The following is a 1,017,553-nucleotide window of genomic DNA, read 5'->3' on the forward strand; positions in this document are numbered from 1 at the left end:
TAAATCTATTATATAAGACCTTATATATATACTATAATAAATATAAGCTATAATATAAAATAATTAAGCTATTATTAATACTTATATAATAGAGCTTAAATTAGGTTTTTATTAATCTATTAATTACTATATTTAATCTTATTACTATACTAGTAATAGTAGATCTCCTGATAATAAAGACTTTTTAAATAATAAAAATATTAATAACTTATTTAATAATAACTATTATAATAATACTAATAAAAATATAAATAATAATATTAATATAAATCTTATCTTTAAAGCTATAAATACTACTAGTAACTAAAAGACTAATAATATTAAATATTTTTAGCTAGATATATATAATAATATCTCTATAAAATATATATATAATACTATATATTATAAGGATATTAATATCTTTATTAATTAAATTTAAAATATTACTCTTTATAAGGATAGGAATCTAGTTAAGATTAATTTTTAAGTATATCTTTATAAAGTTATAATTTAATAATTTATTTTCTAGTTTAATATTCTTAAAAAGATTACTATCTATATTATATTTTTTAAAAAAGAATAGATATCTTATCTACTTAAATATTTTAAGCTAAATTTATAATAAGTATTATAAAAGCTTTATATAATATATTATACTTATATTAATATTCATGCTAGTAAAACTATATAGGCTTTTACTAAAGAAGTTATTTATTATTATAAAATAATTAAAATTAATAATTACTTTAATTAGATATTTATTATATAGAATTATTTTAATATTAATCTATAATAATATATACCTGAATCTAAAATTAATATTATACTAGATATATTTTTTAAAATTTTTAATTAAAAGTAATATCTCTAGTAAAATCTTACTTCTAAGTATAATAGTTAAAAGGCTAGCTATACTAGCTATATTTTATTAGATTATAATACTAATATTCTATATATCTACTATACTTATAACTATAATATTAATAAATTTATTTATATTAGATATAAGACTATACCTGTCTAGTCTATTAAACTAATAATAATAGGTTTCTATATAATAGACTCTTTATAAACTATACTAATTAAACTTTTAATAATAATTCTAATATCTATATTAATTCTAATTTTAATAGTAATTCTTAAAATTTATATTAATCCTGGAATTAAATAAATATTTATATTATTAAATAGCCTACTACTAATTCTAAATATAGTATCTAGAATTAATTTACTATCTAAAATATTAAATTTATATATATTCTCTCTAAATCTAATACTTATTCTATATATTATACTAAATTTTTTATTTAATAGAATAATAAATACCCTATTTATTATAGAGAATTTTAAGTTAGTATTATTAAAACTATTTATTTAAATAATAAAGAAGATAAGACTTCTACTAACTATATTAATATATATTATATTAATACTAAACCTATTACTATATAAGATTTAATTATAGTAAAAAATACTTTTAAATTTATTATAGTTAAAAATAATTATATCTTTAATTTTAATAAAAAACTAGATCTTATTATTTATTTCTACTATACTAAAATCTTTAAATTAAATAATAAATTATACTAATATTTATCTTACTTATATATTAAGTAAGCTAAGTTTATATTTATTTATTATATTATCTTTATAATATCTCTATTTAGTACTATTATTATTAAATCTAATATTAAGAATCTTTTTAATATCTATATTTTATAAATCTAGAGATTTATTACTATTTTAATAGATCTAAATATTATTAAAATTTTTAAAAAATTATATTTTAATACTAGCTACTTTTAGTTAGTTAGTAATACTAACTTCCTATAAAATATTCTAAATATTAAAATTATAAAAGCTAATAAAGCTATTACTATTAATAATATTAGATTAAATTATATATTTAATATATATATAAAATTCTATCTATACTTTTTTTTCTTTTTTAATACTAATATTATATCTATCTTTAAATATATTACTATTTTAGTTTATCTAGCTAATATTACTACTAAACTTCTTATTAATATTAAAATTATAGATTAAGAAAATATAATTATTAATATTAGTTACTAGTCTACTACTATTTATTTATACTAGAATATAATTATTTCTATATACTATAAGACTAATAGATACTTAAAATTAATTAAAATCTATTTAACTAAAAAAATTAAAATATCTTCTTATATAAAGATTAAAGTTTCTATATTTATAAGATTTATTATTCTACTTAATAGAGACCTAATCTTTAAATTAAAAAAATTAATAAGATTAGATCTTTATATCTATACTTATCTAGTTAATAATAATATATTCTTTATTAAAGCTTTTAATTTAATTTTTAAGACTATTATTCTATCTAACTATTATTATCTAGATACTATTAATAATTCTAAGTTTATATTATATTTTTAATTAGATCTAAAGTTATAGAACTAGTTTTTATATATCTAGTTACTCTTAAGTAATCTTTAACTATAATAAAAAAATCTAATCTTAATACTATTTATACTACTTTAAAAACTAGTAATAATTATCTATATTATTAATATATTAAATAATTATTTATTAATATCTATTATATTTTTATTAAATATTAATTATCTATTAAAATTTATTAAAATATTACTAAATTACTTAATAAGAATAATATACTATTAAAATATATCTATATTTTATCTAATAGAGTTACTATTTATACTAAATATCTTAAAGCTATTTTCTATTTTACTAAGCTTATATTTTACTATAATATCTAGAATACTAAAATAAATATTAATTCTATTACTTATATTTTTAAATTTTAATAGATAAAAATACTATTAAAAAAAGACTAGAAATACTATATATTTAAATCTAAAATCTATTATATATCTTTAAAAGATTAAGCTATAATTAATAAAATCCTGAATTCTTTATATAAAGCTAGTAAGCTTAAACTTATTATTATTTATATATCTTCTAGCTACTCTATATTTATTATTTAGTATACTATATTTAATTACTAAACTTAAAAAAGTAAAGAGAAAGATTATATTATTATTAATTTATATAATATAAATAAAAAAGCTAAATCTAATTAATATCTAATACTAGTTTAATAAGAAATTATAAAGTTAGTTTATAGCTATTAATATATTACTATTATTAATACTTATAAATTCTTTTACTAATAGCTATTTTATTAAGATTACTAAAAGTAACTTACTATTATTAGTTATTATAGTTAAAAAATCTTTAATATTACTATTATAGGCTTTATTAACTTTATATCTTATATCTAATACTAGATAAATCTAAATTTAGTAGAATTTAAAGCTTTCTATTAAACTTATATTAATAATATAGTTATTATCTCTAGTAAATTTAATAAATATCTCTATTATTTAAATCTTATATTCTAATATCTATAAAATCTAAATATTAAGATTAAATCTATAAAAATATTTATTAGATTTCTATTTATTTAATTACTTAGATAATAAATTAATATTCTTAGTTTTATTATATCTACTAAAAAACTTAAAGTTATTTTATTACTAAAATTTTCTAGTATTTTATAAGATCTTAAATATTATTTTAAATTAACTAGCTAGTTTTATTACTAAATTAAATACTATATTATATAAAGTAAATCTCTATAACTATATAAAATTAAGTTCTTAAAAATAGTTTATTAAAAGACTATATCTATTAAAAATATATAAAGTATACTATTATTATTAAATCTACTACTATTAAATTATTATTATTTTCTAATTTATAAAATAAATTCTGAAATCTCTAGTTCTTTATATACTTTAACTCTAAAAAGTAACTTTATATTAATATTAATATTTTTTATACTATATATAGAGTTATAGTTTATTATATTAAAGATAAATATATTAATTATTCTATCTTTTTTATATAAATAAAAGTTTTATTTATTCTATTTTTAAGCTATTTATTTACTAGTATTAAATATAACTATTAATTAATTAAACTTAAAGTCTCTTATTTTATATAGACTATCTATAAAGTTTATTATTATATTAAATTATTAAAATATTCTACTATTATCTATACTAATTATTTATTAATTATTAATATTTTAAAGTAATTATTATTTTAGTCTATTACTATTAAGAATCTTAACTATTAATTAATTTATACTAGTTAATATTTATAGTAATTTAAGCTTACTATTTATTATAAGTCTAGAAGAGTTAATATTATTTCTAATATTTTATTATAACTATTCTTAAAATATTTTACTATAATAAAATATAGTATCTAGATATAATCCTTAGATTTTAATAATTTATATATCTAAGTATATTATATTTTTATAACTATTAAACTTATTAATAAGTTTAAAGAGTATCTAAAGAATAAATATCTAAATAATTATTATATTTTATTAATTCTTAATATTCTAAAGAATAGTACTAATACTAAGCTTCTCTATATAATTAAAAATAATCTCTTATATATAAAATACTAAGATATTATTAATAATCCTGAAAATAATATTATTATTATTAATAAATCCTGGATCTATATTTTCTATTCTATAGCTTATAAAGTTTTTAAAAAGATTTATAATTAATATAATTACTAAGACTTTAAAAAATATATATAAAATATAAAAGGTTTTATTATTTATAAAAATTAAAAGTTTTTAAAAAAGTATATTCTATATTATCTATTCTATAATACTAATATTAAATAAAAATATAAGCTTTATAGTAATCTTTAACTAATTAATATTATTCCTATACTATTTAATATAATTATTATAGATTTTATAATTATTTTATCTCTAAATATCTATAATATTAATAGTATTTCTTATATTATATATAAAAATAAAACTAGATTTAATACCCTACTTATTATTATTAATAAATTTATAAAGTATATTAATCTATTTTCTAGTTAAACTATCTTTAATACTAAATAATAGGATATACTAATTATATAATACTTATAATTCTATAATTAAAGAATATCTTATTATATTATCTCTAATTAAGATTAAATCTTTATCTTTAAATTTTAAAAAGTTATATATAAGACTACTAGTATAATCTAGTATTATATAATAATATATTACTCTTAAATAGATAGTTAATCTAAATAAATTATTTAAGTTATTAAAATAATATTTTATTATAGTTATATATCTAGTTATTATATATAATTAAGTTTTTTATCTAATATAATCTCTATAATTAATAGTTTCTATAATATTATAATTAATAAAATATTTTACTATTTATTATTTAGTCTTAATCTATATACTTTCTAGTATATACTTTATTATTTTTTTAAATAAGATTTTAGCTCCTGCTTTAATATTAAAAAAATATATAAATTTACTTATATCTAAATAAAATAAGTCTATAATTATTATTATATATCTATTTTATTTAAACCTGAAAGTTAAGTATATCTTTATTTATATAAAAAATATAATTTATTTATTATTATTAATATTATCTTAAAATTAAAATCTTATTATACTAGATTTTTTATAGTTATCTATTATATTAGATATCTTATATATAAATTATCTAATTTATTTAATTTATAAAATATATATCTAGTTATTTTAGTTATTTAACTTAAACTTATATCTATAAATTCTAATCTATATAAATATAAGAAAGTAAAATCTTTTATTATTTTTAATATTTATTTTCTTAAAGACCTTAACTATTATAAAATTAAATATATACTTAATTACTAAATTTATTTATATAGTTAAAAGTATATTCTCTTTATTAAATATTATATTTAATAATTAGGCTATAGTCTTAAATATAATTAATAAATTTAAAAAAAGAATTTTACTAGTACTAAAAAAATTATTATTAAATTTAAATTATTCTATAATCTTAATTATAATATTTAATACTTTACTTATTTATTTATTAAGTTTAGCTCTAAGTCTTTACTATCTTATTTCTATTATTTAATTACTATATATATTTAACTATAGTAAAGAAGCTTATTAAGCTATTTTTAAATCTATTCTATTATATTTAATTCTATTAAATTCTATTATATAGCTAATAAAACTATTATATTCTTAAAAATCTCTATATCTATAGTAATACCTGTCTTTTATTACTTTATTATTATAGCATGCCTATTATTATCTTACTTTACTTAACTTAAGCTAGTATAGATTTAGCCTAGTTAATAGTTAGTTAATTATTCCAGACCTGCTATTTCTGCCTGGCTGTCCACTTTAATTAATTAATTATCTTTCTCAACAACTTCAATTCCTACATTCTATTCTTAAAAAAATACTAGAAAGATAGATTTTAATAGACTATTTACTATAGTTATTCTATATTATTAGAAATAATTAGAATAGACCTATAAAAGAAAAGCTATATAAATATAAAAATAGATTTTTATAATTATTTAAACTACTCTATAATAAACTAATAGCTAGCTAATCAATAAAATCTATAAATTTAGATAGCTAGTCTAAAAAAATAAAAAAAAAATTAATAAAATATTTAAATCTTTTTAATATTAGTAAAGTTATCTAATATAATATTATTATTATTCTTAGCTTCTTAGCTATTTTTTTTTATTGCTATCTTATTTATAAAAAAAATAAAGATCTTATTAACTAGCTTAATAAATACTAAATATAAAATATTAATTATTATAATCTCTAGATCAAGACTAGTATTACTATTATTATAGTTAAAACTAGATAGTATAGAAGCTTCTAGTATAGCTAGAGCTATCTTAATCTTTTTTTAACAGGCCTAGAAAAGTAATATTATTACTTCTTTAAAATTCTCTTTTTAGACTTATTATTATTCTTAATAAAATAAAAAAAGAGCTGCTAGATAATCTTTATAAGTACTAAAATTAAACTTAAAAATAAAAAAGAATTTTTAATAAATAACTCATTATCTTAAATATTTATAACCTATATAGGATTAGGAAAGAAGAAATAAAAACTAAAATTAGGAATGTATATAAAATATTAGATATTAGGCTTTTTTTATCTAGAACTTATACTAGTCAATAGTATTAATAATATCTAATATATAAAGATAGATAGAGATAATAACATAAAAAATTTAAAGATCTTAAATAGTCTTAAAAAAATAGAAATTTTATTATAAAAATAGTAATATTTTTTATATAAAAATCTTACTATCTAATAAATTTTAAGAAAATTATAATAAATTAGAAATTTACTCTATAAATAATTTAATAATAAATAGAGATATTTCTCCAGGATATAAAATAAACTTAAAATAAATTAATAATAATAAGGCTTTATATATATTTAAATATTTTCTAGCTTTTTCTAGACTACTAGATTATTAAATCTTTCTAAACAAGACTATTATTAATAAGATAAAAAAGATAAATACTAGATAAGAATAAATAATAACTTACCTAATATATATAGAGATCTAATTATTAAGTCCTTAAAAGTTATAAATTAAATATTTACTACTATTACTAGCCTATATATAGTTAGAGTATACTCTAAACTAGATAGTACTATCCTAGTATTTAAAGCTAATAATATAAGATTAAAATACTCTTCTAATTTAATAATAACTATAGGTCTAATCTTTAAATAATTTCTTATTATAAAAATAAAGAATATAACTACTTTTCTAGTAGATTTTTTTAGGACTTTAATAATAGAATATCTATAATAATTTAAAGACTAATTAGCATTATAAATAATAAAAAGATTTAAACTATTTTAAAACTAGAAGCTATATTAAAAAAAACTAAAAGTATTAGTATTAATACTAATTAAGACTAAATAGAAGGACTTACTAGTATTTATTAAATTAAAAATAAAGATATTAGATTAAATATAAAATAAGACTTTAGTAGACTTAGCCTTTTAAAAAAAATATAAAGTTTTAAGTTATAATAAATAAATATAGGGAATATAAGCTTAAAAAAATAGAAACTTTAATATAGTAATATAAAAAAAAGAAATATAATAGATTGAATAATATAGTAAAGCTTTAAATCAGGATAATAATAATAATTATAGAAAAGAGAATTAAAAGAGAGAAAATCTAATAAATAAAATATAAATATAATAATTAATATATTAATATCTAGATATATAAAAATTCTCTTAACTATAATAAAGATTTATTAATTTACTTAAAAAATCTATTATTATAAAGAATCTAGTATCTAAAATATTTAAAATTATAATAGATTTTTTTTACTCTTATTTTTTCTATATTAGTCTAATATAAGTATATAAAAAGTTTTAATAAAATATTTTCTTAATTTTAATATTTACTTTATATCTAGCTTCTAGTTATTTAAAATAAGATAATACTTAATTAAGTCTCTAATAATTTAGATTTAACTTTCTTTTATATTAATTTATAGATAATAGCTTAACTAATAAAAATAATAAGACTTTCTAAGTACTATTTAATTAAATTTTAAAATAACTAGATTTAATAATAATCTATATCTCTTTATCTCTAATTAAGAATTAATATCTATATAGCTTTATATCTAATATATTAATACTTATTATTAACTAGCTTTATATCCGGGATAAATATATATCTATAAAAATAATAAAATATAGACTATCTAGATAGATAGCTAGAATAAATAAGAAAAATATAATTTCTCTATACTAATACTTAAAGATATTAATATTTTTAATATATATTAGGGATATTAATATCTTAAGATTCTATTATTAGTTAAGATAAGTACTAATATCTTATTAGATTATATATAGATACTTAGATAATAAATAAATTAAAAAAAATAATACTAGAAATATATTTTCAGGCCATACTTCAGTATTTTAATAGCTTTAATATTTACTGATCTCGGGATGTTATCACATATACTAACTAGTTAAGTAGACAGTTAGAATAGAAAAATATTAAATATTAAATACTAGAGATTAGAGAAATTTATATTATATACTTTAATATTTTTAAAAAAAAATTATCTAATATTTTATATTAATCTAATCTAGCTAGTAGAATATAATAAACTTTTATTATAATCTAAAAATAAGATTCTCTTACCAGTAATCTAAATAAATAGTAAAAATAAATATAAAATAGAATTAACTCTAGATAAGATCCTTATTTAAAAAAGAGAAATAGATTAATAGTAAGAAAAAAAATTATAATAATATTATTATCTTATAAAATAGTTAAAATATTTAAAACTAATATAGAAATCCATTAAAGTATAGAAAATTAAAGATCTAGTAGATATAAAAAAAGAATTATTAATTACTAGATTTACTATAAAAATACTATATATCATGAGATAGCTCGCGATCCATGTAGTCTTTTATAGATATAGCTAGTTTATAAATATAGCTGCTACCCCCTGTTATGCGCTGCCACCTGCGGACGCTATACAAGCGTGCCTGAGGCACACTGCGGCGGCCAAGCAGCCACCACGTGACATACAGACACATATTACGCCGCTGGTTCTCAGCTAGGAGAGCCAGCGATTAGTTCATTTGAATACAGACCTACCCTCTACCAACCACGTATCACGTCTCTATAATCCCTAGAGAACCGCTATATTAGTATTGCGGCCTCACACCCCCTATAATTAGAATAATAAATATAATAATAATAAGATTACTACTTTCTAAATTATAATTTATAAAAGTTAAGTTATAGAGGTTCTAGCCTTCTCTCTATATAGTTAGCTAATAACATATAGCCGGATGATTCAGCAGTGTCTTGCTGTGATCCTGTGACACTACAATCCTAGACTCCTAGTTCCTGTCTTATTTTAGCATGAGTTCATAACTTCATGACTGTCTGAGTCACTATCAAGTATCAACCTACCTCTTACTAGTTTAATATCAATATACACCAAATAGCTTTTATCTCTGCCTCGTAGATTCTACGAAGATATAAAACCAATACTTTTACTCTTCATTAAGATCACCATCTTGCGACAATTAGACTGACACCGCCCACCAATCCTTGGCAGTCATCATTCAACGCAGCAAAACAGTTCCATGATCATGATTAGTCATACAAATCAATATAGTTAACTAGTTATCTATCTAATCTCAAAAAACTTTCCTCCGACATCCAGATTTACCAACAGGTGTGATCACACCCACTAAAAAATGCCCTTAAGTTATAATGGCAATGACGCCTTCTCATTGCCACTTGCAAAGAGACAGAAAACAGACACAGGCAGTACTGCTTGTAGAGTTCCACAAGATACTGGGTCTAAGATTTTTTCGCCTTTTCGGGTAAGTTTTACATTTTCTCTGAACAAGCCCTCGAAAACTATAGCTGAATAATTATGACCAGACGCTTGGGTTGGTTTCGCCAACCGCTGTCCCCTTTACATACGCTCGGCTTGGAAAAGTTACTTTTCAAATAACAACATCCGTCGGCCGCTGTCTTCATACCTATGACCTACGTCAAGGGCTCAAGTTAGTATTTATTAGTCGCCCGCAAACCCCGCGAGATATTACCGCCACATTCGCGTGGCAAGATAAAGTATTCGCAGCCTGGGGGGACGCAGCGCCAGGAGCTCCTAGCGGCATCTGGGTTTTCAAGCGCGGGAAGAAAATTGCATCACTGGAAATCCTGGCCGACATTCCTGAGCCGATTGAACATCTGGTTGTTTTCGGCTCGTGGATTGTCGGATGCTGTGGAAACTCGATCACAGTGTGGAAAAATGGAACATATGAGTATTATACATCGCTTACTCTTACACGCTCCAGCGGGACCTCCCGCCAACCCGCCTATGCGACTCGAATCTGCAATGTCCCAACTTATCTTAATAAAGTTTTCATTGGAAAATCCGATGGGGCTGTTGATATCTGGAATTTAAAGACCGGGAAACTTATTCACACCATTCTCCCAGCCTTCCCCAGCGCGGGGCCAGTTACCGTGCTTCGACCAAGCCCCGTGCTTTCAGTTATCGCAATCGCCTATGGAAGCGGATCAATCGTGATACAAAATGTGGAAACCAGTCAAATAATTTTTTCATTCCAACCGCAAACGTCTCATGCCCGAGCCATAACGTGTATCGCCTTTCGGAGCGATGGTGCCGGAGCGGGAGAAGACGGTCGTGAGGCTGGGGTGATGGCAACCTCCTGTGTGGATAGTGGAGATATTACACTATGGGATTTGAATGACGGTGGCCGTGTAACGGGTGTCCTTCGCGAGGCTCATAAAGATCCAGGAGACAGCACGGGCTCGGGCATAAACCACATGGAGTTCCTAGATGGCCAACCAGTAATTGTCTCCACGGGGAAGGATAATTCACTTAGAACTTGGATTATCGATGAGTCTCCGTTTTCCCCGATTCCGAGACCTCTACACTCCAGACGGGGCCATTCGGATGCCATAACTACCATCTCGTTTCTACCACCATCCACCGACGGCTCAGAATCAACAGCGAAATGGCTACTGAGCGCTGGCAAAGATAGCAGCTTGTGGGGATTCAGCTTACGAAAAGACAGCCAAAGCACCGAGGTATCTCAAGGCTCTGTGAATCAAAGGGCTAGAAAAAGGGGCCAATCCCTGTCAAACCAGACGAATCTTAGGGCGCCTGAAATTACTTGTATTGCATGCTCCCTTAATCGGGACGGTGGAATGGGTGTCACGGCATCAGGCCCTGTTTGGTCGAACCCAACAGCTACCGGCACGATGTCGTCGAATAGGACTGGATGGGAGAGTATAATAACGGGCCACCGTGGAGACAAGTATGCTAGGACCTGGTTTTGGGGTAAGAAGAAGGCTGGACGCTGGGTATTTGAGACTGGTGATGGGACTGATGTTAAGGTGAGGCAAACTGACCGTACAACCCAAACTTTATCCTAATTTGCAATCATGACAGAGTGTCGCTATATCCCAGTGTGGTACTTTTGCAGTGATTGGATCTGCAGGAGGTTCCATCAGCCTGTTCAATATGCAGTCTGGGCAACATCGGCAAAGCTATCCTCGAAACGTTAACAACAAATTGGGTAATGAAGGCGTCGGTCCGGTGTCCCAAACAAATATTTCTGCAATGCATACAAAGGCTGTCACTGGCCTGGCAATTGATAGTCTAAATCGGACAATTGTCAGTTGTGATCTTAACGGCAAGGTCAAGGTAGGATTTCCCTCAATATCATTAACCTCCATTCGTTGCTGATTGTGTGCCCACGCTGCCCCAGTTTTGGGATTTCAAGTCTGGTTTGCTCCTTAGTGAGCTTGACTGGTATCCGATGACGGCCATTACAGCTCTGCGATATAGCAACACAAGCGACCTGGTTGCATTTAGCTGCGATGATCTTTCAATACGTGTTGTTGATGTGGAAACAAGAAAGGTAATCCGTGAACTCTGGGGTTGCGCAGGACAGATCAATGACTTGACTTTCTCTGGCGATGGGCGGTGGATAATTGCTGCTTCTATGGACTCCATTATTCGGGTGTGGGACTTGCCGACTGGCCATCTCATCGACCTTTTCCGCGTAACCAGTACGTGCACCTCGCTGACTATGTCTCCCACTGGAGACTTTCTAGCCACGGCGCATGCAAATGGTGTAGGAATCGGCCTCTGGTCGAATAAAAACTTGTTTATGCCAGTGTCCACAAGAAATCTTCAGGTAGATAATTTGTCGGATACTGGCCTCCCTACCTCATCGGGCGAGGGAGGTGTCGGGATCATTGAAGCAGCCTTCACGAAAGATTGCGAAGAAACCAACCACGACGGCCCGGTCCTATCTACGGAGCAGCTCACTCAAGAGCTGTTAACGCTTAGCGTTGTCCCCAGAAATAAGTGGCAGACCTTGGTTCACATGGATTTGATCAAGGTATTGTTGCCCTTCCCTGCTTCCCACTCGGGGCCTACCTGAAGCTGGTCCAGATTTCACGTCTAACAACTCCATAGGAGCGGAATATGCCCAAGGAACCGCCGAAAGTGCCCGAGAGAGCCCCGTTCTTTCTTCCTACGCCCCCAACTAACGGTGCAGTTGGTAACAACATCAATGCACAATTACCAGGGGACCTGACACCAGCGGAGCCTTCACGCATTGCCAAAGTCCAGCTTTCTAAAAGTACAACTCAGGGCTCTCGGCTCGCATCAATTTTACAAGCAGGCTATCTGTCTGGGAACTTCGACTCCTTCTTTTCCGAGCTGAAATCATTGACCCCAGCGAAACTGGAAGTGGGGATGAGGTCTTTAAGTCCACAAGTAAAAGGGGACCAGTCTGAACTGTCAACCTTCATTCTGGCATTGTCTGACCGCCTCGCTTCGAAGAAAGATTTTGAACTCGTCAATGCCTGGATGGCAGCGTTTTTAAGGATACATTCTGATGTTATCGCAGCGTGCTCCGAGTCGAGCGAGAGTACCGAGAATACGCTGAAAAGCGCCCTTGGTGTTTGGAGTCGGATCCAACGGACAGAAATCCAGCGCCTGGCAGGTCTTGTAAGCTACTGCCGGGGTGTTGTTGGGTTCCTCAGGTCCACTCGGTAGAGAAGGCCGTTTGTGCTTAAGTGCTTTACGAAGGTTCCTAGAGGCCCTTTCATGTCATTGAACTCAATATACCATGCGCTTTCATTGCTCCTGTAATAATTCATATAAGTTGGACACAGTTTTGAGTGACTGCACAGGCCTCCTGATAGCGTTTGCAAGAAATGGAGATGTTTGAACGTTGTCTATCGCGGCCCCATTGCCATTGTCTGAGCATTCCAACTGGATATTTTGCGCCAGGGACTCAAACATATCTGACAGTTGGGTAGTTGTAATATCAACACTACACATTTCTGTGCGTTGGTGGACAGGATCCATTATGATATGTAAGGGTGGAAGGCCCTTCAAAATAGCCTCCAACCCCCCCGCCACTGTACCCATAGAATTTGAGAGTTCAAGAACCTGCTTCAAAACCCGTAAGGAGTATAAAATAGAATATATCTGTGCTGATAGGTGAATGTCTGCCCATTCGAGCCGCTTACCCATGTACCCAACTCTCAGAAACTGCTTCAGTTTTTGAAAATATCCTTCATCAATTCCAGAATCCGGACAGTAGGAATCGATGACAGCAAATAGTATCCAGAAGTATAGAGATCCACTGTCTTTTCCTAGGCTGGCCTGAAAATCCTCCAGACGGGCCTGAAAAGATTTTATTTGAGCTGAAATCATCATTTCGTCCTGAAGTTGTATTTTCTCCTCCGCGATGCGCTGGCCGCGCCGAGTAAATTCAACCACGTAGTGATGCCTTTCACTTATAGACTGAGAGAGGTTTAGTATTGAATATGCCACGTTTCGATATTCGCGGCCTTTGACCCATGCACATCGCTTTGTATGGTCTTCACTCATGGTTGCGAGGTAGACGTATGGACAATCCCTACCCGCATATTCACCTCGCAATTCAAACTGCCATAGCAATTCCGAGATCCTAGTATCGCAAAATCCAATTGATTGTTTGGTAGCTTGCGCAAGCGCGCAACAATGGTCGTTTTGATATTCGTCGATAAACTCTCGATAGTTAGACAGCTCCGCTATAGAGGTCGCGTTTTTCGACCGCCGCAGTAACTCTCCCAAACCAATTTCTGGCTGGGATTTTAGCTCGTATGCAAGCGGGAGCAGGCTGGAGACACCTAACCGCCGGGTTGCTTTGGAGGGGCGCAGTATCGCTGCCCTTATTTGAGATATCGATGGCTTGGAGGGCTCCCACCTACTGAGTTCCACTGAATCCAGAAAAGCGACAGAGCCACGGTTTCCAAGATCGTAGAGAACGAGGTCCGAATCATTCGTGAGTATGCAGCAACCCATGATCTTTGCCGCATGGGCACAGCAGGCATCAGCCTCCCCTGGTACCATGGTCGCGAGATCTGCCCAGGGAAAACGTTCATGATCGTCAAATACCTGCAGTGGTAAAGTGTTTTTGGTGGCTCGTGTGATATTTGCCCCGTTCCAGCGACACTTCAGGTCTTCGAACACAGTTGAAACCATAAAAGGATTAGCAGGAATGTTACTGTACACAGCAGGTGTTGATCGGCGGCGCAAAATACTTTCTGGCTGAACGGTTCGTTTATACCCCGGGGATATAATCGGTTCGAAGCCGTTCTTGGTTTCGGCACAGAATACTTCGAGTTTTCTTCTTTGGTTTTCAAGTCGGGCAATGCGGGTTGCATGTTTCCGCGCAGGCAGGGCTCCATCGAAATATATGTTCTCGCTGAAAAAGAGTTAGCTCAGATGTATTCAGAATCCACAGTGTTTGTGAGTACATCTTAACGCCAAGCATTTCCAAATGCGCCAAATATAACATAACCCCCTGACTAACTTCATCGCAGGTCGGCAGGGCTTCAAACCTATTGGGACCAGTTGCTGAGAACCATGACAGTAACCGGGAGTAGACACTGTAGACTAGGCTAGGCCCGTCAATCACAAGGGAACTTATGCATTCAAGGCCCTCATCGTTGCAATCCGTGCCCCCTTGAAACAGGACCGGTTGACAAAATGATAATAAGTGTTTTTTCAGTCGCGGAATTCCCATTGCGAGCGAGATACCTAGGTTTTGAAGGGGGCAAAAAATCCTTTACCTCGAGACCGCGGCACGGCACTATTAAGTCTATTCTCTATCTAGAGAGCTTGGGAGTGGGTGGATCCGGGCCACCTGTGCGGGTATTCACATCATTCGTCTCACCCGCCCCTCCACAGAGCCTCGTGCTATATGTACAGGCACTTTCGCAAGTGGGCTAGATAGTACTAAGTCTATGTTTGATGATAAAGACCAAAGCCGCGATGGTTGCGGTCGATTTCCGAGGTACTCCCCCCACCAGCGTTCTTCCGATATTGTAGTGACGATAAATAATAAAGACAACCATCACCACCAGTATGTTACTCTAGCTGCCTGACGAAACAGAATACACAGAGCGTTTATTCAGAGGGCGGGATTAATTTGCCAAGGTGCTTTTATACCCGAGCTGCATAGCACCTGGGGCCAAAGAGCAGAAGCGGGGGTATTATATTCAAATAGGAAAAAATATTTCTCATTCAGAAGAATCGTTGAGAAGATCTTTAACGGCTACGAGCTCATGATCTTCGTATTCCCGAAGACGTGGCTCAAGTGAGCACTGCGTTGTAAGAATACTTTTGAGCTTATGTGTTGCCAAATCACGAAGGCGCTGCAAGGATTCGCTCCCCAATGGAGAGCCCTTCGATATTGTTTCTGGTAGTTTATCAACCGAAAGACGAGCCATGGCCTATAAATCGCATTAGTTTAGTTTGCAATGGAGCCATTGACAACTTGTGGAAGTGGATCCCCACCAATGCTAAGCCATAGAATCCCCGTAGGTAACCGTCGCAGAGCTCAACACTTCTGCAGAAATGACGGATAGATGAATGTAGCTGTCGCCACATAGCCTCGTCCTCCAATGAGCCGGCATAGATGTAAAGAATTTCACCCAAGCGGGCGTGAACCTGCATCGGGAGTCAGCAACCCTCGATAGACTTTAATTGAGTCATAGCTCACATTCCACGCATGCGGCACTACTAACAGGGCCTCCTCAAGGCTAAATATCGCTTGTGCACCCATTCCCTGCGAGTGATATAACTCCGCAAGCTCACACCAAGCTTCGGCATCAGTTGGTGTGGCACCGAGGAGTTGTATTAAGCTGGAAATGGATTCTGTAGGCCGAGACAAGGACCTAAGCAGGGTAATCCGACGTTTCAAAATTGGCTATTGGACAGGATCAGTACTGACGGATTTCAATTAGGACAATATCCACAAACCAGGTTGGCGGGGTTCTGCGAAAGAATGTCATCGTATTTTTTCAGACATCTCTCTAAACTCGGGTTGTCCTCCGCGATCGCTTCATCATATATGCTGCGTAGTGCCATTATCCTTTCATGGGATGGTCCAAAGCGGTGCGTTAGACGCTCGAGGCATAACAGCGCGCTCTTGTCATCAGCAGATTGAAGGCATGAGAAGAAGAGCTTTTCTAAAGAATCAAAATAATTTGAGCCATCATTGTCCAGAATAGTATACCACCGAGATAGTAAGCCTCCTGAGCCTTCTTGGCCTAGAATGGCAGGAGCTTGCTGTGAACGATGGAGAGCGGTCGTAAGTTTCGAGCCATGACCGACATTGGACCGGAGAACAGCCATTGAGCTTTATCGAATGGTGTTGATACGTATGGTCCCGATAGAAGAATGAAGGTGGCGGGAGACGTGGCAGGAGACAGATAACAACGGATTATGGTGAAGTTCGCGCCAGGAAAGCGTGTTGATGTGGAAATAAGTAACCATGAGTCGTCGGCTCACTCCGTAATCCTTGTAGTCTGTATGTATTGCTACATCCCGTGACCTAAGGCCGGCTGGGTCCGCATCAGTACTCCACCGTAGACTCTCCGCAAAAGCTCCGAGCATACGAAGACCAACGCAACAAGAAATGAGCTATAAAACTTCGCCCATCCAGTCCTATCTGCGTGAGATCGAATTTACGGGCAACTCGTGCCAAGAATCTACTGGCGGCTATCGCTCTAGGAATCAAAGTCACCTTACATAGCTTGCGGACGTTTGATGCGGGTTAGAGGATTGAGAGGGGTCGTCACCTGGCCACCAGAGGCTTTGGAGCAAAATGTCAGTTATACCCCCGCTAACTATAGAGTTTACCGGGTCTAATTGCTTTTAGGTTTGAGAAGTCGTTATATGACCTGATAAAAGGTCTGAGAAATCACAAGGGTGCTGAGGAAGATTATATACAAAGCAGCCTTAGAGAATGTAGGGCTGAGGTCCGGACTCAAGACATGGGTATGGTGATAACTGGCAAAATATTCCAGCCATTCTATTTTACCTTTTTTCCCCCCCCTTTGCTGAAATTTATCTCCAGATAAAAAAGCCACGGCTCTTTTGAAATTAGCCTATCTAGAAATGTTCGGATATGATATGTCTTGGGCCTCGTTTCATGTTTTGGAAGTCATGTCATCATCCAAATTTCTCCAGAAAAGAGCCGGGTATCTCGGGGCCTTACAGAGCTTCAGGCCAGAAACTGAAGTTCTCATGCTTGCAACAAATCTGCTCAAAAAGGTTGGCAAGAGGTCCTTGTCTGTTGTTTGTATCTACTAACGATGTGTTCACAGGACATGACATGTCCCAATTTACACATAATTTCTCTTCCTCTTATAACCCTCCCAAATATCATAACTGCGTCTCTTGCAATGTCTTTGCTCCCCGATGTGTTATCCAGGGTTTCACACACGAATGCTTCAATTCGAAAGAAGGCAGTGGTATGCCTCTACCGACTTGCATTGGTTTATCCCGAAGCTCTAAGGCTAGCATGGCCCAGATTAAAGGAGCGTCTGATGGATGACCAAGAGGATAGTAGTGTCATCACGGCTGTGCTTAATGTCGTTTGCGAGCTAGGATGGCGAAGACCCCACGATTTCCTTCCACTTGCCCCGAGATTTTTTGAATTATTAGTGGATGGAGGTAACAACTGGATGGCAATCAAGATCATTAAGCTTGTGAGTTTTCTCATGTCACGAATTGCTTTCTGTGCTAACTCAGTTAGTTTGCAACATTAACCCCGTTAGAGCCACGATTGGTCCGAAAGCTTATTCGTCCGCTTCTGAACATAATCCAGACAACCTCGGCCATGTCGTTACTTTATGAGTGTATCAACGGCATAATACAGGGTGGTATTCTCGATGGCGAAGGGGCGCTAGAGGAAAAGCACGAGATCGCAAATGTTTGTGTCTCAAAGCTACGAGGCATGGTGGTTACAGATTTCGACCCGAACCGTACGTCCTTCCTTGTTTCCATATAAGTTCCTGGGTTAACATATCACAAGTTAAATATGTAGCATTGCTTGCATTTAGTAGGATCGTGGTCTCGTATCCGCATTTGGTTGTGACACACCAGGATGTTATAATGGATTGTTTGGAGGATGCAGATATCTCAATTCGTCTTCAAGCCCTCGAGCTAGCGGCTCGAATGGTTACCAAGGAAACATTAGCATTTGTGGTCGGGCGGCTAATTAGACAGCTTGAGGAACCTCAAGATACACCACCTAACGGAGATGGCTTGGATCATGAAGACGTCACCGAATTGCGAGATCATGTCGGACAAAGTGAACAACGGGAATGCAAATCCCATCTTCCCGTTCCTGACGACTATCGTGTCGAGGTTCTGCACAGGATTCTAGACATATGTTCTCATGACAACTATTCAAAGTTAGCGGACTTTGAATGGTATGTCAGTGTATTGATCCGACTTATGAAACACCTTCCTACAAATGCCGAAGAGCGTACTGCGTACCAGAGGCTTGAAAATCACTACAGGGACGATGTGGCAAGCCGAATCGGGTTGGAGGTGCGAAATGTTGCCGTTCGTGTTAGGAATGTGCGGGTGGAAGCCACTAGAGCCGCCGAGTCTCTGCTTCTCATTGACAATAGGCAATCGGTATCTGTGAGTGCGTCTAATCCTATTCATGGTGTACTGGGTCCTCTGGCTTGGGTGGTTGGGGAATATGCCGAGTATCTTTCGTCCCCAGGCAAGACACTCCAGTCGCTCATCGACATATCTACTATATCACTATCTGGGGGAGCTCTTTCTCTCTTCGTTCAAGCAGTTCCAAAAGTTCTCGCTCGCATCGTCCATGACTATGGGGACTCATGGAGCGTGGCACAGAAAAACGAAGTCTCGCTTTTTCTAGCCCGAATTGTTGAGTTTCTTGAATTGTTGGCAGATCATCCCGATTTGGACGTACAGGAAAGGGCCATCGAATTTTTAGAGATTATGCGGTTGGCTGCAGATGTGATGCAAACCGGCGGCACCCAACAGACCCAGGTGCCATTCCTATTGTCTTCAGTTATCCCAAGTCTGTTTTATGGGCTTGAGCTTAACCCGGTAGCGCCGAATGCCCAGAAAAAGGTTCCTTTGCCGGACCAACTCTGTTTGACTTTGCCGTTCAATAACAGCGTTCGTAGGTTGTTCGATGGCAACCAGGCTCGCACATACACGCCACCCAATGACTTTTACCATGACCGGAAGACACAGACCCCAAGAGACCTACAAAACGAATTTGGCACGAGCATCGCACTCCAGGGTTCAGAAGTTGGCCCCGAGCTGGCGGCCATGAATTCGCGGCAGAAAGTAGAATGGAGACAACGCAATAGAGATGACCCATTCTACATTGGTGCTGATCAGCAGAACAATGCCGCAACATCACTCGAGCCGGCATCAAGTACCTCGCATAGCGAGGGTTTGGATATCGACTCTATTCCAATAGTTGATCTCAAGATAGGCAAGCTTGAGAATGTCCCAACACTCATGGGCACCACACCATATGACGGCCCGCACAACTTGCCTGCACAACCCAAAAAATACGATGTTATTCCAGATGAGGTAATCGGGGCTGAAGAAACAGGTGTCCCTGCCTCCCACGACGAGCCTGTTAAGGCGAGGAAAGGTTTACTGCAAGTTGATTCTAGTGGGCTTAGGCACTTTACTCTGGGGGCGGATACTGGCTCCAATACTGGCGGCATGTCTGGTAAGAATGAGGACGATGTAGAGATGGCCACAGCGATGAAGGAAATCGAGAAGGCTCGGCGAGAGATGCAACGGGCGTCTGAGCGTGTGTACCTCGAAGGTACACCCCCCGAAGGGACACTTGTAAAAAAACGAAGAAAACAAAAAAAATCCAGTCATGGTAGGCTTCGGAGAGCTGATATACCGGAGAGGGATGGCCAACCGTCTTCAGCGCAGGAGAAGGGAAGAAAAACAAACAATACCCCAAGAGAATAAACTTCAAAGACAGGCTGGATTAATTAGTTTTATATTTGTAGGACGAATATACACAAGGCCCGCGTGTTTAATGAATGCCACTTTCTTTCTCACCCCGAGGGATTATATCCCTGACTAGCATAGCTATAGCCTGACTTTATTTGAAGCCAGAATAATTTGCGTGATTGTTCATGATATAAAGTGGCTTCTGTCATGTCACTGAACCTATGAATAGCTTAAAAATGGTCTGATGCGACACTTTGTCGTTTGACGGCTCTGTTTAAGAAGCGTTGGAGGGACTTCATGCCAACAGTCGATTAAAGAACGAGATAGTTGTAGACCACAATTCAGGAACAACTCTTAATAGTTCAAAGACGAGACCACCGCAGACAACGAAGGCGAGAAGAGCTATTGAAGTTTTAGATATAAAAACAAGCGGTTCTGATGTTTTAAAACATACCGACCCAGCCCGTTGACAGAGAGGGCTTTGGACTGTGCTTAGTCGTAGTGGTTTTCGGTTTTCCGCGTTTTGAAGCTTCATGTTTCGCAAATTTCTCATTCGCCCTCCTTTGTTGTGGTGTTTGAGCCTAGATGTGGTGAGCATTATCATTGTCAAGGGTCAGGGGAGCCATGGGATTAGGTACCATCGTGCTAGCGATTCCCGGAATCAACGTGAAGGTAAAAAACGTGCTCGAATAATCCAGCCGTTAACTGTATTATAAGGTGGCACAGAATACAAGTGTTGTTGGATGAGCAAGAATCGGCCTCTGGTTAGTTACCTGCGAAGAGCCGGAAAGGCCACGTTGGAGGAGGAATTGCTTCCGCGACGTCGTTGATACAGGGGTAAGGTAATAGTCTCGAAACTTGTTTGTTTCACATATCGTTGATAACGGCCAAAACGTTAAAATGTTGTGACTAGCAAGCCAACGTTTGATGATTCCGTCGTTCCTATAGACAGGAGGTGATGCTTCTAGGGTCTTCTTGATATCTACAATCGCTTCGTTTCATCAGCTTCAGGTCCTCAGCTGCGTATTTTCTTTGACCGCCGTGGATCTCGGACGCTATTGCCCCAGCCAAATGACGTAACACCACGTACCAAAGATGGTAACTCCTGATCGTGTCCGCTGGTACGTATTTATAAGTATTCGACGAGTCGGACTAACAGAGGAAACAGTGGACCAACATCCCAAGTACCTGAGGCATTTTGGCTCTGTACGGTGTAGTCTACTCCGTATGTATGTTGCGAACCTAGCAGTTAGATATCCAGAACCCATCGACCAGTATCATCATCGACAAAACAACTTTAATGGACGGTCAACATGCTGCAAAGTATTCTCCCAGATTTGAATTAAAACGGGTCTCCCGAAGTTGCCGACCCTCTTGTACGGTGTGCCGCGTTGAAGGTACTGTCCTCCGAGCGCAGTTCGTTCTCAAGCTGTACGGCACTCGGCGCTACAAGGACAAGGGGAATGACCAGCCAGTTCACGTGACCATTTCGGAGGCGTGGAAACTGGGAGAAGAATACAGCAAAATAAATGACCAGCCTCAGGATGCTCATGCTTTCCCGGTACTTGACTAGTACCTTACTACATTCCTGACACTTTCCACGATGTTTTGGGCCCAATGCCTGTAGAGAGAAGTGTGTAAAAGCATTGACTGGCAAACATTGTGGTCGGGAGTCCACTTAGGTAGGGAGCTTCTCTTGTACGGTGTACAATTTGATTATTGAAAAGTGGCCCAACGAATGGAAAAGATTTGTTCAATACTCGGCAGGAAGGGAGGCAGGGCGAAGAAGAATTGGAGGTTGTTGTGGACTTGTGATCGTACAACTAGAATTGGTAGTCTTGCATTCCGGCCCGGAGAAAGCCTCCACAGCGATTATTGATTGGGCATTGGGCAGCAGATTTCGGAACCTCAAGCTTCGTACCAGGGTTCCTATTCATTCTCAACCCTGTCTTTCTGCGCAAGAAGAGGGTCAAAAACAACAACAAAAGGAACTTGGAAGGAAATAAGGCAAAAAACATAGGTTGACCTGAATATTCAGCCCAACCAAAAGTTTTCACAGAATACGCTGATCGGAAATTTTGCTCCTGGTAAGCCATGCCCGAACTCTTTTCCTGGGCCCAATAGTGAATCATCAGGCCGTCAACTACCTGATATATCCCCCTCCCGACTATTTACTGCCCGCCATCGCCGTGCTGTCTTGCCCCCCTCGCCTATATATCCTTCCTCCAGGAACCCCTAATATCTCGTGACCTACTTTATCTTTTCCTTTCTGCAACTTCAGTTAAATTGCCATTCCAAATTGCCCCGTTTTGCACTTTGAACCCGGCACTGATTCCGTGGGAGTGCAGGCCTCAAGCAGACACACGGCTTCAATTATAATACTAACGCCGGAGATAAAGTATCTGAGGCGTATATCCTCGGGTCATCCTCTTTTTGTTCGACTTATCACGATCAGATCTTGTTTTCAGCAGAAGGATAGCCGCTACACGAAAACTTAATCGACGTTTTACAACCGAGACCCAGTCTTGACGTTCAACCACAACTTCCATACAAAACCACCACTCGACAGGCGTACAGTCAGGGACCTGAATTATTTAGGTAATATCAATGACGTGCGTCACGAAGTATCTCATCAGCATCGCTTGATACTCACGACCAAGCAGGTTCAACATCACAATTGGTCCAAGTCCGCACGACTCGGACGATTCCGCCTTCACCGACGAAGAAGATTCATCAGGAGTGCAGGTCTCGCCACCTTCCGAACCTGAAAGCCATGGGTATCACGATCCATATGATGAATGGACGAACCTGCCTTATCCAGATGAACTGAAGCCATCCGACTCAGCCTCTCGAAATCGAACATCTTATCGTACCAGGAGTCGCAACCCAATCCACCCGCCTTCCGCATCAACAAGTCGCCGACGCTCAACGAGGCGTCAGATTGTCCCAGAACGAGAGTCTTTCCGTCGCCGACCCCACCGTCATCCTTCGCCAGAATCACCAGAAAGCATGGACTCGGCTGAGGAGTATGGGGACCCGTATCGGCGCAGATCCCAGGAACGATACTGGCCATCTGTCGCTCAAAGCTCGGCTTATGCACACAGCTCATCCCCAGGCCCTTCATACGTTTATCCACACGGTACAGTGCCACACGCTCCATACATACCGCCAACTGGCCAACATACACCTTCGGACCAATTAGTTCGAGTCGGTGCTCACAGCCAGGTTGGGCCGCCAAATCAATATGGTCATCCGTTTTACGGATACAGTCCTCATTTGCAACAGCCTCATGGTCCAACTGTCTCTCAGTTCTATATGCACGATCACCATCCCGGAAACCACGGGCATACGCTTACCGCAGGCTCTCATCGAAGTGATGGGCACAATCCACCTCAGCATCCTTTTCAACCCTCCGGTCCTTCTCACGTTGCTCCGCCATATGGTGGATCGCAGATGAATCATGATCTGGTTCCATATGGCACCGGAGGATTTCACCCTTTCCGTGAGCCGTATGCCATGGTTCCCGGGATGATGTCGCCCTATTTTAACTCTTATGCTCGCGCAACATCTCCTCCAAGCCAAAGTGGGTCTGCTGGAGCACCAGTCTCCCCAGACCCAGCCCCTGCGCCACCACCTGTGGATCCGGTGAAGGACGACGCGATTGCTAGACTTGAGAAATTGATTTTGGATGAAAGAACCGAGCGTGAAGCCAGAGATGCGCGTGAAGCAGCCCGTCAGGCTGCTGCCGAAGCGGAGGCTGCTGCCGAGGCTGAGAAGAAGAAACGTGCTGCACATGAGAAAAAGCTCGTCGAGGAAGCTGCCGCGCGCGCTAAGGCTGAGGCAGAGCAGAAAGCCGCTGATGAGGCGGCACAGGCAAAGAAGGAGGCAGAAGAAGCCGCGACAAAGGCCGTCGACGCGGCAACAGCAGAAGCTACGGAAAAGGCCACAGCTGACGTGCAAGATAAAATTGCAGCTGCAGTGGCTGCTAATAAACCTCCAGATAAGAAACAACCCATTAAATTCAAGGATGCTCTTGGCAGAAAGTTCAGTTTTCCGTTTGATTTATGTTGCACTTGGAAGGTAGGCATGCTTGCTCTCTTAACGTATAAAGGTAACCTGGTCATATATCTAACTTATATTCGAACCAAGGGAATGGAGGAGCTTATAAAGCAAGCTTTTCTTCACATTGAGGTGATAGGGCCTCATGTTGCAGAGGGCCACTATGACTTGATTGGCCCCAATGGCGACATCATACTCCCGCAAGTCTGGGAGACCGTCCTTGAGCCCGATTGGAGCATTACTATGCATATGTGGCCGATACCAGAGAAGCCAAAGGAAGAACCAGGTCCTCCTGCAGACAGCGGTGCTCCTGCAGCACCGCCAGCCGAAGCCGCAGCCGCTGATGCGCCGAAGAAGCCAGGTGTGTTTTTCAAAATTTGCCGTTCATTTGGTTATTGCATGAGCTATGAACTAATGATCAGCCCCTAAAAAACCGCGGCCAAAGCCTGGCGACCCTAGCCCATTTGCCATGTGGATGGTTGGAGGCCCCAACCGTTTCAAGAAGCAGGCTTTAAAAGTGGGAAAAAAGCCTAAAGCAGCTGATTACGCCGTAATGGGCCATGCTGTCTGATAGGGTTCAAAGTTCTAGCCGCAGTCTTGGCCCTGAAGCTGCGCATCTAGCCAGTTGTTTTCTTGGAAGATTGGCTGATGGATGCAATTTCTGACATCCCTCCCCAGGACTTACGGCGGCTGATTTGAGGCTCCCGCCCGAGCGACCTTCAAACCGCTCCTTCCAAGGAATTCATACAGCGACCAGATTTTGGAACTTTCCCTTACCGGCTTGCTTTAGATGGGTATGGCTTTTCCTCTCGTTCGAACGGGATTGGTTTCTCATGCCTTGCGGTGGAGTATGTTGTGGTTGTCATTATTTCCATATCTTTCTCGGGAAGTATGACGAAAATTCTTTTGCATCGGAGTTGGAGAGATATTCTGAAGATTTAACCGTGTAACCAAGATGTGTCATGACCTGCTGATATACCCATAGATCGTTGGAAGCGTCGTCCTTTTGCAAAGTACACTCGTGTATATATATGTTGTTTTTCACATCATCTGTGTTTCTCAATCGGAGTTTGGCTCAAGTGCGCTAGATCAACAATATTTTTTTTGTCCTCGCTTATTCCATATTTAAGTGTTCCAAAGACCTGTAGCCCTGCTGAACTACTATGCCACCCTGATTTCGTTAACCATGTGAATCATTATATACTTATGAACTGATATAAGCTAGCGGAATATCGTCTGATAGTACCAGAACTACTGAGGAACAAGAGGTTTCCAACTGATTTCCTCGCTAACGTTATCGTCAAGTAGCCCACTCGTCAACGATGACTGGCGGGATCGTCTTGTGGCAGGACCTGGAAGAGTAGCACCCCCATTTTGGGATCGGTTCTGGATAGTGGAACTTTGATCCGAAACGAGTGAGCTGGGCTTCGGCGGCACCGGCGGTGCGTTTTTATGCACGTTCCCTTTTGCCTCCAGCGCGCTATGTGGTTGATTTCGATATGCCACTGGAGCTGTTAAACTTCTGGGCGGAACCGGGGGCTTCATGGGGATAATACCAGGAGTGTTCGTGTATTGCATTTGACTCGCGGCAATGAGAGCCCAGTCAGGGTTCTCCTTGGGGGAAAACGGGTTAGAAGTCCGGTAGGTATTCAATACACGATCTTCGCTGGGAGAAGATATAGACGATTTCACCGGGATACCTGAGGAAATCAGCAGTTGGAACTTAAAATAGAACGCAATTCAGATTGTTGAAATAGTGCATTAAGCGAAGTGCCCTACCATTATCTAACCACCATTTACGATGATCTGAACTAGGGGGTGGAAGCCCGGTAGAAATCGGTTCAAGGAGGAAAGGATCCCCATTGCTTGTATGCACTGGTTGCGGTTGGGTTTCGAGGACCTGAGGGTTACTTCGCCGTTGAGCGTGGAGCGCATGCCTCAAACTTTCTCTTCGAGCCTCATCGATGACATTGATCGTACATGCAAAGCTAGCCCACACTGGACGGTGATCGGAAAGGAGCATGTTTGAAACGTTGTAATTGAGCTGTCGAAGGTTGGAACCTTTCCATAGAATCCTGTCGCACCACGCGGGGATGCGCGCTTTCTCCCTAAAAACGTAATCACTTAGGTGGGCTCCCCGAAGAGTGTGAGTATACTTACGAAGTGTCGTAAGTGTCTCTGCCAACGTCATACTTGTAAGTTGGGGGGAAGGTGACGAGACCTTCATTATAGAATTGAAATACTCTTCCTGCCAGCATTTGTAGGTTTAGCTATACCGAGCGGTTAGCTGGTGTACGCATTCCAGCAACAAAATGAGCCATGGCAGTCACCTGGTCATTGTCATAAAGCCTCTGATAACTGGCCTGCTGCACCAAGTCCCTAACAGCCTGATTGGGAAGACCAATTCGATAATTGAAATCCCCTAACCATATAATGGCATCGTGCTCCTCAATAGATCGATTCCTCTGGAAGCGGAGTCCTCGACGAATGGTTGCATAGTCATTATTCCGCTCGTCATAGTTTGCAAAGCCAGCCGCCAGATGAGCTGTTACGAAGCAAAGCCTAGTATTAGAATATTCAAACCGAATAGCACAACCCCCTTTGTTGCCAGCAATGCCGGAGAGCCCAGTCTGCGTAAACGGAATTAATGACAAGTACGGCGGAAGAGTAAACCCGACTTACCTTCTTTACACTGCCTTCAACATTTTTTATATCCTTGAGGATATCCTCCCGGACGTATATCATTAAGGCCGCCCCAACGAGTTGGCCTGACCGCAAAAGAACGTATTTCGGTGTCCCTCTTGCAGTTGCGCGTGTGTTCAAACAATCTCCGACAGCAAACTCCCAGGACTTGCGGGTTGTAGGGTCTGTTGACATTATTTGCTGGGGACTCAATACAACAATCTCTTGAAACCCAACAGCAAAAATGGTCGGATCTGAGTCATGATCATGGGCTTCAGGAAACAGCCAAGGGCTCAAGTCTGTATCTGGCCCTTGGACACGACCATTTATATTGAAGGTTCCGGTCCAGATGTTGGTCGATTTCCTGGAAGTAAATTCTGCTGCCCTTCGATCAAGCTCGCCGGAGATCAAATCGTTAATCGGATCGTAAAGGTGCACAGGCATCTGTTTTGGTAGGCGACCTAGCAATAGGTCTATCGTCGTTTGGCGAGCCTTGTCAGAGAAATTATTAATATACAGCCTTGTGGCAGTTTTACGGGCATCAGCCAGAGCGCCTGCGAGTGACATTTTCCCGTGTCGTGTATATGAGCTTTTGAGAGCACCGGTGCCAGCGTAGATTTTGGATAACGCATCTCCGTTATCAGCCCATATTGTTGAATGTCGAAGTTGAACTTCAAAGCTCAGCACGCCGTTTTCCTGTAGCAAAAACAATTCAAGAGCTAATGAGCTAATAATGGTCTGCACAATATTTGTCCGGTCAAGACAATCTAGACAATTAGTCCGGAAAATACCATCCTGTTGCAGGATGACGGAGGTGTTCCCGGGACCACTCCTATTCACGTTCTCAGAAAGAAAATATCCAAAGCCATTGAGAGAATGCATGAGCTCATGTTTAATTTCGCCTCCGGCTCCATATCCCAGAGGGCCCCGAGCCTCCGCATGAAAATCAAACTCTGTTGTTCGCAATAGCGCACTATCTGGTGACTTATTAAAGTTTACCTTTGGGCCAACGAGATTTTTCCTTATGTGCTCCCGGAATCTCGTAGAAAGTTCAACCTCACCAGGCTTCAGTTCACTGAGGAGATTGACCACATGTACTGCGCCATATTCCAGTTCGAGAGATTCGATATGCTTATCAAAGGCGTGCTGCGAAGCTTCAACAGATCGAGTAACTTCAATCTTTTGTTGCCCCGGTAGAAACCCTGTAGCCTGCTCCCAGAAAATCGGCACAGAGCCGCGGACCTGAACGTAAGAGTAGGCAACACCGGGAGGTATCCAGAGGATCGTTTCAGTTTCAACGAAATTCGCAACATTGCCATCATCATCAATGCCGCGAGCATTGAATCGAGTGCCCGCACGTAGAGAAGACAGGCGGGAAATCAGAGTGAGCATGGATGGTAGGTTTGTTTTTTGCACCGAAGATAACACATTAACGGTAGCAGGTATAGCTAGCGTTCCGCAGAACCCTCTAATGACACACGTGAGAATCTGAGAGGAATCTAAAAGTCGCTTCTCGCGCGGCGATAAGTGAGACCTGAAAATAAGAAGTGGTTGAATCATGTATGCGTTCCACAACACATCTTTGTCAAGGGAATCAATGTCAAAAGCTGCCGATTTGTCTGAACTGATAGTGTGTCAGCATCGTATTCATATCACAGTCTTATGGATTCATCATCATACCGGTCTTGTAGCCGATCTGTAAGGTTGAAGTCAAGGCTGTAGTAAAAACTCCCATCATTCAAGAGCTTTTTGAGACCTAGGAAAGGGTCTTCTGTCATTCCCGCGTTCGGGTTGGAATCTCCAGTGGCAATTGAAGACTCTTTGTCGTTATAGAGACTAGATTCATATTCCGAGCAATTCAAGCAATCTTTATTTGTTAGACAGAGCGAAAAACAATTTAGCACAACAGGCGTCTTACAGAAATCTACATCCTCGATCCTTAAGACAGTCTCACCGGGCCTGACAGTGGCAGCCTTGGAAGAACGCGTGACAATGCACACAAAGACATCCTGGTCTATAGTAACAAGCCCAAGGATGCCATAGCCAGACCCTAGAGTCCGATAGCCTGTAAAGTCTATAGATGATAAGCTGGCAAATTCCACCAGACAACGTTGGGTGTCGCCATTGATTGGCAGAACATTGCCCACTGGTTCTCCCAAGCTATGTTGGAAGATCAATGCGTCTTCAGATGTGACCACAAGAAGGGTGCGAACAGGGTGATCCCGGCACAAGACTCGAATACTAGGCATTGTCGACTGTAAGATGGGGAATGGCCTTAGTCATGGCATGCAGTGACAACGGTAATTATCGTTGTAGTGGCGCCAATGCTCCTTCGTGATGCACTAAGCCGACGAAATTAAATTGCGGATCGGAGAAGACCAAGATACGGAGCGATTGTATAGATACAATCACAATGGAATAAAGACCAAGGTTTCAGGTATCTTGACATGTGTTTAACTAGCTAGCACCAGTGACTTCTCAAATGACGGAACGCACGGCTGAACATCTCAGTAAATCGGGGTAGTCGAGCACCAATTGATAAAACAGATTCGAGTCCCAAGCCTTCGCTGGCGTCTATACAAAGATATATAGGGTTATCAAGGTACTCCGTGTTCCTCGGAAGTGGGAGGTAGGGGGGATGGTGAAGTCGGTGTGTCGAGACACTTGAGCGAAGTGGTACAGTAAGGATCCGATAAAAATGAATTCAGGTGCAGAGTGGACTACTGCAGCAGCACGGACTTGATTATATTGACTGTGCAGTGCGATGTTCGCGAAGCCCGCGAAACCAATCCCGAAGACTTGATCCACCTAACAAGTTGCGAGAGCGTATACCTTTATTTGGCGAAGTGACCGTGTTCTGGTGTAGTCGCAGTGTCTCGTAGCCAAGCTGGAAGAGACTATGGAGTACGGTGTAGGTACGAAGTCCGGGCCTCCAGCTCAGCGTTGGTTGGAATTCTGCCAACGTTGGTTGAGACCCGGAACGGAGAAATCTTCGGCGTTGGTTGAACCTCAACCCACGCTGAGCTTTAATCTAAAATTATTACTATAGATTCTTAATATTAAAAAAAAAAAACCTCCTTAATTTTTAACCACCTTAACCATCCTAACCATCTTAACCACCTAACTACCCTAATACGTGGGTGTGTGGAAGTAGTAGATATCTGTGGTAATAACTCTACGGCTCTGTACCAACGCTGAACTTCAACCAACGTTGGCAGAATTCCTACCCACGCTCAGCTGTGTCCCCACGAAGTCCGTCGAGAGGAGGAGTCTCCTGTTGAACAATATTACCGCTTTTTTGACTAAAAAGGGCACCCTTCCTTAGTAAGGGTCTGTATTGCATGATATCCAGTCTGACATCTCCATTCTTAGCACGTGACCAGACTGCGAAGTTCCTCAGGGGAATTGTTACAGAAGGCGGTGATAAGTGGGTCGACCCTTTAAGTCCTCGAAGGCCTTTTTTTTTTTTCTTCAGCCGGGGATGATTAAATATTCCAGATATTAGAACAAATTACTTTCCGGGGACGAAGAGTTTCAGAAAATCCATAAGCATCTTTGTGTTGTCCATCTTTTCACTGATCGTTAGCCTTTTTTTTTTTTTTTTTTTTTGGTTTCCAGTTCGAGTTCGCCAATTTTGAGACTCGATTAATTACATCTCACAAATGGGTTTGGCTGCGCCCCGCAAGTATGTTATCCTCCAGTGGCATAACTCCACGATCAATTACTGACGAGAATGCGACATAGGAAAACCAAGATTTCTCATGATCCCAACAATACGAATTGGTCTCGGTCAACAAGTGGCTTCGGGCACAAGATTCTCAGTTCGCAAGGATGGACCCCGGGGAGTTTCTTAGGAGCCCGCAATGCAGCACATGCCGACATGTTTACCGCTGCGAGTGCGTCGCATATCAGAGTTATTGTGAAGGATGATACACTTGGTCTTGGAGCACGATCGAAGCGTGATCCACTAGACGAACCTACTGGTCTCGATGCATTCAAAGGACTTCTCGGCCGATTAAACGGAAAGTCCGATGTCGAATTACAAGCTGATCAGAGAAAGCGCGACGATGTAAAACTGGCCCGGTATGCTGCCACTAAGTGGCAAGCTGTTCGGTTTATAAGTGGTGGATTATTGGCACAGGAAAAGGACAACGAGGCCACTTCTATTTCAAAAGAGACCCAAAATCTTCCAGCGGATGCACAAGCAGAAGAGCGAAAAGAAACAGTCTCTACTAACGGGGATCACGTCAATGAGTGTGTGAATAACAAAGCGCCCGCCATTGACCATTCTGAAGTTTCAGGGTTACGAGAACGAAAACATAAAAATAATAAAGGCAGAAAAAGTGCGAAGGAGAAGAGGGAGAAGCTGGAGAAGAGACAGAAGAAAGAGAGAAGCGAGAAGAAAGAAAAGACGGGAAGGAAAAGGAAGCATACAGATAATCAGGAAGGCACTGATAGCTCCCCTTCCCAAGAGCAGTCGTTCGAACTTGATATATCCACAAGCAACGAGCAAGATCAGCCGTCATCAGATGCTGGCCCTTCCGTGAAGGAGCGCCGACCGCTTGGAAGACATATGATCAGAGGCCGCCATATTGCGCAAAAGAGGAAAGCTTTAATGGACGAAAAGTCCTTGAACGAGGTATGTTTTGTGCATGTCATCATAGACCGTTCATCTGGATGCTAACCAAGATAGATATTCATGGTAAAATCGTAAATAGTTTTTGTATCATCTCACTGTATACCCTGATTGGTTCGCTAGTACTATTGTCGCTGCCATATCATTTCTTTTATAGACCATAGGTAAGATTAAGCGCAGAGGAGCGCTGAGGGCTACGCCTAGACACTTACTACATGCCCGCAGTAAACAACACGTTTACTGGGAATACATACCAAATATCAGGATAATCATTTGAGCTCCGTAGAGCAGCTTGATTAAATACTTCATGGGCCATTACGCCGCGTCTGATTCGTTGCTTGGTGGGGTCCTGCAGACGCAAGTACCTGCCATAAAGCTAGTCAGTATACATGGCCGTGACAAGAAAAGAGCCTAAACCGCAAAGGTATCAGGTGTCCTCCGTAGAGAGCTGAACGGTGGGAAATCCGAACCCTAGGTGCGGATAGCCATGCAAATAAGAAAAGAAAAAGGTCCGACGTACTCCGTACACCGTAGATCACCTGTGGCGCGCCGAGGAAGTTGACAGTATGATGATGACGACATACCTACACCCAAGAGGTCACCTGTCTCAGCACTCCCACCGCACCTGCCCCAAGACCGGACCGTAGTGCGTGCCATCATTGATCAAAAATCTTATTTCGCCTTCGAGGTACTCCCTATTCGAGTTCCGTCCACCCCTTCCGTCTCAAACTTAACCATGGAGACCGCGTCGTCCGACAAAGAGAATGCGGTGCAGCAGTCCATTGCGAAGACGAATTCCGCGGAGCATCACCCTTACCATCCGAGTCCAGGAAAGATAACTTCGAGTATCCAGGAACAGGAGAACAGGTTGTCCGGAAAAAAGGGGGGTAATGTCGTGAATGGGCTACGGAAAACTCCAGGTCTTCTTGCACGTGGTTCAGCCCAGGGTGTTAGGATAGACGCCTCCAGGCAACCCTCCAAGGGCTATGAAAAATATGGGTACGTGTAAGAGCAACATAACAATAATAGTCTTCATTTACATTTTACTTGGTTGTCTTCTTGGAGTTGCTGACAATTGAGACCAGCATTCATTGGGCGCCTCTGAACATCCGCTTTGAACGGAGATTACAAACACTGGTGGTCTTATGCCATACCTTGACGATTGCTATATGCCTTGGGGTATTTTTTTTCACTTGTGCTATCCCTTTATCGTGGCCTCTTCTGGTACCGTATTTGCTATACATCTCGTTATTCTCAACTGCGTCGACTTCGGGCTCATTGAAGTATCGGAGTAGTTTTTTGCGATCGCTCCCCATTTGGTCGCTCTACGCCTCGTATTTTCCGGCCCGTTTACATCGTTCAGAACCTTTGATACCGACAAGGAAGTATATATTCGGCTATCACCCGCATGGAATAATTTCCCTTGGTGCATTTGCAGCATTCTGCACCGAGTCGCTGGGCTTCTCTAAACTTTTCCCCGGCATCACCAACACTCTACTCACATTGGATTCCAATTTTCGAATCCCATTCTACCGAGAATACGCTCTTTCGATGGGCCTTGCTAGTGTCTCGCGTGAATCATGTGAAAATATCCTCACTAGAGGTGGAGTAGATGGCGAAGGGATGGGACGTGCCATTACAATTGTCATAGGTGGTGCACGGGAATCCCTCAATGCATCTCCAGGCTCATTACGTCTTGTCCTGAAGCGACGCAAGGGATTTATAAAATTGGCGATTCGGACTGGTGCAGATCTCGTACCCGTGTTGGCGTTCGGGGAGAACGATTTATATGAACAAGTCCGCTCCGACAGTCATCCCCTCATCCACAAGTTTCAAATGATGGTGAAGCAGACGCTTGGGTTCACTGTCCCCTTGTTTCATGCTCGGGGAGTCTTCAACTATGATGTTGGCTTAATGCCATACCGGCGCCCCTTGAATATTGTCGTTGGTCGTCCTATCCATGTAGTCCAGCAGCAAGACAGGAATAAAATCGATGACGACTACATCGACCTGCTCCACACAGAGTATGTGAGAGAACTTGAAAGATTGTGGAATGAATGGAAAGACGTTTATGCCAAAGACAGGGTCGCTGACATAGAGATTGTGGCCTGAAAGACCATGTTTCGGATTCTAGATGAACTTTGCTTGTCTGATAGTTTCATAAATACGCAAGTATTATTGTTTGCTTATAAAATCAATTTACGTGCCATGGACACTGGACTGTGTTGGTGATAGCTTCGCACTACTACTTGCTATTTAGTACTTAGGGAGCGAATTGCTGGTGGCATGCATAACCCAGAGCTCATCATCTGCTACAGTATGAAATAAGCATCATGTTAACGTGGAGGTTGAAGCGCTTATCTTATTTTGGAGTGTGGGACCTGCAAAATTTAGTACTAAAATATACAAACAACATGCACGAGTGCGCGAACCACCTTCAAGAGTATAAATTGTGTATACTTAAGGTTAATTAATCCATTCGAGCTAAGTTATAATTAGTAGTAATGGTTGAAAGAGTAAAATACTAACTCGCTAAAAGACAATAATTACAGGTGGTCATTGTCCTCATATATGTACTTATCTTTGTCTTCATCAGGTACAAGCTCAAAAAAACGAGAAAGACCGGCCAGTGCAACCGAACATACGAACAGTAAAACATCCAGAGAAGCAAACCATAAGCATATAAAAAGACAGTCTGGGTATCTGAAAGGAAGTGAGGAATGAGAATGTCAACAGCAAGCAAAGCACCGACAAAAATTGAGCCATCATCGGCACCAGGTTTGAGTATGACTTGGGAATCAGATTTAACAAATGGATGTCATAGAACCTAGAAAACAAGGTTGGGCTGCAAACTAGGTAGCATCCAGACGGTTGTTCGATTGAGCTGTGTTTGTTGGTCCTGGGGTTAGACTCGGCCCGGGCTGGTTTGATTCGGATGTTGGTCGACTTTCTGGGGCAACGCGGACGCTCCCACGTGAACCCTTTATCAAATGGCCGCTCTCAACTCGATCCTGGATCATTTCATCGAGTATTCGTGATACTTCGTCCATACTCTTTCTCTTCGTCGCTGGATCAAGTTCTGCCGAGGGAGTCAGGCGGTTTGCAGCTGAGCCAGGGGCCGTCGACTCTTGTTCTCCGTTTGGAGAACTAGATTTTTCTTTGGGGCCCGAGGACGGGGTGTCTAATGCAAGCTCAGCCAGGTCCCGATGTCGAGCAGCGGAGCGAAGGGCTGTAAGCATTCTATCCTTATCATCGAGTTGAACACGAAGTTCGTTGATTTCCATATCCTTTTCCCGGAGTTGGGTAACGAGATCGGGGTTCTCCGATGAAGTGCCCGTTTTAATACCCATGGACATGCGGGAGTGGCTGGATCGCCGGGCCTGGAGCAGCCGTCTCTCTAAGGTTGCAATATATCGATTTTTATCCGTAAGGTCAGCCTGAAGAGCGGTAATTTGTCTCTGAGCACTTGCTTTTCCGTCCGCAAACTCGCCCATCATATCCTCTTCATCGTCATTACCTAAAGGTAGATTCACAGGGAAATCCTGGCTATTAACAGAAAGGAACGAAACGGGCCGCGTAGACGAGTGCCCATAAGCCCCGAGTGTGGATTGACTGACGGAAGAGCGTAGGGAGCGAGAACCACGATCAATGGAAGACATTCTGGATAGCCGGCCAAGAGCAGAGACGGCGCCCTGCGTATTCACGCCTGTGGACTTGGAACTTAAAATGAGCCGATTCAAGTGCTCTATACGTTCCTTTAGGGCAGTTCGAGCAAGTTGCATTTCCAGCATCTGCTCCTCATGCCGCTCATGCGCTTCCTGTTCTAGTTTTTGCTCTTCCAATTTTAGCTCTTTCTCGGCTTGGTCTTTTGTTTGACTTTCAAGCTGGCCACGTAGGGCCTGAATTTCCATACGATAACGTTCGAGTAGCACACGGCTTCCTGCATCGCCCCCACCACCACCGAAAGCCTCCTCTGCTCTTTTAGCATGACTGACAATGTTGTTTTTAGCTCGCGCGGCGAATTTCAAGGTGTTCAAAGTCTCGCCCGAATTGGCATTCATTAAACTCCCTAGTTGGACGGTGCAAAGAATGCTGACAAGGGAATTGCCGGATAAAGCTGGTTGCAGCAATCTCGTGAGCTTACTGTCGCGGAAAGGTAGGTGTTTTCCCTCTTTATCGGCTGAAGTTCCAGTTTTGTCTTTGGTCTCGGAAAGCCGGGAAATGATCGTTCCTAGAGTGAGAAGACTCTTATTGATATGAGCCCCCTCAGTACGTCGTTCTTTATCATCCGCTGCTCGTTCAGATCCTGCTAGATCAATTAAGCTCAGTGTTGATACTCGAACTCCACCAGGGGCTAACCCCGATCTTCTATCTTGGGCAGCCCCCGCAGGCACGCGTTCTCTGCTTTCAACAACAATTTGCACCACTGCATGACTTCGCGAACTGCGGGCATTGAATTGAGTACTACCTGTCCGCCTTGCGTGATCGCCTCTCGCAATAACGCGAAGAAGTTGTGTTGGGCTTTGCACGATCTCCTCTTTCAATGGCGTGGCGTATACGCCTCGTTTGCTATCCTCACGTAACTTGATCTCTTCCTGCTGGGAAGTAACAGGTCCAATGGAAGCGGAAAGAAGATCATGGATTTTCTCATTGTAGATTTCAAGATAGCTGACGCGAAGCAGGAACTCTCGATGAGGGGTCTCTCTAATGAACGAGAATATGTCTGTGATTGCCAACGGTATCACACCGGGAGATGTTGCGGTGCCTTGCATAGAGAAGGTTTTGCCAGTTCCAGTCATACCGTAAGCAAAGACAGTGCCGTGATATCCCTCCATTACCCTTCTCACCAGACGTTTGGCGCCTGAGTCGTAGACTCGAGCGTTGTTTTCAATCGCCGAAAAAACGTTATCTGTAACATAATGTATTAGCCGTTTATCCTGACTATCTGTCACGCAGCCTGGTGTTACCATAATAGTAGTCACCGCCCTCTTTCCCATTGTATACAAGTAAACCTCGACGGGCATCCACCATCCACTCGGGATTGGCCGAGCTCTCGCCGCCGACATTCGGGCGTACTCTTACGCTCACTATAACGTTACCCTTTGTTTCCTTTGTATCCCTGGACTTCGAGCTCGATTTTGCTATCCCCGCCGTCTCATCGCCATCCTCAAAGGTAGTGGCACTTGTTGAGTACGATCCCTCAGCAGAGGAGCTTCTACTCTGGGATGGTGAAGCCTCGAGGTCTGCGTGTGAGATAGATTTAGCATCCCCGCCGGCGCTCAACAATGAGTGGGTCTTCGAGCTTCTCTGACTAGCGGCCCCAATGCTAGGTCTGGATCCTCTTTTCGATTTCATACTTCCAGAAGAATGTAAACCATGGGAATTTGTCATTGACGTTGCCGTCGATGGACGACTCCCCTGCCTTGGTGGCTGAGGAAAAGCCGCGATGCTAATTGTCCTTCGCAGAGACTTATCAGGACTGCTGGGGACTCTAGAAGCCGATGTTGATCTCGTAGCGCTGACATTTGTCGTTGAGTTAGAAAGTGGAGACTTGCTCAGTGTTGGCCTGGGGCTAGATGGTGTCCGTAATTTGGAAGGAGAAGAAGACCTCGAGGTCTCAGAGGACGCTGGTAGGCTCTTTCTCGATTTCGGGGCCGGCAATTGGGGTAATGTCCCCGTTGGTGGGCCGGCGACAGGCCTGGATGGTTGCGGCAATGCAGACATTGCAGTGTAGATGGATAAATGGTGTTTCGAATGGCGGGCTCGTCAATCTATACAAGCAGAGCAGTCAAAGTTATGCGCTTGGAATCAGACGAGTCTCGCAGGCATGGACCAAAAAACATGGAGGTAGGAGTTCACTGCTAGAAGCTGTAGTTGATACGAAATCAGCTAAAGCGTGCCAAAAAAAAAAAAAAAAAACAGGATCGAAATGAAGATAAGGCTCTGTGGACACGATCATGCTGAGGGGAGAACCCGGCAAAACCGGGGAGTTCCAAAAGCTCAATTATTTGGGTTTCGAACTAAGGTACTGAGTCGAGCTCCAAACTTTGGAGCGTTCCGGCACAGCGGTGTTGTGAAGTGATCGAGAATGGGAACCTACCTAGGTAATGTAATTAGAAAGGAATCGCGTGTCGCATGTAACAGGCTGGCAGTATTTCGTTGGTCAATTATGTTGCTTGAATATGTCACTACCCTCGTAGTAATTCGCGAAGCGGATTCAATTGGGAACCGCGACGGATACAGAATCAATATGAGGCGACAGAGGGAGGGGGTTGATGCAGGATTAATGTAGCAAAGTAATGCTAGGAGCGGGCGATGCCTGCTCGGGCGACGAGAGCTGTGTCGCCCTGTAAATGGTTGAAGGAGGTGATACTACTCCTGGTCCCGGCGAGGTTGCGAGTGGGATAGAGGAGGCCCCTGGTCAAGGGCAACGAACGGGAAGAATCTCCAAGGGGACCCGTGTTTTTTTTTTTTTTTCCCTTTCAGATGCAGCAGCGCAAAGGACGGAAAGATAGGTGAAAGAAGTGAGAAGAATGCGTGTTTGGTAGTTATGACATTGCTGTGGTATGTTCAGTTGGTGGTTGTCGAGTCACCCCACATTGGCTGGGCCGTCGTCGAGAAGAGCCTGAGAGGTTGATCGCGATGAATGATTATTATTATGATTCGACTCCCCTGAAGTTTGTATACTAGCGCTTGCCTAGGCAAGGAGCGCGTGCAGCGGATACCCTGTATTTACGGAACTGACTACGAAATTTCTCTCGTTCTCTTCGCGACCCCGTGCTTTACAGTCCTGAATCCCCTGCCCCCCTTCAAAGGACTCAGGACGACGGGAGAAACGTCCACTGTCGTCGGTCCAAATGAAGATGCTCCGACACCGCCACGCTCTACCCGAGTACGTATTTATTCTGCCGGCATAATAATATGGGAAATTCGGTTTTCGAGTCCTCTTGACCCGCGGAACGTTGTTTCAAACTCATTTTCCCACTGGTGATTAGATCTTGGTTGGATCTTGGTTCCGTCGCACACGCCACACTCACTTGGCCCATGCCCAACATACACTCTAATAACACATGACAGTGAGGGTGAATATGTATCGGATGCTTAGGCGGTGTGGGCTAAATCTGGACCTTTCGCTCATCCTAGCGTCTTGAGCGTACGAATTAATCATGAATATTATCGTTCCTTTTACTTGGTCGGTCCAGGGTTTGTTGATCCCATTTTGTTCTCATAAAAAGGCTTTTGCTCGTTAGACCAATAAGAGGGCAAATGTACTTCGACAAGCCCCAATTTTACCCCTGACGCCGAAAAAGAGTACCTCAAAGACACAAGGGGAAAAAAGGGGACCCAATCATCGTAAAACCCTGTGCATGACTGCCTCCCGAGGAATGACCAAAGTTCCAACTTGTGCACACTGCACGTTGGCACGAACTTCATGAAGGTTGGACCCGTCACCCGATGTGCTTGGGCTTTGTGGTTAGATTGGGATTAGGTGATATCATTTCATCCCTTCTTTGCTTCCCATAATAATGGATGGGTGAGGGCATCACTTGTTCTATAGTCCACCATGAGCCTTCATGACACCATGATATCGAGCTGACCAGGGCTTACTTTTTTGTAAGCTTCCACTCTACTATTTAACATCTAATTGCCGGCACTGTGTCTGTTATTTGGCTACTACGTTCTGTCCGCAGTGCCGGGGCGCAGTTCATGTAATAGCGGCCGGAATCGCATGTTTAAAGGCGAAAATAGCATGGGTATTTCCGTAAATGACGCCGGCTCTCAGATCCGTGGATGCGCATGCATTCTTGAAAATTTTAGTTGGTGGAAAGCGTGTCGATCATGCAATCATTTCATTGCACCGAAATCCAACTGCCTCGCAGTGTTCTTGAACTGGTCATCAAGCTCCCCGCCACGCCTAGTCAAGTCGTCTCCCATTTTTTTTGCACCACCGGATTTTCGGGGAAGGTCTTCTTTATTTGTTGGACTTGGCTCCGTAGCCCACCAGCTGTGCTGGAGGGCTTGGTACGCAGTGCTTCGTTTTCTCGGATCCAAGGTGCACATGGACATAAGCAAGTCAGCGCCAACAGGACCAGCTATTGGAAATTGTCTGAGGAAAAACTCTCGACCTTGCACGGGCACGAGTTGATTCTTATCTGTCGGAATGTAATTTGCTAACTTCGAAACGCCGGGCCAGTTTTCTTCGCTTGGTGTTCCAAACGCCTCGCAAATTTTGGTGATTTGGTCAAGATCCGAGTTTCCTGCAACGAATGGCACTCGTAGGAGGAGCTCCGCAAAGACCATTCCTACAGACCAGATATCGACGGCACCGGAATACTGGCGTGCACCATAGAGAAGTTCAGGTGGCCGATACCATCGTGTAATGACCTGGTGCGTCATGTTTAGATAAGGGTCGGCAAATGATCTAGCCAGACCAAAATCAGCCAGTTTGACTTCTCCGTCCGAAGCGATAAGCAGGTTGTTGGGTTTGATGTCTCGATGCAAAACGAAATTCTCGTGGCAAAACCAGACGCCCCTGGTGAGCATCCCCATCCATGCCTTCACATCCGCAACACCATAATGTATGTCGCTGTCCTTAATGAGCATTTCCAGATCACCGCGTGGCAGATACTCTAGAACCAGATTGAGATTCTGGTCCTTAGATGAAAATACGTCGTGTAGCGCGATGACATTGGAATGAGAGAGCTCCTGAAGATACTTCACCTCGCGAATCGCGTCCATGGATAGCCCGTCTTTATATTCCGTATTGACTTTAATCTTCTTTATAGCCACAAACGATGACGGGTCTGCTCGAAGGTGACCGAGGAAAACTACAGCGTATGTACCTTCACCTAATTTCTTAGCTAGAGGAAAACAGTTAGTAACTGCCGCAATATATTTTGCGGCCGAAGCCGAGCCACATAAGATAGCACATACCTTTTATGTACTTATGCCTGACCTCATCATTCATTTGCTCAGTGATTTCGCGATCAGCAGCATGCTGCATGGGTCGTGGCGAAGAAACCTTCGCCTGAGCTGTGAGCGGGATCCCCGAAGTAGCATTTTTCTGTTGAACTGTCGCGGAGGGCGACGGGGGAATGAGAGGCGAGACTGCCATGTCCCTTTTAGCTCGGATGAGCTGGATAAGCTCTCAAATACTTGTCGGGTCGGAACTTGAAGGGTCAGGAGCTCTGTAGATTGGGAAAATTGAAATTAAATCTTTCCACGCGAAGGAGGACACCGGGACTAGAAGTTTCCAGTTGATTACCACGTCACCATAGAATGCGAAAGGTAGGCGGATAGGTAGGTATCTGGTTACTGCATCTTTTTTGGGATGTGGAAGGGTCGGAGTTTCGTTAATCCTTGAGATCTCAAGCTCCGCCGAAATTTCCCTCCGTATCATGATGTTTAAGAACAACAGGATGTACAAATTATCCTCTTAGAACCTGCTGCGCACCTAAGAGTTTCAACTTAACCCTTACCATTCTTCCGCATATCCTCCATTGTACCCTCACATTGATCACCCGTGCCATCAATACAACCTCGATCCTTAGCAGGGGGAGCGAAAGACCAATCCGCCATGGCAATGCGCAACCCGTTCTCAATCACCCGGACCGTTAAGTCTTTCCAATTAACCCAACAATCCTTCCGATCCATTCACAAGAAAGCCACGCCTACTTCCACTGTCCCATCACCAACACCATTCGTCCCTGATGTCCAAACTTTCCTCACACTGATCGGCCGCGACATGTTAAAGCATGTCAGCAAACTTCCTTCTTGGGAGAAACTATTCACGCTGAGCTCCTCTGAACTCCGGGATGCGGGAATCGAACCAGCACGCCAGCGACGCTACCTTCTCCGAAAACGGGAGAATTTCAGAAACGGCATCTACGGACCTGGCGGGGACCTTGAGCATGTCGTGGATGGTGCCGCTCAGTTGCGGGTAACAGAAGTCCCATCTGGGCCGTCGACGAGAATTTCAAAGACGGGAAATGATCCCGTCGCCAACTCATTGGATTATTCGGCTACTCTATCTCCCGGAATGAAACGAGTCATTGTGAACCTACCACCGGATGCCACGGAATATAAACATGATTTGTCGAGGCCATCTAAGAAGTTTGCGCATATGAAATTTCATCGTGGCTTGTTGATCAAGGGACCATTTCTGCAGCCAATTAAGGGTGCGAATGGCAGCGCAGCTTTGATCAAGGTTCAGGAGGGAATGTGGGAAGACAAGTTGGGCCACAAGGTTGACGGTGGTGAAAGGAGACGTGCTGAGGTGAGAGCCAAAAAGAGGGCTGAAGAGAGGAGGAAAGGGTCTGCATGAGCTTGATAGACCTGTTTTTGAGGTTGTATAACAGGGTTTATTTGTACTATAGCTTTTTCAATTGTGCTTTAATTAGATTTTTCAAACTTTGAACCAACCCATGAATTATTCATGAAGTCCAATTCAGTTCGAGCAAATTTAATGACTGAATCTGTGTCGACTATTTAAATGCGTACTACCAAGTACATGGTAGGGTGGGTTATGAAGATTAGGCAGGGGTTTATGACTTGAATCTGCAAACATCCCAATTACAAACTATACTCGATATTAATATATATGGCGAACCTAAGCAGCAGGCCGATGAAGCAAGACCAGTCAAATGTACAATAATTGCTGTGTAGTGAGTCTTGTCTCATTCAAGCTTGTGGGCCAGAGCCCCTTCGCTCTATTTGTTTCGTTGGACTCTTTTGTACCATTATTGGTGAGGAACTGGAAGAAAGTAGCTAATCTTAGACAAGCAACTATTCCTTGGCGTCGCGTTGACGCTTCTTGTATTGCACGAACGATTGACCAGCAGGTCTTGAGAAAAGGGACTGCAACTGAATTAGCCGAGGCTATATCTTGCCAGGTTATATATTACTTACCGAATAATCTGTCTCCGGGATAGATTGTCTTTCCGACTCGGATGCGGTGTCAAACTTGAATTGCCTCACAAGAGCCGCAGTGATCGTGATGAGCTGGACGTAGGCAAACTGCTCACCGATACACCTGTGTCGTCCAGCACCAAAAGGAAGATATGGACTATTAGTTCCCTTGCTGACAAGGCCGTACCCGTAGTCGATCTTCTCCTCGTCTTCTGTAGAGTTGGCTATTGGATTTTCGTCCCAACGGTGGGGATTCCATTTTAGGGGGTCTGGGAAAAACTCCTCGGACCTAGCGCTAACACCAGGCGACGAAAGGACATTATGGGAAGTTGGAATAACGTATTTTGTCCCAGGTACAGGCATTGGGCTTTTGACTGCCCTGATAATCGAGTGGATAGGTGCATGAATGCGCAGGGTCTCTTTGATGATCTTGGAATGAAGCTCCAGTTTCTGTAGGTCATCAAATGTCAGGCGCATATCCGACCCTAGGACCCGGACTTGCTCCTCATAGAGCTCTTCCACAATTTCGGGGTGCCTCGCGAGATGCAAAAGGATCCACGAAAGCGTTGAGGACGAGGAGTGTTGACCAGCCATTAGGAGCGCGATCATCATGTGGGCAATTTCTTGATCGGGCAATGGGGTGCCATTCTTGTAAACACAAGACATCAGATTCCAGACCATGTCTTCGGAATCCTTTTTGTCACCGGATTTGCGACGCGCTTTGATAATATCTGTGTACGTCTCGGCCATCTTTCTCTGTGCAGCATCACGCTTCCGGTTGTGCGGAAGGGGGGCATAAGGAAGCATGAAGTTAATTGGAGCAAAACCCATGTCAAGATCATGATATAACTCTGCAAAAGTGGAGTCAAATCTGTCGCGAACTTCTTTTCCTTGGAGAGAGCGTGACGCGGTATAGATTGTAATCTCGGCAACCGTTTTAGACACGTCAAAGATGCCTTCGGTGTTCTGAAAAACCGAAGATTTCTGCGCAAAATCGTCCACCTCAGCAGTGATCAGCTGTACGTAGGAGCGTAGCGCGTCGGAAGTAAGGCCATATTTCACGAACTGAATTTTGTTAATCTGGAATTCCGCTGGACATACAGTGTGAAGAAGAGGGTTACCTTCTTCTGCTCCATTAGCTTCGCATTGGGGCAGTCGTATACGACGTGACGCCCGAAGACAGGGGTTGTGAGAGGAGAGTAGACCTCCTCGGCACACACATCTTTGAGTTTTCCATTCAGAATGAACTCGTTACCCTTGGTGCCGAGGTAAACAGTGGTTTTCTTTCCCAAGAGGATGAAGGTGAAGATATCTCCGTACTATTTAGAAATGTACTAAGTTAGAATAGCTGGTACAACGGGTTGTAGCATGTAACAAACCTTTGCGCGCGCGTCAAAAAAGAATTTGTAGGGATCAATTCCGTAGCTGATGGTGCTTCCCACGAAGGGGAACCAGTGGAATACGACCGGAGGTTCATTGGGGTTTTTGAAGAGAATTTGTCGCAACACGTTCAGAACGACGGCGACAACAAGAAAGGCAAGCAATCCCAAGCCAGCGAGTGCCCACACCGACAGATTCGAGCAACGTTGGCAAACGTTTTCGAGGACAAGGGCGACGAGACCCATGACGGCCGAATGGGAATAACCAGGAGAAGGGAGAAGACAGGCGAAACTTGAGAACGGAGATTATGAACCAGAAAAGCACCTCATAAACAAGGCCCTAGGTCCCGCTATATCCTTGTGGCGTCGGATCGATATCGCCAACGACCAGCGAGTAGTGTGTGATTGTTGAAAAAGGCGTGCTTTGGCTGCAATGAAGCTCCAGGTGGGAAAAAAGTCGGGCCCCAAGAAATGGATCTGCGGCGAGCGCCACGTTTATTGCCCCTGGACGCCAGACTCAATGAGAACTTTATGTCACGCCACAACAGGGGCTGTCGGGATCCGCCCGGCGACTCAGAAGGTTTCTTTTACTACTGGGGTCCATGCAACTCTCCCTACAAGAACGGCCCGGACTTTGCTTCTGCTCCAGTTAAAATTAATATATGTAGTAGTCTGTACGACCGTATGAGTAGAATATCTTTTTTACTCCACCCCCGCAGTTTCCCGCAACCCAATGGATAGTAGGAAATAGGAATACACTGAACGAAACTCGAGCGGTTCTCACGGGGTTGTCGATTCTGTCTGGAAGAACATGGTGTTTCCAAGCTATTCTCACAACCAATATATTCGTACCAGGGAAAGATATCAGCCCTAAACACCCTAATTGTACCGGCTAGTCGGGTCTTCTTCAAATAAAACTGGATCGCCGTGTTCCCCGAGGTTGACAAAATCCTTGGGACCACTATTCTGATTGGGGGATTCTTCATGCTGCCTCGAGGCCCTCTGATTGTGCATGCGCTGACCAGGAGTGTTTTTATGATACACCTTTACCGGAGCCCCCCCTCCCGGCTTTTGCTGGCTAAACTGAACGTCATTAATGCTGCTGAGAAGCGTCCGTTCCCGTGCAATCTTCCTTTTGGAGAAATCTAATTTCCCCAAGGCACCGGTGAGGCCATCTGTACTATCAGCCACACTTGGATATTTACCCGTGAGCCACGGGTGTTCAAGGCATTCATCGACAGTGATTCTTTTATCAACATCAACTGTAAGCATCCTGTCTATGAGATCTAGGGCCGGGTCGCCAACAGAGTCCCAATAAGGAGACGGGTAATCAAAACGGCCTAGCTTAATCTGCTGTGCCAAAGTGTAAGGGTTCTCCGGTGTATAAAGTTCGTCAGAAAATGGCGGGAAGCCACAGAGGCATATGTAAAGGACAACGCCGAGTGACCAGATATCAACAGCTTTCGTGTATTTGCGGCGGCGAGTTTCTTGAAGTATCTCGGGAGCAACATCTGTAGAATGAGCAAAAAGTTCAAAAGAGAGAAGCGGGTGGGTGCAGGCTGAGCCTATCCAAAACTTACAGCTTGGCGTGCCACAACTGTGAATTGGATTGATTTCGTCAGTACTTCCATATCAGACAAAGTGAGTGGTGAGGGGTTGCAACATACAGTGTGGTTGTGAATGAGTCTTCACCAATTATCTTAGCCAGGCCAAAGTCACCTAGCTTTACGCTCAGCTTGTCATCCGCAACGAGTATGTTCTCTGGCTTGATGTCTCGATGCACAATTCCACGATCATGCTGCCATCCATGTTAGCATTATTTCAAAGCGCAAAGGAAACAGGAAACTTCACCAGATACTTCAAACCTTCAAAGAGCTGAAGGAAGATATGGCGAGTCTCATTTTCTGTAAACTTTTGTTTACTTATGATCATGTTGAAAAGTTCACCTTGCGGAGCAAGCTCCAATACAAGATAAACCCCGTCACTTTCATCAAAGGTGTCTTTAAGACAAAGCAAATTGCGATGACTAACGCTCATCAAGAGGCCGATTTCTTGCATTAGAGACTCATTCTGGGACTTCTGCGAATCACCAGATCGTTTCTCGAACATCTTCACCGCGTACTGCGTTCCCGTTGCGCGTTCCACGCAGAGATAGACGGTTGCAAAATGACCTTTCCCCAGCTGCTGCAAGACACGATACTGCTGTCGGAAGCCATTGATGTTTTTTGTTCGAGGATATCTAAATACAAACCGGACTTCGTCTAATATAGTTACCTCGTCGCCATCTTCTAGTTCACGATGTTTGTTTCGTCCAACAATCGCATCATTGATAAATGTGCCGTTACTAGATAGATCTTCTAGTATCGCCACCGAGTCGCCTCTTCTATTTTCTGGGAACACCAGGAAATGACGGTTAGACACCGTGGGTATATTGAGAGCCAGGTCTGAGATATCTTAGCAAACTGGTACCATGCAAATTGTCCAAATAATACTTACCGCATTCTGGGTGTCGTCCGACAAGATAACCCCCAGGGCGCCGGCTAGGCTGCTGTTTTAAAGAGAAATTTTTGGCTTGGCTCGCGACTCCTTTTTTGGGGATCGGCTTAGAACTCGAAGTTGTGTCATCGTCACAGCTATCACGTTTTCGAAGCACAAGGGCATCTTTGACCTTATCGTCTAGAGGGATCAAGTAACCCCAGACCCCTTCTGCAGCCTCATCTTCGACCTCATCGGCAAACGCTCGAGGAGGATACACAAATTGTGAGAATGCTTGTGTATCACCGGGAGGAGATGAAAGTGGCTGGCAGGCGTCTAGATTGGGCGGAGAGCGCAGACGAGCTTGGCTTGGCGGAGTAGCGGTTATCTCCTTTCGAAGATCTGTAGCAGTTGAATCATGATGCGTTAGGGGGGTAGGTAGGTATGACTGTATAACAGGAGTTTGTGACTGCTGTGAACTGATCCTCCCAGACCGTCGGGGCTTCTTTTGATCTTGTGCGTCGTACTCTGCGGCACCCTGTGGAAAAGCAGATTATCAGTATCATTTAAGGCAAATTGAAACACAATAACCTACCCTGCGCTTAAGGGAGCTCTTCTCAGTCCGTGGTACCATCGTCCCAATCACACATTCTAGCGTGAGAGTTCGCGAGAGAGTACTCGGCAGCGGAATCCACCCGAGCAAGAACCTGATAAGCCAAAATGGTCAAGAGCAGGTAGAAGAGCGGAGAAGTGCCAGCGTCGACAACTGGTTTAAATTAAAGAAGTGTGTCGGGAACGAAGGCAAAGGATTCTAAATGTGAGGCAAGAATCAGAGCACCCGAGTTGTTGGCCAATCTGACAGTTACGGGCGGCCGGGGTCTCTGAAGGAAGGAAACCGCAGCCCCGTTCGAGTCCATACGTAGCTCACCCCCTAATGTACGGAATTACGGAGGGCCAGGACGTTACTTCCAAGTTAGACGTTCTACAGTAGGATTACGACGGGAAACTTTTATTATAAGATAGTAGCAACCGTTATAGAGAAAATCATTATTTGTATCATTATTAATTATTCTACAAAACTTGCTAAACAGCTTTTGGTGACCATTCCTCTGGGAGTATTTGAGGAGCTTCTCATACATTTCTTCTTCGCATTTACGGTTTTCAAATTGGAGGGACTGGAATAAAGCAACCCACAATTAAACGAAAAAAATTTCAAGATAATAATAATAATAATAATAATAATCAAGAATCGACCATGTCAAGGTCATCAGCCTCGACACAGAGCAGTTCATGAAGACCGAGGACCTAGGCCGCCAGGCGCCCCACGTGGATCGTTCATACAACCGTGCGAACTCCTGGCCGTATAAGGGGCGTGAGAAGGCACAATTCATGAACAGAACACGCGCCCCCGCATAATCAACGTTGTACTCGAGGCCCATATACAATGGATGAGTACGTATTATACTGAATTGCTTGTTTTGTAATGACGACGCTGACAGATAGCTAGCTTTAATCCCAGTATTCGTGCCTCCGCCCTGGAGAAGCTCGCGAAATTAGCTGTCAACGCATCAGAAGACAGTGACAATACCGAGATCAACCAACTCACTCGACAGTGTCAAATTTTGGGAAATCGATCGAATGGTATGCTCAATGGCGTATTGCACAGTCAATCACCGGTGTCCCAGGTACCTATGGTGCGTCCTCCAACCCCCCCGCCCCGGTTAAAAAAACAAACAAGAACCAAAAAAGGACACCGCTATACAGAACAAAGGCTGATTCTTGAAGGACATTCGAGAATTATGTGTCTTAGTGTCTTTGTGCAAAGCCGCGCCTTCGGTCACTAAGGAGGAGCATGCGTCCCAATTGGTGTCTCAGTTATCTCAGTACCTCCCGGAGTCCCATGGCCAGGTTTTTCGCCCATCGCCATTCCTACACGATATTGAACCGGCGCCATGGGAGGCGCTTTCTTACAACCTTACATTTGCGCTTCTCCATCTTGGGTCCGAGTATCCGTCGCTGCGCGAGACTGTCCTTGGTTCTGTCGACGAATATCTATATAACTGTACGGAGGTAGTCAATGTTCTGATATCTGCTCCGCCATGTCATTCGGGGGATAATGCACTTGATTCTGCCCATGAGTCTGTCAACATGCTGGCTATTTGTGTTTCGATTGTTGGCTTTCTAGAAGCCGCAGCCAAATTCACTGCATTTTGGTCTGCCACTGAGAAGTTGCGGATGGTCGACCGCTTGCGATTAATATTCTCAGAGAACTGTATGGTGGCGATTGAGACAGCTTCATCTACGGTACGCAGTGCAGGCGTTTTAGACAGAGCACTTCGGGATTGGAGAAGATATACTCGCCGCTATACTGCCAAAGGCCGCCCGCTAGGAGCAATGCTTCTGCAGGAAAGCTACATGCGATTCATTAAATCGTGCGTCACATCTCTATTTGGGGCGCAGAACATGTCAGATGATGAACTATTGGATGACTATGTGGATGGGGTGGGTATTGCAAGGAGTCATGATGAGGCTGAGATATCCCTTATCAATCGCCTAACCGCCATCATTGGTGATGAAATCCAACTCCTGGAGGATAGCTCCGACTATTTACAAGTTGGCTCACCCTGGCAACAGCGACTTGCTTTTTCTGTGAAGGCACTAGCCTTGATGGGGTATCTCAACTGTATCATCATAAACAAGGATACAGCAAATAGCGATGACTTTCTGTCATGGCTAGAAGATACCCTTATAGACCCGAGTCAAATGTCATGCACCGAACTTGCGACGACCACTTTGAAGTGCATAACAATTATCTCCCGGGCATCTATCAATAGCGCGTCCTCTGGAAGTCGCTCGCTCCTACGATTCATCGTCGAAGGCGGTATACAGGTGGGAGTCATAGGATCTGTTGCTGCCCAATGTCTTTCTCGAGTTCTCGGCGTTCTCTCTCAGGACTCAGTCATAACCACCCTTTATTCGCTAGGAAATGTTCTGAGTCCGGGGTCTGGTAGCGACAAGCCATATCCAGGTCAAATGAATGGGGAACCTACAGGGCTTACTCTCAGCCAATTCCAAAAAACCAAAAACGGAAGCATAGCCTCCATTTCCGTGAACGAGACGGAAGACAATACACCATACCGCAGCATTGTTCACGCTATTATAACGATTGCAACCAGTTGTCACGATGAACAGATCAGTGCCCTGGCACAGTCGATGCTTCTACAAAAAATTGGCAAATTGAACACTACAGTTGACTCCTGTATCATCAAGGAAACAGCAGCGCTCTCTATAACTACAGCGCAAGCTGAATTCCAACTCCTTTTGAAATTCTATGACCGTGTTTTTCATGATGGCATTGCCAAGGGATATGAAAATGTCGTGAGCGCGGTTTCAAGTGCAATGACGTACCTTTCGCTTTCGCTTGAAAAAAGCTCCCCACTTTACAGAGTTTATCTTGTTCATTTGTTGGAAAGCATAGTGAACAAAGGCGATGCAACAAACCTCGAGCATGAAAGACACAAAGATATAACCTTTGCGCCTGAAGATATCAGTCCTCTCCTAAAGCCGTTGGCATTGTTAGTATCTTCCCAAACGGAGCTTGAGCAGCGTTTAGAGCATTATGACCAGGATGTATCTACTTTGTTCCGCGACGCGTGGTTCAATATCGCCGTCCATGGAATATCGCTCAATTCAGCTGTCGGACGAAATCATTACGAAGAGTTACGCTTGCTCGCAAAATATTCTCCTCCTCTTGTGCCCGAAGACCGTATGGATATGATTGAGAGCGACGTGGAGCTTAATACTGTCCTCAGGCGCGGCATGGGCCCACAACGACTCGTCGCGCAAAAGAAAGGGTTGGTCGGTGAATTGCCCCATCGGGAGCTCGATATAAAGCGTTTAAACTACCCCAAGGCAGTGTTTCTGAACGCTGCTTTGTTGCTTGAGAATTTACGTGCATTCTCGGGATCATGTACGAAGCCACTGGGCTATTTCCGGGATCCTGCGCTTGCTACTACTGAGATGGCTAGCTGTATGACCGCCATTGCGGATAAGGTTGTGGGCTGTTATCTTAAATTGACGCTCGCTGGCCGACATGAAGATTTCTCTATTCCATTTCTATCGAAAGAATTAGCAGGTTTCTTCATAGCCTGCTGCCATCGAATAGAAAGGATTCAAACGGTAGCTATCATGTGCGCAAACAAAATTATACAGGAGTGCCCATCGGCTCTATGTGAGAAGCATTCTTTATTTGCAGTGCTCGAGCTCCTAACTGTCGTGTGGCGGTCTTGTCTTGAAGAAGAACTTGACGAGTTCGAATGGAGGTCCTCGTTCACATCTCATATAGGGCATGTTAAGGTCGACCTTCCCGATAATTATGGGTACAGAAGAAAGACATTTGACGTATTGCTTGAACGAGCAAGGGTGTGGATAACGACAGTCATGGACATTGCGCCTCTTGATATGAAGGGTCTCCTTCAGGTGTGTATTTTATGGACCCTTACGGATACGTCAGCTGACTAGGCAATAGAGCTATTTATCCGCGTCTGATGATAACGATGGATATGGCGATGTCTCAATGGGCCGTTCATTTGCACTTGAAATGGGATCCCTTATACCACAAACCGACCACCGAATCGGTAAGTTCTCCTAATGCCCACCCGTGCTTTGTGCGAAAGCGCTTGGGGAACATCGTAAAAGCATGCCTAACACAGCTCTCACCGAGACTTAGGCTCGATCGAAAGCCATGGGTTGATGAAGGTCAATGTTGCCTCGAATTTCATTGCTCAACACACAGCCCGTCAGAAATATCGTCGCCCTAGTAGACTCCACACTAGCAGCCCAGAGTTTTCTAACTCTAAAGACGGTGGTAAGTCCGAATATTGCAAGTACTTCCAGGACTTCTCGAGCTGATGGTACATAGTGTCGGGCTACGATTCGATTGCCGCCTCGCTATCCTCACTCGAGTCAAGTAAGAGCATGGAAAATGTATTATTCAACATTTGCAACGCAATCAAATCAGGAAACCATGTAACTCTTCCTGAAGTAAGAGATGCATTGCAGCGTGCTGCTGCGCTATTATGTAGCAGCAACCTTGTACACGCTACTATTGCCCATTACCTCGTTTCACTGCCGTTCCAGATATTTTCTCAAGAGTCCATCAGCATTGGTATCTCGCTCTGGCTGGGCGCAATCCACGAAAATCCTAGATTGGAACCAACGCTTCTGTTCGCGGTGGTTCAGGAATGGGAGAAGACAGTCCTACGAAGACAGGGACTCTTTAACCCCTCATTCAAGTAAGTAAAGCCACCGCCTCCTTCATCACTCAATTTGATATTAATATGTAATGGCGACTTAGTCATGTCGACCCAATGTATGCCAAAATTGAACTCTTGCCAACAAACAAGGATTCGATGCTTCAACAACAGAAGCTGGCACAGAATATACTTGCGCCACATTTAGAGGTCATACAGTTCTTTGAGAGTCATTTTAATGCTATCCGACTAGGAAATACTCAGACTCAACGTGTATTTTGTCGTTTCATTGACAGTACGTCAGTGGGACTTTTGCATGCCAGCAATCATCCACTGGCCCGGGAGCTACATTTCCGCATAGTTTCCTTTTGTCTTAGGGTTCTCAGGCATTGTGTCTCCCTTGATAATGTGACATTGTGGAAGCTCAAACATCAAATTCTGTCCTCTGCTCTTAGCTGGTTTAGCCACCCGCCTAAGTAAGTTTCGTCCTACTGAATTAATCGGAAATTATTGCTTATGCTTAAGTGTTTAGATGGTCCTTTGGTGGCAATAGATTGCAGCTGAAAGCCGAAGACAAGATTCTGAACGATGTCATAACTGCTCTAGCGAAAGCTTCTTCTGTTGGCTGCAACACTCGATGGCCATATACATCATTACAGGCGAAACAGGATCTTCTCCAGGTACTAATAGAAAACGAAAGATCGCGACTCAAGGTCTGGTTGTTTCCGTTAGAGCCTGATCGGAAGCATAACGTAGCCCAATCTCCTCTCAGCAAACATCTCACAGAGGTTCGTCTCAAATTTTACCCTAGCACTAACCGATGGCCGTGTTCTAATGTTGTCTTTAGGAGAATATGCTGCGGATTGCCTGGGCTGAGAGTCCTGGGCTGGCTATCCAGCTTGCCACACGGTTCCCGTCTGGAAAACTCAGCAATGACATTCGAAAGCTGCTCCTTAGCTTTCCGGAAAAGGCCATTGATGAGCCTGGTAGTCTTGAGATTATGTTCGAATCAGCACTACCAGCCGATGTTTCCTCTCAGCTCAAAGTAAGTAGTATGCTCGGGCTAAGCTTTGTTCCAAGGCTAACTTCATTAGTACTTGCTATACTGGGCCCCCGTCAACCCAATCGAAGGCTTAACCTATTTCTTGCCTGCGTATGGCAACCACCCCTTCATTTTGCAATATGCGATGAAAGCATTAGAGAGCCATTCTCTTGATGTTAGGTTTTACTTCGTTCCACAATTGGTACAAGCTCTTCGCTATGATGCTCTAGGCTATGTCGAGCGGTACATCCTGGAAACTGCAAAACAATCTCAACTGTTTGCTCATCAAGTGATATGGAATATGAAAGCCAATTCCTACAAAGATGAGGATTCTCAAGTCGTAAGTGGGGAGATCACGGCCGTCCATACTTCATTGCTAACGGGGCGAACAGCCGGATCCTCTCAAGCCGACCTTAGATAGGTTTATGGACGCCTTGGTTACTAGTTTTACCGAGGATGAACGCAATTTCTACCAAAGAGAGTTCTCGTTCTTCAACGAAATCACGGGGGTCTCCGGTAAACTCCGCCCGTACATCAAGAAAAGCAAACAAGAAAAGAAGGAAAAGATTGAGGAAGAGCTCCGCAAGATCAACGTTGAAGTTGGTGTTTATCTCCCTAGTAACCCTGACGGTGTCGTGGTGGGTATCGATCGCAAGTCGGGGAAGCCTCTGCAAAGCCATGCAAAGGCACCTTATTTGGCAACTTTCAGGATTCAAAAGACCCGCACACGATGGGACGAAAACGCCACTAGGGGCTTAGCATCGGCTGCATCCAACCCAACGCAAAATCGCCAATCGAACTCACACCAGGAGACTTATGAGGTCTGGCAGTCGGCTATTTTCAAAGTTGGAGACGACTGCCGTCAAGATATGCTCGCTTTGCAGATGATCGCAGCTTTCCGAGGTATTTTTTCAAGTATCGGGCTTGACGTTTGGGTGTTCCCATATCGAGTGACATCTACAGCACCGGGATGTGGGGTCATCGACGTCCTGCCAAACTCGATATCTCGGGATATGCTCGGCCGAGAAGCCGTCAATGGGTTGTATGACTATTTCGTTTCCAAGTACGGCGGCGAGGATTCAATCCAGTTCCAGGAAGCGCGAACAAACTTTGTCAAAAGCATGGCAGCCTATTCCGTCATTTCTTATCTGATGCAGTTCAAGGATCGACACAACGGTAACATCATGTTCGACGACGCCGGCCATATTATTCATATCGACTTTGGTTTCTGCTTCGACATCGCACCCGGTGGAGTACGCTTCGAGCGCGCACCGTTTAAGCTCACATCAGAAATGGTGGCCGTGATGAGTGGCACTCCACAATCCCATGCAGGCGGTCATAGTGGCTCTGGCAACGGGCGTTTACCAGGAGCGTCTCACAATCCTACGCAGACTCAAGCATACCGATGGTTTGAGTCTCTGGTCGTGAAAGCATTCCTCGCGTCTCGACCGTATAGCGCCAAACTGTCGCACATCGTGGCATTGATGTTGGACAGTGGCCTGCCTTGCTTCAAGCCTGAGACGCTGAAGCACTTCCGCGATCGATTTGTGCTTGACAAGAGCGAGAGAGAAGCGGCGGAGTTTATGCGCGAGCTGGTGCGCAAATCCTATTTGAGTGTGTCTACAAAGGGATACGACCAGTTCCAGCTCCTAACAAACGGCATTCCGTACTAGGGTGGCGGCCTATTAGCCCAGCCGCAATACATGCTTGCTCATTGACTAGGACATGTTTTGTAATTATTCTATATAGAGTTCTCGTTCGTGACACGAATGGGTAAGTTTTCCGAATCCGGGGTAGGATCTTTCTGATGTCAGCACTACGACTGTTGTGCGCGCGCTCTCTCCCATATCTACACCCATGTGCATGCGCCAACCAACGATTAATCGCTTTCAATCCCCAAAATGGCACAACTTAACCTCTTTTGGGCTCAGCCATGGCCATTGTCATTCATTCATTCATTCCCCCCACTTTACTGTCCCATAGTAAACTTCTCCGCAAAACATCTCTCTAGGTGTGTACACAGCTGGAACACCGCTGGAACACTTCTGCATTTCATTGCATTTGGTTTACCTGATACTTCCTGTACACAAGTAAATCTACAATCGTGGGCCTCAAAGGGCAGCTGTAGTCACATGTAGGCTAATTGTATACGTGGAAAAGTCTCTACAGATTCAACATGAAAAGAGTGCATGATATTCTCATTAAACACAATTATGTGAGGCCCATTTATACCTTTCCATTACAACACTAGCAACAAGTGAGGTTTTCCTGTGTGACCTTGTGGTGAATGCTTTTTTTACTGTGCAAACGGTGAATGTCGACTTTTGCCACCCGGATATTGATGTAGGAGGTGAAGAACTCCTGCTTCACCGGGATCATCAATGTTAATGGTATACTGATTGGCGTCCCAGGCACCATTATATATTCAAACAGAGCCAGAATCGACAACACATTCGTGACACAAATGATCCTAGAAGGTGCTAATTTTGGATCCACATTCCTTGGTCTTTATGTTGTCAAGTATTTTGGATGTCGTAAGTCCCTTACCACGGTGGGCATCTGGATGTTTGTCAATTTCATGTTCTTTGCCTCCGTGGGCCAGGTATCGAGCCAAAGCAATGGCCATAGCAACAGCTTCTAATTGGCTCTGGAGCTTACTGAGAGGGTTCTTCGCGCAATTTATAACTAGGAATATCGACTTTTAATACATCTGCGTCTTTGCCGACTGCTTATTTGTCGCAATGTTGCTTGTCTACTTCTTCGTGCTCGAGGGTGGGCAAAGGAAAGACGTTAGAGGATATGAATCTAATGAGAATACTCCCCCGGAAAGGCAGTAAGTGGGTTCCGCCGCCTCCAGAGGAGCGAGTATCTACGGCGAATGTTCTCGACCAGAGTACGGCCCGTGGCCTTGCCAGTGAAGAAGAGTCAAAGAAAAGGAACCAAGGGCCGGCTCATCAGCACATTGACCGCCAGCGTAAGTATTTGACATGTATAACGCGTGGACCATGGTTTGATATTTTCTTGGGTTTATGCGGATCCAGGTCAGCAATAAGATTATTTGATAAGATGATTTGTTTTAGGCGACTGTGTGAATGACAGTTCTACCTAAGCCGACTTCGTAATAGGTATACATATATCATGACAGTTCTGCCCTGTAACTACTAAACAGCGTTTAACCATACTATTATCAATCCCACATCTAGAAATAGAATTGACATTCTCTCCCATTAGTCCAACCTTGTATAAGGCAAGTCCTGCTAATCGGGGGCTCTGGCAAGCTAGAAGGTATTAGGCAGAGGCACGATTGCTAAATTTTAGTCAGTAGGTCTAGCGATCATTATAAGGTGCTATGCAACAAGAGTCCCATGCAGAATTATAACGGACTATTATGCCTACCTAAGCGCAGTCTCACCCCCCCCCTTATAGCTGGCAGTGGCCACCTATTCCCTGGGTATTTGCTACCACTTTCTTGATTTAGATACTACGTTACACAGCCCTTTTTTTCGTTCAAGTCTCTAAGTATAGCTACCATCAGTGTGATAGTCTTCACAGTCATAAATTAATTGGTTGAGAGCGTGGCATGTGGTAACCGTGACCGCTGCACTACATACTGGGCCCTGTTTAGAATAAAGGCCAACCGGCCATTCCAATTTAGGCCAGGCCGCGTAGATTCAAACCCGACCCCAGAAATGACCCACAACCCTCTGTACAATTACACATGGATTAAGAAAGAGATGGCAAGAGAATACCGTAAATGCTAGTATTTGAACCCTCCGTCAGGATAACTTATTTCCACATCGTAAGTAGCATAACGCTCAAGGCAAAAGATAGATTGAATAGCAATGAATACGCATCTGTCCCGTAGCAGCATATACAACAAATGAAGTATGTTATCGCACAAATGCCATCATTGGAACCCGGTCAGTCCGGTGCGCAATTTGGTTGGGTGGCACAAATCAAATACCGAAATGACATCCATGTTGCATCAACGCCGACCAAATACATACAATAGCCCAGCAACAAAAAAAAAAAAAAAAAGAATAATCAATCATGTGTGACTTGGTCTCTCTGTCCAGCAGCGGCATTTATGTTCAAGTCGAATGATAGTAAATGTAGACGAAGAACGCGAGCATGCACTTTCCCAGCGCCACGGCGCAAAATCGGCATAAAGAAAACCAAAGGTAAGTAACATGAACAGCTGAAACAACCAAGACAAAAGTAGAAATTATGTGCTGGTAGTTGGCCTGGAAATAAACAGAACGTCGATTTCCCAGGTCTTAGTTATGACAATGATAGTCTTCAGTCATACGTAAGATGCTGTTACCACATTCCAAGCTTGTCAAATGAGGTTTCAGGAGACAAGTTTTGGTGAGCTCATTTATTGCATTGGGTGACTTTAATCCATAAAGTCGCCCCTGAGGATCTTCTCCTGGAAAAAATCCGGTTTGTTGTTTTGCTTGGGTTGTTTTGGCATTTCCCGCGCTGGCTGGTCCATGGACGCGATGGACGCAGCCCGTCTATGCGGAGCCTGCTGGGTATGCTGGGATTGAGCCGAATTTGGAGATATGGGCCCGCGTTCAGCCCTTGCTCGAAGAGCTTCAGACCAGTTGAAGCCCTCGCCTATTGGTCGTCGAGACTTGTTAGATATATCGTTCTGGGTAAGACCTTTATTTGTACTTGCAGATAATGTTCCCGAAATGCTATTGCTGGTTGAAGGGCTGGACAGGCCGGCAGACGACCTCGTCCGGTGCTTTCCAGCCGCGGGTGATATAGGGGGAGAGAGGTGGTATCTACCGTTGCCAATGCTTCCAGCGCGGGCATCTCGTAATGCCTGAGCACCAAATGAGAGACGGCGGGCAAACGGGGATCTCGGCACGCCGCCGGGAGGGGAGTTCTCAACATCCTCTGCAACCGCTTCTTCGTTATTCCCTGGGCTAGATCCCACAGAACTGGAGATGCTGCCCTGCCGAAAGTTTCGATTTCCATACTGCAGAGGTTGGGTTGGCGATCCGGACAGTCCCAAGGTTGTAATAGATAACCGGCGTCTCTGGTTTGTTTGAGCATTGGCCATGGCACTAGCCATAGAACCAGCTTGGGGCCCACCTAGGCTTTGGCTGCCCGATCTATATTCCGGGAAAGAGAGCCCTGATGCTATGGACGCTCGACGCTGGCGCGAAGACGATGGGGGAACTGTGATTGGAGGAGTCGAGCTGTGGTTCGACATTATAAAGGAAGTAATTAGGATGCAATGGGAAAGTCGATCAGTTAGCTGGATTGCTGTTTTGCGGGGTAGGCAGATAGATGGAGATATATAACGGGCAGTCCAAGTCGAAAGGGACTCAAAGCGATATCAAGCAAACGACGTCAACTTGGGCACCGAGTGCAGCTTCGAGGTGGACAGGCACAAAGGGATTGCAGATGAGGAAATGTGGTCTCGATTTGAAAGCTACAGTGTCAATTTCTAGGAGTTAGCGCAGATCATTCGATACGGGAGGTGGCGTGGTGTGACACAATGCCAATCGAGCAGGGGGGCAATGATAGGTGAAACAAAAGCAGGGAATCGAAAAGCGGGGAGAGTGACGATCACAGGACGAATGGAATGGAACAAGACTGAGAGGCAAGAAGCGGGGAGGCGAGATATGATTTATTGTGGGAGGACAAGACGCACCAGTGATTGGCTGACAGAAGCTTCCGTTCCAGAGGGAACAGGAGCTTGGGTCAAGCTCCAATGCAGCTATGAAGGGAAGATGAAGATCAGATGATGGGAAGAAGAAAAGGGATTGAAGTGACAAGCAGAAGAGGAGGAGTACTGATGTGTAATGTAGGAAGAACAAAGGGCGAAGGGAAGGGAGGGGGACGTCGAGCTGGAGTCACGGACTAAGCTAAGGCTGCTACCCCACAATACCCAAAAGTCCCGGGCTCGCTGCAGAAGCCCGACTGGACAATCTGGAGCTGACCGTGGGCCAGAACGGGGCTAGTCTGAGAAGGGTCTGGGGTCTGGACTGAAACGACGTCAGGATTAAGCATCGCCTGCGTCTTGTCTGGGCTGCGCGGGCGCTGCGCATTATGTCTTATGTCCCATTGCTTCTACGCGGATCTATACCTCATGTACTGTATAATTTCTTGTACTATTTACATACCTAGGTATTCCATGTCTATTCCTCTTTTATTTTTATTTTTAGGCCGTATTCGTCTTCGTGGTCGTTCATTTTGACCCCGTTCGTTTCTTGTGCTTCGAAGGAAGAAAGCTCAAGGGTCAGTGAGGTAACGTCATTATGGTTGAGGCCACCCCGACGCTTCGGGATGAAATAAAAGCACCAGCTTTTCTCCAACAGAGCATTCCAGCTCGGTGCCATCGCGAGCTATCTTTACTTCGCGATTTGCATTCCAGGGGTTGCGTAAACCCCGTGTTCGATGGAAGGGGACCCTTTCGGTGGAGAGCCACCGAATCCGAAACGGCGTTCCGATTAGCTGGATCTCAGCGGTGCCGTGCTTCTCTACGGGTGCTTGAAGAGTGCTCTTATGTGACCCGGGATGGCCCTCTTCGTCCTCCGACGTATCTGCCTCCCAGAATATTGTGCCTCGCGCAATGTCGTTTATGATGCGGCCGCTTGGGGCTGAAGTCGATGCAGGGGTTGGCGTGACGTCTGGGCTGTCGGGTTCTTTGGAGGGGGAGTGGTCCGGGCGTGGTGGCATCTCGAGGGTGAGGCTTTCATCGTCCCTGATCGCAGACATCATCCGAGCGTATCCGTAGTATTCACCCGACTTGTTTGCGGAAAATATAAGATAGACGTTGTCTGACATCTAGTATCATCTAATTAACTTCGACCAATTTTATCTGCAACCTTATCGATGGAGATGCTTACCTCGAAGGCTCGGTTTAAGCTCTCTTCGTTGTGGGTCTGGGTGGCCCAGATGCCACTCTGCCAACTGATTTCGAGATCCTCGACCGTCAAGCTTTTCAAGATGAAGTATCGGTTACACACCCGCGTGGAGTATGACCCTTCTCGCCCCTCATCTTCTGTGATGTTGGATTTTACCATCTCCTCCGCCTCTTTTATTGAAGACTGGTCTGATAAGCCCGTGAGCTCGCTGTGCGGCCCCGGGGACATCAACCCTCGGCGCACCCGACAAACGAGCCGCGCCCCTCGTAGTCTGGTGTCGTGGAACCTCGATAATGCTCTCAAACAAGCTTCCTCAGTTTTATAATTGACAAACGTACAGTTGCTTCTTGAAATTAGGAAGACGCTCTCCAAGTCACTTGTGGCATCCTGCGAGAAGTAATCCTTGAGTTCGACTATATTGGTTCCTGGTGCGAGATTCCCAACCCACAGGGCATTGCCAGATTGTTTCGGTTTTCTGGGTAGTCCTTTTGGTGCGTTTGATTTTGATGGACGTGAGGTAGAGTCTAAATAGCATCACCACTATCAGCTTCCTTACCAGTATCAGAACAACGAGCCAAGGGGACATTGCCTGCTTACTAGCCGATGAGCCCTGTGCGGTAGATGATCTCATATGCGTTGATCCATCAACTATTGTGATTCGTCTCTGGTCCTCCTTTTCTCGGTCCTCATTTGTTTTGGGCGTGCTCATGTCTGATTGATTCTGCGGTTGCGGAGAAGCAGCTGAAATCGTCTCAGGCCTCTGATGATGCCACTGTGTTGGTGTGTACACATACGAATTATAATAACTTGGCCCATACGCATCCATTGAACCCTGGGCAGAACCAGGCCGAGGGGTAGGAGGTGGAATAGGCGAAAATCTAGAGGCGTCAGAAGGGTGAGTCCCTGGGTGCCGCTGTTGCTGTTGAACATAGGGCATATACATCTGAGGATAAGGAGCACCGAACATCATGGTTGGGTTTGTTGTGGGTGTAGGAAACGATTGGGGTTGTGGCATGCCGTACACAAGGCCAGGGTTCGGTGCGACAGGAACAAATTGCTGCTGCTGCTGCTGCATACTTCGCTGATCGAATTGAATTTGACTGGACGGGTAGCTCGGTAATGCAGACGCCATATTTCCCATGCTCATAACGGCCGGTGGATGTCCATAGTTGCCGACCGGGGTAATGTAAGTGTGTGATTCTGGATAGTGCTGAACATTTTCAGCTCGACGAGAAGACGCTGTCCCTAGACGTGACATACTCAGTTTGAAGGCCCTCTCCGCATTTCATTGGCAGCATTATACAGGGAAAAAGAACTTACGCGTCTGTCGATGAGTCCCGGGAGGGCCATTCAACTTCGATGGTTCCGACGATGCCCTGCTTTTCCCCTTTGCCTCTCGAGCTGCTTTTTGCCTGGTTGGAGGAGTACCGCCGTCCATCGGTTGCAACCTGGCTGTTCACAAGATCAACTTTACATATAAGCAACTTTGTTGTATGGGTTGCCCGGGCTCCCGAACGCTGTCCACCGACGTCCTGCCAGCGTTAGCAAGCAGCAATGTTAAGCTCCATTTTCTAGGAGCATACGTACCTTACCAGAGCCCTGGTTGGTGATGCGATTTGGAGTGAGAAAATATTATACGGTATATGACTTGATGGTAGGTGCATAAAAATTCCTTGAGGCTTGTCAGTGCCGGATCGACGCCAAAAGGATGCCCAAACGTAAGACAAAAAACAGACAATGCTATGCAAACATTGGTGTACGTGTGTCAGAAAGGGGAACATTAACTGGGAACGTGCTGAAACAAACTTCTTTTCACAACATTTGCCTCGACACTATTTCGGGCGGTTCAGGAAGCTAAAAGCAGGGATACAAAACGAGGAAACGGGAGTTGAGGGTATAGAGCCCATAGTAAGGGGCTCGCACGGATTGAAGCAGTAAAACTGGAAAAGAGTGGAGAAAAGGATATGGCACACAGGGGGAGGGATGTCAATGGGCCAATTTGGAGCGAACTGTTGATGGGGAGGGGCATCGCTGCTGCTGCGGCTGGAGAGAAGCCACGAAAGACGAGCTGGAGCCAATGTCATAGCTGATGATGGGATGAGGGAAGCATTGAAAGGATGGAAATGGAAACAACAAGCTCCCCCGGAAACTGAAGGGGCATTCGGCCACTTGAAGTCCCTTTAGGGGGGGGTTAGAGACACCAGACAAGCTGGTCAGGTAGGAAAATGGCCTTTCTGAACCCAACGACGTGGGAACCCCACGAGAACTTGGCCCATCCGACTTCTTCTTGACACCATAGGATCAAGTAGCCCTTGCACCAAGAAATTTAAGGAGCGAGTTGGGAAGTCCGCTATGGAAGCTCGGGAAATAGAAGCCTTGGAGCGAGAAAGCCCAACAAAGGAGGTAATTGTGTGTATGTGCGTATCGGTGGTGTAAGACAAAGACAAAGACAGGGAAAAAATCAGCCACAAAGGGGAAAAGAAAACAGGGCACTCACATCTGTCTACTACTAAGGCAAGTGACAAGGAAAATAAGCGGCCAGGGTTAGATCCGATTCCCTAAATAGTAGAGAAATCAATACCCTCCACTTCGTCCATTGTTTCCCAAGGGATCATTGGTACGCCATAATGACTTACAGGAGTGCGTAGCGCGGTCTAGTTACAATTTGGCTTGACAAGCAGGGGCGCCGGTCTGAGATGTGTCGGTCAAGAGCTTGCAATCGATCTCATTCCGGGTAAAAGAGTGGGACTGGGGCGTGTTCTTCTCCCTTTGGTCTGCCCCCGTCTATAAACGCGCTCGGCCAAAAACTGAAGAGGAAGATATGGAGATAGAAAAAGGGCCTCCTCGGCGCGGCGGTGCCTGTCGTCGGGCCAGCAGAGCCCAACCAACGCGGCGACTGATTCGTGAAGACCCTCAGGACCCGGCAAAATGAGCCCTGTACATCCGGTGTGGGTAAGGCTAGAGGTACGGCCGCGGACAGTGAAACCAATGAGCAGGACTACTAAGTTAATAACGGGTCACTGCTGCACGGCCTTCTCAGAGGGTGTACCACAGCGATGGGGGTGACTGGGCGGTGGCGCAGAAGCAGAGGAGACAAATGACCAGCTGCAGAGCAGGAAAGACGACTGCTTTTACCTCAAATAGTCTCCAGCATCCGATCTCTGTTGCTTTTTCTGTGGCTGTGGCCCGTTCCTGGATGGATGGAGAAATTACCCACTCTCTGGAGAGATCGGGGCCCTGTTTCCAGCCCAGAATTTGCCTTCAACGGCCTAACCGCACCTCACACGCCACGACAATCAATTGGCATGCGAAGATCGATGGGGCTAGATCGGCGGATTCTGCAGATTACTTTCGATGTTCACGGGAAGACCGACGCCTTCGAGGAAAAGGACACGAAGACGTAGCAGCGGCCGAGTGAACAAGATCAGTCAAGTGCGAAGACCTGGGAAGAGATTGCTTCCCAACGAGCATTCCTCAAGAGTCGACGCTTCGGCAAATGAAGTCACTATATATGGGGATATTCGATTATATGGGGAGGTGCAGGGTCGAGCCGAGCAGTTAGTATTTATTGCTCATGTCCAGCCTTTGATGTCACGACCCAGGTAGGCTTCCAAACAATGATATTAATGCAGCAAAAAAAAAAAAAAAAAAATGAGCGACATAGATGGCTTGGACATGGGTTTGTGATTGGGTGTCGCAGGCGTCCATCGGCCAGGCTAGATCCACGGGTCGCCTTCTGACAGATTATTATTCAAGAAGAAATTCAGCCGTGGGCCACGAGGGGATGCCATGGCCCCAGTGGTAGATCGGGACATTCTTAATGAGAAAAGAAAGTCGTGGCGCCGACGGGAAGGGGGGGGGTGCGAGGGTCGGTGGCAATCTGCGAGCCATACGCAGAATGTGCACGTTCCAGGGAGGCGTGGAGCCCCAAGGTGCGCAATCAGGAACAGAGAAAGTAGTCCAGCTCTGCAGTGGCAATTTGCAGGTGGGAATCTCCATGATTGACATCTGGGAAAAATGGAGCTAGGGCACATCGATAGTAGTGAAGTGCAAGGAGAGTCAGTCCCGAGTCCTCCTGGGAATGGTATAGATAGGTAGCTATATGGTGTCGAAGCCCAGAAGGCCGACTACGCTACCAAAGACCACCTACACTGTACGGTGTAGTAGTACCTTTGCACCGGCCTTACAGCTTGTAGCTCACTAAATCTACACTGCCGTCAGCACGTAGATGCTCTTTTGACATCAAGTCAGAATTTCCTTCCGCTCAAACACTGATTGGTCATTTGAAGCAGGAACAGATGAGTAAAAGTAAAATTAAAGGTTGAAGGGCAAAGCTAACCATGGTCGTGGCTGTGTGGATACTGCCGCTCGCAAGAGGAAGCCATTCATTCTATCATCCTAGGTATGATACGAGCGTCGTCTGATTTCCCGCCGCACCAAGAGACCGACTAAAGAGGAAACAGACCATGTCAGTTCCCTGCTCTGAACGTCTGATACGTAGCGGAATAATCTAAGAAAGCCGCCTCAACGACGAGAAGTGGGGTCGAAAGATGGCGCGAGCCTCCACCGGAGCCGATCAAATCTTTTCTTATAACGCACCTGCTTGAGTTGGGATAACAATAATAACAATAATAGAGCAATAGAAGAAGAGCATGGTGCCCCGTCGGGAGCAAGGGAACGGATCGGTGGCCCCAGGGAACGAGCAAAAGGGAGAGGGCCGCAGGGGGTCTGAGATACCACTAGGGCTGATCTCCGTGGGTCGCGACCTTCGAAGCGAGAGCCGGAACACCGTCCGTACTTTGTGGAGAATTGATGTGAAAGGGTGAGGAGTGGACGGTGTTCTCCGTACAGCCCCAGAAGATTGAGCATGGGGGAAACAAAATTGCCGTTCGAAAGGCGCCCATGCCGCACAGCAGAATGCAATCCATGATGGCTCCCGCCCACGCACTTTCGGGCTGCTCGGCTATGGAGCCTCTGATTCGTGGATTCGGGTGAGATCCCGGCCAATCATTTGTAAGCTGACTACTTTGGCCTCATCCTGTCCCGAAGCGGAAATTTCGTGATTTACAATTTTACGTTGAATTCGCCAAGAAAGGCGATGCCCCACAAGCCCCGGCCCACGGCTGCTGCTGCTACACTACTCCTAGTGGGTTCTTGAAGATACCACTGGACCCCCTGTTGACTCGTATACCTCCCCAGAACACGGAGTCATTGTCTCCAATTCTTTCCTCCACATTTACGAGAAGACAGACGACCTCGGATTCTCGGACTGCACTACGGAGTAATGCTATAGGCACCCGTAGCCTGATATCATTAACGGGTGCTTTAACTACTTGTGAAACAACTGGGGCCTACCTAGTAGCTTGCCTCGACTCTCATAGGACATAGCAGCAGCAAGCATACTGCGCCATAGATCGCCAGACAATGGGAAATGTTGCAGCCTCAGGCGATGTCCCACTACGTACTGACTTGGGGACTTTCGTCAGTTTGTGGAGTCGCCTGAGTCTTCGAGACTCTGACTCTGACTCAATGTTCTTTGCCAATTGAAGTATGATTCGCCGGTCGATCCGGTGGTTCAGAATCCACATTTCGGCCGAAGAAGATGGCCGGAGTATGGAAAGTTATCAGCCACATCCCTCTGTCGTAGATCGTTTGATGCGAATTGCAAAGAAGAAAAAGAAAAGAGAGAGAGAAAGAGAGAGAGTCCCCCAACAAGATTTATTCCAGTATTTTCTCGGCTGTTTCCGTGATACTTGTTGCTTGGACCGGCTGCTCTCCCAGGCCTTTCCTGTCATGAGGATCCTTTATCCGCTTAGGCCCGGAGACAGTTCCGTTATTGCTTAGTCTACTGCGGGTTCATCTGGATCTCACGGATTGTGGAGGGCTCCAGGACTGTAGTTAGTCTACGGTACACAGCAGTGCACAGTGTACATATTCTGTATATGTAGGTGTGGAGCTACAGTAAGGCTTTTTTTTTTTTTTTTTTTTTATAAAAAAAAAAAAAAAAAATACTATCCTGTTGGATATTATACACCGTATAATACGCAGTACTATTATTTATCCAGCACTTGGCCATCAATGCAAAGGTAGGGAATTTGCCACTGCTATGGGAACTCTACACCGTACCGAGTAATTCCCACGATAATCAGTTAATATCATGGAGCCATGGAGTGCCGTTCATCATATGCACCGCCACTGAGGCAAAGGACACGACAAGGCCAGTGCATCACAGACTCCAATGAGACAGCATTATCCAGCTCACTCGCCACAATCGCTTGGCTATTCGTCTTCTTAGGATGGCTCCGACTCGGAGTCTTCAGTTAAAATCCAGAGTAAGCTCGGACCAGGAGTGGCGCTATCCAACAGCAGTGCCACTGTCACGAAGCCTGACCCCGTCAGCCCTGCGCCTAGCTACGTAAGAATTTTGCTGCCTGCCTTGGCTATCCCTCATGGAAAGTGACATTGCTTTTGACAATCGTCCACCAGGTACGGAGTACGACCGATCGTTGTACCTCGTCCCTACACCATTGACGTCATAGGCTGAGGATCATAGTCAAGCTGCGCAAACACGGGACCCATCATGACATCATTTCTGGGACCCAGGGGTTTTCCCATTGGGATTCCAATGAATCAAGGACCAAAGTTGCTGGCAATTTCCAAAACCCCCCCTTCTTTCGATCGCCCTTCTAGATATTTTTCCTCCCTTAGCTGTACTACAATTTCACCGACCAAATATCATACCGGTTCTGTGAAAAGCGAGTAAAGGAATAGAACAATTTAACCAAGCATTTATGACTTTCCTACATCGCATGTCTACTAAAAAAGTGGTAGCCAACATTAAGCTAATAAGAATGATGATATACATTAGAAGAAAAGAGGTAAGGTTAAAAATAAAATGCATGTGCTATATATCCCATTAAAACAGGCCGCCCACCATCCATAAACTCATCAATTGTCTGTACTTGAAGTTGCAAAATGCACTCACACTCTCCATGAACGGAGCAAAATGAAGGGAACCGGCAGGTATCCCTTCCTCAACATAGTAAATAATCATCATGTCCAACTGGACACAGTCATTAGGTGTAACCGGTTGTATAAACAAATCGTAACCGGGAGCCAATCCGTCAAGCTGGTATAGGACAAGGAAATGAGAAGGGGATCTGTGCGGAATCCGCCATGAAGTAAGAATAGATTTAGGTAACAACACAGGGCAGAAAAACGGAAGGAAAGCGTATTATTTATCGATCGATCCCTAACGAAGCAACCTTGCCAGCAAATCTCGCACCGGCGCTTCCTCTCTTATGTAGCTTCTCACGTTCCTTGTTATCCAGCGTACTGGGAGCCTGCTCGCTGCCCGCTCCAGAACCTCCAGGCCCCCGGATGGTAGGAAGTGACCCCAGTGTATCTGCTGGTGCTGCAGAAGGCGTAGGATGATTGAACCCCGAAATTCGCGTTGTTCGCTGGTTGAGGTATAATTGAGCGGCTGCGGAAAGAGGGATTGGCGGGGGTTGTGACGGAATCTCGGCTCCATTTTGGACGAGGAGCTCCGCGACTGGGAAAGGAATGGCCTTCACGGATGTACTGGGCCGAGAGGATAGACCTGGCGTTGTTGATCCGGGGGATGCCGGGTCTGCTGCTGCTAAAGCGAGGAAGATAGCGTGGGTGCTACGCGAGCGATCAGCGACATTCACGTTCGCGCGGAGGGCGATGCCGTAAAGAACACCCTGGATATCATTTCTCTTAATTGAGGCGAGAAGAGTCTCATCCGGTGTTGGAAATCGTGATAATGGAGACGGCAAGGATTGAACGAATGCCCTCTCCGCATATTTGGCTGTGATGAATCTCAGTCGCTGTTCACGAGTGGATGAGGCTACTGGCTTTTGAGACTGATCTAGAGTTGCCTCCCAGACCATGTTGCTGACACGGTTTCCAACCTGCAGGAGGATTTCAACAATGTCGTTCGAGAAAGAATGGACATCCAATGTGAGTGATCGAATTTTGGAAACATGTGTTCCAAGAGATCGGTGGATGCCACTGCACTCGATACATAAGACAATCCCCAGGTTTATGGAAACCCACTCAACCTTGGACGTGGAATTGCAGTCCGCGCACCAGTGGTTGCCTTGATCTGCATCGTGAACCGCTTGTAGTAGCTTCGAGGGGTTATCTTCATATCCTTGTGAATCACCGCGAACATAACTTGGTCGTGCACCGACGGTGGTGCGACGCGCCACGTTGCTAGATGCGGATGAGTGGTGAGAGTGATGGGAAACCGAAGAACTTTTCCCTGTTAAAACGGAGCCAATGTCACGGCCAATAGTTGACTTATCGGCCTCGGAAACTGGGGGTGGATACATGCTACGCCCTTCAACGGCGCTCTGTAAAGCGTTGTTGATCGCCCTGATCCAGTTTCCCATATCGTCCTCTGAAGTCGCTTGGTAGATGCGTTTGAACTGAGGGGTGATGACTTCAAAGCAGAACCGCCGTTCTGCGTTCCGGGCTTCTCTTACAGAGGCCATCCTCAAATCGATGGGTTCCATGTGTAGGTCAAGCTTTTGCTTCCAGTTACTATATTCTGACAGCTTTCCTTGATCTAGGACAATCCAAAACCTAGAAAATGAAAAATATCAGTATCCCCAGCGAACTGATGACGATAAAGGAAATCGAAAGTCTTACTTGTGCCAGGCCTGCTTGTTAATGCCCTTGGGGTCAATATGAGATCCTGGTCGAGATAAAGCCCAGAGAAGTCCCTCTTTTCTCTGTTGGCCTGCGGTAAGATTAGCTTTCATGCTTATTTTGGGGATAATTCGCGGATACTCCGGAAAACGTACTGTTTGAATTCGTGACTGGGGTTGCAGCAGGCGGCCCGGCGGGAGTGCTGGTGGGAGCAGTTGCTTGAGTTGACGTAGACGAGTTATTGCTTGTGACACTTCGTAGCTGGGACCCGGTACTATCGGCGCGGCCTAGATCTCCGTCTGCCTTCTGGTTTCCATTACTGCTACCAACTAACGTTGATGCTGCACTCGAGCTGGTGGGGGCATCGGGTTCGAGGTACGTGTTGCTGCTCTTCTCTAAAGCACGTCGTTTCTCTTCCCTCTCCGTTCTTTGAAATTGGAATTCCTTGTCCGCTTGGTTCACCTCGTGGATAAGAGCATCAAGCTGAGGAACCATGTCGTCCACATTTTTAGCAGCGGCGAGGAAGGTCTTTGCTTGTGTATCCGCATATTTGGTGAGATGGGAAAGAACCTCCTGTTCCTTACGGCCACCATGTAGATCTTGCATGAACGAAGAGTAGTCGAACCGTCTCAATTCGAAGTTTCGCCGCTTCGCCTGGTATTTGGAGTCACTTTCTGCCCGCTTCTTCTCCTTTAGAGAGTCCTGTCGTTGCCCGAGGTAGCGACCAACGTATGCATAATAATCCCTACTCTCTTCCTCAAACTCTTTCTTTTTCGCCTCGGCTTGCTTGATGTCATTAGTATAAAGCTTTAAGAGTGGCTCAATCACCAGTTTTTGAAGTTGCAGGGCATTAAGTCGTTCGTAATTCAGTATTTGCCGCGAAATTTTCTCAAAGTAGTGGTCCAAAGCCGGTTGGATTGCGTTCGCATTTGATGTGGATGCATCGCCGAGCGCGGATAAAAACGCTTCTACAGCCTCATTACAGGCCGCCTGGGCTTGATGGGCGGCTTCGGCCTTCTTCAGCACCTTCTTGATCTTGGCGCGCATGTTCCCTGTCTTCTGTTCTAGTGCTTTCATTGTAGCACGGAATAATGGCCCATCTTCGACCACACTCATGTCCTCGCCGGGACGCGAATGAGGAAGATCTACCTTGACTGGAGCCGGGGCCGCAGTAGTTGTAGGCCCCTCACCAACCTCCGGGGGTGTGCCCGGCACAACCTGGACCTGAGCGTTCGACGAGGCATCCGCATCGCTAGAATGTGACAAAACAGAATGCGAAGAAGGGACACGGTTGCGAGCCGGGATATGGACTTCCAGGTTTGGGGAAGTAATCTGCGGGCTGGGAGGCGGTCGAACAGTGTTTTGTACCCAGAAGGAAAAATAAGCGAGTGTATTGAGGCGATTAGCTCGTTGGTCATAATCCAAGAAGCTACAGCTATTTCTCCAACCACCGCCCTTGTCTTCTGTAATTTTTGGAGGTTTCCATTTCCAAGACCAGTCAAACTGAACAGACGGGCTGCTTTCGGTTGAGAAATCACCCACTAGCTGAACATTCGAGTTATTCTGCAGGTTCGGGTTTGCGTGGAATTCTCTTGTGACCAGATTGTCGAGTTCTTTCGAGTTGGGCGCATGTGCAAATGTCAGTCCCGTCAATACAGTGTCGGCTAACTCGGGCAAAGAAGTCGAAACTCCGTTAACAGTAGAATTTGAGATATTCCCCGTTTGCGTCTGTCTAAGGACGAATGTGAATTTAAAAATGAGCTCGTCATCGTTGTTTAAGCGCAAGAGAAAGGAGGGTGTGGGAGCAGAGGGAGGGGAGTCCGGATCCTGTATTACATTGGAGCTGTTAGTTAAAAGGCAATGTTTCCATGCAATGTTGCCTAATTATTTGGCTTACCTGTATATATTCAACCAAGCTATCGTCGCCGGGTTCTCTCTTCGCATTATATCTGGTGGCAGGGAATGAGTTTGGAACGAGGTTCAAAAGCACGCGGCGAGGATTTGAAATCGTTACGGATGCGATCGTTACTGATAAACCAAGTCAGCCGCAGTTCATTGTCGATCGCACGAACAGAAGGGCCATACGTTTATTCTGATCCTTGAAATACAGGCTCCCCGAATCCTCAAGCCGGCTTCCGACAATCCCCATTGTAGAATGCTCAAGGCGTCAAGTCGCCGTTCGGAGTATCAAGTCCGCAGAGGAAACCGGGGCAGGTGAAAGGTCACCATCGGCGGTCTGCGCGCCTTTAGTTTGGTTTTAGAGGAAAGGCTGGGCTGTTGTTGATGCGCGATGGAATCCCAACTGCCACCCAACTCAGATCATGAGCGAGTGGCCCGTGATAGTCAAAGCAAGGGCAGGATGCTGTGAATAACGATCGACGGAGATGGAAGAACGCAATCGGAGCAGAAGTGGACGAGATTAAATGAGTTGAGTGGGGAATATGGAGCCACCACCAGTGTTTCGGTGTTTCTCCCTCTTGATCATTCACTGGTTTGACCCTGGTCCAGCACGCGGGACGTTGGGGGTTTTTTGACGATAGATAGCAGGTTCGCTGAGGTTCGGTGATTGGGGGCGGTTGGGAAGCTGAGCAGGGAGCGGATGAGGCTAAGAGCGGGAAGCAGGCAGCGATCGATGAGACGGCGAGTTGGAAGAGGAAAGAAGATATGTTTGAGGCTGTGGAGGATGCCGAGAGGAGAAGAGGAGTTGAGATCGGCTTGGAGGGGGCTTAGACTCGGATTGAATGAGTCTTGACTCTGGACTCTTGAGGAATCTTGTCGTCGGACTACCCCTCGATCGAGGTGCCTGAAGCGGGATAGATTCCTCTTTAGCGCCGCATCCAATTCTTTATTTTCCGATTCTATTTCTGAGATCTCATGATGATGATGGCGTGGGTGGTTTTTACTAATGCTTTATTGACGCGGTTAAATCGCCTCTTTGATATTTCGTCCCTGATGGTTTTGTGCCATCATCTGCTGCTTCGACCGTGGTCAGTTTTTTTTAAAAAAAAATTCATCATATACACAAACAACACACGCATATTTATGATTATATGTAGTACATATACATAGTGCACTATGTATAGTATATCTAACCGAATACAGCATACAAATATAGTAGGCGAAACGGCTGTCTAACAAAACGAAGCAATAATGATATTACACAAGGCTACCCAACCTCTCACCATTTTGCCTATCCGCTGCTTCCCATTAATAATAACACCATTAGCATTATAGGAATAACGATGGCCACGGGCAGTATACAAGATATGGAGCTGATCTAGAATGAACAGTAGGCAGGTAAACAACGAGGGGTCTAACCTCGCAATGACGGCCAAGAAGGTGGGGGAAAAAGAAAGAAGGAAAGAGAGGGAAAGAGACATGGAAATAGCTCCACAGGAGCTATGTGAAAAATCGTGGGGCATCACTGTTGGGCTCCAGCACCGCTGATTGTCATCCTTTCCATGCCAGCTGTAGCCTCATGGGGATGCGAGGACTCCACCTTCTTTTCAGAGCTGCCATGCATCTCTTCATCTCCCTGCGCCCATTTCAGGACATGCCCTCTGACGTCTCGCATCTCATGCATTTTCTTGGAAAAGTCCCTTCTTTGCTTTTGCTCTAGACCACTGCGCTCATTTAACTCGTCCTCATCAGAGCTTGAGATGGAAAACGAAGAAGAAGAAGAAGACCTGCTTCTTTGCTGGAGGAAGGTCATCTGGGCGCCTGCGCTATGTTTCAGTTCTCTCTGTTCATTCTTTAGCTCCTGCATCCGTTCCGCATCAGCCTGGCAATCCAAAGTCGTGATGTGAAGTTCAGGGAGGTTAAACGATAAGAACTGTTTCAGAAGATACAGATAGTGAGCGTTCGGACGGTAAGTACCACTATCGTTGTCTATGAAGAGTTCATATCCACTCGGATTAGTTGATATCTCCATCTCCTCGCCATCATTGTCCACAACATATTCTGTGGAAGATCGATTTGAGGCCAAGGAGCGGGATCGGTGGCGGTGTTTTCGTCGTCGAAGAAAGAATTCTCCAGAATAGGCGATGTAGACGGACACATTGCTGTGCATCGTGTGTTTGCTCAGTAGATCAATACCGAACTCCTTCCCTGTTTCTGTGAAACGAAACTGGCCATCGAGGGTGAGGACATAGGTGAAAATTCTACCTCCTTGCCCGTAATGAACAAACTCAAGGAATTTCTGGGTCATCTCGACGCAGGGGGTTTCGAAGTGACCATCTAACGTTGCCCTGTCAAAATTATAGATCCTCTCATGCTGATGATGAAGTGCTCTGTTGAGTATCCGCCCACGAAGAGTATGTGAGGTGAACATTCCCGCCACGAAAGGCCTAAATTCCACATATCGATGATACAGTTCGGTGGGCACGGGCCCCTTTAGTTGGAGCTGTATGGCCTGGAAACTAAAAAGAAAAGTATTAAACTGGGGAGTGTACGGTGGAGGGAGGTCCTTTGCGGAAACAGTGGGACATACTTGTAGCGATTGACTGTTTTCTTCCCATCCTGATTCTGAACAGCATCCTTTGTCCCAATTAGTCTACCGATCAGCGGCGAGAAATGTTTGAACCAGTAATTTGGCCCCAGGGTATAAACTTGTGCGCCGTTCGTGCCAGGAGTTTTTCCCAGACATTCAACGCTCACGACTATATGCGATGCGGTGTCAAGACGTCGCGAGGCGAGAGAGGCGATATTTCCAAACAAATAGACTCGCTTGCTGCCAGTGTGTTTCTTCAGCCGGAAAGGCTGCTCGCGGATGCCAGCCCATTGTTCGTTAATTGAATCCACCTGGATATAGGCATTTCCCAACTTGTCGTCGTGATCTGCCGCATCCTCATCGTAGAGGCGACATTTGAGCCGAAACCCAGACTCAGGGACATTGGCAATAACCCATTCCTTTTCCCAAACGGGGTCCCGATTCTTACGCACAGTTGGAGTTCTGAAAGTTGGGAATGGATCCTGTTTATGTCGTTGCGGAACATCAACACTCAACGTGGCATGGATATATGGATCGGATGAGAAAGTGCCGAAATCGGCGCAAGGTAGGTTGACCCCGCGATGGAATGTGAACTTTAGCGTATAGCCGGGTGGCGCACGGGGGAACGGCGTGCTGTCAAACCCCCCAGCAGGCTCACCATCTTTTGAACCGCCGCTCATAGCGACAGCCTGTTGTTGTAATTTGTCTGCCTTATCAACCAGCTTCGGCCCATACTTGTCGCCTAAGTGTTGTGGGCGTGCTTGTGCTTGTGCGTCTTCCATTATTTACGAAATCGGGGGCGGGAGAGGTTATGGCGAATTTGCGCCAGGATCGTTTCGCTGCTGCCTGTTGATAGAACGAGGAGGGCCAACCGCAGGGCTGGGTCTCGGGGTCCGGAAAAGCAAAGAAAACAGGACTGAGACTTGGAGAGCAAATGGGAAACTAATAATAATAATAATCATGGAGAGTAAAAAAGAAGATGGGCATAGGCTCCACGTCTCTCTTTAAAAAGGGAAGAGACCATGCCATGGTAGCAAGCCGGCAGGGCCATGAGTTCAGGAGCAAACCTGAAATGACGACTCGACGAACCCCCTCAACGGAAGGCGAAGTCGTCCCACTCAGCCTTACCGACGGAAGGCTAAGCTTTTGCCAATACACCCGGAGAATCTCACATGGTACGTAATATTCCGGAGTCTGACTTGAAGGGCCACTTCGAATTGCGCAAAAGGGGTTTCGAGGATGTGTCGACTGGAAGACGGTATCAAAAAAATTGCTCCTGGGTCTTTCCACTACATAATATTTTCTTTGTTTATTTTTGCACTCGTATAAGCTTTGTAGATTTGCTAATATTAATTGCCAACGTCCCTGGCACCGCATGTTTCCCGCCCCCCTCGAGTCTCCACTGAGTAAATTATTTCTGTTGCCTGCGAAAACCGTGGTTCAAAAAAAGCAAAACCAAAGTAAGGTAAGCCAGCCCAGCTGCACGACCTCAAGCCCAGCCCTATATCGCTGATGCCTGCCTGTGGCTGTGTAAGGATAAGAATACAAGGAAAATGTGCAGACTCGAAGTCGAGAGTGCAACTATGAGCCCCGGAATAAGAACTGCATATCCTCTGGGGTGAGCTTTTCCAGCGCTTCCCCCTGGTCCTTGTTGATGGTGCCATTGATCATGTTCGCCTTCTTCTCCTGAAGCATGACGATCCGCGACTCCACCGAGTCTTCAATGCATAACCGCGTAATAACGCACGGTCGGCGCTGACCAATTCGATGACAACGGTCGGCGCTCTGCCATTCTGCTGCAGGGTTCCACCACCTAGAAACCGTCAGTGATAAGATCTATACTAAACCAAGCACAGACTGGAGACGTACGGATCCACGATGAAGACCCTTGATGCCTCCGTGAGGTTCAAGGCTACTCCACCTGCCTTAAGAGATACGAGAAAAACCTCAACATCCACGTTATTCATGAAGTAGTCGATTGACTTTTGGCGCTGCGCAGGTGTCATGGTTCCATCAAGCATCACAGTGTTGAAGCCTGCTCTGCGAAGGCGCCATTCGACTAATTGTAACATGGAGGTGAACTGGGAGAAAACGATGGATTTGAGAGTCTGCTTCTTGCTGCGTAACTTGTAAAGTTCGTAAATGAGCATTTCGATCTTTGTCGAAGACGTCCAATCCTCCATTCGAATTCTGTTGACGATCGAGTTCTTTTTGATGTGATCTTCATGTTGTTCCATATCTGGCTGCTCTAGGTCGATCGAGAGCGGAATGTGACACCGAGGACAGTCAACCACAGAATCCGCGTCAAATGATTGAATATAGTCCTTCACACATCGTCGGCAAAAGTCGTGATGGCACCGTGAGCGAATCGCTTCCTCTGCGGGTTCATCGCAGATACTGCATACGAGAATATTTTGACCTCCTTCGGCATGCTTCTTCAGGATGAGATCCGGATGGTTTGCAACTTGTCGCATTTGCATGATAAGTCCAAAAATATTAGCGTAATTGTTCAACATCACACCACGGCTCACGTAGGTGTCGAATTGTCTGGAAGAGTTGGTCATGATACTCCTAGAGAAATCACGTTCGATCTCTCCGAAGAATTCATTGTGTAGAATCACCCTAGATCAGGTCAGTGTTTCAATATGTTTCACTAATCCGTGAGAGATACTGACCGTTTTGGTGGAAGTTCCATCGAAGCTGTGTGGTCCCGTTTAACCCGACGCAGCATGATCCTATCCGTGATCAACCGTAGCTTGGCCAGAGCCTCCTTCCGCGCTTCCATGTCATTTCTTTCGGTGACTATCACTGGTTAAATCGGTGAAAGTGAAAGCTTTGATCATGTACTTACTAGGGTTGAGTATCTCCTGGTTGAAGACTGATACATGACTGAAGCCACTATAATGATTGTCAATACAGAAACTCAAGTGATGGCGATATGGGATATACGGTACCTGTGTCGGCATTTCGTGCATCGCTTCTCGGCATCCTGTGACCAGTGAAGTTCTTGACACTTGCATTGCTTACAGAAATAGCAAGCAAAAGGTCGGACCTCTAGAAATCGCAGCAGAGAGAAGAACTCCCCAATTCGATTTTGAACGGGTGTACCAGAAAGGCACCACTTATAGTTAGAGTTGAGTGCGAAGCAGGCTCGAGCGACACTTGTCGTACGTTGCTATTGAAATCAGCGCAATCCTCTCTGAAAATGACAAAGACAATAATACCTTAATACTGTGGGCTTCGTCTAGAATGAGTCTGTGATAATGAATAGAATGAATGACACCTTGAGAATGTTAAAAAAAAAGTAGGACCGTAATTTGTTGGTGCAGATTCTTACTATCTTCCTTAACAATTCCATCGTTGCGGTTCCAGCCCTTCCACTCTTTTCGATGAATTGATTCTAGGCCAGAATCTACAGAATAGTCAGATAGAAGGCAATCGGAGTTCCAACGGGGGATACAAACAAGATATCATGATGACATCGTATTTTTCAAGGTCCTTCCTTGAAAGGCCCTTGACTTTGGAGTTGGTGTTATGGTAGACGAGAACTTTGAGTTTCCCATCTGTATACTCCTGAGACATGCATTAAAAGAGTATTCAATATTTTGAGCTGAGCCAACGAACCTTGATTTCTGATTGCCACTGCATCAAAGCAACCGGCGGAACCACAACAAGCGACGGCCTACCTGCCGGATAATCCGACATAAGAAGCGAAACGGCTTGTATGGTTTTACCCATGCCCATTTCGTCACCTAAGAGTCCGCCCTTGTATTGTGTTGTTTCCTGTCGGATCATCCAATTTAAACCCTCGAGCTGAAATGGCTTTAGTGTCCTCGATATACCCACAGGCTGTGCTGCTGGCTCGGGGGTAATGGGAGGATCGTTCTTCAAATCATTCCACATAGTTGTAATAGTTGGGTGTTGTTTTTCAAGTTTCTGACGCTCTTTATAAGCCTGGACGCTTTGGTTAGTTTAGACTTTTTGAACGTAGTTTCCACATATCTTACACGAGAGCTCATCCCAGAGGCAAGCGCGCTTGCTAGACCAGCAGACAGCCGTCTTCGAGACATTAATCTCCGAGTCCTGGTGTTATTGGTCCGCTCAGCCCTCTGCACAATCAACGGCACCTCCTCACTCGCAGCAGAAGACGAGTCGCTCATGTTAGAAGCAGAGTCACTTCGATAAGCATGATCGTCTATATACCCTTCAGAGCTCTCATCCAAAAAATCATCACTATCCGGAATCACAGGCTTGGTGTTTGATCGACGGGATGCCCTGAGCTTCTTTGGAGGCAATGGGTTTTCCAGATCTTCTTCGTATAATTCGTCATAATCTATCTCACTTAGTGGACTATCGCCATCCTCAGATCCGCCGATTTCCGGGAAAGAATTGTCAGAAGTTTTTCGGCGTTTTGGAATGTTCTGTTGATATTCCTGTAGTTGTAAATTCCTAGCCAATGCGGCATCTGCGTTCTCGGGCGTGAAATAGTCGTCTGCCTCTGTCGCTGCGGACCGCTTTACTCCCCTCTTCGCCTTCGCACCTAAAGACATATTACTAGAACGCAATTCCCGCGCTCTAGCAGATGCGCTAACCCTCTTCTTCGAGCGCCCAATGTCCGAATCGGCAGGAGTAACAGCAACACTCGTTGCTGGCGTATCGTATCCGGTTATCCCGTCCGCAGATGTATCTTCGGCGGCAACGGAGGAAGACGCTGAACGGCGGGGGTACTTCAATGGGATGGCGACTTCAACTTTTGCTAGCCTAGCAACACCACGAGGTTTTGGGGTCCCTGAAGATATCAACTCATCTTCACTATCTGCAATCTCCGGTTGGCTCTCGGTGCTCTCGGCTTTCGGGGTGGAGGGCGCTGCCTGAGCTAGTCTCAACGAGGTGCGCCTGGATGAGGACGAAGGCGGAACATCTGGGGCTGGTGTTTGATAAGTCAGCCTTAAGGTTTAAAATTTGAAGGCAAAGATAGTATCAAGGTAGAACAAGGATGGTTAATTCTAGTATCTTACCACTGAAAGCAACAGACCCCTGCGTTTCCAATTTCCTCCTTGCCATAATGGAGCAAGATACCCGCAAGCTGTGTGAAGCAGAATAATCCGAGAGTAAGCCTAGTGTTAACCTGGACACGATCTTGGATATCGAGCCAATCCGTCCGAATGCGAATTCGATGGCAGCTTGAAAGCAAGGCTCTAGGCTCCCTTCTCCTGCGCAGGCAGCCTCACCCCAGGTACAGGTTAATAATCAAGAAACCAAGTTTGGAAAAGGAGAAAAGTTTTCCAACCGGTGATTCACTGGATCATTTTCGCTGCCAAGGATCACGGAATTAGCCACCTGGAAGTGATTCGTCGAAAACCTCTTTTCATTGCCGTTTTTGCCTCTTCGTCCCTGGAGTTGGAGGAGTTCGTATCTCAGAAACACGAGGTCCGCCTGACAACGAACTTTGTCGCGTTAAGTGGAACGCGAAATCACCACGAGTCCTGTGACTTGGTAGACCATCAGTACCTCGTTTTTTGACCTTTTACCACTTGGTTTTATTTTATCTTATCAAAAATGTAAGATATATATTACATGCTTTGATTTCAATTACTGATCGCCAGCAGGTCAGATCGAAGGCAAACAAGGAACCAAATTAGGGGCCCGTATGTCCACTTCATGCTCATTCCCCCCCCTGGTTAAAACTAATGAAACCTAGGCATTCTGCCCTCACTGATTTCCTCGCTGTAGGTCATCAAGATCCGTTTCCATGTTTTGAGATTTACTCACATAAAATGCTGTCAGTCCAACAACATCTCTGCGGCGCAGATTCACGAAGACTATCAACAGAGATTAAGAGAGGCGGAGGACCAAGCCAACGAGGAACAGGAAGAGCAGCCCGCAGACGATGATGAATATGAAGATGATGTTAGCGAGACTCCCGAGGAGAGAAAGAAGCGCAAGCGAAAAGAGATAGCTGCGCTTGCAAAAATCAAGCGGAGCAAGGAGTTTGCTCGTCGCAAGGCTCGACGTACAGGCGAGCCAGATGATGGTGATGACGATGACTTTATCGCGAAAGAGATGATGGATGAACGCTCTCGGCCAATTCCTGGCCAGCTAGAAAACTGTGAAATTTGCAGCAAGCGTTTTACCGTTACGCCATATAGTAAAACAGGGCCTAATGGTGGTCTACTCTGCGCAAAATGCTCCAAGGAGGTTGGGGACAAAGAAAAGAAATCACAGCCTAAGAAAAGAGGTCCGAGGACTGGTAGGCGTCAAAACCAAAGTGACCTTCTCGATGGAATTGCTCAATACGGTGCTTTGAGCTTGGTGGAGATGTGCACTAAGGTGCGTATACCTTACCTTCAGTGACATCGGCGAGCTAATATGCTTTACAGAAAGTCGCCGATAATATCAACAACATCGAGGAATTCGGCGACTTGCCATGGCAACTTTTACGCCGTCTTAGCCAGATCTTGTCTAAACGACGAGCCTTGACCCCGAGAACCTTGAATCTTTTCCTTCGGCCCGATCTAGGTTTCATTGATATCTGCGATTCGGGAAGTAAGTTGGAATCATATTTCAGTGCTTTTCGTCAATGATATTGTAAACCCTTCTGACCCAATTATCTAGAGCTTGAGACCGACGACTTCCAAAAAGTTTTCACTTTCATGCCGGCTTTGACTAACGTCAACCTCCGGTTTGCTGGACAGTTAAAAGACAATGTTATGGACTATATGATTGACCGGAATCTCAATATCAACCATTTGCAACTGGATGCTTCAAATCTGGTGTCTGATTCGCGTTGGCGAAAAATGTTTGAGAGACTAGGGGGCCGGCTTGAAACTCTCAGGCTATCAAACTTGGATTTCTCTCTAGATGACGAGAGTATTGAGGTTATGTGCCAATTTTGTTCTCGACTTCGACGGCTAAAGCTCGTTGATTGCTGGAAAATTTCCGATCGTTCGCTTCAAGCCATTTCAACCTTACGGTCCCTAGAGAAGCTGTCGTTAGCCCTGATCAAGGAAACGAAAACTGGGAGTCTTCTTGATTTGGTGTCTAAAGTTGGCCCAAACTTACGGACATTATCCTTGCAAGGGTTTCCACAAGCTGATGATACACTACTGGAGGTGATACACGGCAAGTGCAAGTCCTTGTCAAAACTTAGGTTCTCTGACAATTCCACCTGCACGGACAACGGGTTTACCAAGCTATTCGAGGAATGGTCAAACTCTTCGTTGGAAGTTGTGGACCTCTCGTCGACAAGGGATGTGGATAATTCAAATCCCGATGGCCCGGCGGAAGCAACTGGCCTTGCGTCCAACGGGTTCGTTGCCCTTATGCGCCACTCTGGCTCGACTCTACGGAAGTTGAATATCGCATCTTGCCGTCACATAACTTATGCCGCCTTCGAAGAGGTATTTGCGGAAGGCAAGAGCTATCCTAACCTGAGAGAGCTGGACGTTTCGTTCCATACTGTCATGGATGATTACCTCGTGGGTCGTATTTTCAAATGTTGCCCAGCAATTCAGAAGGTCGTTGCGTTTGCATGCTTTAACGTACGAGAGGTCCGGGTTCCTAAGGGGGTTGCATTAATTGGAGGTTTACGTGTCCAAGATCCTATCCTTTCTTGACGGTTCTCATTCTCTTCCAATGTTCTGGCTTCAGCTATGTTACCTTCCAGAGTTAACTAATGACTATTACTCATAACTCACTTTACTTCGAGTTCTTTCTATTCTAAGCTTATCGGAGCCGGCATCTGCTTTAAAGCTATCTGCTTTGCTCGTGTTTATCGGTCCTATGACTATAAATGACATTGTATTTAAATCAGTTGAGCTGTCCTTGATTTTATGCTCTAAAATAACTTGAAAACATGCTATGAACACGAAAGTTATGCCTAGCGTAAAAGGCATAGTGCGCCAGGGGTGGTACTAATGCGAATAGTGAATGTGCTCCAGTTGCTTTGGTGCTTCATATTAAGTTCGCTAATATGAGATATACCAGAAGGCACTGCTATCCCTGATAAGAATAACAGAACGGACCCCTAGTACAGTCCTGGAAACACACCAGTACGAGTAGACTTTAATCATGGGAATCACTTATTACTATGTCATCGTCTGGCAGGCATCTGTGGATCAAGGTGAAGCTGATATTCATAAGATGAGGGCTATCAGGAATTCGAGATAACATGATAAGGCAATCTGCATAACCCAAGCAAGTACCTGCCTGCACATGCCCGACTTGAAATCTCTGGGCTGTTGGAGAAATGCAAAGCCAACCAATGGCGGTCGGCAATTCTCACATGAGCACCGAGGCTGTTCAAACATGGTTAGTGCGGGTTCTCAGATTCACTGGGTCACTGGTGTGACGCCAGGCCCACAGAACTTGAGAATGAGGTACCAGTCCTTAAATGTCGCAGGTTCAGTCTGGGGTTCAGTCGAGGAGCCCACTGATAGAAGGTTGGTTGAAGAGGGCAGATTTTCAGCACGTCTTCGCGAGAGTGATGGATGGAGGACCCTCCGAATGACATGAATAAAGAGTCCAGACCGCAGAACTGAGAGGCATGTCTCAGAGGCTGGAATGCTAGAGCAGCCAAATTATGGACCTTTTTATAGTCGAGACAAATTTAGCTCCGTTTACCTGGCGCCCTCCCTGGTTTCAAAAAGTCTGTCAACGGTGGCAAGGGCAGTGCAGGATTTTCAATAGTGTGAATACAAAAACTTCTTTCTTCAGCTTTGCTGAGCATATTATCGATACTTAGATTCAATAACAAGTGGCCCCTTTTTTTCACCAGATTTGCTGACCTTGTTAGCTTCTCTCGGCAATCTGTCGAGGAGTTGACCAGGCTAGGCATAATACCCACCCTTTTCCGTTAGATGCAGAATGATCGAGGGTACTTTGTATGAAGTCCGTAGTCTCGTTCGAGTGGCGACTATACGAAAGTCCAGAAGGCATTTTGGAATGGACACCTGAGGTTTACGAGAGGATGTGATTGTGGAGATTGGAGAACTGGTGCGAAGATTTTTGTATGTCATATTTTCAGTCCTTTCTGGCTGGAACGGGGCCACTCCGTGACTCCGATCATCCGATGGGTCATAGAATAATGAAGAAGGATGATGCGCCGGTGATCATGAAGATCTGTGGTGACGACGACGATGATGAGCTGCCCTCATTCCTGGAGATTGAGTGGGTTGGGGGAGGCAGAGAACATCACATTCACAGGGCTGCTTTCTGACAGTTCAGACCTCAGACTCCAGTTGCTTTCTCTTTGTTTTGGGTCCCAACCCAAGGCCAGCTGGTTCCACTGTTCCAGGCTCAACCGCCAAAACCCAGGAGCGGCTCCCAGTCCACGGGGGTTTCGCTTACTTTTTGTTTTTTTCTCTCTTGAGGAGCTTCCTTGTCGCAATAATATTGCTCCCTTGCTCTGGAATACACGGCACTCGTTGGTGCAGAAGTCTGATTTGGTCGGGCCGCCTCGTCCTGAGGAATTTGTCTGCTGATAATTCCTTTGAGCGACCAGGTCGCCTGAGAAGCTCGGGTCAGGGCCGCGTTTTCTATATTTGGGACTAGCGCAGCAGCTCCACCGGCAACTGAACAACATCAATCAATCCATCCCATTTATGATTTGAAAGTTCAAGGGTTCGGTCCGCCTGCGCCATTGACTGACGGACTCTTCTGTTTTCTCTTCCTCAACCCGCCCATCCTCACCTTTCGGCAGTACATATTGACCTTCATTATTGTTTATTTCTAAGACTCAGCGGCTCTATTACTACCTAATTTGTGATACCGTTCTCCAATTATCTGGGGTTCTGCTTCGTTTCTGTCGTTTGGCGCTTTGCTTTCGTTTTGGTCACCACTGCCGGTGTATCCCCTCTCACCCGATCCGCTACTGTTCCAACCTGGCCGATTTCACGGGCTTTCCGAGGCGCTGTCATTGAATACCGCGAAATCCCCTGTCTATTACAAAAAAATCTACTAATACTTAGTTCACGACTCCCCGCGAGCCGAGTGGTATGTGATCGCCCGAGCAGTCGCTATCAACGAATATGAACCTTGAATTAGAACTGTCCTCCTGACCGTCCCCATTGACAGCATTCCCTCATAATACCCTCCCCACCCTTTATTATTATTGATCGAACCGCCTACACCTCAACGCCCCGACACCCCATTGCCGCTTCCTTGTTCGAGGGCTGAGACTCCAACTCCATTCTTCGGCGTCTTGCCAACATCAGCCCCACCCAGTCGGAATTTGAGTGATTTGAGACATCTGAAATCACAAACTGGCGCTCGCCTCGTTTATGGGAAACAACTAGTTGCTAGTGGGGAAAGCTATTGGCACTGTCGCGGCCACAAGAACTGCTATCTTCTGTTCTTCAAGTGATATCCGTGTTGTGATCACTACGTCAACCAGATGCCGATCAAGCCATTCAAAGGTTTTGCTCGGCGGAAATCGTCAGGAAATGCCCTCGAGGAGGTGGAAAACCCCCCTCAGTCGTCATTTCGAGTCTTTGAACGTCCTTCTACTGGAAGGAAATCCCTTAGCGATGGTAATCTCTTAAGCGGGAGGACGGGGGATGGATCCCATTCATATTCTCCACCAGAAGACGACAACATCTTTGCTGGGTCTCATGGCCCTGCGTATAGAAACCTGTACCAACCCCCGCCCTGCCTTACAGCATTGACCACCCTAAAGCTAGGTGCTAACAACGTGCAGTACTGGAGGTCATTCGTTTGAGGGCCCAACAACATCACTTCGTCTGAACTCATCAAATCGCCGCTCTACCGACCTGCAGACCCATTTTGATTCCCAACCCCCGCCCTCCAAAAGCCCTCACGATATTTCCGTGCCGCCTCTCTCGAGTGCACTGCGTGCAGCTGGTCGAACGTTCTCTTTTGGTGGAAGATTCTCGAAAACACCTTCCCAAGCTCCGCAACGACCATCATCGCCAGATACAGCAACCACAAGCAGCACGGCGAGCACAGCAACGCCACCGAAACTTTTGGCTACCGAATTCCAAATTGGCCGAATGGACGATGATTTTGGGAACATGTTTGACGGCATCGGCAAACATGATGCGCAGGAATCGACTCAGAACTCCGTATGGCGTTTACCTTCTCCCAACCGTTTTAAACCTTTACTGTGTAATGGGTGAAATACTAATCATCGGGACAGGGCTCCAATTCCTATCCCACGAAAACGGAATCATACCCGAAGAAAGAGGAAAAGTCAACGCGACCCCCGCCCATAAGCACGGATCGCTCGAAGGAGATTGAACCTTCCCCCTACTCATGGGGTAGCCGGCACTCGGAGGAGGGTCTTTTAGACGCTGTTGACTCGCCACAGGATGATACCTCTGCTGCTGCATTCCAATCCAACTACTCGGATTCGACCATGATACCACCCCCCCTGGGGGCGCGAAGAAAGTCGTCACCAATGACTAACGACATACATTCCAATACCACTTCCCATCGTTCTTTAGAGAAGCCGAAAATGGCAACCGATAAAGGCTTGCGGAGGAGTGTCTTGTTTTCTGCCAAACGGGACACGAGTGCTATTGAAGACGAAGATGCCAAGCTGGTCACGGCATCGCTCAACTCGAATAAGAGAGCCTCCCAGGCCCATACTTTGAATTCGGTGGATTCTGAAGCAGATGATGATATTCCATTATTCGGTCACGGGAATACAACCAAGACCACGTCTGATGGAATCAAATTCTTACCCCACTCTGGCCATGCTGACGACAACATTGATGCATCAATTGCAGCTCATGCACGGCTAGCCGTGGAATACGAAAATAGACCCCCACCGCTTCCGTCATCCAATAAAATCATGACACCGTCCCAATTTGAACATTATCGCCAGCAGCAGGAATTGAAGAGAGCAAACAGCGATAATGCGTCAGACAGTGAAGACTCTGCAGGAAGTGATTTTGACGACGAGGATGAAGCAGAGAAAAACCGTGAGACTGAGAGGCAACGTCGAAAACAGGAGGCACATCTGTCTGTATATCGGCAACAGATGATGAAGGTAACCGGGCAACAGTCTCCCTCGCCCTCCCTTCGCCCAGAGGATCGAGCCAGCAGCAGCACACCGAACTTGACGAATTTTCCGATGAACCCTGCTAATCAAGCTGGGAGCGGGAAAAGTAGTGAGGAGGATGATGATGAAGAGATTCCACTCGGCATATTGGCGGCCCACGGATTTCCCAGCCGAAATCGCCCACCAAGCCAGTTGATGTCATCTAACTCCATGCAGAATTTACGTGCCTCATATCATCAACCACGCATAGCGTCTGCTGGCTCGGACGTTGGAGGTGGTAGTCGAGTCGGTTTGCCTCCTTTCGCCAGAAACCTTCCACGAGATCCCTATTTTGGCGCAGGCCTAGTCACCCCTTCAAACAGGGAATCTCTAGCTCTAGGAGGAGGAGGAGGCTCGGTGTATGGGGGCCCGTCTGCCGCCGCAGGCTCCTCTTCTGCTCTACCTCCAGGTGGATTGGTTGGCGTGATCGCCACCGAAGAGCGAGCCAGAGCGATGAGACGAGGGAGTCCGAACACCCAAGCGATGTATGAACAGCAGCCAGGATTTCCTGGGCCAATGGGGAACCCAGGCGGTATCCCCAGACCCCATACGATGCTTGGTATGAACATGGCCAACGGACCTAATCCTCAGCAATCAGTATCTGCGACAGAGCAGGCTCAGATCCAGTTATCTCAGCAGATGAGTAGCATGATGCAGATGCAAATGCAGTGGATGCAGCAGATGCTTCAAATGCAGGGAGGGCAGGCTCCTCCCCAACAACTCGCGTCCCCTAATATCCCGATTCCGTTCCCCGCCGAAGCGAACGGGGGGAGACCGTCATCGATGCCATCAGCTGGTGGGGCATTTAATAGTGCGCCCCAGGGCTATGGAGGGAACCAAAGGACCCTGAGCATGCTCGACCCAAATGTCTCCTCGAGATTAAATAGCCCAGCCGGCCCGTTCGTCTCTGGTGGTATTAGGCCAAGCACTCCAAACGGGGCCGGATATTCTCCGTCGCTTGCTCCATCAGAGCGCAGCAATGTCGGATTAGCGCCCCGATATAGGCCTGTTTCTATGCTGCCAACCGAAGCCGAGTCAGCTAGCTTCCTCCCTCCCACCAAGCCATGGAACGATGAAAATCGCAGAGCAACTTACCTAGCCCCTTCTGCGAATACAACCCCGTCGAGCACAACTATACGTCCGGTATCCAGCTACGGTCGGACGCTCACGGCCCCCTCTAAGCTCAATAGCAACGCTCAACCTGATGATGAAGACGATGACGAGGGATGGGCGGAAATGATGAAGAAACGAGAGAAAAAACGAAGCAACTGGAAAGTGAAAAAGGAGACATCGAGCTTTGGAGAAGATTTATTGAGTGCGGTACATTAATGAGTGAGAGTAGATATTTTGTTTTTGTTTTTTGTTTTCTTTTTCGGCGTTATTCTGAGACATTATTTGCATTTTATGTATAGTTACATTTACGCTGATTTATAATACCTCAAGACACTTGCATGGCCCTTAGTTGAGGTCTGACACATACAAATCGGTTATGCTAGAGCTGCATTTCAGGATGCTCTTTTTTCCAATATTAGATACCTGTCCACTGTCACTCATTCGAAACTAAATGGGACGGTGCAATTTCCAGTTAATGGTCAACATGCCACTAGTATTGCCCTGGCGTTTATTGATAACGCAGGTTACGACCGATGCTGTTATAGATCTCAGAATTGCCATACATTTAATTGCTGCTGTTCGCTTCAGTATACTCTGAGATGTTGCAGCGTAGTCTGCGCCTCTTCGACCACATCTGCTACAATTTTGGCGGCAGGGAGGGCTTCGCGCACAAGTCCAACTCCAGTACCAGCGTATGTTGTTAATCTAGCATTCGGGCCCCATCCCGAGTCACCAATTTTCAACTCTTCCTGATAGAGTGCTTTATTCTCTTCATCACTCATACCTCCTTCCACTGCATCAACATAACTTTTGTTAATCACCCCGCGTCCGTCATATCGCCGGGGCCAACCCAAGATCCCCCTGACTCGATCATACACCGTCGAGCGAACGGTACACACACCTCCATCGGAGGCCCGGAGGACCTCAGCCTGATATCCACGGGCGATCTGTGCCTCAGAACAGGCCAAGAACCTCGTTCCCATGGCTACCCCTGAGGCCCCAAGGGCGAGAGATGCAGCCACTCCCCGCCCGTCAACTACACCCCCAGCCGCAACAAGAGGTATCTCTTGTTTGAGGTTTCGCGCAGCGAGCGCATCCTGCACTTCCGGTACAAGAGTTATTATAGACGCCGACTGGGCCAGTCCATGGCCACCTGCATCTGAGCCCTGCACAACTAAGACATCGGGATCCAATGCTTCTGCGATGGCGACTGCCTCGGCTACAGAGCCCACCTGGACCCAGATCTTGGTCTTGCCAGAAGTCACGGCGCGCACCTCTTCGGCCCAGGGACGGAGATCATCAGGGGTATTTTTAGGACCAAAAAGCCAGGCTGCACATGGTCGGTGCTGTTTAATCGCGGCGATGGACTTAGGCAGGTCGGCGCCCCAGTTCAGGAAGCCGACTCCAATCGGGAGGATACCGGTGCTAGCATACCGTTGTTGGATTGTGGAGTCGGACTTGTTGATGAGCTGGGCTGCTTCTTCAAGATTGCTCCCAAGGGTTGATACATCGAAGCCACCGGCCAGGAATCCCAGTCCACCTGCTGCGGAGACCGCGACGGCAAGCGCCGCAGAGGCAATGTTCAGCATCGGTGCTGACGCCACTAGAGGTGTCCGAGTCCATGGGTAGGCCAGTTGTAGAGCTGAGTTTGGGGACATAGTGTTTATTCACTTCTAGGATTACAATGTATTTCAAATGGGGTTTGAAACAGTGTTTCTGGAGCATAGAGCGTTGGCCGCGGGCCTGTTGATTGTTCGGTCGCTAAGGCTTTCTTGCTAGATTGATGTTGATCTCCATGCTTAGTGACCAAATTTATATTTTGGTCACTGCTCGTAGTATCGATGTATATCTAGCAAATATTTTGGACTCAACACTATCTATAGTAAGTTCACAGATAATTTCTAGAAATTGCAGCTCCAATTCTCCCCATTATTTTCAGGGATGGTAATTATAGAGAATAATTTTATGAATTTATACTTCACAAGGATCTGGGCCTACCAAAGAACCTCTTATCCACGTGATCTGAAATCATGTGACCACTATCTTGGGTGGCACATCGAAGATCTTCCGGCACTCTTTATATTCAGCACCATTCAGATTCATTAGTTGATATACAAAGACAGCCATCCCGCCTGTCTCCAGTCCTTTGCCTTTCGCCTGTTTCTTCATATTTTTCTTGGACACCGATTGCTATACGACCATATCTTTATAGCTGTCTGCAATACGTCCTTTTCCCAGTATCAATATTCTTATCCTTGATCTGATCACAACTTTATATTGAACTTTTTCCTCTGATCACCCTTGAAAGGCCCTCGGAAGTATTGCTAGGTTTTCAACGTGCGATATCACCTTTTTATTCCTCTTGGGAATCTCCATAGAGGATCAAGATCTCTGGACCGAAGGAGAGCAAAGAGCAGCTCTTTGAACGTACTATCGTCATTTATACCTGCCACACATTTGTGACTTGAGATCAAGATCCAGCATAATTGCTTGATTTTGGTCCCTGGTCCCTTTTTTTGGACATTAAAACCAGTATCAGTTCAGTTAACTGGGTCCCTCGGAGTCAAGATGAACGCACCTGATAGGTAAGAAAGAATATGCTTTTAGGTGTTGCGCCTACAACTTCCTTTTGTATATTCGAGTTGCATTTGAAGTGATAATGGCCCTATTTTTGTGTTTATGATCCAACCATGAAATTTGCAGATTTGCAAGGAGTGCAAGATTCCCTCTTTCCAAGTTGGGGTTCTGCAAATAATCCCCTCGTCGTCTGATTGTTGGTGCTTGTGGACGCCACTGTTGATTTTACTCAACTTTGTCTCACTCGACCCCTCTTCCCTTGACAATTACTTGCGTCCTTTTGAATGCCAGCTTGATTTCTGTCTTGTATCTCGTCTTCACATACCTGCTTTCAAGCCATGTATCCCACTAGGGAACACAGACCGCAGCACATCTTTTCCACCGAAACTCTCTACGCTCGGTTCAGGAACACAAACAGTACACATAAGGGTTGCCATTCATCCATTGATGTGGAGAATGACCAGCAGTCTAGGTCTGACTCTTTACCTCAGCCTTAGAATCTGCGCTTTAATAATTTAATACTTTGATTGCGGCACTCACATTTCACACGGCCAAGGCATCTTACTGACCAGCGTGAAAATATAGATACGAGTCGTTCGTCCTTGGGAATGGCGAAAGCAAAGTCGAAATGGAGATTGATACTCGTGCGTTTTTGCCCTGTTCATATTGACTGACGCAGCCAGCCATCAATGACTGACATGTCCTCATCCCATAGGAATCCCTTCATCAGCAATCTTTACATTTAACAAGGAAGATCACACACTTGGAAACCTGATCCGTTCTCGTCTCCTCCAGAGCTCCCATGTTCTATTCGCTGCATACAAGGTATGCCGCCCTTTTTGATGCTTTGTGGTGATGCCTAGTGCAAATATTCTCTGATCTCAATCTCGGTTGTATGGCGACTAATTTGTTAGGTTCCCCATCCGCTTGTTCCCAACTTCATTCTCCGTGTTCAAACAGATGGCGAAATCGCCCCGAAAGAGGCTGTCATCACTGCATGCAACGAGCTAGTGCGCGACCTCGGCATCTTATCCCGGGAATTTACCAAAGAATACGAGTTGCGCAAGATGGTTGGAGCTACACAACAGCAGCAAAATGGTGCTCCGGATGGAATATAGTTAGCACCATCCACTCATAAATTCCGAAAGATCAGTTTCTTTTCTTTTCTTTTTACGGCCCTGCTGGTTTAGCTCTGTTTTAACGTGCGCAGCTGGTCATGCGTGCTCTGTCATATGCTAGCTCTCCCATGCTAGCTCTCCCGTTGGCAACCCTCATTGCCTTCTTTCTTAGTTTCTATCTTTTGAATGGAGCTACTAGGTCTCCAATCTTTTATCCTCGGTACTGCATGTGTGGGTGTAGTGGCATGATTGATCGCCGATGCTCACTTTGGTGGAAAACCCCTTGCTATAGAATCGTTTGTATATAGTAGAACATAATTCATTAGCAGTCCACCATCTTGACTACGTAGCTAACATCCCGTTTCCCCAGATAATTCTTTGGTGTTTGTGCTTGTATCTGCTGACTCATCGCCCCCTTTTTGGGTTAGCGTGGGTGCGTGTCCCTGTTTCCGCGAGGAACGCCCTGTCGCCTGAAGCTCCTGAGCCCCGTCTGTCCTCATCGCTGCCTGCCCGCTATTCCCCTCTCCGCATATCCCTCATTTCACTGCCCATTGTCTTGGTTTTAGCTTTTAGTTTGCATCCTTGTGAATTTCTATTGTTGTCGATGCTGTTGCGGCTTTATTAATGTACTCTTCTTCGAATTCCTTCCTGGGCGGTGCCAACAGCACCCGCCCCGGGCAGCAACCTTATCTGCAGCAGCAGCAGTCTCCATACTCGCAATTCCCAGCGGGTCAGCAACAGCCTGCCCAACAGACTGGCTTTGCCCCTCAGCCTACCGGTTATGGACCTCAGCTATCCGCGTTTGGAGGTCCCCAGTTGCAACCGCAAGCAACGGGGTTTGCGCCTGGACAGCTTCAGCCTCAGTATACCGGTTTCCCCGGTGCGCCGGCACAGCAAGCGCCGCAACAACCTCAACAACCCCAACAACCCCAACCGACCGGTTTCGCCTCAGCACCACAACAATCTCAATATGGCGGATTTCCCCCTCAGAGTCAAGGTCCACAGATACAGGTTACGCCAACTGCAAACCTTCCGCTTCGAACAGGGATGCAGACATCCTCTGACATAGCCAACTCATTCCAGGATGGATTAGGAGCTGCGCCTACCCCGCCACCCAAGCCTTCCGCTGGGAGAATCCCAAACATCCGCTTATCGTTCATAACGGCACAGGACCAGGCGAAATTTGAGCAGCTCTTCAAATCCGCAGTTGGGGATAATCAGGCAATGACTGGTTAGTCGGACAAATTAGTTCTGTTATAGTTTTCTGGGATATCCATTTGACACATGTCGTTTTATAGGTGACAAGGCGAAGGAGCTTCTTCTTCGATCGAAGCTCTCGGGAAGCGACCTGTCGAGGATATGGTGAGCGCCGCGAACCCTCTGATATATTCACGACTCGAGCTTACAATTTGTAGGGTGCTATCGGACACTACCAAATCTGGACAACTACTCTTCCCTGAATTTGCTCTTGCCATGTACCTTTGCAACATTCGAATCACAGGGAGGGATATACCCGCTGCCCTTCCCGAAACAATCAAGAACGAGGTTTCGAGTATGGTGGACATTATTTCCTTTCAAGTGCCCGATACACAACCAGAACCTGTCGCTAGGACGAATGTTCCTAGCTTTGATGCGCCACTATTAGAAAACAAAGCAGCTCCCCCAGCGCCCCAACAACCGCAACCGCAACAGCCTAACAATTCCCAACTCCTCTCTCAGCTCACCGCGCAACCAACCGGATTTCCACAACCTACGGGGTTCCAGCCAAATGCTCCATTCCCAGGTCAAAACCAGGCTCTTGCCCCACAAGCCACTGGCTTTCCTGGGCAAGCTCAACAAGGCCTTCAACCTCCCCAGGTGGGCCTGCTAAGTAACCCACAGCCAACAGGCTATACTGGCCCTCGGCCCCCAATGCCCCCAATGCCAACTGGATTCGGTTCCAACCTTAGCCCGGCACAAACAGGTGGATTGGTGGCACAGCCCACAGGCATCCCTGGACAGTGGGGCTTTGTTAATGCCCCTGCCTCAGGATTGCCCAATATCGACGCCTTGAAGCAGCAGCTGATGCCTCAGCCGGGTCGTGAAGGTGGCTTCTCCACTGCCGGCATCACTGGGAATGCAAATATTCCCTGGGCTATCACAAAGGAGGAAAAGAGAATATACGATGACCTTTTCCGTGCGTGGGATGGTCTTCGCAAGGGATTCATTGGTGGCGATACCGCGATCGAGATTATGGGACAGAGTGGCCTGAATAGGAATGATTTGGAAACCATTTGGACACTCGCTGACCCTCACAACCGCGGCAGACTCAATATGGACGAGTTCGCAGTGGCTATGCATTTGATTTATAGAAAGCTCAACGGCTATCCTGTTCCCAGTCGCTTACCTCCGGAACTAATCCCTCCATCCACGAGGAACTTGAATGATTCAATCGGCACTGTCAAGTCCATGCTTTCTCAGGATGCAGAGCACCGAAAAGCCACAGGTGCATTTCTGCAGCCGCAGAAGACGGGAGTGAGCTACCTAAAGGACCATTCTTTCCGAGGTGGAGCCGTCTCTCCCGGTGTTGGTCGCAAAGATGCTACACTATTCAAAAACAATGATGAGGCAGCATCTGGTTACCGCTCTAGTGCGCGTCGCCGTGTTGGGAACACCGGGCGTACTCCTTCACCTGCTGCCTCACAATCTTCTGAAGATGAATTGTCAGTTGAGCAGCTGAAAAAGAAGATCCGCGAAACGCAGGTGATGTTAGAAGCCGTTGACTTTCAAGATGAGAATCGTGCGGAAGAAGAGGATGCGCTAGACAGACGAGACCGCCGGGAGGCGGAAAGTCTTATGGATCGTGTTCGACGCGTGCAGGACGATCTTGACACCCATCCTCATGCGTCCCTTCGCAATCTGGATACAGGCGCCGAGAGAAGGACGCTACGCCGCCAATTGCAGGCTTACGAGGATCAGGTACCGCAGATTGCTTCGGACGTTAGGCGCGTTGAGCGCGAAATTGCCGAGGCTAGGCTCGAGCTGTTCCGGCTGAAGGACGCCAAGGCACACCCTAATAGCGCACTTAATATTGTTGGCACAGGCCCCGGTGGTTCGGTCACGGAATCGGATCGCATTAAGGCGCGTGCCCGTGCTAGAATGCAAGCTCGCGCTGCCGAACTTGCGGGTAGGCCAGCGCCTGCCTCGCAGGATGATGAAGGTGCCGCAACTCGTCGACTAGAAGGAGAGAATGCCAGGGTTAAGGCAGAAAGGGAGAAGAACGATTCCATGACACACGACGTGGAGGAAAGCGTCAAGGACTTTGCTAAAAGTTTGGAAGATAGCCTCAAAGAAGGCGGGGAAAGCTCTACACGTGAACACGAAAGGCGACGCTGGGAAGATGCTCTGGGCGTGGAAGATGTTATCCGTGACTTTATTTACGACCTGAATCGCGGTGGGCGTACCGCGTATATTCGAAAGGAGGAGTAAGTTTTCCTCCCACTTACCCAATCTTTTCGATTTGAGGACTTTATATTGCATTTTTTATTTTTATTTTTTGAATCCAAAACAATTAACATCTCGCTAGGGACTCGAGAAGATCTTCCCCTATGGAGCAGCGGACTCACGGCCAATCGCCTGTACCCAATGCAAGTGTAGCTCGGCCGTCGCCACCACCGTCGGTTGGGTCGACAGGATCTCTACCCGGAAATACGCACGAGGATCGTGTTGCTGCTGCAAGGGAACGCGCCCAACGCAGAATTGCCGAACGGATGGCAGCTGCTGGTCTTAAGCCTCAAGGCGATGCTGCGGAAACCCTTACCCAGCGGCAAGAGCGCGAAAAGAAAGAAAGGGAGGAGAGGCTGAAGCGGGCAGAAGAAGAGGACTCTAAACGAGAAGAAGAAAGGCAACGCCGTATTGCTGATGAACAGCGCCCCCCTGGCACCCAGGCACCGAAGTCTGTTGGTAAGAAGCCTCCGCCAGCACCACCTTCACGCAAGGGTCGGACTGATAGTACTGGCCAAGCGGATGCTAAACGGGCTGCGGATGAGGCAGCTAAAGCTGAACAGCTAGCCCGCGAACAAGCTTTGAAGGAGGAGCAGCAAACGCAGGAAGAAGAGACGAAACGTTTAGAGTAAGTACAACTGATGCCCAACCTACGTTGATCGATGAGTTTTTCTCACATTTCTTTTGTAGAACGGAGGCAAAGCAGCATGAAGACGAGTTCGAGAAGGCACAGCAAGCGCAGCAAGAGCGTCTCCGTGCACTTGAAGAGCAGGTTAAGCAAGGAAAGGTTAAGAAACAGGAAGAGAAGCGCCGTAGAGAGGAAGCCAAGAAAGCTGCGCAAGAAGAGGAAGCTAGACTCGCTCGTCAGCGAGCAGATCTGGAAGCTGCCAAGGAGCGAGAGCGACAGCTTCAGCAGGAGCTGGAAGGCTTAGACGAAACCTCTTCAGACGACGAGGGCCCAGTGAATATTGAAACCCCAGAGGACAACACCCCGACCCAAAGCCAAGTCCTCCCCGCAACATCGCCCCCTCCTGCGCCCCTAGCTCCCCCAGCGCCTGCTATCCCGGTTGTCAAGACACCTCCGGCTCCTGAACCCGAGCCGACAAGTACCCCTGGTTCACCGGAAAGCAATCGAGCGGCGCCAGCTAGCCTGAGCCCGGAGACCGAATCCAAGAACCCCTATATCAGGAAGAACATCACACAGTCTACAGACTGGCCGGCTGCAACAACCCCTGAGGCTCAGGCCACTGCTACCCCGAAGGCGGATGCCCAGTCCACCAACCCATTCCATCGCCTCGCTCAGCAGCAACAGCAGGAGCCTGTAAAGCCCGCCTTTACAGGTTCGATGCCACTCGAACGGAAAAACCGTACACGCCCAGAGGATGATGATGACTGGTCAGCAGCCGGGTCTGATTTGGAATCATCCGACGATGAAGATGATCGCGCAGGCGGTGGCAGCGCTAAGCAGCTTGCAAGTATCCTCTTCGGTACTATGGCGCCTCCACGCCCTTTGAGTGCCATGGACAACCAGTCTCCGTCATCGAATTCAGCGACTCCAGTGCAAGATAACCCAACTCCGCCAGTTCCACCAATTCCAACTGAGATTGAACCAGCTCCTGCTGCTAGCGGTGCCCCTCCACCACCACCGCCTCCTCCGCCACCACCAGCCGGAGCCGCACCCCCAGTGCCCGGAATTGAAGCGCCGCCTAGCGCTCCACCACCACCACCACCGCCGGCAGGGCTTCCCGCACCACCGCCCCCTCCTCCAGGACCACCCCTTCCCCCTGCCCCCGCGACCCCAGCTGGTGGGTCGGATCGGGGTGCACTACTGGCCTCGATCCAGGCAGGAAAGGGGCTTAAGAAAGTTCAAACCAACGATCGAAGCAGCAGCTCCACTGCCGGGCGCGTACTGTGAACACCTCTTCTTGGATATCCTACATAGCTAGGTTCTCAAGTTCTCCATGCATTTTACATCTCGAGTCTTAGGCGTCTCTTCCTGCCGAGCCGATGTGCGTGTTCAACATTCCCAATATGTATAGCTGTTAGTTTATTTAAAGTATTGCAATTTTTTACTCCTTTCTTCTTGGCCCCGTGGCTGGCGCCTTTTAGTCACATGTGTGTGTGTATATATTGGCCTCAATAAATATTGTGCCTTTTAACCCAAGCAACAACAACAATAGCACTAGCGGGTACAATAAGCGTCACAACACCCGTTAATTGTGTTAATAGTCAAAGACTATGTATAGGAAGGGGTATCCCAATGATATGCATGAAACCAAAGCAACAAGGAAGGCTAGCGACGTAAGTATCCTAAGCCAAAGAAAATAAAAAAGGAAAAAGAAATGGCCAATTCCCAACTAATTTACCAAAAAATTTCAGCAATAACGTTACCCAACGTAGTCACGCACCAGAGTGCGATAAGCCCGCAGCCGACTTTTCGGTCCATCCGCCACTTATTCAAGGGAATTACAATAAGCAAACCGATTAGAGTAGCAAGAAGTGTAGCCCCACTAATAATAAGGACTTTGGAGACAGCGATATCGTAGGTGACATCCGACGTGGCGATGGTTTGCGAGCCTTTGTTATGCAGAGTCATGTATAAACCGCCAAGGCCAATCCCGAGGAGGATGTTGAGCATAGGACCGCCGAAGCAGGCGCTCAAGGCCATGACTGGGTAGCCGAGACGGGCGACGGTAATGTTGGCGACGAGGTCGCCAAGGGAATTTCCGACGGCAAATACGGTAAGACCGAGGAGGGAATCGCTAATATTGAGGATGACGCCAAGGGTTTTGAGGAGGCTGACTACTTCTGTAGCTATGATCGCGATCCAGAAGATAGCGACAACGAAACCTAGAAGTGCGAGAATTGGGCGCCATGACCTTGGAGGGTGTCCCAAGGCGCTGCGGGTTCGGCGTATGCTAATAACGAGTGCACCAAGACATATCAGAGAGAACAAAAGGCCGCCTAGACTGAGAAGTAGAAAGGTGCGCGCTGTCAGATCATCGTCTATGGTGGTCCAGCCAGTTAAGGCTATGAATTGGGGACCCATAAAGAGCTGTATATATACCAGCCACAAGCACCACTCCCTTGTGGGAGCGGGCATATCAATGGGCTCTCGCACAGCTGGAAGTTCAGAGTCGTAGCGCGACCGTCCCCGTTCCGATTGAAATTTGTTGCCCTGTCTTACTGCAGCCCGTTCTGTTGCAGCCGTCGAGTCGTGAGCTTGGAGGAGCGGAGAATCTTCTGGCAGACGCACAATAGGCGCTACCGTATTTGAATCGTCGACAGAGGTCACAATAACTGGTAGGCTGCTTGAACTATCTTCAGATGGCGCAGGGTCGACAACAGGAAGTGTGATTGTCAGAAGGAGTACACTAGGAGCCGCGACGATTCCTAGAATTTTCTCCCAAACCGACTTGGCTTTCCATCCATTTAAGGTCGGGAAGAGTATGGATAAGGCTAAATGCAAGCGCGAGCGCGAGCGAGGCCACCAACTGATAGGAGACATGTGCCGACTACTCCTGTCAAACATATCTTCGTCAAGTTGTAACGGTTCAGTAGGGCTGGATGGCGCAGGAAGATGAATGCTTGGCGGTTTCAGAGATGGCGACGTTGGCACATCTTGATATGAAGGAAAAGGACTGGGTGAGTCAGGTGGAATGCTATTCTGCGGCCCCGCTGGGTACTTCGTACCCCTCGGGGACACCTGTGCGGAGCGTGAATCAGATGCCACAACCGAATAGTTTGGAGAGTTGAAGGCATTTGGCGGGGCAAGTAAATCAGAATTCTGAAGTCTGGAGTTTGGCCCTAGACCCAGACTCGGACTCGGACTTCGAGACGAACATGGACTCGGTGTAGATGACCTGGACAAGCTCGTACCAGCCTGGGGCTCGAGAGTATGCGGAGGTCGTGTGCTAAATTCCTCATCGATGGATGGCCTGCTCACGGTTAATTGGGGTTGCGCTGTGTTGCCAGCGGGAAAGAGATTGGTATCTAATCTCAATCCCATAGCATCATTTGCGGATACTGCCCGGGTGCGATTAGTTCCGTAATCGGCGGACAGGAGATTGTTAGCACGGGAGCGGCTGCTCTGAGGATGAGATGCTATGGACATATTGTCCGGTTCTGCACGGTGTCCCTGCACACCACCTGATGCATCCGAATACCTCCCAAGGTTGATCGAATGGTTCCTATTGTGACTTCTCGATCTCTGCAACGAAGATAAAACCGACTGGAATTCCAATGCGCCAACTAAACTCGGCCTGATAGGATTGAGCGTATTGCGCCTATTCATTGTAGGCCGATATATGCGCATGTTGTCTCGAATCTCTGCTAGATGGCGATTGCGGGCATCATCATCCTCATCTGCGTCTTTCCAAACCGGAACCTCGGCATTTTCCAGAGCATCAAAGTCTTCCACAGTCGCACCACGGAGAAGATTGGTCGACTCTGACGCCACCCCAGGGTCGTCCTCTTCCACTTCTTCGATATCTAGTTCCTGATTATCCGGTATATGGAAGTGAGATCGAGCCGCCATATTCCTCTCCCGTACTCGGCGGCGTCGAACTATGTACCAGTGCCATGTAACAACGAGTACAACGTAGAAGAAGTACAACGCAACCATAGCGGCAGACTCCCAAGTATGAAGGTGGCCGTCCGCTAAAAGAACCATGCTGAAACTTATTGCGATCACGAAATAGCCGACATCACGAACAAAGCTTCTGCGGGCAACTTTGAATGGGCGTACCAGCGCCATTGAGCCTGCAACCACCGAAGTTATAAAGCCTGCAGCTCCGATAAGCTCTCCAATAGCCAAGCTGCCACTGTTGGACCTCATGGCGGCAAAGGTCGAGAAAACGTCGGGGCTTCCATTTCCGAAGGCAAGGAAGGTGACTCCAGTCAAACTCTCACTCAAGCCAAGGAAGCTGGCCAACGTACTTAAATCAATGCATAGAAAATCGCTTGCGGCGATCCCGATGGTGCTAAATAGAAGGGATAACCAGAGTATGATAATAAAAAAAGCGAGTAACTTTGCATCTGCAAGGGTGCAGTAGTATAGGTCAAGGTACGAAAAGAAACCGTCTTCATGGTCCAGGCAATACGAGCGGACAAAAGCACATTGATCGTCCGTATTACGAACCTGGCGACACTGAAGCGACAATTGATATCAATAAAACTTTCTCTGTGGTAAATTCGGGAAAATAGTGGTGATTAGTACCTCTGGTTCATTCCCCCGCTTTGTTAATAGCCGGACTGGAGAGATCGAAACGCCATCAGCGGTCGAGGAACTGCTCCGTTGATCTAATCCGAAGCTGAATACCGCAAGGACAATGAAGACGACGAGAGACCAGTAGAATGGCCTAACAGAGTATTGACGCCTTCGTTGAACCGAAATTCGAGGAAACATCGACGTCAGTTCTTCAAGCATGGTGAATGATGTGATGGGGTCATCGTGGGCGCGGAGTCGAAATGTAGCAGAGGAGCGAAGGTCGGTCAGCCACGAGTCAAGAAGGGGTCGGTAGATAAAACAGGAATAGAAATAAGAGGAGGGATAGTCTAAGTCTAATAGGCAGCAAAGAAACCCAAAAAAACAAGCACGGCAGTGGATACAGATATCAATGCAAGAAGCAGACTCGATAGTTGTTGATTGGAAGCCGCTGGCCTTGCACATGTTGATGTCACAGCCCAACCCGGTGGTGGCTGTGCAGCGAACGTTACCGTATTACACGTACCGTTAAGATGGACGTCCGTAATTAGTGTGGCGTATAATAATGTCACGTGGTTATTTAGGCCTCAGGTTGCTGTGGCACGGCTGAACCACACTTTCTTGTTTGTTGACGTTCCCTCCCGTTTGTTCGCATCCCGACCACACCTCCTCGACACACAGCGCTCGACAAGATCATGCTCTTATTGCAAATTTATCGCTAATCAGTCGCTTGCTTAAACTTTCGCATCTTTCGTTTACCACTGACTACCGCGACCGTAGCCGCGTCGCGAGGACTGCGTTCGGTGACTTTGGAACATCCCTTACTCTTGTTCGGCATCATCCACCATGCCCCGCGTCTCAAAACATCGCCGTTCTAATGGCGCCGCCACACCCCAGAAGAATTCTCCTCTAAAGTACGTCTTCGCTTTGGATACATGAATGTCCGGGTAAAGGTGACACTAATAAAATCGATTAGGATCCCGTTGAACGATGATATCGGGGAGAAGGCGGCCCGTATCGGGGCTCGGCAGGCTTTACATGACCGGCAGATGGACCAGATCAAGGCCGCCGTGAAGACGCCCATGCCACCACGCAGATATACCACCTATGACCGATCGAGCATGAGTCCCGGCACACCCCAAGGCTCTGGTCACCGCAGCCGTGATAGCGATCCTCACGGACGCCGAGGAGTTACCCCGATGAAGCGTGTGCCAATTTTGGCCAACTTTGAAGAGTGGATGAAAATGGCAACTGACAACAAAATCAATGCGACGAACTCGTGGAACTTCGCGCTGATTGACTATTTCCATGACATGTCTCTCTTGAAAGAGGGAGACAGTGTGAACTTTCAGAAAGCTAGTTGTACATTGGATGGCTGCGTGAAGATCTACACAAGTAGAGTTGATAGTGTGGCTACAGAAACTGGGAAGCTTCTGAGTGGTTTGGCCGACAGTAGGGACAAGAAAGCACGCGAAGCCGAGGCTGAAGGGGAAGGGGCCGAAGACGAGGAGGAAGATGGCGAGGAGGGTACTAGTAGAAAATCTCGGAGAAAGGTACAGTCTAAATGAATCCTGAAGAGTACTTTGAGCCTGCTTAGCTAACAAATATTTCTAACGTCCAGCGTGCGCATGAAGCCACACTCGCTCCGTCGTTTGCTTCACTACAGCTGAAAAAGTTCGAGCTGGAGTTCTCGGTTGACCCGCTGTTCAAGAAGGCATCTGCAGATTTTGACGAAGGCGGTGCCAAAGGCCTACTTCTCAACCATCTGGCAATTGATGGACATGGCCGTATCGTATTCGATAGTAGTGATGATGCTGTGGAGGCTTCCAAGGATACAGACGACACAAGAGCAGAGTCAGAGCTTCCCGAAGATTCCGAACCGCCGCAACCCCAGTCCACGGAACAGCCTCGTGATGATTCATTCGATGCGGGAGTCGAAATAGATATTGCTCCACTCGCCAGCAAATTCTTCCCGGATCTCGAGCGACTTGAAGCGCAAGATATCTGCCCTTCTTTGAAAAATTTCGACCTTGGCGACCCTACTGGCTCATTAGATATCCCTCTCTTAAAGGCGCCGGAAGAGTGGCGGCATGACAAAGGAAATGAAGAGGGACACCCGTCAAATGAAGCCTCTGGTATTATGCTAGATGATGACAATGCTGTCGGGTTCGATGATGACGATGCCAGCTTGGCTGGCTTCGATCTCAGTGATGATGCTGGGTTCGGTGGAGGAGGAGAGGCATGGGCTCGTGAGGCCGCCCTAGAGCCCATGCTCAAGGTGCACCGCGTTGATTTAGAAGGCGAAGAGTCTCGGGATGGAGAAGATCTCGACAACGATGATGCTTATGCTATATCACTCAATCATCAGCCAGGCAGCCGGGACCACGAAAATATCCTCAGCTATTTTGATAACGCATTGCAAAAGAATTGGGCCGGACCCGAGCATTGGAAGATTCGTCGAATCAAGGAGAATGCTGCTACGAATGCCGCGAGTGCGGCGCCAAAACAACGAAAGGAAAAGGAACCTTTTGAGATTGACTTTTCTGCACCACTTGACCCGGCTGTGGCTGAAGTGATCTACACCCCAGCAAGCTCCAACTCTACGATATCGCTCCCAAAGACGCAATGGAAAACAAAGGGCCGCAACCTACTTCCCGATGATAAACACTTCAACTCGCGGCAACTACTTCGTCTCTTCCTGAAGCCAAGAGCGCGGATGGGTTCGAGAAAATTGACAGGGCCGCGAGGCTTCAATCAACGACGCCAGGAACAAACCTCCGGTAATGGAGACATGGATGAGGCATTCTGGGCCAACCACAAAACAGAGGATACCGGTGACGACGAGGCGGCCCCTGGGGCTTATGATGCCAACTTCTTCGCAGATGATGATGGCCTTGCCTTCCCGAATGGCCTAGGCATGGGCGACGATGACGATGACAACCTCCCATTCGCGGATGCCAGGGAGATGCTGTCCCCTCCGCCCGGTGGGACTCTGGGCACATCCGCCGAAGAAAATGGCGGGGCTACAGGTATTACAGCCTTACTGAACATGGTTGGCGCTACTCCTGGTGGCGGCTTCGGATCACAATTAGTTACACAGGGCGCTCGGAGAGCACGACCTGATTATGTTGCTTACGCGCGGGTCGCCAAGAAGGTTGATGTCCGTCGGCTCAAAACAGAGATGTGGAAAGGCATGGGTGAGAGACTAATATCCGCAATGGACTCCGACTCTCAACCTGGCAATGTGGCCAACCCGCCGGAAGAACACCGTGAAACCGATGACGATGGTCCTCCAACCCCAACCCCAATGCATAAACGCCCAAGGCTGTCGTCGGACCTGGAAGATCCCAAGAACAATGGGCACCTACGTTTCACTCAAATAATGAACTCTCTCAAGTCTGTCTATGCTCCTGAGACGCTGCGCGATATTAGTACATCATTTGGCTTCATTTGCCTGCTTCACCTAGCCAACGAGCAAGGGCTCATGCTGCAAAATGACGATGAGATGAGTGGTCTGGGGCTAGGCAATTTAGAGGAGATCTTCGTCACGAAGGATGTAAATGCTATTCTTGACGAAGCGGCGGCCTGAAACGAGCGGCTTGTGTTGAGTTGGTGAATTTGCAGTGAATTTGCAGTGAATTTTCGATATCCGCAGTGTTGTTTTTGGTAAGCCTTGGTCTTGAGGAGTGACACGAGAGGCTATATGAGTGATGTCGTTCGGATTTATTTTTCAGGAGTTTCGTGGGAGTTGGCTTAGTAGGCCGTTTTTTTATTAGGTTATGGCTCTGATGCTTTCTGGTTTCAATATCCAATTCTCATTGTCCTTTTCATATGCAATAGAACGGGTCTAGAGCTAGCACAGCATGTACACACGTATGATGAAACATACACTCCGACGTAGGTACGTATTCCGCGGAGGTATGCGCGTAGCATCATTTGACACTCAAAACCTACTTTACATCAACCAGGATCTAGCGGGACTACCCTCTTTTGACCTCGTACTTTCTACAATAAACACAGGCAGGAAAAAGAGAAAGGAATATTGGTAGATAGATCCTGATATTGTCTTGAGAATATAACTCGCTCAGTGTTATAACTTAACATTCGGCATCAGCATAAAAGACAAACATAAAATAAGCATAAATAAATGAATGGAGTGGTTGCTGTTGGAATTGCCAGTCTTTGCCAGAGCAACGGCAGTAAACGACCAAGAAACAAAGTATTAGGTATATTGTGCTATATCAGTCGCCCAAGTCCAGTCAGGCTTCCGTCAGGGTTCGGTTACATAGAATATATACGCCAGTTGAACTCCAAAAGTACAAAGTGTGTTTGTGATCCAATTTGAGCGGGCTTCCCGGGACGCGCTAGGCTATTATACACCGGAATCTTTCAACGTAGGAGGCAGCTAATAGGGTTTCAGTTGAGTGGCATATATGCCCTCTTAACATACTGCCTATTAGCGGGCCCCAGAGGGAAAGCTCGGTGTCATTGGACTAGTATAGGCGCCAGGAATCGGCACAGCTTCGTATGTTCGCTCTCCTGGCGCGGCACTCATGTGCTCCTGGGGAGGAGACGGTGTAGGGATCGGAGCGGAAAATTCTCCCTGCTCTGTCTTAGGGGTTGCGTTCTGCACACGAATGGGAGGCGGCTGGAGTTGGAAAGTTGGCTTCGGCCTGGTTGGAGAGACAGGAGTTGCAAACTGCGTATTCGTCCACTCCCCTTTCTCCGCTTGGGAGTAGGGATCCTGCATTGTCGTCGAGACCCATGGTGATTTGGGGCTTAATGGGAACCCTGGGGTGTTGGGGGCGGACTGGATTTGTAGCTGAGCTAGGTACAAGTCTGACCGGGCCTTGTCTCGGCGACCCATGGACTTAGCGAGCTTGCGCTTGGACCAGAATCGGTAGAAGACAACGGCATAGATAAGAACAACCAAGACTTCGACAACAATTTCAATAACGGCGCAGACTAGCCCCCAGTCCTATTGAGTATTAGCCACTATTCCGGAAATTTGATGTTTATCGAGTCTCACCTGGAGGCGGCACAAGAGCGGATAGTCAACATCATTAGCGTATACTGTTGCTCGCTGGTTACCTGTCACACACGACCAACCCCAAAGATCCTGGTTGCCTCCATTGGACTTGGAATTCTGGTAGATGGCTGCAACCACAACCCACAAAATGAGGGTAAATCCGAAGAAGCCGACAGAAAATATCGAGTAGTAGACCGCAACTTTTTCTGCACGCTTATAGCCACGTTTTCTCCAGGTCCAGAAAACACCCAGACAAGCGAGTAGCGACAAACACGCAGTTGCTAGGAGCAAGTATTGTGGCCATGGGTTGGTACCGACGGCCCAAGCTGTGGTGCCACTCCTTGAAGGTAGGTTCTTGGTCGCGTGGAAGATGGTCAAAGTCGTACATAAAATGGCAAGAACAATTATACTACAACCAAAGCTGACGAAGCGAAGGAAGATCTTGGCCACTCTAACACGCACTTTGATAGCCTGGTGTCCGGGCGGAATTGGTCAATAATGTACGATGGCGGGGCAGTATCAACTTTGACTCACCAGATCTTTTGCGTTTGCCTTCTCTGCTTGCTTTTCTTGCTTCTCTAGATTGAACTCTTCACGAAAAGTTGGGCTAAGCGGGTTTAATGTGCGGGCCGGTGTCCCCGGTACTTTTAACGCACTTTTCAGTGGTGACACCGGTACAGCATGATGAGGCACATGCTGCGTAGGGTCTTGTGTGCTCACATAGCCAAAACCAACGTCAGAGACATCGGGTTGGTTCCGAGACTGGCTCGGAGGGTCTGCAAATGGAGACCTGCTGGTTTCCATGGCAGTAGGCGAGTGAATTGCAGTTGCTTCCGCGAACCGGGCAGACCGAGGGCTGGTCATTGGAGCGGCCACTGGGTCAGGAGAGTTTTCCTGCACTCCGCTTGGCATTTGTTGATGTGATGATGCCGTTGACCTTCGGTTATTGTTTCCAACAAAATCCGTTGGTGAAGTTGGTTCGTAAGTCTGGGGCGAATCGTTGCAGCTGTTATTCGAGGTGGACATTGTGCTTGCGTGTTAAATCGCGACTCGACGGTGATGACGAATAAATGCACAAGATATGACGAGAGCCGGCTCTCGACGTAACCTCGACTTTCTTTTTATGGCTTTTTTGTAGTGTTTGGTGGCTGGAATCAGCGCTGATTACCGAAACAAACGGAATGAGTCCACTTCAGACGAGCGCGAACCGGGCTGGAAGTAGAGCGTCGTTCTATGTAAGGCGTACTAGGTCATTGATATACAACGACCCCATAAACTGCAAAGAGATCGTCAGTTATGGGAATTTCTCCCAAAGAGATGGCGGACGAGAGGCTTTGAGGATGACCGGGGACTCGACGTTTGACGCACCTCCTTCAGTAGAATAATTGGGCTGACAACCAGACAAGATGCACTCTGCGACATTGTCAGCTTAAGCTTCGAGTAAAGGGTTTCCGAGGACAGACCTTAGACAAGAATCCTATCTACCTGTGTTTTTTTATTTACTATAACTGGTCTGTGTTTGTGTCCTTGGAAATGGAGCGGCGAACCCTGCGCTGCTTATACCAAGATGGAGACCAGTGGTCAAACCTGGAAAAGAATGTTGCGTTGGAAGTAAGAGGAGAGACAGAGAAGCGACAGAATCCTTGGGAGCAGCGTGAGTGCATCGATTATCTATGATGGGCGGCAGTCACGCTCTCTCAGCGGGTGGGGAGGGGCTCGCCCTCTCGAACGACGTCCCATCACCCGTGAGAAATGGGAGGTAAGCGCCCAGCAATATGTTGAGAAACCAGGATGGCGACAATGATTGGGCGAGATCGAAGTCAAAAGCTGGCCAGGAACACGACCAAATGGTCAAACTGGCTGGGAGAGGTGGTCGAGCTGGGGTGTGACTGGATGGTTGGCACATCACTAGAGCAGCAGTCCTGGTCTATCACAGTGGGGATTGCCTGAAGCCAACCAAACTCCACACGACAGCAAGCCGTTTAACCTCTTAATCCTCACGCTTTCCATGCAGGTCTGTCACCCGAGGAGCGAATGAGCGCCGCAGAATGGCAAGTCTGCTGTCTTTGCTTAGCGCCGGGGTTGATCTCCTCCCGGGCAGCCAACCATACAACGTGTAGAACCGCCGGCCAACGTGGAGGGTGAATCGGTCGATTTCTTGGTGAGGCAATTCGAGATGGCAGATTGGAAGACGGAATCTAAAGATAGACCGGGACAGAGAGTGGAAGTCGAGAATCTGAAGCTCGAACCCGAAGGGTCCCGACTCCCGAACGTCGAGGGAAGACCTCAGCTGAGAGCAGAGGAAGCAAAGAGACTAAATTGCGGAGTCGCTGCCTGAGGCGAGCTACCCTGGTTTCCTGCAGAATCCTTCACACTTCAATGTGAAGTTTCTTTGTTTGCCTGCAGATAGACCACTCAAGCTCTCGACGCACAAATTGCACAATACCCAACCCAGACTGTCTTTGCGAGGAGATCTATTACAACTGCGCAAGGTTGAACACCCGTGTAGAGCTTCCCTCATGGTCAGAGCAGCTCCCCAAACAATGCCCTGCGATTGCTGAATGGATCAGCCTTCAAAATACCTGATTTCTAACTGATCCATAGATATATATATACCAAGGTCATGGATGGTAGAGGGTAATTGTAGTGTGGCCGCGGGTGATGCTTGAAAGCAACAGCCAGGCCAGTACAATCACGATTTCTTCTCACATCTGCTGAAAGGCAGGCTTTGGCTTGCTCATCGATCTTTACCAAGCATAGCCCAGGGGCTTCCAAGGCGCAGCTGGCAAGGAACCCACCAATCATTCCCAGGCCAGATGAGCCCCTGCCTGGAGACCAAGCCCTGGTTCTCTGTCAGGGCCTAGTTGTTATCCCCCGACGCCCGAGTATCGTGATGGTTAAAAGTGTAATCATTGGCGCAAAATATTCTCGCACTTGGGCACTATCATCACGCGTGATATCCCGGTGAATATTAAACAGCCATGAAGATTTCATGTGTGTTGATGTATCGACAGCCCTGCAAGCACAGCCACCCTCCTGCCTGAGGCTAATTGTCCAACAGGTGCAACCAAGGTTTCAGCGTCAAACACCGCCTCATTCTTCTTTCCCCCATCAGCAGGTGTCGGATGGACCCGCTTCAAATTTGAGTCATGGATTTAGTACCGGAGACTCGAAGGCTCAGGTCAACCGGTGTTTGATCCAGCCAATAGCAGGTTTTCCTGGGGTGCCTGTGATGGACCTTCCTTTTGGTTGCTAGGAAGCCGACGCTATTCATGCCCAGGTCAATGAGTTATACCTGTTTAAAGTGTTGAGGGTTGGCATGAACGCGAACGCACTTCGGCTGGAGCCTAGAGCCCAAGGAGCCAGGCTCCAGGTCGCAGCTGTATAATTATCATCCAGGAGGGACCTCTCCTTTAAAAATCCATGCTTAATGATTTCCCTGAGCTTTCAGAACTTTACGGCCCCATTAAATGCGCCTTGAGACAAAAAGAAGAGAAACGTGCTATTATTCTTACCAGGCGCTTTTACTGGCGCTGTCTTACGCCTCCTGGTTCCTGGCTGGGAATAGTGCTATTATTCAGAGCGGCCATACCGTAATTTACATCCGGCTGCCAGCGAGCGCAACGCGGTGCAGCGGTGGGATGTGCAGAGCCGCGTGTAACTTTTGTCACGGAGCGTATTTGGCGAGACGCTCCAGCCACTTCCTTCCTCGTGTTTGAATCAAGCGTCCACCTGTCCATCGTCACTCCAGTCCGGACCACCGCCTCCTCTTCCTTTTCCCTCTTCTCTCTTTGCTTTCTTCTTGCGCAAGAGCTTGATTCGTGAGTCTGTGACTGCTGTCTTTCGGTTTCACCTCAGGCATTATTCTCCTGCTGCCCTGGCTTCTCTTCTGATTGCTCTCCACACCCGCCGCTTTCTCCCCTTTTGCGCCTTTCAGAAAACGCCATTATCTGCAAACTATCCGGACCCGACGCAGACCCATCTTGCCTCGACCCGAACGGTCCATCTCATTCTTCAACCAACGTACTATTGTGCCGAGTCACCAATCCATGCCTCGCAGCTCACCACCAGTCCCAATCACAGCTCACTTTCCACCATCTGCTGCCTCCCTGATACTGTAATTCTCCATTTTGTCTTCCACCCCCGTTGTCACTTCTCAGAGCTTCCTGTCCATTACCAGGCACGCATGTCAACACAGCCTCTTTATTCCCACTCATGCCTGATACCAAGTACCTTGAACTCCGTTCGCAATAATTTACTTATCCATTAACCGTGTCCAACAGACGGAGAATCGCAAGGATATCCTCTTAAATATCGCCGGTTCGCAGCTTTCTTTGCAGCCTAGTTGACCAACCCGATCTCGCCGCGCATCTGCCACGATATTTTGAAACCTTCCCACCCGATGGGTTGAACCCACGACACGCTCTGATCGAGTGGAGAGGAAACAATTTCAATCCTGTTGGCGAGGCTGATTCGCTATTTTTACCCATCCACAAGGCCCATACTCTTGTTCTGGCCCCAAGTTGTCTGACGAAGGCTGAACTCCCCCAGTCAGCTTGCGCCACACTCGGGTTTTGGTGAGCGCCCCACGCGACAGCGCCTCTCTGAGGCATCCTCCCCGTCCCCTTGCCTTCGCTCACTCTTTTCGAATTCCTTTTTCTGTACATTCATAGTCCTTTATTCTCATTCCCCCCAAATTCAATCAATGTCACCCAAGCCGTCAATCATTTCGATCTTGTCAATAGGCCTTCATCCACGCTAACATGATCTCTACCCACCTAGCTCCTCCATCTCAGCATCATTCACATTATCGAGGTAGCGTGAAGGACCCGTTACCCATGGCCGCGTTGATGCAATCAAACAACGAGCCCGTCGCAATCTCCAACCCTTTAACTGCGCCGTTGAACCCTATAACTGCAAGTTCCTCGGAGCCTGCTGCCTTCCTGAAACAGTCCAAACCAGACTCGAACCTTACCTCTATTGCTAGCGCCGGATTAAACGTTACGCGATCTAAAGATTCCATACCTTCCATGTCAACAACAACACCAAACTCCGGCTCCACGGAGCGGGCCCCCGAGTCTCACAGAGAGCCAGACCAGAACAGCTCGCAAGTTGCGCGAGAAGCCCTCGGTGCAAGTGAGAAACAACAATCTGGCTCCGTCAACGACTCGTTAGCTATGCACTCCGATCATATGCAAGTGGACTCACACACTGTCCCAGGCGAGACAGGCGAGTCCGTCTTCAACGCCACTGAAAACGGAACATCTTTAATGAATACCTCGACCGTAGCGAGTCCTGGACCCATTGACGACACCATTTCACAGGATGGTGACCAATCGCGTCATCAGGATGACAGCGACTTGCACCAAGACAGCAGTAACAAGGCGTTCTCGTACCCTATGCCTACCGGGGGGTTCAACGACCCACGGCGTGGCCTCAGCTTACCGAGTTCTGGCTTGAATAAGGCTGGCCAACGGTCCCCATCGGCTAAGAAGCATCGTTGCCCGTATTGCGCAACGGAATTTACAAGACACCATAACCTTAAGAGCCATCTGCTCACGCATAGCCAAGAGAAACCGTTCGTATGCACAACCTGCCAGTCGCGCTTCCGGCGACTCCATGATCTCAAACGGCACCAAAAGCTCCATACTGGCGAGAGACCTCATATATGTCCAAAATGTGGACGCAGATTTGCCCGTGGTGACGCTCTTGCTCGCCACAACAAAGGCCAGGGGGGTTGCGCAGGGCGTAGAGCAAGCATGGGAAGCTACGCCGGCGAGGACGAGTATGGCGATGCAGCTGCAGGCGCGGAAGATACAATGGAGGGCCTCGTCTACGCTGAGCCGGAACGCATGGACGAGGAAGATGAGCGCCGTTACAACATGCCTAGCATCAAGAAGCATGATATGCCGGCAGATTCTGTTGCACGTTCAAACAGTGTGAGCAGCTATCAAGCGCGTCAACCCAGTACATACCCTCCGATCGCTGCGAGCAGACCTTCACCGGGCGGACTTTACCCTCCTCCAACAAGCCATGGTGCTTCTAGTGGCTCCCCTTCTCCGGTATCTCAGCCCGGCAACCTGACATTTCCTCCGGCAAATTCATCTTCTGGAGCCTCGGCATTTGCGCCTCCAAATATGACAGAAAGTCCAAAACCGCTCTCGCCAAATGCCCTGCCTCCTCACCAATTGGGACACGGTCCCGAAAACAGTATACAACTGCATCGTCCTCACTCTCCGGGGATCACACACTCATTCTCCCAACCGCAATATAATCGACCAGGTCACTCCCAGGCACCTCTCTCGGCCAGTGGCCACCCTGCGTCAAGTTTGGGTCTTCCACCACCTCAGCCTGGCGCTCCTCAGCTCCCCCCACCGCCTGGTTTGGGTTCATCTGAACCTCGCTTTTCCCTTCACGCGCAGAATTCCGTACAAGCACCAGGGGCTACCACTAAACACACGCCATCGCATAGCCATTCGAGCAACCACGGCGGCCCATTATCATCTAAGGCGATACCTGAAACAGCCTCAACCAACAACGTTCATCCCTCTCATGATCCGAGTCTTTTCGATCAACAACGTGATCGAGAGGAAAAGCTTTGGGACTATATTCGCTCCGTCCACGATGAATTAAGCGGGCTTAGATCGGAAGTAGCCGCCCTCAGGGCTCAAATGGCATCTTCGAGTGTGAATGCCTTGACTACACCTAATCCTGGTATTACACAACCATCAACCGACACAGGAACCGCAAGCACGGTACATCGGTGAATTTTACGTTAGCCTTTTTTCTCACTTGGTTTTCCCTTTGGCCCTGCCGTGTTTAGCGACTACCGTCTCAAGGCTCTGGCCGTAACCTAATACATTTCCCCGACAACTGCCACTTCTTTTTGCGCCGTGATATATATCCTTCATTCTATCTTGACGCCACTAACGACACGATTTTATTGCTAATGGAGGGCTTTTTTTTTGGTTCTGATCGGGTGTTCGTATATTATTGCAAAGTCTCGGGTTCCTGGGAGACTCGCCTTTCTCATTCCTGTTTATGCACCGAGGATATATTTATGGATAGCGATATTTGTATGGTGTAAGGGGAAATCTTGTTTGTGTCTTTCCCTCCTTTAGCGGACTGTGATATCATTCCCATAACTCCTGTATAATCCTCACCGCAATCTTTTTATTGTAACGTTCTACATATTCCATGAGGTGTGGGGGAGTTGGATTTGCAAACCAAATCCACAGTTGATCGTACTACTAGCACTTGACGCACGTGGTATGGATGAGTGGGCCCGTTTGTTGATGTCCATGCAATGAAGTGAAGTGTAATAAATTGGAATCCTTGCGGCGTCTCTTCCATGTCGTAGGCGAGGACAGGTCTATATCCCCAATGTAGGCGGTATCACTGAGAGACTGAACCCGCGGTGCCAGGCAAAGCCAACCATGGTTGCTGTCCTTGAGCGTTCCATTGCTGGAGTCTAGATCACTTGATTCGGGACCCCAGGGTATGCCACTGAGGCGGCGAGGGCGGTTTCTGCGGGATGAAACCTGCAAGAATTTTACGGGATTGAATGACCTGCAACCGAAATTGAACAATGAACGGGCTCTAAAAACGAAGTGATACGAAGAAAGGTAGAAGAAGTGGCTCTTATTCGTACGTAGTCGACGGGAGTATGAGGGGGCAGCAATAACGGGCGGGGTCGGGACAGCGATAATGAACATCCTTGAGGTATTAAGTAGTTTAGTCCAGCGCTATGGAAATTTTCTTGATAGACATCGCGAAAAGGCCCTTTCAACTTCTCATTCATGGAATCACTCCCGAGAAAAATAGATGGCACAAGAAGTCGGACCAGCTTGGCTGGATCCAGTCTCTTAGCCCAGGTGGGCTGGACGCTTCAATGACGTATCGATGAGTACTGACACTTCATTGAAAAAAATAAGCTGTCGACTTTCTGCGCCGGAGCTTCACCTCTCTTCACCTCTCTTCACCTCTCTTCACCTCTCTTCACCTCTCTCCACCTTCATTTTGTCCTTAGACTGCCCCTGCCGCCCGAGGGAGGACTCGACCTCAAACCAAGGCCCAAGCTTCCTCATTCGATTGTTAATTGCGCCGCCTTGTGAATATGACGGTTTACATAGCGTCCTTGTAACTCGCCCCTCTGCTTACCTTGGTCCATGCCTCCTTGCTAATACAGATAGGTTTCTCCCGTATACAGTTAGCTTTCGTCCCCCAGACTCTCCTCCGACCCCCCCGCCGGAGACTGTGCCGAAAAAGCAGGTTCCCGACACTGTTTCGTCTGCCCCCAGCCCTGCAGTTAGCTTGTTTGAGAGGCGAAAAGAGGCTCCCAATGTTGGTCTCACTCCGGGCGCGACTACAGACCATGAAAACATCTTCACTGCCGACCTGAGGAAGGCTGACAACAACCAGTCTGAATACCCATTCCCCAAGCCTGGCGATTCTTACAACCATGAAGACCTGAGAGAAAGTGAAGCCCACTCTCCCGCATGGGGCGTCAGGACCGCACTGAACCAACCCAAGCCGCAGTCGGCGTTTCTGGCGTCCCCATCAATTCTCAGGCACCAAGAGCCGCTGGCTTCTTCAACAGAGAACCCTCCGCCGAAAGCACACGGTTCGACATCGCAACCGCCGGTCAGGCACTTAAGGAAACCATCTATTCGTGCCCATAACCGGAAACCTTCGTTCTCCGAAACTGAATGGAAAATTACAGCAGCTGAGCAGGGTAATGGCGGCTTGCGCAACGCGGTGCGGGCCGCGGCAGAGAGCGGGCAGTTGGAAGACAAGGTGTGGGTGGGCACACTGGGTATGCCGACCGATGCCTTAACGGCATCTACCAAATCGATGATCTCCGAGAAATTAGAAAGCGAATACGATTGCTTGACAGTTGACATTAGCGACGGCGATTTTGACGGTCATTATACACATTTTTGCAAAACGATTCTCTGGCCGGTATTCCACTACCAAATACCTGATAACCCTAAAAGTAAAGCCTACGAGAACCATTCATGGGTCTACTACGTCAAGCTCAACAAGGTCTTTGCGGAGAGAATTGCTCGAAACTGGAGGCGAGGAGATACTGTCTGGGTTCAAGACTATCACCTGCTCCTTGTCCCAGCGATGTTACGCAAACTCCTCCCGGACGCTCAGATCGGTTTCTTCCTACATGTTGCGTTTCCATCGTCAGAAGTATTTCGGTGCCTTGCACCCCGCAAGGAGCTCCTCGATGGAATGCTTGGAGCAAATCTTGTTGGTTTCCAGACAGAGGAATACTGTCGACATTTCCTCCAGACTTGTAGCCGAATTCTTAGTGTTGAAGCCACGAATGATGGCATTCAATTGGAGGATCGATTTGTGAATGTGGCCAAATTCCCAATAGGTATCGATCCACTCTCGTGGGATAAACGCCGTAAAGCAGCAGATGTCGAACAGTGGGTGAAGACGATATCTGATCACTATGCGGGGAAGAGGCTTATCGTCGCCCGCGACAAGATTGACGCGGTGCGTGGTATTCGGCAGAAGCTACTGAGCTACGAACTCTTCCTCAATACCCACCCTGAATGGCGCGAAAAGGTTGTTTTGGTTCAAGTCGCTACTAGCACGACCGAGCAACCGGAGCTTGAAGCCATGATCTCTGATATCGTCATGCGGATAAATTCAACACATTCTACGCTTGCTCACCAGCCTCTCGTTTTCCTTAAGCAGGATCTTGCCTTCCCGCAATATCTGGCTTTGATATCCGTGGCGGATGCGATGATGATTACCAGCCTGCGCGAGGGTATGAATCTCACGAGCCACGAATTCGTCTATTGTCAGGATGGGAAGTACGGCCCCCAAAGATACGGTTCCCTGATTCTCAGTGAGTTTACCGGGAGCGCATCTGTATTCGGCCACCATGCGTTACTTGTTAACCCGTGGGACTACCACCAATGTGCGGATGCTATCCTTACGGCTCTTACGCGCAGCGAAGAAGAACGTCAACAGGTATGGAAGCAACTTAACCAAGCGGTGCTTCAGAACTCGACCTCCAACTGGGTGAAGTCGTTCAGCGAGACATTAAGTCGCGTCTGGCATGAGCAATCATCCCGCGAAATCATGGCCGTTCCCCGACTTCCGATGAATAAGCTTGAAGAAAGATACCGACAGTCGAAGCGGCGGCTCATAATCTTGGATTATGAGGGAACATTGGCGTCTTGGGGATCTCCCAGGAGCATTATCGTCACAACACCCCAGCGAGCCATCACGACACTAGCAGACCTGACCGAGGACCCGAAAAATGTGGTGTACGTGATGAGCGCGCGTATGCCCGAAGAGCTAGAGCGACTCTTCCGAATGGTTTTCGGACTGGGTCTCATCGCAGAAAATGGATGTTTCGTTCGCGAGCCATTCTCGGAGACGTGGTTGAAGCTGACGAACCAAGCGCAGACCGACGCCTGGAAGACAGCTGTAAAGCAGATCCTTGAGTATTACCAACAGCGCGCAGAAGGAAGCTGGATCGAACAGCGCCACTGCTCGCTCGTCTTTCACTATGAAGCGGCCGAGGATCGCCCGGCGGCAGCTCGTTTGGCCTCAGAGTGTGCGGACCACATCAATGATGCATGCGCCAATCAAGGAGTGCACGCTCTTCTGGTTGATGGTGTACTGGTAGTTGAAGCAAAGAGCACAAACAAGGCGTCGGCAGCAGAAGTTGCCTGGCGGTCTTGCTTGAAGCAGACGGACGGCGTTAGTCGACCGGACTTCTTGCTTGCCATTGGCGACAGTCGTGATGACGAGCCGGTCTTCCGATGGGCGAACAAACTGGAAGGCGCGCATGCGGTCGGTTACGCGATGACGGTAACACTGGGGTCGAGGAGCACCGAAGCGCGCGCGACCCTGACACAGGGAGTTGCTGGTATGTCGTCCTGTTGACATTTCTACCAATTAAGGGCTGCGATCATATGCTAACCGGGATAATAGGTGTTTTGACATCTCTAGAGAAACTGGCGAAAACGTCGACCGATCAAGGTGTTTCAACGTAGATAACAAAATAGACCTAAGGTACCTTGTATTCACCTGAAAAGGGCATCATTATAGAATCCTTACATATATTCATAGCTAGAACCTATGAGAATGGGAAATGAGGTTGAGGTTGGCTGCGATAGCCGAATGAACCAAAGCTCGGACAAGGAGAGAGAGAGAGAGAAGAGCCGAGGTCTACCGCAGCATAACCTAGTTAAAAGAGTCTGCTTTTCCGCCATTGCTTTTCGGTACAATAATTACACCACGTTCATCTTTAACTCAATCTCTAGAATAGACACTTTAACTTTCCATTCCCACAATGAACGCCGGAACCGCCCACGGTGCCACATTCGAAGAGGCCGTCCATGTATCGCCCCTCGGCCAGAACCGGTACTCCGCATTTCTACAGAAAGCCTTCTGTATCGGCACAGGCATGTTTTCCAATATCTACAAAACGATATCAGAACTCCTATTTTCCCTACAGTTTACAGGCCTTATATCAATCATAATGCTAATACTAAATAGTCCCTCATGGCGGCTACACAAGCGCAGTCCTATACCGCCTCGCGCTCGTGCACTTCGCATCCACCCACCCAGACCTATACAAGGGCGAACCGGCAACCCCGATATCCATGCACCTGTCCTTCCTAAGGCGCACCGCCGCAGGTCCCGCGAGATTTCGCGTGCACGATATGAAGCTAGGAAAGCGGACTAGTTCGATTCATGTTGAGCTTCTGCAGTCGAAAGACCAGTCTTCATCGAGCGGCGCAAGCACCGACAAGGGCGAGGAGGGAATGGAAGTGAAGGTCGCGGGCTATATTACCGTTAGCCCGGCTAGCGCAGAGGTTGGGGTATCCGCGAAGACGGAGTGGGAGCTTGAGCCGAAGCCTGTTGCTGGGAGTGCGAATGGCGGCGGGGTAAATTTGCGCCAACTCGGCGAGACGGGCCAGGACGAGGCATGGACGAGACAGGACTCACCGTTTGCTGAGTTCCGGAAGGCGACGACGCAGGTTGAGATCTTTGGTGTTGATGGGACACGAGGGAAGCGCCGGAATGGGATCGTGGATCAGTGGGCTCGACTAAAGCCGGAGGGCGAGGTGACCCGGTGGAGCAACGAGGGCGTTGTGTTTCTGACGGATATGTTCCCCATGGCGTTGGATGGGTTTGATAACATGGCGACTGGAGCAGAGTCGGAGTCTGGGGGTGCTGGCCCGACTGCGAATTTCTGGTTTCCGACTGTCACGCTGAGCATTGATTTGAAGAAAAGGTTACCGGCGGCTGGGGAGGAGTGGCTGTATAGTCGCGTTGTGACCAAGACGGTGCGTGATGGGAGGACAGATTTGGATGTTACAGTCCTGGATGCGAAGGGCGAGGTTGTGGCCTTGAGCACGCAGATTGGGTTGGTGGTGAGTGCAAGCCGGAATATTGGGAAGCGCGCCCGAATTTAGATGTGGGTATAGACTCAGACTCTATAGACTGTTATCAATATATACAAATATATACAGCTATTTCCAAAAGATTAATCTATACTACAAGACGCTCTTCTCAGTTAACAACCAAAATGCCATTGCATCGACCCTGATCTTCCCATCCTGAACAGCCTGCGCCCTCACCCAGAGCTTCTTGCCCTGTTTCGCGAGTACCTGCACTCTAACCTGGATTTCACCAGGCACTGAAACAGGCATCTTGTATCGCACATCCAATTGTGACGTGAACATCTTAGACCGGATCCTTCCACGAGATTCTGCAGATTCGGAGCCACTTGCCGCAGTTTGAGGAGCGGTAACACCATGATGCTCACCAGCCTCCGGCGCGTAAAGTGTAACACCTAAACTCATCGCCTCGTCAATCACTGTGGCCAGAACCCCGCCGTGCGCAGTCTGCGGGTGGCCGCAGACTCCTGGGCGAGCAAGCTGGAGGATCATAACCAGATCAGCGCCGGGAACAGGAATTAGCTGCGGGGGAGCAGTCGGAGAGGGCCATGCCGGAGGCTGGGAAGGGAGCGGAGACTGAAGATGAATGAGTCGGAGAGTGCGCACGGTTGGGATTGTGGCCGGGGACGAAAGAGTTTGGGCGAAGAAACCATCCTCGCCGGTGGCTGGTTTGGGGTGGCGGGAGTATGTAGGGATCGAGACGTATCCAGGGAGAGGAAGGGATTGATTGGTGGACATGATTCTTCTTTGCCCCCCTCTTTTTTTTTTTTGGTACTTTTACTATGAGTTTATTTTCTTGGTTAATATTTTATAATTGTCTGAGATTAAGGGACCTAAGGGTGTTTTGCTACGCTAATTTGAAGAAATGGAAGGCCGGGACGGTGGAGAGCCTCGGTTACAGCGTTGAATGATTGTATACTAGCCAAGTAGTACACTACTGCTCCAAGCAGTCTAGCACAGCGCAGCCAGCAAGTCATGAGGACTCTTATCGAGCTCTCTGTGAGTCTTAGCTGCATAACTGGCAAAACTAAACAGCTGGTTCCAAGTTCCAAATAACGCAGGACTAACCCCATTCGCTTGTTTACCGGATGCCGTTCCTTCCTTGAATGCGCTCAATCTCAACCAGGAATCCGACCTATTTATTAGCATCTGTTTACCCCTTGTTCGCCCTCATTCCTGCTTTTCCTCAGCCTTCGCTGTTACTCGTGCAATCCCAATTCTTCTTTCTGCAGGCAGAAATAATCATCTCTTACGATTACGACTACTATCGGCCATCATATTCAAATCAGCTTGCCCAAGATGATCTGCACGAAGATCTTCCTGTCTCTCGGTCTCGTGGCCCCCATTTTGGCCCAGTCCAACTATACCTTTCCCGATGGCTTCGATCTGGGCCAGGTCGAGTCGACTGAAAAGAGTGTGTACCCTTCCTTTATCGACGTCTCTCAAGAAGGTTGCTAACAATATTTCGTAGGCGGCTGGTGTCGGGGACAGCTCAATAACTGCCCGCAGGTTTGCGGCGGTTCATCCAAGGTTAACCGCTGCGACTCGGTACGCTTCCCAGCAAAATTACCGGTGATTTCATCCAATTGCTTATCGTCTAATAGGATACGCTTGAATTCACCTGCACCTGTTCCGACGGCACCGAGGCCAATGTCGAGGAATACCAGGACACAATTCCCTTCTATGTTTGCCAGGCGAATTACAAGCAGTGCATCTCGCATTCCAGCACCCAGGACGGCGACGATGTGTGCACAGCTGGCATGGACAAGTGTGGCAGCAAAAATGCCTCTGCTCCCACCACCACTTCGTCCTCGCCCAGTTCTTCAACTACCCTGTCTTCTGAGACCAGCGGCTCGTCCAATGGTGACCAGAGTGGAAACGAGGCCACGGCCACGGACTCAAGCGACAGCTCTACCCCAACTGATGGTGCGATGAGTCTGATGCAGAACTATGGATTGGCCGGTTTTGCGACCGTGGTGGTTGCTGCGTTTACGCTGCTGTAAGCATGTACTGGGTAGCGAGGTTGAGAGCTCTATTGGCGACTTGAAAAATGGACGAACCGAATAATGGATACTGGGCATCATGATGATAATGAGCGCATAATAATATTTTTCTGTATGCTTTATGATAAAATTCGCGGGAGAGTTTTTTTTGTAGTGTAGATCTCGCCTTGTTCTCAGCGCCGGCAACGCCAAGACTTGATCCCACAGAAATTTCTCCACCGCCAAAATCAAATCATCTCGAGTGAACCCAGACTTCAACTTCGACACCCTCCTTCTCCTCTTCCCTCACTCATACCGCCATGCCCGCTCCTTCCACCACCCTCTTGATTGAGGGTTCTTTCTCCGAGCTCGCCGAAGAATTTGCTGCCTACCTCGACGCCCTCACCAAGCCCGACGACACCACCATCCAGACCGAGGTCGCCCCGCTACTGCAACCCCTCCGCGAGCAGGAACAAAATGATACCCAGAGCGACCAGAGCAAGCGTGATGCCGTGCTAAAGAAGTTGGTCTCGGCTGCCGAGGTTTTGAACACGGCGCCCGAGAAGGGTACGCCCTAGTACCACTGCCTGCAATTGGGATATGCATGCTGATTTTAGGCCAGAAATTACGCCCGCGTACAACCTCCTCATCCATCTCGTCCAGCATGCCTCCGACCCTGACATGTTCCTCTCCCGAATTTGCTCATATCTCACCAAGCCAGTCACCTCATCTCCTCAGTTCGGCGCCTCTTTATCCATCGCCATCCTGTCCACAATCTTCAACACACTTGCCCCCTCCGACTCGAGCAAATTCCACGTTCTCCTAGCAATTGTCGCCGTCATCCGCCAGTCTGGCTCCGGCGCTGCTTTCGACGCCCTGAAGCCTCAGTTGACCGCACAACTCCCTAACTGGCGCACTGCCTGGGAATTGGATGATGAGGAGGCCCGCCGTCTGCACTTGGCCATCGCTGACGCCGCTCAGGCTGCCGGCGACCTTGACTGGGCCCAAACCCACGTTGTTGAGGCTCTCCAGACCATTCCCCCCGCCGAAGCCTCCACTCCTGCCGCCCGGGACTTGGCTGTTCGTGCTCTGACCTCGGCCCTCACTCACCCGGCTGTCTTCGACTTTACCCCCTTGACCGCCGCCGACGCCGTTCAGGCTTTGCGGTCCAGCGATGCGCCCCTCTTCGAGCTCCTCGAGATTTTCACCGCTGACACCCTCGATGCCTACGAGGATTTCATTTCTACCACCCCCGTCGCAAACATCCTCCCCGACAACGCCTTGACCTCCCACGCCGACGCCCTACAGACGAAGATCCGTCTTCTCACCCTGGCCTCCTTGGCCGCCGCTGCCACAACCACAACCGGTGCATCTGCACGCTCTCTGTCATATGAGACAATCGCCTCTGCACTTCGCGTGCCCCAAGAGGAAGTCGAGAAGTGGGTCATTGACACCATCCGTGCCGGTCTCGTCGAGGGCAAGCTATCGCAATTGAAGTCTGAGTTCTTGGTTCACCGCGCTACCTACCGCGTATTCGGCGAGAAACAGTGGGCCGAGGTGCAGGGCCGTCTTATGGTTTGGCGACGAAGCCTGGAGAATGTTCTTGGAGTCATCCGTAGCGAGCGGGAGCGATTTGTACGGGAAGCTGCGCAACAGGCGGCTGCTGCGGCTGCTGCGGCTGCAGAGGGTGAGAAGGCCGAGAAGGGCACCAAGACTCTTCCTGAACGTCGACGTGTTCCTCAAGAGGCGGCTGCTGCGGCGGAGTAAGCGGATTGGGCAATGGAAATGAAGACAAAAACTTGATGAGATAAAATGTAATGACTATTCAAGTTTCATTTATTCTAGATTTTACTGAATATTAAACTCCCATGCACACACACAACATATATCAAATCTACTAGTGTTTGTATCCAGCAGCTAAGCACGTATATATGACTATATAAAAAATTCAACAAAATGGTCTAGTCCCAGTAGTCAACGCCTCAACAGGGCAGAAGAACAAATTTACGCAGAGGGCCGGACGCCCCTCTTCTCAAAACCAGCCCGGATCCGCTCATAAACATCATCCACAGTACCCGTCGCAGGGACACTGATAACCTTATCCTGCTTCCCAAACTCCGTCACAACAGGCATACTAGTCTCAACAAACACACGGAAGCGCTTCCGAATCGACTCCGCATTATCATCGTCCCGCCCACTGGTCTCCCCCCTCTTCAACAGCCTCGTCTCCATAACCTCCTCGGGGCAATCGAGGAACAGCGTAAACTCGGACGGGCAAACCGTCTCCTCAAAGAACACCGCCTGATCAAGCTTCCGCGGGAATCCATCAACCAGGAACCGAGCCTTCTCACCACCCTTGGAAGCAGTAGTGTTCCCCTTAGCGAGGTTGTCCGCCATGGCATTCGACAAGAGCGCAACAGTGATTTCCATAGGCACGATCTTGCCCTCCCGGATATAGGACTTGATCAGCTCGCCGTACTCGGATTCCGGGCGGATTTGCTCGGCGCGGAGAAGGTCGCCGGCGGAGAGGTGGACGAAGCCATAGTCGCGGACGAGGTTTGAGGACTGGGTTCCCTTGCCGGAACCGGGGCCACCGAGGAGGAAGACGACTGTAGTTTCCGCGGGGGAGAAGCGGGGGCCCTTGGGTTTATTTTCGGTAGACATTGTTGACAGTGGTTCCGTTTTTTTTTTTTTTTTTTCTTTGTGGTTGTTGTTATTTGTTTGTTGTTGGGAGGTGTGGCGGGGCTCTTGTTAAATTATTGTTGGCTTCGAGGGGCTTGACGGGCGCCGGCGCGGGACTTGGCAAGGAAGGCGTACGAGGCTGTCCCAATGACAATGATCGAGAGGAATGGGAGGATTTTGAAGTTTGAGCGGCTGTATTGGGAGGAAGGTTGTGGGTGAGGAGGAGGGGTAGGGCGAGATGAAGGTGAGGTGGAATAGGGGCGGCTGTGGATCGACATGGGGATTGCGTGGGCGAGGAAGCAAAAAGAAGAGTTGAAATTAACTGGAGGTGAAGCTGCAGTCGAAGTGAGGGTGCATGTTACTGTATCGGAGTGTGGCTGGTGCACGGCACGTATTGGTGTTACAATACAGATCTATATAAACGGCAGAGGTTTGTACAACACAACTCAACCCATTCTCCTACGTTCATCTAACTGCAACATGCATGAGCTCTTCATATCTCTAATTGCAAGATGGAGCTCCCTCCAGAAATCCGGAACCAGATATACAGCTACCTCTTCCTCCCGCAGCGTGTCGAAATCCGTCGATCCAAAGACACCTCCAAAACACAACACCACTACCACCTCCACCACAAGCGACTCGCACCTCGAGATCCATCGACCCAAAACCAAACATGCTTACCATTCAAGTCCAAGATTCAAACACAGCTTTGCCTCCCATTTACCTCAAAGCAATTCTACCAAGATACATTATGCATCCTATACGCTTGCACACAATTCGTTTTCACTTCGCCGAAGTGCATTTCACTATTCCTCAAGAAAACCCCCAAACAGGCCCAGGGTGCGATTACCCACATCGAGATCCATCATACCATGTACAACGAACCCAGGCTGAATACGTTCCGGGAGTTAAAACTCCGCAGTGACAAGAGCTGGTATATGCTTTGCGAAAAGATTTCGACGAGCTTCACGGCGTTGAGTGTTCTCCATGTGGACATGACGATTTTCGATGCACCGATTGAGTTGGAGGTTGGGGAGTCGTGGTCGTTGCCTATTCTTGCACTGGGGAGGGCTAAAGGGATGGAGAAGGCGGAGGGCTTGCGGTTTGCAAGTGTGAGCTTGACTAGCCATCGATTTGACTATGAGAAAGTGCGCAATGTGGAAAGGCAACTTGAGAAGGAGCTTATGGGCCCGATTGCGTTTCAGGTACGTGAGGACGAGATCTTTGCAAGGGCATTAGTTGAGGCATTGAAGGCGAGGAAGGTGTTGAGACTGGTGTTCAATTAGGGGCATTCTCATCACCAAGACGGGATTGAAGCTTGAGATCGTCTATAATTAATACAAGTAGCGATGGTATGTACGTTAATCATGATACAAGAAGCTAAGTCAGTCGAGCCGACTTTTCTTAAGTAGATGCCATGGGCTGGCGTTCCGCCTCGTCGGACGGGACTTCAGAGTAAGCCTGTGCGTTACGCCGTCGGATATGGTAGTATACGCCGGCCACAAGTCCACCCAGAGAACCGGCGACCAGGATGAAAATTAAAAGTCCCCCAATGGCGCGCACCATCTCGTAGGCTTTGACCACCGCCTTGGCGGCTTCTTCGGGGTCAATTTGAGATCCCTCGGCGTCCATGTCCATATCCATATCCATGTTTTCCATGTGCTCAGCCTCCTCCACATCTCCCACATCATCTTCCTTTTCTTTTGTTGAATGCAGGGTCGACGGATCGTCAGGAGTCGGCTGATCCTCGCCCTGGAACCCAGCGAGTTGCCAATCGCTGGGTGTTTGTGTCTGCTGTACCTCCGATGTACCTAGCACGTTACCATCCTTGTCCAATGCCTCTGCGGACACCCAATCCAGGTATCCATCAGCAATGTACATCGTCTCAAAATCAGTCTTTGTTGTGTTGCCAATTGACACCGCGTCGCCATCCTCCTCAGGCCGCGCATAGAAGTTCCATGAAGCAATGTCTGTAGCGCCGTTCCAGCTGACATGGAAAATGGTAGTTAGACCTTCTTTATCCGTACCATACACAGACGAAACAATGTCTGGTGGCGTGTTTGGCCGTCCAGTGAAAGGGAACTTGTAGGATCGATACGAAGAGAGGCGCGTAGAGACGAACCTGGCCTCCATCAGGAGGTTGCCGTCCGGGTCGTGTTCGCTGTGGTAACCGCTCTCACTCCAGCCGACAAAGGTGTTGTTGTTAGGTAGAGTCTGTACATTACCACGTAACCGTGTTAGGCCGCCATCCGGCCGGTCGATGCGCTTGATAACTTTTGCCGTCATAGGAGAAGCCGCCGTATCGAGCTCCACGTAAAGAGCGGACGAAACATCCTCCTCATTTTCTGCTTCGTCTGAAGCGTTGTTCAAGAGGGAAATGACATGATGTGTTCCGTTGGACTCAATGAAGCTTGCATGGTGTTGTTTGGAGAAAGTAAAATCCATCTCGAAATCGGACTGTTTCCCACCAAGACGCCAGACAATCTCGCCCTCTTTGGAGATGTAATATATTGAGTTCATGAACCGAGCAGACAGAAGATAGTCGCCCGCCGAATTCTTATCAACAGAGTTGACGTGAATATAATCCCAACCTGGTCGATCAGAAGGATACGAATTTTGATAGATCTTCACCGACTCATCGACGAGAACGTTATTGAAGGAGCTCCACTCAAACAAAACTTCGCCAGTCTCGGTGTCCAATTCGAGAATTCCGCCAGCAATAATCCAACTGTGGTCATCAGGGCGGCCAAGGGCAGACAAATCTGTGTACTGAGACTTGTACGAGCAAGCGAGGGCAGACTCCCCACCATCGAGGATATTAAACTCGTGCATATTGAAGGCACTGAGGTCGTTGACAACGCCAACTTTGTACTTCTCTTCGAAGTGCTGATCCAAAACATACCCGAATCCCTTATCAGTGCCGTCATCATTGTACTGATGCTGCAGAATAAACGAAAGATGAGGTTCACCGTCGATGTTGTTGGCCGCTTTGAAATCGAACGCATTCCGATTGTCAAACATGGGGGATCCCGCCCAGACCAGAACCTACTACGCCGTTAGTATAACCTTGCAGTTTGTGATGCCAATACATACTCCATCTCCATCATATATATACGGCCCTACTTGGTATGGTATCCATTGCTTGGTAGGAACCTCGGGTTCGATGATCCCATAAGGTGCAACAAACCAATATCCTGGGGCTACAGCGTCCCGGTCTTGGTAGGTGACGTCGAACTTCAAAGCTCGTACTTTGGGAAGCTGAAAGGGTTAGTAACCGAAGATATGGAGCAGCTGTTTTGCATACTGTGACAAAAGTCATCAAATCATCATCGTCTCCAGCGTCCGCAAAGACGCGGCCAAAGGCAAGAGATAATAGAATCGACGAGAATAGCATATTGAAAGAAGGTATAGGAAGGAATCCTCCCCCAAATAAAAATGAATTATAGACAAGAAAGGAAGAAACCCGTTCTAGACAACTAGATCATAGACACTGTCGTCTGCACAGCAGAAAGTAGACGAAGACTCCCAGCGTTCTTGCTGGGGTTCATCAACGAAGACCAGAGTGCTCCCGAAGATGTCGGGGAAAGTAAAAGAGAAGTCGGGATTCATAAAAGGAGAAACGGCGAAAGACTCCGCGCTCGCAAAAGTTGTCAAGTCCAATCAAACTATCTCCGCAAATAAAAAAACGGCCAGTGACAGCGCAAGTGCTGATATCGATGCTGACGATCGAACGGGGCGAGTTCTCTTGGCAAGCTCCTTGGTGGAGCTGATTAGCCCAGTTTTGACATCCTCAACGAGGCGACGAGTGTCAAATCTCAAGAGACATACGCATTCGGCGGTGCAGTAATGCTTATTGAACGCGCGTGCACCGCTGCATCAGCCTCTCGTTTGGAAGAGTTCCGGCAGTTCTCGCCCTATGGCGGCAACCGGCAGCCTTGCCATTCGAGGGGTGAAAGAGCATGTTGGAGGAAGCTGGCCGATGTCTTGTGTCCGAGTTCCATTTTCCACCATTGAGGATTTGAAACTTGCCTGTCAGTCCTTGGCGAGAGAATTTATCCGGGAGAACCGCAGGACTGACCCAGTGTTCCCGACGTTAGGGACAGAGGCCGTTGTTCGGGAATCGCTCCTTGACAAATGCCTCGTGGAAGTGTCCACAATCCGTAATCAGTACGAAGCGAACCGTGCCGTCTGCCGCTGTCCCCGTGTCTAGCAAATAATGGTCTTGCAATCGGATGAGCGGAGTTTAACCCACAGATCAGGGGTTGGATTCATCATGATTCTCACCGTTGTTTTATCGCTTGGCTCTCGAACGTTGAGTCGCAGAACCAGAGACAATCAGATAACCAAGCCTCGTCCGCTAGGTCTTGCCTTTCAATTTAACTCCAGCCACTCTGCTGTGGCGTTTAACAACGGAAATATCGGCGATTTGAAGAGCATGAAGGCAGCTTTGCATTTCGATCGATCGTGAGATGATAAAACCCCCGCTGTTTCAGGATATGTAGCAAGTAGATGCACGCTGCAGCTGATGCGTGAACTTCGAAGCTTCAGTTGAGGAATTCAAGGCTCTTCGACTTCATCTCAGCACGAGTTCTCGAGGGCATGAGGGTTTCTTTTGAGTCTTGACGAGTGTCGTGAGATTTAAAGCCTTGAATACGAAGATCACCCCCGGATTGCGACATCGCGGCTGTTCATGACGAGGTGATCCACATTCTGAGCATATCTCATTCAAGCTCATTCTAGGCACCAGGAATCTGAGTTTATCTCTGCTGCTTGAATAATGGTCTGCTATTATTCGTTCTTATCCCCTCATACTTAAGATTTCAGTCTCTACACGCAGCTATCTAGCGGATTCTTGACTGTGACCCTCGCTGATTACACGGCGTAGCTCGCGATTACTGGCTCTTCAAAGGCTTTCGGGCTGTACGCGAGAATCTCTGCCACGGCAATGAGCAAAAGCCCTTCCGAACCCAGCAGATCGCCTGCCCCAAGTTGTGGTGCAATCAAACCCGCGCAGACCTTCTCGGTGTCAATTCGACGAGTATCTCCAGGTCCTTTGTGACGGAGTGCATCTGCTGCCAAAGCCCAGGTTAGAGGGTTGTACAGCGTGCCTTCATGCAAGTAAACGCCCCCGCCAGGCTGGAGGGCACAAACGGTCTGCAAGTGGTTGTTGGACACACCGACTCCATGAGCGTCATCAAGTATCGCGGAAGCATTTGGACCACTCATGGGCTGTACAATCTCGTCGAAGGAAGAGTAAACGGTCGTTGTGGGAACATATGCGGAGCTTCCTCCGCCTTCTCTCAGTGTGCTGATGAATTCGGTCTCCCACCTCTGCTGAAAGAGTGAAGGAGTGCAGAAGACGCCGGAAAGCAATGGGCAAACCGCATCCGCAACCAAAGTACCACGGAAATCGGGGCTGATGGCGATAAAATCATCAACTACTTGCCTCGTCGATGGCCAGTATTTGAACGACCATTGGGTATTTAAGCCGCCCTGGGACCAAGAGATCACGGACACATTGGATTGTGTCCTTGCAGAGATGTAGTTGATTGCATATGCAATGTATTCAGAGCTAATCTGAACGTCCGGCAAAGAAGCTCCTGGTATGTTGACCCAGACCACATCCGCTTCCGGTACAGCGTCCGCCAACTTGGCAAGGTTGAAATAGTATGTCGTGCCCGCTGGAATGGCTGTTCCTGGAACAAGAATCACTGGTTTCCTTCCATCTTCTCCATGCTTGAATGATTCTGGTATATAAATTGCCGCCCTAAGCTTAGCCTCCTCGACAGAATAAGGCGCGTCTCCTTCCATTTTGAATGGATATATGGTATGCCCAGTCACCGAGGGGTTTTCGTTATCAAGGGCGTTCAGCCTTTGATTGGCGTATCCGTTTAAAAGCCCTAGGATGTCGCTTGGGATCGCCCCAGATATTGCGAGGTTAGCAGCGACATCAAAGACATTGGCCGATTCGCCAATTATGCCCTGAACCGCATTCCAAGCTTCCTCGACCGACCTGTCGTTTCCCGAGGCCCCATCCACAACTTGCTTCGATAACGCTGAAGCTGCTTCCGGTAGCCGATTATCATTAATAGCAGGGTCGTTCGCAGCCTGCGCCAACATCGAAGCTATATCATGATTTCTGCCGTAATCAGAATTAGAGGCCACCGGCGTGGCTAGCCCACGAATGGTCTTTGCCAGTGCAAACACTATAAATGCACGAAATATCATTATGGGACTGGCAGACCAAGGAGCCCGTCCGTCATTCTGAGAAACGAAGGGATATCTCCAAAAGCAGGACACCAACGTATTATAACCTAAACAGGATCTGCCGACACTCAAAGCCCATCAGCACGCCATTCAGTCGAATATCATTAACAAAGGTTGCTGAAGGGGGCTACCATAATATTTTGTGGAGAGGATTGTCGTTTTTGACCAAACCTGTGTGAACTCTCCCCGCACACGGTTGATCATGATCAGCATCTAAAGAGAACCCCTCACAAAATAGGGTTAATTAGCGCAGGGCAGCAGTTCTCTTCATATGCCCAAGATGGTATGGAACCTCGGTCCTGGAAAGGAGGGTTCTCTGTGAAAAGGCTGCCTTTTGAATATCAAGTTCCATTTCCTGTCAATTGAATATTCATTTAAGTTGTCGAGGACGTCGTAAGTTGGATTATGATGATATCGGTATTTGTACCTGAACACCTGGCATAGGGTGCATGTATAATAAGAAACGGATGGATCAGAACCTCCCCAGCAAACATAAAACAGAGAAGTTGGTTTACTCCTCTGGCTGTGTTTTCTCCAGCGTTTCGGGATTACGTGCGACCTGATGGCCGTGCTGGTCACTATAGATGACCTATCAAGAGGAACATTTCCTAGTCTAGGCCGGCTAAGGGCAGATGGCAGTAGTGCCAATATCGATGTACTACAAGTGCCCGGTACCCCGGGGCAATAAGTCACTACACACCTTGGGAGGGTTCTTCACATCTTCCTGCTCTGCCTCTTCCTCATCGGTGACGATCTTCTGGACCTACCGATAACACCGGCGTTTATTAGTTGCGTAGTTCCGGATGATACCATGGATTGTGCAAATACAGTGCACTAGTGCATAACTATTTATGTAGAGTTGGAAGCCTGGGCTGGGCCAATCAACCATGCATACCTTTCCATGGTGAGAACCGCCGCGCACCCTGGTGAAAGCATAGTCTCCTTCCTGGATGGGTTGGTCCATTTTGTCCTGAATCTTTGATGTCGGTATCTTGAGCTTACGCCTGGATAGCAAAAGGTATTAAATTCAGTATAATACTCGAGGCACGAATTGAGGCGTATATAAAGGTGTGATGTCACTCGACCGTCACAGGTTATGGCACGCAATCGATTCTACGAAGGACGTTTGGTCGACGGGGTAGAGTGGGCAACAACGGGTCAAGCTTATGGTCACAGTCCCCGCGGGGGGGTGTTGGACGGTACTTCGCCAACCAAGGGGTTTCATGGGGAAGCGAATCATCTCTGGTTTAGCTAGGTTAGAGAATCATGATGGCCATCCATCTCTCTCGAGTACCACAGCGACCTGACGGGTGCGGATGAAACGGTTCATACTGCCACCTGCGACAGAGTTGGGGACGTATGATACGGAAAGTAGGAGCTCCATCGAATCCGGATGCTACAGTTAGTCTTGACTCTTGACTGCCGTTGTAAATGGGCGGATGGGGTGTGGATATATTGTTGCGAGGCGTGCCAAGGAAATGTGGAATGAAGGAGCCAAAACAGTATGCTTGGGCATGGGGAGGGCACTCCGCAATATAGCCACTGGCAGGTATGGACTTGGATGGTGTTGATGGGCGAGGGAGTAACAAGGAATGGCCCCGGGGACGAGAAGCACCTAAGTAGAACGGATACTCCAGACCTTGGGAGGTGAAGCTGCAATGTTGCCTTTCTAGGCAAGGCCGTGAAACTGGAATTAAAAGTCTGGGCGGTGGTCGGTCGGTGTAACAGTTGCCGCAGGTTGTGATTAGGCCGACTACCACCGTTGCACCCGCCACTGTCACATACTCGCCATCACCCCCTTCGGCTTTGGGCACCACGTAGTCGCTGGTGAACTCGGCATTGATTCATCCAAGACACACATGGGCACCTGGCCACCGCGGTGCAATAAATGAGGGGCCAGGCCTCAATCTGTTCTCGCGAAACCGCCCAAGAAAGCCAAGTTTTGGTTAAATCAAGCAGTTAATTTATTGGGCTGAGGCTGACTCGCGCGATGGGCCGAAATTAGAATACCAGACGGTTCCAAAACCGTATTTACGCCCCTTCATTGCTGGGCCGGGCTGGATGGATGTCCTCCGTGAAACGTGGATGTATTTATCAATGCAACCTGGCGGCCCGTGAAGACAGAAAAATGATCCGCTCATTTTTTTTAATTTTTGAGGCTCGAGAATCACCCCGCTGAATAATAACAAGGAGCTCTGATGGCGCAGTTTTAGTCAAAATGATGAATTTGGGGAACAGGGTAACTAGCGACAATATGCGGAGAGCAACCGAGTCTTGTCAACCTGAAGCTCGTGAGAGACTGTACTGTAATCGTAGTAGACTGCCGACTGAGTGCCTGCGAGGTACCTTCCTTTTCAAGAAAAAGCATATCAAAAACGCAGGCTGCCCTGAATCTGGAGGCCCAGTGACCACGAGGACAACAAGGTCGCAGCGCACAGTCACCAGCTCGTCTCCACCAAGCCATTCTTCCGCAGTGCTCGGTATTTACCATACATGACCGATATCGCTGCCGGCCTGCCAGTGCCATGATTTTGATAATCAGTGCTACCAGCTCTCTGATCAGTGACTGTTTGAGAATGGAGGGATGGATTCCTTTCTGACTACTTTCCTCCTGCCTTGCCCTTTCCCCTCTGCGTCTGCATGAATTCCAAATCCGGTTTGTAAACTCCCATCCGCTTCTGCAAGTCAAGAATGGACACGCGTTGATGGTTGATCCATGCCTCCGGTGTTGTCCACTGTGTCATTCATTTTGCACAACCAGAGCAACTGATTACTACCGCTCTCAAACTAACTCAAACATTCCGGGGTTAATCTGGAACAATCATCGATACGACTACTAATACTACGACTCCCTGCTACCACGCCGAACAGCCAACCACACCCACTACCCCCGCTATCAGATCTCGCTGTCAGTCAGCCCTTGCGAGGCAGCAGCCCAATTCAACGGACAAGAGACGAACTCTATGCTAGTTAGCAAGACCGTCTCAAACTTGCATTGACACCCTGACAGACTCCGCGTTATTATTGTCGCTGTTGTTGCCCTTTTTTTTTTTTTTTTTTTTTTTTTTTTTTTTTTTTTTTTTTTTTTTTTCGGGCTGACCCTCCATCATCCGGGGTCCCACTACCTTCCGGTGCCCTCACCAAGTCCCACTGCCGGCGTAGACCCTCGATTAGTGCTACCTTGGGTCCCAGACATACGCTGCTACTTTACCTCTAGCATCCGATACCGAATCTCTGTTCACCTGAGCTATTCGCAATTTCTACTTCCCGTGTCTTGCATCTTCAGCGCCCTTAATATTCCGATACCCGTCCTCATGGCATTCTAAATCATCCCACGCGCATTGATAAGCTTATATCAACTTACTTCTGACCACCGATCATACTTTCGCATTGCCAACACTGATCGACCTAACTTGAATCTAATTGGCAAAATTGCCCGGCAAGCAATCGTCCCAGCCATGCCTGTGTCAACCCCCTTGGCCAAGGTCCTGCATAGGATGCAGGAGCTCTTCTCCAGTGTTGTCGCCGCTTTGGAGACGATGTTATTGTTTCCCTCGCTATTCCGTGATCCTGCGCATAGCGGACGGAAACATTCCCCGGCAGCCTTTTGGCGACGACGGACTCTCAATGCCTTTGCTGACGAGATCGACCGTCTTTTTTCAAAGCCTTTGACTCTGCGAAATATGATGGTAATGTCAGAGAAGATTCGCGAACAATTTCGAACTGGCTTAGAGTCAAGCTCGATCTGTATGCTGCCTTCATACAACCATGCCTTGCCATCTGGGCTTGAGGAAGGGACATTTCTCGCTCTTGATGTTGGCGGCTCCACGATGCGCGTGGCTTTGGTGGAGCTACGCGGGCAAGGGAAGATGGAAGTTCTCCGTGTATCCTCGTCCCCGATTGATAACGAGGTGAAATTGCTGGAGGGAACTTCATTTTTCGACTGGATGGCGGAAAAGATTGATGCGATGCTAAGTGAAGTGGGCACTAAATATGGCCGCGAAGACGTTCCTCTATCCATGGGCTTGTCATGGTCTTTCCCAATTGAGCAAACTTCAATCAGCAGTGGCCTGGTAATTCATATGGGCAAAGGGTTCCTGTGCTCTATGGGCACTGTTGGCCAGGAATTAGGATCTCTGATCGTTCAGTCCTGCCAGAAGCGCAGTCTCAACGTTCAAGTGGATGCGATTGTAAATGACAGCTCTGCTACTTTACTCTCGCGAGCATATGTTGATCCTGCAACACGCATGTCTCTTATTCTCGGTACTGGAACGAATGTCGCCATACATTTCCCAGTTCATGCCATTGGGCTCGGCAAATTTGGCACAAGACCGACCGGCTGGTTTGACTACGCTAAACATGTCATCATAAACAGCGAGATGAGCATGTTCGGCGGTGGTGTCTTGCCGATGACACGATGGGACGATATTCTTAATCGCACCCACCTCAGACCAGACTACCAGCCATTGGAATACATGGCCACGGGCCGTTACCTAGGCGAAATTGTCCGACTAATCATAGTCGAAGCTGTTGATGCCGCTCACCTTTTCGGAGGAGAACTGCCCCATTCAATGCGGGACGCCTATTCATTTGACACCAGTATTGTTGCCTTTATCGAAGCCGACGCATCGCCGTGCCTATCAGCATCAGCCGCTCTTCTCCAGAAGGAGCATGCCTTCACCAGCCCACCGTCCCCAGAAGACTTACAATTCCTCTTGCGAGTCTGCCAAACCGTTTCGAAACGAGCAGCAGGATATCTCGCATCCGCAATCCACAGCGTGTGGTGTCTACGTAACGAAGCCGAATTTCCCGACGCGCCTCCTTCGCCGTCCTCAAGCAAAGTGCCTCGAGAAGTGACGGTAACAGAGAGCGGAAGTAACCCTGAGTGCTTGTCGATCGCATGCGACGGCAGCGTCATAAACAAATACCCCGGGTTCAGGGATCGCTGTCAAACCTACCTTAATCAGCTGACGCAGGAAACAAGCTCATCCAAGGGGTTACAGTCCACAGGCGAGGCCCCTTGCATTCGCTTGGAACCTGCGCCAGAAAGCGCCATTTTTGGTGCTGCAGTTGCTGTTGCAGTTGCTGTTGCAGTTGCTGTCGCTGAAAAGAAACCAGAGCAAACGATTCATTGAAGTAGATTCGTTGGCCTGGAACCAAATTTAATTTGCATCGGGCGGTGTTCATTTTTTGAGCTAGGGTGGCGCCATTTCTGTTGTCTGTATTCTTTTAGGTTATTTTCATTTTATTCTCTATTAGTTATGCGAGGTGTTCCAGGAATATCACTGCGCTTGCATACAGCCTCTCGCAATGCATTGATTGTCGAATGGCAGGAATAGAGGGAAGCACCGAGTGTACATAATGATGATTCATAGCAGAAACCTGAAATTCTCTTAATTATACCTTATCCTATTCCTTGCAGAGATCTTGCAATAACTCCAACATCCGTCGCCGGAAAGCCGATAATTCATCTACAGATAAGCGGCCCTGCTCTCCCGGTGCATCAAGGCTACCGTCAGCCTCAGAAAGATGGCCGAGATCCTGGCCATTATTCGCTGTCTCGTCCGCAACAACAAGGCTTCGGCTGATGGAGAAGAACGGGACATCCAGTGCCTTCAGTTCAGACAGCATAGCGTCAGCCATTTGCGTCGATGCTTTGTGAACTTTAGCATCGTATCTGCTGACTTCGGTGAGGTCTTCTTCAACTGTCTACTCAGCTGGTTAGTTCTGGAGGCTTCTCCATTGCTCTGGTGAGGGTTATGACTTACCGAAACCTCCTTCTCGTCAACAGGTGCGCCGACAGAGCGTCTATATTCCACGGTAGCGGTATTAGAAGAGAAAGAAAGGCCACGCAAGAGTTGTTCGGTAAAGAGTAGTAGTATAGGGTAATTAGAGGACATACAAGACCTGGTCTAGTTCTCTCTTCTTCTCCTTCCGACTCGTCTGCTTCTGAACTAGCGCTTCTCTGCCCTTCCACCATTGCTTCTCATGATCGTGTTGGCGTTGAATGAGGAACCGGATACGTCGTTGCATTTCTTCATTTTGGCCAACAGTGCGCATTACTTGTTTCAGCGCGGCGGGCCATGTAGTTATTGTTGATGATGTGTATTTATCTTTAAGCTGAGGTTGTTGGGGTGAATCACGGTGAGACAAGGATGACGGAGGGGCGTGTCTTAGGGTTTGGGACTGTATTTGGGATTGGGTTACAGATTGAGAATGCGCATCTGGAGGTTCATATTCACCCTCATGGTCATTGGCATCATAGTTGTTGGAGGGAGTTTGAGGGGAATGGGTATTTGCTTGATTGGAGAATGCGGAGAGTGTTTTAAGGATGGCGTTGAGATCGGGCGCATGATTGTTTTGTGAGGACATGATACGCATAAAATATAATACAAGATTAAAGATTAAGTGGCAATGCTCAGCTGAGAATTATAGACGGGGGAAGTAGATAAATGGTGGTGGTGTAGATGGGTGGATGTCTTGGCTAGGCTAACCGTGGAAGGTCGCGGCGGTCATCCCATCTGCCCATCGCCTGCTCGGGAATCTGGCTGAAAATTTCCCGGATGCTCAAGACCTCCCCATCATAGCTATCGGCGCGGCCTCACAACAGCCCTCTCGTCTCCTTTCATGGTCTATCACAGCACATAGCATTAATTGGGGCTGTCCGAATACCCGTTTGCATTAATTTCTCCCCTCTTTCCTTCGCCGTCCGCATCACACTACCGCACACCATGTCCCGATCCGCCGCAGACGCAACCCGGTTCACGGCCACAGGGCCCTACGCCAGCTCAAAGCCGAGCACGGCTCCTTACAAACTCCCCGGATTTCTAGCAAATTCGGGCTCGAAATCACAAAACAATGGATCTGGGGGGAACAGACAGGAAACACCCAAGGAGAAGGTTGAGCGTCTACGAGCACAGGCCCGGGCTGCCCGGATAGCACAGTCGACTTCGCGCGTGGACACATTAGTTGATTTTGGGAGGCGATTTGCGAATAGGGCTCATAAAGGGATGGTTTACACGCTTATTACCGCGTCCGGTACGCCCCTATCCTTGATTCACCATGGACGCGAATCCGCGGAATTGTAGCTGTGTCCGATGACTTAAAGAGATGAAGGCTAATCAATATTGCGTAGGAATATGTGGTGTGCTCACTGTCTACTCCATGGTCTCCCTGACGCTATATAACCGTCGCCAGCGCGCCCTCTGGATTGAGAAGGAACTGCAAACACTCCACGATGCACAGGCGGCATTTGTGACCGGAACGGCAACATCGGAACAATTGGAGTTGTTGAAGAAGGAGAAGATAGGCGAAATCGTGAAGCAGAAGCGGGAAGCGGAGAAGGCTGAACGGCCATGGAACAAGTTCAAGACCTACCTGCTTGGTGGGTTGAAGAATGATGAGGCCCCTTCAGCGGAGGCTACCGCGGTGAAAGTGGAAAGCAATAAATCTGGGGTTCTCGACACCCTCAGTAAGGCCGAACATCAACTAGGTCCAGCCAGTTCCTCCGCTCCTTCGGGCCCGGGACAGCTGGATGCTCTTGCTGAAAACGCAGAAGCAGCTGCCAAGCAGACAACGCGAAGCTGGAAGAGCTGGTTCACTGGTCGGTGAATCGAGTGACGGCAAAAAATGGCAAAAAAATGATAACTGAACATTTGAGATATAGATGGTGCATAGGGCGTCCCACTTCTGAGTTGCTCCCAGGCACCCCGGTTCCCAGTTCCTTCACGAACAAGGTTTGTCTGTCATGGACTAGCCACTCTTTTTGCATCGCGGCAGGTGTCATTATCTTCCATCTCCGTTGTAGTTTACCAACTCGGTTTGCGGCGTCCTCTGGTGTCTCTTTTTGAAATATTCGAGCCTATGTATTTAATACTGGGTACCTTTTACGTGATGTAAATATACAGTCTCCTCATCTTGGTTAGAAATTGTTCTTCAACAACGAAAAATGGAAATCAACTCTCTTCCAAACACGTGCATAAGGCTGTCAGAATTCGGCAGCTGCCCAAATTCACAAATAAATATCGCTGCCTGTTGGTTCTCCGAAGTCTGGGCAGCCCCAGCCACATCTCCTGGGATCGACCACAGATCGGATGGAAGCGAAATCGAAGCCTTTCGAAGTCGCAGAGAATCCAATTGTCTGCGGGATATTAATAGAAGATGCAGGACAGCACTATAATAATCTGCAATGACGCAGTTAGTGTTTGTGAATTTGTGGCAGTTCGGAGTCTGGACTCTGCAGACAGCTTTGATATGGAGGTGGCCGCTGCTAAGCCACAGGGCTGTGGCTTGGCGGTGGCACAGGTACGTAATGCACAGCACAGTTATGCGTAGAGCAAAGAACGGCCAGAATTGCTTACGTCACCCGCCCGTAATCCAATGGAGAATCATTCTGCGCTGTAATTAAACCATATTTGCATGCCATGGCGTGAGAAGTTATCCAGCAAAACACGCCCATATTCCTGCAAGAGAGAGAGTCTTCTGTGAAGCCGCCATATCAAGAAAGGCTCACGTTGATCGAGGACCTGTCGTTGGCCGGAATGCAAGTTCGTGTGAAGCGTGGGTGTCTCAGCCCTGCGATACTGAGGGGCTCAGCCACTCCACCATAATCGTAGTGACCCCACCGCCATCAGCGAAAGCAGAAAACGGGAGCCTAGCATGATTACCGATCAGATTGGCGCAAAATATGGAGCAAAATGATGCTGCGCCTGTTTAATGACGGTATTCGGAGATGGTATTGTCGGGATTCGTAGGCTCTCGGCGCCTGGTCTATCCTTTCTCAGCGTTTGGCGGGGTTGCTCACGAGCTAAACATCCTACTATAAAAGGACCTTGAACCCACGGTTCAGAGTTTCCTTCTCCATCTACCACACCTCTCTCAAACTCATCAACTACCTACCATTTTACTATTATAATATCTTTCTACCTTTCCCACCATCACATACTACACAATGTCCGGCCCCTACGATCAGAGCCAGGGTTACTACGGCCAAGGTGGCTACCCCCCTCAGCAGGGTGGATATCCTCAGCAGGGTGGTTACCCTCAGCAGGGCGGCTACCCCCAACAGGGCTATGGTCAGCCCCAGTACGACCAGGGATCGTACAACCCCCAGTATGACAACCAGCGCAGTTCTTCCGGTGACTACTACGGTGGTCACCACCAGCAGCAGCAATATGGTCAGGACCAGTACGGCCAATCTCAGTATGTGCTTCTTTCTTTTTTGAACATCTATCCGAACAATAGCTGACTAGAAACACAGATATGGTCAGGATGGTCCCGGAGGTGCCCAGGAGGGTGAGCGTGGTCTCGCCGGTGCCCTTGCCGGTGGTGCAGCAGGTGCCTGGGGTGGTCACAAGGTCAACCATGGATTCCTTGGTACAATCGGTGGTGCTATCGTCGGAAGTCTGGCCGAGGATGCGATGAAGAAGAAGGGCCACAAGAAGGAGGAAGAGCAACAAGGCTACTACGGTGGCCAGTCCCAGTACGGTGGCTCTCACCAGTCCGGCCACAACTCGACCCTCGACTCCCTCGGCAGCTTCTTTAAGAAATGAGCGACTCGCTCCTATCACGGCCCCTCGACTGTCTTTCACAGATCTAATGAGGTTATGATGATTGTGGATTACTCGCTTTGATTGTTATCATGTATAAGTCTGCTTTATTTGCTAGAATATTCGGGTCGCTTATGAATTTCCTTATCTTGTGTTTCTTTCATATGTGATATATAGTTATGCATTATTATGATACCGATGCTCTCTCGATGCATGTCGAAGAATATGATGGTTTCGAAACCTCGTCACTCCGCTTCTCTATTTTTGCCTAGTCTAGAAGATGGTGTAGAAAGTGCACTTCGAAGATACTTTGCTGATCGATCTCATGGGGAGCTTGCTTGGTAGAAAATCGCAGATGACTTGGGGCGATCTTATGATATCACTGGATGGAGAGATATTGATCACGAGTAGCAGTTGTATCTGCAATCTGCATGTCATGCGATGTTTAGGATTCCAGACGCACAGCATCGACTTGAGGCAAGGAAGCTGTTAGTATCCAATAAAACATGGAATATGGGACAGCAATTATTATCTCTTGCTTCTCCTTTCCTTGCTTACTCTTGCGCTAGTAGTCTTTGCAGAAAATCGGGCGAGACAATGGTCTTTGTTGCCTCAGGCAAGCGTTAATGCCAAGCCAGCATCAAAAGTTCGAGCGGAAGAAACGAAACTCCTGCGAGGAAAGCCGTCGAACCCAAACCACCTGTCTCAAGCACGACAAAATGATTGTGCGACAGCTATTTCCGCGGCAGGGTAGGTGTTTGTATATTCCAATCGGTTTGACGCGTTTGAACATATTATACTAATTTCTGTCTTGGTCCAGGCCGCCAGCTTCTCGGTCTCAACCGCCAGGTCTACATACCGAGAAGATTTTCGTCAACAGAGACGCCAACATCAACACCGGCCGAGACAATCGCTCGTACTCCGGTTGAAGAAGCCCGTCCTTCGATTGCCGCTGAAATCAAAACAAGCAATTCTGCAGAATCAATAACACGCGCTGCGACAGAGACAAGCCGGATGAAAGCGAAACAACGTATGCGATACACCTTTCTCCTAAATTTGATCAAACTACTAACCGATGTCTTGTTTGTTTTGTACAGGCGATCAATTCCACTCACTCGGTAGTGCTGTCGGTGTTTCCTACAAGCCAGAGGACATCATCCGCAACCCCCCTTCACCCTCCGATATAACTCTCGAACTCCTCCTCGCCTCCCAAACCCACCTCGGTCACTCAACATCCCGCTGGAACCCTCAGAACTCACGCTACATCTTTGGTATCCGCGATGGCATCCACATCATATCCCTTGACGTTACAGCTGCGTACCTACGTCGTGCCGCCAAGGTTGTCGAGGAGGTTGCCGTCCGCGGCGGTCTGATCCTCTTCGCTGGCACACGACCAGGCCAGAAACGTATTGTTGTCCGCGCTGCAGAACTAGCCAAAAGCTACCATCTATTCGAACGCTGGATCCCAGGTTCCCTTACAAATGGCGAACAAATTCTCGGCCACTGCGAGCAGAAAGTTGTGAACTTGCTCGACCAGGAAGTGTCAGAGCTGCCAGTCGTGGCCGATCCCACCAAGGACGTGCCGCCGGGAAGTGATGTCCGTGCGAATAAATCCATTCTCAAACCAGACCTGGTTGTTTGCCTTAATCCGCTTGAAAACGAGCCTCTGTTGCATGAATGTGGACTGAACAATGTTCCTACCATTGGAATCATTGATACAGATGCAGATGCGACGAAGGTCACGTACCCGATTCCCGCGAATGATGACAGTTTGCGCTCTGTTGGTGTCATTGCGGGTGTTTTGGGACAAGCTGGACAGGCCGGTCAGAGAAGAAGGATGGAGAAGGCAAAACGCAAGTTGGAGAACGCTTCTATGGAAGGGGAATAGAGCGAGAGCACTGGATCGCCGTAACTTTATTTATGAGAAGTTACTGGATCTATAAGACCTGCTCTCTATTTTGCGTCTATGGGAATTAGCTTTGGATATGTATGTATAAATATTGTATGGTCATTGTATTAACAGAATATAACTTGAAAGCTATACTACTACTGTTCCGCAAATCACTTAATAAAGATACTCGAACTGTACGTATATATTGGTAACTTGCGCACAAAATTTTATCGAGAAAACATCGGGTCCTCTGTAGAAGCATAATGAACAATCGCCAGAAGGCCCTCGGATGAACTTTTCCTGCCAAACTTTCCGTCACTGTGGAATAAAGCCGATGTGGATATCTAAAGTAGAAAGAAATCGTTCTATATATATATCTCTAACCCAGAGCTCTCATGGTAAGTTCAACACTAATTATAAAGTTAGCACAGCCGCAATTTAGCATTTCCACGTGGATAAAGTGGTGCAACATACACAGCGAATGTTCCCGCAGAAACAGGCATGGCTCTGAGTAGAGTCGGCCCAATGCCCTTCCAGAATCCCATAGCTCCCTCAGTCGCATATGTCTTCTTAAAGCAGTCCCTCATGCTGGAAAATTGCTGCTGGGCGCCAAATCCATCGGATTGCATCTTGCTCTTCACTACATCGAACGGGTAGCTGGACAGCCAGAGGGCTTCACCCGCTAGACCACCGTATGTAGCGACTTTGAGACTGGAGATATCGTCACGCTTAATGTTGTTGCGCTTCGCATCCTGGTTCATCAGCAGCTCGAAGGTCAGGAACCACATGCCGTAGGCTTGGATTTCTCTCAGGTATGTGACGGCCTGGCCGCGGTAGAGGCCCTTAGCGAAGCCACCTTGTGATGTGAGTTTGCGGATGCAGTCGATGGGCCCGCTGTAAAGTCGGCCGGCGCCGTGCGGCTGGGTTTGCAGACGGATACGGACGTGCTCGATGGGACCGGAGAGAACGGAGTTGGTGATACCCGCGAAACCACCCGCTAGATAGTACTGGCCGTATCCGAGGGTGCTGTCGGCGTATTTCTTCTTGTTGAGGTCCTCCAATCGTCTCCGAGCTTCGTGGAAGGCTCCGAATTGAACACTGACCTGGTGGAGTGTTAGAGCTGGTATAGAGGGTCAATTGCGGAGGCCGTACGCAGGCACCGATTCCAATCAGAGGGGTCAATGTTCCCTTGTAGAAAGCGAAGGGGCCCTCCTTCTTGAGGATCTGCGAGGCGCAGTCGAAAGCGCTCGAGTATTGTGTGGTGGTCTGGAGTCGCACCTTGACGATATCTGCGGGGGGATTAATTGTGGTGAGACATTGGTCAATTGGAATGCATACCGAATGGTTGACCTGATACATAGTTAGCGACATTACTCATATAGTTTCGAATGTATCAAAATGAAATGTGGGAGGTGGGCAATACGGCTCCCCGCACAAGCCGGGGCCCCGATGTAGTCAAGGGCGGGGATTCCGTCGTCATTAGAGACAAGGTAACAGAAATAAAGTCCTAGGGATAAATAGTCTGGCAAGCAATTCACATACCAAGTAGTACCTGTGCAATTCCACCAGCAGCACCAGAAGCTAGATCTTTAACCATGCGCAATGCTCCTCCATCATCGACATGGTGGTGGTCCAGGGTTTCGGGCTCCATTGTGTTCCAGGAATCGGCAATTGATTGGGAGCGGGTCTGCAGGTATGGATATCAGGAGCAAGAGCCCTATGTATAGGTAGAGAGAGGGAGAAGGTGGTTACCACCTAGGTACAGCAAGAATAGGCGGATGAGCTGCTTATCGGGAATTATCACCTCAGCGCCCGCAGAGAGAAAATTGGCGGCCTCCGATTGGGCCGCACGTGAGTTGGAGTCGGGAAACCAAAACTGGCGGGCGGAGATTTTGGCTCTTTTCCTGCGCTTTGCCGGAGCTTGGAGAGATCATCCGAGGAAAACGACAAGAGGCTGCCAACTATGCACAAGCGGTCCATTGTGCAGGTATGTCTTACTCTGAATATCCATTCTCTATAACTGCGTGGGAGTTGCTAATTCATTCTTCTAGCTGTCCCGTTGTCATGCTGTCCACTGGCCTTGTGCAGCCCGACTACGGGATGCTGGTGTAGCTCACCCTCCGCGACGATACTTCTATCCTTCCATTTCCAGACTGAATTCGTCCGATCATCCCTCTTCCAGTAATTCAGATCTGACGGCCGATTCCTCCTCCACGAGGCCGACGCCGAAATTTGGTTCTCGCTGGTCAAGTAGGTCAACACAATCAGCCCTCAGTCCAGAGGAGCAGGCCGTTCGAGATGCTTTGCGATTGAAATCTGCGAGTCAAGAACAATCGCAGCAGCAACAGGGACAACAAGAGCCCTGGAATTGGCAAAAATGGCAAACACCATCGATTTCACAGCCACGCGCAACTTTAAGCCAAGAGGAGCAGAACGTCCGAGACTCCTTGTTGTCCAACTCTGCAAGCTTACAACAGCAACAGGAAAATCCGGTGCCTTCGCGCTCACAAATTTGGCAAAGATTTTCGAATCGGCAGAACACGCGACACCCTCAGATGCCTCGAGGACCGCTCCGCGATCAACAAAATACATCTGCTGATTCCAAATCAAATCCAGCAGGTCTCTGGCGGTCAAGGAAGAGTGTCGCGCCTTTCTCCATCGGCGACAAGAAAAGCGAGACTCTTCAGCCCCGCAAGGAATACGAAGTTGCTGGCCCTGGGGTGGCCCCGAGGAAGTTGCGTGATTCGGATTGGCTCTGTCCCGATTGTGGTTTTACATGTTTTGGCAAGCATACGACATGCCCGATGTGCAAAGCGCGGAGACCAGTTGTGCGACATCAGACCGATACAGTTCTAAACCGCGGCACTAATAGAGAGGTCCGTCCAGGGGACTGGATTTGCCCTGGCTGTGGTCATCGGTGCTTTGGCAAGCACATTTTTTGCCCGAGATGTAAAACACGGGATCCAAATCCATCTTCAGAAGCACTGAGTCATGCAGAAAAATATCGTGGCACGTTTAGAGAGCAACGTCCCGGCGACTGGCTCTGCCCTGGATGCGGTAATCGATGTTTTGCAAGGTATACTTTCTGCCCAAAGTGCAAGACACGGAACCCACGCCCATATGAGGACTCAGGAAATTCTCATTCTGAGACTATGAGAGAACCTCGCTCCAATACGGTGAGAGACCTTCGCTTTGACCCTTCTGGGGGGTCTGGCGGAGGGTCCATTGGAGAGTCCATCAGGATTCGCAGGACTGCCCTCTCCCACGATCCCGAAACGGGCGACCGATCGAGTGATAGAAAAGCAGCGCTTGAAAAGCACTTGGCTTCAAGATTGGATCCGGAGGAAGAAATGGAAGACCTGGGCTTCCGGCGGCACAGGCGAGCGAAATTTGAAAAGTCCGGAAGAGCCGAGCGGGAGACAGGTCCATCTTCAGATCGTTTGAAATCCCGTGACAAAAGGCCGAAACGACAAGGTGGCTATCGCGAAAGCGAAGCAGAAGTCGATGAATATGACGTCGATGAGTATCATCGTCGCCGCGAGGAGCGTAAGAAGCAGAAAAAAGAAAGGTCGCGGCAAAAGCAGGTGGAACCAGAGCTGAGCCCGTTATATCTTCCCGAGTTTATCAGTGTGAGCAATTTCGCTGATGTCGTTGGTATGCGTCCTGCACAATTCGTTGAGCGCATGGAAGAAATGGGCTTTGAAGACGTTTCTTACAGCCATGTTCTTGATGCCGAAACGGCTGGCTTGATAGCTACTGAGTTTGGTTACGAACCGATCTTTGATACCGGCGCCGAGCAGGATCTAACGGCTACTCCCGAGCCCGAAGACAAATCTATCTGGCCGACCAGGCCTCCTGTTGTCACCATCATGGGCCATGTAGACCATGGTAAGACTACTATTCTTGATTGGTTGCGCGAATCATCTGTTGCTGCATCGGAACATGGAGGCATTACCCAGCACATTGGTGCATTCTCTGTCTCGATGCCATCTGGTAAAAAGATCACATTCTTAGATACTCCTGGCCATGCGGCTTTCCTAGATATGCGCCGACGTGGTGCAGATGTGACGGATATTGTGGTCTTAGTGGTGGCTGCTGATGACAGCGTTAAGCCGCAGACAGTTGAGGCTATCAAACATGCTACAAGTGCCAAGGTACCCATCATTGTGGCAATCAGCAAGATCGACAAGGAGGGCATTCACCCTGAGAAAGTCAAACAAGACCTCTCCGCGCACGGTATCCATGTAGAAGACTATGGTGGTGATGTCCAGGCAATTGGAGTGAGCGGGAAAACGGGTCTGGGCATGCTAGAACTTGAAGAAGCCATCGTCACGCTCTCCGAGGTTTTGGACCACAGGGCCGATGCGAACGGTTCCGTTGAGGGATGGGTAATTGAGGGTACGACGAAGAGCTACGGCCGTGTAGCAACCGTGCTTGTCCGACGCGGGACCCTCCGACCTGGCGACATTCTTGTCGCTGGCAGCACATGGGCTCGTGTCCGCACGCTCAGGAACGAAGCCGGTATCTCTATCTCCGAAGCCACGCCCGGAACGCCAGTTGAGATAGATGGCTGGAGAGACCAACCTACGGCCGGCACAGAATTACTTCAAGCCGGAGATGAGCAGCACGCTAAAGATGTCGTGGAATACAGGCTCGAGAGAGAAGAAAACCAGAAATTGGGCGAGGATACGACAGCCATCAACGAGGCACGCCGTGATATGGCTGAGAAACGGAAGAGGGAAGCCGGGGGGGACGAAGATTTGGCGATGGAAGAGAAATCATCTGGGCCCAAGGCAGTCAATTTCGTGCTCAAGGCAGATGTTGACGGATCAGCCGAAGCGGTTTTGAACTCCATAACCGCCATCGGAAACAATGAGGTCTATGCCAAAGTGCTCCGTTCGGAGGTGGGACCGATTAGCGAGTCCGATGTCGAGCTGGCCGCCGCCTCCAACGGCCATCTCGTTTGCTTCAACATGGCTATAGATGCGGCCATGTCTCGGATGGCAGAATCTTTGGGCGTCAATATCATGGATCATAACGTCATTTACAAACTCGTGGATGATGTCAAGGATACACTGAGCGAGCAACTCGCGCCTACAGTAACGCATCGGGTCACCGGAGAAGCCGAAATCGGTCAGGTTTTCGAAATCTCGCTCAAGAGCCGCGTAAAGACGTCCATTGCTGGATGTAAAGTACGGAATGGAATGATCAACCGGACAAAGAAGGTTCGCGTGCTGAGAGGGCAGGAAACTATCTATGACGGTAAGCCAAACTCATATTACCCCATATGCAAGTCTGAAGTGTCACTAATAGTGGTTCAGGTTCGATATCATCCTTGAAGAACGTCAAGAAAGACGTGACCGAGATGCGCAAAGACACCGAGTGCGGTATTGCGTTTGAAGACTGGACTGAGTTCGCTGTCGGCGACCAGATCCAATGCTACGAGGAAATCTTCGAGAAGAGACATCTTTAATCTCTCTTCCCCTCTCTCCTTCCTCTGTTGTATTTTTATTGCATGTTCTCTTCGAACTCTTGTATAAAGCATATATCCCTACTACTTTTTGGGTGTTTGATTACAAACCCTTTGTACTATTATAGCAACACTACTGTCACGGATACCATGAATTAATATAGAAGGTCTATATCTTTCTCATGACAACGTATTATACTACAATCCTATGTCCAGCACGTAACATATATAAGAATGTAAAAGCCACTTATCTAGCCTTCCACCGAACCCTCCCTACCCATTTCGCCCAGTCCCTCACATCTTCTCTCTCTAAAATCCTCTCCACAGTAAACCACTCCCTCGCCAACTCCTCATTACTCGCCATGCGGTGCACAAAACTATGGCAAGCCCGGCACAGCCAAGCAACACTGTTCAGCATCCACTCGTCATGCCACCCCTTCTTTATGACCTTGTCATGCACGCCCCTCGGAATGAGATGGTGATAGGAGAGTGGGATCCAGTCGCGCTCACAGATTTCGCAGGCCTCGGCGCGCGTGCTTACCCAAACTGGCGGTGGGCGTGTTACGGATGGGATGTATTCGGTTAGGGCTTTGTTGAGGAGCGAGGGGGACTCAAGATCGGGGGTGTACGTGGATAGTGTGTCTGTTACAGTGCTTGGGATGGGGTTGGACAGGGATTCGAGGCTGGAGGGGCTGAGGGGCACGGAGTATGTTTCTGAGAGGGCGGGAGAGTGTTGGATTGCGGAGTAGGAGAGGGATTGGAGAGATGCCGGGAGGGTGGTGAAGATTTCGGACGCTATGAACTATATTTGAGTTAGTATTGGCCATATTTATCCCGATATATATAAGCTAGAATGGACGAACATCGATAAAATCAGCCAGCTCTTCTGGGGTTTCATCACTGGTTGTGTTGGAATTCTTCCATTCATCCGTAGACTTTTCTGAATTGCTCTTCTTTTTCGCAATCTTCGACCGATTTGATCTCCGTTTGGGTGCCTTGTTTGGTTTGTGCTGGTTGCTTCTTGCGATGATAACACTAGACACGCACTCGCGGAAGACGGCATAGTTGGATTCAGATTCGCCCGAGGAAGCCATTATTTATCCAAAATTAAGCAGCATCCGTTGATACAGTGACAACTGACAAGAGCGAGCAAGCCCCGACTAATACCCAACGATTTGTTGACGGTTGAGATTTGTATTGGGGCCCCAAGTTGACAGCCAGTTGACAGAACGCTGAGCAGTAGTCAAAACTCCCGATGCTACTCGGCGACAGCAAAGACTTAAGTCGTCACTAATGATTTCTACGGTATTCTACTCTCCGTCAGACCGAGTCAGTTGAGCGGAGGTCGAGATTTACAAAATAGCAGAGCGATTGAGGTGATGTACCGCAGAAGAATTTTTCCAAACGCTCCACGAGGGAGAAGAAGAATTTGGGGTAAGTCGGCGGAGACAAGTCCTTTCTAACCTTCTATTTCCCCTCCAGAAAGATCCATTGAGAGATGAGGACTTCAGAGTGAATAAGAAGGTGTGATCAGTTGAGTAAGAGAAGAGAAAAAGGCACCAGGGAAGAAATTTGTGGGCTTATATAGCTGCGCCTCTCACCGCCTGCTTATCGATAAGGCCCGACTCGAACCGGCCCGGACGGATTCCGCTTCTGCCACACTGACATTTGGAAGCCGACAGCAGGCAACCTTGGATCCTTGATCACTCTCGCATACCTCCATCTTGCTCTCTTGGTGTAGTCGTTGGAAATCTTCTGGGCGAGGTTCATTATGTATTGGGATCTGGGGAAAGCCGCCTGGCTTTTCCCTCTCCGCGTATGCTTGCTCCCTTGCACTCGTTGCTCTTGTGGGCGCGAGCTTCTAGCTAACTCGGCCTTGATCTAGGGAATCTACTATTTCGCATCACGTCGCTTCCTCTGGCCTTTATTTAAGACTCGCTTAATACCAATCGTCCTTCTTTCTGCCTTTATATACGCTATCCTCTTTTCATTCGCCTACTTACCGCAAGTAGCCTTCCTCGCCATCTTTCAAGGCTCCGGTGCATGGGTCAGTGGTGCTTTCTTGGTCCTGGGAGAAGGAGCTGCTATTGTCGCTGGGTTGTTCGAGGCGTTCTTCGTCGATGAGACTCTCGTGGATATATTTGATGCTGTGTTGGTGAGCGAGGGACAGGCGGAACTAGTTGCTGCCTCTCGAGTGCTATACCCTCAGGGTGACGATGTCGTCAAACGATTGGGAAAGCCCACACAGGCTGCAGTGTACTCGCCTTTCTCTCTGCGGCAAATCCTAGAGTTTGTCGTCCTTCTCCCCCTGAACTTTATTCCTGTTGCGGGCACCCCTATGTTTCTCATCCTGACTGGCTACCGCGGCGGGCCTTTTCACCACTGGCGGTACTTCCAACTGTTGGATCTTTCCAAGCCGCAGAGGAAGGAGAGGATTCGGAAAAGGCAACTACAATATACCACGTAAGTTTATATGCCCTAGCCCAAAAGTTTGCTGAGCCAGCCTCTCACATCAATGGCAGATTTGGAACAGTGGCTTTGGTCCTCCAACTGATCCCTGTGTTTTCCATGTTCTTCCTGATGTCAACTGCCGTTGGCGCGGCGTTGTGGGCCGTTGAGATCGAAAATCGGCGGCCTCTACTGAGCGGTCGACCAGAACGAGACGCACTTTATCAAGATAATGATGACACCATGCCATAATTTTGATAATGTGTTTCAGCATCCATGTTTCTATTATTCAGCCGATACCATGTACATTTTCTCATAATAACTGATTTGGAATTTTGATCTGACCATCGGCACTTAATCTGGTACCCGAAAGTCCATTTCGTCGCCCCAAACTCAAAGTCAAATCCGACATGAGATGAGGCGTGGGCTGTGGCGGACTTCCAATCGCATCTCGCGAATATGTCGCAGCCTTTTCTCGTAAGCGCTGGCATTCTCGTTGCCCTTGTAATCCGTTTTATGATTCCCCACGCCCCAACAGGAACTAGAGGCCATAGGCAGCCCTTTTGCTTTCACAGGAATGATTCCCTGTCCATCTGTGACATCACACGCCCGGGGGAAGTGCATTCTCCGAGATTTGGCTATCCTGGAGGGTTAACCAGTCCGATGTCTGTTGAGCGGACTGCCAGGAAGAGCATTACTCCGGACGTTTGGAGGTCTTGTCTCTGACGATCCCCGTCTCGCGGCCGAACGGGCAGCGAATCCCAGGCAGCCGCACTGCCACCACAGGGGTAACCCCACAGGTAAATGGCTTTCAGCGTCACACCTTAAGACTCAAGGAGACAAGACCCTTCTTTGGGCAGCATCACTCTGGCCTGATGTGGGCCAAGATGGCTCCGTGAAATTATCTCGCCCTTTGTAAGTCTTTGTCAGCCGCGGGGGGTTGTAAGTTGACGATTACCATTGATTTCCGACGGGCCAACGGCTTGGTGAGTGTTTCTGGCAAAAGACTCGAGTTGGTTGGCTTCCTCCTGCATGGCTTTTGAATAGAGTTCAGTGCGTGTTCCCCGTCCATTCGGAGAGTTGTTGAAGGTGCGGAGTCTCGAATGTTCCCTCAGCACACGATCATCCGTCCAGAGCCGGTTCTCAGTCATCACGGCTCACGAGAGCTAAGACAGGGTATGCTGTGTCGTCGCTTGCCCATACTAGTTATCCCTGGCTGTGTACTGTAGACTCGTACGGTGCTCCTCGGGGTCGAGTTCTCGAGCAGTGCCGATTGTAGACCCTCGCCCCAAGCAGGGGCCCCAGTATGAATTCATAATGCAGGAGGACCAGGGGATCGAGTGCCTGAAATGGCTAGGCTGGATCTGCGGCTATCTCGAAGGGCTGGCCAACAGCAATCAATGGCACAAGATGCCAGGAAGGGGAAATGTTGGTGATGGCCGTCGCAGTGACTGGGCGTGGAGCGGAAGGTCGGGGCAGCCTTCCGGGCGCGTCTTAGTTGCACCTGCTGCTCTTGGTAAACCTTAATGATGTTTCCAGAAATCTCTCATAGTAGTCTAGTTCCGGGCCTCCCCAGTCGTGATCCAGTCTGAGTCTCCTCGTCCCTCCCTCCCATCCTCCCCGTTCCCGTTTTTCTCCTCTCTGCTCCCTCCCCCTGTCGTTCGATCGTTTCTCGCAGCACCGCCCAAAAATGTGCCTCATCGTAATGCATTAACTCCGCCGTCCCCCGGCTACTTGAAGCTCCCATCGACCCACCACCATGACCACCTGAAAGCACAGCTATGGAAATCGCTTCTCAACGACTCGCGCATTAATGGACCAACGAACCCGGCTACAGAAGGCCTGCGATGCCTGCAGTATCAGAAAGGTCAAGGTATGTCGCGGATATCTGAGCTCTCCCCAGTTGAAAGCTACCCCAAATAGACTGACTCGGTGGGCGTGGGGTAGTGCGACACCAGCGGACCCCCCTGTCGGTCGTGCGCGAGCCTGAATATTCCTTGTACATACGAGAGGCCGACTCGACGACGTGGTCCGCCAAATCGCCATGCCGAAGCTTTCAAGAAGCAGAAGCTTGGAGAGACGCCGGCGCCTTACGGCGCCTCCAACTCGCCTTCGCCGGATCAAACCTCGCAGCTATCGCCGTCTTTGACGGGGAATGGTATCCCGGCCACCTCAGGCGCGCTATCTCTGGAGTCGATTTGCTCCCTGCCCACGATCCAATTGCTTATTGATGACTACTTTACCTATATCCACCCGCTGGTTCCCGTCCCCCATGAACCCACATATCGCGCTGCCCTCAGTCGGAGGGAAGACCTCACTCAAAGCACCTTTTTAGCCATGACGGCTGGCATGATCGGATCATTGGTGGCGTCCTTCCCACGGAGACCGAAATTGCATCTGAAACACGAGGAAAGGGCGGCCTTTCCGCATTCCACTGCCTTGGTCAAGAGGTGTCGTGACATAGCTGTTCAAGCGAGGGGATCTGGATATCTTGATCGCACGCCTACTGTATACGATGCTGCTACCAGCTATTTTCTTGGTCTTTGTTCTGGCTACGTCTGGAACATCCGAGCATGCAGGTCCTATTTTGCAGAGTGCATGACCATGATCCATGTTTATAACCTGTGCAACCCGTCCCAACCCCGTCTTCCACCCATGGGTCCCACGAGCCCGGCTTCTTCTGCCTCGTTCCAGTCGCAGGATACGGGAAATGAACATCCGGTCAGCACTCTCGATGTGGAACTTGGCCGCCGTCTATTTTATACAACGCTAGTCGGTTACCGGACATTGCAGCAGATGGGCTCTCACGACGCGGCACTCCATGTTCCTCCTGAAACCCCAACCGAGCGCTATCCGCCTCTACCTCTAGAGGTGGATGATGAATACATGTTTCCAAACCACGTAGAGCCGCAACCGGCTCACAGGGTCTCCCGACTTGTGGGATTCAATGCCAACGTGCGCGTATACAGCTCCTACAATCCAATATCAGCTTGGGAAACCGCTTTCGGAGCAGGACAAATATTCGACTGGGATAGACAAAGGTTTGTCATATACGAATGTTTGCAGAAAAGCAAATTGGCGCTGGCGAATGTTCCAAAGGAACTGTCATTATTTATGACGGAAGGTGGCCCTTTGGACCCGGAGGAGGATGTCAAAATGGTGCTTGATAACGAAGACTTGAGTTCCTCGGAGAGACGCCATGTCCAGTATGAGATACAAAAGGCCAATATATACGCCAGCCAGCTTGCGACCCGGTCATACTTGGTCGAGAAGTACTGGAGCCTTCATGAAGCCTGGAAAATATATCAACCCCAACCCAATGAACCATCTCCCATGGCTTCAACAGCGGAAAATGGAAGCGACCCAGCAGACTATATTAGCAATACCATGATTGAAGAGCGACGATTGGTGATTCGAGATCTCTTTGTCCTCCTGCAATCCGTCAACGAGATCAATATGGAGCCTAATGGCTCAAGTGTGGTAAGTTCCGGCCTCGTTATACAAGTATGGAGCCTGATACTAACCAAAATTCTAGACATCCAAAATCCGCCAAATCGCATCGACCTTATTAGATTTATCCAAATCTACTTCCACATTCTCACCCACACCGACCATGGCGGGGCCCCAACCCCTCACCAGAGCCGAAGCAGAGAGGTATTTATACGCATTTATAGACACTCTGGTTCGTCTGGAAGGCTTAGGTTCACCCACGAAGTCACCTGCTAGTCCCCAGACACAGGGCCGAGCAATGAGCTACCTAAGTGATCATGATCGTGACGAGGAGGAATTGCGCCACTGGGCCAGCTTAAAGGCGTACCAGGCCAAGTTTGCCGATGCTGGTGGTTTATTATCTGAAATCTGAACCTCAACCCTTTCGGTTAGCGAACAACAATAATGCGCCACCAACACAGTGCAATGAGGCCATCATCAAAATCCCGAAGGCAGCTCTTATTCGGTTCTCACCAAAAGTGAATACGATGGGCAGTGAGAATTAACCGGAGCTTGACCTGTGAAAGTGGAGGCCAGCAGGTTCTTTGGAACCTAACACCCACCCCTCGTGAACCTTCACCACTTTGGAGGCGCATTCTATCCAAATCCCGGCCGCAATCACGAGAACCTGATCAGCGCGGGTCCGAAAACCCACAGCGCTGATCCCACTTTTAGCTCTTTCTCTGTTCGGATGTTCTGGGCCCCGGCGATAGACTCTAAACAGTTAACCCCCCGGCTTCAGATGGCGTCGCAATGACTTTCAAATGGAGATACCATTATTGCGACTGGGATCTTCTTAGTGACCCAGAAATGAGCCAATTTTCCAGGTTAGCCGATGTACATTTTGGAGACATCTTGGGGTCTGACGGCTCAAGCATCTTGAGCCAAGCTATACAAAGCAGCGTGTATCTGCAAAAGCCAGGCACGAAAAGGATATGTGTATATATTCTGTATTTATCAACAACATTACTTGTACATGAATTGAAAATATATGCCAAATTTATCAGGCCTTCCAAACCCAGACGTCTATTAATGCTATGCTTGATATCTAGAACCATATATTTCTACATAATATCGCAAGTAAACGTCCTTTTTGCGTACTGATTTTTTTGAATTTTTTTGAATTTTTTTTTTTTTTTTTTTTTTTATAAGTTCCCTCCTTCTCCCAATCATAATTAGAATGCTATGATATTATCGCTACGTACAGGAAATGCAAGTCAAATTAGGTAAGTATACAGGAAAGCAAGGACGAAAGTCACTACGCCGTAACCGTCACAGTTTCTGCAGGTTCTTTTTCCGTAACGGTCGTAGTCACAGTAACTGTGATCGTAGCGAATCCGGATGGCGTGTAGGGAACAAGAAACAATCCGTCATCGTCATCATCATCATCATCATCACCAACGCCACCACTGATGAGGTTATTCTGGGAAGCGGCCGTAACGGTTTCCGTTGCCGTTGCAGTGGTTGTCATTGACAGAGTCTCCGTTTTTGTGGCAGCGACAGTGAATGTTTCTCGGGGCTGAGGAGTTTCTGAAGCCTCTTCCGTGGGAAGTGTGGACGTTTGGACGATGGTCGATATCACTGTGACTGTCGTCGTAGAAGTTGGTTCTTCCTTAGCGGTGGAGTCCCAGGTGGTGGCTGCACTTGTAATTGTCGCTGTTTCTTCGGATTTTTCTGTCTCAGCTGGCAAGGTGGACGTTTGGACAATGGTCGATATCACCGTCATTGTGGTCGTAGAGGCGGGCCCGGGTTCTGCCTCCGTGGTAGGGCTGGACGTTGTAGTTGGCACCTGTTCTTCCGCCCCTAAAGTGGATGTCTGCACAACGGTGGATATCATCGTGACTGTTGTTGTCGGGGTTGATTTGTCCTCTGCAGTGGGGATAGGAGTTGCATCCGTTGGTAAGGTGGACGTTTGGACAATTGTAGAGACCTCTGTAACAGTGGTAGTAGAAATGGGTTCCTCGACAACGGGGCTAGAAGTTGCATATGTGGCTGTGGCTATTGGCTCCGGTTGATCTGTGGCTAAAGTAGACGTCTGCACGATAGTCGAGATTGCTGTGATGGTTGTTGTGGAGCTAGGTGTTCCTTCGGAAATAGAGAAATTCGTAGATGTCGAGGTGGAGGTCGGAGTAGATGTAACGGAAGGGACTGGTGAAGACTGGAAAGTCGAAGTTGTAATAGTCGAGCTAGATCCACCCCCAGAGCCACCTCCAGGGAATATCGTTTCGCTCGTAGGATACCCAGAACTTGTGCCAGGCGTAACTCTGATTATAGTTGGGGTTGTCGGAGTAGGTTTCATACCATTACTGGTACCAGTTGTAGGGATTATGGAAGTAGAGCTTGTTTGCGTTTGCGCCTCCTTCGAAGATTGTGCTCCGGTTGTAGCTTCTGCAATGGAGGCTGTCTCTTGACTGACAGAGGACTCAGTACCCGTTGCGCCAGGTGAGATCAGGTTTGATGATGACGGTGCGTGGCTAATCCCATGCACGCTTGAACTTGTCTCTACTGTGATGATTGGTTGTGAAGAGGTATTTGCACTTTGAGTCGTACTTGAGATTGGCACCGTACTGGTCGTTGTTGTCTGCAAGCCATATGAGCTTTCATTCACAGATTCGATGCCGTCTGAGTATGTAGATATAGATGCAGGCGAAGTGATTAGAGGCGCGGAGGTAGGCTGGTCGGTGCTTGACACAGAGTCGGTGCTCGGAAGCTCCTCAATGACCCCAGCCGTTAAGTGGGTAGATGAACCAGATGGAGATGTTGACTGAGTAGTTGAAGTTTCCATGCTCGTCGTAGCGGTAGTCTCATCAGCTGTGGGAGTGGGAGTCCTCGTCGCAGACCCAGCATCTGTATCAGAAGGCGAGGGTGTTATGCCTGGCGTAGCGGTGGTCTCTTGTGCTGTTATAGGTGTTGGACTAGGGGTATAGGTTGCAGTATCTGTTTCTATAAGAGTAGACTCCGACGTCCCTGAGTTCATAACAGAAATATCACTAGCGTCTGGGGTGACAGGGATCAACTCCAGGGGGCCATCGTCGACGTCGTCCCTGGCCACGAGGGGGCGGATAGAAGCGAGCGAAGCGGTTGAGGCGGAATCCAGCGCATCACTCCTATCCGGATGAAACAAGAAAATCGGGCCAGCCGAAGCAAAAGACAATAGAAGAAAGAAGAGAGCGATCATAGCGAGAATCGTAGAAAAAGAGTGTAGGCGGCTAACAGACTGAGCGAGTGAGGCCATCGCAGTGGGCATGCAGGGGGGACTTTTAGAATATATTAGCAAGATGCATAATGACTGGATAGCCTGAAAGAAAAATATAAAAAAGGAAGGAAGGAAACACAAAGGGAAGACGACACAAAGCAAGTAACACTACTATTCCTCTGAGTCTGCAGCAGGGCCCTGGTGATTTATGATGCCGCCGGGACACTCTCCAGGATCCAAATTTAGGACTCTGGTTGCCTGGACGAGCCTGGATCGTCGCATTCTGCAGGATCTGGAGCAGCTTTGAGCTAGTTCCTGGACTGGGTTGAATGGTTGGCTGTGAAGAGAAATCCAACTGGCGCGCGTCAAAGGACGATCGAGATGCACCGCAAACAATAAAGTCATTGGCGCTGGGAGCTCAGAGGCGCCCACTCTGAAACGCCAGCACCGGCAGAAATAGAATGGAGTTAAATGCCTGTCGAATAATGCACAGGATACGGTGAAGCTTAATGGACTAGTAGAATTAAAAATAAATTGAATAGTCCTTGCACAGTAGCTATCCCAGACATGGATCGTTATCATAACTTAGGCGGATCCCGCACGCGCCGTTCAAATAGCAACATTAAAGGGCTCGTCAATCCCCTCGAAAGCCTCGATTTTCCCATTGAGGCCCTTAGCATCTCCGTAGTAATGGAACCGATAGACCCCGGCCTGCACTGGGCGAGGACTCCCGGAAGAGTAGTAGTCGTCCTCTATTTCCCACTCCAGGGTGACCTCACTGTACCCTAAGACAGTATTCGTCCTCTTCCAGTGATACAAAAGGTTCCAATCGCCGTCATTGCGCACCGTTTCCCAGTTTCCACCGTCCGTTTGTCGCTCAACCACTGCAAAGGTTGACTCTGATCGTAGGTTATTCCTCGGGTTAGCGCCGACAAAAGTGGCGCTCACTTTATCGCCTGGTTTATATTTGGCATTTCCAGCAGACGTAATAACGTCCCCATATGATTTATCGAGCGGATGGCCATCGAATACAACGGATGGGATGAAACTCAGAGAATTGTCAGTGTTGATCGGTGGCTCGATTCCGGACGGCTCAGGATATCGACCCTCTGCCTGGGCGGATTCGTCCAGATAAGGGAGATAAGTTAGCGTCAAATTGACATAGGCGGCTAATGTATTTGGCCCATAGAGTGTCGAGGCCCCTTCATACCGTTGCCTACCATACTCCTCCTCGGTGGTCACATAGTGCGCATAACTGTTCGCCGGGGAGCCCAAAACCACCAGGGGATCAGTAATTGAGAGCGTTTCGCTTGCGGATTTTGCAATCGCATCTTTCCAGCGCCGTGCTGCCATGGTCGTAACTTCGCTGGTGGAAATCGCAAACATCAGCTGCCCTACACGAAGGAGCTGAATATCCACTACGTTTGGAGACCAGGCGTAGGGTAAGCTGAGGTCTCCAACATCTAGAAGGACATCTTTCGGATGTTGACATTTCTGTTGCTCGGGCGTTGGCTGATGGAGAAATCCTCGAACAACGTACCACAGCGGGTTACGCTCCGCAGGCGTGGTGTCATTCTGAGTGAAGTCAAAATAACCAGGCCAGTCAGTAGTACCAGCCGCAAAGGAAAACCCAAGAGCTGCCGAACAAGTGCTTAGGGTGCTGGAATTGAATGGTGACTGGAAACTATAGCCATCCAAATTCTCGAAAAGGTGGAATGAACTGACTTGAGAGCTTTTACGGATTGGAATGGCGTCGATACTCATTTGGCCATGCAGGTCTTTGGCAGCAGTGTATTGCCGCAGTCCAATCTCAAAGCAGCTCTTTGCACCTTGGTCGTTCTCGCGGAAAAAAGGGCCACGCCCGTGGCATTTGTCGGTCTTTCCACCACATGTACTGTCTGTGTAGCGACATTCTTCACCAGAACCATCTTCGCACCATGCCCCAAGAATATTGGGAGAAGTGTCACCGACGCTAGACTGAGAGAAACCAGCCACAAAATTATCCGCAAATTTCGAATCATCTTGGACACTTCTTTCAAATAGCCAAGCAGCAACACCTTTGTTGTCTCCGGTGACGAGGGTGTTATTGCCGTAAAGTGATGTGCCATGTACCGGGAAGAATGTTAAGACAGCAGTTGTTTTGTTGTCACCCTCCCTGTCAAATCTCAAGAGGCTTAATGTTTTATCAACATTGGAAGGATATCGTGCTCTTTCTTCCTCCGGATTGGCCTCATAAGAATATGGGCTTCTGTTGATACTTGCATCCTCAATGTTTGTTGTGCCGAAAGTAAGACGACCAGGAGCAAGGCCCTCATGAGCTCTCTTTATGGACAGCAATACGCCATCCACAATTGCGTTGAAGCTTTGTTTATCGAAGCCTTTGTTGGGAATTTGAGGGAGGAGATAATTATACCATGCGCCTGGACCTGAATGAGAATGTGTGCCTGTGAGGGCAAGATTGTGGTCGCCATATCGCGCGTATTCATTGCCCAAGCCGGCAAGTTTTTGTAGGACACTGTGTCGTACTCCAGTGTCCCCCGTTAAGGTATCAAGGATTACATAGATCCAAGTCTCCTCGGGGTTATTACGGTTTGCCACGATGAATGCTCGCGAATAGATTCTCTGACGAAGACCTGTACCAATTTGATCGAGGTTGGCAAAACCACCGAACCCTATCTCCACAACAGGCCTGTATGTATTCTAGTTAGTACTTCGAGTTGGGGACATGTGGAAGCATTGAGTTTACCCAGTTATGTCGGCTTTACCAGCTCCTAAGAGAAAAATGTCATCATCGTCAACGTAGCCTGGCGACCGATCGTCCCATTGTGTCTTCACCTGAAACGCTGGGGATTTTCCTGAATCGTGAAGCACCGAGAGGACTTGCAGCAAGATAACAGCAACGATAAACGTCCCGACAAGAGCGATGTTGAGTCTGTTATTTGCCATTTTTTCCAGTGCAAAAAGATGGATTCGCACTCCAAGCCCTGTGGAATTTTATGACATCAGAGAATCCTTCCACGCAGGGTGACCGAGACTATTTATTCTCTTCGTCACTGTCAGGGGATGAGAAGTCTAAAGTACAGATGACCGAGGAACTTACCAGGGTCGTTCCTGGACACGGCGGCCTCGGAATATTTTCAACCTCTCTTCGAATGAAGGGGGATTACGGAAAGGTTCTATTGGCGACCAGACAGCTCAAGGTCGGATCGAAGTCGTGCCTGCTTCTCCTCTTGGATTTGTCGCGACCTTTTTCGATGTTGTCTGATTGGACACGATTGGGAGTCCCCGCGCCGAAACCAGAAAGATTCGTCAAAGAGGGAGGGTCATCTGCGAGTTCCCTGAGCTCGAGTGGAGAACCAGGTTGCGAAGAGTGCGATGATCGCGGGCATGTGCTGATGGAGCTGGAGACTAACTTAGGTAGCATGCCTCAGGGCCAAGTTGTGGCTGCACATTGGTCAATATCTAAGCCAATGAAGAACATCAATCACGAGGAACAAAAATCCGGAGCAATCCAGTGTATGGACGTACTCTGTATTGACATAGTGATCTGACGAGAGGTAGAGATGTTTGGTGAGATCTAGAAGTATACCTTGAGCATGCATGGATGGCACCGGGAGAACACAATGATCATATTCGTGGGTATCGAACCTCGGCGCCAGCCTGGAGGCAGATCGGGCCTGCCCGATCGGATGCTCAGCCCCCACAATTTCCATTTCAGGAAGGTAGCATAGGAATCATGGATACTTACTCATCAAGAAGCACGTGATTTATGAGCACTGAGCAAAAAAGATGAGCTTGACTTGGTGAATATTGTTGCCGTCGACTAGGTCCCTACTTGCTAAACATCCCCCAAGCTCCTACGTGGAAAACTGAAGTCAACTGTCAGCGCATTCAATTATTCATACTCCCAATGCCTTTGATAAATGAATCCCACGACTCCCTCCCGTGTAAGATTCTTGCCGCGACATTTTGGAGCCGAAGTTCTGACTTGGTATAGATATCGATGCGGCGCCATCTACCCAGGCCTGGGCCAATGCAGAGAGATTGATCGCGGCAGAACTTTCATCAGATTATCAGTCCTCAACACATCCGTCGATTCCTGAATTCGCCGAGCCCAAATTCACCCCCTGTATCCAGCAGGAAATCGAGCGCAAGGCGGCTGGAAAGCCTCTTACTGGCGGAGTCGACCTTTCACGCTACGAGGCACCAGAGCCACCAACTCGCTCCGCTGATTCTGCGCCAGACCTCGATGAATGGCGTCAGACGTTGCGGAAAGCATACACAGCTAGTTCGCACCTGTCTTCACGGCATGAGAACCTCACACTCCTCGAAGAAAGCGGCAAGAATGCGTGGTTGATCGGGAATTCCCAATTGGAGGATATACTCAGAGTACTTGAGAAGGAATTGGCGGAGACAAAGGAGGCGGCGGAGAATGTCAACAAGCAACGAAAGATCGCACAGGAGGCGAGCCATGGAGAGCTTAACGGGCTCCAGGAGTCATGGCGACGCGGTGTTGGTGCTATCCTCGACGTTGAACTCGCCGCCGAGGACTTGCGAATGAAGATTCTTGAACAGAGACGACAATACGCGCAGCAGCATGCCCGGTAGGTGGGGCCATGTCAAACAATGTGCGACGACTCGGAATTGCGGGAGCGCACACGCTCTGATGCCATTTGCAGCCAGATCCCGGTAGTAGCTTTTGAAAAGGCTTTGGAACACTTGAACGGCCACGTCCATTGATCCTATTCCGGGTCTATTTCAGACACCGAAGGGTATATTACAAGGCCATCTTTTAATATCGGACCCCCTAATGTGCCAGGACACGTTGAAGCGTTTAAAGCTATGGCTGGGTACAGAGGTCACGCAAACCGCCGTGCGCCATCGCTTCGCTCAGTCTTGCTGGACAATTGGCCCTTGAAACCTCGAGCTATGCAGACATGCTAGTTGCTGTAAGGCGTGGACTACATTAATGATGTGGCTCTGTGGCTCTATAGAGTATGGAGTATCTGCGCGTCTTATCTGACTACTCAACGTACTTAATAGTCTTAGTGCTGTGGATACCCGTGTCTTCCCTTGAAGACTACAAAATTTTAACTGAATGATATGAGAATTCTGTACAGAAGAATTAGATAGTATTAATTGTATAACTATTGAATTCATGACGCCTGACCCCATGTGGACAAATACTCTCAATACAGCCCTAATCTCCCCATAATTGCACCAGCCCCCTTTTTAGAAGCAAGACGATTCCAATGTAACAATTCCTTACACACGCCATCCAGCGAAGTCAGCGGCGGGTCGTATCCCAACCCACCCTGCTCAGGGGATTTACGTGCGCGAGAATCGTCAATGATGAGGTGAACATTAGCTATCGAAAAGACAGAGGGCTGCAGTTGACTCAGGTCGCGCTTCATCTCCGGAAGCCAGGGGAGGTAGAAGTGCCGTAGCAGGGCGTACCACTCAACGAAATGGGACAGGATGAGCATTGGGGCCGGGGGTACGTATGGAAATCGAATGGGCGTTGTGACGAGGGTCGTTAAAAGAAGGTATAAATCGCCGAATGAGATGGCTGGGTTTGGATCCGTTACAATGAACGCGTCTCCGCCGATGTTTGGTAGATCGAGTGGGTTTTGAGTGTGCTCGATGAGCCGTTGCTCGTAAAGAAGGTGCGCTATGGATACGTTTTCTGCGTTGACGAAGTTTTGGATTATCTGGGGAATCCAACTAAAAACATAAATGAGTTGAGTTAGGCCAAGTTCAGTATGTAAGCATGGGGATGAAAAACTTACGTTGGAGCACCGCCCATTTTCAGGTATATCCCGATGAGGGTTGCACAGGTCTCGCTGCCAACGCCATATATTCCATTCGCAGGTCGGATACAACCCGTACGGAAGTTGGTTTTGATGTCATCGGCCTCCCGTACGATGATCTCTGCCTCTCGTTTTGATACCGCATAAGTTCCAAAAAACTCATCGTGCTCCTTTGGGGGTTCAGTTGCATCACTAAGGACCTGTACAAAGTGTTTCGGGGTATTTTTCCAAGGCGCAATCCAGAAAGTAGGGGAGCGCATGCAGACGGAGCCGGAAGATGTTGAGATGAAGCAGCTCGCGCCCGCCTTTTTGGCAGCATTTAGCACATTAATGGTCCCACCAACGTTCACTTTACGGCAGATAGAAAGGAAGGCCTCGTGGCGGTCTTCTGGTCGAATCATGGCAGCGTTGTGGAACACTGTCAACGGCAGATCAACGACAGATTCCGGCCATGGCTGTGTGAATGCGTCATATACAGCATTCTCATCAACAATATTTGTTTTGACGAAGGTAACACCTAGGTCAAGAAGCTCACGACGAGGTGATGCAAGATCTAAGGTTCGAATAGCTGCTGGATTTTCCCCTCGAGCCACGAGATGCGATATGATCCAGTTACCAACAAGTCCTAAATTAAAGTCAGCAGTCATAATCTAACCCTGCCACCGCACATGACATGCATGCAGCAGTTCATGAAGCGTCCTCAACGTACCGGCTCCTCCAACAACAATGTAGCGCCGGCCCTGTTTCGGGGGCAAACTTTTAGTAACATCAACAGGGTTATCGCCTGCCCTCTTATATGCGGCCATGATTTCATCGACGTTCAATCTATGAGGGGACCACTTGCGAGCCTCCTCAGGGATCCCGCTCATTGAATGGTTCACATGGTAGACGTAGAGGAAGCCGAGCACGGCGATGCCCAAGAGTATAACACCCAACATTATATATAAATTGCAAACTGATGGTTCTTATCAGCTTCAAGACAAGCGATGTAGGACGCGATTTGCTTACAGCTTTTATAGATACTCCTGTGAGCCTGGCCTCCTCAAGTCCTCACTAAAAAGGGACAAGGAGGGAGTGAAAGAACAACATAATCTGAAAGAGCCACAAAGCCCGAGAAGGCCACCAAAGATGGCCAAGCTCTCGAAGCGAAGCAGGTTTCGGAGTCATGGAGGCCTCATCAACAGGAATACCTGCAGAAGCGCAGTTGCGACAATATTTAGTCGGTTCGGTTAGAGCACTCGAGCTCCCGGGCCCCCCCCCGCCGTTCGCTTAAAGTCCTCATTGCGCCATCCCTGTCCTCCGCTTCTTGGGGATCGAAACGAGCAAATTAAAAGGCGCCAATTAAACCAAGGCCCCGGTGGTTTTTCTTTGCCGGCTCCTGCAACTTTGCATTTACGAAGCGATGCTGGGTAGGGTTCACGTGATAAATATCTGTGTATACAAAGTACGGACCTAATAGAGCCTGATGATATCTCGCACGGGCCGATCCTTAAGTTAAACAAGCGGTTCACTATTAAAAAGGGCCTGGAGATCATGGAATCATGCTGCGATTTGGCTCCTTGAAGAGGAATATGCGAAGGGAGCAAGTGTTTTCATTAAACAGCAGGACCCAGGCATCTGTATTGTGTACTGGTTGAATAAGCCCAGCCTTATTAGCGCAAGCGATTGTCTCCAGACAAATAAGCTCTCCAGACCCATGATATTGATAGTTCGATCGCAATAATCTTCACACTTTCCAGAGTATAGCAGAACACGTGACTATCCGCTCGGCCTTCTGCCCGAGGTTTCTGGACTCAAACTGGGCATAAGTTCGTTTTGACGGCTGCTGCCATGCGCCCTGTGGGCTGTCCATGTTGGCGCATGCTCTGACACGAGTCGGGCCGGCCTGCTTTCAACTCTCCTGCATGAAGAGGTGACATGTGCACAAGGTGAAGCCAGACTCGCCAGTCGCCTTAACAAAAAGGCCGGTGGGGCCCTTGGCTCACATTCTCCTCACTGTTGATTGTTGAAGGTTCGGGAAACCGGCACAGGCGGTCAGTCAGTTGTGCTGTGACTGGGCAGCCCCCTTCTTGAACCCCTGAGTCTCAGTTTGATTCTGGGGTTGTATACGGACAATCCTCATGACTACATGACTTCTTTGCAAAATTCTCCTTTCCTGAAGCTCCGATATGCTCGGGCAGCCATTTTGAGATGACTGCTTGGGTCAGCTATTACTCCCCCGAACGAAGAAGAAGCCGTCCGGATATAATTTTCCTCGGATATTCCCCGTGGAGTCGGCTTCCGTCTGGCGTACGGAGTACCGCGCACCATATGGGGCTCGGCAACCATCCACCGTCCTATTCTGATATGGGTCTCAGAGTGGGCCTCTTGTCCGTTGTAATCGTGATGGCGCGGTCGAGGGCTCACTGATTCATGAGATATTAATATGGGTCACAAGGTTTCGAAGATCGTGAAGCCAAATTACGAATGCAGAATGCTTGGACGCATCATTCGGTATTCTATCCGAGAAAACCACCCAAGATGTGTGAGCAGCAAAGGAAGGATCTGGGCTTCTGGCGGGGTTAGCCTCGGCCCACGACCCAGACCGTAGAAGAGGTTATTCAGTGCTTGTCTCGTCCTGGACACAATGCACGTAGGGGCGCAGTGATTATCCATGAAGGGCCAGACGTCCTCCTCTTGGGCAGCCTCTCCATGCTCTATACAAGTCCAATGACCATCGAGCCGTCCACTGACACCGAATGCAGCCTGCACGCCTTATCAGTGATCACTGTGGCGGGACTTGGTCCGTTGGTTTTCTAGTTCTGCTTTGATGCCCCACAGCCCAGGGCCTCACAGAAGAGTCTTTTAAAGATTTTCGGGCCGCTAACAGTTGCGTAGAAAATTACGTATAATGCAAATCGCCCCCCTGGCATACCAATTCTTAAAACTTTCCTTGCTTCCCTGGTAACCGAGCTTTTTGCTGTCTGGAGCTATTCATTTGACCCTTTCTGGCTTCAGTCTATGGAGTTTTAGCAGCCCCCGCAGATTTCTCCATGCGGCCAACGAAAGAATTCCCTTGTCGACCAAGAGCTACCTGTTCCCTAGTTTTATGCTTTACAGACGCCTCATAATCCAAATTTCGAATATACGATACTTCGCCTGGGTGTTGTTGTATCCTCATACAGCCTAGAAGGACCCCCATAGACTGAGCCCCAGTGCAGGGTTTAATACACTAGACAAGACCAGCTACTAGAGATTGCTAGTAGTCAGAAACAGCGATGTCAGCTACGCTAAATAATCCCTTAGATCCATCGAAATGCCCCCAACACAGTGAAGACCGCGCGGATGGCGACGCCCGCTCTATGGCAGGCTCGACCTCATCGGAGGACTCCCTTGACCACGTCGATGCCCTTGATCGCACTGTAACAAGCCGTTCGCGCATGTCAGAGCCCGACCTGACTAGGAGAGTCACATCGATTGGGACCACGGGCACGACGGATCCAAATTATGAAGTCGACTACGAAGACGGGGACGACCCGGCCAATCCCAAGAATTGGTCGTTCAAATACAAAGGCATGGCAATTGCGATGCTGTCCTGGAATACTCTAATTATGTGAGTCAATTCGACTCTTAACGCTTTTGAGCCTCGATGAACTGACGTCCCTGTCCAAAAAAAAAAAGTGTTTTACATTCTACGTCTTACACTTCCGGTATACCAGTCATCGGTGCAGAATTTGGCGCCTCAAATACCATTGTCACCCTGGGGTTGACGTTTTACCTTATTGGCCTGGCCATTGGGTCGATGTTCATGGCCCCGCTAAGTGAAGTATACGGCCGTAAGCCTGTGTCCATTGTGTGCCTGGGTATCTTCACAGTCCTGATAATCCCCTGCGCGCTGGCCCAATCCATCGAGGCTTTGATTATTTCCCGAACCATTGGGGCCTTATTCGGAAGTGTTATGATATCCACCGCACCAGGAATGGTGTCAGACTTGGTCACGGATGAGCAAAGAGCGCTGGCCATCTCTGTTTGGAGTATTGGACCTATCAACGGACCAGGTATGTCGTTTTCATGCTACGGTGCTTGTTATTTTGGCCACTAACTCTACTCCAGTTTTGGGTCCTATCCTTGGGGGTTTCGTGACGCAGTACCTCGGCTGGCGATGGATGAACTGGATTGCTTTGATGCTCTCTGGGGTTGCCTTAGCCTTTGCTTGCCTGATGAAGGAGACGTATAGTCCCATTATTTTGCAGAAAAAGGCCGCGCGCATACGCAAGGAGACAAACGATGACCGGTGGTGGAGTCGATACGACCAAAAAGCCAGTCTTCTGGATATGCTGAAAGTAAACCTCAGTAGACCATTTGTCATGGCTGTTCTAGAGCCCATCTGGTAAGAACCTACACAACCCATGTATCCCATTCAAACTCGGACCTAACCAAGCTCCTAGTATCTTCTGGAACCTTTACATCGCAATCGTGTACGGAATCCTCTATCTCTGCTTCACAGCCTACCCCATCGTCTTCCGCCAAATCCGCGGCTGGTCACTAGGCCTCTCAGGCCTCGCCTTCTGCGGCATCGGAGTCGGATGCATGATCATGATCGTCTGCGAACCCTTCGTCCGCCGCATGATCAACAGCCACAAGCACGACCCGGAAACCGGCAAGGTACCCCCCGAAGCCATGGTATCAATCGTGTGCATTGCCGCCGTCCTAATTCCCTCTGGAGAGCTCTGGTTCGCCTGGACCTGCGCGCCCGCCTCCATCCCCTGGATCGTCCCCATCCTCGCGGGTGTTTTGTTCGGTTGCGGGAACGCCGGTGTCTTTATCTACGCTTCGAATTACCTCACCGATAGCTACGGCGTGTATGCCGCCTCTGCACTGGCGGGGAACTCTGTCATGCGTAGCATCCTGGGTGGTGTTATGCCGCTTGTCGGTACCTACCTGTACGACGGGCTTGGACCGAACTGGGCGGGTACTCTGCTTGGATTGCTTGAGGTGGCGATTATTCCTATTCCATTTGTGTTCTACAAGTACGGGTATAAGATTCGGATGAAGAGTTCGCTTATCAGTCGGATGCAGGAGGACAAGAAGAAGCTGGAGAACAGGCGGAAGCGCTTGGAGGAGCGTTTGGCGTCGGAGGCTAATGCAGTGACTGGAGAGACGAGGGAGAAAGAGGAGGTTTAATGCAAATAACATTACATGCGCATTGCGCTTTGTGACAACAAGCGCAGGATTGGCAGAAGTTGATGGGTTATAAAAGTTTCAAAATTTTCTTGCACGGCTGGAGTTTGATACCATTATTTGGGTGTTTTACTTTTACTTTTTTATTTTTTTTTTTTTATTTTTTATTTTTTTATTTTTTATTTTTTTATTTTTTGGTCTTTCGGCAGACATCCCATAGCGCACTGGACATAATCCTATATCCCACTACTAGTAGTAATAGATAATGATGCAGACATGCAGTATCTACCATTCATGATGGCCGTTCATTCGACTGGGCGCCTGGTCCTCTCTACCTCCTGCGAATCACTCAAGATCCGTTCATATTCACCCAAACCAATCGCACCGGCTGGAAATACAATCACAGCATCAACATGCACAGATCCAGGCATAGATGCAGGGGTAGACGCCACCTCCTTGACCCAGGCAGCAGTCGGGGCTTTTCGCACATAACCGATGACATTAACCCACGCACCGACGCACAGCTCCTCCCAGGTCATCGTCTCCAGGATAGCATTGACATCGACCGCGATAGATGGGGGGTTCTCCCTTGGCTTTTTGGGCCGCGGACAGTTGTGCTCTAGGACCAAGAGCCCGGTAGAGATCTGATATGTTTTGACGCTGTAGGAAGTCCCAAGAAGCGGGTTAGGAGTATATTAGCTTTTCGTCCATTACCCACTTTTATTAAGCACAGACATGAAGGATTTCATTCGTGTCTAGCAGCGTATGCTAGGCAGTGATCAATATAGTGCAGCGGTTTCTACGCACCATCCAAGAAAGCGGACTTTAGAATCAGCCGGGAGAGAAGGGATGTCGGAGAGGAAAGCCCTCGTAGAAGGAAGAGGGCCGTTCATTCTGCGGAATGTACATAATAGATAAGCTTGGGGTCTTGTCTGGTGATGTCGCAGGTGCGCAGAAATGGAAGCCGTGAATGCGGACAAGTGAGCGCGCACGTGACCTCCCTTTGGCAGGCCTGGTGGCGCATGTCATCAGTCGACCCGGCGAATCTGGAGGGGAAAATAGCCTCGTTCAACTTCGTCCTCATCTTCCAGCCTTCGCTTTTCAGACTGTCGCTCTATTATTACTTTGACATATTGTCTGGTCTCTTCCGGTAGACTTTGTTCGTCCGTGGCGTTCTCACCACTTTGTTGCCTGGAGGTCTAGCGTCTCCCTCGCTATCTCCTTCCTCCCCACCATTCTTCCACCGGCTTCCAAGACGCTTTCCTCACCCGACGGCAACAGAACATCGAACTGCGGGGTGACCGTTTACAGTCGCTTAATTCCGCACCTGTGATATAACAGTCCGAACTCCCCGAAAAAAGAGCATAAGCTCTTATCCCGGTCAAAGATGTGGTCCTGGTTTGGTGGTGCGGCCGCCCAGAAGCGAAAGGATGCGCCGAAGAATGCCATCCTTGCGTTGCGGGAGCAGCTAGATATGTTACAAAAGAGAGAGAAGCATCTAGAGAATCAGATGGCCGAGCAAGAGGCTGTTGCTAAGAAAAATGTGGCTTCAAATAAGAACGGTCAGTACTGCCAGCTATTGTTATCCTAGATATCCGAGACTGACTTCCGCAGCCGCCAAGGCCGCTCTTCGACGGAAAAAGGTCCACGAGAAGAACTTCGAACAGACACAGTCACAGGTCGCACAGTTAGAGCAGCAGATATATGCTATTGAGGCGGCCAATATCAACCATGAGACCCTCAACGCCATGAAGATGGCTGGCACAGCCATGGAAAAGATTCACAACGGCATGACCATCGACAAGGTGGACGAGACAATGTATGTCTTTATCCCACTGGCGATATATTTACAAATCTCTAACAGAACTAGGGACAAACTCCGAGAACAAGCAGCGCTCAACGAAGAAATTGCACAAGTAATCGCCAACAACCCGCTGGGCGAGCAGCCAGACGAAGACGAGCTGGACGAGGAACTCGAGGGTCTGGAGCAGGAAGCCATGGACGAGCGCATGCTCAACACAGGCACAGTACCGGTTGCAGATCAACTCAACCGGCTACCTGCGCCAACGAACGCAGAACGTAAGCCTGCACTTCTCCGAATCTGCGCCTGAATTTGAGACCAGCTAACAGAAGCCCCTCCGTCAGCCGCCAAAGCGAAACAAAAGGAAGAAGAATCAGACGAAGAGGCCGAGTTGGAAAAACTACGGGCGGAAATGGCTATGTGATGATCTCCTTCGTCCTATACGGCCTGATTTTCCTTCTTCACTCCGCATATGATGGAATGGGGGACGAATTCGCTTATCATGACTCACTACGAGTAGCCAAACAGCTCGTTTCACCATCCATTTCGTCCGGGCTGTTGGTTTTCTTCCTCGTCTTCAACCCACCGCGTAATTCCAATGTCCCCTTCAATACCTTCACATACCGAGTCATCGAATGATTCATCTTCGTATTGGGGACAGAGGTCTTGGTTGGAAGTTAGAAATTGGACACGGTACACCACTCTACTCACTGAGCGCTGAATATTCCAGATACTACATCACAAGGAGTCCTTGCGCACTGTGCTGTTCCTTCCTTCCGTCCTATGCTGTTCGGTTTTGATGATACGCCTCCTTTTCAAACGGTTAAATGGGACGTTATACTTCTTACGCTATCATGCCATTATATGTTCTGTTATGTTACTACAGCGCTCCCTATCTTTTTAATCCCACATCGATGCATTGATCTAGCTTTGTTTCACCGGGACTCTCCAGATATAACGACTAGTAATCAACTGCTTAGCCAGGCATCCTTCATTCAATGGCTACGGATACAGTCGAAGTAAAGAAAGTGAAGACATAAACAAATTCATGCCATTAAACAATTAATTAGAATAAAACTAGGTAGTAAATAAATAACTCCCATTTTCCATCTGCACCCATTTACCAACCACCCAAACAAGTAGAAACAAACCCAGTAAGCCGGAGAACCATGATCGAATATTCATTGTACTGCATGTAGGTGATGACCATGATGTCGATATTTCATTTCAAAGAGAGAAGAAGAAAAAGGGGGGCCGTGTGGAAGAATCAAGGGAACCACGCATAGCTCTTGAGGGGAACAGTCCTCGCACCATCATCAACTTCGCTGCACCATCTCGACTTCCACTCCCATTCGTGGGAAGCGGCTTCAACGAGAGCTTCCTTGCACTCGGGAGGTAGTTCTTCGAGGATCTCGGGATTCACGAACTCAGGATGTTTGGGGTTAGCGACGCTGATTAGACCGTTTGCACCGAGATCATGAACGTCGCCATCGGGGCCGGGCACACCCATGTTTGAATAGGAGGGGCTCTCCGTTTGGACGTCGAGAATGGCGAAACGGCGTGAGAGGGTGGCGGGTATGGATGAGAAGATGGTAGGGTTCTCTTCCTCTGGCTTGCTTTCTTCGCCTTCTGTTGTTTCTGCTTGAGTGTTTTCATCTTCGAGTGTGCCGTTTGAGAGCGTAAGTGTTGACATTTCTTTTGTGAGTTTGTTTGCGCTCCGGGGGTCAGGAGGAGGCAGCCGCTCCCAGCGAGCGTGGGAAGGCTGCATGATCTTCGGGTATTGGAACTGGTTTGTGTGAATGTCGTAAACGCCTTCAAGATTTTGCTGGCGCGTAGTCGACAGTAGGGCATTGAAATTGCTATATCTTCTATAAGCAGGTATTTCGCAATCAGTTAAAAAGGGCATACTCACGCAGCTTCTCGAGCATGTTCCAACATCCAGTTATCCCCTGTGACTGTGACTTTCCGCTTTTTGGAATCCACCGCCTTGCCAGTACCAGGTATGGGGATAGTGGGCGTGCTGGTGTGATAAACACTGCTAGCTCCGTGCCATGCCACATACTGGTTCCTATTGTACGGCTCGCCCGGTGCCGGTAACTTGTCCTCGGGGACAGCAAGTTCCCCCTCCACATCGCCACGTTCCCTGGCAGCTTGGGCATTATAATCATCAATGACTTTCCGGCCACCAACAATGATCTTTGCACCAAACTCTCGGAATACGGACCGCGCAGTAACCACACCAATAGCGCGACCTTTGTAGGAATGGGGGATAATATCTCTCTCGATCAAGTCGCGTTTCGCATCATCGTCGATGATGATTTTGTAGAGAAACTTGTGTTTCTGGAAGAACAAATACGAATCCCTGAACCCAATACATCTCGCCGGCTCGGTGGACAACATGTATTGGCGATCGCTGCGATTGAGAATCGTAAACGTCCGGACTCTGTACTCTCGATCGCCTTGCAGGATACCATTCTTATCGACCTTGGTATCACCCTCTGGGTCACCCGGAACAGCCACTTCATCATCAATGACATCCATCATATTCCCTTCCTTATCAATCGGCACCTGCGTGACATGAGACGGTCCACGACCTCGTCCCCATCGTCCCCCACTTGCAGCAGGTCGGCCACGTCTCCTCTTGACTGGCGTGCTCACCTGGATCTGCGGTACTGATCCATCAGCTGGGGCATCCCAGTCCGGAGGGCGGTTCTTTGGCGGACGACCAATGCGCCGTTTTCGCGGAATGGCCGACACGCGACCAAGTGCCATGTGTGTTGGAGTATCAGGCCGTGACGGAGGGTTGGAGTCCTGCGCGGGTGTATCTGCAGCTTCCGATTCTGGAGCTGGCGTAGGTTGTGCTGGTGTACCGGCGCCTTCCTCTTTCTGTGGTGAAGTCGGCGCTTCTTCTTCCTCTTCTCCATCTGCTCCATCCTCGCGGTGCTCCTCATCGTCCTCTGCTTCGTCCGGTACTACAGGCGGAGACGATTCACGCGACTGAGGGGCTTCGATCATTTCATCATCTGAAGCATCCGGAAGCGGAGGGGGGGCATTCTCTATGGAGGAGGTTAGCAGTCGCGTCCCATCGTTTAAGCCCGGATCGACAAGATAAAAGAACGCGAAACGAAAGGGGTTCAATTGAAAAACAAAAACCGAATTGAAGGGAGTATTGACTCACTCATTGATTGCGCAGCTGCCTGGGCGGCGGCTCGCAGCTTTCTCGGCATCTTGGAAGTGAGCTTGATGCTGGTCTGAAAATAACACCGCCGGCAAGCCAGTAGAACCGATGGATGGATGCTGCACTTTCCTCTACGCGCCGGACCTTCTCGCCTAATGGAGATATATTTCTCCGGATATAATTACGTGAGCTTCATATCACGTGTCTTATAGCACGTGCAGGCCCGGCTTGAAAATTCTACCCTAAGCCCTATGTGGATCTCTCGCATTGTGTGACGTCACAGTGATAGTATAATGGCGGTGGCTGGCATTCTTCGGATGCGAGCGGTATACTACGGTGTAAACGGAGTAGAGATCTTGCTATATCGAAAGAGGTAGTTAGTTCCTGGTGACATTCAAATCCCGGTTTGGGAGATTAACGATTGCGGGCTCCTCTACGGAGCTCAGGCATCCAAGAGGCGTACATGCCTATGACGTCTTGCATCGATGACCTGATGAGGTGTAGTTAGTTCACATGTCAAAGAGCGACCCCTCATCTTATCATTTCGCTTGAGGAGACCATGCACAGCGGCATCATTGCCCTGCAAGTGGGGTATTACTATGCGTCAGGTTTATTCTGCAAGTATGGGATTCTTGTGTCAAATGCGTGGAAGTGTCTACATAGAGTTCTGATCCGGGGTAACAGCCAACCGTACAATACAGGCTGTTCTGCATTCTGCGAGACAACATACAAATATTACGCAGATGTAGTTTGTATATATAGATATAATCGAGGCGCAAGGTCCTCACTTCAAGACGGATGGTCTGCAATGGTGATTGAAGGATCAATGTTCCGGCATGAGGGGTGGGACAAAACCTTGATTTTCTTTTCTATTAGAAAAAAGAACATGCCGTGGTTGTCGAACAAGCCTCGATGACGCGGGGGGTGCCTGGACATTGGTTCACTGATGCTTTGACCGAGATGATCCGCGATATTGTGCAGCCGCGCCGCAGGCTTGTTGAAGTGTATACGGATGGGGTAGTTAGTGGCGGCGATATAGTAAGACGACAAAATACCTGGACCTCACCAAAGAAGGTAAAAGCCACCGTATAATGGTGAGGGATTAGTTCAACACAAAGATTCCTCAAATCACCCTATAGCGGGCCTTGGAAAGGGCGGTAAGGCTGCTGCACATCATTTCGCAGTGCTCCTGGAGCTAAGATCTTTTCTGGGCATGTTGTTTGCAGGGCCTATAGTAGCTCCAACCACTCAGCATTCGTGGAAGCGTTGGTGTTCGGAGCTCAGTCTTCCCTGTAACAACAATGCTTTGAAGAGCGCAGATCACTGGACGGAAAAAGCCGCATCGAGTTGGACAAGGCAACTTACCCAGGTTGCTGCATTATTGGAATGAGGCAGTCGGTTTCGCAATCAGTCGGAGGGGACGAGAACGAGAACGGAATGTTCTCCTACTATGGCAACATTGGAGGGGAGGTAGGCGAAGCGGTGGACCATACCCCGCCTTTCTTGACAGGCAAGAGAGGAGGTGGCGGGAAAAGGGCAGCAGAGTGCTCCGAGACTATGCATCTGTCGACGATTAGCGTGAGGAGCAAGATGATAAGACGGTGGTCAACCGGAGGAGTCTGAAGAGGTGAAGGAGGACCAATGGACTCGGCATCACCGAGGAAGATAGCAGCGGTGGTAAGCAGCGATAGTGCTGTAACAGACAGAGAAGCCGAGAAACGGCTACACACCCTTGACATCAAATCAGCATTAAGCCGTGGCGATTGTGATCACTGTCGCCAGGGGAGGGCTGGGATATGAGAATAAAATAGACTTCTCTCGTAGCCGCGTGTGGCCGACAAGGTTAAGAACCTAAGCTGATCGGGGATCGTGAATCCTGGTTCGGTCACACTCCTCCTGCATCCCACCCCCATCACCGGACGGACTCTGATGATATCGACGCCGTCTTCTGACCTGGGCTAATGGGCTCCCAGAAGTCGAGGGCCTGTATCGGCGGAAGAGACGAGGTTGGCGACTGCTTCAGCGCTGGTTCTGGTACCCCGTCTCCATCTTCGTCCTCTTCATTTGCCCAAAACCCGGTTGGCCTTCTCCACCGCTTCAGGATTCGCCCGTGGATCCATATCCAAACGTGCCGATTTCCCTTCACTCGCCCGGGCATTTGCCTGGGACGCCTCCATTTAAGCGGGATTCACAGCTGAAGCGAGGATACGGTTGGTTTGAGTAGCAGAGGCGTAGAGGTCGAGGGCCTGAGACAGAGCTGAGCCGGCTGACCGGCGTGAGACCGTGAGCCTGAAGGAAAGCATGGTATACTATTTTTACACCGGCGATGGTTATTCAGCCCTTGGAGCAACACGCGGGAATGCTTCCAGGCATTGGGCAATAATGTGAATCATCCATGATGCTCGCGCAGTAGTTCGAGGCAAAGCTGGAATGGTCATCCTCAATCCAGCGGCTTCAGCGGCAGCTTATGTCGACCTCCAGTCCAGCACATCTTGAGGTCAGCTCGCCGTCTTTAAACGCCACCTCCTCGCACGCGGCATCGTTCGAATCTATCTCGAGTTCCAATTCTCGCCTGCTTGCCCCGGGACTGCATCCTTTGGTTGGCTTCGTTCATTGGATCTGTCACCGTCCATGGGGCTGGATTCTTTGTGGTTCTCCTGTGTTCCTGTTCACTTGTTTGCCTCCTCCTCTTTGCGCCCGCAGATTTCTTGAGTCTTCAGAGTCTGGGCCTGCTTCCAGATTCTTTCTCTTCATCCTCAGCTTTGCCGCTCTATTCATCACACTCGCTGCGAACGCGATCTTGAACAAGGGCCTTTTTAAGTGCATCTGGCTTTGAAGCTCTATTGCAAAGGTAAATCCTCTTTTCCTCTCCCCAGTACTGACCTTTCTCCATCCACGCCAGGACTCCCCTCTGGGGACACTACGCCTGGCCCCCCGCCATCTTCTTTTGGCTTGCTGGAGTCGAAGCACAGTGGTTAACACGAGGCCCAACCAGGTCGCCATCGACCCCTCCTCGACCTTGTCGCAGCAGGTCGCCGAACCCGATCGGGTCCTCCTCCTCCGACTCTCCCCTCCCGCAAACTTCCTTAGTTCCTCATTCTCCGACAAATTCATTACTCACTACTGTTCCGTTTCTTCATACTCAAATCCCGCACTATCTGGAGGGTCCCCGCACGATCCTCGCCTTTTCCCTTCAATTTTCTTGTTATCTCCTCTCTTTCTCCTCCACGACCCCTCCGTTAATTCTCGAGTCCTCCCCTCATTGAATTTCGGAGTGACTTTGGCGGAGGTTCATTGGTGTCGGATGGGAACACAATAATGGCTGCTGCTCAGAGTGGTTCCGAAAACACGGACTTGTCGAAGCAGCCACCCCCCCAGAAGTAAGTGGTTTATCTAAATTCTTATTTTCCTCGTTTGTATTTTGTTTTGTTTTGTTTTATTTTATTTTTCATGCGGTAGTTGGCACGCGTGAAATTCGAACAAGAGACTGGTACCCAGGAACAAAATTCTGGAGGGGTGATGTGGTGCAATTTTTGTTCGAATTGCGGATTTTGCGGATTTTACCTGCTTGGTCCGATTTTACCGTCGCATTGATTTGGAGGCAGCCGCAACGAGTCCACCAATTCCAGCCTCGTCATTGAGTCTTCTGTTGTTCTGTGCCCTGGCTTTTGTTTCAGTCCCTCGCGAAAATTCGTCTTCCTAGCTCTGCCTTGCACTTTTCTCTCTTGGAGCATCTCGGCATGCCAAAATCATACTGCATTCCAGCGCACTTCCACCATGGAGTATGCGAATTGTCAAAGATTTTGTGGCGCTAACATCTCTATCAGCGATGGTGTTCAGGACGACGATAGCCAGGATCAAATTGGTTCGAATACACCGAGTCCGACTGGGATTTCCACCCCGCAGCCCGACCCGGCTGACAAGCGTCTACCATCCATAATGCACAATTATTTCCAGGTTGGTAGTTCTTCTGCTGTCATGCTTCGCTCTCTCAAAACCCGGTTTTCCCTCTCCGGCCCTTCTCCCTCTTCCGCAGACAATGTGCAGTCGAGTGCGCTTTCAAATGGGACATGCGATGATCAAAAAACGGGACACTCTTCCTCATCATCCGGATCTTTTGTCATGATGGAGCGTGACGAGGCTCACCTCAGTTCGCCGAACACTCCAGACAAGGAGATGGAAACCCACCAGGTTTCGCAAGATACCCTCCCTCCCACGGCCCTTCCCACTCCCCCTTGCTCCTCGACGTGCTCCCTCCTTCAAAAAGAACCCGAAGAGTCAGAAGTGGGACTACCAATTCCAGATAAAGGAATGGGGTCTATTTTTTCCACATTGAAAAACTACCTGTCTCCTTCTAGGAGCGTGTCCTGCTCTGACCCCCAAGCACGCCGACATACCTCCCATCCCGTCTCCAGCGTCTCTGACGACCCCGTCCTTGCCTCTCATTTTTCCAAGCCTTCTCTTTCCCATGCCTCGGAAGCACACTGTCAAGTGGAAGCAACCCTCCTCGACCATGAAAAACCACAACTGTCCACATCTCCTAAGAATCCTACGAAGCTAACTGCGAACGTGTCAAACCCTCCGAATTTAAAGAATACCCCTCCTCTTACACCTCGGGCGATGTCCGATGATGATTTGCAACCCAATGTGAAAAACCCCGCACCTCCCCCTCGTTCGTCGAACCAGACCCAATCGCCGCCCGACGAGTTGTCAGACTCCGCCGATGAAATTACAGGAAAACTCAACGAGGTATTCCCTTCGTCGATGGACACTACCACCTCTACTTCTCCAACTTCAGGTCCCCCTGTGGCCTCCCTAAAGGGCAAGCTTTACGTCAAAATTTCGGAAGCGAGAGGGCTTAGACCCGGGTTCGACCCTTATGTTGTTTGCGTTTTCGAGTGGAACGAGGTGATTTCGAAGAGTGTCCAAGACGAGGAAGAAGAATCTTTGAAACGACAGCAAAAGGAGCTCGAACAGTCAGATCTTGATGCCGGTCGGCCAATGGCTATTCCCTTGAAGAGCCGACAAAGCAGTCATAACCCTGCACTCGAGAATCCGGAGCACAGAGGACAAGCTCCAGTAACAGATCCACACTGGAACCATGAAGCTGTTTTGTGAGTTTTTTTTTTTTTTTCCTTTTTTCCCTGCTTTTTGCTTTTTGCTTCTTCGGCCCACCCCCAGGTTCAGCGTTAACTAACGTGTGTTACTTATCTAGTGATGTTTTCGGAGACCAGTCTGAAGTTGACGTCTCAGTATATGATCGCAATGACTCGGAAGCCTTTATGGGCCATGTGCGGCTCTGTGTCAATCTCAAAGAGGATCAGAGTCGCTTAGAAGGCTGGTTCCCGCTGGCCGGTCGGGCTGCAGGGGATTCTCAGGTCTCCGGAGAGATTCATATGGAGATGAAGTTCGAAAAAGAGGATACAAAACAGGTCGGACCCAATGATTTCCAGATCCTGAAGCTCATCGGAAAAGGAACATTCGGCCAAGTGTATCAAGTAAAAAAGAAGGATTCACGCCGTATTTATGCCATGAAGGTTCTGTCGAAGAAGGTCATCATTCAAAAGAAGGAAGTTGCCCACACGGTGGGGGAGCGAAATATCTTGGTTCGAACTGCTATGGCTGCTTCCCCGTTTATTGTCGGACTCAAGTTCTCATTTCAGACCCCTACCGATCTCTACCTCGTCACTGACTACATGTCCGGCGGTGAATTATTCTGGCATCTTCAGAAAGAGGGACGGTTTCAGGAACCACGCGCCAAGTTCTACATTGCTGAGCTCATTCTGGCATTGCAGCATCTTCACGAACATGATATCGTGTATCGCGACCTCAAGCCGGAAAATATTCTCCTTGATGCCAACGGTCATATTGCGCTTTGCGATTTCGGACTTTCAAAGGCGAACCTTACCCAGAATGATACAACAAACACCTTCTGCGGCACCACAGAATATCTTGCCCCGGAGGTACTGCTTGACGAACAAGGATATACCAAAATGGTGGACTTCTGGTCTCTAGGTGTCCTTGTTTTCGAAATGTGCTGTGGCTGGAGTCCGTTCTATGCGGAAGATACGCAGCAGATGTACAAGAACATCGCTTTCGGTAAAGTCCGATTCCCCCGTGATGCTCTCAGTACGGAAGGGCGAAATTTCGTCAAGGGCTTGCTCAATCGAAACCCCAAGCATCGCCTGGGAGCCCAAGATGATGCGAAAGAGCTCATGGCACACCCCTTCTTCCATGATGTCGATTGGGCTGCGCTGGGGAGGAAGGAAGTTATTCCACCTTTCAAACCCAAACTCAAGTCTGACACTGATACCTCCAACTTTGACCCTGAGTTTACCAATGCTCTTGAAAACAACAACTCACTGAATGATCGGGCTGCCGCCCTTGCCAATGGGTTCATGGCTGCGTCAACGCCACTGTCTCCAGGAATGCAAGCCAACTTCAAAGGATTTACCTTCGTCAATGAAAGCTCAATCGATCACCACTTCAAAGTTGAAGATGGGGATCACATGGAGGAGGACGAGACATGGCATCGATCTCACCGGTCTGGAAATTCTATAGATCACCGCATGACTGGCGTTCAAAAGACTGGCGATGCCGGTGAGATTTTCAATGTTGATGACAATTTTGACATGTGATTATGGCTCTTGCTGCATGATAAAGGAGTTGTGATGTCTGCATATATCATGTCGTGTTTTTCTGCTTTGTATATGCTTTCCTCATTAAATGGAGCTCAGAACGTGGGTTTCCAAATTTGTCCTCATTTTAACATACCCCAGAAGATTTATGTTGTATCTTCCCTCATTTCTCTCGCCCCAGTCGAGAGAACATGGCTTCTTGGTCCTTTTCTCATTTGCATTATTATTTTTTGCTCATACTTTGATATGGATAACGATCGGTATTCATGCTTTTCACATACCCGGTACTCTTTTCAAGTTATCGATTTTGGAGAGACCAATTTCGACATGCGTATTACCTGTTTACTTTTCGCTTTATTTCCCCCTTTTTACTCGCTTGCACTCGTGGGCCTGATGAACGACATCTGTGATATCCCATATTGATTTTGCTTTCAACGGGCTTGTACGTTCTCTCTCATTTCCTCGGTTTTTTCTCGTGCTTGGACGCCTCGCCTGATGCGTCTCGGCTCATTATTTCCGGCGAACAGGGGATTGCATATCTGGATATGGTAACATGAGATGGTAAATTATTGATGTAGTGGCGTTGTATGGCAGCATTGGCGCAGGTGGGTAGTTTGAACAGCTCTTTGCCCTGGGTAACAGCTACAATAAACTACATGTTTTGCTCTGTTTTTTCCCAAACAATCTCTCGTAGTTTATCATCGGAATGGGCATTATGGATAAGCCACAATGATGATCTATGCGGAGAGTAGAGTGTGCACCATACTTCGTATAAAGTATATATAAAGTACATATACCAAGACACGATCTGAATACGAGAAATATTCTAAAATTAGTTCTTGCTGCATCAGCGTTCTTCGGATACTCGGAGTCCCTGACAGACGCAGGAACTGGTTAGTGCCAGTGGGATGCATGCTCGTATTGCGTAGCGCGGTGTAACATGCAGTGGTCGAGATTCTCGATGCGAGCGGACCTTGCAAGTAGCATTCACAAGAGACCGGGGGAGCATGGGGGGCTTTTGGATCTTCTAACGAGCGGCGCGTTCTGATTTAGGGCAGCTCGAGGTTTGCACTTTGTATCCATCCGGGTCGATAGTCAGGGTGGCTATAAGATAGAAATTCTTCATCATCCTCGGGTCTCAAGCAGCCGGGACCTGTGAACCTCATGATGTCTTTGGTTCTGGTTCGGATTCTGGAAGGCAAGTGGGACACCGAACTTCGCCGCAATCCACATGGATCTGACACTGGTTGGATTTCTGAACGAGAAGCCCACTGTCGTAAGCTTTCTCAGTGGTTTGATGTTTGCAAAGAATTCGAGCAATGTTCTCTCACCGCGCCAGTCATGTAGACATTAATTAAACAAGAACCGGAACCTTGGCCAATAGGACTGGCCCGTCGCACGAACCGGCGGTCGGGCTGGAGCCGAGCGTTCATCACGATCAGTTCATTTCAAGCTCAGGGGTGGAAATGACGCCCTGATTGCACGCTGCGCAAAAATTCGACTGAGCATTATGTCAGTTGTTTGGTGTTAACAAAGGTCAACCAAGGGCAAAGAGATCTCTTACCAAAACTCAATTGGGATTCAGCTCGCCATGGACGGGGATCTGGATAGGGGCCAAACAAAGAAGTTTAGAATGACTCGCCGTGGTTGCCGAGAGAAACAAGCCCACCACCCCAAAGGGGACTAGTGTCAGGCCCAGCGCCCGACTACCCCCCTACAGCGGACTAGCGTGGGTGCCCTGTTCCACGAGTGTCGACTGTCCACTTTCCAGGCACGCAGCAGCTGCCGACCTCATTTCTTGACTCGGCACACTAAGCTCTGCTCTTGTCTCCGACGTCTCCAGTCTCTCTCCGGCCTCGTCATCCCTCTTGGCCACTCACCGTCCCTCTCCCGCTGTGCATTGATGCTCTCTGCAGATGATATGCATTTTGGTCTCATCGTTACTGCATTTGGTGGTTGCCAATCCCTTCTCCAGAGAACTAACTCCCGAACTAACGACTTAGTTTGCGCTTTCTGTTTGACTCTCCTTTTACATGGATGAAACCACGGGCCAGCGGCAGCCTGTGCCATCCACTCTTTGCCGTGTTGTTTTTATCAAATAATGGGCATGTTGATTGTTGACAGTGAGACAATCATATTCTCCGGCGGATCTCTCGAGGGTTTCGCCCCTTGCAAGAGCCAGAACCCAGGCTCCACAGCCTTGCCAACACCTGAACACGAGTTTGGTGACAGGTTCCTGCATGCTGCATGGGGGTTGAAAAAAGAAATCAACAAGTCAAGAAGCTCCGCTCCATCATCCATTCCTTTCTGTGGAGACGATCAGCGCTCGGGTGCCGTGCCCATCCTCCTGCTTAACTCCTTCTCCTTTACTTGAGAAGATCGGTCTGGGAACCCTTTGGCCGAGTCTTGCCAAAGCTGCCATATTGAGCAATGAGCATTATTTGGTGCCTCTCGTGTCTAAAGAGGGGCTAACTCGAAGTTCGCAAAGTCGCTATCCCCTTCCTGCGAACGCAGACTTCGTATCCTGGGCATCCTTCCTAAAATAGTCCTCCGCTTCTTTTTTGATCCTTATACTTTTAACTTATTATAATTATTTTGATTTTGGCTTTTCCCCTTCTTTTCGCGTCCATCATTCTTCCTCTCCTTTGTGTGTCAACAGACTTGAAGATTGTTTTTCCTTGTTGTTTCAGACGGTCTCTCTTCTCTCTCACCCCTTGCTATCCTCCCCCAGAGCTTCGATCTTCGCCTCAACCCCTCCGTTTCAGAGTGGAGCTCTCGTGCCTTCCAACCCCCCAGGCATTATTGCTCCTATCCCTTCCCCTCCGTTGACACTCGACATCTTCTTCGGGACCCCTTGCCAGCAGTTCCCTGCCTCTTCGCCTCAGCCTACATGATCGTCCAATACCCAGTCCGATTTCACAATGAGTGTCGTTGTCAATAGGCCGGAAAGTGCTTCTGTGTCTCACACAGGTATACCCCATCAGGGCCAGGCCTTGCACTGCTATTCGGATTCGGGATATGGCTCAGTGACAATTCCCTCGCGGTCCTCCTCGCTTTCCTCCTTCAAGACCAACTACTCGACGTCAACTGCCCCTACCTCCTACTCCCCTACCTCATCAGGGTCATATCGCACCTGCGACTCAGCTGCCTCCTTGGATAAGATTTTAGAATCAGTGTTTAAGAGGGTCCCTCAGGAGGTCTATGAAACCATCCTCGACCAGCTGCAATACTTGCATGCTGGACCGAATCAGTCAGGATGCATGACGTGCTTTCAACGCGACTTGCATGCCCTCTCCCTAACTTGTCGCCCATGGGAGAAGGCGGTTCGAGCTCGGCTGTAAGTGTGATTGTTTGAATCTATTCTTTAGAAATCTTCCCGTCCGTGTCATTGTGCTCAAGACGAGCATATCTGGACCCTTTCTAACCTTTTTTATGTCTCAGCTATAATCATATTCATATCGTCGGTAGCGATTCGCCGGCTCAATTGAAAAAATATCGACTTAAGCGAGGAAGCAGACTAAAGTTATTAAGACGTACACTCCGTGAGAGGAAATTGCTGGCCAATCTCGTCCTCGAACTTCGCGTTCCGCAAATAGACATATTATTTACAGGCAAACACACGGCTCAATGGCAAGAATACCGAGATCTGGTCGCATCAGTTGTCATGGTGTGCCCGAACCTAGAACGATTATTAGGACTTTCAATACCCTTCAACCATGAGTTCGATCGCCTTACGCATGCGCTATCTACGCGGCGGAAGTTGAAGGAGCATACATGGCTTCTCTGCGAGGCAACAGAGACGTCGGAAGCGTCCCCACGCAGCGACTCCTGCCCCGGCAGCCTCGGCCCCTTGCAGATGTTTGAGTTCTTGGACTATCATGCTTCATGGACAAATCTAGAGACCTTGATGCTCCACGGTTTGAACCAAACTGCCCTCGAGCCCAGTGTATTTCTTCGTATGCTCAATCTTTTGCCGTCCCTGCGCAATTTGTGTGTTTCGAACTTCGACGCAGATGCGTTTGCCGATACAGCCCTGCTATGCCTTCCACCGCTCGAAACCCTCCGACTGGAGAACCTTCCTGGAGTCACTGACGCAGGTTTAACACAATATACTTCACGGCCAGAATCCCTCGCTCTCAAGACCTTGGTCCTGATTGAACCCAATATCGACTCGCTTCTTGTGATTTCGAAAATCCTAGCGTCCCTACGAAATCTGCAACGATTCAAAATTGTGCAAAGCGAAAAATGCCCAACGTTGAACTCGGATGGATTGATCTTTCAACCACTCCTAGCATCACCGAGTCTAGAATTTCTACATTGGGATGTTGCATGCCCGAATCCTAACACTGCCCTGGCTAGACTGGACTTCGCACCATTCGCTAAGCCTCTTCAACATGTGGAGACGCCCAATTCACACCTCGCTCAAAGCATTCTTGCTGGAGGTTTTCCTCGTCTTGATTCTCTGCGAGCTCCTTCTGATATTGAACCTCCAGGCGCTTTGCAGGCGGTTTGTCGACCTATTCCTCGTGGGCAAGCGCTATTACATCCAGATAGGTACAGCCTTCCAAGGAGCTCCCATGGATCCATCCCAACGCGACCTATGGCCCTGCCTGGAGGCAACAATATGACATCCGCACGGATACGAGCACAGACTTTTATTGATATGGCCGCCAGGGATACGGAGACGGGGATGCAAGTGTTAATCACAGACCACTCGGATTCGTATGTACCTGATAACGCCCTAGAAGCTTCTGACGACGAGGCCGAAATGGAATTAGACGAGACTGGCATGTGGGAAACACCGCTAGACCGGCCAAGGGCGAATCAGGTACCGGGGGACCACGAAGGTCCCATCACGGTGTTTGACTTTCGAATGCCTGCATACATGGGCAGGACTGGAACCAAGACCAGTGGCAATGACACATCAATTCCACACTTTATACTGCATCCGGATATTGTTGGACAGGAAGCCGAAGGAGGTCTGGTCTCATGGAAGCATATCTTAGCCGCAAACCAATCACTGACCTTCGCCGCCGGCGTTGGAGTGAATTGTTTTGGCGGCAAGAGTGTTCCAAGTCCAATTAATGAAGAACCTCTGTCCCCTACATCAACAACTCCACGCTTTGGCTGGGGTAGTATCACTAGTCGTACAGCCATGACCGCCAGCCCAATTACACCAACAACCCCACCCACACCGATGAGTACATCGCCCTCTACTGCACCCCCTTGGGAGAAGGATGTTTGCACTGGGTCCTGGAATTACAGCCATAAGGGTGGTCGAGAATGGTGGTTCCACATGGAACGAGAACGCCCAATTAAAGCTGAGCTCTACGATGTCAAGCGACTTTTCTAGGCCGTTCATGCGCCTCTCTTCTTTTCAACCTGCTATAAACTGCCCAAGCAATGATTTTCAGCATGCACACAGTGCTTGGCGTTTGTGGACGAACACAAAGTAAACGTCCTTGAGTTTCGGAGTACAATATCTTCCGACAACGCCGGCTTTATACATTCCAGATTGGATATACCAAGTCAGACTGGATCTGTTTTCATACTTACACTTTGCATCACTTTTACCTAGTCTACACGCGCCGGGGAGGCCTTTTATCCTTGACTTGTTTTATACCCTTGATACCCCACCTTATCTTTCAAAATTATGTTATGCGAGCACATATTCATTCTTTTCTCTTTCCCTGAACCTTCTTGCCGGTAACTAAACTGCTTTTCCTTCCTATATCTATGTCTCTACAGTACTATGTATATAACTTTCATGTCGGCGCATTGACGGATTTGCCCATCGAGCGGCTCGGTTTGACTTTGGGTTTCTGGTCATGGAAGGGATAAACGGCGCCAGGTATGACTGGTCATTTAACTTAATGGTTTTGGTTCTTGATTTTGCGTGGCTTGGTTTTCTTATGTTCTACTTTGAAGATTGTAATAATATACAGTAAGAGAAAACAAGTAACTTAGTTGTACTTGACGATTCGAAATCGAGAATTGCTTTTAAGACGACTACAAAACACTAAACCGATAGATGCAATTGGGGTAGATGGGAGTAAGCGCCCAGGTCGCGTAGTGGACGCTTATACAAGATAATAGTTACTACGGACTACATCAAGGGCAAAAGAAGTTGACATACTATCGTTTGCGTAAGGCTGGTTATTCTGATACGTACGTAGATAGGAATCGCATAGAAAGTGGAAGGCAAGTCTACATTAGCATAGAAAGAAGGACGTATCACAAAAAGAGTCTAAACATAGATGCCCATGTTCGTATCCTTCTTCTTTGCCTGGACTTCAGCAATGGCATCGACATAATTTTCGTGACCAATCTTGCTCGAGCCTTTTCGGAGGGCAATCATACCGGCTTCCACGCAAACGGCCTTCAACTGTGCACCACCGAACTCGTCCGTGCTGCGAGCCAGCTCAGCCCAGTTGACGGAGTCTTCGACAGTCATCTTGCGCGAATGGATCTGGAGAATGTTGGCTCGCGCCTCCTCGTTGGGAAGCGGGAATTCGATCTTTCGGTCGAGACGGCCGGAACGGAGAAGGGCAGGGTCAAGAACATCAACGCGGTTAGTGGCGGCAAGGACCTTGATTCGGTCATCGGAGGCGAAACCGTCGAGCTGGTTGAGAAGTTCCAGCATGGTTCGTTGAACTTCACGGTCACCGGATTTTTCGGAGTCGAAACGCTTTGTTCCCACCGCATCGAGCTCGTCGATGAAGATGATAGAGGGTGCTTTCTCTTTGGCGAGAGCGAAGCAATCCCGGACAAGCTTCGCGCCATCACCGATGAACATTTGCACGAGCTGGGGACCGGCAAGCTTCAGGAAGGTTGCATTTGTCTCTGCCGCGCAGGCCCGGGCGAGAAGCGTCTTTCCTGTACCGGGGGGGCCGTACATCAGGGCACCTAACCAGAGTTATGAGTTAGTTGGCAAGGTTCGGAGGTGAAGGACACGACAAGTCTAGATTAAATGCATACCCTTTGGTGCCTTGATGCCAAGCTTCTTGAACCTTTCAGCCTCCTTCATAGGCCATACTATAGCTTCGACAATCTCCTCAATCTGCTTATCCAAACCACCAATGTCCGTGTACTTCTCTGTGGGCTTCTCATCGACCTCCATGGCTTTCACCCGGTTGTCATATTCGGCTGGTAGGGTATCGAGAATGAGGTATGAATCCTTGTTAACACCAATGAGGTCACCGGGCTTGAGCTTCTCATGGTCAACTAGACCAATAAGGGGAAGGTAGATTGTTTGGCGGGTCGACGTTTTGATGACAGCCGATTTGCCTACTCGAGTAGCATCCAGGTCGATATTGGCACCCTCCTCGGCGGCTTCAGCTTCGACATCCAAGTCCAGCAGCTCGACAACATTTCCGACGAGGTACGGCAATTGTCTAAACAAATAATCAAATGTTAGTTTAAGGAGTGGGTAAAGACGGGTTCCGCTCGTAGGGGATCTGACGCTCAGCAAAGCTCTTTCGGAAGAGAGCTTGTTGGATCGCCACACATCAGCAAGGAAGAAAAGAGCATCTCACCTGTTATTCTCAATCTTTTCTTGGTTATCCTTGACCTTCTCCCTCATCGTATTCTGTTCGTGTGTCAACCGCTGGTATTCGCTTTTCATTATACGAAGCTCGTTCTCCAGCATCCGCCGTCGCTTGACAATGTCCGCTGTACTTGAACCCAGGATCTCCTCATCTAGAAGCTCCTCTTCCTCGTCTTTCTTTTTCCCATCGGCATCCTTCATTTCAGCGTCGCCATCACCGGGCTGCTTGCCGTCACCGCCATCACCTTGCTCCTTCTTCTTGTCTCTCTCCTCGCGCTCAAGGTCGTCAAGGTCCTCTAAAGTCGACATAATTGGGATTCGAACAGAAATAAGACGTAATCGAGTAATATATTAGGAGAGTAGACGAGCGGGATAGTGAAGGGGGGGTGGTGATCGAGAAAGTTGGTATATGATGGAGCTGGGTTGGTATCAACGATGCTTTGAGCTTCCGCCAAACAACGTCAGCTGTCCTGCCTGTTTCACGTGACCGACTTACAAATTCATGCAGCGTCGAGTGAACTAACGAAGTATGCGTGACTTAAATATTTCAAAAGGACTAGTTTGTAGAGTTTCAAGCCCTTTATTTTCTTTTTTTTGTATCGATTTTCCATATAAAACCAGTGTAGAAACTCTTACTACTTACGAGATCTATCTGCTAGAGAAGCCCAAACTTTCCAGATATATTATACTACCTCCATAAACCATTCAGCGAAATTATCGATCCAGGCATAAGATCCCTTCACATGTAGTAGTATGGATTTGCCTTAGAGTATTTCGTGCTCCCAAGGTTATGAAGCAGTGATTTGCGGCCGAATCTGAGTAGGCGATATCGAGAAAGGAAGTCATCGCTATTAACTGTGCAACAATAATGAGTATCAACGACAGCAAAAGGCTCCGTGTAAAGGACCGAGCCACCCCGGGGATGAATGGCTTGGTGTGCGAGAGAAATGTGTGTATTGTTCAGGGGGTCTTACTATAACCACCACACATCCTTCGTTTCCCAGTGAATGCAGAACGCCCGTGAAGCATCCTCCAATTGTCAAAGACTAGTTGCAATGATCAGCAGGGTGCCTTGAAATGGTATAGAAAGTAGGAAAATAAATTTACTCAGTGCTGTTCCTGGTTCTAGTTGCGTCCATATTTCCAGGTTGGGTCGATGAATGATTTCATTAAAATGGCCAGCTGCATCGTACCAGGCCTCCTGCTCCTCCACTGTCCAATCCCATTTGACAGATCTGTCATAATTGTTCCAGCGGATTTGATACATAGTACTCATGTTCAGCGAGTTTACTTTGAAAACGGGATAGTGTTCTGCGGGTTGTACGCAAACATCTTCGTTTCCACTTGAGTGGTATGGTTGTGTGACACCCTGTAAAGTCAGGGCATGTTTCCGGTTCTCCTCGTTTAGTTTTGACGCTGCTTGAAAGCCGTCAACAAGCAGGTTAGCTCCTCCTTCACCGTCTGTGTGGGACAATAGGTGGAATAGTTGAAGCCGTGCTGGATCTGTGAAGTACGTGTTGTCCGTGTGCGCTCCAAGGAACTCGTTGGTATACGCAGTATCTTTGAAAGTCAGGTCGGCTGTGAAATCCCAAAAGCCACCTAAGCAATATTAGCACTCTATTGGATCTTTTCTGTTTTGGAGAATACACTCCAACCGTAATGTGTGTGCCTAATGTAAGCAATCCGTTTCAAGAGGGCCTCGGTGGATTCAGGATTGACAGGGGTGCCTCGAACAAAACAGAAACCCCAGTCGTACTTCAGCAAAGTTAAAATTAATCAATAGAGCCGGTTCGGGTTGGGATGAAGCTTACGATATGCTGCAGCCAATTCAAGACCCCATCGTCGCTGGACATGACTTCTGAGTAGGATACCGTCGGCGGTTTAGCTTCACCCGGAATATACGTATCAAATTCGCTGTAATAATTTTAGTAAAAGGTAAAACAGAAAAGTACGAGGCAGTTCTCCCTTACCGGAACCTCATCAAATGAGGCGGTCTAGGTTGTTCAATTGGGTTCTTGTGGTATAAACGTAGCCAGTAATAACTGTACTTACTAACATGCCCATCAGACCCTTGGGAAACATTAGCTCCACATTTCCGCGGTGGCAGGAGAAGATCTTCCTACATGTTACAGTTGTCCCATAAGCATCAGGGCGGATTTCACTGATATCGATGTTCTCACGGATCTAAACCACACATCAAGAATGATTAGATCTGGCATTGCAGCATGGGCCTTTTTTTGAAGGGGCGGTTTTCGTACCGAGAAAATGTCAACAAGACGCTGCGCTGTGTCTTGGTGAACACACTTTGGGCATCGACAATTATCCCTTCATAGGACAGGATTCTCAGATAAATGCCATCATGAAGTCACTCCGTGTAAATTTTTATCTTACCTTAGCCACGATTTACCACTTGATAGGTATACGTCAGTCATCGGATTGCCAACGAAGCCAGGGGGAGCGAGCGAGCGCTTTTCATCAACACATACAATACAGCATAGGAGTTGACCGAAACAGGAAGAATCACAAACTTTTCTGGGTCACCTTTAGCCGCAATTCTCGGTATCGGCATCGTTCGCTGATGTTGGAGTTGACGGGTCTTCCGAGATCTATCCCAGGAAGTACCCATAGGAGTAGTCTTCTCTGAGTCCTGATTTTGTTGAGAAGACCTGTTTTGTGTCCCTGCGGTTGAAGAGTTCCGCCGCAGCAGTTGACGGGGGGGAGTCTCGTCCCATGAGAGATGAGGTCGCCCATCTAGGATTATCGGTCGTAAAGCAGTTGATACATTTCGGGAGGCAATGTTCTGGTATCACGAGACAATTAAAAAAAGAACTCTTGTAGAGTGGTTTGTGCCTCTGGTGACAATTTGCAAATGGTTTGCTACACTTACGAGACAGTGCTGCCTGGGGGCACTAAACTTCATTAGCGATTACTATGGGGAAACACGATAGAGGATGGTTTACACTGCAGGCCTCAGGAGCCTCAGAGCCCTGGACAGAGGTGCTCTGTTCATCACCACCCTGCGCAATTGCAATGGCTAGTAAAATGCGGGAACAATGGACAAGGCAATCGTCAGGTTGTCAGCCGAGAGGATGCGGAGTCAAATGTTGCAGGCCGATTCATCTCCGTGTTGTTTCCCCGCAAAGGGGGATCACGTGCCATGTCAAATCCTGGAGGACGGACGCAACAAAAGTACGTACATATAATTCGGTCATGTCCGGGTCCGGTGTTAAACTATATGGAGGTGTCCTATAGGGTCAATTCTTGTTGGATCAACAGCCAGTTGAACAATTAATTTTGTTAACGCTCTACGTTTTGATATACGATGTAGTAACGGACTAACGGTACCTTGTTAGTTATCGATCACAGAGCAAACGTTTAGTGCCCAAGTGGTGGCTCTATGGCGGTGCGGGAATTGCACTTAATATGGTCTATAAACGTTCAATCATTGAAAACACAATGAGAGTGTCGGAGGTGGCTAGACTGAGCGTCGACTCGGGGTATCTACCTGAGGAAATTCGAGGAGCTTCATAATCTTCTGGAAAACGTCTCTCCGTTCACGCCGAATAATGATGCCAATCCCATGCCTTCCAGAATCAACGCCAAGCAAGTGGTAACGACAAACCGAAAGAAGAAATGAAACGTAGAAAATATCAGTCAACAACCCAATGTCCATATATCTGAATACCATCAATGCTATGCTGTCGACATGCTGACCAAATATATGAATTAGCATTCCCTATATCTGCTCGGAGACCTACTGCGGACCCCAAGGCCGCAGTCGAGGAATGGCCCCAAAAATTAACACCTACACAAATTAGTACTCAGTCACTAAAGCGACAGCCGGATCGGGTTGCTTACATTCTGTAGAAGCAGCCGCCTTCTGCGAAACGAGTATTGTCCTGCGTCTCAAGCTTGTAGGAGATATTGATATCGAGATCCCGCTTGTTCTTGTCATTTGGCCTGTTTGAGATCACACCAGATACAGATTCTTCTTCTTCAACGGTTAAGACATCACGTAGATAAAACACTGTCTGTTTCCAGTGAGTGTACTTGGCGTGAGGGCCGGTGGAAAATGTGATGGGTTTGTGGCACGCGCCAAATTCGATATCGAACCAGGCGATAACAGCGTGGATAAAGTCACTGCGCTTCACGGAAAGCGAGTACGGTACCTCGAAAGCCAGATCGTCCTTAGTGACCGTGTATAAATCGAAGGTGATGACGGGGCAAGGATCAGTAACGACAGCCTTGAGTTCAACGGTATCGACAAGGGGTTCCGTGAGAGCTATTTCTTTCATGGGGCTATAGTCAAACCCGTACACATTGTCCCAGACTAAGGAAAGTTAGCGAGAAGCTCCCTGGGCCAGAAATCAAGGGGTGCTTACATCCGATCTTATCGTCCTTGTACTCGCCGTCCTCAATTCCGGCCAGATACATGGTAGCCTTGTCAGGGAAGATTTTACCTCCCGGAACAAGGTATCGATCACGGGCGTAGAGAACAGTATCAAGCATGCTCTCGTAGAGAAGGAAATAGCCCATCCACTCTGAAATGATGATATCAACCTTGGGGAAGGGAAGCTCAACCTCCTCCATCTTTCCCTGGAGAAGTGTGATCCTATCCGACAGGCCATTGACAGCCACGATTTCACGGGCCTTTTCAATAATGGACGACATATCGACACCAATTACATGCTTGGCGCCAGCCTTCACAGCAAACCTTTGAGCATAAATTGTTAGACTAGGTAGTGTCACAGAGATCGAATATTGGGAACATACATGCTGAGAATACCTGTTCCACAACCGACGTCGAGAACAACCTTGTCCTTGAAGATATGGCGGTTCTGGTAGATGGAATCGCGGTACGATCTGGTCCGGACATCATCTTTCTAATGCGAGAGAAGATAAGTCAGTTCTATATTCGATACACCATCTTACTGGGGCTAAGACTTACAAGCATCTCCTCGTGGATGCCTAAGTAAAGTTCAACATTAGCATTCCGAAAGGATATGGATTGATTTGTATAGATTATTTACCGTGGTGGTCGTAACTAGGATTTAAGTCAATAAATTGATATCGGTATTGGTAACTGCGGTTGCTCTTACCTCGTAAAGTAGCGCACTTCAGCATGGTCCATACCAACCATGCGCTCAGCACTGCTGCTGATAGCAGCAGAGTCCTGTCTCTCGGTTTCGCTCATCTTGACAAAGAAGCCTCTTGAGGTGCGGGGAAAAGAGTATTGGGAGATAAAAAGCTGAAATGACGAGGTAGGTAAAAGAGAAATGAGATCTATATTGTATAAACAATATAATTTTGAGATCTCAGGATGTAGGAAGAAGATTACCGCCTTGAAAACGAAGTGTTCGGCGTAGAGTATTTTCAGGTCGTCTTCCTCTGTCACTCTTTTTTTTTGGGTTTTCCCTCATTAGGAATTTCTCCTTCAACCAGTGGCCAGGCCGCGCTAGTATGTATTTAGACTAGTTTTTGTTATCTTCTTTATCTCCATGTGACCAAACAGACCCTATATTCTCGTTAGGGCTACATTTCATGCAAGAATTCAGGTGTACAAGCTCTCGTGGAGAGATGACCTATACCAAGGATAAAATAAATGGAAATACAATTGCTGGTATCAGTTACCTCCAGCAATCATAATTCGCTACTTCCAAATCTCAGAGTGATGTCTCTGATTTCATCCCTGTTCTTGAGGCCGGGCATGCTATTGCCAAGACGCTACTCCGCCAGAGCTCCGTGGTTGCTCCGTTCCTCAAGCTAGTTTCAAGGCCGCCTCCCTCCCTAATCCGGGGAATACTGTGCCTCTCTGTCTCACGGAACTCCCGACAAGAGTACACAATGATTCTGCGACCGACTACGAGGAGGATTGGCTACTGCTTCCTCTTCTTTCTTTTCGCGACTTATATCCAGCAGTCGTCTGCCTCGTTAGGGGACCACCTCCCTGACTTTAGATCGTGTGTCAAGGTACATATACAAACCAGCGAATCCTGCATCTGAATGGAACTTATGAAATACAGATATGCCAAAGTGAAAACTGTCAAGATGGGGACTCCGCAATACGTATGTTTTCACTCAATAGCGTGCCTTCGACAATGTTTTTCCAAAGCTGATTATAAGCTCCTCTAGCGTTCCTTCTACGCCTAATGCTCTGGTCATGTCCCGCGGAATGCGACTATACTTGTCAACATGTCGTGACAGATAGACGAGTTGCGCGCGATCCACCGATGCTTAGCCCTGTGGTTCAGTTTCATGGGAAATGGCCATTTCGAAGAGTCCTTGGGATGCAAGAGTTGTTTTCGGTTATCTTCTCGGGACTCAATTTCCTTGCACATTGGCATGGAATGTCTCGATTGCGTGAAACGACTCCCTCATGGCACCCTTTACAAAAATACTACATCGCGTTTGGATACAGCGGCTTGGCGGCATGGACTTTCAGCATGATCTTTCACGCCCGAGACTTCCCCCTGACTGAGAAGTTAGACTACTATGGGGCCGGCGCCAGCGTACTGTATGGGTTATACCTCGCTACTCTACGAATCTTCCGCTTGGACTTGGAGGAACCGAGACACAAGCCGACGCTGCGACGGCTTTGGACGGCGATATGCGTCTTACTCTACGCCATACATGTCTGCTATCTCAGCTTCTGGTCATGGGACTACACGTACAATATGATTGCGAACATCGTTGTTGGCATGATCCAGAACACGCTGTGGATCGGTTTTAGCGTTGTCCGATACCAAAAGACTGGGAAGTCCTGGACACTTTGGCCAGCGTTTATTGTGGTTTGGATTATCCTAGCCATGAGCCTCGAACTCCTAGACTTCCCGCCGTGGCATGCCCTGATCGATGCCCATAGCCTGTGGCATTTGGGAACCGTTATCCCATGTGCTTGGTGGTACCTGTGAGTTTATTCCGTTCAAGGTAGATGGCTCGGAGCGAGACGTGCTAATCACCCTGGCAGGTATCTCATTAAAGATATCCAAGATGACATGGCTGGAGAAAGGTTGAAAGCTTAAAATAGCTGGATAAGTCACTACGTACTACCGAAGTCAGCCGCTTCGGACGGCGATAATCAGCTGTCAGAATATAGGTCCAGCTGACCGCACATCGTATTCGATTTTGGCGGTCTCAGGTGGAGGACGGGGGCGTCGAAATATAAATATCAACAGTGCAGCTGTACAATAATACATACCCCAAGAACCACCTGGCAATCTCTGTTACGTACTGCCGTACTACCAGGTAGTCAACACCGTACTCACATTGTGCCCTTCGGAGCTGTGATTTGTTCAGATCGGCAAACCGTTTGAGGCCCCACCCCTCTGGCTCACCGCTCGGGGGTTAGTGCAACGTGAGAGGCTAGCGTCGCTGCCAGTGGCCCGTGTTTTGTTGGTCGCACCGCCGCAGCACCGTAGCAAGGAACCCAGCCTCAAGTGTCTCACTTCTGCTCGCTGCATCTCACATTCTTTTCTTTTCTTTCCTTTTCCTCTCCTAATTCAACGCTGCTCGTATTTCTTCCTGCCTCCCAACCTGCCATACTACAGTCCACCTTATTCACCACCCAAACCGCGCCACAATGGCGTCCCCCGAAGTTAAGAAGGCGATCGCAGAGGCCGCATCGCAGTATGCGAAGCCAGAAGGGAAGGTCTTCCAGTATGGTACTGCCGGAGTAGGTGGTCATTCAGATCCAGTTCCATGGCCATGGCTCGAAGCTAACCAATGTCTCGTTGTTTGCAGTTTCGTATGAGGGCGTAAGTCTCCCCCTTTCTACGACCGCCGTTCCATCCCTTCCTTTGAGGATATGCCTCCCCGCATCCATCATACCCCGCGACCGGGATTTGTTTACCCTTTTACTCACGCACTTCTCTGCCAGGGATTTCCTCAACACAGTCGTTTTTGCTGTTGGATTACTCGCCGGACTTCGCTCCAAGAAGCTCAGTGGACAATGGGTTGGCGTTATGGTCACTGCCAGTCACAACCCTGCGGAGGACAATGGTGTCAAGCTGGTTGATCCTATGGTGAGTTGAGAACCCCACAGCAAATTGCGCCTGGAGCTAAACTGACTTATTTGACCAGGGCGAAATGTTAGAGGTATAATTCGTCACATTTCATTCTCCTGCTTCAACAATTGCTCACTATTTAACAGGCCGAGTGGGAGGCTTATGCGACAAAACTTGCGAATGCTCCCATGGAGTCCATTGCCGACGTATACGAAGAACTCATCAAGGAGATTGATGTCAGCATGGAGAATCCGGCCCGTGTTGTCTTTGCTCGCGATACCCGCGCCTCTGGCTCTCGTCTTGTGGGAGTCCTTAATGCTGCTCTTACCGCCACCGGAGTCGAGTTTGTTGACTTAAAATACATGACAACTCCCCAGCTTCACTATGTCGTCCGGTGCAAGAACACATTAGGGACACAATATGAATATGGCGAACCTACTGAACAAGGGTACTATGAGAAGCTCGCCGCTTCTTTCAAGAGAGTTATGCGGGGTGTTAGAGTCAATGGTTCACTGACCGTCGATTGCGCAAACGGTGTCGGTGGACCGAAACTGAGAGAACTTATCAAGTATCTACATGCGGCCGAGGAAGGCGGTGTTGATATCAAAATAGTGAACGACGATGTTATCAACCCGGATAGCCTAAACTTTGACGTAAGTCACCAAACACACATATTTAGAGAAACTTGCATGCTAAAAGGGGTTCTTTTGTTCTGTCTAGTGTGGTGCCGACTACGTCAAGACGAAGCAGCGTGCTCCTCCTTCATCAAAGGCGTCGACTCTCGATCGCTGTGCCTCTCTAGATGGGGACGCGGATCGACTTATCTATTATTTCATGGACGAGGGCAACGTCTTCCGTATGCTCGATGGCGATCGAATCGCCACTCTCGCAGCTTCATTCATTGGGGACCTCGCGCGGAGTGCGGGCATCGCGAACAAGCTCAAAATTGGTGTTATTCAGACTGCTTACGCCAACGGATCCAGTACAGACTACATCGAAAAGGTCCTAAAACTCCCTTCTGTTTGCACAAACACAGGTGTTAAACATCTTCACCACGCTGCTTTACGTTTCGATGTTGGTGTATATTTCGAGGCGAACGGACACGGTACAGTCACCTTCTCCGAGAACGCTCTGAAAACCATCAAGACCACCGAGCCCCAATCGCCGGCTCAGAAACGCGCGCTCGAATGCCTTGATGCCCTCACAGACCTTATCAACCAAGCCGTTGGCGATGCTCTCAGTGACTTGCTACTTGTAGAAACCATTCTTGCTCACAAGGGCTGGACTCCAACGGAGTGGTTAGCCACCTATACCGACCTCCCTTCACGACTCGTTCGTGTGGAGGTTGCTGACCGCTCGATCTTTAAGGCCTACGATGCCGAGCGTAAACTCGAGTCCCCACCCGGCCTCCAGCCCAAGATTGAGTCTCTGCAGTCCCGCTACAACAAGGGACGGAGCTTCGCCCGCGCAAGCGGTACAGAGGATGCTGTGCGTGTCTATGCTGAGGCTGCAAGCCGATCCGAGGCAGATGACCTCGCCACCCGCGTTGCAAATGCGGTCCGCGACGCTGGTACCAAAGAAGTTATTCAGTAATTTGGGAATATCTTGGCTATGTATGGGCCACCTAAAGAAGGCAATGCGGGGCTATGGGGATCAATTGGCGCTCCCTTAAAAAAATGTTGACGAAAACTATTTTAACTATTTACGATACTACCACTTTATCCTATCATACAACCAATAGGAAATATGATGAATTGAATGACCATCTTTCGTCTCTTACCTAGTATCATCGTCTCTGTATGTGTATTTGGCATTTACCGTTTCTTACATGACTATCCTGGAACATAATAAAATATAGAACTCCGGGTATTCAATCCAACGCTTGACTGAGTATATAAAGAGATACGCGACATATGATTTGTTTTTTTTTCATTTGGAAGAAGCTTAACCCTCCTCCTGATCCATATCATCTCTTGAGCGCTTCCCTTTACCAAACTTTTTCCCTCTACCCCCCCTCTTCTCATCAAAGCTCTTCATCTCAATGGTAGCCTGCCGTGAAGCCTCCGCAACGCGCTCTGCCATAACCATGACCTCTTCCTTTTCGGTATCATACTCCGGCAGTTTCTTCCCCAGTGCAGCCTCGACTCTGAGCCAGACTTCAATATCATACTGGCTGACAAAGCTAATTGCTACACCACTTTTCCCTGCACGCGCTGTACGACCAACACGATGGATATATGTCTTGCTGTCCATCGGTAGGTCGAAGTTGAATACAACATCGACAGACGGGATATCGAGACCACGGGCGGCCACATCCGTCGCAACCAAGATGTCACGGCTGCGAGAGCGGAATTTCCCCAGGGCACCCATACGCGCGGATTGGGAGAGCTGACCGTGGAGTGGGATTGCGCCGAAGCCGAGAGCTCGGAGCATGAAGGCTACACGCTGGGTTTCATGAACTGTTGTCGTAAAAATGATAGCCGACTTTCCGGCAAATTCGTTGAGCAGGTATACAAGATAAAGGTTCTTGTGCTTGTGCGGAATGCAGATGTAGGATGACTTGAGGGTAGAGACGGTTTGGTATTTGCTTGAGACGGAAACGCGGACGGGGTTGGAGAGCGATGCGCGTTGGAGGGACTCAACTTTGGAGCTTAACGTTGCAGAGTATAGATAAGTATGGCGAGATTCTTTGGGGAGGACTTTGAGAATTTTGTCGATCGACTCGCCGAAGTCCATGTCTAAGAGGCGATCTGCTTCATCGATGGCGAGGTATTTGAGGTTTCGGAGGGAGAAGCCTTTTGTATTCTCCAGGTGATCCAACAGTCGACCCGGAGTTGCGACAATGATGTGAGGCTTTTTCCCCAGCGCGATGGACTGGGATACCATGTCCATGCCTCCGACGATAACGGCACAGCGGACTCCGATTGTTGATCCTAGGTTCTCGAAGGAGTGGGATATTTGATATGCGAGTTCTCGGGTGGGCGCTAGAACGAGACCAAATAGCGTTTGCGGTGATTCCATAAGAGCTACAGTTGTTGTTAGACATATCTTTAAAAATTAATTCTCTGGTAAGCATACCTTGGAGCATTGGGAGGGCAAAGGCGGCCGTTTTCCCACTTCCCGTTTCTGCAAGACCGATCACATCACGACCTTCAAGTGCTAGTGGAATTGCTTGCGACTGAATAGGAGTCGGGGCCTTGTAGCCCATGGTCTCGCAGGCATCGCATAGCTGTTCAATAATTCCTAGCTCTTGGAAGGATTTTGCCGTTTGTGGTTCTTCGCCGGAAGTTTGTTGATCATCCTTCACGGATTCGCGAGAGCCAGTCGACTCGGCATCGGAGTCACTATCGCGCTCCTCCTGTTTCTGGGTAATCTTGCGCCTTTTTAGGGCCGACATTATGGGCATGCAAAAGGATATGTTGGTACAGTGATGAAGATGATCCCGCCTTATCAGACAAAAAAATTATATGGAGCCGCGCAGAAAAGTTGATCCGGGTGATTTTTTGCGGAGCCGTACTTTTATCTTTTTTTCCCGTCCAGAAAAAAAGTAGCCAGACCACCTGAAAAAGATTACTTTTTCTGGACTGTTTCTTCTTCTTTTTTTTTGTTATCTACAGAACCCTCATCATGCCCAAGCGTGCTAAGGGTCGTTCTCATCCTAAGGCGCCGAGTGGCCCTGCCAATGGCAAAGGGAGCGCCTCATCCGTGGGCAAGAGCCCGAAGTCCATGGTTATCAGAATTGGAGGCTCGCGAGTTGGCAGCAGTGTTAGCCAGTTGGTGAAGGATGTTCGTCTCATGATGGAGCCAGACACAGCAGTGCGACTTAAGGTACGACTTCCTCCAAACACACGGTATTGTCTAATTTATCTTTACTGACTGATCTAGGAACGCAAATCGAACAGGCTAAGGGACTATACAGTCATGACGGGCCCTCTCGGCGTTACGCATTTACTTCTATTCTCCAAATCCTCTACCGGAAACACGAATATGCGTCTAGCGCTCACGCCACGCGGTCCTACTCTCAACTTTAAAGTAGAAAGTTATTCTCTCTGTCGTGACGTCGAAAAGGCGCAGAAACGCCCAAGAGGCGGTGGCCAAGATCACAAAACACCACCTTTGCTCGTAATGAACAACTTCAACAAGTCCGATACCGACGAAAATTCCAAGGTGCCGAAGCGCCTCGAAAACCTAACAACCACCATTTTCCAGTCGCTTTTCCCGCCGATCAACCCCCAAGCCCAGCCTCTATCCTCTATCCGCCGCGTGATGCTCCTGAATCGAGAACCCGAGGCCGAGTCAGATGATGAAGGTTCATATGTGCTTAATCTGAGACATTACGCGATTACCACAAGGAAGACAGGTGTCTCTAAACGCATCCGACGTCTGGACCCCAAAGAAGTCCGGAACAGGGAAAAGCACAAGTCCGCTGTCCCCAATCTTGGGAAGCTAGAGGATGCTGCAGACTACTTACTGGATCCCTCGGCTGCGGGATATACGTCAGCAAGCGAAACGGAGTTGGATACGGATGCGGAGGTCGAAGTCGCCGGAACAACGACGAGAAAAGTATTGACTAAACGAGATATGCAGCGTATGAAATCTGGAGAGAAGGTAGACAAGAAGACAAACGCGCCTGAAGTCGAGAAACGGGCTGTCAAGCTAGTTGAACTGGGACCCCGGTTGAGACTCCGATTGATCAAGGTTGAGGATGGATTGTGCGAGGGACGAGTGATGTGGCACGATTATATCCACAAGTCTGAAAAAGAGGTTGATGCGTTGGATAAGAACTGGGACAAGAAGACGAAGGAGAAGGAAGAACGAAAGAAATTGCAGAAACAAAACGTTGAGCGCAAAAAGCAGGAGAAGGCCAAGGCTCGTGCTGAAGGCAAGGAAGTCGAGGATGACGACGACGAATTGGACGACGAGGATGTTGATATGGACGATGAATGGGTAAGCGATGACGAGGTTGACGAGAAGGAAGATGAAGAGGAAGAGGAAGGAGACGAATCTATGGACGAATGAATTACCATGGAAAACCGCCTTTGAACATGTCACGAGCGCTCCATACGCTCCCACCAGTTGCTGTGCTTTCGCACAACCTAACTACTTTGCGTATTACCGATGGAGTATATCTTCCCACCATTGATTAATCATGACTGCGACTACCCTCCCGAGCGATACCTCGCGACGGATGTTTCTATGGGAATGTTTGTCTTCGTCGGTACCAAGCACTTGAGCACGCTCTAAACTCTTGAGGGGAAGAAAATTACGGAGGAATTGGTGATGCTAGAGCACCCTTCGCCTTGGGTACATACAGTGAGCTGTGCATCTTCCATTTAGGATATCAAATTATACCCACATTTGTTCATCGTCAATTATGGTAAATATCACAAAATTATCGCCGACAAATCGATACTTAATATCCGAGCTTTCTTTTCTGCTTCATTTCAAACTATCGCTTTAGCTTCTCCTCGACTATCCGCTCAACCATCTTCTCCAAAATGCTCATATTACCCCCTGCTGTACCAGCAAAATAGGCCTCGATTCCCTTCTCAACATACTTTGCCATGACATCAATTTCCACATTCACAAAGTCCCCAACCTTCTTTGCGGCTGTTACAATCTTCTCTTGCGTATATGCAATAAGCATGATCTCAAACCATCCGTCCTCTCCATCCTTCACCTGCGTAACCGTCAAGCTGGCTCCGTCAAGCGTAATGAAACCCTTTTCAACAATGTACCGTAAAGTAGTAAGATCGCGGGGTTGAAGACGGAGAACCAACGAATTCTCATCAGGCGTGGTGGCAATGATTTTCGCAATTGTGTCGACGTGACCCTGCACCATGTGTCCGCCCATCCGGGTTTCGCCTTTCACGGCGCGCTCGAGGTTGACTTGAGAAGTTTCCGTTAGGGCGCCTAGGTTTGTACGGCGGAGAGTTTCCGGGGCGACTCCGACTTTGAACCATGATTTTTCAAAGGCCGTGACAGTCAGGCAGGTTCCTGCGCCGGTTGAGTTAGCGGCTGATGCCAATCCATATTGAGAGGGGCGAGATGACAGGCATATCAAGGACAATAAACCCAATATATCGTCACTATTGGACTGACGTACCATTGACACTAATACTGTCTCCCAGCTGCACATCAGTGAGAATAGTCTCACAATCGGTGATGGTTAGAGATGTGCCCCCGCCTCCGCTTGCTGTGGTGTCGAGGGGCTCAAGGGACGAGACCGCTAAACATTACGGTTAATTCAGAGGCCAGGCGTTAATAGAGAAACTGCATGGCACTCACTCCCAATGGTTTCTACAAGTCCGGTAAACATGGCGGGTGAGGAGGGATGTTCGGCTTGAGTTATCCGCAGAGAGGGGTGGAAAAGAGTGGGCAAGACGGAGTTTATGAGGAGCCAATGGCTCACCGGCTGTGGGATTTCTAGATTCCGGGGTTTGTCAGCGCTTATTCAAAGCATTCTGCAATCCATTTTAAGATCCCTAATACCTATAACAGAGCTTCGAAATGTATAAATATCTGTAAATGGAGATGCGATTGACTGAAGCGTGGGGTGGAAATGCTTAGCGGAAGAGGCGGGTCGACCTCGGCTTTGAGGCCGGTGCTGACTGCTGAGCCCGAGTCGGAGAGCTTCTCCAAATCTTCATACTTCAATGTCGGACCCCCCGCCTAACCTTGATCAATTGTAACATCGTTTGCCAATGTGCAGTCTCTCTAAATAGTCACAATGAATGCGAAATTCAAATTACAGTGGGCATTACTTGCCCAGCGGCCCAGCCTTCAACGATCGACGAGGGGCTGCATATCCAGACACGCGACACAATGGCGCTCTTATTCAACCCCACTGGCTGCCGCAGATGGGATGCTGCCCCTGCAGGGTATTAGAGTGCTTGATATGACACGAGTCCTCGCCGGGGTAAGCTCTGTTCTTCTGTCCTCATATCCTTCGGGGACGATGCAATTTGCGTGCGGGGTACATTCATGATACTGACTCTCGGCTACAGCCATATTGCACACAAATTCTTGGAGACCTGGGGTAAGTCGCTGAATTCTTTAAGACACGCCAGTCGCGAATATCCAACTTGGTTCTAATTTACCGTCCCGCAACAGAGCCGACGTGATCAAGGTGGAACATCCCGTGCGGGGTGATGATACTCGAGCGTGGGGTCCGCCGTACGCCAAATACAAGGACGGTGCAGACAAGGAGGGTCCCGGTGAGAGTGCTTACTATCTCGCGGTATGCCGGGATCAGGTTATAATTCATTTCATGAGAACATCCTGGGCTAACTCCCGCGCAGGTCAACCGTAATAAGAAATCGATCGGCCTCTCATTCCAGCACAAGTCTGGCGTTGACATTCTACATCGACTAGTCAAGGATTGCGATGTCCTCGTCGAGAACTACCTTCCAGGAGGACTCAAGAAGTATGATATGGATTACGAAACACTCCGGAAAATAAATCCTAGCCTGATCTACGCGAGTATCACCGGGTATGGCCAGACCGGGCCGTACAGCAACCGCGCGGGATATGATGTGATGGTGGAAGCCGAGATGGGATTGATGCACATCACTGGAAGCAGAGGAGGTGAGCCTGTCAAGGTTGGTGTAGCCGTCACAGATTTAACAACTGGGCTGTATACGTCCAATGCGATTATGGCTGCACTACTCGCCCGAGCACGAACTGGCAAGGGACAGCACATTGATGCATGTCTAAGTGACTGTCAAGTTGCAACTCTCGCCAATATTGCAAGCTCTGCTCTGATTAGTGGAAAGAAGGATTCAGGGCGTTGGGGTACCGAGCACCGTATGTACCGAGTCGTTAACATTCTCACATCCAGGGGTACTGATAGTTCCAAGCATCCATTGTGCCCTACCGAAGCTATCCAACTCGCGATGGGGATATCTTGTTTGGCGGCGGCAACGACAAGTTGTTCGGCGTGTTGTGCGACCGATTAGGCCACCCCGAATGGAAGTCGGATCCTCGATTCTTGACCAACAGTGACCGTGTAAAGCACCGACCGGAGATTGACGGCTTGATCGAAAACTGTGTGAAGGAAAAGACCACGCAGCAGTGGCTCGAAATCATGGAGGGCAGCGGGATGCCCTATGCTGCTGTCAATGACATCCAAGGGACATTAAACCACGCACATGGTACGTTTCTCCATCAGATCAGGAGCCATACCACACAACCCTTTTTTTTTTTTTTAACACTTTCACGATTTAGTCCAAGCGCGTGGGATGGTCACCGAAATCGATCATCCAACATGCGGTCCTGTCAAATTAGTAAACACGCCGGTCAAATATTCCCACGCAACCCCTGGCGTGCGAACGCCTCCTCCCACCCTCGGACAGCACACCAATGAGATTCTTGCAGAAATGCTCCAGTATGGTGAAAAAGAAATTTCTCAACTGAAGCAGGATGGTGTCGTATCATAGATAGGATAATGCATTCGATATGAGGCATGAGATCGTACATAGACTATGAGTTGGAAATAGATCGGAAAATTGTTCGAATCTAATCACAATATTCAAAAACACAAGCGTTAGCAAGATAGCACCGGCTTCGGCCCGAAAGTATAAATATATATTGAATTGTCCAAGAATTGAGACCATGCTGGGTTCTCAAAAAGGGCTGGAGCTTGAATGAGCAAGTGAACAGATCAAGTCCAATTGGGAGGGACCGGCCAATCACGTGACGTTGTATAAATCCTTGGATCCGTTCAAACTTGACGATGTCGCTCCATCTCGTCGCCCAGAAGCAACAAGCCCAATTAGTCCTTTACTGGGCGCTCACACTGACCTGTGAGCCTGGTTTCCGGAAAAATTCACCAGCTGGCCTGGGGGCATGTCCCAGCAAAATGGGGTTTCTTCATCCCTCGCTTCTATAGAAGCAGCGCCACCAAGCGGAACTGTGACCCCAAGCACTGCTAGTGCGCAGTCGCACCCATCGGCCTTGTCCAACACATCGTCGACTCGAACACTGCAGGCCTCAAATTTCAGTCGATCCGGTACTCCGTCTGGTAGGGTCCATATTCCAAAACTTTCGGCAGCTACGACGGAGCTCCTTGCACGGTTCGCCCGAGATATCAAAGGACCACGGCGGCAAGTGCTGCCAAGAGATGATCAGGCATCTGTCAGCTACAGTCCTTTCTCTCCAAACTCGGTTTGCAATAACCAAAATACCAACTCTCGGAATATAGACACAATGAGGGCTTCTTCAACTCTCATCGAGCTACCAACAGCTCCCTTCGTGTACCCGACCAGGGTGGAGGCGCCAGCTGTGGCCCCAAATCCTGCGTCTGCGCCTACTCCGTCCTCCAACGGTATTAATGGGTCGCCTACCATACCAAATGGCTTGACTCATATCGCACCAAAGCCAGCGGCAACACCTTCAACATCTTCAATATTGACGCCAACACCGGCTGGGCCAACGGTGCCAAACCGCGTGCAGTCATCGCCAGGGCATCAGCCACAATCATCTAACGGCATTAACGGAACCCCCGGGAAGATTCATAGCCCAATCAATATTGCTCCTAAGCCAGTCACAGCATATTCCGCATCGACGTCGGTACTGCCTAGCCCGCAAGTCCTAGGCCCTACACGGACGTTATCAGAACATCAATCACCATCTTCCACCAGCATTAATGGAAACTCAGCGAGACCTTATGGATCAATCAATATCATTCCTAGGCCAGCAGCTACTGACTCAATATCAACACGAACACCGACTGGGCCGCAGGCAGCAGGCCATACACGGCCACCGTCAGAACATCCATCATCCTCCGCCAGCATTAACGGGACACCTGCAAGACCCCATGGCTGGATTAATATAAACTCTGGGCCTGCTGTTTCCAGTTCGGCATTAATATCGGCATCAGATAGCCCGCGAGCTCCAACAGATATTCAAACATCGTCAAAACGTCGGCCACCACTTCCACCAGCAGCATCCTCAACAGCATTAGCGCCACTAGCTCCAGCTCCCACAATTTCAAATATCTCTGATAGGTCGCTAACAAAACCCCCAGCGACTATACCAGTCAAGGATACATCTCACTCCCGCCAACGACGAAGTGCTGGAAGTAGGAAAAGTGGATCCAAAAAGCGCAAGCGTGGCCATGACAGCGACGGTGAGGATATCATTCGAGCGGCCGACTCTAGCTCAGATGAATCAAACATTACCTCAATCGTAACGCAAACGAAATCCGGCCGACAAGTGAACAAGCCTTCGCTATATGTTCCTTCACCTCTCTCGCCAGCTATCCCCAGGGAATCGCATAATTTTCATGGGTCCTCTGACAGATCCCAGGAGGCCGTCAAGCCACGAAAACGTGCTCCCAAAAAAGGGAAGAACACGAATGTTATATGTATGTATTGCCAGCGTGGCCACAGCCCACCAAGCAACGCTATTGTGTTCTGCGATAAGTGCAGTCGCGCTTGGCATCAACACTGCCATGATCCACCCATCGAAAATGAGGTGGTCACGGTGAAGGAGAAAGAATGGCTCTGCCGAGAATGCAAGCCCGTGAAGATTACCATACTCCATCCAACTGTTGTCCGGAGTCATCCAACCCTTAATGCCGGGCCTCCCGTTAATCCTCCATTGGTGATACCCAGGGCTGAAGTAGGAGGAGAGCAGTTCCCTACGAACGACCGGCGGCAGTTTTTGTCAAGCTTATCACATGCCGCACTTGTCGAGTTTCTTCTTGCCATATCAGATAAACACCCGACTATACCCATGTTCCCTGAGAACATGGAGTCATTGCCATCATCAAACTTTGCATCATCCCAATCTGTGACCACAGCGGGCTCTTCTCAACCAAATAGCTCCATTTCAGCTAACAATCCAGTCCCTTCAACCTCCACGCAGTCCAAACCAGCTGTTGGGGGAGAGAAGAATGGCCAGCCAAATACGACCTCAGAGCGCACCCACAAGGGACGTTACTACGAATCATCGGACGAGGACTCTGAGTACGAGTTTCAGGAACACCGCCTCTACCCGCGAGCCGGGAACGGAGTTCGTCTTTCCACAAACCAAGAAGACCTCGATATTTTACAGGAGGACCCGGCTTGTACCACGTTCAGCTATGCATTGCACAGGGCTCCGCCCACTATCACGGGGAATGTGCGTGCTTAACAGGCCCTATGCGATATACTTATGCTTTATATGTTCCACTGCGTGTTTCTCTAGCGGCTCAGCGGCGTTTTGGTATGTCTTTCGGTGCAAGATTTATTGTAGGGAATTGGCATAGGGTTTCAACCCTCTTGGATGGAGTTTCTAAGGCATTCAAATATCAGCGAAAGTCGACCTTTTGAGACGCAACTATCAACTTAGAAGACCATATAATTCAAATACAGCCGTTATATCATTGGCTACACTTCGAGTGCGTGAGGAATTCTACACTACAAACCGAAAAACAGTTTCAGAAGCAGCCAACTGTGCGCGCTTCACCACGCTGCCCCGAGAAATAACCGCTCTACTCGTTCTCACCGGAGGATCCCAGACAACCTCCGCAATGCTCTTTCGTGCCCGAGTCGCGCCAGGTTCGAGAAGCCCAGTATCATCTACATCGTGCAACAGCAAACAATCTGCACGGTCGCCCTGTTTCAAACAAACGCCAGAGTCAGATTGTGATGGCGAAGATAGTCCGATGGCGGCGCGGGCACGCGTAGACACGCATTCATATAATAGCTCCGCGTCGCTTACCGTCCCAGCTTGGTAAATACCCACACCTAAACAGGCAAGACCCAATGGATCTGCAGAGCCCCAGGGCGTGAACGCGTTCCCGACATTGTTCACACCAATCACTGCATCGAGTGCGAATTTACGGATCATGGAGGGTACAGGTAGCGTGCCTCTAGGGTTAGTCTTTACTCCGATATCACTACCAGAGGGCGTAGTTGCCATATAGAGGTCGCTAGTCGGGAGGCCAACAAAGCTAATGGGGAGCTCGTTGTCGTGGACTTCTCGCGCGAGGCGCATCCAGTGCTCTTCCTTGAATAGAGAAAGCCGCGTACAGTGTCCCAACATTACGCGTTTATTTGTATTTTGCGATGTCCATCCTAGCAGACGGAGAGTACGCAAGACATGCCAGATGAGCGGTTCCGGGTCTTCCTCCGGAGGAGCAAGGTTATAGTCAAGATGAAAGTCGAGGTGCCGGTCGTTCTGTAAGGCCGCGGCAGCAGCCCACTCGATGTTCTGTTTTGAAGCTTCGATGCTCGATTCCACGTATGGCGTCGTGCCCAGAACACCAAGCTTATCTGGCGTGTGGTCCCGGAGAGCAGCTTCAATCAGGCGTCTATTCTCCTCTCCGTGTGAAGTTGAGAAGACGGGGTCTTGTGCATAGCAAACGAGCTGGATATCACAGGCGTCTTTCCATCTTTCCTTAAGGACCAGCCCGGCATTGAGGCAAGTGTGTTGCACAGTGTGGTCGACTTCGACGAAGCTGCGAATAGCTGTTACGCCGGAAGCGATGGAGTCTGCGAGTAGCCACTCACCACGTTTGAGGATGTCGGCATGGGTAAAGGCTGCTTTTGCTTTGGTTGTGGAGGTGATGGCTTCTTGGAATGAGCCGGTTGAGGGTAATAAGTTGCCGTATGAGGGGGTGTTAAGTATGAACGCTTTGTCTATATGGACGTGAGGATGGACGAGGGCTGGGAGAAGGATAGGTGGTGAGGAAGTAGAGGGCGGAGGAGGATCATTTGGACTAACGGACGAGATCACTCCTTCCGGGCAATTGGGGGGATATTCTATAGCGACGTCCCACGTGGTCTCTGGGTCGCCTGCCGACGTGCCTCCAAGCCTAACGCCATGGATTGTCTTCAACGGGGGCGTCGGTCGAGAAGACATTGTGATGTATACACATTCAAGTACGTTGGCACCGTGTCGGTTGTTGGTTGCTGAAGAGATGTGTGTGTGAACCGCGTGCCATGTCGTAGATATAGAATGGACGGCGGGGAATTCGGATCGGAGACAAAATATATCTCCAACCACAGAACCACAGCATTACTACACGGACATCCCCCAAAACTCGCAGTACAAATATTTCTCCAGTGGTTCAAACCTAGAACCCGAAGCTACAGACCACAGACCCCAGAAAGAAAAAGATACGACTGCAGACCAGCTGTTGGACGCTAATTTCCCGTACAACCAACCCGGAGCTCGAGTACCTCGAGTCTCGGTTCTTCCTTCTTCAGCCGAAATAATAATAATAATGTGATTGCCTTGAACTCAACATGGCTCAATACCACACCTCATAAAACACGCTTGCTCCTTTTCTAATCCTGTCTTATCCGATAGACTTTACACATACCCAGAGAAAAGCGCCAACATACAGAATGGCACAACGCATCCTCACCACGCCCTCGCGCGCAAATCCCAACCCACCACCCTCAAAACAATGGCATGAACACCTCAACATTGACCTTATTATGACCGTTCTAAATCGATCAATATTACACCCATTCATCGCCTGGATCATAGTCCTCTGTCTCCGCGCCCAAGCAACCCCCTACGCGCATCCCGCATTCATTGTCGCATTCGCCTACGCTACCTTCCTGACCCTCCTTGACATTGCATTTATGATTAGCGACCGAATTGCGTTTGGCGTGCCTAGACAAGTCGATTTGAGCGAGGAGGTTATTGTTATCACGGGGGGAGCGAGCGGGTTAGGAAGGTTGGTCGCTCAGATCTACGGGCTGCGCGGGGCGAGCGTTGCGGTGCTGGATATCGCGGAAGCGAAGGATGTTAAGGGGTGGGAGGATGTTAGTGGGGTCGAGTATTATCGATGTGATATTGGAGTGAGGGATGAGGTTGAGACCGTGGCGCGGAGAATTGAAGAGGATGTACGTCTTGTTTCCCTTACTCCCTTCCTTATGTTTCCTTCGTTGGCTTTCTACGATTGAGGGACCATGCTTCGTGATGATTTCATTTGCTAACTATTTACTTGTAGTTGGGTGCACCAACAGTGCTCGTTAACTGTGCAGCAACTCGGATCAATGGGCAGACGCTTCTGTCACTATCTGCCGAAGCATTCCAGAAGACTATCCAGACGAATCTTTTGGCAGTTGTCCACACTTGTCAAGTGTTTCTCCCACACATGCTATCTAGCGAGAACGGAGGCACCGTTGTGAACGTTAGCTCGGTCCTAGGACAACTGTGTGCCGCCGGTCTTTCAGACTACTCGGCAAGCAAGGCAGGCCTCAGTGCCCTGCATCGCACATTGGAGGCAGAACTCCGGGTATCAGGAAACGGAGATAAAGTGAAAACAGTATTGGTCGAATCCGGTCAAATATCAACACCCCTGTTCAAGTCTATTAAAACGCCCAACTCCTTTTTCGCGCCTGTGCTTGAACCCATCCATGTCGCCCAGGCTATTGTATCCATGATAGATCAGGGACAAAGTGGTGTTATTAGGTTGCCGACGTTCGCTATGTTTGCCAACCTGTATGCGGTGTTGCCGAAAGGCCTTCAGCAGATCGCCCGGTATCTGAGCGGCATCGATTCCGCTGTACCACTAGGGTCATCTCAAACGAAGCAGGTTGGAGCAAAGAAAACAGGAGTCGCAAGTTAAGAAAGAATAAAGCGCCCAACTCTGGTCTCTCCTAACCACCTTTTTAACGTGAAACGAGCTCACGGATGTATAATAGGAATATATAATAGAGATTCCCCCCCTGCCACGAATAGTTGCATTTTGATGTAGACTGCCGTGCTATTGGCACATCCCGACTTCCATCAATTGCAACGAGCGACGATGAGCGTATGTCTATTTCTCCTGTGTTAGAATCATCTTTTCACGCTCGCTCTGTCTCGCACGCAGAGTGCTCTTCTTAGCATGTTTCCGAATGTTCTCCTCGCGCCTCTTGATAGCCGCAAGCTCCTCCGTTTTAATCTCACGAGCCTTCTTGATTGTTCGAGGAACGTGGCGCTGGCGTTTGATCCGTTTGATCTCTGGCATATGGGAGTATCTCTGGACAAGGGCTTGGTCGTATTCCAGTTTTGTTCTTTGGCGGGCACTCTTAATCCCACTGCGGTCGGATGCGTTGGCACGCCATAGTCGGATGTTACCATCGTCCGAACCAGATAGGACGTATTTATTATCGGGAGTAAACTTCGTCGAAAACACTCTGTCGACGAATTAGTTTCATGCTTTGCGTTAGGAACCATATTATTTGAAATAACTGACCGTTGCATCCTCTGCGTGTGGTAAATGTCACGCGAATGACCAGTTGCCCTGTTCCACAAGCGAATTGTCCTGTCATACGAGGCTGAAACAAGTTCTTCGCCCGTCGGACTGAAATCCACATCCATAACTGCAGCGACATGGTCTTTGAGCACATTAAGAGCACGGTCCATCTTCCTCATGTCGAACATATAGACATTATGGTCCTCATTCGCAACTGCAAAGTTGAACGCCTCCATTGGATTCCAGGAAATAGCGTTTGATGCTAATCTCAGCACCAGTTTAGATAGAGGAGACGAGGTGCGGAGATCATAAAGAATGACAGAGCGATCAATCGCAGTAGACGCAAGGACCGAGGTCTCGGTTTGGTTGAAGGCGACTGATGTAATCGTGTCAACGCTGGTGGGCCAGTGAAGGGTTTGAGAGGGTGTTGAGGAAGGCCGCGAAAGATCGTAGATCGAGATCTGAGATGATGACGCAGCGAAAAACGGTTGGTCACGGTGATGGGTGAGGCTGGTGAAAGCGCCCTGGCCGAGGTATGTTGCGAGAGGGGGGGCTTCGGAGGAGGAGTTATATGGATCAAACAGTTTGATCGTTTTATCGGCAGCGCAAGAAAGCAGTTTCCGATCCGGCGTCCAGCATACCCCCTTAACGATATTCTCATGCGCCGTGTTGTTCCAAACCTCGCCCTGTGTTGTAAGGTCCCAGACTTTGACCACGCCATCACCACTCCCACTAGCAAATCGTTCCAACGAGCCAGGGTCCTTGGCCATTGTGTAAACACCGTCGACATGGCCTTCGCCCATTTGGCCCAAGAAGGGCGCAGCGAAAAGACGCTCCATTTTTACGGCATTGAGAGCTCTTGTATACTCACGCGCACGTTCGAACGGATGCTGGGACGGGTCTAGATTTCGAGGTTGCCGAACCACAGCGGTACCCGGCGTCTGCTGCGAGGCAGACGATCGGGAAAGAGCTTTGATTTTCTGTTTAGGCATTAATAACTGGCTCAAAGAAATCAACAGACGGAGACAAGTATTACCATGATGCTGCTTTCCGTAACCAAATACTCTCAGCACGGAAGAAAAGGACCCGAAATCGAATAAATGAGGAGCTGGAGAGAGACCAGGATATTTTTGTTCTATACATTTTTTTCTGACGGATGAAATCGAGACCGCCGGGTTGTGGGCGGTGAGTATAGCGGCCTCAGGCAGAAAGGTTGCTGATGACTTAGTAAGGTGAGATGAAGCTCCAGCGACCAAGTGATGATATCCGTCCATCCATCAACTTACCTCCTCCACCATTCTATCCTTGACTCTCACATTACAAGCTTGTTTTGCACAGTACTGTGTCACCGGACAATAAAACTCTTTTCAAACCTACAATCTTGCATTCCCGTTTCCCTCATACCAGCATAAGTCATGGCTCCTTCCTCTGAGGCCGCTCAGCGGATAGAGGAAGCTCGAGCTCTCGCAAAGAAAGATCCTAAGAAAGCTGAGGCTACCTACAAAGACATTCTTGCCAAAGGCCCTGGGTCCTCCGAAAAGTCGTCGCGTGACTACGAAAATGCGTTGATCGGATTGGGAGAGCTCTACCGGGACGAGAAGAAGCCGCAGGAGATTGCAGACCTGATCAAAACAAGTCGGGATTCTTTTTCGTCGTTCGCCAAAGCAAAGACAGCGAAGCTAGGTATGTTATATTGGTATCTAAAGGTGATGTGTTGAAAGCGATGGGAGGGCTAATGAGCTGTTATGTAGTACGCCAGCTGCTCGACTTGTTTAGTGAGATTCCCAACACCCTTGATATTCAAGTTTCCGTCATCCAATCCTGCATCGAGTGGGCGGTAGCCGAACGGCGGTCTTTCCTTCGACAGAACCTCGAGACTCGGTTGGTGGCCATATACATGCAAAAGCAGAGCTATTACGACGCTCTTAACCTGATCAACTCACTTCTCCGGGAGTTGAAACGCCTCGATGACAAACTCATGCTAGTTGAAGTGCAGTTGCTGGAGTCGCGGGTATACCATGCGCTTGGAAACCAAGCCAAGGCTCGTGCTGCATTGACCGCTTCACGGACTTCGGCTGCTTCTGTCTACACACCTCCAAATCTACAAGCTAGCCTGGATATGCAGAGTGGTATGCTACATGCCGAGGACAAAGACTTCAACACCTCATACTCCTACTTTATTGAGGCTCTAGAAGGCTACAGCTCCCTGGACGAGGGAGAGAAGGCGACAGCGGCTCTCCAATACATGCTGCTTTGTAAGATCATGCTGAACTTGGTGGACGACGTGACAACCCTCCTAGGCTCCAAGCAAGCCCAGAAATACGCCAGCCCACGACTTGAGGCCATGAAAGCAGTTGCGCGGGCTCATGCCAACCGCTCGCTTGAAGAGTACGAGAAGGCGCTCTCGGATTATCGGTTTGAGCTAGGAAGCGATGTGTTCATCCGTAATCACCTTCGCCGACTCTACGACGCTATGTTAGAACAAAACCTCATCAAGGTCATTGAACCATTCAGCCGCGTTGAATTGGATCATGTTGCCAAGATGGTGGGGTTGGATACACAGCAGGTGGAAAGGAAGCTTTCGCAGATGATTCTGGACAAAGTAATCATTGGAGTGTTAGATCAAGGCGCGGGATGCTTGATCGTATATGACGAAACCGAGCGCGATCAAGGTTACGATGCCGCACTGGACACCGTTGCGAAACTCAGTAATGTCGTGGAGGAGCTGTACACTAACCAAGCATCACAACTGGAGTAAGCATATTACCTGGCTGCTTTGTGAGGATCTTTTGTTTCTATGCACCCGCAATGAGAACACTTAGAGACACAAATCCAATACATCAAACATCTAGTTTAAGAAGCCGATGTCGTTAACTCAGTATAAATAGTATTTATGCCCCGTAGCCTCTAATTCTGGGGTGTTTTGTTAACCTGGAGCTGAGTGGTTACCGAAACGGGTAAAGCGCGATCGCGAGTTGGACTTCCAGCGAAGTTTGGAAATCCGCCGCGATGATTGAAGACTCTCATCCATCGGCCTCCATCCCATCGCCCTCGGCTTCGCTTCTCCAGAATTCGGCATCACCAAATCTAATAATTCCGCTTTTTCTCGTCCTTGCCGATTGCCAATTATGAACGCCCCCCCGGTGCCGCCCGGCTACAGTCGTGGCTTCCCCCAGGGCGCCCAGCGTTCTCCTGCCACGCCTCGTCGCGGACCTCAAGCTCCAGGTTCGTTTGATGTCCCTTGCGTCATTAATAGGTTCTGGCGCGTATAAAGTCAATGATTCAATTGTGTCTGATGTTTGTTCTTGCCTTCTAGGTGGTGCGATGCCCGTTCCGATGCCCCAACACGCCATGCCCCCTCAGTACATGGCGCCTCAGCGTAACCTACAGCACCAGAACGATGCCGCCCTTCGCCGCAGCCGCAAGCCTACAGACAAGAATATTCCCGATGGTGTCGACGATGTTATCGTTGGAGAAGGTGTACAGCAGTATAAAAGCTTACGCGACCTGGAAAAGCGTCTAGATGCGGCTATTGTGCGGAAGAGGTTGGACATCCAGGACTCGATCAGCAAAACAGTAAAGAAATACCGGACGATGCGAATCTGGGTCTCAAATACGGTGGAGAGCCAGCCCTGGCAGACGGGCCAAAATGGCGCTATTCCAGGAACCACTCCTGGTTCTGGCCGTTACAAGGTGCAGATAGAGGGTCGGCTGTTGGATGATGACAGCGATCTTGCGGACTCAGACAGCGAGGGTGAAGACGATGCCAAAGAGAATGGGGATGCAATGGAAGAGGACGGTGCCGATGGCAAAAAGTCAACTCCTAAGCGGTCGAAGCAGCGCTTTTCACAATTCTTCAAAACGATCACCATCGATTTCGACAAGTCCCCCTCAACAAGCTCTGACGAGACGAAGACCATAACTTGGGCAAAGCCCCAATTACCACCAAGCACCACCAACCTACCGCCCAACGCAGACTTTGATAACATTCAATTCTCCCGTGCATCGCAGGAAAATTTGAATGTTACTATCAGCCTTGTCAGGGATGAAACCCCCGAACGCTATAAGCTGAGCAAGGAGCTGGCTGAGGTGCTTGATGTTGAGGAAGAGACCAGAAGCGGGATTGTTTTGGGTATCTGGGACTATATCCGCGCCATGGGACTACAGGAAGACGAGGAGAAACGGCTAGTACGCTGTGACGATCGTCTACGAGCCGTAAGTTTTGCGATCCCTATTATAATAACTCTTTAACCATCCTGGGTGATTCTAACACCGTTTTATAGATTTTCGGTCGAGACCAGATGTTCTTCCCTCAAATCCCGGAAAGCATTGGCCCTCACACTAGTCCTCTTGACCCCATCAAGCTACCTTACACAATCCGTGTGGATGAAGATTTCCACAAAGATCCCACACCGACTGTCTACGATATTCAAGTCGCTGTCGAAGATCCTCTTCGGTCAAAGATGCTAGCTCTAACTCAAAACCCTCAGTACACTGCTGGTATGCGCCAAATCACTCAGCTGGATGACCAGGTCTCCCTCATCGTCCAAGCCCTCACACATTCACGGGCGAAACATTCCTTCTTCACTGCACTTAGCAAAGATCCTGCCGCATTCGTACGTCGCTGGATCAACTCTCAGCGCAGAGACCTCGAGACGATTCTCGGCGAAGCTACTCGTGGTGGTGGCGAGGACGCCAGTGGACCGGAGTTTCGACGTGGTGGTTCAGACAGCGTTTGGGACACGGTTGTTGCTCATGAGGCGGTGCGGTACATGCTTGCTAAACCGGAGGCTGTTATGGGTCGGTGAGCCTTTGTCGGTAGAGTCTTGTTTTCTGTCCTTTTTCTTGGCCGTGTGTTAGGTATGTAAGATGGTTGGGACACTGTAGGCGCTTATGTGGTGTTTTGTTGGAGATCATCTTATTCTAAAGCTGTTATGGTTCCTCGTTTGTACCCAATAATTTAAGATTATTTGCTTTGTCAGCCCAAGTTATCTACTAAGTAAACTATCCTAAACTCGAGGATCTCGGAACAATTCATAGTTTATATTAATAAGTGCCCCATACTCCTGTTTGGAAATGCATTAAGTATATCGCCCATAGAGGGGCGGTAGCTCCTAGGCACAGAGCCATTAGGGATCAATATCAAATAACCCTGCGACTCGACTTGCCAATTCGGCGGATCAAATGATGTAGGGGCATATCACACCTACGTCTCTGCTACTTCCTCTACTCTCCGCCTATCTATCGCTGCTTCACCATCTCACCTTCGGAATTGACTTAAGTGACCTTAAGCCTTCCTGTTTCGCAGATCCGAGAGACCAGCATCAATACCCGAGGCAGCTGATTGGTCGACATCACCGAGAAATAAGCTCCCTTCTTCCTGTTCCAACTTGGACGCGGCATCAAGAACCGCCTGTTGCGCGAGATCCTCCATCGTGCTGTTCTCCTTGTTGTGCTCTGTGGATTTCTTTGTATCCTTGGCTGAAGCGTCCTTGGGCGTAGGAGAGGGCCGGAAGCGTTTCATAACGGTCTCAATCATCTTCGAGAACCAGTAGTAATTGAGGCCGTTGAGAATCAAGTTGGAGGTGATGTAGGTAGCGACCAGCCAAGTGGGGACCCCGCCGGTAGTATGTTTGGAGTACTTGGTTATTTCCGCGTTGGCCCTGACGCAAGCCTCGTTGATGCAGAGGGACCCATCGTCGCGGGCTTGGAATATCTGTGCGGAAATGTCGACAGGGTTGAGCGGAGAGGAAGGGCCAGCCGCCCAAGTTTGTCTGACAGCATTGAACATATCTACATAGATGACTGCAGACTGCCAGGTTCCCCAGAAGAGACGACAAAAAAAGAACACGACAAGAAGTGCCATTCCGTTGTACCATTGTAGGGAAGAACCGGTCATGTTGAGCTTGTCCAGGAACCAGTGGATATTGAGGAAGGGGCTAGAGAGTTCATAAAGGATAAAGGTGGGAGCATAGAAGTTGACAAAAGGTCTCTGTGAAATCGTTCAGTGGCTGTGATTCGCATACTCAGGCATTTTGGAGTACTTACGAATCCAAAACTGAACACCCAGAGCGCAGAAATCGCATGGAAAAGCATGCCAATGCCGAACATTTTGACATAGATGGTGCTGACGATCAGATCGTAGATGAAGTATCCCACTGCGAGAGAGCTGATCAAAGCACACGCCCCACTATATCCGAGGACTCGCTCCCCAGAAGACAAAGACATTCTCTCTTCATCTGTAAATATCACCCATAGGGCGACAGCACATATGAAGGTGCTTTGGACCAGCGACACAACGTGGACATTCCAGTTAAGCTGGGTACGCTTATTGAGATTGGGGTAGTGACGCGGGAATAGCTTAGCAGACAACCATGGCGAGAGGACGTAATGGATAAAGAGGTAAACGATGAAGACGGTGACGACTTCGTGGCAGTGATCTGCTAGAACAGGCAGGTTGAAACGCAAAGCCCACGGCTCGACAGCCTCCCGCAACCATGCAGGGGGAGGTGGGACGGGGTCTAACATCCTGGAGTGACCACCGACTTGGTGGTTCGGAATCACCACGCAGATACAGATAGGGTGGAAACAGTTGCTCGAAGGAGGGGTTGTTGCGGGACAGCCGCTCCGATATAAGGCTGGCTCGGAGACTCGGACAAGGCGCTAGAAGCAAACTGAGCGGGGCTTGGGTGAGTCTAGAGGCCAGCCATAGTGTTGGAAAACGGTGATGCCTGTGAAACGACAAGGGGGATAAGCTGAGGACCTCGCAGGGCTGAATGGGTAGGGAATATCTTGCGGAATAATTACCTGGAGAGGAGGAGAGCCACCTGCCCAATGTCAGGTATTCACAGTATCACACTCACCAGGTAGCGACTGAGAATGCGAGGCCGAGGAGAATGCCGCCCTTGTGACGGACTCAGGCGGAGCATCTCGATCATCATGATTCAACAGACGGTGATCGCGTGCCGCAGGGTGCCTGATTTGCCAGGCTGCAACCTTCGTTGGGGGAAGCTCAACTCGGCCTCGGCAATCCCCCATCGGGCAGCCACGTCTGTCACTGGACCCCGAGGATTTACTTGGTGACTGGCGTAGTCAACAGCGAAGTTAATGCTAATCGGATATCATTCATTTACATCTACTCACTAATCGAATAACAACATGTGCATCATAAACCAATCCTGCTCAAACAGCCTGGGATGGTGGCGAACCAATCATAAAATAAATAATGTGACAAAGGGGAGTACAAAGAAAAGAAAACCAATTGCATCCCGACAATCTTGCAACACGGGCTGGAGGATTAACGCTAGTAAGTAAAATTATCCCAACGCCAGATGCGCAAAGTAGAAGTCACGTTTGTTTAAGTTGCATGCGGTTACCAAAGAACTGGTCAGCCCGCTGTACTCGTGATCTCCGAGCCGAGTCCGCTGTCACTAGGAGGCGCATAAAGCACCATTTTCGACGCCTCTGCATCTAGTTCCTCGTATTGCGGATTGTCCTCGGGCTCATCCGCTTTGGCATCTTCCTCCAGGGCGTCATTCTCATCTCTCTCCATCGCTCGGTCCTCCTCTTCACCTTCATCATCCTCATCTATAGCGGACTGCGGATGGGTAGTGACTGTCCCGGTGGTGGTGCTGGCTGTGCTAACCTGCCGGTTTGTTGAGACCACACTTCCTGGACCGTATGACATGCTTTCGGCGTAGGTCCCCGTGTAGCTTGTTCTCCTTTCCGTCCCGATATCACTCCCATCTTCACTTCGATTCTCTTCTTCTTCAGGGAAGACTTCAGGGAAGTCATTCTCTTTGTTGGCCCCCGAGCTTCTACCACCCCATGAAGACTTGCGGTAAGAGAAGTTGGATTTGACCGATTGGCTCCGCTTGAGGCTCGTAAGACCGCCGGGTGTGCCTGACTGCCTGTCCGCTAACCCACGGTTCCCTGTAACGTGACTCAGACTGAGTATTCTCCTTTCCTTATTCGCGGCAGGTGCGGCGTTGGATGTTGTCTGAGACGCTGCCTGAGCTCGCTTTTTCATTGCCAGTCCAATGCTGCTCCCGAGAACGCTGGGAGCACCCTTGGCAGTGCTTGTAGTGCTTGAAACACTGGAGTTGCGGGCTCGTGCGCCACCACGTACCTTCTTCATAGATAAGCCCTGCATGCTATTGGGTCGGCTAAGAAGAACGGTACGAGCATGATCAAGCACGCCCTCCAGGATTCGCTTCTCCAAGCTGTCGGCGCGTTCTTCCATGACTTGCATCTCTTCGTGACGCAGCTCGAGAGCCGTTTCCAGACCGGACACTTCCTTGTTGAGCTTAGCATTATGGGCAGCAAGTTCGTCTTTCTCGGTTTTGAGTCGTTGAATCATGGCTAGCATAGATTCCTTCTCATCCTTGAGATTGAGGATTTCTGCCTCAATCTGTTCTCGCTGTGCCGTTCTGCGCTCTAGGGCAACGGCGGCCTCTTCAGCCTCCTTGCGCCTGCGCTCAGTGTCTTCTGCCACCAGAGCTGATTGCGCGGTGAGCATCTCGTTCATTTTGCGTGATGTGTCCATAATATCCTTGTGCATCTCATCAAGCTTCATCATCTGGTGGACGGAATGGTCGGTATTTGTCGCATGCCCGATGAGCGTGTCGAGTTTATCGTGAATCGGACCTTTCGCCGCAAGGCCAAGTAGCTCATTCAGCTTCTCATAAACTTCACCGTTTGTGCTCGATGTTTTGTTTAGGAGTTGATCCAGCTTATCGTGCACTTGATCATTGGTAACTCGCTCAACCAGAACATTGAGCGTATCTTGAACCTGGCTGCCCTTCGATTGCTCCATAAGGCTGTTCAATTTCTCATGCAGTTCTTTGTCATCGTACTTTTCCGGCTCAGCGGGCGGTAAAGCGGGCAGCATTTGAGGGATCGTCTTGGGGAGGACGGATAGATCCATCCTGAGGTCTTGTGCAGTTTCTTTGGCGTGGTCGTAGTGTTGGCTCACAATAGAAAGGATTTGCTGAATAGACTCCAAAACCTGAGGATGAAACTCGTGTAGCTTGGTCTCAACACGTTCAGTAGCAGCAGCCGCCCGTTCAGCGTCAGACCGCGCGTGCTCTTGCTGTGTTTTGACCTCGTTGTGCATCTCCTCCATCCTGTTGTACGAGACATCGACTTTCTCGAAGAATGTCTTCGCATCGGCACTCATCCGCTCACATGCCTCATTGACGCTGTCGCCCATGGAACCGATGACAAGTTTGATGTCTTCCGCCAGAGATTTCGTATTTGTCACAGCTTCCAGGTGCTCATTACCACGCTCGGAGGCTTCGGTGAACTTGCTATCAACTGAAGATTGGGCCTCATCATACTTGGCCATGACTTCACTGAGCTTCTCGTCAATTTTGTTACCAAGTTCAACGATAATGGCGGCCTTTGTCTCATCATGCTTAACAAGGACAGCAGCATCTCGCTCCTCTTTTTCGAGTTTGGTGGCATCCTGTTCGCCGCGTGCACGCTCAAACTCGCGGTTGATGAGCTCAGTAAGCTCATTGACATTTTCGACGGTGGTGAAGCTTTCCGCAGAGGTAGCGAGGCCCTCCAGGAGTTGTTTGAGCTCTGAAAGTCCCTCGTGGCTGCCGTCGAGTTTGCTTTTGAGCTCCTCCCCGAGTCCCTCGACAACAGTCTTAGCCTCTTCGATCCTCTCAGCTAAGCCAGCGTGTTCGATTTTTCGTGCTTCGAATCCCTGACCAGTTAGCTCCTGGTCGGCCTCCACCTTCTCTTTGAACTCATTCATAAGAGTAGCGATCTCCTGAATTTCGCTTTTCGTGGGGAGGGTCTCGACATCTGGCAGCTTGAGCTCTTCGACTTGGGTTTTAACTTCAAAGATCATAGCCTCGACTGTCTGCAAATCTGACTTGACCAATTTCTCAGCATCAGTCTCGATACTCCTCTGAGCACCCTCCTCCCCATCCCCTTCCTTTTCACCTTCTTTGCTCTTAGATTCATCGAGAGCAAGCCACATGTCCTTCAAGAGTGTTTCCAGAGTACCGATGTCAGCCTTGGTCGGGCATTCGGATTCAAGACGGCCATAGACTTCGGTAACGACATCCTTGGTTTCCTTCACGATCTCTTCAAGACTTCCTAATTGTTCGGCACGGGCTATTTCATCAGGAGCGGGGAACACCATCTCATCGAGCTGAGATTTCGTGTTCCGAAGGAGTGTTTCAATGGCATCGGTGTCCTCCTTCTTAGCTGCTGTTTCACCCGCAGGATTCTCACGAGCTACAATGCCAGCCACAGAGCTCTGAAGTTCGTGCAGCCCTACCAAAACCTCATCTATGTGCTCCCTCTTTAGGGTGTCCTCGGGCAAATCCGGAGCTCGTGGAGCGGCTTCGATAGCGTCAACCTTGACTTGGATCTGGGAAATAAGAGTTTTGAGTGACTCAATATCACTTTCCTTGCCGGGCTCGTCGGCAAGCGTCAATTCTCGCGAGCCAACGTTCCCTTCCGACTCTGTCTGGGACTGGCGGAGCGCTTCCACCTCAGCTTTGAGGCCGCTTAGGCCATCTCTTAGCGTGTCAACGAGCTCTGAGTGGTTGAACTCGGTTGGTCGCTCCAGAAGTTTTGCGAGGTCTTCTTTGATAATACCAACGCCATCGTGGAATGCGTCCTTGAGGTCTGTTGTGGGAGCGCCTTCACCACCAATATCCCTGGTCTGATTCTTCTCCTCATGGAAAGATTCCAAGGCCGCTTGGACAGCTGCTATGATATCATCCTTGTCACCATTCTGCTCTGCCGGAACAATGCTACTCGTCAGCGCGTCACGTAGAGTTGCAAATTCCTGCTGGATTAGCTTGGAGATATCATCATCGTTGCTCGCCTTGTGGCTTTCTGAGATCTCACGGATAGCGTTGAGTATTTCGTCTTTGTCGGTACTATCCTTAACCTGGGTCTTCTCCTCGTGGAAAGCCTCGAGAGTCGCTTGAACGGCTGTGATGATCTCGTCCTTGTCAATCGCGTCCTTGGCTTCAGCTCTCTCCTCACGAGAAGTTTCTAGAGTGGCGTGGATCGCGGCGATAATGTCGTCCTTATCAGGCATATCGGGAATATCCCTTCTCTGACTCTTCTCTGCGTGGAATGATTCCATAGTAGCTTGAACAGCGGCAATAATGTCATCCTTCTCACTCTTCTGCTCTGTAGGAACGATACTCATAGTCAAAGACTCGCGCAGGCTTTCGAACTCGCGCTGTATCAAATTCGAGATACTGTCATCTTTCTCAGGTTTATGGCTTTCAGAGATATCCCGAATAGCATCGAGAATTTCTTCCTTATCGCCAGAAGGATTGCTTCGAAGCAAAGAGCTCAAAGTCTGGCGGAGGTGTTCGAATTCCTTTTCCATGGCGTCGAGGAGCTCAGGCGTATCCGGATTGCCAACAGATCTGTTCACGATAGCGTTTTCCGTTATCGTCTTCTCCAAATCTGCCTGGAGAAGTCGGAAGCCTTCTTTGACTGTATCCAAGATTTCGTACTTCCCAGATGCCTCCGACGCCGTCGTGGCATACCCTTCAACATCCTGGCGCAAAACGGTAATGCTTTCATTGATAGAATTCAGGACCTGTTCTGTGTTTGCATCTGGTACGGGGGATCGCGGCTTGACTTCCGCCTTGAACTCGTCAAGTCGCTCTTGAAGTCGCTCCATGATTTGTTCGCCTAGAGCGTGGTTGGAGTTCGCAGTCACTTCGTTGAGGCCTGAAGTGATAGCTTCCATCAGATCGTCTTTGTTCAGTTCAATTTCTCTGGGAATTGAGTTTTGACTCTCGAGGCCTTCCGTAATGGCGTTGAGAATTTCATCGCGGGAAATGGTGGGTTCGACTTCTCGAGAAAGGATAGGCTGCTGGGAAGAGAAAGCCTCGTTGATGATGTGGGTGACATCTTCCTTTGTAATTGATGGGTGACCATGTCCCTTTCCTGAGAGCATATGTGCTCCAATCCCATCAGACACGGCGCTCAAAATCTCATCACGCCCGAGACCTGAGTCGAAAGAATCTCTTGTAAGAGCACTCTGAGATGTCATGGATTCGGTGACTGCATGTAGTACTTCGTCTCGAATGACAGCCAGCTGCTCATCATCCAAAGAACGAGGCTGGGAATGCTGGAGACATTCTTGAATTGTGTGGACGATTTCGTCTTTTGTAATTGCAGGAGGCTGCTCGAATTGTTGCATTCCAGCCTGAACCGCCGCCAGGACCTGGTCGTATGTGACGTCTTGCTCATGCTGTGGCTGGTAGGCTTTGAGACCCTCGGAGAGACACTCAAGGATTTCGTCTCGCTCAAGACCGAAGTTCTGCAGCTCAATTTCCGGCTTATACGTCTCCCAGGCTTCGCGGACGGCTTCAAGGATGTCCTCCTTTTGCATCCTAGCACCTTCTGGCTCATCACGGAGCCGGGACATGCTAGAATGGTCCAGAGCCTTCTGGACGAGCGAGTATATTTCGGCGCCGTCCATAGCAGCTCGGAATTCGTTAAGCGCAGAGGAATGTTGCTTGTTGTCGTTCATAATGGCGTTCAATTGATAGCGAAGGTCTTGTAGGCTGCCGTCGATGATATGGGCGATTTCGTCGGGCCCGGGGCCTCTGGGTGTGTTCTCAATAGTTCGAGTACGCTCAGCGTCCTCCAACTTGCTGGCTAGGTTTCTACCCATTCCGAGAACTTCTCCACGGAGTTCTCGCACCAGCGCCTTCACCTCGTTCGTCATTCCACCCCCTTCAATGACACTGCTTCTCACACGTTTCATTATATCCATCATTTCGCTTGTAGTGGAACTCTGCCCGTCAGAAGCAGAACGATTGACGGCACGTGGGTGGTTTCCGTGAATGACGCCTATATCGCGTGCGAAGTCCTGCTCTGAGTCGACAAACCTTGCGGAAGTGGCATTCATGTCTGGGGTAGGACCTGCGTTTCTCGAGCGCACGAGAGCCTTGGTTCCAGAGTCCTGCTTTACGATATTGAGGATTTCCTCTAGCATTTTCGTCACCGTGTTGTCGACGCTCTTACTGGAATCGTCGGAGGTTGGGCGAGTTTTGAGCTCGTCCACGAGTTCTAAGAGTTTTTCCTGTCCTTCTTTGGTTGCCATCTCTCGCAGAACCTTCTCTAACAGGGCGATACTAGCAGATCCGTCTGTCATAGGGCCGGGAGAAGCGGTAAATTCACGTTCCATAGCCGCGACGAAGGGATTAGGGCTTTGCATTCTTGGGACAGAGTGACTCTTCTTCGAGTTTGGAGAACTATCCGATTCAGCTTGGTTAATACCGTTTTCAGAACCCAGCAGAGCACTGATATCCAACCTTGTGGCAGTGTCACCCTCCAGGAATTTGGAAGCCAAGTTCGAGGACAAATCACGAAGGCTTTTTCGAATGTCCTCGTCGCGGGCGTTAGTTGCAGCTTTGAGGCTCACTAAATCTGTAGCATTGTCTTTGCTCCGTCGACTCAGTTGCGACATCTCCCGCTGGAGATTGCTGGCGATATCTGTGAGACTGAGGATTTGATTCGACAAAAATTCGAAGCTACTGGACTGTGCATGTTTAGGTTCTGAAGGCGGATCGGCAGCTTTGGTGTTTGCCTGTGCCTCATTTTCAGGCGGTAATTGCATGTTCTGTAGAGCAAGCATTGTAGCAGAAGGAGGTGTACTTTCGCCAAAGAGTGGCCTTGAAAGGTAGCTGTTGGAGATGAGTAGGCTCGGAGGCTCTTCTGAATTCTCTAGATCCTGCGGACTTCCAGCCTTGAGTGCGCTTTTCTCAGGCTGTTTTGGGCTTTGGTCAGAAAATGATGCGCGTAGTGGGCGCTCTGGTGACCGGTTCTCCAGGTAGTTTAAGAATTCTGAGCGCGTATCGGTGTTCTGCAGCGATTGCATCCGCTTGTGGAATTGGCCCTTAATGAGCGACTTCTCTGGCGACTTGGGCGTCATAGGGTTGGTAGTGTATGGGCTGGGGGAGTTCTCGCGCATCTTTTCTGTGAAGTTTGCTGCTACCGCCTGGATACCAGGAGAGACATTTGCTTTAGTTACTGGGCTCGTCGAGCCAGGGTTCAATGGTAGTGGTGGTGGTGCCCGCTCTGGATCAGAACTGTCCCACCTGTGTTTCAAGGATTTGAACGTTAGCTTCTTCATCGGAGGCATGAATATGAACAAAGATGGAGAGGCAGGTCCAGTGGAACATATATAGAGACGTACATGGGCACCGTCTGGTGTCTGCTGAGGACCAGCTCCCGATCGCGGGAACCCTCACGGTTATGCGAAGACATAGTGGAACCTGGATGTGATTTGCGCGAATATCAAAAAGGTCGGGACAACGAAGATTGGACGAGCCGCGGTACTTGGAATGTCGAGAGGAGTGAAGAATGCTGTTCAAGCACAGGGTCGTAAGGGCATATCAAATCGTCAAAACAAAAAAGAGACAATAACAAGGCACCCCAGACGGAAATCAAAGGGTATATGTGACTGGGGAAAAACAAAAAGAAACAATCGCAAAGTAAATCAGAGATAAAACAAGAGCGCTTGCTGCAAGGAACAATGAGGATGAGAGGGAGGAGGGCAAAGTACAATGCAATGCCACAGACGTTACGACCAAGGTCCGGGGAGGAAAACGGTTTGAGGTCTAGAGACGAGTCCCTCGTGAGTTAAGTAGGAGTTGACAACAGAGCCAGTGGAGTTGCAGACCGCAAGATACTGGTAGCTCATGGGGCATCAATCCCATCGTCACAGCCTGGCCGGCCCAATCTGCAGCGTCCACATCGAAGCTCCTCCATAGCAACCACTCGGTGGCGGTTGCCGGGTAAACAAGCGGGCGATCGGGTTCGAGCCGACCAGGTTTTTCCGAATCTCCGAGAGTCACGTCACTAGCCCGTTTGGGGAAATTATCCCGCTACAGACTAGCGCCCGCCGGTCGGTAAGGAGGCCAATTAGATTGCAGCACACAAATCACTTGTGCCCTGAACCCTCTCCCGTGCACTTCCCAAGCGAAAAAAGAACGTCGAGCGCGGAGAACCTCATTCCCTCGACCGAAGCATATCGACAACCACCCCATCGACCTTGCCGCTTTCACAATGAAGTGTTAGTTTACCACCCTCCCGACTGAACTCTCGTTTTCGAACTCAGCTGATTGGAATGTTGCGATAGTCATGAAAGTGGGCCGTGTGGCCATCATCACCCGTGGCCGTTACGCCGGTAAGAAGGTACGACACGACCCTTCGCATCCCCTTTGTTGCAGGAGATGTCGCATTGCGCTGGAGGAGGACAAGATCCAGAGTCTAGGAGGAACTGGGAGCGAGTTGGGCGAAGGATTTTGAAGCGAATGCGGGACATTTGAAAGAGATTGAGAGGAAACTGGGAATCTTTATGGCGTCTAGGATGTGCTGACCAAGGCCGTTTTTTTTTTTTGCGATCAACAGGTTGTCATTGTCCAGCCTCAGGACTCTGGCTCCAAGGCTCACCCCTTCTCTTACGCCATCGTCGCCGGTATCGAGCGCTACCCCCTCAAGGTCACCCGCCGCATGGGTAAGAAGACCGTCGAGAAGCGCAGCCGTATCAAGCCATTCATCAAGGTCGTCAACTACAACCACCTGATGCCCACCCGTTACACTCTCGAGCTTGAGGGTCTCAAGGGTACCGTTTCCGCCGACACCTTCAAGGAAGTTTCCCAGCGCGAGGACGCCAAGAAGACCATCAAGAAGGCTCTCGAGGACCGATACACCAGCGGCAAGAACCGGTGGTTCTTCACTCCTCTGCGTACGTTATTTCCCCACCCTTTCGATACAAGATTTCAGGATTATGCTGACGGCTTAACAGGTTTCTAAACGGGTAATCTGGGGCGTTATGTCGTTTGAGCGCGCAAGGTTCTAGATGAGGCAATGGGAAAAGAAAACATCGAGTACGTTCGGTTCATGAGCATGGAATCCACAGGAATTATACCATAGCTGGAGGAAGAATTGGGAATGTATCGATGTACAAGTCGACGACTTGAGCATTTATGTGCAGGATGCCACCGAGATCCGGCGTCCGTCTCGAAATGAAATGCAAAATATGAACAATTTCTTCTTCTAATCCGCGCCAACTATCTATTCTCCGCTGCCAACCAATACTACAGCGGCGAGCACCTGGCCAAACTATGATAGAACTTGTGTCATCGGTTACAACCCTTTGCGCCTTCGCCCCTTAGCTCTCCTTCGGTCGCTGCAACACTTCAACCCCGAGAAGCTTACCCTGACCAGTATCTGCAGCGGTACCTGTGAATCCCCAGCCTTCGACCACATGTAGATCCTTTTTCCCACACCATCCGAATCCCCAGCTCCAGCACCTAAGGACGCTCACGCCCAGGTTTCCCCCCAACATCAGGCTCAAACGCATACTCCTATCCCTTCATTAGATCACCTCATAGACAGCTCTACAAATAGATGACCGACTCACCATCTCACGACCAAAAACCCTCCACGCGAGATACTTGAGAGGTTTGTGGAAATTGAACAACTCCTTTACTGAGAAATCGTAGTACTGTAGACCCTTCTCACGATGGAATCTAATCATCGGCGGATGGACAGCTCGACGAGGCGATCCACAGTTGTTTCCGCAGAGCACGACAGGGATTGGGACTCTGTCTTGACAGCCGAAGATGTGTAACAGGGTGGCTGGAATCGTGATTAGATTGGCAAAATGCCCATACCGCAGAATCAGGTAGTCAGTGATGGGGTTCCATACAGTAATGTTTTGGGATACTCTCATACGTGCTGGGGACTATGGTGTCGAACATGAGAATGGCACCGTCGCAGTCTTGTATGAGTTGGTCACAGGGGACATCAGGAGGGATATCCCACACGTCGAAGACCACCAGGCCCTCAGTCTACTTCGTTGGTCAGTTGTAGCAGGGCGTGTTTGGCTTTTGCAGCTCTCACGAATTGGACACCTATGCTCTGGATTTCTGCGTTGTATGAAGGCTCGTATACCCCAAGGAATTCACGGTGGGAGTATCTTTGCATATACGATGTCTGGTTATCTCTCGTTAGCCAACTGGGCATCCTCCCATGTTCTTTAATGTCCCTGAATCCTACCTTGCCAACCCCTGCATCTCCCAACAGGACAATTTTCAGCCGCCGCAATGGTATAGACATGGTGATCGTTAGAGGAAGACGTGGGTTGAAATGGGAAGTTGAGAGAGTTCTCCGGTCTGAAGCGACGGCAGAAAGAAACTGCGCTTAGCGACCGGAATACGAGGACCAGGCTGGCCTACCTCGATCAAGTTGTGGATATGGAAACGGGGTGAATCTAAATATACAGGATTTCTTGCTGGCAGATTAACAGACTGATGAAATCCCAGCTTGTAATCCAGGGCCTCGAGCATCTATGAATACAAGAGTCTACTTGTTAATCTCGCCAGAGGGCCATCAGTTACCTGGAATTGTGGGATGCGGGGAATCCTATATCAATTACGAAGGGCCTGTAAGTGATTTGGCCATTGTAACAAGAATCTTCATTTTCTACCGCGACAATAACATTAGAATTCCTCAAGATGGTCTTATCGTTCCAAAGTCAAAAACGTCATCAAAGTCTCCGGGAAAGACTGAGAATTCTGATACTGACAGAAATAAATCCCAGCTACTTTAAATGAAAAGAAAAGAAAAAAAGAAAAGAAGGCGCAGATTTAGTTAGTGACTATTTTATAAAGCCCCCAAAATTCTGGAACTCAAAACTGAATCAACTGGCTCCTGAGATATGCCTAACTTTACCCATTCGCTACTCCCTTGGTGTAGGTAGACATCCTTTTCACTCCATATCAGGCTATTGGCTCTAAATATCGCCATATTAATGATAAAAATAATCCGGGAGATGAACCTTTCTTCTATCAGAGAGAGAGAGAGAGAGAGAGAGAGAGAGAGAGAGAGAGCGGAACAATGTATGCAGGAACCCCAAGCCACATCCCCACACTCTGCCTCTTGTTATCACTCGAAAAGGTGAGATACCTTTCTTATTTATACGGGAGAATACAGCATCCCACCAATTACTACGAAACAACGTATTGTGTCTGGAAGCCCTTGCCCCTCCTCTCGGGGGAACATCACCACGAAGCACCGAGAATCCCCCACCTCTCCCTCTGCTCTATCTCTCAGTTTCGCAGCTGCGTAACCACTTTATTTCCTTTCATCCTCCCATCAGCCTTCTATCAGATACCCAATATTTCCATTATGTCTCTCCCGCAGCTCCTGACCGGCAAAGTGGCCGCCATCACTGGCGGCCTCACAGGAATCGGCCGCGTACTCCACCCCCTCGGCCCCGCAAAAACGATCAGAAATACTGAAACTAACATATACCTAGGCAATTGCACTGGAATACCTCCGGCACGGCGCATACGTCGCCGTAAACCACCTGGGCGGCACAAACGATGAGCCCTTCGTGGCCGCGCTAAAGAAAGACGTCGCAGATCTCCTCACATCCACCAAGCAAGACACCTCAGGAGACCGGTTCATCATCGTACCCGGCGACATCTCCAAGCCTGAAACCGGCACTGAGTTTATCCAGAGGACGGTTGGGACATTTGGGAGACTCGATGTCTTTGTGAGCAATGCCGGTGTTTGTCGCTTCGAGGAGTTCCTTGAGTATGTATACATCCACCTACCCTAGTGCTGCTTGCATACTAACTTGTTGCAAAAGCGTCACACCAACACTCCTCAACCACACCATAACAACCAACCTCACAGGCGCGTTCTACGCCGTACAAGCCGCCGCACGCCAAATGGCCTACTCGCAATCACCCCCCGGCGGTTCCATAATCGGCATCTCGTCAATCTCCGCACTGGTCGGCGGCGGGCAGCAAACGCACTACACGCCCACCAAGGCCGGCGTGCTGTCGCTCATGCAGTCAACGGCTGTTGCGCTGGGGAAGTATGGCATCCGGTGTAATGCGCTGCTGCCCGGGACGATTCGGACGCAGCTGAATGATGAGGATATGAGTGATCCAGTGAAGAAGGAGTACATGGAGGGAAGAATTCCGCTGGGGAGATTGGGCCAACCACCAGATCTGGCAGGGCCGGCGGTGTTTTTGGCTTGCGAGGGGTTGAGTAGCTATGTGGTGAGTTTCCCTCTATTCTTCAATTCAAGAGAGTGCTAATCATTGTGTATGCAGACCGGAGCGCAGATTTTAGTAGATGGGGGATTGTTTGTGAATCTTCAGTGATTTAGCATCATCTGATTCTTGTGTACGCTAAATGCTAAAATAAGTGTACATAAAATACAGTGAGTAACCAAGCGTCGTCCACCTGGCCCCTTGTCAAAAATATCACAGTAACCGCCAACTCCGGATCCGGTAATCAACCTCGCCAACCTTGAACGCCTTGCTTCAACCTCAGTCACAATCAAGACTACCCATTCATAGTAGACAAGAACGAATCCAGGTTGTACTCTTCCTGGTACTGCCGGTCGTCCCAAAGCTCGCCTAGGTCGTCGAGCCAGCCCTTCTTACCCTTCTCCTTCAGCTCGCCGTCAATATCAACCATGTCGACTTCTGTACCGCCTGTTTCCGTCGGTTTCTCTGCATTCTCTGCCGTCTCTCCAAGATTAAATAGGTCCAGTAACTGATCTGTGTCCATCGTATTTAAACCGGCGTTCTGCTGATTGACTACTGTGGATGCCACGTCAATCTTGAACCGTTGCAGACTGCGAGGTTAAGTTAGTATGCCGTGTGCAAAAAGAAAGCAAACTGGGTGATGGCCTTACTTTAAGATTTTCTCTTCTAGAGTGCCTCGCGTGATCAACCGATAGACATTGACCACCTTCTTCTGTCCGATACGGTGTGCTCGGTCCATGGCTTGAATATCCTTCTGCGGGTTCCAGTCGTGCTCCACGAAGATAACTGTGTCTGCACCTGTAAGGTTTAGACCAAGCCCACCAACGCTGGTAGTCAAGAGCAGAACATCGTAACTAGGGTCGGAGTTGAACCGGTTCACGATATCCTGGCGTTTGGTGGCTTCAACCCCACCATCGAGACGGAGGAATTGTACCGACGGAAGGAGTTTCCGGAGAACTTCGCTTTGGACTATATCCAACATTTCCTTCATCTGACAGAAAACCAGAGCTCGATGCGGGCTTACGTAGCTAGCACCCGTCGCCAGGTCGCCTTCGCTCGGTGGGTCGATACCAATTCCACAGTCTAAGAGTAGATCGCGAAGGGCGTTGAGTTTAGGCGCGTGCGACACATCACGAATATAGGAGTTCTTCTTCTGCAAATATTGCTGCACTTCGTTGTACTGCTTGTGGCCATCCTTGACGACAAGAGCAGGGGAGTTGCAGAGACGGCGCATGTACTGCAGGGCTTGGAAGATATGCTCCTTGTCAGACTTTTCTGAGCTGCCCATCTTGTCCTGCAGAGCTTTCTGCTCCTTCTTTGTAAAGTCCTCAAACAGCTTCCTCTGCAGTTCACTTGGGTCGCAATAGTAGTTCTGGATAATCTTCGGTGGCAGATCATTCAACACCTCTTCCTTCAGACGGCGAAGGAGGAATGGAAGCACCTGCTTATGCAGCGCTTCGATTGCCAAAGCCCCCGCTTCCTGTTCCTTCGATGACTTGCTAAAGCGGCTGGTGGCAATTGGTTTCGCAAACCGGTCCAAGAATACCTTCTCGGTGCCAAGGAAGCCCGGCATCAGGAAATCAAACAAGGACCACAACTCCAACACGTTGTTCTGGATTGGCGTTCCGGACAAAATCAAACGGTGGTTGCTATGGATGCGTTTGACCGCGATCGTGACCTTGGCCTTGGGGTTCTTGATGAGATGACCCTCGTCTAAAACACAATAATTCCAGCTAATCGCTCTGAGGACCTCGTTGTCATTCCGGCTGATATCGTATGATGTCACAACGATGTCTGCATCAGCAAGGGAACCCTGCAACTTAGATCGTTCTGCAGGTGGACCAACGTAGGCAACGCAATTGAGGAATGGCGCATATTGTTTCACCTCCTGTTGCCAGTGACCAGAAAGCGATGGTGGGCATACAATCAGCGACGGGACCTTGCGAACCTCTAGCGCTTGAGTCTTAGCAAACTCTTCAGCCCGCATATGATGATCACTCGCGACGATGCAAATAGTCTGCAGCGTCTTTCCAAGACCCATGTCATCACAGAGAATACCATGGAGATTGTAGCGATTGAGGAAGGCAAGCCAATTGACACCATCCTGCTGGTAAGGACGTAGTTCCGCCTTGATTGCAACTGGAAGTTGAAACTCTTCAACTTTTCGCGAATCAAGCATCTGAGACATGAATTTTCTTTCTCGATCACGTCCCTGGAGCAGCTCTTGCGACAAGCCAGGAGGATCTGGAATCCCGGCTTCCAAGGGTACGAGCTTGACCAGGGTTGCAAACGAAGTTGTGGAAAGCAGTCTCACGTCATTGTCCGAGTCACTCATCCTTCCAAGAACGGGTACAACAAGGAATATAACGTAGGGTAGAATGTCGTCTTCCATGACATGAATGAGATGATAAATGCACTCGATCGCTCCCTGGCGATGATGGACATCCAAAGCATTGTTAATCGTTGGAAGCACTTTCTCAACAAGCATCGTCATACCATCCACGGTGACAACGCTGCAGATAGTGGCAAAGCATTTGGCGGCTGCATACCGGATGACTGATAGTCGGCACTGAAGGCCCTTGACAACAAGAGGCATAAGACTGACAACCCACTGGTACAAACCTGGGTCGAACTTGGGAAGCAGGGCTCTCAACGTAGACAACCCGTCTACAACTTCCTGGCCCAAGTCATTGCCTTCGTCGACAATATCCGCTGGAAGGTCACCGGAGAGCGCTGCCTTAAGAGGTCGCTCGACCAAGAGTGCAAGGTTCGGAACCTTTTCAGTAAGTTCCGCACCGAATTTGGTGGCCAGTTTTTCAAGGGCGTCTTTAGCACCGCGGCGCATTATTCTTGCTTCTTTAGCCTCCCTTTCGAATTTGGCGGCATCCGGATGTTCCCTTCGGTCCTCTTCTTTCCGAAGGGACAAGATAGATTCCTCGAGTTTTGCGTTGTGGTGGAATTCAGGCGTCTCAGACGTATCAACACAACAGTATTTGACCAAATTACCGATAACCTTGTCAACTGGGCCTCTCTTGGCTGCAGCGGTATAGTGTTCTACCAAAGCTGCGACCGCTGTCGCAGAGCGTTCTTGAAGCTCAGCACTCTCTTCCTTTTTAATGCTATCCATCATTCCCTTGATGAGGTGACCAGGTTTCTTTGGAATTTCATGGAAGCTGACCAACGCTCCCGCTGCGGCAGCTTTAATTCGCATGTCTCTGATCTCTCTGGAATCTTTCGCCTGGCCAACAGCAGTTTCTGCTGTAGCCCTGGTTTCATTGAGAACCTTAAGAGCAGTAATGCGTTGTGCGGGCGCCAGCCCCTTCCTCAGCCTGTCAAAATCTGGCCCGATCACCTTCTCGGCATCGGCTAGGGAGAAGGCATTCGGGCCAGCATCTGGGTCTCCCTGTACAACAACGGCAAGGACCGGCAGTTTTGAGGGAGGAACATGGGCGTTCTCTCGGAAAGCGTTGAGTAACGAATGGCATTGGGCGCGCGCGACATTTAAGTAGCACGAAATATCGCTATACCAAAGAGGGCGCTCACCTTCAACGATGGGCTGGATTTTCTCGCAGAGCGCGGAACCATACTTGCTATCGGACCCAGAAAGTTTGGCATATTCCTCTACTATCATGGCTGATGACAGTTGGGATGAAGATGCGGGATGGCTGAGGCCTCCCATGATGGTATCCCAAAAGCTCTCAAGGCCGTTTTTGTCCCAAAACGAGAGCAACTCTCCAAGAGCTCTAGCGGCATAGATCTTTGAACGCAACATTGTATCAGCGCCAACCATATCAATATCACCCTTTAGCATGTGTGCATCCACATCGTGTGTCGAGTTGGAAGGAGCAGGTTCTTTCTTCTCGGCTTTGCGACCTCGTTTTTTGGGTGCATCTGCAGCGCCTGTAATGGTGGCTGGGGGCGAATGCTTTGCGGGAGCTGAATGAGTCATCGAGTACGGTACACCGGATGGTTTGATGAACAGCGATGAATTCATAGGAATGGGGTAGAGGGGGACACCAAAGGGTGCCATGCTCAGCGTGATTAGTGGCTGGATATGGGTGGATAAGTCAAGATCCGATTTGAATATTCCTCGGGAATCCAGAGACTTGAGCAGCTCTGACCAAACTTCGAGAGAGAGTTTCAGGACACCTTCATTCCGCTCCACTAACAGGTTCTGAAAAATGAGACGTAGTCCTTTCCCATCTACCCAGTCATTGGTGCCCTCACCCTCCAGTTGCAAGAAGGTTGTAAGGGCTCGAAGAACCGCAGACCGCACACTCGTGATTGTATGGCGTAGGAACGGATACAGACGAGGAACAAGGTTTCCGAATGACGACTCCGAATCCACCGCTGCGTTTTCTTTCATGGCGTTGAGGACAGGCTGGAAAGTGCAGAGCTTCGCCAAAAGATCCATCACTGAGCCTGTACTGGCGCTCAGGTCATCCTGGAGGTTTGAAAGGCAGTCCCACACTATACTCATCAGTGGCCCGAGGGTGGATTGCTTGGAGTTGACGAGTTCTTCCGCTATTGGCACAAGAGTGGCAGCACTGACAGCACGGACGTCATCATCGTAATTGCGCAGTCCCTGCATGACGGCTTCCAAAACGCCATCCATCAGCTCGGAGTCCTTGACCAAAAGATCCTTTCGAACTGCCACTAGATATCTTAGGCCGATCATTCCCCCGTGACAGACCTCCCAGATTGGACGATCCAGGGCCAAATCGATTTGCATGATAAGCCGGTAGAGGCATCTGTATACGGCAACGACAGACCGTGAAGGCAGATGAGATAAAAGGGCACCTAACGTCTGGCCCACTGTTTCTCGGATAGGGGCAACAACATTGTCGGAAATGTAGTCACCGAAGCGATCCAGCATCAAAACACACAGCAGACGGCAGGCGAGATCATCCAACCACTTTCGGTTCAGTGCTTTATTTTCTGATCTAGATTTTCCATGCACGCGTCCCGCCCCGGCACCTTGGATACGAATGACTTCTCGGAGAGCCATTGCCGCACCGTGCCGAACCTCCCAGTTAGGATCGAACATATCCACCATGAGGAACTCACACATACGTTCGTACGGCCATGCGACATCATCAGTATCCTCCACGAGTTCAGGCTGAATTATGGACTTGTCAGGAAGCTCTGCTCCCTTAAACTCAGTCACAATCTTAGATTCATCATCATCGCCTGTTGGTCTATCAAGGGAGAAATAGTCAGGCTTGCTGTCGCCATTCTGGCCCTCGCCGTTCTCCGCTTTTACCGGATGGGGAGTGTTGATTGCAGGAGTGGTGGCTGAAGGAGTAGTGACATTTTCTGACGGGCGTCGGGCGGACAGGTCGACCACGCGCACTTTGTTCGCACCCAATTTCGCGTGTTGTTTACTTTTTCGTTTTAGCTGGTTCAGCTGCCTTCTGCTTAGTCCAGACTCCTCGCCATTGGCGGGCTCGCTTGGAGAGGGTAAGGCAGGAGTATTTGAGCTGACGTGGTTGTTTTCCTTCGATGAAAGAAAATTTGGGGCATTCTCCTTCGAAGTTTGGATGGGCTTTTGTAGCAAATCCTCGTCGAGCAAGTCCTCTTCGACGTATTCTCCCGCAAGACCCAATCGTCCAGTCAATGTCTTCTTGTGGTGTTGTAGTCGAGCTGCAGGATCCATAGAAGCCAGTAAATACTCCTGGTCTTTTCCACCGCTGCCCAGCAGCCGCCGCCCGTGCTTTAAAATGGAAACTAGGTCCAAAGTTTCAAGATGGAGTAGGTCATCAGGAACGGGAATTTGTTCTTCTTCAGACTTGACTTTTACGATGCTTTCGTCGTCTTCTTCATCCTTCTTGATCTCCTCACCATCGTCTTGATTAGGGTCGAAAGTGTCTGCATTAGCGACAATGAAGCCCATTGCCTTAGCGGCAGCGGTCCGTGTATCCCATGATTTTGATTTGAGATAGGGAAGAATACGCCCAAGAAGGTTGAACAGCTCATCTGGATGTTGTTTTTGCACATCTGCCAGTTGCTGAGCGGCTGTGTTACGAATGAGAGGAGAGCTGCCTGTCTCGAGTAACCTGGGTTTCCGATCTAGTTAGCGATCATCACAAGGTGAGTGGTAAAGTGAACTCACGTGACAAGGCGATCTAGTCTAGAGTAGCCGGTTAGCCATATCCTGTTATTAAAGTGCCGGATGGAGAACTTACCTGGATGTCATGGCGGTCGTGATGTCAAAGATGACAAATTAATGAAAGTAGGTAGCTGCAGGAGGGAGGGGTATTAAATAAATGTAGAGGCTCAATGAGGGTCAAAGAGAAGATTGGAGTTCCCGCCACGCGCCTCTGAGATAAAGAGGTGTACCGCTCAGTATTGGTAAAATACTAGCAGCGCAGGAGGCGCAGGGATCAGGCAACGGGAGCGTGGAAGTCCAGTAACAACAATTACCTGCAAGCCGCAGCCATTAAGGGCAGTGGAGATGGAAAGAAGGTGCTGTAGGTAGTTGTAGATAGCCACCGGGAAGTTCTCAGTGCTCCAGAGAGAAGTGGAGATGGAAGTGTTGTGAAGCGCTGAGGGCCGAGCACCAACACATCGATCTGGAGTATACCAAAAATTACACTGAAAGGGTGCGTAAAATAAATTACCCGGAGGTATACGGAGCAAACGAAGAAAAAACGCAGACCACGTAAAAAAACGAAATAAGTAAAGTGTACCTGGAAAAAAAGGAGAAAATAAGAAATCCACCTGATACTGAGTATCAATTTTGGTGGTGAGTCAAGCTCAAAGAAATGGGTTGTGTTGCTGAATAAGACGGGCGGCAGGTGAGGTCCATGTAAACAGCAGCACGGCTTCAGAGCGGCGTCAGGATGGTTTTGGTCTGCGGTCGGTCGAGGTCACGCAGCCTGTTTATATCATTGGGGACATCTTTGGCTGGGCGCGCCAACCCATGCTTGGGCCTGTTACGCTAGGCTATTCCAGGAATGGTCGGCTCCACTCCTGAGAAAGGTTTTCTTGTGGTCACGTGAAATGATGAATATTCGCCAAGGGCCAGATGGCCTCAAGATTAAGTAAGACGGATTGCGACGTATCTCTTTGGACACAGCTTCAAGGGACATGAGTAGACTAACTGGTCCCTTGTACTCTTGGCTTCATTTCTGGCTTCACCCAGTTCATGCTCCACAAGCTGGATTGACAGGAGCAGCCGTCCAGATTTGTCTACAGTGACATTCATGAGTCGACCTGGGAACATGCATAGCTGAGATCTCTAATATCTGGGTTCATCAGTACCAGGAAGCTAGCTATCAAAGCGCTTTATTTTCTGTATAACGTCTACTTGCACAATTCTAAGCAACCCATTCCAAGGCGTCTTGTAGCTGCCGACACACGATCCTTCGGGAATATCTTTCCAGTAAGAGAGTTCTGATTTCTATACAATAGCAGGTAAGGCCATACATACATAACCTTTGAAAATAAAAAAGACAAATCAATGATAAACGCGCTCAATGTATCGTTCTCTCTGGGTCTGATGGCTTCAGCATTCCTTTGGCCTCACTCACGGTTTGTTCATTGGTTTAACCGCTTTGCCGGAAGATTGCCCTTTTGCTTGCTGAGTGCCTCGCCCAAGCTCAAACATGTGCGTCCTTCCTTCACTCATTTCCATATATTTTCTCACCGATTTAACAACCCCAAACTCCGAACCTGTTCTGCCTGTGCTTCCGCCTCACGGGGGTGTGCAGCTTCTGCCTTCCGGTAGGCAGCCTGCATTTTCATCGTCCGGAGAGCCTATCACTTCGTTAGGTATGCATCTTCTGGATAAGGTAAATGTAGACAGTGTCTTGAGAAACACCCGGCTTGAGGGAAATCGCCGTCTCGTTTGGGTGGAGAGCTGAAGGACGCGTACCTCTTTCTTGTGGTGTAGGCACTCATGATAATCATCTAGTGCTGGCAGACACTTTCTTTTGCCACTTTCACCCTCTCCAGCATTGACTACGTAGCAACCAAGGACTTCTTGCCAGAAGTTGTAGCAGCGGGAGGGACCTGCGTAAGGAGATAAGTGTTAGCCGGGAGCTCCATTTCTCGTAGCTTAACAACCGCAAAAACCGGCAATCACGACCAATTGAGCAGGTTTAACCGCCCACAGGGCTGAACATGAATTCAACGTACCGCCATTGAGACCGAAACCGGACGCCATTGTGTGTTTGGAGGGGAGAGAGAGCCGGGAATCGTAGTGAGGGAGCGGAGGAGCGGATGCGATGAGGTTCTGCGCATTTAGTCACTTTCCGGGCCCGGCGGCCGCCCACGCAGTTGGCACGTGCACTCCGTTACCATCACCAATACGCTGGCTGCCACGAATACCTCACCTCCATCGCCGAAGCTCTCAACTGCAATGCCATGGCTGAATCCACGCGCCTGTCTGGGGCGCATGCCATTCTCCTAGCTGCCCATCTCTGCGCCACGGGAAACCCCTCCTCTCTCCCGCAATTACGAGCTCGATTTCCGACTACCTTGACGATTGAACGGCTGTTGCGCATTGTTCTAACATTCCTACCTGAAAGCACGGAGCCTAAAAGCTATATACCAGTGATTCGAAATATAGTGGACGAATCAGTATCTCGCTCAGATAGTCACGATGTCAATACAACCCCGGTCCAAGATCTCTCCGAAGGAGCTGCGAGGAAACATGTACGGAAGATTCGCTTGTTACCACTGAAATATCCCGGGGACGAGGATAGTCAGGATTCAGCTGACTTATTGACCATTTTTTTAATCCACCGAGCCCACCGGATTGATTCGGAAACATCTCTTCAACCACTTGTCCTCGAACTTCTCCTCCCATTCTACCAACAATCACCAGTTATACAAACATGGCTCGTCTCTTGTCTGCTGCCGGTTCTCCGGCTGAATTACGAATACTACCCATACCAAGACAAATCATGTTCCGTGGAGACACTGGAATCATTAGACGATCAGACGGCGACAAATATCCTTCTTTCGATGGCGGGAACACGGAAGAATGACACGGACCTTATCCAGAACCTGCGTGGTCTGGTTGGGCCTTGGATGTATGGTAGCAACCGGCCCAGGAGGCAACGATTCAGGCAACTGGAACGTCGAAATTCGATTCCTCTCTCGCAGACAGGTGTCCATGAGTTTGAAACATACGCATGGGAATACGTGAACGAGTGGCTTCTATCACGCAGTCTGGTGGACGCGGAAGTGGTATCCAACACCTTTATTAATTGGGATGGACCTGAAGATGTAGACTTAGGCGGCTATGTGGGCGAACATGAGAGATTACCAAGCGATCAGCTGGAACAGCTGCGCTATCGATATGGACAAACAGGACTGGCAGTGATCTACCAAAGCTCTGAAGTTTCTCTAGAAGAGTCCATCCGTGTTCTGGAACGGGTTGGGAGCCTCTTGGGTCTGGAAGGAGTCTCTTTCACGCCATCTGGTGGCTCAGATCTTCCCACGGTGGAGTTCGATGCTAGCCCAATCCAGTCGGCATCAAGAGCAACGTTGTTTCAGAATGCTCTCCTTGTCCCTACAAATCCGCTAACTTATCCCTCGCCGTCATCAATTTCATTCCTCAGTGGCCTTCTACTGTCCCTGCGCACCCTTGAAGAGCTAGGGCATTCTATTCCCTGCAGGACAGCGACCAATATCTGCCTACACAGTAACGAAGACATGCAACTCTATGAACTACGCAGTGTTATGGCATCTATTGCACAAGCGAGATCCGGACAAGATTGGATAGCAGTTCGTAGGAAGCTATTATGGCTGCGGGATTGGAAAGCAGAGGCGGGGAAGTCATCCGGCAACGATTCTAGCTGTCATGGCCTCTTTTATAGGGTCCCACTGGAGATCCTAGAAGCAGAGATCTTGAAGGTCATGCTTGAGGTCAGAGGTACAACCCCAATATTCCCTTACTTATTCCGGACCTAGTGCTAACAGCCCGCAGAGTACGATCTAGCTGTCGAAATCTATACCAGATCTAGCTCTGCGTTGTCCGCAACACAGGTGGAAGATGCAGTCAAGGAATCTATGTTCGCTGCATACGACAACGCCAGCAACGGTAATAGAACCAGGGGTAAAATGCAACGGGCGTACGAAATGTAAGTTGTTTTTATAAGCCGGTTAACCCTCTCAAATAACTAATGAGCCCCTAGCCTTCAAACATTCCAACCACACTTTCCCGATTCTACGTCCTTGAGACAAGCCCAAGCCCTAATTTCTGCAACACATGCTCTATCATTTTACTCCTTAACGCTTCAGCATGGCGTCCCATTCCAGCCCGTCAGCATTCGCGTCCATCAGGATCCGCTCTCTTTGATCGAAAAGATACTCGATCAAAACCCAAGAAGTTACGCAAAACTAGACGACCTCCTCGGTATCGGCCGAAATCTAGTCTTAGCCGGCTTTTCCCCACGTCCAGTTGATGATACCGACTCACATTCACACTACTCACGCCGCCCAGTGCTCTCCCGAGAGGACGCCCTAGTCACTGCCGAACGGCGTATCATGTCGCTCGCTATCTCGTCTGCCCTTTCCTCGAACGACTTTGGCACCGCCTATTCCTACATCCTTACCCGTCTCACACCCCAAACCTCTCCCTCATCCACTACTAAAACTCCCTCCACCATAAAGGATGACATCACCTGGCGTGCCGTCTACAATGCTGGTCGCTACCGCCCCACACCATCCCCATCAGCCACTCCTCCAACCCTCCACGCCCAAATCACCAACCTATCTCAACGCATGGAACTCCTCTCCCTCTCCCTTATCCTAGCTCCAACCCCGGACCCCCTCCCAGAAATCCTCGGCGCCTGGCGTCGAGCTGACGAAGAACTCTCTCTCCTCCGCGCCCGCGAATCAGAAGAATCAGACGCCTGGGACACAAAGGGCGACAACGCCAGCACAGCCCCGTCGTTCCTCCCTGGTGGCTTCAACCAGCCAGACACAGAGCAAGATGCCTTCGAAACAAAACAGCAGCATGCCCGTCGCTCAGCGCGGGCCGCACACCATAATCGCCTCGACTCCGATGAAGCACCCATGGGACTTTTCGAAGTCGCGCGTGGCGCCGCAAGGGCATTGCATAAGAATGTCAATTCCTCGTTTCCACTTAGCGGGACGCTCAGTCCCTCGGCTGCTGCGTCTGCTTCTGCTTCATCTTCTATGTCGTTCGTTGATGGCGATATCGAGGGTGATGATGCGAATGGTCTCGATGACGGTGAAGCCGGGCGAGTGAGGAAACGAGATGTTGTTAGTAATATGGTCACTGGAGGTTTGGCGAGTGGGATTGGCTGGGTTTTGGGTGCGCAGCCGGTCAATATGAATAATACACAATAGGCAGTTGTAGGCACTCTTGGTTTTGTTTTTGTTTTTTTTACTTTCTTTTGCCTCTGTAGGTCTAGAGTTGTGGTTATTATCATTTTATTATGACACACGAAGAGATAGCGAGAGATGAAGTTATGATATCATTTTGTTCTACGGACCTATTATCTGGTATATTCATTTCCCAGGGCTCTTTAATTGAGAAACGACATTAAAATCATCAAAGATGCAGAAGTTATATTCCTTCTCAGATAACAGTTTAGTGCTTGTACATCCTAATTCATATTCAATGTACTCTCTTTCCACTCTCTGTAAGCACCAGATAATTCCATCAACTTATATGCAGATGCCTGTATATATTTGCTCAAGCGGGACATAGTCGTCGACGGCCGGGGCAGACTTGTATGTATCCATTCATGAAACCCGTGAACCAAAAGGTAAAGACAAAAATCAAGCCGTTCCCGAACACAAGGACTGAAGAAAACAACACCACAGGACTGAACCAGGTCAGGCAACGATAGAACTAAGACGGTTGCTAAAGGGGTAATGACGGCTGGATGGGAGAAACCGAGGCTGGAAAGGTCGGAGAGAACGCTGATGCGAGAGGTGATATCAAGGAAAGACAGGCAGGCATGGTCATGCGACAAATGATGATTTCCGACTCCGTAAATCCAGAGAAACATGCAGGTAGGTAAAACAGAAGGAGCGTCGTAGTCACAAATAAAATCGTATGCTTTTTTGACAACCTGGTCAAAATGGGGACCAGCCACTGGTAAGCGTCAGAGGACCATTGTGTCAAAAAAGACCGTTATATGTAAAAGATATCGCGATGTATTATAAACGTTCGAAGTCGACGGGATAGGAGAGTTCATTCGTTCCAATCCCAGACCTGCTTCAAAAAGTTTGCCATGTTCACCTTTTTATTCTTCATGTCCAATACCCACGGATGTTCCAGCATCCGCCATGGTGTTGCTCTTCGTGGTGGTTCTTTCTCAAGGCTATTGCTAGTCAGCATGGTTCGAATCTGGGATACATGAGCATTAACGTACCAGCATTCAATAAAGTATTTAAAGTTATTCGACCAGCGGATACCGTTTTCTGGTTCATCTTTCAGTTTGGGGATCGGTTGCCGCACAATATATGTCAACAAGTCAATAAGACCAGCGCGTGGCTGCATCTCTGTCCCGTCGGCAGGGAATGGGAATCGATGTTGGGCAACTTCCAGCAGGGTCACGCCGAGTGACCAGACATCGGATGTGATAGTATATGATTGACCTGTAATCCTCTCTGGTGCCATGTAATATGAAGTTCCGATAAAAGTATTTGCGTCGCCCTTGGTACCGAATTCTCCGCTGACTCCAAAATCGCAGAGCTTCACCTGACCGTTCCGACAAAGAAGAATATTGGATGGCTTAATATCTGCACCAACGTTAACAACCTCAAAAGAGATTTGACAAAAGTAAACATACCTCGATGGATAATCTTCCTGCCATGGAGATATGTCAATCCGTTCAAAACACCTTCTGCCACTTTCCCAAGCACCTTTTCACCTGTCCGTCCACCTAGCTTCTTAACTTCCTTATATATACTATCCAAGCTACCCCCTTCACAGAACTCCATCGCAATAGAGATTGTACCGGTCGACTTGTCCATAAACGCACCATAGTAGCGACAAATATGTTCCGAGGCGCAATCTTTGTTAAAGTTTAGTTCGCGGATAATTTGCTTCTTTACATCTGGGTTCGGGTCTGTAGTGATGATCTTCATATCGTAGATTAGCTCATGAATGGGTCGTGGGATACTTCCCCGAAACTCACCTTCAAGGCAAAGACCGTCTTCCCATCCTTGAGCTTGCATCGTGTGACAGCTCCTCCTGCTCCCTCACCCAAGCTACCTAACTCAACAACCTTTTTCTGTTCACTGGCGGCCAGCCACCCTTGGTCATCGAGATCCTCGACATCCAAAGCTCGACCTTTCTCCAGACTCAGCTTGTCTAAATCGGGGATCAGGCCGTTCACGCTGTTATCTCGTTCCATCTGCACACCACCCTCGCGATCGGAATATACAGAGCTGATCGCTGATGAGGGGTCCGGCGTTCCTCCATGCGGTTGTCGGAGACCCATAGCAAACGACAGGGTTGAATAATTAGATGATGAGGCGGAGGCGGGGCCACTGCCTTTTCCATCCAGATGGGTAAAGCTCCCTGAACGCGAGCGGTCGTTCGAGTCGTTCAGCCCGGTTGTTGCCAAGGGCGGTGGCATAGGTCGAGCATTCCTCTGCGGGGGAACATCTTGGGTGCTGCCCATAGGGGTTGCGAGTCGCAGCTGGGGAGGAGGGGGCCGACCAGACGGACGTTGTGGCTGGGGCGCATCCGAGGCGACAGGAACGCCATTACCGGCGACAGGACGACTCGTAGCAGAGGGAGGGATACCCAAGGTAAGCTTAGGCGGCCGGGGACTATTGGGATTGCCGCGATTGCCCGGGACGGGAGCCTTGAGGAGGGGAACGGGGGATGAAGACATTGCGAGATTGTTTTGCCTCTCACCGGGCAAGAACAACTCGTTAGGATCTGTCGTGGTAGCCAGATCGGCGGTGTTTCTCGTAGCGGCTAAGTATTGAAATTAGGGAAGGAGAAAGGTGTAGTAGAGTCGTGAGGGAGGAGTGGGAACAAAGAGTCGTGGGGCTAGAAGCGGCGGTTGCAGGCAAAGAGGGGCTCGATCAAGGCCGCGGAGCTAGGGGGGAAATTATGGGAGCCGGTATGCCCAGCAGGAGATGCGAACGACACAGTTCAGACAAGAATGGCTATGAGGGGCGAGAAGGGGAATCAAAGAAGAAACGGCATGCGTTGGGCCAACGAGAGAGGGATCAACGGCGGGTAACGAATCCCCAGCGAGCGAGTGACGAAAGAGAACAGAGGTGATAGCGAGAGGTAAGAATGATGGCGGCAACGACGGCGAGTAACCGTCGAAGCGATGGATGGATTAAACGACCGGACCGGTAGAGCGCGAGGAGCAGGATGGAGGGGATGGAGGAGGGCGAGACTGAGGGAGAGCGATGAGAACGAGCGTCGGGGCCGTTCAGTCAGGCGGTTATTGCGGCGACCACGTTGGCTGCAAACCGTCTGGATGGTCCAGGAATGCAAGACGACCAGGCTGGGCTTCAACTGGGCGCTTATGGTAAATTGCAAATTGCAAAGAATGTGTCAACGGTGAGGCTGTCACTTGCTAACGTTGTCTGGTTGAGAGAGATGGCTACTGCTCAGGCACCACTAGGCATCCACCAAAACTCTTTCGATGAAATCATCAACACGGCCACCATCTATGACACTTCATCGGAACCCTCAACCTGAGACACCGAGCCGCCGGCCCTCGAGGCCAGAGGAACTTGTTTCACCACTCAGACTGCGCCCTGGAGTTGCGACTGTGGCTTTACTGCCTCCACCACCGGCTGCGCCTCATCCTGGAGTCCACCATATGATGATCAAACAAACGTTGTCCGTCATAAGGAAATACGCAGTGGTTACGCCGTAGATTGTACACTCGAGGGATGCAGCGGTATAGCTACGCTGCAACAGTAGCATCTCTGTAACCCGACTCTCTGCCATGAGAGGACAGATGTACTCCCATGAAGCAGCGCATGTCGCATGGGCCGCATGGCAGAGAGCAAGTCAGCCTTGTGAGGCCAAGCATTCCCCGGCTCCAGCTGACGCACTCAGTCTTGTCTCTCCCTTCTCCAAGACTCCAATCTCTCCATCGAATACAATTATGATCTCATTATGATTACCCAGCATCCTCTGTATTACCTTTGATGAAAGATTATTACTGCCGGCTTGCCGGTCGATACCCGAGACCTGAGACCTGAGACACGGAGTCCTCTCTCCACGCACGGAGTGATAAGAGTCGAAGAGTGAAGAGTGGAAGAGTGAAAACAGACAACTCAAGACATTGGGGCGCTCTCTTAAGTCTCGATACTCAGCCTTGCCTCCGAATTGAGTATCGCGCATCGACAGCCCTGCGTTGTGGCGAGTGCTCTTGTGACGCCTTCTATTCGAGCAATCTGTTTCACACCTTTGGATTGTACCTGAAGATCACGCATTTCGCGCGCCCATCAGTCGATCCCAGCATCTTTAATTTCCAGCAGGTCCAGCACCATATTTCCGTCTTGACACTTCATATCTCACAGCTCAGTGCTCGCTCCCCCAGCAAGTTGTGGACAGAGACGCGCGGCGAAGGACGATCCTCTTGCCCAAATCCCCACCGCAGTCCGATCAATCGAATGTGACTTGATAACCAGCCTCGGCGCCTAGACGAGCGAGCCATGAAAGCCAGTTGCTGTCACAACCTCATTTTGGGTTCTTCGGTCCAAGTTCTAACTTGCAGAGCAAAGGGTTCGAATACGAGTACGGAGTAGTCTACACCGTAGACGCCAGACAGAGACGCATCAAGATTCTGGATCAATTAGGAACGAAGGTCAGGGCTTTTTTCTTTGGCTCACTCCCCAACGTGGCCCTGATTGGCATACCATGCAAAATCGTGGACTGAGACGGGTTCTCTCAATAATAATATCCGGGGTCTGGACTGAACCACGGCACTTAAAGTGGGTGAGAGATTGACGGTTTCTAAGAATAACAACGCCATTCAAGCCACTGCCTTTCTTTTCCCCTTGTTAATATGGAGGAGTAGACGACGGACTTGAGTTCCATTCGAAGAGTTCTTGGAAGTTGGCAAGAGAACGCTCTTCCCCTGATGATCGGTGGAGCTTGGATGTTTTTCCTTCGTTTCCTCGCGAACACATGCCAGTTTTATGAATCATGATTAATCATGAAAGACAAAAATGTTCCAATTGTTTGTCTTTGACGGATCAGACCGTGCCTTGCTTGAAGTTGCTCCCGCTAGGGACACTCATCCGCCAAGATCAGTTGAAGGATGGCAAAGGCGGACAAATCCACTCCCGCAAGGGCTCTATCGCTATGGGAGTCCGGACTACCTGATGATAGCTTTGCCAGGAATAAGAGCACAAGACAGAGCCGGTCTCAATCTCCATATGCCTTGTGCTCATCGCAGGAACATCTCGAGATCACCCTGGCCCGTATCTCCCTCGTCGGTATTGTCGTATACTACTAGGGGTCGAAGCGAACAAGCGCAAGTTTCCCACTAAGCTTTAATTAAGCAATCAGTGCGCAGAAGAGGCGTACCAAGGCCAGTCTGGCCAATCGCCAAGTTCAGTGACGGCCTAAAATATTCATAAAACCCTCATTCTTCAAGTCATTTATTTCCCAGTCCATGCCGAGGGCCGCGATTTTGCCGCATATGCAAGACCTCCTACTGTTTTGAATCTGGTTTCAACGCATGGCGGCCTGGATTAAGGACAGTGAGGAAGCGGGGGAAACTTGCTCCAGCCGAACAGTGGCACTCCATGTTTCTGCCGCCCCGTGCAAGTCCCATTTCCCGTCCACAATAATGTATCGGCGGACCATCCGAACAATTAAAATTCCCTGTTTTATCCATTGATTTCCTTATTCCCTCGTTGCTTGGGCTGAAATTAACCTTGGAAGAATGCAATTGCTCTGTTGCCCCCATTTATTCCGGATATAAATGGCAACATTGGAACCAGGGGCAAGCGGAGAAGTCATTGTCAGTTGCTTGTGCGATTGGCCCGTCGGGCTGATGGCAAAATCAAGAGTGGACTGTGGTGGAGTCGCGTGGGAAATGGCGTCAGGAACGGAGTCGCAAGGCCCCGCAGCACGCGATGTCATTGGCTTTCCACCCAGGATGAAACACTCGCCAAGACTACCCGAACAACGTTTGGTCTTTCCCCTGAAAATAGGCAGGACTGGAGGATGGGGTGACGCTGGGCAAATCAATGGCGGTATCAGCACGCTGAATTTGATGACATCGAACTGTATGAAGATTCCGTTGCCGCCGGGGAGGGCAGCGATGCATCGGCCAGGCCTATCAGAAGCTGGAAGTCCAGAACAACTCAGGAGAGACCATAGTTCGACTATCCGCTCCGGCTGGCCATTCACAGACAAAGAGCCGAACTGATAGACAAAGATCAACATGCAACCTCCGGTTCCTGGGAAATAGGAGAGCGACAACAGTGTTCGCGGCAGCCAACTAACAGCGGACTAGTTGCCTAGCAGGCTGGTAGTCATGGAAGCGACAATTGATCTCCGCCAACCACAAAGAGAGCACGAGGCTGACTCGCCGTTATTGGGTTTATTCAGGGGGTTGCGCGGCCCCATGGTCGAGTACACCGCTGTGACCCCCTCTCCACTCTCTCTCCCCTGTGCCGATTGCGTCCCTTGAGCGATCTCCCAGGCTAATCTCCCAGATGATACAAAGGCTCCGGGCTCGCTCTTTCATCTGCCGCTTCCTTTCTGTTCTTTCTTACTCAAGTCCAAACTTCGTCCTGCTTGAAGCATCAAACATTTGACTACGGTCGTCCAGTCTTTTTACAACCAACTACCCACATTCTTTAAACCCCAACTTCACAACTCAAAGACTACCTTGACGGTTTTTTTTCTTCCACGACCAAATCAATCAAAATGCGTTTCTCCGCTGCTACCATTGCCCTCTTCGCCGGCCTCGCCGTTGCTGGTGACATCCAGACCGTCTACTCCACCGAGGACGTCACCATCACCTCGTGCGCTCCCACCGTGACCGACTGCCCTGGCAACACCGCGACTCAGCCCCCTGCTGAGCCTACCGGTACCGCCCCCGTCGAGTCCAGCGTTCCCGTCGCCCCTGAGGTTCCCAGCAGCAGCAGCGTCGCTGTCCCCCCTGCTCAGCCTACCGCCAGCTCCCCGGTTGTTCCTCAGCAGCCCCAGCAGCCCTCTGGAAGCATCTCCGTCATTCCCGTGACCACTTGCATCCCCACCGTCACCTACTCCACCATCTCCGTCACCCCCACCGTTGCTCCTACCACCTCTAAGCCTGTCATCCCTGGCAACCCCACTGGTGTCGCCCCTACTGGCAGTGCTTCCGGCACCGCCTCGGCTTCGTAAGTTGCTCATATCTTTTGATATACATCAGTATCTATGTCTAACCTTGTTCGCAGTGCCACTCCTTCTCCCCCCACCTTCACTGGTGCTGCCAACTCTGTCAGCAACTCTTTCGGCTTCGCTGGTGCCGCCGCCGTCGCCGCTATCTTCCTGGCATAGATTGTTTCCCCTTCATGTCAATAGTATAGCCCTGGGTTACTCGTGATTCAAGATGGCCACGTCGGGCCTCGCGCCTGGCGTGGTTGTGGTGATGAAACGGGGTTTGCATGAGCAGGTCCGGGTGTCGTTTCAGTTTTAGTGTTGTGGTTTGGGGAGAGTAATCTGATTCTTCAGTCTTATACTTCGATATCTTTCTTGATTTTCTCTTGAACATTTTTCTTTTGGCTTGCCGGATTGCTTCGGAGTTTTTGTGAAGCTCAGTCTTGGTGGCTGGATACGATTTAATGTAAACCATGAACGTCCTTCACATACTGGTCAATTTCTTCGAAGTAATAATATATAGGTAATCTTAGTTCTTTTCTACAGTGAGTGCCCCTGAAATAGTAGTAATAGCGGCACTGTCGAGATGGCGGGTGTTCCTGCCTGCCAGCGCCTAGTGTCCTGCCTGAGATCGCGTCAGATGCTAGACGGCCTGACCGCAAGATGCTTGGAAGTAAATGATGATATTCAAGCCCGTCCAGTGGCTGATGCTGCGCGTCATCGGAACCACCGAGCCAACAATACCCTCTTATCCTTGACAGGTCGACTATATGTATATCACAATTCTCCGTATATGACTATCAATACTTTATTATTCAAGTCCTGGCAATAATGCTCCAAATCCCTGGCCTTATTCTGAATCCCAGGATGCAACCGCTGTTCTTGGCAGCGTCCTGCTTTTCCTGCTCTGGCTAAGTGGCCATGGAGCGAAGGCTTATCTCCCGTAATCCTTCGAACACCGTCCCTCAGCGGTCGCTGACAGATATCTAATTGAGAAAGAGGCAGCTCGAAGAATCCTCTATACCGTACACCGTATATCCTATTGCTATCCCCAAGGATGGCATCATTTATCGGCAGCCGAGTGCGCGTTGTGAGTGGCGTCTCGCTTCTATTACTGTATTCGGGAGCTTCAAGTCTTTGTGTCGCATATTTACACTATGAAGCGACACATTAGAAATAATAAATCAATAAAAACAAAAAACTGATTCATGTTGACAAGCGCACTTCCCTTATCCCAGAAAATAAAATCACCAAGGACCGCTGCAGGGCGCTGGTAAGCTAACAAAGGAATCAAGGCAGAAGGCGTGGTGGCAGTGTTGCTGCGGATTTCTGCTTCTCCTCTTTGTCCCAGCAGCCAACAGCCAGCATCGCCTTGCAACCCGCCAAGAAGGAACAGTTTCTAGCTCCGCGCTTGGATGCTCCAGAAAACTGATTGAACTTTCTGACTGTGCAGACTTTCATTGGTCTGCGCTCTTCCTCTCGCTGACGGGATGGGCAGACCCTGCGGTTTGGGTTTCCGCCCTATACACGGTGGATGTCGTCGACGAGGTCAACAAAGAAGATAATAATAGGGAGTTGTGCCTGCATGCACAAATGCACGATTCGCCTTCAAGGCTTACCATCTCTGGGACAGAAAGGATTCGGGGGCCAAGTTGGATCGGAGGAGATTCAGCGGGGCAAACCACCACTTCGTCCTCGCTGTGGCCGTCGCCATCAATACTACTCCGCTATTCACAAGGCGATGCGCCAACGTCCCATCAAAAGACCCAGTTCGCTTATTACCGAAACCGACATTAAACCTCCGGCCACTGAGCTCATTGCCGCTTGCAGGCGATCGCTCCGTGCGATCCGCCCCCGGCCAGGCGGCGCAGCGTTTTGGGCCTTGGTGTATGATCTGTTCCTTTGTTGGTCTGATGGTTCAAAGACTGGGGTCGCCAGCACCGCCTCAGGAGTCAGGCAGGCAGCGTTTGATAAATAACTTGTGAACCCTTCCGCACGCCTGATGGGAGCTGCTCCCCATATTCACTTTTCTCGTGACCGATCGACTGATGATATCTCGTGTGGCGATCCACTTTCGTCGTATTTTCCACCTATATTTTTGGTTCGCTCCCTCGTACTCGCCAGCTGCTCGGTCCATCCAAGAAAAGGCCCCTGCGGTTGATTCGCTCTTTCATATAATAGAAAAGGCCCTCCCTCTCCTGGCCTTTCTCTTTCCCCTTCTCTCTGCGTCCATGCTATCATTCAGCGTCCAGATGGATCTCTCATCGCTCGAAGGCCCTCCCATTCGGGACAGCAGATTCTCTGGCAGTCCCACGCCAAGCGCGGCAAGTGTCCCCCATATTCGACTGGAGCATACATTCAGTCCTGTGAGCCCGATGGAGACAAACACCTGGGACCTTCCTCCGAGGCCCGCATCGACAAGCGCCATTGCCCCCCGCAGCAAATACCCTAACGCAGGATCCAACGGACTCCAGCAAAATATCCTCCATTCCAACGAGTACAACGCCAGGCCAAACTACCGTACACCTCCGAACCAGTCTCTACACCCTGAAGTATCCCGTGAAGTAGCTCATCGTTCTGGTGCTATGTTGTCGCCGTCTCGAGCTCCACGCAGTCATTCAAACAGTGTATCATCACCGCACCAACTTGTCTGGATTGAAAGCGAACAAATATGGGTCTTAACAACTAGAACGACGACACCAACACTACCACAACGACCACAATATCCCAGATCAAGCCCAGGCTCAGTCGCAAACACCGGGCCGCAATACCCTCCACAATCAACAAATCCATACCCACCCCAATCGACGAATCTATACCCACCAACAGCGGATTACGAGGCTGATATTGAGGCTGTTGAGGCTGAGGACCTCCCGCCACCTTATGAACAACATGTCTTTGATCAGCCCCTGGGGCCTATTCTACCGGCCGTAGCAAGAGTGCGCCCTGAACAGATACCACAACGTGGATCTCGATGGACCGCCATTGGGCGGCGTGTTGGCTGAGGGCCTTGAATCTGGATGGGGCATGTGAACGCTATTCTAGTGAATCAGGTCACCTACGACTTCACGAGGTGTACGAAAAACACCATTACAACCACCATTACAACCATCTTCCGCCGCTCCGGACCGTTTCGTGTAGCAGGCCTTTCCGTGAAGACTGGAGTGATCAGACCCATGCAAACCCTTTTCACCACGAAAAACGGATTTACGTCTGGCAGTATGGGAACGGGCGTGTTGCACGCGATTCACCCGACGGGGCGAGCATTCAAACCAAAAGAAACGATGTTACGACAGTATTAAAGTCCACGTGCCTGAGGCATGGACTCCCATAGTCGTTGATCTGTTCTTGCATGCTGGCGTTGATAATTAATTAATACTGGGAAATTTTAGCGTGTCATTTTACAGCGAAGATACCTCAAATGAATCAATTGTCATTAACTTTATATTTGCTTTTGGTTCGTAATATGTCTTGGGTTCTCGTATTTCTTTGCTGGGCGGAGTCAATGTAAGGCTTAAGGCTCGTGGTAACTAGTGGAAAGCACTACCTCGTACGGTAAGTAGGTATAGCTACAATTCTGCAACATCCATATATGCGATCCAAGGCCCCCAACCCCGCCTGTCATGATCTTCAGTCTAACCCTGAGACTTGGAACGCATCATTCGGCTGTGGGCTGTATACCATTGTCATGCATCCACAGGTTATAATGATTAGTTCTGAGTGGAGATCCCAGACCTGGCCAGCCTCCTGTTAAGTGGGTGCTACCTGCACGATAATTTAATCTGAGCCGATATCCCGCTGCAGCTGCATTTCCTCGTAATTATTATTGTGTGCGTTAATGTGGCCTATTATAGGTCATGATAAAACGGTGGAGGGTGGAGGGTGGATGGAATGGAGTCATAGATGTGCCCACTAAAAGCAGCGCCGTGTCAGGCCAAATACGGAAATTTCAGCACTGAACCCAAGCATCCAGAGACATCCTGTGATACCTCGTTTCAGGCGCAGATGCCCAAGATAATGTTACAATAACCGCATGAAGTAGAATAATACCTCACGAGGGACAGGCCTCTGAAGACAAAATTGGCCAGACAGCAAACGCCGTCTAATGCTCCGAGTACCTGCTCGTTCTCCACCTACGAACTGCTGGGGTCTGGCAAACCCGGCCTTCAGCTTCCCACTTAAGAGGTGTTAAAACGACGGATATTCTAGCCATGAACAAATAGGATTTCGTATCTGATAGCAAGCGGCACTTCTGCAGGCGCCCAGGATGATAGACACAAGCGGATTTGCCTACAGGTATGGGGGACACTGTTGGTGTGAGCACACGCTAAGGAGCCAGCCTCCAGAATTCTTGTCCTGTCAAGGCCGGCGGGACTACTATCGGAGTTCGATGAGATTCTCTGACAGCTCAGCAGAAGCAGACCGACTGTTTTTTTATCAGCTCTTTGTTCCTGGCCTTTGATCCTTTGCTCTTTCTCCTTTGTTGCTTGTACAATGATGCGAACAAGAAGCTGAAGATAATTCCTCGATAATTCCACCGCCTTCGTTCATCTTCGACTGAGCCAGCCAATCAGCGGCCCCGCTCCCCCCGTGGAAAATGGTCCATTCTAAGAGTTTCTTCGGTTTCTCTCGCTCGTCTAACTCTCCTCAACCCCAGAAGTCTTCGTCCTCCAAGTCCAAGTCCAAGTCTTCTTCCCCCTCCAAGTCTCACTCTCGTTCCTCCTCCTCTCCATCCGCCTCTGCGTTTGCGCCGCGGCCCCGTAATCCCCATCGCAGCTCTCACGACCCCGACTCTCACCCGCTCAATCTTCCGCCCGACGAGCTCCGTCGCCTGTCAGCCATGGCCGCCGCCGCCGCTGACCCCCGCAGCTCGATGGACATCGACAGCAATGACCCTCGTCTTGGAAGTCCCTCGGAGCCTGCCCAGACCAACGGGGAGCAACAGCCTCACAAACAAAGCCCGACCCCGCCACCCCATCGCTCCAGCGGTAACACAGACGAAGCCGACTCTTGCAAGTTGGCGGGGAACAAATTTTTCAAGGACGGAAACTACAACAGAGCTATTGAGGAGTTTACCAAAGGTTTGCTTTCCATTCCATAACCGGTTATGTTTCGAGTCTTTAGGTTTGGTTATTAACGCTGCGGTAGCCATTGAACTCAACTCTAGTTCATCTATCTACCGGTCAAACCGCGCTGCCGCGAACTTGGCCGCCCACCGATATCTAGAAGCCCTTGAAGATGCAGAACGAGCCGACGAGCTGGACCCCGGCAACCCCAAAATTCTGCACCGATTGGCCCGCACCTTAACTGGTCTAGGTCGCCCTGCTGAAGCACTTGAAGTGCTTGATCGCATCCAGCCTCCGGCCTCAGCCGCAGACCGACAAACCCCAACAAACATGCTTCGTTTCATCAACCAGGCAAAGGACACCTTGTCTGAGAACCGTGGCGTTTCCATGGTGCTGTACTGCGTTGATCAGGCGCGGCAACTTCTTGGTCGGGGCGTCAAAGAACCCCGTGCCTGGACGATCATGACAGCAGAGGCCCAGCTGAAGATGGCCACAGGGAACTCATTCGGAAAGGCCCAGGATATTGCTGTCAACATGCTCCGAGAAAACAACCAGGACCCGGATGCACTTTTGATTCGCGCGAGGGCCTACTACGGGCTGGGCGAGACGGATCAGGCGCTCAAGTCGCTCAAGATTTGTCTCGGACTGGACCCTGACATGAAGGCGGCGATCAAACTACTTCGCATGCTGCAGAAGCTCACGCGAACAAAGGATGAAGGAAATGCTGCTTTCAAGGCCAAGGACTATCGCAAGGCTATTGAACTCTACACTGAGGCGCTCAACGTGGACCAAGCCAACAAGGACATGAATGCTAAGATCCTTCAGAACCGTGCTCAAGCGTATATTAATCTCAAGGAGTACGATGATGCTGTCAACGACTGCACTGAAGCCCTTCGACTAGACCCAACATACCTCAAGGCCCAGAAGATGCGTGCCAAGGCCCACGGCGGTGCTGGTAACTGGCAAGAGGCTGTCACAGACTACAAGGCTGTTGCTGAGTCCAACCCCGGCGAAAAGGGTATCCGGGAGGACATTCGCCGTGCCGAGTTTGAACTCAAGAAGGCGCAACGGAAAGACTTCTACAAGATCCTAGGTGTCTCCAAAGACGCGAATGAGACAGATCTCAAGAAGGCCTACCGTAAGCTTGCCATCAAGTATCACCCAGATAAGAACCGCGACGGCGAAAAGGGCGACGAGATGTTCAAGGAAATTGGCGAGGCTTACGAGACTCTCATTGACCCTCAGTATGTTTTCTTCCTTAAATTTTGTTTCCCCCCCACCAGAGTGCTAATAATACCATAGGAAGCGCGCTGCCTACGATAACGGCGAAGATCTGATGGACCCCGCAGATATGTTCGGCGGTGGCGGATTTGGTGGCATGGGAGGCATGGGTGGTATGGGTGGAATGGGCGGAATGGGCGGCATGGGTGGTATGGGAGGCACCCATATCAACATCGACCCCAGCGTCCTCTTCAACATGATGAATGGTGGCGGTGGCGGATTCGCCCATGCTGGCGGCGGCAATCCTTTCGGCGGCGGCGGCGGCGGCGGACAGCGCGGGTTTCCGGGCGGATTCCCGTTCTAAGCAACCCGCCCGCTTGCCCTATCAAGAATTGACCACCCCATCCTCACCATCCTCCCTTTCATTCGTCTTATTTCCGCTGCTATACAAAACTCGATACAACGAAACGAAACGACACAAAATTGGGTCCAAATTCAAAAGCAAAGCATACATTCATACAATCCGGCAGGTGATCCCAAACGGAGAACAACTTTCTTTTTTTTGTTTCCTGCGCAGCACTCCGCATCTGCATCGCACGGTGACATCGATTTGCCGCCTGTTCGTTTCTTTCCATACTTATCTTATCATGCTTGCTTCCTCCATTCGTCATTCGGGGCCTTCTTCACGGAGTTTTATCTTCTTCCATCACCCTGTCTGTACTATGCTTGCTATGTTCGGCGCTACTTGCTTGCTTGCTTGCTTGCTCGCATGAACCAGATAGACCGTTTTCTTTTTTTATTTTCTTTTATTTTCTTTTCGTTCCATGTTTGTCTTCTTATCTTTTTTTGTTCCGTGCTGGTCTCGTCTTGGGCTCCTGACCACTACTACTACCACTCAAGAAGAACTCTTCCTCGCTTTTGCTCACTGCTCCATACATCCGACCTCAAAGACTGCGCTGGATCGGATCATCTCGGCGTTTTGCTATATACCTGGGTTACTTTTTCTATTAAATTTTCTTTTTTTTACCATCTATCTCGTTCCATTATTTGCGAACAAACAAGGTTGGGATTGCAATGGATATCATGAATGAGTATGGAATATGAATCATTGATGATTGCTATTTCTCTTCTAAAATACAGTGATAAGCGTATATATAAGTCCACGTGGAGTGCAGTGTAGATTCGTGGTGTACTTAAATTTTATTTTGGCCGGTTGTATATTTAGGGTACAGTCGAAGATATATTTAGCGGAGGCATGCCGCATGCCAACCAAAAGTTAATATTTCGTATTCTATGGGTTATATTATTATTATTTGGTCGTCGTCAGACGACATCGCGGACGGGGTTATATTCAATTGTAAAAAAAAAAAATCACACAGTTAAGTACATGAGGGGATATATACATGCTCACCATATCCAAAAAAACAAAACAAAAAACATAATAGGGGTAAAAATGGTAGGAATATCAAAACAACAGAGGCTAAGTCATAATCAACGTCAGAATGTCATACGGGAGAGAAAAAAAGGAAATTAAAGCAAAAACTTTCAATATCCAAGTCCTGAAAGTACAGTCCTTGTCTCTGCGAGAGCCATCCCGCACACCCCTAGAGCCCGCACCTGACTACCTTTGCGAAGTCGTTGCAGTCCCAGAGCAACCTTCCATCCCTCATTTTCTTGGAGAATGAAGAGGTATCGACGACCTTCTTGGTCGCGGATTGTAGCCCGGAGGATATGGAGTCCGCCGTAAGGCTGGCTTTCTTTGCTGTCTGTGCTGTTTCGGCTGAGGAACGCTGGAGAGGCGAGGCGGCAGGTATTCTTACAGACTTTTAGGAAATTGGCCAAGTATGCGTCGGACTCCTCGGGCGAGGGCACGTCGTTGGTACTACGACGGAAGAACGCCTGGTTTACTTTCTGGGCGTTCGGCTTTGGTGGACCTACTTGCGGACACCAAACTTCGACTAGCTTCATCGTCCAGGCTTTAACGTCCCACTCACGCTGTGGAACGCTGCGGACGTCGTCGTCAATGAAGAGCCCTTCCGTAGTAATGCGGAGGACTAGCCCGTCCGTGACCATTCCTTGACCGGACACCAATTGGGCCACTGGGGTGCGAGGGAACGCTTGGTTGAAGGCGTAGACACCCCTGATAACAATCTTGTCCGGGTCCTTAGTCTCATAAGTTCCTCTGTGGGATGGCGGTGGGGTTGTGCGTGCTGTTGACTGTGAAGGTGCGTAGGAAGATTCCGAATATACTGAACCTTGAGAAGCACCTCCGTACGGCCGCCTAGGTCGGTCGTAGGGTCGGAATGAATATGCATCATCATCCACGGTAGGTGCGCTGGCTTTCGAGGGAGACACTGGCGGCTTTTTGGGGGATGGTGTACGAGGTTGTGGTGCCGAAGCACTGGATATCTTTGAGGTTGTTGCTCCGGCCTCCTTCGCGGCCGCCTCTTGCGCGTCCCGGGCCTTCTTCTCAGCATATTTCTTTGCGGCCGCCTCCTTCAGCGCGGCAAACTTTGCATCAGCCTCCTTCTTTGCAGCGGCCTTTGCGGCCGCTTCTTTCTCCGCAGCCTCCTTCTCTGCCCTGGCCTTCGCCTCTGCCTCCTCCCGCGCTGCCTTGGCCCGAGCCTCCGCAGCCTCTCGTTCAGTGCGTGCACGAGCTTCTGCTTCCCTTTGCCGAGCTTGGGCGGCTTCTCTCTCCGCCTTCAGTTTTGCTTCGGCTGTTTCCCTCTCCAATTTCGCGCGGTACTCCGCCGCTTCTTTCTCTGCTCTTAGCTTTGCCTCCCTGGCGGCCGCTTCTCTCGCGGCTGCCATTTCCCTCTCTAGTTGTTCTCTGCGCTCGCGCAACTCCTTTTCCATCTTTTCCCGCTCACGCTGCCTTTCTTTCTCTCGAGCTTCCGCTTCCCGTTTCCGTTTAAACTCCTCCATTTTTCGTCGCAGCTCCTCTTTCCGCCTCGTCTCCTCCCGAGCTTTCTCCCACTCCTCCGCAGTTTGTGGTTTACTTCCAGTGCCCCCCGGGTTGGAACCACCGTTGTTGTTCGAATTAGGACCAGGAGTAGCCTGTGGTGGCGGGTCATTATTAGCCCTATATTGATTCCCTGAATACTGATTTCCTGGTGGGGGTCCACCAGCGAAGTTTCCGCCGTAATTACCCTGTTGATGTGGCCCTCCAGACTGGCCGCCAAAGTTTCCTCCCCTGGAGTGACTTGTTCCACCACCACCTTGACTGCTCGCACTTGATCCACCTGGTCCCCCAGACCCAGACCAGTTGGCTCCAGATCCAGGCCCTTGCCGAGAAGCTCCACTACCGGCCTGGTAATTGCCGAATGCCCATCCTCCAACACCAACGATGCCAACCGCAAGGATCGCGATTCCCGCTCCCCCGCCGCTTGCGACGGTCGTCGCATACCACAGTTGCAGCACTGGGACCAGGGTCATCCACACGTAAACTGCGACAAGCGTACACGCAGAGCCTGCAATGAAGCTATTACGTTGACATTGCAGTGACGGAAGATAGAGAAACCCTGAGCCAGACGAATGTGGGGGTATTACGAAGATATCGTAGTTTCCTTCTGGGAGATCGGACGACTTGCGGTACTCGCCGTGCGTGGTGTTTGGCTTCTCGCCATGCGGAGGTGGTGGAGGCGGGGGGCCGTCGTCCATGGTTCACCGATTCGGGTATATAAGGATAGCGAGGTAAAAGCCTCAACTGAGGAAGACCTTGTCCAACGTCGATTCTTGGTTGCGGCGCAGCTGTTCCGAGTTCCACCCGACTTCCCTGTCCTCCGACTATTTCGAAATCGACAGGAACTGACACGTAATGGGCAGGGAATAGATCATGTTCGCCACGACATCAGCTGGGCGCCGAGTCGTGTCCCAGCGCTTGCTTGGAGGGTGTCAGCGAGGGTAGGACGAGCCTGATCGTGCGCTGTCGTATTGAGATCAATAACAATGAAGCGATAAGAATAATTATAAGAATATATATAGAGGTTAAAATATAGGGAAGAGGAGATGGAGATGGGTGGGCAAAGATGAGAAGAAAGGGAAGAAGTGGGATGGGAAGAAGTCGAAAAGAAGACGAGGTGGGCAGGCGGCAACAACTGGTGAGAGATGCGTTTCCTAGGATCAGCGCTAGGTTGTGACCACGACAGCACAGCCAACAGAACCACCAAAAGCGGTTAGGCAGAAGGCAAAACGATTCAGTGCAGATGAGAAGCGGAAAGAAACTCTTTTAGTGGTTGATTTCGCCCGAACATTGGGTTTTTTCAGTTTCTCCCCCAGGAGAGCTGCAGGAAAGGCCAAGGACGCTGCAACAGATAAACATCCGGCATTATTTTTTACCAACACACTCTTTGCCCCCCCGCCACCACCCCTTGATATATACAAATTCCGAATGAAATGTAGACGGTCGGAATCTCTGGATTTATTTTCCGCATCTATTCGATCCCGATTGAGTTCTCATCAAGCCCCCCATTCCGGTGCGTTTAGGTTACGCTCCGTACGGCGCATTCCCAGCGGTAGCTTAACAAGCAACTTTAACCAGAGGTTGAACCGCCTCGGCCACCTTAGTCTGACTGCAGTGCATCGAGTCTTTTTGATCCGCTAAAACACCATCTTCTTCCACAGAGCATCGAGCACAGCGGACAATCCACCCTTCAGTGTTGCAGCGACGATGTTGTTTGTTTTGATTTATCTGTTCCAGGTCTAGCGTTGTGTTACATGATTGGTGGTTATTTGATTATGTAATAGGATATATTTATTCCTAAAAGGGCTAGTTTTGGGGATATCATTCCATCTGTGTATTTTGCCTCAGGCAGAGGCGCTCATCTCGTTTGGTGCCTCATCGTTTGGACAGTTTCAACCCAGAAGTTCTTCTGCGACTATCTTCCTCTCCATAGTGGCCCGAGACCCCCCTAATAATTGGTTGAAAATACGTTAGAGACAGCTTCTGAATGACTCAGGATTGTGACCGTTGATATCATGCCTCGTTATCCGATGACTGGCGAAACTTACCGTATGGTACCGGAATCTTGGTCTTAGCACAGCTAAATTTGCCCTGGGTTTGCCATATTTACTGGTTGCGGGGGCGTATGATACGGCTCGTGGCAACCCCATTACTCGCCCACGGCAGGGCAGTCAATTGATGCCTGGTGATGCCTGGGAGCGTTAAAAGGTACCTTCACCCGACGTACCTGAGGCATCCACGTTCGGAGGCTGACCTGCATCACCGTTTCGACTGGCCAGGGCTCAGATTCCTCACATCTCCCCGGCCTTGTTAGGTGTCATAATTCTTGCCCTCTTTATTTGCGCCTCTTTCCCCCCTCCACCCCCCCTCTCTCATTGATAGACCCTTGGGGGTTGTCAGGCACCGCCCCCAACGTCACCGCCTCTCCGTCGTCGAGCCCACCTCCTCCCCGCCGACAACTGGCATTCTCGTGCATCTGCCTGCCGAGGATTGCTCTAATATCCCTGGTCTTAGCCCAGATACTGTCCTTTCTCTCTATGCAGCAACGGTAGCTACGTTCGCCCTCAACAAAATCCCGTTTCTCCCTCCCCACGGGGCTCACCCATTCCCTCCCTCCTCCCCGCTATGGCCTCCCATCACTCCCAGTCCTACCAGAGTCATGCCGCTCAGCATCGGCCGGTTCCTTCATACAACCCGGTTGCCGCGATGACTGCGCCAGCTGGGACGTTCTTGCCCAACACCAAAGTCCAGGTCGGTAGCCACCGGGTTGTAATCGAGAAATACCTGTCCGAAGGTGGATTCGCCCATGTCTATGTCGTACGGCTCTCGCAGCCTGTGGATGGCACCGACAAGGCGGTTTTGAAGCGGGTGGCCGTTCCCGATAAGTCTGCGCTTGCCAACATGCGCACCGAGGTCGAGACGATGAAGAAGCTCAAAGGCCACCGTCACATTGTCAAGTACATCGACTCCCATGCGTCGCAGCTCAAAGCTGGTGGCTACGAGGTGTTTCTCCTAATGGAATATTGTGCAGGCGGGGGTTTAATTGATTTTATGAACACTCGGTTACAGAACCGCTTGACAGAGCCGGAAGTCATTAAGATCTTTTCCGATGTCGCCGAGGGTGTGGCTTGCATGCATTACCTTAAGCCCCCTTTACTACACCGAGATTTGAAGGTGGAGAACGTTCTTATCTCTCGCCATGGAGGTACTGTACTTTATAAGGTCTGTGATTTTGGGTCGTCTGCTCCTCCACGCCCTGCAGCGACCTCGGCTGCGGAAGGTCGTCTGATCGAAGACGATGTGCAACGGCACACGACCCTGCAATATCGAAGCCCGGAGATGATTGATGTTTATCGAAAACAGCCGATCGATGAGAAGAGTGACATATGGGCCCTGGGGGTCCTCCTGTACAAACTCTGCTACTATACCACACCGTTTGAAGAAGTTGGACAGATGGCCATTCTGAATGCATCCTACAAGTTCCCTTCCTACCCTCAATTTTCAAGCCGGCTTAAAATGTTTATATGTGAGTGTTCCTCTGTCCCGACATGATCCGACCAACATACTAATGTTTTGCAGCATCAATGCTTCAGGAAAGCGCGCAGAAGCGCCCTAATATTTATCAGGTATTGCGCCAGGCATGTCAAATGCAGGGACGAGAGGTTCCAATTAAAGACGTATGGACATTCTATCCTTCTACGGACCTGCAAGCTAACAGTGCTAGATTTATGTCAACCGGTCGACATCGGAAGCGCGCCGGTATCAAGAGCTCCCCCCGTCCCCAACCGAAACACCGCAACTCGGGGCCGTGTTCTCTGCACCAGTCCAGGAGACTCATGTCACTATTCCGGAAATTGCTCCAATGCGTCGCGGGCGACCAACTAGACCGGAAACTTCGCAGCAAAACTCGGCACGCCCAAGCCCATCGCCTTTTCGTGGAACACCTACAGACCCGTTTGCTGCACTGGATGGTAGGAAGGCCGACGACGAGTTCTCGGATAGATTCCCATCACTTGACCAATTCAATATTCTGCATGAGAAGAGAGGCAAATTCGAGTTTGAGCAAACAGTCGCGGACCAGAAGGAAGATGATGCTCTTGCCCAGAAGCTAACCAATGCCCTGGCCGATGACGCGTTCGTTAAGCACTCGCCGCTACCTCAAGAAACGCCTGTGGAACCTGTCAATAGGCGGCAACAATCACAACCAACGAAGAAATCACCAGTAGAATACAAGCAGTATCGCGATGAGCCACCGCGACAAACACCACTTTATCAACCGGCACCCCAGAGACCTGCAATGGTATCTACTGGTACGATGACTTCGCCACCTGAAAGCCCCGGGTTTTCAGGGTTGAAACCACCTAGTCGGCCAATCCACAGGTTCCCGTCTTCCGATCAACAGCCGAAGACTGCTGACAATGAAAAAAGGATGTCCAGGCCTGGAATATCGCCTATCCCCCCCTCAAAGTTGGAGAGAGACCCGAGGATTTCATCGGACAGGCTATCAAATTTGTCAGCGTCATCGCGACCTTCGATGGAAGCTCTTCGGCCGCCACATCCGGAGGTTGATGACTCCATACATCGTTCAAGATCGGCCAACAGTCGATCCCGTCCATTATCAACCCACGCAGGCACCAAACTTGAGCTTCCACCTCGGAGCGCGGAAAGTGCCCGTTCGTCACTTGAGTTACCCAGATCACCTTACGATGGTGGATCTCCGCTGCAGCATGCAAAAACTGAAGTTGAGTACGACCGCGGTAATATATCATCAGATGTGGATTATTTACGAGCGAAGGAGGACGAATCGAATCGGAAGCGCGAGAAACGTTACAGTGGGAGCTCCTCAAAACATCCGAAACGCTCCAGTCTCTCGACGCTGTCCTTTTCTGGCACCAAGACGCTGTTTGGTGGTCGGTTTGGCGATGCTTTCCGCCGTTTTGAGGGTGGTCAAGAAGGCAAGGCTCAATCTCCCGCCCAAGAAGACTTCCCCAGACCGCTCTTATCTCCAGCGTCAGGCTCTGAAACACCCGTGGAACCAGTTGGGCATCCAGGTGAAGCTGATGACGATGATGACATCTCACCTGAGATGCGCCGTGAGCTTGAACGTCGACGTCTATCGCAAGAAGAGAAGCGTGTTGCAAGTGCTGCCGCTGAATATCGTCGCCGGGTTGCCGAACAGGGAGAGGGGGGTCGGAGACCCACAGGCGATGCGACGCGAGCTCCTGCAATCATGAACAGGGTACAAACTCTTTTCGGTGAAGCCAGCAAGCCTCCACCGCCCAAGACTGCTACTGGGTATGGGAGGTTCACAGAAACACCCGAGGACGCTTTGCAGGCAAAGCAGCCGGAGGCACAGTCACGACCGAGCACGCGGGGTGCAGGGAACCCACCCCCAGCACCGAAGCAGGAGACATCAACCACGGGGTATATTGCGGCCGCACAGCGCACGGGGCCACGCCCAACGGCGCCTCCAAAGCCAAAGGGCCTCCGCGCGGAACCGTCTGGGACGAACAACCTTGACCGTCTCCAAGGCCAGCCAACTCAAGGAACCCCCACGAGCCCCGGTGAAGATTGGGAGGCGAACTTTAGTAAGAGGTATCCTAGTCTCTCTGGACTGCAGATGGTTGAGACAGAGATCGAGATACCCAAGTTTCCGGCGGTGCGGACCAAAGAGGTGTAAAATAGCAGCCATCAGCTACTTTCCCCATTACTGTTTAGATTAGCCTTGTATTGATTTCTTCCTGCCATTTGGACTTTTGGTACTCAGAGCGGGTTTGCATATGTATTGCAGGGTGTCGACCATATCTACTATGTTGGCTTGGTGGACTGGTTCTAATGTTCGCGGTGTACATGTACCTTATAGCTCACCTATATATATTCGCATATCCAACTGACAGTGTTCGACCGATGAATTAAATATTCCCCTACGTAGTTTAATAGCAATGACCGGGCTGGTTTAGCAGCCAGCCCAACTCGGAGGCTGGAGCAGGAGCCTCGGCGGGCGTTTAAAGTCAATTACCAGAATAGGTTAGACCCAAAAGATAACAACCTTATCGCCCCAAGTCCAGACCTCAGCCTGCTGCTGTCCGTACGGAGTACTCCTCACATTCAGACCATCCCCCAACTTCACCCCCTCACCAAGCAGAGGCCATGGCGCCCATAACACTAAGCTCGGTTGACAGTTGGTTGCCTCCCTGTGTAACTTTTGCTGAAGGCATCATCTAACGTGGGGCGCGCGCAAAAACAGACGAAATCAAGGATATTATCCAACACCTGTTTGAAATCCAGTCCGCGGTCCATGGTTACCTGGGTCCTGAGACGCAGCAGGAGCTCGTGCGGAAGATGTATATTATCCATTCCCTACCCGTTTTAATCGTCTCACGGTCTTTGCGGATCTAGACTGATGATGGATGCCGGATGATGCAGAAAAAACCTAACAACCTCGCTCTCCACTCTCTCCGTACATACCCGCGACGACCCAAACGCAAATGCAACACCCGGTTCCAATGACAGCAGGGACCCACCGTTGCATTCGATTGCGCTGCCGCCTGAAATAATTGACTACGTGGACGCCTCTCGAAATCCGGACATCTACACGCGAGAATTCGTCGAGCTTGTGCAGCGCGGGAACCAAGATCTGAAGGGGAAGAAGGAGGCCTTTGCGAGCTTCAGGGATGTTCTTGCGCGGGAGATGAGAAGTGCAATGCCGGAGGTTCGGGGCGAGGTTGAAAGGGTTATCCAGGCCACTGGTGGGGAGTGGTGATTTTGGGGTGGGGGGAGAGGGTCATGGAAATGGAATCGAAGATTTGTTTTCTGCACAAGCTGGGGTGTGGAGTTTTCGGAGTTCAGTTCCATTCCATTCTTGAATGTTAAGCAAAAAAGCGGGCAAGTCTGCCTGCAGGGCGTATTTTCTGCGCGGGTTCGGCGTTTGGAATTTAGAAAGAGTTAAAGGATTCATTTGCTTGGCCAACTCCATGTCTCCCATTATTATTATTATTATTAATATTCCAGCGAGGGATTCATAACGCCTCTTGTGCTGTCGGAGACACCGGCGAATGCGGCGCCTCGTTTTTGAGATATTTGACTGCAGGGCAAGAATGTAGGCCGTGGTGGATCTCGGCATTAGGGCCTTATTTAGTTGCTTTTTGCTTTTGTCGGGTCCTTACCTACATGGAGCCTATAGGGTTGATAATAGGCGCCCGTCGAGGATTGTGGATGCTGTAAGCATGCATGAGCCGGCATCACACCGTTTCTTGTCTCAGAGACGCACAATCTGGGCCTGCTGTTTGCGATGTGATCATTGATCGAATTGTTTGTTGTTTGCTAGGCATGAAAATGAGCCTTCTGCTGATGTTATAGTGGGATACCCTGCCCATAAAGTGCTTATCAGTCGGCGTTAAAGTGCGCAAGACTTTTCTAGCTGGAACAATCCATAAGTTGATTGAAACCAAACCACGATGGCTTCAAATGGAATCCGTAGATCTATAGGTAGAAAGTACGGTGCAGTTGTAATTAGTGCATTTTTGAACCGGATGTCTATCCTTGCATCCGTCTACATCTCCAAAACCAGCCACGCTGATCAAGCGCCTCTCGACGCCCGTGAATCCTCCAACCCTCCAACGGCGGCTTTCTGGGTCAAGGCCGAGGGGAGGCCAAAAAAAAGGGGAAAAAAAAAAAAAAAAAAAAAAACCTACACCGCAATTCACGCACTAGATTCGGAGCAGCTGAAGAATGAGACAATATACGGCAGCCGTGGAGTGGTTCCACGCCGCCCAGCATTCAGCAGTGCCCGGGAGCTGAATGTTTATCGTGATCGTCTGGGGCGCCTGTACTTCGAAGTGCTCGTGCGGGCCGACGTGAGGATATCGTAAGACTGACCGCTGATTGGTTGCCGTGCTCATGGAAAAGCCATTGTTCATCGGTCGAAGTTAAGAAACGTAGGTCATTGGCCCAAAAATTCTCCGGGATAAAGGAGCTATACAGGCGCTTTTCAAACTTCTGGAGAAAACTTCGCGTGCTTCGAGTCTGAGGTCCGAGAGCTCGATTCGCCGCTCAATCACTGTGGTCCTGTGGACCGGAACATTTCACCGTTTCCTGACTATCGTGGGATGCGTCCTTTGACAGAGGCGGCGAAAGCCTTGAAAGGCCTGTCTCCATAATAGGACTTCGAGCGATATAAAGATCACCCACAGTGGCAGCGAAAGTCCGTATTCTTATCCTCATAGTTGTCCTCTTCGCATTAGCCTTGATATAGCTGAGCGACGCACATGAAATGTGGAAAATCTCGGACATCTTTTCCCGGCGCCAGGTTCAGTGGCAGAAGATTGCGAGCGATAAGCGCGAGGCTAATATGATGAAAATTCGGCCGGAATGGCTTCTAGAGCCTCAAGTGCTGGAAGATGGAAGATCTCGTCGCAGCATCGTTGGCGATTACATGGAGGGTTTGCTAGACACCAAATCTCGATACGTCACTGACATGGATGTTCCTGAGCTTGTAGCCAGGATGGAAAGCGGAGCCCTCTCGGCGGTTGAAGTGGTCACGGCGTTTTGCAAGAGGGCTGCCTATGCTCATCAATTAGTAAGTTTGGCCCATCCGCTGACGGCTGGAATCTTTCTAATAGTTTTCTTCTAGTGCAATATTCTGCTCGAAATTAGATTTGATGAGGCCATTGAGCGAGCTCGGGAGCTCGACGACTACTTCAAAGAACATAAAAGGCTTGTTGGCCCCCTGCATGGCATCCCTCTCACTTTGAAGGACCAATTTCACATCAAAGGTCTCGACACTTCAATGGGCTTCATTGGATGGATCGGTACTTTTGAAGGAAAAATGGGTCCGTGGAAGAGCAGAAACGCTGAGAGTGAATTGGTCCGAGAATTCCACATCCTCGGGGCAGTTCCTATTGGAAAGGTAAGTCACACATGGCTTCGCCACTTACCTAACAAACAACGACTGAAAGAAGTATGGTGTAATAGACCACGCTCATGCAGAGTCTTTGGGTATGTCGAAGAAAAGCCCATCCAACTCCAATTTAGCTGACCTGCGAAGGCGCCTGAAACAAATAACAACATACTCGGATATGCCTTCAACCCCTGCAACCAAAACCTCTCAACAGGTGGCTCATCTGGAGGTATGGAAGGATTGATTTCCTTTGTTTTATCCGCATCCGGCATAGCATTCGCCTGACTGAAACTTTATAGGTGAGGGCGCCATGCAAGCATTGAGGGGAAGCGCATTTGGAATTGGGACTGACATTGGTGGCTCCGTGTCAATGCCGGCTTCATTTCAGGGCGTCTTTAGTGTAAAGCCGTCGGCAGGCCGTATATCCTTCAAGAATGCAGCAAATACGGTGCGGTGAGACTGCTCCTCTTGGATGGCTAGTCGTGCTAACTTTTGCTGACAAGGGTAAAGGACAAGATATCATGCCGACTGTTGTTGGCATTATGGGTCGTTCGGTAGATTCGCTCAGGTTGATACTGCAATCCCTTCTTCTTCTGGAGCCATGGCTCCATGACCCCTACACCCTTCCAATCCCTTGGCGACCTGAGAAAGAGTATAATGCGCCAGATGAACAGCAGTATAAGCCAGCCTTCGGGTTCTTAGCCAATGACGGTGTGCTCACCCCCCATCCACCCATTTCACGTGCTATGGAGATGGTGAAGGAGGCTCTGCAACATAGAGGACACCAGGTTCGTGATGCCCATGGGTGTGTGATGCCGACTAACGATTGCAGTTGATTGACTGGGATTGGCCTTATAGCAGGGAAACCCTCGATATCCATGTAAGCATAACACTCGGGGTGGCACGACTAGCACAACTATCGTAACAAGTGTACTAGTGTTCAATAGCCCGAGGAGATGGCTGTCATGATGTTTATGATGCTATCCACCTCTCGGGTGAGCCCTTTGTTCCTGAAATCACAAATCTATTTCCCAACGGCAAACCGAAAGCCCCGATACCTCTTCTTGAATACGAACAGGTAGTGAGGCATATGAAAGACTATCGAGAACGATACCTGGACTATTGGGAGTCAAGTGCGGAAAGAACTGGCGGTAAGCGTTTTCTTCGCAACTTCAAGGATAGTCGCTGAAGACATATCGAGACCGTCCCATTGAAGCTCTTCTGTCCCCCGTGACGCCGTATGCAGGTGTTCTGCCCGGGAAATTCTATCCCTCAAGTAAGTCCCGTTTTTGCAGCGGGTGGAACCATCGGCTGGCTGACTGGCCTGAAGCATACACCAGCTCTGTCAATGTACTGGATTACACATCAGTTGTCATCCCAGTAACGCTGGCGGACAAGGAATTAGACATTGTTAGCTTGAATTTTAGCGCCCTGAACGAAGAGGACAGAATGAACATGAATTATTGTAGGAGCCCATTTCCTGTGCCCAGGAAAGCGTGGCTGATATACAACAGATGATCCAGAGAAGTACCATGGTGCCCCTGCAGCTGTACAGCTAATAGGGCGCAGACTGGACGAGGAAAGGTTGCTGTCGTTGGCTCAGCTTGTGGTCGAGGCGTTGAACGATTACAGATCAGAAAATGGCGAGAAAAGATGAGATAATTTCGGCATCGTCTGTTAGCAAGAAGCACAGGCATCAAGTGATATACCGCTAATAGAACTCCAAAAAATTTTCAATATTCTGATATCTCAAATTCCAATCTCTCGGTGGGATGATGCTCCTAGTTATTCTTGGTCCATTCGTTTAGGTTTTCCGAGCTGTTCAAGGGCATTTACGACCTCTCGTAGCGAAGGTCTATTTGCACCAAAATCACCTGTTTCCCATTCCGGGCTATCAAGAAACTTTTCGGCTCGCGCCAGCTCTACGCTCCAGAATCTGAGCAAGGCGTCCATGACGGTTTCAAATGTTGCGTGTGTGTCACGCTCAAGGTCAATCTGAGCCTCTGGATATACCAGGCCGTTCATCCGTACAATTCGCGACTGTTCGGATTGCAAACGCGCTGATTGCCAGTCTGGCGTGTCAGCTGTGCAATCCTGGATAAGCCCCATAATTGCTTGTGGTGTTTTCTGGAAAGTTGGGAACTCTACTTCCGGTTCGATGGGAAATTGGTTTGCCACGTTACGGCAGACGTTACTCAAACCCTCAAAAACAGAGTAAATGAAGAGCCCAAGAGTATACACAGCAGCCTTTTCTCGTGCAGTCGGTGGTAAAGCGTACCAAGCGCGATTTCGCGTCTCGAGTGGGTTCTCCGCAGAGGTATAGCATGCTGAGGTAGACAGTGAGTGTACCTGTGCGTATCCACGGAGAAGGCGGTCATAGGGAGAGTTGATAACACGATCAGGAAGGCGTGCTCGGATATTTTCGGCGTATTGTCGGTATAGAACCTCAGGAGCACACCATTCATACCAGTTACCTCGCTGCTCAAAATCGCAGAGTACCGCATTCTCTTCGCAGTCCAGCAACACATTGTCGGGTCGCAGGTCTGAATAAAACGCCCCCGTTTTGTGAACATGAGCAAGTGCCGAAGCCACTTGGCGACACCATCGCAGCTTGATAGAGCTAGACAGAGTGCCAGCGCGTTGTCGAGCGGGGAGAATATCCCGGAGCGAACCACTCGGAAAGTATTTAAGTAGAAATCCAACGATACCATGCTTCCCACCAAATAAACTTCTTTTGGTAACAACAGCTAGAGGCCGAGGCATGACGTGGGGATGCGGTGGGCAGGTAAGCAGAAAGCGAAGCTCGTGGTATGTATGATGCAGCGAGCTGGTAGCCGACTTGAAAATGGCAAGCTCTTGGCCAGCAGTTTCTACTAACATTACAGCTTCGTTAAGCTGTCTAACAAGGCGTAGGCTGTTTAGGTCAAGAATCGGCGGCCAAAGCTCTGGTGCAATATCAGGCCACATTCGCTGAAGGGACTGGAATGTCCTCATATTGGTTTCAACGTGGTAGTCCCGCTCAACATCTAGCCTCATATCCGCAACATCTGGAGTGATATCCTCGAAAATAAGTTTCGAGCCAAACGGTAGATTGAGGTATTGCTCCAGAAACTGGACGTTTTGGGCACAATGGTGGTCGAGTGCGCGGCAGAGATGCCTTGCTAACCCAAGCCGCGAAATAGCATTTCCATCTCGAAGTGGTACACCAGTGCATGCGTCGAGGCTCTGCCGCAGTGCAGCGGTATATTCGGTTTGGTCAGAGATATAGAGCGAGATCCCCAGGGGCGGCAAGTTTGGAAGAAGATCGAGCGGGATGGTATATAAGCAAGTGCCACATATGGTCGCTCCGTCTACTCGCCACCGGGAAGACGTCGTGTCGAGGGTCTCAACCCGATTTCGAGGGTTGAGAAAAGAACTATCCCACGAAGCTGGGCCAACTCGACCGGTAGAGGGCTGGAGATGGTCTTGTAGTTCCTGGTACTTCAGAACAAAGCTCGGGCGCCATATAGCATCAATGATAAGATGGCTAAGCTCCATGTAGAGGTTGGGTATCAATACCGTATTCTCGGCCAATCTGCTTATCCTTCTGTTGGCTCATGGTTTATGAATAATCATGATGGGTGAGGATGTGCTCAATAGGAGGGCATGAGAACGGTTGGCTTCTTACCAAGTGGATCGCTGTCAGCACCAGAAACGCCAAAAACGCCGAGCCAAGCCCAGGTGGCTTGAGCTACCAAATAAGAGCGAGGGAATGGAGGAGAGGGTGGAAGAGGAGGATGAGAGACAAGGCTGAGAGACGGCGCCAGTCGGGAATGAGCGAGGTGTTGGAACTTTCGAGGAATGAGCGACTTGAGTGAGATGATGAGTGCCCCTCGTTCCCTCATGCATGAAATAGTTACAGCAAGAGACGAGAATGAATAAGCTCAAGCATCCCAGCAGGGATAAAGGCCCAGAAAAAGAAAAGGGAAACAAGACACCTCGCTACGCCAGCATCACACTGGCACAGTGATTGGTATTTGCCAATTGGTGCACATCCACGATCGCATCAGCACAGCCTGCGCTTCGAAGTGATTCCTCCATCACCCGAATTGACAGGTCCATTAATCTCAGACAAGGCCGGCCTTTGAGCGGACGACTGTCGGAAGATAGACTTTCAATAGCGTCGCCGAGCCTCAAAGCATTAAAGGCTGGTCGGATGCTCCTGAAAGGATTAATTTGCGTCTGTCATCTTACCTTGACGCCGGCGCGGCCAATCCCTGCAGTCGCGGATCAACATGGTATGGTGTCTCCCAGGCCCAACACGCCAAAGAATTTTCTCCCTCTTCAAATTTGACTCCTCGAACTTCTCTGGTCCTCCAACTGTTGCGACCTGTGTTGTGATCGATTTCTGTTGATTTCCTTGCCTTGTTTGCCCCCAGCGCTGGTTGCCGATCCTCCCTCGGACCCAAGGCTGTCAGATGAGCCTATGGCCGCAATATTGTCCCCGACTAAAGCGAGCAGGGATACAAGGAATAATCCGGCTGCTGTAGACGCGCTGAACCCGCCACCCCCACTATCCAGCCTGATGATTACCAGGGACGTTGGACGACACTGGTCGGACTCGAGACCACGTCCGTCTGCAGTGTCTGGTTTGCATGGACTAGCCTCGACACTTGATGCAGTGAGAAATGCGACGGAGGTCGTAGGTGACCAAATGCTTGCATTGCAGGATTTTGGCCTGGAGAGACACGGAGGGATGTCGCTCTCTTGCTCCCAATACACCGGCCCATGGAATGGCCCTCTGTTTGGCGCCGAAAGCGCCTTCATTAGTCAACACAGTACGCCGTCCTTGAACTCGCACAATCTATCGCCTGTCTCGCTGTCGAGCGGGCGGGGCGACTCCATCGCGATGCCGTTGGGCTATGGCTGTCCGACCAGGTCGTCCAGCGCATGCTCGTCCTGGGCCATGTCGACAGCCGGATCCGATAACGATTCGTCGATCGCATCCGATGAAGAGCAGGAAGATATGCCGGCTGGGATGGAGGAGAAAAGCTTGAGTGTCGTAAATGCAGCCGCTCGCGGCCCGTGTAGCAAGACCTGGTCTCTTCCACCGGTATGTCGCATCGTTATGCCAACCGATGTCTTCTTCTAACCAAAGGTGCGTACGACTCCAGAGAACTCGACGAAAGCGAAAGATCGCACCAGAAGGGTCGACGAAGAAGAAGCATCGAAAGTCTGGTAGCATCCGCCGCCGTGGTCCGTTTAAAGATGACCGCAAACGCCAAAACACAGCCCTGACTAGGATTCTGAAGGGTTGCATTAGATGTCGCATGATGCGAATAAGGGTAAGTTGCCCTAGTTTCCCGTTATGTTCTTGAGCTCTTTGGCTAATGAAGGGCTTCCTAGTGTGAACCAGATAACACGAATCTTGGCGGCGACTGTCTCACTTGCCAACGAGCACATCAATCAAAGGCCCCTAGTATTCGGAAACCTCCTTGCCTCCGCTGGATCATCACCGACGTATCATTATATCGAGAACAGGACATGCCTTGCCAACTTTTCAGTCAACGGTGGCAGAGTATGGACCTCATCGACATCACGGAGTGGGCATCATCCGAGGTTAAGACGATAACACTATCCCAAATCCACGTCAATGCTCCATATAATGTGCAAGTGAGGAAGTTTATCCCAGCTGAGGGTGATATGTTGGAATCAACATGGGTATCGGGAAATTGCATTCGACGGCATAGGATGCCACAGTACGCGCTGGCTAGTATGGAGAGTGCTGCGGAAGTGCTGAAGTGGTTGACTTCCAAGTACGTGGGCCAGTACATCCTGGGGACGGTCGGCAATCTAGACCGATTGATCTGGGACACATACTTCTTTGCCTTTCGTTATCAGGCAAGAGCAAACGTAAGTTCCGTGTTACCCCTGAGGATGTGCAACCTTGCTTAGTATTCCGCACAGCCTCCACGGGAAAAGGCCCTGATTGAGGATTGCCTGAAGTTCTGGGTCGGCTGCCGCAAAATCAGCAATCCAGAACACATATATTCTTATGAAGCAATTGGGGGCATACCAGTGAATGACTATAACAGCCCTTTCCATGCAATGGTACCAATGCCTGGTATCATGATAGCTCAAATGGAATGCATCATGTATACCAGGGTTCTCCGCCCTCTCAGCAACAAAGTGCTGTCGAGTCTGAAGGACCTAATCACGGAGAACAAGCGCGAGCATTGGCTGACCATTTACTTGACTCTGTTCATCTTGCTCCACAGCTGTGCGATGTTGACAAGGCGGGACTGGGAGACAGCTCGCGAATACTCCCTGCAGGTTTGTTTCCCTTCGAATATCGACTGCAAACGGATGATGCTAATCCAACATGCAACCACACAGGATGGGTATGCCAACCTAGTCAGCATACAAGGGATGCAAACGGGCATGCGAACGATGTTGGCTCACTTCCACTACCTGAACAAGGGCGTTCTGCCATTCCACTTAACATATGACGAGAAAGCATTACGCAACTTGGCGCTCGCTGCTGATCTGGACAGCGATGAGCTCGAATTTGTCAAAAATACATCCGAGCTCGTCAACGACCCTGCTCGAAGTGAGTGCGCTCCTGGTTCCCCGTCGCCTAACCCAAGGCCGTCTTGATCTGACCCAAACTTAGTGGCGCGCATGGCCGAAATTCGAGAAAATAGGGAATACGGGAACGATCTGTACTGGGTTTCACAGTTGTATGATCTCGAATGGGTGCCGGGGCCAACTGCTTAGAGTGACAATATAGTATAATAGCCGCCTGCTCTCACTTACTGGGGCGTTACAGGATCATTTATTTTAAATCGATAGAAAGCACTTATGAATGACAATGATGATCATGACAAGCACACGTGCCACCCTGTAGAAGAAGAAAGACGGAGAGAAATTTAAAATAAAAGATAACTTTTGGTGACGGCAAGTCAACGCAACAAAGGCGCGGATAAATTTTCTAGTCAGTCATCCCGTCAACTTTCCCCCCTTCGCTCTTCTTCAGTCCCGGTCCACTCGCACCTTCCGTCCCCGAGGCCCAGACCCTCATTCCACTTTCAGTCTCACCATCCTCTCTCAGTCTCTCCCCTTCCAATCCCTGCTGGTCTGCCGTGGCCAGCTTCTGCGCGACGCGGACAAGAGCAATGGCATACTCAATCGCACGATCCCGCAACTCTCAAGATCTTGCCATCTTTGCGCGGAGGCTCGAGGTCCCAGTGCTCCTCGCGCTCACTGTCCTCGAAGATGCGCGCCCATGAGAGCTGTAGGGCCCGGGGCAGCTTCCAGCACATGTGCTCGTTATTTAGCCAGACTCGGATGAGGTGCCGCGCATTCCCAGCGCTATTCTCGAAGGCCTCGCGGCGGTGCAACACGGCCATGTTATTGATGAATCGGAGATCACCACGTTCTATTCGAGGGTTTATTTCGTGCTTGCGCGCGACAAAGTGGATCATATCTAGGGCCTCAGCCTGCGCCTCGGTGAGCCCAGGAATCCCGGGACTGCGCTTGTCGAATGGCACATGCCCGACCAACAACCGGCGCGAGAAAGACGTGATGAGCTTATCGTCGTGGTAAAAAAGCACTGGGCGCGTATAGTACGGAGGGTTGCGACCAAAACTGACCGTTAGTTAGTTTATCTGTGGTAGAAATAAGGCGCATTTCTGGAAATGGGATCCCTCGGGTAATGCCATTGCGACGTTGGAAAAATCGACGAATACTTACGTGTCAAACGGCCAGTTAGACTCTGCTAAAACATGGATTATATCCGGTCGAGTTGCTGCAATCTCATTGTACACGGTCCAGGCGGATGCAAGAATACTTCGGCCACCCTTTTCAGACAGACTTCGGGTGAACAAGCACAGACAGTCGGTGACAGTGTCAGTGTGGAATGGCTGTGCACGAAGTCAGCAATCATGCCCAACAGAGAAGAGAACAGTATCCAAATTCCTGGGCGATCTTACCTTATCCTCGCTATACTGGACGTCCCGATCTTGGTCGCCGCGCTTAATGACATGCACTGTTGGCAAGCAAAGCCCATCAGAATAAAGCCTTTTTTTCATCTATTATTAGGGGAATTAATACTCAGCATTGAACCACGTTGATCCTGCTTCCCACGCCGCTCGCCGATGTAGCTCGATATTCCCAGATACACCACCGTGAGATCCTCCATAGTGTACGCATCTGGGTCTAACCCACGCACAATCGCAAATCCACGGCCCCCATACACATCGTTACGTACGTTCGTGAGTTTTTTGCCGAGCGAGGGAAGGGGAAACGTTGCCTGTGAGACTTCGTGGCCACCAAGGCCAAAATCTGCTCCCGCTTGTGTCAACTTCGAACTTTCTCAGCTAGTACTTTTGGCGAGGCCGCTCTAGTGCAGTCCTTCGCTGCTATTCACAAATGATAGGTTACAAACCTTTGAAGGTTTCCAGAGCGTTGGATATCTCAAGCTTGTCCTTGTCAGTCAAGTAATATACATATTCAGCTTCGCCTTGGAAATCCCCTTTGTCCCAAACTAAGGGGCCAGACATCTGTGTGGGCCAACCCGCAGGCACTTCGGTTGGCAAGTTTCCCGCTGCGAGGCTCGCCTGGACGCGCTTCCTATAGGCTATTTCATCGACTTCATACCCGATTTTGGCATAGGTTGCTGAGCCTTCGGTTTTCGCTGCGGACCGGTCCGCATCCAGGAGGAAACGCGCACGCAAGCCAGACGAATAGTACGCTTCGGGGGCTGCTGTGAATTGGTTCACAGGAGGGAAACTGACAGCAGATGGAGCCATGGTTGGCGATGTGAATGGTAACGAGTCAAAAGAAGCTTGGCACAGTTTCAATGCTTTACAATTCCTCGTATGGAGCAGTTCATCCGCTTTTTATGGCCGGTCTGAGAAGAACCATGGGCGTTGGTATCTCTCTAATGGAGATCTCAACAAAGAGACAAGTGGAGTGGAATTCAGACGCACATTGGAATTGACACGACTACTAATAGCAATTCCGTCAAACTTGCAGAAATTCTTGCAGTAAGGTATGGAAATTGAGGCCCGTACGACTTCCGTTCTGGATTTCCACTCGCTCGAAAGACATCTGGCCAGACAGCCATCGGTAACTTGCAAGGATCCGTGATTTGTCTACGTGGATCTTATAGCAAGCATGTCTTCGAGGGTCTTATGAAACAGCATACATGATTTGAAATTCTCAATTTCTGGCATATGCAAGAGCAAGAAGACATTCTGTACGGGATGACAAACAACCCACAGCTCTCGCCGTCCCGATAGGCAAAACGACTCGGATTCCTCCCAATGAAGATAATTAACCGTTGATCAAAGACATTTTGGGTTGTGTTCGGTCGTCGATATCCACATTTACAGTTGGGAAGCCGATCGCGCTTCTAGACTGTGATCTTATGACCTTCCACTAGACATAATTCTCTTAATTGGGTTTCTACCCGCATTCCGCGCTGCAAGGCTGCACATTCCCTTCTTAATTTATGCCATTGCCTCGGGGATGGATGCTTCTCGATGAGTTAAAAGACGTTTACTGGCTGCAAAATTCCAGTCCCGGCCTATTATTTTGAGACGGGAGCTCGTCACCCCGCGCCCTCGATGGCACAGCAACACATGGAGATATTGGACGTGGCGCCAAGCCCTCCAGCAATGCTCATTGAGCAGAACTAGTCGAAATTATACTCATCGAAGCCATCATATTCCTCATCTACTCGCCAGGGGCAACGCGGATGCGATAGCAAAAGTTTTCAGAGAGCTCAGTGCGACAAGAGCCCGCATCTGCTAGCCACCACTCGCTGCGCTTCCCAATATGCATCTCGACCCACATGCAGAGATTCGGGGGAGCGCACGGAGATTGGGTCTGACGTCTTCCGAAGTATCTGTCCAGGGTCGAAAATTTCTTGGAATTCGAAATCTGTGGTTTGTTTCTATATGTCACCGTGTTTGCGCCTTTCGTCAGGGCGGCAAACCGCTTCATAGGTGCATTTGACGGCCTATATTCCAACAAGTCGTGTGCCTTGACTGCTTTTCTTCGATCAAGTCTCTTGATACCCAAGCGTCATTCGGCATCAGCTGTGTCCGACGGCCTCCCTGAATCATGCTTGCTATGGTCTGACCAACAATGTTGAGAATAAGTGATTGCCCGAGAGCTTCTCAAACAAAACAAAGGAGTTTGGCTGACTGCTGCTCGTGCTCTCTTCGTCACAGATTCTGCATTAGACACTCTAAGACTCGAACACATTTCTCGGGTTGCGACGTCAGATCGGCATCCCTCGTCCTACGCCTAGAGCTCGCTGGCTGGCGTTCTTGGATCATCATTGAAACAGGATCACAAATTTCCTTCGTCTGGTGTCTGCTCAAAAACAATCCCTCTGCTCTGCCGATCCCTGTTGGTCTCCTGATATCTGGGTTCCTGTTTGGTAGGCCATACATGGCTATTTCTTGCGAAATCCCTCCCTGCCATGCATATATATGGGTAAAAGTTCGGATGGATGGAGCAGAGGTCTTGACGCTATGCTACAATGACCAGGGCTATCAATAAGCCCTACCACTCTATCAGACATCGTCTTCGAACCTGCATCACCACGGGAGGGACCAAGGGAAGCCTAGTCGCTGTTGGGGAAGCTGTATACACAGATACAATTATAGTTCTTAACCATTCCCTTGACATTTTCCTTTGTCCTACTATACCCGAGTGGAACAGTGCTAATGTTAGGTCTTTCAAAAATAGGTAGATTAAAGGAACCCTACGCTACCGCTCCAGCCGAAGGCGCAATGCTATGATATATACACCAGAACATGCACCATTTCTATGCGACGAACTTCATGTGCTTTGTATGTCTACTGGGGAAGCAATTGCGTTTGGAGGCGTCTGTGTCATATCCAGTGTCGTCTTCATGCCCGACCGACATCATTGATGGCTGGATTCTTAACACGGCTTCGCAACTTGATTCCTAATTAGCCACGTTAAGTGTCTCTGGGAGTTTGATACTAGAAGGTAGAGCGTCTGCAGGTTGTTTCATTCATGGCTATCTTGCCAGTGACTAACGGAACAGCAGTACCTTGAGACTTTATTCAACATCACTTGTAGTTTGCTTCTATTTGTTCACCAAGGTGGATCATTTATCATCCAGACTAGGAAGGCATATGCATAGGTGCTCTTACGGGGCGGAAACACTCAGCCAAACAGAGGCGAGGTTCTGAATGCGCCACTGATCTGGAGTAGCTAAGCCTTCCAAGGGGCCTTGGAAACTAATATAAAACAATATATTGCTTAGGCATCGTTATACTCAAGGGCGTATGCAATTGGGGGAATGAGGACCAAACCAGACAAGACTGGCGATATATGTTTCTGAAACGGGACGGGAAGTAAGCCCGTAAACGCCACATCTGATGTCCAGGATACTACCAAGTATCAGCAACCCTGATCCATGAAGGTACAAAATCACTTTCCATCAATGGGTGCATGGAGCTTGCAGAGATCTTAACCAACGTCGTGGCGGCAGACATCCGACAGAGAGCATGCTTGTGGTGGCAAATCCCTTGTTTTCTTGGTCTGTCATTGCCGAAAGAACGTGAGTCGTACAATCCTACAGCATTTGCATCGAGACTGTCACTTGATGATCGCGTGACATCAACGAACGACCTTTTTTTCCTGTGCAGAGCTGGCTCTGAAGACCCACGAGAGTTGTGACTTGCGAGCCCTCGTATGGCGCATTGGCGATCATGTGTGATTCCTGTAGGAGTGCAGCTCAGGCTGCTCAGCCAAAGTTACAAGGTGGACCGTAACGGGCGTGTGAGCTGTACCTGTACGCTGCCGTTGCTGTCACTCCTACCTGGTGTGGAATTGTAAGTTAGCTTGCCATTCACTATCACCGTTCATCCGCCATGTTGAATTGAGTCTTGGCATGGATGTGCGTCGTACCGCGGGTTGAACAGGGGTACCTGGTGCGACGAGTCTTAAGTCAGTCCCAAGATTTAAAAAAGAAATTGCAGTTACTATAGAGGCATTTGCAGATGCAGCGGGCCTTGGAGGAATAATAATAACCGGAGGAGAATGCTGATGTCTAGAACTCTTCAGCTTCACCGCCTGTCAGACAAGCTTGGATCGTCGGGGCCATGCTGGCGGTGAATGCGAGGGTGGGAGTTTTATCCGGAATTGTAGACCGACAGGACAAAGGCTAGGACAATGTTATGTGTCATATTGCAAGTATCAATCTACTGGAGGCCCAGCGCAGATGGACAGCCCAACCCGGTGCAAGGCACGAGGATCCCTGGGTAACTGAGAGACTGGGGGGCAGGCCGATCATTCCACGGTGGACAAAGTGCCGGAAAGTGTACTCTTACAGAGGCAGTGCGGTTGGTGGTCTTCAGCATCTATAATTACTGCCTGATCGACCATCCATCACTGACGGGTTTGACCGGTCGTTCTCGTTTCTTCCAGGGCATCCGTTGCGGACCGACGAAAGGGAAGCCAAAAGTGGCTGTCAAATTTCGGGAAATTTACGCCAGGGCTCACAGGAGAAGGGAAAACGAGTTTGACAGAAGATGCCTGGTGATGTAATATCACCAAGTCGCGAGCAGCGAAAGTCTCGTCTCCTAAGCTTGGAGAATCGGCTCCACTGGCCAGCTAAATTTATTCTCGTAAAAGTGGAAAAGCGATTCGCTGAGGAGCGAGAGAAAAGAATCCCCGCACAGTTACCAGTGACCAGAATAACAACTGTCTATGTGGCACTGTCAACTCGGGACATGCTGCCACCCACCGCCAGTCACAATCATGAGCCCTGGTTGTTTCGCTCCACTGGCCGTTTAGCCGACCTGACTCGGAGTTGTCTTCCATTTTTCTGGTTAATACGTAGTACCGGCTAGTGGAGGCCCTTTTTCATGAAAGCGGGTGAGGAGCAGTGCCCGATTTTGCGACGGGAATTTGCTCTCCGACTGTTTTCGTGTTGGTGTTGGATATTATTAAATGGCGCGTTGGTTGAAGAATATTTACCCTGGTCCAACGTGCAGGTGAAGTCATTGTTGCCCGTGCAGCCTGAGGCGCGGGCACTTTTCCCCAATGTAATGTTTCCACGCAATCAAGACTGAGTCAGCTTCAACAACTTGACAGTAATAATCCATGTGGCTGGCCTGACTTGTCCATGGGAAGAGCGAGAAGGCCGTGGCGGAGGACAAAGGACGGCGGCGGAAAGAAACAAAGCGAGCGGTCGTCGGACATGTGCCGTGTGGCCGGATCAAAGAGCACAGACTGGGGGAAAGGGCGCGCCATGCCACGCTTTGAGTTTCTTTCATGCCATGCTTCACCCATGTAAAACCTGGACCGTTCCAAGGTAGCTCACTTCCTCAAATAATGATTCCCATTCACACTCCCTTTTTGCCCCCAAGTTGCAACCATTTCGCAGAGCTTCCCTATTTGCCCAGCATCTCAATGGGGGGCGGATTTCGGACTGCGCCCCGGAGAGTCGCCAGTGACGCCAAGTTTTCCAGCACCAAGTCACTGGCGGGGATCATATTCCTGCGACAGGGAGGTTTCATTATTGGGTCTGGGGCTCTTTGACGGCCCCACATGTGTGATCCAGATGGAGAGGCGCCGACGAGGTTGGTGGGCGTTGATTCTGATTGACCGAACCAGTCGAACAGGCTGGGGAGCAGGGGGAAAGGCACAAGGAGACCTGGGGAAATGACTCCGGTTAGCGAAAGCGGCTGGGCTGAGGAACATCCACGGTTGATTTTGGGGTGGGAGAAAGAGGCTTCATCAAAGAAAAGTGAGGGAGAAGAGAACGGCTCTGTAAGACTGTAACTCATCGTTCTGATATTGGGGCGAGCTGAGCAGCTGCCTGCACATCATCGCCTTGCTTTTATCATCGCCCAGCCGCTGGTGTCGGGGTCGTCGGTGTTCATTGCTCAGTCGCCCACTTACTCGCTTTGTTTTAGACCCGATCTTGGGCTTGCGATTCATTTCCCTTTGTGCTCTTCTCTGCTTGTCATGCCTGAGCCTTGACTGAATCGTGGATCCCGGGCATCGGGCTTTTTCTTGGTCTTGTTCGGGGCTTTATTATCATTCGTGATCGCATCTCTCGTGTCGTTGAACGGAGCAGCTTTGCATCCATCAACTGAATCGCTTGCAAGTCTCTGAGTCTGGGGGCTTGTGGGTTGTGGCTGTCACTTGCAGTTGGGCTCGCAACAATCCGGGGTATTTTCTCGCTGAGAACTCCATCCTTCGTCCCTCACCTGACATCGCCTTCGACATTGCCGTCTTCTCCAACACCTCTCTTTCACTCTTTCCGCGCTCTCTTTGCCCTTTGTCCTCTGCTGCGAAGCCGGCTCTTGATCTGTCTCCGTTCGACTCGCTCTTCAACCCCCCCTAGTCCCACCTCAGCCTCTCTCCTGCTCGCCTTCTCCCACCCGCATACACACCATGCCTCGTGCCACCTCACTCCACAATCAGGAGCAGCTGTTTTAGAACTAACACACCATGGTTACTGGAAACAGCAGTGCACCCGGTAATGGCATCACTGGCGGCCTAGAGGATGATGCCAGCCTAGGCATCCAGATTACCATCGCGACACTCGCCGGGATTACCTGGTACAACGCCATAGAGCTCATCGCCCTTGTATTTGTCACTTTCAGCGACTATCAGGGTCTATATTTCTGGAGTTTACTGGTGTCATCGTCCGTGGGACTCATACCGTATTCGCTCGGGTTTTTGCTCAAGTTCTTCCGACTAACATCTGCAACATGGCTATCCGTCACATTCATTACCGTCGGCTGGTATTGCATGGTCACTGGTCAGGCCATCGTTCTGTACTCGCGACTACATCTCGTTCTTCCTAACCCACGCGTCCTTCGCCGGGTGCTGGCTATGATCCTCATCAACGCGGTCATTCTTCACTTCCCCACTACTGTCTTCACCTACGGCTCCAATTTGGCGAGCGACAATGATGTCTACCAAACGGGGTACAATGTTATGGAGAAGATCCAGATGACCGGGTTCTGCATCCAAGAATTCGTCCTCTCCGCGCTGTACATCTGGGAAACCATTCGTATGCTCCGTCTGGACCCGGATAGAAGTAAACGGAAGATCATGTATCAGCTAGTTACAATCAACCTGATGATTATCCTCATGGACGTCGGCCTTCTCGTCGTCGAATATATGGATTACTACATCATGGAAACAATGATCAAGGGTGTCGTCTACAGCGTCAAACTGAAACTTGAGTTTGCCGTCCTCGGCAAACTTGTCTTCCTTGTCAGCAGTCATATATGGAAGCAAGAGTCTGTCACCGGCGCACCTGCAGAGCTTCCCGACTTTGTTGATGCCACGCGAGTCACCTCAGACGTCACACACGCAAACTCGAGACCACGACAACGCTTCCATCCCTTCATGGACGATGAAGACGTCGACATCGCTATGTTTGAACATTCGGGCCCTCCCCGCGAATCGGGAACAGACAACTCTGATATCTCACATGCTCTAAGCGGCGAAACACAGACGAATAACCCTCCATGCTCAGAGCGAGATTTTACCGAATCACCCCAGCGACTACCACCCCTACACGTCAAGGAATCAACGTACCCTGGATGAGTCAACCCATGTCTGTTTGTGCGCCCCCCGCCCTTGTGCTACCTACCTATCTATCTATATCTCAACATCTCGACCCATTCCACTACCCACTTCTTTCCTCATGTACCATTAAACGAATAATGAGCGACGAGATCACGGTCAGATAAAACTCGCAATCACACACACAACCGCAGACCAGCAATAATGAGACTTCCATGGAGGTCGAGGGTTTGGTTTTGCCGATACCAATCGGGGCTGACGTTGAAAATACAACACCAGCCTCACACCTGTGGAGAAGAGAGGACTAAAATCCCGCCTTCTCTGCCCGGCCGCCTGCCTACAAACTTTATTTACGGGGCGCGCCCGAAATAAAGCAAGTGGTAATCAGGCCCGAGCCCATAGTGGATTCAATCCACACCTACCAAGCTACATACCAGGCCCCACGCTGCCCAAATCGCAAAACGGGAGCAGCAGTAGTAAGATTCAATTACTCCTCCATCGCACTTAGATACTTACTATCTAGATCTTACTCTCACTCATGAGAATTTGATCTAGACCTTGGAGAAAATCAGGGAGAGAATGGGAACTTTCTCGGTCTCGTGGCACATGGTTGACGAAGATAAACTACTTCAAAAAATAAAATAAAAGAAAAGAAAAGAAAGAAAACTGATATTAATTCCCTCCAATATCGTAGCATTCTACGCTTTGGCATTAAGTAATTTAGCAAAATCTCTCTAGACTGGTATTAATATTTTCTATGGCACACCGTATTTCGTCGAACAAATGTCTAGCCTCAAGCTTTGGCATTGGCCTGTCTGCAGAGAAAACCCGAGTGACATAGGATATATAAACACACCAGATGCTAGTTCGCATGAGCCGACCGATGAGATCTGATGGAACGTGATAAATAAATAAATATATATATTAAGATTATGCGCAACTCATAACCCTTACGCCGAAATTATTACTATGAGAATGTATATGAGTAGACCACTACGGAGTATGTAGTAGCTAACTAGCTAATCTCAAACGCTTTGCGGCCCTCCACAAGCCCATCGGCTAATTTACTTACGCCCACCCAGCCAGGGCCATACTGTCGTACCTCATCGAGCGCAGGAATGGCGCCCTGCTGATTATAGTCGCTCCAGAGGCAAACAACCTTTCCGGTCAGGGGGCCTGTAGTGACACTGGGGTCTGCATTTTCGGGGCTGTACGATTCAACGTCCACCGTCCATGTATCTTCCCATGTACGACTCCAGAGCCGAATTTCTTCAATCCCCTTCGGGGAAGTGCTTGGGAACCGTGGATCGTATGCGGAGTTGGCGACATGGAAGCTCTTAATTGGGGTGTCAAAGAGAATCTTGCATGCGCGGGTGTTCTGGCCAGTTATATTGAACTGGGCGTGGCGACGCTTTTCGGCGGATTTGGAGATCTCGAAGGAAAGCCAGTCTTCCAGAGGCCTGTCCCCTGGGACGACTTGTGGAGGAATTCCTGCCCAGGAACACTTCGTTCTATCGCCAAGGGTTTCACAAGTGACGTTTTGTCCCGCTGCACTCGGTAAACCAACGGCAACGTCGTAAACGAATGGCTGAACGCCCGTCAATGACGTAGTGTTCATGCCAGTGTCAAGATCTACTTCTTGGAGGAAGAATAGTTTGAGCCGGCTAGAGTCTGAGAATGGGAAAGCAACGAGGTTGTAGATCAAAGTCCCGGCGAAGACGGCCAGCAGGAAAACCGGAATATGGTAGGTGTACCGATGAATGAACGGTAAAACAGGGTTGAGGATAAGTGTGGTAAATACGGCAATAGCAAGATAAATGAATAGCGTAGAGCTTCCATCCTGTCCGGTCTGATGGAGTGCACTGGTCAGCAGTAAGGACAGGGATCCAACCAAGATGAGGACAATGGGAGCGGAGACAAGGAATTGCAGCACCCATAGCCATTTTGGCAAGGATGCGCTCCATCGCTGCTCGAGGCCGTACACATTGATGTCACGCGTAGTCTCCTCGCTATCTGTTTGGTCTGCATTGTCTGGGGTCACACGAACGTAGTTCGCGAATGTGGTTCGTTGTCTGCTACCAAGCAGTGAGGTCGACTCTGTCGGTTCTTCATCATTTCCGTCTTCATCTCCCTCATCATCGTCGGACGGGCCTCCAAGCCGGCTACCATAGCTGCTGGCTCGTCTGGACACCGGCTGTAATTGGTTTGCATAGTCCGATTTTCGCGGCAGGGAAAAGAGCTCAAGATAGGAAATCCAAGTAGCAAGGAACGTTCCTGAAAATCCAAAAAAGATAAAATAACTTCCCGCCAGTCCCCAGCGGTCTTCGTAAATAGTCGCAATGACTTGCAGAACCCACATCAGGACAAAAGTCCAGGTGAGGGTATAGACGCGGTGGAATGCAGATGGCCGAGCAAAGTCGGCAACACGGGATACAAACCAGGCGAAAAAGGTCCAGGCGGATACCATCATACTCCATACTGCGTATTGGCTGCTGTGAATAATGTACGGGTTGACCTTGGTGAGCAAGTACGCCAGGGTCACAGCAACAGCAGTTGGAATTCCAAGCAAGAAAGGGTATCTAATGAATCCCCGGTCACCATATAGAGAGAGTACGTCTAGGCTACCCTCTGGCCGTACCTTCGTTCTGAAAAGATACATTCTGTCGACCTTGGTGAGAATGATGCTCGTCAAAAGCAAAACAAACGGGGCCACCACTAGGAGAGTGACCGATAGCGCAAACAGAGTGTGTAGGCGGAAGAGCACAAACGCGCTCCCATACAGATCGAACCATACAGCCTGAGATCCAGTACCACTTGCGATCTTGCCATCAGCCCTAGGCGGGCCCTCAAATCGATCGCTCGAGTCAGACACTAAGCCCTCTGTCGTCGCGACTGCCGTTGACAACATGTGCCACAAGGAATCCCTGCTAGTGTGCCTTGTATCATCCTGATCCGTGTGATACCTAGCTCTCGGCTCCAAGAATGCGACATCGAGACCGCGAAGTCCCATGTCACCCTCAAATACCACATAATCCGTCTGACTCCGGATCAGACCTGTCTGGAACCCATCAGAGCCTAGCACAGACCCAAAAGGGTGCTGTGATCGCTTATAAGAGGCTGCAACCTCAGCATCGGAGCTGCGAAAGAGCACAGCGCGGCCGCCAGCGCCCGCACCTTCCAAATTCAAAAATGTGTGTGGGAATCTCGACAGCGGATGCTGGCTATATACCCGCGCCCCGTTCAGAAAAACTTCCTCGCCGTTGTTAAGCAACACCACCAACCCCTTCCTCGGCATATGTTCCGGCGTCGTAAAATATTTAATCAGTTGCAAGCAAGTGACCACCCCGACTCCGTCATCTGTTGCGCCGTATCCCGTTGAGACGCTATCGTAGTGCGCGTTCACCAGCACGCCACCCCTAGATTTCGGGCGTCCTTCGGGGAGCTCCCACCATTGATCTGTATCATCCTCTTCACCACGGATATACACAAGTATGTTGGTCCCTTCGAAGTAGACTGCGAGATTGTCACGGGCAAATGTCAGGTTCGAGCGCGTGTCGTCGAAGACGAAGGTGTCCGGTCTCTTCTCGTCGGTGTTTGCGGTGTCGAGGATTTCGCCGATACGTTGCAGCAGCCACTCGTGGATCTTGTCATTTTGACGCGAGTTATATGGACGATATCCAGACGTCAGTATTTGGAGGTCGCTCCACGCTTCGGTGAGGTTCAGGCCATCGGGAGTCGAACTGGGGGCGGACGGTACGACATGGTGGACAACTAGCAAAGGGATAACAAAGGCCAAATAAACGGCCGCGGTGATAAGTGTGACGGGCCAAGGCGTGAAAGCCAGTGGATTCGCCCTCGGTGGTTTTGGGGGATCCATCGGAACTCGACTCCTATCACAGGAGTCTCAAGTTGGCGAGCGCTTGCTTGCTGTGGCCTTAGATAGCTTGAGCTTGCAGATGCGGAGATGACGGAACGGCAAGCAGCGGGGCACGGGATCTGATACGGTACAGATACGCATAGATTACACCATGTTGCGCGAGGCTACCCTACTGGAATGCTACAGTGCTTATACAAAGTAATTAGTATTTTAATAAAAATAATCAACAAACCACATGATCTGTACTAGCCAGTAGCTGTCGGTTGATTGTCTCTTCTCATCACCAGTATCAATAGATATCTACTTTATTCCACATCTGACGGTGGATAGTCTGATCCCCACGGGAAATCTTCATACTAGTATGTGCCAATCGTCAACAATATACCCACGGCCGAAAAAAGAAAAAAAGAAGAATAGCTAGGAGTAGGGTAGAATCCCCCATATAACCGCTACCAATGCAATGCCCAGATAAAACACAAAAGCCCTGCTTCGAAAGCGATGCTTGTTCCGTGGCCCAAAATATCGACAAGACCTAGAGATAACATCCATGATAGTAAGACATGCTTAACAGACTTGGGAAAAATAAATCAGGCTAGAGGAAAGAGGAAGAAATAATACTGATGAAAATCATAAGCTGCCGCAGAAGACATGGGTATCAAGTATGAGGAGGTGTGATGTCAATGTAGTCGTCATCGTGAATCGCGGTGGCATGCATGAGGCCCGTCACTTGGCCCGTCGCATGGCCCTCTTCCTCTTCCAATTCTTCATCGTCATCGTACATGGTGGCCTCATTCATGTCCCGCTGGGGTGCAGCTTCTCGATTCAGGTGGTCACGAAGGTGGTTGACACCCTCGCCGCTGAAAACACAAAAGACCTCGCGCTGCTGGCGAGTGAACTCGGCGGGGGCATCGCGGCAAAACCTTGTCAATTCCTCCCGTAAAAAGGATGCGACTCCGGTGAGACTGAGATGTGTCAAGCGAGGACAACTGTTGAGCAGCGCATGGATGCCCTGTGCATTACTGGTCAGATATTCGGCTTTTTGTAGTAGGAACAAGGGAAACTATGGAAAAAGAGAAGGAACAAAACTTACAATCATTGTGAGGTTGATGCAGTAACTCAGGTGCACCCGTTCCAAACTGCTGAACGAGATGGAGTGATCCGGAGTTGGTCGAGCAAGTGCTAGTATACTTGCGTCTGTAATCAACTGACATTTGACTAGACCGATTCGCCTTAGCTTTGGTAAAGTTGCTAGTTGCTGAACACTCCTGTCTGTCAGACGACTGCAGCACGCAAGGTCAATATATCGGATGCGGTTGCAAGACTTGACCAGCTGTATCACTGCAGGGTCAGTAATGTTGGAGCAGTGGCCGAGGTGAACATAGTGTAGGTTCTTCCCCAGTTTACAGATGGCCCAAACGGCACGATCAGTGATGAACCGACATTTCGCGAGCACAAGGTTCCGAAGCCGCGGGGCCGCAGTGACGATGCATTCAACAGCGTCATCTCTTATACTCTCGCATGCCGTCAGATCAAGTATACGGAGACTGCCCATTGAGATATTTTTGGGGAGCTCGAGAAAAGCCATATCGTCAATCTCCGTGCAGTGAGCGAGTCGCAGTTCGCGTAAGTTTCGTAGCGTTGTCATAAGGGTCGTCACCGATTTGTTTGTTACTTGCTTGCATTCTTGAAGGTCGATCTCGAGGACAGAAGGGCAATTTTGAGCGAAAGACAGGATAGCTTTATCGGTGACATGAACAACTCCATTCAATTTCAACTGCGACAGGGTTAGAACAAGGAGAGTCGTGGGATTTAGCCAATATAAAAAACTTACCCTTTTGAGATATCGGCACTGTTGCGAAACGGCAATCAGTGAATCGTCTGTGACCTTTGTGCACCCAGTGATATTGAGACCCTGCAGCCGGTGACAATTTTCTGCCACTTTGAAAAGAGTGTGGTCTGTAAGAGAGCGCAGCTCCGAAACATCCAAAGCCTGCAAGTGCCGGCTACCATTAATCAAGTCCGATACCCCATTGTCAGTAAGTTTGCGGCAGTTCGTCAACGTTAAACGCTCGATCCGATTGCATTGGGAAAATGGAACGACAGTCCCATCGGAAACGTCTTCTGTGAGGGCGGAGAGGTTTAATCGCTTGATGAGGCCGGAATATAGGAAGAAGCTGTCTTCCTTCCCCACGGAAGCCGTGATCTTCTTGAGGTTGTCCCAGTTATTGCACGATGGCCGATGCCATAGAAGCCCGACACAGTTTACAGCCCACATACGACATACTAACAGACAACTCATCAAATCTTTCGGGGAGTTCAGCTTCGAGAAGATAGATATCAGGATCTCCGGCGGGAAGTACACGATCAGCGGTAATCTGATAGCTGGGTCGTTTTGAATATGTGAATCGCGCGAGTTTCCGCCTCCGATCGACGACTGCGAGTCGTTCGGCTGGATTGTGAAAAAATCGGTATCATCATCAGCGGCACGTTCTGGAGACGTTGAGTCTGAGGATTCGGAGGGCGCTTCGCTCGAGAATCGCGTGGGCTGCCGGGAGCGAGCCATGATGACGGGCGTCAGGGTTGGGTGTGGTTGCGGTCTAACAAAAGTCCTAATCGTCCACTTGTTTGAACTTCAAAGCGACATGGGCAGGTGTATATCCGTGGGTGTACGTCACTTGACCTGCAGAGGACCCCTCTGAGTACCGGTAAACCTCTGTTGGCCGAGCGTCGACCGATCGCTATTGAGTCGGGTTGGTGCCGAACAAAACCGTGGAGGACGCGGAGTGTTCAGCTGCGAAGGACACGGTCGGAGGTGGGCAGGCTTTTTATCAAGGGGATGTTGCGTTGGGCGTGCCTGCGGTGAATGCACAATAAAAGCGATGGCAGGGAGTTCGAGGAACGTCGAGGGACGTTGAAGGGACAGCGACTGCGGATGAAGGCAGGGGGAGGACAGGATCTCGGAGAGTAGGATGCGTAGTCTCCCGAATCAGAGTCGCAAGGAGCTCAAAGTCCTCGATCTTGGAGGGGTCGAAAGGTGATATTATTAGCGCAAGCTAAGGCGATGGAATGTGATTGACGACGCCAGGATGGGGAAGGCGGCGGCTGCAATCCAAGGCGGGAGGGAGAGGGACAAATGAAATCACCGGCTCTTTCAGGCTTCGACCTTGGGTGCCCTATCGACCAGGGACTCGACTGGCGCTTAGATCGATGGCTGCATCAAGAGGCAAAAATTACTTTGTTGAGAGAAGAAGGGAAAAGAAGGGAGATAGATTGATGATGAGTGAGTGGGGGGAAGATCAGAGAGCGATCGATGGCTGCTTATTAGAATGCGGAAACGGAGAATGAGAATCACGGTCCCAAAGCGGCTGATCAATCTTGGACCTGACTTTCTTGAACTCAACTGAATGTGGCAAATGGTCATAATGCTTGTTGATAAGCATGCTGACGCGACAGCCTTGTTGTTGGTCATTCACTCCCCATCCTTCTAATGAATGTTTTCTCGCCGCCATGCAATACCTTTGTGAAAACCAAAAGTGATGCCTTGATTCTACTACACATTGCCCTATATAGGATATACTCCAATAGTATCCCTAGTCTATCTAAGTACCTTGCGTCTAAGCGCAGATCCGTCATGACCGACTTCCTCCCTTCGCCCAGTCGCGGAGGATGTTCTTCCTCAGCTTCCCTGTGCTGGTCTTAGGAAGCTCCGGGACAACCTCCACTTCTCGTGGGACCATGAACTTGCTGATTCCGCTAGTGTTCTTAGCCCAGTCAACAATATCCTTGCCCTGCGGTTGCCTTCCTTCTTTGGCCGTGACAAAGGCCTTTGGTCGTTCCCCCCAGTGACTATCGGGGACAGCCACAACACCGGCCTCTAGAATATCAGGATGGGTAACCAACATCGACTCGAGCGCAACAGATGAGATGTTCTCGCCTCCTATACTATTGTCAGTGTGATAGAAACAAGAAAAAAACAAGGGGAGGGATAGCACTACCGCTAATAATGATGTCCTTGGCCCTATCAAGGATCTGAATTGCCCCATCTGGATGCCAGACAGCCAAATCTCCTGAATGGAGGACACCGCCAGCGAATAGCTTCCGCGTAGCTTCGACGTCCTTGTAATAGCCCCTGGCGCAGATGTTACCGATAAAAACAATCTCGCCGATTTCCTTTCCGTCCCGCTGTACATCGATGAGGGTTCCCTCCGGTACCTCAGTCTTGATCACGCGCGCGGGGAGACTGGTCAGGAAGCCATGTCCTTGCCGTGCCATTCGCGCGAACTTCTCTTTTCGCGGGAGAGTCTCCCAGGATGGCATGTGGTAGCCTTTGGTTATAGGGCCGTATGTCTCCGTCATACCGTAGACGTGAACCGGGTGTAGATTCAAACCAGTCATTTGTTCAAACAAATGCGGCGTCGGAGGGCTCGCTGCAACAGTGACATGCACTGGCTCTGAGAGTTTCTCAGCCTCGGGGGAGTTACAGAGGATCGTATTCACAGTTGGAGCCGCGTTAAAATGGGTGATATTCTCTTCCTTCAGTAACCTCCAGATCTGGGGGTAATCAATCTTCCGTAAGCAGTAGTGAGTCCCACGAACCGCAGTAACAGCCCATGGGAACGTCCACCCTAATATCACACTTTAGTAATGCACTATTTTGAAGAATCCTATATTAGAGACTCACCCATAGCATGGAACATTGGCAGAATCCACAGATATCCGCAGCGCCGACCTTGGTAGTTAAGCCCGGATTCAATGATATTGCCCATAGCAGCCAGGTAGCAACCTCGATAGGTATATTCAACACCCTTTGGCCGGGCTGTTGTTCCACTAGTGTATGCTAGCGCAACGATATCATCCTCAGACGCCGCCTGGCTCTCAAGGGCACTCCAACCATTTGCGCCTGTATCGCGGTCATAGTTCAATCCTTCAAGGACAGCTTCATTAAACGGTCCAGCTAGTTGCCCCTCCGTCGCATCTGTATCCGTATCCACGATAATCGCGACATTTGGCTTCGACGACCTGAACGAATTCAGCAGCGGCAAATACTCCTGGTCGACGATAATAACTTCGGCGTCAGAATGTGTAAATATATAAGCGATATCGTCCTCTTTGAGTCGATAATTCACAGCTGGATACTTATATTAGCACCGAATTACCCTATCCAGGGTTGTTCCAATTATCATACCAACATTAACAGCCCCCGCAGCTGCAATCCCAAAAATCGACTCCAGAAACGCGGGCGTATTAGGACACAGAATCCCAACCTTCTTATACCCATGCTTCTTAAAGTAGTATGCAAGCCCCCTAGCTCGATCCGCCGTCTCCAGGTACGTCCTGCGCAACACTTGGTTATTCGCTGTGATGTGGCAGATTGCCTCGGCCTTGCGAAACCACAGTTAGCGAATATATTCCAATCGGTTTTCGAGAAAGATGCAACTCACCTCCGGCTCTATAGCTGCAGCTCTCGGCAGGAAAAATGTCGGAGATAGCGTATGAAAATTGACATTGTGTCCTGGGCTATTTACCGGCGCCGGCGCAGCTGTGCTATTGGCATCAAGGGGCTGTTGGAAGTGGCCGAGGAGGCTCGAGAGGCGGGTTTTTACGCCGGACATCGAGAATTAGGAATCGGAAGGATAATGGCAACCACGAAAACAAAGGCGAGGGCTGGTGATTTGTTCTGCGGGAGAGCGGGAATGGAGAACAATTAATATGGCGGACAATCTGCCGAGTCGTCAGCCCCGACAAGCGTGAAGGTCCGGTCCCCAGCCCAGTCGGGAGCGGGCTCGGTGGAGTGCGGGGAAGACTCGCCCAAGTCTTGAGGGCAATTCTGCGGAGAACCGGATCCCTCTCCGGGGTCATTAACGGACGCCGGAATGCCTCGTCCCTCACCCCTGAGGCTAACGATTTTCGATTTTCGATCAGAAATTACACGATTTGGACCGCCGGACTTTTTTTTTTTTTTCATCAAATGGAGACGAAAGGGTCAAATCTGACGGCATACAAGTTCGGTGCAGATTGCGGCAGCCGCTCTCTTTCCGCAGTGTTTCCGCTATCCTTCTGTCCGCTCCGGCGATCCAACCCACTACCTAGGTACAACATAAACCTTCAATGCCCATTTCGTTGATCCTTGCAATTAGGTAGAACTGCCAATGACAATGCTACTATTTCTGCACAACGGAGATCACCGGATCCGATAACGCCGGATCCGCTCCTCGGCAGTGAAAGACAATTGATGTTAAAGCATAGGGAAGGACATAATTGCACCGGTGGAGGGGCCTCATAGACCACCAGCAAGAACGACACAAGGGATTGTCCTACTTGTTAATACTTTATATTCCCAGGTCGACCATGGGTCAACTGATTGCTGCGGCTGCCTGCACGGTGCAATTCATACGAGTACGGCTTCATATAGTAGCTGCAAAAACATCATAGAGAGGGTGAAACATCCAAGGCCATCACCTACGAGACGATGAAGAAATCGAACGATCGGCAATGAGACATAAAAGATTAGCTCATTTTCGTGTTTAGTGATCTAGAAAATTTTAGGCCTTCCTAGAGGGCAGCTTGGATCAATTCTTATGCAACTGACGTGAATCGGACTCCTAAAATAGTAGATTGAACGTATAAAAGGCGAATTGCAGGTCATGAACTCTTGAAAATTTCTTGGATTAAACCGCCACGGCGCGAAATAATGGGTTAGCTATTTTGAACAACCTTTTCATCCCAAGCGACTCCTGTATTGTACTTTTGTTTTGAAAGACGACACCGGTCTCTCCAGCCTCCCATGTACATCGCAAACATGTTATGTTGTGGGATCCCATGAAAAGGAAGGAACAACGAGAAAAAAAAAGGTCATCGACCAGCTTCCCTTTCAAAATTCGCTGAAAAACCGTTCGCGATTTCAACACATCCCATCAAAGACACAAGCAACCAGCCGCGCAACCAGGTATAATCTAGAATCCGTACTCAGCGAGCTGGCTCTTGGTGTTTTCGCTAACGCTCGCCGACTTCTGTGCGTGGGCAAGTTGGCGGCGGGCAGCCTTCTTGCGCTCGTAGTATGCACTGCTCTTAACCTTCCGTCGCTCTTCAAGTCTATAGAAAAACCAACGTTAGTTACTGTTCAAGACACCATCCCGGAAATGTGAAAATACGTACCTGGCAACAACGTCCTGGTACTTCCAGCCAACCTCGTGGCTGAGTCTGCCGACGGTGCAGTACTTGCGGCCGGGGCGGAGACGAAGAACACGCAGAGCCTGGGGGACAACGACGCGCTTCTTCTTGTCGTAAGGAGGAGGAACACCCTCGAAGACCTTCAGGCGCTCCATAGCAGCAGTACCGCGGGCGGTCTTGTGGGGAATCATGCCGCGGACAGCCTTGTACAGGATGCGGGAAGGAGCGCGGAAGTGGAAGGGACCACCACGAGTAGGGTTGAAACGGGTGATCTTGCGGAGGTAGGCGTGGTACTTGACTATTGTGGCGGAGAAAAAAAAACCATGTCAGCCGTTTGTTACCCAGATGTGCGAGCGTCCAAGCATTTGCATATTTTCCCAATCTATTCCATTGAATGTCGGAAGTTCCGTCTTTTGCCCATCTTCTTGCCATCCCGTCCAAGTTCCCAAAACAAACGAAAACAAAAAGAAATTCCGAAACAAATGCGAAAGGGTCGGAAAAGAGAAAACGTACGCTTCGCACGGAAGAACTCGCCAGAGATGTTGAGGGCTTCACATCTCACGACGACGATCTTCTGGCCGTTAAGCAGCTGCTTTGCAACAGTGCTGGCCAGGCGACCAAGGAGGTGTCCCTTGCCGTCGATGACGACCTATAAATTCATCCAACACAAGTCAGCGACTGCATTCTGTCAAAGGGTCCTTTGCCCTGTTGCAAAGATATCACGGCCGTCGAGTCATCGGGGAGGCGGCGGTACGCACCACTGGATCGGTAGAGGACATCCTGCACAGTCACCGGTTCAAAAGGAAAATATCCAGCGAAAGGAAGAGCACTGCTCTAGGATACTCCCTGGGGATGTATGTTGTCGGCGGTTGTTGTCGTTGTGGGCAGGTTCAACGCACACAACGGAGTCGGATGTGGTTCGCAGGTTGGCGGTCGCTAAGCGAGGGCGGCGATACTTTTGTGCGGGAGATCGCTCGAGGGTCTTAGCCCTAACCACCAATCCCGCCCCTGGTCACGTGAAGTTCCAGCCCTCGCAAGATCAAGTTTGCCCGCCAGCCTTAAGTTCACTCAGTTAAGTGGCGAACCAGCTCACATTCTCATTCGTTAAGACCTTATCGGCCGATGGTACGGAGGAAACACCATGGAATTGGCAAGAGGTGGACTATGTCACTCTCCACCGTATAATGTACGATCGTGAGGCGAGTTGCACTAACTCGACAACCTCACAGGACAGCCATACGGAAAATAACTTTCATTGTTATCCTATTACTACTTCAGTAGAAAGTGAGCTTTGCATCCCGGACCCCCCTCTCAATAACTTCGGCCAATGTCCAATGTGGGGGCTCGGTGATCTTCTTTCCTGTCGATACTGCGCCATCCAACTTGGGCTCTTTCAGTCCTCCGGATCTCCCAGAAGAGAATTTCAGCTGTAGCGCTTCTCCAATCTCGTCGCATGCGTCCAGAACACTGTCAAGGTCGTCCTTAGTATGTGCTGCAGACACACATAATCGTGCGCGGGAAAGCTCCAGTGGGGTAGCGGGATATGTCACAACGACCACCGAGATCTTGCGCCGCAGCATCTCCCGAGAAAATGCCGCCATCTTGGCGGGATGATACAGCATGAGCGGCACGATTGGCGAGTCGTCGTGGCCGTATACGATGAAACCAAGTCTTTTCAAGCCTAGCCTAAGGTACCGCGAGTTGAATGTCAAGCGTTGCATGCGCTCTAAACCCTCGCCCGAGTGGAGGGGATCTTCATCTGCGATCAACCGGAGTGTAGAAGAAATCTGTGTGAGAACTGGGAGTGCTGGTGCTTCGCCATATACTTGGCCAGCGCTGGTACAGCGTAACTTAGCAATTATTTCTCTGTCTGCAGCAACGTAACCACCATTGGCTCCAAATGACTTGGTAAATGTTCCCATCAAGATATCAGCCTCAACAGGATCTATTTTGAAGTAGTCACACACTCCGCGCCCTTGACTACCGATTGCACCGATCGAGTGTGCCTCGTCAATGAAGAGATAAAACTTGTATTTCTTCTTCAACTCCAGAATCCGCGGAAGGTTGCACATTGTCCCCTCCATTGAGAATAGTCCTTCTACTGCTACCATGATCTTTCTCCACGGCCGGTGAGTTCGTGGTTGGCCTTGAGAAATGGCTTGCCTCAGCTTTTCTTCGAGAACACTCATATTGTTGTGCGGAAAGACCTCGACAGCTGCCCCTGAAAGCCTTGCACCAAATCGAATGGAGGCATGATTAAGTTCATCCGATAAGATCAAGCAGCCACTTTCTACAAGAGTTGAAAATATTGTGGAGTTTGTTGCAAAACCAATTGAGAACACAATCGCTGCCTCTTTTCCGACTAGCCGCGCGATCTGGTCTTCCACTTCGACTAGCAGCTTCGTGGAGCCTGGATATGGTCCTGCCATGCCAATTCCATTTCTGCGAATAGTTTCTTCCACCGTATCGGCACAGGGGCCCTCCGACTGCGCAAAACCAAGATAGTTGTACGAGCTTAAATTTAGTGTATTGGTCGCTGTGCCGATCAACTGAAAATGAACGTTATCCTTCGTAGTCCGATCTAGCAGAACAATATGCCTGCCAGGGACACCGGATATAGGTCGTTCAAAACAGTCGTTGATTCTCTGTTTCATACGTCGGGTATAGAAACTCTCGAAGCCGTCATATAACGAAGCGTACCCATTCTGAGGCTTTAGATGTTGGTAAGCACGTGGTTGGAACCATCTGGAAAAAAAGTCCTCGAAATGACCAAGAAATATCAGAACAAGGAAACTGATATAGGTTGTCAAGATAATGAAGTAGGGAGGATTGTCGACCACCGGGTTGGGTATCTTACTCCCCGAAACCACACTGGTATAGAGGTGAGACGGATCGCCTAATGGTCCGAATTCTGCATGTTGTTTTGATACTTTTCCGACCGACTCTGAGGGTTGATCGGGAGTCGCTCCGGCAGCCCCGGTTGTGTCATTGAAGCATCTTGTCACAGCTCGAAAGGATACCATAGCCGACGTCTGACTTTTAGTCGTGAACGGCACACCATCCGTCTGAGCACAAATTTGGGGGTCTTTGTCGAGACGCGGTTTTTCTTTGCGTCTCCATGGGGCCATTGTGAAGGTTGAAGTGTCGGCGACGGTGATGAGACACAAACCCCTGATATATGCAAACACTCTGTGTATACCATTAGTTGACCTAAGCTATCCGATAGCAGCTCTGAGAAGTCTATGAGGGCTCTGCTTGTTGCCGTTGCTCCTTCCAGCTTCATCCCATACCCGAAAGGGCAGTCGCCTGAAAACCTGCTAGGCTGGGCACCCTTTCCTCTATGGTTGCATCGAAAAATGAACAAAGGGAAATCTTGGATAATTTGTAATATCCTAAAATTGAAACCCTAGGATGGTGCCCGTATTGCGAAGTAGATATACCTTATAGAAATATCGCTCGACTACAAAAACACCAATAGGCATTTGATCTTTCTATGCTTATGGTTCACCCTTGGCTTTAAATAACTGAGTAGGTGTTAAGTTCCTGCGACTAGGAGGACAGGTCTCAGCTTCCGGGTCACAACTGCAGGTACACAATTCTGAATTTCATGCTAATAGTCGGAGTTAGAGGTTAGATTGAATGACGACTCTCAGAAGGATATATAACCAATATGTAAACCCAAAGCATAGCACAGCGGCATATCTAATTCATTTCCAAATACTCAACAAGCTTGGCTGATTCTTCACGAGGAGATTGTATACACTGCGCAAAATCACGAAGGTGGTGAGCCAGAGCCAGAGGGCATCGGACCACCACCCCCTCCAGCATTCTCATTCACCACACCTCCAGAGGAGGTCAAGGTAGCGGCGTAGGAAACTGATGAATCGTGATTGGCAGACACATCGACTCCCAGGGTGACCCAAGCAAAAAGGCCATCTTCAACGGAGTCGCCGAGCAGCGCGTATTGGAAGAATGGATCAGAGTCGCTATCTTCGGTCTCGACTATGACAACGTGGTCGTCAGCATTCGACGTCATTTCTACAGTGTTTGTGTTGTAAGGTGAGGTCGCCTCGATTTGATCTATCAAATCCTGATCGAAGAACAGTTGCCCAATATGGGGGACATAGCCGCCAGTGAGCGTGTTGTTGGGTAGAACAGTCGCGTTAAGATGGGCGACAACATGAATATGTGTCGTGCGGCCGCCATAGTGGCCGGGGAAAACGGATTTGAAGCCTGCAACCCCCTCTGAATTGGTCTTCTGGATGCCACGGAGGAATGTTTTATCCAGGTTGGAATCATCGTCACTATCGCCGTTCATGCCGCTTTGCACGCCGGAATAGACACCAGTGGAGTTGCAGTTCCACACATCCCAGTAGAGGTCCTTGATCGGCTCGCAGGTGTTGATATCAATGAATTGCCCATCAAGATAGATTGGAACACCATCTTCCTCATCGCTGATGTCATAGCGGATAAGCTCGCCTTTAACCCAGAAGGGCCCGATCTCTCCCTCCGGGGCGAGGATGCAGACTGGATCGGCGTCGAAAAGATCGTCTGCAGGCGTGTTTGGAGTAACGTGAAGATCAGAATGGTGCGAGGTGTTTAGGACCTTGTCGGTGTCACGGGGCTCAATGGAGATGGTTCGCTTCCTGTACTTTTCAATCAAAGCTGCACGACGGGCTTCGGCACGGGCCTTGACTCCCCGTGCCTCGAGCTTGTCCGCACACTGATCCAAGGTGCTTCGGGCGCTGCGCAGAAAGTTACGCTTGCCCAAGTCGGTGAAAGAGCTGGGCTCATGAGCACCGGGATGGGCAAGAGCAAATCCGGCTGTGGCAACGAGTGCCAACTTGCAGATTTGAAGAAGATGCATTGCTCAATTATCAAAACCACGAGCTCGGAGGATTGCAGGGTAATGAGCAGATTGAAAATCTGGGTCTGCCATGACCATGATAGCCTTTATATACTTCAGTCGCTGGGCAAACAAGGACGTTGCTCCGTGTACTTTCCCATCAGTCGCAGGTTTACTCCCATGTCCTCCACTCGTCATCGCCGTCGTCAGCCATTGTCTAGGGCTTGAACCAGGAGAGCCTCCATTGGAGTAGATAGAGTGAAGTGAAATCCATGGACACCAAACAGTATATTAGATGTGGATGCTGATGAATTGCATGAATCTCATTGATGGAGGAAGAAACAGAGCCAGGAACAAGGATGTCGATCGTCGAGTGATCTGCCATGCTTATTTCCATATGGGGTAAGGAGTTCACGTGGCGCCGGAGCAAGAGCATTCCCGCTGACTCATCCCGCCTCTCTCTCGACCATAGGTATGTCTCAGTAGCTTCTCTTCATATCTCCGCTGAACAGTTCCAGTCTCCACCTTAATGGTCCTAAGCGCCTAGTAGCCTAGGATGAGCAATCCGTCACCAACTCGGCGAGGTGGCAGGCTACGACGGGCCTGTGATCTCTGTCAACAAAAGAAAGTACGTAGGTAGTTTGGCAGCCTGCTGCAAGGATACAATCCTTACCTCGGATAATGGACAGATTCGCTGTGATAACGGCAAGCCCGAGTGTGAAAACTGCCGCCTATCTGGATCCCATTGCACCGTGACACGGAGATCACCTCCAGTAAGGAGTAACACAAAGGAGTACGCGAGATGAAGCCCTCCCATGATCTTTCTGTTACTAATACTACTTTCCCAGGCAGCTTGCGGAAGCTAAATCGCGAATACGGGAGCTAGAAGAATTGATAATAGTCCAGAGAGATTTACAGAGACCCTATTATCGCTATGGGTCTGCAAGCTCGTTTGACAGCCTGTCTTCTGGGTATTTAGAAGATCCCCATGATGTTGAAACTACTCTGGCAATGTTTCAAACGCATATTGCATTATGCGGAGTCGGAGCTGCTGGATCAGCTGAAAGAGACTCCTTCTCTTCACTTATTCATCTACGAACTGGCTGTGCCTTTGATGTTGATAGATTTTTACAGGGGTTGCCGAATGCCTCTGGGATTCCGAGCTCTAGAGATCCAGAAAGAACTACATCACAAAAATGGCCTTCACAAAATTTGGTTCAAACCTGTATACACCAATTTGTGAAAACAGGGCTGTATTCAGTCTTCCCAATTGCCAACGTCGAAGTGTTACAAACATTGCTCGATCAGAATATCCTGGACAACCAAACCCAACCCACCCACATAGCCAATCTGGCTTGCTTAGTTGCATTTACAGCTTTGGTAACAGAGCTACACCGTCTTGAACCTGCTTTCTCTAATACCGACCCGGATTCCTACCTCCGGGCTACACTGTCACTGTTGCCCCGACTGTTGATGGAGACTGCTAATTTGAGGACACTCGAAACATTTACCATTATTGTGAGTTTTGTCACTACTATAATTTGGAACGGAACTTATTATTTACCATCAGGTCACATATCTTCTGCCCATTGGTCACACGAGAACGGCGGACTTCCTACTAGCAGTCGCCGTCCGCATTCTTTACAATCTAGGGGGAAATCGTTATTCTGCCATTCGAGAGGCAGAGGGGGTGCATCTACGCGCTATATTCTGGCACTGTTATAGTCTGGACAAGGAACTTGCGATCCGTTTTGGACGCCCACCCTTGACAAACGACATTGACTGTGACTTACGGCTGCCTGACAACTACATTTCGTCCTGGTCGCATGACCATTTCTTCCATCGCCCATTATCTTCTCAGGTTCTCCTATATACGTCGGATCTTCGCCTCGCGCTGATCAAATCAAAGATCTATGCTCTCCTATATTCCGACTACGGCCGCGCGCAACCTGAGGCTAGGCGCCTTCAGTATATTCGCGAATTGGATGAAGAATTAAACGCTCTAAAGTCTAGCTTTCCTGCCAGCTGCTGGCCCGATGTCTTTGCAACAGGAGATGCACCAGATTACACATTCCATGATCTAAGCTTACGGGGAGTCAACCTACACCTGGAGTACTACTTCTGCTTGGGCAAAATCCACGGAGCAAGCAACGCCTACAGTCTGACTTCTCCACATAGTTGGACCTTCCTGCCTTCTAGCGCCGAGCTATTCTACCAAGAATCACGAACCATGCTGTTGTATATATCTCGAATACGACACTTCCTCAACTGGCATACTTACTGGTACGTGGCGGACTTCCACACCCCACCGGAGGACTAACCCCATTTGTGTCAAACAGGATCCATGCTCAGTTTATATTAACTGCCGTCGTATCACTTTTCCGGCACCTCATCACCTCTCCCACGGCGCACACCTTCGCCAGAGACCTCCAGATCCTTGAGAATACAGCGGAGACCTTTTCCGACCTTGACCGTGAATCTCGGGCTATACGCCGCTTTGCGCCGTTCTTCTTCACCTCGTGCTTCACACGGAAATTGATCTTCCTCGCAAAACAATCTTCGCGACAAGCCAGTGGTGGATAGCATCCACGAGTATCAAAGTCGCGACCCCGATAGAATTCGAATGATTACATAACCGTCCTTTAAAAGCGGCAGCATTCTGGAATAGTCCATTCTCTCGTACATGCTCACGTAGTCATCGTTGGCTCAATCTCAAAAGTCACCACACGCATAGTACCACGCTCAGCCGCACAACGAGGGCCAAATGAGTCATCTGAGAAAACCACCTATATTAATCTAATCTACGGACAGGTCCCGAGGCAAAGTGCTTAGAAACCAGAAACCATAAACAACAGCGATGTATCGAAAGACACGGTTCGTATGCGTCTCCGATACGCATGGCTACACGCCATCTGAGGCTGGCTTCAGACTCCCCGTAGGCGACGTCCTGATCCACGCCGGAGACCTGACAAATCAAGGAAGCAAATCCGAGCTTCGCAAAACCATGAACTGGATCGCAGCTGCGGACTTTGAAGTCAAGATTGTCATTTGCGGTTAGTACTAAGCGCCCGGCCCCAACCGCAGTATGTGTAGGGTTTCATGCAAGGCAAGCCTAAGTAGGAAGCTCTACTGTCTTTACCATGTAAACTAAAGCAGCGAAACACAGGAAACCACGACATAACCCTCGACACACCATTCTACAAACTTCACGGGCCAAAAATCCACAACAAGCAGATCCAATCCCCATCCGAATGCATAGACATTGTCACCAACGCCTCGCCGTCTGTCGTATTCCTCCAGCACCAGTCAGCACTAGTGCGGCTGCGCCGGCCTAATGGGCCAAACACCGTCTTTAAGGTCTTCGGCTCGCCGTACTCACAATGCGGGGGCTCCTGGGCCTTTCTATACGAGTCCGACGAGGCCGAGAGCCTCTGGAAACAGATTCCATTGGATGCTGATGTTGTTGTCACACATATGCCGCCTCACTTGCATTGTGATAGGGCATCTGGGGTATCGATGGGGTGTTTGGGCCTGAAGAGGAGGCTGCAAATGGTTAGACCCTGTCTGGCTGTTTGTGGGCATATCCATGAGTCAAGGGGCTTTGAGCGGGTACGTTGGGCCTCTGTATCCAAGGAGGGTGAACAAGAGGGTAAAAATGTCGGGGACCAAGTGGTAAAAGGTGTGCTTCCGCCTCAGGGGAGCAAAAAGCAAAGCCTTGTTGATCTGACAGGCAAACGAGCCTCGAAGCTTGATAATGATGGGTTCTCCGGGGCAAAAGCTTCTTTCTCGTCGCTGGACTCCCACCAAGATGTCGCTCTACTTCCGCCGCAAGCCCCCAAGGAGGGTCATGGGCTCTCAGCTTCAGACAAAACGCAATCCGAAGCTCAGAAAACTGACACAGAGGGGCTCCAAGCGCAAAGACGCGAAACATGCGTTGTCAATGCTGCCATCATGGCGTCTAACTGGCCGCATCGGGGAGGCAGAAAGTTCTACCCAGGGCCTATAATTGTTGACCTTGAGCTGCCGGTTTGGACGGAATAGTCGCCATAGCCACTTAAGTTAACATGGTCAGAATGGAGATATGATACTTAATCAACGCAATGGACCGACTACCTACAGTTCACGCCCAGATTATTCCCCATACCTGGCAAATGGTCCTTTGGCTTGACCTGCACTTTGACGTAGCCCCTGAAAACCTGCTTGGACGTATTGTGATCCCCCGAGGCCTCGAACCACGCACTATGTGATCATCTGTACCAGTTGGATGATCAGCAACTTGATTGCCGAGTGCCCGCAAGAACACGAGCAATGACATCATAGGTACTGCAGTGCAGCCAACTCTCCATGAACAGGTGCGCTGTCAAATGACCCCAGAATAGAATAGTGGTAATAAAGGTAATTAATAGTAGTAAAATATCATCAACATTTGCAGATCAATAAACCCAGCCCTGCTCCAGCTCCGCCTCGGTACTCTGAGTTCGCAGATAGTACAGAAAAAGGCCCCCGCATCTTGCTGACAGCAGGGCTGAGCAGTGCATACGCATACTAAGTCGTAAGGAGGTAGAAGTGGAATGGGGCGCCGAATGGCTGGGCGGCCTCGCGAAAGCTCGACTAAGCCTGCCCGTAGATAGATTCTCACGCTTAACGTGCGACGCATCTACGCAAGCGAGTAATACGGGTAGATACTTTGCTTGTATAGGTTACATCTAGCGGAGGAGAATCCTAGACGCACAATATACCCTGTTTAGGCCGTATTGGCGTGCATTACAACCTAGGAGTATTTGCTAGTTGTAGTAGGACGGTATATTAGTTCGTGGTAGCCTACTTGGTTTCCGACGCATCGAAATCCCTCACCTTGTATCGAGTAAGTATATCCCGCATCGATATTGTTGTGGTTGTTGTGAGACGGGTCAGGCTTACTGCCTTGGGACCTGTACATGGATGTGTCGGGAGAATGGGTACGGCCGCTATCCGCCAGTCTTTCTGTTTCTTTAGATAGATAGACTCTCGGGTCCAGGCGGGCGAGACCCAGCATACGGAAGCGCCCGATATGGACAGACCGTTAGACGATCTACAGCGATGGCGAGCTGAGTCCGTGCTTCGGCGCCCCAGGGACGATAGGGGAGACATACCTCCGCTTTAATGGACGAGGGTGTGCATTAAAGACATTCTTTGCGGCTGGTTACAGAGGACGGTTGCATATACATTCTTGCAGAAAGCAAGTGTGAGTATCAGGTCAAGCAGGCTGCCGCGCTAACCACACATAGATTTCAGCCATGGTGCGCGCTTCGAGCGGGTTGTTTCATTGTATCCCCAAACATGTCCACCACCCCAACGTGAGTCTGAACCTTGTCACTCGAACTGAATCTATGGTCCGCAGAGCAAGTTGCTGCAGGTAGACAGTGCGCCCGTGCTCACAAAAGCCAAAGGCAATCGCTCCTCGCTGTTTCAATAGCATGCACTCTATCAACGAGGCGCCCAATGAGTCCAGCACGTAGGTTAATAGAGTTAATCAGACCCCCCAAAAAATTTGGAAGCTGCATTGATCGCCTAGTTAGGTGACTTACCAGGCGTGCGTCTGCATATCATGGCTGCGAACTCCTGAGCAGAGTATTGGAGTAAGTTGGGGGTGCGAGGGTGAGCTGGTCGAACAGAGGAGCATTCACGCTTGCATGCTGTTGATATTTTCATGATCCTGAAGATCGTGGGACATATGATGCATGGCCCGGGGTCAAAGTGTCTGGCCTCTTCGTATCTCGGTCCGGGTGAAGGGGAGGGGAATCACCTCAGGATATCGCGAGGCGAACTGTTCATCCAGGATAGGTTGGTGATGGTTGCCTCATATGATACAGCGGGAGGAAATTTAGTCAAACTCTAGGTTAGTCTGTGAAGGATATTTCTTGGTTCCGAGATGGTGGGGGAAGATCTCAAGGCTTGGATGGGCGAAGAAGGAAAGAGCCTCGCGGCCTCTCTCCTTGATCATGGGGTGCATGATGTTTCGGATTCGTCGAGACTCTCGTTCTTCATCTTCTTTGGTAGGGTGATTTTGTTCTTATTGCTTGAGGAGAAGTAGGGTTGACAATCTCAGCAAGAGGCTATCATGGGGCTATTATTGGATGTGGTGTGCTCAGACAGTGAAGCACAACATCGAGCTATATTAGTTCCATGCCAGGACAATCACTGCATTGCATGGAAACTGAGGAAGCGGCAGTGTCGGTTGGCTAGGATGGTCAAGGGTGCTGGTACGTACCTTTTCTTCAGCCCCCGTGCAGATGACTCGGGCTAATGGCGTGTTCGAGAAGTGATCTATTGCGTTCCACGCGCGGAGTCTTGTCACGCTCACGCAGTAGTGGTGCTTTAGACCAAGGCTCTTGGGCCAGGCAAGATGATCTGACAACCTGGTATTATGTCGCGCGCCGAGTCCATGATTTGAAGGAATAAATGCGTGTGCTCCAGCCCTCCTTCGCGTATATTGTTATTCTGGCTTGAAAACGAGAATCTACTGAGAGACTGATTGGTCCACAGAGTGACTTAATTCTGGACCTGTCCGCGTAAAGTCCGGAGGCACCCCCGCGATGTGATTCAAGGCACCTTGTGACAAATTAACCGCCGAAGGACGCACAAGCTCCCCCAGTGCTGGTTTGAATCATCCGATTCTTGATCCACGCACGTCAGCGACACTGGTTTAGTGACTCCTGGCGAATCTCGGTTGATCAACAGATTTCACTCGCACCACAGTGCTCGAGCTACGGCAACAGGCCGTTTGTTGACTGACGTTTTAGTCTCAGGTCTGCTCTGCACCAGCCCTGCGATTACGAAATGATACAGGTCGAGACAAACAAAGCTGGCCGCTGCCAGGCTCTCGCGCAGGCTGTTGCAGGGAAAGAAATGAGCAGTCAACAGGCACTGTGGTCCCACGCACGGAAGCTCCCGGGCACATCCATGGGACCGTTTCACACACGAGGCCGGGATCGGATCGAAGATGGCTGTACCCGTGGATGGGCCCAGCAGAAGAGCCAGGAACAACATGGGTTGACGCACTCTTTGGAGTAGGTGGTGGGACTCCGTGCATCGGACTCACGAAACAGGCCAGGTGGTGAATTGTGACTCCGGCGAGTCCAGTCGGCCGTACCTCAGGTGGGTGATCATTGATGGGATGCGAGAGACAAGGCCCCTCCACGGCGCTAAGAGCGGCGGCCGTGGTTGGGCGATAGCGAAGGAGGGGGAGGGGCAGCAGCAGAGGGCCTGAGCCAATTCGAGGCTGCAGAGACCACGCAGGCCAAACCGCATCATCTTCGGTGAGGCGGGCGAACGAGAAACGCGACGCCGGTCTGGGCGGGGTGATTGGATGGAAAAGAGCGCCCCTCGCACCCTGAACAGGCAAAAGCAACAGCGAAGGAGAGTGGCCGTGAAGCTGCTTGTCGGCTTGGAGTTTAGTGCGGGGTTCTGAGAGGATGGGGATGACACTCGGGTTTCTCAACGTGCACATCTTTGAAACTCAATAAAGAAAATAAAGCCAGCAGATAATGTCTGGGAGGCCGGCCAACCAGCGCGGGCGCCGGGGCAGCCTGGCTGCTGCTCATCTGCCACCAGAGCTGGATGACCCTGGGCAGAAAGGAAGCTGTACACGGTGAAGGTTCAGGGCGGCCAACGTGAGGACAAGTAAGAGCCCGAGGATGAATGGAGGATGGATCGATGGCGGAGCTCCAGCTTGCTGTCTAACTTGTCTCCGCTACGAGGCTTCTCCCAAGAAGAGTATGGATCAGATCCGCTTTGATTGTGTAGAGATGGCAACCGTATATTTGTATCACATCCACCAGCTGCTCCCTCCCATCCTCCCAGTTCGTCTTCTCACCTTCCATCCCCAGCTTCTCCCAGAACTGCAGCCAGTTCTCAACTTGCCGGAACAGCTGTCCGTCAATCATCGATGATTGACCGCTGTCACCGCTCATTCCAGACTCCCCTCACCATCTCCCAATTCGGCTGGTTTCACCGCCGCCTCTGCGTCTTCAGGTACGATTGGAACCAAGGAGAATCATTCAAGAATGAGTTGAACTGAAATCATGCAAAGCCCAAGAACTCTGCGGCAAATTCCCTCATTCATCTCCTCGCAGACTCCCTGCTCTGTCGCATCATCCAGCATCATCCAGTTTTGTCTGCGGCAGCCTTATTCATCACCAAGTGTTCACTAATTCCTGACGTGGTACCACTGCCTCAACACCGGCCGATCTTTTGCCTTCACTTCGCTTCTTCCACTCCTTGAGCCTTTTGTTCTTTCTTTGGCCACTTGGCTAGTCTGCACTTCGATTTCCACAGTGTGGCGCAGTCCGCCTCCGTTGCGCTGTCCAGGTTCCTAGGCCCGACTGGTTCGCCCCTCTGGTCAGCAGCGTATTCTTACGTCTTACTTACCGCCATTACCCGTTCCTGCCAAAGTAACCACACTCGGGCAGCCCGTTGCGGCCTGCCATTGGTCGCCGACCCACCTTCTCGACACTACCATACCATTCCATACAGCGTACCTTTCATCTTCCTCCTTCAGGGGAAACTTGGAACCGACGGCTGCGGTGCATTGGTCTTCGGTCTTCACTACTATTGACTGTCATTGTCATTATTCGATTGTGATCCTCCTATGTTAATGCCCGCTTTATCCCGCTCACATTCTCTCTTCGTGCAATTCCAGTCTTATAAAGCATCCACTTCCCCTTCTGGAAAGGCCTGCTATGTCTAGTGGCTGATTATTGCCACTGCCGCATCTCCATACCTCGCTGTCCGGCAATCCGTGCGTTTGTCGCCGCCCTTTTGAATCAGTTTAATACTCCATTGCCTGACCTCGATCATTCCGAACTCTTCAACCCCTTTCTACTACCCAATCCTCCCCAAGTTTTGATGGTATACAGACCGGTTTGTCTATCGCCGACAAACCTTTTAACAACATCATGGCTGTGTTACCGGATTTCGACCCATACGAGGCTCTCGGTGTTGCGAAAGATGCGACTCTGACCGAGATTAAATCTTCACATCGAAAGCTCGTACTGAAATGCCATCCCGACAAGATCAAGGACGAGTCGCAACGCAGCCACGCCCAGGACCAGTTCCAGAAAGTACAACAAGCCTACGAGTGCCTCTCCGACGAAACGAGCAGAGCCAAATATGACAACAAGGTTAAATTGGCAGAACTGAAGCGTGAGATGATGTCGCGGGGTGGTTCGTACTCTCGGTCGAATACTCGCGAGTACCGCGACGGTCGTTATTACGAAGAGAGAGTCCCAGCCGATCCTGACGTTGTCTTTGAGGACGAGGCTCGATTTGCCGAATCGCCACGGCCGTCATCGCGTAAACACGAAGAGTACGGGGCTCGCCCGCGGTCGAGAGCTACAGAGGAGAAACGGAGGACAAAGGCACATGCTTCAAGTACTGCTCGTGCTGCAAAGGAAGCTGCAAAAGAAGCTCGCGAGTCCGCCAAAGCCACCCGAGCGGATCGGGACAAATACCGAACCAAGGAACGGAGGCGCCAGGCTCACGACAAATACGGTTTTGTAGAATCAGACTACTCCGATTCTGATTCAGGTAGGTCTGAAGTACTGTACTACATACCTGTCAAGCGGCCATCGGATCACAAGCGCCATCGCGATTCCAAGCCTAGACCGACCGAGTCAAGTCGCCGGTCAAAGACCCACTACGACGATGACGATTATTCCGATGACTACGGGCATGACAAGCACGACATGCAGTATTCTAGCGCAAGGGATTACATCCGACGCTCGAAGGAAACTATCGCTGAAACCGACCGACGCCACCGTTCTTCTCGTTCACCCCTCCGGTACGATTCGCCAGAACCAGAACACTCAAGTCGATCGAGGCGCTCTCCCCGGGAATCACGACCTCCCACCTCCCACCACAGTTCGTTTGAGCATCTTGAACCTCGTGTACCTTCAATGCCCACTGCGGCAACGTTCCCTGGCCCAATGGGCTCGTCATCTCCCCGAGCAGCCCAGCCCTCCAAGTCTTCAGCTCGTCCTCAATCTCGGTCCAATCGCGAAAGTACTCGTCGGTCAGAGCCAGTTCACATGTACACAAGACTGAGAGGCGAAAAGTCTGACTCGGGTTACGCAAGCTCAAGTCCAACCCCGGAGACTGTGGATGCTTCACCCAAGCCTCGCTACAAAAGCAGGCCTGAGCCGGTTATTGTAGAGCCCAGTACTGGCACACCGCCACCCCTGAGACACTCAAGAACGTACTCGCCCCCTCGTCCGGAGCGACAAAAGCCTGTGCGGAGCACCACCTATGCTTATCCTCCAGAGGCATCCACATCCACTCGTCGGCCTCTCTATCGGGAAGTCGAGAAGGACCCACGGCAGATGGAGAAAGAATTTAGGCACGCGCGGGAAGTTCAGCCGGATATCCATTATATTCGCCCCCAGGCTGCACATTCTCAGTCGTACCACGATAAATATGCTCCGCCAGTGGGCAGACGCCAATCCGCATACTAGCTTTTGTTTTAATCGATTTTATCATCTACGGTTGCATGAGAGATCAAAAGCAGACAGGATATGGTCAAAAGCAAACTCATATCCTGTCTGCTTTTGATCCTCCACATTCTTTCATTTCATGATTCTACGATATCGCATCATTTGGGTTGCATCACTCCTCAGGTTGGAGAAACGGTTCATATTCTAGATACTCAGTCGAGCAATTCAGACAACATCTGAATCATCCGTCTCGACGCATATAGAGATCTATCATCAGTACTATCTTGTTTTTATCTTATTTTCACCTTCACTATTGCATCAGTCAGTCACCATGGTTTACACGTCGGCGCTTAACTCGGATACATACAGGAAATTTCTTTTATCTCTCTCTCTCTCTCTCTCTCTGTGTGTGTGTGTGTGTGTGTTTCATCCTTCTTGTTTTTTTTGATGCGTTCATGGGGTTGGCAGGGGCGACTGGCCATCGGTGCCTTGGGGATCAATCAGGACCCGGACGGAGTACTATCTATATGACTTTTTGATTATCACATCTACATTTATTAACGACTAACGACCTCGCCAACGAGATTTGATTTCTGAAATGGCTTCTCCAGAACTTATGAACCATACCTATCCATTGCATTGATATCATCACATTATTTATATACTTGAAATACACATATATTATCATCACACCTTATTTTCTATTATCTGATATATTCAATATTCAACTGTACTAGAGTAGTATCAGGTTTCGATGTTCTTCATTGTGTAGTTATATAGACAAGTCTGTGAACAGTAGCGGTCTGCCTGGATATATATTGGGCAGAAATACCCTGACCTTTGAATTGTCATCTTTTTGACAATGACTCGTTTGCAAGATTAACCTGGTGCGATGACTACAGAATCTTTTAATTGGAAAGGTCCAAAGGGTAAGCCTTAGTAAGTTAGGCGTATGGGCCCCGCTTAGGCACTCGCCAAACCAGCATAGAAGCGCAAATACGATTGAAAGGACCCAGAGCTTAAACTGCGCTTTTCTATGATCTTCATCATTCATTTTAGCTTCTTGAATAAGGTAGATTTGATGAGGTATGGTATTATAAAGACTATGTGGTAGGAAGACCTCGATCGGATACGTAGATCAGATCGCGGTCACCCAAGCAGACAGAATCCTTTTTGACACTTTCTAGAACATGGCATGTACGAAGAGGTAGGTTATGAAGGTCGTTATTTACGATTCAGACCAGTCGACTTGGTCGGTTGTGGGTTCAGACCCGTCCTTTGCGTAAGTCACGCGGAGACGAAGGCGGATCTTGGGTGGGAGAGCCTGCAGAGTCGTCAGTATATGTGAATCATAGGTTGGTAGAATTAAAACAAGGAGGTTAACTTACCCCACTGACGGCTGTTACTTTCAGCATTTGAACACCTTCGTCTCCGGAATCAAGTTCGGCTTTGTTGATGGCGCTAAGCTGCAGGCGCTGGCTCTTGGGCACAGCAGCCTGGAGGCCAACGCCGCTGAACTGGCTGAAGCTTGATTCGTTTCGGAACCGAGCTTGGATCTGGGCTGTGTTGTTGCCTCGCTGGACCTGCAGAGAAAGCACTAAATCGTTCTTATTGAATACCGTATAGGCAGCGGGCGCCGAGGGGGAAGGAGTTGAGACTGGAGCGCCAGCGCCTCCGAGGAGATCGAGAGACGCCGAGGGCGGAGCAGTTGGTTGAGGAGACGGTGTGCCTCCATTTGAACCGAACAAATCCATTATAGCAGCAGTGTTCGATACAGGCTGTTGCTGAGCAGGTTGAGGAGCAGGAGACGAAAGACTCGAATCTCCTCCTAGGATATCTGCAAGTAAGTCGGCAGTATTCTGAGATCCGTTCGTGGTAGGGCTGGTGGCGGGAACATCGGAGCCACCCATGAGGTCGAGAAGCATGTCCTGCTCGGCCGGCTTTGCGGGTTTTCTCGACTTGTCTTTGAGCAGCTTGCTCTGTCGCTTTTTGGTCGTTGGACCCAAGACTCGTGTTTCTTCACGGATTTCGGGCGGAGGCATTCGCTCCAAGACACCCCGGCGGATCTGGTCATAACCAAACAGGTTCTCATATTCAACAGCGCGCTGTTGAATTTCGACGCTCAAATCTGCGGTGCGGCTGCTCAATGCTCGTCGGAGGCGTTCAATCTGTGCCGCATCAGACATACGCACAGTAAGTTTCATGGAGGCTGTGGTGATGTATTCAACCACAGTTTGAGTTGCGTATGTGCTGTTGAGGATGTTATCGAAGAGGTCAACAATGTCGCTTTCCTTAATCTCCTTAACGAGTTCTTCTTCTTCATATTGGCCGCCGCGAAGTAGGTTGTCGCCATATTCACCAATAAGCCAGGTGGCAGCGAGCGTAAGGCCTTCTTGTGAAATATCTTCCTTCAATGACAGATATAACTTTTGCACTGAGTAGGTCTGCAATTCTGGGGTTGTCGCAATGAGGCGCACGAAGGACGACAAGATTTGCTCCTTAACATAGGCACCAGCCAGCTTAAGAACTCGCAGTATCGTATCGGCGTGCCAGCGCTTGTTGGGGGCGTATCGGTCCGCAGCAATGCCGATCTGAGTCGTCATCACAGGTTTAAATTCGTTATCGGCTACTTCCAAGAAGGCCAGCAGCTCCCGCACCAGGACCCGGACATTACTTTCGTTGATCAGCATAAAGCTCAGATCGAGAGCTCGTCTCCTAATGCTAATGTCTGGATCACGGAGACACTCCAGAATAGTGTTACGATGCCTCTGTACCGCGTTTGGTTCAATAGCAACAACCTTGTTGAGTGTGTTTAGGGCAACGTAGCGAATGTTGTTGTCCTTGTTTGTAAGGAACTTTCCAAGAATATTGACACCTAGCACTCTCAAACCTGAGTCTGCTTCGATGTCGAGGATAGTCAGGACCGCCTCGTACAGAATCGAGTTCCCCACATTCTTTGAGGAGTCGGTGTTGGTCGCGACTTGGGCGAGGATATCATTGATCAATTCACTCGTAGCGGTGTCACCATGAGCCAAGGCTCTGAGCAGACGGAGAATCTTCACTTGCACGAATGGGTCGGTTATACCGGACACATCATGCTCGGGGGCGTAGCCGGAAGTTGTTAATCCTTTCAGAGCGCGTACAAGACCCGGAGCAAGGGGTCGGAACATCTCAATCACTCCCTCTTGACCTTCCTCGGCCTCTTCCGCTTCACACATATCAATCACGAAAGTGAGACCGCATAGAAGAACACCGTGGTTCCTATCCGACAACAGATTCTTCGCTTTTTCTAGGAAGTGCTCCTGCAAGTCGGGGACCTTACGGCAGATGCGCATCGCACACAATGCTGCTTTTCTCCGAATATAAGGGTTGGCGGTGGAAAGAAGGGATTCGACTTCGGCAAACAAGTCTCGAGCCATCTCTACGGACGCGATGTTGCCGAGAGTGCAAAGGGAAAGGCCGACGATATATTGGTTGGAATGATTGAGATCACTGGAAAAAGAAACACGTTAGGATATAGTGACGGACGTAGATAACTTGCGGGGTGCTCACTTCTTGAGCGAGTTCGTCACCAGTGTCAACACTTCTTGGTTCTCGTCTAGCAGCAACATCGTGCCTAGATAACCCAACCGCTTATCGGCAAACCGATGAGAGGCTAATAATTTCAGACATTCGATTTGACCGAAATGTGTACGCTCGCCGAGAGTGAATAAATAGAGCAGCTTGGCTACATTGTTTCTCCTGCACAGGTATATGAGATATTGGTTCGATGAAGAGTATACATAATGTAGTCGTGGGTAATGCTAACCGGATGCCTGAATCGTGGCTCTCTTCTCTGAACGACGCGCGGATGGCGGCACTTTCTTTTTGGATAACAGCCCGCTCATCTGCAATTGTCTTGGCCGATCGAACATTCCGGATGAATTGTTTGACTAAAATCACGCCCGGGGGATTGATGTGAGCGAAACCAAACTGCAGCCCAGGGCAGGGAATAGGAGTGTGGGGGATTGAACAATGGGCAGAAACTCACGGGATGCCATGGCGGCCACAAGGATCCCTCACGGGGAGGTCGAAGGAAAAGGAGGACAGCGGAGTGGAGGGTAGGGAAAGTAAGAGGGAAGCGAAGAAGCCAGTCCACGCAATCCCGAGACAGAACGAAAGTTGATGCAATGGGTATACGGAGCACAGGCGAGCCCGGCCGTGGCTGCGATTGCGATCTGGCTGTCCAGCTCTTGGCGCCCGCCTTCCCCTCTGGGACTAGTGGCTTGACCCTGGCCTACATCACGTGGGATCATCTGATAATGACAGGACTATTCAAACCTGAGAATTCAGGCTGCAATGATAACTGCAAGCCTGATATGCAAGGCGGCAAGGCACCACAAAAAGTTGTCAGCTGCACCGTGTCAGTTGCCCTACGTCATCATTACTGGTTGCTCATTATTGGGCGTCTCGTAGAAAATGTCAATAAATAGGTATTATTAAAATGGACACTTGTGGAAGTAATGCACCGCATGTGCAAGGCGCAGTTGGGCCCGAGGCCTCGGAGCGCCTTTCCCTCCAGATTATTGTGCTGGGCTCTCTGTAAGCTGGCAGTTTGGCGTTGCATCCGGACCTCCGATGTTAACGGTTCGTCCGCTCGTATTTCTACATAGAGCAGAAGCGATCCTGATTCCTGGGGGGTCCGCTGAACTGTATGACTGCGTCCTTCGGTTTTCAGATGATCCCTGGTGGAGAGCAGTCCCGGCGATGATATGATGTATGCTATGCTATGCGGATGCCTATGCTACGGGCCCACTTCCCTAAATAATGCGCCCGCCAACCTTGTCGTCACTCCGTCACTCCGTCACTCCCCAGTCCACTAACTACTGGTATTTATAAATAAAGCTTACTGAGCCGCCTGTCCTGCACAGAATTCGCCGGACCTATGTGAGGCGTATTCTTATTCGCACATATACTCCTTCCCTATTATCCTTGAACACTTGCTAGGATGTCTTCTGCCGTCTCACACCAGGACGGGTCTGCAGCGCTGCGACCACGTGCGGTTCCTGAGACAAAGAAAGCCGACGACTTGCTCTCCGCACAATTGGACAGGGCAGACACCGAGTCGAGGTAGGTGTTTATATGTGACTGCAGAATCGACCTCCAGGTGCTTGAGAAACCCCGTAAACTAACATCTGTGCTCGCAGTGGCCGCTCAACCCCCGTCCCTGAAGATGCGCCCCCGTCCGCGCGTTCCATATGGACGGCGAGGAAACAAGCCAGGGCTCGCAATCGGCTCTTCTATACTATCAATTATGTCCCCCGCGTATCACACTTCGACCCGCGAAGCAACTATCATAATTTCCGAGGCTTCTTCACCCTCTTCTGGATTGGTCTGTTCATCATGGTGGTTACAACCGTGCTGCGCAATATCAAGGATACCGGTTACCCTTTGCGAGTGAGGGTATGGAGCCTATTAACGGAGAATGTATGGTCCATGGGCTTTAGCGATATCGCGATGGTATGCACGAGTGGAATGGTTATCCCACTCCATCATTTGTCCAGGACCAAGGGCCTCTTTCGCTGGGAAAGAGGCGGCATTGTTCTACAGAGTATTTTCGAAGCAGTTTGGCTCGCAGTGTGGATCGAGTGAGTTAATTAGTACGGTCTTGCATTCGCCTCGCTTGCACTAACGAATTGATAGGTGGCCATTTATGCTGCGCTGGACGTGGACTGCGCAGGTCTTCTTCACTCTACACACTCTCACTATTCTTATGAAGATCCACTCCTATGCCTTCTACAACGGACACCTTAGCGCGGCCGAGCGCCGACTTTCGTCCCTCGACAACCCTAGCTCGCAGTCAACGGATGCAGCCGTTCGTCGGTATCCCGAGCTTTCGTCGCCCCAGCAGCCAGTGCGCCGTGCCAGTACCCATAAGCGGTCGAATTCAATTGTGGAATTACGCGACGACTTAGCTACTGAGTTGACATCGCCGATGGGAAATGTCACATATCCGCAGAACTTAACGCTCTACAACTACATCGATTTCCTATTCTGCCCTACTCTATGCTATGAGCTAGAGTATCCTCGGAGCAAAGAGAGATCGTGGATGGAGGTCGGGCTGAAGGCTCTTGCAGTATTTGGGTGTATCTTTCTTCTGACACTTGTGAGCGAGGAGTTTATATTGCCAGTTCTCGCGGAGGCCGGCGGTCGCCTGCATTCTTCGAATAACTTCGCGGAGATGGCCCTCGCCATGGCGGAAGCAATCAGCATGCTTCTGTTTCCGTTCATGATTACTTTCCTACTTGTGTTTCTCGTCATCTTCGAGTATCTCTTGGGTGCATTTGCTGAAATCACTTGTTTCGCCGACCGCCACTTCTACTCTGACTGGTGGAATTCCTGCGATTGGTGAGTACCGTCAACCCGATTCCCAGCTATCAACTTCTACGCAATACTTACCAACGTCAACAAAAATGCAGGCTCGAATTCTCTCGCGAGTGGAACATCCCCGTCCATCATTTCCTCCGTCGTCACGTTTACTACTCCTCGCTATCCCATTTCTCTCAGCCCGTCGCCATGTTCATCACCTTCCTCGTCAGCTCCATCTTCCACGAACTCGTAATGAGCTGCATCACCAAGAAGTTGCGCGGGTACGGGTTCCTTGCCATGATGCTCCAGCTTCCAATCATCGCAATTCAGAAGTCCAAGTACTTCCGCCACAAGACGACCCTAAACGTAAGTGACTCTACATTAGCCGGCCATTGGCCCCCCGCTAACTATATCAGAATGTCTTCTTCTGGCTTTCAATGATCTTCGGTCTTTCACTAGTAAGCCAGACTCGTTTCACCCTTTCATTTGCCTCGATTATGCCCGCTAACACTTATCTTCTAATAGATGTGTACATTATACGTACTTGTCTAGATTGACCTACCTTCTCCAGCCGTTCCACTTATATATCAAATTTAATCCACTCAATCCAGCGGCAAAGGACCTTTTTTTCTAAACCCTCCAGCAAAGATTATTCACCTTCATGTGCTTGTTTAAACTCGAACTTTCTCAACTAGTTATATACCCGGCCTGCATTGTTCTAATTGGACTGGCCTTTGTTATCATTATGCCTATGTATCATTAGAGTGTACAACTGGTTTGATTGCGAGTTTACTCTGGCTGTGATTTTCCGTGAATCGGAATCTGAATTGAGACTGTATTTCTCATCTAAATCGCCTCTCCGCTTTCAAATATTGCCTACGGAGGGAGAGAGGAATGGTAGGGTATGTTGTTTTATCAGTTATCAGTTATAGATGATATATATATATAATATGCCTTGGACCGATATGGAAAGTCTTTGTTTAGGAAACATAGAATGGCCTTGCACATGTATAACTAGTCTTGCGAGGATAACCATCATCATAGACCCGAATAGAAATGAGGGGGAAAGCGAACAGCAAAAGCATAACCAAACCTTTCAAACTCGACTAAACTCATATCCAAAACGCCAGACTGTATTTAGAAAGCAGAGCAGCGAAGCAATGAAACAATGAACAATGAACTCGAGATCACCGAATCCGAGCGATGCATAACATATCCAACCAGTGATAAAAAGAGCAGGGCCGAAAAAGCACAAGAGCGAAAACTCGGTACATAAGTCTTAATTATGTTCAATGGGTTCCTCGGGCAAGAGGACCCTCTCTGTGGCGTCTCTGGGGAGACAGGCCTTGAGTGGGGGGCGGACAATATCGTTGAATAGAAATGTTCCATAGACGAGCAGGGCAAATCCAGCGACCTGCAGCCATTTGAAAGTCTCCCAGCCTAGACCTAGCGATACGAGCCAAATGAAAAGTGTACGGCAGGTATCAATCGTGCTGCGAGAGGTAGCAGAAACGGTACGGGTCACGGAGAGTCCGAAGAAGTTGAAACCACTGCAAGAAGGGTTGAGTTAGTCATGAAAGGGTAGGGCTTAAGAAAAAATTAAATGGAGAAAAGAAACACGCATACCCAATGCTAAGCATGATCATGAAGCTTGAGACGGCCACCGCCCTATGAGTCAGGACTTGGTGCCAGCCTTCCTTTGCGTCAAAGTATCCGTATCGTCCTGCTTCTGTGCGCCCGACGCCCAGATACAGAATGATCGACCCAATGACCGTCACAGTAAATCCAAAAACACCCTCCCACCCAACGACTTGGAGCGGCTCCATGGCGTAGTTCTCGAGGATCCACTCCTCGAGCACGAATTGTGAGGCAGTAAATATTTGGGCTGCAGCGATAAGGAGAACACCAATAACAGCTCTAACAGCCTCTGGCGTCTGTGCGACTGCCCGGATCTCCAGGGTGGCTGAATGAGCTGCCGCCACCATACCTTCTTGAGTGATATCGTGGCCTTGTTTGTCCCCAAACAGAGCGCCGGCGAGGCCAACTAGTGCAACACCGAGAACAACAATGAACAGCGCCAGCCACTGGTATAAATACAACTTGCGGTGTAAAAACAGAACACTGAAAAGCCCAACAAATAGAACCAAGGCTCCACGCGTCATTTGGTAGATACTTGCTGCGACGAACAACAGGCCAACGTTCATAAGAGTAGTACCTGCGATATCGCAACATGCCGGTGCAGCAAGAAGAAACGTCCTCAACCCTTGAAGTTTTATACGACCGTCAGATAAACGAAAGGGTTTCGATGGGTCATCGTCGTCATTGGGTCCGTCGATCGTTTGGTCCTCTTCATAATCTTCTCCGTCAACATCATTTACTGGGCGATAGCCACCGGCTAGAAGAGGCGACTGGTTCTGAAATAAACGGGAAGCAAGATAGCGTTTATATAGGTTGGTCATTAGAACGACGAGCCAGCAGCCCATCTCACCAATGAACATCTGAATACTGTTGTGACGAAGCAGGTAAGTATGATGGTTTGTTTGCTTCATGTCTCGCAACAGCGCACTGGGAACCTTACGTTTGAATCACTGGCTGTTCGAAGAGACGATGGTCTTTGGGATTTGGAGAATCACAGTTCCTAACACACTGCATATCCTGAAGATCGAGGTACATGAGCTATGATCTAGTGAGGGGGGCAACCAATGCCTAGAACCCTTACCTGGTACTTGTTGAGAATAGTATTACATACTCCTGTCACAAGCATCATTGTGACCAGGAAGGGCACGGCCGCCTTGTTTGTCATTTTGACGGTTGAAGAGCTGTGAGAAATGGCTACGAGGGGAAAGAGCAGCAAAGTCGATTGCCACAGGCCCAGGTTCGATAGCGTCCGTGGGGGCCTTGTTGACGAAAGACCGCCAATATATCCCTGCTGGAAATAAGAGCCAAGAAATAGTAAGATATATCTCAATGAAAGGCCCAAAATCTAATTGATAATCCGTCTTTGAGCAGAGTTCTGACGATGCGAGCGGGTGTTTGTTGGGGTTGGAGAGCTGGAGCGGAGTCTGTCTTATCAGGCGCGGATCTCCCGTGACCAGCATCGAATGACGACAACACGGGCAGATCCTGGCCGATCCCGAGGTTGGTATCTACATTCTACGAAGTGGCATACATTTATTTCCAACAAAATGACACACTTTCAATAAATTAAGTTATCAGATTCCCCATATTTGGTGTCCATAAAAAATCGCCAGATGCTCCAATACTGCCCTCGATAACTAGACATCTCGTAAAATCCCATTTTCGCTCACCCTACCCTGGAACGCCATTGCTAATATGAGGACAATAATCACAACAGAGATATGAAAAGACTTCCCCTCTTCAGCATATTATACATAATATCGTGCATATTTAGGCCAAAACCGACTGAGAAATAAACGCTGAAAGGGGTGTTCGCTCATTCAGATCATTATGATGCCGAGTATTGAATCTCCCCTTCTTTTACAAGGCATAAATAGCGACCCCATTGTCATCCCCACCCATCGTCCCCTCCTTGAAGTCAACCATCTCCCAGTCAATTTCTTCGCACGAGTCGTTGATTAGGACATCGTCAAATTGAGTTGGTAAACAGTACCAATCCATTGGAATCCAGCTACCGTCCGCGTTTGATTCTTTGCCAACCACATCTTCATTCTTGAGCACATCGCCGTCTTTGGGGGTCTGGGTAACGACGCCAGTCTCCACTGAGTCTGGAGTGTCTTGGTTTCCGAACATCTCGGCGTTGAGAAATTCTTCCATTGGATCCAAACTTAGATTTAGATTGTCACCCAGGTCCATGAACCCATCACGGATGGCCTCGAGAGAAATTGTACTGTTCTCCCATGGGTCTTTAGATATCGGCACGGGTTCCTGCTCTGCCGAAATCCCCGACTCTTTCTTGCCATCGCGACCTAGCGTCGGCTTCAGAGATGACGAGCTGGAAGCTTTAACAGATGACCGACTCGGAGTGGGCTGCTGGCTAGACGCTGGCGATGCGGGCTTCGTGGCCAACTGGCTTGTAACGCGTCCCATTGGAGTTGTTCCAGGAACCGGAGTCGCCGCCTCGGTCTTCACCTCTTGCTTCGTTGGAGCCGTAGTAGCCGCATTCTTTTGAGAAGGCATTTCAATGGCAAAGCCGATACCCTTGGCGAGGCCCTGTGACTCCGCTTTCTGTCCATCCTTGGCCAGGGTGGGCAAGCTTTGCAAATAAAACTCAAGAGGATCTTCAATAGGTTCCTCCGCCTTGTGGCTATCCTCAACATGCTTATCAAGATCATTCTGGGTGGTGAAGCCTTGATAGTGATATTGACAGTCGGGAATCGAGCACTTGAAAGCACCAGTAGTAGGTTTGGGTTCGGCTGCCGCTTGTTTTGTCGCTTGCGCCTTGGGCCCTGGGTGGCCGGAAACAGGGGTGCCACTTGGATGAGACTGCTTTCTCCTCTTTGGGGGAGGAAGTTTCAGCTCCTGGGGTGGTGCACCTCCCGGTCCATAAGCATGTGGAACACCCTGGGGCGATGGTGCGCCAAATGGTGCTGGCGGAATAGCAGAGGCTCCTGACGCAGCGGTCTGGCTAGACGCTCTCCGAGCCCGCTGAAGAGCTTCCTCTTGCTGCTGAAGTTGCTGAAGGTTGCTGGCGTTAAGTGGGGCCATGTTCGGGTTCGCCTGTTGCACATTAGAGCCCTGAGGCACCCCAGGACGCTGACCATTTTGCTGCTGGTTGACGCGCGCAATCATGTGATGGAACAATTTCTTAATGTAATTTGTAGTGCCTGTCAGATATTCCGGAGTTATGGTGAATTGGTCATTTAATGTCCAATCAGGACCAGGTTTGAATTGGCGCATCAATTGAATACGCTAATATGTGTTAGCATATGGGTATTGGTCGGATTAAAACGATAAACATACCATTCCAAGTAAACTTTGAACGTTTTTATCCTGGTTGGGGACTTTGGAAATAAACTGAACCAGTGCATCCATCCTACCTAAATAATCTGTACAATCACGCAACTGTTGATTCATTGTGGCCCTTTGTTCTGGTGTGACGGCAATGGCCTGCTCAGGTGGAGCATTCTTGGCAATATCATTGTATAGGTGCCGAAGCTTGTCCGGCAGGTTATTCCACGAATCCTCCGCAGCAGCTCTGTTGATTGTACCACGTGTCTGACCCTGCTGCTGTCGACGGATATGCAACTCTATTTGAGCACGTTGTTGAGGTGTCATTGCAGCCAATTGCTCCCGACTAAACGGCATGGGCGGCCGGGTCGGCACCGTTGCCGGCAGCCCTTGAGACGCCGCAGGCTGAGTTGAGCCCTGCACAGGGGAGGACTGGGCAGCCGACGTCTCCTCATTCGGTACCTTTCTTTTCGACGTTGGTGGGGTTTGTTTCGGGCCTGGTGCCTTCGCAGCCTTGGCGGGCGCCGCAGGCTGGGCCTTGGCCGCTTGACTCTGACTCGTCTGTTGAGGAGCTTGGTTCTGAGCTTGGTTTTCCGGATTCACATGGGATGCGGCGGGTGGAATAGAAGCCTGCGGTGGTAATTGTGCCTGTGCCTGTTGGCTTTGCTGGTTTGCAAGAGCCTGAGCTGCCTGTTTTTGGGCCGCTTGCACCTGCCTGTGTCGAAGCATGTCGCGCAATTGGTCGTCGCTAACATTTTGTACCTGAGAGCCAAGGCGGTGGCGAGCTAATTGAAGTTCCTCTGCAGTTATTTGTCGCATGTGTGGTATAGAGAACTGCGGTGGTTGTTGACCTGGTTGAAATTGCTGAGGATTTATAAACGGCTGTTGCGAACCCTGTGCATTTGGAGGTACCCAAGGTGTCTGGCCGTTCTGTTCAAGGTTTCGATTGCTAGTTTCCTTCAGAAGTTGAGCTAAATGGAATTTCTGGAACGTCAGCAATCTCCCCATATCCATCCCCCCGGGGAGTTGTGCGTTGGTTGCTGCAAGTTGCTTCAACTGCCCCCAGGTTCTGATGTTTTTGGGTATTGAGCCCGCATTCGGAGTGTTGAAGATCGCAGGTGGGAAGGGAAGACGATCCATCTCCCTCACTTGATCCTGAGTCATCTCCATATTCGATCCCCCTTGCGCTCGAAGAAGTTGGAGCCGATAAATTTGTTGTTGTTGTTGCTGCTGCTGCTGTTGACGTTGCTGCATAGTCATCTGTTGTACCTGATTTGGCTGCTGGGAGCCACCCATCGAGGCGATCTGCTGTTGCAATCCCATTGAGGCGCGCATATTTTGGGGATTGACCATTTGACCATTCATCATATTTTGGCCTTGGTTAGATTGTGGGATATTCTGCTGCATTGCCAGGTTTTGTTGGGCGGCACTCGCTCTAGCTAACGCTGGGTTGTTTGCCATCATTCGGCGTTGGTTGCTCATTAAGAAAGCAGTCAACTGCTCGTTAGACATGGTGGAAAGATGTTCCTGGACCTGGGGTGGAAGATTTGCAGGAATAGCGGGCCGATTTTGCACTCCTTGCCGTGCGCCCATGGGCTGAACATTGTTGGGATGCTGTCCCATGCTCGGCTGTCTTGAGGGCGGTTGTGCTTGGGCGGTGGCCTGGGCGGGAGACATTTGTCCTGGGGCTGCCATCGGACGGTTCAACATTGGCATGGCTGGGCTTTGGGATATCGGTTGCTGCATGTGGGAATTTGCTTGCCCGGCTTGTGTCATTGCCAGCTGCGCTTTCTGGGCCGCCTGTACACGTTGGGCCTGCGTTTGCGCCTGTGGTTGGGACTGAAACTGCGAGGCTTGTTGGGTCCGATCCTGCGGACCAGCTTGAGCATTCGGGGGCTGTTGTTGAGTCATAAACGGGGGGCTTATTCCAGCGTTATTTATGTTTACTTGATTTCCTTGACCCATTTGCTGTCCAACTGGAAACATGTTTTGAGATGCGGGGAACGGCTGTTGATTCATCTGGGATGAGCTAGCAGGAACCACAAGTTGGCCAGCTTCTTGAGAGCGTAATCCGTCAGCCTGTTGCCCTTGAATGTTTTCGACGTTTCCGATAAATGATGAGGGGTCGAGGGTCTGTTGATTACCCATGGAGAACGAAGGATTTCTTTGTTGTTGCATATTCACCATGTTCTGAAACATTTGGTGTTGCTGAGAGTTCATCATAGGATCTCCCATCAAGCCGTTGGCAGAGTCAACTGCATTGTTCTGGTTGTTGCGAGCCATCTCCATGCGGGAACGTTTAACTCGACGGAGGTGGCTCATCGCTTGACAGCGGAAGAAGTAGGTCATGGGGTCCATGCCTTTTTTGGAGAGATAAATCTTCTGTTCCGGGCTCATGTTCTGCAAATTGACTTTTATCTTGTTCAAATCGTCGGGTGATGTCTTCTGGTAAATTTGAGTCGCTATACGGCAGACATTGCTAAATTCCTGGGGTGATAATGAGTTCAGTTCGTCATTCAACGCAGTGGCGCCTCCAGGCCGTTGCTGGGGCCGTTGTTGCTGTTGTTGTTGTTGTTGCTGCTGCTGTTGTTGAAGCATCGCTTGTGATTGCTGCTGCTGGCGCTGCTGCAGGGTGGCTTGTTGGTTTGGATCATTCATGCCCATTTGCATCTGCTGTTGGCCAGGCATTGGCGACGCCTGCATTGGTCGGGACATTTGTTGTGGAAATGGGGACTGACCAACGCCGGCCATGCCGGTCGTCGCAGGTCCTGGTTGCATGATGCCTCCCTGCATCGCCGCCGCTTGTCTGGCGCGTGTGTCACGGATGTGGACGAGTTTGTCGTTGAACTCTCTGTCGTAATCGGCCTAGGAATTAAGGTTTAGAGTCTAGGTAATTACTAACCAGGGCGGAACCGGATCCCGGCATACCTTGGTGGCGGCTTCTTTGAACGCCTTCTGCTCGAAATTCATAGCCGCAGAGGCGGCACTTCGTAGCTCTATTTGTGGCTGTATTAAACGAAGGGAGGTTATCCTAACAGTGATAACAATTTTGTAAGTTAAAATTTTCGTATCCTAAAGGGAAAGAAAAAACCAAACTCACATCTGATGTACTTTGAATGTCCTGTCTCTCACAGAGACCTCAGCTCTCCAGCCAGTAAAGGGGCCCTGGTTTTGCAAAGCGTTGGCGACATTGGCCAAAATGTACTGGATGTCGTTCTTAGGAACACCCTGCATTTGACCCGGTGGTTTCGCGCCAGCACTCATGACCCCATTGGGATTGGGGAAATTTGCGGGGTTCATGTCAACAACCCCCTCAGCGGGGATCGAGGATAAGTCCGCGCAAGCCTTCCTGAAAAATCAGCATTCGCCGAGGAATACAGCCCCCACAGTGTTGAACTTGGATCGGACGAGACGCGTGAAAGGCAGGTAGAGCCGTGGAGAAAATAAGGCGGTACCACGATCGGCAATATGAGATTCCGATGGGAGACAATTAGGAAGCGGAGGACGAAATGCGCGACTCGATATATAGATCCAAAATATTGTGATATAAAAAGGTCGTAGTCGCTGATGTATTAGACGGTGTTGAATGGGGTAAATTTGGTAGACGGGGGATGTGTAAGTGTGTTGGTCGCAAAGGGATCGTCGCAACAGAGGAAACAAGGCGTTCGGGCACCAGAGTCAAATCACGGCCAGTTCGCTGGCAGAGGCGGGCGAGTGGCTTTTGGGGGGGAGACGGCCTCAAGATTGCACCGGCGGCGAGGGTTGGATTACTCGCAGGGATGTTTGCAGTTACACGGAACCCAAGTGGCTGCAGAACGATTCGAATCGACGTAAAGCGTCACGAACGACGGGGATTTATCGATGGGTGGAGGTGTCGAGACGAGTTTCAGGAACCAGAAGGCAGGAAAAAACAAAACCGAGAAAGACTCAGATTCCAAAGAGCTAAGTGTAGAGCAAGCGTCAGGATGATCGTAATATGAAGAAGGGGAAGGTTTGAAACGGGCTCGGCGGGAGGACGGTGGAATTGGACGCAACAAAAAAAGGAAATAAGAAACTCGAGGCCGGAAGGAAACAAAAAGTGTTGGGGCCGGTCGGAGGAAGCTTAAAATGGGATGAGGAGAGGGGAGGGCGATGGCGAGGCAGGAAAGGATAATGAGCCTACCGAAAAAGACGGCAATGGTAAAACAAGTTGCTGCCCAGTGGTGTGGCGGGCGGGCAACGATAGTCAGCTGGGCGAAGGACGATGGCCTGCGAAGACGAAGACGAAGACGAAGACGAAGATGAAGAGAGAGGGACGGGGGAAAAGAGGGCAGAAACTTGAAAGAAGAACAGGGCGGTTCTGGGATAATTAACAGCGCAGCTGTGCCCAAGGTTCACCAGCGAGAAAGCTGTTAGGGAGGGTGGTGATGGTTGTGAGTTCAGAGGATGGGAAGAGAGGAGAGGAGGGCGAGTGGTGCGGAACTAACATGAACTAGACTTTGGGGACAGGACCATGTTTTGCTCGTTTTGGGTCGAAGTCAGGAAGCTTTAGTCGCTCTAGTGCCTGTAGTGACAGCAGCAGGCGGTCCCCTCGAAGCCGGCACTAGCAGATCGGCCTGCGACTGAACTTCTGAAGAATGGAGATCGGAAGCGTTCACCCTCACCAGGTCAGTCGGATGGATGATTTGACTGGTTACTGGTGGAGAGACGCAAGGTCTGACGGCCAAGCCTTGTGTAGCAGTCTCCAGTGGCAGTCAGTGACTGTCCCGGTGCAGCCTGCTGCATGCTGGACCTGCGGATGGACGACGTGAAGAGCAGTCAGGCCAGTGTCTTGGGTTTGAGCTCTTTTCTAACCCACCGCTGTTTGAGCGGCTTCGCGACGTCTGCTACAATCGAGTCCCGTCCGGGGGCACTCCGTAGATCACTACGTCCTACGTCCGGAGTGAAAGAATGAGTTTGTTGCTAAGTGGTACAAGCATCCCGATACTAGTCTCGCCGGTCTGCAACCGGACTCGGTCGGCATCGAAATACCGTTATTATTACAATCAGAACCAAGGTACCTGAAGTTCCCCAACAAGGCACAAAATACAAATAGCTCCCTCCCTCTGTGCTACTCTCAGCAAATGCTCCAAATTTGGGCCATGTTCCAACTTGGAACTTCCAATGGTTCAAGTGCCAGGTCGTACAGTCGCCGCGAGCCAATTAGAGCCGCGTTGATTTCCGGAAACAGCCAGGTCACGTTTGGGCACGTGACCACGAGCGTCCGCTGTCGTCACTTGCCAGTTGCCTCGTTATATTGTGATTGGCACTCCCAGTTCCCTTCAATCGTCGTCAGCTTCAGCGGAGGGTCTGGATCGATCCCGTTTTAGGCTTCCATTTTCTCTCCCCTTGCGCTTTCGCCCCGCGCTCTCTTTCTGTCCTGTTCCTCACAACCTTATCCTCTCCCACAGACCCTTGCCCAGTGAACAGCGCTTTTCCGGTTCCTGGTCAATAGTCTCGCTCCTTTAGTCCAGTTGGCCGACCCGACATGGTCAATTATTGTTGATCGATCAAATCAAGACCTCTCTCCCTTCGTTGCTCCATACATGTGTCGCCGTTACTCAACGTCCCTGGCACCATGATCTCGATAGCCGCCATATCGGTGGGCTCAAGCATCTTCTTCACCTTTGCCCTCCTCATAATCTCCGTTATTGTCCTGATCCTCCTCCGGCGATTTCTGACTCTGCGAGCTACACCGGCATATCTATCCATTCCGGTCTTTCTCGCACTTGCTCTTCCTGCCAGCGTAGTACTTCTAGTCCCCATTGACCTAGCGTCGAGCTCGCGCGATGGCGGCGGTCCCAAAGCAATATGGCTTCCTGAGCGCCTTCTGCTGGTCTCGTGGCGCATCACTTACTGGTTGATATTCGTCCTCACGTGGTATGTATCCAATGGCATAACACAACTCTTGATATCCAAATTCAAATCTCATTCTCTTTTTTTAACCCCAGGGCGATTCTTCCTCTACTCGGTGAATATATCGATTCCGGATACCGCGATGCGAGGTCCCGTATCCAATATTCTATCCGGTCCAATGCCCGATACCAAATGATCATTCTTGGGTGTGCGACAGTGGGCCTAATTTATATCTCCATCCAAAATGGGTTCGAGTTTTCTACCATCAAAACCCTTGCCATGGCCCTTGCCTACGTCTGGGGTTTAGTCCTTGCAATCTTCTTGATGGGCCACGGCTTGGTATCTATCCCTCGCACTTTATTCCGCAATGCCAGTGCCAGTGGAAGATTGCGGAGGCTTCAGGCTCAGGCCCCGTTGCTGCATGACCGACTGGTGGATGCCGTCAATGACTTGGAAAGTTTGGAGGCTCAGGTAGCCCAGCTACAACATCGAAAGACCGGCACCGCGCGCGATTTCCAGGACTGGATAGAAGAACTCGCCGAAACATCAACTCCTCCTGAACATCGACTTGGAATAATAGACCCCTCGACTAGCTCCACAGTCCCTGCTGTGATTACTGAGCGCTACCTGGCTGACTTAACACGGCGCCTCCAACGGGCTCGGCACCAAAAGGCTCGCTTTGTTGATGCCTGGGATCGTTTAATTTTGACTGCAGCCGACTTACAGGCAGTCATCAATTCGTCCGCATCAAAAAAGCTCGAGTTCAATCATCACGCGCAACGCTCTACCTCCCCGCAATGGAAAGTCCTCACACCCTATATGCGCTACCAAGTGTATACAAATGTCTATCCGAATCTGCGACTTGCATTGGGAGCTGTTTTTGCGGCGGCCTCGGTATGTGTGGTCTGGTCTGAGTTGATCAAGTCGATAGCACCGCGGCTTTCTGTGGTAACCCTGTCGATCGTATCATATCATGAGACACCAGCGCCAGTTGGCTTTGGAAAGCAAATTATTGCCTCCATGTGGCTACTATATATGTGCTCCGCAGCGTTGGTTGGCGTCGGTGAAGCGAAGGTCTGGGGAAACCGAGCTTTAGTCCGGCGCAACACTTATGGTGAGAGCGCATGCTGGTATGCAAGTTTGGTGGCGAGGCTTACTGTCCCGATTGCGTATAACTTCTTGACGTTTCTACCGAAAAATGTCCGGGAAGCCACTACGTTCTACCATTTCCTTGGCCAGTGGATTGATTTGACGCCACTCGGGAAAGGGTTCGATTACTTCTTCCCAGTTTCTATTCTAATTCCTATTGGGGCTACCCTTTTCAACCTCTACGGCCGAGTTAGGAACATTTGTGGCTTTGGTCTTATCGAAGAGGACGAGGACGATCTCGAAAATAACCCCAGTGGGTATGGAATAGGTGGCTGGCGAGAAGGCCGTGAACTAATTGAGCGAGAGTTAAATGGTCTTGGCTCGCTCGGGCTCTCTACACGGAGCGAGCGGTCTCCTCGGCATTCAACACACGTGGATGGGAGCACGCAGGCGTACTCATCCTCCCGCACGCCCCTGACCGAATCAACGCGACCATTTAGGTCTACTCGAGGTGCTGTTGCCACTTCTTCCGCGGCACCGGAAGAGGAAGATGAAGAAAACTTTTTTCAGTCTTTCGCGCACCGTGTGAAAAACACCATTGAGACTGCCAGCCGGCCGCAGTGGCTTCAAAATGATTCGTTCCAATTGCCACGATGGATGGGCAATGACGGCGGAAATGATGGTGGCAGCGGCCTGGCGAGGTGGTTCGGTGGCCGTCCTACCAATGGCACAGTAAGGCTCTAGGCACGAGGCTCCAGGCTGTATTTTATTAGTGCATTGCAGCGGCGTTTATTTAGATATGATTCGGTTGTATGATAATTTTTAATAATATATAGATTTGTTACGACTCTGGCTCGACGGTGATTAAGTAGACAGCCCTTCTTTAGTACGGATCGGAATACAAGTGCTTGGACTTGTCACATATAAATAGCTCTGATGGTGGGGATACGAGTTGGCGGAAAAAATTATCGATTTACGGAATGTCAACTATTCGACTGGAAAAATATCAATTGACCTTTAGCCGCTCTTCTATATTGTTTTATATGTCACGCCGCAAGATGACCACAAATAAGACCGTGGAGAAGATCTTCTGATTCCTTCCAAAGTCCTTGAAGGATTGCCTCAGGTGTGGCTGGACCGTGGCTGGAGTGCCGTGCCACAATTACCTCAGCCACATCCACAGCCCCAGAATCTCTTCTGCTTTTGCTGCAAAGTCACGATCGGAGATTCACTCATTTGCTCCTGTAGCCGAAATCTCCTGACAGTCCAGAGCACCGTTTCTCAAGGCTGAGGCTGTCTCCGCCTTGGAGAGAAACAAAAATATCTGGAGCCCAGCTTCCATGACCCCGACTCCAAGTGGCTCTTCCGGTTTATAATAAATCCATGACCCAGCTGCTTCCACACGTTTCCCAGACCTCTCTGGGTGAGACGTGTGCTTTCTATCTGGATTACATCACCGCCGGCGTGCCCTCTTCGTTACACTCTCTCCACCATAAATTCGTCCTGCCCCTCATCTCAGGTCCCGCATTATCAACTCCCTTATTGCGCGCCCTCATTTCCCCGCCAGACTGGGCTTCCCATTACCGTGACGACACCTACAAAGCAGCGGCCGCCGTCACCCTCGTCGCTTGTGCGATTGCCCTTGTGGTAATGTCTTGGCGTAACTTCTGGCGACGTCCTTCCCCCTCCTACCACCCGCCGAATACCAGCGAGCGACCCTACACTTATCTCACAGCTGATGACATCGTTGACCCACCTGCGCGGACGTACGATGGCAGCGCCTACGCGAGAGGGGAGGACGATGACTCCGAGCCCGACAAGCTCGTCCTGAACCACCGCAAGGTGACATATGAGCTTCATTTCCCGCCTTACTCTATCAATGACGGCACGTTAAGCGTCGGCAAGCTGAGACAGAGTGCTGCAGAGGTCACACACACCGCCGACCCTAATCGCATCCGGCTGCTCTACAAGGGCAAGCTGCTAGATGATGATTCGCTGCCCTGCCGCCTGGAGGGCCTCAAGCAACAGTCCGAGATCCTGTGCGTTGTATCGGAGGTGCAGTCGGGCGCAAGAACACCTAGCGACATATCTGAGGCTGAGCGGACGAGCAGTGAAGCCCGTCGCCCACCTCATCAACACATCCCCGAAATCGCACCTAAGGGCAAACGAAAGAATAAGGGCAAAAACAAAAAGAAGAAACCTCCATCAGCCTCAGCTGACTCTCCCGACGAATTGCCTGCCCCTCCCCCGCGACCTGTTCCCTCGACTAGCAGTTCCGCACTTCCACCTCCAGCCCCTAATCTAAAGAACTTCCCAGACCCTCTCGATCAAGTTTACGCCCTAAAAGCATACTTCCGCAAGGAGCTTCTCCCGCTCTGTGAACAGTATATCGTGGACACACCACAAGAAGAGAAAGTGCGCGACTTCGAGCACAAGAAGCTCGGCGAGACTATTCTAGCACAGATAATTCTCAAGGCAGACGGCATCGAGCCCGCAAACGATGAGACCCGGATCGCACGAAGGGCTCTGATCAAGGAGGCGCAATCTACTCTTAATACGGTTGATGCCGCGGCGAAGGCTGATTAAACCTAACTGACTGATATCCATCTATCGCTTGACTTTTACTCTTTTGAATCTACACATACCATACTTCTCATCTCTTGCATCTCACCTACTTTTTCATCATCTATATTTCTATGCCCTGGTCGATATAAGATATCATTTCTTTTACGTCCATGAAACAACAAGGCGTTTTTATAGGTTGCACGTGGTAAGGAAGATAGATCGGATCGTTCAATACTAGACCTTACTTGCATTTTGCGATGCCACTGATTCACGACTCAAAAACTTGAATACCGTATACACCTTACAGTCAACCTCACACCCTTCTGTTAAAGATCCGTGAGACATACCATGGTCTCCATTAGCCCTCGAAAGAGTGGGTTTCCAATTTAAAACAGTTTGGCCAGGCTTACTTCCAACAAATTAGTCTTACAAATGAGAGTGTACGCGTTTAGCTAAGAAAAGTCGCGGCCATTATATACATTAAATTAGCTATTGATCAAATATGATCTAGTTATCGGTGACTAGACCAGAAGAAGGATCTAACTCCCATTCTTGATAGCGTCTGCAATCTTCTCCGCGATCATATAACACGTACTCTGCGGATGGCCTGGAGGCAGCGTAGGGAAAATACTCGCATCAACAACACGCAAGTTCTGGACGCCGATAACCTTAGCATTCGAGTCGACGACTGCATCAGGGTTCGTGGACTCGCCCATCGCGCAGGTCCCCGCGGCATGCCAAACCGGCACGATAGTGGAGCGGATAAACTCAAGGATTTCCTCATCCGTCTGTACATCCGGACCGGGGCGATGTTCCTCACCGATGATGATGCCCGTGGCGTTGAAGGCCTCCCGCGCGCGCTTGAGCGCCGCAACCGCGACTTCCTGGTCGGCTGGGTGGGTTAGATAGCCGAGGTCGATGACGGGGGTGGCACTGATATCTGTACTATTGATTGTGACGGAGCCGCGAGAGAGAGGAGCGACGAGGGCTGGCGCGATGGTGCCATACTCGTACCCGTCACCGAGGTCTTGATCGTCGGCGCTGTGCCAGCCATCTAGGATACCGTCGAGACTGATGTATTCGACTTCGGGCCAGTCGGCCGGGAAGTTGTCTAGGGCTTTGCGAGTGCTGTTGGTGAAGTGCTTGCGGACGTTGTTAGGGAGTTTCTCCCAACCGAGGATGCCGAAGCCTGGGGCTGTAAGAGGGCCTTGTTTGAGGGCGTATTGGCCGAGTGCCTCCGTGGCGGCAGTTTGGTCATTTACTAGCCGGCTTGCTGTTTCCACGTTCACTCTGTTAACGACACCGAAAAGGGCGTGGTCCCACAGATTTTGTCCCACGCCTGGAAGGTCTTTCACGACTTTGATTCCAAGCTTTTCTAATGCTGACCTGGGTCCAACACCAGATACCATTAGAAGTTGAGGGGATTGGAAGGACCCAGCAGATATAATGATTTCCTTTTTTGCTGTTAGGGTATACGGGATACCAAGGGTCTCGACATTGATGCTCTTGGCTTTGGTCCCACTGAAGTTGATTTTCTTTGCCAGGGTATTAGCATAGACGTTGAAGTTTAGCTTCAACAGAGACTGTTTCAGGAAGCTTGTTTTCGAAGAGCTTCGTGTTTCATCTTTTGGGTCAATTGTTGTAGGTGCCCAGGACGAGCCATTGAGGTAACCGCTGTTGAGATCTTGTCCTGAAAGGATACCTATTGCTTCGAGCCCGGCCTCCACATGCGTTGCGAATGGAGAGCCATAATTAGGCCAAGAAACTTGGAGAGGGCCCTTCATATTGTTGTCAAACGCGTCTGCACTATACGTCACACTCGAATTTGCATTACGCTTGGACATGTCTGGTGCCGTGAGGGTACAGCTCTTCTTGAAGTATGGCAACACTGACTCCCACTCCCACGTGTAGTCACCGGTGATGTCTGCCCATTGATCATAAGAATCCTTGGTTCCGCTGTCAAGTGTTGGTTTCATAATGAGGTAGAATACTGCAATCAGGGCCAAAGAACATACCGATGGTAGACCATAAGGTTGCGAGCAGACGTGCCACCCAGACATTTTCCTCTAGAATAGCGGAGAACTCGATCATCTGCAGCCTAAAAGAGTCATATCAGATTTGTCCCAAAGGGCAGTCATATTAAGAATCCTTGTAATTTGCGCACCGATAGAGGTAGAGCATCGAAATTCCAATCAATAAGCAGCGAATCATCAGATGGGTCGGTGCCGGTGTTCGCTGCAGCGGCGAAGCCAGGAATAATGCTGTTAATACCACCATCGATCTCATAGTGTCCACCAGCCTCAACAACAGCGACGCTCACTCCGGAGTCCTCAGCCAATCTCGTAGCGACAGCGAGGCCGGAAGTACCGCCACCGACAATTACATAGTCGTAGGACCAACTGATCCCAGGAGCGCCTTGATTAGACAAACCCAGACATGGCGAAGTAATATAAGCGAGAGACAGAACAGCGATCTTGGTAAAAGTCATTTTTAGAGACAGGGAATCTAAATAAGCAAGAGCACAACAATAGACAATCGTCGACTGAAAAACGAGCAACGAGGATAGTGTCAAAAGAGTGGCAGGCTTAACTAAGCCGTTTGCATGAAAAATCCGAAAGAAAGTATGGAAAGAAATTCTAAAAATCAAAAATGAGCGTCGAGCTTTCAGACAAAAGTGATTAAGGAGGAAAGAACAACATAAAATATATGGTAGGCCCTGTGGTTATATGTCGTGCGGTATAACCGGCCCTGCCCTTCCGGAGGACTCAGCAATCTCGAGAAGGATAAGGATGGGACTTGGCTGTCCCTGCCCTCATGGCAGAGTCTCGGTTCTCCATTCTTTCCGCGGCCATCCATAATCCCAGGCTATGAGCAGTCCCCACTTCAAAATTCTAATGGAATGATGCCCCATGTCCAAAACTGGAGCGTTTTCCGGCTTGCCGTCGGGCTATACCATTCGTAACCTAGTATATCTGTCAAAAACCCTAGACTCCGTCGTTCACAGCCAAGGTGGCAGTACCCGGACCAGTCACAATGACAGAATACCATCCCGGCACAAAGAGTTGTCTCAGAAGTCACGGGTAGCTGGCTACTTTCCTTAGCAACTGGTGCGGGGTTATGCTGATCGTATCATCGTATGTATAGAAGGGCTTCCCTAGGTTCTAGGTTTTGGGGAGAGTGGCGACTTTGGTGTTTGTTGCAATCTGCGAAACTCATGGGAGGATTGAGACATTCGTGCTCAGCTCACGAAAGGATTGATATTGGCGCAGCCAATTGGTTTTCATGATTCACTAGGGCATCCTTCCCAAGGGTTGACGACAAACCTGGAATTTAGCACAGAGAAGCGACCAGCCCATATGTTGTCTGTCATCAGCTGCTTCGCATTGTGCTCCAATTCCAGGTCCGTGGTGGCGCAGGCACTATCTCTCGGGGGAGGCTACTGTTCAAGAAAGACCGTGTCGAATCGACTGACTCTCGAGATGATGCCCCTCAAGGCTTGACACGACATGAAGCTGAGATTAAGAATCCTACGGGGTTTTGGCAGAGGATAGATGGAACGCCCTCGTTGTGGTCAAGAAGCCTGAGTCAGACTCCCCCAGGTTGGGCTCAAAGGATCATCCGCCGCCACACGAGACAAACGACCCCAGCAATTGTCGAGTCATGTCCGCGGGTTCGGCATGAAGAAAATGAGGGGTTGCCCTAAGCTGAAACGGCTTCATAGAGCTAATTCTAGTTGCAGAATTAGTGTACTCGAATCTTTCGACATCATTGATGCATGACATTGAAGATTGTCACCAAGGAAGCCATTGATGTGGAGGTAAGAAACCGGTACTGATGTTGTGATGGATATTCGCACGGTTAGTGTGGAGGTTGCCCTCCGTTTCTCCTCCGAATTAGGGCCAAGCGATAGAACGTGGTCAGTGTCCCCGAATAAACTTTTGCTCCAATAGCGTATTGTTGAAGTATTTTTGGTCTCTCCTTGTTCCAGGGTTCAATGGCCGAGGCGCGATTTGAGGAACGCCTTCATGATTTATTTGCCTGGGTTTTGCGTTCCTGCCGCGACCCTCAGGGGCCTTGTATGCTCCGACTAAACCCGCTAGAGTATGCTTGGGCGAGTTGAGACTTGAAACAGGTAGGATTTGATGTGCATGGCAGTCATGCATCCTGACCGTTCGTTCCCCGCAACTCAGAAGTAGGTCGCCTTTTCTTGTTTTATATTTTGTTAGTCTCGGCCATTCCTACTTAGTCTCGGCCATTCCCATGATGCGGATCGGTCCAAAGATGCTTGATATCACTCTCGTCTGTGTCACCCATCCACAAGAGCATTGGGCACTAATATGTCGACTCCGAGTATAGATGTTATAGCGAGTTGGCCGACACCTAACTATGACAACCCCCACGAGCCCTTGGACGCCGTCATCTATGCTGTCAATATTCCTCTGATGGCCCTAATGACAGTTTTTGTTGCGGGCCGGTTCGTATCACGGACATTCCTTGTGCGTAATGCACTCGGAATAGATGATTGGATGATGCTTATTGCATACGTACGTATGGACCTTGGTATTTTTCCGTATAGCTCTGCTAACCCTAACTTTAGGTGCTAGCCATGGCGATGTCGGCATGTCAGTTAGTTGAGCCTAGGTATGGCATAGGCCGGCACCTATATGACGTGAGGTATGCATGGTACCCTTCATTAGGAAAAGTTGGTCGCCCTCGTTCTATCCGAAGTGTGATTCAGAAAGCGCTAACCCATGCAAAGTTGACCATTGCGATCCAAGCCGTCTTTGCGCCTTGCTCCGCCATAACGAAAATCTCGATATGTTTGACATATCTTCGCCTCTTTCCTTCGAGGACAAATAAATGGTTCAACTATATCACGATGACAATCCTGGCAGGGTTCGGAATATCGACCACGGTCACAATGATGTTGCAATGCATGTATGTAGTGACAGGTGCTTCTGGAGTGCGATGTGCTAACACAGGTTCAGACCTCTATCTGATATTTGGGCGGTTCTCAAGCCGATGGATCAAAAACAGTGTATCGATTCGGAGAAATTCTTCATTGCCGCTGCCGCCATCAACAGCATAACTGACTTCATGGTTTATCTTTGGCCGATCCACTATCTCTGGAAAGTGAAGCTTAGCCTGGCGAAGAGAATCGGACTAATAGTTTGTTTTGGTGTTGGAGTCCTGTAAGACAGCGAAGTTTCGGATATAAGGGTGGTGCTAATATCATGCCTAGGATTTGCATTGCAGGCGTGGTTCGTATAACCTGGCAGGTTAAGTTTGCTCAGTCCTGGGATCAGACTTGTGAGATTTGATATGGTTTAGGCCTCATCTGTGCACACTGCTGACTCGATAGCTAGACAATGGCGCCATTATATTCATAATTGTGGCTGTGGAATGTAACCTCGGTGTGGTTTGTGGTTGTCTCCCAGGTGTCAGGCCACTGATGGCGAAGATATTCCCCAGCCTGGCCAGCTCAACCTACAATTCAGGCCGAGCAAAGATCAGCCATGGACACCACAGCTCCAGCCTGAAATCGGGGCCGGAGTACCAGGACATGCACTCAATCCATGTCAGGAAGGATGTCGAACTATCAGTTGTAAACAGGTCTGCCAATGAACGATGGGACAGACCGGCGATCCCAACTGGGAGGAGCGATAGTGAAGAATGGATCTTCCGGCCATAACCACCTCCTGGTAGTCTGAAATGTGCTTCCTTGACAGAATATAGTTTTCGTGTTTATACCCTGAGGGAGGTTTTTGTTTTGAGTATTTGTTAATCGGTACTTTGGGTTTCCATATTTACAGAACGATTGCCCTGGTTGGGCATTTCCACAAGCAACCGCATTTTATCTATCAGAGTAAACTTGGATATTGGATAATTTCCCGATAATAGAAAATTGGAGCAACGGGTGCCTGCCCCTTACACCGAGATTAGTGAGGATGTGCCTCGCTCCGGCGAATCGAAGTGATAAACCTGTCAAGACTCAAGAGTCGTGGCTAAGGTATCGTTTAGCGAGTTGATATGCAGACTAATGTGAAATTGGCGAATTTGAAAGTCCAATGCCCAGACCACATGTCTCGCCTGATTTGACTTGGGCTAGTATGGATAGCTTGTCAAGTTGATTCGGGCTGAGGCGAGATATGGAGTTGCATTCAAAGTCTCCGGGGGTAGAGCTATGAAGCGCGAACGAAGCGCGAGGAAGATGCTCAAAATGACGGACCGCGAGAGCACATTCCAGACACTTGTATAGCGATCATTTCGGGCTCGTTTGCAAATATAGATCGCGTATAGAGCCACAGTGTCGTGGGCCTGGGATCGGTGGGGCACGCGATCAAGAGAGTTCGCTATGGAGAAACCGTGGGGACACTACGTACTTGTATGTTCCACTGCTGTTCCAACAATCTGGGCAGAAGGATTTAGTAATCCAATTTTATGCATATCGTATAGAGTACGCACCCTAATATTGGCGAATTCCCTTGGAGACTGCCCCGCCAGGCGCGGTGACTGCCAACTTCCGAGGTCTTTCTAAAGAGAATCCGACGAGCTGGGAAGAAGAAGTAATAAAAGGAGCAGACAGAAGTCGAGGTATCAGAGCGAAATCATTGGGTGCCGGACTACCAATGGTCGCGTTAGCCATACCGAACGGGGTTTAATTCGACCCGTTGCTTGTCGGTAGGCGCGGCTCCCAAGAAGGACGATGGGAGAACTACAGCTTACAGTGTTGAGATGGTGCGGGTGCACGTGATGTTACACCAGCTTCAACAAACCAAACAACAAAATTATGGATTGAATTTACTTTTGCCGGCGAGTTCGAAATTCCACACCAGGGTCCAGAAGATCTGGCGGTTCTGAGGCTTTTGAGCCCCTGGGCGCTTGAAGCTGAAGATATGAAGGATTCTTGTTAGTGCGCCTGCAGATCATCATTCGTCCATAACGGTCTGGTCTTGCGCTCTGCCCATCCTCATAAAGTGACCCAGCTACTGACACCAGCCACAGGCAAGAAGGTCTTGATCTGTCACATCAGGCACTTGCCGATTGACATCCTGACATAGCAGGCTTTGTCCTTGCTGCAACATTGGTTTGTGAGATATCGCTCAGCCAATACTGTGCTGCACATGGCTGTCCAGATGGTCCCAAGCCAGTGGGCATCTGATCTGCCTTGACTGCCATCTGCTATTGGCTCCCTGAAGCCTGGAAGTTCGAGACTGTTGCGGCCCGGGGAAGAGAGATGGTAGGGACTAGCTGCTCGCTAAGCTTAACTCAGTAACGGGTGTGAATTAGTTTGTGATAGTCTTTGTGAAGCCAAGTGTTGAAGTGAGTGCTTCTCCCCCGTGCTGCTGCTGTGCTCCGCCAGCTTTTCTCTCCTCCCTGCCTCCTCCTCCTTTGTGCTGGTCAACCACAGGACCATCGAATATTTTCCTGTCAACCGTATCTGATCCACTTCCTGTGAACTTTTTTTTCTCAGTCTTTCTTTCAACCTCTTTTGACACTGACCTCCCAGCGAACCCGACCAGACCAAGCCAGGCCCGTCCCGCCTTCAGCTTCTCTCCCTCACTCCTTTTCCGCATCTTCTTTTTCTTCCCCCCTCTTCTTCTCTTTCGCATCGTCCGACCATCTTACTCTTCCTATAAGCTCTCCGTTTTCCGATTTCGTTCTCGGCTTCTTCAGCATAGTATTTCCTGTTTTACTGCGTGGTCTTTTCGTTTTCGCCGTTCGCCTATAATATTCCTTCGCCCGAGGCATTCCCACGGTACGATCCGTCGGTCCTGAACCAAACCACACAGCAGTTTGAGAAGCTCCAAACCAAAGGAACTCGAAGTCCCACATTTCCCTCCTATTTACAATTACCTGTTTCTGGCGACCTTGTTTTCGGTTCGCCACACCTTTTCCCCTGCCGCACATTTTCCCCCAACAGTTCCGGAGAGAGCGTGTACGGCCTCCTTAATTCACCCCGCCCTCGCATAATACATACCCAACCTCAACCTCCCAGGTCCACGAATCTTGGTTGGGAACGCCCACTGTAGTCTTTGTTGGCATTGTTTCATTGACTAGGATGGACTGATTACCGAGAAGGGGACCCAGGGGCAACCGCGCTTTTATTATTTTCTCGACTTTCAACCTATACTCACACCTCATTCCCGAATAGGGACCAGCTGGTCTGGCCTCAATTTATTAACACTACGTACTTATATTACCTACTGGGATGGCGGGCACAGCTACTGCAACGTACTCCGCAGATGTTTGGTCATCGGCTAGCACCATAGACGGGGGCCAGCAGCAATGGGAATACTCTGTTCCAGTCAACAATGAGGTATGTACATTAGGTTGGATTGAGTTCCCAATATATGATTTGTCTATATGATTTCGCCTTCCGAGGAACAGCCTAGTTAATAACTAACCTCCTGTTTAATAGAACAACAGGCGTCGCTCCAAATCCCGAACAAGAACCTCCCGCGATGCAAAGTCTCGAGACCGCGGCTCCAAAGGTTCACGTAGCTCCTCGTTATCCAAACACGCATACGCCCACGAACAGTCCCACTATGCATCTCGAGGACGCCGGGATGCAAGCACCAGCCGCCGAGAAAGTGAGAGTGGAGGCGTGCAGGACGTTTTAAGCCGACCACATAGCAATGGACCGACTAGGAAAAGTGTTTCAAAGGACGGCGATGACGAACAGAATGGGGAAAACGAGGAGAAGTGGATTCACCGTGATAAACTAGCCCGCATTGAGAGCGAAGAGTTACAGCAAGCCGCCATTCTATTTCATCGTCGACCCGGGACTGGGAGCACTAGAGCTGGACGCGGAAGAAGTCGAGATCAACATATTGTCAACGGAAGTACTGTAGCTACATCGCCGCCCACCGAACAAACGGAACCTTGGCCAGATCTCCAAGAAGATCAGCGCAACAATGGTGTTTCTTCAAACCTAGCGGATGATGACGACGTTCCAGATGAAGAACGGAAATTCTGGGATCTCCGACGTCCTGAGGAAATTGCGGCAGACAGGGAATCCGGTGCGTCGAGTATATACCGCAATCCTGCACTGCGGAAAAGTTCCTCTCGAATTCCAATTCCAATGTCGAGCCCTGCACCTCTATCATCCGACCAAATCGACCGGGATTACTTCACCCCACGCTCACGGGCGCCGACAGACGAAGAAGAGAATCGTCCTTCGATCGCAATGCCTCGAAGAGCTAGTGAACCTCTCACCTTGGATTCTGCTTCAACTTCTAGCCCCGCGCCTGAGAGCAGGCCCGGGAGCAGGGGGGTCCAGGCGCCTCAAAACGCAACTTCCAAAAAGTCTTCTGGCAAACCTGGCGCAACTAAGAGAAACACTTCGGCTCCGCACCAGAAGAAGTCGACGCCACGAAGCCGGGCAACTTCGAGTAATAACGCCCAGCGTCCCACGACTAGATCTGGGGAACCTCGTCCTCCAACAGCAGTCAACCGTCCAGAGGGAGACCCACCATGGCTGGCAACCATGTACAAGCCTGATCCACGGCTACCTCCAGATCAACAAATACTACCCACCCACGCGCGCAAACTGCAACAAGAGCAATGGGCCAAGGAAGGCAAGACGCCAACCACGTATGATCGTGAATTTGCACCGCTTGCAATTGCACCTGATGCAGCCCGTCCTCAGGACAAGCCCAAGGAGACAGAGAAGCCGGACCAGCTGAAGACGGAGGGCTTGGGTCTGCATGCAATGTCCAGGAGTCCCGAACCGGGAACCCGGCCCGGCACAAGCACGGGCTATAGCCCGATGCCGAAGCTGCAGGACACACCCCCAACCCAATTGACACCAAGATTCAACAGTCAAACCGTTACAACAGCTCAAGGGCCACCCCCAGAAGACGAAAAGGTAGAGAAGGGGTGCGGATGTTGCATCGTGATGTGATTTCAGAGTACCGTATAAAAAGCGCACCCATCTCTTCTTAACTTCATCTATATCCCTTCTCTTTTTACTCTTTTCCTTTTTTCCAGTTGTTTATTCAGCGTTTAGGGACGGTCGGTGTTTTGTATTCGACAGCTATTTTTTTGCGTCCTAGATCATTTCCCATCTCGTCATATTCTGCCCTCTTTTGCCATCTCCTATTTGATCTACGTATGGTGTTGTGGCCATAACCCTTCCTTGTATGATTTCTTGCATTTGATACCTTCTCGTTGCTCGACCTCCAGAATGTTTGAGCGACATGTTTCCGGGGCGAAGATCTGAAATTTCGCATTCGGGGGGTCCCTGATGACTTCACGATGCGTATTTTTACTGTCTCATCCATTCAATTTGTCTAGTTTAGGCTATTGATAGTTATCTGTTCAGGTTGTCTCGTACGTCGAATAGTGTACGTAGGATAGTTGTCACGTGAGTATTTGTAATCGGTGTCTGCGGCCGGTGACTATCGGTGTTCTGGGCGTCGCCGAGGTCGGATTTCTTGTCCTCTTCGCCGCCAAACTCCTCCGTCTCCCATTGGAACTACTGAACCAACTTGCTCTGGAACAATCCATTGCGTGCTCCTCATCGATTACCAACCCCTCTTTCGTCATAACCGCCCAACTCAATAAATCCCCTCTCTATTCCCCTCATCCAACCTTTTCTTGTTTGATTTCTGGGATTCCCAGATACCAGTTGCCCACCATCGCTTCCATATTCCGCCGTCTTTTCGGGTCTTTTACACCCACATCACCAGCCACAATGTCCGCCGCGAAGGTTAAGGCCCAGAGCATCATCGATGAGAATGGCGTTGGTATGTCTCTCTCGTCCCTGTGTTCTTTTTTATATACTTCGCTTTTACTTTTTATCGACCATGATGTCAAGAACCGATGCTAACCGACGTATAATGAATTCTAGTCGTCTTCTCCAAGTCCTACTGCCCCTACTGCAAGGCCAGCAAGAGCCTCCTCTCTGAACTAGGCGCAAAGTACTACGCGCTGGAGCTCGACCAGATTGGTACGTCCTTTACTTATTACCCATCGCGCCCTTATGAAGAAAGACCATACTCGGATTGTGACTGGTATACTAACGATGCCACCTACGGTTATAGATGAAGGAAGTGCCATCCAAGACGCCCTTCAAGAACTCAGCGGCCAGCGCACCGTGCCCAACGTCTACATCGCGAAGGAGCACATTGGCGGAAACTCCGATCTGCAGGGCCTCAAGGACAAGCTGCCCGCGCTCCTGAAGGAGGCCGGCGCATTGTAAATGCGACTTTGATGATTAAAGGATGTATGGCCTCGCTTTGTACCTAGTTTAGAATGGGGATTGCGAGGTAGAGATTAGAACTATATGAATACCTATATTGCTCTTTTCTTTTCTAGTCCACTGAATACAACGCTCTCCGATTTTGGTGGGTGTGTACAGGGGTTGACGTCATTCCTTGCCCGTCCGCGGTTATAAAACGTAGTCGCAGTAAGGGATTCTGGTAAAATTGGTATGCTTTGTACAGAGGTTTAGACACTGTAGGGGAGATCGACTACTAATACACGGGCAATAACGCCATTACACAATCTTCTGAACAATTGTCCCAATCGGCCGCTCAACGATTCCCATAACACCATCCACGACGCTCCGTCGAGCGTCCTCACTTGACACGTTCTTTCCAGCCAGGTAGTTCAACCAAACCAGCCGCCCGATCCGCTCATCGGAAACCCGACCCATGAATCGGAACGGCTTCGCGGCATCAGGCTGGAACAGCGCATCCAGCTCCCCATGGGCACTGCGCATCAGTACGAGTGTCTGTCCCTTGGGCACATTCTTGCGCTGACCACCACCGAACAAGCCCTTGAAGTCATTCATAGCCGAGCCGAACGATTCATCCTGGTATTCTCCGAGGGGAGCAGCCTCGCCTACTTGAGCGGCAGCCTTGGCCTTGAGGTTGGCCTTTTGCGCCCGCGCCGTGATTCCCCGCACCCAGCCATCTCGCAGATGCAGGAAATCTGTGTTACGTGTGGGCACAATCCGGAAAGCAGTGCGGAGTCCATCATCCTTCAAGATCGCATTCCAGACGTCCTCGCCCTTCTCCTCATCCAGTAGGAGTTCCTTCAAAAGCTGGCGCTCCGTAGAAACCAATGACGTAGCCGAAGTCGCGCCAACCGGGTTTGAGATCACTTGCTCCTCCGAAGGGGGGTTGACAGCAACCTGGACGAGACGCTGCTGTAGTTCCACGATGTCGGATTTAGCCACGTACAGTCCCACCACGTATACCTGGATCTTCAAAAAAGAGACGGTGCGGATACCAAGCCCAAGCAGCTGGTACTCCTCTTCCTCAGTGCCAATAACCTCATCCCCAGACTGGATATTGGAAGGGGTCGAGTTCCCCTGGTACTTGGGCAACTGAATTGTAGTCGGGAACAGGGGCACCGAGCTCGTCCCAGTCGGGACCTGCTCTACACCCTCCTGGCCCTGGATTCGGATGACGGACGGGTGACTCGTGAACCCATCCGGCCCTTCCGTCTTCATCGCCGATGCGTTCTTCTCGGCGTTCCCCTCTTCGGCTTTCTGTCCCTGCTGCTGTTCCAGCCCGAACACATCCAGCTTGATCACGCCGTACATGGCGACCGCACAAGCCGCTATTCCCGCCGCAGACATAATCATCGAGCGGCGGGATTTGGCGATTTCCTCCTCGCGCGACCGGACATTCGCGCGCGTCCGCAGCGGGTTATTGTTGGAGCCGGATGAGTGGAGGGGGCTGGTCGTGGATAGGTATCGAGCTGTCGCTGACGGGCGGAGGTATCGGTGGCGGATGCATTGGCCGCTATTGCGGAAGGGAATAGTGCCCTGGAATGAGAAGGGCACTTTCATCGCCATTTTGGACGAGGGGGTGCCGTGGGCGACGCTGTTTATAATCTTGAGGGGATTATGCAGGTGTGGATGGGGTTGATCGGAGTGACGCCAGAGCAGACCTGGGGTTTCACGTGACTTGGCTAACGGAGCCGTGTATTTGGCTGGAGAATGATGGGATGGGGATTGAATTTTTATTCAAATTTGATAATAGTAAATGGTAGATCATTCATATCTCTGGGCTCTAGACGGGTCGTTTGCTGACTCCATTCATGGTTGGCGCAATTAGTGTATACCTTGACCTATAGCCGCACAACAGTTAGTAATGGACAATGGCCAGTACTAGTTAGTGGGCATCAAGCCTATCCTTAACAAACATGCTTTAGAATATACTGGAATACGATAGCAGGTTGTAGACAGGTGGATTTTGTTAATCATCTCCATACCAATGGGTGGTAATTGTATGAGCGCGGTGAAGCGTACGGATGTCACAGGGCGCGCATCGCTCTCCACTGCAACGCTGCGGGTTGGAGACCAAAAGTGTGGGAATTCCACACGTTGTCCGCCACGAACATACATAACCAGCTTGGTATCCCACGAAACGATATTGTCGCGTACATTTTTCTCGTCTCTTCCAAGGACCCACAGATTCAAACATGGCCGTTATAGAGAAAAAGCCCTGGATTGAAACGCCTCTCATTGAGTCTGCATCCTTATCAAAGACCGCAGGATGGTAAGTGCCGCCACCCCAAGTTTCATTGACGCCGTCAATAACAATGTCGAATTAGCAGAATATTCCTCAAGCTAGATCTCCTGCAGCCGTCAGGATCATTCAAATCTAGGTATTGTAACCTAACTCTTCATTCCTCACAAAGGTGATATCGCAACTCACAGTCACCAGAGGAATTGGAAACTTCATTCGCACTGCCCTCCAAGATCCAGTCAACAAAGACCAAGAGCTGCATTTCTACATATCATCCGGCGGGAATGCCGGATTAGCCGCCGTAATTGCGGCGCGCGAGCTCAACTGCCAGTGCACAGTCGTCGTGCCGCATTCCACGAAACCTATGATTGTGCAGAAGTTACGGGATGTCGGTGCTGCGGACGTGTTCCAGCATGGAGATAATTGGTTTGAGGCCGATACACATCTCCGGAAGACATTTATCGAGAACCAAGATCCCAACTCTGATAAGCGCAATGTCTACGTCCCTCCCTTTGATCATCCGGATGTCTGGAAGGGAGCCGAGACTATGATTGATGAAATTGCAGCGCAAATGCCGCCAAGGGATAACGGGCCAAAGACCCCATTCCCTGTAGATGCTGTCGTCTGCAGTGTTGGAGGAGGCGGACTGTTCAATGGTGTAGTTCAGGGGCTGGGCCGGTATCAACAGTCTCAAACAGGCGAAGTAGCGGAAGGCAACCAGGTCCGTGTTCTGGCCGTTGAGACCGAGGGGGCCGATTCATTGGCCTTTTCCCTCCGAAACGGGTCCCTGCAATCGCTTCCGGGTATCAAATCTCTCGCCACGTCCTTGGGTGCAGTACGAGTTGCTCCACAGGCCCTAAAGAACGCTCAATCTCCTCCTACCGGAGTGAACGTTGTCAGTGCTGTCGGCACAGACGCAGAGGCTGCTAAGGGTGTGATTCGACTTGCAGACGAACAGCGGCTGCAAGTTGAATTAGCATGTGGGATCAGCGTTGAGCTAGGCACGGTGAAATTGAAAGAGTACTTCCCCGACTTGACGCCAGAGAGCCGGGTTGTCGTTGTTGTTTGCGGGGGAAGCAATGTCAGTGCAGAGATAATATCCGAGTACAGGCAGAAGATTCAGGACGGTTGGGAGTAGCGCATCCCGACGTTATATTGGCAACTAGACATATATAGAGCTGCCGTGTTATGTCACGTACGATTGTTCTGCATTCCAAACCCAACTTTCATTTTCATACGTAGAGTTAATTTTGATTGGCTTTCACGCTGATGGTGGCTAGCACTAGGAGGTTAAGGCTCCAAATGTAGTTTCAGTTGCATTGCCTTGGCGAGGGCCCATAACTTCAATTTGAAACGTATGTAGGCAGCAACTGTGACTTGACCAAGCAATCTCAGCTACCACAGGCCAGTTACTAGATAATCAATTCATCTACCGACGTTACAATGCATTTTTCGTCAAGACTCTGAAGTTCCCATTATAAATAGGACCTACTCTACACCTTCCTGACTCCTCCCTCCTCTCAAGTCTTCCACCTCCCGGGACCTCTTCTTGATGCGGGAACATGGACCACTTTCCTAATTCGCACCAGAGGTCGTGGTTGCACCTTGACGACATGGGAATTGCATGGTGCTGGGATACGCCCCCCACAGACAGAGCTTAACTTTGCACTTTCCTCAATCGGCATCTAAGGGCAAATTTGTTGCTCGTCTAGATGGGTAACTGCGCTCCGAGGCCGCCAAGGAAATACCAATGTTGATCGAAGTCAAGCAGGAGCAGAGTTGGGCTCCAGGTTTAAATGTGCTATCCTTGTAGCCAGAGGGAAGGCCTCGGACCCAGCAGACCTGACCGATTTTGACCCCAAATATCGTCACAATAAAAAGGTTTATCATGAAGTTCAACAATCCCTTCAAAACCACTTGTTGATCGAAGTGAAGCCGGAGGAGAGACTTCGGGAAGAGCTAAACGTCTCTATGCAGGAGACTTCTGAAATGGTATCTTGGCTGAAAGGAACAGGGCTTTAAAAGGCGTCAAATCGGTAGAGTTTCCTCGTTACCCCTGGTAGTATTATGTAGAATACTAATTCAGCGTGAAGGCCCGTCCTGCTAACATAAGATAGCTATGAGGTATATCAGGAATCTCGTTTTCGGCCGAATATCGCCGATACCTCGATGGTACCCGTCCTGGCCTACCTAGATAGCACCGAGTCTATGGTGGCCCAACACTTAGGAATTACCGAGGCCGCAAACATGGAGCATCTGGTCGTCATCTTTCCAGAAATGACCTCAAAGGCGCACAGTCTATGGATACGCGGCAAAGCGCAGGGTTGAAATTCCACGACTATCATCCCGAAGAATGGCATAGGAGCTGCATCTTCGTGTGATCGTTTCTTTGGGACACTTTCCGCTTGATTTCCCAAAGCTACTCTCCAGGCATACTCCATCTTCGAATCTCAACGCAACCATGTTCGATACTAAGCTGAGCATCTGATCATTGATGATTCATTTCTCTTGAAGCATGGGCCTTCCAACGTTGGATTTATCGCGGATGACTGCCCAGCAACCCAGTCGTACTCAGGTTGGGAGTTCATAATCATATGGATTGGCAAGCTGGTATGTATCGAAAGGGAGTAAAACTAGTAGCCAGGATTGGTCAGGGCACTGATGATAAAATTCGAGGGATAGCAGGGTAACACCGAGCCGTGCATGGTTCCTGGCGTGTTGGCCTAGCGTTCTCCGAGAAAAAGCTTCTATCACAAGGGGCACGCTGCAACAACCCCCATAAGAGACCCTCATGTATTTAGTCTACCTTCGAGAAGTAGCCAGAAGAGTCTGACTTATGAGCCACTCGTAACATCCCATTTAGACCCTAGCCGAGACTAGAATTGTGTCTAGCTTCAAACCACAGATTTGACGACAGGATAGATGGAGGGATAGACGTTGGATGCACCGTCGTGGAATGCCTTTTGTCTGTGAGAAGCCTGTGGTACCCGTGCTAGCAGTAGCACCGGATATGTGATGGGGTGAAGAAGATAAATAGCATGGGACTGGGTCATTCAGTGTGCTCAATAACATAGAATCTCCTCAGCCGCGGGTGGAGAGAAAAGTTTCGTATTAATGAACATGGGTTGTTGCCTTGCCTTGCTATGGTGTGTCTGTTTTGGGTAGATAGGTACGCAAAGGAGTCTCTGGTAGACAGTAAACTGGTCCGGAAGGAAGTGCCTTATTAGGCAATATCGAACCATTCCAATTCGGGTTTGAACGTGCTTCTCAAATCAAAGAGGATACAGAGACGAAATGAGAAAATGATAAACAAAATAGGCGAGGTTAAAAGATGCGAGTGAACGCAGAGGGACATAACCAAACACTGAACTTGCACATGATGGAAAGGTATTTTGTTTTTGTGAATGTTTTGAGACTGATTGTAATCTCCTCAACCAAGATGGCGAGGGCATGTCGATATAAAGCGGCTACCGTATAGGTAGGCAGTCTATACCGACGAAGTGGTAGTATTGGCCGTAGATGTAAGGACTCGGGCTAAGGAGGTGTTTTTTGACCTGAGCCGAGATATATTCTTTAGTAACATGTTAAAAAAGTCAAAAGGGAGAAATACCTTGATCTTCTTCAACTGGTTACTCATCATGTTGTACACGCTGAGAGGCGGACCAAGGGTCCCCCGAAGGGGCCCAGCACGGATTCGGTTGCAGGGGCAGCAATGCAGAACGTGAAAACAGCCTGTCAGGAATTGAAGATAGAAGGTAGAAGGGAAGAGAAGGAAGGAGGAGGAGGAGGGAAAGAGGGTGAGGAAAGGGGAGAAGGGAGAATGTGTTGTGAGAAAACAGCTCAAGTGACAGGAAAAGTGAAAAGACCGCATTACGGCTGAGACACCAAGTCAGCTCTGTGAAGAGAAACAATTTCTCACTTTGATCCTGGATTAAGAAAGGACATGGACATCAGACTGAGAGCTGAGAAACAGTTCACTAACCATTCATCTAAGCCATAAATGCCTTCGGCCTCGTCAAGGCTGAAATTCTGAACTCCACACTTCAGGCGTGCAATTATTCTGTATTCAAAACATTGCTAGCATATTGAAGAATACTCCTGCGCGACAGGAGTACTGAAGATAACCAGAATATGCTAAAGCGCCAATAAGATACGAGATAGGATCCGTTCCCTGCTTGGACAAGGAGCAAAACTTGGCTACATCTCAGATTCCTGGTTCCAGGCACCTTCAACAAACCGATGGAAGATGGCGTCAGCCCGCGAGTAGCGCCGACACCACTAGACAGGGGCCATCAGGCAACGTGCATGCATCAACCCCTCCATGACGTATGACGGCCAGAGCACTTGAATATACCAGGTTGCTGTTTCTGGCTTGCCTGTCACGAATGGGGCTTATGCAAGTCACTACTTAGTGTGAGGGGATGGACGATCTAGAGGTCTGGCCGGGAAGAACTGCACGGAGTGACGGGTGCAATTGGATGGACTAATCGACTCCTACAAACTTAGATGGGCATGGCGAGGTTGAGTGATTTAATATTGCTAATAGGGAGGAGTAATGAGAATACGTTGGGGGATACTTAAGCGCTAGGTGGACAGCAACTACCGCAACATACAATCCGCCTCACGAATATTATAGAAGATATTACTTTTAAACGACAACACTAAATCTTTCTCAAGATGGCATCAACGGCTATTGACAATACACTCCCCAGCGCTGGCATGGTCATCTCATCCAAGCTGGATAGTCAGCCTGCCAAACCCAGCATCATCGACATCCGCCAGGGTAAAGCAGAACTCTGCATGCATGATGAGATTATCCAAGGACTCCAAACAGACGAAGGAACCGAACGGACGCTTCCGACCATGCTGCTCTATGACGAGAAGGGGCTGCAGCTGTTCGAGGCCATAACTTTTCTTGACGAGGTTATACCAGACTCCAGCTGGACACAATAACACTTTTGACGCACTCCAAGAAGCCCACTCCTGACACTGTCCAGTACTACCTGACCAATGTCGAAATTGAGGTCCTAGAGACTTCCGCCATCGACATCGTGCGCCGGATCCAGCCAAACTCCATGCTCGTCGAACTGGGGAGCGGGTGCTTTTCCTTTCCTCATCCATGCAAGCCATTTGCCATAACGAGAGGCTGACAATAGATTTTATAGTAACCTGCGCAAGACCTGCATCCTTCTCAACGCCCTCGAGAGACTCGCCCGGCCATGTCGCTTCTTTGCTCTCGATCTCTCCCTTCCGGAACTGCAGCGCACCCTATCTGCCATTCCAGAATATCGACACGTCTCGGCTGTCGGTTTGCATGGTATGTCTCACTCGCATAACTGACTCGCTATGCGAAGTCTTAATACCACTCAAGGAACCTACGACGACGGCCTCACCTGGCTGAGGCGCTCTGAGAACTCCTCGACGCCCAAGTGCATCATGAGCTTGGGCTCATCCATCGGAAACTTTAGTCGTGCTGATGCAAGTAGCTTCCTGGGGCATTTTGCTAACATTCTTGATCCGGGCCGTGATTATTTGCTCATCGGACTTGACGGGTGTCAAGATTCCTCTAGGGTGTACGTAACTCCTCCTTTTCCCACTATGCGTGGACACACAGGACCACGTCCGTATTACAAGCTGAACTCTATCTTTTGGTATACCAGGTACAAAGCATACAACGACGAGCGCGGAACAACCAGACAATTCATCCTGAATGGGCTCGCGCATGCGAACAGAATCCTAGGGGAGGAGGTCTTCAAGGCTGAAGAGTGGGAGTACAGTATGCTACAATACTACCATCCGCCAATGAACGTGTTGATCTAGGCCATGGTCTTAAGAGCTAACACCAACTTCAGTGGGGGCCTACGACAAGTCCAAAGGCCGGCACCAGGCATTCTACGTGCCTAAGAAGGACGTCCAATACGGTCCAATTCTCATCAAAGCAGGCGAGAAAGTCCGCGTAGAGGAGAGCTACAAGTACTCGCCGTTGCAGCGGGCTGCACTGTGGACGGGGGCTGGCCTGCGTGAGTCCGCGAACTTTGGGACTGATGTGGGGGATATTCCCTACTGTGAGCTAAAACTCATTCATACCTGTTGCTTGTGTTGCGGGACTGAACAAGAATCTAATCGGGATCTAGCTATTCACTTGTTGACTTCGTCGCATGCTGGATCGAGTGGGCAGTAAACGGATCCATGATATTGGGCGAAGCTGGTTGAATACCACGGGTCAAGGCGAACATTTTTTATACTACATCATCATTGGCAACGTACACCAGAAGTAGGTTTTGGACCATAAAGCAGGTAATTTATTTAGGCTTATCGTTATAGAATACGTAGTGTTCAGAGAAGTACTTAACATAATCATTGTATTAAAACTAGGGTATCAAGAAGTGTTATCTGAATTTGAATCGAGAGTTTCCGCGAACCATTTACCGGCGTGCGAGAGTATTTCGTTAGAGTCTGACCCGAGCCCGATACTTGACTTTTCAGATTCCTCTGGAATAGAGATAGAGGAAAGGGTGACTCGATCTTTGCCGTACCCACTTTCCCTCCCCCAGAAGCACGCCCGGCGCATCACGTCTACCATATCAGCAGCCTGATTGGAGAGTACTGTGGTATTTTGATTTCTTCTGCGTTTCGGCAGTTTATGTTCGGGGTGATCAGCGGGTTCGCTCTGCGATACTGAGACCATAGACTCGTTTGTGCCCTGTTTTGAATGTTTATGGGTAAAGAGGCGGACCCAGGGCAAGGAAACTTCGAGGCGCTCGATAGGTTGGCGACTGTATCTGCCAGGCGGTCCACTGGAGCCATAATCCAGCCCGTACGGAGGCCACCGGGAGAGGGCTTTGCGGCGGCGAACTAGATGGTTATTATCGTGATTTGGGTGCTGAATGTTCAAAGCGCCTAGTTCATCATAGAGGTGATCATCCGGGATATAGGCATCCCATAAATCGCCGGGTTCTTCGTCGGGCTCGTTTGACACCCGTACAGGGATAGGATGTTCGGGGCCGGTGAGGTATTTCGGAAACACCTTTGGCACATACTTGCCTGCCGAGCGGAGGAATAGAATCGGTGACGCAAACGAATCAAAGTATCTTTCTTGTGTGGCGAAAAGCCTCTCCCGGGCTTCCAGCAGGGGAACCAGATCTTTTGGCACCCGACGTCGCCTGGGGGTGGCACGAGACGCGGTACAATACTCGTCTAGGGAAGTCCAATCGCAAACAGGGTCTAGGGCTGCCATTGCATGAACAGATCGGGGTTCCGAGAGTGCTAGCATCAGGGCTAGAGAGCCCCCGATATGCGTACCGAATAGACCGAGGCGTTTTGGTTGGAGGTTTTGCATGACCCAGTCGAATCCAGCTAACGTATCATGAACTGGTGTCGGGTAGCGGTAATATAAATTCTTTGGTTGTGTATCACTGCCGACTCTTAATTGTAGCGGGACTTGGTCCTCGTCATATGGTATTTCACCTAGACGGTAATCGATGGTAACCACCGTAGAAGACGTGACGTCCGCCAGCACCCGCGCGGCAACAGTGTCGTCTGCCGTATGGTTGGAGGAAACATTCTCAGATCCATCATTCAGCGCAGAGACAGATGAAACATTCCCAGTTTCGGCTCTCGGCAAGCTCTGGAAGAGTGGCCCTTGAGGAAGTCGAATAATCACATTCGCAGAGGCCACATTCGCAGGCTTTGGTTGAGTCACACTGTCAATCATTAGTATCATTATTCTTGTTATTAAATAGATAGAAGAATATATACCTTAAGGAGACATATCCGTTTCCCCCAACAGGGACTTTGTAGACATCCTGAGTGTACGAGGACGCGAATCTCGCAGACCCAAAGAATTGGTGGCAACGGAAACTCGGTGGGTTGTGAGGCTTCCGATATGATATTTGGGACAATCTACAAAGCCGCAGTCGCGGAAGCGATATAAGCATTGATGGACCTAAATGTCGCATATCACCGTATCGTCATGATGCTGGGCCAGATAGTTGGAAGGAGATGAGGCGCAGGTAAACAGCATGAGTGATATGGATATACACTAAACTACTTTCGGAATGCGCTAACCACTTGAATCATTAGCCCAGCCATAGCTCTTTATATTTTTGCAAAATGAAAAAGATGATGGTTTTGAATCAAATAGTTGTATATTGAAAAAATTATATAGGCTGTCAAATTAAATAGGAAAGTGTTACACGCTATATGCAAATTTTGAACGCCGACCCGCAAGGACAACTAAAAAACTAGGCCTATACATGGCGCTCTAAACAAGCCGTAGTAAATAATATAGCATTTTTGCACGCTCATTCGAATTGCATAGCGAATAGTCGGGTCCCTTTCTCTGAAGTCGCACTGACTGCTGGATCATCCATGTCAAGCGCTGCCTCGGGCTCAAAATCCGGAACAGGACGGACGACCTCAAGTGACAGCATCTCGTCTTTTGAGTACACGCGCATCCCAACCACACAGACCGCATTCCACGGGTCAGTTTGGGAGGCGAGAGCATCGCAGAACGATGTCTGCGTACTGGGAGCTCTTGCCACTGGATCCTCAGGAGGCATGTCGATATCCGAGTCGAACTCGAATCCTTCTAGCAGTTCGGAGTCACGGTTGCGGGTGTGGCGGCGATGACGGCTAATGGAGTTCGTTGAGCGATGGCGACTGGTATGCATGGAGAATGTATCGCGCGAAGAGTTGGGTGTAGGTAGTGCATGAGTTTCATCGAATTTGATGCTCGGGACCGAGCCATTCTTCTGCGGCCTGGTGTCAACGCCGTTTGTGTAACCGTTCAAGTCTGATGGTGACTCCACCGGACTGTCCTCAAGTACACGTTCGGCCTCAAGCTCAGGGTTCTTGCCGTTTATATGGAGTCTGGATGCTTTTGCGGCCAGTCGCTCCTCAGCTCTCATTCTGCGAGCCATGATCTTTTGTTCGCGAATCCACTCGCGTTGCAGCCTCTTCTTTGTCTCGTCGCGCAGTCTCTTTCGCTCAGCCGCTTTTCGCTGGCGTTCGTGCTCCTCACGTTCTTCCCTTTCCGCTTCAGTTTCGACGACAATACCCTTGGCGTGGGCTAGGTCATATGAGAGGCCAATTTGCACTAGCTTCTCACGTCGCGTAGGTGCTAGTTCTCTGACTGCGTACTCCGTGGACACAGCATCATGTTGCCGATAAGCCGTGATTTTCATGAGAATGTGATAGGCCCCAGGTTCGAGATCAACTTCTGCATTGGTGGACCGAGAAATAAGGCAGTTGTTAACACTTCGTACAATGTAGTCGTTTTCTCCCTCTCGCTGGAGGCGGAACTTCAGGACAAAGTTATATTCGCCGATGAGGCCCTTAAAATAGCGCGTGTCCAGCTTTTCTCAGGTTAGTTATGTTTAGAGCGTAGTGCAGTATTGAAACTAACCTGAGATAAAACGAGAATAACGGGACCAGGCCTGGTCACGTTCAACTTGAACTTGGTAGTATGGTAGTCTGCGGACCAGGGAACGTTCAGGCTGGTCCACTGTTGCGTAATTGTCCATTCAGGTCCAAACAAACGCGTACGATCAAGGTGTTGATACCTCTTCAGTAGGTCATCGTACGATATCCAGAAGAACTATAGTCTCAGAATCAGTATAGGTAAACATTTTGCAGGGAGAGAGACGTACACCATCATTGCCGAACTTGTGGTCAAGTTTCTCCATCCACTGAGGAGTCCATTGCTCGGACCCATCGCTCCAGGGCCCACTCCATTCCTTCTTTCCCCACGGATTCCTGACATTGTTAGCAATGTTGGCTACAGTGAATATTTGGTTTTCCATACCGTAACTTCACCAAGCGCTCTCCGTCAATCTCCCTGACATCCATGATTGAGTAGGAGTGATTTTCGGAAATACCCTTCCTGTCCTTTGGAGGGCTGGGATGGTTCGGGGTAAGCCAATCCGAGTATAAGCCTGTGCCGCAACCAAACAAGAACTCCTTGTTGACCTGCATGAGCTCCTCGTTCCAGAACCTATCCTTGTCTAAGATATTGTTGGTGAGGATATCAGATGTTACTCCCCCAGTCAAATCTTCCACCGCCTCGCTAGGAAAAGGTCAGCAGAGTCATAATCTCCAATCCACGAGGAATCTTACCCAACGAAGCCACCCTCGATGGCTGAATAGTCACCATGCGCTTTGGCGTACGCCTTCTCCAGTAAAGGAAGCCAGGTCTCGTTTTCGTCCACGCATTGGGCGAAGTAAAGCGCACGCGAGCCGGTTTGAAAAACCTTGCGGTATTCCTCCTCGGTGTCCTTTCGGATGATGTCGTCCCAAATGGGCCGTTCATCAACAGACTCGTCGTAATCCGCAGCGCGTAGATAGAGCTTGTCATCCACAATACATTGCTGCCAGTCGCCGTCTAGAAGACTATATTAGATAACTGCACCAGCGGCTCAGTAACCTTTACTCACCTCTGTAGAATACAAAACCATAGACCCCGACCTGCTCATCTCTGTGAACACAGATCTTGTCTATCAGTTCCTCTTTATTGCCCATTGTGCAAAGCGCAGCCATGAACCAACAGTCACCGTCACGCCCTTGGCGTACATCTGAAGCGGTCGGCCCATTAACATAGAACTGAGGGTTTTCAAAAATCTCCTATAATCGCGGATAGTATATTAGCTTTGTCGTTTCTGTATCTATTCTGTGACGGCTTACAGTAACTCTCTTCACACCCTTAGGATGCATATACATATTATCGTTGTCAAGACCGTTCAAACAGTTCCGCGGCCCGTTTTTGAGGTCCATCTCAATATCGAAATGTGGATCGGAATATCGCTGATTGAGACGCCTGCATTCTTTTGCGATCCGGTCGACGGCCCGGTAACATTCTTTGCTAGCTTGCTCATAGGATTTCCCCGCACCCTGCGCCTTGACGACCCCCTTGGGGATCCGCGCGGCCTTGGAACGAGCATACGGGTTGTCCGGCAAAACAGTGTAGATTTTACCTGGGAACCTGGAGTTGAACTGCTCCCAGAACTGTTTCAAATTTTCCTGGGGAGGCTGTCTAGGTCGCATTCTGCTACCGGAGCGAGACGACAGCGGCGGAGTGAAGACCGTGTCTGGATAATCGTCTTCAACATCCAAGTTCGCCATAGTCGCGAAAGGTAGTTGAATACGAGAAAGGAACTAGCAGCTGTTGCTATGGAAAAAGAAGATTGGAGAATGGTATATGAGAGAGGGAGTAAAAAAAAAGTTGGAGAGAATAGTTGGTAGAGAAATGAAGATGAACAGCGTGAGCTCCGTGCTCAAATAAGCTGGTATCGCCCGTTGTAGCCCCGCATGCTTTGGCGGCTGAGTAAAAATGGTTCGAGCGAACATCGATCTACTCAGGATTCCAATATCACGGCCAGCCAATCGGCATGACTGACTTCATTCTGGACTCTCAGCGCGGACTGGACAACTGACAGGCTGGTCGCTCGGTGTTTCAGATGCAGACGATGCTTGGCTTGACGAGCCTATGGCCCGCAAGGGAACCCACGTTGATCAGCCGGGGCTGAGCATGGATGAGAAAAAATAGCACCGCACGGTTGCAATTATTAAACACGAATACGTCGAATTCTTAGAAATCCACCTTCTACTTTCCCATTATGACCACGCTGACGGGCTGTGATGTCTCAAAAACCAAGGGGCCAAAACTCTGTGACCCGGGTATCTGGCCAAAGGCTGGATAATTGCGTCTCCAAGGTTGGACTGCATGAGGGGACAGACGACCTGACTGGTCGCCGAAAGGAAGGCATGATTTCAGTGTGCCCCGACGACGGATGCAGTGAGCGATTGAGGCGTCCACAATTGAAACGTTGACTGGTTCCCAGCCGGAGGAGAGTTTCCGAAGTTGTTAAACTCGCATGATTTAGCGCAATCCTCGTGAAGACCTTGCCTGAAAATTGTTAGTCGCCTGAGGCTGTGCTCGTGGTCGAGCTGAAGGCCGGACGGGCTTGGCAGGGCTGAACGGGCGTCAGCCAATAATCAGCCCCCGAATGTGAAATGTCGCAAGGACGGTCGGCGTTGCCCGAGCCGTTTCTGCCCCTCGTATTGTGTCAAAGGAGCGTTAGAGTCGCCCGGAGATCCCAGCGATCAAGATATGGAGCGGTCAGTGCTGCAGGACAATGCGTGATATCGACAACTTGAGGTTGAGAGATGGAAGTAGAGCCTTCAGAAACCCGGTACGCAGTGGGCGGAGCGGGAGACCCAGACAGTGGACACACGTGCCGAGATGGAGTCATTACCGTATTGGCGCACGGGCGAAAAGACAAAAAAAGCCCTCCATGTCGGACTGCAGGACTGCAGGTGGTCCTGGGCAATCTTGAAGCACCTAATCGGTTCCCATCATCCTCCGTCACTTCCCAGGCTGCTTATGAACTTATTGGAATGGGTATATACTGTAGCAACTAGGAACATATTTTGAAAAGAAAATATAAAGTCCTTGGAGTATCCATAGCCTAATTTCTTTCCTACCAAATCACTCCATAACAAACGCCCCGAACAAAAGAAATAAAAGAACGAATGAACAAGGCACGGTACAGTGTAACAAGACGTCGGGATCAAGGGGTGAAGTCGGTCGGCCCAAGAACGTATGTCAGCCGCATCGTCACCACCTGCAAGAATCCCGGTTCAACCCCTGTCGGCCACAGCCATTGGTATACGAACGTAGATTACATATAAACGAAACTCATGAATCATCCAATCAATGAAAGCCATTGCGTCTGGTGCGACCAGAATAGTACGAGCTGCCGTTCTGGAAGTAGGGGTGCATGCAAGCCTGTTTGGCCGAGAGGCGCCGGGCTGGGTCATATTCAAGTAGGGCCTCCAGCAGGTCAAGGCCATCGTCTTCGAGGCCAGGTACCAGATTGTGAGTTTCTTCACGTTTCCACTTGGGGAAGGTTGGCTTGTAATCAGGGAAGGAGGTAACTCCTGGCCAGAGGACCTCATCTGGAGTACCGAGTAGTCTAAAGTTTAAAGATTAGACTGTGTATTTGTGAGCTGAACTGGGGAAAGCGATCATACCGGAAGATCTTGAAGATCTCATCGATTTCAGAATCTCCGGGGAACAGCGGCTTGCGAGTACACATTTCAGCAAAAATGGCACCGCAAGACCACATGTCGACACCGGTGGAGTACTGGCGGCCACCCAGAAGGATTTCAGGGGATCGGTACCATAGCGTCACCACCTAGGGAGAGCGTTAATGGCCAGCTCCTACTATCATGGAGCAGGGGTAAATACCTCGTGTGTGTAGGTTCTCAGAGGAACACCGAATGCCCTTGCCAGTCCAAAATCCGCCAGTTTCAGGTTACCGTCACGGTCGATCAGGAGGTTCTGAGGTTTCAAGTCACGGTGCAGGACTCTGTGACTGTGACAGTAACGGATGCCCTCAATCAATTGTGCCATGAATTTCTTGACCATCGCATCTCCCAGGCCCAAGTTCCTGCTGAGGGAGGAACCATCTGGCAAAGCCCTACCGCGTCCACCCTCACTAACCGGCAGTGCCTCCATGTACTTCTTGAGATCGAGGTCCAGGAATTCGAAAACAAGATATAGTTTATGCCCATCTGCATGCACGATGTTGAGTAGTCGAACAATGTTCGGGTCATTCATTTCCTTAAGCAGAGAGATCTCACGGATTGCCGTGCTTGGTACGCCTTCATCTTCAGCTTCGAGTCGGATTTTCTTCAACGCAACAATGCGGTTCGGGTGGGTGAGTTCACGAGCCTTGTAAACAACACCGTAGGTTCCTAGAGGCGCACAACGGTCAGTACAAATGATACATTGGATAGAAAGTGACCGTTTCCCATATACGGCTGTGCTAGAGCCGCAACGAATTGGAATTGTCACGTACCCTCGCCGATTTTCTCAATCTTCTGATAATTCTCCATGTTGATCGCTTAACAGCCGCCGCTTATCGAAATGACGCGGTACGATCGTATTTTGCCAGCTCCGATAGAATTAAAACGAGCGCAATGTGAGGCAGAGTCCACCGGCGTCGTGGGGTGCAGGACACAAGTCACAAGTTTGACTGCAGGGCAACAATGAATGCCGTGATGTTGCCCGGGGACAAAGGCGCAGAAAAACAACCGCCGCAGAGGGCAGGGTTCGATCGGTCTGCGAGGGATGGCGGTATATCGAGCGCGCGAGTAAGGGGAGAGACCCAGTTCCCAATCAAGGGCTAGCTATATCCGACGATAGCTAAATTTACTTACCTGGTCGGTCGAGTCGGGGAATTCCTGTTCAATTGAGGGAGAGTGGTTTTCGTTTTGGCCCTCCTGGTGGGGGGAACGAAACGAAGGCGGTCAACTAATTGCGGTTGTAAATAAACAAACCCGCGTTTTGGGAAGGCGGTGGGACGTAGCAGCTTGACTAAGAAAGACTCAAGCTTCATCGTATTTAGTGTCTGGTTTCACATTAATACCAGAGGGACCAATAATCCCGTTCTGAAAGAAAGTGGGATCCGTCGCATAGGCACTCAACGTTTTCCAGGCTCCGTCTATCTAACCTAAGACTGGTCTCGTGTCAAAATTCGAAATAACCGAGGCAGCGAGGCTGTGCTGTTGCATTGTCCCTGATGGATCACGGCAAAGGCCAACCTGTGTCCATTCATACCACTCACCAAGGGAGAAGTCAACACGCCCGATGAGGCGCAAACTGGGAAAACCGGTTGGCCAAATGCCCATTCTAAGAAGCGAAATACCCGCTCATACATAGGTCGTGCCTCGTCATTGGCGTCAAGGTGTATACAGTTAGCATGGTGAAGTTTTGACCAGGGTCGCGAGATCAGCTTCATAGCGGGATGCGTTTATTACTGGCGAGGATCGTGATTCCTAGGTGAAGGAGCTACTGTAACATTAGCCTAGGTACTATCCAGGCTTACACTTAGCTACGAGCAGTGCATTTAGGTCAAATAAATCTCACATTCTATTTTCTATGCCGAGTGAAACCACCGATTTGAAGATACATGATAAAAGTGGCTAGCTAGGATGATACAACTTGGATGACGCAGTGACAATTGTTAAAGGATTATGGCAAAGGAAGGGCTTTATTCCTGCGCCGTAGTAGCTGTCTCGAATAGCCAAAGACTGATTATTAGACATGTGATCAGTACACTTCAGCTTTTTTAGTATTATCGACAACCTACCATTTGGTTTGGAAATAGAATGAGCGGTAGAGACCTAACCAAAGTGTTTGCCTGCTCACTGTCTACCTGCTTGGACCATGTACCATCCGCACATCGCGGCGCTATGCCTCCCTCAACTGCTGTTCCAGGTCACTAAGCGCCTCCATGCCATTGAATCGCTCCTCCAGGCGCTTGAACTGCTCTTCAAGCCGCCCCAAAAGGCTCTTCCACATATCTCCGTAGATCTGTTTGGAAGCGGGAATGTGCTATCCCCATAGTGTTCAATGATTTCAGAATCGTTGACGCGGACAGCCAAGGAGCCCCAATCTTCGCAAAACCCGCTGGACAGACACTCGGCGGCTGTGTGGGCGTCCACCAGCTAGGAAGCACGCCGGGTCTACTTTCTGCAAGGCTCAGGAATCGACGAAAGTCATCACGGCTGTTAGGAACCTCTCCGTATATATTGTTGGGGTCGGATTCTCTGGTGATCGTAGACCTGTCGTCGCGGTAGAGACGATAGGCATCAATGAGGAGCTTGTAGACATCCTCCTTGTCTCGGTCATGCAGTCAGGCACGGTTGAGGAGCTTCCGGATATGGGAGTGGATTGAAGCAGAGAGGCCTTTGAGAGGGAGGTTGGATGAGACGGAACTAGAATCGTCGCTCACGGAACAGATTTTCTTGTGGTTTGCCCAGTTTGTTTCTAAGCACTCGCGAGAGCAGTAATGCTCGATCTTGCATTTTGCACAACATATGAAGATGGTGTGGTGGGACTCTTTTTTCGCGCAGACGGCACAGGAAATATCAAGCATTGTGGGTGGGTTTGAGGGTGCAACTGTTTCTCGGAAGATGTTCGTAGATGATTCAATAATTTAAAGCCACCTCTAGAATAGGGAGTATGGAAGAAGGAAAAGAAGAAGGTCTGGAAAGGAGAGTGGGATGATAAATATAATGAGAAGAGGAATTCCGTTCGTTAGAGACCGGCGGATGAAGCAATGGGTATAAAGCGAAGAGCACACCAACGCAGGCGAGTTGAAGTTTTGTTTGCGTGGGATCTCCATTGACTGCCGTGTTTGTCAATGCTGCTTTTGTTCAGCTGTGGCCCTCAGGAGGTTGACTTGATTTTCTGAATTTAGCAACTATCGAAAGGACTGATGTTTAGAGATCTTCTCCTATTCAGATACACTTGGATGAAGAACGCTTCCGGTGGGCCTCAAGGGTAATCCCGCTTTCTCATATGCCAGGTCAATCATTTTTGCCTGCTTAAGACTATCCTCGTTGCTGAGCCAGAGGCCAGAGCCCTCCCTATCTCGAACACGGTTGACGAACTGCTCTAGCTCATGGCGCCACGAGCTCCAAGATGGCTCTCCAGGTTGATCAAGTCCAGCATCTTTGAACGTATATATCTTTCTAGACTCCTTGTTTGACCATCGCTTTATGACTTTGTTGGTCTCTCCATCGACCTTCTTGATGATAAATTCATCTTCGATATCGATGCGATGCCAGGCAGCTGCCATCAGAAAGTTGTTCAGGGTAACTTTGCGAACACGAAACTTCTTTTGACCCCGGGGGAGTTTGTCATCTTCTACCAGCACTTCCTTGTGAACAACTGTGGTGATGAATGTCGGGAGGATGAAAACACTTGCGCGCATATCCGTTACGATCTCGCCAACAAGGCCATGCGGGAACCGGAAGGTGGCTTCGGCCGCTTCGTCACAGAGCTCATCAAGCGGTGTCCTTCGAACGGTGCATTTGGTACACTCTTCAGGTTCAGCACCTATGATCTCCCGCAAGACGCACATTCCGTATGTTCCTAGGTTGAGGAGATTACCACCACCGGTCTCATACCCAAGCTGAACGCTGGTCTTCGGGATGATATACGATGGCAGCTTTCCAATACTGACCACGCGGTCTAGGCTCGATCGATCGACCAAGGAAATGAAGTATTGCCATGATGGTTGGAAACGATGGTGCATTGCTTCGAGCAGGATGGGGGCTTTGGGCTTTTGAAGCACCGGTGACCGAAATAGTGTTTCGGCCTCAATAGCGTTGACAACTGCAGGCTTTTCCACGAGAACATGCTTGCCCTTGTTTAGTGCTTTCAAGGCCCATTCGAAATGCAAGCTAGGTGGAAGCGGGATATAAACAACGTCGATGGATGGGTCATCGAGGATCGCTGGATATAGCAGCAGTTAGCTTGAGAGCTCACCGACCCAAGGATGGAACGGAGGGGCCTACCTTCGTAGCTCTCATGCACTTGGGGTATACCGTGTTTTCTGGCATATGCCACTGCCCTATGCTTGTCGCGAGCGGCAACAGCCTGGACCTTTACCTCAGGGTGTGTTTTCGCCGGGTTGATCAAGACGCTTTTTCTGGGCAAAAGTTAATATTGTGGCCATTGAATATACCACCAAAGGTAAGCTGTGCGACCAACTCACGCAATATTAGCAGCACCAAGAATGCCAAACTTCAGGGCATTAGGTGTCTTTGGAACCTCCGAGGGGGAGGACATCTGCCAATTTCGGGCAACGAAACCAAGAAGCGAAGCCATTTGCAAACAATGCCCTGTCAAACCGTCAATTGTCGATTTTTGACCTTCCATTTGTGCATGGGAAATCGGCGTGTTTTATATTTTGAGGCCATGGGCGGTTTGACTGGTACTCCCGGCCATTTTGCACGGTTGCACCGAGTTGGCCATTCAGACGATCACACTCTTTCCTTGCTATTCTCAATGTCAACACCTTCGCCTTATATTATTTCCCTCTTGAGAGATACCTGTTCCTGCACAATTACATTTTTGCCGTTTACGGCCTAGCTCAACAACAGTGAGAAATCAGCACGATGCTCCGCTGACAAATGCCTCCTATTAGCTACGAAGTCGCAATCCATCTTTGAATCTTCAACTCATCTCGCTACTCTAGGGAAAATAAGGTCATGACGCTATTGAGGATGGCCTCTGAATCTACATGCGCCAACGAAACAGCCGGGGAAGCCAAGCGACGACGAAAAAGATTGCAGAATCGATTGAATCAAAGAGCCTTCAGTATGTGTTCTTGATATCCAATCTCATATCTGTACCGGATGCCGTGTTTCAAAGTTCCTGCGCATTATGAACTGACTGATATCCCAGGATCTCGTAATCAAAACAAAGAGGGTTTCAACGGCAAAAAGCCCAGGAAAAATAGTCAATATAAAATAAATCGCTGGCGCCTCGATGAGCAAGTTGATGTATCAGCAGAAACACTGTCAAAGGCGGCAGATGCCGGGGACAATGACCATGTCCGAGACAGTTCATCAGATCGCTTATCTAGGACAACCTGGTTACCTCTACCAGTAGATCATCGCTTACTCCATCTCGTACAGTTCAACGTGTTCAGGGGGCTAAGTAAGAATAAAAGCATCCTCCAGCAGTTGACAATGCAATATTGTATAAATAACGACAGTCAGACCGAGCCTTTATCCGACTATAAGACATTTCCCAACTACTCGGTGATTCTACCAACGACATCGCTGGAGAGTGTTTCCCTTGGCTCACTCGCGCCGACAACTTCTCAGAGAAACATTGCCCACTCGTCATGGATCAACTCTATTCCATTTCCAACAATGAGAGAAAATTTCATCAAGTGGGAATTTGCTTTCGATCATTCTGAGTTGGTCAAGGATTTGGTTGGTGACCTGATCAACTCGCATATCTTTCTATCGATCCCATCGGCCTTTTCGGAGCAGCCAAGGCTTGTTGACAAGCGAACTCTCGTACAAGAAGAGGCCAATAGTGGAGCCAATTTTGCGGCACAAACAGGCCTCATTGTATGGGGAGAACCCTATCAAGCGGAGAACTGGGAGGCAACGCCTGACTTCCTTCGGAAATGGGCATGGGCCGTGGTCGGTTGTCAAGAGTTGATTAACTCGACAAATTACTGGCGGAGAACAAGAGGCGAACGCACCTTGCGTTTGGCTCCTGCTGATGGCGTTTCGGCCCCGTGAGCGACCTAGATGAGTGTAACGGTTATGCCTGTCTTCACGCTCGTATGGGCTTAGTGTAGAACTCCATGCTATGTACTGTAACTAAGATAGAAGATCCATTAACACTGAGGCAACAAAACCACGCTAGGCGAGCTATACGACTGATTACAGGGGTCGAGACTGTTGGCTGCCCCAGCATTTTCCGCTTTTGGACGCTTCTCAGCCTCTCATTCTCAGCATTGTGTTCTGGCAGTCCCTATGTTGGTCGGCACATTTGTTTTTAGGGAGAATGTTTATAAATCAAGGCTGTCTCACATAGTTTCCTCAGACTTCAAGCCTTTTTGTTTTCGGATTCCCCGTGGATTATCTTGGCGTGTTGTTCAATCTACTCTGCCCATTTTATCAACCCTTTTCAGGCTTCCAAACTCTCTCTGGCTCAACACAATTCACGGCCACTACCATGAATCAGATTGCCGATCCTCGGGAGAGGCTGATGATACCTTTGTTCCTCGTGATCAAAATTATGTTGTGTTTTTTTGTCGCAGTGCTTCGCCTTGGGGCTCTATTCGCTGTCTCGGACACAAAGTTATGTCTTGACCTCTTCGGTAAGTAACACATCCTAGAAGGGTCCAGTTCTATATGCCCTGGCCTGTTTCCTCCCTCATGACAACAGTTCCTGTTAATAGATGTTGAGTAGCTAACGTCTAAGCCTGATGGCACTGTTTTGGTTTAGTCAGCTCAAGCCGTTTTGGAGATAAGCAGTGGAGGGGAATTTGACCCCTAACGATGTCCAACTCCACCTCCTCGACCAGGGCCGAACCGAACGCCAGATGCAACCCAAGTCGCATCCCCGAAAACCTAGATCTCGCGCCAAAGGTGGGCCGGCCTTTGTTTTCGTCGACACTACCGAGTGCGTTGTTGGTGGGCCACATAACGAAGATGCGAGAGTTCTCATCAGACGGCAGGCTGCAAGGTCAGGTCGCAAACACCAGCGGACGCAAACTGTGGACCGGCACCAGAATGATACCCAGGGAGGATCTGGGGCATTGGTGGTCTCAGGAGTCGCTTTGAAGCGTGTAGTCCCCGCAGAAGACGAGGGCAGTGTTGATCACTCCATTGCCCCGCAGCCCTCAGTCACTGGGTATGAGGCATTGAGGGGGAAGTTTAATTTTGACATTACCTATCTCGCGAGCTTTACACATGTCGATTTAGGGAAAACGGCGGCCCTTCCTCTACAGAAAGAGCCAACTCTGCTTTCGAGCCTTCTCCGGCAACGATCGTCCTCGTTCCTTAGCTTCCTCCCCAGCCGATATGGCTCCAGCCAGTGCCTTGACGATGCTATGAACTGCCTTGCTGCGCAGGCCGGTAATTTGTTTGGCTATACGACAAGAACACCTACGATATCTGCCCTCTACGGAAAGGCTTTGAGAAGCTTACAGCATGCAATTACTGACACCAACCTGTGCAAGGAGGCTGATGTTTACTGCGCAACGCGGCTCTTGACACTTTATGAGGTAGACCCTATTTTTGTACCGTTTTGGAGCTGGTTATAACAGGGTGTTAGTTGATCAGTCCGCCTGAATCGAATCATTGGGCTCTTCATAACCGCGGAGGAATAAAATTGCTTGAGTTGAGAGGCCCTGAAAATCATAAAACGACATTTGACCGAATGCTTCTCAAAAGTGTGGCCCCATCTATCGTAAGTTTACAAGACCCGTTTGAACACTAGTTTGTTCCATCAACTGGTACAGTCTTTATTTACCTACAGACTAACTTTTTATAGCTCTTAGATGAAATGTATCAAATGCGAGACTCCAGCATGTTCGAACTCCCTGCATGGCAGTCCGTTTTCGAATATGCATCAGCATGCGAAGCAGACCATGACGCAAGTCTTTGGTGGGAGTTTTTCCGACTCGTTTGCTTCGTTACGGGTGTTGTAACAGAAATGAGAAACATTTTCACGGCCTCACTTACCCAGTCCGAGTATTCAGAAAGGTCCTCAAAAGTCCTCAACCGAGCAAGATGGGTACGGGAAATGTTCCACGCCGCTCATGTCCGTTACCAAACCAGAGAGCCATACCCCTTATCCCTCTTCGACCTCCCCCTTGCACCGGAGTCACCAGACCGCATTAGACTTCGTGGGTTTTATTTTCACCCAACGATGCAAATTTGCCGGGCAATTACAACACTTTCACCGGACGAGATGGAGCGCACTGCGGCAGAAGTCGAGGCACAAACTTTAGCAGCGCAGGCGTTGTTGATTCAAGACGCGACTGTTCAGCTGGACCCTGCCATGTCATGGTATTTCACGCAGAAGAATCCATTTGCTCATTCCATTATAAGGACGAGGGTGGAATGGGCATCTCCTAGCAAACTGCCGTGGGAACAGCTACGGGATGACCTGGCGCAGCGCTGGCTGAAGTGGCATTATTCTTGGAGGGTGACACATCTTTCTGAGTCGCTGGAAGCTGAGTCTGATTAAGTATACCCCAGTACCAATATAGTAAGTTTATCGTAAGTACTACATCATTTGTAGAAGACCATCTACTGGTTACCCCTGACAGGTGCTCCATCTGAAACGGAATACCCAGTGTTTCCCCTCGCTCGTCGTTGGTATTAGGAGATTGATTGCCTCTGACGCCTCGCCTTTCGGATTATTGTGGTTCTTTTGTGTTCGCTCCATGCATATACCCCTCTATTGTTTTTCTTTCTCTTACTGGATGCCTGAACATACAGAGTACACTGGGAGACGTTTCTCATGGAGCACAAACCCTCTGATCGATGGTCAAGCTAGTAAGCTATGTCTGGAAGAAGCCAATCAAGGAGGTCACTCGACTTGACTTGCGCAATGAAGAGCCAAAAGGAGTATCATCTCCCTGTAATATGCGGGTCCGCTTATCGATTTTCAGCGAGCGTGAGATCGAGTGGTGTACCCAGCTTCAAGTCGAGCATATCGACCATCTGCCGCGACTTGTAGAAGATTGGTGAGGGTCTCGGTCCGACGTTCACACTCGAGAGCATCTTCCAAATACTGAGACCCATTTGTCCTTCTCACGGGTTAACTGATGGCGAGGCCGTATCGGTATAAAGCGGCCACCATGCAGGTGGGCAGTCTATACTGACAAAGCGAATAAACCGACAGCAGTAGATAAACCGGCTGCGGTAGCTGGTCTGATAAAGCAGCCACCGACAAAGTAGATAGACCGACAGCGACAGCTAGGCTAGATTACTGCGTATCAACTCAGTTATCCAGCACGCCCCTAATCTTGGGCTAAGGTGAGAGAGCAACAAGCACATCGGATAAAGCGGCTACCATATAGGTAGACAGCTTATACCGACGAAGTAGATAAACCGACAGCAGTAGCTAGTCTGATAAAGCGGCTACCATATAGGTAGCCAGCTTATACCGACGAAGTGGTAAGGTGGCCGTAGACGTTCCAAGAACTCGGGCTAGGAAGGTGACTTTTGAAGTCAGTGTAATGCACACTGGGTGACGGAAGAAATTGTGGTCACACCGCATGGTGATCTATGTTGAATAGTTTGAGAATGGCATCCCAAATCCATATCAATTGGCCAGTACTATGCTTTTGAATTGCTGTCAACCAACTGTAAAGTACCCACGGCATTATAGACAACACTCACGATGAAATTTCCATTGTAAGAGAAAGCGGCGCGACCAATCGATTATGATTGAGAATCGAGGCAGGAGCCGTAAGTTGCTTGGTGGCTGATGTATTCCTGGTCGTTTGGAAATGAGTACAATGGCTCTCCGATATCCACATAATGTCCGTACGTACCAATTTCTGACGTCGCGAAGGCCGATTGTTGAACTTCTTGTTCCTCTTCAGTCCGTAGCTCGGAACATCTGTCTTGGGGTCTAATTCTGCTGTTGATCGCTGAGCCAATACTCGTGGTCAGGGTCCCGACCTTCCTGCAGTGCCCTTGCGAGGCTCGTGCAATTGATAAAAAAAGTCCGTGGAAATACCAGGCAGTCTCCTTGCACGGACAAATGCTATCCGACGTATCCAGACTATCCCGGCCCTCGGCATTGCTCGACCTCTTGTTCGTCAGGTGAGCGGTGACTTTGGAGGTGTTGAGTTTGTTCCCCCTGGAAATCCAAACATGTCGATGTAGATCGCATGGGGACTCTTAACTCAAAAGGCGCATATATCAGCAAAGTGAAAATCCATAAGCCCCAGTGATACAAGTCACTCGAAGGACCTGTTATAAACAGTCCGGAAGGCATTCGCCGCGAATACCAAAACCAGTGAGGATGGCTGTCTCCTCAACGTTCCTCACCTACTGCTCCCATTCGTGCTGCCGCCGATGCCAGCAGCTCATTAACCCTACCGAGCGGTTGCTCAGTTTTTCGCACACCGCTGGCGAATTTCCGTACCCGATTTCTCATTGCACTGTCTGTGGCCTCATAGGTATTCAATGATTGTTGAATCTGAGCAGGGACCATGCTATCGGAGTGGTTCCGGTTCCGTCGTTCAAGCGATCAGTTGAATCTAGACAAAGCAAAAATCGGGGTTAATACAGTTGGAAATGTGTGGGACTTCATGGCTTCCAGCTCACGTTTGTTGTCATCTTGGAGGCACGAATTACTATTGAAATTAGCAATCGTACAAGCGCGGCAGTAGAATAGACCTCACCCTATAGATGTCCTCATTGTTCACGTGTTCTGGAAGCATTTATGATCCATTCTTCTCTCCTTCCTCGGCTTCCTTCTACCTCTCCACCATCCCATTACCTCCTCTCCGGGTCTCTCTAGACAGAGGACATCCTTCCTGGGGCCGACATGAATCCCTACTCGCCGGTATCCGTGCCTGGTAACTCCAGCCAGAAGGGTCAGGACAGATTGACCATTATAAACAATAGCACAATCACTCATCGTCAATTGCGATTTGCGCGTACGAATTATGCATGCTGATCGCTTCAATAAATGGGGTGAGACGCTTCCACAAAGTCAGTGACAGCTAACCATGAAACCAGACATCGAGTTAAGGTCATAATGGGTGAGTGGATGAATGGAAAACTTACTTGGACCTTCCATGTAGTGCTGGACGTCGGTGTTGTTACTGGACGGAATCGGAACGTAAGTTTCTTCAGGTGATGGTTCCATGTTTTTGGGTGATGAACTGCGGAGCCCGGCACGCAAGGCCTCACATCAAAGTCCCAAATCATTATCGCAGTCTTCAGCTTCATCGTCGTGGTAGGGTTCAATTTCGGACACGGTCCGCTGGCATATACAATCGCAAGAAAAAGTAAACCCACGACTACGGCGACCTCAGTTTCTACCAGAGGCCACAGGCTCATCACTCTTTGCATCTCCCCAGCAATATCCGCCGGCACTGGTATTCTCGGTTTGTTCAGCTCTCTGCGAGGTCCAACCACCCCCAGTGTTATTACCGTCGGCTTCGTCGACCATGTCTTTGGCAGCCCAAGCGTCGTTCTCGTCTGCGATGGAAGGAAGTTCGGAGGGTAGTAGAGGGTCTGTCACAACATTAGCTTTTGGCATCTAGAAGGGGATAACGTTCTGACCATGGTCGTCTCCTAAAATGGGCATACTAGAACAGTAAATTAAAGCCTCTCGCTATCTTCATTCTGTAGCAATATCAGTAGACCTCTGGTAACAACACCAATCCATGAATCCCTCACTTCAGTGGGTCTGGCAATGTCACAATTCACTGTGGCTCCTATTGTCAGGCCTTCATTGTCGCTTTCCTATTCACCCATTCTTTATTGTGTTTCTTCAATTGCAACCCTACTCGCGCCCCACTACGAGCATCCCTTTTGAGACTTAGAGTTACTCTCTGATAAACACAAACACCCCTCTCTCACTAACACATCTCAAGCTGTGTTACATTCTCACCTTATCGGACAAAATTCGCCGATATTACGAAGCAAACTCGACACTGGTCTTCTTCATCACTGCGTTTGAGCCATTGACAGCGTTCGAAAGGCTCCAGGGGTTTTTCGACGACGAGAGAAAAACAAACCCTTTACGATGCATGGTATCCACAACACCCTAGGGTCCATTACATTCAAGTGGGCGGTTATCCAAAGGCAGATAAACGCCCAGAGGTCGAGAGAGAAACGAAGACCAGTTTCACATCTTGGAGTGACTATGTCACTGTGTTGGGGTACGCTACTATCTTTGAACATGAACTTCATATTCAGATGGTTTCTGTACTTGAGAGCCAGGACATACCACTCGTCACGATGGCCATCCCACATGCAGACAATAGGCGTTTTTTGGGGTTTATTGTACCACCTCTGCGTGATGATTCCGGATTCCCATCTATTGAGTTATATGCAGGGGATCGACTGCAGGAAGATACCAGACGCTACTGGGCTGCCGAAGTTCTGGCACCGAATCCCCTAACACCATCGGGTTATGTTCCCATCATGTTGACCAGACCTTATGACAAGGAAACTTCGACCCACCAGGAGCTCACTCCCGAACTCACTCCGCTTGATTGTACCGAATTCCCGAGTCCACGATGCCATTACTGATTCCTTATTAGAGCCGACAACTGCCATCACAGGGTATGAGGAGCAAAAACGTAGTGTGTAAATTGTATGATTTGGCGAAGAAGTACATATATTGACTCAACCTAGATACGGGCACGCCTGCCGGCTCCTGAGGCAAACTCTGCAGGCAATTGCCCCACGGACATAAGTTTCCTCGCGGACGTGGTTCCCGATGGCAAGTACTCCGTGGATAATAGGAAATCTGGTAAATCGATGGCTGGTCGATTCTAATTTGGGATGAACAAATAGAACAGGAAACAGGCGGATAATAGAACTAAGTCTTAACGACTTTAAGGGCTTTGATAAAATAATTGACTGTGAATCCTGGATTCAAAGAGATGCCGCATACAACGCCAGTTTGATGGTTGGCAGAAGATATGGCTCTCTCAACCACCCCGAGTCTCGACACCTTATGTTGTAGCAACTGTTGGCCCAGCGGTCAGAATTAGAAGCTACTCTTACGATGTGTGAAGCTTTGTATCAAATAAACTTATATTGTTATTTCGTCTTGTCAGATCCATCAATATGAGGGAAAACCATTCTCCAACGGGGAAAACCTCATTGCTTGATCGGTCCAATTGCAACAATACAGCCAGTGTGCATTTTCCATCGGAAATTCGATAATACATGTGTTTAGTGGCGAAGAAAAGAAACAAGAAAGTAAAACAAAAGTCATAGGGCACTACCAAAACTCCTCGTCGTCCATGTTACCAACCCACTTGTTTGTCCCGCCAGAATCGGCAGACCCAGAGTTGTCCGTTGCAGGAGTCTCGCTGGTAGATCCAGAGTTACCCACGTCCTCAGTTTCATTTGGCACGAGGGTATCTTTGATTCGATTGTATGCAAGATCTATGTTGGCCTGGAGAGAAGGGTGCATCTTGGGGGATGACAAGACATGCGCTTTTCTGACATAGTCCATCATACTGTACCAGCTCTTAAGTTTGCGTTTTTCACGAGGATGGGCGACCTTTGTCTTGGCTAGCTGAGTGAAGCCTCTAATGATCATTATACCTCCGCGCGCTTGACTAAGGGAAATACAGAGTCAGTTAACATCAGTAAAGAAGCTAAGCTTGTCTGATCCTGTGATATTGAATATTACAATGCCTGACTCTTCCCCGTGGAAGCTATCCACTGTCCTGACCCGAAGTCCTTGGAGAGTGTCGTACATGCTGATAATACTATTATAGAGGAACATCTGGCCCCTGTAAGAGATTAGAACAGTAACCTCCTTAAGACAGATAGTGTTCTGTGACACCATGCTCTGTAGGATTGTAATAGTCAATGCAGCATTATGGACATTGGCTGTTGAAACCTTACGAGCATCCGGTTCAGTCCCGGAGTCTTTCACGTCAACCCACCGAAGGGCACCCCCAAGTCAGAACGTATTGTTTTGGGAGTTGTGCTCGATAAAGCACCGATTCACATCAGCAACATACTGTCCAAGATTATTGGAAGTGCGCAGCTGCCCATCGTACCTTTTCCGGATTGTTTGCCGGCCATGTTCTCATCAATTGTGCCGAATGTTTATTGTATGCTTTCTTTTGTTCTAGTGTCATCGAGTCCAGCATCTGATAGTAGTTCTTGTAGTGCGCTGGGCGTTTCTTGTGGGCCTCTGGCGATTCCTTTTTAGTCGCAACCTTGGACCCCTTTCAAGTAGTAGTCTGGAGAAGGGGTTACAGGTCATCAAGGTCTCCACGGTGACTAAAATCGTCCGATCCATCGTTGTTTGTTGCGATAGGGTGGCCGTTGACGTTTTCAGTTTCGCTTGTCTTATGCGGACAACCTGAGTCATGTAGGGCTCCACGAATTTTTATCTGGCTGCCCTCGTAACCGTGCCGCCTGTGATTTTCGATAAGGAGATCAACTATGAACTTCCTGTTGAGGTCGTTGAATCTGTGCATCGTTCCCGGCTCGATCTCACAGGTCGAACCATCAACGCTCACGATGATTATGACCAAGGTCAAGACTGGTAGGAGACTGCTTGATTCCGAGAACTGCTTTGACTGCCTTGATGTAGTTGGCATTTGTTCTGATGCTCCTTGTTGACGGGTGAGACGTGAGCTGGCGAGAAAAGTCGATGATGTGACATGTGGTGCTGTGATGGCAATTCCTGCTGCAAGTTTCCTGTCCAAAGTGTCAAGGCGAATTCGACATCCGAATTGTGGTGTTTAAAGCCTATAAGGCTGAGGTGCAACTCGGCCAACCCCAGATTGGGTACAGGAGTATGCTTTTGCTTCCAAGGGGTCTTCACGTCTCCTAGAAACACCATTGAACTATCATACTCGTCCTGCGTAGGTTCGCTCGTTCAGCCAAGATACAAAGCACTGGCGGTACCGGAGCTGCTGTGTCAGGGTAATCGAGGGGTAATTCACCCCGAGTAATCGGCTGACGAACGGAACCTCAAGCTGGTTGGAGACCTCGTTGTAGCGCTTTCCACCCTGGTTGGATAGAACAGTCGGCGCCAACCGCTTTTCGTCGCCGGCGGTGTTATTCGTGCAGACAATGATGGTTGCTTCGTGGATAACCACCTTGCACACACGCTTCATTGCTTGATCGGTCCAATTGCAACAGTATAGTCAGTCTGCAGTTTCCCACGAAAACTCGATAATACAATGTGATTGGTGGCGGGGAAAAAGAAACAACAAATTTAAACAGAGTCATAGGCACTACCACATATCCTCGCTCCTCATATTACCATCAGGCGATTGGGTAGCCTGGTGCGCGAGAGCGTTCAGACGCCGCCGAAGCTGATCTTCAGTCCCCTGGTTGGGTAATGAAGCATCAGGGTTAGATACACCATTTCTCGAAGGGGCCTCGCGTCGACATTTTATGAATTCGATGTAAGCAAGAACGTCGATGATATCTGCATTGGTGAACGAATGAGACATTTCAATAGAAGAACTTTGACCTAACAAGTCACCATGATCTATCGTTTGCGACTTGTTCTCATTCATTTGTTTAGACTGAGAACCGGCAGCGACGGCATTTTCCACGACTTCGACAGGTTTAACGACGGGTGTGGTTATATCGTTGATCACGCCCTCCGTTGCAACCCACTCGTTTGTTCGACCGGCATTGGCAGACCAAGAGTTGCCCGAGTCCTCTGTTTCATCGTGCATGGTGGTGTCTCTTATTCGATGGCGTGCAAGGTCCATGTTCGCCTTGCCCCGCATGTTGGGGGGTTGACAAGGCACATGCTTTCCTGATAAAGTCCATCATGCTATACAGCTTTTTTCGTTTCTGACCAGAATGGGTCGATTTGGTCTTGGCTAGCTGAGTGAAGCCTCCGACAATTAGTATTCCTTCTTGCGCCCTACTAAGGGAAGCGCAGAGTTAATTAGCATCAGTGAAGAAGCTAAACTTGTTTGATCCTGTGACATCGAATATCACAATTCCTGACTCTTCCCCGTGGAAGCTATCCACAGTTCTAAGTCCTTGGAGAGTGTCATATGTGCTGATAATACTATTATAAAGGAGCATCTGGCTCCTATAAGAGGTCAGAGCCGTAATCTCCTCAAGGCGGATATTAAATTCTGGTACAATTGGTTGATAACATCTTGCATGAATACTGCAAGACGGTCGGCGACGTGGTTCGTCCTCTTTTGGGAAACTTGCCATCACAGTTCGGCCTTCCTTGTAAGCAAGCCGGAAGACGTGCGCCTCAAGGCTTTGGTCAGGCATGCGGTAACTGTTGGTTGCGTTGTGCTTCTTGAGTTCCTCGAGGAAGTTACTCATTGCCAATTGATCAGCCAATGGGATGGTCTGTGGCGTAAAGCCTTCATCTTCATCGATGTACCCGGCGTCGGCGTCGGTGTACTCTTCAGAAGCAGCGGGTGTGTGTTCGGGCTCCTCCTCGACAGCTGGCTCCTCGACTTCTTCCGCAGTTGGGATGGGGTCGTTTGCAAAAACGCTCACGACCCTGCCAAGAACATTTGACAAAGACCACTTGACCACGTTGGCCATAACAAACCTGACTCCAGGGGCTTCGTCGCACTCTTGTTCTTGAAACTCTTCATAGATCTTTCCATGCCGGCGGAATGCCTTCGTCTCCGAAACTTGTCGGTAGACGCGCACATAGCTGATGTGGTTGGTCTTGCCGACGGTGTTCATTTTTCAATGGCCTCGCAGATGGCATCCGCAGCATCGTGTGAGGGTGCAGTAATTAGGACATGGCCGCTGAAATCACGTATATTGACGCCATGGCAACGATTGTCGACGTCTTGCCAGTGCCAGGATAGCCCTGTATAAGCAGGAACAAACCGGAAAAGCTGTTCATGCTCTCGATGCACTTGGCCTGTGGTTCAGACCATTCCTGGATGGATAATGTTTCCTTGATAACGTTGAGGGCCTCGGCTTCGCCGGGTTGCAAGGGGGTGGCGCGCTTCAACCTTTTGGTTGAGTAGGTACTCCGAGAAACGCATGAGATGCGGCTCGGTACATAGGCGGTTTATAGCGTTGACCTGCCGCTGTACACCGTTGCGCGGTATCTCAATCAAAGCTTTGCGAAGAGGTATCTGGTCTTTCTCCGACATCCACTACGTACTTGAGATAGTACAGCGGGTTCGCGCGGGGAAGGTATAAAAGAGTGTCTCCGGAGTATGGCAGGCCGTAAATGTTCGGCGTGCAGATTGCCGTGCAGACGGTATCTCGGGTGAACCCTGAAGATAGACGACAAACTCGATGGCAAGCTCGCGTGCAGAATTGCCGCCCCGGACCTGGGCTCTCACATTAACACCGTTATCCTTGACGGCCCAAGTTGCAGGTAGGAGCCTTTTATCCCGAGGATCGTTGCCGCGAATCAAGCAGAATTGTGCATTGCGCCTTTGTGTACCACAGAAGTCTTTTACAGCGTCGGTCTTCTTATCAGCGAGGGCAATCAAGGTTGGCTTAAAGGCATCTCCCGCCACGAATTGCCCAGGAAACTTGATGAATGACGTTAGTATCACCGAAAGAGAGTGGGCTTCTATGCATAACTCACAAATTCGATCATTTCCTTGTCTGTGTCAAAGACACATCCTTCGACCATACGTACGGTTGGACCGGACGAGATTTCATGCATTAGAGCCTCGTCGGTTTCACGCCAATTGTAGCCGTGATCTGCGGTGTTTATATCCTGGGTGACACCATCTGGCTCTACAGGATTTTCCTCGACGTAGGCAGACCACTTATCAGGGCCATTGCTCGGCTCACTGATATCGGTGGGAGATATAAATTCTTCCATAGCTGCTTTGCCGTAATCGAATAATGTTAGACCAGATATCCACAAACGGGTGTCGCGGTAACACTACGACGGAAAACGTCGTCATCCGACGTGTGAACAGGAAACAGGTTATCACTTACTAGCAAAATACCCTTTCAGAAACCGCAAGGGGAAAAGTTGTAGGGAAGTCGATGAAGGGTATATTGACTTCGATAAATGGTGTCAATGGCGACGGTAAGGAGGAGGATAAGAATGTCAACGGAAAACAGGGTAACACTTTGTAGGACTGCCAAATAAAAGCATCAATCTCCACATCGACCCAAATAAGTGAATCGGCGCGTCAAAATGAGCTGTTTCGGCTGACGTGACCGAAAAAAAAAAAGACAGGGCCACATAAGGCAGCCCAAATGTGCAAATCCGGGACTTTTGAGAGATTCTAGTCAAAAGAGATCAACAACTCCCGGGGAAGGACATAGAAACCAAAGAAGGAACCAAAGACTGCTGAGGGTGAGAAGTATGGGTAGGGAAAAGAAAGAACGGAGGGGAAGGGCTCTATTTATGTTCCTCCAGATCCCAGGAAACTAGGCGACTGGGAAAGAGTATTTGATTAATTAAATATTATCGTCACAAGGATATAAGAAAGTTCGTTCACCATTCGCTTCTATGAGGCCCCAGCAAGATTTATGCAGTGATTCAAACGACAGTTCTCGGTATATGGTTGGATTGTTGGCGTTGGGCCATGGACCCTAACAAGGAATGTCAAATTGATACAATGCATTCTCCACGACTCATATCACAGATAATGATGAATACGGGCAGGAACAGATACTGTGCCTGTTATTGCGAGGGTACGACGCATAGATAGAGACAGTAGTAGTCACAATAACAGGGAAACCGGCGTCGGACACGTAGGAATGATGGCTCGAGCTTGGACTCCCATGATCCAGGCGAATCAACCCCAATCTCGCGCTCAGTAAAGCCTCCGCCTCCTAGAAGACATGCGACACCCTTCATTCGCACAGTCAACTTGAGAGAGAATCCCGTCTGCGCTTCAGATGGCTGAGATTGGTCACTTGGCACATTGCAGCTTCTATAGACAGAATAGGGAGTTCGCCTTTGCAATACTGGGTGCTTGAGGCATTCAATGGCCTGGTTAGTATTAAGGGGTCATGGCATTATCGCATCAACAGCCTTCAGGTTAATGCCCTGGTAACCTGTCCTTTAACCAAGCGTCATCATTGCACGCCTACTTGGGCTCGGAAAATGTTAATTGGCCGTGGTTTAATGATCATTGAATGAGACTGTACTAAAAGGTTTAATTTCAGTTTTCGTGGACCCATTACCAGGCACAGGGTGGAAACCTCGGTCTTCTTGACGCCTTTCAACCATCGCCATTCCATTGAGAAAATACGAGACGGAGATCCCAGGGTTGAAGTTGGGGGTGAAGATGTGAGTTTGGAGAAAAGCCGGTGGCGTTATGGATCCAGGGTTGTCTACAAGGGTGAAGCTTGCCGGTTTATTATCGCGCGCTGTGTGGAATTGCCCAGGATGTCCGCGGAATTGACAAGGAAAATTAAATTATACACTGGAATTATCTGGTAGCTCGGTTCCAACTGATTGTCATTGCTCGTTTACGCTGGAATGATTTATGGGAATCTGTACACATCAGCAGCAGAAGCGCGGGGAGGGTCCGCCAACCCTAACTTCTCAGAACGGGCCGCGTAACTTGGTATTTTTAGCAAGTCGTTCTCCAACGGTTATCACATCAAAATCTTATCCATGTAAATGCTCGGGCCTCGTACTTTGCATCATCGCGGCCCATCCGGAGATCGATCTTCCGCGCGTCCAAGTCTATGAAGCATCATGATGAATCTAGACCCCACGCGGCAAGATAAGCGGAAGTACGTGACAGGAGAGTAGTGAGTACTTCATGCGGTTTTCTGGAGCATCGGGCATGAACGTGCGAGATCTACACCGTGCATTTCCTGGAGGCTCGGAGCCATGTGCATCATACGGATGTGTTGGGTCGGGGCGACAGAAGTACACTGTTGGTGGTCGCAATCAAATACCCTCTTGAGCTATGGCCTTCGAAAATCTCGATCGTCGAGGACAAGTACATCGAGTGTGGCCTTAACGACGCCAGCCGTTGGCTATCAGGTAACGCTTGGGCCAACGAGGGGGTTGTGCTTAGACGACAAACGCCTAGGGAGCGAGCAGAGGGTGGCGTTTCGAACAATGCAAGTCGTAACTAGAAGGAGGCCCAGGCGCACCAGTAGTACACGGGAGATCAACTGAGGAATTTATATTAATGAAGATCCGAGAATCGGAAGAGCATGACGGCCCTGAGCCTCGAATTGACATTCGAGGCTGTCGGTGCGTTCTTTGCTGCGGTCTTGGCTGCCAGGTGCAGGTCAAGAACGGGCAATAGCATCATCCCTTAAAGAGGCAAGGAGCGGATACCCGATAGTCAAACCATCGGGGCCGGTTTCATACTGGTCGCCAAAAAAGGGGACATAATGGATGTTCCGAGAGCCCCCGTTATTGTTTCACTGAGCTCATGGATGATATGATGGATGGCGAAGATCCAACCAAGATTCGGAAACGTCTGGTACGGTTACGGCAGACCCGCAATCACATGCAGGTGTATTCAATGCTCTAGACCTTGAGCTAATTTAGTGTCAAAGCTATCAGGATTTGGACGGGCACCGGGAGTAACTTTCCACTGTTCATTATCCAACAAAGTCAGCAAGTCGATTCTAAACTCAATCCCGCAGCAAAGTTCCGATGGATCTCTCCCTCCAGCCTGTCATGTCGGGAACCCATTTGCCATCGCGCGTCCATTGCCACCCCGATAATCTCGCCATCATGCTTCGAAAGGGACATTCCGTATGATAATGACCGCAGGAATGTTGTGCTCAGTCCTCTTCGCCATCGCTATTTCACTCAGCGATTCCACGATGTTTAGAGCACCCCTGGTCGATTTAGATGCATGGTACCCGCCCGGAAGATAAATGAAACGAATTAGCGACGAGAGACTCCCTGCTTCCTTAGCCTTGATAAGGTGATGATGGTGACAAGTGAGGGAGGTGGAGGGGGTGCAGGCGAAAACGTGCTTGCAGCTTGCGACAGAACTGGCGACCCGCAATCACATGCCGCCAACAGCGCCAACACCAGCTTCAAGCATACGATGGCAGACGGCCTGGCCTGCGCTCGTAAGATATCGATCAGTCTCTCTAATCGCAGCTATTAGTTATTTATCGCCGGAAATCCTATTTTTTGACTTTGTTCGACCTGTCCTCATCTGTGGTTCACCTTGTCTGCCTTCACCGGATCCGTAGACCACTCCTCGCTACACTCACTCTTAGGTAGCATCTTTCCTTCCCAACAGCCCAAAGACTTTTTCCATAGTCCAAGCTTCCCTCAAGGTGCGAGCTCCCCAAACTACTTAACCTCCCATCCTTCTCCTTAATATACGCCACCTATCTGCCTTGCCTCTTATCAGCACACACCCTACTGACTCTGATAAGAAACCTATGCCTCATTTTGAAAACACAATGGGCGAAAACGCAGTCAACGGAGAGCGGGCTCAGTCCCAATTTTTGGAGGTAAGCTTTGTCTGCCCATCGCCCATCGGGTCTTATTTCCACGCTGCGCGACATCTACTAACAAGCTGGCCGTGAAGCATCTGACCTCCTACCCCGTTGTTTCGGACTCGATCACCTTCTACAAAGGAAACAAATACGGCGCCAAGTCATTGGAGTTCGCCGACCAAGGCTACGGAATTGCTAAACCCTACCTCACATACCTGTCGAAACCCTACGGATACGTTGCGCCGTACGTCAGCCGGGCAGACTCCCTTGGAGACAAGGGATTGCAGAGGGTAGATGCGACCTTCCCTTTTATCAAGGAAGATACCGGCACACTCAAGAACACCGTCTATGACACCGTTCTCTTCCCAGTGCGACTTGTTGGAGATGTGAAGGGCCATCTCTTTAGCACCTATGGTGACGAGTATAAGAAATGCGGCGGAAGTGGAATTGTGGCAAGCGGCAAGGCTATCATCACCACCAGCCTTGTCCTTTCTCAGGAGTCGCTGGGTTTTGTCAGCTCCCTGCTCCAGCAGAAGAAGGCCCAAGTCAAAGACCTCGTGAATGAGCAAACCCAAAACTAAAACTTGTTGCTTTATAATTAATTGGCTTGTGGTTGTGGTTTCTAGACTCTGATAGCGTTTCCCATTCCTTTGTTAACCGGGATGTTTCATTGTCCACTCTTTTGTTCAATTTTTTTTTCCCCCTTTGCAAGCTGTGGTTGGATATGCATCATCAAGTTCATCACACCTCAGTTCTTCCTCACTTTCTTTGTTCCCCTGACAAACCCGTGAATGGCTCTATGCCAGTGTGCTTAAGTAGCAGCTATCCAAAATGCAAATGATGTCCATGACAGTTCCACGATACTTGGAAAATCTTCCTAAAAAATTGTTTGATTTTCTGTAGGGCTGACATGTGATACTACAGGCATGTGATTACCCGATTCGGATAGATTGGCCCACCTCAGTTCTTATCGCGTCAGACGCGTCCACAGTCTCCACGCCAGAATATTATCTATACTATACCAAAACCACTTTTGACATCACCAGTTATAGCTCTTGAACTGCGAAGATGCCTCTGATTCGCAAACGACGTGCGGTTTGTTCCCTTTATTCCCCGTTATCGACCCCAAATCCTAACCAAATTGCGCGCCCAGGTTCCCGAACCCCAATCCAGCGACGAAGAAGCCAGCTCATTCCAAGAACCCCCAACCCAATTAAACAGCCATGCAGACCGCCGCGCCCGTACGAAACCAACGACCCCCGATGATAGCGAGTATGACAGCGGTAATGGACCGGGTTTTCGCGAAACCAGTAGCACAGACGTGATGGTGAAGAAGCTTGTGCGACTCGCGCTTTCGAGTGAATATTCGCGCCAGCCGATCCGGAGAGTCGATATTAGCAATAAAGTTCTTGGCGAGCAAGGATCGCGGCAGTTCAAAGTTGTTTTTGAGGAGGCGCAGAGAGTTCTGGCGGATACATTTGGGATGCAGTTGGCTGAATTGCCCGGGAAGGAGAAGGTTACTATTCAGCAGCGGAGGGGTGAGTATTTCAAATTCCGGTTAAGAGTTTTTCAGAATAGATGGCATAAGGTTAACACAATGCAACAGCCGCGCAGAAAGTTGAAAGACCGTCATCAACAAATAAATCGTGGATTCTTACGAGTACGCTACCGTCCAAATACCGGAAGCAGGATATCCTACAACCGACGCGGGGGCCGATGGAAAGTGCCTACACAGGATTGTATACGTTTATCATCGGATTAATCCTGTTAAACGGGGGTTCGCTCCAGGAGCAGAAACTTGATCGGTACCTCAGCCGCGTAAACGCCGAAACGTACACGCCTATCGACCGAACGGACCGATTTCTGCAACGCCTCTGCAAGGAAGGATATCTGCTCCGGAATCGGGAAATGGATGGTGGGGACGAGATCATCGAGTACATGGTCGGACCGCGGGGCAAGGTCGAGGTTGGAGCGAGGGGTGTGGCTGGCCTCGTGAGAGAGGTTTATGGACGGCAGGCTTTGGCCGAAGATGATGATGTGACTCCTGCGGAGCGGGAGAAGATGGCAGATTTCGAGTTCCGATTGGGTAGGAGCCTAGGGATGAGGAAGGTGGATAATACGAATACGCAAAAACGAGAGGAGGATGCTGGAGAGGGGAGGTCGACTCAACGGCGACGGCGGAGTTCTGAGTCTGGTTCTGGTTCTGGCGACCAAGATAGTGATTGACGTAGATTTCAATTGTATTCCTGTCAGCTTAGCTTGCGATTTCTTTGATACCAATGGGATTTCCTGTATGCTCGCTTCAATGCATTGGATAGCTACTCTAGAATACGAAAATCCCTAGTGCCCCTTACCGTATTATTGCTAATACTGGAATTTATAGATGTCGTTTTGGCGCATAAATATATATATATAAATCTAGTGCTTGCTATGTTTTCAGAAAACGAACAAAGCTCGTCAAATTTACCAACGTACCGAAAGAATAGAAAAATAAACCAGCTCCAATCATAAGTCATACGTATATGCATATCTATATAATGGCAAAACACAAAAACTTAAAGCCTTAGTCTTTCAACCCACCCTTCTATTCGCTGTCACTGGCACTTCCCTCACTATCATCAGCGATATCCTCGTTCCTCAATCCCTCCGCGAGCACATACTCGGCCTGCTGCAGCGTCGTCTTGATCTCCTGGTTATTGTAGACTAGCTCCGCCGGCTTTTGGCCATGTTTATTCCTTACTCGCGGGTCACACCCTGCCTCGCACATCATCTTGATCATTGCTGTGCCTATCTCGGCGTCTTTCTCGTTCGCGTACCGGACTGCCACATGTAGTGGAGTGTCATTGTCTAGCCGGGTGAGGGGGTCGCATTCGAAGAATTGGATATCGAAGAGGCCGTCCATTGTGTCATCTGCAGCGTGAAGGTAATTCTTGTTAGCCTGAGTTTTCTGAAAGGGAGTTAGAGTAGAGGGAAATGAGACTGGGCGTACAGCTTCCGTATTGCGCGCAGATGTGGAGAGCGTAGTTGCCCATTGCGTCTGTGATGCCGTTGAAGATCTCGGCTACCTCTTCATTTGACTTCCCTTCGAATGAGTCGAGGACTTGTTCTATCAGATGGGGCTGGTCGCGGCGACAGGCTTCGACAATGAGCTCGCGGGGTGAAGCGCCCTAGGATTGAGTCAGCTAACTAGATTGCTGTTGTAGTGGTATGGTAATCTGGCGGTGTACCTCGTCTGACATGATTGCTCACGGGTTAATCCTTGGGTTGCAAAAAGGAAACAGGTGACCGAAGAGCAGGCAGGATGTATGATATTGGATAGAGTTAAGTTTCCGCCCGGTTCGAGATGGCCTGTTATTGCTTTAGGACATGGTCGGTAAGGAAGTGGTATTGAGTGTTGACAAAGGAAACGCCGGGGTGGGTAGCATGTAGCTTCAAAGCCATCTAAACAACAGTAACGAGGGATGAGCATACCTGTATGATTGTTATTGAAGTTCAATCAGCTTGGGAGGTCATCTAATTGTAGGCCTCCTTATTGTTTGGTTGCCCCGCTGGCATGCCGCCCAACCTGCACCGCGGCGGAACAGTCGCCCGGAATATCTATTGTCCATCCCGCTTGACGTCCGAGTCCAATCGGCAAGCATCAAATGACCGGCAGATCTATAAATAATACTTTAAGCCTAAGGCACCCACAGCGGGAGGTCAGTGCTCAGTGGTCACTCGATAGGGCGGTGTAGATAATTTTCTCCCCGCCAACCGCGATAAGGCTTCTCACCCTTGCGGCGTACAGAACATTGCTGGCGGCGTCATTTGTGCTTTGTTGATAGAAGGCTGCAGTGGTGATTACGTGAAAACCTAAACTTTAATCATTTATCCGGCTGTTGATCCCACAGGTCAAGATGCCTCTGACTTGTATGCAACCCCGCATCGAGTTTGATGAGCCTCACTGACAAAGATGCTACCTAGTCTGCCCCAATTGCAGCAATGCGCTGACAATATCACGCGCGGATGCGACGCCAAAATACCCACTAGGAGTGAACCGGTTTGAATGCCGTACCTGCCCCTACCAATATGTCCTCGAGCAGTCCTGGTTCGAAAAGACGCCCATGAAGCAAAAAGAGGTGGAGGCAGTATTTGGAGGCAAGGCCGAATTCGAGAATGCGGATAGGATGGCCAGTAAGTCCAAGACAGAAAACCCCCCTTTTTTCTTTGTTCTGGCGCTGCAATGGGATTGATGGATGCTGATCTTGATGTCTTGCAGCACAATGCCCCGCGGAAGGCTGCGATGGCGACCGTGCGTACTTCTTCCAGCTGCAGATTAGAAGTGCAGACGAACCGATGACTACATTCTTGAAGGTGGGTGCCTGTCTGGACGGATACCTTGCATGTTGCGTCCTGTACTGACGGGGTCGATAGTGTACTACATGTGGTGCTCGGTGGAGAGAAAACTGAGCAGGCGCGCGCTGCCCCGATCGCTATTTAGACGGGTTATTTGAATTTATTTTGATTGGGCTATGCATTGCGTTCAATATTCAAGCGAGGCGAATATGGGATACGAAACGGTTGATGTTTGGTGTTTTGATATGCGGTTCTAGCGCCTTTCTTCATCAGTGCGCGTCACGGAGAGATACCCCTCACTATTGGAGTTAACAGGATTATGCCTAGTCGACTTGGATAGCATCTACAGAGCTTATATTGGTCCTTGAGTTTAAGGAGAGATGAAAATCATGTTCCCGTGGTAGGCTGATATCGTCTAGCTAAAAATGGATGGCTCGGATTTTAGACTTTTTTTTTACTTTGTTCAGTCAAGCATTTTGCGGACGTGCTCGCGGGCACCGAACTGGGCCAAACTCGGGAAAAAGCAAAGAGGCGGCTAATAATGAGGGGCAGCCGACTGAGTCGCACATCCCACCTGGGTTCCTAGGCAACGCAGGAGGGGCGCAAGAACAGGAAAAATTTTCGCACGTTCATATCAAAAATTTTGTGTTAATAAAACATCATCATCGCGGTCTATCTAGCTACGGATGTTGATCTCCATGACGCAGTGGATCGAACAGCGCCACCTGGTTGCTTCATCGTCGTTTGCTCGCGGACAAATAGAAAGGCGGCAACTTGGACAGCGGGGTTGTGCTCGACAGAGAGATAAAGCCGCCATCCCACCACTGCGTTGATGCCCAGCATTTCAGTCCGAGAACCCACCTACAGGCAATAGCAAGGTAGAGAACGAGCAAAACATTTTTTTTTCTTCCGCTAGACCATGAAATTGAGGGAGGAAGTGGAGTAGAACCAAGAAAATCATCGTCGCTGGGTTGTCTTGCCGGCCGGTCTGGTAGCTACAGAGCCCAAAGGAGCGAGAAGAATTTGCAGCGGTAGTGGGGCAGATTACCCCTCCATGACCAATGGCAAAGGCAGCCAGCCAAGGGTTTGAGCCCGCCCGCTTAGTCGTCGTCCTCGCTTGCCCCTCCATAAAAGGATTTCCCCTCCCCCTCCCACAAAATTTTCCTCTCCCTTCCTCTGCTTGTCCGCTTCAGTACGTATATCTTCCCCTTCCTCGCCTCTTCTGTCCTTTTTTCTTCCATCCTCCTTGCTAACTTCTCTGCTCAGCACCTCTACGCATTAATTAGCCGTAGTATCTGAGCATCCTCCTATCTTCATAAAACACACTTCACACAACCTTCAAAATGGGGTAAGTTGCACAAACTCCGCGTCCACCATATCGTCGTCTTGTTGAGCAGCTTCGCTAATCTGGTTTTCTCATCTACAGTAAGGAAGACAAGACTCACATCAACATCGTCGTTATCGGCCACGTCGATTCCGGCAAGTCCACCACTACTGGTAAGACGCCTACTGCCTCCTCGACCGTCCTTGACCCAAGGCTTACATTCTCTTCCAGGTCACTTGATCTACAAGTGCGGTGGTATTGACCAGCGTACCATTGAGAAGTTCGAGAAGGAAGCCGCCGAACTCGGTAAGGGTTCCTTCAAGTACGCTTGGGTTCTTGACAAGCTCAAGTCCGAGCGTGAGCGTGGTATCACCATCGATATCGCTCTCTGGAAGTTCCAGACCCCTAAGTATGAGGTCACCGTCATTGGTATGTTGTCCCTGTTGCTCTTGTGTTACAAAGTTGTGTCTAACATGCAACTGCAGACGCCCCCGGTCACCGTGACTTCATCAAGAACATGATCACTGGTACCTCCCAGGCCGATTGCGCTATTCTCATCATTGCTTCCGGTACTGGTGAATTCGAGGCTGGTATCTCCAAGGATGGCCAGACCCGTGAGCACGCTCTGCTCGCTTTCACCCTCGGTGTCCGTCAGCTCATCGTTGCCCTCAACAAGATGGACACTGCTGGCTGGGCTGAGGCTCGTTACAACGAAATCGTCAAGGAAACTTCCGGTTTCATCAAGAAGGTCGGCTACAACCCCAAGTCGGTTCCCTTCGTCCCCATCTCCGGTTTCAACGGTGACAACATGCTTGAGCCCTCCACCAACTGCCCCTGGTACAAGGGTTGGGAGAAGGAGACCAAGGCTGGCAAGTCCACTGGTAAGACTCTCCTCGAGGCCATCGACGCCATTGAGCCTCCCGTCCGTCCCTCCAACAAGCCCCTCCGTCTTCCTCTCCAGGATGTCTACAAGATCTCTGGTATTGGAACTGTCCCTGTCGGCCGTGTCGAGACCGGTGTCATCACCCCCGGTATGGTCGTCACCTTCGCTCCCGCCAACGTCACCACTGAAGTCAAGTCCGTTGAGATGCACCACCAGCAGCTCAAGGAGGGTGTTCCCGGTGACAACGTTGGTTTCAACGTGAAGAACGTTTCCGTCAAGGAAGTCCGCCGTGGTAACGTCGCTGGTGACTCCAAGAACGACCCCCCTGCCGGTGCTGCCTCTTTCACCGCCCAGGTCATCGTCCTCAACCACCCCGGTCAGGTCGGCGCTGGTTACGCTCCCGTCCTCGACTGCCACACCGCTCACATTGCCTGCAAGTTCGCTGAGCTCCAGGAGAAGATCGACCGCCGTACCGGAAAGTCTGTCGAATCCGCCCCCAAGTTCATCAAGTCTGGTGACGCCGCTATCGTCAAGATGATTCCCTCCAAGCCCATGTGTGTCGAGTCTTTCACCGACTACCCTCCTCTCGGCCGTTTCGCCGTCCGTGATGTAAGTTCTTTCCCCACCTCTTCTGTCTCCAAGTCACGTGTCAAGTCTTGGCACCCGCCCATCACATGACCCCTTCCCGAACCCAACCCTAACCCCGCCACACCCTTCATACAACCTCCCCCAGCCTCTCCCATCAACCCCCAACGTCCCTGAGTGTTCTAAATGCTGATAAACGTCAAAAAAAAGATGAGACAAACCGTCGCAGTCGGCGTTGTTAAAAGCGTTGAGAAATCGGCTGGTGGCGCTGGTAAGGTCACCAAGGCTGCCCAGAAGGCTGGCAAGAAATAAGCGGTTAATTCATTTTCTATGCCGTTATGACTTCCAAAAAGCCTTTATGAATGAAAGAAATGGAATTAGACTTGTTATGTAGTTGATTCTACAATGGAATATGGTTCCTGAATTTAATAAAACCTTGCTTCGTATCGTAAGATCAAACCCTTATATTAGTTTACTGAGGTTATATGGATAATCTAAAGACCATTGGAACCACGCGATTCCCCGACCATGTCCATGTCCAAATCCTTTCCAATGATTTCGCTTTTGGTGACCCGGTCAGAGCTTCCACTGGCGAAGAGCCTTGTCATTTTCTCTATCCATCTGACATATGTAGCATGTTGCCGTTTGGCCCTGAGTCGCTTTGTGATCATGGCTGGATCCTCGATACGAGTAAATGTTTTTAGTTGTATTTGAGATAATGCTGTAATCTCGATTTGGTCAATATTAGGATCTGTAATAGTTTGGATATTGTCGATATCATGAAGGTTATCAGCATCCTTAATCTCATCAGGATTGTCGGAATCTTTAACTTTGCAGGTTGCAGGGTCATCTTTAGCATTACTGTTATATCTAATTAGCAGTGCATCTTTAAAGATAGTTTGTTCATCATCATTATTGTTACCATGAACAACTTCTATTAGTAAAGGTACTTACCTGATAACCGTTTCATCCATATTATCTGTGACCAACTTCATGTACTTGAACATGGTGTCAATCAAGTGTTGGCCCTTGATAGTGATGTTTTTCAAGCCACGGACACCTTCAAGTAAACAGAAATGACTGCAGGCCCCATGCCATGAAAAGACCTTGCGGGAATCTCCATATACTGTTTGGTGAAGGCTCTTATCCTTGATATGATCAGAGTATGCACCAAATATATCTGCATATACCGCCTCTGCAACAATACTCATCTGTCGAATTGTGATGAATTCTTTGTGATTATGTCCAGAAGTTGGGATGCTGAATAGGACACCGAGTTTGCTAGTCCGTTTAATGTCTCCATGAACAAGATAGGAATTGAATGACTTTTGCTCCTGCTTGGATGGGTTGTCATGTGTATATCTTCGGGTTGATAATCCTCCATTTCTGTTTGTTGCGGATCCAATATATATAAAGTGAGACTTGTCCAGTCGAGGGCTACAAGATCTTGGAAAGACGGGTGGTCATCTCTGTCGAGCAACTCGCGAATATTGTCTGGAGTATAAATGTGGAGGGTATTGAGGATAAAGTCTTTCTGTCTGACGAAATGGTGCATCACTTGACGACGTTTGTCGCTCGCTGATGTGTTCGAAAGGTGTTTTGATTCGATGAGCGAATTTTGGATAAGCGCTTCGAATGTAGCCTCCTCTTCGACTTTCTGGGTGTTCCATCTATTGAGACACACATTCACAGACACTGCTATTCTCGCTCCCATTTTTGGAGAATGACAAGGTGAAATCATTGGAAAGGGAGCAAGGCTTAGTTAGTTTTGTAGGCATAAAGCCATCAATTGAATTTATTAGCACTTGTGAACGATGAGACAAGAACCTCTACGAGTACACATAACACAAGCATTGTAAGGTGAATTATTGATTGAAACGTAATTATTTCGATTTTATATTTTATATACACCGAATACGCCTCCAAATAAGACTCTCTTTCAGTCCGACAAAACACAGTCACCAAAGAGCTATTAGATCAAACTTTGGCAAGACGTGGAATCGTATATGAACCGGCAATCTACCAAGGCAAAAATCAAAAACCATTCACCCTAAAGAATGACACAGACATACCTCAAGCACGGCCCATTCATAAGCCTCTAAGGCTCACAGCGAGGCGACAGCTCACCAGCCGGCCAGATGCAGAATTTTTCCCCGCAAGTGGCAGCAACCTGCCAGGTTGCGCCGTTGCATACAGCGATGCTGTGGTATGTGTCTGCACAGTCGTATGAGTTACCAGAGCACTGGCCACCAATCGAGGCATAGGCTGCAGAGAGAGCAGGGAGGGAGGCGAGGACGGGGATGATGCTGAAGATCTTCATGGTGATGTAGAGCTGAGTAGTTTTGAATTGGATTATTGAATTGGATTGGATTGATGGAGCTGTGTTTCTATTCCCACAAGTTTGAGTGGGAAAGGACGCCTTTATATAGCTTTTACTTCCGGCCCTTCTCCTTCTGCATAGCCCTTCGACCTCTGTTGCTGCGGTATTCAGCTGAGCCTTGCACCTGAGTAGCGTCCAGCCCTCAATGGCTGGATCGTATCGTTTATCCCCGGACCAAGGCCGAGCCGATACCTAGATTGAACTATTTCTTCTGCACTCCAAGCTTCTGCGTCCATGTGGAGATGGGGCTGAGTGGCCGCAGCCACTCATCGTGTGGTGAGACAAGCCTTGCCCTAATCCCTGTCAGTCGTCGGGCTTCAGGCCTCCCGCGGTCTATTAGGCGTTAGGCGTTTGTGCAGAACATCTGACTGGAACGGATCGTTGACAGCCTGCAGCGAGTTGAATTATTGAACTGGCCCCTTAAAAATCTCACGACCGTGGTCGAGAACGGTGAATAATTCTGGAATTGTCTCGGTTTTGTTGGTGGGACTTCAGCCGTAAATCCACCCCGCCAGGCTCGAGTTGGCATTCGTGCCGGTGTCTAAGCCGGACTTTGGGATCTATTCGGATAGCCGCTGTTCTTGCAGACTGGCAGTCCAATCTATCGAGTTTGGAGAGCCGTTGGTGTCATATTTTAGTCCGGCCATATCGTCGTCACCTTTTCTGCCCCGTCAGCATTCCCATTTGGCTCTCCAATACGCATACGGACTGAATGCTCGTGGTTAGCGTATCAATCTGACTTCCGCCGCGGACGTATTTAGCTACATACTATAAGATCGGCAAATAACTTGCCGAAAATGAGGCTTATCACTCTGAACCGTGCATGAAGCAAAGAGTAAATCAGCGAGTAGATTTCCTTCACTACCAGCCATCGAATATTGTGCACTTATTGAAGGCTAGAATTGGGAAGAGTATTCTGTGCCAGGACAACATTACAATCTTGAAATCGCGAGTCAACGGCTTGTGCCTTGCAGATGTGCATGCAAAGCTGCAACATCGGCGACCATGACCGTCACCAACATTGCAAGATTCCTCACTCTAAAATCTGACTGTACGGTAGGGGGGCTGAGTACGCTGTACCGGGTGTTTTCGACTTACCCGACACTCATTCATATCTGTAGTTTGCTCTTGGTTCCTCGCTTCTTTAATCTAACCCCGCAGCATATCAACGGCGAGGCACATAAACCAGACACGGCGGAGTGCTGGAATGTCCCTCAGCCATGTTATAGGTCGGATACTATATCCTGAGTCTTAGGGTTGATTCATCACGTGGACTGCAGTCTGCTGTAAGAAGATAGGAGCGTCCTGGCAGCTGTTCCGTTGAGTTGACTGATGTTTAAAGATATCATAAGATGAACTTTGCTCTGGCAAGGAGTATGGTAGCGTTTTGAGTCTACTTTATTCCCGAGCCTATCCAGTCGATAGCCTTCATGTCAAGGAGGTTAATTATTAAATTAAACTATGATTAAGTTGGATCCAACCCGATGGATCCAACCCGAGAATAGCCGCCCTTATCTAGCGGCCGGTGGATGCTATAACTCCATGGTAACTTCTCAAAAACCGTTAATAATAAGATTGATCCAAATCAATATCCCAAGCCGATGTCTCCGAAAAATGCAGTCCTGATGTATCAGCTGTCCCGGGAAGAGGCTCTGCTACCAGTTCCTGATCAATCATTACCAAGAGAGCCTGCTCCGTAGCAGGATCGGTGTCATCTTCTGCTATTGAGGTCGGGTTCAGGGAGAATGCAAATCGCCGAGCGTGGTGCTCATGGAAGTCACGAAGGTGAGCTGTCTGTTCAAACGTTTAGTATTTGTCTATCAACTAAAGTAGGCTAAACATACCGTGTTAACAGCGTGCGGCCAGACCTCTCCAAGTTGTTCAAGAAGTTCGAGACTCCTGTCGAGATATCGTGAGGACCCCGATCCCTTCATAGGACGCGCTATTGATGCTTCAAAGTGTGATGTCACAGACACTACGCTTCCAGCTACAGCAATCCAGTACGGGAAAACAGATGACTGGCTTGTGACGGCTCCAGACTTGCAAGCGTCACTTATGAGATCCAAGAATTGCCGGGCATGATCGTTGGCAGTGCACAACAGACCCAAAATAAAACTAGAGCACGCAGAATTTGATCGGAACGGCTTCAACCGCTGTCGCGCAAGGAATGGGTGGTTTAACAAACAATGGCATAGATGGAATAGCATGTGTGTGACGATGATATATCCGGCTTCTGATCGTGGGAGGCCGTCGATATCGCTGCGCAATCTTCCAACGGATACGATTTCAAAGTAGGCTGCCGCGCGGGACAGCAGCGAGGTCAGGTTGGAGAATTCGGAATTTGCATCCCAAAGGGGGACATGTTCTTGATATTCTTCGCAGCGGACATACCGCACGCAGCGACCAAAGACGGAAATCATGAGCATGGCGATACAACAAGCATTCGGGCTTTGATAATCCTGGAAATCCCAAGATTTAAGCTCGTCAAGAGTGACCATGTTCTGCCACTCTCCTGCGCGAAACGTATCTTCGTCGGCAGGAAGCTGTAGCGTGCATTCATCGTCTTCCAAGCTCGGGAGTGGTCGCGACTTGCCACAAGAAAAAAGTTTGTCTATGAAATACACGCACCAGAAAACACGGCGCTGCTCTTCTTGCTCCTCGAATGGCAGCGAGCTAGAAGGCTCAATCATCAATCGCGAAGCTTGGCAAATGCGAGTGAGGAGGCCGGTTTTCACGAGCGCAGACCCCACTCGGCCAGCGGCATAGTCTAGCATGACGTGAAGATGCACCGTCTGCGCAACCTCAATGCCGGGGTTCTCGATGGGCGAGTGTTCATTTGCCGTGAGATGCTCTGCCGAAACTAGCGTCCATGACTCCTTCGCGTATGCTTCAGCGGCCTCATTCCTTGTTCGTGCGTAATAAGGATCTGACGAAAAGGGAACTGCAGAGGCGAGCACAGCCAGGAGCAAGTGGGTTGGTACTGTTCCCTCCTCGAACTTCCTTCTGAACGATGTCTCATGCAGAGTACTCGACGAAAGATCGTGCGCCTGAAGGAAAAAGGTGTCGACTGTGGATTGCAAGACTGAGGGAGGCGGAAGAGAGGGGTCCATGGTCAGAACATTGGATGAAAGATCGAAGCAGAAACAGACAGGAAAGAAAAGGACGGCAGCGGAGCTTTAACCAGCAAGAAATGCTCACTTCGCGAAACACCAAGTGATGTGTAGATTCCCCGATACGGGGGAGCCGCCACCGATACGGAGTGCTTTCCATGGATTGGACGCCATGAGCCCCCCGTATTTCACACAAAGAACGTTGAAAGCATAATCGGCTGATCAATGGAGAGCTCGAGCGCGGGTCCAGCTGCTGATTTGCGGCAGTCGAGTCCGTTCTTTGTGAGGGGCCGAGTCCAGACATTCCTTTGTCCGCGGAAGAATGGCCTCAGCTCTTGGTGGCGCGTACTTTTGTCGGGAGCTTTATCTGGACTCAACTGCGTAATTGGATTGCATCCTGAGGTCATTGCACCGAACATCTCCGATTTATTTACATCACTATATACATGCTATATACAAGGCTGGTTCTGCACCAACCCCTACCAAACAATCTCCTTCCCATTCAGCCCTTCCACAGCTGGAATCAACGGCTTCAGCGCAACGCCATAATCCCCCGCATTCGGCGTCCTCAGGAGCGTATGAATATGAAATTTCCTCGGCTCTTCATTTGTCAAAAACACACCCGAGTGGTGGTCAAACTCGACGAGAACCACCGGGCTCTGAATCCGGAAGTAGAACGGGTCGGTGTCTGCAAACCCTCCAATCCAGGAGAAGTATGTCTCGGATTCATACCTTTGGACTTGGCTGATTTTGAGCGCTCGTGAGTACGCAGGAAGATAGAGCAGGTATTGCTCCAAGATCCCGTAGAGCGTCGACTTTTGTTCCGCGGTGAAGAGCGACACAGGGACACCCTCGTTGGGAACGATGCGGTTGTCGCGGTACGCACCGCAGAGGTGTCGCTGGTCGTCGCGGTTCCAACGACCCGGCGGCATGGCCGGGTCTTTCATCTGAGTGTACGTTTGCGCTTTTGATTGTAGATGGTTGGGGAGTGATTGCATGAGTTTGAGACCGAGGGCTTCCTCAATGTGGAGGATGCGCGTGCCTCTGTAGGGGCCCGAGTCAATTTCATTCGGCTCGGCACCTGTGAACCACGGGGAGGCGATAATTTGGTTCTTGTAGAGGAAGATATTGAGGCAGAGGTGGTGGCCGTAGAAAGACCAACCCCAGGGTCTTGTGGTGGAGGGATTGCCGAAGAGGACGAAGTTGTAGGAAAACTCATTCATGACGCGCGGAGACTCGACGAGTTCGCCGAGGAAGTGGTTTATTCGCATCGCTTTAAGCGCCTTGTCGTAGCCTTCTGGGGAGAGGGTGGATTGGAGGATGGCGAGAATGGCGGAGCGTATTGAGCTATTGACTTCGTCCAGGCGAAGGCCCTTGTCGCTGAGAAGGAACTCCGGGTTCGACCATGTCCGCCATTCTGGTGAATCGATATGGTAGCAGAGCTTCTGCTTTTGATCGTTGCTGAGAAGCGAGAAGAGATGTGTTGTTGCGGCGACGATGTTGTCGATAGGGATTTGTTCGTCTTGAAGCTCGAATAGATTTGGGCGGACGTTTCCTGAAATTGTCAGCTCATGTTCACACTAAAATTGTTTTCTATTACCATCAATTGTTACACCCTTGAAAGGCTCCTGGAGCAGGTCCCTCCAGTGCATATAAAGGGCATGCAGCCATGGGGGAATCCGGCCGGTCTTGAAGGCTTCTGCGTATTCGTGCGCATCCTGAGTGCGCATCACCTGAAAGCGGGGAATGCTTAGATCGGGAAGATACTCTCGATACGACATTTTGAATATTTAGAGAACTGATACTCAGCTGATGAAGGGAAGTTGGGGGAAGTCCGGAGTGGTTTTATAGAACGGGCGACAGTTCTCCCCACAATCCCCACGTGGAGAGCGGCAAACGGAATATCCGACTTGGAGTGAGATTATCAGGTTATACTGTTATATACCAACATTGCCACTATATACTAGGCTATATCTTTAATTATGCTTAGCGATTTCGCGCTCCGTCCACTCCCAAAGCGACTTGGCCATCTCCACATCCCCCTCGTACTGTGATACCCCCTTCGCTGCGATCGGAACATAGTATCCGCCATTGACCAAATTCTCCCTTGGTGCACTTGCAGCCCAGATCTGCGTCAAAGCTCCTGTACGAGGACTACGAAGAAATATCGACATTAGAGCAACACTGAGGTTGTAAAGAGGGCCAGCCTGTTTAGAGTGCTGATATAGATCGGTCCCCACTGTCCCAGGATGGACGGAGACGGACATAATCTCCGGGTACCGCCGAGCCAACTCCGCAGCAAAGAGCGCGTTTGCTGCCTTGGACGCACCATACCGCGTTGACCAGCCGTGAGCCATCAGGCCAGAAGTTGAGGTTATAACATCGTATGATGGCGCGCTGTTCCCTGCTAGCGAGCCTAGCGTGATCACTCGGACATCCGGGGAGCGGGACAGCGTGTGTTGGAGAGTGGGGAGGAGCAGCTTGGTGAGGAGAAAGTGGCCAATGTGGTTCGTCCCGATATGGATCTCGTAGCCCTCTTCCGTGAGAGATGGCGGATTCCCCATTGTACCGGCATTGAGAATCAGAGTATCTAGGCGATCGCACTCGGAGTGGAATTGTTCTGCAGCCGCGCGGATGGACGCGAAGGACGCGAGGTCCAAGGGTATGTGTCGAATGTCTGCGGGGGAGGGGAGGGCTTCCTGGATCGAGGTGATTGCATCTTGGGCCTTAGTCGCGGTTCGTGCGGCGAGGTATATACGTTCTGGGCGATGCCGCGCCAGTTGGAGGACTGTTTCTTTTCCGAGGCCAGTGTTTCCTAGAGTTGGGGGAAATGATGGTTAGGCGATGTGGGGGAGGCTCTTTTCCGGTTTGGACGACTGACCTCCGGTGACAAAGATGATCTTTCCTGATTGATCGGGAGTATCACGCTCTGGATCGAAGGATGGCCCTAGAAGACCACCCGTGAGCTCGTTGAGCGAGGGGCCAACGCTGTGGTGAAAGTCCAAGGGGTGCCGAATCGCGTGCGAAGCGAGGGCGCCGAGCCCGACGACATCTTGGAAGCACTGGATAGGGTGAGACATTATAAGTGACCAAAAATAGACAATAATGATAAATATGAGGATAAGGATAGTATTCCAACGTCTCCTATGGAAACGGTGGTGTTGAGGAGGCCATGTTTCAATGGCGAGAGAAGTTATGTCGATCCGCGGTTACGATGGGATCACGCTCACCACCAAACTATACTGTAGAGCTACGTGAATTCTGGCCACAACTCTAACTGCCAAACTGTGTCCTGTATTCTATAGCTTCTAGATACAGCTTAAAGTCTATATAAGGCGCTATACAATGATGAATATGGTGGAGGGTGTCTCGCCCAACATCCCACCATCTATCTAAAATGTCTTCGTCGCGATATATTTGACCTTCCCCTGCCCGCGACATGGCCTTCACGCAGTCATATCCTGTTTTATTGCCTCTTCAGCCATGTCTCGAAGCGCCAAGAGCTGCATTTCCCAAGTCTCCCGCGGCGCATAGTAGACCCCCGACTTCCAGCTATACGATGAGATGAAAAAGCTGCTTGTTCAATGTGAAAGTGCAAATTGCGCTTTCGCAGCGAAAATTTCAAATTGCCCGTAAAAGGTTCAAGCGTGGATCTCCCTGAAATCCCGTGGGCACATGCGGATCGCGGGTTTTCTGATCTCTTTGGCTGACCAACGCATCAGCCTTGGGCCCAAAGCGATTAGCCATGAGTTGTTGTTTTGCCTAGATCGTCATCCTGCCAGTGGAAAACTATGCCAGTCGTCCATCCAATTCCCTGTATTTGACGGCCAAAGCTCTCGAAAGACCTCTTCGTATTCGCGTAACTGAGTGGACTTGTTGACTTGCATTCTTCGCTTTCGATTCTTTGCTCCCAGCTCTTGCACAATGACTTTGTCTTCCTCAGGACACATCATAGATACTCTAGAGCACTTCCATTTCCGTTTCATAACTTGACAAATGTCCAAAAAACTCTCTGGGACATCCGTCCCTAAACTAAGCCTTAGGCTTTCTATGGGAGACCCCTTGGCAATCAAAGAGAATATTCCCCCAGCTAATTGGCGATCGAGCGCCATGTTGATAAGGATGTCCCGGTTATAGCGGCTTTCCACTTGCCAAGGGTATGCCCGATTTGCGAATTTCATTGCATTATACACATCCAGTCGGAGCGATAACTGCCGGAGTTGCGGTAGCTCTCCAAGTGCCTTATATATTGCCTGCTCTTCGTGGTCACCCGCGCTTCGCTGCATTTGGAGTCTCAGATCATAAAGCTTCGTGCAGTGTTGTTTTATTTCCCTAATTTGAGTGGGCGTGATGACGAACCGCGCGACTAGCCGGTCCTCTGATGGATACAGAGAAAGCGTCCGCAGTGATTTGCCGTGGTGGTCGAGGATGGCTTTGAACGACTTCTTTAGGAATGGACCGGACATATGGATAGCCTCAAGCGGCCGAAGACTAGCAATGAAGGCGCCCGCGGCTCGATCCAAGGGGGAAACGTCATATTCGTTTCTGAAATTAAATATACCCAATGTTAGTCTTTTCAAAGCAGTAAACTCGCAGTTTGCGGCTTTTTGAAGCATGTCTTTGCGGACCCTCCAAAGCTGTAGGCTACGAAGGCGTGAGAAATTGACCGTCTTTTCCCACAATTCCAAGCGAGCCAAATTGGCGGGATCCAAGCTTAGGCCCTCAAGCTGTCCATATCCTTCCAAGCCCTGATCGCGGATATCTTGAAGTAGGCGCTTTCGGGGAAGTAAGCCTTCTTTTGACAAACCTCGAGTCATCGGCCGGTACTTGAACCCGGGCCCGCTGTCAATTACATACAAATACTTCAAACTCGGCGTGAGGCCTCGAGCCATCAATCGTGCTGCTTCCTCGTTATGTTTCCGATAGTCGTCATCGTATGCGACGGGTACAACAGCAGTAGACAGGCTGGAAGACCTCATAAGACTGTAGTCGTACTCATCAACGTAGTCGTCTTCGTCTTCGTCTTCCACATCATATTCGTCTTGTTCTTCCTGTTCTTCCTGTTCTTCCTCCGTCAAAAATGGCGGGTCGAGAGCTTTAATATGAAGACGGCATCGGGGGATGTGGAGATGCAGGGCCTTCAAAAGACACTCTGGCAGACGTCGCTCACACGCATAAGCCAGGTCCTTGAGGCCGGTCAACTTGGCCAATAACCTAGCCAGTGGCATCCAAGCGGCCTCATTTTGATCCTCTTGTACACCGAGGTGATAGAAAGGGCCTCGGAGGATATGGTCATATCGTTCTCCCGGATTCGTAAATTCATCTTCAGAGTCCTGTTCTGCGTATGAATTCTCCAGAAGAGCGGCCGGTGCAGATGTCTTCGCGTTCTCCCAAAACGGAGCAACTCGGCCTTCAACGCTAAGATGTCGCACAGAGCCAAGTGCAGAGTTCCTTGCTAGAATTTTGTGCCATGTCTTGACGTCGTCCTCGAGGCCTTGACGCGTTTTGACCCTTAGGCGGATTTGTTGGAAGCGCGTCTTGTTTGATGCCGATTGGCATTGTTTGTTTGTTTGAGAAAATGCGTAGATGCTAGGTTTGTATTCCACCGCGACATAATCACATATTAGACTGAGAGTCTCCAAGGGGAGCGTGTTGAGTGTGGTGGTGGACATGTTGGGAGAGGCAGTGTCGGTTGTTGACGATGACGTTGCGGCATGCTCACGGTCATCATCAAACCCCGCAGGCATTCACTGCGTTTCGCATCGTCGCATCTTATCACCAACCCAATGTGTCAAAACATGCCAGTCAGGAGAACAGGACTCTGAATCTGAGCTGGTGCAGGATGTCAAGTAGGACAGATCCGATCGCCGCCAGTCTAGACCACAGCGAGCTTCCTCGGCACCGGCCCGACTCCTCCACTATGACCTAGCAACCGTGGTGTGGATGCACCGCATCCAAGATCATGGCATTCTTCATCGAATTTCTTTATGTCTCGGTGGCATTCGTCAATGGCTGGGCTATCCGGATGATCCGGGTTTGAGGGGATCCGGTGTTTTCACTCGCTGCTTTTTACCGTGACACCATACACACGTTTCCCAGGACATATATATATCCCCTTCTTTGGGGGTTTGGAGTTTCGACAAATTCGGTGCAGTTTTAGTCTAAATTATATCGGAAATGGCTTCCGCAATTGTAACTGGTGATACAGGTATTTCTACTTTCTTTCACATTAGATTCCTGCTAATCGTCGCAGGCATCACTGGTAGTGCGATTGTACATCCGAACTGCCCTTCCCGGGCTGCAAAGCAAATTTCTTTGCCTTTAATACATGGACCTCAGCAAACTTGCACGCACAAGTCTGCCTCTGGGCCGCAGCGACCCCCAAGGCCGGGAATAATATTTTCAACGTGACGAACGGCGACACAGAATCATGGCAGAATCTCTGGCCACGTCTTGCAGCCCGTTTTGGATGCAGAACCCCCAACCCTATGTTCCCGAACGGCGGAGCGGCGGATACAAAGGGGTATAAAGACTACGAATCATCTATCGCCAGGATGCCAAACAAGCACCCCCTATCCGCCCGCGCAGCAAATATCGGCGTATCGTCCGACCCATCAAAAGAAGATTCGCCCACGCTATTTTCCCAAATTGACCCGCAGAAATGTTCTGCGTGGGCTGACGTGAATAATGCTTGGGGGAAGGTTCGCGATAAGTACGGTCTTGACCAGACGACATGGGACAAGGACACCTGTGACTTTATTGCCTTTGCACTTGGGAGAGACTGGAGTTGTGTGGGAAGTATGAGCAAGGCCAGAAAGCTTTGTTGGAACGGATACGCGGATACTTGGGATGAATTGGTCGAGGTGTTTGAAGCCTTGGAGAAAGAAGACATTCTGCCGCCTGCTGAGCGATTGAAGGCTGATTTTTAAGATGCGGAAAATGTTCAACTGAAATTTATTCATGTAGATGTTGCAAGCAAATAGCCATTTGACGCACAATGTCTTGAATACGGACGGCTCCATCATGACTGTGTATCATTCGGAGTATCAGTCTCCGGGATCATTTATTCATAATATGTACTATTCATGACGACTTGCGCAATTTCGAGTATAATGTCATTTAAATATGAGTAAGGTGAATGATATTCCCAATGCCTGTCAAGATGTATTGGAAGGTCTTCCTTGTATACTGCCCTATTCGCCAATCAGCGAGCGGCGTTTCCAAGCAGATCGATCTGACTCTGACTGCAAACAGAGCAAACATCCCCACAAGCTCAAAATTCCACGATCAACCCAGCAACTCTGCTGCCACAACACAGAGACAGCAAGGTAGATTCCTCTCGTCTCTTGTATGTTCCGACAATTTCTCAAAATGGCCTCCGAATCCGTCAGCAAGAAGCCTCGCATTGACTCCCCGTCCATTGGGACTCACAAGTACATCTCCCTGCCTCCCCCTCTTCACCCCACCGCCCACCGACACTAACTGATCGATATAGCGGCCACTTCCATGCTGATGAAGCTCTCGCCGTCTACCTCCTCCGTCTCCTCCCCGCCTACTCCCAGTCACCCCTAATTCGCACCCGCGACCCCGCCCTCCTCGCTACCTGCCACACAGTCGTCGACGTCGGCGGTGAATACGACGTCTCCGCAAACCGTTACGACCACCACCAGCGCACCTTCAACACCACGTTCCCAGGGTACAAGACGAAGCTCTCCTCCGCGGGCCTGGTGTACATGCACTTCGGGCAAAACATCATCGCCAACCACGCCTCCCTCCCGGCCGAGCACAGCAACGTAAACCTGATCTTCAACAAGCTGTACGCGGACTTCATCGAAGCAATTGACGCCAACGATAACGGTATCGCGGCGTACGACCCCGAGAGTATTTCGCAGGCCGGCATCGAGAAGAAATTCAAGGATGGCGGCGTCACGATCGCAAGCATTGTCAATGACATGAACTACCCCACGCCCGAGGACGAGGCCGCGCAACTCGACGAGGACGGTCTGTTTATCCAGGCGAGCCAGTTCGTGGGCTCGGTGTTCTCTCGCAAACTCCGCGGGGCCGTGTCGTCCTGGTTACCTGCCCGCGAAACGGTGAAGAGCGCCTACGAGAGCCGCAAGGATGTTCACGGTAGCGGAAAGATCATGGTTCTCCCGCAGGGCGGGGTTCCGTGGAAGGAGCATTTGTACAACTTCGAAAAGGAGGCGAAGGCTGCCGGTGCTGGAGAGGAGGCCGAAGTGGCTTACGTTCTCTACCCTGAGAGTGCTACGGAGGGTTCTAAATGGCGTGTCCAGGCTGTCTCTGTAAACGAGGGAAGCTTTGTCTCGAGGAAGCCCCTGCCCGAGAAGTGGCGTGGGGTTCGGGATGCGGATCTGGATGGTGTTCTTGCTGCTGAGGGTGGTGAGCCTGCTATCCCCGAGGGAGCGGTCTTTGTCCACGCGAGCGGGTTCATTGGTGGGCACAAGACACGCGAGGGAGCGTATGCTATGGCTGTCAAGGGTTTGCAGTAATCGTTGCATAAAAGTTTCTTTTTTTCAATCTAACTAGCTAGACTAGCTAGACCAGGATAAGAAAATCTAATCGGCATAGAACAGAGTAAACCGTGCCAATCTTCTATATACATGAATAATTTCAATATACGCATCTACTGGTTTACTGGTGTAGGTACTCGTTAACAACACCTGCAAATGCCTCCGGCTGCTCAGCCATAGGCAAATGCCCAGCACCAGGAACAATCTTGAGCTCCGCACCACCCTCAACCTTCAGGTCTACCGCCATTTGCGCCATCGTCTTGGGCAAGACGCCATCGCTGTCACCAGCCACAAATAGACCCTTTACGGTAGCCTTCTGCATGCGGTCGTGAACATCATATGCACAGAGCGCCTGCATAGCCTTCTTAAACCCGACCAAGCTGTTCGCACGCACAACGTCTGTAATTCTGGCAGGGACGTCAGGCTGTGTCTCGTATGACTGGGGCGTGAACCACCGCCGCACCGTAACCTCAGACAGCTCGTTGCCGATAATAGGCTCCTTGGTAGTTGCATCAGTGGCTCCTTCAGCCTCCGCCATGGCAGCGCGGTCGTTCCACGCCTTCCTGTTTGTTTCGGGGGCGGAGCTGTTGGTGTCGCACGAGATGAATGTCTTGACGCGGGTCGGGTGGAGCAGGGATGCGTTGAGGACTGTGACGCCGCCGAGACTCACGCCGATGAGGATTGCCTCGGGGATACGTAGGGCGTCGAGGAGCGCGATGATATCACCGGCCAGAACGTCAATGTTTACAGGCGCTTCGCCCGCCGCGGCGGACCGGCCGCGGGTGTTGTATCGGAGAATGCGGAACTTGCGGTTGCGCTCATCGGAGAGGAAGGTCTTTACGAAGGAGTCCCAGATGGTGTAGTCGACTAGGATGGAGTTGCTGAGGATAATGACGGGGGCTTCTGGGTTTGTAGATCCCTCGAGACGGTAGGGCAGGTCAACGCCGTCTGGGGTGGTGATGAACGATTCGACGGCGGGGTTGGCGGGGTCGGGGAGTGTGCGCGTGCGGCCATCGTTGGACGACCAGGGACCGATAGTGTCTGCGGATGCGAGGGAAGAGAGCTCGCGGGGTGCCGGGCCGAAGGTGTATGCCCAGTTGTAGATGCGGCGAGTCTTGGAGGTGAGGGTTTCGCCGATGCGGTTGCGCCAGGGCGTATCCATGGCGGCCTTGTGCTCGACTCCTCCAAGGCCATTCTGCGCGGCAAATTCGTGGAGGGCGACGAATTCCTTGCGAGCATTGGTGTCAATGGAGGCCGTTGTATAAAGCCGGCTGCGACGCCAGCCTGGCACGCGGGCAAGCATGGGAATGTGTTCTTCCTTGTACCAGCGCTTCAGGTCGTCTTCCTTGGCGGGGTCGGCGGGGAGGGTGGAGGTATTAGAGATCAGCACGTTGCCGGCGACAGTGGTGTCGGGTTGGTCCTCGAGCGGCTGGAAATCGGTGGCCTTTTCATCCTGGAGAAGGTCGTAGAGTTTGCGGTCCACGGCAATCTGGGCCATGGTTGCCTTCTCGCGCGGGGTCTTGATGCCATCCCCGCGAAGGGCCAGGTACGTCTCGCGCGTCAGCTCGTCCATGTCGGTGATGTCGTACAGCGCCACCCATTCTGGATCGACATCGTCAACGGCTCTATACCGGAAGCCATTGGTGACGAAGGGCAGACGCAGGCGCAGAGGGCCGTGTTCGGAGTTGTACCAGTCGTGGAACTGGGCAGCCGGAAGAGAGGGACGAGGCTGCATCGTCACGTACAGAAGGCCAGGAGTCGCCATTTTGGATAATATGTACTGATCGGGTATATTGTCCGCTCAAAGAAAGTATGATTTGGGAAGTAATGTTGTACCTCCATGGTCCTTAATATTGAAGTCATCGGAAGTGGTTGTGGCAACGACTGCCGACTCCTCAGCCGACAAAATTCCCGGATAAACGCTTACCATGCGGGGAGCAGTGCAGTATGCCACTATTCATGCTAGAATCCAGCTACCTCTACAAAAAAAACTGGAAAATTGGAAAATATATACATCGCTTGATTTGCCTACGCTAATATAACACTATCAATGAGTTAATCCACACGGTCCAATTTCTGTACAACAAGCGCCGTCGCAGCTCCACCACCGTTGCAAATAGCAGCAACTCCATACTCGCCGACCTGCAGCTGGTGCAATAGAGTCGTCAGAATACGAGAACCTGAGCTACCAAGAGCATGGCCGAGAGAAATGGCACCTCCAAGGGCGTTGACGGTGGCATTTTCGAGACCAAGAATCTAATGCGGTTAGTCATAATCCGAGCAAGTTTGTACAGGTAAGAGTAACGAACCTTCTTGTTGGCCTCAATAACAGCAGCGAACGCCTCGTTGAACTCCCAAACGGCAACCTGATCCTTGGTGATACCAGCCCGCTCAAGGGCGATGGGGACAGCCTTGGCCGGAGCGACTGGAAAGTCAACAGGGTCAACGGCAGCATCAGCAGATGAAACAATGCGAGCCAGAGCACGCTTTCCAGCACCAAACTCGCGAGCAAGGTCCCTGTTAGCCAGCACCAGAGCGGAGGCGCCGTCGTTCATAGTCGACGCATTGCCAGCAGTCACAGTGCCAGTGCCGTCTCTCAAGAACGCGGGCTTGAGAGTCTTCAGCTTATCAGCACGCAGATTCTCATAGCCCTCGTCACGCTCGATCACTGTCTCGCCCTTCCTGCTCTTAACAGTCACGGGCGTAATCTCATCCGCGAACTTGTTCTCGTTCCATGCTTTCTGCGCACGTTCGTACGAGCTGATAGCATACGCATCCTGGGCCTCTCGAGAAATATCAAACTTTTTCGCCGTGGTCTCAGCGCAGATACCCATATGGAACTGGTTGTAGACATCCCAGAGACCATCCTTGATAAGTCCATCCTCCAGTTTGATCTCGCCAAAAGGAGGCAGCTGGCTAGAGCGGGGGAGGTAGTATGGTACCCGTGTCATGTTCTCCATTCCACCAGCAATTTGGGCTTCAGCCAGGCCGAGCTGGATGTTCTGCGCTGCAAGCGCAACGGCCTTGAGACCTGACGCGCAAACCTTGTTGACGGTCATCGATTCGACGTTTGGCGACAGTCCTGCAAAAATAGAAGCCTGGCGAGCCGGGGCCTGCCCGACTGAGCCTTGGAGAACATTGCCCATGTACACATCGGTGACTTTCTCGACGGGAATACTGGACTTTTCAACCGCGGACTTGATGGCGACGGCGCCGAGCTGGGGGGCGGTTACCGAGGCGAACGAGCCGTTGAACTATAATAGTTAATAGGGATACAGAGTACTTGACGTGGTAATAGCTACCTTCGCCGTAGGTGTACGAGACGCGCTTAGAATATATGCATCCTGAATCTCCTTGAATGCCGGTCGAGCGGCGCTGAACTGTCTCCGCCACTGGTGAGAAGCGGGGAAGCTTGAGCGCTTGAGAAGGCGGGTAGTAAGCCCGGTTGTTGTTTGAATAGCCATGGATCTGAATCAATGTATACAGGGTATTATTCAAACAAGAGATGGCTTCATCAGTTGTCACGTAGATGAAGGAGAGATGTTGAAGAAGAAGCTCGTGGAATTGAAGATCCCCTTCCCCGGAAATGGCGCCGCCAATAACCGCCTCTCCCGCATCATGGACCGAGGCTGTTATCACATGACCAGGACAAAATCCCGATAAGTGTTTATGTAAGCATGAGGTCACTGAATTGACTTAATTAAACTAGATTGATCTCCTTGTGGTCTGTATTGCGATTTCTACACCGCACACCCATTTGTAGCCTCATTTCGGTCATAATACACAGTCCGAGCCTGAGCCAGGCTTCCTGCTTCTGAATTCGCTACCAGGAACGTAGGCCGAGCTGTACATTGTAAAACTTGGCGTTCTCGAAGTTGATTGACGGCACTTCGCACGTCCGATTTACCCAGCTTTATACTATCATCTTATAGGGTTTATCCGATCTAACCTCCGATAAAAACAAATGCAAGGCGGAGGTTATTTCACTGTCAGAGTATCAGCGAACGGCACGTCTATCGGAAGAGCAGAACAATTCCGACAGTTCATCGGACCTCCGACGGGGCCCGGTCCACAGTCCGTCCACTCCATACTTGGATCGTCACTAAAGTAGCAGATTTTGACCTTCTGGCCAAAAAGATCCAGGCGTCCACGTCAGCCAGTCAGGGCTGGACGAAAGAGAGCTAAGACTTCAACGCCAATAATGGGGCTTTCCTGGCCGTTATCTGTTGGAGACTTGGGATTGTGTCGGCACATACTCCGACGCATATACGGTGTAGTATTAGTGAAAAAATTCCATTCATAAAACATTGTCGCTGGCGCTGTTGTATTTCGCCTGCTTGAGTAATTTCTCTCGCCTGGGTCATGGCCATATATCTTTCTCTATTGCTCCGCTTTTGAAATTGTCTTTTGCCAGTTGGCTCTGAATTGTCCGATCAATTTTATGCCCTGGATCCCTTAGTTCAGTGGGTATGGCAGGGAGTCGACAACAAGCAGCAGAGAAATCTCTGCAGGACCAAACCAATATCCTACCTCGAGGCCAGCTCCTGGTAGTCTTTGCCGGCCTCGCAATTTCACTATTCATCTCCTTCGTTGACCAAAATGGTATCTCTGTCACGTTGCCAACAGTCGCAGAGGATTTGGATGGGAAGAACACGATATCATGGGCCGGAACCTCTTCGTTAATCGCGAATACAATGTTCAGTGTGCTCTATGGGCGGTTGTCAGATATATTTGGACGAAAGATCGTGTACCTGTGTGCATTGGCCCTTCTCTGCGTCGCTGACCTGCTCTGCGGTCTGTCCCAAAATGCAGCCATGTTCTATGTCTTTCGTGGCCTGGCAGGTGTTGCAGGGGGTGGGATCGGCTCACTAGCTATGATTATTGTCTCGGACGTGGTCACTCTCGAGCAAAGAGGGAAATATCAGGGTATCCTTGGAGCCGCGCTAGGCCTCGCCAATGTCGTGGGCCCGTTCGTTGCGGCTGCGTTTATCCTCCGAGCCACCTGGCGTGGATTTTTCTGGATGCTTGCACCGCTGGCGGCATGCTCGATTTTCGTTGGATACTTCCTCATCCCTGATTCTGCGCGCAAGGACAGTTTCCGGACAAGCCTGAAGCGCATTGATTATTTTGGCATTATTGCTTCCTCCATCGGGATTATCTTTCTATTGATTCCCATTTCAGGAGGAGGCTCATACTTTGAGTGGGATTCCCCCATGGTCATTAGTATGCTCGTGATTGGGGGGTTGTCCCTTGTAGCATTTCTTTTCATCGAGTGGAGGGTTGCTGCATTGCCAATGCTGCCGAGTATGTTTACCTGTATGCTGCATCTTAGTGCTTGTGACGCTAACTCATTAATAGTGGAATTCTTCAAAAATAAAGTCATCGTCGCGCTTTTCCTGCAGAGCTTCCTCCTGGGCGCTGTTTACCAGGCCTATCTCTATTACCTCCCGCTCTACTACCAAAATGCTCGGGGGTGGTCCCCAATCGTCTCGGCAGCACTTACTGCTCCCTTAGTATCCTGCCAATCCATAACATCTGTGCTCTCCGGTCAGTATATCTCGCGACAGAAACGATACGGCGAAGTAATATGGTTTGGTTTCGGCATATGGACATTGTAAGCACCCAAAGCACCCCTGGGATCAATAATCAAAGTGAGAAGACTGACCAACGAAACCAGAGGCGCGGGTCTTATGCTGCTCTTCAAAACAACAACCCACCCCGCCGTAATCGCGGTGATAGTCGGTATAGCAGGTATTGGAATCGGGTGTACCTTCCAACCAACCCTCGTCGCCTTCCAGGCACACTGCACGAAGCGGCAGCGCGCCGTCGTAATCTCAAACCGGAACTTCTTCCGCTGCCTGGGTGGTGCATGCGGCCTTGCCGTCTCCGGTGCTGTCCTCCAGGCAACCCTGCGCTCAAATCTGCCGCTGGGGTATAAGAATCTCTCGAACTCGACGTATTCGCTGCCGGCAAAGTCATCAGTGCCTGCGGATGTATGGGACGGAATTGTGAATGCGTATGCGCAGGCGAGCCGGGCAGTATTTATTTTACAGGTTCCTCTGATTGGGGTTGCGTTTCTGGCGTGTTTGTTGATTCGGGATCATGGGCTGGAGAGGCCAAAGGACCCCGGGGAAGAGGAGGCAGAAAAACAGCAGGCTGGACAGGACGGTGATGTTTCTGGAACACCGGGTCAGATTTTGACACCCATGCGGCGTTCTGTTGAGGTTGAGAGACGGAATGAAAAGGAGAATGGGAGGGAGCAGGTTTGAAACAAAACTGGATGATTATTTTTGTTTTATTGCATTGCATCTGCCTTTGAGGGATTTCATATTAGACCATCAGCATTGTCAGTTCACCGTGCATACATAGCATATGGCATAGCTTAATAATTTGACATTACTAAGATTTCAAGTACATATTCAAATGTCCCTCATCTTCCAACGAGATCGGCTCGGCTACGCCCTATCCGGGTGGCTGGTATCGCTGCCATTGTGTTGTGAGTGAATTTTCCCGCGACTGACAGTGCCAACATCCTTCTAGAACACTGGCCACCGTCCTCTCAGTTCCTCTTCTTACTCCTTCTGCTTCTTTCGCTTCTGGCATCTCCAACTACTTTATACCTGTCTTGACCTCCTAGTTTGCACCGTGATAGTTGCCCAAAACTACTTTCTGGTATCCATGGCGATGAAACTAACACAACCACACCGTTTATGTACAAAGTGTTTAAAAGAAGGTGGGCCTCCAGCAGATCTTCCATACTGTGGTTGCTTATTTTAATTAACACCCAGCAGATTTGACTTTCAACAGTTCCCTTCTAGGCGTCCCAGCCATAATGATTGTGCTCCTTCCAAACACCACCCACAATACCATGGTCGCTACAAATATGCTAGCTATGCCGTCTGGAACATCGGACTATAAGAACCCTACCAACCTTGGTATAAACTGCCCACCTACATGGCGGCCGCTTTATGCAGATATCCCTGGGCTCAGTTCCTTCCAGTGAATGATTACCCAAAGGCAGAAAACCGCCCAGAAGTTGAGAGAACAACCAAGACTACCTTCACGGCTCAAAGTGATTACACTACCATGTTAGGACACACTACCATATTTGAACAGGAACTTCATACTCAGATGGTTGGTCCACTCGAGGACCCGAACATACCACTAGTCACTATAACTATCCTGCATGTCATGATAGGCGCCTTTTTAGGTTCATCGAGCTTCTACTTTGGGGATCGAATTCAAGAAGATGCCAGGCGCGACTAGGCTGCCGAGGTTTTGGCACCAAATCCCCCTACACCCTCTGGTTATGTTCCAATTATCTTGACCAGACCTATCCATGGCGTCGTCGCCTTCTCGAAGCTGTGATCTAGTATGCAATCACCAACGTGTCTGAAGTTATGGGAACATGCCATCTGCCGCATGTGGCTCATATAGTTTGCATTGTGAGGCCTGCTTTTGGAAGGCAATGTCTAAAGGAAACAGTTTTACGAAGTTGGACAGGACGTTTCTACCTCAGCCTATTTACCCATACTAATCAAAAATCGAACCGGACCACGACTGCTCGGGTTGCGCATACCTCACTTTCCGAATCAAGTTGGTCGACTCGGATCGACCTTCCAAAGCTCCGCTCAACGCGCTTCGTGAAATAACTTCACCTGGTACTACTCCAGAAAAGAAGATTCATATGTCGAACAATGTTTCTTCCCTACCTAGAGGCGATATGTATCAAGACATCTCCAAAGATATTGTGGACAAAACGAGTGAATCAACACAGTTCAACGCCGAGCAGCTGACTCAATGACAACAGCTGGATTCATTGCTCGGCAACACGCAATAACAACACCCGGACCCGCCGGTGCCAATGATTCGCGTCACACCTCAATCTAAGGCCAGGTGATAATGGATGCTGAATGTATAATATAGTGCATGTATGTATAACGTAGCCTAACTGAACTAAAAGCACTAAAACTAAAACCCATCTAGTCCAAGTGTGACAGAAACCCTCTCCGGTACGCTCCCAGCCTCGCCTGGTGTTTTCTGACTCGGTTTGAAAAAGGGCTTCTCGCCGTAAACAGCTGTACGCTTTCCTTCTCTTTCCTCCGTATTGTATCCACCTGGAATGGCGCGGTGCGCAACAACCCTGTTATCCCACAGCGCGACGCTGCCGGCTTCCCAGTGCCACCGGACACTTAAATCATCAGCTGAATGGAGATGCTCGCGGAGAAAGTTGAGAACGTGTAATGCCTCGCTGCCTTTCAACTCTTTGATATTGATGACGAAGGCTGGATTGTAGAAGAGAGATTGCTCCCCGGTTACTGGGTGGGTGCGGATCTACAAACTGTTAGACGAGTTCGAAAATATTTGGATTTCGGTAGCGTACAAGTGGATGCTCCCTTCGCACCGGTGGTCTGAATGTAGTACCTCCACTGTTGATGGTATTGATATACGTGTGCTATTGAGTATTAGCGTTGATTCTCAGGTCTGCCAATATGGTCCGATGGCCATACCTCAGAACTATGAACGCCATGAAGCCCCTGCAATGTTGTCTTGAATGTAGGACTTAGTTTATCAAACAATGCAGTCTGACTAACAAAAACAGTGTCACCACCTAGACGTTGGTAAGCGAGTGCACGGTGGCCATGGTTGTGATTAGATAAATACCATATTCAGGAGCCTTGACCATTCTGAGCATTGTATAAGATGGAGGGTTAATTTCGAAGGAATGATCGGAATGGAACTCTGCAAAGGCACTACTGGAGTGCTCGAAGGAGCGGATATCGCTGGGGAGAAGGTTAGCGAAGTCAACTACCAGGGAATATACTCTTACCCTCCTCTACCGAGAATAGTTACATGGCGAGGATCAACCTGGTTCGGATCTCTATCTTGCTGATGAACGTCAGATAAGGTACAACACTAGAAGGCGTTTCGAGACTTACAATTCCATAGTGTTTGAAGAGCTCGTATTGCCCGTCGAGTGCGAGGTCTTGGTCTTTGAAGAAGACCACTCCTCTCTGGTCTCGAGTCAGCCAGACTATATTTGATTGGAAGCATTAGATGTACCTCAGCAACTAACAATGCCAGCTCATCTTTCTGTTTCTCATCAAGTTTGCTGATTTGAATGCCCTGCAACTCAGTGCCGATGTACGGAGTCAAGTGCTTCACTTTGGTGACAGCCGACAAGAGCGACTTCTTCTCGGGATCTGCGAAGAACGCGCGATCTCTGGGAGGTTGAATTTCTTCGACTGGAGGGTTGCTGGGCTTGTAGGAGAGGACTTTCTCAGTGAGGCCTGTGTGAGCTCCAATCATCTTGGCGCGCAGTAAGTATGTATCTTGATACCTGGATAATATTAATTATTATTAACAAATCGACATACCAAAATACAGTGAATACGATGTCTTTAAAATAAATTGTCAACTCTTTTCATTGCGCTTACAAATCCTAGCACTTCCCCTCTCCATGGTTGACTTGTAACTGGTCATCCTCTCTGCTATCCCAAACTCAAGGAGCACGAGCATCTCCCGTTTATGGCGTTATTCGGGAATCCCCGAGAGGCACCAGTGACAACAAAAGCAAAGTCTGTTTAAAGTTCAAGACGCCGTTTGTCAATTCACAGGGGACCCAGGGGCCCTGTCCTGGCCCCAGGTCTTCACTCTTGGTGGGAACTGCCGCGCCTTCGCCCGCGTCCACCGAGATGCAACTTGATCACAGATCCTCTTGGGCGCGGCTGGAACACAACATCCAATGATGATGTCGCTATTATGATATCATTTTAGCTCTGAATTGGTGACATCCAGGGTTGAACACTTGAGAATTCAGCCTAGACTCCTACGCCAGCGTTACATTGGGTGCCGGTATCACCTCATCATGAAGATAAAGCACGTTTTGTCGTCACCATCAGGATCAGAGTCGCCAAGTATAGTGAAGGATAAGAAGACACCATGGAAAGGAAGTGTGCCCATGCAGATCGATCTACGAGATGATTAAATTTATATGCGCGCCTCCCTTTTCTTTTCCCAGGCCATCCAGGCCATCCAGTCTTTCCCACATCTCACCATGTCTCTCTCCAAGGCCCCATCAACGAGTGAGACGAAGACGGACGGTGTCAGTGAGAGCAATAATGTCCCGGACACGGCCAATTCTACCGGCCTGCAAAAGGAGTTGGCCTCACTAGATCAGGTGCTGGTTCGGAAGATGGCGCTGGTGAACGGTGCGATTGACGAGATTGGAATGACGCGTTTTCAATGGAAACTGTTCTTCCTCAACGGGTTCGGATACGCTGTTGATTCGGTACGTACTTGGTCTCTGAAAACCGCTCTCGTGGAACCGATATGTTGACAATTTCTAGCTTCTCGTCGTTTGCCAGTCGATCGCCCAGCCCGCCGTCACCCAGGAATTCGGAAACCCAAGCAAGTATATCGCCGGTGTGTCTCTCGCATCGCAGATTGGCCTCCTAATCGGCGCTGCCGTCTGGGGATTCTCTGCCGATATTATCGGTCGCAAACTGGCGTTCAACTCGAGTCTCTTGATCTGTGCAACGTTCGTGCTCATTGCGGGCGGCATGCCCAACTATATCTCCTTTTGTGCTATGTTTGTCATAACCATCGTCCTTTTATTCCTATGATGTACTAACCAGTTCAGGGTTGCCATATATTCGGCTGGCGCAGGCGGGAATTATGTTCTGGACGCGACAAACTTCCTCGAGTTCCTTCCAGTGTCCCATGCCTGGCTCGTCACCTTCCTCGCCGTGTGGTGGGCTGTTGGATATACGATAACTGGTCTATTAGCATGGGCATTTATGAGCAATTTTAGCTGCGATCCTGATGCCACTGTTGCTGAATGCACCAAAGCAGATAACATGGGCTGGAGATACCTCCATATTGCCTGCGGGGGGTTGGTACTCCTTACGAGTATCCTGCGCCTTGTTGGCATTAAAATGGCAGAAACGCCCAGGTGGCTAGCCAGTCAGAACCGCGACGAAGAGCTATACAAGGTTCTTCTTGACTTATCAGAAAAATACAACCGCCCGATGACATTAAAGCTAGAGGATTTGCAATCCCAAGGCCGTGTCGGGGGAACAGAAAAATCCGTCTGGTCGGGTCTGCGACTTGCAAGCCATTTCACGGGTCTATTCAGCACAAAGAAACTGACTTACTCAACTATCATGATCATTATCAACTGGCTATTTATAGGGACAGTCTCTCCTCTGTACAGTGTTTTTCTACCATACTACCTCAAGTCCCGCGGAGCAGACACCGGAGACGACTCAAACTACACAACCTGGCGGAACTACGCCATTAATCAAGTCGCCGGCATAATCGGACCTATCATTGCCGCAGTCCTCGTTGAGACTCGACTAATCGGGCGCCGACGAACCCTCGCCATCGGTGCAGCAATCACAACGGCATTGCAGTTCGGGTACACCCAGGTTACAACTCCTGCACAGAATTTGGGCCTCTCGGCAGCCATCACTGCGGCGTCGAACATCTATTATGGGACTATCTATGCTTATACCCCAGAGATCCTGCCGAGTGCTCATCGAGCAACGGGATATGGTCTTTGTGTTGTATTAAACAGAGTGGGTGGGATTATTGGCGTTTTGGTGGGCAGTTATGCCGACGTCGAGACTACTGGGCCGTTGTTTGTGTGTGCTGGGTTATATGCAGCGTTGATAGTGACGAGTTTGTTATTGCCGTTTGAGAGTCAGGGGAAGCGCGCAGTTTAAACAAGGATTGAACTGCAAGTCAATAGTTGAGGTAATACCAATGACTTCGCTGTCCTATGCTTCTAGGCAAAGTTCCTTCTCCACTAGTTTACCAAATACTCGTCACGTAGCTGACCCACGGCACTGAGCGGCGAGTAGATTCCAATCTCTAGATTAGCCCACCTAGTTATTATTTGCTTTGCTAAAGATAGCATATGTGTAGTGCTGGGCACTGCCGAACATTCATCTACACTCGCTCTCCGTTTTAATTGACAGTGTATTGTTCCTAATCGATCACCAAGCCCAGGATACACCCATAGAAATATGCTGGCAGGACGTCTACAGTAATAACATCTATGCCAGTAGAGATACTCGTAGTAGTCATATCTATTACGTACAAAGACATTTCTATTTTATAACCAATCCTTTTGTTATCGTTCCGCATTCATATCTACAGCGAACTACCAAACGCCCCCGTCGCATTCCCGGCCTCTGAATCCCACCAAGGCTCGATATCCTCTAGACTCGGCAGCGCGACTTCGTCCCCGTCAACTTCTGCGTTTGGATTCGCATCACCCATGCGGAATGCAGAGGCCGCAGCAGTCGTACTATCCGTGATGTTATCGGGGAGAATACCTAGATCGGAGTCCCGGATCCATGAGTCAATGTCGCTGTGCTGTGCCGGGTTGAGGTTAAGGCCGGTCGTCGTTGTTGTTGGGAGATTATGGGGTCGGCCTTGAGTTTGAAGATTGGTGCGTTTAATGTCAAAGTCCGCAGATAATCCTCCTCCATTCGTGGTCTGTAGTTCTGGGGGGGTTGTGGGTAGGGAGAAAGAAGCTGAGTGGTTGTGTCCCTTTGCTGACGCGCTGACTCTGGTCTTCTTACAGGTGGCCGAGGAGTCTCGGTGGATTGCATTTCCTGCGGACTCTCTTGTATTAGAAGGTTGAGCTGGCCGGTGGCTACTAATCTGGCGCTTCATAGCTCCCGAGCGGCGCATCCTCGCCTGCCAGCGTCGCTGGAGACTAACAAGGAAATCGCGGGTGCGTTTGGCGTTTTCGAACGACTGGCCGAGCTCGTCTAGAGCGCGGAAACAGAGGTTCAGATAGGCGACCATTTCGGTGCTTTTGTCCATGAGTTGCTCAAGGCCTGTTCTGCTGGCGAGCGGGGTGGAAGAGATTGTGACGTAGAGGAGGATGAGAGCGGCGCTGAAGATCATGGAGACGACCTGGTTGTTCATGCGGCGGAATGTGTAGTGCTTCTCATAGATGTGGAGAAGCCGCGCAATTGCGATTGAGGACTCTATGCACATTTTACGCGCGTGGTGATAGCCTGGGCCTTGCCGAGGGCTGCGTGGTTGGATGTAGCTCTTCGAAACCCAGGGGCGGTGGGTGAAGATGACAATTTGGTGGTATTGGAGGCTGATTAGCGTTAGTTAGGTCTATTTGGAGCTATTTTATGACATACTGTAGCATGAGGAGGTGAGGCAGGATAGGCGTTGTGTCATCTGCAAGGTCGATGTCAAGGCGGGAGGGTAGGTTGGCTTTCCAGGCAAAGAGATCATCCGTCACTCTGTGGCAGAACCTTTGCAGTTCATGGCGCGGAATGTCGGAACATCCATATCTAGAAACGTAAGTCCTCTGCCAAACAGTTCCAATAGGTAGACATACAGAACATGTCCGAGAGGGGATATTATCTCCCAAAGCACGGCGAATTGCCGGCTAATCAGTTCATTAGGGTTCTTCAGCGCTCCATCAAATCCTTCTTGGTCTGTGGGTAGACCATAGGGACGCCATGTGTCTTCTTTTCCGACAGTTAAGCCCGATGCGGGCTTAGGGACGGTGATATCTCCGGCATTCATTCGGAACGGCCGTCCAAGGTAGAAGCCCCAGAAGCTATCCACCGTCAGAAACTGCATTTGAATATTAAGAACATTACTTACTGGTCTGCAGTGTAGCTTCCCCAGAAAGCTATTCGCCGCACATCGGCTTCGAAAGCACTCATGTCTCCTTTCTCTACATATGGTGTCATATCCAGATGTAGTCCGAGATCGAATGCAAGCCTCATAGACATGCCACTGTAGAGCCAACCTCGTGCATCACGGTTTGACGCACCTTCATGGCAGCTCATAATCACAAGCGCCTGCACTGTGGCGACACATGGAGAGTCCAGCTCAATTTCCAGCAGCGCCTTGGCTCTGTCCGCGAAGAATTCTGAGAGTGACTTTGGGAATGTAATAAACGTGGGGTGGTATCGAGCCTCAAAGGCACTTCCAACAGCACACCTGTTGTCGGGTTAGCGCCAGTTAAGGTGGGAGCTTCGAGCAGCATACATAGCGTTGGTTAGCACTTCAGAGTAAAACGGTGTATCGTCTAGCTCCTCTCTCCAATTCTGCCTGGCAGTGTAGTACATCTCCTTGTCAACAACATACGTACTGCAGTTCTGCCAAGTAAAATAGAGCTCCAAGAGATGGTCCTCGAGGGCCTGGTCTACCGACTGTCCAACGCGCAAGTGGTTTAGGATATCCTGCCCATCATAGCGAACAGTCCGAGCATCCGGACGCTGGCGCTGTTGCGTCGCAGACACATCGACAAGGTTGAGGTTTGATGTCGCGCCGTAAAATCGTAGATGTCCATCGCCTGCAATTTTCAACGTCCCGATCCGATGGGAAATCTGTTCAATAACATCTTTCTCCGCTTCGTTTTCCTCACCGCTGTCGCTGTCATCATCTCTGCTGTTCTGGGCCTGTTCGAGAAGAACACCCGGCTGCTGCGCTATGTCTTGAGACAAGTGCAGACTGTCCGGGCTGAACCCATTCTCAGGGGATGCCTGGTACCCGCCACTCATATTTGCGTATAGAGAGTCCAAGCTCTCTGCGGTCGGAAGGGCAAATTCCCAACTCGTCTGAGGAAACTGGAAACCAAACGGAATCATTGTCTCCTGGTTAGCTACGGTTGCATTCTCAGTAGGCAGGACATTTTGCGACGGCAAAGCTTCGGAAAGGTTCCCGTTCGCAGCATAATTCCTATTATACGCAGGTATGGGAAGCGGGCTGTCTGCAGGTGGCTGAGGCCCAGGCGTAGGTACAGCACTCAGAGGTTCTGACGTTGGAGAATACTTTCTCTTCGGCACTCCACGGGGTATTTGCAATGTGTCCAGAACCCGATTGATTCCCATTTCGTCCTCGGTCTTCATTGGCGGCGGCTCGAAGCCATTGTCGTAAATGAATTGAACAAGCTGGTCAATCCTAGCGGAGAACAGCTCTGTCGCTGCGCGTAATGAGACTCTGATTGCAGGAACGGTCAGCTCTGTGGCAAGCGCTCCAGATTTTTCTCGATAGGTCATCGAGGACCACACGGTCGGCCTCCCATGGAAGCTCTGAAAAGACAAATGCAGCTTTCTCGCATCGGGTTATGCCAGCAAGCAATAAGAACAAGATTGCGCGACGTACTTCCGTTTGTCGTCCCCATGCTGGTATTTACATTGTTTTCCTTTCCTCTGGCAGTTGTTGCAGTGTGGGGATGCGCCGTCGCACTAGGATCGCAGCAACTTCGTCAGTATTGAATTTTTTTTTCTCTCTTTATTTTTAAGTAAATCAATAGAGAGGCGTACCCTGATCTTGCTCTCCCGACAAGGAACACAGGCGGTGGTGACGTGCTTTCTAGGAGGACGCTTGGTCTTCTCCGACTCGGACGGCATGGTGAGAACCGAACTCGGGATGGATGAGCAAAGCAGAAAGAGAAGATAAAATCAATCAGCCAAAGTCAACAAAGCATTGATTGAAAGCAAGCATATCCGGGACAATATTCATGGGTATGACAATGGAAAGAATGCTGTTGGCGGACTAAATCGAGGCGGGGGGCGGACAATGTCCGGGGAAGAAATTATATATAGAAGATTGACAATCGGCGCGGGCTCCCTCAATTCAAAAGATCGGTCCGACTGGGGAATCTTGCCCCTCGTAGAGACGTCCCGCTGCGCCGTCCAATCATACGCTCCCCCACGCCTCCGCCAGCCTTGCGCAGGGTAAAAAACCCCGCCCCTCCATCACCTGACCTGGTCTTGTGCCTGCTGGGGCTGAAAATGCTTCACCTTGTGCTTGATAGGGGTAATACTCCTTCTAGAATGGAAGAAAGACAGGCAGACTATAGTCTGGACCATCTTATCTTATTTCGATCCCTGCTTTTAGTCTCTACTTTCGGTGTCAGGCCCTCCAGCTGGGGACGCCGACAACATGCCCGATTAGGTAGAATACTACATACGGCAATGAGCCCCTCGGGGGCCGAAAGTTGCAACTTCAAGCATAAACTTAACATTAAACAATCTTGGCCTCAGCTCAAAGTATAGATCTGAATACAAAATTACTGGGTCTTGAGGACACCATCCTCCTCGACGCGCTCAACGTGGGGGTGGCTGTCGAGAACCTGAGCGGACATGGCGGAGACTTCAGGGAGCTCGACTCTATTAAGGGTATCAGATTAGTTTACTCCTAGTCATCACTGTAAGTATAGAGGAGGCCTGGCACATACGCAATCGCCCTGATAAGAGTGTATTCGTGGGTGATGTTGCCTCCACTATCGCGGATCTGATCCTTGACCCTTCGATAATGTTAGCATACGCTCATCTCTAAAATGTGACCAAACCATACTGTTGAACGGTGTCCTCGGGCGAGTCACGCTTAAAAGAAACCTGATTTCAATATGAGTTTGGTTCTAGATGATTTCTCGAGAGGTTAGGAAACAAACGATGTATTTCGGCATTTTGTTTACGGCGGAGAACGCAAGTTTGGAACGCGAAGACTGGCGTGAGAGCGGATAGGATCAACAGTAGTCTGTATAATTAGGAACCAGGTTCTCGTGCAATCTCCTGGGCACTGGCGGCTTTTGTATTTTCTGGGCTGGTGGCGTGTAGGTTGCAGCTGAAACTTGTCCTGGCAACCCTCCAAGCCCCAAGCTGACGAGTTGCCCCTCATCGGATCCCAAGGTCGCCCATACGTCATCGCGATAATCCGGAGATGGCCCGAGATGGTGAGATCCTTCATGAAATTGGTTAAACTACGGATGCAATACTTCACCAAAATTGCTAATATTTTGCTAAAATATGGCCACTAATCGTTGTTTTATGTACTGAACTAATTAATTTCTGGATCACCAGTTGCTAGTGCGCTTCAGAGTCTCGTTCTGAATCACCTCGATCCAGTAGTCATCAGGATCAAGGATAAACGCAACGTTCTTCATCCGTCCATCCGTTAGGCGCTTCTTCCAGTTGACGTTCAAGCCTTCGAAGCGCTCGCAGGCGCCATTCAGATCGTCCACGGAGATACCTAAATCTATGTCAGAAATGTATGGCCAGGTAAATTCTGACGTCAACTTACAGATGTGGCCAAATCCCTGAGGTTCATTGTTACCGTTGTGGTAAACCTGGCCCTCCTGCTTCTCAGTGCCGTAGTTCCACGTCAATTCGAGCAATCCTTCCCATTCAGCAACCGGGTTCCTAGCACCCTCGGCCACCTTGGCGTTCGAAGCGGGGTATCCCAGGAAGTATAGGTTGAACCCAGCATCCTTGTTCTCGTTGGTCTTCAAGAGGGTCATGCCCATGACATCCTGGTAGTATTTCAAGCTCTTCTCTGCGTCCTTCACACGGAGCATGGTGTGGTTTAGGCGGTAGGTGCTAGGGTCCGTGGTAGTGTTGTAATCCTCATCCTTGCGGCGGATAATCTCGACCCAGTATCCATCGGGATCCTTCACAAAGGCAATGTGCCTCATACGACCCTCGGTAAGCTTCTTCTGGAATTGGTATCCAGCGTCCTCGAGTCTCTTGCAGGCCTGCTCGATGTTGTCGACGGAGACGGCGAGGTGCCCGAATCCACGGTGGGGTTCTGTGTTGCCGTTGACAATGCTGTAGTTGGGGTCACTCTCGGTGCCGTGGTTGTGGGTGAGCTCGAGGACGGCATGACGGTCTGTCCAGTGACGGTCGCCCTGTAGCGACTCGGGTCCGTTGTAGGCGAGGAAGTAGAGAGAGAACTTGTTTTCGGGGAAGTCTAACTGCTGGACTTGGTTCAGGCCTAGGAACTTGTAAAACTCAACTGAAGAAGGCAAAGCCCAGTCCGTCAGTGCTATGATCACAATTGTTTTGATTTGCGATACTCACCCGATCGCTTTGGGTCCTTGACCCGAAGCATGGTATCTATGGGAAAATAACAATTCCATTGTCAGCTACAGTTGCGCACTGCACAGGTAGCAATACTAACGGTTGAGTTTGTAAGTGGACGTGTCGGTCGCCATTGTCGCGAGATATCTATTTGTAGCTATGCTCACTATGTCAGCGCTGCGATTGGCCCAAGCGGGGAATCTGTGACGAATGAAGCTTCAGATGACGAACCTGGTAGGATGGAAAATCTTGGGTTGAGGACCCTGAGGAAAGAGGTAGGCAGGGAGAAGAGGGTGCGTTTTCCGAGCATGGAGGAGGGGCAATGGGGAATTGTATTAGTGAGCAGTTGAGGAGAAACGCCGCAGTGGAAGTCGTGCGGGTGGGGTGCCTGCCTATGACGCTATTCCGCCTAGAGCAAATCTACTCCGACATCAGCTTAAAAGTTGTACTGAACGACATAACGGTGTCGGTAGGTTTACACCTTGTAGAGAGAATAAATCTACTACAGCTCCTGGGCAAATGACGTTATGAAAGGAGGGTTTGAAAATGAATGTCTAATAAAATAGGTCTAGTATGTTTTATGGAATCATACTATTCGCTCTTGTAAACACCGGTTAACGGTTGGCAATTCTTCTGTTTCTTATATACCAGCACCCTTATAAGTAATTATTGAAGAAATGGAGAGTTTTATTCATTTCCTTTTACTTTCCTTCAGTCAATGCCATGACCGCGCCGCGCCATCTGTATCAGCTGCGTGGATCATGCAGCCTCGTGGTAAGGAGAAAGAGGGGCCATGGCCCCCTCGAATGCCAACTTTTTCCTAACTGAACCAACTTTTTCCTATCTGAAGGTTCTAGAGTCCGCCCCGCAGTATTGCTGCATCCAAGCATGACAGGCCTTCTGAGCATTACCCCCAGTATACTCTGCGAGCTATTGATTAGCAACAAAGTCACGAACTACATCTGCAATCCCGAAGACTTCTCGAACCAGTGTCAGAAAGTACCAAGCCAGCTTTCACTATTGACAGGCTGCCTTACCATCCTGAAAATCAATACCGAGAAGATGCAATTACCACCAAAAGCATTTTTGTCACTCTGTACGGAAGATCGGTTGGTGAACGGTCTCTAAGACATAACTATAGAATAGGTTGCAGCCTGGTGGGTATAAGAATATTCTTGTTCTTATTCTTCAGAGTGAATATGCAGGTCAACCTGCCCTATTCTTCCTTCTTTGCGTATTCCAAGCTGATATTCCGGTAGTTCCTTGCCAGCTGCAATCCAAAACAACGTCACAACTCTACGCGAATAACAAGAGACGCCACCAAAGCCAGAAAACGCTCGAGACACTCAGCTGGCTGTCCCCATTGAAGGCGATCGCGACTCATTCCGACATCTTCAGTCGATATCAAGAAGGGAGGCTGCATGGTTCAGGAAGGCGAACGTTATAAGGCCTCAAGATTTGTTTGGTCGGTAAACGTGAATGTAATTCCCATATCAATATCCTTGATATAGTAGTTCATCGAGACTGATTGTGCGAAGCTGATACAGGGAAATGCGTCCTCAGTTCCGGCGAAGCTCATCCCCTGTTTCCTCCGCTGTCTATCCTCGATGCAACTGGCCTGGACCTGGGAGATAGTCGTGTTAGCGAAAAACATAGCCTTTGATGCATGATCAAGGTTGGCAAATTGGTCTTGCTCATTGATTTCGTAATTTTCGACGCGGCCTCTGCTGAGCCTTGGAGGATGTTGTGCCCGCTGGATTTAACAGACATTTTCGTGTCAGATGCCGGCCCGAAAAGCGAGGCTCCGGGATGACAAAAAGGACGAGCTTCTACGCTCCTCTGGCAGATGATATGTTCACTCTCTGAAGAGTGAGCCATGCGTAAGTGGCTCCTATCCGTTGGCTGATGCGAGGTCCTTTCGAGAGGGGGACAGTCGTAGTTAACAAAGTCCACCGGTGATTATTACAAACCTTCTGTAGTAATAACCCTACGTTGGGTAGCCCTGCACATGCGGCCATGCATCTTTGAAAAATCTTAAATGGGAACTTAGTCATTCACCCCAAAGCAGACTCGACGGGAATGGACAGGGGTCTCAGGATAACTTTCCCTGAGCGTCCACCTCGAGCCCACGTGCGCCCATAAAGCCCGATTAGGAAATGGACGTGGGAGGGTCCAACTCCACACTGACACCAGCACCTTTCCCTATCCAGGACCTTGTGATGAGGTCTTGAGCCCCCCAGAGCGTTGGAAGAACCTAATTGCGCTGTTATATGCAGATTCTGCTGCGATTCAGAAGATATGGATCCCGCATTATGGGTCCCGCCCCCTGGTGAGTTGGTGATACGCATAGTAATTTGCAAGGTTGCATTCTTCATGTCAGTTGAAGTTGGGTGGATATGAACTAAAGGGTTCGCCCGTCCCGTTCCAGGATCCTTGAGCAGTGGTGGTTCCTGGATACGAGCAGACAAACTTCTCACAGGCGGTCCAGGCTCGAGCAGCTGCTTCTCTGTTCAAGACCCTACCAGCATCCTCCCAGCTCGGTCCAACGTTAATTGGGAACCTTAGCGCCATCAAGAGCAGGTTCAATGGCCCATCTTCACAGTTTGACATTGAAGTGGTAATACGAACTATACCAGACTGAGAAAAGGTTGGCGTGACCCGACAAAGAGGAGGGACGGCAGGCAGAATATAGGACACAGAAAAAAGAAAACATGCGTCCCGACAACTGAGAAAAATAGCTCACGGCCGAGACTCCGCATTTTCAGGCTTTCATGTAACATAATCTCCCGGATACTGGAGACTGGTCTTGGGTTCAGTCGTTTAAACTCGCGGCAGTCACGGATAGCAATTAAAGCAGATGGAGATCGAGCCTGGGCGGCGAGTGACGCGCAAAGCAAGGGGAGAACTCAAAGTTCCAAATTCTTATGCTTTTGTGCTCAGATCCTCAACGCGACTGGCGTTATTGGACGAGAAATACGCCGGGCTGACGGTAACAGTCATGGTGACTCTTTTCCGTGAGTAATACGACGCTTAGCTCGGCAGTCTACTTGTATGATTAGCTTTGCCTCGAGGGCTGTTGCGCGTGTTGAATCAATACGTAAGATTGAATTGGGTGAATCATACGTTGACTCTGATCGTCGTGACTGAGTTGTTCGGTGTGTGTAGGAAGAGTGTTGGTCCGTTTGGCTGCTTGTATGCAGTTGTTAAAGCAGCACTGGGCTATTCCGGAAGCGGTTACCCCACGCAGTCAGCTCGCTCTCCCTCGTCCAACAGCTTCGGTCTCCGCAGTCTTCGGTATACGTCCTCTTCTGACGTCCACTGCTCCTTCATCTGCCGCCAACTGCAGTAGCCCTTCTCTTATTGTTGCGCTGACTCGGTCCATCCTCTGACAGGCTGCAAGGTTCGTGGATCTTTCTCTGTTTCCCCGAGCTCTCCCACTCGGGATCGACTCGCCTTCGCACGACACATGAATTGCTACCCGTTTGAGTTTCGCCTTGACTGTTTATCTTTTTAATTCTTATTTGCTTTTTTGCTTTTTTGCCTTTCCTGTTGTCTTTCTTTGTATTTTCTCATTTCTCATTCGACATTCTCCTCGATACCCAAGTCAACTGTATGGAGCTCTCCGCCCCCCACCCAAGCCTTCTCCCCACGCTCTTAAAACGCCTCACTGCCTGAGTCGTGTGCGTCTGTCAATTTTTAGCCCGTTTGACCACCTCAGGGATGATCATGAGCCTGGATCTTGCATGGCGCGCTCCGTGCTTATCCCCTGACTGGGGAAGAGAAAAGGGCCGTCTCTCCCGGCTTCTTGTGTATCCATCGTGCCACTCTTACTCCCCTTGACATTTGAGTTGGCTGTTGGCTGTCGATTCAGTACCATCATCTGCCTGACTGCGTACTCTTTTCTGCCTATGTTGCCAATGACATAAACCTTATTGTTCTTGTTCTGCCTATATCATATTCTACTGCCTCTCTTCTTCGTGCCGGCCCTTCCATTCTTATTCTACTCATATACTCTGCCCGAGAGCAATATGGCTGAATTCAAGCATCCAGTTAACACTGGTTTCTCCCAGAAACCAAGCATCTTTGACGACCCTCACTATCGTCCTTACTGGGCTCGCCGTGAAGTCCGATACGCGCAGGACCTTCTTGACTATTCACCTGACCCCATCGAGTACGAACACGACGACAAAGACTACTGGGACAACCACTTTTTCTTCCCCGAAGACTGCTCGTGGTCCCCTCCCAAAGACTGGGATATTGATGACAACACCTCCGAAGAAGATATCGCCGCTGGAGAGTGCTACGATCACCACGACGCCACCATGATACCCGGTCTACCCGATATCAAAATGCTCGATGCGGAGGCCCTCTCCGATCTGCTAGAGGACAACCTTTCACCGCCAGAAATCACCTCCATCTTGTACGTACTCTTGTGCTCTACCCCGGCGATCTTACTGACAGCGTACGCTAGCGTCTTTGCCACCAATGGGGCCATCTTCGCCTACTCCTCCCCTCTCCCATCCAGGCAGCTACGTAACCTGAGTGCTACCTATGGCGCTGCTTATACGTGCTACGCAAAGAACGCTTCCAGCGGTAATCTTACCGGTGTAAACCCCGCCAGCCATCCTTCATCATATGTTACAGCCCAATCCGTATCACTGGGCGACGTAGGCTCGATTGTCTTCGAGCTCGACGACCTAGTCGCCGTCGTGACCAAAATCGCAGACAAGGTCCTCCTTGCCGCCGTCGGTCCATCAAAGCCAGCGGATGTAGTTACAGAAAACCATAACCCAAATAATGTCTCAACGTCCAAACCAGGCTCTCCATCATCCGGACCAGACGCGCAACCAGAGTCCTCACACGCCCCGGCATCAGGGAACGCCAGTGAATCCACATCCAACCCTCAAACCCCAGCAAATGGCACCATCGCCCCGCACAACACCAACCGCACATCCACCCCAGTCAACGCCAGCGGCTACATGACAGAAACGCAACTCGCATCACAATACGAAGTCGACCGAAGCCGCGACCTCGATCGCCTAGCAAGCCTCAACCTGTCAACACCGCCATCTACACTCCTCGCCCTGGAATCCAAATCCGCGGCCCTAGGCCGGTTCCTATCCCAAAAGCTTGAAGACCTCGAGAGTCCGGAAGATTTTTAAACCAAACCCATTACAACCGCCACCACCCTTCTCATGATGAGGAAAGTTTTTCCGCATACCCCTGTACATGTCACCCCCAACTAAGCGCAACATCCTATCCACCTACGTCACGTCGCGTTGCGTCGCGTTACGCCACGCCACCAAATCAATGAGAGTTACTTTGCATGCTTGAAGCAAATTATGTGAAATAAGCCATGTCATGTACTGTACGACTTCGATCTGAATTTTCTTTTTGCTTGCCTACCTATCTACCTAAGGTATGTCTTTGAGCCACGTATCCATTCAGTGTGCCTTTGATGCATCAATTATGTCACTGTCGTCGTCATCATCATTGTCACCACCGTCGCATCCACTTTCGGCGTGTTTGTTGGCTGTTTCTTGGTTTGTTATTGACAGCTTGGTTAAGTATACTCATTCTAACAAGGCATGAATAAATACGTTCATCCCAGGGTAAAGTTATAAGTAGTCACTGGTTGTAAGTGAACGTTTAAAATTTCAACGGAATATATACATACGTCTTGAAACAATGTCTGCGTTTATTGCAAATGTTAAATTTTGTAAGTATGCCAAAGGCATCACAACATAAGGCTTGGCAGAGACAAGACAGGGATATAAACTGAGATATAGGGGAGGGAAAATGTGACAGAAATAAAGCATTAGAATATATCAATCAATTAATCAGAACAGTATAATATATATAATATAGGGTAAATATATCAAGAGAAGTAAAAGAAAATAAATAAATGTGATGTGCGTTTTGAATCATTAAGTTTGAATAGAGACATGACACCGAAATCAGGACTTCTCTGAGGGTCCCTCCGCGGTCTTCTCCGCGGTCTTCTCCGCGCCCTTCTCCGTCTTCTCTGTAACAGGAGAAGGAACCTTTTCAGCAGCACTGCCTGTCGTAGCAGTGGTGTCAGTACGACTGACGGCCGGCGGGGAGATGGGGCTCGCAGCGGCGGATCCGTTTTCGTATGCCGGGGGTTGAGTAGCAGAGCCCGGGGATGCTGCGCCGGGACTAGTTGGGGATGTAACGGGGGACGCAGTGGCAGCAGCAGCAGCGGTGGTTGTAGCGATGGGGGAGTGAGCGGTCTCCTTGATGACGTTGATCCATTCCTTTGCGTCACTTGAGGAGTTGGCCTTGAAGACAAACTCGGTATTTGTCTTGAAGGCGTTACCGACGACATTTCCGGAGACGTCCTTGCCCTTGATGGTAAAGGTGTTCTTGACTTCGTCGATCGAGACGACGGTACAGTCGGGGAGGTAGAGGGAGATCTCGGGTTCAGGGTCCTTGCTGAAGTCATCGTTGTCCTTGAATTCGTGCAAGTATCGGGCGTGGGTTACGACGTAGTAGAAGCTGGTGAATCCCTTGAGAGCCATGCGGGATTTCCGTTGCAGTGTACCCTGGATAACCGGTTCCGTAGTGGGGTGGTCCTGGTGAGGGAAGGTGATGTTGGCGAGGGATCTCGGCGGAGCATCCGGGTCGACAAGGGTCGCGTCGTTCCGGGTAATGAAGTTCACCCACTCGAACTCCGGTGGGATTCTCTGAAGATTGCCCAAGATGTCACTGTACATTCCCTTGTGGCGGTCAGTCTGGCCAGTGATGAAGACGACAAGCTGCTCCATGGCAGCCTGGACGGTCTGCAGCACATGGGCTTCGAATTGCTGGAAGTTGTTCTGCACCGCAATGATTTCCTGTCGGTTGTTGTTCTCTTCGATGACCTGCTTGTTCAGACGGTGATTTACACCGCGACGAACAAGATAGGGGTCGTGAGATGTCTCCAACTTGTTCCCGGAAGCCGAATCCAGCGCAGCCGTCTGCTGGCCAAGAAGATCAATATGCTTCTGGGTAATACTTCGAGCCTTCTCAACAGCCTTCGCGCCCTTGGAGGCACCAGTCTGCAGCTCCTTCGACTTGGCCTTGATCTCCTTGTGGAGTCTCTCCAGCGTCGGAAGCACAGAGCTCTTAAGGTTCTTCTCTCCATCAGCGTACAGGTTAATCATTCCCTATATCATTAATTAGCACCTTGAACCCCCCATATCGCAAAAACGTCAGTCGTATGATCATACCTGAGTGTTTGCACGCATATTCTCAAAGAACGAAGAGACGCCGCCCGCACTCTGCGAGAAATGGTGCCCCTCTTTCAGTGGCTCGTTGACCGTCTAAAGCCGTCCAAATCAGTATTCAAGAACGAAAAAGAAAATGGCCGATGGTCAACAAACCTTTAAAACTTTCTCATAATCCTTTGACATTCCCTTCTGCACCCGGGCCGTCACAGAGACGTAATCTTCCAAGTATCCGCACATGTGCTTCCAGGCACGAAGACGCTCGACGAGGAGGTTGGTAGTCTAGAACCAGTATGCAGGGTTAGCATGGTCCATGAAGCGTTATTCGGGTTCTTGCGAGTACATGCCTCATTGCTATCAGAACCAGGAATCGCCTCATCGTCACTCATAGAAGCACGGCGGTAAGTGCCCGTGCTCACAGTCCGCAGGGTATTGGACCGGGTTGGAAGCTTCGATTCCACCGGACTCGAAGTAGCCGACATTGTTGCGGAATATCACGGAAACGTGCGTGGCTAACTGTTCTCGCAGAGGTCGACTGAGATTGAAATATGGAGGTATTAACGTGGGATATTAAGCCACAGTGCACTAAACGTCTGGAGGTGTTTGGGGGGAAAGGGGGAAGAGTCGGAGCCACAATAACAACTCCAAGAAAACAATCAAGCCTAGCTTAGCAGCTTCCGTTGCTTTCCTAAGGCCTGGCCGGTTAAGGCGCTCTTAAGATGCTCGCCAAGTGGAGGGGGTGGGTCGTTGCCGCCCAACCAGGGAGAAGGAAGGAGGGTGAGATTTTAAGAATAATATAGATATAGAAAGGAAAACAAGACAGAGGAGGGGTTGGTAAGGACAATAAGAGGTACTTTCAGGGACAATAGAAAAAACACGAGACAGCGAAGGAATCAATTTAAATGAAGGGAAAATATGATGCAAACGTCCAGGCTTTGAGTGACGATCGAGGAGGGGCTCCTCACCGCCTTAGCCATTGACGCCATCAATTCGCGATCTCCCTCACCTTATCCCGATCTGGAAATTCGACAGCTGGAACTTGGCATTGGCCAATGCCCAACTTCAGGGTCCATTGGCTAATCTTTCTCCAGGTGTGGCTGTGTTGTCCGGATCGACGCCCTTCTCCTTGCTTCGCTGGTTCCCTTGAAGTCCCTTTTGTCTCGATTTGGAAGACAGATCGGGATTCGGGAAAGTTCTACTGATGTGGCTGCGGGTGATGAACAGTGCGTTAGGAAGGATCTTCGGGTTGCCAGGGGCTCTTGTTCAGCGCAGTTCCGAGCGTCGAGGTTTTGGATAGCAGTAGAAGACATGACGGTGAGTTGAAGCATTGCTCATGAAACAGCATCCGTCCGGTTGTATCCAGTAGTTTTGCATTTGAGACCTTCTCCTAACGTCGTCATCGGACAAGTCAATGATCATCACCAATAATAGGAAGTAATACAGAGCTAGACGCCTATGAATCAAGATGAAGATAAAATAGAAAGTGGAAATTCCAATGCTTTATGACATTATATCTATTGACGTAACTCGTTTAACCCATTGTCATCACTTTTATTATCATGATTTCCGTTCCTATAACCCACCCGTCTATGTAAAACGCCAGTCAGACCTCCATAATCTCAGGAAGGAGTAGCTTCATCTTTGAAGATCGACATGCTGCAGGAATATAAATACAAATAAAGAAAAGCCCGTGGGCGATTTTATCGAAGAGGAGTTTAGGAGATTCTATAAACAAAGGTAAACAGCGTCCCGCGCTGAAAGAGTTTCGGTCGTAATGGTGTAGCCATGAGAGGTGTAGATCAGCTTCGGCTGTCGGTAGTATAATGGCTTCAAAACGTGCCGCTGGAAATGAGGCGGCGGGTATATGTTTCGCAGGCACAAATTATCGCAAGAAAGAAACAGTTATTGTAGTTGTTTTCGCGGGAATAAGTTCGATGTCTAGGCCCTGCCCCTCGCTTGATTTAAGCGAACTCTACGCTCGTCGTCGGAATGACTTTGTGAGCGAGAGTGGAGGAAATGAGGCCGGTGGAAAAAGTCCATAGGGGCACTGAAAGGAGAGTCGGTCCCACGACCAGCACCGCGTACATGTGCCTGCTGGGGCGACTGTGGTGTCGACGTAGTAATGTCCTGGGCGACAACGGCTTGATAATCTGGCAAATCATTGTCGTGCGGCCGTACAGAAGAACGGACAGCGGTGGAATAACTCGGAACGCGGCTGAGAGTCTCCAGTTCCGAATAGTGCGGGTGAAACGGTGTTGCCACTCCGGAGGGCAGAGGCTCAGGGTCAACTTCGTCGGAGGGCCGTCGCGGGAGTTCTGGGCTTCCAGGGCTTTGGGTGTTGGATCCTGAGTGAGCTCCTGGTTCCGAAGTGACGCCAAGATTCTCAGGCTCGGAAGGAGAAAGTCGATTGGGCGTGTGCACATCTAGATTTACCAAACGGTTGTGCAACGCGGAAGCGGAGATGTCGGTGTTGGTAATTGCATTCATCGAGGCGAGGTTCTCGGCTGAGAGATTCCGGCTGAGTGTGCCAAATGGAGTGCCTGGGCCGCTTCCGGGGCCGGGTGTTCGGTAGCCAGAAGGGTCGACTTCGCTGTACAACTGGTCAAACTGGTGCTCTCCGTACAAAGGAGGCGCCTGCTGGGCAAGGTCGTTGATCGCTCTTTCGGCCGTTTGAGGTGCTGAGTCAACGAGGTTGTTGTTGTCGTCAATCGCGAGGTTCGGGGAGATGAAGATCGAGACGGGCAGAGTGGCTCGTAACTGAAAACAGCCGTTAGCACACCTAAAAGGTTCAAAAAGATAATTCTTCCATACCTCGCTAATATGGCCGTCAGGATTGAGTAGTTGAACTCTAAACTTCAACTTGTGCCGAATTTTGATTCCTCTTGTATCTGTATCTTGCAGGCATCTTGTCAAGGTCTTGGGCAAATCCAGCACGCGAGAAAACTGATAGCCCTCGGCCGCCTCATCAATTATTTCCAGGTGGTTGTCTCCATCCAGCTGGTGTTCGTCGTTAATTATCGTCCTAGTAGTTTTGTAAGTATTGCGAATCGAATCCGGGTCTTCTGGGTTGAGGGTGAGGTCGTGTGTTTCGACTAATTGCGAAATGATCTGCCCAATTCCGAGACCCTTCAAGAGAGGGATCAGTTTGAAGTCAACGCGGATGCTCGTGCCGAAGATGACCGCCTTGGTGGGCGTGCTAATAGAGTACTCGATTTTGTTTGGCCAGATGTTTTCGACCGACTGTGAAATGGTGTCAGCGCATGTGATCAGCATGCCGAGGATATACAAGGTCCACAAACCATGGCGTGAGAAAGCTCCAGCGCGCTCGACTCCAGGGTGCGAATGATACGGAGGGGCCTCCGAACGATAATGTCCTTTGCGTACTTGCGACCGATTTCTGCTTTGAAGCGGTAGGTGACATAGGTATCCGAGAGACCCTCGACGCTCTCCGGCATCGAGCCTTCCAAGATAATCTCGAAGGGGTATTCGTAGTTGCCCGCGGGGAGAATTTCGGTCTTGCTCTTGCCAGCATCTCTGAATCGCCATGTTTTCTCGTAAAAGACGCGCTCTCGCCAATTCTTGCGCCCGCCGCCTGCGGATGTCGAGGGGAGGTGCCAACTAATGCACGTTTGTCGTCAGCAGGCCATTGCAGGACCCTTGCCGCATACCCGGCGGATAAAAATCCTGGAAGGGGCCAATTACTCACCAGACACGCGAGATACCCGTCAAATGCAGGCGAATATGCTTGATAGAAATCGGTTCGGACAAGCAGAGGATGAGCTTTCCACTCAGATGGGCGCTGGCAGCTTCCTGCTCACCACCGCGAAAGACGATGTAGTCCTCATCGAGGCTGACGTAGAGAGGGGCAGAATTAGCAGAGTTCGGGCGCGATCCCGAGAGGCTGGAAACTCACCGGATGTCAAAGTACTTTGCGTGACTCGCACTGCCGCCGCCGCTGAAGAAACTGAGCGCCATGGCAGCAACAAGGGGATGGAAAACAAAAAGGCAGAGATATGGCAGCCCAGCAACAGGGGAGGAGCGGACTAAAGTATAAAAACCAAGGCACGGCAAAAATCCGAGAAAAAAAATGGAAAAAGTATGACACAGATAGGGCACTGAGCAGCGATCTTCGGGTCCCACCAGGATGTGAATGTGAACTAAGTGGAGAAGACCCAAAACAGCCGTTTCCGTCACGGTTCGATAAATCGATAGCCTGTGGCGATGGCGATTACATGGATTGAATATTCGCTGGCGGGTCCGGATGATGTGACTGTTGACTAAGCTCGCCCAGGGCACCGTGAAGACGAAGATAAGCGGCCTCTTGGTGGAATCAGCGCTGCCTACTGGTACGCGACGTATAGCTGTGCATATATAGTTCAGTCGCTTCAGCCACTGCGCAAAACGCGGTCCGCCTGAAAGAAACCACAAGAGGAAGGAACAAAGCGCAAAAGTACTTGCAAGTTGCAACAAGGTAAACTGTACAAAAGGAAAGGAAATGAATAAAGAAGTGTCCTTTTGATTTCAATTAAATAAGTTCGCTATTTTGGCCCTCGACATTATTTTCCCACCTGGAGCGCCCGCTTTATCACCTCTGCCTGTCAGTCGCCAGGGCCCGGGCTTATCGTCCGTGCTATGGGCTGAGCTCGTGCTGATGCGTTGTCATGAGACGACGGACGCCTAATCGTTTCCCACCCAGTATGTAGTTTACAGAGAGTAACATGGTTCTCTCAGCTGTCCAAAGTCCAAATCCGGCCCTCAACTGTTTTGGGATCGCCCCGGGTGCGATCTGCCGTGAAAGTCAATTCTCCGCGTTCAGGAGAGACAATAGTCTCCCAAGCAAAACTCATGCTTCTCGTAGCTTCATTGTCTTGGTATCTAGTCTACCGGTCAAACTTAAGGTCGTATTTACTGTATACGCTGCGGGGCGGCGATTCGTGTGCTACCTGATATGTAAACGTTACACCAACCCCGTATTATATGAGCTTAACTATGCTAGTATCAAGTATTTCTGGGTAAAATAATACCCATCCAGCGACTACTCATTCGTCGCATCGGCCACGTTGCTGACCGCATCTGCAGGATATTATTGCCTGACTTCTCTCCGCAGAGTATGGCATGATACTCAAATGGCCGATCTATACTCACATGTAACTAACTGCCTGCCCCGCACGAGCTCCTGCTTTCTGCTTCCTGCTTCCGTGCAAGCATCAGTAGACATGAGCATCCGACTCACTGCTGATGAATTCATGCTCAGGCTAAGCTCGGCTCTGCAGAAGGACCACAGTGGAGAGCCGGAAGATCATTCAGTGTGCTCGGTGAACCTCTCGTCGAGTCGTCGACTCGTCATCACCTCACTCTCCACCGGCTATCAAAGCACTGATGCACCAATCTTCTGCAAATCACATCATTTGCATGAGATCTGCGTCCTTGCAGAAACGAAGGAAGAACCGATGACCATTGATGAGGCCCTGTCGAGGGCGACAAAACGGAGGAGGCACTTGGACGACATGGATATCAAAACACCAGGGGGTCTGGACACTGCTGGGGTGTCGTCTGGGATGGAGCAGCCCAGGGTCGCCTTTCGTTTGGTGCGGTTGATCGTCGTCTAATCCATGCACCTCAGAACCAGTTACGTAGCACTTCCTCAGTTTGACCCTGTTGGGGAGCAAGGTACTTTTTCTCTCTCGACAGGGACATGGCACTTCACATTCAATTCGCCAGCAGCTAAACAATTTGAATCAATCTATCCGCTGTTTCCTCCGGTTCTCGTCGATAACTCGATACACGGTACACCGATATATCGGGATCTTCCGGAGCAACATGTGATCCGGAGCGGCGCCTCCTTCTCCGGCGCCAGTCGCTGCTCATCCCCACCAACTGATGCCAATATCATTCTACGATTGCCATCGCCTCAACTCCTCGGATCTCTTAACTGGTCCTGTACTCCAGGTAGGAACAATTACATTCCTCCATTACTATTGTCTAGGTAACGATGATGTCGCCCTATTTCACAGATTCGTCGCCTTGACGCAACCATGATATCATGAACCTTTCTATAAAAATCAACAACCTAAAATAAACTTTGCGCGTGTCTTGCGCAGTTGTGACTCGACGACGAACCCAAGAGTGCCAGGGTTTCCAGAATAATATCGGATGTTGTCCACGATCAATGACCAACCACCAAGCTAATAACCCAATCCCAACGCGCTTCACTCGTCCGCCAATAACAGTTGACTCCCTATAAGAGGCAAACTCAGAGTCCAAAACCGACCGGAAAGCAGCGACGACCAAGTGGGACTGGCAAAGTAAGGGACTTTAGTCTTCACTGCTGTCGTACTTCAGAGTGGGGCCCGTCATGGCGCAATTGCATCTTCGCGATATTCGTAAAAACTCTGTTCCTGTTACTCAATGCATGCCTTGGCCGCTTGGCTTGAGCGTGGCTATTAGCTAACCAGGACATGCAGGGTGACAGTGTACACTACGTTTCGGCGGTATGACAGGCGGAAGATTGCGATGTCCAAACTCGACAAGAGCTTGCAGCTTCGCGTCCCACCCGGAAAAGCAGAAGCGGTACGCAAGACAGAATCTAGACTCAAGATCACCTAGTCTACGGAGTACGGACACCCGGCAGCACCACCAAGCCTGCCACTCGGCATGCCGAAGTCAACCACATCTCCTGCAAAAATCCAAAGAAATACCTGCAGCGCGGTGTCCCCATTCGGAATAGCACGGTATAGCCCGCACCGAGACGGAGCCTGCGTGCCCTGGATGAGCGCTCCTGTTGGTCGATCGGGGAAAATAAAATGGAAAAGAAAAGCCAGTTTCAGGTATCAGCTTGCGATGGTCACGATAAGAGAATTTCAAGGCTAAAAGACGGCAATTATTGGAGCCGCCGGAAACTTCAACCTTCAACCACCCCCTGCCCCTGGTCTTCCGGTGGGTATCCCAGCGCTTATCGCTCTCCTGAATCTCCTCCCCGAGACGAGGCGGCGGCGGATTCTACCGTGAGTTCCACTTCGAAGGTTCAGGTTTTTTATGCCCGCCGGGTCCTCCTGCTCCTAGAGTCCTAGTCCTTGATCTTTGACTTAGGAAATACAACGTCTCTACGGACTTGGTTCGTTATCCGGTCACCGGCAACCGGAAAGAGTCCCGAGGTGGCCGTATATGTTTTGACGGTCGGGTTCACTTCGGGTTCCTGAATTTTAGGTCTGTCGTACACCGTAGATCGTGGCATGGAAAGTCTGGAACAGCCCACCCTAAGCTTCTCGGATAATTTCTCCCGTTCAGCAAGCCATACGAGGCTCCTGTCCGTATCAGTTACACAGAGGTACACATTATGGCATCAACCCGTGCCGGCCTAACCGGCTAATCAATCATCCAAGGCGAAACTACCATCGAAACGATGCAAGCTTGTTCCATCCGCCAAACTCGGCGCCGAACGTCCATTCTTTCAGTCCGTGCCCATCACGCAATCCTGACAGGTCTCAACTACAAGTGGTGCTCACTGAAGTGGTCGTCCGTATAAGGCCTAGCCTGCAATTGCACGATCGGAATTCCCAGAATCGCGGCATACCCAGACCAAAGGCGATGGCGTGACGGGAGTCCTGACACCCTGACACCCATACATTGGATTATTCTGCTTTGCCGATATACGCGACCCAACCAGATTTGCCAAATATTGGCCGCCTAGATAGATAGAGGCTAGGCCTAGGAGCGGTGGCCCGATCTCTCCAAATCTCGGGCTGATACCCGATTGTTAGATACCTGAGGCTACGATGTTAGTACGTTATCTTTCTACCTATACTGTAGCTCTAGAGGCCCGTGTTATTCATGCCCCTCCGTCTTTGGTGGATTTTACTCTTTCTTGAGACGGTATTATTGCCGTAGGTTACCGTATGTATCCTGCCTCTTGCTCAAACGTTCAAGCTTAGTTGGATGGTGTGGGAATGGGGTAGCCTTATCATGCAAGTATATATATGTATATGCATCAGCGGGTACAAATGCCCCCATGGATTATCAAACAACCCATATACTATTTCAAAGGTCGTTTACCCTACCCGGGTTATTTAGTGCCAGGTGTAGCCGTACGAAGGTGGAGTAAAATATATATTCTCATGATATACAGGCAAACAATTGACACAAGAGCAGCCCCATTATTATACAGTAATTTAATATCAGCGTCGAAAGAAACCCAAAGACCTAGAGCAAGTGGGCGACCTTATCTCAACTCGGCTCTAAGGATGCACAAGAAACCACCTATATCCCTCATCATCCTTAGGTACAATTCGTATAAACGGACGTGACTGACGTGACTGACGTGAGTGCAAATTACGAATATCCCGTCAGCACAAATACAAGCACAAGCAGATTGCCAATCTCGCCAGCGAGATCACGCTGCAACATCAACTATACTAAGTACTAGTAGTACACCCCTCTCTCCCCCTCGCCTCCCATTATTATGTACGTACGTACGCATCGCATACGCCCCGAGGCCCACAATAGCCCAGCTAAAACCCAGCCAACGGCCTCTAATCCCAAGTCTGTAACGGAGCCATAACATCAGTCGGCTGGAATATAAAATAAACCACACCCCTAAAAGATCCACCCAAGGATCAACCAAAGCAGTATCCCCGCACCGACGACGATCCCCGCAATCTTCAGCACGGCGACGGTATCGCCCTGCCGCGCCATCCGCGTAAGTCGGGATGCGCTTCCTGTTAGGCCTGTCGAGAGGGAGGAGAAGACTTGGCTCTGAAAGAAATATTGTCAGTTTCGGTTTGCTAACCTGGGGTCGTGTTTGAAGCAAGGAAGTAAGGGAGATAATGAAGATGCTGGAGTCGACTCGGATTTATATTGCGGACTGGTTTCTCGGATAGACACCCAGCTCTGGGAGTGGCAAGATCCGGTCATATTGGATCTCCCCGCAAAACCGCCCCAAGACTCGACCCTTCTCAATAAACAGGGGCCCCAAAAAGAAAAGAAAAAGAAAAGCGAACGCACCGAATGATCAAGCGTTTCCTGATCGCGCGCATTGTCATAGATATCGATCGTGACGTTCTTCAGGGCGGAGACTTTGCCCGAGAGGGAGTTTAGGAGTTCGTTGTTTTGTCTGCCAGCGGAAAGAATACGTCAGCAAATATTTCTAAGTTAGGGCTACTTGCCTGTCTGAAAGAAGCTGGCATTGAAACAGGAAGAGGGGAGAGTTGGAAACGTACTGTTCTCGTCCGTAAGCGTCCGCCATTTTGATCTCCGGGTGGTGATTGCCCCGGTTGAAATGAAAGATCAAGGATAGGGGTCTTCGTATGGGTTTTAGATTGGTTCGAAAGAGGTGGTATCGAAGGAAGTAAAGCTGGTACCGAGACTACAGGGTAGAGCGTGATATTTGCAGGAGGACGGTTTTGTCTGGGGTTGGCGATCAAATCCCCATGTCGATGACGATGGACACCCAATCACGTGATCGCACAGCCACAGGTCCTACCAAGGCCCTCCAAATGATGCAACAACCTACGTTATGTAGCAAGAACTGTTCAATGCTCAAAACTGTAATTAGCGATCCAGTCTACTATTATACAGCCTCTTTCCTACAGAGACCAACATCTGCAAGAAACCGCCGTGTCCCAGGCATGCCGTATGCTGCTCATAAAATATTCGCAAAAGAAAAGACAACGGCCTGAACGAAAGTTTATGAACGATGAGACGTCAGCCGTCATGACACATTCGGAGACAGATAAAAATGTTTGAGAACATAATTCGAAACGGTGCAAAGTGGAACCAATGAAAAGAACCCCAGACGCTATGCGAACAAATCAAACCAAAGTAACAGGCCATGTCATGCACTGCCTTGCCCCCCAAGGAATTATCGGACGAAGCGCTATATAGAGACACAGAATAAAGTGTAGGCACCAGGCAGCTCACTCCATGCTCTTGTTCACCCTGTGCAAATAAAAGCAATGATACACAGATCAAAAAGGCCGGAGATATGAACAGAAGCAGAAATAGAGGAAAAGAATCAGTGTACATGGTCTGGAATTTAACCAGTTGAGGCAAAGGGGGTATTTGCGGGGTGCTAAAAAAAAGTATTAGTAGCAAAAAGGAGGGCGCAGCTCCTATCTGTCACCACATGTCATCGTCATCATCATCTAACTGCACACCGTCACCAAACGACATATGTCCGTATTGGTAGTGGCCAGGCCCATATGCATTTCCGTTGTCGTAGCCCTGGTGTTTGCTCCCTCGCGAATCTTGCTGGTAATTATGCGAATCATCGCCGTAATCATACATTTGAGAATCGTCGTAGGAGTTGTCACCATATTGCTGATCCTGGGACTATGCTCAGTTAGCTATTGAAACGAAAATCCACCAACTTCCGGGTATCATGTTTACCTCTTGGTACCTCTGGTACTGCAGATACTCTTCAGATTGCTCTCTAGCCTTTTGTTGCTGCCGCTGTGATGCTGATGATGCAAGCATCATATGCGGGTGCATTTGCTGGACCTTTGCAAGGTACGAATACATGAAGTTGCTGAGGAGCACCTGAGAGTAAAGAGCACGCCGAGGATTTGCAAGCTTGATATGAGCCATTCTGTAAATGGCTCGCTCCTCCAGTATTGAGAATCGAGTCCAGGGATAGTCGATGTCGGGTTGGAGCAGGCGGACCGGGGGCTCAGGAGATAGGGTCCTGGACAAGCTCTTCTTGTGATGATGTTCGTTGTTCTTCTTCCTGCCACCGCCGAAAATGGAAGAGAATAAACCTGATTCTTTTTCTTTCTTCTCTGCTGATGATCTCCGCGCGTTGTCTTTCTTCCGCTCGTCTTCTAGCTTTGTGTCATGGGTTCGATCGAAAATGGCACTTTCGCGTCGTTGGCTTTCACCGGAAGCTGGAAGAACGCTTGCGGCGTCATGCACTTTGTCCGCCAGCTTCGTCTTCATCTTTTTGGAGTCACTATCTTTCTTCTTCTCCTTCTCCTTATCCTTGTCCTCTGACCCCAGAAACCAATGCCAGCTTGATTTGCGCCCACCTTCTGAGTCCTTTTTATCCTTGTTTCTCTTCGACTCTGATTTCCGGTCTTCCGATAACGTCGGGATAAAGGAAAGACTGTCTGTCCGAGTGCTATTGCCTGGTAAGGCCTGCGGATTACTGGCGAACTCGTTTAGGGTTGATCCCGACTCTTTGTGGTGCCCCAAAGATGCGAGTGGGTGTTTGCTTTCAGGCTTGTGCTTTCGTGGCGGATCATGACTTGATACACGAGGCGGGATGTGGTTAGGCTGTGAACTTTGTGACGGAGTCCCGTGGAACTCGGCTGGAGGAGTCTCAACAATCTCCGGAATCTTTTGATCTTGAGCTACAGAATCTGCCCGTCCATTCGGACCAATGGGAGAATCCCATTGGCGAGGTTGCTGAGATACATTCACCCGGTTTACAGAGTCGGTTAATGGCTGCCCGTGCGATCCTTCCTTTGCATGTTGCGAGTCTTCCGGTATTGAATCAATCGTAGCACCTAGAGGGGCTGTGGTAGGAGGCGGCTGCTGCGCCGATCCCTGGGACTTAGCCAAGGCTTGAGCACGCGTGACGCTCGGGGTTGGATCAGTTGACACTCGAGTCAGGCCTAGTATCGGTTCTTGACTGGATGATCCAACGATCGACTCTAGCGTATCCTTCGACTCGGAGGCTCGGCCCGTTCTTCTTGCACCAAGCGAAGGGCGTTCCTTCTTTAGGCTGCCCGCCTTCCGATACTGAGTTCTCGTAGACCGCCTGAGGCTGTGGCCTGGTGGAGCTGGTGGTAAAATTGGTTTATCGTCCTCAGTTGAGATATTAAGAGACTGAACGTTGTCTAATAAGGAGGTGCTCGGAGTCCGCTGTGTCGTATCGTTCACCAAATCTTCTATCTCGTGTAGGTTTGGCCCCGGAGGGTCTCTAGTTTGTGACCGTTTCCGTTCTAGCCTTTCAGCACCATCCGTATAACCTTGGCCATTGTCAATTTGCTTTGATAGCATAGACCGTTTCCGAGTAAGAGAGCTATTTGAGTTTTGACGGTCAGGGCTCAACGACGAGAAATCGCCCGATCTGCGTTTTATGTGGTCCGATTTACTTTCAAGAAATGATTTGAACTCCTTCGGAGCTAGCTCTGGGTGCAGGCGTGCAGGGACCCAGAACAACCGCGAGGTATCGTTTTCATCGGCAGAGGGAGAGGGGGCTATCGAAGGAACCGGGAAATTGAAGCTTGGGAGATCGGGATCGCCGGTAGCAGTAACATCCATGGACATTCGCCGGATGGCAGCCAGGTTATTGAGTTCCTGTGCCACGGCCTGTGGATCAGACTCATAATCGATATCGTTCAAGGGGAAGGACGTATTGGCGGTGTCGGAGGATCCTGGAGAGGCCGGGGTGCTATCTGATGCTTTGGTTCTGGGAGTAGAAGGCGGGGATTGCCCGTTGGGAAGTCGCTGATAACCGCCATCTGAACCGCTCTGCACCCTTAATGACTGTGGAGAAGACGGCTCGGCTGGCCGGGTCTGGGGAACGATCGATATAGATTCACTCAACGGAGATGATATATAGCTGAGCCGTCTAGAATCCCTCTTATTATCGTAGTCATCGTCGTACATGTGCCCGATGGCTTCGGTGACATGGTGGCTTGGGTCGCTAATCGACAATTGAGGCACATGGCCTCGCCGCGCCGTATATCCTCCGCCAGCCTCTGGGGGGCTCGTCGAAGCCTATAGCGCAAGCGCAACAATAATTAGAGCGGTGCTAATATAGAAAACGCAACATGAAGGCATGAATATTGCAGCCACCCCTTGACCGAGGGGTAAAAGCCCCCCGTTCTTCGACAAAGTGGGAGAACACGAAACAATGTTCTCAAACAAGCGAAATGGTGGAGAACGACAACTGAGTCCCCAGCAAAGGGAGAAATATAAAGAAGAAGAAAAGGAAGACTAATGGGATGATGGGAAATGGCATACCTGCATGAGACCAGACTATCCGGGGATTTTGACTATTTAGACCGGAAATCGGACCAGGAGGCGAACGGAATCTCGCCAGGTGGAAAAGAGGTCAGAGTACCACCACGGCCGAAAAGCAGCGAGAGCAGTTGGTTTTCATGGAATCATGGACATGGACGCGGGGTGGCAACCGTTCGGGGAGAGACACGACCTCCAGGCAATGGGAGGAAAGAGAGGACGACGGAGAGGCCGATCATCCGGCGACCGAGAACGTCGTGGGAGCAGCGAGAAGGTGGATGATAAAAAAAGGCGAGAAGAGAGGGCGAGGGTAACGACGACGGCTAAAGGGATCGCGGGCGGGTAGAGGAGAGGGAAGGGAAGGGCGGGAAAAGCGAGTGGTGAGCGAGCCCTCTGGTGGTTGTGGTGGTGGAAGCAGAGACGCAGTGAGGACTGAGGATGCGGCCGGAAATAACAAGACGGTCCGGGCTGCGATGGCTGTGGTTGGCTGGGCCAGGGCTGGTTCAGGCGGAGCGAGCAGACACGCTCAACTTGCCCTCCTCTTTACCGGTATCCTGTTATTCACGCCTGGTTATGAGTTGATCCCAGAGATTCGTAAAGCTACCTCAGGCAAGGTTCTGATGATGCAAGGTCGATGTTCTGGAGTCGAGGCCGATCGGTAGGATCCTCCTTCATCGCCTCCAGGGCACAGATCCTACGGCCTACACTACCTATGACTACAGACTTGGGACTGAGTTATTCCAGTCGGAGCAGACTCTTTCTTTTTGAAAAGGCAAAAATTCTGGAAACAGCGATCGAATGAAACAGCCCCGTTCGCTTGTGGACTGGCGATCGCAGGGGATCATCACCACCGATTTCCCCGTATTGAGGCTTAGACTGCTGCCAAGGGTCTTTCACCATCGCTTGAGCTCTGCAAGAATGAGGTCATGCTCTTCAGTGAAATATATTGAATGGAAGTCGGCGGCTGGCGTTAAATAAGGCCAGTATATATTTACCCCTGAGCATGTCTTTTGGCTCCAGATGGGTTTGACTTGACCGTCCCGCCAGCCTTCACTGCATATACAAGTTCTTACCCAATACGGAGTACATCCAACGGGACGGTACAATGCGGTCATATCCCAAGCCTCTTGACCACCTTGTCAGTCATCACTTCTTGCCACCAGCCCAGTTGTTGAAAGCTTGACCTCTCCCATTGTTGAATTCCACCCAAGCTTGAATTACGCGCGACCTCGAGTATGTATGTACCCACCAAGTCAAACTCAACCCCAGTCTATGGGCCTGGGATGCCACTGTGTTTCAGCTTTCAGCACAGGCGGCTTACGCTGAAAGAGGCCCAGCCTCCTTCCCCTATTTCTTTCTCGCTGTCTGCCCACTCATCGGAGCATTTTCACTGCCCGTGCCCCTTGATTCATGACCTCCATTGGCAACTGGCGTACTCATGGGGGCCCAGGCCGTGAAGCGAGAGCATAAGCCCGGTGACACTTTAAAAGCTGAAATCGGAGTCATCTATTTTGGTATCCATTTATCCGTATTTACCCCGGGTACAGTAAGTAAGATTTTCAAAATGCGCGCGGCTGGTTAGTTTTGAATTTTGATGTTCGTGAAGAATGCCAGCACAGTTCGAGTAAGTATACCTTATCCTTCCTCGGCGCCTGCCGGTGCCGCTTTGCAGCTGCAGAATGGCCGGCTGAAGAAGCCGAGCTTTGTTTTCACTTTCCCTTTCCTGAATTTTGTCTCTCCCTTGCATGAGAACGAACGCGTCTTGATCACATTCAGCCTTGGCCTGCACAAGGTTCTTCGTTCGACAACTGACACAATAGTAGTACACCTGGTGGCCTGACACCGTAATGTGGATAGATGTGGGAAGACGCTTAGTTATCAATGACTCTCAATTTTTACTCTAGAAACGAAACAAAGGCGTGATTGGAATGACAGAAACTATCCATGGATATATAAGAGCAGGACAATAAGTATAAGAGCACGAGAACGAGACACAGAGGAACTTAGACCGAACGGAACAAAACAGTAGAGGGGAGAGTTCGGGAATCCGCTGCTGTTGCCAAATAAGGTAGACAATGTCGATTGCTCTTTCTCCCAAACGTGCTGGTAAAGTTAACTACCTTCCAACTCCAATGCTTACGCGAGAAGGCTGAGAAGACAAATCTCGAGGCTAAACGGAAGAAAGGACCGATGTTTCCAACATGACCGAAACGCACTCGATTCGAGATATAGATAGAAAGAGACAAGAGGATAGGTATAAATTGAGAAAGGGGGTTTCGAGGTCATGAATTTCGTTCCACATAAACCAATGTCTTGGCTGAGAGTCTAAGCTGAGTCCACGTAGTTCCTGGTCGCACATTGTTAGCAAGCAGCCCCGCCCACCTTGAGCAATTGAGGGAGTGTCTTACGCTGGGAATATGCCGACGCGGTCACCGATTCGCCCCGTCCACCAGTCCTCTTTCTTTTCGGTACGTTTGACGATCGTGATGACCTCCCCCTTCTTGAAACCCAAATCACCGTCTTGGTCTGCATCGAATGTATATAGTGCAATAACTTGGTCATCACGTAGAGGAGCAGCGCCCCCGGTGCGCTGCCCGAAAACAGGCTTCGGCGCTGTAGGTCGACTAGGTTTTCGGTCAGAATACACGTAGTCGTCGTTGTCGTATGTGTTGCTCCGCGCACGGTTAAATGAGTCGAAAGTATCGGCGCGTCCTCCGTAGCGGCCAGTGGAGGAACGACTTAAGCCTCCTCCAGTGGGCCGGTCATATACATCATCAGCCCATGTTGTCGCCCGGCGCGGTCGATCTCGGTACTCGTAATCATCCGAAGAGGGCGCATTGTATCCAGTCCTATCGCGCCGCATCCCCTCTCCATATGCGTCTCCTCGGCGGCCCTCCCAGACGACGTCGTCATGGCGATCATCATAAACAGGAATATCATTGTACATGGAGTCACCGTTCGTGCGTACTCCGTAGAAAGCACGAGAGTTTAGCACTCTCATCAGAGGTTCCGCCGCGGGTGGAGGCGGAATTGTGCCAGTGAGGAGCTGGCGAGCAGACACTCGGCTGTTGTAGAGCTTTTCGTTGGCATCCCTACGTTCGACCAACATGCTTCCTTCCAAACTAACACCAGCGAAAAGGCCCTTGGTTTTGGAATATGCGAATACAGCCGCTACACCCTTGGTGCTTGCGGCACCAGCAGCTTCTGCATTGCGTCCAACCGGCCCGGCTGCGAGCGAAACGTTTCCTCCCAGCGTCAGAGTTCCGGCCTGGGAAAATGTGCGAACTGCGGAAGCATCGTTGAGGATGAAAACAAAGTCGGTCAACTCAAACCCAATCTGACCCCCAAATCCAGCACCTGCGGTTGCGATCGCGGACGGAGCGGACCATGACCCATCGGCCAGTCGAGCAACGACAATGCCAGAGCCAAATCGGCCAGAACCTAAAAACCCAGCTTTGAGGACGGTCAGAATGGCGAGACCCTATGAAGAAAATGGTTAGTGACAGGACTTTCAGTAGAGGGTTCACGAGGGTTCCGTCGCCATACCTTAGCACCAGCCAATATCTCCGGCGGGATGACTTTGTCAGGACCGAATGCTTGTCGCGGATCAACAAAGGATGCGAGGATTTTTCCAGCCTTTCGGCACTCGCCTGTTTGTAAGGGCGAGGTTAGCAGTCAGTTCATGCCTTGCTCACGCTCAGGCTGCCGCCTGCGGGCAACTGCGGGGAAGCCTAGAGACAGCGAAGACTTACTGTTCATGGACGAGGGAAGAGGGTTATGGATTCCGAGAGGCATTTTGGATACGCTCGTCGGACTCGAGGGAGAGTTGTTTTGAAAAGGAGAACAATCGGGGAGAGACAAGCTGAACGTTTAATCGCAGGCTGGGGATGAGATCTTGTCAAAATGGGAGCGACCGGAAGTGGAGTTGGCAATGGACGCTGAGCCGCGGACTCTTCTTCCCCGTTCAAATGCTGCGCTCCACAATGGTGGATGGGAGACTACGCATGCGTATAAATATATGAAGATAGGGAGGAATGAGGATAGAGGCGAAGCAAGAAATTCACTGTGTTTACGGGATAATGCGGTGTTTTTGAACCTTGAAGCACTTCTGGCGGCACTGGCGAGGTGACAGAGCGGAATGCCTCGTCGCTGTCAGATGTGGGCAGCTGCCCAGATTGTGGCTGAGCCGTTCGGGGCGTTGTGAAGATTCCTGACCTAGTCTACAAGCAGGCTCTTATTACATAATCTCCATAATTCGAAGGTAGGAAATATCAGGGTGAGAAGTCTACATTTGGACCGTTTTTTGAGTAAATAAACGTAGCGTCGCGATATACTCCAAGGCCAAAGTAGCTTCGGTTCGTCCTGGATATACTTGGGCTCTGGTTGGTGCACCGGAGAGCCTGAGGCTGCAACCGCTAGCACCAGCCACGCAACCGCGGCGATCGGCCAGACCTCCGTCGCAAGTCCCGGCTCCTTACTGTGACGTCTCAGGCTTCCAGTCTCTATCGCGTTTCTGACGATTCGCAGTAGGAATACCCTCTAGCAATGATTTGAAAAGAACGGGGAGCTTGTTAGAATTGTCCTTTTTGTTGCTCAAATGGCTACAGGTAGGAACTCATCGCCATTGGATTGTCTCCAAAAGGCCAGCATACTGATGCCTCCCAGTCCGGATCTGTGTTTGCGGGGATGAGGGAACGGGAAAATCTAGCCTCATCACCTCCCTTGTGAAGGGTGTATTCGTGACGAACAAGATCCAACCAATTCTGCCGCAGATCACCATCCCTCCTACGATCGGAACCCCAGAGAATGTCACGACAACAACGGTGGTCGACACCTCCGCTGTCCCGCAAGAACGGAGCAATCTGGCGAGAGAGATCCGGAAATCAAATGTGATTCTGCTTGTATACTCTGATCACTATAGTTATGAGAGGGTCGCTCTTTTCTGGCTACCGTACTTCCGGTCCCTCGGTGTTAATGTGCCCGTCGTGCTATGTGCCAACAAGTCCGATCTTGCTGCGGATCACACCGAGACCCAGGTCATCGAAGATGAGATGCTGCCGCTAATGTCCGAGTTCAAGGAAATTGATTCGTGTATTAGAACCAGCGCCCGAGAGCATCGTAACGTCAACGAGGCTTTCTTCCTTTGCCAGAAAGCAGTTACACACCCTATCGCGCCCCTGTTTGATGCTAAGGAGTCAGTCCTAAAGCCGGCGGCTGTTGCAGCATTACAGCGCATTTTTTACCTTAGCGACAAAGATCGGGATGGCTATCTGTCAGACAAGGAAATCAAAGATTTCCAGATGAGGTGCTTTGAAAAATCATTGAGTGAGGAGGATTTGGTTCATATCAAAGAGACGATACAGAAAACCCATCCTGCCTCTGTGACACTATCAGGAATAGATTGCCGGGGATTTATTCATCTGAATAAGATGTATGCTGAGAAGGGCCGCCACGAAACAGTCTGGATTATACTTCGCGCGTTTCAGTACACCGACAGTCTCTCCTTGCAGGAAAGCTATCTCCATCCAAGGTTCGAGGTACCTCCGTATGCATCGGCTGAATTGTCGCCAGAAGGATATCGGTTTTTCGTAAATCTTTTCCTTCTTTCGGATAAGGACAATGATGGTGGGTTGAATGATGCCGAGCTCGCATCTCTGTTTTCTCCAACACCAGGACTGCCGTCCTCTTGGGCCGACGGTTCGTTCCCATCATGCACTGTCCGAAATGAAGCCGGAGACGTCACTCTGCAAGGATGGCTAGCACAATGGAGTATGACAACATTTACATCACCGAAAACGACATTAGAGTATTTGGCATATCTCGGGTTCGAATCGTCAGACCGAAGCAACCCTTCCACAACGGCAGCTCTCAAAGTTACTCGACCCCGGAAGCGGAGAAAGCGCCCTGGAAGGGTGGGCCGGAATGTGGTTCTTGGTCACATAGTTGGGGCTCCGGGATCTGGAAAATCTGCTCTTCTCGATGCCTTTTTGTCTCGCGGGTTTAGCTCCATGTATCACCCAACCATTCAGCCACGAACTGCAGTCAATACCGTTGAGCTTCCTGGCGGCAAACAGTGTTACTTGATCATGGATGAGCTTGGTGAGTTGGAACCTGCAATTCTTGAGAACCAAGCGAAGCTATTGGATCAGTGTGATGTGATTGTATACACCTATGATTCGTCTGACCCTGATTCATTTGCATACATCCCCAAGCTTAGGGCGAAATACCCGCACTTGGAAGAGCTCCCGAGTGTGTACATTGCGCTCAAGGCCGATCTAGATCGCACGACTCAGCGTGCTGAACACCAGCCTCATGAGTACACTGCTCTGCTGAACATGCCCGGCCCCCCACTTCATGTAAGCGTTACCTGGAGTTCGATCCAAGAGGTCTTTGTGCACATTGCCGAAGCGGCGATGGAACCAAGCACAGCGTTCCCGCGAAGCGAGGAAGACGTCGAAGGTAAATGGATGTCTTGGGGCATAGCGCTCGGAGCGGTGGTTTGCGCGGGAGCTGCTGCAGTTATGATCTGGCGACGAGTCAGTGGCAGTGGAGCTTGAGCCCCGACCCAGGGGCGCAAATGCGATAACGATGGAGTTTGATACCCCGAGAATTATTTTCCTGCTTTTCTTTGGATAGATTTGCTCCAAACTATGTGAGCATTGTATATGAATTATGCGCAGTCACGAACAGCTGCAGGCATTGCTGCCTGTAACTATGTGACGTGCACGCCAGGTCGCGTTGGACCTTGCTGTCAAACATATATTAATTTTGCTAAATAATATCTTGTTAGTTGTAAACAATAACGCACAAGCCTCTATTTTCCGTCTGTCATGTCCATCGAATGCTGGAGTCGTTCTTAGCTTGCCCCACGCCCGTCGGAGTTCCACCAACCAGCCACACCAGCAAAGTTCCCCAGAATTCCGCCGGTTGTTAGCGAAGATCTCGAGAGCACGGCTTCCCCTCTCCTATTCCTGCGCTTTCGAACACCTTACACTCCCTTCCTCCCTCTCGTTCCGTGTTGCTGTACCATCATTCAGAAACCTCGGCGCCCCGACCTCGTTCGCTCGTGATTTCTGACCCCGTCCAGGCTTACGGTGAGATTCCAGTGTGCCTTCTGGCGAGCAGTTGGAGAACTCAACAGGCGGCGCCAGCCATTCGTCCTTCCTTCGTCGGCCAAAACCGTCGCGCTGCCCCAATTGATTACGGCGCAATTTTAGCTGGAGATAGCAAGAAACGTTCAAGTGATCCTTTTTCAGGGAAATTTCAACTAGTCAGGCTGCTTCGCGCTATCTGTTCGACGCAACCTTTATCGCTTATCACGCCACAATGTTGTAAGTGATGATTGGTATCCCTTATATTGCAGACACCACGACGGCACCTGGAGCAGTTTCGGATCGCACATCATGTCTTCGTTTAGATCAACTGCCGTAATCGCCGGTGTTAAGCGGTTTTGGGGTATTCATATGTTGACTCTGTGTTTATAGTGTCCTTCCCCCACCTCCGCCTCGCTATACCGTCCCGGTTGCCTACGCAGCCGGGGCATCGAACGGAATGGCAGTTCCAATCGTGGAAACCAACAACATCATTACACACCCAGAGAAGGGTTGTCCGCTGCAGGTTGGAGAAGGTACGTCCTGTATTTTGCAATCGGGCGTGGATTCCGGTCCGCAATGTAACCAGACATCTGCTTGGCATTTTTGCTTTTTGTTTTCCCCGCTGGTATATGGTCTTTCTAACGTTAGACTTCTGTACAGGAACGTACCAACTTCAGGACGACTTGCACCTAGCTACCCCTCCCCCGCATCCCTCTGAAGCGCCGATCATAAACCCGAACCCACTCGCAACCAATCCCAATCCTCCCACGTCCGGTGTCAAACTATCGTTAGTTAGCATTGGTCCTCGAAACAAGACTGCCTTTCCAGCGAAATTGACTGTTACCGCACGCCCTTTCGGAGATGGCAATAGTGCTTTGGCGGCTCCGCCTGTAAAGGATCCTTCGAAGAAGCGGAAACCCAAAAACAACATCATTAAGAGCAGCTCCTCATTTGTATCCCGGGTCATTATCCACGAGGCCAATACGAAACGTTTGAATGACCGCGATCCGGAAGGACTGTTTGCCTTTGCGAACATTAACCGAGCTTTCCAATGGCTAGATCTCAGTTCGAAGCACAAGGACGAACCGCTGTCCAAGATTCTGTTCACGAAGGCACATATGATAAGTCACGATGTCAACGAAGTAACCAAAAGTGCGGCGCATATTGATGTGGCCATGGGGTCGTCGGCCGGAGACATCTTCTGGTACGAACCAATATCTCAGAAGTATGCGCGGATCAACAAAAATGGGGTCATCAATAACTCCCCAGTGACACACATCAAATGGGTCCCTGGGTCAGAAAATTTGTTTATAGCAGCACACGAAAATGGTCAACTGGTGGTGTACGACAAGGAGAAGGATGATGCTCTTTTTGCGCCAGAGCTGCCAGAACAATCGACGGAATCAGTGAAATCATCCAACTGGTCCCTACAGGTGTCGAAGTCTGTCAACTCCAAGAACCAGAAAACAAACCCAGTTGCAGTCTGGAAGTTGGCGAATCAGAAGATTACTCAGTTTGCCTTCTCCCCAGACCACAAACACTTGGCGATTGTACTGGAAGATGGATCTTTGCGGCTAATGAACTACCTCCAAGAAGAGTAAGCTTATTGCGCTTTCGCTAAGAAATGCCCTCTACGGATTGAGCTAACGGAATATTCAGGGTCTTGGATGTTTTCCGGGGTTATTATGGAGGATTTACTTGTGTCTGCTGGTCGCCAGATGGAAAGTATATTGTTACTGGTGGCCAGGACGATCTAGTCACCATATGGTCTCTACCGGAACGCAAGATAGTTGCGCGGTGCCAAGGTCACGATTCGTGGGTCTCCGCTGTCGCTTTTGATCCTTGGCGTTGTGATGAGCGGACATATAGAATCGGTAGCGTTGGCGATGACTGCAACCTATTGCTCTGGGATTTCAGCGTTGGCATGATCCACCGACCGAAAGTGGTATGTTCATCAAGTTCCATTTTCAACTAGATAGATTCGTTGTCTAACATCTGGTCTGTAGCATCATCAAGTTAGCGCTCGCAACCGAACGAGTCTAGTTGCGACAAATCCTCAGCAGCTGAACCGCCACATAGCCGACATCTCAGGAACTCGGATAAGATCAGACTCTCAGCGAACTGGTGAAACTGATACTACATCTGATCAACCAGTACAGCACCCTGTGGAATCTAGGTCGCGAACTGCTTTGCTACCCCCGATTATGGTTCGTTATTTCCCTCGATTGTTGGTGCGCAAATAATCTAACATTTAGGTAGTCCAAATCTGTTGGTGAAGACCCTATCTGTTGGTTAGGCTTCCAGGAGGACACAATAATGACGTCTTCCCTCGAAGGTATGTGTAGTAAGCTCCTATTTCTATGCTACATTAACTAACTGAAAATGAAAAGGTCACATTCGCACTTGGGACCGCCCGCGAGAAAACATTGGAGACAGCCATGGCGATCAGAAGTCGCCTGCCGCAATGGGAACTAGCCTAGGGTCGGGGCGGGCTGCCTCTTCTATGGGCTCACTGTAAGAACTGCAACTGAAACTCCGGTTGGACATTGTAAATATGCACATTGTTTGTTTTAGCATACCCATTTTAGCGTGTTTTGAGTCCAGTGTTCAAATATAGCATATGCTTCGTTTATTCCACCCTCATCTATTTGGACCCGATTTAGGTAGAACAGCCCAAATTTATGAGCATGTCTCATTCTGTATCGTTCAATCACTCTCTAAAATTACATTGATTTCATTAAACACCAAATGATAATTAAGTGAACGTGGGGAGTTGTACTATAAGCCGCGGAACCGGAACATTATTCCGCCGAGCCTGCTGGACGCGGCGTGCGTGGCATCAATAATCGGAATGCAGTAGTGTGTATGGACAGCTTTCACTCGGCCTCAGCTCCCCATTGAAGACCCTCAATCAACCACCACGACAACCCCTCGCTTCACGATGGGGTATTCCCGACTGACAATGAGGTCGGCCCTCGGGCTTCTTTTCCTCCTTTTGGTGCAAGTCTCTTCCGCTCTCAAGTTCGATATTGTGGCTGGGAAGGGTGAGAGATGTATACGCAACTTCGTGCTCAAGGACCAGCTTGTCGTCGTTACGGCTATCGTGAGTGGCGAGAGGGGCGATGGACAGATGGTCAACATGCATGTACGTGAGAACTCGACCCTGGAGATAATTATGTGGGCTGAGAGGATTGGATGCGGGCTTCCCCGTCGACGGGATGATGCATATATGGTTTACTGAAGCAGCCCCATGCTAACAGTACTCTTGGAACAGATCAAGGATGCAATGGGCAATGACCACGGACGGCCAAAGGATGTTGTTGGCGAGACTCGCCAGGCTTTCACGTCTGCTGGAGACACCACCTTCGACGTTTGCTTCGAGAACGCCCTCGTTTCCCGCCGTAAGTTCGACCTGCGCCTACATGCAATGTCTTCAATCTTTCCTCAGTGCTAATCGATGTGAAAATAGGGGCTGTTGCGAACCCCCACCGAACAATTGAACTTGACGTTGATATTGGTGCCGATGCTCGTGACTGGTCAAGCATCCAGGCTCAAGAGAAACTTAAGCCGATCGAAACTGACCTCCGCCGTATTGAAGAAATCGTCGCTGAAGTTGTCAGCGAGATGGAATACCTCCGTGCCCGTGAGCACAAGCTCCGGGACACCAACGAGAGCACCAACGAGCGTGTGAAGTGGTTCGCGTTCGGCACAATGGGCATGTTGATTGGACTTGGTGTTTGGCAGGTTATCTACCTGAGGGCTTACTTCCGGTATGTTTTTACTTCGGCTCGGCGCATTACACTTCAAATTCAATACTAATAACCGTCTTATAGGTCCAAGCATCTCATTTAATCTCATTTCTTCGATATTCCACGTTTTGCGTAGGAGACAGGCGCGAGGTGTGGTTTCTATACTTACGACAAACATGGAGTCTCAATGCATTTACTGCGTGCTTTCCACCTTATGTGGTCTCGGATATTTCACGGTATACTATTCAAATACTTATGATTATTATTATGACACTATACATGAGATTTGTAGGTGCTCTAGTTTCACATGGCTCTGTAGAGTTGCAAGCGACGTAGCGATTAGTCTGCATAACTGGTGGCATCCAACCAGAATATGGGTATTTCGGTCGACTCGGCCTTTAAACACTTTCAAACCCTTCACTGAACGACATATCAGTCCAATTCTGGGCTGGTGTCATGGTTTGAAATCCATCCCTCCGGTTGGTGTTTGAACGCTGCAAACATGACAAACTCAACGGAATGGGTGCCTCGGATGATGTCAATCCCGCATAACAATCATTTCGCTTCAACCCCAAGCTCATCTTCAACGAATCTTTCCATTTTGCTCTTCAATTCTCCAAAGCAATACCCTCTAATACCCAAATACAGAGCTACAATGTCTACAGCCCGCTTAGTCCACCGCCTCGCGCGGCCATCAACATCACCTCTCTCATTCACGAGACTGGCGACCCGTTCGTTCGGAAGCTCGGCAGTTCGTCCGCAAGACAGCAAGAATGAGAATGACAGAGCTCAGTCAACAGTGCCACAGCACCGCGCAAACCAGATGGAGAAGCCGCCGAACCCGGTCGTCCCGAATACAACCTCAACCATGACCAAGGACTTCCCCAATGTCGGCAAGAAGCCATCGCCCCCGGAGCTTTTAAACTCGGTTGACCCGAAATACAAGCCTGTGGACACGTACCCCGGAAAGGTTGAGCACTTCACGGGTGGAAGACAGGAACCCGGCGCGCAAAAGCCGGAGCTTGGAGTTGGTGAGATGGAAGGCATTACGTTCAAGGTTGAGCCGCTCCGCCGGACTGGAGAGGATGTTTCGACCATGAGAGCTCGGCTGCTTTGTTAGTAATTCCACATCTTTGAATGCTTGTCTTGTTTTGAATGATTGTCTTGTCTTGAATGCAGTGCGCAACGCTAACTCTCTTGTTACTATATAGATCAGAGCCGAAAGCGAGGAATTCTCGAGTCAGACCTGCTTCTCTCTACATTTGCTGACGTCTATTTGGCCGACATGAACAAAGAGCAGCTTCAAGAGTTTGACCGATTCCTGGACGAGAATGATTGGGATATCTATTACTGGGCGACCCAAGACCCACCTGAGGAGAGGGATGCTGCGGCAGATGTAGCCGAAGACACTCTGACCGACACATGGCATCGTACTGGCGCCAAGAGCGGCGAGTGGAAGCAAACTGTCGGTGCCTTTAAAGCTGCATACCGACCAGTGCCATCACGGTGGGTAGAGTCGAACGTCTTGACGCTGCTGAGACAGCATGTGCGGGACAACAGTGCGACTGGTTTCCATGCGGCGAAGGCCAAGAAGACCGGCGGGCAAGGCCCGGGCCTCAATAGGATGCCTAACGTCCAGATCTTCAACAACTGAAAGTTTGAGGCCTGAGAACTAAGAGCGCTTGAGCCTGATACTTTGTACAATATCTTTTCTGGCTGGTTTGCGGAAGGACCGGTAAAATTCCGTTTATATAGAAGTGCTTGTATAATTGAACATGACTTATTAGCATGTCAAGTACGTAGTACTGTAGGCTTTAAAGTAATATGCGTACTCCGTCCCTTGGGTTCGTACTGCAGCTGTCTGCATTGTATGCATGCTCCTTGTATAAATAGTCACGTGACTCGCTTAGCTTTAGGGTTCGCGGCCCACACATTCAGCGGCAGCGGTAAGCTCGTTACGTTAGGGCTTCCCGTGTGGCTCTCTGCTCCTCCATCTTCGAAAGCTGTGATTTTACCTCCAGCGCAGAGTCTACGACAATTGCTCCGCCCGCGTTCATTCTCCTCTCACCTCTCGCGGCCCCTTCCATCGTCCCCCCAGACTCCGATCATGGCTGAGCAGCTGGTCCTTCGCGGCACCCTTGAGGGTCACAATGGCTGGGTTACTTCCCTGGCTACCTCTCTGGAGAAGTAAGGGCACCTATCGATGATTTGCACATGGATGGAATGGGTACATGGGTCTACATACGACCTCGTGTGTATTCTCGTATATCCTTTGAATACATCTTTTCGTTGGTTGAATATGGACAATGGTTCTGACTGAAATCTTTTTTATAGCCCCAACATGCTGCTCTCTGGCAGTCGCGATAAGACTCTGATCATCTGGAACCTTACCCGCGACGAGCAGGCATACGGTTACCCCAAGCGCTCTCTTGAGGGCCACTCCCACATCGTCTCCGACTGTGTATGTCTCCGATATCCATCCTAGAAAATACACGAAACCCGAAGAATGCCATAGAGCGGGGGGTTGGCGAAAATCAAAGAGTGCAAAATTGGGATGAGGTTGGCTGATACGTGCGTTTGGATATAGGTTATCTCCTCCGACGGTGCCTACGCTCTGTCCTCCTCTTGGGACAAGTCTCTCCGCCTGTGGGAGCTCTCCTCCGGTCAGACCACCCGGACATTCGTCGGCCACACCAACGATGTCCTCTCCGTTTCCTTCTCCGCCGACAACCGCCAGATCGTTTCCGGATCCCGTGACCGCACCATCAAGCTCTGGAACACCCTGGGAGACTGCAAGTACACCATCACCGACAAGGGCCACACCGAGTGGGTGTCCTGCGTGCGCTTCAGCCCCAACCCCCAGAACCCCGTCATCGTCTCCGCTGGCTGGGACAAGCTTGTCAAGGTACGTTTTCGAAATTTTCCTCTGTACACATTGCGTTCAGTCCGTCCAAATGATGTTTGCATTTTCTACGTATTTGCTACTTCAGAGCCTGTTTGGCCATGAGACAAAAAATCACCATATGCCTGATGGACACGCCAATTTCGGTTTTTGCTATTTGTGTTTCGTCTTGAGATTTATATCAATATTCAAGAGAGACCGCAGCTAACGAAATCAATAGGTCTGGGAGCTCGCTTCCTGCCGTCTCCAGACTGACCACATTGGTCACTCTGGCTACATCAACACCGTCACCATCTCCCCTGATGGCTCTCTCTGCGCCTCTGGTGGCAAGGACGGTGTCACCATGCTCTGGGATCTCAACGAGTCCAAGCACCTCTACTCCCTCCACGCCGGTGACGAGATCCACGCCCTTGTCTTCTCCCCCAACCGCTACTGGCTCTGCGCTGCTACCGCCAGCAGCATCACCATCTTCGACCTCGAGAAGAAGAGCAAGGTTGATGAGCTCAAGCCCGAGTACATCGAGAAGGGCAAGAAGAGCCGCGAGCCCGAGTGTGTCTCTCTCGCCTGGTCCGCTGATGGCCAGACTCTGTTCGCTGGTTACACTGACAACAAGATCCGCGCTTGGGGCGTCATGTCGAGGGCGTAGATTGGAGAGTTAGGGTAATGAGACAAAATAAATGTGAGGACTAAGCGAGTGAGTTTGAGAGAATGAAGAAGAACAAAGATAAAGCCTCTTAAAGCTTTTGTTTGATATCAAATTTTTTTTATCATCTCCTTTTTTCTACCCCCTCCAAAAATTCGGGCAGGCATTATTGGTTGGGATTGTATGAGCCATGAGCAATGAAGCACCTCGCGGGTTCCCATACCTAAGGTTACAAAGAATCTAGAGGTTTTCGAACATGTCTACCTAGCTTACTTGATTCAACCCCCTCTTAAATCTGAAGCCTGGGTTCTCGTGATGGACGGCGCGCAATATTGTAATACCATCTAAAAAAGGCATAAAAATTTCTTGAAATTTCGTTGTCCGAGGGGCGAAGCCTTGCTGATGTCTCTATATAAAGGGGTACCGTAGATAAAAAGTAGTTTTTCCATGTCTTGAATTGTTTATTTGGGCGAATCATGCTCTTCAAATGTACCCGGTGATGATATATATTATTGTACAATGTCATAGAAGGTTACACCGAACAGCCCCTTCGTTTATTTCTTCGACACTCTTGCCAAAGAAGCCTCCAACAGAGCAACTAGATCACCACTTTCGGGGTCATCGGCCGCCCGCTGAGCATAGTCTTTGGCGCCATCTAGTGCCTGTCTATACCACTTCTTAGCCTCCTTCAGCTTCCCTTGCTGCTCCGCAAACTCGCCGAGAGTATACTTCACGTGGACACAGGATACATAGCAACCCTCGTCCTTTTCACCTTCAGGGATCCTCTCATTAATTTCGAGAGCCTTCGCCGCCCACTGCCTGGCATTGTCGATGGTCTGCGCGCGAGCAGCCTCTGGGTCTTCAACCCGGAATGGTAGTTGGGCTCGACCACCCATTGCGGCAGCAACGTCGCCTATAAGCATCACCTGTCTACAGGTTGGGTTGGGTCCTTCTTCCTGGCGGAGGATTTCCAAAGCACGTAGAAAGAGAGGGATGGAAAGATCCGCCTTGTTGTCCGAGGCAAAGTAGGTCTGGGCTAGTTCGACAAGAGCAATCACAACATCTGTCCGGGTCAGCCAGGCGATTTTCTCATCATCACCGCCGGAGCTGCCATTAACAGGAAGGCCCGAGCCCTGGCGGTACGCAAGCTCCTTCAGGCTAAGTTCGACGGCTGCCTCCTGAGCGGCCTCGGCCTTCTTGGGGTCCTGTATGAAATCGCTGTCGTAGAGATCCGCTATCTTTATACAGATACCAACGGCCTTCTTCATAGCCTTGTCGCGCTGCTGCTCATCGTATTCCTCGCGCCGTTTAATTTCCTCATATGTGTCTATAATTTGCTGGTTGTTGATCTCGAGTTTCGTTTGTACGGCATTCTCAGCCTTGGTCTTGTCGAGCTTTGCCTTAGCTGATTCTTCGGCCGTCTTCTTGTGCTTTTCCTCGTTTTCCTTCTTTTCCGCAGCTGCTTTTCGCCCGGTATCAACCCAAGCTAACAACTCCGCCTTTGTCCGCTCCAACAGGTCAATGGCTGGTTTTGCCATCCCCGCCTGCTCTAACATCTTCGCAACCTGCAGTTTAATTCCAACCACCTCATCCGAGTAAGGATGCATGCCAACTTCGAGCGCAGCTTTCAAAGCCGATTTGTAATATTTCAGCGCGTGCTGCGGGTCCAGGACTACATCCGTGTAGTATACTGCCTTGCGTAGTTCGTTTGCAACTGTCGGCGGGAACTTGTGGTACTGGGGTGCGTTTTGCGTCACCTCGATGTAGGCGATGTAGGCGAAGAACAACGTCGCACCAATGACTGACACGATGGCGAAGGGTAGGAGGACGGGGTTCTTGCGCCAGATTCCTTTCGACGCCTGTCGGAGGCCGAGTCTCGTGCGCTGCAAGTAGGAGAGGGATCGCGTTTGGTGGGAGGGGTTGAGGACATGGCGGGTGAAGGTGGGAGGTGAGGATCGGAGATGATTGTATGCGATTGAAGCATTTGACTTTGGTAGATGCTGTAGCGGGCGCGGGCGCGTTGAGAATGCAATGGTGCGTGAGGAGAGGGAGGTGGGTGTTCGGATGAAGACGCTGCCTGTGCGGCGAGCTGCTGCTGCGCTGAGCATTATGGGAGATGTAAAGTGTTTTCTGCTGATGTGTACTGTGTCATAGAGGGTTATTGTTTCTGAGAAGGGCGAATCTGGGGTTGCTCTGATATGTGTTCAATGCAGGATGGATGGTGTTGGCGAAAGAATTTATGAGAGCGGAGCCGATTGGCGATGACGTCCAAGGCACCAGGAGCTCCGATCTACTACTGCCTACCTCTCTCAACATCGCCATCCGCTTCGTTCAATCATCTTTTATTTTTGAATACTGATTTTTACTCTGATTTAATTTGCCAACGAATTATAATTTGCATTTATCAAACGTCGAGACTGTAAACCATGTGTGGTCGCTACGCCCTTGGCGTTGTATGTCCCCCCCCGAGTACTCCACAAGACCATCCATCTAACAAGACACAGCGCATGAACTTCGTCCGCCGTCGGCTTCAAGAGCAAGGAATGCCAGTCGACGAAGCGCCGGAGGACGATGAGATAAGGGAGACGTATAACTTTGCCCCCGGGAACATCGGCGCCATCTACCGTGCCGACACCCCCAACTACAGTGCTGAAGCTCAGCCTGACAAAGAGGCAGAGCTAACAGACACGACTGAGCTTGCATCACAGGAGAAGGATTCACGTATACAATATAAGCTCCAAGGCATGAAATGGGGCCTTGTTCCGTTCTGGACAAAGCGGCAGCCGGACTACGGCTCGCTCATGCGAACCATCAACTGCCGGGATGATTCACTGATTGAAGACCGCGGAATGTGGACGTCTATGAAGCGAAAAAAGCGGTGTGTTGTTGTATGTCAGGGATACTACGAGTGGCTAAAAAGGGGGCCTGGAGGGAAGGAAAAGATCCCGCATTATACACGGCGCAAGGACGAGGACTTGATGTATCTTGCTGGGCTTTGGGACTGTGTCACATATGAGGGTAAGCACAATAGTGGGACTTTTTTATATACGCATTTTTTTCTTTTTTTGCTGGACTAATCGAGAGGAAGGCTCTGGGGATAATCTCTATACTTTTACGGTCATCACGACCTCTGCCCGTCAGTCACTGAGCTGGCTTCATGATCGGATGCCGGTGATTCTGGAGCCAAATAGCGAAGCCTGGAATGCCTGGCTGGATCCTAAGCGGACGACCTGGTCTAAAGAACTACAGGGGGCCTTGAAGCCTTATGAGGGCGATTTGGAGTGTTATCAGGTCCCGAAAGAGGTCGGCAAAGTCGGGAATAACTCACCAGACTTTATAGTCCCTATTGACAGCAAGGAAAACAAGAACAACATTGTCAATTTCTTTGCGAATGCGAAGAAGAAGCATGAGCCGATAAAGGGAAAAAGTGAGGAGCCGCCAGTAAAGAAGGAGGATACGGCGAAACCTGTGTCAGGAGTTAAGAGGGAACATTCAGACGGAGCTCATATTGAGGCGGGCGAAGACATCAAGAAACAGAAAACACAGAATTCACCTGCGTCATCACCAACGAAGCCTTCAGAAGCGGAGTCCCCTGCGAAACATAAGCAAATGCGCAGTGCGACGCATAATAAGAAACCACCGAAGAAGCCGGAGCCAAAGAAGGCCAGTGCTGGAAGCCAGCGTATAACCAATTTCTTTTCCAAATAGGAAATCCGTGTTTCACGATGCGATGATTTAATTTAGCCTGGGGATAGGAGTTTGGATGATTCTGATGCCAACTGTCCAGCAGGGCGGAGTATTATACATTTCACAATATTGTACAAGTACGGTTTCAACGACATGTATTACAGTGATTCCTCCTCGCGTAGTCTCTGCACCAGCTTTTCCCTCAGAAATGGGCTTAAACCGAAGCTACATAATTGTTAGCTTCCCTAAAGTAGCAAGCAGTATGGAATAGGCACGGCTGCGGGGCAACTTACATTCCATCCCGTGTGACAATTCGATAAGTTCCTGGTCTCGTCAGCGTCGAGAGCAGTTTTACCCTAGACAGATGCCATACCACTCGCTTGATAATTCCCAGTACCACTCACAAACCCCCCGTCACCGTCAACTTCCAAGCTTCCAAAAATGTCCTCAGGCCTGTCCACATTAGCACCCTGCTAAAACCATCTCCGAGGGGCAATTACCATGGAATTCGCCCATACTCAGGCGGTCGTCGCTGATCCGACAGATGTATCCACCCTCCTCTCCCAGCAGATCCAGCACCACCTTGTCCACTAGCCCCGCTGGTCATGTCAGCATCGCCGCGGCGCTTCCGAGGACGGGAGCCGGGCATGAGAACACCACCCGATGCGATATTAGCGCCCGATGTAGATGCCATCACTTGGGCCTGCGAAATTGCGTCGGGGTCTTCGTGTCCATATTTAGTCAGGACCTCTTGCAGAATCTCGAGGAACCTCGGATTTTCACGAAAAGAGTCTGTGGTGGGGGGAAGCTTTGAGGTGATTCCAATGGATAGATCAGGACTAGGCGGTTCGGATGGCAGGAGTGATAGAATGTGAGTCCCATTGTTTGGGAATACATACTGGGAAACTGTATCAGCAAGAGTGGACGTTGGGGTTCTGAGCGACTCACGATGTGAGGATGTCCATCTAATGTCGATAGAGATCGCACCTGAGTCCACCTGGGGATCTGGCGAGAAAGGGGCCTGAGAGGTCTGATCGCCCACATCTTCTTTTTTCAACGGGTTTGTTCAATTGAATAGCGACTAGAAAGTATCCTGATGTCTGAAGCTCAACTATTTTTGATGACGTAGAGACAAACAAGACAAACTCATGTGACCTCACTGCTTGACGGGGTCTTCAGATGGAGCTAGCGATTGGCGGTTCATTATTCTACCTTAGTCCTCACCATTATTATGGGAACGAGCAAGATGGACTCTCTGATACAGTAGGAGACACGGTGCTCATGACTCTGGATACTCTCTGTTTTACCTTAGCGCTTGGACGACACATCGGTTCTTAACTGAGGAAATTGAGTGGTGTTTACTGGTCCCCGTTTCCGCGGTGTTTGAGATGAGCTTGCCCAGCTGCTCCGGACAGAGGTATTCGCTGTTTGCCTGACTTGGGTATCAACTTTGCTTGGTGAAAGCTTTCAATACAGGGCATTTATATTATTGCGCGTGAAATCGCAACCATGGCAACCCCATCTTCTAAACCGAACCCAGGAGCAACCCCTACGCACCTTACCTCGTCGCCTCGCCCGTCCGGTGGTCCAATGAACCGAACGATATCACTGAAATCACCGTCAACGAGAACCCCGTCGGCTTCGGGACATGGCCAACTGAACCAACCCACCTCAACCCAGCAGTACGCTACTCCCATCGGGGTAACCGCAGACAATGATAATGCTATCTCATTCAGCTCACCCTCCGCTCTGCTTCTCGGCGCCTATCCCGGAATCAGCCCATCTCCTGCCGTTCACGATGCACTAGTTGGACCGGGGATGAACGATAGCGATATCCAGGCGTTGGGAATGTCGGGCTTGAAGCTTGGTAATGCCCGAGATAACGATGAGGAGCGCAGGAGGCATATCAGCGAAGTGGTTCAGCTGTTACGATCGCGTGTAGCAGGCAGGGGGGTGTGTAGAGAGGGAATCGAGCGATTAAGTGACCTCGAGCGGTTCGAGTCTATTTGGCAAGACGATAATCTGAACATTGCGGGCAACTTCGTTGATCTGGAAATTGATTTCCACCGCGGACAGAATGTGGTCAAGGACGTTAGCTTGAAATATGCCACTCCGGAGGCTACTGAAGGAGAACGTCGTGAGGAGGCTACTGCTGTTTTGAAGCGCGACTTGATACAGACACCTCAAGATGGTCAGCGGGGTACTTGGAAGAGTCTGGATAACTTTCATAAGAACCTGCAATGGCTTGCCCGGCATGACAAACTTAGCGAGGAGGTGAACTGCTTTCAGGCCATCGAAGGTCTCTACGAGAGTATGAAACGCTTATGGAGCGAGGAAGGCACCCAGCGCAAGTACTCCGGCGACAACGAACATCTCTGCAGCGGAAATGTGGGAAGGCCAAGCCTTCATAGAGGGGGCAGAATTGGTCTTTGGTTAGATTACTGGGTGCCCCGATCCCGAGTCCTTGACGCGAAGCAGCAAAAGTCCTCCGACGCAATGGCCATAGATAACCCGTCTGAATATCCCGCTAATGAGGCACCGGATTATACCAATGGAGACTGGAGAATCACGGTCGAGTGCGAGGAGGGGTATCCATCTCTTCGCGTATCCAAGGACTGGATTGGGCCCGATGCTTTTACTGTGGTTCATAACGATGCCGAAGCGTCATCGTCAACCAACCCGCCGGAGTCAGATGTCACGGTAGTCAACTGGACTGACCCGCCAGCGACTTTAACCGGCAACCAGGGGTCTTCTGAGAATATGGACCTCGACTCTGGCATGTTGGGCTCGTCTTCTCCGAACCGTCGGTTTGTTGCTAGGCTGGAGCCACCTCTTGATATACCGTTCATGGTAGCGGACCAGGTCTACCGACACCTAAATATAGAGATGCCGCAGGATTACAAAATGCTAACGTACGATGGGTTATTGGCTCCGGGCTGGTCCCCATTGTCAGCTGCGGGAGCGCTCGGCCCAGAAGACCCTACCCAAATCGACCGGAAGAGAAGTAGGATATCCGTACCGTCGCTTGATGAGGAGGGTAAGCCTTGCACGAACTGGCACAGTTACACGTTCCAACCATTCGAATCTGCGGGTGGAAGGACACTCAGAGACATCCCGTTCTCGCACCCACGGCAACTCGCAGATATCCTTCCGGTAAGCCTAAGTCTCGGCGCTGGTAGCCTACTTATCACTGACTTGCGATCTTTAGACTCTTCGACAATATGCCCTCCTAGCAAATATAGTCCGCGGTACATTCCCTCCGGCGTCAAAATCAGACGACCAAAAGAATTCAGATGAAGAGGAATATAAGACGGAACGCAACGGGGATGTAACTCTATTGAGCAATGAAAATTCCAACATGAAGAAGCTCAATACGTTGCTGGGCTTGAGCCAAGCAGACGAAGTTGACGCGGACGATCTCAAAGTGGACGTGACATTGCGGACCATTGGGCAAGCCCCGATGATTATGCTACTATTTACTGTGGATCGTCCTTCATCCGCGGAGTCAAAATCTGAAGACGTTGCTCTCACCAAGGCTTCAATCAGTTTCGAAATTGGAATAAATGGACGCATCTCTGTGGTGGAGGTGACAGGATTGCTGGGCGATGAGAACAACATTCTTGACGACGCTAATGCAGACGGACAGACAACCGCGGAGTCGACCAACGAACTGCGAAGCAAGCTGGCGTATGTGCTTGAGATCTCCCAAGACATTGGCGTCTTGGTGGAATGGGTCCTCCGATGGGTACGTCAGCAGAAGAGCCGCGGGTGAGGGTTTTCTGGGGTATCGCGCTTAAAATTGGGATTGGTTCGACGCACACCTGCAGAGCTGCGCCGGAGTGGAGAGACCTAACCCGACCAGCCTGTCGGTGAACACCGGGTCAGAAACGATCCTCCCGGTATCTCAGCCAGAAGGACAGACCACACTAACACTGTTGCTTGTGATACGCTTAGGTCGCACGTGGGGTTTTGATTGTCGTCCTTGGAGCTTGGAGAGCACGTCCCAGCCCCGGGCCAGGGTCCCGGTTGATCCGCATAGCCGTCTGTTCCTGCATGGAGTTAAGTCTGACAACGCCCCATCCTATATGATGGGAGGTATGAGGACGGTCATGGACATCAAAGAGCTTGGGCGGGATGCTCGTTGCCGGTATTTACTCTTAGAAGCACAACATTGCGGCGATGAAAAACAGACGGAATGAGCAACTGCGGCAATAATCGTGGAATCCAGGATACTTCGAAATCATGGTAGTTACATTGAGCAACGAAATTTAGATTTCGCAATGAAATGTATTGAAACCAAAAATTGTAGCTGGTGACCAGCCGATATGCCTCGGATGAGGTATTTGACGAGGACGAGGTATTTCGTAGATTGGCGCGAAATAGCCCTCGTACATTGATACAGCAAGGGATGCCGTTCTATTGCATTGTGCTAACATTACTTAATTAAACAATCTGAAGAATTCGAGCTGGTAAACAACGCATCAAAAATTCCAGCCCTGCTGGACTCCAGGAGAGCCCAACAACGCATGATCAGCTGCGCGAATTACTGTTCCTGAGGCGCAGCCTGACTGCCCTCGGTGTTTCTAGACTCGTCTCGGTCGGTCTGTGCAGCGCCTGCTTGTGTGCAGAGCATGATTTGTTTTGCTCCTTCTCTGCGGTATTTTTCCTCCCGCTGCCAGCGAGTGACTCCCGAAGTTCCTGACAGGTTTAGCAGTTGTTCTTGCTGGCAACCGGAGTGAGTTGCAATCTATTTTTACGTGAGACCTTGCCCCTGCCTGACTCTCAGGCCCACGGGTTTCCCCAGGGATTACCTAAATGCGGCCTAGCGAGCTATTTTATTTTTGGTAGCAGGCTTTGAAAATTTGCAACTTCCATAATTACACCACCAACTTCTGTCGCCCTGCTGATTGTTGGAATTTTTAGCTGCACCGACCGACCGATAGCCTTAATCAGTAACCGATCAGCCGGTCTTGACGCCAACACTTACACTTGCAATTTGTTAGTGACTTCAAGATAGCATAATCGCTTTTGCAGGCTCTCTCGAACCCTCCCTATGTTTCTTGTGGCGAGGCCTCTCACTTGCGCTTTTACCTTATTACTCTGTAATATTCATTGCGTTTCTTTGAATGCAGCCCAGCTGGGTGCGTAATTCGGTCCGGTTGCAGTCAGCGCGGTGTGTCATGGCCAGCGGCATCGGGCCAATCAGAATGCAATGATAAGGGATCGGGAGATCTGCCTATGGGAGCCGATTCATTATCTGAATGCAATTTCTCATTATCGCGCTCGACCATAGAGAGTCGGAGGTTTGTAATTGCTTCTTCTCGTCGTCTTGTGATTGACCCTGATCATCTGGAGATTTTCGTCTGTTCTATACCGGTTTCCTCAACGGCGAAGTCTCGGTTTCCAACGTCAATGATGAATTCACCGCAACTTGTTGGGACCCCATCGGTGCCCGCAGGGTGGCTATGACCTTATCCGGATTAGCGTAGTGGCGTCTTGGCGCGGTTTCATGCCAAGCGGGTTGGGTATCTGCTTAAACAGCGCCTGATATCAAGACTTCAAGATGCGACAAGGATACCACAGGGTGAAGCACGAGCTACGCCGGACTGCAAACCGGATCCGCATGCTCGGCTGGTATGGGGAAGAGGAAAACACGGGGAAGCGGAAGCGCCTCAGCCAGTTGAATTCGAGCTGATTCCTGATTCTCCCGACTTTGTTCTTTGTCGCTATTTGCTGCGAGGATCCCTGGATCGAGGCTTTTCAGATCGACCCGATGACTCGTTGTATTCTGCTGCCAGTTGCCACTATGATAATATGATTCTCAGAAGCCCAAACTCTCGTTCTCCCGGGCGTGGTCCGGTCTCGGGGCACTCCCAGCAGCGGTGACTCTCGCGTTTGGATTTCCAGAACGTGAGCGGATTCGCCACGACCCACTCTGTTTCGAGCTGCTCTCGATGATTCGGGGAACTCTCCGGCAACGTCCATGGCAGATATCATCCTTAGTCACCGCAAGTGGCTGGGCCGTGGTTTCTGCTTTACGCGAGGCCCGTGTAACTTTCACTTGGTTTCGCGTCAAATGGATCCGATATCTTTTTCATGTTGGGTCCAGTGTCAGTATGACTGCGGGATATAATTTCTGTTTTAGTTGAATGACTTCAATCTACTCGACAAGTGTTATTCAATCGGCAAGCGCGCTACCTAGTGCCAGTCCTCTCCTACGCGACTTATCGGTTTCATGGCGGGGTGGAGGGGCTGCCTGATAAGTTGATATTGCTAACTTATCGCGCAGCCAAGACTGACTGGGCACCTGTCCACTGTCATTGTATTGGAGTTTCTCCAACGATAAGCCACAGGAGCAGAATTGCAGTCGACATGTCATGTCGTTCAACGTTCTATTGGGAGTCTGGAGCTTGGACACTGTTGGACACTGCCTGCCACTGGAAGGAAGTGATATCCCTACCATATACTCCCGCTAGTATACTCTAGGGCTCCCGACCTGCAGCTGATATGCAGGCTGGGAGCGACTGGTTTGAATAATACAATTTACCAACAGCTTCGGCCTCATTATCTCTGTCCTCTCAGCGGCTCAACGAACCGGATAACATCCTTTGCGCAATGGTCAGCAGACGGCTGTGACTCCGGGGTATTGATTGAGAACCTCTCGGGTGTCTGAATTTGATCACCGTCGCGTGGGGAGGGATCCGGGGAAGGCCAGTTCGAATGAAATCGTGGTGATTAATATTTCTCGGTCATATCTCGAGTCTGGCCAGGCCGGCTTTGTGATTTGTATCCTGCGAGCCGATGGTTGGGTTGGTTTGTGCCTGATATGCGCGTTTTATTTTACTTTATTTTTTGTAGATGACGGGATGGACTTGAGTTTGTTAGGAATGCTATCTTTTCATATACCATGTTCTTCATTAACCGACATTCTACGGTCAGTCGAAGGGCTTACTAGAATCAGACGCAGTGAAGCTATTTTGACAATGAATCACTGTCTTTGTCTCTGCGAAATGGACCAAACATGGCGTCGCCCCTGGACCGCCCTGCAGCCTTGCCGGGGGGAAGGCTCCATACAATGCTGCGCCTTTTTCTTGAAACACATGCAATGCAGCAAAAGAAACGGGAGCAAGAATTCCAGAAGCCTGAGAGTTTGAAATGCGCCGGTGGCTGCCAAAAACAGGGAGCAGCAGCACCGCCCCACGAAGCCGAGACCGTAATTTTCAATACAGCATTACCGGCAAGAGGCAAAAAAATAGAAGGTGCAAAGTGAAATGAATTATTTAAATAACCCTCCCCACCCACAGAACCATTGTGACTCGCATCTCATTCTCCGGTTTTTCTTCTCTATCCCCTCCAATCTCTCATCCTCTCTCTCTCATCTATTAAATCAACTCTCCGTCCGCCCATTCTCTCTTGCTCTTGCCCACCAGCAGTTTTACGTGTTGTGCGCATCTGTCTATCTTTGACTGTGCATTCATCGAGACTTCTTGAAGTCCTTATTCCAAGAAATCTATTTCCTCACCTCCACACACATCTTTCATTATGGTGAGTCATGGACTGCCCCGACACAAACACCCTGGGATTTGATGCTAACTGCTGCTCTCCTCTAGGCTGAATCAAGTACCAACGTCTCCAATACGGAGAATGTGCGTGCCACTTCTTCCGACTCCTCGTCGGATCTTGAACATATACTAACTTTACACTGCAGCTTATGAAGTACATGAGCCTCGACCAGAAGGGCGCCGTCATGGCTGAGTACATCTGGATTGACTCCAACGGCGGCACTCGCAGCAAAACCAAGGTATGCCTTAACCAACAACTCTTCTGTTGCAAGCAGTTTGGTGTGCGATGGATTCAGGCAATTTCGTGTGCCGATAAGCCCTGTGCACGGTCCTGATATCGCACGCTAATCCTGCATCTGCACCTACCCGCACCACGTGATCACCCTTGTCAAGCAAGAAGCTAACGAACGCTTAGACTCTTTCCAAGGTCCCCACTGGCGTCGACGAGCTCCCAGAATGGAACTTCGACGGCTCATCAACGGCTCAAGCCCCTGGTGACAACTCAGATGTCTACCTTCGCCCTTGTGCTCTCTACCCCGATCCCTTCCGCCGTGGCGACAACGTCCTTGTTCTCTGTGAGACCTGGGACTCCGATGGCACGCCCAACAAGTTCAACTACCGTCACGACTGCAACCGCCTGATGGAGACGCATGCCAAGGAAGAATTCTGGTTCGGTCTGGAACAAGAATACACTCTCCTTGGCCCCGATGGCTGGCCCTACGGATGGCCGAAGGGCGGTTTCCCCGGTGCTCAGGGCCCTTACTACTGTGGTGTCGGTACCGGCAAGGTCTACTGCCGTGACATCGTCGAGGCCCACTACCGTGCCTGTCTCTACGCTGGTGTCAAGATCTCCGGTATCAACGCCGAGGTCATGCCTTCCCAATGGGAGTACCAGGTCGGCCCTTGCGCTGGTATTGAGATGGGCGACCACCTTTGGTTGTCCCGCTTCCTCCTTCACCGTGTCGCCGAGGAATTCGGCGTCAAGATTTCCTTTGAGCCCAAGCCCATCAAGGGTGAATGGAACGGAGCTGGACTCCACACCAACGTCTCCACCAACGCTACTCGTGCTGATGGTGGCATGAAGGCCATCGAATCTTACATGAAGAAGCTCGAGGCCCGCCACGTTGAGCACATTGCCGTCTACGGTGAGGGCAATGAGGAGCGTCTAACTGGCCGTCACGAGACCGGCAACATCGACAAGTTCTCATTTGGCGTTGCCGACCGCGGTGGTTCAATTCGTATTCCCCGCCAGGTCGCCAAGGATGGCAAGGGTTACTTCGAGGACCGCCGTCCCGCTTCCAACGCTGATCCTTACCAGATCACCGGTATCATTGCGGAAACTGTAAGTTTTACTACACTGCCGCCTGGAGCGTTGAATCACTTTACTAACGAATTTGCAGCTCTGCGGTGGTCTTTAATCGAAAATAATTCATAATTAGCGCTAGTATACCCACCCTCCGGCGTTGACTGGGTGTAGTAGAAACAGAAGAGCAGCTGGGCAGTTTGTGGAGCAATTATAGATTTCTCACTCTGTCTTTCTTTTCCCTTATTCATACGATGGTGTTTTAGTTTACCGATGCCACAGCTCGCCTTTTGCTTTCCTTATCCCTGCTGGTTTTGCATGCAAATTCTTTCACTTGTTAATGGGGTTATGTGTTACGGATAGCATAGAATAGTCCACAAATCGAAAATAGGACGGATATCAACATATTTGCATATCACCTCGACCCAACATCATCTGTAATCATCGATCCCAAGTTCCCAACTTTGCAATACATCAGGTTTCCATTGTTTTCGTCCCTAGGCTTGGCACACATCAGCGATCCTCGCCACCTGACTTCAAAGGCCTCACGCCCTTCTTAATCCGGCAAGTTCCCTCCGCCCCCGCTTTGTCAAACCCCATTGAGCCATAGCGTCCGCAGCCACCCAGGCTGGATACCACCTCTAGTCTCGGCAAAGTCGACGCTTGCTTGGCGGCCGGCGCAGGGCACTGCCAAGCAGCGAATGCAGAATGCAGTGCCAACTTGAATGACGTACCGGAAAAATCGTTGACTCTTGCCTAGGCTGTATCTAAACTTGCACCTTGGCAGAGACACTAGGTACTAGTGAGTACCACATAATAATATCAATGCAATGATACAATTACAGTCACCCGGCTACTTTGTCGGCAGTCCCCGCTGTCTCTCTTGTTTACCATGTGGGGTAGACTGCACTAGTAGTAGGCGTGATGCACTGTGATGTAATAGCATGACCCGGTGTCACAGAGTCGGAAACATCGCGGGCTGTGGCACTCACTTGCCAGTAAGGAGCCGTTCTACTGATGCGTTGGTACCCGGGCCTCGGCTTTGCGAGCCTACTACTTACGCAGTATGGAGGGAGTAGTGCGTATTGGGGCCCGGCAGTATTACAGTTATGAGAAAATTGTACAGAGGTAACGGAATATACGATGGCTTCGGTATTTGGGGCTTGGATGCTCAATAGCCGGCGTCAGCGTTATCCTTTAGGCATCCATATATATACTATGCAGTGGAAAGAGGTAGTTGTCGGTGCTTTATCCGGGGTTGTCTTGGTCGCCAGGCAGTGACATCGGCTTGATTCATATTTATATAAACACGGCGAATAACCATCGGACTGCCTAGCTGGCTCGCCGGTAAGTGTAGATATCTTTGTGAGTTTGGTGTTCTTATTTCCTCTTCATGTAAGTTAGGGCAAGAAGGGTTGACTTGATGGCATGGATTTTATGCACCTGATTTTCTGCCTCATCGATTACCTGATGATATTTTATAAACTCTAAAGTTCAACCGGGCAGTCTTATCCTGCTTGCTTTGCGGTGGGGGTAGCCTTGGTTTGAGCCCTAACAAGATTCACAACGGCTCCAAAGAGTATTAATATTCATGTCCACAGGGAAGTTCAAGTTGGAGCAAATATATATATCTACTTGAATAGTAGATTCTTAGTTAATGGTCGTAGAATGTTAAAAAAAGAAAGCCATTAGAATTACTTTTTCCTCGCTATATATAGCTCTAAGTATGTTATATATATATATAAATATATGCAACCTCAGTCGTCCAAGAAGGACAAGGGAAAGCGTAACTACCTATCCCTGCCGGGCAGTCCTTTTCCCACCCCTAAACATCTTAAACAACCCACTCCCCAACCCATCCAATCCACGCTGCTGCACCTCCCTCCTCGCCGCGCCATCAACAATCTTCCCCCCCTCCCCATCCCCACCCCCCGTCTTATCCCCGCCATCAAAAACCCTAACAGCAACATGCATACACAGCGCACTAAGAATACTCATCCCCAAAATCCCCACCATCACCAGATTACTCTTCCGGAACTTCAGCCGTCCTTGTGCATTCGCATCTTCGCTCCACCCCTCATACAGCGCATACGTGGTCATGATCGAGCCGAGATTTCCCCACCCCGAGACAACAGCCGATGCAGCAGCAACACCGACCTCGCCGTGCCGCGGCTGGAAGATCTCTGTTGTCCAGGTCATAGTTATGGGCACTGTAGGGCCGAGTCCGAACCCGACGATTAGGAGGCCGCCGTAGCGGGGCCAGGAGTTACTGTCTGTGCCGGCGTAGGTTGTTAGGAGGAGGCCAAGCATTTGGAGGCATGCGGCGAGCGAGAAGAAGATTGCGCGGTGGTGGTGGAAGCGGTCGGAGAGTGGGGTTACGAGGAGGATAGCTGCTAGGTCCATCTGTTCGATGGTGAATCAGTAAATGAGAGTATGGTAGGTTGAGAGGAGACGTACAAGCCATATGGGAGCGGTGAGAAGACTCAGGTCGATGCCTGACAAACTGGGGTTAATGCTCCGGATGATAACGGTAGCGTAGTTCTGCACGCCGATGCCGACGCCGACGACACCGAAGTACATGAGCAGGAGCGGCCAGAGGCGCCAGTCGAGCATGACAGCGAGGAGATTGCGGAGGGTCCAGCGCGGGCGTTTATAGACTCTGGTTAGATCGCGGTAGTGCAGTTCGGCGTCCTCGCCTGTGAGGACAGGCGGGCTCTGCGGGAACCAGCGGAGCCATTTACTGCGCTGCTTGGCGGCTTCTTCCTGACCTGGTGCGACGGGGCGATCGGGTAGCCACCAGAGGAGGACGATGCCGACGGCGATGGTGATGACGCCGTAGACGAGGAACATCCATTGGAACCCGACGAGGCCGTGGTCGCCGTCCATTTTTTGGAAACCGGCCGAGACCAGACCGACGACGGCGGCGGAGAGTTGCGCTGCGGTGTAGTATTGGCCGATGCGTTTGCCAGTGCGCGAGGGTGGGTAGAAGAGGGTTAGGTAGTAGGCCATTCCGGGCCACATGCCTGCGATGACGATTCCGAGGAGGAGGCGGAGGAGACTAGTCGGTTAGTCAGAACATTGAATGAGGGCTGGGAGTTGAATATACGTACTATAAACTCCAGGCGGCCTTCATGGCGGCCATGCAGCTCCCGATTATTCCTACCCCGATAACGATGCGACTCATCCAGACGTGCGGGCTGAGCTTTGTCATGACCAGGTTCGATGGCAAGTCGAACACAACATAGCAGACATAGAACAGGGCGAGACCCGTGGAGACTTGATGTGGTGTAAGATTGAGCACGGAGCCAAGGTCATGCCCGGATTCTGCGTTCATCGTTTGCGCAAGGCCGACATTGGAGCGGATGGCCGAGCAGAGGAAGTAGAGGACCCAAAAGGCGGGGATGATGCGAAAGTCAATTTTTCTGTATTCAAGGGCATTAGAGTAGTTCACGGGGGTATGGATAGAGGCGACTGCGTACCGGTAGATGCGCTCGATCTGTTCGACATCGATGTCGCCAGATTCGAGGTCGCCATTGTCTGGACTGCTTGCATCATGGCTGGAGCTGTCGCGGGGTTGTTCTTGGATGTCTTCTTGGCTGAGACTCTTTCCAGGCTCGTTGGACGGTGCGAGCACGCTCATGATGTTTGCTTGTTGACCGAAAATGTTAGAAAAAAAATTGGGATATAGCATAAAAAAGAGAGAAAAGAGAAAAGTATACCGAGGAAGACGGATCGGGTAGAGGGGGGTATGCGCGGAAAACCGGTCCGGTTGGAGGAGCGGCGCAACTGCGTCGCAATGGACGACCAAAGGGAAGCCGCAAGAGCTCTATTACAGCTCGAGTGCGCTCTTGATCTTCTGGCCCAGAATATCTGGTTAGAGGAAGGAGACTGAGAGTTCGTAAAAGATTCGGTGGTGGAGTGCGGAGACCACAGCCGCACGTGATGAGAAGAGCAAGAAAGACAAGAAAAAGCAAAACCACTCACAGTATCTTGTAATCAAGATGACGGCATTACAGCTTGACGCGATTTATGACCTGTCTGGCGTCTGAGAAGAGAGAGAGAAAGAGAAGGGAAGCGATGGAGAGAAGACTTCAAGCTCCAGAATACGAAAACGTTGAGAACTGCGATCACTTTTCTTATCTGATCCGATCGGCGGGAACAGCTCCGGATGAGTCATCCGATGTCGGACACGAGAAGTATACAGCGCTTACCGAGGGAGCGAACAGGAAGGATTTTCCGAGGGAAATGAAGTTGCGTTATACTAAGCTGATAGAGGAAAGATGTCCTTCCAGGAGTCAATGCCTAGTCTTGATATGTGGCGCAATCCCGTTAGCCCAGTGCATGAATTGCGTATAGTATTTGACCGTTCGTTGACTCAACATAGCACAGCAAAAGAGATTTATAAACAGAAAAGAGGGACAGAATTATGACTTGCTCAAAATACCAAGCACAATATCCGCCAGCTCTCGCGGCATCGTAACTTGCGGACAATGCCCAGTTTCCAGCTCAAAGGCATCCACCACCCTTCTCTCCCCCCGCATCTTCTCAACCATAGCCTGCTGATACCTCAACGGCACCGTCATATCATTCCTGGTGCAGACATACGATACCGGAATCTCCCTCCAAGCACAACGCTCCAAACCCTGGTACATCGCCGTCCCATTCCACCTCTCAAACCGCGCAACATAAGCATCCAGCTCAGCCTCCTGCAGCCCCGGTCCAATAAGCAGACTTTTCGGATCACGATCCAACACCGTGCCGTCGTCCGCAAAGTCAAACGCGAGTGGGATTAATGCCTCGTCGCCCATATTCGTCACCATGTCCACCATCGACTCGCCCTCGTTGAGGGCGAACGCAGTGATGTAGATCAGCCGCGTTATGCCCCCTGCTTGTTTGCGCTGTTGTCGTGCTTCAAAACTTAACCCCGCGAGCGCGTTGGTGCCAACTTGTCCTCCGTACGAGTGCATGAGGACAACGACCTTGTGGCCTGCCTCGATGAGCTCCTCGACATAGGTGCGGATTAGCGCCGTGTCGCTGTAGAGGTCGGCATTGGGGGGACGGGCGCCGTTCATAGAGAGCAGGCGCGGGATGTGAACTTCATAGCCTTGGGATCTGAGGAGGGAAGTGAACTTGTCATAGAGAGGGGGTGTATGCCACCCGCCGTGGATGAGGACAATTGTAGGACGGCTGGTGGTGCTAGACATGGTTAGGGGAGATGGTGGAAATGGATGGTTTGGACAGATGTTCCCTAGGGCTTGCGATATATAAATGCCTGAAAAGCGTAGGACTAAGTGCGCACTTCTAGTGCTTACGCTCCAAGCCAGATATTTATGTAACCCGAGTCCCTGACGACTTTATTGGAGGGTTCTGTATTTGCATCACTGCCACTAGACGCAGACCTTGGCAGCTGAACCATCACTTCAGCTCCACCTGTAAGCCAGCCTGCTATGCGCGGACTACAAAATTTCCATGTCGCAAGGACGGGTGTTTCTCAACTTATCTGTATCGATCTTGCGTTGTTCCCTCTGGAAGACTTAGATTTCTCGCTCCGGATTGTCGTGTGGTATAATACTTTCCACTGCGATCCGACAGCGATTATGGGCGAAAAGGAGGCTGCTCAACACCCAATTGGGATATTAAAAGGCCGAGAAGCTGTGAAGGTGCGCTGACAAAACAGGGCGACTGATATCTTGGATAGCAAGACGTTTATTGTATGTGACAATGTTGGCTAGGACAGTGTACTGGCGCTTGTCAGAACGGGAGAGCACAGTCCATGGTTTATTGTTTTTGCTATGATGTTTGTAGCAAGAAGCCCGTACGCAAACACTAGGGCTCAGGGCAAGTCCTGTAGTCTCATTCCACGGATATGTTGAGAACCCATGGAACGGTGCGAATAACCTTCATAGTGGCTGAAAGGAAGATCGTGACGGCCGCGATTGGGTGAAGACCGCACGTTTAAGGCTGAAGCCGTGCTGCTTCTGTAGGAGACAACATCGGTAGGTAAAGAACAGAGAAGGCCAACGATACAATGTGATTACAACATGCATGAACGCCAATAGAGGACATGGCTTGCCCTGCATAGATCCAACCATGACTCAGGCCGCTGTGCGATTGGGACAAGGCTCTGTCATTACGTACAGATTGTGAACTGTATCTTAAGCAGATATAGTTATTAGTCTTTCTAATTAGCAAAAAGTTCAAAGGTTGTTGCAAGACCAGATCCCAACGGAAGAATCAACCGTCACTAAGAGACCGTAAACAGTTCTAGACAAATCTAGGCATGACGTGGCTAACGGCCCATGCTAATCTGATACTAGAATTAGCAACATACTTGATCATCGGGTCGGTAATGAGGCGGCCGGGTTGTGATCCGCTCCCCCTTGCTGACCTACATATCACCAGCCAAACCAAACTGAATGCAGGATGGAAGCCAGCCTGGGAAACAAGGGGGACCAGCGCGAGTGCGACACTGAGTACGAAACCCGTCACTATGTCAAATGACCAGTTATTGACTGCATATTGTGCCAGGTCAAATGCTTGTTGTCTAGTAAATAGGCTGCTTGGTAATAGGCTGGACAGATCACCGCTACCAATGCCATGAGGTTTGTCTGTACATATTCACCCACTCCTGAGTAGAAGGACGCTTTTGCAGAAATTGATGACTTAGGGATATGCCCCGGCATGTCCGTTTCTATGGTATCTGAAGCGAGCCATTTAGTCAAAAGCCACTTAAGACTGTCTCTTCATTATCGAGGGCGCTGGTTATACTGAATGCTGCCCGAGAGATATCCAGGGTGTCGTGGGCCGCCACGAATGGCAATTGGAAACCCCTGATACCGAGAATTGGTCTTCCAATGCAGAGTTTTCCTGTGATATACGGAGAGTCTTACTCTAATTCGACTGCAGGGGCAGCAAAGTATGGAAGGTTCTGGATCATAGAGTTGAGTCTGTGACTCGAAGTATCCCAACGGTTTTGGCGCGAGCGATTCGAGAGAACATTTCGCTTCTGATATCTGTGATTATGCCAGACAAGCTGGCTGATATCTGTGAACATATTAACCTGTTGATTGGTCTTTTGATTGGATTGCATAGGATTTGTGTTTGACACGTTATGCGGGATGAATCCAAAACAGCTTCGGGCTAAAACTGTAGAGTTTCGGACAAATGATGATAATAGAATGTTATTAACATAATAGATAATGAGGGGTCGGTATTGGGTTTTGAGTTGACGTGTACCGTGGTACCTCCAGCGTAAGCTTTACAGCCACCCTGATGCTGAAGGCAAAATGCGTGGACCTTGGTGAACAATGAGCAATCTCAAGAGGACGGCGCAAGACAACATCCGTTTCGACAGGGCCATTCATATGGATACGTATACAGAGGGCTGGTCAAGATTTCACGTGAAGTGTATTGGATGCCTTTTGGCATTCTTTGATAAGGCAGACCACGCGAGAATCTCGATTGCACGCAACAGGCCACGTTCGGGACGGGGAGCCAGGACCCGGAGACTCGGGGTGGAGTCGGATGATCTTCGTGGTGGTTACTCTGTAGGTTGGCCTGCACGGGGGCAAGGCGTAACATGGAAGGCGTGGTTGACGCCTGACGGACGGCCCCCAAGTTCCGGAGTTACGAAGGAGAGTGCCATCTGGGCGCCCTTCCATCCCTTACGTTGCGCTGGCTCGTGGCGCTGGATCTTCTCGATTGAGAATGCCGGTCAGCTGGAGAACAGTGATCAAAATGATTAGTTAGGAGATGAAGATGGTAAGGGAATTCATGGCTGAAGACGGAGGCGAGTCAGTCTCATGAGGAGCGACACGGGACATCTCCTGAGTCTCAAGATAGAGGCACGCGATGTCGTAGAGAGAGTCTGACAGGGATGACAGTTGGACGCAGCCGGGATGTCCAAAAGCAGTAAGCCGGAGCACAGGCAGCTCAGTTGGCTCGGGCGCAGCCGAAGACAGCGTGGAGGGGGAGGACAGTTCCTCTCAGGAGTCAGGACCGAGGGAGAGACGGGATGACGGTGGTCAGATTGCAGGTCTTGGATGCCGATGGGCACAGGCCGGGCAAATCGGGCTGTAATTCGACGGCGTGGTGCAACTAACTTGGCGGGCGAAAGTCTGAACGAAGTCTGGACGGAGAGTCCTGCCAGGTGAGGGCGGGTGGTGTTGGTGGGCACCAGCCACTCACAGGCACTCAGGCACGTCCACGGGCACCCACTCTCCCCAGAGAATGCCGATCGGAATGTGGATGGCCTCATCTGTTGCATCTGCCATGAATGATTGTGCAGTGGTCTGTTGACAGTATTTCTTCTTCAACATCCTTATATTCGCTTCTGATACTCACCCCTGGTTGCCAATATCAAGGATCATTAGAAATCCCTTGGCTCTGGCCGCGCATTTGCTGGAACCGGGCTTGGAGAAGTCTTGGGTAAGGCTTGGGTCGCTTGTTTTGCGGTTGCACCCCTGCTAGCACCGCCCGGGCTCTCGGCATGATCCTTCAGAATAAGCAGGATCCACGACACTTCGCGCTGGACACAGAGTACCCGACTCATACACCGTACATATGAGTTTCATAACTTGCTGTAGTAGGATGATACGGATACTGCTACAGCGAGGTTGAATCCGGGGTGCTCAATTCAGGTTTTCGGACTTCTCCCGACCGAGAAGGCCTGGAGTTGCTCCTGCGGGGTTTCGCACTGGTTGAAAACGTCGGGTCAATTAAGCGAGCACCAGGCCATCTCCGAGAGCCTGAGACTCGCTGACTGGGTCTGAAAACTGGGCCGTACGTAAGTAACTGCTACTACGGTCGGAATCTGGAGTCTCCAAACCCCGGATTCTGGCTGTGATTCTCTGGTGACAATCTCGCATCTCATGACCGCGTTTTGGGACTCGGTTTCGGGCTCCAGCGCTCAATGCAAGGTGTCTTCGTCAATTATTTCCATGCTGCTTCCATTCCTTCCGCCACGCGGTCACAAACCTGAACATGCGGCCATCAATGCGTGTCTGCACCGCGCCCAATATGCTCCCTTGCATGATATCTTGAAACAGAAAGTAGAAGTCAGCGCCAGCGTCAGAACCGGTCGTATTTTAGAATTATCCATCGTTCACTATGTAGATGCACGCAACACCAGCATCCAACCTCCCGACGGGTTGTCCACAACAGGCTAGTCCATGACGGCATTGCGCTCAATCCTGAGGGCCTTCGCCCAGGTACTGCCCATCCCAGGGACCTGGCCTATCACGACATGCGTCCTTCCCCGGGTGGGGCCGCACGGCCAATCACTGCAGAGGGACAGAAACCTGAAAGCTGGAGAGAACGCCAAATCCGGAGATGGGGGTGGGCCGTCAATGACGACCCGCCAATCAGCGAAGGAGGAGCTCGCACCCATTGATCGTTTTCGAAGGAGCCACCCAGACGGAGCCAGGCTGCTTGATGCAACGGTTTCGAGGCAATCGAATCGCATGTCAGGCGCGCCCAATCGGCAATGGGCTCAGTGCGCGATGTGGCTGCCCGCGCTCTAAGCCTCCCGTTGCTTTAAAAGCCTCGCGCCCCTCGTGCTACCGAGCTGTTGATCTTTTTCTCCTTGTTTTCATCCTGCCTTTTCTCTCTTTCCATTCTCACTATCTTCCCCTCCTGGACCGAGAACGCTGCTGTTCTCTTCGACCGTCCTTACTGACTTGTCTGCTTCGCTTCTCATTGGTTCAGCCTGCACTGCTGGTAGGCAGGCCCCGTCAACATGCCGCGCAGATACTTGGGGTTGCAGGGCGATAAGCTCCAGATTGCTATTGGAATCATTGCTGGCATGGACTTTTTGCTCTTCGGTTACGATCAGGGTGTCACTGGTGGTCTCCTGACTCTGCAGTCCTTCATCAAATACTTCCCTACCATTGCTACCAACGGTGATTACTATGAGAGCCTGACCGCGGCTGAGCAAAGCACTCAGTCTACTCGCCAAGGTACTTCCAGCTTTTCCTGTTGAGGACCGGTAGTTGTATTAACACCAACAGGTATTGTCGTTGCTGCTTACAATTTGGGATGTTTCGCCGGTTCGATTCCGACTATATGGGTTGGGAACTATCTCGGGCGACGTAGGACTATCTTCCTCGGTTCTTTCATCATGGTCATCGGCGCTCTGCTGCAGTGTACCGCTTACGATCTCCCTCAATTCATCGTTGGACGTCTGGTTACTGGTTTCGGTGAGTAATCTGGCTACCTGTTGTATGTTCGCTAGCTAACAGTTGCAGGAAACGGCATGAACACTTCGACCGTCCCGACATGGCAGTCTGAATGTTGCAAGGCCAACAAACGTGGCCAGCTCGTCATGATTGAAGGTGCAATGATTACTTGCGGTATCACCATCAGTTACTGGATCGACTTTGGTCTTCTCTTCGCCGACCCCAACGAAGTCTCGTGGCGCTTCCCGCTCGCCTTCCAGATCTTCTTCGCCGGCATCATTCTCGCCTTCGTCATGTTCCTCCCCGAGTCCCCCCGCTGGCTCGTCCTCAAGGGTAGGGAAGACGAAGCCCGTGAAGTCCTCGGCGCCCTTATCGGCGACGGCCCGGACTCCCACTTCATCCAGACCGAGTTCACCGCCATCAAGGCCACCGTCCTCGAGATGGCATCGGGTTCTTTCAGGGACATGTTCACCTTTACTGAAGACCGCCACTTCCACCGCACCGTCCTCGCCTACGTCAACCAAATGTTCCAGCAGATATCCGGAATCAACCTCATCACCTACTACATCCCCGTCGTGCTCGAAAACCAGTTGAATCTGTCTCTCGAAAAGTCGCGTCTCATCGCCGCCTGCAACGGAACAGAGTACTTTATCGCCTCGTGGGTTGCCGTTTTCACCATTGAGCGTTTCGGCCGTCGAACCCTCATGCTTTTTGGTGCCGCAGGAATGTCCATTTCCATGGCCATTCTCGCTGGTACGGCAAGTGACGGAAGCGACGCTGCCAACATCGTCTGTATTGTCTTCCTCTTCGTCTTCAACACTTTCTTCGCTATCGGTTGGCTTGGTATGACCTGGCTGTACCCAGCTGAAATTGTCCCGCTGAAGATTCGTGCCCCGGCGAACGCCCTCGCGACATCCTCCAACTGGATTTTCAACTTCATGGTCGTCATGATCACGCCGGTTGCATTCGCCAACATCAAATACCAAACTTACATTATCTTCGCTGTCATGTACGTCCTTCCCCTTTATTACTTCGAAATTAAGAATACTAACCAGTTAATAGTAACGCCGCCATCTTCCCCGTCGTCTACTTTTTCTACCCCGAAACCGCCTACCGCAGTCTTGAAGAAATGGACCGCATCTTCCGCAAGACGAAGAGCGTCTTCACGCTCGTCAAGACCGCCGACCAGGAACCCCACATGTACGGCAAAGATGGCGAGCTCCTACACCAGCTCTCTGAAGTCGAGGACGAGGCTGTTCGCCGCGCTAGCATTCTGCAGCACGCCGCTAAGAAGGAGAGGCAGGATAGCGATGGCAACACCAGCACGGAGAAGGTGGAGCATGTCTAATTGAATTAAGCGTCTTCACTTTTTTCTTCGTTTTCACCAAATTCAACTTTGCAAATAAGTTATGGTTGAATTTATGGTTAGCAGTTTTGTTATGAGGGGAGGTTAATGAGGGCTTTTTTTTCTCTTTTTTTTTTTTTTTTTTTTTTTGTTTCTGTCTTTACTAAGTCTGGACGGGCTCGTCTTATGGACAGACAGCTCATTATGCATGTCCAGCGGTTGTGCTTCGGTTCTTATACCCAGGTTAGGTCGGCCTTTCTTCGACGACTCGTACTAGAAATTCTATGGATTCGGTACTTTACTTTGTTTGGCGAACGTAGTATTCAGACTTGTAGAGCTGTTAAACCACGGCAACACGGCAAGCTATCTATCCTACGGCCATCCAACAAGACGCACCTACTTCGTCAAAGCAGCCATAATGCAGACGCAGATCCCACAGCCTAAGTTGCAGAACCCAGAGACCAGAGTCCAGACCACTTCACAGACGCATATCATCGCGCGAGTCAGTGGCGGCGGCCGATGATATGCACTCACCGCAGACGATCGATGGATCTCCCATCCAGAAAGTTCTATTCCGTGCATATCACGTCAAATACGTACACGGTCTGGATCTGGATCTGCGGTCCCTCCCTCCAACCGGCCCGGCTGACTGGTTGGTCGATCGGTATCACGCCACGATGCAACGCAATGGTAGTCGTGATCCCGCCGTGACGTGCTCTGTGCTGTGCTCTGTGCACAATGCTCATGCAGGGACGCGTGCAATCAGTCCACGCCCCAGTCAGTGTAGTGCTGCTGCACGACATAAATGATCTGCAGGGTCTTGGATTCCGAGTTTTTGGTTCGGCTCGGTAGATCACGACCCAGATGTCTAGTCTCTGTGATGAGCTTGGTGATCTCAAGGGTTAATGGTATAATGGTAATGGTGCCAAAGGGATGGGCTGGTCTTCGTGTGCTTATGCAAGTATGCACAATTCCCCGGGAGATGATCATACGTATTTCTGTATCAGGGATAGGTGGAGATGGGGCATTTTTAGCAGTCAAAAGAATACATACAATATGAAGGGTGGTTGGTATTTTAATTGCATTCTGCGTGCGCCAGGCCCGGGCCTGAGTATAGGTCTCGTATTTTCCGGCATTCCCTAGTTTGGTTTGGAGTTGGATAGTTTCATTCCACTCGTGTTTACAAACTATCTACTGGCTATATTGAGCCTGGAGGCGGTATCTTTTGCTGATTTAGTTTGGGATTCTGGTAGTGCTGCTTGCATATAGACGCCTGGGGATATTATGTATTTGGCTAGATATTGGATTACTTTCCTTCAATTTGGACGTCTATTTGATGGACTAGCTCTAATCGCGGCTATTTGGTCTGAATATTTGGAGCGATAGGAGGTCCAACCTGGCATCCTGGTTATTTATACTTATGTATACTGTATACGAGGACAATACTCAGCGCTATGACCCTCAGGTGATCGTAGGTTGTCTCACGCGATGCACAGCCTCAACTTAGCCCCTCCAAGTTACCACCGTCAGCTGGGACTTCCTCCAACTCCATCGGTGGCTTAAACAAAGTCAAGGAATGTATTTTCCCGGTACAGTCGTAGATGATGAAATCACCTGGAGGTCGAGGTCCCCGCGATAATTGTTGACAGTCAAATCGCCAGGGATTCAGCCGCAATGGCCTCAAAAGCTCACTCGCATAATGACTACACAGTCGGATTGGTCTGCGCACTGCCCAAGGAGCAAACAGCGGCAATAGCGATGCTGGACCAGCGGCATGACGGCCTTCCTAATCCCGTCAACGACCACAATGCATACACTCTCGGGTCCATGAGCAATCACAACGTCGTCATCGCCTGTCTCCCTAAAGGCGAGATCGGGACGAGCTCGGCAGCGACAGTGGCAACAAGGATGATATCTACCTTCCCATCTATTCGCTTTGGCCTAATGGTTGGAATCGGGGGAGGGGTCCCTCCAAATGTTAGGCTGGGGGACGTCGTCGTTAGTACGCCAGCTGACGGTCTCCCTGGTGTTATACAATGGGACATGGGGAAAGCAGAACAAATGAAGAATTTCAGACAAACAGGGGTCCTTAACAATCTACCCAGCGCGCTGCTTACGGCTGTGACGAGACTCGAGTCCAAGCATGAGATGGAGGGATCTGCAATACCCCAGTATTTGGAAGATATGACCACCAAATACCCAAAGTTGGCGCTGAAATACACAAAGTCGGACAGCCTGGAGGACGTTTGCTTCGAGGCCGATTATAATCACGTCGCAACAGTTTTCGATCCACGGCCCAGCTTCAGTAATGTCGGTAGGAAGCGCGATTATAACGGACAAATAATCGCAGCAGATCAAAATAGTTGTCGAGGATGCGACCGGCGGAGAGCCTTGAAGAGGCCACCTCGTGAGATAACTGTTCATTATGGTTTGATTGCTTCAGGGAATCAGGTTATTAAGGACTCTGTGTTCCGCGATCAAATCAATGCCCGACTGGGCGGTGGTGTTCTTTGCTTCGAGATGGAAGCAGCAGGCTTGATGAATGGCTTCCCATGCGCAGTCATTAGGGGAATCTGCGACTATTGCGATTCGCACAAGAATAACGTTTGGCAGGAGCACGCAGCGGCGGTTGCAGCTGCCTTTGCGAAGGAGCTTCTCTCGGTTATCCCCCCGGCTCAAGTGGTGGACGCTCCAACTGCAGGAAAGGTGATGCAATCGGTGGCGGAGACGGTAAACAGCATTAAAGATGATGTTTCCGTTATCCAAAGTGATGTTCATACAATTAGATCTGCCGGTGATGGTGAGTAAAACCTGTGTCATTGGTTTCAGCCCTAATGCCATGTGTAGAGGAATACCGTAAGACCCTTCGCAGTTGGCTGAGCCCGATTGACTACGACAAAGTCCAAAGTGACGTCCATCGAAATTGCCAAGAGGGAACAGGGCAGTGGTTTTTGAATGATGCGAGATTCACAAATTGGCTGTCCGGCACCTCGTCTCAGACTCTATTCTGCCCTGGAATTCCTGGTGCAGGCAAGACGGTGATAGCGTCCCTAGTGGTGAACTATTTACGCTCGAGGTATTTGGACAATTCTACTTCTGAGACAGATAGAGTTGGCGTGGCAGTATTATACTGCAACTACCAACAACAGAACGACCAGGCATCCCACGACCTGCTTGCCTCGCTCCTATCACAGCTGTCGCTGGAACAGGATATAGTCCCTGCCGGCATTCGGACCCTCCATGATCAGTTCCGTAAACGAAGGACTCAGCCATCACCGCGTGATATATTCGAAGAATTGCGTTCCGCCGTAACCGGATATTCCACTGCATTCGTCGTCATCGACGCATTGGATGAGTGTAAAGATGATGCAACTCGCAAAGACCTTCTTAACAAGATGCTCCAGTTACAGGAGATAGCAGATGTACGCTTAATGTTGACATCAAGACCGAATATCCTACCGAACCGCGAAGACATGGTTCAGCTTCCGATACATGCAAGCGAGGAAGATGTTCGACGGTATCTCACAAGCCAGCTAGGCCATTTATCGGTGGTTGTTGAGCGGGACGCTGTATTGCAAAGCGAAATTGAACTACGGGTTGCAAAGGCGTCTGATGGAATGTTTTTACTGGCCCAGCTTTATATCGGCTCGCTGAAAGACAAGCATACGAAGAAGGCCATCACTATCGAATTGAACAAGATGGACACGGGCCATGCAGGTCTAGACCAGGCATATAAGGGCGCGTTTCAACGGATAGAAAGCAGCCTTTCCAAATCACTGCTTTCTTGGGTTGTCGTTGCTCAAAGGCTACTCACAGTGGACGAGATGCAGCATGCACTTGCAATTGAACCTGGGACATCGAATCTGGACCTTTCAAACATCTGTGACATCCAGGAAGTCGTGTCAGGATGCGCGGGCTTGGTGGTGCTTGACTCAGTCAGTCAGAGTATCCGGCTGGTACACCAAACTGCAAAAGATTATTTCAAGGCAAATATTTCAGATTATTTTCCAGACGCCCGAAGGAATATTGCCGTCAACTGTCTGACGTATTTGAGCTACGATGAGTTCAAGGCTGGTGCATGCACAAGCCACCAGTTGCTGGAGAGTAGACTGCGCCGTTTTCCTTTCCTCTCTTATGCCTCTAATTTTTGGATTCACCACTGGGGCCGCATGGAGAACAAGATGGTGGAACCTGTCCTGGAATTGCTTTCGGATCAAGGACTCGTGTCTGCAATTAGTCAGTGCGCCCTGGTTACAGATAACTGGGAGCTTGAATATAGCAAAGGATCTCCAAGCCAGATTAACGGTATGCATCTAGCGCCTTCTTTTGATCTTCACGAACTCGTGCCTCGACTATCGGAGAAGTCGCCTCTAGATTCAACGGATAATTCTAGATATACTCCACTGCATTATGCCACGCAAAATGGCAATAAACTGACAGTACAGCGTCTCTTGGACTGCGGCGCGAACGCCAATTTGGCCGCCATTTCTGGTGCCACACCATTACATATCGCATCCAGGCAAGGTTATTATGCGATTGTGGCTCTGCTGATAGAAAAGGGGGCTGATATCAACTGTCGGGACAATGGCGGGGGTACACCCTTGACCTGGGCCATTGATAAAGAATTAGACGCCATTGTCAAGCTCCTCTTGAAAAAAGGGGCCCAGGTGGAATTTTTATACTGTCCCTTCTTTCAGTATACAAACGCTTTCCCATCACAGCTCGTTATGCAGGTGTCCAAGGCGAATGAATCCGATATACTGCCGAGGTTCAGTGCGCTGTCTACTTTCATGTCATCTACAGGCAAGTCTGATACCGCTGATGAGGGCTCGAACCAGGAAATCTCGCCATCTCGATACGAGCGAAGAGTATTTCTTCCGCCGCAATTCCTGTCCCAAATGGACTTCCACGACCATCCTCTTCTGCCGGACGGCATGCAATCTCTTGTGTCTGATTACTACCGATACGGGTCACCGGCAAACTCTAATCTGTCAAAATACAAATGGAGCGTCGATGATATGTTCTTTACTCCCCTGCTGCGTGCAGTGTGGAGGGGATATCACAGTATTGTACAACTCCTCCTGAAGAAGGGCTGCTCCCCAAGCTTTGGGAATAGTCGAGGACTCACTCCTCTGGTGCTGGCAACACGACTGCAAGATAATACAAGCAGGATGATGATGTTATCATACTATGACCGACCCGGGCAGTTCCTCGCCGGAGTTGAGAAGGATGAGATATTATGGAATTAAATAATCCTCCATCAACATGATCTCCTATAATTGACCTCTCTAATTCTAATTTCTATAACAGAGCTAGCGTATAATAGAATAGACTATTATCTTTTTTTAGAGTAAGCTAGGAGAGTAATCTAGTCCAAACAACGAAGCTTTGTACTACTACTAGCCAACAAGTTTTAGGTAGTTCAAAGAAAGGCCGACGAGATATGTTATAAAAACAAAGACAAGAGTTCCATATAAAACACAGCCTATCTCTACAATGAACCGAACGAACAATGAAAACCAGTTAGCAATCAAGTATAAAAGCCCCCGACCTCAGTAAAAAAACCATTAACCTTCAGCCTCTTCTACCTTACCCTAGGTCTTTCAATCTCCACCAGAAACCACTTAAGCAATCTTAAGTCTACATCAAGATGTCCTCACGCAGCAACCGACGTTCCAGCTCAGGTGTCTGGACTGGACTTGCGGGAGTTATGGCAGCAATTCTTATGTGTGTCATTATTAGGGGGAGAAGTAACAAACGAAGATAAAGACTTGAAAGTCTATATCTACCCCCACCTTTTGATGTTAAAAGTTAGTCTAGCATATGATTTTACCAGAGTATCTAGATAATATACTTGTAGTTACAACATCCCCACTTTTGTGCCTGACAATGCGGGGCTGCGACCATGACCTCATATCAACTTCAACTGTTCTGCCTTTTACTATCATCTCTAATTTATTATTGATTTGTTCATTCGTAAATACACCGGCAGATATGACCACAACCTTCCCAGGTGCCGCCCTCGTCACCGGCGCAGCAGGAGGCAAGCCACCAATCTATTCTGATATTATAGTTCTAACAGATGCAGGAATCGGCGCCGCAACGGCCATCGCATTCGCAAAAGCCGGCTGCACCCGCATCGCAATAACAGACATCCAGCCAGCAGCCCTCGACAAAACCCGGGACGATATCCTCTCCAAGAGTAAAAACAAAGATATAAATGTCCTCGCCATCTCAGGGGATATAACATCCGAACCCTTCATAGAAACCCTCATTACCTCTGCTTTTAATACGCTTGGCCGACTCGACTACGTCGTCAACTGCGCGGGGGTCCTGCAGAATGACTTTGCGCGGTCGACGGATGTCTCGACGCAGCAGTTTGATTTTATTAATGGGGTGAATTATCGCGGGACGTGGCTTGTTTCGCGCGCGGCGTTGAGGAGGATGCTTACCCAGACGCCTCTTAAGGAGGAGGAAGATGGTGGAGAGAGCTGGAGACCGGGGCAGCGCGGATCGATTGTGAATGTTGCCAGTCAGCTGGGTGTTGTTTCGAGGGCTGGAGCTGGTGAGATATCTATCTATTCAAGAATACCCATGGACTATGGTTAATGATGTATAGCTGCGTACTGCGCATCCAAAGCGGCAGTGATAGGCCTCACCCGAGCGGATGCGATTGATTTCTCAAAAGACCTGATCCGGGTGAACTGCGTGTGTCCTGGGGTTATAGATACGAATATGACGACGAGCTCGCCGGAGAGGGTTGAGGCGATGGCGCCGGCTGTCAAGATTGCGCCGATGGGGAGGATGGGAGATCCCAGGGAGGTGGCGGACGCGGTTCTGTTTTTGAGCTCGTCCAGGGCGTCGTTTGTCCAGGGGCACGCTCTGGTTGTTGATGGGGGGTATGTTATTAATTGATGTACAGCATGTAACATCTACAGGGACCTTGGTAGTGGGCTTGATAATATTGAGTAATAACCAATTCAAATAAAAATGTCTCGCCTTACCCAACAATCAAAAGGCCGTAGCCAGTATCTCTAGACTTGCGCTGAATCATACCAAGGACATCTTGTGGAGCTACTTGATACAATGAGTGCAGTCTACGGTCCGGAGTTCTCCGGATAATGCCATGAAAAGGTGGGGATGTGGGCAGAGACAGGGGCAGCAACAAGCACCGCTAAGGAAAGCCTTGGTCATGCCAAGTTGCAAGAGTGAGTCTTTACTGCTCGGCACTGACTCGGAATGTATTTCTTTGCTTTTTCTGTTTTCTACACCGGTGTATTTTGTTCCTGTCCGTGGATGAAGTGCAAAGTTTGTCTCTGATCGCCCGCTGAGGTTCCTGATGCAGCAACTGGGGGAGACGGCTACAGGCCTGGCATGGCAGACACCAGTCCACAGTCCACACAGGAAATGAATTAATCCTCCAAGTCCCAGGACAGCCAAGAACTTGGAGGCTTTCATTGGGCGTGGTCGGCGATGATGACGAGCATCGACATCATCGACGTCCATCTCCTGGAACCCGTGGAGAAGACTTCCTGTTACGCCCCCCGGTCGCCGACTTGCGACCACCACTGGTTGCCCCTTGGAATGGCAGAGTTTTATGTCAAATGACGGACCCTGCTCCCCGGATACTCCGTTTCTTTCTCCGTCGTTCGGCGGTGGGCTCGCTTTAAAAGCCGGGACTCCGCGCCTTTTCCCCAGTTCTCGCTCTCATCTCGGCTTAATATACGGTCGGCCGCTCGTTCGGAATCCATCGGAAATCAGTCCTTCGGCCCTCAATTCGGCCATTTATTCGGTGAAAATGACCAACTCGGGCCGAGTCCTGCAGGAGGTCGAGGAGTCTCCGTCTGGCACTGACGAGAATAATATCGTCGACTTCCAGCCCATCCACGACCAGCGCCGCTCCTTTTCGGTCTCGCTAGACTCGCGACGGCCGCCGTCAAACCACACCCCTGCTGCTGGACGGCGCTCGCTCGATCAGAAGGAGCGCAATGGCTATATTATCCTCGATGAGGACGACTGCTACGAGGAGCTGGGATTCTGCTTCCCGTCCTGGAAGAAATGGATGATCATCACCGTCATCTTCCTCGTCCAGACCTCGATGAACTTCAACACCAGTCTTTATTCTAATGCCATTGGTGGTATTTCAGAAGAATTCGGTGTCAGTCTCCAGGCGGCGCGCTGTGGTGCCATGATCTACCTTATAACCTATGCATTTGGCTGCGAGTTATGGGCGCCGTGGAGTGAGGAACTGGGGCGCAAGCCTATTCTGCAATTGAGTATGTTCCTCACTAATATCTGGCAACTGCCTGTCGCCCTGGCGCCGAATTTCGCAACGATCATGGTTGGTCGCGCGTTTGGAGGTCTCAGTCTGGCTGGTGGCTCCGTCACGCTGGGAATGATTGCAGACCTGTGGGAGCCCGAGCATCAACACTACGCCGTAGCCTGTGTGGTGTTCTCCTCGGTCGGTGGCTCAGTCCTTGGCCCCCTGATTGGAGGCTTCGTCGAAGCCTTTCAACCTTGGCCTTGGGCGATGTGGATTCAGCTGATCTTTGGTGGATTTGTTCAGCTCTGCCACTTGGTGCTGGTGCCCGAAACCCGGTCAACAATCATGATCAACAACTATGCGAAGAAGCAGCGCAAGGAGACTGGGTTGAATGTCTGTGGCCCTGATGAGTTCCTGTCCTTCAAGGAGCGCTTCTCTGTCAAACAGATCATACACCATATGTTCCGTCCGTTCAGGATGCTGGTCACCGAGCCCATCGTGTTGACCCTGTCGCTGCTCAGTGGATTCAGCGATGCTCTCATCTTCATGTTCATCCAGTCCTTCAGTCTGGTGTACGCACAGTGGAACTTCAGTACTGTGGCCATAGGTCTTTCATTCATCCCCATTCTAGTGGGGTACATCATCGCCTGGCTCAGTATGTACCCAGTGCTGCACCGCAACGCTATGAAGCGCCAGAAGAACCCCGACGACGAGCACGCGCAGTATGAATCGCGACTCTGGTGGTTATTGTATACAGCGCCGTGCCTCCCTATCGGTTTGATTGGCTTTGCGTGGACGAGTCTGGGACCCCCGCTCCACTGGATGGGAACCATGGTCTTTGCCGCTATCGTGGGCATTGCGAACTATACCATCTATATGACGACCATCGACTATATGATCTGCGCCTACGGTCCGTATTCTGCATCTGCAACTGGTGGCAATGGCTTCGCCAGAGATTTCCTCGCCGGTGTTCTCACCGTGCCTGCCACTCCATTCTTCAGCAGTACGTTCTTCAACTCATTTCAACCGAATTTTAAACCAAGCTAACAAGTATAGATATCGGTGCCCCAACGCGCAATCTTGAATACGCCTCTACAATCCTCTGTATGTCTCTAACCATCCAATGAATAAAAACAAGTACTAACAGCTCAGTCTGCATCTCCTGCCTCCTCGTCCTCTCCGTCTACATCATCTACTGGAAAGGCCCAACCATGCGCAAAACGTCCCCCTTCGCCCAGCAACTCTCCGACGCCCGCAAGGAAAGCGCCAGCCGCCGCGCCTCGCTCTCATACACCGGATCGCGCCCCGTCTCGCGCAGACCGAGTATGGTGCCCGCCGGGTCCGCGCCTGCATCGCGTCGGGCTTCTCGCGTCAAACCTTCCTCAAAACCGGGGTCGAGAAGACCTTCTGTTGAGAGAGAGAAGGAGAACGTTGGATCGAAGCCCGCGTCGCGCAGACCTTCTGGAGAGAAGGAGAGGCATGCCGGGTCGAAGCCTGGATCGAGGAGGGTCTCTTTTGAGAAGCCTATGTCGCGGCCTACGTCGCGTGGATAGGCTTGAAAAAATAGCACCTGGTATTCCTCCTTCTAGAAATACCGGCGGCAGCTGTACGGCAGCAAGTCTATCGTGATTACTCGGTGTCGACTGAACGCAGACTGTTCGCGATATGTACATTAGAACATATACCAGAATCATCTCTATGCCTTCCACTATTGGATGGCTGGGGTGATATATATATACTGTGTATATTTGGATATATTATGCAATGACCCCAAAAATACGAAGTTAGCTATTTAAAAATTAGAATGAAGAATATTTACAATACTTCCACCTCCACTGAGCTGTTTTTATATCAAAGAACTAAATAAATAAGCGCATGCGGGAAGATGATAGCAACGTCAATAATTGCTCGATACGCAGTCCTGAACTAAATAATAACGTTATTGGCTGCTTTGCCGACATGTCGGCTGTCTGTATTCGGTGTCAAATCTGCGTCCGGGGTTAGCATCTATTATAAGACTCATGATAATAGTAGTGCAATATGAACTTGATTTAGTTTATTATTAAGGTTGAGGATAGTCCATCAATTGGGCTATATCCTGGCCTGCTGAAATTGTTCATATAAACATTCATTGTTGGAGTATTTCCAAATGGTCCGTGTTGGTATAATGCCTGAGAACTAGAAAAACTGCGGAACCAGATCTGGTGCCGACTCACCTCGCTGGCATCTTCTGTTCTTATTGTCTACTCCGTATAAGGATTCTGCTCTCTGGAGTACAACCCCCACTTCCCCTCTACGTCTCGGGTATCCGGCAATCTGCAACTTCTCCAACTCGACAGTTTAGTATCGCTTAAATTGACAGCTATAAATATCGGTAGACTTCCAGAGTTAACCAACTAATCTCGATAACACCCTGTATAACCACCAGACAGCAGAACACCTTCCAATGGAAACAACCCAGAAACCATACCCAAAGGCCATCGGCCACAGAGGCTACCTAGAAGGCGCAACTCTCTCTTCCAAAGCCACCGGAAAGCCTCTCTGCAATTTCTTCGGCGGAGTTCGCTACGGTATCGCGCCCCCAGAGCGATGGCGCAGGTCCCAGAAACTGCCTGCGGGATATCAATACGGGACTAGAGAGGCGCCGTTTAAATGTCCCGGCAGCACTGGGAACTGCCCGCAGCCTACATTCCGGAACGCGACGCCACTGCCCTGGGATGAGGATTGCTTTCAGTGTAATATTTGGGTGCCCCTAGGGACGCCTCCGAAGGATGGTATGTATCTGTCCTCTGGGTGAATTGTGTCTAATGCGGTATCAGGATGGCCTGTATTCTTCTTCATGCGTAAGTGTCTGCTCTTCAAACATTGGTCGTATACTGACGGTTGTAGACGGCGGTTGGCTGCAGTTCGGCTCGCCGAATATGTTCTCCCCTGCGGCTCTTCTTGGGGAGACGGATTTCAACGCTATTGTTGTTATGCCGGCATATCGCTTGAACGTCTTTGGCTTTCTGTACTCTTCTGAGTTGGAAAGTGACGCTGCATCTGTTGGTGAAACTGTTGGAAACCACGGCTTCTGGGACCAGCGGTTGGCACTGGAATGGACAAGGGACAATATCGGCCTTTTCAACGGCAATCCGTCTGAGATTACAATCGGGGGATATTCCGCAGGTATTTCTCCCTATATCTATTTTTCATAATGGTTGTTGACTGTCTAGGCGCACACTCCGTCTGCTATCAACTAGCCTACGACCTCGACCTCCCCCAGCCTTCGTCAATAATTAAGCGCGCCTGCATCTGGTCCAACTCATTTACAATCCAGCCCAAATCCCCCTCTACAGCACAGACCCAATTCAACGAGCTTGCTTCAGCTCTACACATCCCCGCCTCTCTCCCCGCATCCCAGAAACTATCCACCCTCCGCTCAACCCCAGCATCCACCCTCCTCAACACAATAGCAAGTCTAAACTTTCACGAATTCCGCCCAACAACAGACAAAGCCTTCATCAGCACCTCCCTCTTCCAATCCCTCACAAACGGCACCCTCGCACACAAACTCCGCCAGCGCGGAATCCGCCTCTTACTCGGCGAATGCGCAGACGAGCACTTCCTCTACGGCGCATGGCGTCCGCCAAAGCAGAATACACCCGACTCCGTCCGGACTCGCCTTGCCGCTGATTACCCGCAGCCTGGCGCCGTTGATACCCTTATGAAGAGGTATTTCCCGGGTGATAAGTTGCCACGAGGGTATAAGGACTGGTCTGATGCGTTTGGGCGGGTTTATGCGGATATGCAGGTGCATAAGATGCAGCGAGGGCTGATATATGAACTTACCAAGGGCTCCAGCTCTGCTTTTGGTGCTAGCGATAGCATGGACAACATGATCTATCGCTACAGAATCGAGTACCGGCTGAAATGCGCGGAGAAGTTGATACCCGTTGAATGGGGCGTGACGCACGCGACGGACCAGTTTATCTGGTTCTGGGGGAATGGGCAGGTTGTCGGGGAGGATGAGAAGGGGGTTATTCGGCGGGCTTTTATAGAACCGTTTACGAGGTTTGTGCATGGGGTTGGGGTTTTGGGGTGGGGGACTAAGAGTTTTAAGGAGGTGAGGACGTTAAAGGCGGATGGGGCTGTTGAGATTCAGGAGGATGGGATGTGGGATGGGGCTGTTGAGCTTTGGAGGGATTTGGTGCATGGTAGAGAACCAGCTTCGGCGAAACTGTAGATGACGATTCAGGAATGAAGATTGTATACATAGGAGAGACATGAACAGATACTGGGATCTGAAAAAGGGTCTTCACCTAACGAGAGGAAATAGTATTTGGATTGGAAAACAGTGAAATCCAAATATACTAGAAATATAACAGAGGTTGTTTTTAATTACTCCAGGCCAGATTTCATGTAATTCATCCATTCAAAGTGCACAGATAGTATGGGTATTTTGCAGGCTGTTTTGGCTTCATTGTCTATAATCAGCTTCTCCTACCGGACCACAAGCAAGTAAAAGGGAATTCACTTTAGACCCCATACGCCGTCTTTGAAGACCATTCAAAGACTTGTCCTCGATGTCGGTTTCTGACCCCAAGCGTGGAACGAAATTCATCCGAGTTAGGGCTAGGTCGGAGACTTTTGCAACAACAAGCAATCCATCAGCCTCCTTACAAATAAACCAGGAGATATAACCAATAATTACTAAATTTACCATGAGAGTAGCTACATAAATCCAGAGAAACAACTCTTTCTATATAATTACAGTAACCAAATGTCTCTCCCCAACATCGCCCTCGCCGGCGCAACCGGCAACCTCGGCCTCCCCATCCTCACCACCCTCCTTGACTCAAATTACCCCGTAACAGTCCTCTCCCGCATCGGCGGAAGCTCCTCAAAGCTAAAACCACACCCAAACCTCACCATCAAAGAAGCCGACTTCACCTCTGTGACCTCTCTAACAGCCGCACTCGAAGACTCCCACCCGGAAGTCCTCGTCTCCTGCCTCGCCACCCTGGCAATTGGCAGCCAAAACCCGCTCATCGACGCCGCCGCCGCCGCAGGCGTAAAGCGGTTCATCCCCGCCGAATTCGGGATGGACTCGGTGAATCCGCTCTGTGTGGAATTACCGGTCTGTGCGCCCAAGGCTGCGACGCAGAGATATCTCACCGAGCGGACAAAGACCCATCCTGGATTCAGCTGGACGGCTATTGCGAATGGCCTGTTTCTGGACTGGTGTTTGGAGGCAGGGCTTATTGTTGATTTGAAGGCGCATTCTGCGACGCTGTATAATGGGGGTGAGGTGGTGTTTAGTGCTACCCTGTTGAAGGATATTGCGAGGGCGGTTGTGGGTGTTGTTGAGAATCGAGAGGAGACTAGGAATCGTGTTGTTTATGTGCAGTCGGCGCGTGTTACGCAGGGTAGGTTGATTCGGTATGCGAGGGAGAGGGATGGGGTTGAATGGGATGTTAGGGTTAAGGGTACGGAGGAGGTGAGACTGGAGGGTCTGGAGGAGCTGAAGAAGGATAAGCCGGATGCTGCTGCGGCGATGTTGGGTTTCTCTCTCGTTGGGTGTCTTGATCCAGCGTATGGGTGTGACTTTTCTGACCGTCTGGACAATGACCTGCTGGGGGTGAAGGAGCTGAGTGAGGTTGAGTTGCGAGGGCTTGTAGAGAGTTTCCTGTGATTGGCTATTTTGGCTGCACTGGACTCAATGATGTTCCTACTGATAGACTCTCCTATTTCGCACCCAAGTTACTGACTTATATATACTTTATATAGTTACTATATATGCTTTTATCGATATCAGGTTACACTAAAGCTGTAGTAGCGAAACACACAGTATACCAGTGCATTATATCTGACTCATTATTAAAGAAAAAGTAGAAGAACCCAATCCAGCTTTCTAGCAATATCAAGTCAGATAAGGTAGGCTGGATAGCAGTCGAGCATAGAATTACTTGCCACATCTGGCAAAGCCATGAGCTCAGAGAAAGGAGATTCATCACCAGCCAGCTGTAGAAGAAAGAGCCATTGACAGATTATAGTCTCATGTCTATATGATGTTTGTTACAGGCATTATCATGGTTACTCTTTCGAAGCGAGGTGGCTTGGGTGCCTTGACGCCTGAATGTTCTGCCTGGAAGCCACGTGCTGCTGTACCATTAAGGAAGGAGTGAGTCCAGAAGTTCCATCTTCAACAACAACAACCATTTCTATCAATATTCATGAAGAAGCTATTCCAGAAGCCCTTTCTTTACTTTCTCATCAGTGCCCATGCGCTAGGATCATGCGGCGAATGTCAATCCGCGCCAATGAGCATTGCGAGACTGTAAGCTGGAGTCCCACCACGCTCGGTCTGTTCTGAGTAGCTTCAATAATACAGCGAATTGCTGCACTGGTCACATTCCGGCTAGGTAGGTATATTCGATTCTATTTCTATTTCTATTTCTATTTCTTTCTTTCTTTTTCTTTTCTTCTTCTTCTTCTTCTTCTTCTTCTTCTTCTTCTTTTTTTTTTTGAAAGCTGACTGGATGCAAATACGAAGTAGTGCCTGGAATCATGTGATACGGGCGCGTACGTTTGACGAGGCTGTGAATTGCATGACCCTCAGCCTCGAGACGGAACATTTGTCGTTATGATCCCTCGACAAGTGCAGAGGAAGGGCCGGGCTGCCCGCACTACCTAATGAATGATGGCTCGACGTGGGCGTACTCATCGCGAATATACAGTTGGATGGATATGTGCTTTGCCAATCGAGTTGAAAGCAGCGTGTGCGATACTAGATGAGGTCCATGAGACGCTACCTTCCGCCGACCGCGACGACAATGTGTATACGCTGGGGCAGGTGGCCCAACACAACGTGGTCATCACATGCCTTCCGAAAGGTATATATGGAACAACCCAAGCTGCGAACGTCGCGCAAAGGATGGAGCTAAGCTTCCCTAATATTCAATACCGATTGATGGTCGGGGTTGGCGGGGGAGTTCCAAGTCCTGGTGATGTTCGTCTGGGAGATGTGGTGATTGCTGTTCCTGGTGCAAATTCCACAGGGATTGTCGCTTACGACCACGGAAAAACAACTGTTGGTGGCCATCTCGAGCAGACGGTGATACTCAACAAACCCCCGTTGAATATGCTCAAGGCAGTTCCTCATCTCGGATTGGGCCGTAGTCTGTCTATCAGTCAGACTCTGAAAGCAGCGATCGCGTCAGATCCCATAGCACTGACAGAATTCGCATATCCTGGGGAAGAGCATGACAAATTATTCGAGGCGGAATATGACCATCCGGACTTGAGTCAAAGCTGCTCAAGCTGTTGTAATGAGACGAAGATTTTGCGAAGACTTCAAAGGAAAAGTGACGAGCCACATCTCCATGCAGGAACAATCGGATCAGGAAATCAGGTCATTAAAGATGCTAGAACGAGAGATTCCCTGGCAAAAGCGCACGGAATATCATGTTTCGAAATGGAAGCAGCCGGGCTGGTGGACTCATGGCCGTGCCTGGTGATTCGAGGAATCTGCGACTATTCGGACTCCCATAAGCAGAAACAATGGCAGCCCTATGCCGCCATAACCGCTGCAGCATGTGCAAGAAGCTTACTGGTGCTATTGGACAGGAAACCGCATGTATATCCTCAATACCACGAAAGAGATGATGTGTCACCGGAGTATTCAGATGCTCGAAAGGAATGCGTTCAGGCCCTATCATTTAGCAACCCTATTCGACATAGGCAAGACCTACAAGAACGAAAAGGAAGAAGGGCCAAAGGAACCTGCGAGTGGATGCTGAAAACCAACATCTTTCAAGAATGGCGTGGGGGTTCTGGAAAGGACGATTCAAACGTTCTGTGGCTTCACGGCTTGCCGGCAAGTGGTAAGTCCATGATGACATTATTTCTTACTGAAGCTCTGGAGAATGATCCAAACCTGCGAGATGCAGGTTTGGTGATATATTTCTTTTGCGATTCCAGCTCCCAGAATCACACGTCTGGAATCGCTGTTCTGAGTGGTTTGATCTGGCAATTGATCAAGGATCGACCAATAAGCCAGGAAGTAGTTAGGGAACAGTATGAGCAAAATAAGGGGCTATTTACTTCTTTCAACCATCTGTGGAAATTGTTCATTATACTGTTGAATGGGTGGCGTGAGGGGAAAATTTATTGTGTCATTGACGCCCTTGATGAGTGCGACGCAGAGTCACAGAATGCGATATCGCGAAAGTTTGAGAGCTTTTTCGACCCGGCGTATTATGATTCAGCCGTCTCACACGTCTATTTTCTCATTACAAGCAGACCGTATGAGGAGATCAGAACATATCTGGGGGGCTTCGTCAACGTGGATATCGGTGGGTTTGCCGAGGGAAAAGATGATGTTGCTGCGTTCATTGACTACTCTGTGGGTTGCTTGACTGAGAAGAAGAGATTTTCCGCTGAGATGCAGGGGAGAGTTCGTCGCATTATTCAGGAAAAAGCCGAAGATACCTTCCTCTGGGTCTCTTTGGCTATGGAGGAAGTGAAAGATGCTGCTCGGGCGGATATCATAGAAATCCTAGAGCAATTACCTGGTGGCCTGAGGAGTCTATATGGGCAGCTGCTCGAAAGGGCAGCTCAGGCTCGCCCCAAGAGAAAGGAAGAAATTCTTCGTATTATCAATGTCGTGGCAGTTTCTCTGGAGCCTCTTAGTATCTTGCAATTAGCCTACGCCTGCCAGCTTTATGCACAGGAAAGAGAGGAAGAACAGTTACTTGCAATGAGAAGCTCCATCGAGGATTGCAAGCTTCTGGTTGTTGAAACAAACGATAAAGTTGCATTGCTACATAAGTCAGTCAAAGAGTTTCTTGCAGACGACAGGTCTAGCAGTGGCACTGGCCTTTGGGCTGCACATGCCTTTCTGGCGTATAGGTGTATCGATTGTTGCATGGAGTCTGTGGGCATACCACTTGTGGTTTCGAAGCTGGCCGGCCGCAAAGATGAGAAAATTGACGATACTGAAGATACTGACAATGCTAGCCTACTCGCCTATGCAACTCGTTTCTGGCCGGAGCACGCACATTTTGCGGGAGAGCAGTTCGAGATCACCGAGAAACAGGAACCGTTCTTCAAAGAGAACTCACTTCAGTGGCAGAATTGGTGGTTGCGCCTTTCTGCTTCCCAAACCTACAAAATATGGGCAAAGCCTTCCCCGTTTCACATTGCTGCGACATGGGGAATTCTACCACTCGTTAAGTATGTCCTGCAGACCACTTCAGTGGACAGATACAACAGGACCGAATATTTGGACACCGACTTTCTCACACAGAAGGGCGAGACCGCGCTAGAACTGGCTGCTACGTGGGGCCATGAAATGATTGTGTGCCATCTGCTAGAACATGCATCAGGAGCGATGGTCATCTTCAAGGATGTCCTGGAAGCAGCTATCAAGAACACGCAACGAGGGGCGCAGATAATTGACGCGCTCTTTTTACATCCACGAACCTACACATCGAACTGGAGCCATTCGCACCTGGTCGAAGCTGCCAGAAACCCCATATGTGGTCGTGAGATTTTGCAAAGTCTTCTTAAGCAAATCCCTAAGCTTCGGAGCTCTTTGGATGACGACATACTGATAGCAGCGGCAGGCAACAGCGACTTGGAGCCCATGAGACTATTGCTCAACCTTGATGCGGGTGACACAAAATTGAGTGAAGAGGTGCTACTGAGCGCAGTTAGGAACGGTGCAAACGGGTATAACATGACTCTTCTTCTACTCTCGTCTAGAGCCACCAGAGGTTTAATAACAGAGCGCATAATATACGCGGCAGCATGGAATCTTTCCATTTTAAGAGTTCTTCTGGGACAATATAACGGAAGGGTTTCAGCCACGACATTGAACGAGGTAGCACAAGCCGGAGAAGATCGTGCTCATCTACTCCTGCAGAATTGCTCTGGAATCGATATAAGCAGCGACGACATACTAACGTTCAACTCTCTCAATCCAGAAACTGCTATATATATGACACGCGCTATCTTTGTCGAGAATCAAGAATCAAATGTTGTGAATAGCCGTATTCTGTCTGCTTGTTGTAGACACCTGACTGGTGCGCAACTATCGTTGATCCTCGAGCGAAGAGAGAACCGGCAGCACATTACGTCCAAACTATTCGCATCAGCTTTGAAAAATGGGGGTCACTGTATTGCAGTGATGGAGAGCCTACGAGAATACTGGGAAGGACCAATTCCATTTACGCAGAAGGTCATAGAGAGGCTCATGCGGTTCAACGACAGCTATGAAGTTATTAATTATGTCTGGGAGCACACCAACAGAGTGACAGCAAATATATCAATAGGTCGCTGGGGTGGCATTTTCAAGAAGGAGAAAGGTCTGAATCATGTCCAAGCACTGCTGGATCGGGACGGTGGAGTGATGGAAATAGGGAGGCATGATCTTTATGGGGCTGATGGGGCGCGACATGCCAGCAGTTCCTGGAATCAAATCCTGCAGTGGGCCTTGGGTCATCCACGAGACAAGCTGCACATCACGCCGCGCGCGATAGAGCTGATACTCCGGTTCTGGAGCAAGCCGACAGCGCGGGCTCTATTGCAGCAAGACCAGCGCCAGATATCATTCCATGAAGAAGCTTTGAAAATAATTGTGGAACGGTTTGACCCGTCAGACCTGCTTACAGTGCTGAACGGACTGCAAACACCGCTGACTGTAACGGAGGGTATTCTTATTGCGGCGTCGAGAAACGGGCATTGCCACAGAGAGATGCTCTGTATCCTCATAGACAGAATGGGGCAAACTTCCACGGTCACCCCTTCCATCATCAGAGCGCTTGCGCGAGCAGATGAAGAGTCATTCAAGTTGCTGATGTCAAGGAACGACGGCTGCTTCGAAATTACCGATGATTTTGTGATTGAGGTATTTGAGAACGATCGTAATCATTCCAAAATCATGCGTACTCTTCTCTCCCAGAACAAAGGGAAACGGAGTATAACATGTAAAGCTGCAGTTGCAATTGTTGGTCTCTGCGATGCGGCCGTGGTAGAGCTTTTGCTACAGGAGTATACGATCGCTGGCCTGTCGAACAACATGATTGCGGCTGCTTTATCCAACAGCATCAACTCCACTACTATACTTGATATGCTTCTGAGACAGTCGAGAGAATGGACGTTTGATGAGACTTGGTGGAGCTCGATTACGCGTGAGATCTCTGAAGATACCTTTCAGTGGATCCATGCCAAACTCTTTGATAGCAATGTGACATCCAAATCGTTCCTAGAAGGCGCCTTGTCAAATTCACGACTGGAATTCCAATCCATTTGTCATCTCTTCGAGTCAACTTCTCCCCAGGAAACAATATCCCAACGCTTGGTAGCTTGCAGCGCAAGAAACCAAACCCATTCCCGGCAGCTTGTCGAGTTCATGTTGGCCAGGAATGATGTTCAATTGGTCTTCATCAACGAAGATCTTGTGGGAGGGGGTCTGGGAATCCAGAGACTCGGTGATGTCGCTATGAAAGATCTCCTCTCTATTAGCAGCAACCGAATCAAGGTAACACATAATGGGATATATGCTATACTGCGCTGGTATGACCAGAGCACCGTCGACCGCCTGATCAGGCGGACGGGAACTGACTTTCACTTCACGGCTGATCTGATTCAGGCGCTCATATTCAATTCAGCCTGTGGTAAAGATACGTTGCATGGATTACTGATGGATCAAAATATACGGGTCTCGCCTTCTCAACTGGCCATTATTATTGAAAGTGGATGTTTCAAAGTCGATTCTCTAAAACAGACTTTGACTGACCCTTCTATGAGGATGACCGAGCCTCTTTTTGATGCTATTACTGCAGCTGATGATGGATATTCTCTGATGAATGCATATCTCAATACACATTCTATTAGTTCAATTCGGATCACAGTGCCTACCGTAGCCAAGATGATTGGAACACCCCATCGCCACAATTTGCCATTGCTCAAACTGCTCCTTCGCCAACCACGGACACAGGTTCACATCACGCAGCCTGCCATTCGAGCTGGACTTCGGGCGTTTAATACTCACCAGTTGCAGTCTTTTATTGAGACTCTGACACTAATGGTATCACGAGGAGACAGAATCATTGCAGACGAAGAGTGCATGGCAGAACTATTCGCTCACGAATACACGGAGCGCCTGATGGAGACTATCTGTCATCATACGATTGAGGAGGAGCTTATAATCTCAAAAACTACCGTCATGGGCTTGAAGCACTACAGTGCTATAAAAGCACTCATGAACCATGCCAAATTTTACGTTGTCATTACTGAAGCTGCATTGTGCAATATACTTGCCAGACCTGATCACGAGATAGACATGCATTTGCTAATTTCACGGCCAAACTGGAAGATCCCCATCACGGAGACCGTTATTTGCGCAGGGATTATGAAAGACTATTACAGATCATATCATATGTCAGCCCTATTTCAGCATGCGAGGCACGTACAGCTGACGTCAGTGTTTTTCAAGACCCTAACTGAGGCGAGAGTCGCCAGGGGGGAAGGTGAAGACAGTGTTGAGGATATTGAGGAATTCCTAGCCTTTTTCAAGAAGGTTCGCCTCGGTGGTTGTATCAGCGCCGACATGGTGGATGGTATTGTCGAGCACTGCTCTCCTCCAATTGTTCTTGCCCTGTTCGATAGAATTGACGATCCAATTCCGTTTTCCAGATATACATTGCCATTTCTAGCAAGAAGATTCAGCGAAAAAATCATTGCAGTGTTTCTCGATCGACACGGCAATAACTCACTTATTACAGAGGAGGTTCTTGCTGCTGCGGCTTCAAATGGGAAACATGGGCCTGATGTCGTCACTCTCCTTCTACAGCGCAGTGCTGTCGTTCCAACTAAGAGCGTCCTGCTTGCTGTAGCCACAAATCTGGGGCAGGGTCTACGTGTCTTTACCATTCTACTTGACCATTTGTCCAAGTCATCCGTAAAGATAATGGACACAGATCGTCAAAACGATGCGATCGCATTGGAAAGTTTATTAGCAAAGGACGTCCTTTTTGTAGGGCTCCAGACGTGCTTTGCCGACAATATGGCTCACCATTGGAAACGCGCCACTCTGCAAGACCAGGCATTCAGGATAGTGAATATGTTTATTGAACGTGGAGTCCCTGTCGTCTTCAACGAGGATGATCTCCTCAGGCTCTTCGAACTCTACACTCTGGCCCCCCATTTTAATTTCATCCTGCAAACACACAGAGGGAGGCTACCGACCATCACACCCAATTTGATAGCGAGAGTCCGATTGCGAGTCACAAAGTACCTGTCTCGCAGATGGCCCCTCAAGTTCCCGTACTGCAACCCAACCCTTTACGACCCGCTGTTTATACCTGCAATCCAGCTCACGATCAGGGATATTGATCCCTTCACCTTCAACTCCTTGATGAGACAGAGTAAGCGTCCATCAGAGGAGATCAGGGCCGTGGTCGAGTCATGCAGTGGTCAATGGGTTGGCAAGCAAATTATGCTCCAAGTATTGACTTCCCAGGCAATGGAAATCACAGGAGAAATGATATCCAAGGGAGCACTAGATCAATCTGACTCTTTTGAGCTGTTGCGACAGCCCGAAGTCAAAATAGCACGTGGCGCATTGCAAAGAATTCTACAGCATCTTGACCCGGGGGACAGCTTGGACCTCTTGAAACTGAAGTCTATGTCTGGGATTATTGACGAGGAAATGTGGATTTCCATAGTCTCCAAATTCACGAACCTCGACATGAGGCGCCTCAATCTCAGTCTCCGGGACTGGAAAGAGGTTATCGAAAAGGCAGGCCGTCGAGAAATTATTTCAGAAAGCGTCTTGTCGTCGGTAATTCGCACGAACAACTCTGATATACTCGACTTGTGCCTGAGAAATTACCACAAGCCATTGGTCGTGACAGAACAACTCGTGGATGCCTTTGCTGCTGCTCGTCCAGATGTGAACATCCTGCGCAGGTTACTTGAACACGAGTCGCTTGTTCACCCCATTCACCCATCCTCTTTGAAAAGAATACTGGAGGTATTTGGTTCTGGAATCGCCGATGAGCTCTTCAAGATCACCAAAGGTCGGCTATTAGTCGACGAATCCCTCTTGGTGTCTATTATATCCACAAAGAACGTGAAGATTATCCAGTCATTCTTCAATGAATACCGAGATGATCTTACTCTTACTCCAAGGGTTGTCATGACTGCCCTGCAGACAAATACGCCTGATCATGCTGAGGTCATAGCCGACGATCAATCTGATGAATCAGACGAGTCCTCGGAGGGCAGCGCAGGTTGGTCTGAGTCAGAAAAGTCTTATGACAGTGACTCTAGTTCTGGTCTCATGGAATTACTTGGAAGTCGTGCACCCTGGGATACTGAACCGCAGGTGTCAGATGATGAAAGCGACGTGGAGAGCCTGAAAACGAACCAAGACACAAGTACAAAGTACTGCACCTCTGCGTATTTGCTTGAATGTTTGTTACGCCGTTGCTCATATGACCCCACGGGACTGACAGAAGAGATTCTGCTGTCCGTCATTGAGAATGCCGGAGAGTGCGAGGTCCTTTTTACGATAATTGCCAAATACTACAGCCTTGAAAACGTGGAAATTACGGAAACCATTGCCAAGGCTGCTGCATCCAGCAGTATGCGAAGTGTGAAGCTTCTGATGGATCTATTTCCGGGCAAGGTCCCGATTACAGAGGAAGTCCTTATTGCAGCAGCAAGAAGCTCTCAAGAGAGCTATGGGACTCTTCGGCTACTGCTTTCTGGCTCTTCGAGCCGGATATCGGTATTCAAAGGGGTTATGATAGCGTTGTTGCAAAACCCCAATTCTTGCCCTTCTTCCTTTCAACTTGTGCTTGAATATGGGGGTAGCAATCTACTCAGGATCCAGGAGATCAAGACTTCCATTGTTAAGAACGCAGAAAGAAGGGTAATTTTGCAGTTCTTTTTGGAGCAGCCCGGGTTCAGCCTTACTGTGACCGAGAGCATGATCCGATCGGATAATGAGAACGACCCCAAGGACATCTCTATTTTAATCCGGAAACTGTTCGGCCGTCCAGAAAGCAACCGATGGGACGAGGACGATGAGAAGCCCCTAATCAACCGCAGCCTTCTTTTCAAGAGCCGGAAGATCAGATTTAGCTCTGCTTCTATTGCTTACATCATGGCCAAAGGAGGTACAGGGTCCACTATATCGTTGTTGGAGAAGCTCGCCACTGACCGAGATGACCGCCATTTGACAGAGGATGTTTTCCTCCATGCTATATCCAATGAGCATAAAACGGCTTGCCTTACGATAAACCATCTACTGTCACGCACACGCCAATCGCTCTCCGAGAAAGCCTGGATTGCAGCTGCGAAGAATGAAGTTCACGGGTGGACTCTGATGCAAATATTCGCGGATTATGACCCAACCCTAGGATCAATGACACCCACGGTTGTTTTGAATGCTGCACGCAATGACAAGCTGGGTAATCATATTCTCAAATGGCTTTTAGCTTACCACCCAACTAAGGTGTGTTTCTCTGAGGACATCCTGGCAGCTATCTCAGGGAACCCAGTGTGGTGGACGGGCGAGCCTCTTACCAGCGAGACCTACCGGCCCCATATATGGCAAAATGGCCCCATCCTTGAGGTAATACTTCATCAAGCCCAGGATCAGGCAAAGATCACGGAGAATATTCTTATGGCTGCAGTGAAGAACCCTGAGCACAGTGCTCGATATATCAGGGTATTGCTCCAACATCCCACGAGAGAAGCCTCGAATCTTCAAGAGGTTGCAAGAGTTGCAGCGGCCCAGGAATTCGTGGAAATAAAAACACTTCTCAGCCTGTTTGAACACGGTGCCAAAGTCGACGAAGATATAGTGGTAGCAGCGATGAGGAATAGTGAACGAGGCGGTGATATTTTCGAGCTGCTTCGGGTCGAGAATCTTTGGAGTGACTTTATTGCCACTGATAAAGTGGTGTTAGCAGCAGCGGGGAATGAACAAAATGGAAACGACTTGTTCGAGGGCTTTCTGCGTTCCTACCAGGGGGTTATTGTGCTTCAAGATGAGCATATTAAAAAGGTCGCCAACTCTTTCAAGTCGGATGTTATATGCCAGTTGCGGATTCACCAGAGGGTTCCTGTTTACAACCCGCTACCTGTTTTTATTTATTTTCACTACCTCTTCTATGTTTTATATCGTTTGTTTGCATTATATTGTTGATATATATATCGCCCTCTCAGAAGGCCGTTTTCTTTACTAGATCTATGTATCAATAGTAAAGGAAACAATCTATGAAATCCGGGAAGCAGGTAACCACAGCTGATTAGGATACGCGGGACAGTTAATCCAGTATAGTACCCCCCAACCTTACTGCAAATGCGTCACAAGTTTTCCCTGATTTCCGCCTTCAAAGAGCTTCAGCCAAACCTCAGGTATGTCTTCGAAATTGGCCGGGCACACCGTTTCACTCTCAGCGTCGAGATGCAATTTCCCATCCACGATTGCCTGCCTTAGGACCGCCCTGGCTTCGTGGGCCTTCGCATAGTAATCGAGGACGATGAACCCCTGTATACGCAACCTCATTGTGATGACTTGAAACCAATTGTTCAGTCGTAGGGCGTTCGCCCCATTATACCCTGATATTGAGCCACAGGCCGCAATACGGCCATGGAGAGCCATAACGGGGAGAACTGCGTCGAGGATATTCCCAGCCACACAGTCGAAGTAGATGTTTACGCCATCAGGTGCTGCGTCTTGTAGCTCTTTCGCGAATGACAGAGATTTATAGTTGACGCCTATAAGTGCGTTAGTAACCATGTTTTCTTTCAGAGAACATAAAACTGAACGCAGATAGAATGATAGCTTACACTTGTCAGCCCCAATCCTCTCTACCCATCGACACTTTTCCTCGCTCCCTGCAATACCTATCACACGCTTGGCACCGATGATTCCCTTCGCTATCTGAACGACCATGCTCCCCGTTGCGCCTGCAGCACCGGAGACAACAATTGTATCTGCCCTGGCGGCCTCACTCTGGACCACCAACCCGTAATATGCCGTTAACCCCGTGTTCCCCAAGGCTCCAAGATAATGCGTGTCACTCAGGCCACGGGGTAGTGGTTCCAATATAGTAACCTTGTCTTCAGACACAACAGCGTATTCAGACCAACCGATGTTGGCGATTAAAACACGATCGCCTATCTTGACCCCCTGCGTTGTAGAACTAAGAACCTCTCCTATGCCTCGTGAAGCCATCACCTGGTTGGGCTCAATAGGGGCCACGTACAGACGGTCGGCGCTGGAACTGGGATCGATCCACATGCGCTGGGCGGGGTCATTCGAGAGGTAAATAGTCTTAACAAGGACTTCATTCTTTCCAATTGGGGGTATTGAACGGGTTCTGAGAGCGAAGGTTGCTCGTCCACCGGATAAAGTAGGCCGCCCGTTAGGTTTATGGTTTAGAAGCCAACATTTCGTTTCTCGGGGAAGCATCTTGAGTGTATCAGGGAAGATGAATAGGGTCTGACTTGGCCTCTTTAGGAGGAGGAAAAGGAAACGTTTATATCATATGTACGACATCTGCGCAGCGAAGAGGCCTCGGATATGGTTCCTGCAGAGGCTTCACCGCGAGAAAGCGAAACCGGGGCCCCATTTCCTACATAGAGTTGCGGTAGGCTAATACAGCCGAAAACAACATAGCGTGACATTTTACCTCCGGAGAGGTATCAGAACAGACAATGCAATGCCATCTCTCTCCGTGCGAGGGAGTTTGTGGATTTCCAACTAGCATTTAATCTGTGGGCAAAGCCTACCAAGTCCATGCCCTCACTGCCCGCAATATTCTACCTTGTACCGCCAACACAGTCGCCCTTCTCAGCTCGTTATGGTTAACAGACGCTCAATCCCACCGTACCTCAACCGAAACTCGCCTTGTAAGTTCGCCAACAAAACTAGATTCTTCGGCTATCATGTGATATCCGGCGGGTGCGTACTGTTTCTTGTACTCATTCCTTTCCTCCCACCTGCGATGGAAAGCCGGCGACAGAGGGGCCTGGGGCTGCATAGGCCATCGACGAAGAAGGGCTATCCGCCGAGTTGCTGCCACGACGGGTGAGGAATTCATGGGATGGACAGGATATTGGCCCTCATGGGAACTGGTGCGCAGCAGACGAAGTCAAAATGCGAAATCTCTTTGATAGATGAATATGAAACCGGAACCGGTTTTCAACACGCTGGCTGCAGCCAACCGTGGAGGGGCCTTCGATTTACTACAACTGAGATAGATCGCGGTGCTATTTTTTACTTGTCTCCAACGTGGTATGATTGAGATACCTATAGAAGAAATATGTCACAGTGTCACTCATCCAGGTAACCTAACGCAGCTCAAACATCTTCCTTAGTATCAGTTGTCGTAGGCTGGTCCCCTTCAGAAACAGTAACGCCTTCGGAAACACCCCACTCAGGGATTGTATATAGGCGCTTACCACTCCAGTGCCAGTTCCCCACTGCCAGTAAGACAATTCCACTAATAATACAGGCGGCATAATTCATTGAACCGGCAGTAGCGGGGAGATATAGAGGGAAACACTGCCAGATCGTGTTCAAGATAATCCAGGTCACACTGATGACATTCAGAACCCACCCCACTCGCCCAAGGTTAATATAACGGTTGGATGGTAGGACATCTCTGCCAGCCCAAAGCAACTGTATCAGCGGGAACACGTAGGACAGGTAGACGCAGACACCTCCGCCGCCCATGACCGCGTTCAAAGCCGTAGTTGAGCCCATACTTATTGCGGTGAACATGAATCCCAGAACTGTCAAGGTGTACAGTGCATTCATTGGGAGGTTGACTCGGTCATCGATCTTTCCCAGCCAAGAGGGAAAGGGTGTACCGTTCAGTCTCGCGAAAGCCCACCAAGTCCGGCTAGCGGTGCATAGCGTTGAGGCTCCCGCACAGGTCATGGCGATGATGACGATGCAACTCGATATCATCATCAATGTGTCGTTCTGTAGGGAATCGGCCAGTAGCTGCACCAGGGGATTCCGCTCCACTGGGTCAGACAACTTGTCTATATCGACCACGCAGAACATGTACATTATCGTCATTGCGATTCCGCATATGAAGTTGATTGTGGTAGAGCCGATCATAACGAGAGGTAGCGTGCGGGATGGATCCCGTACTTCGTCTGCGAGATGAGTGGCCGTGTCGAAGGCGCTAAGGCATGACGTGAGGGAACTAGTCGCAATGAGGAAGACAATGCCGTCGCTACTCCAGCCTGTGTCATTGATGATATGAAGGAAAACATCGCGAGGGGACTGTTTCGGCGACACCCGGATGAGCAAGCTGATGAAGATGAAGAGAGCGCCCAGAGTGAAGATGTAGGTGAATCCAGTAGTTGACCTCTGGTAGAGCTTGAAAAACGGCCCGTTCCAGAGAAAGGTGAGAATGCCCATGCCGACATTGATCAGGTATGTCTGCCAGGTCTCGAAGCTCATGGATGGGTAGTAAACCATGATGACGGCGCAAATGAAGTTAGCAATCATCATATTAGTTCCTGCTGTATACAAGAACCACCCAAAGGCACTGATCCATCCACAGCTGTAACTCGCAAGGCGATTCGGACGGCCCCGCGAAAGTATCGCGCTCCAGTATATCTGACCAGCGGAGCATGGGTAAACGGCACAAATCTCAGCTAGAGAAAGCATCACCATGTAGCTGAGGGAGCCGGTCGTTATGAAGCCCCAAATATAGGCCGGCGGGCCACCAACTCCGACGATGAGGGAGAGAAAGGTACCAATAACTATGCAGGTTGCCTGAGACGAAGCCATGACGCCTACGACCCCCCAAAGCTGGAAGTGCTCCTGAAGCTTAGTGCTGGCGGCATTGCTTCCACCAGGGTGGGTATTGTCCAGAAAGCTCATCTCGGGGTTATTATTTGGCTGGTTATGTGAATATGACCGGATGTGAGGCTACTGAGTCGGCGATGAAACATAACGAGATAGCAAGAAGTAGCAGGAAGATGTATGGCTTTTCGAGAGAAGTGCCCAGTTCCATTGGTTGAACATGGGGTCGAGACAGAAATCTATATACCGCGTGCCACCGAGTATCCCTTTGCGGCCTCGTATGGTGACAGATAACGGATATCCCTACTGCAAGAGGTGGAGGCAGGCGGACTCCACAGCCCCCCAGGAAGCCAAGCTTGCCGATTGACCTATGCCTCAAACTAATTACATATCCGAGTACTTGAGTAGCTTCTAGCTTCGAAGCAAAGTCATTTCCTAGCGCGCGTTGACGAGCTTTCCCAATATGGCAAATGTAGGAGAGTCCGGCTTGTTCTTCTGTCCAGTTACCACGACACGCTCCACCTCCCCAGTAGCCACGAGCTCTACACGGTTAAGTTAGGAGACCTTGCTACACACACAACTCACATTGAGGCATTATTGCCTCCATCTACCCTCAAGTCCGCTCCAGTCATCCAGCGAGATCCCTCCCCCAAAAGAAACAGAACAGCAGCTTCAAGATCATCCACTTCACCGAGTCTGCCCAGCATCGCCCCAGCCATCCACAACTCGTTGAATTCTGGTCTTTCAACCAGCAGATCATTTGTCATATCAGTGCGTATGAAACCTGGCGAGAGACTGTTCACTCGAATGTTATACCGACCCCACTCCAGTGCCAGGGAGCGAACCAGCTGGATAACTGCGGCCTTGGAGGAGTTGTAGTTCGAGTTACATATTCCCTGTGATTTTATCAATGTGATGTCTCAGCTGTAGATCGAAATCAGGGGTTTCGTGTAGTTGGGCACCCACCCGATTCGCTGCGTGGCCAGCTATAGACCCTACCAGGACTAGACTGCCCGATTCCTGGGTGTCTCGCAGAGCTTTTGCCACCTGTCGCGCAACAAAGAAGCTTCCCGTGATATTAACATCTATTACACGGCGGAAATCCTCACCGGGGAGGCTGGAGGCCTCTCCGGCAATCTGTTGTCCAGCGCAGTGGACCAACCCTCTTATCGGCCGCTGCCTATTCAATGCTTGCTGTTGGATTCCATGGATGGCTGATTCCACAGCCGTTTCATCCGTCACGTCGCACTTATGGAACGAGATAACAGAAGATTCTGCTTCGCTTTGCGATTTGAGTTTATCTAGTGCTTCAGCCGGGGGCCCTGGCAACAAATCGAGACAGGAAACATCCGCGCCAGCTGCAACTAGCGTCTGTAGGAGGTGTAATCCGATTCCACGGGCACCTCCAGTTAGAATGATTGTGCGGTTCTGGAGAGAAAAGTTTGACTCCAGGATTTCATGGCGTGACCGTCCATATCCGAGGCCGTGAGTAAGGGGGGTCTTCCCCGCCGCTGGTGGGAAGAATTCCGACATAGGAGCTATCGAAGTGGCTCGTTCCAGGAGTCCGGGCCAGATAGCGGATGATAGGCGAGATCACAGACAACAAACGAATGAAAATTTATACCTTTAGAGGATACTCATATCGAAAAGAGGTTCTGGGTTCCAGCTATCTCCAAGTGGCAGGAAAACGCATCTGCCACGGCTACATAAGGTCTATTCGATTCGCTTTACCAAAGAGGGCATCGTTAAGAGGCGCAAGGAAGATCTCCATAGTAGCCGGGTCTATTAAGTGCCTAACCAAATTGGTAGCGAGTAGCCAGAACGTCACATTTACTTCAGTTAGCTCAACATTGTCTACGAAGGCTCTCCCTTCATTTATATTATGGGCGAAGCAATGCTCTATTGAGACTATCGCGACCTTATCTTCGTTACCTACCAGGATACATCCGCTTGTATAGAGGCTTGCAAAACGTTCTGGCTCCTTCCTGCCCTCCGCCACCATAATGGACGAAGCTGCATACGCAAGATATGTCTCCCTCGTCGAAGCAAAACAGCAGCGCAAAGCTGCCGAGATTTTCTTCGACCCGGGCTTCACTGTTTTCAAAGACGGCCACGAGTATTCAGACATCGAGGCCTTCTTGCGGGTGAAGGATTTCCAATACAACTACATGCGCGAAACGATCGAAGTCCTTTCATTCTACAAAGGGTCCCACGGATTTGCGGTTGAAACGATGTATGGCTGGCATGCGGACAAGGATATTCCCAAGGAAGACTTTGAGCGCGAGGGATGTCCGCAGGCATATGTACCGTTGAAAAAAGGGGAGAGTAAACGCACCCATTGTGTATTTTTCTATGAGACCCATGGGCAGACCTTTACCCGGGTTAGGGTTTTCGAGTTGGGGGAGTGATGCCTGAAGGGTTTGAAACGCGGGTCTGTCGACCTCTAGACACCAAATTTGCCGTTTTGGTTTCCTATTTTAGTTATGTTACCCCTATTTCTGGGTATTTAGTGTACGATTGCTCCTATATTCAATGGATCAGACCTTCATCTTCGTGTGTTTGAGTACAAGTTGATATGGCGACTTGGACAAAATCTCATGGAGACGTCGTAAAACCACCCTTAAAACCACATGGACTTTAAGCATAGAACTTGCATAAGTAAACATGTATTTCTTAGCTGCATTATTTAATCTAGAAGAAACAAGAATCGGCAGATAAATCTTTCAAAGTCCATGCAATTTAGCAGGGTTCATCATTCTGGTGTTCATTCTGGTGTAGCTATATCAACCTCAACAGGCTAAATCCCTATGTATCCTTCAGTTTCCCGCAATAGGAGCAAGTCGAGGCTTCTCTCCCTTGAAGTTCTCAGAGCCCGGACCTTCAAATATAATCCCCTGCAAGTCATGGTGTTGGAATCCCGCATTCTCCTGAAGAAGCTTGACTGGATCATCCATCTCCACATACCCACAATACGGTTGGCTGACCGAATACCCAATGATGGCCTGCACCTCGGGGCTGTACGTCTTTGCAACCTCTCTCGGGATAGCAAGATACTGGTTCTCATCCTGGCGCATAGTCCCACGCACCATATGCATGGAGTAGATGTTTCGTCGCTCGTGCGAGATGTTTTCTCCAGCACCATGCCATATGCTACCAATGATAATGAGGGCGTCACCCTTATCCATCTCCGCTGTCGAGCACAACGCTGGATCCGCAGGACCTCTATTATCACCCCATTTATGGGATCCCACGATTAGCTGCGTGGCGCCGTTTTCAAACGTGCATCTCTTGAGCGCATAAAAGTATACATGTGAGCGCGGTCCTCATGTGAAGGTCAATATGCTTGCCAGTTGTAGTACTCACCGTTCCAGCTACCAGGAGTCCGAGGAGGGAGCTATCTCCGCTTCCTTCCTCATGTTCAAAATGCTGCGGCATGTCATCTCTGTGCAAGGGCTGACCGGCGGTCTTTGGCCCGCGAGTGAAAGCCTGCGAGACAGCAAGGATCGGGTCGGAGATGCAGATGCTACGAGAGTCCCCCCACCACGGATAGCTATGTCGCTTCGATGAGCAGAGGGTATTTACACTGAGGATCGTCAAGCAATACTTACATAACATCGCGGAGTAGCTCCTTCGCAACCTCCTGGTAAAGCGGGTGGTTCAGAGCCTTCTCGGCCACCGTCGGAGACTTGCCACAAAGTCCACTGCATGAAGGCAGGCCCCGGGGTTAGATAGTTTGAAAATGTTCCTGCTATAGAGCGCTTACCTTAATGGCGGATCATCTGCATTGAATAGATTGCCCTTGTACACGCCCTTGCGTTGCCAATGAGGCGCAAGCTCTCGGTCGATTTGCGCTATCGTATCGGCAGAGATGAAGTTTTTGATAATCACGCCACCGTCACGGCGGACAATTTCTGCTACTTCCTGTGCAGATGTAGTAGCAGGCAGCTCAGCGACGGTGGGGTTGTTTGCCTGGTGAGGTGGGTTGGGCATGATGAGTCGAGTCGATTGGGGAGGAAATTGGAGGTGTCTGAGATACTATTTTGAAAAAGATGTGCTTATGATTTGATCCTCTAAATATCTAGTGCTCTGGATGGGCCCAGTCGCTCATGATGTTGTGGGAAAAGTAGGCTAGCATTGCCTACTTGGGAAATCCGTCATCACATCGATTCTGCCCCCTTCAGGGTCCGGTCTTCGTGGCCAGATTGGGTGAGCCGATTCGGTTGACCAGGTCGGGTCATTGTCTCTGCCGTAAGAGCAACAACATCAAGGCGTGGAATGCCCGATATATCCGCAAGCAGACCCTCCACATTGTGCTTCAAAAATCAAGTCTGTGGCTCAGCGAGATTTCCCTGCCGTGAACAACCACAAATATACCATCTACTACCAGCACGCCTCACCACCATGATCGCCCCAACTACCACCGGGAAAGCCCCCTCCCTCGTCCGTGTCCCCGCCTCGACATCGGCCGATGACGTCCTGTCCATCCTCCAGCGTGACGGCGGCCTCATCGTCGAGAAGCTAGGTGACCCGGTCGTCATCGACCAGGCGTGGAGGGAAATCCAACCAGAAATCAACAATGACACCTTCGACCACACCGGGGTCACTTTTGCAAAAGAAAGCAAACGGGTCTGTGGTCTCGCCGGGAAAAGCCCGACCTTTGCTACGAAGCTGCTTACGAACCCCCTCTACCAGGAGGTTGCCAACAAGCTCCTGGGAAAGACGACGACGGTGTGGTACGGCAAAGAAGAGACAACTTCCACCAGCCTGCCGCAGGTTACCAATACCATGGCATTTTGGCTAGGCCCTGGATCGCAGGCTCAGGGGCTGCACCGGGACGACCAGTGCCACCATACTAGACACCCGGCCAAGTACGAAACCGACCTCGGGATCATGTTCGCGGGCACCCCGTCCAGGAAGATCAACGGGGCGACGAATGTGGTTCCGGGTTCGCATCTTTGGGATGATGAGCGGAAGCCGACAATGGAGGAGGCTTGTCCTGCCGAACTGGAAAAGGGAGATGCGTTGATCTGGTGAGTAGTTCCTCAGTCCAGATGTACCAAGGAATGACAGACCTGACACTGCAAGGCTTGGATCCACATACCATGGTGCCGGACATAACAGTACCTCTGATCAGTACCGCCTACTTCTGGCGGGGTTTATGACTCCTGGGTGGTGTCGTCAGGACGAGAACCAGTACCTTGCCATCCCGCTGGAGACGATTAAATCGTACCCGGACAATGTGCAAAAGCTGCTTGGCTATCAGATTAGTCGGCCGTACGGGGGATTTGTTGAGCAGATGGAGCCCATTGACTTCTTGAAAGCAAATGGAGACTACACGAAGTGGGTGCCTGGTGATTTAATTTAGTCAGGGGGTTCAATTATAGGTCTCTCTATATCTAAGCCAATAACGCTTCTGCATGGGTAATCACAAACTACAGAAGGAAACACTCCTTGACGATAGACTGAAGAGCCCAAAACTCCCTACTGTCCCAATGTAGTGCGACGGGGGATTGGAGTTGCCAACTCAGAGTAGAATATTCAACTCCATGCCCGACTTGGATATTATCGTCTTCCAATCCACACTCGACCCTTCGGCTGCACACCAAACTTGACGAAAAATATCCACCAGAGAAAGGGGAGTCTTGAACTTAAGCGTCGAATTCATCATCAAAAGGCCCTGCTCAATCGCCGCCTGATCCTCCTGCCCGACAGCATGCACCCCGATCATAAAAACGGGCCAGAGAACGGATTGCATCCATGTTAGTTTTCGAATGGCTGGAACAGCGGCAGCAACGGCCTCCTGGATCCGAATATCGCTCCTGGGTAAGGCACACAGCTCGGCATAGATGTAGCACAGGAGACCCTGTCTCCATATCTCGCCAATCTCTGCAGCGCAGGTGGTATATGGATCATTGGCTGAACAGCGCTGTGGGCGCCAGGCGCGGACTTGATTTATCAAATCTGCTATATCAGGGAGCAACCGTTGCGTTGCTTGGACAGGGTTTGGTTGGGAAGCGACTTGGTTCAATTTGCGTACAAGATTGCTGGCTGTGCGGAGGAAAATGACCATCGAGTAATCGGGCATGTTACCAAACCAGCGCTCTTGCTCTTCGGCCAGTTGAAGATCTAGTTCTAGGTCTACAAAGCGTGCTGTTAGGTTCAGACTTATACGAAGATACCCGAGTACTATTAGTCTAGATGGGGGTTTGCTTACCTTGGCCCGGTGGTTGGAGATCGGTCGGGGGCATTTGTGAACGCCCAGGAATCCATAAAGTGCGGCCGATAACAGACATCCACGTGTATTGTAACCATAGGAACTTCATTTCCGACGGTACTCCCTCGCCTCTCATTGTGCTGGCAAGAAGCTTGTGCGCACCGCCCAGCTTGGTACTCCACACCCCCATACCTGACCCGACGACCTACCAAATTGACAAAATTAGCAATGGTGTGCCACAGAATACAAGCAGATTTCTATGGGGCATACCTCGGCCGCGATACAGAGAAGCATGGCGGCGGCAGTCGACCGGCTCATGTTGCTTGCTCCTATAGCACGTTGAAACGAGTCTTGCATTGCTCGGCGATATGGTCCCGTCGCCCACACTGGCAACTGTCCCAGATACACCAAATGATCGGCCGAAGCGGACAGGATAGCGTTGTACAATACTTGACAAGACCCTGCCAATGTAGCATATACGACGGTGTACGGGTTCCGGTCCGGGTTCAGTGGGTGAAGCGACGGGGCTAGGACATCGACGACTTTGTGGAAGAATGATCCGGTTAGCTATTTTGCCACAATAAGACTGCGGGTTTCTCCTTACAATGCTTGAAAAGGTAGTTATCAAATGCGCGTGGGTCACTCGGCGTCGAGTTTAACACACATTGATCTACCTCTGGAGGAACCAGGTCTCCAAAAGGGTGATTTGTATTATCGCCGGGCGAACTACGTGGTTCAACCACGCTCAATGCTATGTTTGAATCATAAGTAGAGCTTTGTGCGCCTAGTGGCTCGTTGAAGATAGTACTTAGTCCGGGCCTAGTAGACATGGTAGGAGCCAGGTCTTCTGGCCATAGTGTGGGTGACAGCAACCCTTGTAGGCTCGACGAACATGATATATCCATCAACAGATCTTCATGCTGTGGGAATAGCAGATCGCTTGCAACAGGAAGCGGCACGTCTGGCCACAAGAGCGGATCGTCTGCGGCAGCTTGTGGCGAGCTATCTGATGTTATCTGCGAGCCGCGATGGGTCCGTGCCGAGTTCGCGTCCCTTGGTGCTTTTAGCAAGAACAGTGGATCATTGGATTCTGGGCTTCCAATGATCTCCTCACTTGCTTGTGACTGTGGTTTAGGGGAGGAGCTTTCAAGGTTACTGCAGTCTGACAATCGCGGTGTCCTCTGCACTGGGGCATCAGAATCATCCCCTACCTCGCAATTAGACCTGACCACCGCTGTGTGACGACGACCGATAAACAAGGACGGACATCCATACCAAAAAGCGTCGTGCGAACCTTGCGGCGTTTCGTTCTTCGACCAGGACGTGGAGGTTTACCACTTTCATCTCCGCGAATCATTTTGCAAACCATCTGGCCATCGTAGCCCTCGTAATGATTGAAATCAGTCAGTCGGATAGCGTAACCGCCACACTCGATTCCCCGCGACCGACAGTTTAAACAGGTTGGTTTTGTTTCGTCGCATTTCTGCCGTCTTTCACGGCACGTAGCGCAGCCTGAAGAACGCCAAATGTCAGCATGAGGACCACTGGTATTGGCCGGACTGCACACGAGCAATACCTTTTCGTGAGCGTGTCCCGGACATGGGGATAGATGCTGATGAGTTCCACGACTATCTATGCGGGGAAACTCGAAGATGGGCAATAGGGCGATGAGAAGGGGATCCGACTATATTTGACCGGGGTCTCCTCGCGATGTAGCGGCAGCTATGTGGCTTTCACGTTATCAGTTGGGGATGAGAAAGATACGCCGGTCAGTCGCACTGACAGCCATCCTGATTGGGGTAAATGCGGGGAAGCCGATGGATCCGCTGATAAGCTCATCTGTTATCATTATATGGATTCGTATTGGTTCAAAGGCTCTCGCTAATGTGAGGCGTGATTACAGCCGGTTCGATTAGCTAGCCAGATGTGGAAGTGTTTGGAGAACATTTCCTTTGCGAGTAAGACCAAGACTATATCAACTGGGACGTCGTTTTTATTGTCTCCAGGACACGCACCGAGGTATGCTTCACACTCTTCTATTCCTGCACTCACACCCAAACGATGTCTCCTGCCGCTGGCATCTCCGATAACATGGATGACCCGAAGCCCGTACTCCATGGACGGCTCCAGGGTAAAGTTGCCCTGGTCACAGGTGCCTCGTCGGGGTTTGGCCGCGCGATCGCCTTCCGATACTCCAAGGAGGGAGCAATTGTTGCCTGCGCGGATATCAGGCCCGACTGCGACGCAGCAGGGGCAAGATCAGACGATAAAAGCTACGGAACGGATCAATATATTGAGCATCGTGGTGGCGTGGCCGCCTTTTTCGAAGTGAATGTTTCTATACCAGAGCAGATGAAACAGCTTATCTCGGCTGTGGTTGAGAAATACGGTCGCCTCGATATCATGGTGAATAACGCGGGTATTTGTCCAGAATCTCTCCCGCAGCATCTGGGGAAAACGATCGACGAAAAGGACGAAGATGTGTTCCATCGCACCATGATGGTGAATTGCTGGGGGGCCTTTCTGGGCTGCAAGTATGCCGTGCGCCAGTTTCTGCAACAAGGCTGCTGGCCGTCCGGGGATCGGGGATGGATTGTGAACATTGGCTCAACTTCGTCCCTAGTCGCTGTTGGGCCGGGTCTAGGTGCGTTATCACCCTCGTCGATGTTTGTCTATGCATACCATCTAACAACGACGGACCCACTAGCGGCATATAACACGAGCAAAGGAGCTGTTTTTCAGCTCACGCGCTCTGTTGCGGTGGAAATGGCACCGCAAAAGATCCATTGTAATGTCTTATGTCCTGGAGGTCGTCTCACAATCTTATCCGTATTTTACCTGCTATGGATGAATGGCTGACTCGCTACAGATGCGGTGACCGCATGCTTTAAGCCACATGGGGAGAGCGAGAGCGCAGTGGCCGAGTCCACGGCATTGTATCCCTGGGGCAGGTTCGGCACTCTAAGGGAGATTGCAGGAGCGGCCTTGTTTCTGGTATCTGAAGACGCAGGCTACGTTACCGGTGCCGCTCTCTCAGTTGATGGTGGATATACAGCCCAGTAGATGGGCAGGCCAAGCTGCCCGAGTACTTCAATGTAGATTCTGCGCGTCGAGCCGTAGCGTCGTGCTGGTAGTTTAAGTATACGAGCTTTCCTTTAGATACATTTTACATTCACTTTCAATGGTGAGGTTCGCCGCATGTTTGCTCTACCGAAATAACCAGCAATTTCCCGAATTCGAAGACATAGAAATCATATATGCGGCAGGGTGTGTCTCCTGGAGAATCTTGGCAATATTCATGCAGAAATGGTAGTTAGAAAGCGATCGATCCTTTACCCCCTGGTCCTCCTTTTTGTCATCCAAGCCCGTTACAATAATTGCCGTGACAAGTGAGACTGCAGGAACGCATATGCTGGGGAAAGCAGCCTGTGGACGGGAAGCACAGAGCAATTGCAGAACCGAGATAATGTCGTACGTCGCACTGCGCAGCTTTTCTTTCCAGAGGAGCGAGGTAAATGGCGGACAGGAAGATAGTAATGCATGAGACAGGATGCACCGGGCCAAGTGATACATAATATGTAACTCTGCATTTTGCATCGCAAAGCTGAGACCAACTGACCCTACCTCGCCCCGTATATCCGCTGCAAGTAGGCATTCCTCGCTCGAAAAGACCGCGTATGAGGCTGCTAAAGCTTCAAAGGCTTGCTCAGCCCGCAAGTCCATTTGCGCTGAGAATGGCCTTTTAGGCACAAGCAGCACGGGCGACTCGATTAACACATTACGGGTCCACGACGGCGTGTAGAAGTCGTCCAGCACACGCCCGATCCTGACGCACAGATTGATGCTATGCATATATAGTTGGTTTAGCTGCCGTGTACTCTCGGGTTCAAAAAGATCGGCACACTTATTGAACTCTGAGCGAACTCGGTCTTTAACATGCCCAATTTCTAGGTCTTCTTCTTGTAAAAAGCCGGCCGTGACAATGGTATCCTTGATTTGTCTGGGACGGCGAAGTTTGAGGCTGACACGGATATCTTGGGCGTATATGCACCACCAGAGCCGTTTGCGTAAGCTAGCCAGGCCGTCATAAGACTTTTCATGTAGGCCAAGCCTATGCGCTGTGGATACTGCCAGACCAATCCAGTAGTAGGGATCCTTGGGGTTATTTGCACAGTCGTGCCAGTCGCTAATAAGTAGAAGAGCCTGTATCTGGATAGTTGAGTCGGCTTCCATGTCGCTCTCGTAGATTACCTATAGTTCGCATCTATCAGAAAACTCGCCCTTAAGTAACGGTTCCAAGACCTTCTTTTACAATTTCCACAAGCGGTCCTTACCTTCACCTTGTGGAAAAGGTCCCTCCTCAAGTCACTTCGAAACCGGTACCCAGCTGCTTGCAGCGCTTGAGTCTCGACAAAGGCGCTCGCCGCAAACATCATTGCTTGAAACAACAAGGGGCTTAGACGGCACTCATCCTGGCTCATCAGAATGCTGTCAAGTACTCGAGGTAGATCCAACACTGGCATGCTGGGATGAACGAAGGCTATATATGCGTCCAAGAGCGCACGCCGGAGGGTCATTGTGGGAATATCCAATGCATTTTTGAACCTCAGAAACTGCCAGGTCTCGGAAGAAATAGACTGCAGTGGCCCTGGTGCGATTTCCAGTGGTTCCTCCCGGTAGAGTATACAGCTTGAGTCCGGACCTCCTTGGATAGATACTTCTTCTTTGACACTTACATCAGAGCAAATATCCCTGCTCGTCACACCCAGCAAAGCCGCAGAGATGTCGACCAGGTGGTCCAAAGGAAACGTTGGCGTAACGCCCTTAACTCCGATCATGCGCCCTGCTGTCCCCCTTTTCCGGGGATGTTTGTAGACTCTTTCCTTCCCTGGCCGAAGGTCAAACTATCAGCTTCAAGTTCGCTCAAGTCTAAGAGCGTACGGGATCGTACATCTCGATGGTCCCCCCTGATTGGCATTCTTCCCCAACGATGCACTAGATTGTTTCCGAGGCGGGGCGGACTTGGGGGCCCAGGGCCGGCGCGGGGTACAGGTCTCGAGGGCTGGCTGTGTGGAGGAATTGCCGAGCATATAACCGAGTTTTAAGAACGTTTCGTCCGCGGACTCGTTGTTGGCCTGGACCATGGCGTTGCACGGTGACTAAACTGAATCCGCGCAAACAGGAAGGGCGTGAAACAAGGTCGTCAAGGCACAGCCAAGCGCGCTTTATCGCAGAATGGAAGATCTCGGAAACAATTGCTCACAAATGTACAAAGGGGAATGCTCTATGAGATGGTCAAATAGGGGCTTGGGGCTCATGCTGGGGCTCTTACTTTTGCTGTTTGGCGCAAATCCCGGCTAGTAGTACCACTTTTGGAATTGTTAGCCTCCAGATCCCAGTCTTGACAGCGTAAGACACGTCGACTCCTAGGTCTTATTCCGAGAATGACTGAAGGGACGTTTACATCTCATTGGAGACGTAGTTATGAGCTACAAAGATGACTAAATCACATCATATTCATCTGTGTATCTGCGAATATGGCTCTGCTTTTCTTATAACGATGCTCTGTCCATGGAGACGTTCTTGTATAAGCTCATATCAAAGCAGTATCCGGCACCAAGAACAAGTAGGCAGGGCTCAGATCCTCCTACAAGCACTTCGACCCAACCTTCTCACTAACCCATATACAGGGCTGTACATCACAATACATCGCAACGTCCGCCCTGGTCTCTTTCGATTGCAGGGCGTTCTTTAGACCCTCCAGGCTATCAAACTCAAGTGTCGCCAAAACGCTATATTCCACATCCTTGCCAGATAGGGGACTTTGGAGCGGAAACTCGAAAACGTCCCACGCCTTCAACCCGCATGGGCCCCAGTATTCATCGATCATGGGCATGTGTTTGGTTAGGTAGCTGGAAGAGTTAGGTCGACTTCAATGCCCCATGATGGCTCACCGAGCTGTTCGGGTCTTGTCGTGACTTACTACTCGAGGTTGAAACGGGCTAATTCTCCATTCGGCTTTCGTGCCGGGTACGCGACGATGCATTGCACAGCGGGCATTTCAACGGAGCTGGGAACGTAAACCAAGGGATCACTGGAGATTCAATCACGGCGAACGAGCTGACCGGGTAACCCGGTAGCCGTAGGTAATTATACCTTTTTGCCCGGGCGTGTGCTAGATCGCAAGGGTTGCTTAGCCGAGGCGCGTTCCAAAGTTATCCGAAATAGGTTGAGTTAGGCTCTGCGTATCCTATGTCGACCTGGCATTCCTCGATAAAATAAAGCTAACGGAAAGCTCATTTGCATTGTACATGAAAAGGCAGAGGATCTAGCTTCGAGACTAGTATAGTACACTTCTAGTAAAGCCTGTCTAAGGTGTTTAAGTAGATAATATTATATCTTTAATAAGAAATAGTTGTAAGGACCGTTACAATACTACTACTTGTGAACAGAAAAAAGCTACTGGATGAACTCAATACCAGCTAGACTTCTGCTAACAATCAATTCTATGGCATACAATGGAGCTTCGGTCAAGGATTGCGGCATCTCATTACTCCTGTTAGAGATATAATCCATATTCAGCTTTCATTTCCCTCTGAACTGCCCGCCAATCAATGTTGAGGCTAATCATTATACCTCATTCCGTCAATTCCTTGTACATACAATATGCACCAAAAAGGGAATATATATATATCTGTATATAGGATTTATGCTTCGACCATTGGAGACCGGGTCTACAACGAATTTTGTTTTCCCTGGCGATAGCATACATTCATATGTATCTATCGCATACGCACTCCAGGAAACAGTAAATTAACATCAATGCACTTCCCTGACAGCCCATACTTCTCCAGTGAGTTCAACAGCAACTCGTCCTCATCTGGTAACCGTCGAATCGCCAAGTTACTCGCGATACGCGACTTAGACCTGCTTTTTGCCAGGGGCACGGTTCCTCGCTGCACGGCCCAGCTCTGCAAGACCTGTCCAGCGTCCATACCATTCTTGTGCGCCACCGCATTAACCACAGGCTCCCGAAGCAATGTCACACCATCCGGAGCAAATTCGCATGCCTCGACTACGCCATTGTTGACGGCAAACGTCTTTGGCGCGAACGGGCTGTAAATGGTCGGTAGGATCCCTTTGTCGTGGAGGAACTCCACCAGCGCGGTGTTCGGGTACCACGGGTGTGCCTCGATCTGGTTACACGATATGGGCACGTCGGAGTGAGAAGCATGCGGGAGAATCTCCTCAAGATGCTCGCGCTCAAAGTTCGATACCCCTATAGCTCGGCACTTGCCCGTGTACACGAGCTGCTTCATTGCCTCCCAGGTTGGCACGAAACTCCCACCTTCGCGACTACCGTTAAGACTAGCCACAGCGCGAGGAGAGTGCTCTAGGTCCGGCACGTAGTGGCCGCGTTCGTCCACGGCGCAGCGCTGATGCAGCGGGGTGGCGCCGTTGAAGTTGGCTGCGTCCTTCAACCCAGGCAGCGGCTTGATGGCTGCTGGGAAATGTGCCAGGAACAGGTCGACATATTCGAGCCCCATGGCGTCAAGGATCTTGTCCAGTGCGAGAGAGACATTGCCTGGCTCGGCAAAGTTTGGCCAGAACTTTGTCGTGATGAAGATCTCGTCGCGTGGGACTCCGGATCGGCGAATGCCCTCGCCCACCTGACGGTCAACCTGATGAGTTCAAATAAGAATCAACTCGCAATTCGTGAATCAGGAACGCAGATATGCAGTGTTTCGTACTCCGTACTCCCAGGCGCAATCTAAATGGCGCACTCCAGCCTGCAAAGCATCCACGACAGCTGTCGTGCACCAGGAGGGGTCCTCTGCGAGGGCGAGAGGGAGTCAGCTCAGCTTTCGGATGATACTTGGGACTGACACAGACCTGGTGCCCAAGTTCCATAGCCAACGGCGGGAACGGAGATGTATTTACCCCACGGGGCTCTCATGGCGAACGACTTGGGGAGGCCTAATGTGTCTGGGGGTCCAAAGGATCCCATGGTGAAAGACTGAAGGGCTCAACAGAATGTTAATTATAGAAGTTGATTGTTTCCTTTATTTATTTATTTGTTCGTTTATACAAATACCCACGAGTCAACCTGACCCGTATATCCCTGTTGGAGTATCACAATAAGAAAATCCTGGCTAAAGATCCCCTAAGAGGTAAACTTAGGAGGACCGAAACTACGGATACCATATACCGATTCGGTTACCGCCACGAAGCGATAACAAAACTACACTAGGTGGTAACAGCGGGACAATCTCTGATCTCCATGTATTGACTAGCTTCTACGGCAGACTATTGCCTCTCACTTCTTTCTGGGCCCAATGGCTTCTTTCTTGGTCTGACCCAATTAAGATATCTACTCGCATTAACCAGATATTACCGATCTACAGCGAGGTTAGCGCAATAGATACGAGTATATCTTGCTAGAAGATCGTCTCTGTGAAAGTCCTATCTGCAGAGCGACGATACAACTCCGCCTATCAACGCAAATTTTACCATCTATACACTTATTCTCCTTGCGCTTCCTCGCACGCAAATAGGCATTCTAAGTATGTTCTAAATAGTCGTGTAGGAGCAAGGGCGAGGCCTTTGAAGTAAATGTTTCTCGTTACCTATTGCCTAATATCCAATGCCCGTTTCTTTAAACACACTGCCAGTTTCGGAAATCTTTGAAGTCACCACCTTGGAAGACATTCCTTAAGGGGTACTTGCAATGTGCGCGCTGAAAATCGATTCCAGCAGAAACATCATTATCGGAGAATTTCGTACCAAAAATTGTCTCAGGGCCAACCCCTTCTTCAACCCATTGCACCAATGCCATCAAAGCGTTCTGGTCAGGGCTGGAGCTGATTGGATTATAGCCGGGCTGCCCGATATACCAAGCGCCCGATCCGCCGCTGCAATGACCCATACCACCAATCTCGAACAGCCGATAGAAATGGTCCAATTCACTGGAAGACAAATTCATTGTACGAGAAACGTGCTCGCGGTAGGTGCCAGCAATAGCGGATGGAATATAACCGTCTTGGGTACCGTGATACGCGAGAAGTTTGGATCCTCTTTGTGCAAACGCAGTGAGATTCCCCAACCATACTTGCAGACCTCCTGGATCCTTTCGTCTGGCATAAATTATATCTTCGTAACTGAGTGATAAAGGATCCCAGTTCGGCTTATTATAAACGGCGAAGCGGAAGTAATCGTCCACGGCATTATGCGACTGACCCGAGAGACTACCCCACGGCATGATTTCAAGCTCACTGCTAGGTGGCAGGCCAGGATATATGAAGGTCCCATCACTAGCAACAAAGTCGGCGTACACGTTTCGTACTGTGGTGGCTTGGTGAGCAGTAATGCAGCTATCAGGATCTGGGTTCGTCGGGCCGCATATCAGCTGGTCAGGATCGTAGGCACAAAGAGACGGATACTCAATAATGCCGTCAGTGGCACCATCTAGCCCGTCGCATTGTTCGATGACATTTTTGTGAACGACTTCCCACTTTGATATTGGCAGGAACGACTTTGATTGGGGATCGCCGACAATTAGCCTGAGGTTGCCAGTCCAGGAAAAAAGATCATTACCGGCCAGGGCTGCGGCTCCTACCAGAATGCCGTCAAAGTCGTCTGGAAATGCTTGTGCTTCCTTCCAGCCCTGGCCACCTCCTCTAGAGCATCCATAGTAATACGCCTTGGAGTACGGCCGGCCATAGAAGGATTTTACCATCTGCTTCCCCACAACTAGTGAAAGATGCGCACTAGATTATGTTAGCAAACATTCTATGCAAAGATGTTATATTCATGATGGGAGATCCTACGATCGCCAGCCAAAATCTGCCAGACTCTCGTCGTTCTCGTAGAAGCTGAAGCCGCGCGTACCGTTGTGTCCCTGGTGGCTGTCAGCTTTTGTGGACCTTCCTATATCATGGAACGCTACCCACGCCGTTCCCGGATACTGTGGCGAAGCCCAAGCTGTTTCCCCATGCCAAATCTTCGTGTTGAATACCTTGGATCACAATCAGAATTACCGAAGCACATTGTGTTTCCAGCAGACTCACAACCGCCTAGAGCCCCATTGCCAGTGCTCAACAACCGGCCGGTCCAACTTCGTGGAAGCCAGGACTGGATACTGATTTCGGAACGATCAGAAGTCCGCAGCGCAGAGCTTATTCGGCACATATCCTCCGGTACGATAGGTGGAACAGGTGTGCCCCATCCGGAATCAGTGCACTTTGCCGTGTTCTTTCTTGTCGGCTCCTCCACGGTCAAATTCAGCGCAGTCCCTGCTGCGACGTATTGAGTGCTCCAAACTGTTAAGTTCTCGATGTTGAGCTTGTTCACAAGTGCTTCGCAGCTGTAAGCAAATTGATCCTGATTCTTGAGCGCCGAAAATATGCTATTTTCAAGACGAGGAAGAACTTTGGATTCAAACAGTGACTGAGCGAGAAAGATCCCAACTATTAGAGCCGCAATGGGAATCATGCGGCCGGTACTAGGTGAAGAAATGGGCGTTGATTGTGGCATTCTCGTTGACAAGCAATGTGGCACAACTTATTTTGATCTGGGAGAGTACTTTTAGTTACGGAATGATTGTAACATACCTAACCGCCTGGGTTATAAAGGCCAACCTCCACCACAATATTCACAGTCCCCCAGGCCGTGATTATGCCTTTACAAATTTGGGACATGTTATAGCATTACCCCACATGTGTGTTTGGGGGAATCTAGCCTATTTTGCCTCTTTGTGGCACACTCAGCCGCTTCTGGATCTAACACGAGCACAAATGTCTATTGGCTTTGCTGAAGTTCAACTGCTAAAAGCATTACTTCAACTTCATTATATACCGAATAATGACCAAACGAGGGCTTTTCTAATCAAATATAGCGTAAATCACGTGGTCACAGATCGATGCTCCACAGAGAAAGCGGAAAGGGAGAGCATGTGCGTACACCTTTCTACAAAGCTTGGAAGCCTTTTAGTAATGATCAGATGGATCCGTACACTGCCGTGGTAGCAGTGAACCTATCTGGCTTCTATCTGGCTAAGCCTCCACTCCAGCCAGCCTGAAACAAAGTCCCGGCTGTGGGCTGTCAGAATGCCAAAGATAGAGCCACAAACCCTGCGCTAAAACATTGCTGCCTGAAAAGGCCCTGGACACATTTGGCCCCGGATTACGTTAACCAAGTCCGCTGAGTCATTATTGAGAAGATTATTTCCCAATTCCATTATAACCCAATATCACTGCAGGACAGGCTGCCCACCTTTCCTTCTGAGTACGCCTCAGCCAGCTGGCTGCAAAAGTGGGTGGATCTGAAGGTGCTGGTGTAGAGACTTGCTTTCGATAAAGTAGTTACTAATAGCCTTTAGAGACTAGAAAGTATAAGGGTATATATATTATATTATGTATAAACATCCATATAGGCTATTAGGACGGGTCAAGGCCTCAGGCAATGCTTGAGAGCTTGACGAACATGCGCAAATAACCCAGAAGCCCACTAGCCTAGTCTCGTAATTTATTTTCTAAAGACAAAGGGGATAATATTAATAGGCCTAAGCCTATATTATTGAGGAAATAATATTGCTATACTTGGCTTGGCGGTTCGGGCTGCGTTGGGTTGATGTCGAACTGTATATACCAACGTACTCTATGGTAAGCAGATTTCTTGTAGGAACATGCTACCGTTACCTTGCAGATTCGCTGCTCTACTTCGATTTTACCTGTTTTCAGAAAAAGACACTAGTATTTTTTTATGTGTAAAAGCCTGAGAGAGCTAGCTGGGGGTGATCTTGAATAACAAACCAAGGATAACTTCACCAGGAACTTCTTCAACAACACGATAGTATCTTTGTCTGGATTGCTTGGTTTGAACCACCTGCGAGGAGATGCCGTTAACGGTACACGAGCAACGAAATTGCTTGCCCGCTGAAGAATAATAGCGTCGAGGCCATGTATGGCAGCTTTCTAGAGGATTGCGTTCAGGCATCCCACAAAGCAGTACTTGCTAAATGTTTTCCCCACATTATTCTGGCTCTGCGCGGCGGTTGGCCCTCTTTAAGATGGATTACACCCTTTCGACCCTCGCTGAGCGCAGGAACGCAAGTGCCTTTTTGCCGAAGGTTGCGGAACGTTGGTGTGATAATGCTCTCGGGGCCCAATATCAAACGTCACCGCGACCATACCAAACGCAGTGTTCTCGTAGACAGCCTTGACCAAAGTATATAAAGCGCTCGAAGTCCGTCTTCATGGTGAGGATGGCGGGTCAAAGTGAGTTTAGACTAAGGGACTTTGAGTGACTGGAGTGGTGGTGTAACGCGAATAGCTGACATGACTGTGCCGCTATCTAGGCGAGAGAGAGCTCTCCACCGAGGAATACCCCTACAATGCTCTGTTTGCAGGTATTGTTGGGAAGGGAAGGTTGCATCGGCGGGAGGTAGATATAGTCGAGCAATGAAAGCCAGTCTCCGAGGTGATTGGCAGTGTGTTCAGCATACTAGAGTAGGCCCAAGTGTCAGAAAGTAGAAGAAGAAGTGTTTGAAGGATATTCTAATTTGACCTGGTAATTGAAGAAATTTCTACTGGCATGGTGAGGGCAAAGCTCTCATCCAAACTGACCAAAGTTTGATATTGCAGAATTTTCACTCGTGCGTAACATTCTCCCAGACTTTTTGACATCTCCCCAAAATGAATAATCTGGTGTACAGCTCAGGGGTCTCTGTTAGTATCTTGATCTCGATACGGCCGACCGACGGGCCAGAGTGAGACAGGCTCCTTATTTATATCTGGGAGGGGTAGATCGCGTATGCTTGTTCGATTTCTGGTTGTCCTTCGAATAGTACTCGTTTTTTAACGACCTCAGAGATATCTTATTAACGCGTCTTCGACATATCCTGAGTGGTGCTGCAGTAGCTATGGCCTTCAGGGGTGGTGTCGAGGTGATGCTGCCTTGCTGGGGCGAAGACGTATGCGAGATCTGGGCCGGGGTGAGAGAATATGATGTGGGTGGGCTTATAACTTGGGAGGATGGGGAGGTTCTGAGGTCGTATGCAAAATATCAGTTTATGTTATAACCATTGACAAGGGGGTGCAACTCACTACAGGGGTTGGACGGCAAATATTGGCATCGATTGTTGCGCCAGGCGAGAACAACCAGCTGCCCCGAGTATGAGGTGTTCAGGAGGAGAGGCAGTTGGGATTGCCGGCGTAGAAGGTAAGTAAATATGGCTTCGAAATAGAATACAGAGGAGGGATAACCGAAAACTGGCTTGGTAGTCAATTAGGGGCCCGGTGAGAGGGATGCCGTGGTGGAATTTTCATTAGGATGAGCACGTAATCCTGATAGCCTTCGAGAGAGAAGCAGGAGGGAGTAAAAGTACGGACTACCGAGCCCAGGAAGAATATGACAACCCTGCCTCTCCTACTGCTACGACCGCGGGTCCATCAGCTGTGTTTCGCACACCTATCATGCTTGCTGAGCCGTTGCCGGAGGGAATCCTTTTGTCCGGCTGGCCAAGGCACGGGGAATCATGCTTGCTGAAGTCAACTTACAGCTGAACTGCTGAGTCTACTACGGAATACAGGGCTGCATGAGTACCAGCTCCTTATGTTCGAGCATCGAAGGGGACGGACAGTCTAAAGCAATCCTGGCCAGACGGATGCAACTTAGGATACTCGAGGGCGATTCATTAGTACCAGAAGATAGCTATCACAATGTGACAGCGAGCTGGGTGGGTCGGTAAAGATTCAATGGCGCAACCGTGCTACCCAGTCGGGGCCAATGGTGATGCCTTTCTCGAAGGGCCGTCAGCTCCAGGCATTGGTGGCTGTCTGATATTTTGCTTCCACACCGGCTCCGAAAGTAGGCCGAGAGGATGCTATGCAGACTAGTGTGGAATCTGCAAATCAACAGGCATAACTTGTGAAAAGGCAGTCAGGGAGATGCTGTCCGATCATAGCAGCTCAACTACAGCGCTGGTATTTCGCCCGGACCAGCAACCGCTAGGAAGCTGTGTCACATTCGCCCTCCAACTTCCTATTCGGATACTTCACACTCTCGTAGGTACCTAGATCTAAATCTGGCTCGTGACGTGGGGTTGTCTTAAACTTAACGTGCCCCAGTGTTTCAAACAGACGAACTGTGTGCCCGACCCTCGTATGGTTTGCTCAAAGGTGCTAGAGACTGGAGGGCTCTGGCAAACTGGAGTATACACAGCCACCTCGTCCTCCAGTCATTGCGACGATATTTCCATCTAGAGGCCATAATGGAATGGATCTGCAGGAAATGGCATGGTTCGACCCACCGTCCCGACGAATACAAGCCTCGGTATCCGCGAAGTGAAGAGACGGAGTTCTTGGCAGCTTTCAGTTAGGGCCAGTAGGGTTGCCAGGCACACTTCTAGGTACATGTCGATGGGTGATGGAAACGTATTCACGGTGAAGGCATTGCACGGCAGTGAGTCAAGAAGGCATAGGTAGAGATCGTCCCGTCAATGGATACAAGAAAAGATTGACAGGCTCGTCGCGAGGCCGGTAGAGTGCCCGTTTCCACAGCCGGAGGAATACCGGAAAATTTAGAAATATCAGAGCAAAATCAGAATATGAAACGAGATAAACATTGCGTTCACAGCCTTCGTGGTAGGCGCCATGCGTGGGGACCGCATCCTGGTCAGTCCAACCTGCCTGTGGACCGGACATGCTCTCGAGGCACCGAGCTTAGCAGTTGGCCCAGTGCTGCCAGTGCTAAAGGGGTCTTCCAGGATTTGATCCATATCATTAACTGATGGCTATCACCATCACAGTGCGGCATCCTCTCCCACGACCTATACAATGGTATCCTTCTCTGGAAAAGCAACGAGAAAGCTCATCGTTGCAGTAGCTCTCTCTCTTATTGTCATTGTTGTCCATCACCTCAGCTATGCCGACGAATCTGTCCTCGCCGGTGAGTTGTCTGAATCCGTCAACATCATCAACGGATGCTCTCGTGCTGCCCTCAACCCCATCGATACCCTTACTCCTGCCATCGACCCCGGAATACCCAACACCATCCACCAAATCTGGAAAACAGCCAATGTCGAAGACTACTCCACAGAAATCAAACCCTCTCACCACGCATGGAAGACCATGTTCGAACCCCTGAATTACACCGTCAAGCTTTGGACAGACGACGACATCCTCAACCTCGTCAAAGACAAATACCCCTGGCTCCTGCAGACATATCTAGGCTATCCCCATAACATCCAACGCGCCGACATCGCCAGACTCCTCATCGTCCACACCGAAGGCGGCACCTACGCAGACCTAGACGTCTACCCCTCGTCAGCAGAACACATCCAATGCCTCCAACGCCTCGGGATGCAATCCGTATTCGCCCCCACGGGTGGTACATCCGGGCTAAGCAACCACTTCTTCATGGCCGAGCGTGCGTCTCCGCTGCTGGAGTGGGCGCTCTATGAAGCTAAGCGGAGAGGACGCGGTCTGGCGCTGCAAAGGATTGTTCTGCCGTACCTGCTTGTCTTCTGGTCGACGGGACCGATAATGTTAACGGCGGCAGTGAGGAAATATGCGTGGCTGTATGATACAATACCGGGGAATATAGCGCTTTTGGACGAGGGGTATAGCGGTGCTGTGATTCGGCATGTTGCTGGACGGTCATGGCAGGGTGTTGATGGGCAGGCGTTGAATTATATTGCGGATCATGCGGGAACAGAGGTACTGCTACGGATTATTGCATATCTATTCGTGATTGTGGGACTTGTCTGTGTTATTAGGAGATATTATGGTAGATGCTCTACGAGATGATATCGTGTGCTAGTGTTCGAGATTAGGTGGAAACCCCACTTCTGCAGAAAGATTGTAATCCAATATTGGCCTATATATATATTCTGTTATTTTTTGTGATAATACATAACCTAGAGTAATTGACATTCTCACCTAACCTATCTATGCGTACTATCTATCACTGTGAAGAAATAACACACTCAGGGCTTTTCACTTACAACCATGCTAATAGTAGTGTTTATCCACGGCTGAGAGGAGAAGCCCTGTTGGCCACACCCTGGGGTCGTCTGTACTGACTCTATCTGAATAGGGGGTCGTACAACACTACTGCATATTGACTGAAAATGCAGGAACCGCCAGTGGGTATATGCAAGATATATAATATGCAATATTTGTGATTCTTTGGATGATCTGATTTATGCCACCCTGACAAGGTCTACTCAGGAGCATAAAGGTGAGCCCAATGAGTAAAAATGGTGGCTCATATATTGGACCGATGGAAAAGACCGAAGCATTCAGGAATTGAAATAGGAGTAGTATCCATCTAGGGCATTGGCCTATCCCTGCGTTTCACGGTTGCTGGGCCTACCGCGGACTGCAAGGGGGAAATACCTTAGGGCTACGAGGAGAATTGATGGCCGACCGTACACACACAGGAACTCAAGGCCAGCGAAGTAATAATGATACCAGCAGTAGACAAGCTGGATTACATCACTACTTATTTCGCATCTGACTGGATCTGCAGCTGACTGCATTTAAGGTTAAGAGATGCCCCGATTTGTAAGCCCGATCCCCGAGTCAACTATAAATATCTCCTCTTCCCCGCTTACTTTGTGTCACCATGTTGTCTCGCACGTACATTCATAAGGCAGCTTCCAGGCTAGCCACGCTCTGTTCAGCCAACTACTCAACCATGGCTCCGCTCACGCTATACAGCTGGCCCACGCCAAACGGCATCAAGGCCTCCATTACACTGGAAGAGCTGGGTCTGCAGTACAAAATGGAACCGATGAATATCTCCACCAATGTCCAGAAGGAGGAGTACGCACCTTACTTCCCCTAAAAAGAATAAAGTTAATTTAAATGAACAGCTGGTTCTTGAAAATAAACCCCAACGGCCGCATCCCCGCCATCGTGGACGGAGAGCAACGCGTCTTTGAAAGCGGTGCCGTCATGCTATATCTCACCGACAAGTATGACCCGGAACGAAAGATCAGCTATGCGCCGGGATCTCCGGAATATGTCGAGGAGCTATCCTGGCTGATGTTCCAGATAGGAGGTCTCGGGCCTATGATGGGTATTTAACAACTATAACCCGGTTGAGTCTGTCCTGCTGATGTTTTCTCCAGGCCAAGCTGAGCACTTCAGGCTCTTCACCAACACGCGCTCCGACTACGCCATCAAGCGATATATCGACGAGACGAAACGTCTCTACTCTGTACTTGCGTCCCGACTCCAGGAGAGCCCATACCTGGCTGGTTCTAAATACACCATTGCCGATATTGCGAACTATGCATGGGTACAGATCGGCCCGGCCGCTTTGGAGATTGACCTGGCCGAGTGGCCGGCGCTGAGGAGGTGGGTGGAGGACATCAAGAGCCGCGAGGCTGTGAAGAAGGGGATTGTTATACCGAAGACTGATACGACGCCTGAGGAGATGGCGGAACGGTTTAAGGCTGCTCGTGCGAGGATTGATGCTTTGGGTAACACAGATATACAGTAACAGTATTTATGCAGACACTAAACGTGTGGAGGAAAAGTTTGTCATATGCTGACATTGGTTGTCAGTCGGGTTGTCCATGATAACGTTACTATCGAGAAATGACTATTATTATTGAGATGCCTTCATGTCCAAGGTTAATGGGCTGCTTTTATTATTATAATAGCAAATCTACAGTTTATGAAGTAGGGCTTAAGATCCGCTTCCGATTAAATCAGGGAGTAGAGTTAAGACAACGCAGGAGAAGAATACTGATTAACCATGTAATTCTCTGGACCACCTTGATTGCTATAATTGTACATATCCAACTATTAACAAACATATCGAAAGCTGGGAATCTCACGGTCCGTCTTATTAGAAAGTTCATCTCGCATCTCCTCTGTCTCGGTTACCTCTGATGCCAGACCATACACTCTATCCCTGCGAGCGTTCTCATAGATATAATACGCCCACAGGCAGAGCAGGAAGAAAGTCGCAAAGCACAACCCCGAAACAGCGGATTTGATACCAGTCTGATACGTCAGCCAGTGAAGCAATCCCCTAGTAGAAGACTGATTGATAGACATACCGGATAAGACGGCGCTTCCGACTCATTATAAAACTGAGGCCCAACAATATTCCCCAGACAGTAAGCAATAAACACCATGGCCGAAACAACGCTACGCTTCGAGAAGCCAGCTACATTGGACGTAACAAGACTCATGCATAGCGGGATATTAATCGCATAGCCAACACTGATATAGATACCCATCAGTCTGCCCGCTTTCTTCGACTCGTCGAGCTTCCAGACGAGGAGAACGCCGAGGAGTGAGGCAGCCGTGCTAAAGATCATCATGAAGATACGCGACGAGCCGGCGAAGATGCGTCTCGACCGGACGTGCGTGGCGAATACGGCGGTGAACACGAGGTACAGGATCTCGGCGGCGCCGAGGGGACATTGCCAGAGGAGGCTTTCGAAGGTGCCAAAGCCGAAACCTTTTAGGAGGAGCGCGAGGAACTACCTGTTTCAGTAAATAGTATTTCGTTTTGGCTTAAGACATACTGTTGTAAGACCGCCGTTCCAAAGGTTCACGCAAAAGTTGTATAGAACAAGAAACCACGCCTGGGGATCCTTGAGTGCCTCGATGGCTTGCTTCACGTTGAAAGTGCCAGTGTCCAAGACCCCAGTTTTGTTCTCGAGTGTACGCTGGATGGCGATGGCGCGTTCCGTTTTCGTGAGGAAGATCGCCGTGGCTGGCGAGTCAGGCAGGATTGGGATCAGAAATAGGCCAAATGCCGCAGTAACAGCCCCAAGGATAAGAAACATGAGTTGCCATTCAGGAAGGGGCGTGCTGGTAATATGGCCGATGCCGTAGGAGATTAACGATCCGACAAGAGCAGCTACTGTATTCCCGAAGTACCACCCAGCCTGGCTGTTTCGCTATTAAACAAGTTCAGAGAGGTTATAGCAGAGTGAATGTACCGTATCGGCTGCTCTTCCTTTTTATAGAAGATGCCCGTGATAAGCGCGAATCCTGGGACGACTGCGGCTTCTGCCACACCTAAGAAGAACCGGGCTGTTGCGAGCGTAGCAAAGTCCTTGCTGGCGGCATGGCACATCACAATACCTCCCCAGAGGAAGCTAGCACCTCTTGTTAGTATCTCTACATGTTGGCCGGTGTGCAATACGTACACTGTGATTCCTAGATACTTGCCAATTGGCAGCCGGGCGAGAAGGTACGAATTCGGCCAGCTCCAGGCGAGGTAACCGAAGTAGAATATGGCAGACGACCACGCGTACTCATCGCCCACCAGATGCTATGTAATAGTCAGTAATATATATCTAGATAGATAGGCGCTGGTGCTACCAGGTCTTCCCGGAGACCAAACAAGGTCGTTTGGCTAAGGACCATCTTGTCCAGAAACTGGAGGAAGTATGCGAAACACATCATGGGCATCAAACTAGCTTTATTAGCCATGACACTACTAGAACGCAAGACGCTCGAGACATACACCAAGTCGAGCTTAAGTAGCACCTTCCTCTCCAGTTCCGGCGACGACTGCACCTCGAGTATTTGACCAAGGGCCGTGTCGATCGACTCGATTGCTCCCTCTAACTTGACGCCAGCATCAACGTCAGGGTTGGGCGGACGGGACCCATCAGGCACTTCTTGGGACGGCTTCCTCATGTTTGCAAAGATAGACGAGGAAAGATATCAATACCTCCAAGGCCCACTGTTCCATAGCGGGGACGATGGTATATATAACCTTACCCCAGACCCCCACCCAACCCAGGGAAGAGGCAACGGTCGTGCGTAGAACATGTTGGTCGATACTCATTGCACATGGTAGAACCAAGTCACTGCACGGTGATCTTCGGTGTTTCACGGCGAAATAGACACTGGGATGTCTGAGTCTGTCGGCAAGACAACGTTGCAATGCTGATACCCCGCACACTTCTGGTAGGATTTGATGGAAAATTCCGCACTGTGGTGTCTGAGCGCATGGTATCATGCCTGTCAAAAGCTTATCCCCCGCACGTCGGTGGTTTTCGGTGTTTTATGGCGGAATTAAGCATTTTATATATAATGTGAAGTGTCCAAGGCAGAAGGGGTCGCATAACGGTGTCACTAGACCGGTTTAGAAATTCAGTGGAAGAGCAAAATACAAATATTCAGTTATGGAAACAACGAACTCGACCTGGGAGGGCATTTCAAAGGCCAAACGCGAAGAACTTGGGGCTTCTATTCCTGCGGAATGGATCATCCCTCAGGAGATCATGCCCTCTCAAACCCGGCGTGACGTGACGACTTTCCCAGCCCAGTCAGGATGGTTTACGAAGCGAGAGCTCACTATTCTCTCCACCAACGCCGTTGAAACTGTAGGGCGACTTTCGAGCGGCGTATGGACGTCTGAAGAAGTGACGCGAGCGTTTTGCAAGGCCGCCGCCGCCGCACATCAACTGGCAAGTCATCCGCACCGTGTTAGTTGAGTTAGGGCTAATGCAATAATAGACGAACTGCCTATCGGAGATCTTTTTCGACGAGGCGATTGCGCGTGCCAAAGAGTGTGATGCGTATCTTCGCATGCATGGAAAACCCAAGGGTCCATTCCACGGTCTACCTATTTCTATAAAAGATAACTTCAACATCGTCGGCAAGGACTCGAGCATCGGTATAGCGTCGCTAGTAAATAAGCCTGCTACTTACAACAGCACTATTATTGACATCATCCTGGAATCAGGTGCAGTGCTATACGTCAAGACAAATGTTCCGACGGCTGTGATGCTGCCTGAGACGGTCAACAACGTGTTTGGGCGAACGGTGAATCCACTCAACAGGTCTCTCACACCCGGCGGATCATCAGGAGGCGAGGCAGCGCTGATTGCCTTTGGTGCGAGTCGAATCGGACTGGGGTCTGACATAGGTAATATCCAACAAACCCTGATCTGAACAGTATCTGATTTCCTCCAGGAGGATCCCTCCGTATCCCAGCCGCGTGTACTGGACTTTTCACAATCCGCCCTTCAGCTGGGAGGTTCCCACACTGTCGAGCCCGCTCCGGCCTGACCGGGCAGGAGGCCGTGATGAGTGTAAACGGCCCACTGGCCAGAACACTGGAGGAAGTCATATTCTACTCTAAAGCAATTATAGACCAGCAACCGTGGCTGCAAGACCCGAAATGCCTTCCCATCCCGTGGAGACCGGTCGTGGCAAAGAAATATCTAAAGCTCGCTGTGTTCTGGAACGATGGTATAGTCACCCCGACACCGCCCGTCGCGCGTGCCCTCAGAGAGACTGTTAGCAAGCTTCGAGCCGCTGGGCATGAGATCGTGGAGTGGGACCCGGTGGAACATGAGAAGATTAATAGACTCCTACGCCGACTGTTTGTTGCTGACGGGGCCAAGTCGATTCGCGGGCTGCTTGAACCAACGAATGAGCCATTCCGACCAGAGATGCGGGCATATCAGGACTCTGTTGAGCTGGGTGTCCATGAGATGTGGAATATCCAGGCTACGAGAAGCGACCTGCAGAAGCGGTACCTCGACCAGTGGAATGCGATTGAAGGACTTGACGGGCTTATATGTATGTTCCGCCTGGCCATCCTGACACTATTAGTAGAGTCGTGCTGAAGACGTTATCCAGGCCCGACCTCTCCGTGGTGTGCTCCCAAGCATGGCAAGTTCATCTACGGCGGATACACTGGCGTCTATAACCTCCTTGATTACTCGGCGACCTCCTTCCCATGCGGCGTCGATGCCGATGCGAAGACGGATGCAGCGTACTGTGACCATCGCCCGCTGAGTGAGATGGATAAACAAGTACAAAGCAATTGTGAGTCTGGATCCGTTGAATCTGAATCACATACTAATTCAATAGACGATGCCAACATGGTGGATGGAATGCCCGTGAGCCTGCAGCTCGTCGCGCGCCGGCTGGAAGAAGAGAAGGTCTTGATGATGACGGATGTAGTGATGCATGCCCTACAGCCTGGTAATTACCGTAGCAGGTTATAGTATGTACTTGGGTTAGTACAGCATATTTCAACAAGGTGATCTAAAGCGTTTGAAGTAGTAATGTCCACTGTGTATGCCTATCAAATCTTAACCTTCCCTCGCCACTTATAATCAAGACAAGCCCACCGCGCAACAATAAACGACAAAAGCGCCAGGACCAGCATTCCACCACAAAAGGCCACAAACGCCGTTGTACCAGCCGCCGCCTGCAATTCCGCCGCAATGGGGATCGAAATAAGGGTTCTGCAACCATCAGCATCGTATCTTAAAAGACGATAAGACAACCTACGCAAGTCCCACAACACTATAGCTCGTTCCATATCGCTGGCCATACTCGCTCACCTCACCCAGCTCCCCGAGACATACAGGAGCCAGGCTCATCACGCTCCCTGAACCGAAGCCGAAGATGGGGACCATGGTGTAGAAGAGGCCTATGTTGTGGTGGGCGGGAAGCCAGAGCGCGAGGGTGGCGAAGAGCGAGATCAGAATGGATACGCTCATGCTGTTGAATCGTCCGTAGTGGTCTGCTACCAGGCCGGCGATATAACGGCCAAGACCGGAGCCTCTATACGAGCATCAGTAACTCGCCCGCACAAAGGAAGCAAATGAAGAGACAAACGCGTTCATCACTGCAATCACGTTGTAGCTTGTCTGCTGGCCAAAGCCCTGCTCCAGGGCATACGTTGGAAGAAGACCAATTGCCGTGAAGAGCACGAATTCGAAGCCTAAATCCTGATTAGTTGGGAGGTGACGACGGACAGGTTTCACTGACAAGATATCCCGGCAGTCGTCCACGCGAACCTTGAATCCTTAAAACATAACAGGTTGACAACACCTCCTGAACTCTGGATCGGCAGACGGCCGCGTACAAAGAGGTTTCCTATCAGGACCAAGACGAACTCGAGCAATGCTAGAAGTCTCATCGACCACGCCCAGGACATACGTTCCAGGATAGACGAGAGGATAATCGGAAACACGATACCGCCCAGACTGGTACCGGTGAAGGTAATCCCCGTAGCCAGGCCTCTTCTCGCCTTAAACCAATGCGAGATAACAGACAGGGCGACGGTAGTCAAGATAGCGCCGCTAACACCACCGAGAATCCCAAAACACAGCATAAAATGCCAGTACTCCGTGCACTCGCCCAGGAGCAGCAGGTATGCCACGACGCCAACAGAGCCGATGAACGTTAGCCACCGCGGGCCGTACCGGTCGAACAGCGGGCCAACCTGCACTCCGAGAAAGAGGGTGAGGAAGATCTGCGTCGACGAGATCCACGCGATATCCCGCGAGCTGTACGACGATAGCTGGTGTGCCTGCCAGTGGGCCTGGAAAAGCCCGATCGACCCCGTTAGCCCAAAGGTCGCGGCGATTAGACAGAACGAGGAGAGAACGACGAGCCAGGCCTTTCGCCCGCCTTCTGGGAATGATAATGCGGTCGATGCCTGCGGGGGTGGTGCCGCGAGCTCGAGCTCGAGTTCCTCTCGAGACTGCGACAATTCGGTATCCCTGGTACTTTTGGCGTGTCCGACTGGGTCTCTGGTAGCGTATGCCCTTCAACCTGTGATAAGAATTGTCTCTGCCATTCTGGATGAGATGTTGATGATACGATTAGTGGTGGCCGCATATATTTCAACTGCAGCTAGAAGCAGAAGACGTCGAGATCTCATAAATTATGCCAACCAAACGCCGAATATGGCCGACTCTTCCGAATGCGCGGGGATTCCCAACACCTCCAACTACATGGTTTGGATCTTTGTGAGTATAGGGCGGAATGGGCATGTTCGCGCCGTGGTCGTTCCGCTGTCGGTGCCGAGGACCAGTCAGATTAGGGCTTGGGTTGGCTTGGCCGCGGAACACACTGACAGCTTTAACTTCTATGATCATATCGTGGAGACATTTTGACTCATCAGATACTACCTTTTTACGTCTGTGTATCTGTCTTCCATCCGCTGCGGTATTGTACCGCTACTATCTTGGAGGACGCCGAGAGACAGTGATAGAGCTTCAGAGCTATAACCCTAGTCCAAAAGAATTGAAAAAATCTGCCAGGACTTAAGTAGGTATAATATTCAAACGGAAAGTTTTGAAATACTGCAAAGGATATATTACTTGCATATCACACACGAAAGAGCAGCGTCCAGGAAACCAAGAGAAGGATTTCGGTAGTCACTTCGGTCTGGGTGGACTATTTGATCCGTCTAGCAGATATAGAGGAGTAAGTAATATATTATGTGTTATAGGGATTTCTCTGCTGCATTGAGCCTGGGAAGGTAAAGACATCCCTAACTCTATTAATACCGTTTATAATTCTTAGGTACTGGCCCAGATAGGGAAATTCTACAGGCCGCCGGCCACGAGCTTCAACAATCATAGATATCTGGTGTTCTGGCATGCTGGTGAAAAGCTCTAGCGGGAACAGATAATAGATATTAGCTATAGTTTATAAAGTAGGCTGCAACTTCCGAGACCCGTTTAGAGAGCCCTCAACTATATGCCGCCACAAAAGGAGAGTATTGAGCCGCAGCCAGATCCCATTATCACATAGGAATAAAAAATTGGTTCCTATTATCCTAGTCGAAAAGGGACACAGAGATGTAGTATTACCTAAAGCAGGCTGTGTGTTGTCTAATATTATTCATAACACTCCCAACTGCGGACCAAGTAGCCTTCACTCTCTTCATCATCTTCACTCTCTCCATCACCGTCCTCCTCGGGGGACCAAGGTTCATCCTGTAAGCGAATAAATTGGGGACCATTACGCGCGGGATACCTAGAATAAGCGAAATCAGAACTTGACAGGAGTGCCATCCGTAGGTACGAGCCAACTTACGGATAAAGATCACATTCCACGGGACGTTCCTATTCAGAGACTTGACGAAGATTGAGGTTACGTTTATACCCTTACGTCTAGAGATTGTCAGCATTCTCTGTACTTTCACACAAAGACATGTCTGGATAGCAGGGTACAAATACACAGAGTCAAGGCTGTTACATGCATCAGTGGCCTCGTAGGATACCCTGCCATAACCTGGACCCTCAGACCAAACGAAGGCAAACCGGACCTATATATGGGGTATAAACAGTTAGTAATGAAAATGTACTCAACGGTGAACCCTTGTACTGTTCGTCAGCATATTGAGACTTCAAAACTACCACAATCTTCTGCAGAGAAGACTGTGGTAGTCCTTGTCATCTTCAAAATCTAGCTTTGCTTCCGAATATTCTACAGAGGCTAACGATTGGTTTCTTTTACCTCGGTGATCCTTGGCTACCAGAAAGAATCGTTAGAGCTATATAAAAGCTCTAGCATTTATAGCGTACGTTTTATTAACACGTATATAAAAAGATATGTGCTATGGGTGTTCTATTTACGGGGAACAGCCTGAGTAAAGTTAGTCCTGTTACAGTCCTCCCTCTCCACCATCTCAGTCAAACAACATTGTCATACTAGCTGGAATAGTAACGACCAGTCTCAGTATCGTGGACCATGTTTGTGGGCACCAACTCTCCATTCTTGAGGAATCCGTTCGCCACAACTCCACCACCGGCCACATTGTGCGAGTTCCGTTCCAAACGATTGTCGCCGCTCTTGACCGTGAAGTTAGCCAGGGAGATCTCCCCAGCATTACGCTCTTTGTTACCAGGCACGCCAAAGAAGTGAGCTCCAACTTGTTCTGGGGTGATATGGAGTTCAAAGTATCCGCGGTAGTATCCCTCGGACCAATGCAACGACTCGCTGTCAGCGACAATTTGCTTGGAGATATCGTTTGCCTCAGGGATAGTGACGTTCTCTCCAAATGAGGAGGGAGAGCTGACGGCCGATCCGCCGAATTCCACACCGATGGCGCCGACCCCGCTGCTGGAGTCGTATGGGCTGCTGTCGAGCCAGGTCAAATCGCTGACCCAGTTGACGTGTGTATCTCCCGCAATCACGATGTTGTTGTCAATGCTGTTCTCGTAGAGAGTCTGCAAGGTCCTGTTCTTGCTCGCCATATAGCCATCCCAAGCATCCAGGTTCACTGGTTGTTCGGGTCCGTTCACGGATGTCATGTTCAAGTGAGAGAAAACTGCAATCATCCCGTTAGAGTAAGATTTCAAGCTTGTAAACAACGAAAAACATACTGATTTGGCTGCCGAGGATGCGCCAGTGAGCACCACGGTTGGCGGACTCAATCAGGTTGCGTTGCAACCAGGTCTCTTGACGGCTTCCCATCAAACTACGACCGGCGTCATCTTTGATCTTGCTGATATAGTCAGTGTTATCGTAGGTATCCGTAATAGAGCGGTCGTATTGTCTGGTGTCCAGCATGATCAGGTCCACCAATTTTCCAAGCTTGAAGTTTCTCCAGATGCGAAGATTATCGTCCATCTCGACTTGTCTAAACTCAATCAATACGTGCAACTTGACACTATTCACAGACGACTTACCTGATGGGCATCCATTCGAAGTAAGCACGGACGGCGTTCATCTTACGCTGGTCAACGGAGACACCTCCGCTCTGAATGAATGATTCTTCATCGTTCTTGAGCTCCGAAGCGCCATCCCGGTAGGTGTTATCGGACACCTCTGCTGCAATTAGAACCCAAACACAACTTGCTTCTGTGAACGCAATAGGGCCATACCGTGGTCATCCCAGACAGGAATCCAAGCAAACTTCTGATGACTGGCAAGGAGATCCAAGTCGGTCCTGTAGGTGGCAAGGCGCTTGCGGTAGTCATAGAGTGTGTAAATAGTTCGATCCGGTAGAGGGATGCGTCCTATGCTGTCACCCCAGCCACTAAAGCGAAGCTTAGCTGATTTGGTCGACATTCTCCAGTTCAAGCTACTTACTAGTCACCATTCTTGTATTCGTAGATGTAATCACTGTATGCAATCAGTTTGAGCTCTCATGTAAATATCAAGCGCCGCTTACCCGAGATGGAGGACATAGTCCACGGAATCCTTGCGCACAGAGTTTCCGTAGGCATTGAAGAAACCGAATGCTGTACATTCTGTCAGCTCACACACCCCCACACACACAGGTCGACACGGAGACATACGGAAGTTGGAGCAAGAGTAAACAGCCAAGCTGACCTGGTCGATATCGTCCTTCGAATCGGGAGCGGTCTTGGTTCTTCCAACCGGGCTCTTGTTGTCCGAATTACAGACTTGGAACTGATAAAAATAGGTGGTGAATGGCTTCAACTTGGATGCTTCGACCTGGTAAATTCAATGAGCGAGTTTCCCAAGTTTTCGACCCATAGCCAACTTGCTTACCTTAACTGTATAGTCAATGTCGGAACTCGTGTATACAGTACCTTCCGATGCAATTTGCTTGAAGCTCTCATCTTTAGACACCTTGTATTGCAAGCAAACAGGAGCATTCGAGATGGCCCCCTGCTCCTCTGCACCTTCATCCCCTGAGTAGATCGGGACTGGGTTGTACAAGGGAACAAGACCATGCGTAGAGCTGTTCGAACGAACATCATCGAATGTTGGCGAGCAGCGAGTCCACAAAATCACTGAGTCTGCATAGGGATCTCCAGAAGCTACGCCATGGGTGAAGTGCAACTTGGATGGGTCGAAGGACGATCCTTGGACCTCGCGCTTTGCAACTCGGTGGATCGAGACACCTAGTCCCGGATGGTTTTCAGACGGACTACGGTAGTTCAGATTGCCTGAATAGCTTGCAGTGGCCGTGGCTGCCGCTGACAGCACGAGAGACCAGGAGAGCTTCATTTCGAGCGAAATAAGTCAAACCGGAGGGTCAGAAATTGAGAAGTCAAATGAATGTTTAGGTTATCTCGCGGACCACAATGCAACAGACATTCGACGGGATCATTTATAATAAAGAAAATCGTGGTGGTTTTCATCTTGAGGGGAGTCACTGCCGATGACTTCCTGGCATCCAACATTTAATTTGGCGTCTGTTATGGTCAACAAATTAGAAGGATCAACAGTGACATGACTTTAGATCTCAGAAAGATCGGCAGAACATGCATTACCAGGTACAGAAAATACCCATCTTCGGTTCAGGAACATGGTCAGGCACGTGGAACTACAAGATCTATCACTGGCAGATCAGATATAGTGCCAAGTGCCCTGAAATTGCCGTTGGTCATGGCAACAAAATTTGATCCGATTGAGTGAGAAGCTGTCAGAGATGGTTTTCATTGGATAGTCGAGTATCCATTCCTCCGCCATTTCAAGCAGGTACCCGGCCCGTCGCCCCACCCAGATAGCCCACGTGTGCCTCCGACGATGTAAGCTACTATGGCGACGTTAACTAACTACTAGGGATGACTAAGTAGGAATCTAACCAGAGCAAATACTAGATAAAAATGAGGCTTGCTCCTGGTAATGAATCTCTATCTAGGGGTTTATATGGCTTGCGGATTTCTTCATGAATGACTGAAAAGGGGTAGGTAATACATGTGAGCGATCATTACGATCAATGCAACATTGGAAATAGTTCGAAGCAATAATTAGGGCAATAGAAGATACATTCGACGCGCGAGGGGAGGGATATCAATTAATAGGACGGATTAAGGCCACCGCTGGTTGACACACGATGAACTCCCATACAAGATCTTGGATAGTTGCATCTTCGTCAGGCGTGCGCCTTGGTAGTGTCGGCATGGATAAGAGTGTCTGCCTGAGCTGGAGATACGGAAAATAGTTATGGAAAGGAACTGCGATGTGCCCATAATATTGCCCTTGTTGATAAGAGCATTGATTGATGGAGAGTTAAAGATATGATATGCTTGGCTGAGGAATAACTTCGATCCCTGGGAGTAGGCGGCGAGAGCAAAAGAGTAGCAGAATACTTCGAATATGAATGCTTGCAATACAGTGTTCGAACCTGCATAATAGAGGCAATTCTGTGGGGTCAAAGAAGTGCTTCAGCAGCCGTGACACGGTGTCTTTCCTCGGGATAGTAAATATAGACACCATGGCCTCGGTACCGCTTGGCACAGGCTTCTCTGCAATGCGCCGAGGGTAGCGTCGCCTAGGCTTTGTTAGAGTGTCGTTCGCTCCCCATAAGCACTCCAACTTATTGCGTTGACAGGCCCCGCATACTGGGGGGGTCTTCATCGCATTTCTTCTTTCGGCGCCGGCAGCCACTGCCGGATCGAAGTGGCCCAGAGGCCTTGTCGGAAGGATCTGACATCTTCAAAACGGAGAAACAGTACAAGGGGCTGGCAGCTCCTCTCGAAATGATGAATTCGTTGTTCGGCATCGGCTGGGCATTGGTTGCTCTATACTTTAACCTTTATCGGCGCGATTGGTGCGTCATGTAAGTGTCTCCGCCGGACAGATACGGTGCGATATAAGAACTGACATCAATGTAAGCCGGATTCGCCCTGCAGAGCTGGCTGTTTGCGCGCATTGTGCAGGTTTTTCAGTATACGGGCCAGAAGCTGGTAGATGCGGGCAACTTCTGGGCGCTCATGTTCTTCATCATGGCATTGGCCCTGTCGGACTTCTATCTTGTCGTTGGTTATTGCTCGAATCGAATATCATTGGTATGTGCAGGATTTTCTCCCATAAGTGTTTCAATATACTGACATGCTCTCAGAACGTGGCCTCGAACTACCGCCAGGAGTACTTCCGACAGTTTGCTGCCCTAGTAGGCGCGTCCGGTTGTGGTAAATCGACCATAATATCCCTCCTGGAACGGTTCTACCAGGTCTCGAGCGGGGAGATTTTAATTGGCGGGGAGAACATCAATTCAATCGATCTATCGTCGTATCGATCGTCTCTCGCCCTCGTGTCGCAGGAGCCGCAGTTGTTCGACGGCACCATCCGAGACAATCTCCTCCTGGGCCATGCCAACCCGGAGACCATCCCGGAGTCACAGATAGTCCAGGCATGCAGGGACGCGGAGATTCACGACTTTATCGCTTCCCTTCCGGATGGCTATAACACCGCCCTCGGGACTAATTCCCAGGCGGCCATGAGCGGAGGGCAGAGGCAGCGGGTGTGCATTGCCCGCGCGCTGGTCCGGAGACCTTCCGTTCTTCTCCTTGATGAGGCCACCTCTAGCCTGGATTCCCAGTCGGAACGCCTTGTGCAAGGGGCATTGGAGCGGCTGGCAAAGAAACGCGACATGATTATCATCACAGTGGCACATCGGCTGGCAACCATCCAAAAGGCGAATCCAATCTTCGTGCTGGGTCGCGATCAAGAGGATGGACATACCAAGGTGCTTGAGAGTGGATCACACGCACAGCTTATACTGAAGCGGGCAGCATATTGGGAAATGGTAAGCCCTCTGCAACATTAATTAATAGGAAGATGTGCCACTAACCGACTTAGTGTCGTGCGCAAGCTCTCGATCGAGGTATTGAATAGGTCATTCGTGTAATCCCACAGTTGTCTCTTTCAGCCATCTCTTGATTCATCGCAGTTCCTGATTTTTCCTCTCTTGTGTTCTTCAGATGTATATATGTAACTACGTCCAGGGACCACATTGGTGCTTATCTCATCACAAAGTGCCTTGAGCAATAATCGTGCAAGTCAGTGACACTAATTGTTAGCCTCATTCTGGGGTTTATATTCTCCCTGCTACCAACTCTGCCCAGCAAGTCCTTTATGGCTGATTATTACGAAAGAAAAAAAAAAAAAAAACAAAAACAAAAAAAAACATACAACAGCTGGGATTCGCATGTGGTCACCCACCATACTACTAACCAGCCGGCGTGTGGCTTAAGTACGGCTGAGCGGACGGGAAGCCCTGTTTTCCACACCCTGTGGTCGTATGTACTGAGTGTAACTAAGGATTGGATTATATAGAGTGGTGATATTTGGACCATCTGGCCTATAAGTAATCCGAAAACGCGACTTGTAACTTTTGTCCACGCAAATGACATTCGGTTTGACATTCTCCGCGTTGTTGACAGGCGCTCACAGGTTGAGCGTGACGACAAGCAATAGTGCTTAATTCTTTAATAATATAGTAGGGTACTTTATATCCATGATCTATAACTGACTCCATTACAGTCAATGTTTTAGTAAGATACATTCTCAAGAGGCCACCGTGTGTTAGGCGCTGTGATGTATTACAGGATATGCCTTTAACTGTGAGTGGGACAAATTTAAATTCAGCGAGCATAAGGCGTAGTATTCTAGAGTCAATATTAATATTAAGGATACGAGTTCTTATTTCACTCTGCCGGGTACCAGCCAGGTATTCGCGACCTATGTGGTGGAGGAGCCCGACCTTATATACAAAGTAGTCATGGCTGTTAACTTCCCGTGTTCTTCTAGTGAATATTTCCAACAGTCCCCTAGAAAGTCGATCCAGGACGCATGTTACATAATCTAACTACTCTTGGATTTCAGACTCTAAGCACGCCCGCATGGGTTATTTCCAACAGAAGTCCGGATTTGCGAGATTAAGCTACGAGTAGATAATGGTACGGCGAATAATTAGGTGCCAGGGGCAGAAATCTGGGATGGTCAGTAGAAATAATATATTAGATAAAGACTGGTCCTCAGGGTTAATTAAACCGAGAATCTAGTTAAATAGCCCTTCGAGCCCTTTTGGCATGGCTTTGAGTTTCTTGTCCACCTCTTCTCCGGTGACTTGATAGCCGATACTTCGTAATAGAGAGTAAACAGCCAGCCTTGCCCACAGAAATACCCTATTAGAATTTGCAATAATATCATCCACGAGTGTTTGGTAAGAATCTTATACACAGGCGAGATTGGGGTCTTTCTTGAACATTGCCAGGCTTAACTGGCGGATGTCCCCCCGGGTGAGGTTATAGATATTAATCTGATTATTGACACCATTCGCAAAGGACTACAGGAACGTGATATATGGGCGACTGCTGACGTAGAGTTTTATATATAGGGACCGGGTCTAGGGTTATAAATATTACGTAAGATGCCAGTAGTCCACCTTATCACCCTCAAATTCATCGAGTCCGTCTATGAACAGGCAAATATAGCTAGAGAAGCAGTGGGATTCCTTAGTAAAGAGGTTGGATGCATGTTTAACCATTTCAACTTCCCACCGATAGCCTGATAGGCTAGGCAGTCCCACTGTTATCCGCGCACGAAAAGGCAGCATCAATCTTGCCATCCGCATATGCATTTCGGATCTGGGAAACAACGCTGTATGTCCCACCCACGGTCATAAACACACCAAGAATGACAAGAAAAATATGAAAAGTGAAGATGGCCTTGCGGCAAGGACCGTCCTTCCAAGAATTCTTATTATCGTAAACCCATAAAAGACCAGGCAGGCTAATTGTCAGTGGTGCGAAGCAGATGCTGCCTACCAAGGCAAGAACATAAGTAAATATCGGGATTGCAGAAGCAAGAAGAAATGCAAATACTGAACAGCTGCATGTGCAGCTCAGCCACGTGCCCCAGTGGACAGGTGAGCTGTTCTGTAGATGTTTCGAGTTTCGGAGGATACGAACGAAGAGGTATTTAGCAGCCACATGGATATAGAGGCAGCCACTGACAGCGAGTCCAGGCAAGGCAATCCCGTATGCAATCTTTTTGATAATCGGGCCCGCACTCCCCAGAGAAGGTGATGCAATCCATTGGCCACACCAGTAATATAAGACCAGAGTGAACGCGAGGTAGGACGATGTAACGAAACTCATGCTCAGGTAAACTGCTTTGTTATAATCCTCGGGCTGCTTCATCTCTGCCATTACTGGCAGAAAGGCCGATGTCGCAGCGCTGGATACAAACATGGTAATCGCAGCGGAAGCGCCAGCAATGAAAGACGGGTGGCCGACGATCTTGAATTCTAGATCAAAGTCTCCAGTGGCCGGTGCTGCGGAGGGACGATCTTGTTGCGTAACGCCAATTCTATGTGATGTCAGTCATCCATACTGGCATCAATTCAGTAGCAGAATCATACACCACCACGAGGACGGCAGCAAAAACACTAACAAACCCAACCCAGCTTAGCCAGCCTATCTGCGAGAATTTGCGGACACTGGAGATAATGAATATTACAACTGTGGCAACCAGATACCACCAAAGAGTGCACGCAGCGTGACTCGGGAGAGCGTTGGCTGCGGCAGAGACACCAATGACGCCCGATGAAGCAGTAATGATATAGCTGATTATTGAAAGAGCACCAGTGAGTTCCTGAAGGACAGCACCTCCGACGACGCCTGCCATATCTGCGATCGAATGGCATGTAGGATGCTGCTTTCGAAAGTTTCCGGTTATTATGGCGCTATATCCATTTAGGACTGTGAAGCCGAGGAGGATAATGGATCCAGGGACGGCACCGACGTCCACCATAACAGAAGGGATCGATAATACTCCAGTTGCAAATATGACTGTGGCGGTCAACATATACTACTAAAGGGTAAGATAATCTGTGTGGAAAGCTGCTCACTCTTTAGAAAGATCATGGCAGCCTGCACCCATCCGACAGTCCGAAAGTTCACATCGCCATCACCTCTATTGAAGACCCCTTCAGACTGATCTATCATAGATCCTGCGCCGAGTTCGAGTGCACCTGAATCACTTGCTGAAAAGTCAAGAGCCGAAAAATGGCCAGCCTTCTTATCCATGGAATCCTGTGGCATGCTGGCATCAATGAATTGTGGTGATGCTACTGTGGATTCAAGGGATTCAAACAATAGATTTGTGGGAAATGCGAAGGATGCCTGGTATGAACCCGATTATCAGACCGACATACGACGTCTCAACGAGGCGGCCCCGGCCTCCTTTAACTTGATGGGTGTCTTATCAACTATCTTGCTTGACTGTCCGAATATACTGAGGTGGCTATATGCTTGTCCTTGTCCCAGTGGAGCCGTGGCCCACTTCCCCGCATAATATACCCCGGGGTTTCGAAGAGATAAACATAGCGTGGGGTGAATGGCCGGTTAGCCCAGGGAAGTTCCATTTGGGGCTTTCCGTTTGGGGAGTGATGTGTCTGCTGCCATCATAGTTGGAGAAGATAACCCCCAATTTCCCAAATACAGCAGGTCAGAGATAAGTATCTCTTGGAGCAAGCCGTTGAGATTACGGTCTCATGATCAAAGATAGCCAGCAGATATGACTAGTAATGGATAAATCTATTTTTGCCCATTGTATCTACTGCTGACCTATCTAAGATACTAAACAATACGGTTAGAGAAACTGCGCTCTAAAGGGATAATAGTACACCTAACTTCGCCCAATGTTTGAGCTAGCCATCCCCATTAGGTCGGCTCTCGCAATTGCTGCAGCTGGATGCTCTACGTAGTAGGAGTACGTAGGCGGAATGAGGGCCGAAGGGAAATAAAACAGCCCTTGCTACTCTAAGCACATATGGGCTGGGCTCAAAGCCCCTAAGGGAACATCGAGCAACTCAAATACAACATAAAAACGATTGGTCGATCTCCATGTCATGGGCCTGTGTTCTTTATATGGCTATAATCCATTCTGCCATCCACAAAGCTCAGTGGTTACACACCTCCCCCGTACAGACTTGCTCGGCGCATTTAGGCCTTGGTTCGCACGCCCGGCTTGCCACCTTTAACGGGAAGATTTGCGCCAGCAGGGGGTGTGTTCTTAGACTTGAAATCATCGCAAACTGTCTTCATTGTCACAAATTCAACACCCTCATGCGACTTGAAGTGCTCAATAAGCCTACCAAACGTTAGCAATTGCCTTGGGGATCTCAAAGTACACATACCTCTCATGCATAAGAATAACCTGCGGCCGTCCCGACACATCAGGATGAATGGAGATAGGGAAAATAAACTCATCATACTCTCGGTAAAAGTAGTCGAACTGATCCCTCCAGAGATCTTCAACATCACGAGGGTTCACGAAGCCGTGGCTGTTGGGAGCTCCTTTGATAAACATCATCGGGGGAAGGTCATCCAGGTACCAGTTTCCTGGAATTTCTACAAGACCAGTGGTTTGACCTTGAACTAATGGCTTCATCCATTCCTCGGCCTTCTTCGTGTAGTCGATCTTTGTCCACGAGTCTCCGGTGCGGAGATAGTATGCCTGGCAATCATGGTGACTTAGGCTGTGGTCGTATTCAATTCCATAGTCCAAAAGGAGCTGGGCACCCTCGGTGCTTGTTTCCCACCTGAACAGGAGCAGTTAGAATCTACAAGAGCAGCGGAGCACCGAAAGAAAAGAAAAGAAAATCCACTTACCACGGGGCAACACTCCCGCACGGCGGCTTCCCCGTGAACTCAGTTAGAAGTCGGAATGTCTTATCAAGCACATCACGCTGCTGCTCAAGGGTCATATCAACAGGGTTCTCATGCGAGTATCCGTGCAAACCAATCTCATGCCCAGCGTCTCGCACTGCAGCCATCTCCTTTGGGAAAGATTCAAGGGAGTGACCGGGGATAAACCAGGTCGACTTGATATCATATTCGGCAAAGAGCTTAAGCATTCGTTCGGTACCAATGGTTGCGGCCCATATGCCTAAACGAGAGAGATTGTAAGCACGCATTACTAGCTACCTAGCGCTTCGGCGTAGCTATGCTTACCGCGACTAATATCATTTGGGGAGTCCTTCCCGCCATATGAACCAAGCCATCCCGCGACAGCATCAACATCCACACAGTAACTGATCAGAATGCGCTTTTTGCCCATGGTGGTGGATTGTGAGCGACGAGTTTGATGAGCCAAACTGGTAGAACAACGGTTGGTTTCAGAAGCCGGACCAACAACCCCCAGCCTTTAAAAGCAGTGAATACGCGGGGCTCCTGGATGGGGTACTTGGACACGAAAGGAAGCCTGGAGAAGAACACTGTCTGGTCCGAGGTGCGTGCACTGGATAGAGTTGAGCCAAGGTTCAATGCTCACTTTCTCCAAGTCGTGCCCCAAATTTCCTATTTCGGAAGTCTGACCGTCTTTCTCGGCGGTTGACTGGGCCTTCCCCAACTTTTCTCTCAAGGTGGGTTGCTAGAATATTTCAAATTACACGTATCTGGAGGGCAAAATAATACCTAGGATACAGACGTAGCCGGTAGTCCCCTAGGATAGTGTCCAAGTAACCGACGGATCCCGAGAAATGAGCTTGTTGACAATGCTGCGTGCGAAGCTGGGGTCTCTTGTAGTATGGGATGTTACTCTGTACCTTCAATGGTAATATAATCACGTTTTCACATGGCCTATGGGAACTTCCTGTGGCTAGGTAAGCATATGATTACACCACACGAATATCAGTCAATTGGATCCTGTGTGGGAGAGTAATACATGGCGCAATCGAAAGTCAGAACTCTGTCGCCCTATCTATCGCTCGAAATTTAGGCCAAGGATCACAGCAAGGAAGGAATGTTCTTTTTCTCGGCCCCATCAGCTTTCCAATCAAATCCCGTTTCCCACGCATGAGCAACCGTCAATACCTTTTCATCTTTTCCTAGTGCACCGACAATCTGCATCCCAACCGGAAGCTTTACTGCTGGATCATGGCTTGATGGAGCAAACCCAACGGGAACTGAGATTTCTGGATGGCCGGTAATATTAAAAATAGCAGTATTCTGGGTAATCCCCATGCTCGGCCTCAGAGACTCCATCGGCGTACTACGCTTCCCATGCGGGGGCGCAACAACCGGCGTCGTCGGCGTAATAATAACGTCATATTCAGATAGTGCAGCTTCGAAAGAGTCTCGTAAGCGCCGGGCAATGTTGATCGTTTTGGCGTATAGCCCAGGAAATCGCGATGTTAGATAGAGGCCGTTGATGATAACATTCTGCGTGGATGGAAAACATTTCTGGAAACTCTCAGTCGTCCACGGTAGTCTTGCCAGCTCTAGCCCTACCAGCTGGAGACCTTGTCTCCCGTGGGCGTTACCAAGGAGATTCATGGAGGTTGCGACACGCTGCTGAATGGTCCAGATATAGGTACCAAGAAGGTGGTCTGGGATTGATACTTCCTCTACTGTTGCGCCAAGCTTCTGATATCGTTCGGCTGCGTAGCGGACGGATTTGCAAACGGCAGGGTCCATCCCAGGACGGTCCAAGCCTTCTATTAGCAATCCTATCTTGAACCCGGTTAACAGAGGCGGTGGACCCCTGAGCTTGCCAGCGAAGTCGGTTGACCCGGGCATCGGTGCACCTAAGCTTCGATCATCCATCCCGTCATAGCCGCATATAGCGTCCAACACCAAGGCAGCATCGTAAACAGATCTGGTGATTGGGCCTGCATGGTCATTAAGAGCATCACCGCTCGACAACCCACTATAGGGGACTAGCCCGTGGGTAGGTTTAAAACCAACGCCTAGCAGCAGCCGTCAGCACCGTCTCGCGGAATAAGAGGGATCCTTTTATTACATCCGCAGAATGAAGCGGGAACTCTGATACTCCCTCCTTGGTCTGCACCAAGCGTGATATCAACCAACCCCGCTCCAACAAGTGCACCTCCCCCCGAAGTGCTGCCCCCAGCTGAATATCCTGTTGCATATGGGTTGTCAATGGTGCCCTGTGCATTTGTGTGCGACGAAGTCGAGTTACATAGATTCTCGCAGGTTGACGTGCCCACGATGGTTCCTCCTTTCTCTAGGACTCGCGATACCACCGTTGCATCGCAGTCAGGAATCCACGCAGGGAATGCATCTGTTCCATACATCTGGGGCACACCTGCAACAGCGATATTGTCTTTCACTGAGATTTTCTTACCGGCGAGTGGACCTTGTGGCTCACCTTGTATCAAGAAGAGGTGCGCCCCCGCATGCCCAAGAGCTTGCTCCTCCGGTGATGCACGCCGAATATTCTGCCTTGCGTATTTGCTCAGTGGGGGCTGGTAATCCGGGAGCTTATTGACGAAGTCTGCGCAGTCATGGACAGCTGCGAGCAGGGTTTTGAAGTCATCGAGGTCTTCGGTGCGAGCTTCAACGTTGATCATGGCCAGTAGGGATTCAACATCCCCTTCCCTAATGGGATTGTCTCTATGCTGGGCTTAGATAGATGTTCATATCCAACATAGAGAGACGTAACCTACGGTGAAATAGAAGTGAAGTGGACCGACATGTCGACAGTGGATAGGAGTGAATTTCTTGGGGCAAGATAAGTTTGCTCAAAGTAACGCCGTAGAGCTTATTGACTCTCATCAGGCATTTACAGACGGGGTTAAGTACTGCCGAAATGATAAGTAATGCCGGAAAGGGGGACAAAAAAAGGTATATAGCGATTCCGTGGAGGCATCGTAGCCTACCTACGTAGTAGTACTTAATTGGGGTAGACGTGGGTGTTGGGAAAGTTGCCCTATTCGGAAGAGGACCGCACTCTCCAATTTCCCTAACTGGCTGCCTCCAACTGAGAGATTACGGGATTTTCATGGTACAACCTATCAGAACTGTTCTAGCTAGCCAAGAAACGATATAACGTAACTGCTCTTAGTTCTAGCATCCACGGGAATTCTACACCCCAACCACTATGTCGTGGCAATGGGAACGTGCACCCTCTGTAGGTGGGAAGCTGGATATGTGGAGAGAATTAACGAATATAAAATAGGAAATCCATCATCAAGTCTCTCCAACTTGGTGATGCTGATAAATCCAGTTTTGAGGGCAGTTCTGTTCAGGAAGGCTCTCAAATGGTTGCATACCCGTACCAATTGTCGTCGCATATCAACCTCCTGAGTCACTTCCAGAAATTGTTCACCAAACGACAGCTATGGCTTCTCAAGAATCTTCCGCTTTTCCCGGAGCTGCACTAGTCACCGGAGCAGCAAGAGGTCGGGATTCATTCTCCTTATAAAGGGTGCAATACTGACCTGAGACAGGAATCGGCGCATCCATTGCCCTTGGTTTCGCAGCAGCAGGATGCAAGAATATTGCAATAACCGACATTCTGGAAGAAGAGCTCACACAAACCTGCCAGAAAGTTCTATCGGCTGCCTCGACAGACGACATCAACGTCCTTGCATTGCCAGGGGACATAAGAAAAGAAGAGTTCATAGATTCCTTCGTTGAGCGTGCATACTCGACCTTTGGACGCCTGGACTATGTCGTTAATTGTGCGGGTGTCATTGAGAGGGAGTTTTGTCGGTCGATCGATACTACTACCGAGCAGTTCGACTTTATCAATTCTATAAATTACAGAGGGGCGTGGCTGTGTTCTCGTGCAGCATTAAAGAGGATGGTAGGGCAGAAGCCAATCCCGAGCCCCGAATCCTGGAGGCCAGCCCAGCGAGGGTCGATTGTAAATATAGCGAGTCAACTTGGGATTGTTTCGCGCCCCGGTGCTCGTACGCTCTTCCCTCTTCTACCTTTATTAAGTGGCCGAGACACTGACAAGAAAGCTATAGCCGCATACTGTGCTTCTAAGGCAGCCCTCTTAGGCTTGACTAGGGTGGATGCGATCGACTTCGCAAAAGACGGCATTAGAGTCAACTGCGTGTGTCCTGGGGTAATAGACACTGACATGATATCGATCACTCCAGAACGGCGGGAAACCTTGAGAGCGGATGTCCAGGCTGCACCAATGGGTCGGCTGGGGGATCCGCGCGAAATTGCGGATGCTGTGCTGTTTTTGAGCTCTTCTAAGGCGTCCTTTGTCCAAGGTCATGCGTTAGTCGTTGATGGGGGGTTTATTACTAAGTAGGCTTATTGTTCTACTTACTATTGACCGTCAGAGTGGTCCTAGGGAGTCGTTAGATATCAACAGTAAACCAACAATGATGTATTCGTTAGGTCGTTAGGTCCCATCTTTATATCGCTCGGTATCGGTTCAAACCTGCGCAGGAAACTAAATCTAAAAGATTTAGACACTTACGAAACGGAGTAAGGTTCAGTAACTTGGTTTTGATTCTTAATAAGAGTTATCATATAGTATTCTGCTGTAGCTTATTCATATGCTGCAGTATGATATTTAAGTGAACTGAGGTTTGTGACAGCACACCGAGCCCGCAGTACCATCCATTATGAACGCAACAAAGCTGTCCCCAACATGCGCTCACAGAAAAATACTCCTGTCTGTTAGTCCCAGAAAATCGTGGGGCCCAGCTTCACAACGCAGAATTCTCAAATAAGTCGAGGCGCTGATATGTATTTGATACTGCTATTATGGGCTACCTCTCAAGCTAGATTGCAGATGAGCTCTATATATGAACAAGCTCTCCCCTAAAATATTGATAAATTGCCACTGTGAGTTATGTTTGAAGAACCGTGACCATATTTCCAGGACCCCAAGGGCAAGCTCCCCCGGGCTCCGCCTCGGAGGGCAGCTTCCTCCATACAGATCCATGGAATCAAACGCTTCGTCGACAACTAATGATGTCCATCGAAGAATGTGCCTTTCATTTACTATTCCCAATAAAGAGTCAGTGGAATAGTTTAGATCCTGGGCAGCTTTAGAGAAAGGCTTGGGGAGATTCCTATCTTACCACTTAATTTCGTGCCTCCGGCAATGTCTAAAGCGATGAGCCATTTGCTCAGGAGGATAACACACTCAAAGCTTGATAATGCGTGGCGTACGCTCCAGAAAAACGCTTGACTACGAGCGATGTAGTCTATTCCAAGGCGGACTGGAATGCTGAACGAGTGAATAGCATAGATAAGAGCTGGGATCATGTGGCTACTGCGTGTGGCTGGTGGTGACTGTGCGAGTGCAGCAGCAATACGTGACGGATCTCGAGTTTCCAGCTGGCGGAATGGGCCTAAATCTAGGTTCAAACGCACGTATGCTAAGCAAAGCATCGAGCTTGAGGTAAAGGGGACTGGTCCGTTTTCATTGGCTGGGTCAAGGCTAGACTCGGGGGCTTGCTGCCACATTGAGGTCCAGCATCGCAAAGCCCGCCTAGCCACGCAGGCGAATAAGTGGTTAGTTAATAAAAACGGATTATCTCAGACTGGACTGAAACAGCGGGCGTTGCGACTTACTTAAGGCGGGTCAGTTCGTCCTCTGGGAGATCACCCGGTTGGTCACCGAGGTCGAGAGCGAGTTCTCGAATGATATGAATGCGCTGTATCAACCCATGTAGTAAGTAAAAGTTTCCCAAGGGCGATGGTATCGGGTTCAGGACGGAAGGGGGGTCGTGCATGAGCTTTGACAGAGCATCATGGTAAACAAGCTGTTCTTGACCAACCACCTCGTACGCTGCCAACCAATCTGCTGCATTGAGAGCGTCCCACAGCTTCGTCTGGCATGGGAGGCGTAATTTAACCTCATGGCTGCGGATAGCCGGATACTTGTTATATGCGATGCTATAGATGTCAATAAAGCCAAAGGCTGCCAGCTTGGCTCGGCGGGTTGATTCCTGCTCTACCCAGCGGAGCCAGTCCATCCTTTCGAGTGGCGAATGCATGTTTGGTTCCTCTAAACCCGAGCAACGAAGAGTCTCAATCAATAAGTTCCGAAGGTTGAATGCCTCTCGAAGCATCGCCGAGTCCTGCCACGTTGCGAATCCCATGAGAATAAGCAAGCAACGTATGATCTCAAGTTCTTCGAATGCGGTCATCCAGGAGCCGCCATTACTAGCGGTGCAGACCTCTGGCCTCTGTATATCGTAGGCTTGCAGTCTACCTGTTACAATAATCTTAGACGCACGAAAAAATGAATCCGCATTCTGATATTCAAACCGATATTGGGCACCAGCGGCCATAATTGCCAGAATAAGCTCTGGGGAATGGTTGGTGAGCTCAAAAGTGGGTAAATGAAAAAAAAGCATGTGTGTATGAAATCCCTGGAAAAAGGACACTAGGTAGCGAGATATAGTGTGCCGTGAGGGCAACGAGAAGTTAGGAATACTACTTCGGGAGCCTTCCAGCGATGCCATGATATGGGCCCGCTGGTTTTCGTTGACACGGAAGGGCAGGGACTGCTCGTGCCGCGGGTGCGAAGCTACTCCACACATTAATCGAACTAGCGCTACTATATATCAGTGAAGGACATACGCAGCTCGTTGAAGGCATGGAGGCACTCCTCGTTTGTGGGAACCGATGGCAACCATGCCTGGAATGGCGAGTCATCTGGGGCAGCTTCTTCTGCGGCAGGATCTGCTTCGCCATAACTAGGCAGGCGTGCACCACTATCCTCAGGGATAGCACTGGGAATATCTATCCCCGCCGGAGCCCATTCCGCTGGTAACCCGATGAGATCCAAAAAAGTAGCAAATTCGTCAAAAGGATGCACATTTTCCGACATTTGCGATTCGCCTAGAGTTAGATTCGGGTCTACACTGCGTGGGTCTCCCAATAACTGACGGGTACCAGAAATATCAGACTGCAGGTTCAGTGCATCTGGTTCGGTGTGAGTGACGGGGAATTCATTCGAGTCAGGGTGGTCTGCTGAAGATGAAGCGGCACGCCCTTGGAGCTGTGGCGCAGGGGCCGTGATGGGAGTGTCCGTACAGCCATGGCCCAGAGGTTGTGGTGGCACATAGAATACAAACGGGTCTCGTGCTACAGACGTGGTGGTTTCTCTAGAAGCGTTGTTATCACCGCTACGCCTTTGCCTTGCAGGCGAGGTGCACTCTGGCTCCGACGCCTGCCTATGGGCTAATCTCGTCTGGCGTGTGAGAAGATCGCGGCGACTGAAACCCGCCCCGCAGCCACATCTGAATGGCTTCTCTTTGGTATCTAGCAAGATATTCAGTTAAGATGACTCTATCATAACCAGGGTCAGATCTTGTAAAGCAGGACTAGGCTCACGTGTTCGTAGATGACGTTCGAGATGTTCTTTTCGCCTGAATGTACGGTGGCAGTGCATGCAAGTCCCTTGCCTTGCCACTGCTTGGTAGTCAGGAGGTGTAGGGGACATGGAACCGATTTCCGGGATGGTGGCCATCTTTCCTGGGGGAAATCTGGAGAAGTGAGAGGTCAGTAAGGGTTGCCCAATTTGGAATCCCCGCATCTTTCTTGGGTCGTGCAATCATTCCGCCGGCAGGTCACGTGTTACACACTTCCTGGATATTGGGGTAAATTGTCTATTCGGGAACAGACCGACCCACATTCACTTTCTTCTTTTGGCTGCAGATTGGAGACAGTTGGAGATCGCGAGTTGGTAACCTTGGAAGACTCGGAAATTTTTGCTAACTCACCATTCATTATTAAGCACAATATTGAGGCAAACCGCTTATAAATCAGATTTCTATCAAGATAACAGAGATAAATAAATGAGTGGTGTACAAGACAGTTTACCATTCTTTAGTGAATTATCTGCAAGTAGATCATCAACTTCTCCTATCTTGATATATCCAATCTTACCACACCAACCTTGAGTCCGCCGGTCATGGCGTCCACACTATTCCAACCTCTCCGCATCGGCACGGTGGAGCTACAGCACCGCGTTGTTATGGCACCGCTTACCCGACTTCGCGCTGACAGCCAACATGTCCAACTTCCTATCGCTACCACGTATTACGAACAGCGTGCTTCTGTTCCAGGCACGTTAATCATCGCCGAGGCCACCCAGATTTCTGCCGCCCAAGGTGGGGTCCCCCACGGCCCTGGAATATGGTCGGAACCTCAAATCCAGGCCTGGAAGAAAATCACCGACGCAATTCACGCCAGGGGCAGTTATGCCTTCTGCCAGTTAATCGCTTTGGGCCGGGCAGCCGACCCCGCAACATTGAAACAGGACGGGGACTATGACCTCCTGGCTCCAAGCGCCATCCCGATAGATCCCACCAGGCCAGACTATACACCGAAGGAGTTAAGCCTCGAGCAGATTACGGAGGCTGTTCAAAACTTCGCGGCTGCTGCGAAGAATGCTGTTCGGGCTGGATTCGATGGCGTTGAAATCCACGGTGCCAATGGATATCTGGTGGACCAGTTTCTGCAAGATGTCACGAACCAGCGCTCTGATCTATGGGGTGGGAGCGTGCCTAACCGTGCCAGATTCGCCGTTGAAGTAGCCAAGGCTGTAGTAGATGCGGTTGGGCCCGAAAAGGTCGGGTTTCGCATCAGTCCTTGGAATACCTGGCAAGGAATGAAGATGGTTAATCCTATTCCTCAGTTCACATACCTTGTGGAACAGTTGAAGGAACTAAAACTTGCGTACCTTCACATTATCGAGTCCCGTGTCATCAACAATGTGGATACCGAAAAGACCGAAGGTATTGAAACATTTCTTGATATCTGGGGCAAGACATCACCTGTGCTTGTGGCTGGCGGCTACAACGCAACAAACTTCGACACTGCTTTCGTGGATTACAAGAATAACGATATCGCCGTGGTTTTTGGTCGCCATTTCCTGGCTAACCCTGATCTACCAAATCGGATTCGTCTGGGGCTTCCATTGAACAAATATGACCGTGATACCTTTTACACACCGATGCAAGAAAATGGATATACCGACTACCCATTTGATAACGAATTGTGGGGGATTAAGAACTAGTATTGATGCCATTCTATGGGATTGGAAGATAGGTCCACCAGGACCGACTATAGAACTATTATTGTTTATTGTTTGGCGTCCCAGGATAAGGTGATTGTGAAAATTTGTTGCCAGGTTGCGTCTATACTCGAACAGAAACTATATATATATACACGTAACTGGGATACCATAATAGCGGTTTCTCCGTCGAATGTCCATTTATGCTCTCCTTTGCTGGTCAAATAGCCAATGGCTTAATAATTCTGCTATATCTACATACACAGGGGCATTCACTTGCACGGGTAACATAGCAAAGATAAATGCACAAAGAACAGTCAATACCTTTATCTTGTTGGTACTCGGTCTGGTGTTTAGGAGTGGGTTTAGAAAAGACGGTTAAAAAATAATCAATGATATAGTTATAGTCCGTGGATGGAAGAGAGCAAGATACTTATATATATAAAAGCCTGGGACTAAATAGTGCCAGTACACCCCACAAGAATAAAAAAGTAAAAACCATCCTGTACAGTATTCACCCGTCTCATTCATGACCAGATTGAGGGCTTCTTTCTGATCCACTCAGAGTTATCATTCTCGACCTCGTCCACCAACCATGTTGCAATATCCGCTCTTTGGTTCTTCATCACCCAACCATTCTTCCCGACATATCCAACTTTAGATGATTGCGGTGCACCATTACCTAAGAATCCCAACCTGAATATGGTCCATTCCAATCCGTCATTTGTGGCCTCTGTCTCAAAGAGTTTTCCAACGCTAACAATATCCTTATAGGCAGAATTCGCAATTATCCGAATTAAAGTGACACCTAAGAAGGCGATGATTGAGAATCCGTCTTGCTCGTCAGGGATGCTTGGGGTGCCCATTGAAAGGATTCGCTTAACTCCCCATCGCTTCATCAAGGGAAAACTCAAGTGATAGGCATTTGTGAAGGGGTACCCGCAACATTGCTAGTCGGACCAAGTAGCGATACAATGGCATATTGGCCTTCGACTGCTTTGGATAACGCTTCTGCGTCGGTCAAGTCTCCACAAATGACCTGTATGGCATATGTTTAGCAAGTACATGCCATCGAGGGACAGATCGCTTACTTTAATGTTTGGGTCATGGGCAATATTTGTAGGGAGTTTGGAAGGATTCCGAGCATATATGGTGACGATGTGATGAGTACTCGGTGGATGTGGCTGCATCCGGCCTTTTGGGGCACGGTCCGTGATATTTCTTTGAAATCCTTAACTCTGGGACTAAGTAGCGATACATGTCGGCTGGCATTGGGGCGGGCCGGAATACCCCAGTGTTCTTATCTGCAAGAGAAGTTGACTTACCCCCATTGTAGGTCTCATATCTATTATTTTGTTGTTAACGGGTTTGCTAGTACAGCCGCCATATATCATATATTCGATATGTTCTACAAATTTAACAGACTCTGCCAGATAATTCTTCCTCAGGCCGGCAAATTTCAATACCCAAAAGCATAATATATATCTACACCCTGAGCTCATCAACGGCCACACCCTGCCTCACCGAGTGAACAGCAGCCCTCATAAGCTCCCTCTCATAAAGACCCTGCGTATCCCCAAATTCATCATCTATCTCCTCTAGTGTCTTCCCTTTCGTTTCAGGGACCAACAGAAACGCCCAAACACCAGCCAAGAAACACCACACCGTGAAGAAGATATATGTCCGGTACCCCTGGGTCTCCATCATAGGGGGCGTAATCACCCCGATGATGAAATTAGAGAGCCAGTTAATGCAGGTGGCCAAGGCGACTCCCTTGGATCTGGACGCTGTGGTGAATACTTCCGAAGGAAGGGCCCATCCTAGTGGAGAGTATGAGACACCAAAGACGAGAATGAACAAGAAGGCAAACGCAACACACGCCCAGCCAGCTGCAACGTGAGAGGTCCAGTCTTGGGAGAACAGACCGCTGAGAATAGCGATAACCATGTAACAGGCTGCGCACGCAAACCCACCATAAACTGCCAGAGGGCGGCGTCCGACTCGGTCAATTGTGACAATGCAGATGAACACACCAACGAGCTGCAGAACATTAAACACCCCGGATAGGATCAGCGACATCTCTCCTGATTGACCGAGAGATTGAAAGAGTGATGGCGCGTAGTATATGAACGCATTGACCCCAGAGAACTGTTGAAAGAAACTGACACCGACTGCTACAGCTGTGCGGCGCCAGTTCTTCTTTGTTAACAAATCCAGCCAGGTACACATTTCCAACTTCCAGCCCTTGACGTTAGGGTGAGTATTTTCTTCCACAAGCCGCTGGAATACAATCTCCGCCAGGATACCTTGGTATTCAGCTTGCACGCGCTCGTCTGTAGATGGTAGATTCCGGAGCTTGGCCAGGCTTGCTAGACATTCTTGCGAGCGGCCAACGAGTGCAAGCCATCGCGGGGAGTACGGGAAAAAATGTATGCAGACACCCAGGAGCGTTGCACAGACCATCTGCAAGCCGAATGGAAGTCGGAAGGAAATCCCACCCTCCAGGAGGCGAGTTCCAAAGGTGATCCAATACGCGATGACGACGCCGGAGACAATCGAGACGGATTCCAGGACTAGCAGCGTGCCTCGAAGGTTTGGCGGGGAGATTTCCGAGATATAGAGCGGCGCTGTCTGGGACAAGGTTAGTGACAGAAAAGAATAAAGGTTATATGAGTATGTACCATAGCCAGAGTACCCACACCGATACCTCCAATTGCTCTCCCAGCGACGAGCATCCCATAGTCCTGGGCAGCTGTCTGAATGATAGCACCGACATCAAAGATAATCACAACGACCGTCAATGCCCACTTCCTGGAAATCCTGTCCGCAAGGTAAGGCATGAACAGACAACCAACAAATGCCCCAAGCAGCAACATCGCAGTCATGAAACTCGTGCCAAAGGCAGTTTCCGTCTGCGGGAACGCTCGATGAAACTGGGTCATCTCGTTGATGATAGAGATAACACCCTGGTCGTATCCAAAGGAGAACCCTCCAAGCGAGGCCAGCAATGCAGCCCCAAACACATAGCCTGAGGAGAAGATTCCTCGGACGCCATCTGGTCCGTACGCGGCGACAGAGTGAGCAAGCTCATCCGTGACTTCCTCATGTTCGGAGGATGGAACTGTTCGTTTGTCAGGTTCTTTTCCGGTGTCTTCACTCATTGCGTTGATCAGATGGGACAACTGCTGCGTGGTATAAACGTACAAACAGGCTCCTGGGTGAGTATTTATGTCTAGTAACCACACGGTTGTTGGAGTCTGGGGCCCCAGATCTGGAGGCCCGGCTGGACAGGCATACAGAAGATTGGCCGGCTATGCTCTTAGTATGGGGTCTCTCCACTGTCAGCGTTGGATCCATTCGGTGGCAAGCAAGAATTACTCCATGTGGAAATCGACGGCGCCGCCAACTTTGGTCGATCGCTCCGGAGGCTTTCCGGGTTAAAAGTAACTGCACATGGAAGGCTGCGGCGATGTTAGCAGACCATCAAAAAACCTATTCAAGAAGTCATCGGCGATGGTTCCTATTCTTGTTTATCTCGTCGTCCTCTTTTCAAATGCAGCCAGATCGACGCCGGACGACACCGATAACGCGTGAGGCCAGGCTCTCCAACGCCAAAAAGGAGTTAGCCAAGTCATCGCGTTTAGACAACAGGCTTCTATCGTGATGTAGCTAGTCAGGTACATAGAAATATAGCACGGGAGGATTGGATAGCAGAGTTAATCGAATGCTCCATGATGATATCGACATCACGACCAGCTGCCTCGCGACCCGGAGGAAGTCGCCAACTGCCGTAGATACAGAAGGACGACCAAAGTATCATAAATAAGCAAAAGCATTCTGTATATTCGTTTTTGTGGACTTGGACGATTTGGAACTTCATAAGATCGCGAAAACCCTGCGCTACTGGGAGAAGCAAGGCGCGCAGCGGCTAGGCTACGACTACACCGTCTTGAGGGGGAAGTACTTTTCTGGCTCTACTCACTTCGATGACAATCGCTCGGAGGAGGAATATATCTCGCCCTGGGGATCTGTCTTTCCGCAGGATGTCCGTCGCGCGATGTGGCCAAGTCCAGAATCGCTGATCCACGAGTGGATCCAAGGATTGAAAAATGGCAGAACGGATGATGCCAGCGCTGATGAGGAAGATTACTATACTGATGACAGCGATCGTCGTGGCGACTGCGGCTGTGGCTTATGCAACCAGGAGGACCTCCCGGATCAGGATGAAGAGGAAGAGTCTGCGGATAGTACTGAGGACGAAGAGACAGAGACCGATAGTGACGGTAGTGAAGCTGGTGAAGAGGAGGAGGAGGAAGAGGAAGACGAGGACGAGGAGGAAGAGGAGGAAGAGGAGGAAGAGGAGGAAGAGGAGGAAGAGGAGGAAGAGGAGGAAGAGGAGGAAGAGGAGGAAGAGGAGGAAGAGAGCGAGGAGGAGAGCAGTGACGAGGACTAACGGCGGTATTGGAAGTGAACCGGTAGTCTCGTCTACAAGAGCAACTGCTGGTAAGAAATCGTGCCGTACTGCAGTTGAATTTACAGATGACGTGGGAGCTGTCGTTGGTTAGCTGCAGCTGAGTGGGCTAGAGAAAAAGGACAAAGCCCCTATCGATGCAGGATTAACTGACCGGTAGCATTCTCTCGTCTGGCCAGCTCTGACACAGATAATACTCAACAATTTGCGGGTCTTGTATATAGAGTCTGGATCATACTAACCTTGACAGCCTCTTCCTAAATCCACAGGTCTGAGTGAACCACACTACTACTGTATACACTGACAGTCGCAGCTAGAGCTTTGCAGCCTCTGGAATTTCTCCGCCAGGTGAGGGGAGGTTTTGAGTGCTTTGGCATCCTTTATAATATATTGCCCAATAATGCCCAACACGGCAAACCTTCTGACGGCTAACGTCGTCCCAACGACCCTTAATCAGCCGATGGTCATGTATACACGGTGGCAGGATACTCTGCGCTTGTAGCTCTCCGCAGCGAACAGTCCCGATAATGGATGCCGGAGGGGTAGACGGGGACCTGGCGGGAAATAACGGAAAAGTCAGGGATCTCAGGGAATCGACGTCGACATTCCGTCAACGCCTGTTACTTATAATACCGGCCTTCGATCTTCAACTCGCAGCATGTACGTGGTAATCTCATCATTCACGGAGCCTGCCCAGTAATCGAAACAACATGACAGATCCATACTCCGACGACGTCCCCTACCCGTTCACTTTTCAAACAGGAAGGGAAATCAAGACAAAGCGTCATAGCAGCGGCCCTGAAACCGTAACCCTAACCTTCCCCAATTCGCGAGGCCGGCTGGTCTCCGCGCAAGCATCGCGGCTGCGATCCATGACGCTAGAAGCATGGGCCGACAAGGCCAAAATCCTCGCCACACCTTGCTCTTACGACGCGCTCTCGTCGCGGCTTGTCGAGGAAGCTGGATTCCCCTTTCTCTTTCTGTCTGGATACACCGTGGCGAGCACCCACGGGCTTCCCGACACGGGGTACATCGCAATGCAGGAGATGTGCGACAAGGTGCAGGAAACGGCAAGGCAGGTGTCGATCCCCATCATGGTGGACGGCGATACTGGCTACGGGAGTGCGGTGAATGTGAAGCGCACTGTTGAGAGCTTCGCTGTGGCGGGTGCGGCGGGTATCATGATCGAGGACCAGACCTGGCCGAAGCGTACGTTCCTCGCATCGCAACCCGCATACCTATGGCACCGACTGCTTGCTGACAGTATGAACCAACCAGGCTGTGGGCATACGAAAGGAAAGTCGGTTGTTTCTCGCGAAGAAGCATTCGCGCGTATCCAGGCTGCCTGTGATGCTAGAGACAACGGCCTTGACATCTTCATCCTGGCTCGCACGGACGCTCTCATCCTTGGATGGGACGAGGCAGTCTATCGAGCCAGGGAATTCCACAGAATCGGCGCGGATGCCGTCTTTGTCGAGGCCCTCCCTGACCGCGCTGCCATGGGGCGAGCTATCAAGGAGACTAGAGTGCCGATGATGGCCAACAGTACGTGTGAGCCTTCCTAACAGATCTTCCTAACCCGTTTACAGTCATCGAAGGGGGTTTGACAGAGAATCTATCTGCCGTGGAATTGGCAGACCTAGGGTTCGCCGTTGTTGCGTATCCGTTCACGCTTGTCGCTGCCAAGTTGAAGAGCATCCGGGAGACGTTGCGTGCTCTCAAGGGGAGTATGCCTGTTGGAGCTCCGCCTACGATCCTCTCGGCAGAAGATGTCTGCAAGGGCGTGGGCTTCACCGAGTACTGGGTATGTCGTGGTCCCTCGGATTGCCACCTTGCTAATCGTTGCGATAGGATCTTGAACGGAAGTACGCTGGCGCTGTAAATGGTGAGACAAATGGCGATACTGGCGTGATTGCACATACAGAGGTACCTTGATTTGTCCATTGATTGCATCGGTACCTCGGATACGTTCATTCTTAATATTATTTCCTTAATTATATACAACTTCGATGGGTGAAGTCTAGCCAGGAAATGAAGGAAGATTCCACAAGAAGCTCCAGTCACCCTCCTCCAAACCTACAAGTCCCGCACACTCATCCTCATCTATATGAGCTCCAAAAGGCGCCATCGAGATATCCAGAGGAATAGACAGCCAGTCCTGCGGATTCTGGAAGACTTGCATGTCCACCAGGCTCGCGTCATCGTTGCCGTTTGCAATAGGCTCATCCACAACCGAAACTGCACACGCATTTGGGTCGGTCGCTTCAACGCCCTGGCGACATGGTTTCAGCACGAACTTGCGCTTATACTCTTCAAGGTGCAGGGCTAGTACCGCGGCATACCGCGAAGCAAGCTCAACATCGTCCCAGGTGCTATTGCGAAGAGCCTCAATGCCACGCTGCAAATAGTCCAGCGACGCTTCCAACCTGGTTCGCTCGACGCCTAATCCCAGGGCCTTGACGAGGAAGACGGAGGCTGCAATGACGCGCACGATGACGCGAGTCGGACAGTATCGCAGTGTGCCTGTTTCGGCGAGGCGGATGGCGCTCTGCAGGATCTGGCAGCCTCCGTCGATCACTTCAAGGACGAACTGAAGATCGGTCGAGGCCGCGAAATTCCGGACCCACGTCGAAGGAGTCTGGTCGGATGAACTTGTGGTATCTTGGCCTCTTGTGAGGAAGTCAGCGGACCGGTCGACGGCGGCTTGCATTCCGAGGCTGTTGAGGAAAATGCGGCTATATTGATACTCTATAGCGAGTAATTCGCGGGCGTGCTGTGAGAGATGGTTACCTCTGTTATCAAGGTATGCCTCTCTCCAAGCTAGAAGCTGCTGCTGGAAACCTTCAATACTGCCCACGTACTTGTAGCTCTGGATGAGCTCCCGCGTGGCCGCGGTCGAGGAAAACAGCGTACTCGAGATGGACTTTGCCAACTGCGTCAGAGCTAGCTGGCCATCAATAAAGACACACTTCTTTTCGACCTGCGCAGTTGAGGCCAGTGGCAAAGGCTCAAAGGCAGACGAATTCAAGCTCGACGGGATCAGCGACGTAGACCCCAGTCGATTTGAGAACTGCTCATCCGCAATGAAAATGGCCTTCCGCAGCCAGATGTAGCAGCACAAGCGGCGCCGCTGCTGTTCTGGGGATCCCAAGCCAGCGACGGCCATCTTGGCCTTGGTCGCGTCGAAGATGCCAATCTCATGGCCGAGGGTGACGGCGCATCCGAGGAGCATCCAAGCCATGCGATCAATCCTTCTTGCGGGGGCAATCACATCGCGGAACCAGGTCCCGTTGATATCCTGCGCCACATCTGCTGCATTGCCGCTGGGATGGTCGCGGTCGTCGGGGAGCTGGAAGATCAAATCCGAGTCCCAGCCGTCCGACCTTGGCGGGAAGTAGACGGCTCTGGGCGCCCACTCTGTAATGAGCATGAGGGCCTGGATGGCGCCGACGGTGCGCGTTTTGGCCTTGGATTTCTTCTCCTGGCCGAAGATAATGCGTGTCACGAGGTGCTCACAGTGTTCCCAAAGACGTTCGTGCAGGGCGACGCTGCGCGACCAGCTGCTCGTGCTGCGGAGGGCGTGGAAGCGAGAGGAGATCATGAGAATGGTGCAGCAAAGAAGAGGCTCTTGGGTGATGAGCCAGTAGTGGTTTTCGTGGTGACTGTAGTGGTCGTCCAGGACTGGGGATAGAGGCGAAAGATTTTGAAAAAATCTACAAAGTCAGCTGTTGAGTATCAGATGGTGTGCGGCGCAAGTCTCACAAGTCAACGTACGAGACTGCCTCGTTTGCAGTCAGCCAGCCCATCCGTACAAAACGTAGCGAGTTCCAGAGGCGGAGGATGTCGCTGCTTGGATGGCAAGGCTCTGAGATGAATGACCCCGTCGGACGAGGGGGGTGGTCACGGCCGTTCCCCTGTTCCAGATTGTCCTGGTGCCTCGAGGACTGTTGCAGAACTCGCATGGTGTCACCGTCATTGGATATCGAGGCCTGAATGACCGCTTGTGTCGTATCGCTCTCACCTACACCCCCTACGGCGGAGGCCATTGAGTTGAAGTCTGGGATTCGAGTATGCAGAGAACAGTTAGAAGGTTGTCCATGGCTCGATGGAGTTGAATGGGCCCTCGTAACAGGCGATACATGGCCCTCCAGCTGGACCTGCTCTAGAACCAGTCAGTCTTGTGTCTACAAACATGGCAATTAGGACATGCCCATCATGCAATCCTCGAGTTCACTGCATGCAAGCCCATTCGATGGCTCTTTTGCATGCATGCCACCGGAACTGGCGGCTTTTGACAAGGAGCATTCTTTGCGCTCACGCTTGCATTTTCGACAAGGGGTCCTGGAGGCCTCGGGGGCATCTAGGATGCACCTTGTTTTTTTCTTCCTGCAAGTGTCGCATGCCTTGAAGGTGCGCGTATAATCACGCGCGCGGCGAGCTGGCTGAGCTTTATTGCGAGTGCTGCTGGTACGGGTTATGGGAATAAAGCTCATTTTCCTGGGCCGAGAGTTCGTACGCCGTCTGGCCTGGTTGCCATAGTCTGGGGGTCTGGGGTAAATTTATTTAACGCGGGGAAACTGTCTTTAATTAGTTCGCGTAATGGGCAGTGGGCACCTTGTTTACGTAAAGTACGTTATATTTTATAGTTTGAGCTACGATGTAATGGTTTCAAATAACAGAACAGGTTAATAATTATGATATGTTTGCAGTTTGGAGGTCAGTCTCGACGACATCATGTCCTCGCCGATATCATCTACGTTAGACTACGTAAAGTATCGGAAGTTCCGGGTGTAGTCCCCCTCCTCGGAGACGTCCACCTCGACATGGGCATCCACAGGCCCGTACAGCTCGTCCTTCCGCTTGTTCTCTCGAGACAAGGCAAAATACATGATTAATGCGAGAACCACGATCGCGCTACTCATGCCACACCCAATGGCGCAGCCAGTGGTGAAAAAGGGCCTGTTTGTCGTTAGCGTCGGTCACAAAGCAAAGGCCATTCTCAACGTACGCATGCTCCGAAGGAAACACGGTGCTGCTGATCAGAGACGAGCACTGCCCAAGAATCAGGGATATAGCTAGCCCGGCTCCTTTCTTCGAGTCTCCGCCCTGGTTGTTGAGCAGCCAGGTGATATTGATTGCCAGCGCGGGAAAGATCCCGCACGCGGCAAGCCATACACCAAGGTATCTCAGTCCTGTCTTCTCCATGTCCTGGATACCGGCGAGAAGGCCGTACCCGGTAGCGCCCATCGCCGCAAACCCGGCAACAATGAACCCACGGCTCCCGTATCTGTCCGAGACAAAAGCGGCGAGGATGCAGAGCAGGAACGCGCCAAAGTACGCGGGCGCTGTTAAGCCTTGGGCAGTGACAGAGTCGTAGCCCATACTATCAACAATCGTGGGGAGGAAGTTCGACAGTGCCGCAAAAGAGAAGTTACAGAAAAAGTGGATGATGGCGTGGACGTAGTTCTTGTAGTCTAACATGCCGGCGATAATCTGTTTCCAGTTGACGGCCTGGCTCAACGCGGTATCGCGAACTTGTAGACGTTCGACAGCGAATGTCCGCTCTTCTTCGGTGAGAAACCTGGCTGTGGAAGGAGAGTCAATCAGGAAAAAGTAGACGACCGGGGCAAAGAGGACGGTCGGAGCACCCTCTGATGTTGCTGTTAGCACATGGGCTGCGGAATCAAACGACAGAATAATACCTATGATGAACAAGAGTCTCCATGGTTCTAAAGACCCGCGGATGTGAGTGATGCCGTAGGCGAGGCTAGAGGCGAATGTGTTTGCGAGCGGCGACATGCCCAGCAGGATGGACATGCGAAAGCCGAGCTCCTCTCGTTTATAAATGCACGACAGAAAATAAGGCGCCCCGGCACCGAATGTTGCCTCGAAGATGCCCAGGAAAACGCGGGAGACGACCAACCCGGCCATGTTTCGAGCAGCGCCAGAACTCATCGCAGCTGCGCCCCAGCTGTTCTTCTCGTCAGCACCTTGAGTTCAAGTAGGCTCAGACGACTGACCCAATACAGAGTGTTGCTACGTAGATGTGTGCAGGGAATATCTTCCAGAACATAGTCGTCCACTCAAAGAGGATGTACGCGATATAGAACGCGTTGAGCACCCACGCCCACTGCGAGGAGCTGAGTCCGAGTGCATCTTGTGCCCCCGCCGTTCGGGCATTGCCGATGTTGCCACGGTCCAGATACGACAGCACATACAGACAGCAAACGATGGGCAGGACGCGGCAGTCGAACTGGTTGTCTGTCAGCCAATAACTGTGCCAGTCCGCGATGGAGGGTTCATACCGCCTGGCGAATCCGCCGGTTCGCTGCCTTCGGGATAGAGACTCGACGGCTTCCGTCAATGGAAGCCTTTTCGATGTCGTTAGCCTCGGGCTTTTCAAGAGTCATACTGAGGGCCGTCAGAGCAGTCCAAGTCGTTTCGCGCGGTAGACCGGACGCTCTGGGGTTACGAGTCATTTATACTCAAGAAGGGTTAGCAGGCTTGGCTAATTGCATTCCTTGTCTATTGCCCAACCCCGCAAATACCCCAGGAATTGGACACAGTTGGAGTAGCAACATCAGGGATTGCTCGGCATCTCGCGGAATCTCACGGAATCTGTGGAGTAACTATTCCCTAGCATTATCTCTTCCAGTCTCCAACTTACATGTCTTGAACTCCTATCCACCAGATTGGCTCGGGCCACTCCTTCATCGCTGGTCGGTCATTCCTTTGCAGTGGGTGCAGTTGATCATCCAGGCTAAGTGGCGATGCGGTGAAAGTAGTGGCGTAGCGATGGTGCTTTTGATTTACAGAGAAATCCTTTATTCTACTAGCTGATTAACCGCGCGCTGTACTGTAATACCTAAGATAATATTAACCTAAAAATACTATTGATGGTTTACATAGTATATACATGAGTATAAAGTATAATAAGTCCCCGGGTATTCTATATATCTTATCCCAGCTCTTATACCTGACAGGGAGTCAAGATATCACCCGAGTAATCACTTTTACCCAGACATAGCTGCTCTCAGTGATCTTAAGATATAAATAGTTATTATGATTCGTATCTAGATCAGTCTAAAACCGAGTCTGTAATATCATTGTACAGAGTATGCTCACGTTCTAGCGCCCAATATATTTGTTTTAAATAATATAGTAAAAGGAAACTAATATAATACTAAGAACTGGAGATTTTGATAGGTTGTATAAATATACTTAACTTCTGACGTACCCTATAGGATAATGTCTTAATATATTCTCCACCTTGATCTATATTTAATTACTGAACAGATGCAGATCGATCTCAAGGAGCGAAGGAAGAGGCAAATACGCAGATGGATCCGCCAGGATCGAGGTAAGAAACTCCACCCACGAACCCGGTGGCTGATCCAGAGGGTCAAGAGATAGGTCACTGTTCTTCATGGATAGGGGCAAACAACGATAATATTTTTTTATGTTTTTTAACAAGTCTACCCCAGAATTATTGGATTCACGATAGAGCGAACCAGTAGTATCAATAAGTAGACTGTCGGGTGTAGTAGCCGACGGTAAAGACTGACTTGTAATAAATAATAACCCTTCTACAGCAGTGTTACCATCGGGCTCTCTTGGTGTAACTGGCTTGACTATCTCAAGTATCTCCATGAATAGACTTGGTGGTCTTCACGTATTCAACCTGCATTTACATCGCTGACAAATACGAACTGTTCCAGCCCGCACTTGACAAACATAAAAGCATCCGTAAACGCGTTTAGATCACAGACCAGAAATCGACTTTACAAACTCAAAGGGACTATCGTCTTCACCAATAAACAGTCTTTTACTGCAGCAATGGCCGCCCACTCGACTACCCCGGAAAAGCCAACCATAGCCCCAACTCCAGGAACAGGATTCCGCCCAAACGCAAGCTCGCACATCCGCATTGCACGCCCTTGTCGGGACTTCAAAGCCGCCGAACGGTTTTATATAACAGGCCTTGGCCTCAAAGCGCTTTGGCGCACTGAAGGGCCTGCGCACGAAATTGAGGGCGGGCATGAGCTGCTTATGCTTGGCTGGCCTGGCGCTGCATGGCATTTGGAGCTAGTACTTGTGGACAAAAATGGCGATGGAAGCGCTTTGCCAACACCAACAGAGGAGGATCTCTTGGTTATCTATGTGGATGGCTCGATAGACTCGGCTGTTGTCGAAAGACTCATTCAGGCCGGCGGGGAACGGGTCAAGCACCCGAACGTGTATTGGGAGAAGTGGGGTGTTACTATTAGAGACCCGGATGGATACTTGCTGGTCCTCTGTCAGAGGGGGTGGGGAAATGCTTGATGAACTTTCTTAGACTGTATATTCATAGCATAGCTTTGGATATGACAGCCGGAGTATTGGTCAGAACTAGCCCTCTCCAAGGAGGGTTCCACTGTCACAATCAACAAGCAGACCAATAACAACCTGAAGCTCATGTTCGACTGTATCTAAGTTGAATCTAGCAGTAGCTTCTGCATCAGGGCTGTTTCTACCGAGGGCGGCGCGTACTGCACGCTCCTACCAGCCAGCATCAAGGTTCATCCCAGGTCCAGCCCCACGTTCGAAATGACGGCCTTAAGGACTGTAATTATTGAAGGAGACAAGGTGAGCAGGGGGAAGCTTGTCTATAATGTTGAAGAGACCATGTAATAAAACCTAGGGTAATGCATGCTACTTCAATATATGTATTCATTTCAGACCTTCGCTACCTCCACCGGGTGAATTCTCTTTGCAAGGTATCTAAGAAATTTCGCCTCGATATAAAGGAAACACAATTGGTTCCTTAGGGCTATCTAGCCTTGGAGGGAAAATCGAATATTTTCAATGGCCGATGAGCATTAAACATTAAGCTCGCGCCTCTGCATAACCACGTTAAGAGCAAGTGGCTTGTTAAACCAGTGATTGAGTGACCTGAACCCTTTTTCAGGAGCTTCTAGCGTGATGTTAAAGGTCCGGAGAATCTCTGGAACAAGCTTTTGAATCTCACAAAGGGAGATCTGTCTATGTCAGTAACAATGTGTCGCTCCCAATGGAGAAAAAAGGAAAATTTGACCCACATTCTTTCCAATACATGTCCTGGAGCCGCCACCGAACTGCGGATTTCGTTGTCTTTCTGTTAGGATGGATCCAAATACCGAAGCTTATGGGAGAAACATACCTGGAACATGTGTCGGTCCATCTGCACAGCATTTTCCCGAAACCACCGATCAGGGTTATACTGCTCTGCGTCCTCTCCAAATATTTCTTTATTGAAGTGGACTACCGCAGCGTTTACCCCAACGCGAAGCCCACCGGGGATCCATTGTCCTGCAATGCGACACCCTCCCGTTGGAACAACCCGTGGCAATGTCAAACCAACGCTGGGGTGAATTCGCATACCCTCCTTACAGCATGCGACAAGATATGGGAGCTTAGTGGCTTCGGTATATTTTACTCGCGGGAAGCTGAGCTTCCCGGCTTCCGTGGCTTCATCAATTTCCTTGGTAAGTCTGGCGTAGATAACGGGATTGCTTAACACATGATAGATGATTGAGGATAGAGCTGCAGCGGTTGTATCACTACCAGCAAACCTGCATCATGAAGAGCGAGTTAATAGGTAAAGTACACTCTAGGCTAGATTAGAAAATAGGCTCACTCACAATCCACTGTACACTTCTGTTTGTACATTTGCTAGGTCGAAATCTTGTTCCTTGCCTTTATTTTCATGAATTGCGAGTAACTTGCCGAGAAAATCCTCTCTGGTATCAGTTTCAACTATATTTGACTGTAATCTCTCTTGAACACAGGTTGCGGAAGCTTGTTCAATATTCTGCAGGGCCTTGAGTGCTTTCCTGGCTGAGCTTAATAGCATACCAGAAGAAAGAAACAGGCCCCTGAGGTAGGTAGGCATTACGCTAGCAGCGCAAAGCACGGGTAGTAAAGTATCAAGAGATGCGATGTAATTACCATAATCCGTCCGTTCTCTCATAAAGCCAAACATGGAGCTAAAATAGAGCTCTCCGATAACATCAAAGGCATACCACTGCAGCCAGGTAGCGAGATCTATAGACTGACCTTTGTGGGCAAATTCGTTCATCCTTTCCATGAACAGTTCGATGCAAACATCAATTAAAGGCTCCGATTTGACCACGCTCGTCATTGAGTAGATGTTATTAACAATCTTCCTTCTCTGGCCGTGGGCCTTTTCATCAGTTTGCGAAAAGTGATCGGGAAAGCGAGCTTATAGAAGATATCAGCTTCATTCACCTCAATACTGGACAGTCTCAATAAATACTACTGACAGAATTTGGTTTTCCACGGCAGATAAAAGTCTGTCTGATAAATGTCAGCGTTGCAAGGTATAGATTAATGATGGGATATTTACTTTGGTGAATCCAGAGTTCACAGCATATATTTCTTTTATTGCGCGTGGATCAGAGATAGCGACTTCGTTTGGGGCAATCCGAATCATCGGACCTGATTTGTAGTTAGCATTCATTCTCAAGATTTTAACATGACAGCGTCATAACATGGATATCAGAGTCGAATCAACGTGAAAGCCTGTAGCTACACATACCAAATCTTTTGTGCAACTCTGCTTGCGTCTTGTGTGCACTTCCCTGCATGACATCCAGAATGATCCATAACCTCGAAACCGATGCCAGGAAGGGCCCTGGATATTTGGCAAAGGGATGAACTGTGCGTGCATATATAACCCAGAGGAACAAATATGCCCCAATGAGGCTACATAGTATCGTTTTATAGTCCGAAAGACCACAGACAGGTGTCAAAATGGTCATTTTATAGCGATCTGCGGTAAAAATAGACAGGAAGGGCTATAAATTTTGGAAACGATTTGAAGCTGGGACCCGACAGATGAACAGGCTTGCTATTTAACATTAGCTTCTTTGCCAAGGACTCCAAAACGTAAAACCAGAGCAGCGAGTCGGAAAGAAGTTGCTCTGAGCGGACTGACCCGGTAACCTTCTGTTATGGCTCTGATTGTAAATTCGCTGAAGTTTATCGCCGCATGTACACGCGGATTAACCCCGACATGTATACACAACTACGGATTAACCCCGCTTAAATCACAAATTCCATACAAGTAGTGATCCTGCGCATGCTGCAGATGTGGCAGAGGACTGTCTACTCCTCTGATCGTCAAGGGCAATCTGCGGGGTATGAAGTTGAAACCGATTTGTAACCAGAGTAAACTGTGGTACAGGTCCGGGGGGGAGGGAAGCCCCGCAGTCGGGTTCGCTCACCCCTCTAATAAGTACCTGAAGGAAAATTCGTCTTAGTTATCTCGTATTGATGCCTCATCACCACAAGCGTTCCCCGCAGACTACCCCACACTAACAACTGATTCGTGTCCGGGGGAGAAACTTTATTCCTGCGACGCTGGCCCTGATTGGTCTCCAGAAGCCCCAAAATACAATACGATCGGTTCCCCCCCGGTTTTGAATGCGTCTGATGGTATTATTGGAGAACCCGGGAATGTACCTCCATGCCGGAATGGTATAAAGATAGCCCAGCAAACGGGAAGTTCCAGACACCAGATTTGCGCGGCACATCCTATCAGTGCGATTACCCTTCATCGCTATCTTGTACTCTCGGCCACTATGGGACTAGGCGTTCTGGGAGGTTCGTGCGGTACAAGCCTAAATCCTTGCAGTCTCTGACCGACAATAGATTCCCATATGGTCGACGTGCCTGGGACTGTTCTGCTGGACGATTCTGCTGCTGGTCTAGAAAATGAGAAACCCAAGCTTCGTCTTGGGGCTGGACATACCGTCCTGTCACCTCAGCCAAGTGACGACGTTAACGACCCGCTAAATTGGCCAGGCTGGAAAAAGGAGCTCAACATCGTCATTCTCTGCCTTGGGGCGATGTTGAATGCCGGGACAAACGTGAGTCACTAGGTCATCCCAGGGGGGGGATTTGACGGATCTGGCCACTAATTAGCGTCTCTTGAAGGGCCCTCTGCTGAATGCGTCCTACTTTCCAATTGCCTCAGAACTTAATGTTCCAATGGCAGATGTTGTCCTTGCCTCTGGGTACAACCTACTAGCCGCCGGATGTGCTGGTCCCTTCGCGTGTGCTGCGTCTCGAAAGTACGGCAAGCGGCCGGTATACCTTGCGTCCACGCTCCTCGCGATCATTGGAACTGCCGTAGGAGAAGCGAGAATGGAGTACAAGTACCTTCTTGTTGCTCGGATTATTCAAGGGTTTTCTACCACCGCGTTCGAGTCCCTGATCATCGCCTCGGTTGGTGACACATATTTCGTTCATCAACGAGGCCTGCGGATTGGCGTCATTAATTTCATCTTGAATGCCGCTTCAAGTCTATCCTCTATTATCTGTGGCCAGGTATACACGAGTCTTGGATATTACTGGCTGTTCCATCTCTTTCAGGTCTTTCTTGTCATCCAGTTTGTAGGGATGTTTCTCTTCTGCCCTGAGACGACCTATCTGCGTGAACCTGCAGCGGCAACAGGCGACGCAGCTCTAGAGGCCGTGGCAGTCGACGAGACAGTTAAAGAAGGCTCGTCTCACGTGGAAGTCTACCAAGAGCCTGCCAAGGCCAGTGAATCGTCTGCAGCTACCGGGAATACTACCAAAAGGACCTTTCTTCAACAGCTCGCAGTGTTCAACGGGGTTTATTCTCACGAGGAGGTCTACAAATTCTTCGTGGGACCGCTCGTGGCGTTACTAAATCCAGCTGCGTGCTATTCAATTCTCACATCGGGCCTCCTCAACAGTTGGTACGTCGGTTCATCCATCATTCTCTCTGGGGTCTTTTCCGGCCCCCCATGGTATTATGACGCTGCGCAAATCGGGTACCTCGGCACCGGGCCCTTTATTGGAGGGATGATTGGATCCATTGCCGTAGCTTGGGGCAGTGACCCTGCCATTAAGTACATGGGAAGATTGAATGGTGGGATATAGTAAGTTCCTTTTCTACTTTGTGGATTAGAGCAACGACACTCACTAACCGTGGTTCCAAGCGAACCGGAATTCCGTCTCATCTTCATGCCCATCGCCGGAGTTGCGTGCACAGTTGGGATGTTCCTCTTTGGATATACAATGTCGATCGGGGCCAACGCAATGCTTTGTGCCTTCTTGCAGGGTGTCATGATGTTCGGCGTGCTTGTCGGCATATTCTCAACCCTCTCCTACGGCCTCGATGCGTTCAAGTCCCAGGCGAATGAGATCTTCATCATGAATATGGTATTCAAGGTCAGTCTGCCTGGCTTAGGTCGTTGGCGCACAGCTTTAACGTGTGCTGCTAGAACTTTCTATTCTACGGGCTGAGCGACTTTGCGAATGACTGGGTGGCTGATAAGGGACCGGCCGAGATGATGTACGTCCTTGGGGGGACTTCGCTTTTCCTGGCCCTGCTTGCGCTACCAGTCTATGTCTATGGAAAGAGGCTGCGGAGCTGGCAGGCGAGGAAGGGGATTTACAAGGGGGCACTGTAATTCAACTTGTAGTATAGTAATACCGTACTATCTGGCAATGCGGAGGGTTTATTTGCAAAAACCAGAGTTTAAGGCACTACTCAGCCCGAACAAAACCGCATCAAGTAGCCCGTTATTCTTTTTCAGTGATGGGGAAACCGAAAACCAGCAGTGTCAGCAACTCTTCAACATTAAGCCAAAATCAAACTAGAAGAGCGAGTGATCACGGTATATAGGGGCCAATGCAGATGGGAGGGAGGTTGCGGTTGAGGAAGTGAAGAAATTGGTCGTTACAGCTCCGATGAAGAGGGAGATGAGAGACGTTCTTGTTGCGTTGTGGGTGTTAAGATTGTGGTTTGATATGGCCGAGAGTAGACAGGCTAGAAGGGAAGGTATGTGAACAGATGAATCTCTGGTGATCAGTTATTGTGCGTTAGCTAACCTAGCTCGACAATAAGCTCTACAAAGCATGATCCCACCTCAGGTATATTCGGATATGAAAATTGGGAAAAGAGCCGGGCCGCTTAGGGGTCCTCCTGGAGTGGGATTCTAGGAGGTCTTGCTGCCGAGCTGCTGTTTGTAGAAGAGGTCTTCGAAGGGCCCTTGATGGATCATGATATGAATGGCATATAACTTCATAGTCCAACAATTCACAGATGACTGGATATGTTTTGACGAGATACTACCGTGCACGAGAGATCATGCTCACATGGTAGAAGTGTGATGCCTTTCACTGCCAAAGATAGAATACTAATACTTAAAGAAGCGCCTTCAAGCTAGCCTTCTAATAAAATTACTAAACCACGAGAATCAGCTGCGACATTAACCAATAAGACAGCATATACTAGACATGAAGTAGTATAGGCTTTCAAGAGACAAGGCACATCTTAGGAAATGTACTAGTAGACTAGTAGTAGTTGCCTCCCCGGTGGATGAGAAGTATTTAAATTCTGGAATATATGGAGCCAGTGGGATATCGACCTGGCCTCAATAAGTTGCAGGGCCAGAACTTGTCCAACTTCGCCTAGTTAGCCTCCTCCACGCTTTGCACTCTTTAAACCTTACCAAACTGTCCATTAGCAATATTCTAACAATTACCAGCTTGCTCTCAACGGTATCTCGATATGCCGCCGTGCTAACATCAACTGGCTCAACCAGACGCAGCGGTGAAGGTGGTCGATGACACATTCAAGTTCTATTCTAGTTTTACAACGAGTTTGATGTACTGCGAGAAGACCATCCAAGTGGATGGGCTGCGTTGAAGCCATTTACCGTGGTATATAATGCTTCCATAACTAGGTGAATGTAGTGGAGATCCGTTCAATTTAGACGGGCTTTTTGCAGATGTTATTCACAACAACAATGATGGATTAGCCTGGTACCATATTTAGGTACCAGGTCAGTCTGTTTGCATAGAGGGGCAATGTCTTTATTCCAATGTGACACGACTCTCTCGCTTGATGCTAGTCTTGTTGTTGATGGATATAAGTATGCCTCTAGAACATGTTGATAGCCGTAGGTTTCTTCTAGAATAACTGTCTCAACTGACCACCGATATCTCCAACGATCCACACAAATCTCAACGGAAGTTTTCTATTTGTTTATCATTTGTTGACCTTTGCTTTAGGTACTCCTTCATCCACATATCTTCGATCATGTCTGCTCCCGACAACATCGACCAAGCATCAGCCTCCCTAGACGAACAAACCCAGAGTGACCGAAACGCACACCATGTCTACAGCTCCGACGAGGAAATCCCCTTTGGCACTCCTCTCGCAAAGCTCCAAGCCGCCCCAGACCCGCTCGCAAGCCGGCGCAGGACGCACCCTTCTCTCGCAGACGCGGCACCCAATATCACAAATCCATGGTGGCAACGCCTGTACCCTGAATACGCCGACGATGAGACGCTGGTCGATATGGGGATCTTGAGCCCTCCGGCAGACGACGACAAAGATCACACGCAAGAACAAACAGGACAACCAGAGTCCGCCGCCGCGGCACTCCAACGCGGGGACAACTCCCCAACCCTCATCCTCCCATGCAACATCTGCCTCCAGGCAAAAAGCCTCCCCGACATCGCCATCCTCCCTTGTACTCACGACTGCTGCGGCGAATGCATCAACCGCCTCTTCGAGAGGGGTCTGAGTGACGAATCCTGCTTCCCCCCGCGCTGCTGTCCCAGTAGACCGCCCATCCCGTTCGACGACGCGCGTATCTTCCTACGGACCGAATTGATCGAGAAATATGAGAGGAAGAGAGCTGAATTCCAGGCCCCAGTGCATGACCGGACGTATTGCCATCTGCCTTACTGTCGGACTTTCATCGACCCGGCTACCATCCTCGGGACTATTGCTACGTGTCCGGCGTGCACAGCTATTACTTGTGCGCGGTGCAAGAACGGAGAGCATCCGGGGCGCTGTCAGTACAATTCCAACACGCCGAGGGCGGGAAGAACATGGACGACATGTTATCGGTGCAGGCGTGCGATAGAGCGGACGGATGGATGTCTATATATCAGGTAGCTTTCCTTTCCCAATCCTCTAGTCTGTGAAATGATAGCTGACGTTGGATAGATGTCGCTGTGGTGTTCTTGTCTGCTGTACATGTAGTCGACAATGGGATATGAACCACCGGCACGAGGACGAGGTCTCTGTTCGCGCGCTTCCTGTCATTGTGTCGGATTCTGTCATTCGAGGTCGATCGCAACCTCGGCCACTTCCTGAGGAAGGCGTCGGGAATGACAAGGGGAGTGATGGGGATGCGGATGATGAGGATGAGGAGGAGGGTGAGATAGGGGAATTGATTGACGTGTATTACGACCACCGGGATAGGACCCCAGAGCATGAAGCATCTCAGCGCGATATGAGTTCGGAGCATGCAGGGTTTCAGCGTGAGGTTGATGAGGAAAATCGGGTACGGGAGGAGAGAGATGCAGAGCAGGCTGAACAGGGGAGGGATGTGTTTTATGATGCGCCTGAATATATAGAGCAGCAAAGCGACGAGAGCGACGGAGGCGTCAATATCGATACAATCGGTATACCCATCGGACAGCCGGTCTTTAACGCGGATGCACCATTCGATCCAGGAGTCGAGGGCAGGGCTGAGGAGTTTGTCGGCGAACTGTTTAATGAGCAGCGCCAGCAACAGGGCGAGGAACAGACCGAGATTGAGGACGAAAGCGAGGTCGAGCAGATCAGTGACCACGACGAGGTTGCAGAGAGAGTCCTGCACGGTCTTGGGATTAACTGCCAGCATCTCCAGTGGAGGGAAGTGTATGGCCTTGGTCGATGTGAGGACTGCATCCAAGAGCCCCCTGGCAGACGCTACAGGTGCACAAATTGTGGGATTATCGTGTGTAGGACGTGCAGAGAAGAGGTTGTGCGGTATATCGTGTTTACTGGGCGTTTGTTTGATTGATTGATATCTTGATATCTGGACAATATCGACCAAGACAGCTTGTTACCATCCCATCCCCAACAGCCTGTTCCCGAATTCCAGCAGATAGTAGTCCGCATACACCAGTCCATGGTCGCTGTACCGGTGATGGTCCTTGGAATTGTGGTTGGCCGTTGCGTTCTTCAATATCGCATCAAACCGCTCCCCAGGGAGTTCATCTTCCACTGTCAGCCCTACCAACCTCGCCTTTTCTCTGGACAGCGAATACTCAATCGTCTCAGCAACAATCCTAACCGCAATGCTCCTATACCTCTCCGCCAAAACCCCCTGGCCATCCGCACCCAAAGCCGCCGAAAGAACGAACATTCCATTCGCCGCAATAACCCCAGCAGACGAATCCCTCAGCGGGCTATTCTCATCCTCAACCGGCGCATCAAAGTCCCAAAGCGGTACATACCGTCCAACCGTCCTACGCGGATCATCCTCCGTCGGTGCCGGCCGTTCCACACACGCCGGCGAACCCTCCAACCGAAGGATAAAGTACTCCGCCAACCCGCAGGCAACAGCAAGAAACTCCCTCTCCTTCGTCCAGGTATACGTTTGTGCGAACCCCGTTATGGCCCACGCCTGTCCACGCACCCAGGTTGAGTCCTTGCTATACCCCTGTGCGGTGCGGTGCTCTTTTATACCGCCTGTCCTCGGGTCGAAGTTTGCGACGTGATATGTTGAGTATAGTGGACCCTCAACTTCGTCCCGACTCTCCCGTCGAAGAAGGGACCGTATAACCGTACGAGCATGTTTGGTGGCTATATCCGCCAACCCCGGCTCGGCAACATGATGAGAGGCGTAATACAGCAAATCGAGATTCATCATGCTGTCCACTATAACGAGGCAGTCGTCTTCCAAGCTTGTGATATTGACGTCTGACTGCACCAACGCGTCCCAGCTGCGGATTGCCCCAACGCCGGGGACGAACCGGGAGGCGAGGCTGCGCGCGCCGGTGATTATGCCGTCAAGACTTGAGGCGTTGCCGGTGAGTTCCCAGTCTCGACGCAGCGATGGCTGCAACATGAACCCGAGATCGTGGGTGTCCGTGCGTGTTGTCATGGCCCTGATTGGGCTGGTCCAGATATTGCATAGCTGAGTTAGTTCATCCAGGAAGGCAGTTCTGCTTGAAGCGCTGCGGTTCATGAAGGCCTGGGGGTATTTGACTGCGCGCTCGCGCAGCAGATAGAGAAGCCCTGGGAAGAAGCCGCAGGTCCAGAAGTCTGCGTCGCGGAGGACGTACCGGCCGGTGCCTTCATGCTGGGGGACGAATTCTGGGTAGACGGTTGGTGGGTTCTATCACGTTAGAAGAAGAAATGATATACACTTGAAGCTGTATAGCGTACGTTGTTGTTGAGTGCTTCTGTGGCTACGCGTAGCACCTTTGCTACCACGTTCTCGGAGAAGACCTCCAACAGAAAATCACTTTCAGCAGACATGATACGATGATGATGTGATATTTCAGGCTGGTCCGGGTATAAATACCCCGCAGAATCCTGGACGAATCCCGGTTTCATGAGACAACATCGATTGGTGCATTGGAGTATATAATTCCGCTAATAGGATCAAAGCCCTATATCTTCCATCCGACATCCCCGAACCCCGGATTCTCAATTGCGGGGGCTATAAGACCCTTAAAGAAGGTACTCTTTCATTTTAATTCACTGAACAAAGGTATTCCTTCATTCACTATCAACATGTTGTCTCACTCTGATAACTTCGAAGGGCTTGCGCTCAAGGACGTCATCCCCAACGACCGCAAGCCCTGGTACAGAGATGGCACCCTCATCAAGCTCAACACCATCCTACTCTGTGCTCTTCTCACCCAAATCGCCTCTGGCTATGACAGCAGCATGCTGAATGGCATGCAATCACTCCCCCAGTGGGAAAGCTACTTCGGCGAGCCAACAGGAACCCGTCTGGGAGCCATGACCTTTGGCCCTACCGGCGGGACTCTCATTTCAGTCTTGATATCCTCGCAGGTCTGCGAGAGATATGGCCGTCGATACCCAATCTGCGGGGGGTCACTGATCATCATCGTCGGTGGAATCCTGCAAGCAGCAGCAGTCAACTACGGGATGTTCGTCCTGTCTCGATTCATCGTGGGCTTCGGTCTCGGAATCGTTGCCACCGCTGCACCTCCTTTACTCACTGAAGTCGCATATCCAACTCACCGTGGCAAGCTGGTCTCGTTCTATCTCGTTACCTGGCCGCTGGGCTCCCTCATCGCCGCTTGGGTCACCTACGGCACATTCAAAATGACCAATTCCTCCTGGAGCTGGCGAATCCCAAGCGCCCTGCAATGCTTCTTCTCCTTAACCCAAGCCATCTTGAGTCTGTTCGCACCCGAGTCTCCCCGCTGGCTGATCTACCAAGGCCGGTCCGAAGAAGCACTCGCCATCCTAACAAAATACCACGGCCACGGTGACGCAAACAGCCGGCTCGTCCGCTTCGAAATGGCCGAAATCACAGCAACACTGGAGATGGAAAAAGCGCAGCGCCTGTCTCGCTGGACAGAATGGCTTTCTACCAGGGGAAACCGACACCGTCTCTTTCTTGCCTTGTATATCCCGGCCATGCTACAGTGGTCCGGAAATGCATTGACCTCGTATTACCTCTCCAAAGTGTTGAACACGATCAACGTAACAGACGCCAAAACCCAGCTTATTATCAACGCCTGCCTCTCTGTCTGGGGCTTCCTAACAGCCGCATTCTTCGCGACATTAGTCGACCGCGCAGGGCGTCGCAACCTCTTCCTGTCTGGAATGGGCGGGATGGGAATCGCCTATATAATCTGGACAATCTGCTCCGCCCTGAACCAAAAGCACAATTTCGAGGATAAAGGGTTCGCAGCGGGCGTGCTGGCCATGATCTTCGTCTTCAGCGCCGCGTACCACATGTGCTCGCCTGTCGCGCCAACATACATCATGGAGGTGGTGCCCTTCTCGCTCCGGTCCAAGGCGGCTATGATGTACCAGCTGACGGGCAATCTGGCGGGGCTGTATAATAGCTTTGCGAACCCGGTGGCGATGGATGCGATTTCGTGGCGCTATTATATTGTCTGGTGTGTGGTGATTGGAGTCAATTTTGCTCTTATCTGGCTGTTTTTTCCTGAGACCAAGGGGAAGGGGCTTGAGGAGGTTGCGGAGATCTTTGATGGGCCGGATGCGTTGGCGGGGGTTAATGCTATGAGGCAGATGGGGTTGGATGTGAAGGAAGAACGGGTTTAATTACCTAACTGGGTGTAGTTATCAGATATTCTATCTCAATGGAATAACTTGGTGTCCAGGCACTTAGCCCTATACCACTCGAGGATCCCACTCTGTATCAACCTCATCCACCCCCTCCAGGATATCCTCCAGACTAACCAGCTTGAAACTCGCCAACTCTGCCGTCCCACCATTCTCAAGCTGATTCGCATCATCATGAACGACCAGCAGCCCCTTGGGGAAATCCCCGTTCAGCCTCGTCCCAACACCAGCAACCCCATCCGTATTCGTCACCCCATCAACCCCATCCGCCTCCCCAATCGTAAAGGTAAGGACATGCTCATGCGGCGCCTCTCGCCGTAAAACAGAATACGCACTCACCCCCTGGCACGACACAACCAGAAGCCCCTTATCGGCTGTTTTTCCGTATAGCAGAGACAGCCCCTCGACGTCCGCATACACCGCGCCGCCAACCTCCGCAATAAGCGTCCCATTTGTCTCTGAGTCTGGCTCAGCATCATACCGCCATACACCCAGCGCCTCTTCACCAAGGAATAACCACCCATTCTCTTCGTCCGTAACACATCCTTCAGGCTGTCCACCGGAACCACCAGTGAAAGACCTGACAAGCGTGGTAGATAGCGCAGTCCCGTTAGAGTGCAGCTCATATTGAAGATACTCTCCAGACTTGGCATTCACGAATAAATACTGCTTTCCGGAGTTTGGCGAGCGGTACGTGCACGAGCCGTAGACGGTGTAGTCTTCCGGTGTTGGCTGGCTTCCACCGGGTATAGTCTTTAGATGGCCCTTTGGTGTGATTTCAAACAAACTGTCAAAAGCATCAGCAACTCTCTCTCTATATATATACTGGTATAGGGTCGTCGTACCAAAGAGTGTCATCCCCCCTACAAGCCGCATAAGCTAGATCAACCCTCCTCCGGCCATGCTGAAATCCATAAATCACATCCACATTATTCGGCTCTGCCGCCGTAATCGTCTGGAGTAATGTTCCCCTTAGGTCAAAAACCGCCAATCCGGCACCACTCCCTGACTTGGTCGTGGTGATGATAGTCGATGTATTCGAGCTGTTGGGGGATATCCAAATCGCAGGATCATCACCGTCGCCACCGTTGGCGTCTGTTTCGTATTTCGCTGACGTGCCTAGCCAAGAACAGTCGGGGCCTGCGTAGGGGGCGTCGCAGAGACATTCGTTGGGGCCGGTGCAGGATCCTTGCGAGGAGCAGGCGTTGGGGCAGGTAAATGTCTTGCATCGTGGGCCGGTGAAACCTGCAAAGCAGGATAGGGTTCCGTCTTGGTTCTTGAAGCCGTTCTGGACGGGGATTTGGGGTGAGCGTCCTGGGGTGTATGTTGTGTTTGGTTTCAGGTTCAGTTGTTGGAATACTGGCTCCAGCGAGGCGGTGCCATAGCCATTGGCAGAGTCTGACTCGATGGCGAAGCTTAGCAGGCCGTATGGATATTGGCTTGAATTGGCTTGGTGGATTGAAAGCCCGGCGATTTCGATGTCTTCTGCTCCGGTTACGGTTAGTGAGCCTTGTAGCTGTAGGTCTGGTGTGTAGACTTCGATCTTGTCTGTCTGGGAGACGAGGACGTAGTGCGTTTCTGATATATAAACGCCCAGTCCTGATATCTCGTCGGTTACTTGTCCAAGCACCTCTATCTCAGGAGTAGCTGTAGACTCGGCGGCTGTAAAGGAATAGATATTCTCGTCCTCTGCAGCAAAGTAGACAAGGTTATCTGCGACAGCACACGAGCTCGGTTCCACGGGCAGTGGGAATGTTTGAATCTATCCGCCAGTCAGTAACATATAACTATCTATAAAAAAAAACCAACCTCAAGTATTTCCAGGCTTCCACGATCTCTAACCAAGAACTGCATCGCAGCCTTCTTCCCGAAAAGGAAGAAATAGTTCCCCCACGTACACAGACACGACCAATCCCCAAGCGCTTTCTTCTCAACGCCAGCAACCTGCTTCAAACTATTGACATCGAACAGCCGAATCAAGGAGTCTGGGGCAGCAATTGACACGACCACATCCTTCCCCTGGTTGTCGATATTGTACAGCACACCGACAGTCTTTGTCCGGCCGGGCGTAACCTCCGCAGCCTGGGTTAGGGTTCCATTCTGCGGTGTCAACGCGAAGCTGCGTATTCCACCCGTTGCAGCGCCGCCATCATTGCCAATAAGCAAAGAAGTATTCCCGCTCGTTCCGTAGTAGAGAACCGACTGGTCGGACTCTACCTCATCTGTCAGGGCTGAGATGGGTAGGTCTGCTGTCGGAGAGGCAGCTGCCCCTATGCATAGGGCGAGAACGGTGCCAACTAAGCGTGGGAAATGCATTTCTTTGTGTATCTTGCTTGACAATCGTTTAGAATATTCGGCTTGGGGGAGCTTTATTTATGTATTGTCGTGCCAAGACGCCAGTGTCGCATCGAGATCGCGCGATCCCTCGTGTCAGGACCTGCGGTTTTTATTGGTGTGCCTGGATGTCCTCGGCTGCATATTAGTCCAGCCTTGAGGTTACGTTTACTTGCAGGGTTGAAATATTTTGGATCGGCTGAGACAATGGGTATTTCTTTATCGTGTACTGAATGAACAGTAAAGAGACAATGTCTATTCAATATAAAGACTATTCAAACAATGAAATATACAATGATGCATAATATAATATAAAACACACATCTCATACCCAGAAAGCCCAAACAGAACCTCCCAACAGGAAAGAACAGCAACATGCCCACCCAAACCCTAACAATCATAACACCCCCAAACCAACCCCCCACTCCCTCCCACTGGATTCTACTAATCGGGCCCCACTCCTCCTCCCAAACCCCCTTCTACACAGTCCTACACATCCTATCCACAGAAACCGGATACACGGTGACAGTCGAACAAAACGACACCGCCAAACTCGAGACTGTAGACGCTGCATCTACCAGTCCCGAGTGCTGTCTGGTTGTTTGTGACGTGCCGAAGGGGAAAGAGGGGTATAGGCTTTTCGGGGCGCTGGAGTGGGCTCTTGCCCAGGTACAGGGGTTTCCATATACACGTACACATTCACATGCACGTGCGGATGGGCAGGGGTGTTTATGGATTGAGGTGTTGCTGAGTGTTCTTGCACAGTGGGGGTGGGTTGATAAATAGTTTTCGGTGGAATAATATAATATATTCTATGTAAGAGCACGTGTCAGGGCAAGCATGTTCCCAACTGGGCCAAAAGATCACTATAACCAGACTCTACAGTCTGGTCTGCCCCGATCGTATCTATATAGTCTATATAGGTCGTGACATTCTGGGTCATGGTTAGGGAGCTAAGTTGAGGTATTTATTTATATTGTATGTATATCTGAGTTTAATACAAGAGCACTCGGGGAGACTGTATGTGGTAATGCATCGGAGTCAGCAATATCTGTAACATCCGATAAATCTGTAATATCCGTTACAACCGGGCGGAGAATACCATCCCAATGCGGTCTCAGGACGGTATCCGCCGTGTCTAACCACAGAACGGTCTTCACGTGCATCACGACATCGTCCCAGCTGCGTATTTGCAGGGAGTGGACGATTGCCTGTGCGCGCTCTGCGAACCATTGATAATTCGGCGTATTTGATGACGCCGCCAGTCCAATTGCTAGGAACCAGACGTCGATGGAGACTGGGAAGTGGGAGTCGAGGTGGATGAGGGTTGTGAGGAGTTTTGAGACGATCGTGCCCATTATGAAGTCGTGGGAGTAGTATGTTGGGCCGTGGATGAGGAACATGTAGAGGATGGTGGTGTAGCGGATGCTTTCTGTGGTGGGTGATGGTGATGTTGGCGGGTATTGTGGCATTGTTGCGAGTAGTCGGTGGATAACGAAGCATGTCAGATCGTGGAGTCGTGTGCTTGATAGTGGCACCTGGTGTGCCCTGTTAAAGACATTGCGTAGGCGGGCAAAGACATTGCGGACTTCGGCATCGTCTATGAGGTCCAGGGTGTTTGCAAGGTATGGGTCGTCCGGCATGTCCAGCTGCCACTCCGGGACCAGGGGGAGCCCGTCCCCCATTCCGAAGTCGTCTTGCGTTGGGAACTGGGGATGGCCCATTACGAGCATCGATACCCTAGTAGTGTTAAAACAGTTCTATTAACATACAAGGGCGCATACCAGCTGATCATTCGCGCAGTTAACGGGCTCGTCTGCCGTACTGAATTGATCCCGCCTCTCATCTCTACTAGCTTCTTTGCCCCGTCGACGTGCATTTGGCTGACCTTGACATTCCCTTTTCCGAACTACGGTTGTTAGTGGTAAGTAGTGGTAAAGAGCTCGGGAGAGTACCTCAATAGCAGCCAGGGTAATGACCGAGTTCATAGTCCCATCTTGAACAGCCAATGATGGATCCTGTACTTTGCGTCGCAGCAGCGCTACAGAGTCTGCCATGAGAACCTCCGACGCGTGGAAGCCCTTCTGGGCGAGTAGCTCTTCATCAAGACATGCTGTCTGCAGCGAGACGTGAAAAAGTGCCGGGTCGCCCAAGGCAAGGGGCCACCACGAGACAAGGAACGGATTCGATGTTGCATTGAGGTCGAGTGGATAATACTGGAATGCAATTTTATGCAGGACTACATGGTCAGCATTCGCCACCAAACGGTAGGGGCGGCGTACAGCTATATATCAGACGCTGTACATGTTCGCGGGGCAGTCTGGTGACTGGGTACGAGTCAAATGGGTCTAAAGAGCCAAATGTATACTCGCTTAAGCCAGCAGGGGCTGCATTGTGCGTGACAGCCGGGGCAGTCAAAGGCTGGTTCGCGTAGACGCACGGGACGTTGCGCTTGATGCAGCGAGAGCAGCGGGGAGTGCGGAGGTCGCAGCTGTGCTTGTACTTGGCACAAGCAGCACAGGAGCGGCGAAGAGTTGGGCGCATTTCAGATAGAATCAGATAGTATCAAATATCAGATCAGACACCAGAGACTGTTCCGAGGGCCAATCGCAGGGTCGCTTTTACTATGGCAGGAAACTTACGGGGTGGAACAGCAGTCACTGGCATTCAACCACGTCCACATCACAGCCGGTGTCTTGAATCAGTAGCAGAACAGCGCGGCAGTAACAATCAGGCAATAAGGAATGAACCAGTCAGTCAACGATCGCAATGGGAATGAATCAGTGTCAGCGTCAGTGCCAGTGTCAGTCAGCAGAAATCAGCCAGTGGCAGCCTAGCCTGTTCGGGACTAGTCTCCGAATCAGCCAAGGCTCGCGCACAATCGGAGACTAGGCCTAATCCAGCTAGTGCATTATACATGGACAAGTATAAGGGAGTTGACTGTCCGGTTATACGTAGAAGTCGCTCAAGATTGCTATCTGACATGGATTCTTATAATATCTCAAATGAGCAGCCATGGTCTGTATCCATATCCAGTGCAGACGCGGTAACCCGCTGGGCTGCGTGGCAGTTCGTTGTCACTGTCCTGCTCGGCCTCATTGTCTATGATCAAGGTATGCCTCCAATATAGAAGGCATGGAAGCACATCTAACAGCTCAGTCATGTACATCTGGCGAAAAGGCTCTATCGCTGGGCCTGCCTTCAAAATCCCTCTCATGGGCCCCTTCATCCAAGCATTGCACCCCAGGTTCGAGTCCTACTTGGAACAATGGGCCAGCGGACCGCTCAGCTGTGTATCAATCTTCCACAAGTATGTCTCGACATCAAGGTCTATTCATGTGCTTACCAGCAGATTCGTCGTCCTCGCATCCGACCGCGACCTGGCCCACAAAGTCTTCAAATCACCAACATACGCCGAACCCTGCATCGTCCCCATGGCCAAAGAAATCCTCGGCCATAAAGCCTGGGTCTTCCTCCAAGGCAAAGCCCACACCGAGTATCGCCGCGGCCTCGCCCCTCTCTTCACCAACAGGGCCATATCAACCTACCTCCCAGCGCAAGAGCGCGTTCTCGCGCACTACTTTGACAAGTTTGTATCCGCCAGCGCCGCCAACAACCTCCGCCCCATGGCCTTCATGACCCTCTTCCGCGAGATCAACTGCGCCCTCTCCATCCGCACCTTCTTCGGTGGATACATCTCCCAAGACGCCGTCAAGAAAATCGCAGACGACTACTACCTCGCCACAGCGGCGCTCGAGCTCGTCAATGTCCCGCTGTCAATCTACATCCCATACACGAAACCGTGGCTAGGAAAACGCACCGCAGATGCTGTACACGCTGAATTCGCCAAAGCCGCCGCCGCTTGCAAAGCCAATATGGCAGCCGGCGCTGAACCATCCTGCATCGTGGACCACTGGGTGTTACACATGATGGAGTCAGCAAGGTACCACGACGCCATCGCCGCAGGAAAGACAGATACGCCCAAACCACCAAACCTGATCCGAGAATTCACCAACGCCGAAATCTCCGAAACACTATTCACCTTCCTCTTCGCATCGCAGGACGCAAGTTCCAGCGCAACAACGTGGCTCTTCCAGATCCTCGCTCAGAGACCAGACGTACTCTCCAAACTCCGGCATGAAAACCTGGCCGCGCGAAACGGAGACAGATTCAAACCATTCGACCTGCCCATGCTCGAGAATCTACCCTACACCGCCGCAGTAATTAAAGAACTCCTCCGCCACAGACCACCGGTGATATTCGTGCCATATCTCGCCACAAAGCCCTTCCCTATTACAGATTCTTATACAGTACCGAAGGGCGCAATGGTTATCCCATCCTGTTACCCCGCTCTACATGATCCAGAGGCATACCCCAACCCTGATGTATTTGACCCAGACCGCTGGATCACAGGGGACGCAGAGAAGCAGACGCGGAATTGGCTGGTGTTTGGGGCCGGCCCGCATGATTGTCTGGCGAGACGGTATGTGCCTTTGTCGATGGCGGGGATGATTGGCAAGGCGGCGATGGAGTTGGATTGGGAGCATGTTCCTACGGAGAGGTCCGAGGAGATTAGGGTGTTTGCGACGTTGTTTCCGATGGTATGTTTCTCTTTCTATTTTTCTCTCTGTGCTTGTTTTCTGGTTTGGTTTGGTTGTTGGTGCTGATTTTTTAGGATGGGTGTCAGTTGGTGTTTAGGAAGAAGGAGGGTCTGGTTTAAGGAGTTGTGGATATATATCTGATATCAATTTCTCGTCTGGTAATCGCCCTTTATGGACCAGGCTCTGATAATGAGTTTAAACTGCTTCCTAGGTAGCAATAATATCTACTAATCTAGTGCCTTGTATAACTAGAGTAATCTACCATCTACTCTGAACTCAATATTAGGAGACTTACGATCCAGTCAGACATAGTACAGGAGTATAAGATGCGATGGGTATATCCGGTGGCAGTAGCGGACCGTTCCGTTTGCGTGGACATATTGATAGAGCCAGGCATAATACCATATCGGATGTCTTGCCCGACCCAAAGCTTTCGCTCATGATTTAGAGTATCGTAGATCCAATGCAGCGCTATCAATGCGATGTACAGAAACAATAAGATATTAAGCTGACTTGCAGCGGGTATAAACGAAAATAAAGAAAAAGAACCATCGTATCCCGTAGAATCTACCTCGCCGGTTCAGCAGGCAATTCATGCGCCATCTGGTTAGGAGACCCTGACAGCTCCGATCGGACATGCGTATCAGGCAGCTCCCCAAATGCCCCCTTGTATTCATTCACGGGCGCGCCCTGACTGGCTGTAGGGAGCGCAGGGTCTGCGGCCTGAACCTGTCCCTGCTGTCGTCGGCGGCGCCTTACGTACCAAACCAGGCCGATAATGAGGCCCAGTCCGGCAAGTCCACCGACGACGCCGCCGACGACGCCGCCGACAATGGCTGCGGTCTTGGAGTGGCCTGAGCCGGAGTCTGAATCTGATGTAGGCGTTGGGGTTGCTGAGGCTGACGCAGAAGAGGACGGCGTTGGTGTTGGAGAGGGTGTCCCTTTAATCGTTAGCTACATCTCCATGTTATATTATGGTAAAGGATGCTCACCCTTCGCAAGAGCAGTCAACAGATCATAATTATCCCCCTGCATCCAATGTTCCGCACAAGCAACACCACTCGCCTGCTCACCACCCACCTCCAGCCCGCTATTCACATACCCGATCGTGCCCTGCTCGCAGCAGAAGAACCCGCCGCCCTGCTCGTACAGGTCCCAGGTCTGATTGTTCGCGCAGTGCGGGTCGCTCTCGATGGCCGTCTTGCAACCGGAGGTGCTCGGGCAGCATGTATTATCGACGCAGACGGTGTCCTCGGGGCAGCAGTTGAACCACTCGCCGTAGTCGTCGGACCATTGCGCTTGGGAGCTGCATTGGATTTGGCTCTCGGGGCAGGAGCCGTTGTGGCGGAGGTAGAAGCCATAGGGCGGGCCTGTGTCGAAGTCGGTCATTCTGAAATCAAACAAAAACGAGAGTAGAATAAGGCGGGAGTTGTCTTGGTGATGCGGCGAGTGGTGTGGTGCAGGTGAAGAAACTGAATCAGAATCACGAAAGAAAGGGAGAGCAGGGACCACCCGCGGGACTGTCAACCTCCAGGCAGTGGATTTGCCCTGGAATCGCATTCGCCAGTCGCTTTTCGCCCTGAAATGACAGTGGAGACTCCGGGCAGATGAGTGGCTGGGGAAAAGGCCCCCAAACGCCGGAGCTGTTAGGGCTTTTAGCGCTGATCTGAGCCTCCAGAAGATTGAGGAGTGAGACTGAGGACACTGTTCTGTTGCATCCAGGATCATGTTGCATCATTCAGTTATTCATCTCAATTAATATCCGACCGGTTGTTATGAAGCTAGCTGGCATGAAAAGTGTTGTTTCGAGTCCCCTGAGTTGTGCTCAGCCTAATGCTGCGCCTTCTGCCGATCACTCTATTTAACTTTCTTCTGCTAATCTGGGACTGCGCCCACGCGACCGTTGCACGACAGTGAACACTGAACGTATCGAGCTGATACTACACGATAGCCGATTTTAAGAGTTCAGAGTGTGTGCAGTTGTTGTATCCTTGACTGAAGGTGCCGTCAAATGGAGTTGTGGCAGATCGACCTCAAATATATATATATTTGTCACAATATGTAGAAGATCCGGCTACTTAATTCAATGCCTCGGTAGCACGGATTAATTGTGCAGTGACTGACTTTCCATCTCTGTGACTTCGAAAGCAATATACTGTTTGATTGGGGATAGAAGTGCTCAAGTCTGCATATATGAACAGCTGCTGCGAAGGAACACTTTCCAGAAGTACATATAACAGACATCAATCACTCTAATCCAGCAATCTCTACCCCAGCCCCATCAACCCACTCCAGAGAAAACATCTCACACCCCTCTTTAGCACACGTACACACCACCTCACCCTCCCACTCGTCATTCGCATGCTCACTCTCGCCAGACCCCTCCTCCAAAAACCTCACCATCGAATCAATCATCCGAAACGACCTGCCATGACAAACCGACGCCCCCTTCTCCACTCGCCAAATATCCCGACACGAGCGCAACAGCTCCAGTATCGTCCGCCGCGCATGACCCTGACACCATAGTCCATTCCCAGATACAAGTGGGGCCTGTTCCTGGACTAGATGGAAACAGACCGTCACGACGGCAAGGAAGAATTCCTGGATGAAGAGGCGGGCTAAGAACCCTGCTGTTTTTGCCTCTCGATTTGAACTAGACGGTGCTTGGGAGGAGGTATCCCACAGCTCGCGCTGCGTCGAGAGCAAGGAGATGCTGCATTCGAGCGAGGACCAGTACGACACCGGATACCGAGTCGGGGCGTCTGGTTCTTGGTAGAGACGGCTGTGGAGGGCGAGGAGGACGCGGCGGAAGAAGACGTTCGTCATGGTCCATTGGAAGCGGGCGTCGTCGTGTTGATGTGTCAGGAACGAGGTTTCGTGGTATTTGAGGAGGGCGCGGATTTGGCGGTCGTAGCTGGCGACTTGGCTGTATGCGAGGGTTACCTGGGGCGAGGTGGCTAGCTCCAGGATGCGGAAGATCTGGGGGAGGATGTCGTAGACGAGGGGGAAGATGAGGTCTGTTGCAGTTCCAGTTCCGGTGGCAGGGTTCTGCTGGTGGATTGTGAATAAAGGCTCTGCGATGAGATCGCTTGATGGTGGGATTATGGGCATTCCGGCTGCGAGGCTCTGACGTAGATCTAGCAGGATGACCGCCGCCCAGAGACGGTTTCGGACGGTGGTTTCGCTGGACTCGAACTGCGGGTGTTGGTCTGAATCAGTTGAGTGAAGTCCTAGTAATACTGCAAGTCGGACGATGAGGCCTGTTGCAGGCCAGAGGGCGTCGCATTCGACGCACGTCATCATGACCTTGGTCTGTTTGAAGATAACGAAGAGACACAAGGCTCGAATACTGGTCAGCTGTGGCCGTATCATGAATGGCGTTCGCTGCAGACACGCCTGGGCTCCTTCGAATAGGCGATCTGGCGATATCCCCATGTCCTTGCTGGTTGATGCAGTTATACAGTGTAGCTGACAGCCCAAAGCAAGGATGGCGAATAGCTGCGCCAGCCATCCGTCGTCGACAGTTCCGGGCTTGCTCCAGAAGACTTCGAGCTGCTCTTTGAAGGTGGGAACATGGAGGATCTGGTGGAATGGCTCAACGCTGTCCAGGTACTGCGCGACAAATGACTGGGCGACATCTCTTGGTGGGATATAAGACAGTAGCGTTCTCCGCGGTGCACTCGACAGAGGGCCGATGTTGCCAAAGATGTTATCACCAGACGAGAACGTTACATGCTCATCGGCCTCCTGGTTTTCAGCCCACCGACGATGCTTCAACAGGCTCTGGATCTGGAAGAATTAGCGGAGCCCAAATAGAAAGTGAATGAACATACATTCTGAATGAGTCCCGACCAGTGGATTCCACTATGAAATGTCTGCTTCCACAGTGGAACAAACTCCTTGTCTGGCTCAGTCGACGGCCTTGGATAGTGACAGTCACGGCCGCCGTTGGCCTTGATGCAGCGACCGCAGGGCTGCTGCCGGTCACATTTGATCTTCAACTGGCGACAGCGCAGACAGGCCTTAGGAACACGGTTCCGCCTCTATCGATTAGCAATTAGCAGTGTCTTCGGTACATGATGACACCCAGGCCAATCCTGTGGAGCCAACTGCAAAGACGAGGGAGGCGTGCTTATACCTGGACAAAACCTGGAGGTGACTTGCTCCCACGTTTCCCAGAGGAGTCAGATCCCCGACAGAGCGATTCACCGTTGCTAGGCTGAATGTCACTGCTACTCACTGTCACTCGACCAGCCTTCCGACCGAGGGGCGCCGCTTTCGGCGCATAGCAGCAGTCCAGGCCCCTGCGAAGACATCGCATGCAGCGCGGCCGCGACTTGTCACAACCCACTTTGGTAGCACGACAGGGCCCGCAGGCATGGGCGGAGGAAGTATCAGACATAGCGATCAAGTATCGGAGCCGGAGATAACAGCGACAGGTGTCGGAGGGGGCGTGGCGTTTTTAACAACAGAGAGCGTTGACTCAGCATCGGGGTGGATCCGTCGGAGGCCAGCCCTAACCCCGACGGTTGTTGTATAAAAGTATAACTTCTGATCGGCTGTCAAGGCACTGTTTGTCTTTGGAAACTATTGAACAATGCCTCGCTCGGAAAAGCCTCGTTCCTTAGTTATCGCGCCAGTCGACAATGACTTCCCGGAAGGGGGCTATGGCTGGATATGCGTGCTGTGCATCTTCCTCATCAATGCCCATACCTGGGGAATCAATAGTGTAACTACCCTTTGAGTATCTGCTTCGAGCATCTCATCGTGCAGAATGGCTAACTTCACAGGCCTACGGAGTCATTCTAGCCTTCTACCTCTCCTCTGACCAATTCCCAGGCACCCCAGCCATCGTCTACGCCCTCGTCAGCGGCCTCAGCATCTCCTGTGCCCTCCTGATAGCCCCGCTCATCACTTTCCTCTCCCCATGGATCCCCACCCGCTGCTTCATCGCCCTCGGTGTCATCCTCTCAACCGCATCCATGGTCAGCGCCTCCTTCGTCACAGCCAGCTGGCAGCTCTTCCTCAGCCAGGGAATCTGCTTCGGCTTCGGCATGTCCTGCCTCTTCATCACCACCGTCGTCATCCCAAACCAATGGTTCAGCAAACGTCGGGGTATCGCCAACGGCATTGTCGCGGCTGGTTCAGGGACTGGGGGGCTCATCTACTCCCTCGCAACAAACCGCATGATCCAGACCCTGGGATTCCGTTGGGCGTTCCGTGTCCTGGGGATCGTCTCGTTCGTTGTGAATCTTGTCTGTGGGATGCTCGTACGTGAGCGGAAGGTCTCAGGTAGGAAACGGATGCAGATCCGTCTGTCGCTCCTGAAGGAACATAGGTATCTCCTCTTCGTTACTTGGGGAATCTTAAGTGTCCTTGGGTATATATCGCTCCTGTTCAGTCTGGCCAGCTACGCCCGGACCATCGGACTCTCCTCCAATACAGGCAGTCTCGCCAGTGCACTACTGAATCTCGGACAAGCACTGGGCCGGCCTCTGGTCGGTGCATTGAGTGACCGATTCGGCCGGATCCGTGTCCCTGCGGTAGCGACTGCGCTGTGCGGCGTGCTTTGCATAGTATTCTGGCCATTCGCCAGGGAAAGGGGGTCCCTGTTTGCGTTCTCGATTCTCGCGGGTATTGGGGCCGGGACGATCTGGGCTGCTGCCCCGGCCATAGCGACTGAGCTTGTGGCGCTACAGGAGGTTGGTGGTGCCTTGGCGATTTTCTGGCTAGTTTGTGTACCGCCGGGGACGGTGGCCGAGGTTATTGCGCTGCAGCTGAGGAATCCGGGAAGTATCCAGGGACCGTATTTTCCCGTTCAGATGTTTACAGGCGCGGTTTACCTGGTGGCTGGGGGAGCGCTGGCGGTTCTTGCTTTGCGGGGTCGATAAGCAGTACGGTAGTATGTATAATGTAGCAGCTACCGGCGAGACAGTGATCAGTCCAGACCTGCATCATCCTACCATAGCACGAATAGAAATGACTGATACGATGGTGTGAAAGATACCGTGTCCTCTAGATTCTATTATCAAACCACTATATCAACCCCGTTTGAGATTTCGCGGTCCATCGGGCCCTTCCTCAAGGCCATTCCGCCGGGGAACATCTGGTCTCCAACGCCAAAATGGGCGCATGTACGAAGTGCTCTCATCACCATGTTCAAGAATATCCGCCGCATGCTGTGGCTAGATTAGAGCTGGTGTATGAAAGAGACGTAGATAAATACCTGGCCAAGAATAGGGAGGAACTTTGCGCCGTGACCGCTTCCTCCAGTACAAACAAACACGGAGTTGTCTGCATAGTCTGGTACGTAATCGATCTATTGGCAGTTTAGCATATGCGCCATGATTTGATTGTTGAGTACTGACGACAAAAGAATTATCCAAAGAGTCGGTATACCAGCAAAGCTTGGTGAATTCGAACGGGACACCGTGGAATTCCGGCAGGAAGATTGAAACAAACTGGTTGATGGCGTATACCGCAGACTCATGAAGCTTCGAGCACTCTTCCGGAAGAAGAGGCACTGACCATTGACCGTCTTGTGTGAAGGGTGTGCTTGCAGGGGCGGGCTGGAAGTTTGTGAACTGGGTATTCGTTAGTCTCGTTATAGATTATCGTGTCTGCGCGTACTTTGATTCCACGATAGCCAATCTTTATCAACCCCTCTGGGGTTCGTGGTAAAACATAGATGCTGCCTGTGTCTTTCCCAGACCTATCCCGGGGGACGCTCTTCCACGTCATGACGGGAAATCGCTCGGGGGAATATTTGTCCCACAGGCCTTTGTCGGCTGGGTCGATCTTGAAGGCGGCAATGCTTCCTGCGGAGGACTCTAGATGGTAGCTCAAGTCGGGAAGAATCTGGGTTGAGAAGGATCCGGCTACAAGCTATCAGTATGTGTGGATAACGACAAAGACTGGACTTACCGGCAACAACAACCACATCTGCATTGTACACTTTACCGGCGTTTGTCTTCACTCCTGTAACCTTTTCCCTTTCACAGTCAGAGCCATGTTTCGCCTTCACAAGCGTTTCAACCGCGCCTTCAATACCGAAATAGAATTCTACCCCCTTGGCGACAGCTAACCTTTTATAGTAAGCGCAGGCACTGCTACACCTCACAAAGCCAGCTAGAGAATCAAGAACTGTTTCATAATTCACTGAAGGCGAAGTGTCTGGAATCTCAAAGTCAAGCAGTTTGTCATCCCAACCAAGCTCTGCAGCACGATGACGATCCTCCGCGTTACTCTTGACAAACTGCGTGTCCCGAAGACCATCGCGTTCCATATTAGCCAGCGTCTCTCTTTCCAGCGCACCAAGACAGTCCGATGGCTGGACTCGCAGCATCCCGCTAGATGAGAACAGCCTGCGATCATCCCAGCGACCATCTTGCTCGGTGAATCCTCTTTTCTCATCTTCAAGGATCCAGGCGTCGCGGCTCTCCATGGCCAGCCGCTGGTAGTGCAGCTTTGTTCCATACGAGGCGCGAAACTGGTTTAGGTAGCTCAGTAAGATGATTCATCGATCTGTGGTACTAGACTCTTACGATCTTGTTATGATCGACAGAAGCGGCCTGGACGTCGTCGGCCGCGGGGTCGTATCCATTCGCGTCGTACTGGGCGCGGTCAAAGACAGTAACCTTGTGGCCTGCATCGGTGTGAATAGAATGATCAAGGATTTGATTTGGTCCACCTAAGAGATGACTAACCCTTGTCTCGCAATGCAACAGCCAACGAAAGGCCAAATATGCCGGCTGAGCGTTGGTCAGTGGCAAATACATAAATGGAATCCTGGATCTGGGCATCACGTACCGCCGATTATGGCAACAGATTTCTGTTCTCGCATCTTGAAGGATTTCTGGGTTGCTTTGTAGTTATTTATAGATGGACAGGAGAAGCGCGGATGATAAGAGATAAAAGAGAAAGATGGGAGAAAGAGAGAGAGGGAGAAAGAAAGAAGAGCCCCTCAGACATGTCACGTGGCCATCCCCAAGGTCCCGTGAGTATCATCCACGTCTATCAAAACAGAGTATGATACTGCAAATATCCTGGAAATAAACAAACTGCTGAAGGCTTCCATGTTGCAGAAGGACCATGGGTGCCGCCAGTTTCGTTCCGTCATTCAAGGATCCAGACAGACCCACCTGGCCAGTTGAAGAAGGAATGGGTCCAGGAAATGTTTGACGATTCTCATGGAGACTCGATGGTGCGGCGCATGTTCTATGGTGTGGGCAGTTCTATAAAGTCTTCAGCTTCCCCTGCATGATATCTCGTCAACAGTATATTCGTCTTCAATCTCTCTTCCCATAATGGAAGTAAGTATCCCACAAAAAACACGTAACCCTATACTAATGGATTCCGACAGTCTAAGCCTAGCTCTGAAATTAAGCAGACTAATAAGGAGTTTCCGCGGGCTAAGCCCCGCCCTCACAGCAAAACGCCCTTTATCGCCGAGGGGGAGATTTGGACCTGCGATCCTGAACAGCTGGACTGGGATTTCTGGGTCGACGATGTATGGCTGGCAATGATCACTGGTGATGATGATTTCTTCGACGAAGATGACAATATTCGACCGGGAAAGAGACCAATTACACGGAATATAGCCTGCATCCCTGATGAAGGATTGATTTTGTTCGAAACAAACGGAGGATTCTATATAGGAGATCATCTCTCTGATGCCCTCAAGCGTGTGATTCACCCGGCAACAGAGAACGAAATCCTTGTCTACCTGAACTGTACGACATATCGCAAGATCAAATTGGAAGTCGTGGAGGACTAGTCAAAGCATGCCCCTCACAGTGGTCGTTCCTCCGGTGGCCGTGTAATATGGCTGGCGTGAACACTCTTCTTTTGTTGTTGTTCTTATTACCTGCAATCCGTACTCTTTCAAGGTTGTCTACTGTGCGTTTGTCTTTGAACAGGCTATATTAATGATAAAATGAACTGCATTACAGTTTTTCTCCTTTCCCTCTTCGTAATGTTGCTCTCCTTTAGACAACTTCGCAGTTTAAAATGGATATTTTAAATTTGGCAGCAGGCGCAAAGCCTTCCTTGAGGCTAGGTGGATACACTCTCAACGTGGAGGAGGCATGGAATTTCAGAACTACTCAAGTACGATAACCAGGCTCATATTCCTGATACACTTCCTTAAAATCCTGATGCTAACCTGAACCAAGATCTTCGATGAGCTAGACAGGGCAATATCGCCAGGCAATGACGACCTCCGGAAAATGCTAGATCTTATCAAAGGATTGTGGTAATATCCAACCTTACCCCGACTCTGCTCGGAACAGAAGTCCATTTCTAATACGCGCTGCAGCCCTCTGGACGGCACCATATATGCAGACAAGCAGCTCAGACCATCTCAGGCTATTGCAAGAACGGTTGTACCAAACTACCAAAAGGGGGAATCTCAGTTTAATATCGAGAAGCACGACTTCAATAACGATGGGATTCCGTATTGGGGCCTTTGCGACGTGTTAGGGCGCCTGATGTCTCTGCTTGCCGACGTGCCTAAACACGCGACTAGGGATAACTTTTATGTTCATATGACAGCATTATACGGGAGATGGTGCTATAATCTGATACAGAACTCGAAAAAGGTGCTGCCGTTTATGTTCTGCAGCGTCTGGGTTACCGACGGCGTTGGCGGTGCAGTTAAGCTCTTTCTCGGTGCCTCCATGGGCAGGTCAACGAATAGCGCAAAAGCCAAGTCTCCCTGGACGCTTCAAATTCAGAGGGTGCGGTTTGAGCTGCTAGACGTGGAGCATATGGAGCTCTCAGGCTACGACCTATATATGTCTCCCGCAGGGGAGTTGGCCGAGGAAGATGAATCTATCAAGTTGGGTAATTGTGCGGAAACATATCCTTTCGCTTATTTGGATAGGTATAAAGACCCATACCTTCCTTTGCTCCTATTGTGCTAATCTAGCTGCTACGAATAGCGATAAGACTGACCCGTGGGAAAATGCGCATGGCCTTGCCCTCAACAAGCGGGCTATCACCCTGCATGACAACTACAACGTGAATGATATTATATCACACATCAGAGGTCCATGTCCGAACTGTCAGTGGTACATCGAGAGCCGTGGGGGTAGGAGTGGAAATTTTGAAAGAAAGAACGAGGTCAAGGGAGAAGGGAAGAAAGAGGGACAGCATTATGAAGCAGGTGCATAATAATTCACTATATCTGCCGCTTTCTTAGCAATGTTTGATCTGGAGTATAGAGTGGATAGAACCGGTACTCTATAGGTGAGCAGCTGTCTATCAAGTACTGAATGGCGGCTGTTTAAAGTTTCTACACAAGAACGGGTCGCTAGATAACGGGAGATTGAAGATAGATAGTAGGCATTATTCTAGGCTTTACATTTCGTATAACATGCTAGGTATAGATCCTAAGCTCACCCGCATATTTGGTCTACAGGTTGTATTGTAATACGCCCCTCCACAAGGATCTGGCATTTCGATGTATATCAAAGACCTATGTAGCTACTGAGACTGATCATCCTCCCAGACCTGAGTCGACAGCTGCCAGTAGCCGACCACAGAGGCATGTATATACAAGGGAGTTCCAGAACACGAACGAATAGTGTATTAGGAATTGCGGTATATCAGGAAGGTGTCCACGGTCTTGTCAAAGGATTTTGTCATCGACAACGGGCGTGAACCCTGTATGGACTGCATGTAGTATATAAGCTGGTACAATGTCAACCACAGGAATCTTTGCGTACACAACCAAGAATGATTGTGGCCATAACTGAATCCGACAGATCTCTGCCCGCAATGATTGTATTCGCTGGTGTTGGGGCCCTCAAAGTGTGCCTTCTGCACGACCACTTCTGTTCCTCCCAAAGTGAACGATATGTGCCTCCTGTATGCTGTTCGACTGCGCATCCCAGAGAAACTGTCCCATAACTCCTTCAGTCTTGTCATCCTTCTCGGATTCAAGAAACGCAGCGGTGGTCTTCGGCATCGGCGGCATTGCGGATACGAACCTAGATCGATTCTCGGTATCAACGTCACGAGAAGGGGGAAATGAGGAACTTAACTCCCGCTGGGCTTTATACACTGGCGAGAGACAGAAAAGAACAGCTAGCGAGAGTCTGGCAAAAACGGCAGAAGGAGAAGAAGGATTTGGATATCGAAGGCATGGGCCAGCTGAACCAGCAACCGAAGTAACAACACTGCCCACTCTTTCCCCAGGATCTAATAGTTCGCTGTATTGATTTGCGAAGTTTCTTCCACGGGCTCATCGCGTGTTTCTACATGGCGCGGTCGCTATTTGTCCGTTTGCGCTTTCTCTTGGCGGCTGCTCACCTCTGCATCGGCACCTGAAGATGCTCCTTTGCTCTGTACATATTGCTTCCGGAGAAGAAAAAGTTCAAGCTATGGGCTGAAGGTAGGAAAAGCCGTACCATCACTGGCGGATTCAACGACTAACCCTGCCTCAGCCATATCATCGAAGATATCGTGATGACGAACTCCGGAAGGCCCTCACTCTTTACCTATATAGTGGCAGTTTCCGGCTGGCAAAGAAGCAATTCAGAACCTGTTCCTATATGCTCACTAGTGGTGTCAGGTGCGCGGACTCCAGCAGTAAATGGCGGAGGCTTGAAGGTCAACAATCCACCACCCGCAGGATGCCATACCAGCGGCCCCAAGAGCATTGCTATACGCACTCTGGGACACCATATTGCCACGGGCTTGCATTCTCTCCATCGCTATCGCAGCGCCAATACTAATTCTATATAGGCAGGTTGACAATAATCGCGTCCTCAGTCTCCTCCCGCTTTCCTCCTTTCCAACATATCCTAGGCATATCGAACCATATCTCGCGCAAATTCCGCTTCCCTCTCTTCGAACTCACGGCCGAAACTGCAAACACGTTTGTCACAAGAAAAATATCTTCACTCGCCGAGATATCAAGCGCTTCGCCCTTCGTAACAGGGATCAATGTCCGCTGAGCCATGATATTGGTATTCGAATCAGGCTTCATCGCGTCGTGCTCGATTGAGACACTACCGCCTTCACGATGAGCTGTTCCCACTATACCACTAGCTCCAGCATGCGAGAGCACAAGTGCCTTTGTATCAGATGCGTAGATCCCTTCGCTGGTGCCAATCTCGAGATCTGGCAAGTCAGCATCCTCTGGAAATACCGCCAGGACTCTATTCTTGCTATCCTCCTGCAGGGCCCGGGAAATGGCAAACCCGCCCTCGACAAAGTGAAGAGATCCTAGCTTCGAATGTCTTTCTAGTCTAATCCGATGAACCCTGGTATGCCAATCCGGCCAACGCGACGTCGGGGGAATCAGTGTCGTCGTGACAACAATACCCCCATCCGCCCAAGGACGCCACTCAACATGAGCGACTGGAACAGTTTCACCAGCTACAGAGGCCGTTCCGAACTTCGACAACGAGCATTTTCATTTTACAGCCCACGTTGCCGCTCCGTCCCTACTCAGCGCGAGTGTACTGTCCGGTGCGATCTGCTGGATCAGGGGACCGGTTGGGACGCTGAAGCCGAAGGACGACGAGTATGCGAATTTGCAGTACTTGGCTTGACTGGCTTTCATGGGCCACGCAACGAATTGGCCCGCTAAGAGGAGGAAATGGTGGGAGCCGGCTGGATGGTTGCTGATGATTTGGGTGGGTTGGGCGATTAGGGCTGCGGTGGCGATGGGTGGATATGGACACTCTGGTGCGGTCCAGAATGGGTGACTATCCGCCAGGAGAAGCGGGATCATGGACTTTAAGGCCCAGTAGACTGACTGTGGCGAGTTGTAGTCTTCGGACATGTACATGTTCCTGGTCGCCGTTAGCCATCTATACACACTGCAGTGGTCTGCACGTACGGATACAGATACCCAATGTTTATCGTCCCATCGGGGTAGAAGATATCTTGCGAGTGCCCTGCCCACCACCGAAGATGACGCATCAAGAAGCCTTTGACAGATCCAATTGCGTTCAGTGGCGCAGGCATATCAGGCACATCAGCAACAGCCAGCGCAGCAAAATACGCACCACAAGCAAAGCGATACGTGAGCGATCGACCGAACGGAATAGCAGCACCTGCAAAAATCAGTAACAGTCAGGCCAAGGAGACATGCTAAACAGACCATTATCATCGAAATACATCCAAAACTGCCTCCCAAAATCGCGCGCCTGCTGCTGATACCACATCGCCCTCTCCGGATCCAAATCCACCGCAAACTTCGCATACAGCAGTTGACTAAACTGAATCGCAAAGCTCCCAGAATAATAATCAACCTGTCGTCCGCATCCAATCCAATCCCGACGCCTAGTTGTTTTACATCTTTTCTCCTCTTCAGCTTCCTGCTCCCCCGTCAACCACGGCCCATCCCCAGACCAGCCCTCTCCCAGATAAAACGAATCCAAAACCACAAAATCCCCCTCCATCTCTCCCTGCACCTCAGAATAGGGCATCCCACATACGAGAACCAAGGCTAGATTCGAAAATACCCGAAACCACCGCCAATTATTCAGCGGCATGTCCTTGCCATTCATCCCGCGCAGCCAGGCGGTGATATTCCCGCGCACGGGAGCACTCTGGCTGTGGAAGAAATCATCCGGTGCGAAGAGCAGCGCGCAGGCGATGACTTCGGCTTCGACCATGCGTTGGTCGCCATTCGCAATTGCGCCCCAGTATTCAGGGTGTGAGGGGTCTGTGCCGGTTGCTATGCCTCGGATCCAGGGCTGGCATAACGTGCGGATGGACTGTGCATCCGTATTCGCAGTTTGAAAATCGGCTTCATGTTCCGGAATAGAATGTGATCGCGTCGCCTGGAGTAAGGTAGATACAACCCATAGTGGACGCGCGAATCCCTCTAGTTGGGCCGCGCGCTCGTCGAAATGGGTTCCGGTTGAGACGGGGAGGCGGATGAGTGCCCGCTCTGGTGAGAAGTAGGCATGAAGCGGTTTTATTATTGCTGCCGCTGCGCGGATTAGATCTGCGCGGCTAATCAGCGTGTTGTCTGAGAACCCAGGTATGGGTGGCATGTTTTGTGCTTTCTGCTGATCGATGTTCCGCGGTGCTGGGGTTTTGTAGGGCAAAGGCTCGGGGATGTCGGGAGGATGAGATGCCCCTCATGCGTAGTCTTGAGGGCGGTTAAACTGATACATACTTAGGCTGATTCTCATGCGGGGACGTAGACGTCAGCTAACTGCAGGGTTTCGGTTCGGCTAGTGTCCCTGGTACACTCTCCAGCTGACGTGGAAGCAGACTCGCTATTCAATTGACATGCACTTGTAACTAAATAATAAACGTCCAGACGCGTCACCTCCAACCTCCAACAACCATCTGTAACCTCGGCTCCCCTTTTTGAAGATGCACTTTTATATCAGCCGCTACTTCCTCCATCATAATTGGATCCCCGGCTCCACGTATCTGCTGCTGGGCAGTCTGGTCTAAGCCCGCACAGATCAGAGCTACGGGGGACCGCTTCCACGCTTTCAGGCCATTCTGCCTTGTCTTGACAATGGTGATCCCCAGGAAGATGGTAGTCAGAATAAGAAGTAGTGAGGGGACGATAATCCATGGCCACTGGACTTGGATCTGGGTTTCCATTGCAAAGGCCGTCCCATTGGCGAGTTCCACAGCTTCCAGGGGCCCGAATTCCTCTGGTGCTGTAGCCTGTGCAGCTGGGTCTACACTCCGTATTGCAACGGTCATTGCTGTTGCAATTTTCTGAAATGTGTCATTCAAACTAGAACGCCTTAGTGGCCCTAGAAGCTCTGTTTGAGTCTGAGAATTGAACCCCAGCAAGGGCCCGTGACTCGTACACCAGCCATCGAAAGCATATCGCATTACCATGTGATCTACCAACCAGGATTGGGTGTTAAAACTGTCTCTCTCATCGACAGTAAAGTTGGATTGTTTGAAGCTGCCTTTGCTGGGCGGTTGAAAATCAAGCCGTACTCCATCGGGTGCAGTTGCCAGAGTCCGCACAGGATTCGGGTCGTACCAAGAGTCCGTAATATTTTCAACATATTTATGGTCTTGTATACGCGCAGAGTATGTGTTGACACACCAGCGTAAAGAGCATCGTGCCGCAGTAGCCTTGAACTCGGTTCTATTGGCCAACGACTGAGCCCGTATCTCTGTGAGGTTTAAAATCATGCTCCGGTCGTCGGGCCAAAAGCCAGAATGAGTTCTCTGCCCCGTATATGAAACATTTGTTTCGAGGAATGTATTTGATGAAATAGCATAGTCGGACATATTGGCGTGCATCCCGTTCGGTAGCGAATAATTGCACATGGTTGCCTCTGATGCGCAAGGACCGTCTTCGCAATGTGAAGTGAGTACATCTGATAAATCAGAACAGTCTGAGCAGACGGCAAGCGATTGAAATGGAGCGAAGTCACACTGCCCCGAATCGCACTTCACTGGAATCCTTGGACGAGACGCGGCAGAGCTGTGACCAGGGTCACCAGACCCAGGACTGGCTAGCAGGAAGCTATAGATAGCAGCGTGTGTACTTTCGACTACCATATTGTCTCTACCACTGAAGTATGTCTGTGCACGTCCTACAGATACTGGCCCATCGACCTGAACAAGATTGTTCTGGACAGTGGCCATCTGTTGAACAAAAGGGCTTACCCCGACTGCAAGAATAGTAGAAAAGGCCCCTAAAGATGCCCAATTCCTGTAACTGTCAGCTATGCTTAAAGAATCGGCTATCGGCCACTAACCTCATCTTGGACCTCCATATAAAGGCGACGCAGCCGATAGCCCCTCGGCTGGCCCAATGATATGAAGTGACGTCTGACAGTGGCCTGTCAGTGGGCGTGCTGAAGTTAATCCACGCCATTTGGCCAAAGCACGTTGATATGGTTCCCAGGATGAAGGCATTAAACACCAGGACAATCCACGAGAGAACCGAGTTGATTGTGATTCCATACGGCCATTCCGGGAGAGCACTCCCGTCGTATTCAAGAAGCACACCAACTATGCAGAAAAGGGCAGCCAGACCGCCAGCGCAAGAGGCAATCTCTAAAGCCCAGTGGTCATTGATCCACCTTAAACGAGCGATGTATTTCGGTGTTGGCTGGGTTGGATCTCCTTTGGCAGATGACTGTCGAATGCGCGTAGTAAATTCGGTCTTCCTGTCTCGTTCTTGGTCCTGGGTGAGTTCACTTTCATCCTCGACCGAGCTGAAATGCCAGTTTGACTCTAGGCCCATTGTTGTTTCGTAGCCACCGGGTCCATTCCAGGAATAGTGACGCGAGGTTCTGCGTGTCGCGGAATCAAGTGTGAAAATATGACTGAGGCTGGGAATTCGAGTCCACGACGACTTCAAGGGTGCAAAGCATTCCATGACCTTTCTTCAACAATTAAGTGGATCGTGGGGGCTGGTGGCAGTGCTGCCCTGCCAAGTGCGCTGGTGCTGAAACCGTGTCGATCAGTGCATGATTTGGCAATCAATCTGCCTTGGGCCAGGGAATGCTGTTACAATATCGTAAAATACTGCACTGTAGTATCTTTGACACCGGCCAAGACCGCTTTCCAGTGCTTGGTTGGCGCGCTTATGTATCTCTGTGTTTTACTGCCCCATGCGGCTCTTAGTTTCGATTTAGTATTTTCAAGGGTTCAAATGAAAGACTTCCGAATCGATTGTTCATTAAATGTCGATAACGACCTCCGGTACTCGATACTGGTTGCTAATTGGTGTTGTTAAAGACAGTGAGGGGGTGGTTCTTTCCACTGTAACTAAACCAAGTCTATATCTGACAAAGGGAATGTATCTGATCTTCACTATGCGAATGTAAGATATGTGAAATCAACAAGAATGCTATAACTACTCCTAGATTCATCAATAAATGGCTCTTAGCTTGTAGATTCTAAATACAAGGTCTAATCGTGGGTAAGGTTAACTGACTCAGCAGATTAAGGTGCGGCTCAGTAACCCATGATAAACACAATGCCACGTCATCTTCATCTTCATCTTCCTTTCAGTATCTCACCACCTACCGACATCGAATAATATTGGAGAATGTCAGGCCTCGACGCGCTCCTCCATCGACCGGAGCAGGAGTCCTTCTGGAGCCGCCTTCGCAGATCACCAGCAAAAGTGTTGGCAGAGTACATCTACACTTCTCGCGCAGTATCCCAATCACCAGCAAGTAATTCTATTCCTATCCAGGTAGTCTGCATCTCCGACACCCATAATACAAAACCCAACCTTCCAGATGGCGACATCCTCATCCATGCCGGCGATCTCACACAATCCGGATCGCGTCTTGAACTAGAAGAGCAAATCGAGTGGCTAAATGCCCAGCCGCATCGATACAAGGTGGTAATTGCCGGGAATCATGAGCTTTGTCTTGACTCGCAGCTTCAATCGTCGCGAACCGGGACATCATCCGGGGGAGATGCTCCAGACACTGACAGCGCAGCCATCGATTGGAAATCACTAGTCTACCTCGAAAACACATCGACGGTCCTGAATCTCGGCAATGGAAGAAATATTAAGGTTTTCGGTTCACCCTGCACACCAAAGCACGGAAACTGGGCCTTCCAATACCCACGATCCAACGCCGCCATATGGGATGAGATTAGCATCCCCGATGATACTGATATCCTGATAACGCATGGTCCGCCAAAGGCACATCTCGATCTCGGTCATTTCGGCTGTCTACTCCTGCGCCGGACATTATGGGGAATGAAGCAGAGACCCTTGCTACATGTATTCGGGCATATTCATGGGGGATACGGGAAAGAGGTGGTTCTTTGGGACTCTTTTCAGAGGGCTTATGAGACTGTGATGGATGGAGAGTCGAGAGGGGTCGGTTTAATGTCTCTTGTGTATTCCTGGATGATGGGATGGCTTACTGGATGGGGGACTAAAAACGAACAAGCGACAGTCATGGTTAATGCTGCAGCAGTAGGTGGAGTTCGTGATGAGAAGAGGAGAGATGCCGTCTGCGTTGATATTTGACGGGTTAATGCCTTGAAAAACAGACTACATACCCTGATACTCAACTAAAGCTTCAGTTCATACTCAGACAGAACCCTGACCCAATCTTACTTATTGGAGCATTGATACAACCACTATATATATCAAACGTCTTGGCATTCCATTCTTTGGTGGATTGCGTTTGAGGCAACCCTCCAGCAATTCAATTTGAAGACACATGAATATATTAAACACAAAAAATTCTTGTGAACCTCTCAGCCCATCACTTTTCTTGTTCTATATAGCCCTGGCCGGTCAGTGCAATCTCCCATCACAGTCACATGACATGCTATCGATGACATAATCAGATATTCTGTGACGTTTTTTTGTTTCCTTCATTTGTTCAACTCTTCCATTGATATATTCGCAAATAACATATCAACACAATGCGATCCCCAATGCAAGATCCAGACGAAACCTCCAGCCTGCTGGGCCATGCCTCCCACCCAACCCCCAGATCCCATCTCCACAGACTTAAATCCCACCTGACAACACCCATAAACCCGCAACACACCGAACTGATCCTCCTATTCTGCTACACCGTCACCGGCCTGCTCGACAGCGCCGCCGTGTTCATCTGGGGCTCGTTCGCGAGCATGCAGACCGGAAATACAGTGTATCTAGGTCTTGGCGCTATGGGCGCTGATCCTAGCAACGCTAGTCGCTGGTATAAAGCCGCGACCTCGATTGGGAGTTTCTGTGTGGGCTCGGCGTGCTTTTCGGCTGCGCATCGGTGGGCTTCTTCTGGTGCTGCTGGGGGGTTGCCGAGACAGCGGTGGGCGCTTTGTGCTTCGTTTGCGGTGCAGATGGCCTGTGTTGCTGCTGCGGCGGTTCTGGTTACTCTTAACGGATCTGTGGGACGGGCTGCCTCGGGGGATGAACTTGGATGGCAGGTATTTGTGCCCCTGGCGCTTGTGGCGTTCCAGAGTAGTGGGCAGGCTGTGAGCAGCCGGGTGCTGAACCGGAATGCGCTGACGAGTGTGGTTCTGACGAGTGTTTACTGTGATTTGTTTTCTGTGCCTGTGGTTGTGGGGACGGGGAAGCGGCGTGCGGATGAGGGGAGGAGAGCTGGGGCTATTCTGTGCTTGATGCTGGGGGTTTCGATGGGTGCGATGTGGGCGAAGAGCTCTGCTGGGGTTATGGGGGCGCTTTGGATGGTGGTTGCTGGGAAGGGGATGATTGTTTTGGCTTGGTTGGTTTGGAAGGGGGATGTGCATGTTGATAGTGTATAAACTTAGATTAATATCTGCATTATGGCTACCCTAGATCCACGCTGCTTGGAGGGATATCTATTTCCAAGTTCCCGTTTGTTGAACTGACAGCAGATGAGAGTTGGCAACGATAGTACAAGTTGAATCCCGAAACGGTACTATAATACATTATGCGGTTATAGGCATCCTGAACATTGGTCGTATAGGATGAGTCTTGTACATGGCGATCGGTCTCTTTTGACAGATAGCCCTATCAACCCTTGTCAGCTACCATGTACCATCGGGCTGGATCTGCAGTCTGGCTTACACTTTTCGAGAGGAATGTCTCCCTTTGACAATCCCTAGACAGCGAGGGGCCCTCGCTCTTTCGGCATCTTCCTGATCTATCCTGGTTTGAAGATCGTTGGCCTGAGTTTTGAACGCGGCACACTCCACTTTCAGGGCACGGTTTTCTCCCTCAAGGGCGCCGTTGGTGAGTTGAAGGTTAGAATTGGTGGATTCAAGTCTTCCATTTCGTACCCTGAGTTGTTGAACCTCATTGTCTAGCTCCTCGCGAGCTCCCTGGAGGTTCGTTGCTATATCCTGTAGCTGCCTTGACCTCCTCTGCTCGTTTCGTAGACCTGTACGTACTGTCTCGAGCTCAGCAACAGTTGCCCTTTGCTGTTCTCTTAAGTCATGGACTCCACGCTCAAGCAGGCCGTGTCCGTTTCGTAGCTGTACAGTCTCATTTTCAAGTGCTCTGTTCTTCTCTCGAAGCCCATCGGTCTCTGAGCGCAAGGCATCCATGGCCACAAGCTCTGTCCTCGCTCGGTCTAGTTCCGACTGCAGCTGAGAGCTTCTGCTCCTCTCATTGTCGAGCTCTTTTCTGCTTTGTTCTAGCTCGTCGGCCTGTTTGTTGAGGTGCTCTTCGACAGCCACTCTTCGAGCCTCCTCTTCATCAAAGCGGACCTGAAGATCGGAGAGTTCTACTTGATACCTCTCACTGCTCCGTGTGCGCTCATCCAGATTACCCTCCATAGTAATAAGCTGCTCTCTTGCTCCATCGAGCTGTTGCCGGAGCTCACCCTTCTCATTCTCCGTCCTTGCGAGGTGCTCAATGAGGGATCGAAGTGCTGTTCGACCCTCTAGGAGCTTATCCTCCGCTTGGATGAGTTGCTGAATTTTATCTTGCAGTTGGCCAGTGGCTGTATCTCTCTCCTCTATAGCAATCCTATGCTGTTCCTCAGCAGCCTCGAGCTGTTCTTCAAAACGTGCAGCGTCATTTCTTGCATCCGTCAAGCTCCTTTCGTGTGTATTCGCGCGCGATCGCTCCTCTGCAGCTTCTCTCCGGGCGTCGTCCTTATCTGCCCGTAAGGCCTCAATTTCCTGCTTCATGTTCATTCGAGACAGACATTCGGATCTGAGGAAGTCGTACAAGTGGTCCGTCTCGCCTATCATGGCGACGACCTGCTGCTCACGGACAATTCCGTCTGCAACGCCCAAGGCGTTAGAGAGGGCCGGCCGATACGCGGATGTGGGAGAGCATTCTGGGCTCTGCTCTGGTGTTGTTTGTTGAGACGAGGGGTCTGCGGATATCGGACTGGAGGGGGAAGAATCTGATGACGAGGTATCACTCATGTTTGTTTAGACTGATTGGCTGTTCTTTTGAGTACGGAAAGTGGCGGATTATCCCATCATCGAGTTTGGGACTTGTCGAGTTCAATCAGTGGAACATCTCCTTATATAGTCCATGGTGAGGCTGACTGGGACCGCCCCGTCGCTTCGTCCATGAACCCAGTCGGTCTTCAGCTGTACATAATCCATACTCGAACAGGTATGGACAGTATAATCATAGAAACAGATCGATTAACGGGATATAACTTGAAGGAGGGGTCCAAAGCTCAATGAATGGACAGAGGAAATATTACTTTTTCTCACCGACGAGGAAATCCAGTACTTATAGAACGTACGAGGCTTTGGAGACAAGGATAACGAGCCAGTAAATATCATAAACAACCTCTTACTACGGCACGCACCGACCCTCGATCGCCCACGCGATCCTTGTTCCATATATCCGAACTTGAGCAGGAAGCGGGGAGACCCTTAACTCTCCATCCAGGGCAACCTTTACCTGCATGCCACGACAGAGGTCCCCGATTGGAGCAGCCAATTGGACAATGGCCACTTAGATAGCCGGTACTTTTGAATATCATCCCTGCTATAGTAGCCTCGCACCCCAGTTGTTGCTATGGCCGCCACAACCCCGCTCCTATGCACGACAGGGTAGAGGTTGCGCAAGCGCGAATCCACTGGAGCTGTGACACCTGTTCTTGACCAGGGCTTCCAACCAAGGAAGAGGATGGATGGGTGGATGTCCAGGTAATACGCGAATCGATCGGATTTCTTATCGTGATGATGCAATGCAAATTGTTACACGGCGTGCACGAACCGCGAACCCCGAGGCTGACGTCGAGTTGGCAACTCGAACGATGGGTCTATCCGCTGTAAGCGCTGGTAGGAGTGACTGACATGATAACTTGGTAAGTGAAAGGACGGTCGTTCTTGAGGGTAGATATGCGATGGTTGCCATCAGACACATCAAGGATAACTGGTGCTTACAATATAGACACCTGACAGCAATACCTGAATATGATTACAGTCTGATGAGCTAGGAATAAAACACCGGTATGATGACTTGAATTGATAAGACATTTTGAAGAGCATAGTTCCCATTCTAACTCATATCAACAACGCAGCGAATGCAATCGCCCTGCTTCATCACGTCGAAAGCCTCATTCAGGCGATCCATGGACACACGGTGAGTGATGAACTCGTCGACCTTGAGTTCTCCGCGCAGATAGTCGTCCACCAGGCCTGGCAATTGAGTGCGGCCCTTGACGCCACCGAATGCACATCCCCTCCACACACGGCCAGTAACAAGTTGGAATGCTGCATCAGTTAGAACCAGCAAAGTGATAGTAGTAATAGGAAGTACTCACGACGTGTTGTAATCTCCTGTCCAGCAGCAGCAACACCAATAACAATACTCTCCCCCCACCCCTTATGACAAGCCTCCAGCGCCGCCCTCATCACGCTCACATTCCCTGTACAATCAAACGTATAATCACAGCCCCCATCCGTCATATTCACCAGATACTCCTGCAGAAGCACATTCCTCGGAATCTTGAGCGGATTCACAAAATCCGTCGCCCCAAACTTCCTGGCCCACCCTTCCTTATTGTCATTCAAATCCACCGCAATAATCCTCCCAGCCTTATTCTTCTTCGCCCCCATGATAATCGACAACCCAACACACCCCGCGCCAAAAACCGCAATCGTAGACCCCTCTTCCACCTTCGCACTCACCACCGCAGCACCGTAGCCAGTCGTAATCCCACAACCCAGCAGACACGACTTGTCCGTCCCAATGCGGTCCGTGACAGCCACGCACGAGACGTCCGCGAGAACGGTATACTGTGAGAACGTCGACGTGCCCATAAAGTGCAGGATGTCCTTTCCGCGCGCGCGGAACCGCGATGTCCCGTCCGGCATGACGCCTTTGCCTTGCGTCTCGCGCACCTTGCCGCAGAGGTTTGTTTTGCCCGAGCGGCAGAATTTGCATTCTTTGCATTCCGCGGTACTAAACATTGTTAGGTTGACAGCCGGATATAGTGTGGCAGGGATGATCACGTACTATAGAGCAATCACATAGTCACCGGGCTTGACGGACGTTACGCCATCGCCAATGGACTCGACGATCCCGGCTCCCTCGTGCCCGAGGATGGAAGGGAATGCGCCTTCGGGGTCTTTTCCGGAGAGAGTATACTGGTCTTTTCTAAGTTATTCATCCAGTTTCTTCAGCCTAGAGAGTGGATTGTTCTTACCAGTATGACAGACTCCGGTATGCAGAACCTTAATGCGCACTTCGTGTGCCCTCGGCGGCAGGACTTGTACATCCTCGATGGAGAGCGGTTCGTTCGGGGCCCAGGCGATTGCGGCCTTATTTCGTTAGTCTTCTTCTTACCTCATTGAAGTAAAACTAGCTGGACAGCGGCTTACCTTGCAAGTAATGGTCTGAGGGTGGTTAGCTATGATATCAAGTCCGTCTGGATGGAGTACATACCTTCCCAACGGTATCGCTCATGGTCGGTGAATTCAGTCAACGAACGGATTTTGTCAGAGTAAGTGCGAGGATGCAAAGACGCAATATGCAAATATTAACAGCAGAAAATAATTAAGACAGGCGTGCGGGGAGAGCGGGGTGCGGAGTAACAGGCCGGGAAGGGCTCCGATGGAATTGGAGACGGTGGGGTCGGGCACGGCACCGGTAGCAGGTATATATTAGAGGTTTCTACTGTTCTATTGCTATCTATATTTATGGTATTATCATATATATGCTCGGACTGAAATCGCTGATATCGTCGTTGTTTAGTTGCTGATACTGAGGTAAGCTGTCGCATTGTTTGCCCTAATCGGGTAATGTTATGCTGCACGGGTCACCTGACCGGAGACACGGATGCGAGTCCGATTGAGCCGGTTCATGTCGATTCCAGTAACTATGTGTAGTTTGTGATGATAAGACACTTGTTCTGACTTTAGATATAACCAGTTAGAATATCTCCTAATAAATGGGTTCCTGGCGAGCCGCCGGGTAGATTCCCCGAGACCGTGGTAAGCCTGGACGTCATCCGCGGAAAGCCGCCTCACATATGCGGGGTATGGAATATATATATATGATGTCAGTTCAAGGGACGAGGCTACTTGGTATCGGAGAATCATCCGCTATCTTATAGATATATAGGTACAATGCCATTCGCCTTCGGTTGTATATATTGATCATTGCTAGGGTAAAACAATCCATACTAGCACTCTCGTGGTAGCCCACTGATCTGAATTGTGAGTATACGACGAACTGGATGTGCTCTTACGATGGTTGACAGCTAACCGGTCAAATTAGTCAACGTCAACAGGGCCAGGAGAGCCAGACTTCCAGCAAGAGCTAATAATAAGCTATAATGTGTCACCAAAAAAACGGCCGCTATATTGGGGAGAGAGCAGAACAGCTTCTATCCCATGTGGCCTGTGCATTTCGGATGGCCTGAATCAACCCCTTCCGCCACTAGCTGCTGGACGCAGCGCGTTGCAGAGCTACGATAATCGGGGGTTTGGGGCCGCAGAGTCATACAACCACCGGCCGAGCAAAGTTCGAACACCACGCGACGATGGGGTAGCTATGTACTACATACGTCTACTCTGGCAATCAACTAGTCAGTCCGATTTGTGAATAAAAATGCGTGACAGAAAAACCCAGGTACCTCAGACAACGAGGCTGAGCACTGGTTTGGCCCCATGCACAGTCGTGGCAATTCCAGATCAGCAAAACGACCTGCCTTCTAAATATCCCACTGCCCTATGAAAAGCCAGTTGGACTGGTATCCAATTTTCTGAAGCCAGACACTCCAATTAGGGCAGGGTACACAATATGTGGACCGCCGGCTTCGCCCGTTTATTCTTAACCAAGATGAGGATGCAGCATCACAGCCTGTCAGAAATCCGCATCATGTCGAAGGAGCGCTAGAGCGTAAGCCTGTCGATCCAAAGGCTTACGGCCTACGGCCTTTTGGTAATGGCTCACTAGTGCCATTGCTATTTCGATTTAACGTCCTGACTTCCTCATACCCCCTACGTCGACTCTGCCAACATGGTCGAGGCAACCATCGATATCAGCGCCGGGGGCGTCACGCAGTCCATCACTGCGTTCGACGCTATCTGTATGATAGCCGGTCTTACCTGTATTGGATACACTGCAGCTCTTGTACACCGTGGACGGGGACGGCCACGAACTCTCCCACTCGAGACTACCCTATCCTGTTTGGTTGCGTGGATACTGTGAGTTTCCAGGCCTCACAACGGGACTATTTCTGGAACTGACTCTTGATTTGGATAGATATCTGGCATTCGACATCATCGTCTTCGTAGCCATATCCACAAACCAAAACCCCTCCTCGGTGATTAACATCAGCGACCAAAACGCCATGGTCTCCGGCTTCCAATGGCTCGCAACATGCCTCACCTTTCACGTCTTCTACGCCCTTATCCACCTGATACTGGGGGAAACGCAGACCGCCCGACCGAGTACGCCCTGGCGCAAGACACGTATCTTCCACTGGGTCTGTCTCGGGGTCGTCGTGCTTACAGCATGCTTGAGCTTCGTCATGCTGTGCGTCCTATTGAACGCCCGGAGTATTAGAGAGGATACCCGCAACGTTCGTGCTTACGGCACTATCCAGGCGACAGCCGCGATCGTTGCGTGGATTGCTTCAGTTGAGAATATGGCGTGGTCGCTATTTGTGGCGATTAAGCATCCGAGATGTGTGGGAGGGCATGTCGTACGTTCACCCATCTAACACCACAAGACAGACTCTCCTATCCCTGCTGCAAATACAGAGGTGTATGGATACTAACTGGCTACAGCACCCGACGTTACTGCTCATCACAGCCACTACATTCTGGAGCATCTCGAACTGTCTAATCGCGGTCGAAATCTCCCTCGTCTGTCTAGCCACCAACTTCGATGTCCTGCTCGGCACAATCTTCAACGTATCGCTAATTGTGGGAGGATCGATGCGGGTCGCCGGGGCGCTGAGCAGAATCATGTACTGGGCTGCCATTGTGATATTCTGCTTCCGATGGGCCAGCATCCAGAAAGAAGGCGGACTGGGGAGTGAGAACGATGAGGCTTTGGACAGCCTTAATAAGAAGGAAGAAGAAGTCACAGAGACGGAGTTCCAGACGGTCTGGTATGAAGCGGATTCCAAGGCATTTGTTGCGGAGTTGCCTGGTGATTATAATCAGGTCTGTGAGGCTCAGAGCCATCAGATTGCTGAGATGGGCTCGTCGGAGAAATATGAGTTGGCGGACTTTGAGTCGCTGGATTTGAAGGATAAAAAAGGACCTTTGGCAGATACCGCTAAGATATATAATAACATTCTGGGCTATGAAGATAGATATAGCCCGTGATATTGTGGATATTCTCATAATGTATTATTTCCACTATTCACCACCCCCAGATCTGGCTCCCTTTTTAGCCCTCCTCTCGTCTCGGAGGACAAACAACTGGATTCCAATCACTCCAAGGATCGCTGCAATAACCAAGCCAAATGTCGTCGGAAAGCCGTACCCTATACAGGTCAGATATGTATGCCAGGTATATGGAGAAGTTGAGAACCTACGAAAGTCCGGCGCCATTGTCTGCGGAAATATAACAATGGGCAACCACGCAGCGACAGCATACTGGAAACCGTTCATGCTGCTAACCACCACGGCTCGTTCTTCATTGTTCCCGGCGCAGACTTCATTAGCCCAGGAGTAGCTGGACCTGTTAGGACTTCACAAGATAAGGTGGATGAACACATACAACACGGCTGTCATGAGCTGGACGGAAATTGTCAAGAATGCAAACTCTTTGAAGGCGAGACTGGATGGCCAGAAGGCTAGGATGCCATTTGGGAGGAGGCCGTATATCTATGGACAGTTAGTGGTTGGTATGCGTGGTGAGGTAGACATACCAGCGGTATAAGCACCCAGGCGAATCTGCTTCCAGTGTAATCTGAGAGAAACCCCCAGAGGACAACGCAGGCTGCAGATATCAGAGACGTCCCTGTAGGAATAACATTCCGGTCTGTGACGGAGAAGTTCTCTGACTTTAGCCAGATGGCAAAGTATCCATTTGCACCGCAGGACGATCCATATAACTACACGAGTTAGTATAATTCAGGGAAGAACACGGACAACATACCACATATCCAACAACAAACGCATACCACTTCCACGAACTCAGAATCGTCTTAAACGTAGCCAGCCGAATCTTTACCGGCGCCGCCTTCCCCGCCCTTCTCACCCTTTCTATCGCCAACTCCCTTTCCTCAGGGGACAAGAACCACACCTTCGTCGTATACGGCGTATCAGGGAGGATTACAAACGTCGCAAGCCCAACCGGCACAGTCATACACCCACAGACAATATACAACCACCTCCACCCCTCAATACCGCGCGCACCGTTCAAATTCTCGTAAACCGCCGCCTGGAGATACCCTCCAAACGCGGTCCCCAGCGGCGCCGTCATATGGAACAGGGCCACCCTCTTCGCAAGCTCCGTCTTCGTATACCAACTCCCCAACAAATAAAGCAAGGAAGGGAAGAACGAACTCTCAAACAACCCCACCAGAAACCGGAACGCGTACAGCTCAGACACATTGTGGATACCCGCCTGCGCGAACGTGAACGCGCCCCACGCAACTTCCATAACCGCAAGCCAGATACTGGGTCTGATCTTTTGGATGATCAGTGTACTTGGGATTTGCATCACAGCGTATGCGACTGTGTACACGGTCTGGGCGTATGTGTATTCGTTGCCGTACATGGAGAGCTGTTCCTGCATGCCTGAGACGTATGCGTTGGATAGGTTCCCCTGGTCGAGGTATTTCATGAAGAAGCCCAGACATCCGATTGTGAGGATTGAGACGTCGAGTTTGAGGAGAAGACGCTTCTCCGCGGGGGATTTGAGGTGCGTGTCTGTGTCCCATATGAAGGAGCGGAATGTCCTTGGAGGTGAGGCATCGTTTTCTGGGAGGGTTGTTGTAGAGGTTTCGGCCTGTTTCACCTGGTCGAATTCTGCTGTTTGGGTCGCCATTTTGCCTCTGGCAAATTGTTTCTGTGGTATATTCGTGCGCAGATGGCGAAGATAAAGGCCGTCGACTGCACTAGTCCATCACGACATCCTGGCGTGATATTGGCGCGATATCGACAATCAATGGAGGCACTCTTCATCCAATCATGTAACTGACAGACAATATTTGGAGTAGTTCTGAGTCGATAACGGCATTTGGGGTGCAGAATTCCTGCCTTATTCTGATATATCCCGGGATATTATGAGCCCTCCACCTGGTCGGCTGGACATATTTCTATTTAGGGCTAGTTAGAGAGCAAGTACTTTCACCCTTGGAGTACCTCTCCCTCGATCTATTTGGGTGCGCATTCTCGACATGCACTGCCTTCTCCGCTGCTTCTACAACTGTCCTTCATGGTAACCCTAATACGGAGATGCCAGAGAGCAAAGCTACAAAAATACTCCTGGTTACAGACCAAGGCCAACGGGACATAAGAGTTGCATTGACCACGCTTCTTTCGTCAATTTCATATATTCACATCACAAAATACAAAATTTGTAGCAGGACAGGATACAGAAGGCCATCCAGTCGGACCTTCACTGCACTCATCGTCATCTATTCCGTCTATTCCGCCGATTTCCCTGCCTCCCCACCTTCTCGTATCCTTCAGGTAACGCTGGTTCAACCCGCTCCTTGAGAATGCGCAGCATTTTCCGGGGGTCTGTCTCGTGGTAAAGCGAGCAGATAAACGGTTCATCCACCGTCGAAAGAATAGCCCATGCAATATATCCCTTTCCAGTGTCAAACTCCCACCTTCGTTGCAGATCAAGGTCAATCACCATTTCGATCGCCAGGAAGCGCACCCAGTCATCTTCCGAGAATTTTCCTTCTGCCTCAAGAAGGTCCTGTATCTTCTCAACTGCAGGCTTCAAGCCCGGATGAACACGAGGCGGGGGTACTGGGAGCTTGTCGTCCTCGACGTCGAGATCAATATATTCCCACACACGCTTCCATTTGGCAGCCTGTTTGATGGCGGCATACCACCGCTCCCAGCTGCCCATTCTCTTCAAAGTCACTGAGCCTTCCCCGTATAGATCGCGGGCCACCTCTTCCGGCATAACCACCTTCCTATGGTACCGGTCACAGAAATTGCCAGATATGCCGGAGCATTCGTCGAACCAAGAGTCAGTAGAGTCTTCACGTATAGCGCACAACCGACATTGGACCTTCCCGAGGGTGCCGTCATTCATTTCACTCAAGCGCGAGCCTATATCGCTGAACGCCTCCTCCGGCGAAAGCACTGGGTCGTCGTCGGGCTTTGGGCCACGTTCGCCTTCAGGGGTGAGATACTCCCATACGCCCTCTGCCATTGCCGAAACTCGAATGAATGTGTACCATTTGCGCCAGTCCTCTCGGCCTCTCAAGGGCGGAATCCTGCCGAACCCACTTTTCTCGTTCCCATGCAATCCTTTCATGCCTCGCATGCTTCTGAGCTCTGTCTGTTGAGTTGCTAGCGGGTTCATGTTTTGGGAAGAAGAATCTTTGGGAATCCAACTTTTGGGATGCGCATATGTGGGAGGGATGGGGTTAATAAGGACTTCAGTGGGGAAAAGATGGTGATTGCCAAAATATTGGATTCCCCTTCCATGGTTATTCTCCACATTGTGGCAAGTCCCCCAACAGCATTAGTTTGGAGGCTAAGCATTCATACTGTAGCACCTCGGGTGAGGCATCAACTATTATTCCAATGTTCGTTTCCTTTTCATGTACGGAGGCGTGCACCATAAGTTTTGGTGCGTGGCTTCTCAGAGTCACGTGACGTTTGACCAATGATGAGTCGCGCTCAAATGCAACGTGTGCCCCTATTGGTCATGCGTCGCGTGACCCAGCACCACTGTCAACCCGTGGTGGTCGGATCCACGCTTAGTCATGCCAAGATCCAGCACCTCGCTTCATCGAATTGCTCTATCAAATTGCTACGTCAACTTGCTGTATCAAATGGATAGAGAAACCAGGTGCAATATCCTAAAGAGGAAGGACCTGAAGCCATTAGAAAGCTATATAAACCTCCAGATAGTCATTCTTTAGAGGATCAAGCCTCAATTCAATCTAGCTTCGATAGCGATTCGATTCCTGCTGAGTAATCCTCCATTAGACGCTGCGTAGCTCACAATACTGATATCCAGCACCTCGCTACGTCGAATCGATATATTCAATCCGGATATTAGATCCAATGACCTAAATAGGAAGGATCTGAAGCTATTAGATAGCTATATATACCTCTAGACAGTCGTCATTGTGGTTAAAAGCCGGGGGATCCGAAACGTAAAGCATTTCACTCAGCTTCGGTAGTTCTGTCGTTTAGGGTAGAGGCGGACTATCTTGTATTTTTACACCACCTATCTTACTGAAACCGATTGTGATTAGAGACAAACTTCTATATTTGCAAATAGACCCAGTCATATTTTGCTTCAACTAGTCGCTCTGCAGCATCTCGTTTACATTTGCCCTACCGCGTAGCCGAGATATGTAGTCAACATATTTAACAAAGACAATTTTCGTCGACCTATCGGTGGCCAGTTCAATGCGCAAGTGCTGAAAATAAGTAAAGTATATTATATGTATCTAAATAGGATTTACAAAAAAGTCACCGATCGACTTCGGGGAATTTCTGGGAAACCACCTGCTTTCACCACCATGCCATATCTTCACCGCCGGAGCTTCATCACAGATAATATAACTCGATTGAGTAACAAGGGACTCATCGAATCCGCTAAGACGCAGCAATAGATTCAGTACAGCATCATGGCATCTGCACGATTCACAAAAGCTCTAGAGGGGACCGCCGTACTATCCGGGTCATTCCTATCCGGTATACAGACCCGAGCCACTGCAATGGATTAAAGTACTGAGAATGTACAGGTTCCATGATGACGATCTCTCTAATATCAATCCCCGTTGCACTCGAAACAGCAGCAGAGCCCTCCCATCTCTTGCACCTGTGGACGTGCATGTTCCACTACGGCCACCGTCTCCATCCCACGATAGCTGCCTTGACGTCTACACTCTACGGCTGCTGCGCGTTACGTCGAAGAGGAGCGAATAAGTCCTGGGCTGCCTTTGCTTGGGCTGGCCTGCTAACAATGTCCATATCCCCGTTTACGTGGCTGTTCTTACTGCCTACCAACAAAGTGATCACGAATCTGGTACATGGGAGTCAGGGTGCGGGAGCTATTGAAATGGAGGATGCTAGGCGGTTGGTTATCAAGTGGAGCTGGATGCATCTTGTGAGAAGCATTTTTCCGTTGGTTGGGGGGATTATTGCTATGAATCGGTTACCATAGATATCTACCAGTGGGTGTTGGAAGGAAGGGAACCGGGAGTTCTATCTAAGGTGTATAGAGAAAGGTATGTTTGTCAATGCATGGCGAAGTATATCTGTATATGTTAGTTCTAAGTCGCTTCGAATATACTTCCGTTACCCTCCGGCATTACCTTCAGCACTAGCACAAAGTCTATATAGTGTTGTGATAGAGGATATAATAAACCAGCCACTAGTCTTACTGGATATTTCGTACGACGTACAGTAGCCCAAGTTTATAGGGAATCTGGATTGCATTGAATACAATTATAAGCTCAAAATACCAAAGGAAGTTCCGATAAATACATCAATCCACCCAGGAACTGTCCAACAGGGGAATGATTAATCCCAACTTCTACCAAACGGAGTATTAAACCTGTCTTGGTCAGGCCTGCTCTACGCAACTTCTTTGTCCAGGAGTACCACGAAATCAACCTCCTCCTTTACCCCAACCGTCGCATTCACGATAATCCGTCCGCCTTTTGCAAGCTCATACTTTGTGCAGTCTCCCTCCGATGTATAAACCGACCAGCTACCAGCCGGCAGATTCTCCACCGAAAAGGAAACACCGGCACCCAGTCCAGCCCATTCGTAGAGAGTCACAATGACAGCACCCTGCTCAGAATCCCACAGGCCTCTCAAACAGTCAACGCCATCTGATAGATCAAGACCATCTATATACGGACGGCTTTGCAGAGTCTCACGGGTCCAGGGATCGTCATAAATCTTCTTCATCCCATCTTCCACATTCAGTCGTGCGTATCCAATCGCCGCATTACCGGTGAATGGGTCCATGTAAGTCCAGCGCCCCTCATCATCTGTGGCGTTATTATTGCGTGGGTAGTAGAGTCCTCCATTCTCCCATGTCGGCTGAAGATTTGTATCAGCATACGAAAGCAGCCCGTCCAATTCAGTGCTCTTTCCCAGCTCCGAAAGCCATTTCACGACGTATCCAAACATCCGTTCACAGTAAGGGAAGTCAATATCTGTCTTATGTTCTTTGTAGTACTCCCGCGCAGCCTGGCGTATCTGAGCAGAGTCCTGGGCTACGTCCGCCTTGGCCATGGCCTCTCGATAGGCAAATGCAATCAAAGGATGGTGCAGCTCCACCTCACCGTTGATCTTAGTGACGAACCCTTTAACATGGATATCGAAGCCGGAGCGAACGGTCTCGGAGTTCCAGGTGTTCATGAATGCAGCAGTCCTGGGCCATTAGATTTGCCAAATTCATCGACATCAATAGACGTACCATGCAGTGAGTGCAATTCCTGCCGCTGGCCTGGTGTGTCTCTGTTTCAACACGAACCACTCCTTGTACAGGTCGTCGCTAGAGACCATGTCTCTCTTCTCGAGAGCGTCTTTGTATTTCTCTAGAACCGTTTTGCCGACACTCGTACCGTCTCGGACATCATTCAGACGCATCGCAATAATCTGCAGCAATGATTATCGTTGAGACCAACTGCGAGAAGTTAGGAGAAACGGACATACCGGAAACTGATTGCAGACAACGAAAACAAGATTCGGCACACAGCACGACCCAATCCACCCATTCCTCTCCATATCCTCCACAATAGCCGCCTGCAAACTGCGATTATCGTACTCAAACCTCTCCCCCTCCTCGCTCATACCCCAGCACAACGGATTCCAGTGGAACGTCAGACTGCCCGCCCTCTCAAACTCCCCATCATCAAACAACATCGCATACAAACTCGTCATGAGCAGCAAATGCCCGCTATACATTATATTCTCCCTCGCAACAGGGTCCGCCCACGGTTTGCGCAGCTCCTTCAGATCCGGATCTAGCTTCACCCCCGACTGCGAGGTCAGATACCAGTACCCCCAGACCTCGCGGCGGAGCATCTTGGTGATGAGGCGGTGGAGTAAGGTCTTGAAGAGACTCCTCATGGCGGGAAGGCGGTGGTAGTGCGTTAGTGCAGAGGCGTAAGCCATTGTCGCTAGCTGGTACCGGTATGCGTCTCGGAACTCCTGGGCAGGCTCCTCGCTGCCCATGTGTGGCCAGTCGCCGTCGGGGGCGCTGCTGAGGTTGTGGAAGTGCCGGAGGTGGCCGGCTTGTTTGCGGGTGAGTTTGGGGTATTGGGAGAGGTTTACTGGCATAGTGGTGGTGGTGGGAATGGATGCCATTGTGTGTGGTGGTTGTGAGGGCAGATGTGGAATTGGAGCTGAGGAAGAGGGGGGTATATTAAATAATTCGATTTATCCAAATTGAATCTACGACTGGCTACGCAAATTCCAAAAGCGCAATATCCGCTTAGGCCTCTGATCGTGTCGTATCATGCTGACTGAATGACGTGGTGATTTCAATTAGGGCTAGCAAGTGTCATCCTGTGACCAGTTTGTTTGCTATACCGGCATTGATAGTGACATCAATATGTCCAATCAACGGAGTACCACTGCAAGACTCACTGTACCTCGAGTCTCAGCGCATCATACTGTACATAAAGCGAGTCCGGCAGTAGCGCCGTCTCCGGACTGGTCGCATTAAACGGCAAACTCAGCACAAACCGATTGCTCCCTTTCCGCAGCTTATCCACAGGAAAGACAAACTTGTGCTCGCTATTCTGACACGTAACTGCACTGCGAACACCGCACGATCCACTGCGCCAGTACGGAATCACCCAGGTGTCCTCATACTCCCCGTTGACATTGACCGTCCAGGGCAAGTCGTTGAACCCGGTCTCCACCGGCGTCCATTTCGCATTCCCGTTTGCGTTTCTCGATCCTGCAAGCTGCACAGTAAAGGTAGCTGTCTTGGTATTCCTCAGCTGCTGCTTGGTTAAATCAAACGTGATGGTCCAGTTATTGACATTCTCGTAGTACGGCTCTGATCGGAACTGGTTCCCCTGCGATGGGAAGAACGACCAGTGTATATAATTCAGATCCTTTGCGGGGTCGCTTTTTCCGACATGGAAATTAATACCATCCGGGAAATCTGCAACGTAGTCGTATTTTCCCCAGTAGATGCGGTATTGCTCTGGCTGGAGTGGCTTGGATAGATCCGGTGCGTAGCCGTGTAGGTACTCGCCTGATGACTTGTCTGGGACTCCAATGCGCCAGATCTCCTTGCCAGCGCTGTCCCCTCTCCAGGTAAAGGTATGCCCTTTAGAGTCAATCCTGACGTCGTCTTGAATAAACCATCCAAAAATGCCATCTGCATAGACCGTAACTCTATACGTCCCCTGCACAACCCGCGGAATCGTAAAGGCGCCCGAATCCTCAATCTCAGCCCAGTACTGCAGAGCCTTGTTATCAAAGACATTCAATTGGAAGTCCCTCCCATTCTCCGAGAGAACAATAATAGCCCTTTTCGCGCCCTTTGGCAGATTAACCCTCCCCCTAAATTCCGTGCGACCAGCCCCCGGAACGAAATTCGGAATATGGCTCGCAATACTATCATAGAACTCCGCATTCCACTTCGGATCCGCAAACTGCGCAGCATCCTCCCTCAATTCCGCCAATGTCGTATCCGGCCCACCTTTATTAAAGTAATAGAACTGCGGCCCAAACGTCCTATCAAAGCCATGGGTAAGATTCGGCATCGGAGCCCCCTGGTGCCCCGAGACAATGTAATTATACACGATCCCATCAACCACGAGGTCAGAATGCAGGGGGCCGCCGTAGTATGTCTCCCGCGTATTATGCACCAGCCAAGCGCCGAACGTACTCCCGTCAGCACTGGTCGACCCGTCGCTGAACTGCCCGTGTACGTCGTGGTCTCGCCAGCTCTCGGCTAGTGTGTATTTGGTGAAGTAGTCGGAGTATTCGGAGACGTAGGGGTCGTCTGTGTTGTTTCCGTAGTATGTTGTCGCGTCCTGGACTGTCAGGCCTTCGCTGGTGGATAGTGGCAATGGACCGTGATTACCCTCGCTGGTTGAGAAGTGCGTCCATAGGTCTGTATTCGGTCTGAAGAGGGTTCGTAGCTCCCCGAGATCTCGTAGGAAGGGTGTACTCTGGTTGAAATACGTTACCCGCGAGAAGGCGTGCAGGCCTGTCTCGGATCCGCGTAGGAAAAGATACTGCGAGAGTGTTTGGTTGGTTGACGCGTATCTGTCTGTCATTATAACCCCTGCGTAGGGTGTCCCTGTTGAGTCTGTGCCATTCACGAGCTCGAGATCTGCTGTTTCGCCTGGTGTCCAGAACCCATCGGGCGTGCAGGAACAGTCCAGGTATGGGCCTTTGCCTGTGTTACCGTCGACGGGACCGAGCAGGTCTTGTCCGTCGAGAAGAACATCCTCAATATGGCCGCTTGATTTGGAGAAGGCGACGGTGAGGTGGTCATTGGCGAGTGTGAAGTGGGTTGAGCTCTCAGTCGTTGTGAGTGCTGTTGAGTAGCCTATCCCAGCCAGGATGGCCAGGGCGTTTAGCCTCGACGGTATGAGCATGGTGCGTCAGCTTCTCGTGCACAACACCTCGAATATTAGGTATTCTTATTATAGGGGCGCGCGGCTTTGGCATTTAAAGTGATCTCCAAGCCAAGCAGCTCGGTGCTGAATCCTCCAATACCGAGCCAGTCCATCTCCATTCCTCCAGAATTGCAATCGGAGATTTCCCCACGCGGGGAATGTCTCAAAGCGGGGATTATATACTCAGATTCTGGTTCATCAGCTCCGTCGGCCAGAGGTACAAGCCATGATTGGTGGACTACCGGTGAAACTATCCTTAACCCTTTAATCATATAGCTGACCTCGGTATATATTTTACCGAGCAAGTTGAATGCAAATGAACCACTCGAGAAATATGCAAAGGATGCATAAAATAATGGAAAGCCACTAAAACAACGCACCCAATGTACAAATATGCAATTTAGGGTTGACAATCCAAGCGACAAGCCCTAAGATCTCGCCCAGAAGCCGGGACAGTTGGGACTGAAAGGTCAGACTGGAAAGTTCTCTAAAGCGATCAAAATACGCCTCATCTTCCAGAAACAGTACATATCCTACAATCAAATAGAGAGCATTAACAGCTACGGAGTAGTATCGTCGTCTGGGTGTATTGAGAACATGGATGATCAGATGCCTTAGGATATTTAATTGCCTTAGCATATGAGCAATGCCTCAGGCAGGAATACTAGTGCCCTACTTAATGGGTGCGAGGGGAGGCGCCTGGGAATCATCTAGTTCCCCGCCCTGCCTTGAGAGTAAAGACTTGCTTGGATAGTCCAGTTTCTTGCCCTCGTAGCTACCAGCCAACTTTGCTTTCAGGACCGTGGTGGGGATGCCTCAAACCCTTCCAAATCATGTAATTTTGTGGTGCGCAGTCATGTTCCATGATTTTGGGGATGGCATATTCCAGGCTGCTGGTATTTTCCTCCAGAAACAGGAAGATACCAATCTTACAGCACGTGCGTTATCTTTATCTGGATTTAACTATTTTATTTTATTTTATTTTATACTTATCATTTTGTTGTATTTTACGATCACGCGGATTATGGCTGCACTTGTATTTAAACCGAGATGGGGACAGGAAAAGGAAAAGAAAAGGGAGACTAGTAAAATAAATAAAATACAGCAAGACAGCGGGTTTATTGAAAGACAGAGAAAAAAGGATAGGAAAATGATGTTGTCAATCTTGTCAAAGGGACGGCACAGAGACAATATCCATATCCACTCAGTGGCGGCAGTTCTTTCTCTTGAACAGGCCCACCCAGTTCGCCCGGGCAATGATGGAAAGAACAGCGAATTTTGTCTTGTTGATTGGCTGATATCTCCAGTTCTGTTCGTGCTTGGGGTCCTCCACATAACCGACCTGCAGAGCGACTGTGCCGCAATCAATGCTCGAGCGTTTCTCGAGTTCCGGTTCCAGGCGCCCACTGACCCAACAGACAGCCCCTGCATATCAGAACGTGGTTGGCCAATACAAGAGAGTGCCTTGGCTGCTGGCCAAACAAATTCTACCCCTGCGTTGTAATTTTGGAAAGTTTGGGGCTTGCGATGGTGTTGATCGGCAAGTTCAGCCCCGGACTTGTGATGTTAGCGCCGGGGTTGAGATTCGACCTGTAATTTTGTTCGAGCTTTATTACTGCCTCGGAGTGTGAGTGGTTGTATTATTGTATGTTCCCGGGAAATTCTGGCGTGCGCCGAATATTACAGAATCCTTGCAGTAGCTGGAAGCAGACCCCCGGGGGGAAAATACAAATAAAAAATAAAATAAAATAAAATAAAATAAAGGCGAGAGAGGACAGGCAAAATTACAAGAGGATATTGAGCAGGATTAGCGGGTGTATTAAACGACTGCAGGTTTTGTCTTTAAGTCGGTGCTATAGAACATGGCTGCCCACCGAGTCTGCCACCACAGAAACGCTCCTGAGTTTAATACTTAAGAATGCCTGCAGCGCAGAATGGGCGACCCAGTCGTGCAGGCCAAAAATGGTCTAAATGGACCGAGGAAGAAGATAAGACACTGTTGAAGCTCAGAGAGGCAGCCAGCGAAATCCCAGCTCGTGAGTTCTGCAGGGTACGTTGAATGCATCCTTGTCGTACTTTAAGCCATCTCTAACTCACTGTCATCCTAGAGAAATCAAGAGCATTTCCCCAATCGATCTGAGAAGGCATTGGAACAGCGATTCAGTGTAGGTGGATAGAATATTGAAATATAGCATACTTACTGCGGACAGACCCTGAAGAACCGGGAAAAGGGCAAAGGCGAAGGCACGCTTAAAAGCCTTGTCGTCACCCTTAAACTGCCTAAGCGCCCAGTCCCTACGACAGAGACAATGGCCCAGCCAAATCCGTCCAAACAGCCCAGGTTGGGACGCCAACATGATGGAGGCATGGACTGTGATGTTTCATCGCCCATCCAAATCGGCCAGATACTTCCTGTGAGCGACATCTCATTATATTAGTAGTCTATACTGACTAGCATAATTCTCCCAGCAGAATAACCCACAGTACCCCCAGTACACAGCGCCACAATCTGCTACAACCGTCCCACCACGATATGCGTTCCAGCAGCCCACTGCTCCGGGGATTCCCCCGTTCCAGCCTTCCTTCTCGTCTGGATCATACAGACCAGTTGTGCCAACTACCGGACAGACTGCGCCGTATCCTCATACCACGACTAGATTTATAGAGCAAACCCCTCATATCCCAGTCCAAAGCGACGTTACCATGGCTGGGACGAGTCCCAATAACAACCCAGTCCCTCGGGCACCACTACCAGCATCAGCACCAGCACAGAACCCACAGCAAACTGATTCTACAAATATAGCAGAAGGCGGAGAATCCACCGACGAGGAAAGTGATGATACCTCGTCCACGACAGACTCGGAGCTTCCAGAGCCGGACTCTCTATGGGTTCACGGGCCAGCTAAACCCCAGCAAACATCGGCCTCCACCTCATCAGGAGACGATAGGGCTAGTACACAAAAAGATACAACGCCCAAGAAAGCAGAGATAATCCCCAACGACGACTCAATCCCGCCCTCTACCGTGGAGCTACTAGATAACCTCAGCGACGATCAAGTGGACTTTTATATGATAGCCCGGCGCTCGCAAAGGCAGAAATTAAAGAATATCCAAAGAGAGATGGATATTGCTGAGTTGAGGCGGCGAGTCAAGGAGCTAGAGAAGCAGCTGAGTAGGCAGAAGAAGCAGATATACAGCTTGGAATCGGCGGGGAGTCAGCATGTTGCTGCGTTGGAGAAGCGAGTTGCAGATCTTGTGGCTCAGGGGACGGCAGATAGGCGGAGACTGGAGAAAGTGAGGCATTCATTGACAGAATAAGCAGTTGCATAATTCGGGGAATGCAGGGGAAAATTTCATTTTTACTTGGTAGATAACTACGATAATTAATGGACACTCCGTGGTAATCAACCATATCTCAGCAAAGCAGTGGTGCTGCAGACGTAGAGGCCATTCGCCTAGCAGCTGAACGTTGACCTCTGCACACGCAGATAGGGGGCCAACACTGCAATTTCCCCCATCTCTCTCCTTCCCTCGCCTCCCTTTCCCTGCAGTCCCTCTTCTCTTTTCATCATGTGGAAACCAGTTTCTCTCCCCTACAAGAGTGACTCCCTCCCTCTATCTGCTATACCCACCGCTGCCGAAATCCGGGCATGCACCAATATTTTATGGGATGGAACACGCACAGTCGTTGCGTTAAACGATGGTGTTATCGTCAAGTATGACGGCGGGCTAGACGCCACAGAAGGCCAGAACCTGATGTACCTAGAACGATTCGCCCCCAAAGTACCAGCCCCCCGACTCTACGCAATGTTCGAGGAAGACGGTATGACCTACCTGATAATCCAGCGTATCCCGGGCGTCCCACTCGACTCTATTTGGAAAGCATTGACCGACTCCGAGAGAAACGGCATTACGGCCAAACTAATCCCGGCATTTCATGCTATGCGGGAGGCTGAATGTCTCTGGCCGGAGTTTTATGGCGGTTTGGATGCCGGGAGAGTGCACCACTGGTTGTTCTACAGTCAGAAGAAAAGGGACTTTAGATTTCTGGGCCCGTACTATGGCGAGGACGCCTTTATTGCAGGCATGTTGCAGAACTTCAGAGTCTCCCTTGAGCGGTGTGACCGGCCGGACTTTAAAGCCAGCTTTTATGAGAAATACTTCTTTCAGGTGCTTCGGGGACACCGGCCTACGTTAACGCATTCGGATTTCCACCAGAAGAATATTTTGGTTATCGAGAAGCCTCGCCAAGACAACCTGGTTCTGGCATATGCAACAGTTTCTTGAAGTGTGGCCCGCTGAGCTAGGTGTGATGCGTAGTAATAACTAGTAGTTATTAAAAATAAATTACCACCTGGCAAGCTGTATATTCACACAAATCAATCTCTGGCATCACAATGCAGGGGCAATTCGCCAGCAGCCAGCTGAATGTCGGCGCCTACACCCATAGATTAGGGGCCAAGTGCATGTCCAGAGTCAGTCCCAACCACCAAAAATACAGCCCCGATGGTGTATATTATAGCGCTATGATATTATAATAAAACTAAAAGTCAATCTCCTCGAGATCAGCCTTGCCATATCTTACAATACCTAAAGAGATTGTATCAAACGACTGAAATTCGCCATAAAATACTCTTTTACTTACCACACCGGCGATCCCTGCCTCGTTCCTTTTTGTTTATTTTTATTTTATTTCCGGTGCTCCACTTCTATCCGCGCTTGCCGGCGCTATTTTAATCTTATTTTCGGTATCTTGAGCGTAAAATATGAAAGTGACCGTATTATGGAGCAGCCTCGTCGTCACCAGGGTATTGTCGGTATCTTTGATCTCCGACTTTCACAAGGTTGACCAGCGATGTGCTGTAGTCCCCTGTACCCCTGCAAGCAAAGCCACAGTAAATCCAGGCTGCCACTTCGAGGAACTGGGGGCTGGAAAAGGACGAGGGAGAGGAGATAGTTCCTCGTCTCCCACTGGAGAGATCGCCTACCTTCGAAGCAACTTCTTATTTCTATCAAAGCTGTCAGCCATATCGAATATCATAGTACCTCGAATCAACGGTTATCCTGGCTATGCCTCTAGAGCGCCAACACAGAAAAGCCCGCTATGCGTGGAGCCGCGAAGAGAACCGCCGACTGTTGCGCCTGAGAGAGGAACATAAAAGTCTCAGTTGGGAGAAGTTCCACGAGGTACGCCTCCATGATATCACAGAAATATTGTTTGCACTCTATACATATTCCAATCCCATATAACTGACACACCGCACCCGACTAGTTAAACCTCTTCCCAGACCGAACCCTCCCGGCACTCCAGATCCAGCATTTCCGATTACACAAGGGACGCAAGAAACCCATCAGAGCTCGCAGTCGGAGCCATGCACCAAGGCCCAGTTTCCGTGCGAGACGTACCACGGCTGCGACTCGGCACCGGCGTGCAAAGCCTCGCCAACTGAACTATCCCATCGTGTTCGATGATTCGGACGATGATGACTACGAAACTGACCATGACGATGAAGAGGAGAGACGAAATTCGTCTCGTAGTGAAACGCCAGAGGTATGTTGATTCAAGCACTGCCTGGGCTGGATTTACTTGCTAAAGGTGCGGTTCGGTAGAGCGACGGATTACAGGATAGAAGTCGCACACCTCCCCAGGCGCCAGACGCATCAATAGATGATAGATTACAGAGGGCACGAGAAATGACATCTGCAACAATCCAACCCGCAATCCAGCCCTCCACTACTGACCAGCCCGGACACCCTAGCCATAGACTGAGAAGGCCGCCGAGGCCTGTTCTTCCGAGCACAACAGCAACACCAGAGCCTCCAGCTGCGGATTTCTCCCCTCGGTTGACGCCTACCGATTCTAAACTTAAATACAATCAAGTACATGCGTCGCGGGCACGGTCGGCGGTTCATACAATCCCACCCTCCCCAGAGTCAACGCCTCACTCTGCGGCTTTAGTCCAGCAATTTCGCGATCCGGCCTCCGTGGCTTGGAACACAGTTCGGGAGCCATCAAGCACAATTTCAGAGCAGGTCCACCAAAGGCCTAGCCAGGAACATGAGGGGCCAGTATACGCGTCACCTAGTACATTCCCACGACCAACTCCAGCGGAGTACTACTTCAACGAAGCGCGCAGCTTTCTAGCGCTATGGTCAGAAGCAACCGAGAGGCAGCACGTGGCTAATATGGAGAGAATGAAGGCGGAAAATACCCAGCTAAGAAGAGAGTTCGAAGCTCGTCTGTCCTCTTTTGACAGTATCACAGCTGAGCGAGATCGTCTACGGGAAGAGAATCGGGAATTAGAGCGAGGTATGCAGGAGCTAAAGAGGAAGACGGAGGAGGATATCCAACGCATAACGGGGGTGTGCAAGACGATGAGTGAGTTTGAGAATCTAAAGGTTCTTGATATGTGGGGGCTTAGGACGAGGCAGTGATTGCTTTAGCTTACTGCTTTACGTAGTCGGTGGATGGACGGCTTACAGTTATATCGTTTACAGTGCATCGTAAGTAATGGAGGCATTCATATTCCTGACCAGAGGGGTATAATTGACATAGGAAGCGACGTTGAGCCGACCTCAGTAGCATAAATGACACAGACAAAGTGGCCTGCTAAAAAACACACATATAGCAGGTGGAGGTAGATAGGACGATAATACGTTGAATATATAACCCCTCTACCTCGGAAGCTGTCTCACGACAGCAATAAGGCCATAGGGGTCTCTGCTCAGCATAGACACCCCCTTACAGATCAGCCAGTGGATACTCGTCCCAACCATAGTAACCGCAGTCATCGTCCTCAGTTTGCACAACCACGGACCAGTGGTCAGGGTGGTCGACGACACCACCAGCAACAGTCTCGCCGTCATACTCAGTCTTGCAGTCGTGAGCAATCACTTTGACGCTGTCCATGATATTTTGCATAGGCATGGTGCGAGTCTTGTCACCCTATATTATAACAAATCCAGGTTGGTAGGCCGCTTCTATTGCAGTATGCGACGTTATAAGAAATCGGGCATATTCAACATACCTCGTTACAGTACCGAATGCTCATATCTCTCCCGCAGAATACCTTGGTACACGAGTTGGCGTCAGCCTTTGCACTATCTGGTCCGTTTTCAACCGCGCCAAGTGCCTGCCTCAAGGTATGAAAGTCAGGGTGCAGGGCTTTACCCCAGCAGTTGACAGAGTGCTGTTCGATATAGCCAGGTCAGCGGATAAGGACGACATGTTTGGTTTTTTTATGGGGTACGTACGCCGGAGACGGCAGTGGTCAGCATGGCAATCGAGGATATGACAGTGTTAACACGCATTGTCAAGTTTTGGATGGTTAAAAATAAGATGAACTGTTGTAATAGATTGTAGGCAGAAGGTGAGATCTGAGACGACAAGCTGGAGAGGTTGGTAATCAAGTCAAGATTGAGCTGCAGTATGAGGGATATATATGCTTCTTTGGATTGCGCTGAACGATCTAGCAATTTTTCGAGAAACTGTGACAACAGGTGAATGAAGAGGTATTCATCAATAGAGTTATCATGGTGATGGAGATGCAGTTACGGGAGCGTAGAATAAGCAGTGTATGTAACCAATAGTAAGTATCGCCTAATAAACCCGGCCATTTATTAACCGTGTTCCTTATATTTCCTATCCAATACTACACCGATGATAATGCGAAAACGCATATGCTGTAACCGGTGAATCAAGGAGACAGCGCCTCTTCTCAGTCTTACCACAATGGTATACATGGTTCGAACGTATCAGGGGTTACACTTTGGTCAATATTTGCGTCTGGCCGCCTGAAGCAACTGTGGTAAGAATTCACTACAGCACTCTAGCCCGAGTGAATGAAATGGCCTTTATAGTATATGCAGTGAGTCAGGGCTCGATATTGACCGCTTCAGCCATGAATATAAGCCCGCAGCGTCTAAGGCAACAGCCGGGCCATTGGGTGACGAGCCTAAATATTCATAGCTGGTAGGAGGCGGACGAAAACCTTACCAAATTCAGAGTCTATACTGGGTGTCAGTAAAGGGCTCTCCCAGATCTAAGAGCAGATTTTTATATCCAAACTAGTACGTCAACATGAAAGTAGGATTCGCCTCTCTGGTGCAGCAACGAGGAACCAGTGAACCGGGATCGATGAGTATCCTCACAACGACTACAGACTTTTGGGGTTTCAACATCTCTAGATCATTTTGGCTTTTCAAGACTATCTATTGTGCAATCTATCTGGTAAAACTAAGGTGTTGACCCAAGGCCATTGAAGGAGTTCATTTGCTGATGCCTCAGGCCCGGGAGAGCAAAACTATATTTTCGTATCGGCAGTTCAAAACCGCAGCTAACAGTAAACACCGCAAAACACAGAAATTCCGCTTCCCACTAATAATGTTGAGTAACCCGTGGCTCGCATCGTTGTAAAACTTCTGGAAATTTATTTCAGCCTCGCAAATGAACTGTGAGCGAAGATCATCCTGATCTTGCCTGAAGACCCAAGAGGCCTTGCACCCGCGCGGTTATCAAAGTTAATTAAGATCTCCATCAACCAAGAAATGACTGGCGTGACGAAAGAAAGGAGGCGGAATTTCTGCACCGTCAACACTAGACCAAAAGGGTTTTGATGTCAGGCGCCCCGGCGCACTCCCTCATTTCCGTGCTCCTGTTTGGGTGTTTGACTCTTCCGGATAGCAAGATGCGGGAGCCGCTATGATACAATGATAAGGCAATAAGATGCTATGAAGTACTCCTCGGTGGTGATTTCCTAGGCCGGTATCTCAGCTTCTCTGTACATCTCAAACCAGCATGACCTGGAACCAGGAAACGGTGATGATCTTGTTGAGCCTCCATCCACCAGTCGCCGGGGCGCGGATCCCGAACCCGCGCGGCCCCGCTGATCTAGTCCGGAATGGGGCGACGGGAGGGCCGGTCCCTGGAACTAGCTTCTATGTAGTTAGTCTTCTCGGCGAACCGGTGTGCCAAGGTGGGTATTTGATTGGCTGCCACGGTACTTTGTATAAGGATTCGTTGACCTGGACACCGTTCTCACAGAGCGAGTCGCTGCAAAAGTTTCGTCTGCAGCGTTGAGTTCTCCCCTTGGAGGCATCGCTGAGTGCGTTCAGAAACCAGTCGCGTGGCTGGATGTCTGTAGTCCAACGCGAAAACCGTGAGTCTGATCGACAGTCATCGTTGCGGGATCTAACTACCTGGAGCCAGATGCCTGGCGAACGTCGAACACCAGGTAGACCAAGGAAGTGGACCGAGACGGAGAACCGCTTACTCCTAGAACTGGGAGAGGAATTCCCTCGGCGTGGTGAACTTCGGCAGCATCTGACGGTATGGACAATGTTCTATCTGTTTGCAGGCCTAGCTGAGCTGGCTGGCCGAGCTGGCGTAATCCTTCATAAGCAGTTAGCTAATCCGGTATTTGGTAACTGGAACATAGGGCTAGAGCTCCCAGACCAATTTCCTGGGAAGACCATCGCGGCTCTGATGATACAGCATATGAGACTATTAAAGGCCAAAAGAATATCCCAGACGGACTGTGGTTCGGCTCGGCGGGTGGCGAGAACTCGTGGCAGCGAAGCAACCAAGACGCTAGGGGACATGGGAGAAGGTGCGGCGTCTGGAGACTCAGACTTGGAGTCGGAGTCGCAGTCGCATTCCGAGTCTGCAATGCAGGACAGGGAGGATCGAGATACCGAAGTGGGAGACTGCGGAAATCCAGATGTGAGAGTTGTGATCCCCGAACCCAGGAGGCCCGGTCTCACTCAGCTGCAGAAGAGCCAAGGCAGGGTCATACCGGGCCCAGACAAGGGAGACTCATATCCGGTAAGAGCATATACCTGCAAATCAATATTCAACTGCCACTCCCTAAATTGATTGCTGATGGATGTCAAAGTTTACGTACCGAGCAGGATCATTCGTGTGCAAAATATACCAACAAAGGCCGTCATCGCCCAATACAAGTCGAAGCCCAACTGAACAACAAGAAACATCTGGATCCAGTCCGCTCTATCAGTCGCCAGCGGAGATGGCCGGAGGGGATTAACGCCTGTCGACGGCCACGAGCCTGGACGGTAATGCCAGCAAGTAGCACCAGGAGAACCTGATGAGAGAACGCGAGCTTCTTTACGCGATCTCAGAGGCGGGAGATGATATCGAGACGGCCGAGCAGCGGGTCCACAATGCGAGGTCACGAAGAGAGAGCCTGTGGCGGCAGCTGGCTGAGGTCAGGGAGCGGGTGCGGATTGGAAGTGAAATGAATAGAGTTCTTCAAAAGCAGCTTCACCATGTTGATGGCTAATAAGCAGCTGGTTGCTCCATCGCACAGAACAGGACTCGTTTTGTACATATAATTAATTCGCGATTCGGCATATTATATCGGTATATCTTAAGGAAAGCCGAGCTCGTCCGGGGCCATGGTAGATCTAGATGGAGTAGAAGTTACTGGGAAGCATTGCAATCTATAAGTTTCCTGGGAGACGCGTAACTTTATTAGCTGCGGTGAATCTAGAAATACTTTGTTGGGGCAGACTCGATTTGCCCTGTGTAGCCGGTTTACCCTCATTCACTGTCTTCCTTCTCTTCATCCTGCTGGGGTGAAGGTCAACCCGGGATGCAATCTGTTAATAATCCTCTTGTGACCAGAAGACCCCAGTAAACCTTAAAAGGCAATTTTATACCCGATTCTTTCCGTATACAACGCCGGAAGCGGAGCGGGATTGGCGGTATGCGGTGAATGTCAGAAGTAGATCTGACTCAAACAGTGGAGCTCGGGGCCTTGGTGAATATTATGCTTGTGAAGATGGTAACCTTGACCAATGGGGGCGTTGCGATTCGACGTAAACGAACTATACGGAGAACCTCGCATGTAGCATAGGCTGAAGCTTGTCCCTGACTTCATAAAATCGAACTCAGGATTTCAAATAGAAGGAATAGAACCTTGACCGAGAAATCCCTCATATTAAGATTACAGTCTTCATTCACTCTAAGAAAGTTCTATTTCTATTCACCGTGGAGTAGAGACTTTTCTCTACTCCGTTCAATGCTATATAAACTACCTTCTACATCTCCTCCTGCCCGTATTCTCTGTCGTCCTTTCATACTCTTACTCTCTAGTACCTCTTGCCCAGACCCTCCATTTGTCACTTGACGGTCAACCCTTTCATTCATATATCCAGTGGTTCCATAGCTTGCCCTCGCTACTACGCCAGATACCTCCTGCCTTGTATCCTCTAGCTCGTCCACCGAATGCCAGATCTGTGGACCGAAGAGGAGACCGAGACTCTGCTTCGTGCAAAGAACGAACGTGCACTTAGCGTCCCCCGTATTCAGGTATGCCCCAGTGCAGGTACCACTTATGGAGCCTTGATTGCCATAAAACCCCAGCTGGGGTGCGTCGAGTGCAATATATGAGCTATCGATAATACAGCGCCATTACAGCTTGGGCTAACATTTTCTGTAGAAGACTCTACTTCCAAACAGATCCCTCACTGCAATCTACCAGCGGTGCTCTCTTCTCCGCAGTACCTCTAATCCTAAGACAAAGATGGTAGAAACCAGGAGGTCAGTAGGGCAGTTAAGGCCCGCCCGGACTCGATCACGGCCTGCTACAGCCAAGGAAGTAGCGAAAACGAACGGTCCTTCTATCTACCATGACAATTCCTCGGTAGCTGATTCAGATGGCGACGACACGATGGAAGAGGCCCCTGGTGGTGCAAGCCTGGAAGCTGAAACAGATCAGGGCGTTAGAGTAAGTAAATCCGACTCTCTATTTTGGCTCCCTAAGCTAACCCGTCTAAATACACAGAATGGTGTTTCCACTGAGGCTAGGTCCAACCCGGCAGACCAAGAAAATCGGGAACCACCCGCAGAGCCTGCAAACGGACAAACCCCACGCGTGAGTCTCCTTAAAAGGGGTCGTCAAGTTATAGTATTAACTTGCTGAAGCCATTCAACCCCACACAGCCACATGCCCCGTCGACCCCAAGCCTGCTGGGCCCTGGCCCCCACGCCGAGTGGGCACGCTCTCGTGCCAGCATTCCTGGTCTGGGCGAACGCCATCCTCTGGGCCCAATTACGGAATCCCAGATGCGCGGAATAGATGCCATACCGGAGACAGCCTCGCAGCGTCAGACTAGCCCAAGGCTGCTTAGGCTTGTTGTTACGAACGGCGCTATTGCGGCGATGGAAGGTAACAGGAATGGGCTTAGGGCTCGACAGAATACAGGGGGCGACGCGGCTGCTGGGCCCTCTGGCACACGCAGGACACAACGGTCCGCAACTCAAGCCCGCCCAACATTCGCCAGGAATGTTCCTACCCCGAGTCCTGAAGCCTCGGAAGCTAGGTCGAGCCGGGAGCCCTTAGCACCTGCCAGTCCAACGGCCAAAGCCCAACCAGAGCAGCCGCCCACTGCCCCGCCAACCCCCCTGCTAGAGCCCGAGTCTGGGACAACTGCGCAACCAACCGCACCAGCTCCAGCCGTGGCCGATGATATAAATGCAATGACCGGGATGGTGGATGTCATCGACCTTGAGCACCCAGACCCGCTAACGGCCCAAGAGCAGGTCGAGGAAGCTCGTACTAGGCGAGAGCTACGGGCCAGACAGCGTACAAGAGGGGCTTCTGACCCTACCCATCGCCATGTCTCTGGAGCTGCTGCTCAACCCCAAGGCATCAGACGCCGACCTCAGGGACCGCGGGGAGACGCACGAGCCAGATTCTATGCCCAGCCAGTCGGCCCTGTGCTCGGCCGAATCAAGAGGGAATCAGACGACGACGCCAAACACTGGCAGCGCCATGTGATCATCTCCCAGAGGCACCAAGCCACGTCTGCTGCTACCCGCCGCCGAGCCGAGGAGCTCATCACCCGGCTGCATAGGCCTGGCGAGCTCACTATTGGGGACGTCTATGCTATGAGATGCTTGATCGACTGCCACCAGTGCACCCAGTATCCAATGGATCGTCAGTAGGGAAACAGCGCCGGGAACTGCGGGCCCGCCTTGATATCATCCTTCCACTCACGTCCACCTCCCCTTTGTATCTCCTGTCTTCATTGTTTGTTCGGGCGGCTGTTTAAAAGGGTAGATGGTGTTGGATAGAACCTAAAATTGTGTGCATTTTCAATTAGCTAATGGTCATATCAGTTAGTGAATTGAATTGTGTTTAGGGGCTTAGTTATTCATTCTAGTATACCCCCAACCTCCATTCCAAGTCTGCTTCAGCCCTACTGAGCTGACGATATGTCTGTTGTTTCATTACTTTCCGGCAACGCCTGGCAAAGATGGACATCGATCCACTGGAAAATATGCAGCGACTCTGGCTTCACCGTCCGCCCGACCTGATACCCTGACACCCATAATAACAGAGGGGAGAGGGGGTTACTGCAGCGTATCTGGCATAAGATCCTGCTCTGATAGCTGCAATTAGGGGAGCAAGAAGGCTAAACACCGTGATGGACAATTGCAGGCAAACAGTAAGTTTCTCTCTCTGTGCACACTCGTGAACCTGTGAATCCTACCACGTGATGCTGAGCCTGTATACCCTCGCTTAACAGGTTGTGAGGCAATTGTATCGCACAAAGGATCATAATTACATGGTAGCCTCTTGATATTGATCTCATTTCAAATCACGTCACCCAGCAACAGTAGCCTGAACGCGTGGCTGTCAGAACGCGTTGGCCCATGTATCCATTTTAGGATGTTGTGAGGGCTTCTCTTCGACTTGTTCTGGTGTTTACCTCTACAACACCAGTCACTCTCCTCTGCCTTTCTCATTACTGCTGGTGCCGTTCTCCTTATCCAGAGGGATTTAGTCTTTTGAATTCCTCAGATACTAGCATTCTCTTCATTCATTCTCTCGATCACTCCCCCACCAATCCTCTCGTCTATCAACAAACCATTATTCAGCAGCATGGACAAGAAATCGTTCGTGCCACGAACCCCTCGCAGGCCATGGACTGCTGAGGAGGACGATCTCCTTCTTTCCCTCCGTCAGCAAGATCCCGACATCTCGGCAAGCCAATTCTCAAAGGTAAGTCTTCTGTTACCCTACTTTCTAGCGTGCTGGATCCGGATTTACCGACTACGACTGAATAATAGAAATACCAAAGCTCGTTCACTGAACGCACTCCCCTTGCCATCAGGGTGCGTTTGGCAGATATGAACAGCAGGGCCAGAATGTCCCAAGGCCTGACTGCCAACGCGAATGCACAGGGAAGCACTTGGGCTGCCATCCCGGCCAAGCGTCCTGGAGAGGATGATCTCCAGGGTCCCTCCAGTCAGAGGACCAGTATGGGACCGGCGGCCCAATATGCTGATAACGATGGCGAAGTCAATACTGGCGCCTTTTTCGAGAACACCAATGAGAGCTCTCCCGCCAGCAGCGACTCTGATGAGACCCAGTCTGAAGAAACGCCCGTCGGCGACAAGGTAAATGACACCGATTCCATTGGAGACTGGCAATGTTTCACCGATTGTGGGTGCACTGAAGCAGACTCTGATTTTGACCGGGAGATTAAGGATCAGGCTGGCTCTGAGAATGATACTGACGCTGCTTCGGCGGCTTCTAATGCAAACGTGGCACCGGTAAGCATTGCATACCCTTCTTTCTGTCGCTGGGTTCTGCAATATATGCTAAGGTTAATGGTATTTCGACAGACTGTTGGTGCTAGCGGCGATTCCAAACAGGGCGCTCCGCAGAACAAGTGTAGTGTAGCTCCTAACGTCGGAAGTGTTCAGAGCGGGTCTACTATGGACTCCACGCCTGCCTCTGCGCTGGATAGACTTGCCTCTGCCGCTGCATCCCAGCAGGCAGCACCCTCGCAGCCTTCTATGGGCCGGGGAGTCGTGAACCCTCTTCCAGTCCGTCCAGCTCAGCAGGGATCTACCCGTCCTACCATGTCTCAGGCTAGAGCTCAGACTCGGAGTACTTTGCAATGTGCCCCTGCACCGCAACTACGCGCACGGGCCCCATTCTTTGGAACCTCCAGCGGGCCTGTACAGAACATGACCGGCGCTCCTGGACCGTCCAGGCAGACACAGGGAGTTGGAACTGCTGCACCTCCCACATCCAGAGCGAGAGCAAGAACGACTCAACAGCCGCAGGTAGCTCAGCGGCCCATCAACCCCGGCTACAGCAACAATACAACCCTTCCACATCTGCCCGCCAATTGGCTCCCCGATACATCGTTCTCGCCGCAGCAGCAGCTGTCGTTGGTCCCTGGGCCCCACCCCTGGCTACGCCAGCTGGCTGGGATCCGTGAGCCTATCGGCTTTCGCGCCGCAACAACGATGCTGAACGGTCTGGTCCGTGAATTCGCATATCTAAAAAACACCTATTACACTCATACCTCCAATCAATATCAGGACGTGAGTGAGCGCTGCGGCTCGTTAGCCCACGAGCTACAAATGACCAAGTTGCAGCTGGACAGCACCAAAGCGGGATTGCTACGCACCAATACTCGCCTGGAAAACGACCTCAAAGCACGCAACGAGCGTATCCATGAACTCGAGAACGAGGTTGCAAGGCTGAATGGCAGGATCCTGTCGTCATCGGAGAAAGCACTCAAAGAAGCGGCCGATATGAAGGACCCGGAAGCGCGACTCCTCATGCAGGCAGAGGAAATCCAGCAGCTGGGTGAGACCTTGAGGGCCCGCGAGAAGACGATTGCAACATACGAAAAGATCCTTACTGGTTCTGCGGGTATTTTCAGCGAGGCAGTTGAGCATAACCAGAACAAGAATAAGGACGAGTCTTAGGTGGGTATGGCGCTTGGTGTTGGTTGGGAATTGGCGTCTTATGTTGGTTGGTTTTGATATCTAGCCAGGCGTCTATCATGGTGTTTGAGTACAATTGCTTTTGACAACCACTCTTCTTTCCGTTTAAGTTCGTCGATTTATTTCTTTTCATCATGCGTCAGATTGAATTTGTTATTTCATTTACCGTCAGCTTACCTGCAGGCGAACCGGTTTGGTCAAGTACCTCGCCCGTTGAGCGACGTATTATCCACAAGGCTTTTTATCTAGTCAGAACCAGCTCCCCCGATCTGAATGTATTTTACTAAAAACAAAAAAAAAAAAAAAAGAATTGTTCGCTGGTCTAAGCTTACCTGAGAGAGTGACGTAGTTGAGTAGGCTTTGGGTTTGGCCTGTCGTCCAAAACTCAGGCAAGAAAGTCACCAGAAAGTGTTATCCATACTTCTGGGTTAGAGCGACCAATACTGCTGCTCTTCCATCTGCTTTGTCTCGTGGTTCTTCCAAACGTGCAGGCCCACCAGCCCTGCAAACGCAAACGAGCCGTCCAACACCAGCAAGGCTACACCTCAGATTATAACAACAACCATCCTTTGTCAGAGCGAGTTGACTTTGGGGGCTCTGGATCCAGCTAGTCAAACTGTGTTTGGCATCGACCTTGAATGTAGTATACAAGACATTATTTGAATTTGTTGAATGTTATGGTCGCGTCTGGTGTTGTCAATATGTATCTCAGTTACTAAGGTGACCTTTCCAACACGGTGCGATCATAGGTACATAATACCCTTTCTCGTAAGCGTTTCCATGCCAAAGCAGGCCGTAATTTGTCAAGGAAAGCGTTTTTAATGTCATTATTCACTGCTCTCGGTCTAGAGCCTATCATGTTCATTCAAAGATTTCGCCATACCTCCTGAGCTTCAAGAAGCCAATTACATGCACAATTAAGACATTTATGGCACTTTTACGCTTAACCTTATCATTCACTAAACCTCTACACTGCCTGTCTCCTTTGTGTTCTTTAATATTCTATAATACTACAAAATCATCTCGTTTCATCGAATTGATTCTCTTGGGTATCCAGGCAACTCGCGTGGTGAACCTCATTGGCATCAGCCCGTGTATCCTTGGCCGCGGCTTCCTACCAATTTACAACGTGAAGTCAAACTGAGTCATTCTCAGTGTTCTTACTGACCTTCAAACAGCAGAAACACAATCCGTGATCAAACGCGTCATGATGCCAGACACAACCACGCCTACTTCCATCAACAAACACGCCACGATCCTACCACCCGTCTACAGTCCACCAAATTCCACCTACCCAAGAAACACAAATTACGCTCCACGAAACACCACCGTTTGGACAAAGGACGAGATTGCCAGATTGGTATATTATCGAGATCTTTACCGTAATCTATCATGGGGGGACTTCGCCAACGTATGTCACACCTCCTTAGTTTTCATCAGATTCCCTGCTCACTAGGAAATTCAACCAATGACCCGCTAACGCAGAGGAACAAAGCTTGGCCTCTTTCCTGGAAGAACAGTCAAGACTATGCAGACCCGCTACTCTTTGGGTAGACGCATTCTCCAACCAAATTCGCCCACCCAGCAGCAGCTACAGCCTTATTCCGCGCCTGTCTACCCTCCGTCCACAGTTAACGACGTACCTTCGCTCTACACGTTCTCCCATCGCCCTTACCCAACTTCCAGGACCAGTCTTGGTGCATACGAAGGCAATACAATAACTCTCAGCCAGGGCGAGATCGAGAGGCCTTTCGCTCCCCCGCCCGTACCATCACTGGGCCCTGGGGCATACGAAGGCAATACCATAGTGATCAAACGTGGTGCGGATGATCCTAGTGTCCGTACGAACACCCCATATCTCGAATCTGAGCCGCTCCAGCTCGTGATGCCGCCTAGGGACATACCGATCCGTACAATCGGAGAAGTCTTCCCTCGGGATGGTGATGGCGGTCAAGGTACACATGAATATCCCAATGGCTACTATGGCCGGTGCCAGGATCGTAAAGGCCTAGGAAAATCTCAGACGTCTTTCATTGATATTCCGGATAATGTATGATAGCCCCGACCCCAGCCAGCTGCATACCCAATACCTCACCTGCAGCTCAACTAACAAGGTTCCAGTTTGATACTGTCAGATCCGATGGCTGGACAGCGTTTCGTGCGCGCCCTGAATCTGTTACCCCCGGGTTTGAACCGTCTCAATCTCCCGATGTTATCGATCTTACCGTGACGCCACCGGACGCGGGGGATGTGATGGATATCGATGAATCGCGGGTCCAACAAATAGCGCGAGAATGTAGTGCTGCTTTAGCCCCTGGAGCTGAACAAGAGGATGCGGAGGCGGCGTTTGATCTGTTGACGTTCAATCGATTACATGTGGATGCGGATATGCAATTCTGATTTTGGTTTGATAAGCACCCTGTTTCTTTCAGGAGCTGGAGAAGCAAATGCGGTTTGGAGGATTGCTGGCTAATGCAAATAAAGTATCAGTTAATTGCTAGGAATGGTATTTTTGAAATTTTGCGTGAATGTTGTTCTGACAATCCTGTAAAAAGTGTCACATTCACCAGCTTTCTTTGAGCTGCTGCCTCACCAGCCTGCAATCCAACAGCATTTCAGAGTAGCGCGGCTATCAGCAGAACGACTATGTGTAGAAACATCAACAATGAAGGGTGGCCGTCCAGCGTTTGGGTCTGATATCGTTTTACCCGCCCGTTTGTTTCTTATTATCTCTACTTGTCAAACCTCCACATATATATACCACCACCATCGCTGGTCTTGTAGAAAGTCAACGTACTTCCGTATTCTATCCATACGCAGACTCCAGACATATTGATCTTCCAGAGTCCCATTTCACCACTCAATACCACCTAACAAACCGAAATGACACGTCTAACTCCTTCGCCATTCAAGGAAACGCCTAATGGTGAACCCTGGTCGGACGAGCAAAACGGCCGCCTTATCAGGTTGGGAAACGAAAACCCCGATCTATCATGGGAAGAGTTTAAGATAGTAGGTCGCCTATTGTTGATCAACACCGATTCCAAGCCCTGGTCCTGCTCTGCAGCGATGACCAGCCACCACGGTGTCCCCAAGAAGCGTTTGCTAACTTTGACTGGGCTATTAGAAATTCGACTTCCCTCACTCGCCTGACGAATTGGAGAAGCAGTACAGACATCTCATGACAAAGAACCGCACGCTGAAGAGAAGTAGGAGTGAAGATGATGACGGTGATGCAACTCGCTATTCCACACCCACGAGGCCTCGGCCAAAACGCTCCAAATCGGAATCGAACGTTGATGGCAGTATTCAACGGGTAATATATCCCAATCTTGCTCATCCCATTCCCTTCCTTCATATACCCTTCACCCTTCCCTTCACGCTTTCCCTGGTGTTATCTATCACACTGACGCCTCACCAACATCAAGGATGCATTCAACCAAAGCGATCCGATACGACCAAGAAGTCCTGACTGGAGGCTACCCAGCTCTGATGCTAGCAGCAAGCCAGGAAACACGCAACAGCCACCCGATCAATCCGTTTCCATGAGAGACAGTTACTCTCATTATCGTTCACCAGAACCAGAGATATCCAGCACTTCCACATCGCGCTCACCGCAAGCTCAAGCTCAACGTGAACGGACTCCACCTGTGAATCCGGCAGCATCTACACATTGCCACGACAAGAACCCAATCATGCCATCAACTTTCAATCTAATCTCACTGCCCTACCGGCCAGCACCAGCTCCGCCGCGCGCTCCGCAGATTCCATCCAGCTCTCGCCCTCAGTCCGGTGATGCTCAACGAGTGGAGGACATACTTCCCTACCATATGCGGAGAGGGAGTCTACCCAGCGAAGGCAACATGTCTTCAATCGGAAGCAGGCTGGCTTTGGTGCATAGGACTGGCGAATCTTTGTTGGAGGAACTAGAGTGGATTGGGAGAAACATTACCACCGTCTCTGGGCAGCTAAGTACGGTATTCGCTTCTGAACCAACGGAACCTCCTGCCCGAGCTATACCTCCTGTGAACACAGGTCCAGGTCTAACTACGGCAGCATTGGAACAGCGTCCCGCAGGTTCGTCGGGGGTGGTTGATTCTCAGAATCACGATGCAGGTGAGGGACCTGGTGGAGATGGACAAACGAGGGAGGATATGGGAGGGGAGGAAACAAGCTATGAGACTTGTATGGACACCGATGCCCCCAGCCCACGAGAAGATGCTGGAGAGAAGCGCTGAAGATGAAGCTCGGATGGATCGGTGAGGATGCGGGCTGAGATAGTGACGCTGGTGTTACCGCAATTGCGACCTGCGGAACCTGAAGACTGTTCATATGCTCTGGCAGAGTATTCTGGGGAGAGTTATTCGGCATTTTGGTATTTTGAAATTATTGTTAGATTTTTCTTTTGGATGTTTATGCAACTGGTTGTGGTTAGCTCGTGGTATCTAGTTATCGTATTCTCCTCTGCTCATCTTATATTTCAAGGTTCTTTTGATAATGTCGTGAAAGATTAAAGCTATGCAGAGGGCGATCTCATGATTGCCTACTGTGGCCTCAACAGAGATGGACAAGGGAAACATTCCGGCTTTGCCTTTGCTGTTACTCACATTGTTGAACGTATTATAGAGGGATGTCCACATAGCATATACCTTATCCACCATTTCTGACCCACACAAAATTTAAATCCAGTATTTAGCATATTAGTGACTAGGAGGCCACAATAATCAAAATATTTGCGCAAGGGAACGTAGTCGTTGGGTTTTTGGATCAAATATCTTTACATGAGCATGATTACCCCCTGTTTTGCGTCAGGCGTGCACCGCTCCTTCCTTTTATCACCACCTTCAAAACTCATATAGACAGCCATCTTGTTCTGAAATTTGAATTCTTAACCTGCCGATAGCTTGCTCGATCTTCCAATATCCCATCTCACCACTTAGCAACTGCAAACCCGCAAAAATGTCATCCGGAAGACGCAGGAGTGGGGAGGATGGCAGTGATGATGGGAGAAATGACAATGCCATGAATCCTCACGCGAAGCGCTCGAAATCTTCGTTCAATGCCGATGGTCCGGCTGAAAGTGATCTCGGTGGTTCCAACCAAGTGGTACAGAACGATCCTGGAGGCGACGCTGAACAGACTGGTCGACGTATAGACTAACACTCCTTCTTCAAGCGCCCCCCGAACCAGAATGAACAACATTCCATGCTTGTCCAGCAACCAGTAGCACCATTTCCCTTGGAGCATACCTCGTCTGCCGATGTCGCAGATAATACTGTGCCGCGCCCCCGGCCCCCAGTTTCCCACTCGGCGTATACAGGGAACACAGCCTACACAGAAGATGTCACCGAGCTCATTAAAGCCGGGTTCGTTTCGCTGGAGAGGAGGCTCGACATGCTCTCAAGCCAGGTGGACATGCTTACAAGCCGGGTGGACATGCTCACAGGACGTAATACCGCCCCCACTACCAACCCCAGCTCCTCCATGCCGGTAAGCTCCGAGTCAGGAAAGCTTGGTGGTCAGCCCGCACAGCTTCCGAACATAAATAATGATAAAACCAAGATAGTGTCATGCGGAATCCCTGGTGTACCCTATGACATCTCTGACGTGCAGGTGCTAGGCTACACGCCTACTAACATCGGAGGGGCGCTCGGCCTATCGAACACCTCCGAAGTTTGGGCCCTATTTCTGCATGACTCCTCAACCAAACCCTTGCTAGAGCAGTACATCAACGCTCGCAAGATGGTCTCTTCAGCACAGTATAACGTGATCCACTTAAAGGTCATGAATGATCTTTGGACGGATCTCAAACTTAGACAACTGATGCGAGGAGATGACCCGCCCACCATCGCCTCCATCGGTGTTAAAGTTGGCACATACTGCAGTATACTCACAGGCTGGTACGCTAGTCAAGTTATGAAGTCGAAACCAGGGTTATTTCCACACTCTAGTCTCCTGATAAGCGATGATGAGGATGGTGACGATAATATTCACATCAACCCGTGTGACTGGCTTCATGCGTGGAAGCTTTTGGCATTATTTTGGAAATTTCGGGATATAATGGGCAAGCCGCGCCACCCTTATCCTGATATCCCAATTGAGGCAGTCTTTCATTCAAATCGCGATACCTTAGACGCACCGCATGGGGTGGAAAGACAACGGAGGATATGGAGGTGGAGGAAACCCAAGACCAGAACGCGGTTGACGCCAATTTCGTCGTTCAGTGATCATGAGCTAGAAGGAGTACAGTTGGTATATCAATTACCAAGCAGACAGGCAGATGGACAGGAGTCATTGTTGGATATTTTTACGCCCTTTTATGCAAGCAGTCCTGGCTATCAAATGGTGTCTAAAGATCATTCATTCCCTTTAGCTACACAGAGCAGTACTTCGATTTCTCCGCCAGCAGTGCTTCCAATCAATGGTAGTATCTGGTGATATTTGATTATCAGACTATCCTCAGTTAACATGGGGATACTCAGCATGATACCACTCTCTCATGTATATCATAACACAAGCAAAAAGACCAACACCTCACAGTCACTACTTCTGTCCCTTGACACACTCCCACTCTCCTCCATCCTTGACACCCAACCAAAGCAGGTCTGGCCGCGAATAATGCCCACAAACATCCACCAAAGTCCTTGATATGGAAATCTCATCGAAATTCAAATCCGCGTAGACGATTCCCTCCTGATCATTTGCCAAATCCGTCGTGAGTTTGCGTCCATCCGGAGCAAATACAGCCGAACCGCCCCCGCCTGGCGAATTCATCTGCGCAGCCGTCTGCGTGCGCATTCGGTCAATTCCCTTCGCTGTGAGGACAGATGTGCAGTGCAGGACGAAAGATTGAGATTCTATCGCATATGTCTGAGACACAGCCTCCAAACCTGCTGTCGTTAATCTAACAAATCCTAACAAGTACAGCGTGGGCAGGATAAAGACGAACCTTCTTTCGACATAGAGTACGGAGCGCCCTCACCAGGGTAAGGATGAAGCGGCGGCCAAGCCGCAACGTGAATCTGCTCGCGCTGCGCGTATGTGTGGTACTTCAGCAGCGGCTGGATGTGTTCCCAGCAAGAAAGAGCGCCGACGCGACCGACATCAGTATCCGCGACACTACGCAGACAATCCCCGGCGGAGTCACCAAAGACAGTGCGCTCCATGTGCGTGGGCTTGAGTTTCTTTCTGGTCATGAGGATCTTCCCGTCGGGGTTGGTGGTCGCTTGCGCGATGTAGAGACTATCATGGATATTCTCGGTGAAGCCGAGCACAACAATGACTTTGTTTGCAGCAGCGGAGGCCTGGATCTTAGCCATTTGCGGAGAGTCCAGTTTCAGCGAATTCCGCATGTATGCTACTGTCATTTGTGGGTCGAGGGGCCGGTCCCTTGGAAGGTTTGAGCTATCAGTTCAGATTGCCTTCAAATTGACAATAATAGGGCAGACCGAGATGGCTCACCATATCCAAGCTGGATACCCCGGGACCCAGCATTCGGGGAAAGCGATGAGCCGTGCGCCGTTCGCTGCAGCTTCGGCAATAAGGGTGCAGGTCTTGTCCACCGTGGCGTCGAGGTCAAGCCATACCGGCTCGGCCTGGGCGACGGCAACTCGGACTTGCTTTGCTGCGGACATATTCAACGGCAATTTGTTAATATGGACTATTAAACTAGCGACAGTTGCAAGCAGCGATGGATTACCGGCCCCTTTAAATATGTGCTTCAGACAGAGCTTATCAGTGGAACATGGCCCGCCTAACGATACAACAACCCCGCATCTCCTCAGGCACGAAGGGAATAGATTCGGATATCACCCGGGGTTCGGGAGGCCTTACAAGTCCACCGACAAATCAGGAGACAAGTGGACCATTGTGGGTTTTCCTTATGAGCTGACAGGGTGAACGAGCTCGGATAGTATCCTATCTAGAAACGCTTGTAATGGCTGTCCATGCATGGTGCTAAGATCGCACTAGATCCTCTTTGGTGATATCCGCCGCCTTTTCCGCCACCGCAAACACCGTGGCCTGGATATTCCCCCTCGGGATGAGTGGGAACAAACTCGCATCAACAACACGTACATTGCTCGTCCCATATACCTTCAGTCGTGGGTCTACGACACCCCCATCCTCTCGTGGCATCATTGCGCACGTTCCACTGACATGGTACATGGAAAGGACGAGCTCCTTGCAAAGGTCCTGCGCCTTCTGCAGTTCCGCTACTTTACCAGATGTATGCAGGCGATGGCCACGGGCCTTCAGGAGAGGGGCCATCGCCTCTGTTTCTGGGATTTTCTCCATCCATATGCTATGGCGCGCCTGCAGCTCCAGGTCAGCGGGATGGCGGAGTATTCCAGAGTCAATCACGGGCGCGGCTGCTGGATCTGCAGACGAGAGATGCACAGAGCCTCGTGAGAGTGGATGGCTTAGCAGTGAAACGATGCTGATGAAGTTTCCGGGATGGCTCATTCCGAAGATGTCCTTTGCAGTGGGGCCTGCACGAGGGAGAAGCTGGAACGGTGCGAGGATGTACTGAGCCGTGGGCTCATTCGGGTCTTTTAGCATCTCTCGCAGGATAATGTACTGCTTTCGGTACGTAACCGAAAGCTTGGGGTCGTCTAATGACGAGTCGATCTTCTGCAGCAGATCCTTTCGCTTGTCCTCGGCGAAGTCTACGCAAGGCATAAACGCAGAAACAAGAGGAACCATGCCCAGTGGCCCCGACCCGTCTTTTTGGTATGCAGCCATTGCTGCGGCAGCGACTGCAGGGTCCCGAGCCATATCGCCAGAGGGCATGCCATCTGCAACCTCATATCCAAATGAGACGATACCGTGGTCCTGAAGATTCTCACCCACCCCAGCGAGATCGACGAGCGGCCGAATTCCATGTGAGTGGAGAAGCGACGCATTCCCGATGCCGGACAGCTCGAGGAGCTGGGGCGTTTGTATGGCTCCGGCAGCTAGAATGACTTCTCGACTCGCGGAGACTCTGTATACCTGGCCATCTTTGGCGAATCTAATGCCTCTCGCTGTGATTGCATCCTCAGCCCCTGTATCGGAGTCGTTAAAGACGATCTTCTCAACTAAAGCACCAGTCACAATACGTAGGTTCGCACGCTTCGTAACATCACCCGTCAGATAAGCAGCAGCAGCATGACTCCGGGTATGAGTAACAGGATCAATAGCTCCAGGCGTCACAAACGGCCCAACTCCAGCACCCTTAATAGGATCCTCCGTCTGCGGCCAACCCAGATTCTCAAACGCGCGCAACCAAGCCCCATGGTAGGGCATATACTGATCACCAAACGACACCTGGACAGGCCCGCTGGCGCCCTGATCTTCTTTCTCGGACTTCATGCCCTCAAAGAAGGATCGTACTGATTTCGTGGGCGGAGTTCCCGTATGGAACTTCCGCACGTATTGTTCGAAACCCTCCCATCCCCAACCTGGGTTGCCTAAGGCCTCCCAGGCGGCCATTCCGGTGCGCGATGGGTATACCACCATCCCGAGGTTTATTGTGGATGACCCGCCTAGGGTCCGTCCCTTATTTCCAAGTATTTTCCGTCCATTTAGTTGTTCCTTTATTGACGTTAGCCGTGGCCAGGTCTGCCCACAGGGCTAGTCCACATACCTGCGGAGTCGACCGAAAATTCCAGTCAAAATCGGGGTCTTCGAAAGTCGTCGGCGCGAGCCCGGGGATTGTAATGCGTGGGTCGTTCAATCGGTTTGTCCCTGCCTCTAGGACGAGGACAGACACATTGGGGTCTTCGCTCAGTCGATTAGCGACCACCAGGCCTGATGTCCCGCCACCGATGATTATGAAGTCAAAGCTTGAGTCGTGTACTCCGGCCACGGAGTCTGTGTCGATAGCCGCCATTGTTTGTTATAGCTGTGTAGGGGCTTACGGGCTTCACATGGGTGGAGGACGGAGCTTACCTTATAATAACCTCCATCGGAACCAATGGCCCCTCGGAGAGCGAGATTAATCGTCCGCATTATTGACTTCGGTCTTGTCTAGCCACTGTGCCTTTAGACGGATTCAGCCAAGCGTCGACAGGGATCATGGGCCGACTCGCTGGATGTATTCTCTCACATGCATTGGATTCCAAATCGTCCAATGAACATTCTCAATTTCGGCAGACTTGACGATGGGCAACTTCAAGGGCCTCCTGAACGACATATCTTTGCCACTGCTTCTCATAATGCCGGAGGTGCTTTTGTACTCACAATATGGCTTACGGTGATATTTGTCATGAGCAGCATCGCGCTAGACGCGATGGACGGCACATAGCGTCAATCCGGGCCGGGCCAAAATCCTGCTAAAAGCATGACAGGCCTGCCATTCATGTCAACCGGGTCGTGCCATGGTCCACATCGTCACATCGCTTAAATTAGTTGTCACGACGAAGGAAACGGAAGAACAGCCCCAGACAGTTCCTGATTGCACCTGGGGGCGGAGCCAGCTTGCGGTCGAACCATCTCGTCCACATCTATTAATTGATTCCTCTGCATTCTCGGCAGGGGAGGTTTTTCATGGTCTCTGACGTCTCATGCCGCTGGTCTCATACCAGATATTCCTATCATGGGTGCAAAGTACGGATTAAGGGCCCGGGATGGCCGTAACGTGGTCATTGTCATTATTGTACTCGGACTTTTGGCAATTTCTGCAGTCATTTTACGTGTTGTGTCTAGGAGAATTCGGAAGGTGTCCCTGGGGCTGGACGACTATCTCATGCTAACTGCTATTGTGAGTCCGACTAAACACAACAGAGGGCCATATTCTTAACTTTTCTGTCTAGTGGTTTGTCATTGTGTCAACGATTCTTGTCATTACAAGTGCGTTTAAATTTGACGGCTCTAATGGCATATGCTAACATGTGCTCTTGTAGCGGTCACGCATGGTGGAGTGGGACTGCATATGACTGAGGTCGATCCGGAGGATCTGATATACACAATGAAAGTATGTATACCAACCGACCTTTCAAGTGGGGTCACCATTTACTCATCTCAACGCAGATGATTATTGTCCTCCAGTCATTATATGGCGTGGGGCTGGCCCTCGTCAAAACATCGCTCATGGTTTTATATTACCGGCTCTTCGGGACCGTGAAAAGCTTTCGCATCGCCATCTATCTCACTGGGGCCATTGTCTGGGCGTGGGGCTTCAGCATCGTCCTTGAGTCCTTCCTCCTATGCCAGCCTGTGGAGTTCAACTACAACCCCATGCGCCCTGGCGGGGGTTCCTGTGGGAATCGTAATGCGGCCTTTGTCGTCGCTGGAGCCCTGAATATGGTTACCGACTTCATGGTCATGCTTCTCCCTGTTCCATATATATGGAGTCTCCAGCTAGCCACTGGTCGCAAGATAGGGCTGGTCATCACATTCTGCCTCGGCCTCTTGTAAGTCTGCCTGCCAATTTCTGTTGGAAACACCCTGCTAACGCTATGCTCTCTCAATCCAGTGTCAGCGCAATCAGCATGGTCCGAGTTTTCAGCCTAATGAGCATAGACTTTGAGGACGCACCGTGGACTCTGCCACTGCCACTCATGTGGAGTATTATTGAAGAGCAGCTAGCCATCGTCGCAGCGAACCTCCCCATTCTTCGGCACGTTCTCGCATTCATCCTCCCGAATGGCTTGATGGGTTCTTCCAGGCGTAAAGCCAGCGGCTCAGGGAAATTTCCGTCAAGCAGGAACCAGAGGTACAAGATGGATCACTTGAACAAGAGCGGAACTTCTTCCGCGCCAGTGAGAGCGCTTCATGGCGCGTGGAGCGATGGTGAGAGATCTGAAATAAGCTTGGCTCCCCACGGAGCACCGCCGGACGGAATCCATGTTGCGAGGGCGTTTGATATTCATTGATTCTGTCTATCAAGGCCGTACCCTTTCCAGACCTTCAGTGGATAAGCCCTCCTGATATTCATGTCTTACCTGTTTTCTCCGGAGAATTTGGCCTCTTTGATGGCTGAAGGTTGACTCTAAGCTCTGTTGGCAACACCGGGAGAAATATCGCAAAGGAATTCCTGACATGATGGCAACGCCACAGAACATTACGTTGGAGCTAAAATAAGACCTATTCAACTTTTTCTATCCTCGTCACTTGCTGTCCAGCACGGTCCATCCCCTTCGGTTGATTCTCCTTCCAGATCTCCACCTCACAGCCTCCCCGTATCACTCCAACCCTCATCGTCGACAGCAAGTTATGCGCCGCGTTCGAATGCCGGTAAACTCCTCCATTGAAAACGGCTGTTGCATCTTTCCCAACCCCAGACTGAATAAACGCCTTTCCGCCAGGATGCTCCTTCACAAAGGCCGTCACATCATGCACAACTCCCCCGATCGCAACAAGCGCTGTCTCCGCAGACCCAGCCACGTACTCATCCCAGCTCAACACTGGCAACTGATCCAAGGGCACACCCCAATCCAGATTCGCCCTCTTCGCATCAACCTTCTTCTGTAACTGCTGCAGCCTCCCCTTCTCAATCTCATTCGCCCTGAACTCCTTCAAATCATACGCCAGCCCAATCTGCTTCCACGTCCAAATCATCCACTTGGTCGGGTCATACTGCCACCACTCAATCGCATTGCGGTAATCGCTCGGAAACTCATGGTGGAAATTATGGTACCCCTCACCCAGCGTCACAAGCGCCGTAAGGAAATGATCCCGCGGGGAATTCCGATCATCAAACGGCTGCTCCCCAAGCCAGTGCGCAAGACTATTAACGCAATTCGTCGCCTGCTGAATGAAAAACACCCTCAGGATGCCGGCATACACAAACCCGCCCATCCAATCACCCCAGCCCAGTCCACAAACAACCGTAGGGAAAATCAACGCCATCCCCAGCGCACACTTGATATAGTTCCTATGCTGCCAGATCACGACCTTGTCGCTGTCCAGGTCGGAACTATCGGACCGCCCGATCTTCTTGTAGTTCTGCTTCAGCACGATCCACCCGATGTGGCTGTACCAGAACCCCTTGCGGACGGAGTACGGGTCTTTCTCGGTGTCTGTGTACCGGTGGTGCGCGCGGTGGCCGCGCGACCACCACCGGATTGAACCTTGTCCGGCGGCTGACCCGGCTAGAGCAAGATAGATCTGGAGTGGGAGGGAGGCTTTGTAGCAACAGTGCGCCCAGAGACGGTGGTATCCTGACAGTCAACAGCGTTAGCCTTCCAACCTAACCCAGCAATCAATACTAAACAGAAGTGGGAACCTACCAGCCGTGATACCCAATCCGGCATTAAAGTAGTAAACGACGGCGAAGAGCGCAGTGTAGAGATGCAGCGGTGTCCAGACTGCGGCGATACATCCAGCCAGCGGGAAGAACAGGACGAAGGTGCAGTTGAGCCAGTCGATGTGTTGGTGCCAGTTCTTCCATGTCACTGGAAGTTCACTGATGTGTGGCTTCGGGGCTCTGTCCTTTGTTGATGACATGGTGGGAAAAGTCTACTGGTGTTGGCGTGTGAGTGTTCGTATAGGGCTGAGTGATGCCTCAGGCACTAGTATTGCAACAACAGAGAAAAAAAGGCCATTGACAGGGACAATCGAGCGGTATATAACGTAGACCAAGCCATTCTCACAATCTACAGGCAGAGCTTTGTTTATGGGTTTATGTTTAACACCTCTCAGGTTTGATTCACTGCATCATTCGACCCCTTGGTCGTTTTGTTGGGACGTACGTTGAGCTGCTGGGACACGCAACTCGATGACTAAGTTGGGCCACTCAGGCTGATGGATTGAAAACCTTTCTTGTTGGACACTTTCACAAGATGTACTGTAGCCTGTTATCGAACCTTAGCCTCGGCTGGATTGGATTCGAAGTTGATCGTAAGGTACTGAATGATCGTTGGGAATGGATCGATTGTAGTTGGGCTAAAGGGCCGTTGATCTATAGTCTCCTCCAGCATTACAACGGCAGGGTTTGAACCCATTCACAAGTTATCTTTTATTATTAACAAACTCGCCTAATCAATACTTAACGAATTACTGCAATACTGCAAAATCTTGAAAACTTCAGTAATTTATCGCCAGAAAACGTTGTTCAGCGCATTTCCAGGGGAGTGGCGCCATATCTAAGAACTGGACCGAACATGACTCGATGCAATTGCTGGCTCCATATTGGCTACTGCTTTCCAAGATAAACTGTCCCTAATACTGCTTAGCTTTATGCACACAAACCCAGACATCTGCTCCTGGTCTTGGTCGACGTCGACCTCTCTCTTCTACCTATCATCTTGTTTCCCAACATCTTGAGCAGTTCAATCCTGTTCGTCCATCAATAGTCACAAATACCCATTTATTCCTGTTTAGCACGTCAATCAGGTCAATATGAGGTGTCTAGGACTAAAATGTGTGTCTATCCCAGCATTCTGAGTTGTTGAATGAAACCTGAGACTTCGTTGAGCAAAACTGGGACAGACAGGCTGAGAATTTCTTGCCCTTGTTCAGCCCAATCATCGATGTGAAGGGACCTCATTCTTGCCCGCTGCACCGAAAATTTTCTTTTTACCTTGACATCGTGATATCGGTCTAAATATATTTTGATTATCACCGTCCTTTCCCGCGACAGACAGGTTCGATGAGTGCCGGCCTTCTTATTTTGGAAAGTAGCATATGTGACCAACATCCAAGTGCAATAGCCATAGTATCACCTTGATTTCACGAAGCAGGAGCGTATATTTATTACCAAGTGATACCCTTGACTCTGTCGATATATACATATCAGACGATGTATTAATGGTTCCAATTTACCCCAGAAAACTCAGACATGTCTCTTGTTCGGCTTAAATAACAGATACTCCATGATGTATAGAATAAGACTGGGGACTTCTTGTTGATAGAATTGAATCAGTCCGTTTGGTTGGTTGTGGATGTGAAATTGTTCCTGCACTGTCCTGGCCAGGGTGATGTTGAGGACATTCAGGGCAATCCGCTATGGCTGCCGCAATTTATACCTGAAATATTGATATCCTATAGGCTAGTAACACTGCTCAAGTAACATCGTATTCAAAATCCAATCCCACAGTCCGCAAGTCTATACTTCCGAATAATCGTTGATCGACATGCCAGCCAACTCAGCCTCATCGCGGGCACAGCCCCGCTGCTTACCGGCACTTCTGGACTGTTCAAGCTTCAACATCCCAGCACTCCAACCTCATATTATCATACCATAACTCAGGCTTCAAACAGCCCATACTCAAAATGCACATTCTCATCGCCGAAGACAAGTACATCCATCCATCCCGGCCACGGTTCCCCCTTCAACAACCAAGTCACCGTCATCGTGCTAACAAGAAACCAGCTACGTAAACCAAAAGGTCTTCCACCGAATGCTTAACAAGCTGGACCCAACCATCACAATATCCGTGGCCTGGAATGGAGGTGAAGCACTGCACTACCTCTCCAATCCATCGCCGGCATGTCCGCGGCCGGATATAATTCTTATGGATGTAGGCTACCGTAGGCTTTTGTTCTTTTTTCGACTAACACCCACGTCCCCACACCTCCACACCATCGATATCAACCTTGGGGAAAGTGAAATAACTAACCAGATACCAGATAGCAATGCCCGTAAAGGGCGGAATAGAGGTCGTCTCGATCCTACGCACACAGCAGCCATATATCGCAGATATGCAGCTATCGTCCACGCCCATCGTCGCATTAACGGCGCACCTTATGGGAGGAGACGAGGTAGAGATGTATTTTCGGAAGGGGTTCGACGATGTTATCAGCAAACCCGTTCGTAAAGAGGATTTGCACCGGGTGTTGATGTATTGGAGTACGTACGGGAGGCGTGTTGTGCCGCGCCATGGGGTGTTACGGACTCCGATGACTGGAGGGAGAGTTCCGATGCGGAGTGTGAAGGCGCAGTGGGGGCTTTCGTCCAAGCGGCATAGTGGACCGAAGAGTTTGCTTTGATTTCTCTATTTGCTGTTCAGGTTGGTATTTGGCGTTCTATTGATAAGTTCGGATGTCCGGTAGTGTTTCAGGCCGAGTTAATTGATTACTACGAGAACACTTCAGTCTTTGGATAAGCTAAGCTATCAAATATCAGACATCTTCACATATGCCTCATCAGCTTTCTTGCTCGGGTGGCCCATTCCATAAGTGCAGAAAACAAACATCACCAACCCACAGTATCCTAGTGTTTGTTCCTCGGCTTGATGGATTACCAACCGCCGCCGCCACCGCCAGAACCCCAGCCTCCGCCATCACTAACAGGGGCAGCGTCCTGGGCGGTAGTGGTGTTGCTGGCACCCCAGTCGCCTGCGTCCTGGTTGACGTCCGAGTTGAAGTTGTCTCCGCCGGAGTCCGCCTGAGGGCAGCGTCTGATAGTGTGACCCACTAAGAGAAACGATATGTCAGAAGGTACTTGAAGGGACGAAGAGAGGGAATCTTACTCTCGCCACAGTTATTGCATTTGACCTTGGACCAATCCTTCTTCTTCGTGCAGTCACGGCTGTAGTGTCCCACTAGACGCGAAGTTAGCAGTGACTCTAATCCAGATAACAAAAACGAGGTCAGCGTACCCTCATCGCAGTTACGGCAGGTCACAGTCGACACATCGCGCGGCTGGTCGCAGTCTTTGGCAATATGGTCCTCGGATCCACAGTTACGGCAAGTTCTAGGAGCTGGTGCCTGCGGGCAATCCTTCGCAAAGTGGCCCACTGTCGATGGTCAGTAAAGTCAAGCGTAAAATCCGTAGAAACTCACTTTCTCCGCATCTCTTGCACTCAACTCCTTCTGCAGAACGGGGTTTATCGCACTCGGCCGCTTTGTGGTCGGAAGATCTACTCGGGTCAGCAGAGACACTAGAAGAATGAACCGTTTACATACCCGCAGTTCCTGCAACCGTATTTGTCGCGACGAGGCTGGGTACAGTCACGCGCACGATGACCGGGCTCATTGCAGTTCACACACTTGACCTCAACACGTTCAATGATGGCACGCTCCTCCTTGCAGCCGCGGGAAGTATGGCCCATTTCTAGACGTGTCAGCCTTCATCTATAGATCCTTTCGCATAACTTACCACCGCAATTGGCGCACTTGGGGATTTGGCGGTCATAAGGCAAACCAGCATCCTGGAGACGCTCAAGATTGTCCTCAACGGACGATGGCCAGCGCTCGCGGAGGTTAGCACGCTGGGGCTTTGCGCTGTAGAAGAAGCCGACGGTGTAGGTGCAGTTGAGCTTTCCCTGAAGGTCGATAAGGCTGATGCAATCGGTTGGCTCTTTCTCCTGTCCATCACATTAGTGACCACCACCGTGGGAGATAAGGGTTTCCCACCAGGGCGATGAGATAAATGTTGAATGACTGCTCGCGCATCTTCTTCTCGATGTCGACAAAGGTAGCATTCGGGGCAGCCTTGCAGTAGACTTTGAAGTTCTGCTTCTCGTCAGCTAGGACACCGTTATGAAAAGAGTCAGAGCATACCTCACGGAAGTCTTCCAGATCTCTTTCATCACTCGCCTTCTTCAGCCCCGCCCATGCCACCTCGGGCAGCTGATCAGCAATATTGTTCAGGTCAAACTTGCGGTTCTCCTTGCATTCCAAAGTCTTGTGCCCTGTTGCTTATTAGTAGTGCTTGGGTAGGAGATGAATTCAAACTTACCCTCCTGCTGGCAGTTCTTACAAATATCGGGAGGACGCTCAGGACATTCGGCGGCGGGATGGCCTTGCTGGTTGCAGATGCGGCAAGTACCGCTGAAAACGCGAGGCCTGGTGCACTCGGCCTTGGAGTGACTGGACGGGTCAGCGAAGGCCAAAACTTGGATGAAGCCACATACCCTTCCTCCCCGCAGTTGTAACAGGCCATGCCCTTGCGGGGTTCAGTGCAGTCGCGTGCAAAGTGGCCGTCTCCACCACAGCTATGAGAGTCAGGAATCTGTTCTTCTAATCTTGGGCCTGAGACCTACTTGCGGCACTTGGTATCACGCTCCTGATCACCGCCAACATCGCCAGGGCCTTGGTTTTCGTCATTCTTGAAGTCTAAAAGACAAGTAGGTTAGCTGATCAGTCCGACATCAGAATCCGAGATGGGCCAGGACGGTATCTGCTGTAAGGCAGGACTTGGAATGTTATGGGGTACGTACCAGAGGGATCACCACCACCCCAATCACCACCACCACCGCCGCCACTATTCCAATCATCGCCCCCAGAGGTATTGGCCCCTCCTCCCCAGCTGTCGTTGGCACTCCAACCCATTCGGACCCGCTCGAGTGTTCTATGGGCCTATTAAACCAGTATCGTTAGCAGAGTGAAGATTTGCTTGATGGAAACACTTTGTGTTGATGAGACGAAACACGAGTAGTTCCCCACGGGGTGGGGTGAAAGGTGAAGTAAAAGAACACTTGCCTGGTTGTTTGGTTGATATGGCGTAACTGTCAGACAGTTCAAAGGACGAATATGAAGACAGGTGATGAAGCAGATGGAAAGGAGAGATGGTGGGAGAAGAGAGAGCTGGAGGTGAGACGAGGAAAACAAACGGAGGAGAGCAGATTTCGACCGCGTCCATTCACTTGTCAGGTCTCAACAGCAACGCGTTTGTTAGACTGCCTCCTCTTTTTATTGACTCACCCAGCGGATTAAATAACTTCTCTTTTGTTTTGTAATTCCTTCTGGTAGACCTCGCTCGATTACTCCCTGGCCCGGTATGCCCTTCGCCGAAGTGGTATTTTCGATATGAAATCCACTGTCGACGGTCCTCAAAGGACCCCAATCTCGATACTCAGAAATCAGACGTTTTCTGCTAGTTAAACTTATAAGTCGCCCATTCGCTCTGTCCAACTTATGCAACAACTGACAACTGGGCCTCCAGATACCACTGTTCCTGTCCATCATATCTCTCAGTACAGTCGAGCAATCAAGAGCAAGTTCGTAGTCCCCCGACATTAAACACCTCTCCTAGTCCCCATAATCCTCGAACGAGCGACCATATATCCTCTGCCGTTGGTGTTGGACATGTACTCCTCGGAGAAGTGTTAGTCATGTCCACTGGGATGTGAAAACAGCATAAATCCCATTCATGGTTTGTCGTCTCAGGGTATTTCGAACCCCGACAACCAAGAAGCTCTCAGTGAAGTATCGCCCATCTGTCTTCGGAGGTCGATGGATCTCTCAGTCTGGTCTATATTTGATGTCGGCAGTCTCGCTGGTTCAATACTCCCTTGTCTCTGCTTCACAGGGGATCAATTAGTATCAATCTGTAAGTTACTACGCTAGGGCAACACTTACCAAAGACCCAGGCTACACTCCAACAGATCCACCAGAAGGGTTCATCAGTATCGCTTCATGCTGACTTCTTTGGTTTGTTGTGTAGCGTGAGGCTTTCGACGCTGCGAACAGTCGAGGAAGCATGGGTTCGTGTTTCCCTAATATGGATGGATCAGCAAGGTGCGTCTAAGATATCAGTCCCCCATGGTAGTTCAGAAAACCAACATACCTCCGTCCAAGCGCCAATGTCAACGGAGAGCAAGTCCTCCCCCTCAAGCCAGACTCCCATCTCTCGACGGGACGAGTCAGAACACACCCCGGCCAGCCGAACGACACACCGACTCCCAAACTCGAAAGCAAGGAAGGAAGTTTCCCTCCTTGAGTCATACCAATCCCATCCCATCCCATCCCATCACCCTGTACAGTTGTGGCTTGCCAAGACGCTCCATCTATCATATTCCGATTGGGCAATATTTTGGCCCGGGGTCAGTATGCAGGGGTTCCTACAACCGGACAAATTCCGGCTTCTCTGTCTTACGCAGTTGGATGGGGGAAAGAGAGCGGCTCCCGAGATTGACGCTGTGTAAACCTCCGTTGGAGATAGCCCAGATTCTAGGATTCGATTGGTTACACCGCAAGGGCAGGGGCTGGTGCCGAAAAAGCAAACCCGGCGCGGCGCGGAGGGCTTGCTGCGCCGCCGTCGCTGTCGCTGTCGGCCTCGAGGACTACACGGCCTTCGACCGGATGGGGTTCGCAGGATGCTGCCAATGTTGAGGTCAGGTCGAGTATAACGGCAAAACGCGAAAACGCCGAAGCTAAAATACAACCAAAGGGGTAATTTTAATAGGATTTGGGGGCGGACTCGATATTTGTTTAGGACCTTTGTATTAGTCTACTTACTCATTAGCTGTAAAATAAGCACTTAGTAGTCACTGGTGGTATTACTATTAGCAAGACTGCTCTCGTCTCTCACCATCATAGCGGAGTCAGACAGAGGCTATTAGTTGTATTAGCTACCACTTTTACTTACGAGCGGAATAGGTTAGTGCTATATAATACTGTCCAAAGTTTTAGTCCACAAGGCACTGCTAGGCACTGCCAGGCAGTCTCAGTGCGAGCGCTTGCCTAGTACTTTCCCATGCCATCCAGCTCCTAACAATTCTGATCATGTCGCCACTGTGTTGTCATTGAAAAATCTATGGAGGTTTCCTTGAAACTTGATAACCTCCTTGGTATCCTCTTTCAGACCCTCAATCTGTTTAGCAAAGGCAGCAAGCTGCTGACTTGCAGAGTTCTTTAGCTCGTCGATTTCTTTCCTCGAAGCGGCGTCCTCTCTTTCAGCTTTTAATAACTGTATTTCTTTCTGCTGGGAATCAATAACCCTGGCTTGTGAATCCAGAACCTTTCCCTGAGCTTCAATCTTTTCCCGCAGTTCATCTAGCTTGGTCTCAGCTCCTTGTGTAGCCGCAGCTATCTGGAATTCCAGGCGGCGTTCTGTTTCTGCTCGTGCTTTATTCTCTTGTTCATTAAACTGCGCGACTCGAATTAACCACTGTGCCTGGCCCATAATGCACTGGGATGTGGTTGATGCTTGGTATGGCGTACTGTTGAGTTGTGTTTCTGGGGCGGGTATTGGTTTGTTGCCTTGGGCTGCAGGTGGGAGCTTATTCTGCTGTGTGGCAGGAGACGTATTATCAGCGTTGGCATTTATTGTAGGTGTAGTCACTTCTGGAGATGCTATTGCTGCGGATTCCGTTGTTCCACTTTGTGTAGGCGGTCGAGGGGGCAATGACAAGTTGGTAGGATTTGAGGCTTCAGAGCCTGGTGTGCCAGAACCCTCGCGGCGGGCTGGTATTGGTGGTACAGCAGATGGGCCAGGCGGATGATTGGCAGCTGTAATTCCCATGTTCTGGGGCTGGATTGGAATGATAGGGGACACGGTAGCCGAACTTGTAGTTGGGGATGGCGCTTTCGTTGGCTGGGGCTTTGAAGGAGGAGGCAGGGAACCCGCAGACTTTTTAGTCGGGCTTTCAGATGGCTTTGTTGCAGGTCGACTAGGTGGTGAATACTTCTGTCGTGCCGGGGAGCCCGGTCCTGAATGAACCCGTCCCGATGGCCCCAAGGATGGTTTCCGTGGAGAGTCTGACTGCTCCTGTCGGCGATGGAAGTAGGACTGCAGCTGGAGGTTGTGAATACCGACTATGACCAAGTCTGGAAACGTAAATACTTACTTTAGTTGTCTCGCCATCTCCCTGGATATCTCCATCATCGTCATTGCTTTCGTCGTCGTCGATTGTAATCCGAACCTGTTTTTCTGGACGGGCCTGCGAGGTGCTGGTGTCGTGTAACATGGGTCGTTTAGGCCTGAGTAACGGCGAAGCATTGCTTCTATCCTTGGGCATCTGGACCCGTCGTTTGGCGTTGAGCTTCTCCATCCTGAGATGCTCGTTGTAGAGAGCGAGCTGAGATCGATTTGGGAAGTAGTTCAACTCGGGCGTGTCAACAGGAACTGAAGAAGTCATCTAAACGTCAAAGGCATCAGCGTACCTTGTGGAACTCAGGCCAACTGAGGTGACTATGGAGATTCCGCAAGTATGAAAGTCGGTACCTCTCTTCATCTGACCACCGACCGGCCCTCTCGGTGGGAGGCACCTGGTGAGGGCTTCTTATAGAATCGTCGGACATGGCTGTTTGGTGTCGAACGCAGGAGACTTGCACAGAACCTCGAAGAGTCTCTCACGTCTGTGTCCTTGATTTCCGCCCCTTTCTTTGCTTTTTCCTTTCCCGTTGGATTCATGTGCAGAGTCCTTGCAGGGGTGCGCAGCCGTGACTCCTGAGAACGGAATTGCTCGAGGGGATGGCGAAGGTCCGACCGAAGGGCGATGATGGATTCGAGCAGACGTCTCGAATACCAGGATTACGATCCTGGAAGTCGTGATGATCGTCGAAATGGACTGCTGTGCCGCAGAGAACAAAGAACTCGGTGGATATCCGCGTTTAAGCGAGAGCGCTGTATCAACTGTATCAGCGAATAGAATAATTCCCCTTGATACCAAGTCGATCAGTCGGTCCAGCCGCTGTGGTAACCATGTTTCAAGTCTCAGTTGGAATCAAGGCGAACAGGCACGGAAGTTGGCAACGCAGCCTGCTCAGCTCGACTGTTTCTGCCTACGGTGGAAATTAAGAAAATGTTTTCAAAGTACCAATTAAAGGGCCGTCCAGATCACCTTGACGCCATTCGATGTCGATGTCTCTGGCGACCCGCACCGCCGTACTTTAGATGTTCTCCTAACTTTCGCCGCCCACTGCACTGAGCTCCTCGTGCAGCAGGAAGAACGTGCTGACAACGTCCTGAGTTCATGTCCGTCAACGAACGATGGGTCAGAACGGCGCCGGCTCTGCCAATGCAGCAACCCGCGGCGACTCCGCTATCAAGAAAATGACAGATCAAATCAGCCGTGCTCTCGTCTGATCGAATACAAGTAAATCGTTCCTGTATCGTAAAAAAAGGCAAGAAATCAAGCCCGTAAGCCAAATGACAATACCAGGAAACACTAGTAAGTGGTAATAACCCAGGATACCATGATATACAGTAACTAGGTACACTTTACGAGAATCGGAAAGATATCGACTCATCGATGTATTCTCAGCCTCGCAAGCCGCAACCCCATATCATGAAACCTGCAACAAGCTAATGCAGGAGCCTCGTTCGCCCAGAGTCTGATCACCCTCATCGAGGTCCTTGCCATTCTTCTGACCGCTTCTCTGGGACCTGCAGCCATCAAATTGGGGAAGCAGGTGGCGCATATTCCACTGATACATCGCAATATCCCAGGGCGAAAGGCCCAGTTCTGGATAAAAGGGTCTGATCGCATCGCACTCGATGATACCCTGCTCAACGGCTGAGCTCATGCTGGCCCACGCCCACGCCCACGGCCCGCGTGGTGGGAAAGCCCCGACATGAGTTGGCGCCGGCTTGGGCTTCCTCCATGTATCAGTTTCCGTTCTTGGAATTTGTCGAGTCAGCTTGCTTTTCACGAACTGCGTAGAGTCGCCTGATCATTTCGTAATGGATTCTGGATCAACGTCAGGTGGAATGGCGAGGCATACCCCTGTCCCGGCTTCATTAATCTATCCGGCATGATTTTTTAAAAAGGAGAAAAGGTGAGGCGTGGCTGATCGGTCTGTACTTGAACCCATTTGGGAAAAGGTGTGACCGACCTATTGTTCGATACATCTACGGGTTCAGAGCCCGAAATATAATAACCCAAAGCACGTGGTATCTCAAACCTAACTCAGCAAAAACTTTATAAGGTAACCGAAAATGTTAAATATTAGCTTCCTCGTGCTCGGACAGGCCCTATAGCAATTGGACTCACGTCCCATTGGAAACCGGACTTCAGACCACAGCGTTGGGAAAATCTAGCCGAGAACGCGACACGTGCGAATCATACTTTGCGTAAACTGAGTGACAGTCAACCAACATTAATGGAACCGTCGATGTTCTATTTCAAGATCCCGATCATGATGCGGTCTCTCACTGTTAGGACGAATGAGTTTATTGCCTAATATGAGGCTAGTCCGTATACAGTTAGTATAAACTGAGAATTCTATGTCATTGGCCAAGGATTGATCAGCCCACACAGTTAAATCTTGGCTCTGCCAGTTTTAAAGTTGTGAGCTGATCTACAGAGCCAGTTGACCCAGCTATCTATATAACTGCCCGTTCCATCTCATCCCCACAATCCCAATCACAACGACCATTCTATAGTAATACCAGGTCAAAATGGCTACAACCGGAGAGTGCCTATGTGGCGCCTGCACCTATTCATACACCGGAGATCCAGCCATCAAGGTCCGTCCCTCCCTCACCCTCAACAATATATTATCCAATCTAACTATTCCAGGCACTCTGCCACTGCCAAACCTGCCGCAAAATCTCCGGCGGGACAAACACAGTCAATTTCGCCATCCCCGGCCCAAACTTCACCTTAACGAAGGGCAAGCCCAAAACATTCGAAACCGAGCACGAGACCGGGATGAAAATAACCCTCTTCTTCTGCCCAGAGTGCGGGACTGCCATGTGGAAGGAAGCTGATTCGGATGCCTTCAAGGGCTTGAAACTGGTTCAGGTGGGAACATTGTCTGATACAGCGCAGCTGGAGAAGGGGATGGATGCTGAGTTGTGGATTAAGTACAGAGTGCCTTGGTTAGCGGCGGTTGATGGGGTGGAGCAGAAAAGTCAGTTCTAGTGGAACTAATATTGCTGTATCTACTTTTATTCTTTGTATCTATTAATTCTATGTCCAAAGTTTCAGGGTGCATCGCATGCATAACTATCTTAACGAAGGCTCCTGTCTCGTTACAGGGTTGAAGGCGCAGTAAGAATCCGAGATAGTCCTAATCGTGGTTACGTTGTCAGCATTTCAAGATATAACTACCTATCAACAGCACTAAAAGGCAGGAACGAGTCCATCGTCCCTTCCAAATGAGGTTAGTTTCATAAGGAAGGAGCTCAGCAACGGCTGTACCTTCTTATTCCAGACAATACAGACTGTTTAACTGGCAGGGACGACCCCGTGTCGTGGTTTCCTACTTTGGCAGGTCCATTGTACCTTCCATATAAGTTCAATATCACGAGGCAGGAGCGATCAATGCGCCTTCCTGTTGTACTGTACTCATAGATTTAGTACTGACTACACAGGTATCTCTTTCAGTATAAGACATACCTTTGTAGCGTTTCAACTGATACTTACTTGGTAGAGTTAGAAGAGGAAGATAAGTCAACTGGATTAAGATAAATTTCAACTAGGTAACTAATTGTGTTCACTATTTCCTGAAATGCAGACTCTGGACATTAGTGTAGGCCTTCAAGCCAGCCATACCCAGCTCAGAACCAATTCCACTCTCCTTATGTCCACCAAAGGGCGCGCGGGGGTCCAGCTCCAAATGCGTATTCACCCAGACACTGCCCGCCTGCAGTTTACTCGCAATGCGCTCTGCCTCCTTCTCGTCATTCGACCAGACGGACGCGCCGAGACCCATGCGCGTCTTGTTCGCGCGCGCAATCACGTCCTTCTCATCGCTCCATGCCATGAATGGCAGGATCGGCCCGAAGGGCTCTTCCGTTGCAATGCGGGAGGTATCGGCGGGGCGGTCGATGATGGTGGGTTTGATGAAGTAGCCTGGCTTGGAGGAGTCGAAGGGCTGGGATGTGCCGTTGGATAGGGCGATTTGTTCGGGCGTGAGGTCGGCCAGGAAGCCCTTGACTTTTTCGTATTGCATGGAGTTTTGGATGGGGCCCATGAAGACGCCTTCTTGGTTGCCTTCGCCGACTTGGAGGGTCTTGGTGAAGGCGATTGCGGCGTCGCGGAATTTGTCGTAGATGGATTCGTGTACGTACACGCGCTTGATGGCGACGCAGATTTGGCCCGAGTTGAGGAAGCCGAGCGAGGCGACCTGTTCATTAGCATGAGCCTTGTTATGTGGGAAGGTTGGGTACCTTTGCAGCAGTGGCTTCAATGTCAACGTCCTTGCAGATAATGGCTGCGTCTTTTCCTCCACTGATATCGTTAGTCTCAGTTGCAAACAAAGGTATTAAATACGTACAGCTCAAGAGTAACCCGCTTCAGGGTCTTGCTCGCACTCTCCATAACCTTCTTGCCCGTCGCCGAAGAACCCGTGAAACTGATCTTCTCAACAAGCGGGTGCGCTGTGAGCCAAGGACCCAGGTTATCATCGCCGCTCAGCGCCTGCACAACACCGGGCGGGAAGAAGTTCTGCGCCAGCTCAACGAGCTTCAGACCTGTGTAGGGCGTGAAGGGAGAGGGCTTGATGATGACGGTGTTACCAGTCAGCACGGCGGGCGCGAGCTTCTGGACGGTGAGAGAGACGGGGAAGTTCCAGGGGACGATGCCGACGGCGACACCGATGGGGGTGTGGCGGACGATGATCTTGCGCTCGGCGTTGTCCTCCACGATCTCGTCTTTGATCTCGGCGGCAATGTTGGCGGTTTGGCGGAGCATCTGGACCGACAGGCCGGTTTCAAGGGTTGCGACGTGCATCTGAAGTTATTTAGCTGTGTTGCTGTATAATATTAGGGATAGACAGGGATATACCGGCTTGCCCTGCTCCTGGACGAGGAGCTTCGCAAGGTCAGCGGCATGCTTCTCGACCTCGTCGGCGTAGGCGAGGACGGCCTTCTGGCGCTCGGCGAAGGGGACGTCGGACCAGGACTTGAAGGCCTCGTCGGCGGCGACGACGGCGTTGTTCACGTCCTCCTGGGTGGAGACGGGGACGTCAGGGTTGGGCTGCGCGGTGGCAGGGTTGATGCCATGGCGCTTCTCAGCGGTGGTGGACTGTTTACCGTTGATGGTATTCTGGAAGTTCTCAAAGACGTTGAAGGCCATTTTGCTCGGGTCTGGGAATGTGAAACTGGGAGAGCGCAATGGTGGGGTGGACATCCCGCTTATATAGCCACTCTGCCAGCATTCACTCAGGCATGACAAGACGACAAGGTGGGCGGGGAAGCTGGCCGAGGCCCACCGCAATAGCCGGCTAGAACGCATCCAGCAGTAGACTGACAGGAGTGAGTGGACCTCGACCAAGCGGGCTCAACTGGCGGGTCGAGGAGTGCGACCCAAACGGGCGTTTGGCTCTAAGAAAGACTCTCTGGGATGCATGATGCGCCATGCACTTCCCGGCTCATTCTGCTGCTTATGCTTATGCTAGCTGTCCCCGCTATTTACATCATCGCTAAAGGATTTCTCGAGCGGTCCAATAACCTCTCTCTTGTTCCACCGTTAACTCCAGGTCAGCACGGGCTTAAGCACGCTCCCATCATGCATTCCCTCCAAGGCTTTTGCAAAGTCGGGGGCCTAAATGGTTAGTAACCAGGATTATAAGAAAATTGACAAGAGACTTACAGGAATGAATGTGAGCAGCTTGTCAATGGGGAACCGCCCCTCGCGGTACCATTGGATCATCTGGGGCAAAGCCTGCTCTGTTAGCGACACCAACTATATGAAGTATATCTCCAACTTACCTCGCTCGCAATACAATTTCCCTCGATACAGCCGGTGATTGTTTTTCCAGACTACAAGTCAGTTAGCTCTAGGCTCACATACCCAGGCTTCAGAGACCTACCATCAGCAACGCAGTGGTGTCCAGCTTGAACCTGTAGTCTGGCGGAGTCGGGGCGATATGAACCAACTTCCCCAGGGACGACAGGCTCTCATAGGCCTCTTCAATTAGCTGGCCGACTCCAGTAGTATCAATGATGACAGACGCGCCCGTGGGCGATATCTCACGGACAGCCTGCTGGAAATCGAACCCATCTACCACAGTGTTAATCGTATGCGTAGCCCCAACTTCCCGCGACAGTTCCAGCCGGTTGGCGAATCTGTCCAGCGCAATAATCGTCTTTGCGTTCCGGATCTTGGCCGTCTAACTCAGTTAGCAGGTTAAACACATATTTATAGAAAGAAATCACCATAAGAGCCGCCATCCCAACAGCGCCCATGCCCATCACCATAACCACATCCTCGGGCCCAGCATCCGCCACATTCGCAACAGCTCCCATCCCCGTCTGGAACCCGCACCCCAGCGGCGCAAACAGATTCAGCTCCTCGTCGCTCTGTAGCAATTCATTGACATTCACAACACTGCTCTCCGCCGCAAGCGTGTACTCTGCAAAACTGGACTGCCCGAAGAACCGCGCCCAGGCTTCCTCGCCGCCGTCCTTGCACACCATGCCCGCCCATTTGCGGCCGGCGTAGTTCTCCAGATTGAATTGCGTGCAGTAGGTCGGGCGCGATGCTTTGCAGTGCGCGCAGCTCGAGCATGAGTAGTAAGACAGAAGAACTTTGTCGCCGACAGATACCTTGTTTACGTTCTTGCCGACTGCTTGGATTATACCAGCCCCTACCATTTATTAGCAGGCTATCCTTCGCTGGTTTGGGGACATTTGCACCTTCATGCCCGACGATCTTAGGGTAAGCGACACCCAGCACACCCTGCGGCATAGATGAGAACAAGATGTCAGTGTGGCAGATCCCTGCTGCGGTGATCTGGACGAGGACCTCGTCGTCTGCAGGGGCGCCGACGGTGATGGTTTCCAGGGCCCAGGTGGGGCCTCCTTTGGGCTCGCGGGCGACAATGGCTCTGGCGTCCATTGTAACAGGGAATCAAGGAGACAGTGAGGGACCTTGTGGTCTGACAATTACTTATTTGTTTGGTAGCTTTGGTGGCTGACAGCTGCCCCGCTCTGAGATCTAGTTAGGTATAGATAACTATAGATAGTTCTCTCGACTCGACATGCCAGATACTTACTGTGGTTATAGAATTGACCAGCTCATTCAGCTCACCGTTCACCGTCCAGCCTCGGCGGCATTCTGCTTTTAAACCTCCGAGTCGGCGAGTTGTTGACACGGTGAGGCCCGCTGCCCCTCCAGCCTCGGGGCTCCACTGTCTTAAGCCGTGCCAAATGCAGCTAATGCTCCTCTCCACGCAGCTCGACGCAGCTTCCAGGTATGCAGTCTACAATGTGGCTTAGGTTGTTAATTTATAAGTAATACTATGCCATACTATTTCATGCAGTCATATCTGCACTAATTTCCAACAGTCTGAATCTGGACTCTGAACAACAACTAACAGCTGTTTCTGTCACCGCGGCAAGTGGACCAACCCATTAGCATCAGTTAGCCTCAGTTAGCCTCAGTTAGCACCGGTTAGCTTCTAGGCGTTAGAGCCACTGAGGGACTGAAGGGCTGGTCGGGCATGCTAGCCCTAGCCGGAGGGGCCTCGGGCTGTCACTGCTCCCCTCCCGAGTGCACTGCTACAACTTTTGCAGCTGCTGCATCTGGCTCTTTGTGGAATTGTATTTGTCAGTTGACTGGGTCTGGTTACTGAGTTGTTTAGTCGGGTTTCAGGTTCGGTTTCGGAACTTGCCACTATATCCGTCACTGGCAGACTCGCCCCGCGTCAGCTTCCCCGCAGTCCTTGGACATTAAAACATTAAACCTTCACAAGGAGTGTACAATTATTTAATGGCAGATCCAACTTTATTTGAAATAGAGGAATATCCTACACGAGCTACCTCGTGAAATCAGACACCCCCGCTTCGGAGCTGACGGCTGTGCATCCTCGGTAGACACTGAGGGGTAGCCGGCCTTAATTCTTTAATACTCAACTCTCAACACTCACCATCGCAATGCACAAAAATGGCCGGACCCGTGCGACAGCCAATCGACATCCAAAAACTGAACAAGTATGTCCAGGACCATGTCCCTGAGATCGCCACCCCGCTGGACGTGAAGCAGGTGCGTCAAGTTACTCAAGTATCGTCCTACCTACTAATATACCAACCGCAGTTTGGCTTTGGACAATCAAACCCTACATATCTCCTCACGTCTCCAGGAACCAGCCAAGGACAGGAAAGGCGCTATGTCCTACGCAAGAAACCACCAGGCAAACTGCTCTCGAAAACAGCCCACCAGGTCGAGCGCGAGCACCGCATCCTCCATGCGCTGCGAGATACAGACGTCCCCGTTCCAAAGGTGCACGTCCTCTGCGAAGACGCGACTGTTATCGGGACGGCATTCTATATCATGGAGTTCCTAGACGGACGCGTCTTTACAGACCCTGGCATGCCGGGGGTTACTTCACAAGAGAGGAACGAGATGTATGCCTGCCTACCCTACTTTTTCAATGCCAATCTAATAAATTGATAAAGGTGGCGCTCTGCAATACACACCCTCTCAACCCTGCACAGCATCCCCTACACCTCGCCATCCCTAAACTTGTCCTCCTTCGGCAAACACTCGGGCTTCTACACGCGGCAAATCCGCACCTTCACCTCTCTCGCGCACCACCAAGCCCTAACAAGGGACATCGAAACCGGGAATCCCATCGGACCCCTTCCACACCTCGACGAGCTAAGCGCTTTTTTCAGCGACAACAACAACAGCAAGGAAAACAGTGGCCGTCCAAAGGACAGAACAACACTCGTCCACGGGGACTTTAAAATCGACAACCTAATCTTCCACAAAACCCTCCCCCACGTCATCGGCGTCCTGGATTGGGAAATGGCTACGCTGGGACACCCGCTCTCGGACGTCGTTAGTCTCTTTGCGCCGTTTCTTCCGCATACTTGGGGCGTGGATGGTGCCGAGTCGAGTCTTAACCTGCGGAGTCCTTCACCACCTGCCAATACCAATACCAATACCAATACCCCTGGGGACCAAGATCAGAGACGGGGGCTGCCAACATTAGATGAATGCGTATCGCTATACGCGTCAGAATCGGGGTACGATGTCCGGCCGGATTTATCCTGGGGACGGGCCTTTGCCGGGTTTAGGGGCGCGGTGATCATGCAGGGGATTGCGGCGCGGTATGCGCTGCGCCAGGCGAGTAGTGCGTCGGCGAGGGAGTTTGGGGCGATGGCTTGGCCGACGGCGGAGAATGTTTGGGGGCTTGTGAGGGAGTTGAGAGATGGAGCAGTAGTAAAAAAGGGGAGGTTGTGATTGTATTGCTCAAAGACGGTAGACGGTAGTTAGTGTGTTTGGATGTGGTATACCTGTTACTCGATTTAGGTATAGATCTGTGAGTATAGGAATTGAGTGTTAAGTACTCTCGTTCTTGCTCTCTTTATCAGATATACAGAGTAGCACTATTAAATACGACTGGCCGGCGATTTAATACCACGGCGACTTTCTGGCCTGCGGGGTCCGAACTAATCAACCAAGCATCAATCCAAAACGCTTCAAAGCCTTCAAACGCAGTCAAGCACATGCTAGTCTCCACAGTAAGCGACCAGGTCCTTCCCCTCAATTGGAGTCGAGTATTAATACCCCCAGAGCCACACAGGCTCTTGCATTTGCAATCCATACAACGGCAATATGGCAATGACTCTCCAGACTCACCTCGCCGCCGCCCTTCTCGGCCTCTCAACATACACATTCTACTACCACCACGGCGAACACCACCTCTTTCCACACCGGCACCTGCAGGCCCTACTCGTCCTCTTCACCGTTATAGCCATACTGCAAATCCTCCTCGACCCAACCCTCCCCCTCTCTTCAGCCCTCTACACCACCAGCACCCTAACAACAACCTACCTCGCCTCCCTCTACACAAGCCTAACAACCTACCGCCTCCTCCTAAACCCGCTCAACAAATTCCCAGGCATCCCCCTCTCCCGCCTCTCCACCCTCTTTCTGACTACGCGCGTCGCCGGCCCCAAAAACCTCTACCTACAACTACACACCCTGCACCAAAAACATGCCAGCAAATTCATCCGCACGGGTCCCAACGACCTCTCCATCTCCGACGCAGACGTCGTAAAGGTTGCACTATCCGGAACCTCCAAATTCGTCAAGGCGCCCTGGTATAGCATCACACACCCGTTCTACTCGCTCTTCACGGCGCGGGATCGCGCGGGCCATGATCCGCGCAGAAGGGTGTGGAGTCCGGCGTTTAGCGAGCGTGCGCTGCGCGGGTATGAAGTGCGACTGAAGCAGTACAACGACGCCCTGATTGAACAATTCGAAGGGTTCGCCGCAGACGCAGACGCAGACGCAGACGGTGATCGTGATGGTGAGTCTGTCAACGTAACACAGTGGTTCAACTACTGGAGCTTCGACGTCATGGGCGATCTTGCGTTCGGGCAGTCCTTCCAGATGCTGCAGTCCGCTTCGGGCCATTGGGTGATTGACCTGCTTACCTCTGCGCAGGTGTCGCTGGGGATGGTGATTCCACCGTGGCTGTCGCGGTTCTTGTTCCTGTGTGTGCCTGGGGCGCAGACGAAGACGAAGAAGTTTATTGAGTATGCCGCGGGCCAGATGAAGGATAGGATGGCGGTTCAGGGGAAACAGGCGGAGCCTGATATTACGCATTTCCTGATTGAGGATTTTAATGCCAGGTTTGGTGCCCCTGGGAAAGTTGGTAGTGAGGAGAGGGAGACGGCGCTGAGGAAGCTGTATTTTGAGAGTCGGCTGGTGATTATTGCGGGTAGTGATACGACGTCGTCGGCGATGGTGTTTCTGTTCTATCATATTGTGAAGGAGAAGGGTTTGCTGGAGCGGTTGAGGGAGGAGATTGAGGGGCTGGTTGGAGGAGGGGAAATCGATGCGCGCAGTATCCAGGCTGCGCCGTTGCTTAATGCCTGCATTAATGAGACACTGAGACTGCATCCTGTTGTGCCGAGTGGGCTGTATCGCAAGGCGCCGCCGGAGGGAGCATTCGTGGGCGAGACCTGGATTCCAGGCAATACAACGGTTCTCGTGAACTTTTACGCCATGGGGCGTGGTAAGTTATATCCCTTATAAGAAGTGGACGATGCTGATTGTGTAGATGAATCGCATTTCGTCAATGCAGACGAATTCATCCCAGAGCGCTTCTCAACCCGCCCAGAGCTGATCAAGAACAAAGACGCATTTATTCCGTTCTCGACTGGTCCCTTCAACTGCATCGGCAAGAATCTGGCCCTGATGGAGATGCGCCTGTTGACGGCTCGTCTCATTACCAAGTTTGATATCGCCTTTGCGCCTGGAGAGGACGGGTCAGATCTCCTCCAGTCGCGCGATTATTTCACAGCGACGCCGAACCCGCTACATTTGGTTTTCAAGATGAGGAAATAAGGCTTCGCGGTTTCATGGGACCGCTTGATATCTCTGCGTCGTCTTTGTATATTTAAGGATTAATAGTGAGATTATCCCAGCGAAACCCAGCCAAGGACATCATCGACTTGGCATCTATGCTTTTCAGCATACCTGCTATGCAGGCGACTATTCATGGCATAAGTCTGTTCGGTAGCTTCGTCTTGAGACTGCCATCTAGGCCCGCGCTCATTGTCACCGTCGGTTGGGTGGTTGCTAGCAGGGGTCTCTGTTTTGGGTTGGGATCCATGTGGCTGCCATTCTGCTGGCTTAAACCCCAGGGTAACCTGGCTGAGAAGGGGATATGTCTCTGTTAGCGCATGCGCAGCCCGATGGCAGACCTCCATTTTGCGAAGGCTGTTGTCTCTGATTACTGGATCGATAGCTTGAGTGTCTTGGAGCAGGGCAAATGCAGCCATCCCAAGGTGCCATCCATGTGATGCGGTAAGCGATTGACCCATGTTAAGAGCCAAAAGTCGCTCGAGAACTGTAACTATCTGGCTGGCTGCATGGCGTAAGATGGGCCGGCCTTCTGGGTCAACCACGACTTCAATCCCCTTGGTGTATTTTACGTGGAATCTGACGTCGGGCATGTATACAAAGAAATACGCCGACCAGTAGACGATTTCCGCCATTGCCGAGGCGCAGGTTACACCTACAAGGCTGGAATCGAATTCGTGTTGGAGCGTTTCACTCCGCAGTTCGCGAGGTGTATCCGATTCCCAGGAGTGGAGCTGCGAAAGCATCTCCTGTCGCATGGCTCGCTGTGTAGATTTGCTCGTCTGTCCATTCCACGGTTGGACTTCTTCGTACATCTGGCGCTTAACCAGGTATACCTGGCAGGAACGCTTTGCTCTGATGATGTAGATAGCGGCAAGTTTGGCCGCGGGCGAGTCCAAAGGGCTGCTATCTTTGCCGCTATCCATGTTGACATCGCCCTCGACGCCGAAATCACCCAAGGTGAGCATTGGCGAGGTAAACGGCGAAACGCGAGGTGCATAGTTCACATAGGTAGAGACATCGCATTCCTTGATAACGACGCACCACCATAAAACCTTTGTGGTATTCCAACTCCCAGGGGCAGTCTCTATTGCTCTATAGAGACCGAGGATGTTGGCATGCACGATGGCATTACCAACCCAGTATGACGCGTCTTTTACATCGGTATAGAAGTCGCGGTCCGCCAGCAACAGGCAAGCCTGGCAAAGGACCATGCTGTCCTGCTCAACCCCAATATCAAACAATACCTAAACCGTAAAATTCCAAGTGTCATCTTCGGTATCTTGGGCATCATCCTCTCTAGGATTTTAGGTCACCCACCTTGGCCTTTTCATACGACGCGCTTCTCAGTTCCCCCTTTGTCGTGTGCGAGAGCTGTAGAACAGCTTCACTCTCCGTACAGTTCAACCCCATAACCATTACAGCGTGGTACAGAAGAAGGGATATCTCATATCCTGATTTACCAAGTAGCGCACTGCGGAAGTCCGCAACATCCAGAATAGGTAGCACTGGATAGACGAGTTCTTCATACCGAGCCAAAATTATGTGTGCAAGCTCTAGAGGAAGGAGCTCAAAGACAGCCCGCTGTCGTAGAAACTCCAGATCCTCGCTCCTTTTAACGTCAAAAGATTTGATATATCCAGGCAGGCGGGCCTCGCTTCGATTATTCTGGCTGGTTTCTAGAGCGGAATCCCGATAGCTGTCTAGGTAGGTCCTCTCGGTATAGTGGATAACCAGGTCGTTTTCTCGACGCACTCGGGATTTTTGAATGCCGTCTTGCTCCAAGTTCCGCGGGCTCTCATTACCGGCCCTGGACTGGTTGCTAGATGATGAAGCTGGTGTCTTCTCGTTGGGATTTCGTCGGGCACGCCGTTTGGAGCTGACAACTATGCACTCCAGCCTGTCCAGCATACAGTTGGTACAGTCGCCTTCTTTAAACGAGACATCACATCTGACCCGGCGCTGCCTGCACACCAGACAAGCTTGGGTGGCTCTCCTAGGCGGCAGTCTGGGGCGTGGTGGCTCATTGGGGGGTTGTGGTTGCCGGTCTTGTGTCGACGGCTCCGTCTGGGGCGTAGAAGAATAGCCGGGGAGCATATTGCCAGTGTCGACCCACGGTCAATGATCAATTAACGATAGTACTTGAGTAAAAGGAGGGGAACAGATGGCAGCGGTAGGGGATATGGTCACTTCACCATCACGTGGGCCCAGGACAACCCGACGAGATGGAACCCAATCGTCGGCACTGTCGAGTTGCTTTCGGATACGACAGTCTGCCCAAATACCGAGTGTTGGGTTGGATGAGGATTGAGCTTGGGTATCCTTGCAAGATGCGTCTCGGCGTTGAAGCGTAACCAAGTGCAGACACCTGGCTATAACACCAGCAAGTAAGCCATACAATTAGCAAATCCCGGCTTCAAAATTGTGGCTCTTTCATGTAACGGTACTTTGAGTCCGGCTCTTAACGCAAGGCTCGCCGCGGGGTCAAGGCCAGACTCTATCAATAGTCGCAGAGTGGCGCTCTAGCTTCCTGTCCGCGCTCTCCAGGAGAAATATTGCCACTAATGAGCTCAAGATGGCTCGTGTTCACTCGAGAGTGACATGGCGCCGACAATCGCTTTCTTTCAAGCATCGACCCCTGTCCAACGAGATCCGTGGAATCTGCGGCTTGCATCTGCGCCCAGTCCCCGCAGCAAATGGTGATTCATGAGAGTCGCGCCGGCCAAGCAGACAAAGAAGAGACGCCGCGGATCGATCCGAGCGGCCAATGACAAAACTCTTGCCTGTTGGTACTTCTGGTCGTTGTCTGGCGCTTCTCCTTATTTCTGCTGCTCTTCGTATCGGTCCAAATCCGTCCAGGTCCGTCCAGATCCGTCCAGATGCACAATGTTCGCCCATGGGAGCCAGCGCCCTCCGCCCCAGACAGCTGCCCTGCCTCTCCGTACCCGCCGCTCTGCCGTCGCCTGTACAACCTGTCGACGGCGCAAAATCCGCTGCGATGTGACTGTCAGCGGAGCGCCTTGTACCAACTGCCGCCTCGATAATGATCGGTGTGTCACGGTGAATCTGAAGCGCCCGCGGAAGACGCACAACGTAGAGGCAGGCACAGCTACCCAGGATACCAGCCTTGCTCTTGTAGCCAACAATGCAAAGTTCCCAGACTATCACACCAGGTCTGGCTCGATTCACAATGCCTGGCCACCTCCTGTGTTTCCAGAGACGAGATGGCTTCCTCCAACCGATGTAGCATACTTGACCAGCCAGCAAGCACTCACTCTCCCCAAAAAAGCGACCATCGACATCTTGCTTCAGTGCTATTTCCTACACATTCACCCTTGCTTCCCTATTGTCAAGGAAAGCGAATTCCGCCACGGCAGTCTCTATCAAAAACCCTTTTCGCTGCTGGTCTTCCGGTCGATGCTCTTCGCTGCAGCCTGTGTACAAACTCCATAACTCTAGCCTTAAACTTATCGCTGACCCAGTCTGTATAGCACATTCCTATGCAGTGTGTCAAGGATACTGGACATGCTTCCGTTGCACACCTGAGGCACTCGCTTTATAAAACAGCCAAGGTAGTAGCGTCCTCGTCCAGTAGTCTTCTCCCCTAACTGATTTCCAGTCATTATATGACTTTGGAGTAGAAAAGGACCCATTCCATATTGCGCAAGCGACGCTGCTACTTGCTTACCATTTGGACCCTGCAGACCCTCTATGCAACGAGACATGGCTAGCTATTGCGGTGCAGCATACGCGGCGAGTGAACACTCACCGAAACCAGCTGCAGCAGGGTCGTCGAGAAGTAAGTGAGTCTGATATCAAGCGTCTATGGTGGTGCTGCGTTTTGCGAGATCGCATCTTGGCACTTGCGCCCCGTCGCCCGCTTGTTATCACTCTCGACCAATTCGACCCTTCAAAGACAGAGCACTTAACTATAGACGAGCTTTGGGAGGGGGATTCCAGCTTCTATAGCCATTCTATGAGGGAAGTTCTGTACCAAGTCTTTGTCAGCCAGTGCCGACTCGTGTCTATATTGACGCCCTTGGTCATGTCTACAGAGTACTTTCCCGACCTTGTAGGGCCGCAGGTCTGTATAAACAAGGAGAGGGCTCTCAGCTGGCAGGCATATTCACGGCTATCCTCTTGGGAGGAGGAGTATTGCGTCCTGTTAGGGCATGAAGAAACCCACAAGAACCTGGCTGTGGCAGTCAACATCCACCTCACTTCCTTGTTCTACATGTACGTGCCTGAAAAAAGACTAGACTTTGTCCTACATACATTGACAAGACTTTACGTAGAGGAGCTCTCCTGGCCGTGTTGAACCGCCTCGCTGTGATGCATCTCTCTGACTGCTACTGCACTTTGTCCTCCCCCAGACTGAGCGACTCGGCCGGCCGCAAGGTATATCTACGCGGCCTTCACAGCCTGGTCTCAAAAACAAACAACGAAGTCCAGTGGTTCACTACAAACAACGTCCTCCACTTCCTTCCTGTCACAACCAGATGGCTCACTCTCGTACAGCACGCCCTAAGCATCCTCTGGCTTCACGGCGACAACCTCGACGAACAGACTACTTCCACCTCCCAACCAGCCATCCCTACCCCCCTCAGCTCCTATACAGATCTAGACAACGACCACAGCAACCGATTCGGCCTAGACACCCTCTCCCAATCCCTCCCGCATGTCGTCAGACTCACAATATCAGCCTATGACGCCACGTCCACCACCAAAGAACCCCAGCACCAGCATCCATACAAAACCACAATCACCCAACCAGACGGCTCCATCGACTTAACACCCCTCACCACAGCAGAAATCATCCGTCTCGCCAACATCTCCCTCCGCCTCTCCGTCGCAATGGACTACGCCTCCACAATCGGCGACTGTCGCCAGTTCACCCTCGAAAGCCTCTCAACTCTCCTCCGCCGTCTGGACATCCATCGCCAGCCGAGTAACTGCTCCGCATCTGCTGCTCCTGCGAGGCCAAATATGGATATAAACCTTATCGAATCGCCCGCGCAAATGCAGTATACGATTCTAGGAAATGCAAGTGCTGCAACGCCTAGTTCCGAGAGCGGGTCTCAGAATCCGCAGCAGGAGGTCTCTTTACCTTTATCTTTGCGTGGTTCTGGGCCTGGTGTTAATATTCCGGGTGCGGCAATTACAGCCTGTGATGGCAGAGATGCAGATGTAGATTCAAATGCGGGTGATGGTGATGGCGGTGCAACTTCATTGGAAAGATTCGGCGCTACTGCGGAAATGGCGGGCCATTCTATGCAGGAGTGGGCGAGTGAGTTGGAGGAGTTTTTGGGGCCTTTGTTTGGTCTCTAGTCTGGTTTCTTTTTTCCGTTTTTTTTTTTTTTTTTTTTTTATTTACCTTGTTGGTGTTAGGTTTGTTCAAGCGAGGCGGGTTCCGTTTATATGATATGGTTTGATTGAGATATCCCCTAAGCGAGCTACTAGGCTAGGTGCTGACTTTGTTTTCGATTTCGTTCTATCTCGGTTTGTTGTAGACATGTTCGTCATACCCATTACTATGAGCTAGAATAGAGACCTGGATACCAAGACTATATTTGTAGACACGAACTGCGACCAGCACAGCCCAAATACACTGACGATGGCATCGTGAAGGATACTTCAGTGGTGCTCGTCTTGCAAATAATTCAACCGTTTGGTGTATACCACGCGATGCGAATATCCAAAAGGTCTGTGTTCATTGTATAGTACAGCGGCGTTGCATTGAACAAATTCAAAAGATTCAGTCCACAATTCCACGACGAGACTAGTTATAATCTAACTCCACTAACAAGCCACAATCTAGCGGAAGAGCCTCCCCATCAAGCCCCCAGCAAGATTGCTGACAATCGCACCGCCGAATGCGCTGTTCGCGAATGTCGAGGCCTGGCTGAAACGGTCACATCGAGAGAACGCAGTCGTATTCGTGATCGTCAGGACAAGGGCGATAGCTAGGTAAGGAGAGTGTTAGTGATAATCTGATGTTGTTTGTCAGTCTCAGAGGTCGAGTCCACTCACCAATGCAAGTCAACCAAATCACACTGTTCAGCCGAACAATAGCCAGAATTCCCAGGGCAATCCACAACGCAGGAGCCACGTAGAGACTCAGCCAGAAGAAGCGCTTGTCTGTTGCAGTGATGGTGCGGGTGTTTGGGTCTGCGGACTCAAAGACCCAGTGCGAGTCGCCGGAGGCGGTGTTGACTTCGTTCCACCAGCGCAAACCGACAAGGCGGCGGCCGGCGATGTTCTTGAGGTAGTAAAAGTCCGCGGAGAGGAGGAGCAGGGTGAGGATGAAGATCAGGATGCTGTATTTATGGTTAGAAGCTGTCGTAGTGGCTAGGTAGCTTGCACCCGCAGGTTCAACGTACAAGTTATTAATGAAGAGAACACCGAACAAATACATCAACAGCGCACCCAGACGGAATCCTAGGAATATGAGGAGGGTGATGGGGTGTGCACTGAGTCGCCAGTTCAGGTCTCCCTGTTGGGGCTGCGGTTGGAGTGGTTGCTGCTCCATATTGGCGTATAAGATAAGAGTGTCACGTTCGACTGCAAGATGCCAGGTATGCGATGCTGGGGTCAGGTCCTGTCTTTTGCTGGCAAATTGCCGTTGCCCTCGTTGTCTGCGAAGGTGAAACGGTTGATCAAGAGACGACCCGTTGCGTGTTCACCTGAAGGCGGTGGGAGACGGCAGAATAACGCTGTCGCGGCATTGACGATCAGGCACCGCAGCCACGAGGAACATGCTGGAGAACGTGCTCTATCATTGCCCCGGAAGATTAAAATAATGGAAGCTAGTCATGGATTTAAGCTCAGTTACCCGCTACGGTGTGTAGCCGGCACATGGTTGAAGCCACCCTGATGACCTCACCGGCGTGAACCGCGACAGCCGGAAGACGGCTTTATGCTCCTCATTCTCCGCGCATCGTCACCGAGGGACAGGGTATATCTTCAACCTTCTGGTCCACTTTCATCCCTCCTCCATCTGACCCTCAATTCCTTTATACAAACACACAATTGTGTGTTACAAACAAATAAGCGACAATGGCTGCGAGAAACACACTTCGCCGCGCTCTTCTTTACAGTGTGTTGACAGCTCTCCCCGCATTTCCGACCCCCAGGATCAGTACTAATCAGCACAGTCCCCGGCTCGTCGCAGCGCTTCATCGATAAGTCGCGGTCTCTCACGGCCGACTGTGTCGCCTACGATCTCGAAGACAGCGTCACTCCACACAAGAAAGCCGAAGCTCGCTCCCTCGTGCGGAGAGCTCTTGATGAGCCCTCGCCCGCAAGCATCCGCGAACGCGCCGTGCGCATCAACTCTGTCGACAGCGGCCTCGCTCTCGCAGATCTAACTGAAGTCGTACGTCTCATATACCAATAGCCGCAAGCCATATAACTAACAAACCAGCTTAAATCACCTAACCTCTCGACAATCGTGATCCCCAAAGTCAACTCCGCGTCAGACCTCACCTTCGTCAGCGATGTAATCAACCACACCCTTTCCCAACAAGCCCAATCCCAAGACAGAACGCCAATCTCCCTTCTCGCTCTCGTCGAGTCCGCCAAATCTCTCACAAACCTCACCCAAATCACCTCTGCAACACCCCTCCTACAGGGCCTAATATTTGCAGCGGAAGATTTCGCGCTCGACCTCAGCCTCACCCGTACCCCGGCCCTGACCGAATTCCTCTTCGCGCGCTCTGCAATTGCCACTGCCGCCCGCGCCGCCAACCTCCCCTCCACAATCGACCTCGTCTGCACAAACTACAAATCGTCTGAGGTCTTGGAGGAAGAATGCCGCGGCGGCCGAGGCCTAGGTTTCAACGGGAAACAGTGCATCCACCCATCGCAGGTTGAAACGGCCCAGCGGATCTACGGGCCAGATGAAGAAGAAGTCAACTGGGCTGTGAGGGTTGTGATTGCCGACGAGAAGGCAGCGAAGCAGGGAAGGGGTGCGTGGACGCTTGATGGCAAGATGATTGATGTTCCTGTGGCGGAGAAGGCGAAGGCGATTGTCAAGAAAGCTGACCAGTGTGGGGTTGATGTTAACGGCTTGAGGGGCAAGTGGAGTGGACAGGAGCCTGAGTAGGCACTAATATCCCTATACATCTATCTACCTTTTTCAATACCACATGCGTACGGTTATACCATTTTATCTGAGGGCCCAAGCCAGACTGAATAGAAAGAAACATTGATATATTCTCCACCAACACCTAAAAACGCATACTAGACACCCTCAAGTCAAAAAAAGCATTCCTCACACCCTCCTCCCCAAGCACCCCTTCCCCAGAACAAGCCTCCAGAACCTCAAACACAAAAGTCGTCCCCTTGCACGCCGACGTCTCTTCAACAATCCGATCAAACCTCTCACACTCCGCAGCCCTAAGCACCCCCACCTCTTTCTTCTCAACCAGCGTATCACATCGATACGGGCACCGCAAGAATCTCGCCACCCCCTTCTTAAGCACAACCTCCCCACTCTCCTCGTCCTGTCTTTCAGAAATCCATATCCACATACAGGTGTGCGTCATCGTTCCATGTAGGATGAGCATGTTCCCACGAACCCCGCTCCATCTGGGGACTATAAGGGTATACCGATCGTTGATGTCGAAGTACGGCTTGTGGGGCCGGCCGATATACACTGTGTAATCTTCGCTTGGGGTTTGGGGTTGTTCTTGTTGAGATAGAAGAGAGAGGTCTTCCATTCCGGAAAGCAGGGACAGGTGCTCATCTTGTTCTTGGTTGGTGCTTTCGTCGAATAGTTCTATGATCCGGTGGTGGGACATTCTTTCGGTGGAGGGATGGAAATTGTCTAGATGTGTTTTGGTAATGAGGTAGATTGAGAGGGCTGGTTGTTTGGTAGGGAAGTTCTAAGCCGGTTTGGGATTATGGGCTTATATACCTATATACCTCAATATGCTGTGTTTGTTTCTCTCTATGGTAGCAAAAGCTATTCGGGACGATGGGCGTTTGACTGTTGTTACAGTGAGGGGAAGATGATGAGTGCGTGGTTTGCTCTTTATTCTCGAGTTAACTGAATTTATCGTGAGTATTGGCGTTCCTTGTTCATGTTGTTTCGGAATTCATGGGCGGACAAGGCTGTCAATTTACACATACATGAGGCAGGATACTTGTCACGGTATAAGTCTCTGACCTGGTTTAGCTAAATACTTTGAAATTGTACGGCTTCATAACTCAGTATGCAGGGTGTCCTATTTAGGTTGTTGGCTTCTGAAATATATATAACTATACGCTATCGCGAAAATATTCGGATTTTATCCACATAGTAAGTTGGTCACTCCCAATCTCAGTAGCTATATGATATGAAGAATATATCCCAAATATACACCGGTTTACGCATAATATTACGAGCTCAATATTGCTTCCATTCCTTTGGTGACTACGGAGTATGTTTTGTTGCTATGGTCTTGTACACTCTGTTGCCGGATATGAGATCTAAGCCAGAGTGACTAATCAGATCTACGGTTGTGTAGTGTAGTGGTTATCACACCGGTTTTTGAAGTGATGCCTTTAGTCTACCGGTATCCAGGGTTCGAATCCCTGCACGACCTTTATTTTTCATTTTTTTACTTTTTAGAACATTTATTTGTCTTATGCTTCATTTCTAACTTGGCAATAAGGTTTAATGTACCTTGAAGAAGTGCCATGAACGCGCATGGGAGTGATCGTTATACTGTCTTGGATTAGTATTTGATCTTTCCTTTTAGCTTCTAAGTTAGGGTCGCGGCTTCCTCTTTATAATAACTTGCAAGGCAAGTGCGATGGACGATTGCCCCTTCCCTAGTTATAATACAATCGACAGTCGTACCTTCCTTCTTCTGAAATCTGCCGCAACTTCCCAGTTGTGGCTCTACCTAGCAAGGTCAAACGGATATTCGGGTGTCAACTATCGTGCACTTGCCCGAGCAAGTTAAGAATGTATTGCGATAGTTGATGAAGGAGCTGGTAGGGAAAAGAAATTCGCAGCGAGTATAGCACTCGGTCTAGACCTGCCCATTCGTATAGTTTACGTCTTTGTTGCGAAGCTACCCTAACTAAGTACCTGCCGATGAGCACCCTAGTAGCTGCTATTTTGCCTCACAAGTTATCTTTATACTAATTAAAGTCACTAACAGGTCTATTACCTCTACGATAACAAACCATAGATTGAGTAGTGACTAAGCTAGCCTGTTCACATTCACCCAGCCGTGACTAGCAAAGCTATGCACAACCACAAGGACGGTAGAGAGCCAAGCAAGGACATAAATAGAACTGATAGGGTAGCCTTCACCATGGTCTTGAATTCGCCATCTTGCTATCCTATCAGCACTGCTTAGTATACTTACTTCCTACTAAACACAGCTCGGGACTAGTCTAAGTTAGCTAGTAACAGCAAAATGTCATACGACGATTACAACACTACCCCCAAACCGGGTACTCATCTCAGCATGTCCCTCCAACTCCCACATCCAAGGTCGTACATGGGCGGACTGATAAAATACCTCCCAGCCTCACTGGTAGGCGAGGACTACACCGTCTCAGTCGGGCGGTATCGGAAGGGCCTCCGATTAAACCAGCCGTTAAGCTCCTCCGGGTATAATCCCAAGCAAGGCCGCGGGCTCGCAAGGAGCATCGACTACATGATCTTTGTGCATGGACAGAAGACCGGGTGTTGTCGGCGAATTTACACATGTATGACTGTGGACGAGTACGGGAGTCGGATGTGGGAGACGAGGATGGATGATGAGGTGCACTGTGGTGGGGTTTGGGGGTGTGGGGGGTGGAGGGTTAAGGCGGTTCGGGTTGGTGTGTTGAAGGCAGAGTGTTGTGGGCTGTTTGATGAGCTTGTTCATACCGTTAAGCCTGGGCCTGGGTGGAAGTTTATGTGTGCTGTTATTGGGTATGCGTGCCATAGGGGTGTAGGGTGGTTTGTTGAGCCGCGGAGGAACAGGAAAAGTCGGGAGAAGGAGAGGAAGAGGCAGGAGGCGAGGGAGAAGTTGGGGATTTTCCCTACGACTGATGCCCATTATACCAGGAAGAACTGTGGATTGGCTCCGGGGTGGAAATATACTTGGTAACTGCTATTAATAAATACAATCTAATAAGCACATACTACATACAATCCTCAACTTTTCTACGTAGTCTAGTTTGACTGAGCTCGACTTTTCTCTTCCTTCAACATGTTGCAGAACTTCGACCGCTGTTTAATTTCCTTCCCTTTCCAAATAAAGATAAACGGAATCACAGACATCAGCGCACTAAGCCCACCAAGCAGACTGCACGCACCAGGGACCCCGAGGTTGGTGAACATCGGCGTCGTAGCAAGAGGAAGAACCGTTGCCAGGAGACTGCGCGAGCAGCTCGAAGCAGCGTTTGCGGATGCGGCGTAGATCTCGTATGAGTCTGTGAGAACGTTCCTTCAAAATAAGTCAGTTTTAGTTTGAATCGTAAACGAGGGTGAAGGGCAGGAACTTACAGCATTGCAATAAAAATACAGATAAATCCAAATCCAAACGGTACGCCGGCCATCATGGGCGCCGCAAATGAAACCCTGTCACTCGCCGACCAGCCTAGCCAGAAGAGCGAGGCTGCAAATAGAGGGCCTCCAAGGCAAGCGAGTGGAAGCCGTCGACATCCCTCCCTATTCTTGTGGTACCATGTATTGCCCACACGTTCCAAGTAGAGGAGGTAGTTATCATAGAGCCAGAAGACAGGGAGAAAGAGGAGACACCCAAGGCCGATGGGGAGGTACGCGAGGCCGCAGATACCGGGGGACATTTTGTAGATGTCTTGGAAGATTATAGGGTATGCTTGGAAGGACATGTAGAAGATGCCGTACACGAGAGCCAGGTAGGCGGATGAGGAGGTAACAATAGGTTCGAAGAGGAGCATGTGGAGCGGGCGTAGCAGGACGGTTTTCATGTACTTTCGTCTATCACCCTTCTGTCTGGTCTGGGGTGCGGAGTTATCAGGCCCTTGATATTTCTGGCGAAGCAGTTTCCCGTGTGTTTCTGGGAGGAAGAGGAGAGGGAGTAGTGTCGCCGCAGCTAGCATCGTAGCTATCCAGAAGGACCACCGCCAGCCTAATCTCGGTGATGCAAAGCCTGATATGATGGGGCCCAGTAGCGGGCCAAATGAGGTAGCCTGTCATCATGGTTAGTATCAAGTCTCCTGATTTAATGGGATGCAAACATACCACCATATAAAGTGCCACCGCGCGCCCTCGAGTCCTGGGGTCTTGGAAAATGTCTGCGAGCACACCCGTCACGACAGCAATGGGACCACTGGCGAAGATTCCAGATATGAGTCTCAGCACTAGCAGGGTCGCCCAGTTCCTGGAGAGACCGCATGCCATGGTGAATATGGTGAAAAGGAAGAATGTCCCTATGGTGAGGTACCGGCGGCCTTGTTGCTCACTCATGGGAGCCCATACAAGGGGGCCTTTGGATGGTTAGTTTAGTAAATGCGTAAAATTGGAATGGAAGCTCACCAAACACATAACCTGCAGCAGTTAGTACACAAGAGCCATTTGTTCAGTTCCTTTCTGCACGCACCTATCAAGTAACATGAATTGGGCAGGGCCTTTTGCGACTGCGACTCGACGCCGAATTCTTTCATTATAAAGGGAATCCCATTGCTGGGCAGCGAGCTTCCAATGCAACTGCTCAAGATAGTCATCAAGAGCACGCAAAAGATCGGGTTCTTCTTTGCCTGCATGGTAACTATTAGAACTGGACTCTCGTAAGACTAAATTGGGCACTCACCGCTGGCCAGTTGTATGGATTGCGAGGGTCATCTTTCCACGTCGATAGACCTGGATCTTCTATAACCTGTTGCTGGATGACCCCAGACTGGGATCGCTCCTTGTCACACTGTTGTTCTTCGTCTGTAATCATCTTTGAATCCGGGGCGGAAACTCTTTGTGCCAGCAACGAGCACTTGATAGACAATAAAAGACCTGTTAATGTGAACACAGCAGATGCAGATTATACGTGAACTAATTCCGCTACTTGCCCAGAAATGATGTCTGTTCGCTGGTCTCACTTCGGTCGGACCGGCCGTGAATGTGTTATTCACTGAGACGCATCGAAGCTATCCAGAATCCCACCTCACAACCTGACCACCTGACTTACAGAGAGTGATCCTCATTGCAATATAGCTAAAGCAGAACTGGAAAGCTCACTCTTTTTCTAAAGCACTGAAATGACTAGGCGAAATTCACAACTGCCTTCACCACTTCGGGTCTCGGCCGGGCCGACTGCGGTACAATTCCGAGATATTCATTAATCGAGTGAAGGTGGCAGGTCCAGCTTCTCCAACTCCCCTCGTGCAATGGCCGAGGCAAATAGGTTAGACCATCTTTCTACACCTGAAATAATACTAATAAAGGATATAGATCGCTGTCAGCCTGTCTGCGCTGTCGCAAGAAGAAGCTCAAATGCGGAGGCCCAAGCCAGATCCCCTGCCAACGATGCAGAACGAGCAGAGCAGAATGCGTTTTCGTTGCCCCGAAACCAATTCGCAGTACTTCAGGGCCTTCAAATGTAGATGAAAATAAAGAAAGTAGTCTTGGGTTAGTATTTTGCTCCCACTGCTCGACAAGTGCTCATCATGGATGCAGTGAGACACTGGCACTCCTCGAGCAGCGACTGGAGAGTATGGAGGCCCGTCATGAAGCGCAGATGCGAGAGATACAAAATACCGTGTCTCAATTATCTGCTGCAGTGCAGCAGAGTTCACAAAACAACCCAGGTTCTTCGACTCAAAGCGCCACGACAGGCTCGGATACACCCGGTGAAGGAGATGTCGTCGCACGGGGCATAGTGAGCGAGAGCGAGTGGGAGGAGCTCTACGACTTGTAAGAACAGCAACACCGCTCGATATTTCGATGGCATAGCTAACCCGGATAAGCTTTTACAACAACTGCCGGGAAATCGTTGCCTTTGTCGACGACCAGATCTACCCACCTCAGCGCGTTGCAAGACGCCATGGTCTGATGTCAACTTTCATCTGCGCAATATCTGCTCGTGCAATTCGACATACAAAATACCCAGCATACCTAGCTGAAATGGATGAGCTGATCAAGAAGACGTTTGTCGGTGCAACCCCGGACATTCAGTCCGTTATAGCGGTGATGCTTCTGAGTGCATGGACTGGTCGAACAAGACTCTGGGGCTATGTAGCCTCACTCTCTGCAGAATTGGGGCTGAATGTTGCTGCACTACAACTGGGAGATGATACTATTGAACACACGGCCAGCCTTGTTCACCGCGCAAGAACGTGGTTTACCCTGTGCTGCTTTGATTTGACGTACGCTTTCTGGGACAAAGGCAGCCCTTGTAAACGAACCTTTCCTGATTGATCTTTACAGGTTAAATCTGAGTCGGCCGTTCGTGATTAACAAGATGAGAGAATATCTCCCACTGGCCAACAATCTCCTTCGCTCATCATACTGCCAGCCAGTTGACTATCGGATTTGCGCCTACATCTCGGGTTTCTCTATAGCTGGTATGGTTAAGACCTATCGTTTACGCTTATTTCGAGGACTAACTCAATAATCTTGCTAGCCGACGCCAAAGCACAATTTCCAAAGGCCCAACTGCAGCTTAATCCACTCAGACAGGCAGAAATAGACCTTCTGCGGTCATTCGACCAGAAGGTTGACCAGTGGTTCTGCCAGATAAACAGTACAAGTGGAGCCCAATGCCAGCACCTTACTCAACCCCCCTACCGGAACGGGCTTCTGATATCGTATGCATTTCTGAAAATGTATTTACCTGCATAATATCCATAGTATCGGGCTCAAACTAATCTGCGCTGCTATAGCTTCATCAACGGGGCCGCACTCCACGGAATGGAGCCAGAATCAGCCAGCAAATTCACCGACACGAACCGACTAGAATTCCTCCAAAAGGCACTCGACAACGCATCCCTGCTCATTGGAACCCAATTCGAGTCCGATTACTTCCGGCGGCGACTTCGGTATACACTAGTATGCTCTCTTCTCGTTACAATCCTCCAAGGCGAGCCGTTCACATGTCTAATTACCTGATGCAGGATTACAAAGGCGTCCCAACCTATCAGGCAATCAGCTTCATACTAAAAGCAATCCCTGCAGCGCACCAGTATCTCCAATGCGGAGAATCCGTCACCGCTCTGCACCAAGCAGCCCAGATGTTCGACGAAGCAGGTTGCGCTGACGCTGCAAGGGACGTGCGCCGGGAGCAGAAGAGGATCGCGCAGCTTACGCAGATCATCCTTCCTGAGCCGACTGATAATAATTCCGCCGCAGGGTTTGCGCCGAGCACGAGTGGTAACCCTATTGACGGCAGGACTGCTGGGACTGGGGGCTTGGATTTTCCTACTTTTCTGGATACCGCTGTAAGTTGGAGACTTGGAACTTGCTTAGTCGCTTAATACTGGAAGCTAACGGGCCTTTCTTTGGGTGAGTAGACTTGGGACGAGCCTTTCCCAATCCTTGATTTGTTTATGTTTGACTAGCACTGTCTCGAAACTGAGAGGAAATTGATACCAATTAGACTTTTGAGACAGTGAAAAGAATAGGTAATATATTAAATGAATGACCGCCTTGTTCGCTCATTCTCTTCCATTTACTCTTTTATGCTATAGTTCCTTTTAAGCACCCCGGAAATGGAATGGAACATCGGAACCCATCGGAAACCCTGTCTCTCCCTCTCTCTCTCCAGTTGGGATTCGAACCCCAAACTACGAGCTTCTGAACACCCCGCATCCCACACATTTAACGATCCCGCACAATTATCTTCTCCATGTGGACCAGCCCAATTTTTATGGCATCCATGCCACCCAATTGAACCCTGACCGTTCTTGCAACGCGACTCCGACTGCTCCACAGCTCATCCATACTCTTCCTGGTCGAGGACTGAACACCACTATTGGCTGCAGGACCCGCTATCAAGTACTAAAGCAGTCTGGTGCCGCCACTGCTGTCACTCTTCACGAGACTGTTGTGCTGCAGACTGAACCCGAGGCTCTGGACCACACGCGTCAGTGCGGGGGGTTCTGCAGCAAAGTTTGGCACTACTTGAAGTCAATTTGCAATAGTCTTTAAACCGCTCTGCTCGCACGCGTCAAATCATCCCTGTGGATAATGCTTGCTTTTCCCTCCTTCATCTTCTCCTTGAATTTTTGCACTCCTGGCGAGTCGTCCCTTCGTTTTGGGTTGCATTGGAGGCAGGCGAACTGTTGGAGATGAGGCCAAGGGACCATTATACAGTACCTGCCTTGCGCTATTTTGATGACCGTTGACGGCCCATCCCTTTTTCTCAGGAGAGCCAGCTAGCTAGCTTGTCGGCGTCGGCTTGACGGTCGGAACATGGGCGAGCTTAAAGGGCGGAGCATCTCTATCTTTGTTGTCACAGTCGTGTTTCTCGCCTTGTCTTTTGTTGCTGTTTCTCTGAGATGTTTTGCTCGGTTGAGGCTGGTGAGGGCGTTTGGGTGGGATGACTCCCTGATGGTGCTTGCGATGGTATAGTGACATGCCGGCTCTTACGGTTCTCTTCAATTTTGGCTAATTTATGATGGCGATATACAGGCGTTGAATATCGTCTTCGCGATATGTGGAATCACGGGTTCCTTCTATGGAATTGGTCGAAGGATGGAAGACCTTATCGACGATATTCCGGGCGTTGAAAAGGCACTATTCGTACGACTCCTAATACTCTTTTCCCCCCCACCGTTCGTTACCTATTTCTTACACATACCAGTGGTGGTGGCTAGGACAAGCCAGCTACGTCTTCACCTGCGTCATCGCCAAGATGTCCATTGCCTTGACCCTCCTCCGCCTAACGATATCAAGAGTCCACCAAGCCATTATATGGACTGTCGTCGGAGTCTCGGTAGTCGTCGGACTTGCCTTCTGGTTCACCTTAATCCTGCAATGCCACCCAGTCTCGTACTTTTGGCACCGGTTCACGAGCTCGGGGACCTGTATTAATCTCAACTACCTCGAGGGTGTTGCCTACCTTTACAGTGTCACGGCGGTGATTTGCGACTTTATTTTGGCTCTGCTGCCGATAGCGCTTGTGTGGAAATTGCAGATGAATTTTAGGACCAAGGCTGCGCTAGCTGCGATTTTGGGGTTGGGTTGCATGTGAGTTTGGTCTTTTCTCTTTTTTTGACCCAAGTAACTAATTATTACCGCAATAGTGCCAGTACTGCCGTGATTATTCGCATTCCCTACCTCCACTATTATAAGGATGACGACTTTCTATGTGAGTCCATCAGACCAACCGGTTATAGGAAAACCAAACTGACAGATTTCAGACGCAACAACGGACATCTCAATCTGGTCCAACGTCGAAGCAAGCCTAGGAATCACAGCAGGCAGCCTCGTTACGGTGCGCTCCCTATTCCGATTCTTCCGCGGGTCCGGAAATGAGGAATCAGGATCCAGGGCGGCCAGCGATTTGCCGCTATCGAGGATGGACATGGGCATGAATATGAATGGGGTAACCCGAACCCGGAGTGGCCAGGAAGAAACAGATGACTTTTGGTGGCTGGAGGTTGGGGTTGAGCCTGGGCTGGAAGGGACGAGGAGTACGACTCAGATTTCCACGAGTCAGATTTGTGGCCAGGAGGATTTGAAACATATAGGTGGGACTCTCTTAACGTCTTCGCGTTCGAATTCATGATGTATTATGGGATATACGGATATCTAAAACTATAATTTGAGTAATAAACATTAGGATAGAAGCTCATTTAGCTTATCAACTAAGAAAGCAAGGTAGTGCCGTGTGGTGGTTAAAGCTTAAATTCGAGTAAGAAAGTATAACTCTAAATGCAGAGCCATAATACGACACAGTAGGTGTAAACACGTTAGTAGAGACCTATTTGTTACCATTCCCATAAGAAAATCTATTCTAGCCATTACAACGGCATCGGCAACATCCCCTCAAACTGCTGCGTCCCTTCCAGAGGGCACACCCAGTCCACTCTGCCCTTAATATACAACTCAGCCACAGGCCTCTGCTCATTCAACAGCTCCATATCATCAAATAACCCCGCCCGGACAATTAGAATATCATCTTCTTCTCCAGAAGGCTTGATCTTGAATCCATAGACCGGCGTTCCTGCGAAATACGGTCAATATGAGTATGCAAGTTGAGTAAGTATCTGCGCACCGCAATCAGGACAGAAATAATTCTTGATTCTGTTCCCGCTATCAGACGATTTCGCGATCTCTTTTGGCTTCCCCTTGATGGTGATATCGGCCCTTTTGAAGACGAAGCTGTATGTGAACAGAGTTCCGGTCAGTTTTCGGCAGTCGATGCAGTGGCAGAGGGCCTGGTTTATTGTAAGCTCAAAACAAATAACAGACTCGGATAATAATGATATAGTGCAAAAAAAGCTGAAACAAGAATGATAAACTGACACTGGTAACAGGCTGGGCACTGGATTCGATGCGGATGTTTCCGCAAAAGCAACCTCCAACAGGCATTTTGTGGTTTATTATTTTGATCCACTGATAGAGTTCTGTATTTTTTAGTGGAAGTACTCGGGATTTATAGTTTATTACTCCTTGTACTTGGCCCGTGTGGGGATTGTCTTACAATGCGTTGGGGGGGAATCTCAACAACTTGTCTCACCTCAGGGTCTCCAAGTCTTTGGGATTTCTTGTCAAAGGTGAATTGTTAGGTTGGAAGCAACATCGAATAGTGGGAATTATGAGAATGTGATGATTTCAATATAGGTTACTAAAGCCCATCTAATTGTTAAAATCTGGCTGCCCGAGGCTGGTCTACCGTCGCTGATCAGCTGACGCCCGGTCCCACCTGACGCCCGATTTTTACTCCCACCACAAGATAAAAAATAAAGCTTTTCAACATAATTAAAGTAATTTATATAGAAATAAGAAATGTATTAAATATTAGAGTACTAAATAAAGCTATTCATATTTTTTTTTTAATCTAAAAATCGTTGTGGGAGGTGGATCTATCATCTGACATCCTCAGCGGTTTACTGTTGGAGAGGCCTTACTAATAACTTTAGTATCTGGAGGCGCTTTTTCATGTATATTTTTTAGTTTGAGAGTTGCTGGTGCCTTTTTCTGCCCTTTTAGGTTATTTTAAAGCTATTTTAAAGCTGCTTCTCCGCCTCTTTAGCTATACAAGCCTCCTCTTTCTTATATTTTTTCTTCTTATTCTGGCAGAGGTATTACTCTTTATTAAATACCTGAATTCGCTGCCGTTCTTTAGTTTAATATTACTTCTCTTCTTCTAGTATATCTAGTGAAGCTTTTCTTCTTCTTTAAGTACCTTAGTAGCCTGTATAGTCTTATCTTTCTGTTATTGAAGATCCTGAGCTTGCTAGATCTTCTTTAGTAAATAAAGGACCGCATCGCCTGTATCCTGGACAAACACTTCTCTTAGAGACGTCTTTGCCGTCGAATACAACAAAACCATCGCAACCTGGTATCCCGATAAAGACAATGCAACAAATGATAACACCACAACTGCGGGTTCCTCTAGTAACTTTCCACCCTGGGGCGGTGGTCTCATCGGTGGTCTTCTCGGTCTCGTCGCGGTAGTCCTTGCCATTGGGGCAACCTTTTGGCTTCAACGGTGCCGTAAAACTAGGGGGAACTCCAGCCTTCAGGACCAAAAGCAGGAAAAGAAGCAGGAGCAAAGTGAACTCTCGGGCAAGGGCAGTCTGCCCACCCCAGCAGAACTAGGGGTTCCGGGCTCCCACTCCACAGCTGAGGCAGGAAGTTGGCCGGTCTATGAAATGAATGGTATGTTCTGACTGCCTCGACCTCTTCTCACCACCAGCCTATAACTTTGAACATATTCGTTAACAACCAAATGTGTGTAGGTCGCCCAGAACACCCTGCTGAGCTTCCAACGCCGCAAAACGACGATTATACGGCGGAATCTAGAGCCTAACGCTGCTCATATGGGATTCTATAATGATATAACTAATGACTGATTGTGATCGATGAAATACTGCCAGGTATAGGTGTAATTAATGAAACTACTTATCGAATGTGGAGCATGGGCTGGTATTAGCACCAGTATGCATGATCACAGTGGCGGCTGCAGACAATATGAAGGTTGGCATGTCTACGGTGCATGACGCCAGGATAGTGAAGGAGGCGTTCAGGTCCCTACCCCAATAGGCGGCAGTGTATAAGTAAATAAGTGGACCGAAATACCCCGTCCCGCCGATACGATTAATAGGGAAGTACCAATAGAACCCCGAATCTGCAAGTGACGAGTTTAATATGCAAGTGCCGGTCACGGGGATAGGTGCAGGAAAAGCTGTTTGCGTGTCCCTTACGTTTATTGTGTGCGCGTTTTACACCCTACTGCATGCCCCTCCACTGGATGAACAAACTACGTAGCGCGCTGACCCCAGAGTTCTACATATAATTAAGAGTGTCCAGCATTTCTGCAGCCGCTCTTAAAACAAATAAGCTCGACGTACACTGGTTTCGAATCTTACCGTCACATCTAGATACACCATGGCTACTACCCCCTCATCCGTTCCCCAAGAAGCAGACGTCGAAATACTTTTCAACTACCTAGGCAAACGCTACGAAGACGCCTACCTCGATAGCCCCAACCTGCAAGACTTCGTTCGCAATGCAATCTCCACCCTGGCACCCCACAGCCAGGTCCTAGATGTCGGCTGCGGCACCGGAAAACCCGTCGCCGACATGGTCGCCCGCGCTGGACACTCGGTGCACGGAATCGATATTGCAGAGGAGATGGTGGGGATTGCTCGCGGGCAGGTACACGGATCAGAGGCCTGTCCAGCTACGTTTGAGAAAGCCGATATGAGAACGTACATGCCACTGTCGCCGGGCGCAATAGATGCCGTGTTTGCGGTATACTCGCTCTTCCAAATTTCGCCCAGCGATACGTACTCCATGGTTTTCAGGTTTGGGGAGTGGTTGCGGCCTGGCGGGGTTCTTGTTTTGGGATTTACGCCTAGTTCGGTGCTGGTAGAGGGGCAGGGGACGTATGATCCCCTCTGGGACTGTGTGCGAGAGGTAGAGAAGCCGTGGATGACTCGGGTGACGAAGGAGACGCTTTTGTCTGAAGAGAGATGGAGAAAAGTGTTGGAGCAGGCGGGGTTTCGTGTCGAGGTAGAGCGGTCGTTTAGGTTTGTGCCAAAGGATGAGCAGCATAAGCCTGAGGAAGTACATTCTCTTATTCAGGCGAGGAAGATGGAGGTGGATTCGTTGTGCGGGCCGTTTCCTTTGCCCGATAAACATGTTGTGCTGTCGGACTTGGATCAACGGGCTTGGATGGCGCTGCAACACCGGATTGTCATTGAAGAATGGCAGGACCCAATCTTGGGCCCTACGGCTGAGGACCAGAGGATTCTTGGACTTGGTGGTGGACTGAGAGGTGAGTATCCAGCTATGCCATTGTTGTCTGGTGTCTGGTGTGATAATCCGTACTCACTCTCTGTAGCATTTTTGACCGCTTCCCAGGTGTCAGGCAAAGAAGCCACTCAATCCCTTCTCGCCTATCCCAGGAATTTACCCTTTGCAGAAAATGAATTCGATGCCGTATACTCATTCATGGCGCTCGACACCGTGCCCAATCTCCAGACTGCCTTGTCAGAACTCGCCCGCGTCACAGACTTATCCTCCCCCACCGCAAGTATAACCATAGTCCAAGCAGCCCCCGACAACGAGGTGACCAGGCTGCTTAACACGCTCAGTCTGCCTTTGAACTCAGAGTCAGAAAGCGGGCAGCAGTATTCAAGCCACCAGGGATACCTGCTCCACCTTGCAAAGAAGGTTCTTTCAGAATGCGGATTCGGAAGCATTTCCCTTCACAGGGTCAGAGCCAAATATCCTTTTCCTGGACATGATCCTGTTTTCGAAGCGGCAGAGGCAGTGGCTGCACCTTGGTTTTGTGGTGGCAAGAACCTCGCTGAAGCGAAGAAGGCTCTGGCGCCGCATTTACGGAATCTGTTTATCGAGCATCCAGGCGTGTTGAAGAATGATTTGGCTATGCTTGTTGCGAGGCCGACGCAGAATTAGGAATTTGGTTGCTGCTGCTCAAGTTGTGGAGAGATCTAAATCCTAGAGAGCTTGTGATGTTGATTTTACTTGCTCGTTGTATGTATTGTCATGTATTTGAGGATACGCTACTCTTTGTTTGGTATGTAGACTTCCTTATATAGACTAGCTGTGTTATAGCTATGTATTCCTCTGTAGCGCTCGTAATTATCGTAAGATATACCAGTTTGGTCCGAAACGAGGCAACAAGGACTATCCTGATGATACACATAATTTTGGACCTGATATGGGTGCGTAGATTTCTCAACATCTAGCTGAATCTGATTCTGCAATTTCTTTTGCTTTCTGCGTCACAATTCAACACCTCCCCAACCATGCCGTCCCCTCACGGTGCGTTCAATGGTAAGTTGTCGTCCATCTATACCGTACTATCTAGATGCTAAGCTACGGCTTGCTCTGGACCTTGCATTCTGACCTGATAATTCTTCAAACACGAAATCTGATCATTCGCAATTTCAGCATGCTGCAACCACCAACTATACCCCTCACACGCCTAGGCACCTGCAGACAGCAAAGACTACATTCCTCTCATACATCCCACACCGTCAGTGGAAAACTCAAGCAGGAAATGGCCTTACCTAGTCCATCAATTCCAAACAGTCCAGCACAATATGCCCTGTCTGTACTCCCAATCCCTCCAATTCCTGTCCATGCCCACATCCCAGACCGGTTTGGGAATTTAGCTTTTTTGGATTGGCTTTTTTTGGATTGGCTTATTGGATTTTTAAAATGAACTGGTGTCTTTTTAATTCTCGGTTTCTATTGACGTGAAATGTGTGAGCGTAGATAAGTGCATGGTTATATATCGTTACTATGTATGACTACGTGGGAGAATTGAACAGTATATACATTTTATCCATTTAAACACCTTACGGCAAATCTACACTAAACGCAAAAGTGATAAATATAGTTTGTATTCTGTTACTGTGTCGGTTCTATATCCCCACGTTTGAGGAGCTGGATCTTGCCCATCGTAAGGACAGGTTGATTCCCAGCTTCGTCTTCATTTCCATCACCAGTCTCTTCAAGGCTCTTGGCCAGAGCCTTATCATAGCTCGATGGGTCAATGCCCAAAATACCGCCTACGTACCCACCTCGTTCACCGGGTACGCTGAACTCTCGGAATAGATATTTCCACTCGTTCAGCCAGGCCTTGACTGCCTTTCCGATCTTGTCTTTGCCATTCTTGGAGTGGTGGCCTGTACCGGTAATGGCGTAAATGATTCGCCGGCCTTCTCGAGCGTGTTTGAGAAGGATTTTCTCTAGATACTCGATAGCTTCTTCGGGGTGTAATCCGTGCAAATCGACGTAGAGTTCCTCGGATGCATCGTCCAGGCCAGCAGTTAGCAAATGTTTGTTGCGCTCTTCATAGAGCTGTCGTGCGGCCTCTCGATGGCATTTGCGCATGGCTTCATTTTCTGCCTGTCCACGTAGAGACAGAGCCTTGGCAGCTCGCGCATCGTTTCTGTTCCAGGCTTGAGCAGCACTTCGATTTGGTCAGCTGACGAGCAAAAAATGAATAAAAGGAATATATGCCAACCTTTGAAGGAACTTATTTCTCACTGTACCGTGGCGGATCGCCTCGGTTCGGAATTTAATATATTGTTGGTTTGTTCGAGAGCCGGTTTCAAGCCAAGGGATATGCTGTGGCGCCGGAATTGCTTGCGCAGCGGCGCTATTTTCACGGCCTTTTCCTTCTCGGCTATGCTTAGATGAGGACTTCCCCTTTCCTGGAGCCGGGGATGGAGACATGCGCACAACATCCGCCAGAGAAGCAGGCACGTTGTCGCGATTTGAAGCATTGTCACGGTTCTTTCTCCCGTGGTTCTTCTTCCCTGAATTCTTCGCATTGACAGCAGCAAGAGTAGGGAAGGCATCCGGATCATCAACCGATAAAGCTGCTGGGTTGAGTTCTCGGTGCTGATGTCGGCTCCCTGGCCGAGAGTGAGGACGCGATAGACTCGTCATGCTTCCGTTCCGTTTGCCTCCAAGGTGCGATGGATTTTTACCTCCGGGGAAGCCAAATAGATAACCTGGATATTTGCCTCCTCCCCACTGATCTGTGGCTCCTGGTGTCGACTGCAATGGAGGGAACGCATCCGGGGCATTGTCTACTTGAAACGCGATGCCGGCTGAGGTAACCGACGGGTTTCCGTCAACACTGAGGTTTGCGACAAGTGCAGAGGGATCGTGAGAAAATGGGCATCCGTCGCCAGCTAGGCAATTTCCCATTACCCAGTATCTAAAAGTGGAAAACAGCGTCAGCCATTGTCTCTAAATAATACTATATGGTTTTCACAATACTTACTTGCAAAGATGGCTAGTGAGATCATGGCTAAAGCGGCAATCTGCGCGAAGGCATTGACCGGTTGATAGCCAATACTTGCAAACCACCGGGCTACGATTGTGAACGGGAGTTGGGGAGCCTTTGTGAGAGTCCACTGACATGGACTTTCCTACGACAACACGGCTGTCGTCTGGCATACTAGACGCCGTTTCGCCATCGGTTCCTTGGGTTAGAGCGGCCATTGTGGCACCCAGGTCATACCCGTTTGCTTCGAGGGCGGTTTCTATTTCCTCATTGGATCGTTTGTCTCCAAGCACCGTGCGCAGAATATCGTGAGGGCTCATATCGGGAACAAATTCAGGAGCTGTAGCGCTCAGGTTGCCGTGGATGCTCAAACCACCCACAGACGAGGTTGTGCTCATCGCATCATCTGCCACCAGCCAGTCCACATTACTATCATTGCCAAAATCACCATAGAAGTCCGATATATGGCTCTGATCTGAGAATTCATACGCGTTCAAGTTTGGCGAATGCGGGATGGGTTGAGCAAGAGCGAGTCTTGGGGACGGACGAGGCGATGTAAATGGTGACACTGTGGAGGATAGAGGGGCCCGTGGAAGACCACTTCGAGAATTTTGTAACCATGATGTGCTTCCAGGACTGGTCCCTAAATTCGAATGGGGGGACAACGGTGTGGACGATCGAGCCATCTGCCAAGGGGCAGGGGATGAGCGACGAATAACTGTAGGACGGGCTGGTGGTGGTGAAGAGTCTGGAAATGTGCGATTTCGATGTCGCCAGAGAATATCGAGGACAGCATTCTCGAGTGACGTTCCTGATAAGGAGGTCTTCTCGCGGAGAAAGTCCTCGATCTTTTCGACCTGGTCTTCTTCATCAAGGGATTTATCCTGGAGGATCTGGAGACAGTCCTCCAGGAGCTCCTCCGCGACCATGTCGGGTCTCTGTAGGACTAGTGGTGATAGGAGGGTTGATAAAGCCGAGAGAGGGGGGAGGGTGGCAGCGCGGGAATATCAGGGAGTCGGGGAACCAGCGAGATGTGGGGTAAAGGAGAATAAAGAGTCCGCAAGGTATCGAGCTGTGAGAATCGGCTGGGAGCAAGGGCGATCTCAGATTTCGGCGTCCATTGTCCTTCGAGCTACCTTGAGTTTCACGAGATATATAGACGCTGAGTAAAGGCCCGAGGGGAGATGGCGGTCGTCAGTGAAGGGGGATTGTTATGCGACAGGAGACAACTTGCGGTCCACGGATGCTTACATCGCATCGGGCCATGAAATAAGCGATCAGGGAAAACAAGAACAAGAAGGCTAAATATGGCAGAGGCCGAACAAACAAAACGACAGAACAAACAGCAGGCGCAGAACGCAGAAGCCAGAGAAACTGGAAGGGGAGTGGGAGAGGTCAAGGGAGCGGAAGCTGATGGGATGGGACGAGAAAGTCGGGACTCGACGATCGATAGGCTGAGACCCGCCCAACAATCATAACGCCAGGAGCTGAATGGCACCGCGCTAGTCAAGTCCGATCTGGATTCTGGACCGCTTTGTCTGGTCTGGCATTCGAGAGGAACGATATAAAGGCCTCGATATCACCAAGATGCTGCTTTGTTTCATTCTTTATTTACTCTGCCTGCCCCCTCAGGCCACCTTTCCGTTCCTTGGCTGATGCCTGAGGATTGAGTCGATCTGCCGCGGTTGATGGTGGCGAGCTGGTGATACACCGGTTGTCGTACCAAGAGGCATTGGAAATTGGGGACAATGTCCAATTTAAACTTATTCCAGTATTCACTGGGATATTTACAGACCACGTTGTAGATGATTTCCCAGAGTGCAAACCCCAGAGTACGCAGTCAGTCGTCACTATGTTGTGGCTGTGCTGGATGTAAGTTATTGTAATTTGGTATCAGAGTCAGCACCCGATCGGCCAGCTGAAGGCGTATTAATTGTATGATGCTTTCCAAAGTTACAACTGGGTCCCGATCATCGTCACTCATGATGTCCAGCTCCGCCTTCTGCTCCATCAAGACCACTCCTTGCGCTTTCTCCCAGTTCAAGCTTATATCATTCTCTCCTTTCCTCTCTTTCTCTCCTTTTCAGCTCTTCGGGTTCCTACGTCCTGCCGGCGTTTTGAAAGTGAAAATCGGCCAATCGTTCAGCCGCCGCGTTTCAGGACAACCAAGAGAATAGGCAACCCGAATTTCAGCTGGTCATCCCGCCTTGCATCAAGCCCTCCATTCACTCATGTTCGATCGCTCGCTGAGGGTCACGATTCGCCCTCTTTGATTGACGACCCTCTCAGTCGTCTACTTGATTCTTAACTTTTGGCACCGCGAGCAGTTCGCGCGTCCCTTATCGACGCTGACGCAGTCGGCCTTTCTCTGCCGACCCACTCGCAGATCTCCGAGCTCCAGGCGCAATATAGCCTTTTTCATCATACCAATTTCTTGAACATACCTCTCCGACATGCCTGCAGACTACGCTTCTACGGCGCGGGCTCTTTCTGTTTCAGCTTCTTCGTCTCGTTCTCCTTCTCCGCTGGGGGAAGGTGCTCGTCCACCATGGGGCAAACCCACAACTGACACTCGGAATAACGCCGGCTTCTCTACCCGGAGATCAACTCCTGCCCCAAAGCAAGGCATCATGGCTCGTTTGAATGCAATTAATGAGCGTGTGCTAGCAGCATGGCGAAAAATGACATTTTGGCAAAGAGTCGGTAGCGTCCTGGCTGTTATCGGCGTTAATCTTTTGGGGTTCGGTTTCCTATATTTCACGGGAAGGATCTTTCAATGGCTCGGACCGGTTGCTGAGAAATGGGAGCATTCAGGCCTAGTTTTCTTTTTGCTGTGGCTTTGTGTATTTTTCGTCTCCTTTCCTCCGTTGGTTGGGTGGTCCACGTTCGGGACAGTCTCAGGCTATATATTCGGAGTCTGGAAAGGGTAAGCCCACAGTTGCTATCTCGCTGTCGTCGACTAACCCAGTATCCATTATAGCTGGGGGCTTTATGCGTCGGCTACGATATTAGGGTCGACCTGCTCCTTCATCGCATCCCGAACGGTTCTCTCCAAGTTTGTCCAACGACTTGTAGCGCGCGACAAGCGGTTCGCGGCTCTTTCCCTGACATTGAAGTACGACGGGCTCAAGCTGCTATGTATGATTCGTCTTTGTCCCTTGCCGTACTCAATATGCAATGGGGCGATTTCGACTTTCCCTACAGTTGAGCCACTGATGTACGGGCTTGCCACAGCCATTATCTCCCCAAAGCTACTCGTGCCCGCCTTTATTGGCAGTCGTTTGCGCATACTATACGAAAAGGGGGAAGAGATGAGTACAGGTTCGAAACTCATCAATATTTTCAGCATCATCGTTTCAATAGCCGCTGGAATCTTTACCGGATGGTATATCTATAAAAGGTAAGTGGGATACCTATTACCCAAGCTTTCGTTAAATGCTTACCCCCTGATATAGAACCCTGGCGCGTGCCAAAGAGTTAGAGGATAGAGAAAGAGAGGATATCCGTCATTCTCTCGAAGCCGACCATGCTGCCCACCGTCCACACCGAGCATTTTCGGATGACCCCAATGTCAATGCCGCGGCAACGACTCTCGCGCGCGATGAAGAAGAACGCATCGGATTCAACGATTTTGATGATGATAATGTTGACCTGGTTATCGACGATGACGACCGGTCTCCCCTGCGGTCAAAATCACCATACCGAGATGAGTTCACCGACAACGAGTCGGACGTCTTTCAAGATGGCGATGGGGCGGAGGGCGAGACATACACGCTGCATACCCATGTCAGACAAGGTTGATCCGTTGAGTTCCCATACTGCCTGGTGCAGCAGTTCGATTCTTTAAATGTTTTGCCTATGTAGCCTGTGGTCATGAGTTATGTCTTGTATAGCTTGGTAATTGGTATGGTTAAATATAGTATAGACATTCTGGCGGGTAACTGTCTTTATCATAATAAACAAATGCCACGAAGATGTGCTAGCGAGAATGTGTAGACCGAGGGGTGAGGCTTCACGGGCACGGCTGGGTGAATTTCCGCATTGGGACCGCAGAGTGCGCTGCCAAGATCGACTCTTACCAGTCGAGAGCAAGTCAATCATTCTCCCTTCCCCATCGTCCCCAGGGACTATCTAATCCGATCAAGCCACTGGAGCTCCATCTTGTCATTCCTTTGGCTTTTGTATTTACTATTTTTCTTCGGACTCAAACTCCATCGAATTTACTTCCAGTCCCTCCGCATCAGATGGTGCAAATTGCAAGGGTGGCTAGCCAGGCTCTGCGAACCCACCACACTACCAGTAAGTCAAGCCCTCATCTGTATCAAGTTATATATGTAGCCCAGCTCCCTTGATATTTTTTGTTTCTATATATCCTGTGCTATTCTAATATCAATGAAGGTTTTCATCTTATACATTTGTCCTCCCATGCTCGCATCTCCTTCCCGACCACACAATTTTCGCATGAAGAGTGGGCCCATCATGGAAGGATATATTCGGATTTGACATCTCCATAATTAGCTGGTGCGACAATGGACGACTTACATTCTAAGCTGTTGACTATATCTTAAATTATTCGTTCATATCACCTCGGTTGAATTTGGGATTGCACGACTCGTTTGTCGGATCCCTTTCAACATTCCCTTGCTGGCAAAGATGAACGGTACAGCTTCCTTGGCTGCACGCTCCCCAGCAGGATACTCCTCTCAGACGGGTGTCTTCCGTCAATATATTCCATCAAACTCTATCAGCAGTAATGGATATCCTTCGAAGCAGCCGCAGCCGCAGCAGCAGCAACCAAATGGGGTGCAATTCAAGTACGGGATGACCAACCCATACTCGGCCCAGAATCATGTCCTTGCCGCATCCCCTCAAGAATCCAGAAATGTGCCTAATGGAATTAGCTCTGGAAACAAAAGCATGGGGTTCTTGAGCTATGAACTGGTTACAGAGACCCACGGGAGCACGCCTGATGATTCTACCACTACTTCGTTTCCATCTGCCTCCAGTAATGGTAAATCCACACCACCGTCGACGATTGTAAATTTCAATTCGTCCTCTGCTTCTATTGCTCCGATACCTTCTGATGAGAGCCCTGATTATTCGAAATATCGCCCACGATCATCCTTTCCCTCACGTCTTCCGGCGCCAATATACGCCCAACAGTGCGTGGTGGCAGCGTACTCATCAAGGCTCAACCCCTATGCCCTTCACCGTAAGGAGCAAGACGCTTTACAGAACTACTTGTGTCACCTTCATGTTACCGTCTATCTCAATATACGTAATGGGATTTTACGGCTTTGGACCCGTAATCCCATGGTTAGTGTGACTAAAGAGGAGGCGTTGGGATGTGCCAAAGACTACCGCTGGATGAACCTTGCTTCGTTTGCGTATGAATGGCTTGTCCGAAATGGATACATCAACTTTGGCTGTGTCGAGATACCCCCAGCCTTGGTCCCCCCAAAGAAGGGTCGCCGGAGCGAGGGGCCCGTGATTGTTGTCATTGGGGCTGGAATGGCAGGCTTGGGCTGTGCGCGGCAGCTAGAAGGTTTCTTCAATCATTACCATGATAGTTACTCCTCTCCCCGTGTTGTCTTGCTCGAGGGGAGGCGCAGAATTGGGGGGCGTATATACTCTCATCCGTTACGAAGTCTTCAGTCCCCTACGCTACCCGCGGGCCTTGTTCCGAAGGCCGAGATGGGTGCTCAGATCGTTGTTGGGTTTGAGCACGGTAATCCATTAGACCAGATCATACGAGGCCAGTTGGCGCTTCCGTATCATCTGCTACGTGATTTATCTACCATTTACGATGTAGATGGCTCCCCAGTGGATGAAGTGCGAGATGCAACAGCTGAAAGTCTCTATAATGATATACTAGATCGATCTGGAGCATATCGACACAAATCGGTCATAACACCGACGGCAGAAGGGGATCGCGAACTGATCGACTCAGGGCGTGACATAACAACGAGTGACGGAGTCACAGTAAAACAGTACGAAGAGGCAAGGGCGGCCGGAACTATTGGCCTACTGCTTCCGGCGAAACGCCTTCGTCGCGGTGTAGGCCACAAAACGGCTGATATCAAGTCGGCTGCAGTTCCTGCGGCGGATCTTGACCAGCCAGAAGAAAACCCAGCTACCGTTGCCTGCCAGGCGATGGGCTGGGAACTGAACGAAGGGGTCTCGCCGAACCAAACCGTTAATTTAGACTCGATTGCAAAAGCATCAGAGACCCAAACCTTGGGTAACGCAATGGATGAGGGCGTCCGTCAGTACCAGGAAATGTTACCGCTAACTCCCAAGGATATGCGGCTGCTCAATTGGCATTTTGCAAACCTTGAATATGCGAATGCCACCAATATAGGCAATCTGAGTCTTTCTGGGTGGGACCAAGATATGGGAAACGAGTTTTACGGGCCACACTCACAGGTTGTCGGAGGGTACCAGCGAGTACCTTACGGACTATGGCAGCACCCAACAAAGCTCGACGTCCGCACGAACAAAATAGTCTCGCGTATTACATACGACACTGCCGAAAAACACAAAACGGTGGTACAATGCGAGGACGGCGATTCAATTGCCGCGGATATGGTAGTTTACACTGGGTCTCTAGGCACCCTGAAGCACCGGTCTGTGCAGTTTTCTCCGCCTCTGCCTGAGTGGAAACAGGGAGCAATTGATCGGCTTGGCTTTGGGGTGATGAACAAAGTAATATTAGCATTCGAGCAACCTTTCTGGGACACCGAAAGAGACATGTTTGGCCTTCTACGAGAGCCGAATAACAGGGAAAGTATGGTCCAAGAGGAGTATGCCACGAACAGAGGTCGCTTCTACTTGTTTTGGAACTGCATGAAAACCACCGGGCTTCCGGTTCTGATCGCTCTAATGGCTGGAGATGCCGCTCATCAAGCGGAATGTACTCCTGATGCTGAAATAATCGCTGAAGTCATGAGTCAGCTGCGTAACGTTTTCAAACAAGTGGCTGTTCCAGATCCTTTGGAGACTATCATTACCCGCTGGGCTAGCGACAAGTTTACCAGGGGAACTTACTCCTATGTTGCAGCAGACGCACTTCCAGAAGACTACGATTTAATGGCCAAACCAATCGGCAACTTGTATTTTGCAGGCGAGGCCACTTGCGGCACTCACCCGGCCACCGTCCACGGCGCATACCTCTCAGGACTCCGAGCAGCATCCGAGATCATCGACTCCATCCTAGGCCCTATCCCGATCCCCAACCCTCTCGTCCCAGAAAAGAACAAGGCCACAAACCCAAGCATGTCCAATGGCACCCCTCTCGGCACCCCGCACATCCCACTAGACACCGGAACCCCAGAAATCCCAATTCAACAACAACCGCACCCATCAACATCCAATTACCCCGACTCCGCCTCCCGGGCCTCCTACGACCAAGCCATGCTCGCAGCCATTTACACAGAAACCGGGCCCCCAGTCCCCCGCCCCGCTCGGACAGGCCTTAACCCCTTCCTCCTCTACCAAAAGGACTTCTGGCCAAAAGCCCGCGCTCAATGCGACGCCACCCACCAACTCGAAACCAACAACCCATCCACAAAAGCACCCCGCGATGCTGTCCGCGCGGCCCTAGGCCTCATGTGGCGCCAGGCCCCCGAGGAAATAAAACGCCCGTACCTCGAACAGGCGGAAGTCAACCGGCAGACAAATGCCGAGATTGCGGCGAAATGGAAGAGGGATAACGCTGAATGGGAGAAGAAATCGGCTGCGGCGAAGAAGCGCTGGAGAGAGGAGAATCCGTTTGAGAGATGGCTTGCAATGGAGGCGGGTGAGCCGCCTAGTAAGAAGGTGAATAATTCTTTTTCTGCTTCTTCGTCTTTGAAGAACGATGTGACCGGTGCACCTATTGCCGGCACTGCTACTACTCCGACTGCATTACCCACATACTTAGCGGGAATGGATATGCAAAATGCAGCTGTCAACGAAGCCTTTGATGGCGTTGGTAATAGGGCCGGCAATATTGCGAATACTCCTACAGCTTCCAGGATAACGAATGATACTGCCCCAGCACCAGTGACGAATATGTTTCGTTTCTCGAATACTCAACCGACCAACTTTCCACGGGCGACTGATCAACCGAATCATATCAATTTTCACTGATTGATTAGGGTCTTGCTACCCGACTGAGGCGTTGATCTTTGTAAACCTCCATTTCTATCTACCACTAGTGGGTTGTGGATTATTTTGTATTAAAGATATATCCTGTTATTCCTACCTTATCTTGTCATACACGAGTCATGAGATATAAAATAGAATATCAAGCCGAGTCAACGAGGTCTCGAGATTATTCTATGACGTTCTATTCTATTTATAGGCTCACGAAATGTAATGCTATAATCCATGAGGGACGATATCCCATCGCAGCACATTACCACCAACTCAGAACCAGAATCAACCGAAAACAGAAAACGGAATGTGATATGTAAATGAAATAGGTAGAGAAAACGCTGAAGTCTAGTATAAATCCAGGAGAGGCAAAGATATCATGTGAGTGACGGTCTAGATGATAGAAAGGTTCAGGTGAGGTTCGGAAGCCTCAAACCGTGAGATGAGCAGACCGGACAGGACGGAGGCGCGGGAGGAAAGCGTATAGGAGGTTGTAGTGGCGTGTATTTACAGAGCGGGGTTGGCGTGAGCAGCGGGGAGCTCTCCGTTCGTCTCATTCTCGGCAATGAATCGTTCGGCCTCGAGAGCAGCAATGCAACCAGATCCTGTGGTGCTGTTAGTATTCGTTTTATTTGACTTTTTGAAATGTGAATCAACTTACCAGCACTAGTGACGGCCTGGCGGTAACGCTTGTCTTGCACATCACCGCAAGCAAACACACCCTCGCGGCTCGTCACGCTGGTACCAGGAACAGTGGCGACGTAACCATCCTCATCGACGTCAATCTGGCCCTTGATCAGAGCAGTGGCAGGGTCGTGACCGACGGCATAGAAGAGACCGTTGGCATCAACAACTTCCTCCTGGCCAGTGACGGTGTCCTTGACGCGGAGGTGGGTCATCAAACCGTTCTTCTTCTGCTCACCAAGAACCTCGGTAGCGACAGAGTTGAAGCGGACCGTGACCTTGGGGTGGGCCAGCAGACGGTTGGCCATGGCCTTGGAGGCACGGAGCTTGTCACGGCGAACAAGCACGGTGACGCTAGAGCCGTACTTGGCCAGGAACATGGCCTCTTCAGCGGCAGAATCACCACCACCAATAACGTAGAGGGGCTTGTTGCGGAAGATGGGAACAGCGCCATCGCACACAGCGCAAGCACTAATACCGTTCTGCCAGTAGACCTCTTCACCAGGCAGGTTGAGACGGCGGGCATTGGCACCGGTGGCAATGATAACAGCATCGGCGGTGCGAGCAGGCTCGTTGTCGGGACCGTCATTCCATTCCGTCCAGAGCTTGAAAGGTCTCTGCGACAGATCGACCCGCGAGATTGTCTCCGTGATCACTTCGGTTCCGAATCGGATGGATTGTTTGCGCATGGCATCCATGAGCTCTGATCCGTTAATGCCGTCAGGGAAACCGGGGAAGTTCTCGACATCGGTGGTGGTAGTAAGCTGGCCACCTGCGGCGGTGCCGTTGGCCAGCATACCCTCATAGAGGACGGGCTTGAGCTCTGCACGCGACAGGTAGATCGCGGCGGTGTGAGCGGCAGGGCCAGAGCCGATGACTGTGAACGGTTAGTCAATCTTCTTCTGCAACCCCAATTGCAAATGTAAAAGTGTATACATACTGACTACTTTGGTGTGAACCATTCTGGATGTGGAATTGACGCGCAGCGGCGTCGAGAAGGAGTTGGAAAGGACGGAAGGTGAGGTGGGCGAGTTGTGGAGATGCGATGAGACAGCTGCAGCGGAAAATCCCAAAGAGGATCTAATAGAGGAGAAGGTAAACCGACGAAAAGTTGAGGAAAACAGATTGGCGGTTGTAAAAGAGTAAAGAGGCGAAGATAGAATGGAAGGAGGGGGGCTTTTAATTAGGCACGAGGGGCAACAGGTGGGGACGAAGCACGTCGGCAGCAAAAGAGGGCTGGACAGTCGAGATTAGCTAAGAGGCAGAGTCTTCTGGACGAAGATCAGATAAGAAAGCAATTGAGAAGCGAGAACGCAGAAAACGGCCCGTTTATTCGTGATCTCTAAGCAAGAGTGGAAATCCAACAGGTCCCGGCATTTTCCAGCAGAATTGTTCACTGAGCCGAGTCACGTGCCAGGCCGAGACCGCCGCTGATTATCAAGATGATCTTCACCTGACTCTCTCCGTCCTCTCCTCCTCCTCCGTCTACGCCTTCCAGTCCGCGGCAAACTGCACGTCATTAATCACCACAGATGAACCCGCCCGGAACTCGGAACACAGAACTTACATTCCAAGCATCAATCCTCAGCACCGAAGAGTTGTTCCCAGACTCGACGTTGGTCAATCTCCCGATCGCTATGCCGGCTTAATAACAGACCCAAACTAAACTCGCTCTCGCCACTCGGAACAGAACTCACCAACAACATTATTCAGCCAATAGTAGTTGTCATGCCCAGTCTCAAACACCAGCCGCAGGTGCAGGTTCCCCGAGGGCGCCTTCGGGCCTGACGTCTGTACAAAGATGTCCGCTCCATCGCTAGTGCGCAGGTTATACCGTGTGTCGGCGGAGAAGATCTCGGTTTTAGGATCCACGGTTCCCCAGTCTGCGCCGACGTCCAAGATGCTCCCTAAAACATAGAACTTAGACACGATATGGAAGCTGGCCGGTGGATTGATGTTCTACACCGTACGTACCAGACAGTCGTGGACCGGTGAAGTTACCCCCGACTATGGGAATTGCCCTTCGGATACCGCGCGGTCCGTCTTCGTTCATCAACGATCCCTTGCAGTACACGAAGGCTGTGTAAAGGTATGACAGCTCCGGTGGCTGGGGAGTAGCAGCAGTAACGACTGGGGCTCCAGAGAAGCTCTGGACTGTCAGCGCCGCCAAGGCGAAGTTGCGTAGTTGGGTGAACATTCTGTCGTAGAGTAAGTTGGAGCTTGAGTCTCGTAGTTGTGGTTGGAATGACAATTTTCAATGAAACCAGCGTGGGCACATATGAACGGCAATTATATATTGTTCTTCACCAGGACAACATTCCCTACTGGTGCCAACGCTCGGTATTTATAGCCTGGCGTTATCGTATAAAACCCCGTGGGGAAAGATACCTAGATACGGTAGTGGACTTTTACATTGATATTCAAATGGCATCATAGTCCCGTTAACTCCTCACGCTAGTTACATGTCTCCAGGGCTTGTGTAAATACTTGCCTAGGTAGGAAATGAGCAATAACCCAGAACGCCCTTTAACACTAGCCAAATTCCGAAACAAAAGCCGTGAAAAGGCGTTCGGCATACAGGTTTTGGTGAGTACCGGGTTGGACTTGAAGACCCGAGGCATCGCACAGGTTTCCGTAGGGAGCTGGGAGGGGAAATGGACATGATCTGACTCAGTGCAGGCCAAGTCTCCAACTCGGAATGTCCGAGTGTCACCAGAGCTTTCTTATTGTACCTTCGCTGGGTACTACCCCAAGCATACAGAAAAGATAAACAAAAAGATTGAGAAAAATATGTAGCAGACCCCATCCAATGCATTCATTGGTATATACACAGCGGATCGTCGCAATCATTAATCATCAGTCATCTCTAAATACAATCAAGTCATAAAAATATAGGCATAGAGGCATCAAAATGTACTTTTCCCCGCGGCCGTCACGACCTCCCAAACCACTTCTTAATGCTTGTGCTCCGCTTCACATTAGGCGCGGGCTCCGGCTCCGGCTCAAAGGAAAACTCGGAGTCGTCTTCATCGTCGTACTCGTCATCCAGAGCTTGAGGTGCGGGAGTAGGTGCCGGTCTGGTGCCTCCTGATTGAGGGTGAGGCACTGGGTGAACCACTGCGTGGCCATGAGCGGCAGCCTGGGGGCTTTCTTGTCTGGGAGCTAGAGCTTGGTCTGGAGTGTCGTGCTCCTCTTCGTCGCTATATTCAGCTTCGGCTTCATCTTCGCCATCCACCGAAGGCTTGTTCGAGGCGTTCCTCCGCACACCGAGCCACTTCCGCCAGCCCTTGGTAACTGGTGCGGCGGGAGGGTCATAATCGGTTCCTTCAAACCAGAGCGCAGGGATGAGGAGCTTATAAGGCGTTGTGATACCCGATGGGTCCTTCGGGTTGAGTTCCAGGTTCAGGGTCACAGCCAGCCCTCCCTCTAAATTAACGAATGTACCGGCACCATCATCTCCCCGCTTTGACGCCCTCTTGCCAGCCTTCTGGCTTAGGTTTGTTGGCCGGCGGAGGAAAGGACCAGGTCGTGGGTCTGTCGTTGGCGGGAAATAGGAATCGCCAGCTCCTGCCGGTGGGAATGGCCCATCCATGCTTACCCGCCGCTCCGGGGGAGCACGGCCAAGGTTGAACTCTTTCGTTGGTGGTCGGCCCTTACCAGAGAGTCGGCGTATAAGTCTGCTTTGGGGTCTCTCTCCGCGAGTCAATGACAGCGTCCGTTGGAGCATATTCGGACGTGGCTCATCGGGGGTGTCTGGAGACTCAGATTCCGGGGTTGCGGGTGGTGTAGTGCCTGGTTTCGGTTAGTTAATTCATGCACCTTTATGATTGCCTGGGATGTACACGTACCAGGCTCGTACAAGCGAATGGAGCACCAGTTGCGTCGCGGTAACAAGCGCTTATTCTTTCGCACTTTGTTATTGACATCATGTGTGAAAATTGGGATCATTTCCTCGTCAGTATTACTGTCCATGTGGTGGACCTGGTTTCGGCGGTTGAGTGTGTCCGATATCATTTCGGTGGTGGGAATGTCAGCAATGGCGGATGATATTATGTTGGGCATATATCGGTAATCCTTGTCCTTGGTTATATTAAGATTAGGGTTCGAGTAGAATTGCCCGACGGCAGCAAGATGGACGTCGCCGCTGCAACATTGTTAGTATTCATCAAGCACAGGAGCCATGTGCTCTTAATAATCATACCTAAGAATGGTCACACGAATGGACTTTTCTGCTGCCAGATCTTGGAGATCTTCTATCAGATACCTCCGCTCCGATTTGTGGTGCTTTGCTGTCCAGTGGTCATCAAAGATTTCAACTTTCGCGCTATTTCTGTTCACCAGACCACCGAGAAGGCCAGCTTTTCCAAGCGACTGTCGGCTGTTCAGGATATTTTTCACCATGGCCTGTATATTTGTTAGTTAAAAATTACAACATATTTAAATTGTGAACTTACGACTCGAGGATAAGCAATAGGTATGCTCGATAGCACAATCAAATGCTTTGTTTCGCCCCGAATAATCTCACGGTGGCATCTGTCCCAAATAAGATCAGATGTACGCTCACTGAGGATTTCATCACACTGCAAATATTGTTAGCCATCCTATCTGAAAAAGACCGGCTTGTAACCTACCATTCTCTCAGTTCTGCAGTCAAGTCCCAGGAAAGACATCCCATTGCCAAGGGACATGAACAAATGGCGACTGCGTTGGTTGATATAAGGCCCAGCTTCCGCTCCCAAAATCCAACTAGGCTCATCCGCCTCTGTCTCTTCTGGCACACTATGGTGTTGGAATAACAAATAGTACTTGTATGCGAGATTGCCGAGGCCTGAAATCACAGCCGAGCTCATGAACTCGTCGGGGTACGATCCAAAGCCCTCGAGGATCTCATGGTCATTCCAAATGTTTACCATGGGTATCTGAGAATTGGCAAGAGAGAAGAGCCCTTGGGAGAACCAGCTTGAGTAGTTTTCAAGGTACGACCTCTCCAGTTCGTCCTTGAATTCAGGATTGAGTGGGGTTTCGTACTTTTCGCTGGCATCCTTAATCTTGAGCCATTCCTGAAAGTGTACCGAGTCGGCGGTGACCTTGTCGTTGAATATTTGATCACCACCACCGATCATGACGTGAAATGGGCGAGTTTGGTGCTCGTTGAGGACGTCTCGCCACAGAGGGTCCGGACCGCAGAACTTGTTGGAATCCACCCCGGGCGTAAATCCATTGCAAGAATGGTACATTATGTTCATCGATTGGCCCTTGGCTGGCACCCAGAACCCTATAGCAGGGCCTTGGTTCAGACGGTATGCGATTCGCTGTTGCTTCTCACCCAGCTCAACCTCTATGTTAAACCTCCAGAACGTGACGTCTCTACCCGCATCGGCGTAGAGGCGGAATGCTGGAATCTCCTTATAAATTCCAACTGTTTCTCCGTCCGTTGAATGAATCCTATTCGCGGGTATCGGTTGTTTGAATCCATAGTCAATAGCACTCGGAGACATCTCATAGATACCATCGTCATTCTCGACAGATGAAAGATCGAGCTGCTCTTCAGTGTGGTCAACGGGTTTGACATAGAGAGGACGTCCGTCTCGACCGAGTTTCGTTAGTCCAGCCGTCGGATCGATGTACTCGGGTGCTAACTGGACTCCTTCACTATTGATCTGCGCAGGCGGAGGAGGAAGGATATTCATTGGTTGAGAAAACAGTCGTATCGTAGGCGCCGGTTCATATGAAGAGATTGAGTCTTTCGTCACGATCAAAATGGTGCCTCTCCAAGTCTCTTTGTCGACTGGCCCATCCGGGCCGTCTGTTCTCTCGCGTTTCAAGCCTGCATAGCGGAGCAGAGGCCCGCTTTTTAAAAATATCAAGGGTTGAAAGCGCTTGTAGGCTGTGCATATAGTTAATCGTCAGATATCAGGATTTCAAGAATAAATTTTAGGTTCAACTTACACGTCGGCTTTGGAGCAGGGGCCTTCTGGTAATTTTTCGGCAGTGCCCTGCTTTGCCGTCGATCTCGGGTTCCGGCTTCCCACCATGCCTTGCTTCTATCCACATCCAAGGACTGCTGTAAATTGAAGTCGGACGCCCCAAGTTTCACGGTGGGTGCTGTCTTCCATTCTGATAGTGGAGGAGGTGTCGGTGGTGGCACATTGAACGAAACAGTATGGCGCTTTGACTTCGTTTGTGATGGCTGCATGTTTTCGTCACTTCCAGGTATTATAGACTCTCCGCTATCTTGTATCTCGTGAGGGGCAGGCAATTTATCACCTACGGCCGCAACAGCTGGTGGGTCGACGGGATGACCATTCTGTTGAGGATTGGTACGAGACACGGGAGCTCTCGTCCTAGTATCAGGGTATGGTTGTCCTGAGTTGGGGGCACCCGTTTGGGCTGGTTTGGCTGGTTTCGGAATCTGATGCGTCGGCGGCAGCTGGGAAGATAAAGCGCGGCTGTGGCGAGGGTTGGCCTGCTTTGGTTCATGCGGCAACATGCGAGGCTCTTCCAGGGGTTGATTAATCGAAACCGAACGTCGAGCGTTACCTCCTTTTACAACCCCCACATCCGGGGTACGATTGCTGGCATCCTGTGACTCTAGAAGTGGGCGCGCCGGATGTCCATGCATTGACGGCGGAATACCACGTGAAGTTGTAGGTCGCGGAGGCTCTGGCTCCCGCTGAATATTGATTTTTCCTTGACTCTCGAAGTTCGGTCTCTCGTAGTCTCCATTCTCCTGCAGCCTCGGGTCTTTCCGAGGGGGCCGTCGATCTGGGACGTTGTTATCATGTGTAGGCCGAGAGCTTGGCTTCACGTCCCTTTCTTGCGATTCTGGAGGAGGGCCAGCCGCAGACTTCCTAGCCATTCGCTCTTTCAACTTTCTTTCAGCTTCCAAGGCACGGGCTCTTTTCTCTTCTTTACTGATTCCACCCAAGGCCACCTCAAGCTTTTGGAGCGGAGATCGGTTATACGCCCAATCGTGTTGCTCAGCCGAGGATTTCACTGTGTCTGATCGACTCAAGTGTGCCGACTGGTTCTGTGAATGCAATGTGTCATGGCCTTCGGATAACACAGGACCTGATTAAACAAACTGTCAACGGAGTTCAAGATTTCCCTGCCCACTATCCAATCGCGCAGTAAACGAGTATTTAGGAGAGACTCGGGCATACCTGACATTCCTGGATGGACAGCCAGGGTGCTATTTTCAAAAGCTCCAGATGTTGCCGTTGACATATTGATCATCAAATATGTCGTCTGCGAATGTAAATTTTGGTAAGATAGGTAATTAGATTATGTCCAATTTGCAGCCCGTCGCCCGGCGCCACAAATGAAGTACAGCGCCGTGCGCGCAATCTTATTCTGGTGCTGTCAGGAATTCAATGGATGCGATCACTTAGATCGCCATTTCATCAGCGAAGCTGCTCAAAACTTGCCGTAGTCGCTGAGTGAGGAGTCGAGGACAATGAGATAGTCGTACAAACGAGGCTGCCTGTGGAGAGTATGCGAGTAGCGTTCGATCGGCCGTATGTATGCGAAACCAGCGATGGTAGACAGCCAAAAAAGAACAACAGCCCAACACAGCAGTGAATTGAGTCCGAAGCAAAGAAGAAGAGGATGGAAAGTTTGTTGTCAACGGTGTGCCAAACTGGGTGGGATTTTATCTGGGATGACGCTACTCATGCATTGTAAGAGTGGCTGGGCCCAGCCTCCTCATCTTCATGCAGCTTGCGGGGCTGCACGACGAGAGACCAGCCAGGCACAATCGATCTCTTCTGCTTCTGTCCTGATCTGCTCTCAATTTTACTCAAATTTTCAGGAGCAAAAAGCAAAACCAAGAGTGCCCATTTTGCAGAGCACAGTGTTAGATATTTGCTGATTACTCCATCCTATCAGTGTGTTTCTGTGAGTACGGGATAGATTCACGACGAGAGTGCAATTAGAGGGCTCAGATTCCACTGATATCAAAGTCTCAAAAGACAAGTCACAACATGCATTATCATGAGAATTCACTTTTGGTGCTGTTGGCCATGAATCTGTAGTATGAAGGGCCTTTGCAGCCTTGTACCGTGGGTCGCCGGGGATGGCGCGATCACTCCGCCCGGTGGGCAAATCACTTCACTTTGCTGTTTCTGCCTGATAACTAAGGAATAAGCCCCTTCAGGAGGCGATCCTGCCTGAGGATCCAGGCCCCACATGTCCTTCTGTCTCACGGTCTCCAAGAGAACACCTCTGCCGCGTAGGCACCGCTGATTCTGACACTTTTCTTTTCTCAGCTTCTCCAAATTCGGGAAATTTCTCTTTTTTCCCTGTTCGTTCTTGCTATCATTCTTAACTGCTACTGAGTAGCCTGTTGTCTCCTTTCAGCAAACTTCGTGATTCCATCGCTTTGTTGTCAAGTTTCTTTGCACCGGCTACTTTCGATGTCAACCTGACTCCTATTTGTCCTCGTTTCGTCCATCTGAGGAGTTCTGCCGCCCTCCTTCCACCTCCTCGACCTTCACCATGCGTCTTTGCAGTGCGGCGACAGCCTTAGGGCTGTTCTGTGCTGCCACCGCTTCCCTCCACCCTCGCCGCTCTTATGAGACTCGTGACTACTTTGCGATTCACCTCGACTCCACAGCATCGCCGTCGAATATCGCTCAGCAGCTAGGCGCCCGCCATGAAGGCCAGGTAGGCGAGCTCGACGATCATCATACGTTTTCCTTGCCTCGAGAGGATGGTGCCAATCTCGATACGCTTCTACGAGACCTACAGGTGAAGAGGAAATTGCGACGACGCGGGGTCGACACTGGTCCCCTCGACAAGCGAGATGAAGACCTCGCCGGTATTCTCTGGTCCCAGAAACTAGAACCGAAACAACGGCTAGTGAAGCGATCGCCGCCGCCTGAGAAGTTCACCAGAGGCTCCACTATCTCCTCCTCTGAGGATGTGGAAGCCATGGAAGCCCGGACTAAGCTTGCTTCCACACTTGGAATAGTGGACCCTATATTCGAGTCGCAATGGCACTTGTTCAACACCAAGCAAGTCGGTCATGACCTCAACGTTTCGGGAATCTGGTTAGAAGGCATCACCGGGAAAGGCGTGATCTCTGCAGTCGTGGACGATGGCTTGGACATGTACAGCAACGATCTCAGCCCAAACTACTTCCCTGAGGGCTCATACGACTTTAACGAACACACTGCAGAGCCTAGACCACGTCTGCCCGATGATAAACACGGCACCAGGTGCGCAGGAGAAATTGCTGCCGCCAGAAACGATGTCTGTGGTGTAGGTGTCGCGTACGAGAGTAAAGTCGCTGGAATTCGAATCTTATCTGGGGCTATTGATGACAACGACGAGGCTAGCGCGATTAATTATGCATACCAGAGGAATGATATCTACTCGTGTTCTTGGGGCCCGCCTGATGATGGTGCCACAATGGAACAACCAGGGGTACTCATCAAAAAAGCAATGGTCCACGGCGTTCAAAAAGGCCGAAATGGTAAAGGATCGATCTTTGTGTTCGCGGCCGGGAATGGCGCAGCCTCGGGGGACAACTGCAACTTCGACGGCTACACCAACAGCATTTACAGTATAACCGTTGGCGCTATTGATCGAGAAGGAAACCATGCAACTTACTCCGAATCCTGCTCCGCGCAGCTGGTGGTTGCGTACAGCAGTAAAAGTGGTTCTGACTCTATACACACGACCGACGTTGGAACGGACAACTGCTACTCATATCACGGTGGAACATCTGCTGCTGGCCCCTTGGTGGTAGGTGCCATGGCGCTTGCTCTGAGCGCCCGTCCAGAACTCACATGGCGTGATGCCCAATATCTCATGGTTGAGACATCGCTTCCAGTCCACGAAGATGATGGCAGTTGGCAGGAAACTAAGAGTGGGAGGAAATTCAGCCACGACTGGGGATTCGGAAAGCTCGACACATACAGTCTCGTGCAGAGGGCGAAGACCTGGGAACTGGTGAAGCCACAAGCGTGGTATCACTCGCCTTGGCTGAGAGTGCAACATGAGGTCCCTCAGGGCGACAAGGGCCTTGCCGCGTTTTGGGAAGTCAGCGAGAAGATGATGAAGGACGCAAATATTGAAAGACTGGAGCATGTCACTGTGACCATGAACGTGAACCACACACGCCGTGGTGACCTGAGCGTGGAGTTGCGGAGCCCCGAGGGCATAACCAGTCACCTCAGTGTCGCAAGACCAAATGACAATGCCGAGGTTGGATACGTTGACTGGACTTTTATGACTGTCGCTCATTGGTAAGGATTTTTATTGAAGCAATAGCTAAACAATGCTAACGTCCTAACTAGGGGTGAGTCGGGCATCGGCACATGGACCGTTATCGTAAAGGACACCAATGTCGATGATAACAAGGGACAGTTTATCGACTGGCGGCTCAACATCTGGGGCGAGGCTATTGACGCATCCAAGCAAAAGCCTCACCCTCCTCCTAGCGAGCACGATGATGATCACAGTATTGAAGATTCAATCGTTGTTACAACCAGTGTTGAGCCAGCGCCTACCTCCACTCAACTTCCTGACCCCTCAAATACCCTTGACCGCCCTGTAAACGTCAAACCGACCCCAACGGAGACCGAATCTGAAGCTGAATCCGAGACTCCCACACCTACTCCAACACCTGCCTCGGACAGCTTCCTTCCATCCTTCTTCCCAACATTTGGTGCTTCCAAGCATACACAAGTCTGGATATACGCAGCGATCAGTTCAATCATTGTCTTCTGTATCGGACTTGGAGTGTACTTCCAAATCCAGCGCCGCAGGCGTCTTCGCAATGATCGTGACGATTATGACTTCGAAATGATCGAGGATGAGGATGAGTCAAAGGGTTTGAATGGATCGTCAAGTCGTCGCCGTGGAGGTGAACTTTACAACGCTTTTGCGGGTGAAAGCGAAGAAGAGCCTCTCTTCAGTGATGACGATGATGACGATGAGCCCTACCGGGACCAAGAAGCAGCCGAGAGGAGAAGCGCCAGCGCAGATGATACCCGAAGAAACCACGATTAGATCTTTCAAACATGTATTCTTACTTGTTTTATCCCTATTTCCTGTTCCTTTGCATCACCCTCGTCGTTCTTGTTCCTTATTGCTATTCTTGGATTGTTGCATCTCAAAGACCCCAACCCTACAGTTTGAAGTGCATCGAATAAAGTGTATATATGGCGTACAAAACAATCACTTGAGCCTAATCAGCATCAGCGACAGCTTTGTATGAGCTTTGATATCTGACATAAATACCTCTCTATAATTAATTTATAGTAGGCTCTCACATGAAAGTGAATAATGGCATAGTTGATGGCTGACTGTTGATGGTGGGTCTTGGCGATGACGCTGGGCCCAGTCCAGTTCCCCAACTGATCAACTTGGTTCACCTCCGCAACTCCCCACGACCTTGCCCATTCTGACCGGTCAGCCTCCTCCTCAGCACTAATCATAAAACATCAGCAAAACAATATCACTATCGCGTCTACTCTCTCTTTTTGTTCGTTGTTACTGGGTAACGATTTCATCCGCGCCATCCCCCAGCAGTCCCCTGCGCCGCCCCCCTCTTTATGGATCACGACGACTTTGACAGCGTCTCGTGGCGCCACGGGCCGGACAGCGATACTTCCCGGCCTACAACCTCCGGAACAGATGCAGAGGAATCTCATAAATCTCATTTCGACCCCAATGGCAAGCGGCGGATGAGCTCAGCAAGTGAGGCACCCCAGGCGGGGCCACACGCTGACGCCTTGGACCTCGCAGGTATCGGAGACGGAGTGTTGGAATGTCGGGTAGACACGCCTATGAAGGAAAACGAAGGCACCAAAGATGTATACATATCGTATCTGGTATCCACGCATGTAAGTGTTCGCGGAGTATCCTGAATAAGCTATATTCAGCTGCCTAGTGGGGAGGCTCAAACAAGTTCAATTGTTAACAGGATAACCACTAGACCGACTTCAAGTCTTTCCAAAAACCCGATTTTACTGTGCGCAGACGATTTACGGACTTCTTTTTCCTCTATAACACGCTCTACCGAGATTACCCTGCCTGTGCGGTACCGCCGCTGCCAGATAAGCACAAGATGGAATACGTTCGGGGGGACCGGTTCGGGCCAGAGTTCACCACCCGAAGGGCTTGGTCTCTACATCGCTTTCTAAAACGCTTAACTCTGCATCCAGTCCTGCGCAGAGCTCCTTTGCTAGCTATCTTCCTGGAGTCGGGTGATTGGAATGCACATATGCGAATGCGATCATCCCGAACCTCAACTAGTGGATCTGATGCCGGCGGAGCGGGAATATTCGATAATTTTACCGACTCTTTCGTTAATGCGTTTACCAAGGTTCATAAGCCAGATCGCCGATTTATCGAGGTGAAGGAAAAGGCCGACAAGCTGGACGAGGATCTCAACCATGTCGAGAAGATTGTGGCACGGGTTGCCCGTCGGGAGTCAGACTTAGAGACCGATTACAACGAACTGGCCACGCAGTTCCGCAAGCTTGTCCCGCTGGAGCCGGACGTCGAAGTACCGCTGCAAGTGTTTGCTGCTTCTGTTGAAGAAACGGCACGAGGAATCAAGAATCTGAAAGACCACACCGACCAAAATTACTTGGGTTCGCTTCGCGATATGGAAGCATACATCTTATCAGTAAAAGCACTCCTAAAGAGCCGCGAACAAAAGCAGCTCGATTTTGAAGCCCTGGTCGATTACCGGAACAAGGCGACGGCGGAGCGAGAATCCCTCGAGTCGAACCCCTCTTCATATTATGCCTCAAACCCTCTCACCTCATCCCCGGCCTCTTTTATTCGGTCGAAGATGGAAGACATGCGCGGGGTGGACCACGAACAGTCACGCCGTGAGCGAATGCGCAAACTCGATATAAAGATCGAGGAGCTCACCCGCGAAGTGGAAACCGCTAAAACCACCTCGGAGATGTTTGATGAAGAGGTTGTGCGCGAGGTTGCAGACTTTGAGAGGATCAAATCAGTTGAGTTTCGGGATTCTATGGGCGCCCTTGCGGAGCAGCACATCGAGTTTTACCAAGGTGTACTTAACACCTGGGAACGATTCGTTGCCGAGATGGAGGGTGATTTAGAAGAGAACGTTGACAACCCCCATCACGCACAAGGGTGAGGCTGGAGGCCGGTAGAGAGAACTCGAAACTAAAAAAGAAACCCCGTTGTTGGGCTTATAAAACGACCGCTTCATGTCAACAATCGGTAATTATCAATATCAGTATCTATCCACTCTACAATTGATGGCCCGTTTACTGTCCTTGGAGAGCGCAATGCCGATTCTGTTACGATGCTTTACGGCGTATATAGGTAGCACTTATTTAGGTAGTAGGTAGCTTCATTCCAATATGGATCGTTTCATTACAGCCATTACTTCATCTCAACCGGTGATAATCTGATCTGATCCATTCCTCGACCCACGTGGGCACCAGCCGGCTTATCAAACAACCTTGGTTGCAAAATGGCACCTCGTCAGTTCAGAATCTATCCTTTGCCTTCTGTGTCTCCGCACACTCAAAATCAATCGAGCTTGGTTCGCCCCTCGGATCAGAAATCGCTGGGTTCAAGGCGCGCCGGACCCATTTCTTTCATGTTAGGTATATGGTAAGCTTCAAGTCACAGGCACCAAACATACCAAAGCAACCAACCACCTAAAAGTAGAACAAAGACAAAGGGGTGTGCGAGCACTCAGGTCTGTAACTAGGAGATAACGAAAATAGGACATACCTCACGGTATATCTGAGTCGGCGTTTTCAAGGTATTCTTCTTTGTCCCGGCGGTTCCGTTTCCGCCAGGTCCCGTTCCTGTTCCTGTGCCTGATCCTGATGGTCCCGGGACCACACCAGTTTGCACTGCATCCTCTTCGCCGGCCATCAGCTGGAGATAGACATCTTGGTCGTAGCTCACGGTGAAGGGAGCCTTTGGGTCATGGGCGAAATTGGGGCCGAGGCCTGGGTATGCTGGCTGCGGGCTGGAGTGTGGTTGTGTGGTGGTGGATGGCGGGGATGAGGATTGTCCTGTGTTTGTTGCGGGCTGACGGGAGAGTGAGACTGAATCAGGTCCCCCGGTGGCAGCAGCAGCAGCCCGGGGCGATGTACCTGAAGTCATAGTGGTTGCCTGCTTGAGTGACTACTTCACTGAAGGTCGAGGAAGAGGATCGCCGCCACAGGATTGAGGTGGGATATCGTGAAGTATATCAGATGGGGATAATAAAGTAGTAGTAGGTAGGCAGTGTAAGTAGCTGCATGATAGCTAGCGCCCTCGCCCGACGATATCATTACCATAATGGAGCATCCAGCCCAGGCACCTATGGACGGATTGAGTTTAGGCAGGGAGCTTCATTATCCGAACTTGGGCGAGAGGCAGTACGAACTCCTTGCAAATTGCCACTTAGAGCTCAGCTGAGTGGACACAGTATTGCTTATTTCGCCTGAGCTTGGAGATCACTACGCAGCGGCCATGGAAGATGGGAATTTGTTGTCAGAACAGAGCGAATGATGGGGTGACACTGGTGTGGCGCAGCCAGAACAGCGTCATGCCGGCGGTGGCAGTGAGACAAGAATGTCGGCTGCTAGCTCTATGGGAAGCAAAGGTATGCAGGATGAGCTATAATTAGGGTGGGCTTTATTTTCACTTGTTTCTGGTGTGGTTACTAGCAATTAATGGCGACTGTGCATGCGTGGGCGAAGTAAGGTTGTGTTACGGTATCAGAAAGAGATATCGGGCAGTTGGCTCCGAGTTGATTGCGTGGGCCTTCAGGAATCACTGCCTTGGTGGAGCTGCAGAATGAGGCTGGCTCGAGCCTGGTAAGCAGAGAGTGTAGTACGAGGCTGACTGAGTGTATCGTCTGTGCCATGGGCAGGCTCTTCGAATAAGCCGTGCCTCTGGATTCCGACTGAATGTCAGAATCCAATAGCGTCCACTTGCAGTTGCTACGAGCCAGTCAGATAAGATACGGCGGCGATGAGCCTCAGCCCCTTGAGGTCATGATCCAGCGGCAATTTCCAGGGATTAGGTCGCGGCGGAACTCTGGGATAGTAAGAACATGGCCATCTTAAAAACTAGAGCCGGATGACATGCAAGTTGTTAGGAGAATAATACCAGATCTTCAACGTTCCTCCAGATACAAATGACGTTTGTCTTGTTTGCACTGATCTTATGATCGACCGGCAAGAAAGATTCCAGGAATCCCCTCTTGAACCTCAAACAACCACCTCACTATGCGGCCAATTCCTGCTTCGGCCCTCCGGCCGTACGTTTGCCCATCGTGCCGTTCATCGCGTGTCTTCAATAAGAGGAGATTTGGCACAAAACCAGCTCCGGTAACAGATGTCTACGATGTAGTCTGCGTTGGGGGCGGTCCTGCTGGTTTGGCGCTCCTGGCTGCTCTCCGTAAGTCACTGTCATCTGCCCCTTCTTACGAATGCTAGAATTGGCTCAATTGGTACTGATTTGGCGGAACAGGCGCATCGCCTGCGACATCAAAGTTGAAGGTCGCCCTCGTCGAATCGCAAGACCTAGACAAAGCCCGCTCTTGGAAGCTCGGCCCGCAGCAGTTTTCCAACCGAGTCAGCAGCCTTACACCCTCATCCGTGTCCTTTTTGCAGAAGACTGGGGCCTGGGATCACTTGGATACCGCGCGGACGCAGCCATACCAGGGCATGGAGGTTTGGGATGGAGAAACGGGGTCGAAGATCTCGTTCGACTGGTCCTCGGAAACCTCACCATTCGAAGACCTCCGCACCGTTGCAACAATGACGGAGAACGCCAATCTCGTACACGCCCTCCTTTCGCGGATAGCTGCTTCCGGTGACGAGAACCTTTCCATATTCTCCAAATCCACTGTATCCTCAATCGAGAATGGCACTGCGGACGGGCCGGATGGCGCCGACCTCTCGGCATGGCCCGTACTTTCTATTGCCCCAGCTGGAAACGCAACTGAGTCTACGGTATCGCCATCTCGAATTGCTGCAAGGCTCCTAGTCGGAGCGGATGGTATCAATAGCCCCGTCCGTCGGTACGCCGACATTGCTACGGACGGCTGGGATTATCAACGTCACGGAATCGTTGCAACTCTTTCTCTCGCCGATAAAGTTCCACCTCTGTTCCCTATCGGCACAAGGACAGCGTACCAACGGTTTCTACCTTCCCTCGGCGGTCCGATTGCCCTACTCCCACTGCCGAATAATAATGCCACGCTGGTTTGGTCCACTACGGTCGAGAATGCGGCCTACCTCAAGTCACTGTCCCCGGGGGCATTCATAGCCATGGTGAACGCAGCATTCCGTCTACCTATGGCTGATCTTCAGTACATGCTGCGCATGGAGCGCCCATCCACTCCCATCACCGACCTGGACGAAGACCCGCACGAGAGCGAGTTAACCTGGCGCCTCCAGCACACGCCCTCCGTCCCTCACCTCCCGCCTATGGTCACCGGCGTCCAGGAAGGCACAGTAGCTTCATTCCCCCTCCGCTTCCGGCACGCATCAACGTATATCTCCCCTCGCATCGCCCTAGTGGGCGATGCAGCGCACGTCATCCACCCGTTAGCCGGGCAGGGCCTCAACCTCGGTCTCGGTGATGTAGCATCGCTCTCCAACACGATCGAATACGCGGTCAACCACGGGATGGATGTCGGCGATGTCCTCACGCTCGAACAGTACACAGCCGACCGGTGGGCCACCAATGCTAAGATCGGCGGGACGTGCGATATGCTGCACAAACTATACAATGTTCCAGGCCAGGGGCCTGTCGCGTGGGGGCGGAGCGTTGGTTTCGAGATCATCGATCGATTGCCGTTCTTGAAGGGATTCTTGATGAGGAATGCGGACTCGTGATCCCAGCGAGACGGGCGATGATCTGTTAAGTTTTTCTTGTACAAGTAGATGTACGTACTTCTTGAGCTATTGTTGTATTAATGTTGTCTTCGTCGGTGTATTATACATGAACATCATGGGTATAGAACCCGTTGGACTTTATTTCCTCCATCTCACTTGGGTCAGAAACCTCAGCAAATCGCACAAGAGCCTATCCGTAGCCTGGTTCTTATTTCTTCAAGCAACTGAATTCAGGGAAAATCAATTCCTAAAATAGGTTGGCCTCTACCTCGTACGGGTTAGGAGAGGGCAAATCAGCGGAAGGAATTCGCTCTCCGCTGCGGGATTGGGGAAGTTATTTATGCAGGTATGCTTCCCCAGACTTCAAAAGCGAGAGAGCAGTGGCTGCTTTGGCATTTGATACACCTTTGGAGAACCCCAAATTATCAGTCAAAGTGGCGAGACCTGGGCTGGTCTAGATCAAAGAGACGGCACGGTAGATACGATTTAACCAGACACGGAACACTAATTGAGCCCCCGGCCCTCCCCCGGGTGTTTCATGGAGAGCCACAGATGGGTATGACGTCGAGTAACAATCAAGTATTGAAAGCGGTTGATGGTCTACGGTGAACGAACGAGGTCCCGGATATTCCCGTCTCCCCCAAGTCGAGGATGAGGTCTGCTGGTGGGCCGCCAAATTATTTTGCTGAGAGAAGAGAGGGGTTTTGTTGAGCATGTTCATCAATAATGTCTGCGGAGTCTATCAGTAGTATTGCGTGCATTTGTTCGTTGACCCCAGTGTGGCTTGGTAAGTTGGTACACTAGTGCCAGCTTCTCCAAGTTGTTTCAGTTTGTTTCGGTGACTGAATCCATGCTCATACTTATCTACAAGTGAAACGCGATACGTACCTACTTCCAAGTTCGCGTGGGTTGCGATTGCCAGTGACCTCATCGGCTCTGCTGTCCGGATCCGGTCTATATCGCTGCAGTGACCCTGGTCCTGGCAGCCTAGAGGAGTCGCGGTTTTGCTCGCCGAACTTGATCCGCAAGCAGGGGATCACAGGCAGGACGGTTGGTTGAGCGTAATTAGCGCAGTGGAGCGTACTGCCTTTCTCCATGCCTATGCATAAAGATGTCGAAACCCAAGGCCAGTCAGGAGTTGTGATTTAATTACCCCGTACTCAAGTCCTCGAACTGAGTTTGTTAGTGGCATAACTCTTGCCTCTTCAGTTTAAAACTCATTGTTAGCGAGGTGGCTCGTCGAGTCGTCTGTTACTGAGACCTGCTCGTCCACTCCGTACGGTGTTTATTCCGTGTCGGAGTCTGCCCTCTCGGACTGTCGGACTCTTTGTCCGGCAATGGCACAACCAAAGTTTCAACCTCCACTGGCCACTTTGCTTTATCGAGGTGAAGAATGGAGTACTGCGTGATAACTTCTATAAAGCAAGAGAACAAGCTCCAGAGTTGTTCTCAGGAACTGATCTGTGCACTAAAACCTAAAAAGCCAAATAGGCTTCTTCCACGATGCCTGCAAGATCGTGCGGAGAGATTACAGAACAGTGGAAAGCGCCGGAACAAGCGAAATGACGCTAACAACTCCAAAGTTGGGGTCAAGTGGTTATGGGGCGCATGGAATTATACGATTGGCCATGCGCATTTCTGTCATTTCTGGGATTCCACGTGGTTCGGTCGTCGGAACTGTTCTCATCCTAGTGCAATAATACGGAACCTGTCAAACAGGCAGTTCGATGACGCCTCTCAGTCAGAATGTCTGGGGGAGGTCGCGAGGACAACTTCCCCAATCCAGAGAGGGAGCTTATTGGCGATAAGATGAACAAGCGCCATTTCGTCTTTTACGTTGGTTATGGTCGAGTAGCAGCGGACGGTGGCTGTTCTGTGCTCCACACAAAGGCGCTGCCAAGAGCCGCGTCCAGTCGGAGGCCTTGTAAAATCACGCACTCGATCCATATCTCTCCTCTTTGCTGGACAAGCCGCTGTCATCGCTAATCGCGCCAGATACTTGCGAACCGGACGCCGGACGGCTTGCGATCTGCCGCCAGCAGTGGGAGGCTTGACACTGTGGTTCCCGCCCTCGAATACCTCGTACAGGTTCTTGTGAGTCGCACAGAATGCCTCGTGGCGCACAGAAAGACAAAGCCAATGCCAAAGGGCTGGCAACAAATAAAAGGCCCTGTGGGTGGTTTTGGATGTAACCCTGCCTGCCTGGGTTATAGTAAACGCTGTTATTTATCCGGAGGATGTTTCCCCTGCAGCGCCGCTTCGAAATTGGTGGGATTACATGGCCACAGTGGTGTGGTGTGCTTCTTGTTCAAATCCCAACCGGCTTCACTCCCCCAGCCACGAGGCCTTAGTTCTCTACTGAAGGCGGACACATGTGCAACCGCGCAACTCGACAATAGGGCCTTTTGAGCGATGTAAGCATCTCGTCTTACCGTGCGCAGCGATTTGCGACCTTCCACAGCGCATCTCGAAGTTTCTTAGCCGCCCGGGCGGAGCCCCCTAGAAATGCACGTTGCACAGGTTGCCGAGCAAGGCAAACTCTCGAAAAAGCCCGTCTGACACAGGGCAGAGGTGAGCTGAAGCAGCATATTATGGTCAGCTTAGCCCCAACCGATCCTGGGCCGCAAGGGATCGCCTCCCTCCACCCCTCCCGCAGAGATGTAGAAACCAGAAAAGATGAGCTGATACTGCTGCCGGATGTTGTCTCCGTTTGTTATTGATCAATGAACGCCCCCGGCCGAGATGAGTCCTCTTGTTGGCGATTGCAACGCGAGGGTCGAGGGTGGGATGGAGATGGGTTGGCCGTAATTACATTACCGATAAGAGCTCGTATCGCCGATAAATACGGGTACAAATGGCGGTCTCATTCTTCCCAAGGCCCCATGATATGGGGGATGGCATTCACGTAACTCAATAATAAAGAGTTAATAATCAAAGAGCGCTGTAGAAGCACCGTAGAAGTGAAGAGAGCCTTGGATAATTGGTTCCTTCCCCTCGTTTCAACGCTCTCGGACCCGTCAACCATCGTCATAGAATATTACACTCCCGTACAGAGTCCACCCGTCCTGGAGGCCCGGAGGTACAGCGGCCTCGCCCCATCGTTCTCCTCCTCTCCTCAAGTCTTCTTCTGGCTCACTTCTGCCTCTCCCTCTCAGTCTCAGCCTGCTTCTGCTCGGTTACGAATCTGTGTCCTCCCTCTCTTCCGCCTGGAGCCCCAGATCAGACCCAATCTCGCTCTCTCTTCGCATCCAGCGACCGATCGGCTTATCAACTCCGTCGTTCGATTCCGCCCTCACTTACTTTCCGCCCCATATTCTGCTGTTCACTCTCACCCACTTCCCCAACGTCTGGTCGCCACGCTCGTGAGATCCGTAACCTGTCCTGAACGTTCCTTTGTCATCCCCTATAGCGCGTCTCACTTTCCTTCGTCCAATTTCTTGCGCCATTTTCTCCATCCTTCCTCCACTTCGACCTCGAGGCTCCGACTGTCGCATACTCGAAACCGCCCGCGGGTTATCTAGGCAACACTGGTGCGGTTAGCGATCTGAGTAGCGGTTTCTTTCCCCGCTTCGTCGCCAGATGACGGCGGTCACTACAGATCAAGAGAACTGGTGACAATCATGGGGTCAATTCTAAGAAGTTTTCGAAAAGATGTGGTGAGTTTGTGCATGGACGTGGTCTATTTTCACCATATCCCGCTCTTGATTCGGACATTACTGCCAGGCCCGATATAGCGCTTCTTCATAACTCATGGAGCAGCCATGGACCACGCATAGTCTACTTCTGTCATCGCTGGCTGTCTTGCTTTAACATGCTAATTCTCCGTTAGGGATCTACCGCACCTCCAGTCGGGGTACCTCCTCCAAAGAAAGAGCCCCAGCCGCTCCCGATGACTCCGTTAGAGAAAATGCTCACTGAGCTGGGACCGATCCGAACAGATGGCAGTGATAAGTTTTTTGGAATGGAAAATGTAGGTGTTTATCTGAGTTCTTTTTCTTGAGCCTCTGCTGATCACCGCCCTATCAGTTCGGAAACACATGGTAAGTGGCTACTTAGCCAGACATTTCCCATCTACAAGCCACTAATGAACCGCCGCAGCTACTGTAACTCGATTTTACAATGTCTTTACTATTCAGTCCCTTTCCGAGATGCTGTTCTCAACTACCCCAAACGAACCCCGATCGAGAGCCTAGAAGCAGCGCTGGCAAAGGCCCTCCGATACCAAGATCCGAATGCGCGGCAGGAAGCTGAGGCGCTGGCAGAGAAGCAGAAAGCAGCCAATTCTCCGCGGCCTGGGCAGCCTCCGAACCCGCAACAGAAGCCCGAAGACAAAGATTCGCCAGAGTATAAAAAGAAGATTGCTTTGCAGACGCTTCCTCTCCTAGAGACGGCTAATAATGCCCCCAGCTACGGCATAACGGAATCACTATTCAGTTCGTTGAAAGACATTTTTGAATCTGTCGTTGGGAGTCAATCTCGAATAGGGATTATCCGGCCGCAACATTTCTTGGAAGTACTCCGCCGCGAGAATGAGATGTTTCGGACAGCCATGCACCAAGACGCACATGAATTCCTTAATCTTCTGCTTAATGAGGTTGTTTCAAATGTGGAAGATGCAGCCAGTCGTCTTCCATTAGAGAAGCCTACTCCTGCGATCGAGAGCTCGGAATCCCTCCAACCATCGTCGAGTTCAGGCTCCAAAACACCCAACACTACTCGTTGGGTTCACGAATTGTTTGAGGGTCTTTTGACTTCCGAGACACAGTGTCTCACATGTGAAAAGGCGTCTCAACGTGACGAAGTATTTCTGGATTTATCTGTGGATTTGGAGCAACATTCCTCGGTTACTTCATGTTTAAGGAAATTTTCGGCGGAGGAAATGTTATGTGAAAGAAACAAGTTTCACTGTGACAATTGCGGGGGTCTGCAAGAAGCAGAGAAGAGGATGAAGATCAAACGGCTTCCCCGGATATTGGCTTTGCACCTCAAACGTTTCAAATACACTGAAGATCTGCAACGCCTCCAAAAGCTTTTCCATCGAGTTGTTTACCCCTATCATCTTCGCCTTTTTAACACAACCGATGACGCCGAAGATCCCGATCGTCTTTACGAACTATACGCGGTGGTTGTCCACATTGGTGGTGGTCCTTATCATGGTCACTATGTTTCTATCATCAAGACTCAGGATAGAGGGTGGCTGCTATTTGACGATGAAATGGTAGAACCTGTGGATAAGAACTATGTTCGCAACTTCTTCGGTGACAAGCCCGGTTTAGCCTGCGCGTACGTGCTTTTCTACCAAGAGACAACCATGGAGGCCGTGATGAAGGAGCAGGAGCAGGAAAACATGGAGCCTCCCGTCGATTTAAATGCTGCCCACATGAAGCAAAATGGCTTCGCCAATTCTCCCGCTCTCGCTCACGTTCATAGCGCCTCCCAGATTCCAACATACGAGGACCATGACCGCTTCACGGGTCTGAAGCGAGCGCCAACTGCACCTCAGCTGTCTACACACTCTGAACATACCGACGCAGAAAATGTGCCTTCTGCTACTCCTTCTCAGCCCCCCATTTCTTCGCTACCTCCCGTTCCGCCAATTCCTGAAACACCCTCAAGTCCACTAGCATCCCGAAAAAGTGACGCACAGTTAAAGAAACAACACGCCAAAGAAGAGAAGGAGCGAGAGAAAGAGCGCAAAGCGGCTGAGAAGGAGAAAGAAAAGCAACGGCGGAAAGAAATTGAGACGAAATATAAGGATAGACAACGGCGCGAAGACGACGAACTGAAGGCTGCTCTCGAGGCGAGCAAAGCTACGAAGGACGACGAGGATCGGCGCAATCAGACTGAGAATGGGTCATCTAGGAAAAATTCCGGGGGCCTTGGTCGATTCAGGAGCTTCAGCCACCGCTTAGGCAAAGACAAAGACCATCGGTCTTCTTTACCGCCTATTCCACCGTTGCCGAATGGGGATCATTCCTCCAGCAAAGTCTCGAGCGAGCAAGGGCATCCAGAACCCCTGGCCCAACCATCACCACGGCCAGAGTCACAACCAATGAATGACCTTCTACACTCACCCCGGCCTGGGGCCACTCCGAGTTCGCCGCCTAAAGAGCAAGAACCTATCAAAAATCCGAAGCACGAACGCTCGGGCCACGGCAAATGGCGAAGTTTCAGCCTTAGGAAGAAATCGTTCATTTCGTGAGTCTCTGACTGGAAATCCCAACCTAGACAACATCCTTTTGTGCACATACATTATGCCGCCGTACATATATTTTTCGATGTATCATCAGATTCCCTTCACAGCTGGACCCAGCTATCCATGTCAAATATGGCTATGATAGCTGCATCCAGTTCATGTGTTACTTGCGCACGCTTTTCGCTTTGGACGTGGGTTGCATCTTGCTTGCATTTTATCGCATATTCTATCTAGCAGATGTTTGAGTATCTATGTTTTCTTCACTTCAGCTTCTTTCTTTCCCTCTTTTGATCCATCTATTTGTGATATCCGTGTCTGGGTCCCACAGCTTGGCGAATATGGCGTTTTGGATCTCAGATCTCTTTGATCTGTTTTCTCTCTTTATGTCTGAATACATGGCCCAAGGGCCTGATTCATTACTGTTCGGGAGGTACTCCTCATTACTTGCCTAGCTTGTTCGGTTTTGAAGACAAAGTGCACCCTTACCTTGAGATTAAAAAACAAAAAAGGGTGCATATTCACTGTACAATCCTAAGACTCTTGCCGAGTACCTACTATCTAACGTTTATTGTCTTCGATGACCCTTCTTCCGGGGTATGGTAACTGCTAGTAAGCCCATATGAGGGATGTATACATGGTCTGTTCTAGATGCAGAACAATAAGCTCCTCAGTCCTGAATCAGGATCGGTTAGGTACGGGCTCCTTCATCTTGGGATCCAAACCATCGTTTGGTCTACATTATGTAGCGCCTGGCCAGTAAACGGGTATGAGAACAGAATCAAATATTTCTATACAAAAATAGAATAGTGCACTTTCGTAAATATATCATAATACATCCAAATAATGCGCTTAAGCACAGATAAAAATCAACGCGACTCCATACAACAAGTAGACCACAAGCTGTATATCAGCTGCTAGCTCCCTTTCCAGCTTTCGCTGTCCCCCGGCCGCAAGGCCCAGGTTGCCGCGTCAGTAGAGCCCGCTAGGTACGCATCTGAAATCGCCCGCCTCTTTGTTTCTAGTTATATCCCCGCATATCATAGACGGACAACGATTGCACTTCAAATTCCGACGAATGTGATTGGTGGTAGATGGATAAAAGGATATATGGTGTGAAATAATACGGGTATGGTAATGCGCGGGGTTTATTTTTGCGTCTATTTTTCGACCGACACCGAAACGAGCAGAAAATGAACCGAAGAACTTTGAATTGATGGTACGGTCATCCTAGGATGAGTTCGTAGACAATTATTATGGTATTAATCACGATTAGGGGTACTGTTTTGCAGAAAATAGAGCTGTTAGCAATGCGCGCGTGATTTGGAAGGATCGAGTTGATCCGGCGCGACCCCCATTTGTGATTTCGGAATAGGGGAGGGAAGCTGAAGCTGGTACAGGTAGGAGAAGAAGAGCTTAAAGGGAGAGTACGTACTCCGCATCACTGTCCTCACACTAGCAATCAGGTTTATGGTCTTTGCTTTCACGCTTGTGCTGTCGTATGCGGCGCCGAAGGCAGCGTCGGCTTGCGGGCGCCCCCATCCAACTGTGGGGAGCATTTATTAGTTTCCTGAAGTTGAAATAAAAATGGCTTAGGGGCGGAGGAGACGTACTTCGTGCGAGAAAGCGGTCTTCGGAGAGGATAGCGATGGAGTTGGTTATGAGGATTATCACTGCGGAGAGCGCGTGTCAGTCAGATGGTGGGAAGGGCGAGAAGGGGGAAGGGTTTGCGCACCGTAGACAAGTCTTCCGAGACCGAAGAAGGACATTGTAGAGGTGGTAGTTGGTGCTTGGGTTGGATGTTGGTGTTGTGGAGGGGAGAGAAGTGGTGAGAGTGGAGGGAAGGTGAAGCTGCCAGATCGACGTGAGATGACCGTACAATCACATCCGAGCTGTGCTCCGCTCCGACTTCCCTACAACCATCGACAACCAGGTTGTCTTTGCGCACAATGTTAAGAGATGTTGGTAAGGCCGTTGTCTAGCTTTAAAATACTTATTGTGGACTAATTAATGACCAGGCTATCTGCTGTTGCTCGTTTCTCTACCGGCGCTGGTCGTCCTGCATTTGTGGATTGCTCCATACACCAAGGTAGAGGAGTCGTTTCATATCCAAGCCATACATGACATTGAGACATATGGGATTCCCACTGTCAATGTCAAGGATACGCTTCAGGCAGAGTATGACCATTTTGAATTCCCAGGGGCTGTTCCCAGGACATTTGCTGGGGCTATCGCACTCTCTGGGCTTTCGACTCCGGTTATCTGGTTGAAGCCTGATATCGACCGGCAGTTTGTAGGTGGGTATTTCCTGCGAGGCTATTACTTGTATAATTTGCTAATGATTGCTATGTATTAGCCCGGGCCATCCTAGGCTTGTTCAATGCCCTCTCGCTCCTCTACTTTGCCAGTGGTTTACGCCGCGCGGCTGGGAGGACTGCTGCTGTCTGGTACCTCCTGTTCCAAGCAAGCCAGTTCCATGTCATTTACTATGCTTCGCGGACGCTGTCAAATATGTTTGCATTTGGCATGACTACATTTGCTTTGGCATCTCTCCTTCCTGAGCCGGTAAATTTGAGCACGTATCGCAAACGCAGCAGGATAGCTCTGTACCTGATCACAATCGCGGGTATCGTCTTCCGTGCGGAGCTGGCGCTCTTCCTGGCTACGCATACCGTTTTCCTCTTTGCCTTGGGGCGCATCAGCGTCCGGCATGAAATAATACCAGCAGGAATATTGGGCCTCTTACTCGGCTTGTCCATAACCCTACCCGGGGACTCATTCTTCTGGCAACAGTTTCCGCTTTGGCCAGAGCTTGCGGCATTCAAGTTCAACGTCCTCGCTGGTCAGGCTTCCGCCTGGGGTACTCATTCATGGCACTACTACCTAACCAATGCTCTCCCCCGCCTGTTCATGAACCCCCTAACCTACCTTGTCGGCATTCCTATATCCTTGCTCCAACCCGCAACACGCCGCATTACTATATCCATGCTCCTGCCATCAATCAGCTTCATCATCATTTACTCCGCCCAACCCCACAAAGAATGGCGCTTCATCGTCTACACAATCCCACCCTTAACCGCCGCCGCAGCCCTAGGCGCGTCCTACATCTGGACGCACAGAACGAAATCCATCCTCTACCGCTTCCTTTCCCTAGGAATGATCGTCTCAACATTCGCGTCATGCCTTCTTTCTGCCTTCGTCCTCCTCCCAGCCTCATCGGCAAATTACCCAGGCGCGCACGCCCTCAACTCACTTCACACTCATGTATACAACGCAGCCCCTAAGTCCGGCGACCAACCAATCCCCGTCTCCGTTCACCTAGGCAACCTTGCCTGTCAAACAGGCATCACCCGCTTCCTGCAACACCCTCGTCACAGCCAACAAGGTGTTCCTCATTCTTCAATCTCCTGGACCTACGACAAATCCGACCCCTTAACTTCGGGATCCAACCAGCAAACCTTCTGGTCCCGCTTCGACTACGTTCTCCTCGAACCCGCCGAAGCAGACGCCCTACTTTCACTATCTGGCACCGGAACTGAATACGCTTACGCAAGTACGTATGCATGGAAGACCGTAGACTCCGTAACCGGGTTTGCGGGGTTACGTGTTCTGAAACCGGGGGAGAGGGCAGCGGGCGTTGTTGAGGAGGGGGTTTTAAGAGCTATCCTGGGCCCGAAGGCGGATGAGCTGGGTGTCGTGGGTCTTTGGGAGAGGGTTAGGGATGATTTGAGGAGAGTTGTTACGAAGGGCTGGTGGGTTGAGGTTAAGATGGAGGAGAGAATTAGAATTTTGGCGAGAGTGCGGTGATGTTATAGGAACTGGTCGGCAACGGGTTGTTCTGTTTGTTTTTTTGGATCTTTTTAGCGCAGCTTGGAGTCGCTATAGCTATGTATAAATCATAATCATATATTCCCGATGTGAGAATACCCTAACTTTACGGTGTTTTTATGGCACCATGGTTTCGTGCATGGTATCTTATCCGTTTACATTTCGATTCAGTAGAGGTATGTACTCCGTCTGCAGTACTATATAAGCACGAGATGGCATGGATAGCCGTATGTCCTGCATTTCTTCCCCGGCCTCGTCTAAATCTATCAAGTTTGGGTATATCACGTTAATTTCCTGCTTCCAACCGCTCCATTCTCTTCTCCAGATCACGAACCCACGGCTCAACAAGCTCAATATTGCTCTTTAGCGCAGATTCGCCCTGGCTCATCTTTTCCTCAACAGCCTTCAGCCCTTCCTTCCACTGTTCGATCTCTCCCGCCATATCGGCTTGGCGTTTTTCTAGCCCGTCCAGTGATTCAGAGGCTTGTGCAGCCCCGGCGTGGATGGCACGGAGAGAGCGTAGACGTTCCAGGACACTGGGAAGGATTGGGTGAAGAGATTGGATGGTTGGGAGGGTAGCATAAAGAGCTTGGATCTTAGTGGCTTGCTCGTCGCGCTGAGCGGCGGTTTGCTCGGGCTCGATGGGGGAGCCAGAGATAGAGAGTTCGGAGGCCGTGCGTGCGATGCGGGAGTTCTGCGCTGCTTTCGCGGAGTCGAGAGCGCGTTTGCGCGCTGATGCTAGGGCCTCGGCGTCTGTTGTAAGTTTTCTGACCCGGGTGGAAAGTAGTTCGAGGTGGGGGGTTGTGACGGTGGCTGAGCTTGCGGGTACGGACGTTGTTGGGGCCGCGGGAACAGGGCTCGGGCCGACGAGTAGGGTCATGAGGGTTGAGAGGCGAGAGGTTAGGTGATCAAGGGCTGGAAGAACTGGCTGGAGCCGGGCGTCTGAGGTTCCCTCGGAGATGAAGGGGTTTGAGGAGGTGGAGATGCCCATTGCCGATTCAATAAGAGCAAGTCGAGCGTCAAAGGCTGCTGCATGGGAGAGGATGCCAGCAGCAGGACTGGTCTTTTCATAGTCGGTGCTGCTTGCTGCAGCCTTAATCTGGGAGCCGCTAACATCCGCTACCTGTGTCGAGGGGTTTGTGGCAAGTTTCTGGGATATCAAGGCGGCTGCCGAATTAGGTTGGGACGCACCCCGGGACGAGGCGTAGAGGTTGTCCAGTGCCTGACTGAGTTTCTCAACGCCATCATCTAGTGTTCCTCTAGCCTCGTCTGGGACGTTGCTGGTCTCCGCATCCGGTTGTTGAGAGGTAGCCAGCTCATCCTTCAATTCCTCCACTTCGCGCTGCAAGCGCGCCAGTCTCCGTTCTAAACTCTCATTCTCGCTCTCACTCTCCTCGCCCTCCGCAGTACTGTTCTTCCGCCTCTGTCGGCTCTTACTTTTGTAAGACTTTCGCTTAGTAGCAATGCTGTCTGAAAAGTTCACACGACGGGCGTCGACGGTGGCTCCGAGAAAGTGGGATCGCGCTTCGTCCGCGTTGACAGGGTCTCGGTCAATATCGGAATCGGAACCGACATCGTCTGCATTCGATGCTGTACGAATTGTTGCAGTCTGCAGCGCCGTTAGAAATGAGCTTGGTTAGAATCATAATGCGGAGGCTAATATACCGGGACCGTGGAGGCTTCGTCTGTCAGGTCGGGGGTTTCGTAGATATCGGGAGCAAGGTCCTGGACGAGTTAGCGAAGAGCGGAAAATGGAGGATAGAATAATTCAAGAGCTTACCAGGTCAGGAAGACCGGCATATTTCTTGTTGAACGCCATAGCTGGAGCAATGGGGGATGTTTTGGTCCGATTGTATTGGAGCTCAAGGTGTTTGGTCCAGACCACGTGAAAGGGGAAGTTCATGCCTTGCAGCCTGAGGTAAGAACCCCACTGCAGCCTTATTGCCTCAGTGCCTTAACAGCTCCGATGAGGGGTAGTTAGCAGCGCTCTCCAGGTATACAACGCGCGCTACCACTCGACACCCCTCGACGTTATGTGATAGTGACATCCTGTCCGACCGAAATTAACCTTATCATGTTACACTGCTTACACTTTTGAAAGAACAACTGTTATCACATGCCCGAAAGAAGAGTGGTCTGTCAATATAGACTATGGAGCGCAAAGCAAGAGTAGATGCGCCAGCAGCCTTAAACCCGTCAAGAGGCGCCTAAAACAAATCCCTGGCGCTACTTTAAAAGCCTCGATAGTCGTAAATTCAGGCGAACGCCTCCAGGAACGCTCTCCCCTGGGGAGGATAAGGCGCCCACATGCGTGAGCTAGCCAACAAGCCTCGGTCTTCCAGCGGGTCTTCCTCGCAAACTCCTCCCAGACCGGCGGAGCAATCAAGTCCAACTATTGCGGAGTCGCGAGCAATCACAGCACTCTAGACACATGAGCCGGTGCACAGGGTGAAACTGCAGGGACAATCTAAGCTCCAGCTCGTGGGTACATAAAGAGAGCTGTCCGTCAGCGACTCAGCATCTTACCTCCGCTTCCAAGTTCACCGGTCCCCACTTCCCCCCTTCTTCGAACTACACTCCCTTCCACAATATTTCGACTCTATTTCAACGCCGTCTCTTAATTTATTCTCTGGGTGCATATCCTACTCCCTACCTTCCAAGATGGCTACTCCTACGGATATCAATTTCACCAACTACAATGGCAGCTGGACTATGGTGCGTTCTATATCGTCTCCTTTTTCGGGTCCCCGCTGCATCTACCCTTTCCAAGTACATTTCGACAAGAACGAGACTGATAATACGAATAACAGGACCGGAACATCTCCGACCAAACGGACCCCATACTCGCCATGGTACACCGTCCCTACCCTTCCCAAGCTCCCTCCCGCAGAAACTAGCTAACACTCTGTGCCCCATAATAGCAAGGCCTCAGCTGGTTCATGCGCACAACCCTAGCCTGGGTCTCTGTAACCCTGACTACAAAACAATACCAATCCCCGGACGATCCCGACAAGGCAATCCAGCACATCGATGTCGACAACATCGTGACCGGTGGCGTGCAGGGAACCAGCGAGCTGCGCATCACGGACTGGAAGAAGCGCGAGCACAACGACACCATCTTCGGGCGTGTCGATGGGCAGTCGCGGCTCCTACGCGGCTCGAAAGACGCCAGTGGCAAGGTGAGGCCTAACGTGGAGATCTGCACGAACATCGACGATGAGAAGATCGGGAAGTTCCTCCGTGGCGAGATCAAGGCGGATGGAACTGAGGTTGAGGGGTTCCTTGTTGACCCTGTTGGTGAAGGGTTTGGCGAGGGTGAGGAGGGTCTTTGGTTGCAGAGTTATGTGGAAAGTTTGGATTCGAGTTGGACGGCTGAGCAGGTATGTCGAGCCCTTTTTCTTCTTGTTATGCTTGATGTGATATCCGATGCTAACGCCGTGTTTGTATAGGTCTGGGGCTTTGAGACGATCGATGGCGAGCGCTACCATACTCGCCGTGTTGTCTGTGCTAATAACGGCGAGTATGTGCTCGCCAGACTTATTTATACCTTTGTTCCTCCTCAGTCCGAGCAGAACGATGACGACGACATTGCTTACTAGATATTGGTCTATCAGGGATTCTATATGTGTGGAAATAATATACTCACAATAGAGTCGGTTGATTCTGCGACGGCGTTGTACTTGATAGTCTCTTACACTGATAGTCATTATAAGATTACCCTCGAATAAGACAGAGTTACCAGCTAATTGTTGTTGCTTATTCCAAAAGGTACATTTAAAATATGGTATTCGCCGATAGCAGACAGAGTATATATATAATAAGAGCAATTTGATCATTCATCATGCAGAACGTCAATTAAATCAAAACAAAACCTCTTGGTAACCGTTTGCTTTTCATGAAAAGAAAAGATACTTATGAGTGCGTTGGCATCACGACATTAGCCTTGGTGCTGACGGCATCCTCAGCGCGCCACAAGCTCGTCACTGTCTTCTGTTGTGTGTAGAACTGGAGACCAGGCTTTCCGTAGAATGTGTTCGCACCACCGCCAGCAACACTCTTCTTGTTACCGGTGAAGGAGAACATCGGGAGCGGGACGGGGATTGGGACGTTCACACCGATCTGGCCAGCTTCAATCTCCTTCTGGAATTTCGAAGCAGTGGGGCCCGAGCAAGTGAAAATAGCTGCGCCATTACCATATTCGTTCTTGTTGATGAGATCGATGGCGTCGTCGAGGGTTTCAGATTCCAGGCAGACAAGGACAGGACCAAAGATTTCCTGCTTGTAGCACGTCATCTCTGGGGTAACGCCAGTGATGATGGTAGGGCCGATGAAGTTGCCGTTGGGATACTTCTCGGGCTTGAAGTTTCTTCCATCAAGGAGGATGGTGGCTCCCTCCTTCTCGGCGCTAGCGATCAGATCTTCGATGCGCTTCTTGCTTTCGGGGCTGATGACGGGGCCAAGGTCGGCTCCTTCTTCAAATCCTCCGTTGACGTTCAGGGCCTTGGCTCGCTCTGCCATCTCCGGGAGCCACTCCTTGGTCTCGCCCACTGTGACAACAGTGCTGAGGGCCATGCAACGTTGGCCTGCCGCACCGAAGGCTGCTCCAACAATGGCATTGAGAGTCTGGTTCTTGTTGGCATCGGGCAGCACAGCAGCGTGGTTCTTTGCTCCGAGGTTGGCCTGCACGCGCTTTCCGTTGGCAGAGCCACGGGTGTAGATGTACTCTCCAGCACGGTTGCCACCAACGAAGCTGATGGCCTTGATTTCAGGAGCGTCCAGGATGAAGTCGACGGTCTTAGCAGAACCGTGGATGATGTTGATAACGCCGGGAGGGAAACCTGCCTCCTTGGCCAATTCTGCCAAGATCATGGCAGCTCCAGGGTCACGCTCAGAGGGCTTCATGACAAGAGTGTTACCGGTGATAGTGGCAATAGGAATACACCAGAGGGGAATCATGGCGGGGAAGTCTATAAGTTTGTTAGTGCTTGCCATTGGGAAATTGGGGAATATACTATCATGGGGTAACATACTGAAAGGACAGATAGCAGCCACAACTCCCAGGGGCTCCCTGTAGCTTCGAGTCTCCATATCCTTGGCTACTTCCAGAACCTCGCCGGTAATCTGGGTAGTAATACCACAGGCAGTTTCCGCCACCTGCAGACCACGGAGAACATCACCCTTGGCATCGGCGAAGGTCTTACCCTGCTCAAGAGTAATAGACGCAGCCAGACGGTCCCAGTTAGCACGGATGAGGTTTACAAATTTAAACATAATCTGCTGTCTAGCCATAACACTTGTGGCCCTCCAAGCAGGGAAGGCCTGCTGAGCAGAGTCAACTGCGGCGCGGAGCTCTTCATCGGTGCTTTGGGGTACACGGGTAACGAGTTTGTTGGTGGCCGGGTCAAATAGATCAATCCACGTGCTTGCCTTGGAAGGCAGGAACTCATTGTCGCGGAAGTTGGTGGTATCAATTGGGTTGGTGATGGTTTCGTGACTCGTCGGGTATTCGGTGGCGGTACTAGCCGCGGTTGTAGTTGCGGGGGCGAGCTGTTGAGCAGTGGCGTGAAGCCTGCGTCGCGCGGCTACGGAGCCGTTTGATAAGGTCTGTGATGCCAGTACGCGGGGTGAAGACATAGATGAAGTCGCAATAGAGCGAGACGCTGATGCCGCAGCTGCCCTGGCGGGTGAAATGCTGGCCACAGTCGTGCGGGGAGAGGCAGCGCGGAGAGCGGGGATGGACCGACTGAGAGACCGACGGGCGGCCATCATGAATCAAAGGGAATGAGTAGAGGATTGATTAATCGTGATAATATCGATGGGGTTTGGGGAGATATGAGGAGTGGTGGTAAGAAGAGGAAAGGAATGGCGAAGACATTCAAGGGAGAGAAGACCGTGGGTATATGTACCGAGCTCAGTTGTGTTACGATGTTATCCGCCCGCTCTTTTCCCCAGCCCGAGGGAAACCGATAGCGGCTCTCGGCAAAATCAGCCAATGATATTGCTGTTTCGCATCTGGAAGGCCATTCCGCCGACCCCATCCAGGGTATCGAATTCCGATAGAGCTCAATGACGGCCGGCCTAGCTGGGCTCAAGAAGCAGGTTTAGACACATATTCCGCAGGATTTACTTTCTTGTTTGGATTCTTGTTCACGCTGGGAGCCATTTCGGCATCTCCAAAACGTGTTTTCGGCTGAACTCTCGGTGTTATCAGGAGCGGGGATCCTCATCGTCTCCAAATTGGGGTAATCCGGCGGCCAGGCTCAGGTTGGGGTTACCTGTCGCATATCGCGCCGAAGTCGCCCCAAGCACAGAATAAAAGACGCCCCGAACGCTACGAGATGCAGCATTTCTGCGCATCAGCTATTCGTTCTCAATCCCCTGGTACATTCTGGTTCACGCTGCTCGTGAAGTTCAATATCGCTTCCCCACCTACTTATCAGACATGGTATGTAACAATACAGGCCTGTGGCTATTTGGCCAGTCATAGGACACTAACATGCTACCTGTGTTGGTCGAGCCTTAGAAACATGGAACATGATAAATTTAAAACTTGCTTATCAAAATTCATTGTACATATGGTTTGTTCTCGTAGAAATGTCATGCTAACAGGATTAAAATCCTCGATAAAATTGCGCAACAGCTTCGAAATCGGAATGGGGAATATAATGCTTATTATCCGTGCCGTGCTTAGAGTTTGACTTTTCTTTGCGATTGTATGGCTCTTCTCTGCTCACTCAACCTATCTAGCGCACGGTCTTATTCTGCGGAGGATCGGGTAGTACGCTTAGTGGCACCGCCCTTGGCGGTTTCCGCGGCGGAGCTGACAGCCTCACTGGCCTTCTCCGTTGTAGCCTTGGCAGCCTCCTTGCCCTTCTTAACAGGGGCGGGTGCTGGGCTGCTAGCCCCAACGGCACCAACAATGATGAGGATCATAGTAACGAGAATGGCACCAAGGCCACCAGCCACCTCAGGAACCTGCTTGACGGCGTTGACGGGGTCTTCCTTGGCGAGACCAACGAAGTGGTCAACCTTCTCGCGGACATAGGTGACAGGGTCCTCTTTGAACGTGACGCTAGTACCAGCCTCCGTCTCCTCCTTCTTAGGCTTGGAAGCTGTCTCCTCAGCCACCTCGATAGCGTGCTTGACATCAAATGTCTCCTTGCGGAGCTTCTCAGCATCCTCGACAGAGTGTCCAATGTAAATGTTATCAAACAGAATGTCGTTTTGCATAGTCCAGATCTCAAAGCCAATCTAACAGCCGGTTAGTATAGCACGGGGTTTAAGGTTGCGGTGTAGAGGGGTCTTACAGCGCCAATGGGCTCGAAGTTAGATGGGGTCTTGTCTTCATAGTAGGCAGGGTTGGCGATCTTGCGGGGAGCCCAAGGTCCCTTGTATGCGGGGTTGTCGATAAGAGGAGCAGACCACTTGCCCTTATAGGCAGGGTTCTTGATCAAGGGAGGAGACCAGGGGCCACATCCAGAGACTTCGCTGCACTTGGGGTTGGGAACGGTGGGAGGGATCCAGTCACCATCTTCCTCATCATCCCAGTCCTCAGGCTTCTCGGCCTCAGGGTCTGGAACGCTGTTAGGCTCATCCTCTAACCAGTCCTCGGGCTTCTCAGCAGCCTCGTCAACAATCTCAAAGGGGGCCTCCTCGTCCCAGTCATCAGGCTTGGTTGCCTCAGGGTCGGGGATCTTGGCCTCATCAACCCAAGTGTCGGGCTTCTTGTCCTTGGGGTCATCGATTTCCTTCTCGGGGTTGACGGCAGGGCTAAAATCCTCGAGAAGAGTGCCGTTCTTGACAGCATCGCCGTCAATGAGGATCTGGAAGGATTGGTCGGGGCGAACAATGAGGGTGTAAAGGGAACTGATCTTGCTGGTACGGGCGGCAGGAGGGGCCTTCAGGTGCTTCTCCTCGTACTCGCCAGTCTTGGGGTTCTTGTGGCGGAAAATGAAGTGAACCTGCGAACAATAAGCACATGCCCATAAAGGAATAATTTGTGGCCGGTCGTACCTTGTTAGTGGCACCGCATTTGTCGGGACCAAACATGATCACGTAGGGGGTGGTGTTAGAGAACTCATCAGAGCTGAGCTTCTTGTTGTCTTGGAGGAGCTTCATGTAGGCACCGCCGCAGACCAGGGAGTCTTAACCGACACAGTCAGTAACGAAATGAGAGCCCAACAGCGAAAAGTATTCACTTACTCTGCGGCTTAACCTCATATTGAACGACAAGAGTCTTGCCCTTGTTATCAACCTTCTTCGGGAACTTTGCGGAGATGGCGTGGTGGGCCGCAACATTCTTGACGACCAGACCCTTGTCTCCCTCGATACCCTTAAAGACGGAGGGTTCTTCAACAGCCCATTCGCCGACGTAGGCCCAGTCCTCCTCGGATTTGGAGTCTTCCTTCTTCGCATGCGAGGGATTCCATCGCGATTGCCAGTCATCGGTAAACTGTTCCAAGAAAGGAGCCTTAAGCTCGGTGGGCTAAACGCGATCGAGTCAGCGAACAAAAACTACCACAAGATTATTGCAAAAGAACTAACCGTAAAGGTAGGTCGCTCGACCACCGAGGCAGCATCGGGGGCGGCTTCATCCTCGGCGGCATGGGCGTAGCCCATGAGCGAGGCCGAGGAGACCAGGGCGGAGGTAAGAGCTGTGTTGAGACGCATGGTGAAAGGTAAGAACAAACAAACAAGCGTTCAGGCAATTGGCCCCCCCGTGGAGGAAAGGAGAGCGCGAAGTCGAGTCGAGATGAACGACAGAGGTGGGCTGCACAGCGCAGAAGAGGACGGGAGAAGGAAGGAAGGAGAATCGGGGAAAGAATCACAGGAGGTTATATAAAGCAATGAAGCTGGTAAGTTCAAGGTGGCCTCTTCCGCCGCCCGCTGCTTAATTGGGTTAGTGCCGGTTCTCCAATGTTCTGTCGGCAGATCTGACTCCCCTTCACAATCTTATTCCGAAGTCTGCCAATAGTCCAGGGTATGGCTTGTTACGCCCAAGTGAACAGCGCGATACATTGCTTCAAAAGATATAGTCTACATCGTGCAAGTTAACTTAACCTTGGGCCTCTATGGTTCTGCAACACCTGGTGCGGTGAATAACTACCGGGGAAAGCTTAGCAATTTGGGGAAGTGGCCACCAATCTAATGACAGTGGATTGATCACAGAGCACCTTCAACAGGAGTGAGACATTTCACTCTGTTGATCACGGCTGTCCCTTGTTAGTAGCACCTAGTTGCGATTAAGCTCATAGCTTGAAGCTGTACTTATGGCCTGCAGCGATGATTCGATGATTATTATGAATAAATAGTTACGACCTAATTATGGATAAGAATGACATACCCAGTCCATGGCCCGCTCGGAACTGAGAACGAAGGAGGGTGAACGAAGCAAGAGAACTGGTTGGTCCATTTAAAAGGTGAAGAGCACAAGTGGGGTCCCGATTTGCAATCGCCAATAATTTCTGTCGCGACAGGCCTCGACATCGTTCTGCTGTATAACCCCCCCTCGCCCTCATTCCCTTCTGTCATTCTCGTACGACTTTCTCGTCTGTTTTCAGGTCTGAATTTCAGCGAAAAGTGCAATTATTTTGGCGGCCAAACTTTCCAGCTTCTGAAAGTCGACTATATAATCTTTCGACCATCCGCCATCGCATCACAATGGCCCAAGAGGTTCAGCAAGATAACAATGACCATCTGATCAAGTCAGAGGACCCAGAGCACCCAGCCAATTTGATTCCCGATCTCTGCCGCAAATTCTACAATTGGGGATGGGTTACTGGCACTGGTGGCGGGGTAAGCGCCTGTCACATTTCGGAATCCGCACCAGTACACCCGGCTGACTGCTTTGTCCTAGACATCCATCCGCAATGGGGGACACATCTTCATTGCTCCTTCTGGTGTGCAGAAGGAGCTGATGCAGCCACACAATATCTTTGTCCTGGAGTTCCCCACCCCCAAATACCCTCCCTCCGACCGCAAGTACATCCGCAAGCCTCTCGCTTTGAAGCCCTCCGCCTGCACCCCGCTGTTCCTCGCTGCCTTTGAACGCGGTGCTGGCTGCTGCATTCATACTCACTCCCAATGGGCTGTCCTGGTTACACTCCTAGTTGAGCGGGAGAAGGGCCCCGAGGGGTGCTTTGAGATCAGCAACATCGAGCAGATCAAGGGTATCCCTAAGGGCCCAGGTAAGGGCATGTTAGGATTCTTTGATACTCTTAAAATCCCGATTATCGACAACACTGCTTTCGAGGAAGATCTTACCGGAAGCTTGGAGAAGGCCATGGATGCCTATCCGGATACTTATGCTGTGCTTGTGAGGAGACACGGAATGTTAGTTCATCCCGCACACTGTTCTTATCCTTCAATATAATTACATGCTAATTCATATGTACAGCTATGTCTGGGGCGACAATGTTGCAAAGGCGAAGACCCAATGCGAGAGTCTGGATTACCTATTCCAGCTTGCTGTTGAAATGCACAAGCTCGGTATTCCATGGGTCAAATAAATAGCGGCACGGGCCCGACTGCCCTGTCAAGGCTATTATTCACGGAGTTACGAAGAGAAAGATGACCGTTGCATGTAGCGCTTGTGGATAGAATTGTGTGGTGTTGATGGTTTTGTTTTCGAGAATATAGTATTAGAACTGTGTAAAGCAGATATATATATCTGGTAATACGTCATGTACAAATATTTAATACGTCCTTAGCACGTAGTAAGACTCGAAAATAGAAACACCAGACCCCAAAAATACGATTAGTGAGGAGCTTTTCGAAGAGAGTACGGAGTACATTCTGTTTGCTGAGTATAAACTAAGAATTGATGTTGCCTTGAAGCTTAGCGGGGAATTAAACAATGCAGACTAGCTGCCGCGGGCGGTGTTGGACCAAAGCTGGCCTGCTGGGATCTCCGACTCCTCAACTGCCATCCCGTATCAGCTCTCCCCATTCACATTCCAGTATCACTTATACAGTTTAGCCGAGGCCTTACTCTCATTATTTCTGTGCCATATACCCATTGCTTTATCTGGTCCCGATAAACTCATGGATTTGGAAGGCGGGGATTCTCCATGGGGCGGTAGGTGTCGGGCAGAGGCGTACAGTTGCATCACAGCTAACCCGGGGTGCAGATGTGCCCTCACAGTCGACTGGCAATCTCGGTGCGCCACGGTCGGACACCGAAGGAGCAGGTATATTGTCACTGATACTCACTCGCCTTCTTTCCTACCATACTAACCAATCCGCATTTGCGCAGCTCCGGACCAACCAACACAGCAAGACACCGCGCGCTCATCGGTACGACGAGGCCCCCGGGGCAGAGGCAAGATCAATGCACAGGCAACAAAACTAGAAGCAGTTGACGATACATTTGATCCGCTCGGTCCGCTCGGTGACAAGCCCGTCGAAAGCAGCCCGACTAGCACCGAGCAAGCCCCCATACCACCCCAGAAGGAAGCTTTTGCGGGTCGCAATGTGCGTCCGACCTCGTCCGCGTCCCAAGTATCCAGCGGTGCCGGTATGATGGACTCGGTAAACCTGGAAGAGGATGGCACGGGATTTAGAAACCCCCCGCCGGTCCAACCTCCAAGCGACGCGGAATCCGTCAAGAGGCAACAACAGCCGAGTGTTAGCGTGGAGAAGGCTGCCCACCCGACTTTTGATATCTCCGTCGGTGATCCTCACAAAGTTGGCGATTTAACCAGTAGCCATATAGTGTACCAAGTCAGGACCAAAGTACGTCACCATCCTTCTCTATGAACCGGAGAGACATGAAGCTGACTTCGCCGCAGACGACTTCGAAAGCGTATCGCCAGCCCGAATTTACTGTCAGCCGACGTTACCGTGATTTCCTATGGCTCTACAACTCTTTGCACAGCAACAACCCCGGCGTGGTCGTGCCTCCCCCGCCCGAGAAGCAGGCAGTGGGCCGCTTTGATACCAACTTTGTGGAGTCAAGAAGAGCTGCGCTGGAACGTATGCTTAACAAGACTGCGGCCCACCCTATCCTCCAACATGATGGGGATCTTAAGATCTTCCTTGAGAGCGAAGCATTCAACGTGGATGTTAAGAACAAAGAGAACAAGGAGCCTGACCTGGGCCAGAGCAAGGGCATGTTTAGTTCATTTGGTATCAGTGTTGGCGGGGGTGGAAAGTTTATCGAACATGACGATGTGAGTTACTACGGGGTCTCCGTTAAGCTCCTAGCTAATTATGGTAAAGTGGTTCCACGATCGAAAGATATATTTGGACGCGCTTGAGAACCAGCTTAAGGCATTGATGAAAGCCATCGACACAGTTGTGGCTCAGCGAAAGGGCCTGTCAGAGGCTGCTGGTGAATTTTCGGTTTCAATACAGTCATTAGCTGCCGTAGAGCTATCCCCGCTTCTCTCTGGCCCTCTTTACGGGTTATCGGATCTCCAGTTACGTATTAAAGAACTCTATGACCGCCAGGCGCAGCAGGATGTGTTAACGCTAGGGATTACAATTGACGAATATCTTCGCTTAATCGGTAGTATCAAAACGGCGTTCACCCAGCGTCAAAAGGCCTACCATAGCTGGCACGCAGCCGAGTCGGAGTTGCAAAAACGCAAGAACAGCCAAGAGAAACTTCTTCGACAAGGAAAGTCACAACAAGACCGGCTGAATCAGGCCAACGCGGATGTGGCAGATGCAGAAAGGAGAGTTCATCAGGCAAGGCTGCTATTTGAGGATATGGGCAGGTTGATGCGAAATGAGCTGCAGAGATTTGAGAAGGAGAAGGTGGAAGACTTCAAATCTGGTGTGGAAACATTCCTGGAAAGTGCCGTGGAAGGCCAGAAGGAGGTTAGTGACCCTGAGACACCGAACAAATAACGTTGATCCAACTAACATGACGCAGCTAATCGAGCTTTGGGAAACCTTTCTCCTGCAGCTTGATGCAGGCGAGGACGATAATCCTTTCTACCCACCTGGTCCTGAACAGAATACCTCTGCAGAACCGGCCCCAGAGGCGCCTGCTGAAACTGCTTCATCGACGGCTGAAGAGGCATGAGATCGTTTACTTTCTTGCTCTGTACAAAAAGACAAGCAGCGAATATCCCTTATCTCGTTTTATCCGTTCTCGTCCGTCTGTGATGGTATCATGATCTCTATGTTAGGGCGAATTCTGTGCGTAATCCAACTTATTCTACATTGTCGATACTCCGCCAAGGTCGGAGATATATTGTAAAACATTGCTGTAGGAAGCTGAACCTCAATGCAAAATTCTGGTGATGCTATGATATACTGTACAAAAGCCTAGAATACAACCCAGTCATCTAAAATACTAAACGAATCCATCTTCGCCCTCCAACATCATCAATCCTCATATTTATTTCTTCTTCGTCCCCTCAGCCTCCTCCTGCCCGAACGAACTAATCAAATCCAGCAGATTATCCTCCTCCTCCTGCGCCTCGGCAGCAGCAGCTTTCCCGTCCTCTGCCCCCTTATCAGCATCCGCACCGGCCTCTTCAGTAGGGGTGTTCGCATCCCAACTCCTTCCAAACTTCGCTCGGAAAGCTGCCAATCGCCCGGCCTCATCGTCTTCCACACTTCTCAGCTTGCTGCTGCTGGGGTTCCACATGATCGAGTTGCGCGTGTCCCTTGTTGATCGGTAAACGGGCAGCGGGGAGGTCGTGCGGTGCAGGAATGTACTTCCGTCCGAGAGCGTGATGAGTTGCGTAAAGGTGTAGGGTCGCTTCGGCCGACGAAGCAGCGACGCATGCCGACATTGTGAGCAGATGAAAGTGGTAGATTGTTTTATGGTTGGTGAGGCCGCGGTGCGGCGAAGCGTGGTGTGGAGAGACATTGAAGCGGTATAGTAGTATCCGATATATCGATTCCAATTAAGTGACGTGGTAACCCGGGTTGGTAGGGTGGATTGAATTGCCTGGAGCCGAGTAGTCCAGGTACAATCGGGATGTTGCTTGTGGCCTTGTACGGAGTTTCTTCGTGTCGAGAAATTTGGTCGGAGGTTTGTAGGATTACATAAGCGGCTTCCCGAACTTTTCTTTCCGGAGCGCATACAACCAACCAACCCTCCGGCTGCTTTATAGAGATTCTTATCGCTGAGCCGCAGCTGCCGGGGTGCTCATGAGAATGGTTACCCGCTGATCAATATTTGTGGCTTTTCACGATGTATGTTGGCGTACCGGATTGTCTTTTCTCTTGTAATTTGTTCGCCCTCGTGCCTATCCTCCGCCGGGATGAAGCTCCTTCACTCCCGAGCTCTGCTATCTGCCTCTCGGAGTGCATCGTGCAGAGGTTCGTCTACAAGAATATCCTGTTTCAGGAAATCATGTAACTAATATGGTATATAGGCACCCGATGTACTGCTATATGGCCGGTCCAATCGTTACCACATAGTCCACCGCAGCAATGGCACCTCTACCGAACCCTCACCACCAGTGCAACCCCATCACCCAGCACGAACACCCACCAAGATGACCAAACCCTCTCTCTATCAACCCAAGTCCGCCTTCTCATGCGTCAGGTCCCCTACCCAGTTGCAATTATCACATCAACCGACCCCGCCCCGTCTAAAACACATCATACCGAGACAGAGTCAAACCTAACATCCCAATTCCGCGGCATGACTGTTTCCTCCTTCAACACCGTAACTCTCACCCCACAACCCGTCATCTCATTTAATGTGCGCCGACCCTCCGAAACTCTGCATGCGCTCCTCTCCTCAGGTAGATTCCTCGTGCACCTCCTGGCAACAAATCCACACACCGCAGCATTAGCACGGGACTTTGCGCGCGGAAACCAGAACCTCGCCCTAGGGGAGGGCGAGTTCGAGTTCGTGGGAGTTAAGCCCTCCACTAGCTTCCCTGCCAATGTGGGAGATAGTCAATCAGTGCCCTCCCCTCCCCTGCCTCTGCTTCAAAGAAGACCGAAGAAGCAGAATATAAACCCCTCGGCCGAATCCGCATCCACGCCTAGCTGCTTCCCGTTTATATTCGAGTGCCAGATTCTCCCACAGAGCGTTGTCAACGTGTATGACCATACTATTGTTGTTGGGGCGGTCGTGCGGGCGATAACGAGCGAGGGGGCCAATGAGCTCGAGACCTCATCTCAAGATCTGTGCTTGACCTATGCAAACACCAAGTTTTGGGAGGTTGGGGATGAGGTGGTTTAATATTAAACGATGATTAGACTCGCGTGGCTCTGAGTGCTGCGATGATTGCGGATGAATGTATATACTACTACTTACTGCGGCTACCATGTACCATACATAGATATGTTTTTGAACTACATAATGCTACTACTACTAAAAGGATAAGATGAACAATAGAACAATTATAAACGTCAGAACCAAAATTTGCTTGTTCGGCAAAAAATATAAGGCATGACTCTACTCAACGAGCGCAAGATCTATGGACCATAGGCAATTGGGAACTATATAATCACCATACTCCGAACCAATCAAGCCACAATACTGGCTGCCCGAGGACCGAATATGGACAAGGTCTCCCATGTTTTCATCTCTTTGTATTTGGCTGGTACTGGCACTCAGTTTCCTTTTCCACGTGCAGAGCTGGGGCTGCCGCTGCCGCTACCACTTCCTCCGCTTGCACCGCTTCCGGTTCCACTTGCGCGGCTGGCGGCCCGCTGGAAGGGACTGGTTATAGGCCGCAGTCCAGGGGCGTTGAGTGGGTTGCTGTCAGATCCGGAGCCGCGTCGGTTCTCGTTACCGAGTTCAAAAGGGTCAAGTCCGAACGGCATACGGCGGCTTGTTGCGTTGTCTATAAACTCGGAGCCATAGACGCTGCTCCGCGCAGATTTGTTGGAGAACGAACGGTCACGGTAAACGAAGTCTGGGTCGAGAAAAGAAACCGTATTGCCGAATGGAGAGCTAGAGAAGGCATTGTAGGATGGGGCCGCGATCGGACTTGTCGGATGAGAGGGCGCAGTACCAACCGGAGAGGACGCATGCTGAAGCGGACTGGACTTGAGAGTAGAAAAGTTCTGGCCTAGCAACGAGCGGTGGTTGGGGATATTGGTTGCTAAGGAGCTCAAAGGCATGCTTGGTGCGTCTGTGAATGTGCTGGTACCTGGCAGCTCGCCCTCGGGAGTGAGCGGAGCTGGTTCCATGAGCATCTGTTGTTGTTGGATAGCTTGTTCGACGGCGGTACACTGCTGCCACAATTGGCTAGTGCGGGCTTGGTAATCCTGGACCGACTGGGAAATGCTCGCGAATTGTTCATTGAAACTCATCTCCAGCTTTGCCTGATCTTGTTCTCGGGCGAACTGCTCCGCAGCGCGCCGTTCTCGCTCGTTCAGGCCCTGGGCGTTCGCGGAAATGATCCGTTCGTACTGCTCGTTCACTCTGGTTCGTCGGCCCTGGAGACGTTCGCGCCTTTGGGCGGTAGATGTCAACTCAGACTCCAACGAAGACAAATCGCGGGCTTTAGCAGTTCTCGCCGCAGAAAGGTCTGCCTTGGCCGACTTGAGAATCTCCAATTCCTGTTCGTACTTGGCTTTCTGCTCAGACCATTCTTGATATTCGTCGTCCGGAATATTACCGAGGTTGTCAATTTGGTTGTCCAAAGCAGCAGTTGCCTCCTCGGTTTGTCGAATGGTTCTTTCCAGTTGGAGAGAGCGCTGCTTTTGTCTGTTCTCATCCGTACCGCTTTGAAGACGATTATTGTAGTTATCCAGCTCCTTTCTGATCTTAGAGATAGCTAGCTTGTGATCGTTTTTGGCCTTTCTGAGCCGCGAGCGCTTTTCGTTCAGTTTTCCCTCGGCGTTAATGATGGAGTTCTTTAGCGTTGTGGTTGGAGAGGAAGGTCGATAAGACGGCTGTGGTGGTGTCGGTACCGAGTTGGCTGTTCATAGAACAAGTTAGACTCAGCTGAGGGAATTTTAAAAAACAACGGGGATGAGTCTCTTACCTTGTTCTGCGTCATTGGCCGGGGGCGTCTTGACACTCATGGCGCAGATTTCCTCATCGGTATCGCTTTTTACAAAAGAGCAGGTATAGGCACAATTGGGGGCAAGACCTGAGACCTCGCCCCGCCAATAAACAGTATTGGACCCTTTTGAAGAATCATGTTCTTTGCTGATTGTCGCCGTTGCCCATGGGGCACCATTAACACAGACGTAGAACGGTTCGGTATCATCGCTTCCCAGATTCCCAGCTTCGCAAGCACCTGACCCGGAAATGTCGTCTGCGGAGGCGAAATCCCCCGCTGCGAATTTGATCGTCGAACTATCCACATTGGTAATCCAAACAAGTCCATCATCCAAAGAAACGCCCTGAAGATCATCCTCCGTCGTTGTAAGTCCCTTAGTAGTTTTTGACAAGGCTCTAGAATGCTCATATTCCCTCATAACCGTCACCTTTGTGCTTGCTAGAGCAGCCCAAAACGGCTGACGGCTCCGGACTTGATTCGCCTGCCTTCTTCGCTTCTTCGCCGAAATCAATCGATCCCTGCCGTCCTTATGCGTGATAATCTGACCATCTGGTCCCAGGTATGATGAGACGCTAGCTGCAGACTCAAACGCTGAATCGATTTGTGTTTGAGAACCAGCCGACGCTTCCGTATCCACACGCTTTCCCGAACGAGAGGGGGCCTGAGTTTTGTTTTTCGTCATCGATCGTCTCGCCATTGCGGTGCCTGCCTGGGCCAAAATATGTACAGCAAGCAAGCTCCGCATCCAGCTCGGAGATGATTGCGATTCTGTGCGCTTGAATTCGGCCGGCATGAGGTAAGAATAATGCGACAGTAAGTCGGGGCTGATTATTTTCGCGGAAACGAGGTGACCGATGACAAAATCCTGTATGCCTTTACTACGTATGAGGTGGAGAATCAGAACAATACCCACGCAAAGAGCATTGACGCCCCCGTTTTTCCCAGCGCCTCCACCGCCTAGGGTTATGGCGACCTGAACATGAGCTAAATCAAGAGCAAAGTTCTGAGCCCACGTCCACATAAAAAGACCCCAGACCAGTAGGCAGAAACCGTCCATCGCGATCATTGTTCCGAGCGAAGGGGTTCCGGCGGGGCCTTGGAAAATATCGAAGTTGGAGGTGAAAGAGCCAGCGGATGTGCCGCTGGGAGGCATAAAAGTCAAGGACGCAAACAAGAATTGAACCAGGGTAAGAACCATAGGCGGGAGCTGCAGCAAAAAGATCAGAATGGCGATAGTGTCGTACATCGGGCAAGATCTGAGAATGGTGGATGCCAGTTGGAAGGGGTTCACAGATGCATTCGAGGTCGTCCTCTTGGTCCCAGTAATCGACTTGTCCGCACGACGCGAGGCATGCCCGGCGAGTCCGCAATTCGGTGCCGCAGCACCGTTCGTTTGGCCATATGACATATCCGCATTTCCCTTCGCATAACCGCCCAGATATCCACGTCCGTTACTCTCCGCTTTCGAGCTCTCGATGGGACCGTTAACTTTCGCTGTCGGTGTCTGATCTCCGGAACGATGCGATGGCCAGTCGACCTGGGAGGAAGGGCCGGTTTCCGATGTAGCGGCGCCGTTGTAACTCGCGTTTAAATGTCCGCTCGATTTTTGCTTGCTTGGCTTCTTCCCAGAACCACCGGGGCCATGATCTTGTCGATTGCTATGACTCTTCCTAGCCGTAGCCGATGAACGTGGCATGGACGAGGGAACCCAACACCTAGGTCCTAGTCGGCTTGGCAGATAGCAGCCAAGGACTTGGACCAGGTGAGAAGTGAAGTCGAAGACAGTTCTAAAAGATTTCGCGGGGATAGGCGGGTGACGAATTGGAGGTGGGAGACTCGGGTCCAGGAACTGTGCAGTAAAATGAATGAATGACAAGGGAGAAACGTGGGAAAACTAGCAGAGATGAGAATACAAAAAGCAAAGAAGGAAAGAATTCGAATAATAAGATAGAGAAGAGGGTGTGAAGGGTAGAGAAGGGGGATAAGACGTGGCGTGGGGGGGTGTAGAGGGGAGAGGAAGGAGAGGGAGAGAGGAAAAATGGACGAGATTTGGTCGACCTTTGGTTGGGTCTGGATAGAGAGGCGGGAAAAAGACGAAACGAAAGATTGGAAACTGATCGTCAGAGTTAAGGCAACTAGCTGGTGGCCTGACGTTGCAGGAATCAACATGCTGAGCTCCTCGTCACGTCATGTCAGGGAGAGCTTTAGGACGTCCGCTTCTCACAGAAATTCCGTAATATACGGTGAAAAAACAATACCATACGTCGCCCAAAAATCCAAAGAGCGCTGGGTTCCGGTTGGCTCATCCCGCTACATTTATTTTTAGATAGAGTATCCGCTGCCAGATTTGGGATCGAGAGTATAAACTATGAGCTTAATTATCGCTTCTATCTATATATTAAGCCGGAAATTCGATGGAAGAAGTGTGCTCTGAAGTACCCAATTGGGCTAGTGAGCCTAGTGTAGTTGGAATGGAGGCTGACACTTGGCTCTTGTGATGGTCAATCATTCCGGCCTCCCGCCGATGGCGTTCGCTTGGCTCGATACTCGTCATCATTCTTCAGGAAATGCCTTTAGCAGACACAAAAGCCTATAATGAAGTGACTGTGCCCTGAACCCCTCGCGAGTGAGAGCTTAGGGTCATGCCATGTCTTGTTCCCGCACAGGGGGTTTCAGATCGGCTTCCAAGATTCCCCTTGTCCCACTTCGGAGGAAGTCGATGCATAGAGAGCTGCAGAGCACGCTCCGCCTTCGTCTGGGGTATCAACCGCTACTTCTGGGCTGATATCTGCGCTTCAAAAGGATTCCGCACAGCTACGGGTTGGGCCCTTCCACGAAGTGATTGCGCTGGACTATCTAAACCGTACGCCCACTATGTATTTATCTGAACTTGGGGAAAGAGAAAACAAAAAAAAAAAAAATCTCATCAAACCGATGGCTCCTGCACGACTCGTAAGCTTGTAGTAAAATAATTCTACTTTTGACGAATCGTGCTTGTCATGGGCTAAATCGGCCGAATGCACCTGAGAATCCAGCAATTGTTACCAAGTTTCCCCCTCCTTGGTGCAAGTTGCAATGTCACCATGCACCTTGCATTTTTCCTTACCACATAATCCATGATAGGGTCATACCAAAGGTTGATCTGCCGATCTTGTCTCGAGCCGTTTGCCCTGGGGTTTGCGGTCTGCGGGGTACTGGTCATTATGAGTGTGAGAAGCCCGAGCTGCGCGGGAAAGTTTCCTCCCAACAATATGAGCGCATTAGTGTAAAACGGAACACTGGCTGCAGAACTGTGACTGGTCTGATATTGAATAGACAGCTGATGATAGCCGCACAGAAACGCTGTTGCAGAAAACCCATGCCCCAGCATCGTATTTGACCAGGGAGGCTATGGAAATATCACTTCACGTCTTCCGCTGTCAAAACGGCACTGCAACAACACAGCAGATGGGGCTAGCTGCCAGGCCTTCCATTAAAAATGAAAAACGCTTGGTAACCCGTCACACACAGCTCGTGTGCTGCAAAGAATTGGGTTTGCCCGTAACTCTTTGGGTGGAGGTAGATAAGCTCCCGAGTGTTTGTGCCACTTATTTTCCAATTAGGGTAGTTTGTGGTGTGCGATTTAGGCCCGTCGTACAGAGTAAAGGAAGAGTCACCAAGAAAGATATAAGGTTAGGCTGTGACAATTGATCTCTGGAACGTTTGGAGACCAAAGAAAATAGGTGCATGGAGTCGCCATCAGACCCAGAGACGATGATCATAACACACCTATCTTTGGGGATCCTTTTTGGTGATAACAAGCCCGAACAATCCAATCGTCTCCAAGAAGCGATGCTTGCCAGACTTGGTTGGCCGTTGACTTGTTGGAGTGTCATGCAGTTTGTCAGGCATTGTATCCTTGCCTGTGAGGGCCTCCTCGTTGGTCAACCTCGACTTGGCTGGAACCAAAAATCGGTGATCGACCTGTGATGCACCAACGGGGTATTCGTGTCGGCATTCAATGGACGGATTGCCAAATCGGCCCCGCAAGGTTTGTCAGATGATACGGATGATACGGCACATTTCATGCTAGTCAAGTTGGAAAGCTGACGGCTGGCTTGCAGAAAGACGACCCCTCCTTGTGTATTGTTGTGTACACCGTATTGGAGCATCTGGTGCGTTTTGGTGCGGGAGCTGAGCACGCACCGATGACTCGACCAAGACGATTAGAGACAGACACTTTTAGTTCGAGAGACCTCGCTGATAGAGTTTAGCGTTTCGGCGGCAGGCTTGAGCATGGCGGAAACGCGTGTTTGACGAGCCAGAACCAAGGATATGACGAGCTGGAAATGCTCCAATTCTTGGAGTGGACCTGCTTAGGTAACATGCATGTGGCGCTAACAAGACTAAACGGTCGATCTCCATAATCCACTTCCTTGGCAGGTGAAAGACCCTGGTGCGTGCTGGCTTCTGGGCCTCGGGGGCACGTTTCTCTCCTCTGAGATATCCAGTCCGGAGTACTCTATGATTGAACGCCGATACAATCACCGTTTACCGGGGCAATGTGCCGTGACCTCATGCTAGATCTTCCCTCGCTCACCTCATACCCAGTCACCCGATGAAATACGTACCGCGAAACCCACCAGAGTTCTGGGCTTTGAGGTCCAGGCTCTTTAACTCCTTTGAGCAATAGTATGGCGCTAATGGGATCCAAGTTTTGCGCAAGACACAAATTCCGGCCAGCCAGCTTGCAATTCCTGAATGACGGCCCACTCCCAGCCATTCTTCCTCGGCCGGAACACCGAACACGTTCAGCCTTGCGAGAAATACAACTCACGCGGGATAAGCCGATACCCTTGAAATGGAAACCCCGAAACGCACTCTTGTGCTTCTCGTAACTCTGCACTTATTTCCTCCCCTACATATTCAGGTTGTGTTGGTAGTATTATTTTGGCCAAAGCAATAGTTAGTGGATGGCACTGCAAAGCACATCGAAGTTTGGTGGTTGTATACCTCGTATATTTCACAGACCTAATTTTTGTGGGATTTACGGCCGGAGAACTTCCGAGGTACCTTGTTTGGGTAAAAATTACACAGACTGTGATCCTATATCAACTACTTACGACCTATTCAATTAGCATACGGTTTGTAATAAGACCGGCAAGGCCATGAGACTAACTACCACTTCCCGTACCTGGGTATGGCCTCATGTTTTCTGATTAAAAGCCGAACGGACCGTGCGGGCCGTCCGGCTTGACGTCGTGGTCGCCCTCATTCTCATCTACGGTGAATAATGCCCTCTTTGCATTCTCCACGTGCCCCCCCCCAAAACGCACTGAACCCGTTGCCGCGGGGCAAACCTCCTACGGCCTCACTTTCTGAGCCTAGCGGAGCCCTAACTTAGGAATATGGTCATAACACCTAACCTAGAAATACCCGAAACTGTCATCCTCAGTGAAACGAAAGGTTTACAGTCCATGCCTCACCGATTATCAAAAGAATAGGATGTGTCTTATGTTGAGGTCCCTACTTGGCTACGTATCCCTCACATAATGTTCATTCCTTGGACTCCAGGGACTTAATACTACGCAGCTGGAGCCTGGAGCAACGTACTATTTACTACAAGCAGAAGTGGTATTTCCTATTTAGTAACTGCTTGGATCCTCCGTCTACTCTGTTCGTGCGGTCTGGACGCATCGAACTCCAGGATCGACCTAGTGACCGCCCATCTGGGGAAAAAAGTTACTTGGTCGTGCCTTCCTAGAACCGAAATAGTTAGTCCAATTCCCAGGGAAAGTGCGAGGGAGCACCTGCACTAGGTGGCTAGAAAATTCAATGGGGGTTATTTCCTTCCCAATTCGGTCTGTATCTACTGCGTCACGCTTTCCCAATGAATCCAACATAAGGTGTATTTTGTATGTGAAAGGTGCGATAGACCTCCACCCGGGTCGCTCATGCCTACCCTATAGGCGAGGAACCCGAGCAACCGCGCTTTCCCAATCCAGCTTCATATACACTCTAAGGTAGTACCTTAGATCATATGGAAAGCACGATGGATCTCTGCCTGTGATCGCTCCTGCCTGTCTCGAGTGAGAGATCACTCCTTCCTTGATTAGGCATACATATGATGGCACCTGTTGCAGACTACTGTACCATAGGGAGTACTGGGTTGAACTTACAATTAGGTCTTGACAACTGGAAAGAAGGTCAAGCCATCATGCGAGGAGGCATATTTCAACCCCAACCCACGGCAGCGATCAATGCCTGTTTCGAAGCATAGCTGGCTCTAAGTGTATATACGTGTTTACGTGGAAATACTACGAGATTGCAGACCAGTAACTGCATTGACAAACCGGGCCAGTTCGTCTCACTAAGGAGCCGAAAAGCCACGGCCAAGACAAGATATAGCCTCCTCGAACGACAGTTCGGTTTAAATACATAACATGAAAAAAAAAGCCGCCTAGGCTAACATTTGAATGGCCATTGCCCGAACTAGCATCATGGCGTCACCTATTATTCCAATGGAACATTTAGTTGATCTTGATAAGCTCAACCTCGCTAGATATGTTGTTAGGAGAGCATCGACGAGAGAAATCCGATAAGATGAAAACTTACAACTTGAGCGTCGCGTTGGCGGGAATAACGGGAGGAAAGCCGCTAAGAAAAACAAACAGTCAGCAAAAAAGCAAAAAAAAAACAAAAAAAAAAAAAAGAGGAAAAACCCCGGGACCAGGGAAGTTCCGGATTGGAAGAATCCAAAACGGCAGCATAAGAGGTCTGTCTTACCTCGCGCCGTAGCCGTAGTCACTGTATACGCACCGTCCATTAGCAATCATCCACGATTGAGGTTTCAATCAGTCAGCAAGCAGAGCTAGGATGTACATACGGAGTGCAGATCAGGTTAGCCTTCTCGCCAACACTGAGTTGAGGAACACCCTCATCCCAGCCCTTGATGACACGGCCGACACCAATGCGCGTCACAAAGGGGGTGCCACGTTTGCGAGAGCTGTCGAATTCGGAGCCGTCGGCGAGGGTTCCAACGTAGTGCATGGTGACGGTATCCCCCGGCTTGGGGAAGTTCTGGCCGTCACCGCCGGAGAGTCTCTGGACTTCAACACCCATGATGAATTTTTAGAAAGATTGTTTTGAAAGGAGTATATAGAATTGATGATTTGAGAGAGTTGGAGAGCTTGGAGGGGTAAAAACAGAATCGCAAAGCTATGGTGGGGGTGGGGTAAATAACGCCATTTGCACGTGACGTACAATACTCACCAATGGGAGGGCTGAATTAGAGATGGTAGAGGTTACATAAGCTGTTTATGGATGTTTACCTATGCGGTCATCGGCGGTCGTCGGCTGAACGAAAGGTCTGTGTGTAGAAATATCGGAAAGGGAGATACAGAAGTATCTGAGGAGTGTATGAATGTGAATATTTGCTGGTATAGGTACCTCATGGCGGCACAGACGCGGATACTGTAGCACCACTCTACCTGGAGCTAGTATATTAAGTTTGTAGTCTGCAACAATGGCCAATTCTATGGGTTTACATCTGAGAGTTTATACAGTATATGGCAAAAATAATCATAAACTGCTCTACTCTGAGCAGAATATCACTGCTTCGCTGAGCCTGTATCCTCAACAGCATCTGCTCTATCCCAGCTGTCTACCTCCAGTTTCCTAACTCTCGCTTCAATGTCAAGGATCCGCTGCCGCCACTGCCTCTTAGCTTCCTCTTGGAGCTTCCATGTATCCTTAAACTGCTCCATTAGGAAGGTCGGGATGGAAGCCTTCTTCCCTAATTTATAGTCATACGTGACAAGGTCCTCATGAACCCGAGCAGCAGGCCGCTGGCGCGCTTCAGACACAATCATGACTTGCAGATGGAATGCGAATTGGGATGCTTGTGGGGATTCGGGATCGTGGGCGAGTTTATGGTAGACCGTGACTTTGTCTGGGTATTGCATAGGCTATAGAGCAGAGCAAAGAAAAGCAGCCCGTCGTCAGCAAGAAGAATGCATTCAATGCCGACCTAGGCATGTAGACGAAGGTACATACGAATTTATAGTCGATCTTGATGCTGCGCAGGATAATCCCCAGCCCCCGGTTGCTGACGAGATTCATCCATTCTGTCTTATGAGCCGGGTCGATATGCATCGCGAAGTTGCGGGTGAAGTATACACGCGCGGTTTCGGCGTAGCGGACGTATGTGACGTTGTTGACATGTCCTAGAAATGGGATCCGTTAGAGTCGCGAGCCAAACTATAATGCCTATTAAGCGCTTTGAAAGAGAATATATACCCTTTTCCATATATCAGTCACGGCATCACATGTAGGAAACGGACAGGAGTCTCGGCAGCCTTACCATGCTGTCCTGTTGTCAAGGACACAGATTAATACGTTAGCCTATGAATCTTTGTGAGCAATCAGATGCAAGCACTCGCACAGCATACCATTTCGCCCCAAGCAACATTCTGGCGGAACAGTCCTCTTCGCGTAGCATCCGTCAAGTATCCCTCACTCCCTGCAATCAACTCCCGCCAATCCCTCGCAATCTGCTGCACGATCTCTCCAGCCTCATGGATCTGGTGCGGTTTCAATCCGAACATCATGCACCTTCCAACACGTCGTTTTGTCATGGTAAGCCATCGCGGATCAATGTCATGCGGCTTCGGAGCTGTCGGCTTTGAGCTTGGGTATTTCGCTCGGGCGTTGTTCGGCTGGAAAGAAGAGGAGAAGGGGCGAATAAAGGGGATTGACGGCTGTAGCGGCTCAAGGACCATGCGCTGGCTCCGGAGAGCCTGATTACGTATCATCGTTGGTGATCTGTGTGTGAAATGGGATGTTGAATGGATTGCGGTTTATCTACCGAGCTGGAGCTCTGGAGTCTGGGGACCACGAGTTGGAGACGAGCGGCGGCTTGAGGACCGGCACCCCACCCGCATTCGGGTACAGTCCAAGCCTCGTGGGATTACCGGCCAAACTGCTTGTCGACTTGATGGATATGGCCACTGTGATTGTTTGTTGAAAGGAAATCTCGAGATCATCGAAAAATCTGGCTCCGAACAGTTAGCCACCCCCTGCAGCAATTTGAAACAGTTGCCGATACCAGGCGGCCATCGGACAATCGCTTGGCCTGTACGACGTCACCTCCACTTCAACAAAGCAAACATCTTGTCGCACTAATTTCGACATCCTCTTCTCATCGCGTACAACCTGTTCCACATCTCTTCCTGCCCTGTGCTTGCATGGAGGAATCATGACGAACGCCGAGCTTCGTCGTCAAGTGATTAATATATACAAAGGTTTATAGTTGCCTCTCGACACTAGCTATCATTCCATGGCCTCCTGCTGACACTCTGAACCGCAGAGCTCCTGTACATGGGCCGCGAGTATCCATTAGGCTACGAATATTTTCGGACAAGATTACATCGTGCATTTTCAAGCCAAGCAAAACTTCAGAATGATGATGAAATTAGGAAAGGGATAGCGAGGGCTGAATTCGTTAAGAAAGGTTTGTGGATTCGAGCAACGGCTGCAACACTCATGAGACTAACTTTCAATTGTCTAGAAATTGAGGCTTTGTGAGTCTAAACCAATCGCCTTTCCTCATAAAATTTACGGTTTACAAAATCGCTTTGTGGAATTCAATCTTGTCATTCATGTCATATCGTCATGCAAACCCGAGATAAGCCATACAGACCCGGGAAATGGAGCTAACAAATAATCACTAGGTACTATGTCAAACGATACCGTGCGTTGAAGCAACGCTATGAAGAAAACAGATAATGCCAATCAAGGACGGTAGCGAAAACATATCATGGAAATATACATCCGAATGAGTAATAATATCAACCAAACCGAGTCGGGGGTATCACCAATATGACGTGAGCAATGGTTGCTGCGCTTTTTGCTGTTCTTTCCTGTCATCCTTACCAAAAACACCAAATACTCCTATAGAGTCCAAATCATGCCCGTCTGTCCGTGTGTATGCTGTATTGTTGGAAGGTTTATTTCTTTTGGCCCCACCAAGCGCTTACTTCCAAGCACTCTCCGTTGGCGAGGCCCCCTTTCTGGAACAAATCGCTTATCATAGCGGTCCACCACCTGTCCCACTCGTCTCTGCTCTTGCCACTCGCTTCCATGAGCATGGGCTCCATGCCTTCAATCATCTGAATGACGGTCAAGAGAGCCGTGCGTCGGATGGACAATTGCTCTGGCGTCAATTGTTTGCGAGGGCCGCTGCCATCTTTCCCGCCATCTCGCTCCCAGCGCGGCTCGCCCAGGGGAATTGCGATTCGGCGGCTCTCGACATTTCCTAATACATCGACCTCGGAATTGAACGCGAGGCCGATCGTTGCACACGGTAACGGGGTGAGTTTGCGACTGTCGAAAGCCTTCTCTACCCAAGAGTTGTAGTTTTGCAGGAACTTGTTCTGCGCATTCGTGAAGGGCGTCGCAGACGTGAATGTGTAAGTCGCAGTGGCATCCGCCGTTTCCTGTTCTTTCGAAGCTAACATGCGCGCGGGCGCAGGATTGGGAAGTAAAGAGCGGAATACGGAGTCGGAATCCCACAGCTCCAGGATTCCACCAGATCTGAGCACCCTCAGCGGCTCGCTCAATCCCTGTGCTTGCTGAGCCGGGCTGAGAGGGCACATGGCGGCATCTTTTATGAAAACAAAATCGAAATAATCGTCGGGGAATGGCAAACGGGGTTTGCGAAGATCGTGTCGTTTGTACTGCCAGTTCACACCGTTCTTGCGAAGGTCTGGCGCGATGGCCACAATGTCAATGCCATAAAAGGCAACGTCGCGATGCCCGCGACGAGCGAAATAGTCATGGCACATGCTCGACCATAGGCCGGAGCCGCATGCGATCTCTAAGACACGCTTGGGCGCTCGGTCGGGGAGATATGGGTTGCAAAACGGGCCGCCGAAAACACGCATTAGCATGAGCGAGCGCAGCGTTTGGCGATGGACCTCGGGGAGGTCGCATGGCAAAGGATAGTGGTTTTCGGGGTCTCGGAGGTAGGTACGGTCGCCCTGACGGATCAGAGGGTAGTTGGTGTAGTCATTGAGGGAGGTGAGGGAGGAGGTAGAAGTCGTTGCCCATGGCACTCCAGTTGAACTAATCGCAGAGTGAGTGGAATGAAGGTCAGAACCAGACGCTGCGGAGGGCAGGTTGGTGCTGAAAGAAGGTCCGGATCCAAGCGCTACCGACATCATATCCATGTCGAGACAGGACTAGGCGTTCTCATCAATCAAGAGTCACAGTAGATGCGCGAGGGATGGTGCTTCATCCTCGCATGGGGTAAAAAAAAGTTTTATCAATTCAGCAAGTGGCCTGAGCTGTTGGCGCAATGTTCATGGTCGTGCAGACAAGATGCAGGTTGTACAACAAATCCAAGATAAGTCTTGTAGGGAGGAAGAATGGGAAAAAAGAAATGCGGCGGGGTGACAAGGGAGTCAGTGCACCGATCAAGAACGCATGGAATAATTGGAAAAGGAGGAATCAAGATGGAGTCTTGGAGAGGGGGCAAAACACTTCAAACACGCTATGCGAAAATTCGGGCCTACTAAGTGCAGTATGCGTCCGAGTCTAGGCATGCGAATTCATTCTTCCACTAACCATGAGAAACACAGAAGAAACAAGCAGGAGAGACAGGAGAAAGGGGCTCCTGACTCGCTCAAGGTTTAAGAATGTAATACACATGTCACTAAAGCAAAGTCTATTACGCTTTTCCACTCTTTGCAGACACGAGACTGAACAATCACAGGTCCATCCCCACAAGCCCAACGTCTCGAAGTGCTTTGCTCCTTCTCCCTGACACTCCGTTTTTCCAACGCCTGCATTCGGAAAGAGAAAACCCTGCGTACTTTTGCAGCACAGGCGAATGAAGTCTCGCATCTTCCGGCTTATGGCTGTGGAACCCTGAATTTTCCGCCCGCCAAACTTCTCTGTGGCCAGTCTAACGAGACTCTAACGTAGGTACAGCAGGCTAGTGGCGGATTTGCCGTCAAGAATCAGGATCCGGATCTCTTCCAAGTTTCAACGCAAGGCCTTACAGGGAGTGGTTGACATCACGATTCGGTTGCAGATAGACTTGACCATCGACGGGGCCGGCTCGGCTCAACCGAACCACATTCTGGATCGTTCCTTCTGGGGGATTTATGGAAGCGCGCCCAGCTCCGGATATTGCCTCCGGGCGCCAGCTGCATCAGCATCGATCCTTCAGCGTTCAACGTTTGACCGATTCTCCCAGGGGAGTGGGCACCCGTCGCTATTCCGCGGAAGTCCCCATTCGGTTTAGCCGTCTCTTTGTCTCTGCCCACTCTTGGTATTATTGTCGACGAGCTATGACTTCGCCAACGCGAATATTTTCACCGACTCCTTTAATAATCAAGAGCCTCACTGAGGCATGACTGCTTATCATTAAGTAATGAGACCATAATACGATTTTCGTATTTATTTTTCGCAGCTTTTCCTGATGCCTATTCTGCGACTTAGTGATCTACTGCGGGTGCAAGTTAGTACACAAGTACATGCACCCGCGTCGCATTTTCACCAATATTCCAATTGAACGTCAATTCAGTCCTTGAGACGTGGGAACAATGTCTGCGCCGTCTTCCACGTCTTTGAGATCAATTCCTCACCTCCAACAACCCCCCACTGCCTCGCAACCGCCTCATCCCTCACAAACGGAAAGTCCGTACCATAGAGAACATGCCCATCCGCAGCAAAATCCAACACAATCTTCAGCGGCATCTCATGCCCAACAAGCGCCAAGTCAAAATAGAACAACCGCGTCTCAGCCAGAAACTCCTCGGCCGATTTCCCAGATACCCTTGTCTGGGTATCAAGATCCGCTATCCGACCTGCAACAAATGGCAATGTCCCGCCGCCATGCGAGAGAATTATCTGACAGTCGCTCGCATACCGACGCAGCGCACCCGTTAGGATCATATGCACAGCCATCCTAGTCGTCTCATGCGACCAATCCAGCAGCGGCCGGGGAATCGTAAATGGCTCCGTAATAGATTTATGCCTATCTTCCATCGTCGGATGTGTGAATACAACCGCTTTCCAGGTATTCAGTTCTTGCCACACGGCCTCGAAATCAGGGTGTCCGAGGTACTTATCGCTGTAGCTAGTAAAAAGTGCAACGCCATCGGCCTTGAGCACGTCCAGTGCGTACCGGATCTCTTCGACACAGCGGGCTGTATCGGCGGGCGAAGGGAGACTCGCGAAGAAGCCGAGCTGCGTGGGATGCTGGTCGCAGAGGGAGGCAAGGTACAAATTGACCTCTCGAGCTAGTGTTGCGGTTTCGGCTGCGTTGTCCTGGCATATGGCCGTTAGGGACATAGGGCAGGAGAGTATGGCTGCGTTGATGGAGTTGTGCTCCATGAAAGTCAGGGTGGTTGAGGGGGCCCAGGGTGGGGGTTGAATGCCCTGTGCGAGGGCTGGGTTTCTCTCTATAGCTGGTGTTTTATCGACATCGTCAGCAGGATACTTCTTCCGTATTTGAATCCAGTGTGGATAGGTAGGTAAACAACCTTTTCTAACCGGCGGGGGGAAAACATGCTGGTGAGTATCGACCTTCAAAGGTACCATTTCTTTTGTGAATTGAGGGTAGAGTCAAGTTTGTCAACTAGATGCTTTGCAATTTGTAGCAATTTGCGGGACTTGGATGTACCGAGAGAAGAGAGGCCTCCAGCCTTGATATTAATGTTTGATGACCGTACATATGCGTCCGGGTTTCTTACGTCGGAATCTTCTTCATAGGGTTACACAGGGGCATGCAGTTCGGGCTCTCTTACGGTGACCGAGAATTTTTGTTGATGTTAAGTGGGCGACCAAGTAGTAGGTCCCAAGTAGGTCATGATGGATTCTACTATCAGTCTGGTGCAGCACGCCGGGGTGCCCTGGTTTGTATCTGTGAGACCTCACCTAAGGAAGGAAGTTGGATACATATCATGATCAATTTTGAGTTCCCTGTCGTTTGCCTGAACGCCGAATCCTATTATACACGCTTGAGTATTTGATTCAAATATACATGGAATGAAATCGAAGGAGCCACAGTATTCACAATGCAGGCTCGGGTGAACTACATAGGGTCGTGCAATGAGAGGAGACAGCAGACAATCACATAACCTAGTCGGAGTTGAATATTAGCCATGAAATCTATAGTGTAAACATTGCGTTGGAGCACATTAGAAGCTTACCTCTGCAATGGACTGCCTTTCAATAATCGACTTCTGCCTCTCATTGCGAGAAACGCGGTAGTAGTAATCGCTAAAATCACCGCACTGCATGTGGCGCAGGAATTCCTCGTCATGGGTAATCACGATAAGCTGGAAGTTTGCCTGTTGCTGGCGAGCGCGAATAATGTCGTGGAGCGACTGGGCCAGGGATCGAATATTGTCTCTATCAAGGTTGGTAGTAGGTTCGTCGAGCGCGATTAGACCGCAGTTCACGCCAAAGCACTCCGCGAGGGCTAGGCGGATAATGATACTAGCAAGGACTTTTTGGCCCGCACTGCAACGACCACGCATGTCCATCTCGGCGTCCTGTTTGACCATGCAGACTCGGTAATTGTAAGACCGATTGCCCTTTGCATTTTCATTGTCGGAACGAATGAGGATTGTGTCAACGTCGGTGCCGCGGTACGTCTTCTGCCAGAGTTCGCCAATGATGGCATTGATTTCTTCCATTTTCAAGCCGTGATACTTCATGATGGCCTTGTCAAGGGCGCTTCCGTAACGGGCTAGATCTTCGACTGCGGCCTTGGTAGTTTCGACCTTGATATGGGATTCCTTGTATTTATAGGCGGCGTCTTTGTAGTCCGTGTTCCAATCCGTTAGAAGCTGCAGCAACTGGTCGTCTTTGGACTTCATCTCTCCCATTTTGCTGGATTGTTTTGCGGACAGCGCGTTGTGTTCACGAGACCGACGCTCTGACTCTTCCTTGAATCGACTTCTATCGACTTCGGCATTCTGGGCTTCCAGTTCCTCGATCTCGCTCGCAACTTTATCAAGGGCTCGTGTAGACTGTCGATATGTCAGGTTATCAGCATACTGACGTTTTGTATTTTCGCTGTCCTTGAGCTGCGCAGAAATCTTGTTAATCGTCTTCGTTATATCTGCCTGCTCACTTTCAAGCTGGCTGATTTCCTCCTCAATGGTCTTGAGTTCGCGTTTGCTTCGATCAAGCTGACTCGGTCCACCTCGCTCATTGTATGCGTCAATTTCCTCATTGGCGAGCTCTATCTGGTGTATGCTATCAGACAATTGTGAGGTTGCCTGTTGCATCTCTCTTTCGCGCGCCTCTGCTCGTTGACTGATATCATCATACTTCGCTTGATATTTGAGTAACTCTGGATTTAGATCCTCAATGTCTTTGTCTGCTTTAGCAATGGCTTCCCGCTGCTGAGCATTGAGGCTCTTATACTCTTCTATGCGAGATATGAGATCAGTCTTCCTCTCAAGCTGGAATTTGACGTTGTCGAGACTGCTTTTCACATCTCGGAGTTGCAGCTCCAGATTGTTGAGCTCAGAACGGGCCTGTTCTTTCTCGTTCGTAAGCTTCGAAAGAGTCTTCTTAAGCGCTCTAGAATTCTCGCCAATGCTGGCAATTTCATCCTGGATATCCTCAAGTGTGCGCTGCGTTGCAACATCCTGTTCCTTTGACGAAATCTCCCGTACCTGGGAACGAATGGACTTGATCTCACTATCATATCTGACGATAGTGTTGACCGTTTTAGAGAGAGCTTCGACATCACGTTTCTTCTCGCTCACCTCGCTGACAACTTTGTCACGGTCCTCCAATTGACCTAGAAGCTCATCGCGCTGTAAAACATATTTGTCTTCTTCTTGTCGCAGCTCTGGAATCTCTGTTTGCTTGAGGCGAGACCATGTATCGTAAGCAGTGCTGGCAGCACGGGCGTTATTGAGATCTTCTTCTAGTTGTCGAACCTCCTCTTCCTCTGAATCGCGCTTGGCTTTCTGTACAAGTGTTTCAAGCTTTTTCCAAAAGGCTTTCAGCTCATTCTCGTTTCTGAATGGCCGACTGCATAGTCGACACACTTTCGCATCCTGCGCGGTTTTGAGACATGTAGACATGTACTCCCCAATACCAGCATACTGCTCGGCGTCTTTTCTCGCCATGTCCAATTGACTCTGCCGCTGGCTGACAACTTCGGAGTATTCTTCAGGCTCATCATCAATGGCTTCACGAATCTCTTCTATGCATTCCTTGAGCTCCTTTTGACGATTTTCTAGAGACTTTTTGGTGTTGTTTAGTCTGTACTCAACCTGCTCAAGTTCTCGACTGATGCCGTCCCGCGCACGTTCGGCGTTAGACACCTCTTTGGATTCATCCTCAAGAGTCCGTTGGAAGTCCTGTTCTAGGGTATCAATTTTCCAATCTTGATCAACCAGCTTCGAAAGGCGCTCGCCGTGGGCACCCTTCATCGTCTCCAAACTTCGTTCGCGCACTTTCAGTTCCTTTTTTAGGTGATCTAACCGAGCCAGATCGCCGGCTTTCTTGGTTGCTTCGATGAGCTCCGTATTGAGGCGAGAGCTTTCATCTTCTAGTTTGTGTATCTCGCCATTCAATTCGTGGATCTCCTTGTCCCAGGAAGCAGAACGTCCGCGCTCCTTGGCTTGGTCTAGGCGAGATTGGATGTCTTCAACATTAGACTCAAGGGCAGCCTGGGCACCCTCATCCACGCCAATTTCATTCAGCTTTGTCTGATAACTCGCGGCCTCCTTATCGTTGGCAGCTATTTGGCGTTTGGCTGCATTCTTACTCTCTTGCAACGCGGACTTGCGCTCACCGATCTGATTCAAAGACGCCTGTGCTTCACGTAGTTCACTCTGTGCCTCTCTTTTAGCTCGGTCCAAAGTCTGAGATTGATCTTTGAGAATTTTCCGTATTCTTTTCATGAATTCATCCACGTCCGATTGGTCTACAATGCTGTCAAAGCCGCGGATATTGTGGTTTCGCGCAAGGTCCTTGGACATTCGTTGACGCCGTTCGACCTGACGTTCGAAGTTGGCTTTGTCATTTTCGTGCTTTCCATATTCAGCCTGTTTGAGACCCAGCTTGTGGCGAGTTTCTTCAATCTGTTCCCTAATCTCCATATACTTCTCCTTTTGGGACTCTTCTTGCTGCTGGTACTGAATTTGTTTCACCTCGAACTCCTCTAAGTTCGATTCTAGCCACTCATCTGGCTCGTCGAGTTCCACCAAGTGTCGTTTAAGGTTGTCAATGGTAGATTGGACGCTCCTTGCCTCGATCCGTTTGCCTTCCAGAGCACCCAGAACTTGAGCGTAACTTTCAGACTCTTTCCATGCTTTGTCTGCAAGCTCAGCGACCCGACGCATTTCCTTGGTGAGTTGCTGGGTCTCGTCTCGTAGCGCTTCGATTTCCTCCTGGAGTTTGATGGACCGCTTTTCCGCCTTATCAGCTTTTTCTTTGTCTTCCTTAGCATGCTGCTCCATGATTTTGTACTTCGCAAGCTCCTCATTTTGCTTTTTCCGCAGGACCTTGATGTTGTCAATAGCTTTCGTGTACTTGATTGCCTCAAATATCTCGTCGAACTTCTTTTTCAGAACGGAAGGCTCACTCATTGGCCACAAGCTCTCATCCTGATGACAGAAAATGACCGAATCAAGGATGGCTTTGGACACACCCAAATACTGGGGCATAATCTGATCCAGCTCTGCTACTCGGGAGGAAATTGCCGTCCTCTCCCCCTCCTTGATCATAAGAAGCTGACCTTCCAATGTCTTTTGCTGCCGGGTTGTTTTCTTAACCGTGAGCTGCAGGCTCCTAGTCGCAACCATCTTCGCGCCGGATGTGCCTTTGAACGACAGTTTTACCTGGGCCAAGACCTCTTTCTCTCCGCACAGCTTGTAATATTCCCTTAGCCTTAACTTTTCTGTACCAAGGTTCCATCAACATACCTTGGGGTCGTGGATAAACGCGCCACCCTTGCTGTTGGGCGGAAGATCACCGGTTGTGGCATATTTGAGACATTCGATAATGGTCTAGGGGTTTACATTAGCACAAATGCCCCTTTTATTGATCGCAAAATATTCGTACTGTTTTCCCAGACCCATTGTAACCGACGATTAAGGTGAGAGGTGTATGAAATTGAATCGTCTCGCTGCGAGTGTTGTCGAACGATCGAACACTAGAGCCCGTAAACTTGAATCAGCGTTGAACCAGGAAATATACGAGAGACCAAATCGTTCTTACCCAAGAATCGAGAGCTTGTCAATTTTCGCTATATAAGCGATCAGTATTGTATAAAACAGCCCAAGCTCTGCAACTTACACCTGTCCAAAGTCAGTTCCTGGATTTGTATAGCTTAGAAAAGGGATACCGGGCCTACATTTTGAGGACTTTTAGATTTCCACCTCCTAGACACCTGAGAAGATGACGAGAAAAGTGTTGTGCATCTTCCTGCTTTTCAGGTTGGATCAGCTCAGTCTTCTGCCTGCGCGTCTGCCTTTCAAAAAAGACGCGGGGAAAGGCGCGAAGTCACGTGGTCCTATCACCGGAATACTTATGCCTAAGGCACCAATGGCCGCATAGATGGCTGAGGCGTAAACAAGTGTAAACAAGCTGACGGGGTGCAGCATTGTTGCTTCTGCAATTTATTTATTAAGGTAACTTAAAACCTATGGATTCAAATTCTGCTGCTCCGCCGTCAATGCAGAGCCAAGGGTTAACCACCTTTCGAAGCTCTTTTCTATATAGTAACCGTCCGCCTATTTAGAGGTCCTTCATTACACCTAGTGATTTCCCTTTACTCTACATATCGTCTTGAAATTCCACACCTCTAACAAGCACCTCTATCAGAACTTCTAACCTGGCAACAAAAGCACATAACGCAGAAACAATAATAAACATGCTAATCCTCGACTGCCCAGAATAAGCGCAGAGTCGTGGAGTCACCGATGCCCACGACAACCATGCCATGGATAGACTCTCACCTTGAAGATTCAGTCACTTGGTCAGAAATTCAATGTTAGCAGAAACCAGGGCGAAAGGCCCCAGGGTCTTGAATGTGAGAAGGACCGCCTAGTTGAAGGGATCGAAGATTGGAAGTAGCTGGTAGACGGCGTCCAGCGAGAACGAGGAGACCAAGACGATGTTTTCGGTACTGAAAAAGGCAGAGTGCAGCAGGAATAGGAAGAACAGACAGACTGTTATATCTGAAAGGATGAGACTTCTGTAGTTCTCCTTTGCGGTAGCCTTTTCTCTATGCTTCGCCGCCTCACCGGCTGACATGAAGTTACTACGGGCACTGCCGTTACTAGAGCGTTGATGTATTCTGTGTTCGAGTTAAGCCCAGCTAAAGAGGGTGATATGTAGCAATGGTGAAGTAAAATAGTCATTTGGTAGGGTTTAATAATGGGGAAATAGTGTCGGAATACGTAGTAGATATGCACGATAATTGGAATCTAATACAACGCTCTACACGTGTGGAGACGGCCAACCGAAAATATGGACACCGTCCACAGCTGAACCAATTAAATACAAGGGGCGAATTGACGGGATCCACAGAGTCCAGCCATTATCAGACCGTTGCTCACCCCGCGAGAAAGCTGCAGTTGATAGCTCAATTCCACCAATTTGCCGCTAACAGTGTGCCTTGAAGCCTGTCTCAGGCCTTTCCCGATGTTTCTTGCTTCCACCTCTCCTCCCACTACTCACAGCCAGTTTTGTTATCGCAAAATAGGATGGACCTCACCCAAATTCCTCTAACGCAAGCTTCTATTCCGTATGGACTCGAGACAGAGTTAGCATCTAGACGATACGAAGGACATCTTGGCATACAGCAGATCCCATACTATTTCAACCCGGGGTTCAATCCACAGTCCTCAAGTTCCGGCCAGTCCTCTCTCCTTGGTCTACCTGATGAAGAACTGCCATGGCCACAGCGTGTACTTGATGAAGTCCGAGACCTAGTGCTTCTTCTTACGCCGGATGGAATAGTTAAATATGTCTCTCCATCATACAAAGCTATTACCGGCTTCGAGACAACACAAATAGAGCACGATCACCTCTCCCGACTCATTCACGATGACGACAAATCTGTCTTTACACGAGAATTGCGCGAATGTATAGCCACTGGTCGCCTTCTCCGATGTCATTTCCGTATGTATAAAGTCGATAATTCTACTTGTGTGATGGAAGCGCATGGCCACCCGCACTTTTCAACACGCAACGAAGATGGGAATCAGCAGCAAATCTGCGACGGTGTTTTTCTAGTCTGCCGCCTTTACCATACACAAAGCACCCGACTTCTAGATTCTTTCCTAGAGCACAAACTCGAAAACATCCGGTTAAAAGAACGCATTGCGCAGCTGAAAAGGGAAGAAGAGAACGGTTCCAATCCCGCTGCGCAGAAAACGAACGCCTCGCGAGTTTCTTATCAACACCACCCACCAATGAACAAGGTCTTTCCGAATCAACACAGTCAATCCAATCCTATCTCTTCTCTCGAACCACCCATGGTCCCCAGTGAAGACAATGAGTTATCCGATGCACTCGGTAACATGGATGAGATAGACACGAACCAAGCTAGAGCTGCTACTTTGAACGAGGAAGAGCCCTGGTCTCATCTCAATGATATCGAACTCCTTACAGGACTCTTCCTTACTGAGGGCGAGAGAGCCCAAGGTATCAGCACTGGTACCCCAGATGGCTATCTTTATCATTTCACTGGAACAACAACCCCATCAATAGAGCAAAACCAGAAACAGCAGCCTCCGCCGGAAAATGAACCGAGAAAGAGAATGAAGGGTGAATACCGATGCGCGGACTGTGGGACATCAGACTCGCCAGAGTGGAGGAAAGGCCCTGGTGGTCCTAAGACTTTATGTAACGCCTGCGGATGTAAGCACCTACTCTACCTGATTTTATGACATTTGTCTAACACTTTCGTTTTTGATCTAGTACGTTGGGCCAAAAGGGAGAAGAAGCGTCACGATTCTTGACTATGCCACATGCCCTAGATAACCTTTATATCTTATGGATTTCAAAATCCCCTGCTTGAAATCTACGCTGGGCAGAGCATACCAACCACGATAATGACGATTTTGCGGGTTTGGGCCGTCATTGGCCTCTTGTTCCTTTCGGATGCCGCCTCAGAAACCCTACCATTTTTATTTTCGTCTTGTACAATATTGCTTTGATAGGCTATTGTCAGATTCGATTCTCTGATATTCGACTGTCCCGTTGACTCCAATATATAATTATCGATCATATCTGCATTTGGAAGATTAAAGAGGAAACAGATGACTCCTAGTACCTGGTGATCTGCTGAAATGGTATAAACAGAGAGGACGAAAATATATGTCCAAGGGGGGGAAACGCCGCACGCTATTACTTCATGTTTGATGATATCGATAGATAAAACCCCATTACAGAATTTGTCCGACAGGGGAAGAGTTTCTTATTTCTTTCCCTTCTTTGGAGGCGGCGGGAAGTATATCTGAGACGGCTGCTGTTGGCCTGATCCTGCCCCGGTGGCCTCCACCTCCTGCTTAACTGCTTGAGGATCCGGTGAGAAGTGTTCGCGGAGTGGAAGATCATTGGTGGAACTGGAGTCGAGTCTGTTGAAGGCCAAGCTGCGCGGGGTTGCCACTGGCATCGGCGCACGCGGGTATGTGGCCGTCCCTGGAGTCATGGGCATTGCACTTGGTGTCATTGGAACTGCGCTGGGCGACATGGGGAACGCAGTAGGCGATTTCAAGATTATGTCCTCGTAGGCTTTCATGGTCTCTTTCTCTTCTCGTCTCTCATCGCGCTCGAGGCGTTCCTCCTCGGTTATGAAGCAGTTCTGGACGGCGATACCTAGTTCGACCGTGTACAAGACGCTGCGCATGATTGTGTCAGTGGCATCGAAACGAGGTGGCCGTTTTTTTCAAGATGGTTCTTGGAACTTACATGATGAGTATCGTGAATGCGAAAAGCGCCTTTCCTTGTTGGCAATATGAGACGTTACTTTTGTCGTAGGCAACATTGCAGTTCTTGGTGATATACCACGGAGCCCCGTTTTGGGGGTGTTCGGGGTCTGATTTATCGCTGCTAGCTTGCCACGCGGCCGATATGCAGTATATAGTAACCATGCCGGCCTGAACGATAGCGGTTCCGAAGGGTAATAGGAGCCCAAGGATATGAAGAGGGAATTTTGTGATCACGACGAAGACGCTCAAAATCGAAATGACGAGGTTCCAATTGGTGGTACTATCAAGTTGTTAGCGAATACACTTTACTTCACCATTGCCTGCCGACAATACAGCAGGATGTGAGGAAACCTACAAAGAGGACCAGACTTTCGGAGTGTCATATGGTCGATAATTGGCGGCAGCATAGACAGCTGTGTCGGGCGAGCTGTTGAAGCCATTGTCATAGCCATCTTGCCATAGCTTAGTCCGGTACCGATCATGCGCAGCAATTCCAGCAAATGTGAGAATGGGGATCACTATCACTAGCTCGACGGCCAGCAGGATGTACACCAAGTTGTGGTTGCGGTATTGCTTGGCGAAATACATGGTTGCTCGAAGTTCTGGCCTGCAAGACCAGCTCGCCGAGAAAATTGTCAGGCGTGTGCTGTGGGTTGGGAGAGAAGCGCCGAATTCAAAGGTGACTGAGGCCAGGCCTGCTGGCTGTGTGTTCAGTGCACTTGCATCGGAAACCTATCGGTCGTGTTTGAGAGGAATGACAAGATGATGAAACGAATACCAAGAGAAAAAGACGAGAAAATCAGCCTGGGGAAGCGCCGATAGTTATGGAGTGGAAAGAGGCCCTCAGGTCTCGAGTCGCCCATCGATCCCCGTCATCAGGAGAGGGGCAGCTTTGGCGCTTCAATGACAAGCAAGAATGCTGACAGGCGTGCCTTGAGATGTTTCCCAAGCATACATCTGACCAATGCTTGTTGCCCTGCAAGCGCCAGCATCAACGCAAAGTCATGGTTGTCGACCAATGAGGCGGCAGAAGCCAAATATCGGCGCTGGGCCGTCACACACTAAAGTAGCCCGTGTGATGGGCAAGGGCGATCTGCACTCACTGGACAACATCTTGAGGGAGAGGTCTGGCCTGGTCAGCGATTCAAATTGGCTTCACTCGAGGTCCAAATGCTTGCGTCTGGTGGCCTGAGGGATGGCCGGACAAAGACGAGAATAAGCAATTCCGTCAACCCTAAAGGAGACTTGTCCGGGGAAGACCCGTCCGAGGGCTCTTCCACACGCGCCAACCATAACTGGATTCATGGGATAAGATGTTGAAACAGACCCGGGCATGATAGGAATGGGAATGCTTGAACAGAGTGGAGACAGAGGGTAGTTGTGTCACTTGTTGTTCTCGTATAGCTTCATCCCAAATACAGAAAGTCATGTGCAATTAGGTAATCATACATGTAATCCATAAACGTCACCCGATCGGACTGAACTTCAACTTTGTCTGATACCTAGTTCAAGATTCAGGCCTCTTATTTCTGACAATTGAAAATATAGTTAGCTTGTGTTTGCGCCTGGATGCAGGTTTCGCAACTGTGTCGCCGGTCCCGACTCATCCACCGTTACCCCACTCCATCAGCCTGTGCTCCGACTATACTATACCGCCAGATGAGCTCCCCTACATCGAGGAAGGTTTCGATACCTCATACCGTGCGCACAGCCGCAGAGCCCCGGCAGAATAGATTGTTCCCTGTCCGACTATCGCATATCGAACAGGCCAATCCTACTGTCCGGCTCTTGCAGCTTAGTATACCTCCTAGTGTACAAGACCCCGGATCCCAGGATCAAGTAGAGGAACCTCAAGAAGCTATTGTATGTCAACCCAAGGGTTAATACGCACTATACAGCAAAAACGTGTTAACGCTTGCCGCAGACTGGGCAACCGGAGCCATTCACATTCTTTCCCGGGCAATGGCTAGACGTCCATATACCGTCTGTCTCTAATGCCGGGGGTTTCAGTATTACTTCCACGCCTGCAGATGCTCAAGTATTCCCTTTGCTGGAACCATCAGATGAACTTGCTCCGGCGGACGAAATTGTGGCTCCTCCTCTGGATCCGCGGGGCCGCGAGCCCTACGTAGAGTTAGCTGTGCAGAAAGCCCCGTCAAACCCTGCTAGTGCATGGCTCTGGCGACCCAAGGAAGAGATCTTGGGCAAGGAACTCAGTATCCGGGTTGGCGGCAGTTTCGTTTGGCCTCCATCTGGTGTGAAGCTCGAAGAGATTCGAAATGTTGTCTTTGTTGCCGGCGGGGTGGGCATAAAGTGAGTACTCGCGTGCAGCAGCCGGTATAGCATGGGCAATTTCCAGCTAACGATCTATCAGTCCCCTAATCTCAATGCTTTCCCATTTGAACAATAATGATGAAAGTGTTCATCACCACCACCCATACTTAAACATCAACGTTCTCTACTCTTCCAAGCTTTTGGACACGGGAGCGTCAGAGTCGGCCCTTGACCAGATCCTATTTCTCCCACGCCTGCGCGAAATTGTCCGCTCTCAATCACAGTTCCATCGCCTGCGTATCACCCTCAATCTTTTCCTTAGCAACCTGCAAGATCAGTCCTCTCCACTCTTGGTTCAGCCTCCGAAAGACCTAACAACTCATGCCCGCCGTATCAACCAGGATGATCTTCGTAAAACGGTATCAGGAACAAACACCAAATTTTCCCCAAACGAAACAGTATGCTACGTCTGTGGACCGCCTCAAATGACAGACGAAGTCGTCAGCACCGTTACCAACCTCCTCGATGGGCAAAAGGATCGAGTCTTCTTCGAGAAATGGTGGTGATTCTAGGGGCCCCTCCCACCTAAAGCCACGAGCCCCAATCCGTTCCCTTTCAAACTACGTCACTGCCGTGACGGAGTAGCCTAACCACTACGCGGTAAAAATATGCTCAACACCTCAAACCCAAATGCGAAGCCCCCTTCACACAACGCGTCCACATTGGTCAAGGCTTCCAAAGTGGATTTTGGCGATTCTTCGACATCCGGGGTGCTCTATGATGTCCCATTGGCCGGGGCTTCAACACCAAACCGAGCCTTCCAAATCAGGACTATATCACGCAACCCAGTACCACCGCCGCCACGAGGCCATATGCAACCGGGTGATAAACCTCTCTGTCCATGAGTCTGAACCAACTTAAAACGCATCGCACCACTATTGATTACTGTTAGAATTGTGGGTTTTGGTGGGACTTTGACGATTTCTTGTAGACCTCCAATGCGCAATCATGTGTTCATACCTTAAATGCTTGATAAGAGCGCTCTTCTGGAATATTCATGAGTTATGTGGCAATTCAGGTTTCTAACTTACTGTACTAGTAGCACAACCTCTATGAATACTGTCTTGGGGTCTCTAAAGCTGTTTCCCTAGATTTACCCTAGATATACTTGCCAACAAGCGTCATCGGAATACTTCCTACTCAAATTGGGTATTTTATATATAACAGCATAACACCAGTATGAACTTTTATGTAATTAGAAAGGCTTTGCCTTTTGTATATAAGATAAAACGCCAAGTTCAATCTGGGCCCTTCACTGCGCCCCCATCGATGATCATCATCTCATCGATTCTGGAATCGACGTCGCCATATTCCAGCCGTTTGTACGTCACAGCTCGGCCAGCGTTCATATCAAAATCGTAGAATCGCACGCGGCGGACAAAGCCGCCATAGCCTCCGTAACCACCAAAGCCACTACCTCCTCCGTAGCACATCCAAAGTGACGGCTTGTCCGCCGAATTTTTGCTGAGAGCGCAGTAATCGTTGGCGTGGTCACTGTAGAGGATTAGCTACGAGAAACGCATCACGACGGTAGTGAGTACTTACTGTCCACACCCGACAAACAGGATGCCTTCTTCTTCGAGTGCATCCTTGAATCCTGAGTTGAAACCTGGCGCGGTGGAAGGTTCCGACCAATTTCCTCGGAAATAGTTTCCGCTCTGCGCAAACTCAGGCAGCGGAATGTGAATGAATGCCATGTTCATATGCATATAGGCATATTTGTGATGTTTGTTTTTCAGCCCTTGCGCTGTGCTTTTGAACCAGCGAATCTGGCTCGGTTTGATCCAATCATATCCTCGGAACTGACGTTCATCAGGAGAATACGAGTGGGAGTCGAGAAGGTAAAGTGTAAGGGCCGAGTGGTCGGTATTCCCACGGCCCAGTACTTCCAAGATGTAGTTTCCAACACCATCTACGTCTTCCGGACCGGCCGATGATAGTGAGTATGGCAGCTCTTCCAGCAAAGCCATGGATTGTTGGCGATCTAGATTACCTTCATCATCATGGTTCCCGAAAATAGCCGCATAGGGAATTTTGCGGTCAACTAGCAGCTTGACAGACTTGTAAAGCGGACTCTGGGCATCCTTCGATGTCTCACCGTTCACTTGGTCTCCGCTCAGAATGACCAAGTCCGGTTGCTCCTCATCCAGAAGTTTCTCCACAAAGTCCAACGTTCGTGGGTCTGCCTCACATCCTTGACCGGGGACAAGCTCTTCGGGCACAGGGTCTCGGCAGTGGCCAAGCCCAGTACTCAAGTGTAAATCCGCCAGCTGCATAATCTTAAAACGGCCATTTTCGTTGATCCTCGGCACCGGCTTTTTAACTTTCGACGGGTCTCCCCTGCGGACCGTAATCCGAGCTTCCAGGTCCTCCGTCCGACTATCCAGCAACACTGCAGTATCCCTAACCTCCCAACCTGCTCGAGGATCCACCGCATCGGCACCAAAAAGGACATCGACGGAGGTTATTGCATTGTGAGAATCGCTCGCATGTCGTTTTGCCGTTCTCTTCAACCATAACCCACCGGGGCGCTGTTCCCAGGCGACTCTATCTTCTTTCGGATCGTTGTTGAACTGTGGCTCTAGTCGGCCGATTTTCAGGTCAATGACGACCTTATCCGAGGGAAGCAGATCCTGTTCCTTTTTTCGTTGGAACTGAACGTATGCAGCAGAAGTCCACCCCGATCGTAAATATAAGTCCTTTTCTATTTGTGTCCATTCTGGCGACGATGGCTTGCAGCCGGACAAGATGCTGAGGACCGAGCAGGTCACCACGGAGACATCGGTGACGACAAACCCGGAATAGTGAGAGGGAAGATGGCCGTGGATGGAAGCCGGGAGGACGCGAAATCTGTTATCTAATGTGACAATAAAAAGCAAAATGACGCTGGCAACAATTGCGAGCTGGATGCCCGCGCGAACCTGTAGAGAAAAGCCGAGTCAGTATACGTATTTGTCTCGAGCTCCGCTCCGCAAACCGGGGAAAGCGGCTCAAGTGCAGGGTTTCGTACAAATCGGCGTGTCATGATCGGCGATAGCACCCCTGACAAGTTCTAAGCGTGTGCAGAACAGCCGGGTGCTGAAGCATGATGGGACTGAAGCCTTGAGAACACACAGCACGTTCAGGGACTCGCGCAAAAGGCTCAGTCCTGGAGTAGGCCATCTCAAGGGGTTCGTTCGTCCAGCCCAGCCGTCTCTAGGCCTAAGCGCTGGCTTAAACGGAAGGCGGTCACATGCTTCTGGGACTTTGCCGAAATACGAATACGACGAACAGCAACCATCAACTGCTACACCATAGAAAGCGCGAAGATGTTTCTAGAGAGGTATTTTGGTATTCTCTATGTCCCGATCTATTGTATCTCTAGAGGTATATTACGCCCAAACGAATAGTTGGGTCTACTCTTTTTGCTCCTTCTTGACAGAGACCTTGCCACTTAAGATATCCTTCGTCGTGGCCAGGATCGAGGACCAATTCTCAAAGACAGTGTATGGCATCCCTTCTCGCTCGCAGAAGGTGATCAAATCTGGACAAAGTCAGCTACTGTAAAACTTCAAGAATATCTCGGCGTGAACCTACCCTTTCCGGCCTTGGCGAACAGGAGGTCTGTCTCCGCTGCAGCGGACAAGTCCGAGACACCATCACCAGCATACAGTAGAGTGGGGCGCTCGTGAAAAGGCACTGCAGCGTACGGTTTGATTTCCAATGATTTGTTGTGGCCGAAATGGCTAAATCCAGAGGTCAACTTTGTCCAACGGGAACTTAAGGCTTACCACTCGTACCTATCATCGTGGTATCTGATCTGCCACCCACCAGGGGTGTTTATGTCCTTTCCATCTCGGCTTTCAACATCATTGGCGACAATTGTCAGATGGTCGTCGAGATTGTGACCAAGGAGAGTCTCCAGTAAAGTCTGAATAACGGGAACCATGCCAGAGGACAAAATCACAATCGGTACGTTGTTCTCCTTAGCCCAGTAGTAGAACTCCGTGAAATGGGGGTCTAGGCGCATGTTCTTCTGGAGAATCTGTAGACATTCATTGAAAGGGGTCTTAACGCTGTCGAGCATGTCCCGAAAAGCGTCACTAACAAGGCAGAGCATCAGTGTCTTGTGTCCAGAATCCATCATGACAGTGTGATTTACCGGAAGCTAGCCTTGTTTTCGAGGACCGCAACATTTCCTGCGCGGCGCTTGGCCTGGCCATAGCCTAGGTTGTCAACCATGTGGTCATTGCCTGCAATTGTTGTTGATTAGCGATCGGTACAAAGCTGATCCCATAAGTTTTTTTGGACTTACTATCCTCGAGCGTGATAGTCCCATCGAAATCCGAAAAGAAAATGACCTTGGGGTTGGTCTTCAGGTAGGGAAGATCCGTAATAGAGCCCATGGTGGAGGGGTGGCGGGGTAGTTGTTGATAAGCTGGAGAGAGATCTGGTCAGCAATTGAATCTGGGGCGATTGAAGCGGTGACTAGACAAGGGGAATGGTAGCATTTGTGGCATACTTCGTGGGGGTGGGTTGCAGAGGAGGAGGAAGAGTGTCAAGTGTTTTGGGACCGAACGATGTCGCCAGGAACCGCAAGATTTATAAATCGGCCAAGCAAGGCAGGGCTGGAATGCTCCGATTTCACCATTGTCATGGGGTTTCAGTCTGGGTCCCTGCGGATCGGCTCCATTGCGAGGCGCATTAAAACGGTGCTTAAACGGATGTGGACTTCGGTGGAGCTCTGCCTGTCGCCCGATCCCATGATTTTTCTTCCTGCCGCCTCTTCTCCACGAACCAACAACGAAGAGCATGGCGCGTGTGCTGAGATCCCTGCGCCAATTGCTGGGTTTGTTTCCGTCGTCTTCGCCTTCACCGTCAACTCTGGGCTCGCGCCACCGCTTCGCCCGTTCAATTGATACCGATTTCTCCTATTTGCGAGGTACCGCCTCTCGGCCACGCTATGCGCACGAACACAAGCTAAGATAGACACACCGTTACAGAGGGGGACCAGGTCGTTGTCTACAACCACAAAAAAAGACAGCCGGCTTTAGCTGGCCCGCTTCAGAAAGGCCAAAAGGCGCAGACATCCAAAGGAGCTCTGGCCCATGACCAGATCATTGGCCGCAAAGTTCGAGAGACAGTTCAGTCAAGCAAAGGTTTGAACCCTTTAACATCCGCACTCGTCTAAGTAATTAACTAAAGGCTCCGGTCTCTACGACAGGTGTAAATTATCGAGTTACCCTTCCTACCCTCGATCAATATGTTGCATTGACGCCGCGCCATGTAACGCCGGTATTACCACCTCTTCCCATAACCACCGGCGAGCCCAAAATCCGTTGACACTCACCGTAGATCTACGCTAAAGATGCAAATGTCATCCTTTCATACCTTGATATAGATGTTGTGCCTCCAAGTGAAGGTGATAACAGCCATCCGCCGCTAGAGATCCTCGAATCCGGGACAGGCCATGGCGCTTTGACACTACATCTATCGCGTGCAATCCAAGCCGCTAACTCCCTCCCACCGCCAATCCCAAAAGCGTCCCAGGTGAAATATCTAGAAGAACGCTCGACACGGCCGAGTGATGACACAAAGGATACCTCGAAAAGCTCCGAAGATGGAACCGGGGTTGGAGAGAAAGAAGTAGATCTGGCGCAACAACAATGGGACGCGTGGCGCGCCCAGCGCAAAGCAATCATCCACACAGTTGAAGTATCACCGACCTTCTCGAAGCACGCAGAAAAAATTGTCCGTGGGTTTCGTCGCGGTATCTACGCGGGAAATGTCGACTTCTACGTCGGACGTGTGGAAAACTGGATCTCAGCTCGAAAGCAACAACTTGAAGCACCCAGCTCCGCCATCAGCTCCCTCCTCAAACCCAAATCATTGGAACCCTTCCTCACCCACGCAATTCTTGACATGCCGTCCGCCCATCTACGTATCCCCGTCGTCGCTCCCCTCCTCAAACCAAACGGCGTTCTAGCGGTCTTCATGCCCAGCGTCACCCAAATCGCGGATTGTGTCGATATTATTCGGAAACAAAGAGCCCCCCTTGACCTTGAACACGTTATCGAGCTGGGTACAGGAATCAGTGGCGGGAGATCGTGGGATGTTAAGTTTGTATCGAAAAAGTCGAAGGCCGATCCAGGATGGGATAACCCAACTTCGGCCGAACCAGAGTCTGAGAACGCTATCGAAGAGTCATCTGCGAAGAACGAAAAGGTACCCGAGAAAGCACAGCCACAAGAAGGTGCCAAAGACTCGGAAGGCGTCCTTGTGTGCCGGCCAAAGGCTGGGACTATGCTGGCTGGTGGAGGCTTTGTGGGCATTTGGAGAAAAATACAGGGCGTTCCTGGAGAGAGCACCATGTAGACTTGCTTTCTTCTTTGACCCATTGTACTAAATATTGTATATTACTAACTCATAGACAACATGTATATCTACCTATTGAACCTTTGAAAGAGCGAGCATTGCACAATATGGATATGTATATGGATATGTATCTAGTATAATCTATGATACTGTCCAAAACGGAATAATGCTATTCGACCATAAAAATACTAGTAAGCATAAGCGGCCTTTATATATTGCTTTATATGCTAATAGACACCTCTAATAAGTAGTGGCCTATTAGTTTCCACTGTACACTACGATTGACAAAATAGCACAAAGTGACCGTTGAGAAAGATCATCAAGTTGTAATCAAATCCTAACACATACCTAGGTACCAAGAGCAAGAAAGAAAGCGAAAGATAACTTGACCACGCCGTTGACTACTCACTTTCCAAGAAGATGATACGCGGGTTTAACTGCAAATACCCTCTGGCATGACATAAGCAAGAAAGGGAGAAAAAAGGAGACAGGGGGAAAAATGAAAAGATAGGAAGACAGACAGGAAGAGGAGAGAAGACAGAAACAGGAAGCAAGCAGGATAAACTGAGAGTGAACACCGCGGACAACACGCAAAAGCCCCCCAAAGACAAGATGAAAATTCCGAGATAACAAGAACAGGACAAACCGGGCTACACAAACACCAGTCTTCGTAAGAATCGACATGCTCCCATGGCCGTGGCCGCTCAGTTCCGTTGCGGACCAAAGTCCGCCTCCACAACCTTGCCCTTTTTACCTTTAACTGAAAACTCCGCGAACAATGCGATATGATCACTTGGAAAATGATAGTTAGGGAACCCGGGCACCTTCCGTAGGTAGTCCTTGTCCACCTCCCCGAGTAACGCCGAAACGTGCACAGAATTCGATGTATACCAGATATAGTCCAGTATATCCTTGAAATCTGGAGTGTAATTTGTAAAGCTCAACTCGCCGATGGAGCTGTATGCCGACTTGAGCTTAAAGGGATGCGTCATTCCTACTCGGCTCAGGTTTCCGTACATCCGTTTCTCCAGATCCGGATGTTCCTCAGCAAGTCCTCCGCTGGCGATGAGATTGTATGCGGCCGAGCCAGGTGATGAGTTGAAATCTCCACACATAAAGAGCGGAATTTGATCACCGCTAGCGTACTCCGCGGAAGGAGCAGGCTCGGGCATGGACTGCTCCGCACCAGCCTCCGAGAAGCGGAAAGCGGCCTTATCCGTGCAAGGAGCCCATTTGGCGTATCTTTCTGAGTGCCTCGTAATCTCCTCCATAAGGATAGCTGTTTGAATCAACTTGACATCCTTGAAAGTAGGGTCCCAGTAGAGGTGCGCGTTGACGATGATGAACCGAGATCCAGTTTGTCGGTTTTCCAAGAAGACAATAACGGCGATGTGGTCTTTCTGCCATAACCGGTTGTAGATGTCATCTTGACCCTTGGCATCCGGTCTTCGCACTGCTGTCTGACCAAAGTTGATGACCTGCTTGTCAAGAATAATGAACTTGCTTCCCTTGAAGAAGATGGCACATCCATCAACGCCCTTGGCATCATCCTCCTGCATTCCCATGGCCCTTCCTCGGGGCCAGTACACGCCCTTGTAATCACTATAAGCCAATTGCTCCCTGAAAAACTCGTTGTAGCTCCCTTGGTCGATTTCTTGAAGGCAAATAATATCTGAATCATGAGCCCTAAGCTCATTCAATATTGTTTGCCTTCTATACTCCCAAGAAAGAACGCGGGAAGGTGCATAGCCGTAGTGTGATTGGGTTGCAGACGAATCGCAAAGTATGTTGTATGAAAGAACGGTTATCTTGTCGGGGGAAGTAGATGCGGTTTCATCTAGAATGAGCCAATCTCGGCCCGGTGGTTCAACGTGGGTATCTAATACAGTTAGCAAAAGAGCTCAATGTGGTTGGTGTATAAGAATGATACGAACCTGGCATCTCTTCCTTCAGATATTTGATCAAAGCCTTAGTTCCTTCCTTCAAGATTTGGGCTTTCAAAATATCTTCTAACGGATTACCCTCTATTCCCAGGATTTCCAATCGGTAGAGATAACCCATCTCGTAAGGAAGGGTGCGAATATTGTTGTCGAAAAGAAGGAATTGTTTTAGGTTCGTGAGCATGCCGATTTCCTCAGGAAGCACAGTGAGGTCATTGCCCGATAAATCCAAGTTGGTAAGTTTCCGTAGTTGTCCAATTTCCCGAGGCACCACCTTCAATTTGTTGTGATTCAGATACAATTTTTCCAAGAAAACATAGTTGAACAGCGACGGTGTCAGGGCCCGCAGTCCTTGACCGCCGAAATCGAGCGCATGCCAGCCTTGTCGTGAAGCAGACTTCGTCTTTGCAACGCCGTTCTTCCAGTTGACACCATTTTCTTGAGGCTCCGGTTGACTGGGTGCGATTTGAATACCCTTGGTCTGCTGTGCTACGGCCCGAGCATAGTAGTGGGGTGAACTGGCCTGCCGGGACTCAGCAGCCAGCTGGAGCTGCTGTTGCCAATGTTCATTCATAGACTCGTCAATATCTTCGTCGAGATTGGTGTGTGTTCCATTCTGGAGGTGGCTAGGGGTGAAATGAGGGGTAGCCGACGTCAAAGCCCCACTTGAGAAGTTGTGCTGGTGGGCGACATGCTGAGGCGGCTGGTTATGATGGGCGTGGTGGTGTGGTTGCTGCGCGGGGTGTGGGTGGTGAGACTGCGCCTGAAACTTCGGGATCTGCATACCAAACCGCTGGTGGGCCTGGCTACCATTCATAATGACATGTTGCTGTTGGTGGGTTTGACTATACATGGTGAAAGGATTGAGGCCAGCTGCCTGACCAATCGGCGGCGATCGCGACGGAGAAGGGGTCTCGTGGTTGAATTTCAGTCGTCCAGTAGGGGAGCCTGCGCCGTTGCGGATAAGGTGACGTTGGTGCTGCTGCGTTTGAAAGAAGTATTGCCCGGCCCCAGGCTGCTGGAACCTGTAGGTACCATCTGCCATTTAACGTGGCAGACGAGACCTTGTGTTATTTGTTTGAAGGCGGGTTTCGAAGTCAACCCAAATTCGGAGTACCGGAGAGGTGGCCGCGGTAGGAGGAGAGAGAGGAGTCGGGGATCGAATACGGACTCTCCTTCTCTTTAACATGGGGTTCTGGAATGGAACCACCCCAGAAAAGTGACTGCTAGACAGACAACCAAGGCAATGCCAACACTAGGAAATTGCTTTGTCCGCACAAGTGTCGAGCCTGACTCTAAATCAGAAGGAAGGATTTAAGGATCGATCGATAGAGCCGGGGTTGGATGAACGAGTCACGGAAGAGTCGTCGGGATTCACGCAGAGGCCTAGATTGGATGTTAGACAGGCTCCCCAAATAATTGACAGTCAGCGAATAAGGCAGGGCGCACACAATAAGCAGTTAGATGATAAAGCAATGACAGTAGCGACCGGTCAAGATGAACTTCTTTGACGCTCGAGTGTGATCAAAGGCGGGAGGTTGCACGTCACGTGGTATCTGTCTGGCTGCTGTGATTCGCCACCGGATCTAACGTGAACCAGAGGCTGAAGACCCTGCTTTCATCATCCAAAGCTTGGTAAGGCCAGATATATGGCACTCAGTCGCCGTGTCCGCCTTCAGAGTGCCTTCAGAGTTCAGACAGCGGATACCCCTTGGTCCCTTGAGTCGTTATCGACACACGGCCCCTTCTCCCTTGATTGCGAGGCAATAGAATCCTTTTTAGTGACTGGGTCCTTTTGCGGACAATGATCGCAGCAGGCCCGAGAACCATCCGTGGACACCCCCTTTTGAGTCTTCATTCTTATTACCTCTATAACAACTGCGGGTACTATTCATGAATTATCAACGCATTGGATTGTGGGATTTTCTCAGTTAGACGTCAAACAACCCGTCGTGGCTTAGAAATGGAACTGCTACTACTATAACTACTCGACTCGCCACTTCGCCTCTGAAACACCATTGACTTGGATGGCAGCCGTATGAGCTTCTATTTGGGCAACCAAACACTGAAGTCTTGTCTGAATTGTCACAACTCTCCACTAAATTACTGGAAATCGGCATGCTCTGGGGCTTAAGAGCCAGGAAAGAAACAAGACGTCGGGGGCGGAGTTAGATAGCAGTAGATTCTATAGCACCATCTTTTAAAGCTACGCCTGTATAGTAGGGAGGAAGCAGAAAGAATACTCTGCGACGATGGAAACGAACGGCTTTGGGCTTCAGAAATCCTTGGTGTTTCTCTAAAAATCTATCATTTGCGCATACACGCGGATGAAAACGTTTCATATTAATCCATGTCATCGCGAATATCCGCGCCCCCAAGCTCGTCCTCGTCGACTAACGGTACAAAGCGGAAATCCACGAAGCTGACGGTTGATGCGGGAGTTTCTTTTGCGGAGCGCGCATTGTTGCTTGTAGCAGCGCCCGCCTTGTCGAACTCAATCATGAACTGCAAACTCAACACACCCTGTCGATCGCCGCGTATGCTCACTTTGTTAGCCACCGCCATGGCGCGGGATGCCTTCTGGATGAAGCCAAACCGAAAATCCTGTTTCAAGCGAGGTCCCATTGAGGAAGGCGGGCTAACAAGAAAGGTTTCTGTAACTGTGGGGGCAAGTTTGGCTCTTGTAGCCCGTGATCGAGTTGTTCCGTCGTTTGTGAGTACTTTGCGGTGCGTGTCTGACTGTGTTCCGTTGTTTTGGCCGTCTTGCTCAATCGAGAATTCCACCGACGACTCGCTGAATGGGCCACCAGCACCAGAGAGGGTAAAGAATGGTTCTTCTTTTGCGGACGCCGAAATTTTCAAGATTTTCGGATTCGTTGCACCGAGCTCCGTAATTGCGTTGTGTAACCAGGCGGAGCGCATAATTATTTTCATGACAATGCCGTCGCGCTGAAACGGGATGTCTTGTACACCCTCGTCGGGTTCATATGTTGTCAACTCGCAAACAGTTTTAACGCCAGTCTCAGCCAAGGTGATGCTGAAAGGAGACCCGTGATGCGAGTACTGAAACGTACAAGAACGATTGAGAAGTAAAGCGGGAGCCGTAAATGCGCTCGATGCAGAAACAGTTGAAGGCTGGACACTGGCTGCCCTACTGGCGCTAGTGGACGAGGGTTCGCCCGCTCCAAATATTTTCAATGTTTCCAGCAGGGCTGATAATGATATAACAAAACAGGGATAATTTGAGCTGTCTGATTCAAGATCCTCCATTGTAACGTCATGTTCGTTACTGGGTGTGGCAGTCGGATTGAAGGTATAGGTGGTGAAAAGAGCTTTGTCGAGGAACGCGAGTCCTTGTACCACTCGCGCTTCCTCCACGGAAAAGCGTATTCCGTCCGGCGTTATTTGTACGGTGGCATTCTGCGCAAAGCTAATGCAATGGAGTAAAGTGTAGAGTTGGTGTGCGTTGCTAGAAACAGCAGTGAAGATAGGTCCCGTCTCTTCTGCCATCATTTCGGGAGAGAGTATAGAATAGTATGGAGTAAACACCGGGTATTTATTGAGAAGGCGCGGACGAGAAATCTCCGACGTTTCTAGTGATACAATTCTGCTTTTCTCTCAAATCTCCAGAGATCCATACACCGAAGTATGTGAGCGGAAGATGTCACTTAAACGTAAACACCAACGGCACAAATCATAAACACGGCTCCGAAGCTGGGGCGCGACATATTAGCGATTGCTAATCCGATGAGTAGGGAACAAATTATACCCAAAAGCTAGAGATGCTGGACCACCAAGCGAGATAATAGTAGGGAAAGATCGGTCTATTGGAGCATTAGAAACCTGCAATGTTTTTCTGGCGCTCCATCATAATCAGGGGTACTAACTCAGCCCGAAAAGTCCTGTAAGAACAAAAGCTGACCATATATTAGCAATTGATTGATCAGTCAAGTGGTTTCTCAAGCTCACCGAGCAGTAGAAGGGTAAAGCCAACAGTAAATTGGCTCTCTTTCGCAATAAGAGGAGTATAAGGGCTTGCAGAAGCTGCCTCCCAGACCTGGTTTAGAGACATTGGGTATTATAACGGTGACACGACTCAGAAAAGTACAAGCGAAAAATCGAAGCTGAAGAGAAAAACCAGCTAGAACATTGAACAAGTCAGTTCGAAGATGCCAGCCATCGCAACAAATCCCCTCGAATCGAAGCACTTGAAGCTCCACGGAAAGTCGATCTGGCCCGACCGGTTCGGATCATTGTGGCCCCGACTCCCCGCCTCCAATCAGTCATCGACTCATCATTGGCCGACGTCAGATCATACTTCGCCGCACCTGAATTGGAGTTGAAAGTTGGAACAAACACCAGTTTGATATTATATTAACAGCCTATAATGACTGACAGTGAGTTAAAACCTCTCGGAGAACTTTAATACATCGCGAAATCTTTATATAGTGACAGATTCCAGGCCCAATCACAAAGCGGAAAACCTCCTCGGAGGCTCTTTCCCCAGATTCCCAACAGCATAGTAAGAGGGCGCGCACAGATTCCCCAGGAAGGGAATTGAAGGTATGTTTCTTGCTCTGTTTAGATATATTCTTGCCTGGTAATTCTGGAATTGACGCGTCCACTTTTGGACAGACCGAAGACGATCCCCTGGAGAAGCCGCCAATGCGAATTGTCCCTTTCCCCGAAAAGGTGAGCCGCGCGGACAGTGTTGAAGATGCGGTCAATTCTAACTCCATCTACAGCCAGCAGTTCTAGAGGAGCGCCGAGGCGAAATTGAGTTCCGGGTGGTAAACAATGACGGATCGCGCGATAGCTTCATTGTCCTTACCGGGTTGAAATGCATTTTTCAGAAGCAGCTTCCGAAAATGCCAAAGGATTATATTGCGCGGCTGGTTTACGATAGATCGCACCTCTCAATCGCCATCGTCAAACATCCACTGGAAGTTGTAGGGTCCGTATGTCCCGTGGATTCTTATGGTTGACCTATTTCCACTAACCTTGATACAGCGGTATAACCTACCGGCCGTTCAACAATCGCAGATTTGCGGAGATAGTATTCTGTGCCATTTCATCTGATCAGCAAGTTAAAGGATATGGGACTCATCTGATGTCACATTTGAAGGTATTCAACTGAGAACGTGACCACACCACTTTCGTTACATATGGATGCTAACTTCGTCGGCACGTACAGGACTACGTCAAGGCAACGTCGGACATCATGCACTTCCTAACCTACGCCGATAACTACGCGATTGGATACTTCAGAAAACAGGGATTTACCAAGGAGATCCAACTGGACAGGTCTATATGGATGGGATATATTAAAGATTATGAAGGTGGAACGATCATGCAATGCACGATGCTGCCGAGGATTCGGTATCTTGAAATCGGGCGCATGTTGCTTAAGCAGAAAGAGGCGGTCCACGCAAAGATACGTGCGTTCAGCCGGTCACATATCGTTCATCCGCCGCCCAAGGAATGGAAGAATGGAGTGAATAAGATTGATCCGATGAGCATTCCTGCCATTAAAGAGTCAGGGTGGTCGCCTGACATGGATGAGCTCGCCAGGCAACCGCGCCATGGACCGAATTATAACCAACTCCTACACCTTCTCAACGATATGCAGAACCATAGCGCAGCGTGGCCGTTCACCCAGCCGGTCAATAAGGATGAGGTACTCGACTACTACGATGTCATCAAGGAACCGATGGATTTGTCTACGATGGAAGAAAAGCATGAGAAGGACATGTACCCGACGCCACAGGATTTCATCAAAGATGCCGTGTTGATGTTTGACAATTGCCGACGGTACAATAACGAAACTACTCCTTACGCCAAAAGCGCGAATAGACTGGAGAAGTTCATGTGGCAGCAGATTTCCAACATCCCTGAGTGGTCGGTAAGTACAATCCAGCCATTCCAAACCTGATTATGTGATCCTTATGATGGCTCACTCTTGTCTAGCACTTGTCCGAAGGCCACTGATGGAAGTTCTCAATAATCTGATGGAGTTTTGGATGGCGATTTTGCTAGGTTGGTAGGGTTTGATTTGATTATTGGATTCATGGTGAATACCCGAATTAGCATGTGGCTCTTTATTTGCGTATATAATTTTTTTACCCCAAACATCATCAGGGGACGAAATCAATTGGATTATTCTGACAGACTGAAAGTATGGTTCGTGACGTATCCTGGATGGGGAAGCTTCTGGGTCGTGTCGATCTGCTAAAACAATCCAGGGGCAGACTGGCGGCTGGTGACGATGTGGTTCCAGGGCATCCAGCCTTCGGGTTCTGAGCAAGATCGTCTATTTCTATTCACCGTCGGCTTCGGAACGCCACTTCAACTGTTCCATAGTGTTTCAGCGGGCAATTGGTTTCTGGTTGTTCCATTTTTCCCTGTTTCTCGTTGGCTGGTGGTGGAGCCATTCATTTCGGATTAATATTGAGGCGGGCCGTTTTATTGTTGAAGAAGCGCTCTCGAAGGCCTCAAGGAGTCGGCAAACGCTGCAGACTAAAGACTTCATTATTGCCGACTGGCTTGGCTCGTCTTCTTCCTGTTGCTTTCTTTTCCCTTCATGCACTGCCGGATGGGTCGTGTTTGCTGCTCCTGAGTTTGCTGCAGTCTGGTGGCTGTTGTTTTCCCGCCTTCGACTTTCTCAGGGGAACTCGCTCTCCAGTGCCTCTCGCTTTCGCGACCTTGATGTTCAAATTCTGCGCCTAATTCGCTTCATCACTCGTCACTCGTTACAGTTGAAGGTAGTTGAGCGCTGTTGTCTTGGATTAAGCCTTCAATAGACATCCGACGCACAGCTTGTATACTTTGTTTACTTGTTTCTGAACCGACTCGAACCACACTCGTTTCCCCTATTCGACCCCTCTTTGTTTCAACTCTGAACCCGAACAACGCGATTTCACGGCCAACCTTTGCGCAACACTTGATCTGACAGTTGAATTCAAAATGACGACGCCTGGTATGATCGAGCTGGAGCAGCGAAATCGCCTCCCCACGCTCTTCGAGGTCCTCAGCCGTCGGACTCTCGCCCCAGTCGACCTCTTTTCCTTCTACATTTACATGCGCGACCAACAACGCTCTGTTGATTATCTTGACTTCTGGTACGGCGCAGTTCCACATTATACATATATTCTTGGACAATCCGATATTAATCTCGAATCAAACTAGGCTCGATGTATCCCAACATATGTCCCTGTGCCGCCATTATGTTAGAGAACTGCGACGATCCGTCCTGGTAGCAACACCCGATCTTGAAAAGGCCGAGAGTAAGGGGTCTTCGACACCTCTGGAGAACTTTGAGAGTGTGAATGATATCCCGCTCGTGGAAGCTGGACCTTCGGGGCTTCACCATGGTCTCCGCGATCTGGACGATAGGGACGCTGATCAAAGACTGTCGGCCTTCCTTCGCTCAGATGGGCAGTCATCGAGACACTCTCCACAGAGCAGCTTGGGCTCGCATAATGCTGCATCCCGCACGATGTCAAATAACGAGCAGCCGCGGCCGAGCTTTACCCACAAGGAGTCAAGCTCACCAGGTCATACCGTGGCACGTGGGGATATCCGTTCTAGCGCAGAGAAGATACTTTACACATATCTACTTCCAGGTGCTGAAAGAGAAATCGTCTTGCCCGAGGAAATGGTGTCCGGTATCATCAATCTAGTGGAGGACGATGGCAGAGATGACCCGGAAGTATTTGATCCGGCGAAAGACTATGTTTTCCAAGCAATGGAGCGTGATGCCTTCCCAGGGTTTTTGCAGGCGAAAGCTCTGGGTAACCTTGTTCCGCTGTCTATCATGGCACGTCTTACGTTCGCCCTCATCAGTTTCGGTGGAGGTTTCTGGGGTGCATTTTATGTGGTGCTACGTGATAAACCAAGGCACATCCGTTGCTGGGTAGGTTGATGTTCTCCCAGAAGATTTGTTTTTTTTTTTTTTTTTTTAACTAATTCGGTGTATAGGTTATTCTACCTTTCATCATTGCAGCCTACTTCATCGTCTCCTACCAGTACAAGATCGACCCTGTTATGGCGTTCGTAGGGTACAGCGAGTATACGTTCATGAACTGGTCCCCGGTCCGCGAGCCATATGTTCGAAAACTGCTAGTGAAACGAGCTGTCGCCACTGTTTTAATCGCGGCTCTTGTCGCCGCTGCGCTGAGTATATTGTTCATCCTGGTTCCGGGTACGATGCTTTAGCTGTGTCCATTTACGGGTAATACGATATAGTTCTTCATCTCTTATCCATGCGAGATTCAGTTCAGCAACCACCGTTGGAGCTGCCTGCCACAGCTTCCAAAGCTTCACAGAGCGCCTCTTTGATAGCATTCATTGTCCATACCTGTCCAGCCAACGCTGTCTCATTTGTTTTTGCATGCGAGCTTTTTTTTTAATTTTTCTTCTATAATACCCCTTCGCTGCTGGACTTGTACGTTAGATGACTTTTACCGAAGCCTTGGTGTTGTGGATATATCCGTTGGTATTTAGTTGGCTTAGTATTTAAGTGTAATACTAATTGCACAAAAATTCCTTTTGCAATTTCCTGGCTTTCTATTTGTAGCAAACGCAACCTGACTAAGATTTGTGCGTGTGCTATCACGACAACATGCTATGACTTCTTCCCCAGAAAGCGCTTTGACTGCCTTGTTCCTCCAGAACCAGAACCAGAACCCGATCTAGCCCCTGCGCCCTCGTCAATATCCATCCCAGAACCATGAGGATCAAATTCAAACGAGCCGTCATCGAAGTATCCATCATCATCAAACTCGCGCTTATTGCTCCCACCGCCCCAGAAGTCTCGACTCCGGAAAGCCGCTCCGAGATCTTTTGGTTTCCAGCCCGACTTCTTAGCTCCTTGGTTTCCCGCACCAGCGAAGGGTCCTGCCCCGCCTGTCTCAGCAGATTCATCGTTCCATTTTGCAAGAGTCTTTTCGATCATCACGACTCGGGCGTTTTCCGTTGCGCGGCGTTGTGCGGAGTCAGCTCGGATTTTGGCAATTTCGGCTTCGATGTCGGAGATGACGGTGCCGCAGCGGGATTCCCAGGCCGTTAAGGTTGAGATCATGGTTGGTAGGGAACTGGGCTTGACGTCGCGGAGGGGTGCGACGGATGTTACGTTCACGGTTGGTGGGGTTGTCGCCGGGGAGAGTCTGGCAGTTATGAGGGAAGCATAAATAGCTGCTGTTACGAGGGATTCGAGGTCGGACGGGGCTGAGAGGGAGAGAGACTCCATGAGGATTTCGTAATTGAGTGGTTTTATTGTAGATGCGAGAGAGAGAAGGGTGAGGAGACGGAGCTTGCGAGCTTGTTCATCGCTGAGTGCGGGAAGATTAGGGGTTTTCTGGTAGTCTTGCCATGTCCCCCAGGCGAAGATCTCGAGGAGCGTCAGATACCCTTGGAGCTCGGCGGGGGTGTCCGGGGAGCGGAGCGCTTGAACTGCGGGCCGTTCGAGGAGTTCCGCAAAGACGTAGGTGTGTGGGCTTGCTGTTGCATTTGTGACTATATTTGCGACGTATCGGGGTGAGTTTGCACTACTCGAGTCTGCGAGTGCAATGAAGGGTTGAAGGGCATCCAGCGCCCTGTGGTGTACTTGGTCCATTTGCTGTTTGATATGGCGTCGGGCTATCGGGCCTGTCAGGATTAGATTGCGCTGAATGATTCACATTATGAAAGGCGTACTGGTTTGGTATGCGTGATTAATCTAGGGCCTAATCATATCGAATCGAGCTGTGATGTATAGGCCCAAGTGACAAAGTTGTTTGATAGCTGGTGACGGCCAGTAGCTCCGCAGAGAGCGGGAGGTGTGGTTCAAAGTGTTTGCACCCAATGCAAACCGATCTCTCCACTTGCACATCAAGTGGGGCACTATCCACGTTTACAAAGACTTCAACAGAGGCAACAGTATCAACTGAGCGAGGTCAATTTCTATGTGCTAACTGCGACTCGTAAAATCATCTCTACTTCGGAAATTGACTTTTCTGCAGGTTCCCAGTTGATTCTGAATTCGGGAGACCCGCCCGAGACGAACATACTGATCGACAAGTTCACCTCTCACGCCATTCTCGTTCACAATGAGCTTCGCTTAAGGTTGGATCTAAGCTACGAACCTTCGTCTTGAAGAGAACCAGGAAAAGGGGCACGTTCATGGTCCATGGTGCAGGTTGGTGATTCTTGATCAGGAGAGGTGGTTTCTTGGGAATATGTTCAATTCTTCGAGGCGCACAAGGGCTACACTCTAGGTGAAACGACCACCAGCTGTCAAGTGTTTCGGTGACAGGGAATGCTCCACGAACGCCTCAAGTAGATCAACAAGCGGACTCAACTGATCCCCAAAAACCAATTTCATTTCATCTCGTAATTGGAATGTGCCTGCAGGAAGAAGTGACCACGTACTCTACATTTACAAGCCAAGGCTAGGAGATCCAGATCTTATTCTTCGGAAGTCGAAGACCCTTGGTCAGAGGAGGACATGAGCCGCTGCAGTTTTCCTTCGGACACACGATGTCGCAATAATTGAGCCATTCAACCAATGAATAGAAACGAGGTGGGAATATTATTGACACCCCCAGAAGGCCCTTGCCGGCGATCGTCTGGGTCGCATTGTCACTTGTGATCAAAGCCGCGAGTAAATTACTAAGAGGGCGCCAAGTCCTTCTTGAGACCCGCAGATTCCATCAATCCGCCATCATTCTTCGCCATTTCTGAAGGAATGAGGGCATATGGTCGCATCTGCGCTTGATATGAGCAAGGGCGATCTTTCGATAGTTTCCTCTAGGCAGTGGTTCATCCCTCGGCTCTCCCTTGCTCGGGTCCTCGAACCTCACTGAGAATTGTTCCTATTTAATAACCCGATAGGAGCTGCCGGTGGTGATCGGCGCGATTCATGTAGCGCAGTGTTAATCTGCTAAATCGGCGACAAGTGACGGACGACTGACCCTCCGGCCTCCGCTTCTTCCGCCCCCCATCTGATTTATTATTTCAGGCCTTCCTTGCTCGACTCTTTCGTGACTCAGACTGTCCTTTTCCTTTTCTTCTATTTCAAATCGCGGCTCGCTCTCATGCGGTGACGATAGTATTTTCCGGCTTTTGCCTGTACGTGAAACACGATGGCGGTACCCTATACGATAGCCGCCGGGGATGGCAGTCTCACCCCAACCAGATCCACGTCGCAAATGGCCACCACCACCGTCAGTGTGGAGGGGATGACATGCGGCGCATGTACCTCTGCGGTGGAGGGAGCCTTCAAAGGCGTCGAGGGCGCTGGCGAGGTTTCCGTGAGCTTAATGATGGGCAGGGCCGTTATCCACCACGATCCCACTCTCCTCCCTCCGAACAAAGTCGCCGAGATGATCGAAGATCGCGGTTTCGACGCGGTGGTAATATCTACGGATAGTTCCTCGATTCCAACGCAGGGCGCCGGCGCCCCGAAGGTACTCGAGACAAATTTCGCGACCACAACGTTAGCGATCGAAGGCATGACATGTGGAGCCTGCACCTCTGCGGTAGAAGGCGGTTTAACAGAAAATACTGGAGTACGGTCTGTCAGCATATCGCTGCTCTCGGAGAGAGCGGTAATAGAGCACGACTTGTCTACGATATCAGCCGAACAGCTTGCGGATATAGTTGAAGATCGCGGCTTTGGAGCGAAGGTGCTGGAAACCTCAACGCTCCAAGCTGGTTCTCGTGACTCTCAGGAACCTACAGACCCCTCATCGCAGCAAACCGTCACCACAGTTTCCATTGAGGGAATGACATGTGGTGCATGCACGTCGAGTGTACAAGCGGCTTTCGACGGCGTGGAGGGCCTGGTCCAATTTAATATCAGCCTACTCGCCGAACGAGCGCTAGTCACTCACAATACTCATGTTCTTTCTTCACAGAAGATTGTTGACCTGATCGAGGACGCTGGCTTTGATGCCAAGATTGTCTCTGAGGTCCAAGCCTATGCTCAGAAAAGTGGCATAAGCCGAGTTACGCTTGACCTTCATGGTTTACGAGATGCTAGCTCTGCTGCGGCTCTCGAGGACTTGCTCATGCAGAAGCCGGGCCTTATTTCTGCTTCGGTTACCCTCGCTGCCTCTCAATTAGCGGTCTCATACGACACATCTATACTTGGAATTCGTGGTATTGTTCTTGCGATTGAGGCTGCTGGGTACAATGCCTTGTTAACAGACTCCGACGATAGCAACGCGCAACTGGAGTCTTTAGCGAAGACAAAAGAGGTCCTAGAGTGGAAACGTGCCTTTTTCATTTCACTTTCCTTCGCCATCCCGGTGTTTCTGATCAACATGATACTTCCCATGTATCTGCCAATGCTCGACTTTGGTGGAATTCGAATCATCCCAGGCCTATATCTTGGGGAAGCCGTTTGTCTGCTACTCACAATACCTGTACAATTCGGTATTGGAAAGCGGTTCTATGTCACAAGTTTCAAGTCTTTACGACACCGAGCCCCAACGATGGATGTCCTCATTATGCTTGGCACTTCGGCGGCGTTCTTCTATAGTGTTTTCACAATGGTTTTCGCCATATTCATGGCGCCTCATCACAGGCCTAGCACCGTCTTTGACACAAGTACCATGCTTATCACTTTCATAACGCTTGGTCGCTGGCTAGAGAACAGGGCAAAAGGCCAGACGTCTGCTGCTCTTTCTCGACTCATGTCCCTCGCACCATCAATGACGACCATCTACGATGACCCAATAGCCGCCGAAAAACTAGCTGAGGAATGGGAAAGCATGGACACCGACGAACAAAAACCGAGCTCTTCGAACGAAAGACGCACAGTCGCCCAGAGGGTTATTCCCACCGAACTTATTGAAGTGGGAGACATCATTATACTTCACCCGGGAGATAAAGTCTCCGCTGATGGAATTATCATTCGAGGTGAGACTTACGTTGACGAGAGTATGATCACCGGCGAGGCACTGCCTATCCATAAGACAAAGGGAAGCCTCGTCATCGCAGGGACTGTGAATGGTACCAGTGCAGTTGATTTTAAAGTCATTCGTACTGGCAAGGACACCCAGCTCAGTAAGATTGTCAAGCTAGTACAGGATGCACAAACAAGTCGAGCTTCAATCCAGCGTTTGGCAGATGTCGTCGCCGGCTATTTTGTGCCAACGATTATTAGTCTCGGTTTAGTTACATTCTTTGGCTGGATGTTCGTGAGCCACCTGTTACCCAATCCTCCAAAGATTTTTGTTGCAAAAGAAGGCGGGGGCAAACTCATGGTCTGTCTGAAGCTATGCATTTCGGTCATCGTTTTTGCCTGTCCTTGTGCATTGGGCCTCAGTACTCCCACAGCGGTCATGGTCGGGACTGGAGTTGGTGCAACACAGGGAATCCTCGTCAAAGGCGGTGCTGTGCTTGAGAGCGCTACTAAAATCACCCATGTCGTGTTTGACAAGACTGGTACTTTGACAACAGGGAAAATGAATGTTGCGGAAGCGAAAATTGAGCCCAACTGGACATCAAATGATTGGCGCCGTCGACTTTGGTGGTTGATTGTTGGACTTGCCGAAATGAACAGCGAACATCCCATCGGCAAGACCATCTACTTAGCTGCAAGGAACGAATCAGGACACTCCAGAGAGACTGGTCTACCTGGAAGCCTCGGCGATTTCGACGCCCGTGTTGGTAAAGGCATTTCCGCTCTCGTTGAACCGGCCTCTAGTATCGAACGCGTTCGGTACCGTGTGCTTATTGGAAATGCCGAGTTTCTGAGAGCAAATGACATTCCTATTTCGGAATCCGCCGAGCAAACGTCGGGCTCTAAGAGTTCTCAAGTCGGAATTACCCAAATCCATGTGGCGATTGACGGGCAATTTGCAGGAACACTCCTACTCCAGGATACCGTGAAGACAACCGCCGTGGCTACAGTAGCCGCCCTACATCGGATGGGACTTTCGACATCACTGATTACAGGTGATTCCCATGCAGCAGCTATCTCAATTGCCTCGGCTGTTGGTATTTCACCCGAGGCCGTTCACGCCTCAGTCTCTCCATCCGATAAGCAATCTATTATCGCCTCTCTTGAAGAGACAGGTGACTGTGTCGCCATGGTTGGAGACGGAATCAATGACTCCCCAGCTCTCGCCACCGCATCTGTCGGTATCGCCCTCGCATCAGGCACTGATGTTGCCATGGAGGCGGCGGATATTGTTCTAATGCGGCCCGACGATCTTCTCTCGGTACCTGCAAGTCTTTCCCTTTCTCGTACCGTCTTCAGGCGTATTAAACTCAATCTCGTCTGGGCCTGCGCATACAATGTCATCGGCCTCCCATTCGCGATGGGCCTCTTCCTCCCCTTCGGTGGATTTATGCTCCCACCAATGGCAGCCGGTGCAGCAATGGCTCTTTCCAGTGTTTCTGTCGTCGTCAGCAGTCTTCTTCTCAAGTTCTGGAAAAGACCCTCGTGGATGGATGCAGAGCTTCTTGAGAAGGAAATCAATCTTGCATCAGGCGGCAGCTCCCAAAAGAACTGGTTCGAAGCCACTCTTTTCTCCGTCACCGCGCCTAACACCACGCGTCGCGCTGTGCAATGGACTCAGGGCGCAGCCGCTGGAACGTGGTCATTTATAACTGGGCGTCCTACCCAAACGTCGGGTGTTGAGCCGACCTACGTACCTCTTCAATCAGTGGAGCCGGCAGTTTAGTTATTTTTTTTTTAATGATGTCTTATGACTCGTTTTTGCAGCTTGGATACTGGGTTTTATTATGATTTACTCGCAAGATACCTCTTTCCCGTTGGTGCTTTTTATGCTAGAATATTTCGGGGTACTTAGAAAAGAAATACGAAGTATATATACTACTCTATATAAGCGACGACCTCTTCTCTTCGAAGGCGTTTTTCCCTCGCGATAAACAGGGAGGTTTAAGTTTATGGCTAAACCTTTAGTAGAAATATATAAACTTACAAGAGGTCGCACCTGTTTGTTCTATTAGGCACGGTACAGCTATTCAAACACCATAAGCACCTCAACTGGCACACAATATATATATTTATAGCAATGCAGAGTTTATATTAGATCATCATTCATTTCATGAAAATGAGGTACTATCAAGTCCAAATATAGAGCATATCATGCAGTCTCTCTATCCGCCTCCCACAAATATACTAGAACTTAGCCCTGCTACTTCTTCTCGCCTTGGCCTTCCTGCGGTATAGTCGGCTCGTCGGATAGTGTGATATCTCCGTCCCCATCCGCATCTGCGTCCGCGTCTGTATCCTTATCTTTCTGTGCCGTAGCTGTCACGGCTGTTGAGTCGGAATCTGAGGGTGCAGATTCGTGACCGGGCTGTTCTGAAGTAGCAATAGGAATGGTTGAATCCCCAGTTGAAGAAGCGCCTGCTCCTTCCGTCTCTCTGTTTAGAAGGGTTACTTCAACATCCCTGCCATCTTGTAGACCCAAATCTTCTACGCCAAGGACCGAGGGGCCTCGAGCATGGGGGACTCCATCGGTGGGCTCAGCTGTCAATTCACCCTCCAGGATGGTGCCATCGCCCTCAGTGGCGACGACTGGTTGGCTGGTTGAATCCGTGGGCTGAGTGAGAAGCTGGTTTTGGAGCGTCGGGGTTGTAGTGGCCATTGGTACTGTGAATATGAGTAAGACCCATGTTAGATGTGCCTGTCTATATGAGGGTTGGGAGGTTGCAACGAACCTTCATCGATACCTGCTCCTTCAGGACCCGGCGAAGCAGGGTTACTCAACCAAGGTATGGGGGTAAGAAGAGCACCGCCCAGAGATTCATCACTGCCAAGCGTGTTATCTGGTAGAATGAATTTGTTCTCGGCGCCGTTTAGTGTCCCATTAGGCTGGGGCTGGGCTGTAGCTGCCCCGCTTTGCATTGGGAACGGAAACACATCTGCGCTGCTGGTGACTGACACAACACGATCAACGGCGCGTAGGTAAGCCGGAAGTGTTCGGTAATATGCATTGGGACGAAGGATGAGCTCCGCGAGCCGCTGAATAGTGTGTGGTGGCTTAGAAGTAAATAGGGATCGCAGGGTTGTTTGAATAGACTGGACAGTGAGGAGAAGCGGTGCGGGGAGGGTTGCGGTTGCTGTATCTGCCTGAGATGCAGGCCCTGAATCGGGGACTCGCTCAGTTGACGATGGAGGGTTGAGTGATGGTGGAGGTCGCGGAGGAGTTTGGAGATTTGGCGGTTCGGTGTTCTCCTTGTTGCTGCTGGAGGGTACGGGATTGGGGTCATGGAGGAAAGAGGAGGTTGGATTTAGGTATTGCTGCTGGTATTGATCGGCAGATGGGGGGTCGGGAGGCATTTGAGGCATTGGGAAGACATTGTAGATGATCTAGTAGCGCATTGTTAGCTATCGGAATTGACAAGGTCAAGAGAGCTTTCATGCGCACGCACAAATTCCAATCGCTCGAGTAGCGGCTCTACTATGCCTGGCCATTTGTCACTGAGTAAATATATTAGCATTGAAGAAATAACCCAGCTATAGAGCTAATGAAGAGGGTGACTTACAGATCCATCGTGCCGCCACTGGCGGCTCTCTCCAAGCTCTCTTCATCTGTTGATGACGACGTTAGTTCGCGCAGCTTCACAGGTGCTGGGAATAAGGGGAAGGGGACAATATAGGACAGGTAATAGTGTAAGTGGTTTCAGCAGGGGGATACATACCTAGCGACATATCTCCCGGAGCTTCTTCGGCACAGGGCCAGGTTGAGATGATGGAGAAGACAAGCTTCAGGCACGCGATGCTTGCGCTGCGATCACTCATGGTGTAATCGTGTAATCCACGTATTAATTACTGTATTCATGTTATTTATTGCGGGGAGCCAGCGATTTTGCCGTCAAGTTACGACCTCCCATTGGTCGAGGAGATACTGCTTATCGTCTGTTCACGTGATGATACGGCACTTTTTTCAATTTTCCCCCATTTGGCCGATTGCGGAGCCACGGAGGGGCAGAAGTTCGTGATTCATTCCTTTGCAACTCTACTTGCATTTCAAGGTCTCTCCCCCAACATATCTCCCCCGGAAATTCAAGATGTGGAATTCTCGCAAAGTTGGCGTCCTAGGTGGAGGCCAGTTGGGCCGCATGTTCGTCGAATCCGCCAACAGACTGAACATTCAAGTCAATGTCCTCGATGCGGAGAAGGCACCGGCGAAGCAAATCAGTTTCCACGATGACCATGTCACCGGTTCATTTAAGGAGCGTGAGGCAGTGCGGGAGTTGGCAAACAAGAGCGATGTTATCACGGCCGAAATTGAGCACGTTGATACCTATGCTCTGGAGGAAGTTGATTCTCAGGTCCAGATCGAGCCTAGCTGGCAGGCTATTCGCACAATTCAGAACAAGTTCAATCAGAAGGAACATCTCGCAAAGCACGGTATTCCAATGGCCGAGCACCGTGAACTGGTTGAGAATACTCCGCAGGAATTAGCTAAGGCTGGTGAAGAGTTGGGATACCCACTGATGTTGAAGTCGAAGACCATGGCATATGATGGACGCGGTAAGGATTACAACCAGGATTTTAGAAGCCGGATTGCTAATAACGTGTTTTTTGAATAGGTAACTACCGTGTCAACTCGAAGGAAGATATCCCAGATGCCCTCGAGTTCCTTAAAGGCCGCCCACTATATGCGGAGAAGTGGGCGTATTTCCAAAAGGTTGGGGACCAGCCATTTGCATACCCGAATTTCTTCTAACGCCATGAAAAATTAGGAACTAGCCGTGATGGTCGTGAAAACCAAAGACTCCGTTTTATCCTACCCTACCGTTGAGACCGTCCAAGAAGACTCTATCTGCAAGCTCGTCTACGCCCCCGCGCGCAACGTCCCTGACGCTATCAACCAACAGGCCCAGAAGCTGGCGCGCAAGGCCGTTGCAACCTTTGAAGGAAAGGGTGCCTTCGGTGTTGAAATGTTCCTCATGAATGATAACAGCCTGATCCTCTGCGAGCTTGCGTCCCGAGTCCATAATTCCGGTCACTACACCATCGAAGGGTGCGCCCTCTCCCAATATGATACCCACCTCCGCGCCATCCTCGACCTACCCATCCCCGCGGAGAGCCTCCAAATCCGCCAACCCTCTATCATGCTCAACATCATTGGCGGCTCCGCACCAGACACCCACCTCAAAGCCGCCGAAGCGGCCCTCTCCATCCCCAATGCCTCTATTCACCTCTACAGCAAAGGCGCCGCCAAGCCAGGCCGTAAAATGGGCCATGTTACAGTCACCGCACCCACAATGCACGAGGCCGAATCCTACATCCAACCTCTCATCAACGTCGTCGACGAAATTCGCGCCCAGCGTTCCGACATCAAAACCAAGCCCGCCCCCTCTGGGCCCCTCAAACCCGCCCCACAAGTCGCCGTCATGATGGGCTCGGACAGTGATCTGAAAACCCTCGTCCCCGGTCTCAAATTGCTCAAGGATACCTTCGGCATCGAGCCTGCTGTTGATATTACATCTGCCCACCGCACTCCGACCTTCATGGCTGAGTACTCTGCTGCTGCTGCTGCGCGGGGAATTAAAGTCATCATCGCTGCTGCTGGCGGCGCCGCTCACTTACCCGGCATGGCTGCCGCACATACGGCGCTGCCTGTAATCGGTGTCCCTGTTAAGGGTAGCTCCCTAGATGGCGTGGATAGTCTGCACAGTATTGTGCAAATGCCAAGGGGTATGTCCTCCTTTCTCTTCCTCTTTTTGCCCGCATCCCCCAAGCCATGACTCAGAAATGGAGTATGCTAACGCTGGTACCAATATAGGAGTTCCTGTCGCTACAGTCGGCATCAACAACAGCATCAATGCCGCGCTGCTGGCAGCCCGAATTATTGGCGCCTTTGACCCCGCTATCCAGCGAAAAGTAGAGGCGTATGCTGAAAGCGCTAGGGTAGAAAACATGGAGGTGAAGAACACTAAGATGCAGGAGTTGGGGTGGGAAAAGTATTTTAACCAGATGTCGTGAAGAGTGTTTCTTCTAAGTTTACAAACAAGAAATAAAAGTCGGCTATATAGAGGATTAATAGAGGCGATTTGTTTATTAACTACGGAATTAAAGAAGAGAATACAAACGGAACACGCGTGGTACTTGATTAGAACCACCTATGTAACGGGCGATTAAGTAGACATCATCGCATAAAGCATATAGTACAAAGGAAAATAAAAGGGGGAATCCAGACAACAAAGCAGAATGTTTGCAACGATTAGGTATTCTGTGACAAATAAGAGAGAGGAAGGAGGCGTCATATATATTCGCCAGCATCATCCGTCATTATTCTCAACTATAGTGAGAAATTATGCAGTCTGAGGGTTGAATACTGTGGTTCCTGAAACGGTGGAAGCACCCTGAGTGGCAGTGCCGTTGGCATCGTTTCTCAAAGTAGAATCATAGTGCTTCGCTTGACCGTTGGCCACTGCGGTACCACCGTTGGTGAGGTTTGTGCCGTTGGTAGCACCGCCAGCTGCGCCGCCGGTGGCATTGCGATCACGAAGTCTGGCTTCGGTAGCATTGTGCGGCTTACGAGTGATTGCATCGGGCTTCGGAATGTCAGTCGACTCAGATGCAGAGCCGATGCTGAAGATGGGAGACTCCCAACGTTCGCCCTTCTTCGCAATTTCTTCGTACTCGGTAGCCTTCGTGGTAATGCCGCCAGGGAGCTTGATGTCCGGGAACAGAGAACCACTGAGCGTGGCAGTCGTCTGCACCTTAGTGTCGCGTTTGGTGGCCTGCTGTTCGGCGGTTTGCTGAGCTTGGCGCTTGCGTTCCTCCATCCTGGCACGGAACGCGCTCATATAGCGGTTGTATGTATTCGGCGCATCCTTGGGGTTCTCCTTGATTTCCTGGGCAGCTTGCTCCTTGGCGCGCTTGGCTTCCTGGTGCACTTCATATGCGAAGGCATCGCCCTTGGTGAAGGCCTCGCGGATTTGCTTCTCAACGACCTTCTGGAGGACCGGGCGCACAGTGCGGAAGAGCAAGGGCTTGAAGACCGAGAAGAGAACCTTGTGCTTAGATTTCTTGAGCTTGATGTCAATGTCATCAATCTTAACGGAAACCTTATCAAGCTTGACAAAGTTCTGGCGGTCCTTCTTCTGAGCATTAGATGCTGCGATTTTGAAAGAGAAGCCCTCGCCCCCAAGGAAGATATCCATAACACCAGTATCTTTGATGGAAGGGAAACCCTCTTTCTTGTTGATGTAGTAGCTGACATCCCTCAGGTCGGCCTGAATACCAGAAACGGAGATCATAATCTAGACTTGGTTAGCACGGAAATACAAATAAATAAACCCCTGAATTTGCAAGGTGGCTCACCTTGTTATCATTCTTGCTGGTGATTTTCTTCCGACCCCAGCGGTGGTAGTTATCGCTTCCAAATTCAACAACATTTGGCATGAGGTTGTCGCTCTCGATCACCAGGTTCTCGACGACTACGTCGGCCATAGCATCTTGCACTTCGATACGAGGAATAGGAACATAGCGAACATTTTCGAAGACGGAGGGAAGGATAACGTCAGTGAGGTCCTTGACAAGGTGTTTCTTGAACTTGACGTTGCCACTCTCATCGCGACCCAGGTCGGTGAACAGTTTCTCCACGGAATCACCGAAAGCCTTGTTTTGGCGATCCTGGTTGAATTGGTCACCAAGGAACTTGACCTCGTCGAAAACACGATCGGTGTGGTTCTTGTAACGGTCACGCAGCAAGAATCGGCCATGGTCAATCAGTTCATCATACTGGCGGTTCCAGGCATCTTCCAACACGTAGCCCTGTTGCTGCAGAGTTTTACTATGGGTAGAACGTTAGAATGTGCAACTACAACTGGTCAAGTCGTTGCCGACGAGCTTACCGAATGAAGCTGTTCATGTTCTTGAACCATCCCTTGAGTTCAGGGTCCTTGTCTGCATCGCGGTAGATGGTCTCCAAGGACTCGAAGAGGTCATCCATGGAAGTGCTGTTCGCGAAGCGTTCGATCAAGGTCTATAGCAGGTTAGTAACTTGTTCTAACTCACCCAACTGAATGACATACCCTCAAGCCCTTTTCCAGGTTCTGGACCTTGCCTCCACCACGGGTGTTCTTAACGCTGCCGGTACCTTCCTTGACCGCGTGTCTTGAACGACTGCCGTACTTCTCGGCCAGATCAAGCAGTGCTTCAATCGCTTGCTGGTCTGTGTAGCCCCATTAGTACCTATCTGGAATTCACGGATAGTAATGATGGCTTGGATCTTACAGTCACGGTGACCCTGGATCTCCATAATCATCTTCTTTAGACGGTAAATAGCCTGGTCACGACGTTCCTGGGGGAACTTATTGGACAGATAGTTCTTGGTCCTGTTCTTGTATTCTTGGGTGCGGGTCGAGAGGCTTGACTTCTGATCCTCAGGAACCTTCGACTGGGCGTTCTCAGCGGCAGCGTTGACGCCAGCATAAGGGTCAAGAGTGGAGCCAGTAGTGCCAGCCTCGACACCAGTGTTGGCGACGTCAGCTGCGTCGTCCTTCTTCTTGCTGAAGCGAGACTTGAACTGCTCCTTGTATCCAGAGACATCCGGTTTTTCATGCCAAACATTGTCATCGGCAGCTTGGTCAACCTGGGACAGTTGCTCCTCAGAAGGGCGGACCTTATTGGCAGCCTTCTGCGAAGCATCCCCAGCGATATCGCGCGCGACGATCAATGCATCGTTCACTTTGACGACGGGTTAGATATGAGTCGTATAAGAGCGGAGATGACGGTGCACTTACGAATCTTTCGGAACTCGCCGTTGGTGATAATCAAGGTTCCGAGGGACTTTAGTCCCTCCTTTGCCTTAGCAGCATCTTGTTCGGCGGACTCTCGAGTTCCACCAATCTGTGGCTTCTGTAAATCATCGCCGGAGATGCGCTGGGCCTCCCAAATAAATTCTTGAAGCAATTGACCATCGTTCTTGCTCAGAATAAGTTTCTTGGATTCCTCGATTACCTTGCGGACATCTTGCACAAGGGCTCGGCCTTCCTCAGAGAGTTCTTGCGACGGTTTGGCGAGCGCCTTCGAGTTCAGGGCGGAGTTGAGGGCAATATCGCATTGCTTGTTCTGTTTTGCGGGAAAAAAAAAGCAGTTAGTAGGCGAATATCTCGCGATGAGCACTGCTGACGATCACGCTGGACTCACAGATGGAAGCTTGCCAAGTTTGAAGGCCTGGTAGATGCCGAACAGCTGCAGCTTCTGGTTGATATCCTAGGACCGAAAGTTAGATAAGAGACGACATCTTCGAACACTAGCACGGGCAGTTATACCTTCTCCTTCTGTCTGGGGTCCGTAGGAACATTTACTCCACGAGAAGGCATGATGAAGTGCGTGGGGCGACGAACAGCCAAGCGTGGGTGTGATTAGGTTTATGAAGATACGTATTATCGATTAAGGCCTTCAATTGAGGGAGCGGAAGGGGGAGCCAGGTGAGACTGGGCGCAAAATAAACAAACCAAGGGGGTAAGGGGGGTGCGTAACTGGGGTATCACTGGAATGAAAAAATGATTATGAGTTGGAATGCAGGAGGAATCAGGTAAAGGGCAGGAAAGGGAGGAATTGAAGTAGGGGAAAGGAACTTCGAAATCTTATACGGTCTGGAGCCATGGATTCAGAGTCAAGACTCGAGCCCATGTCCCTCTTGACGTCAGACTTTCGTTGGCCGTGTAACGCCTTCTGGGACGTGAAGATCACGAAGTATAAGACCCCAGCATGAGATCATATCAGCGCGATCAGCAGCGGTTAGATCAAACCATTGAACTCTGGCCGCCTCCAAGGCATCCGTGTTTTCTTTTGATTCACATGCTTGTATTCCTGATTCGGTAGCCCTGACCTGCAATGGAATTGCTAGATTCGGCGATGCGTTGGCCAGCCTGCGTTGGAGCAAGGAGCTGACACCAGGCATCGGCAGGGTGGCAGCGACGAGCTTGCATTGCCAAGAAGTCTGCCAGGTTGGTGACGACGAGTCAAGGTCTCCAGGGGGGGTGACCCTAGGGGAAAAGCCAGGTTCGTGGTGAGATCCTACCTCGGAACCGTGCCATTCGCGCTCGGAAATCCAAGTTCCTGGGAAAGCTGGGAAAGGAGGTTCAAAAAGTTGGCAGTGGTGTGGCTTGTGGGCGTGGCTTGTGGGTGGTGATTTGCAAGTGGGCCCCTGGTGACGTCATCACTCTGCCCGTCCTCCTCCACTTTGTGCCTACTATGTCCAGTAGTCTTTCCCACCTCGGACAGCTTAATTTTTCAAGGGGCATGGACCAGGCATGGCTTATAATTATGGAGCCGGTGTTCTCCATCGCTGAATCTGATCTATGGAACGGCGGAGCATTGGAACGCGGAAGCGGAGCCAGACTCAAAATACTTCATTTCTCATGATTTTTTCGCTATACCCCAGTATATACCACTCCAAGATCGGATCGTAAGAGAAGACACCCCATCGCTCAGCTGGTTTCCCCCGCCCCCGACAAAATGAACGCCACAAATACTCGTACATGGTCTTTTTGAATCCATCATCTTGACGTTTCTTAATTAAGCTTGGGGCCGCATCCTGTTTCTATAGGCTTCGCTAAGTGAGCAATGCAATGAAACCAACGAGACCAACCATCGTGTGTTCAGACACCAAGAGAGATAAGAGATACCCCGTAAGTTTTTCGGCTTCTAGCCAAGTCGGAACGAGGACGACTCCGGCCACTTGCTGCTAGCCTTCTCGGCGTAGGACGCCTTTGCGGCCTGGCTGCTCCCCCACTCGCCCAGGAGGTTTAGACCAGCAAGGGCTGTCTCGAGTGACACGATATCTGCATCCAGGGTAGAAGTAAGCTCCTTTTCGTTTTGCGGTTTGGACTCAGGGTTCAGAAGGTGCTGGCAGGTAAGATATGCATGTCGGTGTGGAATGCTGTCCTTGTGTGCCGCAAGGAATGAGTTGTTCCATTGGTCGAGCTGCTGCGCCTTGGGAAGGAGAGCCTCAAATTCCGCATCAACAACTTCTGCGACCTGCGGCGGAAGAGGCTCAGAGAGCTTGTTCAAAGCTTGGCGGAATCGGAGCAGTTGAACGTGGAGGGTGGGGTTAGATGCGTCGATGGAGTGGGCCGCTGAGAGACATTTGAGAGCAAGTGCATGTTTACCTAAAGTGTATAGATGCGTAATCAGTCTTCTGTTCACGTGCGCGAGCATGACATTCTGAACTTACCCCTACGAAGGTATACCTCGAATCCAAGGCATTGGGATTCAATATCATTGCCACAGTACTCCAGTAATGGTGTCAGGAATTTGGTCGCCTCTTTCAGTGGATCTTGCGTTTGTGCAAGCTTGTTGCCGAGAGGATCGGGGTCCTCTTTCTTGACCTCGCCATCGGCACTCTTGGGGTTGGCAGCAGCCTTTCTAGCAGCGTCCCGCTTGTCTGCTTCAATCTTCTCAAGTCGTTGCTGCTCCTTCTTGGCCTTCTTAAGGGCCTTCTTGCGTTCAGCGTCATCTTCCGCATCGGCACCGTTGATATCGGGAAGGGCCCCGTGGGCAAGATCCGGTTGGTCGTGAAGAAGCAAATAAGCCTTGATGGCAGAATGTGCCATCCGCGCATAAAAGGGATGCTCGCGCAGACGATCTTCCCAACGAACCATATCAACATAGGCTCGGATCATCCCCTTTCGCAGGGAAAAGCTGTGGAAATCAAACTGATCTTCTTGCCACACGTCAAAAATATTGTAGACAGCGTGAAGCCGCTTAAGTGCAAGTCCAAGCTTCCTCTGCCTCAAATACGCCTCGCCATCTTCGGTTAGGTACCACACACATTGCATCTCATGAAGGTCACCCATAGCGCCACCAAAGGTCTCATTACGGGTAAATTTACTCATGTTATCGAGAGCCTTGTCGTTTTCGTTGTTGCGAAGTTGGTATTTGGCGGCCTTCGAGTTGATGTGGCGGTCCTTCTCGTCCATTTTCCTGGCGTTCTCCATTTCCTCCGCGGCCTTCTCGAGATCGCCATAATGCTTCCAAATTCTAGCCTTGGTCATTTGGTACTCCACAGCATTAGGTGACAGTTCAAGGGCCTTTTCCACGTTTTTGAGGGCTTTGGATAGGTCACGGCTGAGGTGGTAGTTGTAGTGCTGTGCGAGGAAGTAGTATGAGGAGGAGAGGAATTCGTTGTTGTCCTTGGTAGCAGACCCGTCGGCTGCACCATTCGATTGTGGGGTTGAAACGTAGCCTTCTACCAGCTCTTGCACTGTGTCGCGCTTGCTATGGTTGGTGTAGAGAAGCTTTATGTTCGCGAAAAGCGATGGCACACCCTTCTTAAGCATACGCTGCAGGTATACATCGGAGGCCTGTTTAAAGTCGTCTCCCTCCAGGAAATCCAAGGGAATTCTGCGGGGCGCATCACCACGCGGGTACTTTTCAGCCCACGAGTCATATTCAGCCTTGAGAGCTTTATGGTCGTCACTCGGAATGCCCTTGGCCTTGATCAAGCCATCATAGTACATGGAATTCTCCGAGTTTCGTTCCAAGAGAGCTGTATAGGCTGCGACCGCTTCCTCCTTCCTGTCGAGGCGTAGAAGGTAGTCCGCTTTCATTTCCATTACAGCAAGCACATCCGAGATGCGATATCCCACGGACTCGAGGTGTTCCAGCGCCTTCTCAATGTTCCCTGACTCCGAAATAATCGTGTTCTTGTACAAAGTCGCCTCGGAGTGTTCCATGTCTGAGACAGGCGGTGGAGTTTTCAGCGTCTCCTCGTATGTAGTCAGCACCTTCTCAGCCTCCTCTAGATCCCCAGAGAGGTGGTGTGCGATAGCAAGGGCCGTCCAGTTCTGTCGGAATCCGGGACGAGCCTGTAGCATACCACTTCTGCTCTGTATGTAGCCTGGGTAATCCCGCATTTGCATCTGGAGGAGGGCGAGGTCGCGCTGGATGGGCTGGGATTCCGGCTCGATCCTTAATGCGAACCGGTAGGCCTTGATAGCTTCCTCGTAGTTTTTCTCCGCCCGATAAAGCAAGCCGTACACGTGCCAGCAGATATGCGACTTCATGTCGCTCTTGAGAGCCTCCTTGGCCAGGGCGAAGGCCTCCTCTTGTTGTCCTTGGTTGCTCATGATAAGTGCTTTCATCGCTAACGTATCCCCATGGTTTTGATTTTTTCGAAGGATTTGTTCGGCAGTTTTGATACCTGTAATTTTCCCAAAAAGAAAGGAAAGGAAAGTATGACATTCAGCCATTTACGTCCATCCGCATGAAACATCGACCACCAGCGTGGTCAATTCGGCATTGGGACTCACCCTTTTTGTACTGCTTGTTTTCATAGTGGCGAACGACCTGTCGGAATAGGGAGGCGTCCTTCGAGCTCAATTGCTGCGGCATGGTGGGCGTTGCAGAATTGTCGGCGGAGTTTTGTTCAGGTGGTCGAGGGAAGCTGGCTGGATGTGCGCGGGGGGAGAAAAGCGGAAACGAGGAGCAGCAATCAGGCGCCGATAAGCTCAGCGCCGAAGCCAACACTAATCCAACTTTCAGCCCTCTGAGCACGATTGACAAGCCAGACCCATGCTGAATTCTTCAAGCCACCTGCTAGACATCTGATGCAAATTCTCCATCGCGCTTCAGCCCCGGGGTTGTACCGACGCTTCCTCGAGGGCATCCCGGCACAAGACAAAAACGATTATCCGAGACGCTTTCGTGCATCACTGTAACCACGCAACGCCAATAACGACTCGACGGGAGCAACTATTGAAGGAGACTTCAATATCACAAACCAGCATCAATGATGGGATGACTGGCGTCTATCCTCAACACGAGACCCATTGGGGGGTGGCAGTTCTAATGCGTGGCTGAATTCTTGGTGGAACTGCACATCGAAAAGCCGTCAACTGATAATCTAATTTGGCACACAAGATAATCTAGGTGTCTCATTAATGCTCAGGTTACACGCAGATTCTCCATATCCTGCAGAATCTGCCACCATTGAACCACCTAGGCCAGGTTCTAACAACGGACACAATCGTCCCGAGGAGTGTTATATCAGGGTTTGCGGATTTGCCAATCCAATATTGACGCAACAGTTATAACCCTATGTTCATCGCTGACGTTGTAGTTGTGAGTACTAGAAGCCTCTCCATATTGGGCCTGCCTTTGTTGCACAGCTCGGGGTACCCATACAAAGAAGCAAGGTTCAGAACGGTCTCGGTAGTCTTCGTGTCTGGAGGTCTAGTGAATAAGCACCCTAGGAACCTTATCGCCTGTGCATCTTGGTGTTGAAATTTTTATGGATTTATTATCCCCGGAAAAGGGAATGTCGTACACAGTCCGCCTGATATGGAATATACCTATGGCCCAGAAAAGTCGAATTCAAACCTGCCACTTTTGGCCAGTCCCGCAGCCGGCATATGCAATGTCCCATATATGCGTTTAACAGTGTGACCTTGACCAGGTCTTGCTGCAGGCGCCCCCGGAGTCTCGGACTGATTTCACCACAGTCAGACCCCAACTGCAACGACATCAGAACTAAGCCTCTGCCTTTTCGGTGCCCTGTCGCTTTACTAAAAAGCCGACATTCTGATGTCTGGTGGATGATTGGCACCGATCAACTACTCGCGGACGGTAGTAGTATCTACAATAATTCGAGCTAAGGAATAACCCAGGCTATCTACCACTCCATGCACCCCGGATTGGAAAGCCAATCAATCATCTCAAGAGCACACTGCAGAGCATATTTGAAAGGGAAGTTCTGAGTCCAAATAACTTTATATACACATTAGATACAGAATTGAGATGTCGAGGAAGATCAGCGCTTTTCAAACCTTCACTATGCTTTCGTCGTAACATGCAATACCTTAAAAGGAAGCCTATGGCTGATTCTTTTCACGCCACTTATTGAGAGCTTCCTCCCAACCCTCGGAGGAACCACCGCATCGTTCCGAAACGAGTCCCCAGGTTCGTGAGCGTATAATCTCTTCAACGGTCCGCTGATTCCGCACCAGATTCGCCAGGGACTCTGTGCGAGCCTCTCGTGGAAAGAACCTTGCAGAGTACGGATCCAACCGCTCATCTACGACACGTTCTCGATCCCTCGCAGATTCCGTCTGCCGAAGTATAAGATCCGGGTCATCCGGATCAGGGCTCGTAGCAACGCCAGCGCAATATGTAAGCACATCCGATCTCGTCTGCCATGACGGGAATAGCACTTTATCCTTGAACCCTTGGCAGGCAGTGGAGTCCATTACTCGTCCGGCTTTCGAGTCTGTTTGCCGTATAGCTGTGGAGGACGGGTCGAAGCCCTCGCGGGCGGGCGTGAAAAGCGCATTCAGGTTTTGCGTTATCGAGTCATCTATCGTGGATCTGGAAAGGCTTAGGAAGTCTGTTTTAAATCCGAGTGTACACCGGTAAGTTCTGGCTCTGCTGCTTCGTAATGGAAAGGAACCGACGTAGGGCGCAAGACATACCTCGAAGTACCCGCTCATTGAAACAGAATTGCGGACTCAGCTCTGGAGCCGGTGTAGAGGAAGCCCGTGGCATCTTCCGGCTCTCAGCAACCCCCTTTTGCTGCTCCGCTTTCGCCGCTGTGTTCCAGAACCACTCCAGATTGAATGATCGAAGTGCGACAAGGAGTTTGAGAAGCTAGCGGTTTGATTTCGGGAGTAACAAGAGCGTCCCGACCAGGCTTAATAGAAAGCTTAGGTGTTGAGTTAGCAAAATATAGAGAGTTTGAAGAAGTTATTTCGCCAGCAAATGCGAAGGTCGCAAGAATCTGCCTGTCGAGTAAAGCATCGGATGTCATTCAGATGCCACCCGCTGATGAGCTTCCATGTCATGTGACTTCGTGGCCCATAACGCGTTGAAGCTCGTGTTGAGGAGCTGACAACCCCTTTCAACCTGAATTCATCTTTTACAGCTTTTGTTTATCATATTCGCCTGTTTGGACGTACTTTTAATTACAAATAGAGCGATGCCTGAGCTAGCTGAAATCCACCGCATTGTGCATTTCATCCGCCAACATCTCGTCGGCAAGACCCTAAGCAAAGTGACCACTCAAAACGATGACATTATATACGGCAAGGTAGGTACGAGTGCCGCCGAATTTCAAAAGGTGATGGAGGGCAAGAAAGTGGTTGGTGCTGGGCAGCAGGGGAAATACTTTTGGATCGCAATGTCTTCCCCGCCGCATGCCGTAATGCATTTCGGCATGGCAGGGTGGCTTAAGATTCGCGATGCTGATACATACTACTACCGGACGGACAAGCCAGAGGATAAGCAGTGGCCGCCGAAGTATTGGAAGTTTCTTCTAGAAACCGATGGAGACCCAAAGACCGAGGCTGCCTTTGTTGACTTCCGCAGATTGGCGCGGATTCGGTTGGTGGATTGCCCGGCGGATGAGATTCGAAAGTACACACCTCTTAAGGAGAATGGGCCAGATCCTCTCGCCGACAAGGACGTGGTTACGGAGGACTGGTTGGGTATTAAGCTGAGGAGCAAGAAGGTGCCGGTCAAGGCGCTTCTTCTTGACCAAGCGAATATCAGTGGCATTGGCAATTGGATGGCGTTAGTTTGCTCTACGAGATTGGATATTTTGGTCGATTGACTGACTCTTAATTCAGCGATGAGATTCTATACCACGCTAAAATACACCCTGAACAATACAGCAACACGCTGACAGATGACCAAGTCAAAGAACTCCACTCCGCCACTCATTATGTCTGTACTACCTCCACCGAGGTATTAGCGGACTCAGACAAGTTCCCTGAACACTGGCTGTTCAAACATCGGTGGAGTAAGGGCAAGAAGAACAAAACATCCGTCCTGCCAAACGGGGATAAAATCACCTTTCTCACTGTGGGCGGCAGAACCAGTGCTGTGGTCCCAAGCGTGCAGAAGAAGACTGGCCCTGTCGCAGGTGATGTGAAGGAAGAGGATGGAAGCAGTGATGAGCCTGAAGCCAAGCGAAAACGGACAGCTCCGAAGAAAGAGGCACCGAGCACCAAGGCAAAGGTGGCGAAGAAGGAGGGAAAACAGATGATTAAGGCTGAAGATGATGAAGATGAAGGCAAAGAGACGGAGAGTTCATCAACAAGACGACGCTCAACACGAAACAGAAAGTAATGATGTTTTGGCGACTCGCATCCTGAGAGGTTAGACTAGGAGCCCGTCCAATTTCCTATGGAACACCGTAAAGTTGTCGTCTCCTTGGTTTGTATCCTTCAACACAGCGAATATAATGTTGTTAAACCATCCTCGGAACTCTTGCTCTTGTAGAACGTCAAACCAACAATTCGCAACCTCTTCATTCGGGTTCCTGAAAGCGCCACACCCCAGGGCACCGAGAACCAGGCTGCGGTGCCTATTATGCACAGCAACGCGAAGGGTAACTCGCATCTTCTCCATCATTGTCATCCGGTCATTGGGGTCCTGATAACTAGGCGGAGAGACATGGGTATTCACGCCTGGATTTCTGACGGCCGCCACACTGATGACGCTCACAACAGGCAGACTCTGAGGTCGTTGGATATCCATGATTTGGTGATTGTTGTTGTAGTTTTCGCGGAAGACCACAACCGTTGGTGAATAAATGGCTTCCCGCAACTTCAACGGATAGAATCGTTTCTTGAGTGTTGCGCTTAGGGTGCTTCGATAGCAGAGAGCCTCTTCTTGGGCCATGGATCCTTTCAGCCAGCCGCCACCAGCGTGGTATTCACTGGCCATATTGAGCACACAGACCGGTTTCGTATCTCCATTGTTGGCTGCCCGCGAGTTAGTAAGTTGAATAGCAACATCGTAGCTGTCACGGTTGACAACCTGCACTCGAGTACTGAGATTTGGGAAGAACCTCGAGCTCAGCGGAGTATACCTGCTTGGCAGGCAAATGTATCCAGTAGGTGGAGCATCTGGTCTGAGCTGGAGCACAGTGGGAATGTGTTTGATGGTCTCCTCTGCGGTCGCCTGGAGAATCGCCCTTCTATTGTTTGATGCAGCACTGAAGTTCAACATTGTTTGATGAGTTGAAAAAGATGCCATCGCTGCTTTTCGAGTGGGAGTCAATAACCTCTTTATGTACAATGGCCTGAGAGGTATCTGACTCATTGAGAGGCTGAGTTGAGTTACCTTGGAGACTCGTGTGCGGCTTAGATAGGCAGGCGCTCGTGTTCAGCTGGCAAGGCAACCTCCTCACCACTGGGTGAATGAGAGCGTGAGACACTTGGCGAGCATGATGAGTCACCATACCTCATTCACTTACTCTTTTGCGCTTTAACCACAGCACTTACAAATAAGCTAAATAAATTTCGAGATACAGTTTGTTCCTGAGACGACATGGCTTGATACAAATACTGCCTGAGGCAGAGAGATTGCTTATATAAACACGGAGCTCAAATGCGCGAGGGCCGAGTAAATGACGTAATGCAAGGGACAACATTGGTTGTTCACGGTTCGACGATGACCAATTTGGATCGACAGGCACTTAGAGACTAGAAAAAAAGGTTCAATCGTTAGAGCAGGGCAGAGGATTGCATTTAAATACCGAGAGAATCTCCGCATATTCTGACTCTCAATTGCCGACAGCCATTGTTTACTACGACGTCATGCTGCCGGTACTCCGTCAAAGATCAGCTTACAGACGACTACTCACCCTTCGACCTCAGACTACGTTGAGAAGCAAGTTGTCGTCACCCTCATTACCCATAAGGAAACCAGTTTTCTGTCCAATTCCTGGAACCAGGGCCATACACACCGGCCCAAGGAAACAAGAACCAAAAATGTCCAACGAGCCAAAGGTTGACCTAGCGAAGTTCCTCCATCCTTCTGTCCCAAACCGTGTGTACGACTTCTGGTTCCAGCATGTCGAACATGACCAAAATCTCACGCTCCCAACACAAGAGGTGTTTAAGCCCTGGTTCACCAAAGACGCCGGTTTCGATCTTGAATGCGCGTGAGACACCCAAGGCCTATGCTTTAAGACAACTCGAGAAGTATACTGATAAACTACAGAACCCAATTCAAGCCAATCCTAGCCGCCATTCACCAAGCACGCCCAGAGCTACAGACGCAGGAGCAGGTTGAAGCTCAAGCTCAGCAAATCCTGGAACTGGTCAACCCTGAGTCGGCATTAGACTGGCTTGGGTTAATCATTTTCCTCGACCAGCTCCCACGCAACTGCTACCGCGGTGAAGAAGCTGCGCTCGTATTTTCATTCTTCGACCCCATCTCCCGGTTCATTACGCTTCGGGCCCTTGAGAAGAAGATTGAGTACAGTCCGGACGTACGCTACCGCCTTGCTTTGCGACACTGGTTCTATCTTCCATTGATGCACTCGGAGACTCTGAGCCATCAGGAAATCATGCTGGAGAAATACCGTGAAATGGATGGAGATGTTAGTCGTCTTCTAGATGAGCAGCCGGCAGAAGGGCTAGGTGAGAAGGATTTAGCGGATCGTGAAATCCTCGCGGGCAACAGGAAAGCCGTTGAGGCGATCTCGGCGCAGAATTTCAAGTTCCAAAAGGAACATTATGACATTATTGCGCAGTTTGGACGCTATCCCTATCGGAACAAGGTATTAGGGAGGACAACAACACCGGACGAGGAGAAGTTCCTTCAGGAAGCGAACATCTCCTTCAGTTGATTGCCAACCTACTCCATCATGCTACTACCACTTGTACATACACGCATTTAGCATATACTAGCATACACCAGGGCATAGACACGCATGCACACGCAATACACAATAACATCTCCAAACCAATCCTCCTGTCTACCACCCCCAGTTGTTGCCGTTCTCCTGCATGGCATTGAAGGCCTCGAAATAATCCACCCTAGCATCCCCACGCCTCTCGTACTCCATCTGCGCAGCAATGTCACCCGCAACCCACTCACCGTACACCTGCTCCAACCAGGCCAAAATAATATCAATCCCCACATTGCTATTGCCGCGCGAGGCAGTCCAGATATTCTTATGGACCATCCATTTCGCGCCAGCAGCCCAGTCAGCACGCACGTCGACCTGTCCTTTGCACCCATTCACTATCTTCTCAAGCTTACTAGCTTTCTCAATTATCTTCTTCTCCGTCTCCTCCACTTTGACCACGGACTTTGTAACCTCCTTGCTGGCTGGCTTGGTATCCAGCGTACCGTTTTTACCTTTTTTGGTCGCCATGTTCATACTGAACACACCGGATAGCGCTACCAGACCGCACCCCTTCCGAATTGCAATCAGGTATTTGAGGCTCGGGTAGGAGGCCGCAATAAAGTTGATCGCGGCTTCGACGGGCTCGCTTCCGAGGCAGTGGGTGCCGGCGCCCCCGGGGACAATGAGAACGTCGAGGGTCGGTGCATCGACGAAGGTGTGTGTTGGCATGATGGACTGGCCAATGGATCGTCGCGCGAAAGGGGATTTGGTTGAGACCGGACCGAGGGTGTGCGAGAGGATAGAGAGTGTTATATGGCGTTTTGAGGAGAGAGCGTTCAGGCAGTCCATAGGGCCGAAGGCATCGAGGGCATCAAAGCCCGGGAAGAGGACGACGCCAATGCGGAGGACTTTGGAGCTAGATTGAGTTTTGGATAAGGCCGACATTTTGTCTGGTTGGATGTAGGTTGCTGGGTGGAAGTTGTGTTGAGGGGGGTATGTATCTAAGACTTGGTGGTGGTTGTGAGTGAGTGAAGCTGTATATGAGGGCTTGATGGGGACTTACCAGTACCGGTATATGCTGAGGAAGGAAACGGTCAAGAAGTGGATGAGGCCCATTTGGGCATTTCCCAAGAAGAAGCCTTTATTTATACCTGGTGGAAAGGGTACTAAGGATAAGCGAGCTATCCTTGTCCGACATGAGTGAATGGCTGCTTCCCCTCCATGCAAACGGAGGATCCCACACCTCGATATCTAGATTGGTAAAGACATCCACAAATGTGGGTGAAGTGCTTGCGTCCTCTGTTTGTATGGAGGGGCACCGCCTGGGCATTGGTGCTCGCTACACGGCTTCCCTCGATAGCCACCAAAATAGTAGTTTCTCATTCAATCGTGATATTAACTGGAAGATTGTACGCATCAAACCCTCATTCAATTGGCAGCATAATTCAGTTACTGGCATAGGCATCACTTTGACACTCTATAAAGAAGACTAGTCCATCAGATTTTAAAGTATACGTTGCTGAGTAAATTCCGAAGTGAGACGGCGCATTTCTTTGGATATTCACTGAGAAACCAAATCTTGTTTGGCTCTTTCGCTTGTATTAGGTACATATCTATCTATCTAACGGACAAGGGCTGGCTCAATGCACCTAAACGTACACCAATCTACAGTCAAATTCTGCTGAATTCCAACAGTGGACTGACTCATACAAGGCAGAAAGGAAACTCCAATGCATCAGTAGCACATCACCAAGCTATGAAACACTTTAAAGCACAAAAGCAGCAAGCAGGCCAACGGCCCCAAGACCAGCATTGAACCCCAGCGACTCTGCAGCATTTACATCAGATTCTGTAAAGTTTGCAGGGGTGTTTGACGGTGAAGGTGACAGTTCCTGAGCCGATGAAGCCAAAGTGGAGCCTTGAATGGCGCTCGAGCTGTCGTTTGCACTTGAGCTGCCCTTCGAACCTCCGTCATGCACGCCAGAGGAATGACCGGTAGGGACCGGCGTCGAGGTAATTGTTACACTTCCGTGGTCGGTTGAGGCGACTTTAAAGGTCTCATCGTCGTCCTCATTTTTATCGATAGTTCCGGTAGCAGTAGACTCAGCACCTGTCTCCCTCGCGGTCGTCTTCGTGGCAGTAGCACCTGGCCCGTATCCCTCGAGGTAGCTAGGCTCATAGGTCGCAGTGCCGGTGTAATTCGGGCAAGCCGGGTTATTATACTTGGGAGGTGCACGGCCGCCGCCACAGTCGGGGATGTCGCAGATCTCGCCAGTGTCTTCGATGTACCAGATCATCGAAGCTTCGTGCCATTGGTTTGTAGTTGCAGAGGAGATGCAGCCCTCCAGATCGGTCCGGGCATGGGCAGTACCCAGGAGAGAGAGGGTGGCTGGAAGGAGAGAAAAGAAGGTGGGCTTCATTTTGGAGGCGTCTAACGGTTGATATTTGGATAGGGCTTGTGGTGGAGTGAGACAAGTGTGGAGCAATAGAATAGAGTATGTGAAGTATAAAGAGTGACTCAGTTGGATGGCTGAATGAGTGACCGATTGACTAAATTGAACGAGAGAGAGCTGAAGCAAAACAAACAGCGGCGGCAGAGTGAGAAAAGCTCGTCGCGCGAGGAAGGCACGGGGGAGACTTCAGGATCCTTTATATCCACCTTCTCTTTTCGGGCCAGACCCGGCGATGGGGGAATCGAAGGAACCCTAAAATAGGCTGCCGCTTCTTTAGCGCCAAAAATCCCTATCGGACTGGATCTCCTTCCAGGCAGGAGGTTCAGGGTCCAATCTCCTGCTTTCTACTAATTTCTAGCGCTGAGGAACAAAGAGTTGCGCTCGAGTCAGGTAGTGCTGAAATCTCCGGCCCCCAAATAACTAGGGGTTGCCCGCGAATCTAAACAAAATATTGGGGGCCTGCCAAACCCTCGAGATGAAGAAGTAGATAGAATATTAAAACAGCTTGGTATCATCACTCTATGTCCATGATCCGTGCAACCCTATGCAATATACCATATGCGAAATGTAGTACAAACGGGGTATATATCGTAAAGCGTAACATCCAACTTCGAACTACCAACCACCACCAATCTTTCCTGCCAACTCAACCACTCGTGTAGTGTCGTTCGGCGCAGCCGGCTTGCCAACGTCGCTCTCCACCTCGCGGTACGTCGTGTAAGCGAGCGTTGAGAGCGGTATGTCCGTCATTGCAGACCAGTACTGCATTGCTTTGTGAACTCTGCCCTCATTTTCGGCGACGGAGAGTGGCTGTGAGTTGTTCATCTCATCTTCTCCATCCGACTCCGCTGAATAGTAGGCCTCATCCACGCGGGCAAGCCACGCGCGTTGCTCATGCGGAGACGGCTTTGAACCCTCGGGTGCTGCTAAAGTACCGCTTGGTGTACTGATTTCCCGAGCATCTTCAATCCGTATCTGACCACCGCCATTGGTACAGCCACCAGGGCACGCCATAACCTCCACGTATGCATAATCCGTGCTTGACCCCCCACCGGCTCCGTTCCGTGATACAGGTTGCCGTCGGCTTCCGGCTGCTGGACCGGCGGCTACCTTGGCTCCTGGAAGTCTGGATACTCGCGCGGGCTTGAGCTTTCGGACAAGGTTTTGGATGTTTCTGAATCCATAATAACGGGCGGCTTTCAGGATTTGTTCACCTTCAGGTGACACCAGAGTGTATTCCACAACATCCGCATTTCGTCCTCGCTGAGTGACAATCTCGCTTCCTGGGTTGCGAGCTTGGAAAGCCAGGAGCACGCTATGAAGGTAGCCTCCAGAGGTGCCAGAGGCAATTGACTGTCTCGAGGACGAATTGTTTGAGAAAAGAAAAGTGCTGAGGGTCGGGTCAGGGAATGAGGGGCGTAATGACGGAGGAAGAGAATTCATGGGTAATGTAGGAAGTGAAATCCCACGCGACGACGCTAGGCTTAGGAGCTCGCGCGAAGTAATGACACAGTCAACGTCACGAACAGGAGTGTTGGGCTCGCTCGAAGAAACTCTATTCCAAGCCGCATCGGTTAACTCTTCTCGGCTAGCTTCGAGCTTCTTATCAAAGCAAGGCATGACTGCCAGATGCCAGATGCGAGAGGCGGGTACACCAAGTCTCTTGCTGATGGCTGTCTTCAAAAGAGTTCCCGCCAGAGCCTGGGGCGATTTCAGCTTTGATAGGTGGGGTAGGATGAACGGATGAGTCTTTTCAGCGTAGCAGATCCAGCCTGGGCATGCTGACGAAAGAACGGGTCGTTTGGGAATTGTTGAATCGCCAGCATTCGATGTCAAAGATTGACTGACCTCGTCGGCTGTCAATACCAAGACCGCTTCCCTCAAAGTATTGGTATCAACTACCCAGGTGAAGCCGCTGCCATGCTTGCCTCCCGCCCTTAATCCTTGCGGACCACTCAGAAATTGATGGATTATGTGATTTGCCTCCTTCTCAGAAATTCCATACGTGGCTGCCAAACTTGCGCGCACCTGAGGACTGACGCTGGCAACAAATATCCGGCCATCATCTGCTGTCTGCGCATTATCATCCACTACCGTTCCACTCCCGTTGCTAGTCAATCTGATCTCGGGGTGCGCATCGAGGGTATTCAGGACTTCCGCGTGCGACTGCATGGAAACCAGTACCGCCTCAGCGGACGTCACACAGCCGGAACATGCGAGGCAATCGGTGAGAGAGATCTCCGCCGGAGGTAGGTTTTCGGGTTGCACTTTGTCTTCTGTGGTAACTTCATATGCGTTCTGTTCAACCACCAGTTAATATCCATTCATTCGATTCAGGCAAACCGCCAACTTACCTCTGGATCAGAGGACTGCTTTTTCGGAAGAGATTCAACCGGCTTTATACAAGCGACGCCTGGAGAAATGAAGTCGTTCAGGTCGTCCGCGGAGAGAATCGCGCTCATTGTAGCTGCAGAGGACACCCCTCTGGATAACGGCTGAGAAAGTATACACGTGCGGGGTTGCAGGTCTGTTCGTCCCGGTGTTTTATACTCGGTAGGAAATGATCCAAGGAGAAGAGGACGAAAATAAATATATAATATAAAGAGAAGAAACAGAGGAAGAGGTACAGAAGAGAGATGGGGAGAATATATGCTTTGTCATCTGCGTGGCGATGGGCTCATTTTGATGTTCAAGCTCCGCGGGGGACGAATCGACGATAAGAAATTATAATCGGTCCACCCATGATTTCCAATCCCGGCATCGGAGGAGCGGATCACATGACGGCCAAACCACGATCGTCAATTGGAGGCCACCGATTCGCCGAAGTCCTTCCAATGTCAACATTGGTTTTGCAGTGCTTGAATCCACGTATCTACACCATGATAAGAGTTGCTCACCCTAAGATGAGGTGGCCTCAGGAAGACTGACCAGATTACCCGGCACTACATTGACAGATTACGATCTTCCCAAGCCGTGGACCTGAAATAAAGTCGGGATAATATATCGGGCATTTGCTAGTATACTAGTAATACACTGGCAAAAGGTAGGCGAGAAACTTAGGCTTGTAAGTATCCCGCCGCTTCTCCAGCTGCACTCTCAATCTCCTCGAGGTTTCTACACGCAGCAAATATGAACCGATCCGGACGGACAATCACATACTTGCTCCCTCCCAATGCTTTCCCAAGGTACTGCATATCATAATAGCGTGGTTCGGGGCGTCCGTCGCATAACGAAGACTCCGCGAACTCTGCCGCGCTTGCCAGTTGATACACTGATTTCATGTCCTGCACACCAGTTGGGTTCCAATCTTCGTCCTCAACAATATATGTGGCTTCGTCGATCCGAATTTCGCCTCGTGATAATCTCTCAATGGCGGATATTATATCTCTAGCGGATCCAAGCTCACTAGGCGTTTGAAGATAAACAAGTAATTGGAAGAGTCCCTTCTTGGACGGATTGAAGATGATGTCGTCTGTAAAGAAAACCTCCCCGGAGCTAGACTTACAGTACACCTGGGGAAGACATAAACCCCCGTTGAGATCGGGGATGAAGGGCATCCTTGGCGAGAACTGGTAGCGGACCATTCCATCCTTCCTGGGACCGAGTCGCAGCTGTCGTCGCCAGCTAGGGACCAGGTTCATGATGAACAGATAACAGGAGCGGAGGAATATCTTCAGCGGGTTTGTCTCCGAGACAAATTTTCCATTTGCAATAGTCGAGGCAAGAGATCTCTCTAGCTGCTGCTTGCGCTCCAGATACCAGCTCTCGAGAACAGGTTTGTGCCTTTGAGAGCTGGCTTCATCCTGGCGGCAAAGTAAAGCAAGGCGCCAGGCCAGGGACGCGGCATCTCGAAAACCTGATGCGATACCTTGGCCGCCGACTGCATGCAGGGTTAGCTCAACCACTCCGACCATTTCGAGTCTGAAAGCATACATGGAGGGAAAACGTGCGCTGCATCGCCGCACAAAGCAACTCTACCGTGAGACCACCTATTACAGCAGCGCGCAGAGAACCGGAATGGCCTTGACCGAAGGACGCGGATGCAGTCTTCGGGATATTGAACGTCTTGCGAAAGTCTGGAAAGACGTCTCAGGTATGCGTTTCCAATGACTGGTGTGGTTAAACGTTACTTACCCATACTGCTGTCCTGTATGAGTAAGGTAAGGAAATATGATTTCTCGTGTCTTTTCGAACGAAGCCATTTCATTTCCGTCTTCACCATCCAAAACAACGAATTCGAATCTCCAAAGCCGATCTGATAGGAGACCAAAGCGCCCACAGACAGATGGGCGTTTTGGATTGCACAGAAAACGGAAGTTCGAAGGGAAAAATAGGTCGTACACCTGCTCTGGTGTATGCCCAAGAGACCAAAGCGGAAAATTGGGGTGCGTTTCCTGTGTAGGTAGGGCTATCTCCCAGTTCAACGCTACCCATGTTTCGTCATAAAAAGCTCTGTATATCAGTCAGCACCTCCCTGGATACCGGGGTTTAATTTGAAGTACTCATGAGCTTGCTCCATTTGTATACCTAGGGGCTCAAGATATTTCTTCCTGGTAAATCCCGTCTTGCCATCTGCTCCGACGAAGAACCGAGACCGTATAGAATGAACCTCACCATCTTCGTCTCGGTACCGACAATACGTCCAGGCTTCGTCCTGCTGGATTTCTATAACAGTGCAATTGGATCTGAGCTGACAGAAACCGGAGGAAGTCATGGCGTCTCTGAGGTGTCTCTCCAGAGTCGGTTGTTTATGGCAAATGAAACCAACATGACCAGTGCCTCCTTCTGTCTTCAAGAAAAGTATTAGAAATAGACACTGGAACGGGCGAACTGGTGGAATCCTGAGCGTTGATCGGATCACAAACCGTAGAAAAGTCCATCTCGACAGTTGCCTCCCGACTGAGATCTTGCTGTGTCCCTCCAATGAACTTGAAAATGCCCATGCCTAAACTCTACATTAGTATACCTTGCACGTGATGAGTTGAAGCGAGCATACAAGTTCCAATTTCAGTATAAATCTGTTTGTATATACCAGCCCCTTGAAGCAAACGAATTCCATCTTCATCGAGGGCAATTCCTCGGGGGTCTGTCGTAATCCCGCTTTCCCTCTCGAGTACGGTGTGTTTGATAGACATGTGGCCCAGGTAGCTCGATAGCAGAGCGCCCGTTGGTCCACATCCGCAGATAACCACGTCAGTGGACTCACATCCATCGAAAGTGCTCATTGTATGTCGTGGTGTTATCCCTCAAGGTTTCAAGAACGCTCAGGGATGATGGTTGGCCCTCTGGGAGGATAAGCCAACTCCGACCTGGGCGTCTGGCGCGTAGTCCCACCACGCGCATGACTCGACTTGGACTACGGGCCCGTGGAGATGTACTAACACAGTTTATGTCTGCATGGTGGGAATGTCCCAACTTCCTATTTCCCAGCTTATTGTGGGACAACACATTAAAGTGCGGGACATTCTACCTTCTTCAGTGGGGATGTGGGACAATTCTATGTGACAGATGCGAACAGTTAGGGTGTTTATTATTCAATAAAATTTGAGAAGAGTTTCACGTAAGATGCCCTGGTATGGTCTATAATTTCGAACATTCCTTCCGCAATGTATGGGAATTGTGGTCCACAGCAAAAGGTAGGGCAGATACTCATTTCTACCCCAGGACCCGAAAGGATATGGACATATGGTTGTACAAGGAATGTACACTGTTATATTGTCCGCTACATATTTAAATCCATATTTTAGCTTTTTAACCTGCTGTTCAAGCTGTACTTATTCAAGGCGAGGTATAGTTAATAACTGGGTGTTCCTTGTGCAAGACAACCGATCAATCAAATGGCTTAGATTCACGTGACCTTCCAGAAAAAATAGAATGACTAATCACTTTTAAAAAAAGATCTCCGAAACAGCAAAGAAAGAAATCGACAAGTCATCGAAGCCTTCCTCGCCAGAATCCTTTGCGCACCCGACCGAATCCTGTCTGACAGTCTGGATACTCCGAATTGACGAATTCCGCCACTCAAAACCCCAACCATGTCCCGCGAAGCCTACCAAGTCCCCTCCCTCGGCGGCGGTGGAAATGCCTTCACCAACGACAACCTCGGAGCCGGTTCTCTCGACGGCCCTGTTGTCGCCTACCTATGCGGCGAATGCAACGCCCGCGTATCTCTCAAGCGCGGAGATCAGATCCGATGCAAGGAGTGTGGACATCGTGTTTTGTACAAGGAGCGGACGAAGCGGTGAGTTCATCTCTACGGTGCCTGTGGCGGGGTGGGATGGCTTTGATACTGATTTTCCACTGTGTAGGATGGTCCAGTTCGAGGCGCGGTGAAGCGTTACATTTGAGACGTGTTGAACGAATTTGATTCTTATGACACTCTTCGTTGTTATGATTGTTATGTGCATTTTGTGGCGCTTTTTGGAGTTGGGATTTAAGTGTGAATCATAGAGTCGCGGCTCCCTGAGAAAATATCTACGCAATGGTATTTAATCTGCTACCGGGGTTTATCGTGAAAGCCGCGTATCTTTTGGTTCCCATAAACAGTATCTGCCTGGGTAGATTCTATTGATATTTCCGACACGATTCCCATATACCCAATTACTTTTTTCCTTGATTTGGAAGATCCCTGTCACCCAAGACCGAAATTCCCGAAATTTCACTACATAAAAATAACTCAAAACATTAAAGGTAAATATCCGAAGGCGGTCCTCACGAATAACTCTACTAGAGTTTGTTCGAAACCTCGATGAAGTTTTCCAGGGATTTGAGAGCCGAGCCGCTTTCGATAGCCCAGCGCGCTCGTCGGACACCTTCCTTCCAGCGGCCACCACCTGGACCGCGCTCAGTAATTACTTGGCCATCGTCCCCAGGGCCCATGTTGGAAGTCTCAGATTCACAAATTCCAGAGGTAACCAGGAGTGCTGCTACGTTCATAAGAACGAAGCTCAAAATTGGGTCGTCCCTGGGCAACTCATTCCGTAGGATGGACATAAGTTTTGCCGCATTTTCCTTTGGCATCTTCCCTCCATATACTTCGCTCAACGGGTAGCTTTGTAGGCCGAAATCGGCCGGCTCTAGTTGAAACTCCTCTTGTTTGGCTATTGTGCGTGGGACGATGTCCTCATCATCGTCCTCCTGGTTTGACTCTTTGAAATCGGGGTTAGGGGTCTCCGAGAGCCTCCAGCAGTTTGTTTTCCCTGCACAACTAATTTCATCCAAGTCTTCCGCGCCGCAAACAACGAGGCCCTTTTTGACGCCGTTCTGGCGCAGAGCCTCCACAAACACAGGCCCGAGAGCCTGGTAGGCGACACCAACCACGCGGGCTTCTATGGCCCAATCAACAGGGTTTGCGAGCGGGCCCATGAGATTGAAGATCGTCCGCAGCCCAAGACTTCGACGCACAGTATCCGAGTACTTCATGCCATAATGGAAATTAGGAGCGAACAAGAAAGCGTAGTTCGACGCAGTATACACTTGGCTAAGATTCTCGGCAGAGACAGCACTAATCTTGGGAGGGACGGGAGAAATGGCGTTTAAGACGTCAGCAGATCCGGAGAAAGATGTTTGCGCACGGTTTCCATGCTTAGCCATGACGAGGAGGGGAGAAGCGAGAATCGAAGCAGTCGTTGAAATATTGAAAGTGGAATGGGAATCGCCGCCTGTTCCGACAATGTCGCACTGCATCAAGAATTTGGGCGTCAGAATACTTCAATACTTTAATTGTTTGGTTACATACAAGGCCACCCTTATAGTTTCCCTCATGTTTCCCCCGAGATTGAATCGCTTGCGTCAAGGCCGCCTTGTCGGTTTGAAAAGCCGCGTCCCTCATTCGGTATGAACATTTGGCGATAACTTCCGCATCCTTGTCCAGTTGGGTGGAATGTAGAAGTGTGAGAAGAGCCGCAGTCTGTATGTCAGAGAGGCGATCCTCGAAAATTAAGGCGAAAGCAGAAGCTATCTCTGTAGCCTCGACGGCAACTTCGGACGCGGGGTACGCAAGTCTCTTGAGCAGAGGGCTAATGGAGATGCTCTCCGGTTTTTGGCGAGTTTCAGCGGCCATTGGAGTCCAGTGTTGGATCAATAAGGATCCAGAGACTTTACAAGCGATGGCTTAATGTCAATCAAGTCTCAATTCCTCCGGTTGGCGTGGCTTCGCTTTATAAGTTCGATCAGGGTGTCCAACTACTAATTATTGGCGATAGCCCGGTGACACATACTTACCGCTTTCAGCAAAGCTCGGGAACAGCCGTTCGAGGAGAACACCGCTCAAGAATCCGGCAGAAACACACCGCCATAAACACGCTAGTCTAATTTGGGCCACCAGATTTCGTCCATGTTAATTTTCCCTGGTCCGATCTTGAGACACAGTTGTTGCTGGCATTCCGCTATTTGTTTGCACGAAAGGCTCGACGCGCTACCTGGTGTACACGAGGGGCCTTTCTGCCGGATATAAGTGTCCGTTCTAAATTGCGTTTCATTTTTCACCCACAATGCCTCCACGGTTACGTCTCGCAAATGCGCGGGTTCCTCAACCCGCCCGGGGCCAGAGGCTCCTCTGTCAGTTCGATATTTCTACCTCAATTCGATGTGCTAGTACGGCAACGACACCTGCTCCTTCGGTCGAGCAAATGACCGTCTCTCCTCCTCCAATTGCCAGGTTTCCTCCCTCACAGCCACCATCGCATCGCAAGCCCGAGTTCAGACGTTCACAGCTTCTCCGGCAATACACCTCTCTTATCCGCACCACTCCCCTTATGGTCTTCCTTCAACACGACAACCTTCAAGCAGTTGAGTGGTCTGCGATCCGACGCGAATTGAACAAAGCCATGCAGAAGGTGGACGATAAGATTGCCGCAGAAGGCCGGAGTACTCCGCCCTTGGCTCCCCATATCAAGGTCCAAATCATCCAGACAGGCATCTTCGAGGTTGCTCTACGTATCGTGGAATATTTTAGACCTAGCCAATCAACACTGGAAAAGGGCAAACCCCCCAGCGCAAACGACCCAGCTACACAGACATCCGCCGAGATCTCGCTTGCCGGATCCAGGGACGACCCAACCTTGACGCACGATCTCTCGCGTACTGCCCAGGCCGCTGTGCGCAATATGAAGGGAAAGCATGAGCTGTCCACTCTTCTTGTTGGTCCTATCGCTGTGCTCTCCATTCCGCAAATGTCCCCAGAGCATTTGAAGGCTGCCATGTCCGTTCTGGCTCCCAAGGCATTCGGCTACCCTGCGCCCACTCGAAGAGCGAACCCGGATTGGCACGAATTTCCTGTGCAGAATGGTCTGAACAAGTTAAACGTCCTTGCTGCTCGTTTGGACAACCAGCTGTTTGATGTCGATCAGGCGAAGTGGGTCGGAAGTATTGAGGGTGGTATTGACGGTCTGCGGTCTCAACTCGTTATGGCGCTGCAAAGCATGGGATCTAGCATTACGAATGCCCTGGAGGGAGCTGGGAAGAGTTTGTATTTCACTCTCGAGAGCAGGAGAAGTGTACTTGAGGATGAACAGAAGGGTGGCAATGGTGAGGGTGAAAATAAAGCAGAGTAAGCTGCGCTGCTGTCTTGGACATCTACCTGTATAATAAGGACCTGTACTTTTGAGATTGTTTGTAAAGATTACGATTGACTTCTAGGGGGACCCTCTCTTGTGTTAGCCCTAAATATCAAATTTCTTAACCCATAAAAACTAGATAATCCTCTGTAGAAATTAAAACATAACTAAGCTAACCGCAACAGGTCGTACACCGTGGTATCAATCATCAGCCGTCATTTGCCTATTTTCTTTCATGGCTCTCCTTGCGGTCATGGCTCTCCTTGCGATCATGGTTCTCCTTGTGATCATGGTTCTCCTTGTGATCATGGTTCTCCTTGTGATCATGGTTCTCCTTGTGGTCTTTGTTCTCGTTATTTCTCTGTCTCGTCATAAGCTTAGCATTCAACCCCACAATAGCCCTAACAAGATCCCAATCCCCATCCAAGCCAACCCAGTCCGTAACTAGGACGCCAGTTCCCCAATCAGCCCCTTCTTTCTCTCCGTGCCTCCTGCAAAGATAGTCAACAGTGGCCGGGTTCACCTTTTCGGCAATCTTCTCAGGCCAAGTTCCCAGTTTGAAGAAGTTACTTGCGCTGAGGAAATTGATATAAAACGGATGGGCCCTTGTCGCCTTGGGTCCTGGGAGAACACCAAATGGGTAGCGCGCTTCGCCAGCACGCTTGCAGTGCGCGGTCACGTATTGGACTTTCTTATCGATGTTCTGGGCTTCCAGGACTTCGTAGAAATCTTGAACGACTAATTGACCACTCGGACAGGGGGCGTTTTCACAGTTGTCAGCCCAACCGGTGGCGTTTATGCCCCAACCTCGGCCACCGTGGATGTCCTTGAGCCCCTCAAGCATGTCGAAGCGACGGACAAGGACAATCTTGCCGCGGGCTTCGCCTAGGGTGGGTATTTTTGGATCTGTATACCACCTACTCCCGTCACGGGCGTAGTGATCGCGGACGATACGGCTAAGTTGTTGATCGGTGTGATTTCCTGGTCCCTCACGTTTCAAAGAGATGATGAGGGTCTCAGAGGGGTTGTGCTCAAGGAAGTCGTTGACTTCACGTTCGAGATCACGGAACAATTTCTCTCCAGTTAGAGAAATAGGGAACGTACTGTGCACGAGGGCGAGTTCGTCCTTGGATTTATCCTCAGGAAACTTGGGTTGGACCCGGATGTCGAAGAACCGGACGCCGTTTTTAAGCTGCTCACGGGGGCCAACGGCCTGGCAGCGGACAGATGGTGGCGCAACATGGCAAGTTGGTGAGTTGTGCGTTCCTGGGATGGAGAGGGAGGAAAGCAGAGTGTCATCCTTCAGCTCTCGCATCCATGCGTTCAAGTTCGCCGAGGAGAAAACGGCGAGGTGGGATCCCGCCGGCGAGAAAATCCCAGTAAACCTAAGTTTGGCATCGTTGCTCAACGGCTTCATACTGGCAGTCTCGTTCGTGGGAACTGGAGTTTGGATTTGGTGTCGTTCACCCTTTGATTCGAACACCCAACGGATTCGCTCCTTGTCCGAGTCAATAAAGGAACGAAGATCAGTGCGAACCGTCTTGAAGGGTTCCACATGGATATCGACATCCTTGTGCTCAAAGGATTTAGCGCTGTCCTCAATTGATGTGACAGGCGCCTCAGCGCGGGTGACGTTGGTCACAAGTCTGGTGAAGTTCTTTGCTAGCGTACCGATATCGACATCGCGAGCCTTCTCAGGGGCGCGAAAGCGTTCAATGCGCTTCAGCGTAATTGGCGTGGAGCTAAGATTCCGGATGGTCAAGTTTTCAGCCACCATGTTGTAGGGTTATTTGCTATGCACTGTTGACAATGAATTGGGTGTCTATTATTGGGAGGGGGGAAAGAACATGAGTTGGGGATAAGTGCTGGGAGGAGAGATCTGTTTGACGAAGGTCTGGAACTCAGCTGGGAACGCGCACTTTAGGCTCCAAAGGATCCGTGGTTATCAGAGCACAAACAGCCCACGATGGGGCGGGGCGCCAATGAGGAGATCGAAACCAACCCTCGACCTCGCACAAGAGGCTAGCTGAAGTTCAATCCGATGTAGATCCAATTTGAGATTGGCGAACATTGAGGATCGTCCTCGAAGTTTGTCCTTGTTTTTCGCTGATGGTGGGGGAGGGGTAAGCGCAACAGACTCGGCCGGGCGCTGTTCGCAACCGGACGGCCAGCGCCATCATTGAGTATATCCCCATCCTTGCACTACAACAAAGCAGCGCTGCATCAATTGACTCTTGACAATTCTATTCCAGCCCCATCTGTATGCAAGTGAACCAGTCGGTGCTGTAAATGGCTGACTAATCGCATAAGATAGCAGAATCACATGATTTTGTATGCAAGCTTCGAGAGATTGCATCAAACCATCACCATCGTGCATCTCCACTTCCATTTCTCATTCGACCAATGTCATCCTTGAGTAGTCCACGTATGGAACCATGTTCCGGTGCGCTCAGTGTGATAAATCTTACCAGCGCAAGGCACATTTGCAACGCCATGTGGTGACCCGTAAGCATAATGAGTCCCCCTCTCATCTTCCCCCATTGACCATCGATTTAGATACCGGCCAGGCCACTACTGCATGTCCATTCTGTAGAAAATATTTCCTAAAACCGTACGCTCTTCTTGTTCTCGGATCAGTAATTGAGCTATAACTAATTCATTGTGTGCACAGAGAGGTCGCACGACGGCATAGTAAAGCATGCGCGGCAAAACACAACAAGCAGCCTGCCCCAGCAGCCAAACCAGGGAGGAAAAGACAGTCTTGCGATCAGTGTTTCTCTGTGAAAAAGGCTTGTGACAAAGGCCTTCCGTGCTCTCGTTGTCTTTCGCTAGGACTACAATGCAAGTTTGAATCGCAGCAGGCGTTTTCTCCGACAGATTCCAGCTCGACAGACTTCTCATTGCCGCCGTCAATACAGTCTTCTATAACATCAAAAGATGACACGCAATTCTCTTTCCTCCGGCACTTTACCGACCCTTCCGTAGAGAAGGACCGGCTCGCCATTGGAACAACCGCAGAATGCTCGGTCCCGAGAAATCTCGAAAACCTCTATTCTCATCTGGAAGATGCTCTTATACCACTCGACTCCATGGCGGCGTGGTTTGGTGATTTTTCAGGCTTGGGCTCTTTCTTTCAGCTTCCTTTGACCACGGAAAGTCATATCCCTACAGACTTTCTGTCTTCTGGACCGGGGCCCACCAAGCTTTCGGGACAATTAAACGAGCTGATGATAGAACTCGTTCAAACGTCCAAATCTATGGAAATTGAGTGCGCAGATAATACACAGTTGTTATACGACACTTCTCAACTGGCTTCCCTTTTCACCGTCTCCAACATTGCCATATTCGTCTCAGTCTTCTTCCACTCTCTTCATTGGCATCTTCCAGTTGTGCATTTTCCTACATTCGATCCGGGAAATGTTTCCAACCCACTCCTTCTCTCGATATTTTTAACTGGTGCAGCATACAGCAATTCATTGGACGATGCAGCCCTGTTGCCCCGACTTCTTGATGTGGCTGAAGAATATATCTTTCGTAGCGTTACTTCCCTATCGACTCAGTCCACTTTGCAGCCTCACAAGATTACAAGTCAACACTCTACGATCCAGCTCATTCAAGCTGCCTTGATTATCGAGATGCTACAGTTCGGGCAAGAGAGGGTCGAAATTAGGCGCCGCATTCGGATAATTCGTCATCCAAGTTTGGTGTCTCTTATGCGTTGCTTGGGTATTTTCCACCTGAAACGGTCAATGGCGCCTACATCTAACAATGGTGAGGATGGCTCATGGAAATTATTAGTAGCGGAGGAAGTATGCATACGCCTTGCTTCATGGGTATTTCTTGCGGACGGGTTCCTCACACTTTGTTTCAGAAATCGTCCCAGTATATCCATATTTGAACTTGACTGCTCGTTTCCATGGAAAACGGAGCTATGGGAAGCAGAAGATGCGTCAACATTCAATCGAATTGCCACAGATTATGAAGCAGAGCTCCCGCTACCCTCTGTAAGGGAAGCAGTTCGGCTGTTGCTCGACAATCCGGACCCTGGACCGATCCCTTCCAGGCTCTCCCTTTCAGCAGAACATTTGCTAATAATGATCTATGGTATGCTGCGCGACAAGCTTCAAATCTAGACAATCTTGCTAAAAAATTACTCCCAGCACTAAATTCCCTCGCATTCATGGCCAGAGTCGACTTTTTCGGGTCTGTGCCATTGGAGAAGATAAGATCTGCCGCCAATAACTGGAAGCAAATTTGGGATTCCGCATGCGCAAACAACGAACAGAAACTTCTTCTAGGATATCCGAAACATGCCAAAGAGCTGTGGCTACTACTGACGGTCACGCTTGACATTGCCAGCCAACGGACAAATCTTCCATATTTGGATTCAGACAGCGCTGCAACAGATGATTTGGGGAAATTAAATGAATTCATTAAATGGTGCAGTCGGTACATGGCAACACCGAGTGCACTAGAAATGGGATGACAAGCTATTCTTTATTTATATGTTGAGATACTAACCCAATACCCGTCTCTTACTCGTCTTTCTTGGTGCTCCGGGCTCGAAGATTCTCCTTTTGCAGGAAGCTGTCTTCCTTCGGCGTGCGGTATGTCCCTCCTAACCTATCCCAGAGAGTCATAAATTGGCCATAATTGTAGTTGAAGTATAAATGATGCATTGTGTGACATGCTGACCCGTTGACAACCACAGAATGAGATATGTACTCGGCGTCATCTGTTAAGCATTAGAACGGTTTACGGACTTCAATTGCATGATGGGAGCATGACTTACGTATCAACACTGTCCACAAGGTCACGAATGTAAAAAGCCCTAAGTAGGCACTTTTCTGCAGCGGAAACAAAAACGGGAAGATATGGTATGGAAGACTTTGCGACCAGCCATCTACCGGGTGGAAAGCGTAACTGGCGAACGGCGTCGGCACGACCCATTTGTGGTGCGGCTTGTGCAGGTGGCGGTATACGGATGGGATATGCAGCCATCGATGGATCCAATAGATCCCGCAGTCCGTGAAACACACAAATAGCGGATATTGCAACCACGTATACCCAGGGAATGGAGCTTCACTCGAAAAGTCGTACAGCTTAGACCAGCCACGCACCTCTGCGACGAAGAAAGGTGCAGTCAGGATAGCTATCACAGGAATCGCGCTCACGCCTTGCTTAATCTCGAGGCGCATTTGGTTTTTGAGGAAATGAGGATGCCGCAGGAGCCGCTTGTCCCACATTGTATGGTAGACTATGAAGCTGCCGATAAGGTACATGGCCAAACCGAAGACCCTGTGAAATGAACATCGCGCCCTTGTTAGTGCATAATTTCTCTGAAAGGGGTCAACAGACATACCAGGCCACCAGGAATAGAGACATCGCCTGTCGTACAATGTCGTCTCGCTTCCATATGCTCGCCTCCACATATTCGGACGGTTCCAGAGGGATGTAAACACCGATATGTCGGTTGTATGTCTTCTGCGATTGCGATCCTACGACCCCGACTCCATTTGGCGCCGGCAATATCGACGCGTATAATCGGTCGAAGACAAATGTGTCCAAGACGTCGAGAAAAACGTCCATCTTGTAGGTAAAAGACAGTAGGGAACAAAATAGAAACTCCCTCAGATGGTTGAAAAGGTTGGATGGCTTGGTTTATGACGAAGTAACCTTTCTTATACTGGGAAATACCTACATGATGCCATACTAGGACTGGGTAATCCCTACTGCGGCCATTCCCTACTACGGGGAATACCTACTTCAAGTTTACCTACCAGGCGCCCACACGGGAAATACCTACATCAGGGGCACTTACCCACACCGTCCACGCCACCTTAGGTTGTTCTGTCCCGGTTTCGCCTAGGCCCGAGTGGCTTGATTGGTATCTGCCGGAACTACGAACCGTTTCTCCTCCGTATAATAATTTTCGGTGGATAAACGAGCTATCACCTCTATATATATAGTATCCCAAGCCAAGCCCTGTTCTTCACGTGACTTGGCCCACCGATCCCCGAGATGCGGAGAGACCCACGTGACATTACGCTATGCGTCGGTTATCGTCGGCGGTTGGAAGCGCATAATGCGGGGAGATAAAAGAAAGGGAGAGAGGAATGTTCGCCCATTGAGAGGACTCTTGTTTCTATCCTCCTCTATCTGACTGCATACTCGACAATGAATATCCTACGTTGCAGTCGGGCCTACTCCAGAGCCTGGACATCCGCTCAATCCCGCACGGCCTTGAATAGTGTTCGATCACCTACGATATGTCCTCCTCGGCGGAGTTTCCACGCTGCTTTGGCTCTCGGTGGGATCAGATCCCAGGTATTAAAAGATGTTGGTGAAGGTGCGTTTTTTTTCATCTATCTGAACCGTCATCATGCACTGTCCGATAGCTAATCTCAATTCGTCTCACAGGGATAACGGAGGTCCAGATCATCCAGTGGTATGTGGAGGAAGGGGCTCGGATTGAAGAGTGGAATCCGCTTTGCCAGTACCAGTCTGATAAGGCAGTCGATGATGTTTGTGGACCCTGTCGTTCCGAATGGAATCTTTATGTCTCAAACTAATATATATCTAGATTACATCGAGGTATGAGGGTATTGTGAAGAAACTGTATTTCCAAGCGGATGATACTGTTCCCACAGGAAGGGTAAGACTATATACTGATATTCTAATTGTGCTTGCTAACTTCGGGTGTTTGTAGGCACTTTGCGATATAGAAGTCGACGACGCCAAGTACCCCGAAGATCATCCTCCGGCCGTAGCGGAGCCCTCTCCACCAGCGCAGACTACAACAGACTCACAGACAACACCCCAAACCGTTCCTACGTCGGCTGCTCCCTCGACTACCGATACTACAAGCAATGTACCGAAGTCACGTTTTGCTACACTTGCTACCCCGGCTGTCCGCGGGCTACTGAAGACATTGAATGTGAATATCGAAGATGTGAATGGAACAGGCAAGGATGGACGTGTGCTGAAGGAAGACATCCATAAGTTTGTTGCAATCAGGGACACGCCGAGTACAGCTGTACCAGCGTCCCAGCAAGCCGACACAGCGGTCAACCTAACGCCAATTCAGTCCCAAATGTTCAAGGCTATGACTCGGTCACTGACGATTCCTCACTTCGGATACGCTGATGAGCTCAACATCAATAACATATCGGCCTTGAGAAAGAAGATCGCCAACGACAAGAACGATCCGATAAAGATCACGTTCCTCTCATTCGTAGTCAAAGCGGTTTCCCTTGCTCTGAATGAGTACCCTATTCTCAACGCCAAAGTTGATACAAGCAACCCGGACAAGCCGCAGCTTATTATGCGCCCAAAGCACAACATCGGAATTGCGATGGATACCCCGCAGGGTCTGATAGTCCCTAACATCAAGGACGTGGGCAGAATTTCCATTCTAGACGTCGCGCAGGAAATCTCGCGTTTAAGTGCACTAGGGAAGGAAGGTAAACTCACCCCTGCAGACCTCAGCGGTGGTACTATCACGGTCTCGAACATTGGAAATATCGGTGGTACTTACGTGAGTCCGGTTATCGTGACCAACGAGGTGGCCATCCTAGGAGTCGGAAGGTCACGGACAGTACCCGTTTTCGATGAAGCAGACCAGGTAACCAAGGGCGAAGTAGTGAATTTCAGCTGGAGTGCGGATCACCGAGTTGTGGATGGTGCAACCATGGCGAGGATGGCAAGCAAGGTCAAGGAACTTATCGAGTCACCAGAGCGCATGCTCTTGAGCCTGCGATAGCCTGGCTCTTGAGTGTATTTCCAATTGTGGCGTTTAGAGATACATAGACCATAATGGAGAACTCTCAAGCATAGTGTATGCTCTGGTTGGGAATAGTGTATATTGACATGATAGTGTTCTAGGATCTGGCTCCATGTACTGCCTGAAATAACAAGAGCAACAACATCGCGCCCTTCTCTTTCCCCCAAAATAACACCAAGGGGTTGTGTTCTTTCAAACCAATCAACTCCTCCAGATCTACTACGTTAGCCACCTGACCGTGTTGACCCGCCACCCCAGTGACAACCTTCTTCCACCCGCCTTTCTATATGAAGATAGTTTGCTGAATGATCGATATTGCCAACTAACCACTAAACTATTGAATGTATTTAATGCCGTATCTAAGGGTTCACGAGCCTGGTGGCCAAGATAATACTGAAAGCGTCAAATGATGAACTGATCCAAGCGTACTCTACACTTTTAGCATGACAACAAGCTTACAAGCCCTTGCCGCGGTACTGGATGTCGTCAACAATACACTAGCACAGAGATGCTATCGTTATGAGAGCATCCGGCTCAAGAAAAGAAAGTTTCGTGAAATAGTAGTAAAAAGTAAAGTGTATTCTCACTAGCAGGCTAGAAAAAGAAATAGGGACAGGTCATGACAGAGACACGACATACGTATGCAGAAATATACATAGTGAGTAGCGGAGGAATGGCGAGGGTATATGTTGATACCGTGATAGCTGGTATCATATAGGAAGTAGATAGAATAGGTGAGTAGGAGGTTAGCCCTAACTAATCAAGATAGTTGGTACTCATTCGCTCGGAATGTATGGTATGCGCTAGTCCACGTCATACTTACTCCGCGGCCACAGGAGCGGTTGCTTGTGCTGGTTGCTGGTTGTTTGGATGCTCTCTCCCTGGGCCAGGAGTTGCAGAGCCTGGTGGGAGCTGGTGGTGTTTTTGCTCAGCGGCCTGCTGCATCTGGATCTGCTGCTGCCGGGCTACTTCAGGCGTTGGTGGGATTTCGGGAGCGAGACGATGGAGGATGATTTCGGATTGTTTGAAGTATCGACGAGCGTCTAAAAGATGAGGGGTTAGTATACTAGGGGCCACAAGTAAGGCAAAAATACAGCGGTGTAAAATAAAAAACCGGACGAATAACTGGGGACGGTGGAGTCCACCACGTGAGGGGGGCTTTTAGCGTGGGGGTTTCAGCCGGGGAGACGCCGATAATGGTGCCTGTAACCAACCGGGCCGAGCGCCGCGCAACTTTGACTGGTCCGAAACCGTGGTCAATTGCCGACGGCTATTGATGGGTTGGACAAGGGGAAATTGGCGGTGAGAAAGATACTCAGGCACCAGCGCATGCATTTTGTGAGACACAAGTTGCGAGCAATGCGTTCAAATCCGAGATGCAGTGAGATAAGAAAGGATACATCATGGGCCCGTGCAACCATGTGAACGTACCTTCGTCAATGAGAACTAAACTCAGATAATAACGTGTCGAAAACTTCATGTTGACGTCCCGGAATGTTGGCGTCAAGTCAAATCCGCCAAGGAACAAACGTATAGGAATGGTTTCACCTGCTGACAGTAAGCAACGAGTTCGTTCTAGCTGTTTTTTCTCTTCATATCCGCCCAGTTGCGCTTGTGTCTCAACAGATCGAGAAGACCGCATTTCAACGACTGGAGGGGCTCCGAAGCGTATCCAAGGAGGAACAAATGCGAAAGGCTTACCTCTAGAAGGTGATCCGTCCATGATCTTTGCCCGGTTAGCCAATCAGCAAAGAATAATTCACGGTGGTATAATTCCAAGCACTAACCTCAAATCGCACCAACGTTTCGCTCTCATTATACTCATTCGGTCGGGTCCCAGTCGTTTCTCGTCGAATAATCGATAGCTCCATGTGCTTGATCTTCAGGCGTACCAGGAGGAAGTAAATGCGTCCCACGATGACATCCTTGAGGTGGTACTTCGACTTGGAGTATTCAAACTCTATGTGCAGGCAGTCTTCGATACCGACATCCATCTTGATCGGGCTGTTGCTCTCTTCTGGCATACGATAAGAATAAACCCATAAGTCCTTCTCTCGAATCACATCCGCCATGCGTCTGGATACCGTCACCCGGACAAAGTACCGTAGCTTCACGTTGATGCCATTGTATGATTCGTATTGCTTCTCAACATTCTTGAAGTTGAAGGGGAAGGTTTGGGGGTGCTGTAGCTCGCCGGGAGCCGCGAGTTCCTGGACCAAGGATAAGAATTCGTGGTGGTTGCCTCTATCGTAAAATATCTCTATACCGTGCGCAAAGGTTCGTATTAGTAAATTGTCACAGCGATATTCCATCAGGATAAGACCGTTCGCAGCACGCGCGCATGGCTTCGTTAAGCCAGCCAGCTAGCTTTCCGTACCTATCGTCCCGATAAACTGCACTTTGATGCCTGTGTGTTCGAGCCGTTTCCCGTCCTTGGGTCTGACAGTTACAGCACCCTTGACTGATTCTCCGTCCATGTAAAGGGGCACCTTCTCCCGATGGCCCTTTTCCAACTTGGCATCCACCATCTGGCGCTCGTCGCCATCTTCAAGGACAACGTCGATGTCAAGCGGGGTTGAGAAGAATAGGGAAGTCATGTCGAGTATACCGATATATTGGTACTTCTCAATTTGTCAATTCGGCCGCGTAGGTCAGGGAACACAATCACAAGGATAACGGCCACTCGTTGAGCTCAGATGAGCTTCTCACTGGGGTTGACAGCATCTCGCATTACTGCCTGGCGGTGGCATATGTGGATTACGTAAGGTGTCCGCCTCAAGTCGTTGGGTGCAATCCAATTCACCACGCCAAAACCTCAACTGGTTGTCACTTCGAGCTTCGGGGAAGCCATAATTTGTTCCCCCCCCTCGATATGGTGAATTATATATGACACGCCTAATTGTCGCTGAGCAAGACCAGTTTTTGAAGTTACATGACTTAGTGCCTAGTCGGCAATCCATATCCATGGAGCCACATACGCTGCCAAGGAGGACCACGGTCGAACAATGGTCTCGCCCCAGCAATTACGGCATACGTAGCAAATGATATACGTACGATGAGTACCTTCGAGAGGGTCATATCGCCAGAAAGGAAGAACATTTATTGCAGGGTTTCAGAGAGACCATCAGTTCTGTGTGGCTGTGAAGCCATACCTACAACACTAAGGAATCCCATTTCCGATACCACATGAGCAAGAAATTGAAAGTCATCGTTTGCCAGCTGGCAGAAACATACAGGGATACGAAAAAGTCGGAGCAAACATCCTCAGTCATTTGTGCAGACCAGACAGGTCATCAGGGAATGTTTTCCTGCAGGAAGACATCATGCATGTTTTCCACCGCATGAGCCTCAGCGGACTTCCCCGGATTCAAGCCACACCCTTACGCCCCATTATCAACCAATCATAATCCTCCAATATATTATCTCCGATGGGATGGCCTGTCACTCAGGAGTCAATCCCGCCGTCGTCGGGCGAACTGACAGGGCTATTGGTAAAGCCTGGATTACAATGACGGCGGAGATTCACCCTGGAGAGTGATGTTTGACCGGGATCTGAATAACCGGCGGTCTGTCCACTTGTTACTCGCCCACGAAGCAATCACGAGAAATCAGGTTTCCCAGGTTGGACACCATGCCTCCTGCCTTGCATGGTTACCAGTTTACCAGTAATTTAGGCACCGAAATCCTGTGAAACCACCACCAGATTTCCAGGATATGGCGGGCAACAACACGAGTGGTCTGCCACGGGAGGTGGAAGAACCGAATCTGATAAACAAAGACCCGGGAACAGACCCGTCAGGGTCATGGCTATTCAGCACAGACGACATCTTCAATTATTGACAGGAGCAGATCCGTCCATCGGCCCCTGTTTGGTCCGTCGGAGTGAAAGGACGATGCTGTATCTTTTTCTGACGAACATCCCACGCAATACCATATCTGCCTAATAAGGTATAGCGTGGGGGCACTTAACGGCCTTTGAATGCGTGGATGGTTTTGAGGGAAGCATTTATCACAAGATGATTGGCTTTCGCGAAGGTTCTTCATGTTTCGCACAAATCAGAGCCCTTGCCTGCTACCTCAACTGAGGTATCATTCTTTCTCAGGCTTGTAATTTTGTATTGCAGTACGGAGTACCTGCTTCGCCCCCGGCCTCCCCGGCTAATGAGCATTAGTATGTGACATCATAGACTAAAGATCGTAATTCTTTCCATGACCGCCAGATGGAATTTGCAAGTTGATCTGCAGAAGGGAACGCGCATCTTTGCGTCGCAGATTCAAGTACATATCCTCATTTAATCAATTCCTGTGCTGAAAGCCACAGCGCTGCGTCCAGTGCACACCGTATTTAGTTGTCGGTTGTATCTCCGATCAGCCGCTAACAACCAGACCGCTGGACTCGTTCTTCCAGGACTTTGTTTGCTTCCCCCACTCTCCCCCACCGGCTGTATTCATCTGTATTTCTCTTTCCCCTTGCTCGTTTAATCGCCGATTTCCTGCTGATATCGCTAATCCATCGCCCGGAATGGGGAGTCGGGAAGTGGCCCTGGTATACAAATATTGGGCCTTGACCCACTGGCGCAAACCCGGTCCCGACTCCTGAGACAGTCCTGATTACCATTTATTAACCCTGGCTATCCTGACACAATATAATCTCCTCCTGTCCTCATTCTGTACTTGTACTTTTCACCCTTTCACCTGTTCTGCAGCTATTCACTTCGATCAACCGCTCCTGCGTGCCTATCTGTTGGCCTTTGTACTACAGTCACAATCAACCCTTTCAAACACACCCCAAACTTTGCGCCTGCAGCGACTGCGTCCGTTCGTCTGTTGCTTTCACTATTCTCGCACTCTCACGCCATCCTCCTTCGTTCCCGTGTATAAATAGAAAGAGAGCTTCTCTCTTCAACCTCTTTCGAAATGTTATCCGCCGGCGAGCGTCAACCTTCTACGGTTATAGACCCTTCGCACACGAAAGTCTCAGCCCTCAACCACACAACAGCACCGTCTTCCAGTTCAACGCAAGTCGCAATGTCTTCAGACAACCTCCAACACATCTGGGTCGTCACTGGCCCCGCCGGCAGCGGCAAAAGTACCGTTGGAATACACCTCCACCAACAATTGGGTGTTCCCTTCCTAGAGGGTGACGATGTAAGCCTCTCCCTTCCTATCTATAAATCTACTCTATCCGCAACCCATGATAAGGAACTAACACAAGGACAGTTCCACCCGGCCTCCAACAAAGCCAAGATGGGCTCCGGCATCCCTCTAACCGATGCGGACCGCTGGGACTGGCTCATCGCCCTGCGCAATGCAGCAACAACCCTCCTCACTCCCACCTCCCCATCCACCCCAGCGCCGCGCGGCGTCGTCGTCGCCTGTTCCGCGCTGAAGGAGAAATACCGCGATGTCATGCGCCTTGCTGCATATGGCACCCCCAACGTGCGCATCCACTTCGTCTACCTCAAGCTCGACCGCTCGACCCTATTTGCTCGCGTCTCCGCCCGTCAGGCGCATTACATGAAGCCTGGCATGGTAGAGAGCCAGCTTAAGGATTTGGAGGAGCCTGGTTCCGCTGAGTGGGATGTTATTACCGTTGATGTACACGCCGAGGCGGCAGTTGTGCAGAAGGATGTTATGACCGCTGTACAGTCGGTTTTGGCTGGGTATGAAACCGGAGCTTCGCTCTGAGATTTTAACTCATGGGGCCTCGGCTTTTTTTTTTGACGTATTTGCTGTTTATCCCTAGGAGTTTTTACCCGGGGGTATGGTTGCATGGATGGTGTTTTCGGGGAGTTTTAACTAGGTTTTGTTTTTGCTTTTTTTAGCTTCTTTTTTCCTTTTTCTTTTTCAAAACAAGTACCCGACATGGTTTTGCTAGAAGCGAATCATACAATGCATCGAATTTTGACTATTATTTTTGCCTCTGCAACGCCCGAGGGCATGGTCTTTCACAAGAGTAACGTACAATATGAGATAACGCTAAAGCAAGAAGCAAAAAGTAACCATATGTATATCTATGCATCCTATAGTATAGTTAAAGTGACGACATTATGCAGTACTGCCAACTTCACGTAACACCTCGCCTAGAGCACGTAATACTTGTCCACCATCTCGCTCTTTTCCCGCCACTTGCACTGCCTGCACAACCAGTGGATATATCCACACTAGGTGTTTCTTGTGGCTCTGGTTTTGGCCCGGTATTGAATTTGGCGTAGGCGGTAGTGGGATCGCTGATGGTTCGCTGTGGAGATTGACCATTCCTTCAAGAAGATGCAGTAGCGCCTTGCGTGCTGGGGTCGGCTGTGGCATGAGCCCGCGCAGGGGTTGATCTGCAATATAACCCTTTAACGATACAGCACATCGTAGGATGAGGTACGGGGATGTAGAACGAGCAATTGAGATATTCTTCTGAGCGTCTTCATCCGTCGATGAGCTTTGGCCGGGTGATGATGATAGTTGGAACAGAGTGTCCAGTGTGTGGTATGCCATCTTGGTTCGAGTAGTTGGCGGTGGATCGAAGGTTCTTCCTGGACGCACATCATATATACCTTCAAGTGGCCCATCCTCATGGTATTTGGTTGGCAAATCGTGTCGTTGTGGGTGATATATAAAAGAGGAATTGAGTAGAGCGCGGGCGAAATCCCGCTTAATGTTATCCTGAATTGCTGAAGCCCCGAGGGACGGAATGATTAGAGATTTCAGCTTTCCGAAGGCATCAACGTCAAAAGCTTCGTCGGATAATAGAGATGGGCCAGAAATTGCTGCGCTTCGGTAGCCATTGGCGGCGATGATGCCATTCGCAATTTCGATAACACATTTCCAGAACCGAGATACTTCATACTCGCTTACACTACCATATTGCTTCTCCACGTAAGGAATTGCCACTCGCAAAACATTCAACGACGCTGTGGTTGATTTCTGCCAGAGGCTAGGTTCTTTGTCCTTCCCAGGCCATTCATATCGCTGGACGACGGGGTTTGCGAGATGCTCCAGGGCAGTCGATACAGAGCCGTCCCCGAATATATCTCGTTTGATACCGTATTCAGCAACGTACCAGCTAAGAAGATCTATTACATTCTTGGAGAAAGCAACGTAGGTCGGTCTTCTGGTGTCACTGTTTGGTGACCATCTTGAAAGAGCAGAGTCCGCAAGCTCTGATAGACATTGGAGAATCTGGCCCTGAGAGTCGTCTTTCTCTAAGCACATCATTCTTAAGCAGTCAATTATCAGTACCTGCAACTGTGACGGTCGGTCGACATCGGGCGAATATTTAGGGCATATCGAATTCCATGCGGTCGTTTTCATGTGTCGTAAAATTGCTTCGATATCCTGTTTCGTTAATTTATCCTTGTATAAGCGGTAAATTTGCTGGAAGCCGTGCAGGTACGATATCGCGGCATCCTGATTAGGCTGATCCAGATCCAGCGTATCTTCCTTGTCCATCGGGTGGCCGCTGGACCATACTGCCCAGGCCGACTGCATGGACTGCGTGCTGAGTCCGTCTGGCTGCTGAACTCGCAAAAGAATGCTAGATAGACTCGAGAATACTGCTTGACTAAACGCAAGAAGGCGCCAGTTGGCTAGCTTCTGAAAATAGTCAAGCAATTGTCCCCAGGATCCGTCAAACATGTCATCCTTTATGATGGCGTCAAAGAAATTGGTGACAAGATCAGAGACCCCTTTTATCACAAGCACTGTTGTCTCGGTCCATGCCTTTGCCCCATCGGAGTCTTTGCCGGCCTTGCTTTGCACGTTGGCGAATGTAGCCTCGATCTGCTCGACCATCCGGAACAAAACACGATTCAAACATAGACACCACGCCTTGGGTGAGAGCTGTTGGCCATAGGCATCAAAAATCCTTAGCAAAGTATGAATGGCGCAGTTTCTAACTTCCGATCTGCTATCTGTCGTGATGTCTACTATCCGCAGCAGAAGCAATAGCCAGAGCGCATTGCTCGAGACAGAGCGATCATCCGTCTTTGCTAATTCAGCAAGCTTCTCCTCAGTAACAGATAGTTCGACGTGTGATTCAATAGAGAAGCGCTCTGTCTGATCCTGAAGGAAATCGGAGACATTCCAAAAGGATGACGTTGTGGTAAGCGATATGTTGAAGACCTGCTGTTGCAGAGCAAATTTTGAAAAGGATTCTACAAGGTCGAGACGACATTGTGGCGGAAGTTGGGTCAAGAAGTCAGATGCTATGAGTTGCAGGCTTTTGTATGCAACTTGGATGAGCCGGGGAGAGTCGGCCACCAGCGCCTGCCTACCACCATCAAGGTCTTTCGCAGCGTCGCCGTCGCCTCCCGCTGTCGGTACGCCAAATACACTGGATATGAGGCCGAAAACAGCTTCCCAGCATTGAACAAACGTCTCAGCGAATTGTTCCAGGATATTCTTCAATGTCTCCAAGCTTTGCTCGTGAACTTCAACTATAGAAGCCGATGGAGAACCCAGCTGGCAACCACTACTTTTGTAGAGCAATCTGACCTGAGCTTCGAGTGTCTTCAGATTTCTCAACTGTCGCGCATCCCTTTCCAAATCACTTTCGTCAACCCTTTGCTTCATCGTCTCAAAGACAAGAGAATTGAGAACCTCATTTGCATGCAAACGGTGATCTTGACCGATCTGCCCGTTAGCAGCAGTTGCCATTAGCCGGCCCGTAAGAAGCTCCCAGGCACTTTGGTCGTTCTCTGCCAGTGATGACATTCTTTCCAAATTCGCTTTGGCTAAGCCCCGTGCTCTATCCAAAACGAGCCTCAATTCCTCGTCCTGGATCCTTGATGTCCCTAGCGCATGTGATACACGACGGGACGACCGGCGCATACGACCAGAGCTCGGCTGTAAATATGCTTTTCCTGCATTCATTTCAGAGGTTTCAGTTGTCGTGGGCTCCTCCGTTGTTGCAGAGAGATCCAGGAGTGCAATCAGGAATCCCCTGAAAGTGTCGTCGGGATAATCACTGGTGCTTTCGAACAACTTGGATGATGCAGAGTGCACGGCCATAATTTCCGTTCCCAGGTTCCCTTGAGGCACATCACCTACTGTCCCTCCGGTGGCCTCTAAGGCACTGCCGGCTGTACTTTGCGATTTCGTCGGTGATTTGTTAACCAACAAGTCTGCATCTTGGAGTGTCCCGAGGATTATTGCCCAAGCAGGCCGATCCATGGTGGGACCAAGTGCAATTCCCAAATTGAGCAAAGCTCGTAAACAGAGAAGGTTTCTTGTGCTGAGAGAGAGGGCTTGGTCGCTTGAGGGTGCTGCGGGGCCTTCTGTGGGCTCCTGGGGCGTAACATGGGAGGCTTCGTTGCCCTTTTGTCCTTTTTCCATGGCTCCACTTGGTTGGGCCCCTGGTGTTGCTTCTGAACTAACAGGCTTCGCTATGTTTGTATCAGTTGGCATGGAGGCTTTGCTAAGAGTGGTCAAGAAGGCATCTCTGGGAGTGGACAGTCTTAGGAGACCAGCAACGTGTGTCAGCTTCTGGAAAGAGCGAACAAGATTGTGGTAAAAATCATCGTCCAGTGACGCATATAGAAAAGTCGAACATGTCGCTAGAACGGCCGGCCAACAATCTTCAACAATCCCCGCGCAGGTCCGGATCGTTGATAGTTGAGGATGGGATTCTAGATCCAGAGGGTTGATCGGCACCGGAAACTTCTTAGTTGACCTCGATCGTTTCAAGGAGTCTCCCCTTTCTAAGTCCTGCGAGGCTGCCGTAGAGCCCCCATTTCGCTCCCCAGCAATGCGGCCCTTCCGCTTCGGTTTCAGGTCAGGCACTGTAAGTGGAAGGATAAATTTGGCGAGCCCTTCAGCAAATGCGCTTACGCAGTTTAGCACTAAACTGTAAATGTATGTTTCGGGCGGCAGTGGAGGTTCAGCCTTGTCAAGTAGTTCCAGGTACGGTGAGCGAACTACACTCCATTGATTGCTGATGCCCGGCACATTGGTGTCATTCGACGGGACCGAGGTTCCAATGACCCCTGCCACTCCTCCAACCTCGAGAGTTATTTGCTCTTCTGTGATAGATCGAGTGTGTTCCGCGCGTGAAGGTACCGTTGAACGAGCACTGACACCAATCAAAGAAGGCTTTTCAGCTGCCAGTCGAACAAGCGAAGCCATATGGTCTCGAAGGATATTCTTTCTCCCTTCCTCGGCATCATATAATGAATAAATTATCCTGACGAGTCCCGGTTCAGCATATAAGCCTCGAAACATCTCCATACAGAGTACTCGTTTCCATGACGCCGTTCCGTCAGGTTCCAGTAAGTGCGTCAGAAGCGACAGCGCCATTTCACATTCTGCTGTTAATAGAGACAAGTACCGCTTAAGTAGGATAAGGAGAATTCTTGCGATCCGCACCATTTGAGAGAATGTATGCCTTTCCGATAAATATCTAACGGTCATGGGAATGAGGCGACTCCGTAGCACTTGCGTGAGTTCCGGGTGATCAACAAACAGCTGGCCACTGTTGAGGAGGATACTTTCGATCAGCTCCAAAGTAAACGCTGGAGACAGTGACTTGATTCGCAGAAAGTGCAACTGTTCGCCATCCACAAGCCGACAAAGATCATCCAGAACCTTACCGGTTAGTCGGGCAGGCAATATTCCAGCAGGGCATTGTTAGGCTCACCTGTAAAGCATCCAGCGCAAAATACCCTATTTTCACAGAGCCTCCATCGACTTTCACCGTAGTGGTCGGCATCGACTCTTGGTCCATCTCTATAACGATATAAGCACATGTCACAAGTTTCGTATCATTAAATATAACTTACGGTCTTCGACAGATACTCGCTCAAACGTGGAAACAACAAGCTGCTGCAACGTAGCTGCTGCCGTACTGGAGACTGCAAGGGTCTTGCTCGACTGCAAGGTTGCACATAGTTCGAGTGTCGTGACAAGAAGCTCCCCGCCTAAGTCATTGGAATAGTGTTGTAATAAAGATGGCAAAGTCTGTAAGATCTTGAGCTGAATATCCAGGGCTTCCTGGCATTAGTCTGGGTGTAATTTGGAAGAAGTCGGGAACTAACTTAGATTTGTTATTTCTTTCAACCCGCTTAGGACATCTTTCAACCGTTCTGATGGCAGCGACCTAGATGCAACCAGTCGTTGCAGGCAAACGACACCAATCCCGGCGAGTTTCGCATGGCGACTATGGCATGCCAAAATGAACGGGTTAACGAACCGGGGCTTGCGCGCAAGGTCTTTTTATTGTTCAGTACACGATTCTTCTAAAGGTAAAAAGGAAACCAGGAAGGGTGCAGTCTAACCAGCGGATATTTGCGCCTCTGAAGTAGAAGGAAGCGCCTTCAAGTCATTGAGGGACTCTTCAGCAGCCTACAATCTAGTTAGCTATGGGCTCTGGCATCCCTGCTTCTAGAACAGGAAAGGAGGTCAAACATTTCGCAAGTCAGAATTCTTTCTTTTAGATTCTTGGATGAGGTTAAGAAGTTCCGACTGTAGTAATTGGGAGGACATTTCCAGTTCAAATATTGTCGCGGACTACGCATGGCCAAGGCCCGTCCGACAGCTAGGTAGTGACAGTGAGGCAATACCGGGCAGCTGCACGGTCGTCATGAAGTTGCTGAGATCGCCGATAGGTGAAACTCAAAAGAGACTAAACGTAATCCGTCCTCAGCTCCATATAAGTGAAGCAAAAATGGCCAGCATTCTCCAAAACAAAAATGCCGAAAATGACCAGGTGTATAAACAATCGCAACGAGTCGCCCGCCGTGGCTTCATAGGCGCCAAGACATCGAGATGAATGCCACGTGATGCGTCTCTTATCATCACGTGCAGATAACTTTCACCGCAAGAACTGTATTGGATTACCAAAGATTCAGATATTTTGCTTGGTAATGTAAGTGAATTACCTCATATTCACCCCAAGGCTTGGTGGTGTGGCTTGATATCGAAGAGCGGATAAGGATTGTGACGACAGCCCCTCTTTTACTTTGGTGATGAAATTGTTTCTCCTCCGCCAACCCCTCTTCACCGTCACTAACTTGTCACCTGTTAGTTCATTTCTCTTGTCTCTTCAGTTTTCTTTTCCTTTAGATTTTCCAGTTCATAATGTCTGCAAATACGAAAATACCCCGGAATTTTAGGCTCCTAGAGGAGCTAGAGAAGGGCGAGAAGGGCTTGGGAGCAGGTAGGCATGCGACACCGGCAAACGTCAATGTAGACCTTTGAGCTGATTTATTTTTGCTCTGTAAAATTAGAGGCCTGCTCCTACGGTCTTGCTGATGGCGAGGACATGATGATGAGCAACTGGAATGGAACCCTCCTTGGACCCCCTCATGTATGCCTTGCATTATCTCGGTCGATTCTTAAGGGTGCAATATTCTAACGCTGGCCCTACCCAACTAAAGAGCGTCCACGAGAACAGGATATACAGTCTCAACATCCATTGCGGCCCTGAATACCCCGATAGCCCTCCAACTCTTCAATTTATCTCACGCGTCAATCTTCCATGCGTTGACCCAAACTCCGGGAAGGTTCGTCTTATCCAAAACTAGAGATATAACGGGCGGCTGTTGGCTAAGCTTATGATGATCAGGTCGACCCCGCGAAATTGCCCTGTCTGGCACAGTGGAAGCGCGAGTATACCATGGAGACTGTCCTGATTGAACTTAGAAGGTAAGTGCACTATCGGTCATCTTTATATTGGTCACATGCCTAAGAATCCCAGGTACATGGCTTTACCACAACATAAGAAAATTCCTCAGCCTCCGGAGGGCTCGAATTTCTAAATATTTGCATCATAAATGAATGACGAGTCGAAAACGGGGTATTCGGTCGGTGTTCGCGTCCGGTTATTAGCTTCTCCTTGACCTATTAGAGCATGTTTAGTCTATGCATGACGGCAGGCATCGTCCCATAACAGCGAAGCCTAGCTGCAATCAATTAGCTTCCTTCAGCTATATATTTGTGCGGTAAACCGCAGACATACTGTAAACTAAGACCGCCGTCTAATCGATATTTTCACCATTGCAAGTCTGGAGCTACAGTGCTTACTATTACATCTTTATGCTCAAAGGCTAGGGCGAACTGATGATATATCACCACAGAATTCCCCCATGTTTAACTGGAAGACACAATAGTCGGATTCAGGTTCCTTGACTACTCGTACGAACTAACGGGACTCCAATCTTTCAAGATTATTTTGGATTATTTTGGACCATTCTGTGTGATGCTGCACGTGACGTGCGTATACAGTTGTCGCACCTTTGCCCGTCCCGAAAATAATTTCCTGGGCTCCAAACATATAGGGGAGAATGCATCGGCTTGTTGTCCCGAAATTGTCTCCTACGCATCGATTTGCATGTAAGCTCGCGAAATCCAATTCTTACCCTTCTAATCGCAGTTGCTTACCAAAACACCCTTGTTAGGCCTAGCACTCTATCGAGCACTCCTCCGACGATGTAACGACCTACAACGAACCGTGCCAGAGCTCGTCTCGTCGCAATCGCACATTCAAGAACGATTCCGCAAATACAAGAATCTTCAAAGTCCTTCTCAGACAGCAAATGCGCTTAAAGCCGGGTACGAAGTACGCAGCCACTGACCTCCTTTTCATGATTATAATGGCTAAACGGGGCAGGCTCTTGACCTTTTATACTCGGCGTCGCAAGGAAATAAGCATGACTCCAGTCTGATAACCACCATACTTTCCGAAGCGCATATCGCGAAACAACGCAAAAAGAAGTTCCAATCTGTGTTATCCGAGTTGAGACCCGTGCAGCCCCCATCACAGAAACAAATTAAGAAAGAGAGAAACCGACGATTTCAGGAACTTACTGTCCGGCCGCATCCGGATGCGACTCCTATATTGTCACGACCTCGACCTGTTGTAAGCGGTCGGCGCCGTATCCCTGTCCTCGTCAATGCCTGCGGCATTCCATTCTTACGCATCAAAAAACCACAGCCACAAAGCATCAGCCGCGTCATAAGAACAAAGATAAATTATCGACAGCGCTTAGCGGATCGCCGACAAATGTTGGAGCCGGAGATTCTATTCGCGAAGGACGAAGACCATTGGGACTCACTCACGGCCGGTGAAGAGGCGGAATCTTGGGCTAGCGAGTGCGAAGCCGCCTCAAAGGAAATTGACCATAAGCTCCGCAACGACACCATCGAAAACATAAGGGTCGCGGATGCCATGTGGAAAATTGTACTTGCAGAGCGCAAGTTAGCTGAAGAAGAGAAACAGAAGACTGAAAAAGAGAAGCGATTGACTGAAACATGATATACCTTGTTTCTCTGCAATATCGCGCTTTGTCTATCTACGTTCGCCGGAATACAATCCTCATGACTGGTGCTCGCAATTATCCCAGTTTACTCGTTCGATTGCCAGACCGACTTTGGCACACCCATGGTCGACGGCCACATATTGCAACTCATCGCCCTAGTCAACACATCTTCCGCCTGTCATTTAACACGAACTACAGTGTGGCTATGCGTTGTTCACGCTTATGAGCGCAATGCGCCCCATGAACCCCGCGAACCCGAAACTTTTCTAAGATGGTACCCGACTTGCGGGAGCTGGGTGCCAGCTAGACAACTCAATGTGCTATGGGCTATGCTAGGTGCTCTGACCTTCATGACGAATGCATTTAGATCACAGCTGATCTGTGACGCAACACATCGGGGGTTCTCAAAATACACTTCCGCCATGTATCTCTTTCCTAGAACGGAAAATTTACTCATGTCAATCGGCTTTATCTTTTTCATAATATTGCAGTTGAAATTGAACATGATGGGGAAGGGCGTATGGCAATAACCAGGCCTTGGTATTATATTTCAAACTAGAATATCCTACGCTGCTATTTTCATTTTCTCCACAGCAGTCGGCATGCCGTCCTCATCCTCTTCATCAAAGTCTGCTTTTCCCGCCAAACCCCGTTCCCACAATTGCTTTCCCGTAAGCTTCTTCTCTTCTTTCGCCGGTGCTTTCTTGTTGACTTTCTTTTCCTCTGCCTCCTTCTCTTCTCGCTTCCTCCTCTCCTCTTCCTCTATTTCCTTCTTAAATTTATCAAGCCACTCCAGGAATGTCTCCCGATTGACAGTGGTACCTTGGAACTTCTTATTCTCCTCTTCTTCAGCCTTAGCGGCCTCCATCTCCTTCACCGCATGAACAGCATTAACGCGCTCGGCCATGAGAAGCTCGGCGCTTTCCTTCAGTGCACTAACAAGAGTAAACACCATCGCCATGCCCATATTCTCTTCAATAGTTGGTTGGAGAGCTTCGAGAAGCCTCTCGCGGTCCTCGCTGATGTCTAGTCGGGGATGTTTTGGGGCGTTCGGGGGCGCCATCAATTCTAGTTCAGGTGCAACATCGGGGTATTCTTCCGGGTAGGAGACTTGTAAAAGCAAAATAGGAGGTTCGGCTTCCTGCTCATCGTTTTCTGGCGGGTCGAGTGTAATTGATATCCGATATGCTGTGTCCGATAGGTCTAGATTACTTGAGTAAGCCTGGGTGCGGCTTGGTTTCGAGGTTGTTATCACTTCATCTTACCTGTGATTTCGTCAGGGAATATAGATTCTAGCACTTCGCGCTCTTCAGTTTGGTCTTCGCGGCCCATGTTTAATAGCGGTTTTCTGGGGTCCAATGAGGGGTATTTTGGTGTTGTTCGGAAAACCAAAATTGGCTATTATAGTGACATTCACGAGGCAGATTTTGTATAGAAACAAAACGACAAAGCGAATAGCTTGGATAAAACGAAAATATTGAATTCTCTGATAAGTTGTTAAACTGAAAAGTGCCTGAATCGATTCTCCGTCTAAATGAAATCGTCGGCGGTCCCTCATGCAAACCAAGCAAACAGATAAGAAAATGACCAAAATTGTTCCCACCCCCGAATCGGGAAATACACTGGAGTTCCAGTCGTGCAAATCTTCAAGACAAATTCTTAATTATAATAACTATTCTTCAGGCAAGGTTGCTTTCAACTTCCGCCGGGAAATTTTCATCTTCCGGAGAATCACACAGTACGTTATAATATATTGCGACAGACATACCATGGGAAAGCCCAGACCTCACAAGAAGAAAGCTTCCAAGTCCCGCGAAAAGTCCGTCCTGAGCGCTGGCGGCTCAATATCGAAACGAAAAATGAACGAAGACCCTGCGAAGCTTCTCCAGCAAGCAACAATACTTCTTCAGGCCGGGCAACTCGATGAAGCGCTTTCGCTAGCTCAGCAAGCACTCGAAAGTGCACCCGCAAACTCCCCGGCGCTGCTCTCGAGTCAGACTGCAGTTGCAGGGATTTATGTTGAAATGGGCGAGGTTGACCTCGCAAGGAAACATTTTCTACAAGCGGTCGAGCTGGATCCGACCGGTTCTATTCCCGAGTCCGAGGGAGGTGGCGCTGAAAAGTTCTTATGGCTCGCTCAATTGAGCGAGCTCGGTGGAAAGGATAGCGTTCAATGGTTTGAGAAAGGTGTTGTGTCTCTCAGGAATGACATTCAACAATTGAAGGCAGATGCTGGCCCTGCACAGGTATTAGAGCTGGAGGAGAAGAAAGGGAAAATGGCAACCGCACTCTGCGGCGTTGCGGAGATATATATGACGGATCTTTCGTAGGTTTTTTCCTATTAGGATTTCCCTAACTACAGGTTCTCGAGCTGACGGTGTTTATAGGTGGGAAGAAGATGCGGAAAAGCGTTGTGAAAGTTTGATCACAGAAGCCCTACTGATCCAGCCTAGCTCCCCGGAAGTACTACAGACGCTGGCGTCTATTCGAATTTCACAATTACAAGAAGACGATGCGCGAGCAGCACTCTCACGGAGTCTAGCGCTATGGAAGGATTTGCCGCCAGAGGATCCAAATGTTCCGGACTTCCCCACCAGAATCAGTCTTGCTCGTCTCCTGATGGAAGTCTCGATGTTGCTGGAGGCACTTGAAGTCCTGGAGCGTCTGATCCTTGAAGACGACCAGAGCGTGGAGGCCTGGTATCTAGGCGGATGGTGTCTCTATCTCTTAGCCGAGAAAGGTGAAACCCCGAAAGATCCTGAGGAAGGAGAGTCAGACGAGACACCGGAGGCAAAGAGGCACGCATCGCTCGTAGCTAGTAGAGAATGGCTCAAGCAGAGTCTGACTCTCTATGGACTTGTTCAATACGAGGATGAGCGGCTGAAAGAGCACGCTCTGGAGCTCGTGGAGGCTATGAACAAGGAGATTGGCGAAGATATGGATGATGAAAGCAACGCAGAAGACGGTGAGGGAGATGAAGAGGAATGGGAGGGGATCGAGTCGGACAGTGACCATGAAATGGCCGACTCGTAATGTCAATAGAATAAATATCCATGATAATACCAATAGAAAAGTTATCTTATGCTGCATCACGCTCACTTCGCCATACAAAGTCCGAGATCCGCTATCTCGCCGAGAGATAAAGACTCCTTATCGGAATCGGGCCGGATCAACCATGTTCCGATCACGCTCCCGTACAATGGTGCAGAGCCAATCGTTCTTTTATAGCGTGGCAAAAAGCTCAATGTGAGTTGATCTGTCGGCATATCCAGAGGCTGCTGAAGGTTTCTCATTCTCCTCACCAGGATGGACCTTGTCTCAGCGCCCCGTGGGGAAAGCCCGCCGTTGAAGACTCCGCTTGTGGAGGTCGAAGCCGCGGAGGTTGAAGGGACTCTCCCGGCCGAAAACACCGTTCCTGTGGATGAACAGGGCTCGGTTTCTCAATCTGAATATGAGACTGACAGCGATGCCTTGGATGACGAGTGGGAGACTCAGTCTCTTTACGAAGACGCCATCCAAATGCTCCGTGATGACCAGCTTCGCGACGGAAGTAAGTAAACTCTATATGCCCTAGGCCAACAAAAGTTCCAGTGCACTGACGGTGTCTCACCTGTTTTTTGTTTTTTTTTTTAGCAATTCCCGGTGCTTGTACCCTCGAGGAAGCTGTTGAGTTTCGGAAGCGACTTCATGAAATTGGCAAGGCACAATTCGTGGAGGAGACGATTGCTCGCGACACAGTGACTGCGAAGAAGCTTTGTACCGCATTTGGGATTCTACCTCCTGCTTTTCTTGATGGTGCACCAGACGCGGCATTCCATCCTCTGCTGGCAATTGCAATTTCTCGGGAGTTCACCAGGCGTCAGAAGCTACCCCAGTATAACTCGATTGATGATGCTGTGGAACTGCTTCAGGAATCGAAAAATATAATTGTTCTGACTGGAGCAGGTGTAAGTGCTGCGCTATTTTATAATCACATTCAAGGAAATCTGATGGTCAATTAGATCTCTACCAGTCTTGGGATCCCGGATTTCAGATCCAAGGACACTGGACTCTACTCACAGTTGGAGCACCTGGGTCTCAGTGACCCTCAGGAAGTCTTTGATATTCACATTTTCCGAGAAGACCCCACTATCTTCTATTCAATTGCGAAGGATATACTCCCGACCGAAAAGAAGTACTCGCCGACTCATGGATTCATTCGATTGCTCCAGGATAAGGGGAAGTTGCTTACCAACTACACCCAGAATATTGACAACATTGAGGCCAATGCGGGCGTGCTTCCCGAAAACATTGTGCAGTGCCACGGTTCTTTCGCGAAGGCTACTTGTGTCAAATGTCATCACAAGGTGCTGGGGGATGAGATCTATGACGAGATTAAGAAAGGAGTTGTTCCTGAATGCCCCCAATGCCGCAAGCAGATTGAGGAAGATGCGGTGAAGCCTCAAGGGCAGAAGCGGAAACGTAGCGGCAATGGGGCCCACAAAGATAGGAAGACCGATGCAGAGGACAGCTCTGACGAGGAAGACTACGAGATACCTATTCCAGGGGTGATGAAGGTATTATACACGCATATGGGTTGTATTTCAATCACTAACTTCCCTCGAATAGCCGGATATCACATTCTTTGGAGAAGATCTCCCCGATGAATTTGGGCATCGTCTCCTTCACCATGATAGGGACAAAGTGGACTTGGTCATTGTCATTGGGACTTCGCTGAAAGTTGCTCCTGTTGCGGAGGTCCCGGGCGTACTGCCACCTCACATACCCCAAATCTACATTTCTCGCACCGTAGGTACTCAAACTGACGGAATTGAATCTGTGTGGCTAACATGGACATATAGCCTGTATCACACACAAATTTTGACATCGATTTACTTGGCGACTGCGATGTGGTGGTATCTGAGCTTTGCCGTCGAGCCGGGTGGGACCTGAACCATGAGATGATACCCGCTGATCAGAAGGTCGACACCGCCCCGGTCTTCGGATATGGCTCACGACATGTATTCAATGTTAACGGCTAGCATAGCGGAGGAGTTTCGGGTCAGATGGTTATTGAGCTTTAGTCGTTACCGATGGCGTCATGTTATGATATTCGAAGGTTTGTGGAAAGAATGTTTTCCGAGGTTTGCGCTTTTCTTTTGCGTTATGATTGAGAGATTCCCATGCCTGGATGGCAATTCTGTTGCTGGTATGCTTGTTGAGAGACGATACCTCCGATAGAGAGCATATGTGTGTTTGTGTATTTTATAGAACGATTATGGCTGACCTGAACATATTCAATTTTAACCGAGAATGGAATTTACGTACATCTTCTAAAATATATTTGGTTTTATTTTTGATTTTCTGAATAATGGTTGTAGCTGAATATTCCAAGTTGTAACGGCTGGTGTAGTTGAAAGTCCAACCGTCGCCCAGTTTCATTCTCTGGGAGGAAGAAAAAATCTCATACCACAACCTTCATCTCAACACTAATCAATATTTCCCCGCGCAGCACCGGAAAAGACATTCCATGCCACCTCTTCCTTTGCTTTATTCTCCAAAAACATAATCTCCGAGATATCCAGCTCGAAACCCAAGTAGTGCACAAAGGATGGAATACCTCATCCGCTTCGCCCAAACGCATGAGACTTTCCGACGACCGGAAATTCAGGCGCTAGCCTGGCTGCACAATATAGACCTTGAGATTGTTTCCTACAATGAACTCGTGAGTCCTCATTTCCTGCTGTTTTTTCCGGTGCCTCTACCAAAGCCTGATGGTCTATGCTGGGTTGCAATACACCCCGCTCTACCGAAAGGAAGAACATAATATGAATCCTCACACTAACAACACTCCAGTCCCCATACTGCGTCGTAAGGCTCCCAAATGAAGAAGCAGCACGGACTCTTGTCTCCCGCAGCATCCTAGTAAAGGATATCTTCGAACTCTGGGGGCAGGGCACCACTTATGATGCCGTCCATGCCGATGTCCGCAGCAGAACGCAGCATCTCTGGGCTCAGTACAAGGAGGTACCATTCCGGTTCACAGTGGAGACATTCGCTGGAAAGCGCAGCTCATCCCAAAAAAGAGACATTATACAGTCATTTTCTTACCTTGGTTTTGAAGGCCCGATCACCTTAAAGAACTTTGAACAGGACTTCTGGGTGCTAGAGCAGTATTACGATATTACACATATTCCAGCTGCGGAGAAATCGCAACATCCAACCAAAGGGTCAGATCCAATAAATATATACATTGGTCGCTTCGTCTCAGAAAGCAGCCGTGAGGTCATTAACAAGTATGACTTGAAGAAGCGGAAATATATCGCCACTACATCCATGGACGCCGAGTTGAGTCTAGTCACTGCAAATATGGCTGGCGCGGCACCAGGAAAGTTATTCTATGACCCTTTTGTTGGAACAGGTAGCTTCTGTGTTGCTGCAGCTCATTTTGGCGCCCTTTCGTTTGGCTCTGATATCGACGGGCGAAGCTTCCGAGGGAAGGAAATGGCGAAGTGGAAGACCACAGGTGTACAGCTGAACTTCCAACAATATGGAATCACCAGCAAATTCGGTGATCTGTTCACATCAGACTTGACGAACACACCCCTAATTGACCGTCAATTTCTTGACGGTATTGTTTGCGATCCGCCTTATGGAGTGCGCGAGGGCCTACGGGTACTAGGGTCGCGAGACGGCCGCCCCAAGGAAGAAGTCATTATCGATGGAGTGCCTGCACATTAGTAAGTTCCATTCTCTTTTTCCATCGTGAACAAAAAAGTTAATACTACATAGTCGGCCTGGGTACATTGCCCCTAAAAAACCGTATGGATTCGAAGCCATGATCAACGATATTCTCAGCTTTGCGGCCAGAACCCTAGTCACAGACGGACGCTTATGCATGTGGATGCCTACGACTAGCGATAAAGAAGCGGAGTTTCCGGTTCCAATGCACCAAGATCTAGAAGTTATCAGTATCTCCGTTCAACCGTTCAGTAATTGTAAGCAACGCACACCAGGGATTACCATTATGCCTTGCCTCGATATCGGCTGACTTTGCGGCCACTCTATTTAGGGACACGACGCCTAATCACATACCGGAGACTGCCAGAAGGTTTTCTGTCGGACATATCCTCAGGGCGCCAGAAAAGCGATGATAACGGCGTGTCAGCCGATGATTTGAACGCTTTCAGAAGAAAGGTAAGTCCATTACATTTCCATTGACCTTTATATATGAAGACATGATCTAATACTTTTAAAAAGTATTTCATGAAGAACCCAGACCCAAAACAAAACAAGAAAAGTCCAACCCCGGCAACACAGTGATGGCTAGTCCACCTATGGACCTGGAATATTCTATACTTATGGAAAATCAGGCCATTTGCGCCTCATTTCCGGCTTCAAGACAAGCTGCCGGGAAACAAGATACCAAATAAACAATAAGGCAATAATGCTATATATGCCCTTCAAATCTATATGATATAGTCCATACTCACTATCTATAATCTCCCCTTGCCGCCAGCCACACCACTCTCAGCATCCCGAAACTCCCCCTCCAGGTCAATCCCCTCCACCTCCTTAACTCTCACCACCTCCCTCGCAACCTCCTCCCTCAAAAGCCGTACTAAGTCCTCCGCCTCCTCATCATCCAAGTCCTCTCTCTGCCCACGCCCAAACATAACAAAGCTCATTTTCGCCGACGTAGACGCCTGACCTAACGGCGGTCGCGGCACAATGTGGAAATGCACATGTGGGACGACCTGCGCAGCTCCGACGCCTAAGAAGTGTGTCAGTTGACTAGTTATGACAACGAAGATGGAGATGGAGATAAGAATAGATACCGTTATTCTGGACCACATTCCAGTTCCAGCTCGGACTTGTAAGAGTATCTCCACTCGTGCCATTCCCGTTACTATCGCCACTCCCACTGCCGCTCGGATCTGTATCAGTGCTCTCCCCGAATACCGTTCTCATCACGGCGCGCGAGAGTATGGGGAGCCATGTACCGAGCTATATAAATATCATCAATCCAATCCCATACAGTCATATAATGGCGTGCCCAAGAAAAAAAGAGGGGGGAAGCAGCAATGGCGAAGATAGCATACCTCGCGACTAACCCTTACCCCCACCTCAGCCAACTTCTCGTGATGAACCCGTGGAACAACGAGCACATGGCCCCGTGTCAAGGGCATAATATCGAGGAAAGCAAGGACATGTTTCGTGGAAAGTATTAAGAAAGCATGACCGTCTTCGCCTGGGCCTGGTGTTGGGGTGGAAGGGGAGTCGGCGTTGGCGTTTGGCGTTGGTTGGAGATACGTTGACGGGGCCACTGGGTGATGCGCAGTAGCAATTCTACAAAAAACGCATGAGGACATTTTTGTTGGCTACTTTTGTCCGAATGGTCCCAAGTAGGAGAATATAGATAGTCTCGTCGAGGGGGAACGTTCAATGAAGCAGAACGCAGCGAAGCAACCTCGGTTGTTGCCGATCCTCCGCCTGCTCAGTTGAGCCACAATAATATATATTGTTTTGTCAAGACAACCATGTTTATCCCACCAAGGGAAACGACGTGGCTGCGAAAAATTTGTTCAACTAAAACCTGCAATTATTGGGCTCAATAGTACTGAATTCGAGTATCGCTGAATCTTGGAAAGTATCATTAAGCAAAGGTGAAGCATCCCGAAGGCACCCAAGAAGTTAGAGAAATGAATAAAAAAAGCAAGTATTGAAAACAAAGCGCCAGACACCCCCCGTGAAGCCGAAGAATGCCAATGTTCGCAACTGAAACAGGAAGCCGTCGTAAACATATGCAAGAGTTGCCCTATACCCATCACAAAAAAAAATGCCAACATATTCAAATCAACCAACTCCTAGCCTCAGGACTCCCCAAGACCGGAATGCCCAGACAGTTGAGAACTTCTTTAATCTATTCGTGGTCTTTGATGGAGCTGTATGGCTCTGAAAGAGCGCTGTCGATATACATGTGGTGATATTTCTTGGCCCATTGTCGTGTCATGATTGAGGCTTGCGGGGTGTTAGCATATAAACAAGATACTACAAAGTAATGAAGAGGCTCACCTTTGAGGAATTTCTTGCTGGCATATTTCTTAAAGAATGCTTCGTGGCAGACGGGGCGGTGCAGATAGTCAACCATCAGCCGGAAGACAGGGTCGATTTCTTCTTCGTTGTAGCCAGCGTAGTGAGATAGAGTAGCATCCTATATATGAGTTAGTAGGCAAATTCTTGACATAAGCAGTGGCGCAACTTACCCATGGGCCGCGATCGAGGATGAGGCGAGCCAGGTACATGGATGCTGCACCCACTTGGCTCTGGGGAAAGCCAAGGAACCTGTGATCAAGGAGACTGATTTCCATCAAGTATTTTCCAAGAGTACGCGTTTGGATATCGTAGTTGTCTGCCTTCGAAATACGGCGAAGGAAGTTCATGGGGTTGGGATAGCTCATGTTGTATTCGAGAGTTGCAAGGATGTGACGCTCAGCATCCAAGATCTCCTTATCCGTGAAAGTCTCGTCGGCGACGTGACTGAAGTTTGCAACGTGTGGTGAGAGGACTTCTTCGTACTTGGAAGCAATAAACATGGCCGCAACGCCGACCAGCTGAAGGCGGTCCAAGGCCACCACCTCAGCAGATAGGAAACGATCAATAATGTTGACAGCAAGGAAGAGGGTTTCAGGAAGGAGGCGGAAGCGAGTGTGGACTTCAATGAGCCAGTCGACAAGGATACCGCGCATCTTCCACTCGAGATCGGGTTGGTGGTCGATGTATTCGGGGTTTGGCAGCGTTTCCATCTCCAGGTCGTGAAGGTAATCGAAGATCTCTACCACATATTCGGCGGCCATCAAGGGATCATCCAGGTCCTCGGTGTCTAGGTCGGCAACAAAGTCCTGAGGGGCTAGCTCTTCTGATTGTGTCCGTGATTTGACGTTCTCTTTCAGTGAGACGACCTCGGCCTGCTTCTCCACAACCTTTTCAATATCAACCTTCTTGCGTGGAGGTTCTTCTTGCTGAAAAGACTTCTCCTGTAGCGACTTTTGGCTGGAAGTGCGCTTCATCGCGCTTCCCATACCAGATCCGCTTCCGGGGCGCTTTGCCTCTGTGGCAGGCTTCTTTGCATTGTTATCCTTGGCTCCCAGGGCGGTACGAGACATGTTGCTACGGCTGAGTTTCTGAACGCCTCCAGACTGCATAGTGGCTTTTGATGTTAGACCAGTCTTGGTTGTGGCCTTCTTCGCGTCCTTGGTCTCGCCGTTGTCTGCCTTGCCGACATTGCTCACATCGCCAAGGGCAGCGCGTTTCCTTTGCGTCCCAGTTGTACCTGTGGCGGCTTTCTTTGTCTGAAGGGGCTTCTTGAGGGCCCCGTTGGCAGCAGGGACATCTGATGTCGTCAAGGCGGCGGCTTTGGCTCGAGTCACACGCGTTGACGGACCATTCTCATCGTTTTCATTCATAGTGCCTCGTGTGCGGAGGTTCCGTGCCTGAGCAGAAGCCAAAAACGTTAACTACAACTCTTCGCGTCGACGAGCTGAATCGATCGAATAGCCGATTCGTGACGCGTCTATATCATGAGGAACCAGGAACCTTACCGGAGGCATAACGAGAATAGGGCGAGGAGCAGTAAAAAAGCCCTCGACGGATAGGAGAAAGGTGAAATTATCAAGATAGTGTCGAGAGTTCTGTGAATGCACGTCGCTGGCGTTCAGTCAGCATTCTCAACGAAACGACCAGTGGAACCCCAAATACCCAGGGGATGGCAGCATTGGTGCACGTACCAGACGCGAGTATGTTAACCCCCAAGCAATCAGTTGAGATAATGCAGGGTGGAAGAGATAGACCGAGAGGAATGTGGAACAAATCCTTCGAACCTCAATGTATATGGGTTTGTTGATGCTGATCGGGTGCTCAATTGAGGTAAATCACGTAGCTTCAAAACGCGCAGCTCTCTTTCGCAAATCAAAATACCGTAAAAAGGGGGTATAAGGTGGTTGCAAAAGTAAAGTATGAACAGTAAAGCGACAAGATACAAAAAGCAAGCGTCAAAGATGCGTGAAGTAGAGGCTGCGTTTGAAGGTATGTTGATGGGGGGGTGGATGAGGTAGGAAAAGACGGTCGGCCACTTGACAGGGCACAGGCGATGTTTGGCCCTACTGTTTAGCGCGGAAGTCAGCCAGGCTGGGAAGGACGGATGCCCCACAGCACAACTTGGTCGAGTCGCGAGGAATTACGTCGTGAAGGCGTGAGTATGTACGCGGTATATGCAGATGCGCCCAATATTTGGCTATGTACGTTGGGGACGAACTTTTCCAAGAGTATTTGAGAAGAGAAAAGAAGAAGGCTTCGTGATGGTGAAGACGAGAGGGATTGAAGGGGGGAAAGAAGTTGAATAAAAGAGAGCTGCTGCTGCCCAGGTGCTGGTACAGTACGAAAGCGTAAAGTAACCTTTCACGGACTCGGGAATTGGTGTAGAAAGGGCGTGGTATAATGGTAATAGTACGGTTCGGGCAGGGAGAGCACCAGCGGAGCGGAAGTTGTCTAGGCGATGAGGTCGAACGTAACGCGCCAAAACGTGAAGCAGCGCGGCACGATCACCAAAACAATAACCCGTTGCTGGGCAACTGCGGCCTGTCTCCCCGACGCGCGTGGTCTCGTGATTTTTACATCAGCCACAGCAAAGTGGGATATGGCGGTGCAGGATCACGTGAATATTACACAGCCACATCAGCATATTATCCGGAGACATTTTTGCTCAGCCGGAGCCGACAGTGCTGCTGGCAGTTGCAATTCGTCACAGCGCCTCGACAACGCTTCTGCCGGACTGACCGTGCTTTGAAATCTGTGCGAGCATGCTTGAGCAATAGTCTAACCGGTCTCGATCCATACGATTTTCCGCATCTGGGGCCAATTGGTTCACCCTCCCATATTTTCTTTCCACACAGCATATCGTGCAATATGCTTCAACACAGGGTCGCCCTGAGGGGCATTCGACTGCCATTCCGATGCATGTCCTCGCCTTCTGTGCGCGCCTATTCTACAGGTGCTCAGCAACCAACAGAACCTGCCTCAAGCTCCGACCTCGATCCCAGCCTTGCATTCGCTCCTCCTCCTATTCGCCTGGATTCCACCATTAACATGCGAAAGTACACACCGCGTACGCCTGGTCTTCGACACTTGCGAAGGCCTGTAAATGATCATCTGTGGAAGGGTCGGCCGGTACACAAGTTGACGTTTCCCAAACGTGGACAAAGCAAGGGAGGTAGGAATAACACGGGCAGAGTTACCGTGCGGCATCATGGTGGCGGACACAAGCGCCGTATTCGAATCATCGACTTCAAACGAGATGCCCCTGGTCCGCATCTTGTCGAGCGCATTGAACACGACCCCGGACGGAGTGCCCACATTGCACTGGTTCGCAGCAAAGAAACACAAAAGTTAAGCTATGTCGTGGCTGCAGATGGCTTGAGGGAGGGCGATGTTGTGCAGAGTTACATGGCTGGTATCCCTGAAGACCTCTGGAAAAGCATGGGAGGGGCTGTTGACCCCGGTGTGATGGCTGCCCGAACTGCCTGGAGAGGTAACTGTTTGCCTCTACACATGGTTCCTGTTGGAACACTTATATTCAACATCGGATTGCGCCCAGGCGGCGGTGGACAACTTTGCCGTAGCGCCGGCACATATGGGACGCTCATTTCCAAAGGTGTTAACCAGGTGAATGCAGCCGACAAAGAAAAGCAGGAAACCCAAAGCGAAACAGAAGAGCCGAAGCCATTGACGCAGCGCGAAAAACAAATCCGGGAACGCACCCTTAACCATGTCACTATCCGGCTTTCCAGTGGTGAGGTCCGTATCATCCATAAAGATTGCTGTGCCACCGTTGGTGTCGCTAGCAACCCGAACTATAAGTACACCCAGCTAGGAAAGGCGGGTAGATCGCGCTGGCTTAACGTCCGGCCGACGGTCCGTGGTCTTGCCATGAACGCTGCTGACCACCCTCACGGTGGTGGACGAGGAAAGTCCAAGGGTAATGTTGACCCGAAAAGTCCTTGGGGTCTTCCGGTATGTAAACTCACGCTTCCATCACGGTTACTTCACCCTTTAATACACCACGCTAACTGGACATACAGGCGAAATCCGGATACAAGACTCGGCCCAAGTGGAAGGTCAACAAGGCTGTTGTTATCCCCAGAGTCCGTAACCAGGGCAAGCGCCGCAGAGGATACCACTAGACGCATTCGCGTTCGTCTCAACCCGGACTTATGGAATTCTTCTCATCCATTTTCTGTAATTATTGTATTATACAAATGTTTGCCTACTGAATACAGGCTCTGTCGCCTTGTCCAGGGGTTCCTATCTCGCTGTTATACTTGGGCTGAGTTCGTTCATGGTTCTTTCTGCGACGGCGTTGAATTTGTACATTACGGGCTACGATAGAAATACATAAGCCTGCTTTCCAGAAGTTATCTCCCCGAAGTGATTGGACTGTAGTTGATCCTGCAACACCATCTCAGACATCAGGAAGTCGTTGGGACTTGGAATTCTGATGCACGTGCTTGTGTGACACCGTTGGATCCGGGATAAGAAGCCCAGGCTAGCTACTCTGAAGGATGTAAATTCGTAGCTGTCACTGGTTGAGCATACAAAATGCCAGTGCGAATGATGGATTGATGCGTGGCGTCGTTCGTATCCGCTTGGTTTTCCCCCAAAATGGTGAGTGACCGAACTTCGATGGCAGCTCCAGCCGTGGCGTGGTGGTTCTGCTGCCTATTCCTTCAACTTGTCTTAATCATCAACCCATCTATCCCCCCTACTGTAACCAGTTATCGGCTTCACTCGTTCCCTCATGCGGGGTCTCCAGGCTGTTGACACTCCACTTGCCATTGAGGTTGAGCACCTCTAACTCTCAGCTTCTGCCCGACATTCGAAATCTCGCGCCCGTAGCGTAGCGCCGCTGCCCCACGACCCGACCATGGCGAGCTATCTCGACGATCAAAGCCAGCTGCAGATCGACTTCGATATCCCATCCTCGCATGCCGGACAAAATCCTACGAGCTATAATTCTGGACAAGCCGCTACGGATTCCAATAATGGCGACGGCAGCTACGTCCCCCGCCCAAAGCGCATTGCGTGCGCTGTTTGTCGGCGGAGGAAACTCAAATGCGATGGGAGGAAGCCCAGCTGCGGGACTTGCTCGCGCCTAGGCCATGAATGCACATATGATGAGGCGCGGAAGAAGAGTGGACCGAAGAGGGGATATGTGAAGCAGTTGGAGGCCAGGTTAGGTGCGTTTTCGCGTCGCCACGCTGCATGGTTATGAAGTTGATGCTAACTCTGTTCTTCTACTCTAGCCCAGGTCGAGACGTTATTGAAAACCCAGGAACCCAGTACCACTGCGGCCCCAAATCAAGAACAAACCTTTTCCATCAGTATGCCAAACGAGCCCTCCGGTGCCGGCCTGCATGTGATGGGAAGTAGCCTCCACAACTCTATTAATTCAATGTCTCCGGTTGAAGGCCAGCAAGTGACTGAGCTACCCACATCATTTAAACCAGAGGGAGTTGATGCAACAAGTAGCTTCGGATGGGATATGATCAGTTTGGGCTTAGAGGAGCCTTTTCCGGCTCGTGAGGTCATTGAAGAGCTGTATGTCTTGTCTCCGCATTTTTTCATGCCCACAATTCTCATGTTTTCTCCAGGAACCAAATCTATTTCGAGAAGATCCATGCCTTTATGCCAGTAATACATCGTCCTCGATATATGGCCACCATGAATTTCGCTCCTACTTCACGACCTCCAGCATGTCTGCAATACATCGTTTGGGCCCATGCAGCGGCTGTCAGCGAAAAATATTCCAACTTGCATGCACTCTTTTACCAGCGTGCTCGGAAGTACGCTGAGTTGGATCAAATGAAAGGCCTTGGGGAAACTATTCTCAGTTTAGCTCATTGCCAGACATGGCTACTCATCGGTTGCTACGAGTATAAAATGATGTTCTTTCCTAGGGCATGGTTAAGCGCTGGGTCAGCTTCTAGACTAGCCGTTATGCTTGGGTTGCATCGGCTAGATGGCGAGGGTCTCGAGGTTAAGCAGTGCTTACCACCAGCGAGAGATTGGACGGAGACGGAAGAGCGGCGGAGGGTTTTCTGGATGACGTTCTGTGTTGACAGATATGCAAGCATTGGGACTGGGTGGCCCACTTGCATAGATGAGCGAGATGTCAGTTGTGCCCAACATAGCTAACGATTGATAAGGCCCAGGGAACTAAACAGTGACCAATAGATCTTAACAAACCTCCCAGCGAGTGAAGAAGCATTCACCAATGGCAAAATGGAGCAGACCGCGCGCCTAAGTGACGTTTTAACGGGCGAGGACCTGTCCACCTTATCGCCCTTCGCAAGCGTGGCATTTGTCTCGTGCTTGCTGGGCCGAAACTTGACGCATCTGCATCGGCCTGAACCCCAGGACAACGACAACGATCTCAACGGAGTTTTCTGGCAGCGTCATAGGTCCCACGATAATATTTTACTTCACTTCGCGCTGTCAATGCCGAGCCACCTGCGACTCCCCGCTGGGATGGGCGATGCGAACGTTCTCTTTTGCAATCTGGCTGTCCACACTTCCACGATATGTCTCCACCAAGCGGCGATATTCAAGGCCGAGAAAAACCGCATGCCGGAACAGATTATCCTAGAAAGCAAACGAAGGTGTATCGTCGCGGCTGACCAAATATCAAGTATCATGAAAATGGTTAGCTCCATGGACATGAGCAAAGTAAGTGGACATAATTGCGTGTATCTCATCGCACAAGTTAACGGGCCTCTAGATGAACCCTTTTATTTCATTTTGCGTTTATGTCGCCGCTCGTGTCTTTGTACAATATCTAAAATTCCGCCCTGATGATACGGCCGCCCGCTCTTCGTTGCAATTTGTCTTCGTCGTTCTCGACGCTCTGAAGAATCAGAACCCTCTCACCGAATCCTTCCTGTGTCAGCTAGAAGTTGACATCGAAGGAACTCCATTCCAAGATATCCGGCTACCGTCGGCTGGACAGCAGACTCGAAGGTCCTTTTTTGCGGGCCATACATATGGAGAGGTAATACACATATTCCCCTAACGACGGCATAATTAGCTAAATTTATGGCGTCTCAGACCGCACCACATACTGGGACACTGAACCGTTCACTCGCCGCAGGCAAAGGATGTACCGGAGCCAATGCTCAAGTATGGGACCCAAATTCAAAACCTGACAACCGGGCTGGCATTCCTGCTTGTCTTCCCGCGCGCCCACGGCCCCAGCCCTCGCGGCAACCAACCTCGACATCGGCTTCGACGGTACCACCTTCGAGCTCGTTCAGCAACCTTCCGGGCTTTAGCAAAGCCACGTTTAACCCTAGTGAAGGCACCACAGGAACAGGCGTCCTCTTCGACATCGAGCCTCCTTCTCGCTTCCACGACGTAACGAATTCCGCCCAAGAAAGCTCCACCCCATCAACCATGAACTCATCTAACACCTCATTCATGAGAATCGACAACAACCCCTCATCCCCAAAACACTCCAAGCCTTCGTCACAATCACAAGATACCCCAGTTCGAGACTCTGCAACGGCAACAGCAACAGGAGGATTCGATGCAACAAGCCTGAACCAGTTCCTAGAATCCTCAAATCAAGACCCCAACACCAATAATAACCCACTATATTCCATGGGATCAATACATTCATCCGCCGCCGCAGAAAGGCCACAGCAGAATATGCCTTCCGCTTGGGACTTCCCCATTAATGTTACCGGAGATCCTAACGACCCCAATGCCGAGGCCATCGATCTGATGACGACAGATATGGATGGGTTCAGTGGTGCTCAATGGGCTCATATCATGGGCTCTGGGGGTTGGAATCCTTGATCGTGACAACACTTCTGTGAATTTCAAGTATACATGCGTCTCTACCTACTTATTACGATATACTTTTATGACTTGTGAGACTAAGCCTGGGGCTAGTTGGAGTTTTGATTCTGGTGTTTTACAAGGCTAGCGACTGATAGCGTCTGGGAATAGAATAGTAGATCTGGATTGGGTGGTTAGGCTGGGCAGGGGTTTGTTGTGTATTTTGTAGATACTAATGAATATAATGGAATCTCGTCTCTAGATTTATACGTTAATCATTTTGTCCATGGGCAAATTATATGTAGGCTTGTTACGTTTGTATTCATTTTCATCTTCTCAAATAGTAGTATATATATTGTATAAATAAGGGCAATACTGTCACCCATTCACAGTTATCATACCCGTACATTTATCATGGCCAATATAAGCTCATGATCGGCGCATTCAGATGGAATCGGCACTATAAATTGCCACCACCGGCAGCTCCTACAATCCTCAGCCCTCCCGGGCCCGAGAAATCCGCGGTTGTCGAATAAGCCAACCAATACCTTGACGGATGCCACGCAACAGCAGAGATACCTGTATTTGATCCTCCACCTGTTGGCACTGTATGCACACTCTCGCCTGTTTCCGCGTGGAAGATTTCAATTCCATTCCCGCCACAACCGGATTCGTCGCATGCGCCGCAAACGAAGCGTCCGTCGAAGCTAAAGCTTACCCCGCGCACCGCGCCGCCATTGCTACTTGAGACAGTGCGGCGACAGATCCAGTCTGTTGTGTCCCAGAGAGAGATGAGGGCGTCGCTGCCACCGACGGCGAGATAGCGGCCTGTTGGGGCGAGGGCGATAGAAAGGCAGGCCGATGTGTGGGCGTAGAGGGTGTGGAGGGTTTCGAAGGAGGGGTAGGACATTATTTTGACGGTGCCTTCGCCGGTCGTTGCAAAGAGATGGAGGTTGGGGGACTCGTTGGTTGAAATGTGATGGGAGAATGTGGTTGCGTTGGTTTGGATTGGCTGGGGGTGGGAATCGAGAGTCTTGTATATGGTCGATTTGGAGGTGTTGTCACTGACAGGGATATTTGGTGATGAAGGCGATTCAACGGATATCGGTACAAGGGTGTCATCCTGCCATTATGAAGTATGCGTTAGATCCAATGGCTGACGGTTGCGCGAGAGCGATATTCTACCTTTCTTCCAGCGATAAGGACCTTGCCGTCGGCCGACCAGCTTAAAGTGAATGCTTCCCCTCCGACATCTAGACGGCTCACGCATGTTTTTGAGCGTACATCCCATATCCGTACTGTGCCATCGCTAGAGCAGCTTGCTAGCTCTGAATCGCGCGCCGGATTAAAGAGAACCTTCTCAATGCCCGCTGTATGACCGCGTAGTTCAGTGGAATATCTAGGTTGCGAGCGCTCCGGATTCCATATTCGAAGGGTGCGATCGGCAGAACCTGTAGCAACGAGCTGCCCGGTAGGATTCCATGCGATTGAGCGTATTCTGTGTTATCCTATAAGCATGAGCTTCCGCTTCTTTTGTAGAGGTCTGTTTCTCCCTGGCGCACGTACGTATGAGAGCCAGGTCCCTTTGCAGCCGGATCATGATAGCTTTGCGTCCTCAGCGATCCGAAGGTAAAGCTGAAACGCTCCTTGGGAAGTAGATTTCGCCGCGTGGGAGCCATTTTTGTATCTACTGGTGTAGCCAGCGGAGGCCCCTCGGGGCAGGCGTTTCCGGAGTGTTTGCACGTGGGACGACAGGGGTTCCAGGCACGCAAAGGAGCAAAATCGTGATCGCAGCAGTATAATATAGCGAGCAATTGGTAATAGGAGCAGAAACTGGGTTGCTAGAAAGGCGCGAAACTTGAAGCTTGAGAGGACCATCACCAATGATTTTCAGAGTCTCGCCCGTGACATTGGGGCCTCAGTGCCTGAGGCAGGAAATTTCTTCGAGGCCTTGAACGTCTCCCAAAAATCCGTAATCTGTATCTACTTTTGGACGTTCACACTGGATATTCTCGAGACTTTTTATAACATCACCTTATTGGCTGTTGAGACACAAAATAATCCTTGATAAGGCTGGATTTATATTGCGGAGTTCATGTTGATGCTTGGTACTCTTTTGTCATACCAACCCTTGGAGAGAGAGAGAGAAAAAAAAACATTTTACGACAGAGCTTCTACATTCCTTTCACATCCAAGCTGTCCGGTACTGTTGACTTGAATTTACAATTGAGAAGCTATAATGTTCGGGTTAGAGGATGATGATGTCTCTGGGCGCGAAAAATGCTACACCACTGTGGCCCAGTTGCCTCAGTTCATTGATCCCAAACAACCTCCCACCAAGAAATCCCCATTCTCCACGATTCTAAGCCATCCACTCGTGCATACGGTACCTCAATATCCCCCAGCCCCAATCTCGTATAGCATAATAACCATTCACTGACTGTCTACCAAGGTCGAAGTCATCCTGCCCAAGAAGGCCTATTCATCCATTGAGAGCTCATTGAACTCCAAATTACAAAAGCTCCGATATGCTCGCATTTCCATGACTCTCTCCTCCCTGATAGATGAAGGCTTCTTCAACACCTACATAAAAAAAGGTACTGCAAAAGTTCTATAACCTCGGACAGCTTTGACATCTCGTGCACTGTGACAGTGATTATGTGAAATGACATTGTTATTTGCATATCCATACACCAAATTATTATTTGCTGACTATTGAACTTATATTAGGAAATGTTCTTATGTTATCTGAGGGTCGATCAGGGCTGGACAATGTCTTCTCTCTTGTAGATGGTAAGCCATCGGAACACCCTCTCACAATCAAACTTGGCTGACCCAAGTACCAGGCGTCCTAAAACTTGAACTGAGTAAGGAGATTTATGAGGGGACCGGGCTAACCGGAAAGCCCATCCGTTATGGAGGGAAGAAACATGGAAAGGAGAGATTCTGTAAGCTTTTCTTGCACAGTATACATTTTCATTAGCAGCCAAACTGATGAGTTTTGCAGTGGTCGAACTTAACCTACGGCTACCATCAATGTTGCATGGTAAGAAGGGATTTCAGAGGATAGAGTGGGCTTTTAAAAATGTCCTAAACAATCCTGTAACATGGTTATTTTTCGACCTAGGAACGGAATCGCTCGGTGTAGCCAAAGGTACTGGGCATTGAAACATTCTCATGCAGGTCAATGCTAACCGGAGATAGATGATACGACTTTAAAGGGTAACAACCCTGAAATAATCCCCTGCGAGCCAGTCTACACTACTAAAGAAAATATTACAACGCCCTCGTTTTCTGATATACAATTCACGAACGAAACGCCCGAATCAGAGTTGAAGGACCTCTGTGTCGAGGTCTCTGAGTGGTTAGGCATGGTATCTCTCCAGTCTCGACGAGTTTCTGCAGATGACGATATAGACCCATATCTGTGCCGATACGATACACCGGATATAGGTGATGCGAGTGCTTCTGATCTAATAACTCTAAAATGGCACGGGTTTATTCCCTTAAAATGGATAATACATCTGTTCACTACCCTTTTGTATGTTCCACCCTCTTATATCTTCGAACTCATGAGATGAATAGTGCTGACAATCGTAATAATGCAGCCGTGAAACTGGCCCCCGGGTCTGCAAGACTCCGCCTTGGTTCTCTCTTTCCGCGGGTGCCCTAGGGAGAGGCGCCGTAGAGGGTAGGGATGGGTATACGATAATGGTGTTGCCTGCGGCTGCTCCAGAGGACAAAGATGCGAAGGCCCAGGATGCTCGGCACTTTATTTGTTGGGAGTATGTTGGTGCGTCAATTATATAGAAATGGAAATGAACTTTTGCCCGGACCCTGCCATGGGCGCCAGTTCAACCAAGTGCTCTCCATAACCACAGTAACTCTTACTTTAGCTTAGGGCTTTACTCCTGGATATTAGTGATTTGGTGGCACAATATAATCCCCAGATGGGGATTATTCAATATGCCAATGTCTTGAACCGCTCAAGTTAGAAAGTTGCAGACAGCCTAGAATCGAAAGGTGATCATCACCTGGCAACTATGTAACTGAACTTCTGTTTGGTCATACGCTATCATATGCCGCTATCCAATAACCCAAGTGATACCATCCAGTAGAAACCCAACCAACAATAAACCAACCCAATGCCTATGGATATCCTCAAAAAAAAAAAAAATGTAAACATATGCAAAAAAAACGCCACATGAATTGGTTCGAACCAAAAGCGTAAAAACCCCCGATCACCCCACAAGATCATTCACCACATCTTGCAACACAGGCTTATTCCCAAGGATCTTTTGACCACTCAAGATTTTCAGTCCCTTCTTCGCAGGCTTTTTGAGACCCGACGATGATTGGCGTTCTTGAATGGGGCTCAATGGATTGCGAGGTGTCTTCTTCACCGAGGGACTTTTGTTTGGACTAGGCGTGAAACGGTCGTATGTCGAAATAGGGACCTCGCCGAATATGTGATTTTCCGCGGCGCTTTTCGGCAGATCGTAAGTCCAGCCTCGCTGCTCCACCAGCTTTACGTATTTCCCTAAAAGTTCGTTCCCGTTGCGGAGGGTGTTTTTGCTTCCTAAGACGAGAAGTTTGGTGCGTGCTCGTGTGAAGGCAACATTGACTCGGCGCCAGTCACTCAATAAGTCGCCGACATAGTTTTCCTGGTTGTTTCGTACGCAGCTCAAGATAATAACTTCCTTGTCTCGTCCTTGGAATTTGTCTGCAGTGTGCATTTCAAGCTCTGGAAGATGGTGCCGGAGGTTCTGTTTGAGAAGTGAGAGTTGACTGCGGTAGAATGTGATGACGCCGATACTGCGCGCCGGAATGTCGCATGATATAAGTGCCTCCACAAGTTGAGTACATAGGGTTGCTTCGATGGGGTTCACGATCCGTGAACCATTGGCAACCTCGCGAGCGCCTGTCCCAAGTGTGTCAGTGTTGACGAGGCAAGTCTTGGTTGAGGGATCAACCAGGTCACGTAGCCAGCAGCGGCCTTGGCCCGTCCCCAAACATAATTGGCGACTGTGACTTGTTTGAGAGAAGTCGTTAAGGTGGTGCTGCTTGAGACCACCAATGTTGAGAGTCTCCAAGGAGCGCGCAGAAACTTCTGGGGTACCACACTTCAAGCGACCCGAGTATATCAAGGTGTTTGAGAGGAGCATGATGTCTTCACACATTCGATATTGATGTTCGAGGTTGACCACCGACGAGGGATGTGTATCGGATAGTAGCTTGAACAAACTGACGTCAAGTCCACCTACCTGTGCCTCCTTGTTTTGCACCAGTGGTGGAAGTTGATAGTGGTCCCCAACGAGGATAAAGGTCTTTGCCATGCGAATAGGTCCCAGACACACCGGCAGCGTTATTTGGGATGCCTCGTCAACGATACAGTAGTCGAAGACGCGTTGATTGAATATGTTGTGACCAACCCCAAGGCAAGTCGTAGCAACGACTTGTGAGTCTTCGTATGCAGACTTCAGTTCGTCAATGGTCTTCTTGGGCGCAGCTGCGAGTTCAGCGAATTGCTGAACATCCGGATGTACTTTGGCCGCTGCTCCAATACGGAGAATTCGCATGTTGTCATCTCGAATTTTCAGCAAGATGTTGTCGACTGCAGTATGTGTATAAGAAGTCAAGAGGACACTTTTCCCTTGAGCAACCAGAGCTCGAAGGATGTGGGCAATAGTCGTCGTTTTGCCAGTTCCCGGCATTCCCAGGACCAGCGCATAGTCCTGCGCGCTCATAACCTTGTTTATTGCTTGCTTTTGGTCAATATTTAGGCCTGCTTTGTCCAAACCGGACAACTGAGGCACCTTGTTTTTAAATGTAGGCGGCGCTCCTTCAACGATTAGTCGTCTCAGCTGACCGGCTTGGAAGAGATCTTTCTCCATCATAGCAATGAGGTTGCTTCGAACAATAGCCATGCCATTGCTGAATTCATCCTTATCTAATCGATAAAGCGTTTCCTCTCCCGGTTCTATTGGGGATGCGGTAGAAGGAGCGCTGCCGTCCGTAACTTCCATGATGCCTCGGAATGACTGGTTCATTTTAGCATCGAACCCATCTGACCTTGTTCTAGCACTGTGAAGCCTTCGATCCACTGCGACGGTGATGCGCCGAGGGCTGGCCTGCACAACATATCCATTGGCCAGCGCGAAGTGACCCATTTCATCTGAAATAACGATGGGTTCTCCGACAGTTATCTGGGATTCGGTGAACGAAAACGATGGAGACTGTTGCTTTTTAATGAAAGTATAGCGGTATCGATTGATCTTCGATCCGTCTTTGTCTTCGCAAGTTGTTCCAGGTTCAATCACGATATTGCCAAAACACCGTCCAAGCGCTTCCCGTTCATGACTGAGCAGTGTCCACAGTTCTCTCTTGAATCTCATCATACTCACTTCTTCCTTCGTAAGGAGGTCATCCCATTTTCGGAAGAAGTCGCGGTGCGATGTATTCAAATGCTCCATTGCTTTCACAAACTCGTCACCAAGGCCGCTGGTCTCGCCGTCTCCATCGTCGACAAGTTTGTGGTAGATAAAACAAGCCGTTTTTGAATAGCACCTATTGCACATCGAAGGCCTCTTGATCATCGGCGGCAGATGTGATCTCTGGCGCACATACCCGGCAACACGATTGCGTTCCTGTACCATATGCAAGAGTTCATGCCGTATGCCTCGAATTCGCATGATTTTTGACGTTTCCAGGTAATATAGAAGGCCAAACGTAACCTCCACATCTGCTCAGAGAAGCGTCGGTAAATGTTATTCAATAGATAATTTTCGGCTGGTACTTACCGTAACGATCAGAAAGTAACAAGGTGTACAAGGCGGTTTGAGCTCGATGAGCCTGGTTCGTCTCTTTATTGCCGGTCTTAAGCTCGAGGGGCACAATCAAGTTTTTGTCCCCATCTCCCTCATTGCAGGCAACTTGAACAGTGGCGTCGATATTGCCTTTGAGCCCATACATCGGTGACCAGATGTGCTCCTCCACCTCCAGGAGTTTATTGACACTCAGTTTCAGTTTCGAACTATTCCTGTCTTCCACGAATGATTGTGCCTGTTCCAAGTTAGATAGAGAAGTGTTATACGGTATTTACGCCTGTACTTACCCCTGGCTTTGGTCGTAGGAAGGCGTCTGCCCAGTTTTGTATGCCAGGAATCCTGGCCATCACATGGTCAACAGCTTCATTGAGACTCATGTGAATCAGATATATTTCTTCCACGTGTTTGACTGCAACATCTTCAATCAATGCCCGCATGGATGCCGTGTCCCATTGGTTCAATTTCATAGCCTCCTGGAAAACCTCATGAAATACGTTGCCGAATACTTGCGGCTTGCCGATATCCGATGTTCGTTTGATACGATCCTGTAGCACTGCTCGTCGCTGGCAGCTGATTGAGTCTGCTATGACTGTCGCAGATATAAGATGGTCAGGGTGAATTATAATCATATTTTGAGCGTCAGTGACAATGCAATGACCCATCGCATCAAATTCTCCAATCAAGTGTATGTAGGATTCTTTATCGCACGGGCTATCGAACCAGGAGTCTCGAAGCACGATGACCTTCTTACGTTTACTGTTTTCATCCTGCACCGACAGGATCTTTTTGATAAAGTCAGTTCAGGATAAGGCATTGTAAGGGCGAGCAGCAGCAAACCTTCTCCGGCTGTAGACGCCCTTTCTGAGTAGTATAGGTAGAATCAGCAACATCCACAATCAAGTAACGCTTGATAGCTTTGCGACTTCTATAGTTCTATTTATAAGATACTTAGCAAAGACCTAATGAGTGTATTGACTAAGAGCCACGGACATCATCTGGACTGTCTTCACCTTGTGGGACGGGCTGATCAAAGCAGTCCATGTCAAACTCATCGGTGTCGAATTCATCGCTGGAAGTTGTAAACTGTTCTTTCGTTCCGTTTTGTAGATCATTTGCAATCGCCACCGGCATTTCCGTACGTTCGTGCGGGGGCGGGTGCTTTGATATTGGAGATTGTTGTTGAATTGCGTCGGGGCCCTTGTAGCCTGAGGTTTGATCACAACCCGCGAGGATTTCATCGATATTATCCCCGAATCCTTCAAAATCGTCGTCAAACTCATCAACGTCAAATTTATAGTCGGTATTGTGCGATGATTCCTTATCTGCCCGCGGACGTAAATCAAGATCGTTTTTGTCAGGAGATTGATCATCTGCTTCTGAAGCTAAGCCTTGTCCTGTACCAAGCACTCCTTTCGTGCCCACTATCCCAGTGGACTCCACGAAGGGATCCATCGAAGCCTCTGCTAGTCCAAGGAACTCATCGTCCAAGTCATCGCCACCGAAATCGGATGATGACTCTTGTAAAGGCTTCTTATTCGTGGGAGCGTCAGGTGCATCAACCATATCCTCATCCATGCTGGCCGGGGGTTTGGTGATTTTTGTTTCCAATGGTGATGCTGATCGACTTCGACGTGTCTTATTGTGTATTGTCGTTGGAGTAGTCTTCGGGGCGCCCGCTTGCTTGGAAGGGGACTTTTTAAGACTCCTTTCCATCTCCTTGACCAGCGAGCTAAAGTTGGAAGCTTTGAGATCCTTTGGCACCATTATATTGCTTCTCGATCGTGAAAATATAGTTCGGCCTTTTGTTGTTCGGTGACTAGCTTCTTCGATTTTCCTCCTCTTCGTCGTAGAGCTAGGCCACTCGGCATTGCAGCTGATTGATCGTCTTAACCCTGAAGAGTCCTGACCTGCCTTTGCCGATCCGGGTGTATGCGGAGAGGACGATAGAAGGTTTGCAAAGCGTGGCTGTTGAAGATCTGGAACGTGTGTACCTGTTTTGGCTACATAATTATTCCAAAGATCTGCTGCGAGGTCATTCTGTGGCGTCTTGAGCAAAGCCTGGAAAGACTGCATGTCAAACGATCCCTTTCGGGCACCCTTGGAACTGGCTAACGGAGAGCTGCTTGGAGATACGCTATGGCGGCGCTTTTTGCCTTGCGTTGCGGGTGTTTGAGTGCTTGGATTCGAGCTAGGAAGAGCATGTTGCCAAATAACGTAGTCTTCTGGCGTAAATTCTTGCCCTACAGGCGCCCGGCTAAAAGCATCCTCTGCATTGCCGATAAGGTCTGCCAAAGGCAACCTATTACCAGGAGTCTGCGGGCAATCTTTGATGGGTTTGCTCTCTGCAATCCCTTGTGATTGTTGTTGGCCATTCTGCTTCGATTCTTCTTGTTCCACCACCCCATTTAACCAGGATGCCTGGTTCTCTTTGTTTGGATAGCCCTTTTGTGGGGATGTCCTCATGATCGGTACTTCAGTACCATTATCGTTATCACTTTTGTATCGGAAGGTATCTAGTTTCGAGCGTGAAGCTGTGGAAGCTGGGATTGGTCCCTTATAAATGGGATTCATGTTGACACTCTTTTCCCCGCAGGCACTTTGCGGCAGGGCATTTCGAGGGGATCCTGGCTTCGTAGTAAAGAGCGCGATCAATTTGAGAGGAGGTAACAGGAAGAATTATCTGTCGATGAAGGACTAGTGCAAGAAGAGAATAATCAGGACTGTTGTTGGTTCAAGGCTCAACCCAAGTTCCGAGAGCACGGTCTTTACACATTGTGGTACCTGCACGCGTCGACGCGTTTAATACTATATATTTATGCCTCAGGCATAAATTATGCCTGAGTTGTAAGGCAGAAAGGCGGGATTGCGATATTACTCAGTTTGGACTAGTTCCTTGGCACCATCGGCCTTTTGCGGCTTCTGAATATCGACACCGGCTCATCTCATCACCCCTCTACTTTGACAAGCCACCCACTGCGACCCCGGCAATCGAATATCCTTTGGGGTTCATACATTGGGCCATATCCTATCACTATATTGCGGCAAAAAGAGAAACCGAAGCCCGACCAATTCGTTCTCCGCGAGCCACCTTCGCTCGACAGGGGTCTCAACCGCCACTGTCTACCTCTATCGGTTATTAGCTACAACACGGGATCTACATATTCAAGATGACTGCTCGCCCATTGACACAATGCCTTCGCGCTCGCTGTATTCGTCGCAGCCCTCAGAATATCCAGGGGTTTTCTACGCGAAGCAGTCTCCGTGCGGCCGACCACGGTGATCACTACGACCCTCCGACTGGGTATCTCTTCGGTGTTAAGCCCGGCCAGAAGTACGTGAAGGAGGGCTGGGAGAACATTTGGTACTACGGATTCGTCGGCAGTCTACTTGCTGCCGGAGTTGCATATGTCTTCAAGCCTGACACCTCGTATGTACGCCCAACTTTAGCGGTCGCGAATCTTTCGCTATGCTATCGTCGATATCCAGCCAAAGAAATGCATAGGCTAACGTGAAATCTAGGATACAAACATGGGCCCTGGAGGAGGCTCGACGGAGGCTGGAAGCTGAGGGTATCCTGGAGGACTCGCAGAAATGAATTTTGTTGCTGCCCCATTTAATTGTACATTGTACATAGAGTGATCAAAAAGGACAATCCAGGTCGGGTGGTCGCACCTATCTCGATAAAGATCCGTTTTCAGTACTTGGATGGTGTGGGTTGTCTTGCATCATTCGCTTTCTTGCTTCTTCTCCGCGTGCATCCTGACATACTGTATTATGAACTATTCACTCTCACGCTTTGTTTTAGAGAACCATGAAAAGAGAAGAGAATATAAGTTTACCCATAGACATCCTCTGGCCATTTAAAATTTATATATAATCTAGATGACAAGAATTATACAGCAGGACAGGTATGTTCTACTAATGATAACGCAAATGTCTGGCCATCTTTAATAATACAACTATATTTCGGGATATATATCTGTTCTTCTGAGTAATGGCATCTCTCTCCTAACCTTTGCCAAAAGATCCAAATCAATGTCCGCGACAGCGATTTGCGGCTCCTGATAGCCGTCGCTGAGCTGAGCCAAGATCTCACCCCAAGGGTTGACAATCATAGAGTGGCCATAACTTCGTCGTTTCTCATTATGCGGACCGGCTTGTGCAGCAGCTATCACATAGGACTGGGTTTCAATTGCCCTGGCCCGAAGAAGCGTTTCCCAGTGTGCTTTGCCTGTGGGAACAGTAAATGCTGATGGATAGGTTATGATTTGAGCATTTTGACGCTTCAAAGCCAAACTGATTTCTGGGAAGCGTAACTGTAATATTTCCCATAAGCTATCACATTCTTACTGGCAGATTGAGATTTGGCGGGGGAGCTTACATCAAAGCAGATTGATAGACCGACACGACCGAGTACTGTATCGAATGGTGGAAGAATCTCGGTTCCCTTCTCAACGCTCCTTTACATGCGTCAATGAAATGTCCAATCGCAGAAGGCTACCTGTTAGAATCTCACGAGCTTTCTTTTAACACGGGGCCTCCTCTAATGTCCACGTCAAATAGATGGACCTTCTGGTAGCGTTGCGTTATCTCGCCTTTATTATTGATCCATATGAGAGTATTCTTTACTCGACCATCTGATGCAGGCTCGTGGATCCCGACGTTGATATGCAAACCACTATCTCGAGCTTCACTTTGAAGACCTAGGACGAATTCATTATCCTGCACTGGGCGGGCGAGCGATGCACTCTCCGCCGGAGATGAGGCGATATAGTCCGCTGCTTCTGGAAGGAATAGTGCCTGGAATATTGCGGATTTCGTCAGGCCTAACGCACATATAACCAAGGGGCGACATATACAGTACCTTTGCGCCAGCTTCAACTGCTTTCCGCACAAGTGTTCGACACTGGGCTAAATTGCCTGAGATGCTTGCGGTTGAACATAGTTGCCCCACGGCCTATCAACAGTTAGGGGATTGTGCGGTAAAGTTGGTTATAAAGAGCATTATAGTAATAATTTATCTTACTGCGACAGCCATATCGACAGACTGGCTAATGTTTTAGAGATAGATACAAGTTCCTCCGAGAATCCGAGAATACATGATCACGTCCTCAGGGTGAAGCCTGAGGTGATCAAGACAGTTGAGTCGGAGTTGCGGGAGAATTTCCTGATTTGGAAAAGTCTCTACGGGAAGACTGCGGAATTATAGAATTAGCACCGCCCGCACCAGCGACTTTGTACGGATTACAACGACTCAGCCCTGCTCTCAAGATAATCTGATCTGCGAGATCAGAATCTGTATCAGGGGAAAAATGAAGAGTCTCAGGCGTGACTTTTCCGCAGATCCCTCGACTGCAAACGTCACCAGCAAAGTCTTCGTTCGCTCGACAAAAAGTGGGAAGGTGCAAAAGATCGTTCGCGAGCTCTACTTAAGACAGGATATCCCTTGTTCGTCGAGGTTATGTACAACATGTCCATCAGTCGCTCCGACGGATGCGAATGGAAACAGTGAGGAAATCCTTCCATTTGCGCCTTGAAAACCCTCTTGCTAATGCGAAATGCTCTAGTTGTACCATTCGTTCTCTCCGAGCAACCTGCAGGGACAGCTGCCTTCCCCCGCGGACATTACATCGTACCTGATACAAATGCGCTATTGAATGGTATGGACCTATTTGAGCATACGGGGGCATTCTATGATGTGATTATTCTTCAGACGGTTCTGGAGGAGCTGAAGAACCAGTCTCTTCCACTGTACAATCGCTTGCTGGCCCTGATTAAAACCGACGAAAAACGTTTCTATCTTTTTTTCAACGAGTTCCGCCTTGAAACACATGTAAGGAGAGGCCAGGATGAGTCGATCAATGACAGGAACGACCGAGCCGTTAGAACAGTCGCGAAATGGTACATGGACCATTTGCGCGCAGTGACGAAAAGCAAGAAGGAGAAGTCACTTCCAGCAATAGTGGTCATTACGGATGATAAGGAGAACCTGCGCAAGGCCAAAGAGGAAAATGTGACGGCCTTGTCTCTAGAGAACTATGTCAGTGGGCTGGAGGATGCGGATAGATTGCTCGACATGATTAACGAGTCAAGAGAAGCTCGGGAGGCGAAGGAATCTCGGGGTGAACTCTTCTATCCGGAGTACTATTCAATGTCGAAGATGATGACAGGCCTCAGGGCTGGAAACCTTCATCAAGGAGTTTTCAATGTCTCCCCTTACAATTACTTGGAAGGACAAGTTAAGGTCGCGGCATTCGATAAACCCCTGATTATCATGGGCCGCCATAACAGCAACCGAGCTATCTCTGGAGATGTTGTTGTGATTGAAGTATTGCCCAAGGACCAATGGAAATCTCCGTCAACAAAAATCGTTGAGGAAGAAATTGTCACGAAGAATGACAACGCCGAAGCCGGTGACAACGAAGCCGTCGTAACTGAAAAAGAACGGAGGGCGCTACAGGAGGAGGTTAAGCAGGCGCATGGAAAGAACATCGAGGGGCGGCCACAACCGACCGCAAAAGTTGTCGGTGTTGTGAAGCGAAACTGGCGCCAATACGTTGGAACCGTGGATTCGACTTCAACAAGTACCCAAACCACCGGCCGGCGACAACAGAATGTTTTTGTTCTCCCAATGGACAAGAAAGTTCCAAAGATCCGGGTCCGAACGCGACAGGCTACGGATCTGCTGGGCCAACGAATTTTAGTCACGATCGATAGTTGGAACCGCGACTCTAGGTATCCAACTGGGCACTTCATTCGGACACTAGGAGAGTTGGAGACGAAGGGGGCCGAAACAGAAGCTTTGCTACTCGAATATGACGTGCAGTACAAACCCTTCCCGAAATCCGTACTGGACTGCCTTCCCTCAGAGGGCCATGATTGGCGAGTACCAGAAAGTAAGGATAATATCGGTTGGAGAGGACGTAGGGACCTCCGGGACCTTCTCATTTGCAGTATCGATCCTCCAGGGTGCCAAGATATCGACGACGCTCTCCACGCACGAAAGCTGCCGAATGGTAATTTCGAAGTGGGTGTCCACATCGCAGATGTCTCCCATTTCGTTAAACCTAACAATGCCATGGATCTCGAGGCTAGTGTTCGAGGAACTACAGTTTATCTGGTCGATAAGCGCATCGATATGCTTCCGCACCTTTTGGGCACGGATCTATGCTCGCTCAAACCATACGTGGAACGTTATGCGTTCTCGGTTCTATGGGAGATGACGCCGGACGCAGAGGTTGTTTCTGCTGACTTCACAAAGTCTGTGATTCGATCGCGCGAAGCGTTCAGCTACGAACAAGCACAGCTGCGGATTGACGATCCATCGAAGACTGATGATTTGACAGAAAGCATGCGCACACTGCTTCATATGTCAAAGATCCTACGCCAGAAACGCATGGATGCTGGTGCACTGAACCTCGCATCTCCGGAAGTCCGCATCGAAGCAGACAACGACGAAGTTGGTGATCCGCTAGCGGATGTCAAAACCAAGGCTATGCTTGCGACAAATAGTCTTGTCGAGGAATTCATGCTTCACGCCAATATCACTGTCGCCACCAAAATCTACAATTCCTTCCCTCAAACTGCCATGCTCCGAAGACACGCCACTCCTCCACCCCAAAACTTCGAAGAGCTCATCAACCAACTGACAAAAAAGCGAGACATGCGCCTCGACGTTTCAAGCTCTGGCGCGCTGGCGGACTCCCTCGACCGCTGCACCGACTCTCAGAACCCTTTTTTCAACACCCTAGTCCGTATCCTAGCCACCCGCTGTATGACATCAGCCGAATATTTCGGCGCAGGCGCCCATGCCGAGTCCGAGTTCCGCCACTACGGTCTAGCCTCTCCCATCTACACCCACTTCACCTCCCCTATCCGCCGGTACGCCGATCTCCTCGTCCATCGCCAACTCGCCGCAGCGATCAACTACGAAGGCGAAGACGGCCGCGCCACAATTGAAGGTTCCATCACTCGCAACCGCCTCGAAGACATCTGCCGCAATATCAACTACCGCCACCGCAACGCGCAGCATGCCGGCCGCGCTAGCATCGAATACTACGTCGGACAAGCACTTAAAGCGCGCAGCGAGAAGCTCGCCGCGGACGGAGTCGACAGCGGTATCGAGGAAGATGGCTACGTCATGCGTGTTTTCGAGAACGGAGTCGTGGTCTTTGTTCCCCGGTTCGGTATTGAGGGTGTTGTGAGGTTAGAAGATTTCGTTTTACCGGGCGATGAGGCGTTGCGCTCTGTTGAGGAGCGGAGAGAGCTGGTGCCCAGGCGTGACAGTGATTTTGATCCCGAGGAGTATACGCTTAAGGTTTCTGATAAGGGTCAGGAGCAGCGGGCAATGCTTGTGGAGCTTTTCCAAAGGGTCAAAGTCAATGTTAGTTCTGTGAAGGAGGAGAGTGGACGGGGCGTTGGCAAGAGGAGAGTTCGGATATTGATCCTAGATGGCAAGAATTAGATGGGTTTGCTTGGTTAAATCGGAACAAAAGTGTATTTACTATACGAAATCGAGCTATGCTTCGGTGATTTTATTAGGGACTTATATCGGATGGCGTCTGATGGAAACAGCTGGGAAAAAGATACATCTCCACAGTACAATATTAAAATGTACACCTACGGATAATATCAATGTGCAGGGTCATCTTTAAAGTCTTTCTATTACTATATACAATTGATAGGTGACCTTCTCTGCATTGGAGATCTCAGACCTTTTTGGCTGCTACCATCCGGCGGATGAGTGTATGGGGTAACCAAATAGCCATCTTTGTTTGTGGAGGGCCTTCAACATTCCTGTCACCAGTTTCGCCGCCGTGCTGTTGTAGGACAACACCTTCCCCCTTCTTGTCGGTATTTAGCGCAGCTGCCGCCTGCTTTTGCTTAGCTCGAATATTGTCTCCCACCTTCCAACCTCGTGCCACCCAAAGACACACCGCAGCAGCGATGTACATGAGACCGGTGAAAATCTGGACATGCAGGTAAACGCGGTTGACGGAGTTGTTATCTCGCAGTAAAAGTGCTATGGGTTCTGCAACGGTCGTTGGTGGGACTAGGACGAGCCAGGTGATGCTGAGGCCACCGGGCAAATCCTTTAGGTCGATAATTTCGGCCAGCACTGGCGCTACAGTAGCCCAGTACGTGCCTGCTACCGTGCCAACGAGAACGGCAAAAAAGGAGACAACGCCCATGTTGCGAGCAAAAGTCCAGATTACTAGACAAAAAAGACCACAGAGGAAGGTAAGAAAGGTTGCAATGTTGATACGGCCAAGCTTATCACTGAACATGCCCACGAAAGGTCGCCCTAGACCCTGCCCAAGGTTGAGTAAAGCCCCAATTATACTGCTCTGGTGTGCGGACAGACCGACAGAGACGGCGAAATTGGCCATACTAAATAGGATAGCGACGTAGCCGAGCATGCTGAAAATACCCCATGCAAGAAACAGAAGGAATTCGGGCCGTTTGAGTAGTGGGAGGTGGAAAGCTTTGAAACGGCTTCCGACAGCTTTATTGCGATCCCTGAGTAGGTTTGCGCATACCAGGTTCACAACGCAGGCAACTATCCCTAATATCCGGAATGCCCAGCTGAGCCCTAGCCTAGGTATCATCGCACCAACCGCCAGAGAATAGATCAAGCCGCCCAGACCAGATCCAGCGGCGTTGATTCCCATAGCGAGGCCCCGCCGACGATGAAACCATTGTGGTGTAATTCCAACGCTACCAACGAATAAGAATCCCATACCGAATCCAAAGCAAACGCCTTGACTGAGAAATATCTGCCACCTCTGCGTAACGAATGAAGATCCTATTAGGCTAAGCGTTTCAAAGAAAACGCCCATATTCAGGACCACTCGGGTTCCAAGGAGATGGATGAGGTAGGTGGCCAAAGGTGCGACGAGGAGGGCACAGGATATGCTCAGACCGCCAGTAAAAGCATACATTAGAGGTGATGTGTTCGGAAATACTTCGTTGGCAAGGTAGTGGGCAAGGAACACACCGTAGCTCTATGGCACATGTTAGCATCATCATCATCATAGCGTGCGCGAAGTTGTAACACGAACGCTGTTGATTCCCCATGTATGGGCGTTGATCCAGAAGACACTGGCAACGCAAACCCAGCCATATCCACCATCTGGTGGTAGGTCATCCGTAGCTTTCTCTGGCGCAACTGTGGTTTGCTCATGGCCCAACCCCCCAGGGCGTCCTTCCTTGGAAGACTCCTGTAAATGTAGGTCATTGTCATAATCGCGAGAGCGGATTATGTCGATCGGAGTGTTATCTGCCATAGGTAATGGCCAAGATGACCAGGATGGAGAGCAGAAGAGGATGTTGCCAGGGCCTTCGACATGTGCAGCGTTGGGGATATCCGCACAAGACTCTCTGGTGCCCTAGGGAGGAAACTGCAGCTATGTATACGGCAAGTCGGATGAACGGGGAAAGGGCAGAGAAGAAATTCGGGGAGAAGAACGAAGCAGGGCAAGGGTGGACATGGACAAAATATAGAAGCTAATCGCAAGGCTAGCCCCAAAGCCAGCCTTTTAAGGCCGGCGATGAGTCCGAACGCACGCTAACGAGACCGCCATTGGTGCCCGGCGCCGGCCATCTGGAGGTGGGTTGGGGCCTCAGCCTGTCATCCATGGTCGAGGTGGATCGGCAAAGGTGCCGGTTAAGCGTCGTGCGGAGATCTCTATGAGAGGCGGAAGCGAAACAGTGGAAGCCGGAGAAGTGATAGGAGGCACTGTTTGATCTGATAGTCTTCCCCAGGCCCCCAGAAGCAGCTGTGTCGGCCAACGAGAGGCCGCGCGCAGTCCATACTGTATACCGTAGAAGCAGAGGTGGAGGAAGGAGCCGACACCCGGATTAGGAAGGTACGACCAGTCAATACGCTAATCCAGTTTAGGAAACGAGTAAAACGTGGTGGTGATCACGTGAAATGACCCTTGAGTCTCATTCCAGGGAGTTTGGGGCCTGGATATTATGCCCGAATTGCCTCGAATGGCCGACGTCTTGTCAAGATATTGGCCGGCGATATACAACATCACAGAGGACAGGATCTTTGCCGAATGCAGAGGTGGAGCCCTCAGCCTGACATGCTTAGCAACCTGCAACACCCCTCATGTGTTTGCACTGTTTGTGTTTTGGTGGCCATAGCTCCTGTATCGCCCGAGGCACCGGTCCCGACCCCAATTCTGGTGCTTGTTTACAGTATTGCGATAACAGCAATCAATATCGCTTTCCTTTCATTTTCCAACCTCATTGCCGGTTGAAACAATTTCTCACCGACCGAGACTGACCCACGTTCATTTGTACCCAGTTCCAATTCCAACCCTCTCTTTCCGTTTCCTTCTCTCCCAGCCACCTCCTTGACGTTCATTGGCCCTATTCGCGTACCTCATCGCAGACATCATCCAGACCGACACGACACGACCTGTCACGTCCCACCAGTACATTTCCTGTTTCACGCCTATTCTCGTAGTTGATATGATATTTAAAGACATCGATCCCCGTCCAAAATGATCCACAGATCTTCTCTTCAGAATAGCAAGGGCAGAGATTCCCAGCGGAAGGTTACTCCGCCTGGCCCCTCATACATGTCCAACGATCAGATCGGTGAGTCTGCATTGCTGGCCCAAGTCTTGGCATTCTTCATGCTCTTGACACTACCTTGAACTTGATTTGATTCAGAATTTTGCTCTTCCCTGTGACCTCTCCCGTGCTCATGAATTGTTTGGTTTCTTGCCTGCAGCGAGTTATTTAAAGGACTTGCGAACCAATCGGCCGACACGTCCTGGTGGCTCCCGACCATTACCATCCAGAACAGAATCGCCTTCAAAGCCTCGAGACGAACTTCCACCACGCGCCACATCTGCTATGTCAATGTATGGACATTCAAGAGCGGCTTCGGCAGCTCCGCCACCCGAGATCGACCGCCCGCGTGCATCCAGTGCTCTCTCAAATCATCGACCGGTCTCGTTGCGAAGTTCTGTTGGTAGCTCAACCGGTCGACCACTGGTTCAAGAGCCCAGGGTTGTTCCCGTTCGAAAGAATGTCTCCCCAACTCGAGCCTTCTCTCGTATCTCGTCGGGTTCTCAACCGCCAAGCTATCGCGAGAGCCCTCACCGGAGGATAGAAAGAGAGGAGGCAAGATCTTTACGTGACGCATTGCACGGGATGGAGGTTAATGACGAGATCCGCATCCACGAAGATGCACAAGACGAAGCCACCGAACTAGTCTGGATGCACCAAAACCCGGGGCTTCAATTCAAAAACCCCTATGCGCCCTATCGTAACCCAGACGTGAATAACTCACACGGCAGCCCCAAAGAGCAGAGCCAGCCACAAGAAAAACGAAGCGGATTTCGAAACTCCTGGCGTGACAGTCATCGTCTTTCATTCAGGGGCCAACCCTCCAAAACTGGCACAGAGTCAGAGCCCACTGGCTTTGATGAGGAGAGTTCAGTCCACAAGAGAAGTGGGATCCCAAGGAAGAATCTCAAGGTTAACTTTGCACTTCCACGAGATCAAGAGCGCCCGAGCGAGGACGGACTAGGGCTTGTGGGAGTTAACGGTGACTCGTCAAGAGGTATTTTTAGGAACCCGAAGGACCAGATATACGAGGAGCCTGACCGCAATGACGACCAACGCTCCATGTTCTCAAAGTCCGACTCCTCTGCGCTTCGGTCGAAGCCACGCAATGCACTTCCCCAGGGGTCTCGACCGTTACCAAGCCGGTTTGGCAGCATTCCGTTCGTTGATAAGCTGTCTCGCTTCGAGCTCCATAAACAACCGTCGACTCAATCGAGAAATCCTGACTACAAGACCAACGCACCCTCTCCACCCATCCCTGATGTGACACAGGAGACCAGCGAGCCGGTACCCACAAAAGATGGGCTTGAAATCCGTGGCGATGACATTAGGGCGGCTACGAGCAAGAGGAGGTCAGACCGCAGCTCGAAACTCCCCATGCCAACTGCTGTGAGTGACCGCACTGGTCGGCCCATTGTCAGCTTCGATCCGACTTGGAAACCCACAGAAGCGCAGAGCCCACCGAAGAGAGAAATACCGGAAATCCAAGTTCCCGACTCTGCTCCATCGCCGCCATCCATTGCGGTATCTGAACCACCCTCTGTTCCTGTTATCAACATAGCAGATGAAAAGGAACCCACTATAGCAGAGATGGACAACCCCCGAGAGCAAAAGCCAAGTCCAAAACCAGCATCAAATCCAAAATATCGCCAGAGCCGCAGCAGTGGACGCGGGAACTTCCTGCCTTCGCAAGATCGTTGGATGTCTACCTACTCTCGTGCCGGCGTTCCCACTGCATCGTGTGAATCGTGCTCACTTCCCATTGCAGGAAAAGTTGTTACGGCTGCAGGGACACGCTTTCATCCTGAGTGCTTTATCTGTTACCACTGCCATACTGCCCTAGAATGTGTTGCATTCTACCAAGAGCCAGATGCAAAGCGGGCGGAGCGACTTGCAGATCCTTCGGTGGATGAGGAGGCTCAGTCAATGAGGTTTTACTGTCACCTTGACTTTCATGAATTGTTTAGCCCCAGGTGCAAAAGCTGCAAAACTCCAATTGAAGGAGAAGTGGTTGTTGCTTGTGGTGCCGAGTGGCATGTCGGCCACTTCTTCTGCGCTGAATGTGGTGATGTATGTATCCTCCATATTGCATTTGAAAATTTACTGACCATCTCTCAGCCTTTCAATTCGAACACTCCATTCGTGGAGAAAGATGGCTATGCTTGGTGTCTAAACTGCCACTCTCGCAGAACTGCTCCTAATTGCTCTGGTTGTAAAAAGCCTGTTCTCGATGACATTGTGGTCACAGCAGTAGGTGGGAAGTGGCACGACAACTGTTTTGTCTGCCATGAGTGCGGCGATGGCTTCGGTCCTGAGGGTCGGTACTTTGTCAAGGAAGGCGAGCCAAGACGAACCGCCAAAGGCCGGATCATCGGAGGCCCAGTTCAGCTGGCCGTGTGCGAACGATGCGAAGGCATCCGACTAAAGACTTCGCTCAGGACATGATCTCTATAGGCCTGATAATGAGGTACTATGTCAGAATTTATGACTTACGCAGAACGCAGCGCTCATTCGTATTTTACTAAACCCTAGATTTGGCATGTGCGAAACATCTAACATCTTTTTGTCATTCATTGTGTATTTTTCTTTTCCTATCTACACCCAATTGCATATAGGCATCCAGTCAATCGCATTTGGGTGGGCTCTCTTTTTGGTTTCCTTTCTTACAAGTCATGTCGGTGTCGGATTACTAAAGATTTATGAAACAAAATACTCAGTCGACCTAAATATAAGAGTAAATGCTAGCCCAGAAAGCAATTGATAATCCCAATAAGAACTCCGAATAGACGGAAAATGGGCCGTATAGTAATTCAAATCAAATCCACTCCGGATTACCCTTCCTCCTGAAAACCGCCACATATTTATTCCCTTTGTTCCTCGTAACCTTCTTCCCCTCCTCCGTAGCATCCTTCATAACCTTTACACACTCATCCCGCTCCAATTCCTCCTCCGTCAACCGCTCAAAGAGCTCCGACGACCCTTCCCTCTTCTCCTCTTGCCCTCCCTCTTCTTCTTCTGCCTGTTGCTCCTGCCCTTGTTGTCCTTGGTCATAATACCCAAAATGCCTCAAAATCCAATAGTGGTACTCCTCTACATCCGTAATCGTATACAGCAGCCCCCCAGGTTTCAAACTATAGGCATACTCGGCGTTCAGGGACTCGCTCACAATCCGCGCCTTGTGTTTGCGTGCCTTGAAATGGGGGTCTGGAAAGCATATAAATATTTTGGATAGCTGGCCGCGCGCGAAGAAGTTGGGTAGGAACTTCATCGTGTTGGCGCGCAGCGCCGTGATGTTTTGGTACCTGCCCGGGATTATGGTGGTAGGGAAGGTTTCGTCGGAGGTTGCCTCTGTTCCTGGGGTGCCTGGAGTATCTGGAGCTGCGGCTGTAGGTGGCGCTGGGGTCGGTATTGAGGAGGAAGGAGGCTGGACTTGGAGAAGTTGCTGTTGTTGGTTGCGGAGGGCTTTGATGCGGGCTGTTAGGTATTCGGTTACTTGGATACGGATTTCCATTCCTGTTTTTCAGAAAAATGTGTTAGTTATCCTTATTTGTATAGACGGGGCTATATCATGTTTGAACCAGCGAAAAAACATACCAACCATGAGTGTATCAGGGAGAACTGGCGCAAGCCCGACAAGTAACCCGCCGAATCCACACCCAATGTCTACAACTTCGACATCCTTAAGCAGTTTTCTTGCGCCGGCGAGGTTCGTCTGCATGGGGTCGGGGTTTGTGAAGGCCGGGAAATGCGTGCTCCAGTCCATATGTGCTGGGGTGAGGGGGCTATACACAGCAACAAACAGCCGTTAGTCTTCCAATTGAAGTGGGCAGAACAGTATGTTATAGAATATAAAACATACTAATTCAACATGTGGTCTGAAAATGGATTCGCATGAGCGCGTTGCCGATAGTATTTCTTCTGAGGCAGCTTCAGGGCCGCTGAGGCGGGGGAGCTCTCGCCAGACTCTGCGGAGTTCGCAGCAGCGAGCTTTTTGCGAAATTCCTCGCGCTTTTGTTTTTTGGCTGATGCACCCATGGCGAATGGTAAATTCTCTCTTTTGGGGTTGTGAATTGGTGCAAGAGGGGTTGTTCGAGTTGTCGTCAAGTCGCCGGGCGGAATTTTTTCTGCGGCCGACGGAACAGGCGAACGTCACTCGAGCGGAGCGGAGGGACGAGACTTCCCCGCATCCTCCATATCAAGCAGTTTACTGTATCACAACATATCCTCCTTTATCCGTATTCAAAATGAAGGATGTGCCTTCCGGGGCTTTTGCTTTCCCCTACTATTACTCTTTCCCCCCGTTCTTCTCTCTCCAGCCAAACGCCAGCACCCGCGTCGTTCAATTCCAGCGCTGGTCCAAGCTGATCCAGTTTTGGTGCCGACAGCACAATACATACAAACTCAATCTTGCCGAGGCCGTGGAGTCAGAACTCTTTCGGAACGCTCAGATCTCAAAGCGGCTTAGTTTAAGCGATGTGAGGACGGTGCTAGATTGGATGTGCAAGGGAGATGAAGAGGGAGGTGGTGGGCGGAGGGCGGAGTGGGTTGACGGGCCTAACAAGACTACGGCGTGGATTTGGTGGAAGAGACCTGAGGAATGGGCGGGGATTATTGCAGATTGGGTAGGTGGTTTTACTATTCTCTCAATCTATTTGGGTTGAACGCTAACTTGGGCTTATTGGTGGTTGTAGGTAGAGAACACAGGGCAGAAGAATGTTGTCCTTACGGTTTATGAGCTGATTCAAGGGGAAGCGACTATTTCACAAGGTATGTTGGCTCTCGCGCAAGCATAGTTGATGATTTTGAAGCTGATTTGCATAGAATGGCATGGGATGGACATAGAAGCGATGATGCGGTCCTTGAACGTCCTCGTTAAGCAGGGAAAGGCACAGGTTTTCGGTAGTGAAGGGCAAGAGGGAGTGAAATTCTTCTAAAGCCCGCCCAAACGAGTTTCCATTCAAATGCTACAAATCGCCAATTATTCTGCAAACAGATGTGGATATACAAAAAACTCCAGGCAAGACAAGCCATGATCACATGCAGGTATCGTAAGTGAAATATCAAACACTGCCGGAGCATCAGCTTACTCTTCAGTCTGCTCCACCATTTCTTCATCTAGTTCATAATCCCCAGCAGCCCGCCGCTCCTGCGACATGGCCATGTCGAGAAGCCAATCAACCCGGACAATCCGCGGGGTTTTACCTATATTTTGAACTAGCTGCCTGAATCGTGGCCACAGCTTTTGGTGCTCGGCAGCCGCGCTACTGAGAAGATAAATTTCCTTTCGGTTTGATTGGTGCTCGTCGTCGCTTTCATCGTCACTCTCCTCGCGGGGCGCTTGGTATGAAACGCGGCCCCGGAAAAGGTTGCAATCGCCCCCGTTGGCATCAACGATTGACTTGAAAGCATCGAACCCTCCTCGGATAGTTTCAATGCAATATATGTGATATCCTCGGAGAAGCTTGTTCTTGTTCGTTTTCGCATTGGCATTAGCCTGGTCCAATGAAATCCCGAACCGCTTCTCGGCTTCCTTATCGTTGAGAAGAAAGTCGTCTACGTCTAGAAGCTCATTCTTCTTCAGGCACTGAGTAATGAAATCGATTTGGACAATCACCGGGCCATAAGCAAGGGCGTTAACAAATTTGGGGGTTCGTAAAACAGACGGGGCAGCGAGATGAGAGCATTTGCGCGCATCTTGGACGACCATGATACCGAGCTCCCGAAGTTGGCGCTTATCCGTGTTAGCAATTTTGTATATACCTAAAACTAAGGGGATAGCGAACCTTATCGGCATCTTCTTTTTTCATATTCCCAACCCACTTTTTGTAACCTGTTATGAGAAGATGCATTGCGATAGGGGGTTTCGCTTTCTTCTGCCGCTTAGCTTCTGTGGCATCCTCTTCGTCACTCTCAGTCTGGGCTTCCATTGATGATCGTTTCTTGTTATTATTCAGGGTCACTCGATCTTCGTCGGTTTTCCGTCGACCACCGTAAATCACACCACCGACGCGTTTCATTTCCTTCTCATACAGAGCAATGTCGGGTGCAATGTCATGCAATTTAGCAGTTGCAGCGTCCTTAGATTTGCGACTGCTCGTAGAGGATGGCGTGTCGTTTTCCTTGCCATCCGACGCGAGACGAGAGCGGGCAGGTGTCTGTAGGTTCTTGCTCTCCGTAGCCTTCCTCGACTTGCCAATTCTGGGAGTAGCATTTGTTGTGTCAGAAACCATATTCTCATCAACACCCGAGGCCTTCATAGCTGCAGTGTTCTGATCTCTGTTCTGCATTGCTTTCCTGGGGCCTGCAGGTGCCGAGACTGTTTCTTCTGCGAAAAACATGCTCTCGAGACAAGACCTATCTAACCGGGTTTGGCCCACGACTTCGCCTAGGTTCGTTCGCCGGGGGAAATGGGTGTACCGAGGATCAGAAACGGGCAGCAATCTCCACTTCGCGTAGCATTCTTCCAGCCAGAGATGGTTAACAACGTGCAACCCCCATTCTCGGGCTGCATTGCACTTCTCACTATTGTCATGTGCAGTCACTAGATGTGTGTTTTCCTGTCTCAGTGTCTTAGTGCATTCAGCACCAGTGGCCGAAATTAGATTCTCTAGGTAGGATCGCGCTTCCCCAATATAGTTAGACAAGCTGATTTTGAACCCTTCGAATCCTGGGATGGGAGTGCGTGGGACGGGATAATGCAGTAGGCGTCGATAGGGCGACGTCCAAGTGTTGTATGTGATCAAATGGTAAAGCCAGGATAGATTCCCAACGTCTTTGTTCAATCTTGACGCCACGCGATATGCAAATCCTTCTCTGTAGCGGCATATTAAAGTGGTTGCCTTTGAGACTTCTGAAGTCATCTCGCCACCGCCATCTTTAACGAGCGTTGAAATGGTCTTTTGGAGGTGTGATCCAATTTCTAGGTCCGCGGAGAGCATAATGACCTTTCCATGAAAGACATTAAGCTTGGGCTTGACAGGGGATGTGATGGGAGTTGGTAATGTGGCTGGCTCTGGGGTAGATGCCCCGATGATGTCGCGGTTCTCTGTAGATCTAATTGGAGCGTCTGGCGCCGAGCGAAGTATTTCAGGGTTTGGAAGCGTATAAGGACGTTCATCGATGCGTCGTCCAAGTTTCAAACAGTCATCAAACCTAAGAAATATGTGAATACATGTGTAATCAGAATGGAAGGCCAGGATAGAATAGCGCTTACCAATGAGGAAGAACGATTTTAACGTCAAGGTTTCGATTTTTGACCAGCTGGGCCTTGTCGGAGTCGATAGTCAAATCAACTAGGTGAGTACACATTTGAGTCACTCTAGGGTTATAGAGACCCCCTTTCGCTAAAACCCCACCGATGATCGCGTCCTTATCGCCCTCTGGGATATCCCCGCACGTAACCACGACATCATTTAAGAAGAGCCTAGGGTCAGGGCTATATTGCCGTGGGTTGGCAAGCTTTCTCTTTGACAGCGATGCTTGCATCCACTGAGGCTTAACAACGGGGATCAAAGCATCATTGGCGGCATCGAATTCGGGAAAGTCGATGGTGGTGGACATGATGTGACTAAATTCAGCGAGGTCCGGGAATTCAGCCGGGGGCTCATAGACGACTGGTTCGCCGCCATTCTCTTCGAGGGTAGACGCGAGCTGAGATCAGATAACCAGGTTAGATTCTAGAAGATTGGTCGTTTTATTCTTCCGTACGTACCTGTTGTGCAGTATCTGGGCTAAGGTCTTTGGAGGATACTATGCAGACCCTGCACTGGTCAAACAACTGGAAGCTTTCGTCTCGGTGCCCCATGGTGGGAAAACACCTGCGATTGGTATCGATAAGAGTTTCAAACTAATCAGCGCGTGAGGAGCGAAAAGCCGGTCGTGTCTTGTGGTGAGAGGGCGCTGGAACACGATCCCTCGATAATGGGAATTAAGCAAGTCTGGGGTTCGTTGGCTGCAGCTGTCAGAATTCGAGGTCAATTGTGTTGGTCACTTCCGCAGATGCGACGCGCTTGAGACGCGCCAATAGACACCAGGTCACGTGTATAGGTCTTGCCTATTTGAGCCTGACATCAACCCACCGTGGATAAGAATCTATCCTCGTGACTCTCAAAGAATACGGCATATTTGCGCAAGTTTGTATTTCCATATACATTTGCCATTATGTCCCTTACCTTCATTGCGCATTCTGCGCGGGAGATTGGCTCCCCGCGGCTCCCATCGGGTGTGGCTCTTGATCGGCCAGTCTGGAGAGCCTCGGCTTAACTTTCTGGGGGCCCTGCATCGGCAACGGTCAGCCAGTGCGCTCCCGAGTTCCAATACCTAAAAGCCAAACCCTCGTTTTCTTCTTAATCATCGGCTCCTACTTTGTGATAACCAGCATTCTGCAGCGCTTCAACCTAGCCCCTTGAAAACCATCATGTCCTCATCGGGACCCTTCCGCATCGTCGAGCATGTGGTTCCCTGCCAGCACATCCGAGAATATCCCGGTGCGACAGCAAATGAACAAGAGGACATTTTGAATTTGGCTGTGAGACAGTACATTCCCTTGGATAATCCTAGTCCCCAACCGGGGGATGTCACTATACTTGCGGCGCACGCGAACGGCTTTCCGAAGGTATGAGATCATCGTTAGCCAGGGTTATCGATAGCCAAACCCGTACGAATAATTCCCCGAGTATATGCCTTGGCTAATAAAAGCCTGAATAGGAGCTTTATGAGCCGCTCTGGGAAGAAATACATGCTCGGTCAAAAGCGAATGGGTTCCGGATTCGGAGCATTTGGATGGCAGATGTTGCGCACCAGGGACACAGCAGCGTGGTGAACGAAAACCTACTGGGAAATGATCGTAAGTGGAGGCCTTCGATGTCTACACTGGGCGCACAGGTACTGACCATTTACACTTACAGCCAGCTGGTTTGACCATCCGCGTGATCTCCTCCAACTTGTCAACGTAAAGCGGAAAGAGATGCCGCGCCCCATCATCGGTGTCGGACATAGTATGGGCGGCGCACATCTGTTTGTCTCCAGCGACCAATTCACCACTCGGATATCATATCACTGACCAGGTTCTTTGCCTTAGTGTTCAATTGGCTAGTATACATCCTCGCCTTATTCACAGCCTTATCCTGCTCGACCCCGTCATCCAACGACAAACAACCCAACTAGACCCCTCCGACCTAGGGAAGCAGAAACTCGTTATCGCCAAAACCACTCAGCTCTCCACCTATAGGCGCGACAAGTGGCCATCCCGGAAGGCTGCCGCAGAATCTTTCAAGAGAAATCCTTTCTATCAAGCTTGGGACCCTCGCGTACTAGAACGTTGGATCCAATACGGCCTCCGAGATCTTCCTACACCCATCTACCCCCACAATGACCAATCTCCCTCGACTTCTTCAGAGAAAGACACAAGCGCTGAATATCCTGTCACCTTGCGAACAACGCTCCACCAGGAAGTATTCACATTCTCCCGACCCAACTACGACGGGCCGCCTGGGTTTGCTGTCCCCGTAAACAAAGTAACACACCCAGACCTCGACCCAGACATTGTAGGTTCTTGGCCTTTCTATCGGCCGGAGCCGTACCGAGTATTTACCCAACTCCCGCACCTCCGTCCCAGCGTACTATATATCTTCGGTGGCAAGTCAGACATGTCCCCGCCGACCATGATAGCAGATAAATTGAATCATACAGGAACTGGTCTCGGTGGGAGCGGCGGTATACTGGCAGGGCGTGTCAAAGACGTGGTGCTAAAGGAGAACGGGCACCTCGTTGCGCAGGAAGCGCCGGTCCAATGTGCCGAGGAAACTAGCAAATGGCTGGGCCCGGAGCTGCAACGGTGGAAGGAAGACGAGAAGTTGTTCAGGGACCAGTGGAGCCGCAAGTCAAAGGTGGAGAAAATGACCATCGATCGTCGCTGGAAGGAGCATGTACCGGCTCCTGTGCGGCCCAAGAAGGAAGCTTCGAAGTCGAAGCTGTGATGCGTTATGCAGTTCCTAACGACACTAGTACATACAAACTAGAGTATCACGCATTAGAAATACACATACACTATTTCCTGAGTGGGTATCATTTCTATAAAGCTTTTGTTCCCTGATTTCATTCTATATGTTATCTAAATTCAACCACCCAGTAGTGGAAATGTCTATCAGCGGCCCAGTTCAGCTAAGCTGGCCCTAAAAATAACTCAGATAAAGCTATAGCCACTTGCCAGTGAGGTATCCAACGCACACAACTCCGTAACAACAAGGCTCTTCCGCTGAAAAAAGGTATAAATATATAGTCGAAAGCGGAGGGTAAAAGCGTTTAACCAGCGTGTCTCAAAGTACTTTCTTGGCCGATCCATTTGCGTCGGTCAAGGTTCGCACGATCTCAGGCGTGTTCCAGATATGCGGCCACCATAATTGGTATTCCTCTTGGCGTTTGTTCAGGCAGTGCCGTAGCCAAATACCCCATACGATGTAAAGGTATGCGCCGGTACCGGTCATTACATGCCTTTAGTCAAACCGAGTTAGCATGGGACTGTGGTTTAATACATGAATACCAGTCAGTTAACATACCACCAACCATGGCCTTCAAGCAAGATGCCCCAGGGAAGGCCGAGTTCTCGACGCCACACTCGTATTGTACTACAGAAATAGTTGTCCAGGTTCCAGATTGCGAACCCGCCCAGAAAGACACTTAGTCCGTAGCCAACCATGAACCACATTGTTTTCAAAATCTTCAAGTCCCGGACATTCTCGTAGTGTTGTCTTTCCTTGGAGAGGACGGGGAGGCCCTGCCTTTTCCGTTCGAGCCGGTCCTCCTCGGTTGTATGCCGCCGCGAAGGGCGGAGTTCCACCTCCATTGTGTACATACTCCGTACTAGCACGATGGCAGTAAGAAGGGCGTATGCATTCTGGTGAAATACTGGGTTTTGGAGGTAATGATAGTAAAGAGTGATGAAGACAGCCAGGGCAGAGAGGAACAGAGCCAGGAAGATTCGGTAGCTGACTGATCTTGAGTAGGAGAACGAAGCGTAGCACATCAGGCATGTGGTGTAAATCATAGACAACTCGTCGACTAGTTGCATTGGGTCTAGCAAACCGAGGCTAGTCAGCTTTCGCGATCCTAAAATCGGGTCCATGGAAGCCGCTTACATTTCAGTGTTGAGTGAAATAAAAAGCTGCCGGCACCAACCACGATGTACCCATAGTACGCCACCTGGAAAATTGTATCGTGCCCATTGCGCCGACAGCTAAGAATGCCTTTCACTCCTAGCATCATGAACAAGAGATTCGTCAAGGTATTGACGATCTCCGCAGAGTAGATTGTAGCATAATAGTCCTATATACGTATCAAATATTAGCCTCAGTCTACAGGCACTCATCGAGAAAGCCAGGGCAGCGACTCGCCTCTTCGCACCAGTTCAAAGTCGAAGTAACAGGGTGCCAATAACCATCCCTAGAAGGCGGATACGGAATGGACGGAAGCCAGGCCATTAGAGTCGTAGGCGCAGACACAGATCCTCGTAGGAATCTGACAATACCTCTCTTGCAGAAGGCAAGCAGGAAGATGCAGAAAGGAGCAAGGGAGAATTATCAATGCCGCCGAGGAAGTAACAGCCTTATGGGCTGTGGTTCGCATCAGCAGGAACCGTTCTTCGACTCAGGTTCGCCTGTGACGTCGACAAATCATCCTGTCTCATTGGATGCCGATTGGCCCTTGCCTCCGCAACTTCCGGACAACCGCCTGGAGATAGGATCCATTGCGGCAAATTGCGCGTACAGCCGGGTCAACTCGCACATTTATTGCGTCTCGGTCGCTATAAAGAATCACCTATACATCCAGAGATTGCCCATTTAGGACTTTGCAAGTGAATTCTACCCACCGGCGGGGTATCATTACAGTACTAATACGAATCTTACCAGGCGCATGCGGAGACAGCCAATCAGAAACCTCTCCGCAAAACCTCGGATGACTTCATGAACATCTGAAAAAAATATTGCGGCATCTCACATAATTCACCGATAGCTTCACTCCATCCACTGTAAACCAACCCCCGACTCCTGGGCCTGAAATGTGGGCCAGACCTCCTCAGACGTGACCGTGCTCAAAAACGGTCCAACTTCCGGTCTAAAATACTACGCTCTTGTCCGACAGTGAGATAGATATCTATTGAACCTCGGGCCTTTTCCTGCGGAAGCGCTGGAGATATCGATATGTCGAACAATGCTAGCTCTACCTACGCACCTCCACCGGTGAGGACGGTCTCAAAATGTATCCATCTACCCATTCCATTGGATTGATACCTTGAAGCCAACTGCAGTGACTAATTGACCGAATCCAGCCTCCAAAACCACCTTCCACTTCGGAGCTGGACTCCTCTCAGGTCTCACATCCTCTATCCTCCTGCAACCAGCAGATCTCCTCAAAACTCGGGTCCAACAATCACACCATCACGCCTCTCTCCTCTCAACAGTCAGAACAATCCTTTCCTCTCCCAACCCAATCCGCAGTCTATGGCGTGGAACCCTGCCCTCCGCCCTCCGCACAGGCTTCGGCTCAGCTCTCTATTTCACGTCTCTCAACGCGCTTCGCCAAAGCCTCGCAACACCCATCGCCCTCGCAAACGCTAACCCTAATAATGTTGCTAACGGCACGGTTCTCCCCTCCTCCGTGTCTTCTTCATCCGCTCTCCCTAAACTCTCCAACACCGCAAACTTAGCCACCGGAGCCGCTGCGCGGGTCGCCGCGGGGTTTGTCATGATGCCTGTTACTGTCATCAAAGTCCGCTATGAGTCGGACTACTATGCATACCGCAGTCTCTACGGCGCAGGTCGGGACATAATGCGTACAGAAGGAATCCGCGGTCTCTTCGCTGGATTCGGTGCCACCGCTGCGCGAGACGCCCCATATGCGGGCCTTTATGTCGTCATCTACGAGCAGTTAAAGCGGTACCTAGCGTCTGCAACGACTACTACTTCTGAGGCGGATCAGCGGCTGAAATCCCCGTCGTCTTCGTCTGTTAATTTTGTTTCGGGTGCTTTGGCTGCTGGGCTTGCCACGACGATTACGAATCCATTTGATGCGGTAAAGACACGGCTTCAGCTTATGCCAGCAAAGTACGGGAATATGATGCGTGCCGTACGGTTGATGATTCAGGAAGACGGGGTGCGGAGTCTGTTTGGTGGGTTGGGCCTGAGGATTGGGAGGAAAGCGCTGAGTTCCGCGCTTGCGTGGACGGTGTATGAGGAGCTCATTCTGAGGGCGGAGACGAGGTGGGCGAAGACAGAGGCGAGGTCTGAGGTGGGGATATAATACTAATCTATCAACCGAGTCTGTAATGTGTCATGGTTTGGGTTGGAAAGGCCATCATAGATCATTCATTCATGACTGTATCGTGTATAAATAGCAATAAATCACAACTCATGTTAAAGACCAAGTCAAGTATAAACAAATAGCACTCATAGAACCGTGTAAGGAAACGAGTAGCGAAGGTAATAGTTGCAAGGAAGGTCAGGTAGGGATATATAAGGGGAGATCGTCAATAAGTAGACAAAGAATTCAACATCCACATCAGGTGAAGATCCATGACCGCCGGCTAGGGCTCTTCTTCCGCACAAGGTACATTTTATCCTTGTTACGGTCATTCACCCTCAGTTCGGTCAAGGTCTCAGATTTCTCGCCGATGACCTTGCCCTCGCGCAATCGCCGGCTGTGTGCGAACAGTTCCTCCTGGAGCTCTTCGCTGACCCAAGACTTGATGATCATATAGTTTCCGTCGTACTAGAAGTTCATCTGTTAGCCCGAAATACATCAGAAAATCTTAACAGCTAAACCTACCTCATCCCATGACCAAGGGAGCCGATAGGCAATCAACGTGTCTGGAAGGAGATGCTTGCGGTGGACCTAAAGAACGTTAGTAGAGTCCATCGCAAAGTCAGATTGCGGCATCGTACCTTGATCCAAGTTGGTTTGTTGGGGTCTTCCTCCTTTTTTTCTTTCTTCTCGTCTTTCTTTTCCCCCTTCTCGTCTTTCTTTCCCTCCTTCTTATCCTTCTTGTGCTTCTTGTTGATAATGTCTTCAATCTCCTCCTCCGTGTAGCCGAATTCAACTCTCAGGCGTTCCCTGAACTCCCTGTCACGCTGCGCTGCTGCCTCACGCTCGGCGATTCTCCGTCGTTCTTCAGCAAGTTTCCACTCCTCGACAGCGGCAGCCTTCATTTTGGCCTCCTCGGCTCGTTTCTTCTGTTCTTCAAGAGCCCTCCTTGCCTCCTCATCGCGAATTTCTTTCTTGACCCGTTCGCGCTCCTCTTCCTCATCAATCTTGCGCTGGAGCTCCACGAGCCTCTCATGCTTTAGCTTCCGGCGCACCTCCTCTTGCTCAGCGGATTCACGCTCGGCCGCCTCCAACCTCTGGAGCCTATATCGACGTTCAGCCTTGCGCTTCTCCTCCTCTAGGCGCTCGTGCTCCTCGTATCTCTGAAGCCGTCGCAGCCTGTCACTTATATCGTCTTCGTATCGGTCTTCCTCCTCCCTTATGAGACGGACGTCATGCTCGCCATGGTTGCGGGCGAGCTGCCGCTCAAGCCGCTCAATCTCTTGTTGCTGTCGGAGGAGCTCGAGATCCTGGCGGTGGTCATTGTGTTCAAGCACCCGCTGGTCAATGAGGAGGTCATAGTCGCGGGGTGGCGGCTGGAGGGGCGAGGGCTCCCGAGAGTGGGAAGCGCTAGTACTAGCACGAGCTCGGCGCTGAGGGCGCCGTAAGTAAGTCTCGTCCTCAGACTCATAAGGGTCTAGGTAATGGTTGGTCTCTTCGCGGTGGTTATCGCGGCGATCCTTACGGGCTTTGTTGGAGCTCGTATTCCGAGAGTCGTTTTTGATGTCAACAATGACGGCAGTGGGTTGGGTTCGATCGACCCGCTCCCGATCGCGCTCTTGTCGGGTGCGACGGGCACCTGTCGAGGCAGATCGGTGGATGCGAACATCTTCGTGTACCCTGTTAGGGCTCAGGTAAGTGTTGCTGTAGCTGGGGCGAGTGCGGGAAATGGAGCGTCTTCTATGGTTGCGGGGGTACTCCATCATGGAAGTGTCAGATTCTGAGTAGTCAGTCTCAGAGTCGGTGATTGAAAAACGGCGGTGTCTAGGCATCCTGCGAAACAAGATAACCTCCGAATATATAGCGCTTGTGGGATAAATTTATCGCAGAGCGAACACGAGGGCTAATGCAGAGTAAGAACAGTCCAGTGGCTCGATAAGGGACGGAGCGGCGGGGCTAAAATGGGTGGACGAGGGGAAGGGCCAGCTGAACGTCAGGCACCAACAAGGAAGTCGAAACGGGATAAGGATGAAACAGACGATGAGAGAACGAGCAAAACCGGGAGAGAGAAAGAGAAAAGAGGCGAGGGGACAAAAGTCAGGAAAGCAGCCCCCTCCTCCTCTATGGCGGGCGGCTCAGCTGGAGTGGGGGATCCGGCATCATTGGGCCATTGGGCGGCTGATCATCTGAATGAATGACGACCAGGCTCTTCATCGCAGGGTTGTGCAGGTGGCTGGGCGCTCCTCGACGTCAAGATCTACTTTGGTCCATTCATTTCTACGGCGCTACATAAAACACCGTTGGCTCTTGATATCGGGAGTCTATTCTTAAACATAGCGACTACAACCAAGGAACACGGCGGTTAATCCCGCGCCGTATCCAAGACTCAGGCCTTGGGGGAAATAGCGGGCATTTCTCGTAGGACATGACTCCAAAGTTCCGACCGCCGACTTCGCTTCCAATGATCGGAACCTTGGAAGAAGCAGGATGTGGCACCAATTAATATGGGGGGATATTAATATAATCGTGCAGGACCAGCCGGGCGATTCGCCATCGCTGGGTCCCTCTGACCTCAGCGGCTCAGCCCTTCCAAGTTAACGGCATTCCTTATCCTTGCGGGTGAAGTTCAAGAAAGAATCAGTCCCGGCGAAGCCCCGCTCACCGGACAAGAATGCTTAAATATTGGGTGTGGTGTTCTCTTTGACACCAGGCTGACACTAGGCAGCCCTTATCAGCGCTGCGCTTTGGGGGACTGATCACCGAGGTCTAGAAATCTCCCAAATCATAAAAAATGGGACTCGTGTTTCTTCTGGCACCGTGTGTCGTATTTGACTTCGTCTGTCTTCCTTTTGAGTTTAATTATGGAGCAAATCTGGAGGGTTTGTTCTCGTCTGAGCGTCTCAGCCAACAGGTCGGAATATTCACTGAGGTAGGTACATTACGGGCTTCATTTCCTGGATTAAACCAATATCTTTAAAATGTCTGTGTTTTTGACTTGATGGCTTTATATTCACGTCGCCCGATTATTGGTAAAGAGGCAAAGCTTCATTCAACAGCTGCAGCTTGTGGAATCTTAATATATAACTACGCTATCAGCCAACGGACAGACAGTGATGGCTAATCCAACCATCAAATCCATACACTTCCAGTTTTTAAATCGTTGCAAATAACTTCTTTGCCTCAAAAACAAAATTTACACAACTGCAAATACTCCTCCACATTTTTTGCCATATGTGCTCATGCTACACAGCAGCATCCCTCCATCCCACCCGTCAACAGCAACTCATTTTAACAGATACTCAGCAACCCGTATCATCCAGATTCATGTGCTAGTCCCATAGATTGCTAACCACAGGGAAAAGCGTGACTGCTCGTAATTGCTAGCCATCCAATCCCACCTGCGGACCCAGTGGCAAGGATCGCACCCTTCGCATAGAACGTGCCATTTCTTTTGTCAGTATTTGGCCGAACTGCTCGTTCCTCCAAGGACTGGGCCCGATCGAGAGACGATGGCACCGATGTATGCAGTTACATTTCGTTAGGGACGATGGGCTCTGATAACCCGGCAAGCAAGCACTCATAAATGGTGTCATAATTTTGTCCCATTCGTAGGTATGTTCCCATAGACAGAAAATAAAAGAAAATCACGCCTTTCCACCGGATTTCAATATAGCCTCCAAGTTCTCCCGACTGTTCTTATATGTCATCTCCAAATAATGCATCCTCTTCTCCAGTCCCTCAATCTCCCCCTTCAGCTCCCCGCTCTCTGTCGTTATCCGCTTATCGACCGTTGATCTGGGCACACCAACGAACCTACACATCGCAAGCAACCAGTGTCAGCATTACATTCCGTCTCGGCTCATATTCACCCATCTTGACCTCACTCTATCCTCGGGAAGACCAGGGTGCCAACCTGGCAAGGTGCAGAGCAAACTCACATCTTTCCAACCCCTTCGTAAACTCTCGTATCACTAGGTAGCGACCCAATCTCCTTCGTCGTCAACTCGAGCATCCGAATATCGCGGTTCTTGCTGGTCATCTGCGCCTTCGTGATCCCGATTTGTTGCTGCGAGGTGATCACTCGCGCTTCGATTTCTTGGAGGAGCTGTCGTGAAGAACACCAGCTGCGTTAGCGGGCTCATTCATTGATATAGGGTTGTGCGTGTATGCTGAACTAACCTTCTGGAGAGCTTCATTTGGGATAGACATTTTGGAAGATGCGGCGGAGGGGTTGCCGTGACGTGGGAGGTTTTGGGTTATGGAGGTTCAGGTGTGCTTCGTGGGTTGATATGAGAGCCGGTGGGAGATTAGGTATCGATACAGCCAGGTTACTAGTAATGGTGAATAGTCCTGGGTGGTATTTTGCGATTGAGGCTTCTTGTCGTTTGTCTGCTCCGGCGAGGCGGCCGACAAACTCCAGGACCCTTATCGGCTTGGCTCTGGTAATCTTTTCTGCCTCAGGCAGAATTTTATATCCAGGCATTGACGAGGCATACATGAGGGCTTAGGGCTGGATTTATACTCCAGTCGATTTCAACTTTGATATACTCCGTACACGGTTTAAAACCTCGGAACTAATTTATATCTTGTCATTCTTGAACTATTTTCGGTGCCTGTGCCTAAGTTATTGTCCTGACGACCATGCCAATATGCCAACCCCGCTCCCGATACTGAATGTCGAGAAGCTGAAAAGCTGATGGTAAATCGAAATTAATACATCATGGACGCCCTCATTTTATTGTAATCCCCGCGCGTTATAGGCTCATATTTCGCGGGCTCGTTTTCACTCATGCAAGATGGTATGCACTCAATGACAGTGTCATCGTCTGGAGACATGAAGTAAGGAATCGAGTACCGTTCGCGGGTCATCCGGTTCGGTCCTTCAATTCGATTCGAGAGCTTGGGTAGGCTTACTCTGTGGTTTGTAGAGCGTAATCGGTCTATAGATCAGGATTAGGCTATCTTTCAGGGTGCCGGATTCTAAAACCGGTGGAACGGACCATTACTCCATCTCTGTAATAAATCTCCCACATTCATGATAATGCTATTCTTCACAGGAGGCGCTGATACAAAAATACCAGGGCGTGAGGTATCTTCTACCTCCAGTCCGCCACAGTCATCTTGGAAGAGCAAAGTTATCGAGCTCCAGTCAGTGTGAGGGGCACAGCGGCTAACTCGATCGTTTTCCAAGTCTTCAGCCGGGACAGGCAAGTAGTGAAGCAGTCGAAGTTGATTAGCATTTCCTGAATGTTTTCTCGTCAGGTATTCTGCGTCCTCTAGGTTGAGTCCTACAGCCAGTGCCCGGAGAACTTCCTTGCCGACTCGGTCACAGTCCCAGTAGAATCGGGTCATGAAGTCCCGGAAACCGGGTAGATTCTCGTTAGGAAGCCATTGGTTTGGTTGACTAGCATCTTCTTCACTACCGATATCGTAAACTTCCTATATCACCGTGAGCATGGGCTTCAGAGCTCTAAATGAGTCCAGAGGAGGCGCCGGTAGGTTTGCTCATGAAATAGGCAACCGCGCACCTTAACATCAGGCACCTCTCTCAATTTCCTCTTCAATTCATCATCATTTCCAGTGCTCATGGTTTGAGAGACCTTCTCGAGTCCAGGCCATGAGTATCCGCGATGAACGGCCCATCCTTCTGGATGCGGGGCTTTCATTTTGACCTCTTCTGGAAGCGCAAATAGCCTTTTCATCCACTCGAATGTCTTGTCAAGTTCTGATCCAGGTAATGAATGGTTGATGATACGCGCGAATCCTACCCGCTGGCAGGCATCCACGAGCTCTTGCGCCACGCGCTGTCGAGACCGTTCATCCCCGATGCTATACCACGCCGTAAAATCCACGACCGGAAGTTCCATGATCAGTGCACCGATAATGTCGAGGATATTTTGTAGCAGCTCAGTAATGGTTTAAAAACCTTGCACCAACGCCAGGGTGTTCAGCTGGCGAGTCTGCTGACGGTCACATGTTTTGCAATCGTCATACATTACAGGCTTGTTGCTCCAGAGCTAGGTTGTTTTTAAGCTTGGTTCTAGAATCCGGTGTTGTTCAAACCAGGGACTTGTCATCTCTGTTTGACAAGAGTAATGCGGAGTACTTGGCAGAGGACTGCTTCAGTCTAATTAAAGTGGCCTTAGTGATGCAATATATGGTACGTAGTGAGGTGGTTGGGTTCTCAGTATAGGGCGGCACTGCTCTTGGCGCTCGTGGGTTTCAGGCCCACCCACGGATCTCACTCTGTTTTGCCGCTTCGAGTAGTTTGTTGATCGCCAGCCACCTCATCGTCATCGCTACCCGACGGAAGAGCCCTGAATTATTGGAGCCGCTCGACAGAACATAATTTTCTATCTTGACAAAATATCATTGTCCCCATTATAAGTCTCTTTCCATTGCGGCGGGACGACCCAAGCCTAACCCTCGAGAATGAAGATCTCCAGCTGGATTGCGGCCACATTCCTCGCCTCCGGCGCACTTTCGATCGAGACCGTTCCATTCGATGCCCCTATCACAGCAAGCCCCGATGACAGCAGGAGAGCATATGATGTTTTACGACTTTTGAAGAAGCGCGATGGCAACTGCCCCAAAGGGTACAACGGATGCGGTGATCTAGACAACCCAGATATCTGCTGCAGATCAGGGTCTATATGTACCAGCGACGAGGCACAACACATCGCATGCTGTCCGAGCAGGGCAGCCTGCACCGGTACAATTGGAGCGGGGAGTTTCAATTCCCCTCAAACGTCAGATGCGACGCCTACAAGCGATAACGGGCCACAAGTTACCGGGTCGACAATATCGGGCGCCTACCCATTCGTCGCCGTACCTACGTCCTTCTCCGATGCCGACGAATGCTCCTCATATTATGATCGATGTCAGAGCGACTTTACCCAGTGCATTACACACTTTGGGGGATATGGAGTTACTGTGACGGGAGGGGGAGCGGACTTCACTCAGGCTGGGGCGCCAGGTGCGGCTTCGACATGCTCCAGCTTGAGAGAGTCTGCATGCCATGGTCTTAACCTAGGAGTTTGTGGGAACTACGAAGGCGGGGCTGACGGAGCAGGGTCAAGACGGACTTCGAGCCTTCACGATCTCGTCGTTGGTGTGGCTGTGGGCGTTGCTGGATTCTTTATATGAGGAAGCAGCTAGCATGGACATGGATATGGCTCTGGATGAAAGAAAACTTTGCATGGAATTTGTACATGATGATGTCTTTGATGGATATATGGAATGACTACATGAGTAATGTCCTATACTGGAACTGTATGTTTAGTTTGTATCTACTGGTTTTGATCTCAAAATCAAAATTATACTATGGTCGGCTTGGCAATGTCAGACCCGACCTTCAATCTCTCGCAGTCGCGGACGCCCAGGATACTCGAGAAAGTGAAAACCGACGAAAGGACTCGAGAAATGTCACCGACAATTGCTCATGCACACCGCTTGATCGCCGTAACCCAAAAGCCTGCAGGACAAAGAGCGGGACTGACAGGCTGTCCCTGCAGTCTCCAGAGGAAGCAACCAGTCAAAGAGACAGTGGGCCAACAAAGCCGGTGGAGTGCCCGAAGCCTGATTAGCGACTAATCAGCGAGTGCCCATCAATCAGTACCTGATCGCGAGGCTTCCAGACTTCCAGTAGTTCGTAGCTACGAGAGAAGTGCCTGAGTCTTGGAGGTAATCAAAGTAATTGCCACCTCGTGAGCAAATATTGTGACATGATTGCTTGAGCATAAATTGCCCGCTGACTCCCCTCGTGAGCGCAATAATGGCTGACGGTATTGCCCAGCATGGTCAGATGCGGGGATGTTGGACGGTGTTGGAGGGGCTTCTCCCACGCCAGGATGGAAATTCCGTCGAGCAGTGACGACGCAGGACGGGAGAAAATTAGGGTCCAGCCTTTGGATTTTTGAAAATAGAAAGTAAATGACTCCATAGTGATCGCATGGACTTTAAAGCCGATTGGTGGTTTATGTCTCAGAAATGCGGTGGTTGGGCTTGTATATTTACTTGCAGGAGTGAGGAGGCTGGGAGTTGGGAAAATCGGCAAACGCCTGCGCGGGCACAACAGCTCCGGCTCCCCTCCCTTACCTCTCATTCTTCTCTCTCCTCTTTCGGTTGTCGTCGATTTTCTTCACGTTCTTAAAACTATTTCTACATTCCATCTGTTTGTTGGGGGAGTTTGCCGTCTTGATCTGTTGATCGCAGTCATCATACGGCGGGACCTTAGTCGAAGTCAAGACCCTGCAGCCAACAATTGCGGCTGCCAGGCTGTCAGCGCATTTTTTGACTGTTTCCATACCGATCGCCCAAAAATTCTCGGACTGCTGTCATATTCGCAATGCATTCCTCACGATTACTACAGTCGGCGACATCGATACTGGCATTGCTGAGCTGGTGTCACATCGCTCATGCCAGTCCATTAGGGCCGACAGCCGACGAGGGGGGCAGCCTTGAAAAACGATCTTGCAACAACCCCTGTGGTTACTACAGCCAGCTTTGCTGTGCCTCTGGCGAAACATGCATTACAGACAATGGCCAAGCGGTCTGCTCGTCTTCAGGCGGTTCCAGCGGTGGAGGTGGAGACGGAGCCTGGGAATACTATACCAGCACCTACCTTCAGACCGAAACCGACGTCCAGACACTCACATCCATATGGAGTAGTTGGGTCGCGAGTCCGACAGGCTCGGGTGGCGGCTCCGGAAGTTGTCGAGCTGAGATCGGAGAGAGCCAGTGTGGCAGCAAGTGTTGCGGCGCTCAAGATATCTGCAGTGACGGCGAGTGCGTTTTGGCTGCCACTACCTCGATTTGGGCTACTGATACGGCAACCCCCGGGGTGCGCCCGACGGATTCGAGCACCGCTACCGAAACCGCGACGACAACTCAAGCCTTCGAAACGCCTGTGACCACCGATGGATCCCCAGCGCTTGGGGTCGATGCTCCGGAAGACAGCAGTGGTGGCCTAAGTGGTGGTGCTATCGCGGGCATCGTGATCGGAACACTTGCTGGCGTGTTCTTGTTGTTCCTCGTCTGTCTCTGTCTCTGTGCCCGCGGGCTCCTGAACAGTATTCTTGCTTGCCTGGGCTGCGGCAAGCGACGAAGACGAGAGGAGACATACGTGGAAGACCACTACTCGCATCACTCGCATCGGCCTCCAGGCCGCACATGGTTCGGTGCGCGACCATCTGGTGGTGATCATGGCGGCGAGGGTAAATCGAAATGGGGTAGTCTCGCAACGATAGGAATCATTCTCGGTGCGATTGCGCTTTGTCTCGGGCTGAGGAGAAAGAAGGACGACCACGATGAGAAGAGCAGCAGCTACACCTACCCAAGCTATTATAGCTATTATACCAGCACCAGTAAGTTTGATTACCCAGTTTCACCTCGCATATTGAAGCATTCAGCTAACAACCTTCTAGCCAGCGAGAGTTCCGACCGACGGACTAGACGGAGCAGAAGATCAGGACGATCCAGATCACGGGCATAACGATTACGACGAGACTGACGGTGGACGGCATGACTTCAGAAGATTTTCAAATATGATTTAACGTTTTATTGACCTTTTCTATACGGACAAATGAGGCGCATGAGGCGCACGACGGATGGATCTGACTGACTGTCTCTACCACCGCAATTTTTCATTCTTCTTTAGGAGATACCTGTATTATGATGGAAATGATTTGATGTGTTGCATGTTTAATATTTGGATGTACATACTAGTATACGTATAAAACGAGAATGTGATTATCCTTGTTACCACTTCAGCAGACATAGTGTATACCATATCGACTGCTCCGCTAGGCTCCTGATACCAGAAGCATCGGAGACAACAGCGAAGGCCGGATTAACAGCGCCCAGACTGCACTGAAGAAGCAGCTGGCAAGGGGGATGCATCCATGTATGTACAGTGCACCAGGACGGGAGCACACCTCATCAGGAGCTCTAGATGGCCCGTTATGCGTCTGCCATTATAACCCGTGCGCCGAGTGTAACGTGCAGCCCATCCAATGGGAAGCAATCGAGGGCTGTTTCTAAATAGATCCACGACTGCGAAACCATATTAAAGATGAATATTAGTGGAACTCGAGCATCGCTGAGCCGGTCGGGACGATTCCCTGTTCTGCATCGATGGCCTAAAGTTGGAGCTGAGTCTGAGTCAGGCTCTCGAGGCCGGTCGGAACCTGCGTCTCCCCGCCTCCCGGAGCCCGAACCTCGCTCGCCTCAATCACCGTTTCACATCGAATCCAACCCTCTGCCTGACACTCACCCCGGGTGTCTATTCCTCATTCAATTTTCGCAACCGGCTTCGGCGTACTGATCAATGAATCTTATCTCGGTTTCAACCAACTGACCACTCCTTGTTCCCTTCAGCCCTCCCTACCGTCAATTCGAGTTTTCCGGTCGGTCAGGGCGGATTGCAACACACTCCTAAGTATCAATCCTTCGTCGGCCCGCCATGCTTCAAACGCAAAGTCAACACGTCTTTTCTCATCAGCACCAGTATCCTCAGGCTGATGCCGCCTGGTTGCAGCATCAACAGCAGCAGCAGCAGCAGCAACACCAAGCCCAGCACCACCCACATCAAGCACAGCAGCATTCTACGCTTGTCGCCCAGCAACATGCCCAAGTTCAGGCCGCTGCCGCCGCTGCCGCCGCAGCTCAACAACAACACTACAACCGTATAGCTATGGCCGGCACTACTGCGGCCAACAACTCAGCCCAAGGAGTGGGTGCCGGAGGCGTCGGTGGGGATGGCGCGTTGCCGGGTGCGATGTCAATGATCGATGGCGGAGTTAGCGATGAGAACCGGAAGGTTTTCATCTGGGTTGCGGAGCTTCTGGATCCGAATCGCAGAGAAACCGCTTTGATGGAGCTCAGCAAAAAGAGGGAACAGGTGCCTGAGCTGGCACTTGTCATCTGGCACTCATTTGGTAGGGATCCCCCCTCTCTTGGGCACCCGTCGGGGAACCATTCCGAACAACAATGGCTAATACGATTTTTTTTTTCGCTGAACAGGTGTAATGACCGCACTACTGCAAGAAATCATTTCCGTATACCCCCTGTTGAACCCGTCGCAACTTACTGCTGCGGCTTCAAATCGGGTTTGCAACGCACTGGCTTTGTTGCAGTGTGTAGCGTCTCACAATGACACCCGCACCCTCTTCCTGAACGGTATGTAGCAACTTTGATATTGGCAACTTAACTAGCCTTACTGATTCTTATTTCTTTTGCGACTAGCTCACATTCCTTTATTCCTTTATCCCTTTCTGAATACCACCTCGAAATCTCGCCCTTTCGAGTACCTCCGCCTCACCTCTCTGGGTGTCATTGGTGCACTGGTCAAGAATGATTCGTCGGATGTCATCAACTTCCTCCTCACTACCGAGATAATCCCTCTCTGCCTCCGTATAATGGAAACGGGCTCGGAGTTAAGTAAGACGGTCGCTATCTTCATTGTACAGAAGATTTTGCTGGATGATATCGGCTTGGCATATATATGTGCGACATACGAGAGGTTCTACGCCGTGGGAACGGTTCTGAGTAATATGGTCACTCAACTGGTTGAGCAACAGACCGTGAGGCTACTCAAGCATGTCGTGCGCTGCTTCCTCCGGTATGTTCAATTTAACTCCAGGGGTTTATTTTGAAGCGCTACTGACCGATTGACAGATTAAGTGATAACAGCCGCGCCCGCGAGGCCTTACGCCAATGCCTTCCCGAGCCTTTACGAGATGCCACCTTTTCCTCGGTTCTCCGCGACGACGCAGCCACAAAGCGGTGCCTCGCTCAACTTCTAATCAATCTGTCCGATAACGTGTCCGACGGCGCACCGGGTGTTGCCATGTAAAAAGTTGAAAAGCATTGCTTTCGTTCGATTCCAATTTCTTTGGGTATACTTGATACACTTACGATTTGCATGGGACAGGTTAAGGCGAAAATGGGTTATAAGGCGCAACTACGGTATACATGCATGATGGGGAGAAAAGAAAAGAGAAAACACACAAAAATAACGGAAAGGATACCAGCATCAAGAGGGGATTCGTTTGAAAGATCAACAGAAATGGTGTTCATCAGCATATTGGGCTGGGGTTGGTTTCCTGACGGTCAGGCGAGGGGGTTTGCTTTCTTTTCGCTGCTATTTGTCTACCTTTGTCTTTTTGCCTCTGCTTTTAACTTAGGGTTCTCTTATTCCCCTGTTTATCTACTCAGATTTCTTTCGGCCATCACGGTACATGACTGCTTGATTGCGTGGATACTGATATGGACGGCGCTCTGCTTCTCTGTTCTCTGTTTCATTGTGCTCTATGGTCTTTTTCCGCCTCCGATATGAGTGAGATAGACCTCTGATGCAAGATACCAGATCTAGTTTATGTGTTTCGTTAGTTGGCTGAGACTCCTGGCTTTTAGTCGTCAATTGATTGCATTGTTAGTCTCTATTTGTCTTTTTTGAAGAGAATTTGTATAATTACAATGATTAATCGCATGCAATGCATAAAAAATCTCCTCTTGTCGCCTCCTTGTCGTATTGCTGGGTCAGCCTTATCGGGGGTCACCTGACGAGCCGCCGGGCGGATCTCGACGCGCGCCTCCGGAGATTCTGTGAGCTCATCCGTCCTTCTCGCCTGAACACGCCCACCTTTTGGAGTATACCATTTTCTGGTTTTTAGGACCCAGGCCGCAATTATACTTTGACGCACTTCCCCAACCAGACCTACTGGCACCATATCTCGGGATCGCCGCCAAAATTTCAATTTGCACGAAATTTGCCCCTGCGCCGCGGCGCCTTTTTTAACGGTCTCGAACCGCCTTCATGGTATCGCGAAAGCGCACCCGCTCCGAGGTGGACGCTCCGACGGAGCAGCCACGCGAGGAGCCTGGCTTGCTCACGCAGCTTCGAAACTGCTGGGAGTTTGCGAACCTCATGCAGTATATCGCGATCTTTGGGAAACCCATGAAAATCGACGAAGATTTTGGAATTGAAGTATGCTGAACCCTTCGCTCTAAATCTAGGGCTAGAACCGAGAGCTCTGATGGCTAGTCAATCTGTATTTCGCGGACTAACATACTTTTTTTTGCTTAGGATCTGGAAAACGAATGTCTTAAACCTGAACCTTCTGAGAAGCTTTTGGAGATTGGGCTCTGTCTCCTGAAATGGGTTTCGTCGCATCGCGGACTTACGTACGTGACACATATTTCTAGCTGCGCCTTGCGGGGGCTGACGAGTTTCATTCTATGACATTAGGTTCGATAATTTTGACGAATACACGCGACGACAGTACAATGCGAAAGCCTCTCACCTTACAAACCCCTTCGGGTACGACGAAGTCCCGAACAGGTTCCTGGATTTTGATGTCTTTTTGAAACTTCAAGTCCTTCATCAGCTCACCGTCTGGACGTTCTGGAACCCCGATCGAATCCGCGATAAGATGCCAGCACAAAGGGAGACAGACCAATTGGAATGGGTGAGTATCTAGCCGCCCCGGCCTTGCGACCCATGCTAACTGCGCCCCAGCGTATTGAAGAAGTTGGATACGACCGTCAAGGCCGATACTACTATATTCTAGATGATAATCGACTCTATCGTCGTACCGACCCTCCTCCCCCTCCTCCCCTCCCTGCCAAGTCCAAGTCCAAGTCCAAGTCCAAGCCCAAGAGAAAGAGTGCGCGAGCTGTGAGAGCGTCGAAGCGGAGAAAGGTTACCGGTGCCGACTACGATGACGAATCCGAGGAGGAGAACGCTGAAGTGAAACTTGACGTTGAGGACCAAGACCCCTTTGAAAAAATGAAATGGGAATGCATCGCCGTTACGCTAGACGATTACAAAGAGTTTCTAGAGTCGCTACGAAACACAAGAGATGCAGATGAAAAGATACTCAGGGGCAGGATCGAAGAACAAGTGCTCCCGGTAATCGAGCAGGAGGAAGCATCACAGGAGCGCCAAAGGGTCAAGCGCGAAAAGGAGCTCTTTAACCTCCAACTCATCGCTGGCGCTAAGAGGTCAAGCCGTATCGCCCAGAAGAGCGAGAAGGAGCGACATGACCGGGAAGCCATTGAAGCTGCGCAGAAACGGGACGAAGAACTCGCTGCGGCTCGCAAGGAGGAGGAGAGATTGAAGAAAATGGAGCACGAACGGCATTCACGTATCATGACGCGCGAACAGCGTATCAAGGAGCGTGAAAGGAAACGCGTGCTGCATGAGGCCGAGCTGCAACGAATTGAAGAGGAGCAAAAGAAGCTCGAAAGAGGGGAGAGCCGGGTTTCCGAACGGCAACTTAAGTCGGAACTGGAGAAACAGCGAAAGAACTTGGAGGATCTCTCTCAAGAGGACGAGTGGGTCTTCGACTGTTCTGGCTGTGGTATTCACGGAGAAAATATTGTAAGTTCGATTGACAAGCCAAATCGCGTTGTCCTCCTGTTAACTTGCCTAGGACGATGGCTCCCATAGCGTTGCGTGCGAGAATTGCAATGTATGGCAGCACAGCAAGTGCCTTGGGATCAAACAGAATGAGGCCGAGAGCGAGGACTTCCACTTTGTCTGCCGGGATTGCAAACGCCGCGAAGAGGAAGCGAAGCTCCCCAAATTGCCGCCGCTCAAGTTCAAAGTCAGTTCTTCGCCTCCTGGTCCTGTTGAAAGCCACCCAGATGGTACGTCGACCAGTGCGCCGAGGGCTGTTCCAACTACGACAGAAGGCAGTGCTGCTGCGGCCCGCGCGGTCATCAATGGATCCCCAACGAAACAACCGCACCCTTCTCTGCCACATCCGCCAATTCATGCTGTGCCGTTTCCCGTTTCTCCCGAGCGCCGACCGCAATCATCGCACGCAGCTCCTTTCAGCCCATCTCGCCCGCCTTTCTCCCCTTCGAAAGGCGTAAACGGCCACATTTCGTCTCAAGAGCAGCCGAAGCTGCCTTCAATCCACCAATTCCCACTCAATGGCCGTGGCCCGCTCCCTCCAGCTCCGACTTTCACGCGACGACCTTCATCCTCCCATACAATCCACAGCCCCACGCTCCCATCTCCCATCCAAAATAGACCATCCATGTCCCCCACCCAAGGCAATCGGGATGTCGGGCCTCTTGCCGGATTTCCACCTATGGCCTCCTCCGACGGTCCCGCCCCCTGGACGCCGCATGGACAGCATCACACTCCGCGTCCTGCCACCGGAAATCAGGCTTCGTTTTCCTCAATTCACAGTGGGAACGTATCATTAACAGCGACCCCTACTGCGAACCGGGCTTCGTCCCCTCATTCTCAGCATGTTCTACTATCCGGCCTTAGCCCTACTAAACAATCTCCACGGCCGGCGACTGCAGGAAGCATGGCTGGTGCGCCGATCTTGCCGCCAGTACAAAGGCTAGAGCCAAGTCCGAAGCTGATGGGAAGAAGCTCACCCGACGCTCCAATTCCACCGCCAGTGAAATGCATGACCCCAGAGCAGGAGGAGCGCAGGCAACGAGAGAATGCTATGGGTCTACACAGCCATCTCTCGACAGCTTCCAATGGGCAACATGCGGTGTCTTCCCCATCTGTCAACCGGATACCTCCTCTAGAACCGTCCCCCTTGGTACCGAAGCCTGAGTCTTCCACGCAGCCAGGTTCTCAGAGTTCGAACCCCCCCTGAGTAGAACATCCAACAGTTCGTCGATTGTATCCTTTAATCAGTGAATCGGCCATATTGCGCATATTATGCTCCATCTTATTACGTTACGGTATTAATCCTCATGGCGAACATTTCAAAGTCAGCTAGACAAGATTTAAGTTGTGGGTCCATCGTTATCGTTATCGTCGCTCGAGGTCTGTGCTTTGGACAAATCTCATGAGGGTGGAAATATTACCCATCAACAAATCGGTGGTGATCGTACTCGCCCCAAGCAGTGGATACGCCCGCGAGGTTAATTGAACGACAGACCACGACTGAGGCAGCCCAGCAACCTCCCGCTTTTTTGTTTCGGTATTATTGACACGCCATTTTGTATGACTATCGACTGTGGAGGGGATTTTTTTTCTTTTTTATCCCCCTTTCTCAATTTTCAGTTTCCATGTCTCATCTGCCTTTTTTTTTTCCCTTCATTTTTCATGACACTTGTATTAACAGGGCGGAAGGGTGCATACAAATACACTATACAAGCTACAGGTTGGGTTAGGTGCAATGGCCGGCGTTAGTTTATGGCTGGTACATAAGAAATGACAATTCTGTCTATCGGTTTTATTTCATTGATTACAATATCCCAAGTCGTAGACCTCTCTAGTACGTCCTCTAACCGAGACACTGCCACTGCACGTTCTACAATCTGCAGTAGTCCTTTCCCTCCCTTCCCCCCTTATTTCCGCATCACTAAATTCATGCAAAATCAGGGGAGAGGAAAAGGAGAAGGAGGGGGAAATAAAGAAAAGAAAAGTTAACTAATCGATCCCATTATCCAAGCACGGATTCCTCAGTTGGTCAACAGATAGACTATTATCCCGATCAGATTGGATCTATGCCATTGTTGACAGGTACCTCTAGCTTTTACAAACAAAGTGCACAGACACACCCCCTTCATGCTTGCCGCGGACCTCCCCCTCGAGTCCCGTCAGTCTGGAGATGGAGCTGGCGACGGGAAGGAAAGTAAGAAGAAAAAAAAGCAACGAGCGACCCGACCCAAGCGATGCACAGTTCGTCTCACCGTGAGATTTCAATATGGGCTGCAGGGTGTTTGCAGGTTGCCTACAGGGTGCTATCGGGGGCCAGAGAGATGAGACGGGGTTTCAGTGCATTATCGATATTGGGATATGATCAATGGTGCTAGAGGTACCTAGGCGGCTACTTAGGAGCATACAGATGTTGATGACGGTGAGGCTCGGTTGCGCGCATTGCATTATTTCGTTTTGAGGTTGGATCAATTGGCTTTGGCTCCAAGCGTTGGGTGGATGTTGACATATCTAGAAGTTGATTACAGAGTGAGAAGGTCTTCAAATGTTTCGCTACTCCTTCTAGTGACCTCGTATGGACAGAGCTATTTCCCTGTGTTGGATATAGCTGTCTACATAGTCAAAAGCAACGCGGTAGAATAGTATGCATACTGTAACCACCGACCCTAGTCCATTATCCATATCGACCCAAGAACGAGGTACCAATGCTCTGCATGAACATTCCCCAGCCAGCTATCCCACCCAATGTGTCCTGTCGCATCGTCCCGTCCCATGGACTGCGCCAACCTGGGCAAGCCAGAAAAGCAAAACATGGAGGAAATGAGACAATGTCTCTGTTCGTCCGCTTGTCCACATCTGCTCTCGAGCACGAGCAAACAATTGCCTTGGCCTTGACTCACGGGGCCATGCAAGCATGCATAATGAGGCTTGCGAGCAAGCGGGTGAGCGCATGGAGAAGCTATCCGCTCGGATGACCTGGTCCAAATTGATGGCTGATGGATAGATCGGGAGGAAGCAAGCATGTGGTGCAGTGCAGGTGCTGGTTTAGACTAGCTAAGAAGCTACGAAGGTACCGTGCAGACTGCAGCAGCGTGGATATGCAGTCAGGAAGATCGGGAGCGAAAGATGAGACTGGCTCCAGCGAGTGGCCTGTTGATTGTGGTTTCGTCTGCATGATGTGAGCGCTTGTTTGAAGAGAAAAGTTATTGTTGGGGTATTGGGTTTCTGTATTGTTAGTAGCATGATATGTTTATTTAGTTCCGCATACTCCGTGTAGTGTCGAAGTGGAGAAATTGTCGACTATCTGGCTCAATGCCACTGATAATAAGATCAAGAGCTTACTATCAAGAGAACGCAATCTCAGCTACGATCACAGATAACTGCAGCTAGCTATAGAAAACATGAGTGTCGATGCCTACGAGATTCGAAATGGGTACTCCGTACAAGCAAGCATAATGCGCTGTGCAGTGCTTGATTATGCAAGCAGTGAACCGCAAAAGTACGAGATAGGAGTCAAAGTCTGGACTCAGACATGGGCTCGACCTCTGACCCTGAAGGAGCAAGTTTGGCCCTCAATCCTCGACTTGCGATCATAGACTCATCGCTCCAGATAGTATTCCGTATTCAGTCCTATCGTCCGACCGTCTGGTATGTTGCGACCTGCAAATTCAAATTAATCTATACCTGGGCGGTGATAGCGGATACTAGCTTCGACATACCAGTGGGACAAGTCGAGCCCAGAGCCAGATTAGCAGGAACTTGCCCAAGGCCCGAGGTCAACGGAGTGTCGGATTGTGGCGTATCGCGAACCCCGATACGGCGACCTCGAAGGACGCGGGAGCGGGCTCCGTTTCCGGTTCTCCCTTCCCTGGGTCCTTTCCTTGGCTCATCGCCAGTAAGCCAAGAGCGGCTCCGACAGCCGATGTCCAGAATTCAAGCGCTTTGCCTCGCGTTAGTGCCTTGGGTGAGTATTTGTCAACTCAGTTTGAGTTGGGGTGCTGGCCACCTGACTGAGGGAGGGTCAGCGCAGGCTGCTGCGGCGCAAGGCCTCCATTCGGTCTTCAAGCCGTCCGAAGAAATTATTACTTTGGCATTTTCTCGCACTCGAGAAAAAGTAAAAGAATGCGTCCAAAGTACCATGGGCGTTATTCCCCTGCTTGGTTGTCCCCCAGGATTTGGGAGGAAAGAATTAATGGGAGCAACAGCCACGTCCGCTCTCTCCCCGCTGTCCTCCATACACCTGATTGATTGCTCGCACTTCATTCGCGGACTTTTGTGCGACAGCCCACCAAGTGGATGAACTCGAATAGGAATAATGACAATGATCAGGCTGCAGGACAATCGCCTTCAACATCCTTAGCTCAAACAACGACTCAACGTTCAACGAGGGCTCCAGTTGAGTGAGTGACGGGGCTGATCCGAGCCGACCAACGCCGAAATAAAAGATCCAACAGTTTAGCACCATTGCCCAATCAATGCTCGTCGCATTTGGGTCTCGGGGTGTCGAAAGCTCCAAGTCCGTCACACCTGTCACAGAAACTCACCCGCAGGGCCCGCAACTCCTGGCGGCCACTGGCCAGACTCCGTCCTGATCCCCCCGTAGTTTAGCCAGTGGTCCAGTCGTGTAGTGATCTACTGGCACCTGGTGCTTCGTCTTGTCAGTGTACCAATATTTATCTCGATCCATCTGGTGAATCTCCACAGTAATGCCCACAATGGCACACTTGGCCGCAGACCAGGTGATTGCGGTCCTTGGGCAATCCCATCAACCGTAGGTTAACCCATAGACCCTGGGTCAGCCCATCGTGATGTCGTTGACTTGCTGCTCGAGTGGACGCATTTCGGCCTGGGAATTAAACCCATCCAATGACAGCCACTCAAAGCCGGTTGATCACGACCGAGATATTGAAACCTTAAACGCGCCCTTGATCCCTGTAGCGGCGTGGTTGGAGCCATTTGATGATTGCGTGTCAAATCAGTTATCACAGAAGTACGTTCGATTTATAGCTAGACTGCTGTCACTCCTTCAGCAGGCAGCCGTTCGCCTTCAAGCGTACGGGGAGTCGATGGAAGCAAAAGACGCAACGAAGTACAAAGTACGACAAAGTACGAGTATAACTTAGAAATTCCGCGTCTCCAATCTTGACAGCAGGTGTCTCCGTAGTTGGGAACCGAGTAAGGTGCTTACTTCACGGCTCGGGTTTCCCGGCAACTTGCCCTAATAAGCCCTACTCGGCCACATGCAGGCTCGCAGGTGCGTGCGTTGCATCGCGCATTGCAGCAAGATGACTTGGGCCCATGGTATCTGCTGGGAAGCCAACCCAAGCATGCGTGAACCAGAAGGGCTTCTCCTTCAGGGACAATTCCACGTGTCAGTCGGCGGCGTCATGTTGGGTTGATTGGCAGACAGTGCGCAAAGAGTTGAGGGTCTGGACAGGCAGTAGACTGGATGACGCCAGTCGATCGACTTGGTAATGGGGAAATTTTCTCTTAACAGTTCAACGATGAGGAGAAATGACAATCGTGACAGTGACAGTGACAGTTTGACGGGCTGTAGCATGCGGGAAAGTCCTCCGCCCGACCTAAAGTCACTAGCCTCCCCTCCTTCCTTTTTCATTCCCTTCCTCATCGTTCGCTGAGAATTGAGCTGTGATGGACAGCAAGGGACAACCCAGCGGATCATCGATCAAGTACTCCATAATGCATCAGGAGATAGATTCAGATTGAGACGGATCGGCTCAGCGCGCTAATATTCGCATGAATGGGCCGATTGATTGGCCGTCTGTCCCAAGGCTGCGCGGGTTCCATGGCGTCTGTTTGTGTCCGTGTCCGTATTTATGAGATCCTAGTGGCCACGCACGAGGCTTCCGAAACCCGATGATCTTCGTCGCAGCTGGGCACTTTAAAGTTCAGATGACATTTTTGCTGTTTGTGGGTTGGTTGAAGTTAAACGTGATCTCCTTGGACCAACCAACGGTGGCAGTGACCTGGAGTTGTTGGTTGGGGTGTTTCTTCGAATCCCGACGATGGGCTGTCATCGACGTCGTGAGGGGAGGCAGAAGGCAGACTATGAAGGCCACCCAATAAAATAATTGCAATCCCATGGAAGTGTTGGATGCAACTTCCTATCCGCTCTTTTTAGCTTCATCTCCTGTGGAGTGTCCATGTCAAGATGCCTGAACCCTTCCTTATAGCTTGCCACTGTTGCTGTCGTGGATCGACTTCAACACGGCAACGATATGTTTGGGAGCTCAAGGATCTTCTCCACTGTGCAGTGCAGACCATCCGTCATGAAGTTGTAAATCCTAACATCGGGTTGAGTACCCTCGGCCAAAGATAGTTTGCATCGTCGAGAGAGTACATGCAGCTTACGAGTTTGAAGCTTGCCGCAGCAACCTTCAAGCTCACAGACAATCTCAGCGCCACAGGCATGGGCGCCACTTGCTATCATGTTGGTTAACGCTGGCCGCCCTCTCCTGGGGCCACGTTTGTGGACACGAAATTGATGCATAGAATTACGAATCTGTCAATTAAGTTATGCTGTGAATGGCAGTCAGTTTGGATCAGACTTGCCACCTGCTACTGGAATTCTTTCCCTGGGCCAATCCCTCAAGGGTTCCTTGCTTTCCCCGTGGTTATCCTCTTTGGTTTATTGGGAACAGCGTTCCCGGGAGTCAAGCTGTTGTCTTGGCCTTTCCATTGATGCCATTTCTGGAATAGATAATATCCAGGATATCTTTCATGGGAGTTACGCCATCCCCAGCCCAATTACTTTTCGAAAAAAAAAAAACCAACGGATCGAGTCCTAATATTTTTCCCCACCTGGAATTGACTCCCTCCCAGCCTTCTGGTCATCAAAAATAGTGACCGTGAATCCAAGAGCGCGGGCGCAATGTTGTAACAGCTAAAAAAAGCGCTCCTCCGAAATAGCTAAAACAGGAGGCCGTGATGGAACGAGGCGCAGTATTCAACCACGGGACTGATTGCAGTGTACGAAAGAAAGCGGAGGGCACAGGTATTCTTAGATAGCCAAAACGGATGCCCTGTTTCATCACCCTAAAACAGACAGGAGCCTTGGGTGAGCCAAGGTCAGGCGCGATTTGCACATCAGATCGAGGGAACTGGTCCACTCGGCGTCCGAGGGTCATCAGCAGACCCTCCTTACGCTTGCGAATCGGCGAGGAGGGGACCGTGAGCAGCCCTAGCCTTGTCGAAGGGGCCGCATTTAGGATGGCGCATCTATTTGGCGTCGATCAAACGCGCTAAACTCTCTTCCAGAACACTTCAGAAGGTCGGGTGGACCATGGTTGAATCTGTCAAGGAGGTTGCCATGGTTTCTGTGGACTTGGCTGCACATGGCGATCCTTGTCGCGCATCCCCTCCCATGTACAACTTATTGTAAGTAACACAGCGGAGATTCAAAATAGACTCATGACTCGTGATGGTGTTCGTGTGAATGTGGCGTTGCACTTAGCAAAAGTGGGAGGAAAATATGAAAGTTATCCGCAAGATTTGCGGATGCTTTGCTTTTGTGGAAGACTCTCTATTAACGGCGTCCTCTCAAGGGCTCCAGTATGGTCAATATCCGAAAAGCGCAGCTTAATCGGCCGTGAACACACCATCGTCAGAGATGCCAGGAAAATCTAGTTCCGTCGAGCTACGAGACAAGGAGAATAAAGTTTCTCTAGTACCATGGAGTTCATGCATCCTCTTGCCGTGAGACGAAAAGAAGGGAAGAGGGTCCTTCCATCGGCCTTCCAAACCCGTTCCTGTCGGTTGATGGACGTGTGCGACAACAAAGAAAACTCGCGGCGTGGCTAGCTTGGCTCTGGTTCCTGCGCAAGCCATCCAACTTCATCAATACGACTATCAGTTCTCAGAGTCAGGTCCCAGTGCCCAGTGCCCACTAGGGCTGTAGATCGTGGGCCGGGCACCTGTCGCCACGCATTAACGTCCTCTCAGCCCCTGCCATTTTACTCCATCTGCGATTTGACAATGAATGAACTGCTTTTTTTTGGGTGCCAACAGAGAGCAGGTGGAGAGATGAACCAGTCCCCGGTGAGGCTGAAGATGACTGGGGCCGTTTTTGGCAGCACAACACACCGACTCAAGTCTCAAGGACAAGGGTGACGATGTCGGTGCAGAACGGCGAGGATCGAATAACCAACGGTATCTTCATATCGCCCAACCGCATGCAAAGGATTGCGTTATTTCATTGCTCCTTCCCTGAGGCCAAAGTTTCAGTGACCGCCATATGCGTTGGTCTTAGCATTAGTTCCAATGGCGGTCAAGATTGGGGTGCGAAACAGCCGTCGAGGTTGTACATTGAGCTGCAAGTGAGGTCGTGAACAGTTAGCAAGCTTCCAACCCCGCTAACGACCCTGACTCGTAGCAGTGTTGACATTCTGAGGGATCCACGGTGACCTGCACCAAGGTTGTTCCCCCGACCGAGACTGAGAGAAGCCCGACATGGCCTAGCCTTCACGTGATGGAAAAGTATCCGAGAAAGCATCCCAGGGATCGCATCTATACCCAGAGAGGCTTGGGCAAGACCAGGGTGACAGGCGCCACGGGAACGCAGAGAGATAAGCGTGCTGAAGATGATTTTAATTCCAAATAGCAATCTTTGGTTGCCAAGGCTGGGCGAGTGTCATGCAGGCCGTTCAGTGTCACAACTGTCAGGCGGAGAAGCGAATTGGAGGGTGCCATGATGAGGATCGGGTTGGGGGGAAAGTCAAAAGCCAAAGTTTCTCGAGTCAATTCGTTCAAATGCAGACAGTTCGGGCAAAGCCACTCCTGGAGACCGAGCGGAATGAAGCCCGAACGCCAACCATCTGCCAGATCGGATCTTCTGGCAGGTAGACTAAGGGCGAGCTTGTCAGTAGACTCGGCCTCTGTACCTAGGTTGTCCATCGTGAACGGAGGTTTCGAGGCCGATCGAGGATCGCCAGATGCCCCGTTCTGATTGGCCTCGGCGTTAGGAGCTCGCAAGACGCGAGCAGCGCCCCCGAGTTTCCGCAGTGTACCTAGTTCCTTTTTCTTTTCCTCAGAGTGCGCCCGAGAGGGTCTGGAGGTCCTTGGTACAAATCCGCTACCTAAATTAGCGGTTCTATTCTGTCCTCAGTTGCTGCATCTGACATCTACAGGGCATTATCCAGAGCCTCATGGCAAGAGGTGTGTCAAAACTCTATTCTGTGATATGAGCAGTGGAGGAAGGCTAAGGAAGGTCGGCTTTTCCGACAATGTAAACCGTCTGTCAAGCCAGACCATGGTCCACCAAGAACCTCGGGATGCACGGAGGATCATTCTTGAGCGCGACAGTCGATAGTCCAACGTAGTCCACCGAAGCCCAACGCAAAATTCCTCTCTCCTGATGAGGGCTGAGAAGATTGGGCCGGGACTTGTGAGTGATGATGAGAGGAGGCCGATGATCTGCCACGATTAGCGAATCAGAGCACGGGCGGAGAAGTCATCCCAGTCAACCACAGCCAATCATAGCCACGTGGTGGAGCCCACAATTTAAGCGGGTGTCATCGAGATGAGGCCGGTGGGTCCTCCGATGATCCCATCACAGAGAATCCCACTGAGCATTCCCAGTCTCCCACGAGCCTCTATCCTGCGGTTCTTGCCCCAGTGGCTAATGTGAGCCAAAGTCGCCAGTTCTTGCCGTCGTGGTTAATGCTGGCCATAGTTGTCGATATGCCTGCATTGCAGATATGGGATTGCTGGCGGTCAAACTCCCGTTTGGTTCTTTCCTATCAAACACGCAATCTGCTTGTACCCGAACCAGCATCTGCTAAAAGTCCAACACTGGCCAGCGGTGGAGCGGTCCCCCTCAATTTCGCGGCTTCGGCCCCGGCTCTGTCGCCTGGAAAGTGCCTGCTATCCGTGACTATCCACTGTCTGTCGGCTCCTTCCGGCCCATCCAATTGAATCTTCCAGGACTTGTTATCTCGTCCGTTTTGGGGCTCTGGGCGCTAATTCACTGTCCGTGTTAGTCTGATCGCTCAGGACAGAGGGTACACTTGTGGGGAACGAACACGAGCATGATCACCATCCGCGCCAAACTCCACTCTGCTTTTCTCCATGCGGAAAACAGGACAAATACTTCCGCTCCTCTCAGACATGGTTGAAGTCCAGGGATACCCATTCCAAACGTGGAGAAGGAAGTCTGGTTAATGTCCCAAGGTTGCATCCATCCCCAGCTCCCCCACTGCGAACACCTCCGAACTGTGAGCCATGAAGTGTGAGGTGGTTCCTGGCCTTCCAGACAGGCTTGCATGTTCTCTGCGCCAGCATAACTTCTGGTAGCTTGGAACCGGCCTATGACTCGATACGAGGATTGCAGCGGATGCAGAAGCCGTTCAACTAATAGGGCCCGGCATTTCGAGGTTATCTGATGACATGCCCGACTTGGGAAGTGTATCGGTCTAGCTTGTCTACCTTAGTACCTTCCACTTCTGCATTTGAACTTCGGCCTCGATATCGACAATATTGAAGCCCGCATTTAACTTTCTCGGCCCAAGCCTTTCCCGCGTCTTGAATTTATTTGCCTACGCCTAATGATAGGCCCATTATCTGTCATGGCTACGTGATGGATCGCAACACTAGCTTCCCTGACGCCTCCTGCCATTCGCTCTCGGGCCTCAGATTCGCACCGCGTTTTTCGAGCCTTTATCTCCGGGGCGGGTTCTTCGTCAACCGCTGCGCCTGGCTTGAACTACTGGGTCGGAAGGTGAGGGAATCAGCCGACGGCCCATGGTGATCGTGATGTCGCCATGTTCAGACTCGTACCTACAGTAGGGCCAGGCGCCAACAGGGCCCTGTGGGCCCCAATCTACCTTCGCCCCAGTGGCAGAATGCCGCCAAATTAAGGAAACACAGCCTGCTAGCGATTATAATTAGGAGTCCGTTAACGGACCCAGGCATAATGCGACGCTCGGGGAACACTGCCTAAATCACCTGAGATCCCGAGTCGCGAAAGGGACATGGTCTGCCTCGAGGAAGAAACGGGGAGGGCCCCCTCCAGAGTTGACCAGGAGCTTTCCCCCAGCGTTCTAGAAACACTCACCAGGATTCTTCTCAGCATGATGAATAGATTTGGCACAAAGAATGACCCTGGTAGGGCCAGTTTGGAAACATCCGGTGAAACTGATGGATGACGAGCCATTGTAGAGGCACATTCTAAGGGAAGGGCCAGCAGAGAAGGGGATCTAGACAAATAACGTCCCAACAACCCAATCATAAAAAAGGAAATAATAAAGAGGGTTAAAAATAAGAAACAATTTTCAAAAGAAATAAAATAAATGTAAAACCCAAAAAGAAATGCAAAAAAAGAAAAGCGGGTTTCCCCATCCATCTTACGAACCCAGCTGTCTGGTACACTACACAAAGCCGGCGCGCCATCACCTCAGCCATCACCATTTTCTGGCGGTGGTTTTTGAGAACTGACTGGCACCAAAGGGTCTCAGTCACTCTAGCGTGCCATAGATTCTGCCGCCAGACGACGAACGCTTGTCTGCAGGAGCATCAGTCTTAAGCAGCTTCATATCCACCTCTTGTTCTCTCCAACCATCCATCATCGCCCTTCCTCTAACACAACAAACACTTCTTTACGCCAACTCCTGACTGCTTGTTCCCGCTTGCTCTCATAAAGCACCAATAGCAGTCTTTATTCCTCTCTTGTCTCTGCATCTCCCCTTCACCTACTTATTGTCGCCTTTCCTTCTCTCTTTGGACCTCCTTCATTCTCTCTTCGCTTTCCATCTTGCTTCCCTTGCAGACAGAAGTGGTCCCAATCTTTTTGATTCGCCATTGCTGCTATCTTGACTATCCACCGATAGGAAGGATTGCGTGTGTCATTTAGTTTCCGTGCTGGTTCCGGAATCATCTGTCCCCAACCACGCACTAAGCTAAACAAGGCTTTGAAGGCTTCATAATCCTGTCGATTTTCTGTTCTCTCAGTAGAAGACAGACATATTATCGCTCCTCATCTTTTAATCTTTTTTTTTTTTTAGAAGTTTAGGGCGGGGGTTTACTTTTCCTCTCAACATTCAGAAAGACTACCTCATCCCACCATCTTACCATATAAGCATGGTTCAGCAGCGATTGATTCGCGGCCAACCGCCTTCTCCCCCTCAGTCGACAGACGGAGACCTCCCCTCTGACGTCGGCCAAACTACCGATTTGTATTCGATATACGATAGCCAGACAGCGGCGCCTTACGGAGGTTCCGGGTCGGAAAACGGCGCCTCTTTCGATCAGCAAAGTTCGCTAGCCATAGTGAGTGCCTAAGCAGCAAAGGAGTCCCATATCCCTTAACATCCATAGTCTAACCTGATTCTTCAGGACATTCAATACGCTGGTCCAACCAGTGACTGCTCTCAGAACACCTCTCTCCACAACCAGGTAAGAAAACTTGCCCCTACCACCCATCAGCTTGAGCAATCACTAACACAATGAATAGCTGGTAACCGACAAGATGAGGGTCCATACACCTCCCGCTGATGATGGTGCTGCTTCCAGGAACAGCGAGCAGCCAAGGTGGCCATCGCCTTCAATGATACCCTCTGGTATTTCAAAACCAAGAGTTTTGCGGTCACCTAGACAACGTCGCCGTACAAAGGGTCGCAAGGATTCAATCGAACAAGGTGTCAGGCTTAATGCGCCTCTGAGTGTTTTGACGAGAGACCTGACCCATATTCCTCTGAAGGATATGGAACAGCACGTGAATCGGCCCACTGAGGAGCGTCTTGCGGAAACTGTGCGGAAGAATGGAAAGATCCCCAGGCCAATGAACTCTTTTATGCTTTATCGCTCGGCATATGCTGAGAGGACCAAGGAGTTGTTCCGGCAGCAGAACCATCAAGTGGTATCTACCGCGGCAGGCCAAAGCTGGAATAACGAAACCCCTGAAATCAAGCTTCAGTATGAGCGGTATGCAGCCATTGAAAAGAAAAATCACCTGAAGGCACACCCTGGTTATAAGTTCACACCAGCAAAGGACAAGAGAAAACGTATGCTTGATGATGACCGTTCCTACATCGCTGGGTATCGGACCACGCCTGAAGCCAGCCCGGCCCAGCGTCATATCAGCAGGCTCAGTGCATTCAGCTCTCCAGATCTTGGTAGCAGTGGATGGGACAGCGGACACCCGACGCCTCCTGACATGGGACACAACAGCCTGCAAGCCGATGGATACTTTCCTCATTCGTGGCCCACCAGCAACCCTGGAAGGTCGACCTCAGGATTGATGCTTACCTCTGATCCCACCCAATACCTCCAGTCATCCTCCAACGCTGACGATATGCACTATTCTTCATCAACAACACTTGCTGGTCTGCCTGGAGCAGCTCATCACGATCTACTTCAACCTCAAATACCAACATCCGGAAGTGGTGCGGGTGGTCAGCTCGATCCTCAACTATTAGACTTCAACGAGGCTGGAAATCAGGTCTACGGGGGCTCTCAGTATCCTTTATGGCAGAGTGAATCTTCAAACAATGTGTACTTCCAGTACCCCACTAGCCCCATCGGCTACGCTGGTACCTCGCCTTTGCAGCCTGGCGTGCAGAGTGACACATGGGACCCAAGTCAAATAACCGGGCTGGAGCCCGTAGGTGGAGAGTTTGATCATTGGATCAATAATCCTCAGGGATATTGATAAAACTTCGTGCTTTTGAATCATGTAACTCTGGTTGACGAAATTGATGAGCTAGATGGAAGCCATTTGACATATACTCACTTGTTCATGGGTTGACTTTGTCTTCTTTTTTATGAATTCATTTCATTTTGGTGATTACCCCTGGGCTGGCTCTTTGTTTTTTTCAAAGTTGGACTTGCGATTTGAGTTTCGCGGTACTAAGATGATGATGACAACTTAGGTGGAAGTTGTCTTGTTTTCCTGTGGATATTATGTGCATTTTTGTCCCCTTCATTTTGGAGTTGTCTGCTTTTACTCAATGCTTCTTGTGATGGCACCCAGGTGGGTTGCCTTGTTTTTCTGTCATATCATGGCTTGTTATTATGGGTTGGTAATCTGTTAGGTTTTCATCGCATAGATTATAACGCATAGGGGTCGTCACCCATCTTTGCTTAGACTAAGAAGTTCATTGCGTTTATATGGCCCCTTTTCCTAGATCCATCCGTATTCTTAGAATTTCTTTCGTACTCCGGCTTTGAGAATATTCCCTTCCACATCGACAGCCTGCGGTATCGTATGTAGGAGTGGGCTGGCTGATGTCAAGAAAATAGACCAACTTCACTCAACAATGGTGTTTTAATAGACTGAATTAAAAGATACAAGGAAAAGGAGCTCTGACGAATCCCTATTAAAGTGCAAAATGTTCAATTGAAACCGGAACGTGGTGTCAAAGAATTTAGTTGTGGCATCACGTGGACCGTTCGTTAAAGCAGCAAGCCGGCGGCGATAAGGTATACCTGGAAAAGACTCCAAGGTTCTTTGTTCCCACGAACATTCCACGAACTCCAATCACTCCCTATAGCAGACACGACTTGGGGGGAACACAGCGGCAATCCTTTTGAATCATTCCGTCGTACTAACCAACCGCCGCATCAGAAACGCGTCCAAACGCGGCCTCTTACCACCACTCTACTCGGATACCCCACCCTTTGAATGAACACCAAGTCAATCCCACATTATGTACGGAGAACTAGGTAATAAACTGGTATGACGAACCTGATTCAATACATCAGAACCTGTCCCCAAATCAGATATACAGATCTGCCCCAAAGATCAAGAAAAGCATGTCAAATAAACATCTACTAACGCCCACACCACGCAATCCAGGTCCAACACGCCAAACGCACGCAATCCCTCGCACACCTCCCACCCTACCAAACCGAGCTCGTCCGTACCGTCGCGCGCGAAGTTCGCGATCTCGATCGCGATGTCGCCCACCTCCTCGCCCCCTTCGAAGGAAACTTCAACCCGTCCCAAGAGCCGGCAGTCGCGTGCGCCCTGTTGGTCGATCACCTCTGTATCCGGCGCAACAAGCGCTGTCTCCTTGCGTACCACCGCGTCCGGACTGAGAAGCTCGAGGAATTATGCTGGAAGGGCATCGATGTGCTGGAGCAGCAAGCAGCGGCAGCGTCTGCGATGGCGGGTATGGAAGATGGTACCGTCGGTAGTGGTGGACCGAACAGCGGGAACGAGAGCTCGTTGAGCCCCGATGAAGAAGAGTACTTCCGGCAGTATAGTGACATGCTGGCTACGTATAAGGGGCAATGGACAGATATTGATCTTACGGGGAGTCTGGAGCCGCCGAAGGATTTGTTTATTGATGTAAGAGTTTTGAAGGATGCGGGGGAGATTCAGACGGAGTATGGGTATGTTATGTTGTTTCCACTTCCTTTTTTTAAGAATGGATTGCTAACGGTCGCAGGGTCATTAATTTGACGAAGAACAGTCAGCTCTATGTGCGACATGGCGATGTGGAGCGGCTTATAGCACAGGGTTTTTTGGAGCGGTTGAGCTGATGGGATGCTTATCATGCTTGGCTGCGAGAGCTTGGAGTTGTGGGGTTAGTTTTTTTTTATAGTGATACCCATGGTGTTAGATGCGTAGAGATAAACTACATTGCGTTCTGAAATCTAACTTTGATAACTTACGGAGTATATTTATCATTTACCTAAAAAACTGGGCCTTGTATGACTAACCGTTCACTGTTCCTGAGGTGAATGTGGGCGGGTGTCAAACACAGGCCGAAAAGCGAGTTGACCGTTTTTCCTGCAGCTCATCGGCTGATCTCCGAAAGCAGTCAACGTCTCGCCAATTGAACAGCATGACATGCTCTGCATCGTTAATATCGTTTTCTCGCCGTTTCTGAGGTAATATTGTTTCCTGGAAGATGAGTCCGAGTTATCTCTAGAACAGGGCAGAGAGTTGGAACCAAGTGGGCCCGCCAAATCCAGCGTCCTCCGCAGATAGGACTTTTTACTCAATTCGCTGATAAGAACTGCCAGGCAAAGCTTCCTTGGAACTACCCCAAGAGCTTCTTTTGACTCGATTACCATCTCCAACCGTCCGAGACCTCTCTCCCTTCTCATGTTGTCACCCTTCCGTGGTCCCCGGCTCGTCTCTTCAACCCCCGGGCGATGTCAATCGTCGCGCTTCCTCTAAGTCTTGCGCCATTCCTCCTCTGAGCGCCATTTGTGAGAATCCAACGTGAGCAAGTGACGAGTCTGTCCGCTGACTCAATTTCGAGACCGGATTGCGAATTAACCATTCCACCCACCATATACTCGTGCTTCGACCGAGATGGGTGTTCTGGGTCGCCGGAAGCGGGCTGACTCGCAGCCCACCCACCCGCCGCCCATCTCTAACGACAACCCTGCACCAGAAACGATTGGCGAGCTACCGGAGCCCAGCAGTTTTCCTCCTCAGACAATAGGCTCAGATCCAGTATTATCTGGCGGAACTAGTTACAGGGCGCCAAGCCGGTCCTTCTATCACCGCTCGTTCCATAATGCTTCTGGTGAATGAGGACCTTCCAGCTTGTTTAATACAATAGTGGTTGCTGACTAGAAATCTGTCCAGATCCGGCGCACTATTCGTCCCATGGCCTTCGAGAACAAACTGCGGAATTGGCTTCGCTTGCCTTGACGAGAGAACCAAGGGATATCCCTCCAGCCATGGATATCTTTCGACCTACGGACGGCCCAGCTGATGCCGAAACACAGTCGTCGCCTAGTCTGCAGCTGTCGGGGTCAAGTGGGACGGATGAGATAAGCCATGAGCCGACTGTGCATTCTGGGGGGTCGTCTGTTCTAACGGCCATGATCCGTGATCCGTCAGCTGGCCTCAATAAAGACCGGAGTGCCGGAACGCGGAATGAATCGAGCGGAAGTAAAGATGCGGGCGTTAGATCACCTTCCTCCGTCAATGAATACGAGGAGGACACAAGTACCGAGCAAACGTCTTTGCTGCCCAAGTCAACGTCGAGACCATCCAGAACCTATGGAGCAGCGAGTGATGTTGAGGGTCAAGTATACACGCCGAAGGAAACATCTAGTGCTATCCTCAATGCTCTGTCGACGATCTCGGCGTCCTTTCATGTACTGGCTCATCCGAAGACATGGGATCGCAGAGTTGTATGGCAACGGGGAATTGTACATCCGCTGAGCTTACTTCCTTCGGTATTTCTGGGTCTACTCTTGAATATCCTGGACGCTCTTTCATATGGGATGATTTTGTTCCCATTGGGCGAGCCAATATTTTCCGACCTAGGCTCAGATGGCATATCTATGTTCTACGTCAGTACCATAATCGCCCAACTGGTATTCTCCTGTGGAGGCTCGATATTCCGTGGAGGAGTCGGAAGTGAGATGATCGAGGTCGTGCCGTTCTTCCATCAAATGGCCTATACGATTCTGAACCGGGTTGGAGAAGACAATCCGAAGTCCGTTATCGCCACCACAATTCTATCATTCTCCGTCAGTTCTATCCTTACTGGTCTGGTGTTTTTCTTGATGGGAACATGCAAGATTGGCTCTCTCATTGGATTCTTTCCCAGGCATATCCTCATTGGGTGCATCGGAGGAGTTGGCTTTTTCCTCGTTCTTACGGGTCTCGAAGTATCAGCTCGACTGCCTGGATCTTTTGAGTTTAATATTCCCACTATGCAGAAACTTTTCAATATGGGTGCTTTGGCCCTTTGGATAACGCCCTTGTCCCTCGCGATCGGTCTTCTCGCGCTCAAACGTTTTGTTAGATCTAACTATCTAGTTGGGGTTTATTTCGTTGCTGTCGCTTTGTGTTTTTACATCGTCAAATTCATCGCACATATACCCATGAATTCATTACGGAGCAGCGGCTGGGTCTTTGATGCTCCTTCATCTGTCAATCCGTGGTACCATTTCTACACGCTCTATGGTGAGTTGACTCCTACAATTGCTACTTAATTTGGCGCTGTTTTCTAACTATCTCAGACTTTTCGGCTGTCGATTGGCCTGCGTTTGTTGATACTATCCCAGCAATGTTTGCGCTCACATTCTTCGGAATTCTCCATGTTCCTATCAATGTCCCAGCATTGGGAATCTCTACGGGCGAGGATAATTTGAACGTTGATCGAGAATTGATGGCTCATGGTGTGACTAATGCTTTTTCGGGATTTGCAGGCAGTATTCAGGTACGATTAAGGGACTCACATAGGGGGAAGAGTCTATACTAATATGTTTTCTTAGAATTACCTCGTGTATACCAACAGCCTGCTTTTCATTGACAGTGGTGGAAACTCACGCTTAGCTGGCATTATGCTTGCAGGGGCCACCACAGGTATTATGCTAATCGGTCCTGTGATTGTTGGATTCATCCCTGTCATGGTTGTAGGAGCTTTGATATTCCTGCTCGGTATTGAATTGATGGAGGAAGCTCTAGTGGATACATGGGGAAAGTTGCATCGGCACGAATATCTCACTGTAAGCCTCATCCTGCTAACCTACAAGCTTCAAGCTGATGTTCTAGGTCGTTATAATTGTCGCGACGATGGGTGTTTGGGATTTCGTGACTGGCATCCTGGTGGGAATCATCCTGGCTTGCCTGAGCTTTGTCGTTCAAACTTCACGAAAATCTGCCATCCGCGCTACTTACTCTGGCAAAATCGCCGGTTCTACGGTTCGGCGGCCGCCGATTCAACATCGATACCTGAAAGAAGCTGGGCAGCAGACTTTGATCCTCAAGCTTGGTGGCTATCTATTCTTCGGGACCATCGTGGATGTCGAGAATACCATGCGAGGACTGATTGAGGATGAAGCATTCAGCAGACTTCCGATAAGGTTTATCATCTTAGACCTTTCTCGAGTATATGGCATCGACTTCTCGGCCGCTGAGGCATTCACACGCATCAATCGGATCTTGAAAAAACGTAACGTGCGGATGACTATCTCCGGTCTTGACGTGGGAGGAGACGTCGGCAAGAGCCTCCAAAACGTAGGACTACTTGAGCCAGAGTTTGGCGTCCGGATATTCGAGGATTTGAATTCTGCCCTCGAGTATTGCGAGAACGACTACCTCAACATCTTCTATAGCCACCGAGAAGCACTGCTCAAGGGCAAGACCACCTCCCAAAACCTCGAGGTCCCAATAGCCCAACACCAACCCCAGTCAGCCGAAGGTGTCATGGCCTCCCCAAGACATCAATACCTCCACCGCGCAGCAACAACAACCCTCAACGAAGACGAAAACGCCGTAATCGTCCCAGCGGCATGGTCCGCAATGCGCCAACCTCTCCCCCTCCTCCTCCAAACCTTCCAAGGGCTCACCTCCCAAAACGAAGACTTCTGGTTCCCAGCATGCCCCTACTTCTCCCGAGAAACCTACTCCTCGGGCACAATCCTCTTTCAAGAAGGTGACGTTCCGAACGCCTTCTACCTCCTTGAGTCGGGGATGCTCCGTGCTGAGTACGAGCTCCCGCAAGGCCGGTACTTTGAGCTTATTGTTGCGGGAAGGCCGTGCGGCGAACTGCCCTTCTTCTCTGAGACCCGCCGCACCGCTACCGTTAAGGCTGAGCAGGATTGCGTGATCTGGTGTTTGAATGCAGCGAAATGGAAGGCCCTCCGGGAGCAGGAGCCGGACGTTGCGCGTGAACTGTTGACTGTCAGTTTGAAGCTGACGACAGAGCGCATGGATAGTATTACTTCGTAAGTGCTCACATGGATCTGGTTTGCGTTTTTCCTGGTGTCGCTTTTGCTAACAACTTAATCTATAGTTATGTCCTTACGATGGCGGCATGATGTGATTCGGGTTCTTTGGTTAGTTAGCTAGGTGGGGATCTGATATTTTTTGCGTTCTTGGGGAGGTTGTCATGTTTTTTTTTCCACTAGCATTGCGAAATCCAGTCAGCCGTAAATAAGACAGGCGTATACGTATGCACATAATGCAGTATCCTTATTCATATTGTTCCCTGCTGTTATGTTTTTGTTTTGGGCATGGATAGCGTGATGTTTTAGCTTTTTGGCCACTATTAGTCATTTTGTCCACTACATAACTAACCAGTTACTCCGTTCTTAGTTAGCTGTTTAGTTAACTGCGAGGAGGGGTCGGTTATGTAAAGTTAATTGTCAAAATGATAATATGATCAGGAATGCAATGTCGACTATGGTTACCTTATCTATATTGCCATTCGGCAGAGGTTTTGGAGTTGAGAGGCTAGTACGCTATGCGTGGTGTTTGGATTCTCTCGAATACAAGAGCAGGTGACGTTGACGCAAAATTAATCTTCATTTCGTGCGATTATTGCCACCAGTGAGGTGATCAGAGCCTTAATCACAGTCCTCAAGGAATATGTGCAACCTGACTATTAATGCCAACGTGACCAACAATCAGCACGGCAATGGATTCCGATGAATGACCCGACCCGGTGAATGGAGGATAGGGATCCGTCCAAGAAATGATCAGGCGCCTGTTTGCCGTTTCTGATTAACCTGAGGCAAGGTTTGTTTCGCGTTATTAGTATTATTTATGACGTATATTACTGTAGATGACAGTGGCGGTTAAGTTGGTTTCCTGTTAATTTGGTTAATTATGCTGCTGGGACCTGGGTGATGCTGGGTGTGGTGACGATGAACGTTTCTGGCCCTCTATGTGAGGGGTTGTCGGACTCGGGCCGGTTACAAACTGAGCGTACAACTGGACTGAGGATGCGCCGAGAGGTGGGATACGAACTCTGCAGGGATTGAGATCGATCCTTGGGCCTTCTGGTTAGCGAAAGGGGAATGCAGCAACCTCGCAGTCTCAGACAAAGAGGATTTGTACTTTGCAGCAATTGCTGCGCTGTCATATTCACCTCTCTGCCAGACTGCCACCTGTGTGCCCTCAGCCTGTCAGCTGCGCAGGACGGTTATCTACATGATCTTCATGTATGTGCTCCATAATTCGGAAAATTCACGGAGGACAAAGCTATGTGCTTGATGCAACGTGACTTGCGAGTTGCGAGAATTGGAGATGAGGTCTTCCAAGTTCCTTCTTTGGTAGGTCAAGTGGGGTTAAGCGTTGAACAGAGAGAACGAACGTGCTATGATTTGGTGGACAGGGACGGCTTGACATTTTCGACGAAAATTCCCGATGGTCAAAAGGTGGCCAGAGGGAGGAACGAGGACTGGACTCGGGAAGAGATGGACACGGCTCAAAAAGAGGATCATCAGATCGACAGGGCCTTGATTGGTTGGTGTTCATCGCCATCAAAAAGCCAGAGACAAGACGGTGAAAAAAAAAGGATGAAAAGGGGGTGGATCTGATCGGATGAAACAGCTCGCAATCTTTGACGGAACAATTTCCATTATCGTCGGTCATGCCAAACGAAGCGAGAAATGAGACGAAGTTTTAATTGAGAGTGTCGCTGGTTCCTGACGATTGCGTACTTCGGATGGGGTCTCTGTCTAAACACCTCCGTCGGATTGTAGGGCTGGAGCCAGCGAGTCTCGCAGACGTCCGTAACTTCTGTCCAGAGTACAGTGGGGCATTAAACTTGGAGCCAGAGGATAACCGTGCGCGATGTATCAATCTCGAGCTATCAAGTAATCGTGCATCGAGGATGCATGGCACCAGATGAGGGGTTGATGGTTTGTGCTGTTTGGGAAAATCAGGACATGAGCGTCAACCTGCGCGTCAAGTGTCGCGGGTTTGAGGTCGTGGAGGGGCTGGTTGGGAGCTGGTTGGTTGTCTGGCAGCCGGCAGTCATGTGGTTGGAGTCGCGTGGATGGGCAGATTATCTAATGGCCTCAAACTCAGGAGCAGCTAACTGCCTAATCGGGCTGGCCCAGGCAAGTTTCCATGGAAGCCCGTTCAGTAGCGGCGAGTTAGTTTGTGCTCCGAGATCACACAACCCCGGCCTGTTTTGACCAGGTCGACAACCAGATGAACTGCAGAGGCCTAGCATGGCAGCCTGGCAGCCTCACGAGTCGAAGCGCCGAGCCTGGGATATGCCGGTTTGACAGGGGTTCAAGAACGCAGACGCCAGAGTCGCAAGGTTGGTGACAAGCACAAAGCTCAGGACAGGCTCAGGCTTTCAGGGCGGAATAATATTGGAAGATGGATCCCAAGGTCCATGGACTCCGAAGCCAACAAGTGGTTGGATCCACATGCTCTTTGCTCTCGCGGAGCGCCTGACTTTTCGCATTCCCTATCAACATCATCAAGGCGCCAGCAATAGTTCTCCCAGATGTATCATCCTGCTTGTCTTCAGGGCTCTGGTTCATAAATTAACCATGTATCGGTTGCGCCATGGCTGGCTAATATAGGGAATTGGGAATAATATACTCTGAAGCTGCGAGGGCAGACTAGCTTCACTAACAGACTAGGCCCCGTTAATCTGCATGGCCGGTAGGAGCTGGACCAAGCTACTCCCACTAGTCGCTTTCCTCACTCAGTCCAGATGCCAGGGAAATTTGAAATTTTTCGCGACTCAGCAAGTGACTCCTCCGCGCCGTGCTCCCTGAATCAGGGATGCACCATTTGTGATTGGCAAGGCCCCTTTTCTGGAAAATTAACAGGACCAAGCGCCCTAATTAAGCAGAAAAGACGAGCTGTTGGTCCGCCGCTCCCTTCCCAAACAGGCGGCCTGCCCACCCTCCTTGGCCTCCTTACCCTCCTTTCCTCACTTTCCCTTTGCGAGCCCAGCCCCTGCTCCCTCTTTTTCTTCCCTCTTCCCTCCTCTTCTTCCCTTCTCTTCTTCTTTTCTTCGCTGCATCTCAGAGATTCCTGCGACTTCGCTTCTCCCCCTCACCACCTTTGCCTTCGTTGTGATACCCGAGCTCTTTTAGCTTTGCGCTGAGGTTGCTCTTGTTTCTTTCTGTTGAGATACCCCCTTAAGATACCCTGCTCGACCTGACTTTTTACGAGGCTTCTTGCTTCCCTACGACTTATATAATCCCATCAATAACTTCTATAATTTCTTTTTTAATCTACTATCGACACCATGTCTGACGCCCAGAAGCCCGTCGAGGAGACCCCCGTGGCTGCTCCCGCCACTGAGACTCCTGCTGCCACTACTGAGGCTCCTGCCGCTGAGGCCGCTACTGCTGAAGCCCCCAAGGAGACCCCCGCTGAGACCACCGAGGCTGCTCCTGCTGCTACTGAGGAGCCCAAGGCCGAGGAGCCCAAGGCCGAGGAAGCTAAGGAGGAGACCAAGGAAGAGCCCAAGGAGGTCACCCCCGCCTCTGAGGGCACCCTTGGCTACAAGGCCCCCGGTCTGGTCAAGTAAGTATCTCTCTGCGAATGAGAAAAGTTAGCCGGAAACTAATATGGGCGCCAAACAGGAGCCTCCGCTTCGCCAAGCGCTTCTTCTACTTCAGCGACGATGCTGTCGAGTCCAAGCAGCTGTCCGTCTTCCGTGGCAACGAGAAGCCCGCTGTCGCCAACCCTATCGTCGCCTGGGCCAGCCAGACCGGCAAGGGTCTGCTCTTCTTCACCAAGCGTGCTGAGGACAAGGCTACTCCCGCTGGCATCATCAGCCTGGTAAGTTCTGAATAGATAAATAATTGCACCAAAAGGAACCGGGCTAACATGGTATTTAGGCCGATATCTCCGATGTTACGAAGGAGGGTTCCAATGAGTTCCTCTTCAAGCTGAACGGCCACAAGCATACCTTCCAGGCCGCCAACACTACTGAGCGCGACAGCTGGATCGCCGCCCTGGAGGCCAAGTCCACCGAGGCCAAGGCTGAGAAGGAGACCGTCACCTCTAGTGAGGGCTACAAGGCTGAGCTTGAGAAGCTGACCAAGCCTGTTGTTGCTGCTGCCGCTGCTAAGCCCGCCGAGAACAAGGAGGAAGCCAAGGAGGAGGCTAAGGAGGGCGAGGCTAAGAAGGAAGATGACAAGGAGGCCAAGAAGGAGGAAGAGGCCCCTGCTGCTGCTGCTGCTGCTACTCCTGCCCCTGCTGAGGAGAACAAGGAGAAGGACGCGAAGAGCCGCTCTCGCTCTCGCAAGCGCACCTCCCTTTTCGGATCTCTCCTTGGCAAGAAGGAGGAGACTGAGGAGAAGAAGGAAGAGAAGAAGGAGGAGAAGAAGGAAGAGAAGGAAGAGAAGAAGGAGGAGGAAGCCAAGGCTGAAGAGCCCAAGGCTGAGGAGCCCAAGGCCGCTGAGACCTCCACCGAGACCCCCGCCGCGGAAGCCTCGACTGCTGCTGAGCCCGTCGCCACTGAGGGTAGGTGTCCCCAACCCAAGCATATATGGAATGAACCACTCACTAACCTAACCTGTAGCCCCTGCCGAAGGTGAGAAGAAGGATGAGGAGAAGAAGGAAGAAAAGAAGGAGGAGACGGACAAGAAGTCTAAGCGTGCCTCAATCTTCGGTAACTTCTTCCAGAAGGTCACCAGCCCCTCTCACGAGAAGACTGAGAAGGAAGCTGCTGCTCCTGCTGAGAGCACTCCTGTCGCTAGCACTGCTCCTCAGCTCGACAACCCTGTCGAGGAGTCTGGTAAGCCCATTGAGCCTGAGAGCGTCACCGCTGCTCCCGAGGTCGAGGCTGCCAAGGACACCGCTCCCGCTGAGACCCCCGCCGAGACTCCCGCTGCCACTAAGGACAAGCGCCGCACCTCTTTCTTCGGCAACTTCGGTAAGAAGAAGGGTGACTCCGACAACGAGGAGGGTGAGGCAAAGCCCAAGAACAAGCTCGGTGGCCTTTTCCGTAAGCCCAGCAAGGCCGTGAAGTCCGAGCCTAAGGCTGAGGAGGAATCCAAGCCTGCTGAGCCGAAGACTGAGACCGTCCCTGAGGCCGCCCCCGCTGAGGAGAGCTCCAAGCCTGCCGATGCCCCTGCCACCGAGGAGGCCAAGCCCGTTGTCGCTTCCACCCCCGCTCCGGTCCAGGCTGCTGCTTGAAGTTCACCAAGGCCAGTCGAATTTGAGAAGTGGTGGGACCAGCGTTATGAGTACTCTGGCGCTTGTGCATCATGATCAACCTCATCTATGAGATGGAAAAAGCAATAAGAAAAAGAAAACGAACAAAAACCCCACAATACTTTCAGTCCATACTACTCGGATTTTTCTCTAGCTTAATGTCGCCACTGTCATTCCGGTTGCGTTGTCATTGCTTCCTTGGGAGCACTGTGCATGTGGCTGGAGTGTCAATGATACCCTCTGCTGCTTTGACGGTCGATTTTCGTGACAGGCCTTGATGTTTGACATCGGGAGTCACAGTTCATTCCTTTATGATATCCGATCTCTCAGGGGATACCCCTTTAGCCTGGGAGATCATGCGCCGTCCAACTAGATTGATACCACTTGTTGTTTATAGTTTGCTTTGTTACTTGATTGCCGTTGCCATTTGATGCACTGTCATGATACCGGGTTAGGTGAAAGGTGATCTGTTTGTTTAATCTGGTTTACTTTGGATCCTCGACTCTACTCATTGACCCCATCATGGGTAGCCGTGTACCTTAGGCGCGGTTGGTTCCCATCGATTGGCACAACATAGGTAATAACTAATAGAATCACTGCATTGTTTGATAATTATCTAAGTATGTATCTGTAAATTTATGAAACAACAGCGGAGCGAAAACTAGTGACGATAACAATCGCCCCGTTTCGCGAACTGTCAGCGAACGAATGCAGATGATGTGGGAATATTTTCCGCACCTTCGTAGATTAATACGCCTGAGAAATCAGGCAACGAGGAAATTCGACGCCGACACACGGAAGACAATATCAGTGTCGTTTGGTCTGGCCGTTACCGAACCATTTTGGGCAGCTTTTTTCCTTTCTTTTTAATTTCAATGGATTAAATGCGAATCTGAAAGCAAAAGTAATAGCTTAGTGAATCTAAACTTCAAGGCTCGAAGGCCAGTTTTGGTTTGTGTGCAGAAGTCGGTCCTGAGCCGAAACCCGGTCACTCAATAGACTTTAAGAGTTCCATGGAAATGCCCTTCAACCCTTTACGAGTTTTACGGATTATGGAAGAATTCACTACCCTCACGATTGCTACGAATTGGTTCCAGTGAAAGTATATGTGGATGTCGCTCCTGGCACTGCGTGTCTTTGTCTTCGACCGGGGATAACCAATATTGTCATCCGTCCCAGGCGCCGACATTGAAGGAGACATGTCCAATCAATCTGAGGGAATTAGTGCAAATTAGGAACGACGGATTCTCCGCTCCCTGTTGTAACTTTCAAGTCAGATGGACATGAATTGCGGATTTGTCGACGGAAGAATCCGGTCGTATTGAGTTCTGGAATGCAAAGGCACGCCCTTCGGCGACGCCAACTAGGATAGTCGCTTCGTAGCGGTCCATCGCGGGGAGTCAATCGGGAAAATGATCTCCACTCCACGGCTGACCAAAAGTTTGTGCGCACTTTTTTTTCAAGGATTCGACGTTCTCTTGTGCTGTAGGCTGAATTATGGAACCGGTGAGGAAGCACTCATTTCATCTTCTGGAGCAGTGTCGCATCTGGACTTGCGCTGGCCCGCGCGAGTGCCGTCGAACTGGAGAAAAGCCAACCGCGAGATTGGGGCTGAGCCGCCTGTCTCACCTTGGGCTCTGCAAAGGGGTTTCCCAATTCACTCCCCAAGCCTCGAGGGAGCCTGGGGAGGCTGTGAAATCAAAATGAGATGCACATTGGGCAATTCTGGTTGGTCAATTGACAATCACGACGTCAAGAAGTCGCATCGAGTACGAGCCTCTCAGCCCCAGGCCGTCAATAAGAAGTAAAGAACGGCTGCAGGCAGCGAGAGTTTGTCAGCCAAAGGGCCCCGCTACGACCCACTTTCTGTGCCCTCGCACCAATTGAATCTCGTATCGCCCTATGACTCACAACCTGCTGACCGCGGGAATTGCACCTTTCCATATGTGGTAAGCTCGGCAGGCGGAGAAAGGACGCGCACTGATTGGACCAGGGGGCCGGGCGACCGCGCACACAACCCGGAGTTAAAAGGTGCCTGATTCCCCGTCGTTGCCTGGGTTTTCTTCTCTTTTTCTCTTCCTTTTTCTTCATCTTTTTTTCCTCCATCCATCCAACAACACCTCCATACATATTGTTCCAAACACTGTTTAGCCGCTTTTCTCAAAAGCCGTCACCATATTATCTCAGTTTAACCAAAGTCTTCAGTATCTTCGTCCATATCAAAATGGACTGCTAAGCGCATCCCCCGCTGCCAGCTCGTCTTTCTCAGCCGAGACAGACATCATAGATCCTCAACGGACTACGTTTTCAACTCCCCTCTCAAACATTCAACCTTCAGAGTCTCCTTCCCAGGACCCTCTGAACTTTAGCATCGCTTCGCGTAGCTCAAGTTCTTTTTCAAACCCTTTCACCACGTTCGACTTCACGTCGTTCACCACGGATAACCATCAGCAAACATGGCTTCCTTCACCCTCGCCCACGCAGCCTTTGGCTCAGAATCTGAATCCGGATCACAACAACAATCACAACAGCAACAATTCGAGCTCTCCACAAGAGGACTTTGTGCTCTATCCCGCTTCGTGTCCCCAGCCTCAACAACAACACAGGGACTCGCGTGCTACAGCACATCTGAATCCAACCCCTAGACAACTTGCCGCCTATCAGCGCTCTTTGCTCCAATCAGGACAAGTTCAGCGCCGTCACTCTGTCAACTTGCAACAGCCACAGCTAGCAGGTTCCCCAGTACCGGTTCCTCGGGTAGCCCGACTTGCAACGCAGTCTTCCGGGTATCCATTGTCTACTACTCTTCGGTCTAGTCCTTCTAATCGAACGCACTCTCTGCGTCGGTTCGCAGCTTCGAATTCTGCTCCTGCGGCTTCGAATTCTAATCACCATTATCGCCCACCTGTCCCTCTATTCAATAACAGCACTGCCAATTCGCCAGTTCAGAATCAGTACACACAATCGATAAATCATCGTCGCATCATGTCTACTCCAAACATTCCACAAGGTGAGCCTTATTATTACCTAAGTACTCGCTCTCTCAACATGAGTACTGACGTGAAAGATTCAGACCTCTTCGACTTTGGTTCGGACAACTTCGGTGATGAGTTTTCCACCGACCCGACCATGCTCTCTCCGCATCTCATCCCTACTGGCATTATGGCGTCCAAGGACGCTATGGGCGATGTGCCTTCCGGCACTATCTCCCCTCGTGATCTGATGATGGATGCCTCTGCTCCTCCCTCAGCCTCGTTCACAGATCTCAGCACGCCTTCTTTCGATTCGCCCGGATACTTCAGCCAGGACCCCTCTCCCATGTTCGGCACAGATATGGATCTTGCTCCTGGTCATGAGGAGTGGGATTCTCTGTTCCCGACTCATGATTCGTCTATTCCTTTTGATCCGGCTGCGTTGGAGATCGCTGCTTCTCTTTCAGAAGTGAAGGCCGAGCAACCTGCCTCTCCTGCTGTGAAGTCTGTTTCTTCTCGTTCGCCCAACACATCTCGCGCCTCCTCTGTTAAGCACTCGACGGTTGCTGGAGTTAACGCACGACGAAGCAAGCCTCTTCCCCCAATCAAGTTCGACGAGACCGACCCTGTTGCAGCCAAGCGTGCGCGAAACACCGAGGCCGCACGTAAGTCTCGTGCCCGCAAGCTTGAGCGACAGGGAGACTTGGAGCGTCGCATCTCCGACCTTCAGAAGGAGCTTGACGAGACTCGCCAGCTAGTGCAATACTGGAAGTCCCAGGCTCAAAGCCGCGGTGCTTGAGTGAACAAAAGTTTTGAATTGAATTGGTCATGACAATGTTTTGTTTTTATGATTGTGGACTATGTTTCTGATGCTGTTGTTTGCTGTTTTTTGTTTTCTTTTTAACACAGTCAGAGTGTGGACCTGCTGTGGGCGGGGGCGGAGAAGCCTCTCGTCTAACTGACGTCGAAAAGCAACAGTCAGCGGAGAATTCAGTTCTCTGTTCTTGACGCTTTTGACTGAAGAAAAGTTTCCTTTCACCGGATAAAGCGCATGTGCACTTTTCCATTATCTTCTCTTCTTTCCATGCGCGTTCATGGTTTTATGATGTGTTTTTATATTTATCTGTCATTACTTACTATTCGTTGGCCGGTTCTGATGTCTCCCAGGAAGGGATTGACTCGTGGCCCCCGCGTTGCTTGTTTTGAGTACTACGTGCTCCTTAATCGTGTGTACCAGATTGTTTTCAATCAATCCAGACCGTCACTCGCTACTCTTGGCTTTGAAATGTAGATGTAGTCAAAACTTACCGTCATTATCTAAACACGTACGTAACTTGTTCCTTGACTCTTCAACCCCAGCAGCGAGCGAATCCGCCGGGTCTAGATCGTCTCCCCAGTCCACCTGCCACGCAGTGACACTTGCTGAAAGTTGAGGCTCTGCCCTGTAGCCGGGCCTAGATGGTTTAGTCGTTCAAGGACTGCAAGTCTGCAATGAATCCAACTGCCAGCGCATCAACTGAGCCGCATGCCATCAACTGAGCCGCATGCCACGTCGCTCCACTCGGCGTCGCTGCACAAAGTACTAGGTAGCCAATTCGAACTTCTGGAGTTATAGGCTGTGCAAGCTCCCTTAACTACCCGCATTGATACCAAGCAGCAGTGGCATGTGAGTCTCGGCTGGTTCATCGTGGTAAGGGAGGGTTATGAATCGACGCAATATTGTCGTTCTATATAGCTTTTGATACCTTCTAATGTATGATATTTTCTTATCTAGGGATCTGCTGGTGGGTATAAGGATTATACAGTGTCTATGGTGTGAACAGCTCAGACTTGCCTTTAATGGAGTACCTCATAGACCCCGTGATCCCCTTCCCGTTTCCAAGTCCATTAATTCCGTTCGGTCTTGCAGGCCAAACTCATTCGATGCCATCCTCAATAGGAAGTACCAGCTCTCCCTTGCGGGAGGCAGTTGCAGTCACTATGAAGGCTGGGCTGACCGGATGAATGAGACCAGGCTAACTGCATGCGAAAGTGTAATGGACAGAAGGAAAGGTGGGGGGAGGCCTCGGAAGTATCTGATCCATGTCTTGTCATCATTGCTGTCTGTGTCTCCGAAGGGGTTGTAGTGTATGGACTGAGGAGGTTGGATTTCAACCCAAGGCATCTGTGCCCTTAACCTTGCCCTTTTCCATCTTTGCCGTTCGAGAGCCGAATTGAATGGCACGTTTCTTTTCACGCGAAACACTTTCCAATCCGAGCTTAAGTGCTAGAAGGCGAAGCGCCTTTTTCTCGTGATCAATGCCGGTATCTGTTGGCAGGCACTCAGGAACTCCGAACCCACATTTCTCCCAGACGGGTAATTGGACCACCCAGGCAACAAAGTCCTCATCCAGGAATGGGAATCGCGCTTCGCGGGCCCAGTGTGCGATTACTCGGTTATCACGGCCGAGATTTCGCTTCCCCAGGCGGCTGACATCGAGTTCGATTTCATCAATGAGGCCTTCGAAGCCATGGCGCGAAAATGCTATTCCGTGCCTTGCATACCCTGCGAACAACTCGTCTGCACCGAGGCCAGATAGGAGGACGCGGGCAGGTGTTTTGTACTGGGAGGGTTTTGTATAGGTACCTTGGCTATCGAGCGCTGTTCCTTGGCCACGCGCAGCAAAATATAAAGCGCATGCAATAGAAAGGTCCATTTCGGTGTTATGCGGGCGCATCAGGCGCTTGACGGTGTCACGATGCGCAACAGTTACGACATATGGAATGTCAATCGCAACAAACCGCCAGTTGCGGTTGGGACAGACACGTTGAAGTTCTGCAAATGCAGCTCGCCCAGTGATACGATCTGGACAACCTTCATATGCTGATGAGATCTGCTCGAGCCCCTTTGCCGCTGCAGCTACAACCCGTGGGTTTTCAAAGGCGACATTCAAAAGATCGATTGTCTGTCCAGTGGGTAGGATTTCATGAGCGAGTCTTGCAAGAAGGGTACAATCGAGACCCCCAGAAAACAACACGCCAACCCTGACGTTGCTATCACCGGCAAGGGGCGGCTCTCGGACATTTTGAATCCTCAGTGCTAAGGATTGGCGAAGCCTGTCTTCCAGCTCTCTGATAACATACGATGTAGTAGTTAGTGGCGGCGGTGTGCCATTCGGGGTTGCCTTATTCATTGGAGGAATGGGACTTATCTGAAGGCTTGATCAGTGACCCGGCCAACACAATAGAGATACACGCTAAGTCGTACCATATGATATGTCTGCAAAACCTCATGGCTCCAGGGTATTTTTGATATGTTCTGCGTGTCGAAACGAATAGGACCCGTTGCCGGGATTGGTTCGTGATCCGCAAACAGATCTTCTTCGAATTCAATCATATATATACCATCTGCCTCAATTTCTTCAAAGGCAGGAGACGAAGACAGGCTACAGATCGTGAGATTCCCTGACTCATCGAAGCCCCAGCAGAGAGACCTTCTTCCCAAACAATCTCTTCCAAAATATAATCTGAAGTTGACGGCATCATAAAACACAAAGGCAAACGGCCCGGTGATTTTACTGACAGCTTCTGCTACTCTCTGAGCGGAATCGGGAACACCATTGTAATTTCCCGAGAGATAGTCCTGTGTGGAAGCCTGGAGAAGATGACTGAAAACGATCTCCGTGTCGTTTCGCTCCGGTATAGGTTGCCCGGCGATCTTCCACGCGTCGCCATTCCACGCAAGTATAGATCCGGTTCTGCCACTATCAGTAAGTGGCTGTCGAACGACACCATCTCCCCTCATTGAGAGGACTGTGCTTCCAAATGAGAGCCATAACGGGCGGCCACCTTCGCAATTGAACAGTTTATTGAGTTTCGCGCCGCGCACGCCAATGCTGTATGTACCCTCGTCCGGGCCTCGCTTTGCGAGCAAATAGCGAAGATCTTTGTCCGCAACCACGGGGGTGTCCTGCGCTGTCAGTGAGAAGAAGATTCCGCACATGCTGTCTTGCCTCTGGGTCCCATAAGGTCCGAGTTGCTCAGGCACGAAACGACGAGAGAAATAAGGAGCAGCGACGCGAATAATTTCAAAAGAGCACTCGGATATCGGCGGAACTATGATCCCGCCCCCCGATTCTCATGATTCAATGTCAATAGTTCAACCTCACAAGCCCACTACAGCGGTGGAGTATATGCGGACTGGTTCCAAGTATTAACTCGGAAATATAGAGCACTTTAACATATTGTTACACCTGACCAACCTCCCGATTTCCTCGTCCGCTCCGCAGAACAGCCCCGCCGAAGCCTGCGAGCGTCTCTCCCAAATAAAGTTCCCCGCAACATGATCCATACCGCCGCCTGAATTACCGCTACGTCGAAAAAGATCCCCCTTTTCCCTTATCTACCCTGTTATATGCGAATATCATATGTCCGCTCCAGGCACTTCGGATTATCCCACCCCCAATATACAAGGGCGAACTCAGTCAGAGACGCCCAATGAGGGGGATGAGGCTGAGCGGCAAGTGACGTCGGCTGGTCTCGAATCAGCAACACAGGCAAAGAATAATGCGAACTCGACCGAGACCGATGGTACTGAGAACGCTCAGTTGAAGGGGACACAAGAGGGAGGCGCATTAGAATTTCGAACTCAAGAGTCATCGGATATTCCACCCGCCATGGACACCCCGAACACTACGAATGAGAAAAGCGCTGCTCCATCGGAACAGATGGGACAGCTTTCAATAGTAACTGATACAGCTGAACAGAAGTCTGTATCAGATACGAGTGCGACCCCGCCCCCTCCCCCGGAAAAGGATGAGCCATACCTTAGCCGTACCGGTACTGGTACTACTGAGTGGGCAGAGAAGGAGCTCCCAGATGTCCCGAACGGTGATGACCAGAAGGCGTACAGCGGCAAAGACCGTGCGAAAGATGATGATTCTCAGCCGGAGATTCAAAACATCATGGGACAATTTGCGGAAACCACCGACGGCGGAACTCAAGAACAGGTTTTGTCCCCACGGATGGAGCTGGCTGAGCAATTTCTTGGGAGTCAGGGTCATTTCCCACCAAGGAAATCGAGCTTAGATCATGGTATGGCTGGGCTGAACCCACAAGCCCCTAGGGCAGGGTCTGGATCCTCATCTTCGGAAAAACAACCTGCGCCAGTTCCCAGTAACATCCATCGGAACTCTGCGGCCGAAGATTTCAATTTGACTCGGCGTTCATCGACTTCAACAGTCCTTCCGCCTCCTGAACCTGAGCCTGAGCAGCCATTCGACTTCCACCGTTTTCTGGAACAATTACGCCATAGGACCGCCGACCCGGTTGCCAAATTTCTACGCTCTTTCCTCCATGAATTTGGGAAACGACAATGGATGGTTCATGAACAGGTCAAGATCATTAGTGACTTCCTAGCCTTCATTACCAATAAAATGGCGGTCTGCGAGGTTTGGCGAGATGTCTCCGATAGTGAATTTGATAATGCCAAGGAGGGTATGGAGAAACTCGTCATGAACCGACTTTACTCCCAGACATTCTCGCCTATTATACCCGGTCCTCCATCAATTCCACGGAGCGCGAGTAGAAGTAAGCGTCGTGAAATGGAACGGTTGCATGGGCCTTGGCGGAAAGGCCAACATCAAGAAGATGTGGAGCGGGATGAGGTATTGGCACAAAAAATGAGGATTTACAGCTGGGTTCGAGAAGAGCACCTTGATATTGCGCCTGTGAACTCTTCAGGGCGACGATTCCTGAATCTTGCTCAACAGGGTGAGTTTATGCCACTTCCATAACTCATGGTCTTTCTCTAATGATACGCAGAACTCATGAAAATCAACGGTTACCGAGCACCTCGAGACAAGGTCATCTGCATCCTCAATTGCTGCAAGGTTATCTTTGGTGAGGATTTATTCTGTATTAATACTGAAATTCATGAACTAATACATCTACTACCAAAGGTCTGTTGAGAAACGCAAAGAAGGCAGATACTTCGGCGGATTCGTTCGTGCCACTTTTGATATACGTCGTACTCCAGGCCAACCCAGAGCACCTCGTGTCCAACATACAGTATATTCTGCGATTCCGTAACCAGGATAAGCTCGGAGGGGAGGCTGGTTATTACCTATCCTCTTTAGTAAGTGCCACATGCGCAGCGGACACTGGTGAAAGGCAGTGTACAAGTTAGCTAACCTCCATCGTCTTCAGTCTGGAGCCATCCAGTTTATCGAAACATTAGACCGGACAAGTTTAACCGTGAGCGATGAAGACTTTGAGCGAAACGTCGAAGCGGCCGTTTCCGCCATCGCTGAACAGAACCGTGCATCCGAAATATCGGACCCGGGAGCATCCGCCCAAAGTGCAGGCCCATCGCGAAAATCTGCCGATGTGCCACGCAATCCCAGTCAAAGAGAAAGAGACCCCTCGCAATCTAGGGAAGAAGATAATGCACCAGTATCCGGGCTATTGCGAACTATCCAAAAGCCGTTGACTACCATAGGGAGAATTTTCTCGGATGAACCCGACTCGCCGCAGGACACGGCGCCTCAGGCTGGGGCCTCACAACGGCTAACTCCTAATGTATACCAACCACCCCGCGGTAGTGGCGAAGAATTACGGCGCTCAGGCGAAAGGTCTCCCTTACGTGCAACACAACCTTCGCCTTCGCGGAAACTCGATGCTCAGGACGCCGCTGCCCGTCAGGCTAGCGCTGAGGATGCGGAGGCCAGGCGGATTCAACGTGCCGAGCATAACAACGTAGTGGAAACGCTCTCGAATATGTTTCCTAATCTAGACCGTGATGTTATTGACGATGTGGTGAAAATAAAAGAGGGAAGGTGAGTCTCTAGACAATCCTAATGGTCAATGAGCAAATGTGACTAACGCCAACCATTATTAGGGTCGGTCTGGCGGTAGATGCGTGTCTTGCGCTTAGTGGAGGTTAATTTACTATAGATCATGGATGGTAATTCATTGCTGGCAATCTGTTTTATGGGTCTGAAGTTCGTGGGCCTTAGACAGTGTCATAAGCACAAAGGTTCGCCGGTCATAGCTAGAAAGACCTTCTGATAGGGGCGTGTTTAATAGTAGTAGAAGGATTTGCCGGTAATTATCGGATGCCAAATGATCTACTACCAGTACGCACTCGATGTAGCCCTGTATTGGAGCATTCCAATGTGCCCTGTCCATTCCAACATCAACTATAGAAAGGCACTATGATCAACTGAGGAAAAGAAGTGCATGAAATTCAGATTCACGCTGTCGATCGAGGCCTATTCATAACAGTACTTCAGTACAACTAGTACGAAGTAATTAGCGAGCTTTAATCAACTCCGATGGTGCCGGATTTCTTCACTATGTAAACAGTGAATTGTCGGTCTTGCCACTTTGACGGCGAAGGTGAAGGCGAAGGTGAAATACTCCCCTTCACCACCACCGTCTATGTCAATTGACTGTCGACATAACCCAGCCTCGCCAAAACATTACAATTCACGTGATAATAACCCCACATTATTCGCCAAATCAGAGCTCATGTTTTCCCTCGCTTACGACTAGCGCGATTTCCTGGCCGCCTCTCGGCCATAAATACCTCTTCCCCCCAGCGCCCTTTTAATCCTTTTTCTTCTTTCTTTCTTCATACTTACCTTGTTTGGGTGGCTGCGATCAAGAAGGCGGTCCACCACAGATTGGTCCCTGCATTGCACAGCGCGGCGGAACGGTCTGTTCAACGGCCTTCGGGTCATTGACAGGCGTATTCTTTGGCACTTTCCTCTCATTGAGAGACCCCCTTTTCATCAGTTCTTGAGCCAGTGGCTCGAGGGTGGAGAAGAGGTTGAACGTAAATCGAATCCGTAGAAAGTTTGACAATGTGTTGGAAATTCTCAAGCCTGTTTCGTTGTAATTAGCTTCAGGTTTGTTACGGATACTGCAGGACAGGCTTGTTAGTCTTCGATGTTGGTTGATTGCGGTTTGCGGAGGTGGAAGTGTTTCGCGATTCCACGAAGGCCACGATAGACTTTACTTGTAGTCCTCTTCAACTAGACTCAACAACTTGTTAATTCATTAAATAAAGCATTATTCTATTTGATCTCATGGCAAGTATATGTTCTTGGCTGAACTACTAAATTCTACTCCGTCGTCCGACGTCATTGTTTATCCTGAAGTACAGAAACCTTCAAAAAAAACGTGGAAACTTGAACCTCTCGTCCATCACTTTCGCTCAAAAGCTCTAACGCTGTCGAATGACCATGCAAGGTCAGGAAGGAACTATCTATAACTCTGACTTCATAAGGGAGCTATTGCATCTCTCAGGGATCAGTATCAGACGTCATACTGACGACCCTGGCGGTCTCGGCCAGGATGAAGTATAACTTCTTCCAGCGGCAATGTTATCGCCCGTCCAACTCACAATTCTTGTTGCATTCTGCATCCCATTACCAGAATAGATTGATTCTCGTCATGGAGCCAGAAACGCAAAAACCCTCTCGCGGACCTCAGTCCCAGTTCCAAACGGGTGAGCAATCCACAGGAACACAACACATTGAGGTCGCGCTTTCAAGCGCCATCTAACCAAAACACTGAACAGGTCACGAAGTCCCCGTCCAACAGCAAACGAAGCCGGGTCTTCAATCCCAGATGGAAAATCCAAAACCCACATCCACGCAGATTCCCTCCGAGGACCAAGGATATCAAACATACAAGGCCGCAGGCAAATTAACAGGGAAGAAAGCCATTATCACTGGTGGCGACTCTGGGATCGGGCGCGCGGTCGCGATTCTGTATGCGATGGAGGGCGCATCAAGCTTGATCACCTATCTACCCGAGGAAGAGAAGGACGCGCAGGAGACAAAGAGGAGGGTAGAGGAGGCCGGACAGAAGTGTTATCTTCTAGCAGTGGATCTGCGCACCAAGGAGAACTGCAAGAAGGCCGTTGAGACGGCACTGCAGTCATTGGGTGGTATCGATGTCTTAGTAAACAATGCTGGGACGCAGAATATGATTGATGATATTAAGGATTTGGATGAGTGAGTTGTGGTCGAACCCATTCTTTCTCGGTGGAGGACTGTGAGTTGTTCTGACGACATCTTCTACTCCAGGGCTCAGTGGGAGAATACATTCGACACGAACATTCATCCCGTTTATTACATGTCCAAGTATACTCTGCCGCATTTGAAGTCCGGCTCAACCATCATCAACTGCGCCTCAGTTAACCCTTACATCGGCCGACCCGATCTTCTTGACTACACAGCCACCAAGGGCGCAATTGTTGCTTTTACTAGAGGGTTGTCGAATCAGCAATGTAGCAAGGGCATCCGGGTTAACGCCGTATGTCCAGGACCAGGTATGTCAAGAGAGGCATCTCACAGACATCTCTGAACTACGAGCTAACAGTCAGTCAGTCTGGACGCCTCTAATCCCAGCAACCATGAACACATCCGCGATCGAACAATTCAGCGCAACGCCGATGGGTCGTCCGGGACAGCCCAGCGAGGTCGCGACTTGTTTCGTTTTCCTCGCTAGCCAGGACAGTAGCTTTATTTCTGGACAAAGTTTACACCCGAACGGAGGAGTTGTTTTGAATGGTTAGGATACCTATATGTGTACGTGTACAGAAGATGCGTTGTCGCATTCAATATTGGTAGACGTTGATCCCTCCTCCTCGGCATGATGTGGCAAGGGCAATGGAGGAGTGAACAAATCGGTACCTGAAACTCCCAGGACTTTGCCCCAATTGCATAATGAGGAAGATCAGTCTCAATTGTACCGCGTAGATCGATAACGTACATATCGCCACGCATTTCTAGAAAATCACCTGACTTGACGTTTTATCGCCAATATATATCTCGCCTTGTGACGTAAACCACTCGCGGCTCTAATAAGCCGGACCTTCAATTTATTATATATTTTTTAACCTACACTCACAAATAACCCATTCCTATAAACCCAAGAAGAAACATTGACGCATCCAATAACCAAAATGCCTATCCCACTTTACTCGGACAAAAGTCAAACCAAAGATACCCCTACAAACAACACTCAATCCTCGGCGCAGAGCAACGCCACCACTGGCGGCGACAACACCACAACCACCAGTTTCGCAGGAAACAGCTTTCCCACGGCAATTAATGAGCAAGGCCAGCCTTTGAGCAAGGAGGAAGCTGATCGACTCTATGAGGAACGCATGGAGGAGGAGTATGCGAAGAGAGAAGGCGGTGCTTAGGATTTCAGCTGACTGTTTTGACTCACGTTGCTGTGGCGTACATAAGCTTGCTTAGGGATGGAGGCTTGAAACGACTGTATTAGAACAAATATATATCCTAGCCGATTATGAATGTGAATATGAAGTACTGTCAATAATAAATCACCACCGACTGTTTTACTGTAAGGTCTTTAGAGTCGTCTGTGGAGGGAAAAAAAAAAAAAAGGAAAATAAAAGAGCTACACCCGGATTCGAACCGCTGCTGTCAGAGTAAGAGCAGGCTACCATTTTAAGCGAAACTCAGTCAAATGAAGTCGGGGAGTGCAAAAAAAAACTGGTAGCTTCTCTTTGATTGAGCGTGTCATCCTTAGTGCAGGGGCCATGCTAATCTTCTCTGTATCGTTTCAAATTGACCAAATGCCCGAAGGCAATAGTGTCTAGAATTAGTTGAATTATATACCAAAGTTGCGGATGAATGGATGGCTGTGATTGGCGGGTGTGGTTGTGGTCCGTGCGTGAGAGAACATCAAAATTGCAGTCCGCGGTGGTGTGGCAGCCTTAGGCCCCCTTATATGGGCTGCATTCCTCCAGTTTCAGGGTCGCGGGTCAGGGGAAACGAGGCGAACTGGTAACCAGATATCGTGACTTGGACCGAGTTTCAATGATCTGCCTGAGACAAAAATAACCAATCCCTAGTGCATATTGCGTCTGGGGGAAACGGAGTATCCCCCATCTGAGGGTTGATAGAAAGCACCAGGACCCCGTCAAAGCTTCAGGACTTCCAATAATTGCCCGCTAATAATGTTGGAAAACAGGATAAGGCTAGGCCCGCGCCGGAAACAATGTCCAGGGACTTGTAACTCGTTAGCTCACGCTACAAGGGGTTCTTTTGATACCAGTTGGAATTTGGATCGAGAATAAGGATTCGCTCGCCCGGAATTATTGTGCGTCCTCCTGGCGACGTTTTGCCCTTAGTGCTAGAGTGGAGCTATGTTGAGCAGTTGTCCTCTGGGGCAGTGATACGTACCAGAGTACGGCCCTTTTTCCCAGAGAGTGCTTGATTGACATCCTTGACGAGCTCTTGGGTCAAATAGTTCAGAAGCGAGATCCTAGCTTGCGTCGATCCAACGTTTCTGCCGTTTTCTGCCGTGATGTTCGCCCTGCCCGACGATTCACCGAGATGAGACGGCACCAGAATACCCACCATCAAGTGTATCCATGAAGAGACTGAGGTGACCACCTTGGAGGCGAGGCAAAAGACCGAAAATCCAGATCAACAAGAACCGGCCATTGATGATGCACACAAATGTAATCATGCAGTGTCAGAACCAATCACCTTGAACTGATTGGGAGCTGTGCTTGCTGCTTTGTGCGTGGTGTTCGAGCAGATCATTGTTCGCTGACAATTCTGTGGATGGTGATTGGCCGAGTGGGGGTGGACGCGGCGAGGGCAAAAGAAAAAAGAAACAATTGGGAACACCAAACGTGCACGTCCATAGCTCGGAATTAGCAAGACGGTGAGGATAAATATCTTGCTTCTGCTGCTCGATCGCTTCCCGAAAATCCTATAATCTACTTGCACCTCCTTATCCGACACCCTTTTGACCTTGGTCGGCTGCTGAAGATATCCGTCGAGATTAACTCTAGCGCAGTGACGTCAGGAGTCCAGACCCCAAAGCTCCATTGTTCCCAATTTGGACGATTCCAACGGTCGGCGCTGCAAAGAAAAGGCCCTGGGAATTGCTTCCAACAACAAACAAAGAGGCCTCAATAAAAGGTGCACAAGATGGCCCTCTTATTTATCAAGCAAAAGCTATTTCCAGAGAGACGTGTGAAATCCACGCAACCAAGCTATAGTTCGTCACCCCGACAATGAAGAGAGCCGAGGGCAGAGGATCGCTAACAGTCGCATAGGAAAACCGCTGCTCACGAGAGAGGAAGAAGACGACGACACTGCTACCATTACGAACAGCAGCAACGGAAGCATGGATCAGGACATAGAAGGACAGCGATCTAGATCATATGGGTCGTTCCGCGATTCTTCGCCATCACCCTCCAACGACGATGTTGAAAGCACAGGCAGTGGTAGCGCGCGGGCCCGCATCGATCCCCGTATCGTATCGGATGCAATTTTAGGTCTTTCGGACGGCCTGACTGTCCCTTTCGCCTTGAGTGCTGGTCTCTCAGCGTTAGGAAACACAAAGGTTGTCGTGCTCGGTGGACTAGCTGAGCTAGCGGCAGGCGCGATCTCTATGGGTCTAGGAGGATATGTCGGTGCGAAGAGTGAAGCGTATGTCTTTAATTAGTCGATCCCCACATTAATTGCGTCGAGATATTAACCTTCAGCAGAGAATCATACCAGACCACCGTCCGCGAAACCGAAGACCTTATCGACTCATCACCCGGTGAAACGCAAGCCATAGTCTACGACATTTTTTCGTCGCACGGTGTTCCTGAGGATGCAATCGCTCCTATCAACACCTCCCTACATGCCTCCCCTGACAGACTTCGCGAATTCCTCATTACCTTCCACCACAAAGAATCCGAACCAGACTGCAACCAGGCCTGGACGAGTGCGATCACTCTAGCCCTAGGATACTTCATTGGCGGGTTCATCCCGCTTGTTCCATATTTCTTTGTCAGCCATGTGATCTTCGCATTGTACTGCAGCATTGCGGTTATGGTCGTCACATTGTTCGTTTTTGGTTATATCAAGACGGGTGTTGTACGAGGGTGGCAGGGCAGTGAGAATATCTTTGCTGGAGTTAAAGGAGGAATCCAGATGGTTGTCGTTGGAGGCGTCGCTGCTGGCGCGGCAATTGGACTGGTGCGGTTGATAAACGGAGGCGAGTCATAACCTCCACTCTTCTTTTTCGTGTCATCTTCCATCATATAGCGTAGCATAGCCTGGACAAAATAGAACTCTCTCCTGTACAATAGGTATACCCAAGAATGCACAACTCCGTGTAATCTGCAAAATACCGGCTCCAAGGGAAGAAAAAAAAGTTTATGTTCCAGTATAACAAAATTCTCCTTAGCCGCAATATCAATCAAGCAGCAGAACCATCCGCAAGAGCCCGCCCAACCAATTCCTTACTCTTCCCACTCAATTCCATCCCTAGTGCCAACTCCCTCCCCTTCTCACTCATCTTGGCCCAAGTCCTCTGCAAAATCCCAATAACCTTCTCCTCGTCATAACCACTCTGGAAATCCTCCAGCTGGTCCTCCAAAAACACAAGACAGGCAACATCCTCAAGAACCTGCACGTCTGCATCTTCCCCGCTGGACTTCAACCCCTCCTTCCTCACAAGCGCCGCAACCCGTTCCGCAAAGGGTTCGTCATACCCGGCTTCAACGCAGAATCCACGCGCAATCTCCGCCTGTCGCCGCGCCAGGTGGCTGCGCCAGCTGTGGTATCCGATCTTTGTGGCTGGGAAGTCGGTGCGCGGGACTTCCCAGCGACGGAGGTGTTGGGCGCGCACGGCGAGGCGGAGGGCGTCGGGAGCGGAAGGGGAGCGCAGGGAGAGGTATTTTGTCATTTTGTCGGCATAGAGAAGTTCGTAGGGTATTGGGGATTGAGCTTGAGGTGGGGTGACTTGTTTAGGGTCCGCGGAGTGTGCGGTGTCGATTAGGGTGAGGGTCTTTTGGTAGGGATCTGCCATTTTGGGTGATTTGGTGTTGTTTGGCGTTAATTGGAGGTGGAAGGTACGTCGAAAGTAGGAGAGAAGGGATATGGATTTTGTTAAGAACTTATGAGGATGGATGGGGGAGTATTATATACTGTGGTTGCGATTGGCGGAGACTTGCCCCCGCTTTCCAGTTTCCACCCTTATCTATTTGGAGGGGGAATGCAGCATTATCCTGCTGAGAATGTACGTATCTACTCAGACGAGAGCGAGGTTGATAGACATCTTTGATTTCTATCTATCTGCTTTGTACTGCTCGCCGCTCAAGCGACTCTGAATAGGCGTCCTTCGCTATCGTAATGCGTCGAGACAACATAGAAAATCAAATAGAAACCCGACCAACGGATCCAGGGTCCATTAACACAGAATGGAAAAGAAAACATTACAGCATTTGATGCTTCTGCCGTTCAGAAGACGCAGAAGCCAAAAATAAACCTTCCGCAAATAAACCAACCCCCAAACGCCGTCCGATCAAGTAAGCCGGGTATATCCAGCACCGTGATGCAAATAAAAAAAAATAAAAATGTACTGAGAATAAGTCAACAACGAAAAATGTCGTCGAGCTCTGTATATCATATCTTTCCACTGTAGCCAGCGACAATGCGAGCAGTTGCAGTGGATCTGTAATGTAGCCATGCTCAAGGCATAGCGGAAGAGGACGTGACGGGAGGTGATGGAATATGTAGTCTGCTTTTGGCCTGCAAAGATCCCGTCATAGTTGTTCACCTCGCACCAATCCCGAACATCCCGACTCCGTAGCTACCCCCTCTGTCCGGAGGTGCAGGAATTTTGGAGACGTGATCCTTCAAGAGGAGGATCAGTATTGATAAGCATGATGCAGCCGCGACTCATACCTTCTTCCGTTTTTTCTTTCCACTTCCTTCGCTATTCGAATAGAATCCGCTCTCATCATCATCATCCGCATAGCCCTCGCCGTACCCCACAAAGCTATTGTCATCATAATTCCTCTTGCGCCCTCGGCTCGGGCGACTTCGCTCTGGCTCTGTTGATATAGGTGTTCCATTCGGTTGTGCAGCAGTTCGAACAGAACTTTGAGGGGCAGCAGGCTTTTTCGCAGCTTCTCCTGTGTTTGTATTCTTCGTAGGCTTGTCATGACCTAGCACGTCTTCCCAGTAATCGTTGTTCGGTACCGGCCCTGGTTCCATTTTCATAGCTTTCATCTGCAGATTGTGTAGTGCTGAATCCATATCTGCCACCTTTATTTCCTTGCCAAAAACTTTCTGGTTTTGCCACTCTTCTTCGGGCCACATTGTCATCTGCCGGAGCCCACCAGGAGTTGATGGGTCGTGCTTCACCGGTTTATTCCTTCCGGACAGACCTAAACCTTTCAGTTTGCCTTCGTATGACTTCCGAAGCCGATTGATCTTCTCTCCCGTGACGGGGTCATTTCTTGCAACCGATCTTGCTACAGGTCCTAGGCCATACAGCGAGATAAGGTCGACTGATGGGTCTGGTCCAGTCGCAATATGGGCTGTAAAATTTCGAAGGCGAGTGTTAACAAGATTTCAATTCAAGCAGAGATTGCAGAACATTGTGAGATGTATGAGGGGTAACAACCACAGCAAGGACTGGGGAGCTCTTACAGCTTTTGCAAAGATGGAAGGCGGACGAGAATTCTTTCTGCAAAGATTCTAAGCTCGGCCAATTGGAGTTAGTGTGTGCTGATGGTTCTGTGTCAAGCTCCATGGCGTCGCCATGGGGAACTTGGGAAGAGCCGCCCATCTGTGCAAAATCCCGTACCCCTGTTCCCGTCTGAAGGGATTCCAAATTCTTGTCATGATCTGCCCGCCTGTCTTCTGATTGTTGAGTCGGCACAACACTGGCACCAGCCGGGGCAGACGCTCCTGCTTCTGATATCCCTGTACCGAAGGATTTATCGTTATGGTCTGGATCGACGCTGCTGGCTGGCGTCGGAAACGAGTTTGTTATGCCTGATGTTGGCTGCTGAGAGGTCTGAGTAGACATGGGTGCGGAGGAAGGCGGAGATGAGAGGCTAGCAGGTTGTGATGTCGCCTGGTTGGGTAATGCTTGCATGGATGCGAAATCGGAGGCATTGTTCGGAGCGCTTACCGACATCAACGGAGGCGATGTCGGCGTCTGGGGAACCTGGTCGAGCGTAATAGCCGGTTGTAAACTGTCTTTGGGAGATGTGAAGGGAGCGGGAGACGACGGTGAAAGGGGCCCTGTGCGGAGTGGTGCCGAGGGGGTGCGATCGGACATAGGAAGTTTTTAGGAGGAGGGAGGGAGGGAAAACGGCGGCGGGAGTCTGGATAGCCTAATCCTGTAGCCCTACAAGAAGATCTCAATCGGATACTTGCAAGATTATGACGGATTACGGCAATCTCAGACCACGAGAACGGGAGGGACAGTCGATCGAGGTTCGCTCGAGCGAGGTTGGGACGACCGTCTTAGAAGTCGCACATGCCAATGAGACTGCTCTGAAAGCCAGCAGAGTTGTCGCTAAGGTGACGATACGATCAAGAAAGTCGAATGAGAGGAGTGTCAATAGTCAGCGGGTTGGGGATGGTGGGCAGGTTGATGACCCTTTGATCTGCGTTATTGAAGTGAAACCAGCTGGGACTTGAAAGAGATGTTGGATGACGGCAAGAGGACGGAGTGCACGTGACGAGCGCCCTTCCTGGATTCGGAACTTGGAGGCGTCGGTCCCGCTTGTAACTTACGGTATGTATATTTCATACTGGCGTAATATATCGTCCATATGCAGGGTCTTTGTTCGCCACGAAGTACTACTTTCGGTTTGTGCTTGACAGGTGCATTAAGTATAACTAGTGGATTACCTATATTTTTAGAAATAAAAGATATATACTCCATATGCCCTTTCTTTCACACATATATATTGGCAAGTGCTTACTTGGTTCTCTTATGATTGGTAATGTGCTGTCGCGGTTTGCATCGCAAGCTGAGTAGTGACGTCTGGAATGTGGTCTGCCAGCGAATCCATCAATTCCAGCTGTTCCTGCTGACTTAATGTTCTCCCTCTCCATGGGTTTGCGGGATACTCCCCATTGAAATACTGAGAGTACTGATCTCCAAGAGTATCAATCCAACCCATTGGATCCGCTGTTGCGTCTGAATAGGCTAATGGACCGCCTGCGGTAGTCGAAGAGAGTGAGAAGCTAGGGTCCCAGCCCGGCAACCCAGGAACAACCGAGGGAAATGAATTAAAAGGCGTTGATGGATCGAAATTTAAGTCTGACCCGGACAACAGTGTATCATTAGGCAGCTCGAAGCTTAATGAAGTCTGCGTTTCGGGTGCTGCATCTGGTGAGACGCTGGAATCCCATGAAGGGGCCTCAACAGCGTTGACTAGATCATTAGGAATATATGGTGCAGTTGTTGTTGGTGGTGGGAAAGGAAGCGTTGGATCTGCTGACGGGCCTCTGGAGAAAGTACCAGCAGATGTAGTTTCACCGACTGAAGAACCACCCGCTAGGAGATTTTGTGAGTGGATTGAAGCTTCGGTGCTGGCGGGACTTGCTATAGATGGTGGAGATTGCACGTCCTGGGAGGATGCTGGCGTTGGATGGCTGGAAGGGTTTGAAGGTGAGTGAACAACAAACGATTCTTCCGTATTATATGCCCTGAGACACGCGGCGATTAAATTTTCGTAGAGCATGCCGGCTGATCTCACGCCTGGCCATCGTTCTGCAGCTAGCATGATGCCCTCTAATGCCACTTCAAGGCTGCGCTCAACCTCTTTCAACTGATGCTCCTTTCTTATCTCAGGATAGGAAAGAGACCAAAGAATAGTGTTCAGTGCCATAAAGAGCGACTGGGTAAATATCCAAGTCAAATCAACTGACCCAGTCTCAATCTGCTCCCTGTGCATGAAGACATTGAATACAGATGCTTCATAACAGCGCCGTGCAGCGTAAACTGATGGTTCTGGGATTTGGGGAGATGGCCGGTACATGAAAACTATCATGGTATTCAGCCGGCCTTGGAACCTACATTAAAAATTATGAGTAAGTTTAATTGACGGAGAGAAATGTGGGGAACGTTTCAGTACCATTTTCCGCTCAAGCCGCTTCCCCCATCATGGGTAGGACACGATGCTACCCACTGATCCAGTTTGGCAAGCATTTGTGAAAACCATGGGTCATGGTCGTCAACCGGAGTATCTCGTTTATTTAAGTAAAGGGCTCGTCGAATCTCAAGTTGCAAAAGGCGCATTTTGAAGAAGTGTATGGCAATACACTTGGGAAGGATGGGTTTTGCATCAGGATGGACCCCCTCTCGAGTAATATACTTATCATCCACTGGCTCAAAGAACTTGACGTGGATGTGATCATGACTGACCGAGTAACAACTCGGGCGACCCAGGCTATGCGAGAGACCAAATTCCATTGATGTAGCGATCCAAAATAGCCTCCTTCGCATGTCCACTTCTAGTGGGTCTAACTGTTTTCCTGTGCGTGACTGCGTTATTGTTGACTCTTCAGTGAGTCCCAAATCCTGGCATAACTTGATGGCCATGCCAACAACCCAGTACGCAGCGGTTCGCGTGGGTGTTAATAGAGAATACTGGGCTATTAGAACCAGACACTGTAATGATTTCAGGTCCATTCTTCGAAGAGAGGCTTCGAGAAACGGCAATGCGGCGAGGTAATAACTGTCCGCTAGGCCAGCATAGGCCGTGCTCATTTTTTGCATACTTATTGCAATTACCATTCGTAATTGAAAGTTTTGACATGGATCGTTAGAACCATTGAACACCTCCTCCACCTCCTGGCGGAAGGTGGGGATGTGTAACGTTGGAAGCATGGCTTGCGCTGGACAGATGATTAGCTAGGTAAATATTTCAGGTAAAGAAGTTTCAACGTACCCTTAACGGTAAAGACATCAATGAGTCTATATGTCACATGCTTAAGGGGCAAATCGGGTTGGGCTATGAAGCTGATCATCGGGTACACTTTGGAAGTTGGCTTTCCACTCTCTTGAGTGAATGCGTCCTTTATTTTTTGCGCAGTAGATTCGGGGACAACATCTTTGATGCTCTTCGAGTGCGTATTCTGCTTAGCCATTTCCATGACCAAGCGTGTGATTGCGATACCACTTGATGGCCCTAGATATCTGGCTTCATCATGTTCTTTGAACCGAATGCGACCGGCTCCACGGACAATTAGTTCTGCATCGGCGGCCTGCTGAAAGTCTTTCTCCTCCTCCTCCAGCTCTTTCTCCAGTCTGCGGGCAGTTTCACGTAATTGGACGATATATGTCCTTGGTATTGTGCGTTTCCGGGCAGAGTCGTAATATACGCATTGTGCGTTGGTTCGATCGCATGGGCCGCATTTTGGGATCCCGGGATCACATTTGGATTTGCGCTATACAAGTTGTTAGTGAATCGCCCCCAGAACTAACGGAAGAGACGGTGTACCTGTCTGCACCTGGTACACGCAGCCAGTGTGTGTGCGATTCGACCGTCGAAGCTAGGGCTGGACCCGTCAGTTACTTTGGGTGGTGAAGTCTCCCATGGGTTTGTAAATTGAGGTTTTTGAGAGGCTGGATCGCACAGGGACGCCATGGTTTCTTATGAGGGTGCAATAATCGATCGGCCAGAAACAGTGGGGGTGGGTGTTGTAAAGCAGACAGTATCTCTCCGGTATTCCATACAGCCTCTGAAATTGCGGTAACCCTCTCTCAGTTTAATCTGCAAGAACGGCTTCAGGTCAGGCCATCAGGCACAGGCGACTGTGTGATACGAATTAAAACCCGGGCGAATTTGCGATCTCGACATAGTCATGTTCGGTTCAACAAGGCTTGGATGCGCGGCGTCGTCGAAGGAATGGACGAGGGTCGTACGAGAAGTACGATGCAGTTGACCCCTAGGGTGAGTTTCAGGGCATCTGATCGCTCGATTGCCTGTGTGATCAGCTCTGGTTGACGTTTCGGGCGACGAGGGTGGTTGTCGCGAAGAGGGACGAAGTTGACGATGGCCTTAATGGCCTGGGCCCACTTGGTGGCCGATTTGATCGACACGGATCACACTCGACGACAGCTGCTGAAATCCGACAGGAGTGGCTGGCGAAGTGAAGCTGAATGCAAGATCGCAAAAGGAAGGAGGCCGAGTGCCGGATAATTATGGAGGAAAGAAAATCTACGAGGCTAAAGCTTGCTTCGGGGCACGTCGAAATGATGAAGGGGAAACGGCCCCAACTTAAACCCAACCGGCAGGCCAATGAAGCCTTGCGCAGGTATACGTAATCGCCAGGTGGGATTTGGGCTGCGTTTACACATCCACTGCAGCACACTGCAGATTTGGATCCAAATCAACGCCGATGTATTTCTAGTCTTATCTCTGCAGCTTGAAAAACGCCTGAGCTGTCCAACAACATTATGCTCGCAGTGGAGATACAGCCGGGTGCGCATAGGACCTGATCGAGGCTGCTCTTGGGGGTGGGGTGGTGGGGTGAAAGGAAAGAAACCGTGGAATCTGCGCGTACCCGGGTATTACTCGAATCCAGATGGCGTGCACTTTGTTCTGAAATGTTCATAACACGTCCAATTAGACATGCTCTTGGCGTGGTTTGGCTCTCTTCCATTCCAGGTTCCAAGGGGGCTGTGTAGTCTCTTTGTTCGAGCTGTCCATAATCCGAGGAAGGGAGCTATCACGTGCGAAGAGCCCTCCCTCAGTGCTCGTGACATGCCATGTTGAGCCTAGCGTGGCGTTGATGTCGCGGGGCAGTCTCTTACTCTGTTCAGTTTGGCCCAGTTTCATTGCTTTTATTCTATTCCGCTTATTCCTGTCCATTGCTTGATATCTGCCTCCCTTTAAGGTTCTGCTGCACCCGGCCGCAACCCTCCGGGCACGGCTCTTCCAAGGTATGCTCTGTCTCAACCTGGTTTTGGCCTTGTACTGGAGCTGCGCTTGAAACTCACCATGTGCCGAACAGGTCGGGAACTATTAGTTTATCCTCGAAACACGCCCGGACCTTTCTACTAAACCTTGTTGATACTGATCTGCAATGGAACTTGAATCTTGTCCGTTCTGATAGCAGCCCTGGTTCTTGACTTTTCGGACCCCGACTTTTATCCAACTGCATCGTCCTGGCTTGAACCATCCATCCGATCTTCTATAGAGCTACAGCATATACCCTAAGCGGTGAGTGACTAATGACAATTCTCTTTATTTGAACTTATACTTCCAGAACTTGAGTAGTATTTGCCTCTATTCATACTTTGCAACACACCAATTCCCGTGGGAAATGGTCCTGTATTTGGCCACGTCTCCGTGGAACATTGAAAGCTCAACTAGCCTGTGAGCTCTGTGCTGATAATGGATTAATTTTGCAGGGAACATGTGCAATTAGAATGTCCGATCCCTCGTTCTTGGATAGACCACTGCTCAAAGTCAGTCGGCCGGTTGCCGCATGTTCACGATGTCGAACAGCCAAAATCAAATGCGACGGGAAGCTCCCCGCTTGTTCCGCTTGCGAACGAGCAGGGAAGACGGATACTTGCTCGAGTAGCGACGAATTTCCCCGCGGGAAAGAAAGGAGCTATGTTGGCTCCTTGGAAGCTTATTGCGAACGACTCGAGAGGAGAACCGCAGAACTTCGCCAGCGGAAAGAAATGCTCACTGGTGGTGCAGGAGGCATCGTCCACGAAAGCTCAATAACTTCTACCTCGTCTACGGGCCTTGTCACTAACGCACATCGCCAAGAGGTATCAAATATAGATGATCTAGTTGGAGACTTTGGTTACCTGTCAGTTATTTCTCGAAATATTGGTTACTTCCTATACTGACACCCGGTTCAGATCTGTTAGTGCGACATCGAGAGACTTTCAGGGTATCACATCCAATACTTCCTTCGCCAACCTGCTTCTATCTGTTTCTCTTGGTGAACCGATCCCAAGATCTTCACCTCGGCCGCTACCACCGCGATCCGAGATCACCCCGATCATACAGCATTATTTTGACACTTTCTTTGTCCAGCTGCCCTTCTTTCAAGAAACAAGCTTCTGGGCCTCAGTCGATACTGTTTACCAAAAAGGCGCGCACTTTGCGAAACCGTTTGATAATTGGATCGTGAGAATGGTGTTGGCTACTGCGTATAGCTCCATGTCTAATGCGTCAATGGATAGCAATCACCGGAAGGCCATACCTCTTATCCAAGAAGCATTGCAGTATGCTGAAGAAGTTCTTCGCCCTGGGACTTTGGTTGGAATCCAGGCAATCATGCTTCTTGCCCAGTATTCTCTTGTTGACCCTGCCCATTTTAGGACATGGTACCTTGTTGGTATGGCGGCCAGGGTGCTCGTAGATCTGGGACTGCACCAAGATCATCATTCGGAAACTGTACCCTCTGAACAGCAAGATCTTCGACGTCGCGTTTTTCATTGCGTTTACTCTCTTGATAGGTATTTGCTATTTTACCGCAATTGACTTGGGTTGACGGCGCGCTAATTGGGAACTCTATAGGGCTACTAGTGCCGCTATGGATAAAACCTTCTCTTTTGCCGATGACACCCTGAATGTCGCTCTCCCGTCTTGCGCAAAAACAGATCAGAGCTATATCTTTTCTCGCAGTTTGGAGCCAGCCTGGAATATGGTCAGAATCAGACGTATACTGTCTGGCGCTTACGAAGAAAAGTACTTTACTGCGATCGAGTCCTCCTCCCAGACTCCGCCGTCAACCTGGGTACTTTATTCGCAGGCAACCGAATGGTACAACAACTTAACCACGAATCCATCGCAATTTCTCCCTATCTTATATCGCTTGGAGTTCCTCTACACAACCATCATTATCCTCTCGCCGTCAACCCGTCACCCCCCACTTTGCAATTATAGCAAACTGCTTCTCTTCAATCGCTGCATAGATTACGTCCGGCAACTGCACCAGATTCTGGAGAATCAAACATCGTTGTTCATGATGACTTCCCTCGATATTAAGCGTGTTTATCAAATCAGCCGAAAGTTCATCAACGTCCTCAGCCAAAGTGCAGACGTCCTAGTGAGCCCTGTCCCGGCTATACCTCAGGTACCTGGCGACTGCCCTAGCCCTCCGGTTTTGGAATTTGAAGCCTGTCTACAATGCTACGAACGCGCCATTGAGTATCTAAACCAAGTAGACAGTCTCCTTCAGTACGGTGCTCGGAAGTGGAGTCTCCATCACCTACTGCAAGATTTTCTTCAGCTGTCTACGCCCGTCCGCGCCCAATTGTTGACACCCGCTCTGAGCTATACCTCGTCTCTACCAGCTTATATTCCCGAGGAACCTACAGTACTGGCTGCAGCTGATTACCAATATACTACTAACTTCAACTTCGAGAACTCGAGCCCAGAGAATTATACTTAAATGACTGTACTTGGAATGGGTTTTTGAACCCTTCCGCTTCCCAGGCAAATGCTTCGATTCCTCTTCAAGCTGGCTTGTTTACACTCGTCGTGAGTAGCTCCTGCCCAATGACTACTGCGATCGGGGCACTTGGGTCTGAATAACCGTTTTTTTTGTGCGGCGGGGAAAACGACAGCCACTCGGTTGTACGTGGGAACATTCCAATCATTTGATGAGAACTATAATACTGAATGTATAATTGTCCTGTTTCAGCGATTTACCGAAATGATACCCGACCTCTACAAAAAGAAAAGAAAAGAAATTAAGCTGGCCTAAATTCATGAGAGATTTCTACGAACAAAATATGCATAAATTATTGTACAATGTAGGAGTAGTTGATAGTACAGTCCTTATCCTCCCCGTGCACCTGGGGCTCGGTGGAACATTTCTTCGCCACGTTCGTCGCGAATGTCCAGCCAAAAACTATATATGAATGAATGAACATGAGTCCCTCCAACCTTCTAAATAAGAAATCGTCATAAATTGGCACTCCACAGCGACCAGTAGATCAATAAATGCCGAACCCCGCTTTATGCGTCCTCCCCATCAATGTTACCAAGGATAGGTTTCTTTTTAGCAAGTTCCGGATCTTCGCCATAGCCATACTTGATCCACATCCGTTGCCAGAAGGGAACAGCCGGGGGTCGTTCCTCGCCAAGAATATACTCGATACCCTGGTCGATGCGCTGCGCACGAGATTCTTCTTCAGAAGAGAGGAGGTAGCGCTGCATGCGGCTAGCGATGCGCGGGTCTAGGACCATATCGCTTGCCCATTCGCGTTCTCTGTCTGGGTTGGTCTCGTCCGGCTTATGGACAGATTTGTGCCAGTCCTTTTCCTCGTGTTCGAGTTGCGTCTGCTGTTCATAGACCTGAGTGGCTGGGGATTGGATGGCGTTGGAGTCGGTGGTATCGGGGGTTGACTCGAACTCGGAGTATGGGCGCGCGTAGGATGCGAGAACGGCTGCTGCAACATCTCGGCCGACTGAGTCTGCGACGTGGCGCTGGTTCAGGTATCTGTAGATTCTGATTGGAGTGTTCAGGAAGCCGAGGAGGTGTGGGAAGGGGATAGGAGTGGAACCGTCGAGGTTTTGTGGAATGGAAGGGGGGAGGCTTTGCGAGGAGTAGTCGGCGGGCGTGATATAGGCGGGTGTTGGTCCCTTGGGCTTCTCTGGTTTCTTCTCCTCTTCCTTATTTTCCTCTGTTTTATCCGCAGATGGGGCATCTGCGTTCCCTTCGGTGGGCGCTGGCACTTCGGGGACTTCAACAACGGGAGGTTCTTCCTGTACCGGCGGAGGGTCAATTGGACCAAGCCAACCCTCATGTAGACCGCGGATATACTCCTTCCAAGTGTGACGGCCTAGAACAAGATCTCCCTTTGGACCGGGTTCATCTCGCACGCCGATACTCTTCCTTGCCTCGGCAACGACATCTTCCTTAGTGGACTCTTCAACAACGGTGCTCGCCTCGCCAGCCCGCCGTCTCTGCTTGCGAATATGCTCCGCATACGCAGCCCTGATATCGCCTTCCCTCCGGCCCTCGATAACGTTGTAATCCAGCGCAGCGGCCACCAGAATTGGCTTGACGTACTCCTTGAAGTGGTCGCGGGCGTTTCGGAGCCCGTCTCCGGGAGGCGCAGCCAAGAACACAGTCAACTTTCTTCTCGTCTCTTCAATGGGTAGAGATTCTTTCGAGAGATGGGCGACGAGATCACACCACTTCTGTTGTGCGCGGCGTTTCTCTCTGCGGTCGTAGACGAGGGCTGCAGTGAAAGAGCCGGTTATAGTGAGAAAAATCATCCAGTTCCGAGAGGGGAGTTTGAAGCGAAAGTTAGGAAGTCCTAACCCAGGTGTTTGTTAGCAGCTTGTTTCCTAAAACAACGTAAGAGCGCAGTGAATCTCACCCATCATTCTCATAGCTGGGTTTTGCGGTTTGGGCGCGCTCTTCGCGGCCTGGCCGGAAGCCGGCGCGGAGGCTGAGGGATCCGCCATGACTGGGGAATAATAGGGGTATATTCAATTATCGGAGATATAGAAATATACGTCCTAGTACAAGACGCATTGGATTTGCCGGCCCTGCGTCACTACTTGGTCGTCAGCGATGTTTGGGAAAAAAGTCGGGATCCGCAAAAGCTACTCGGGGCCTGGTTTTTCCGATATGCCCGATATCTCAGGCACTCACGGGTTCCCATTCATTTTGTATTGCTGCGACGAATGCTTTGAGATTTCACACATCCTAAGTTATACTGAGATAAAATGCACAAGGACAGCGACTGCTCTGTAGATGTTTAACCAGCAGGATATGGTGTACACTACACAAAACATCCTGGTATGCCAAGGCTGATTATGCACTTTACCCGATTCGGAATCGCAGGGCCGGGCCTGCAAGGAAGAATTACCGCGGAGGGAGAAGCGACAGACATTCTTCTTCGCTGTCCACTCTCAACTTGCTTCCCCTGGGCAGCTTCTCAGACAGGACAATGGCCCAACCCCTTAGGCGAGGCGTGAGGACCCTCACATGGACCCGAGTCCTCCCTCGCCAATCGCGACAACCTGCGTCATTGCATCGCGGAGCACAAGCAAGATACGTCCAGATTCGTTCCGCACCCACGGAACGACCTGCGGCGGTCAATGGGAGCAACCTGCCCATTGTTGATACCCCTAGCTCAGCTGAGTCTGCTGGTTTGTGGTCTACGTTTTGAAGGAGAAACCAGTGCCGGTTTGCTAATCAGTCATGGGAATGCAGATGCGCGATTCGATGTCGTGGGAGCACCCTACTCGTTACTATCGGTTTCGCTTTCGGCCTCGCAGAACCTCTACACACGGCGGGGAACGTTGGTAGGATTGAGCGGAAAGGCGGATAATGTGAGATGATCGACTGATAGTTCTTGCCTGTGCATTGACTGACTGGTGTTGGTATAGGTCATCTCAACCTTGAGTGTTTTGGAGCCCTTCCGCCGAGCTCCCGTTGGCGTGCCATTCCTATATCAAAAGGTACTTCACTGCCCCCACACTTCAGAAGTTAGGAAATTAATCGGAGTCGCGTAGGTTTCCTCCGCAAGCCCTGTTACTGCCCTAATTTCCACTCGATCTCCCGTTACTTCCTTCGCCGTCGTTCATCTCAATGGCTCCGTAGACTGGATGGTGGCCCAAAGACGCGCGCTGCTCGCTTGGACAGGTCGTTCGTTGGCTATTCGACCGACAATAAACACAAGTCTGGTTCGTACCCTTGGTCTTGTGGGAAGAAGCCCGGCTAATTTTATGAAGAGCGTCGCTCATTGGGGTAGCTCTGAGGTCACAGGAAGAGGGCTACTTGCATTGGTTGGAAGCGGTCAATTATACTCTGTTGAGTTAAAGGCTGGCGAGCAATACGTTGTCCATCCTAGGTGTGTATAATATTTGCCTGTCATTCTACGATTGTGGGTGCTAAAACTTTCAAGTAATGTCGTGGCCTACTCCACGGGTTCGAACCCCCCTCGCCCTTACCGCTTCAAGTCTACGACTTTGAAATTCCAGGTTCCAGGACTAAAAAGTCTCCCGTCCTTGGTTCAAAACACACAATTTATCAAAGCCATGGCGGATACAGATGCGTGGAAAACAGCTATGAAGGTCTTCCATAGACTGCGAACATGGTCACGGAGGACGATTTGGGGAGACAGATTGTTTCTTCAATTCGATGGGCCCTCAACCATCCTTCTGCAATCTCGTGGATCCCGAGTCAGCGAGATCCTGAGCAGCCGCGAGGTTGATGAACTTGCTAGTGCACCTCGAGGCCTGACAATTCTCCCGACAGAATCAGCCGGGAAACAACAAGCAACTGATGCGGGCGAATCTGCCAAGAAATCTCCTGGCTCAAGAACAATTGGGGAAATTGAGCAAGAAATTGAAGGTGTCAGCCAAAGTATCGCCGTCCTCACCAAGGAGGGAAAGGTGACATTTGAGAAGCCAACCCAGACGAGCTAATCCAAGGCTCAGAATTTGCCCATTTGTATTTCACTCATTGCAGGATCAATGTACTATAGACATCTCATATAAGCCAGTGTGGTGGCATGCTCAATCAATATTTATTTTGTCTACCTCCTTTGCTTGTTTTGTCTCTCTCCATTCTAACTCCGACTGTTGGGGAGCGTGGGTCTTTATTCAACATTAATAGGGAAAACAACGGGCAGCACAGTTAACATGGTGACGTACTAAACATGTGGTTTCCAACAAAGCTTGAAACGATGAGGCCGTCACCATTGATTTAATAAGGAACGGGGGGGCGGAAGGCCCGGAAGTAGGGCATGACCGGAAACGGGAGACGCATCGAAGCAGTCTTTCTGGTTGCCATGCAATTTACAGCCAGACGCTAAGTCCATTTTCCCAATTGCGTCGGAAATTTCCTGAAACTTTCCTATCTATCTAGGTTGCTGGCGCTGATTCGTCGTCGCGACACAGCGGTCGGTCATGGCCCAGCCCTAAAGAATCCCACCCTTGCTTCTGGAGCCAGGGTGCAGCATCGAATCAAGTCTTGTCGCAAGAAATGTCATGTCGCAACGACTATTCCAGACCAAGCGAAAAAAAAAAAGTCAATTCAACCGATACACCATGAGACTGCCTCGATTTGCCGCTCCGTCGCAAATAGTTTGCCTTTATGTTATGGACGCGACGCCCTGTCCACGTCGGGTCCACGAACTGGTAGACTTGCAACCGGTTCAAGATGCATAATCTGCCTAGCAGCGATACAGTGACTGCGGAATATTTGTCTAATACACCTCGTCATACTTCACCTTCCGGCAGTGATATTGGTTTACACTCTCATGATGCTGCGCCGAACGAACGACGACATCCGCGCATAGAACCCGCTGCAATTCCAAATAGCGTGACAGAATGTGACGAGGAAAAGCTTACAGCAAGGACTCGATCTCGAGAATCACCGACTCCAGTTGCTCCTCCTCCTGGCGGCCCTCCAGATGGAGGGTTTCGGGCATGGAGCACTGTTGTCGGTGGCTTCTGCGGTATGTTCGTTAGCTTTGGTTGGATCAGCTGTGAGTTCATGTCACCCCCAAGCTGTTATATTGCAGTCTCACAATGTTGAAATATAGGCATTGGTGTCTTCATTGATTACTATAAAACTCACCAGCTGAAGAATGTGGCCACCAGCGCCATCACATGGATTACTTCGCTGGAGTATTTCATGATGTTTTTCGGGGTTCGTATAAGCGACCTGATATAGTTTTTAGTATGCTCATTCTGATACTTAACCCAGGGCCCATTTGTGGGGGTTCTATTTGACAATTTCGGTCCACGATGGCTCATCTTAGCGGGCTCATTCTTCCATATATTCGGGCTGATGATGATCTCCATCTCGAAGGAATACTATCAATTTTTCCTTGCCCAGGGTATCTGCAGCCCCATAGGCACAGCCGCTCTGTTCCATTGCAGCATAACCTCCGTAAACACCTGGTTCCGACGCCGTCGTGCCCTCGCTCTGGGTGTCACATTCAGCGGCTCCGGCTTTGGCGGGATCATCTTCCCAATCATGATAACTCGCATCATATCAGTTCTCGACTTTGGATGGGCCATCCGGATCTGCGCATTCACCAGTCTCTTCCTACTCGTTATTACCAATCTCACCGTGAGCTCAAGACTCAACCACCAGAAGAAGACGCCATTATGCCGCCCTCTCGACTTCGTTCGCCCCCTCCGTTCGGTCCCATTTGTCCTCACAAGCGCAGCAACGTTCTTTTTATATTGGGGTCTGTTCCTCCCCTTTGCTTTCATCCCTACACAGGCTCAACGATATGGCATGTCGGCATACTTGGCATCATACTTAATCGCCATTCTAAACGCAGGAAGGTCAGTCCCACTTCCCAATATCCATCTGAATACCTATCAAAGGCCAAAAAAACCCTAAATTGTCCTATCACAGCGTCTTTGGCCGCATCATTCCTCCCTGGCTAGCCGACCACTTCGGCCGCTTCAACCTGATGATCCTCACGAGCATAGTATCCATAATCCTCGTGCTAGCGCTATGGCTTCCTTCGCGCACAAACAGCACCGCAATAGTCTTTACAGTACTCTACGGATTCAGTAGCGGGTCTGCCGTCTCACTAGCCCCTGCTCTCGTGGCACAGATATCCGAAATCCGGGAAATCGGCGTGCGCAGTGGGACGTATTTTGCCATTGCGGCATTCGCGGCGTTGACGGGCACTCCAATTGCCGGGGCACTTTTGCCGGACCCTCTAGGTGGGAGTTATTTGGGTCTTGAGCTTTTCTGCGCGGCGACAATGGCTGTTGGGGCTGTTTTGTATGTTTTGGCGAGAGGGGTTGTCCCGCATGGGGGTTGGAGGATTGGGATCAGGGTCTAGGGCGTGAGATATTCCATTAGATATACACAATAGGAGTAATATGGATGAAGATTGAAAAAAAATGGCCCTGCATCGTTGCAGGGCTAAAATCATGCATCATATATATTGACTATCAGCGCCATAACGCCCTCGCTTCAACAATACAGAGGCAAAAATGCATAGAAGATGCACCCTGGACCATGCATGCAGTCGCAAAAAAACAAAACAAAAGCAAAAACAAACAAAAGTGACAAAACACCGCACCATGACTATGGGGTATGCCAAGTAAACATAACGCAAAAAGCCCAAAGGGAAGGAATAAACCACTCTATCTCCAATGTCTCCAACCAATTCCAGGACTTTTGCTCGCGTTTATACCAAAACGCCAGTTCGCATGCTCTGAACTGTCTTCACTCCGCAGCCCTTGAGCTTGCTCAGCTCTGCGAGGCTATTGATATGAGCCTGCGTCTCTTCATTGCTCTCTAGATTTTGGTCCATCTCACAGAGACAGTCAACGATGGCCTCTGCTTTCTTGGCACCAACACCCTTCAGGAGTTTGATTTGGCTGACGTCGCGGGAGTTGATGATGGAGAGGAGGTGGATCGTCCGAGGGGAGGGGACTGACTCGTCGTCTTCTCCGTCTACAGGAAGTGAGTTTAGCTCGGGGCTCAGCTTTTGAGTCTTTGTGCGCTTTCGGCGCTTCGTCTCTTCAAAATCATCATCCGAATCTGCTACGTATGACTCGTGATCTTCGTAGTCTGCGTCAGCGTCCTCTGCAGGTCGTTTAGTGCCTTTCTTTGATGACGGCAATGACAGCATGCTACCCAGTCCCTTTTTAGACTCTGTTGCCGGGGTGCTGGTGGTCTCGATGTTCTGACAGGGCTTGGACACGATACGATTTTTTAAGTTGTCGATTTTCGTGACGAGTTTTTCATTCTCGGGGAAGAAGGGAAGAGCCAGCTGGTACATTTTTAGCGCTGAGGCGTCCTCGCCGCGACCTTGGTGCTGTTTTGCCATGAGTAAGTATGATAGGCCTTCTGCTCTGGCATCCTCAGATCCATCAATGCGTTGCTCTAGAAGCTCTAGGCGTCGCTGAACTTGGTCGCTTAGCTCGCGAACATGTGTTTGCCTTGATTTTTCGCTAACTGCACGAACAGCTAGTATTTCTTCGACTTTTTTCTCCACTAGCTCCTCGATCCTGGAAGAGATGTCCTCTTGATGTTTGGGAGGAGCCTTTGGTGGTTGAGCCAGCCGGCTAGCTTTTGCAGAGCGCAATCCCGGCTGCTCCGAGCTTAGTGAAGGTCGACTGGGGATCTCGGGCTTTTTGAATTGAGTTGAAGTTCTCGGGCGTGGCTTGTCCGAATATACGCTGAACGCCTTTACCGGCTTGCCATCGCTGGGCTTTGAGGATTCCTTGTCTTTATTAGCAGCGAGGTTTACATTAACAGAAGCTGTCAATGGCCGAAGGGGTTGTCGTTGGGACGCAACTGAGGGTCGTGGCGCGGGTCTCGGAGGTCCTTTGAAGATTGGCTCGTTTTCTACTTCGCGCAACTCAATTTTCTTGGTGCGGTTGGCGAAATTGAGTGAGCTTATTGTGTCCAAATGGTACGATCTAACCGGGGCTAGATTCAGAATCATTACGGTCAACCCATTGTTCTGGCCTAGCGAGAGGATTCTAGTCATCTTGGACTCCCTGTATGGGATCCGGTGATGCTTCTTGGTGATTGCTTCCACGCACTGGGCCAAGACGAAAAGACTCTTGTTGATGCTGGCGGATTCCACCATGCGCTCCTTATCGTTGTCCGTTCGACGGTTATCCTCTGAGCCAGCAAGGTCGATGGCGGACACATGGCTGACCCGGGTATGGTCTTCGGTTGTGATTGCGACCTTCACGCAGAGAATAGCATGAGACCGAGACGAATGAGCGTTGAGCTATATCTCGTCAGCTGAGCTGTCATCTCCTCAGGCGAAGCATCGGAGAACAAACCTTGGTAGCGGAGGTAGATCTGTTGATATTTGCCTGGTCATACAAGGTCTCAAATTCTTTCAGGGTATGGCATGGCCTCTCCGTCAACCCTACAACTACGGTCTTCCCACCGTTGTCCCTAAGCGGCAAGCCCGCCATTGTTCTCTTCTCCGGGGGCTCAAACAGATCAAAGACCTTGTCATTGTAGATTTCGTAGTAGCTCAAGGACACGCTGACTGAGGTTTCTCCGTCGCTATCTTTCTCCATCTTGCGGCTTCGTCTGTATATGCTGCTCAGGAGACGGGGAATAACACCTCTCTCAGCCAGGCTTTTACCGCCCCTCATTGTGTGCGTTTTCCCTGTTCCAGTGACACCATATGCGAAAAGGGTGACGTCGAACCCGTTGAAAAGATGCTTAATGGTGGGAGAAACTGCGACTGTTGTCAGCATAACACGAACCCGAACGTCAAACTGCACATCACGCACCCTCCGCCTCGAAGAGCTCCTGCTGAGATGCGGCCGCATCATAAACCGCGTTGAACTGAAATGAGTACTCCTCATTCTCGTTCTTCGGGTTCGGAATGCGAACGAGCGTATCCCGGTCCCTCAACGCAGCCAGCTTCGATGTATCCTGGGAGCTCTTTCGATCCGCTTTGCTCGACAGAGTGTGCTTGGATCCTGTGTGAAGGATAACGTCCACATCTCTTTCCGATTTCAACAACGGTCTAACCCGAGAAACTACCCGTACACTACTCATTGTGAAATCGGTCTGCTCAAGCTCTGAAGGTGCAACAATGAAGGCTCGCCGTGCGCAGTTCGTCGTATCGTCTGGTCCTGGTCTCTTAATAGTTTATCGTTGCATCGGAATAAAGAACAGGAATTGACCTGATGGATCGGCCGACTCGAAGGCAATGCAAAAAGATGCAAAACAATGGCAGGATTTGGCAATGCTTTGAACCAAAAGGGGGAACCCAAAGTGGGCTCTAGAAGAAGAAAAATTAACAATTGAAACGACGCCAAAAGCAACGCAAGAAATGCACGAGGTGTCGGAGCGAGATTGAGAAGATGGCGGCTCTGTGGAGGAGAGATTGAACTGGAGCTGGAGGCGTTGTGGTGGGAGCGCTGCGGTGGACGTTGGCACGGCAACCTCGACAATGAACACCCTGCGGTGTAGATCTGAACAGTGTATTTTAATCCCGACGACATCGATAAAGACGCTCTCTCTAATTTACAGTTAATTTTATGAAGAACCGCGACTGCTAATAATTTGGCTTTGAAACAGTACGCAAAGTAAAACCGGTATAGTGCATTAAACATCACTATGCTTCGATATATATAGAATGGGGAGAGAGATATATTTCAGCCTCATCACAGTCTGAACAGGGTGTACCGTCTCAAATCGCCCAGGAACACAGTAGCCTAATATCCAGTAAGCTCACATGGAATACGGTGCCGTAAGACCTATCTCGATGGATATGCCGAGTCTCACTTGTGTACTCTGTACTGCACACCGCAATTGTATGGTTCGAGGACGACAAGGCGAGAACCATGAGATCACGGACATAAGACGAAAAACAGCTCCGTATTCTCAAATGTATCCGTGTCGCGAATAGCTCCCACTCTTCTAAGTAGCCAAAGTGTTGCCCGGATCCCGAACAGTGAATTGATGTTGATGTGAATCGGTTAAGCTGCGGGGCCCTCTGATTGGCGCAACGCAAAGGCCACCGTAACCCGACCTCCCACTTGCTGAAGTTCACCTCGGGCTGCATCTCATCATCTGCCTCCAACTCCCACAATATAAATCTCCCTCCCCAATCCCTTCGCCGTCCTCGGTTGATGCGCCTTCTGTTTTCCGGTTGTTAGTATGCAGCTCCCTGCCTGTTTTTCTTGATCGAAACATTGACCGACCCCACAGAGCGAGCCTGTACCCAGTACGCGACCGGAACCCCATCCCTCCTCCGAGAACGCCGCGGACGAGATCCAAATCATCGGAGCAGTATCTACTTGAAAGACGCACGAAATATCAATGGCTTCTCCACAAGGGGGCTACCCTCCCCAGGAGGGGTACGACCAACATCCCGCCGGCTATGGAGCCCCTGTTGAACAACCCGGGGAAGCTGCCGCTCCCCAAGCGCACGCTGGAGGAAAGAAGAAGAGAGCCTATGCTGGACAGGCATTCGAGTTTGGATCTGGTGCCAATGCCGCACTCGGAGGCCAGCCGCCTGCCGGTGCTGCCTACGGGGCTTACCCTCAACCGCAACAACAGCCGGTATACGGTGCCGATCCCACCCAGATGGCTCAAGGATATGCTCCGCCGGTAGCTCCAGGTGTCGCGCAAATGACCCAGCAGTTTGGTGCTATGGGTGTTACGGATCCTCATCTTATGCCCCCGCAAGCAGCCCCTCAGGCTCCTCAAGCCCCGCGAGCTGTTCCCCTCAATCAACTCTACCCAACCGACCTGCTCACCCAGCCGTTCAATGTTGCAGAGCTCGACTACCCCCCACCCCCCATTGTTTTGCCTCCTGGGGTATGTATATGATAGAGAAGTTCCGGTCTTAGAAAACAGAAGATGGTGCTAACCTGTTGCTTAGACAAGTGTTTACCCCTCTCCATATGCCAACTGCCCTCCCAAGTATGTGCGCTCGACGCTAAATGCTGTTCCGACAACACACTCGCTTTTGAAGAAGTCGAAGCTCCCTTTTGCACTCGTGATTCAACCCTACGCAGCCCTCCATGATGCGGAAGACACGGTTCCCGTCATCCCAGACCAAGTCATTTCCCGTTGCCGACGGTGCCGATCCTATATCAACCCGTTCGTGACATTCCTCGACCATGGACACCGCTGGCGTTGCAACATGTGTAACTTGACAAATGATGTGCCGCAGGCCTTTGATTGGGACACCACTCTCCAGAAACCGGCAGACAGGGCGTTGAGACCCGACCTCAACCACTCTGTGGTAGAATTTGTTGCTCCCCAGGAATACATGGTCCGCCCTCCCCAACCCCTTGTATATCTTTTCTTGATAGATGTGAGCTATGCGTCAGTCACGAACGGCCTCCTGGCCACGAGTGCCCGGTGCATCAGAGAAAGCTTGGACCGGATCCCCAACGCAGACCGACGAACCAGACTTGGCTTCGTTGCCGTTGATTCCAGCCTTCACTACTTCAGCATTCCTCGAGATGGTTCAGAGGTTTCTGATCCACGCATGCTGGTCGTCAGCGACTTGGATGAGCCCTTCCTCCCCATTCCCGGGGACCTTCTAGTGACTCTGAGCGAGTGCCGAGAGAACATTGAGATTTTCCTCGACAAGCTGCAGGAGATGTTCCAAAACACTCAGAACCATGGTTGCGCGATGGGATCGGCGTTGCGTGCCGGATATAAGCTCATTTCACCCGTTGGTGGAAAGATGACTGTTCTTACTTCATCTTTGCCCAACGTTGGTCATGGCGCTTTGACCATGAGAGAGGACCCGAAGGTTCTAGGAACGAGCAAGGAGAACGGCCTGCTCCAGACGGCCAACAGCTTCTACAAGAGCTTTGCTGTCGAGTGCTCCAAGGCACAGGTATCTGTGGACATGTTCTTGTTTTCAGCTCAGTATCAGGATGTGGCTTCGCTCAGCAACCTTCCCAGATACACCGGTGGGCAAACGTATTACTACCGTGGGTGGAATGCCGCCCGTAGCGAGGATGCGATCAAGTTTGCGCGTGAGTTTTCCGACTACCTGTCTTCGGAGATTGGCCTCGAGGCTGTCCTTCGTGTCCGTGCTACGACTGGTCTGCGCATGAGCACCTTCTACGGAAACTTCTTCAACCGTAGCTCGGATCTCTGCGCATTCCCAGCATTCCCGCGTGACCAGGCGTATGTCGTTGAAGTTGCGATTGACGAGACTGTCACGAAGCCTGTTATCTGCATGCAAACCGCCGTACTTCACACGACCTGCAACGGAGAGCGCAGGATTCGAGTTTTGACACTGGCGCTGCCAACCACGCAGAACCTTGCGGATATCTATGCCTCGGCGGATCAGCAAGCCATAACCACGTTTTTCAGCCACAAGGCAGTCGAACGCACACTCGGCAGCGGCCTGGACCCGGCGCGAGAAGCGCTACAAGCGAAGGTTGTGGAACTACTCTCAACCTACCGCAAGGAACTGGCAGGTGGAAGCGTCGGCGGTGGCGGCCTGCAATTTCCTGCTAACCTCCGAGGCCTCCCTGTTCTTTTCCTCGCTCTGATTAAGAATGTGAGTCCAATCTATCCCTGGAGTAATATCCTTCATTTACTAACATTGAACGTTTAGCTTGGTCTACGCAAGTCGGCACAAATACCGACGGATTTGAGATCTGCGGCCCTTTGCATGTTATCGACCCTTCCTCTTCCTCTTCTCATCCAATACATTTACCCTAAAATGTACTCTCTTCATGACATGCCCGACGATGCCGGCTTGCCAGATGGACAAACCGGCGAAATTATCCTGCCTCCCACTATTAATCTGTCATCTGAGCGGATAGTTCCTTACGGTCTCTATCTCATCGACGATGGACAAACTCAGTTCCTGTGGGTTGGACGCGATGCGGTGCCGCAGCTCCTAGTTGATGTCTTTGGGCTACCCGATAAGACGCAACTCCGCGTTGGCAAGCAGTATCTCCCGGAGCTCGACAACGACTTCAACGGACGTGTGCGTGCAGTCGTCGAGAAGAGTCGGGACCACCGGTCGAAGGGCGTTGGTAGCATTGTGGTGCCACACCTGTACGTGGTCAAGGAGGATGGAGAGCCCGGGCTCCGCCTCTGGGCGCAGACGATGTTGGTGGAAGACAGAGCCGACCAAGGTGTCAGCCTCGTGCAATGGATGGGATCACTGCGGGAAAAGGTTTGAAACCCTTCTTTCTTTTATTTGTCGTTTACCTTGTTTTCTTGACCCCGTCGAAGCCTGCAAAGTCATACTTGATAGGTTAGACTGACGAGCTCGAAACGCAACAGGTCGTCCAGTAATGATAGTCTTTACGATTTTTGGCCGATTATATGAGATATACAACAATAAAGCTGAGGTCGCTGTTCTCATTCGCTTGGGTCGCTGTACCACTGTACCACTTAATTGGCCGTCTCGGGAGTCGGGAGTATAGGGGTTGTAGTATGTAGAGGCGTATTTTGTTTGCTTTTTCTCTGTTGATTCTCTCGCTGGACAGCCACCAGACAGTCGAAAAGCAGAATGATGACAATTAAAGAGCTCCCCGAAGAAGTAGCGCATTGGTTTGGCCTGTGCTGATCATGCACCGTAAAGTTTGGATCACGGCTTAGCCTGTAAGGAGGGCGCGTTGCCCAGGCGCGACAGACAAATCAACGGGGCGAAGAGGGCAGAGGAAGCAAGAGACTGGGATGTTGGAAGATGTGATTTGATGGTGGTTGGTGAAATGTGACGGACTAAACGCTGTGATCAATTGGAGCGGCAGCAGTAGCGCCGGTTTCAGCACTGCCCCTCTCTCCCTCTCTCTGTCGTTCTCTGTGTTCTCCCAAAAGAAGAGAGTCCTTGAGGAAGAGAAATTGGATGCTGTCTGATTAACAGTGGGACTGCTGAAACACTGGTCGAGACAGCAGCGAAAATCCGGCCAGAATTGATGGTTCCTGACCCAGAGTTGCTCAGTCACCACTTCCTCTCGTGCCCCTCCACCTCCCACCGTGCCTCAACTCTCTCCATCCACTCCCCATCCTGGAACCAAGGTTCGCTCTGATCTTCCCTCTCCATCTTTCTTGAATCTTTAGCTTTCACCCCGTATATCATCAAGGTCTCCCGATACGCTTCTGTGAGTTCTGTTGCCAACTTGCCCAACCCGTTTCATCTTAGCAGCCCACCCCACTCGACCCTAGCCGATCTACGCTGCTTTATTAACCTCTCCTCCTCGAGTTAGTCCTCATCCGGGTCTCCAAGTCTCCATCTTGCTGCTGTCCTTTCTTGGTTCTCGCCCCTCCGCTCTGGATCTTGGGAACACCAAGCTCCTTTTGCTCTGTTAGCTCTGCCTTTTGTTCTCGAGCTGCCTTCGTGACGCCGCACGGAGCCAACACGGACAAAGGCAAAGTAAAAATAGATCGGAGCTGTGAAACATCCACTGCAAAGGCGGCAGTTCGTTCGAGCAGTCTGGTGAGATTCTCCTTTTTTATTGCTTGCGTTTGTTTTCCTCTCTTAATCCTGCACTCCTTTCCTCTGCCGATTTTCCCTGTACAAACTTGGTGGCTAATTGGCGCCGTCGGCTGCCGAATAGGACCCCTGATTTGTACACGAGGCCTTTATGAGCTCGTCTTTTTAAAACAGCCGACATTCGCCCATCGGAACATACTGAACCGATCACCAACAACGACTTCACTCTAACCCGAGCGTTCCTCCCTACTACCTTCACGATCCCTGTCGCGCACTCTGCGATTCAAGCGATAGCAACCGGCACGCGCCATACCCCGCATTTGATTCTTGTCCCGACCACCTCTCCAGTTCAGCGCGCAGGTCGAAAACGGATTGTTGGTGGCTTTTTCCTATATTTTAAAACCATCAAGGGAACAACCAATTGTAAGCGCTACCCACAGCTTCCTGATTTAAGTGCCATGTGAGACAAACACGCGGCCTGCAGTACCGATGTACCTTGCATCAGGGATTTGAACCGGCTGCGTGAATGTGATCATCTCTATGCACTTTATTGTTGCAGCGTTATTTGCCCTGGTGATAAAGTCACTGGAACTTGTTTTATTGTCTATTGAGCTCACAAGCTCACCGCATACCGGTGCTGACGCTCGTCCAGTTTAAAGCCAATCAATATGGTCCAGCAAATGCCGCCCCAGGGCGCTTCACGGAAGATCTCCTTCAATGTCTCTGATCAGTACGAGATCCAGGATGTCATTGGGGAGGGCGCTTATGGTGTTGTCTGGTAAGCATTATAACGGAACTAGTTCGGCCAGTAAACTGATTCCCATAGCTCCGCCATACACAAGCCCTCTGGTCAGAAGGTAGCCATCAAGAAGATTACTCCCTTTGATCATTCGATGTTTTGTCTGCGCACTTTACGAGAAATGAAGCTGCTCCGGTACTTCAACCACGAGAACATCATTTCCATTTTGGATATCCAAAGACCGCGGAACTATGAGAGTTTCAACGAGGTTTACCTCATCCAGGTACCACTTCATCCGGATATATTTAACAGAATGGGAGGATTAATTGTTTGTAGGAATTGATGGAAACAGACATGCACCGTGTTATCCGCACGCAGGACCTGTCGGATGACCACTGCCAATACTTCATTTACCAAACTTTGCGTGCGCTCAAGGCCATGCACTCCGCGAACGTCCTTCACCGTGATCTCAAACCGTCCAACCTTCTCCTTAATGCGAATTGCGACCTTAAGGTCTGCGACTTTGGCCTGGCTCGATCTGCCGCGTCCACCGACGACAACTCGGGTTTCATGACGGAATACGTGGCGACGCGCTGGTACCGCGCCCCCGAAATCATGTTGACGTTTAAGGAATACACAAAGGCCATTGATGTGTGGAGTGTGGGCTGTATCCTTGCAGAGATGCTGAGTGGAAAGCCTCTGTTCCCCGGAAAGGACTGTATGTGTACCGGCTGATCGCCCCAAGCAATTGCTAATCCGTGGTAGATCACCACCAACTCACCCTAATTTTGGACGTTCTGGGAACTCCGACCATGGAGGACTATTATGGCATTAAATCCCGACGGGCTCGGGAGTATATCCGTTCTCTCCCATTCAAAAAGAAGATTCCATTCAAAGCCTTGTTCCCGAAGAGCAACGACCTGGCGTTAGACCTGCTGGAGAAGCTTTTGGCCTTTAACCCGACGAAGCGAATCTCCGTTGAAGAGGCCCTGCGCCATCCGTATCTGGAGCCGTACCACGATCCGGAAGACGAGCCGACGGCGCCCCCAATTCCGGAAGGATTCTTTGATTTCGACAAAAACAAGGATGCTCTAAGCAAGGAGCAGTTGAAGGGTTAGTCTGCAACTTCTTTTTTTTTTTTGATCTCTAGTATTATATACTAACTCTTCTCAGTCTTGATTTATGAGGAAATTATGCGATAAGGTAAGGGAATTCAAATGTCAGACAGCGTCAGCAGGCTTGAGATCGCATGATAAGCAGTCAAGCACGCTTGCACATATCATATTTGCATAGAAATGTCCAGGAACTAGTTGTACCTATTTGCGGATTAATTACTGCATTTTGTTCGAGTTTCTTCAGGAAGTATTAACTCAGTTTACGTAACTTCCGTCCTTTCCTCCTCGTATCTTGTACCGGCCGATGACTTGCCAGTAAACGAACCATGGGTATATATAGTCACAAATCTCTATAGTATAGAAGGCACCCAGACACAAGTTAAAAGCTATCCCAACTTCTTCATAAAATCCTCAATTCCCGCCCCAACCCCTTCCGGCGACGGCTTCGCTGCACAAACATCCGGCTGGAATCCGCACTTATTGATCAAATGATCCCTCGTCGTCGGCCCAATCGTCGCAAGAAACACCCTCCTCCGCTCCCCTTCACCAGCTCGCTCTAGCTCCTGCCTCAGAACCCTAACCATCGCATCGCATCCTGTAGGCGAGAATACAACTACCCAGATCACCCCTCCTTCATCGCCTCTTCTAGAATCAACATCGGTATCTGATTCATGGAGAAGACCACCCAAGACCCCCTCAAAATCCCCACCAAACCCCTCCACAACCCCCGTCTCGTAAACAACCACCTCCTCAACACCAATCCTCTTTTCTGCAGGTGTGTGATCACCCATGAGCGTCTTGGGAATAATATCTCGTCGCGTTTCGCCGACTAGGAAGAGGAGTGGAGGCTTTGCAGCTGTGTCTGCTTGTGACGATGACGATGTAGGGAAGAGGCTATTGTAATGCTCTAGTATCTCACCAGCTAGAACCTCGCCCGTTCCTGAGTCCTCGCCGTGGATTTTTGCGTGCGGGAGGTACGTATCTCGGAGGGATGTCAGGGAGCGTGCTGTTGCGGGCCCTACAGTGTAGAGGGGGAGGCCTTTTGAGGATGTGCCTAGTATGGAACCTGTATAGAGACAAGGCCTTTTTAGCACATTGATCCTCGGCTGCGATAGGAATTGTGTATGTATGTAGTGGCTTGTACTCACGGTCAACTTTACTTAATAAATCCGCGAACGCCTCCACAGCCCTCTGCGAGGTAAATATTAGCCCGCCATATCGGCGTCCATGCCCCGGGTTCAGACCGCCGCTTTCGAGAAGGTCTTTGATTTGCTTTAGGTTCTGGTCGTGGAAGACGTGTGTGAGGACGGGGATGAAGGTTGGTTTGATGTTGCGCGCGGAGAAGAATTCGTCGTAGCCGTCGTGCGGGGAGGACTTGGTTTTTAGCAGGAGGATGTGGTTTTGCTTGGTTGGGGGCATTTTTTTTTATTGCTCTTGGTGATGGTATATCTATAATTTTATTAGGTTATAGATTGGGCTCTCCTTGGACTGGGGCTGTAGGTTGGGGTTTGTAGTTGATTATTGCTTTTCTTGGTGGTGGGTTGAGTGATTGCGGAGTGGAGCGGGGAACGATTCCTCCGGATGAGCGGACTGACATGACTGTGAATATATAGATCAGCCCCGAGATTCTGACAAATTACAACCAAGTTGAGGTCCGCAATGGATAGAGGGTCACCTATTATCTCTGTAGTGCCATCATCAGTTATCAATGGCCCCGAGGTAAGGATATATCGGAGCCCTTGGAGAACTTGCTTATTGAAATGACCTCGAAGGCAATCTGATGATAATCCGTAATTGAGACCTTTAAATTATTGATACTGATCTAGAACAAGGCAGCGGCGGAATGAATACATTGAACTACAGATACATTTTGAACAAACGGAATCAATGGGTCTAGTATGGTTATGTACACTAAGAAAACAGCACTACTGGTCGTCGAGGACGTGCACGTACTTCTTCTCTTCCGCCCGCTCCCGCTCGGTGGCTGGAGGCAAGTCGTAGTACGATGAGCTTCGGTATCCTTTCTAGACGGTTGTTAGCTTGGACAAACCTGAAACAAAGACAAGAATCTTACCAGGTAGTGGAAAGTGAGTTCGGACAGCTCAGCGGGCTCGATGCCGAGGTCCTTGAACGTCTTGGCAGTCGGGTCGATGTGCTGGTCGATAAACTCCCGCTCAACTTCGTCGGCGCTCATGGTGGGCCACCAGAGGTACTTGTTCAGAAGATGAGCAGCCGGCTTGAGGATACGCTTGGGAACGTTGATGTGGCGGCGACGCTTGACGATTTCGCGGTCGACGAGCGGCGCGATCTCAGCGGGGGAGTATTCCTTCGGGCCGTAAAGCTCAAAGGTCGAAGCTGCAGTGGTATCGTCGTGTAGCATGCGTTCAAGAGCGGTACCAACATCAATCGCCTAGAAAAATCAGCCTTCTGTTTATATAGGGGTTATAACAAGGCTTACGTGAACGGGCCAGAAGCGTTGCTGGAGGTGGTTCGCAGTGAACAGGTTAGTCGCACTGGCAAGTCTGTGAAGAAGTCGGTCCTCGAATCCGAACATGGGAGCGGGTCGGACAAGAGTGGTCTCTGGGTAGATAGAACGTGCTACTTCCTCACCCCATCCCTGTAATAATCAGCCATCGGTTCGACAAATGTCTAACAGGAACAGACCTTCGTGGCGAAGAACTCGGAGGGGGAGCTCTTGTCGGCGTTGTACGAGGAGACGTGAATGAATCGGTCAACATCGTACTTGGCGACAGCCTCGGCGATGCGCTCGGTACCGTCGACGTGCACGTCGGTGTATGAGAAGTTCCTAAGCGGCGATTAGCAGACCGCTAGACCATAGTGTATTGCGCAACTAACTTGGTAGGGTAGTCACGACCAACAAGGTTGTAGACGACGTCGGAATGGCGGACGCTCTCCTCGATCGACTGGGTGTTTCGGAGGTCGTATTCCTAACATTCGCGTTAACTCGTGTTTCGTCGATTTGCAACTTCGGTATATCGTACAATGAAAACAACTCTTCCAAGATCACCGGTAACCTTGAGATGGCGCTTCGCCATCTCCTCGCGGTAGGGTACGACAACAGTGCATCCCTGCGTAGCTGAGAAGATGTCAATTTAAGGAAACCCCCTCACATCAATCGCCGGACATACCAAGCTTGTGCACAATGTAACGACCCAAGAAACCGGTGGCACCGAAAACGGTCGCAGTGTGTCCTAATCACGATTTGCGTTAATCCTAGAAGCTCGTGCGAGGTGGGCTGGGAATCAGGAAAGGTTTCGTCAAGTACCTCCGAGGGATGACCTATAAGAAAGCCTGTCAGCGCTATACATCATATCGCGGAACAATTGGGCAAATACCTTCCACCCTGGACCTTCAGGAGAGGCTTTCCAGTTCTGGTAATAGAGACATCTTGAAGAAACCGGCGTTGAGCCTGGAATTGGACTCGGGTGGGGACGAACGCCCTGGACCCTACCACGGGATTGATGGCCCTGCACTTCTGCATGGTCACTATTTCAGTCATTAGTCAAGTCGGATCGCCAAATTGAATGCATCTGGGATACATACAACACCAAGTAAGAGCTGGGAGAAGGAGGGCGCGAAGCTCGGCAAGCGGTCGTTGATGAGGTCGAAACTCGTTCACCTCCGAGAGCAATCTGTTGGCACGGGACCACGACGCTAGTCCCAATTCGTCACACAGACCATTAAGTATCGATTCATTATGCACAACCAACCTAGTTTGAGCTTCTTTTACATAGTCGGAGGTCAGATTATATCGCTCTATTTTGTAATATTAAAGTTTTTCTCTGGAACTGCCCACAACTGCGTGAAGCCTCTCTGCGTATGACTATTCCTGATCTCTGATTGGTTCTTTGAATGATGCCTGAGGCCAATAATATTCCAGTGTCTACCAACGACCAGCATCCATGCTCGACCCGAAAAGTTGAATATAGGAATGGAACCGGGAACAAGAAAAAAAAAAAAAGAGAAAAAAAAGAAGAACACACAAATTGAAATTCTGTCTATGCTCAGAACAAAGTGTAGACAATGTGATTCTGGGGCAATTCCTAAGTATGCAGCTATGCAATCTCATCGGTTCCCCCTTTAACATGCTTACCAGGTTGGACAGTCTGCTATCCTTTCAATAGAAGCATAGAAAGTCTTGATAACCATTGCTAGACATCCCATTATGCGAACTACTGAGCCTGTTATCATTCTTCTCTTATGAGGAGGGTTGTAATCAGGTCACGTGACCACATATGGTGGTGGCTATACTATAGTATCGCACGGCGTTATGTACCTTGAAGGATCTAGTAGATAATTACGCTGAAAAGGAGCTAGAACTATGATTTGTGGAATGCTGTACCTCGGGTATGTGGCGCCAGACGCAGCTGGACTCCAGACCTGTAGAAGTCTCCGAATAGAACTCTCCCTTTGGATGTCTCCGATAACTCTCCGGATAGAGAGGTGGGCCTGGGAATCGAGGGGCATAAATACTGAGCACTTGCCTGGTTTACCTTGTATCCTTCTAGTATCCTTATACTCTTGATCAAGTTTCAGGAAAACCTGACCCATTGATATTGTTTACTTGGCGCACGATATCTTTTGATATTGCATAGCAACATGACCACCGACTTCGCTGAGAAGAACCGTGAGGTTTTCGAGTACGTTGTCCGAAGCCGAATTGATTAAGATAAGAGAGCTCACATTATTGCAGAAAACAATCTCGCACCTACAGGTCCGAGTTCAGCAAAGCAGTGGAAACGTTGACCAACGTTGCGAAGCACAACCGTACCTGGGTTAGTGATACATGGACCGACACCGAGGCAGGGAACGGAAAGGAGATCAAGGTGCTTGAGTATGCTTGCGGCCCTGGTCATATATCTTTGGTAAGTCCCCGAGTTTTGATTTAGAGGCTAGAGTTGGATATCTAATCGGCTTAGGCATTGGCGCCATATGCCACTCGTGTCATCGGCATGGATATTTCGGATGGCATGATCGATGAGTTCAAGAAAAACATCCGCGAAGAAGGCCGTTCGGATAATGTAGTCGCAATCAAGGCCAATATCCTTTCGGACTCGCCGCCAGCTGAAGTATCAGGGCCTGAGTTCTTCGATTTTGACGTCTTGGTTGTCAGTATGGCTACTCACCACTTTGAACACCCTGGACAGGCCTTGAGCCGCCTTAGTGAGAGATTGAAAGAAGGAGGAATAATGATGATCATGGATTTAGTCCCCGAAGAACTTCCGGACTACGGAATGCATCAAATGGGAGACGTTGTCCACACAATTTCGAAACACGGGTTCAGCCTTGAGGAGATGCGAACAATGTACGATAACGCAGGAGTCAAGACTGGGTTCAAGTATGAGGTTATCGATGAGCCGTTGGTGTTTACCAAGAACGGAAACACATTCGAGAAGACGATTTTCATCGCTCGGGGGCAGAAATGAGGTTCTCCTGGGAACCAGACTGTAGCTAGCGGTTGCTATTCTCATCCTAGTTGTACTTTCAGATGGCTCCAGATAATTGATAGGATACACCAATGAAACCACGGCTTTGCCATATTCAAGCGTTAAGTGTCAAGTTTTGTAATGGGGTGTTGTAGTGATGGTGAGGCTGTAGATAGAAGAGGAAGATGGGGGAATGTGGCTGATGTGGCTAGTGCGGGCGAGCCACCGCTTGAGGCTTGAGTGGTGAGCTTCCATCAGCGGCCGACCATCCATCCACATCCAACTTTCCTCTCCCCAAACAGCTCCCTTCATTCCCTTATCCGCTCTATCTTCCCCTGATACCCTCATATATTAATTCTCGCGGTCGGTTCTCCCGTTCTTTCATCATGGAGAACCAGAAGATCTCCGATTTCCTCGCCGAGCAGCTGCAGCAAGCTCCCGAACAGTGCCAGGCGTCGTTCTTGAGCTTCGAAGACTTCTGGGAGCGAAAGCTATGGCACCAGCTCACCAATGCCTTGGTTGATTTCTTCCGTCTACCAGAGAGCGCTCCCCAGCGGTTACCGATATTCAAGAACTTCGTTCTGAGCTTTGCGGACCGGATCAACCAGCTCAACTTTGTCTCGTTGGGGCTGATGGCGTCAACAGAATGCGCAGGTAAGTCCACCTTCCCATCGTAGGGGCACAAAGAGCTTCGCTAATAATTTGCTGCTATAGATGACCAAGAACGACTATCCTTCCTCACATCACTCGCCGATAAGGTGAACAAAGTAGACTCACAAGACGCATATATCTACGCCCTTGCGGAGGTCGCCAACGTCAAACAACGGCTTCAGAATTTGGATGGAGCGCAGAAGGATCTAGAGACATGCCAAAGAGTTTTGGACTCGTTCGATGCAGTCGAGACTGTGGTACATGCGTCATTCTACAAAGTCAACGCCGACTACTATCACGTACGCACCACTTTTGCCCAATACTTTTAACTAGCACTGGAACTAAGAATCAAACAGGCCAAACAAGAATTTGCCTCCTTCTACAAAAACGCCCTTCTTTACCTCGCTTGCATCAACCTAGAGGACATCCCCGAATCCGAGCGAGTTTCCCGCGCCTACAACCTGAGTGTCGCCGCTCTCGTCTCAGACTCCATCTACAACTTTGGAGAACTCCTCCTTCACCCAATTCTGGATTCCCTGGCAGATACACCACACACTTGGCTCCGAGACCTTCTCTTTGCCTTTAACCGTGGTGACCTAACCGCCTATGACGTCCTCGCGGGCAACGTCTCCAAGAACCAGTTCCTCCATTCCCACCGCTTTTTCCTCTACCAGAAGATCTCGCTTTCGGCACTGACGGAAATGGTATTCCGCCGCCCGCCGCACGACCGCAACTTGACCTTTGCGTCCATCTCCGCAGAGACCAAGGTGGGGCCCGAGGAGATCGAACACTTGGTTATGAAGGCGCTGTCGCTGGGACTGCTGAAGGGTGCTATTGACCAGGTTGGTCAGGTTGCTCAGATCAACTGGGTGCAGCCCAAGGTGCTGGATATGAAACAGATAGAGGGCATGCGGAATAGATTGAAGGACTGGGATGCTGGTGTTAACCAGCTGGGTCACTGGATCGAGGGTGTAGGCAAGGATGTGTGGGCTGCATAAGGAGTTATCTTCTGATCTTCATTAACGGTTGGGTTGATCTATAAAGGAACTTCCTGCATGTAGCTATGTACAACCCGTACTAGACTTATATCACAATCGAAACGTATGAAAAATGACATATTCAATGTGAGATTGAAGTTTACTATATACTATGACGTGCTGCGAACCGCCTGATGCTCAAGCTCAACAAGCACATTAAAACCAGTACGTAGTACTAAATTAATGCTCTATCTATTGCCCATACTCAACGGGCAAAAAAAAAAAAAAAAAAAAAAAGGAAATAATGCGTCGAGGTCCTAAAACAATGAGCTCCCCACAACGGCCCCTCCAACAACCCAAGCAGGCCACCAGACACACCAAACAACCACTTGCGTCCACATTCCCCAAACATCCCACCCAAATGCCGCCTCGGTAAGGACGGTCTCAACGTCGGCCCCGAAATATGCACACCCGGCCAGCAGAACGATCGGCGGCGAGAGGATATTCAGGAACACCAGGGAGAGGCTGGAGAGGGCGTAGCGCACAGGCTTTGATTCGGTAGTGAAGCGGTGCACGAAGGATAGAGGGGCGCAGAGGAGGCCGATCATGAAGGAGAGACTGAAGTTGAGGGTTGCGAGGGTTGAGAGAAAGAGGCCGAGGAGGAGGAGGGAGAGGGATTTTATGAGGTGGGTTTGTTGTGCTGTTGTGGTATTTCGGGAGAGGAGGGGGGCGAGGGTTAGTGGGAGGATGGCGTTTGTGGCTATTGAGGTGTAGGTTGCAAGGGGGTAGGTCTGTACGCGATTAGTATATGCGTTGGGCGTAAGGAGGGAGTGTTTTTTAGAGTATTTTATGGAGTGGACTGACCTCGTGAGAGAGATTGTTGAAGATGTAAAGTGGGACGAGACCTAGTAGGTGTAGACCGACGACAAGGGTGAGCGGCAGCGCGAGCTGACGTTCCGTAGCTGTACTGGTAAGATCTTGCCCATTAGAGATTTGGCTCTCAGGAACGAGCGGTGTTTTCTCCTTTTCACTTGTCTTATCATCGCGAGGCTCAGCGGCGGGTTTAGACGAGCCAGCGGGACCCTTGTAATAGCCAGTCCGTATCCACAAGGCAATGGCCATGATGGTGAAGTTACCCGCAATGAGCATCGCACTGGGGAGGTAAGTGCCGATACTGACGAAGCGGTGGGTCTGCATGAGAAGGTAGAAGAAGAAACTCTGGTGCAGATGTTCCAAGAGATTGTTGAGACTGCGGCATAGACCTTCCACAATACGGCCCAGCGCCATCTCATCTTGCCAACCGTTGCCCTTGGTCTGAAGCGTGATAGCGTCGATATGGTACGGCATGAAGCTGCTATGGGCTCCAGCGGCGTATCCGAGGCCTTGCTTAACCATCCCTCTCAGCATGGTCTGGAGCCGCTTGTTGTATTTGCCATTGTGTTCCCACATTTCTTGAAGCCGGGCCCCGATGCCCATCTGCCCACCGGCAATCGAGACAGCAGTGTTGAAGAGATCCAAGTTCGGTAGTTGACCGTTGACTCCGTCGTACACGATATGGAGGTTCTCGAAGCGGTGATCAAACGGATATTCGATAACCAGTCCTCCCTGCAAAGCACCACTCTTCAGAGGCAGAGGCTGAACAGTAGCCGGCTGCATATCATGGTATGCGTCCACCCACGCCTGAGTACCTGACTTACTATCAGGCGGAAACACGAAAATAATATCCTTCGACCAGAGAGACCAACCTGTACAGCACGTTCGTTAATTGGAGGTTGTAGGACAGGACCCGAGTAAAAAAACTTACGCTTGAAATACCGCGCAAGAGTCAGCCCAAGCGTAACCCCATTGAGATTCAACTCGCCATCCACCGTCTTCCAAGCCGCAACTAGAACAATCGCCTCAGTCGCGTCTCCGCGCGGCGCTTGGATGATAGCATAGATGTTCTCCCCCTGGTGCGTGATTCCCGAAGAGGTGTACTCGTAGCCCTGCGTTGCGACCTTCAGCCCGCTGGCTTTCAGGATCGACTGTATCTTCTCCGAGATCCTAGACGTTATACCCAGAATCAGCACACGATTTCCTTCGTAACTCTCGCGAACGGATTGGGGGATTCTTTCCAAACATACACCGGTGTTCGTTCCTCGTTCTTCAGCTCCTGCTCCTGCTCCTGCCCATGTTCCTGCACCTCACCACCTCCGTTATGACCAGCATCCCTCCCTAATAACCCCTCAAGTTCCTTCTTATACCCGCGAAAAATATGCTGCTCGCTGCCCGAAAAATACGCATGGACTTGGCCCGGCAAGAGCGCGTTCTCGGAGATGTAGGTCCTGCGGGAGTAGTCGTCGAGAGGCAGAAGGAAAAGCCAGATCACGCCGGCAACAATGCACAGGAACGAGAGGATGTACGGCAGCCGAACGAAAAGGAAGGTGGGGTTATTCCGCAGATTGCGGATTGAGGCTGTTGGGTTCCCTCAATGTTAGTGATGTGATTGAGCTCATGTGGCCTTTGAGGAATCCGGGGTGAAGCCGCGCAATTGCGGGGTTTCACTGTCGCGATGGGCCTGGGGTGAAGATAAAGGGGCAGTAGAGGCACACTTACATTTCAAAGCCATGGATTCTGAGGCCTTCACGGACTCTGGTCCATGGGAGGGGGAGAGGGTGAAGGTGGTCGAGCTGATCGGCTCTCCACATGGAAATTTACGTCGGCCGCTAGAGACCAGCTGCACATCCTGATACTGCACCGTACAGTGGAGGAGAATAATCACCATCACCATCGCCATAATTCATTATTCTATGGAATTAAGTACCTGAAGCTTCTATGGCTAATTACAAAGCGATATTTATAGTTAGATATGCACAAGAAGTGAGAATGTTTTGGTCTGCACTGCACAGTTTTATGGCGTCCCCAGACGCTGCGACGACCCCACGAACGACATTGGCGTTCCTCGTTCACCGGCAGGCGCGGCACTGGTTGGAAGGACTCCAAAGCGACCGTATGTCTTTTGATCGACTGATACGTAGTGCGGCAGCCGTCCCAAGAGGTTCAGCTTTCCTTCGATCCATCTCAAGATCTTCTCAGGGGGAACAAGCACTTTCAGATAGCCGAGGCCGACTAGACATGATGTATTAGCTGTGGAACAGAACGATTAGACCTCAAAAACTTACGTAGATACCCAATGGCGATAGCGCATAAATGGCCAAGGAAGCTCGTGTCGGAAACCAGCATTGAGACAACCACGCACACCACCAGCGGGGAAGTCCACGTAGGAATTTTATAATTTCCAATACTTAAGAACCAGTTAGTGCAATCCTAAAGAATTTCCACCCGCGAAACATACCTGAAATAGGGGTTGGACTTGAACGTCCTAATAGCTTCGGAAGCGAAAAGAAGAAACACCCAGACACTAAGCAAACGTTAATCGCTGACAGAGCCACGAGCTGGCAAGATATTTACCTTGAACCGACAATGGCATTATTACTATGCAGAATGAACTTTTCAATCAAGATATAGATACCCGCGGGGAACGTGGAGAGAGCTAAAAAAAGACACATCAGTATGAAAATCGGCCAAATATAATCCGAAGGGTCAAACTCACGTCCCATGAACAAGGCAACAGCAGTCAGAGTGCCGTGCTCCGCTTCGAAGCGCTCAAGTAAAGGCGTCAAAGCCAGTAGATTGAGCAAGGTATGGAAGAAACCCGTGTGGATGAACGGGTAAGTGTTGGTTCGGTACACTGCGGGTTGTCAGTATTCTCCATTTTCGATCCAGGAAAGTCGACCACCATACTGGTACTGAGATTCATCTCGTCCGGGATCACAGAGCCCCACTGTACAACACTCCAAACGGTCTGCAGCTCAAGCAACCAAAACACGATCATGGCCAGGATAACGAGCCGTGTGAACAGTGGGAGGCGGAGGAGATATGATCGGACCCTAGAAGGGTTGAATGGTAACGGAGGCAAAGCAGCTGGAGACGCCATGACGTTGGGAATTCCCTTCAAAGCGCGGGATGTCTATGCGAAGGGCGGATCGGAGTTGGGGGACGAGGACTCGGGGATGGAGACACGCGATATGGCAGGGAGGCGTAAACAAGCGAATTAACTCAGGCGCAAAGTATAAAATAACAGCCACGAGTTGTATATCGGTTCTAAGCGGCGCAGAGAGACAGGAAAGGCCAACAAGTCAACCGTTGGTAAGACCTAGGCAAGCGATCTTGAGACAGACGCGGAAGAATGCGAAACGAGGCGCAGTGGAATTGGCAATCGGGGCCTTCAATCCGGAACAAGAAGCACCGCCACTGAGGAACAGGCCAATGCGAAACAGGAACGATTAAAGGGCAGAAACACGAGGGGGCGCGCTTCTTGCTTGATGTTGACGGAGAAAGACTGGACTTTCAGTGTCCGACCTGCTCGTTCCTGACTGCTGCCGGTGGAGACTTTCGCCGATCCCCCGGGTCACGTGCATAAATATATACCTGAGGCAGGAACATATTATATAGATCTAGATGGTTGCTTGATTTCTGCAATGGTACATTTTTGATATCCTATCTACATTACCGGAAATCTATAAGCAAAATTCATGCCGCAGCCACTGAAGTTGCGTTCACATCAGGATTCTTGTACACATTAGTAGCTTCCGCCTCTTTAGCAGCCTTATAAGCCTTCATCTTCTGCGGCGCAAGACCGTGGGCCTCAAACAGAATATCCATGTCTTCCAGCGGCACACCGTTGGTCTCGGGAACCAGAAGGTACATGTACAATGCGCCAAGAACAGTCATTGATCCGAAGAAGAGGAAGGTCCCGTAGGTTATGTTGGCAAACATATAAGTCACGGCGTACGAGGTGTAGAACTCGCCCAGCCAGTGAGAGCATGTCGTCATGACCATGCAGAAAGAACGGACGCGTGTTGGGAAGATCTCGGCTGCGATGATCCAGGGGAGGTTCCAGCCGAGGGACTGGGGTGATATTAGTATACCTAGACTAGATAACATGGACAACAGGGGGACTCACGTATCCAGCGCCAAATATATAGATAAATGCTGCAGCCGAGTTACTGGCTGCATTTTGGTCTTGGCTGGTGTTGAAGGAATTGGTTATTGAGGAGTAGGCTGCCACATAGTACATTGAGAAGGCGCACATTGCAGAGCCAACGAAAAGAAGAGGCCGCCGTCCGAAACGGTCTACTAAGAAGAGGAAGGTGATAGTTGCCATTATTCCCTTGACTATGCCGTATATTCCTGTTGAGAACAGTTTCGCCGACTGGAGAGTCAGTCAGCATCAGAGTCTGCAATACAGGGGAAGTAGGGAGACGTACAGAGCCCTGGAATCCAATGACTTGGAAGAAAGTGACCGAGAAGTTATTCATGGCATTGATCCCAGTGCTATTCTGAAAGATCATCAAGAGACATCCGTGAATCAGACGGGGGATTATCTTCTTGTTGAATGTTTCAGATAGCACAGCCCGGAAGCCCGAGGCCGATGTGATCAGGAGTTCATGCTCCATCTGCCTCTCGTAGTCTGCTAATTCACCTGCAACATAAGGATGCTCCACGGGGAGCTGTCGAAGCCAAACTAGAGACTTCTGTGCTTCTTCTCGACGCTCTCGAGTGTAATACCACCGCGGTGACTCGCAGAGGAATATGAGCCCGATGATCATGAGCGTAGCGGGAATAAACTGGAAGGTTATAGGAATGAACCATTGTCTGTCACCGCTTGGATCGACCTGTAATCAAAATTAGTGTCTGGAAGATGTAAGACGGGGCGGCTATTGTCCAGCTTACACCCTTCTCAACGCCATAATTGATCCAAAATCCTATGATTGTTCCAACCTGCACACCAATCTCAAACTGGATAAAGGGTCAGCTCGTGGTCAATATAATATATGTGAAAAAATCTTACACAACCAACTATACCACCTCTGGCAGCAGCAGGGGCACATTCCGAGAGGTATTGCGGTATAACAAATGTTGTGCCACCAATCCCAAACCCACTAATAAGTCGACCGACGTAAAAAACAGGTATATTGCCATGGCAAGCAACCTGAATTATTACTCCAACATTAAAGACACAGCCTGCGGCCATCAGTGCGAAGCGGCGGCCAAAACGCTCGTTGAAGTAGTAAAACAGCATGACCCCGAAGAAACAACCGCCCTGGACTGTTTATAGAATAGAGATTAGCTGGAAGTCCAATTGAATAGGGGATATGGAACCGTACAGGTATTAACCATATGAGCCTGTATAGCACTGGCATTTTTATTCTCGAGCTCGAATCTCCTAATAAAAGATGGCAACGAAAACACTCCCCCGATAAAAGCCAAGTCATATCCAAAAATGACAGACCCGCCAGCTGCAGTAAAAATCACCCAGAAGAGCTTCCAGTTGAACACCTCAGGTGGAGTGGCATTGTCTTTGGTATTGAATGCGAACCCCATCGTAGCGGGATGGGGAAGGGGCCTTGAGTATGGAGTTAGAGTGGAAGAATGGAGTAATTCGGACGAGAGAGCCGTTTTATAGCGAACAAGAAGGCTGTCACTCTATTCTCCAAGACAAAGAACAATATCATCTGATCCGTGTTATCTCGGCTGCTTATAGGGATGAACGTGAGCTATCTGTGGACATCACGGCGGCCATTGGCAGCTGGAATCTGTATTTGGAGACGTTTCCCCACGGGGTAAACTAGAACTTATCTCGGTGGATCCTTTGCATATCAAAGAGATTCATTATCACCGTCGGCGTTGTCGTCCGATGCGTGGACTCGGGGCTGTCCCCCGCAAAGGCATTTCGGAGCTCTCGTCCGGACGTCGTGCGGAGAACAGAGGGATGGCCCAGTCTGTAAGAGTTTCCGTCCTTAAGCTCTCTAGTCAGTAGCAGGAGACAAATAATATAAAAACGACGGACGCCAAGGTGGTTGTGTGTTGTAGACGGTATTCTGTAGAAGTTTGCACCAAAGAAACCCGCAACATGGGATCGATCGGATACACAGCGCCAGTCGGCGACATTAAAGTTTCAATAGGTAAGCTCTCACAACAGTATGGCTTACCTATTTTATATCCCATAGCTTACAGTGAGTTTATAGACCGCGGTGGCACATTTACAGACGTCGTTGTCATCTATCCCGATGGCACCGAGAAGGTCTTCAAGTTATTATCCAGGGACCCAAAGAACTACCAGGATGCCCCGATCGAAGCCCTACGGAGGATCGTGGAGGAGGCAACTGGAACCAGTATTCCCAGGGGCGTGCCGTTGGATATGAGTTGCATAGGTGTGTATACTAACTACCAGAAAAACTAGCCCTAAGTTTACTGACTGGTAGCCAGGCTCCTTAAGAATGGGAACGACAGTGGCTACGAATGCTTTACTTGAGCGACAAGGTGCTAAAACTGCGCTGTTCATTACACGCGGGTTTCGAGTGAGTTCGACGAATGCAGTTGAATTTCCTGTCTAATGGGATAAATAGGATCTGCTCAAGATTGGAAACCAATCCCGACCAGATATGTTCGCGCTGAACGTAAAGAGGCCCGACTTGCTGTATTCCAAAGTCGTGGAGACCCCTGAGCGTGTGACTTTATATGATTCGACATCATATAGAAGAACCGGAGAGAACCAGCCTAAAGAGGCCTGCAATGGCAATTCCTCTACTCCTCAGACAAACGACGTTGTAATTGGTCTATCAGGCGAAAGAATCCGAGTCCTCGAGAAGCTGGACATGGACGTAACCAAACATGCCCTCGAACAGACATACGCCGAGGGATTCCGCAGCATCGCGATCTGCTTCCTGCATTCGTACACATTCCCAGACCATGAACTGGCAGTTGCCGAAGAAGCCAGGAAAATTGGATTCACGCAAATTTCCATCTCCAGCCAACTATCGCCAGCAATCAAGATGCTCTCGCGCGCAAACTCTGCCGTTACAGATGCCTACTTGACACCGGAGATCCACAGCTACCTTGAGGGGTTCAAGGCCGGTGTTGACTCTAAGAGCCTGCAGTCTGTCAACTGGCGGATCATGCAGTCTGATGGCGGCTTAGTTCACCCGTCAAAATTGTCGGGGCTGAGGGCATTGCTGTCTGGCCCTGCTGGAGGCGTGATAGGCTATGCACGCACTTGCTATACGTCTCAAAACCCAAAGGCAGTCGTGGGTTTTGACATGGGAGGCACATCAACAGATGTATCCAGGTATGCAGGAGCCCTAGAGCACGTATTCGAATCTACCACTGCCGGAGTCTCCGTGCAAGTTCCACAACTCGACATCAACACCGTTGCAGCCGGCGGCGGCAGCGTGCTGGCATGGCGGAAGGGGATATTGGCCGTTGGACCACAAAGCGCTGGATCCCACCCTGGCCCTGCGTGCTATCGCAAAGGAGGCCCGGCGACTATTACAGACGCGAATCTGGTCCTTGGCCGGATTCTACCAGAGCGCTTCCCGTCTATCTTTGGACCGTCGCAGGACCAACCGCTTGATGTTGATGCGTCCTATGATAAGCTAGCGGAGCTGGCTCATGAGATCAATCTTGACCAGGGAACCTCACTCACTGTGCACGAGGTAGCGAGTGGTTTCATCACGGTGGCCAACGAGACGATGTGCAGGCCGATTCGGGCACTCACTGAAGCAAAGGGGTATGCAGCATCAGACCACATCCTTGCTGCGTTTGGAGGTGCTGGAGGACAGCATGCCTGTGATATTGCTCGGGCACTAGGTATATCGAGGGTCGCGCTACACAAGTACTCATCCGTTCTATCTGCGTACGGGATGGCACTCGCAGATACAACCCAGGAAGAAAGAAAGCCATGCTCTGAGATCCTGTCGAACCCTGTACAACCACATATAAGAGTCGAATTTGACGACCTCGAGGCGAAGACAACCAAGTCTATCCGCGAGATGGACCCAACATGCAAGACCATCGAATCGAACTACTTCCTCAACCTCCGATATGAAGGGAGTGATACATCCCTTATGATCGAGAAGCCGAGCCAGTCGTGGGACTTTGCCACGAAGTTCACGGAGCAGCATCACCACGAGTTCGGATTTACACCCACAGGACGAGCCATTATCATAGACGATATCCGTGTCCGAACAACAGCGAAGACCATCTCAACCGACACAGCTGGCCTGAGCGAGCTGGACTCTATAAAAATAACCCAAGAAGCCCACTCGAACAAGACCACACGCATGTTCTTCACCGAAACAGGGCTCATCGACGCCCCAATGTTCCACTTACAAGATATCAGCGCCGGACAGACAGTACGCGGTCCAGCGGTCGTCATCGATCAGACACAAACAATCGTCATAACGCCGAATGCCACCGCAACCGCCCTCTCATCTATGCTGGTCATCGACGTCGAGAACCCCCCTGCCACGGACGCAGACACCGTCATCGACCCCATCAGGCTATCTGTTTTTGCAAACCGGTTTATGGGAATAGCCGAACAGATGGGCCGTGTGCTTCAGAAGACATCAGTCAGCACGAACATCAAAGAGCGCCTCGACTTTAGCTGTGCCATATTCTCAGCGGACGGCGGACTCGTGGCGAATGCGCCCCATGTACCGGCGATGCTGGGGAGTATGGCGAACTCGGTGAAATGGCAGATACAGCATTGGGAAGGGAATATCAAAGACGGGGATGTGTTCCTGAGCAATGCACCTGCGTCTGGTGGTGCCCATTTACCGGATTTAACAGTCATTAGTCCCGTGTTTGACGCTGCAGGAAAGAAGATCCTATTCTGGACTGCGTCGAGAGGACATCATGCAGATGTGGGGGGAATCGTCCCTGGGTCTATGCCCGCTACGTCGAAAGAGATCTGGGAGGAGGGGGCCGTTATCGAGAGTATCAAGATTATTGAGAACGGAGAGTTTCAGGAGGAACGCTTATATGAGGCTATGGTGACGGCGCCGGGAAGGTATCCTGGGTGTGAAGGGGCACGATTGTTCCAGGATAATATTACCGATATCAAGGCCCAGACTGCGGCGAACCATAAAGGGAATAATCTTATTGGGCTGTTGATTCAGGAGTATACATTAGACACTGTCCTGGTAAGCTTATTTGCTACGTTGGGAAAACAATAATGCTGATCAGCTGGCAGTTATACATGGGCGAAGTGCAAAAAGCCTCAGAGAATGCCGTGAGAGAGCTGTTCAAGAAAATGGTCAGAGAGAAAGGCCAAACCGTCTTCGAAACAGAAGATTTTATGGACGACGGTTCATGTATCCACTTGAAGATCACAATCGATCCAAGCTCAGGAAGCGCAGACTTTGACTTCACAGGAACAAGCCCTCAAGCATATGGTAGGTCATCGAGCACGAAAATACATACAATGGCTGACATGTTTTGTAGGAAACTGGAACGCCCCCACAGCCATATCCAACGCAGGAATCATCTACACCCTCCGATGTCTCGTTGACGGCGATATCCCCCTGAACCAGGGCTGTCTCCTCCCCGTCAACATCACTATCCCAGATGGGAGTCTCCTCGCACCAACAAAGGAGGCAGCTGTGGCAGCAGGAAACGGACTCACCAACCAACGCCTTGTTGACATTATCCTCAAGGCCTTCGAGGTCTGTGCCGCAAGTAACGGATGCATGGCGAACTTTACCTTTGGAGTTGGACAGAAGGATGGGTTTGGATACTATGAGACCATTGCAGGCGGTAGTGGTGCTGGGCCGACATGGGTTGGCGAGGATGGCATTCATTGCCATATGACGAACACACGTATAACAGACCCCGAGGTGCTGGAGCGGCGGTATCCAGTCTTGTTGAGACAGTTTAGTCTGCGCAAAGATAGTGGTGGGGATGGATATTTTAGGGGTGGTGATGGGATTATCCGTGAAGTCGAGTTTCTTATTGACATGCACGCCGGGATTCTTTCTGAGCGGCGGGTCTTCCAGCCATATGGCCTTGCTGGTGGGAAGCCGGCTGCAAGGGGCCTGAATTTGTGGATCAGGAATACTGGACAGGTTATCAATGTGGGTGGGAAGGCGTCGTGCTATGTCAAGGCTGGAGATCGGCTGCGGATTTGTACACCTGGTGGAGGAGGATATGGATCTCCAGAGGATACTGATGGCAAGGTGAGCTTGAAGAGGAAGAGTATATCTGAGTAGAGAGACGTGGGTTGTCAAGGTACACATCGTATTAGAGATGAAACCATTTTCTTATTACTGTATAAGTTGAAACATGCAAGTATTGTGAATATCCAACCGACTACCTCATAACGATATCTCATTAAGCTGTAGTAGAATCTATAAAATAAGGTCAGCACGATCGTAATCAAAATTCCACTATGGTAAAAGGCACTCACCTTTTCAATATACTTAACCCCAATCCCAATCCCAAACTCATCCTTAAACTCATCCTCATCCCCAAAGTCCACATTATCGGGTTCCATACAGGTCAAACAATTGACCACAACGCCAGTGTACTTCTCACCCATAGCAGACGGGAGACATTCTTTTGCCAGGGCCGTGAAATGTGCCTTGATATTGGCTACCGAACTCAGCTCGGACAGTAGTATCGGAGATGAAGAATCGCCAGCAACGAACGACTTCCAGAGCCCGATCTCAAGTAGACACACGCCAAGACTGTAGATGTCGTGCTGCATTCGGTGGTCTGTGCTTGGGTCTCTACCCTGTCGTTCTGGATGCTGGTATATATTCTCAATCCTGTCGGCAGTGGTTAGACGGAGAGATTTCCCGTCTACAGTGCGGAATGTTTTGAATCCGACGAGGAATAATGGGCCGAATCCATGAGCCAGTGATGAAGAGTCTAAGCCGTGGCTTTTAAAGACCAAAGCTGTTTCAGGGCGTATATTCTTGTGCACGAAATCTAGGACATGGACGTAGCTGAGTGCCGTGGCCAGCTGCTTTGCCAATTCGAGTCTCGCAGTTAGAGACGGGTTGGTCTGTGATAGGAGAAGAGAGCGCAGACTCTGAGGTTGATGGTGGTGGCAGTCCTTTGGTATCTTGAAGATGAAATTGAACGAAGTCACTCGCTTTGTGCTTGGATCCCTGGTTCTTGTGACGCCATGGCATTGCAGAAGATGGAAGGCTGCTGCATCAATTTTTTCAAGTCTTAGTGCCAGGTCTCGCACATTCTTCGCAAAGACAGCATCGTCTTCTACTCTTGTACAGTCCACAGAGTCCAATATGTAAGAGGTTGGCTTTCTGGAAACTGATAGTGTGATGATTTGCGAGGTGGAAAATGGGATATCAGACCGATCTGCCGAGTTCAACGTTGCTTCTCTAAGGAACAAGCCCTTTGTAGACTGCTCGTTTGCTTGCAAAGCATCTCGGATATGTCGAGCGGCTTCGAGCCTGTAGTTTCTATCATTAGGAGCAAGAATTTGACCCTGGATCTGGTCTTGACTTGGTGCAGAATCTATTTCCTTGTCAATGGCCGTATCAGCCATTCGTAGGATCAACCACCAAGTCGGATCAAACTCCGCCGCCCATGCCTGTAGACGCTGAATAACCAAGTCCAAAGGCCTCTTCACAGAAAGAACATATTTTGCCGCTCTCAGTCGCCGTTGCGCACTACCACCGGAGTCAGAAGATTGCTCGAGTTTGCTGACCTCGAGCACACTTAGCTCGAGCTTATTATGGAAGGCAAGAAGAATACGCTGTTGCAGGTCTCGGTGCTCTGGATTGAGACTGCCACAGATGCGATTAAGGAAATCCAGCTGCTGGGAGATTTTAGACCAGGTTGCTTCGATTATCAGCACTCGTTCGTATATCTCGGAGCCGGCGTCCTTGAACGTGCGGTATTTTGATACTACGATTTTGCCCAGTATAGTGTACGTTAGCCTTGCGTGGTGCCCAGGAAGTAGAGGTAGTATATATACTTTATGCATGCTTGGATCGAGTTTATGACTCCAACGATGCCGAGAGCTAGTTCAGCCATAGTAAAGAGCACAGAGGAGGAGTGGAAGTTGTAAAGGGAGATTAAAGGTTACTGAAGAGTAAATACAGCCTTGCAATGAAAAGAAACAAATACTAGTGCGGGGTAGTCTGCATAAGCTGAATCGACAAGGCTGATTTAGTGTCAGCCTAGAGTCTCCATTATTAACATTATTGTCATAAAATGATACAGGTGCGTGGTGCTGAGCCCTATAAATCACGGTATTCAAGCTTCTTGTGCTCGGACCAATATTGAGCCCATTTACCGGCCAGCCCCGGCTTTATGCACTTTTCGAGATCTCTTTTGGCATCAGCGATAGCTGCAGGGGAGCTCCCAGATGCCTCCTGCCTGGCTTTGAGTACCTGTTCCAACAGCGTCACTGCTTCCCCCCGTCTACCCTGGTGCGCAAGGGAGAACGCCAACGATCTCATGGCATCTAGAGTTTCTGGGTGATTGGCTCCAAACAACGTGTGTCTACCATCTGCAACAATCTTCCAAAAGTGCTCACTCATACTGTACCGCTTCAGCTCATCTAGCGTCACGCCAATGTAGTAGTATGTTGCTATTGTTCTCTCGTGGGCTATCCCGAGAGTCTCAATTTGAACATCCGATACTCGATAAAAGCTTTCGAGTGCAAGTTTATATGACTTCCTTGCATAGAGGGTTATGCCCAAGCTGAGATCAGTTTTTAATGTTTCCTCGTGGGTTGGCCCAAAAAGCTTTCTTATGGCGGGCAGGGCCTGCCGGAGAGTGTCTTCTGCAGAGGCATACCTCCCCAATTGGCGGTATGAAGAACCGAGACAGCGTAGGTACAAAATCACGTCTTCATCGTTTGAGCCTAGCTTGTCCCTCAATGTCCAATAGGCGGTTTGAATATAGGAATGTGCAGCCTTATTTTGGCCTTGACGGTGGAGTGACAGGCCGAGCCAAAATCTCGTATATGCCTTATGGAGATGGCCAGCTGCGACAGTATCGAGTTGGCTTTTCCTGACTGATTCAAGGAGCTCCGTGGCTTCATCATATCTCTCTAGGTGGAAGAGTGAGCGGCCTAACCACGAAGCCGTGAAAAGCGTATCTTGATGTCGCCGTCCAAGAAGCAATTTGCGACCCTCCAGTGCTCCCCGAAAGGCGGCATATGCTTCTTCATAAACCTTATAATTGCATAGTGCCACCCCAGTATCATGTAGTTGATCAAGCACTGATTGCCTGGTCCTTTGTGGAAGAGGTTCCCGCAGAATTTGACGTATATTATCCTGTGCTTGGGAGGCCTTGCCTTGCTGTTTGCAGAGTGAGGATGCAACCCACCGTGCCGAATCGATGGTTTTCTCATGTGCTGAACCGAGTGTATCTTTACGATACTTTGAAACTCTCTCGAAAGAACGCTGCGCATCACTGTATTCTCCCGCTTCATAAAGTGACTGGCTGATATCGAATAGCAGATCCATTGATTGAGCAGGCTCTGATACCATCGGAGAGGCTTGTATTATTTGCTCCAAAACAGATTGCGCTTCTTTATATCTCTTCGTCTTATACAGGCAGAACGCAAGTGATTGATGAGCCTCAAATGTGGTTGCGTGGTCATTTCCTAGTACAGAATCGGCTGTTTGTTCGAGGACATTAAGAGCGTCATCATATTTCTCCTGTTGACAGTATATTTGGCCGCAAAGGCGTATAGAGCTGATGGTATCTTTATTTTGGAGGCCTAGAATTTCTCTTTGTATTTTCATTGTCCGTTCGATAATATCCAGTGCTGCGTCCAGCTTACCCTGAGCTAAATGCGAACTACTCAGCCAGTAACTCGAAGTCAGTGTGCTTGGATGAGTCGTTCCAAGAGAGTCGGTCTGTACATCCACGGCGAATTGCAGTTTCCTTTGCGCATCCTGGTACCGACACTGGAAGAAACATGCCACCCCCACTTGCTGTATTGATTCCACTCGGTCTTTGTGGTGAGCACCTAGAATCGCTTTGCGTCCATCGGCCGCTTGTTGGAAGATAACTTCGGCTCGGGAGAAGTTCTTATCTGCGATCAACTGGAGTCCACTGTTGTGAAGAGCCCTGAGTTCATCTAAAGTCTTTTGTTGAGGGTCCCCAATACGCAACTCTTCTATTCGCGGCTCTGCTAACCTTTCTGGTTCAGATATAGCGCCCATTGAGTTTAGAGCCTGCTCCTTGCTGGTTGGGGTCGGGCTCCATGTGCTGGACATTGGCCAGCTTGCTGAAGCGTCTGTAATGGAAGGGAGTGCTACAGACCGATTCAATATCCCAGAAGGAATCTCCTCTGACAAGCCCGAAGGCACTTCACCGCGATATTCCTTCAGCCAGGTATCCTCCAAAGCGACAGCTGCAGTTAAACGTTTTTCTGGGTCAACAGTCAGGAGGGCCTTTATGAACTCGCATCCTTCCTGACTGATACGCCGTTGCGATAGCCGTGCAATGGGGAAAGAGGCGCCTTTGAGATATTCCAATAACTCTACACCCTGGAATGGGTAATCATGGCAGAGCATGTAAAAGACCGTAACCCCCAAAGACCACATGTCCATGGGGTAAGTGCAACGGGATCTACCACCAGCTTCAGTATCTGGACCAACCCACTGAGGAAGTAGCCCTAGCACTTCCGGTGCAAAGTATTTCTGGGTTCCAACAAAGGAATGCAGACTGTTGTCCCCACTGGTCCGTTTGCTGAAGCCGAAATCGCCGATCTTAACCCACCATTCGGGGTCCTTCGAAGCAACTAGGATGTTCTATAAAAGTCAGTTTATATCATTTATACGAATTAAGCAGACACACATCAGGCTTGAGGTCTCTATGGACAAACTCGTTTTCGTGGAAACATACTAGGCCCTCCAGGATTTGGACCGTGATCTGTCTAGCCTCATCTTCTGACAAAGGATGAGTTAAATGAGATGCAAGGCTGCCGTGTTCAATATGTTCCATGACCAGGAATACTGATATATCGTTCTCATACCATCCAAGGGATTTGACGAAAAGGCCCTCATACTGCGAACCATTAGTAAATAGAATGTATCATCCAGTGCAACATCCTGACCTTGCTTGTGCTCTGGGAAAACTTGGCAATTGTTTCCAGCTCTTGGTAAACGTCGATATGGCTGCCTTTTGAAATGACTTTCACTGCCCGCACTTGGCCCACCTTCTCTCCTGTGTGGCACTCCTCCAGCCATACCTCTCCAGTTGCGCCCCCTCCGAGGCGTTTTGTCCTCGTCCATGTCTCCTTTTCCCATGCCCGTCTGCGAAGCTGGCCAGTGGTGTTGTTGCAGACATTAAAGTAGTGAGCATGGGTCTCATGCAGCTCCACAAGCAATCTTGAATCATTCACAAGATCTGGCAATCTTGTGGTAGCCATGATTATAGAATATTGCTAGTAGCTATGACAGCATAGAGTTATATCCGTTGCGAGAAATAAATTTGGGGCTGGAAGATATCTTCACAGGAGCCTCAGGGGCGAAGTCGCTGACTTCACTTTTTGTTAGAAGACCTGAGCCTTGCTGTGAGCCTGTGTTGATTGGCCGTGTGAAGCAGGGCGTCACATCCTTACCCCGTGTTTCTCGTGCACGGACGCTATGCTCCCTGCGGAACAGAGCTCCTCTTTTCTCAGCGCTTCTATTTCAGTATGTCTTTTATTCGGGATTGCAAAAGTAATTCTCTACTTTGTTCCAATTATTTAAAGTACATAAATTCGGTGCGTTGTTCCGACCATCTCCTCGTCGCTTTCAATCACATTGGGTAGTGAAATATATATATATATATTGGCAGTCTGATGAGTGTTATCACTGTAATATTTTCTAAACAACATGGTGACTTTTCGTTTGCATATAGGACGCATTTATTTTGCCAGGAGCAATGACATAGGACAGGCTTTAGTACTATACCTATGCTGTACGTAATTTTATGTATGAGGCTGAAGAGCGGGGTGCGGGAGGCGGGACGGGTCCGGGAGCCTATTTATAGTCCACTTTACAAGCGTATATTGTCTCCATATCCTTGGGTAGGGATCAATTGGATCAATTGGAACGTTCAATTACAAGATGGAAAATAAAAGGCTCAAAGTGACCTCGCTATGTGCGAAGTCTCCTACTGATATTATCTGTGCTAGTTGGCGTGGAGTGCGCGGATGGCATTGTGGCGAAGGTTCCTCATTGTATGAGAAAGATCGCCAGGGGGAAGATGTTGAAAATGGAGATCAAGGACACAGAGACGCAGAGATGTGTTCTGCTCATGCCACGGCTGGTCATGACTTCTGTCGCCGGGAAAAAGTGAATCAACCGGTAAAGCGTTCTGTCCAGTGGTATACACCAATGCAGTCTATTGATGCCACAAATTAGGGGCCTTCAGTAGATCAACATGTCAAAGCTTTTGAAGCTCTGACTCGAGAAAGGCGTAGCGACTGCTGTGCCTTGAATTAGTCAAGCATCTGTAAGAGTAAGGTGGTAGTATTTGATAAATCTAATTTTCTCGTGAATCATATTTGGAGATGCAGGCATTAAAGGTCCGGATCGTCGCAGGACGACGGGAAGTAATATGGATCCCGAAAATTGGGCGATGGTATAGAAACGCCCTCTCGGGAGGAAGTCCTGGTTGCGGGCCAGCTGTCGTATGAAAACTCAACCCCGGCGTTGACAAAGAGAGATCTCTCAGCGCATTCCATGTCCATTTTGGCCTTTTCGTCCCATCTCACCTCCGTCAGGTTTGGGAATTGCCCCTTGATAGCTGCCTGGCCAAGGCCAAGAAGGCCCCGTTTCAGCCGCGGGAGGTCCTCTTTAATATATCCAGCAAGGTGTAGAGAGTTTAAGCCGGCAGGGAGAATGTGGATAAAGAGCTGGGATTTGTCCGTGCAACGGTGGTCGAAGAACCGGCTGTGGAATTCGTCCAGGTTCAAGAAGAGGTGTTTCAGGGCAGTAAGCTCGCAAAAGCTGAATGTGCTCGGGGTGGCCGGTTCGCCTCCCCGGTGTCGGAGATCGATATGCACTGATTCGAGTGTCGTGCAGTGGCGGGTGAGATATCCTGCAGCATTGCGGAGCTCGAAATGATCACTACAGTCCCAGCTTGGACCTGTTGCATCAATGACAAGGCGGCCTGCCTCGTACGTAAAGCTGCGTAAACCGTGGCAAGAGTTGAGTATGTTTTCAAGACCTTTCTCGTTAAGACGACTAGACGTGATTCGAATATGCTTAAGGCTCGGCAGAGAAGGAAATGCGGCCCGTTCGCGAGTCCAATAGCACTTATGCAGGTTAAGCGTCTCAAGACAGGGAGAAATTTTCAGGAGATCTCGTGCTTTGCTGGAAAGATCGAAACGGCTTTCAAAATGGCCCGAAAGATTTATAATTCTCAGGGGCAGCTGCGGGATTCCGGCAGCCGATAGGCTTTTAGAGTAAAGAGCCATCTTTTGTAAATCTGAACCAAAGAAAAGGCTGCAATATTCCAGGTTTGGTAGCGCCGCAAGCAAAAGAATAATCAAATGTTTCGCTGATAGCCGCCCTGGGCCTTTGATGTTTAATGCAACCCCAATCTCGCGGAGAGTGTCGACAGCCTCATCTTCCAATATGGACTGCCTTAAAATTGGCTCTCGCAGACCATAGATGTCTCTGAAGAAGGCAAGATCTTGCTCTATTTCAAGGGGAATCATCAGGTCTTTCTCGTTTGGCCTCGGACCCCAAGTTTCCAATTCTTTTCGCTTCCTCTGCAACGCCTCGCGAGAGGCTTGGAGCAGATAGGGCACTACATGGATCCTCTTCACGAAGCTGGCCAAGTCTCGTCGCTGAGCCACTGTTCGCACGAACGAAAGGAGTCGGCCGTCCCATGTATAAATCTCGGAGAGCCACGAATCGCCATACCCAAGCATAAATTCCTGGTATAAAATGGGTTGAGTGGCGCTACACAAGCGCTTAGACACCAAACAAAGGCGTACAAGCGGCTGAAGTTTTAACGAGTACCAAGATGGCTGGTCGCGCTTCTGTTGACGATAGCGAAAGTGGGCATCTGGTGGTTCTATTATGCCTGTATTGTGGGGCTCACAGCCTAAGTGGGCTAGTATCATGTGTAAAAGCTCAGGGGGAAGGTCATCCAATGTCCGTGGCATGTTGAGAGGAGAATTGGAAAGAAGCAGGAGAGAAACAAAAGAGAAGTTGATTTAACGTAGAAATTCATGCAGAAATGGACCCCTGAGGGGTGTTGATGCCTTGATGCCTCACTGCCCAATGCCTGAGGTATACCATCCCATCTATATAACTAGAATAATCTTCAACTGAGAATAAAACCAAAACCATCTTTCGGACCCAATTATAGATATAGAGACGTATTACCCTACTCTTCCAAACATAAATGTCTCTCAGGACTCAGGCATCAAGCAATATCGCTTCCGTCATGCTCCAGGGGATAGTCTTAGGTACTATACCTCGATAGAAACCATTGAGTGGCATAAGTACTGAAGGTTATCATGTGTCAATTTATACAGTTTCCTGTATGTAAAATAGGTACCTAAATATGTGTTTATCAAATGCGTGGAAACTGGCGCTGCTTGTAGCTAACTGCGCTATCCAGTTTATACATCAGCCCAACAAGCCTCGCTTAATTTATATCTGGTAGAGCCTCGACTGCTTTAACACTACCGCTTGATAGTAACGACGAGTCCTGCTGAACAAGCATGAACCTCGCTCCCAAACCTTTGATAATCCAGTCCTGCAACGCCGGGTTGTCATAGACGCCCGCCACACCAAAGACCTTCCCATGGACACGACAAGCCTGACTGATCTTCTCAAGTGACGACCGATACTCAGGCTTATCAAACTGGCCTCCAATTCCGAAATCAATCGTCAGATCCATCGAGCCTACCAAGACAACGTCCACCCCCTCGACAGCGGCAATCTCATCCGCGCGCTCCACGGCATCCCTGCTCTCGATCATTGCGAATACCGTAGACCCGGATCTATTGCAGAACTCAATAGTCTGATCTACTGCCATCCCGCGCATTCCAAAAATCGGCATCTGGCCTGTCATGGATCTGCAGCCGAGCGGAGGGTACTTGCTTATCTTCACGGCTGCCTTTGCATCATCTGCTACTGGTTAGTGCGACCGACCTTTCTCATATACTTCAATAGTGTCCAGACCTGCATTATGAATATGAGGGAAAATAACACCCATAGCACCTCCATCTAGAACGCGCTGTACATAGCCATTTCCGCACTGGTGCGGTACACGCACGAAGGGGGTGATTCCGCATAAATGCCCGACGTTGCAGAGATTACTTGCCTCGGCGAGTGTCAGCCAGGCGTGCTCTAGGTCGATGAAGAGAGAGTCGAAGCCGGAGTTGCGTGCGATTTGCACGACTTGCGCGTTGGGTGATATCTTGATTCCGAATGCTTTGCAGAGTTGCCCTGAGGCGGTGCAGGTTTCCAGCGTATTCGTGTAGAAAGATGTCATGATGCTCTTTCTGGTTTATTGACAGAGTTTACCTACTAATTCCTAGACTATTTATTGGAGTTTGCGCAGCCTTTATTCGTCTAAGAGGACTTCGGAGGACGACTCCGAAGCACGCCACGTTGAGTGACCTTTAGTCGAGAATTCGGCTAGAGATGTGGCATATTGGAATTGTATTCAATGTATATGGGTAAATTCTATTTAGAAAACAGCTCTGAAATCCGTTCAGTGCCAACATTTCCTCCACTCAGAATGATGCCAACATCCCAACCAGCCTCGCCCGCAGTACGCTCTACCATTTCCCTAAACTCCTCGTTATATAGAGCAACAGCCAGAGGAACCGCAGCTGCAGGCTCAACAACCAGCTTCAGTCTCTCAAATATAATTTTCATGGCATCCAGTATCTCCTCCTCAGTTACAGCATACAACATCTCCACCAGCCGCCGCTCGTATATAATCTCCCACGGATAAGCCCCAAGCTTCCCAACAAGCCCGTCTGCAATCGTATTCGTAGCTACATGCGTGATCCTCTCCCCAGAGAGAAACCCTCGCCTCCCATCATCCGCCCCTTCAAACTCCGGCTCAGCCCCATACACCTTTATGCCGGTGCCTTCGCAGCTTAGAGCAGTCCCTGAGAGAAGCCCGCCCCCGCTAGTCGGCGCGATGATAGCATCTACCTTCGGAATCTGCGTCTGCATCTCCAAGCCTACACTTCCCTGTCCCAGAATCACATCAGGGTGGTCGTAGGGTGGAATCAGCCGGGCCCCTGTCTCCTCGACGATCCGTGCCGCGACAGCCTCGCGCTCAAACCGACCGCTGAGAGTCAGTTTGGCGCCGTAGCCCTCAACAGACTTGATCTTGACTGCGCTGCTGGTATCGGGCATTACGATGTGCGCGGGCATTTTGCTTTCGCGCGCTGCTAGGGCGACGGCCTGTGCATGATTGCCTGGCAATATATAGTTAGAACAGACCGTATAACGAAGAGAATGAATTATTTGTACCAGCACTGAACCCAACAACACCCCTACTCAACCCACCGCCCTCAATCCACCCAGGCTCCTGTTTGAGCTTCTCGATCGCGTGGAATGCACCCCGGACCTTGAACGCGCCGATCCGCTGCTGGTTCTCGCATTTGAACCACAGCCTGAGAATGGGGTTTGCGTTCTTCCGCGGTGTTGATGCGAGTTGATTCAGGAATGTGCTTGTGACGACGGGTGTGCGGTGAATAAGAGGTTTTATTATCTCGTGCGCGTCAATGACGGACTGCCGCGTGAGGGGGGCGCATGTTGTTGGGTCTGCCATGGTTATAACAACGGAATGGTGCTCTTGATGAATTGATTTCCGATTATTTGAACCTGGTACGTAGTAACACATTATCGCGGGGTATGATCAGGCTTGGCGTTGGAGTCGATGGTGTGCTCGGAGTTGTGCCCCGAAGTCGTCGATATAGGGCAACATCCATGATGCCATGCTTGGGAGTGTATGGATTGCTTATCTTGGGCTTCCTTGCATAGAGTCCGCTCTCAGTGGGAGTGGATGGGTGGACCAAGATGTCCTGCCTCGTTTTACACTTGATCAGGTGCTGGAAGAACGGGGCTTTGTGTCCAATATTCGTCTATACAAAGCCTAAATACCGGAGCTTGGCGTGCTGAAGATCCTCTTGTAAAGAAAAAGAATCCATGTGAGCTCCGGTATGTTTGAATGAGAGCGATACCAAAATTGATTAACATTGACTGACTTGAATAGTTATCCTTTACAACAGCCGGAATGCCTTATACATCTGTTCTCGATCTCTGTCGCAGGGTCTACTTACCGTGCTACTTGACAATCCCCACCGCTCCTGTCCCAGAGAGGCGATATATCGGCCAAAAATTTTCTAAAACCGATCTCACGTCGATTCATGACGAGAAAGGGGCTTCCATTCGGAGCTTCCATGCCACATGAAAGGTGAGTTCTTGAGACTCAGACATAGTACCAGGCCGAGGTACCATATCCAGCATCCGCGTCGAAAGGCGTACGTTATGGGCAATGTATATGGACCGAAATAGCTGTATGTGGGCTTCTATAGCCGCGGATATACAAAAGGACACCGTTCTATGCTCCATACTGAGGGGCCCAGGCTTGCTTACGGCTGAACGTATACTTCTGCGGCGATTTCCTCGGCACTGCAAGGTACCCACTCCATAGCCGCGGGACTCAAGCCATAGTATACGCTGAAGGGGCGACTTAAAAGGGTCAATGAGATCCCCCGGATTCCATATCAAACAAAGCACATTGGCATCGTCTGGTCATTGTCAGTAACCCAACACAACGACTCCATCGCACCATGGCCGAAGAGGATCTTGTTCGCCTTGATATCAACGGCATCTTTGCCGTCATCACGCTGAACAACCCGAAAAAATTCAACGCCTTGACGCAGAGCCTGTATTATCGCCTTGCGAGCTTGCTCCGAGAGGCCGAAGAGAATCCGGATGTCTACGTGACTGTCTTGATTGGCGAGGGCGCCTTTTTCTCGGCGTAAGTTCTCTTGAAAAGGGTCAATAACAGTGGAATTGATGGCGAGATGCTGATGCCTGCTGTTAGAGGGGCTGACCTCAAGGGGAAGCCCCCGTCTATGGAGGAGATGTTGTCTCGCCCTCACTGGCTTCCGAAATTGGTGAATAACAACATCGACGTGGCGAGAGCGTTCTACAGCCATTCGAAGATTCTGGTCACGGCGCTGAACGGACCGGTCATCGGACTCTCTGCCGCGTTGATATCGCACTCAGATTTCATCTACGCGGTATCTGATGCTTGGCTGATGACTCCTTTCACATCTCTCGGCCTCGTTGCTGAAGGCGGCTCCAGTGTCGCCTTTGTGCAGCGGATGGGTCAAGGGAAAGCAAACGAGGCACTCCTCCTTGGCAGGAAAATCTCCGTCAGCGAGCTGGCTCAGGTTGGTTTCGTGAACAAGGTCTTTGAAGGCAAAGGCAACTTTCAGGAGCAAGTGATGGGGCATCTGCAGCAGACGTTCGGCGAGCATTTGGTCGGGTCGAGCCTTCTTGGGACAAAGGCTTTGATGCGTCGCCGCTTGGTTAGGGAGCAGGACGAACAAGCACCGCTAGAGATGTTTGGTGGCCTCGACCGGTTCTGCCAGGGTATCCCTCAGGCAAAAATGGGAGAGGCTCTGTCCAAGAGCAAGGCTTCTCGACTTTGATTTGCTGAGTACACAGTGTGCCCTAACTAAGCTACACTGCACACTTCTTTAGTCATGGGCATCACTGCTTCGTTGCACATGGCCTAATGTACACTTAGAACTCTTTTTCTGTCTTTTTATTCTTCGCTTCTGTGCATAAGGGTTCTCAATCCATTTTCCTGTTTTGGCCCCTAACACAAACGGAGCCCAACGTCCAACTTCCGTCGCCTAGCAGCAACGGTAGCCTTGAATACCCTGCCGCTATAATATTGATGCATGTATCCAGGGGTAGCTTTGTTGCCGTAGCGTTAACCCCGCCAGAAATACTTATACAAGAATGGCTCAGGGACAGCCGAGGCAACAACTAGATCTGACCAATCACAGCTGCCCCGTGTTGCCGAGGCATAACCGTCCCTTTCGAACCCTAAATGTCCTCCTTATCCGCGGCAACATTCCCTCATTGGGCGACTTCGTTCACAACGACACGACTGCGGTTTCCATGATGCCCAATTCTGCAGAGAGCCCGCGGAATGCTCGCAGAATGGGACGGTCCAGAAAGCGAGCACCCGTGGCCTGCCAGTCATGCCACGCCCGTAAAGTAAGATGCAGCCTCCCACAAACTGGCCTACCCTGCACCAACTGCTCCTTAGATGATGTTTCCTGCGTGCCGCGGGAAAGCAGGAGATCAAAGTAAGCGAAATGGGAAGAACCCCTTGGGGAGCCCGCTGACGAGCTGCGTAGTAGACGTGGCCTCTCTTACCACCTTAGTACGGTGCCTTTGCGGTCGAATGACGACCCCGCGATACAGAGTACTCCGCTGGAGGATGGCAGCTTTCCACCCGGCCCTGAACGCCTCGTTGCGATGAGGGATGTATCTGCGCCGAGCGGACCGAGTCCCACAGCTCCAGCGGTAGGTGATACTGGAGATGGCATCGAAACCCCTTATCGCCCGTTCAACGAACATTTCAGCCATCACAATGGAGGCGACACGGGCGCGTCGCAACCAGAGGGAGACGCGACGGATAAATGCTATTCGCCGCTATATGGTGAGAATCAAACATTTAGCTAGCCTTTTGGAGATACTCGCGCCCAGGAATGGTCCACCATGATGCTGATTCGGGTCACTTTAGGGGACCCTCGTGGCGTCGGTCTGGTGGCCGACATCTGCGAGCCAGAGCCAGGGGAGAAGAGTGGCCACTTCCTCATCCCACGGATTAGGCCCACTCATATAGACCAAGATACGATTGAGTACTTGCGTCGTAAGGGTGCCTTCAGCTTGCCCACTCCTGCTGTCTGCGAGATGATGATCCGGACGTACTTCCACTATGTGCATCCCTTTTTCCCCGCGGTTGACGCCCATTCGTTCCTTGATGCGTTCGAAAATGAACGCAATGAAGTGAGCGTACACCTGTTGTGGAGCATGTTTCTAGCTGCTGCAAATGTACGCGTACCACTCACTCCATCACTTTCCTCGTTGGCAGCCTAACATAGAAATAGTTCGCCGATGACAGTACCCTCAAAGCAGCCAATTTCTCGTCTCGAAAAGAGATGAAGCGTGCGATGTATATTCGATCTAAGGTCGTAGCTAGACAAGGCAGTTTTAGAGAGAGTACTAGCTAACCAAGGCCCATAGGCTCTATATGACGCGGAGTATGAGAGAAGGAAGATTACCCTAATCCAGGCGGTCCTTCTGACAGGATTCTGGTATTCGGATACTGAGGATAGAACCGGCCCTTGGCATTGGAACGGCATTGCTATCAGTCTATGCCAGACGATAGGGCTGCATCGGTGGCCGGATACGGGCCGGAAACACGGCAAAGTCATCTCGACGAGTGACGGCAGCATCTGGAGGCAGCTGTGGTGGTGCTGCATTTACCGTGAAGCGTGGTTCTCTGCCGGCATGGGAAGGCCTATGCGCATCAACCTAGCCGACTGCAGTACCCCAATGCCAAATGCCATCGATTCCGATAACCTGCTCTCTGGCATTCCGGAGAGTGTTCGACAGAAGTACCTTCCAAAGGGCACCAATGACTTGTCCAACTTGTGGACGGAGCTGTTGGCACTCACGGTTTCTTTAGCGAACATTCTCTCATGGCAAAATCGAGCGGAGCGGACACGACCAAATAAGACTGAAGTACAGCGCATGGACGATGCCATCCGACAGGATCATTTCTGCAAGGATCGCGCCGTAGCCCACGGACACAGTCACGTCGTCTCCCTACACGTGTACTATCTAGAGCTGTACCTAGAGTAAGTGAAACCATGATTGTCGTCCTCGACAGGCTGACGTTGAAGCTATAGGTCCGTTTTGCTTATCCTATACCGGCCGTTTCTTTTTGATAAGCCAGGAATGAACCCGCCGGATCTCTCTGGGGACGAGTGGACATCAACTGTACTGCGGAGGACCAAAGATGCTGCAACGAACACCAACAGGATCCTCGGTAACATGATCGGTGCTGACATGGTCAGCAATACCCAAGCGATGGTGTACGTACATAACCAGAGGACAAATAAGGTATTTAAGATTCAGAGTGCTAAATCTCGCCAGCTGCATTGCCTTGGTCCCCACATTGCAAGTCCATCTTCTTGACGCCACGTCTGAAAAACAGATGGTGCAACGGATGGGCCGCCACAACCTCGAGTTTTGCATGATGGTGGTCGACGAGCTCAAGTCCGTGTATTTTGGCGCTGAAATACTTTCACGGATGTTCAGCAAGGCAAAGAACCAGATATACCATCGGACGTTTGGTCCCGCCACTGGGCCCAGGGACCATATGCCTCAGCCATCGCATGATTCCACAATCGGTTCTATTCCAGAGCTGCCAGATGATGCATGCCAGGATAATGGGGAGATGTTTGATGCCTTTGCGACTATGTTCGGTCCTTTTGCCCCAGTCTCAGCTGGCGGACCCTTCGATAATGATGAGTACGTTTAAGCTTTGTTCTGGATCCCATTTATGCTGCATGAACTGAGTATCACTTTCAAAATACTAATCAACATGTGATAGGCCGTTTTCTTTCGAATCCGCAATGACGTTTGAGCAATTGATGCTCCCTGAACCCGATTTCTCAGCAGATACACGCTAGATCTCTATCAGTTATGGACCTTCTGGCTGCTGTTGAGATATTCGCGTGCATTCTTGTATGACTTGGTAATGATCGCAAATCTAGCCTAAAAGGCAGTGGTGCATAAGCCTACACCTAGCTTGCAGCCCCGTTTGACGACGGCGTTCTTTAAAATGGGCTCTTCTGGTTACGGCACTTATACAAAACCCGAGGATTCCTCTGTTGCCACGGAGTGTCTCTATCTTTGAGCTATACGAAATATACTTTTCATATCCGAGAAGATTCTCCTCTTTGTGGAAGAGTTGGCACAACAGTGGTGGGGATACGCGAGCGAGAGTGATATCGGATTTGCGGGGTCGGGCCACTGTTGGAGTAAGGGCTTGCTTGGCTCTCTGCTCTGTACTATCTGACCCATTGTCGCCTCCAATAAAAGACTGGCTGCGGGCTCTTTATGCTATCTAATCTTCCCTGCGCCAATTCAGCTTATCTTCTCGGTCGTCACTCCCGACGTCCTCTCAACCTGCTTCCCCTCCCTTCCTGCAACCCTTCCCAGGTCGGCTTTCATACGGAGGTCTCTTCCATGTTCTCCTTTCGATTTATGACGCCCCGGCTATCTTGGTAATATTAGACATGCCTCGAGGCCCGAATCCCAGCCAAGCCGCATCTCGGCGGACAACCCCGAGCCGTACTCGTGCTGCGGCAAGAGACCCGTCTAAAGTGGTCATCGCGTGGGTTCCCATTCCAGTAATCATTGATGCTTTGATAAAGTGACTAATGGATAACTGTCTAGCTGCTTGACCTGCCGCCAGCGAAAGGTCAAGTGCTCCGGCACAAATCCGTGCTCCTACTGCTCGAAGCGCGAACTAGATTGTAGCTTCTCCGAGCATGGGAAGAGGCGAGCTTACTCAGTAGCGTACGATCTCTATTACTGTTGTGGTGGCTTAGCTGACCAGTGGTAGGAGAATCGAGTATCTGGAAGCGCGCTTGGCTCGTTATGAGAATGCAACTCCCGCGCTAAGCCCTGGTATGTACAGTCCACTTTACTACGACTTAATAGGTATGGCAGCTAACGTATAAATATGTTATAGTCTCGCAAATAGACGACGCAGTTCGCCCACCGCTCGAAGGCCCACGGACGAAAACGCCCACTCCATCAAGAGCTCGTCGGAACTCTATACGAATTGGCAACAGCTCATTCCTCGTAGACTCACTCGGCCCTCCTGCAGGTATTCCTCCAGAATTGGGAGAAAGTGCTACTGTATGCGCGTCGGAGCCGTCTCCCGCTTCGGGTAAGACCAATAATATCTCTCATCCGTGCTGGTGGTTAATATCCTCGCAGCAATTGCTGCAGACTCATCACTGAGCTCTAGCTACGCCTTTGGATCCAGAGTCCAGAGTCTGCTCGATGGGTCCAGATCAGCTCCACGACGGGACTATGCTGCATGTACTACCGATCAGCTACTAGTACCAAAACCTAGGAGCACTCATGTATTCGACATACCTTCACTACCTACTGAGCAGGAAGCATTCGGGCTACTGGAAACGCTTGTAATATACATCGGACACACCCAGAATTACGTCGACGCGCGGGAAATCTCTGACAAGATCGGCCTTCTCTATGCGAATAAGAATGACACCACAATCGCTGAAAGCCTTTGGACTCTGGAGATCCTCATAATCTGTGCCATTGCAAGACTCTTCAAGGGCGACTTTGGAGGCGATGCACATAGGACGGACCCATACCCAGGCTATGCCCTCTTTGACTTTGTCAGGGACCGCATTCCACCTCTGGGCCAGCTGTATAACGTTGGACGGGCTGGGGTTGAAGTCCTCGCTTTGGTCGCCGTATACCTCCAGAACATTTACTGCAAGGAGGAGGCATACGTATATGTATGAGAGCCGACCCAATACCATGTAGCCCCTAACACCATGTGTATAGATAAGCACCGCTCTGCGACTCGCAGTTTCCCACGGCTACCACCGCCAGTCTACCTCTGGGCGGTTCTTGCAGTCGGAGGCTACGCATATAAATCGTCTATGGTGGTCAATCTACTCTCAGGAGAGGTATTTTACCTACCGTTTTTCGCGCAGCTATCCCACTGACCACAGGAGCAGACGCATAGCGGCTGCCACTGGAAGCCCCCAGGGTATCAGCGATAGTGTCATTGAGCAGCCGTTACCAACGGACTCGATTGGATTTACCCCAGCTGCGCCGATGCGAACAAGTATAAAGCTGGCTCGTGTTTACGGGCAAATAATGACGGGTGCGCCACCTTATAATATATCCAGACTTAAGGCTAATATTGTGTCTATAGTGCTATATGGCTCAACGCTTCAAACAGAGGATACCTTCATCTCAAACGTGCAAAGCATCATCAGAAGCTTGTATGATATATCAGATGAAATCCCGCTAGGGCTGGCAACTGGTATGCCGAAGCTGGGGCACGACCTGTCGTTGAGGACTTCTGCTGCGCTGCATCTGATGTTTTACCAGGTATGTTTCAACCTCCGTTTCTCTTGCAAATGCCCCAGGTAGTTAACAGTTATAGGCTCTCCTGTTAACGATCCGCCCCGTCATGCTACACATCGCCCAATTAATCCTCAGCGGAAAACCACCACTACCGAGCATCCTCTATTCGTCACCATTAGGAAAACTCTGTCGAACATGCACAGAAGCCGCAAGAAGACTCCTGAAAGTCCTAATGACACTCCGCCAACATAACTGCATAGGTTAGCCAACCCGTTCAACTCTTTATTCAAACAGACTACAGTGCTAACTCAAATAATACAGCCCTCTTCGGCTTCTTCGACTTCGACGGCATATTCTCCGTAACGTTCATCATGATCCTAACCGCAATCCTAGACTCCGCCTGCAAAGACCCCTCGCAGCAAATCCACCCAGCACCCGGTCTCGCCGAAGCCCTCGATCTAATCCAGTACGTCGCAAACCACCATAATACATTCGCAGCGCAGTGGTTGCGCGAGATTAGAGGGACCTGGGCGCAGCTTTGCACGCGCCTTGATATGCCGGACGGGTATAGGGCTATTGAGAGGAGGTTAGGGTTCCCGGTTCAGGCTTCTACTGCCGGACCCAGAGGAGACTCCACTGGCAGCCGTGGAAACGGCTCACCGGTGGATGCGGCGGAGTCTGGTAACGCGTCCTCGTCGCTTTCCGTTCATAATACTAGTAATGGTAGCGGTGCGTACGAGGAAAACACCACACCGTTTCGCAGTGGGAATCCGGGTGGCAGTGGCTTCTTGAACGGGGATTCAGGTGGTGTACCGGACGTTGGTGCCGCCGCACCGGATCCCCAGTCCCAGTCTATCCTCGCGGACTTGGATATCTGGAGTGATATCAATCACCTGTGGGCGCCTCTTCCGGAGGATTGGGGGGAGGTGTTTCAACAGGATGATGATGATGATAATGATGATGCGGCTGCTAGTGCGATTCCGCAAAGCCTGTATCAGAATATCTACGGGAGTAGGGAGTGGACATTCACTGGCGAGGACATGGGTGATTTTGCGGAGTTGGGGAGGCATGTTGGTGGTGCTTTGTAGACTGGATATCTCTTAGCCAACTAGGCTAGTTTCAGTAGATTACAAATATGGCTTGACGAGTAGAGGCGAATAATATATCCTGAAAAATCGAATTTTGAGAATACATCGGCCTTCAGGACCGGACCCTCGGCGTCGTGGTATCCAGGCCGAGCGGATCCATTCGGACACAACGGCCGAGACATATAGTTGCACGGCAGAGTGGGTATTGATAAGCTCCAGACCCTGCGTCGCTCAGCTAGAAATGCTTATTCAGGAACAATAAATACTGTCGGCAACGATGGACCCAGAAGCAGAAGCAAAACACACAGGCACCGCCGCACGCCTGCAAGCCCGACGCGGCGAGATAACCGGGTCCAACACTGGAATCGCCACGGGAGTCTACTGCAATCTGGTCGTTGTCCCGCAAGAATTCGCTGCGGACTTTAGACAGCCATGTCTCCGTAACCCCGTTTGTCTACCTCTACTGGAACAGACAGATCCCGGAGCACGGAAGAGCAAATTAGCAGCCGGTAGCGATATCAGCACTGATATCCCGCGATACAATAATTACCAGGACGGAAAATTACATAGCGCAGGTGTCTCCAATATCACGGCGCAATGGAGCGATGAGCACGTCGGTTTCCTCCTCGGTTGCTCTTTTACATTTGAAATTGGGCTCGCGGCTGCGGATCCTCGTCTCACGGCCCGGAACATGGCAGAGGGAAAGGCGCCTCCTGTCTATGTGACTTCTGTCCAGCTTAACCCTAGTGGCGTTTTCACTGGGGCATGCATGGTTGTTAGTATGCGCTGGTACAGGAAAGACGATATACCTCGGGTCCGGGCTGTCACCGCGCGCTTCAGCAGGCAGCATGGTGAGCCGGTAGCATGGGGTTGGGAGGGGGCCGAGTATCTGGGGGTTGCAGATCGGCTCAAAGCCAAGGCTGTGGACTTTGGCGAGTGGGTTGAGCCTGTGGATGGCGAGGTTCCTGTGTTTTGGGGGTGCGGTGTCACTGGGGAGATTGCTCTGCGGGCAGCGAAGATACCAGGGGTGTCGATGACGCATTATTCGGGGTGCGTACAGAATACTTGTCTTTGTTGTCTTGTACTTTTGTTGACCATCCAGAACGATGTTTGTCACCGACCTTACAGCGGAAGAGGTGGAGAACCGTGGGCCAAGGCTGGAACCTCTCTCGCCGGCTATCACGGAAGATGCGCGGGACAATGGCCTCGCTTGATCCACATCGCCGACAAGGTCTCCCGCTGAATCAGGAATTCTTGGTCAACACCTTTCGTTTAACGGAGCGAGATCCGTCCACCCTGGCGAACGGGATGCTAGCGAGACTGGGATCTGGCATTGGACGCTGAATGGACCAATGGAGGGAGCAGTGTCAATCGTGGATGTTTCATCTTGCCAAGGGTCTGTTCTCTGATAGTCGATCACATTCGCGAGTTCTCGCAGCCGGTAACAACTTCAGTCTTCTCTTCTGTTACAGTATTGACATCTATGATTCCTATGGTAATCGCTGCTGTGATGAGTTGGATGAGTTGATGAGTTGATAAGTGGATCTTTGGTTCTTCAGTTCTTCACAGTTCGGCGGAAACAGTTTAACTCCGAGGAACATTAATCAGCGATACGCAACTGTACCGTAATATCGCGATTTAGTATGGGCGCCAAGGCGGTGTACGCAACCGGTACAACCCCCGCCACATTGCCGCAAAACGGCAAATAAATATTTCTCCTCATGCCCCTCGGTTCCCCTCATCGCCCCCTAACTCTTCACATCATCTTCTTCTTCACCTCTTCACCTCTCAATCTCTCAGAAAATGGCCTCTAACGCCCCCGGAGCCTGCTGTGCCTCTGGCTTCCGCCACGAGGGCACCCCCGCCGGCGAGACCAAGAACATCAACGGAAGTCAGTGACCCCCGCTTCTTTGCGCGCCTGTGCCTATGCCTAACATCCGCCTGCTACAGCCGAGACATACATCGTCTACCCTAAGGGCAACCAGACCCCCGAGAAGGCCGTCGTCATCCTCAGTGACATCTTTGGTATCTACGTCAACGCCCAGCTCCTCGCCGACGAATTCGCCGACAATGGCTACCTCACCGTGATCCCTGACCTGTTCCGCGGTGACGCCATCAAGCTCGAAGATATGGAGTCTGGAAAGGCCGACCTACCTTCTTGGATCCCCAACCACCAGCCTGCCGCTGTTGACCCCGTTGTTGAGGCTACCATCAAGTATGTCCGCCAGGACCTTGGTGTCAAGCGCGTTGCTGGTGTCGGATACTGCTTCGGTGGCAAGGTATGTAACACCTTCCGCCGGACCGTGAAAATATGTCGGTCAAATGTAACCCCAACTAACAATCACAGTCTCTCTGCCGCTTCCTGAAGCCCGGCAAGATCGACGTTGGCTACACTGCCCACCCCTCGTTCGTCACCGAAGAGGAGCTCGGCGCTGTCTCCGGTCCCCTGTCCATCAGCGCTTCCGGTGAGTTATCCATCCTCCTCAGCAATGCATTATACTAACGAGGAATAGAAATCGACCAGATCTTCACCACCGAGCAACGCCACAAGTCCGAGGAGATCCTCGCCAAGACCGGTCAGAACTGGCAGATCAACCTCTACAGCGGCGTCAGCCACGGCTTCGCTGTCCGTGCCGACCTCACCAACAAGCACCACAAGTTCGCCAAGGAGCAGGCTTTCGCCCAGGCGATTAGCTGGTTCAACCAGTACCTCTAAATGTCTGTATAGCGTAGACTATGATTAGGAATGAATAATATATCTATGACCTTATTTAAGATGCATGAATGTCTGCCATGTGGCAGGACCCGCCATAGACGTAGCCCTGGTTAAGTTGACGCCACGGCCCAGGAACGCAGCCACAATACAACAACCAATAAAGTGCAGTAATATGCATTTATATTTTACTGAGATATCTTCAAAACGTCGACAACTATCTAACAATACCAAGATATCTATCTCACATCTATACCTGAAACCCATCACCGATTAATCCCTACTCAAACCACCGATTCAACAAATGGCCAACCCTCCCCCTCTTCGGTCTCTCATAAAGCTCCTCATACAGGTCAATATCATCCTTCGTTGAACCGATCTTCAAATCCGCCTCGCCAACCCTAACATACCGCGTCCTTTTCAGCAGCTTCCACCCTAAAAACGCCACAATATAAAACGCAACCATGGTATAGCTAGTAAAAAACGTCGTCGTATCCCACTGCCCATCAATGAATACCGTATACCCCAGAATCAGCGTCATAAGGAACGTCCCCACAAGCGCATACCATGCCGCATAGGGCTGAAACCGGCCTTTTAATGGTAGATCATCCCGACTGAGCCCTTGTCTCTGCATAGTGTAATAAAAATGGAGATACGTAACCACAGTCCCAAAGTAATTCAACAGGGTACTCGCCGTACATATATCAACCAACCAATCCAGCACCGTGGAGGATGTATTCCCAATCTGAAGCAGCGCAAGTAGACAGAATGCCAGCGCAAATGTGACGGCGTAGTAAGGCAGACCGTGTTTATTGCATTTCGAGAAGAAAGAGGGTGCTTTCCCGTCTATTGCCATGCCGTGCAGGGTCCGCGCGGCGCTGAATATCACGTTGTTTCCGGCGGATAGGACGGATGTCATTATTAGTGCGTTGACGAGATCGGGTACGCCTTGGATGCCGAATTCGAGCATTGAGATTACATATGGTGATCTGTACAGTATCAGAAACGTGACTTGAAATGAATATTTTTGGAACTTTAATCTGGTGTCGGGGTAGGCACTCACGCAGCACCAGTCCCGCTCCCTTCTCTCTCGCCGGAGATAACATCAGCCAGCATCTGGTCGTTATAAGGGATGACGATTCCCACGCATAGCGCGCCGCCGATGAAGAAGAACATGAGACGCCACGGGAATGACGCGTATGCTTTGCGCATCAGGCGGCGCGGGTTCTCGGCTTCGCCGGCTGCCATGGAGATGTATTCCGGGCCGACCATACTGAAGGTTGTTAGGCGATGATTAGATTGAATATGTTTGGTAGGTGAGGACGTACGTGAAAGAGCCTTGGATCATGCAGGAGAGAAGACCGAGAAAATGGCCTGTGTCGCCTGGGACGAGGTATTCGACGAATGAGCCCTAGGCCTATTAACAAATGGAATACAGGGTGAGAGTGGGGAGACACACCGGATCTTGCCAATATCGAAAGCCGTACGGGTCTTTATTCGGGTTCCCGCCGACCATGGTGATGAATGTATACATCATGAGCCCGAGCATAAGGAAGATCTTGAAAATGGACATGTAGAACTCTGATATGCCGAAGTATTTGACCGTGAGGCCGTTGAGCACGCTGAAGGGTCAGCGTAAGTATCTTGGAGTAGAAAGACGTACGAGTATATCACGAGGCAGATGGCGACTATGACGCCGATGTGGACCTTGTCCGTCCAGTAGGTGATAAGGACGTGGATGGCGGTGATTTCGTAGGGGATGTTGAATGCTACATCGATTAGATTGTGTAAGTTAAGAAAGAGGCAGCATACCCATGAGGAAGAAATAGTTCCATCCCATCGCGAAGCTCAGCGCATCGTCGACCCAGAAGCCGGCCAGTCGGACAAAGGGCGATGGGATGGGCATATACGTAACCATCTCAGCTATCTGGGTTAGAATATTTGGTATTCCAGTAGAATGGAAGCATACAGAAACACTGGTTTACGGAGAGGACGATAGTCCCGTACACCACAAAGCCCAGGAATAACCCAGCTGGCCCTCCTTTGGGAAGAGCTGCTCCCATCTGGACAAAGAGAGCTGCATACTTAGAATCAACAGAGATGTATAACACTTAAGAAACAACGTACAAGTTCCAATTGCACCACCAACAGCAAACAGCTGAATCTCCTTCCCGCCCAGTCTCCGATGAAGCTGCTGCGACCCAGCAGAGATCAACTCGCCAGGAAGAGCGGTCTCGGCAGGCTTGTCATCGGCCTTCTGATCGGCCTTCTGATCAGGTCTTGGACTCGGCCCGGAGTCTGCATTATCGGGACGAGCATGACTGGTGCTGGTATGGGTTTCGGGGTTCATTGTGGTGTGAGGATGCGGGGGATGTCAGAGGTCCATGGCCAAACGGGCTCTCAGCACTTAAGAGAGACCTTTTGGCAGTCCTGCACGCAAACCGGATATCCTTCCATTTTGGTGGCGACCGCGCGTGCTCGTGTTTGTTGGGACCGCCGATTCGTGAAGCTTGTCGCACGGTCCGCGATCATCGAAGCAGGATCTGAAGGAGGATATTAATGTGGTGACAGGTGAGGGGTTGTCTGCACGACCTGCATGATAGCGTGGTTGACCTGCAGAAGTCTGATACATTTCTCCTCTAGTAACTTGTGGCGTGATGATGTTTGGCTGAGGCCAGAGCAGTGACCTCGCTTCGTAGCGAAACGTCCAGAACCTGTTCAGACATAGCTCTATATATAATTTGGTTAAGTTTTAGTCAACTGAAGCATTGGCTGACGTCTAGGCTGATAGACGCAAAGTGGCCAAGCACGATAGTAGCAATTCTTAGTCAAAGAGATTCCTCGTTATAATTAATTCGTATTCGTAATCTAAAAGAAATGAAATTCATGGCCCGCTTATCACAGACCATGGCCGCTCGATAAATATAGGGTCTCGCATTCGGATGTTGATAGGCAGTGGCAGCTTCTCGGGATCATGGGTGGTGAAGCTGATCACGTCCCCAGATTGGATCCACCGTGGGGTCGGGCCGTCAAGCTTGTAAATTAGCCCCGTATGTAAGAGGCGTCGGTGGCACTTGGAGGCTGCGCCAGGCGTGGTCTCCATCAGATAACCAGAAAAACCCAACCGTGAGGCGTTTCCGGTCGGTGGAAAGCTCAATAGGCTTTAGGGCGAATCGGCATTGGCCCCAGAGATGGTGGACTATTGGCCCTAGACATATCAAGTTTTCCAGGGTCTCGGTGCCCTGGTCGCCAGAAATGGCTGCTACCCCCACCTTTCAATTCTCTCGGCGGACCAGAACATAAAAAGGCGATCCCAGAAGAACCTGTGTTCCCTGGACCCGGGTTTCCAAGTGAAAAAGGGTTAGGGCTGGGAAGATGCTTGCGCTCTATATCGGCTTGATGCTGCGGAGTCCGGGGTAACCTTAAAGTATATTCGAAAAGAGACAGCATGGGCGTATGCAGAGCGAATGGCAACCTGTGTTGATGAAACTTCGTATATATTCCCCACTGTATAAACTCATAGCAGGCCGAGGAACGGTTCATGGACTGTCAAAAGCCAATAAGCCATGAAATGGCCTTCTTGGCCCAAACAAGCACAGAGGTCCCGGATGAACCCTGATACACATGCGACCTTTCATAAAGCCTCAGGACGGTCCATCCTCCGTCATACTGAACTGGAAATCTCAACCCCTCTTTTACCACCAATACCACGCATCCCTTGACGCACGATGGCACGATGGCACTGTCCAGTGCCTTGGCGTAGGCTTGTGGCCAATTGAGTGGGCGATCTGATGATCGAATACGAGGTCCAAAGGCGTCTTCACTCCCGCTGGGTCCGAGGTAACAAGTTACCAGTTGAGGGCATCCTCCCAATGCTTGTCTCATCAGTCCCTGCATCTCAAAGACGCTGGCTGTTAACGGGTGATTGAATTGGCAGTTTCTCGTATCCACAGCGCATCAACACCACCAGGTGCACCATGAAAACAATTGTTACTTCAACGCCCCTTTCCCCAGGGAGCGAGACGGATTTTGTCGGATTCTACCATACTGGAACGAGAGGTGAGTTCCCCCCTGAGCTGCTGCTGCGCAACTCTGACGCGTCCATTGCATTGCATATCTGATAATTCCTTCCTAGTTCAACCCCTAACATGCCACCCCTCATATACCTTTGGACTCAGAACCGAGTCCGAAAACAACGGCGCCTGCTGTCAGACCTTGGACGATGAATCGGAATCGGAATCGTGCTACTACGCGACGAGATGTACAGACGGCCTGCAGGTATTTAAGGATGGGAAGAGCGCTAGTTGGTGAATCCCTCTTCACCCATTTACCCTACTCTATGGTGAAGAGGACTGTTGGCTAATAGATGGCATTGGAAGTGACGGCGGCGTTCCCTGCGTCGAGGTGCCCCTGTACGAGTGGGAGACATCGACTGATAGCGGATGGAGCGTGACGCTGGCGTGGTGCTTTACGAGCTTTGGGAGTGAGCTTGCTTCGGCTTTTTACTATAATGCTATGACGACGTATTCGACAACTGGTATGCTTTCCGTCTATAAATTGGGACTGGCTAACCGATAGGCGCTAGTCAGCGACGACTACGTGACATCCACCTTGAACCCTGAAGGGAGAACGACGTCAACAGAGGCCTCGCGGACCAACTCGCCAAATGCTGAGGAGACCGGCACGACCACGGGTATAGCGCTGGGTGATTCCGGGAAGGGTGATAATGATGACGACTCGGAGACAAATGTAGGGGCTATTGCGGGTGGCACAGTTGGCGGCGTCGTAGGTCTTGTGCTGATTATGTGGACTGCATGGTTTGTTCTGCGGCGACATAAGTTAAAGGGACAGGGACAAGATATGAGGGAGCTTGGGATAGGATATGTGCAGGGTGATAAATGAACAAGTCTGCTACAAGGCTGGAACGGCCTGCTAGGCGTAGAACATCACTGCTGAATCCCTGATATGGGATTGCGCACCGACCCCAGTTCGCAGCGCAGCCTCGCGAGACCCCTCTTTTGTGATAAGTCCTGCATTGCTTCAGCCTTGCCAGTCCGATCACAAACACCCCTGCCACCTCGATCCTGGCGTCTGGGCACTACCCGGGATAGCAATGCGATGGTTGATCTCGTATCAATGGCCAATGGAATCTGCAGCGCACGAGAAGCCAGGAGTGGTGGCGGTCGCTTCGTGCCAGCACGCCCAAGAGGTCAAGGTTGCTTCGGCTTATAATCAGCCATCCCGCAGTGTTGGACTTGGGCGCAGCAGCTCATGGATGATCACTACATCAGCACCTGTGTATCCGCCCACCGATGGAGGATTCGTTGGGTGGTTCCAGAACGGGACGGATGGTGAGATCTCCGTTCCTGGTCTGTTGGGAGAGGAAATATTGATTGATTCGTATTGCAGCGTCAAGGTATTGGTGCGGAGGCGATGAAACTTATGACACTGCAAGCACGGCGTCTACGCAGGGACGCTGCTGTACACCAGGCGAGGGAGAATGCGCCCCTGCAACAAGATGTGATGGGACAACAAAGGTTTATGCCAATGGAGATACTGTTCTTTGGTATGTCTGATCCCTGATCTCCGTCCGATAGTAATAAAGAGGGGGAAAGAGCAGTCGTAGCTAAACAGAACCAAAGTTCCGAAACGAAATCCTGTGTTGAAGCAACGATATACGAAGACCAGCAGTCGTCTGAGGATGGCGATGCCGCGACGATGGCGGCGTGTGTGCGCTCCCCATACGCGACGGCCTATTATCGCACTGCCATTACTACATTTACTACGGATGGTGCGCCTATCTTCTGCTTCTCATCGCCGTTCCTTAATAGACAGACTGCTAACCAATGTCCGTAGTCCCCGATGACTTTTCATCTTCCTCGTCTATACCACCACCGACAGCGACGCCTATTGATTCGGCTACAGATGACACTACGGATAATACAGAGGGCAAAGACTCAGAGTCTGGTAAAGACAACAAAGGAGCCATTATTGGAGGTACCATTGGTGGCGTTGCAGGTCTTGTCCTGATTATACTTGCCGCGTGGTATGTTCTGCGGCGGCACAGGGCTAAGCGTGCTGAGATGAGGGAGATTGGGACAACTTATGTTTCGCAGGATTCCAGGTGAAGGATTAAATGGTCTAAATAATTATTCTATGGGGGGAAAGCTGGCACACTTGACGGCCTCATTCAGCGGTGTGGACCGTGGTTCTTCTCTTGGCCCAGATGGAATATAATCAACGGGGTTAATTAGTGATAATGGATTTGCACTCTTCACTAACCTCTAGGCACTTGACTTAGCCATGGATATCCGGAAGAAAGCGATGAAAGGCCTCGCTGCCAGTATCGAATTTGCATCCCAGAGTATATCCCGTAAAGCTCGCCGT

The 1,017,553-nt window shown here is 49.9% G+C and overlaps 403 protein-coding genes and 1 non-coding gene across 404 annotated transcripts in view; 199 read left to right on the forward strand and 205 right to left on the reverse strand.

The window, feature by feature from the left end:
- The first annotated feature begins 9,715 nt into the window (after nt 1–9,715).
- Nucleotides 9,716–13,939, forward strand: ASPVEDRAFT_44827 (rRNA-processing protein UTP21). Its single transcript, XM_040813150.1, has 5 exons — nt 9,716–10,252; nt 10,314–11,798; nt 11,854–12,108; nt 12,173–12,811; nt 12,889–13,939. The coding sequence occupies exons 1-5, from the start codon at nt 10,124–10,126 to the stop codon at nt 13,471–13,473; spliced, it is 3,093 nt and encodes a 1,030-aa protein (XP_040671112.1). The 5' UTR covers nt 9,716–10,123; the 3' UTR covers nt 13,474–13,939.
- On the reverse strand, nt 13,555–15,496 carry ASPVEDRAFT_86706 (uncharacterized protein; the record flags this gene model as incomplete). Its single annotated transcript, XM_040817900.1, has 2 exons — nt 13,555–15,175; nt 15,228–15,496. The coding sequence occupies 2 exons, from the start codon at nt 15,494–15,496 to the stop codon at nt 13,555–13,557; spliced, it is 1,890 nt and encodes a 629-aa protein (XP_040671113.1).
- Nucleotides 15,497–16,182: 686 nt separating this feature from the next.
- ASPVEDRAFT_55258 (uncharacterized protein) lies at nt 16,183–17,109 on the reverse strand (the record flags this gene model as incomplete). Its single annotated transcript, XM_040815045.1, has 3 exons — nt 16,183–16,422; nt 16,475–16,681; nt 16,735–17,109. The coding sequence occupies 3 exons, from the start codon at nt 17,107–17,109 to the stop codon at nt 16,183–16,185; spliced, it is 822 nt and encodes a 273-aa protein (XP_040671114.1).
- Nucleotides 17,110–17,874: 765 nt separating this feature from the next.
- Nucleotides 17,875–20,748, forward strand: ASPVEDRAFT_31739 (putative AP-3 complex subunit delta; the record flags this gene model as incomplete). Its single annotated transcript, XM_040810521.1, has 4 exons — nt 17,875–18,030; nt 18,084–18,467; nt 18,515–18,743; nt 18,806–20,748. The coding sequence occupies 4 exons, from the start codon at nt 17,875–17,877 to the stop codon at nt 20,746–20,748; spliced, it is 2,712 nt and encodes a 903-aa protein (XP_040671115.1).
- A 10-nt stretch (nt 20,749–20,758) lies between these two features.
- Nucleotides 20,759–21,645, reverse strand: ASPVEDRAFT_840235 (RAMP4 family protein). The gene is made up of 3 exons (XM_040817487.1): nt 21,372–21,645; nt 21,188–21,314; nt 20,759–21,135 (listed from the first exon to the last, which is right to left on the reverse strand). The coding sequence occupies exons 1-3, from the start codon at nt 21,372–21,374 to the stop codon at nt 21,029–21,031; spliced, it is 237 nt and encodes a 78-aa protein (XP_040671116.1). The 5' UTR covers nt 21,375–21,645; the 3' UTR covers nt 20,759–21,028.
- A 1,752-nt stretch (nt 21,646–23,397) lies between these two features.
- ASPVEDRAFT_137821 (uncharacterized protein) lies at nt 23,398–25,363 on the forward strand (the record flags this gene model as incomplete). The annotated part of the gene is made up of 3 exons (XM_040807435.1): nt 23,398–24,813; nt 24,883–25,153; nt 25,215–25,363. Coding segments are annotated over 3 exons (1,836 nt in total), but the record flags the coding sequence as incomplete, so codon positions are not given.
- A 680-nt stretch (nt 25,364–26,043) lies between these two features.
- ASPVEDRAFT_86709 (SacI domain and endonuclease/exonuclease/phosphatase family protein) lies at nt 26,044–29,723 on the reverse strand (the record flags this gene model as incomplete). The annotated part of the gene is made up of 7 exons (XM_040817901.1): nt 26,044–26,492; nt 26,572–26,900; nt 26,953–27,062; nt 27,123–27,422; nt 27,475–29,098; nt 29,155–29,341; nt 29,393–29,723. The coding sequence occupies 7 exons, from the start codon at nt 29,721–29,723 to the stop codon at nt 26,044–26,046; spliced, it is 3,330 nt and encodes a 1,109-aa protein (XP_040671118.1).
- A 1,413-nt stretch (nt 29,724–31,136) lies between these two features.
- Nucleotides 31,137–32,188, forward strand: pxr1 (telomerase inhibitor/ribosome biogenesis protein PXR1; the record flags this gene model as incomplete). Its single annotated transcript, XM_040817902.1, has 3 exons — nt 31,137–31,159; nt 31,219–32,113; nt 32,168–32,188. The coding sequence occupies 3 exons, from the start codon at nt 31,137–31,139 to the stop codon at nt 32,186–32,188; spliced, it is 939 nt and encodes a 312-aa protein (XP_040671119.1).
- Nucleotides 32,189–32,656: 468 nt separating this feature from the next.
- ASPVEDRAFT_44839 (diacylglycerol acyltransferase type 2A) lies at nt 32,657–34,540 on the forward strand. Its single transcript, XM_040813151.1, has 2 exons — nt 32,657–33,109; nt 33,196–34,540. Exons 1-2 carry the CDS (start codon nt 32,847–32,849, stop codon nt 34,220–34,222), a joined length of 1,290 nt encoding a protein of 429 aa, XP_040671120.1. The 5' UTR covers nt 32,657–32,846; the 3' UTR covers nt 34,223–34,540.
- A 422-nt stretch (nt 34,541–34,962) lies between these two features.
- On the reverse strand, nt 34,963–37,834 carry ASPVEDRAFT_86712 (putative kinesin family protein (KipA); the record flags this gene model as incomplete). The annotated part of the gene is made up of 2 exons (XM_040817903.1): nt 34,963–37,019; nt 37,078–37,834. The coding sequence occupies 2 exons, from the start codon at nt 37,832–37,834 to the stop codon at nt 34,963–34,965; spliced, it is 2,814 nt and encodes a 937-aa protein (XP_040671121.1).
- A 2,121-nt stretch (nt 37,835–39,955) lies between these two features.
- On the reverse strand, nt 39,956–41,611 carry kin28 (TFIIH complex serine/threonine-protein kinase subunit KIN28; the record flags this gene model as incomplete). Its single annotated transcript, XM_040815046.1, has 2 exons — nt 39,956–40,971; nt 41,584–41,611. The coding sequence occupies 2 exons, from the start codon at nt 41,609–41,611 to the stop codon at nt 39,956–39,958; spliced, it is 1,044 nt and encodes a 347-aa protein (XP_040671122.1).
- ASPVEDRAFT_44842 (mitochondrial 37S ribosomal protein mS41) lies at nt 41,453–42,742 on the forward strand. The gene has a single exon (XM_040813152.1). It carries the CDS (start codon nt 41,688–41,690, stop codon nt 42,432–42,434), a length of 747 nt encoding a protein of 248 aa, XP_040671123.1. The 5' UTR covers nt 41,453–41,687; the 3' UTR covers nt 42,435–42,742.
- Nucleotides 42,743–42,895: 153 nt separating this feature from the next.
- Nucleotides 42,896–47,506, reverse strand: ASPVEDRAFT_55267 (uncharacterized protein; the record flags this gene model as incomplete). Its single annotated transcript, XM_040815047.1, has 10 exons — nt 42,896–42,967; nt 43,019–44,083; nt 44,140–44,337; nt 44,398–44,689; nt 45,287–45,908; nt 45,978–45,994; nt 46,065–46,195; nt 46,249–46,841; nt 46,894–47,410; nt 47,468–47,506. 10 exons carry the CDS (start codon nt 47,504–47,506, stop codon nt 42,896–42,898), a joined length of 3,546 nt encoding a protein of 1,181 aa, XP_040671124.1.
- Nucleotides 47,507–48,127: 621 nt separating this feature from the next.
- stt4 (1-phosphatidylinositol 4-kinase STT4) lies at nt 48,128–54,839 on the forward strand (the record flags this gene model as incomplete). The annotated part of the gene is made up of 13 exons (XM_040815048.1): nt 48,128–48,135; nt 48,380–48,566; nt 48,658–51,351; nt 51,401–51,509; nt 51,602–51,691; nt 51,716–51,739; nt 51,794–51,841; nt 51,917–52,166; nt 52,229–52,600; nt 52,657–52,912; nt 52,972–53,169; nt 53,219–53,506; nt 53,559–54,839. The coding sequence occupies 13 exons, from the start codon at nt 48,128–48,130 to the stop codon at nt 54,837–54,839; spliced, it is 5,805 nt and encodes a 1,934-aa protein (XP_040671125.1).
- A 2,723-nt stretch (nt 54,840–57,562) lies between these two features.
- Nucleotides 57,563–58,390, reverse strand: ASPVEDRAFT_138936 (uncharacterized protein; the record flags this gene model as incomplete). Its single annotated transcript, XM_040807531.1, has 1 exon — nt 57,563–58,390. One exon carries the CDS (start codon nt 58,388–58,390, stop codon nt 57,563–57,565), a length of 828 nt encoding a protein of 275 aa, XP_040671126.1.
- A 1,049-nt stretch (nt 58,391–59,439) lies between these two features.
- ASPVEDRAFT_86719 (putative YT521-B-like splicing factor) lies at nt 59,440–61,308 on the reverse strand (the record flags this gene model as incomplete). The annotated part of the gene is made up of 3 exons (XM_040817904.1): nt 59,440–59,970; nt 60,033–60,574; nt 60,648–61,308. 3 exons carry the CDS (start codon nt 61,306–61,308, stop codon nt 59,440–59,442), a joined length of 1,734 nt encoding a protein of 577 aa, XP_040671127.1.
- A 2,919-nt stretch (nt 61,309–64,227) lies between these two features.
- ASPVEDRAFT_44852 (uncharacterized protein) lies at nt 64,228–64,949 on the reverse strand. Its single transcript, XM_040813153.1, has 2 exons — nt 64,390–64,949; nt 64,228–64,256 (listed from the first exon to the last, which is right to left on the reverse strand). The coding sequence occupies exon 1, from the start codon at nt 64,917–64,919 to the stop codon at nt 64,575–64,577; it is 345 nt and encodes a 114-aa protein (XP_040671128.1). The 5' UTR covers nt 64,920–64,949; the 3' UTR covers nt 64,228–64,256; nt 64,390–64,574.
- Nucleotides 64,950–67,288: 2,339 nt separating this feature from the next.
- ASPVEDRAFT_138307 (putative ARF GTPase activator (Csx2)) lies at nt 67,289–70,875 on the reverse strand (the record flags this gene model as incomplete). Its single annotated transcript, XM_040807475.1, has 5 exons — nt 67,289–68,660; nt 68,727–68,817; nt 68,882–70,553; nt 70,624–70,754; nt 70,812–70,875. 5 exons carry the CDS (start codon nt 70,873–70,875, stop codon nt 67,289–67,291), a joined length of 3,330 nt encoding a protein of 1,109 aa, XP_040671129.1.
- Nucleotides 70,876–72,147: 1,272 nt separating this feature from the next.
- Nucleotides 72,148–73,997, reverse strand: ASPVEDRAFT_55273 (C2 domain protein; the record flags this gene model as incomplete). The annotated part of the gene is made up of 2 exons (XM_040815049.1): nt 72,148–73,144; nt 73,216–73,997. The coding sequence occupies 2 exons, from the start codon at nt 73,995–73,997 to the stop codon at nt 72,148–72,150; spliced, it is 1,779 nt and encodes a 592-aa protein (XP_040671130.1).
- Nucleotides 73,998–74,796: 799 nt separating this feature from the next.
- Nucleotides 74,797–78,279, reverse strand: ASPVEDRAFT_86722 (DNA repair protein RAD16; the record flags this gene model as incomplete). The annotated part of the gene is made up of 11 exons (XM_040817905.1): nt 74,797–75,028; nt 75,085–75,837; nt 75,891–76,017; nt 76,067–76,113; nt 76,170–76,390; nt 76,440–76,498; nt 76,553–76,627; nt 76,680–76,788; nt 76,840–77,169; nt 77,223–78,142; nt 78,234–78,279. The coding sequence occupies 11 exons, from the start codon at nt 78,277–78,279 to the stop codon at nt 74,797–74,799; spliced, it is 2,919 nt and encodes a 972-aa protein (XP_040671131.1).
- A 425-nt stretch (nt 78,280–78,704) lies between these two features.
- On the forward strand, nt 78,705–80,864 carry rad7 (DNA repair protein Rad7, protein). The gene is made up of 5 exons (XM_040817519.1): nt 78,705–78,776; nt 78,825–78,944; nt 79,003–79,545; nt 79,596–79,761; nt 79,831–80,864. Exons 2-5 carry the CDS (start codon nt 78,906–78,908, stop codon nt 80,829–80,831), a joined length of 1,749 nt encoding a protein of 582 aa, XP_040671132.1. The 5' UTR covers nt 78,705–78,776; nt 78,825–78,905; the 3' UTR covers nt 80,832–80,864.
- A 2,744-nt stretch (nt 80,865–83,608) lies between these two features.
- Nucleotides 83,609–86,605, forward strand: ASPVEDRAFT_138290 (uncharacterized protein; the record flags this gene model as incomplete). The annotated part of the gene is made up of 3 exons (XM_040807474.1): nt 83,609–83,847; nt 83,912–84,296; nt 84,371–86,605. The coding sequence occupies 3 exons, from the start codon at nt 83,609–83,611 to the stop codon at nt 86,603–86,605; spliced, it is 2,859 nt and encodes a 952-aa protein (XP_040671133.1).
- Nucleotides 86,606–86,973: 368 nt separating this feature from the next.
- Nucleotides 86,974–88,047, reverse strand: ASPVEDRAFT_86725 (nitronate monooxygenase; the record flags this gene model as incomplete). Its single annotated transcript, XM_040817906.1, has 1 exon — nt 86,974–88,047. One exon carries the CDS (start codon nt 88,045–88,047, stop codon nt 86,974–86,976), a length of 1,074 nt encoding a protein of 357 aa, XP_040671134.1.
- An 836-nt stretch (nt 88,048–88,883) lies between these two features.
- ASPVEDRAFT_44859 (DNA-directed RNA polymerase II core subunit RPB11) lies at nt 88,884–90,452 on the forward strand. Its single transcript, XM_040813155.1, has 4 exons — nt 88,884–88,974; nt 89,552–89,610; nt 89,682–89,791; nt 89,881–90,452. Exons 1-4 carry the CDS (start codon nt 88,958–88,960, stop codon nt 90,082–90,084), a joined length of 390 nt encoding a protein of 129 aa, XP_040671135.1. The 5' UTR covers nt 88,884–88,957; the 3' UTR covers nt 90,085–90,452.
- A 256-nt stretch (nt 90,453–90,708) lies between these two features.
- On the forward strand, nt 90,709–95,482 carry pan1 (actin cytoskeleton-regulatory complex protein PAN1; the record flags this gene model as incomplete). The annotated part of the gene is made up of 5 exons (XM_040815050.1): nt 90,709–91,315; nt 91,383–91,446; nt 91,500–93,548; nt 93,650–94,195; nt 94,258–95,482. The coding sequence occupies 5 exons, from the start codon at nt 90,709–90,711 to the stop codon at nt 95,480–95,482; spliced, it is 4,491 nt and encodes a 1,496-aa protein (XP_040671136.1).
- A 447-nt stretch (nt 95,483–95,929) lies between these two features.
- Nucleotides 95,930–98,974, reverse strand: ASPVEDRAFT_138916 (sodium/calcium exchanger protein; the record flags this gene model as incomplete). The annotated part of the gene is made up of 2 exons (XM_040807528.1): nt 95,930–98,716; nt 98,837–98,974. The coding sequence occupies 2 exons, from the start codon at nt 98,972–98,974 to the stop codon at nt 95,930–95,932; spliced, it is 2,925 nt and encodes a 974-aa protein (XP_040671137.1).
- A 645-nt stretch (nt 98,975–99,619) lies between these two features.
- On the forward strand, nt 99,620–102,362 carry ASPVEDRAFT_138257 (condensin subunit BRN1; the record flags this gene model as incomplete). The annotated part of the gene is made up of 3 exons (XM_040807472.1): nt 99,620–99,691; nt 99,727–100,326; nt 100,395–102,362. 3 exons carry the CDS (start codon nt 99,620–99,622, stop codon nt 102,360–102,362), a joined length of 2,640 nt encoding a protein of 879 aa, XP_040671138.1.
- Nucleotides 102,363–103,229: 867 nt separating this feature from the next.
- Nucleotides 103,230–104,828, reverse strand: ASPVEDRAFT_31762 (uncharacterized protein; the record flags this gene model as incomplete). The annotated part of the gene is made up of 3 exons (XM_040810524.1): nt 103,230–103,751; nt 103,803–104,273; nt 104,337–104,828. The coding sequence occupies 3 exons, from the start codon at nt 104,826–104,828 to the stop codon at nt 103,230–103,232; spliced, it is 1,485 nt and encodes a 494-aa protein (XP_040671139.1).
- A 3,000-nt stretch (nt 104,829–107,828) lies between these two features.
- On the reverse strand, nt 107,829–108,177 carry ASPVEDRAFT_44868 (uncharacterized protein). The gene has a single exon (XM_040813156.1). The coding sequence runs from the start codon at nt 108,017–108,019 to the stop codon at nt 107,864–107,866; it is 156 nt and encodes a 51-aa protein (XP_040671140.1). The 5' UTR covers nt 108,020–108,177; the 3' UTR covers nt 107,829–107,863.
- Nucleotides 108,178–108,299: 122 nt separating this feature from the next.
- Nucleotides 108,300–110,569, forward strand: ASPVEDRAFT_198431 (C2H2 zinc finger protein; the record flags this gene model as incomplete). Its single annotated transcript, XM_040809254.1, has 1 exon — nt 108,300–110,569. The coding sequence occupies exon 1, from the start codon at nt 108,566–108,568 to the stop codon at nt 110,567–110,569; it is 2,004 nt and encodes a 667-aa protein (XP_040671141.1). The 5' UTR covers nt 108,300–108,565.
- Nucleotides 110,570–111,648: 1,079 nt separating this feature from the next.
- Nucleotides 111,649–115,077, forward strand: ASPVEDRAFT_44871 (putative alpha,alpha-trehalose phosphate synthase subunit TPS3). Its single transcript, XM_040813157.1, has 3 exons — nt 111,649–111,941; nt 111,995–114,702; nt 114,768–115,077. Exons 1-3 carry the CDS (start codon nt 111,919–111,921, stop codon nt 114,827–114,829), a joined length of 2,793 nt encoding a protein of 930 aa, XP_040671142.1. The 5' UTR covers nt 111,649–111,918; the 3' UTR covers nt 114,830–115,077.
- ASPVEDRAFT_844184 (thioesterase family protein) lies at nt 114,980–116,298 on the forward strand. Its single transcript, XM_040817530.1, has 2 exons — nt 114,980–115,240; nt 115,335–116,298. The coding sequence occupies exons 1-2, from the start codon at nt 115,129–115,131 to the stop codon at nt 116,255–116,257; spliced, it is 1,035 nt and encodes a 344-aa protein (XP_040671143.1). The 5' UTR covers nt 114,980–115,128; the 3' UTR covers nt 116,258–116,298.
- A 40-nt stretch (nt 116,299–116,338) lies between these two features.
- Nucleotides 116,339–116,980, reverse strand: ASPVEDRAFT_138531 (uncharacterized protein; the record flags this gene model as incomplete). Its single annotated transcript, XM_040807501.1, has 1 exon — nt 116,339–116,980. The coding sequence occupies one exon, from the start codon at nt 116,978–116,980 to the stop codon at nt 116,339–116,341; it is 642 nt and encodes a 213-aa protein (XP_040671144.1).
- Nucleotides 116,981–117,541: 561 nt separating this feature from the next.
- ASPVEDRAFT_55286 (uncharacterized protein) lies at nt 117,542–118,245 on the forward strand (the record flags this gene model as incomplete). Its single annotated transcript, XM_040815051.1, has 3 exons — nt 117,542–117,656; nt 117,714–117,790; nt 117,847–118,245. 3 exons carry the CDS (start codon nt 117,542–117,544, stop codon nt 118,243–118,245), a joined length of 591 nt encoding a protein of 196 aa, XP_040671145.1.
- A 299-nt stretch (nt 118,246–118,544) lies between these two features.
- On the forward strand, nt 118,545–119,991 carry ASPVEDRAFT_31767 (PCI domain protein; the record flags this gene model as incomplete). Its single annotated transcript, XM_040810526.1, has 2 exons — nt 118,545–118,791; nt 118,847–119,991. The coding sequence occupies 2 exons, from the start codon at nt 118,545–118,547 to the stop codon at nt 119,989–119,991; spliced, it is 1,392 nt and encodes a 463-aa protein (XP_040671146.1).
- A 237-nt stretch (nt 119,992–120,228) lies between these two features.
- On the reverse strand, nt 120,229–120,888 carry ura6 (uridylate kinase ura6; the record flags this gene model as incomplete). Its single annotated transcript, XM_040815052.1, has 1 exon — nt 120,229–120,888. One exon carries the CDS (start codon nt 120,886–120,888, stop codon nt 120,229–120,231), a length of 660 nt encoding a protein of 219 aa, XP_040671147.1.
- A 530-nt stretch (nt 120,889–121,418) lies between these two features.
- On the forward strand, nt 121,419–122,192 carry ASPVEDRAFT_31769 (uncharacterized protein; the record flags this gene model as incomplete). The annotated part of the gene is made up of 1 exon (XM_040810527.1): nt 121,419–122,192. One exon carries the CDS (start codon nt 121,419–121,421, stop codon nt 122,190–122,192), a length of 774 nt encoding a protein of 257 aa, XP_040671148.1.
- Nucleotides 122,193–122,310: 118 nt separating this feature from the next.
- Nucleotides 122,311–124,300, reverse strand: ASPVEDRAFT_137843 (uncharacterized protein; the record flags this gene model as incomplete). The annotated part of the gene is made up of 3 exons (XM_040807438.1): nt 122,311–123,951; nt 124,000–124,164; nt 124,211–124,300. The coding sequence occupies 3 exons, from the start codon at nt 124,298–124,300 to the stop codon at nt 122,311–122,313; spliced, it is 1,896 nt and encodes a 631-aa protein (XP_040671149.1).
- Nucleotides 124,301–125,778: 1,478 nt separating this feature from the next.
- On the reverse strand, nt 125,779–127,134 carry ASPVEDRAFT_138487 (putative lipase; the record flags this gene model as incomplete). Its single annotated transcript, XM_040807494.1, has 1 exon — nt 125,779–127,134. One exon carries the CDS (start codon nt 127,132–127,134, stop codon nt 125,779–125,781), a length of 1,356 nt encoding a protein of 451 aa, XP_040671150.1.
- A 550-nt stretch (nt 127,135–127,684) lies between these two features.
- Nucleotides 127,685–128,689, reverse strand: ASPVEDRAFT_55292 (DUF2945 domain-containing protein; the record flags this gene model as incomplete). Its single annotated transcript, XM_040815053.1, has 4 exons — nt 127,685–127,762; nt 127,874–127,936; nt 128,069–128,149; nt 128,675–128,689. 4 exons carry the CDS (start codon nt 128,687–128,689, stop codon nt 127,685–127,687), a joined length of 237 nt encoding a protein of 78 aa, XP_040671151.1.
- Nucleotides 128,690–130,631: 1,942 nt separating this feature from the next.
- Nucleotides 130,632–132,308, forward strand: ASPVEDRAFT_31772 (putative hexokinase; the record flags this gene model as incomplete). Its single annotated transcript, XM_040810528.1, has 1 exon — nt 130,632–132,308. The coding sequence occupies one exon, from the start codon at nt 130,632–130,634 to the stop codon at nt 132,306–132,308; it is 1,677 nt and encodes a 558-aa protein (XP_040671152.1).
- A 123-nt stretch (nt 132,309–132,431) lies between these two features.
- On the reverse strand, nt 132,432–133,167 carry ASPVEDRAFT_844935 (uncharacterized protein). The gene is made up of 2 exons (XM_040817544.1): nt 132,942–133,167; nt 132,432–132,882 (listed from the first exon to the last, which is right to left on the reverse strand). The coding sequence occupies exons 1-2, from the start codon at nt 133,071–133,073 to the stop codon at nt 132,583–132,585; spliced, it is 432 nt and encodes a 143-aa protein (XP_040671153.1). The 5' UTR covers nt 133,074–133,167; the 3' UTR covers nt 132,432–132,582.
- Nucleotides 132,970–133,639, reverse strand: ASPVEDRAFT_44882 (uncharacterized protein). Its single transcript, XM_040813158.1, has one exon. It carries the CDS (start codon nt 133,543–133,545, stop codon nt 133,063–133,065), a length of 483 nt encoding a protein of 160 aa, XP_040671154.1. The 5' UTR covers nt 133,546–133,639; the 3' UTR covers nt 132,970–133,062.
- An 83-nt stretch (nt 133,640–133,722) lies between these two features.
- On the forward strand, nt 133,723–135,152 carry ASPVEDRAFT_44883 (cytochrome c oxidase assembly protein COX14). Its single transcript, XM_040813159.1, has 2 exons — nt 133,723–134,211; nt 134,309–135,152. Exons 1-2 carry the CDS (start codon nt 133,905–133,907, stop codon nt 134,782–134,784), a joined length of 783 nt encoding a protein of 260 aa, XP_040671155.1. The 5' UTR covers nt 133,723–133,904; the 3' UTR covers nt 134,785–135,152.
- A 971-nt stretch (nt 135,153–136,123) lies between these two features.
- On the forward strand, nt 136,124–136,724 carry hel10 (putative high expression lethality protein Hel10; the record flags this gene model as incomplete). Its single annotated transcript, XM_040815054.1, has 2 exons — nt 136,124–136,374; nt 136,433–136,724. 2 exons carry the CDS (start codon nt 136,124–136,126, stop codon nt 136,722–136,724), a joined length of 543 nt encoding a protein of 180 aa, XP_040671156.1.
- A 716-nt stretch (nt 136,725–137,440) lies between these two features.
- On the forward strand, nt 137,441–138,609 carry ASPVEDRAFT_31776 (mitochondrial 37S ribosomal protein uS2m; the record flags this gene model as incomplete). Its single annotated transcript, XM_040810529.1, has 3 exons — nt 137,441–137,471; nt 137,542–137,751; nt 137,819–138,609. 3 exons carry the CDS (start codon nt 137,441–137,443, stop codon nt 138,607–138,609), a joined length of 1,032 nt encoding a protein of 343 aa, XP_040671157.1.
- On the reverse strand, nt 138,558–140,437 carry ASPVEDRAFT_44885 (putative mitochondrial carrier protein (Ymc1)). The gene is made up of 5 exons (XM_040813160.1): nt 140,155–140,437; nt 139,951–139,962; nt 139,765–139,901; nt 139,087–139,715; nt 138,558–139,022 (listed from the first exon to the last, which is right to left on the reverse strand). Exons 1-5 carry the CDS (start codon nt 140,261–140,263, stop codon nt 138,992–138,994), a joined length of 918 nt encoding a protein of 305 aa, XP_040671158.1. The 5' UTR covers nt 140,264–140,437; the 3' UTR covers nt 138,558–138,991.
- A 1,327-nt stretch (nt 140,438–141,764) lies between these two features.
- ASPVEDRAFT_86747 (translation initiation factor 2) lies at nt 141,765–144,085 on the forward strand (the record flags this gene model as incomplete). Its single annotated transcript, XM_040817907.1, has 2 exons — nt 141,765–143,874; nt 143,934–144,085. 2 exons carry the CDS (start codon nt 141,765–141,767, stop codon nt 144,083–144,085), a joined length of 2,262 nt encoding a protein of 753 aa, XP_040671159.1.
- Nucleotides 144,086–144,140: 55 nt separating this feature from the next.
- On the reverse strand, nt 144,141–145,470 carry ASPVEDRAFT_845250 (HNH endonuclease). The gene is made up of 3 exons (XM_040817548.1): nt 145,468–145,470; nt 144,946–145,392; nt 144,141–144,884 (listed from the first exon to the last, which is right to left on the reverse strand). The coding sequence occupies exons 2-3, from the start codon at nt 145,174–145,176 to the stop codon at nt 144,330–144,332; spliced, it is 786 nt and encodes a 261-aa protein (XP_040671160.1). The 5' UTR covers nt 145,177–145,392; nt 145,468–145,470; the 3' UTR covers nt 144,141–144,329.
- A 383-nt stretch (nt 145,471–145,853) lies between these two features.
- ASPVEDRAFT_64470 (EI24 domain-containing protein) lies at nt 145,854–146,905 on the forward strand (the record flags this gene model as incomplete). The annotated part of the gene is made up of 3 exons (XM_040815731.1): nt 145,854–145,898; nt 145,968–146,545; nt 146,605–146,905. The coding sequence occupies 3 exons, from the start codon at nt 145,854–145,856 to the stop codon at nt 146,780–146,782; spliced, it is 801 nt and encodes a 266-aa protein (XP_040671161.1). The 3' UTR covers nt 146,783–146,905.
- A 1,438-nt stretch (nt 146,906–148,343) lies between these two features.
- ASPVEDRAFT_55302 (uncharacterized protein) lies at nt 148,344–150,392 on the forward strand (the record flags this gene model as incomplete). The annotated part of the gene is made up of 3 exons (XM_040815055.1): nt 148,344–148,403; nt 148,478–150,010; nt 150,066–150,392. The coding sequence occupies 3 exons, from the start codon at nt 148,344–148,346 to the stop codon at nt 150,390–150,392; spliced, it is 1,920 nt and encodes a 639-aa protein (XP_040671162.1).
- An 865-nt stretch (nt 150,393–151,257) lies between these two features.
- Nucleotides 151,258–153,591, reverse strand: ASPVEDRAFT_845556 (uncharacterized protein). The gene is made up of 3 exons (XM_040817559.1): nt 153,369–153,591; nt 151,631–153,276; nt 151,258–151,571 (listed from the first exon to the last, which is right to left on the reverse strand). The coding sequence occupies exons 2-3, from the start codon at nt 153,264–153,266 to the stop codon at nt 151,438–151,440; spliced, it is 1,770 nt and encodes a 589-aa protein (XP_040671163.1). The 5' UTR covers nt 153,267–153,276; nt 153,369–153,591; the 3' UTR covers nt 151,258–151,437.
- Nucleotides 153,592–156,486, reverse strand: ASPVEDRAFT_845555 (neutral/alkaline ceramidase). Its single transcript, XM_040817558.1, has 3 exons — nt 156,316–156,486; nt 155,962–156,249; nt 153,592–155,904 (listed from the first exon to the last, which is right to left on the reverse strand). The coding sequence occupies exons 2-3, from the start codon at nt 156,159–156,161 to the stop codon at nt 153,825–153,827; spliced, it is 2,280 nt and encodes a 759-aa protein (XP_040671164.1). The 5' UTR covers nt 156,162–156,249; nt 156,316–156,486; the 3' UTR covers nt 153,592–153,824.
- Nucleotides 156,487–157,123: 637 nt separating this feature from the next.
- ASPVEDRAFT_198477 (pre-mRNA-splicing factor SPF27 family protein) lies at nt 157,124–158,093 on the forward strand (the record flags this gene model as incomplete). Its single annotated transcript, XM_040809255.1, has 2 exons — nt 157,124–157,162; nt 157,213–158,093. Coding segments are annotated over 2 exons (650 nt in total), but the record flags the coding sequence as incomplete, so codon positions are not given.
- A 311-nt stretch (nt 158,094–158,404) lies between these two features.
- Nucleotides 158,405–159,963, reverse strand: ASPVEDRAFT_86754 (putative 3-beta hydroxysteroid dehydrogenase/isomerase family protein; the record flags this gene model as incomplete). The annotated part of the gene is made up of 3 exons (XM_040817908.1): nt 158,405–158,939; nt 159,005–159,650; nt 159,735–159,963. 3 exons carry the CDS (start codon nt 159,961–159,963, stop codon nt 158,405–158,407), a joined length of 1,410 nt encoding a protein of 469 aa, XP_040671166.1.
- A 2,319-nt stretch (nt 159,964–162,282) lies between these two features.
- ASPVEDRAFT_86755 (MFS transporter) lies at nt 162,283–164,188 on the forward strand (the record flags this gene model as incomplete). Its single annotated transcript, XM_040817909.1, has 4 exons — nt 162,283–162,617; nt 162,686–163,062; nt 163,118–163,394; nt 163,453–164,188. The coding sequence occupies 4 exons, from the start codon at nt 162,283–162,285 to the stop codon at nt 164,186–164,188; spliced, it is 1,725 nt and encodes a 574-aa protein (XP_040671167.1).
- Nucleotides 164,189–164,380: 192 nt separating this feature from the next.
- ASPVEDRAFT_44899 (nuclear telomere cap complex subunit Ten1) lies at nt 164,381–165,118 on the reverse strand. Its single transcript, XM_040813162.1, has 2 exons — nt 164,993–165,118; nt 164,381–164,845 (listed from the first exon to the last, which is right to left on the reverse strand). The coding sequence occupies exons 1-2, from the start codon at nt 165,076–165,078 to the stop codon at nt 164,491–164,493; spliced, it is 441 nt and encodes a 146-aa protein (XP_040671168.1). The 5' UTR covers nt 165,079–165,118; the 3' UTR covers nt 164,381–164,490.
- Nucleotides 165,119–165,572: 454 nt separating this feature from the next.
- Nucleotides 165,573–166,296, forward strand: ASPVEDRAFT_138536 (ESCRT-III subunit protein SNF7; the record flags this gene model as incomplete). The annotated part of the gene is made up of 2 exons (XM_040807502.1): nt 165,573–165,747; nt 165,800–166,296. The coding sequence occupies 2 exons, from the start codon at nt 165,573–165,575 to the stop codon at nt 166,294–166,296; spliced, it is 672 nt and encodes a 223-aa protein (XP_040671169.1).
- A 616-nt stretch (nt 166,297–166,912) lies between these two features.
- ASPVEDRAFT_44901 (uncharacterized protein) lies at nt 166,913–169,447 on the reverse strand. The gene is made up of 3 exons (XM_040813163.1): nt 169,165–169,447; nt 167,899–169,042; nt 166,913–167,845 (listed from the first exon to the last, which is right to left on the reverse strand). The coding sequence occupies exons 1-3, from the start codon at nt 169,211–169,213 to the stop codon at nt 167,254–167,256; spliced, it is 1,785 nt and encodes a 594-aa protein (XP_040671170.1). The 5' UTR covers nt 169,214–169,447; the 3' UTR covers nt 166,913–167,253.
- A 2,030-nt stretch (nt 169,448–171,477) lies between these two features.
- ASPVEDRAFT_845843 (uncharacterized protein) lies at nt 171,478–172,313 on the forward strand. The gene is made up of 2 exons (XM_040817566.1): nt 171,478–172,015; nt 172,160–172,313. Exon 1 carries the CDS (start codon nt 171,632–171,634, stop codon nt 171,998–172,000), a length of 369 nt encoding a protein of 122 aa, XP_040671171.1. The 5' UTR covers nt 171,478–171,631; the 3' UTR covers nt 172,001–172,015; nt 172,160–172,313.
- Nucleotides 172,314–172,941: 628 nt separating this feature from the next.
- Nucleotides 172,942–175,802, forward strand: schA (serine/threonine protein kinase SCH9; the record flags this gene model as incomplete). The annotated part of the gene is made up of 2 exons (XM_040817910.1): nt 172,942–174,278; nt 174,380–175,802. The coding sequence occupies 2 exons, from the start codon at nt 172,942–172,944 to the stop codon at nt 175,800–175,802; spliced, it is 2,760 nt and encodes a 919-aa protein (XP_040671172.1).
- Nucleotides 175,803–178,563: 2,761 nt separating this feature from the next.
- On the forward strand, nt 178,564–181,215 carry ASPVEDRAFT_64481 (uncharacterized protein). Its single transcript, XM_040815732.1, has 2 exons — nt 178,564–179,139; nt 179,244–181,215. The coding sequence occupies exons 1-2, from the start codon at nt 178,724–178,726 to the stop codon at nt 181,153–181,155; spliced, it is 2,328 nt and encodes a 775-aa protein (XP_040671173.1). The 5' UTR covers nt 178,564–178,723; the 3' UTR covers nt 181,156–181,215.
- A 490-nt stretch (nt 181,216–181,705) lies between these two features.
- Nucleotides 181,706–183,773, reverse strand: ASPVEDRAFT_198499 (proteasome regulatory particle base subunit RPT5). The gene is made up of 3 exons (XM_040809256.1): nt 183,338–183,773; nt 182,781–183,196; nt 181,706–182,708 (listed from the first exon to the last, which is right to left on the reverse strand). The coding sequence occupies exons 1-3, from the start codon at nt 183,655–183,657 to the stop codon at nt 182,050–182,052; spliced, it is 1,395 nt and encodes a 464-aa protein (XP_040671174.1). The 5' UTR covers nt 183,658–183,773; the 3' UTR covers nt 181,706–182,049.
- Nucleotides 183,774–183,824: 51 nt separating this feature from the next.
- On the reverse strand, nt 183,825–186,434 carry ASPVEDRAFT_198502 (putative trimethyllysine dioxygenase TmlH). The gene is made up of 12 exons (XM_040809257.1): nt 186,309–186,434; nt 186,236–186,257; nt 185,835–186,148; nt 185,740–185,757; nt 185,607–185,673; nt 185,472–185,532; nt 185,319–185,418; nt 185,160–185,262; nt 185,004–185,103; nt 184,456–184,947; nt 184,323–184,394; nt 183,825–184,203 (listed from the first exon to the last, which is right to left on the reverse strand). Exons 1-12 carry the CDS (start codon nt 186,356–186,358, stop codon nt 184,088–184,090), a joined length of 1,515 nt encoding a protein of 504 aa, XP_040671175.1. The 5' UTR covers nt 186,359–186,434; the 3' UTR covers nt 183,825–184,087.
- A 768-nt stretch (nt 186,435–187,202) lies between these two features.
- rmtA (protein-arginine omega-N methyltransferase HMT1) lies at nt 187,203–188,542 on the reverse strand (the record flags this gene model as incomplete). Its single annotated transcript, XM_040807481.1, has 6 exons — nt 187,203–187,678; nt 187,731–188,062; nt 188,122–188,231; nt 188,297–188,316; nt 188,379–188,392; nt 188,448–188,542. 6 exons carry the CDS (start codon nt 188,540–188,542, stop codon nt 187,203–187,205), a joined length of 1,047 nt encoding a protein of 348 aa, XP_040671176.1.
- A 393-nt stretch (nt 188,543–188,935) lies between these two features.
- ASPVEDRAFT_198509 (PGAP3/PER1 family protein) lies at nt 188,936–190,388 on the forward strand. The gene is made up of 3 exons (XM_040809258.1): nt 188,936–189,318; nt 189,372–189,414; nt 189,481–190,388. Exons 1-3 carry the CDS (start codon nt 189,193–189,195, stop codon nt 190,257–190,259), a joined length of 948 nt encoding a protein of 315 aa, XP_040671177.1. The 5' UTR covers nt 188,936–189,192; the 3' UTR covers nt 190,260–190,388.
- Nucleotides 190,389–190,927: 539 nt separating this feature from the next.
- agm1 (phosphoacetylglucosamine mutase PCM1) lies at nt 190,928–192,944 on the forward strand (the record flags this gene model as incomplete). Its single annotated transcript, XM_040817911.1, has 5 exons — nt 190,928–191,009; nt 191,089–191,369; nt 191,428–191,442; nt 191,498–192,004; nt 192,072–192,944. The coding sequence occupies 5 exons, from the start codon at nt 190,928–190,930 to the stop codon at nt 192,942–192,944; spliced, it is 1,758 nt and encodes a 585-aa protein (XP_040671178.1).
- A 351-nt stretch (nt 192,945–193,295) lies between these two features.
- On the reverse strand, nt 193,296–194,748 carry rrp3 (RNA-dependent ATPase RRP3; the record flags this gene model as incomplete). The annotated part of the gene is made up of 2 exons (XM_040815733.1): nt 193,296–194,377; nt 194,430–194,748. The coding sequence occupies 2 exons, from the start codon at nt 194,746–194,748 to the stop codon at nt 193,296–193,298; spliced, it is 1,401 nt and encodes a 466-aa protein (XP_040671179.1).
- A 230-nt stretch (nt 194,749–194,978) lies between these two features.
- On the forward strand, nt 194,979–196,370 carry ASPVEDRAFT_138770 (Brix domain-containing protein; the record flags this gene model as incomplete). The annotated part of the gene is made up of 2 exons (XM_040807520.1): nt 194,979–195,179; nt 195,237–196,370. The coding sequence occupies 2 exons, from the start codon at nt 194,979–194,981 to the stop codon at nt 196,368–196,370; spliced, it is 1,335 nt and encodes a 444-aa protein (XP_040671180.1).
- A 69-nt stretch (nt 196,371–196,439) lies between these two features.
- ASPVEDRAFT_847147 (riboflavin synthase) lies at nt 196,440–197,989 on the reverse strand. The gene is made up of 4 exons (XM_040817589.1): nt 197,844–197,989; nt 197,640–197,777; nt 197,458–197,580; nt 196,440–197,348 (listed from the first exon to the last, which is right to left on the reverse strand). Exons 2-4 carry the CDS (start codon nt 197,668–197,670, stop codon nt 196,801–196,803), a joined length of 702 nt encoding a protein of 233 aa, XP_040671181.1. The 5' UTR covers nt 197,671–197,777; nt 197,844–197,989; the 3' UTR covers nt 196,440–196,800.
- Nucleotides 197,990–198,193: 204 nt separating this feature from the next.
- On the forward strand, nt 198,194–199,922 carry ASPVEDRAFT_44910 (CaiB/BaiF CoA transferase family protein). Its single transcript, XM_040813164.1, has 6 exons — nt 198,194–198,270; nt 198,359–198,390; nt 198,465–198,591; nt 198,653–199,157; nt 199,211–199,504; nt 199,578–199,922. The coding sequence occupies exons 1-6, from the start codon at nt 198,250–198,252 to the stop codon at nt 199,787–199,789; spliced, it is 1,191 nt and encodes a 396-aa protein (XP_040671182.1). The 5' UTR covers nt 198,194–198,249; the 3' UTR covers nt 199,790–199,922.
- A 276-nt stretch (nt 199,923–200,198) lies between these two features.
- Nucleotides 200,199–202,487, forward strand: ASPVEDRAFT_138065 (uncharacterized protein; the record flags this gene model as incomplete). The annotated part of the gene is made up of 1 exon (XM_040807455.1): nt 200,199–202,487. The coding sequence occupies one exon, from the start codon at nt 200,199–200,201 to the stop codon at nt 202,485–202,487; it is 2,289 nt and encodes a 762-aa protein (XP_040671183.1).
- Nucleotides 202,488–202,748: 261 nt separating this feature from the next.
- On the reverse strand, nt 202,749–204,200 carry ASPVEDRAFT_55323 (putative zinc metallopeptidase; the record flags this gene model as incomplete). The annotated part of the gene is made up of 1 exon (XM_040815057.1): nt 202,749–204,200. The coding sequence occupies one exon, from the start codon at nt 204,198–204,200 to the stop codon at nt 202,749–202,751; it is 1,452 nt and encodes a 483-aa protein (XP_040671184.1).
- A 488-nt stretch (nt 204,201–204,688) lies between these two features.
- On the forward strand, nt 204,689–205,923 carry ASPVEDRAFT_86771 (uncharacterized protein; the record flags this gene model as incomplete). The annotated part of the gene is made up of 2 exons (XM_040817912.1): nt 204,689–205,195; nt 205,303–205,923. The coding sequence occupies 2 exons, from the start codon at nt 204,689–204,691 to the stop codon at nt 205,921–205,923; spliced, it is 1,128 nt and encodes a 375-aa protein (XP_040671185.1).
- A 96-nt stretch (nt 205,924–206,019) lies between these two features.
- Nucleotides 206,020–207,653, reverse strand: ASPVEDRAFT_847108 (rRNA-processing protein SOF1). The gene is made up of 3 exons (XM_040817587.1): nt 207,572–207,653; nt 206,536–207,515; nt 206,020–206,476 (listed from the first exon to the last, which is right to left on the reverse strand). The coding sequence occupies exons 1-3, from the start codon at nt 207,572–207,574 to the stop codon at nt 206,116–206,118; spliced, it is 1,344 nt and encodes a 447-aa protein (XP_040671186.1). The 5' UTR covers nt 207,575–207,653; the 3' UTR covers nt 206,020–206,115.
- Nucleotides 207,654–207,950: 297 nt separating this feature from the next.
- ASPVEDRAFT_55326 (uncharacterized protein) lies at nt 207,951–211,343 on the forward strand (the record flags this gene model as incomplete). Its single annotated transcript, XM_040815058.1, has 5 exons — nt 207,951–208,218; nt 208,287–209,243; nt 209,605–209,760; nt 209,852–210,750; nt 210,819–211,343. The coding sequence occupies 5 exons, from the start codon at nt 207,951–207,953 to the stop codon at nt 211,341–211,343; spliced, it is 2,805 nt and encodes a 934-aa protein (XP_040671187.1).
- Nucleotides 211,344–211,822: 479 nt separating this feature from the next.
- On the reverse strand, nt 211,823–213,063 carry ASPVEDRAFT_138670 (TLC domain-containing protein; the record flags this gene model as incomplete). Its single annotated transcript, XM_040807512.1, has 2 exons — nt 211,823–212,527; nt 212,584–213,063. The coding sequence occupies 2 exons, from the start codon at nt 213,061–213,063 to the stop codon at nt 211,823–211,825; spliced, it is 1,185 nt and encodes a 394-aa protein (XP_040671188.1).
- An 859-nt stretch (nt 213,064–213,922) lies between these two features.
- ASPVEDRAFT_138073 (uncharacterized protein) lies at nt 213,923–220,669 on the reverse strand (the record flags this gene model as incomplete). Its single annotated transcript, XM_040807456.1, has 2 exons — nt 213,923–219,408; nt 219,457–220,669. 2 exons carry the CDS (start codon nt 220,667–220,669, stop codon nt 213,923–213,925), a joined length of 6,699 nt encoding a protein of 2,232 aa, XP_040671189.1.
- Nucleotides 220,670–221,604: 935 nt separating this feature from the next.
- Nucleotides 221,605–222,354, forward strand: ASPVEDRAFT_31808 (60S ribosomal protein eL27; the record flags this gene model as incomplete). Its single annotated transcript, XM_040810530.1, has 4 exons — nt 221,605–221,611; nt 221,678–221,733; nt 221,950–222,286; nt 222,347–222,354. The coding sequence occupies 4 exons, from the start codon at nt 221,605–221,607 to the stop codon at nt 222,352–222,354; spliced, it is 408 nt and encodes a 135-aa protein (XP_040671190.1).
- Nucleotides 222,355–222,597: 243 nt separating this feature from the next.
- On the reverse strand, nt 222,598–223,808 carry ASPVEDRAFT_44920 (uncharacterized protein). The gene is made up of 5 exons (XM_040813166.1): nt 223,603–223,808; nt 223,447–223,539; nt 223,253–223,394; nt 222,965–223,182; nt 222,598–222,908 (listed from the first exon to the last, which is right to left on the reverse strand). Exons 1-5 carry the CDS (start codon nt 223,660–223,662, stop codon nt 222,855–222,857), a joined length of 567 nt encoding a protein of 188 aa, XP_040671191.1. The 5' UTR covers nt 223,663–223,808; the 3' UTR covers nt 222,598–222,854.
- Nucleotides 223,809–224,733: 925 nt separating this feature from the next.
- ASPVEDRAFT_137828 (SDR family NAD(P)-dependent oxidoreductase) lies at nt 224,734–225,722 on the forward strand (the record flags this gene model as incomplete). The annotated part of the gene is made up of 4 exons (XM_040807436.1): nt 224,734–224,802; nt 224,864–225,144; nt 225,200–225,617; nt 225,672–225,722. The coding sequence occupies 4 exons, from the start codon at nt 224,734–224,736 to the stop codon at nt 225,720–225,722; spliced, it is 819 nt and encodes a 272-aa protein (XP_040671192.1).
- A 184-nt stretch (nt 225,723–225,906) lies between these two features.
- Nucleotides 225,907–231,807, reverse strand: ASPVEDRAFT_86780 (DNA-binding ATPase; the record flags this gene model as incomplete). Its single annotated transcript, XM_040817913.1, has 4 exons — nt 225,907–226,201; nt 226,262–231,667; nt 231,724–231,741; nt 231,797–231,807. 4 exons carry the CDS (start codon nt 231,805–231,807, stop codon nt 225,907–225,909), a joined length of 5,730 nt encoding a protein of 1,909 aa, XP_040671193.1.
- Nucleotides 231,808–233,255: 1,448 nt separating this feature from the next.
- On the reverse strand, nt 233,256–233,778 carry ASPVEDRAFT_138953 (uncharacterized protein; the record flags this gene model as incomplete). The annotated part of the gene is made up of 3 exons (XM_040807533.1): nt 233,256–233,369; nt 233,488–233,624; nt 233,751–233,778. The coding sequence occupies 3 exons, from the start codon at nt 233,776–233,778 to the stop codon at nt 233,256–233,258; spliced, it is 279 nt and encodes a 92-aa protein (XP_040671194.1).
- Nucleotides 233,779–233,978: 200 nt separating this feature from the next.
- Nucleotides 233,979–236,936, forward strand: ASPVEDRAFT_86781 (secretory pathway Sec39 family protein; the record flags this gene model as incomplete). The annotated part of the gene is made up of 3 exons (XM_040817914.1): nt 233,979–235,494; nt 235,549–235,702; nt 235,757–236,936. 3 exons carry the CDS (start codon nt 233,979–233,981, stop codon nt 236,934–236,936), a joined length of 2,850 nt encoding a protein of 949 aa, XP_040671195.1.
- An 853-nt stretch (nt 236,937–237,789) lies between these two features.
- ASPVEDRAFT_138223 (uncharacterized protein) lies at nt 237,790–239,443 on the reverse strand (the record flags this gene model as incomplete). Its single annotated transcript, XM_040807467.1, has 4 exons — nt 237,790–237,919; nt 237,971–238,340; nt 238,391–238,682; nt 238,739–239,443. The coding sequence occupies 4 exons, from the start codon at nt 239,441–239,443 to the stop codon at nt 237,790–237,792; spliced, it is 1,497 nt and encodes a 498-aa protein (XP_040671196.1).
- Nucleotides 239,444–243,333: 3,890 nt separating this feature from the next.
- ASPVEDRAFT_44929 (GPI anchored serine-rich protein) lies at nt 243,334–244,409 on the forward strand. Its single transcript, XM_040813167.1, has 2 exons — nt 243,334–243,923; nt 243,981–244,409. The coding sequence occupies exons 1-2, from the start codon at nt 243,469–243,471 to the stop codon at nt 244,081–244,083; spliced, it is 558 nt and encodes a 185-aa protein (XP_040671197.1). The 5' UTR covers nt 243,334–243,468; the 3' UTR covers nt 244,084–244,409.
- A 1,746-nt stretch (nt 244,410–246,155) lies between these two features.
- ASPVEDRAFT_31814 (uncharacterized protein) lies at nt 246,156–246,908 on the forward strand (the record flags this gene model as incomplete). Its single annotated transcript, XM_040810531.1, has 1 exon — nt 246,156–246,908. One exon carries the CDS (start codon nt 246,156–246,158, stop codon nt 246,906–246,908), a length of 753 nt encoding a protein of 250 aa, XP_040671198.1.
- Nucleotides 246,909–248,500: 1,592 nt separating this feature from the next.
- On the forward strand, nt 248,501–250,554 carry ASPVEDRAFT_55337 (DnaJ and TPR domain protein; the record flags this gene model as incomplete). The annotated part of the gene is made up of 3 exons (XM_040815059.1): nt 248,501–248,984; nt 249,052–250,213; nt 250,272–250,554. 3 exons carry the CDS (start codon nt 248,501–248,503, stop codon nt 250,552–250,554), a joined length of 1,929 nt encoding a protein of 642 aa, XP_040671199.1.
- Nucleotides 250,555–251,434: 880 nt separating this feature from the next.
- Nucleotides 251,435–253,850, reverse strand: ASPVEDRAFT_55338 (uncharacterized protein; the record flags this gene model as incomplete). Its single annotated transcript, XM_040815060.1, has 2 exons — nt 251,435–251,481; nt 251,891–253,850. The coding sequence occupies 2 exons, from the start codon at nt 253,848–253,850 to the stop codon at nt 251,435–251,437; spliced, it is 2,007 nt and encodes a 668-aa protein (XP_040671200.1).
- A 1,549-nt stretch (nt 253,851–255,399) lies between these two features.
- ASPVEDRAFT_44935 (putative serine/threonine protein kinase) lies at nt 255,400–259,075 on the forward strand. Its single transcript, XM_040813168.1, has 3 exons — nt 255,400–256,678; nt 256,732–256,829; nt 256,877–259,075. The coding sequence occupies exons 1-3, from the start codon at nt 255,778–255,780 to the stop codon at nt 258,830–258,832; spliced, it is 2,955 nt and encodes a 984-aa protein (XP_040671201.1). The 5' UTR covers nt 255,400–255,777; the 3' UTR covers nt 258,833–259,075.
- A 227-nt stretch (nt 259,076–259,302) lies between these two features.
- nut2 (mediator complex subunit NUT2) lies at nt 259,303–259,915 on the forward strand (the record flags this gene model as incomplete). Its single annotated transcript, XM_040807515.1, has 3 exons — nt 259,303–259,333; nt 259,400–259,496; nt 259,579–259,915. 3 exons carry the CDS (start codon nt 259,303–259,305, stop codon nt 259,913–259,915), a joined length of 465 nt encoding a protein of 154 aa, XP_040671202.1.
- Nucleotides 259,916–261,424: 1,509 nt separating this feature from the next.
- On the forward strand, nt 261,425–263,708 carry ASPVEDRAFT_86789 (uncharacterized protein; the record flags this gene model as incomplete). The annotated part of the gene is made up of 11 exons (XM_040817915.1): nt 261,425–261,730; nt 261,785–262,060; nt 262,126–262,149; nt 262,199–262,280; nt 262,351–262,499; nt 262,555–262,839; nt 262,884–262,931; nt 262,989–263,202; nt 263,253–263,327; nt 263,382–263,516; nt 263,566–263,708. 11 exons carry the CDS (start codon nt 261,425–261,427, stop codon nt 263,706–263,708), a joined length of 1,737 nt encoding a protein of 578 aa, XP_040671203.1.
- On the reverse strand, nt 263,566–265,923 carry ASPVEDRAFT_44939 (uncharacterized protein). Its single transcript, XM_040813169.1, has 2 exons — nt 265,708–265,923; nt 263,566–265,627 (listed from the first exon to the last, which is right to left on the reverse strand). Exon 2 carries the CDS (start codon nt 265,586–265,588, stop codon nt 263,837–263,839), a length of 1,752 nt encoding a protein of 583 aa, XP_040671204.1. The 5' UTR covers nt 265,589–265,627; nt 265,708–265,923; the 3' UTR covers nt 263,566–263,836.
- ASPVEDRAFT_44940 (uncharacterized protein) lies at nt 265,543–265,987 on the reverse strand. The gene has a single exon (XM_040813170.1). The coding sequence runs from the start codon at nt 265,933–265,935 to the stop codon at nt 265,684–265,686; it is 252 nt and encodes an 83-aa protein (XP_040671205.1). The 5' UTR covers nt 265,936–265,987; the 3' UTR covers nt 265,543–265,683.
- A 529-nt stretch (nt 265,988–266,516) lies between these two features.
- ASPVEDRAFT_138462 (uncharacterized protein) lies at nt 266,517–268,807 on the forward strand (the record flags this gene model as incomplete). Its single annotated transcript, XM_040807490.1, has 6 exons — nt 266,517–267,143; nt 267,205–267,375; nt 267,437–267,943; nt 267,986–268,363; nt 268,427–268,640; nt 268,704–268,807. 6 exons carry the CDS (start codon nt 266,517–266,519, stop codon nt 268,805–268,807), a joined length of 2,001 nt encoding a protein of 666 aa, XP_040671206.1.
- A 38-nt stretch (nt 268,808–268,845) lies between these two features.
- ASPVEDRAFT_44942 (TauD/TfdA family dioxygenase) lies at nt 268,846–270,982 on the reverse strand. Its single transcript, XM_040813171.1, has 5 exons — nt 270,477–270,982; nt 270,143–270,373; nt 270,022–270,077; nt 269,783–269,952; nt 268,846–269,677 (listed from the first exon to the last, which is right to left on the reverse strand). The coding sequence occupies exons 1-5, from the start codon at nt 270,838–270,840 to the stop codon at nt 269,215–269,217; spliced, it is 1,284 nt and encodes a 427-aa protein (XP_040671207.1). The 5' UTR covers nt 270,841–270,982; the 3' UTR covers nt 268,846–269,214.
- Nucleotides 270,983–274,526: 3,544 nt separating this feature from the next.
- Nucleotides 274,527–275,312, forward strand: ASPVEDRAFT_851560 (uncharacterized protein). Its single transcript, XM_040817656.1, has 2 exons — nt 274,527–274,685; nt 274,935–275,312. The coding sequence occupies exons 1-2, from the start codon at nt 274,609–274,611 to the stop codon at nt 275,149–275,151; spliced, it is 294 nt and encodes a 97-aa protein (XP_040671208.1). The 5' UTR covers nt 274,527–274,608; the 3' UTR covers nt 275,152–275,312.
- Nucleotides 275,313–276,203: 891 nt separating this feature from the next.
- ASPVEDRAFT_847888 (uncharacterized protein) lies at nt 276,204–278,145 on the forward strand. The gene has a single exon (XM_040817600.1). It carries the CDS (start codon nt 276,539–276,541, stop codon nt 277,646–277,648), a length of 1,110 nt encoding a protein of 369 aa, XP_040671209.1. The 5' UTR covers nt 276,204–276,538; the 3' UTR covers nt 277,649–278,145.
- Nucleotides 278,146–278,642: 497 nt separating this feature from the next.
- ASPVEDRAFT_55345 (uncharacterized protein) lies at nt 278,643–284,067 on the reverse strand (the record flags this gene model as incomplete). Its single annotated transcript, XM_040815061.1, has 6 exons — nt 278,643–281,517; nt 281,894–282,036; nt 282,232–282,513; nt 282,595–283,278; nt 283,336–283,710; nt 283,789–284,067. 6 exons carry the CDS (start codon nt 284,065–284,067, stop codon nt 278,643–278,645), a joined length of 4,638 nt encoding a protein of 1,545 aa, XP_040671210.1.
- A 1,066-nt stretch (nt 284,068–285,133) lies between these two features.
- Nucleotides 285,134–287,116, reverse strand: ASPVEDRAFT_137983 (putative AMP-binding domain protein; the record flags this gene model as incomplete). The annotated part of the gene is made up of 5 exons (XM_040807449.1): nt 285,134–285,441; nt 285,497–286,129; nt 286,186–286,632; nt 286,690–286,885; nt 286,946–287,116. The coding sequence occupies 5 exons, from the start codon at nt 287,114–287,116 to the stop codon at nt 285,134–285,136; spliced, it is 1,755 nt and encodes a 584-aa protein (XP_040671211.1).
- A 1,341-nt stretch (nt 287,117–288,457) lies between these two features.
- On the reverse strand, nt 288,458–289,453 carry ASPVEDRAFT_31826 (60S ribosomal protein uL13; the record flags this gene model as incomplete). The annotated part of the gene is made up of 4 exons (XM_040810533.1): nt 288,458–288,596; nt 288,660–288,972; nt 289,188–289,323; nt 289,433–289,453. 4 exons carry the CDS (start codon nt 289,451–289,453, stop codon nt 288,458–288,460), a joined length of 609 nt encoding a protein of 202 aa, XP_040671212.1.
- Nucleotides 289,454–289,762: 309 nt separating this feature from the next.
- Nucleotides 289,763–291,520, reverse strand: ASPVEDRAFT_44953 (putative serine palmitoyltransferase 1). The gene is made up of 2 exons (XM_040813172.1): nt 289,902–291,520; nt 289,763–289,829 (listed from the first exon to the last, which is right to left on the reverse strand). The coding sequence occupies exon 1, from the start codon at nt 291,326–291,328 to the stop codon at nt 289,949–289,951; it is 1,380 nt and encodes a 459-aa protein (XP_040671213.1). The 5' UTR covers nt 291,329–291,520; the 3' UTR covers nt 289,763–289,829; nt 289,902–289,948.
- Nucleotides 291,521–292,092: 572 nt separating this feature from the next.
- Nucleotides 292,093–293,872, reverse strand: ASPVEDRAFT_44954 (intradiol ring-cleavage dioxygenase). The gene has a single exon (XM_040813173.1). The coding sequence runs from the start codon at nt 293,539–293,541 to the stop codon at nt 292,447–292,449; it is 1,095 nt and encodes a 364-aa protein (XP_040671214.1). The 5' UTR covers nt 293,542–293,872; the 3' UTR covers nt 292,093–292,446.
- Nucleotides 293,873–293,903: 31 nt separating this feature from the next.
- ASPVEDRAFT_55349 (uncharacterized protein) lies at nt 293,904–297,561 on the forward strand (the record flags this gene model as incomplete). The annotated part of the gene is made up of 8 exons (XM_040815062.1): nt 293,904–293,992; nt 294,468–294,745; nt 294,896–295,038; nt 295,091–295,803; nt 295,860–295,993; nt 296,390–296,394; nt 296,438–296,573; nt 296,687–297,561. 8 exons carry the CDS (start codon nt 293,904–293,906, stop codon nt 297,559–297,561), a joined length of 2,373 nt encoding a protein of 790 aa, XP_040671215.1.
- A 2,743-nt stretch (nt 297,562–300,304) lies between these two features.
- On the reverse strand, nt 300,305–301,009 carry ASPVEDRAFT_31831 (uncharacterized protein; the record flags this gene model as incomplete). The annotated part of the gene is made up of 1 exon (XM_040810534.1): nt 300,305–301,009. The coding sequence occupies one exon, from the start codon at nt 301,007–301,009 to the stop codon at nt 300,305–300,307; it is 705 nt and encodes a 234-aa protein (XP_040671216.1).
- Nucleotides 301,010–302,021: 1,012 nt separating this feature from the next.
- Nucleotides 302,022–304,507, forward strand: ASPVEDRAFT_852084 (uncharacterized protein). Its single transcript, XM_040817662.1, has 3 exons — nt 302,022–304,040; nt 304,096–304,192; nt 304,380–304,507. The coding sequence occupies exon 1, from the start codon at nt 302,457–302,459 to the stop codon at nt 304,008–304,010; it is 1,554 nt and encodes a 517-aa protein (XP_040671217.1). The 5' UTR covers nt 302,022–302,456; the 3' UTR covers nt 304,011–304,040; nt 304,096–304,192; nt 304,380–304,507.
- A 495-nt stretch (nt 304,508–305,002) lies between these two features.
- ASPVEDRAFT_44963 (AP-1 complex subunit gamma) lies at nt 305,003–308,099 on the reverse strand. Its single transcript, XM_040813174.1, has 5 exons — nt 308,020–308,099; nt 307,798–307,921; nt 307,542–307,730; nt 305,378–307,481; nt 305,003–305,313 (listed from the first exon to the last, which is right to left on the reverse strand). The coding sequence occupies exons 1-5, from the start codon at nt 308,027–308,029 to the stop codon at nt 305,218–305,220; spliced, it is 2,523 nt and encodes an 840-aa protein (XP_040671218.1). The 5' UTR covers nt 308,030–308,099; the 3' UTR covers nt 305,003–305,217.
- An 877-nt stretch (nt 308,100–308,976) lies between these two features.
- ASPVEDRAFT_138755 (putative sterol o-acyltransferase (APE2)) lies at nt 308,977–310,889 on the forward strand (the record flags this gene model as incomplete). Its single annotated transcript, XM_040807518.1, has 6 exons — nt 308,977–309,092; nt 309,176–309,616; nt 309,672–310,376; nt 310,448–310,703; nt 310,754–310,795; nt 310,863–310,889. 6 exons carry the CDS (start codon nt 308,977–308,979, stop codon nt 310,887–310,889), a joined length of 1,587 nt encoding a protein of 528 aa, XP_040671219.1.
- A 333-nt stretch (nt 310,890–311,222) lies between these two features.
- Nucleotides 311,223–313,385, reverse strand: ASPVEDRAFT_174422 (putative nucleotide-sugar transporter). The gene is made up of 4 exons (XM_040808757.1): nt 313,057–313,385; nt 312,916–312,992; nt 311,964–312,842; nt 311,223–311,887 (listed from the first exon to the last, which is right to left on the reverse strand). The coding sequence occupies exons 1-4, from the start codon at nt 313,138–313,140 to the stop codon at nt 311,617–311,619; spliced, it is 1,311 nt and encodes a 436-aa protein (XP_040671220.1). The 5' UTR covers nt 313,141–313,385; the 3' UTR covers nt 311,223–311,616.
- Nucleotides 313,386–313,835: 450 nt separating this feature from the next.
- Nucleotides 313,836–318,566, reverse strand: ASPVEDRAFT_138417 (uncharacterized protein; the record flags this gene model as incomplete). Its single annotated transcript, XM_040807486.1, has 4 exons — nt 313,836–315,227; nt 315,279–318,131; nt 318,195–318,297; nt 318,367–318,566. 4 exons carry the CDS (start codon nt 318,564–318,566, stop codon nt 313,836–313,838), a joined length of 4,548 nt encoding a protein of 1,515 aa, XP_040671221.1.
- Nucleotides 318,567–320,862: 2,296 nt separating this feature from the next.
- ASPVEDRAFT_138057 (LMBR1 domain-containing protein) lies at nt 320,863–322,973 on the forward strand (the record flags this gene model as incomplete). The annotated part of the gene is made up of 2 exons (XM_040807454.1): nt 320,863–321,164; nt 321,236–322,973. 2 exons carry the CDS (start codon nt 320,863–320,865, stop codon nt 322,971–322,973), a joined length of 2,040 nt encoding a protein of 679 aa, XP_040671222.1.
- Nucleotides 322,974–323,612: 639 nt separating this feature from the next.
- Nucleotides 323,613–324,815, forward strand: ASPVEDRAFT_31839 (uncharacterized protein; the record flags this gene model as incomplete). The annotated part of the gene is made up of 1 exon (XM_040810535.1): nt 323,613–324,815. The coding sequence occupies one exon, from the start codon at nt 323,613–323,615 to the stop codon at nt 324,813–324,815; it is 1,203 nt and encodes a 400-aa protein (XP_040671223.1).
- Nucleotides 324,816–325,333: 518 nt separating this feature from the next.
- ASPVEDRAFT_86809 (GMC family oxidoreductase) lies at nt 325,334–327,282 on the reverse strand (the record flags this gene model as incomplete). Its single annotated transcript, XM_040817916.1, has 3 exons — nt 325,334–326,750; nt 326,810–326,892; nt 326,959–327,282. 3 exons carry the CDS (start codon nt 327,280–327,282, stop codon nt 325,334–325,336), a joined length of 1,824 nt encoding a protein of 607 aa, XP_040671224.1.
- A 1,398-nt stretch (nt 327,283–328,680) lies between these two features.
- Nucleotides 328,681–330,486, forward strand: ASPVEDRAFT_153676 (uncharacterized protein; the record flags this gene model as incomplete). The annotated part of the gene is made up of 6 exons (XM_040808362.1): nt 328,681–329,338; nt 329,392–329,496; nt 329,554–329,732; nt 329,783–329,986; nt 330,037–330,104; nt 330,161–330,486. The coding sequence occupies exons 1-6, from the start codon at nt 329,132–329,134 to the stop codon at nt 330,484–330,486; spliced, it is 1,089 nt and encodes a 362-aa protein (XP_040671225.1). The 5' UTR covers nt 328,681–329,131.
- Nucleotides 330,487–333,006: 2,520 nt separating this feature from the next.
- On the forward strand, nt 333,007–334,701 carry ASPVEDRAFT_55357 (uncharacterized protein; the record flags this gene model as incomplete). Its single annotated transcript, XM_040815063.1, has 2 exons — nt 333,007–333,114; nt 333,217–334,701. 2 exons carry the CDS (start codon nt 333,007–333,009, stop codon nt 334,699–334,701), a joined length of 1,593 nt encoding a protein of 530 aa, XP_040671226.1.
- A 792-nt stretch (nt 334,702–335,493) lies between these two features.
- ASPVEDRAFT_138569 (glutaredoxin) lies at nt 335,494–336,000 on the forward strand (the record flags this gene model as incomplete). The annotated part of the gene is made up of 3 exons (XM_040807506.1): nt 335,494–335,545; nt 335,650–335,748; nt 335,843–336,000. 3 exons carry the CDS (start codon nt 335,494–335,496, stop codon nt 335,998–336,000), a joined length of 309 nt encoding a protein of 102 aa, XP_040671227.1.
- Nucleotides 336,001–336,297: 297 nt separating this feature from the next.
- On the reverse strand, nt 336,298–337,599 carry ASPVEDRAFT_138169 (chalcone isomerase domain-containing protein; the record flags this gene model as incomplete). Its single annotated transcript, XM_040807464.1, has 1 exon — nt 336,298–337,599. The coding sequence occupies one exon, from the start codon at nt 337,597–337,599 to the stop codon at nt 336,298–336,300; it is 1,302 nt and encodes a 433-aa protein (XP_040671228.1).
- Nucleotides 337,600–338,122: 523 nt separating this feature from the next.
- ASPVEDRAFT_44974 (putative L-serine dehydratase) lies at nt 338,123–339,504 on the forward strand. Its single transcript, XM_040813175.1, has 3 exons — nt 338,123–338,311; nt 338,367–338,420; nt 338,480–339,504. Exons 1-3 carry the CDS (start codon nt 338,235–338,237, stop codon nt 339,417–339,419), a joined length of 1,071 nt encoding a protein of 356 aa, XP_040671229.1. The 5' UTR covers nt 338,123–338,234; the 3' UTR covers nt 339,420–339,504.
- Nucleotides 339,505–341,550: 2,046 nt separating this feature from the next.
- ASPVEDRAFT_852713 (uncharacterized protein) lies at nt 341,551–342,244 on the reverse strand. Its single transcript, XM_040817671.1, has 2 exons — nt 341,892–342,244; nt 341,551–341,835 (listed from the first exon to the last, which is right to left on the reverse strand). The coding sequence occupies exons 1-2, from the start codon at nt 342,150–342,152 to the stop codon at nt 341,749–341,751; spliced, it is 348 nt and encodes a 115-aa protein (XP_040671230.1). The 5' UTR covers nt 342,153–342,244; the 3' UTR covers nt 341,551–341,748.
- Nucleotides 342,245–342,903: 659 nt separating this feature from the next.
- On the forward strand, nt 342,904–343,527 carry ASPVEDRAFT_44980 (uncharacterized protein). Its single transcript, XM_040813176.1, has one exon. It carries the CDS (start codon nt 342,959–342,961, stop codon nt 343,232–343,234), a length of 276 nt encoding a protein of 91 aa, XP_040671232.1. The 5' UTR covers nt 342,904–342,958; the 3' UTR covers nt 343,235–343,527.
- Nucleotides 342,904–344,203, forward strand: ASPVEDRAFT_44981 (uncharacterized protein). The gene is made up of 3 exons (XM_040813178.1): nt 342,904–343,379; nt 343,447–343,598; nt 343,653–344,203. The coding sequence occupies exons 1-3, from the start codon at nt 343,357–343,359 to the stop codon at nt 344,099–344,101; spliced, it is 624 nt and encodes a 207-aa protein (XP_040671231.1). The 5' UTR covers nt 342,904–343,356; the 3' UTR covers nt 344,102–344,203.
- A 457-nt stretch (nt 344,204–344,660) lies between these two features.
- ASPVEDRAFT_138375 (calpain-like protein) lies at nt 344,661–349,399 on the reverse strand (the record flags this gene model as incomplete). The annotated part of the gene is made up of 8 exons (XM_040807480.1): nt 344,661–345,968; nt 346,639–347,637; nt 347,688–347,879; nt 347,932–348,037; nt 348,087–348,347; nt 348,398–348,662; nt 348,715–348,901; nt 348,962–349,399. 8 exons carry the CDS (start codon nt 349,397–349,399, stop codon nt 344,661–344,663), a joined length of 3,756 nt encoding a protein of 1,251 aa, XP_040671233.1.
- A 1,120-nt stretch (nt 349,400–350,519) lies between these two features.
- nimX (cyclin-dependent serine/threonine-protein kinase CDC28) lies at nt 350,520–352,560 on the reverse strand. The gene is made up of 4 exons (XM_040813179.1): nt 352,141–352,560; nt 351,528–352,036; nt 351,311–351,474; nt 350,520–351,252 (listed from the first exon to the last, which is right to left on the reverse strand). Exons 1-4 carry the CDS (start codon nt 352,175–352,177, stop codon nt 350,991–350,993), a joined length of 972 nt encoding a protein of 323 aa, XP_040671234.1. The 5' UTR covers nt 352,178–352,560; the 3' UTR covers nt 350,520–350,990.
- Nucleotides 352,561–353,486: 926 nt separating this feature from the next.
- On the forward strand, nt 353,487–354,021 carry ASPVEDRAFT_153685 (uncharacterized protein; the record flags this gene model as incomplete). The annotated part of the gene is made up of 2 exons (XM_040808363.1): nt 353,487–353,675; nt 353,725–354,021. The coding sequence occupies exons 1-2, from the start codon at nt 353,511–353,513 to the stop codon at nt 354,019–354,021; spliced, it is 462 nt and encodes a 153-aa protein (XP_040671235.1). The 5' UTR covers nt 353,487–353,510.
- A 561-nt stretch (nt 354,022–354,582) lies between these two features.
- Nucleotides 354,583–355,961, reverse strand: ASPVEDRAFT_74808 (Gfo/Idh/MocA family protein; the record flags this gene model as incomplete). Its single annotated transcript, XM_040816273.1, has 3 exons — nt 354,583–355,586; nt 355,649–355,782; nt 355,849–355,961. The coding sequence occupies 3 exons, from the start codon at nt 355,959–355,961 to the stop codon at nt 354,583–354,585; spliced, it is 1,251 nt and encodes a 416-aa protein (XP_040671236.1).
- Nucleotides 355,962–356,137: 176 nt separating this feature from the next.
- ASPVEDRAFT_854315 (uncharacterized protein) lies at nt 356,138–357,747 on the forward strand. Its single transcript, XM_040817695.1, has 2 exons — nt 356,138–356,453; nt 356,541–357,747. Exons 1-2 carry the CDS (start codon nt 356,345–356,347, stop codon nt 357,392–357,394), a joined length of 963 nt encoding a protein of 320 aa, XP_040671237.1. The 5' UTR covers nt 356,138–356,344; the 3' UTR covers nt 357,395–357,747.
- A 456-nt stretch (nt 357,748–358,203) lies between these two features.
- ASPVEDRAFT_55365 (uncharacterized protein) lies at nt 358,204–359,855 on the forward strand (the record flags this gene model as incomplete). The annotated part of the gene is made up of 3 exons (XM_040815064.1): nt 358,204–358,887; nt 358,938–359,072; nt 359,157–359,855. 3 exons carry the CDS (start codon nt 358,204–358,206, stop codon nt 359,853–359,855), a joined length of 1,518 nt encoding a protein of 505 aa, XP_040671238.1.
- Nucleotides 359,856–361,488: 1,633 nt separating this feature from the next.
- Nucleotides 361,489–362,254, reverse strand: ASPVEDRAFT_44990 (uncharacterized protein). Its single transcript, XM_040813180.1, has one exon. The coding sequence runs from the start codon at nt 361,836–361,838 to the stop codon at nt 361,659–361,661; it is 180 nt and encodes a 59-aa protein (XP_040671239.1). The 5' UTR covers nt 361,839–362,254; the 3' UTR covers nt 361,489–361,658.
- Nucleotides 362,255–366,060: 3,806 nt separating this feature from the next.
- On the reverse strand, nt 366,061–366,577 carry ASPVEDRAFT_855460 (uncharacterized protein). Its single transcript, XM_040817714.1, has one exon. It carries the CDS (start codon nt 366,454–366,456, stop codon nt 366,187–366,189), a length of 270 nt encoding a protein of 89 aa, XP_040671240.1. The 5' UTR covers nt 366,457–366,577; the 3' UTR covers nt 366,061–366,186.
- Nucleotides 366,256–367,163, reverse strand: ASPVEDRAFT_855302 (uncharacterized protein). The gene has a single exon (XM_040817710.1). The coding sequence runs from the start codon at nt 367,081–367,083 to the stop codon at nt 366,577–366,579; it is 507 nt and encodes a 168-aa protein (XP_040671241.1). The 5' UTR covers nt 367,084–367,163; the 3' UTR covers nt 366,256–366,576.
- ASPVEDRAFT_855434 (uncharacterized protein) lies at nt 367,164–368,305 on the reverse strand. The gene has a single exon (XM_040817712.1). The coding sequence runs from the start codon at nt 368,018–368,020 to the stop codon at nt 367,244–367,246; it is 777 nt and encodes a 258-aa protein (XP_040671242.1). The 5' UTR covers nt 368,021–368,305; the 3' UTR covers nt 367,164–367,243.
- On the reverse strand, nt 368,233–369,597 carry ASPVEDRAFT_855179 (uncharacterized protein). Its single transcript, XM_040817708.1, has 3 exons — nt 369,251–369,597; nt 368,889–369,133; nt 368,233–368,832 (listed from the first exon to the last, which is right to left on the reverse strand). The coding sequence occupies exons 2-3, from the start codon at nt 369,129–369,131 to the stop codon at nt 368,446–368,448; spliced, it is 630 nt and encodes a 209-aa protein (XP_040671243.1). The 5' UTR covers nt 369,132–369,133; nt 369,251–369,597; the 3' UTR covers nt 368,233–368,445.
- A 3,067-nt stretch (nt 369,598–372,664) lies between these two features.
- Nucleotides 372,665–374,926, forward strand: ASPVEDRAFT_55366 (uncharacterized protein; the record flags this gene model as incomplete). Its single annotated transcript, XM_040815065.1, has 4 exons — nt 372,665–372,715; nt 372,793–373,257; nt 373,854–374,238; nt 374,307–374,926. The coding sequence occupies 4 exons, from the start codon at nt 372,665–372,667 to the stop codon at nt 374,924–374,926; spliced, it is 1,521 nt and encodes a 506-aa protein (XP_040671244.1).
- A 265-nt stretch (nt 374,927–375,191) lies between these two features.
- ASPVEDRAFT_44995 (ankyrin repeat-containing protein ANK1) lies at nt 375,192–376,238 on the reverse strand. The gene is made up of 4 exons (XM_040813181.1): nt 376,172–376,238; nt 375,928–376,048; nt 375,690–375,867; nt 375,192–375,610 (listed from the first exon to the last, which is right to left on the reverse strand). Exons 2-4 carry the CDS (start codon nt 375,937–375,939, stop codon nt 375,285–375,287), a joined length of 516 nt encoding a protein of 171 aa, XP_040671245.1. The 5' UTR covers nt 375,940–376,048; nt 376,172–376,238; the 3' UTR covers nt 375,192–375,284.
- A 358-nt stretch (nt 376,239–376,596) lies between these two features.
- ASPVEDRAFT_55368 (DNA-directed RNA polymerase III core subunit RPC11) lies at nt 376,597–377,149 on the forward strand (the record flags this gene model as incomplete). Its single annotated transcript, XM_040815066.1, has 4 exons — nt 376,597–376,609; nt 376,664–376,873; nt 376,959–377,053; nt 377,114–377,149. 4 exons carry the CDS (start codon nt 376,597–376,599, stop codon nt 377,147–377,149), a joined length of 354 nt encoding a protein of 117 aa, XP_040671246.1.
- Nucleotides 377,150–378,301: 1,152 nt separating this feature from the next.
- Nucleotides 378,302–380,261, forward strand: ASPVEDRAFT_44999 (elongation factor 1-alpha). Its single transcript, XM_040813182.1, has 4 exons — nt 378,302–378,383; nt 378,462–378,532; nt 378,591–378,788; nt 378,845–380,261. The coding sequence occupies exons 1-4, from the start codon at nt 378,379–378,381 to the stop codon at nt 379,918–379,920; spliced, it is 1,350 nt and encodes a 449-aa protein (XP_040671247.1). The 5' UTR covers nt 378,302–378,378; the 3' UTR covers nt 379,921–380,261.
- Nucleotides 380,262–380,321: 60 nt separating this feature from the next.
- On the reverse strand, nt 380,322–381,541 carry ASPVEDRAFT_894330 (uncharacterized protein; the record flags this gene model as incomplete). Its single annotated transcript, XM_040818609.1, has 3 exons — nt 380,322–380,688; nt 380,782–381,038; nt 381,101–381,541. 3 exons carry the CDS (start codon nt 381,539–381,541, stop codon nt 380,322–380,324), a joined length of 1,065 nt encoding a protein of 354 aa, XP_040671248.1.
- A 146-nt stretch (nt 381,542–381,687) lies between these two features.
- ASPVEDRAFT_198662 (uncharacterized protein) lies at nt 381,688–382,591 on the reverse strand. The gene is made up of 2 exons (XM_040809259.1): nt 381,900–382,591; nt 381,688–381,846 (listed from the first exon to the last, which is right to left on the reverse strand). The coding sequence occupies exon 1, from the start codon at nt 382,145–382,147 to the stop codon at nt 381,926–381,928; it is 222 nt and encodes a 73-aa protein (XP_040671249.1). The 5' UTR covers nt 382,148–382,591; the 3' UTR covers nt 381,688–381,846; nt 381,900–381,925.
- A 1,179-nt stretch (nt 382,592–383,770) lies between these two features.
- On the reverse strand, nt 383,771–385,317 carry ASPVEDRAFT_138703 (fungal specific transcription factor domain-containing protein; the record flags this gene model as incomplete). The annotated part of the gene is made up of 2 exons (XM_040807514.1): nt 383,771–384,001; nt 384,052–385,317. The coding sequence occupies 2 exons, from the start codon at nt 385,315–385,317 to the stop codon at nt 383,771–383,773; spliced, it is 1,497 nt and encodes a 498-aa protein (XP_040671250.1).
- Nucleotides 385,318–385,796: 479 nt separating this feature from the next.
- Nucleotides 385,797–388,397, reverse strand: ASPVEDRAFT_138758 (uncharacterized protein; the record flags this gene model as incomplete). Its single annotated transcript, XM_040807519.1, has 4 exons — nt 385,797–386,872; nt 386,918–387,083; nt 387,354–388,132; nt 388,199–388,397. The coding sequence occupies 4 exons, from the start codon at nt 388,395–388,397 to the stop codon at nt 385,797–385,799; spliced, it is 2,220 nt and encodes a 739-aa protein (XP_040671251.1).
- Nucleotides 388,398–388,596: 199 nt separating this feature from the next.
- ASPVEDRAFT_45005 (uncharacterized protein) lies at nt 388,597–391,151 on the reverse strand. Its single transcript, XM_040813184.1, has one exon. It carries the CDS (start codon nt 391,062–391,064, stop codon nt 389,088–389,090), a length of 1,977 nt encoding a protein of 658 aa, XP_040671252.1. The 5' UTR covers nt 391,065–391,151; the 3' UTR covers nt 388,597–389,087.
- ASPVEDRAFT_153700 (uncharacterized protein) lies at nt 391,102–392,246 on the forward strand (the record flags this gene model as incomplete). The annotated part of the gene is made up of 3 exons (XM_040808364.1): nt 391,102–391,525; nt 391,571–391,582; nt 391,657–392,246. Exons 1-3 carry the CDS (start codon nt 391,495–391,497, stop codon nt 392,244–392,246), a joined length of 633 nt encoding a protein of 210 aa, XP_040671253.1. The 5' UTR covers nt 391,102–391,494.
- A 370-nt stretch (nt 392,247–392,616) lies between these two features.
- ASPVEDRAFT_45007 (MYG1 family protein) lies at nt 392,617–393,966 on the forward strand. Its single transcript, XM_040813185.1, has 2 exons — nt 392,617–392,750; nt 392,813–393,966. Exons 1-2 carry the CDS (start codon nt 392,689–392,691, stop codon nt 393,825–393,827), a joined length of 1,077 nt encoding a protein of 358 aa, XP_040671254.1. The 5' UTR covers nt 392,617–392,688; the 3' UTR covers nt 393,828–393,966.
- A 3-nt stretch (nt 393,967–393,969) lies between these two features.
- ASPVEDRAFT_86839 (putative alpha/beta hydrolase) lies at nt 393,970–395,613 on the reverse strand (the record flags this gene model as incomplete). The annotated part of the gene is made up of 1 exon (XM_040817917.1): nt 393,970–395,613. One exon carries the CDS (start codon nt 395,611–395,613, stop codon nt 393,970–393,972), a length of 1,644 nt encoding a protein of 547 aa, XP_040671255.1.
- A 177-nt stretch (nt 395,614–395,790) lies between these two features.
- ASPVEDRAFT_45008 (thiolase family protein) lies at nt 395,791–397,422 on the reverse strand. The gene is made up of 3 exons (XM_040813186.1): nt 397,151–397,422; nt 396,158–397,102; nt 395,791–396,104 (listed from the first exon to the last, which is right to left on the reverse strand). The coding sequence occupies exons 1-3, from the start codon at nt 397,310–397,312 to the stop codon at nt 395,904–395,906; spliced, it is 1,308 nt and encodes a 435-aa protein (XP_040671256.1). The 5' UTR covers nt 397,313–397,422; the 3' UTR covers nt 395,791–395,903.
- An 895-nt stretch (nt 397,423–398,317) lies between these two features.
- On the forward strand, nt 398,318–400,117 carry ASPVEDRAFT_86841 (putative MFS transporter; the record flags this gene model as incomplete). Its single annotated transcript, XM_040817918.1, has 3 exons — nt 398,318–399,152; nt 399,207–399,462; nt 399,526–400,117. The coding sequence occupies 3 exons, from the start codon at nt 398,318–398,320 to the stop codon at nt 400,115–400,117; spliced, it is 1,683 nt and encodes a 560-aa protein (XP_040671257.1).
- A 517-nt stretch (nt 400,118–400,634) lies between these two features.
- Nucleotides 400,635–401,466, forward strand: ASPVEDRAFT_855667 (uncharacterized protein). The gene has a single exon (XM_040817718.1). The coding sequence runs from the start codon at nt 400,803–400,805 to the stop codon at nt 401,112–401,114; it is 312 nt and encodes a 103-aa protein (XP_040671258.1). The 5' UTR covers nt 400,635–400,802; the 3' UTR covers nt 401,115–401,466.
- A 353-nt stretch (nt 401,467–401,819) lies between these two features.
- Nucleotides 401,820–403,157, reverse strand: ASPVEDRAFT_86842 (TauD/TfdA dioxygenase family protein; the record flags this gene model as incomplete). The annotated part of the gene is made up of 7 exons (XM_040817919.1): nt 401,820–402,182; nt 402,232–402,303; nt 402,359–402,459; nt 402,513–402,631; nt 402,679–402,737; nt 402,788–402,862; nt 402,912–403,157. The coding sequence occupies 7 exons, from the start codon at nt 403,155–403,157 to the stop codon at nt 401,820–401,822; spliced, it is 1,035 nt and encodes a 344-aa protein (XP_040671259.1).
- A 748-nt stretch (nt 403,158–403,905) lies between these two features.
- ASPVEDRAFT_31873 (MFS transporter) lies at nt 403,906–405,574 on the forward strand (the record flags this gene model as incomplete). The annotated part of the gene is made up of 3 exons (XM_040810536.1): nt 403,906–404,139; nt 404,198–404,439; nt 404,491–405,574. 3 exons carry the CDS (start codon nt 403,906–403,908, stop codon nt 405,572–405,574), a joined length of 1,560 nt encoding a protein of 519 aa, XP_040671260.1.
- A 430-nt stretch (nt 405,575–406,004) lies between these two features.
- Nucleotides 406,005–408,895, reverse strand: ASPVEDRAFT_86844 (transcription factor domain-containing protein; the record flags this gene model as incomplete). The annotated part of the gene is made up of 5 exons (XM_040817920.1): nt 406,005–406,971; nt 407,018–407,173; nt 407,221–407,445; nt 407,493–407,834; nt 407,883–408,895. 5 exons carry the CDS (start codon nt 408,893–408,895, stop codon nt 406,005–406,007), a joined length of 2,703 nt encoding a protein of 900 aa, XP_040671261.1.
- Nucleotides 408,896–409,911: 1,016 nt separating this feature from the next.
- On the reverse strand, nt 409,912–410,310 carry ASPVEDRAFT_86845 (uncharacterized protein; the record flags this gene model as incomplete). Its single annotated transcript, XM_040817921.1, has 4 exons — nt 409,912–410,011; nt 410,080–410,148; nt 410,199–410,239; nt 410,296–410,310. The coding sequence occupies 4 exons, from the start codon at nt 410,308–410,310 to the stop codon at nt 409,912–409,914; spliced, it is 225 nt and encodes a 74-aa protein (XP_040671262.1).
- A 259-nt stretch (nt 410,311–410,569) lies between these two features.
- On the reverse strand, nt 410,570–412,321 carry ASPVEDRAFT_45015 (lactoylglutathione lyase GLO1). The gene is made up of 5 exons (XM_040813187.1): nt 411,932–412,321; nt 411,801–411,857; nt 411,701–411,736; nt 410,925–411,635; nt 410,570–410,873 (listed from the first exon to the last, which is right to left on the reverse strand). The coding sequence occupies exons 1-5, from the start codon at nt 412,008–412,010 to the stop codon at nt 410,698–410,700; spliced, it is 1,059 nt and encodes a 352-aa protein (XP_040671263.1). The 5' UTR covers nt 412,011–412,321; the 3' UTR covers nt 410,570–410,697.
- A 3,407-nt stretch (nt 412,322–415,728) lies between these two features.
- On the forward strand, nt 415,729–416,862 carry ASPVEDRAFT_86847 (uncharacterized protein; the record flags this gene model as incomplete). Its single annotated transcript, XM_040817922.1, has 2 exons — nt 415,729–416,120; nt 416,172–416,862. 2 exons carry the CDS (start codon nt 415,729–415,731, stop codon nt 416,860–416,862), a joined length of 1,083 nt encoding a protein of 360 aa, XP_040671264.1.
- Nucleotides 416,863–417,657: 795 nt separating this feature from the next.
- ASPVEDRAFT_55386 (PH domain protein) lies at nt 417,658–419,411 on the reverse strand (the record flags this gene model as incomplete). The annotated part of the gene is made up of 4 exons (XM_040815067.1): nt 417,658–418,869; nt 418,933–419,025; nt 419,086–419,211; nt 419,277–419,411. The coding sequence occupies 4 exons, from the start codon at nt 419,409–419,411 to the stop codon at nt 417,658–417,660; spliced, it is 1,566 nt and encodes a 521-aa protein (XP_040671265.1).
- Nucleotides 419,412–420,867: 1,456 nt separating this feature from the next.
- On the reverse strand, nt 420,868–422,904 carry ASPVEDRAFT_137895 (arrestin family protein; the record flags this gene model as incomplete). The annotated part of the gene is made up of 5 exons (XM_040807447.1): nt 420,868–421,686; nt 421,741–422,169; nt 422,229–422,547; nt 422,636–422,779; nt 422,843–422,904. The coding sequence occupies 5 exons, from the start codon at nt 422,902–422,904 to the stop codon at nt 420,868–420,870; spliced, it is 1,773 nt and encodes a 590-aa protein (XP_040671266.1).
- Nucleotides 422,905–423,728: 824 nt separating this feature from the next.
- Nucleotides 423,729–425,020, forward strand: ASPVEDRAFT_45023 (uncharacterized protein). Its single transcript, XM_040813188.1, has one exon. It carries the CDS (start codon nt 424,056–424,058, stop codon nt 424,536–424,538), a length of 483 nt encoding a protein of 160 aa, XP_040671267.1. The 5' UTR covers nt 423,729–424,055; the 3' UTR covers nt 424,539–425,020.
- Nucleotides 424,300–425,378, forward strand: ASPVEDRAFT_856190 (uncharacterized protein). The gene is made up of 2 exons (XM_040817724.1): nt 424,300–424,878; nt 425,031–425,378. Exons 1-2 carry the CDS (start codon nt 424,542–424,544, stop codon nt 425,171–425,173), a joined length of 480 nt encoding a protein of 159 aa, XP_040671268.1. The 5' UTR covers nt 424,300–424,541; the 3' UTR covers nt 425,174–425,378.
- Nucleotides 425,379–427,521: 2,143 nt separating this feature from the next.
- Nucleotides 427,522–428,170, reverse strand: ASPVEDRAFT_138892 (SNARE domain- containing protein; the record flags this gene model as incomplete). The annotated part of the gene is made up of 3 exons (XM_040807525.1): nt 427,522–427,680; nt 427,930–428,038; nt 428,145–428,170. 3 exons carry the CDS (start codon nt 428,168–428,170, stop codon nt 427,522–427,524), a joined length of 294 nt encoding a protein of 97 aa, XP_040671269.1.
- An 872-nt stretch (nt 428,171–429,042) lies between these two features.
- Nucleotides 429,043–431,898, reverse strand: ASPVEDRAFT_86851 (putative telomere silencing protein Zds1; the record flags this gene model as incomplete). The annotated part of the gene is made up of 3 exons (XM_040817923.1): nt 429,043–429,255; nt 429,313–431,646; nt 431,893–431,898. The coding sequence occupies 3 exons, from the start codon at nt 431,896–431,898 to the stop codon at nt 429,043–429,045; spliced, it is 2,553 nt and encodes an 850-aa protein (XP_040671270.1).
- A 1,824-nt stretch (nt 431,899–433,722) lies between these two features.
- Nucleotides 433,723–436,040, reverse strand: ASPVEDRAFT_45029 (SYLF and SH3 domain-containing protein). Its single transcript, XM_040813190.1, has 4 exons — nt 435,642–436,040; nt 435,436–435,539; nt 434,298–435,370; nt 433,723–434,236 (listed from the first exon to the last, which is right to left on the reverse strand). Exons 1-4 carry the CDS (start codon nt 435,682–435,684, stop codon nt 434,215–434,217), a joined length of 1,242 nt encoding a protein of 413 aa, XP_040671271.1. The 5' UTR covers nt 435,685–436,040; the 3' UTR covers nt 433,723–434,214.
- Nucleotides 436,041–436,486: 446 nt separating this feature from the next.
- On the forward strand, nt 436,487–438,446 carry gem1 (ERMES complex Ca(2+)-binding regulatory GTPase GEM1; the record flags this gene model as incomplete). Its single annotated transcript, XM_040817924.1, has 2 exons — nt 436,487–436,496; nt 436,555–438,446. 2 exons carry the CDS (start codon nt 436,487–436,489, stop codon nt 438,444–438,446), a joined length of 1,902 nt encoding a protein of 633 aa, XP_040671272.1.
- Nucleotides 438,447–439,292: 846 nt separating this feature from the next.
- Nucleotides 439,293–441,501, forward strand: ASPVEDRAFT_86854 (WD40 repeat domain-containing protein; the record flags this gene model as incomplete). The annotated part of the gene is made up of 7 exons (XM_040817925.1): nt 439,293–439,336; nt 439,374–439,516; nt 439,644–440,580; nt 440,643–440,928; nt 440,990–441,190; nt 441,243–441,318; nt 441,374–441,501. 7 exons carry the CDS (start codon nt 439,293–439,295, stop codon nt 441,499–441,501), a joined length of 1,815 nt encoding a protein of 604 aa, XP_040671273.1.
- A 444-nt stretch (nt 441,502–441,945) lies between these two features.
- cpcB (40S ribosomal RACK1 domain-containing protein) lies at nt 441,946–446,280 on the forward strand (the record flags this gene model as incomplete). Its single annotated transcript, XM_040815068.1, has 9 exons — nt 441,946–442,128; nt 442,258–442,384; nt 442,453–442,753; nt 443,501–443,847; nt 443,944–444,365; nt 444,831–444,919; nt 445,067–445,193; nt 445,320–445,637; nt 445,855–446,280. The coding sequence occupies 9 exons, from the start codon at nt 441,946–441,948 to the stop codon at nt 446,278–446,280; spliced, it is 2,340 nt and encodes a 779-aa protein (XP_040671274.1).
- Nucleotides 446,281–446,831: 551 nt separating this feature from the next.
- Nucleotides 446,832–448,385, reverse strand: ASPVEDRAFT_86858 (TPR domain protein; the record flags this gene model as incomplete). Its single annotated transcript, XM_040817926.1, has 1 exon — nt 446,832–448,385. One exon carries the CDS (start codon nt 448,383–448,385, stop codon nt 446,832–446,834), a length of 1,554 nt encoding a protein of 517 aa, XP_040671275.1.
- Nucleotides 448,386–448,583: 198 nt separating this feature from the next.
- ASPVEDRAFT_198722 (SOS response-associated peptidase) lies at nt 448,584–450,121 on the forward strand. The gene is made up of 3 exons (XM_040809260.1): nt 448,584–448,730; nt 448,782–449,295; nt 449,366–450,121. The coding sequence occupies exons 1-3, from the start codon at nt 448,704–448,706 to the stop codon at nt 449,983–449,985; spliced, it is 1,161 nt and encodes a 386-aa protein (XP_040671276.1). The 5' UTR covers nt 448,584–448,703; the 3' UTR covers nt 449,986–450,121.
- Nucleotides 449,991–451,032, reverse strand: ASPVEDRAFT_45039 (uncharacterized protein). Its single transcript, XM_040813191.1, has 5 exons — nt 450,913–451,032; nt 450,465–450,862; nt 450,338–450,417; nt 450,258–450,288; nt 449,991–450,189 (listed from the first exon to the last, which is right to left on the reverse strand). Exons 1-5 carry the CDS (start codon nt 451,006–451,008, stop codon nt 450,123–450,125), a joined length of 672 nt encoding a protein of 223 aa, XP_040671277.1. The 5' UTR covers nt 451,009–451,032; the 3' UTR covers nt 449,991–450,122.
- A 441-nt stretch (nt 451,033–451,473) lies between these two features.
- Nucleotides 451,474–453,736, forward strand: ASPVEDRAFT_138602 (RNA polymerase II mediator complex middle subunit MED1; the record flags this gene model as incomplete). Its single annotated transcript, XM_040807509.1, has 2 exons — nt 451,474–453,117; nt 453,173–453,736. The coding sequence occupies 2 exons, from the start codon at nt 451,474–451,476 to the stop codon at nt 453,734–453,736; spliced, it is 2,208 nt and encodes a 735-aa protein (XP_040671278.1).
- Nucleotides 453,737–457,314: 3,578 nt separating this feature from the next.
- On the forward strand, nt 457,315–459,017 carry glnA (glutamate--ammonia ligase). Its single transcript, XM_040813193.1, has 5 exons — nt 457,315–457,509; nt 457,575–457,610; nt 457,673–457,765; nt 457,942–458,868; nt 458,927–459,017. Exons 1-5 carry the CDS (start codon nt 457,507–457,509, stop codon nt 458,942–458,944), a joined length of 1,077 nt encoding a protein of 358 aa, XP_040671279.1. The 5' UTR covers nt 457,315–457,506; the 3' UTR covers nt 458,945–459,017.
- Nucleotides 459,018–460,513: 1,496 nt separating this feature from the next.
- Nucleotides 460,514–462,877, reverse strand: ASPVEDRAFT_198734 (putative MFS transporter). Its single transcript, XM_040809261.1, has 5 exons — nt 462,549–462,877; nt 462,309–462,477; nt 461,940–462,251; nt 461,287–461,887; nt 460,514–461,232 (listed from the first exon to the last, which is right to left on the reverse strand). Exons 2-5 carry the CDS (start codon nt 462,467–462,469, stop codon nt 460,624–460,626), a joined length of 1,683 nt encoding a protein of 560 aa, XP_040671280.1. The 5' UTR covers nt 462,470–462,477; nt 462,549–462,877; the 3' UTR covers nt 460,514–460,623.
- Nucleotides 462,878–463,253: 376 nt separating this feature from the next.
- On the reverse strand, nt 463,254–464,033 carry ASPVEDRAFT_55400 (alpha/beta hydrolase; the record flags this gene model as incomplete). Its single annotated transcript, XM_040815069.1, has 1 exon — nt 463,254–464,033. One exon carries the CDS (start codon nt 464,031–464,033, stop codon nt 463,254–463,256), a length of 780 nt encoding a protein of 259 aa, XP_040671281.1.
- A 4,532-nt stretch (nt 464,034–468,565) lies between these two features.
- Nucleotides 468,566–470,352, forward strand: ASPVEDRAFT_137845 (sugar porter family MFS transporter; the record flags this gene model as incomplete). The annotated part of the gene is made up of 4 exons (XM_040807439.1): nt 468,566–468,785; nt 468,837–469,025; nt 469,074–470,013; nt 470,067–470,352. 4 exons carry the CDS (start codon nt 468,566–468,568, stop codon nt 470,350–470,352), a joined length of 1,635 nt encoding a protein of 544 aa, XP_040671282.1.
- Nucleotides 470,353–471,053: 701 nt separating this feature from the next.
- Nucleotides 471,054–471,466, forward strand: ASPVEDRAFT_858877 (uncharacterized protein). Its single transcript, XM_040817758.1, has one exon. The coding sequence runs from the start codon at nt 471,155–471,157 to the stop codon at nt 471,407–471,409; it is 255 nt and encodes an 84-aa protein (XP_040671283.1). The 5' UTR covers nt 471,054–471,154; the 3' UTR covers nt 471,410–471,466.
- A 557-nt stretch (nt 471,467–472,023) lies between these two features.
- On the forward strand, nt 472,024–475,001 carry ASPVEDRAFT_137888 (uncharacterized protein; the record flags this gene model as incomplete). Its single annotated transcript, XM_040807445.1, has 2 exons — nt 472,024–473,153; nt 473,222–475,001. Coding segments are annotated over 2 exons (2,910 nt in total), but the record flags the coding sequence as incomplete, so codon positions are not given.
- A 1,296-nt stretch (nt 475,002–476,297) lies between these two features.
- On the forward strand, nt 476,298–477,303 carry ASPVEDRAFT_45053 (SDR family NAD(P)-dependent oxidoreductase). The gene is made up of 3 exons (XM_040813194.1): nt 476,298–476,392; nt 476,438–476,914; nt 476,969–477,303. Exons 1-3 carry the CDS (start codon nt 476,344–476,346, stop codon nt 477,262–477,264), a joined length of 822 nt encoding a protein of 273 aa, XP_040671285.1. The 5' UTR covers nt 476,298–476,343; the 3' UTR covers nt 477,265–477,303.
- An 844-nt stretch (nt 477,304–478,147) lies between these two features.
- On the forward strand, nt 478,148–480,165 carry ASPVEDRAFT_86867 (uncharacterized protein; the record flags this gene model as incomplete). Its single annotated transcript, XM_040817927.1, has 3 exons — nt 478,148–479,615; nt 479,669–479,716; nt 479,765–480,165. The coding sequence occupies 3 exons, from the start codon at nt 478,148–478,150 to the stop codon at nt 480,163–480,165; spliced, it is 1,917 nt and encodes a 638-aa protein (XP_040671286.1).
- A 703-nt stretch (nt 480,166–480,868) lies between these two features.
- ASPVEDRAFT_198750 (uncharacterized protein) lies at nt 480,869–482,981 on the forward strand. Its single transcript, XM_040809262.1, has 4 exons — nt 480,869–481,386; nt 481,432–481,455; nt 481,502–481,780; nt 481,828–482,981. The coding sequence occupies exons 1-4, from the start codon at nt 481,059–481,061 to the stop codon at nt 482,835–482,837; spliced, it is 1,641 nt and encodes a 546-aa protein (XP_040671287.1). The 5' UTR covers nt 480,869–481,058; the 3' UTR covers nt 482,838–482,981.
- A 393-nt stretch (nt 482,982–483,374) lies between these two features.
- On the forward strand, nt 483,375–484,286 carry ASPVEDRAFT_198751 (aromatic alcohol reductase; the record flags this gene model as incomplete). Its single annotated transcript, XM_040809263.1, has 1 exon — nt 483,375–484,286. The coding sequence occupies one exon, from the start codon at nt 483,375–483,377 to the stop codon at nt 484,284–484,286; it is 912 nt and encodes a 303-aa protein (XP_040671288.1).
- Nucleotides 484,287–484,811: 525 nt separating this feature from the next.
- Nucleotides 484,812–495,149, forward strand: ASPVEDRAFT_174562 (uncharacterized protein). The gene is made up of 2 exons (XM_040808758.1): nt 484,812–485,016; nt 485,151–495,149. The coding sequence occupies exon 2, from the start codon at nt 485,292–485,294 to the stop codon at nt 494,814–494,816; it is 9,525 nt and encodes a 3,174-aa protein (XP_040671289.1). The 5' UTR covers nt 484,812–485,016; nt 485,151–485,291; the 3' UTR covers nt 494,817–495,149.
- Nucleotides 494,890–496,088, reverse strand: ASPVEDRAFT_894382 (MDR family NADP-dependent oxidoreductase; the record flags this gene model as incomplete). The annotated part of the gene is made up of 2 exons (XM_040818611.1): nt 494,890–495,391; nt 495,464–496,088. 2 exons carry the CDS (start codon nt 496,086–496,088, stop codon nt 494,964–494,966), a joined length of 1,053 nt encoding a protein of 350 aa, XP_040671290.1. The 3' UTR covers nt 494,890–494,963.
- An 891-nt stretch (nt 496,089–496,979) lies between these two features.
- ASPVEDRAFT_138175 (uncharacterized protein) lies at nt 496,980–498,521 on the reverse strand (the record flags this gene model as incomplete). The annotated part of the gene is made up of 1 exon (XM_040807465.1): nt 496,980–498,521. One exon carries the CDS (start codon nt 498,519–498,521, stop codon nt 496,980–496,982), a length of 1,542 nt encoding a protein of 513 aa, XP_040671291.1.
- Nucleotides 498,522–499,024: 503 nt separating this feature from the next.
- On the reverse strand, nt 499,025–499,976 carry ASPVEDRAFT_198756 (SDR family NAD(P)-dependent oxidoreductase; the record flags this gene model as incomplete). Its single annotated transcript, XM_040809264.1, has 2 exons — nt 499,025–499,339; nt 499,410–499,976. 2 exons carry the CDS (start codon nt 499,974–499,976, stop codon nt 499,025–499,027), a joined length of 882 nt encoding a protein of 293 aa, XP_040671292.1.
- A 1,146-nt stretch (nt 499,977–501,122) lies between these two features.
- On the reverse strand, nt 501,123–502,463 carry ASPVEDRAFT_174568 (phytanoyl-CoA dioxygenase family protein). Its single transcript, XM_040808759.1, has 4 exons — nt 502,207–502,463; nt 502,052–502,144; nt 501,807–501,993; nt 501,123–501,730 (listed from the first exon to the last, which is right to left on the reverse strand). Exons 1-4 carry the CDS (start codon nt 502,431–502,433, stop codon nt 501,260–501,262), a joined length of 978 nt encoding a protein of 325 aa, XP_040671293.1. The 5' UTR covers nt 502,434–502,463; the 3' UTR covers nt 501,123–501,259.
- A 303-nt stretch (nt 502,464–502,766) lies between these two features.
- On the forward strand, nt 502,767–503,881 carry ASPVEDRAFT_198763 (phytanoyl-CoA dioxygenase family protein). The gene is made up of 2 exons (XM_040809265.1): nt 502,767–503,473; nt 503,529–503,881. The coding sequence occupies exons 1-2, from the start codon at nt 502,845–502,847 to the stop codon at nt 503,806–503,808; spliced, it is 909 nt and encodes a 302-aa protein (XP_040671294.1). The 5' UTR covers nt 502,767–502,844; the 3' UTR covers nt 503,809–503,881.
- ASPVEDRAFT_45060 (Zn(II)2Cys6 transcription factor) lies at nt 503,792–506,394 on the reverse strand. Its single transcript, XM_040813195.1, has 6 exons — nt 506,234–506,394; nt 505,933–506,169; nt 505,262–505,864; nt 504,928–505,199; nt 504,658–504,862; nt 503,792–504,581 (listed from the first exon to the last, which is right to left on the reverse strand). Exons 1-6 carry the CDS (start codon nt 506,256–506,258, stop codon nt 503,968–503,970), a joined length of 1,956 nt encoding a protein of 651 aa, XP_040671295.1. The 5' UTR covers nt 506,259–506,394; the 3' UTR covers nt 503,792–503,967.
- Nucleotides 506,395–506,680: 286 nt separating this feature from the next.
- ASPVEDRAFT_45062 (SDR family NAD(P)-dependent oxidoreductase) lies at nt 506,681–508,213 on the forward strand. Its single transcript, XM_040813196.1, has 3 exons — nt 506,681–507,301; nt 507,365–507,466; nt 507,527–508,213. The coding sequence occupies exons 1-3, from the start codon at nt 506,719–506,721 to the stop codon at nt 507,718–507,720; spliced, it is 879 nt and encodes a 292-aa protein (XP_040671296.1). The 5' UTR covers nt 506,681–506,718; the 3' UTR covers nt 507,721–508,213.
- Nucleotides 507,691–509,656, reverse strand: ASPVEDRAFT_859029 (fungal specific transcription factor domain-containing protein). Its single transcript, XM_040817760.1, has 2 exons — nt 508,992–509,656; nt 507,691–508,908 (listed from the first exon to the last, which is right to left on the reverse strand). Exons 1-2 carry the CDS (start codon nt 509,493–509,495, stop codon nt 507,865–507,867), a joined length of 1,548 nt encoding a protein of 515 aa, XP_040671297.1. The 5' UTR covers nt 509,496–509,656; the 3' UTR covers nt 507,691–507,864.
- A 648-nt stretch (nt 509,657–510,304) lies between these two features.
- Nucleotides 510,305–510,717, reverse strand: ASPVEDRAFT_86880 (uncharacterized protein; the record flags this gene model as incomplete). Its single annotated transcript, XM_040817929.1, has 2 exons — nt 510,305–510,569; nt 510,641–510,717. 2 exons carry the CDS (start codon nt 510,715–510,717, stop codon nt 510,305–510,307), a joined length of 342 nt encoding a protein of 113 aa, XP_040671298.1.
- A 722-nt stretch (nt 510,718–511,439) lies between these two features.
- Nucleotides 511,440–512,680, reverse strand: ASPVEDRAFT_198768 (aldo/keto reductase family protein; the record flags this gene model as incomplete). Its single annotated transcript, XM_040809266.1, has 4 exons — nt 512,551–512,680; nt 512,409–512,491; nt 512,140–512,339; nt 511,440–512,013 (listed from the first exon to the last, which is right to left on the reverse strand). Exons 1-4 carry the CDS (start codon nt 512,663–512,665, stop codon nt 511,440–511,442), a joined length of 972 nt encoding a protein of 323 aa, XP_040671299.1. The 5' UTR covers nt 512,666–512,680.
- A 633-nt stretch (nt 512,681–513,313) lies between these two features.
- Nucleotides 513,314–515,148, reverse strand: ASPVEDRAFT_138093 (uncharacterized protein; the record flags this gene model as incomplete). Its single annotated transcript, XM_040807458.1, has 4 exons — nt 513,314–514,424; nt 514,485–514,555; nt 514,608–514,672; nt 514,725–515,148. 4 exons carry the CDS (start codon nt 515,146–515,148, stop codon nt 513,314–513,316), a joined length of 1,671 nt encoding a protein of 556 aa, XP_040671300.1.
- A 4,343-nt stretch (nt 515,149–519,491) lies between these two features.
- On the forward strand, nt 519,492–520,463 carry ASPVEDRAFT_138896 (glycosyltransferase family 32 protein; the record flags this gene model as incomplete). Its single annotated transcript, XM_040807526.1, has 1 exon — nt 519,492–520,463. One exon carries the CDS (start codon nt 519,492–519,494, stop codon nt 520,461–520,463), a length of 972 nt encoding a protein of 323 aa, XP_040671301.1.
- An 827-nt stretch (nt 520,464–521,290) lies between these two features.
- Nucleotides 521,291–522,403, forward strand: ASPVEDRAFT_45065 (glutathione S-transferase family protein). Its single transcript, XM_040813198.1, has 3 exons — nt 521,291–521,483; nt 521,534–521,739; nt 521,792–522,403. Exons 1-3 carry the CDS (start codon nt 521,356–521,358, stop codon nt 522,163–522,165), a joined length of 708 nt encoding a protein of 235 aa, XP_040671302.1. The 5' UTR covers nt 521,291–521,355; the 3' UTR covers nt 522,166–522,403.
- A 28-nt stretch (nt 522,404–522,431) lies between these two features.
- Nucleotides 522,432–524,555, reverse strand: ASPVEDRAFT_64577 (uncharacterized protein). Its single transcript, XM_040815737.1, has 7 exons — nt 524,155–524,555; nt 524,010–524,103; nt 523,835–523,959; nt 523,625–523,783; nt 523,205–523,574; nt 522,731–523,159; nt 522,432–522,674 (listed from the first exon to the last, which is right to left on the reverse strand). The coding sequence occupies exons 1-7, from the start codon at nt 524,328–524,330 to the stop codon at nt 522,474–522,476; spliced, it is 1,554 nt and encodes a 517-aa protein (XP_040671303.1). The 5' UTR covers nt 524,331–524,555; the 3' UTR covers nt 522,432–522,473.
- Nucleotides 524,556–524,770: 215 nt separating this feature from the next.
- ASPVEDRAFT_174586 (amidase) lies at nt 524,771–526,734 on the forward strand. The gene is made up of 5 exons (XM_040808760.1): nt 524,771–525,106; nt 525,156–525,567; nt 525,615–526,226; nt 526,287–526,475; nt 526,521–526,734. Exons 1-5 carry the CDS (start codon nt 524,822–524,824, stop codon nt 526,655–526,657), a joined length of 1,635 nt encoding a protein of 544 aa, XP_040671304.1. The 5' UTR covers nt 524,771–524,821; the 3' UTR covers nt 526,658–526,734.
- ASPVEDRAFT_64579 (MCT family MFS transporter) lies at nt 526,729–528,544 on the reverse strand (the record flags this gene model as incomplete). Its single annotated transcript, XM_040815738.1, has 5 exons — nt 526,729–526,900; nt 526,947–527,222; nt 527,277–527,382; nt 527,430–528,102; nt 528,401–528,544. The coding sequence occupies 5 exons, from the start codon at nt 528,542–528,544 to the stop codon at nt 526,738–526,740; spliced, it is 1,362 nt and encodes a 453-aa protein (XP_040671305.1). The 3' UTR covers nt 526,729–526,737.
- A 1,563-nt stretch (nt 528,545–530,107) lies between these two features.
- On the reverse strand, nt 530,108–532,379 carry ASPVEDRAFT_55417 (alkaline phosphatase D family protein; the record flags this gene model as incomplete). Its single annotated transcript, XM_040815070.1, has 8 exons — nt 530,108–530,727; nt 530,783–531,039; nt 531,089–531,227; nt 531,284–531,438; nt 531,492–531,524; nt 531,574–531,643; nt 531,701–531,860; nt 531,918–532,379. 8 exons carry the CDS (start codon nt 532,377–532,379, stop codon nt 530,108–530,110), a joined length of 1,896 nt encoding a protein of 631 aa, XP_040671306.1.
- Nucleotides 532,380–533,857: 1,478 nt separating this feature from the next.
- On the forward strand, nt 533,858–534,995 carry ASPVEDRAFT_86888 (putative ABC multidrug transporter; the record flags this gene model as incomplete). The annotated part of the gene is made up of 4 exons (XM_040817930.1): nt 533,858–533,937; nt 534,013–534,166; nt 534,220–534,906; nt 534,960–534,995. 4 exons carry the CDS (start codon nt 533,858–533,860, stop codon nt 534,993–534,995), a joined length of 957 nt encoding a protein of 318 aa, XP_040671307.1.
- A 1,682-nt stretch (nt 534,996–536,677) lies between these two features.
- On the reverse strand, nt 536,678–538,207 carry ASPVEDRAFT_86889 (uncharacterized protein; the record flags this gene model as incomplete). The annotated part of the gene is made up of 3 exons (XM_040817931.1): nt 536,678–537,473; nt 537,526–537,955; nt 538,015–538,207. The coding sequence occupies 3 exons, from the start codon at nt 538,205–538,207 to the stop codon at nt 536,678–536,680; spliced, it is 1,419 nt and encodes a 472-aa protein (XP_040671308.1).
- Nucleotides 538,208–539,110: 903 nt separating this feature from the next.
- ASPVEDRAFT_198786 (polysaccharide deacetylase family protein) lies at nt 539,111–540,239 on the reverse strand (the record flags this gene model as incomplete). Its single annotated transcript, XM_040809267.1, has 4 exons — nt 540,122–540,239; nt 539,780–540,056; nt 539,305–539,709; nt 539,111–539,258 (listed from the first exon to the last, which is right to left on the reverse strand). Exons 1-4 carry the CDS (start codon nt 540,225–540,227, stop codon nt 539,111–539,113), a joined length of 936 nt encoding a protein of 311 aa, XP_040671309.1. The 5' UTR covers nt 540,228–540,239.
- Nucleotides 540,240–540,895: 656 nt separating this feature from the next.
- ASPVEDRAFT_55420 (putative amidase) lies at nt 540,896–542,606 on the reverse strand (the record flags this gene model as incomplete). Its single annotated transcript, XM_040815071.1, has 3 exons — nt 540,896–541,857; nt 541,911–542,524; nt 542,578–542,606. The coding sequence occupies 3 exons, from the start codon at nt 542,604–542,606 to the stop codon at nt 540,896–540,898; spliced, it is 1,605 nt and encodes a 534-aa protein (XP_040671310.1).
- A 645-nt stretch (nt 542,607–543,251) lies between these two features.
- Nucleotides 543,252–544,181, forward strand: ASPVEDRAFT_86892 (SDR family NAD(P)-dependent oxidoreductase; the record flags this gene model as incomplete). Its single annotated transcript, XM_040817932.1, has 3 exons — nt 543,252–543,312; nt 543,361–543,825; nt 543,886–544,181. The coding sequence occupies 3 exons, from the start codon at nt 543,252–543,254 to the stop codon at nt 544,179–544,181; spliced, it is 822 nt and encodes a 273-aa protein (XP_040671311.1).
- A 459-nt stretch (nt 544,182–544,640) lies between these two features.
- On the reverse strand, nt 544,641–547,337 carry ASPVEDRAFT_55421 (uncharacterized protein; the record flags this gene model as incomplete). The annotated part of the gene is made up of 5 exons (XM_040815072.1): nt 544,641–544,882; nt 544,963–545,375; nt 545,459–546,419; nt 546,473–547,156; nt 547,229–547,337. 5 exons carry the CDS (start codon nt 547,335–547,337, stop codon nt 544,641–544,643), a joined length of 2,409 nt encoding a protein of 802 aa, XP_040671312.1.
- A 295-nt stretch (nt 547,338–547,632) lies between these two features.
- Nucleotides 547,633–549,135, forward strand: ASPVEDRAFT_45071 (alkene reductase). Its single transcript, XM_040813199.1, has one exon. The coding sequence runs from the start codon at nt 547,809–547,811 to the stop codon at nt 548,913–548,915; it is 1,107 nt and encodes a 368-aa protein (XP_040671313.1). The 5' UTR covers nt 547,633–547,808; the 3' UTR covers nt 548,916–549,135.
- A 304-nt stretch (nt 549,136–549,439) lies between these two features.
- ASPVEDRAFT_137884 (uncharacterized protein) lies at nt 549,440–549,820 on the reverse strand (the record flags this gene model as incomplete). The annotated part of the gene is made up of 1 exon (XM_040807444.1): nt 549,440–549,820. A coding segment is annotated over one exon (381 nt), but the record flags the coding sequence as incomplete, so codon positions are not given.
- A 473-nt stretch (nt 549,821–550,293) lies between these two features.
- On the reverse strand, nt 550,294–552,073 carry ASPVEDRAFT_174600 (sugar porter family MFS transporter; the record flags this gene model as incomplete). Its single annotated transcript, XM_040808761.1, has 2 exons — nt 550,294–551,543; nt 551,594–552,073. 2 exons carry the CDS (start codon nt 552,071–552,073, stop codon nt 550,398–550,400), a joined length of 1,626 nt encoding a protein of 541 aa, XP_040671315.1. The 3' UTR covers nt 550,294–550,397.
- An 896-nt stretch (nt 552,074–552,969) lies between these two features.
- ASPVEDRAFT_31926 (uncharacterized protein) lies at nt 552,970–553,365 on the forward strand (the record flags this gene model as incomplete). Its single annotated transcript, XM_040810538.1, has 1 exon — nt 552,970–553,365. The coding sequence occupies one exon, from the start codon at nt 552,970–552,972 to the stop codon at nt 553,363–553,365; it is 396 nt and encodes a 131-aa protein (XP_040671316.1).
- A 651-nt stretch (nt 553,366–554,016) lies between these two features.
- ASPVEDRAFT_174603 (isocitrate lyase/PEP mutase family protein) lies at nt 554,017–555,526 on the forward strand. The gene is made up of 4 exons (XM_040808762.1): nt 554,017–554,592; nt 554,662–554,928; nt 554,973–555,187; nt 555,235–555,526. Exons 1-4 carry the CDS (start codon nt 554,094–554,096, stop codon nt 555,316–555,318), a joined length of 1,065 nt encoding a protein of 354 aa, XP_040671317.1. The 5' UTR covers nt 554,017–554,093; the 3' UTR covers nt 555,319–555,526.
- On the reverse strand, nt 555,337–557,665 carry ASPVEDRAFT_198800 (fungal specific transcription factor domain-containing protein). Its single transcript, XM_040809268.1, has 3 exons — nt 557,594–557,665; nt 557,146–557,545; nt 555,337–557,096 (listed from the first exon to the last, which is right to left on the reverse strand). The coding sequence occupies exons 1-3, from the start codon at nt 557,652–557,654 to the stop codon at nt 555,404–555,406; spliced, it is 2,154 nt and encodes a 717-aa protein (XP_040671318.1). The 5' UTR covers nt 557,655–557,665; the 3' UTR covers nt 555,337–555,403.
- A 399-nt stretch (nt 557,666–558,064) lies between these two features.
- Nucleotides 558,065–559,819, reverse strand: ASPVEDRAFT_174611 (uncharacterized protein). The gene is made up of 5 exons (XM_040808763.1): nt 559,689–559,819; nt 559,404–559,636; nt 559,086–559,354; nt 558,392–559,034; nt 558,065–558,342 (listed from the first exon to the last, which is right to left on the reverse strand). The coding sequence occupies exons 1-5, from the start codon at nt 559,791–559,793 to the stop codon at nt 558,147–558,149; spliced, it is 1,446 nt and encodes a 481-aa protein (XP_040671319.1). The 5' UTR covers nt 559,794–559,819; the 3' UTR covers nt 558,065–558,146.
- A 1,347-nt stretch (nt 559,820–561,166) lies between these two features.
- ASPVEDRAFT_45073 (VOC family protein) lies at nt 561,167–562,063 on the forward strand. The gene has a single exon (XM_040813200.1). It carries the CDS (start codon nt 561,220–561,222, stop codon nt 561,703–561,705), a length of 486 nt encoding a protein of 161 aa, XP_040671320.1. The 5' UTR covers nt 561,167–561,219; the 3' UTR covers nt 561,706–562,063.
- Nucleotides 562,064–562,241: 178 nt separating this feature from the next.
- On the reverse strand, nt 562,242–564,182 carry ASPVEDRAFT_138495 (cytochrome P450; the record flags this gene model as incomplete). The annotated part of the gene is made up of 7 exons (XM_040807497.1): nt 562,242–562,400; nt 562,461–562,496; nt 562,562–562,973; nt 563,043–563,622; nt 563,685–563,718; nt 563,768–563,859; nt 563,936–564,182. The coding sequence occupies 7 exons, from the start codon at nt 564,180–564,182 to the stop codon at nt 562,242–562,244; spliced, it is 1,560 nt and encodes a 519-aa protein (XP_040671321.1).
- Nucleotides 564,183–564,964: 782 nt separating this feature from the next.
- ASPVEDRAFT_894451 (uncharacterized protein) lies at nt 564,965–566,864 on the forward strand (the record flags this gene model as incomplete). Its single annotated transcript, XM_040818613.1, has 5 exons — nt 564,965–565,026; nt 565,075–565,292; nt 565,360–566,330; nt 566,391–566,622; nt 566,676–566,864. Exons 1-5 carry the CDS (start codon nt 565,005–565,007, stop codon nt 566,862–566,864), a joined length of 1,632 nt encoding a protein of 543 aa, XP_040671322.1. The 5' UTR covers nt 564,965–565,004.
- A 1,634-nt stretch (nt 566,865–568,498) lies between these two features.
- On the forward strand, nt 568,499–570,260 carry ASPVEDRAFT_86903 (uncharacterized protein; the record flags this gene model as incomplete). The annotated part of the gene is made up of 2 exons (XM_040817933.1): nt 568,499–569,361; nt 569,417–570,260. 2 exons carry the CDS (start codon nt 568,499–568,501, stop codon nt 570,258–570,260), a joined length of 1,707 nt encoding a protein of 568 aa, XP_040671323.1.
- Nucleotides 570,261–570,302: 42 nt separating this feature from the next.
- Nucleotides 570,303–571,723, reverse strand: ASPVEDRAFT_55428 (glycoside hydrolase family 88 protein; the record flags this gene model as incomplete). Its single annotated transcript, XM_040815074.1, has 2 exons — nt 570,303–571,580; nt 571,631–571,723. 2 exons carry the CDS (start codon nt 571,721–571,723, stop codon nt 570,303–570,305), a joined length of 1,371 nt encoding a protein of 456 aa, XP_040671324.1.
- A 258-nt stretch (nt 571,724–571,981) lies between these two features.
- ASPVEDRAFT_138951 (hexose transporter protein) lies at nt 571,982–573,514 on the forward strand (the record flags this gene model as incomplete). Its single annotated transcript, XM_040807532.1, has 1 exon — nt 571,982–573,514. The coding sequence occupies one exon, from the start codon at nt 571,982–571,984 to the stop codon at nt 573,512–573,514; it is 1,533 nt and encodes a 510-aa protein (XP_040671325.1).
- A 69-nt stretch (nt 573,515–573,583) lies between these two features.
- ASPVEDRAFT_86906 (uncharacterized protein) lies at nt 573,584–575,851 on the reverse strand (the record flags this gene model as incomplete). The annotated part of the gene is made up of 3 exons (XM_040817934.1): nt 573,584–574,322; nt 574,381–575,297; nt 575,345–575,851. The coding sequence occupies 3 exons, from the start codon at nt 575,849–575,851 to the stop codon at nt 573,584–573,586; spliced, it is 2,163 nt and encodes a 720-aa protein (XP_040671326.1).
- Nucleotides 575,852–576,840: 989 nt separating this feature from the next.
- Nucleotides 576,841–578,413, reverse strand: ASPVEDRAFT_137816 (Zn(II)2Cys6 transcription factor; the record flags this gene model as incomplete). The annotated part of the gene is made up of 4 exons (XM_040807434.1): nt 576,841–577,609; nt 577,654–577,778; nt 577,825–578,108; nt 578,152–578,413. The coding sequence occupies 4 exons, from the start codon at nt 578,411–578,413 to the stop codon at nt 576,841–576,843; spliced, it is 1,440 nt and encodes a 479-aa protein (XP_040671327.1).
- A 434-nt stretch (nt 578,414–578,847) lies between these two features.
- On the forward strand, nt 578,848–580,768 carry ASPVEDRAFT_45077 (uncharacterized protein). Its single transcript, XM_040813201.1, has 3 exons — nt 578,848–578,982; nt 579,029–580,470; nt 580,545–580,768. Exons 1-3 carry the CDS (start codon nt 578,853–578,855, stop codon nt 580,587–580,589), a joined length of 1,617 nt encoding a protein of 538 aa, XP_040671328.1. The 5' UTR covers nt 578,848–578,852; the 3' UTR covers nt 580,590–580,768.
- A 269-nt stretch (nt 580,769–581,037) lies between these two features.
- Nucleotides 581,038–581,859, reverse strand: ASPVEDRAFT_86910 (uncharacterized protein; the record flags this gene model as incomplete). The annotated part of the gene is made up of 2 exons (XM_040817935.1): nt 581,038–581,411; nt 581,463–581,859. 2 exons carry the CDS (start codon nt 581,857–581,859, stop codon nt 581,038–581,040), a joined length of 771 nt encoding a protein of 256 aa, XP_040671329.1.
- An 858-nt stretch (nt 581,860–582,717) lies between these two features.
- Nucleotides 582,718–584,872, reverse strand: ASPVEDRAFT_31940 (uncharacterized protein; the record flags this gene model as incomplete). Its single annotated transcript, XM_040810539.1, has 3 exons — nt 582,718–584,259; nt 584,304–584,513; nt 584,711–584,872. 3 exons carry the CDS (start codon nt 584,870–584,872, stop codon nt 582,718–582,720), a joined length of 1,914 nt encoding a protein of 637 aa, XP_040671330.1.
- Nucleotides 584,800–586,430, forward strand: ASPVEDRAFT_859373 (uncharacterized protein). Its single transcript, XM_040817764.1, has 2 exons — nt 584,800–585,199; nt 585,261–586,430. Exons 1-2 carry the CDS (start codon nt 585,068–585,070, stop codon nt 586,359–586,361), a joined length of 1,233 nt encoding a protein of 410 aa, XP_040671331.1. The 5' UTR covers nt 584,800–585,067; the 3' UTR covers nt 586,362–586,430.
- Nucleotides 586,431–586,511: 81 nt separating this feature from the next.
- Nucleotides 586,512–588,313, reverse strand: ASPVEDRAFT_31942 (NAD(P)/FAD-dependent oxidoreductase; the record flags this gene model as incomplete). Its single annotated transcript, XM_040810540.1, has 8 exons — nt 586,512–586,655; nt 586,697–586,789; nt 586,839–587,054; nt 587,101–587,348; nt 587,395–587,959; nt 588,015–588,115; nt 588,177–588,221; nt 588,280–588,313. The coding sequence occupies 8 exons, from the start codon at nt 588,311–588,313 to the stop codon at nt 586,512–586,514; spliced, it is 1,446 nt and encodes a 481-aa protein (XP_040671332.1).
- Nucleotides 588,314–589,479: 1,166 nt separating this feature from the next.
- Nucleotides 589,480–590,643, forward strand: ASPVEDRAFT_86915 (uncharacterized protein; the record flags this gene model as incomplete). Its single annotated transcript, XM_040817936.1, has 4 exons — nt 589,480–589,578; nt 589,644–589,723; nt 589,787–590,353; nt 590,412–590,643. The coding sequence occupies 4 exons, from the start codon at nt 589,480–589,482 to the stop codon at nt 590,641–590,643; spliced, it is 978 nt and encodes a 325-aa protein (XP_040671333.1).
- A 1,567-nt stretch (nt 590,644–592,210) lies between these two features.
- On the reverse strand, nt 592,211–594,485 carry ASPVEDRAFT_55435 (DUF2264 domain-containing protein; the record flags this gene model as incomplete). The annotated part of the gene is made up of 4 exons (XM_040815075.1): nt 592,211–592,873; nt 592,901–593,273; nt 593,321–593,537; nt 593,585–594,485. 4 exons carry the CDS (start codon nt 594,483–594,485, stop codon nt 592,211–592,213), a joined length of 2,154 nt encoding a protein of 717 aa, XP_040671334.1.
- Nucleotides 594,486–594,762: 277 nt separating this feature from the next.
- On the reverse strand, nt 594,763–596,668 carry ASPVEDRAFT_86917 (DUF3176 domain-containing protein; the record flags this gene model as incomplete). Its single annotated transcript, XM_040817937.1, has 2 exons — nt 594,763–596,131; nt 596,178–596,668. 2 exons carry the CDS (start codon nt 596,666–596,668, stop codon nt 594,763–594,765), a joined length of 1,860 nt encoding a protein of 619 aa, XP_040671335.1.
- Nucleotides 596,669–597,424: 756 nt separating this feature from the next.
- On the forward strand, nt 597,425–598,642 carry ASPVEDRAFT_45081 (uncharacterized protein). The gene has a single exon (XM_040813202.1). It carries the CDS (start codon nt 597,479–597,481, stop codon nt 598,421–598,423), a length of 945 nt encoding a protein of 314 aa, XP_040671336.1. The 5' UTR covers nt 597,425–597,478; the 3' UTR covers nt 598,424–598,642.
- A 164-nt stretch (nt 598,643–598,806) lies between these two features.
- On the forward strand, nt 598,807–599,902 carry ASPVEDRAFT_45082 (YoaK family protein). The gene has a single exon (XM_040813203.1). The coding sequence runs from the start codon at nt 598,828–598,830 to the stop codon at nt 599,671–599,673; it is 846 nt and encodes a 281-aa protein (XP_040671337.1). The 5' UTR covers nt 598,807–598,827; the 3' UTR covers nt 599,674–599,902.
- Nucleotides 599,821–601,269, reverse strand: ASPVEDRAFT_86920 (uncharacterized protein; the record flags this gene model as incomplete). The annotated part of the gene is made up of 2 exons (XM_040817938.1): nt 599,821–599,902; nt 599,960–601,269. 2 exons carry the CDS (start codon nt 601,267–601,269, stop codon nt 599,821–599,823), a joined length of 1,392 nt encoding a protein of 463 aa, XP_040671338.1.
- A 933-nt stretch (nt 601,270–602,202) lies between these two features.
- Nucleotides 602,203–603,986, reverse strand: ASPVEDRAFT_198829 (S-(hydroxymethyl)glutathione dehydrogenase/class III alcohol dehydrogenase). Its single transcript, XM_040809269.1, has 6 exons — nt 603,755–603,986; nt 603,691–603,705; nt 603,516–603,630; nt 603,326–603,461; nt 602,631–603,271; nt 602,203–602,580 (listed from the first exon to the last, which is right to left on the reverse strand). The coding sequence occupies exons 1-6, from the start codon at nt 603,773–603,775 to the stop codon at nt 602,366–602,368; spliced, it is 1,143 nt and encodes a 380-aa protein (XP_040671339.1). The 5' UTR covers nt 603,776–603,986; the 3' UTR covers nt 602,203–602,365.
- Nucleotides 603,987–605,332: 1,346 nt separating this feature from the next.
- ASPVEDRAFT_86922 (uncharacterized protein) lies at nt 605,333–606,651 on the forward strand (the record flags this gene model as incomplete). Its single annotated transcript, XM_040817939.1, has 3 exons — nt 605,333–605,520; nt 605,579–606,020; nt 606,106–606,651. 3 exons carry the CDS (start codon nt 605,333–605,335, stop codon nt 606,649–606,651), a joined length of 1,176 nt encoding a protein of 391 aa, XP_040671340.1.
- A 33-nt stretch (nt 606,652–606,684) lies between these two features.
- On the reverse strand, nt 606,685–608,323 carry ASPVEDRAFT_153770 (uncharacterized protein; the record flags this gene model as incomplete). The annotated part of the gene is made up of 5 exons (XM_040808365.1): nt 606,685–606,812; nt 606,864–607,003; nt 607,049–607,155; nt 607,200–607,385; nt 607,430–608,323. The coding sequence occupies 5 exons, from the start codon at nt 608,321–608,323 to the stop codon at nt 606,685–606,687; spliced, it is 1,455 nt and encodes a 484-aa protein (XP_040671341.1).
- Nucleotides 608,324–608,911: 588 nt separating this feature from the next.
- ASPVEDRAFT_86924 (uncharacterized protein) lies at nt 608,912–609,823 on the reverse strand (the record flags this gene model as incomplete). Its single annotated transcript, XM_040817940.1, has 1 exon — nt 608,912–609,823. One exon carries the CDS (start codon nt 609,821–609,823, stop codon nt 608,912–608,914), a length of 912 nt encoding a protein of 303 aa, XP_040671342.1.
- Nucleotides 609,824–610,916: 1,093 nt separating this feature from the next.
- ASPVEDRAFT_153772 (DUF1772 domain-containing protein) lies at nt 610,917–611,780 on the forward strand. Its single transcript, XM_040808366.1, has 2 exons — nt 610,917–611,172; nt 611,223–611,780. Exons 1-2 carry the CDS (start codon nt 611,106–611,108, stop codon nt 611,642–611,644), a joined length of 489 nt encoding a protein of 162 aa, XP_040671343.1. The 5' UTR covers nt 610,917–611,105; the 3' UTR covers nt 611,645–611,780.
- Nucleotides 611,781–612,057: 277 nt separating this feature from the next.
- On the reverse strand, nt 612,058–613,776 carry ASPVEDRAFT_138396 (uncharacterized protein; the record flags this gene model as incomplete). Its single annotated transcript, XM_040807482.1, has 3 exons — nt 612,058–612,865; nt 612,911–613,092; nt 613,150–613,776. The coding sequence occupies 3 exons, from the start codon at nt 613,774–613,776 to the stop codon at nt 612,058–612,060; spliced, it is 1,617 nt and encodes a 538-aa protein (XP_040671344.1).
- Nucleotides 613,777–614,081: 305 nt separating this feature from the next.
- ASPVEDRAFT_138480 (uncharacterized protein) lies at nt 614,082–616,061 on the reverse strand (the record flags this gene model as incomplete). The annotated part of the gene is made up of 1 exon (XM_040807493.1): nt 614,082–616,061. The coding sequence occupies one exon, from the start codon at nt 616,059–616,061 to the stop codon at nt 614,082–614,084; it is 1,980 nt and encodes a 659-aa protein (XP_040671345.1).
- A 1,939-nt stretch (nt 616,062–618,000) lies between these two features.
- On the forward strand, nt 618,001–619,400 carry ASPVEDRAFT_86928 (uncharacterized protein; the record flags this gene model as incomplete). Its single annotated transcript, XM_040817941.1, has 4 exons — nt 618,001–618,132; nt 618,191–618,247; nt 618,293–618,496; nt 618,552–619,400. 4 exons carry the CDS (start codon nt 618,001–618,003, stop codon nt 619,398–619,400), a joined length of 1,242 nt encoding a protein of 413 aa, XP_040671346.1.
- A 252-nt stretch (nt 619,401–619,652) lies between these two features.
- Nucleotides 619,653–620,369, forward strand: ASPVEDRAFT_31955 (uncharacterized protein; the record flags this gene model as incomplete). Its single annotated transcript, XM_040810541.1, has 1 exon — nt 619,653–620,369. One exon carries the CDS (start codon nt 619,653–619,655, stop codon nt 620,367–620,369), a length of 717 nt encoding a protein of 238 aa, XP_040671347.1.
- Nucleotides 620,370–620,960: 591 nt separating this feature from the next.
- ASPVEDRAFT_45090 (uncharacterized protein) lies at nt 620,961–622,680 on the forward strand. The gene is made up of 3 exons (XM_040813205.1): nt 620,961–621,269; nt 621,355–621,633; nt 621,693–622,680. The coding sequence occupies exons 1-3, from the start codon at nt 621,153–621,155 to the stop codon at nt 622,515–622,517; spliced, it is 1,221 nt and encodes a 406-aa protein (XP_040671348.1). The 5' UTR covers nt 620,961–621,152; the 3' UTR covers nt 622,518–622,680.
- Nucleotides 622,681–622,824: 144 nt separating this feature from the next.
- On the reverse strand, nt 622,825–623,393 carry ASPVEDRAFT_86931 (uncharacterized protein; the record flags this gene model as incomplete). The annotated part of the gene is made up of 3 exons (XM_040817942.1): nt 622,825–623,028; nt 623,111–623,272; nt 623,337–623,393. The coding sequence occupies 3 exons, from the start codon at nt 623,391–623,393 to the stop codon at nt 622,825–622,827; spliced, it is 423 nt and encodes a 140-aa protein (XP_040671349.1).
- A 1,822-nt stretch (nt 623,394–625,215) lies between these two features.
- On the forward strand, nt 625,216–625,956 carry ASPVEDRAFT_31958 (uncharacterized protein; the record flags this gene model as incomplete). The annotated part of the gene is made up of 1 exon (XM_040810542.1): nt 625,216–625,956. One exon carries the CDS (start codon nt 625,216–625,218, stop codon nt 625,954–625,956), a length of 741 nt encoding a protein of 246 aa, XP_040671350.1.
- A 2,330-nt stretch (nt 625,957–628,286) lies between these two features.
- ASPVEDRAFT_45091 (uncharacterized protein) lies at nt 628,287–628,726 on the reverse strand. Its single transcript, XM_040813206.1, has one exon. The coding sequence runs from the start codon at nt 628,602–628,604 to the stop codon at nt 628,362–628,364; it is 243 nt and encodes an 80-aa protein (XP_040671351.1). The 5' UTR covers nt 628,605–628,726; the 3' UTR covers nt 628,287–628,361.
- An 805-nt stretch (nt 628,727–629,531) lies between these two features.
- Nucleotides 629,532–632,173, forward strand: ASPVEDRAFT_894495 (uncharacterized protein; the record flags this gene model as incomplete). Its single annotated transcript, XM_040818614.1, has 4 exons — nt 629,532–629,552; nt 629,909–630,109; nt 630,178–630,663; nt 630,736–632,173. 4 exons carry the CDS (start codon nt 629,532–629,534, stop codon nt 631,834–631,836), a joined length of 1,809 nt encoding a protein of 602 aa, XP_040671352.1. The 3' UTR covers nt 631,837–632,173.
- Nucleotides 632,174–633,064: 891 nt separating this feature from the next.
- ASPVEDRAFT_153779 (uncharacterized protein) lies at nt 633,065–634,681 on the forward strand (the record flags this gene model as incomplete). Its single annotated transcript, XM_040808367.1, has 3 exons — nt 633,065–633,265; nt 633,350–633,904; nt 633,976–634,681. The coding sequence occupies 3 exons, from the start codon at nt 633,065–633,067 to the stop codon at nt 634,252–634,254; spliced, it is 1,035 nt and encodes a 344-aa protein (XP_040671353.1). The 3' UTR covers nt 634,255–634,681.
- A 263-nt stretch (nt 634,682–634,944) lies between these two features.
- On the forward strand, nt 634,945–636,145 carry ASPVEDRAFT_45092 (uncharacterized protein). Its single transcript, XM_040813207.1, has one exon. The coding sequence runs from the start codon at nt 635,400–635,402 to the stop codon at nt 636,090–636,092; it is 693 nt and encodes a 230-aa protein (XP_040671354.1). The 5' UTR covers nt 634,945–635,399; the 3' UTR covers nt 636,093–636,145.
- A 668-nt stretch (nt 636,146–636,813) lies between these two features.
- On the forward strand, nt 636,814–638,530 carry ASPVEDRAFT_894501 (uncharacterized protein; the record flags this gene model as incomplete). The annotated part of the gene is made up of 2 exons (XM_040818615.1): nt 636,814–636,960; nt 637,030–638,530. 2 exons carry the CDS (start codon nt 636,814–636,816, stop codon nt 638,290–638,292), a joined length of 1,410 nt encoding a protein of 469 aa, XP_040671355.1. The 3' UTR covers nt 638,293–638,530.
- ASPVEDRAFT_55441 (carbon-nitrogen hydrolase family protein) lies at nt 638,398–639,488 on the reverse strand (the record flags this gene model as incomplete). The annotated part of the gene is made up of 3 exons (XM_040815076.1): nt 638,398–638,744; nt 638,804–639,243; nt 639,316–639,488. The coding sequence occupies 3 exons, from the start codon at nt 639,486–639,488 to the stop codon at nt 638,398–638,400; spliced, it is 960 nt and encodes a 319-aa protein (XP_040671356.1).
- Nucleotides 639,489–639,810: 322 nt separating this feature from the next.
- On the reverse strand, nt 639,811–641,725 carry ASPVEDRAFT_138827 (GMC family oxidoreductase; the record flags this gene model as incomplete). The annotated part of the gene is made up of 2 exons (XM_040807523.1): nt 639,811–641,427; nt 641,480–641,725. 2 exons carry the CDS (start codon nt 641,723–641,725, stop codon nt 639,811–639,813), a joined length of 1,863 nt encoding a protein of 620 aa, XP_040671357.1.
- Nucleotides 641,726–642,722: 997 nt separating this feature from the next.
- Nucleotides 642,723–643,815, forward strand: ASPVEDRAFT_859959 (uncharacterized protein). The gene is made up of 2 exons (XM_040817767.1): nt 642,723–643,247; nt 643,310–643,815. Exons 1-2 carry the CDS (start codon nt 642,811–642,813, stop codon nt 643,707–643,709), a joined length of 837 nt encoding a protein of 278 aa, XP_040671358.1. The 5' UTR covers nt 642,723–642,810; the 3' UTR covers nt 643,710–643,815.
- Nucleotides 643,816–643,920: 105 nt separating this feature from the next.
- Nucleotides 643,921–645,282, reverse strand: ASPVEDRAFT_137931 (acyl-CoA desaturase; the record flags this gene model as incomplete). The annotated part of the gene is made up of 2 exons (XM_040807448.1): nt 643,921–644,996; nt 645,066–645,282. The coding sequence occupies 2 exons, from the start codon at nt 645,280–645,282 to the stop codon at nt 643,921–643,923; spliced, it is 1,293 nt and encodes a 430-aa protein (XP_040671359.1).
- A 1,741-nt stretch (nt 645,283–647,023) lies between these two features.
- On the forward strand, nt 647,024–647,912 carry ASPVEDRAFT_45099 (response regulator). Its single transcript, XM_040813208.1, has 2 exons — nt 647,024–647,297; nt 647,407–647,912. Exons 1-2 carry the CDS (start codon nt 647,178–647,180, stop codon nt 647,764–647,766), a joined length of 480 nt encoding a protein of 159 aa, XP_040671360.1. The 5' UTR covers nt 647,024–647,177; the 3' UTR covers nt 647,767–647,912.
- Nucleotides 647,913–652,225: 4,313 nt separating this feature from the next.
- Nucleotides 652,226–653,582, reverse strand: ASPVEDRAFT_31969 (uncharacterized protein; the record flags this gene model as incomplete). Its single annotated transcript, XM_040810543.1, has 2 exons — nt 652,226–653,239; nt 653,292–653,582. The coding sequence occupies 2 exons, from the start codon at nt 653,580–653,582 to the stop codon at nt 652,226–652,228; spliced, it is 1,305 nt and encodes a 434-aa protein (XP_040671361.1).
- Nucleotides 653,583–655,846: 2,264 nt separating this feature from the next.
- On the forward strand, nt 655,847–656,312 carry ASPVEDRAFT_86944 (GFA family protein; the record flags this gene model as incomplete). Its single annotated transcript, XM_040817943.1, has 2 exons — nt 655,847–655,915; nt 655,968–656,312. The coding sequence occupies 2 exons, from the start codon at nt 655,847–655,849 to the stop codon at nt 656,310–656,312; spliced, it is 414 nt and encodes a 137-aa protein (XP_040671362.1).
- Nucleotides 656,313–656,889: 577 nt separating this feature from the next.
- On the reverse strand, nt 656,890–658,469 carry ASPVEDRAFT_31971 (aldehyde dehydrogenase family protein; the record flags this gene model as incomplete). Its single annotated transcript, XM_040810544.1, has 4 exons — nt 656,890–657,519; nt 657,563–657,623; nt 657,670–658,124; nt 658,179–658,469. The coding sequence occupies 4 exons, from the start codon at nt 658,467–658,469 to the stop codon at nt 656,890–656,892; spliced, it is 1,437 nt and encodes a 478-aa protein (XP_040671363.1).
- A 393-nt stretch (nt 658,470–658,862) lies between these two features.
- ASPVEDRAFT_138489 (NAD(P)-dependent alcohol dehydrogenase) lies at nt 658,863–660,233 on the reverse strand (the record flags this gene model as incomplete). The annotated part of the gene is made up of 6 exons (XM_040807495.1): nt 658,863–658,937; nt 658,986–659,057; nt 659,105–659,155; nt 659,206–659,505; nt 659,552–659,982; nt 660,032–660,233. The coding sequence occupies 6 exons, from the start codon at nt 660,231–660,233 to the stop codon at nt 658,863–658,865; spliced, it is 1,131 nt and encodes a 376-aa protein (XP_040671364.1).
- Nucleotides 660,234–661,280: 1,047 nt separating this feature from the next.
- ASPVEDRAFT_55447 (phosphotransferase family protein) lies at nt 661,281–662,582 on the forward strand (the record flags this gene model as incomplete). The annotated part of the gene is made up of 3 exons (XM_040815077.1): nt 661,281–661,379; nt 661,431–661,741; nt 661,793–662,582. The coding sequence occupies 3 exons, from the start codon at nt 661,281–661,283 to the stop codon at nt 662,580–662,582; spliced, it is 1,200 nt and encodes a 399-aa protein (XP_040671365.1).
- A 381-nt stretch (nt 662,583–662,963) lies between these two features.
- On the forward strand, nt 662,964–664,697 carry ASPVEDRAFT_138741 (cytochrome P450; the record flags this gene model as incomplete). Its single annotated transcript, XM_040807517.1, has 2 exons — nt 662,964–664,365; nt 664,411–664,697. The coding sequence occupies 2 exons, from the start codon at nt 662,964–662,966 to the stop codon at nt 664,695–664,697; spliced, it is 1,689 nt and encodes a 562-aa protein (XP_040671366.1).
- A 71-nt stretch (nt 664,698–664,768) lies between these two features.
- Nucleotides 664,769–666,812, reverse strand: ASPVEDRAFT_86949 (uncharacterized protein; the record flags this gene model as incomplete). Its single annotated transcript, XM_040817944.1, has 2 exons — nt 664,769–665,962; nt 666,036–666,812. 2 exons carry the CDS (start codon nt 666,810–666,812, stop codon nt 664,769–664,771), a joined length of 1,971 nt encoding a protein of 656 aa, XP_040671367.1.
- Nucleotides 666,813–667,507: 695 nt separating this feature from the next.
- On the forward strand, nt 667,508–670,048 carry ASPVEDRAFT_45110 (uncharacterized protein). Its single transcript, XM_040813209.1, has 4 exons — nt 667,508–668,153; nt 668,207–668,287; nt 668,335–668,951; nt 669,011–670,048. Exons 1-4 carry the CDS (start codon nt 667,602–667,604, stop codon nt 670,041–670,043), a joined length of 2,283 nt encoding a protein of 760 aa, XP_040671368.1. The 5' UTR covers nt 667,508–667,601; the 3' UTR covers nt 670,044–670,048.
- A 13-nt stretch (nt 670,049–670,061) lies between these two features.
- On the reverse strand, nt 670,062–671,542 carry ASPVEDRAFT_45111 (DUF846 domain-containing protein). Its single transcript, XM_040813210.1, has 3 exons — nt 671,096–671,542; nt 670,746–671,032; nt 670,062–670,678 (listed from the first exon to the last, which is right to left on the reverse strand). Exons 1-3 carry the CDS (start codon nt 671,242–671,244, stop codon nt 670,530–670,532), a joined length of 585 nt encoding a protein of 194 aa, XP_040671369.1. The 5' UTR covers nt 671,245–671,542; the 3' UTR covers nt 670,062–670,529.
- ASPVEDRAFT_860230 (HpcH/HpaI aldolase/citrate lyase family protein) lies at nt 671,364–672,881 on the forward strand. Its single transcript, XM_040817770.1, has 3 exons — nt 671,364–671,811; nt 671,870–672,090; nt 672,139–672,881. The coding sequence occupies exons 1-3, from the start codon at nt 671,772–671,774 to the stop codon at nt 672,817–672,819; spliced, it is 942 nt and encodes a 313-aa protein (XP_040671370.1). The 5' UTR covers nt 671,364–671,771; the 3' UTR covers nt 672,820–672,881.
- A 62-nt stretch (nt 672,882–672,943) lies between these two features.
- On the reverse strand, nt 672,944–673,516 carry ASPVEDRAFT_86953 (uncharacterized protein; the record flags this gene model as incomplete). The annotated part of the gene is made up of 1 exon (XM_040817945.1): nt 672,944–673,516. One exon carries the CDS (start codon nt 673,514–673,516, stop codon nt 672,944–672,946), a length of 573 nt encoding a protein of 190 aa, XP_040671371.1.
- A 698-nt stretch (nt 673,517–674,214) lies between these two features.
- On the forward strand, nt 674,215–674,302 carry ASPVEDRAFT_t118. Its single transcript has one exon. It is a non-coding gene; the product is annotated as a tRNA-Gln (tRNA).
- A 904-nt stretch (nt 674,303–675,206) lies between these two features.
- Nucleotides 675,207–675,837, reverse strand: ASPVEDRAFT_45113 (uncharacterized protein). Its single transcript, XM_040813211.1, has one exon. It carries the CDS (start codon nt 675,755–675,757, stop codon nt 675,311–675,313), a length of 447 nt encoding a protein of 148 aa, XP_040671372.1. The 5' UTR covers nt 675,758–675,837; the 3' UTR covers nt 675,207–675,310.
- A 36-nt stretch (nt 675,838–675,873) lies between these two features.
- Nucleotides 675,874–677,780, reverse strand: ASPVEDRAFT_153797 (MFS transporter; the record flags this gene model as incomplete). Its single annotated transcript, XM_040808368.1, has 6 exons — nt 677,495–677,780; nt 677,285–677,441; nt 677,221–677,232; nt 676,927–677,171; nt 676,207–676,874; nt 675,874–676,147 (listed from the first exon to the last, which is right to left on the reverse strand). The coding sequence occupies exons 1-6, from the start codon at nt 677,624–677,626 to the stop codon at nt 675,874–675,876; spliced, it is 1,488 nt and encodes a 495-aa protein (XP_040671373.1). The 5' UTR covers nt 677,627–677,780.
- A 1,729-nt stretch (nt 677,781–679,509) lies between these two features.
- Nucleotides 679,510–680,658, forward strand: ASPVEDRAFT_860506 (uncharacterized protein). Its single transcript, XM_040817773.1, has 3 exons — nt 679,510–679,722; nt 679,788–680,111; nt 680,184–680,658. Exons 1-3 carry the CDS (start codon nt 679,585–679,587, stop codon nt 680,229–680,231), a joined length of 510 nt encoding a protein of 169 aa, XP_040671374.1. The 5' UTR covers nt 679,510–679,584; the 3' UTR covers nt 680,232–680,658.
- A 426-nt stretch (nt 680,659–681,084) lies between these two features.
- ASPVEDRAFT_55451 (uncharacterized protein) lies at nt 681,085–682,402 on the forward strand (the record flags this gene model as incomplete). The annotated part of the gene is made up of 5 exons (XM_040815078.1): nt 681,085–681,237; nt 681,304–681,414; nt 681,476–681,861; nt 681,918–681,982; nt 682,035–682,402. The coding sequence occupies 5 exons, from the start codon at nt 681,085–681,087 to the stop codon at nt 682,400–682,402; spliced, it is 1,083 nt and encodes a 360-aa protein (XP_040671375.1).
- Nucleotides 682,403–682,577: 175 nt separating this feature from the next.
- Nucleotides 682,578–683,445, reverse strand: ASPVEDRAFT_45114 (GFA family protein). The gene is made up of 4 exons (XM_040813212.1): nt 683,357–683,445; nt 683,143–683,243; nt 682,892–683,054; nt 682,578–682,840 (listed from the first exon to the last, which is right to left on the reverse strand). The coding sequence occupies exons 2-4, from the start codon at nt 683,206–683,208 to the stop codon at nt 682,638–682,640; spliced, it is 432 nt and encodes a 143-aa protein (XP_040671376.1). The 5' UTR covers nt 683,209–683,243; nt 683,357–683,445; the 3' UTR covers nt 682,578–682,637.
- A 1,626-nt stretch (nt 683,446–685,071) lies between these two features.
- Nucleotides 685,072–686,943, forward strand: ASPVEDRAFT_45116 (uncharacterized protein). The gene is made up of 2 exons (XM_040813213.1): nt 685,072–686,122; nt 686,189–686,943. Exons 1-2 carry the CDS (start codon nt 685,231–685,233, stop codon nt 686,764–686,766), a joined length of 1,470 nt encoding a protein of 489 aa, XP_040671377.1. The 5' UTR covers nt 685,072–685,230; the 3' UTR covers nt 686,767–686,943.
- Nucleotides 686,944–687,726: 783 nt separating this feature from the next.
- ASPVEDRAFT_86959 (CCCH zinc finger and SMR domain protein) lies at nt 687,727–690,045 on the reverse strand (the record flags this gene model as incomplete). The annotated part of the gene is made up of 3 exons (XM_040817946.1): nt 687,727–688,291; nt 688,346–689,047; nt 689,114–690,045. 3 exons carry the CDS (start codon nt 690,043–690,045, stop codon nt 687,727–687,729), a joined length of 2,199 nt encoding a protein of 732 aa, XP_040671378.1.
- A 1,524-nt stretch (nt 690,046–691,569) lies between these two features.
- On the forward strand, nt 691,570–692,917 carry ASPVEDRAFT_55454 (TVP38/TMEM64 family protein; the record flags this gene model as incomplete). Its single annotated transcript, XM_040815079.1, has 3 exons — nt 691,570–692,042; nt 692,097–692,516; nt 692,572–692,917. 3 exons carry the CDS (start codon nt 691,570–691,572, stop codon nt 692,915–692,917), a joined length of 1,239 nt encoding a protein of 412 aa, XP_040671379.1.
- Nucleotides 692,918–693,317: 400 nt separating this feature from the next.
- Nucleotides 693,318–697,526, forward strand: aof2 (putative lysine-specific histone demethylase Aof2). Its single transcript, XM_040817779.1, has 2 exons — nt 693,318–693,415; nt 693,515–697,526. The coding sequence occupies exon 2, from the start codon at nt 693,770–693,772 to the stop codon at nt 697,244–697,246; it is 3,477 nt and encodes a 1,158-aa protein (XP_040671380.1). The 5' UTR covers nt 693,318–693,415; nt 693,515–693,769; the 3' UTR covers nt 697,247–697,526.
- A 233-nt stretch (nt 697,527–697,759) lies between these two features.
- Nucleotides 697,760–698,898, reverse strand: trr1 (thioredoxin-disulfide reductase TRR1; the record flags this gene model as incomplete). The annotated part of the gene is made up of 3 exons (XM_040815080.1): nt 697,760–697,857; nt 697,914–698,813; nt 698,877–698,898. The coding sequence occupies 3 exons, from the start codon at nt 698,896–698,898 to the stop codon at nt 697,760–697,762; spliced, it is 1,020 nt and encodes a 339-aa protein (XP_040671381.1).
- Nucleotides 698,899–699,361: 463 nt separating this feature from the next.
- Nucleotides 699,362–700,555, reverse strand: ASPVEDRAFT_45120 (DUF3237 domain-containing protein). Its single transcript, XM_040813214.1, has 4 exons — nt 699,911–700,555; nt 699,634–699,843; nt 699,504–699,571; nt 699,362–699,445 (listed from the first exon to the last, which is right to left on the reverse strand). Exons 1-4 carry the CDS (start codon nt 700,131–700,133, stop codon nt 699,422–699,424), a joined length of 525 nt encoding a protein of 174 aa, XP_040671382.1. The 5' UTR covers nt 700,134–700,555; the 3' UTR covers nt 699,362–699,421.
- ASPVEDRAFT_861040 (uncharacterized protein) lies at nt 700,544–705,313 on the reverse strand. Its single transcript, XM_040817785.1, has 7 exons — nt 705,100–705,313; nt 703,886–705,007; nt 702,568–703,823; nt 702,391–702,516; nt 702,138–702,340; nt 701,785–702,080; nt 700,544–701,728 (listed from the first exon to the last, which is right to left on the reverse strand). The coding sequence occupies exons 1-7, from the start codon at nt 705,170–705,172 to the stop codon at nt 700,869–700,871; spliced, it is 3,936 nt and encodes a 1,311-aa protein (XP_040671383.1). The 5' UTR covers nt 705,173–705,313; the 3' UTR covers nt 700,544–700,868.
- Nucleotides 705,314–706,432: 1,119 nt separating this feature from the next.
- Nucleotides 706,433–708,952, forward strand: kexB (kexin kexB; the record flags this gene model as incomplete). The annotated part of the gene is made up of 2 exons (XM_040817947.1): nt 706,433–708,186; nt 708,238–708,952. 2 exons carry the CDS (start codon nt 706,433–706,435, stop codon nt 708,950–708,952), a joined length of 2,469 nt encoding a protein of 822 aa, XP_040671384.1.
- Nucleotides 708,953–709,317: 365 nt separating this feature from the next.
- Nucleotides 709,318–711,500, forward strand: ASPVEDRAFT_45125 (sorting nexin-4). Its single transcript, XM_040813215.1, has 2 exons — nt 709,318–709,788; nt 709,881–711,500. Exons 1-2 carry the CDS (start codon nt 709,498–709,500, stop codon nt 711,060–711,062), a joined length of 1,473 nt encoding a protein of 490 aa, XP_040671385.1. The 5' UTR covers nt 709,318–709,497; the 3' UTR covers nt 711,063–711,500.
- On the reverse strand, nt 711,279–712,356 carry ASPVEDRAFT_862034 (uncharacterized protein). Its single transcript, XM_040817805.1, has 4 exons — nt 712,317–712,356; nt 711,795–712,250; nt 711,671–711,698; nt 711,279–711,528 (listed from the first exon to the last, which is right to left on the reverse strand). Exons 2-4 carry the CDS (start codon nt 712,049–712,051, stop codon nt 711,421–711,423), a joined length of 393 nt encoding a protein of 130 aa, XP_040671386.1. The 5' UTR covers nt 712,052–712,250; nt 712,317–712,356; the 3' UTR covers nt 711,279–711,420.
- A 483-nt stretch (nt 712,357–712,839) lies between these two features.
- ASPVEDRAFT_45128 (putative ubiquinone biosynthesis monooxgenase (Coq6)) lies at nt 712,840–715,001 on the forward strand. The gene is made up of 2 exons (XM_040813216.1): nt 712,840–713,335; nt 713,408–715,001. The coding sequence occupies exons 1-2, from the start codon at nt 713,164–713,166 to the stop codon at nt 714,778–714,780; spliced, it is 1,545 nt and encodes a 514-aa protein (XP_040671387.1). The 5' UTR covers nt 712,840–713,163; the 3' UTR covers nt 714,781–715,001.
- Nucleotides 715,002–718,669: 3,668 nt separating this feature from the next.
- Nucleotides 718,670–720,982, forward strand: creB (ubiquitin C-terminal hydrolase CreB; the record flags this gene model as incomplete). Its single annotated transcript, XM_040807484.1, has 3 exons — nt 718,670–718,750; nt 718,807–718,820; nt 718,879–720,982. The coding sequence occupies 3 exons, from the start codon at nt 718,670–718,672 to the stop codon at nt 720,980–720,982; spliced, it is 2,199 nt and encodes a 732-aa protein (XP_040671388.1).
- Nucleotides 720,983–721,737: 755 nt separating this feature from the next.
- On the reverse strand, nt 721,738–722,784 carry ASPVEDRAFT_153811 (YOS1 family protein). Its single transcript, XM_040808369.1, has 4 exons — nt 722,709–722,784; nt 722,587–722,646; nt 722,409–722,519; nt 721,738–722,254 (listed from the first exon to the last, which is right to left on the reverse strand). The coding sequence occupies exons 1-4, from the start codon at nt 722,740–722,742 to the stop codon at nt 722,199–722,201; spliced, it is 261 nt and encodes an 86-aa protein (XP_040671389.1). The 5' UTR covers nt 722,743–722,784; the 3' UTR covers nt 721,738–722,198.
- Nucleotides 722,785–722,922: 138 nt separating this feature from the next.
- ASPVEDRAFT_86971 (dolichyl-P-Man:Man(7)GlcNAc(2)-PP-dolichol alpha-1,6-mannosyltransferase) lies at nt 722,923–724,780 on the forward strand (the record flags this gene model as incomplete). Its single annotated transcript, XM_040817949.1, has 3 exons — nt 722,923–722,938; nt 722,992–723,270; nt 723,330–724,780. The coding sequence occupies 3 exons, from the start codon at nt 722,923–722,925 to the stop codon at nt 724,778–724,780; spliced, it is 1,746 nt and encodes a 581-aa protein (XP_040671390.1).
- A 307-nt stretch (nt 724,781–725,087) lies between these two features.
- On the reverse strand, nt 725,088–726,620 carry ASPVEDRAFT_86972 (dynactin subunit 2; the record flags this gene model as incomplete). Its single annotated transcript, XM_040817950.1, has 3 exons — nt 725,088–726,410; nt 726,467–726,526; nt 726,582–726,620. 3 exons carry the CDS (start codon nt 726,618–726,620, stop codon nt 725,088–725,090), a joined length of 1,422 nt encoding a protein of 473 aa, XP_040671391.1.
- An 842-nt stretch (nt 726,621–727,462) lies between these two features.
- ASPVEDRAFT_138253 (uncharacterized protein) lies at nt 727,463–728,400 on the forward strand (the record flags this gene model as incomplete). Its single annotated transcript, XM_040807470.1, has 4 exons — nt 727,463–727,516; nt 727,612–727,653; nt 727,723–728,181; nt 728,251–728,400. 4 exons carry the CDS (start codon nt 727,463–727,465, stop codon nt 728,398–728,400), a joined length of 705 nt encoding a protein of 234 aa, XP_040671392.1.
- An 81-nt stretch (nt 728,401–728,481) lies between these two features.
- ASPVEDRAFT_861093 (CoA-acylating methylmalonate-semialdehyde dehydrogenase) lies at nt 728,482–730,854 on the reverse strand. The gene is made up of 2 exons (XM_040817788.1): nt 729,832–730,854; nt 728,482–729,768 (listed from the first exon to the last, which is right to left on the reverse strand). The coding sequence occupies exons 1-2, from the start codon at nt 730,568–730,570 to the stop codon at nt 728,714–728,716; spliced, it is 1,794 nt and encodes a 597-aa protein (XP_040671393.1). The 5' UTR covers nt 730,571–730,854; the 3' UTR covers nt 728,482–728,713.
- Nucleotides 730,855–731,528: 674 nt separating this feature from the next.
- clxA (calnexin) lies at nt 731,529–733,654 on the reverse strand. Its single transcript, XM_040817792.1, has 5 exons — nt 733,346–733,654; nt 733,004–733,286; nt 732,815–732,945; nt 732,109–732,762; nt 731,529–732,052 (listed from the first exon to the last, which is right to left on the reverse strand). Exons 1-5 carry the CDS (start codon nt 733,469–733,471, stop codon nt 731,558–731,560), a joined length of 1,689 nt encoding a protein of 562 aa, XP_040671394.1. The 5' UTR covers nt 733,472–733,654; the 3' UTR covers nt 731,529–731,557.
- Nucleotides 733,655–734,461: 807 nt separating this feature from the next.
- Nucleotides 734,462–735,309, forward strand: mde1 (methylthioribulose 1-phosphate dehydratase MDE1; the record flags this gene model as incomplete). The annotated part of the gene is made up of 3 exons (XM_040807510.1): nt 734,462–734,596; nt 734,658–735,133; nt 735,198–735,309. 3 exons carry the CDS (start codon nt 734,462–734,464, stop codon nt 735,307–735,309), a joined length of 723 nt encoding a protein of 240 aa, XP_040671395.1.
- Nucleotides 735,310–735,844: 535 nt separating this feature from the next.
- ASPVEDRAFT_138322 (sorting nexin 1) lies at nt 735,845–737,831 on the forward strand (the record flags this gene model as incomplete). Its single annotated transcript, XM_040807478.1, has 6 exons — nt 735,845–735,878; nt 735,931–735,990; nt 736,056–736,534; nt 736,591–736,971; nt 737,021–737,623; nt 737,679–737,831. The coding sequence occupies 6 exons, from the start codon at nt 735,845–735,847 to the stop codon at nt 737,829–737,831; spliced, it is 1,710 nt and encodes a 569-aa protein (XP_040671396.1).
- Nucleotides 737,832–738,004: 173 nt separating this feature from the next.
- On the reverse strand, nt 738,005–738,744 carry ASPVEDRAFT_45138 (mitochondrial 54S ribosomal protein bL31m). Its single transcript, XM_040813219.1, has one exon. It carries the CDS (start codon nt 738,624–738,626, stop codon nt 738,150–738,152), a length of 477 nt encoding a protein of 158 aa, XP_040671397.1. The 5' UTR covers nt 738,627–738,744; the 3' UTR covers nt 738,005–738,149.
- A 279-nt stretch (nt 738,745–739,023) lies between these two features.
- ASPVEDRAFT_86978 (flavin reductase family protein) lies at nt 739,024–739,958 on the forward strand (the record flags this gene model as incomplete). Its single annotated transcript, XM_040817951.1, has 2 exons — nt 739,024–739,081; nt 739,138–739,958. The coding sequence occupies 2 exons, from the start codon at nt 739,024–739,026 to the stop codon at nt 739,956–739,958; spliced, it is 879 nt and encodes a 292-aa protein (XP_040671398.1).
- Nucleotides 739,959–740,332: 374 nt separating this feature from the next.
- ASPVEDRAFT_32002 (putative ubiquitination network signaling protein) lies at nt 740,333–743,431 on the reverse strand (the record flags this gene model as incomplete). The annotated part of the gene is made up of 2 exons (XM_040810547.1): nt 740,333–741,648; nt 741,715–743,431. 2 exons carry the CDS (start codon nt 743,429–743,431, stop codon nt 740,333–740,335), a joined length of 3,033 nt encoding a protein of 1,010 aa, XP_040671399.1.
- Nucleotides 743,432–747,908: 4,477 nt separating this feature from the next.
- On the reverse strand, nt 747,909–748,836 carry ASPVEDRAFT_64633 (FKBP-type peptidyl-prolyl cis-trans isomerase; the record flags this gene model as incomplete). Its single annotated transcript, XM_040815739.1, has 4 exons — nt 747,909–748,272; nt 748,330–748,371; nt 748,501–748,521; nt 748,601–748,836. The coding sequence occupies 4 exons, from the start codon at nt 748,834–748,836 to the stop codon at nt 748,245–748,247; spliced, it is 327 nt and encodes a 108-aa protein (XP_040671400.1). The 3' UTR covers nt 747,909–748,244.
- Nucleotides 748,837–749,324: 488 nt separating this feature from the next.
- Nucleotides 749,325–750,494, reverse strand: ASPVEDRAFT_55478 (thioesterase family protein; the record flags this gene model as incomplete). Its single annotated transcript, XM_040815081.1, has 4 exons — nt 749,325–749,681; nt 749,770–749,939; nt 750,077–750,080; nt 750,165–750,494. The coding sequence occupies 4 exons, from the start codon at nt 750,492–750,494 to the stop codon at nt 749,325–749,327; spliced, it is 861 nt and encodes a 286-aa protein (XP_040671401.1).
- Nucleotides 750,495–751,092: 598 nt separating this feature from the next.
- ASPVEDRAFT_138666 (uncharacterized protein) lies at nt 751,093–751,500 on the forward strand (the record flags this gene model as incomplete). Its single annotated transcript, XM_040807511.1, has 2 exons — nt 751,093–751,229; nt 751,446–751,500. 2 exons carry the CDS (start codon nt 751,093–751,095, stop codon nt 751,498–751,500), a joined length of 192 nt encoding a protein of 63 aa, XP_040671402.1.
- Nucleotides 751,501–751,721: 221 nt separating this feature from the next.
- ASPVEDRAFT_86982 (class I SAM-dependent methyltransferase) lies at nt 751,722–752,942 on the reverse strand (the record flags this gene model as incomplete). The annotated part of the gene is made up of 1 exon (XM_040817952.1): nt 751,722–752,942. The coding sequence occupies one exon, from the start codon at nt 752,940–752,942 to the stop codon at nt 751,722–751,724; it is 1,221 nt and encodes a 406-aa protein (XP_040671403.1).
- A 183-nt stretch (nt 752,943–753,125) lies between these two features.
- On the reverse strand, nt 753,126–753,783 carry ASPVEDRAFT_862608 (uncharacterized protein). The gene is made up of 2 exons (XM_040817813.1): nt 753,777–753,783; nt 753,126–753,709 (listed from the first exon to the last, which is right to left on the reverse strand). The coding sequence occupies exon 2, from the start codon at nt 753,616–753,618 to the stop codon at nt 753,310–753,312; it is 309 nt and encodes a 102-aa protein (XP_040671404.1). The 5' UTR covers nt 753,619–753,709; nt 753,777–753,783; the 3' UTR covers nt 753,126–753,309.
- Nucleotides 753,784–754,299: 516 nt separating this feature from the next.
- ASPVEDRAFT_55480 (amidohydrolase family protein) lies at nt 754,300–755,322 on the reverse strand (the record flags this gene model as incomplete). The annotated part of the gene is made up of 2 exons (XM_040815082.1): nt 754,300–755,189; nt 755,265–755,322. The coding sequence occupies 2 exons, from the start codon at nt 755,320–755,322 to the stop codon at nt 754,300–754,302; spliced, it is 948 nt and encodes a 315-aa protein (XP_040671405.1).
- Nucleotides 755,323–760,420: 5,098 nt separating this feature from the next.
- ASPVEDRAFT_45144 (uncharacterized protein) lies at nt 760,421–761,150 on the reverse strand. The gene has a single exon (XM_040813220.1). It carries the CDS (start codon nt 761,008–761,010, stop codon nt 760,801–760,803), a length of 210 nt encoding a protein of 69 aa, XP_040671406.1. The 5' UTR covers nt 761,011–761,150; the 3' UTR covers nt 760,421–760,800.
- Nucleotides 761,151–761,350: 200 nt separating this feature from the next.
- ASPVEDRAFT_153826 (GATA transcription factor LreB) lies at nt 761,351–762,722 on the forward strand (the record flags this gene model as incomplete). Its single annotated transcript, XM_040808370.1, has 2 exons — nt 761,351–762,621; nt 762,682–762,722. The coding sequence occupies exons 1-2, from the start codon at nt 761,463–761,465 to the stop codon at nt 762,720–762,722; spliced, it is 1,200 nt and encodes a 399-aa protein (XP_040671407.1). The 5' UTR covers nt 761,351–761,462.
- A 458-nt stretch (nt 762,723–763,180) lies between these two features.
- ASPVEDRAFT_55483 (uncharacterized protein) lies at nt 763,181–764,282 on the reverse strand (the record flags this gene model as incomplete). The annotated part of the gene is made up of 3 exons (XM_040815083.1): nt 763,181–763,604; nt 763,675–763,938; nt 764,170–764,282. The coding sequence occupies 3 exons, from the start codon at nt 764,280–764,282 to the stop codon at nt 763,181–763,183; spliced, it is 801 nt and encodes a 266-aa protein (XP_040671408.1).
- Nucleotides 764,283–765,353: 1,071 nt separating this feature from the next.
- Nucleotides 765,354–766,534, forward strand: ASPVEDRAFT_32010 (FAD-dependent oxidoreductase; the record flags this gene model as incomplete). The annotated part of the gene is made up of 3 exons (XM_040810548.1): nt 765,354–765,557; nt 765,619–766,007; nt 766,069–766,534. The coding sequence occupies 3 exons, from the start codon at nt 765,354–765,356 to the stop codon at nt 766,532–766,534; spliced, it is 1,059 nt and encodes a 352-aa protein (XP_040671409.1).
- A 732-nt stretch (nt 766,535–767,266) lies between these two features.
- ASPVEDRAFT_55485 (uncharacterized protein) lies at nt 767,267–770,413 on the reverse strand (the record flags this gene model as incomplete). Its single annotated transcript, XM_040815084.1, has 7 exons — nt 767,267–767,522; nt 767,574–768,949; nt 769,448–769,551; nt 769,605–769,753; nt 769,808–770,110; nt 770,170–770,260; nt 770,323–770,413. The coding sequence occupies 7 exons, from the start codon at nt 770,411–770,413 to the stop codon at nt 767,267–767,269; spliced, it is 2,370 nt and encodes a 789-aa protein (XP_040671410.1).
- Nucleotides 770,414–770,819: 406 nt separating this feature from the next.
- On the forward strand, nt 770,820–772,382 carry ASPVEDRAFT_86990 (tRNA (adenine-N(1)-)-methyltransferase; the record flags this gene model as incomplete). The annotated part of the gene is made up of 4 exons (XM_040817953.1): nt 770,820–770,949; nt 771,011–771,166; nt 771,232–771,302; nt 771,363–772,382. 4 exons carry the CDS (start codon nt 770,820–770,822, stop codon nt 772,380–772,382), a joined length of 1,377 nt encoding a protein of 458 aa, XP_040671411.1.
- Nucleotides 772,383–773,086: 704 nt separating this feature from the next.
- On the reverse strand, nt 773,087–775,175 carry ASPVEDRAFT_32014 (CCR4-Not complex 3'-5'-exoribonuclease subunit Ccr4; the record flags this gene model as incomplete). Its single annotated transcript, XM_040810549.1, has 2 exons — nt 773,087–774,261; nt 774,317–775,175. 2 exons carry the CDS (start codon nt 775,173–775,175, stop codon nt 773,087–773,089), a joined length of 2,034 nt encoding a protein of 677 aa, XP_040671412.1.
- Nucleotides 775,176–776,665: 1,490 nt separating this feature from the next.
- ASPVEDRAFT_198957 (putative DNA repair protein Rad1) lies at nt 776,666–778,527 on the reverse strand (the record flags this gene model as incomplete). Its single annotated transcript, XM_040809270.1, has 5 exons — nt 778,292–778,527; nt 778,210–778,239; nt 778,092–778,146; nt 777,997–778,036; nt 776,666–777,937 (listed from the first exon to the last, which is right to left on the reverse strand). Exons 1-5 carry the CDS (start codon nt 778,392–778,394, stop codon nt 776,666–776,668), a joined length of 1,500 nt encoding a protein of 499 aa, XP_040671413.1. The 5' UTR covers nt 778,395–778,527.
- A 122-nt stretch (nt 778,528–778,649) lies between these two features.
- gcnE (histone acetyltransferase GCN5) lies at nt 778,650–780,798 on the forward strand. The gene is made up of 6 exons (XM_040817827.1): nt 778,650–778,719; nt 778,785–779,014; nt 779,068–779,276; nt 779,333–779,447; nt 779,517–780,224; nt 780,290–780,798. Exons 1-6 carry the CDS (start codon nt 778,710–778,712, stop codon nt 780,308–780,310), a joined length of 1,293 nt encoding a protein of 430 aa, XP_040671414.1. The 5' UTR covers nt 778,650–778,709; the 3' UTR covers nt 780,311–780,798.
- Nucleotides 780,799–781,285: 487 nt separating this feature from the next.
- rgsB (putative RGS domain protein (Rax1)) lies at nt 781,286–782,536 on the forward strand (the record flags this gene model as incomplete). Its single annotated transcript, XM_040807491.1, has 3 exons — nt 781,286–781,440; nt 781,508–782,234; nt 782,300–782,536. 3 exons carry the CDS (start codon nt 781,286–781,288, stop codon nt 782,534–782,536), a joined length of 1,119 nt encoding a protein of 372 aa, XP_040671415.1.
- Nucleotides 782,537–782,791: 255 nt separating this feature from the next.
- On the reverse strand, nt 782,792–784,122 carry ASPVEDRAFT_45157 (uncharacterized protein). The gene is made up of 2 exons (XM_040813221.1): nt 784,016–784,122; nt 782,792–783,967 (listed from the first exon to the last, which is right to left on the reverse strand). Exon 2 carries the CDS (start codon nt 783,933–783,935, stop codon nt 782,946–782,948), a length of 990 nt encoding a protein of 329 aa, XP_040671416.1. The 5' UTR covers nt 783,936–783,967; nt 784,016–784,122; the 3' UTR covers nt 782,792–782,945.
- Nucleotides 784,123–785,442: 1,320 nt separating this feature from the next.
- Nucleotides 785,443–788,994, forward strand: ctpA (Cu(2+)-transporting P-type ATPase CCC2; the record flags this gene model as incomplete). Its single annotated transcript, XM_040817954.1, has 1 exon — nt 785,443–788,994. The coding sequence occupies one exon, from the start codon at nt 785,443–785,445 to the stop codon at nt 788,992–788,994; it is 3,552 nt and encodes a 1,183-aa protein (XP_040671417.1).
- A 326-nt stretch (nt 788,995–789,320) lies between these two features.
- Nucleotides 789,321–791,074, reverse strand: ASPVEDRAFT_64648 (uncharacterized protein). The gene is made up of 5 exons (XM_040815740.1): nt 790,985–791,074; nt 790,829–790,874; nt 790,715–790,763; nt 790,001–790,652; nt 789,321–789,932 (listed from the first exon to the last, which is right to left on the reverse strand). The coding sequence occupies exons 1-5, from the start codon at nt 790,992–790,994 to the stop codon at nt 789,472–789,474; spliced, it is 1,218 nt and encodes a 405-aa protein (XP_040671418.1). The 5' UTR covers nt 790,995–791,074; the 3' UTR covers nt 789,321–789,471.
- A 279-nt stretch (nt 791,075–791,353) lies between these two features.
- Nucleotides 791,354–793,277, forward strand: ASPVEDRAFT_55494 (phosphoribosylaminoimidazole carboxylase ADE2; the record flags this gene model as incomplete). Its single annotated transcript, XM_040815085.1, has 4 exons — nt 791,354–791,819; nt 791,879–791,976; nt 792,032–792,989; nt 793,078–793,277. 4 exons carry the CDS (start codon nt 791,354–791,356, stop codon nt 793,275–793,277), a joined length of 1,722 nt encoding a protein of 573 aa, XP_040671419.1.
- Nucleotides 793,278–793,606: 329 nt separating this feature from the next.
- On the reverse strand, nt 793,607–796,627 carry ASPVEDRAFT_138117 (uncharacterized protein; the record flags this gene model as incomplete). Its single annotated transcript, XM_040807460.1, has 8 exons — nt 793,607–794,560; nt 794,622–795,093; nt 795,155–795,285; nt 795,335–795,474; nt 795,537–795,989; nt 796,046–796,373; nt 796,452–796,517; nt 796,577–796,627. The coding sequence occupies 8 exons, from the start codon at nt 796,625–796,627 to the stop codon at nt 793,607–793,609; spliced, it is 2,595 nt and encodes an 864-aa protein (XP_040671420.1).
- Nucleotides 796,628–797,645: 1,018 nt separating this feature from the next.
- Nucleotides 797,646–800,766, reverse strand: ASPVEDRAFT_45161 (peptide alpha-N-acetyltransferase complex A subunit NAT1). The gene is made up of 3 exons (XM_040813222.1): nt 800,564–800,766; nt 798,487–800,454; nt 797,646–798,421 (listed from the first exon to the last, which is right to left on the reverse strand). The coding sequence occupies exons 1-3, from the start codon at nt 800,643–800,645 to the stop codon at nt 797,958–797,960; spliced, it is 2,514 nt and encodes an 837-aa protein (XP_040671421.1). The 5' UTR covers nt 800,646–800,766; the 3' UTR covers nt 797,646–797,957.
- ASPVEDRAFT_45162 (uncharacterized protein) lies at nt 800,569–801,075 on the forward strand. Its single transcript, XM_040813223.1, has one exon. It carries the CDS (start codon nt 800,644–800,646, stop codon nt 800,830–800,832), a length of 189 nt encoding a protein of 62 aa, XP_040671422.1. The 5' UTR covers nt 800,569–800,643; the 3' UTR covers nt 800,833–801,075.
- Nucleotides 801,076–802,123: 1,048 nt separating this feature from the next.
- On the reverse strand, nt 802,124–802,793 carry ASPVEDRAFT_138397 (MIX23 family protein; the record flags this gene model as incomplete). The annotated part of the gene is made up of 2 exons (XM_040807483.1): nt 802,124–802,635; nt 802,721–802,793. The coding sequence occupies 2 exons, from the start codon at nt 802,791–802,793 to the stop codon at nt 802,124–802,126; spliced, it is 585 nt and encodes a 194-aa protein (XP_040671423.1).
- A 430-nt stretch (nt 802,794–803,223) lies between these two features.
- Nucleotides 803,224–804,374, forward strand: ASPVEDRAFT_138441 (putative formamidopyrimidine-DNA glycosylase; the record flags this gene model as incomplete). The annotated part of the gene is made up of 2 exons (XM_040807488.1): nt 803,224–803,816; nt 803,873–804,374. The coding sequence occupies 2 exons, from the start codon at nt 803,224–803,226 to the stop codon at nt 804,372–804,374; spliced, it is 1,095 nt and encodes a 364-aa protein (XP_040671424.1).
- A 30-nt stretch (nt 804,375–804,404) lies between these two features.
- Nucleotides 804,405–805,259, reverse strand: ASPVEDRAFT_64654 (uncharacterized protein; the record flags this gene model as incomplete). The annotated part of the gene is made up of 1 exon (XM_040815741.1): nt 804,405–805,259. One exon carries the CDS (start codon nt 805,257–805,259, stop codon nt 804,405–804,407), a length of 855 nt encoding a protein of 284 aa, XP_040671425.1.
- Nucleotides 805,260–806,023: 764 nt separating this feature from the next.
- ASPVEDRAFT_32027 (DUF924 family protein) lies at nt 806,024–806,886 on the forward strand (the record flags this gene model as incomplete). The annotated part of the gene is made up of 2 exons (XM_040810550.1): nt 806,024–806,196; nt 806,256–806,886. 2 exons carry the CDS (start codon nt 806,024–806,026, stop codon nt 806,884–806,886), a joined length of 804 nt encoding a protein of 267 aa, XP_040671426.1.
- A 129-nt stretch (nt 806,887–807,015) lies between these two features.
- Nucleotides 807,016–808,236, reverse strand: ASPVEDRAFT_153847 (uncharacterized protein; the record flags this gene model as incomplete). Its single annotated transcript, XM_040808371.1, has 1 exon — nt 807,016–808,236. The coding sequence occupies exon 1, from the start codon at nt 807,832–807,834 to the stop codon at nt 807,016–807,018; it is 819 nt and encodes a 272-aa protein (XP_040671427.1). The 5' UTR covers nt 807,835–808,236.
- Nucleotides 808,237–808,655: 419 nt separating this feature from the next.
- ASPVEDRAFT_32029 (putative cell surface protein) lies at nt 808,656–809,309 on the reverse strand (the record flags this gene model as incomplete). Its single annotated transcript, XM_040810551.1, has 1 exon — nt 808,656–809,309. One exon carries the CDS (start codon nt 809,307–809,309, stop codon nt 808,656–808,658), a length of 654 nt encoding a protein of 217 aa, XP_040671428.1.
- Nucleotides 809,310–809,957: 648 nt separating this feature from the next.
- Nucleotides 809,958–811,804, reverse strand: nar1 (iron-sulfur cluster assembly protein NAR1; the record flags this gene model as incomplete). The annotated part of the gene is made up of 2 exons (XM_040807524.1): nt 809,958–811,640; nt 811,697–811,804. 2 exons carry the CDS (start codon nt 811,802–811,804, stop codon nt 809,958–809,960), a joined length of 1,791 nt encoding a protein of 596 aa, XP_040671429.1.
- Nucleotides 811,805–812,199: 395 nt separating this feature from the next.
- On the reverse strand, nt 812,200–814,605 carry ASPVEDRAFT_198993 (uncharacterized protein). The gene is made up of 6 exons (XM_040809271.1): nt 814,339–814,605; nt 814,208–814,287; nt 813,845–814,131; nt 813,477–813,794; nt 813,276–813,418; nt 812,200–813,222 (listed from the first exon to the last, which is right to left on the reverse strand). The coding sequence occupies exons 1-6, from the start codon at nt 814,565–814,567 to the stop codon at nt 812,399–812,401; spliced, it is 1,881 nt and encodes a 626-aa protein (XP_040671430.1). The 5' UTR covers nt 814,568–814,605; the 3' UTR covers nt 812,200–812,398.
- A 772-nt stretch (nt 814,606–815,377) lies between these two features.
- ASPVEDRAFT_87010 (Rpo12/RPC10 RNA polymerase subunit family protein) lies at nt 815,378–815,675 on the forward strand (the record flags this gene model as incomplete). Its single annotated transcript, XM_040817955.1, has 2 exons — nt 815,378–815,583; nt 815,651–815,675. 2 exons carry the CDS (start codon nt 815,378–815,380, stop codon nt 815,673–815,675), a joined length of 231 nt encoding a protein of 76 aa, XP_040671431.1.
- A 393-nt stretch (nt 815,676–816,068) lies between these two features.
- Nucleotides 816,069–817,404, reverse strand: ASPVEDRAFT_87011 (anthranilate phosphoribosyltransferase; the record flags this gene model as incomplete). Its single annotated transcript, XM_040817957.1, has 2 exons — nt 816,069–817,022; nt 817,081–817,404. The coding sequence occupies 2 exons, from the start codon at nt 817,402–817,404 to the stop codon at nt 816,069–816,071; spliced, it is 1,278 nt and encodes a 425-aa protein (XP_040671432.1).
- A 305-nt stretch (nt 817,405–817,709) lies between these two features.
- ASPVEDRAFT_45171 (mitochondrial 54S ribosomal protein uL10m) lies at nt 817,710–819,069 on the forward strand. The gene has a single exon (XM_040813224.1). It carries the CDS (start codon nt 817,835–817,837, stop codon nt 818,894–818,896), a length of 1,062 nt encoding a protein of 353 aa, XP_040671433.1. The 5' UTR covers nt 817,710–817,834; the 3' UTR covers nt 818,897–819,069.
- Nucleotides 819,070–819,122: 53 nt separating this feature from the next.
- Nucleotides 819,123–820,676, reverse strand: ASPVEDRAFT_87013 (uncharacterized protein; the record flags this gene model as incomplete). Its single annotated transcript, XM_040817958.1, has 1 exon — nt 819,123–820,676. The coding sequence occupies one exon, from the start codon at nt 820,674–820,676 to the stop codon at nt 819,123–819,125; it is 1,554 nt and encodes a 517-aa protein (XP_040671434.1).
- Nucleotides 820,677–821,334: 658 nt separating this feature from the next.
- Nucleotides 821,335–823,385, forward strand: ASPVEDRAFT_138180 (uncharacterized protein; the record flags this gene model as incomplete). The annotated part of the gene is made up of 4 exons (XM_040807466.1): nt 821,335–821,404; nt 821,456–821,510; nt 821,571–823,003; nt 823,060–823,385. The coding sequence occupies 4 exons, from the start codon at nt 821,335–821,337 to the stop codon at nt 823,383–823,385; spliced, it is 1,884 nt and encodes a 627-aa protein (XP_040671435.1).
- Nucleotides 823,386–823,417: 32 nt separating this feature from the next.
- ASPVEDRAFT_174819 (sterol desaturase family protein) lies at nt 823,418–824,803 on the reverse strand. The gene is made up of 3 exons (XM_040808764.1): nt 824,262–824,803; nt 823,692–824,197; nt 823,418–823,634 (listed from the first exon to the last, which is right to left on the reverse strand). Exons 1-3 carry the CDS (start codon nt 824,486–824,488, stop codon nt 823,435–823,437), a joined length of 933 nt encoding a protein of 310 aa, XP_040671436.1. The 5' UTR covers nt 824,489–824,803; the 3' UTR covers nt 823,418–823,434.
- Nucleotides 824,804–825,076: 273 nt separating this feature from the next.
- On the forward strand, nt 825,077–826,661 carry ASPVEDRAFT_55508 (putative 2-oxo acid dehydrogenases acyltransferase; the record flags this gene model as incomplete). Its single annotated transcript, XM_040815086.1, has 4 exons — nt 825,077–825,248; nt 825,320–825,423; nt 825,483–825,554; nt 825,609–826,661. The coding sequence occupies 4 exons, from the start codon at nt 825,077–825,079 to the stop codon at nt 826,659–826,661; spliced, it is 1,401 nt and encodes a 466-aa protein (XP_040671437.1).
- Nucleotides 826,662–826,945: 284 nt separating this feature from the next.
- ASPVEDRAFT_199016 (vacuolar protein sorting-associated protein 26) lies at nt 826,946–829,679 on the reverse strand. The gene is made up of 6 exons (XM_040809272.1): nt 829,060–829,679; nt 828,470–828,942; nt 828,384–828,408; nt 828,114–828,233; nt 827,506–827,725; nt 826,946–827,438 (listed from the first exon to the last, which is right to left on the reverse strand). The coding sequence occupies exons 1-6, from the start codon at nt 829,277–829,279 to the stop codon at nt 827,435–827,437; spliced, it is 1,062 nt and encodes a 353-aa protein (XP_040671438.1). The 5' UTR covers nt 829,280–829,679; the 3' UTR covers nt 826,946–827,434.
- A 1,450-nt stretch (nt 829,680–831,129) lies between these two features.
- ASPVEDRAFT_45180 (gluconokinase) lies at nt 831,130–832,850 on the forward strand. The gene is made up of 2 exons (XM_040813225.1): nt 831,130–831,830; nt 831,903–832,850. The coding sequence occupies exons 1-2, from the start codon at nt 831,600–831,602 to the stop codon at nt 832,368–832,370; spliced, it is 699 nt and encodes a 232-aa protein (XP_040671439.1). The 5' UTR covers nt 831,130–831,599; the 3' UTR covers nt 832,371–832,850.
- On the reverse strand, nt 832,731–838,154 carry ASPVEDRAFT_87018 (putative endosomal peripheral membrane protein (Mon2); the record flags this gene model as incomplete). The annotated part of the gene is made up of 6 exons (XM_040817960.1): nt 832,731–837,257; nt 837,310–837,398; nt 837,452–837,658; nt 837,707–837,880; nt 837,947–838,013; nt 838,077–838,154. 6 exons carry the CDS (start codon nt 838,152–838,154, stop codon nt 832,731–832,733), a joined length of 5,142 nt encoding a protein of 1,713 aa, XP_040671440.1.
- A 454-nt stretch (nt 838,155–838,608) lies between these two features.
- On the forward strand, nt 838,609–839,680 carry ASPVEDRAFT_45182 (E2 ubiquitin-conjugating protein MMS2). Its single transcript, XM_040813226.1, has 5 exons — nt 838,609–838,827; nt 838,898–838,977; nt 839,048–839,173; nt 839,236–839,315; nt 839,368–839,680. Exons 1-5 carry the CDS (start codon nt 838,749–838,751, stop codon nt 839,426–839,428), a joined length of 426 nt encoding a protein of 141 aa, XP_040671441.1. The 5' UTR covers nt 838,609–838,748; the 3' UTR covers nt 839,429–839,680.
- Nucleotides 839,681–839,953: 273 nt separating this feature from the next.
- On the forward strand, nt 839,954–840,924 carry ASPVEDRAFT_138727 (LYR motif-containing protein; the record flags this gene model as incomplete). The annotated part of the gene is made up of 3 exons (XM_040807516.1): nt 839,954–840,002; nt 840,068–840,228; nt 840,280–840,924. 3 exons carry the CDS (start codon nt 839,954–839,956, stop codon nt 840,922–840,924), a joined length of 855 nt encoding a protein of 284 aa, XP_040671442.1.
- A 569-nt stretch (nt 840,925–841,493) lies between these two features.
- Nucleotides 841,494–842,260, reverse strand: ASPVEDRAFT_137893 (RWD domain-containing protein; the record flags this gene model as incomplete). Its single annotated transcript, XM_040807446.1, has 2 exons — nt 841,494–842,131; nt 842,194–842,260. 2 exons carry the CDS (start codon nt 842,258–842,260, stop codon nt 841,494–841,496), a joined length of 705 nt encoding a protein of 234 aa, XP_040671443.1.
- Nucleotides 842,261–842,559: 299 nt separating this feature from the next.
- On the forward strand, nt 842,560–844,016 carry ASPVEDRAFT_153863 (ACL4 family protein). Its single transcript, XM_040808372.1, has 2 exons — nt 842,560–843,254; nt 843,316–844,016. The coding sequence occupies exons 1-2, from the start codon at nt 842,698–842,700 to the stop codon at nt 843,959–843,961; spliced, it is 1,203 nt and encodes a 400-aa protein (XP_040671444.1). The 5' UTR covers nt 842,560–842,697; the 3' UTR covers nt 843,962–844,016.
- A 218-nt stretch (nt 844,017–844,234) lies between these two features.
- On the forward strand, nt 844,235–845,949 carry ASPVEDRAFT_138561 (putative histone deacetylase SIR2; the record flags this gene model as incomplete). The annotated part of the gene is made up of 5 exons (XM_040807504.1): nt 844,235–844,478; nt 844,562–844,875; nt 844,930–845,484; nt 845,537–845,716; nt 845,770–845,949. 5 exons carry the CDS (start codon nt 844,235–844,237, stop codon nt 845,947–845,949), a joined length of 1,473 nt encoding a protein of 490 aa, XP_040671445.1.
- A 569-nt stretch (nt 845,950–846,518) lies between these two features.
- ASPVEDRAFT_894673 (tRNA (guanine-N2-)-methyltransferase) lies at nt 846,519–848,317 on the forward strand (the record flags this gene model as incomplete). The annotated part of the gene is made up of 5 exons (XM_040818620.1): nt 846,519–846,632; nt 846,764–847,647; nt 847,700–847,905; nt 847,980–848,104; nt 848,168–848,317. 5 exons carry the CDS (start codon nt 846,519–846,521, stop codon nt 848,228–848,230), a joined length of 1,392 nt encoding a protein of 463 aa, XP_040671446.1. The 3' UTR covers nt 848,231–848,317.
- A 155-nt stretch (nt 848,318–848,472) lies between these two features.
- Nucleotides 848,473–849,273, reverse strand: ASPVEDRAFT_113121 (uncharacterized protein; the record flags this gene model as incomplete). The annotated part of the gene is made up of 4 exons (XM_040805611.1): nt 848,473–848,681; nt 848,746–848,793; nt 848,833–848,914; nt 849,010–849,273. Coding segments are annotated over 4 exons (603 nt in total), but the record flags the coding sequence as incomplete, so codon positions are not given.
- A 557-nt stretch (nt 849,274–849,830) lies between these two features.
- ASPVEDRAFT_138457 (B-type cyclin nimE) lies at nt 849,831–851,373 on the reverse strand (the record flags this gene model as incomplete). Its single annotated transcript, XM_040807489.1, has 3 exons — nt 849,831–849,928; nt 849,983–850,121; nt 850,174–851,373. 3 exons carry the CDS (start codon nt 851,371–851,373, stop codon nt 849,831–849,833), a joined length of 1,437 nt encoding a protein of 478 aa, XP_040671448.1.
- A 1,310-nt stretch (nt 851,374–852,683) lies between these two features.
- On the forward strand, nt 852,684–854,381 carry ASPVEDRAFT_174854 (mitochondrial 54S ribosomal protein uL2m). The gene is made up of 2 exons (XM_040808765.1): nt 852,684–853,975; nt 854,044–854,381. The coding sequence occupies exons 1-2, from the start codon at nt 852,872–852,874 to the stop codon at nt 854,143–854,145; spliced, it is 1,206 nt and encodes a 401-aa protein (XP_040671449.1). The 5' UTR covers nt 852,684–852,871; the 3' UTR covers nt 854,146–854,381.
- Nucleotides 854,382–854,885: 504 nt separating this feature from the next.
- ASPVEDRAFT_138114 (putative C6 transcription factor Prf) lies at nt 854,886–857,030 on the forward strand (the record flags this gene model as incomplete). Its single annotated transcript, XM_040807459.1, has 5 exons — nt 854,886–855,198; nt 855,265–855,559; nt 855,613–856,132; nt 856,196–856,687; nt 856,740–857,030. 5 exons carry the CDS (start codon nt 854,886–854,888, stop codon nt 857,028–857,030), a joined length of 1,911 nt encoding a protein of 636 aa, XP_040671450.1.
- A 1,056-nt stretch (nt 857,031–858,086) lies between these two features.
- On the reverse strand, nt 858,087–859,665 carry ASPVEDRAFT_64675 (WD repeat-containing protein). The gene is made up of 3 exons (XM_040815742.1): nt 859,364–859,665; nt 858,983–859,295; nt 858,087–858,920 (listed from the first exon to the last, which is right to left on the reverse strand). The coding sequence occupies exons 1-3, from the start codon at nt 859,474–859,476 to the stop codon at nt 858,258–858,260; spliced, it is 1,089 nt and encodes a 362-aa protein (XP_040671451.1). The 5' UTR covers nt 859,477–859,665; the 3' UTR covers nt 858,087–858,257.
- Nucleotides 859,666–859,791: 126 nt separating this feature from the next.
- ASPVEDRAFT_174862 (ribonuclease P protein subunit p40) lies at nt 859,792–861,799 on the forward strand. The gene is made up of 7 exons (XM_040808766.1): nt 859,792–860,183; nt 860,250–860,394; nt 860,528–860,590; nt 860,644–860,745; nt 860,805–860,951; nt 861,002–861,338; nt 861,406–861,799. The coding sequence occupies exons 1-7, from the start codon at nt 860,037–860,039 to the stop codon at nt 861,605–861,607; spliced, it is 1,143 nt and encodes a 380-aa protein (XP_040671452.1). The 5' UTR covers nt 859,792–860,036; the 3' UTR covers nt 861,608–861,799.
- A 3,620-nt stretch (nt 861,800–865,419) lies between these two features.
- Nucleotides 865,420–867,195, reverse strand: ASPVEDRAFT_138409 (bifunctional ATP-dependent DNA helicase/ssDNA endodeoxyribonuclease DNA2; the record flags this gene model as incomplete). Its single annotated transcript, XM_040807485.1, has 2 exons — nt 865,420–865,557; nt 865,645–867,195. The coding sequence occupies 2 exons, from the start codon at nt 867,193–867,195 to the stop codon at nt 865,420–865,422; spliced, it is 1,689 nt and encodes a 562-aa protein (XP_040671453.1).
- A 494-nt stretch (nt 867,196–867,689) lies between these two features.
- On the forward strand, nt 867,690–868,586 carry ASPVEDRAFT_45200 (uncharacterized protein). Its single transcript, XM_040813227.1, has 2 exons — nt 867,690–868,051; nt 868,144–868,586. The coding sequence occupies exons 1-2, from the start codon at nt 867,792–867,794 to the stop codon at nt 868,217–868,219; spliced, it is 336 nt and encodes a 111-aa protein (XP_040671454.1). The 5' UTR covers nt 867,690–867,791; the 3' UTR covers nt 868,220–868,586.
- Nucleotides 868,167–869,774, reverse strand: ASPVEDRAFT_45201 (carbon-nitrogen hydrolase family protein). The gene is made up of 5 exons (XM_040813228.1): nt 869,651–869,774; nt 869,489–869,581; nt 869,141–869,424; nt 869,006–869,084; nt 868,167–868,940 (listed from the first exon to the last, which is right to left on the reverse strand). Exons 1-5 carry the CDS (start codon nt 869,660–869,662, stop codon nt 868,584–868,586), a joined length of 825 nt encoding a protein of 274 aa, XP_040671455.1. The 5' UTR covers nt 869,663–869,774; the 3' UTR covers nt 868,167–868,583.
- A 162-nt stretch (nt 869,775–869,936) lies between these two features.
- ASPVEDRAFT_138671 (exosome catalytic subunit DIS3) lies at nt 869,937–873,088 on the forward strand (the record flags this gene model as incomplete). Its single annotated transcript, XM_040807513.1, has 2 exons — nt 869,937–870,132; nt 870,192–873,088. The coding sequence occupies 2 exons, from the start codon at nt 869,937–869,939 to the stop codon at nt 873,086–873,088; spliced, it is 3,093 nt and encodes a 1,030-aa protein (XP_040671456.1).
- A 244-nt stretch (nt 873,089–873,332) lies between these two features.
- Nucleotides 873,333–874,910, reverse strand: ASPVEDRAFT_138920 (MCT family MFS transporter; the record flags this gene model as incomplete). Its single annotated transcript, XM_040807530.1, has 2 exons — nt 873,333–874,628; nt 874,686–874,910. 2 exons carry the CDS (start codon nt 874,908–874,910, stop codon nt 873,333–873,335), a joined length of 1,521 nt encoding a protein of 506 aa, XP_040671457.1.
- A 1,236-nt stretch (nt 874,911–876,146) lies between these two features.
- Nucleotides 876,147–876,459, reverse strand: ASPVEDRAFT_45204 (uncharacterized protein). The gene has a single exon (XM_040813229.1). It carries the CDS (start codon nt 876,428–876,430, stop codon nt 876,227–876,229), a length of 204 nt encoding a protein of 67 aa, XP_040671458.1. The 5' UTR covers nt 876,431–876,459; the 3' UTR covers nt 876,147–876,226.
- Nucleotides 876,460–876,495: 36 nt separating this feature from the next.
- Nucleotides 876,496–878,655, forward strand: ASPVEDRAFT_87036 (LIM domain protein; the record flags this gene model as incomplete). The annotated part of the gene is made up of 2 exons (XM_040817961.1): nt 876,496–878,280; nt 878,329–878,655. The coding sequence occupies 2 exons, from the start codon at nt 876,496–876,498 to the stop codon at nt 878,653–878,655; spliced, it is 2,112 nt and encodes a 703-aa protein (XP_040671459.1).
- Nucleotides 878,656–879,025: 370 nt separating this feature from the next.
- trm8 (tRNA (guanine46-N7)-methyltransferase) lies at nt 879,026–880,245 on the reverse strand (the record flags this gene model as incomplete). Its single annotated transcript, XM_040807463.1, has 3 exons — nt 879,026–879,723; nt 879,805–879,992; nt 880,070–880,245. 3 exons carry the CDS (start codon nt 880,243–880,245, stop codon nt 879,026–879,028), a joined length of 1,062 nt encoding a protein of 353 aa, XP_040671460.1.
- A 209-nt stretch (nt 880,246–880,454) lies between these two features.
- Nucleotides 880,455–881,144, forward strand: ASPVEDRAFT_138473 (ESCRT-II subunit protein VPS25; the record flags this gene model as incomplete). The annotated part of the gene is made up of 3 exons (XM_040807492.1): nt 880,455–880,832; nt 880,902–880,977; nt 881,032–881,144. 3 exons carry the CDS (start codon nt 880,455–880,457, stop codon nt 881,142–881,144), a joined length of 567 nt encoding a protein of 188 aa, XP_040671461.1.
- A 149-nt stretch (nt 881,145–881,293) lies between these two features.
- On the reverse strand, nt 881,294–884,014 carry ASPVEDRAFT_32059 (BRCT domain-containing protein; the record flags this gene model as incomplete). The annotated part of the gene is made up of 4 exons (XM_040810553.1): nt 881,294–881,941; nt 881,994–883,362; nt 883,424–883,860; nt 883,922–884,014. 4 exons carry the CDS (start codon nt 884,012–884,014, stop codon nt 881,294–881,296), a joined length of 2,547 nt encoding a protein of 848 aa, XP_040671462.1.
- A 356-nt stretch (nt 884,015–884,370) lies between these two features.
- ASPVEDRAFT_45206 (putative toxin biosynthesis protein) lies at nt 884,371–886,273 on the forward strand. The gene is made up of 4 exons (XM_040813230.1): nt 884,371–884,824; nt 884,917–885,055; nt 885,117–885,225; nt 885,290–886,273. The coding sequence occupies exons 1-4, from the start codon at nt 884,627–884,629 to the stop codon at nt 886,185–886,187; spliced, it is 1,344 nt and encodes a 447-aa protein (XP_040671463.1). The 5' UTR covers nt 884,371–884,626; the 3' UTR covers nt 886,188–886,273.
- ASPVEDRAFT_64686 (ceramidase) lies at nt 886,264–887,928 on the reverse strand. The gene is made up of 4 exons (XM_040815743.1): nt 887,601–887,928; nt 887,346–887,532; nt 886,767–887,283; nt 886,264–886,701 (listed from the first exon to the last, which is right to left on the reverse strand). The coding sequence occupies exons 1-4, from the start codon at nt 887,685–887,687 to the stop codon at nt 886,527–886,529; spliced, it is 966 nt and encodes a 321-aa protein (XP_040671464.1). The 5' UTR covers nt 887,688–887,928; the 3' UTR covers nt 886,264–886,526.
- Nucleotides 887,929–888,257: 329 nt separating this feature from the next.
- ASPVEDRAFT_865973 (putative mitochondrial carrier protein) lies at nt 888,258–889,979 on the forward strand. The gene is made up of 2 exons (XM_040817873.1): nt 888,258–888,465; nt 888,536–889,979. Exons 1-2 carry the CDS (start codon nt 888,408–888,410, stop codon nt 889,504–889,506), a joined length of 1,029 nt encoding a protein of 342 aa, XP_040671465.1. The 5' UTR covers nt 888,258–888,407; the 3' UTR covers nt 889,507–889,979.
- Nucleotides 889,765–891,269, reverse strand: ASPVEDRAFT_32063 (uncharacterized protein; the record flags this gene model as incomplete). Its single annotated transcript, XM_040810555.1, has 3 exons — nt 889,765–889,974; nt 890,032–890,097; nt 890,148–891,269. The coding sequence occupies 3 exons, from the start codon at nt 891,267–891,269 to the stop codon at nt 889,765–889,767; spliced, it is 1,398 nt and encodes a 465-aa protein (XP_040671466.1).
- A 1,405-nt stretch (nt 891,270–892,674) lies between these two features.
- ASPVEDRAFT_174892 (putative prefoldin subunit 1) lies at nt 892,675–893,715 on the reverse strand (the record flags this gene model as incomplete). Its single annotated transcript, XM_040808767.1, has 3 exons — nt 892,675–893,319; nt 893,445–893,611; nt 893,686–893,715. The coding sequence occupies 3 exons, from the start codon at nt 893,713–893,715 to the stop codon at nt 893,151–893,153; spliced, it is 366 nt and encodes a 121-aa protein (XP_040671467.1). The 3' UTR covers nt 892,675–893,150.
- A 501-nt stretch (nt 893,716–894,216) lies between these two features.
- ASPVEDRAFT_199089 (isopenicillin N synthase family dioxygenase) lies at nt 894,217–895,385 on the reverse strand (the record flags this gene model as incomplete). The annotated part of the gene is made up of 3 exons (XM_040809273.1): nt 895,035–895,385; nt 894,507–894,945; nt 894,217–894,446 (listed from the first exon to the last, which is right to left on the reverse strand). Exons 1-3 carry the CDS (start codon nt 895,371–895,373, stop codon nt 894,217–894,219), a joined length of 1,008 nt encoding a protein of 335 aa, XP_040671468.1. The 5' UTR covers nt 895,374–895,385.
- A 267-nt stretch (nt 895,386–895,652) lies between these two features.
- ASPVEDRAFT_45211 (uncharacterized protein) lies at nt 895,653–897,002 on the forward strand. The gene has a single exon (XM_040813231.1). The coding sequence runs from the start codon at nt 895,939–895,941 to the stop codon at nt 896,650–896,652; it is 714 nt and encodes a 237-aa protein (XP_040671469.1). The 5' UTR covers nt 895,653–895,938; the 3' UTR covers nt 896,653–897,002.
- ASPVEDRAFT_865196 (uncharacterized protein) lies at nt 896,418–897,143 on the forward strand. Its single transcript, XM_040817861.1, has one exon. It carries the CDS (start codon nt 896,649–896,651, stop codon nt 897,090–897,092), a length of 444 nt encoding a protein of 147 aa, XP_040671470.1. The 5' UTR covers nt 896,418–896,648; the 3' UTR covers nt 897,093–897,143.
- Nucleotides 896,923–897,731, reverse strand: ASPVEDRAFT_865112 (uncharacterized protein). Its single transcript, XM_040817859.1, has one exon. The coding sequence runs from the start codon at nt 897,608–897,610 to the stop codon at nt 897,194–897,196; it is 417 nt and encodes a 138-aa protein (XP_040671471.1). The 5' UTR covers nt 897,611–897,731; the 3' UTR covers nt 896,923–897,193.
- A 122-nt stretch (nt 897,732–897,853) lies between these two features.
- On the forward strand, nt 897,854–898,959 carry ASPVEDRAFT_87047 (uncharacterized protein; the record flags this gene model as incomplete). The annotated part of the gene is made up of 2 exons (XM_040817963.1): nt 897,854–898,875; nt 898,932–898,959. The coding sequence occupies 2 exons, from the start codon at nt 897,854–897,856 to the stop codon at nt 898,957–898,959; spliced, it is 1,050 nt and encodes a 349-aa protein (XP_040671472.1).
- Nucleotides 898,960–899,968: 1,009 nt separating this feature from the next.
- On the forward strand, nt 899,969–901,360 carry ASPVEDRAFT_138551 (Rcd1-like cell differentiation family protein; the record flags this gene model as incomplete). The annotated part of the gene is made up of 4 exons (XM_040807503.1): nt 899,969–900,443; nt 900,529–900,684; nt 900,751–901,126; nt 901,183–901,360. The coding sequence occupies 4 exons, from the start codon at nt 899,969–899,971 to the stop codon at nt 901,358–901,360; spliced, it is 1,185 nt and encodes a 394-aa protein (XP_040671473.1).
- A 963-nt stretch (nt 901,361–902,323) lies between these two features.
- Nucleotides 902,324–905,135, forward strand: ASPVEDRAFT_55540 (putative PHD finger domain protein; the record flags this gene model as incomplete). The annotated part of the gene is made up of 5 exons (XM_040815087.1): nt 902,324–902,494; nt 902,594–902,691; nt 902,756–902,975; nt 903,026–903,889; nt 903,942–905,135. The coding sequence occupies 5 exons, from the start codon at nt 902,324–902,326 to the stop codon at nt 905,133–905,135; spliced, it is 2,547 nt and encodes an 848-aa protein (XP_040671474.1).
- Nucleotides 905,136–907,457: 2,322 nt separating this feature from the next.
- On the forward strand, nt 907,458–908,225 carry ASPVEDRAFT_32070 (uncharacterized protein; the record flags this gene model as incomplete). The annotated part of the gene is made up of 3 exons (XM_040810556.1): nt 907,458–907,573; nt 907,648–907,889; nt 907,951–908,225. 3 exons carry the CDS (start codon nt 907,458–907,460, stop codon nt 908,223–908,225), a joined length of 633 nt encoding a protein of 210 aa, XP_040671475.1.
- Nucleotides 908,226–914,763: 6,538 nt separating this feature from the next.
- Nucleotides 914,764–915,651, reverse strand: ASPVEDRAFT_866192 (uncharacterized protein). The gene has a single exon (XM_040817874.1). It carries the CDS (start codon nt 915,282–915,284, stop codon nt 914,838–914,840), a length of 447 nt encoding a protein of 148 aa, XP_040671476.1. The 5' UTR covers nt 915,285–915,651; the 3' UTR covers nt 914,764–914,837.
- A 367-nt stretch (nt 915,652–916,018) lies between these two features.
- ASPVEDRAFT_138308 (HMG-box domain-containing protein) lies at nt 916,019–917,588 on the forward strand (the record flags this gene model as incomplete). Its single annotated transcript, XM_040807476.1, has 3 exons — nt 916,019–916,207; nt 916,274–916,333; nt 916,392–917,588. The coding sequence occupies 3 exons, from the start codon at nt 916,019–916,021 to the stop codon at nt 917,586–917,588; spliced, it is 1,446 nt and encodes a 481-aa protein (XP_040671477.1).
- An 800-nt stretch (nt 917,589–918,388) lies between these two features.
- ASPVEDRAFT_199103 (DNA replication protein PSF1) lies at nt 918,389–919,585 on the forward strand. Its single transcript, XM_040809274.1, has 3 exons — nt 918,389–918,612; nt 918,735–919,273; nt 919,330–919,585. Exons 1-3 carry the CDS (start codon nt 918,586–918,588, stop codon nt 919,421–919,423), a joined length of 660 nt encoding a protein of 219 aa, XP_040671478.1. The 5' UTR covers nt 918,389–918,585; the 3' UTR covers nt 919,424–919,585.
- Nucleotides 919,586–920,204: 619 nt separating this feature from the next.
- Nucleotides 920,205–923,588, forward strand: ASPVEDRAFT_138493 (sulfate transporter family protein; the record flags this gene model as incomplete). Its single annotated transcript, XM_040807496.1, has 5 exons — nt 920,205–920,421; nt 920,484–921,818; nt 921,875–922,074; nt 922,130–922,363; nt 922,410–923,588. The coding sequence occupies 5 exons, from the start codon at nt 920,205–920,207 to the stop codon at nt 923,586–923,588; spliced, it is 3,165 nt and encodes a 1,054-aa protein (XP_040671479.1).
- A 3,271-nt stretch (nt 923,589–926,859) lies between these two features.
- ASPVEDRAFT_87053 (uncharacterized protein) lies at nt 926,860–928,760 on the forward strand (the record flags this gene model as incomplete). Its single annotated transcript, XM_040817964.1, has 4 exons — nt 926,860–927,140; nt 927,200–927,398; nt 927,458–928,085; nt 928,144–928,760. The coding sequence occupies 4 exons, from the start codon at nt 926,860–926,862 to the stop codon at nt 928,758–928,760; spliced, it is 1,725 nt and encodes a 574-aa protein (XP_040671480.1).
- A 1,721-nt stretch (nt 928,761–930,481) lies between these two features.
- On the forward strand, nt 930,482–932,549 carry cpcA (amino acid starvation-responsive transcription factor GCN4; the record flags this gene model as incomplete). Its single annotated transcript, XM_040810557.1, has 2 exons — nt 930,482–930,547; nt 930,930–932,549. The coding sequence occupies 2 exons, from the start codon at nt 930,482–930,484 to the stop codon at nt 932,547–932,549; spliced, it is 1,686 nt and encodes a 561-aa protein (XP_040671481.1).
- Nucleotides 932,550–933,900: 1,351 nt separating this feature from the next.
- Nucleotides 933,901–935,778, reverse strand: ASPVEDRAFT_153895 (asparagine synthetase domain-containing protein; the record flags this gene model as incomplete). The annotated part of the gene is made up of 2 exons (XM_040808373.1): nt 934,998–935,778; nt 933,901–934,941 (listed from the first exon to the last, which is right to left on the reverse strand). The coding sequence occupies exons 1-2, from the start codon at nt 935,730–935,732 to the stop codon at nt 933,901–933,903; spliced, it is 1,776 nt and encodes a 591-aa protein (XP_040671482.1). The 5' UTR covers nt 935,733–935,778.
- A 378-nt stretch (nt 935,779–936,156) lies between these two features.
- ASPVEDRAFT_138050 (guanine nucleotide exchange factor VPS9) lies at nt 936,157–938,569 on the forward strand (the record flags this gene model as incomplete). The annotated part of the gene is made up of 4 exons (XM_040807453.1): nt 936,157–937,501; nt 937,553–937,630; nt 937,690–937,865; nt 937,937–938,569. The coding sequence occupies 4 exons, from the start codon at nt 936,157–936,159 to the stop codon at nt 938,567–938,569; spliced, it is 2,232 nt and encodes a 743-aa protein (XP_040671483.1).
- Nucleotides 938,570–940,186: 1,617 nt separating this feature from the next.
- Nucleotides 940,187–941,315, forward strand: ASPVEDRAFT_87057 (oxidoreductase, short-chain dehydrogenase/reductase family; the record flags this gene model as incomplete). Its single annotated transcript, XM_040817966.1, has 4 exons — nt 940,187–940,241; nt 940,314–940,752; nt 940,825–941,069; nt 941,128–941,315. The coding sequence occupies 4 exons, from the start codon at nt 940,187–940,189 to the stop codon at nt 941,313–941,315; spliced, it is 927 nt and encodes a 308-aa protein (XP_040671484.1).
- A 390-nt stretch (nt 941,316–941,705) lies between these two features.
- Nucleotides 941,706–944,784, forward strand: ASPVEDRAFT_87058 (VIT1/CCC1 transporter family protein; the record flags this gene model as incomplete). The annotated part of the gene is made up of 3 exons (XM_040817967.1): nt 941,706–941,940; nt 943,842–944,217; nt 944,277–944,784. 3 exons carry the CDS (start codon nt 941,706–941,708, stop codon nt 944,782–944,784), a joined length of 1,119 nt encoding a protein of 372 aa, XP_040671485.1.
- A 193-nt stretch (nt 944,785–944,977) lies between these two features.
- ASPVEDRAFT_55551 (uncharacterized protein) lies at nt 944,978–947,854 on the reverse strand (the record flags this gene model as incomplete). Its single annotated transcript, XM_040815089.1, has 4 exons — nt 944,978–945,582; nt 946,347–946,416; nt 946,468–947,105; nt 947,218–947,854. The coding sequence occupies 4 exons, from the start codon at nt 947,852–947,854 to the stop codon at nt 944,978–944,980; spliced, it is 1,950 nt and encodes a 649-aa protein (XP_040671486.1).
- Nucleotides 947,855–948,515: 661 nt separating this feature from the next.
- Nucleotides 948,516–951,179, reverse strand: ASPVEDRAFT_32084 (putative C6 transcription factor; the record flags this gene model as incomplete). Its single annotated transcript, XM_040810558.1, has 4 exons — nt 948,516–949,602; nt 949,665–950,427; nt 950,481–950,979; nt 951,033–951,179. The coding sequence occupies 4 exons, from the start codon at nt 951,177–951,179 to the stop codon at nt 948,516–948,518; spliced, it is 2,496 nt and encodes an 831-aa protein (XP_040671487.1).
- A 1,787-nt stretch (nt 951,180–952,966) lies between these two features.
- On the forward strand, nt 952,967–954,954 carry ASPVEDRAFT_32085 (uncharacterized protein; the record flags this gene model as incomplete). Its single annotated transcript, XM_040810559.1, has 3 exons — nt 952,967–953,361; nt 953,414–954,016; nt 954,078–954,954. The coding sequence occupies 3 exons, from the start codon at nt 952,967–952,969 to the stop codon at nt 954,952–954,954; spliced, it is 1,875 nt and encodes a 624-aa protein (XP_040671488.1).
- Nucleotides 954,955–955,523: 569 nt separating this feature from the next.
- On the reverse strand, nt 955,524–956,981 carry ASPVEDRAFT_55554 (Tim22-complex subunit TIM54; the record flags this gene model as incomplete). The annotated part of the gene is made up of 2 exons (XM_040815090.1): nt 955,524–956,830; nt 956,894–956,981. 2 exons carry the CDS (start codon nt 956,979–956,981, stop codon nt 955,524–955,526), a joined length of 1,395 nt encoding a protein of 464 aa, XP_040671489.1.
- A 424-nt stretch (nt 956,982–957,405) lies between these two features.
- On the forward strand, nt 957,406–959,167 carry ASPVEDRAFT_45232 (AIM24 family protein). Its single transcript, XM_040813233.1, has 6 exons — nt 957,406–957,671; nt 957,736–957,854; nt 957,912–957,983; nt 958,038–958,208; nt 958,257–958,375; nt 958,430–959,167. Exons 1-6 carry the CDS (start codon nt 957,470–957,472, stop codon nt 958,950–958,952), a joined length of 1,206 nt encoding a protein of 401 aa, XP_040671490.1. The 5' UTR covers nt 957,406–957,469; the 3' UTR covers nt 958,953–959,167.
- Nucleotides 959,168–959,688: 521 nt separating this feature from the next.
- Nucleotides 959,689–961,339, forward strand: ASPVEDRAFT_55556 (MCT family MFS transporter; the record flags this gene model as incomplete). Its single annotated transcript, XM_040815091.1, has 4 exons — nt 959,689–960,016; nt 960,074–960,180; nt 960,238–960,827; nt 960,901–961,339. 4 exons carry the CDS (start codon nt 959,689–959,691, stop codon nt 961,337–961,339), a joined length of 1,464 nt encoding a protein of 487 aa, XP_040671491.1.
- A 351-nt stretch (nt 961,340–961,690) lies between these two features.
- ASPVEDRAFT_138516 (kinesin family protein) lies at nt 961,691–964,041 on the reverse strand (the record flags this gene model as incomplete). The annotated part of the gene is made up of 3 exons (XM_040807500.1): nt 961,691–963,250; nt 963,306–963,715; nt 963,771–964,041. The coding sequence occupies 3 exons, from the start codon at nt 964,039–964,041 to the stop codon at nt 961,691–961,693; spliced, it is 2,241 nt and encodes a 746-aa protein (XP_040671492.1).
- Nucleotides 964,042–965,310: 1,269 nt separating this feature from the next.
- On the forward strand, nt 965,311–968,155 carry ASPVEDRAFT_138562 (COPII subunit SEC24; the record flags this gene model as incomplete). The annotated part of the gene is made up of 3 exons (XM_040807505.1): nt 965,311–965,811; nt 965,876–967,522; nt 967,580–968,155. 3 exons carry the CDS (start codon nt 965,311–965,313, stop codon nt 968,153–968,155), a joined length of 2,724 nt encoding a protein of 907 aa, XP_040671493.1.
- A 1,925-nt stretch (nt 968,156–970,080) lies between these two features.
- Nucleotides 970,081–971,269, forward strand: ASPVEDRAFT_87068 (mitogen-activated protein kinase; the record flags this gene model as incomplete). Its single annotated transcript, XM_040817970.1, has 4 exons — nt 970,081–970,190; nt 970,239–970,434; nt 970,488–970,869; nt 970,917–971,269. The coding sequence occupies 4 exons, from the start codon at nt 970,081–970,083 to the stop codon at nt 971,267–971,269; spliced, it is 1,041 nt and encodes a 346-aa protein (XP_040671494.1).
- Nucleotides 971,270–971,652: 383 nt separating this feature from the next.
- Nucleotides 971,653–972,685, reverse strand: ASPVEDRAFT_32092 (uroporphyrinogen-III synthase HEM4; the record flags this gene model as incomplete). Its single annotated transcript, XM_040810560.1, has 2 exons — nt 971,653–972,332; nt 972,415–972,685. 2 exons carry the CDS (start codon nt 972,683–972,685, stop codon nt 971,653–971,655), a joined length of 951 nt encoding a protein of 316 aa, XP_040671495.1.
- A 369-nt stretch (nt 972,686–973,054) lies between these two features.
- Nucleotides 973,055–974,882, reverse strand: ASPVEDRAFT_153909 (complex I NDUFA9 subunit family protein). Its single transcript, XM_040808374.1, has 10 exons — nt 974,831–974,882; nt 974,623–974,773; nt 974,553–974,566; nt 974,416–974,478; nt 974,269–974,363; nt 974,123–974,214; nt 973,931–974,072; nt 973,725–973,883; nt 973,341–973,676; nt 973,055–973,290 (listed from the first exon to the last, which is right to left on the reverse strand). The coding sequence occupies exons 2-10, from the start codon at nt 974,766–974,768 to the stop codon at nt 973,192–973,194; spliced, it is 1,146 nt and encodes a 381-aa protein (XP_040671496.1). The 5' UTR covers nt 974,769–974,773; nt 974,831–974,882; the 3' UTR covers nt 973,055–973,191.
- A 984-nt stretch (nt 974,883–975,866) lies between these two features.
- On the forward strand, nt 975,867–976,830 carry ASPVEDRAFT_174958 (class I SAM-dependent methyltransferase). Its single transcript, XM_040808768.1, has 3 exons — nt 975,867–975,927; nt 975,981–976,152; nt 976,207–976,830. Exons 1-3 carry the CDS (start codon nt 975,887–975,889, stop codon nt 976,711–976,713), a joined length of 720 nt encoding a protein of 239 aa, XP_040671497.1. The 5' UTR covers nt 975,867–975,886; the 3' UTR covers nt 976,714–976,830.
- A 153-nt stretch (nt 976,831–976,983) lies between these two features.
- Nucleotides 976,984–978,516, forward strand: ASPVEDRAFT_45244 (proteasome regulatory particle lid subunit RPN9). The gene is made up of 3 exons (XM_040813235.1): nt 976,984–977,367; nt 977,428–977,663; nt 977,721–978,516. Exons 1-3 carry the CDS (start codon nt 977,100–977,102, stop codon nt 978,360–978,362), a joined length of 1,146 nt encoding a protein of 381 aa, XP_040671498.1. The 5' UTR covers nt 976,984–977,099; the 3' UTR covers nt 978,363–978,516.
- A 97-nt stretch (nt 978,517–978,613) lies between these two features.
- Nucleotides 978,614–982,733, reverse strand: ASPVEDRAFT_64718 (GPI-anchor transamidase subunit GAA1). Its single transcript, XM_040815744.1, has 11 exons — nt 982,125–982,733; nt 981,934–982,071; nt 981,792–981,873; nt 981,676–981,741; nt 981,503–981,624; nt 981,249–981,449; nt 980,937–980,972; nt 980,465–980,795; nt 980,146–980,384; nt 979,206–980,086; nt 978,614–979,132 (listed from the first exon to the last, which is right to left on the reverse strand). Exons 1-11 carry the CDS (start codon nt 982,315–982,317, stop codon nt 978,659–978,661), a joined length of 2,763 nt encoding a protein of 920 aa, XP_040671499.1. The 5' UTR covers nt 982,318–982,733; the 3' UTR covers nt 978,614–978,658.
- A 180-nt stretch (nt 982,734–982,913) lies between these two features.
- On the reverse strand, nt 982,914–984,767 carry ASPVEDRAFT_55565 (sugar porter family MFS transporter; the record flags this gene model as incomplete). The annotated part of the gene is made up of 6 exons (XM_040815092.1): nt 982,914–983,291; nt 983,347–983,595; nt 983,651–984,058; nt 984,117–984,182; nt 984,235–984,491; nt 984,551–984,767. 6 exons carry the CDS (start codon nt 984,765–984,767, stop codon nt 982,914–982,916), a joined length of 1,575 nt encoding a protein of 524 aa, XP_040671500.1.
- Nucleotides 984,768–985,296: 529 nt separating this feature from the next.
- ASPVEDRAFT_87076 (uncharacterized protein) lies at nt 985,297–989,431 on the forward strand (the record flags this gene model as incomplete). The annotated part of the gene is made up of 6 exons (XM_040817971.1): nt 985,297–985,348; nt 985,412–985,597; nt 985,653–985,744; nt 985,793–988,366; nt 988,417–988,618; nt 988,668–989,431. 6 exons carry the CDS (start codon nt 985,297–985,299, stop codon nt 989,429–989,431), a joined length of 3,870 nt encoding a protein of 1,289 aa, XP_040671501.1.
- Nucleotides 989,432–989,483: 52 nt separating this feature from the next.
- ASPVEDRAFT_868764 (uncharacterized protein) lies at nt 989,484–991,304 on the reverse strand. The gene is made up of 3 exons (XM_040817928.1): nt 991,168–991,304; nt 989,629–991,110; nt 989,484–989,569 (listed from the first exon to the last, which is right to left on the reverse strand). Exons 1-3 carry the CDS (start codon nt 991,174–991,176, stop codon nt 989,537–989,539), a joined length of 1,524 nt encoding a protein of 507 aa, XP_040671502.1. The 5' UTR covers nt 991,177–991,304; the 3' UTR covers nt 989,484–989,536.
- ASPVEDRAFT_174970 (uncharacterized protein) lies at nt 991,262–994,685 on the reverse strand. The gene is made up of 3 exons (XM_040808769.1): nt 994,270–994,685; nt 994,011–994,220; nt 991,262–993,964 (listed from the first exon to the last, which is right to left on the reverse strand). The coding sequence occupies exons 1-3, from the start codon at nt 994,582–994,584 to the stop codon at nt 991,433–991,435; spliced, it is 3,057 nt and encodes a 1,018-aa protein (XP_040671503.1). The 5' UTR covers nt 994,585–994,685; the 3' UTR covers nt 991,262–991,432.
- A 712-nt stretch (nt 994,686–995,397) lies between these two features.
- ASPVEDRAFT_45249 (uncharacterized protein) lies at nt 995,398–997,341 on the reverse strand. The gene has a single exon (XM_040813237.1). The coding sequence runs from the start codon at nt 997,315–997,317 to the stop codon at nt 995,722–995,724; it is 1,596 nt and encodes a 531-aa protein (XP_040671504.1). The 5' UTR covers nt 997,318–997,341; the 3' UTR covers nt 995,398–995,721.
- Nucleotides 997,342–997,805: 464 nt separating this feature from the next.
- ASPVEDRAFT_87079 (HpcH/HpaI aldolase family protein) lies at nt 997,806–998,657 on the reverse strand (the record flags this gene model as incomplete). Its single annotated transcript, XM_040817972.1, has 2 exons — nt 997,806–998,290; nt 998,345–998,657. The coding sequence occupies 2 exons, from the start codon at nt 998,655–998,657 to the stop codon at nt 997,806–997,808; spliced, it is 798 nt and encodes a 265-aa protein (XP_040671505.1).
- A 194-nt stretch (nt 998,658–998,851) lies between these two features.
- ASPVEDRAFT_138809 (threonine/serine dehydratase) lies at nt 998,852–999,956 on the reverse strand (the record flags this gene model as incomplete). The annotated part of the gene is made up of 2 exons (XM_040807522.1): nt 998,852–999,600; nt 999,656–999,956. 2 exons carry the CDS (start codon nt 999,954–999,956, stop codon nt 998,852–998,854), a joined length of 1,050 nt encoding a protein of 349 aa, XP_040671506.1.
- A 1,024-nt stretch (nt 999,957–1,000,980) lies between these two features.
- ASPVEDRAFT_55570 (enoyl-CoA hydratase/isomerase family protein) lies at nt 1,000,981–1,001,850 on the forward strand (the record flags this gene model as incomplete). Its single annotated transcript, XM_040815093.1, has 2 exons — nt 1,000,981–1,001,171; nt 1,001,238–1,001,850. The coding sequence occupies 2 exons, from the start codon at nt 1,000,981–1,000,983 to the stop codon at nt 1,001,848–1,001,850; spliced, it is 804 nt and encodes a 267-aa protein (XP_040671507.1).
- A 478-nt stretch (nt 1,001,851–1,002,328) lies between these two features.
- ASPVEDRAFT_138505 (Zn(II)2Cys6 transcription factor) lies at nt 1,002,329–1,004,916 on the forward strand (the record flags this gene model as incomplete). The annotated part of the gene is made up of 8 exons (XM_040807499.1): nt 1,002,329–1,002,519; nt 1,002,598–1,002,875; nt 1,002,960–1,003,270; nt 1,003,327–1,003,407; nt 1,003,463–1,004,079; nt 1,004,131–1,004,316; nt 1,004,378–1,004,755; nt 1,004,838–1,004,916. 8 exons carry the CDS (start codon nt 1,002,329–1,002,331, stop codon nt 1,004,914–1,004,916), a joined length of 2,121 nt encoding a protein of 706 aa, XP_040671508.1.
- Nucleotides 1,004,917–1,005,525: 609 nt separating this feature from the next.
- ASPVEDRAFT_87083 (Zn(II)2Cys6 transcription factor) lies at nt 1,005,526–1,008,453 on the forward strand (the record flags this gene model as incomplete). Its single annotated transcript, XM_040817973.1, has 10 exons — nt 1,005,526–1,005,623; nt 1,005,686–1,005,808; nt 1,005,855–1,005,919; nt 1,005,984–1,006,184; nt 1,006,235–1,006,779; nt 1,006,835–1,006,959; nt 1,007,011–1,007,159; nt 1,007,211–1,007,389; nt 1,007,445–1,007,625; nt 1,007,687–1,008,453. The coding sequence occupies 10 exons, from the start codon at nt 1,005,526–1,005,528 to the stop codon at nt 1,008,451–1,008,453; spliced, it is 2,433 nt and encodes an 810-aa protein (XP_040671509.1).
- Nucleotides 1,008,454–1,008,730: 277 nt separating this feature from the next.
- ASPVEDRAFT_32107 (DUF1445 domain protein) lies at nt 1,008,731–1,009,667 on the forward strand (the record flags this gene model as incomplete). Its single annotated transcript, XM_040810561.1, has 2 exons — nt 1,008,731–1,009,503; nt 1,009,556–1,009,667. 2 exons carry the CDS (start codon nt 1,008,731–1,008,733, stop codon nt 1,009,665–1,009,667), a joined length of 885 nt encoding a protein of 294 aa, XP_040671510.1.
- A 507-nt stretch (nt 1,009,668–1,010,174) lies between these two features.
- ASPVEDRAFT_45254 (dienelactone hydrolase family protein) lies at nt 1,010,175–1,011,229 on the forward strand. Its single transcript, XM_040813240.1, has 4 exons — nt 1,010,175–1,010,344; nt 1,010,404–1,010,732; nt 1,010,801–1,010,918; nt 1,010,967–1,011,229. The coding sequence occupies exons 1-4, from the start codon at nt 1,010,257–1,010,259 to the stop codon at nt 1,011,167–1,011,169; spliced, it is 738 nt and encodes a 245-aa protein (XP_040671511.1). The 5' UTR covers nt 1,010,175–1,010,256; the 3' UTR covers nt 1,011,170–1,011,229.
- Nucleotides 1,011,230–1,011,446: 217 nt separating this feature from the next.
- Nucleotides 1,011,447–1,013,516, reverse strand: ASPVEDRAFT_138255 (uncharacterized protein; the record flags this gene model as incomplete). The annotated part of the gene is made up of 8 exons (XM_040807471.1): nt 1,011,447–1,012,155; nt 1,012,230–1,012,439; nt 1,012,495–1,012,577; nt 1,012,626–1,012,788; nt 1,012,830–1,012,935; nt 1,012,979–1,013,089; nt 1,013,136–1,013,243; nt 1,013,294–1,013,516. 8 exons carry the CDS (start codon nt 1,013,514–1,013,516, stop codon nt 1,011,447–1,011,449), a joined length of 1,713 nt encoding a protein of 570 aa, XP_040671512.1.
- Nucleotides 1,013,517–1,015,065: 1,549 nt separating this feature from the next.
- Nucleotides 1,015,066–1,015,725, forward strand: ASPVEDRAFT_75034 (uncharacterized protein; the record flags this gene model as incomplete). The annotated part of the gene is made up of 3 exons (XM_040816279.1): nt 1,015,066–1,015,225; nt 1,015,302–1,015,473; nt 1,015,546–1,015,725. Coding segments are annotated over exons 1-3 (432 nt in total), but the record flags the coding sequence as incomplete, so codon positions are not given.
- Nucleotides 1,015,726–1,016,309: 584 nt separating this feature from the next.
- The window catches only part of ASPVEDRAFT_87088 (uncharacterized protein), a gene marked incomplete at both ends in the record, with an annotated part of 1,961 nt that continues 717 nt past the window's right edge, over nt 1,016,310–1,017,553 (forward strand). The window contains 4 exons of the mRNA XM_040817974.1: nt 1,016,310–1,016,517; nt 1,016,576–1,016,732; nt 1,016,809–1,016,957; nt 1,017,023–1,017,212. Coding sequence (XP_040671514.1) covers nt 1,016,310–1,016,517; nt 1,016,576–1,016,732; nt 1,016,809–1,016,957; nt 1,017,023–1,017,212 — 704 coding nt within the window. The remainder of the gene's footprint in view (nt 1,016,518–1,016,575; nt 1,016,733–1,016,808; nt 1,016,958–1,017,022; nt 1,017,213–1,017,553) is intronic.

The sequence above is a fragment of the Aspergillus versicolor genome (genome assembly GCF_001890125.1).
Source record: "Aspergillus versicolor CBS 583.65 unplaced genomic scaffold ASPVEscaffold_9, whole genome shotgun sequence".
NCBI lineage: Eukaryota > Fungi > Ascomycota > Eurotiomycetes > Eurotiales > Aspergillaceae > Aspergillus > Aspergillus versicolor.

What these genes read in the sequence shown, in the direction of transcription:
- ASPVEDRAFT_44827 (XM_040813150.1), top strand. Translation starts at nt 10,124, where the DNA reads ATGCCCTTAAGTTATAATGGCAATGACGCCTTCTCATTGCCACTTGCA. An exon ending in GTGATGGGACTGATGTTAAG is followed by an intron (nt 11,799 to 11,853) that starts GTGAGGCAAACT and finishes CAATCATGACAG; the next exon opens with AGTGTCGCTATATCCCAGTG. An exon ending in ATCTTAACGGCAAGGTCAAG is followed by an intron (nt 12,109 to 12,172) that starts GTAGGATTTCCC and finishes ACGCTGCCCCAG; the next exon opens with TTTTGGGATTTCAAGTCTGG.
- ASPVEDRAFT_840235 (XM_040817487.1), bottom strand. An exon ending in TCTGTCAACGGGCTGGGTCG is followed by an intron (nt 21,136 to 21,187) that starts GTATGTTTTAAA and finishes AAACTTCAATAG; the next exon opens with CTCTTCTCGCCTTCGTTGTC.
- ASPVEDRAFT_44839 (XM_040813151.1), top strand. Translation starts at nt 32,847, where the DNA reads ATGGAGACCGCGTCGTCCGACAAAGAGAATGCGGTGCAGCAGTCCATT. An exon ending in AAGGGCTATGAAAAATATGG is followed by an intron (nt 33,110 to 33,195) that starts GTACGTGTAAGA and finishes AATTGAGACCAG; the next exon opens with CATTCATTGGGCGCCTCTGA.
- ASPVEDRAFT_44842 (XM_040813152.1), top strand. Translation starts at nt 41,688, where the DNA reads ATGGCAATGCGCAACCCGTTCTCAATCACCCGGACCGTTAAGTCTTTC.
- ASPVEDRAFT_44852 (XM_040813153.1), bottom strand. Translation starts at nt 64,919, where the DNA reads ATGCTCAATCTTCTGGGGCTGTACGGAGAACACCGTCCACTCCTCACC.
- rad7 (XM_040817519.1), top strand. Translation starts at nt 78,906, where the DNA reads ATGAAACCTAGGCATTCTGCCCTCACTGATTTCCTCGCT. An exon ending in TGGTGGAGATGTGCACTAAG is followed by an intron (nt 79,546 to 79,595) that starts GTGCGTATACCT and finishes TATGCTTTACAG; the next exon opens with AAAGTCGCCGATAATATCAA. An exon ending in TGATATCTGCGATTCGGGAA is followed by an intron (nt 79,762 to 79,830) that starts GTAAGTTGGAAT and finishes CCAATTATCTAG; the next exon opens with AGCTTGAGACCGACGACTTC.
- ASPVEDRAFT_44859 (XM_040813155.1), top strand. An exon ending in CGAAATGGAGATTGATACTC is followed by an intron (nt 89,611 to 89,681) that starts GTGCGTTTTTGC and finishes CTCATCCCATAG; the next exon opens with GAATCCCTTCATCAGCAATC. An exon ending in TTCTATTCGCTGCATACAAG is followed by an intron (nt 89,792 to 89,880) that starts GTATGCCGCCCT and finishes CTAATTTGTTAG; the next exon opens with GTTCCCCATCCGCTTGTTCC.
- ASPVEDRAFT_44868 (XM_040813156.1), bottom strand. Translation starts at nt 108,019, where the DNA reads ATGAGTGGGAATAAAGAGGCTGTGTTGACATGCGTGCCTGGTAATGGA.
- ASPVEDRAFT_44871 (XM_040813157.1), top strand. Translation starts at nt 111,919, where the DNA reads ATGACGGTTTACATAGCGTCCTT. An exon ending in ACGGTTTACATAGCGTCCTT is followed by an intron (nt 111,942 to 111,994) that starts GTAACTCGCCCC and finishes TAATACAGATAG; the next exon opens with GTTTCTCCCGTATACAGTTA. An exon ending in CCTGACACAGGGAGTTGCTG is followed by an intron (nt 114,703 to 114,767) that starts GTATGTCGTCCT and finishes CCGGGATAATAG; the next exon opens with GTGTTTTGACATCTCTAGAG.
- ASPVEDRAFT_844184 (XM_040817530.1), top strand. Translation starts at nt 115,129, where the DNA reads ATGAACGCCGGAACCGCCCACGGTGCCACATTCGAAGAGGCCGTCCAT. An exon ending in AGCCTTCTGTATCGGCACAG is followed by an intron (nt 115,241 to 115,334) that starts GCATGTTTTCCA and finishes AATACTAAATAG; the next exon opens with TCCCTCATGGCGGCTACACA.
- ASPVEDRAFT_844935 (XM_040817544.1), bottom strand. Translation starts at nt 133,073, where the DNA reads ATGTCCTCTAATTACCCTATACTACTACTCTTTACCGAACAACTCTTG. An exon ending in TTGACGAGAAGGAGGTTTCG is followed by an intron (nt 132,883 to 132,941) that starts GTAAGTCATAAC and finishes CCAGCTGAGTAG; the next exon opens with ACAGTTGAAGAAGACCTCAC.
- ASPVEDRAFT_44882 (XM_040813158.1), bottom strand. Translation starts at nt 133,545, where the DNA reads ATGTCCTCACAAAACAATCATGCGCCCGATCTCAACGCCATCCTTAAA.
- ASPVEDRAFT_44883 (XM_040813159.1), top strand. Translation starts at nt 133,905, where the DNA reads ATGTCCCGATCCGCCGCAGACGCAACCCGGTTCACGGCCACAGGGCCC. An exon ending in CACGCTTATTACCGCGTCCG is followed by an intron (nt 134,212 to 134,308) that starts GTACGCCCCTAT and finishes AATATTGCGTAG; the next exon opens with GAATATGTGGTGTGCTCACT.
- ASPVEDRAFT_44885 (XM_040813160.1), bottom strand. Translation starts at nt 140,263, where the DNA reads ATGGAGCCCGAAACCCTGGACCACCACCATGTCGATGATGGAGGAGCA. An exon ending in TGATTGGAATCGGTGCCTGC is followed by an intron (nt 139,716 to 139,764) that starts GTACGGCCTCCG and finishes ACACTCCACCAG; the next exon opens with GTCAGTGTTCAATTCGGAGC. An exon ending in TCTGCGGGAACATTCGCTGT is followed by an intron (nt 139,023 to 139,086) that starts GTATGTTGCACC and finishes CTTTATAATTAG; the next exon opens with TGTTGAACTTACCATGAGAG.
- ASPVEDRAFT_845250 (XM_040817548.1), bottom strand. Translation starts at nt 145,176, where the DNA reads ATGGCTTCCTCGGGCGAATCTGAATCCAACTATGCCGTCTTCCGCGAG. An exon ending in AGCTGGCTGATTTTATCGAT is followed by an intron (nt 144,885 to 144,945) that starts GTTCGTCCATTC and finishes ACTCAAATATAG; the next exon opens with TTCATAGCGTCCGAAATCTT.
- ASPVEDRAFT_845556 (XM_040817559.1), bottom strand. Translation starts at nt 153,266, where the DNA reads ATGCCCACTGCGATGGCCTCACTCGCTCAGTCTGTTAGCCGCCTACAC. An exon ending in CTGGGACTCCACCGCTAAGG is followed by an intron (nt 151,572 to 151,630) that starts AAGAACCAACTT and finishes CAAACGTCCACA; the next exon opens with CTTCCCACGGAAGAGGCTTC.
- ASPVEDRAFT_845555 (XM_040817558.1), bottom strand. Translation starts at nt 156,161, where the DNA reads ATGGCAAATAACAGACTCAACATCGCTCTTGTCGGGACGTTTATCGTT. An exon ending in GGTAAAGCCGACATAACTGG is followed by an intron (nt 155,905 to 155,961) that starts GTAAACTCAATG and finishes GAATACATACAG; the next exon opens with GCCTGTTGTGGAGATAGGGT.
- ASPVEDRAFT_44899 (XM_040813162.1), bottom strand. Translation starts at nt 165,078, where the DNA reads ATGAACGGCCCTCTTCCTTCTACGAGGGCTTTCCTCTCCGACATCCCT. An exon ending in AAAGTCCGCTTTCTTGGATG is followed by an intron (nt 164,846 to 164,992) that starts GTGCGTAGAAAC and finishes GACTTCCTACAG; the next exon opens with CGTCAAAACATATCAGATCT.
- ASPVEDRAFT_44901 (XM_040813163.1), bottom strand. Translation starts at nt 169,213, where the DNA reads ATGCCGAGAAAGCTGCGAGCCGCCGCCCAGGCAGCTGCGCAATCAATG. An exon ending in GGCAGCTGCGCAATCAATGA is followed by an intron (nt 169,043 to 169,164) that starts GTGAGTCAATAC and finishes CCTCCTCCATAG; the next exon opens with AGAATGCCCCCCCTCCGCTT. An exon ending in GAACATGCTCGAGAAGCTGC is followed by an intron (nt 167,846 to 167,898) that starts GTGAGTATGCCC and finishes TAGAAGATATAG; the next exon opens with CAATTTCAATGCCCTACTGT.
- ASPVEDRAFT_845843 (XM_040817566.1), top strand. Translation starts at nt 171,632, where the DNA reads ATGTCGACCTCCAGTCCAGCACATCTTGAGGTCAGCTCGCCGTCTTTA.
- ASPVEDRAFT_64481 (XM_040815732.1), top strand. Translation starts at nt 178,724, where the DNA reads ATGAGTGTCGTTGTCAATAGGCCGGAAAGTGCTTCTGTGTCTCACACA. An exon ending in AAGGCGGTTCGAGCTCGGCT is followed by an intron (nt 179,140 to 179,243) that starts GTAAGTGTGATT and finishes TTTATGTCTCAG; the next exon opens with CTATAATCATATTCATATCG.
- ASPVEDRAFT_198499 (XM_040809256.1), bottom strand. Translation starts at nt 183,657, where the DNA reads ATGTCGACTTTAGAGGACCTTGACGACCTTGAGCGCGAGGAGAGAGAC. An exon ending in GAAAAGATTGAGAATAACAG is followed by an intron (nt 183,197 to 183,337) that starts GTGAGATGCTCT and finishes TTATTTGTTTAG; the next exon opens with ACAATTGCCGTACCTCGTCG. An exon ending in TGGCATCAAGGCACCAAAGG is followed by an intron (nt 182,709 to 182,780) that starts GTATGCATTTAA and finishes AACTCTGGTTAG; the next exon opens with GTGCCCTGATGTACGGCCCC.
- ASPVEDRAFT_198502 (XM_040809257.1), bottom strand. Translation starts at nt 186,358, where the DNA reads ATGAACAGAGCACCTCTGTCCAGGGCTCTGAGGCTCCTGAGGCCTGCA. An exon ending in CCCCCAGGCAGCACTGTCTC is followed by an intron (nt 186,149 to 186,235) that starts GTAAGTGTAGCA and finishes TCGTGATACCAG; the next exon opens with AACATTGCCTCCCGAAATGT. An exon ending in TTATGGGACAACTGTAACAT is followed by an intron (nt 185,419 to 185,471) that starts GTAGGAAGATCT and finishes ATGTTTCCCAAG; the next exon opens with GGTCTGATGGGCATGTTAGT.
- ASPVEDRAFT_198509 (XM_040809258.1), top strand. Translation starts at nt 189,193, where the DNA reads ATGATTCTGCGACCGACTACGAGGAGGATTGGCTACTGCTTCCTCTTC. An exon ending in ACTTTAGATCGTGTGTCAAG is followed by an intron (nt 189,319 to 189,371) that starts GTACATATACAA and finishes TATGAAATACAG; the next exon opens with ATATGCCAAAGTGAAAACTG. An exon ending in AGATGGGGACTCCGCAATAC is followed by an intron (nt 189,415 to 189,480) that starts GTATGTTTTCAC and finishes AAGCTCCTCTAG; the next exon opens with CGTTCCTTCTACGCCTAATG.
- ASPVEDRAFT_847147 (XM_040817589.1), bottom strand. Translation starts at nt 197,670, where the DNA reads ATGTTTACCGGACTTGTAGAAACCATTGGGA. An exon ending in ACTTGTAGAAACCATTGGGA is followed by an intron (nt 197,581 to 197,639) that starts GTGAGTGCCATG and finishes CGTAATGTTTAG; the next exon opens with CGGTCTCGTCCCTTGAGCCC. An exon ending in AGACAGTATTAGTGTCAATG is followed by an intron (nt 197,349 to 197,457) that starts GTACGTCAGTCC and finishes CAACCGGCGCAG; the next exon opens with GAACCTGCCTGACTGTCACG.
- ASPVEDRAFT_44910 (XM_040813164.1), top strand. Translation starts at nt 198,250, where the DNA reads ATGACACGAGTCCTCGCCGGG. An exon ending in AGAGTGCTTACTATCTCGCG is followed by an intron (nt 198,592 to 198,652) that starts GTATGCCGGGAT and finishes ACTCCCGCGCAG; the next exon opens with GTCAACCGTAATAAGAAATC. An exon ending in GCGTTGGGGTACCGAGCACC is followed by an intron (nt 199,158 to 199,210) that starts GTATGTACCGAG and finishes GATAGTTCCAAG; the next exon opens with CATCCATTGTGCCCTACCGA.
- ASPVEDRAFT_847108 (XM_040817587.1), bottom strand. An exon ending in CACACGCAGAGGATGCAACG is followed by an intron (nt 206,477 to 206,535) that starts GTCAGTTATTTC and finishes ATTCGTCGACAG; the next exon opens with AGTGTTTTCGACGAAGTTTA.
- ASPVEDRAFT_44920 (XM_040813166.1), bottom strand. Translation starts at nt 223,662, where the DNA reads ATGTCTATACCATTGCGGCGGCTGAAAATTGTCCTGTTGGGAGATGCA. An exon ending in AGAGCATAGGTGTCCAATTC is followed by an intron (nt 223,395 to 223,446) that starts GTGAGAGCTGCA and finishes CCAACGAAGTAG; the next exon opens with ACTGAGGGCCTGGTGGTCTT. An exon ending in GGGTTTTTGGTCGTGAGATG is followed by an intron (nt 222,909 to 222,964) that starts GTGAGTCGGTCA and finishes ATGAAGGGATAG; the next exon opens with GAGTATGCGTTTGAGCCTGA.
- ASPVEDRAFT_44929 (XM_040813167.1), top strand. Translation starts at nt 243,469, where the DNA reads ATGCGTTTCTCCGCTGCTACCATTGCCCTCTTCGCCGGCCTCGCCGTT. An exon ending in TCCGGCACCGCCTCGGCTTC is followed by an intron (nt 243,924 to 243,980) that starts GTAAGTTGCTCA and finishes CCTTGTTCGCAG; the next exon opens with TGCCACTCCTTCTCCCCCCA.
- ASPVEDRAFT_44935 (XM_040813168.1), top strand. Translation starts at nt 255,778, where the DNA reads ATGGCCTCCCATCACTCCCAGTCCTACCAGAGTCATGCCGCTCAGCAT. An exon ending in CCGGCTTAAAATGTTTATAT is followed by an intron (nt 256,679 to 256,731) that starts GTGAGTGTTCCT and finishes AATGTTTTGCAG; the next exon opens with CATCAATGCTTCAGGAAAGC. An exon ending in GAGAGGTTCCAATTAAAGAC is followed by an intron (nt 256,830 to 256,876) that starts GTATGGACATTC and finishes TAACAGTGCTAG; the next exon opens with ATTTATGTCAACCGGTCGAC.
- ASPVEDRAFT_44939 (XM_040813169.1), bottom strand. Translation starts at nt 265,588, where the DNA reads ATGGAGCTTAGCCATCTTATCATTGATGCTATATGGCGCCCGAGCTTT.
- ASPVEDRAFT_44940 (XM_040813170.1), bottom strand. Translation starts at nt 265,935, where the DNA reads ATGAGGGAACGAGGGGCACTCATCATCTCACTCAAGTCGCTCATTCCT.
- ASPVEDRAFT_44942 (XM_040813171.1), bottom strand. Translation starts at nt 270,840, where the DNA reads ATGGCTCCATCTGCTGTCAGTTTCCCTCCTGTGAACCAATTCACAGCA. An exon ending in CGCTCTGGAAACCTTCAAAG is followed by an intron (nt 270,374 to 270,476) that starts GTTTGTAACCTA and finishes AAGCGGGAGCAG; the next exon opens with ATTTTGGCCTTGGTGGCCAC. An exon ending in TCAACGTGGTTCAATGCTGA is followed by an intron (nt 270,078 to 270,142) that starts GTATTAATTCCC and finishes GCTTGCCAACAG; the next exon opens with TGCATGTCATTAAGCGCGGC.
- ASPVEDRAFT_851560 (XM_040817656.1), top strand. Translation starts at nt 274,609, where the DNA reads ATGCCTGGTGATGTAATATCACCAAGTCGCGAGCAGCGAAAGTCTCGT. An exon ending in TTGGAGAATCGGCTCCACTG is followed by an intron (nt 274,686 to 274,934) that starts GCCAGCTAAATT and finishes CGGCTAGTGGAG; the next exon opens with GCCCTTTTTCATGAAAGCGG.
- ASPVEDRAFT_847888 (XM_040817600.1), top strand. Translation starts at nt 276,539, where the DNA reads ATGGTTACTGGAAACAGCAGTGCACCCGGTAATGGCATCACTGGCGGC.
- ASPVEDRAFT_44953 (XM_040813172.1), bottom strand. Translation starts at nt 291,328, where the DNA reads ATGAAACAGAGAATCAACGACTGTTTTGAACGACCTATATCCGGTGTC.
- ASPVEDRAFT_44954 (XM_040813173.1), bottom strand. Translation starts at nt 293,541, where the DNA reads ATGCATCTTCTTCAAATCTGCAAGTTGGCACTCGTTGCCACAGCCGGA.
- ASPVEDRAFT_852084 (XM_040817662.1), top strand. Translation starts at nt 302,457, where the DNA reads ATGGCTGTGTTACCGGATTTCGACCCATACGAGGCTCTCGGTGTTGCG.
- ASPVEDRAFT_44963 (XM_040813174.1), bottom strand. An exon ending in AGCCACGATTCAGGCATCCG is followed by an intron (nt 307,731 to 307,797) that starts GTTAGCATTACC and finishes ATACCTGTGCAG; the next exon opens with GAGAAACAATGTAGCCAAGC. An exon ending in AAGTAACAGCCGTCAGTGGG is followed by an intron (nt 305,314 to 305,377) that starts GTAAGTTAACCT and finishes ACGACTCTGCAG; the next exon opens with GCTCTCCCACCCAAGATCCG.
- ASPVEDRAFT_174422 (XM_040808757.1), bottom strand. Translation starts at nt 313,140, where the DNA reads ATGACAAACAAGGCGGCCGTGCCCTTCCTGGTCACAATGATGCTTGTG. An exon ending in GAACAGCCAGTGATTCAAAC is followed by an intron (nt 312,843 to 312,915) that starts GTAAGGTTCCCA and finishes TCGTCACAACAG; the next exon opens with TATTCAGATGTTCATTGGTG. An exon ending in ATGATCATGCTTAGCATTGG is followed by an intron (nt 311,888 to 311,963) that starts GTATGCGTGTTT and finishes CCCTTCTTGCAG; the next exon opens with TGGTTTCAACTTCTTCGGAC.
- ASPVEDRAFT_44974 (XM_040813175.1), top strand. Translation starts at nt 338,235, where the DNA reads ATGGCCGTTATAGAGAAAAAGCCCTGGATTGAAACGCCTCTCATTGAG. An exon ending in TTATCAAAGACCGCAGGATG is followed by an intron (nt 338,312 to 338,366) that starts GTAAGTGCCGCC and finishes ATGTCGAATTAG; the next exon opens with CAGAATATTCCTCAAGCTAG. An exon ending in TCAGGATCATTCAAATCTAG is followed by an intron (nt 338,421 to 338,479) that starts GTATTGTAACCT and finishes CACAGTCACCAG; the next exon opens with AGGAATTGGAAACTTCATTC.
- ASPVEDRAFT_852713 (XM_040817671.1), bottom strand. Translation starts at nt 342,152, where the DNA reads ATGCGGTCTTTTCACTTTTCCTGTCACTTGAGCTGTTTTCTCACAACA. An exon ending in ACCAGTTGAAGAAGATCAAG is followed by an intron (nt 341,836 to 341,891) that starts GTATTTCTCCCT and finishes ATCTCGGCTCAG; the next exon opens with GTCAAAAAACACCTCCTTAG.
- ASPVEDRAFT_44980 (XM_040813176.1), top strand. Translation starts at nt 342,959, where the DNA reads ATGGCATCAACGGCTATTGACAATACACTCCCCAGCGCTGGCATGGTC.
- ASPVEDRAFT_44981 (XM_040813178.1), top strand. Translation starts at nt 343,357, where the DNA reads ATGCTCGTCGAACTGGGGAGCGG. An exon ending in CTCGTCGAACTGGGGAGCGG is followed by an intron (nt 343,380 to 343,446) that starts GTGCTTTTCCTT and finishes TAGATTTTATAG; the next exon opens with TAACCTGCGCAAGACCTGCA. An exon ending in CTCGGCTGTCGGTTTGCATG is followed by an intron (nt 343,599 to 343,652) that starts GTATGTCTCACT and finishes ATACCACTCAAG; the next exon opens with GAACCTACGACGACGGCCTC.
- nimX (XM_040813179.1), bottom strand. Translation starts at nt 352,177, where the DNA reads ATGGAGAATTATCAGAAGATTGAGAAAATCGGCGAGG. An exon ending in GATTGAGAAAATCGGCGAGG is followed by an intron (nt 352,037 to 352,140) that starts GTACGTGACAAT and finishes GTGCGCCTCTAG; the next exon opens with GAACCTACGGTGTTGTTTAC. An exon ending in TGAGAACCTACACACACGAG is followed by an intron (nt 351,475 to 351,527) that starts GTATTTACCCCT and finishes CGCTCTCCCTAG; the next exon opens with GTGGTGACGCTATGGTACCG.
- ASPVEDRAFT_854315 (XM_040817695.1), top strand. Translation starts at nt 356,345, where the DNA reads ATGACGCTATTGAGGATGGCCTCTGAATCTACATGCGCCAACGAAACA. An exon ending in ATTGAATCAAAGAGCCTTCA is followed by an intron (nt 356,454 to 356,540) that starts GTATGTGTTCTT and finishes CTGATATCCCAG; the next exon opens with GATCTCGTAATCAAAACAAA.
- ASPVEDRAFT_44990 (XM_040813180.1), bottom strand. Translation starts at nt 361,838, where the DNA reads ATGGTCCCTGCTCAGATTCAACAATCATTGAATACCTATGAGGCCACA.
- ASPVEDRAFT_855460 (XM_040817714.1), bottom strand. Translation starts at nt 366,456, where the DNA reads ATGAAGCGTGTGTGCAAGGTGGTTATCCACGAAGCAACCATCATTGTC.
- ASPVEDRAFT_855302 (XM_040817710.1), bottom strand. Translation starts at nt 367,083, where the DNA reads ATGCGGGGCAAGGCGAACATGGACCTTGCACGCCATCGAATAAGAGAC.
- ASPVEDRAFT_855434 (XM_040817712.1), bottom strand. Translation starts at nt 368,020, where the DNA reads ATGAACACCGTCGGCAAGACCAACCACATCAGCTATGTGCGCGTCTAC.
- ASPVEDRAFT_855179 (XM_040817708.1), bottom strand. Translation starts at nt 369,131, where the DNA reads ATGGAAGAATTTATATCTCCCACCGATATCAGTGAGCCGAGCAATGGC. An exon ending in ACAAGGAAATGATCGAATTT is followed by an intron (nt 368,833 to 368,888) that starts GTGAGTTATGCA and finishes TCATTCATCAAG; the next exon opens with TTTCCTGGGCAATTCGTGGC.
- ASPVEDRAFT_44995 (XM_040813181.1), bottom strand. An exon ending in CTGCGCGCAATACGGAAGCT is followed by an intron (nt 375,611 to 375,689) that starts GTACGCCCAGTC and finishes TTCACGCTGCAG; the next exon opens with ATGACACAATGGACGGCCTC.
- ASPVEDRAFT_44999 (XM_040813182.1), top strand. An exon ending in CGGCAAGTCCACCACTACTG is followed by an intron (nt 378,533 to 378,590) that starts GTAAGACGCCTA and finishes ATTCTCTTCCAG; the next exon opens with GTCACTTGATCTACAAGTGC. An exon ending in GTATGAGGTCACCGTCATTG is followed by an intron (nt 378,789 to 378,844) that starts GTATGTTGTCCC and finishes ATGCAACTGCAG; the next exon opens with ACGCCCCCGGTCACCGTGAC.
- ASPVEDRAFT_198662 (XM_040809259.1), bottom strand. Translation starts at nt 382,147, where the DNA reads ATGAAGATCTTCAGCATCATCCCCGTCCTCGCCTCCCTCCCTGCTCTC.
- ASPVEDRAFT_45005 (XM_040813184.1), bottom strand. Translation starts at nt 391,064, where the DNA reads ATGCCTGCGGGGTTTGATGATGACCGTGAGCATGCCGCAACGTCATCG.
- ASPVEDRAFT_45007 (XM_040813185.1), top strand. Translation starts at nt 392,689, where the DNA reads ATGGCCTCCGAATCCGTCAGCAAGAAGCCTCGCATTGACTCCCCGTCC. An exon ending in CCGTCCATTGGGACTCACAA is followed by an intron (nt 392,751 to 392,812) that starts GTACATCTCCCT and finishes TGATCGATATAG; the next exon opens with CGGCCACTTCCATGCTGATG.
- ASPVEDRAFT_45008 (XM_040813186.1), bottom strand. Translation starts at nt 397,312, where the DNA reads ATGGCTATTCAAACAACAACCGGGCTTACTACCCGCCTTCTCAAGCGC. An exon ending in CTCGTACACCTACGGCGAAG is followed by an intron (nt 397,103 to 397,150) that starts GTAGCTATTACC and finishes TAACTATTATAG; the next exon opens with TTCAACGGCTCGTTCGCCTC. An exon ending in TTATTGAGGCCAACAAGAAG is followed by an intron (nt 396,105 to 396,157) that starts GTTCGTTACTCT and finishes TAACCGCATTAG; the next exon opens with ATTCTTGGTCTCGAAAATGC.
- ASPVEDRAFT_855667 (XM_040817718.1), top strand. Translation starts at nt 400,803, where the DNA reads ATGGCGGCCGCTTTATGCAGATATCCCTGGGCTCAGTTCCTTCCAGTG.
- ASPVEDRAFT_45015 (XM_040813187.1), bottom strand. Translation starts at nt 412,010, where the DNA reads ATGCTCGGAAAACGCACCCTCTTCTCCCTGCCTACCTCTTTCCTCAGG. An exon ending in GTCCACTTACAAACTCAACC is followed by an intron (nt 411,737 to 411,800) that starts GTTAGTATTGCT and finishes ATTTTCCCATAG; the next exon opens with ATACCATGCTTCGGGTCAAG. An exon ending in TCAGGGATTTGGCCACATCT is followed by an intron (nt 410,874 to 410,924) that starts GTAAGTTGACGT and finishes ACATAGATTTAG; the next exon opens with GTATCTCCGTGGACGATCTG.
- ASPVEDRAFT_45023 (XM_040813188.1), top strand. Translation starts at nt 424,056, where the DNA reads ATGGCCGATCTATACTCACATGTAACTAACTGCCTGCCCCGCACGAGC.
- ASPVEDRAFT_856190 (XM_040817724.1), top strand. Translation starts at nt 424,542, where the DNA reads ATGCACCTCAGAACCAGTTACGTAGCACTTCCTCAGTTTGACCCTGTT. An exon ending in TAACTGGTCCTGTACTCCAG is followed by an intron (nt 424,879 to 425,030) that starts GTAGGAACAATT and finishes TGTCTTGCGCAG; the next exon opens with TTGTGACTCGACGACGAACC.
- ASPVEDRAFT_45029 (XM_040813190.1), bottom strand. Translation starts at nt 435,684, where the DNA reads ATGCCTCTCGGAATCCATAACCCTCTTCCCTCGTCCATGAACA. An exon ending in TCTTCCCTCGTCCATGAACA is followed by an intron (nt 435,540 to 435,641) that starts GTAAGTCTTCGC and finishes CCTTACAAACAG; the next exon opens with GCGAGTGCCGAAAGGCTGGA. An exon ending in CGCGTCGGCATATTCCCAGC is followed by an intron (nt 434,237 to 434,297) that starts GTAAGACACTCC and finishes ATGTGCGACCAG; the next exon opens with GAACTACGTGGACTCAGCTT.
- ASPVEDRAFT_198722 (XM_040809260.1), top strand. Translation starts at nt 448,704, where the DNA reads ATGTGTGGTCGCTACGCCCTTGGCGTT. An exon ending in GTCGCTACGCCCTTGGCGTT is followed by an intron (nt 448,731 to 448,781) that starts GTATGTCCCCCC and finishes AACAAGACACAG; the next exon opens with CGCATGAACTTCGTCCGCCG. An exon ending in GGACTGTGTCACATATGAGG is followed by an intron (nt 449,296 to 449,365) that starts GTAAGCACAATA and finishes ATCGAGAGGAAG; the next exon opens with GCTCTGGGGATAATCTCTAT.
- ASPVEDRAFT_45039 (XM_040813191.1), bottom strand. Translation starts at nt 451,008, where the DNA reads ATGTGGGCGATCAGACCTCTCAGGCCCCTTTCTCGCCAGATCCCCAGG. An exon ending in GAGTATGGGCGAATTCCATG is followed by an intron (nt 450,418 to 450,464) that starts GTAATTGCCCCT and finishes TAATGTGGACAG; the next exon opens with GCCTGAGGACATTTTTGGAA. An exon ending in TGGGAATTATCAAGCGAGTG is followed by an intron (nt 450,289 to 450,337) that starts GTATGGCATCTG and finishes TGACGAGACCAG; the next exon opens with GAACTTATCGAATTGTCACA.
- glnA (XM_040813193.1), top strand. An exon ending in ACGTCTCCAATACGGAGAAT is followed by an intron (nt 457,611 to 457,672) that starts GTGCGTGCCACT and finishes TTTACACTGCAG; the next exon opens with CTTATGAAGTACATGAGCCT. An exon ending in GCACTCGCAGCAAAACCAAG is followed by an intron (nt 457,766 to 457,941) that starts GTATGCCTTAAC and finishes ACGAACGCTTAG; the next exon opens with ACTCTTTCCAAGGTCCCCAC.
- ASPVEDRAFT_198734 (XM_040809261.1), bottom strand. Translation starts at nt 462,469, where the DNA reads ATGAGCGTGCTCGCACCGTCCAACGAGCCTGGAAAGAGTCTCAGCCAA. An exon ending in CAGATCGAGCGCATCTACCG is followed by an intron (nt 462,252 to 462,308) that starts GTACGCAGTCGC and finishes CCTTGAATACAG; the next exon opens with AAAAATTGACTTTCGCATCA. An exon ending in TCACCGCTCCCATATGGCTT is followed by an intron (nt 461,233 to 461,286) that starts GTACGTCTCCTC and finishes ACCATCGAACAG; the next exon opens with ATGGACCTAGCAGCTATCCT.
- ASPVEDRAFT_858877 (XM_040817758.1), top strand. Translation starts at nt 471,155, where the DNA reads ATGATCTGCAGGGTCTTGGATTCCGAGTTTTTGGTTCGGCTCGGTAGA.
- ASPVEDRAFT_45053 (XM_040813194.1), top strand. Translation starts at nt 476,344, where the DNA reads ATGACCACAACCTTCCCAGGTGCCGCCCTCGTCACCGGCGCAGCAGGA. An exon ending in CGTCACCGGCGCAGCAGGAG is followed by an intron (nt 476,393 to 476,437) that starts GCAAGCCACCAA and finishes TAACAGATGCAG; the next exon opens with GAATCGGCGCCGCAACGGCC. An exon ending in TGTTTCGAGGGCTGGAGCTG is followed by an intron (nt 476,915 to 476,968) that starts GTGAGATATCTA and finishes AATGATGTATAG; the next exon opens with CTGCGTACTGCGCATCCAAA.
- ASPVEDRAFT_198750 (XM_040809262.1), top strand. Translation starts at nt 481,059, where the DNA reads ATGGAAACAACCCAGAAACCATACCCAAAGGCCATCGGCCACAGAGGC. An exon ending in GCCTGTATTCTTCTTCATGC is followed by an intron (nt 481,456 to 481,501) that starts GTAAGTGTCTGC and finishes TGACGGTTGTAG; the next exon opens with ACGGCGGTTGGCTGCAGTTC. An exon ending in AATCGGGGGATATTCCGCAG is followed by an intron (nt 481,781 to 481,827) that starts GTATTTCTCCCT and finishes TTGACTGTCTAG; the next exon opens with GCGCACACTCCGTCTGCTAT.
- ASPVEDRAFT_174562 (XM_040808758.1), top strand. Translation starts at nt 485,292, where the DNA reads ATGATGGCTCGACGTGGGCGTACTCATCGCGAATATACAGTTGGATGG.
- ASPVEDRAFT_174568 (XM_040808759.1), bottom strand. Translation starts at nt 502,433, where the DNA reads ATGCCCAACCCACCTCACCAGGCAAACAACCCCACCGTCGCTGAGCTG. An exon ending in GCAGATGATCCGCCATTAAG is followed by an intron (nt 502,145 to 502,206) that starts GTAAGCGCTCTA and finishes GCCTTCATGCAG; the next exon opens with TGGACTTTGTGGCAAGTCTC. An exon ending in GAGCTACTCCGCGATGTTAT is followed by an intron (nt 501,994 to 502,051) that starts GTAAGTATTGCT and finishes GAAGCGACATAG; the next exon opens with CTATCCGTGGTGGGGGGACT.
- ASPVEDRAFT_198763 (XM_040809265.1), top strand. Translation starts at nt 502,845, where the DNA reads ATGATCGCCCCAACTACCACCGGGAAAGCCCCCTCCCTCGTCCGTGTC. An exon ending in AAGGGAGATGCGTTGATCTG is followed by an intron (nt 503,474 to 503,528) that starts GTGAGTAGTTCC and finishes TGACACTGCAAG; the next exon opens with GCTTGGATCCACATACCATG.
- ASPVEDRAFT_45060 (XM_040813195.1), bottom strand. Translation starts at nt 506,258, where the DNA reads ATGTCCGGGACACGCTCACGAAAAG. An exon ending in CGGGACACGCTCACGAAAAG is followed by an intron (nt 506,170 to 506,233) that starts GTATTGCTCGTG and finishes GGCGTTCTTCAG; the next exon opens with GCTGCGCTACGTGCCGTGAA. An exon ending in TCTCCAACCACCGGGCCAAG is followed by an intron (nt 504,582 to 504,657) that starts GTAAGCAAACCC and finishes CACGCTTTGTAG; the next exon opens with ACCTAGAACTAGATCTTCAA.
- ASPVEDRAFT_45062 (XM_040813196.1), top strand. Translation starts at nt 506,719, where the DNA reads ATGTCTCCTGCCGCTGGCATCTCCGATAACATGGATGACCCGAAGCCC. An exon ending in CGCTGTTGGGCCGGGTCTAG is followed by an intron (nt 507,302 to 507,364) that starts GTGCGTTATCAC and finishes CGGACCCACTAG; the next exon opens with CGGCATATAACACGAGCAAA. An exon ending in TAATGTCTTATGTCCTGGAG is followed by an intron (nt 507,467 to 507,526) that starts GTCGTCTCACAA and finishes GACTCGCTACAG; the next exon opens with ATGCGGTGACCGCATGCTTT.
- ASPVEDRAFT_859029 (XM_040817760.1), bottom strand. Translation starts at nt 509,495, where the DNA reads ATGATCGGAGTTAAGGGCGTTACGCCAACGTTTCCTTTGGACCACCTG. An exon ending in ACCTTTTCCACAAGGTGAAG is followed by an intron (nt 508,909 to 508,991) that starts GTAAGGACCGCT and finishes TGCGAACTATAG; the next exon opens with GTAATCTACGAGAGCGACAT.
- ASPVEDRAFT_45065 (XM_040813198.1), top strand. Translation starts at nt 521,356, where the DNA reads ATGGCTCCGCTCACGCTATACAGCTGGCCCACGCCAAACGGCATCAAG. An exon ending in ACCAATGTCCAGAAGGAGGA is followed by an intron (nt 521,484 to 521,533) that starts GTACGCACCTTA and finishes TTAAATGAACAG; the next exon opens with CTGGTTCTTGAAAATAAACC. An exon ending in AGGTCTCGGGCCTATGATGG is followed by an intron (nt 521,740 to 521,791) that starts GTATTTAACAAC and finishes TGTTTTCTCCAG; the next exon opens with GCCAAGCTGAGCACTTCAGG.
- ASPVEDRAFT_64577 (XM_040815737.1), bottom strand. Translation starts at nt 524,330, where the DNA reads ATGAGGAAGCCGTCCCAAGAAGTGCCTGATGGGTCCCGTCCGCCCAAC. An exon ending in TTGGTCTCCGGGAAGACCTG is followed by an intron (nt 523,960 to 524,009) that starts GTAGCACCAGCG and finishes ACTATTACATAG; the next exon opens with CATCTGGTGGGCGATGAGTA. An exon ending in CGGAAGCGCCGTCTTATCCG is followed by an intron (nt 522,675 to 522,730) that starts GTATGTCTATCA and finishes CTGACGTATCAG; the next exon opens with ACTGGTATCAAATCCGCTGT.
- ASPVEDRAFT_174586 (XM_040808760.1), top strand. Translation starts at nt 524,822, where the DNA reads ATGGAAACAACGAACTCGACCTGGGAGGGCATTTCAAAGGCCAAACGC. An exon ending in AGGACTTGACGGGCTTATAT is followed by an intron (nt 526,227 to 526,286) that starts GTATGTTCCGCC and finishes GACGTTATCCAG; the next exon opens with GCCCGACCTCTCCGTGGTGT. An exon ending in TAAACAAGTACAAAGCAATT is followed by an intron (nt 526,476 to 526,520) that starts GTGAGTCTGGAT and finishes CTAATTCAATAG; the next exon opens with ACGATGCCAACATGGTGGAT.
- ASPVEDRAFT_45071 (XM_040813199.1), top strand. Translation starts at nt 547,809, where the DNA reads ATGGCGTCCACACTATTCCAACCTCTCCGCATCGGCACGGTGGAGCTA.
- ASPVEDRAFT_174603 (XM_040808762.1), top strand. Translation starts at nt 554,094, where the DNA reads ATGACAGATCCATACTCCGACGACGTCCCCTACCCGTTCACTTTTCAA. An exon ending in GGACCAGACCTGGCCGAAGC is followed by an intron (nt 554,593 to 554,661) that starts GTACGTTCCTCG and finishes TGAACCAACCAG; the next exon opens with GCTGTGGGCATACGAAAGGA. An exon ending in TGGGCTTCACCGAGTACTGG is followed by an intron (nt 555,188 to 555,234) that starts GTATGTCGTGGT and finishes TCGTTGCGATAG; the next exon opens with GATCTTGAACGGAAGTACGC.
- ASPVEDRAFT_198800 (XM_040809268.1), bottom strand. Translation starts at nt 557,654, where the DNA reads ATGCATGCAAAAGAGCCATCGAATGGGCTTGCATGCAGTGAACTCGAG. An exon ending in ACTCGAGGATTGCATGATGG is followed by an intron (nt 557,546 to 557,593) that starts GCATGTCCTAAT and finishes GACTGGTTCTAG; the next exon opens with AGCAGGTCCAGCTGGAGGGC. An exon ending in GCAGTCTCGTACGTTGACTT is followed by an intron (nt 557,097 to 557,145) that starts GTGAGACTTGCG and finishes CTGACTTTGTAG; the next exon opens with ATTTTTTCAAAATCTTTCGC.
- ASPVEDRAFT_174611 (XM_040808763.1), bottom strand. Translation starts at nt 559,793, where the DNA reads ATGACTCTTGAAAAGCCCGAGGCTAACGACATCGAAAAGGCTTCCATT. An exon ending in GAGACTCTTGTTCATCATAG is followed by an intron (nt 559,035 to 559,085) that starts GTATTATTCTGT and finishes CAGCAACATCAG; the next exon opens with AGGGTGCTCCGACCGTCCTC. An exon ending in GTGTTTCCTTCGGAGCATGC is followed by an intron (nt 558,343 to 558,391) that starts GTACGTTGAGAA and finishes AACGACAAACAG; the next exon opens with GCCCTTTTTCACCACTGGCT.
- ASPVEDRAFT_45073 (XM_040813200.1), top strand. Translation starts at nt 561,220, where the DNA reads ATGGCCGCCCACTCGACTACCCCGGAAAAGCCAACCATAGCCCCAACT.
- ASPVEDRAFT_45077 (XM_040813201.1), top strand. Translation starts at nt 578,853, where the DNA reads ATGGATTCTTATAATATCTCAAATGAGCAGCCATGGTCTGTATCCATA. An exon ending in CCTCATTGTCTATGATCAAG is followed by an intron (nt 578,983 to 579,028) that starts GTATGCCTCCAA and finishes CTAACAGCTCAG; the next exon opens with TCATGTACATCTGGCGAAAA. An exon ending in TTGCGACGTTGTTTCCGATG is followed by an intron (nt 580,471 to 580,544) that starts GTATGTTTCTCT and finishes CTGATTTTTTAG; the next exon opens with GATGGGTGTCAGTTGGTGTT.
- ASPVEDRAFT_859373 (XM_040817764.1), top strand. Translation starts at nt 585,068, where the DNA reads ATGCCTCGCTCGGAAAAGCCTCGTTCCTTAGTTATCGCGCCAGTCGAC. An exon ending in ATACCTGGGGAATCAATAGT is followed by an intron (nt 585,200 to 585,260) that starts GTAACTACCCTT and finishes CTAACTTCACAG; the next exon opens with GCCTACGGAGTCATTCTAGC.
- ASPVEDRAFT_45081 (XM_040813202.1), top strand. Translation starts at nt 597,479, where the DNA reads ATGTCAGGCCTCGACGCGCTCCTCCATCGACCGGAGCAGGAGTCCTTC.
- ASPVEDRAFT_45082 (XM_040813203.1), top strand. Translation starts at nt 598,828, where the DNA reads ATGCGATCCCCAATGCAAGATCCAGACGAAACCTCCAGCCTGCTGGGC.
- ASPVEDRAFT_198829 (XM_040809269.1), bottom strand. Translation starts at nt 603,775, where the DNA reads ATGAGCGATACCGTTGGGAAG. An exon ending in TACCGGAGTCTGTCATACTG is followed by an intron (nt 603,462 to 603,515) that starts GTAAGAACAATC and finishes AACTTAGAAAAG; the next exon opens with ACCAGTATACTCTCTCCGGA. An exon ending in ACAGGAGATTACAACACGTC is followed by an intron (nt 602,581 to 602,630) that starts GTGAGTACTTCC and finishes TAACTGATGCAG; the next exon opens with CATTCCAACTTGTTACTGGC.
- ASPVEDRAFT_153772 (XM_040808366.1), top strand. Translation starts at nt 611,106, where the DNA reads ATGGCATCTGCACGATTCACAAAAGCTCTAGAGGGGACCGCCGTACTA. An exon ending in ATCCGGGTCATTCCTATCCG is followed by an intron (nt 611,173 to 611,222) that starts GTATACAGACCC and finishes GAGAATGTACAG; the next exon opens with GTTCCATGATGACGATCTCT.
- ASPVEDRAFT_45090 (XM_040813205.1), top strand. Translation starts at nt 621,153, where the DNA reads ATGCCTCTAGAGCGCCAACACAGAAAAGCCCGCTATGCGTGGAGCCGC. An exon ending in GTTGGGAGAAGTTCCACGAG is followed by an intron (nt 621,270 to 621,354) that starts GTACGCCTCCAT and finishes GCACCCGACTAG; the next exon opens with TTAAACCTCTTCCCAGACCG. An exon ending in CTCGTAGTGAAACGCCAGAG is followed by an intron (nt 621,634 to 621,692) that starts GTATGTTGATTC and finishes GCGGTTCGGTAG; the next exon opens with AGCGACGGATTACAGGATAG.
- ASPVEDRAFT_45091 (XM_040813206.1), bottom strand. Translation starts at nt 628,604, where the DNA reads ATGACATCCACCATCCCGGTCATTGCATTTATATCATCGGCCACGGCT.
- ASPVEDRAFT_45092 (XM_040813207.1), top strand. Translation starts at nt 635,400, where the DNA reads ATGAGAGACAGTTACTCTCATTATCGTTCACCAGAACCAGAGATATCC.
- ASPVEDRAFT_859959 (XM_040817767.1), top strand. Translation starts at nt 642,811, where the DNA reads ATGTATACCAACCGACCTTTCAAGTGGGGTCACCATTTACTCATCTCA. An exon ending in ACATTCTGCCTCGGCCTCTT is followed by an intron (nt 643,248 to 643,309) that starts GTAAGTCTGCCT and finishes CTCTCAATCCAG; the next exon opens with TGTCAGCGCAATCAGCATGG.
- ASPVEDRAFT_45099 (XM_040813208.1), top strand. Translation starts at nt 647,178, where the DNA reads ATGCTTAACAAGCTGGACCCAACCATCACAATATCCGTGGCCTGGAAT. An exon ending in CGGATATAATTCTTATGGAT is followed by an intron (nt 647,298 to 647,406) that starts GTAGGCTACCGT and finishes ACCAGATACCAG; the next exon opens with ATAGCAATGCCCGTAAAGGG.
- ASPVEDRAFT_45110 (XM_040813209.1), top strand. Translation starts at nt 667,602, where the DNA reads ATGTTCGCCCATGGGAGCCAGCGCCCTCCGCCCCAGACAGCTGCCCTG. An exon ending in TGCTCTTCGCTGCAGCCTGT is followed by an intron (nt 668,154 to 668,206) that starts GTACAAACTCCA and finishes CAGTCTGTATAG; the next exon opens with CACATTCCTATGCAGTGTGT. An exon ending in CTCACTTCCTTGTTCTACAT is followed by an intron (nt 668,952 to 669,010) that starts GTACGTGCCTGA and finishes GACTTTACGTAG; the next exon opens with AGGAGCTCTCCTGGCCGTGT.
- ASPVEDRAFT_45111 (XM_040813210.1), bottom strand. Translation starts at nt 671,244, where the DNA reads ATGGAGCAGCAACCACTCCAACCGCAGCCCCAACAGGGAGACCTGAAC. An exon ending in GTTCTCTTCATTAATAACTT is followed by an intron (nt 671,033 to 671,095) that starts GTACGTTGAACC and finishes CCATAAATACAG; the next exon opens with CATCCTGATCTTCATCCTCA. An exon ending in GATTTGGTTGACTTGCATTG is followed by an intron (nt 670,679 to 670,745) that starts GTGAGTGGACTC and finishes CTCCTTACCTAG; the next exon opens with CTATCGCCCTTGTCCTGACG.
- ASPVEDRAFT_860230 (XM_040817770.1), top strand. Translation starts at nt 671,772, where the DNA reads ATGGCTGCGAGAAACACACTTCGCCGCGCTCTTCTTTACA. An exon ending in TCGCCGCGCTCTTCTTTACA is followed by an intron (nt 671,812 to 671,869) that starts GTGTGTTGACAG and finishes TAATCAGCACAG; the next exon opens with TCCCCGGCTCGTCGCAGCGC. An exon ending in TCGCAGATCTAACTGAAGTC is followed by an intron (nt 672,091 to 672,138) that starts GTACGTCTCATA and finishes CTAACAAACCAG; the next exon opens with CTTAAATCACCTAACCTCTC.
- ASPVEDRAFT_45113 (XM_040813211.1), bottom strand. Translation starts at nt 675,757, where the DNA reads ATGGGCATCAGTCGTAGGGAAAATCCCCAACTTCTCCCTCGCCTCCTG.
- ASPVEDRAFT_860506 (XM_040817773.1), top strand. Translation starts at nt 679,585, where the DNA reads ATGGAGCCAGAATCAGCCAGCAAATTCACCGACACGAACCGACTAGAA. An exon ending in GGCGACTTCGGTATACACTA is followed by an intron (nt 679,723 to 679,787) that starts GTATGCTCTCTT and finishes TACCTGATGCAG; the next exon opens with GATTACAAAGGCGTCCCAAC. An exon ending in CTACTTTTCTGGATACCGCT is followed by an intron (nt 680,112 to 680,183) that starts GTAAGTTGGAGA and finishes TTGGGTGAGTAG; the next exon opens with ACTTGGGACGAGCCTTTCCC.
- ASPVEDRAFT_45114 (XM_040813212.1), bottom strand. Translation starts at nt 683,208, where the DNA reads ATGCCTGTTGGAGGTTGCTTTTGCGGAAACATCCGCATCGAATCCAGT. An exon ending in GTGCCCAGCCTGTTACCAGT is followed by an intron (nt 683,055 to 683,142) that starts GTCAGTTTATCA and finishes ACAATAAACCAG; the next exon opens with GCCCTCTGCCACTGCATCGA. An exon ending in TTATTTCTGTCCTGATTGCG is followed by an intron (nt 682,841 to 682,891) that starts GTGCGCAGATAC and finishes CGTATTTCGCAG; the next exon opens with GAACGCCGGTCTATGGATTC.
- ASPVEDRAFT_45116 (XM_040813213.1), top strand. Translation starts at nt 685,231, where the DNA reads ATGGCTACTACCCCCTCATCCGTTCCCCAAGAAGCAGACGTCGAAATA. An exon ending in ACTTGGTGGTGGACTGAGAG is followed by an intron (nt 686,123 to 686,188) that starts GTGAGTATCCAG and finishes CACTCTCTGTAG; the next exon opens with CATTTTTGACCGCTTCCCAG.
- aof2 (XM_040817779.1), top strand. Translation starts at nt 693,770, where the DNA reads ATGAACGGTACAGCTTCCTTGGCTGCACGCTCCCCAGCAGGATACTCC.
- ASPVEDRAFT_45120 (XM_040813214.1), bottom strand. Translation starts at nt 700,133, where the DNA reads ATGTTCACCCAACTACGCAACTTCGCCTTGGCGGCGCTGACAGTCCAG. An exon ending in CACCGGTCCACGACTGTCTG is followed by an intron (nt 699,844 to 699,910) that starts GTACGTACGGTG and finishes TCTATGTTTTAG; the next exon opens with GGAGCATCTTGGACGTCGGC. An exon ending in TGAGGATTGATGCTTGGAAT is followed by an intron (nt 699,446 to 699,503) that starts GTAAGTTCTGTG and finishes AATGACGTGCAG; the next exon opens with TTTGCCGCGGACTGGAAGGC.
- ASPVEDRAFT_861040 (XM_040817785.1), bottom strand. Translation starts at nt 705,172, where the DNA reads ATGATCAATATGTCAACGGCAACATCTGGAGCTTTTGAAAATAGCACC. An exon ending in CTATTGCTTATCCTCGAGTC is followed by an intron (nt 702,341 to 702,390) that starts GTAAGTTCACAA and finishes ACAAATATACAG; the next exon opens with GCCATGGTGAAAAATATCCT. An exon ending in CATTCGCTTGTACGAGCCTG is followed by an intron (nt 701,729 to 701,784) that starts GTACGTGTACAT and finishes AACCGAAACCAG; the next exon opens with GCACTACACCACCCGCAACC.
- ASPVEDRAFT_45125 (XM_040813215.1), top strand. Translation starts at nt 709,498, where the DNA reads ATGGATCACGACGACTTTGACAGCGTCTCGTGGCGCCACGGGCCGGAC. An exon ending in CGTATCTGGTATCCACGCAT is followed by an intron (nt 709,789 to 709,880) that starts GTAAGTGTTCGC and finishes GATAACCACTAG; the next exon opens with ACCGACTTCAAGTCTTTCCA.
- ASPVEDRAFT_862034 (XM_040817805.1), bottom strand. Translation starts at nt 712,051, where the DNA reads ATGACTTCAGGTACATCGCCCCGGGCTGCTGCTGCTGCCACCGGGGGA. An exon ending in GCCGGCGAAGAGGATGCAGT is followed by an intron (nt 711,699 to 711,794) that starts GCAAACTGGTGT and finishes GAAGAATACCTT; the next exon opens with GAAAACGCCGACTCAGATAT. An exon ending in CGACTCAGATATACCGTGAG is followed by an intron (nt 711,529 to 711,670) that starts GTATGTCCTATT and finishes CTAACATGAAAG; the next exon opens with AAATGGGTCCGGCGCGCCTT.
- ASPVEDRAFT_45128 (XM_040813216.1), top strand. Translation starts at nt 713,164, where the DNA reads ATGCGGCCAATTCCTGCTTCGGCCCTCCGGCCGTACGTTTGCCCATCG. An exon ending in GGCGCTCCTGGCTGCTCTCC is followed by an intron (nt 713,336 to 713,407) that starts GTAAGTCACTGT and finishes TTGGCGGAACAG; the next exon opens with GCGCATCGCCTGCGACATCA.
- ASPVEDRAFT_153811 (XM_040808369.1), bottom strand. Translation starts at nt 722,742, where the DNA reads ATGTCCTTCTTCGGTCTCGGAAGACTTGTCTACG. An exon ending in TCTCGGAAGACTTGTCTACG is followed by an intron (nt 722,647 to 722,708) that starts GTGCGCAAACCC and finishes CGCTCTCCGCAG; the next exon opens with TGATAATCCTCATAACCAAC. An exon ending in TGTGAGGACAGTGATGCGGA is followed by an intron (nt 722,255 to 722,408) that starts GTACGTACTCTC and finishes TCTGCAAAACAG; the next exon opens with TACCCCTAATCGTGATTAAT.
- ASPVEDRAFT_861093 (XM_040817788.1), bottom strand. Translation starts at nt 730,570, where the DNA reads ATGATGGCCGCCCGTCGGTCTCTCAGTCGGTCCATCCCCGCTCTCCGC. An exon ending in GGCTGCTATCTGTCCTTTCA is followed by an intron (nt 729,769 to 729,831) that starts GTATGTTACCCC and finishes ACAAACTTATAG; the next exon opens with ACTTCCCCGCCATGATTCCC.
- clxA (XM_040817792.1), bottom strand. Translation starts at nt 733,471, where the DNA reads ATGCGTCTCAACACAGCTCTTACCTCCGCCCTGGTCTCCTCGGCCTCG. An exon ending in TCGAGCGACCTACCTTTACG is followed by an intron (nt 733,287 to 733,345) that starts GTTAGTTCTTTT and finishes GATCGCGTTTAG; the next exon opens with CCCACCGAGCTTAAGGCTCC. An exon ending in ATATGAGGTTAAGCCGCAGA is followed by an intron (nt 732,946 to 733,003) that starts GTAAGTGAATAC and finishes GTGTCGGTTAAG; the next exon opens with ACTCCCTGGTCTGCGGCGGT.
- ASPVEDRAFT_45138 (XM_040813219.1), bottom strand. Translation starts at nt 738,626, where the DNA reads ATGTCTCTCCACACCACGCTTCGCCGCACCGCGGCCTCACCAACCATA.
- ASPVEDRAFT_862608 (XM_040817813.1), bottom strand. Translation starts at nt 753,618, where the DNA reads ATGCGAGACTTCATTCGCCTGTGCTGCAAAAGTACGCAGGGTTTTCTC.
- ASPVEDRAFT_45144 (XM_040813220.1), bottom strand. Translation starts at nt 761,010, where the DNA reads ATGTCAGCCGGTGAGGCGGCGAAGCATAGAGAAAAGGCTACCGCAAAG.
- gcnE (XM_040817827.1), top strand. An exon ending in TTGTCCCTTTCCCCGAAAAG is followed by an intron (nt 779,015 to 779,067) that starts GTGAGCCGCGCG and finishes CTCCATCTACAG; the next exon opens with CCAGCAGTTCTAGAGGAGCG. An exon ending in CATCCACTGGAAGTTGTAGG is followed by an intron (nt 779,277 to 779,332) that starts GTCCGTATGTCC and finishes ACCTTGATACAG; the next exon opens with CGGTATAACCTACCGGCCGT.
- ASPVEDRAFT_45157 (XM_040813221.1), bottom strand. Translation starts at nt 783,935, where the DNA reads ATGGACCAAGTACACCACAGGGCGCTGGATGCCCTTCAACCCTTCATT.
- ASPVEDRAFT_64648 (XM_040815740.1), bottom strand. An exon ending in TACTCGAGCGATTGGAATTT is followed by an intron (nt 790,653 to 790,714) that starts GTGCGTGCGCAT and finishes ATGCGCTACTAG; the next exon opens with ATCATCTACAATGTCTTCCC. An exon ending in AGGAGCAGGTATCGATGAAG is followed by an intron (nt 789,933 to 790,000) that starts GTTCGTTGCAAC and finishes TCATATTCACAG; the next exon opens with TACCAATGGCCACTACAACC.
- ASPVEDRAFT_45162 (XM_040813223.1), top strand. Translation starts at nt 800,644, where the DNA reads ATGGTGGGCGTTGCAGAATTGTCGGCGGAGTTTTGTTCAGGTGGTCGA.
- ASPVEDRAFT_45161 (XM_040813222.1), bottom strand. Translation starts at nt 800,645, where the DNA reads ATGCCGCAGCAATTGAGCTCGAAGGACGCCTCCCTATTCCGACAGGTC. An exon ending in AAACAAGCAGTACAAAAAGG is followed by an intron (nt 800,455 to 800,563) that starts GTGAGTCCCAAT and finishes GGAAAATTACAG; the next exon opens with GTATCAAAACTGCCGAACAA. An exon ending in CGAGGTATACCTTCGTAGGG is followed by an intron (nt 798,422 to 798,486) that starts GTAAGTTCAGAA and finishes TATACACTTTAG; the next exon opens with GTAAACATGCACTTGCTCTC.
- ASPVEDRAFT_198993 (XM_040809271.1), bottom strand. Translation starts at nt 814,567, where the DNA reads ATGAGCACTTTCGATGGATGTGAGTCCACTGACGTGGTTATCTGCGGA. An exon ending in TTATACTGAAATTGGAACTT is followed by an intron (nt 814,288 to 814,338) that starts GTATGCTCGCTT and finishes TGTAGAGTTTAG; the next exon opens with GCATGGGCATTTTCAAGTTC. An exon ending in TCGAGATGGACTTTTCTACG is followed by an intron (nt 814,132 to 814,207) that starts GTTTGTGATCCG and finishes CTTTTCTTGAAG; the next exon opens with ACAGAAGGAGGCACTGGTCA.
- ASPVEDRAFT_45171 (XM_040813224.1), top strand. Translation starts at nt 817,835, where the DNA reads ATGCCTCCACGGTTACGTCTCGCAAATGCGCGGGTTCCTCAACCCGCC.
- ASPVEDRAFT_174819 (XM_040808764.1), bottom strand. Translation starts at nt 824,488, where the DNA reads ATGGACGTTTTTCTCGACGTCTTGGACACATTTGTCTTCGACCGATTA. An exon ending in TCTCTATTCCTGGTGGCCTG is followed by an intron (nt 824,198 to 824,261) that starts GTATGTCTGTTG and finishes TTCATTTCACAG; the next exon opens with GGTCTTCGGTTTGGCCATGT. An exon ending in CTTGTGGACAGTGTTGATAC is followed by an intron (nt 823,635 to 823,691) that starts GTAAGTCATGCT and finishes AATGCTTAACAG; the next exon opens with ATGACGCCGAGTACATATCT.
- ASPVEDRAFT_199016 (XM_040809272.1), bottom strand. Translation starts at nt 829,279, where the DNA reads ATGACTTCCCTATTCTTCTCAACCCCGCTTGACATCGACGTTGTCCTT. An exon ending in GCAGTTTATCGGGACGATAG is followed by an intron (nt 828,943 to 829,059) that starts GTACGGAAAGCT and finishes CGCACGGTATAG; the next exon opens with AGATATTTTACGATAGAGGC. An exon ending in GGACGGATCACCTTCTAGAG is followed by an intron (nt 828,234 to 828,383) that starts GTAAGCCTTTCG and finishes GCTTACTGTCAG; the next exon opens with CAGGTGAAACCATTCCTATA.
- ASPVEDRAFT_45180 (XM_040813225.1), top strand. Translation starts at nt 831,600, where the DNA reads ATGTTATCCGCCGGCGAGCGTCAACCTTCTACGGTTATAGACCCTTCG. An exon ending in CCTTCCTAGAGGGTGACGAT is followed by an intron (nt 831,831 to 831,902) that starts GTAAGCCTCTCC and finishes ACACAAGGACAG; the next exon opens with TTCCACCCGGCCTCCAACAA.
- ASPVEDRAFT_45182 (XM_040813226.1), top strand. Translation starts at nt 838,749, where the DNA reads ATGTCTGCAAATACGAAAATACCCCGGAATTTTAGGCTCCTAGAGGAG. An exon ending in CGAGAAGGGCTTGGGAGCAG is followed by an intron (nt 838,828 to 838,897) that starts GTAGGCATGCGA and finishes CTGTAAAATTAG; the next exon opens with AGGCCTGCTCCTACGGTCTT. An exon ending in TTGACCCAAACTCCGGGAAG is followed by an intron (nt 839,174 to 839,235) that starts GTTCGTCTTATC and finishes TATGATGATCAG; the next exon opens with GTCGACCCCGCGAAATTGCC.
- ASPVEDRAFT_153863 (XM_040808372.1), top strand. Translation starts at nt 842,698, where the DNA reads ATGGGAAAGCCCAGACCTCACAAGAAGAAAGCTTCCAAGTCCCGCGAA. An exon ending in ATATATATGACGGATCTTTC is followed by an intron (nt 843,255 to 843,315) that starts GTAGGTTTTTTC and finishes CGGTGTTTATAG; the next exon opens with GTGGGAAGAAGATGCGGAAA.
- ASPVEDRAFT_174854 (XM_040808765.1), top strand. Translation starts at nt 852,872, where the DNA reads ATGCTTCAACACAGGGTCGCCCTGAGGGGCATTCGACTGCCATTCCGA. An exon ending in AAAGTCCTTGGGGTCTTCCG is followed by an intron (nt 853,976 to 854,043) that starts GTATGTAAACTC and finishes CTGGACATACAG; the next exon opens with GCGAAATCCGGATACAAGAC.
- ASPVEDRAFT_64675 (XM_040815742.1), bottom strand. Translation starts at nt 859,476, where the DNA reads ATGGCTCCCACGCGGCGAAATCTACTTCCCAAGGAGCGTTTCAGCTTT. An exon ending in AAGGGACCTGGCTCTCATAC is followed by an intron (nt 859,296 to 859,363) that starts GTACGTGCGCCA and finishes AGGATAACACAG; the next exon opens with AATACGCTCAATCGCATGGA. An exon ending in TCCTTATCGCTGGAAGAAAG is followed by an intron (nt 858,921 to 858,982) that starts GTAGAATATCGC and finishes TCATAATGGCAG; the next exon opens with GATGACACCCTTGTACCGAT.
- ASPVEDRAFT_174862 (XM_040808766.1), top strand. Translation starts at nt 860,037, where the DNA reads ATGTTCGGGTTAGAGGATGATGATGTCTCTGGGCGCGAAAAATGCTAC. An exon ending in CAACACCTACATAAAAAAAG is followed by an intron (nt 860,395 to 860,527) that starts GTACTGCAAAAG and finishes AACTTATATTAG; the next exon opens with GAAATGTTCTTATGTTATCT. An exon ending in CATCTGTTCACTACCCTTTT is followed by an intron (nt 861,339 to 861,405) that starts GTATGTTCCACC and finishes GTAATAATGCAG; the next exon opens with CCGTGAAACTGGCCCCCGGG.
- ASPVEDRAFT_45200 (XM_040813227.1), top strand. Translation starts at nt 867,792, where the DNA reads ATGACTGCTCGCCCATTGACACAATGCCTTCGCGCTCGCTGTATTCGT. An exon ending in GTCTTCAAGCCTGACACCTC is followed by an intron (nt 868,052 to 868,143) that starts GTATGTACGCCC and finishes CGTGAAATCTAG; the next exon opens with GATACAAACATGGGCCCTGG.
- ASPVEDRAFT_45201 (XM_040813228.1), bottom strand. An exon ending in CAGTTGAAGCTGGCGCAAAG is followed by an intron (nt 869,425 to 869,488) that starts GTACTGTATATG and finishes GCAATATTCCAG; the next exon opens with GCACTATTCCTTCCAGAAGC. An exon ending in CCCGTGTTAAAAGAAAGCTC is followed by an intron (nt 869,085 to 869,140) that starts GTGAGATTCTAA and finishes ACGCATGTAAAG; the next exon opens with GAGCGTTGAGAAGGGAACCG.
- ASPVEDRAFT_45204 (XM_040813229.1), bottom strand. Translation starts at nt 876,430, where the DNA reads ATGGTCGGGAGCCACCAGGACGTGTCGGCCGATTGGTTCGCAAGTCCT.
- ASPVEDRAFT_45206 (XM_040813230.1), top strand. Translation starts at nt 884,627, where the DNA reads ATGTCCTCATCGGGACCCTTCCGCATCGTCGAGCATGTGGTTCCCTGC. An exon ending in ACGCGAACGGCTTTCCGAAG is followed by an intron (nt 884,825 to 884,916) that starts GTATGAGATCAT and finishes AAGCCTGAATAG; the next exon opens with GAGCTTTATGAGCCGCTCTG. An exon ending in AGTATGGGCGGCGCACATCT is followed by an intron (nt 885,226 to 885,289) that starts GTTTGTCTCCAG and finishes TCTTTGCCTTAG; the next exon opens with TGTTCAATTGGCTAGTATAC.
- ASPVEDRAFT_64686 (XM_040815743.1), bottom strand. Translation starts at nt 887,687, where the DNA reads ATGGCCTGGCTTCCGTCCATTCCGTATCCGCCTTCTAGGGATGGTTAT. An exon ending in ATTTCACTCAACACTGAAAT is followed by an intron (nt 887,284 to 887,345) that starts GTAAGCGGCTTC and finishes TCGGTTTGCTAG; the next exon opens with ACCCAATGCAACTAGTCGAC. An exon ending in CTTGAAGGCCATGGTTGGTG is followed by an intron (nt 886,702 to 886,766) that starts GTATGTTAACTG and finishes GTTTGACTAAAG; the next exon opens with GCATGTAATGACCGGTACCG.
- ASPVEDRAFT_865973 (XM_040817873.1), top strand. Translation starts at nt 888,408, where the DNA reads ATGTCGAACAATGCTAGCTCTACCTACGCACCTCCACCGGTGAGGACG. An exon ending in GGTGAGGACGGTCTCAAAAT is followed by an intron (nt 888,466 to 888,535) that starts GTATCCATCTAC and finishes GACCGAATCCAG; the next exon opens with CCTCCAAAACCACCTTCCAC.
- ASPVEDRAFT_45211 (XM_040813231.1), top strand. Translation starts at nt 895,939, where the DNA reads ATGAAGATCTCCAGCTGGATTGCGGCCACATTCCTCGCCTCCGGCGCA.
- ASPVEDRAFT_865196 (XM_040817861.1), top strand. Translation starts at nt 896,649, where the DNA reads ATGAGGAAGCAGCTAGCATGGACATGGATATGGCTCTGGATGAAAGAA.
- ASPVEDRAFT_865112 (XM_040817859.1), bottom strand. Translation starts at nt 897,610, where the DNA reads ATGAGAGGTAAGGGAGGGGAGCCGGAGCTGTTGTGCCCGCGCAGGCGT.
- ASPVEDRAFT_866192 (XM_040817874.1), bottom strand. Translation starts at nt 915,284, where the DNA reads ATGGATGGGGAAACCCGCTTTTCTTTTTTTGCATTTCTTTTTGGGTTT.
- ASPVEDRAFT_199103 (XM_040809274.1), top strand. Translation starts at nt 918,586, where the DNA reads ATGTACGGAGAACTAGGTAATAAACTG. An exon ending in GAGAACTAGGTAATAAACTG is followed by an intron (nt 918,613 to 918,734) that starts GTATGACGAACC and finishes CACGCAATCCAG; the next exon opens with GTCCAACACGCCAAACGCAC. An exon ending in GAGATTCAGACGGAGTATGG is followed by an intron (nt 919,274 to 919,329) that starts GTATGTTATGTT and finishes TAACGGTCGCAG; the next exon opens with GGTCATTAATTTGACGAAGA.
- ASPVEDRAFT_45232 (XM_040813233.1), top strand. Translation starts at nt 957,470, where the DNA reads ATGGCCCAACCCCTTAGGCGAGGCGTGAGGACCCTCACATGGACCCGA. An exon ending in CGACAATAAACACAAGTCTG is followed by an intron (nt 958,209 to 958,256) that starts GTTCGTACCCTT and finishes AATTTTATGAAG; the next exon opens with AGCGTCGCTCATTGGGGTAG. An exon ending in CAATACGTTGTCCATCCTAG is followed by an intron (nt 958,376 to 958,429) that starts GTGTGTATAATA and finishes AAAACTTTCAAG; the next exon opens with TAATGTCGTGGCCTACTCCA.
- ASPVEDRAFT_153909 (XM_040808374.1), bottom strand. Translation starts at nt 974,768, where the DNA reads ATGCAGAAGTGCAGGGCCATCAATCCCGTGGTAGGGTCCAGGGCGTTC. An exon ending in TTACATTGTGCACAAGCTTG is followed by an intron (nt 974,364 to 974,415) that starts GTATGTCCGGCG and finishes ACATCTTCTCAG; the next exon opens with CTACGCAGGGATGCACTGTT. An exon ending in AACGCTTCTGGCCCGTTCAC is followed by an intron (nt 973,677 to 973,724) that starts GTAAGCCTTGTT and finishes TGATTTTTCTAG; the next exon opens with GCGATTGATGTTGGTACCGC.
- ASPVEDRAFT_174958 (XM_040808768.1), top strand. Translation starts at nt 975,887, where the DNA reads ATGACCACCGACTTCGCTGAGAAGAACCGTGAGGTTTTCGA. An exon ending in AAGAACCGTGAGGTTTTCGA is followed by an intron (nt 975,928 to 975,980) that starts GTACGTTGTCCG and finishes ACATTATTGCAG; the next exon opens with AAAACAATCTCGCACCTACA. An exon ending in GCCCTGGTCATATATCTTTG is followed by an intron (nt 976,153 to 976,206) that starts GTAAGTCCCCGA and finishes TAATCGGCTTAG; the next exon opens with GCATTGGCGCCATATGCCAC.
- ASPVEDRAFT_45244 (XM_040813235.1), top strand. Translation starts at nt 977,100, where the DNA reads ATGGAGAACCAGAAGATCTCCGATTTCCTCGCCGAGCAGCTGCAGCAA. An exon ending in GGCGTCAACAGAATGCGCAG is followed by an intron (nt 977,368 to 977,427) that starts GTAAGTCCACCT and finishes TTGCTGCTATAG; the next exon opens with ATGACCAAGAACGACTATCC. An exon ending in TCAACGCCGACTACTATCAC is followed by an intron (nt 977,664 to 977,720) that starts GTACGCACCACT and finishes AGAATCAAACAG; the next exon opens with GCCAAACAAGAATTTGCCTC.
- ASPVEDRAFT_64718 (XM_040815744.1), bottom strand. Translation starts at nt 982,317, where the DNA reads ATGGCGTCTCCAGCTGCTTTGCCTCCGTTACCATTCAACCCTTCTAGG. An exon ending in CGAGATGAATCTCAGTACCA is followed by an intron (nt 982,072 to 982,124) that starts GTATGGTGGTCG and finishes GACAACCCGCAG; the next exon opens with TGTACCGAACCAACACTTAC. An exon ending in AATGCCATTGTCGGTTCAAG is followed by an intron (nt 981,742 to 981,791) that starts GTAAATATCTTG and finishes ACGTTTGCTTAG; the next exon opens with TGTCTGGGTGTTTCTTCTTT.
- ASPVEDRAFT_868764 (XM_040817928.1), bottom strand. An exon ending in GGGTTAAGTATATTGAAAAG is followed by an intron (nt 989,570 to 989,628) that starts GTGAGTGCCTTT and finishes CTTATTTTATAG; the next exon opens with ATTCTACTACAGCTTAATGA.
- ASPVEDRAFT_174970 (XM_040808769.1), bottom strand. Translation starts at nt 994,584, where the DNA reads ATGGCTACCACAAGATTGCCAGATCTTGTGAATGATTCAAGATTGCTT. An exon ending in TTTCCCAGAGCACAAGCAAG is followed by an intron (nt 994,221 to 994,269) that starts GTCAGGATGTTG and finishes AATGGTTCGCAG; the next exon opens with TATGAGGGCCTTTTCGTCAA. An exon ending in ATAGAGACCTCAAGCCTGAT is followed by an intron (nt 993,965 to 994,010) that starts GTGTGTCTGCTT and finishes TGACTTTTATAG; the next exon opens with AACATCCTAGTTGCTTCGAA.
- ASPVEDRAFT_45249 (XM_040813237.1), bottom strand. Translation starts at nt 997,317, where the DNA reads ATGCCACGGACATTGGATGACCTTCCCCCTGAGCTTTTACACATGATA.
- ASPVEDRAFT_45254 (XM_040813240.1), top strand. Translation starts at nt 1,010,257, where the DNA reads ATGGCCTCTAACGCCCCCGGAGCCTGCTGTGCCTCTGGCTTCCGCCAC. An exon ending in GATACTGCTTCGGTGGCAAG is followed by an intron (nt 1,010,733 to 1,010,800) that starts GTATGTAACACC and finishes TAACAATCACAG; the next exon opens with TCTCTCTGCCGCTTCCTGAA. An exon ending in CCTGTCCATCAGCGCTTCCG is followed by an intron (nt 1,010,919 to 1,010,966) that starts GTGAGTTATCCA and finishes AACGAGGAATAG; the next exon opens with AAATCGACCAGATCTTCACC.